The following is a 1,091,527-nucleotide window of genomic DNA, read 5'->3' on the forward strand; positions in this document are numbered from 1 at the left end:
AAAAATCGCCTCAACCCGATTTGCACCATTTTTTACGACGCCCAGACGCCATTTAAATGACTCCTGTCTTAGTAAAGACAGGAGTCATGCCCCCTTGCCCAATGGCCATGCCCAGGGGACTTATGTCCCCTGGGCATGGTCATTGGGCATAGTGGCATGTAGGGGGGCACAAATAAGGCCCCCCTATGCCACCCAAAAAAAAAAAAAATAATAATAATTTATACTTACCTGAACTTACCTGAATGTCCCTGGGATGGGTCCCTCCATCCTTGGGTGTCCTCCTGGGGTGGGCAAGGGTGGCAGGGCGGGTCCCTGGGGGCAGGGGAGGGCACCTGTGGGCTCATTTTGAGCCCACAGGCCCCTTAACGCCTACCCTGACCCAGGCGTTAAAAAGTGGCGCAAATGCGGGGTTTTTTGCCCCGCCCACTCCCAGGCGTGATTTTTGCCCGGGAGTATAAATACGACGCATTTGCGTCGCCGTCATTTTTTTAGACGGGAACGCCTTCCTTGCATCTCATTAACGCAAGGAAGGCGTTCACGCAAAAAAACGACGCTATTTGCCCATACTTTGGCGCTAGATGCGTCTAACGCCAAAGTATAAATATGCCGTTAGTTTTGCGCCGAATTTGCGTCGAAAAAAACGACGCAAATTCGGCGCAAACGAAGTATAAATATGCCCCAGAGTGTTTATTACTGTGAGGATAATAGCTTTTCAGTTGTGACTGTCCACTAAAATGATCCTTAGTTATCCTTAGTTATTCTGTTCATGTTTCAGGAAACATGAACACAATGGTCCACCGTTTATATCAACGCCATATGGGAGTGATGCCTGCTGACTTATTCAAAATACATGTAGACTCTAAAATGAAAATATAGAATACACATGATTCTGAGGTACAACACAAATTTATGAAAGATTAGACAAATCTGAGTTAATCTGATATTATATTACATATGAGTGTGTTTCAGTGAGCATATACAGTTTATGGTTTGATTTAATGAATTACAGTAAATTATTTAATGTCATGCATGCAATGATATTTATTAAGAACATATGGATTTTACTGTTATGTTATGTGAATAATTCAGGTTGTCCTCGACATGTTTGGTATAAGATGTCGTATTGCTGTTTTTTTCATTATGGGATAAGAGGTATACAAACTAAATGAGTCTCTGAGAAGTTTATATGCACTTTGACTATGTGGGTAGTAACGTCTATAATTTGTGAATATGTGTAACATCATTATTGAAATGAATTGTCTTACAAATTATTTTTGGGACTTCATTTGAATATCAATGAAAAGTTTAAACCTTTTAAAGACTTTTCTTTAACCCCTTCGCTGCCAGGCCTTTTCCCCCTCTTGTGGCGAGCCTTTTTTGGCTATTTGGGGCAGTTCGCGCTTAGGCCCTCATAACTTTTTGTTCACATAAGCTACCCACGCCAAATTTGCGTTCTTTTTTTCCAACATCCTTGGGATTCTAGAGGTACCCAGACTTTGTGGGTTCCCCAGAAGGAGGCCAAGAAATTAGCCAAAATACAGTGAAAATTTAGTTTTTTTCAAAAAATTGGAAAAAGGGGCTGCAGAAGAAGGCTTGTGGTTTCTTCCCTAAAAATGGCAACAACAAAGGGTTTCCGGTGCTACAATCACCAGCTTCCCAGCTTTCAGGAACAGGCAGACTTGAATCAGAAAACCCAATTTTTCAACACAATTTTGCCATTTTACTGGGACATACCCCATTTTTACGATTTTTTGTGCTTTCAGCCTCCTTCCAGTAAGTGACAGAAATGGGCATGAAACCAATGCTGGATCCCAGAAACCGAAACATTTCTGAAAAGTAGACAAAATTCTGAATTCAGCAAGGGGTCATTTGTGTAGATCCTACAAAGGTTTCCTACAGAAAATAACAACTGAAAAAAGAAATATTGAAATTGAGGTGAAAAAATCTGCAATTTTTCTCTACGTTTTACTCTGTAACTTTTTCCTGCAATGTCAGATTTTTTAAAGCAATATAACGTTACGTCTGCTGGACTCTTCTGGTTGCGGGGATATATAGGGCTTGTAGGTTCTTCAAGAACTCTAGGTACCCAGAGCCAATAAATGACCTGCACCCTGCCTTGGGTTTTCATTCTATACCGGGTATACAGCAATTCATTTGCTGAAAAATAAAGAGTAAAAAATAGCTATCAAGAAAACCTTTGTATTTCCAAAATGGGCACAAGATATGGTGTTGAGGAGCAGTGGTTATTTGCACATCTCTGAATTCCGGGGTGCCCATACTAGCATGTGAATTACAGGGCATTTCTCAAATAGACGTCTTTTTTACACACTGTCTTACATTTGGAAGGGAAAAAAGTAGAGAAAGACAAGGGGCAGAACACTTGTTTTGCTATTCTATGTTCCCCCAAGTCTCCCGATAAAAATGATACCTCACTTGTGTGGGTAGGCCTAGCGCCCGCGACAGGAAATGCCCCAAAACACAACGTGGACACATCCCATTTTTTGACAGAAAACAGAGGTGTTTTTTGCAAAGTGCCTGCCTGTAGATTTTGGCCTCTAGCTCAGCCGGCACCTAGGGAAACCTACCAAACCTGTGCATTTTTGAAAACTAGAGACCTAGGGGAATCCAAGATGGGGTGACTTATGGGGCTCTGACCAGGTTCTGTTACCCAGAATCCTTTGCAAACCTCAAAATTTGGCTAAAAAAACACATTTTCCTCACATTTTGGTGACAGAAAGTTCTGGAATCTGAGAGGAGCCACAAATTTCCTTCCACCAAGCGTACCCCAAGTCTCCTGATAAAAATGGTACCTCACTTGTGTGGGTAGGCCTAGCGCCCACGAAAGGAAATGGCCCAAAACACAAGGTGAACACATCCCATTTTTTTACAGAAAACAGAGGTGTTTTTTGCAAAGTGCCTACCTGTAGATTTTGGCCCCTAGCTCAGCCGGCACCTAGGGAAACCTACCAAACCTGTGCATTTTTTAAAACTAGAGACCTTGGGGAATCCAAGATGGGGTGACATGTGGGGCTCTGACCAGGTTCTGTTACCCAGAATCCTTTGCAAACCTCAATATTTGGCTAAAAAAACACATTTTCCGCATATTTCGGTGACAGAAAGTTCTGGAATCTGAGCGGAGCCACAAATTTCCTTCCACCCAGCGTTCCCCCAAGTCTCCCGATAAAAATGGTACCTCACTTGTGTGGGTAGGCCTAGCGCCCGTGAAAGGAACTGGCCCAAAACACAACGTGGAAAACATCCCAATTTTTTTACAGAAAACAGAGGTATTTTTTGCAAAGTGCCTACCTGTAGATTTTGGCCCCTAGCTCAGCCGGCACCTAGGGAAACCTACCAAACCTGTGCATTTTTGAAAACTAGAGACCTAGGGGAATCCAAGATGGGGTGACTTGTGGGGCTCTGACCAGGTTCTGTTACCCAGAATCCTTTGCAAACCTCACAATTTGGCTAAAAAAACACATTTGCCTCACATTTCGGTGACAGAAAGTTCTGGAATCTGAGAGGAGCCACAAATTTCCTTCCACCCAGCGTTCCCCCAAGTCTCCCGATAAAAATGGTACCTCAGTTGTGTGGGTAGGCCTAGCGCCCATGAAAGGAAATGGCCCAAAACACAACGTGGAAAACATCAGAATTTTTTTTACCGAAAACAGAGGTGTTTTTTGCAAAGTGCCTACCTGTAGATTTTGGCCCCTAGCTCAGCCGGCACCTAGGGAAACCTACCAAACCTGTGCATTTTTGAAAACTAGAGACCTAGGGGAATCCAAGATGGGGTGACTTGTGAGGCTCTGACCAGGTTCTGTGACCCAGAATCCTTTGCAAACCTCAAAATATGGCTAAAAAAACACATTTTCCTCACATTTCGGTGACAGAAAGTTCTGGAATCTGAGAGGAGCCACAAATTTCCTTCCACCCAGTGTTCCCCCAAGTCTCCCGATAAAAATGGTACCTCACTTGTGTTTGTGGGCCTAGCGCCCATGAAAGGAAATGGCCCAAAACACAACGTGGACACATCACATTTTTTCATAGAAAACAGAGGTGTTTTTTGCAAAGTGCCTACCTGTGGATTTTGGCCTCTAGCTCAGCCGGTCCCAGGAGGGGCAGAAATGGCCTAAAACAAATTTGACCCCCATCCCCCCAGGGAGCGACCCTTGCCTACGGGGTCGCTCCCCTTGCGTGACGGTGCAAAAAAAAAGATCCCCGGTGCCTAGTGGTTTCTGCCCCCCTTGGAGGCAGATTCACCTAAAATCAGCCGATTTGCCCCCAAGGGGGGCAGAAATGGTCTAAATACAATTTGCCCCTCCAGGGGAGCGACCCTTGCCTAAGGGGTCGCTCCCCATCTCTAAAAAAACAAACAAACAAAAAAAAAAAACACACAAAAAAATTAGCCCTGGGGCCTAGAGGTTTCTGCCCCCTGGGGGCAGATCACCTAATAACAATAGACCGATCTGCCCCCGGGGGGGCAGAAATGGCCTAAAATAAATTTGCTACCCCCAACCCCCCCGGGGAGCGACCCTTGCCTACAGGGTCGCTCCCCTTGCGTGACGGCGCAAAAAAAAAGATCCCTGATGCCTAGTGGTTTCTGCCCCCCTTGGCTGCAGATTGATCTAAAATCAGCCGATCTGCCCCCAAAGCGGGCAGAAATGGCCTAAATACAGTTTGCCCCTCCAGGGGAGCGACCCTTGCCTAAGGGGTCTCTCCCCATCTCTAACAAAACAAACAAAAAAAAAAAACAAAAAAAAAATTGCCTTGGCGCCTAGAGGTTTCTGCCCCACCAATAGGCCGATCTGCCCCCAGGGGGGGTAGAAATGGCCTAAAATAAATTTGCTCCCCCACCCCCCCAGGGGGCGACCCTTGCCTACAAGGTCGCTCCCCTTGCGTGACGGCGCAAAAAAAAGATCCCTGGTGCCTAGTGGTTTCTGCCCCCCTTGAGGGCAGATTTACCTAAAATTGGCCGATCTGCCCCCAAAGCGGGCAGAAATGGCCTAAATACAATTTGCCCCTCCAGGGGAGTGACCCTTGCCTAAGGGGTCGCTCCCCATCTCTAAAAAAAACAAACAAACAAAAAAAAAACACACCAAAAAATTAGCCCTGGCGCCTAGAGGTTTCTGCCGCCCCGGGGGCAGATCGCCTAATAACAATAGGCCAATCTGCCCCCGGGGGGGCAGAAATGGCCTAAAATAAATTTGCTCCCCCATCTCCCCGGGGAGCGACCCTTGCCTACGGGGTCGCTCCCCTTGTGTGACGGCGCAAAAAAAAAGATCCCTTGTGCCTAGTGGTTTCTGCCCCCCTTGGGGGCAGATTGACCTAAAATCGGCCGATCTGCCCCCACAGTGGGCAGAAATGGCCTAAATACAATTTGCCCCTCCAGGGGAGCGACCCTTGCCTAAGGGGTCGCTCCCCATCCCTAAAAAAACAAAAAAACAAAATTTGCCCTGGCGCCTAGAGGTTTCTAGATCGGCCTAATACCAATAGGCCGATCTGCCCCCAGGGGGGGCAGAAATGGCCTAAAATAAATTTGAGCCCCCCAACCCCCCCGGGGAGCGACCCTTGCCTACAAGGTCGCTCCCCTTGCTTGACGGCGCAAAAAAAAGATCCCTGGTGCCTAGTGGTTTCTGCCCCCCTTGAGGGCAGATTGACCTAAAATCGTCCGATCTGCCCCCAAAGTGGGCAGAAATGGCCTAAATACAATTTGCCTCTCCAGGGGAGCGACCCTTGCCTAAGGGGTTGCTCCCCATCTCTAAAAAAACAAACAAACAAAAAAACACACACAAAAAAAATTAGCCGTGGCGCCTAGAGGTTTCTGCCCCCGGGCGCAGATCGGCCTAATAACAAAAGGGCCGATCTGCCCCCAAGGGGGGCAGAAATGGCCTAAAATATATGTGCCCTCCCACCCCCCAGGGAGCGACCCTTGCCTACGGGGTCGCTCCCCTTGCCTGACGGCACAAAAAAAAGAGATCCCTGGTGCCTAGTGGTTTCTGCCCCCCTTGGGGGCAGATTGACCTAAAATTGGCCGATCTGCCCCCAAAGCGGGCAGAAATGGCCTAAATACAATTTGCCCGTCCAGGGGAGCGACCCTTGCCTAAGGGGTCGCTCCACATCTGTAAAACAACAACAACAAAAAAAATCCCTGGTGCCTAGTGGTTTCTGCCCCCCTTGGGGGCAGATCGGCCTAATTAAAATAGGCTGATCTGCCCCCCTGGGGGGTAGAAATGGTCTAAAATAAATTTGCCCCCCAGGGGAACGACCCTTGCCTAAGGGGTCACTCCCCTTACGTGAAATTCACGAACAAAAAAAAAACTCCCTGGTGTCTAGTGGTTTCTGACCCCTTGGGGGCAGATTGGCCTCATAAAAATAGGCCAATCTGCCCCCAGGGGGGGGGGAGAAATGGCCTAAACATAATTTGCCCCCTATGGGAGCGACCCTTGCCTAAGGGGTCGCTCCCCACACCTAAAACAAGAAAATAAACAAAAACAAAAGAAAAAAAATATATCCCTGGTGCCTAGAGGTTTCTGCCCCCCCCCCTGGGGGCAGATCAGCCTAATAATAAGCCGATTTGCATCCCGGGGGGGCAGAAAAGGCCTTAAAAAAAAATGCCCCCCCTGGGAGCGACCCTTGCCCAAGGGGTCTCTCCCTTATGCCACTTTCATTTTCCAAAAAGACATGCCTGGTGTCTAGTGGGCGTTTTGACAGCCGGATTGCTTTCAATCCGGCTGCCAAAATGCAGAGAGAGACTTCAAAGGGAAGGAAATACATTGTGCGCTGACATCACAGGGGGGTGGGGGGGTTGGGGTTAAAAGGGGAAGGGCTTCCCCTTCCATCCCTGACTTGGGGGGGTGGCGGGGAACCCCACAGAGGGAGCGCTAGCGCTCCCTCTGGGCTGGGTGCCCAGGACGTAATGGTTACGTCCTGGGCACTGCAGCACTGTGCCGCAGGACGTAACCATTACGTCCGCGGCACAGAACTGGTTAACTGTATTCAGTCAACTTGTTGCATGTGATGGGTGACGTAGGGAATTTTGTGCTTGGGTTTTTTTTTTCAAATCTTCATGGTAGGGCTGATGCCCAAAATGAGGGGTGAAAGGGAGTGACCCCTTCTCCCGTTGCACTAACTACAATTATTTTCCTATAGATATAGGTGCGGTTTGTACTATGCTCCAGTCCTTTGTAAATTATTGAAAGAATCAGCAGTGAGGCCAGGAATCTTGTTTTTACCATGACGGAGCCAAATTTGGAAAGTACATCAGCCAACTACAAAATCAACTTAAGGAATGCAATACAACTAGCTAGACTTATTACTACAGTAAATTTTAATGGCGAAGCACCATTCCTTTCCAGAAGTTGTGCGTGTCATAAATTGGTCGATATGACAGCCTTTACTTTTTACGTCTTACTGCTTTTGTTTTTTTATTACCATTAACACATGATAGGACCTCCTCAATCTTATACATTTTTCAGCTACTCAAAATATTTGCGCGAGAACACTCAGCCCGTTGCAGAATAGCGGCTACACCTGAAATCATGCAAATTCCGTTCCTGTCGACTACTGTTTTTCCAGTAGACAACTGTATTATTTGAAAATAAGCACACAATATGTTGTTGGCCCATATTGTTACCTATCTGAGTTTCCTTATTCTTGTTTTTAAAACCATTATATATGTCTGGACCTTAATATTTAACAAAAAAGATGTTTACTCCTACGATACTTTTATGTGATAAGAATTAGTTTCTGCTATGTCCCATATTTCCCTTTTGAAATATTTAGGCAAGCTGAAACTATGAATTAATTTAAATGTTTTACATTCTGTGATGATTTTCCATCTTATACTGAAAGATTCTGAACATTTGTAAAGATTTTAAATAATCGCACAATAAAGATTTATCACGTCGTTTTTCAGCCGCGAAGCGGGTGGTGTGTCTAAACTTTCCCCGCATGACGGTTTTTGCAGGGATTTCTGTCTTTTTCCACCAGCTGCACCTTTCAAGGGCCCAGAGACATGTTTGGGCACCACTTGGCAGGCAGGACTCTCAGTATCCATCCTCTACGATATAAGGAATGTTCCATTGCAGGGCAATGTTGTGGAGCATGCAGCAGGCCACAGTGATTTGACACACCTTCCCAGGTGAACAGAGGAGGGCTCCCCCAGTCTTGTCTGGACCTCTGAATCTGGCCTTAAGGAGCCCAAAAGCCTGTTCCACTGACTGCAGTGTGCTTCTATGAGCCTCATTGAAGCGGACTTCCTCTGGCACTGATGGATTCCTCAGCGGTGTCAACAACCAAGGACAGTTGGGATATGCTGAGTCTCCTAGTTGGAAGAAGGACATACGTGCTACAATAACTCATACACTTTCTGATCATATTAGCTGGCAATATACACACAGAGTTAGGACAGATCATACTTACCAACGAGCCAGGCCCTCTCTGGTAGTAGTTGTGACATCAGCTGGGGTATGGTGCTGTTCTGCAGTAGGAAGGAATCATAGGCTGAACCTGCGAACAGGGCACAGATGTTTAGATATACAAATCTGGTAAGCAGACAACTTGCATGTTGATAGAATGGAAGTTCTTCCTGTTCTGCTAGAGTTGTTTGCTGGCTTGCAGTGGTACTAAGGCAATATGGGTGCGATCAATGGCCCCAACCACATGTGACAGGTGGAACCGGATGTAGCTGTCAATATATTTTATCTTTGCTGAAAGCATGTCTTGTAATACACCTCTGAACATTGGTTGTAACATATGGCCAGATTACCAGATAAAGCCACAGTGTATTTAAAGAAACCTGTGTCCAGAGATTGCAATACTGCCATTCATTTCACAATTGGTGGGATACATGTAGGTTTAGGGGCATATGTACAAGTCCTTAGCACTACCTGGCACCGCCATAGGATCATATTTTTACACAAAGGTGGCAGTTCCTCTGCGCCGTATTTAAAAAGTGGCACAATGATTGCATTGCACCACTTTGAAACCCCATGTGCCTGCATCAGGCATAATGTATGCAAGGGGACATTCCGATGCAGAGAAATACATAGAAATTTGCAACATTTCACTGCACCATTTTTTCCATTACATTTAACGTCTGCTCAGAGCCAACAGGCCACTTGTCTTTAGTGTGTCAAGAGTGATGATACCTCACTACTTTGTCTCGTGATGGGGGTCCTCTTACATGTGACATAGCAGACAGTGCACTTTGGATGCAGTCACAAAGTAATACTTCCCCTTGGTAAGTGGGAAATGTACAGTAACATGAGATAGCAAACATCACTGGTGCCATTAGTATAAGTGCCTACATGTTGGCATGTGTACCTTTCCCTTTTGTAGTACATTCTGCACTACTGTTTCATACATGATCTACATGTCTCCATAGGTTTATATCTGATTCCATCGCAAATGTGTGTAGGCGAAACTGTATTAGAAATGGTGATATGTGATAGACATACAATTAATGTGTTACCACAGACAGGAGTGTGTAGACATTGGTGAGTGGGTCACATATACCCCAAGCCGCTTCTCAATGTCATAAGTCAAGTCCAATTGATGAATCAATGAAGGACATCACAGGTAAACTTACAGTAATTTGTCACAATGTAAATTTCCAATGCATCGATGTGGAAGTATTCAGCTATTTGATTTGCACATGTAAACCTGTCAATGTTCACTCACTGACTGGTGACATGCATCAGGGAGTGGCATGTAGAAATGTAGGAATCATATGAATGTCTACACTCAGTGATACAATGGAGTTTGTGTTTGCATGACAAAAAGGTACAGTGATGTGCCTTTCCATTAGGAAACAGGTTAAACCACCTCTTCAGATAATGGAGATTTCCTGAGCCTCAACAACCTTCAATGGACTATTGCCATGTGGGTATGCAATGTAAGAATAGTGTTCTCACCAGAACCAATCTGGAATGGGTATATCCCAAGGCCTAGCTGATTCATTATGCTGTGGATATTTGTAGATAAATTTCCAAGATACAGCTTTCATGAGACTATTATGACAGTAGGAAGCTCTTTTTAGGAAGTGTCAACAGCGCAAAACAAGCATTCCCATGTCACCTTATTCCTGCTACTGTACATACTGCTGCAACATAGCTGTATTAGTTGACAATCATTTTATCATGATGTGGTACTAGGTATATGAACATTTGCTGATTGCAGCACTTTGTGTGGAATCTGTAGGAATGAATTTGGCATTGCCATAATATTTGATTACATCAGGTTACTAACAGCCAAACTATACAAGATGATCAAGTAACCAACTAGATACATGAGGCTGGTGATCAGATCAGACAACTTCACTAATGAAATTGGAGCTGTCTGTGTTTATGACTTCACTGTGAGCAACTGTTTACAGGTCATGTAGCATGCATGAATGTGCTATTGCCAATGTTGGATTCACTATAGTGGACTTTGTAGCTGGAGTCTTCTGTACAATTTATTAATGTTCTGTGATCAAAGATGTTGGTCAAGTGTGTTCCGGCACATGCAACAAACCTATTTTTATATGTCATTTCAGCATCATCCCAGGCAAGCAGAGGAGACAGGGCCAACATCTGTGGGGAAGCAGCTGGGCACAGTATGTCCAGTTGTGACACAACAGATATGGAGGGAGCCAGTGTCCAAGAGGGTGACGGGAGTGCCACGGAGGACACAGCCTCAACGCCTCTATCTTCAGAGTCACCTTCTAGTGAACACTCCTTAGTGGTGGTGGAACACACAGGACCAGTACCCACACAATCCTTGTTCCCCACCCTCCTTCCATCTCTACCCTCCCTGTTGCTCCCCACCCAGTTGGCTGGGCCCACTCACCTAAGAGGGGAGCCGCCTTTTTCGCTCCAGGCACCTGAGCCCCTGCCTCTGTTACCCCCACTGCCCTGAGTGAGGAGGCTATTCACATCCTGAGTAACATCATTGGGGGTCAGACGGCACTACTAAATGACATCCAGGTACAAGGCTGCCATCTACAACAGATGGTGGCCTACCAGGAAGTCATCCTCAGTGCTATGTCTGCACTACAGAGATCTTTTCAGGCTCTGGCCTCCTCCCTCATAGCAGCCTTCCACCAACCACAAGTTTCCACCCAACCTCCTGCCTCTTCTCCATACAAATTCCCTATTTCCATACCTGTCCCAAGCATACTCACACATACGCATGCCAACACTTCAACAGCCCTAAGCAGCACATGCAAACAGAAACACCAGAAAACACACAAGCATGCAACCATTCACCAGGCACTCACCCGCCTCACCACCACCCCAACACCACACCTGCACCACCAGACCCATCTACTATCCCCAGTATTTCCACTGACATCACACCCACACCACCTGACCCATCCACCACTCCAGCATTAACCCACATACCACACCCGCATCACCAGACCCATCAACCATCCCCAGCATTACCAAGGTATAAAAAATACACCCACCCACCTGACACTTCCACTCCCTCTACCTCCCAACCCCTGCTCCCTCATGAACATCCTACCCATTTTCCCAGGGAAAGCTCATTATATGTCCTTATCCCTGTCAAAGCCAACACCCCCAAAGCCAAAAGGCTCCCACACCCAAACCCATCCCTTCCACATCCAAATCCGCCCCTGAGAAACCTGATCCCCCACCACTAAACCCAGCCATACCCCTAAGAAGACCAAAACCCTTCCCAAAGCCAAAGACACCCCTCCCAAAGTCAGGGCCACCCCTCCCAAAACCAAACCCACACCTCCCAATTCCGACCAAACCCCTCCCAGGTGACATCATTGAGGTGCATGAGCTAGCCACTAGATGCCTCTTGGTGGGGAGGTTTCCCTGGCCATGTCATGAAAGGCAAGTTCAGTGGCACAATAGTGTGATGGACCATGCATTGTGTCCATGGACTTGCCATTGGTCTTTGCTTTACTCCATGTGTTGATTTTAGAAATTAAAAATAAATCCTGTTTTGAACATTTTGATGTTCTTGTATATTTTGGGAAATGTGATTACCGTTGTGTTTGTTTCATCCTGATTGATGATCCATTTGATGTGGTTAGTATGATATGACCTTGGAACCAGTGCTGGAGTCACCCAGGACAAGAGGAAGTGTTCAATGGATGGATATGTGGAATAACTTCCAATTGGGGCTGACATTACATTGGGTGGTATTACATATGGTGAGTATTTCAGCTTGGCCAATTTCAACATAATTTAGCTTGCACTTCTCCCTATAATGTAGGTTGGATATGTGTTTAATGTGTGCAAGCTAGAGATTTGTTTATCCACTCATGGAGGGTGTTAAATTGGCATTCCTTTGTAGACATTTTTATGAACATGTGTCCATTTTCAGGTGTGTACCTTACACCTACTTTATCTAAATGTGTGACAAATGTTGTTACTGCTGTGTTTGCATTAATGACTTGCACTTATACATTGCACACATATGCATGGCACTTGGTTATGCTATTGATTGTCTCTGATATACTTCAAGCCACAGATCCTGTGCACATATAGGTATTGAGGCATGTGCAAAGTAGTGTGTGGCCCAGGGCAACAGCCTTTCAGGGGTCCCCTTGACAAAGGCATACCTATTCTTCAGAGTCTTTACATTGTGACCTTTGAATGTTTCTCACACTGATTATTTTGAATCCATTTCCCTAGCATTACCTTTAAATGTGGGTAATATGGGAGAGTCCATTACAGGGATTTAGCAGAGAAGGTGTGTTTCAGTTTCATGACACATCCATACAGATGTATCTTTGATATCACAACAGAACCTAGCATGTGAGCAATGTGAGGGTTCAACAGAGAATAAAAGATGTGATATTGATGAGCAGGTGCTGTTGTGTGACCCCTGTCAGGAGTTCGAGGCCCTCCTCCACCACAAGCTTCTGGCTGCGCCTCATCCCTGGTGTCTAGTGGGAGAGCACTGCTTTCCTACTAGGCTGCCCTCTGCCTCTCCTCTCCTTTTTTCTGCTTTGCTCTCTGTTCTGCTTTCTCTTCTGTGTCTGTCCCTTTTGTGCTCCTTTCGCTTTGCGTTACACTCTTCCTCGTTTTTCTCTCCCCTCACTCTGCTCTTTCTCTCTCTCACTTTCATTCTCCCCCTTTCTCTCTCCCTCGCTGCTGCTGCCCCTGCGGCCCCACCCCACTCCTCTCTCTCGAACTGCACTCTCAAAGCTGCTGGCCCTTCCCCCTTTCTTGTGCTGTTTTTCACCCCCGTTCCTGCCTCCCAGCTGTCCTCTCCTTCCCCTACCTCCCTACTTAATGGCGGCCGCTGCACGGATGGGCGCAGCGGGCGCGCCACTGGTGCGCCAAAGGCACACCAAAGGCAAGCCCGTCTGCGCCCATCCACACCGGGATCGCACCCAACGCCAGAACCCCTGGCTCTCATCCCCCCACCGCTGCCACGCACGTCTTCACTACAACACCACCACCCTCCACGTCGTTCTCCCGTCTGCCTTCAAGCCTCCCCTCAGACCACCCGCAGACCCTTCTCCTGCCGGAACTGCACCTTCACCAGCTTCCACGCCAACGACCCACCCACCAAGGCAGGACGCAACCATCTCAGATGTATCCTCCTCAACACCCACTCCGTCCACAAACACGCAGTAGAGCTATGGAATCTACTCGACTCAGCCACCCCAGATGTCGCCTTCCTGAATGAGACCTGGATGAACCCCTCCTCCGCGCCTGACATCTCCATAGCCATCCCGGATGGCTACAAGATCACCAGGGACCGCTCCAAAAAACCAGGAGGAGGCATCGCCATCATCCACAAGAACACCCTCAGGATCACGACCACCACCGAAGACACCCTCAGCACCACCGAACACCTGCACTTCCAAATCCACACTGACCCAAACACCACCCTCAGAGGGACCCTCGTCTACAGGCCCCCCGGCCCGACAGCAGTTCAGTGACTCCATCACTGACGTTATCAGCACACACACTATCGCATCCACTGACTACATACTCCTTGGGGACTTAAACTTCAACCTCGAGAACACCAACGACAACAACACCACCACCCTGCCCGACAACCTCTCCAACCTCGGCCTCAAACAGCTCGTCACGACACCGACCCACCCCGCAGGACACACACTCGACCCTCTCTTCTTCGCCAGCAATCACGTCTCCTTCAGCCACACCACCGAACTCCACTGGACAGATCACTGCTGCATCCACTTCTCCTTCAAGAAACCCACAACACACCACCACCTACGATGGATCCCCCACCGCAGTTGGAACAGGGTCACCAAAGATCAACTTTCCTCCCGGAACCCGCCCATCGACACCACCGACACTGAGACAGCTGCCCGCAACTTCAGGCAATGGATCAACACCTGTGCCAATACTCTCACCTGATCAAGAATCCCTCCAACATATGCACCGACAGAAAGGCCTTCTGATTTACCGCCAACCTCCACGAATCTAAGCAAACCTGCCGAAGACTCGAAAGGAAGTGGTGCCAAGATCAGATTCTGGACAACCACACAGCCTTCAAAACTGCCATCTGCAGACACCACCAATTCATCCGAACCATCAAGAGAACCGCCTTCAAAGTCCGAACCAACAACAGCTCACACAGTACAAGGAGCTCTTCAACATCATGAAGGAACTCTCCAACCCCAGTGCCAACGCCAATGACATCCCACCATCTCAAGACCTCTGCGACTCCCTAGCCCCCTACTTCCACCGCAAGATTGCAGACATCCACGACAGCTTCAGCACCCAGACCTCCCTGGCAACCACCAACACCACAGACTCATCTCCGACCAACCTCCTGCTCTCCTGGACCCCCGTCAATGACAACAACACCATCAAAATCATGAACACCATCCACTCCGGCTCTCCATCTGACCCCTGCTCCCACCACATCCTCAACAAAGCAAGCTCCATCACCGCAACCCAGCTACGGAAGATCATCAACAGCTCCTTCAAGTCTGCCACCTACCCAGAGAGATGGAAACACGCCAAGAACATCTCTTTCCTCAAAAAACCCAAGGCGGACCCAAAGGACCCCAAGAACTTCCGACCTATCTCCCTGCTCTCTTCCCGGAAAAAGTCATTGAGAAGGCTGTTAACAGACAACTAACCCGCTTCCTCGAGGAGAACAGCACCCTGGATCCTTCCATACCGGATTCCGCAGAAACTACAGTACCAAAACTGCCCTCATTGCTGCCAACAACAACATCAGAACCATACTGAACAACCACGAAACCGCAGCCCTCATCCTCCTGGACCTCTCGGCCGTGTTCCACACCGTTTGCCACCACATCCTATGCTCACGCCTCACCAATGCAGGAATCCACGACAGAGCCCTGGACTGGGTCACCTCCTTTCTCACTGGCAGAACTCAGAGAGTCCGCCTCCCCCCATTCTGCTCTGAGGCCACCAAAATCATCTGCGGCATACCCCATGGTTCGTCCCTCAGCCCGACCCTCTTCAACGTCTACATGGCCCGCTCGCTAACATCGCCTGATCCCACACCCACAACATCATCTCATACACCGACGACACCCAGCTGATCCTCTTCCTCACCAAGGATTCCGCCAAGACCAACCTCCACGAACGAATGAAGGCTATCACCGAATGGATGAAGAACAGCTGCCTCAAACTCAATTCCGACAAGACGGAAGTCCTCATCTTCGGCTCCACTCCCTGCATGGGATGACTCCTGGTGGCCTGCCAATCTCGGAGCCACTCAGACTCCCACCAACCATGCACACAACCTAGGATTCATCTTGTAATCCTCATTATCCGTAGCCCAGCAAGTCAACGCCATCTCCTCCTCCTGCTGCAACACCCTCTGCATGCTCAGAAAGATCTACAAATGGATTCCCTTGTTAACGTGTCCCTCTATGATCATTTATTACACATCAGGACTCGTTTTAGGCCATTTAATCTTTTGACCAAGTTGAGAGACACCTTAGGATGAGATAGCTAATCAATATGTCAATCAATACGTCAATAATGTCATCAATATTTATTACGACAATGCATTTCACTTTAGTCAAAGACATTAATTGACTCAAGACACCACCATGACCTTACAGTCATGAATAACCACACCAGTTTAGTAAAATTTTATGAGGTTTATTCCCTATTGATTACAATTCTAAAAGTAGGTGTGTTAATCTCAAAACCAAGAAACACAATAGCATAGTCACAATATGGCAACTCTGATAAGATTTCATTAAGGCAAGAATCACAAACATCAAAACATAATACAGCGTGAACATAGATCAACTTTAGCAGAGTGTCATTAACGCGTTAGTTCAGCAAAGCATAGATTCAGTTGTTTGTCTATTTGCGTCAGTTTAGTGAACACCTGTCCTAACCACTGATTAGCATTGGCATGTTGGGCTTCATGCAAAACGATTTAGAACACCAATTTGGAAAACATCTAGCTATGGTCTCTATCAAAAATAAGCAGTTGGTACCTAGAAAGGAAAAGCAAACAGACAAATCACAATTTCATTGTCCTTGTCACCCTCCAAGGTTTGGGTCAGCACTCAGGTTCAGTCTTCGTCTTCAGGACATCAGTCGATTCGCCATCAGTCAAAACTCAGTTCTGGGGCAAAGGGGGCACTTTCCTCATAAGGAGGCAAAGTGTAAATGGGCAATCTAAGAAAAGGATGGTTTAAGTAAAACCATATAAGTCACCAAGCAGAGTGACAAAGTTTGTGGATCAAATCAGCAGCGTTTCCCTAACCAATTCTAATGACTATCCGTGTCATGGGTTTTTATCCCTTTTTCATTGTACATTCTCCTAAAATGTAATTGGTCAAAGGTTATACCCCACTATCTTTAGCCAATTAGAAAACAGGTTATGTCATTAATCTTTCACACCACATTAGTTCACAGACATCTTATTGGTCCATATGATTGACGTCTTCAGAGGTAGCACGTCAGGTATGATTTCATCCTTCTGTAATTCTTTGCACATCTTTTGGTCAGTAGCTCCATTGTCTGTACCGGTTTGAGCTACCCAGTACATTATACTAATCTACACTGTTGCATTTTGACTAAACATTTCTACAAGCAATATGAATTTCATGAGAACGGATCCACTATAGTTACATTCAGCTTCTAGTTGAAGAAAACAAGAGGTCATGTCCTTTTGTGAGTCAGCACACTGCACGTTTAGAAAAACACATTTAATAAGAGAGCCAGGCAGCTAGGCTTCGGCTTATGCTAACTTAAGGCCTACAAAATTTATTTAGCATAACTTTAATAACATAATCATTAATAATTAGTATAAAAACATTCTTCAATACAAGTATTCATAAGCATTAGTCATTTTCATTAGTCCCCGTATACATTGGGGGTCACTCCCCGTGGTCACATTTCAAGTGCACGTTTTAGCAAAACATATTAATTCAGTTTCTATGCAGCATTATTATACATTAGTTCATAAACATTTCATGTTAATATAGATTTTATAAGCTACGCTCTCTCACCCTCAAAACCAGAAGAACAGTAACCCAAGCCCTCATAAGCAGCAAACTGGACCACGGCAATGCCTTCTATGCAGGAACCATGGCCAAACTCCAGAAGGGGCTGCAACGCATCTGGAACGCCTCCGCACGCCACATCCTGGGCATCCCCAGCTGCCACATCACAGGCCATCTGAGAGATCTGCACTGGCTCCCAGTCAACAAGAGAATCACCTTCAAACTCCTCACCCACGCTCACAAATCACTGCACAACACCGGACCAGAATACCTCAACAGACAGCTATCCTTCTACACCCCGACCCGGCATCTCTGCTCTACCGACCACACCCTCGAAACCATCCCACGCATCCACAGAACTACAACCGGTGGCAGATCATTCTCGCACCTCGCCGCCAAGACGTGGAACACTCTTCCCACCCACCTGCATCAGACCAAAGACCTCCTTACCTTAAGGAGAATTCTCAAGACCAGGCTGTTCGAGCAGTAGCAGCACCTCTCTGACCCCCCCGCCTCAGCGCCTTGAGACCCTCACGGGTGAGTAGTGCACTTTACAAATTCTTGATTGATTGATTGATTGTATCCCTGATTATGAGAGGTGCACATATGTCGACTTTTGTAGCGTGTGCCTGGGTAGTGTCAGTGAGCTGGCCAAAGAAGGCATCATAGAGCTGTAATTGGATAATACGTTGAGAGCAATTCCGAACAGAAACCCAGAAAATATATTTGGCCAAGGAATGACAAACCCCTTGCCAGGTCCATGGCGTGGGCATATTTGCTGAGGAGTCAATGGAAACAGGTAAGAGTTTAGCTTACCGTTGATTGCATCCATGATGGTGTTGGTTTTGGATGTCATGAAGCAGGAACAGAAGTGACAGGACGTGTTTGATCGGCTCCATAGCAGCACAGGACGTGTGAAGCTGAGTACAGGTGAGTTTCAGCCCTATATCCCTTCCTTTCTGCCAGCTCAGATGTGGTGGTTGGACCACCACTGTCACATTGGCGGGAAGGCACTTCGTAATCGAGCTGGCAGTAACACTGGCAGTCCGGCCCTCTCACACACTCATTGGCCTGTCCCACTGCCGTTGTGGTGGAGATATCCTGCTGGCAGCAGCGGGACTGCAGCGGTCTTTCGCTATGTAACCGCATGCATCGTAATAAGGTGGGTGGACAGCCAATGGTGCAGTGTGATTCTGGTACCGTTTTGACGGTGGTACCATGACGGCCAAACTCGTAATCAGGCCCTAAGTCTGATGAGGCATAGGAATATTACCATTAAACATCTTGCAGAATTATTGCTACGTATGTTGTAGAATATTGCAATGTTGCAGAATATTGCAGTTTGGAAAAGCATTCTTACTGAAATAGTATAGATGATTTAGAAAATAAGGATGACCTCCATCTCTCCCCAAACCAGATGCTTCCAGAGCTGCTGAATGCAGGTCATGAATGCAGAATTCAGTGACAACCATTTATTTCTGTGGTAATTATTTTTTTTAAGGGCATTAAATTGTTTTTGTATTTTAATTATTCAACAAATATTAGACTACAACCAAAGTGTTGTACTGTGCCCACACTTGACTCCTATTACTGCCAGGGAACCTCCACAGGAAGGGGCATTAAGTGGGCAGACAGGCACCTCAGGAATCATGCTTGGGAGGGGGGGTTGGATTTGGGATGGGTGGACTTGGGAGGGGTGGTCGCTTTCTTTGGAGGGGTGGGTTCTTCTTGGGGGAGGGGTATGGGTGCTTGTAGGGGCAGGTATGACAGGGGAGGTCTTGGATGGGTTGGGATGTGGGTTGGGCTTCTTAGGTTTGAGACAGCAGTGGAAGGAACAGGGGAAAGGGCAAGTTAAAAAAAAAACTTTCATTAGGAACACAGAGACAGTCATCAGAAGGGGTTGGGGATTTGGAGGTTGAGGGAGTGGTTGTCTGGTGTGTCGGTGTTGATGTCTTGGGTGTGTGCGTGTGTGAGGAATGCTTATGTTTGGGTGGTGTCTTGCGTGTGTGAGTGTGGATGTTTGCATGTCTTGGGGGGCTGGGAGGTAGAGGTGCTAGGTGATGTGGGAATTGTGGATGTGTGTGTATCTGTTGGGGTGGGGTCTGCAGGTATATTTGTAGTGATGTATGAGTATATGTCTGTTGGGGTGGTATCTGCAAGTGTGGTGGATGTGGTAGATGTCTGTGTGCCTGTTGGGTTGGTGTCTGTGGGTATGGTGGGTGTGGTGGATGTCGGTGTGTCTGTTGGGGTTGTGTCTGCAGGGATGGTGGGTGTGGTGGGTGTGTCACTGACTGTTGGGTGGTGCCTCTGGGTATGCTTGATGTGGTGTGTGGGCCAGTGGGGGTGATGGGCTGTCTGGGGAAGTGGTGGCTGATGTTGTGTGTGTGGGTGTATGTTGAGTGCTTGCATGGTGGTGTCTTTTGTGGTGTTTGTGTTTATGTGTGCTGCTTGTGTGTGTTCAGTTGGGTGCGTGTGGATCTGTCTGTGTGCTTGGGATCGGTAGGGGAATGAGGGATTTGGATTGGAAGAGGGAGGTGGGTGGGGAGACGGAATGTAGGGAGTGACTGGCTGTCATTAGTGAGGAGGCCAGAGCCTGAAAAGATCTCTGTAGGGCAGGCAGGGGACTGTGAATGCCTTCCAGGAAAGCATTGGTTTGCTGGAGTTGGCAGGCCTGTCCCTGGATGGCATTCACAATGGCAGTATGACCCATGAGGATACTCCTCGGGAGGTCACTAGCCTCCTTACTCAGGGAAGCAGGGGAAACAGGGGCTGGGGCTGAGGTGTCTGCGGCAAAGGAGAAGCCCACCCTCTTGGGTGAGCTGGCACGGGCAACTGCTTGGAGAGAAACAGGGAGGGTGGTGATAGAACTGGGTTGGCAAAGATGGTACTGTAGTATTGTTGAGTAGGCTCTCATTATTCTAATGAGACTAATGGATCACCTGAGGTGTGGGAGACTGAGTCTTAACCCACAACAGGTGACACCTGTCACCCTAATCCGGGTTTTGCTCCCGCTAACTAGCAGTGCCTCATCTCTACCCAAGAGCAAGGATGATTGGGCACCAAGCGCATGACACAATTGACTTCTCTAGGAAATCGTGGTAACTCAGGTCTCATCCGTTTCTCTCAGTTACAATAGTCTCACATACACAATGACAAACAGAGGCAGTATGCGTTTCAATAAGATTTTAATGAAGCAACTGCATCTTAGGTAACAAAGCGTGTACTGCAATAACCAGGACAATACAACATGACAGAATTAGAATTGTGACAAGTAGAGTGAAGCATAGAAATAACGCTAACATATTGTCACTAGAGTCAATAGACTAATTCCTATCTAGGGTATAATAGAGCACAGCATGTTAAGCTCTAGTTCTGCCCTTCAGGACATCATCCCCCATACCTAAGCAAAGGCCTGAAGTCTGCATAAGCAGCTGTAGCAAAGCGTTCAGCAATCAGCATACAGTTGTGGTTCTCTGGATGGAATCTCCCTCTAACGTGTAAGAGACAAGGAAGTGTTTTTGTAATAAAACAGCTGATGTTCTGAGAAACTATCCCTACGTAAGGATGTGTGTTTTCTAGGAATACCAGAGACAAAACTTTTACCACGTTCACCAGCAACCTATCTTACTGCAGCCTTGAAAGAAGCACAGAGTGAACAAGAATGTCTTGTTTGAGAACATAGTACTAAGCAAGAACAGCTAGATAGAGAGAAATAAAACAAGACCACTAATGTGGCTATTGTTAAAATAATAAACAAAGCTGAATAAAATATATCTAGGTTAAAGTGCACAGCGGCAGGCCTAGTGTGCTAAAATAATGTGCATGGAGCTATAACTAAAATGGCTACACAACACTATGTCCCGATGGGTCCACCATCACTAGGGAGTGGCCACTGGAAGAACAATCTGATGATGATGATGTAGATCCAGTCTCCTTCATGGCACTCCCCTCTCCCTCCAGGCTACTGGGTTCCTCTGTGTCGGTGGTGTCTTGACGAGAGGTCCCAAGGCCAGATGCTTCCCGCTTGGCTGTGCCCTGTCCACTTCGCCTGCCTGGGCTCATGCTGCAAATAGAAAGATAAATTGGGTCACCACATGTCCCTAATCACACTTGAAAAGCAGCTGTGATTAGCAAACATTACCATGATGTCAAGTTGGCCCCAGCAACAAACTCCACCAAAGTGGCCCCTACATGTACCATACCATATGCAAGCATGCCTTCTGAACTGTCAACGGTTGCCCACAGGAAAACAGGATCTCAGACAGCTACAATTGCATGGCTGAAGTTGTGCAATCACGGTAACCATTGAACAAGTAGGAGACCACATCACCTTCAATGCTTTGCCTCATGATGCATACATCACTTACCTGTTGTCATGCAATAGTAGGCCAATGCAAACTACATTCCCACAGATCCCACACACAACACTAAGAAATGATGCTCCCAGAACATGCCATATTGCTGTACAGTACAGTAGCCACACTGGAAACATATCCACAATGTACACTTCACCAAGTGAAATTTGACCCAATGGAGTGGTGGAGGTAGTACCAATGTAGCTCTGATAGGCCACACATTTGGCATGGAAATGCACATTGTAGATATCATGTGCAAATTGTCAGGGAGATATGTCCATAAAAACCACAACACAGTGAATCAGCAAGCCCAAGGGAAACCATCACTAATGTTTGACACCCATTACAATTACATACTCTGATTGCATCAGTAGAAACCATTAGTCCTTTGTATGCTGGAGAGACGTAAAGATTTGCAAGTACCTGTAGTAGGCCCTAAACATGTTGCCCAATGGGAAGCTACATCACTGTCTCTATTTTGGTCCTATAAACCCAGATGTCTGTGGATGAATGGTTGTACCCAAAAACATGTGATCTCAACACAACTGCACCACATTCCATGATGCACGCCAACAGTGACGTAAAAAACCTTACCCATTACACATGTGCAGTGGGCTTTGCTACATGATACCACACCAATGGGCTGGAAATGCACATTCAGACTAAAACATGTAGCCATACACATCTTGTCCCTCATTGTTGCTACAGTTGTACATGCCAAATGACATGCAGTGATAACTGAGGGTATGTGTGAGCCAACAAACATTGGTGATACACTCATGTCTGTGGCACCACATGAAATGTACTCTCATTGCAAATGTCCTAGTTCGAACACAGGTTGGCAAGCAGATATATGTGAGGGAATACAGGAATCATCCCATGTACACAGGTAGACCATGCATGAAACAGCAGAGTGCACATTTTGTTGAAAGAGAAACATGCTAACATGTAGGCACAAGGAATATTGACAACAGTGATAGCGCACCAATCATGTCCATGCATAGTCCCCACTTACCAAGGAAAGGTATTGATTTGTAGCTGCACCCAAAGATAAATGTATGCTCTGTCACATGTATGATGGCCATCTTCACATTACAGACAGTAGTGAGGCACCAGTACCTGTCACACACTGAAGACAAGTAGCCTCTGAGTGGCAGACGCCAATATACTCATTTAACTAGACACATGGCTGAGGACAGTGATCCATCACTTCCTATACTTTGGCATATAACACTGAGGAGTAGTGGTCTGTTGCACAGAATGTACAACCAACATAACAACAAACAGTAGTTGATTGGTCATTATACACAGCCACATGCTATGCCTGGAGAGCAAATTGTTTGTGGATTGTACATAGTTGTGTCCAGGTCCCTGTGTCAATAGGCAAGGCACATCAGTATGCACCACATACATATCTACATAAACAGTCACTCATCTAGGGGCATATTTATACTCCGTCTGCCCCGAATGTGCGTCAAAAATTTTGACGCACATTCAGCGCAAACCTTGCCCCGTATTTAAACTTTGACGCCCGAGCCCACGGACAACAAAATTCCGCCGTGTGCATAATTTTTTGGGTGCGGCAACCCACCTTGCGTTAATCATATGCAAGGTAGGCGTTCCCTTCCAAAAAATGACTTAAACAGCCGTGCGTCGTATTTATGCTTTCGGGCAAAAATGACCCATCGCCGGGAGGTGGAGCCGGAAAATGACGCACAGCCCGATTTGTGTCAAAATTTAACGCCTGGTTCAGGGCAGGCGTTAAAATGGGGCAAACACACCTGTATTTAATCAGAACACACAGAGGCCTCCGGAGCATGGAGGGCTTTCCCACAGGGTGGCCCTACTTTGCCCACCACAGCCACCACCAGCACAACCACCAGTTCCACCCAGGTGGCACCACCCCCAGCTGGGACTGTTGTCCCAACGTCTGCTGTTGTTCCAGGCCCCAGCAGTGCAACACCTTCAGGGCAGCCCACAGGCCTTGGCTCTACACGCACACAAACCTCCTCCGCCGGTACCCAGACCGCCCCAGCCCCAACAGTTGACCCTGCAGCTTTCCAGGCAATGGAACGTAAGATGGACAGTGTGTTGAGGAAAATCAGTAATCTGAGCCGGGATGTTCGCCATATGAACAGGTGTGTGCGGTCCATAAAACGGACCCTCCGGAGGGCCAACCTCTAGACTTTGATTATGATGGACATGATTCCCTCCCCTCCCTCCTCTTTCCTGGTTCTCATACTTAGTGGGCTTAGGGGGCTTAGTGTTAGGTTAGTATAGGCTGTTAGTTTAGTTAGTGTTAGTGGGTGGGGGGTCCTGATTCTTTCTATTTTTACTTATTAAGTGTGGGGGTGGGTGGGGGGCTATGTTGGGGTTCTTGTGTGTTAAAAAAAATAATAATAATAAAAAATATATTAAAAAATACAAAAAATATATCTTTGTTTAGGATAGTATAGTATGTGTTTAGGTTAGTATCTGTTGTCCTCCATGTGTCCCCGTCTCATAAGGGGGGTGGGGGGTTGATGTTTAGAACGTTTCGTTACATGTGATAAGTACGTTTAGGTTAGGTTAGTTAGGGACAGTTGTGGGTAATGAGTAGTCAAGGTAGATTAGGGTAGGTAAGACTTTTCCCTCAGTTTCCTCTTCTGTGATTACCATTTAATAAATATATAGTGAACCCTTTACAGTATGTGTTAAATGCTTCTTGATCATGGCCTTGACATCAGTGTACATGAATTTTGTACTATTACATTTGTGTCCTATGCTACGAACAAATCCCAACTGAGCTGTAAGATTGGCAGCTACCCCAGAGCTACCTTGCAAAGATTCCACCATTCGTTGCAACCACCAATCACAGTTAATATGGATCCCAACGTGTTTTTGTCAATAAGTATGTTTTCTGAGTCACAAACAGTGCTTCCAGACTTGGTATTGGGGGAACAGTTTTAGGTCTGACTGCAGTGTGATGTTCAATGACACCCTTATAAGATGAGTTGTCGTAAGCACTCTTGTAGTATCGTCTTCATGACTCACATAGATCATTTGTGACACTGTTCAGCATGATTACCTATTTGGATATAAACTCAGACACCTTCATGCAGTTTTTGGAGTGTTTGCTTAGATTTGTGTGCACTTGTGTGCACTGTTATATGTGTTAGTATTGCATGGTGACAACATTTTGCGGACACTATTTGATGACTTAGATGGCCCTTGAGGAAGCATTATTCTGTCCAACACAGCATGATGGTGTATGGTTTCTCACTTCATCAGATATTACCCTCAGGAAGGGCAGAGTATGATGCAATCCTGATCAATGTGCAGATTTATCTGACTACATAATTTGAGGACAGTTGTATTGACAAGCTATGTTATTTGACAGGAGGCACATTTCAGTTATCTACTGCACAGTTGATGTGTCACATTACACAGAGACAGATTTGTTGTGTAAGTGCTATTTATTGAATAGTGCTGTAGTGCCATATGTACATTGTCCATGATTGTGAGTCCATTACAGTGACATCTTCCATTGTGATCCTACACAAGTGATAAAGGAAAATGCATTTGACATGCTGGGGTGATGTTTCAGACAGTGCAGAGGGACAGGATTTGCCAATGAGTAAGAAAGAGATACGCATTGGGCAGGCAGACAAGATATACAGTGGTTAGCAGAACAGTCATTGAGTAGAGTTGTTGTAAGACTGGCATGTTTCAAAACGCAGGACCTTGGTAATATTTGGCCATGTGGCAGGGATTAGTGCTTCCGGGTACTTTTCCGTGTGAATGTGATCTGTTCCATGTCTTCTTCGTCTGATGTGTGTGTTGCCTCCTCTGTCCTTGGTGGTGGTGGTTGTGAAGGGGCAACACACACCTCAGTGTTAGAAGACGTGGAGTCAGACATCCCTTTCGCTGCTACCTGTGAAGGTCTTAAGGGCAGTACTGCAGCAAGGAGGATCTGCTGATTCTTAAGAATAGCAGCCACATCACATTGGTAGGCAGCCAGGTCGGCCCTCAGGGGTTCAATGTTGCATTTGTGCACGCGTTGACAGGATTGCTGTTGTAGGTGTTGGGTCAACTGTATTACAGCTATGCTGATTTCCTTCAAACCTTTTTCAACTTCCTGCAAGATAGTTGTTCGCCCTTGCATAGCTGCTGCCTGTTCCTCAGTTGACATCATGCACGAACACACCCCCTCTAGGCTGGCTGCCATGGTTTGCATCCCCACCCGCATCTCATTGACAGCTCCCGCTGTACCCCAACTACAGTTCTCTCAAAGCTGGTGCCTGTGTCGTCTGAGTACTCATCTGTATTGGAGCTGGCAGGTCTTATAATTGGGGTGGTGGCTGGGTCCTCTGTGATGGCTGCTTGTTCTGTGCTCCTCCTTGTGACTGAAGGTGGGGTCTGGAGGGTTCCAAGGACCTCTTGGATGTTCTGCTGGGGAATGTTTGTCAGCTCGTCATCCATGTCATCAGGGTATTCTGGGACAGGAATATCCGCAGGAGATCCATCGTCCTCTGCAATGAAATGGGGTACAATTAGTGGGTCTGTGTTGTGGTATTAGTGATGTGACATGCTTGCCTTGTGATGAATTCACATTGTGATCTTGTTTCGTGTTTATTGCTCCAGTCTTTCAGATGGGCATTCTCCCAGGCCTATGGCCCACCTGCATGTCACATGTATTGTGGTAAGTTATTAGACTTGTCGGCATCATCTCCTCTAGGTGTTGGTTTAGGCCGAATAATGATTTGCCACCTTCTTGTCCTACTCAACCCTCCATCTACATCCATTCTTAAGTGAGGCCTTTCACTGGCTGTGGGTGCTCTGATGTCACTGGCAGCACACTTACCAATCTGGACCTGCCCCAGTCTCTGATCTTTCACATCCACTTATATGAAGTTGGCATGTAGCGTATCCCATGCATAGCATTGTTATGGCACGATATGGATGTTGGCATTGGTAATGTGTACAGCTGATGTTGGGAATGTGTGGTACATTGGATTGCCCTGATAGTCGTAGCAGGGTCCTATTTCCTCCTCTGTCTGTGCTGGTGTATTTTAGTGACCAGTTACATGTGACCAGTTACATGTGTCCTCCCCCTCAATGCTGTTGTCTGAGCAGTATGACATTTGGGATGTTACATTGTGACCAAGGCACAGGATGGACCTTCACATATGCAGCATGGGTGTGTCCTTAGTGCTGTGTAGCTCCTACTGTTGATGACATTGGCAGATTTTTGCGACAACTATGGGCATTGACATTTGACAGGACTGGGGCCTTTGTCTTGTTTCAGGGGATTATTGGAGTTGTCATCCTAAACCCTCTAATTTTGCTGTGTATGATCCATGGGGAAGTTACTGCCATTGGCTACTTGAGCTGCACACACAGCAGGGGTGGTAGTGGCAACTGTTGTCACTGTTACATTCCAGTTGTCGATATGGCTAGAGGTTGTTAATTGGGCCCTAGTTAATGTAGGGGGTATAGTGGCTGACGTGTGCCAGGATGTCATTTTGACATTGTGCCCTTCCCTCCTGGTGTGGTTTTACCTTTGCTCCATCGTTGGCATGGCAGCATGCCCCCATGGGACTGTTGTTGGTGTAGTGTAATGGTGTGCCCCAGCTTCTGTCTGTGCAGGCCATGCCCCCATGCCATAGCCCTTTACCCATGCCACTCCATGTATATGATGACTTCCATGCATTTTGTGGTCGGTATCCCCCCCTGCTTACAGTTGACATTAGTGCATTTTAATTCCCCATGCGACTTACCTTGCATGTGCGTTGTCTCCTGGTAGTCTGCGCTGTTCTGTCCTTGAATCCCTGTGACGATCTCCTCAGAGATGACGGCTGCGACCATCTCCTCCATGTGGTCCAGGGCCTCCTGGTGTGCTGGACTCCCACCTCCAGTCTGCAGTGCTGCCTTCCTGTTCCTGGCCATCTTTTCCTTGGTCCTGCGCTTGCAGTCATGCCAGCGTTTCTTGCACTCGATGACTGTTCTGCGTACTTCTGCCACACTGTTAATCTTGTCAACAATTTGTTGCCATATAGCCTCTCTCCTACTGATTGGCAACTTTGATGTGACAAACAGTTGGTGCTGGTGTTCCGTCACCTCTTTAACCAGAATTTCCTGTTCCTCTGCACTGAAGCGACACTTTCTTTTCTTCTTAAAAGTGTCCTGGTTCTTGTGTGGGTCCTCCTGGCTGGTTCCTAGTCTGTTGTCATCTTCCTGAGGTCTGTAGAGGCATCTGGGATCCATTTTGGCTCTCCTCTGCTGAAAAGGCTGTGTTCGCTGGGAATTTTGACGCTGTTGCGTCAAAAAACGCTGCATATCCGGTTTGTGGTGTCGTAAATCGACCCACAGTCATTTCCGCCGCGCTAACGTCGTTTTGCTTTACGACTTGATGCTGCGGTGTGCATAAAAAAAAATTACTCACACCTGTGCTTCGCACCGCCGTGCGTCAAAGTATAAATTTGACGCCCGCACGGCGCACCAAAATATCGTTAACCGGCGGTATTATTTTTGATGCAAAACTGCGCCAGCGCAGTTTTGCGTCAAAAAGTATAAATATGGCCCCTACTGTTTTACTTATGGAACATTCCTAATCATCAGGGGAAGATGTCAGAAACTAACACATTAAAATGGCAATGTGACAGGCAGGTTTATGCCCTGTACTCACCCCCATGTGACTGCTGTGCTCCACTCAAATGCCCATCAAGGTCTGGGTACACCACCACCAGAATGTGTGACATTAGGGGGGTGATGGTGTGGTGTGTGCCCCGCACATGTTGGGAGGACAGCCCCAGCTGTACCTCCACGATCTTCCGGGCCCAGCATCTCAGGTCTTCTCACTTCTTGCGACAGTGCGCACCCCTCTGGCTGTGGACCCCAGGGTCCACACCTTCTGGGCAATGGCTCTCCATATCCTCTTCTTCTGATAGGCATTGACCTGCATGGGTGCAAGAGAGAAATCAAGAGATTACAATCACAAGTTTTCACACAAATGGTTGAGCCACACATGTCAGAAAACCAAGCTAGAAATTTTCAATTTGTTAACACACCACAAGTATAAGCACATAAGCCATTAAGTACAGGGACATGACTACATACTTTTGTATCCATCTGCAGACTAACCCATTACCCTGCTCATGGCCTACAATGAATAAGCAAACCTTCTCACATCAGGTAGCCCATGCTCCAGCAACATGCACTTTGATGTGAGCCACAATGAAATACAACACACATATGTGGCTTCTGAAGGGTAAACACCTGAGGCCTGACTGGACCAACACATTGTCACTCTGTGATATTGACTCACTACGTACAGTCCCTACAGGCAACTGCCATAGTACATACTTCACCCTTACACTTGAGTGACAATGAAGGGGCTGGCATGGTGGATACAAAAAGTGTCTTCTTTGTGCATGTGTGGACATGTGGCCTACCAAATCCAGGCTCATGCCACTTCAGGGGAGGATGGGTTATGTGGTATGTACCTGTACCACAGAACACTACTTTGGACATATGTGTCTATCCCACGAATTAGCATTCAACATACAAAGGTATGCATTGTACAATTTCTGCTCTGGGGCCAAGCTACTGAGTCACACTTCATGGCCTCCCAGGAATCAACACACTGGCTGCACTGTGGGACTGTCATCAGTGCACTAAGCCTGTACAGGACACAGATGACTTATGTGAAGTTGACAACAGAGCTGTGGAAGTGAGGGACCTGTCATGAGTCAAAGAAACACATAAACTATGATGCAAAATGTACATATGGACTAGTTCATGGATTAACCTCAGTACCCATTCCTAATCTAGTCAATGGACTGAGGCATTCAGGGCAAGTGTTGCTTCTAGAGCATCATACTGGCCAAGTGACAGGATATACTGTGCACAGGGAGTGGCGGCAATACCATAGTTGCATAGCCACAGTGACTCTACCACAGCCTGGAATATATCTCATACTGGGAGATACATTTGACATACCCTGGTCTCTGCAGGCTGAGCATACAGAACCTACATGTCACACCATTTCCATCACTTTCATGCATGACAGTACATCATGTGGGCATAAGCATTTTGGCATGTGGTATGTGTGACAATCTGAAGGGCAGAGTGAGTCAGGATATGCCTTCCAGACTACAGTTTGGCAAGGCCTGATGTAGGGTGAAAGATCTGTGGTACTATATACATTTCTTACAAGATCCTCAAATGACTCATACAAAATGCATACACAGCTCATGCTGTCAAGCACATACATGTTGTCTAACATTTACAAACATTGCAAAGAAAAAGATGTCAGTGGATGGCATTAAATTCTCCTTATCTAGGTATGTGCATCCAATACAAAGAGTATCAAGGACCCCAAAAACCTCACACACACAATGTGACTGGACTTAACAGATGTTACTGGCCACCAATACCTGTGCCATGTACATCCCATTGATGCCACACAGACTGCAACAACAGGCACACAAGAAGTGTAACTAGCACAAAAGGGCACATTGTAGCCTGTGAGAAGGGAAAGGATGGCGTCAAACAGTATCAATTGTACCTATGAGATTCTTACCTGCTGCTTTGGTGAGTCATCGAGCTGTTCATACAGGGGTAGGATCTCATTGACAATCCTCTCCAGCTCCTCTGGAGAGAAGACAGGGGCCCTATCACCTGCTAGACATGGCATGATTTCTCCCAGAGGTGGCACATAGCTCAGGTCATGGAGGTGTTGCTGGTAGCAGTATCAGGAGTCAAGTGAATGAATCTTCAGAACATGGAGGTCACGTCTGCCACATATGTGGTTGTCACTGCCAGCAGACACATCCATTGGGCCGCAAACGCCACGGGCAACATTAGCCTATGGCTATGTCCACCGCAGTAGCAAATGCCGAAAACCCTGACAACTTCCGCCGCCATTCGCGGGTGGTTCCTAATGTCCATTGGAGTAGGTCAGGGATCTGTCATTTTGGTGGGCTGAAATGCTGTATTTGGGTTCATAAACTGCGTTACACCTACAATACATGTTTAGTCTCATCACAAACATCCTTATTTTGTCTTGTCATGTGGTTCCTTCTACTCAACCACCATTGTAGTTTGTTGCAGGGCACAGATGGCATTGAACAGCAGTGCACGGGCACCACCACCGACGGTCTATTTGGTGGTCGGCATGTAGAGTCACATTTTGAGAGGCAATTGTGCAGTGCATCTTTGAGTTTTGTCCTAATCCATGTTGTAAACACGTTTTGAAAACCATGGGGGTCACGTGTGACCCTTGTGTAGTTGCCAGCTGGAATGTGTACTCAGTGTCATGTCTATCCAGTCAGAAATGCTTTGTCTCATGGTATTGTTGGCATGCATCATGGATGTTGCTGGGGACACACTGACTAATGTTACAAATCATGTCTTGTTACACATAGGTCCCCTGGGAGAGGGAGGATGAGATAACCTCCTGTCTACCACCCACTGCCAGACCTTCAGATCATGGGAGAACACCACGTCATCAAGCTCTGCCATCTGAATAGGCAAACAATAGTGGACGTATGCCATCAGTTAGAGCCAGATCTGATGTCAGCTATTAGTTATCCAACCATTCCTGGCCCCAGGGTCCTTCTGACATACAATGGACCTATCTGCTGGTATGTCCCAACTTATGTTCAGTCTGGTGTTGAAGGATTTCTTCTCAGCAATGGTGAAACACATTGACAGCTATATCTGGTTCCCCTGCCGTGAGGATTTAGCCAATGTAAAGGCTACTTTTATGGCTTTGCCTGCCTGGGGGGCCATTGATGGCACACATGTTGGCTTGGTACCACTGCAGGCCATTGAACAAGTTTAGCACAACAGAAAGAACTTCCATTCCATCAACGTGCAATTTGTCTGTTTGGCGGGTCTCTACATTTCACATAGCTGTGCCCGTTATCCAGGTTCAACCCATGATTCCTTTATAATGCGAAACAGCACCATACCCCAGCTGATGTCACAACTGCACCCAGAGAGGGCCTGATTGGTTGGTAAGTCACATATGTCCTGATTGTGTTTGTACAATGTCAGGTGCTACAATCATGAAGTAAAGGACTCATTGTTGCACTGATGTTCCATTCCTTGATGAGAGAGACTGCATATCCAAACCACCCTTGGTTGATGATACCGCTGAGGAATTCAACTACACCAGGGGAAGTCTGCTTCATTGAGGCCTATGGAAGGACACGGCAGTCAGTGGCACAGGTTTTTGGACTCCTGAAGGCAGGATTCTGCTGTCTGGACAGGACCGGTGAAGCCCTCCTCTAATCACCTGGGAAACTGTGTCAGATCACTGTGGCATGCTGCATGCTCCACAACATCGCCCTGCAGAGGAATATCCCATACATCCCAGAGGAGGGGGAGTCTGCAGTGCCACCGAGTGAAAATACTGAAATGCCAAGTGAGGATGACAGTGGTAAAGAGGAAGCAGCTGACTTGTGGGAAGATCTCATCAACAGCTACTTTTCATGAGTGTAAGTATGTCTTGTGATGTCATGACTGTTACTGTACGATGATCTGTAGTTGTGAGAATATGTGGAGTTGAGTGTTGTAGACACGACTAGGAAGCTGATACTCTGTAATATTCAGCCAAAGGCTGCTTGATAAGCTAGCTTTTGACACCCCGCCACCTTGATGATGTACATTTGTTTGCGTCAGTTTCCTTGCAATGTACTTTATATTCCGTTTGCTTGCTATGTGACATGTATCATAGGTATGGTTTTAAACCTATACTCCTTGTTTTCGTTGTACAGGTACCTTCACCATGGCATCTTCATGTGGGCATTTCAGAATTGTGACATTGGCAGATATCGGATGCTGTTCTGACATACAACGTGGGCATGGACTGTTCCAGGTAATGTAGGTTGCAGAGTTTGGATGTAGGAGACCTGTACCAAGACAGTTTGCACGGTGTTTGGATGAAGGTACAGAAGTGCACATTGCACGTCTTTTGAGTCTTGTGGTGGGCATGATGCATTATTTGTGTCATCGTGTGGTCTGAAAATATGCAGCCCTAGCTTTTTATTGTCACTTTTCCTTCACATTGGCTAAACACTTTTTGTATGACCTATATCTAGCTGTAGATGTGTTTCATCATTGGAGGCCACACTGCATGTGCCTCAACACTGACATATGTTTGTGTCATACCTCCAGATGCATGGGAATTGGATTATGATAGGCCTGTGATCAAGGAATGTTGTATTGCCATCTGTCTGTATCTTGGATTATGTGATGTTGGATTACTTTGGTGAGGCGTGTGAAAAGGGTCAAGCTGCTGACATCAACCATTTTAATGTTTGCCTATTTTACAGGCAATGTTTGACAAAGCCCTTTATACCATGATCTGGGGGTCTGTACCTTGATATATGTACTTTGACTCAGTATGAGTCACACATTCTTGTTCCTAAGAGTCCAGACATATTGACAGCCCATGTGCTGTACACTGTAATACATTTTTTGGTTTGACCAGATACTTGAACTAATGTGTTGGTGTGTAATGTATGTAATCCAGAGCTGGACACTGTGTACCTGTAACATATCCCTGCTTGCACAAGTAGCTTGTGTCTTCATTGTAAGGTTCACATGGTCTTACATCTCTACATAGCGAAATGTGAAAATTAAGCAAGAAGACAATGAGTTTGTGATGGATTAATTTATTACAATGTGAATTCTGAAAATGACATTTGGACAGAAAAAAACAAAGGGTGTAAAGGGAAGGGGTCAGTCATGGTGAATGAAATAATTGGAGTAGATGTCACACTATTGGGAGTCCAAAGTCCAGAGTACTCCTCCCATTGGAACTGTTAGATGGTTGTGCATCAGCCAGCATAGTGAATGTGTGGTACACAGAGCAGGTCCTTTAGGAAGAGGTCATTTGCTGACAGTGGTGGGTGTCTTGCCATCCGCACCTCCTGGATTGTTAGCTGGATGTCACTGCTTGTGTAGGGGGGATATGCTGCTGCAGAGGCAGTGGTGTTGAGGGCTGGTGCTTCCTCTGGCAGGGACTCCCTTCCAGTGGCTTACACAGATGTTGATGTACCTGGTGTTGATGAGCTAAAGGAAGGATTAAATTGTTATTGAAAAGCCCTGCTCAGGGTAGTGTGAATGTACCTCAGCACCCCTGTTAGGGAGGTCATGTTGGTATTGTGGGCCATCTGTTCCCCCATGCCTCTGTGCATCTTCCTCTGTAGCTGCTTGATTTACCGAAGTTTAGTCAAGAACTAGCCCATCACACCTTGGGACTCCCGATAGACCCCAAGACGTGGCTGATGGCATTCTGGCCAAGATCAGCCCCTGTGGCCATATCCTGCTGGACCAAAGCATCCCTCCCATGCACCCTACCTCCACGGACCTGTGCCCTTGCCACAGGGGGCCCTCACCAACTTGTTCCTGGACCCTCATTGCCAGAAGTGTTGCACTGCAACTCAGGATTAAGGACTGGGAGGCATGAGATGGAAGACACTGTGCTCAGGACACAGTTTGGGGGGGTGAATGGCTGCCTGTGATGTTGAGGCAACCGGCCTGGGAGGTGATGTAGTGGCCACAGTGAGACCCACGTCCAGATGTCCAATAGTGTTGTCATTACTGAGGGTTTCATCCAGGGGGGTAGTGGCAGTCTGTTCTGTGACCTCTGTATGCCTAGCAGCAGCTCCACCTGTTGACGTAAAACGTGCAATGTTACTGGTTGTATTATGAAATCTACCCCCAACAGTTTAGTGTTACAGTAAGCAGAGACCTCATACAAAGTTAAGTTGCAGTTAATCCTATTGTGGTGAGTAACCATGGTATTGGGTGTATTGACATGCCATGTGTGAAGAATGGCAATTCATTTGACTCAAGCTGCTGCTGAAATGTACAGATCATTAGTAATGGGGGGGTGGCCTGAAAATTACATTTTGCCACCAGTGCAGGCAAAACAGTGGCTAAGCAAAATATGACTTTGCCCATTAGGAGGCCTAATTGAGTGTGATGCATGCAGACCCAGGACCTTGTTGTATATGTGACTGGAGTCATCATGTGCATAGTGCAGTGTGAGTGTATCCGCTGCCAATACCAGTCTGGTGATGCATCTTGAGGCCTTATGAATACTTGTTCTACACAGTGGTTAAGATGTCATTCCTGTCCTCCGATATTTCATCTTGGGTTAGCAAGTCAAGATGGAGCTATGTTGACAGATACATCTATGATTTGGGCATGACCTGTGCTTGAACAGTCCCAGGTGTGTATACTTCATTTGATAATTGACAAACAGGAGTATTTGGACAAGTGGCCATTGTGCTGGTGTTTGGAGTTAGAGTTTCAGGGCCTATTGGGCTTTACAGTCATGTCACTCCCTCTACTTTCCAACACTTCTGAAATGGTATCCTCCTAGGTGAGCGCACTTCAATTGAGACTTGCCAAACAAGGGCATGTGAACAAGTGATCACTGGTCTGGTGTTTGGGATCAGAGAAATGTTGCCTCCTGGGAGCTGCATTTTGATTAGTACCTCTACTGCATACACCTGACAAATAGTATCCTCCCAGGTGAGTACACCTCAATTGAGAGTTACCAAACAATGGTATGTGTACAAGTGTACACTGGTCTTGTGTTTGGATTTGCTGAAACAGTGCCTCCTGGGATTTGCATTCAGGTCATTCTCTCTACTATGCACACTTGACAAAGGTTCTCCCTTTCTTCACTTCATTTGAGAGTTCACTAACAGTTATATTGGGGCAAGTGAACACTGGCTGGTGTTTGGAGTAATAGAAACAGTGCCTCTTGGGAGTTGCACAGTCAGGTAACTCTCTGTACTACACACATTATACAAATGTTGGGTATTACATATCTCTATGTAGACTGCATTTAGGTCTGGGCATACATTTAACTGTTGAGACATGCCATGAATCCAGGCATTATTATTGCATATTGAAAGACTTACAGGCCCCATTTGGACTAATGGCATGTGATGGACATTAGTAGCTATGATGTTAGGACCAACAATACAGACTGACAGTGTTTACACTCAGATACTCTGGGTATGGAATGTTGGTGGGGTACATGAACAAGACAGTGGATAAAGATGGGCTGTGAGTATGCATGGCATTGCATTTTGGTGTTATTGTTTGCGTTGTGACTTACCAGAGTGCACTCCCCCAGGAATTCATGTCAAGCGCTCAGGATGCAGGATGGCCAAGACCTTCTTTTTTCATGGAAAGAGATGTAATGGGGCACCGGGATTGCCACCACCAGTCTTCTTGGGGTACCTGGAGATCAGGGAATGGACCATGCCATGTTGTTCCACCTCTTTCTGATATCCTCCATTGTGCACAGAGTGGTGCCTACAGCATTGACTCTGCTGACTATCCAGTCCCACATTTCCATTTTCCCACTGAGAGGAGTGTGCTGGACTTGTGCTCCAAACAATTGTGGCTCTACTCTTATGATTTCCTCCACCATAACTCTGAACTCATCTTCTGAAAAAAGTGGATTTTTTGACGGTAGCACAGCGGAAAAAAAGAAAACAGGTGACAGGGACGTACTTAACAGGGGAAGTGCAAAAGGGTGTGAATGGACAAAAGTGTGTGAAGGGTGTTCCATGGGATGGTAAAAAGGAAGTGCCTCATCTTTGAATTGTTTTGAAATTAAGGTGCTCTGGCTTCTGTCTTTTGCGTTGAAAATGCACAGGATTGTGGTCTGTGAAGGGGTGTGTGTTATAGTATCCTTTGCTGGTGTGTCTACTGTGGCACTGTGTGTCAGCTGAGATGCTTTCAAATTCATCCAATGTGCAGTTATCTAATACTTTGATGACCATGAACCACTGTGGTTCGGACCGCCATTGGCTGACCACCATGAAGGTCCGCCACAGTGACTTTGTGCTTATAATATGCTTGGTGGTTGGTCACAGTGAAGACAGTGCTGGAGGTCGGACTGCCTGTTCCTAGGTCGCCACACCGATGGTAGTCTGCCTTTTTTGCTTGGCGGTCAGCGGTCTTGCCTGTAACTCATAATAGGGCAGCACATCGGTCTGACGGTCCGACTACCAAACTCTTAATCAGGCGCAAAGTAACTGCATCTACCCACATCCTTCACAACCACAAGATTGTAAATAAAAACACTTATGAGAGGACTTACCCTATCTGTTGACCATCAGCCTGTAACTTCATTCGCTACCATGAAATCAGATTGAAAATGACTAGAATACCAAATATGCTTAGCAGAAAAAATGGCAGCTAAAGAAAATACAAAAAGACTATCCCCCTATAAAAAAAACTGGAAGTTTTAAAAAATTTATAAAATGTAAAAACAAAAAATTCTCAAAATATACATAAACAACATATAAATGATTTTGAAAAATATAATGTAAATAGTACTATGAAATATTAATTATAAAATTATAGTGGTATTTATTATATACTACAAATGATATACATTGTAACAATGTTTAAATATATAAATATGTATGATAAAGAAAGTCATTGTACGTATTACTTTTGGAAAAAGTGTAATACATGTTGTATCCATATAATAATGGCAACATCTTACTTTATGTTTAAAAAGTATATTTGTGTTTAACTACATGAAAAAATATAAATAAGTGAAATATGAAAAACTAAATAAATTACAATATAAGACCCACAAAAAGTAATTCACTGTAGAAAATTAGAAACAGAAAAAAAATAATGTTTTGTGAAATGTTGAATACAAACAACTTTACACCTATAACTCACACTGTGATTTAACAAGTTAACATAAAGGTATTGGACACTAAAGGAGGTTACCCTTACTATTCCCATTCTAGTTTAAACTATTTAAAGAAGGTGTTGGATACTAAAGGGGTTATGTTTACTATTCCCTCTCCAATCTAAAACCAATGTGAGCAATGTGTTGCACTGTAAGGCGGTCATATTTAGTACTCCAAATGTAATTTAAACCAATCTGGGGAAGATGTTGAGCACTAAAGGGGTCACATTTACTGAACCAATTTGGGGAAGGTGGTTGGTTGATACTAACAGGGTCACACTTACTATTCCCATGCTAATCTAAACCATCTTGAAGAAGGTGTTGAATACTAAAGAGGTCACATTTACTATTTCAACTCCAATCAAAATCAGTTTGGGAAATGTTTTGGGCACTAAAGATAACAGATCATATAGATATTACTCCATTATAACAAATATTTTGTTATATTTTTAGTCCAAATAAAATTAGTTGTATATATTCATAATAAGAAAATGAGGTTATTTCAAACAAATAAAAACACATTAATTCAATTAAATATTATACCTTACATTGCAATATATTATATATTAGTAATAATAAAGAAATAATTAAATAACCATTCTAAATAAAAATTATTCAAATGAGCACCACATGTGCACCGTGCATGGCCTTCTCCTGTGTGCAGTAGGGGTTGCCCGCAAGGGCTGGCCCGTATCCAGTGCCTTTGGCCAACCACCCAACCCGATGCTGTGCACCGCCATTTGCGCATGCACAGTGGAAGTTGTCAGCAGCCTCTCTGGGTGTGGGAATAGGTGGGAGAGGCTGCATAGGGATAAGTGTAGCTGTCAGAGTGTCTGATTGTGAGAGTGCATACATCAGTGTTTTAGTGGGTGCGTCAGTATGTGTGCAGGTCTGTGCGTGGGCGCATCAGGGTGTCAGTGGGTCTGTGAGTGGGTGTGTGATGTCTGAGTGGGTGTGTGAGTGGGTGCGTAACTGTGTGAGTGGATCTGAGTGGGTGCTTGAGGATTTGACTGGGGCTATTAGTGAATGCATGAAGGTCTGTGTGGGTCTGGGAGTGGGTGCGTAAGTGTCTGCGTGGGTGTGTGAGTGGGAGAATTGATTGAAGGTATATGATTGCCCCAGCAAACAACTTTAGCTTTATTATATGATTGAAACCTAGCGCATTTTTAACTGTTCGTTTCTAAACTATTTTTAACTTTCCAACCCGCCGTACTGTGTTATTAATGTTTTTCTTTTACTGCCGGTACCCGTGTTCAGAGGCACTCGGCAGCATTTCTTTTAACTACACTTACCTTTGGCTCCCAAGGTCGCGTTTTGACATATCGCCGACCCACTTTCATAATCCTCTCCTCCCAGCCCTTTCTATTCTATTAACATTGGTGGGACCGCCATTTTTGTTTCTTTTGGCAGTCCCATTTTTCACCCACCATATTGGTCCGGCGGTCTAGTTGTTTGGCATCAAATTTCAGATGCTCAATTTAAATGGCCCTATGCACCGGCCGCGCAGCAGGCGCGCCACTGGTGAGCCAAAGGAGCGCCTAAGGCAAGCCCGCCTGCGCCCATCTGTGCCCGTCCGCGCCTGGGAGAGCACAGAGGCACGATATGCTGCCGTAGAGAACTTTAAAAGGTTAGTTTATTCACGCCAACAGCTGTTGGCCTATAACAATCCCCCTTTGGATATAGCCCACTCTGTTTACACCCCTTACTCTGCAAACTGGGCTTGCCACAACTGCACTTGGACTCCTTCTTATGACCCACCACTCCCTTCTATTAACATTAGTAAACATCTGGGCAGATTTCTTCTGATCAACTGTCGTTCCTTATCTGCGCATAGCCTACATATTTTTTCATTGCTAGAAGATTGCCTTCCAGATACCCTGTTTTTGACAGAAACATCGCTTAACGAAGACTCCTCCCCCGAAATATTAAGGTCCCTACCGCAGGACTATTCAATTATTCGCTTAGATAGACCCCAGACGAGGGGTGGAGGTATTGCTATCATCCATAAAAATTCCATTAAATGTTCTACTACTCCTTTAGACATTCCCGGATGTGAAAGTTTGTTCTTCTCTTTAACTCTCAATGCAACATTCACCTTTTCTGGAATACTAGTCTATCGCCCCTACCGGCCCCTATGTGAGCTTCATACAGGCCTTGCCAAACTTTATAGTGGGCATTTCTTGCAAAACCCGTAATTTACCATACTTGGAGACTTTAACATTCATGTAGACCATAAACACTGTTCTTCTGCCAAAACGCTCCTTTCCAGTCTGGCGGCATTAGACTTGACTCAGCTCATTACAGGACCTACCCATAGTAAAGGCCATACTATCGACTTAGTTTTCAGCAACCTCTCCAATTTTCTTCTCTATACCCCTCTGCCTCTGATCTGGACAGACCACCACTTATTTTCATTTACACCACCCTGTGGAGCCCTTTATCCCCACCAACCCCCTGTAAAGTCAACTTCCCGCCAATGGTCAAAATTGGATCCTAGAGGATGGCAGGATACTCTTCGCCTCTCATCCCTCAATTATCATGAACTTAGTATTGCCACCATAAAAAACTTTAGTAACTGGATTTCTACTTCCTTCGATATCCTCCTTCCTGTTAAGACGGCTATTAGAAGGTCCAATCATAAGGCCAAACCCTGGTTCCCATCTCAATTGTCGGAACAAAACAAAGAGTGTAAGAAGCTAGAGAGAAGGTGGAGAAAAGACTACAGCATTTCCTCAAAAAGACTATACAGGGCAGCTATTAGAATCTATCATGAGGGAATTAAATCAGCTCAATCTATATTCTACAGTGCTGGAATAGAACAATCTGCTAACTCACAGAAAGAGATTTTCCAGATCTTTAAAGAACTCACTCATATCTCCCTTGGTGATCCTCCTATAGAGGCCTCCATTGATCACAGTAATGATCTGGCAGATTTTTTCCAGAAAAAGATCATTGATATCTATTCCTCCTTCCCGGTTATTCCCGGTCAAGAAATAGACGGTTATTCGCACATTAGCTCCCAGACTTTACTGGTTTTGCTTGCAGTATTTCAGCCTCTGACAGAGGCGCTTGTTACCAACTATCTGCACAGCATAAAATCAGGATCTCCCCTTGACCCCGCCCCTCCTTCTATTCTAGCGTTGGCTTCCAACATAATGGCCCTCATTACAACCCTGGCGGTTGGCGGAGAAGCGGCGGTCTTACCGCCAACAGGCTGCCGGTAATAAAAATTGAATCATGACCATGGCGGTTACCGCCATGGTCATCTGCCACTTTTCCGAACCAACCGCCAGGGCGGAGACGACCATTGGGCTGGAGACTTGGGTCTCCAGCCCGGCGGCCGTCACAAGAACGCCGGCGGTATCATGACCCGGCTGACCGCCATGGATTTCATGGTGTTGGGAACCGCCATGAAATCCATGGCGGTAAGCACTATCAGTGCCAGGGAATTCCTTCCCTGGCACTGATAGGGGTCTCCCCCAACCCCCACCCCCACCCTCGAGTCCTTCCCCGACACCCCCCTTGTTCTGTTGACGGGGCGGTGGAGGTGGAGCAACCTCCACTTCCCCGCCGAACGCCAGTATGGCTGCTGGCGGCTCTCCGTCCGGAAAAGGACGGAGGGCTGCGAGCAGTCATAATTCGCCGAGTGGAAAACCATCAGCACTGGCGGTCTTCAGCACGGTCCCTCGGCGGTCTTGTGAAAAGACTGCAGAGGTTGAAATGACCGCCAATATCTCCTATATTGACTAACATTCTTAACCATTTCTTAACTTCGGGATTTATACCTCAATCCCTTAAACTTGCCGTTGTTAAAAAAAAACTACTGAAAAAACCTAAGCTCGACCCCACATTGTTGAGCAACTATAGGCCTATTGCTCTTCTCCCGATTCTGTCTAAGATAATGGAAAAGCATTTTAATAATCAGCTAACATGTTTCCTAGAAGACCACGAACTTCTGGACCCCTCTCAAATGGGATTCAGGCCCCAGCACAGCACAGAATCAGCTTTACTAGTATTTATGGAAAGCGCCCGCCAACTGTTAGATCACGGTGGACACGCAGCTATCATCCTGTTAGATCTCAGTGCCGCATTTGACACTGTGGATCATAACACTCTCCTTCAAATACTTTCTGCTATAGGAATGGAAGGTACAGTATTGAGTTGGTTTTCTTCATTCCTGAAGGATAGAACCTTTCAAGTCCTTGATCGCTCGTTTCTGTCTAATACATTTTCCCTCATGTGATGTCCCTCAGGGCTCCTCGTTGAGCCCCAAACTTTTTTAATATCTATCTCTCTTCGTGGAACCTTATGGCCTTTCCTTGGTCTCATGTGCTGATGACACACAGTTAGTAGTGTCACTTTCTAACGCCGAGGATACTTCTCATTCGAACCTTTCATCCTGTCTGGCAGATGTAGCCAAGTGGATGACTGAGTCCAAACTTAAACTTAATGATGGAAAGTCAGAAGTAATGATTGTGGGTAATTGTGCCCCCTCTAATTCTCCTACACTACTTCCAGAGGATTTTAATAATCTTCTGCCCCACAAGGACCATATAAAGAGCCTAGGCTTCTGGCTAGACCGTCGCCTCACGATGGACCAGCAATCCAAAAAGAATGCCTCATCTTGCTTTTGCCTCTTAAGAACTATGAGGAAAATTCTCAATCTGCTGCTTCCTCCTGCCAGGAGACTTCTTATCCAGGCCCTTATATTGTCACAAATGGAATATGGCAATTCCCTGTTTCTCAGCTCCCCTGGCTACGTGATAAGGAGATTGCAGGTAGTGCAAAATGCGGCTGCGCGATTACTCATGAATACACCTAGACATATATCGGCTAAACTTGCTTTAGTCTCCCTCCACTCACTACCCATAAAACAACGGATTCATTTTAAGGCCCTATGTATGACACACAAAGCCCTTCATAACAAGGGTCCTAAATTTCTTAGGCAAAACACTTCATTTTACGTTCCAACAAGGACTTTGAGATCCTCTGCTGCCCTGTGAATTCATAATCCTTGATTCAAGAGAACTACATGGGGGGTAACTCTTTCTTAGTTAAAGCTGCTCACCTCTGGAACTCCCTCCCCTTAGAACTCCAACAAGAACATCTAGAACTACCTTTTCATAAAAAAATGAAAACTTTCTTATTCTCATCATAGTTCTTTCCTGGGTTTTTGCCTTGAGCTGCCACTTATCTTTTCAGCGCCGCTGGGAGGCCTTCTGGTAGTCAAGCGCTTTACAAATGTCCTAAACTAAACTAAACTAAAGAGAGACAGAGAGCGAAAGAAAGAGATGGGATAGATAGTGAGGTAGAGTTTTTTAGTCTTTGATGTCTGATATACTTAGAATGAGTTATTAGTTTTTGAATGTAAAATATAAAATGTATTTTTTTAAATATAATAATTGGAAAAAAAATTAAATGAATCCAGCTGGACTTGAACCCAAAGCTCAGTGTGAAGGTCTGCAAACTTCACACTGAGCTACAGGGGTGTTGTTTCTTTATAATTTGTTTTGTAGCCCTTTATAGACTTTCTGGGACCGCGAGGGAGCCCTCAAGGGCTCCCCCATGGTCCTTACATATTTTTTTATTTATTTATAATAAAATGTTCTCAAGGGCTACCTGGCACAGCAGGGGAAGCCTTAAGGCTTCCCCTGCAGTGCTATTGCTTCAGCAAGCACTGAGCTGCTTTGACAGCAGCTTCATGGTTGCTGAAGCATTTTATCTCTGTCCCCTGCACACATGCAGGGGACAGCAATGAAAGCTCTGTTGTTTCACAGTGGGACCTGCTTTAAAGGTCCCGCTGTCAAACAGCAGAGTGTTTGCTGTGGCTTGCCTACAGCTTCAGTGCTGCAGCCAAGCCACAGCAAACATCTATGTCCAGGGGGTGGGCACCTCAGGACATAGCAGGAGCCGGCCCTGTGGGTTTGTAGTCCCCAGGGCCGTCAGTGGTTCCACAAGAGGGTCAGGGCAGCGGGGGCCCCGCATATTCGTAACGGAAAGCCCTGGGGAGTTCACGCATGTTTTTAATTAAAAAAAATGTGCCACAAATTTGTGAATAACACACACTTATAGTAAAAAAAAATATTTATACAAAATGTTTTTTTGATCTGGGGGTGTCCCTATGGCTCCCACCCACCAGTGCTAAGGAGTCAGGGTTTCTCTACCCTGGCGTCTTTTATTTTATTTTTACTTTTTTTTTCTGGGACTCAGCTCAGGATGCCTTTCCTTGCATGAGCTTGTCGTTGTTCGTGGATACACGCGGTCAGAGATATACAAATTTGAATTTCCCTAAATGTCACAAAAACTACTGAATGGATTTCCACTAAATAAGCGAAAGTGTAATCAGCTTAACGACAGCTAGCTATCCACCAAATATGATGTAATTCCATCCAGTGGTTCAGTCTAACGAATTCTATGGGAATTAACATGGGAAATGCAATGTTTATTGAGCCCCCTTATTCTCGTCCCCCCACCTCCCTTGACAGATCAGCCCAAAACGTTCTGTGTGCAACAAGAATCACTGCAACACTTTTTTGGGGAAATTTCATGAAGATTTGTCAAACGGTGCCAAAGATATATGAAAGTCAAAAAAACACTTTTCCTATGGAAACATGGTCTACTACCTACTGGTGTGCTGTATATATATATATATATATATACATATATATATATATATATGTATATATATATATATATATATGTCAATCACTTTGGTACAGTTTGATGAATCTGCATAGAACTTTCCCTAAAAAGTGTTCATCCACCTCAACTCCTTTCTGCGAAGTTTCCCCATCAACTTGTCAAAGGGAGGTGGAGTAAACAAAACTAGGGTGGTCCCAATATGTTGATTTCTCATGTTAATTCTTATAGGAAACTTTGTTCTCGAATACAGAAAAAAAACTGAATGAAACAATACCAAATTTGGAACAAAGTTAGAACTTTATTCAGGAAGTTTGCTTTTTATAATATGGTGTAAAATAATTCCCAAAATGTCCACAAATTTGTGTTTAAAGAGGTGCTCGCATCAGTTGTAAGGAGTAAAAATGTTAGGTCCATATGTAGGTTGGTCCTGTGAGACTCCTGTGGTACAGAATATTAACAAAATAGGGTCCTCTCATTGGCTGAGGGAGCTTTTTCTGTTGGCCATTTCAGTACCGAGGGACTTGGACTGGTCTTGCTTTACAGAGCATTCTGAATGTCTTCTTAGATGCAGCTAGCCAATATTCAAGCCATCATTACAGGACTCAGGGACTCAGTCCTTGTGTCCTCAAACTGTTTAAAATATAGTGTAGAGTGGGCGTGGTCAAGATGGCGACCTCTTAGTATGTCCTGAGTGCACCTGCAGCAGCCTGATTCTGTGCAAGGTGTCTATAGTAGACTCAGTAGGCCCTGACAACTGTGTGAGAGTTGCTGCTGCACTCCTGAGGGACCAACAGACATAGAACGTGGAATGGGGCAGCTGTGATTTTCAAGAGAATAAGCTAGCAGTGTTGCCCCAGAGCAAAGCGAGCTCCAAGATGGCAGCTGCAGCATGACAGATAGATCCATGGCCCGTCGTTGAGCAAAGTGAGAAGTCTCGCAGCAGGTGAGAGCCGAACTGGGCTTGGTGCGGCCTTCCATAACTGGTGAAGTAAAGGCCCCCGTACAGAGGCACTTCGCAAACCTGGAAAAGTGGCCCAATAGTGGTTACCCCATGAGAAGTAGGACTGCATCTGACCTGGAGAGTTTGCTGTCCCCACTACACCAATAAGGTGCTGTACTTTCTTCAGATTCTTCTGGGTGGTGCTAGCATAGAAGGTGTTGTCATAGTCAAGTCTGCTGGTGACAAGGGCGTGGGCTATCATCTTGCAGCAGTCATTTGGGATCCATTTGAAGTTCTTCTGGAGAAGTCATAGTGTGTGGAAACAGGAGGATGCAACAGAGTTGACTTGGTGGGTCATTGTTAGTGATGATTCCAGGATGAAGCTGAGGTTGCTTGCGTGGTTTGTTGGGTTGGGGGGCGCCGAGTGCAGCAGGCCACCCGGACTCGTCCCAGGCTCATGTGAAGGGTCCCAGGATGAAGATCCCGTTTTGTCAGAGTTGAGCTTGATGCAGCTCTCTTTCATCCAGGTGGTGATGGCTTCCATCTCGTTGTGGAAGTTCTTCTTGGCAGCTGTAGTGTTTTTGGTCAGTGAAATGGTCAGCTGGGTATCGTCGGTGTAGGAGACGATGTTCAATCTGTGGTTCCTAATGATGGATGCGAGTGGGGCCATGTAAATGTTGAACAGTGTGGGGTTCAGGGAGGAGACCTGGGGTACTCTGCAGCTGATCTCTGTAGGTTCTGACAGGTATGGCGGGAGTCTGACTCTCTGTGTTCTGCCAGTTAGAAAGGAGCATATCCACTGTAGGGCCTTTCCGTGGATGCCAGCAGCGTGGAGTCTGAAGCAGAGGCTGTGATGGGAGACCATGTCGAAAGCAGCCCATAGGTCCAGTAGGATGAGAGCTGATGTTTGCCCATGGTCGAGGAGCGAGCGGATGTCATCTGTAGCAGCGAGTAGGGCAGTCTCTGTGCTGTGGTTGCTCCTGAAGCCTGATTGGGAGATGTCCAGGATGTTGCTGTCTTTGATGTGTTTGCAGAGCTGTCCGTTGATGGCCTTTTTGATGACCTTGTCTGGGACAGGCAGCAGAAAGATGGGGCGGTAGTGTTTGAGGTCCAGGGGGTCAGCTGTGGGTTTCTTCATGAGCGGACAGATCTCGGCATGCTTCCAGTCCTTGGGAAAGGTAGCCATCTACAGGGAGCACTTGAGAGTGTGCCAAAGCTCAGGTGCAATGGAGGTGTTGCCTTTTTTGAAGATGTGGTAAGCACAGGTGTAGGGAAATGCCTCCTTGGCATGGTTACCCCCTGACTTTTTGCCTTTGCTGATGCCAAGTTTTGATTGAAAGTGTGCTGGGACCCTGCTAACCAGGCCCCAGCATCAGTGTTCTTTCCCTAAACTGTACCTTTGCTTCCACAATTGGCATAGCCCTGGCACTCAGATAAGTCCCTTGTAACTGGTACCCCTGGTACCAAGGGCCCTGATGCCAAGTAAGGTCTTTAAGGGCTGCAGTATGTCTTATGCCACCCTGGGGACCCCTCACTCAGCACATGCACACTGCCTCACAGCTTGTGTGTGCTGGTGGGGAGAAAATGACTAAGTCAACATCGAACTCCCCTCAGAGTGCCATGCCAATCACACACTGCCTGTGACATAGGTAAGTCACCCCTCTAGCAGGCCTCACAGCCCTAAGGCAGGGTGCACTATACCACAGGTGAGGGCATATGTGCATGAGCACTATGCCCCTGCAGTGTCTAAGCAAAACCTTAGACATTGTAAGTGCAGGGTAGCCATAAGAGTATATGGTCTAGGAGTTTGTCAAACCTGAACTCCACAGTTCCATAATGGCTACACTGAAATCTGGGAAGTGTGGTATCAAACATCTCAGCACAATAAATGCACACTGATGCTAGTGTGGAATTTATAGTAAAATGCACCCAATCCGACTTCTAGTGTGGGGCTGACCAGTTTCTGCCAGCCTGCCACAACCAGATGAGTTGCTGGCCACATGGGGAGAGTGCCTTTGTCACTCTGTGGCCAGGAACAAAACCTGCACTGGGTGGAGGTGCTTCTCACCTCCCCCTGCAGGAACTGTAACACCTGGTGGTGAGCCTCAAAGGCTCCCCCTTTCGTTTCAGCGCCACAGGGCCTCCCAGCTAGTGGAGATGCCCGTCCCTCTGGCCACTGCCCCCACTTTTGGCGGCAAGGCTGGAGGAGATAATTAGAAAAACATGGAGGAGTCACCTACCATTCAGGACAGCCCCTAAGATGCCCTGAGCTGAGGTGACCCCTGCCTTTAGAAATCCTCCATCTTAGTTTTGGAGGATTCCCCCAATAGGAATAGGGATGTGCCCCCCTCCCCACAGGGAGGAGGCACAAAGAATGTGTATCCACCCTCCAGGACAGTAGCCATTGTGAGCAACGGCTCTGCTCAACAATCTGCAACAAACTTGCAATTTTTCTACAACTTTAAAGACTTCACTCTTTGTGCCGGAAGAGACTTCACACTCTGCACCCAATGCCCCCGGCTCAAGATACAGAGAACAAACACCAGAGGGAGGACTCCCCGGCAACTGCAACCCCATGAGTAGCCCGAGACGACCCTCCTGGACCCCCACAGCGACGCCTGCAGAGAGAATCCAGAGGCTCCCCCTGACCGCGACTCCCTACAACAAGGGACCCGACGCCTGGACCAAGCACTGTGCCCACAGCCCCCAGGACCGCAAGGAACCGAACCTCAGTGCAGGAGTGACCCCCAGGCGACCCTCCGCCTAGCCCAGGTGGTGGCTGTCCCGAGAAGCCCCCCTGAGCCTGCCTGCACAGCTGGAGTGACCCCTGGGTCCCTCTGTTGAAACCTATACAAAACCCAAAGCCTGCTTTGCACACTGCACCCGGCCGCCCCCGTGCCGCTGAGGGTGTGTTTTGTGTGCCTACTTGTATCCCCCCCAGTGCTCTACAAAACCCCCCTTGTCTGTCCCCTGAGAACGCGGGTACTTACCTGCTGGCAGACTGGAACCAGAGCACCCCTGTTCTCCTTAGGCGCCTATGTGTTTTGGGCACCTCTTTGACCTCTGAACCTGACGGGCCCTGAGCTGCTGGTGTGGTAACTTTGGGGTTGCCTTGAACCCCCAATGGTGGGCTGCCTATGCCCAGGAACTGAGACTTGTAAGTGTTTTACTTACCTCACAATATGACCAATACTTACCTCCCCCAGGAACTGTTGATTTTTGCACTGTGTCTACTTTTAAAATAGCGTATTGCCATTTTAACAAAAACTGTATGTGTTATTGCTCTAATTCAAAGTTCCTAACTTACCTGTGTGGAGTACCTTGCATTTTGTGTATTTACTTCAAATCTTGAACTTGTGGTTCTAAAAATAAAGAAATTATACTTTTCTATATAAAAACCTATTGGCCTGGAGTAAGTCTTTGAGTGTGTGTTCCTCATTTATTGCCTGTGTGTGTACAACAAATGCTTAACACTACCCTCTGATAAGCCTACTGCTCGGCCACACTACCACAAAATAGAGCATTAGAATTATCTAATTTTGACACTATGTTACCTCTAAGGGGAACCCTTGGACTCTGTGCATACTATCTCTTACTTTGAGATAGTATATATAGAGCCAACTTCCTACAACAGGGATCAGTAGGGTTTCCGGAGTAGATGCTGCTCATGATGGTTTAGGTCTTGTCTGTGGTGATGGTGGTCCAGCTGTGCAGGATCTGTGAAGGTTCGGAGGATCAGAGCTACAGGGTTGTTGGTGGGCACGTAGGGTCTTGGGGTCAGAAGCTATCGTAGATGTCCTTGGTTTTTCAATGGAAGAAGGTGGCTAGCCTGTTACAGGGGTCCTGAGGTGGAGACCTGATCCACCCTTCTTGGGATCACTCCAGGTACCTTCTTATGGACCCTGGTGCTAAGCCAGTGTTCCGTCTCCTTTGCAAGCTCCATGTGATAAGTGAGCTTGCTATTTACTAGGCATTGGAACAGCTCTGAAAAACAACTACTGAACATGTGCTCTCCGACAACCAAATTGTACACCCTATTTTAATCACTCACATCATTGCCCTTCACCCAACCATTCAGTGCCTTGCAAAACAATCCACATAATCTACCCAGAACTGGTGGGCCAGGTTCTGGCTGTCCCTGACCTCGAGCCTATACTTCTCAGAGGTGACACAATACTTCCTGACGAGTGCTTCTTTCATGGCAGGATACTTCATCCTGTCCCCCTTCCCTAGGGCCAGTAGTGAGTACCTCACCTCATTGGGAATGTGACTCCACAGACCGGCTCCCCAACCCTCCTCATAGACAGTTTGGCCTGTTAGCCTTAGGGTGGGCTTCCCCAAACCTTTTTTCTGCTTTCTTTCCATTTTTACAGAAATTTGTTTTTGTTGGCCTTAGGACTCTGTGCACTTTACCACTTCTAACCAGTGCTAAGCGCATGTGTTCACTCCCTTAGACATGGTAAAATCAGTTTACACTTGATTTGAATATTTAATGTACTTATATGTCCCAAGTAGATTGTTATGTCATATACCTAGAGTCTATAACTTAAGTGCAACTAGTGTGCCTGCAGCAGTTATTATGCTACTCACTTCAGTAGCCCCTTAAACATGTCAGCGGCCTGTCAATTCAGCCTGAATGCAGTTTTAAACTTCTAATTCAACTTGGCAGTAAACCCCCTTGCCAAGCCTTAAATTCTCTTTTTATTGAATTAAAGTCACCCCTAAAGTAGGCCATCAAAAGCCCATAGGGAAGGTTGCATTGTAATTAAAAGTTTGGGCATGTTCTTGTAAGTTGTACATGTCCTGGTAATAGAAAACCGATAAATTCATTTTTCACTACTGTGGGGCCTGTCTGTCCTATAGGATAACATTTAGTTGCCTTATTTCATTTAATAAGTGCTAACTTTTGATTGGGGAGAGATCATCATTTCATGTTTGGTATCTATGAAATTGTAATTCAGAATCCTCTTTAAAGGTAAAGTCGGATTTTAAATTACAATTTTTAAAATGCCACTTTTAGAAAGTTGGCATTTTCCAGGCCTTATCCATTTGATGCCGACAGCCTTTCCTAGATCACATTACTGGGTATAACTGGCAGTTAGACTTTGTGACAGTCACACAATGGAGGGATTAGGTGTGCCTGAATGGGCCATATGCCAGCAGGAAGGGGGATAGTTGGGCACAGCCACACTTGCAACTGAATAAGCTATGCTCTGCCTTCACACAAAGGGTGTACCTGGAGTCTATCTCCTAGGGTGAGGGAGGGAGACAAACCTCTAGAAGCTTCTCCTAACATCAAAAAAGTCACCAGATATAAAAATAAGGCCCTCACACCCACTCTTCAGATCACTTTCTGTGGAAGGACTCTCAAAGGACTGCCTGCTGCTGTGGCCTACTCCACAAGACTGCTTTGCTGCGCCTAGAAGGACTGGTTTGCCTGGGGTCTGCCTTGAATCCTTGGAGGTCTGCCATGCTGTTTGAGCCCGGTTCTTCACCTAAACCTAGGACTACTAGATTGACTCCAAGGGCCAGTTTGCTGGCCTCCTGTTCAGATGCACAGGGACATAACAGGCTCCCACCATCTTGAATGTGCACCTGAAAGGACACAGCTTGCGTGAGTCCTAACCCCCAGGTGGGGCCCTTTTAGTCCTAGAACCATGGTGGTGGTGTTAAAGATACCCAAATAGCCTAAATCCAAAACATGGTACTTAGAAAATTGTTGGCTAAAAACTGCTCTGAGAACTGAGAGGAGATAGGGACCAACCTGCTTGATTATCCTCCCACGGTGCATCGCCGGTTGGCCTGACTTGATGGCTGCTCCAGCTGAGTTCTTCTCAGTTGCAGTAAATCCTGCCTCGTCCCACTGGAGATTTTCAACTTTCAAAAAAGTGTCCACCATAAGCAGAACATCCAGACTTAACAAACATTGTTGATAAATTAAACTTTATGAAAGTAAAATTACCACTGTCTATTAGGTTTTTATTTATTTTTAGCAGGAAGGTTTCATTTAATGTCAGTGACCTGAAGAGCAAGGTTAAATGCAAAAACCATATGTACACATTGACAGAATCAAACATTGTTGCTGCAGGAAACACATGGTCTGGTTGGAAAGGGAAAGACGTACCCAAATTGTATGTGAAAAGGGGCTTCATTTATCTCTGCCCAGTCTAATAAAATATTATGTGCTATGATGCTAACCCAAATGCATCAAAGAGTATTGGCAATACCTGTGTTTACATGCTGATATGTTGAATAGAATGTTGTTAATGTGAACAGCTTAGATACATAAACTGTAGAGCTTATATTCTTTTTCTTTAGTTCAGCAGTGGCTAGGTGGAGCCTCTTTTCTCTGAAATAAGATGAGAATGTTAGGAAAACTGCAGCTCAAAGATTGTTGGAGGAAACTGTCAGAAAATGTTAACTGCACTTGTTCAGATAAACGTATGGGATAATTCTCCTCAATGCTGTTTCACCCACTCTAGTTGTGTTGTGAGTGGGACGTTTTCTCTCCTCTGATGGTGGCAATGGCTGCCTTATTTAATGTGGACTATGGTGTGGGGGCGCAGAAGGCGCACCACTGACACGCCATTGGTGTGCCAAAGGCAAGCACATCTGCCCCATCAGCGTCCCGGAAGCATCCAGTGCCAGACATTATCCCCAAAAGCCTAGAAAATCTAAGGTAAGAATTTGTTACACTACAGCTGACTTCCTGGCCTTTAATACTTTTAGGAACTGCTCCCACAGAATGCCTATATATATATATCTATCTATCTATCTCCCTACAAAGAGCAATACATGCTGCTCCTCTAATGCCATGAAAGCAGAAGGCTTAATTAAGGCTGGGCTTATCAATGTCCATTCCCTCCAGAAACATGCAGAATTCATCCATAATCTTCTCAAGGATGAGAGGCCTGACATACTAGTCATCATTGAGACTTGGTAAATTCCTTGTCTAAACCGGTGGTTTATCTGGCCGTTTCAGCTGGGTATAAAATGCATGACTTAGACCGGGCCTGGGGAAGTGGTGGAGTCATAGCTGTCCTATTTAAAGAGGACTATTCCTGTCCCTCCTTTCCATCCAAAGATATCTTAGAAGCAGAAGCACTAGAAGTTGTCTTTCGCTAAATGCTCAACAGTTGGTAGGGGGTCTCTTGATCTATAGGCAGCCATGACCAATGGGGTCCTTCTTGAATTAGTTTAATGAATCTGTCTCATAGGTCCTATTATGTTTCAGCCATTGTAATATTATCAGGAATTCTAAGATTAACTGGGACCTCACATCTGATAAAGACACTAGCACTCTAAAGGACATTGTGTCCCCATTAGGGCTTTCTCAATGGGTTGCGAAGGCACCTTATGGAGGGGACCACATAATCGATATAGTGTTTTCCAACCTCAGTATGTCCCTGTTGGACCCTATCCCCTTCGCCTGGACGGATCATCATTGGGTCCAGTTTAACTGGACTATTCCCTGTGTGGCTAACCCGGGTAATTGTATTACCCCCACACGCGACTCATCCTTTCTCTAAAATTACATATGATAGTTTGCAATCTGCTTTGGAAAACAACAGGCTGACTCTTCTGGGTTCCATTGATTCTGATATGCAAGAGTTTGACTGCTGGTTGCATACCTCAGTGAAAAAAGCAAAGTGTGGAGTTTGATGTCCCAGGTAATTATAGGCCTATCTCCCTTCCTCCTGTACCTTCTAAGCTAGGGGAAAACTTTCTGAACCTTCAGCTCTCCAAATAGTTAAAGATCAACAGGTTACTTCATTCTAGCCAATCTGGCTTCAGACCACGACACAGTACTGAGACTGCCTTGTTGGAGGTCTCTGAATTCATTAAAAGTACCATTGATGCAGGTGATAGGGCAGGCCTGGTCAGCAGCATTCCACATGGTTACACAGAGCAGGCTGCTCACATGTTTTCAGGAGATTGGCATCAGGGACAATGGCCCTCATTACAACGGTCGGTGTTAAAGCGGCGGTAATACCGCCAAGAGGCCGGCGGAAAAAAAAATGGAATCACGACCGTGGCGGAAACCGCCAACATAGACAGCCACTTTAACACTCCGACCGCCACGGCGGTACAAACAAACAGCGCGGCGGTAACCGCCAACAGACAGACGGAAGACAATGAACCACCCACCCTATCATAACACGGCTATCCGCCACCTTTTCCGGGGTGGAACCAGCGTGAATAAAAACACGGCAGAAACAGTACACAGAAGGGAAAACACTCACTTCTCCACACCCCACGAGGAACCAGGACGCCATGGAGCCCGAACTGCAGATACTGCCGGCGATGGTCTTCCTGCTCCTCTATCAGGAGCTCCAACAACGGCGACGACGACCACGGTGAGTACTGCACCTACAACACAGGGGAGGGGGTAGGAAAAGAGAGTGACACACACATGCAACATGCAACACCCCCACCCCCACCCACAACACCATACACACAAATACATGCTGCAACATCACATATACATCCCCCCACCCCCCCTTGAATAATGCAAGGACAAAAGGAAATGATTTGAACGATTGTAATCAAGAAAAATCCATTAGTCAAAAGTTAAAATACAGTATATACAATTATGTACACCAAATACACAAGTCCGGATAGTGCACCAATCATTGTCCGTGGACCACTGGGCACAAAATGCATGGGCAAGGCCCACACTAGATACCTGACTCCAAACGGAGAGAACACTGGAGGGGCATCACATAGAAAATATACAGGCACCTCAGAGGGAGTGGGAGGGGGGGCACCTCAGCTTGATGAACGCACGACGCCACTGCTCCACGAGGGGGCTCCATGCCCATTGATGTATCCTGGGGAGTGCAAAGCCACAGTCTCTCAAGTCTTTTCAGTGGGTGGTTTGCCAACTGCTTTATCCTGGGGAGTGCAAAGCCACAGTCTCTCAAATCTTTTCAGTGGGTGGTTTGCCCACTGCTATATCCTGGGGAGTGCAAAGACACAGGGGGTGATTCTAACCCTGGCGGTCGGTGTTAAAGCGGCGGCCAACCCGCCAACAGGCTGGCGGTAAAAAATATGGGATTCTGACCCTGGCGGGAACCGCCAACACAGACAGCCACTTTAACACTCCGACCGCCACGGCGGTACAAACAAACAGCGCGACGGTCACCGCCAACAGCCAGGCGGCAGCCAATGTACCGCCCACACTATTACAACTCACCAATCCGCCACCTTTTCCGGGGCGGGAGCACCGCCGATAAAAACACGGCGGAAACAGATTACGGACGGGAAAACGCTCACCACTACGCACTCCAGGAGGAAGGAGGACAGCATGGAGCCCGAATTAAACATCCTACCTGCTCTCGTCTACCTTCTCATCTACCACGAGTACGAAGTCCGGCGCAGACGACAACGGTGAGTACTGCACCTACGACACACGGGAGGGGGAGGACGAAAGGTTACGGGCACACACATATGCGACCCCCCCCCCAACTATGTACACACCAATGCAGAGCAACAAGTCACAGTGACACCACCCAAACACCCCTGAAAAATGCTAGGACATAATCAAATTTGGAATAAATATTTATGTACCAAAAAGCTCCTGAAAATTATCGTACAACCATGAAAGATATTCACAACAAAACTAATGACATACACATCAGTGTATAACTGAAGTAACAAGTCCTGCACATCCTACGAATTCATCATGTCCGTGGGCCAAAGTTTTGAGAAATAAGGGCAAAGCCCACACAGGAGACCTGAGTCCTTTGGAGAGAACACTGCAGGGGCATCAGATGTAAAAACTACAGGCACCTCAGGGGGAAGGGAAGGGGGGGGCACCACAGCCACATGAGTCCACGACGCCAGATCCACGAGGAGCCACCATGCCCACTGTACCATCCTGGGGAGTGCAAAGCCACAGTCTCTCAATGTCTCTACAGTGGGTGGGCTGCCCACTGTACCATCCTGGGGAGTGCAAAGCCACAGTCTCTCAATGTCTCTACAGTGGGTGGGCTGCCCACTGTACCATCCTGGGGAGTGCAAAGCCACAGTCTCTCAATGTCTCTACAGTGGGTGGGCTGCCCACTGGACCATCCTGGGGAGTGCAAAGCCACAGTCCATCAGGTGGATGACAGTCTCCACTGGTCAAGGAGGAGGCATGGTGGGCACAGTGAACCATAAACAGTGATTGAGACAGCGGTGCCCAGCGGAGCGGTGCTTGAGACGGCGGTGCCCAGCGGAGCGGTGCTTGAGAAGAAGGGCCCAGCGGAGAGGTGGAGAGACAGCGGTGCCCAGCGGAGCGGTGCTTGAGATGAAGGGCCCAGCGGAGCGGTGCTTGAGATGAAGGGCCCAGCGGAGCGGTGCTTGAGACGGCGGTGCCCAGCGGAGCGGTGCTTGAGAAGAAGGGCCCAGCGGAGAGGTGGAGAGACAGCGGTGCCCAGCGGAGCGGTGCTTGAGATGAAGGGCCCAGCGGAGCGGTGCTTGAGATGAAGGGCCCAGCGGAGCGGTGCTTGAGACGGCGGTGCCCAGCGGAGCGGTGCTTGAGAAGAAGGGCCCAGCGGAGAGGTGGAGAGACAGCGGTGCCCAGCGGAGCGGTGCTTGAGATGAAGGGCCCAGCGGAGCGGTGCTTGAGATGAAGGGCCCAGCGGAGCGGTGCTTGAGATGAAGGGCCCAGCGGAGCGGTGCTTGAGACGGCGGTGCCCAGCGGAGCGGTGCTTGAGATGAAGGGCCCAGCGGAGCGGTGCTTGAGACGGCGGTGCCCAGCGGAGCGGTGCTTGAGAAGAAGGGCCCAGCGGAGAGGTGGAGAGACAGCGGTGCCCAGCGGAGCGGTGCTTGAGATGAAGGGCCCAGCGGAGCGGTGCTTGAGATGAAGGGCCCAGCGGAGCGGTGCTTGAGACGGCGGTGGCCAGCGGAGCGGTGCTTGAGAAGAAGGGCCCAGCGGAGAGGTGGAGAGACAGCGGTGCCCAGCGGAGCGGTGCTTGAGATGAAGGGCCCAGCGGAGCGGTGCTTGAGATGAAGGGCCCAGCGGAGCGGTGCTTGAGATGAAGGGCCCAGCGGAGCGGTGCTTGAGACGGCGGTGCCCAGCGGAGCGGTGCTTGAGATGAAGGGCCCAGCGGAGCGGTGCTTGAGACGGCGGTGCCCAGCGGAGCGGTGCTTGAGAAGAAGGGCCCAGCGGAGAGGTGGAGAGACAGCGGTGCCCAGCGGAGCGGTGCTTGAGATGAAGGGCCCAGCGGAGCGGTGCTTGAGATGAAGGGCCCAGCGGAGCGGTGCTTGAGACGGCGGTGCCCAGCGGAGCGGTGCTTGAGAAGAAGGGCCCAGCGGAGAGGTGGAGAGACAGCGGTGCCCAGCGGAGCGGTGCTTGAGATGAAGGGCCCAGCAGAGCGGTGCTTGAGACGGCGGGGCCCTGTTCAGCGGTGCTCTTCTGCACGCGGGCCCTGTTCAGCGGTGCCTATCTCCACGGCGGGGCCCTGTTCAGCGGTGCTCTTCTGCACCGCGGGCCCTGTTCAGCGGTGCCTATCTCCACGGCGGGGCCCTGTTCAGCAGTGCTCTTCTGCACCGCGGGCCCTGTTCAGCGGTGCCTATCTCCACGGCGGGGCCCTGTTCAGCGGTCCTCTTCTGCACCGCGGGCCCTGTTCAGCGGTGCCTATCTCCACGGCGGGGCCCTGTTCAGCGGTGCTCTTCTGCCCCGCGGGCCCTGTTCAGCGGTGCTCATCCAGCAGGTCAAGGGAGCCAGACCTGGCCTGGACTCCCGGCTCAGTCGCCCTCGGACCGTGACGTTTCTGGACCCTTCGGGGACGGACTCCTGGCCTCCTTAGTGTCTTCCTTCCCAGCTGGGATGTGGCATGTGGGGTCCACCTTCTCCGCGCTCCTGCTGCCCTTCCGCTCCTTTGATGGGGCTCTCGGGCCCTTGCCTCCCCTAGATGGTGTGGGTGGTGAAGTGGCCGCACATTGCTCCTTGGGGGCAGCCCTGTCGGTCCTCGCACGGCGGCCCTTGTTTTTGCGAGTCCTCTTGCCGGGGGGGGGCTGGACGTGTCCTTGCTGCTAATGGATGTGTCACTGCTGGCAAAGGGTGGGCTCCAGAACCCATGCACAACAGTGACACCCGAAGCTGGGCTGGTGGTGGCTGCGGTGCTCTTGGGACTCTTTGAAGATGGATGGGGGAGCTCATCGGGGGGAAAGAGGTCAAGGTTAGCCAGGAAAAGTTTTTTAGGGCCAAGGTAAAAGGTAGGAGAAGTGAAGATGGAAGTGGAGGTAGAGGAGGTGGTTGTAGGAGAGTCAGGTGTGCTGTCATTGGGTGAAGGTGCTGGTGCTGTAGGCTGTCGTGAGGTGGATGGCTGTTGGGTGGGTGGCTGCCTGCGTTTGTGTGTCTTGGAAGAGGGGGTGACAGACACAGTGGGAGAGGACACAGGGGACGTGTAAATGGCAGTGGGGGTGGTGACTGCACGAGTGTGGACTGTACTGGAGGGTGAGGTGGTGATGGAAGCACTGGCTGATGTTGGGGTGCATGCAGGTGTGAGTGTAGACGTCACAGGGAGGGAGGAGGGAGACGAGGAGGAGGGGGACACAGGGGTGGCAGTGGCTGTTGGCATGTCTGCATCTGGGTGTTGCTTGGGTGAGTGTTTGTGGGATCTGTGGTGCTTGTGTTTGGATGAGCTGCTCTTGGGTGTTGAGGTGTGTGCAGGCTGGTCTGATGGTGTGGATGGGATAGGCTGAGGAACAGGAGACAGAGAAAGGCTGGAGGCAGTAAGAAGAGGGAGGCTGGAAACAGGGACAATGGCTGCCGTCAGTGCTGAGGCCAGAGCAGTGAACGCTCGTTGATGGGCAGCCTGACCCGAATGAATGCCCTCCAGGTACGCATTGCTCTGTTGCACCTCCCTTTGCACACCCTGGATGGCATTCAAAAGGGTCGTCTGCCCAACAATGAGCGTCCTTACCAGGTCAATGAGCTCCGCACTGAGGGCAGCAGGGGCAACAGGGGCAGGGGCTGAGGTGCCTGGGGCGAAGGAGACGCGCGCCTTCCTGGGCGAACCGGCACGGAGCGAAGACTGAGGGGCTGCTGGGAGGGCGGGGCTGGTGCGCTGGGTGGCGGCTGTACCTGTAGAGGCGGGGGCACGGATGTTGCCGCCACCGCTAGAGAGCTCCCATCCGAGGACGTGTCGCTTTCGCTGCTCTCACTAGCGGTCCCCGTCGTGGTGCTCCCCTCGCCCTCCGGATCACTGGTGCCCTCGGTGTCTGTTCCTGGGCCCACCGGGGCCTTGTGTCCTGCAGCTCCCTCGTGCTCCGATGCCAAATCTCCTCCGCCTGATGATGCTAATGCACACATGCACAAGAAGATGAAGAGAAAGGGTGGGGGGAGAAAAAAGAAGACCAGGTTGAGTGCATGCAATGTCAACACCGTTGGCGGAGAGGACAGACACAGGAGCCTAATGCACTAAGCCGCGCATTCGGGGTACACTACTCAGTACTACTGACTAGGACAACAGGCCAAGAGACGTCAAACGCGCACATGGGAGATGCTGGACCTTCAATGGCTGTACTTGTCACCCTACCGAGGTGAGGGCCGGGGGCACAGGGCCATGCCTAAGGGAGAGGACTACACTACAGAAAGCGCCCTGGCCTAATGTCACCCACAGCCCTCCTCCCCCACCCAGACGCCTCCACTGCGCTGAAAGATAGGAGAATGTGCTGATACTCACCCCCTTGTGTCTGCTGTGATGTCTTAAAGCGCCCATCCAATTCTGGGTAAGCCACCGCCAGGATCCGGGACATCAGGGGGGTCATGGTGCGACTGGCACCCCTCCTAGGTTGGGAGGCCATCCCCAGCAGTGTTTCTGCGGTCTTCCTTGTTCCGCGGCGGATGTCCTCCCACCTCTTGCGGCAGTGGGTGCCCCGTCTGTTGTGGACCCCCAAGTTCCGGACTTCCTTGGCGATGGCACGCCAAATCTCGATCTTCTGATGGGCGCTGACCTATTTGACATGTACAGGGTGGAAAGGAAGAATTCATCAATGACCTGCATGTTAGATGTGATTGGCCCCCCCCACCAACTTTGCCATATGGCACATGCTCTCATGTGTCGTGCGTTGCACTCCTCATTCGCCCCCCACCCCACCAACTTACATCCACCCCAATCCACACAGGCATAGCCCATTCCATGTGCACCCGGTGTACTCACTTGTTGGTCTGGAGGACCGTAGAGTAGCGCATACTGGGGGAGGACCCCATCCACGAGCTTCTCCAACTCTTCAGACGTGAAGGCAGGGGCCCTTTCCCCAGTCGCAGCAGCCATTGTATCTTCCAGACCGAGGTCACAGCAGCACTTGCAGTATAGGTCCTCTCCTGTGGATGATCAGGTCTCGAGTGATTAAGCAGATAGAAAATGGCGGTCACGCCCGCAGCGGTGCGTACCGCGGCGGTGCGTACCGCGACCGCCGGCGCACTTCGTCATTGGCTCCTGAAACCCATAGGCTTCAATGTTAACCAATGCGGCTTTGCGCCGCGGTCTTCGACCGCCTACCGCCAAGGTGTGCCCCGCCAGCGCATTGACCTCACATCCCATTGTCCCACTTCACAGGTCAGGCAGCCGCCATTTCAAGGGCCTACATGGCTTAATTTTGAATGCGACACACAGGCCTAGGCCTTGCATTGCCACACATACACGCCTTTCAACCCATTGCCATTCTTTAACTGTGCAAGCTGTCTGTACGTACCTGTGGTTTGGCTGACTCTGTGCTCCATGTTGTCCTTCCTAGGCACCGTCCGCTGGGACTTGCGATGAGAAGGAGGAATCCTCGCGTGTACCGACCGCTGGTGGACCTGTCGACAATGGAAGAACGCCACATCATACTACGATACCGACTTGACCGAGCCACTATCCATGAACTGTGTGCCCAGCTGGAGCCAGCCCTGATGTCCCCCATCCGCCAACCCACAGGGATTCCCCCTCTGGTGCAGGTTTTGTCAGTCCTCCATTTTTTGGCAAGAGGGTCATTCCAGACCACAGTGGCCATGTCATCTGGAATGTCTCAGCCTATGTTTTCAAAGATTTTGAGTAGAGTGTGGTCTGCCCTGATGAAACTCATGCGGAGCTACATCATTTTCCCAGAGGAGGGTGACTTGCCTACAGTGAAGGGTGATTTCTATGCCCTTGGACATATCCCCAACATCATTGGTGCCATTGATGGGACCCATGTGGCTTTGGTACCCCCAAAAGACGATGAGCAGGTGTACCGAAACAGAAAAAGTTATCATTCGATGAATGTCCAGGTGGTCTGTTTGGCTGTACATGTAAATGCCAAGTTCCCAGGGTCAGTGCATGACGCGTATGTGATGCGAAATAGCAGCATCCCCTATGTGATGGAGCAGCTACAGAGACAACGTGTGTGGCTAATAGGTGACTCTGGTTACCCCAACCTGCCTTGGCTACTGACCCCAGTAAGGAATCCCCGGACCAGGGCAGAGGAACGGTACAATGAGGCCCATGGGCGAACTAGGAGGATCATCGAAAGGACCTTTGGCCTCCTGAAGGCCAGGTTTAGGTGCCTGCATATGACTGGGGGATCCCTGATGTACTCACCAAAGAAGGTGTGCGACATCATCGTGGCCTGCTGTATGCTTCACAATCTGGCATTGCGACGTCAGGTCCCTTTCCTGCAGGAGGATGGTGCAGATGGTGGTGTTGAAGTAGCTGTGGAGCCTGCGGAGAGTGAAGACTCAGAGGACGACACAGACAACAGGGACAGAGTAATAGCACAGTATTTCCAGTAGCACACAGGTAATGATCACCCATGCCATTTTACATTTCCTGAAAGCCTCCTGCATCTCAACTTTGTCGGTTTCCCCCCAGACCTATGGACATGATGTTTGAATTTCCCTTCCCTTTTCTGTGCTGTATGAGCCACTGCGTGACCTCGGCTTGGTTGGCCCATGGACTAATGCTAAGTTACCTCGGAATGTGTAATTCACAATGTTCACAATACGTAATTGATATGTAATGTGTCATACATTTGTAAATAAGACAGCCTGAGTCCTGATTGATTTCAGTGCAATGTGTGATTTATTATTAGTGCATAGATATTGGTACATGATGGTGAAACAGTGATGGGTGGGGGTGGAGTAATGTCCATGGCGGAGTCCAGTTCTCAGTCTCACAGGTGCATTGTCCATACGCCTGTGGCAGGATGGAGCAGGGGCAGTTCAAGGTTTGACAGGGTGGCAATGTGGGACAGTGGGAGGACTTCAGGGGGTATGTGATGCTGGCGGGGGACTTGACATCCTACTCTGTCGTTTTTTTTTATCTCAGGCTCCTTTTGCGGGGCGGTTGTTGTTCAGCAGGAGGTGGGGTTCTGGGGGGCTGTCGTTGTGGTGGGGCCTCCTGTCCACTAGCGCCGGCGGAGGTGGTAGGCTGTTCCTGTTCCTGGGTAGTGACAGGGGCCCTGTGTGATGCCACATGGTCCCGAAACGTGTCCTCTATGCGGTTCAGGGCCTGGACTATGCTCCCCATAGCGGTTGAGATGTTGCTGAGTTGGTCGCTGAACCCCATGTAGCGTTGCTCCTGCTGTGCCTGGATCTCCTGGAACGTGGCCAGTACCGTCGCCATCGTCTCTTGTGAGTGGTGGTAGGCAGCCATGATGGTGGTGAGGGCCTCTTGGAGAGTGGGTTCCCTGGGCCTCTCCTCCCCCCCCTGTCGCACAGCAGCCCTCCGAGTTGCCCTGTTTCCCTGGGCCTCTGTCCCCTGGACGGTGTGCCCACTCCCACTGCCCCCAGGTCCCTGTTGTTGTTGGGTTGGTGGGTTACCCTGGGGGCCCTGTAGTGGTAGACACACCGCTGCTTGACCTGTCCTAGAGACAGAGGCATGGGCCCGCTGGGTGGGAGCTGTGCGGTTGTTCCCAGAGGGGGTTGGGTCTGCAGTGGCCTGTGTCTGGGTGAGGGGAACCGACTGCCCAGAGGTCCCCGATGGTCCGGGCTGGTCGTCAGGTTCCAGGTCGACAGAGCTGCTGTCATCACTAGTGGCCTGTTCCGGGGGTGGGATGGACATTTCTGGTCCCTCCTGACCGGTGTGTTGTCGTTCGGGTCCTGCATGGGGTAAGAGGGTATGGTTATTGTTTCTGTGTGTGCATTAGCTTGCGTTTTATAGGTGCCCTTGTCCCCCAGTGCTGGCATTCCCTTGGGGGAGGTGTTGTGAGGGTGTTTTGTGGGGGGGGTGATGGGTATGTGCAGTGGTCATGCTTAGGTGATGGGTGTCCATAGTTTGGGGGTGGCATGCAGGGGTTGGTGTTGGGTGGGTTGTGCTGGGGAGACATTCTCAGGGAGGATGTGTGCTAGGGGTTGGGGGTGAGGGTGGGGGTTAGCATGCTGGGGGTGGGGTTAAGTGGTTGGCCTTGAACTTACCAGAGTCCATTCCTCCGTGTACTCCAGCGAGGCCATCAGGATGCAGGATGTTGAGTACCTCCTGCTCCCATGTTGTGAATTCGGGTGGAGTGGGTGGGGGTCCCCCGCCAGTCTTCTGCACTGCGATGTTGTGTCGCGAGACCATCGAGCGCACCTTCCCCCGTAGGTCGTTCCATCGTTTGCGGATGTCCTCTCGATTTCTGGGATGCTGTCCCACCGCGTTGACCCTGTCCACGATCCGCTGCCAGAGCTCCGCCTTCCTCGCTATGGTGGTGTGCTGGACCTGTGAGCCGAAGAGCTGGGGTTCCACTCTTATGATCTCCTCCACCATGACCCGGAGTTCTTGGTCCGAAAAGCGTGGGTGCCTTTGTGGTGCCATGGGGTGGAGTGTATGAGGTGTGGGGTGGTGTATGTGATGATGTGTGTGTTGGTGTGTGGTGCTTTGTGCTTCTATGTGGTGTGTGTGATGTTGCGGTGTGCCTCTGTGTGTCTGGCTATCTATTCTCTGATGTGTGTCTCTCTCTCCTTCGTCTCTGGTTTTTGTTGGTAGGGGTTTGTGGGTGATGTGGGTGTATGTTTTATATGGTATTGGATGTGTGGGAGTGGTGTGTGTATGGGTTTCAGGTGTGTGCCTTTCAAATTGTCCAATGTGGTAGGGGTTTGTAAAGGTGTGTGTATTTTGACCGCGGCGGGGTCTACCGTCAATGGAATACCGCGGTTGAATGACCGCCGCGTCGATTTGCGGGTCATAATGGGATGGGCGTATTTCTGTTGGCGTGGCGGTGGAGGTTTGGTCTTCTCCAGTTTACCGCTGGCCGCTGATGTGGCGGACTGCAGTGGAGGGCGGATTTTCGGAGGTTTTGCAGTTGTGGGTCAGAATGTCCGTGGCGGCTGACGGCGGCCGCGGTGGTATTGTGGCGGCCTTCTGACCGGCGGTAAGCAGCTTTTACCGCCGAGGTCAGAATGACCCCCACAGTCTCTCAAGTCTTTTCAGTGGGTGGTTTGAACACTGCTACATCCTGGGGAGTGCAAAGCCACAGTCTCTCAAGTGGATAACAGTCTCCACTGGTTCTGGAGGGGGCTTTGTGCCCAGAGTGCTTCATCCTGCCAAGGACTGAGGTAGTGAATTTGATACTCCACTGGTTCTGGAGGGGGCATTGTGCCCAGAGTGTTTCATCCTGCCAAGGACTGAGGTAGTGGATGCCTTTCTCCACTGGTTCTGGAGGGGGCTTTGTGCCCAGAGTGCTTCATCCTGCCAAGGACTGAGGTAGTGGATGTGATACTCCACTGGTTCTGGAGGGAGCTTTGTGCCCATAGTGCTCCACGTGCATTGTGGCTGCAACAATACACTCGCCTGGGTGCGTGTGCCACGAGATTGCCGAGGTACAGGTAGGTTTATACGCCACGGAGGCAGAGACATACCCCACACTGCTGCGGCTTCGCATTCCATATGCAGGTGACAACTGTGATGACAGTGATGCTTTATGGAAGCTGCTCAGGGTCCTGGAACTCACCACCAGACTCGGACGACTGACCACTGGGGATGGCAGCCATGTCTGCAGTGGTGCCACTGGCTGAGGATGTCGCGGGGCCACTGGCTGTGCTTGCGGCGGTGTCAGTCGCGGGGGTGCTTGCGGTGGGCTCTGTGGCAGCGGTGCTTGCGGCGGGCTCTGTGGCGGCGGTGCTGGCGGTGGGCTCTGTGGCGGTGCAGGTGCCGGTCTTCTACGCCTTACAGGTTGGCATCGACATGGACAGAAGGTGTGACACTGGTCCCTCAGTCGGTGCCACCATGCCCTCTCCTGACCTGCCCTTCAGTTTCTGGCCCTTCCCCACCTTGTCCTTGTCCTCGCTCTGTGGCACACTGGCAGCCCTGATGGTTGGCGCACTCCATGACCCCTCAGTTGCTGGCACCACTGGGCCTGGCAATGTGGTGGCTGAGGTGCTGGGCTGGGACCTGGAAAGCCTGGCCATAGGAGAAGGATGGGGGGGAGGTGTAGGGAGGAGGTCAATATTAGCCAGGAAATGTTTTTTAGACACACTGGAACGGGTAGATGGAGGGGGTTTGGGAGTGGAGGTAGAGGTAGTGATTGTAGGAGGTATACGTCTGCTGAATTTGGGTGAAGGTGCATGGGCTGGAGGCTGTTGTGAGGTGGATGGCTGTTGGGTGGGTGTGTGCCTGTGTTTGTGTACTTTGGGAGGAGGGCTCATTGACACACTGGGAGAGGACACTGGGGATGTGTGAATGGTAGTGGGGGTGGTGAGTGCACGTGAGCAGGGTGTGGTGATGGGCGTGCTGGTGGTGGAGGTAGTGGCTGAGGATGTAGTGCATGCAGATGTGAGTGGAGACGAGACTGGGAGGGAGGAGGGAGACGTGGAGGAGGGGGACACAGTGGTGGAAGTGGATGTTGGTATGTGTGCATGGGTATGATGCTTGTGTGAGTGCCTGTGGGATGTGTGGTGCTTATGTTTGCCTGAGCCAGTCTTGTTGATGTGTGTGCATGCTAGTCTGATGGTGTGCTTGGGATAGGCTGAGGTACAGGGGATTGGGTCTGGGTGAAGGAGGTTGGAGGGGGGAGGCTGGACACAGGGACAATGGCTGCCATCAGTGCTGAGGCCAGAGCCTGAAATGCTCTCTGTTGGGCTGCCTGGCCAGAATGAATGCCCTCCAGGTATGCATTTGTTTGTTGCAAATGCCTCTCAACACCCTGGATGGCATTCAGAATGGTAGACTGCCCAACAGTGAGGGATCTCAGGAGGTCAATAGCCTCCTCACTGAGGGCAGCAGGGCTGACTGGGGCAGGGCCTGAGGTGCCTGGGGTGAAGGAGATGCCCACCCTCCTGGGTGAGCGGGCACGGGACACGTGCTGAGGGGCTGCTGGGAGGGCGGTGCTGGTAGGGGGGGTGGCAGCTGTACCAGTTGATGTGGGGGGCATAGAGGGGCCCGCCACCGCAAGGGAGCTCCCATTAGAGGAGGAGTCGCTGTAACTGCTGTCTGCTCCTGTCCCCGCCGTGGAGCTCCCCTCACCCTCCGTCCCACTGGTGGCTTCAGACTCCGTTGTTTCACCCTCCAGGGCCAAGTGGGATGCAGCTCCCTCCTGCTCCGGTGCCACTGCTCCTCTGCCAGATGATGCTATTCCACACAAGAACAGGGAGACCACAAAAAGGGGGGGAAAAGACTGAAGAAAGACATGTTCAGTGCATTCAACACCACTACCGTTGGCGGACACAACAGACACAGCAGCCCTCTGCACTACGCCATGCACTTATAGTTCATAGATTTATCACATGCCCATTGGGTACAAGGCCTAAGCCCGATTGATGCACACCTGAAAGTCACAGGAGCCTGACTAGGTGTAGATGGCTCTAACCACTAGTGGGGTTGGGGTGCCACAGAGCCTGCCTCACAAGGGACCTTGCCTAGAAAGCTCGCCCTGGCCTAGGGGAACCCACCGCCCACCTCCCCCACCCAGACACCTTGTAATGCGCGCAAAGTCAGCTGAATGAGAGTGTACTCACCCCCTTGTGGCTGCTGTGATACCCTCAAGCGCCCATCCAACTCTGGATTCGCCACCGCCAGGATCCGGAACATCAGGGGGGTCATGGTGCGACGGGCACCCCTCCCACTTTGGGAGGCCATCCCCAGCTGGGCCTCCGCCTTCTTCTTGCTCCAGCGGCAAAGGTCCTCCCATCTTTTCCGGCAGTGGGTGCTCCGTCTGTGGTGGACCCCCAGGGTCCAGACGTCCTTGGCGATGGCATGCCAAATATCCTTCTTCTGGTGGGTGCTGACCTAGAGGAATAGTACAGGGGAAAAGGTCAATCTTTACCCGTCCGGACCGTCATCCTCATTGGCCCACTTTCCCACCCTTGCCCTGACGCACATACACTCACCGTCTGCACATGCAGGCCTCAGTCCCCCCATTTATCTTCCATTCACACCACTCAAAACAGGCATTGCCCATGCAGCATTCTCACAGTGTACTCACCTGTTTGTCTGGAGGACCGTACAGTTGTGTGTACTAGGGGAGGACCACTAGTTTCTCCAACTCCTCCGAAGTGAAGGCAGGGGCCCTTGCCCCAGACACATGAGCCATTGTCGTTGTGTGTGGCTAATAGGTGAGGACAAGGACCCTATACAGTGTGAATAGTTGTCTGGGTATGGGGTTGTCCCTACGGGTTAGTGTCTGACTAACAGTTTTCCCTCGACATTTGCAGGTGACTCTGGTTCCCCCAACCTGTCATGGCTACTGACTCCAGTGAGAAATCCCAGGACAAGGGCAAAGAAACACTACAATGAGGCACATGGGCGAACTATGAGGGTGATTGAACAGACCTTCGGCCTCCTGAAGGCCAGGTTCCGGTGCCTCCATATGACAGGTGGTTCTCTCTACTACTCACCAAAGAAGGTGTGCCAGATCATTGTGGCCTGCTGTATGCTGCACAACGTGGCTTTGCGATCGCAGGTGCCTTTTCTGCAGGAGGATGGTCCAGCTGGAGGTCTTGTCGCAGCTTTAGAGCCTGTGGACAGTGAAGAAGAGGAGGCAGAAGAAGAGCATATCGACAACAGAAACAACATTATCCAGCAATACTTCCAGTGAGACACAGGTAAGAAGATGTCACTGCCTCCCACATCTCATACTATTGTTTGAGCTAGAATAAGTCTGTCATTTTCACTCAGTGTATGGACCCTGACTTGTCACTTTGCCTTTCATTTAACATATGTGGGTCCCACTTTGTGACCTCTGCTATATTTCCTCCAGCCCTACAGCTGTGTTTCATCGGTATGTGAACAATTCAATTGACATTGCTATATTCCATAGTTATTGCAATTACACATTTGTGAAAGCACAGACTGACTCCAGATTGTTTTGTGATTGAACGGTGTTTATTTCTGTGCAAATAAGTGAAGGGGGTTGTAAAATGGGCTGAGGTGATGGCGGAGGAATGTCCATGGCAGAGTCCAGTCTATTTGTTTCACAGGTGCATTGTCCAAAGGGGCATAGGAAGTGGAGCAAGAGCAGTTGAAGGATGGACAGGGTGACAAAGTGGGACAGAAGGGTGACATTCAGGGGGGTCTCATTTCCTGGCAGGGGTCTTGGCAATGTTCTCTGTCTTGTTCCTGGATCTCAGGGACAGGTTTGCGGGCTGGCTCTCCATCTGCAGGAGGTGGGGTACTGGTGTCGTGTTCCTGTGGCGGTGCCTCCTGTCCACTAGCGCCGGTGGAGGGCTGTTCATCATCTAGGCTAGTGTCACGGGCACCTGTAATGGTGCAATGGTGACCAGGGTGGTGTTAATGGACTTCAGTTCCTCCCTGATCCCCAGATAGTGTTCCTCCTGCAGGCCCTAGGTCTCCTGAAACTTGGCCAGTACCTTTGCCATCGGTTCGCATGATGTTGGAGAGGGCCTCGTGGAGAGTGGGTTCCCTGGGCCTGTCCTCCCCCTGTCGCACAGCAGTCCTCCGAGTTCCCCTGTTTTTCGGTTCCTCTGACCCCTGAACCGTGTGCCCACTGCCACTGCCCCCAGGTCCCTGATTGTCTTGGGTTGGTGGGGTTGCCTGGGTTCCCTGTAGTGGTGGACACACTGCTGATTGACGTGTCCTGGGGACAGAGGGATGGGCCCGCTGGGTGGGTGCTGTGCTGGTGTTTCCTGAGGGGGGAGGCTCTGTGGTGGCTTGTGCCAGTGTCAGGGGAACCGACTGTCCCAAGGTCCCAGATGGGCCGGGCTGGTCATCTAGATCCAGTTGTGCAGAGCTGCTGTCATCACTGTGGTTTTCTTCTGTGGGGAGAACTGGATATGTCTGGTACCTCCTGTCCGGTGACGTTGGGTAGGGGTCCTGCAGGGGTGTAAAGGCTTGATTATTGCATCTGTGTGTGCCATCGTGTGCAATGGGTGAGTGACCCTGTACTCCACTGCTTGCATTCTTGTCTAGGTCCTTGTGTGATAATTGGTTTGGGGTCTGTGTGGGTATCTGTAGTGAACATGCTTTGGTGATGGGTGTCCATGCTTTGGTGTTGCATGCAGGGCTTGGTGTTGGGATGGGTGGGTTGTGATAGTGGGACATATGTGAGGTGTTGGAGTGATGGGGTGAGGGTGGAAGTATGTGATGGCATGCAGGTAGGGTGGGGGATTTAATAGTTAAGAGTTGACTTACCAGAGCCCATTCCTCTTGCTACTCCTGCAAGGCCCTCAGGATGCAGTATTGCCAAGACTTGGTCCTCCTGCTGAGTGGGACAGCATCCAAGAACTAGGGATGACATCCGGAAGAGGTGGAATGACCTACGGGGGAAGGTGCGTTCCGTGGTCTCCAGACACCAGATTGCTGTACAGAGGACTGGCGGTGGACCCCCTCCTCCTCCCCCACAACTAACATGTTGTTAGTTGTGGGGGAGGAGGAGGGGGTCCACCGCCAGTCCTCTGTACAGCAATCTGGTGTCTGGAGACCACGGAACGCACCTTCCCCCGTAGGTCATTCCACCTCTTCCGGATGTCATCCCTAGTTCTTGGATGCTTTCCCACTGCGTTGACCCTGTCGATGATTCTACGCCATAGCTCCATCTTCCTTGCACTGGAGGTGTGCTGCACCAGTGATCCGAATAGCTGTGGCTCTACCGGGACGATTTCATCCACCATGACCCTGAGCTCCTCCTCAGAGAACCTGGGGTGTCGTTGGGGTGCCATGATGTGGTGTGGGTGATGTGTGAGGTGGTGTGTGTTGTGATGTGTGAGGGGATGTGTTGTGTGTTGTTTGAGGTGCGTGGATGTTGTGTGAGTGATGATGTTGTGTGTCTGTGGATGCTGGTGTTGTTTCTGGTGGTGTCTCTCTCTGGTGTGGTATCAGAATTCTGGTAGTAAGGGTTTGTGAGTGATGTGGGTGTGTATTTTATATTGGATTGGGTGTGCGGGTGTGGTGTGTGCATGTGTATCAGGTGTGTGTATTTCGAATTGTCCAAAGCGGTTGTGTTTTGTAAATGTGTGTGTATTTTGAGCGCGGCGGTGTGTACCGCCAATGAAATACCGCGGTTGAAAGACCGCCGCGTGGATTCGTGGGTCGTGATAGTGTCGGCGTATTCCTGTTGGCGTGACGGTAGAGGTTTTGTTATCGCCAGTTTATCACTGACCTTTGGTGTGGCGGACTTGTGTGGGTGTCTGGATTATGGTGGATTCCGAGCTGTGGGTCGTAATAGCTGTAGCGGAATTCCACCGCGGTGTGTTGGCGGTCTTCTGCATGGCGGTAAGCGGGATTTACCGCCAGGGTTCTAATGAGGGCCAATGTCTAGAAATGGTTAAAGTCCTTTCTTGAGGGCAGGAGTCAAGATGCATGGCTACCTCCTTATGCCTCTGCTAGCTACAGGGTTTCATTAGGAGTTCCTCAGGGTTCAGCCCCACAATGTTTAATATCTACATGTCACCTCTGGCTAAGGTGGTGGAATCTTTTGGGGCTAAGATTATTTCTTACGCTGATGACGCTAAGATTTTTTTAACTTTTGGTAAAGGGCTTCACATTGAACAGGATGCTACTCAACCCTGTCTTTCTGCAGTTTTTAAGTGAATGATTTATAACCAATTGAAGTTGTTAACGCAAATATATTAATTAGAAATTTTTTATGAATGTTTATGTATTTTGAATAATGAAAAATGTAGAAAATGATTAACGGAGAAAAAAAAGGTGCACGTTTGAAATTGTGCCCTCAGAGAGTGACCACCAAGACTCACAATTTATATTAAAAGAGCAACTAAAATATGTGAACTATTGAAAATGTATTAAAATAGTGTAGTAGTATGTCATATTGAGAGATATAACTTATGTTTTGCATTATATTGTAGAGCTTAACCTAGCTAAAGTTGTGGCCTAGTTTTGCCAGGCCTCATGCAGAAGCTGAATGTTAACGTTCAATGTAAGTCACCGATGAGCTGAACTAACCATGAACTGCTCATTGTTCAAATAAAATCTGCTTAGCTAGGATCCTTTGCGTGAACCGACGGACAGGAGATGATGGAATCAACATTTTAGCGAAAACTGTGTAAAGCATTCAGAGTGTACTTTCCCAGGACTCGAACAATAGAGACACTGACTGGAGAAGAAGATGCAACATTTTCGAATACCTGACGAGCCAGATGATGAGGACATCGTAAAGTGAACAAATCAACTACATTGGAACTGTGTAATGCTAGAATTCATAGATTTGAAATACAAGGGTTATTGGTTAGGGTAACATCATGTGATTAATTGACCAATTAGGAATTAGGGGATAGTCTGGGTGACTTTGATATAATGATGTGACAGAAGGAGAGAGTTCAGATGTTAGGTGCAGATGGATGGGGATAGACGTTATGTGAGAGACCTTATTCCAAAATTGATGTGATATTAGGGAGAAGAGATTCAAGATTCTGTCATTGGGCTCATGCACTTGAGAGCCTGATGTGATGCTGATCGATTGATGGCCTGAAGACTAAGACTGACTTTGTTGCTGATCCATACTGAGGTGGCTATGACAATGTGACTGAATTACTTTTGTGCCTTTCCTTTCTAGGTACCAACTGTGCTGTTTAATAGTTTTTCTCTTAGATAGATGTTTTCCAAATTCATTATCTAAATTGTTTTCGTATGAAGTCCCACATGCTAATGCTAATCTGGGTTAGATGAGGATCCTATTCAAAGACGTTGACATATACAGTGACAAATGAATGACGGACTGATTTGTTGAACTCTGCTACTCATGTTGACATATTCACCTTTGATTCATATGTTGACTTATGCTAATGCTTTAGAATGTATTCTATCTCAAGTCTTGATTAGATTATGTTCTTGGTGGTTACTAATGAATTAATCTTGATCTGATGCGAATAAAGTTTTGAAATAATCTCATGATTTAGGGGTTCATTCCGACCCTGGCGGTCCATGACCGCCAGGGCGGAGGGCAGCGGAAGCACCGGCAACAGGCTGGAGGTGCTTCCTGGGCGATTCTGACCGCGGCGGTAAAGCCGCGGTCAGAAAAGGGGAACCGGCGGTTTCCCGCCGGTTTCCCGCTGGCCCAGGGAATCCACCATGGTGGCGCTGCTTGCAGCGCCGCCATGGGGATTCCGACCCCCTTCCCGCCATCCTGTTCCTGGCGGTAATTACCGCCAGGAACAGGATGGCGGGAACGGGTGTCGTGGGGCCCCTGGGGGCCCCTGCACTGCCCATGCCACTGGGATGGGCAGTGCAGGGGCCCCCTAACAGGGCCCCATAAAGATTTTCAGTGTCTGATTTGCAGACACTGAAAATCGCGACGGGTGCCACTGCACCCGTCGCACCCCTTCAACTCCGCCGGCTCCATTCGGAGCCGGCTTCATTGTTGAAGGGGCTTTCCCGCTGGGCCGGCCGGCGGTCTTCTGGCGGTCGCCCGCAGGCCCAGCAGGAAAGCCGGAATGGCCGCTGCGGTCTTTCGGCGGGAACCGCTTGGCGGGCGGCGACCGCCGACCGCCGCGGTCAGAATGACCCCCTTAGTATTGTAACTAATACGGAAATAAAATTGCTAAAACATATCTTGAGTTGTGGTTTCTATGACCAAAGGGTCGTAGTGTGGTGTTGTATTAACTGTTGATTAATGACTACACTAATGTTATTGAATTTTTGTGTATTGATTATTGAGAAACATTGGTTACATCGTAGCTAGGATACTCCATGCGAATCAAAAGGTTCATCGACCCATACACGTCCCTTTATAAGTTTTCTTTTTTTTATTTTTTATTTATTTTTTATTAAAGAATATGAAGTGATACAGAATATATAGAAATATACCTTCAAAGCTTTTTTTTTATACAGCAAGTGGTTACACATTAGATATATAAGCTTATGCAATCTAACAAATATTCTAGATATTTAGTTGAAAAATCGTGAGTAAACATTTAGGGGGGACGAGTGAAAGAAATCTAAGAAATATAAGAAAAGGGAGAAAAGGAAAAAAGAAGAAAGAAGAAGAACGAGGAGGGGAGGTGATCAAGGGATGGGAGAAGGATAAAAATATTGTATAAGCAAAGAGGGGGAGAGGAAAGCAGAGGGGAGGATTGATAAATAAATAAATGTATAAAGGGACCGGAGGTATTGGCGCCATAATGACAAGGCTGTTGCGTGAATAGTTACATTTTTCCCTGTCTGGTGTGAATTGTTGTGAGGAGTTGGAAAGTTTGGCATATGTGCCTAGATTGTTATGATATGAGATGAAGGTTCCGACACCTGAGGAAGGATAGCACCAGGGGAGGAGCTATCAAGGGAATGTCCGTAGGAGGATGTAGATTGGGATGGATTTATTTGGAGGTTATGTTCTTCTTATATGAATTAAATAATCAGACCCTGGTTGAATAAGGGGAAGAGAAGGAGTATCTGGCTACTTGACCCGAGGTCCAAGACGTTTGTCAGGGCGAGAAATCCAGAGGGCGGAAGGAGAAGAATAGAGAGGAAGAGGGGAAAGAACAAAGAGGTGCTAGGGAGAGAGTGGGAAGGGGAGGGAGGGAGGGCGAAGAGTTCTGAGAAGGCGATTGACTCTCGCTGGCCATCCACCAGCTGCCTCATGGTCTTATCAGGAAAGGGCTCCAAACTTCTGTGAATAGTGCCGCTTGGTCCTGCAGGTTGTAGATTACTCGTTCGTGGATGGCAGTTTGGAACATGGCTGTCATCCATTCTGTTGGTGTGGGGGCGATACTGGACCTCCAGTGCCGAAGTATGTATATTTTGGCTGTGGCAAGTGCCGTATGAAGTAACCGTTTATGGGCTTGCGATAGGGAAGGGGACGGGCGTATATCGTGTAAAAGAATGAGCGATGGTGGGGTCGGGCTTGGTATCTGTATAAAGTCTATCAGGGCATGGCGTACCGCTTCCCATAAGGGTTGTATCGTCGGGCAATGGCATAGGATATGGAGTAAGTCACAATGAAGGTCGACGCATCGCCAGCATTTCGCATGCGGCATCAAGCCTGCCCCGAGAAGTTTGATGGGGGTCCAGTACCAATCTTGGAGAACTTTAAATAGACAGAATTTCAGGCAGACTTCGCGGACTCCCCTGTCAAGGGCTTCTAGGATGTCCGACCATTCTTCTTCCGTATAGGCGATCTCAAGTCGGTCCTGCCATTTTAAACGCAGTCGTTCAAGAAGAGGCTGCGAATAAAGGTGGTTTGTTAGCTCTGCGTATAGACCAGCCATAACACCTCGTTGTCGACCCCACTTCTGGAGATAGGTGACAATGGGTGAGGTTTTAAGTGTCCACGGAGGGGTTCCTAGGGCTCTACGCATGCAATGCTTAAGCTGCATGTATCGCCACTCTTGGTTACTGTGTATGCCAAACTCTTCCTGAAGGAAGACGAAGGTTCGAAAGCTGTCTCCGTCTATGATTTGAGATATGTTATGGATACCTGCCTCGATCCATTGTGGCCATTGGAGGAGGTTTCCTCCTATTTTTATGCTTTAATTCCCTGCTATAGGAGCCTCGGCGTGCAGGGAAGGGTGTACACCAAGTAATCGGTGGGCTCTGCGCCATACTATGTTTGTGGCCATGAGGATGGGGTTAGATAAGTGGGGGTGTTCAGTGTATGTCCCTCCTATCTCCGTACGTTGGCCTCTGAGGATTTTCTCTGTGGCTACCCATTGCGGGGGATCTGGTACATCTGGTAGTGTATACGCTAGCTGTGAAAGTTGTAAGGCTAATGAGTAGTGTTCTACTGAGGGTAGGCCTAAGCCTCCATAGGGTTGTCGTGCCAATATTGTTGCAGGTTTCAGCCTAGGGTGTAAGGAGCCCCAGACGAAAGTCCTTATGGATGCGTCGATCAGGCGGAGCGAGGAGAGGGGTACCAGTAAAGGGAGCATGCCTAATACATATGTGAAACGCGGGAGGGTAACCATTCTGACCGCCTGCGTCCTGCCCCACATGGAAAGGCCCAGTAGTGACCACTTGGCAAAGTCCTGCTTCATTCTGACTATAAGAGGATCTAGGTTGTCTCTGACCATGTTTTCCAGGTCTCGGTTAATAAACGTTCCTAAGTATTTAAGATGAGTCGGTGTCCATTTAAATGCGAGGCCATGTGTTGCAGCTCTCGTCTTTACGCGGGATAATGGTAACGCTTCGCTCTTGTCCCAGTTTACCCGATATCTGGATAAGGGTGCAAAGCCTTCTATGGTGGAGAGTAGCGATGGCAGAGAGTTTTCAAGGTCGGACAAAGTTAATAAAATGTCATCCGCGTAAAGATAGATGAGCCCCCTATTCAAGGGACACCTTTTATCTGTGGAGAGTTCCGTATGGTAGCTGCCAGGGGTTCCATGGCCAGCAGGAATAGGAGCGGTGAGAGGGGCCAACCCTGGCGGGTGCCTATTCCGACGGGGAATGGATCTGATAGAAAGCCCCCGCAATTAACCTGTGCCGTGGGATGATCATACAGTAGGCGGACTTTGGAAATGAATTGTTCTCCGAGGCCGAAGTGCTTTATAGTGGTAAACAGGTAGGGCCATTCAATACGATCGAATGCTTTCTCCGCATCTACAGTAGAGATAAAGCTAGGGCTTCCTCTGGTAGTTGTAGGGATTCCAGTAAGGTATGACAGAGGGTGCGCATATGGTTTCTGGATGTACGACCCGGAACAAACCCCACTTGGGCATTATGGATCAAGGACGGTATCACCTTACGTAACCGTGCTGCTAAGACGCTGGCTAGGAGTTTAACGTCTCCATTCAGAAGGGAGATGGGGCGATAACTGCCACAAAGTAGAGGGTCCCTCCCTGGCTTAGGTAGGACAACAATTGTGGCCCTGTTGGACAGAGCGCCTAAGGAGCCCTCCTGACATGCTTCTGCCAGTGCCTCGTGCACTGCTGTGATTGCCTCTTCCCTAGCCCATCTATAACATTCCGCAGGGAATCCGTCCTCTCCCGGAGATTTATGGTAGGGGAGGTTTGTGATAACTTGCATTATTTCTTCCCTGTTTATTTCGCCTTCTAGAAGGGCTCGACCTGCCTCCGACAGACAAGGCAGGTTGGCTGCGTTAAGAAATGCCTCTGTCTGGGTATGATCAGTCGTTATTTCAGGGGTATAAAGATGTCGGTAATACGTGGCGAATTCGTTCACAATGTCTTGCGGGCGGGTCAGTACCGCTCCTGAGGAGGATGTTATGGACAAAATGGCAGAGGCAGCCTCTCTCTGTCGGAGCTGGGCCGCTAGGGGACATCCTGCCTTCTCACCTTGTTCATAGTGGCGGCCGCGTAGTTTTTGCAGCGCGTATTCCTCCTGGGATGTATAGAGTTCATAGTGTGCCATTCGGGCCTGTTCTAAAGAGTGACGCAACCTGGGGGACGGTTGGGCAGTGTATTGTTTTGTGAGGTTCTGGATTGTGGTTTCTAAAGTAGTTTGGCGGGCTGCTCTGTCCCTGTTGGCTAATGCTGTGTCTCGCATCATGTTCCCTCTCAGGGTCGCCTTTGCCGCTGCCCATAGAACCCTTTTGGAGGTCACAGTGCCCGTATTCTCGGCCATGTATGTGGACACGTGAGTCCTAAGTTGTTCCTTCCCTTGGCGGGAGCAGTATCTGTGTACAGCGAAGCGCCATGGTTTTCGGCCGGGCGGGTTAGGCCTGCCTGGATCAGAAGTAGTATCGGAGAGTGGTCTGAGAGGCCGCTATTTAGGATGCAAGTATCTAGCATTTGGGGGATTACAGTGTGTGATACGAGTAAATAGTCCAGGCGTGATTGGGTACCATGGACAGATGACAGAAAAGTATATTCCTTATCTTTCGGGTGTTGTATTCTCCAGAAGTCAACTAGGCTGACATCCGTGGTTAGGTCTGTCAGTAGTGCCCAATCTTGATTATTACCTATGTCGATGGGACCTGTCCTGTCTAGAATGGTGAGTAAAGAAAAGAAAAGAAAAGAAAAGAAAAGGGGTGATGTAAAAAGAGGTGTATAGGATAAAATGAAGAAAATGACAAGAAAGAATTTTGTAATAAGAGATAGAGAAGAGAGGTATGGGGAGGCTAGAAATCCAGCCTCTGTGGTTAGGTCTGTAAACGGCGGGTCCGGTTCCTCTCGGGACTCTCGTGCCGTCGGGGTGATCTCTGCCAGGGAGGTGAGGGAGGCGCAACAGGCAGACGGCGTCGATTTATAGCGGGAGAGGAAAAAAGAGACTGCGTGGACTCCGGAGGGGGGGCGGCGGGGTCCCAAGTAGATTGTAAAGGGGTAGAAATCTTGGAGTGGGGGATTAGTGGTCATGATAATGATGATGGCGATGATCAAGGTTTGACATCTTGAGTGAGGGTAGGGTTAGGTGAGTAGGTGATTACATTTGAGCGGTGGGCAGGAACCTAGTCCACAAGGCATCAGCGGTTTGGTGTAATTTGGTTCGGCCTGATTTGGTTTGGTTTGGTTAGAGTTGCTGAAGGGGTACTGTCTTCTCAGTGTGGCAAAGGCAGGGAGGGGGGGGAGGTTCGAGGCTGTGTATGGGAATGGGTCTGCTCGGCGATGAATGATGACAGGTGGGGTGTTTGTGCGATTCAGGAATTTACAATTGTGAAATAGAGGGTAGTCACTGCGATAGGGTGATACTGTCATATAGAATTATAGGTTGTGGGGATGGTTTGAGGAGGGGGAAGAGGAAAGGGGTCGATGCCGGGGGTTGAGGATATATTGGGGAAGTGTGGAGTTGTGGCAGAGGAAATAGAAAGAAGGTAGGGAGGGGAGGTTGGGGCAGGGGGGAGGGAGCAGATGGGGCAGTGTAGTTCTGGTTCAGGCGAAGGTACAGAGAGGTGCAGATATAATACATCCTGTATACCTTTTTTCATCTATAACGTCACTGTTCCACATAATACAACATTACTGTAATCTACTAATTCAAATAATATAATAAATCGTAATGCCTTATCATACTGTTGTATGATTGACTGTTAAACTAAATGCTAGGCAATTAACCGTAGAGTAAATAGTGAGAACTGCCACCTCCTGGGTTATATGTGGTCGGTGTGTGTCTTACTTCACTGGAAGTCCCTTATTTCATATTATTACATCATAATACTATAAGGTGGGATGTATTCAGGTATTGTCAGTTTGCTAGTTTAACATGTGATGTAATCTTTATTGTCCTGTCTTGTGTGGAGGTTGCGAATAGCGACCATAATTGGTCTGGGGCCGGTATGTGTACTCAGCAGAGGTTATTACGAATACATGTTATAATACCGTGGTTTGTAGCATTATAGTAGAGAAGGCACTAATGTATATTGGGTTGTGTACCACCAAATTTAGGTTAGTGTAATTTTATTTGGTCTGATCCTGGCCCCTAGGATAATTATGGGGATTAGTTGGCTCTGGTGTCGGTGTTAACCTTGTGTGTTGCTTGTTGGAGCAGATTTCATTTATGCTGTGACGTTTGTTGCTATGGGGTCTTGTATAGTGCTATGGAGGCGCGCCAGTTTATTTGAGAGGTATTTGACAACGTCTGTGTAAAACTATAACTGGAACTGTAAGGCCAGGTCTTGACTCTTATGTAGTCTATGAGAGTCCTTGAAATCTGACCCAGGCGCTGGTATATGTACCCTATCTTTCGCGAGGAACAATTGACAATTTGCCTGATGTTGTCACATTATGAGGTCTTGTATTTCTTAGTGGCGAACTCGGGCAGATTAACCGCGTGATCTCAACTATGACACCAATGACCATAAACAGTTATAAGAAAGATACAAATGTGGGGTCTAGATGGGTACTTATCCATCCTTGGGGTCGGTGGCGGCTATGTATCAAGTTCAGGCAATTGTCTTATATATGCACGTCGCTGAGTCGCCTTCTCAAGGAGATACAATCGTAAGTTTTAAAGGGGAGCGGGATTTGTCTCTTTCCAATATTTGAGTGTGGGCTGCCACGGCATGTTAGACCTGACCCCTATCATTGTCTGATCTGGCTAGTCTCTCCAAGTCCCTGCCTCTTTGACAGGTATCAGTGTCATGTAGGGCCGTACTTGCTTTCTCCATTCCTGAGGGTAAAGTTCCGTTGCCTGCGTTATCCCCTGGAATATCGTGCGGGTGATTTGAGTTGGTAGAATCCATAGGTTGGTGTTGGAAAGAGTCAAGGAAGAGTCTCAGTTCTTTGGGGTCATAGGAATCCTTGGATACTCCGTTTTCAGTGACCCACATTCTTGCAGGGTCAAAAAGGCCATATTTCATCTCCAGTTGGCGGAGCCGGGGTCGTAGAGCTAGGAAAGCCTTTCTGCGTTCATTGGTCTCTTTGGAATAGTCAGTGGTTATTCGGATGTCATTCTGATCTACCCGGAAAGGGCCATGGCTACGCGCTGCTTGGAGTATTTTACGAGTTTGGTTATGTCGTAGTAGGCATGCAATGATCCTCGAGGCCTTGAGGATTTGTCAGAGCGTTTCGGGCCTACTCTGTGTGCCCGTTGGAATTCTAGCGGTGGGTCAAAATCCAATGAGGTCAGTTTTGGGAGCATAGAGCTCAGAAAGGTCTGCATGTCTGCACCTTCTTCATTTTCCGGGATCCCAAGAAGGCGGATGTTATCTCTCCGGCTTCTGTCCTCCATGTCTGTTAGCTTACTCCTAAGGTAGAGGAGGTCTTGGTCCTGGGATGCTGTAGCCTGTGCTTCCAGTGATCCCATGCGTTGTTCCAGTCCCGTCACCCTGGACTGGAAGCCTGCGATGTCTGAACGCATGGATTTGGTCTCTAGTGTTAGTGAGGTTATAGAGGCGTCCATTCCCTCTATGCGGCGACTGACAGTGGTGATCTCCTGTAGTATCCGTTCCATGGTTGTGGAGTGTTCCTTGTCAAACATCATGGTGGGCTCAGATGGGTGTGGCGATACGTGAGGGCCTGTCGTTGTAGGAGTTGGGCGCTTGTGATATAGCGCTTCCGAGAATAGTAGTTGTCATGCCGGTTTGCTAGCGGGTTTATGGTTCGGTTTGCTACCAGGCATCGCCTTAACGGCCCGTAGGGACTGCCCAGTTAGAGCCCAGGACTTCTTTCCTCAGGGTCCGATAGGGGTGTGTGTTTTCTAAGTCATCCACTTCCCATTTCTGTTCCGTTCCTCCCTTTTTTTTTATCTGTTCCTGTCTGTTTTTTATTCTCTTCTTTCCTTTTTTCCTCTTTATTTGTACCAGCCTAGTGGCTGTTGCGAGGCGTGGCAGTCTGCTATTGTCATCAGGTAGGGGGTGGGGAGTTATAGGAATGGGGGCTCCGCGATAGTAGGACCGGTATAGGGCCGGTTGTGGCCCAGAATGTTATGGAGGCTGTGTCCTCTATTTGCTGTGTGGGGCTCTCCCGCGCTTAGGATGAGTTGCAGGGGATATTAAAGAGGGGGGTAGGCGTGTCCTTCTTCAGATCTTTTGCTAGCTGTCCATTATGGTTGAGAGTATGTGTTTCTGAGTATCTCGTATGTGATCGCTGGTGTCCCCCTGGCACGTGTGGATTGCGGTGAAGCGTTAGCTCCTGCTCCTATGCCTGGGGTCTGAGTGGGAGGGAAGAGGTAGATGGTAGTGAGGCCCACCTCGGTATGCTAACTTGGGTCGTCTGCCCCTTGTGTAGTTTCCTTTTTCCGTGTTACTTTTCGTGGCTTTTTGTCTCTTTTTTCCTTTATTATGGGTCCATCTTTACATTGGTCATTTTTTGTTTTCCTTCTCTCCTGTTGTCCTCTGTCCCTCTTTTGTTCCCCTTTTTCCTCCTTTGATTGTTTATGTATTGTTTTATTGTCTTGCCCCTTTCCTCTGCGTCTCGCTCCTTCTTGTCCTGTGGAGAGAGGGATGCAGGGTGCTTGCCCTTCTCCTGGTGGTGGTAGCTTTATCTGTTCTTTCTCTTCTCTTCTTCGCCCTCTTCCTGCCCCCCCACTCCTCCAGCTCCTTCTGTTCTCCCCTCTCTTCTTTCTCCCCTTGTCCTCCCCTCTCCTCCCCTCTCTCAGTTTTCTCACTTCTTCTCCTTTCTTTCTCCTTCCTACTCTCCTTCTTCTTTGTTATCGTTGAGTGTTTATTGCAAGGGGGAGAGGAGGATGTAAATACATTATCCCACTGAGAGGTGGTCGGGGAGGTAGCACGGTGTCTCCTGTCAGCGCCAAGGAGGGGGGAGCCGTACCTTGGTAGCCGGTGGTGTTCTTGTCTGTGGGTGAGGCCACTCCTCTTCAGGCTCCGAGGGCGCGGCCCCACCTCTCTAATAGGGTCCCCTCCTTTGCGTCGTCCATCGGGATCTGCCAAAGGGCCCAGGGTGCCCCAGCAGGTCTCCCTGCCGGGGGTCGGAGCACCGGAGGTGCAAAAGGGCCTCCGCGGCTCTCTGGACCGCCCCACCGCCATCGCAGACGAGTCAGCCGCGGTGTTGAAATAACGGACAGGCCTTCTCCCTTGGGGGCGAGTCGCAAGTTACGGGTCTACAGGCTCGTGCCTGTGGGCTCCCTTTGCACAGATCAGGGTCGCAACGGCGGCGGAAGGTGTCAGCGCCGGAGAAAAGAGTCGGTCCGGCCGTCTCCATGCCTCCGTCACCTCCTCGGCATCGCCGCGGCCCGGAACTCACTTTCTAGGCAGCCATCTTACTTCGTGGCCCGGCCACGGCCCTTTATACGTTTTCTTATTAAGGACCAGGTGCGCTAGAAGTTTTTGGTAGCAGCTTGATGGTTAGTTTCCTTGGAGAACTAGTTATGTGGTAACTGATGGTAGTTTGAGTTAGGTTAGTCGTTCATAATGTTATTGAGATTTGGATTTTATTTTTCGTAATGGCAATTGTAGCAAGAATGATGTCCCCTTAAGCCCAGAAATGACTTTCCCAGATCCTGGATCCTGTTGGTAGAGATGGGTATGTCCTTGGGGTTTTAGTGATAGTGTGAAAGTGGTAGGTTGCGCTTGCAAAGGCTCATGCAAATCGCAGGTGAATTGTGACGTATGTGAGGAAAAATAGGGAGTCTGAGTACTCCAGTTGAGGTTTTAGTAGGAGTGTGCGTACTCCACAGTATGAAAGTAGGGAAGTCATCGAACTTCACATGTGTGTGGGGCTTTGTGCTCAAAAATTGTCCACATGGTTGATGATGTACGGACCCTGCGTGGTTTAAGAATCCAGAGTATATTGACAAGTGTAGGAGGCACTTGGTTATATGTTGTAATCTGTTTGGTTTAGTAGGTTGATCGGGCGTGGTCAACAAGTCACTGTGTAAGTTAAGTGGGTAAGAGAAAATTTCAACTAGGATTTGGCGAGTCCTATATGCACCAGGACAGACCCATTGATCAGTTGAGAGTGAAATTTGCGGGTCAAATTTTGCTTGCGAATATGGGAGACTGAGAAAGAGGAACAGCTGCATGAGCGAAAGGGCCGTCAGTGAAAACCCGTAAGGTCTCTGAATCGATTGTGTACCTTCCTGTAGTAAACCATAAGGTTTGTTTTCGGTTATTGGTTTTTGGTTAGTGCTCACAATAATTTACATTTGTTTTGTGTGAGTCGAAGTTTAGGAAGACGAGCCGCAAGACTTTGTCAGCTGCAGTGTGTCTGTGAGTGTGACATCAATTGAGCCGAGCTGGGATAGGTTGGTTAGTGAGAAGAGTCGTGAGTGTATGGGCAGCCATCCGTGAGAGGCAATTGGTTGAGAAAGCGGGTGAAGGGAATTCTAGAAGTAAAAGTAATTTCCTGATTTGACTCGAATACACAAAAATAAGGAAAGATTAAGTTTTTCAAAGCATTTAAGAATGCCGTGAAGGGTGATATATATATTAAGGCGACAGTAGGGAAGCCTTCCCCACCAAAAAATTATCCGGCATATGTTGTAATGGAGGAGCGAGGTGTCACGCCATGTCTTTGGTTAAAGCAGTAGTGCAAATTGACAGAGAAACAGGGAGTTTTAGCATTTCCTGAGCATGGATCGTTTAACTTGAGCGTTTTGGATCAGATGCGAATGGCGTTGTATGATACAAGGCCTCTTCCGAGACCAGCACAGTTTGAGGCATTAGCGGTTTGGGAGCTGATAGCGAGACAGAAACAAGAGATAAAGTTTCAAAGGAGAATAAGAAAGGTGGAGAAATCTTTGGCAGAAGCGAGATGGGATTGGGAACAGAAGAAGTGGAGCACAGTGACATTGCAGGATGTTAAATTGTTTCCTGCTATCACAGAGGGAGATGAGTTGGAAGAGAGAGAGGTGACTAGCAAAAGTGATAAGAGGTCGTCAGGGGGTAAAAAGAAGAAAAAAGCTTACATAGAAGAAGAAGATTCAGATACTGAGGATCTTATTACTCAGGTGCTGAGGGACCGACCTCCATCATATGCAGTGCGTAAGGGGGGTCCGAGAACTAGTTCTGCTCCAACTGCCCCAGCACAAGTATCGGGGACAGCAGACCAGCGCAAACAGACTTGGACAGGTACAGGGGATAGTGCAGAGTACACCCAATGCAGTGAATACTTCGGTAGTCCAAGCACAGATGCATCCACCACCAGTACAGAGAATTTATCCTGAGATACCAATTCTTGAGACAACTTCGAACTTAGTGGTACCTGCGGAGCAAGTGGTTCCGAGGCCATTGTTAGTCCAGACTGAGCCGACTCCAATGTTGATACCTCAGGCACAGCCACAGGGTTTGCCGAAATTTACCCCAATGACAGGGACACAGTCAGATGTGACTCAGGTGATGAATCAGAGCATGGGAGTAGCCCTTCCACAGAATGCGGGTGTCAGAGCGGCACCAGATGCGATATTGTTGCCAATTACTGTTGGTCCAGCAGCACCATTATTTGCACAAAAAAAGCCCATTACAGGAGAGCAGGGCGAAATGTCACAGAGCCTCGTGAGGAGGGGGGTGAGAGAGCATGTGCAGGTAGTTTCATCTATGGGACAGAACTTTGATGGATCTAGACCATTAATGGATCTTAGTCCACTTATTGCACTTCCAGATGCCGCAGATGGCCCGAGTGTAAGTCAGAGCTTGAAGCTTTTGACACCGCAAACTCCAGGTGCAGTGGTACAGCAGGTGCCATTGCCGAACACAAGTAATGTTTCATTACTGAGACTGACAGCACAGCAGTTAAATGAGTGGTTAGATAGTCTGAATACCCCACGGAATGCATCCAAGGGTGAAGAGCAGATTGATCGAGTGAGGCTGGCTACAGAAATAACTGAATTAATTGAGGGGTCAATGGGACTGAATAGGTTAGAATCCTATACTGAAAAAGAGCTGAGATACTTATGTCCAAGAATTACGAGAGAAGTGGGCAAGATACAGCAGAAGTTGGCAGATTTGGAAGAGAAACATGACATAGAAATTGGGAAAATGAAGCATTTGAAAAGGAGTTACAGGATAGATTTTGAGACAAAGGATTTTGAACACATGAGGTCAGCTGGAATGAAAGCGCATCTCAAAGAAGTATTGCAGAGTGCTCAGATTTGGGGAGCATTAGAAAAGTGGGAAGGCAGATGGGCAAAGTAAACGAAAACGAGATTTGCAAGAAGGGTCCGAAAGTGTACAAAAAGAAAAGGATCCAGTGAAAATTTTGCCAATGAGGGAAATTCCAAGAGGGCAGTTTGTTCATGTTCTTTGGCACAGGAGTGATATTCTGTCATTCACAAATGATTATCCGAAGCTGAGGGAGAAAACAGTTGAGTAGTATCAGCAGACAGACAGATTTGTGAAGTTTTTGAAATGTTTGTGGGAAGACTTGAATACTCTGTTGGAGATAGTGGTTCCAGCTTATTTGTGGGTTGAATGCAAGAGGGCAGTAGATTGGGCAACAAGTGAACCAGAAAGGGATAGAGTTACAGGTGCACCATCACCCAAAGTAATGAAACATTATTATAAGGTGATTGAGTTCCTGAAAACGAGAATATCACCTAAAAATATTGATTGGCAAAGAATTGACAGGACAGTACAGGAAGTAAGAGTCGATACATACATACTATGAGAGATTGTTGAAAGCATTCAAGGAGTATAGTGGTAAGGAAGCAATCGAGCTGAAGGACATGTTGCATTTTGTATTCAGGTTTGTGGAAGGATTGAGACTTGAAATAGGTCATATGATTAAGAGTCATTTGCTTTGTTGGCAAGCGAAGCCGATTGATTAGGTGTTGCAATATGCAAAATACTGTAGTGATGAGATTGAGCTGAAGCAGAAGAATCTGAAGGAAAAGGCGACGGTGATGCAGATTAAGGCAGCTCAAACAGGAGTGCAGGGAGCTTTTCTACAGCAAATACCGCAGCATCAGGGAACTGTTATGTTCCAACCTCAGGTGAGAGGTAGAGGACGTGGAATCAATACAGTATGAATAGCGGAGAGGATTTGAGTACTGTTGTGGTTCAGAATGATGTGCAAGGGATGAAGAAGATGTTACTGTGTCATATTTGCGGAAACGTGGGACACTGGAAGCGGGAGTGTCCGATGATGGTGCAGGATGGTGTTGTTCAGCAAAGTGGTGATGTCAATACATTTCAAAATGTGAAGGTCTCAAGAATGAGAGGTCTTAATCCAAATTTTCAGAATAACATGAATCAAGTGCAGAAATTTCAACCCATGCAGCAAGTGCAAATACCTCGTGCACAAATGACACAGTTGCAACCAATGCAGCAGCAGATTCCTATGGTACCTGGACAGCAAATGCAGATACCTCAGGCCCGATGGAACAGCAACAGATGATGCTTACTAAGCAGGTCACGGGTCAGAGACAAGACAGAAGTAGTGACACAGTGCACCAATTCCCATTACATAGTGAGAATGAAATAAATGGTGAATGGATGTGTGCTAGTTCGGATGAGGAGCCATGTATGCTTGAGCTTCACTAGAGGTAGATCAAAGAGGACTTTTTGTGAGAGGGAAGGTGATGGGTCATAGGGTCTCATTTCTAGTGGACACGGGAGCTACACGCTCTACAGTGAGGAGTGCAGAAATTCCGAACTTACCTCTTTCAGGCAGAACAGTTCAGGTTGTAGCGAATAAGCATTTGACAAATCTGATCACAGATCCAGTGCAGGATGAGATTGGCAACTTTCAGGGACTGCATAAGTTTGTAGTCTGTGATTCAGGTCCAGTGTCCCTACAGAGAAGGGACTAATTGTGCAAGACCAGATGTTTGATTAATTGCTCAACTGCTGGTATAGAGATCCAGACGAATAGTGACGATGAGAAAGAACAAACTCCCGAACTTGAGAATGAAATCACTAATTAGGAATACCCGTTGATTGAGTTTTCCCGATGTTTACTGTGAAAGAATTGCATGCAGACTTGCAGGGAACAGTGCAGAAAAATGTGTGGGACCTGACGGGTAAAGAAGTGGGTTTGATTAAGGGAGTGGAGCCGATTAAGGTCACTTTAAAGCCAAATGTAGTGTTTCTGCAGCTTCCACAGTATAACATGGCACAAGATGTTCTGATGAAAGTGGCACAAATAATTGGAGATTTCCTGAAACAAAGGGTCTTGAAAGAAGTGCTGAGTAGTTCGTGTAATTCACCAATAATGGGCCTGAAGAAGCCTTGTGGGAAAGTGCGAATTGTACAGGACTTGCGAAAAGGGAATGACATGGTGGTCAAGTGTTGCCCTGTAGTGCCAAACCCAGCAGTAATAATGTTTCAGATTCCATGCGATGCAAAATGGTTCACAGTGGTTGATTTGACACAAGCTTTCTTTTCTGTGCCTCTTCATGAGGATAGTCAGTTTATCTTTAGTTTCAAATTCCTGGACAGAGTCTACAGCTGATGCATTCTTCCTCAAGGGTACACAGAGTCTCCGTCTTTGTTCAATCAGATTTTGAAAAATAATTTGGAGTCATTGGAAGTACCGTACCAATCGACTCTGGTGCAGTACATTGATGACTTACTGATTGCATCCAAAACAAGGGACGAGTGTAAGTACGACTCGATTGCCCTGTTGAATCATTTTGGAAAATTTGGACATAAGATGTCACCTTTAAAATTGCAGTATTCTCAAAAGTCAGTGAAATATTTGGGACACCAAGTTGAGAAAGGGACGAGGAGGATTTCCAGAGAAAGGATTACAATGATATTGCCGAGAAGTCCCCCGACTTCACAGAGAGATGTCAGAATGTTCCTGGGAATGGTAGGTTATTGTCGACAGTGGATTCCAAATTTTGCTGAAATTGCCAAACCATTACAGCAGTTGACACACAAGGATGTTACAGATCCCTTTATGCTAGACCAGGACCAGATGAAAATGTTTACTGAGTCAAGAGAGAGTTTGTGCAAGGCTCCAGTGTTGGGAATGCCTGATTACACAAAGCCATTCATATTGTTTTGTCATGAACGTGATGCTTGTTCTTTGTCTGTCTTAGGTCCATGGAGGTGCTTATCGCCCAGTAGTCTATCTTTCAGATACATTGGACCCAGTTGCAACAGCCTTAACGGGTTGTTTGCATGCATTTGCCACAGTTGGTCAAAGCCTTTCACAATGTGAGGGAGTAGTGATGGAATATCCTCTGACAGTAATGGTACCTCACTCAGTTGAGATTTTACTGACAAGAACGAAAACACAATATTTGACAGGTGCCAGACTGACAAGGGATGAGATGAGCATATTAGGGTCCATATTTATACTTTTTTAGTGCCGCATTTGCGTCATTCGGCACCCCTCCCATGTTGGGAGGCCATCCCCAGCTGGGCCTCCGCCGTCTTCTTGCTCCAGTGGCGAATGTCCTCCCATCTCTTACAGCAGTGGGTGCTCCGTCTGTGGTAGACCCCCAGGGTCCGGACATCCTTGGCGATGGCACGCCAAATATCTTTTTTCTGGTGGGCGCTGACCTACATGAATTGTACAGGGGGAAAAGAAAAGTTATTACCAAATGCACCGTCACAGTCATTGGTCCCCATCCCTACCCTTGCCATGATGCACATGCACTCACCGTCGTTTCATGCACGCCTCAATCCCCCCCCTCCATTTTTCATCCACCCCACTCCACACAGGCATAGCCCACACAGCATGCTCCCAGTGTACTTACCTGTTTGTCTGGAGGACCGTAGAGTAGCGTGTACTGGGGGAGGACCCCATCCACGAGTTTCTCCAACTCCTCCGATGTGAAAGCAGGGGCCCTTTCCCCAGATGCACGAGCCATTGTCTCTTCCAGACCAAGGTCACAGCAGCACTGGCGGTCACGTCCGCGGCGGTGCGTACCGTCACCGCCGGCATACATCGTCATTGGCTCCTGGGACCCATAAGTCCATTGTTAACCAATGCAGCATTGCGCCGTGGTATTCGACCGCCTACTGCGACGGTGTACAATGCCAGCGCAGTTACCTCACATCCCATTGTCCCACTTTACAGGTCAGGCAGCCGCCATTTCAGGGGCCCACATGGCTTAATTTTTAACTGCGTCACCCATACCTAGGCCTTTCCTCAACACTCATACAGGCCAATTTTCGGATTATGATTAGTGTTCGATGTAAGCTGTGGGTACGTACCTCTGAGTTGGTTGACTCTGTGCTCGCTGTTGTCCTTCATAGGCACCCTCCGCTGGGACATGTGAGGAGATGGCGGCATCCTCCGGTGTACAGACCGCTGCTGGACCTGTCGACAATGGAGGAAAGACATGTGATCATCACCTACAGGCTTGACTGTGCCACAATCCAGGAACTGTGTGCCCAGCTGGAGCCAGACCTGATGTCAGCTATCCGCCATCCCACAGGAATTCCCCCCTCAAGTGCAGGTGCTGTCAGTACTCCATTTCCTTGCAAGTGGGTAATTTCAAGCAACAGTGGCCATAGCATCAGGGATGTCCCAGCCTATGTTTTCCAACGTGTTGTCCAGAGTGTTGTCTGCCCTGCTGAAACACATGCAGAGCTACATCATTTTCCCTCAGGTGGAGGATTTGCCTACAGTGAAAGGTGACTTCTATGCCCTGGGACATATCCCCAACATCATAGGTGCCATTGCTGGGGCACATGCAGCTTTGGTACCCCCCGCAGGAGTGAACAGGTGTACAGAAACAGGAAGAGTTATCATTCCATGAATGTGCAGATGGTGTGTTTGGCAGACCAGTACATCTCCCATGTTAATGCCAAGTTCCCTGGCTCAGTGCATGACGCTTACATCCTGCGGAATAGCAGCATCCCTTATGTGATGGGTCAACTCCAGAGGCACCGTGTGTGGCTATTAGGTGAGCACCTGGAAGCAAGTCAGTGGGAATGGTTGTCTGGGGATATACCTACAGGTTAGTGTGTGTCTAACAGTTGTCTCTCGCCATTTGCAGGTGACTCTGGTTACCCCAACCTGTCATGGCTACTGACCCCAGTGAGGAATCCCAGGACAAGGGCAGAGGAACGCTACAATGAGTCACATGGGCGAACTCGCGGATAATAGAGCGGGCCTTCGGCCTCCTGAAGGCCAGGTTCAGGTGCCTCCATATGACAGGTGGATCCCTATTCTACTCACCAAAGAAGGTGTGCCAGATCATCGTGGCCTGCTGTATGCTTCACAACTTAGCTTTGCGAAAACAGGTGCCTTTTCTGCAGGAAGATGGTCCAGATGGCGGTGTTGTTGAAGCTGTGGAGCCTGTGGACAGTGAAGACGAGGAAGCAGAAGAAGAGGACATGGACAACAGGAACTCGGTGATCCTGCACTATTTCCAGTGAGACACAGGTAAGAATACAAACCTGCCTACTACATGTACTTTAACACTACTACCTCTCTACTGTATGTCGTTTTCACCCAGTGTATGGTCACTGAGTTGTCACTTTCCCTTACGATTTCACAGATGTGTGTCCCACAGTGTGACATCTGCTTTTTTTCCTCATGGACTAGAGCTGTGTGACATAGGTATGTTGACATTACAATTGAAAGAGCATTTTGCCACTGTAATTGCTAATACACTATTTCAAAATCACAGACTGACTCCAGATTGTTTTGTGCTTCAAGGGTGTTTATTTAAGTGCTCAATATTGGAGGGGGTTGTAAAATGGTGACGGGTGATGGTGGAGGAATGTCCATGGCAGAGTCCAGTCTATTAGTCTCACAGGTGCATTGCCCAAATGGGCATAGGAAGTTGAGCTGGGGCAGTTTGAGGATGGACAGGGTGACAAAGCGGGACTGAAAGATGACATTCAGGGTGGTTGGTCTCATTTCTTGGCGGGGGTCACGGCATCATTCTCTGTCTTTGTCCTGGATCTCAGGGACCGTTTGCGGGGTGGTTCTTCATCTGCAGGGGGTGGGGTGCTGGTGTGGTGGTCCTGTGGTGGTGCCTCCTGTCCACTAGCACCGGCGGAGGTGGTGGGTAGTTCATCGTCCAGGCTAGTGTCAGGGGCCCCTTGTTGTGCCACAGTGTCGCTCCTGGTGTTGAGTACTTCCTTCAGCACCCCTACGATGGTGTCCAGGGTGGAATTGATGGTTCTGAGTTCCTCCCTAAAGCCCAAATACTGTTCCTCCTGCAGGCGGTGGGTCTCCTGAAACTTGGCCAATACCGTTGCCATCGTCTCCTGGGAGCGGTGGTAGGCTCCCATGATGGAGGAGAGGGCCTCGTGGAGAGTGGGTTCCCTTGGCCTGTCCTCCCCCTGTCGCACAGCAGCCCTCCCAGTTCCCCTGTGATCCTGGGCCTCCGTCCCCTGGACCGTGTGCCCACTACCACTGTCCCCAGGTCCGTATTGTTGTTGGGGTGGTGGGTTAGCCTGGGTTCCCTATAGTGGTGGACACACTGCTGCTTGACGTGTCCTTGGGACAGAGGTATGGGCCCGCTGGGTGGGCGCTGTGCTGGTGTTTCCAGAGGGGGAAGCTCTGTGGTGGCCTGTTACTGTGTCAGGGGAACCGACTGTCCTGAGGTCCCCGATGGGCCGGGTGATCATCTAGATCCAGTTGGACAGAGCTGCTGTCATCACTGTGGGCCTCTTCTGTTGGTGGTGTGGACATGTGTGGACCCACCTGTCTGGTGACGTTGGGTAGGGGTCCTGCAGGGGTATAAAAGAATGTTTATTACATTTGTGTGTGTGCCATGGTGTGCAATAGGTGGGTGACCGTGTACCCCAGTGCTTGCATTCCTGTGTGGGTCCTTGTGTGATGGTGGTTTAGGAGGGTGTATGGGTATATGCAGTGGCTATGCTTTGGTGATGGGTGTCCATGCTTTGTTGTTGCATGCAGGGCTTGGTGTTGGGATGGGTGGTTTGTGATGTTGGGACATTTGTGAGGAGTTGGAGTGATGGGGGTGAGGGTGAGGGTGGGGGTATGTGATGGCATGCAGGTAGGGTGGGGGATGTAATAGTTAAGATTTGACTTACCAGAGTCCATTCCTCCATCTACTCCTGCGAGGCCCTCAGGATGCAGAATCGCCAAGACCTGCTCCTCCCATGTTGTTAGTTGTGGGGGAGGAGGTGGGGGTCTTCCGCCAGTCCGCTGAACCGCAAGGTGGTGTCTTGAGACCACAGAACGCACCTTCCCCCGTAGGTCGTTCCACCTCTTCCTGATGTCATCCTGATTTCTTGGGTGCTGTCCCACTGTGTTGACCCTGTCCACTATTCTGCGTCATAGCTCCATCTTCCTAGCTATGGAGGTGTGTTGCACCTGTGCTCCGAATAGCTGTGGCTCTACCCGGATGATTTCCTCCACCATGACCCTGAGCTCCTCCTCAGAGAACCTAGGGTGTCTTTGCCGTGCCATGGGGTGGTGTGGGTGATGTGTGGGGTGGTGTGTGTAGTGATAAGTGGGGTGATATTTAGTGGTGTGTTGTGTGAGGTGCGTGGAAGTTCTGTGGGTGATGGTATTGTATGCCTGTGGATGCTTGGTAGTTGTTTGTGGTGTCTCTCTCTGGCCTTCTCTCTGTAATTGTAGTCGTAGGGGTTTGTGGGTGATGTGGGTGTGTGTTTTATATTGTAATGGGTGTGTGGGAGTGGTGTGTGTATGTGTATCAGGTGTGTGTGTTTCGAATTGTCCAATGTGGCTGTGTTTTGTAAATGTGTGTGTAATTTGAGCGCGGCGGTGTGTACCGCCAATGGAATACCGCGGTTGAAAGACCGCCGCGTGGATTCGTGTGTCATGATAGTGTGGCCGTATTACTGTTGGCATGAAAGTGGAGGTTTTGTTTTCGCCAGTTTATCACTGACCTTTGGTATGGGGGACTTGTGTGGGTGTCTGAATTTTGGCGGATTCCGAGCTGTGGGTCATAATAGCTGTGGCGGATTTCCGCAGCCGCGGTGGTGTGTTGGCGGTCTTCTGCGCGGCGGTAAGCGGCTTTTACCACCAATGTTGTAATGACCCCCTTAGTATTGTAACGAATAGGGAAATAAAATTGCTAAAACGTATCTTGAGTTGTGGTTTTTATGACCAAAGGGTCGTAGTGTGGTGTTTTATTAACTGTTGATTATTGACTAGACTAATGTTATTGAATTTTTGTGTATTGATTATTGAGAAACAGTGGTTACACCGTAGCTAGTGATGTAGGAAGAATAGGAATACATCACATACAAACAAACATAAGTTCCCAAATCCCAATACAAACATTTTAGGCTAGAGATAGTTGTAAACCAATGTAAGTAGTGAAAGGCTTAATACATGACATGTTAAAAAAAGACAGACTGTGGGTTCAATAGAAAAGGCAGGTCATATTTAGGACAAACAAACACTTATTACTTAGGAAACTTTATACACATGCTGCATTGTTAACTTAGCTGTGCTGAAACACACAAGAGGCCCAAGCCACATTAGAATGAGAGTTTTTCTTTAAAGCTGCACCAACTGTTGCTTTCAAAATGTTCACTTAGCACAAACAGGGTGGAATGAAAGGGTGTAGCCTGTCTTAGCACAAGGGTCCTAAAAACCACAAGTCATTCATATCGTGGTAAGGGGAACTGTGTAAGGGTCACATAAGTATTTGCAAGGCAGGGCTACCATGAGCAGCATGCAACATATAGGCCCTCATTCTGACCCTGGCGGTCCTAAACCGCCAGGGTCACCGGCAACGAAAGCACCGCCAACAGGCTGGCGGTGCTTCAGTGCCCATTCTGACTGCGGCGGTAAAGCCGCGGTCAGAAAAGGGGATCCGGCGGTTTCCCGCCAGATTTCCCCTGGGCCAGAGAATCCTCCATGGCGGCGCTGCATGTGGATTCCGACCCCCTTCCCGCCATCCTGTTCCTGGCGGTAAAACCCGCCAGGAACAGGATGGCGGGAATGGGTGTCGTGGGGCCCCTGGGGGCCCCTGCACTGCCCATGCCACTGGCATGGGCAGTGCAGGGGCCCCCTAACAGGGCCCCACAAAGATTTTCACTGTCTGCTATGCAGACAGTGAAAATCGCGACTGGTGCTACTGCACCCGTCGCACCGCTGCAACTCCGCCGGCTCCATTCGGAGCCGGCTTCCTCGTTGCAGGGGCTTTCCCGCTGGGCCGGCGGGCGATCTTCTGGTGATCGCCCGCCGGCCCAGCAGGAAAGTCAAAATGACACCCGTGGTCTATTGACCGCGGTGCGGTCTTTCGGCGGTTTCCGCCCGGCGGGCGGCGCCCGCCGCCCGCCGGGCTCAGAATGAGCCCCATAATCTCTTGTTGTGCAAAAAGATAGATATGGTGAATGACGTCAGTGTAACTTACCCACCCATGAGGCCAACAAGTGCACGTGCTTCTTTCCAGATGCACCTCATTATCTTATCTGTACTGCTTGAAGTTGCTTACGTCAATGCTGAACTTTTGACCCCAGTTTTTTGTGGTTTTTACAGTATAAATGCTACTGGTGTTTGAACCAGAACTTTGAACTTCAGTCATGGCCTCTATGTTGAGACTGCCTGTTGTTCCCAGCTGAAAATGGATTAAACCTATATTATTGTGTCAAATTGATCTGTCTTATTTTATTAACAGATTTCCCTCTAACATATTGGCCAGCTAAGCCAGGAGCTCTACTTTGATCTCACCAACTGCTGGACTGGGGGCCCTGCCTATCTCCTTAGGTGATTTGCGCACTTTCTAAAGAGGTAAGGGAGATGCCAACATTTATGTAAAAATCTCTGATTTCGTGGGGACAGATGGGTCTCAGTGGAAGGTAGTGAAGTGGACAAAGTACGAGGTCTGTTCCTTTTATTTTATAAAGACATTTACAATTTTGACACTGTAATGTATGTAATTTTTGTGTTTGCATGCAAGATTGTGTATGAACTGAGATAATATTAAGGGATCCCGGTGGTAAGTCTGGAAGATACAGGGAGCTTGACTAAATAAGTCAAAAGTGGTCAGGAATAGTGGTGGACTTGGGGCTGAGCAATCAGTGTATGTTCTAAAGAACACACATGTCAACCTAACCCAGTCCTTAAGTCTGGAAGTCACAATTTGTAGTTGCAAATAGTGAAAAGTTGTCCCCTCTATGAATCCAGAGGGAAGTGACCAGTAGTGTTTTGTTTGCCCTAGTATGAAATTGAGAATTACTGTGTATGTATATGCATGTATAGATAGAAATGAGGCCACATAATAATGTCAATATATAAGTTTATGTTATTTAGTGTATAATTTAGGAATAAGTACCAGACCTCCTATTCTTATGAAGGTTAAGTTATAACAGTTTACTCAAAAGTAAAGTAATGTCCCAAAAAAGTCAACTAATTAATTCCACATCCCTGAATTAATCATTCATTTTTATAACGGTGAGGCTGCCGCCCTCTGCAACAGAATTGACCTTAGTAGATCAGCAATATCAATACCATAGAATCATTTTTTAAGTCAGAAGTTTATGAATGCCTAGGTATTTATAGTATATCACCCCTAGGCCTAAAAACAACCTACATTGACATAAGAGAAATGCCTGTTAGACAATTATAAAAAAATATTCAAAGAACTAATACAAGGACATTATCCTCCAAGTTAAAAGTAGTGTAGTAGCCTCATGAACCTCATAACAAATATTGACACTACTAACTATTATCCCCATTATGAAACTATAGAGCCTCAAGATTGGAGGCTAGATAAATTATCAAATAGTATAGACTGGGACATACACACATATATTGAAGGTATACAAATAGAAGGAGAATTATCAGCTACTATACATACAAATATATTTAACTACCTTTCAGATAGATGTGAACAGGATCTTCGCATAATTAGAATAAAAGAGTTTATTTTGAAATCTACAAAACCTGTTGCAGTTGTCTTCCAAGAGTAAAGCACCCCTTTGAAGGACTATAAAAAAAAAATGTTCATGTGTGACACTGGTGCTACCTTGTGGCCGGAAAGTGAATATATTGAAGTTACTGCAATTTTTCAGTGGAACCATGGGCAACAGTCATGTGAATTTCCTGCAGTAATAACAGACTCATATTTAGTATTAGACCTCCTACTGTATGCATTTATTAGGGACCTCCCAGTGTGGAATTTAGGATATGAGTAATTTATAAACATTTATATATATATCACAATAACATTATTGTTTGTTGTGTCAGGCAAACAAACCACTTAGGCCACACATAAATGCACCTACCCAATATATCTATAAATGAACAAAGTCTTTCAGAGATTAGGGATATATATATATATATATATATATATATATATATATATGTATATATATATATATATATATATATATATATATATATATATATATATGATGTTCACCTTCACTGCCTAAAAATAGTTTATGTGAAGTCTGGAAATACCCTAGGAAGTAAATAGAAGTCCATTTAGAGTGTAAAACATATAGTACAAAAGATTAAGGGCCTCATTATGACCCTGGCGGGCGGCGGAGGCCGCCCGCCAGGATCCCGCCCTCCAAATTACCGCGCCGCGGTCAAAAGACCGCGGCGGGTATTACGAGTTTTCCCCTGGGCTGGCGGGCGGTTCCAGTTAAACCGCCCGCCAGCCCAGGGGAAAACGACCTTCCCACGAGGATGCCGGCTCGTAATCGAGCCGGCGGAGTGGGAAGGTGCGATGGGTGCTACTGCACCCGTCGCGTATTTCACTGTCTGCAAGGCAGACAGTGAAATACATTTTGGGGCCCTCTTACGGGGGCCCCTGCCGTGCCCATGCCATTGGCATGGGCACGGCAGGGGCCCCCAGGGGCCCTGCGACCCCCCCCTACCGCCATCCTGTTCATGGCGGCTTTCCCGCCATGAACTGGATGGCGGTAGGGGGGGTCAGAATCCTCATGGCTGCGGAGCGCGCTCCGCAGCCATGGAGGATTCCAATGAGCAGCGGAAAGTCAGCGGGAGACCGCTGACTTTCCGCTTCTGACCGCGGCTGAACCGCCGCGGTCAGAATGCTCATTGGAGCATCGCCAGCCTGTCGGCGGTGCTCCCGTGGTCGGTGGCCCTGGCGGCCACCGGCCGCCAGGGTCAGAATGACCCTCTAAGTTCTCTAAACAGACATGGGGTCTCCTTTAGAACACACGGTTAAAGTGTTCTCAGGAGACAGGGACAGGATAGGAAAATACTGAAAGGAATGGCACAAAGCAACTTTAAAACTTGCACATGCATGGCCCAAAGAGGGCACATTTGATAATTTAATAATAGAACACATGGCCACCTTCCTACAGAATAAATACAAGGGAAATAAACTAGAGAAAAGGAAGATCACACTAGACCAATGGAGGGTCTTTTGTGAAACAAATATGAATGAGTCAAATACAAAGCCTCAAACCCTCCCTTCGGCTCCTCTACCCCCCTATCAAGATGTGCAATTAAGGTTAGGCAGTGCAAAGGTACAGGGCATGTATACATTGCAACCTGGTGCCCCACACTCACTGCCCACCTCTTCACACCCCCCTGCTGTGGGATATACCGACCCAGAGTATAGCCCACCATTACAATCTTTTTCTAAACATAGAGAATATGTTCATCCATCTCCATGTCCTCAAATGGCCAGTACACCACGGGAAATGTCAGGTGGGGACAGTACTAAATACATAGGGACAGTAGATGCCACATTTACACTTCATTTAGAGGACGAGATGTCCCCCACTAGGAAGAATGAAGGTATATCTAATGAGGGATCAAGAGGGGTACAGAGAATGGAGGGGGCTAGAAAAAAGGAAGGTGTTTTGAAAAAAACGAGTACCAATATTAAAAATGAGACAAGAAGGTTAGCTTTCACACCAGAAACTCCTCCCACAGAGTGCTGGAGGTTCATGCACTCAGGAGCAGAAGAGAATAGTGTAGGCAAGTGGGTCAAAGAGCAGGAAGATGGACAGGTAGACCAAAGATCGACTTGGTAAAAGGAGGAAGGGCCCCTGAGGCAGTCAAGGGCCCTCACTAGGCCACAAATAATTGAACAAGAAGGACTAGACGACACAGTGTCTACACATAGTAGCTTAGGTGAAGAAGATATGGGTTTAGAAAAATCCTACAAAGGATCAGAGGGGGCATTAGATGACATCACTAAACATGTTAAAAGAATGTCCCTTCTTGAGGACCATAACAAGGAACAGTCACAATATGCCTGTGAGGGAGAAGAAAACAAAAAGACAGGACAGACTTTACAAAAGAAGCCAAAAGAATTACAGAGATTAGTATTTGATGGGGAGCATGCACGCCCATATGAGAGAAAGGGAACATTTGATATGGGAGGAAAAATGACACTGAGGAAAGACATGGCACATGCATTCCCTGTATGTCCTGACAATAATTTGACGCCCAATGAAATAGTAGCTCAGTATGAAAATAGTTGGTATAATGCTGTCCCTTTTACTGACAACCTAGCAGGTTGGACAGAAGGATTGGCATCACAGATGACACCATGGCCGCGAGAGGGTTCCTTTGAACCCTGAGACATGGCTAATGCAGAAATGTGAATTTTTCAGGGTGCAGGGGATCCTTACTGGGATTATCCCTATATGCAGAAATGTTTAAGGGTGTGGCAGAGATATGCTTGTAAGTATGACTCTTGTCACCCTACTGGCAATAGGACTACAGTCCTGTCACAACTGCCCTTGATATTCAAGGGCCCTGGGGTGCCTCAATATATACCATGGCCCCAGATGAACAAAGAAAATCTTAAGAAACAGTTGCCACAACTTGCTGAGGGTGCTGGGAAATGGATAGAAGCTCTGGAGAAACATACTGCAGGGATTACTATTGCAATAGGGGACATTAAGAGTTTACTAAGTTCCCTTATAGGAGATTAGACAGACACACTGTTCACAAAGGCAGGAGTAAAGGATGTGACATTGACTAACCCAAAATGTGATGGGGCACCCTTTAATAGAGTAAGGGGAATTGTTTGGAAACAACTGAGGAAAATGTATCCAGACAGGCCAGACTTTGGGTCCCTTATGGCACAAACAATGCAGCCAAATGAGGACCCAGCCCAATTCCTTAGCAGAATGAAGGAAAAATGGACACAGGAAGTGGGGGAGAGTTGGGATGTAATTGGACAGAATGCAATACTATTTTTCAATATAGTGAAAAAGGGTCTGCCAGTTGAAGTGCAGGATAAATTAGATAATATTGGAGGCCAAACCATGGACAGAGATACAAGCACACATAATACATTTTTGTAAGAAGAGACAAGAAAAGGAAAAGAGTGAGAAAGATAAAATAGAGAAAGCAGCAGCTAAATTGGTCCAGCAGAAACTAGCCAAGAGAACAGAGGAAGGAATTGCCACTGCCACCATCCGGTTAGCTGCAGCGTCCCTGGGAATGCCTCCTTCAGGCACCCCAATGCAACCCTACCAGTATGCCCAGAGAAGCAATAACAGGAATAATGGAAGAGGAGGGCGAGGAAGGTTTGGGGGAAATAGAGTAAACACATTCCAGAGTGGACAGACATGCCACTATTGCAAAATGACAGGACATTTCATTAGAGACTGTAGGTTTAAAAAGGAAGATGAACTTAGCAACCAGACAAGGGCAAATTATGGCCAACAAATGGTATCGCCTTGTGGCATTGTAGCACAACCTGCCACGAGTCCCCAAGTGATATATCTCCCACAGCCCCAAATACAACTGCAGCCTCAACCACAGATACAGCCTCAGCAGTTAATGCAATCAGTGCCCCAAATACAGTATGGGCCACAGCAGACAGTGCAGCCCACCTTGCAGCACCAGAATCTACAGGGAGGGGTAACTGTCAGGGTAGGGAACCCATTCCAGCAAAACTACATGGGAGGATATGCCCAATGAAGGTGCCCAAGGAGAAGTCTCATGTGTCCAGTCTTATCGGTAACCCACAGGCCAGATGAGGAACCCACTGTGATGGTAGCCATCAATGACAAGGAGTACACCTTTCTCATCAACACTGGGGCCACTAGGTCCTGTATCCGTGAGAAGGGACTGCCATTGTCAAATTTATCAATGGACACACAGGGGTTCTCCGGGGCTGTAATGAGGGTTCCATTCACTAAACCTGTGGAGATGGAAATAGTGGGGAGGTATGTTGATGGATGTTTCTTATTCCCCCCAAATGCACCAGCTAATCTGCTAGGACGTGATCTCATGGCAAAATTAAATATGACTATTTACTTTGAAGAGGATGGGACTATGATCTGTTCAACACCTGGAGTATCTAGTACACGCATCATGACAATGGTTACACACCCCCTAGATGGTAACCAAGTTAGAGCCAGACCTGTAGACATTTCAGCCTTTACTAGAGCAGTGTACACCTTCATAGCAGAAACACCGGAACTGACAGGGAAACTAGTTGAATTACCCAAAAACTTTCTCTTTAGATGACAGGGCCCCTATTTTGAAACATTGGACAAAAACCTCATTCTGGAAATAGAGGCTCTAGAAGTGTCCCCCACCTATGGGACACTGATGGCAAGTGACCACACTGGTGCGATGTGGGCATGTGTCATCTTTCGTGATCCCAACATGCAGGTGGGCGACATATCAGATGACCAGTTGTTTGCTGATGACTTTAGAAGGACAGAGATTGTTTTTAAAAACAGTGTACCTTTACGCACCACACTGGAGACAAGGCCTGTGATACCAATAAATGTCTCCAGTCCTATCAAAGATAATGACCTTGCGCAGGTACCCTCTAACTTATGGACAAAAGGCCCTTATGATGTAGGCCTCATCCGCACAGCAGTACCATTCAGGATAACTTTGAAGGAAGGAGCAATACTGCCAAGAGTGAGACAATATCCTCTATCCAAAGAAGCAGAGGAGGGCATTGCACCTGTTATACAGGCATTGGTGGAGCAAGGAGTCATATACCCAGGTGTATCCCCCTGCAACACCCCAATTTACCCTATACAGAAGGCCAAGGGAAATTTGTGGCGCATGATTCAAGACCTGCGCCCCCTTAATGACATAGTGATACCAGAATTCCCTGTAGTACCTGACCCTTCCATCATCCTAACCAACATACCCCAAGATGCTAGATACTTTACAGTCATAGACTTGAAGAATGCATTTTTCAGCATTCCCCTGCACCAAGACAGTCATTATTTGACTGCATTTTCCTATTGTGGTTCACAGTGCCTGTATTCCAGATTACCTCAAGGGTACTGTGAGTCCCCTAGTGTCTTTAACAGGACGGTCAAGAATGACCTCACCAATTTTCAATGTGACAGCACAGTGTTCCAGTATGTTGATGACCTACTGATCTGTAGTCCAACAGAAGAGCAGTGTAGAAAGGACACTGTGTCCCTGTAGTTCACCCTTGCTCAAAGAGGTTACAAGTAGACAGGGACAAATTACAGTACTGCCAGGAAGAAGTTCAATACTTGCGGCAACTACTGTCAGCATCAGGCCGCTGAGTTATGCCCGGGAGAGCAGAATCCATTCAGCAGATGACAGAACCTGAGACTGTGAAAGGAATGCAGAAGTTCCTAGGCTTATGTAATTATGTCAGACAATGGGTTTTTGACTACAGTACTTTAAAATCCCCACTGCTTGCATCTATCAAACAGGCGAAAACACAGACAGACAGGATAGCATGGACTACGGAGATTAAACAAGCCTTCAGTAAGATAAAAACAGAGATAACAAATGCACCAGTGTTAGGAACACCAGACTATAACAAAGAGTTTTTTCTTTTTTGCCAATGTAATGGCCAGGTGATGACGGGTGTCCTCACCCAGAAGTATCCTTTAGGCCACAAACCAATTGCATATTTTAGTGGCCTACTTGATTCTGTCATGAAAAGTCATTACCCTTGCGAACAAGCACTAGCCACAGCAGCCTTTGCAGTAGAGAAAAGTGCTCCCATTGTCATGGGTGCACCCTTGGCACTGTATGCTGAACATGCTGTGTTTGCAATAATTCAGAAAGCTAAAACAACACTAACAACACAAGAGTATCAGGCTATGAGATAATATTATCATTACCATCCTTGAAGGTGGTTAAATGCCACACAGTCAATCCTGCTACCTTCTTTGCACACCCCATTTCAGACACTGATGATGATGCCCATGATTGTGCCACATAAACTCCAGATGAGTGTAGCCAAGCAACAGAAGACCCCATTCCAGGTAGTGTTGTATATTTTGTGGATGGATCTCCCACAATAGATCAGGACACAGGGGTAAGACATACAGGTGCTGCAGTGGTCAGAGTGATGCAGCACAACTCTTCAGACACACTGCAGACAACTGAACAGATAACTTTTGCCATCTCAATATTCAGCCCAGGCTGCTGAATTAGTAGCTTTAGTGGCAGCCCTCAAACAAGGGGAAGGAGAAACAATAACAGTATACTCTGATTCAGCCTATGTCACTACAACAGTGCATTCCAGCATTATGCAGTGGGATAGACGGGGATTTCTCAAGTCTGATGGAAGCCCTGTCATGCACCGCCCCCTTTTAGAGGACTTGATAAAAGCTTTAACACTGCCACATGCAGTTGCAGTGGTGAAATGCGCAGCCCACACTAATGCTCAGGATTTTGTGTCCCGTGGAAATCCCCTGGCTTATTGGGCAGCCAAAGATGCAGCAACACGCCTTCTTAGTGATACACATACCACAGTTTTGTTAGCTAGTGAAACATTGACATCTTCAGACCCTTTGAATGCATCCAGACATTACACAGAGACAGCTTACCTGCATATAAGAGAGATACAAGAAAATGCACCAGAGCATGAGAAACAGTTGTGGGACGCCAGAGGATGCACACAGACAGGAACAGATTTAATATACTGACAAATATCAACAGGGAAGCCTGTCATGCCCCAAGCATTGCTACTGATAGCTATAAACCAGCTACATCTTCCTTCACATACTGCTAGAGACAATATGTCCCTCCAAATACGTCAGGATTGGTTTGTCCCTAACTTACATGAGATGATTACAATGTACATACACACCTGCACAGTGTGCCAGCAGTATTCACCAAATCCCACCTTTAAGATAATAGATTCTACAATACCTCGCCCACAAGGTCCCTTTAAGGAACTGCACATTGACTACATTGATATGATTGACAGATGCAATCATTATCGCTATCTTATAGTTGTAGTCTGCCCATTCTCAAGGTGGATTGAAGCAGGACCTTGTGTTCACTGTGATGCCAAATCTGCTGCTAATTTTTTGATCTGTGAGGTAATACCGCGGTGGGGTGTCCCTGAGGGGATCAGATCCGAAAATGGCATCCATTTAGTCAATAATATCTTTTCTTACCTCACCACCTTGTTAGGAATAACACACAAATTGTCCTCACATTATCATCCGCAAAGCAATGGAATTGTGGAGCGCCTTAATGGCCTCCTCAAGAACAGAATAAGTAAACTATGTGTGACATTGAAAAAAAGATGGCTCTACTGTCTTCCACTAGCCATCTTTGCTTTGAGAAATACCCCAGGATCAGATCATCATTTAACTCCCCATCAAATAGTGACAGGTAGAACAATGAGCACATTTGTGCCATCAACTAGACATAAATTTGAGACTGAGAGTGCACCTGAAGTTGTACAAACTGAAATAAATGAATACATGTCTTAGCTAACCAAAGTTGCAAAGTTCTTCTCTAAACAGGTTACACGTGCAGCCAAGAAGCGCGCCAACGCATCTCCTGTAAAGGATCAACAAACACCATTACCTTTGGGAACTTTAGTATATATTTGCAATTTTGTCAGAAAGTGGAAGGACTGCAAATTCAATGGACCCTTCCCAGTGACAGACAGCACCACTACAGCAGTGAAAGTCCAAAGCCACAAACCATGGTACCACCTCCCGGATATCCGCCTGGCCCCAACCATGCCATCCATCCCTTTGGACACCGAGCAGGAAAAAGAGGGGGGAGAACAGGAGAAGCAACCGGAGTAAAGCCTCCCTCCAAAGCTTCAATCTTAGACAATTCTTCTTTTAAGGTATGTATTTTATGTTTGTTTTTCCTCCTCGTTACACTGATATTGCTGCTTTTAGCCCTTGGATTTTGATCCTATATCAATTATTACACGCATGCATAGAACTGTTGATAATGATACTGACCATCACCCTCTCCATATTGCTTTGTTTGACAATGTATGGTATCAGCGCATGCACAGTATAAGCATATCCACATCCAACACCAGTTGCTATGTATGCTCTCTCATCCCCCATGCTGCTGGAATAGATAAATTGCATCTCCCTAAAGAGGTATCCCCAAACATTACACATTGTCTCCTGGACCTATTTTTATGCAGAATGAGAGCACAGCTACAGCCAATATACGTTAGTCCTGCTACTGCATGAGTTAACACAACTAGATTTGACACCACCCCAGAAGTCCTACAAGTCCAGATAATGGAAGAGATATCAAGAATGAAGGAAGCAGGGCAAACAATGTTCTACCCAGATTGGGAAAAATGGGTATTACGTTGAGGTATTTTTGGAAGGTCTTACCCATCATCTGAATGTAGTAACTATTTAGCTAAACCCCTGCCCCCTGATTACTCAGGCAGGCCAGTTCTTAGTATCACAGGATCAGTATTTGCCCATGATAAATGGCATACCGAGGCCAAGTTCTCATGTAGAGCAATATCATTATGGAATGGTACCGAGACACAAGGTCCACTAAGCTTTAATAAGATAATAGGCCAATGTCAGGAAATCTGGGATGCGAACATACAGAGATATACATGGACAGGGACTACCATACACCCAGAATAGCAATTAAATTAACACAGTTTTCTCTTTGTTTCAGAGGGAAAGGGACAGTGAAGGTGGGGAGTAACCGCAACTGCAACATCACCACCTACAACGCTGATATGCAGGGCAGCACCTGATGGATCACTACTGGATGTGTGGGGCCCGGCTCCACATGCAACTACCCGCGAACTGGAATGGCCTCTGCTCCCTAGTGACTTTGCACCCCCCTCCCTGGTGATACTAGGTGTGGACATCTCTCAGTTACATGACCATCCCATGAGCCGTCCAACAACCTTGCTTCACCATTACCGGACAAAACGAGCTGCTGAGTTTCTTGGTACTGAAGTGTGGAAAGACGTTCCACAGGAACATAGACTATTTAATGATGCCCAAATCTTTTTTGGTAGCATCCTACCATTTATTCAGGGGAAGGCAACTGCACGCTGGGTGCAGATCACACGCTTTGAATTGATGAAGACCATAAATGCAACTGAAGATGGGTTCAATGCTATCACGGAAGAACTCCGAGCCCTTAAGCTGATGGTAATGCAACACAGATATGTACTTTATTTAATGACGGCCATGGAAGGAGGAGTGTGTAAGAAGATTGGATCGGCCTGTTGTACTTATGTGCCGGCCAATGATGCAGACAATGGGACATTAACTCAGGCCATTCAGACATTGCATGATCTACAAAAAAAAATGATCGATGAGGGGGGTGCCGCTGATGGGTGGTTCGAGGGCTTGTTCGAATGGGTGCCGTCCTGGATGTCGGGGTTGTTCAAGGCCTTGTTGCCTTTGATTGTGTTGTTGCTTTTGATGTGTCTTATTTTTCAGGTAATAATAGCATCTTACAAAAGGATGACAGCTAAATTGGGAGGGACAGAGTAGTGGGTATGTGGTGATTCCCCTAGTTTCATTAGTAGATGGGAAGGTAGGAAAAGTAGTTGAATAATCAACTAGAGGGGAGAATGATGTAGGAAGAATAGGAATACATCACATACAAACAAACATAAGTTCCCAAATCCCAAAAAAACATTTTAGGCTTGAGAGAGTTGTAAACCAATGTAGGTAGTGAAAGGCTTAATACATGACATGTTAAAAAAAGACATACTGTGGGTTCAATAGAAAAGGCAGGTCATATTTAGGACAAACAAACACTTATTAGTTAGGAAACTTATACACATGCTGCATTGTTAAGTTAGCTGTGCTGAAACACATAAGAGGCCCAAGCCACATTAGAATGAGAGTTTTTCTTTAAAGCTGCACCAACTGTTGCTTTCAAAATGTTCACTTAGCACGAACAGGGTGGAACAAAAGAGTGTATCCTGCCTTAGCACAAGGGTCCTAAAAACCACAAATCATTCATATTGCGGTAAGGGGAACTGTGTAAGGGTCAGATAAGTATTTGCAGGGCAGGGCTACCATGAGCAGCACGCAACATATAGGGGGTCATTACAACCCTGGCGGACGGTGTTAAAGCGGCGGTAATACCGCAGACAGGCCGGCGGGAAAAAAAGGGAATTATGACCGTGGCGGAAACCGCCAACATAGACAGCCACTTTAACACTCCGACCGCCACGGCGGTACAGACAAACAGCGCGGCGGTCACCGCCAACAGAGAGGCGGGAGACAAAGTACCGCCCACAGTATCACAACCTACCAATCCACCACCTTTTCTGGGGCGGATTCACCGCGGATAAAAACACGGCGGAAACAGACATTTCAAAGGGAAAACGCTCACCTCTACACACTCCATAAGGAAGGAGGGCACCATGGAGCCTGAACTCCATATTCTTCCTGCACTACGACGATAATCAACGCCGGCGGCGAAGACAACGGTGAGTACTGCACCTACGACATAGGGGAGGGGGAAGGCAAAAGTCAGGGACACACACACGCAACACCCCCACCCGACCCTCGCACACTACAACACACACCAATGCATTTCCAAACATCGCAGTAACAACCCCCAAACCCCCCCCGGAAGAATGCAAAGACAAAAGGAAATGAGTACAACCATTGTAATGTATCAAAATACAGTAAGCTAATATATACAGAAATATATACACATTCCAAAAATATACATCACGATTAGTAGTGCAGGTATGCACCATTCAATGTCCGTGGACCACTGGGCCCAAAATCCATGGGCGAGGCCCGCACATGATACCTGTCCAGAAATGGAGAGAACACTGCAGGGGCATCAGATAGAAATAGAACAGGCACCTCAGGGGAAGGGAATGGGGGGCACCTCAGCCGGATGACAGCACCACGCCAGATCCACGACGGGGCTCCATGCCCATTGATATATCCTGGGCAGTGCAAAGCCACAGTCTCACAAGTCTTTGCAGTGGGTGGTTTGCCCACTGTACCATCCTGGGGAGTGCAACGCCACAGTCTCACAAGTCTTTGCAGTGGGTGGTTTGCCCACTGTATCATCCTGGGGAGTGCAAAACCAGAGTCTCACAAGCCTTTGCAGTGGGTGGTTTGCCCACTGTACCATCCTGGGGAGTGCAAAGCCACAGACTCTCAAGTGGATAACAGTCTCCACTGGTTCTGGAGGGGGACTGGTGCCCAGAGTGCTTCATCCTGTTAAGGACTGAGGTAGTGGATGCTGTTCTCCACTGGTTCTGGAGGGGGACTGGTGCCCAGAGTGCTTCATCCTCTTAAGGACTGAGGTAGTGGATGCTGTTCTCCACTGGTTCTGGAGGGGGACTGGTGCCCAGAGTGCATCACTCTCCCTGTGATGGTCCCAGTTCCGTCACTGCCCCTGCCGCACATGGGCTAGCGATGCTTGAGTTGGGGGTGCTTGCCCTGTTCAGCGGTGTTTGCCATGGCGGTCTTTGCCCTGTTCAGCGGTGCTTGACTTTGCAGTTTCTGACCTGTTCAGCAGTGCTTGCCCTGTTCAGCGGTGCTTGCCATGGTGATCTTTGCCCTGTTAAGCGGTGCTTGACTTTGCTGTCTCTGACCTGTGAAGTGGTGTGTGCCATGGCGGTCCCTCATTGCCCAGCGGGGCTGTGGCTGCCGGGTCCCTCCTGGGCACTGACTCTGGCAGTGGTCTCCTGACCAGTGACGATTGGGCTGCCCTCCTGGGCACTGACTCTGGCGGTGGTCTCCTGACCAGTGACGATGGGGCTGGCGGTGGCGTCCTGGTCAGCGGGGATGATGGCGGCCTTCTCCGCCGTGCTGCTCTTCCCAGACTTTGGCACTTTCTTCTGCCCCTTCCCCACCTTGGGAGGAGTCACAGCTGACTCGACACTCCCCCCGGGATCCTTGTGAGCGGCTTTGCCGGCAGGAGTCTTCACCCTCTCCCGTCGGGCACTGTCCAACTTCTGGTGCTTCACAGGGGGGGGAGTGGCTGTGCTTTGGCTCCGTGTCACACTGGCTGCCCTGGTGCCCGGTGCACTCCACATACCTCTAACAGGCACCACTGGAACCGGCCCTTTTTTGGCTGAGGTGCTACTACGGGACCTATGAATTGGAGGGGGGGGGGAGAAAAGAGGTCAACGTTGCTCAGGAAAAATTTCTGACGAACACTGGGACGGGTAGCTGGAGGGGGTCTGGGAGTGGAGGAAGAGGAGGTGGTTGTAGGAGGTGTAACTTTTGATGATTTGGGTGCAGGTGCATGTTCTGGAGGCTGTCGTGAGGTGGATGGATGTTGGGTGTGTGTGTGCCCGCATTTGTGTACTTTGGGAGGGGGCGTCACAGACACACTGGGAGAGGACACAGGGGACATGTAAATGGTAGTGGGGGTGGTGAGTGCAGGTGAGCGGGGTGTGGTGCTGGGTGTTTTGGTGCGAGTCCTAGTGGCTGTAGTGGTAGTGCATGCAGGTGAGAGTGTAGACGAGACTGGGAGGGAGAAGGGAGACGACGAGGAGGGGGCACAGTGGAGGCAGTGGATGTTGCTGTGTCTGTATGTGGGTGATGCTTGTGTGAGTGCCTGTGGGATGTGTGGTGCCTATGTTTGCCTGAGCTGCCCTTGTGTGTTGAGGTGTGTGCAGGCAGATGGTGTGCTTGGGATAGGCTGAGGTATAGGGGATTGGGTCTGGGTGGAGGAAGTTGGAGGGGGGAGGCTAGACACAGGTACAATGGCTGCCATCAGTGCTGAGGCCAGAGATTGCAGGGTTCGATGATGGGCAGCCTGACCAGAATGAATGCCCTCTTAGTGTGTTGCAACTCCCTTTCTACACCCTGGATGGCATTCACAATGGTAGACTGCCCAACAGTGAGTGACCTGAGGAGGTCAATGGCCTCCTCACTGAGGGCAGCAGGGGTGACAGGGGCAGGGGCTGAGGTGCCTGGGGCGAAGGTGATGCCCACCCTCCTGGGTGAGCGGGCACGGGGCGAAGGCTGAGGGGCTGCTGGGAGGGCGGTGCTGGTAGGGGGGTGGCGGCTGTACCTGTAGAAGTGGGGGGCACAGATGGTGCTGCCAATACAAAGGGGGCTCCTATCGGAGGACGAGTCTGTGTCGCTGGTTGCTGATCCGGTGACCGCCGTGAAGCTCCCCTCGCTCTCCGTCCCACTGGTGTATAGTGAGTCCGTGGTGTGGCCCTCCATGGCCATGTGGGATGCAGCCCCCTCATGCTCCGGTGCCACTGTACCTCCGCCTGGTGATGCTGATGCAGAAAAGAACAGGGAGAGCACAAAAAGGGGTGGGGAAACAGAAGAAAGACAGGTTGGCGCTACCGTTGGCGGACAATACAGACACAGCAGCCCCATGCACTACGCCGCGCTCTTGGGCTCTACAGATGCAGTTCCTGGAATATGGCCTACATGGCTATGGTGGACATCTGCACACATAGATGACACAGGGGCGTGTATACCTGTACTTGGCACTCTAGAGAGGTGGGGTGGAGTGGCACATGGCCTGCATTACGGAGGGGCCTAGCCTACGGAACTCGCCCTGGCCTAGGGAAACTCACAGCCCTCCTCCCCCACCCAGACCCCTCCACTGCGTGCAAAGTCAGCAGAATGAGAGTGTACTCACCCCCTTGTGTCTGCTGTGGTGCCCTTAATGCGCCCATCCAACTCAGGGTAGGCCACCGCCAGGATCCGGGACATCAGGGGGGTCATGGTGCGACGGGCACCCCTCCCACGTTGGGAGGCCATCCCCAGCTGAGCCTCCGTCGTCTTCTTGCTCCAGCGGCGAATGTCCTCCCATCTTTTACTGCAGTGGGTGCTCCATCTCTGGTGGACCCACAGGGTTCGGACGTCCTTGGCGATGGCACGCCAAATATCCTTCTTCTGGTGGGCGCTGACCTACATGACATGTACAGGGGAAGAAGAGAAGTCATTACCAATTGCACCGTCGAAGTGAGTGGCCCACATCCCTGCCCTTGCCATGTGGCACATGCATTCACACTCCTTCATGCTCGCAGAACTCTGCCCCCTTCCTTCTTACATCCAGCCCTCTCCACCCAGGCATAGCCCATACAACTTGCACCCTATGTACTCACCTGTTGGTCTGGAAGACCGTAGAGTAGCGTGTACTGGGGGAGGACCCCGTCCACGAGCTTCTCCAACTCCTGTGCAGTGAAGGCAGGGGCCCTTTTCCCAGACGCACGTGCCATTGTCTCTTCCAGACCGAGGTCACAGCAGCACTTGCAGTGTAGGTCCTCTCCTGTCGAAGATCAGGTATCGAGTGATTGAACAGATAGAAAATGGCGGTCACGTCCGTGGCAGTTACGTCCGCGGCAGTGCGTATCATCACCGCCAGCGCACTTCGTCATTGGCTCCTGGGACCCATAGGGTCCAATGTTAACCAAAGCAGCATTGCGCCGCGGTCTACGATCGCCTACCGCGACGGTGTACAACGCCAGCGCAGTTACCTCACATCCCATTGTCCCAGTTTAGAGGTCAGGCATCCGCCATTTCAGGGGCCCCATTGCTTCATTTTCAACTGCGTCACACTTACCTAGGCCTGGACTCAACACACATACAGACAACTTTTTGGATTTTGTTTCGTGTTCTGTGTAGCTGTGGGTACATACCTCTGAATTGCTTGACTCTGTGGTCGCTGTTGTCCTTCCTAGGCACCGTCAGCTGGGACATGTGAGGAGATGGCGGAATCCTCCGATGTACCAACCGCTGGTGGACTTGTTGACAATGGAGGAGCGACATTTAATCATCACCTACAGGTTTGACTGTGCCACACTCCAGGAACTGTGTACCCAGTTGGAGCCAGACCTGATGTCACCAATCCGTCATCCCACAGGAATCCCCCCTCAAGTGCAGGTGCTATCAGTGCTCCATTTCCTAGCAAGTGGGTCATTTCAAACAACAGTCGCCATGGCATCAGGGATGTCCCAGCCTATGTTTTCCAACGTGTTGTCCAGAGTGTTGTCTGCCCTGCTGAAACGCATGAGGAGCTACATCGTTTTCCCTCAGGTCGAGGATTTGGCTACAGTTAAAGGTGACTTCTATGCCCTGGACATATCCCTAACATCATAGGTGCCATTGATGGGACCCATGTAGCTCTGGTCCCCCCCCCACAGGAGTGAACAGGTGTACAGGAACCGGAAGAGTTATCATTCGATGAATGTACAGATGGTATGTTTGGCAGACCAGTACATCTCGCAGGTAAATGCTCTGTTCCCTGGCTCAGTGCATGACGCCTAAATCTGCGGAATAGCAGCATCCCTTATGTGATGGGTCAACTCCAGAGGCACAGACTCCAGATTGTTTTGTGGTTCAAGGGTGTTTATTGAAGTGCTAATTATTGGAGGGGGTGGTAAAATGGTGATGGTGGAGGAATGTCCATGGCAGAGTCCAGTCTATTAGTCTCACAGGTGCATTGCCCATATGGGCATAGGAAGTGGAGCTGGGGCAGTTCCAATATGGACAGGGTTACAAAGTGGGACAGTGGGATGACAATCAGGGTGGTCTCATTTCTTGGCGGGGGTCTTGCCATCGTGCTCTGTCCTGTTCCTGGATCTCAGGGACCGCTTGTTGGGTGGTTCTCCATCTGCAAGGGGTGGGGTGCTGGTGTGGTGGTCCTGTGGCGGGGCGTCCTGTCCACTAGCACCGGCGGAGGTGGTGGGCAGTTCATCGTCCATGCTAGTGTCAGGGGCCCCTTGGAGTGCCACGGTGTCCCTCATGGTGTTCTGTATGTCCTTCAGCACCCCTACGATGGTGCCCAGGGAGGAGCTGATGGTTCTGAGTTCCTCCCTGAACCCCAAATACTGTTCCTCCTGCAGGCGCTGGGTCTCCTGAAACTTGGCCAGGACCGTAGCCATCGTCTCCTGGGAGTGGTGGTAAGCTCCCATGATGGAGGAGAGGGCCTCGTGGAGAGTGGGTTCCCTTGGCCTGTCTGCCCCCTGTCGCACAGCAGTCCTCCCAGTTCCCCTGTGTTCCTGGGCCTCCGTCCCCTGGACCGTGTGCCCACTACCACTGCCCCCAGGTCCCTGTTGTTGTTGGGGTGGTGGGTTATCCTGGGTTCCCTGTAGTGGTGGACACACAGCTGATTGACGTGTCCTGGGGACGGAGGTATGGGCCCGCTGGGTGGGTGCTGTACTGGTGTTTCCAGAGGGTGGAAGGTCAGTGTTGGGCTGTGCCTGTACGAGAGGAACCGACTGTCCCGAGGCCCACGATGGTCCGGGCTGGTCATCTGGATTCAGTTGGCCAGAGCTGCTGTCATCACTGTGGGCCTCTTCTGTGGGTGGGGTAGAGATGTCTGGACCCTCCTGTCTGGTGACGTTAGGTAGTGATCCTGCAGGGGTATAAAAGCATGATTATTGCATCTGTGTGTGTCATGGTGTGCAATGGGTGGGTGAGCGTGTACCCCAGTGCTAGCATTCCTGTGTGGGGGCTTGTGTGATGATGGTTAGGGGTTGTAATGGGTATATGCAGTGGGCATGCTTTAGTGATGGGTGTCCATGCTTTGTTGTGTCATGCAGGGCTTGGTGTTGGGATGTGTGGTTTGTGTTATTAGTACATTAGTGAGGAGTTGGAGTGATAGGGGAGGGGGTGAGGGTCGGGGTGTGTGATAGCATGCAGGTAGAGTGGGGGATATGATAGTTAAGATTGGACTTACCAGTGTCCATTCCTCCACCGACTCCTCCGAGGCCCTCAGGATCCATAATGGTCAAGACCTGCTCCTCCCATGTTGTTAGTTGTGGGGGAGGAGGTGGGGGTCCGCCGCCAGTCAGCTGAACCGCCAGGTGGTGTCTGGGGACCACGGAACACACCTTCCCCCGTAGGTCGTTCCACCTCTTCCTGATGTCCTCCCGATTTCTTGGGTGCTGTCCCACTGCGTTGACCCTGTCCACAATTCTTCGCCATAGCTCCATCTTCCTAGCTATAGAGGTGTGCTGCACCTGGGATCCAAATAGCTGTGGCTCTACCCGTACGATTTCCTCCACCATGACCCTGAGCTCCTCCTCCGAAAACTTGGGGTGTCTTTGGCTAGCCATTGGGTGGTGTAGGTGATGTGTGGGATGGTGTATGTGGTGATGTGTAGTGGTGTGGGGTGTTTTGTGCGTGGATGTTGTGTGGGTGATGGTGTTGTGTGCCTCTGTGTGGTGGGGTTGTCTATTGCTGTGCTCTCTCTGTCACCTTCATCTCTAATTTTTGGTCGTAGGGGTTTGTGGGTGATGTGGGTGTGTGTTTTATATTGTGTTGGGTGTGTGGGAGTGGTGTTTGTATGTGTATCAGGTGTGTGTATTTTGAATTGTCCAATGTGGCGGTGTTTTGGAGATGTGTGTGTATTTTGAGCGCGGCGGTGTGTACCGCCAATGGAATACCGCGGTTGAAAGACCGCCGCGTGGATTCGTGGGTCGTAATAGCATGGGCGTGTTTCTGTTGGCGTGACGGTGGAGGATTTGTTTTCACCAGTTTATCACTGACCTTTGGTGTGACGGACTTGTGTGGGTGTCTGAATTTCGGCGGATTCCGAGATGTGTGTCATAATAGCTGTGGTGGAATTCCGCGGCCGCGGCGGTGTATTGGCGGTCTTCTGCACGGCGGTAAGGCTTTTACCGCCAATGTTGTAATGACCCCCATAATCTCTTGTTGTGCAAAAAGATAGATATGGTGAATGACGTCAGTGTAACTTACCCACCCATGAGGCCAACAAGTGCACGTGCTTCTTTCCAGATGCACCTCATTATCTTATCTGTACTGCTTGTAGTTGCTTACGTCAATGCTGAACTTTTGACCATAGTTTTTTGTGGTTTTTACAGTATAAATGTTACTGGTGTTTAAACCAGAACTTTGAACTTCAGTCATGGCCTCTATGTTGAGACTGCCTGTTGTTCCCAGCTGAAAATCGATTAAACCTATATTATTGTGTCAAATTGATCTGTTTTATTTTATTAACAGATTTCCCTCTAACACTAGGATACTCCTTGAGAATCAAAAGGTTCATCGACCTATACGCATCCCCTTATACGTTTACTTATTAAGGACCATGCGCGCTAGCAAAGTGTAATACTGAAAGATACAAGTTTACTCTTAATTTTGATGTTCACTGTCCTTCAGAGGTATTTTCGCTGGATATTCATGTTGACTCAGTAAAAAATTTGGGGATCAAATTTCATAATAAAATGTCTATCCATAACCAAATTAACTTGGTGGTGGGTGTACATTTTAGCACCTTTCACATGGCAAGGACATTTTTTCATTTCCTTTCAATTTCAACTACGATCACAGTGGTATTGGCCTTGGTTATGTCCAGGTAGGACTATGCCAATGCACTATATGCGGGCCTGTCAAAGTCCCTACTGAGAAGACTCTACACTTTAAAAAATACGACTGCTAGGCTGGTGCTTGGTCTTCCTAGACGAGAGCACATCACTATGCACTTGTGTAACCTGCACTGGCTCCCAGTGAAAAACCTCTTCAAGTCTTCCCTGCTAATGCACAGAGCACTTCATCATTCTGACTATCTGCCAGGATTGCCAACTATGACCCAACAAGAGTCCTGCATTCCTCAAATAGCCATCTGGCCAGAATTCCAAGAGTTCCTTGAGCTAAAGCCAGAGGATGTTCTTTCTTATTTCTAGGCCCTGTTGTCTGAAACAGGCTCCCCTTTATTATACAACAGATTAAATGACGTAGCATTATTTAAGAAAAAACTCAAGACTTGGCTCTTTTCACAATAACTATCATCTCCCTCTGTTCTCTTTTAACTATACCGTGTAGCGCAGGTACACTCTTTTGAGTAGCCATACACTTTAGAAATCTTTCTACATCATTATCATCATCATCATGATCAAATAAATGCTATTTATTGATGCATCCAAATGTTCGTGTCAAGAAACATGCTTGACAATAGTCAAATAGGCCGCAGTAAACACACAGTTGTTTGCTGATGAATCTTAAACATTGGATACTGGACAAAGAGCTATTCGAAAATACAGAGCTGGTTTAAATAATACATGTCAAAACAAAGGATCTTACAAATTAAATGTATGAAAGGGCTTATTGCTTACTTGAACAGGGATATGGTTAAAAATGGAAGACGGCTGTGTAGCGTATAAAGGATTCGAAAAGAGAAATATTCCGTGCAGGACTGTATCTAGCACGTGATTGGGGGACCTACGGTCTGTACAAGTGATCGCCTTGATGACAAGATTTGAAGGCCCATATTTATACTTTTTGAAGCAAACCAGTGCCAGCGCTGGTTTGCGTAAATTGTTTTACCGCCGGCTAACCCCATTCCTTCGCGCCATGCGGGCGCCTTATTTAAGGAATTACGTTAGCCGGCGCTGCGGACTGGTCTCAGTCAAAAAAAATTACTAAAACCAGGCAGCGCCAGCGTTGGGGAAAATGGGGGTTGTGCGTCAAAAAATGGTGCAAGTCAGGTTTGAGGCAAGAATCATGCCTCAAACCGGACTTGCGCCATTTTTTGACGCACAACCCCCATTGAAATGACTCCTGTCTTAGCAAAGACAGGAGTCATGCCCAATGGCCATGCCCAGGGGACTGCTGTCCCCTAGGCATGGTCACTGGGCACAGTGGCATGTAGGGGGGCCCAAATTAGGCCCCCCATGCCACTTTAATTTTTTTTAAAAAAAATACTTACCTCAACTTAACTGTACTTACCTGGGATGGGTCCCCCCATCCATGGGTGTCCTCCAGGGGTGGGTGAGGGTGGCAGGGGGTGTCCCTGGGGGCAGGGGAGGGCACCTCTGGACTCCTTCCGAGCCCACAGGTCCCTTAACGCCTGCCCTGATCCAAAAAATGACGGACGCGGTGGAATTATGACGTCAGAGGGGTCGGCGTCAGAGTATAATATGGGGCAAGGTTTGCGCCGAATGTGCGTCAAAATGTTTGACGCACATTCGGGGCAAACAGAGTATAAATATGCCCCGAAGTTTGTAAATCTTATGGTGCTCAGCCCGCCAGCCCGGTGTCCATTGAGGCAGTGAGTCTGTATCGGCAAAACAGTTTCTGTTGCAAACCAGGTACCCTTGTCCAAACTGGACAGAAAAAAGAGGGTCATACTGACTTTAAGACTGTTATAGGAATAGATCCTTTTCATATTGAGGCTGTGGCTGAGGGTCCAGTTTTGACAGCAGCGGTGGCTGGTACAATGATAAACTGTCTACTGGAATTTATAAGAATTGTGGAGGTTCTGCCAGAAAGCTGTGTGGTTAATAAATGTCGGGGAAGTGGAAAACCTCATGAATATAGGGATATAGGTAATCACATTTTAAACAGCACTCAGCACATGAACAGTATGCAGGCCCAATGTCAGCTTGCCTTTAGACTGTTACAAATACAAGTCACATAGCTGCCAAAGTTTCAGGTTGCTTATCTGTCACTTTTACATAATTTCAGTGTTATTATGAGTGACATTCAATGACTATGATTGACACTTTTTTGCCAGCAAAAATCAAGCAAAGAAGATAAGGGAAACATATAACTATCAAAAATTACATCCCTTTGAGCAAGGAGAAACTAAGAATATCTTAAAACTGCTGCAAAGCACCAGAAATGGAAGGGCACTAACAGGAGTCTATCCAGGCTCTCCACCTGAGATCAAAACTGAAACAGGATGTGAGAGAGGCCCCAGCACAGATCTCACCTACTTCATCATGCTAATAAACTGTGATAATAGTGCTGGTGTCCACATCACCACACTAAAATGCATTAGTCACACATTTATAGTGCCCTGACCACCCCAAGAGTGCAAGGCTCACTCAGTGAGGAGCCTTGATGAGTCCAGGCCTTGTGTGGAGCTGTTTCCTCCCTAGTCTGGCTGGTAGACATAATGAGCTTTCTGACAGCTCAGCAATGGACCTTCTTCAGCTCTTCAGTTTACATATATCAGCACTGCCTGCTCCTGCAGCCTGGTGGCCCATCTGCCCAGCCCACCCAAAGAACTAATAAGACCCTCAGAGCAAGTGCTCCTTCTGGCAGACCCATCCCATAGACACTTCTAGTGGCACAGTCTAGTCATGTGAGGTATATACTCTCTCTGCATTGATGTTCACTCAACTCTGCATTATATGCATTAAGCTACAAGGCTGCCTTCCAGCTTTAGATATATGGTACTGAAAACTAGAGACAAGTTATTCTTAATTTCATTATATTTTGAGACACACTGGTTTCAACAAATTACTGGTTGCCTATGAACTAGTTTTGATCCACAGTTGGTACCTTGTCAGGATAAGAATATGGCTCAACAGGCCCCCTGCAAACTTCCACATTGTGTGTATGAATTGAAATGAATGATGGTGCCACAATTGTTTTGCAGTTCTGTCATCTTAGAAAGGAGCTGTAGGGTAGTGACACTACATTTCAGTTGTTTTGCATTTGTTTCTAGATATTGTTAGAATTTTTTATTGCTCAAAAGGTTGTTGTTAGAAATTGAGTATATGGTTGGCAGTCAGGTTGCCCCATGTCCAAGCAGGTACCATCACTCTAGTCAGGGCAGAGGAGAAAAACACCCAGTTAACCCCCGCTCACCTCTTGCTAGCTTGGCATGAGTAGAAAGGCTGAACCCATAGACAATGCATGACGTATTTGTACCAACACACACAGTAACACAGGGAGACACTACAAAATGGACACCACACAGATTTAGAAAAATAGTAAATATCTAAGTAAACAAGACCAAATATGATGAAAATCCACAATACACAATTAAAAATATGCCTTTTGCAATTAAAAATAGCACTTAAAAGCACCAATGCTGCAATTTGACGTTAAGCGGTGTCGTGACTGAGTTGTTTCCACAATGCAACGCCACTGGCGGCGTTACAGGGTCACACGGACCCCAGGTACAGTACCTTAGCAAAAGTGTGGAAAACTGACCGGTGCACAGAGTTGGGGAGTGAGGCATCGCTGGATCTGATGCGGTGTCGGTTTTGGTGCTGCAAGGCAAAGGAGCAGAGGCGTCACACTGAGGCGTCGAGTCCTTGCTGCAGAGCGGTAGAGGTAAGGTGGCATAGGTTATGAGGAGTCAGTCCCTGGGCACCTCTGGCAAAGTCAAAGTCCGGCGGAGTCACAATGCTGCGGGGCAACCTCACGCAGTCACATCACAGGGTCACAGGCGCTGCGACGGAGTCGGGTGTCATGAACGTCGGTGTTACAACACTCCGATATTGCGTGTTCTTGGGACGTCAGCGGCGTCGGTGACGCGGAGCCTGCAAGGTCAGCGGGGTTGTCGTGCTTCTGCAATGTCCACCGCTTCATGTGCAGGTGGTGTCAGGGGTTCCCAACAGGCGTGTCTTTTACAAAGTCGCACAGTGTTGTCTGGTGTCTTTTCACAGGATTTCACCAGAATTTCACTCTCAGAGGCCTAAGAACTGGAATGGCACCTTCTGACAAGCTAGAGTCAACACCATGCAGACTCAGCGACTGGTTGGTGAAGCCTTTGCTGTCCCTGAGGTTTAAAAAACAGGAGGCAAGCTCAGTCCAGGCCCTTGGAGATACCTCTGAAGCAGGAATGCACAACAAAGTCCAGTCTTTGTCCCCTTTCATAGGCAGAAGCAGCAACTGCAGGATAACCAAATAAGGCACAGTCACAGGTAGGAGCAGCACGTCTCCTCAGCTCTTCTCCCTGGCAGAAGTTCTTCTTGAATCCAGAAGTGATCTAAAGTCTGGGGTTTTGGGTCAGATACTCCTTTCTGCCTTTAAAGTTGCCCAACTTCAAAGAAAAGTCTCTGTTGTTTACAGGATCCTGCCTTTCCCAGGCCCCAGACACACACCAGAGGATTGGAGGCTGGATTGTGTGAGAGCAGGCACAGCCCACTCAAGTGTAAGTGACCGCTCCTCCCTCCACTCTAGCCCAGGTGGCTCATGAGCATATTCAGGCTACACCCCAGTTCCCTTTGTGTCACTGTCTAATGGAGATTCACAAACATCCCAACTGTCAGTCTGACCCAGACAGTGAATCCACAAACCGGCACAGAATGGTTAAGGCAAGAAAATGTCTACTTTCTAAAAGTGGAATTTTCAAACGAACAATCTAAAAATCAGCTTCACTAAAAGATTTATTTTTAAATTGTGAATTTAGAGACACCAAACTCCATATTTCTATCTGCTCTCAAAAGGAAACCACACTTTAAGGATATTTAAAGGCAGCCCCCATGTTAACCTATGAAATAGATAGGCCTTGCAACAGTGAAAAACAAATTTGCCAGTCTTTCACTGTTAGGACATGTGAAACACAACAGTACATGTCCCACCTTTAACATACACCGCATCTTGCCCATGGGGCTACCTAGGGTCTACGTTAGGGGTGCCTTACATGTATAAAAAGGGAAGGTTTAGGCTGGGCAATTTCACATAGGGAGCACTTGCACTTTAGCACTGGTCAGCAGTGATAAAGTGGCCAGAGTAATAAAAAAGCAAAAACAGAGTCTAGCACACAGCAACATCCTGGGAAGTAAAGGCAAAAAGCTAGAAGAGACCACACCAAGGATGCCAGGTCTAACAGCTGTAATTTCAGTGCACTTTATTCCTTGGGTATTCTCTCAAAAAAGTGTCACTCTAAATGCCACACATATTGCAGTTCAGAGGATGGCCCGCGGCCCGTACACTGCCGGCCCGGGGAAATTTGTTTCAACTGGTGGGCCTATTTATGGTGCTCGCTGGAGAGACACAGACTAATAAGAGTCACTTTCAAGTCACTGGTATCGTCTCCTAAATTTACTTTTGTGTGTGCAGCCTCAGTTTCTCACTCTGTCCCTCTCCAGAGGTGCAGCTTGCCCGGTGCTACAGCGGGTTGGGCAGCCGCGCTCCGAGTTAGTCCATATTCATAATTTAATTTACTTGTGTTTAGCCCCTCGCTCTCCTGAGACTTGCCCGGTGCTGCAGCGGCACTCAGAGACTGCAAGCCAGTCAGCTCTCATGACTAGCATTATTATCATAATTTATTAGGAGGCTGAGGCAGCTGATATCTGTGCTGGGGCCTCTCTCACATCCTGTCTAAGTTTTGGTTACACTCTGGTCTCAAGTGGAGAGCCTGGACAGACTGCCATTAGTGCCCTTCCATTTCTGGTGCTTTGCAGCAGTTTTAAGATATTCTTAGAGTTTCTTGTTGTTCAAATGGGTGTTTCTTCTGAAAGTTATATGTTTCCCTTGTCTTCATTGCTTGATTTTTGCTCACGAAAAAGTGTCACTCATAGTCATTGAATGTTACTCATAATTACACTGAAATTATGAAGAAGTCACACATAAGCAATCTGAAACCTTGGCAACTATGCGTCAGTCTAACCCCTGATGCATGGTACTTGGCAGGGCTGAAGTCATAAGGTCTAGGTGAAGAAAGATGGTAAAGAGTAAACATGAGAGTATTGTCAGCGTGATGGAAGGGGACAAGTGTGGACTCTCATAAACAACCTATGTTTTGGTTAGAGCACAAAATGTAAGGATATTTATATAAGAGCACCTACATTTCAATCATGCAGTGTGTGCCATGAGGGTAGATCAACTATCGAAGTGGCTGAAATAAATGTGTTGGCACTGAACAACACTACTGGAGATCATATTGGTGGAAGAATCACTGCGTTAATGATGAATGCAGCCAGCATATCCTTAGTTATTTGCTGACATTGTCCAAACAACGTGAGTACTTCGTGTCATGTGGCTAAGAATTATTTGTCATGAACAAGCATTGAAGCCCTTAATCACGCTTTTTTGCACCACTGATTGAGCTGATGTGTAACATTGGAATTCTTGTTGCAATTTTTATGCGTGCTTCTATTTCCAAGTGTAAAACAGATATTATCATTTCATTGCACCTATACTTGTTTGGGAACTTGGAAAAATACGTAGGGGCATATTTACAAGGAACTGGTGAATCGACTCCGATGCTCCAATTTCCGTGCGTCGCCCTGCGCCCCCTAATGACACCATGGTAGCGCTGTATTTTCAAAACAGTGCACCATGGCGCACATTAGAAAAATAGGTTCTGAATCTTTGACGTTATTGTGATTCTTTGCTGGACTACCGCCAAAAATGTAGGTGTTTGTCCAGCAAAGCACAGGGAGGCCCATAGGCTAATGCACTAGTGGCACTTTAACTCCAACCCTGAGCAAGTGTTAAAAAATGACACTAAAATGATGCAGTCAAAAAGTAAATTTCACTGCACCATTTTTTGGGCCTCTCAGTGGGGGAATGCCCCCCCTTCATACATTATACCTGGCGCAGGGATAATGTGGTGCAAGGGGTTACAAAGTGGCGCAATGCTTGTAGCACAGGGTGGGGGACTGGTTATTGCCGCCTGAGCGTAAAAAAATGACGCTAAGGCAGCACTAGTGGGCTCTAAACATGCCTCTTAGGACGCTGGAAATACCTAGAAAGAAAACACTTGAATTCAATAGGCAAAATTCCAACTTGACTCAACTGTTTCAAAATGGATCGAACATGCCGCTAAATGATTGATTAGTAATTATGTAATTTCTGTTAGGGTCATAAGCCAGAGGCTGATCTACTGTCATAATTTATTGACAAAATGGCCCTTCTTTCCGGGAATACTCATGGCCTCAAATGCATGCTCGAGGAGCCTTGTTTTGGAACCTAAATGATTGTGCTCCAGAATTTTCGAGCAACCAATATGCCACCCCGAGATGTCTTTTCCGTATTTCATCTGCATGCAATGAGATTGTCCCGTGTTGAAGTTTGTTTTTCGTCTCTACCGAACTGGAATTGGAGGTCGAAGCTTGGCAGGTGATACACTACTATGCAATGGTGGTCCTAACGATTCTTGTAAGTCTATTAGGGCCTTCTATGAAGCTGGTAATTGTAACTTGATACTGGGTTGTAGTATGAGGATATATGACAACATTAAACGAACTGGTTAGCGCATGATACAATTTGAATTAAAACCCTATTTGCTTCAGTAGAGTGGGAGATCTATATAACAAACTAACCCAAAGTGGATGAGAAGTTTAACTCCACAAATAATAACAAAATGGCACATAATCCTGGTGCTCTGATGCTATCTTTTCCCATCAGAGGACACGTTTAAAAGCCAAAGAATGAACACAAAAGTTGTTTTTCCTTTTCTGCCTTTTTTGCCTCCAGGACCAGTCTGAGGGGAATAAACAAGTTTTAACACCTGCCAGGGGATGTAGGCAACGGTCGCTACAGTAAGTTCTGGGAGGAGGAGAAGCTGAGTCGAGCTAAGTCCTTTACAGAAATCCCTCAGAGGAGGAAAACTCGATGTTTTAACTCAGTATCTTTTGAAATGAAGTATCTGACGTGCAGGAGGCTGCTGTTGAGGGATTGGTTTTTTTTAAATATTTTTGTGCACTAATAATAAAGTATTATATGCAATTTTACATATGATCCTGCATGTATAGACTAAATGAATACAGTTGCAACTGAAGTAAATTGTATATGATATATTGAAGTGAAGTTATTTATATGTTTTATTTAGACCATATGTCTATATGAATCTCAGTTCATTACACATAGGAGCTCCTCCTGTATTGGTGTGTTCGACTAAGGTTCCCTCCAGGGCTTAGTGACTTTTGGTCACTGGTTCCACGCTCAAGGGTGCCAAACTTGACAAAGGAAGGGGTAGACAACTATCAAGAGGGTCACACTGACTCATCGGGCAATTAGGCATTGCCTGATGGGCTGGTCTGCCAGGTCAGTGTGTGTGCAAGATTTTTTGCTTTTTGTGGGGCTGTTTTATGACCTACTAGGCCAGTTTTTAAAAACATATTCTTGCTATTAACACAAACATTGCCTGCAGCAAGTTCAAATCCATGGGGTCTTCCATACCATGCCTTATAATTCATTATTTCGGTGGGGGGGGGGAGAAATTTGGTGCCCGGGCCTTTTTGCTATCCCAGTCCCACCTTGATGTCAGGCACAGCAGAAAAGCACACGCTGCAACCACCAAGGAACCAGAAAAGGAATAAAATGTGGGATAGGAAGCAATGTCACTACTCAGCAGAATCATCACTCACCTCCTCCCTGCATGTTCATTTTCCTGGAATCTCTTTTCTGGTCTTTGTACAGCTTCAAAAGGCTTCCAGAGGGTTTCCTTAGTCCGTGTACTGCCTGACCTGGCTGAAGGCTTCCACTCACACAAGTTGATTACCAGCAGTAGTAAAACCCATCAGTGCTTTAGGAAGGCCTTCAGACTTGGTCCCGTCGTAGAGCAAATGGAAAGCACCTGTACTTCATCTTATGTAAGGTACATAGCAGCCTCTACATGGGTCTAGTCTATATCACAATTCTTCCTTTAGTTGGAGTTTACCTCCAGTTTTTTTGTCCAGTCCTTGGCAAGTTGACAGCGCCCTACTGCCAAACAGAGTCCTCGCAGAAGTTTTGTTAAAACAAACCTACCAGGTAAGGGCAAATATTTCCTCCACAGGGCCACTTCACTAGTTCCCACCAAATAACAAACTTTCAGCTTTTATGTCTAATCCTTAACAGTAAAACCGTGTGGGAGCAAAACCATAACCCCACATCTGGACATCCCAAAATTTATCTCAATCGGTTGTCCTCCAGTTTACTGGATCAGAGATGGTGTTAATCCTCAGCCAGATAAGGCACCAAAACATTATTTAGCATAGTAAAATCAGTTAATTAAATAATATTGTACAATAAATATTTGAGGTCCAGATCAATGAAAAGGTAAAGGGTTTTATTACAAAAAAATCAAAATAAGTGGGACTAGGTCAATGTCATGATGGCTCTCAGATTCAAAGTTATAAAGAGTATGTAAAAAATCTGAAATATTCTGTCTCAATCGGCAGCAAAATCATAAGTGGAACAGGAAAGTTATCTGGCTCACCCCCAAAATCAAGGGGTTATTGGAATTCTTGCATAGTAAATTAGGACAGCTGCCGAAACATCATGGTATGAGCAAAAGTATTATTTTAGAAAATCAGAACACAAGAATAATGCACAGCAGTATCTTAACACAAAAGCACCATCCCATTGCTAAAACAAATATTTTTAACATACCCTATGCTAATGTTATTTTTGACCAAATCTGAACAATTTAGACAGTAAGGCCCATATTTATACTTTTTTTAGTGCCGCATTTGTGCCGCTTTTTGACGCAAAAACAGCACAAACTTACAAAATACAATTGTATTTTGCAAGTTTGTGCCGCTTTTGCCTAAAAAAATGATGCAAATGCGGTGCTAAAAAAGTATAAATATGGGCCCTAGACTTTCTTCCAGTGAATGGAACCAGTGAGGAAACCAAATGAGATAAATGTTTTCTGCAATACTACATCTGCATCATAGCAAGACCAACAGTAGCAAGGCAATTACTACAGTGGAAATAAACAATTATGTCATCAACTTACTGTGTTCTGCAAAGCCTGTAGGGAGAAGTTGTGTGCAGGGAATTAAGCAGGAGTGAATGCCAAAAATGGCACCCACCTTGTTCAAAAAGCTACCTGTTGCAAGAGTGGTGCACATTTGTCTATTGCATCTTTTTTCCAATGTAAGCGATACACAATGTCAGTGTTGCATAATTAATAATGATCTTCAGTGGCAGCCCAGCTAGGGTACAGAATGCATTGTTGTCTTCATATCCTGTGTGCACACTAATCCACTCTATACATGTGATGTGACTAAATTAGGCAGTGTAAGCCAGACAGACAGACAGATTTTTTTTTCCTGCTCCCAGGGCCCTTACCTGGCCCCAATGGCTATGCCCAGGGGACATTTGTTCCCTGGGCATGGCCATTTGGGTGGTGGGCATGACTCCTGTCTTTACTAAGACAGGAGCCAGGTCCATGGGGGTTGTGCACCAGAAAATGGCGATAAACTGCTTAGAGGCATTTTTCTGCCTCTAAACAGTGTAGCACCATATTTCAGTTTCCTCTACGACTCCCCCGCCCTGTTAGCGTCCTTTCCAAGGACGCTAACAAGGCATTAGCGTCATCTGGCGCCATTCCATAAACATGGCACCCGACCGGCGTCTTGGAATGGCGCTAGCCGGTGCTATACTTTTGCACGCAAAACTGTGCTAACGCATTTTTGCCTGAAAAAGCATAAATCTGGCCCTCAGATAGCTATAACATCTAAAAGCACAAAGCAGCATTTCTGGTCATGTGGTCGTGCAAGACTGGGGGAAGTCATAAGTGCATGCTGACCATGATGGATTATGGGCCTGATACATGGACCAGGTTAGTCACACTGAAAAAGTTATCTTCTCAAAGTCTGGCGAAAAGAGTCTAGTTTGCAGTAGAGGAGGCCCGAGGAGCAGGTAGAGCATCGCGTATGGTTGTCGTTGTAGGGTGAAGAGCAGGCCTGGCATCGTGGATGGTCATCACTGTAGTTTGTAGATCTGATCGGGCATTATGAATGGTCATTACTGGAACTTCAAGCTTCGTATTGGTGTTGGAAGCCACTGCGGGCTGTCATTGCTGTAGGTCAAAGTGAAGATTCTGCGTTACCGGTCATCGCTGGTGGTCACTAAATAGTCTAGTTCACCGGAGCTTCATGTTGCCCAAAACATTAGGATTTTCCCTTTTTTTGTAGAAGGGTGTACTCTGATTCCAGCCAAGGTCCAGGACCTGTGGAGGCACCTCTTAGGGCTAAGGGCCTCACTCTAGGAAAGGCCAGCAGGACTCAGGAAAGTCCAGTTGCAGGTACAGTGCAGCAATTTAGCTGGGCAGTTGAAGGGATGCCTCTGGAGATTGCTGTGTCCCTGCAGCTCAGAACAGGAAGTCAGTCAATTGACCCTTGGAGTCACTCAGGTAGCTCTGGATGAAGGGAGCAGGCCCAGTCTTCCTTCTCTGAGATCAGGGCAGGCCACAAGCAGTAGCACAGTCCTCTGGGAGACAAAGCAGGCCTCAAGCAGCAGGGCAGTCCTCTGGGACACAAGGCAGGCCTCAGGCAGAAGAGCAGTCCTCTCAGGAACAAAACAGGTCTTCCTCTTGTAATGTATGTAAGTCCAATAGTGTACTGAAGTAAGGTCCTAAGGGTCTAATAGTTAAACCTGGTGCCAGCCTTTGAAGTGGGGGATTCCCCATACAACACCCATATCTGGTCTTGTAAAGTTCTTCCCTTCTTCAGTTAAGGATCCAAAAAGTCTGCAGTGACAAAAGACTAGTGGCACGTTCATTTGTGTTTGCTGGAAGCAAAGCCCTTTGAAATATAAGTGAGGCTGGGTACAGCTCTGCTCCTAGCCATCCATGCAGGATGGTCCATCATGCCTACTCTCAGCTGCTTTTTCTCAGTGTCTGGCAGTAATACACAAACCTCAACAACAGAGCCATTCACAGTCATGTGACCCAGGGTACAAATGATTAGGATAGGAAATGCCAAATTTATAAATTGGCATTTTCAGAATTTCAACATAAAATCAAACTTTTCCATAAAAAAATATTTTAGATTATAATTCATTTGAGTGTATATGCTCCTAATCAAACTTTATCACTAAGTAAATGTTATATGGTAACCCAATGTTATTCAATGGGAGTTGTAGGCTGTACAGTACTGAAAAGTGACATTAGTAGTTTTTTCACTACCAGAACATGTAAATCTTATACCCACATTTCCTACCTTGTAAATACAAGGCACCCTGCCCTATGAGCCTTTAGGGCCTACCTTAGGGTTGACTTATATGTATTAAAAGGAAGGTTTGGTAATGGGAAAAGGTTTATTTTGCCTAGTCGAAGTGGCAGTGTACAATTGCACTACAAGCTGCAGTGGTAGGCCTGAGACATATTTTAAAATACTATTTGGGTGGGAGGCACAATGGCCCATATTTATACTTTTTGACGCTAAACTGCGCTAACGCAGTTTAGCGTCAAAAAGTTTTGCGCCGTCTAACGCCATTCTGAAGCGCCATGCGGGCGCCGTATTTATGGAATGGCGTTAGACGGCGCAAGCAGACCGGCGCTGCCTGGTTTGCGTGGGAAAAAACCACGTAGACCAGACAGCGCCGGCGTAGGGGGAAAATGGCGCATGGGCGTCTTAAAATGGGGCAAGTCAGGTTACGTCGAAAAAATCGTCTTAACCCGACTTGCGCCATTTATTTTCGACGCCCATCCCCCATCAACATGACTCCTATCATTGTAAAGATAGGAGTCATGCCCCCTTGCCCAATGGCCATGCCCAGGGGACTTCTGTCCCCTGGGCATGGTCATTGGGCATAGTGGCATGTAGGGGGGCACAAATCAGGCCCCCCTATGCCACAAAAAATTATTAAAATAAAAAAAAAAAAAACTTACCTGAACTTACCTGGGGTGGGTCCCTCCAGCCTTGGGTGTCCTCCTGGGGTGGCCAAGGGTGGCAGGGGGGGTCCCTGGGGGCAGGGGAGGGCACTCTGGGCTCATTTTGAGCCCACTTGTCCCTTAACGCCATGCCTGACCCAGGCGTTAAAAAGCGGCGCAAATGCGCCGTTTTTAGCCACGCCCACTCCCGGGCGTCACTTTTGCCCGGGAGTATAAATACCACGTAAAGGCCTGGGAGTCATTTTTTAGACGGGAACGCCTCCCTTGCATATCATTAACGCAAGGAAGGGGTTCACGCTAAAAAATGACGCACATTCCGGGAACTTTGGCGCTATTCGCCTCTAACGCCATAGTATAAATATGGCGTTAGTTTGCGTTAGTTTTGCGTCGAAATTGCGTCAAAAAAAACGACGCAATTTCGGCGCAAACGGAGTATAAATATGCCCCAATGTGTTCTGTAGGCTCACTAGTAGTATTACATTTGCAGGTCCTGGGTACATGTAGTACCATTTAATAGCAAATTCTAAATATATTAAACGTGACAATTAGATATAGGCTAATTATATCATGCTTAAAGGACAGAGCAGATACACTTTAGCACTGGTTAGCAGTGGTAAAGTCCACTGAGTCCTCAAGCCAACAAAATCTAAGGGCCTGCTTTAGATCTGCGCAGACGGGAATACTCTTGTCACAAATGTGATGCATTTCCCGTCCACCGTATTTTGATCCCATTATATCCTACGTGAGATGGAATATTCTTTCCACCCAGATCTAAATCAGGTCCTAAATCTGCAAACAAAATGAGTGAAGGTAAACATTTTAGTAGGGATACCACACCAAGGAAGCCAGGTCTAACACAGATCATATGAATTGGCATTTCTCTGTGCAGCTAATTAACAAGAGCCTAATTAAAAAAAATACCTGTACTTTTTTGTATTTATATTTCTATACTGAGGCTAGGTCTGCATGCTGTCTGATAAGCCACAACCCATTATTATAAGTGGGCAAGTGACTGAAATTATCTTTGATTTTTTCTCAATACATGTTAGTGAAGGGTATCAGATCATAGCTTGAATTTGCTCACTAGAGAGATGGGCAGTTATGGTCTAGCAGCTATAGACCTTTTACCCTCTACCTCTATTGTGAGAGCATATTGCTTAAGCTGGAAAACGGTGAATCTGAAAGGTATTTGGTGGTTATGACAATTTTAGTGCACCCACAGAAGGCCCCAACTACATCACGAAACCCACTGAAAAGAATTGTGGTCAGTTTTTGTTTGCCCATAAAACTGAATGGGGAGCTCAAAGAATGTGGTGTCATGGCTAGCAGTATATACGTTTCAGTATGCAATATTTGTATGTATCTTTCACAGACCCTTATTTACAGAATTATATTTGAAGGTATAGGTTAGATGTTGCTCTCCAAAGGAGATTGTGTCAAATAATTGGTTTTTGATCCAAAAACAGAATTATTGGTTTGGGCAAAGGTTAAATCTTCAAATGGCACAGCCAGTTAATGCTTTCCGAATTCGTGTGACCACAACTTAAATGTAGTAATTCTGCTCGGCTAGCACACTGCAAGGAAGGATTCCTTTGTCAGAATGTCAGTTCTTTGTGACATGTTACAGTAGGAAATCTATGGCAGCCTTGAAGCACCCCTTCTCACAGTAGTAGAAGATGAGGAGTCATCAACAATGTGGGGGCCAAGAGGGATGAATGGGGATTACGCGGGAGTCTATGATATTTTGGGCCTCTTTATGGGAAGTGATGCAGGTGTCATAGCAGCAAGGGAGAGCTTGAGTCTGGGTGAGAAGTGGCAGGGTATTCAGCAGCTCAGGCAGCATTAGCTCTGGTGCTGGAGTCCACAGTGCCACAGACAGCATAGGTAGACTTGGAAAAGTGGCTAGTGGACTGCCACCAAACAGCTTCTGACTGTAGCAAAGGGCTGCTGAAGAAGGTTTTCTGTTATTTTTTTTTAAATGTGTGACCTTCTGAATTGGTGAAGTAAAAATGCTAAATTACAAGTTGAGTGACTTTAAAACTTTACACATGCACACACTATTCTACTTGTCCAAAATGTGTATGGTAAAATGGAGCATGTTGTTTTATCTTGTTGCTATTTTCAAAGAAAATGAGGTACTAGAGATCTCTCTTTTTAAAGCATGGCATTTTAGAAAGTAAATCTACATTTGAATTTTTGTAGAAAATTATTTTGCACTGAAACTCTTTAGAAACAGGTCAAGATTTTTAATCAAAATAGAGTTTCACCTTATGAAATATTGACACGATCAATTACAATAGGTGCTTTCAAAAATGTAAAATTATTCACGATGAGAGACCTATTGGTCAATACACAACATTGCTTGTAATGAATGCTGTATATACTTTGACCATTGTAAGACTGTTGTCACTGTTGTATTTTACAGATATTATTTACACTGAAGAAGCAGGTTTCCTGCAAAACACATAGGTTGGCCCACAACTGGTATTGGAGGATTAGAGCCCAAATAAAAATATCTTAGGCCCTCATTACAATCTCGGCGGTCTTCTCAGAAGACAGCCGAGGCAGTGGGCGCCAAAATACCGGTATTTCTGGCTCCCTATTATGAGTTTTCCGCTGGGCCAGCGGACAGTAACAGTGTTACCGTCTGCTGGCCCAGCGGAAAGTCACATCAACATTGCTCGTAATAGAGCTGGCAGCAATGCTGATGTGCAGCGGGTGCAGTAGCACCCGTCAAGCATTTCACTGCCTGAAATTCGGGTAGTGAAATGCACGATGGGGCTATGCCTGGGGCCCCTGCACCCCCAGTCCCCTTTCCGCCAGCCTTTCCATGGCAGTGTCTACTGCCATAGACGGGCTGGCGGTAAGGGGAGTCGAAATCCCCAGGCAAATTATGACAGCCGGAACCGCTATGGTAGTAATCCGCCGGTCCCGGCGGTGTTACCGCGACGGTACCGCCCTAGTCAAATGAGGTAGGCAGTACAGCAGCCTGTTGGTGGTACTACCGCCACAATAGCCCTGGCGGTCACCAACCGCCAGGATTATACTGAGGGCCTTAATAACTCTATTTTGTACTACATCTTGAAATGACTCATGAACTTTCAGTTGGTGCCACATGAAGCATCACTGGTAAATCTACGTGAGGGGAAAGAATTGTCCAAAAGTGATTATAGGGCAGACCTCAATAGGTCTATACAGTGCTCCTTAATACATTCTGGACAGAAATATATTGTTTTAAAATAAAGGAGGGAAATGTCATTAGCAGAGTCACTTGGTATCTTTAAGCTTCATGTTCCAAAAACTCACAGGAATATCCACTCACTGTAGGAAAGTACCATCTTGCCTGGCATGTTATCCCCATATTTCACTGTATATATGTTGTTTTAGTCTATGTGTCAGGGGGACCTCAGTGCTCATAAGTATGTGTCCTGTACGTGTTTCCTGTGTGATGCCTGACTGTCTCACTGAGGCTCTGCTAACCAGAACCTCAGTGGTTATGCTCTCTCTGCTTTCCAAATTTGTCACTAACAGGCTATTGACTAAATTTACCAATTCACATTGGCATACTGGTACACCCATATAATTCCCTAGTATATGTTACTGAGGTACCCAGGGTATTGGGGTTCCAGGAGATCCCTATGCGCTGCAGTATTTCTTTTGCCACCCATAGGGAGCTCTGACAATTCTTACACAGGCCTGTCAGTGCAGCCTGAGTGAAATAACGTCCACGTTATTTCACAGCCACTTACCACTGCACTTAAGTAACTTATAAGTCACCTATATGTCTAACCCTCACCTGGTGAAGGTTGGGTGCAAAGTTACTTAGTGTGTGGGCATCCTGGCACTAGCCAAGGTGCCCCCACATCGTTCAGGGCAAATTCCCCGGACTTTGTGAGTGCGGGGACACCATTACACGTGTGCACTGTACATAGGTCACTACCTATGTACAACATCACAATGGTAACTCCGAACATGGCCATGTAACATGTCTAAGATCATGAAATTGTCACCCCAATGCCAGAATGGCATTGGGGAGACAATTCCATGATCCCCCGGGTCTCTAGCACAGAACCCGGGTACTGCCAAACTGCATTTCCCGGGTCTCCACTGCAGCTGCTGCCAACCCCTCAGACAGGTTTCTGCCCTCCTGGGGTCCAGGCAGCCCTGGCCCAGGAAGGCAGAACAAAGGATTTCCTCTGAGAGAGGGTGTAACACCCTCTCCCTTTGGAAATAGGTGTGAAGGCTGGGGAGGAGTAGCCTTCCCAGCATCTGGAAATGCTTTGATGGGCACAGATGGTGCCCATCTCTCCATAAGCCAGTCTACACCAGTTTAGGGATCCCCCAGCCCTGCTCTGGCGCGAAACTGGACAAAGGAAAGGGGAGTGACAACTCCCCTGACCTGCACATCCCAGGGGAGGTGCCCAGAGCTCCTCCAGTGTGTCCCAGACCTCTGCCATCTTGGAAACAGAGGTGTCTGTGGCACACTGGACTGCTCTGAGTGGCCAGTGCCAGCAGGTGACGTCAGAGGCTCCTTCTGATAGGCTCTTACCTCTCTTGGTAGCCAATCCTCCTTCCTAGGTAGCCAAACCTCCTTTTCTGGCTATTTAGGATCTCTGCTTTGGGGATCTCACCAGATAACGAATGCAAGAGCTCATCAGAGTTCCTCTGCATCTCCCTCTTCACCTTCTACCAAAGGATCGACCGCTGACTGCTCAGGACGCCTGCAAAACTGCAACAAAGTAGCAAGACGACTATCAGCAACATTGTAGCACCTCATCCTGCCGGCTTTCTCGACTGTTTCCAGGTGGTGCATGCTCTGGGGGTAGCCTGCCTTCACCCTGCACCAGAAGCTCTGAAGAAATCTCCTGTGGGTCGACGGAATCTTCCCCCTGCTAACGCAGGCACCAAAAGACTGCAACACTGGTCCTCTGGGTCACCTCTCATCCTGACGAGCGTGGTACCTGGAACTCAGCAACTCTGTCCAAGTGACTCCCACAGTCCAGTGACTTTTCAGTCCAAGTTTGGTGGAGGTAAGTCCTTGCCTTCCCACGCTAGACTGCATTGCTTGGTACCACGTGATTTGCAGCTGCTCTGGCTTCTGTGCACTCTTCCAGGATTTCCTTCGTGCACAGCCAAGCCTGGGTCCCCGACACTCTTTCCTGCAGTGCACAACCTTCTGAGTTGTCCTCCGGCGTCGTGGGACTCCCTTTTGTGACTTCGCGTAGACTCCGGTTCACTTTCCTTCCAAGTGCCTGTTCAGGTACTTCTGTAGGTGCTGCCTGCTTCTGTGAGGGCTCCCTGAGTTGCTGGGTGCCCCCTCTGTCTCCTCCCCCAAGTGGCGACAACCTGGTCCCTCCTGGACCACAGCAGCACCTAAAAATCTCTACTGCGACCCTTGCAGCTAGCAAGGCTTGTTTCGGTCTTTCTGCAAGGGAATACCTCTGAATGCTTCATCACGACATGGGACATCCATCCTCCAAAGGGGCAGTTCCTAGTCCTCTTCTTTCTTGCAGAACTCCAAGCTTCTTCCAACCAGTGGCAGCTTCCTTGCACCCTCAGCTGGCATTTCCTGGGCTCCTGCCCACTCTCAACACTGTCACGACTATTGGACTTGGTCCCCTTGTCTTACAGCTACTTAGGTCCGGAAATCCACTGTTGTTGCATTGCTGGTGTTTGTTCTCCCTGCAGAATCCCCCTATCACGACTTCTGTGCTCTCTGGGGGTAGAAGGTGCACTTTACACCTACCTTTCAGGGTCTTGGGGTGGGCTATTTTTCTAACCCTCACTGTTTTCTTACAGTCCCAGCGACCCTCTACAAGCTCACATAGTTTGGGGTCCATTCGTGGTTCGCATTCCACTTTTGGAGTATATGGTTTGTGTTGCCCCTATACCTATGGGCTCCTATTGCAATCTACTGTAATTTTACACTGCTTGCATTACTTTTCTTGCTATTACCTGCATAATTGTGGTTTGTGTACATATATCTTGTGTATATAGCTTATCCTCATACTGAGGGTACTCACTGAGATACTTTTGGCATATTGTCATAAAAATAAAGTACCTTTATTTTTAGTAATTCTGTGTATTGTGTTTTCTTATGATACTGTGCATATGACACCAGTGGTATAGCAGGAGCTTTACATGTCTCCTAGTTCAGTCTAAGCTGCTTTGCCATAGCTACCTTCTATCAGCCTAAGCTGCTAGAAACACCTCTTCTACACTAATAAGGGATAACTGGACCTGGCACAAGGTGTAAGTACCTCTGGTACCCACTACAAGCCAGGCCAGCCTCCTACACTCACTAACATCCTTTTCATCACCATATCATTAATAGCCTACCACCCGTGTCATTCACTGCACAGAGGGCGTTCAATTAGATGCTGTGTGTATCGGCTGCATGAACAAGTGGTGGGTCTTCAAAAAAGTGTATGTCTGTGGCATAGCCTATTGCATGAAATGCATATTTCTGCAGGCCCAACTCAGGCCTACTTCCTTTTGACTTTGATAAATTTAGTATAATTAAACTAGGTATTAATAACTCTTGTTATTTAAAGAACCTATGAATGGTAATAACAATTATAACAATGGCAATAAGCACTACATCACATTCCAGTTGTTATTGATATCACACTATACTTTCTTTTCTCTATGTCTGTTATTGTGACATTTAAAATGTAAAGACGTATGCATCACATATTAAGTGTCATGCTTCGCATGAATGCCACATGTATCACCTCATATAGAAGCCAGGCTCATGTTTCTGTGAAAAAAACGGCTCCAAGAAAATATCTCAGTAGTTAATACAGGTCTGGGCATAACCACAACAAAGGAAACAGTGTTCTTAAGGTAAAAGAATAAAGATACTGCTCAAGGGTCAGGGTCATTGGCTGAGATTTACCTTGCCCTCTAATCAAGGGCATGAGCATTTACCTTGGCAACGTCCTGGGATAGAATGAATAAATAAGATCTATCACAAAAACAACCTACTTTCAGTTTGGACAACTATAGAATTCTCCCCTGGAAAGCTTCCAGTTTTCTATACAGCATAGGTAGCACCATAAACAGTTCCAAATTTGAACACGTTAGTTAACTCTTCTCATGTGGCCTTCTAGACTACTAATGGTAATGTCTTTCAAATCTCTTTTAAGAAAACATTTTTTAATAAAGTGTGGCAATCTCTTTTATTAACAGCAGGAAATGTAACCTTACAATTTTAGAATCCTATGATTCCTGAACACAAGCATATGGACAGTGTTTTCAATGTGCAGATCGACATGGGGAATGGGTCTTTTACCATGATTTAACACGAAGTATGAAATACTTGCATAGGAGCTCATAGCCTAGCCAAAGTCTGTTTGGGTTTATTGCGGTCTTGCAGGGCATGTGGGCTCGCCACTATGTTGGGTTTTGAAACTGTCCTGTGCAAACACGTCTGTTGCTCTAGTACTGATACAGCATTAAATCACATTAGTAAGCAGTTCTGGTTTGAGCTAGTAGATATTTTGACTTAGCTCTTCTGTTTCGATCTGGATTAGAGGACACAATGCTTAACACACTTAAAGATTGTGCTAGGGATGAAAGGCACTGCTGAGTAAAGTGTTTAAATTGGAAGAAAGAGAGAAGGAGATATGGGAGGAGCCATTGGATGTGTGCAATGAACTCTGTGATTGCAAGAGTTGGAGTCTGCTTTCAAGTGCTCATGAGGGTAAGTAGTCAGGGTTTCAAGTCACCATAGTGCAACTACAATATTTGCATTTATGTCAAATGAACTATGAAGGCTTACCACAAAGGAAGTTTGTAAACATCAGCATGACAACATCTATTCCTAGGGGAGGGCAATGGCTGAAACTGTTAAAGTGACAACTAATGTGTGTAAGAGGGGAGTTTTTACAGATAATGCTAAAGGGACATCAGAAGTAATGGGTGTGCAGGATTGAAGAGAGGGCCAGAGCAGCATCATAAGAAAGTTGTTGATAATGTAGATTGTGGTTGAACACTATAGAATAAATGCAAGAGTGAGTTGTGGCAGTGGGTTAGGGTGGGGGGAAATGGAACTGTTGACTCGGGGCAGGAGTTGTCAGTGGAGCATTGGTAGACAATATCATTTTGGTGTGAAGGCATTGACAGACTCCTTACAGTCATTAAGGTGCTGATGATCAGTGGAATAATGTGAATATTTGCGTCTTGAAGGTTTGGGTGTTAGTAGTAATCCATGAATAAGTACTGAGTCCTAACTTTGGTTTACAATGAACAGAATTCCATCAATATACCTTTCACAAATCATTTCCATCTACAGCCACAGCAGGCAATATGCATTCTGTCAGTTACAACATTCTCACAACCCAGTCCCTCCAGAGGCATATTGGTAGTTCAAGATTGTTCTACAAAACTACCTCATCTGATTGGAATAGTGTAGCAGACGATGGCCCTATCCACAGAACATCCGTGCCCAACTGCACCCAAATTCTTAAGCAGCCCAACCAAGTTACATAATGCATATTGTCACTATATTCTATGTTTTAAAATTCATTACTTTTGTTCCAACTCACCACTTACTACCATCTCTTATATGCCGAAATGCACCCACCTCACTTGATATGTTTATATGATACTGTCCAACAAATATTGAATGGTTTTCACAAGGTTTTCCATACGAATTTAAAAAAATGCCTTTGTTTGAAAATTATGTCACTTCAATGAAACTAAATATTTTTACCTACCTTAGAGGTTGCTCAAGGGCCATATTTAAAATACTGTGTTCATCTAGATCCTCAAAGGGGTAAAAGACAGTATTCTGATTTCCAATTATATTATACTACAAAATATTATTCAGCATTCAACTATTACATAATTATTCACCTCACAATCTTAAACCATTGATTGAGAGTACCAAGTTCCAACTTAAATGGACAATCTTAATGCACATAGTCACCACATCCTATGTCTTTGAATAACACAAGTCCACTTAATATATTCCGAAAAGAAAATAATAGGTGCAATCTTTAGTTCTATCAGGACTTGACTGTGGCAACTTCCACTTAACAGGCATACCAAATACTACACCTTGGATCACCAAGGACCTGGTGCAGCACAGCTTATCACTAGAAGTAAAAGATGTGATCACATTACTCCTCTTCCCAAAACACTGATATAAAAAAAAGTTGAAAATATCTCCTTCTAGAATTCCTTGCTTTCAAAACTTTGGCTCTATCATTGTCAGGCTGCAATACTAAAATCTGAGAACCATTTACACCATCTTTTCACAATTCTACTTTTCATTTGACTTTCAAGAAAGTCCTCAAGAAGGACCTCAAGCAGTTTCTCTCACCACGTCCAACCTTGACCCTTGTGATCATTCTCTGAAAATGCTTTCTACCCACTAACCTTTCACACTTCCATACAACCTGACTCATGTAATATCTGTTCTTCCTGGTTGTCTTGACTTTCATAGTGAACATGGACTTCTAAAGGTATATCCCTTCCTTCGATATGTATTCCTTTCCCCCTCCTCGTTTTTGCACTTCTGATGACAGGTCTTAATCTTCCTCCTTACATCTTTTATTGTTGATGTTCATCTTTATCAGAAATTCTTCCTCTGATACTAAATAAATCCACTGTGATTTTGCTTTATGTCCTAGGTTTTGCTTGTCTGTACTGTTTTGATTGCTATTCTTAATGGGCACTTAACTAGTGAATAGTCTGCCACCATGCCTTATTTTCTTGTATTTTTTATTAAGATGTACTATTGCAATTTGTACCTATAGTATATGTGCTTCTTTTTCATGTGCCAATGCATCTACTTAAATGCCACTTGAGCAATTATTTTGTAATTCTACTGTAAATACTTTCACTTCCCTTTATATTTGATGTATATTGTTATTGTACGCTATATTATTATATGTGTAACATATTGTATATTTGTAAAGTTCTCTAAAAACCTATGGTCATGTTTTACTAGGCAAAGCCATAAACGTAAAAACATAAGCACTACATTGCAATTATTATACCTTTAATGCTTGCAAATGCATGTTATCACAATTTTCAAAAATGGTCATCAATATACATTTTGTGCTTACAAATGACCAAGCCAGCTCAAATTAAAGGTTTGCTCCTACCTGCAGGACTTCCAATTGTATTAATCTTGCATCCTTGGAAAATACACATATTTTTATCTAAAACAATCACATTAAATCTGCACCAGAAGAAGTTACCTATCAGATTCCAAGACTTCTGTGTACGGTTATTTTGAAAGGCTGAGGAAGACCATTGAAAAGTTCTGTTTTGGCTTCACAGTTATACTATGGATCTTTAAAGAAAGAAACAAACTCACATGTTGAGTGCATTTCAATACATGTCTTTACCATGGGCATCAATTCAGGGACCCCAAGGATTGTAATGCATCTTCTTATGTGCATCTTTCAATCCATGCAGGCTACTTTGCACTCCTTGCGAATCATCAAGTTGCACTACTGAACCTAAGGTTTTTCTTCACTTTTGTAGCTGTGTTTATGCCTTTAATGATTAACTATTTATTATCATTCACCAGCTTTGGGTTTTTAAAAACACAAATATCCTGTTTTTAGTTTTTAACTTTGTATCACTAGGGTAAATTGTCATGTGTCTGACTTCAACGATGTTGCCACAAATCCAGTGTCATTTGATAGAGCACCTGCAATATATATGATCTTAGTGAACTGATACCTATCACTTCACCTTGCATTGTTGAGTTTATGAAACTCAATGTTGTTTGTCAGTTCCACGTTGGTATAAAAGATGGCGACTCTTGTTCATAATTACTTATGACTTATCAAGCTGTTACGCAACTTCCAAATGAACACATTTGTTAATGAAACATTACTTTTATAACATGCACTGTGCAAGTAGGATAATTTAATGAACAAAACTAAATTCAAAGTTTAAAACAACATTTATTTTTTATACAAAATGTGTTGCACTTTTACAGAAGTGAGCCTGTATGTGTTCCCTTACATGCACAATGCATTTAGTATCTACCAGTTACATAGGATTATAATAACTCTGGTTGTCACCAATATAGTCTTTTTAAATCTCCTTGTGCTTTGTAGTTTATCACATGTATTTTGCAGGTAAATTAATTTTGTCTTATGAAAAAAAGAATGGCACAATAAAAAGCTTTAACAGCCGTCTTGAATGGTGCTTCTTCAATTCCACATTGTGCTTTATTCACAATAACTGCTGTAGGATGCATAATGGTTTGCTGTATTGACACAAGCTCAGTTAATCTGCAGTACAATCGTTCACTATATCAATTCACAGCAAAATAAACATTTCTAGGCAGATGCCTTTACAACACAGCACGATCATTGTCCATTGTATATCTCAAACAGTACAACATAAGCTTTTTTTTTCTTTCTTAGTTTATACCACATAGAATCATAAAGCATCTACATTTTAGGCGTATTTACAAATTCAACAAAGTATCTACATATAAAAAGGTAACTTAAAATTAAACTTGATGCAAGTTATGAACAACCAATTTATTGGCAAATGAAATTGAGCATTCCTTCAACCATAGGCTGTTATATCAATTCATATATGGAGGCAAATAATGTGTCTGGAAAGGTGGATGTATAAGTATTTGCTCTATTTTAAATTCTGTCAGTTTACTTTTACTCAATACTAACACATCAGAATATCTAGTGATGAAGTAATTTAGATGAGCAAAGTTAGCAACGGATATAAAATAATTTCAGAGACAGCTACAGTGTTGGTAGAGTGTTCACTTGAAGGTATATCAGTCACTGTGGCAGGTGAAAGTTCTTGCAAACACAGGTGAATCAATTCATCTATAGCTTGCATGCTCCTGGAGTGCTCAAATATATTCAGCCATTGAATCTGTAAACGGTACAAGGCAATGACAGCATGTTGTGTCCTGTCTATAAATCTATTAATTTATAGAATTATCTAAGTTTTATACGATGATACAAGTGAATACAAAAATGTAAAATTACCTCCTATTTTTGCAGCACTGTGTTTTTCATACCTTTTCAACAAGTTTTTTTTTTGGCAAAGGCTCCAGCCCACCAGTCAACGTTCATTGTACCAACTGTTTTAGCAGTACAGTACACCTGGAATGCATATTGTAGAAAGGCACTGAATATTCTTTGCCCTGTGTTGAATGGAAGTGGTGTCTGTTTGTAATTTACTACAATGGTCGCACAAATTAAAAAAAACACCTTGTGATGCATGTAACTGTATGTATTCTTAGCAAAACAATGTAAATACAGTGTAGAATGGAGCACTGTAGTACAGTAATACTTGATGGAATCAGAACGCTTTGAAATGAAAGGAGCAAAGAGCAAATAACCATCTCTGTAAGTTGCAGCAAATGCAATAGTATCATATTTAAATTATTCAGCAATTATATACATACTTGTCCTAACTCTCTTGCAAAAGGACATGATAGCTATACATTGAAGTCACCAATTTCAAAACAATGTCCACAAAGACATTGAGATCTATATACTGTAATAATACAACTATTATAATACTCTGACAAGTAAAACGCACTTCATATCTGGGTAATCGGCTGTAGACTCTGTGAAAACATACCAAACCATACTTTTAAAACCTACAGATGTGAGTACATGAAATATTTAGCATTTCTCATGCATTATCTTTTAAAGACATGTAGTAGTCTTTGATGATACATTTTGATGACTAGTTCTTTCCTTCGAAAAGCAGAGAGGCCCATATCCACAATATCCAGTCAGTAAGTGATGTTCACTGTGATTTACTCTTACTTGAAACAATGTTATTTTCATACAACCCAGTGACCTCACACATTTTGACATGAATGCATTGATCTGACTCTTTCTCCAGACGGTTCTGTGTACCAGCAGGGAGATACAAGTGCTTTGAAAATAACGGAGAATGACACGGGAAATGATCTAATGAATCACACAAAAGAATTCATAGCATTAACAGGAGAAGGTGCTTCTGAGCTTTCATTTCCTTCAACTGGTTCTTTCTCTTTTTTACCACTGTATTGTCCAATAAAGGAGCCATCCTCATTAAATTGGCCATTGACACCTTCTCCGTAGTCAACTAAGCTATCATCACTGTCCTCCTTTTTCACAGTCCTGTCTGATGGTGTCCGGCTTCCCTTCTTTAGTGGTTTGTGGTCCTCAGCATCACTGCAAATGTAAGGAAACACAGATCAACACCTCCATAAATGACAATTCCACTTAAATAAGTCATTTTAGCTTACCACTAAAGCATGCTGAGTAAAACATCAATTGCACATCAATTATTTACCCACAGAAATAAAGCTACAATAAAAGCTCCAAATGCAGACAAAATATGTTATGATGTGAATCTGAATACAGTGTAAATTAATGATAAAAATGTCACTGCAAATTAAGCTGTATGGTTTTCATTGTGCATACGTGCAATAATGGTGAGTCTATTTCTGACAATGCAGAGCTATAGAAAATAAAATAATGTTCATGGTATCAGTATTCATTTCTATCTGTTCTTGAATCCTTGCGATGCAAGCTACTATTGCAGTGGTTAACTGTAGAAAATAGGTGGGTTTGCTTGGATAGAATGTGGTTTCAGTCATTATAAGGCAGTCAAATTGAAATTTTAATTAGCTCTGTTAAGAAGGAGAGGCTTTTACCATGCCTGGCCTTTCAAGAGCTCTACACATTCTATTTAAGGAATGCAGAAGAATCAAATGTAAATCAGCTAAAACAAAACAGACTGCTCAGACCCAAATACATATATGTCCATTGCTAATAGCCATATATGTATGATTTCACTTTATGCAAAGTAGCCCATACAGAATGTACTGCCTCAAGGCTGGCGTCAAACGTTTTTTGATGTAAATGTAAAATTGTCAATAGAGGAAACAAAGGTATGCATCACTTTGTTTCGCTGATTTGTTTTTTTGTTTCCTCTGGTTAATGATATATTGAAATTTTACTATTCAAACTGAAATAAGAAATATCACTTAAGATATTATCTATGAAAAGAAAGAAATATTTATGTGCAGGAAAAAGCATTGAGATGCACATTTGTGGATACCAGAAATTTTTAATTTGGTAGTTTGCTTTCACCAGAGAAATACTGTTGCAAAATGTTAGGCCACGTTTGTATAGGATTTTCTAACTCTGACCAAAGTGTCTTCATTGTTATTTACACAAATGTATTGAGAGAAGTGCTGGTTACTTAAGGGTTCCAAATGTGGAGCATGAGATAATGCCATACACTAAGACTTTGAATCGCAATATATTTTGCAGACGTTTGTGCTTTCATGCTGCATGTCTTGTGGAACAAAATGGACATTTGGCAGTTAGAATTTGCTAATGTGAATTGTATCCTGTCCAAAATGTGGTAAATGTGAACTACTTCAGTTGCTCCACTCTTTGGAACTACAAACTGTTGATTTTTTATCAGAGGTACTGGAGTTCAAAAATTGAGTTATAGTAGAATACATGGTTAATTCCAGGTACATACTTTATAATGTCATAGCTGCATAATCTGAAAGGAGTTTGAAGTGGTTTTAAAAATGTATATATCTTTTAACCACTCTTTTTTGTAATTTAATAAGCAGTTGTCTATAAGAATGCAGATTATAACACTTCTATCTCAAGTCGAGTTTGGAAATATCTGACGACTGTTAAAATGTTTATGGCTAAGGTAACCAAAGCTAAATACATTATATGAGCTGCATTATAGTGTCTGTACAATATATCGACTTATTGCAATTAACTAAATGACCTCCAATTGAATATAATGTGCAGTCATCAATGAGCATTACCCAAATTGCCAGAGGGAGATAATGTTTGAGACTATTCCACACTTCATACATTGTTTGGCTACACACAAAGATTCACTGATATTGAAGAAAATTCCGTTGAGGAATTCTAGTTGGAAATTGTATTATTGGATGAATGTAAAGATTTCAGGGGTTATTACAACTTTGGAGGAGGTGTTAATCCATCCCAAAAGTGACGGTAAAGTGACGGATATACCACCAGCCGTATTACGAGTTCCATAGGATATAATGGACTCGTAATATGGCTGGTGGTATATCCGTCACTTTACCGTCACTTTTGGGACGGATTAACACCTCCTCCAAAGTTGTAATAACCCCCTTTATCAGTATTTTTGAGGTTTCTGTTGAAAATGTATATTTTGCTATGTGTGCCAAATCATGTGTAAATTAAACTGTGCCTCAACCTTAGACACAAAGGTGGCAAATTTTCTAAGCTTGGATATTTAACAAAGTTAGCTGCCAGAATCAGCACATTCTCAATGGCAACACTGCACCTTTCTCCCCAAAGATGAAAATGCAGTTAGTCAATTAGCATCATTTAATCTGACATACCCACTGTACTGTGCCAGATATTGTACTACCAGTGCCATCACTCTTTCATGGGGTCTAAAGAGAAATGTAGTATATTTGTATTAAGATAGAAGCTATTTTGTAATTTATAAAAATATTATTATTTACCTGCTGTTCATTTTCATTCCATATTCTTTTCTGTAAAACTTTCACTGCAAGGGTTCTAATACAATGCCTTGTGTTATAGCACCTGATAATGTCAATCTATCAAATAATATTTACCTTCAGTTGGAGCTTGTTCTATTTAGTCTTGCAGAGTGAACTGTTGTATCTTATGCCCAGATTTAGGCATGCATACTGTTCCCACAGTTTTAAGGCCTATGTCTTGATTTCTGCCCTAATACATTGCTTATTAGAATATTGGAATGTTGGGAGCTCCATTGAAGACAAAGGAGTGCTATGGTCTTCTAATGCCGGGTAAAAGGCTGGAGCGCCAACATTCCAATGTTTGTCTCACAGAAACAACTGTGAACAAGGGTAACAAGGAACCTGATGGGATTTCAATCTCCTTGAGCTTTGTAAGGCCTTTGTTTTTTTATGAGAACATTCTGCACTCTAAGTGCAGATTGTTCTAATCGCCTTGTAGCCAATAGTTGCGGGCTATACCGGCCATTAAAGGCCCTCTCCCTTGTTAAAGGCCCTCTTCTTTGGCTCGGTTCTTTAACACTAGAGACAGCCTTTTAATGGCTGGTATAGCCCGCTACAGCAGGCTACAAGGCTATATCAGTACACAGGAATTTTGGAAGCTCCACTGAAGACAATGATGTGGCTCAGTGCTAATAATGGCTGGTATACGCCTTCTGCTCTACCATTCCAATGTTTGTCTTTCTGTTTCTTCCTTTTTAAGGTACAGCCTTCTACCTTTTTCAGTGTGTGAATTGTTCTAATAGCTTTGTAGCCCTTCTGCCTTGGGCTAGACTGATTATTAAAGGCCCTTTCCCTCATTATAGGCACTTGCCTGCTACTTGGGCTCATAACTCGCGTTCAGGGCCTTTAAAAACCAGTATAGCCCTTGGCAGTGCAAGGTGTCAATTCCCATGCATATCAGGACCAAGTTACTCCAAACATCAAATTATTTTTATTATTAATCAAATACATGGGCAGTTTATGATGTCCTCATGTGCGTTTACAGCCTTTGAAAAGATATAGGGCCAGATGTAGCAAACGTTTAGCGAGTCGCAAACGGCAAAATTTGCCGTTTGCGACTCGCTAAACGCGTATCCCAATGCAGAAATGCATTTTGCGAGTCGTTACCGACTCGCAAAATGCATTTCAGACTCGCAAATAGGAAGGGGTGTTCCCTTCCTATTTACGAGTCGCATTGGGATGCAATACCATTTGCGACCGCATATGCGGTCGCAAATGGCATCACAGTTACCATCCACTTCAAGTGGATGGTAACCCAATCGCAAATTGGAAGGGGTCCCCATGGGACCCCTTCCAGTTTGTGACTGGACCCCAAATTATTTTTTCAGGGCAGCTCTAAACTAAAGGTTTCGTTTTTTTTGAAGTGCAGCTCGTTTTCCTGTTAGGAAAACGGGCTACACTTAAAAAAAAAAAAAACTGCTTTATTGAAAAGCAGGTCGCGAACATGGAGGTCTGCTGACGACAGCAGGCCTCCATGTTAGCGAGTGCCTATACTCGCAATGGGGCCGCAATTTGCGACCCACCTCATGAATATTCATGAGGTGGGTCATTGCGACCCCATTGCGAGTCGCAGTCGGTGTCTGAGACACTGTACTGCATAGCAATTTGCGACTTGCAAATTGCGAGTCGCAGGGACTCGCAATTTGCAAGTCGCAAATTGCCGACTTGCTACATCTGGCCCATAGTGAATATTGTGATAGAAAAGTATGTTGGTTCCTCACACTGACATCATTAACAATATGTACTTCACTCAATATTATAAATGCAAAGGTATACCTTGAAACATGCAATACAGCACAAGTAGCAGTCGATTGTGATACCTAAGTTCCAACTCTGTATGTACCACTCAAACAGCAAAGCATAAAGTAACTGATTCCTTAACACAGCCAGAACACCCCACGTCAATGCCATAAAAGTATGTTGTCATCAAGACTTCTATGAAACATTTGAATTTGAAGATGTGACATTAGAAGAAGTAAGGAGCAATGTATCCATCCAAGGATGAGAAAATAGTTTCATAATTCTGTGAATGAGAACTAATAGGTGCACCGCATACCTGAAAAGCCAACGCAGCATGAGGTATCCCACCCCAACTAAAGTTTTACACATACAACATATATGTCTTTCTGATAGTCGGAAAACTTGAAATCTCAAACAGATTCTCTGCAATGTGAACATTTAGGTCCTCTTCCTTGAAGCTTTCTATCTATATGTTCAGATAGTCTGTGAAGTAAAGATATTCCTGATTGCTCAGTCGCATAGATTAGCATATATTCTCTAGGTCCATCCCAACTTTGCATAGTTATTTGAGTATGTGGGTGAAGGTAAGGTGGGCATAGTGCTACTTTACTTTTATATGAAACACAGTGGTCATTTTGCCTGTACAAATCAGGCCCCATTTCCCTCTAATTAAGTAGATACATTAAAGCTAAGAAATATTCATAGGATTCGAATCAAAAATAAATTTCAACCAACTTTATGGCATTCATTTTGCTGAGCTTTTACTGTGTGATCAAGGGAGAAGGTTGTTTCTATTCATTTGGAGACATCAGAATTTGTCTAATTCATACATTAGCACTGGACATTGCACATATGCAAGAAACCCAAAAGACTCAGCAGCAGTTTTATTTACCCATTTTTTCTTGTGATATACGATCCCCAAAAATGGGGCATACATCTGTTGAAAAGGGAATGCAAAACAATATATAATATTTTTAGGGCCCTTTCAATGTGCAAGAGAATCTACTAGTAGGGCTATCAGGCCCTTTATGGAGGAACTCTGTATAAACAAAACTCTTCCAGTAGATAGTAAAGACTAGATCAATTCAAAGCTATACCAACAACATCAGAGGAAGGACCACATCTATCATCTTCCAGAGAGTGGACCAGCACACTCACTGACCATCACAGAATTGCAGACCAGCTCATCATGCCCATCGGACCTGCCTTTATTGAGTATGAACATTAGATCAAAATTAACCCTTTGAAAAGGCTGCCAGGAATGAAGAGCCTATTCTAAAAACTTTAGAATAACTAAATGAGTTAAGAAATAATCAGTGACTCATGCCAGAGATACCTTTCATTTATGAAAAATGCCTTTTTACAGAGCTCTTCCTGATAGAACTTCAGATAGTCAACTGAGGTCAAATGCATCACTTCTAAAATGGCATCCCTAATCTGCCCAGCAATGTGAAATATTACTGGCAATAGAAATGTATGGGCAAGTGAACAGCATATACGAAAGAAGTCAAGCATTTTTCAGATGTATTTCACCCTCATTTTAGATTTGATGAAATTACATAAAGGCTGGGGCATGTAGATTCTAGGTAAAACACCAGTCTCTCAGTGGAGAACAAAGTAAGTTATGCCTGGACAGCTCAATCATTCTGGCAACTCAAGTTCAAGGTTATCACCTTAATAGTAACAAAAGAAACTCTTTTTCCTTGAAGAAGTCTCTTTTGAAAATAACTGTGTATTGAACCTTTGTAAGGTGTTAGCTGTTCTATTACACATATCAATCATGTCCTAATGTATCAATAAATATATAGAGATTTGCTATTGGTTTTTGACAATGTGCATGAAGTTATCTTTGTCCTGATAATGGCATGACTAATTGATCGGAACAACAGAAATGTAGATGAAAGTAGCTGAACTTGGTTGGAAATATAAATTAATGTTTTTCCGTGTATGAGGAATCATTGCATTTTTATTAGTGTGACTATTTAACCAGTTTCAATACTATAGCTGTGGACCAGAAGTACTAAGAGACAGGTCACAAAAAATGTTTGCAAATTGTTCACCAATTGTTTTGTGACTTGTGCCTGATTTTTCGATTTTGCTAATGTACTAATAAGTTGCATCACAAAATGTTGAGTCACAGAGTGTCACTGAATGACCTACCTAATGAATATTTATTAGACTTAGGCTGGTTACTATTTGCACCCTATGTGATTGGCTACAAATACAGGGATCGCGACTAAGAAGTACAGCAGACCACCATTTCAGTGCATGCATTCCCAAATAGGAAACTTTTTTAAAGCTTCCATTGTTCCTTAAAGGAACCAATGCTGCTTTAGAAGATGCACTTCCTGTTTGGTAAAGCTTTGGTGAGGGGATGACAGGCAGTGATCCCAAGGATCACTGCCTGCTCCACCCAAGGTCTCACTACAACATTCATATAGGGGAAGGTGCCCAAGTAGAACAATGTTTCCTTTTTAGATCAGTTTTCACATCCTCTGACGTTTTGGTAACTCTTTCACTAACCACTGATGCATGTCATATTGAACTGCAATTAATAGGGGATTGCCCTTTCACACACGTTCCTAACTGCGAGTCTGTATGCTTTGCAAAATCCTTCTTGCATATTAAAAAGGCTTTTTCAGCTCACAAAATGGGTTTAATACATACCAAAGGGTCATTTTGTTGTTGCAAACCCTTTGATTTTTCGAAGTGCAAGGTTTGTGTTTGCAAAATGGATTAGTACATCTGGCATTTTGTTCTTTCTTTCTATGTTTCCACAAATAATAATTACACTCTATTGACCTTTTTAAGAGTTTACAATCAACACACCTTCCCCTTAATAATCGTTGATGAATTCCTGTATACATACAAAAAAATATGAGTAATAATAAATTTGAAAAAGTAATCATAACTTTTATTCAATATAGTTGCTTTAATTCCTGGTAGAAAATCTATACTGTACCCAACAATACTTGTTACAAATTGCAAATTATTTATTCAAATATTGCCTTTGTGAGCCAGATATGGACTTGTAGTCCGATTCTCTATGCGATACTGTGTAGCTCTATTTGTAGATGTAGTTATCATTATAATCTTCCAAGCTGATCTTTATGCCATCTCCAGGATATAAGCCTTAGCATCTTCCCAATGATGCAGGAAATGTTCCTACCAATCGGGTTTTGCAATCTTGTACACTTGTGTTAAGGCAAGGACCACTCGTTATTAATATGTCTGAATGTGAATATTAACATTATGAGTTACCACAACACACCTGGCAAGGATCTCTGTTCTATCTGGAGGATGTCTTTACAATATAATAGATTTTATGATTTTTGTATGCAACATAGACCAGCAAGAGAATGTGTTGCTCTACGTTGTGTGAAAGGGAAAAAGCAGAAATGCTTAATTTATACAAAGATATGGAGCATTTCTGATCTCTCCTTGCACAGGTGCACTGTGTGCTGTCTACCTCCAAAGTGCCTGTGTTTTATGGGCAGGATTCCTTTTGTGTAGTATGGGAGACCTTCCTGCACAAAAACAATCCTTAGAGGCAATTTCATCTTTTTATGTGTGCTGCAGAGTGCATCACAAATGGAAAGAAGAAATAATGAGGAGAAATAAAGATATGTCATTGTGTTACGCATCTTTGTAGAAGGTATACAATTTTGGTGCCATCCCAGGTTTACAACTGTTTGTATATCTGGGATTGTGTAACATTCCACGGATAGGTGCACGAGAACGCTCATGCTCCAGCAATGGAACACCTATCACGACAAAATGTAATGCAATACAGCACAACCGACAAAATGTAATGCAATACAGCACAACCCACTGTATTGCGTTACATTTGTTTAAAAAAGTCATGCATAGCTGCACAAATGTCTCTTTGTGTGGGTTTGTGAATCCATTTTAAGGACTTCCATTACCTTGTGATGCCTTGTGCCATGCAAGGACAAGGCAGGTCCTTAGTAAATATGGGCCTTAGTTTGTATTTGTCACCCATCCTGTTATCCCAGTTGAATGTCTGTGTTCAGTGTACTTAAGTGGCAATTCCCACTTAAAACCAAGATTTAAGATACATTTAGACATTGTTTTAAATATAGAACTGTCCATAAAATTCTCTGGCTAAAATAATTTCATATTCAGAATCTTATCTAATATGCTGCAAAATAATACTGAGCTCATTTAGTGGAGGATCATTAAGAAGGGTGTGCTACTCAGGTGCTACAGTATACATTAATCCTAGGTGCTTCGCTCTCTACAATCTTGAGCATGGATTCTGTTTGTCACCTTTTCCAGTTCTCTCATTGCAACATCAAAATATTTAACCACTCTAGAGATTAGCTGTAGACCCAGCACACAAGATGTGTGGTCACATCCTTGATAGTATATACTCCCAATCTTAAAAAGCAGAGCCTTAGTGGTCTAATCCTTAGCTTTAATACAGGAGGACACATTAACAATATTTGAGGAAATGTTTAACACCTGTAAACCATAACACCTGTAACACCTCATTAACATTTACAGGGCATGGCACTTTGTAAATTCCAGTGCGTTTGTAAATCCCCTAATGCAAGAATTTGGAATCTATATAGCTTGAAGTGCATTCCTATTTCTTGTCTCAGATTAATTTTCATATAATTCTGCCCTTGAATGAGTTGGAAGTGGGCAACAGTAAGACACTTCCTTTTGGCATTGAAAATGCCTCCACAGTCTCTACAAATTACCTAATTAGTGTAGACTTATGGCTATTTTTTTAAGGAGATATAGCTCAGAATGCTGTTCCAATCTCCAATGCGACCCAAACCATCTATAATTTTAGTAAGGTTCTTAATGCCATTTGTGTTATGTATGTTTAAGTTGGTACAAAGCTTCTTCCCTACCACGTTCTTGATTGTGCCTGCTGTGTTTACTTAGTGCCTGACTATTTGGCCATAAAGATAGTAACTCATCAGTTATATGTTTTGTGGCACTCAATGGACAAACATCTCTGAGCTTAAGCAACATGCTCCTAAAGCGAATTCAAAATGTAGTTTCATTAGGCAGGGAGGAATTTCACTGTTTGACAGAGTCTCGAGAATCTTGGTCTTCAGCAGGATTCTGTGTAGAGGAGGAACTGCTCCTTTCTTCTTTGGATTGCTTCTGTGATTTGGGGACATGGTTAGAGTTTGGCTATCATGGTACTCCATTGCAAACATGGCGGATGGCACTCCTAATACAGCAGAAATTACACATTTATGATGAAGTCTCTGTCTGCAAAGCTCTAATTGGGACTCCGAGTTTGAGTGTAGTTGAGTTCAATAAGTGAAGCCTCTTGAGCAAAGTAAACAAAGGTTGTGTTTGATTCAAGCTAATCAAAGACACTTCTTCCACTCATCTTCACACATTCACTGAAAGTAGTCCCTAATCACTTAAACATGTATTGAGCACATTGCAGTACTTTCCTACATCATTCTTTATGTATTAAAGTTGGTGCATTTTGACAAATATTTGCATTTCATCTACTTTATTTTAAAGCAGTCCTGTTACTTTCAAATGTCCCTTCTATTGTATTGTGACATTTGATTATGTGGAGTCCTTTACTCACTTTTTAGGAAACATTTGTGCTCAGCCTGCTATTCACCTGGAATCTGACAGAAATTATTAGTCTCTATGTTGGTAGTTGTTCTGACCCTAAGTGTGGTGGGAGGCCTGGACATGAGTTAAAGGACTCGATATGAAAATACGTCAACCCCATAAGTTAATGCATTTTCTAAACTTCTCACTTTTGTCTTTGGTTTTGTTGACAGTAATCTGTCTTTATGTTGCTTGACAAAGTGTAACATGCCTATACAAGACCTATACAGTATGTTAGCAGATATTATTTAAATTAAAAACACATTTCATTGTATTATTTTGTTCTCAATGTGCAAACTTTTATTTATTCAGTATTGGTACTGCTGCCTAGAAGCACGCACAAGAATGAACAAAAATATGAGGTCAAATTTTAGTTACAATAACTACTGATAATAAATAAATGTCTTGTTGAAAAGAGTTGGTTCGGAGAATTGCAAAGCGTGAGAGCTTAATGCATGTTACAGTGATCATTGCTGTAACATGGAACAAGATTAGCTTCTTGCAAACTCAAATTGAAAATGGAACTTGTGTGTATGATTATTATTTGCTAAGCAGGATACAAATTATACATCATAAAAATGGAAGCTTTGACTGCCTCTCAAATTGTGATTTTTATGCATGCAAGAAAAATCACACAGTAGGCAGATTTTGTCACTGGTTTGATTCAATTCAAACATGACAGATTTGCATTTAAGATTATTGTGTGGTAATGAAAATTGAATTGATACAATTGAAGTGATAAAAATGATGTGGTCAATATTTAGGTGTATGAGATATTCTGCTGTAGTGCAGATGATACTATAAGTCACCTTGCAAGTGCAAGAAAGTAGAATTTATTGACCTTGACTTTGATATGTGTCCTTAGTTCTGAATGCAATCGCTTTCTGTTAGACAGATAACTGGCCGTGACAAAATAGCTTCCTTCTTTCTATTGTACACACTGCAATGGAAGATTCAAAATACACACTTTCAAAGTTCAGAAAACAGTTCATAAAATTCATTGTTAAAACAATACTGAAAACAGAAAACAGTGATTTCATTAAAAGACTATACAATGATGTATGTGTGCACTGTAAACCTTTCCAAATATCAACGTTTTCTACTCAGATGTGAAATAGTGCAGGGTCGTCAAATTGAGCATCTTTAGGGGATGTATTACAGCCACAAATATCATTGATGATGGCACTATATCACCACAACGGTCATATTATTACAAATTTACAAAACAGACAAATCATCTGAAATACGCTCAGTAGAAGCAGTTGTTTCCATTTTGTTGGTGGCAAGGTTCCAATAGAGAACAAGACTATTTACAGCTGATAAAGCATTCCTAGCAATTTTACAGTATTGGAGTGGAGAAGCTGCAAAAAAAGGTCCTGCAGGAACGTTCAGAGGGCATGATATAACCAGAGTGTGAGTGACTAATTCTCAGGACAGTCACCATCCAAGCCAGGCATGTTGTATTTCTCAATAATTTATAATAATGTATAAAACCTTATTCTTCCTACAAAATAGTTGCTTAAGATACTGTAGAGAGTGAGGGCCCCATGTACAAAGATTCAATTTAAGAAATCTTAAATTGCGGCAAGTAACGATTTGCAATTTGCAATTCCTTAACTTAAATGGAATGTACAAAATAAATCTGTTAGAAGCGCTTGCAACTTGTGCCATGACTTCTAACAAATCTTTTTGTATTTTGAGGACTAACCTATGTATTAATAGGCCATTTCCAAAATACCAATTTGCAGTGGATCACAGTTAAACCTACCTAATTACCTACCTAATTAATATGCATGAGGTAGGTGTACATTGTGACCCACTACGATCGGCTACATTCACAGTCACAGTGGTCTGCTGGGGTCAGCAGGCCACCGTATCTGTGAATGCTTTTAAATAAAGCAACATTTGTGCTAACGCAGTTAATTTTCCTTAGAGGAAAATGGGATGCCTTTAAAAACATAAAGAAAAATTACAAAAATCTTCTGTTATTTGTAGGCAATAGTCTCATGGATCACTGCCTGCTCTTAAAAAAACATTTTTCTGAATAAAGGGAACGGTGTCTCTTGAGGACCGTTCCCATTTGTGAATGGCTTACCACACCCTTTGAGGAGGTGGTAAAATATTAATGTTTTGTCACCAGATTTCGGTTGCAAAACATTAACCCCTCGGGTGCCTGGGACGAGGTGGTTATGTCCGCTGCTATTGCGCTCAGGCGCCAGGGACGTAACCACCTCGTCCTGACATGGGTCCTCGGGGGAGCGCTAGCAGAAACCACTAGACAACAGGGATTTTAATTTTTTTGTGTCAATTTCACGCAAGGGGAGCAACCCCTTAGGCAAGGGTCGCTCCCCTAGGGGGGCAAATTTATTTTAGGCCATTTCTGCCCCTCTTGGAGGCAGATCGGCCTATTTCCATTAGGCCATTCTGCCCCCGGTGGGGAGAAACCACTTACGCACCAGGGATTGGTGTCTGTATGTGTGTGTTTTGTTTGGGGGGGCAGACCCTTGGACAAGGGTCGCTCCTCATGGGGGCACATTACTGTTGGCCATATCTGCCCCCCTAGGGCAGAACACCCACCAGAGACCAGGTAAGATTTGTTTCAAATGAATGGGGCCAAAGTTATTCTGTCCACCAGTGGGCAGATGGGGCAATTACCCCCAATCCACTCCCCGGGGGGGCAAAAGCCTACTAGATGCCAGGGATTTTTTTTTTAAATGTGGGGTGGTGGCTACCAACCAGCATGGGCATGGTTATGCCCCTACCCCAACTGAAGGGGGTAACAGTCTTCCAGCTCTCCCCTGCACACTAAAACATGTTATCCCATGACAAGCAAAAGGACATTTGATTATTTTGGGTTTTGGTTTTACATTTGGGCCATGAGAGCTTGTCTAACTCTCAAAATCATCCCACTTGGAATGGTGAGGGCGGCACTTTTTGGAATTTGGGACGCTGCCATTAGAAAAATCCACATGACCTAGACACCTCTGAAAATTAAACATCTGGGTGAGTCCAGGGTGGTGTGCTTCACATGCACCCCACACCATTTTCTTACCCACAATGCCCTGAAAACCTCCAATTTTGTTGGAAACCACATATTTTTCCCATATGTTTGTGATGGAACCTTCAGAAATCTGCAGGAATCCACAAAATTCCTACCACCCAGCATTATCGCATCTATTCTGATAAAAAATTTGCCTCACTTGTCAGCCTTTAAATGTTTGTTTTCAAACTGTCCTTTTGGACCCACTGTGGTTCCCCCTCACTTTCAACATGTTTTTGGGTCTTTCTTGTCATAGGCACTTGACCCACCTACACAAATGAGGTATTATTTTTACCAGGCGATTGAGGGGGACGTTGGGTGGTAGGAAATTTGTGCCGGTGTGGTGATCCCACACAGAAATGTGGGGAATATGTGATTTTTTAGCTAAATTTGAGGTTTGCTGAAGATTCTGGGTAAGAAAACACTGAGGGATCCAAACAAGTCACACCTCCCTGGACTCCCTCGGTGTCAAGTTTTCAGATATGTTTGGGTTTGGTAGGATTCCCTATATGGCTGCTGAGCCCAGGACCAAAAACGCAGGTGCCCCCCGCAAAAACAGGTAGTCTTGTAGTTGATAATTTTGATGTGTTCAGATAGTGTTTTAGGGCATTTCCTTTCGCGGGCACTAGGCCTACCCACACAAGTGAGGTACCATTTTTATCGGGAGACTTGGGGGAACGCTGGGTGGAAGGAAATTTGTGGCTCCTCTCAGATTCCAGAACTTTCAAAGCCCCACAAGTCACCATATCTTGGATTCCCCTAGGTGCCTTGGGTTTAAAAAATGCACAGGTTTGGTAGGTTTCCCTAGGTGCCGGCTGAGCTAGAGGCCAAAATCTACAGCTAGGCACTTTGCAAAAAACAGCTCTGTTTTCTTTGGAAAATGTGATGTGTCTATGTTGTGTTTTGGGGCATTTCCTGTCCCGGGCACTAGGCCTACCCACACAAGTAAGGTAACATTTTTATCGAGGGACTTGGGGGAACGCTGGGTGGAAGGAAATTTGTGGCTCTCCTCAGATTCCAGAACTTTCTGTCACCAAAATGTGAGGAAAAAGTGTTTTTGTGGCCAAATTTTGAGGTATGCAAAGGATTCTGTGTAACAGAACCTGGTGAGAGCCCCACAAGTCACCCCATCCTGGATTCCCGTTTTCAAAAATGCATAGGTTTGGTAGATTTTCCTAGGTGCCAGCTGAGCTAGAGATCAAAATCCTCAGCTAGGCACTTTCCAAAAAACACGTCAGTTTTCAATGTAAAATGTGATGTGTCCATGTTGCGTTTCCTGTTGCGGGCATTAGGCCTACCCACGCAAGTGAGGTACTGTTGTGTAGCCATTTTAGTTATAGCTCCATGCACATTATTTTAGCACATCAGGCCTGCTGCTGTGCACTTTAACCTAGATATATTTTATTCAGCTTTGTTTATTAATTTAGCAATAGCCACACTTGTTTTATTTCTCTCAATCTAGCTGTTCTTTGCTTAGGCCAGCACTATGTTCTTAAACAAGACATTCTTGTTCACTCTGTGCTTGTCTCAAGGCTGCAGTAAGATAGGTTGCCGGTAAAATGTGGTAATGCTTTGTCTCTGGTATTCATAGAAATGTACACATCCTTATGTAGGGACATTTTCTCAGAACATCAGCTGTTTTATTATAAAAACACTTCCTTGTCCCATACATGTTAGAGGGAGATTCCAGCCAGATGACCACAACTGTATACTGATTGCTGAACGCTTCACAACATCTGCTTATGCAGACTTCAGGACTTTGCTCAGGTATGGGGGATGATGTCTTCCCAGGGGAACCTGAATGGCAGAACTAGAGCTTAAAACACTGTGCCCTAATATAGCCTAGGTAGGAGGTAGTGAACTGACTCTAGAGACAATATGGTACCGTTATTTCCATGCTTTACTTTCCTTGTCACAATTTGAATCCTGTCATGCTGTATCGTCCTGGTTATTGCAATACATGCTTTATTACCTAAGATGCAGTTGCTTCATTAAAACCTTATTGAAACATACACTGCCTCTGCTTGTCATTGTATATGCAAGACTAATGTAACTGAGAGAAACGGATGAGATCTGAGTGACCATGATTTCCCTGAAGAGTCAATTGTGCCATGCGCTCGGCTGCCCAATTGTCCCTGCTTTTGGGTAGAGATGAGGCACTGCTAGTTAGCCGGAGCAAAGCCCGGATTGGGGCGTCAGGTGTCACCCGGGTTAAAACTCAGTCTCCCACACCGCAGGCGATTCTGCCTCTCAAATCCAGTAGTCTCATTTGAATAATGACAGCCTACGCGACAGTAAAAATGTTATGAGGAGACTTGAGGGAACACAGAATAGCAGAACAAGTGTTATTGCCCCTTGCCTTTTTCTACATGTTTTCCTTCCAAATGTAAGGCAGTGTGTAAAAAAAGACATCTATTTGAGAAATGACCTGTAATTCACATGCTAGTATGAGCACCCCAGAATTCATAGATGTGCAAATAACCACTGCTTCTCAACACCTTTTCTTGAGCCCATTTTGGAAATACAAAGGTTTCCTTGATACCCATTTTTTACTCTTTATATTGCACCAAATGAATTGCTTTATACCAGGTACACAAGGAAAACCCATTGCAAGATACAGCTCATTTATTGGCTCTGGGAACCTAGGGTTCTTGATGAACCTACAAACCCAATATATCCCCGCAACCAGGAGAGTCCAGCAGATGTAATGGTATATTACTTTTGAAAATCTGACATTGCAGGAAAAAGTTACAGAGTAATACATGGAGAAAAATGCCTTTTTCACCTCAATTTCAATATATTTTTATTTCAGCTGTTATTTTATGTAGGAAAACCTTGTAGGATCTACACAAATGATCCCATGGTGAATTCAGCATTTTGTCTACTTTTCAAAAATGTTTAGCTTTCCTGGATCCAGCATTGGTTTAACACCCATTTCTGTCACTAACTGGAAGAAGGCTAAAAGCACAAAAAAACAGTAAAAATAGGGTATGTCCAGTAAAATGCCAAAATTGTGTTGCAAAATGTGTTTTTCTGATTTAAGTCTTGAAGTCCTGAAAGGTGGGAAGATGGTGATCTTAGCACGACAAACGCTTTGATGATGCCATTTTCAGGGAAAAAACCACAAGCCTTCTTCTGCAGCTCTTTCCACCATTTTTTTAAAAGAACACCATTTTTACTGTATTTGGCTAATTTCTTGGCCTCCTCCAGGGAAATCCACAAACTCTGGGTACTTCTAGAATCCTTAGCATGTTGGAAAAAAGGATGAACATTTGGTGTGGGTAGCTTATGTGGACAAAATGTTATGAGGGCCTAAGCAAGAACTGCCCCAAATAGCCAACAAAAGGCCTGCCACCTGAGGGGGAAAAGGCCTGACAGCAAAGAGGTTAATACATAGCTTGAAGACTCTGTATCTGGAAGGGACAACTGTTACATACCCGGTCCAAATGCGGAATCTTTATTTATTTCCAAACTCAATTAGCTATTCTGTAACATCCTGTAATCTGTTAATGAATTGCTATTTGGGTTGGGAGAATTAAACAAAGCCATTTTGCGGTCGGAAAGGCTCTGATTCTTTTACGAATCAGAGCCTTAGTGTCCATAGAATAGCTTCATACATGAGAGCCTGAGATATAAGTGCAAAACATACCAAGGCAATTGGGTTTCTAATGTCCTTTAAAATCTTAACTAGTTCATTTTAAAGGCATGAGGCTTCTTAACCTTTCAACACATACATTTGCTTCTTGTTTTTCATCAAGAGGGTTCAGTATTGAATTTCTAAGGAATGTTTTTTGTATTCCTTGGAATATATTTATCTCCCCTCATGGTCATCTAGTATAATGTTCCTTAGTGACACCTTCAATTTTGCAGTATTTTATTTTGCCGAATATTGCTTTTCTAAATGTTTTATGTACTGATTTTTATAACAGTTCCAACAGATAGTCCATGAACATATTGGTCAACTAAATCTGACAAATACGAACCCTGCATTTGATCACACAAATCTTCTATGGACAAGGTTTTTTGTGCTTGTGTAGATCTATTTTTTCTAGCATCTGGTAGTGTAATCAATAAACACACTGGATGCTAGGACCCCTAACCAATGGACCATAGGTTCCGTGATTAATCACGCAGGTAGTTTATGAGGATATAAGAGTTGGGGCCTGGTGTAGAGTTTGGTGGATGGGTTACTCAATCGCAAATGTGACTGATATTGTGTCCACCTTGTTACAAGTACATCATATTCTATTGCAACTCTACCAAGGTGAATATGATTTCTGGAACGTTGTGATGGATTAACCCATCCACTAAACTCTAAATTAAGATCTTATTCAAAGTTCAATGAGATTGCGTACATGTGTGTAAAGGCATTAGAGAGATAATCAAAACACAGTAACATCAATGCAGAAAATAAGGCTTTTTGATTTATTGTTACTGGTATTGTAACATCAAACAGATCCTCAATTAACAAACTGCAGACTATGATGGTATAAATTAACAAAATAGGTATATGGACGACATAGGGTTGACATTATGCAGGAAAGTACTAATAAATGAGGAGATCTATGGAGGTAGAGGTGCTATTTTAAAAGTTCAATGACCCACAGATATAACCAGACACTTTTCTTATCATAATCAAAGATAATTTCATATGAGGTTGTTAAAATCTGCAATAGCTAAAGTAGAATCACAGCAAAATCATATCTCCATTCGAGCTAGCAAATCTTAACTGTCTATCTCTAACAAAGGGTCAATAAAGTCTCTATATATTTACATCATATCGGGAACAGACTAGCAGAACTTTACCTGTGAGTTAACTTGTTTGATTAATCCAAATAAGGAGCTAATGAGACACAACAATGATAGAATTGGTGCAAAGGTTATTTTGGACAAAGTGCTTCTGAGTGTTATTGGTAAACAATAATTCATGTGACACAAGAAAATGAGCTGAAATTATGTCTCTGTTAGAGTGGGAGGATTCATTATTTTCAATGCATATATGAGAATTGCTTCCCATTGACTAGGTCCTTATATGCCACTATCTTTTGACCTATTTGTGCATTTCATTCCACTGCTGGAAATATGCAATTAATTGATGGGAATCTGAACAGAGGGCAAAGAGCAGTGTCATGCAGTTTTTCTCTAACAGTAGTATTATGTGAGGTGTTCATTTCAAACATTCATACTTCTGCTTCTTTTGAGGCACAACAGGTCCTCTGGGTCTGGTTGAAAGTTTTTCTTACTCCTCTACAATAGCATCTTATATTAAGCTTTTAAAAATGTATATGCTTGTTTTCCGACCGACCTTCCCACTAACTAGTTAATATTGGGGACTGGTCAAGTGGAAGGTCACTAATTGCTAAATGTTTTGAATGAGGCTTCATGTAACCAAAGAGTACAAAATCATTGCAAATCAGATTGAGATGATGATAGACTAAAGTCATTTATTGACTAAAAATGTTTTTATTAAGACACTTTAAATATTGACATATTTTATTGTGTGTACATATATGTCATCATAATGAATGTGGGTGTTTTTCAGCAATCATGTATGAAACTTGAGTGATGTTTGGTTGTCATTTCACCTCAAGAGGTTCATTCAACAATGGAATTTGCAGGTAGCACATAGAATCTTACCATATGTGCTATTTTACTGGTTTCTTTCCTGGTGCTGCTGGATTTATTGCTACTTAAAAATGTCTAGAGCTAATATTTACAGCCATAATAGAGCTACATTTGTGTATACTATATCCATTGTGTGATATCTGTATTATATGTTTGCTTCTAGTAGTTGTTAAATTGCAGTGGAACTAGTACACCACTGGAATCTAGTAAGTCAGTAAGTCAATAATTACACGCATAGCAAGCATTTTTGTGTAGTCTACCTTCTGAATGCTGTTGTCCTTTTACTGAATGACAGAACAATCAAAGTATTTTAGGTGGCAGGCTTCAACATGTGTATCTTTCACTGATAAATCCAAGATGTACAAAACAATTGGGATTTTTTTAAAGAAAAGAAAATATGGAGTTAAGAAAATGTGTTATCAAAAAGCAACTGTAGTGATAATCAAATAGGTATTAACATTTTAAAGAACATGTAAAAAAGCTTCAACATTGAACAAAATCTGAAACATTCACCCTGAAAGACATATGCCCTCATTTCAACCTTGCCGCCCCCCAATTTGAAACCGCCGGGAGGCCGCCAATGCAGCCGCACTCCCACGGGGCCTATTTGGAGATCCCCGCTGGGCCGGCGGGCGGAAACCTGGCTTTCGCCTGCCGGTCCAGCAGGGATCTCAGCCGCAACACGGGAGCCGGCAGTGTTGCGGCTGTGCGATGGGTGCAGTTGCACCTGTCACGCTTTTCACTGTCTGCTATGCAGACAGAGAAAAGCTGCATGGGGCCGTGGCAGGGGGCCCCACACCTCCCCTTTCCGCCAGCCTTTTCATGGCGGTTCAAACCGCCATGAAAAGGCTGGCGGGAGGTGGACTCGTAATCCCCTGGGCAGTGCTGCAAGCAGTGCTGCCCTGGGGGATTTAAACCGCCGGGACAAAAGTGGCGGCAAACCGCCGGTCCCGGCGGTGCAACCGCGGCACTTCTGCTGGGGTCGTAATTCCCAAGGAAGCACCGCTAGCCTGTTGGCGGCGCTTCCGACAAAACAGCACTGGCTGTCAAAGACCCCCATAATGTTTCTAAAAAGTGGTTTCTATTATTATGATCCAGAATTTGTTATGAAAAAGATGACTGTTTGGCTAGTTTATAATGCTGAATATCCTATTGAGTTAAACACCTTTTAATAGACAGTTTGACTTCTAAATTATCAGTGCCTTCTTGATTGTCAGTCATGATGAGAATGTAATGTTCTTACCTGTATTCACCAAAGGTTCCGTCATCTTCCTTCATGGGCTGAATTTCTGGATCTGCATGTGCGTCTTCCTTTTCTTTCACTACAAAAAAGAATCATATTCTAAAGTAAGCCCTCTGCTCATCCATGACCTCACATTTCTGTGTCCTGATTATCTACAGGACTTTACATGATTAACAACAAAGCCCACACATGAGGGCCCATATCTGTTGGTGCAACAGATATGCATGGAATTCCACCTCATACAAATGGCCTTTGCCCTTACATTTTGTAACCATGAAATCTGTTGACAGTGGAGAAAAGAATAAATAGATGAAATAGTTTGGGAGTGCACCTCCACTGATAGAGTACAAAAGTGCCCTCTTCCACTGAGCTCCTTTAAAGTTCTGGCAAAAAAACAAAATAAAAGAAAGAGTCATGAGACCATTGGAAACCTTGGGTGGCAAAGAAATGGATGTACACATTTCTGTTAAAGGCAGTCATATGATTAGTAAGTGAATATTGTGGAAAAGTTGATTATTAGGTGGTGTGGATTGTAGTACACCACAAGTAATAAAACTAATAGTTTCAATATTCTTGTTAGGTCTGGTAAAGGTTTCAGTAATTTAAACCTCAGTTCAAGGCCTAGTAGCTATGGCACAGAGCAGACAGACTTAACTTAAGAAGATGTGAAAAGCATTCAGCAGTACTACACAGTTAAAACATCAAAAACACAACACAATAAAAGTCCCACTTCCATTTATAAAAATGAAGAAAAATTCAATGAATAAAATAACAAAAAACAACAAAACCCCATTAAGGGGAACCCAGTGATATGCATTTGAAAGATTTATACAAAAATAGTGCCAAAAAGTGCAAAGCATCAACCACACAACTGATCACACTAGACCATACAAGGGTAAGGTTTAAAGCTGACCCCAATGGAGTGTGGATCGGATACAGGACCAGGAGCTATATATACAAAGCTTTTGGAGATAGCAAATGGCCTGATTTACAAAATCGGGCCTTTTGTGACAGCATAAAAACATTTTTAAATGAACAAAAGCCAAATTGTGATTTGATAACTTGTTACCAAATCACAATTTGGGTTGTGATTTCGTATTAGGAAGGAACGTGTTTAGGGCATCCATTCCAAATACCAATGTGCAGCAGAATGTATTAATACTGAGCAACCAAATTATGGTAGCAAAATATAATTTTTTAACAGACTACTAAATGGCAGCGGTTACCACTTGCAAATTGGAAGGAGTTTCCCATGCAACCCCTCCTCCTTTGAGAATTAAAAAATATATATATTTCCCAACAGCAGGCAGTGCTCTCACGGACCACTGCCTATTCTTAAAAAATGAAACTTAAAAGTTGAATTTTTATTTTGAAATGCTTACCATTTTCTTTTGAGGAAAACAGGCTGCATTTCAAAGAAAACAAATTGCTTGATTAAAAAGAGATCACAGACATGGTGGTCTCATAATCCCAGCAGGCCATTATCCCTGTGATTGCTGTGATACCTAGTGAGTCACAAACTGCGATGTACCTAATTAATATTCATGAGGTAGTACAACTTGCGACCCAACTAGTAATCGCTACTTTAAAATATATTCCTTAGTACATGAGGAATTGCCATTTCCAAAGTGCGATTTAGTAAGAATTGCAATTTGGAAACAGTTATTCCTAATATTCCTGAAGTTATACCTTCTGAGTAAATTTCTGAATGGAAGCCAATAATCCTTAGGAAGCTAGCTGCTAGGAAGGGCTCCACAAGACCGGATCATAACCATGGGAGGATGTACTGTTGCAGGAGTTGAATTTTGATGGGAAATCTATGAGCAAGAGAAATTGAAAATTCACACCCAAAGAAGGTTTCTCATCGACCTGATTCTTTTGGCTCCTTTGCCCGAAAATAATGTTCAGACTTAGGACCTCATTGAACTTCCGACTGGGAGGTTGCTGCCACACTGGCTACCTCCCCGCGGGACCCATTAGGAGCTTCCCGCTGGGCTGCCGGGCAGAAACTGAGACTAGCGGGAAACAGGCGGCAGCATTGTCTCCAGCTCGTAATCGAGCTGGAGGCAATGCTGTCACCCCAGGGTGCACCAGCACCTTCACAATGCGATGGTGCTGGACACGGGGACCCCTGCACTGTCCATGCCAAGTGCATGGGCAGTACAGGGGCCCCCCTGTGGCCCCCTGCACCTGTTCTCCACCAGCTTTTCATGGCAGTGAAACTGCCATGAAAAGGCTGGTGGAGAATGAGGTCGTAATCCGCAGGGCAGCGCTGCATGCAGTGCTGTCCTATTGGATTACGATCTACGCCACTGCCAGGCAATCGGGATCATTGATCCTGGCGGTGCTGGTGGAACCCTGGTATTCTTACCACCAGGGTCCTTATGTGGCAGTGGACTGCCACAGCAGTGGAGGTCCTGACTGCAGCCTCGTAATGAGACCCTTGGTCATTTTTTATGCCCGGCATTAGAGTGCGACTCCTGGTCTCTCTAATCAATAGGCAAAAAGCTCCCAGGAGCTACCCTACCCACTTTTGCAGCATTTCCTGTATGCCCAAATGCAAACAATCCCCCAGTGCCCCTCTCTTCCTAAGCACAACCTGGCAGAACCTTTCTTTCCATGTGCAGAGCTCCTGCACCCACTCCAGAGGTGTCACCAGGGAAATGAGCAACCCCTCCTCTATGTTAATTCAAATGTAGTTCTGGGGCAGGTCCTCTTCCACTGGGATTGATGCATGGCTGACTAGCGGGTTAGAGTAGGCGGAAAGTCCGGGTGTTAACTATATTTTCTTGTAACAGAGTAGGCCTCTTTGAAGCAAGTTATGTTTCTGAGCACTACCAATATTGTCATCCTGTCAGAGGAACAGAACACATCCCCCCACCCATGTCCTTTGTCTTAGCTCTGGGAGCAAGTTCACACCTCATCAAAAAGGCTATCCAGCTTCTGGGTGATGGGTAGGAGCTCATTCAAAGTGGTTTCTAGAGGCTTTAGGCAGGTAAAAGGTGACTTTTAAAAAGTACTCTTTGTGAAATTTTTATTACAAACCCAACTCAAACAATACGTTGGCCTGGTAATAAATAGGCCTGTCAAAAAGTGGTTATTTGGACATTTTAATTTTGTAATTTTAGAACTGCAGAGACAGGCTACAATTGTAGGCCTGTAGTGACGTTTTGCTCTGTCACTCTAGCAATGGGCCAATGTGTGCTGCAACATTTAATTTACAGGCCCTGGGTACACTTTGCACCATATACAAGGGACTTATAGGCAAGTCAAAATAACAGCAGCATCAGTCAAAAAATGGGTGTTCATACAAAAGAGGCATCTTCCTACAAATATTCAATCTGGTATTTTTTCAACTTTAATTGTTTAGGTTTAATGTACAAAAAAGGCACTCAGAACAAAGGGCCTGACAATAAAATACAAGAAACAGAAGCTGCAGTGAAGTACTTGGGTCATTTCAAATTATTGTATTATTCATGGCCCACATTAAAGAAAACACAAATGTGTGTTTTATCAGCAGTACATAAACGTATAACTGTGCTCACATTTCAGAAATGTGAGTGCATTCAAAGCAGAATTCGCATGTTTATTGCTAATTTGCATTTATTTATCCAACCTCTCACCCCTGGATTTTAGTATTTCGACTATGAGCACACAAGAACCATTATTTCATTTGTATCATTGTTCTCTTGTTACCAGAACTTAATGTTATCATTGGTTTCTCGTTGAGGGCCATCAGCTTGCATGGCCAGAATTGAAATCTGATTATATAGAGCTATGACGCAGAAATAAAAAGTGTTTTCCACCATTGCTACATCATAGGTCTTGTGAGAGACTCAGACGTAACAGAAGAGTTGTCAGTGTTACCCACCTTTTCCTTCTCTCTTGGGTTTCCATAAATCTAATGAAGGCTGGAGAAGGAGTACCCTCCCTGCACCAAACTGCCACATTCCCTGTCACCCGCAGAGCTCGGCTGACCCACTCTGACAGCAATCTTAAAACTATGTTGACCAAGCACCACAGTGCTGGTCTCTGCTCAAGGGAGAGCAGAGAGTGCGGCTGCTCAGGGAAGGGTAGGCAAGGCACAGCGTGTGATGGGGATACACTGCAGATGGGCATGTATATTCTTTTTTATGTTTCATATGGGAAAGGTGGACTTGAGAAGATCAAGTGGCTGGGTGGCATGAAACCAGTTTTATTTTGTTTGAGTGGGTAATGCAGACGCTGGTGAGAGTGGATTGCAGGGCACCATGTCTTGGGTAATTAAGAGAGAGTAATGATTAAGGTAGCATGGGTGGGTGACAGGATACCAGCTAATTTCTTTTATCATATGCAGTGGAGGGAAAGTAATGCAAAGGGTAGTGGTTGGTATAGTACACCAGGACAGTTTTTATATTAGTGGAAGCAGTGCTTAATTTGAGCCGGAGGGTTCTAGGCCCTTGCACCTAATTGTCAACACCGGCACATGGTGATGCTGCTTGCCCAATTTACAGATGAGCACAAGAACAGTTGTTTATTAACTGAACATACATTAAAAAATAGTAATACCTGCTGCCCAAGCCATTTTTATGGCTTTGGGTGCTTGGAATAGTCTGGATTGTCACACTTTTAGAAGTGTGATGGTTAGTAGGTGTGTTGGTGCTGTCATTGGCAGCGCTGGCCGGGTCAATGGGTGATACATGTTGCAGTGGCATCCTGAAAAGTGCCTTGGCATTTATTGATTTACAAATTAAGCAGTGATTGGAAGGGAAGGATAATACAAAGAGTGTAGGGACAGCAGGTGGGTTATGTCTCCCCATATTAATCGTCTACCTCTGTGCTACGGTTTTCACCAGGGGATGCTGGTGCAGAGAGAGTATGTATAAAACTGTAGATGAGGTAACTGTGGATAAAGGGAATGTTTTCACCACTGGGTTCTGAGTGACAGCACAGACGACTTGAGCTTCATTCTCATTGTCTATAGAATTTCAGTCGTAACCCTCAGTAAAAATATCTTAAGTATCTCCAGTTACCCATCTGTAATTCGATACATGCAGGATCAACACTACTCTATCAGTGAATATTAACTTTTATTGTGACTCAAATGTACAATTGTTCCAATATTTACTCTCCAAATATTGCAATGTGTATTTAAAACAACTACAGACTTTTTAAATGAAAATACCAAAACCAAGTCTTTAAACCAATAGTTTCTGTTTATAAGTGTAGTTCTGCTTCAAGCTTTCAATAAAGGTCTATTAACCCTTACAGTACGGGTGTCTGTCACTGGCCAATGCCCACACTACCTCCCTGGTGCGTGTCACGACCAGTGCCCGACACCAGGTAGGGGGTTAAAAAATCCTTTAGGAAAAAAAACCCGGGGGACACAGAAGATCTTCTGTGTCTCTGCCCGCACCACCACCCACTCCTTTGTGACATCAGCGCGCCGCAAAGCGAGCTGACGTTACGTTCAGGATGGCTTCGTTTGAAAGGAAAATCCCTCCCCTTTCAAATGAGGCCTTCCTGAACAGGCTTCCTGGCCCTCGATCGCAGCATAGCTGCGATCGAGGGTCAGGAAATCTCACTAGACACCAGGAATTTTATTTGGAGGTCATTCCTCTCAGAAAACGGGCAACCCCCCACCCACCCTGGGGCACAAAATTTTTTTAAAGGTAGTTTTACCCCTGGGGGGAGGGCTCGATAGATATCTATATTGATATATTGATATAGATATATCTATATATAGATATGTGTTAGACTTTTCATCCTTGGCGTGGTTTCCCGTAACTTTTTGCCTCTGTTTCCCAGGTTGTTGATGTATGCTGGACTCTGTTTTCACTGTTTTTGTTACTCTGGGCACTTTACCACTGCTAACCAGTGCTAAAGTGCCAATGCTCCTATACAAAACGTGTATGTAATTGGCTTATCCATGATTGGCATATTTGATTTACTAGTAAGTCCCTAGTAAAGTGAACTAGAGGTGCCCAGGGCCTGTTAATCAAATGCTACTAGTGGGCCTGCAGCACTGGTTGTGCCACCCACATAAGTAGCTCTGTAATCATGTCTCACACCTGCCACTGCAGTGTCTGTGTGTGCAGTTTTTAACTGTAAATTCGACTTGGCAAGTGTACCCACTTGCCAGGCCTAGACCTTCCCTTTTCTTGCATGTAAGACACCCCTAAGGGATGCCAGAGGTAGCCCCAAGGGAAGGGTGCAGTGTATGGTTAAGGTAGGACATATAGTAATGTGTTTTATATGTCCTGACAGTGAAATATGGCTAAATTTGTTTTTCACTGTTGCAAGGCCTGTCCCTCTCATAGGTTAACATGGGGGCTACCTTTAAATATTTAAATATGACTAAAGTGTAGATTCCCTTTGGGAGCGGATAGATATGTGGAGTTTGTGGTCTCTGAGCTCACAATTTAAAAATACATCTTTTAGTAAAGTTGATTTTAAGGTTGTGTGTTTGAAAATGCCGCTTTTAGAAAGTGAACATTTTCTTGCTTAAACCATTTCTGTGACTCTGCCTGTTTGTGTATTCCCTGTCTGGGTCAGTTTAACAGTTGGGCTGGTTCCACCTCTCACTAGGCAGTGACAAAAAGGGAGCTGGGGTGTAGTCTGCATTTCCTGATGAGCCATCTGTGCTAGGAGGGAGGGGAGGAGTGGTCACTCACACCTGAAAGGGCTGTGCCTGCCCTCACCAATGCAGTCTCCAAACCCCTGGTGTTTGTCTGGGGCCTGGCCTGGGCAAGGCAGGATTTCACAAACGAGAGTGACTTTTGTTTGAAGTAAGCCTACTTCAAAGGGCAAAATGGGTATAAGAAGGGCACTCAAAACCACAGACTTTAGAACACTTCTGGAAACCAAGAGGAACCTCTGCCTGGAGAAGAGCTGAAGAGCTGAGAAAGAAGAGCTGCCCTGCCTGTGACTGTGCTTTGTGGAGCTATCCTGCAGTTGCTGCTTCTGCCTGTGCTAGAGGACAAAGACTAGACTTTGTGTTGCCTTCCTTCTTGTGAAGATCTCCAAGGGCTTGATTTAGAACTTGCTTCCTGTTGTTTGAAGTCTCAGGGACAGCAAAGACTTCTCTTGAGAGACTCCTGCTCTGCCAAGTGGTACCCATCCAGTTCCTAGGACCCTAAGAATAGAAGCTGGCAGACCAAGAGTGAGAAATCCACGCACAGACCGCCTTGCGGGGAAAAGATCGACATGACTCCGATCTGCGGCTTAAAAGTTGACATGCCGCCGGCTTAGCGGCTGAAAATCGATGCTCGTCTGCAACACAAACGGAAGATCGACACCCGCAGCTGGAGAAACGACGCACAACATTGCTGACGGAGACCGGGGAGATCGCAACTCGCACTGTGTGGTTTTCGGACCATCGTGCAGCTGAATTTCTGACGCAAACACCGCTGGGTGTGTAAAAATGACTTAAGGCCTGCCCGGACCCGAGAGTGCTGACTGGATCGACGCATCGCCCTCCTGCAGAGAGAAGAAACAATGCATGCTGACCCGACTAAAAGAGAAACAACGCATGGTCTCGCTCGTGAGTGAAATCGACACATCGCAAGCCCTTTTTGACACACACTCGCCCGTGCAGGTTTTTTTTTGACACACCCAAGGTACATTTTCACGCTAACAGCGTTAGCGTTGTGTTTAAAACTGCATGAGCTTGCATATGCCATCTGGCTTGTGTCACTAGTAGGATGGAGGAGGCCATAGGGCCCAGCAACCTCAGAGTCATTCTCACATCAGTATCATAGCCTGAATATCCCAGACTCACTGCTCAAGAGGATAGGCTCAAAACTGCTCTATATCCAGAACAGCTCAGATGAAAGGGAGCCTCTGAGAGGGAGCGAGGTGTGACTTCAGCATGTTTATAGTGAACGCTAGTGAATGCAGGAGGTCAGCTCTAGTGTGGAGATGGGAGACAACATCCTGGGGGCGAATCCACCTTCAGCAGCCAGTCTTCAAGATGAGGGAAGACTGACACCCCTGATCTGTGCAGATGAGCTGCGATCACTGACATCACCTTGGTGTACACCTGAGGGGCACTGGTAAGGCTGAAGGGGAGCATGGTGAACTGCAAGTGCTTGTGGCCTACCGTAAACTGTAGATAACACTGATAGGCGGGCAGGACACGGATGTAAAAACATGTGTCCTGCAAGTCCAAAATTCCCATCCGGTCTTCGCGATCCAGAGCAGACAAGTCCTGAGCCAAAGTGAGCATCCTGAATTTCTCCTTTCTGAGGAAGAAGTTGAGGGTTTGGAGTTTTACAATAGGGCTAAGTCCCTTGTCATTGTTGGGGACCAGAAAGTAGCGGAAGTAGCACCAACAGCCTGCTTTTGGCTGTGGAACCCTCTCTATGGCTCCCTTGGCCAAGAAAACATTGACTTCCTTATGGAGCAAGGACAGATGATCCTCTTTCAGCCAGTCATATGATGGAGGAATGCAGGAAGGGGTAAATGGGAAGGGGAGGGAGTAGCTGTTCCAAATGATCTATAGGACCCACCTGTCCGATGTTATGCACTACCAGTGGTAGACATGACGGCCGACTTGGCCACCAACTAAGCGCCCCACGATCTTAAAGGGTAATATTAGGAGGGCTTAGGGGCTGCAGCTGCCATGGGTGGTAGTAATGGTCAGGAATTTCCTCGCCCACACATTGGCTGGGAAGCGTGTATGGGATGGTAGCTGGGGTAGGGCTTGCATGGTTGAAAGCCCCTTTCGTAGTCACAAATGGGGCAAAAGACAGACTGGGTTTGATGCTGGGCAGCTGAGAGGCCCAAGGACTTGGCCGTAGCCCGCAAGTCCTTAACACGGTCCAGCACCAAATTTGCCTTGTCTCCGAATAGATGGTTGCCATCAAAGGGCATGTCCATGTTGCTAGTCTGGACATCCCCTGAAAATCCAGATGTTCTCAGCCAGGCTTGACATCGGAGCACCATTGTCATGGAAACCAATCTGTCCAGCAAGTCAGTAGTGTCTAAACCACAGCAAATGGTAATCTTGGCTGTGTCTATCTCGTTCTCAACTGCTATGGAGAGAATGGCCCGGGCTGTCTCTGGGACCTGTTACAACACCCGCAAATCCATATCCTGAAGGGCGTGGGAATAGCAGCCCAATAAGTATGTGGTATTCACTGACTGCAAAGCAAGGGTGGTGGAACAAAACATTTCCCTCCTGGAATTATCTAGCCTCTTTGATTCCCTGTTCAGGGGTGCAACAGGGAATGCTCAATGGGAAGTGGAAGCCTGGACACCCAAGCATTCTGGGGTGGAGTGTTGTGTGAGGACATAATGGGTCCCCTATGCCAGGCAATGGAGGCATGTAATTGTTCTGTTACCAGGAGCCGCTGTGCTTGGACCAGGTTCCCAGTAGGACATCAGTTAGTGCTTCAATGAAAGGGAGCAGGGATTCGGAAAATGAAGCTCCTGGCTGTAGAAGTTCTGACAAGATGTTGTTCTTGACTGCCACCGAAGGCAACTCGAGGCCCAGAATGTCAGCTGCCCTCTTCACCACCATAGCATATGTTGCTCCCTCCTCTGTAGCCACGGTAGGGAGAGAAAGCATAAGTATGGCAGTATCTGGGGACGTGTCCAGACCACTGGCATCACCCAGTTCCTCAACCAAGTCCATGTCCTGACCTTCAAACTGGTATTCTAAAGGATCCAGGGATCCCTCTCATTTTTTCCAGAGTCTAGCCCTTAAGGCCTCCGAGTTGGTATCGGTCAACGCTGCTCCGGTTCTGTTACGGATTCGAGGATCCAAATGGGGCTGGCGCTACCAGTGGGTGCCAGCAGCACTGGGGCATCAGAGTCAGGACTGGTGTCAGGGAAGCTCACATTGGTATGACGGGCACCAATCCAGATCCCAGATTGGATCAACAGGAGTCCATCAAAGCCAAGGCCGAAGCCATTGACATGAAATCAGATGGGTCCCCCTCTGACACCACGGGGCCTGAATGTGCATAGCGATCCGGCTGTAGGAATGCCCAATAGACACCAGGGACTTTATTTACATTGTGTAAACAATGAATGGGAGGGCACCTTGGGCAAGGGCCGCTTCCCAAGGGGCGCATTTTTTATTAGGCCTTTTCTCCCCCCCTTGGGGGCAGACCGGCCTATTTTAATTAGGCTGATATGCTCCAAGGAGGGCAAAAGCCACTAGGCACAAGGGATATATGTATATATTTATTTATTTTTTTACAGGAGGGGAGCGACCCCCTAGGAAAGTGTCACTCCGCTGGGGGCAACTTTTTTTAGGCCTCTTTTTCCCCCCTTTGGTGGCAGATCAGCCTATTTTAATCCCCTTCGCTGCCAGGCCTTTTCCCCCTCAGGTGCCAGGCCTTTTTTTGGCTATTTGGGGCAGGGCGCGCTCAGGCACTCATAACTTTTTGTCCACATAAGCTACCCACGCCAAATTTGCGTCCTTTTTTTCCAACATCCTAGGGATTCTAGAGGTACCCAGACTTTGTGGGTTCCCCTGAAGGAGGCCAAGAAAATAGCCAAAATACAGTAATTTTTTTTTTTTTTAAATGGGAAAAAGGGCTGCAGAAGAAGGCTTGTGTTTTTTCCCCTGAAAAATGCATCAACAAAGGGTTTGCGGCACTACAATTACCAGCTTCCCAGCTTTCAGGAACAGGCAGACTTGAATCAGAAAAACACATTTTTCAACACAATTGTGGCATTTTACTGGGACATACCCCTTTTTTTATGATTTTTTTGCTTTCAGCCTCCTTCCAGTAAGTGACAGAAATAGGTGTGAAAGCAATGCTGGATCCTAGAAACCCAAACAATTCTAAAAAGTAGACAAAATTCTGAATTCAGCAATGGGTAATTTGTGTAGATCATACAAGGGTTTGCTACAGAATATAACTGAATTAAATAAATATTGAAATTGAGGTAAAAAAACTGCCATTTTTCTTTACGTTTTACTCTGTAACTTTTTCTTGCAATGTCAGATTTTTGAAAGCAATATACTGTTATGTCTGCTGGACTCTTCTGGTTGCGGGGATATATAGGGCTTGTAGGTTCATCAAGAACCCTAGGTACCCAGAGCCAATAAATGAGCTGCACCTTGCAGTGGGTTTTAATTCTATACCGGGTATACAGCAATTCATTTGCTGAAATATAAAGAGTCAACAATAGGTATCAAGAAAACCTTTGTATTTCCAAAATGGGCCCAAGATAAGGTGTTGAGGAGTAGTGGTTATTTGCACATCTCTGAATTCTGGGGTGCCCACATTAGCATGTGAATTACAGGGCATTTCTCAAATAGATGTCTTTTTACACACTGTCTTATATTTGGAAGGAAAAAATGTAGAGAAAGACAAGGGGCAATAACACTTGTTTTGCTATTCTATGTTCTCCCAACTCTCCCGATAAAAATGGTACCTAACTTGTGTGGATAGGCCTAGCGCCCGCGACAGGAAATGCCCCAAAACACAACGTGGACACGTCACATTTTCCCAAAGAAAACAGAGCTGTTTTTTGCAGAGCGCGTAGCTGTAGATTTTGGCCTCCAGCTCAGCCGGCACCTAGGAAAACCTACCAAACCTGCACATTTTTTAAAACTAGACACCTAGAGGAATCCAAGATGGGGTGACTTGTGGGGCTCTCACCAGGTTCTGTTACCCAGAATCCTTTGCAAACCTCAAAATATGGCCATAAAAACACTTTTACGTCACATTTCGGTGACAGAAAGTTCTGGAATCTGAGAGGACCCATAAATTTCCTTCCACCCAGGGTTCCCCAAGTCTCCCGATAAAAATGGTACCTCACTTGTGTGGGTAGGCCTAGCGCCTGCGACGGGAAATGCCCCAAAACAGAACGTGGACACGTCACATTTTCCCAAAGAAAACAGAGCTGTTTTTTGCAAAGTGCGTAGCTGTGGATTTTGGTCTCTAGCTCACCCGGCACCTAGGGAAACCTACCAAACCTGCACATTTTTAAAAACTAGACACCTCTGGACACATCAAAATTATCAAATACAAAACTACCTGTTTTTGCAGGGGGGCACCTGCGTTTTTGGTCCTGTGCTCAGCAGCCATACAGGGAAACCTACCAAACCCAGACATTTCTGAAAACTAGACTCCCGAGGGAGTCCAGGGAGGTGTGACTTGCGTGGATACCCCAGTGTTTTCTTACCCAGAATCCTCAGCAAACCTCAAATTTAACTAAAAAATCAAATTTTTCCCACATTTCTGTGTGGGATCATCACACTGGGACAAATTTCCTACCACCCAACGTTCCCCTTAGTCTCCCGGTAAACATGATACCTCACTTGTGTAGGTGGGCCAAATGTCTGTGACAGTGAAGAGCCAAAAACATGTCAAAATTGAAGGGGAACCAAAGTGGGTCCAAAAGGGCAGTTTCCCTTGCAGTGGCAAGTCTGAGCCATGTTACAGGGCTACTAATGTGGGTGGCACAACCAGTGCTGCATTGTACTACGGACTTAACAGTAAATCAAATATGCCAATCATGGAAATCCAATTGCACATATATTTTACATAGGAGCACTTGCACTTTAGCACTGGGTAGCAGTGGTAAAGTGCCCAGAGTAACAAAAACAGCAAAGACAGAGTCCAGCACACATCAACAACCTGGGAAACAGAGGTAAAAAGTTAGGGGAGACCACACCAAGGATGCTAAGTCTAACAAGGCTGAAAGCACACAAAAAAGTAAAAATGGGTTTAGTCCCAGTAAAATGCCAAAATTGTATTGAAGAATGTGGTTTTCTGATTCAAGTCAGCCTGATTCCAAAAGGTGGGAAGATGGTGATCTCATCACCATAAACCCTTTGTTGATGCAATTTTCAGGGAAAAAAACACATGATTTCTTTAGTGGCCCTTCTTTTCCCATTTTGTGAAGAAAAAAAACACATTTTTAGCTGTATTTTGGCTACTTTCTTGGTCTCCTCCAGGGGAACCCACAAACTCTGGGTACCTTTAGAATCCCTAGGATGCTGGAAAAAAAATTGACAAATTCGGCGTAGATAGCTTATGTGGACAGGAAGTTATGAAGGCCTAAGTGAGAACTACCCCAAATAGCTAAAAAATGCTCGGCACCTGAGGGGAAAATGCCTGGCAGCGAAGGGGTTAAACATGGCCTTATAGTGAAAAAAAAAACTAGATATTTGACTGTTGCAAGGATTGCTTTTTCCATAGGAATATAGTAGGTTACATTAGTACATATAATAATGTTAATTTTGGTTAGGGAACAGCTGGAAATATAAATCAAAAGCGGCTTTCAGTGGTAATCCAAAAATCAATTTACCATTGTAATCAACTATTAAGAAAAGGTTTTATTTAGAAAGTCACTTGTTCTCTGACAAGTACCTCTGAAGGCCCATTTGCATGAGCTCCAACTGTCACTTGGCAGCTGAATGATGATAAAGTGTGAAATCTGCTCCCAGAGCAAGACAAACTTCAAAGCAGCCAAAACTGCCACAGGCAAATGTTAGCTGACACTTGGGCAGGGCCCTTCTTTACTAATTCCTGTTGATGAGGAGCTGTTCCAGAACTGGTCTGAAGAGACCACAGGAGATGTACAGCTAATTTTGAATTTCGGTGGGGGCAGAATGGTATTATTTACTGCAAGGAAAACAAGAACGACTGCAAAAGTAGGTAGCTTTACCCCGCTAGGATTCTTTTTCCACACTGGTCAAGGAGGGTTCATGATTTTCCCCCGCATACACACTTGTGCTTGGCATAACTGTGGCACCCCTGGGTATCTTCCTTAGAACACTACTGGACCTGTAGAAGACAGAGTAGGGCTGTGTCTGGTGCTGAGGCCTGCAATAAAGCCTGAAGGGCTAAACCTGCCAGCAACTGTACCCAGGACAATGAAGTAGGCTCCATGGGTCAATTGGCTGACCGCCTGTTAATCTAAAAGGTTAAAACATCTGCAGGAAGTTGGCTTCCTGACCAGCCCAGATGGCCAGTTCCAACTGATCAAGCCCTGGACTCTGCTGGTGGCTTCTGTAGAAGTGAGTCTTAATTCCCAAGAATTGTTCTTGATGTCCTAGGATCCTTGGTTGTGTCAAAGTGTAGTCTTCCTAAACACCTGAAAAACCTTGAACTTAGAAACGTTTGGCTCCTAAGACTTCTGGAGAACTGGGACAAACTTACCAAGTCAATCCAATGAATGTGATTTGCTGTTGAGCCAAAGATTCAGGTGGCTCCTGCTCTGAACTTTTCCAGAGCAACACATCTGTTTCAGCTTGATGCCCCACAGAGGTTATCTGGCCTCCTGGAGCACTCTTTGGCTACAGCTTGAAGCCTTGCCCTGCTGGAGGAATCCTAGTTTCAAAAAAGTAACTAAATCCGAACACAGAAATCCACACTTGGCTAAGGAACCAGAAGCATCTGGTAGGCACGGAGCCTTCATTGGGCACTAATTTTCTTCCACTTTGAGCTTTCCTGCCAAATGTCAACACCTTCATCAGGACTTCATCAGCTGAATGTTTTTTGGCATTATTTTGATGTAAAACTTCAAAATTTTACCTCTGGTTTCCCTTAATGGATTTTCGTCATTTTGGATGTAATTCTGTTCAATAGATTATTCTCTAATTTTAGAAATTGGAGCAGGGGGTTTTATAGTCTTGTGTTTTTTACTTTTTAATTGTTTTGGCACTACTAAATGCTTTACACATTTTCTTAAGTTAAACCTGTCTACTTTGTGCCATAGAGACTGAGGTTGAGTTCAGATTGAAATTACTTAAACCGTTACTCGACCTAATAAGAATAGTGACTTTATTATTCGACTACCATCCACCCTAAATTACAATCCCCTTTTTCACACATCTCTTCTTTTTTAGTTTTGCTATATTGCTATATGCGAGGTTGTCAAGGGGCAGAAATATTTTAAATATACTTACCTCATTCCCTTGTAAACAAATTTGATGCACAGCATCTGTTGCTTTTCAGTTAGGTACACACAACATAAATATCACAAATACATACCGACATGTCTGTCTGGAAGATCTGCAACAGTGGGGAACAATTGGAAATGGTAGCAACAAGCTCTCAATGTGTTTGGAGCTTAGCATATCAGTCTAAGGGACAGGAATGGCCTGTAGACTTAGTGAACTCCTGCAGTAAAGGATAAGGTAAAGTGTGTTACCATGTGGTACAAGGAAAGAAGAAACCCAATGCAGGGACCTCTGTGGCAAAGAGTAAACACAGGGAGTAATCAAGAGGTGAAATCAGTAACAGCATGGATTGGCAGACCTGAAAGCAAGGAAGGGAGGAGAGTGACATGAACTAGCTGGTAGTGCAGAGGCAAGGTATCTTCGGGCTTCCTGAGCTGTGGGGAGTGGATAATAATGGCATTGCCAAAACAATTACACTTAGAGTTAAAAAACAGGAGGTAAGACCTCAATGTGTGGGGAAGCATTGCCATTCAGATCTACTAACGTGTAGCTAAGGAATAATCGACTTGGGACCAGCCGTGATAAAAGCAGTTGCATTGATCAAAATTATAGTACCGATGAAAAACTGTCACAAGGTAAATGAAGAAATGCTTCTCCATCATACAATGGCTTAGACATTTGATGAATAATATACCTGGATACTTCCCGCCTTTATTTCTTTTGATAAAGCAGACAATCAGCAGTATCAGGATAAGAAGAGCGACTGCACACATCAAACCGATAAACCATCCTTGAGTAGCAATGTCAACCTGTCGACTTGCCATTGCTGGAGATTGAAAAGGAAACATGAATTAACGTTCAAATTATTCATAGCAAACATTGACAGTATTAACAATAAGGCCCAGATCACGAGTTGTGCTGTTAATTTCAACCTGTACATAAATCCCTTTTAACACACTTTGGAATTATGAGTTGTTAAGTATTTAACACATCCAATAATTATTAGATGTGTTAAATAACTCAACCATTGTTGGTCAAACCTTCTGAAATTTTATGGGGGAAAAGCATACAGTATTTATGGTATCATGTGGATTTTGTTGCATTAAACACCAAAATCCTCATGTTATTCCCCAACAACTCATAAAAGAGAGTATTATTGCACTAGATAAAGAATGTACCCCGTGTATTATTAGTTATCATGTGCGATAAATACCACCTACACTTGTAATCAGGGCCTAAGTGTTAACTAGTTGACACAGTTTCTTTTGTAACAGTTATGGTATTATATTGAGACTGAACACCTGATAGGCTGCTTGGCAAGAGCCCGTTTACAAATCCAAGGCTTTCCTTATTATTTCATGAAAAGAAAACAGATCTTATTCTGTGGCCCTACACTCTAAAAGTCATAAAAAGAAAAATGACCACAGGATGGTAGTGCAACCCCTTACCCTCATGTATAATGAAACATGCTCTTGTAGTGTCACACCAAAATATGCTCAAGAGCTATTATATCTTCTGTTTCTCATCACTAATCACTCATGAGGTTGGGGATGACTGCAGTTTTTTTCTATACACATTCTCATGTTTATTTTGATAAGGGCGTTGAGTCGGACTAGGGCAGAAAATAGGCACTAAAATAAGTGACCCCCATTAGTGAGTTAGTAACTAAAAAGTGACCCATGTTAGAAAATTGGGTGATTTTGAATTTGTAAAGACTTGGGCCCGATTCACAAAGGGGCTTATGACTTGTAAAGTTATGAGTGCAGAGTCTCCCTAGTATGGCAGAATAACGCGCACTACAGTGCACAGATTTTGCACTGGGTTGTGAATTTCTTTCTCAGTTGTGAATGTGTTTTGCAAGGTGTGGGAGACTGCATGGATTTTAGCTTGCAGCAGGCAACGTTTGTTTTAATATCTGGAAAATCAACAGTGAAAACTGGCTCAGCAGAGCATAAAACAGGCCCACAAAAAGCAAAAAAAATGGTCCACTCACTCATTGTGCACTGCCAGATTGCCCTATAGGCTGGTCCAACCCTACCATACAATAAAGCTCAATTTACACGTTTATTTGGTACTTGAAAATGTGTTAGTGTGTGGAAACTACAAAATATAGAAGGATGGTCATAATGTACATTGAATTCAGTTCTTCACGTTTCTGATAGTTACAAAGTGAGCTTCCCAGTATATACTGGTCAATTAATGTGCCTGTTGGAATGGCCGTAAGTAACCAAACATGAATGCGCAATGCTCGGTAGAGTAAAGTACATTATGTTTTCCACGTACTCAATGTGGCAAAACAGAATTATATACAAATCCCGAACACTTTTCATAAATATGGCTGGCTCGTTTTTCAATATTTTTTAAGCGCGTGGTTGAGCCAAACTGGCCAGTACATGCAAGTGCCATGCCCTCCACCCAGGAAGACCCATTCAAAATGCAGATGTATCCAAGTGAGGCTGAGTATCCTGTGTTTGGGGTGTGTCTGAGTGAATGCACAAGGGAACTGTCAACTAAACCCAGCCAGACGTGGATTGTAAGGCACAGAAGGATTTAGGTGCAGAGAAATGCACTCTTTGTAAAAGTGGCTTTTCTTAAATAGTAATATTAAATCCAAATTCACCAGTCAGCAGGATTTTGTATCACCATTCTGGCCATACTAAATATGATCTTCCTACTCTTTTCAGATCAGCAGCTACCGCTCAAACAATATATGAGGGCAGCCCCAATGTTAGCCTATGAAGGGAGCAGGCCTCACAGCAGTGTAAAAACGAATTTAGGAGTTTTACACTACCAGGACATGTAAACTTCAGTTACATGTCCTGCCTTTTGCCTACACAGCACCCTTTCCTATGGGTTACCTAGGGCTTACCTTAAGGGTGACTTATATGTAGAAAAAGGGGAGTTTCAGACTTGGCAAGTACTTTTAAATGCCAAGTCGAATTGGCAGTGAAACTGCACACACAGGCCTTGCAATGGCAGGCCTGAGACAAGGTTAAGGAGCTACTTAAGTTGGTGGCACAATCAGTGCTGCAGGCCCAGTAGTAGCATTTAATCTACAGGCCCTGGGCACACATAGTGCACTTTACTAGGAACTTACAAGTAAATTAAATAGTCCAATTGGGTATGATCCAATGTTACCATGTTGGAAAGGGAGAGAGCATATGCACTTTAGCACAGGTTAGCAGTATTAAAGTGTGCAGAGTCTTAAAACCAGCAAAAACAGTATCTAAAAAGTGGAGGGAGGCAGCCAAAAAGTTAGGGGTGATCACCCTAAGACTGTCAGGTCTATCAAAGTGAATTTTGCTTGGCTACAAAAATGTTAGCCTTTTGTAAACATGGCAATTTGTTTAGTGAAAACGCGATAGCATTGTCAACTAAAACCTATATTTCATATGACCAATAAATTAACACTCGCAATCTGAGTCCTTTACCCCATTCAAACTGATGTCAAAGAATGTAAGCAGAACTACTGAAATTATCCAGCAGTGGAGGGGCAAATAAGCAGAAGAGATGATTAAATTATGTGGCTGGAAAAGCCAGACTTTGCAGTAATTATGGTAGACCTGTTTAGTTTTCATAGAAAAATAGCTATGCATAGTACATTTCATCTTTATTATGCACATGCCTCAGTATGAGGTACTTTTATGTAGAACTATCAAATGTAATGGAAATGAAGATCCAGTCCTTCTATTTTCGCAGTTATATAGCTCAGTTACATGTAATACTAGTTTCATAGTTTTAGTATGTGTCTTTCTGCAATTCAAGCATAACATCCTTTCAATTTTGAATTGGAATTTATTATACTCCTTGACGCTGCTTGTGGTCCTGGTGTGGGCTAGTAGGCTTTCAGGCTGTGATGCGTTTCAACCAACAATTCTCCCGCTCCAGACATCCTATCTGCCTAACCACCACAGGCAGGTTGCACGGCCGCCATATTTTAGTGCACTCCCACCCTTGCTGGCGTTCATTTTAATGTAATCTTGCTCTTGACGGTTGTGATTGCGATATTAGGAATAGGTGCTTCTTAGTTCCTTCGTCAGTATAAATCGTGTGATTTATGACACTGCACTGTAAGACATGCAAATGTATAATCATGCAAAGAAATTGTGCAACCCCCAAAACATGTAGAAATACAAAAGTACAGCCCAATCTCACACGATTCCCGATTACTCTACATTTATCGAACTTTCTTTATGCCTGGAGAGGTTACAATTCTGCTGAATGAAGCAGTTGCTAATGCAGCAACAATCAATACGATTAAATGCAGTTGTGATGCCTAAATGAGAAACTACAAATTAGGAGACGAGTGCGTAGGGATGGTTTTTGTATACAAACACAGTTAAATGCACTTGGTACTCACTCATGCAGTTCCTGGTTTTTACAAACTGCTGAGTGACGTGTATGATGAAATTATAGCTGTACATTTTTAATGACAGCCGCCAGCACATTTCGTAACACCCGGTATTCATGAGGGTCCCACAGCAGCTTTTCATTGTAGAACAGGTATACGGTGGTAACTTAGAAAGTGACACACTTTTATTGATGACTAGACATTTATTGAGCAGTGTTATTATCCATCAAACTACCTTAGAAATACAAGCAAAAGGTACAGCATTTACAGTCACATGAGAAATTAAAACTACCAGCAGTGTCCACCCGACTGCAGTTTGCAAAAGAGTCACTGTTAACATGTCCGCATGGGACAAAAGTGATTGTGTGCATACTAATATTTTATGAGGGATTTACATTTGTACAGTATTTGCTAAAACAACCAAAAGAGTAGGTAAGATGATGCTTTATTTGAAAAACGTGCTTGTAATTTGCAGCGTGGTACCATAGACATATAGGTGTAAAACAAAAACAAGTTTGCACCACACAGATGCGTCGTTGGAATAAAACCGAGTTTCGGATCTGACTAAAGCATGACCACGGACAACCTACATCAATATTAACCATGTCCACAGGCAGAGTGCTGAATGTGAAGTGGGGCCTATGTGGGCCAAGACAGACTGCTTTAAAGAGGCGGAATCTGGAAATGTCCTTAATAGGTGCAGGGCTGGGGAACTACTAGTCCTATGTCATACTCACCTGACATGCAACGTCAGCCTACCTTTGTGAATGGCAACACAATTAGGAGTATACAGTAATATACAATAAATAACGCCGCATGGTCTAATCTGTAGGGCTCTGTTCCCTCAGCTATTGTGCATGACGCAGTTGCCAATGGTTGGGAAAGCAAGAGTCACAACTGAGATTTTACACCAGATACATTCCACCAACCAACTATCAACATGCTGAAGAAAACATTTTGCATCACTTTTTTTTGTGTTAAAGACGGGAGTCATTGTATAAGCTTTACTAGCCAAGGCAAAAATGTATTCTTCCTCCTATTATCCCTACAGAATACGATTCATCAGTCTTTTCCAACGTCTCCCAAAACAAAGTTTTAATTGACCTGGCCTATTCTCTGCAATGGATGTCCCAGCTAGGATGGATGCTACTTCAGGCTGTAGTGCAATTTTTAGGTCTCTTCTACAGACTGTTTTATCTGTCTATTGTGAATCACTCGTATCCAATTCATAACATATACCTAGAGTGGGCTATTAATCAGCCCCTTGCTCAAGCTTGGTTGGCTTTGTTATCTCGGGTCTCTTCTCTTGATTGAAAGGCTTCCCTCCTTATTCTTGTGTTTGTCCCAAACAGGAGCATTTTGTTCTGATTGGAGAGTTGAAACCTTATGTAGGAAATGAGGTTGTTAGTTGCGCAGGATGTGAGGCCTGCACAAGTAATAGGTCCCCAATTCTGGATGCTAGGGCAATGCATGTATGCTAGGGATGACCTTCTGCCCCGGTGGCATGTATATGATATAAACACAGGTGTGCTTGCCTGAAGCCACGGGCCCGGGCCCGGGCTTTCTTTCCTTGCAAGGGATGCTCCTCTGCCAGGTAATCTCTTGTGTAAAGCCTTTGTGGATGTTAAGGCTGATCACGTATATATACGACCATGCATGGTTGTGGTAACCATACAGGCCAGGGCTGCTCTTGTGCCAAGACTACTTAAGTATGTCATTTTTTATACTGTACCAGGAATGCTCAAGTCTTCCAAGCTGGTCTTATGCTCCAGGGAGAAGTGTGAGAAGGCTACTCAAGTATGTCGTTGTGCTCCACCTGCACTAAGACTGTTTCAGAGTTCCAGGGATGCAATGAAACCCGTGCCATGTCAGGCCACAGGGACCAGGACTGTGGTCATGTGGCAGGACTGGCTAAAACTGTCCAATATGCATGCACTAGCACTGACTATGTCTGCCAACAAAGGCAAATGTATCACAGCTGTCAATGAGTTCCATATGTATCTAGCTGTTCCACGTCTTCCCTCTGCTCACATGTGCTTGATATTGGCACCTACAAGGCCTGCGCACATGTGCCAAGGCGACCACTGTACCAGGCCCTCTCACCTTTGACAAGGCTATCTTACATGTCAGCGCTGCCTATATGTTCTAGGGCTTCTAAAATTAAACAAGAATACCACATTTGTTGGCACGGCCTTCTGTGAAAAGGCTGCCCACATAAGCCAAATGGCCACATTGACAAAGGTACCCATATTTTCCAGGAATTTTCAAGTTTATCATCATTCTTGTGATGAACAGATACTCTTGAATGTTAGCTATACTGCTCAATGTGCCACCAGCAGAGGCTTGCTCTCACACTTCTCTCATGTCAGGTCACTATGTTGTTAGTATGAGGGCTCCCAGAGGGTTAAGGGAACTTCTTGCATCATGAACCCTGACTCTTAGTTTGAGATGACCTCTCATACTCCTCCTCCCAGCAGAAAAGTCTTACTCTCTCAGCAGCTGCCTTTCTGGTGCTTGAGTCCTGCTCTACTTGTCTTTGGCCACAATACCTCGAGGGCCTCAGTGTGCTTTAACAGTCTGCACTTGCTCTGCCTGAATAGTCTATAATGTACAGTCAATCTAATAATGTGCATGGGCTTAAAGCTGTACCAAGAGTTTGGACCGCCTCAAAGAGAACCAGCACAGGTTTTCAAAGAGTCAATGTATTTTCTGTTGCAGGAGGTTTAAGGCTGGTGAGCCTAGATAGGAGCTGCAACCCTGAATCTCAATATAGAAGCCAATGCCCTTGTTCTAACTTAAATATGCTAAAATGCAATGAAATTACACATCTGCTCAAATGTATACAAAAATTAAGGAGGTAGGCCTTAATCAATGGGTCAAACTGTCATTTTCCTAGCGAATCTGAATTCATGCTGTGCCCTAAAGCAGACTCAACTGCACATTGGCTTCTATGTTGAATGGCTGACAGAAGGTTGTACCCATTAAGAGCTTTGCCTCATTTCTGCTCATTTCTACTTAACATGATCACAATAGGAATATAGAATACTTTTCAGCAATGATTATTCACTCCAACAGAAATAAAATGTTTGCTTAAGAGTGACAAATGTTCTCCTATAGCCAAAATACATTTAACCCAGAGCATGAACGAAAATGTTAGAACACTTACGTAGGTCTCACCACACAACCAAATAAACATTTTAGCAAACTATAATATCATAATAAGCAAACTTGAATTCACAACTAGATTTAAACCACCATCCCTCCAGAAGCAAAACACCCAAAGTATGCTAATTAAATAGGGAATTACCATGTTCTAGTTCCTACAGTGGGGTCATATCAACCAGCCAGTAGACAAAGATATAAAACCACATTTCAATATTACGTGCTGTTGTCAACTCACTGTGGACAAGGCAGATGTTGTTGACAACACATGATTTGTTATGTTAGAAGTTACTTACCTTTTTGTCTACTAAATGCTCACTTAAAACTGATCAGCTGATCAATGCATTTAATAAATATTGTATCTTCCAACATAAACATGTAATGTAAGTCTTGCCTATCGCATCACTCTGATTCTAAGTAACCTCCATTAATTATACCATCTTTTCCCACCTGTATCATGGAAATGCACTGTACCTTAATTTTACCATTGATTTACTTACTATACAGGCTGCAGTCAAAATATCAAAGTCCTCCTTTCTTCAAGGCTGAGCTGTAAAGGTAATTTTACATTGGCTCTAGCACCACTATGCTAATCCCTAGCTGATTAAAAACATGGCTGCGTACGTGAGAAAATAGAAGCAACTGCAGGCACATTAGTGAGAGGGAATCCCAATCCTAATTAGCTTTTGAAAAGCATGAGGCCTTGAAAAAGAGTGATGTCTGAACTTTTTTGAAGGAGAGGAATTTTTCCAGTTTTTAGATTATCTGGGTGGGGATATGAGAGCCTGAATCATGCCTTCAATCAAATGTTAATATACAAATACCAGGCACACTGGAAATGAACAGGTAGGCAAATACCACTATACCACTGTAGAGATAAAAGAAATATGCAATACATCATGCAATTGGAGCATTGCTAAGAATGTCTACAATTGAAGCACATAGGAAGGGAAAGCCAATCTTGGGTGGTGGCAGCCAAGGGCAAATACCATTTAAAAAGTTATTATGTAAGTCAACAACAATGATATTCTTTTGAGTATAGTAAATGATGTAAAAACTAAAAGCATGTTTTTAAAAAAAAATTGAGTTTTAGATCAAAGCAAGATGGAGAAATTGAAAGATATTTACCTGAATTCATTTTCTCAGTCCATAAGATATGACATAGCACTACTGAGTTGATTAAAAGTGTGTTCTTCATAAAGAGTGAGCAAACACATAAAATGCATCAGAAAATGAATTTGTCATAAGAGGTCAAAGTGAGAAAAAGATAAAGGAAGCCCTGAGAGGGGTTTCAGATTTAAAAGTGAAATTAAACCTATGCCCCCCATATTTGTGACAAGATTGACACAATCCATAAAGGAGAAAAAAAACCTATGACATATACAACCAAATGGTGTACAAGAGACAACCAACATATCAGATTAAAAAAACATACGCTGAAAAACTAAAAGCATCTTTGGTGAATGTTCTACTGTATATTACCCATAAATAAAGAAGACTCACTTACTATGCCCTAGTTCCCACATTCATAATTCTAATACAAGTCTACCCAGCACTCTGGAATGTAACCTAGGTAGCACATCTGTAGTTAGACAGTCAGACTTTACATTTGTTCACTTACTTCCTCTGCCCTAACATTTCTACTCAAACTTCTTGAATAAAATAAAGCAAAATGTAAAGAATTTGAAATGTAGACTAAAGATGAGTGAAACCTGACAATCCTTTTTTGCAATGTTATTTTTTGCAAAATTAGGCATATTATGTGAAATATATTTCAACAATATCTCCATTAACTTTTCTCAGTGATGGTAAACCTGCACACAAAACGTCACATGAGAGAAAGGCAGGAGAATTGTTCTAGAAGAAAATGTCTAAATTGAGGAGAAAATATCTTTTGGCAAGGGATTATTTACTTGAACCAGTCTCGTACGAGCAAAATTCATCCAAAATTTTGCTTTACTGGAAATTTGGGTATATTTCATGTATTGCGAAAATTGCCACGTATGCAAGATTACTCCAGTGTAACAAAGATTTCACACTAGCATACTACAGGCATAACAGAGTAATAACTCCCTTTTATAGTGTAGTGTTAACAAGACATATAAAACATTACACTCAACTTTTAACCATATTATAAAGTAGTCTTTAAAAAACCAGAAAAAATTATAGAAGCCTAACTTAGTTAAATAAATATTGGGGGCCTCAATAAAGAAAAGATTAATAGAGCTCAATATGTTACATGTTCAAAAATGTGTTGCAGAGAGAGAACATTGTTCTATTATAATTCTTTTAAGAGGAGCAATCAGCACCGAGTGAACTTATGGGTTTCAAAAATTAGCTTTTGATTTGGAGTTTGCAATTAAAGAATAATTCTAACTCAGTTTTAATATCTGTTGGTGCCATGTCAGCATTCAAGGAGCATTAGTAAAAAAATACTAGACTTGAAAAAAAATCTACTAACAAAAAACACTTGTTGGCCAAGAGTGTTTCATACATGATATATATATCCACAAACATAGAAGGAAATATTGGAAATAAGCTGTTCAGAAATATAAAACAGCTGTAACTTGCAAAACAAGTGTTTGGATTCCCATCTTCACTAGCAAAACTGGCAGTTCAGTGAGCTTTAACATAACTGATGAGGAGACTTGGAAAGGGTACTTTCAGTTTCATATCTATTTGGCCCATTGCCTATGGACTGACTCCAATGAGAAACCTGTTTCAGTAGAGTGAAAACCTGCTGATGTGCAACTGCATTGAAATCGTAGGCTAATTTGCCCGATTAGTGAAGACAATAAAAATGAAGGATTCCTGTTCTGCTGCAGTAAACTAAAAGCTTCCTGTTTTACTGCAATAATATAACTGCTTCCAGTTCAACTGCAGTGAGGGGAACATTGGCGAGGCAGCAGTACTGTAATATGCTCTAATACTCATTCTTCTCTAACAACTTTCTTTCTGGAACAAAGTTCTGTGCATCACATTTTGAAAGTACAGTTCTGTATAATCATAGTTCACTGAATGTCAAATCTTTGAACATGACACAGTATTGTTTTCCAAAAACAAATGCGACAGCAAAGGAACACCAAGGTCAAAACATGCTACTTCAATCCTCATGCATTGACTTAACTAGTGGATACACAGTCATGCAGTCAATCACAGCCAATGGCATTTCAGAGGAACTGTCCATCCTGATACTGTTGCTGACATGTAATAATGTCTTGTGTGGTACTCTTGACAATTACAATTCTCTGGAATTCAACTACAGGGAAGGCACATGAATGGGGTCTGATTATTAATGCATGTAGTAAGACTGTAATTACAAAATGTGATAAACTGTGCAATTCTAGAGATGAGAATAGACTACAGTGCAGGCGTGGAAAATCCCACCTTCTATCTAAGATTGATTTGAAGGTGTGTTTATTCCTTTTAGTGGAAATCCTGAATACTAATTCACAATAATTGACCCAAAAGGGCTAAAGTAATCTGATGTTCCCATGTGCTATTAATAATTATATTTTACAGTGCAGGTTCGTCGCTTGTCTCCCAATGTCATTTCCCTTTAAGATAAGTTTATTTAATCTTTTTACCTTTTGACTGTAAGAAAATAAGTAAAAAAGAGAGACATAAAAGACCCTAGTGAGTAAATAATGAGAGAAACTGGTCTGCTTGCTCCAATAAAACTCATTCCTATTAAAGAGCAATTGGTTAAGTGAGTCTCTAGTACAAGTAAACACAAGCAATGGTCAGCAAAGGTGAGCAACAGGATGTACAACTCCACGCTAGAATCGAATTTGCCTGTGGACACAAGCGACACGCAATTTTCTCACAAGAAAAACAAACCAGTAATAAAGAGCGGTACAGCACAGCTTCAATGGCATGCTTTCAACATGCTTGCACACAATACTTCTCGGAGTGAGGCAGAAGTGAACATACTACATAGCGGTGCCTCACCTGGACCTGTCTGAAACATTTCCTCTGAACTCACACAACCAGAGAGACCCTCAGCACCAATGCGGACTTTATATGCTGCTCCTGGTGTCAAACCCCTTAACACAAAGAAGCTCCAAGTTTCATTTACACATTCTTTTTTCCAATCTTCTTTACCTGAAAAGATGTTTAGGAAAACAACACATTGGAGTAGTCCATTCTTAAATTCATTACCCAAGATGCCCAAACCCTGACCAAAGTTACATGACATAATGGAATCTAGTTTTGCTTCCAGGACAGTGTTGCCCTGTGTACACATGCAACAACCCTTTTTTGGGGACACATGCATAGCCCATGAGAGTATCTGCCACGAAATTCTAAATAGACTTCTAATTATTAATGATTTCCAATCACTGAGATCAAGGTGTGTTTTTTATTTTAGTTTTTCATTTAGCTATACATTAATTGTAATCCTCGTGCTGTAAGCCTAGTACAAAGACTCAATTTCAATTATGGCAGAAGATTTTAAAGTGAAGGTAGTCGTCCAACACTCATTGAAATAATTCAAATGAAATGATTAATTGGATTGGATATTTCTAAATCTATCAGCAGATTTTGAAACGGTGAGTATAGGTGCAAAAAGCAATCGACTTATTGGTCAATAAACAATGTAAGCCGATTTTAAAGTAGTAGGACAAACTAGATTTGCTAGATGAAAGCCTGCTCGACTTTCTCATTTAGGGCAACGAAAGAAAAGAAAAATATGACTTTCCAAGTACATGCCTTATGGAACACAAAGAGACAAACAGAATAGTTTATGACCACACACGATGAAATACACTGGGAGACACACAATATCATGCCCCACGTAGCTGAATGCTCATGGTTGCAAGCATTATAAAAATAAATGAAAGTTGTGCTAAAATATATTTACAGTGAATGTGATTTGCATCACATTCAATTGAAAAAGTATTTTGCAGTAATATTGCAAATAACCGAACAACTTCTTACTGGATGCTTCACCAGATTCAACATATTCAACATATAACTTCGTGGTGGGGCCCTCATATTCCCAAATGACTGTTGCGTACGTCGCAGCCGCAGTAACATTCCTGATCCTTGGATAAACTGGGCAGACTGAATACATAACAGAGAAACAGAAACAGGTTCATTTTGATCTCTAAGCACTTTGATGAACATAGGCTTATTTGTTGAAGAAGTGCCTGACAGCTCAGACATTGCCTTAGAACATTTGTAACATGGCTACCCTAATGCAAGACCAATCATGCCAAGAAACGAGCATCATGGTGCCAAAGATCTTGTAGAGACAGACTGAATGGCTGACTACAAGCTATGCTATTTGTAACATAAGCAATAGTATGCATTAATCGATGTAATAAACCATGACTTTTTAACAAGTTATATAATGAGAAAAAATGACAACAGTACCCTTGTAGAATGTTGAATGGACAGATGAAGTTGCAAAAAGAGTTTCTGAATACCCTGCAACACCAGAGAGAAGAAAGATAACAGAGAAGAAAGACAGGGTATCATTTCAAAGAGTGAAAGTGGTTGAATTTATACTGTAAAGTTCATGCAAAATTGTGGTCTTTTGGACAGCAATAATGAAGAAGTGAGGGTGGTGCCTAAATAAATCAATGGGTTCATGCACCTGAATACACAGCAGGATCGACATGTTTTTTAAAGAGAATGGCATTCCCAACAACAGCGCTTGTTTCAGAAAGAGGATTTTAGATCTCTGTTCAGATCATGCTGGAAGTATAACTGGATTTTGGCCAGTATGGTAACAGTTTTCCACAGGCACGGCCCTTCCATTAGGGCAGAGGGGCCATGCCCCCCCACCTTTTGCCCCTCATGAAGAGTGTCTGTCAGGATGCACAAAGGTCAGCCTGACAGACACTCTTCATGTTCAGGTCAGACAGCCAGGAGCAGACATGCGCGATTTGCGCAGATTCCTGGCTGCCTGAGCTAAACTTTGATGGGCTGAGGAGGTCACAGCTCCTTTGGGTGTGACCTCCTCGGCTCAGCAAAGGTGCCTCGAGGCCCTCCCCTGGGTGACGAGGAAAGCGTCACCCTTTGACTTCGACCTAGGAGCTTCAGGCTTAAGCCTTGAAGTGCCCAGGGCGAGTGTCAATCAGTGACACTGTCACAGAGTGAGGTGGGGTCAGCAGTCTCACTGACCCCATCCCATTCTGTGACGAGGCTGGGACTGCTGCCTTCCCTCATTGGCTGAACTAAGGTGAGCCAATGAGGGAAAGAAGCAGTCCCAACCCTCCTGGGACCTCAGAGGCTGAAGGTAAGTGTGTGTGTGATGTTTTTAAAATGAATGGTGCGTGCATGCATGTTTGAATGTTATGAGCGTTGTTAATGGATGTGCCTGCGTGTGTGTGTGAAAGAATGAGTGTGTGTGATCTTTTAAAATGAATGTTTGGTGCGTGCGTGCATGTTTGAATGTTATGAGTGTTAATGGATGTGCGTGGGTGCCTGTGTGAAAGAATGAGTGTGTGTGTGATGTTTTAAAATAAATATTTGGTGCGTGCGTGCATGTTTGAATGTTATGAGTGTTGTTAATGGATGTGCGTGATTGCGTGTGTCTATGAAAGAATGAGTGTGTGTGAACTCTTAAAATGAATGTTTGGTGCGTGCGTGCATGTTTGAATGTTATGAGTGTTGTTAATGGATGTGCGTGCGTGCATGCATACATGTCTGTGTGTGAAAGAATGAGTGTGTGTGTGTGTGTGTGTTTGCTTCCCACCCGCCCCCCTCTCTCCTAAAGCTGCCGGCCGCCACTGGTTTTCCAGACACTATTTCTGACACTCAGTAGCTCCAATGTAGCTCACATGTAAGAGTATTAATTAAGATAAAACATAAAAACGGTGTTGGTCAGATGGAAGCCCAAAGCAGGTTAATCTTTCCTCAGTTAATGCTGTGTCTTTCGTCCAATTCAGATCGGTAATGGCAGCCCTGAACACATACTATTAAAGCCCCTTGTGTGGTGTAAACCTACCCTTAGCAGAAATGTACCAACTAACTAATATGTCAAAGCTTCTATTTCCAGACCATTGTACTGTGGCCCCAGCTAAATGTAAAAAGGTACATTGGGGTTAGTCAGTCTGTTTAAGCTGTTAAATCTGTTTCCAAATTTAAGTGTCAGAGCACAGGTACAGAGGCTGTTTTGCAGTTTCCTGGTGCCCAAAGTAAAAAAATGTCAGAACATTGCTTCTAATTAAAGTAAAATTATTATAAGATCAATCAAAAACATATTCTTTCTCTCACAGAACCAAACAGTCCAGGAATCACTTACTTAACGGGATGATTAGAATAGAAGTTTCATCCATTTCGAGAAATACCACAAAGACTGACACAAGATGCCTAACTCAGTCCATAGATGATGTTGTACATCGGGTACCGACAACCAAATCACTTAGGGACATGCATATGGGGTGTTATATCTTCTACGCACATAAATGTACAGATAGGGATGCTAAGCAAGTAAGGGTGAACATAAGCAGTTTATTATTATTATCAATTTGTAGTTTTCCAGTGTAGAGATAATCAACAATGTGGGTCTGATGGTGGTGTATAGTGATTCGCCCACCAAAGTAATTTTTTATGTCAGGCATATTCTTTCCAGTGAAAGCCATAAAAATAATATGATTTGTGATGATCCCAAACATTAAGAATGATCAGTGTGGTGCACACACTAGAAGAAAACTCACAGCATATGATAGACATTGATTTCATAATGCTGCAACCATGCCATCATAGCATGGCAGACCAGCAGACATTACTGCTTCTGACTAAATGTATTCCTGCCATGTCCTTTCACTTAGAAGCATTTCCATCTGGAAACCTATAATACAGTATTCAGGCAATGGCTGGGCTAGTGAAGACTGTGACAGTCTCACTGAAGTGTGCATCATGTCTGACATCTTTTTTCAAAGATTTAAGATGATATGCCGAGTGCCTTGTGAAATTCAATTAAGATAACATAATTTGTGACATCACCACGATTGTGAAACTGCAGTATCCAGTTAATGACCCACATCATTTTAAAACAACTTTTTTTTTCTCAGTGTATTTAGGGTTCATAGCTCACATTGAATGAATAAGAACAAAAAGAGGCATAACTGTATTTCCCCTCTAACAATGGAAATTCTTGAAACACAATCCTCCTCCAAGAACTTAACACCACATTAAAAAAAATACTGCATTAATATGCGTAAGTATTTCAAGCCACTGGAGTGGTCTGTTTGATTATACGCAATACTTATGAAAAAGCTAAAAACACTATTGGCCCACAAAGGAATAAATAGGCAACACAGCCACACTTATCTACCATGTTCTAAATGGGCTTCAGAAAAAAGGCTCAATCTTGCATACTTCAAATCACATAAAGCCTTTAGGTTTACCTAAATAAGTGATTATTAGTGTTAGACCTGTCAGCCTTAGGGTGGTCTTCCCCCACTTTTTGGCCTACCTGCCTCATATTTTTGCTGAGTCTTTCTATTGGCCTTAGGACTCTGAACCCTTTACCACTGCCAATCAATGCTACAGTGCATGTGCTTCTCCCCTAAAACTTGGTTTGATTGATGTATTCACACTTGGCACATTGAATTTACTTATAAGTCCCTAGTACAGTGTACTACATGTGCCCAGGGCCTGTAAATTAAATGTGACTAGTGGGACTGCTGCACTGATTGTGCCACCCACTCAAGTAGCCCTTAAACTTGTCTCAGCCCTGCCATTGCAGAGCCTGTGTGTGCAGTTTACACTGCCATGTCGACTTGGCATTTAAAACCTCTTGCCAAACATTTAAACTCACCTTTCATTACATGTAAGTCACCCCTATGTTAGGCCCTATGTGGCCTATATGGCAGGGTGATAGGTAACTAAACGGAAGAACATGTTCTTTTGAGTTTTACATGTGCTGGTAGTGAAAAACTCCAGAATTCATTTTTTCATTACTGTGAGGCCTACCCCTCTCATAAGTTAATACTGGGGATTTCGTATTACATTTATTAAGTAGTAATTCCTAATTGACAAGGAATAGCTATGTCATGTTTAGCATCTATAGAATTGTAATGACAAATCCTCTTTAATGGTAAGGTCAGATTTATTATTACAGTTCTGAAAATGCCACTTTTAGAAAGTTAGCGTTGTCCTGCTCTTAGCCCTGTGTGCCACCAGCCTGTCTCCAATACAAGTCTAGGGTGGAGTGACAGCTGGTTTCCTGCATTCCCTCTAGACAGCCTCACACAATGGAAGGGTAGGTGTGACTGAGTGGCCATCTGTATGTTGATGGGTCATCCTGGGCAGGATGGGAAGGAAAAGCTGACACACCTGAATAGGCAGGGTCCTGCTCACACACCAAGGAATGCTTAACCCCTTACAGTAATTCTAGAGCCAGGGCAGGAAGAAAGGACCTCTGAGCACTTCTTTGAAGTCACCTCCACTTCAAAGGCACAACCTGGTATAAGTACTGGACCTCTGACCCCACTAAAACAGTACACTTCTTGACCTTTGGATACTCTGCCGGGAAGGACTGCTGTGCTGCTACAAGGACTGATGCTCTTTTGGACTGCTGCTCTGGAAGAACTGCTTTTCTGCTGTGCTGACCTGCTTGCTCACGTCTCTTCCTGGGTGAAAAGGACAGGACCTACACCACTTGAACCAAGAGTGACTCCAAGAGCTTGTCTGCTTGCCTGCTGTTTTGAAGTCTCAGGGACATGAAAGACTTTTACAAACTCTACACCAGCACCTGGGCTCTTGCCAACTGTGTACCCTGACTCCCAAGTGATGTCAATCCAGTCCTGGGCCCTTGGAAGTGGGTTTTCCTGTGCTGAACCAGCAGAATTCATGCATCAGTTGTATGGCTTGACAACAACACATCTCCTTCATAGTAAAAGGGTTCTACTGTGCACCTCGATGACGATGCATCCCTGACTGCACAGATCAGAACTGATGCACCATCTTCGCAACGCCCCACCTGCACTTCACATTGGATCTTTGATGCCCATGCAATTCTCCTTACAAATTACTTATTGAGCAGGGCAAACTTGGCCCCTGTAGCCAGCCCGCACTTCATCGCAGTCTGCCTGAATGTTTGGATTTTCCCAGGTCTAGCATGACCAGATAGCCCCAATTGGTGCTGTAAGTTTCTAAGCACTCTAACTGTAGATGAAAGAATGATTCCTCAACTTCTAATTATTATTTTTATTTTTTTGGTCTTGTTTTACTCATAGAAATATAATCTACTTTTCTAATTTGTTGTGGAGTCATTTTGTGGTGTTTTCATTGTGTTACTGTCTTAAGTGGTGCACAAATACTTTAACATTGCCTCCAAAGTAAAACCTGCCTCCTCTGTGCCAGGCTACTAGAAGGTGAGCACAGGTTAATTTATGGTGTGTAACTGACTTACACTGACTAGGATTGTGGTCCCTACTTGGACATGGTGCATAACTCTGCCAACTACTGACCCAATTTCTAACAATAAGACTTTCATGGTACAAGAAGATCCACTTCAAGCCCAAAGGGGGGGCAAGGGTGTTTGTAACCAACTGACAAATTGCCTGGAGGACATTCATGATTTGATGCAAAAACGGTCTTTCAATAGTTATAAAACAAAACGCCTGCCCAAGGGCCATGTAAATCACTAACATCTCCAATTCTCCTGACTGGAACAGAAGAGAATCCACCAAAGCTGATGAGGAAACACCGTAAAGTTTTCTCTTTGACATCAACCAATCCTTTATTCCCAAAGTAAATGCCACCATCAGAGTTTATTTCAACATATACAACTCATTTGACTGTCTTTTAACTTTTACCCATTTGCACTAGAATTGCCATCTGTTAGCTGGTATACTCTATATCTGTCACAAAGATCTAGAATGAAAGGATCCACAGTCTACAGAAAGCTTAGGACCATACATTGTACAACTCAGGTAACTGAGGATCATGCACTCGTAGATGGGGGCAAGTATCTGTTGATCTGACAGACCCGTGAGGATATGATAAGCCAATTGCAAGGGAATGGAGGACGGGATTACAGAGTCTTCACGTTACAAATAGTTGTAAGTGGGTTTTATTGGGTGGGCCTTCATTTGAAACTATTCTCCAACGCCTTCCCATTCACATGTATTCACCTTCAAAATTTCCTTCTTATTATATTTGATTGTTTTTGTAAAATCATTCTGATTTTGATGGGGACTATTCCCCCTGTCTCACCCCAGAAACAGTTTTCCTTTTCACTTGTATTTTGTGACATACAACATACTTTTGTACATTGTTGCCTTTATAGCTTCCATAAGATGTAACTTGAAAATACAATAAAGAATTGAGATAAACTGCCATACATTGACTAATTTGACTTGAAATGTTGAATACGATCACACCAGCAATGAAGTACATATATTGGATTTGATGGGAAAAAAGAGCCCAATTTAAGGCAGTATTCCTAATGCAGTCCATGGGCATGCACCAAGTTATCTTTCCAAGCTTTAACTGTTGCAACTAGAAAGCCAAAGTCTGAGCTAGTCATCAGAGGACCGGCTGCTACAACATTAGGTGCAAAAGACTTGGGCCCATTTTTATCAATATTTCATGCAACACAGCAAGCCACCTTGCTGCACTGCGTGTAAAGGAGAGGGTTGGAATGTGCTGCATATAACATTATACAGAGCATTCCTGCTCTCTGCCTGCACTGCTGCACAAACTGCTGCATAGTGCCCACACAGGGACCCTAGCACCATGGAAGAAGATGCCTGTGTTGTAGGCAGGATTGTTTTTGTACAGGAAGGGGTACCTTCCCACACTAAAACAATCCTCAGAGGCATTTTCCTCTTTCTAAGAGTTTCTAAGAGTGCCACATAATACAGCACACTTAGAAAGAGGAAACAAGGAGGAGGTAGATATTTCTCCTAATTGTGCCTCTGGTAGGGAAGTATACAATTCTGAGACATTCCCAGGTCTACCAGTGTTAGTAAATCTGGGAAGGTGTTAGAATGCATAGGTGGATGCATGAGAAATCCCAAATTCCAATAAGAACCCGCCCCTCTCACACAAAGTAACAGAAGGTGGAGATTTGACCTTGTTAGAAATGGGGTCTTTGGTTGGCAGTCAGGTTACCCCCTGTCCAAGCAAGGACCCTCACTCTAGTCAAGGTAAGTCACACACAATCCAAATTATCCTGTGCCCACCCTCTGGTAGCTTGGCACTGAGCAGTCAGGCTTAACTTAGAAGGCAATGTATAAAGTATTTGTGCAATAAATCATGCAATAACACAGTATAGCACCACAAAGATACACCACACAGTGTTTAGAAAAACATATAAAATGGAGGTCAAAACGATTAAGATGCAATAAGTATATGTTGGAAATATCACTATAAAACATTATATAAAATATCTTTAGTCTTTTAAAAGCAATAAATGTCTCTTTCAAGCACAAAGTACCTGGTTTGCGTTCAAAATCTCCGCAAAGAACCGCAGAGGAGGAGATGTGTGGAAAACAACGAGGAGTGCGCCAATTTCTCGGGCCGCACACGGCGATGCGTGGTTTAGTTTTCACGCAGGGACAGCTGTGCATTGATTTCCAGCGCTCGGTCGTGGATCCTCTTCGGGTTACTGGGTTTTCGGACGCCCCAGGGATGATGCGTGGATTTCCAGCGCTGACAGGACAGAGTCACAGGGGCTGTGTCGATCCAGTGGGTGTTGCGTGGAAATGTCTACCGCATGGCAGGTGCTGCGTCGATTCCTCCCTGGAAGTCGGGCTGCGCCATTCAGACTCGACTGTTCGTCGATCCAGTGGGCCGTGCATCGAATTTCCAGTTGCGAAGCTGGAGCTGCGTCAATCTCCTCATTGCAAAGTCAGGCTTCGTCGTTCCGGTTCGCCGTGAATGCAGGCTGTGCGTTATTTCTGGCAGGCTGTGCATCGATTTTCACCGCACAAGGAGTCCTTCCTGTAGAGATGAAGTCTTTTTGGTCCTGAGACTTCAGGGACCAGGAGGCAAGCTCTATACAAAGCCCTTGGAGAGCACTTCTCACCACAGCCAGAGAGCATCAAGGCAGCAGGGCAACAGCAAGGCAGCAGTCCTTCACAGAAAGCAGTCAGGGGAGTCCTTTGGGTGGCCAGGCAGCTCTTCTTGGCAGGATGCAGGTTCTGGTTCAGGTTGTCTTCTCCAGGAAGTGTCTGAGTTGGTAGGGTAGTTGTTTAAATACCCAAATGTGCCTCTGAAGTGGTGGGGACTTCAAAGAGTGGCTTAGAAGTGCACAAGGGTCCCCTTTCAGTTCAATCCTTTGTGTGAGGGCAGGCTACTGTCCTTTGACATGTAAGGGTCAGACCCTCCGTCCTCCCAGCCCAGAAAGACCCATTCAAAATGCAGATGTATGCAAGTGAGGCTGAGTATCCTGTGTTTGGGGTGTGTCTGAGTGAATGCACAAGGGAGCTGTCAATTGAACCCAGCCAGACGTGGATTGTAAGACACAGAAGGATTTTAGTGCAGAGAAATGCTCACTTTCCAAAAGTGGCATTTCTAAAATAGTAATATTAAATCCAACTTAACCAGTCAGCAAGATTTTGTATCACCATTCTGTCCATGCTAAATATGACTGTCCTACTCCTTTTAGATCAGCAGCTACCACTCAAACAGTATATGAGGGTAGCCCCAATGTTAGCCTATGAAAGGAGCAGGCCTCACAGCAGTGTAAAAACGAAGTTAGGAGTTTTACACTACCAGGACATGTAAACTACCTAGGTACATGTCCTGCCTTTAGCCTACACAGCACCCTGCCCTGTGGGTTACTTAGGGCAGACCTTAGGGGTGACTTATATGTAGAAAAAGGGGAGTTTTAGGCATGGCAAGTACTTTTAAATGCCAAGTCGAATTGGCAGTGAAACTGCACACACAGGCCTTGCAATGGCAGACCTGAGACAAGGTTAAGGAGCTACTTAAGTGGGTGGCACAATCAGTGCTGCAGGCCCACTAGTGGCATTTAATCTACAGGCCCTGGGCACATATAGTGCACTTCACTATGGACTTATACGTAAATTAAATAATCCAGTTGGGTATGATTCAATGGTACCATGTTTAAAGGGAGAGAGCATATGCACGTTATCACTGGTTAGCAGTGGTAAAGTGTGCAGAGTCTTAAAACCAGCAAAAACAGTATCATCTAAAAAGTGGACGGAGGCAGGCAGAAAGTTAGGGGTGACCACCCTAAGGCTGTCAGGTCTAACAGACTTGCTTTGCTTTACTGTAAATTTATCAAGCCACGCGGTGCCACACAAGGTGGCCTTGCATGGCTTCATAAATTTCATTTAGGTTTTGCATCGCCCTTGCGTCCCCTTGGGTGGTGCAAGGATAACACAAACCCTTGATAAATATGGGCCTTTGGGGGAGCTCCTTGCCATGGGTTTCTCACTTTGGAAAGCCATTCAATCAAATAAGGTTTGCTCATGTCTACACACGGTGGTTGTGTACAACTGCGTCACAACGGCTGCATAGTACAGTGGCACAGCTGCTCCTGGTTAGAAGTAGATATTTATTCTCTTTCAGGTACAACTCAGCTTTACAACTCTGCTTTAGTCCATTTCACAAAATTCTCTGAGTATTCTTTATAGAGGTATGTAGTGTTGTACTTTAGGTGTGTATGTACATGGTATTTTTATAGCGTGAACCTTGCCAAAGGGCAGCTGTCCCTTTTAAAGACCAGAATGCGATCAACGAGTGAAGGGAGAGGTAGATGGATATGTACTGTCCATGCAGGCATTTCGTGTAGCGGTTTTACTGGCTAATTATCAATGTGCCACAGGTAGTTAAACATTTACCTGGTGCATCACATAGTTTCGAGCCCTTGAACAATGACGTATTTGTTAGTATTTTTTCCTAAGGAGAAAAAACTATTCTGTTTACGTATTTAGTAAGAAAATATGATTGCCACTAGGTGGCAGCACTATCTAAGAATTTAAAAGTGACTTGCATGTGTTTTTTTACATGACAATTAATATACCATAAATCATACTTCAGCCGAGGTCTATTTTGCAAGACAAATTCCAAAACAGCAAAAAAGCGTGAAATTTTGCAAAAAGGCATTCACAATTCCACAGAAAAATGAGATCAAATCTTCAGAAACGGCGGTGATTTAACGGCGCCATGCAATGAATGATGTCGCAGTTTATCCCAAACCCCCAACAGGCGTCATCAAATTAACTAAAATTCTAGAATGCCTATTGCTAGATAGCGTGTATGACTAGGCAAAATCGAACAGTTTATCTTTCTCTAACGAGATGACCCCTTTACTGCAGCTTAAACTGATGCTACAAATTACCAGGCATGCTTTTACAGTGTCACGGTATTCGCAGCATTCCTGAATGTTTTAAAAAAAAAGCTAATTGAAATATTTAGGAGCTTATTTACAATACCCTCGCCCCAGATGTGCGTCACTTTTTGTGTGGGGAAAAAGTGACGCACCGGCGGTGCCAGAAGCTTGTAAATTAGGGCCAGATGTAGCCCGCCGTTTGCATGGAGCAAACTGCGAAAAACGCAGTTTGCGCCATGCAAACGGCCTCACCCAATGCTCATTCCCAATTTGGGAATGCGACTCGCAAATAGGAAGGGGTGTTCCCTTCCTATTTGCGACTCGCATCGCAATTCAGACTTGCTTTGTGACCGTGAATGGGGTCGCAAAGCAACTCGCAGTTACCACTAGTGTCACACTGGTACTCATTCGCAAAAGGGAACCACTGCCTACCCTGAAAAAACGAAACCAAATGGTTTCGGTATTTTTTTCATTTTGCAACTCGTTTTCCTTTAAGGAAAACGGGCTGAAAAATGAAAAAAAAACTGCTTTATTTAAAAAGCAGTCACAGCCATGGAGGTCTGCTGACTTCAGCAGGCCACCATCCCTGTGAGTGCAGGGACTCGCTATGGGGTCGCAAAAAGCGACCCACCTCATTAATATTAATGAGGTGGGTCTTTGCGACCCCATAGCGAGTCGCCGAAGGTGTCTGAGACACCATTCTGCATATGCTTTTGCGAGTCTGAAATTGAGAGTCGCACCGACTCGCAATTTCAGACCTGCAAAAGCATATCCTGCTACATCTGGCCCTAAGCTCCTTAGGCCCATATTTATACTAGGTTTGCGCTGAATTAGCGCCATTTTTTAATGCTAATTCAGCGTAAACCTAACTCCATATTTATACTTTGGCACTAGACACGTCTAGCACCAAACTTATGGATTTAACATCGTTTTCTAGACGTGAAAACCTACCTTGCGTCAATGAGATGAAAGGTAGGCATTCCCATCCAGAAAAGGATGATATGGCCTTTGTGCCATATTTATCCCCCGTGCTAAAATCCAGCATGGCCTTAAATAATGGCACTCAGCTTGCTTAGCGCCATTATTTAAAGCCTGTGTATGGGCAGGTGTAAGGGGACCTGTAGGCATATTTCCATGGTTAGAGACCATGGAAAGTGCCCACAGGTGCCCTTCCCTGGCCCCAGGGGCACCCCCACCCATACCAGAGGGACACAACAGGATGGGGGACCCATCACAGGTAAGTACCGGTAAGTTTTTTTTTTTATTTATTCCCGCTCGGTGGCCGTGACTTGGGGCCCCCTGCACATCTCTGGCCCCAATGGCCATGCCCAGGGGCTCCTGTCTTTCATAAGACAGGAGCCATGTCCATGGGGGTTGTGCGCCTGAAAATGGTGCTACACTACTTAGAGGCATTTTTCCACCTCTAAACAGTGTAGCACCATAATTTGGCGCACAAGCTCCGGTTTCCCCTACGCCTCCTCCGCCCTGTTAGCATCCTTTCCAAGGATGTTAACACGGCCTTAGCGCCGGCTAGCGCCATTCCATAAATATGGAGCCCGGCCGGCGTCTTGGGATGGAGCTAGCCGGTGCTATACTTTTTCACGCAAGACTGCACTAACGCAGTTTTGCGTGAAAAAGTATAAATCTGGCCCTTAGGGGCATTTTTATACTCCGTTTGCGCCGAATTTGCGTCGTTTTTTTCGACGCAAATTCGACGCAAAACTAACTCCATATTTATACTTTGGCGTTAGACGCGTCTAGCGCCAAAGTTCCTGGAATTAGCGTCATTTTTTTTGCTTGAACACCTTCCTTGCGTTAATGATATGCAAGGTAGGCGTTCCCGTCTTAAAAAATGACTGCGATGCATATGCGTCGTATTTATACTCCCGGGCAAAAATGACGCCCGGGAGTGGGCGGGTCTAAAAAACTCGCATTTGCGCCGGATTTTAGCGCCTGGGTCAGGGCAGGCGTTAAGGGACCTGTGGGCTCAGAATGAGCCCAGAGGTGCCCTCCCCTGCCCCCAGGGACACCCCCTGCCACCCTTGCCCACCCCAGGAGGACACCCAAGGATGGAGGGACCCACCCCAGGGACATTAAGGTAAGTCCAGGTAAGTATTTTTTGTAAAAAAAATTTGTGGCATAGGGGGGCCTGATTTGTGCCCCCCTACATGCCACTATGCCCAATGACCATGCCCAGGGGACAGAAGTCCCCTGGGCATGGCCATTGGGCAAGGGGGCATGACTCCTGTCTTTGCTAAGACAGGAGTCATTTCAATGGGGGATGGGCGTCGTTAAAAAATGGCGCAAATCGGGTTAAGACGTTTTTTTTGCCTCAGCCTGACTTGCCCCATTTTTAGACGCCCAAACGCCATTTTTCCCTACGCCGGCGCTGCCTGGTGTACGTGTTTTTTTTTCACGCACACCAGGCAGCGCCGGTCGGCTAACGCCGGCTAACGCCATTCAATAAATACGGCGCCCGCATGGCGCTTCAGAATGTCGTTAGCCGGCGCTAATTTTTTTGGCGCAAAACTGCGTTAGCGCAGTTTTGCGTCAAAAAGTATAAATATGGCCCTTAGTGTCTCCTTCACTATAGCACACATCTCCCTTCAGCTGGGATATGTGACCCCTTATATTTCCCCAGCACAGCTCTCAGCAGCCTTCCTACGTCGTGATCCCACTATAGGGTATGAGAGTTCCTGGGTTACTGATGGGATGACTTGTGCTTGGCATCATCCTGTGCCGACTGCTCAGCCCAATTTCATGGCTCAGCTTCCATTGAAATTGATCAGTACCCAAATCAGTGTCTGTAGTGATGCCAGGCTATGGTAAAAGCTGCCTTTGGGGCTCCACGTCTTTGGCCTCGCTCATTCCTTATGTACTTCTGATGTTTCAACACGTGAAGGTGTGGCTTATGGCTAGTGCTGCTGATTTTGAAACCTAGACACCCAAGTCCAAATCCCAGCCCAGGATATTAGCTCAATATTGTGTGACTCTGGACAGCATCACTTAATCTCTCTGTGACTAACACAATGAGAAATGTAATACGAAAATACATTTATGCATTCACCGCTAAATTAATACCAAATACATTTTCTCCAGAGTAAGACAAAGGAAATCTGATTGTACAATATAAGCTTTCAAAAATCTGCAGAAAACTACGAAATCTGTGTTTTCTCCAGAACAATCCGCACTGCAGATTTGAACTGCTCCTTCCTCTACCCAGCCAGGGGGCTCAAAAAGCTCCCTTGCACTCTGATATGTTTGTTTGCTACTCATGGCATTCCCACCTTCTTAGACAAAGGGACATTATGAGACAGCCCATTCATGTAGAAGCAACCATCATTTGATCAGACCGGTGATCATCATTTCAGCAGAGATCAGCAATATCTACTACACTTTGTATTGAAGTGCACAAAATACTTTGGGATTTTATCTTGGAACACGAGGCATGACAGCTCTTGAGACTTCCTAAGCATTCACATTCATATAAGTGTTGGACGCATTAAAAAGCACACCATGCTGTCACAGACTAACCTTACTTTGTGCGTGTTCCAGAGCTGTCCCGTCTGTGAGTCGCTGGTTGACTCAATAGAATGTTTGAATGTTGGGAAGAGAGCAATCTCACTGCAATCTCTTCCTTCAATATCTGCCCTTCCTGAGTCAAAGAAGTATTGAACTCATGTGGATATGCTATTGAACTCATCCGGATATGCTACTTAGAAGGTGTATGAGTATTGGGCAAATACACTTATTATTAGTAACTTACAGTTTCATCACCCAATGGAACCCCTTACTAGGGTTGAAAAATCGGAATTGCTCATTCATTTTGAGGAAGAGAGGACGTTCTGCCTTTTGTCAATATTTTTGGGGGTCCACTCCTAGCTCATTTGGAGAAACTTCGGAAGATGATAAACCCTTCTTGAGCAAATCTTGCTCCTTTGTTCATCAATGGTCTCGACAATTAGCACAGACACATGCAAGTCTATGAGAGGATGGAGAGGAAATCTGTGGACTTCGAAGTGTTACCATGCATGTCTCCTGAGAAAGGGTCACTTTACATCATGGATATATATTTGCCAGAGCAAACTAATAGACCCACGCTCAGAATAAAAGCTAGGTCATGTGTCTATGTTATTTGATTCCTAACAATTAAGGGAATGGATCTTTCAGTCCCACCATGGAACTATGTGTACCCAAAGAGAGCAACAAAACTAGCCAGTGTCACCTCAAAATGTTCTGTTGTCCAAATTACCAGACATTGGCAGTGCTTTTGGCCAGGGGCAGATTACTGGACATTGCCAACATGTTTGGACATCATTTCAAATCATCATTTACAATTGTTAAGTGTTCCTCTTTAAAATATATGGCCTGTTTTAGATAATGGCAGAAGGAAGGAATACTCTGTCACACACGTGACAGATATCCCATCTGCGGTAGTACTATCTCCATAGGATATAATGGGATTGCAATAAGGCGGATGGGATATCCGTCACATTTGTGATGGAGTATTCTCCTCTGCCAAGATCTAAATCAGGCCCATAATTAGCTCTTAACATGTTAATGACAGTGTCTGGAGTTCTGTTGAGTAACATTTACATACAAAGCAAACTCAATTTTCCAGTGTTAATGATGAAAAGTTCTAATTTTATTGATGATACAGAGGCGCTCATTATGATGTTTCTCCTTTCATCCCACACTCTTCAAGACAAGCCTTTTGAAGCTGGCGCTAGACTTGAGGACTTTTTGAGAGTGGCTGATTGGTCTTTATCTTCCACATTTAAAACATTTTATCATGAACCTATTGCATGTTTCCTTACCTGTGATGAATTTGTATGAAACCTTTTGTGTTTGCGTATTATCCCACCATGTAGTAATATTTTAAGACTTCAATATGTGTCTATATAAATACAAATCAATATATACACATGATTTGTGCTACTATGTTACCCTTCCATTTATTTATTTTTTATTGATAGTTTTCTTTTTTCTTCATTCCAATTGCACTATCCACAATCCCTCAATCAGTACAAAAATACCTCAGAGGTCAGTGATTGGATTACATTCCCTTCTTGATCGAAGGTACTTTACTCCTTTTTTTCCACAGCAACTAGTCAACAAAACAATATATTTTGAACAATGCAAAAAGAAAAAACTTTTTAAACCTATTATTCCTGGGTAGCAATGGAGAAAGAACTGCAGGATGATTGAACCAGATCCTGAACATAGTGTATGTAATGAAGGCATTGCCTAAGTCCCTTCTCTTTCTTGTTGAGAAAAAAATAAGTCAAAATTGAAAAAGACATGGACAAAAAGTAACATAGATAAACCTCCGATCATGAAGAGAAATATAATCCAATCAGTGACCTCTGAGATATTATTGTCTTTGGACTTCAGTGCATCCCAATGTGTGTTAGTGCATTTTGAAGCCTCAGACTCACTAGGTGGAAGCTCTTCACAAAGTTAGGGCAAAATAAAGAAATGCTCCTGGTGAGAGAAGACACCTCTTTTGGCCAAAGGTGGATATGGGGCTAACAGAATCACACAGTGAGTTTCTTCTGACCAGTTCCATAGATGTGGGTGCAAACCTCTTCAGCAGGCACAGATTTCAGGTGATGGCATATAATGCCCCCACAGGGTAGGGTCGTTTTTTGAAGAGATTGTAGAGAAGAGGTTAAAAATGCTCCAAATGAGAGCAGGCAATGCTGAGGGCCAAGAAGGGCTCTTTTACCTTACCTTGAGATAACAGTCTGTCAAGGTAAGTACTTTTGCCTTTTGTGATGGGATGTAGAAAACAGTAACATCAATAGTCTTGTTAATATTTGTAGATCTTAATGATTGACTCTGACTGATTTAAGTATGCATTATTATAGCACACTCATACCCAGCAAGAGTCTCTAAGTGCAAAGTGATGCAAATAATTACAAAAGGAGTGCTTGGTGTAGGCAGTCTAAGCTGGACAGTAGTTAGAAATGGAACAGATCTGAAACACCAAATGATTCCAAGTAAGGTTAATCTGTACTGAAAGTCTAATTTTTCTTTGTTGCTATGTTTGACAGATACATGATGCTGCAGTGCAGAGCCCAGCACTGGGAGATAATCATTCAGGGTGTTAAGAATCTGCAATCTCATTGTTTCCTCTGCAATCTAGAGAGGCCGTGTACCTGACTTTCTGGCTCTGCTTATTCATGCTTTTGATGCACTGTGCTTCAATGAGGCTGTTCTAGGTAACCAAAGACTGGAAGAAAGTTACAGTATTCTGTAGAATGGAAGACATCTTCAGTGTTCTGTAGGATGGTAAAAGGTGACATACTTCCCAGTGCTGGACGGAATCATCTGTACACAACCTTATGTCCACTAAAAACTGCTACAGTTCATCATAGTAAGAGGTTAGGTACTTCCAACTCCAAGGTCAACGGGTCACAGCTTTCACATTTAATAGGAGGCAAAACCTATGTCTAGATCTGCTGTAATTTTGTGTATTGAAGTTAGCTAATAAAACAATTCCCTCATCAGACTACCCCGTACCTTTTTCTGCAATGTAGTAAGGGGGGATTTCATGGCACTACCTATCATCACAATTCTTATGCCAAACATCTCTCAAATTCCAAAGTGGCACATATTTCTGTAAATCTAATGTTTGCTCCTTTTGGTTTATTTCAAAGGGTTTGGCCACCTGAAAGTCAAGGGTCAATTGGGTCCCTCCCATTGTGTTGTGCCAGATGTTATCACTATCACCGACATGACCAAATAAATACATAACCACCCCATCAGTCTCATAACCACTGCTGGTGATTTCCAGGTCATATTCTGAATTTTAGCTGAGACCTTCCCAACACTTGTACACAGAGTATTTTACTGTAATGAATTTAAAAAGGAATATTTCCTATCCTCGACAAAAACACTTTCAGATCAAATATGTCATATCAGAATAGATGTTTCCAACAAAGTTCCATAAATTGCCCACCCAAACCTGATCCACACAGACAGCTACTACTGCTGCATTGATTTTACTGCTGTGAATTAGGGGGAAGTAGTGAGTCCGGGAATTTCTAAAACAACTAACTCACTGCATGCTAATGTGGCCCCCACAGATGAGTGTAACACATTGGGAAAGTTGAATCTCGGCCCCCTCTCCTTTACCCGTCTAGAACCAAGCGTTCAAGGACGTACAGAAGGAGCCAGTGAATTATGCTTTTCAAATAATTATATTTCCCACATTGCACCAGTAGAAAAATAACTGCTGAACCTCTAAATGACTTTGGTAAGATTCTGTAGTAGACAGAGTATGTGCTGGGAGAAAACTTCATACATAGAAAAAGGATAAGGGAAAATTCACAGCTGTTAATGTGTACTTATTCAAAGTTTTTTGCTTGTACTTTTACTTGAATGAGAAATTTCAAAGTGGTATTTGTATCCTTAATAATGAAATGATCAGTGTTCTACAATACACTGTCTGTAATGACACATAGAATTACATATTCCACCTTTCCGATGATTATTAGGAGATTTATGGGTTAATGTGCTTCTTTTGGGTGAAGTCCATGTACTAAGAATACTCTCTGGTCTCTACACCTTCTTTGAAGGACGGTCTTAGAAATGTACTTGCTAGTGGTTACCTTGAATTTCAATGCTTATGATCTTTTAGTTACCCAAAATTGGAACTTGAATCCGAGTACCCAGATGTTAATTCCTATGGAGGTGTAATTTAAATGAAGCAGTAGTTTTTTAGGAATGATTAGGAATGATCAAACCCTGTTCTACTATGCACAGTCTGTGTAATGACACAGCAAATGTCACTCTCCCTTTATCATTGTAGTGTCACAAGCCTTATAAATTCATAGGGTTATTTTGGGTGAAACTTGTGTTCTAGGGTGGGGGGGCATCTGAACAGGGGTTGTTACCACACTTTGCACCATGCCTTCTTCAAATCTAGATTTTCTCCCACCCAATGCTCCAGGTCTCCCCACCACTTCTTTGGTTGACTATGGTGTTTTAACCATGAGTATATCCTTACCCATACTCTTAATTTACTGATCATGTGTCCCAGCCAGATTGTGGATGCAGTACTTACTTGGGTTTTTTAACAGGACGAGGGATGTCCGCGCAAATTTCTTTGCTGGAATATTGCAGGCATTAATTCCAAGCTGCATGATGCAGACTGGGTAACATTCATCAAGGGGTTTGACATCATTTTTCTCTAGGAGACGTGGTCTTATTAGGATATTACCTTGACGGTTAGACTTCCCATAATCTTTTGGCATCACCTTCAGAAGCAGGGAGAGCGTACGGGGCCCTGGTGGCTTGGTTTAAACCGGGTCTAGGATGTAGAATAATCCCTCTAGATCTGGGGGAGGCATTTATGCAAGCCTTTCAGTTAAGGTGGGCCTTTTGGTCTGTCATTTATTTTATTAACTTCTAACATAATGATTTTTCCGGTAGGGAAAACAGAATCCTGACTAGGCTGTTTTCCTGTATTGATAATGTGGACACCAGGCAAGCTGTTTCTTCTGGCCCTTTTAATCAAATTATGGCAGGTGACTTTAATGCAGAGTTAGCTTCCCTGTTTCTCTTGGCCCTCTCAACGCTTTAGACTGACCTGGAGGAGGAAGAGTGTGTGCGTGGTAACATCATGGATCCCAGAGGGTGCATTTTGTTTTCCTTCTAGCTGTCTTACAACCTGGTTAGTGCTATTACGGCTCATATTGTGGCCTATACTCCTACATTTACAGCGTGAGGGCATGATTAGGTAATTGACTATATTTTAATATCTAGCAGTATGAGTCACCTGGTAGCCAACGAGAGGGTGATCCACACCTTATATAGTTATCACAATCCCCTAGCCCTTTCCATTGGTATTGGTAATATGAACTATAGCAATTATAGGGCTAATTTACCCCTGGTTACCAAGGATCAAGACTTGCACCTATCTTGGTGCTCGCCAGGCATGTCCAAAGTAATGTCTAGTTTAATTAAGGAGCACACCTGCCTCATTCAGGGACGTCCTTGGAGCCCTCCATCTTATTTACTGAATTTAAAACTCAAACCTGCAACATTAAAATTATGCTATGTAAGCCCTCCCTCTCTACTGAGAGAAGGGACAACGATTGGCTCGACAGACAGAGCATGTAGAGTTGCCAGAGACAAGTTGCATCTTGCACTACATTCTAGCCCTACGGATTAGGGGCTCATCAGGATTTGTAGGAGGGAAATATTGAAATACTTAGGAGCTTATTTACAATCCCCTCACGCCAGATGTGTGTCACTTATTATGTGGAGAAAAAGTGAGGCACAGGCGGCGCAAGAATCTTGTAAATAAGCTCATTAGGCCCCTATTTATACTTGGTTTGTGCTGAATTAGCGTCATTTTTTTTTTTTATGCTAATTCAGCGCAAACCTAACTCAATATTTATACTTTGGCACTAGACACGTCTAGCGCCAAAGTTATGGCATTAACGCTGTTGTCTGGAGGTAGGCATTCCTGTCCAGAAAAGGACGATATGGACTTTGCGCCATATTTATACCCCCGTGCTAGGCTGATCTACAGATTGAGAAATGGGACAGCATAGTATTTATCCTGCCAAGCTAAGGACACCCAAGAGTTTTGGAACCTATTGAGGGTCACACTTGCTGTGGGGGTGGGAGGGCACCAGACATGGTAACTACCCACATTATCCCTGAGTCATGGGTTAACCACTTCAGCAACATTTATCTATCTAATGGTAACTGTGACGGTGAAGGGTTGCTTGATGCACCCTTGCCTCTGAGTATCACCTTCACAGAGGATGAGGTTCTTAGCGCTACCCAGAACAGTCTAGCAAATAAGGCCCCCAGCCATGATGAGGTCCAATGGACCTGTTTAAGGTAAATCCGGAGTACTGGGGCCCCTTGCTCACAAATGCTTTTAATTCCGCAGCCAAAGTTGGTATTGCTGAATCTTGGCAGGAATCTGTTATTGTTCCAGTGTTTAAGAAAGGTAGCCGGAGTGATCCTGCTTGCTGCTGGCCTTTCACCTTTCCTGATTTAATCACAAAAATTATAGGAGGGGTTGTCTTGGAACACTTGCTGAATTGGATGGCTAGTAATAATACAATGTCCGCAGTACAGCATGGGTTCAGGAAAGGCCTCGGAACCACTGAGCAATGCTTAAATATCCATCTGCTAATTGCCAAGTACAAGATTGCTATGGGTTCCTCCATTATTTGCTGGGCATTTCTGTCCTCTCCTCCTGTGCTGGTGCACAAATTGCTGCCTAGTGCCAATGCAGGAACTCTTGCACTATGGTGCAAGGATGCCTGCATTGTGTGAGTTGTGAAGAATGCAGCACACCCAGAAAGAGGAAAAACCGGGAGAAATAAATATATTTCTCCCCCTTGAGTCACTCTTACAGCACCATTGAAGTGACCTAGGAATCTGACGCATTCCCAGACTTGTAAATCTGGAAATGCATCAGATTCCTTCATATTCCATCGGTGTTGAGTGGGAACACCCCAATCAACACCCATGGAATGCTCCTTTCACGCAGTGCAGTTTTATACGTGAAAGGGGTCCATATATAGAAGGCAATGAAAAGCCAAGGAAGGTGGCTTTTGCGCCTTGTAAATATGGACAGGCACACTGAGCCACCGAAGCATAGAAAAATTACGCTCTGTGTTCCAGGCTACTAACAACACAGTTTTTAGTTTGTCACTATAAAAGTAATCAGGTAAAGTTATAAGGGCACTACATTAAGCATGTGGATTCTAAACTTACATTCTAATAACGAATTTTGGAATATTGGATCCAGAAAAATGCTGGATTGAAGATTTCACTTAGAGTGAGCTCCAACTTGAAGACCTTGAGAATGTATTTTTTTATTTTGCATAATTCATCTAACGTGCCACTCTATGCCTATGTTTGACGGCTAGTACTGGATGTTTGCTCAGATCTGCACACGTTTTCTCTGAATAGCAATAGCAATAGTCAGGACAAAGTAGGTGCTTAGGGATGCTTTAACCTAATCTAGGTAGCTCTCCGCTTAAAACAGTGACCCTCCCTGTTCTGACAGCGTACCTTGCCCCATATAGTCTAAATGTGCTGAGCCATGAGAAAATGTTGATTCTCATTTTTGACAATACTGTGTATCTCCCAATAATTCTCAAGTACAAAAGTCATGCACAAGTTACTATTACCTTTAACTGCACCTACATCAGGTGGGAGATGATCAGCTTTAACAGAAATACATTACTATAGGTAGTTAGAGACAAACCAACAAGACAGCGCTTAGAGAGAGGGTGCAAAATACAAAAACATGCAGTAAAAGACGCGTAGCAAAGCTATGAGACGAGTTAGGCATGCTGAAGAAAAAAGATAGAGGCTATTTTCAAAACAAAATAGTAAATGAACGGCTTGTTTAGAGTATGTTACGAGTTAGCAGTTACAACTGCACATATTTTGGTTAATTAAAACGCAGAACTCAGGGACACCTCTTTCTAGTAGTAACAGGATTACTAGAACTTCACCACTTAAGTAGACAATAACCAGTGTGACACAATGTATTTACTCATCTAGGAATATTACTCTTAACCTTTACAGGAATAACTACAATGTTCTAATTTTGTTTATTTGAGCATGTGGACTTAGGGGGTCATTCCGACCCTGTGCCGTGAATGACGGAAGCACCGCCAACTTGCTTCCTAGCCCATTCTGACCGCGGCGGTAAAGCCGCGGTCAGAAAACCGGGGCCGGCGGTTTCCCGCCGGTTTACCCCCGGCTGGGCGAATCCGCCAGGGCAGCGCTGCAAGCAGCGCTGCCTTGGGGATTCTGACCCCCTTCCCGCCAGCCTGTTTCTGTCGGTTTTCACCGCCAGGAAGAGACTGGCGGGAACGGGTGTCCAGGGGCCCCCTAACAGGGCCCAGGGCGGCTTTTCACTGTCTGCCTAGCAGACAGTGAAAAGCGCGACGGGTGCAACTGCACCCGTCGCACCGCCGCAACACCGCCAGCTCCATTCGGAGCCGGCTCCTGTGTTGCGGCCGACATTCCCGCTGGGCCGGCGGGCGCTAACTTGCTTAGCGCCCGCCGGCCCAGCGGAAATGTCAGAATGCGGGAAGCGGTATTTTGGCCGCGTGGCGGCCAAATGGCGCTTCCCGCCTGGCGGGCGGCGGAGGGCCTTAGTCCTTAAAAGTATGTTAGAAGAATATGTTATAGCAGTAAATAAACTGGAACATCACAGTGCTGTCTAGTGTTTCCTACATGTTTGTGAAGCCACATGTGTGTGAGTCCACTCACGTCAAGAAAAGTCTTGTGTGAAAAGGAAGCAGCCCAGAAGCTCTATTTTTGCTCCAGCTTGTAACGCTCCTTACAGCAGATAAATTAAAGCTCTGGGATACATTTTGGTAGCTCCTAGACACAATTCCCACACCACCATTGTTTAAAGTGTACTGAAGAAGAGGGCTTGCACAGCAGCTGGCTGCAGACATGCAACTGAACGGGAAGCAGCCTTAACCACGACTCATGAACAATGAAGTCGTGGACAACGAAAGCGGAACAACGCTTTCGTTAACCACGACTTCCTTGTTCGGTGCCTTAATCATGCATGTGCTTAACCACGTACATGTGTGGTTAAGGCACAGAAGAAGGGAGTCGACTGAGGAGGACGACGTGATCAAGTAAGTGGGGTGGGACTGGGGCTGTTTTAGGGGTGAGGGTGGGAGGGGTCGTTTTTTTTTTTTTTTTTTTTGCGGTGAGGTGGGGGGTCGAGGACTTTTTAGCTTTAGGGAGTGGGAGGGTGTGGGAGTGGTTTAGGTTTCGGGACGGGTGAGGGGGGTTGGGGTATTTTTAGTTTTAGGGGGTGTGGGGTCAGGCATTTTTAGTTTTAGGGGTGGTGGTGGGGGATCGGGGTGGCATAGCGGTGGGGTGGGGGTATTTTTATTTTTAGGGGTGGGGGTGGGGGGTATGGGGTATTATTACTTTTTGGGGGTGGGGGTTGGGGTGGTTTTAGGTTTTAGGTGCGGGGTGGGGATTTGCGGTAATTTTAGGGGCGGGTGGGGGTTGGGGGTTTTAGGGGCGGGGCTGGGGGTTGGGGTGGTTTTAGGTTTAAGGGGAGGGGGTGGGGGATCATGGTAATTTTAGGGGCGGGGTAGGGGCTGGGGTGATTTTAGGTTTCAGGGGTGGGGTGGGAGGTCGGGGTAATTTTGGGGGTGGAGCTGGGGGTTGGGGTGGTTTTAGGTTTTAGGGGCGGGGTGGGAGGGTCGCGGTAATTTTTAGGGTTGGGGGGCCACGGGAGTCGCATGTTGGAACCATGCATGCTGTTCACTAATGCCTTTACCAGGAATGCCTTTACAACAAAAAATTGTTGTTAAGGCATTCGTGGTAAAGGCATTAGTGCTAACAATGCAGTCGTTGTTCCGACCCTGTTGTTTAGGCATGCGTGGTTCTAGCATGCATTGTTGCGATATACATTCAACTGAACATTTCAGAGTACCCTGCACAGCCCATAGAGTGGTGACACATTCTATTCGCACAAGGCACGCGACCCAATGACATTAAAATTGTAATAATGCATATTTGGAAGAGCCTTTTGTTTTAAATCAATAAACTTAATCAAGAATAATTTGAGGACAGGAACCGGCCTTGAAACGTCATGCCACCTACACTTCCCCTTCTTCTGAAGCATGCGACTGCTGCACAATAGTGGCTTACAGCAAGAGTCCTTACATCTGCCTCATCTTTAACCAAAGTCACAGCCTCAAGTGAGTATCCTCTGTGGCGTCATATTTACCACATAACATGACTCTTAATGAATAGACAGAGAACAGGTGTGGTGGATGGCGCACCTGCAACTGTGCATTATCTTGTTACATCATCACAGACAATGACGATGGAGGACGAGTCCTACGTGATGTTACTGAGCTCTGACGTAACTTAATACAACCTTATATGTAATACTTGTGTGTAGGATATCTGTTAAAATGCCATAAAAAGGGGACTGTGAGGTTTCACAGGCAGCCACAATTCTGTATCTGGTAAGGGCACAGTATGTAATGCAGTACGCATTTAAAAATGAGTACTTTATTTGCCTCCCCCTACACTACCCAATTGATATATTTCTCACCTCAGTCCCTACCTATTTATCATAATTTCCATACTAAATTACCCTACACCCTAGAGTAAACAGTTTTAGGGGGGTGAGATGTGGTAGGAATAGCACTGTGATGTCATGGCAACATTATTTTTAATTACATTGCAACTATTATTTCATAATTGCGATAACAGTGCAGTTGTAATGTCATGGTTGTACTGTAACCAATCTATATTTGCAACGCAGACACCAGAGTATATTAACACTTTCTTATTACAACTCAGTAAAAAAACATGACTGTGCTTCTTCGAAAACTCTTTGTACATACCCGTCTTACCTTCATCCATCATTGTCACTGCTTCTTCTGTTATCTGATTTCCTGGTCCCACAGAAGTGTGTGCATAAAAGTAAAACTTGTATCGTGTGCTCAGACTTAAATTTCTTAGCACCAGATTAGTCTCGTTGGCAGGAATTCGGATCTCTACTTGAGGGCCTAACCCATGTGTGCTGTTAACTGTTTTGGGAAAGAAACAGACTCGGTTATTGAATTCAAAATGTTACACATGTATTCTATCAAAACTCACCAAAATTATCATTTTAATACCATCTAGCCACCGACTTATAATTTGAGGTGACTCAGAGATATATGATGCTTAATCTAACATCGAAAATATTATCTGCCCTCTACTTTACCCCAACGAACACATATGCATGAGCTAAACACCAAAAAGTCAGGACTTCATATATGTTCAATGGGATATGTTGGCAATTTGAAAGAGGTTTAGAACTAAACAAATACCTGAAATATATGATTGCTAATTATGTGTAAATTTTTCTTTGCGCTGTGAAGCTCCATATAAAGTTTGAGATTATGTGACAGTATTGTTACACGTGCACTAAACAGCTCTGGTCTGTTTTCCAGCTCACCCACGATTCGTTACTTTATGTTGCAACAAACGTGGCCATGGCTTATGTGTGCGGCGGGGCATTCACACAAGATGTTATTTGGATTCACGTCATTCCACTGATTCTCAGAGTTTAGAGACCCACAGAATGTGTTTTGCACTGACTCCCTGCCAGTGATAGTTACTATCATACTTCTAGATAGAAGCAACAGGATTCCTTCAACGGCTACCAACGAAGTTTTTGTGTCCATATTAGATGGAAGATATATCAGTGCATTAACACTCACTGCGACCCTCAGAAGTGATCTGAAGGCCACAAGTTCAAATCTGAGCAGAGCAGAATCTATCACCCATCCTTCAGAAGTTGGTAAGAGAGTACCATAAACTTGATAACAGTATCTTTGTGGATAAAGTGCTTAGAAACGACAGAAAACCGGCATGAGAAACAATAAGAAACAAGTTATTATCGATTTCCCATTTCCAACTACTATGAAATAGCTCCAAGTGGAAAGGACTGAGGCCTGATGATAGCAGATGCCCAGCCTAGGTATGAAAGAAACAGACCATAGAAAACACTGTGGTCACATTTTGAAGCGGTCTGAAAGATCGAATCCCGAGAAAAACGCTTATTATGTGAATCTAGCACTTGGGAAGCCGAGATTCCTCTCTGAGAGTTTTTTTAAGGGTACTGCTGTGAAGAATCTGCAAACGCTTTCTACCTCTGTTTGATGGTATCTATTGTTCAATCAGGTTTAACTTTCTTTCAATACAGATTTAAAAGTTTTATAGGAATTGAGGAACATGGTAGAAGGTGTAACTAGGCCTGGTGTATGCCTTTATTCAACGAGAAACAGATACCGACCTATATGTAAGCATAGATGAGCACAAACTACAACAGCAAGGGTTGTATAGCCATGCCACACTATGAGCATTAAATGCAGACAAGTTGGAGAATTTACATGGGACCAGTTAAAGAGAATTAGGTTTCCACCAAGGTAGGTAATCTCTACAAGGAACCTCTTGGTCAAATGCTACAGGTAAAATACACCCTAAAACATCAACATGTTGATAAAACATTGCTCTATCTGAAAATATTAAATCCATCTGATATACAACCTTGAAATATATCTTGGATGAGTTTCTTCTCCTGGACATCAAATCCAGAAAACGTGGATTTCTACTACTGTAATCACCATAAATACTCACTCCAGTCCAAATACAGTCTTTACCTCTCAGCATCTCTTCTAAAGTGTTCCCACCTGCTAAATTGATTGGCTTCACTATCAGCCAAAACTTCTCAGATAGAAGAACTTTCAAAACCTGATTCAGAATATGTTTTCCAACTAAAGAATTAAAACCATAAATCCCTTATACTGACGTTGGAGCAGCAATGCAGACGCTAGTTCTCTTGTATATTGAGAGGGGCACTGCCCTACTTTTTGGTCTTCTGAACCCCACTCTGGTGCACTGCAAATTAATTATCTATGCCGCAGCTCCCATTGTTAAAGGTGCAAAAATATCAGACCACACTGCCCCAATCCCTAAAAACTGTACAGGCTCCCTCTTGAAGTCAGATTTGACTTTTCAATGGGTTGCATCACAAATAAAGCACTACATCCTGCTCTCCCAAGCTACCTGAAAACAAGATATGCAACGCAGGCAGCTCGAGGAATACTAGACGTAAATCCAGCCTTCAGCTGGGGATCTCAAAAACCAATAAGACAAAAACACTGAAACAGGCGTTTTCATGACAAGTCGCAAGAATTTGGAATCAACCTTCAGAAAACATGCCTGATCCCCCATCAGCTTTTATGTTAAACGGATCTAAAATCAAACCTGTTCAAATTGCACTTAGAAGCATAGATAGTGCCATATCTGTAAATATTGTTACTGTACCTGAACGCTACCAATAACTATTGTTACTGTAATTGCTGTATGTTTCCAGTGAAGTGCTCTATTGCTCATGTGGCTAGATCCGTGCTATGTAAATATTTAAGCACTCTATGGTACGGTGTCTGCTATACTCAGCTAGTCGACAATCATGATGGAGCAATATTGAGCATATTTGGAAATAATACGAAAAAGTGCACTCTTATGTGTGGTTGGTGATAGATATCGGGGGTGTAATGGTGAAACAATGAGTACAATGGCAGTCATCACATGACATCTGTAAAATAAATTAGACCAGTGCACCAAAAACGGGTGTCGAGCCCTCAGCTCCATCTCATGTAAAAAGGCAGATGATTTAAGACAGGTGAAATGTGTTTTGAAACGTAACAGTTCTGTCGCAAATGTAAATGTTGTGTGATAATATACATTCATAAGCACATTTGTTTTTCCCAATACTCCAAAATATGAGTGCAATAATTGTCACTTGTTCCCATGTTTAAGTGCTTTTATTAAACAATCATACATCCAAAGGGACACAATACGTGAGTTAGGGCCAGATGAAAGCTAATTTGCGGTCGCAAACAGAGAAATTTGCCTTTTCTGATCTCAAAATGGCCTTGAAGCATGTACTATCCATATTTTGCAAGTCGGTAGCCTGTTACCAACTTGCAAAATAGCGATTGGAACTCGCTATTTGGCAGGGGTGTGCCCAGGACGTCTCTTGCTAATTGTGACTCGCAGGCTCATGTATGATTGTTTTGCAACCTTGAATGTAGTCGCAAAACAATCTCAGTTACCACCAATTTCGAATTGGTGGTAACCTATTCACAAATGGGAAGGGGCCCCAATGGGGCCCCTTCCACTTTGAAAATCAGGGCTCCAACATTTTTTCAGAGCAGGCAGTAGTCCCACTAGCCACTGCCTACTCCAAAAAAAAATAACTGAAATGTTTCATTTTTATTTTTTAAACGCATCCCAGTTTCCTTTGTGGAAAACGGGCTGCATTAAAGAAAAAACTGCTTTATTTAAAAAGCAGACAGAGACAACATGGTGATCTGCTGACCCCAGCAGGCCACCACCCCTGTAAGAGCGGCCATTAACAAATGGGTTGAAAATTGCAACCTGCTTCATGAATATTAATGAGGCAGGTCCCTTGCAGCCCATTTGCAAATTGCAAACAGTGTGCTTGACACTATTGTACATTTTGTTTTGGGACTCGCAATTTGCGATTCGTAAAAAATCACAAACTGCAAGTTGCAAAGCAAAATTGTCATACATTAGTGCATCAGTAAGAAAACATCCATATTTTTGCAACACTGACAGACATTAACACTTCTACATCTTTGAAGCAGGGTCACTATAAGTTAAGTAAGAGCAGAAGGATCATGGCATAATGACTATAGTGCTGCTTCTTTGGTGCAGAATTACGAATGGGTTTTGAGAGTGGCTGGGTTTGGTTGCGAAGGGTGAGAAGTCACTGCAAATGCCTCTCATTATAATGCTAGAATTCTTAAAATGTAACTAACTTTAATCTACTTTGAATATCATTATATGTTGATGGAAGGGAATCACTTCTGCCCCTTGTATCAAACACGATGGAAAGAGCAGTGACAGCTCAGTGGCAGGAATCTGCAGAAGACACTGCTTTACTCCACCCCTTTAGGCTCATTTGTAGCTCACTGTAAGAACTGTGGCTATAGTGACCTCAGTCATACGATCGATCAGTTATGCATAGCATATTCATTTCTGCAGTGTCCTAATGTTATCATATTAATTAGTGATATTCGATGCCCTTGAAGAGAGTCTTTGATCTCCATAATCTGGTGCTGGAGTGAACTGTTTCCTCCCTGGCAGAGAAAATTCAAATCATTCAGCTGGGTCTGTTCTCCTCAATGTTCAAACCAATGGCATGGAGACGTCAATCCGGATTTCTCCTTACCTCACCTCTCCGGTTTATCTGCTACATGGATTTCTCCCGATCTCATCTTTTATTTAATTCTGACCTCACCCCTCTAATATATCTGCTGCATGGACAAAGTTTTTCCTTTGTGTTAAATCGGACGCAGTGCAAATAATTTTTAATAAGAGTGAGGTGGATGTTTGTCCCTCGTTACTCCCCTCTCCACTGGATGAAGTATGCTGGTGTATAAATGCAAATTGGTTGACACTAAGGCCCACAAAATCTGAGAATCAGAAATTGCCCAAACCAGTAGGATTCTAGATTTGTTGCCCCATATATGGGACTTTGGCAACTTCAATTTATCCACCATAATGTGTCACTTATAATGTCTGCCTTGCAACAATTTGATCAAGTTTGTGCCCAAATTGAAGAGCGGCACTGGCTTCTGGTGCTGAAATGGATCTCCCTGAAATCTACTTGCATTATGCATTACATTTTCTACTGTGCCTCTCTCCCTCTCCATGAGCTAGTGAAGTTTCATATTATGCTCTTTCACATTTCTTCAATCCTCATCCAGGTTGCTGCTCAGGTTAGGCGGTCAGATAGGGCTGCTAAGATTAGGTGGTCTAAATTAGGGGCATGTATTACACTATACAATGGAACTCTTTGCTTTTTAGCGTTTTTTATTCTAAAGACAATAGATCACTTATTCGACAGTGACAGCTTGCACTTTATAAGCATCCTTTTCGATAGACATGTTTAGGAGCACTGGCAGCAGCACGATCAACTGCATCGGGGCTTGAAGGTGTCCAAATTTATGATGGGACATTCCTCCTAATAGAACTGCATTCAGCTTCTTTCAAAACATGCAATGGTGGCTGTTTTATTTGTTACAATTTCACGAAAGTTGGCTGAACCACAATGGTTTTTATAAACTGAGACAGGTAACTGCAATTCAATACAGATTAATGGTAGGATGAGTATATAATATTTGTCCCTGTATGAGGTAGGCGAACGCCTACATATTTCAGGTAGCACTTAAGCCGTTAGAGGGCAGAGTCATTTTTGATGCTGTGGGAAACACATTTTCCAGCTGAATCAGGAATTCAGGTGAAGGAGTAATACAGTGTTCCTGGTATCCACTATCCCTCCTTATTTTTAGGAGCCATATGAAACTACTTGGAATACAGTAGTATTCTTGCATCCTGGAATTACTGAGAACCATAGTATCAGGAATGCCCTGTAGGGTAATACGGATGCAGTATTTCCTGCCTCCTTAAATGAAGGCCTTAATCGTTAACAAGCGATTGCTGGACATTGGTCGAAAATGTGAAAATCTTTCCTTGGAAACTACAATTACTTAGGAACACACCAAGTTCTTCACCAGCTAGTGAAAGGACATAGGATTGCTGTATCTGGACTGAAGGAGATACTGACAAACAAATCTAGAATCAAGCCATTTATATATGCTTTGTGCTATGTTATCAACGGACAGTAGTGTGTAAAAGGTGACTTGAGTTGCCAGGATTATAGATTTGTAGCTTAACCTCAATCAACGATCATACACTGATCAACCCCTATTGACTAATCAGTTTTCCCAAATGAGGAAAAATTGCAGCAGGCAGTGAAAAAGGATATTGGACAGAAGGGGCAGGCATTTTAGATCAAGAAGGTGTAGGCATGATATTGTCTGGCTACCTACTTTATGAGGCATGGATGGTGTCAGAAGATGCTCATTTCAGAGAGGCGCATGCGCACACATCAATTTGCTTTGTATAAGTTTCAAAGAGATCTAAGGAGCATGAAATCTTCACTGAGAGAGTGTGATGTATAATAGACCAAACAGCTGCATTTTCAAGAATGCTGTTAAAATCACAAAAGTGACAGAAGTAACTGTAACTCTAGTGCTGAGCTCTGCAGATAACTACATTGCAGCATTTTTACAGCTGGAATCAGAAGGAATACCCCATCGACTGGAGAAGGAACTCAACGGAGGCAGGCAGGTCGCTCCCCGCTCCGCCGCCCAGTGCCACCTCCTCACCGTTCCATTCCGTTCCCTTTGTGTCCATCTCTTCGTTCCAGCTTCCCCAGCCGATGTGTCCCCTGCAGCCCCTCCCGCCTCCCCCCTCCACCTCACCGTTCCGTTCCCTTTGTTTCCTTCTCTCTGTTACAGCTTCCCCAGCCGCTGCGTCCCCTGCGCCCCCTCCCGCCTCCCCCGCCACCTCACCGTTCCGTTCCCTTTGATTCCTTCTCTCCGTTCCAGCTTCCCCAGCCGCTGCGTCCCCTGTGGCCCCTCCTGCCTCCCCCTCCACCTCACTGTTCCATTCCCTTTGCTTCCTTCTCTCCGTTCCAGCTTCCCCAGCCGCTGCGTCCCCTGCAGCTCCTCCCACCTCCCCCCTCAACCTCACCATTCCATTCCCTTTGTTTCCTTCTCTCCGTTCCAGCTTCCCCAGCCGCTGCATGCCCTGCGGCCCCACCCCCCTAGCCTTCCCATTCATCCAGCTCTCCCTCCTCCCAGCTGCCACTCCCTCCCTCCCCCCATTTATGGAAGCCGCGATGCCGCCGCGTGCAGCGGGCGTGCCGCTTGCGTGCCAAAGGCGGGCCAAAGGCAAGACCGTCTGTGCCCGTCCACGCCAAGACCGCGCCCAGCGCCAGTCCCCCTGGCCCTCGCAGACAAGCCTACTCCCCCCTCATCCTCCACTCACTCAACCAAGGCCCTCGCCTCACCTGCACCCTTTCCAGCCCCACTCACACTCATGGATCCTTCACTTGCCACACCTGTCATTTCTCCTGCTCCTCCTCCCTCACACCACACACCGACCACAGCGACCCCCCCGATAACACACACAACCCCCCAATGCAACACACACCTGCTCTGCCCCCACCCCCACCAACCAGCCCCGCAGCACACAACCCCACAACCAGAACACACCCCGCAACAACACCCTCATGCACCACACCAACGCCACCCACCACAACTGCCTCAACTGCCCGCTCCTCAACACCGCTCCCTTCACAATCATGCCATAGAACTCTGGGACCTCATCACATCACACTCACCCAACATCGCCTTCCTCACGGAAACCTGGACCAACCCCTCCTCAGAACCCAACATAGCCATCGCCACCCCAAGGGATACAAACTCCAATGCAAAGAACGCCTCAACAGGGCAGGGGGTGGCATCGCCATCCTACACAGGGACACCATCAAAGTCACCACCAGCTCCCAAGATACTATTAACAACACAGAACACATACACTTCCTAATACACATTAACAACAACTCCACCCTCAGAGGTACACTAATCTACAGACCACCAGGACCACGCCCCGCCTTCTGCGACACCATCGCCGACTCCATCAGCTTGCACGCCCTCACCTCCACTGACTACATCCTCCTCGGTGATTTCAACTTTCACCTGGAGAACCCACAAGACCACAACTCAACATCCCTCATAGACAACCTCACCAACCTCGGACTCAAACAACAGGTCACCGCACCCACCCACTCAACAGGAAACAGGTTCAATGCAATTTTCACCTCAAGCCAACACATAGCCTACACCCACAGCACTGAACTCCTCTGGACTGACCACCACTGCGTCCACTTCTCCTTCGCCAAACCCCCCACACACCACCATCAACACATCACCATCAACACACCACACCCTACCGCATGTGGGACAAGATCCCCACAGAACGCCTGAACTCCCAACTGGCTCACAACCCCCCCCCTCCACACCAACGACCCCAACACAGGAGCCCACAGCCTCTCAAAATGGATCACCACCTGCGCAGACACACTAGCCCCCCTCAGAAAACCCATCGCCACCTGCAACATCAAGAATGCCCCATGGTTCACCCCCGAACTCCAAACGCAAATGCCGCCAAGCAGAGAAAATATGGCAACAAGAACCCTCTCCAACCAACTTCTCCACCCTCAAAGCCACCATTCGCACCCATCACCAACTCATACGCACTGCAAAAAAGAGACCACTACAAGGCACGCCTTGACAGCAACTCCCGAAACAGCAAAGAACTCTTCACCATCATTAATGAACTAGCCAAACCCAAAGCCAGCAACATAGACTGTTCACACACACAGCCCCTACGTGACGCCCTCTCCAACAAATTCCACCACAAAATCCTGGACATCCACAACAGCTGCATACCACACACAGCCCTCACTCAACCCCCACTCATGATCCCCCCACCACACTCACCACCTGGGCCCCCACCACACACGAAGAAACCGAAAAAACCATGAACTCCATCCACTCCGGATCCCCCTCTCACCCATGCCCACATCGTATCTACAACAAAGCCAGCCCAACCATCGCCCCAATACTCCACGACATAATCAACTCCTCCTTTGACTCCGCCACCTACCCAGACCCCTGGAAGCACGCGGAAATCACCACTCTCCTAAAAGAAAACAAAGCCGACCCAGAGATCCTCTCCAACTATCGCCCCATCTCCCTCCTCCCCTTCGCCACCAAGGTCACCGAGAAACTAGTCAATACCCGCCTATGCCACTACCTCGAAGAAAACAACACTCTTGACCCTTCACAATCCGGGTTCCGCAAGAAACACCGCACGGGAACTGTCCTCATCGCATGCACTGACGACATTAGGACCAAAGTCGACAAAGACGAGACCGTCGCACTCATCCTCCTAGACCTCTCTACAGCCTTTGACACTGTCTGCCACCACACACTCTGCACACGCCTCCACAACATAGGAATTCACCACAAAGCCTTAGACTGGCTCACCTCCTTCCTCACTGACTGGACCCAGAGAGTCTGCCTCCCACATTTCCACTCCACCACCACCAAGACCATATGCGGAGTCCCCCAAGGGTCCTCTCTCAGCCCCACACTCTTCAACATTTACATGATCCCCCTAGCCAACATCCTCCGATCACACGGAATCACTATCCTCTCCTACGCAGATGACACCCAACTCATCCTCTCCCTCACCCACAACCCCACCACCGCCAAAACCAACCTACATGCAGCTCTCCTCGACACCGCCAACTGGATGACAACTAACCACCTCAAGCTTAACAAAACTGAGATCATCATCTTCAGCCCCAACAAAAGTATATGAGATGACTCCTGGTGGCCCACCGCCCTAGGACCCGCACCCACCCCCCAAAAACCATGCACGCAAACTCGGCATCATCCTGGATCCCTCCCTCTCCATGACACAGCAAATCAATGCTCTTACCTCCTCCTGCTTCCTCACACTCCGCACAAAAAATCCTTCAAATGGATTCCCCCAGAGACCCGGAAGACAGTCACCCATGCACACATCAGCAGCAGACTAGACTACGGTAATGCCCTCTACGCCGGCACCACACTCAACCTCACATGCAAACTCCAGAGAATCCAGAACACAGCCGCGCGCCTCGTCCTTGGCCTCCCCCGCCACGATCGAATCTCACCACACCTCAAAACCCTTCACTGGCTCCCCATAAACAAGAGAATCACATTCAAGATCCTCATCCACGCACACAAATCCCTCCGCAACACCGGCACGACATACCTCAACGAAAGAGTGAACTTTCACACTCCCACCCGCAACCTCCGATCAGCCAATCTCGCCCTAGCCACAGTCCCCCGCATCCAACGCACCACCATAGGAGGCAGGTCCTTCTCCTACCTCGCCCCCAAAACCTGGAACTCCCTCCCCACCAACTTCCGCAAAACCAAAGACCTCTTGCTCTTCATAAAAAACCTCAAAACATGGTTGTTCGAACAGTGACCCTCCTGCTCCCCCCCCACCCAAGCCCCTTGAGACCCTCACGGGTGAGTAGCGCGCTTTATAAATTCTTTCGATTGATTGATTGATTGAATGGAGAATGCTGTTAAATCTAGGAGTCTTTTTTTGTTTACAATATTCCCACAGGCGCAGGACTCATAAATTATGAGTCACGATGAAGTACTTGGAAAGACCTTTAAAGGTAAAGTTTAATACTGCCACCCACCACTGAAGTAACTCTTCTTTAAAATGCCCATCCAAAAGATTTATTTTCCTAGCACTAGTGTCTTGTCGCAGTGTTTGCTTCCCCTGGGGACCGAATGTTCTCTTTGAAATGTATTGAGGATTTTGATTGATGCGATTCTTCAAAACACTCAACAATTGCTCTGCACAGGATTTTCTACATTTCGTTCATCATATTTGTAAGTATTAATACAAAATCTACTAGTGATGCATGAAGTAGAAGATATTCCACAAATGTTCACCTGGGTAAGCTTGTACATGATTAAAATATTGCTAAGATTTCTTTTAACTTACTTGGTTGATACTTCACAGTATATTCGGTCAGTATGCCGTTAGGCTTGACAGGTGGACTCCATTCCAGTGTCAGCGAGTCAAGCGTTGCGTCAGTAATCTTCAAGTGTGATGGCTCACTTGGAACTTGATAAAAGAAAGAATTGACTTGTTACATCTGTTTCTACACTTTGACGTATTCACACACTACTAAATCATCTGCAATTGCTCTGACGAGCATGACTTTAAATGTTTAGCAACACAAGGAAAGAGGCAGAGAGTGAAGGGAAGGGAAGAGAGAGACTCAAAAGAGGGAGAGAAAGAGATTGAGAGAGAGAGAGTGACAGAGTAGTACAGAGAAAAAAAGCATCTGTAGCCATCGTCGACGTGTAACTGGTAAAGGCTCAACCTCACTGGAAAATATGTTCCGTTCATTCTCATTACTCTCTCTCTCTCACTCTCACTCTCTCTTTCTCTTCACTCCCCCCTCTCTTTCTCTCTCAGTGTCTCTCTCTTTGCTGCCCACTTTTCAGGATGGAGTATTGTTTTATGTTTACCCTAACAAAACCTACACATTTTACAATATCCAAATGGGTAAAGACATCTGAGATATTCCCTATATATCAACAGCAAACATGCGTCCCTGCACGCCCTGCCAGAATTTCAACACAATCATATAAAATAATTTACACTGTAGTGCCATCTCTAATCTGGGTGCAATTATTTGTGAGATCTCTTTCTACTGCACCACCTTTCTTCAGAGAGTCCTTGTCTTCCCAGATGTATTTGCTCTTATCTACCCAGTATGGGCTAACATTTACCATCTGGGTGGGTCTTGCCATTGGTGCTCTGATAACACACTTCATCCTAGCAGAAAATAGCATCTGCTTCATGAGATTAGGGGCAGCCCTGCCCATCTTTCTCACATAAGCTTAACTCTCATGAAATTGAGGCTGAAAATAGTGGTATTCTGTTATTGATTTAAAACTTTGACCACGATTATCTCAAACCTATTTAAGCAGATGTTTAAACAATTCATAGCGGATGATAGGAGAACCCAGAAAAAAAGGATATTATTGGGATACGGTCAGTTCTAAGATATGTTGCTACAGTGGAGGACAGTGGTTGCAATGGTCTCTTAATGGAAACAGCAAATTGTTCCAGCTGAGTGCAAATTTCACCTCACAAATCCCCTCTAATACCACAAAAGTGCAGAGCTTTTTGAGGCACTACAAATGTTCAGGGAAGAATTTTGAAATAAGTATTCTCTCATCACTGCAAATTGTGTGAGTTGATTTTTTGATCTTGACAAAGAGACTGTCACTAACAAGGTTGTCTCAGCAAAATGGCCTAAAAATGTTCAGCTCACTATCTCATTTGTGAATTTATCTTCGAAACAGCCATGCTCGCGACTGCCTCTCTGAGCTGGGGCCACATGTGGTTTAACAAATAAAGAAGCCCAGAACCTCCTTTGATGGGTCACTCCCTTCTGGTAATATGGGTAGGTCGGTGGCATGGCAGATCAATGGGATCACTTTCTTGATCCAGTTACTAATGATGCGAAGACTCTTCTTTCACCTACTGCCTAGGTAGGGCCTTCGGTGCTGCCCTTCCGTAATTTACAAACAAAGATAATGTAAGCATACTTTAAATTTTAATTAAAAATTGACTTTAAAATTGGATACCTCCTTCAGGAGTCTGAAAAAACTCATCACGGCTTGCAGGTCCCTCTCCTTTGCCATTTACTACTCTAACATTGAGTGCATAGTCGCTAAATGGGTCCAGTCCGGGCAGCATTCCGTGCGTTCTGTTCCCTTTAAAAGTCAAGGATGTGTTCTCCACATGCCGTCTACTTCGTTTTGATGAATTATGAACTTTCCAGTAAGAGAGCTGTAATTCAGAATACAAAATTAGTAATGACTGAGATCACATTGCTAAGGTATTTGACAGAATACATCACATAATTATTTTATACCTACCTTGCATTCTTTCTTACCTGCATGACACTTGAAACAGTGGCACAGAAAGGACCATTCACAATAAATTGTGAATAAAACAAATAGATTAAGCCATTGCAATGTCTTGTTAAGAGTAGGTCTACATAAACACGTACATGAATGTAAATGTAATAAGCTGCTTCTTGAGTGTTTGAGGAAAGATATTAGATGCCACCAGTGCTTAATTTGTGCTTGTTGTTTCTGGTGTGGAGCACCATTACTTATTTTTGAGGGGCAGCACTTATTTTTATGCCTCAAGCATTTACTGAGAGCAAAAGACACATGGGAAAGACGAGGAAGAGAAAAACAAAAAAGCGACACAATGGGAGAAAGCAGAAAGCTGCAAGAATGAGCTGAAGGGGCAGGGAGTGGCTGTGAATGGATTGAAGAGGCCAGAGATGGCTTCGGGATTACGCTGCCTTAGTATGCTGTGTTCGCACATTAAATTGCAGCAGCTTCGTGCTTAAGACAAGGGCTTTGGGCACTGACACATTTTTATTTACAAATTAAGCACTGGGTGCCACTTAGGAATGATAGTACCTTCCTCCCTTTCCAGTATGTCCGCAGAATCACTTGAGGAGGGACAAGGTGAAAGGTGACTATATGAATTTCCTTTTATCAACATTATTTACCTTATTTTATATGCAAATTACACATTTCTAACTTGAACACTTGTTTGAAGTAACATGATTTTGTTTTTAAACTTAACCGCAAAAGCAGAAGTGAAGCAGGTTTTCTCCATGATGAGAAAAGCGTTGTTCCTGTCCTACTTGCTAAATTAACCAGAGGCTGGTGGTACTTGGCACCAATAGGCGCTTCATTCCACCTCAGGATCGAGGTTCGAATCCCCACCGGTCCACTTAGATTGATAAAGGGAGCACCATTTAGGTCGGTGCAATAAGAAGTGTTTACTTGTCAGTTGCGCCAAGAAACTTCACTGGGAGTGCACATGCACTGTAGAAATACAACTGCAATGTTATGTTATTCGTCAACGTGAAACCCACTGCAGAAATGTTATATATTTATATACGTGTGAGTGTGTGTGTGTGTATGTGCATATATAACGTCCTGTGGGGAGGATGTCAGCATAGCCTATTATTACAATCTATTTCTCTCAAAATAGTATCAACAACGTACATTACAGTAGCACCGGCTACAGGTGGTGGACAACTTCAATACTGACAAATGTGAAAAAATACAAGCTTTCACATTGAAGGCCGGGGTTGATTTGCTATCACTTTTGTTTAATCTACAAAACTGTAATGCTCAAATATATTTTAAAAATGACATTGTTCCTGTTGCACAACAAACCTGTTGTCTTGAACCAATATTTTTTGTAGCATTTTGAGGTTACTGCGTGTCACCTCACAGTTTCTTCAGAGTCCAGTACAGAATGCGACCAAGGACGCCCTTGCAACAGCGTCGCCTTGTAGCGTGCACTACACATTTTAATGGAACAGGGTGAGTATTCATTTCCTAAGGCACTATGAACCCCACAGTATCAGCTGAACACTGGTGAAAGCCAATGATGGTAGATATGAACTACCTGCCCCAATCAGGTGTGACTGGCAAAACACAGGCGTATAACTTGAGAAGGAAGTACTCTGATGTGCCCCTCATCTCAGGGGAGCAGGGGTGTCATTCAATGGGAACAGACCCCTTGTTCCCAGGGAGATGGAACATGTTTACTATGCTGTATTCGAATGCTTTACTTTGACTTTCCAGCGCTTACAAATGCACGTGTGCATAAATAAAACTATTGCTAAGTGCTTAATTTGAGCCGGTGGTTGGAAGTTGAGCCCACCGGCACTCATTTTTGGGGACTGACACTTGTTTTTCCTCAACAGACTTCGATCGAAAGCAAGAGAGAGAAAAACACAAAAAGGGGAAAAGAAGAAGGAATGCAAAAATGGAAAAACAGTGACACAGGGCTCTAGCAAGGAGTAAAAGAAGCTGAATGAGGTGATAAAGGGGCAGGACGCGTACGAGCTGGATTTAGGAGGCATCGAGTGGAAGCAATACTAGGCAGCCTTGGTATTCGACTTCCCCGATATTCGCCTTCTGAGAAATCTTTGGTCACCGGCACTTGCTCTTTCATTATAGATTAAGCCCTGCTCTTCTAGCTCACGGAGGCCGCCTCGCGTGCCTTAATACAGTGACTGCCTACAATGTGATTTTTTACATTTGTACCTGCAGTAAGCCAACTGTGCCCTTTAAAGTAAGAAACCGCTTATCGCTGGATTTAAAAAAAAATGCTGTACAGGTTACCTATGTATCTCAAATGCAGAAACTGTACATTTTGGAACAAAAACTATCTGCCTTTCTGCTTCCCAAATTCTATAAATCTTTATCTGACGCCTTATATTTTCTCTTCTTAGCAGTTTTTAAAATTGTTATTTTTGCAACCAGGATACATTAGTCAGGCATTATAATTCCCCCTCAATGCATCAAACGCGGTTTCAATTTAAATGAATGCTACAATAGGAAAATTCAATCAGATGGCTCGTGAAAATGTGAGCACTCTGCCTGTTTAGTCTTTCCGGAAACGCCAGGTGCATTTTGTTTCATTTAACCATCATTTTGTAATACAAAATAGCTGTAATTCAAAATGCTAATGTAAACATAGACAATGGTGACTAACGATGCTTTTCTGGTAGGATGCATTAGCATTCCGTGATGGTTGTAACATGTCTGCCTTTCTGGCCTTTATGGGTGGATAATTATGAGGAAAACATAGTGGAAAACTCTTATTTCTTAAGCAACCAACATCGCCATTCACTCTAAATATGGATTACTAGAGATTGTATGATCTCATAAATAAAACAAAGTCCATTAAATGTAATCTAGAGTAGCAGAACAGAACAGAAGTCCAATCTTTATGAATTGCCATGCAATCGGGGATGTTCCTCACTTACATCAAAATGTAGGTCTTCCCGATCATGCAGGCATGTCTGTTTCAGGTCAAATCAAGGCTGTAGTCGGAGCATCAACTTGCAGATAACTTTATCCAAAAGATCCTGCCCTTACTCCACCCCACCCACAGTGTGGTGCAGACACATTCTTTGGTGTTGGCATAGCTGAACTACAGTGATATGGAACAAACATTGTACTTACAATACACACTTGCTGACAAAATGTAACAAATGCAGAATTGTGTACCTAGACTGAGCACAGATCTTCGAAAGGAGTGTTTCACTGCAATGATGCTGCTAGAAAAGCTAATCAAGTCTAAATTCTTTGTATCGTACAGAAAGCATACAGACGAAAAAAGGGGGTACATATGCAATCATCAGGTTATTACCCAAGCATTCGGGAGACTAAAACATGGAGGTAGATGTTTAGGAATTGAGGGCCCGCAGGTATTTTGAACCCAACTCTCAGGACAGAACTTGATGATTTGTGCTTCAACAAACTCCTAAAACTGAGTTACTCAGGGTACTGTGACTTGACCCCAGAAAAGATGGTAGTGAGCAAAGAAATATCAAACAGGAGATGATTCTCAATTAAAAAATTTTTCCTGCTACAATCTGACACTTTCACTTACATCTGCACAGCTCTCCGAAACAACCATGCCATAATATGCAGTGTTGTAGAAAAATCCCGACTAAATAATTTACATTAGAGCAATGCACTAAAGGTGTGCCTTTTTTTCTATTTTTGTGGGGAGCCGTTATCAAAGCAGTCAAAGAAAATGTATAGTATATTCAACATGCGTGGATGACTGCGACCAAAAAGGCAGCGGAGAATGGCAGTTAAAGGTGAATATCTACTGTAAGAAAGTGACTGCCCGTACCTAGAGCTAAGTGTCTCTACCTGGCCCCACCCAAATGTCAGAAGGGCCCCGGTGAGGCAGGGAAATGCTCATTCTCTCCTAAGAATCATGGAGAGTAAAATAACAATTATAGAAAACGTCTTTCATACAGTAGGATTATAAAAACCCAACAAGTGTTTTCTGTTTATTTGAAACTGCAGTATCAAATAAACAAAGAACATGAAAATTAGGTGTTCTGTTGCTATAACGTGGCACTAAGGTTAACAACATATTCTGCCTTTATACCAAGCAGTTTTTTGTGTAACTTAGTATATACTTAATCTATTTGCCCTCTACCCCCCTAATGATCGAACCACACTTGAGTTACCCAACTTCTATATAAGAATGTGCCTTTAATAGTGTCAGGTTTATTTATTATGATGTATGTAGATGTTACCTGCCAATATTATTGAACGTGTGCATTAATGTAGCTCTTCAAAAACAACTATGCACAAATCAGTGGCCTAGAGTACAATACTAGAGAGAGGATGTAATAATGTATAGTATCATGATTGCACACCACAAATGTAAATGTCAGTGGTATCGGTCAAAGCAAATGCCTCAAAAAATATTCTGTTTTTTGTTTTGTCTTTAGCGATTACAAACTTTAATAACTACAAGTCAATGCAGGTAAGCAAGGTTAGGTACTAAACTGAAACACCTACAAATGTCAATAAATGATTAACTTATTTTTTTAATTTAAAAAATGTTATGTTATTTTGCTATATGTCAACTCTTGTGAGTTGGCTGATACTTTGGTTCTAGGCCCCTGGCATCACTCTGGATTGTCTCTCCTAATGAATTTTTGTCTTCACCACCTTACTTATCAGGGAGTCAAATGCTCTTACTGGTTTTAATAGTTCTGGTTTACAATCATTCATCCTCTGGTGCATCAAACCAGGCAAATGTGATTCCGCTTACAATATTAGCCAGGGTGAACAATGGCACGGGCAGCGTCCTCAGTCCTCACCCATCTTCACATCTGCATTCTTCTTGCTGTACGGTTGTCTGTCTTCTCAAGACGACAGATGCCTCATCCACAAGGCAGGAGGATCAGAATGGTCAGAAGACTAATGGAGTAGCTTCAAACCTCCCTGGAGTACGCATTTCCACACTGGCTTAGCTTCTAAACTAGATGAATTAAGTGGGCTGTATCAGAGACCCTCGTTCAGAAAAGAGCACTTATCTGCAGGATCATTTGCTCTTGGGACGTCAGAGAACAGAATGATGATTCAATAGTGGGCCTGTCAGAATCATCTCCTGGAGCAGTAACAGTGCTCAATGGAGACCGATGGACTGAGTTTCGAAGAGGGGAATGGCATAAATAGGGCTGTTGAAAACCTTTGATTCCAACTCTGAAAAAATGGTTATAGTGTTCAATCTTAAAACATTGCCATTAAAAGGAAACCCTTGAAACACACTGAAGTCAGAAACATGGCTTCCAGCTAACTTGACTTATGTCTGTGGGGTCAAGCTGCCACTTAACGTCTGTGAAAACACTAGCACTAGATTTTCAGGCGACGACAACAAATTATCACACTGGGAACAGCACATAACGTGTCGTACATTAACACTTCATAAGGAAAACACTGTTACAGGCAATGAGCCTATCTTGTGAGTAATTTTTTTTTTCTGTGACTTACTTTGTATCCATGAAGGTGGCCTCGTACGCTTAACTGTGGAACGGGTTCCCAATGAACTTTCACTAATGTGGCATTTACAACATCCACATGCACTTTGCTCGGAGCCACCATTGGTACTAAGTGGAAAAAGCACAGGAACTTTCATTATTCTTCAACAATTCCTTTGATTCATGTACAACAAGCTATGTTTGAGAAACATCTGCAAATACAAGGCTATAACTATTTACAAAATCATCAATTTTCTGAACTAAGAAGTACAGAAAGACAATAACAGTTGGGTTCTGTGAATGTTACAACTCCATACATGCATAATTAATACGCCTCACTTCGACAAGGAAATAGTCATCACTGTATATTTAGATGTACTCTATAACCTCATATATATGCTTATTATAGATTATACTCTCCTCTCACTCAGGTCCTTAGAAGACATTCTGCTTAAATATAGTTAGGTGTTCAGACCTCTGAGATACTCTCATAAAGATGGCTGCAGGTCCCGTTTTCCTGAAATTAACTGCAGCACTAGTTGCTAACTAGTAAGTTAGCATTTGGAATACAAGGTGTAGAGGGGGTTACCTGAAAGAGTATTTTTCCAGTTAACCGTGGGTTGCTCCACAGCTATGTACTGATATTTCTTTTTTATCTTCTAGATTAAAATTATAGTTTTTCTTTATACTACAAAAGCTGATGTTCTTATGCAACGTCAAAGTTTCAAATGCAATGTTTGGAAAGGAGAAAGAGTTACTGCCCACGAAAGTTAATTCTTTATCACTGCTAGGGGTTACTAAACAAAGTGGTGCTGGAACAATGTTCGGCGCGAGGGTGCTGTCATCAGTGTTACGTGACTGAAGTCATGGGGAGTGTGAAAAACCGAAGCACACGTGTACAAATGAGGAGTACGGTGGGGATTGCAGGATATCTTGGGTGGTGCATTTTGAAAAACATGTTCTCAAATATATGTGTAAAGCATGACCTGGTATGGTACTGCCAAGTACAGAGGGCATATTATTTATTGAAATGTCCTCTTGCAACAGCCATTAAATTTCAATCTGAAAAAAGCTTCAATGTTAAACCTATATGACGCACAAACTATAACTTGTGGATATTTAATTTTTGAGTGTATTTATCACAGGTAAAGTGTATTCGTTTGTTTTGATCCTATTCAAATCTTTGTATCCATTACAATTTAAAAATTGAACAAATATGCCTTGTTTGACCTTTATATACTGCTAATATATGTTGAAATATTTGTAGAATTCATTTACAAGTATTTCAACTCTGTTGTGCATTAGAAGACATTTGACAAACTGTAGCTTTCTTCTTTCACACTCTTTATTAAAGCAGAATTGCTACTTGTTGGCAAAATTCACACAGCAGTAAGAGAAGGGAAAAACAAACACTACTCTTCAGTTTATAAAGAAAAGATTAAGGAAGACATTGCCTGGCGTGTGAACTCATAACACATGATACAAGATACCTCTGATCATGCACACACTACACCAAAACTTTCACGAGGACAACACTAAAATTCAGGGGTGGCTCCTCTGTAATAGCGAAGGAGCATCGCTCCTCTGCTAGGAGTCAGGCAGTGACAAATAAAATGATAGTAAAATAATTTTATTATCATTTTATTTGCTGCTGTCTCTCTGACTGTCATGTAATCTAGGGTGTGGCCATAGGGAGGAGGAGTGGTAGGCACTGTAACATGCGCATGTCGGTTTGGCCAGCTGTCTTTGACTGGCCAAACCAACATGCGCACTTATATTTCTCCGACCCAGCTATACTGCACAGTTGAGAGGAGAAATGGCAGAGGCTCCCTGCGCTTGAACGAGCATCAGGCCAATCCCGGCATTGCTCTCATGCTTGATATAGCATGAGAACAGCATCTGGATCGGGAGCCTGTGCTTTTGTGGTGACTGCCGGGAGGAGAGGGACTGACAGCGGGACTAGGAGCAGCAGCAGCGGGTACATTGTTTTTATTTTTACACCCACCACTCTGATTGGCGGCAGCCGCCAGTACTATAATTCAACACTCTGCCAACACTCCCCCAGTTCTGTAGCATGCCACACATCCTCAAATGCAATTCTGCGATCACCATACACATGAATCACAATTAAAATTCAATTACACAAATTAAATTAAATAAACAGACACCTTTGAAATGCATGCATGAAAATATCCCCTGCACCTTGAACTGGGAAATTGTGTCTTCAATGTGCCACACTGGTCCACTGCATCCACACTGATTTTATGTCACTGCTATGAAACACATTTATTCCACAGTGGCTGAACTCGTATTGCATATCTCTCTTACAAGAAATACAACACAGCGGTCAGTGAGGCAGACGCAAAGGAATAAATGAGCTACATGTTCACTGTAATGAATTATGCCAAGCAGAAAGGTAATTCAAAATGTGGAAGACAGTAGCCCTCAATGACGGTTTGTAAAATTGGAACTTTGGAACTGTCAGTGATGCCTCTCCAGATTCTAAGTTGCAAACACCAGGATCTCTACGTCTACAAGGCAGTGCTTGACATGTGCAGAGTCAAGGAAGCATGGCCCGACACAGTGCTTTAGAAAAGTGCTAAAACACAGAATGAGACTAATCGTAGTTTCAAGTAGTGAATTTCGGCAAACAAAATCTGCGACTGATAGTGAGGAACCTGACAAGTGGGAAATGTTTTACCATTATCAAATCAGAAACGCCATCTACAGCTAAGGGGGTTTGCATCAAACATTCACCGTTAACACTTGCTTGTTTTACCTGTGTGCAGGTATATCCTGCACCAACAGGAAAGTACAAGGGATCCCAAGACCTCTGTAGGGCCCACTTTACTGTTACCACACCAAGCTCATGAGCAACGGAAGTGCGCTTTATGTGTGAGCATTTCATAACCTGCTAATTCTAGTGAAGGGGAATCTAACGCTTTAAAGCCAACTGGGTGGAATATTGTTGGGGGGACATCACGCTCCCAAACTGGCTTCTACTACAAACATGTCAGTTTGGCTTGACATATTCAACAGCTACAAAGAACCATAAAGAGTCACATTAACCACTGTGAAAAAGACACATTTTTTTACCTGTGAAACTTTAGAAAAACAATGGGTGCCTTTGCGGGAAGTGTTTTGTGCATGATAGTTGAAGTGAGTCCCTGCATACATAACCTGTGTAAGATTTGAATTCAAAACAGAGCCAGGTAAAAGGACACCAAAGTCAGGTGATGGACATCCTCTGTGTCTGCATTACCTAACTAAGTCCATCATGGATGGCATGATCGTCTTGGTAATTGCTTCAAAACAATGGATTTAACCCAGATCTGTGACTGAGGGTGTTTGATAATGTTTAGCACCCGTACATCATATTTTTGTGTTGGCATAGTTGCCCTAAGTGGGAAGGGTATGCTTAAACGTGGGTTCCTTGCTCACTGTGCCACTGGATTCAAGCTAGCCTGGCTGATAAGGGGTGATACCCCGAAACTGGTCCCAGGCATTTGACTGGGTCCAAAATAAAGTGGCAAGGTGAGCAAAAAACAATGAATTTAACCTAGGTCTGTGACTGGGTGTGAATGTATGATAATGTTCACCTTTCTGCCCATCATCTTTTTGTGTTGCTATAGTTGCCCTAGGAGGGAAGGGCATGCCAAGGTGTGGGTCCCGAGCTCACTGTGCAACTGGAGTCAATCCAACCTGGCTGATTAAGGGTGATACCCCTAAACGGTCCCAGATTCTATGACCTTGAGAGTGGAAGGGTGTGGTCCTGCTACATGAGCGATCCCCCCACTTCTCTCCCACAAGCTTCAAATTAATCACTGAGCACCTGATGGACATCCATTGCATTACCAAGCATTCCGTATTTTATCTTTTTGTGTTGCTATAGTTGCCCTTAGGGCGAAGGGTATGCCCAAACATGGGTCCCATGCTCACTGTGCCATGGGATTCAAGCAAGCATGGCTGATGAGGGGTGATACCCTGAAATCAGTCCCAGGATGCTTCTTTAGGGTTCTGGGAGGGCATGGCCTGACAGTTCGGGGTGGACTGTTCCCATGGGAGCAGAGTCAAGATTGATTTGCATTTAGCTGGGTCCAAACTAGGGTGGCACGGTGAGGGGAAAAACAATGTGTTTAACCCAGATCTGTGACTGAGGGTGTTTGATAATGTCTAGCACCCGTACAACATATTTTTGTGTTGGCATAGTTGCCCTAAGTGGGAAGGGTATGCCTAAACATGGGTCCCTTGCTCACTGTGCCACTGGATTCAAGCTAGCCTGGCTGATAAGGGGTGATACCCCGAAACTGGTCCCAGGATGCTTGTTCCTTATCCAAGAAGGACCTGACCTGCAGATTGGGCTGGACTGTTCCCATTAGGGATATGACTGGGCCCAAAATAAAGCGGCAAGGTGAGCAAAAAACAATGAATTTAACCTAGGTCTGTGACTGGGTGTGAATGTATGATAATGTTCACCTTTCTGTCCATCATCTTTTTGTGTTGCTATAGTTGCCCTAAGTGGGAAGGGTATGCCAAGGTGTGGGTCCCCAGCTCACTGTGCAACTGGAGTCAATCTAACCTGGCTGATGAAGGATGATACCCCTAAACGGTCCCAGAATACATGTTCCCTGTCCAGGGAGGACTTGGCCTTGCAGTTCAGCATGGGGAGCAGGGTTGAGAATGAACTGCATAAGGCTGGGTCCAACCTGGGGTGTCATGGTGAGCAAAAAACAATGGATATAACCCACATTTGTGACTATGGGGGAGGGTTTGACATTGTTCAGCATTGCATCCATCATCTTTTAGTGTTGCCATAGTTGCTCTAAGTGGGAAGGGTATGCTCAGATGTGGGTCCCATGCTCACTGTGTCACTCGATTCAAGGTATCCTGGCTGTTGAGGGATGATACCCTGAATCCAGTCCCAGGATGCATGTTTCCTGCCCAGGGAGGACCTGGCCTAGCAGTTTTGCCTGGACTGTTCACATGGGGAGCAGGGTCAAGACATATTTGCATATGGCTGGTCCAAAGTGGAGTGGCATAGTGAACAAAACAATGCAGGATTTAACCCAGATCTGTGATTGGGGGTGAGTGTTTGACAATGTTCAGCATTCTGTCCATCATCTTCCTGTGTTGCTATAGTTGTCCTAAGTCGGAAGGGTATGCCAAGATGTGGGTCCCATGCTCACTGTGCCACTGGATTCAAGTCAGCTTGGCTGATTCCCCAAAACCGGTCCCACAAAGCTTGTTTCAGGTCCAGGGAACACCTGGCATGGCAGATTGGGCTGTACTGTTCCCTTGGGGAGCAGGGTCGAGACTGATTTGCATTTGGCTGGGTCCAAACTGGGGTGCATCGTGACCGAAAAAACAATCGATTTAACCCAGGTCTGTGATTGGGGTGAGAGTATTAATATGTTAAACGTTCTATCCATCATCTTTTAGTGTTGCCATAGTTGCCCTAAGTGGGAAGGGTATGCCCAGACTTAGGTCCCGTGCTCACTGTGCACTGGATCCAAGCTAGCTGGGTTGATGAGGGGTGATATCCCGAAACCAGTCCCATGATGCTTGTTTCCAGTCCAGGAAGGACATGACCTGGCACTTTGGGTTGGACCGTTCCCAAGGGAAGCAGGGTTAAGACAGATTTACATATGCTTGGGTGGCAGGGTGAGCAAAAAAAATGATGGATTTAAAGCAGATCTGTGACTGGGTGTGAGTGTTTGACAATGATCAGAATTCCATCTGTCATCTTTTTGTGCTGATATAGTTGCCCTAAGTGGGAAAGGTATGTTAAGATGTGGGCCCCATGCTCACTGTGCCACAGGCTTCAAGCTAGCCTGCCTGATGAGAGATATTATCCCTGAAACGGGCCAAGGATGTTTGTTTCAGATCCAGGGAGGACCTGGCCTGGCAGTTTAGGCTGGACTGTTCCCATGGGGAGCAGGGTCAAGACCGATTTGCATACACTGGGGCTGTGACTGGAGGTGAGTGTTTGACAATGATAAGCATTCTGCCCATCATCTTCTTCTGTTGCTATAGTTACCCTAAGTGGGGAGGGTATGCCCAGACATGAATTTAATGCTCGCTGTGCCATTGGATTAAAGGTTGCTTTTTTCCGGTCTAGGGTGGACTGGGCTTGGCAGTTCTGGCTGGACTGTTCCCATGGAGAGCAGGGTCAAGACTGATTTGCATATGGCAGGGTTCAAACTGGCGAGGCATGGGGAGCAAAAAAACAATTTTCACTGTATAAGACTCTCATCTGTGAATCAGGACCAGGTAAAGTGTGCATGCACATTTGCGATGCATTAAGCATTTTCACAAATTGGGCCATGGGGATGGAGCCATCCTTAAATCAAAGGCGAGACTAATTGCAATAAAAAGAGACACTAAGCATGTTCTAGGGTATAAGAATATAAACGTCCCTTGGTAAAAAAAAAAACATAAAATATTTTGATTGGTGTTCCTAATGTTTTTTTGTGTTTTTCCAAAGAAGACAGACCCCTTTAGCTATCCTGTTTTAAGACCAAAGGCTACTGAATGGTATAGCAGTTTTTGCCAGGTCCCTTATACTTTTGGTAAGGCACATTGAATAGAGAATAGCATTGGATGTGAGTACAGAAACAACAGTTTTCATGAACATGTAAACACAAATATAAACTCAAACATTGTTTGCAAAAATATAAATTTGCAAACAAGTTAATGAAACAGTAATCCAATTGAGAGTACTGCTGTGAAGGTTATTTTTCCAACAATTCACCGCCTTTGCATGGACAGCTACAGTTTTAAAAGCTATGAACACTTAGGGGCATTTTTACAAGAAAGTGGCGCATCAGCTCTGATGCGCCACTTTTCTTGCATCAGCTTGTGCCCTCTAACGTCACCATGGTAGAGCTGTATTTACTATACACCGCACCCTGGTGCATGTTAGCAAAATAGCGTCAGAATTTATGATGCTACTGTGGCGCTTTGCTGGATTATCACCTAAATTATGGGGCTAATCCAGCAAACCACAGGGAGGCCCATAGGTTATAATGGGAGCATCCGTTTAACGCCTGCCCTGAGCAGATGTTAAAAATTATGGAAAAAATGGCGCAGTGAAATCTTGTAAATTTCACTGCGCCAATTTTTTGGACCTCCCTGCATGGGAACGCCCTTCTTGCATACATTATAACTGGATCAAGTATAATATGGCGCAAGGGGTTACAAGGTGGAGCAATGCATGCATTGGGCCTCTTTGTAGATATGGCACACAGTGGGGGCCTCATTAACGTCTCCTTAGCGTAAAAAATAAAAATGATGCTAGGGCAGCATAAGGAAGCGCAAGGGGTTTATAAATATGCCCCTAGTTGCCTATTTAGTGAATGAGTTCCCACCAAATCTAGACAAAATGCAGTGTTATCTTATGGATTGGTAAGGATATTTTTGATTGATGCACAAACAAGGCATTTGCCGATGATCCTAGGGCACTAGTTTGTTACATTTTACCATTTGTGTGTTAGTAATTGAAACAATAAGCCATTCTTACAGTCTTCTCCAGAATGTCCAATGACCACTTCAGGATCTGGACCGTGGCCAAGTGCATTAACAGCCTGGACTTTGATCTCGTAGGGAACAAAAGTTGGCGTGCCGGACATGATATACTTGGAAACATTTGCAACAGTAACTGATGTCCACTCATCCTCAAAATCTTTCTGCCGCCAGCTGACTTTGTAACGGAGGCCAGGGCCATTGGACAGGAATCCTGTCAGAGGCTGCCAAGAAAGAGTCAAAAGTTCTATTTACTACATACAAATTAAAGCACAGAAGGAGCATCAAGTAGGAAAAAATGTCAAAGAAATATTTAACATCTAAGCACATGAAACAGAAAACAACACAATTTAACCTCACTTATTGATATTGGGTTGTCTTGAACAACTCTCCACAGTTAATGTAACGTCAATGAGCCTGATTCAAAAAGGAAAACTTACACTTTTGTGTAAATTTACTAGTTTTCAGTATTCACAAACAAACAATATAATAGAGTATTCAGGACTGTGGAGACTGTAGTCAGGTGGAGAACGACGCACATATAAATATTGGGCAGGTCTTTCTTTTTACTATGAAATTGTTTGTTTGTGAATAACGAAAATAAGTACGCTTACACAAAAGCGTAACTTTACCTTTGTGAATCAGGCCAAAACTATAAAATTAGGATAAAAGTTTACTTCAGGGGTACAAATTAATGAATGCTATTGTAACAAAGAGCTTCCTAATATATTAAATTATGTACGTAGCGGAACATAAAGTACTACATAAAAGCAGGCAATTTATTCAACAAATTTGTGTGTGATTAAGAAAATACAATTCATAACTTTGTGTAAACTGTGAAGCTAACCTAAATTAATGATGGCAGTGAACACCAAGCTGACGAGAAATATATGAGACATTAACTTAGATGACCGGAAGCAGGAAGAAGGATTCGATGGAGCACAGCAGCAGATGAGCTGAGCCGCGGAACGACAGCAGCAGTGGACCCTTCAGAAGTGTGGCTCGACCTGGAACTGGACCTGCTTGCGGCTGTTTGCATCCTGGCACAGCGGTACGCAGCGGCATGCCCCTATTCACTCAAGGAGAATTTAAGGAGCAGCAAAAACACAGAGCGCAATGACAGCCACGGACCTGGACCAGCTGAAGCTGTTTGCAGCCCAGAACAGCAGCACTCCCCTCGCTACTGTGCAGAATTCACAGAGAATTCCAGGAGTGGCAAAACATGGGGCAGGAGTGAAAAGGACGCGGACCCCCACCCCATCACTCCGCTCACAGCACACTGAAGCACCAGCCGGAACTGAGCCAAGCCACGCCGGATCCAAGCCAGAACCAACCCATACGTGGAAACGCCAGATGCCGGATGCCCGAGGCCTGACACCAGACCCCTGAGACACCAATACTTGGGGGTGGGTGCAAGCAAGGCATGTAGCGTTACTGCTACTGCTACTGCTACTGCAATCGTAGGCAGTAAGGAGCAAGGAGCAGTAAGGAGGATCATGCCAGCGGTGAGGAAGTGAGGAGAAGAGAGGCAGGCGGTGGGATCGATAAGGGGAGAGGGACTGAGTGACTGACTCGCCACCCCATCGCCCCCCACCTGACGATATTAGCATATTATCATACCAAGCATACAACCCGCCACACAACCCGGCCACCACCACCTCAAGAAGTGAGATAGGCAGCACGCCAATACGGTAACACTGCGGAAGCAGCCCAATAACACTGGGTGCAGCTTGCAGGTGTTCTAGTGGGGTTCAGCAGCATGATTTGCCCAAGGTCAGGGCTACCACAGGAAGAGCGGACCTGTCACCGTTAGTAACAATTAAAGAGCAGTAGCTCCGGCCCTCAAAATGAGGTCAGGATGTGAAAGACAAGTTACTACAAGAGTAAATAAGAGGAGAGGCTTGGAGACGGGGCAAACATAAAAAAAACGAAAGCAAATGCAGCAAGGGAAAATATAGCTCTAATATCAGCTGTCACAAGAATGTTTGATAAAGTGCTGAAAATCCCAGATTGTTTTTTTTTTTTAAAGGATTCAGTGGAAATAATCTTCTCTACTCCCAAGGACATAAATTTACTTACTGCACTAATCACACCAATAAATCCAGGCCAGTACAATTGAAGGATCTAATGGGTGATGTAAGAGAGAACTCGCAGGGAAGTGCACTAAAAACCTTTTTTAACAGTCAAGAAGATGTAAGTAAGGAGGAAGCTGGAGATAGTGTGATGCTAGGGTTGGGATCGGTCAGTGATACAGGTCTTTTATCAGTGTTGCCATAGTCACCGTTGCAGCAAAACAATAGAAGTGAGAATAAAATTCCCCTGTTGAGGAAAGGACATCCAATGCCATTAGAAGTTATTGTGGAATCGATCGGGAATAAAACAGGGGAAACAAAGATACCAGCAATAAAACCAGAGGAAATTTATAAAATTGAAACAAGTGAAAGAGAAATGGAGGGTGACAATAAAGAAATGAAAAAATGTGAACCATCCCAAAATTACTCACTAGCAAAACAAATTCAACCGCAGATGCAGGCCAGACCTGATAGCCAGGAAAAATTAATAGATCAACAAAATGATCAGCTAACATAGTAAACGTGTGGGAAGTGTTCTTTAAAACATCACAACTGACTCTCGAGGCACTGACATATCAATCGAATAAAATGGATATCCTGATAGAACTATTGAATATAATGGCAACCTCTGTATCAGCTATCGATCAAAAACTGGCGGATCTAAATAATCTGATTACTCGAGCACAAACCCTAGCAGAAACAGCAAATTCTTGTGCCCCAAAAGTGTGAAATGGAAACAAATCCCTGAAGTGTTAAATACTATTATAGAGGATTTAAAAAAGAATAATTCTGTAGTGCATGGGAAAATAGAGACGGCATGGAATAAGTGCTCTAATCTGACGAGGGAAGACTCTGAAACAAAAATGGAAGATAATGAAGTAACAAGAGATGATAAAGAAGGTTTTTCGAAAAATCTCAATATAGGAACTAATCGTAATGATATAGGAATCAGTGAGATCAATACGTGTAATATCGAATTAGAAAATCAGGAAAAACCTACGGTACCTAAGATGCAAGGAAACAATGGTGCACTAGTATGGGGAATGACAAAAAATCAGAGAAACAAATTGCATAAAGCCAGGAAAAAGCAACAAATAAGTTCCGCAAAGTTCGAACTCCTAAATGTGAGGCAAAAGACAGACAAAATTGGTGTGATGACACCAGGAAAGGTCTTACTGGAGATCGAATGAATAAAATTCTTTCTAATTTTTCAAAGGCAAGAGAGGAGCAACGAGGATAATGCTGGAAAGACTGAAGATGTAAAATTAACTAAGGGAACTAGTTTGGCAAAAAATACAATGGAGGTGTAGTGAATCCTAGTTTGTTTTAACAGGATAACAGGAGTTAGCTTAGCCGTAGGCTTGTAAACTCGTGCCCCCGTCACCTAGTGAACTTTAACCTACTTAGCTTGCTCTGTCTTAGTCCATTTAATTATTTATTTCCTTTAAAATGGCGGCCTTGTTTATAGTTAGGCCACTTGTTATGAGTTTTATTATCAGTGTCACTGCGCCAAGGCGTCAAGATCAAGCACGAAAGACAAACAAACAGTAGATGTTCTCACTTAGGGATTTTCCCTCTCTATACTTTCGAGGGATTGTTGATATTAATTGCCGTCCCAAGCATGCCTGTTATCTATTGTTTTGAATTACACCTACGTCAAGGGACCTTGTAGATCTGTATAAATACATCACACTTTAGACAGATAATCAGAGGGATTCCGACCAGAGGGCATCGCCACCATCCCTGATACCGATGCTGCAGTCATCTTGACGCTGACCCAGTCTTCGTGTCACTGCGGAGTCTGAGATAGAGACCTCATTCCAAGGTAACAAGGGTTGGGGGCTCCTCTCATGGACACGGCTTTGGCAGATTAGGTTTAACGAACCCAGCTCTCATTTAGGTAGAAGGTTAGGCCTATTCTCATTAGGGTATTAGGGCATATTCCATCTTATACATACATATATATTTCTTTCATATATTGCATAATGGTGGGGGTCTTCATAACAATGACTCTCTTCTTCACAATACTGTTGCTTGGTATATTCATTATCCTAATCATTGAAGTTCATGCAACTTATCGCAAAATGCAGTTATGTTGAATAAAAACTATTATAACTTCACTGCATCTGTGTTATTGCCTTTGTTTGTATGAGACATAATATATCTGTGAGAAAAGGGTAATTTCCGTTTAACCACAATAACCCTGAGAGATCTTACTTTGAGTCCATGCATAAGCAACTGCTACAAATCACCTTTTACTATTGTGCTTCTGGTGAGGTACTGCTAGTGAGCCGGTAAGGTTTGGACAACAGTTACCTCTAGTTATAGGAAAAGACTTAGTCACCTACAAACGAAAGTACTGTCATCCTGAGACCAGCAGTCTTGCTCAGAGCAAGCGTCCAAACTATGACATGGCGCCACCAACGATCGTGTTTAGGCACTAATTTACGGTTACCCTGACTATCACTGTCTCACAGACAACAGGTACCCTTAGTACCATTATACGGAGACGTCCGTGGTCTTTGGGAGAATCCTCCTCAGCTGAACAGGTAACAACTAATTAAGCTGTAGGTTGTTCGAGCTCGAACTCATAAAAAAGGAAAAAACTTCCCCTATCTTGGTGTTCCATTTCTCTAAACAACTTTGGCTGATACCATAGACATTCCTGCGAATGCTAGACATGCACTTACACAACATTTATTAGCGCATGGCCTTACGGAAGAGGGTGGGGATGTTACTTTGATGACAGAAGCGACTGAAGCATACCAAACAGAGACTTTTTACAGTTGGGTCACCTTTCCTGAGGCTGACCAAAGAACACATACATTTCACACATATGAAATTGCGAACGTACCTGTAAGATATGAAGCATACCAGTGTCATGAAATATCTCTCACATATCAAGAGCATCAGAACTGGTTTGAAGGCGCCCTACCACATGTACTAAGACGAGTGAGGCTAGGTTCTTTAAGTAAAGAGGGACCTACATGGCCTATGTTTGCCACATATACACCTCACCTTACCATACAGACCATGCCGATGGCAGATTTACGAGTATTATATAATGAATTAGTGGCATTATATAGACGATTGATTCAGTTCGTAATGCGAACATTGAACACTACACTAGCGCGTCCAGCACCGCCAGTAACTGGTGGATATCAATTGGCTACTGGGATTAATCCACAGACAGTGCATACTATTATGGGTAAAGTGCCCACGGAACGGGAAAAAATACCGTTCTGGATTGCCCAGAAAACAAATCAGCTGGAAGCTGTGTTCCCCCATACGGGGCCACAGGAAAAACATAGACTGCTCACTATGTGCTTGCCGTTTGGGATGGTTCCCTCGGTGGATGACTGTGCCACATGGGGTACAGTCTTCGCTACCGTTTATACTACCACACATGGTACCCCTACACTTGCCAATTTACCGGAAGTGCTAAAACAAATACAAAATGAACATGGGTCTGCACCGGCCCTGGATCTGGGGATGAAATTGATGCGTAACTTTGACGCCGTCTCCTCGATAATACTGAGTAATATTAAAGGGGAAGCGGTGGCACTGGCAATACGCCAGCGTCTCCGGGATACTCCAAATGTGGAACAAGAGAGACAGCTACTGAAAATAATTTCCGATACCTATACTAGTATAGGACGGGATAGTTTGGGAGCCAAACCTAAAAAATTGGAATTACCAAGTACCACCCATAAGGAAGGTACAAAGCAGGCACAAGAGGCCTCTAAAAAGCGATGGGCTAAACAAAAAGATTTCAAAGAAAGGAGAAATAGAAGAGCTGATTCTCCACATCCGGAGTACTCCGAAAGGAGGTATAATCTCAGAAATAGGGAAAATATTAGAACTCCAGACAGATATACTGATTCATGTCCTTCTCGTTCCTTTCAGGACGCACCGGATAAACGTAGCGAGAGAGGGGGCCGTCAAGATCGACGTCCGGAATACATGAAAGAAAACAAAGACTCGCCACAGTCTACCATTAAAAAAGAAGAAAAGGCTCCTCAGCAAAAGCCACAGTTTAAAAAGAAGAAAGTGGCAGCACTGACGGTTAAAAATGACAGTAGTATTGAGAACACTGTTGAGGAACAAGATGTTGGCCGTGACTCTGTTGGACAGCACGGCAGAGGTCACGATATGTCGCCAGAGTCTGAAAGATCATCTGGATGCGACAGCAACTAGCGATTACATCGCAGTTGAGACGGCGGATGGCCGCGTTCTCCCACCCGATAGGGTTTATGATTTAACACTTCAGATAGAGGGAGACGTGGAACAAATTATTTGTGTAATATTTTGGGATGAACTTACTAGTGATATCCTATTGGCTGAGAGAGACTGGCCTCCTGAACACGTCCACAAGCTCCCGCATGGGGAAGATGTAATTTTGCCTTCTTTCTCCGATCTTGTTCCAGAGATAGATAAAAAAGCCTATGCTGTTGAATGGGCTTTAGCGCAGGCACCTGCATTATACCATAATCATGTAGGTTGGGACAAGGACTCTCCTTGTCATGTTATTCCTGTTAGGTCTACACCCCACCCACAACCACAATACCCTGTTAAGCATGAAGCAAAAGCTCCGGTGACGGAGATACTGTCACAACTTGAGTACCAGGGAGTGATTGAGCCCTGTACATCGGTAATGAATAATCCATTATTTCCCGTTGCAAAACCAGATCATTCATATAGAATAGTGGTTGATTATCGACACTTAAATAGTCATACTCGCACATATGCTATACAAAATTCACACAGCACAGCACTGATAAACAATATAGTGCGTAAAAAATATAAAACTACATTGGATATATCTAATGGGTTTTTCTGCCAGAATTTAGCACATGAAAGTAGGGACCTAAGTGCATTTTCATTTGGCTCTCAGAAACGCTTTTGTCGTTTACCTCAAGGCTATAAAAATAGGCCAGGACTGTTTTCGGCCCGTGTGACATCAATTTTGCACGAGCTTGATTCAGATGCATAGTCCTATGTGGATGATATCTATCTCACTGACGACGCCCTCGACATTCATCTTGGGAGGGTCGATCGGATCATTTTGGGATTTGCAGACCTCGGTTATAAATTTTATTTTAAGAAAAGCAAGATAGCCTTTCTTAGTGTATTGTTCCTGGGATATGAGCTATCAAACAAGGGGAAGAGCCTGGCCCGCACTTCCTAGAAAAGTGTGCTCAACTACAGCCCCCGAACACACTTAAGAAATTACAGTCACTACTGGGTTTCTTTAATTTTGGCAGAACATACATTACAGATTATGCAGAACGCATCAAACCACTTTATGACTTAATTCAGCCCAATTTTTCTAGCAGACGATGGACGATTGAACACACACACATCCTTAGGGACATACAACAGGACATGCTAGAAGCTAGACACTTATACACACGTGACAATAAAACAAATTTGGTCATCAGAATAATTGCTGGTGCCCTGGGATTTACTTATGGCACCTTTAATGAGGGTGACACAGTGCCAATAGCATATAAATCACACTTATACTCAAATGCTGAAAAACTTTTTGCACCTACAGAAAAGATTCTGACAGCAGTTCAGATGGCCGTCATAAAGGAGAGGCCACTTGCCCAGGGGAAACGCATTAATGTTGTCTCCCCGGTGCCGGCCTTAGAGGCTGTCACTAAAGCGAGCGTTCCAAACGCTAAGGCATTACATCCACGCTGGATTCAATGGGCAACGTCTCTGACCGCCACTGATGTTGTTATGTGTTTGACCCAAAACTTCCGACACAAGAATTTCTACAGTATGAACAGGAATACCCCGCTCCTCTACATATCTTGCCATAGACAGTTATAATACCATCATTTATACTGAAGGGTCGGCACAACCGGCTGTAGGTACTAAACATCAATACTCGGCAGCTTGCGCAGCCGTGTACGGGATATTGGAAGACGGAGTTTTCCATCCTCACAATACCTACACGCAGACCTTAGGGGACTGCACAGCCCAGTTGGCTGAGCTTAAGGCTCTTCTTCTAGCGCTCGAACATACTGAACAAGGAACCCAGACTTTGATCGTCTGTGATTCATATTACTGCGTCCAGTCATACAATGATTATCTCAATCATTGGAAACTGAACGGGTTTAGAGATTCTAAAGGGAACACCATTAAACACAAAATGTTGTGGGGAAGGGTGGCTGATCTTAAGGATAAGCTACCATGTGTCAATGTAGTTCATACATTAGGACACCAATGTATAGGTATACACGTTGCAGGCAATACATGGCTGACGAAGCAGCCAAAGCATCAGTAGCTACGGCTTCTGTGGTTGCAGTGACTCGTTCTCGGACGAGGTTGGATAATGACATACTGATTGCCGTTAAAGCTTCGGCTGCAGGCAAGACCCTTCCGAAAGGATACCCTACGAACTATACTTACCATATCAGTGCACAGAATGTTGCTTATGCCACAATTCCTGGGGTAGGTGATCGAGTAATCCCCAATGAAGACCAGAGATTAGAGCTAATTACAGCCGCACACGAGGGTGTCGCTTCTGCACATGCTGGTATACAGGCCACTATAACAATTCTCCAACAACGATACTGGTGGCCTGGTCTATGCAGACGGACTAAACAGTATGTCTGTAGTGATGCTGTCATCCAAGGTAGAGATTCAAGTTGACACGAGTAGATTGATTTGATGTAAGTTTATTTCCAGTTTGATGCATAAAAGAAACTTCATCCACCACCAAGTAAAGATCCTCCAATCTCACCACTCTGCTTCCCAGACTCCCCTGCATTCCAAATTCCAGAGAGTCTAAGAACATAAAGGAAAGCAGGGGAGGCAGTGGGAGAAACCAACTAAGAGAAATACATAACTAAAAGAAACACAATACATATAAAGAGAAGCCATGCTGAGATAAACACAATAAAGAAATAGTGAGAACACCACACTATCCTTTGCTGTGACATTTGTCAGCAGATTAAGGGCTCGAATATCAAACGCCCTCCACAGACATCCCTCATAGTGTCAGACAAGCCACTCCAGTGTGTGTACCTGGACCATTGTGGTCCCTTGCAGCCTGATGGTGCATACAAATACAATTTAGTGGCTGTGGATTCCTGTTCTAGATTCCTGTGGGTATGGCCACAGCGGTCGGCTGACGCCCGGACTGTTAAAAAAGATTTGCTGATCTTTATCGGTACATATGCGGTTGCAGCATTCCATTCGGACCAGGGCCCTGCATTTGCCTCTAAAGCTTTCAGGGACACCATGAGAACGATGGGTGTTGAACTCCATTACTCCTCACCATACCATCCAGAGGGAAATTCGGTCGTGGAGAGGTGGAATCGTGATCTGAAGCAGTCCTTAACAGCTCGAGTATTAGGTTCAGGCCGCAGTTGGTTACATTACCTATATGGGGTCCAGAGAGCACTGAATAATCTGCCAAGACGGTCCTTGGGGGGAAAGTCTCCATATGAGGTTCTCTTTGGGATACCTATGTATGTCCCTGATCTTGATGCCCCTGGTATGGTGGCAGCAGAAACACCATTTGACATAAAAGAACGTCTCACTGTTTTACAGGAGCTTCAACAATTTTGTGATGATAAATCATCTGCAAGTGCTGCCACCTTAGGAATAAGGGAATTGGCGAAAACTTCGACTGGCTGGATTCCTAACGTTGGGGATCTGGTTCGTGAGAAGATCGCTGTGAAAAAAGAGTTCGGTCCATCATACAGAGCACCTGTACCGGTCTTGGGAATAAAAGGCACCAGGACTGTCATCCTTCCACCACTTTCTGGTTCTAAATCAAATAGATTCATTTCCATTGATGACATCAAATTACACCATGTGGCCGATTCTTCACAGTAGACCAGGAGGTCCCTTGGGTGGTTCCCGATCCCCTCTCACTACCCAACAGGACATCCATATACATAGTAGGATGAACATCTCTGCTACTGACTATGCAACTATGTCCACTGCTAATCCAGACACTTTCTCGACCATGGGGAGGGCGGAACATGAACTTTTGTTAGTTCCAGTCACATCTTCAGTGACCACCCCGCTTCAAGATTTGGCTGTATTTTACACGAACACTTCCACGACTAATGATGTTGTCTATCAAGACCCTCCACGAGCGGTGGATCAGAATGCAGCAGGTCTTGTGTTTGCTGAGACTTCCTCTGGCTATTTCGTAGACATTGATGATTTTTCTTCAGATTCATCCTCAACTGAGACTGACAAGCTTTCGAAAAGTAGCAAACTGTATCGATGGCTTAAGAAGAACTATTTGATCTACCCATGGAGCTATCTATGGTTCTGTTTGACATTTATTGCATTATGTTTATGGATTGGTTTTGTGGCTGTTTTATTTTTGCTGATTAATGGTCACTATATTGCTGATCGCTCCTCTGTGGAGCCAGTTGATGAAATTTTAACACCACATCATTCTTCCCATAAGGTCCGAAGAGATTTGTCCCATGTAAATATTACAGCTATACCAATTTCTGATGGGATTGTGTGGGACAAAGTTGCATTCGATATATATGGGCCTACTGAAATTATTCAGATACCATACGTGTTCAAAATTTCAATGTCTGATGTTATTACACCTAATGTTGTCTCTGATGATTGGGATGTCCAAACAGTTGATTCCATGCTAACTGAAATGAAGGACTATTCCACTTTTGGAAGTGATGATGTATATCATTATACAATGAATTATGGGGAAATGTTCTGCTATAACAACTGGGGACATCACTACCTACACCGTGCAACTAGATATAGGCCTCTCTTGAACTACACACAATGGGAACACTGTTCAACACCACAGGTGGGGACTCCAAAGTATTACAGCGACAAATTTACATACTTTTCTGAGCATGATACAAAGAAAGCAGAATCGTATTATTTTAAAATACCTCCGGCACATATTAGAAATGCTAACAGATACAAAACTGATTTATTCAGATCCCTTTGTTTCCCGGCTCTCGATTGAGGGTTACGAATATTGGAAAAACACTATTGATTTGAAAAGTGTATGGGGGACACAAGATTGGCAGATACAGGGTAGGGACGCTTTGTTTCGAGCATGCCTGATTCCTGTGCAAATTATTTTCTTAAATGACACTATTGAGCAGACATCATGTCTAGGGTTAGCAAAAATTAAAGATCTAAACAAGCCGAGTATCCCTACTCTGACAAAATTTAGAGATTGGCAACACTTTCTTAATGTCTCAGAAGACAGACTAGATGCAATGGTTAAGGCTGGTGCCTATAATTCTTCACTTTCCCGTCCCGGCGGATCGTTGGTATGGCCCACCGACAATGATGAGTGTCAAAAGCGTTTCTTGAACTCTTCAGGGTTTTTTTTCCATTCACAGGCCTGACCCTCGCTTTCTATCAGGTCAACATACAGGTATAATTACAACATACAGTGTGGGTAAGCTGTGCCAGCAATGGGTGCAGACACACACTTTAACAGCGGTTAAGCAACACCTGAACACTCTTTCTGACAGTGTAGACTTACAGGATTTCCTATTAGGTCCTAGGAAACAACGCTCGAAACGGTTTTTATATGCTATGTACAATTAAATTTGGAACCTTTCCCAGATTGAGGCTGCTGCACGTTTAAGGCAACTAGATAAGGAGAATTTGGAAAAAACATTATCTGTTGTCGACAATGGCATGAATACGCTGTACAGGATTTATTCACTATCAAATATAGTGTCGTCTGCTATTGATATCCCTCAGACTGACTTGTTCCAGTTATAAAATGGGCAAACACAGCTATGTTCCATCATGCAGCTGGGTTGGACATTACAGACACTGAAAAGTGGCCACATTCCATGGAAGTACATTAATGGGAGTGAACTATTCACTGCTTTTAATTTTTCCAGGGAACAAGAGACAATGGCTAAAAGGGAGGCTCGTTTCACCCTGCTTCAAGTAGAAAAAATAGATAAGTTGCCCTTCACGGTAGCAGAGAGTCCTTCAACTATCTGGCTCTTGCACGGCATTATTAATTTATCGATTTCGACCTTTCGTCGAGCTGGCTGAAACATCTTGCAGTGGGAGGATATGAGCAGCTAGGAGATAGATTTATTAAGGAAGAGTGGGAGTTACCCTTTGACTATAAATGTCTGAACGGTGAACAGGAGGTCTTTCTTAGCGGAAGTGAATGTGAGACTGCTGTTCGTCATTCTATGATATGCAAACAGGTGTCTCTTCACGGTCTTTGCAATGCGGGGGTCGCGAATTTGGCCTGTTTTCTGAAGGGTACTCCTGTCCCCTTGATTCGTCCAGTGTTTCATGTACTTTCCAATGGAAGGTATGTTCTACTGAACGATGAAAGCTGTTGCGGCTTGCGACCTGGAATTGCCTACGCAATCTCAGTCACGAAGGTCGTTACGTGTTGTGGACATGTTTTGTTTCCCCCCACACGAGAGATAAAAGTATCTGAAATGTGGCCCCACATTGATACTATTAATGTGAACTGTGACAAGTTGAGTAGACTGAAGGTGCTATTGTTTCAGAAACAGGTCGCCTTGACATCCGCAAAAGAGACGTATGCTCTCCAGATTGCGAGATCATCAGCTGAGATACAATCCCTTTTAAATACCGATTTCCCCAAACACTTTGGAGAGCTGGTATCCAGAATATTCAATGCTTCAAGCACAACTGGGATTGTTCATTTCTTTAAGGCTGTCGGGTCTGGTTTCGTGTCCATCTTCCAGACTGTCTTCGGAGTCATCCCATCAGCCATCCATTCTCTCTTTTCCAGTGTGTTTGGTGGCTTTCCAATTATTTTGGCTTTAATTGGCGGACTGCTACTGCTATTTCTTCTGATTCGCGGTGGTTGTTTCTTTCCAGCAACACAGAGCAATGGAGCCGCTCCCGCCAACCCCACTGTGCCGTGAACGAATGGTTCGGATCTTCGGTACACCTTTGCTGGTGGAACTGGAGTTTGACTGGTCGTTGTCATTCCGGCCTCTACTCTGGTGTGTACAACCGGTCTTCCGCTGCATATGGTGTCTCTTTGAACATCTCCCTATGGTCTGTCTTGCTGTTGCACCGACATCTCCTGTGGACCGCGAACTGCTGATGTCCCGATGAGGGTTCATTCACGGTCATGCCCCTTGAGACTGAGGTTGCTCCGCGAGGCCACCTATGAGCCTTCCGTTATACGATCTAACATGGATGAGGACACTGCAGCGAGTATCGATGCACCGGTGAATGTGGCTCACTTCTACTCTGTGGATCCGTTTGTCCGTCCAGCAATAGATTTCACTTCAGATGATGTTGTGCAAGGGGACAAAGACTGGACTTTAATGTGCCTTCCTGCTTGTAGAGAAATCTCCAAGGGCTTGTTTTGAGCTTGCCTCCTGTTGTTGTAGTCTTAGGGCTATCAAAGACTTCTCCTGCCAGCACTTGGACTCTCTGCTGAGACTCCTGCCCTGCCAGGTGGTGCCCTATCCAGCTCCTGGGGCCTTGGAAGGTGAAGCTGGCAGAGAAAGACTTAAAATCCACGCACAGACCGCCGTGCAGGGAAAATATAGACGCACCTTCCGAGACGTGGCTACAAAAAGATGCGCCACCGGCTTCACAGCAGAAATCGACACACCTCCGGCATCACAGCTGGAAAATCGATGCATGTAGCTGAAAGAACGACTCGCCATATCAGTTGACGGAGGCTGATAATGTCGCAACCCACATTGCGGGGTTTTACGGATACTGTGCAGCAGGATTTATGACGCAAACCTTGCTAGGCATGGAAAACGATGCAACGCCTGGCTGGACCTGAGTGCTTTCCTGGATCGACGCATCACTCTCCTGCAGAGAGGAAAACCGACGCATGCCGAACCAACCGGAGAAGGAGAAACGACGCACGGTCTCACTTGCGGTCTCGCTTGCGAGTGTGCTTACCTTTTTCGACGCACACTCACCCGTGCATGTTATTTTGACGCTACCCAGGTAGCAACGCTAACAGTGTTTTTACTGTTTTCTCAAGGATTTACGACTATTTTGCTTTTAAAATTAATAACTTGACTTGTGTACGTTGGATTTTTGCCATTTCGGTCTTGTTTTGTTTAGATAAATATTATCTATTTTTCTAAACCTGTGTTGTGTCATTTGGTAGTGTTTTCAGTGACTTACTGTGTGTGTTGGTACAAATACTTTACACCTAGACTCTGAAGTTAAGCCTGCCTGCTTGTGCCAAGCTACCAAGGGGGTGAGCGGGGCTTAACTAAGAGTGATTGTCCTTTATCCTGACTAGACTGAGGGTCCTTGCTTGGACAGGGGGTAACCTGACTGCCAACCAAAGACAACATTTCTAACATTCATCCTTTATGTTACTCTCTTTTTGTTAGTTTATGTGCAAGTGAGAAGGGATATAGTGGCAGGTGTAGATAGCCTGTTATCCTTAGGACCATCTTGTACACTATGCTTTATTTGTGTGATCTGACCAAAGCAGGAACTTTGAGAAGATTGAATATCAGTGAGTCTTTTCTGAAACACTTGAATGGGAGGAAGACAAATCCCTTCTTAAGCTGAGGCTCTTTGTTTAAGGTCACTAGAGGTCAACTAAGTTTATTCAAATCATGAAATCCTTCAGCACAAGAAACCTTTCTTTCCTACACGGTTCTCTGTGAAAAGGCAAAGGTGGCTTCATTTATTAGGGCATTTCGAGCCTTGATTAATACACCACTGCCTACTTTGAGTTTCCGAATAAAACGGTTCAAGTCTAATGACGTTTATTTGTAACACCCATTGCTGCAGAAAAGCTGCAAGGTATTTTACATATCTACAGAACACATTAAGGGACCATACGTGGAAGCCTGCAGGAATGATCAAACCTGTCTCCTGACTAAATGTGACAGTATATGTAGGATACCTATGAAACTGCTTGGTATTTAAGGAATAGCTTCTACATGATGCCAGGATATCCCATAATGCTAAATTGTGGGTCTCTTCCAGTGTCAAACTCCTGTTGTTGCATTACACTTCTGAACAAAAGAAGAGGAGTTAGAGGCCTTCCAGCATTTCCAGAATCATGGCACTCAAAGATTTTCCAATAGATGTCCATGCCATTTATACCATAGTCCTGTCACTATACAAGACAACATTGGGAGCAATTATGGCCCCAAGACTCGTTTGCTTGTGACAGGTCAGGATGATTTACTACCAGTGACAGTAGGTATTTTTAAAGTAATTCCTGCAAACTTGCAAGCTGCCCAAATCAAAGTGCAACAACCATGCCATGCTCTTACCATAGCTGGAGACAAAGGAGGTGCACCAGACTCTCAGTCAGAGAGTCAAACATAGCTGATTTGGGGATAATTTTGAACTTGGGGGAATAGGAGAGCTGCTGTAAATCAGTGGTGCACCTCAGTGCAAACCACTGTTTAACTACCCTCATTTAGAGGTGGGATAAACCTCGGCTTTCTGTCAGTCCAGTGTCACCTGGCTGTGCCTATGCAAACCCTTAACTTGGTGGTCTGTCTCCCACTGTGTTGCAGGTTATCTTGCCCTGTTTAGAGTGAGGCAACTGTCAACTGCCAGAGACCACCATCACTGACAGGGAAACAGTACAATGGCTCCCGAGTGCTGGATGAAAACAAAAACCTCTGTCAAGTGTGCACAACAAACTGGCGGCCTATTGAAGGCACAGAGATCTCAGTGTGTCTTGTGAGGATCGTAAATTAGGTAGGTAGGCCTGTGCCAGTGGAGTTCAGCCAGACAATCACCCACCAGGATCTACATAACATTATCAATGCTTTTAAGGAGACTTGTAGAAAAGAGAGTGATTACCACAAATACACCACCTTAGTGGATTCTATGTCAATAAAGAAAAGGCCACAACTTTCAGAATGTTGATTCCTACAGTTTATGGCAGAACAACAGGAACATCATCTGCACTGTGAGAAACTGGTTTGCAAAATTGGTTGACTGGGGTGTATGCCCTGGTAAAGCAACAACCCCTTCTAGGGTGAACCACAAAAAGTCACTAAATTACCCTGTCCTTAACCCTGGGTAGCTGGGCACAAAAAAGCAGTCAGGCTAAACTAAACGGAGTCACTTCTGAAGTCCTGGGTGCCCGGAGAAAATACAAGGCTCCACAGCAGGGCTGGCCTATGAAGGTTCAAGACAGGCTCCAGGCAGCAAAGCAGTCTTTCCAGGTATAGCAGTAGTCTGGTAGAGTACACAGCAGGTCACAGCAGCAGGCAGTCCCCTGAGAGTCCTTCTACAGGTTTACTATTGAATTGAAGAGAGAGTCTAAAAGCCCTACTTTTATACCCTGGTGCCCTGCCCCTAGAAGATTGAGGGATGTTTTCAGAAGGGTTCTTTGAATCTACAGGAGCTTCCTGCCTCCCCTGCCATGGCTCCTAGCTGGCTGCACTGTCAATGCAAGGTTGCTAAGCCTATTGTGTGGTGGCAGAGCCCAGCCTATTCAGGTGCAAGTGGGGCTGTGCTTAGCTCTGCCCCCCCTCATCAAGTCAGTTAATTGCCTATTCAAACTCTGCTAATTCCACTATTGTGTGACTGTCTGGGGTGAACTCACAAAGTCTCATCTGTCAATTACACCCAGTCATGTGACCTATGGAAGGCGACAGAGGGCTATGGGCAGGAAAATATCAACTTTCTGAAAGTGGTATTTTCAAACTGGTAATGATAATTCTGACTTTACCATAAAAGACGGGTTATCATTACAAGTTCATAGATACCAAACATGAGATATCTCCCACCTCTGGTTAAGGAATTACAACTTATTTGACCTAATAAGAAATCCCCAATGTTATCCTATGGGAGGGGTAGGCCTCACAGTAGTGAAAAAAACAATTTTGGGGGTTTCACTACTAGGCCATGTACAATAAAGAAAATACATGTTCTACCTTTAATAACACAGCACCCTGCCCTATGGGCTACCTAGGGTCTACCTTAGGGGTGACATATGTAATAAAAAGAGGACTTTAAGGCTTGGCAAGGGGTTATAAATGCTAAGCCAACCTAGCAGTGGGACACTGCCTACAGGCTGCAATGGCAGGCCTGGGACAAGTTTTAAGTTACTTCTTAACTGGGTGGCACAATAAGTTCTGCAGGTATTGTAAGGGTTAATTTAGTAAGCTTTTATGGGCATGTTATTTTAGCCATAGGCCTGCCGCTTGTGTCTTTAGCTTAGTGAGAATTAATTTTTAATTCATTTTATTTTCCCGAGCAGATGATTCATTCTGTCATGTTGTATCTTCTTTTATCTCATACACTTTTAGCCCAGAAACTCTTTTTATTCTTTTTAGTCTGACGTTCTCATTCTGTGCTCTGCTCAAGGCTGCCACTTCACGAGAAACATACCTGTTCTTACGTTAGGGCACTTTTCTCAGAACACCAGCTTTTTTTTTTATAAAACATCTCTCTGTGCCCCATACGATAGAGGGAAAGTTCCAGCCAGAAAATTTCCACTGCATACTGTTGCTTCATTGCAGATGTCTGCTGAAACTTGAAGTCTTTTCTACCTACTTGGGAGAGGACTCTCAGTAGACTAACAGCACTTTTCACTACCACGATATATTCAGGTATGGGGGATGGTGTCTTCCTAGGGATCCCAAAGGGCGGATTAGGACTAATACTGCTGTGGTCTACTAGTACTTTAGTGACATAGGTAGAAATTCGCACACTTAACATTCTGACACTATGGTGGGACTTTTCTTTTGTTTCACTTTCTTTGTCACCGCATTGCTAATATCATGTTTTATTATCCTAATAATTACAGTACATGCCATTTTATCTAGAGCGCAGTTGAATGAATGAAATATATTGAACCAGTTCCCTCTTCTGTTTGTCTTTGCATGTGTGAGACAAATGTAACTGAGAGAAAAGGAAGACATCTGTTACACCACAATTTCCCCAGAGAAATCAGAATGTCATGTGCACTGCTGCTACAAAACACCGCCACTTTTAGGTGCTGTTGAGGTACTGCTAGCTGACCAAAAGGGTTAGGCCAACAGTTGTCACATGGTGTGGAATTGGACTCAGTTCCCAACACCCTGGTGGTGCTGCATGCTATGGGAGGCCTTTAAAACAGTCCTAAGGGGGCAGGCACAGGCGCTAATAGGGGCTCCAAAGAAAGTGACAAGGCTTGGCTGGAATGCTTGACCATGGAGAGAGACATTGCTTGGCTGGAGGAGGCAGCCCTCAGCTCGGGAACCCTTGAGGACTGTGCAAAGTTGCAGTTATGACAGCAGGAATAGAGGTCTCTAGTGGAAATGTGCAATCACAGCCCAACGCTGACTGTACAAAGTCAGTGAAAAAGCTGGCAAATTACTGGCCTGGCTGGAGGAAAGAGGCTCCTGAGTACTCAAGATAGATAACGCAGAAAGCGTTCAACAAACAACAGGCACAACTTTAGCAGAGGCCTTTGCAAAATTCTATGAGGCCCTATATGCCTCCAGGACCACCATTTCCCCAGCGGACTGTGCCAATGTCCTTAGTGATATTCATCTGCAGGTTCTCCACGGGGAAGACAGGGACGCACTGGAGGTAGACATGACGGAAGAAGATGTAGCCCACGCCCTGAGAGATCTACAATCAGGGAAGGCCCCAGGCACTAATGGGCTTCCAATCGACCTGTAGAAAGTGCTGAGCAGCATTATTGTCAGTCCATTGCTGGCGATGTTCTGGAAAGCCTGTGAGAGGAGGTACCTACCTGCAGATCAGAGGGCCACAACGATAACTGTCTTACATAAGGAGGGCAAGCCCCCGACGGCTTGCAGTTCTTACAGGTCTATATCATTATTAAATATAGAGATCAAGGTTTTGGCTAAGGTCTTCGCAAACAGACTTCGGGGGGTCCTCTCATCATTTGGGCACCCAGACCGTCCAGGGTTTATGCCAGAGAGGAGCACACAGCTTAACCTTCGGTGCCTGTATGGGGTGTTTCACCTGACCCCTAGGCGGAGCAAAAGGTCCTGATGGAGTTGGATGCCAAAATGGTGTTTGACTCCATGGAGTGGGACTACATGTTCACTGTTCTGGAGAGACTTGGATTTGGAATGCAGTTCTGCACCTGGGTGAAATTTCTATATGCCTCCTATATAACACTAGTGAAGGTCAAGGGGTAGATATCTCTGGAGTTCTGATTACAGAAGGGTACCCACCAAGGTTGCCCCTTATCCCCCATGCTTTTTGTCCTGACACTAGAGCCATTGGTGTCACAGATCTGCCAGGACCCTCTGGTTAGGGGGATTGCGAGGCTCCGGTAGTCACAATGGGCTTTCGCTATTTGGGCATCTATGTGACCAGGAACCCCCAGGAATTTTTGAATAGAAACTTAACTCCTCAACTGGTGAGACTCAAGGGAGATGTCACCCACTTGAATAGCCTCCCACTGGCCCTAATGGGTAAGGCTGCTCGCTATAAAATGATGAGCCTACCACAATTATTATACTTCATGCAGAATACACCTTATAATATCCCACAGGAAGCTTTTAGAAAAATAGACTCAGAGGTATGCAGGCTCATGTGGAACCAGAGTGTCCGAGGATTGCCTTGGCCAATTGCAGAAGGTGGTCAACGATGGAGGACTGGTTATTCCGACATCAAAAAATACTATTGGGCATCACACGTCCTCATAGTCAATGAATGGGTATTTGCAAACCAACAGGGTCTAGCCTATCGGCTTGACAGGAATATAATAGGTAGGGGAGGCCCGAAGCCTTACTGCATGATACAAGGTGAGAAAAAACCTTGCCAGAACACACGCCTTTGGCAGTCAGGGCCTGGAAGGAAGCAAACAAGTACCTGAGGAAACTCATCAGGCTCCCCCCACTCTGGTATAGCGACCGACTGGCAGAGGTGCGAGGATTGCAAGGGTTTCAGAAGTGGGAATTGATAGGGATAGATCACCTGGAAAACATGTGAAGGGGCAAGCCTTTATCGGTTTTGAGACTCTTAGGAAAGAATACAACTTAGCTAACACTGAACACTATTGATACTTACAGTTGGGACATGCCCTGAGGAGGCACATCCAAGAAGGGGAACATTTGTCAGAGACTTCCCCCTGGAAGACAGGATCCTAACCAGTTCCAAAAAAAAAAGGATCTCTGAGATTTACAGTAAACTAATCAATAACTCTCTAGATCTGCTGAGTAAATTGAGGGAGGCATGGGAGGACGATTTGGTAACCTCAGGAGATGATGAATAGGAGGAAGCTCTCGGAGGCCTCAGGGAAACAGCCATGAGGGCGAGATTCCGACTAATCCAGTTAAAGATCCTGCATAGATTGTACTATTCTCAGACGCTTCTACACAAAATTGGTAAGGCGGGAAGTCCACTATGCTTGAGAGGCTGTAATGAAGAGGGCACATTCACACATACACTCTGGGGGTGTCTCTTGAAATGGAAACACTGGCCCAGTATAGCCCGGGAGATGTCCCAGATCACCACACTAGTGATACCTATGCATCCTAAATGGTTCCTACTGGGAATTTTGAGAGAAAACACATGGCCCAGATACCAGGGAATCTGGTTGAGACTGGCATCAGGGGTAGCAAAACACAAAATAGCAAGAGCCTGGGGAGGCACTGCCACCCCTCGAATGACAGACTGTTAGCTTGACCTGGACTGGTGCCAGAGAGCTGAGAGAACTATATATAAAGGAAGGTGATGCCCCAAAAAATGTATGAGGAGATTGGGCATCTGTCAGAGGTGGGTGAGTGGAAGCAGATCTTCAGGAGAGTCCTGAGAATGGAGACTAGGTGTTGGGAGGAGTTTTCTTTCAATGGGGAAGTGGCCGTAAAAGCACCATGAATGTTTTGTTGGCATATTACTTGGAGTCATGAAAAGTGATTTGGATTACTAAACTTGTACTCGCTATTCTTCATTGTATATAACAGTGTGAACCCTCCACGTTGAATAATAAGAAAAATATTTCTTAAAAACATATTACTGTGTGAGGTGAAATATGACATAGGACACTTATTGAGTATATCATTTTGGTCCCCTATTTCACAGGACCTGAACGTTACATTTTGAGATAACGCAGCCTGCCAATTAGTGGGTAGGTCAAACTAGTGTCAAGTCACTGTCTCCACAGGAGCATTGTGCATCAATAATAGTCAAGTCCTACAATGTAAAGAAAAGGCACACATATTATTCTAGTGTAGGTGATTTGTGGGTACACACTGAAAGCAGGAAAAGCCTGTGAGCAACATTTCATACAGTGACCCAGGTGTACAAAGGGCACCAACTTTTTGTTCTTTTGGGGCTTCTTGGAATTACAGAAGGGGTTCCAAATGCTTACATGTCCCCTTCTCCAATATGGATTGTTTTAGTGCTTAATGTTTGCGGCACGACCTCAAGGATGCATTCCCTTCTTTGCATAGGTGAGTGACCTACCCCATGCAAAGAGGGAATTGTTTGCCTTTGTACCCACACCTTATTGCAGATGAGGATGCAGAGGCAAAGATGCCATCAGAAGCTGCACTGACTTTGCACCAGATGGAAGTTCAGCACAGTCTGTGCACCCCAGAAGGGCATTCTTTAGAACGGGGTCCCAGGATCCCACAGGCCCCGTCCTGCAGGAGGGCCCAGTCACTCACTGCAACTGCCAGCACGGGTATCCATATTCCCACTTTAAAACAGAGGCCAGGTCACTACCAACAGTGAAAGACAGATTTAGTGCTTGAAACAGCCAGTACGTCTTTCACTAATATGCCAAACAGCACATTTGCTGTGATAGGGTGCACTATGCAGGTCTTAGCCTAGTGCACTCAATTTTAATGCAACCCCTGGAGTCATCATAAAACAAGGGAATATTTTAGGAGATGCAGTGAGCTGGAGTGGTATAATTATGGGGGGGCAAATAGATAGAGGCACTGCTTCTTTAAATATAGTTCTAACTAGTAATATTTGTGTACAATAGTATGTGTGCTTTGCAGTATAATAAATTATTTGTACAAACGTAGGTAATCCACTGTTATCAAGTTTACAGAACATACAATATTATTATTTATTCCATGCTCTGTTAGTTTCTTTTGATATAGAGCTGGCTGGCATTTATAAATGTATACAACGGAGACAAAGAAAAAATATGTTTTAAGTTATATATGCTAAACTGACAATAATATTTCTGACTGTGCAGTTACATGAAATTATACATGACTTGTGAGCATGTAACATTTAAAGACACCCATAAAACATTGTGATCAAAGAACCTTTATAGCGCAAGGTATGCAAAATATAGTCCTGCTTGCCTATTGGGCATCAGTCACCACATCATGACACTTCTTGTAGAAGACAATTTTATTTTTAATGGGTCTCCAACTATTCCCTCACAGCGACTATAGTCTCAATAGCTCTTCTTTTGTGTGATCTCCCACTGTTAAAGGGTGACTCTCTTCACTTGTGGTTATGTATTATTTCCCGAAGAACATACTCGATGGATATGTAAAGTAATTTAAAATACATTTCACTCACAATGTATATATATCATGAAGAGAATGTCATACGTATTGCTGGATGTGTATAAAAGTGCAACTCCTGCTTAGTTTCATGAATGTGGGGAACGGCCTATCTTAAAATATTCCTGTCACAACACAAACCCCTGCTCTCACAGGTGTTGAAATTTTAAATTACTCTAGAAAATCTAACATTTGGGTCTTACTCGTAATAGTTTTGCCAGGTCAAGCTTGCCAAAATTTCAAGGGTGAAAAAAGAATGGTAAATACTGGTAAAGGAAGATTTTGGTGTGGTAGGCAACAAAATCTCTATGTTATGCCCTATTTTCATAGAGAAACTCTCATAGCTGATATTTTTATTGCATAAAATAAATTACAATAATCAGGGTACCTTTCTTTATTCGGTAGGATAGATAATACACCCATAAAAAGGTATTGTTAACATGGTCTTTGCATCTTTCCCCTTCTACCGTGTGGGTAGCTCCTGTATTAGGGCCTGGCTTGCCTGGCACCAAAGGAAACCTACCAAACCTAGACATTTATGATTTTTTTGACACCCTATCAAGGTCAGGGTGGTGTGACGTGTGTACATCCCACTACAGTTTAATACTCAGAATGTTTGCAAACAAACTTTCACTAGAATCACAGATGTTTCTCACATTCCAGTGAGGGAAAGTCCCATAATCTGCAGGGATCCACAAAATTATTTCATCCAACATTCCAACACTTCTTTTAAGAATAGCTGTACCCAAGTTGTGTAGTTGGACCTATCGTCCACAGCAGAAATTGCCACAAAATGTAACAAGGATACATCAAGACTTTACCTTACAAATTGACCCATTGTTGCGATATGGGTGGCTGAGGAACACAAGCCCAAGCTTGACTGACACCCAGGAAAACCAACCAAACCCAAACATTCCTATAAACTAAACATCCAGGCAGTCCATGATGGTGTGACGTGAATGTTTTTCACTATGGCCTTCTTACCAAGAATGCCCTGCAAACATCAAACTTTGGCTAAAGCCACAGGTTTTCCTCAGAATTCTGTGAATGAAAGTTCCAGTACCTGTAGGCATCTACAAAATCCCTACCACCCAGCATACCAACACTTCTCCCAATAACAAGAGCACCCCACTTGTGTGGTTGGCCCTATCACACGTAACTGGTGAGGCTCCATACCACAAAAAAGATGCATTGAGAATTTACCTTCCAAATTTATTTACTCAGGTGAAATGTGTAGCTGTGGTATTTATGCCTGGACTTGGCGGACTCTCAAGAAACCTACCAAACACAGATATTTCTCAAACCTAGATACCTAGGGGAGTCAATGGTGGCATGATTTGCCTGCTGTCCACTAGGCATTGTTACACAGAATGGCCTGCAAACTTCAAATATTGGCTAAAATCACAGACTCTGGAACTTGCAAGAATCCACAAAATGCCTACTACCTAGGGTTCACTCAGTGAAAACAATACTCCGCTTGAGTGGCTACTCCTATCACCAGTGACAGGAAGCAGTCGAAACACAGACTTTATGAGGTCAACTTGGTGTCAATGATCTCTTCACACGGTTATAGTTATGGTCTGTCCCAATTAATTGCGTTGGGTGAAAATGCGGGTGGTAATAACGTGACCATTAACTGGAAGTTTTTTGTCACATAAATAGGGGAACTATAGCGATTGGTAACCCATCCTGGGTAACACAATGTTCTGGGATCCATGCAAGTCACATTACCCTGGATTCCCCTGACTAGGTTTCAGAAAGGGTTTCAGACATACACAGGATTGATAGGGCTCTATGGTTTCCTGCTGAACCAGAAATCTGATTAGTGCAACCATCCACTGTGGCAAGTAAAGGAAATGTACAACATATGGATTAGCAGAGAGGTGGTAAACCATCCATTCATTCTGCTTCTTGGAAATACTGTCTGGTACTAAGGGGGGGCTGATGCCAAGATGTTTAAGCATTCATTTTCACAGTTTTTTTTCTTATAGTCTAGTGGGCTTTTAGTCTCCCTGAGGGGCCAGATTGGGTGTTTTCCACCTATCTGCCTGTTTCAGAGAGGTTAAAAAGCCCACCTCCTCATCAAGGAAAAAAGTGAGAAACAGAGTGGGTGCAAGGTTTGTCCATTCTTTCACTTGACTGCATGCTCCATCCCTGAGCACCAGACAGCATGTCCTCCACCAGACAGATGCAGATGAGGGGTTAACATGTCTCTGATGGCCCATATGTCAAAACTATGGCTAATGGAAACCAAATGTCCTCTTGGGTGGGCCCTATTTTATTAGAAAGGTAGCTGGGGACTTAGGAGTGGGGGTGCAGCCTGATAGTATGGCCCAGCTCCCATCCCATTCTTTCAGTTACAAAACATTATGGGCCTGATTTAGATCTTGGCGGACATGTTACTCTGTTACAAACATGATGGTTATTCCATCCACAGTATCACAATTTCCATAGGATATAATGGAATCGTAATACAGTGAACTGGGTATCCGTCACATTTGTGACAGAGTAACCCCATCCGCCAAAGATCTAAATCAGGCCCTATATCTTTAACATCATGTGGGCTTTCTGCCCCCCTCCAAAGAGGGGTAAAACTTCCAATCACATACCCAGCAGAGCAGAAATACTATCAGGACATAAGGAATGGGGGGAATGAACAGCCCCTATCCCATCTAAAAAGACTTCCCTGGCATCCAAATGACTTTCTGCCGTGGGTGCAGATTGGGTAAAGACTGATGGGACCTGTAAGGGTGGGGGTCAGGCCCAATGACAGGATGAACCACTCCTACCTCATTCCTTTTTATAAATATAACCAAAGCGAGAGTGGAACATCCCCACTTCATTTGTTCAAAAGAAAATACATTGTCTCATGGCTAGTGGGCTTTCTCCTGCAATGTAAGGGCAGATTGAGGCTAAGGTCTTCAATAGGCTCCTCAGTGGTGCAGAAAGACTGTTTTACTTAGGGGTGGAAGTCAGGCTTAATGCCAGGGCAGGCTCGCCCCACTCAATTGTTGTTTTTTTTTAAAAACATAATCCCTGGTGTCTAGTGAACCTTCTGTCCCCTGGAGGTACAGGAAGTATGTTAGGACATTATGGGATGGGGGCATGTCCCAATATGAAGGTGGTTCACAGCCATCCATTTTTTCTTTAAAAAATAATAACATTCCTTGTGGCTAGTGGGCCTTTTGCTCCTCAATAGGGTGAGCAGATTGGTGGCAATCCTACCAATTTCACTTTCTGATAAGAGCAGTTTTAATGTATTATATGCCAGGATCTGGCAAACAAGTCACATCAACCATGTCTCTTCGCAAGTTTAGGGAAGTTTAACATCAATCAAACTGAGATGAAATAGGTCAGATATACATTCATAATTGTAATGGCTACTATTTCTATGAGAAAAGAGTCTTGCAAAGAATGCAACACATTGCCTTACCTCCCATGTAATGACCAAATTATCAGGTTCTGATCCAACCCCTTTGACACCGGACGGATTTTTATCTGGCTCTAAAATAAAAACATTGTCACAATTAATTTCATTACATTTGACACAAAAATACATTTACATCAATTCTAGACAGGCAAATACTGACTTGTATACAGGCTTTATGTATCCTCAAAGTGGTGTGCTCTAAGAGAAAATGAGAACTAGCCTTACTTACGAACAATTAAAACTGTATTTGATCTAATGGGCTTTTGTAGTGCCCATGGGAAGCAATTCAGTGATAAGGTTGCAATTTATATCTATAGAATAACAATATCTGCTGGAACACATTTGTTTTACATACCTGCTGGTTTTGTAACATATCTTTCTGATATTTCACTGGGTTGACTTCTTCCAATTTCGTTAACAGCGATCACACGGAAAGTATAGCTGACAAATGGGGACAATTTTAATACTGCTGTTGTTTGGGTTCCTGGGACTTCAGTCTGGTAATGCCATACGCCAGGTTCATGTAAACCATCTTCATACTCAATGATGAAATCTACCAAAGGTATTACATTTGGTACAATTTAATACATGGCAACTCTGATAATTCAACAGACTGTTTACATTACAATGACAGAAACAGAAATGATATAATCAGCTATAATTATTTGTAAGCATCGAACAGCCTCATTAAAATAAAGTTCATAGTTAATGAACAGGTTGGTGCCGCATAAACTTCATTTCTCACATTAGCTGCAGACAACAGAGAACAAGACAGCTGAGTCTCTTTCTAGGTCTCATTCACCATCATGTTTGAGGGAGAATGAGATCCATGGCAGAGTAAAAGCTCCCCCAGTCACCTGTTAGTATTTGTAAACCATGCACACGGGTCGCTGTTTGCTGTCCCAGGCCTCATTCACTCCTTTTTTAATGTGTGAAGACAGCTCAGGACATCTAATAATGGCCAGGTTCCCTGTTCACTGTTGGGCACAGAGAACAGAAACTGATGTCAGTTGGCTTTGGTCACTATCATCCTTTTTAAATTGAGTACAAAGGAGGCTCAGGACAGCTAACAAATGTGCAGTAATCTGTGACTGCTAAATCTGTATGGGAGAAGCTGTCAGTTGTCCAAAGCCTCAATCTCCACCAAAAAGAGGGTGAAGGAATTGTGATACAGGTGACAAATGCCCTTTAGCAGTATTCAAAATTGCAGACTTTCCAAGGCAGGGGAAAGGAATAATACGCCCTTTACCATACCTACCTCAAGATGTAGGGAGCTATGAAATCCACCCACCATTTGGTAAGCAGAACAGGCCGGCAAGGCACCTAGCTACAAATATAGGGGCAGGATATGTGGAACAACATACATCAATTAATGGGCAATTTGAGGGGATAAAAACCCCTGGTCCTTTGGACAGAGTTAAGAGCACAAACTACACTCTACTTGTGGACAAAGCAAGGGAGCTAGCATAGATCATCCTTACACCCAAAACACCATCATACAATAACTAAAGAACATTCACACAGTAGCATGTGGGAAATATTGTTAAAGATAGAGTTATAGTACCTTAACATAACAACAAACCAGAAAAAATGAAACAAATGTTCAACTCCTCAATGTCAGACACGTTCATAAACATACAAACTTTTACAAACTTTAACACATAGATGCAGACTTTTTCACATCTCATTGCCATATTTGACACATGATGGAAGGGGTGGTACTTAAGGTTGAAGTAGAACTTTAGATTTAGTATTTTGCATTCAGGGATTAACACATTGTTCTTAGAGCTATTTAATTCAAGGATTGTTCTGAAACAGCCATAGATAATTTAAAATAGTTTTCATTAGAGGCAGTGAGCACATTTGATACAGCCTGACATAGGGCATTATACTAACAGGGAAGTACATTTTATGACAGCCTCCCTGGGTTTTAGTCGAATATTTAGGACAGCACTTTCTTTATTCTATTTAGCAGATAAATACACACTTGTAATTGGGCTGTTGTTGTCATCTCCAGGTATCCATGAAAGCTGCACACTTCTTTCCTCGTGTCCTGTCAACTCTAAGTCAAAAGGCTGGTTTGGACGATCTGCAATTGACACACAGATGTAGTAAACAAATTATTAAACATTCTGGTAGATTGCTCCACAAAATAGTGCACCTTTTTATATTTTTTCTGCAAAAAGATTCTGAAGCATACTAAGAAAAAAATAGACTATTTGTGAAAAATATTGGATGGTTTAAATGTGCATGCAAATTCAAAGAAAATAATGTATAGTATGATAATACTGGGAATTCACTGCATCCATGCATATGTCAATGAATATGAAACTTCCATAATTAAGGAAAAAAAGCAAACTATAAAGTGTTGCTTATTTCTACATTAAGTGTATTACTAAGGAACTTCCATGCCTAACCAATTCAAATATAGCTTCCTATAGGAAATCAAAAACATAGTGGAAATATGCTGAAGCTGTTTCAGAATTAAATGGGTATAAGGCCATTGGCGTCTGCTTTCTTTGTGCAACACTACTGAAGAGAATTGTGTTATTATGTTTGAAGTATGTTGTATAACTATTGATGCATACGTACCTTTTGTAACTAGGGAACCTTACATACTAGTTTTGAGTATTTTGAGATTTTGTCATTAACATATTATGAATTATGTGGTGTAAAAGCAATTAAATAAACCACATTTACCAAGATTAACCAAAAGGTAAGTATTTTGTGGAAAGGGAATTCCAGGCAAAAGGCCAGTACACTAGAAGCTGTGTTAAGCTCAATTAAACAAACAACTAAATGGGATTTTTATTTAGGTTGTAGCATCACAGTTATTATTGCGTGGTGCATGTCCATGGGTCAAATATACCATGAAATGCCTTTCTGACCAAGTCTAACGGGTTAATTATAGAAATTATTGTGAATGCATGTTCCACGTTTGTTTACTATGATGACTACTGTAAGTTATCTAACAATATTAATTCAAAGTTACAAAAAAGTATCAAAAGACAAAAGTAGCCTTTTTATCATTCCTCAAGTTTTACGTTAGTTTATTGAAAACAACTGCTTTATAATATGTGAAATAAATCCTCTACATGGTTGTGACATGTTGCAGAAAATGTGAATTTTCAACATGCTATGAGACTGTTTTTGTAACAACATAGCTTAGTATTAGGTGGTGTTGCAATAAAGGACTTCTTAAATAAATCTGTGAGTACTCTTCAATGAAAGTTTTCAAATGAGTTCTTGGATCTCCTGTCTAAATCCTGCAAGATATAGATTTCGGCGGACAGTATATTTGTCACTGTTGTGATGGAGTAACCTGTCTGCCAAGTTCTAAATCAGGCCATAAAAACCAAGCTATATTATATAAATAAATCATATTATGAGAGAAATAAAACGTGCATTATTCTACTTAGTAGCAGTTTATTATGCTAAATTTGAAAATGTTATGTGATCTCATGTTCCAAGGTGCTGAAAATACAAATCTCCAGTTCATATTCATAATTTAGCACAATAAATCGTTCTATCCTGTCCCTTGTGATCATACATTTATTTTTCTGACCACCTCATTATGTATGTTCATGCATGGAGAAACATGATGTGCCCCATACCAGTGCAGTCTGGGTTTTTAAATGGAGACACGTGATATAAACATCACTGATCAACTTCAATTAAAATGAACGGATGGTAGACAAAACACACTAGTGCCCCGTTAACAATAACGTAGGTAAAGAGTGTTGTCTCACACTTTGTGATAGAAAGTTGGGTTTTAAAGTCAAGTTTCCTTTTCAGGTAGGCCTCTTTTGTAAGACCGAATTAATTTATAAGGTTAGAGGTGTGAACAGTTTATGTTACGTTTCATATCACCTGATTACATAGGATGTTGCAATGTGTGTTATTAAGGAATACCTGTAAGAATTACTAGCAGTGTAAAATGAAGTCCTGAATGGGCATTCAGTGATTTTATAAAGCTATATTCTTCAACACAGAATACCTTTAAAAAAACAGAAACTGTACTGAATAAGGTGGTTGATGAAAACATAATCCACAAACCACGGTTTTGATGTTTTGATTTGTGAACGTTTACTGTTATAAGCATATATAGTAGTTTTTGTAAAACTGCAACCTATGTGTTGTTATTTTGGATAACAGATATTGGGCCTCATTACGAGTCTGGTGGTCATTGGACCGCTAATTCAGCGGTCCGAGTGCCTTATCACAAGCCTGGTGTCGGGCCGCCAGGGAACTGCCAGCTCCGCCAGGATCGGAGATGTCGGGGTCTGGATGTGGTGGCGGTCCTAATCTGCCATGGCAGCCCTGCAAGCAGCACTGCCCTGGGGATTACAACCCCCTTCTCCGTCAGCAGTTTCATGGCAGTATCACAGCCATGAAAATTCTGGCAGAGAACCGGTGCAGGGGCCCCAGGGTGGTCCTGCACTGCCCATGTACTTGCCATAGCATGGCATGGTCCCCCCCCCGGCCAGCACAACTGCAATGTTCACTGTCTGCTTTGCAGACAGTCGACATTGCAAGGGTGTTGATGCACACTGCACTCTACAGCATTGCCACCGGCTCAATTACGAGCCGGAGACAATGGTGTAGACTGTTTCCCACTAGGGCCAATGTGCGGAAACTCAGGTTTCCGCTCGCTAACCTAGCGAGAAATTCTTAATGGGGCGAGAAGGGAGGTAGCCTGTATGGCAGCAACCTTCCCATTGGAAATTCGGCGGACGGTGTAAACCTTCCGCCGAACTCATGATGTATCCCATTGTCTTTGTATAAATGTTAAGGTGTTGGATGAATGAGGCAGAAAAGTTGGAGGGCAAAATAAAATAGAGAGAATGTACTATAGTACTTTGTGTAACACACTTCGAACCTGGCTGTTATAGATGAATACATGTGGTATTCATGTTAATGCCAAACCAAACCAACTGAAGGATATAAAGTTACACTATGAAACCTCCTTCAATGTGGAATTATTTGTTTCAAACTAAGTTATTGCTAAGGTAAATACTTGGTAAACAGAGTTTTCTGGTATTTTTGTCTTAGTATGTAACTCCTACCTACTACTGTAATTCAAGGCTACCATTGTCATATTGTGTGATGTATCCTTTGTGCTGTATGCTCCTTAATAATAGTAAGTATAATGATCAGATGAGAGGATTGTGAACTAAAACATTTCCTCAAAAATGTAATTCCTAGATGACAGTGGAATAAAACTGAAACAGTTTACATTAATTGGAGCAGAAATGGCAAAAGCGCTACAGCATAGGCAAAAGGAAATAAAACAAGCAAAAGAAACACTCGACACTTGCTTGGAAAAAAATAAAAAGGAGAGATGCTGCAAACTTGAATTGGTCAAAGTTACAAAGGCACAGAGCAAACACACAAGTAGGCTTGGCAATTGTTTACCGTAAACCATAGGTGGAGTTGGGGTAGGAGCTGGAAAGGATACGAAGTATTTAGTAAATGTTAGTAGACAATTTAAATATTGAATTAGGATTAGACATGTTAATTTATAATACTTGTTGCAGGCAAAAGATAACTTTAAAGTAGTCCCATCAATGTACAGTAAAGCAACACATTATTTTCCTGCTCTCCCAAATAAATAATATGGAATTTACTGACTCTACTAATTTGGATGTAAATGAAGTTGTGCAATCTGGCACTATGTTTGAGATTATGCATCTCTGAAAACAGCAGTGTTTGTAAATAGTGCCTTTCCCTTCCATCTAGAGCGGCATGTGGTACTCAACACGTCCAATACCTGAAGAAAAGGTAACTAGAATCTTGATGTGCTACCATCTGCATAAAGGAGCTATTTTCAAGTTTTTGTACAAAAACTGGAGACCCATGGTCTACTAGACACATTCAGCTAAAAAAATATGATGATGTTTTTTTAAATGTATTACAATCAGTGGTAAAAAAAATACTCTGTTTATAATAATCCAAAAAGTGTCATATGTGATAGGTGATGAGATGATTACCCTGTCTCCATCCCCACTGATGTTTGGATTTACTTCTCTGTGAAGATAAATTCTGGTGATCTCAACATGTTAAGTTGTGACTTCTGCCCCTTTCTTTGATAGGGCCTTGTATTTCAGAAACTTAACACATGAGAAAGGGATGATTTGTAATGTGGTTTTCAGCTGAAAAGAAAGGCGAAATCTTTTTTAAAAGTTTTGGTTACTTATTGAGAGTTGTCTTGAAAAGTGAACATGATGAATTAGCTATGCCTGTTGTTTTCTGTGGTCAACGGCTTGTAGATTAGAACGTTTTTCTGTTTCTTTTCATAAACCAAATAATACCATGCACTATTATGATGAGACATGGGTGCTAGTCAAGGTAATTTGAAAAGGTATCTAGTTTCAAACATTCTTCAGAACCATGCAACATTAGAGAATCTTTGGTATTTATTGGCAGCAACAAACATTGAATATATTGTACTTGTTGTCAAAAAAGATGTTGATTCTAATTTACTTTACTTTGCTTTAACCTTTCAGTAACATTTCCATTCCACTAACTGCTTAGACATCTCTCAGAGCTCACTGCCTGCCAAAGACCTTTACATTGAGACTTTTCACTGTATGGTTTGCACTAAAAAGTATCCTAAAATGTTGCTTAATATAAATTTTTCCATTACATGGGTATAACTTTATCCTGATTTTGAGGGAATCTCAGGGCTAGACAATGCCCAAGTTATATATGGATGTGCTAAATTTGCATAATTTGCTTTTGCATTATCACATGCAATTCGGGCAAAACTATGCAAAAAATTACATGAAATGGAAATCTGTCAATATCACGCAATATATGACCTATGTCACCGTGTCACTTTTTTACATGAGGACATGATTTACTCAAGAAGTGCAATAAAAACCAGCGTAAACAATGGTTGCCAGTGTTCTGTTGTTCCCACACAGTCATTGTACATTTTTTAAGTGAATGTCGCATTTCTGGAAATTTTGACAACAAATAGCACATACATGCGTGAAGGGGCATTAATGTGTATTCTGGAATTTCACATAATAGGCGGAATGTGAAAATTCCACAATTACACAGATTATGCCACGGTAATTTAAATTTTGCCCAGACCCAAAGTTATGCTGCTTTGTGGTATATTCACAATAAAGTGAGGGACATATCTATAGTAGTTGTGGAGTTCATCAAGTTAGCCATTCTGATGACACAGTATGAACAGTTAAAAGATTCTAAAGTGACAATTTTCTCATTTACTTGTCAAAATGATTACGGGGAAAATGCCCTTGGAAATGTCTTGTATACATATGTTTTTCAAATACAGTCTGAAATTGTAATTGTTGAGTAATTATTCTTAAAGGAAGAATCTTCTGCAATGGTGGGCTATATGTGTTTTAAAAAAAATGCTAAATCTGCTTATATGTTTTGCATGCAAGAAAGAGTTGCCAGTTTCTCTATACTATGGCCAAGATTACGAATTCAACAATATCCAGGTGAGTTCATTTAATACCATTACCATGGGGTAAATCTGACAGTGGGCTTTTTCCAGGTATCAAATTTACTGTATGTGTGTTACCACATGCACATTTTTGGTAAAACTTATGTGATGTGGTGAAACATGTAATCAAACTGAGCAAAATTTTCACATAAAAGCATGCTGTAATTTCACTCCACCTGACTCGTAATCAGAGCCAAAGTCTTCATTCAATTCACATCGCCACAATTGCTTAGGAATGTATTTTTTTATAGTTTGCTGCGAAGGATAGTTGAGATAACTGCTGCATCAGTCACCCTGATGGCCAAAGAAGATAAAGATTTGTTCCAAGCTCAGTACTATATTTATACATGTACATTCATACAGAAACATAGAGGTGTTTAATGTCAGGCCTTTTCTGCCACTGTTCTGTTCAAATGTCATTTACACTGTGTATCCATCCATGACTGCATTTAGCATACGGCATGAAGCAAGGGTTCAGCCCCCTTAACGTTATTGTCCTATGGGTGTTGCCATTTTGCCTTATCACATGTGCCTATCCACCTCAAACTGAGTGTGCTTCAGTGCCAGAGATGGAGGACCAGTTATTTGGTTTACCGTGTTCTCCTTTTTGAGCTTTCCTATCAAAGATTTATTTCTCCTTTTTGTACTTTGGTTTTTAGAGTATTCTGCCAGGCCACAGACAGTGCGACTGGTTTGCTCATTTGCTTCTCGTTTCAGTGGCTGTGTGCTGCATCTCAAACATCCACTGCTTTCAAACCAGGCGGCCATCTTCGAATGGTATTGTCCATAGTGTACCATTGTTTTACTATTCCAAGATGGCCAATGCATTGTTTCTACGCATGGCAGACATGCTGGAACTATATGTCAATGAGATGCTGATGTCAGGATTGCCTCCTTCTGCTATGCGTATTGTTATTTTTTATTGCAGGCATATACCTGTGACAAGTTTTATATTTAATTCTTTATTATTTTACTTTGCCTTGCATATGTTTGTTTAGTTAATGTGTGTATGTTTTATTGTGGATGGGTAAGTAGGTGAATGGAAGACTAATGGAATCATTTGTATTTGGGCAGATGGGACACTCCATCACAAGCGTGACGGATATCCCATTCCCCTGTATTACCAGTGCAATATCTCCTATGACACCTTCAATATGGTGGACAGAATATCTGTCACATTTTTGTTAAAGTATTGCGTCCGCCAAAATATAAATCAGGCCCTAAGTCAGTGGGTCAATAAATGGATGCATGAGCGCATGTGTAATGACTTATTAATCGTTTAAACTCACCGGTGAATTTCATCAATAAGATCAACCTATTTTAAAATGTAAAAAAGTTTTCTATGGGCAGACAGCTTTGCTGTTATGCATACTGTTGTCCAAAGTCCATGCAGGAGGGGCTGTGTGCAAATAAGAAGTGCAATAGTAACAAGGCTGCATATGAGGGACGGGTCAAGATGTGGATATATGAAATTCTGCATTTGAAGGTCTCTTGCTCAGTTGCAGAAACAGTGCACAAATTAATAAACATTCTAGCTTTCCCTTTATAAAACATATGCATCCATCGTTTTATTGCTATTTTTATGAATGCATTTTTTAAAAACACTTGTGTCTACACATTTTAGCACACTTTCTATCTTTTGTCATTTCTAAGGTTCACACAGAAAAGCAAAGAGTAATTATAGCATCTTGCACAAACATATTTCCAAACATGTACACAAGTACTTACCAACAACAGTAAGCACCGCGCTGGCAGAGACAGCATCTAGGGTTGTGTTTGCAATGCATGTGTAGGTCCCTTCGTCATCCTCCGTTACATTCATGATTGTCAAGTGGTTCTTTCCCACAATAAACCTATCAATACATGTGAAGTAAACCCAAATGACTCAGCAGCACCAACAAACAATGTCGTTCAAAGTGAACATTTACTCTAAATCATGCTTCGCACAGTAAGAAGATAGAGCTCACTCATTAGACATGTCTCCATGGCATAATTATAAGCTCTATGTTCATATTTAAAGACGCATATTCGAAACGGACTTAAACATTTATTCCGAAAGATCCCCCCACAAAAAAAGAAATCTCAGAGGTTTGCATGTGAGAGGTAGGGATCGATGCATGCTCAGAAAGGAGTAATTATTCAAGGTATGGTGTAAAAATGTGTACTGTGGCATACCAAGAATATTACAGGTCCTAAAGTAAGCAAGGAAAATTCCCATGACCCTTGGCTAGATAGCAAAGGGCAGCCATAAATGGGTTGTTACAGGCTTCTCACACACTGTGTTCTGATGCAACGTTTAATTCACCTCTGGCCCTCATGAGGAACCCATGTACTTGGAGCAACAGGGTCGAAACACTGTGTTGTGACTATCAACTGACTATGAAATATGTTGGTGAACTACCAAATACCCCTTATTATGTTGCACAACTTAGTCACACACCATGTCGCACCACGCTTTCTGCATCACACTTACATCGCCCTTACTGATTTGTGTAGTAGTCATCAATATTTTCATACTTGTGTGTGCTTGTATAGTTTTATATCTATACTTCCCTTGCTGCTTTGTAAAGTCAGCATAACTAGGTTTTCTTATAATATGGGGCTAAGCATTGCTAGCTCCTAATTATGCTGATTGTTCCGATAAGTGATCCTACTGGAACCAATGTTATTTACATATCATTTAAAAATATCCATGTCCCATTGGGATAGCTCTGGTCTACTTACTTTTTGTAGAAGCATTGCATGTGCCACTTTAAAATAAATGCTAAAGTTCACAAAAGGGTTATGCATGTCAGCTGAACCTCTTTCAAATGATGCACAGTCAGAAGCTTCACAATGAACAGGTGAAGACTGATGGATAGTGACTAGGGGTGTACAGGTGGCAAGATGTTCTTATGTGGCTGGTGTGTTGGACATCCAAAGATGACATTCAATTGAACTATGGAACCTCAACTCAAATATAAAATGATATGATAGGTGCATGTATTTGTGCATTGCATATTATTTTGTGTTGCATAATAAAAATCATAATGCATGAAACAGCCATAATCTGTAGAAAGCATAATACATAATCACAAAATGGCTGTTTAAGGGAGAGAGATTTTCCTTCAAGCTACTGAAAATAGGGCAGGCCCAACATAACATTATTGGAGACAATTATGCTAATGTCATGTATTCCCATAGTGCAAGGTTTAAATTCCACATTTTCACTTGAGTATAGCCTAAATAGGACAAAGACTACTCATTGGAATACAGTTGCAATGTTACAATCATTTTATGAAGTAATACACATGGGGCCATACTGACCAAACCAAAATTAAAGTAATATAAACTCATTGCATTCATTTAACCACTTGTATTTGAATTTGGCTAAAATTAATTTATTTTATATTTGTATACAAGAAAAAATGGCATGAATCATACATACAGGTGTGCTGTGAGTTATGACTTATTTATTACCATTGTTGAGGGTGAGGTGAGGAGTTAATACTCACAGCTGTGTATCATGTGAGTTCTGCTCCCTCACAAACTGAACAATGATAACAATTAGTATATTAAACTTGGCACATCTGTTTATGTTTTGGGGGCCCAAATTAGGCTGAGATGCAAATGAAAAGCATCAAAGTTCTATACTGTGAGATATCACACTGTGAATGTGCATGAGACACATAACGTGGTGAGGAGAAGTTGAAAATTAGACACATACCTGTCATCAGCTGGTAGCTCGTTGTTGTCTTTAAGCCATAGCATTGTTGGAGTTAACGTGGGATCATGCTTAACTTTGCACTCAAATAAAACTCTGTCGAATCTTTGAATGACTTTGTACTCTGGTTGCTTGATAATCATTGTTGGATCTAAAAGGCGAGTTATTCATTTGATCCATTAGATATCTTTAAACAACTGGAAACACTGTAAGAACAATCAGCTTAGAAAGAAAAGTAATTAAAGCAGAGATAAAAGCTGTGACGAAATGGCTTAAACTTGGCTCATCAGGATCCTAATGAGTCACATGAACATGTTGCTAACACAGCCAGAGGAATGGGTGGCAAAGTGTTGCAAACCTAAAATGAGTTTCTAAGCCAAAGCTTGTTCACAAAATTGAAAGAAAGGAGTCAGATCAGCCATTCCCAACATGCACATGGAACTTTCCTTTAGATTTCTTCTTGTATAATATATAGAATTAGCTTGCACCAACAGAAACAGACAGTGGACAATAATGGATGGTCTGAAGAAAGATATTTAAAAAAAAATATGAGCTGTTTCTTGATTTGTTTCCTTTTTTATGTAGGTATACTGAAACCCTCATGAACAACCTTGAGATCATTAAACTAGCAGCCACAAGCCTCAAAGTAATGCTCTACTGAATTCAAGGGCAGTTACAAAGAAAATTTTACAAAAATAACGCTCTAAAAGATGAGAAGGTAAGTGATAATTTTGCTCAATGCTACAGTTTAATGGAAAAGTAACTTATGTACATACATACATTAGAAGTTCACCATTATGCTCATGTTTTAGGGATTAGCCATGTGGCAGAGCAACAAGAACATTTGGCAGAACAAAGGACAGACTTCACACTACCTCCTGTGGCTTGGGGGAGTCTAATTGGGTTGACAAAATCTGCTCCCATTAGATCCCAGGGCCCTCCTAGACTTTCTCTTTCCAGTTCCAGCAAGGGTTAAAAACAGTTCCTGACTCTGCCAGAAGGAAGACGCCTCAACACAACATACAACTGATTTAAGGAAAGTGAGAAGAAAAAACAGGTACCCACTTTTGATTCAGGGCTTCCAATAATTTTTACTATAAAGTGAAGAAGTACTATAAAGGGAAGTGGGCATAGGTTGTGAAAGTAGATGCGATTGGTTGGGAAAAATGCACCAATCACTGGCACTTTACCACCACCTCCACTAAACACTGTGGACCTATGAAAACTACATTTAAAGAAGAAGACACTGTTGAAAGAAAGAATGCTAAAGGACTCCTAACTCCTCCTGGAATACTGGGACTGGAACTGTCTTCTAATGGTCAGGTGAATGAGCTCATGTTAGCATGCCCAAGGAATACAAAAAGCAAAATGACTTCTCACTCCAAGAAGGCTTAGCTGAATAAGGAGGACTAGCTAAATAGAGACATAGGGCCTGATTTTGAGTTCGGTGGACCGATTACTCCATCACAAATGTGACAACTATCCCATCCACTATATTACAAGTGCCACTGGACATCATTTTCGGCAGTTAGAGGAAAATTGGCCATAGTCATTGTTCCACCTCTGGAGGACCAACATGAGGTTCTGTGGCTTGCTCAGGGCGGGTGCATCCTCAGTGAGTACGAGATCCCTACCACTTAGAGCTATCTTGGGCTGTATTACACAAAGTGCCCTGGGGTGCAGCAGGCCTTTGTGCCTGCGATGGGCACCCCAAGGGTACTTTGGTATTACAGAAGATGCTGCAAATGCTTGTGTGTCCCCTTCTGTGATACAGAAAGCACTGATGCACATTGTGACAGTGCTATCCTTAGAAGGCATTACCTACTTTGCATGCAAATGATGGAATATCTTTGCTTCTGTGCCATATTACAGATTTGGGTGCAGAGGCAAACACGACTTCAGAAGGCGCACTGAAAGTGGTGCACATTCAATGCACCTTCTAAAGGCAGCGCTCTGGTGGGATGTAAAGGGGTCCCATGGACCCGCCCAGACATCCCATTGCAGGCAGGTGCTGAGTCTCACTGCTCCCACCTGAAAGGGGATCTCTAATCTTTCTGAAAAGTGCAGGAGGGTTGCCACCTGCAGAGAGAAACACAGAGCAGCTTTTAAACAGTTGCTCTGTATTTCTCTTGAATGTGCTGCTCTGGGGGCATTGCAAGTTCGCAGCTGCCTTAAGGGCAACACATTCTGCCTAATAGTGCTCCCTTTAGGTAATACGGGCCCAGGTGTGCTAAAAATGGATATAGAATAAAGTTAGACAGTCCCATGGAGCCCTGCCTGGTTCCTTCTTTGGGTCATGCCCTGGTGAGAATTTAGAGAACCAAAAATGGGACATACTGATTGATTTATAGATTGGTGAATGGAATACTCAGTCACAAATGTGCCAGATATCCTATCCACCTAATTGCAAGTGCCATAAGATATAATGCCCTTTCAATAGGGCAAACAGACATCCGTCATGTTTGTGGCTGAGTATCCCATCTGCCAAACTCTAAATCACACCCATCCTCTAAGAGAAAAATATTGAACCAGGACGAGGAGGGAAGTCTTCCCCAGGAGATGAGAGAATTTGCAGCTACAAAATGCTACTATGTCCCAGTTGGAGCTTTGGCATCAAATCTAATGGCTTCATTGGGAGCTCAGCAATGACATTTCTGACTTAGAGGAACCCTCAATGGCTTCAGCCTTGGATCTTGCCCCACTGGAAGACTTTGAGTTCCAAAGCGTAGACTAAGTCAAAAGGTAAAAAACTAACAAAATGTAAACAGTAACTTGTTTTGTTATGGGGGGGTTGAAGTCACACATAGGTCCTTGTCAACTATCTGAGACTTGTATTGATGCTTTGTTAGTCAAAATACATTTTGGCTTAAAGTTGTAAAAATTCATATCTCCAGTTTGCCTTATCCAATCTTAATCATTATTTTGTGTTTTTGCTATTCAAAGTCTTCTTCATTGTTCTAAATTGGTTTGGGGATTATATTTTGTTGTTTTATTAACTTTCAAATTGTTGGAAAGTTCTGTATTTAAAACGCATTTCTCTGGAGATTGTCTGCTGGTTGTGCCATACCTACTAGAGGTTGAACAGACATTCTATGAGATTGTGTTTATTAAGCTGGTAAAGGTCTCCTCTCCAAAACTGAATATCTAATTCCTGATGGTGCTATCAACAACAACAATAACAAAACACAAGCTTTAGTCGGTCACATATTACCATCAAAGCATAGAAAAAGAAAAGAAAGATCACAACAATTAAAAACTTATATACATAATAAATAAGTGAATAAAAAATGTAAGAACAACAATCACTGAAAGATGAAAAATTTTAAAAACAAGTACGTGTATACCATGCGGCTGCAAGGAACTTGCTAACCGCACAAATTAAGAATGGGGAAGTGTCTCTCATCAACATCCTAAGTGCAACTTTACAGTGTCTTATGCCCAGGTTCCCTCAAACTAGACAAATCCATTTCCGCCAAGCCAAACCATAGGCTGGGCAAATGAACATAAAATGTACTATAGATTCGGGAACACAATTGCAACTAGGGCATAAGTCAAGTGTGAGTGATGGTCGCCAGTTATCGGTAAAAGACTTTAACGGTAAGCACCCATATCTAAAACGGGCATACAAACTTTTACATAATAGATCAGGGATTAAATCCAGATAAGGTTTGAATTGAGGATACCATTTAAAATCAAGAAATTGTGTTGTCAATCGACCATGTGGGGTACATAAAAGGTAGTTATTCCTAACATAGGACCAGTATACTGATTTCAAATGTTGCTTCTCAGCCCTCCCTAGATTGTGGGGATACTTCCAAAAGTCCAAAGTCCCAAAGTATTGAACCACTTCGAAACATACTTGAGCCAGGGAACAGAAAGTGCATTCGGTCTGCCTAAGATGTCTAGCATGGATTCCTTATAAACAGCAAGCTCAGGAGTAGTCCACCTTCACAACCAAAAAAGTAAAGGTCTTAGAGCTATCACATCAGAGGTGCTGGAAAACCCAAAGTCCAGGAAAACCGGAATCAATGGTGTGCTACAATGGTATGCAAGAAGAGTTCTTACAAAATTATTTTCACCTACAGGTAATTTACTAACAATAGAAGGTCCCCAGACCTCAGTGCCATAGGTCGCGGCGCCCTGGGCCTTTGCTAAATAAGTCTTGATAGCCAGAGAAACAGCTTTCACAGTGGTGGAATTGTAAAAGCGCAGGATGGCACCTGACCTGTGCTGAAGAAGTGTGGCGCTCTTGCCAATCTGGGCCTCCCACTGCATATTATTTGTAACTGTTACTCCCAGATAGTCTATTAAACGTACCTTACTTAAAGGAGCCCCATCTAATGTATTAGTGCATCTCCTATCAGGGCCCATACTTAGTATCATTAATTTAGATTTACTGGCATTAAATTCCAATCCATGGTCCTCACAAAAAGCACTAAACCTATCCACCAGGATCTGAAGGCCCATGGGGGTTTTGGAAATCAAAAGGGAGTTGTCAACAAATAATAAAATAGGAATTTTTTGGTCATTCAAGGAGGGGGCATCATTTTGACAGGCAGACACTGCTTGCACTACCTTGATGAACAATGTAAAAAAGGGTAGATGCAAGGACACAGCCCTGTCGCACCCCCGCCAGATATCTATACGATCAGTTAGCTCTCCCCAGCTGCCCCATCTCACCTGGTCATAAGTATTCTCATGCAACCGTTGTATTAGATGTACTATGTTCTCTGGGATGCCAGTTTTATACTAAACTTCCCATAACTTTCCTCTAGGGACCAGGTCAAAGGCAGATCTTAGATCCACAAGGGCAACATATAAGTTTTGTTTTGCCAAGACAACATATTTCCAGATTAGGAGGGTCAGCCTAAAAACCTGATCCATCATGCTAGTTTTTGGGCGAAAGCCAGCCCGGAGTGGAGATAGAACCTGATTGTCTTGAACCCAATCCAAGAGCCTATCCAGTAACTGCTTTGCAACATTTTTTTGAAGGTAATCAATGAGGCTGATTGGTCTGTAATAAGCGGGCGAACCCACATTGCCCTTTTTGCAAATGGGAATTATTTCCGCCCCATGCCAAGTTTCTGGGATAGGACCCCCTGATGCTATAGCATTTGATAGCGTACTAATGTACCAGGACCAAATAACAGGTTCAGATTCAAACAGATCCCCCTGTATCTTGTCAGGGCCTGGTGCCTTGGCCGGTTTTAGGGAGTTAATAGCAGCTACAGTTTCCACCATTGAGAAGATGATAATCTCTACAGAGACGTCAATAGATGTCCTACAATCGTTAGTCCCATGACACAATTTGTCCAGAGACAATGGTGTAGAATCCTGTGATAAAGGTAAAGCATAAAGCTGGGAGAAGTGATCCACCCATCTTTCGGGCTGGATATGCGTACAGATAGTGCCATTCCCCCCTCTATATCTATTGGCCAGCAGCTTCCAGATGGTCCCATTATCTTGATGTTTGATTGAATCCTACAGACTCTGCCAAATAGTGTCTCCCCAACCTCTCTTTGCCAATTGCAGGGTTTTATTGTACCCAAGTCTAGCAATTCTAATTGCCCCTTGTGAGTGAGCCTTAATGGCTGATTTTAGAGTTAACTTGGCATTGGAACAATCCTTATTAAACCATTCCCTAGCTTTGGTATTATCAGAGGGATGCCTAATGGTAATTTCCCTGTAAAAGATACCCTGTAAAATCCTTACCATTTCTTCTTGGATACTCAGAATTGGAATGTCACTGGCCTCATACTCCTCAAAGCCAGACAACATTTTTAAGAAAGATGAATACATTTTCTTAACCAGATAAGGATTTGACATTACTTTGGGCCAGCTAACGCAAGTTTTCCTGTGATTCAAAAGGGGTCCCAGAACCTCGGAAATCCAAGTATTCTGAACTCTCCTAAACACATTACTGAATAACAGTAGCATGAATCCTGATCCTGATAATGTTCAAGAATAAATAGAAAGTTTGTTCTTGGAAGATGATGTGTAGATATTTATTATAAGTGCAGGTAGAAAGTAGAAATCTCAATCAAAGGACTGCGTTGTACAAAATGACCATGTGTCCAGAGCAGCCAGATGGTGATAAATGGTCAAAGTTACAATAGGATGTTCGAATGTAACAATAAGTCCATACAGCAAAACAGCCAAACACGTGTTTCGTCTTCAAGACTTTGTCAAGGCTTCAGATGTATATAAAACATTATATGTAAACACGAAAGGTACATAGATCAAGCTGCTGGTAGTCGTGAGTCCTTGGGAGAAATCAAATAGTATTGCCAAATGATGGCCATGATAAGCCTCAAGTATTTGTGGAGCGAATAAACCCGTGCCGTGCGCGTCGGGGTTTTGGCAGAGTGTTTCAAAGACTTGAAGACGAAACACGTGTTGGCTGTTTTGCTGTTTGGACTTATTGTTACATTCGAACATCCTATTGTAACTTTGACCATTTATCACCATCTGGCTGCTCTGGACACATGGTCATTTTGTACAACGCAGTCCTTTGATTGAGATTTCTACTTTCTACCTGCACTTATGATAAATATCTACACATCATCTTCCAAGAACGAACTTTCTATTTATTCTTGAACATTATCAGGATCAGGATTCATGCTACTGGTGTGCCCTGGTGACTCTTCTTTCAATATTTAGGCAACCACCCACTCTTCAGTGTTTGGCCCTCCGTTACCTGTGGTGGCAGGTGTTAGGGCTAGCCTGGCACCCAATACCATATTGTTTAAATTTTATGACTTTGCTCGGATTTCACTATTGACATATGCTTTGCAGATGTGCAAGCACTCTCTGGCATCCGCCACCTTCTTCGCCTGACTTACATTACTAAATAAGGTAAGGAGTAAAGGGCTGTGGTCGCTGTCATGGTGAAGTTCTACCTTCATATCTATAGAGAGAGTCCAAAACCTAATGTCCATCAAAAAATAATCAATGACACTGGAGGAAAGCCCTTGCTTAAAGGTGGGTGCAATATTTAAATCAGATCTAGTATGACCACTACATGCTCTTAGTGCCAATCTAAAGCAGAGGGAAGTCAACTATGAAGCAGCACAAGAGCCAATACATTGAACATTCTCCTTCAATTGAGGGATGCCCCAAAGTTCATCCTCCTCAGTCGTCAGATTACTGTTACGATTATTGGGTTTGAAAGTACAGTTCATGTCCCCAGCAACTACTAATTCCATTAGCGGATGCAGGGTCACCATATATTCAGCTAACTTAGCAAGTGTTTGAGACTCTGTGCCTCTGGAAACAGACCGTGCGTACACATTGATTATAATCAGTTTGAAATCTGGTTGAAATACAAGTTGAACACCCAATAAATCATGCAAGTTAGTACGTAGTGCTGAATGGTCACATTTTACATTCTTATTCAACAGAATCATGAGACCCCCCTTAGGTCGACCAAAACCCCCAGATGCAGGTTGGGCTGCTGAACAATATGTCACAAACCCATCTAAAAATATCAGATCTTCAGCCCAAGTTTCCTGAAATAAACATATATCCTGCTTATTGATAAAACTAGCCCACTCAGGGTCTCCCAACGTTTTACCAATCCCTGCCAAATTCCAGGACATAATAGAGAATTCTGAGCAGGGGATCTGGATCCTAGGTCTAAGATGAGGACCATTTTCAGAATTGCCAATCCATTCTTCACGACTAGCCCCAGAAGCTGCAATAGGGGTCCTTAAGGAAAAAACATTAGATAGTCATTCTATTTCAGATAGTGAATGAAGAGGATTCTCTGTCGTGGTTGAGACACAGCTTCTACCAGAATCCTGGGCCCCTCCCCAGAGGCCATCACATAGGGTGGGAAAACATCTTACACTATCCCGGGGTGGATGGGATTGAAGTCTGATACCAGATCCTATAGAAGCCCTCAGATAACAAGTGCGTGTATAAAAATCAATAAGGTTATCCACCAAAAAGTTATCTACAAAGAAAATAGAAATAAAATCAAACTCTGATCCTGGTTGACTGTGACTACCCACTTCGAGAATATCAGCCTGAATGACAGAAAGGCAATTCTTCTGCATTCATAACCAATAAATCACCTTATTTATAAGGGAATCCTGTGTTTCTCTAAAACCAATGGGTAACCTAGGCAACCCCACCATATAGATAAAACCGCCTTTTCTCCTCCAGCCTCGGCCCCCATTCTCGTTGGCGGGGCGATGTGCCTGACTCGATATGGGCCCTCTTGAGAAGACCTTAAAGAGCCAGAGGGGGAGCTCCAATATCTCCCTGTGAAGCCTTGGTAGAATCTATATGTTGGGTTATAAACCGCTTCCCTGGTCCACAAGTAGTCCCATTTTTGAAGTCTGGGTTATATATACGACCAGTTAATACTTGCACAGTAGGGCAATTCTCTATACTATTTACCACCATACTACCAGGACTTGCATTTGAAACCATACATGTGGGGGGCTATCACCTCACACAAAACAATGGAAATGTGTAAACAAATTAACTTAATACATGTATCCATGGAGGGAACACAGATTGTGATGAATATGTAGGAACATTGAGTGTACTTTATTTTGCCAAAAATACATTTAAACCATGGACAGAGATAGTCGACAGGAACACTGAGATGTAGTATGTGCACATAATCTATGGAAACATTTCAATAAACCAACATGCTGACCGATGTATTACTGCTTACCTTTAACTTCCAGCTTAACAATGTTCTCTGCTACACCCAATGTATTTGTGGCTATACATGTATATGTTCCACTGCTGTCTTTTTGTGCCACAGGAACTTCCAGCGTTCCATTGTCATGCATAACGTAAGGATCTCCTGCAATATTGTTTCCTTGTGCACCTTTAAACCTAAACATGGTCAAATGGTGCAAGTTTAGAACAAAATAGAACACGTAACATCATGGCCTCCCTATGCTATGCTTTATGAATACCTCAAGCAAACTTGTCTAGAATTGGTGAAGTTAATTGTCTTCAGACAAGAAAGCTACAGTGGTGGGCACACAAAGGCAGGGACGTAACAGAGGCCCCTGCATCCCCTGCAGCACATGGGGTGTCACAACCCTCCAGGTAGCCCCAACCCCACTAGCAGGCCCCATTGTCAGCTGAAGGCCAATATCTATCTCTAAGATATAGGATACTCATGGGTCCCTAATCACATTCTGCAGGGGAATCCCATCAGTTTGTGTTACACCACTGCACAGATGTGATACATTTTTTAAGTATAGAGCCCTATGAAGGCTTTCATACTGGGTGCCATGGACTGCAACAGGTTGGGGGACTCCAGGGCTATTTATGTGGTATTATTTTTCAATTAACATTTGCTTCTCTGCTGCTCTGTTGAGTGGAAAAGGGTAACAATTTGGGCTAATTGTGATTGTGTTATTTTGAAAGCTGATGTTAGACAGCGATCACCCTTCTTTCCTAGCTTAGTTTATGATGGTCATACTTTTGTTGTTACTTAGTAAGTATAATGTGCTGTGTTTTTTTATTCGATAGATTCTCAATCTGAAGCCATGTAGTGTGCATGCGGTGCTCTAAACATGAACTGGTTTCAGCTGACAAATAGGAGCTATCATTTGCTATTGACTTTCTGAAAGATTTTTTTTCTTTAAATTGCTATAATTAAACAACAAATACAGTTATTTAATAGAGTGCTTTTAGCCATTAAATAAAGATCAGAAAAAGTGGCCACTTTTGTGTGTTTACCTCAACGTTCAGAGACTGTAAACATCATACTTATCACGTTTCTAAACAAAGCATGAATAGGTTGGTTCAAAAATAATACAAACGTATAGCTTTGTTAGCACTAAATGTAGGTTTCCTTGTTTTTGGAGGCCTGGAATTGACAACGTTCAACCTTGCCATTCTCTCACTCCCACACCTGATTTCTGATATTAAGAAGCACTACTCTAATCTCATTCCAGTGTCATGGACATAAGAATTATATCAAAAGTCAAAACAGGTTCTCAACTACAATCACAGAGATTATTTGAACCAAACTCTATCACCAATATTCAAGAAAACAAAGGTTGTCGCTGAGTAGTATGTAAAATTACACTTTTTAGAAGTGGGATCTCGCAAGAGTGAAATATTAGCGTGAGGTATTCCCTTGCCTACGGTAGGGATGTGAGAGGTCAGCTCAATGTATTGTCCACACAGCTTCTAAAATCATATGGCTTGTGGCCTTGCGCAGCACCTGCAGCCATAACGCTCATCAAGAAACACAGTTTTTGCAAGATATTTTCTGCTCGCGCCAACTCTACAGTGAACGAAGATTATGCAAATCGGTAAAGAAAAGCAAGAACTAGGTGGCATAATAATCAGCCCAGTAATCAGTATTGACAGAAGATTCTGCCTTGGTCATAACAAATGCACATATCTACTAAAATGTATCTTATTTCTAATACAAATATTAAATTTAGCTACTATCACATCAACTTGGCATCTGCTGTAAAAAGATTGCTCAGCCCTCTATTTAATGTCTTTTCAAGCTTTTGTAGCAATTCTTTTCCTTGCTGCTGATTTTAAGTTTTTTGTTTGATAAACAACTTTATTGTTTTAAAAGATATAGAACAAGTCAAATTGAAATCCATCATTACAACATATGTCCAGGACAATGTTGAGCCCACTCAGGACCATACAAAGCAGAGGTCAGCAGATCTTACAATAACATTATAGCTACCTCCTGTCCGTCCCCTCGTTGCACTTCTGCTTCCACATTCACAGTCTGTAGGAGGCTGGCCTGGCTTGTAGTGGATACCGGAGGTACTTACACCTTGTGCCAGGTCCAGTTATCCCTATTAGTAGATTAGTAGTATTCTAGCAGTTTAGGCTTATAGAGGTAGCTATAGTAGAGCAGCTTAGGCTGAACTAGGAGACATGTAAAGCTCCTACTATACCACTTATATCATATGCACAATATCATAAGAAAACACAATACACAGAGTTACTAAAAATAAGGGTACTTTATTTTTATGACAATATGCCAAAAGTATCTCAGTGAGTACCCTCAGTAAGAAGGTAAGTTATATACACAAGTTATATGTACACAAACCAAAATTAGGTAAGTAATAGCAAGAAAAGTAATGCAAACAGTGTAGAATTACAATAGGTTGCAATAGGAGCCCTTAGGTAAAGGGGCAACACAAACCATATACTCTAAAAGTGGAATGTGAACCACGAATGGACCCCAGACCTATGTGAGCTTGTAGAGGGTCGCTGGGACTGTAAGAAAACAGTCAGGGTTAGAAAAATACCCCACCCCAAGACCCTGAAAAGTAGGAGTAAAGTGCATCTACTACCCCCAGAGAGCACAGAAGTTGTGAAAGGGGATTCTGCAGTAAGAACACACACCAGCAGTGCACTGACAAAGGATTTCTGTACCTGAGTACCTGTAAGACAAGGGGACCAAGTCCAATAGTCGCAACAGGAGTCGAGGGGGGGCAGGAGCCCAGGAAACCCCAGCTGAAGGTGCAAGAAAGCTGCCACTGGTTGGAAGAAGCTTGGAGTTCTGCAAGAAAGAAGAGGACTACGGACTTCTCAGTTGGAAGACGAATGTCGCAGGTCGCGATGAAGCTTGCAGAGGTGTTCCCACGCAGAAAGACCGCAAACAAGCCTTGCTAGCTGCAAGGGTCATGGTAGAGGTTTTTGGGTGCTGCAGGTGCCCAGGAGGGACCAGGATGTCGCCACTTGGAAGAGGAGACAGAGGGGGCACTCAGCAACTCAGAGAGCCCTCACAGAAGCAGGCAGCACCCAAAGAAGTACCCCAACAGGCACTTAGAAGAAAAGTGAACTGGAGTCCATGTGAAGTCACAAAAGGGAGTCCCATGACGCTGGAACACAACTCAGAAGGTTGTGCACTGCAGGACAGAGTGCTGGGGACCCAGGCTTGGCTGTGCATGAAGGAAATCCTGGAAGAGTGCACAGGAGCCGGAGCAGCTGCAAATCACAAGGCACACAGCTTTGCAGTCTATCGTGGGGAGGCAAAGACTTACCTCCACCAAACTTGGACTGAAGAGTCACTGGACTGTGGGAGTCACTTGGACAGAGTTGCTGTGTTCCAGGGACCACGCTTGTCAGGATGAGAGGGGACCCAGAGGAACAGTGTTGCAGTCTTTTGGTGCCTGAGTTAGCAGGGGGAAGATTCCGTCAACCCACAGGAGATTTCTTCAGAGCTTCTGGTGCAGGGTGAAGGCAGGCTACCCCCAGAGCATGCACCACCTGGAAACAGTTGAGAAAGCCGGCAGGATTAGGCGCTTCAATGTTGCTGGTAGTCGTCTTGCTCCTTTGTTACGATTTTGCAGGCGTCTTGGAGCAGTCAGAGGTCAATCCTTTGGTAGAAGGTGAAGAGGGAGATGCAGAGGAACTCTGGTGAGCTCTTGCATTCGTTATCTAAAGAATTCCCCAAAGCAGAGACCCTAAATAGCCAGAAAAGGAGGTTTGGCTACCACGGAAGGAGGATTGGCTACCAAGAGAGGTAAGAGCCTATCAGAAGGAGCCTCTGACGTCACCTACTGGCACTGGCCACTCAGAGCAGTCCAGTGTGCCCCAAACACCTCTGTTTCCAAGATGGCAGAGGTCTGGGACACACTGAAGGAGCTCTGGGCACCTCCCCTGGGAGGTACTGGTCAGGAGAGTGGTCACTCCCCTTTCCTTTGTCCAGCTAGTGCCAGAGCAGGGCTGGGGGATCCCTGAACTGGTGTAGACTGGCTTATGCAGAGATGGGCACCATCTGTGCCCATCAAAGCATTTCCAGAGGCTGGGGGAGGCTACTCCTCCCCAGCCCTTCACACCTATTTCCAAAGGAAGAGGGAGTAACAACCTTTCTCAGAGGAAATCCTTTGTTCTGCCTTCCTGGGCCAGAGCTGCCTGGACCCCAGGAGGGCAGAAACCAGTCTGAGGGGTTGGCAGCAGCAGCAGCTGCAGTGGAGACCCCGGAAAGGCAGTTTGGCAGTACCCGGGTTCTGTGCTAGAGACCCGGGGGATCATGGAATTGTCCCCCCAATACCAGAATGGTATTGGGGGGACAATTCCATGATCTTAGACATGTTACATGGCCATGTACGGAGTTACCATTGTGATGCTATACGTAGGTAGTGACCTATGTATAGTGCACGCATGTAATGGTGTTCCCGCACTCACAAAGTCCGAGGAATTTGCCCTGAACGATGTGTGGGCATCTTGGCTAGTGCCAGGGTGCCCACACACTAAGTAACTTTGCACCCAACCTTCACCAGGTGAAGGTTAGACATATAGGTGACTTATAAGTTACTTATGAGCAGTGGTAAATGGCTGTGAAATAACGTGGACGTTACTTCACACAGGTTGCAGTGGCAGGCCTGTGTAAGAATTGTCAGAGCTCCCTATGTGTGGCAAAAGAAATGCTGCAGCCCATAGGGATCTCCTGGAACCCCAATACCCTGGGTACCTCAGTACCATATACAAGGGAATTGTATGGGTGTACCAGTATGCCAATGTGAATTGGTAAATTTGGTGACTAGCCTGTTAGTGACAAATTTGGAAAGCAGAGAGAACATAACCACTGAGGTTCTGGTTAGCAGAGCCTCAGTGAGACAGTTAGGCACCACACAGGGAACACATATAGGCCACAAACTTATGAGCACCGGGGTCCTGGCTAGCAGGATCCCAGTGACACATAACAAACACACTGACAACATAGGGTTTTCACTATGAGCACTGGGCCCTGGCTAGCAGGATCCCAGTGAGACAGTGAAAACACCCTGACATATACTGACAAACAGGCCAAAGGTGGGGGTAACAAGGCTAGAAAGAGGCTACTTTCCTACACAGTCTATTTACCCCATACTTTATTATGCTTGGCCGGGCAGCCCATCGCCTCATACACTGTTTTCTCCTGCTGGGTGCACCAGTGAACGCCGCCTCCATTGGGCCAGTGAGGGGGATTTCACAAGTGTCCAGTGGGCAACAATATCTCTTTTAGTCACCAACAGTGCCATCCCCAGGAAGATGTGATTGGCCCGGTTACCTCCCACTCCCTCAAGGACACCCCAAGTGGATTGAAATTTGAGCTCTGTCTAGGTCAGCGGGTAGGGTAGTGGACAGTTCAGCAATAATCACCTCCTAGTACCGCACTATCATGGGACACGGCCACACCATTAAAAAAAAAATCTGCATCAGGCTGCTAGCAGCCAGGGCACTGGGAGCCGTCTCTGAGTCCCACCCTGTGCATTCTGTCTGGAGTGAGATAGGTGCAGTGTCAGTAATAAGTCAGGATAAGGTGGAGCAACAATGACATAGTCAGAACTCTTGGCACCATCAGGGCATCCCACCAGTCTTCGTCCTCAAGTTGCCCCAGCCAACCCTCCCATCGAGTTCTAAGGCCTGTCAGTGGATGCTGTGTTTTAATATTCAGGGTGAGACAAATTTGAGACACTGCGCCTTTTTCCAGCACTCCCATCATAATCTATGCTACTATTGAGCTGAATTCAGGTAGTGCCATGTCTGTCGGGATATGGGCCCTCAATTGGTGTCGTAATTGTAAGTATTTGCCGAATTGGGTATTTGAAAGGGAATACTGCTGTCTGAGGTCATAAAACGAAAGTATGTGAGGCCTGCTCAAGTTGTCACCCAATAGCTTGATGCCTATGGTGTTCCCTTTGCCAAATCCCTCTAGGACGGACACCTCCCCAAGCCACATGCTGTGCCACAGAGGGGTATGTTGTGTATGTTTAGACCACCAGCCTGTGGAGGGCAGTGCAGCCCTCCATCCTCTAAACACTGAGGGTTACCTCTGGGATGTTGTTAGAAAGTGATGCACCATAAAGCAATGCCAAAATGTGAAGAAACCATTGGCTAAGGAGTTCAAGTTGATATGCTGTGTCTGACCACCCACCTCAAAACGAATAGTTGATTACCAACAGCTTGGAGGCTAGGTAATAAAGATATAGGCTCAACATACCAAGACCCTCTTTGTAGGTGCCCCACTGGTAGGAAGAAAAGGCCAACTGGGTGTGCAAATTATGCCATAAAAACTGCTTCGCCACGATTCCATGTCATTAAATCAATGCCTCAAGATCATGGTTTTAAGGTTTTAATACCATTTGTTAACCACTACCCAGAACTAATATCATGAGAGAGTGTTGTCAAAAAGTTATATTAATATTATATGATGAACCTCCTTCTACTAAAGGGCACAGTGAGTTTTCACTGGTACACAAATGAGTGAACGTAATTCAAATCTATCAAGTGAAGAGGATGGTAATTAATATAAAGGAAAATTATGAAAGAGGAAAGGCAGAAGAGTGCAAATACTTTCTTTTGATGTTCTCACAATTTAAAACCAAACAGTAACAGAGATAAAGTAAGACATAACGAAATACTGGTGATAAACTACGCTGGTTCCACAGAAACTATTTTAATTTATGTATATGTACTATACCATGTAATGGTTGGTTTAGGCGAGCCAAAGTATTTACAATCCAGCAAAGCAGGACTATTTGCAATGACCTGGTACACCATGCGGGGAGCGGTAAGAATCCGTGGAGGCTCCGCTAAATAGAAAAAAAACAGAACCGTTTTTTAACATCTTGCATATTCAAAACTCTACTGTTTCTCAATAGGATCAAAATGTGCTTGTAGAATATACAGGACCACATAGTGAAGAATCAATAGAAAGAAATTAAGCTAACTTCAGAGAGAAATACATCATTGGGGGAGAAAAACAGACATAGATCTCACCTAGAACATTGACAAAGGCATTGGCTAACAAGTAACCATATTCGTTGGAGGCGTTGCACTGGAAAACAGCACTAGATTGCTCTTGTATGTTTGTAAACATGATTGTATCCCCATCTACACTCCGGCTGGGATCTGCGGGTGCAACTGAAAGTGTAAAATTAAATAGTTAATTAGTAATGTCTGAAAATAACTATATCCACAAAGGTAAAATTACATTTGTCTGACTTTTAGCTATTGAAAACAATCTTTGGTGAGTATAATCTTCGACCTGGCCAGAATTGCGCTACTGAAGAAAAACTCAAATTTGTTGAATTTTAATTGGTTGTGCCAAAAACACAACAGGCTGTGAAGCTGAATCCAAGTAGCAGAAAGACAAGCCATGAGCTGATCAAGCAATCAACAAAGAACTACTGCCAGCCAGAATAAACATCTTAGGGCATTCTTGTATTGACTCTTCCACTGCAAAATTGACTGTCTCTCCTCTGCTTTGCACAGCAATGTTAGGGTGTGGCAAAGTAGATAACAAACTAGGAAACCACTGTAAGTGAGTGAAGTTTGCCATGATCAACAATGTTCTCAAGGTGTAGGGTTGAGGATGGCAAAAACGTACATTGCGTAACAAGATAAGTAGTTTCATCAGTCTTGTCTGATTTATAAAGTCACTTCTTTTGTCTTAGCTTCTTGAAGCCCAGGTAACTTCAAAAGTTGTTCAACTGAGCTGCATATCTGTGGTCAATTCCAGAATACATAACAACACATCTTCTGACTGTCACAAGGTCATTTACTTAAAAACAAAACCTCAGTTCTTAGGTTACTCCGAAACAGTTACGATCAGAACATACTGTTTTAAGAAATCATGTTATTGGTTGAAGGTGGTGGAAGCCCCACTCAAGCAACAAACACAATTCTTGTCAGGGTGGGCCACAAAAGTCACTAAATTCACCTGTGCTTTACCCTCTGGTAGCTTGGCATGAAGCAGTAAGGCTTAACTTACAGATAATGTGTAAAGTAATTTTGTAGCACACAAACGGTAATAAAGTGAAAACACAGCACAAGAAAAAATAAAGAGTAAAGAAAATGATACCAGAACAATATAAATCCAACTAGTAGAACGAGAGAGACTGATTTTTAATGTTTTTAGTAAAAATAGTGCCAAAAACATAAATGGCCAACTGTGGTTATCTGGTTGCCCAGACAAGCGAAAAAAGTGACAAGTTAAGGCCGCCGTGACGGAAAGCAAACTGAGTACAGGGATAGGGTAAATCCCACTGAAAGTTGAACTTTATGTCCTTGATGCAAGGCTTCACGTTGCTTGTGTCTGTTCTGATCAGGAGCTCTGCGGTGCTACTTTGCAAAGTCCTACGCTGAGTTGCATGCCGCATTGTTGGTTTCTGATAAGGCTACCAATCAGGAGCTGGAAGGGTTTGCAAAGCGAGGCCCTGAATCGAACTGTGTCTCAATGTGTTGGATTTGATAAAAACCACAGTTAGCTTGGGAGGAGTACACTCTAATGTCAGCCAAGGGTCCAAGATCTAGGGGTCACTTCTAGGGGATCAGGACGCACTCTAGGCAGAGGCCATCAGCAGGACTCAGGCAGGCCTAATTGCAGGTTCAAGCAAGCCCTGTGCAGCATCTCATGTGGAAAGTTGCAGGAGGCCTCTGAAGCTTGGTGTGTCCCTGCAGCTCACACAAGAGGTCAGCCTACTAACTCTTGGATCACTCTGGTTAGCCTGGGATGAAGGCAAGCAGGTACAGTCTTTTTAGACAGCAAGACAGTGTTTCATGCAGCAGGGCAGTCCTCTGGAGACCTTCTTCTTTAATGTCCACAATTCCAGGATTTTTGATGAGTGGCTCTGGAGGTCCCATAGTTATCCCTTGTGCCAACCTTTGTATGCGGGACTTCCTGTTCTACCCCCACATCTGATTCTGGAAAGTTATTTTTCTTCCCCTGTCAGGGCTCCAAACTGTCTGGGGTCACAAGAGACAAGGCAGGCCTGTTGTCAGGTTCCTTTGTGTTTGCAGGAGGTGAAGCTTTTTGAAAAGTATGTGGAGCTGGGGACAGTTCCTCTCAGTCATCCTGCCAAGATGTCCCATCCTGTTCACATCTACACCTCCTTTAAATTACAGTTCGTTGAAGGGCAAACAGCATGTCTCTATCTGCTCCCAATCCACAATTAACACTCAATAAATGTTATAAGGTAACTCAGTGTTAGTCAATGGGACAGGTAGGCCTCAGTGAGAAATTACTTTAGGTATTCTTCACTGCCAGGACATGTAAAACGTAAGAGCACATATCCTACTTTTTAAAGACAATGCACCCTGCCTTATGAACCTTTAGGGCCCACTTTAAGGGTGACATGTAAGTATTAAAAAGGAAGATTAAGGACTAGAAAATGGATTATTTTGCCAGGTTGAAATTGCAGTTTAAACTGCACTCTAGGATCCAGCTGCAAGCCTAATATGTGTTTTAAAAGGCTACATTAGTGAGTGGCACAAGAAGTGGTGCAGGTGAGCTAGTAGCATTTAGGTTGCAGGGCCCGGTTACACGTTTTACTAATTACTAGGGACTCACATGTAAATTAAATGTATCAATCAGGTTGTACCGTTTTAGAAAGAAAGCACAAGACCTTTAACACTGGCTAGCAATGGTAAAAGGCACAGAGTCCTAAAGTCTGCAAAAAATAATTCAGCAAAACAGAAGGGGTAAAGGCAAAAGGTTTGGGGGAAAACCCAACCAAGGATGTTAAATATAGCATAAGATAAAGATTACTTCTCCTTTTTTAGTGTTAGCGCTGTAGCAAAGTCTTTGCACCAGGTAATCTCCAATTTCATTAACACAGCCTTTTAAAAATGTATTTCCCATATTGGAGACAATCGCCTGGAAGGTGCTGTAACAGTGAAGTAAAGTATAGCTATGTATCGCTTCAAGGGGAAGGCATTTTTAGAACAGTGGTTTTAAAACCAGGTTATTCACAGCTCTAAAATCAGAATGGTGAAAAAACAAACTTTACTTTTTCACTGCTCCAAAACCAGAGCATCACATTTCCGGGCTCCAATGTCCCAACTAAGACTGATAGATAGCAAACCACTACTTCCTTTGAGTTTCTGGAAATCTGATGGAGACCCAAGTGAGGCAGGACAATTTAAGTGATGATCCTGGGTCACCAACCTCCATCCACCCCTTTTATCAGAAAGTCTCTGAAGACCCATGCTGACAGGGAAAGACAGGCCATGCTGATGAATAGCATGGCACCAGCTGTCCACTTTCATTGTGAAAGTAGAGAGCTTGGCTTCAGGATAGGAGTCATCGGGAATTCTCTGAGTGTGGTGTGGAATGGAGATAGTTCACCTGATAAAAATGTAGCTTTAGTAAGGGTTATGAAAAGATATTATCAAGAGTGGATGAGAAGAGTTGCAGAACACCAGATTAGATTTTTTTTATTTAGCGAGGAAAAGGAATTTTTCCATTGAGACTTGGTGGGGAGGGTGGTAGGACACTAGGGGCCAGATGTAGGTAAGGGTTTGCGCCTCGCAAATGGCGAAAAACGGCATTTGCGAGGCGCAAAAGCCTCTCCGCGATGCAGAAATGCATTTTGCGAGTCGGATCCGACTCGCAAAATGCATTTCCGACTCGCAAATAGGAAGGGGTGTTCCCTTCCTATTTGCGACTCGCAACGCTATGCAATTTCATTTGCGACCGCGAAAGCGGTCGCAAATGAAATCGCAGTTACCATCCACTTGAAGTGGATGGTAACCCAGTCGCAAACGGGAAGGGGTCCCCTTCCCCTTTGTGAATGGAAACAACAATATTTTTTCAGAGCAGGCAGTGGTTCAATGGACCACTGCCTGCCCTGAAAAAACCGAAACTAAAGGTTTCGGTATTTTTTTCCAAGTGCATCTCGTTTTCCTTTAAGGAAAACGGACTGCAGATGGGGAAAAAAACTGCTTTATTAAAAAGCAGTCACGGACGTAGACTGGGTGATTTGTTGGTGTACGTATTCCAGGCCTTGGAGAATGTCATCATTATCTTTGTTGCATGGTAGAATACTTTTTGAATTTGTGGATGTTCAGCTTGAGCATAGCTTGGCTCCCTCAAGTTCTGTTTCCACTAGAGAGCTGACATTGTTGAGATAAGGACTCAGGTTTATTCAAAGGGAGCTCCATGAATAAGATGTGAGTGGTCTTCAAGGCAGAATGACAATTGATGGATGCCACCCTAGGTTAGAAAGGACTTGCATAATGTAAAGAGATCTTTTTGTATTAAAGACCATTTGGGCTGCGGAGTGGTGGACTGCTTTCAGATGAGCTAGGCAATATCTAGGCATCCAAATAACAGCCAATTTGTATTGTCTATTTGTGATATTATTGCATTTGAATAGCCAGTTTATAATTGTTTTTTGGGAAGAAATGCCTTGAGCTTTAATTGGAATCAGTTTTTAGCCATCTGTTTGATATATTGATGAAGGTTGAGTAGTTTGTCAAGTTGGACGTCAAGGTCCTTAGCTAAGGTCATAACCTTTGGTGTGAAGTCCCTGGCTTTCAGCTGATTTGATGATTCAGCTGTAAGTCACTGTCTTTTTTGGGGGAAGAGGAGATAAAAATAATGTTTCAGTTTTATGTTTAACATCCATGTTTGTTTTCCAAAAGTGAGGCATAAGGATCATGAGGCTGCTGCAGGAATTGATTGTAACATAGAGGTTGGTATTGTCAGCATACTGCAGTGAAGAGATACCATGCTTTGTTGACTCATTCCCTAGCGTTTTTTGTAGATAGATCCACAGCAATACTCAAAAGGACAGATGGGAATGGGTGGAACCCAAAGAAAAGGGGAAGCAGCAGGAAGTAAAAAAGATTTATGCAGATAGCGAAATGGGCAACATAACTAAACAAATATGCTTCATATTTATTTCTGAAACTGAGATGGTCGTGTTGTTCTTGCAGAGCAGCAGCGGGAAGTTCAATAATGCTGAAGTCAAATACTAAATGCTTTGATTGCTCCATCTCTTCCAGCTGAATATTTGGAAGACCAAGATGGGGTGTTTGATTACCTGTGTTGTTCAGTCTGTATTTGGTTATACTTCATGTCAGTTATAGAAAGCCATTGTGGTAAGGGTTCTGTGAGTGATGCAGACTAATTTGAAATTAATAAGTGCTTTCACAGACACCTGGTATACCTCTCCCAATGCTCCTGTGGTGGAAGCATGAGGTTTGAAAATAGGCCTAGCTTCCACGTTTTGAATGGTTTGAAAATAGATGGTAATGGAAAAAGGAAGATAACGGTAAAGGGAGTTGTCATAGTTAAACATCAGGAGAGTAGCTCTAATGACCTATGAAGCTTTAGGATTAAATCAAAAATAGTCTGAGATTGCTCAACAGAGGAAAGTTGTAGCATATAAATACAGCTCCCTCTGAATGTAGTTCTCAGTTCTGAAAATTGTTTTGGAGGTATGGACAAGGTTTCATGAAAGGTAATGCTTTCCCTTTTCATTTATTATTATTAAACAACGAGCACAGTTTCACAGACTGTAAGTAAGTGAAAGGGTGAAAGGAACTTTGCCCCCGAGACACGGTTCAGAGGCCATACTGGTCTGTTTTGCCTTCCTCCACTGAAAGCTACCATGATGCACATTTTGCTCCGTTCAGCAGGCTTATGTTTGATTTCTTGGGCAGACAAGAATAGCAGACATTACTTTTATACTGAACACTGTTTATTACAGAATTTACTTTATGCTGAGATTTTGGTGTCCCAGAAGTTTGACACTTGTTTACCCTAATTTATCTAGTAAGTAAGTGATGGTTGAGATGACTAAATCAATCTGATCAACTGGGAATTCCTCCAGGTTGCACTCAATATCACCATGCTTCCACCATTACAGAAAGGGGCCGGCCATCTACACAACAGTCTTGTTTTCCCATAAAAAAGGCAGCCTAATATGTACTTTTAAGCTACAGCCCCTCTGAACGGAATGACATGTAAACTCCAGAGGTGTTTTATTTTTCATGAGCATCACAGGTGAGGTGTATCTTTAGTCCTTCTGTGCTGTGAGCAAGAAACTAACTTTAAAGCATAGCCATCTGAACTAGGATAACTCATTTAGCATGCATGTGATGCATAAAGTTGCTTGAAATAGTCATATTCACTATTGATGCTTCAGTGTATGACTCCATTGCATCATGTTTTAACATGTCTGTGGCACTATAGAATAAAACCAACAATTAGCAATTACGTATCAGAGCCTACCAAAATATGCAGTACATACACAATTGCTAGGCTCTTTCCTATGTGAAGCAAAAAACAAGAAGTCCCCCGCACCCTCCAGATGTTCCACCTTGTTGGGCTCATCAACACGGTGCAGCTTGTGTCCCTACGGAATAGCAAGACAGGGCCCACATCTGGCCAAATCACTTTATGAAAGGGAGACATATTGAACAATAATTTTTAGCTTATATGCATCTTTACAGAAGGGGCTGCACCAGGAGTTTACCCTCTGATACAGTGAAGGAAAACAAGGCAGCTCACACCAATGAGGTGCTGCTCTTGCCTAGCTGAGAGATGTGATTCATTAATCCTGATAAAAGAATCACAAATGATGAACAGCATTGCAGTTAAAATCTAAATATGTAAAAAGTAAAAAAAAAAGGTGAACAGTAAATTTGATGTTGGGCCTATAGAAATTCATATGTGCCATGATTTATGACTTGGAAACATCAACCTCTACTTCCCCACACCATAGTCTTCCACAATCTACTCATACCCATTCAGAGATATGTGATACCGTTTCACAGTTATCAAAATGCTATGCAACTCCTATAAATAAATTAATAAATGGGGCAACATTGTTATTATACCTGGCATCCTTGGTGTGGTTTCCCCTTAATTTTTTGCGTTCAGACTTCCTTTTTCACTGACTTCTTTTTTGCTGGCATTTGCTAACCAGTGCTAAAGTGCATGTGCTCTCCCCTTAAAACATGATAGACCTGGGTTATATCTGATTATCCTATTTAATTTACGTGTAAGTTCCTAGTAAGATAGCTTTGCATGTGCCCAGGGCATGTAAATTAAATGCTACTAGTGGGTCTGCAGCACTGATTGTGCCACCCATTTAAGCAGCACTTTAAACATCTTTCAGGCCTGCCATTGCATCCTACATGTGTGCAGGTTTAAACTTCCATTTTGACCTGGCATAGAAAACCTTTAGCCAGGCCCAAACCTTCTTTTTTTATACATAGGGTAAGCCCTGGACAGCTCAGAGGGCAGCGTGCAATATATTTAAAAACTAGGATATGTACTTTTGAGTTTTACACAGCCTGGTAGTAAAGAACTCTTAAATTAGATTTTCAGTACTGCAACAGGAAAACATCGGGGTGACCTTTCCCACAGGATAAAATTGGAGTTATCTTAATTACATTTTATAGGTGTAAAGTCCAAATGGGAATAGGTGGGCAGTTCATGTTTGGTGTCCTAACTTACGCTGAAATCAAGTTTGAAATTGCAATTTTGAAAATGACACTTTTAGAAAGTTGGCATTTTCTTTCCTTGGACATCTGGTGCCTGCAGCTTGTCTCTGGGCCACATGCCTAGGTGTGGCTGACAGTTGGGCTGTGTGAATTCCTCCTAGACAGCCACACACAATGGAGAGCTTAGGAGTGACTGGTTCGGCCATCACTGGCAGGATGGGAGGGAGGAGCTGGACTCTTACACTTGATTTTGCTGTGTCCTGCCGCCACATAAAGGACTGCATAACCTTTGTAGCTAGTCTGGAGCCAGGCCCAAGAAGACAGGTCACATATGCACTTCAAAGGAATGCCTCTGCATGTCTCTAAATCTTCAATGTGGATCCTCACAATGGTCAGCAAACCAGGATGTAAGATACTTTGTTCATTTGAACTAACTGGGTCTCTAGCTAGTCCGTGCTCCATCATGGCTGACCTCAACATATGACTACGTCCCGGTGTAGCATGACCAGATATCTACAGCTGGCACTTTGTGCTTTTCGGTGCTACTTTCACAAAAAAATGTTAAACTTGAATATCTCCAGTTCTACTAATTGAATTTTTGTCATTTTGGTCTTGTTTTATTTATTAAAATAAGTTCTATTTTTCTAAAGCGATGTGGGACACTATTGTGTGGTGCTGTCACTTTATTACATTTTGAAGTGTTGCACAAATAATTTACACATTGTCTCGAGGTTAAACCTCGCTGTTCTGTGCCAAGCTACCAGTGGGTTGAGCACAGGTTAATTTAAGGTGGCTCGTGCCTCATCCTGGCAAGGATAGTGGCTGCTGCTTAACCAGGGCTCATACCCCAGTCAACCAACAACCCAATTTACTACAGTTGTCACCTATCATTAACTCAAAATATTAAAAGCAGTGAGAGGCAAAGTATATGACCTTGAAAATATATTTTCAAAATATGCTACATTACTGCTTCGACTACAATGCTTCCACATTCAAAAGGTTGGTTTCTGCTTGTACCGGACTGTTGATAAGAATAGATTTGATGACCATTATGAGATTATCTTAATTCTATTAACTGTCATGTAGCGGCAGGTAGGTGATGTCCTCTGTCTTCTAGGTAATTAATACAAAAATAACTCAATGGATTTAACCCTTATGTCTGCCTGTCATGCAAAGCTATGATGGTCTTTTAAGTGAAAAGAGTATGAGTACAGAAAAGAGGGTTTCTAGTGTGTTATAAGCCAGGTGATAAATCATGTTGAAGCGAGTGGTTTCATATTAATTTGTTGCTGTTGTTGTTTCTAATTTCATACACATTTTCAAATCTATGATAACAAAATAACCATTTTCAATCAATTTATTAAATTTATACATATTATAATTATAATTGTTTTGTATGATCACATACTCTACCATCCACCATTTTTAGTTCCTTAATTTGCTTCACTGTCTCAGGATGGACTTCATAAAACACCATAAAGGTTGGAAGATCCTTTTATCCTGTCAGGCATATGATTATTCTTAGTCAACAAAAATATCAATTCACTGGGGTGTGGCCTGCCCAAGATAGCCACATAAATTGTAAGCTCTGGCATGTGGAACCTCCGATCTCCTGTATCGTCTTCATGGGGTCCACAAAACTGGCTGAGACCTCCTCATCGGCCTTGGATGAGGAAATTAACTGCATTACGATCTATGGCTGTGAGCAGAGACCGAGCCTGGAACCTGCATCCAATGCAAAATAGCAGTGGGAGGGTGAGCTTCATTCACATGCAGCCTCTGTGACAGTGGTCACTTGAGCTGTAGACAGAGACTGCATTGAGGGTGGTAATTTGTGGCCCCAAGGCCTGGAGCAGCTGATTGGGGCCAAGGGGGGCTGTTGTTATTGGCTGTGGGAGTGCAGCACTAACTGCACAAAGGAACTGGAGCCCCTGGAAAAGGCAGGTGACGATACCACAGGGCTGCACACCTAGAAGAGCACCACCTGAGACAGTTAACACAAAGATAGGCCGCACAAGCACTGAGCACCTGCTATTAAAGAATGGTAACTGGGAGGCCAGTCCCTCTGGATGGATGGATGCGATTTGCTGACTGGGGTAAAGGAGCATAAGCCCGAATACCTGCCTTATACAGCACAATGGGATAAATGCTGACCCCAGACAAACAAGCTGCCATTTGAGGGGTGAAAAACATCTAATAAAGCAGTTAATGAAGAACAACCCTCCCCAATGAAAGCATGGTCAAAAAAACAGGTGGAAACTCTGGAGGTCTGGCAATTACTACACAATCTACAATCTAGCCTCATCTCAATAGGTTAAAAAAATATACACTTTAATCTCTAGAATGGACACCACTGACATTAAGATAGATAAACATGAAGGCTGCATCACAGAAGTGGAACACCACTTACTAACACTGGAAGACACACAACAGGCAGAAAAGGATAAACTGCTACACATGAATCCATTTCTGAAATGAATTAAAGTTAGACATGAAGACTGAGAAGCCAGTTCAGGGTGCAATGATTTCAGTATATTGGTAGTGGCTATGTCAACACATAATGGGAAGATGGAAACTTTTGTTGAGTCACTACTGATGGTACTCTATGGAGCAGAATCTTTTTCCAAGATGTTCCCTGTGGAGAAGGCATGCAGGTCGGAACGTACCTGCTAGCCCCATATTAGACGAACTGCTGAATTACTAGGATAGAGATGTTGCACTCTGACAGGCAGGAGAGCAAAATAAACTGCAATATCATGGTGACTGTATTTTACTATATCCTGACTCCACACCGGCACTTCAGGGAGCATGCCGGACATTTCTGTCAGCAAAAAAGAGACAAAGAGAGCTTAACATACATTGTGCCATGTTATACCCTGCCCGACTATGAATTTCCCATAAAGGTAAACAAAAATTTTCACAGAGCCCAAAACAGGCATCTGCTTCCCTAAAAATTATCTCCAAATGCCCAAAAGCACAGTGCAGGGGCTGACCGATTCCCTCCAGATTCTGACACTGATCTAACAATTCTGGCATGATGAGGATAATGGTGACAACTCCTCATCGAGGCAGAGGTGGGCCATTAGACACTGCAAGATGCTACACCGCTCAGAAGCTTGTACCAGATACTGGTTGATACCATGTTGACCCACTAGATATATTGACACTACAGAGGGTGACCACGCAGCCAGGACCCCAGGCTATGGCCACCACCCTTTGGCAAAGTCCAGAGGAAATATTTTTTCCTTAAGGACCAGGTAGTCTTACATCTTGTGACACAAGGGAGGGATATATTTTATCAGCAAAGTTTTGGGGCTGTCATCAATGGGGGGAGGAAAAGGTTGTGGGAAATGAATGATATTCTTATCACAATCCACTGGTGTAGAATAAGATGGGAAAATGCATGACCATGTGACTCCACTAAATGGACCAACATATCATTACTCCCCCTGATTAATGATGCACCCCACAAGCAATGGTGATCATGGGCAGTCATACTCAGTACTCACTTGGAATGTCAGGGACTAGAAAGCACAGACAAATTGCTGCTTACCCATAGAGACATAACATCAATATAGCACTTTGCTGGAAATGCACTTGACACCCAGAAATGATAAACACCTGTTAAGAAATGGTCATATCTTGCCTACACTGCTTCCTACTCATCCAATGCAAGGGAGTATCCACGCTCATCAAACACTGAACACTTTTCAGCCCTGTGCACACGCTAGCTGATCCTAAAGGGAGAATAATAATTCTGTGAAAAGTGCTGGGACTTCAGCCCTTCACACCATAAGGCCCCACTAAGGATAACCCTGACTTCTACTATGCACTCTGAGGACATACTCAAAGGGACAACACTGGCCCTGTGATAAGGAGCAATACCTTTAACACAACACTGGACCCACAATGAGTTAGATCACATTCTTTAGCTAGAGAACATATTAACTCGGACACAGCTCTTAATAAAATTCTATTTGAAATTAATTTTATATTTGGCAAAAAAGAAATCCGGGCCTCCAACAAGGCAGGGGCACATAACAAGTGGTTGAGGCTGGACTTTTGGCTTGTCTCAAATAATGTTAGTACATAGTCAGTGGAGGTGGTGCACTGTGCCGATACATTATCCGATCACTCGCTGGTGTTACTCTGATTCCAGCCTCCAGGACACGCCCAAAGCACTCGGCTATGGCAGCTCTCACTTAAAGTACTTCTGTACCTACTGTTTCAGGAGGAAATCCACACAATGATTGAGTGTTATTCCCAGGAAAATGAGAGGTCAGTGGACACACATGCAACCATATGACAGGAGTTTGAGGCAGTGTCGAGGGGGTGAATGCATCTCAAAACAATACAGTGTTCTTTGGGCATTGTGTGCACACCTAACCAAGTTGGAATCTGAAATAAGCAGCTAGACACTAGGGTTACTAGCGCTGAAGCCCCGGATGATAGGGAAGATTTATGTAAAAAGGTTCAGGAATATAACAAGACTGTGGAGAGAGAAACTAAGTACCTGGGTAAATATGCTAGAGCACAAATATACTGTGAGGCAGGCAGACCCAGATAAGTATTAGCCAATGCTATTAGAAAGTCATGGGCAGCCTCTGCAGTAACACAAATACTCGACTCTGCAAGCAGTCGATATCAACATCGGGGATAATTGGATATTGGTATTTCGAAATATAAGTGAACATGCCTTTTGAATTTGGGGGTACACAGTTACGTCAAGTAGGATGTAGTGTAAAGAAAGACATATTTAAGTCAAAACATCTTGTGTTTATGGGGTTCTACCTGAAAATATAATTTTTGTCCTGATGATGTCGAAATTTCGACACAACTTACTGTGGGTTAATGTATGATGAACTAGGTGACTTCAGGACACCTGGATTGAAGGGGTCCTCTTTGAAGATCGCATTCATTTTTAACCACAATTCTGTACATATTGATTATATATCACTTGCCACAAATGTGTCATGTTATTCACGTTCACTGCGCCGTTACTGGAGGAGCACCCGAATAGACTAACTAATGATTATATTATGAGAAATATTATTTAAATAAAAGGAACATGTATTAGATCAACCTTGTTGATAAAGGTAATAGATTCTTACCGTGGAGGTTAAGGGTTATACTTCCCCGTTGGAGCCTTAAAATCTCTTGCTGCAAACCTAGACACTTAGGCATGGTGTTACTTGTCTGGATCCCATGATGATTTCTTATCCACAATGGCCTGCAACACTCAAACCTTTACTAAACTCAGGATTTTCTCATGTTTCTGTGAGGGAATGTTCTAGAATCTGCGAAGATCCATTTAATTTCAACCAGGCACCCGTCCAACATTCATCCACATAAAAATGATCTCCATTTCTGTCACTGGGTCTATCACCCACAACAAGAACACATAACAATGTGACAATTTGAAGTCAATGTGGTCATCACATGGTCCCTTATTTAGTCCATTCCTGTCACAGGCAATAGGCCCTAATGACAAGTAATGTAGTGAAGGAAATGTAGTGATCAGGTGGTCTAAACGACGCAATGCAGTGGGGAATGTACCTTCAAATGTAATATATTTTCTGAGAAAAATCTGAGCCAAAAATACCACTACAAACAACTGTTTCCAATGCAGAAAAGTATGGGGCTGATAATATGGGGAAAAGCAGCAGAAAACATCGTTTCTAATAGAAATCCCAACAGTTTTGTCTTGAGAAAACAGGCTGCCAAGCAGCTTTCTCAAATAATGGAGATGTTTGTTATAAATGAAATACCTTGCGATATTAACACTGCATCATCCGATTGTACTAGAAGAGTAAACATTATGATGTGGAGTGGAAAACATGTTCATTTACTCATTTAAGATTTTGTTTCTCTATTTTGCCCATTACTGCCACAAACATAATTAGTGCCTGTATATTTTCGTGCTTGTGTTGCAAAAGGATTGACAGAGATTCGTCAATTCTAAGACAGGGTTTCTCATTATGTGGTTCTCCAGCAATTATTCTGACTTACATTTTATTGGGACTCCATTTGTGGACCAGGTAATGGTAGGTTTTGGGATTCCATCAGCTCTACATATAAGTGTTCCAGTATCACCAGGTGACAGTACAAGATTTCGTGGTGGTGTTAACCAATACGGTGCAGCTACACATTAGAAATGGAAAAAAAACAAAATATATATTATGAGAATATATTCGAACCACACCAGAAGAGCTTTTAGAAATACAATGAAATAAATATTGGTGGATGTTATGTTATAATTTACTCTTGTCTGATATGGATATGTTGCGAGTGTTCCCAGGAGCAGTCCACTGTGTGAAACAGTCTATAGAAGAGAAGAGTCATTTAAGCAAGGTATACTTCTTGATTTTCCATGAGAATAAGAAATATTTTTCCTTTATTTAACACAAGTGTATAGGCTTGATACCCAATTCATTTACAATTATGGCCTTTCATCACCATGGTGAGATCTGCTGTTACATGACTTTGGCAAAACCTTATATCTATGCAGGATGACGTGTTTATCATAGATATGTCTACTTCCCCACATAGCAGGTTAACTAACATGTCCAGTTGCTCATACCAGTGACAGGTATTGCACTAAAGACTCATCTGACTGAACTCTGAATTGGAGGCAGCTGTTAATGTCCACAGCTATGTTGGTTGGCGCTGTAGATTCACATATTTTTCCCAATATAGCAAGCTCTTTGACTTTTGGCACTCCACATTAGTATACTACAGTTGTCTCTCTTGGTAGAAGTGGCAAGTATTTCCATGAAGAGCTGCTGCTGCTTTCTTTCACCTTTTTTCACAGTGAAATTCTACTACTGCAATAGAAATGACACCTGCAGAACATGTATATATGATGGCTTACACAAATGGCTGGTGTGAAGAAATCTATCAATTTAGTTTCTTTCCTCACTCGTGTTTTTTATGTGGAATTATGGATTTTTTACTCTGGAGTGGGCTGAAGTGTTCTAAGCAGTCCCTCCCACAAGTGCTCTGTGTTATGCTTGGGTCCTTGCAGTAGCTCCTCGGTTAGAACTGTCTTGACTCTGCAAAGGCACTGGGCTTGGAGTCTTCTTAAATTATTAATAACTCCCACCTTACATATCAGTATTAATGGTACAGGGAAAACTGTTTTAGCGCTGGGGGTCAGTTCTGTCTTTCAGCAGCTCGCATATTCTGAAGAAAATCTGAGTCTTTGCTGCATGTCTGTTAAAGAAAATGTACTATCCCTTTATATTTGTTAATCTTAGGCTTGATACCTCATTCCATAGATCACAATGTCTCCTCTATCCCTCTAATCTAACATTACCTAATCTCAACCAGCCTATCTATCTCACCAACCATTCACTTGAAACCACATAGTCCCCACTAATGATCACATCTACCTGGTATTAATTCATCACAAACTAACTGGAGTAAATGCATGTGTGTTTTTCTTACGAGCACAATACTAATCACAATAACCAATTATAACCACAAGATTAACCCCTAACGTTGGGTTCCAGAGTAGGGACCCACTTGCCGTAAAGCACTTCAATGACTCATCAGGGTTAGTAGGCGCAATATAAGTCCAAGTTCTTTGCAACTAAACTATTCAGAATAGCAGTGAGTATGCAAGTGATTTCTTTTGCTTTTTTCCCACCTTACATTATGCACCACAAGGGTCTCTTTCTGTAGTATGTGGATAAGTAGTAGAATTAATGCATTAGAAGAATGTAGAATTGTGAAGTGGTTCTAGAATGGAAGTATGAGCAGGCACTTCTGTGCTGCAGTGCAAGGAGGAGGTTGTGGGTCCTTTCAAGGAATAAATCTTCCTGTCTTCATACAACTTGCACTTCAAAATATCTTTATTTTTGTGAGAACCCTTACTACAGCTTCTCAAAATAATGCCCAAATATTATATAAAATAAGCCATCATGTCTTTCTTGGGAAGAGAAGCAGTTCTTGATGTAATTGTAACAATGTTGCTACCAATAACAGGCACAGCAACATCGATACAATCTAGCCTTGGCCTGCAGACAGGTTGCTGACTGCAACATATGATGGAATTCAGGTACATGACAAAAACATTTAGAACTGAGTCCTCATAGATTGTGAGACTTTTTGGTTCTACTAATATTTTTAACTATGGCTGAATACGAACAGAATTTTCACACTATGACATGTTGCCTTACTTCCTAATTTTCACATTCTGTGCATAATTCTAATCACTATTATTCTTTTTCCATTGGCAATATAATTTCGATACATATGGTCCACTAAAATTGGCTTTAAATTCTGTCTTTTAAAAATAATAGTGTGGATTAATTGTGTGTACTGGCTTTGTGGAAAGAGTTGCAGCAACTCGCAACAAATAAACCAAATACCTATATAGGCCCTCATTTTAACCCTGATGGTCGGTGACAGCCAGGGTTAAAGTGGCGGAAGTACGGCCAACAGGCTGGCGGTACTTCCAGCCATATCATGACCTTGGTGGAAGCGCCACTGTCATATCGCCTGGACCAGCGGTATACCGCCATGGTGGTCCCGGCGGTCGCAATCCGCCAGGGCAGCGCTGCCTTGGGAATTTCGAGTCCTCTTACCGACAGCCTGTCCATGGCGGTAAACATCGCGATGGAAAGGCTGGCTGTAAGGGGACTCGGTGGCCCCTGGGGGCCCATTCACTTGGCATGAGCAGTGCAGGGGCCCCCAGGCACAGCCCCATCGTGATTTCCACTGTCTGCTTAGCAGACAGTGGAAAGAGCGACAGGTGCTGCTGTACCTACCGCACCACCACATTGCCGTCGGCTCCATTAGGAGCCCAGCGGGGATGTCCAAATGTGGCCGGCGGGTTCCTGGCCACATATGCGGCCGACTGTCGGTCCAATGTTGCCGACCGCCAATGTTGAAATGAGGACCTTAGTGTCTAATAGGTGTGTTATGTGTTTAACATGGACTCTCTACTGGTATCTTTGAGAGAGAAACACGAGTTGTAACTTGGCTGATCTCACAGCTCAAGCTGGTAAATTGGTCTACCTATGCTCATCTGAGTGATAAAAGGAAATCTAGTGGGTCATGCTCAAAGTAGATCTAGATACTGTAACCACCACTCTGAATCAAAAGTAGATATAAACATACAAGCAATTTTGCATAGGTTTGCTGCAGTCCCAATTTCGTACTTACATGGAGAATAAAAATTAATGAAGGAGTCTGCCAGGTCTGTGTGCTGGCTCCAACTTTAGTCCTTCCTTTTATCAATAAGTGCTCAGAATTTTTGAAAAACAGTGAGAATGACTAAGCAGCATTAGCAGAGGTTTCGATGCTGGCGATCATTTTTGCTGATGGCACACTGTTAATTTTCAAAACACAAAAAGTGTTCCAGGTCTTAATTGAGAGATTCAGTCTATTTTGTAATAACTATGGGCTACGGATAAACCCACAAAACACTAAATGATGGTACTCAACCCAAACATGTTGTCTCTGGGTGGTAGCATGCTTGAAAGATTGAAGGAATTTGATTATTTGAGCATTATATTGTTCGACAATTATTCTAGTGTGATAAAATAGCAAAGAGTAGTTTTTTTGCAAAACCATAGGGCTACCGCAATAATCAGATTAGCTCAGAGAGCTTTGACCCAAAAAGTCTCCCCAGCCATGGAGGTCTGTAGAGTGTAGGCAGTCAATGGGGCCCTTTACGGAGCAGAACTGTGGGTGTACTGTGGAGACGGGGTGCCCGCAACAGATGGGAACAATTTTATAAGATCACTGCTCAGGGTGCTGCAGAGCACTCCGATGTTACCCCTGCACTTTTTTCTCACCTTGAAACAAATAACAGAGTTTGTCAAGCTTAAGCCCATCTTATATTGGGTTAGAGTCTGATCCATCAAAGAGCTACACTACTTTGGACCTGGGCTGCACATTGTCATTAGCAGATCGCAAGCAACCAACATCCTTTGGGATAAGGTATGATACAACATCATTATTTAACTTGGGGTGGATGGGTGATTACTGGTCAAATTCAGCATCCATTTAATCTAGTGCTCCCTCAATTGTAAAAGAAATATTTTGGTACTCTTCTCAGGAAAATCTAATGAACTCTTCTACCTTACAAACTCCTTTCTAAATATAACATCTGAGTATAACTTGGAAGAATTTTTAGATTATCTCAAACCGCCCATCTGTTAAAACCCGTATGTGCAATTTAGACTGGACACTCTCCCTTTGTCATTCCTTATGATCTGATGGTCTGAAACCGAATTTAGGTCTGGTCTATGTCTTGCATATAACTTTACCTTTGAAAAGGAGGAGCATATATTTTTTTTTTTGCCATGCATATAAGAAGCCTAAATTAAATTGGATCAAAACACATTGTCTAAATCTGGGAGTTTGGCACTTTTGTGGAGCACTAAGGATATGTAAAACTGATACTGGTCGTTTTGTCATACATGTTATGTCTACATTTCTGCATGCAACTTGGTCTAAAAAATGGAATTACTGAAAACTGTGAATGACCATTGAACTAATATTTGTGCAATTAATATCCATTTTTTAATTACATGATGGCCTATGCAAGCAGTATTTTAATGTTGTTTTACTTATTTCAATATGCTCTGTTCTAACAACTGTATTTTACCTCGGTATGTAAATCAATAAATCTTGATGGATTTTTAATTATAAAACTAACAATAAATTCAATGAATTAAAGGTAGGACTGTTGGACTAGGAACATTTTACATTGCGTTTTGGCCATTCAACATAGATATTCATTATTCCTTTAAAAAACTCATTTTGGCCAACTTGCTTCACTTCACATGCACCCTCGTTCTGGGGATTTGGCTTGGGGAGGACAGCAAATCACACTGCTGATCTGCCCTACACCAAAGTGAAAATATTTATGCAATAAAGTGCATTGCTGTCCTCCCCCCTCTGCTGGCGCTGTTTCAGCAGCCTAGTGTCAATGAAGGCACCTTGGCACCCTGGTGCCTGATAACCTGTGTTATCAGCAGGATTGTTTTTGTGCAGGAAAGGGCACCTTCCAGCACAGAAACAATCCCAAAAGTCATTTATTCTCTTTCTATGCATGGAAAGAGGAAAAAAAGAGGAGAAATAAAGTTATTTCTCCTCGTTATTTTGCCTTTTTACGTCTCACCTAGGAAGGCATAAGGTTTTGGCACATCCCCAGGTTTACATAGTTTTGTAAATCTGGGGAAACGTCAAAATCCATGGGTGTTGTGTGGGAACACCCACCGCAACGCCCGTGGAATGCCTCCCGAGGTCAGAGAACGGCAAAGCAGCGATTTGCACTGCCTTGCTTTTCTCCATACCTATGAGGCCATTCAAAACTACGCAAAGTTGCTTTGCGTGGCCAAACAGATCTGATTTTGTAGTTTATGCCACAGGAGAGGCACAAAAAAGTGATGCCCTGGTCACTCAAGGGGCTCATAAATATGCTCCTTGGTTCCTTGCTCAGAACAACAGAAGGCGGAGGATTATCCTTGTATCTTGTCAACATTGTTTATATTGTCTGCAAGGGGTGCATTGGAAGAATATGTACATCCATTTAAGTTTGATCGAACAGGAATATGTCCACTCGATTTTTCGAATCAACATACATTAAACATGTGGCACGAAAAAGTCTTCCTTGCTTAGTCAGAGATTTTCCATAAGATCATCACCATGAAAGATACAACGAACAGGTTTGACAACTTCAAGATGGAGTTCCAGTTCAAGGTGGCATGGCTTGCATCTGGGTTCAAAGCATCAGTGATGTGGAATGCACACAATTTGAGAAGCAGAGCTCGCAATATTACCTGAGAAGCTTACTCCATGACCTTGAGCTACCCACATATTAGATTTAGCACTGCCTCAAAGCCAATATATGTTGAAACAACCCATTGAAATGTAATTCAAAATGAAAGACATTGCATGTCAGTAGTAAAACCAAAGCTTGAAGTCTAAAAAATACACACCGAGCACATGCTGTTTCTGGGCAATTTTAAAACACTTTTTTGAACAGTAAACTCTGTGAACCGCATTTATATTTTCTGGACTTTTTTATTTTTTCGTTGCCATCTTTTAATAGCTTGAAAAATGCCCTATCCTTAATTGTCTAATTAAATTCTTATCTTTTTAATCTAACTTCAGTGTGGACGTTTCAATTCTTTATTTTTTAACTGTATTACCTGGTTCTATATTTAGACATGTTGTGCTGTGTTATATTGAACACTTCAGCCAATTTCATTGGGTAGTGCTTTGCTGGTCTGGCAGTTAGGACTGAGAGACACAGCACGAATCACAGATTTCTGATGGACACAACATTTCCTACTGGCTGTTCCTCCTACAAAACATACAACAGCGCCTCCAGTTTAGCAGCATTTCATTGAGTAAATCTCAAGGCAATCTAATTTTCACCTAATTTATGCTTGACTGCTAGTTTGTTGTGAATGAGATGCATTTTATATAAAGTTATGGAGATATGATTTTTGCTGCTAGTATATTATGCGTGATAAATAGAGGTCCAAGATGTTTATGGTGTGTATGGATGAAAATAATTGAGACGAATTGTAGTAGGCAAAGATATAGAAAACATATGCTCCAACTTCACCGGAAAATGTGCCCATGTCTTTTGCACTTCACCCTCAAAAACGCTGTCAAATTTAGATTCACCCCTCCACTGGAGGACCACAATGAGTTGGGTACCCACTGCCCAGTCTACTGTCAGACCATAAGGAGGTATATGCCCATCTGTACTGAAGAAGAAACCAAATGACATGTTCTAGTCTTGTATTGGACTTATAGAAGACCGGAGTTCCAGAAAAAATACTTTCGCAAATCAACAATTTCCTCTCAATAATAAAATGAGATAGATGATAGGCATGTATCTCCCATAGGTTCTCTGAAGCCTCCTGTTTAGAAAATGAAATTGCAAAATCTCTTCTTGCACTAGACTATTCTTGATTTAAACAGTGCTTATTAGATTTTTTAATAGGTATGAGTGGGTCTTTCTCTTCCTATGAGTGCACCAGGCACCTCTATGAGAGAGGCAAAAGTACAGGCAGGGGCTTGCGATAGGTTAGACAACCCTCAGCTAAACCACCAACCAATCTAACAAACAACTAACAGGTGGCTACCCATCCTGCTGTAGTTGATGCTTCTTTCGATCAGTCAGGTCTTTTCCCATCTGAACTATATTTGCGTAACAGGCAGAGATTATGCCAAATCAGACAATGTTTTTAAATTAATTTAAATCATGCCATTACGTAGGGTTGTCAGATTATTCCATGTCATTTGTTTGCCTCTATTCCAGTCCTGGGCTGCTTTAAAAAAAATCCTGCTGACTCTAGGAGTTGTCCTGTTTGACTTCACTTGAACAAAATGGACAAACTGTCCTGAAAACAATGGATGGTCAAATAAAAGGACGTGACTAGAACAGCTGTGTCCTAGTGACATGGAGTTACTTTGTACAACTGCTTCTGGGTTATCAGTTCCTCCCTTATATATCTATTCTCACCCTTAAACTGATAACTGAATGAAAGGATTTTATACAAAAGACACAAAAAGTCCATTGGAATGAATAAGAGCTCTCTTTCATGAGGCATTTGGGTCAGGTTGTGTGAGAAGGGTTGATGGTAGAGGATATACTAGGTGAAGGAAAGGTTTCATAGTGCTGGGGATTGAGTTTACGAAGAAGGAGAATGGCTAATGCAAAAAGGTGAGAAATGAAAAAAAAAAAACAGTGACATCAGAGTGAGACACACTTATGATATATTATATATACTTTTTTATGTAATGTAAGTAGGCACTACCTCAGGATAGAGAAATTCAAAACTCTTGTTGTCACAAAGCCTGAAATTTCCATAATCAGAGGTTTAGTGGCTACAATTGAGTGGATTGGATTGTATAAAATGTACTTTGCAATTTGGAAAAGTCTTTCTGAAGCATGAAGTAAATTTTCAACCACTTCCAAAATACAAATAGGAGGGATGAAAGATGTGTTCCTCTCCTCTTTGTGAATGGAAAGTAATGTAGAAAAGCTTCACGGCTGCAATTCCATTTGCAAGTCATTTATATGTTGCTGATGCCTGAGTTGGTGTGATCATAGTTTTACTTAGGGTGAACAAGTCCAAGTGGGGCACATTTGCCTTTGGTAATCATTGTGGACAGCCTCCGGGTGGAGCAGACTGTGTTCAAGGGGCAACTACATGCTCTTCCCCATGTCTTCCCTGAATGAAAATATTTTGTTTTCAAGCAGCACCTGCCCCGTTAAGGGACACAGGCTGCTTTCAAAGACATTTTTCTTCCAAGAAATGCAAACACCGGGATAGTGGTCTGCACTTCCCAATAGGAGTTGCATTCTCATGCATTTTTGGGAATGCAGCAAGCTTCTTGTCTAATTAATATTCATTAGATAGGAATTTTTCTGACCTGCAAATTCACCATTTATGATGTGATTGGTTAGTACATCAGTCACAGCATTAAATAAAGTCCAAGTTGCAATGATCACCGTAGTAGCAGACAAACAAGAGACATGGCTGTTTAACAGGAGGTAAATATACCACTTGGGGTAACACTAACGTTTTAGGGCAAAATGGACATCCGAATACCAAAACAATGTATTTATTTAAAACCACCTCATTAAAAAAAAATTACCTTTAACAATGACAGTAAAGATGTGGTGCGTGGACCCCAGGGAATTCTTTGCGGTGCATTTGTAATTTCCTGCGTCTGCCTGTGAGACATCAATTATTTTAAGGGTTTTGCCAAAATTTTCATAGAAGGTCCTTTTGCTGGGCAATTCTCCAGCTTCTTTACTCCAGAGGATCTCTGGGGTTGGCCTACAAACATAAGAAAGTACACTGCTGAAAAAGAGGTGAGTCTGCAGACATTTACTCACCAAACATTTGTCTCTAGCAGATGAGAGTTCCTTTTAGAGTACTATTATTTTTTAAATGAAGCAGCCTATGTAAAACTTCTCACTGCAGCGCCATAGAAATGTACTTAACAATACGAAAACGTTATATGTTCTGCACCCAATATGAAGGGCTAAACTTCTACTTAGAGGTAATCAATGCACTAAATGAATTCCAAAGCTCAGGATATCGGATTTCACTGGGTGATATAATTATCTCATCAAACTCCAGAGCACTTGTAATCACGGCCGTAGAATGTGACATGGAACAAAATCGTTTGTACAGGGAATGTGAATGGTGTGTTTGTGTCAGGCTGCATCACCTGCTCCCAGCCCAAAGAATAAATAAATATAAAGGTTCAGCAGACTGGCCTGGAATCTTGTAGGTGTCTCTTTGAAACCAAGGAGACTGGTCAGTAGTATTTTCTTCAGTGCTATGAGGGTGTTACCAAGATACATTGGCAGGTGGATAGACCCAATAACTAAAAGGCCATTCTGCCACTCTGGCTTTGTCTCTGTGGGTAACCAAGGGGCAGCTTTCAGCACCGGAAAGGATGCCATCAGTTAACCTAACAACACATCTCTATTCTTGTTGTAGCCACCTGAACCCTGGGGCTGGTTTGAACTCTTGCCAGGGGTGATTTCGGTTCACAGTGTGGATGGGCCTGTTGTTTCTGAAAGACTGGTAGAGATGAATGAAGTGTGCCAAGTATCAGGCTCCCAGTCTCTTCCCCAACTCTACCAGCCTTCCAGAGAGACCAATGCTCGGTGAAGTCTCCAGAGTTCCCTACTGACCAGCCCACCGTGATTTCAATGAAACCATGGTAGGTGCACATAATTACAAAGTTCACCTGTTACATGATAACTGGCGTTCTATTTTAACTAGCAGGTATTGTTTTCTGCCCAGTCCTTAACCTCAACAGGTTTGGCTCTCTGCTGACAATGAGCACATTGTAATGTTTTTAGGTTGAGCATAGCAGCACACAAGTGCTGCTTTTCTGACGTGTTGGTATGTATCTGGGCTTTTAACCACGCCCACCACACGCCCATCACTATCACTCGTTAGTGGGCTTGCCATTCAAAAATCCATTGTTTTCGTTGGTAACTGCTTTGTGTTTGTCGCTCCCTAGGGCGGTTTTGTTACCGTCTCGGCCATTGACCTTGTGACATGGACAATTGCACTATTGCTGATAACTTTGACTCTGAGCGAACTTCTTTTTCCTTTTGTCTCTATCCTTTGTGCTCACGGTGGCACTTTGAGTAGGCTCGCTTATGCCAACTGTTTTACTTTTTATTTTCAATCTGTGTGGCAAGTTCCAGTTATTAATTTACAACGCTAATAGCTCTAACTCGAGCAAACACGAGACCTAATGCATTGCAAATGCTTGTTTTGTCTGATATTCTGAAGCTTTAATGACTTAGGGGGTCATTCTGACCTTGGCGGTCAGTGACCGCCAGGGTCACCGACCACGGGAGCACCGCCAACAGGCTGGCGGTGCTCCGTCGAGCATTCTGACCGCGGCGGTTCAGCCGCAGTCAGAAACGGAAAGTCGGCGGTCTCCCGCCGACTTTCTGCTGCTCGGGAGAATCCTCCATGGCGGCGGAGCGCGCTCTGCCGCCATGGGGATTCTGACACCCCCTACCGCCATCCTGTTCCTGGCGGGTCTCCCGCCAGGAACAGGATGGCGGTAGGGGGTGCCGCGGGGTCCCTGGGGGCCCCTGCACTGCCCATGCCACAGGCATGGGCAGTGCAGGGGCCCCCTAACAGGGCCCCACCATGATTTTCACTGTCTGCTGAGCAGACAGTGAAAATCGCGACGGGTGCCACTGCACCCGTTGCACCCCTGCAACTCCGCCGGCTCCATTCGGAGCCGGCATCCTCGTTGCAGGGGCATTTCCGCTGGGCCGGCGGGCGCTCTTTTGGAGAGCGCCCGCTGGCCCAGCGGAAATGTAAGAATGGCCGCCGCGGTCTTTTGACCGCAGTGCGGTCATTTGTCGGCGGGACTTTGGCGGGCGGCCTCCGCCGCCCGCCAAAGTCAGAATCAGGGCCTTAGTGTGAAAGCACGCCTCTGCCCACAAGCGCCTATCTACTCTGGCAGGTTTATGAATGGGGAAGAGGCTGAACAGTAATCCCAACATTCTTTCACAATGTGAGTGTTAGAGCTTTTCGAAGTAGCTGCAGCCTGCTGGAAAGGAGAGAGATATAAGATATAAGAAACTGATTTTCACATTTTCTTCTACAGAATGGCACTCAGAAGTTTCACTTTACTTGTTTTTTTAATTTTTCAAACAACATGCTGCTCGGGTGATCTTGCTAGCTAAGATCATGTTAGATCACAGTCTTTACTTGCAGCAGAGATGCAATGCAACCTTGATTCATGTATTGGCTACAATCAGAATTGTACTCCTCCGGGGCTGAAACCCTGAGATTCCTAACATACAATGTAAATGCGACCTGGCATTGAGTTTTCAGGGTCTGTGACACCGAGTTACAAGCCCCTTAACCCTACCCAGTTACACAATGGTATAGGCTGGGGTAAAGGAAGCTGAGAGCTGAGTGACAGAAAGAGGTGCAACAAATACAAAGGGGGGAAGACAAGCTCACCCTCAGCATTCTGTGCAAACGGGGCTCATGCTGTACACGGCCAGGTTTTCACTAAAATGCGACGCTGTTTTGTGTCATTAATGGATGGTCTCAGAGGACCCCAAAGTACTGCATGCCAGGGCTGGCACCATGTCAGCACGTATGCTGCTTAAATTGTACAACAACCACAACGATCTCACTGGCACATGCGCACTAGCGCATCTGCCTATTGAAAACTGCCTCCCTGCCTGACATCCCTGCCAGTGAATGTCACATCCGGCAGGCTAATGCACTGCTTTCTAAAATAAATGTAGATGGTAATTGCTTTTTGCATTTGCCGTCCACATAGCTTTTAAAGTTGGAAGAGCGGCGTGCCCCTCCGCCCAGCAACAGAAACCGTCCCTGGAAAGATGCACTGTTGTAGCGCCTTTCATTTTCAAAGTGCTTCAGGTCCGCAAACCCAGCTTTAGGCAGCTGTGAGAAAAATCTCCTTCATCCAATCAAATGGGAGCTGTGAGAACAATTTCCCTCATCCAATCAGATTTGAATATTTCTCAAATTTTGGGACAATGGAAAGTCTGCAAATACGCTTTCAAAGACCTCCATGAATTAACAGTCCAGGTAGCTCTTTAGTTTTACACTTTACAGTCCAACTAATTTGTTTCCTGCTAAATTCTCGAAAACTACTGGACAGATTTTTGGTATGTCATTCTGTAAATTTAGATTTGTAGTTTATTGCTTTTAACTGAGAAACGGACCCCTGCTGCTTCTAGCTAGACTTTTCTTAATTCCATTGTCAAAATCGGTCTCAGTTGCTGATTTAAAGTTTTAAGTTTTTTACAATGAGAACAAAAATACCAGTAACTCACAATCCTTCTGCTATGCACTCCAAAAGAAGCACTTGCTTCCTCAGCACTATTTTTTCCCTGCTGCTACGTGGTGGTGTTAAGAGAGTAGGCCGTCTTTCTCCTGCTGGGCTATCTGTAAAAGAAAAAAGCGCAGACATATTTGTAAAGCAAATGTTAGGTGCACCACACAACCCTCTCTTTTTAAAAGAAAGCAAAAGAAAAATGACCCTTAAAAAAGATGTAATGCTGATGGTTCTATTTGAAATGTAGAAAAATCGATGTCAATGAAGGCATGCAGAGAAAGTATTCCAAGTTGTACTGTGCTATTGTACCTATGCTACTGTCAGAACATTTCCACGTCAGTCAGGTATCAGAACCACATCACTAGCATAATGCAAACCCCTGTAGCCCCTGAGGAACAGGGGACATCCCCGCCCTTCAGGGTCTCAAACGTTTAAGGCAGCCCCTATTCAGTCCAACACCATTCTGCAAAGAATCCCCATCATTTTGTGTTACGCCACTGAATTTAATTCATGATACATCACATCTATACCGCCAAACCTGTTTGCTATCCAAGTCTGGCAGAAGGGCAGAAGAGGGAGGGGTGGGGGCTCAAAGCTATGTTTCAAATGCACATCAAGCCAGTCAAGTTGTAGCAATACGTGGAAATTCCCTTGGAATATATCAAAACATTTTGGAATGATCAATTCTGCCTATGTCGCAGCTTAAGGTATTTTACTTTCATGTTCACATTAGCAAATGCAACCGAAAACAGAGTGGTGTTGTTAACTTTCTATTTTCATGTCCACGAGGGAGCTTTGCACACATTTATTTCTACTTAAAACAGTAAGCCAAATTATTTGTGTATCTAAATGCAATCAAAATGGCAAATTAGGTAAGCACCTGAATTTAATGAAGTCCCACTTTTCTCCTCTACTTTTATTCTTCAAATTAGGTTCAAAACAACTGGTATACCTCAAATATATGGAACCCTGATGCAACAGAAAAGAAAGCCAGGGCAAGAGTTATCATGTGCAGGTTCTCAATTATTCTACCACCCTCCATAGGCACCGTTAGTGAATTAAGTGTACCTCTTAATTCCTTCATGTGTATTGGTGATGGTGTTGACTTCTGTTCCCAGAAACCGGAATTGGCTAACAGTAAGGGACGCACGGTGCCTGCCTCCTCAATATTTCAGTGTCATGGGGAACATTCTCCATAACCTGAATTGCATCCGAGTAAGAGCCTTTAACCTCCGATTGTACTGGCTTCAAGACTGAGGGAGAGGATTAAAGTCTGATGCTGGACAACTGGCTGAACTTTTTGGAATTTAATAATGCAACATAAGCATTGGTTCAGGTTCAGATGTGCAGCATGGGAGTTGTATACAACAGAGTCAGAAACTGTGCTGGCACAGAAAGGACGATCATATACCCAAAAGCCAAGGTGAAAAGCTGAACCGGCACCAGCATGGCCCCAGGAGCAGGTCCCGAGGGGTCAGATGGCAAAGGGGCAAGGCCCATTGGCTGATGGTCAACTGGGGCCTGAATGCACACCAGAGGGAGCTGGGAGAATCTGATAAGAATTGCAGCATGACCTTCTGGAAGGATGCTATTTACTGCAGGATTGATGAATGCCTAAGGAATTTGGGGCCAGTTGTGTGAACAAGTCCGAACAAGTCCGAAGACATTTGTGGAGTATGGTCTTTTGATTAATGTCCCACTTAGCTTTCTTGCGTTTGTAGCAAATTTTTGATTTCAGCTCCCTGGAAGACTTTCAGAGGGAACAGGACTTTGCATTGGACCTGCCTCTTGATTGCGAGCAGCCCCATCCATGCTTTGGGATGGTAGCAGGACGCATGTTCCAATGGCAATCTACGCTTTTGTTTGGCAATGTTGAGTTTTGCCACCTCCTTCTGGATTGCCTTCAGGTGCATAGCCTGACTTCAAGTTGTGACTAGAAACCCAGCATTAGAGGCATGTCATGTGGGTTAGTGACCATCATCTCCTGTCATCTTCCGGGAAGACAACTTCCTAGAACAATGTAGATGAAATCTGGAAGCCATCAGAAGAAGAATTAAAGCTGAGAACAGAACTACATATCCACATCAAAGGGCATGGAAAGAAAGGAACTGATTTCAGCATGCAGGGTGGTGCTTACTTTGGCTCTGTAACTTCCAGGGAATTACAGAGTCACGGCAGAGTCACAAGGTGCCAGCAGTTGGTATGCAGGAGCGCTGCTGAAAATTCTGAAGATCAAGTCTGGCACCTAGGGATAGCCTAAATGTAAGGAGCCTGGGGCTAGTATACTTCAGAAAGGTATAGTGTGCTGAACATGTAATTATGGCCTTTTACTGCTGTTACTAATTCAGTCAGGCATGTGGCCTACACCTTATCTTGACTGGTCAAATATCCAGCTACTCCAGACTGAATCAATGTATTTATCTCTCTTTATGCTTGATTTTCAGGACAATCAATCACTATGTAGGTGAATGTCCTTTAAGTATTTTCATCATATACAGCTATACTGAATAAATGCTCCCATCGTTGACCAACATTGGGCATCCCTGATCGATGCCACCCTTAAATGGCCCAATTTCGCTCTCTGAGTTCTAGCTGAATAAAAAGTCTTGATGGTTCTCACTGTGACGTTTGCGACCACCCACGTCCACTCCATTAGTAACTTGCTATTCTGTGTAAAAAAAAAAACATTAAGGTCCAATAATACCAATAACAGAATTTGGACCTCATCCTTCGACTATAGAGCTTTCTGATAAATTCCAGGTACAGCGATGACAAAGGGCTTTAAATGAGAGATTTATTGCGCTGCCCAGCTCAGCACACTTGCTGTTCTTCACAATCTACTCATATATTAATAATTTATCAAGAATATTAATGTAGACATATTGCTGCACCCCTAGCCATTTCACATAGGAGAGTATTTCAATACTATATCACTCTACCCTGTGCTGCATTGTTAATATCAGTGGCAAGTTCTATGGGGTTGCACATATCCAGACTGAACAGGCTGCCAAGCCAGACGTTTGGCAGATGCACTCCCATATCATGACAAATTACCCTTTGTAAATGGTATTATTGAGAAAAGAGCCATCCTGTTCCACTTACTGAGATTTGTGAGTGTCATGCAATAGTTATTTCAAAAACATAGGCCTGATTCAAAAATAAAAAATAAATCATAAATGTGCACCCAGAAGGTTACACTCTCATCTATGTGCAGATTTACAATTGCATTACACAATTTACAATGGTTCTTAAAGATAATACATGGAAACCTACAGCAGTTACAGGTGTTCAAGAATACTTCTGGAAACTGTAGGCAAATCCAGAATGTGCCTTGGCATTTCTGCATGTGCAATTGTACTCTTTATAAAACTACTTTGATTGTGCATAGAGGCATGCAAATACATTTATAAATACATTTGTGCAATAATGTTCTTTTCTTTTGGTCATTTTTCAAGGAGAAATTTACATGTCCTACTCCTCCACCACCACTTTAAAGAGGGTTCTCAGAAAATTCCAAACCAGGAAAGGGACTTACTTCTGATTTTGACAACAGTAATATTTCCATGATGAGAATGTGTCCGACAAATATTTGCATATATGAATGTTTGTAAGCTTTCATTGACCTGTAACTTGCACTTCCCAACTCTGTGTGGGAGTTTACTCATGTGCAATATTACGATCATTATGACTAAGTGTTTCTAAAGACAATTGTTAACATAAACAGGTTGTGGTAGGTGTCTCCATCCATCGATTCACCAATACTATCTGTCATTTAAAGGCAAAAACTAATGATTTTAATCCAAACTATTAATTTTAAATATGTTTTTGTATATTTGACATGCAGCATCACCTATCAAATAAACCTGGACTTTGGAGCCTGACAACTGAATGAAGAAAGTGTGAAGAAGGAAATTAAACGTGTAGTGGAAGAAATTGAAAACTTGTTTTATCATTTACCGATAGTCACTTTTCTCTTAATATTTGCAGACCATGACATTCCTCTATCATATAGTACAAGAGTTATCACTTGAAAGAACTGAAGAAGAAGAGGTGATGGAACTAAACATAGGAGCATGAACAGAGTTTGGTTGGCAGGCACAATTTCGAATAATTTGCATTCTTCAGCTAAAATATTAATTTCATTATAATTTCTAAAACGGTTTTGACAGTACTTGATTAATTTCCATGAATTTTCTTTTGAGGCAACATTTAGAGCTCTACAAAATACATTTCCTTAGCTATGTGCACATGCCATGCGGCAGCAATGACAACCTTTATACCTGAAAGCGACATTTCTCAAAACAGTAGCAATGTTTTGAATTCTTGCACCCTCCAAAAAGGGCTGTTATTACTAGTGTGGATGATGCTTGCATTAGGAAGCATAAAGAGTTACTACAGAAGAATGTTAAGCAGCCATGAGACGGATGAAGTTAGTGGACTACGCTCTAGTGTTAAGGGGAATGTTGTTAGGGATCACTGCAACTCACCACCAAAAAACTCAGTGTCACTCAAATTAGCTGCAATTGTTTCATTCAATGCATCCACTGAAATAAACAGAATATCATGAAGATTGTACAACACAAAGTACTGAAGATTATACAAGATTTTTAAATAGTAACAACCAGGCTAATAACATAGATAACGCTCCAGAATTGATATTATTGCTTCATATTTCATGTTTTTTCATTAACCGTTAAATTGGATTCATGTATATGACAGAACCCTTTTTATCTACCATGATCTATTGTTAGTGAACAGATATTCAAGGAAAGATTTCATGCTTTTACACTATGTAATGGATATTGTTTCCTAACCTGCTTCATTCAACCCACTCCTGTTCTTTTTATTCTTTTCATTCACTAACCCCACATCTGTTACCTTAAACTCGCAAATGAATTATATAACCACAATAAAACCTGGTTGGAGCCACTCACTGTTATTTTAATATTGGTTCCATTACTTAGACATAACAGTCAAAGCTAGTGACCTTTGGCCTGACATACATTTATTCAGATAGCAGAAATCAGTAGCAACTTAAATTTTTCTTTAAAGGGCTTCTGGAATATCCCCATGGATTTATAATAACTCTGAATAGAGCATCAACCAGCATCCTTTTAGCTATATTTCACGCTGGGATTCATCAATGTTAATTTCAAGTACAACCCATCTTCCCACTCCTGAACACCTGCTGAAAAGTGCTTTAATCCACAAAACCCTTTTGGCCTTTGTCCGCTAGAGCAGATTTTAAATGTTAATATTTTAAAGCAAAGAAATATATAGAAATCTATTGTAACACCCCATTTGGAAGTAAATATTAGCAATGGCAAGCCTACTTTACATTGGTTATTTTATTCCCAACTGAAATGATGATGCAAATATATGTGCTTCATTTTATACAGGTCATAGGAGAAAACGCATTATGGCAGTGTTACACGAGTACTGCATTGATCTTAAAAAAAACATCACTATTGTATTAGGTTGGCCTAAGGCAAAGGAAAGAAACTGCTAAAAGTTGTATACCTACTTGATAAAACTTTAACAGCAATGGGCTGTTTTTGTTGTATGGTCTGTGTATGATTAAATCTCGCAAAGCAGATGTAGTCGTCACGGGTGTCGCTGGGCTGTACATTCGAAAAATAAAGATCGCCATTCAGGCCTTGAGAAACTCTCTCATTCTGAGATAACCTTTGGAAAGCTAAATGACAAAAAAGAGAGACAAACACATCAACAAGGCAAGAGGGCATTATTATTATTATTATTATTACTATTATTATTATTATTATTATTATTATTATTATTATTATTATATTTTATATATATATAGATATTTCATTAGATATATCTTCACCAGCATGTACAATCACCCTAGGCGAATGATAGTATTTCATACTGATTCTTATTGAACTAGCTCACAATGGTAACTTTCCTTATCGAATGGTGTAAAATCTGCTTTGAAATGTGACTCCTTATTGTTATGTTCTGTAGTAGTCATGACCATTCCTACATATTTCAGATCCTTTACTGATTAGCTGGTAAAATGGCTCAATTGACCACTGAAGTTGCCTTGTTCTAATCATATATTTTCTCTTCTAGGTAACCCGTTCTCAAATGATATACCCAGTTTATATAGGGATAGGTTTTATGATATAAATGAGCATCTATTAATGATGTTACACATTGCATAATGTTAATTACTAAGCTTGAATACATACATGTTATTTATGACTGAATTCCCTTTCCAGTGATTGCTTTGAAATAATGAACAAGCTTTCATTAAAGCTGAAAATTTAATTTCTAGTTTATGCTTTTAAACAACAGGTAAGGTTTCACCGAATGTAAGTAAGTGAAAGTCTGTCAGGGCATTACTGCTAATTGCTTATTCTGAAAATGTTCAACAATGTTCAGATACAATATATAAACTAAGAGTAAAGTGTAATGAAAAAGAGAGGTACTTCGTAGCAGAAACTGGAGATGTAAGGTCATATTTTATTACCATACAAAATACAACATCACTTTAATCTTTATTTTTAGTTTGAAGGTCTTATTACCATACCTAACTATAATGTCATTTTAACCTTTAGTTTATTTCAGTCAATATCTGTTTTTTTTAAAAGTCATATTCACCCAAATCACCTGATGGGCAAAGCTTTTTGTTGTGGGCAGCAGTGTGTTGGCTACAGGGTCTGACCTCTGACGAGGCCCTGCGTCCAACCCCTTGTGGGTGGCCAAGTCCCCACAGGTAGTGTGGAGTTGTTTGCAGTGCATCTCCCCCTACCGGAGTGCCCAACCCATTGCAGGTGGCATGGTTTGGCTGCAGGGCATGAACTCTGGCTAGACCCCACATCCAACCCTGCGGGTTCACAACTCCCCACAGGTAGCATGAGGTTAGCAAGGGGTCTTGCTTAAGACCAGACCCTTTGCCCAACCCCTGCATGTGTGGCAAAACCTCCATAGGTGGCATAATGCTAGCTGCAGGGCCCAACCGCCTGTAAGGCAGCCAATCCCAAGTCACGCTCACCCTTCAGATGTGTGTGATGAGGGTTGAACACGTCCCAGGACTCATTCCTAACCACTTTGAGTGGCCAAAGGCCACCATGGATGGACTTCAGCCATGCACAATGGATACTTTGTCTCAGGCTTGATGCTTAACCCCATGAGAGCAGCACACACATTGCAGCCCCCACACCCTATTATTCCCATTATATTTTTTTTAACGGAACTGGAGTCATAAAATACTTGCATGGTATCACCAGATAAGCTACAGCTACATGGTACTACGGAACAATGCTTTAATGATTGAAGCTTATGCTGTCTCCGCTGTGCCATGGGATGCTGCTTGAATTGTGCTACTTTGTGAGCCTCTCAGAATCCACTGGGAGGGCCGCAGTAGAGCCTGCTGTAGGACTTTGGTACTCACAGCACATTTTTTAAATTTTTGGCCCATAGGAGGTTCTACTTGGTCCCACCCAGAAGTGTTGAGGAGTCTAAGTTTCCCTACGCTAAACCCTTATATGTTTTTTTTTATCTGAGATGACCTATAGAAAAAAAGCTAATTAAATTGCTCTATTTTTTTAATTTAGGGCACTGCAGGAGTCCCCACAGGACCAACCAGGCAGATATACCATTTTTGTAACCCTTTCAAGCCTATCGCAAGCACCACTATAATCGCAAATTTCTCAAACACAGCTTAACAAATTTACACCAAATCATGTAAGCACACTTTCTGAGTAATGTTTTATGTTTCTACCAAATTTAGTGCAGTTCTATTCACACTTTATTTTCTGTATCACTTTCCAAAATGTCCTATGGAATTAACATGGGGAAATGATGTTCAGGGACCCCGTTTTCTCTGCCCTGCTTGATGGGTCATCACAAAACGTTTCAGGAAGGACCTGAGGTGATGAACCAGGCCATGTCTTACATCACTGAGCACAATAGGGGACCTGTCCAAAGGGCTCCAAAACCAAGTTGACTAGATGTAGGGCATGGCTGAAGGCCACAGACTTGGAGTGAGTGGGAAAGGATGCAGAATGAACCAAATTGCTTGCCTTTTTTTCAGGGACATGGCTAAATGATGTGTCCAATGGATCCTAGAGAGAGCAGAACATACCTGATGACCATGACCTATGAACAGAGCTCACATGTCAATACAAAGCATAAGGTCTATGTGCTTTGAGTCTAGATCAAAAGGGCCAAGGATATAAGTGAAGGCCACATCCCATGTCAGAAATCTTTATATCACTCAGGGTTCTCAAAAAATCAGTTGCAATATATAAAGTAAGGTGAGCAGGTTGTGTTTGTTCATGTGATACTCACCAATCATCCATAAAAAGAAATTTCATTGGGCAAGATATAGACGGGCATCAAAACTATTTAAAAAAAACTGGGAAGTCGAAACTAGGAAAGCCCTTTGCACCTGGGTCTTGGAGACCTTAATACTTCTGGATCATAAGGGCCAAGCACACTTATACAGAATCATCACTTTGAGGGCTGAAGAGGCTGCATCAGTTAAAAGGGCAATTCTGATAGTGTTTGATACTTGGCAACGTCAATTTTTGAGCTTACTCCATTTCAAACCAGTGTGCACCCTTTTGTACTTTTACTGCACTTTGCTGCTTTTCCCTTCCTCGGTTACCCACAGGAGTTAGGTCTCATTAGGAAAGTGCTTTGTTGTTTTCTCTTCCTTTTTGTGTTGCCACCATTTACCATCTTTGGCAGCAGAACTGTGCATGTGAAAGCCCTTTTAGTATCCATCCTAGTTTGTTGATAGTATTTGAAGATCACCTGGCTCAATGCACTCTGCACTGTTTGGCTTTCGAGCTATAACTTTGTAGTTGTGGAGCTATTCATAGCCTGTCCTCATCATTTCATTTGTAAGCTGCATTTGACAAAGTCTCCCTCCCCATCCTCATCAGACACCTGCATGACATTAGCATCCAAAGACCCATTCCCCGCTGGATCTGCTACTTCTTAATGGGCAGAACACAAGCTGTCAGCCTGCTGTCAAATCTGCTACTTCTTAATGGGCAGAACACAAGCTGTCACGCTGGTGCCTTAGTCCTCAGAAAACCACAGACTCATCTGGGGAGTGCCTCAAGCCCTTCCATCTTCAATACATACATGGCCCCTCTGGCCAACATCATCTGTGCTGACAACATCAACATCCTATCCCATGCTGATGACACGCAACTCAGACCCACCCTCTCTGACAAGAACTACAACACCAGAAACAAATATGCATGACCAAATTCACTAACTGGGTGAAAGCCAAATGGCTCAAGCTTAACACCAACAAGACAGATGTAGTGCTCTTCTGCAAGAATACCTGATGGTGGGACTCCAACTGGTGGCTGGCTGAACTCTGACCAATGCTGACACCCAACATCCACGCCAAGAACATTGGAATCATCCTCAATACCAAACTGGACATGACTGCACAAGTCAATCTATTATTGCATCCTGCTTCCACATCATGAAGATGCTGATCAAGATCTTCAAATGGCTCCCAAGCAACACCAGATAAACTGTCACTCACACCTAGTCACCAGTAAGTTGGACAACAGAAAATGTTCTACACAGGGATCACTAAGCAACTCACGGAAGACTGTAAACCATCCAGAACTTGGCAGCGAGGCTCATCCTCAAACTCTCAAAGAGAAAACAAATAACACTACCCCTCAGGGAGCTCCACTGGCTCCCAGTACACAAACTTGGCTCATTTCAAACTACACACACACACACACAAATACTCTCTATCTCTCTCTCTCTCTCTGTCTCTTTCTCTCTCTCCACTTCCCTTTTTTTTCATGGGTAGTGTAATTCTTAGTTCTACACTTACTCAGGCTGGTAGGTTGCTGTCATGGGATTAGAGTGCAGACCATCTTCACCTTGATAAACAATGATAAATTTGTTGTTCTGATACCCTGCATCCGGAGCACAACTGGCAAAGGCTAGACCCTATGGGATCTCAAGGAATGGATGTGGTGCATGTATAACATCATTCATTTAATCACTGAAGTGGGTGCCCCCAAGCCACAGGCACTACAGGGAGGGCCTGGTTTTCATTCCAGTTTTCCTTCAGCTCCCCTAAAGCCTATTATGCCCACACACTGCTTCTATTGACCCTATCTTCACTGTATGGCTGTACTCAAAAGTTGTTCTCAAAAGGGCAGAACTCAGAGCAAAGCATTCAGCTACGCACTACACAGTTACCCCTCAAGTTTCCCCTTAAGGACCAAACACGCTTGTGCAGTATTTGACCCGTCCACACTGCCCACTACTCTCAACCATGACCCTCACCCAGTCCACCTCTCCAAGTTAAAAAATATTGAAATTTAAGAATTTGACTTCAGTGCAGATGGCACATTCTGTGTAATGTAACTAGGTATATTTTCTGCAGTTTTTCCTAAAATTTACTAAAGGAATTCATATATAGAAATCACGTCTGTGACTCCTATATTTTTGCTCTCCTCCATCATGCAATCTACACAAAACGTTTAAGGAATAATCGAAAAAGGATGATATTTCTGTTAATTTAAAGATCTCATAGGGCATCAAGGCTGTTAAAAAAAAAAAGTAAAAGGTTTTCCTACAGTAGGTGCGCCAGCACAAGAGTCTATTTGTCCATTAGTTGGGCTGTCTACATTTTAACTGAGATTGAGAAATATACTGCTATATCCATGCAATGTCCCTAGGAATTTCAGACAAAATACTACAACAATCTGTAAGAAAAGCCTTGCTGTATGATATTTCTATGGCTGTTATTGTTTTAAATTACAGCACAAAATGTAACCTACTGGCGTGACATAATCTGTCCTCCTAATGTTACAAAAAATATATAAATACTAGAATTATAGGAAATAATGGTATTTTACAATACACAATTTTTACACTATAATTAATAAAGATATTACATAAGTCATTCAGAAAATCCATGTGGTCCATCAATAATTCTAAAAACAATAAAATCATAAAGATGTGTAAATGCTGGATTATTTGGCATTATTCTGTTTCTCACACACATTTCTTTGACTATTTCAGTACTTTGAATTTATTGTGCACTGTCCTCTTCCTTACTATGCCAATCATTTTATTTGATTATGTGGGTGATAGCACTGAATAGATGTAATAACTCCCTGCACCACAGGTCACCAACCTGGGATCATCTGATGTAAGTTCCATGGGGTGCTCTGTGCTACTGTTAATTAAAGATTTTGAACTCTATGTTTTAGCAGGTTTATTAAAGATCACATCAAACCTGCTTTTATGTTCAAAGAAATGATAGGATCTTTAATACACAAAGCAAAACAAAACAAACCTTGGCATAGATTTTTATTAACAAGTGAAAACTCATCCAAAATAAAGTTCCACAAGGACAGGCCCTCAATTCTGATTAATTAAGAATTAATACACATTTAGAATTATTTGATCACTATTATTGTAATGTCTGCAAATTTCTGAAGTTGACTGTTCACAATGTTCACCAAAAGGTGATTATTGGATGACTGGACTGGATTTTTGTTAGGAGGCTAAATAGTATGATTAGCACTCCATAATTCCACAATATATGCATACAACACAGTAGCACATTTCGAAGTGGAACACTAGTACTGGAATGCTAATGAAACAGCTATTATATTACTACTAATACTGCTTCTAATATTACTCACAACAACAATAATATAATTCTAATACTACTAAAAATAAGAATAAAAACAATAATAATAATAATAATCACAACAGCAACAACAATAATAATAATAGTAATAATAATAGAAATAATAATCAGAATCAGAAGAAGAAGAAGAATGCATTATTGGAATGTACTGGTGTTAACATCTAGTTTTTCACTTCATAAACAAACAGTACATCAAATACAGCAGGCACACATATATCTCCTTTCTCTTATTTGATGCATTTATTTCACATATTGCCATCTACACTGTCACCAAGAGTTTAATTTGGGGTGTTTAGCTTACTAAAGACCACCTCACACTTTGGCTAAAAACACTTTGTTTAGCATGAGGTTCTAGGATGACAATCAACAAGTTACTTCTGCACTCAGAAAACTACATGATTGAGCATACTAACTATGTATATCAAACCTTTTCCACTGCCGCACTAAGTCTACAGTACTCTTTGCCTCTCGGCTCTCAGTAGTCTTTGCTTTCTTTTCATCATTGGAAAGATTCATTAGCTTTTCCTTTATATTTTTTACTGTCTGCAGATGTGGTCAAGGTCTCTAATCAACTTTACTTTGAGTAGTTATCTCTACCTTTCATTTATGTTTTACTTTGAAGGTGTACTTTATTACATCTTTTGTTCTTATGAGAAGCTTTGAGACCATTTGCACAATTATACATACTGTTCCTACATAATGTTATATGTTGTGTTATGCTATAACTATTTATAGTGCATGCATACTCCAGAGTTTCTTGGTGCTGTGTTACATTGCAGGCTGCTTCATGGCCAGCATCCTGCCGAACAGCTTCGCTTGCGCCCTGCTGCACCAAGCAAACACATGCTTATCTTACCTGCAGGGCAACAGTACCCTTAGCCTTCAAATCAGAAATGCTGGACTTCATTAAAGACTGCACAGTGAAACGTCTATGACTGGAACAAATGGCAGAACTAGAGGCAGCTATGACAGTAGAAGAAATAGCCCTAGCAATGGGACAAATACAGACAAATAAGGCTTCAGGACCCAAGGGGTTAACTATAGATTTCTTCTGTAGGCTGTCTTGTAGAGTCACAGCACTGCTGCAAGAGGCGTGTTTGGAGGCATACAAGACAGCAGCGCTCTCCAAGGAACAAAGAACTGCAACTGTGCTGTTAATACCCAACGCAGGCAAACCCAGAGACAAATGTGAGTCATATAGATCATTAACATTGTCAAATTCAGACACCAAGATCCTAGCAAAAGACCTAGCGAATAGATTGTGAGAGGTGATCACTGATCTAGTATATCCAGATCAAAATGGATTTATACCTGACTGATCTACCAAACTTAATCTTTGTAGATTACATAATAACATTGGAGAGGTAGGGGGACTGAGTGACCCAAGAGTGATTGTATCACTTGACCCAAGCAAAGCGTATGACTCCATAGAGAGGTCATACTTATTTGGTCTTTTAGAAAAAATGGGGTTTGGGTCCATTTACACTAGACGGGTTAAACTATTATATACAGCACCTAGGGCCAGAGTGAATGGTAGAATATGTAAGAGCTTCCCGGTGAAAAGAGGGACTTGGCAGGGATGTCCCCTGTAACCGATGTTGGTTGATGTTGGTTGTGCTGGCAATTGAGGCCCTGGCTGCATGGATGCGGACTGAGGCACAAATATGGGAATGGTCTGGTTCACTGGGTTGTGAGGCGCATTTTTTATTATACGTTGATGATATTCCATTATACTTAATGTATTTGGACCAATTACTAGTCCAACTGAGAGATTTATTTGAGATCCTGGGCAGACACTCTTGATTCCAGATTTATTGGAATAAATCCCTACTGTACCCAGTGAGGTGATGAAAAAAGGAAAGAGACATACCACTTCCACTCCGACTAGAACCCCAAAAGTTTAAATACCTGGGGGTCTGGATTACAAAAACTGCAGATGTCCACTATGAGGTTAACATTCTGCCTTAGCTCCAGGGGCTAGATAGTGACATAAAACATTTGAACAGGTTGCCATTGTCAATTATGGGCCAGGCCGCCATGTTTAAAATGATAGCACTGCCCTGGTTTCTTTATGTACTCCAAAATTCTCCCCACAGAATACCAGATGTCTTCTTCAACAAAGCAGACGCACTGATTAGAACGCTGCTATGGGCCGCAAGGCAGCCTCGCATAGCCATGAAAAAGCTTCAGTGTAGTAAATTTGAGGGTGGTATAGCACTGCCAAGCATTGAAAAGTATTATGAGGCAGCAAAAGTGGGGATAGTGAATGATTGGGCATATCTGGAACAGGAGGACCTGACGTTCCACCTAGATAGAAAGGGCATGGGAAATAGGAGCTACCTACACACACTATATGGAGGGAAACTAGAGACACATGTAGGGCCAGCAACAAAAACAATCATTGAAATGTGGAATACACTAAACAGAGAATTAAAAAGGGAGAATACAAGATGCACATTACACAGTGGCTAAGGTATAGACATCTGAAACGTGCACTCCAAAGATGCATACCACACAATGAGGAAACACGGGAAGACTCCCCCCTTGAGTCTAGATTGATGGACGGATGCATTAAAAAAATGAGTGTCACTTGCATAGGGCATCTTAATGAGGAATATGCAGAGCCCCTTAGCACACTTACAGGCACGCTGGGAACAAGGTCTGGCTGACCGCACTGGGGTTTCCTCGCCAAGTCACAAAAATCAGCTACTGCCTGAACAAGATAGTTAACAGGATGTATTATACAAGGGTACTGCTCCATAAAATAGGAAGCCTGACAGATTGAGGATACGAGGGTACACTACTGCACACGCTGTGGGAATGTCCCAAACTGAGACAAATTTGCGAAAAAATGTGAAAGTCACTGGACGATGCAACATTGACACCATTGGACTTGCAGCCCTGGACCGCCCTGTTGGGTATGTGGGGACCCATGGACTTTACCATAAGTCAGAAAATATTGATTAATTTGGGATGCACGATTGCAAAGAGGGACATAGCACAAAAGTGGGGGGACAGATCCCCTTTCAAATATGATAAATGGGAAACTGCAATGGAGCATAAAAAAATGCTGGGAAAAAAAGATATATAAGGGAGGGGATGTCTGAAGAAATTTCAGAGCATATGGAGCGCCTGGGAAATGCAGAACATGTAAAGAGGAGTTGGTCATCACTATTGATGATGCAAGAACCAACAATTGCCAGTGAGCGGGAACCCAGGGGAGTGAAGGGACATATAAGAAGGACTGGAACCCAACCCCCAGCACAGGAGTGGTGTTCTTTGAATATAAACATGTTCCATACTCAATTTGGAGATGGGATACTGGGAAAAGATGTATATTTTGCTGCCTTTTTTCCTCTCTCCTGATTGTTGTAAGTCCCCGGAGATGGAAAGGGTAACTGTTGAATGTACTGTCTAGTAACCTGTTGATGCTCTGTATCTGATGCAAAGTTATTCTTTATGTAAACGATATAGTAATAAAATAAAAATACAATTTAAAAAAAAGATAATGTATATTCACATTTCCAGGGATTTCTTTGTGAAATCAGAAGGATGGAACCTCAGGTCATTAAGGGAAGATGTGGTTCTAGGCTACTCTCTATCCTCATAATGGGGAATCTGAAATGCATAGCAAGGGATTCCTTATACATCCCCTTTATAAGCTTCCTCAAGCTTCCAACATGGATGGATGAAGTCAGGTGCCATATCCCCTCATGTAGGAACGGTTATGCCCCTCAAAGCCTAAGGCCCCTAGATGCCCTTACAGAGTAGCCAGTGAGATTGCTGTATTTTGATGTGGTGCAAGGCACTCAATTGTCCAGTAACCCTTTATTACAGTGAGACATGTGTAGCAGCTCTCATAATTATTACTTTAATAAAACACACTATGGTGCTGTGGAATGATAAAATATTCATGAAAATTATCTTTTTATGTACTGGGTATTTATTACTTCTTGACTTACATTACAACATTAACTATTTTTGATGGGATTGTAATCTGCAAGAATGTAGGCAACCCATAGCAGGATCATGAGTGTCAGATTCTAGATTGGAGTGCATACAAGAACTTAATATCATTCTTTAAAGATCAAGTAATTCAGAAGAGCTTATAAATTAATACTCACAATTATCCATCCAGAATATGATCGGAGGTGGTAATCCAAGAGGTGGTCGGCACGGTAAGATAAGTGATGCACCATCTTGAATTATTATTGGCTCTAGTTTCTCTTTAGTCCACAAAGGAGATCCTGTATTAGATATTGGACATCATTAATAGTTTATTAGCTAATTTGTAACTCATTATCATTAATTAACAATCAGAGATGTTCAACATGTATTTATCTGCCCTGGATCTTGTGCTGAGAGAGATAGTGTTTGTTCTGATCCCTGGAATGTTCACTGTTGCAGGTTGGGTATCTACCACATTTAAAAGGTGACTAAAAAGACTGTTTGGCTTCTTCTATGACCCAAAATACACGGAAAGTCTCTTTGTGTGGCACATGAGGAGTGTAACTGTGTAACAATGATTGTTTTGTCTGTACAGCTCTTTTCATGCAACTCCTACACCCTACCTTTTTCACCTTAAATTCTAATTTAGCATTTCTAACTCACCTCTGTATATATCTTCTGCTTACAACTACTTACTGTCATCGCGTAGGTTGATGTAAATACATCTGAAACAGTGCAGTTACTTGGGCCCTTAACATTTGCTTAGGACATCTCTTGTCATTGATCATCCAAAATAATTTATCTCCCTAGGTCATCGTTTTAAAAATGGATGATGGTTTTAAAACGTCCAACTATAATTTAAAATAGAGTGAATGTGTATTCAATAACCATAAAATCAAGTTTCTTATCTGTATTTTTAAATGTTCAGTTACAGGATACATGTTACCTTTCTCTCATAATAAATATGACAAAGTAAGGGAAGTAGCATTTAGAAATCCTGAGTTTAATTTTCGCTTACTGAATGACTGGGTTTAGAACATTTGTATCTTTGCTTTGACAATATATTTATGCTTATACACTGCTGTGTTTGAACACAGACATGTTTAAAATTATAGCTAATTAAAATGGAGGATGAAGAAGAATGTCCTTACTCCAAGGTTGTATGTCAGAATATTGAGATACAAAATATCGATCTGCAACACTGACTCCATAATATTGCCTGCCAATATGTTTTTATGGTAAGTATGTATAGGTAAGTGTAGATTTACTATTTGAACTCCACATCCACTTGAGGATACACATATCTTCAAGGCAAGTACCTGTGGTGTTAATGATAGTAAATTCATGATTACCTATCTACACAAATCTTGATCGAACAGTAGTAGTCAATGTTCTAAAGTCTATATTCCAGGTCGAAATTAAAATCTCAATATTGCTGTAAAACACCTACTCCAATCTGTACAGGTATGGTACAGGAAAAATAAACCTGGGTAATGTAGAAAATCAGTGCTCATAGACTGAAAACTAAAAGAGAGTACAAATCCTTTCATGAGCAACAGCATAAAGCTTCTAGAATATCCTAATACTTTTCAATGATTTTTTTCGTGTGGTTTGGTGAGATACATTAGTGATTAGCAGGAGTAGACTATCACTCCAGATAACCTTTCATCATTAACTGTAATATAACCTAGATTATCAAATGTTAAAATTCCTGTTTTCTCTTTGCATCATACGTTTCCTCAGCAGAGTCTATTGATTCAAATTGCCTTTAAATGTTAATTACAGATCAAGACACTTGATGGTTTTCAAAGTGATCAAAACTGAACTTGGCACCAGCCAGTATAGCAAGTGCCATCACTTAAGGTTTACCAAAAAAAGACCTATTGTTGCAATGTTTTTTTACACTACCCATGAATTACATATTTGGGTAAATCAAACAAAGTACAGAACTTAATTAGGAAAAATTTTGTGGGCATCATTTTGATGGAAAAGTTGGGAAAAGGTGCATTCATGCAGCCAGGACTTCAGTGACATATAGTTTACCTTCTAACAAGATCTCTTTGATGATTAAAAAGATGTCTTTTTCCAAAGAAAGAAAAAAGAGAATAATTAAACAGAAAGTTTCATGGCAGAACATAAATTAAGTGGACATGTTAACTGTTTACCGCTGACAGGATGCGCCTCTAAGGGAAAAATCGTTCCATAACTATTTTACATATGAGGCCATTAAAACAAAAGCAAACAAGAACGAAAGGAAGACTACACCTGCCTTGCCCCTCTTCAAGGAATCCTCACTTTTTCAAACTTTGTAATGCAGTCAACCATATAAATTGTTTTTCGGACATAAATTTGAAAGATACAAGCTACAGCAATCCACTAGTGCAATTACAAGAGGTTAAGCTTCAAAAATATACCACAGATTGGAAGAGACCAGTCCTGGATACCATAATAGTACCTAGTAGGAGTTCTTCTCACTTGGGTAATGGATTTTTTAAGTACCTTGTCCAATCATAGTGCACTTCACCTGAATCAACTCCTAAGTCGTGTCATAGGAGGCAAGATTCTGAGTTGCACTTACTGGATTGTCGAATCACGATATTGTTCGAAACTGCTGTGCCACGCTCATTTCTGGCAATGCACTGGTATTCGCCTTCATATGCTTCTGCTTTGCCGCCATTAATAATGTTAATTACCAGAGTCCCGGAGTTGGGCTTCATAGTTACAAGAGGGTCTTTGTCTATATCGAAATGTGTCCCATTTCGTGTCCAAGAAAAGCTGATAAGAAACGAAAAATAGGACAATTAGGAATACAAGGCAAAGATGCAAAAAGGTGTTCACTCTTTGGAATTGAATTGATGGATCTACAAAATTAAAACACACACAGAACCACTGCAGAAAATGAGGTGCTCGCAATTTTGCCCACAATTGACTGCCCTAACATATGCTTGTCTTATTACTATCACCATTATTATGATGATAAAAAAACTTCAATAGGTCCAGAGGTTCACAATCATTCCTCTTCTGTATGTCTGTTGAGTTCTAACCCAAGGCTTTAAATCTTGGAAACCTACCACTGTAGGCTACTCCGATATTGGTTGCACATTTCTGACACTTACGCAATTAACAAAGAAAGCGAAGCGTGCTCCTGGAAATCTATCACTGTCAGTAGACTTCCAGTAATATTCTAAATCTGAAGTGTGCGAGGTGGAAAAGCCACAAGAATACATTATGAGAGGAGATGTAATTGTACAATAAACATGCACATTATCTCCACAGGGAAAATAAGTGTTCCTATAGAGAAAGCCACTTTCCCTAAGACATTACTAAATAATAATTAATCTTCTGATTCCAGATGTATCAGCTGTGAAAAAGTGCCTGCAAGAAGTATGTGTTTGCGGGTGTTCAGCTACTGGTCCAGGGTGGCCTCGCCTGAAACAACCTCCTTTCCCCACTTCAGCAGTAAATTTATGACAGAGGACTTTAGTATTAATGACAATACTAAAGGTTTCAAACTAGCATTTCTTACTATATTTTGGTGGCTTCCTCGCTGGTAAAAAACGTGTCATTATTACCTGTGATATTAATTTAATGACATCTGAAGGATGGATTGGTTTTGCTAGGATTAAAACGATGAAAGTAGTGGGTGCTAACTCAGTGAACCATCCGACTGGCTTGGTTAAAATCGATATGCCAAGGATCGCGTGATTCAGGTCCCAAATGTCTTACATATCTCAACGTGTATGGCTTCTTTTGTGATCATGTGCAGTGCCGTTGTGTGACTTCCTATTTATACACCTCCACACACCACGCTCAGATTACTTGAGGAAACTTCAGCCGTTTGCCTAGCTCTGCTGGTTGGCTATTCACCAGTAAACCCTTTAATGCAGGCTCGTGAATTCTCGACCCCTTTTCTTTTGCGTTGTGGCCAACAACAGCCTGATGCACAGAATACATCAGCTGAAACCCCGCCAAGGCACACGCTTACACTAAAGATGGAAGGCACTGCCGATTGTCCACGCTGGTATTAAAAGGATGATTCTGCAGGGCGAGAGGAGTGGTAGGCTTTGGGGACGGGACAGGACGGTGAGAATCAGCACAACTACGCACTGATTTTTTGGGTATTTAATTGCAGGGTGACGGATTGAACCCCACTGTACACTAAATGCACAGTCTGCTAATGGGTGACGGATTGAACCCCACTGTACACTAAATGCCCAGTCTGCTAGCCACAGCAATCATTATCCCAAATATTACCAATACAAAATGTATGTATTTAACATTCTGCATTGGAGCATGAGACACTTACACCTCATAATGTGTGTAATTTTCGTTAACAAGTCAGACTGGATTGCGTGTGTTGTACAGATACTTCTTTGGACTTCTTGCAGTACTTGCTATCACAATGACAATCAGCATTAATTAAAAACACAAAAATAAAGTGCAGACGTGATATAAAATGGAAAGGCAGAAACAGATCGTTGTAGAAAAAACCTACAAGAGACAGCTCGTGCTGTGCCTTCCAGCTCTGAGTCCAGGCAAGGTTTGGTGTTATGAAATTGGCGTCATTCAGGGCTAGCTCGGGCAGCACTTGCTACCCCTATGTGCCTACTTGGAATCCTTGGCGTTTTTATATTTTTTCCTCTGAAATTAATCACATCTCATCACTGAATGTCGGTTACTGTGCCTTTTGTCAGACACTGTTTATCAACAAAATACAGCCTCAAGGTTCCAATGAAGATCTCTTAAGAAGGTCACTTCCTGTAACATCATGCCAGGGTTCAAAGGTTATATGAAGTCACTTCAGCGACCATTATGATTCTGGTAAAGGAGCGATTTTCGGAGATCTTCTAAATTTACTGTATTACGCGTGATGTGAAATGGAGCATAACAGTGTTTTTAAACAAGGACATGCATTCTTTAACACAAAACATAGCTATACTGACCTAGGAGGGGGCTTGCCTTTGGCTTCACAATGAATCACGATATTCTCTCTCGGGTCCACGACATGATACTTTGGCGACTGATGCGTAATGGTCGGAGGCTGCGGAACTTCATTGTGGAAGATATTGAACAAACAAATTGAGTCTTAAAATGCATGCATATGCTATTGTCAACTTATCAATTGCGAGGTCAACACTTTTGTACATAATAAAACATGGTGAGGGTTCCAGTCAGCTCTTAAAAGGCAAGACAGTCTTTTTATGAAAAGGTATATTTTAATTTCTCTATCAGGATTTAATAAATATTCAAAACATTGTTCTTGATGGTAGCAAGTAGGGTCATGGTTTACAAGATCTTTTAATGCAATATATACATTTATGACACACACGTTAGAACTGCATTTCCAGAGCTGCTGACTCACTTCAATACGAGACTTTTAGAAAATATTTAAAAAGTTTCTAAAATTTGGCTAAACACATTAATTTCACCAAGAACACAGCCAAAGCGAGCTGAAGGCATGAATGGTTGTGGAGATGTGGTGACACTGATATGACCCCCTCAACTAGATATGACATTGGATAAAAGATAAGCTGGCACTGATACCAAAAAAGAATGTGAGACCCAATCATGAACCTTCTGATGTTAAGTCTTACGGATTTACACCACAACCATAAAATAATCTATAAGGGAAAGTTTGATTTTGTGATCAAGCTAGGGGTGTTGGAACCGAAATCCTTTCGGAATTATGCCAACGGATGCCATAAATACAACATGCAGCCTACAAAGAAACCTAGGTATCCAGCAGGACCTTTTCGTATGATTATTGACCATAAGTTCACCTATAAATACATGTTGTGCCCTTAATTTGAGTAGATATCAATTTTTCCATATTCTTTTTTGGAAACTATGTTTATTTCTTCCCACGTTTAGTTCTTTGATTTATTATGATATTTCTACATCTCTGCATGATGGTATTTCATTGTCAGTACTTGTGAACTGGAGGCATTTGGTATGATGAGATTAGGACTATGGGCTTGATTTAGATCTTGGCAGAGGGGAATACTCCATCACAAACGTGTCATTTATCCCATCTGCCATACTTTGATCCATTATATCCTATGGAGATCATAATATGGCATAGAAGATATCTGTCAAATTTGTGATGGAATATTCCATCCTCTGAGATTTCTTTCAGGCCCTATATTCAATTTCTTTGCACCTTTGCTCTAAGTCATTAAAGAAGAGCTTAGTTAGGGGAAACTTTTAGGCATACAATTTTCTGACCATCCAGCCATTCAAGAATTGATGCACATTATCTGTGTTCTTTTACAACCTCACTATGGAAGCTGTATTTTGTGCACATAATGAGGATACCCCACATTATTTGGTATCCTAAGTACCTCTCTCTCAGACAATGGTGTCTCAAAAATAGCCTAAGGCAGCAGGTAAATGGATACAACTGGGAAGCAGTGAGATGTGCAATCTATTACATCATGATCAAAAACACCAGATAAGCTCAAAAACATGTGTGCACTGAGATGAATGTTCCTACCACACACTAAACCATATCAAAGTAATGACAACCCAGACTCCTATGCAAGCACACTCTATATTTGTGTGCAACTGCACAGAGAAGTAATTGGTCACGGGCAGATTGCATACCAATCAATACAAAGTGGTGATTTCACATACTGCTTTATCATACTTTGCCTAGACTGCGGAGAGGCCTCTTTGACAAAATGGCCCATGGGAGGTTGAGGGCCATCAGTCAGTCATTGTACCTCTCTTATTGGGGGGAGCCTCTCAGAAAGAGCCTGGGAAATTCAGGCATAGCTTTCAGAGGGTGTCAGAGCATCTCCTCTACTGCATGAAGCATGAAGATGGTCCATGAATCACTCCTTGAACTGCACTTATTGTTCTGCAGGATGCGTGTAAACAGCAACAGAAATTACTTTGTACTACTCCATTAAGTGTTGTTTTCCTCCACTATATGTTCTGTGGTGGGAACATGTGCTTTAGCCTCATTTGCATACTAAAGACGTAGAGTCATCTTTGGGTTTGTTGTGTGACATCAGTGTCCACAAAAGAGAAGGATTACACTATCTTTATAGGATATATGAGGCCATCCCGTTCATCCTCCACCTACTTCTCTGCTCAGACAGGCAATTTGCACAGCAAACAATCTACTTTCGTAATTTGGATCTGAGCTTTTGCTAGCAACTTCACAAGAGTCCCTGTAAAATGTTGCTATTGGACCAGAGATCTCCACATTTTGTGATTTACACTGGATTTTATACTTTATTTGACATTAAAGGTGACTCATAATCAGGTATATGTCGAAATATATGTTAGATTATAAAGTTTAAACCAGTTTTTCCATAGGATCTTCAAGCGTCATGCCTACTGTCTATTTATCCTGTTGCTAAGAATAGCTGCTTTGTGCAACTATGGGTAAGAAGAATGGTATCTCCGGTATATCTTGCAAATTAGGCTTTTGGTAAAATCACTACATCCAAACCATCTGTTATGCCTATTTATAGCAAGCAATCTAGAATTGGCCTAAAATATCCACCCACACAAACCATTCTCTCTCTCCGTTTTTTCAACATCCTTTCTGGTGTGGAAAAGCCAAACCTGCATACCTTTATTTCATCACACATTCAATCTTTCTAAGGTAGGTCTCATTTTAGTTAAGGCCACTACTATTGACTGTAAATCAGGTAAATCAGACCTTTCCAAAATAATGCCTCTGCTAGTTTCTTCCACATATAAACATAACTCAATAAGCTAGTACTGTATAATGAGAGTTTTAGTTCTGAAAGTCAACTTTGAATAATTATCCCAAGCTGTAGTGGAGGCAAAGGGGCGAGCTATTGCTTTGTACCAATGGGAAAATCATGTACTCTTACACAGAATTCCTGAAGTACTAGATGTACATCTATTTTGTAACAGACAATATCCATAATGATGGTCAGACAGTGACCAGGCTCAGTATTTAGGTGCTAGGTTGATAAGCATAATTGATACCCAAAGAGTATGCCCTATTCTGAAAGCGATCCATTGAGTGGAAATCACAAGAGCTCTAAATATATCCCAAAAAGGCTATTGCAATATAGCCTACTGGTGCCACAAAAATAGCTAGAAAAGCTCCAGAAAATCCGAAACGTCATCACTCACTTCAAATAGGGGAAAGTTGAATTATGCCACCCAAGCCTTGAAAGACAGCCAGTGGTTGTCTGTGGATCAAGAAGGGAATTGTAAAGTTCTGTGCATCATACACAAGGCGAGCTTTGTGCAGCACTAACTTAGTAAAAAGAGAATAGATTACATATGGCAGAAATCTAAGATCAGAAAGTGTTAAGTGCCTCATCCAAGCCAAAGTCAGCTGGAAGAAGCTTAGAGTAAAATTATCAAAGTAGGGATTTCACACCTCAACTTGCACCTCCACCTGATGGATGTAAGCCACTCATCAAACATCTAAAGACTAACCAACCTCTGCCTCTTCCCCCATAGGATCATGCTCTTGCAACCATGTCCAGAAACTCAAATGACTGTCCTCTGCTGATGCCTCATGTAAACATGATTCTGAAGGTGCCAAGGCTTGCCTCTTGAGCAACAGGGTCCTGATTGGTATTTACGCCTATGCTATAGGCACTCTGTGCTATCAAGTGCCTGGAACACAACATGCAGCCAAATAACAAAATCCCACAGTAAACAAATACCATAAATAAAGATCTCATTAGATCATGATTTCAATGCATGCTATCATTTAGCGTATGCTACTTTCATACCTGCAATGCATTCATTACTTACAAGGCCACTGCACAATAGGCGTACAAAATAAATCAAAATAATAATAATGGTTTAATGGTGTGATGGTATTTACTAATTGCATAATGGTCCTATGCTCTTCTGGAAAATTATAATGCAATAGTTTTCAACTTGTGATCAGTGCACAATCATTTGTAGGTCTAGTTTGAAACTGTAGCTCTTGTCAAACCCTAGATGACCAGCAGAACAAGAGCTTAAAATGCACCACCGAGAGAGGGGCTTAGACTCTGCTCACATGTTTATCTTCCCCCTTCAAGCTTTTGATTAGCATGTGCTTCCACTGAAAAGGAGTGACTGTTGTTCTATCCTTTGGAAAAGCCTATGCTCTATACAGTAGGCCTACATTGGTTACGGTGAGAAGATAGCAATCAAGGCAATAGACCTAAATGGTTCAGTGCAAATAATAATGCAAACACAATTGATGACATAGGTCTGAACTGTTTATTATAAAAAGTTATCACAAATACAGCAGGCATGCCTGATTTATCATGGAAAGTATGTTATAGCCAATACGTTTTCAAGGGGCGACTGTTATTGTACTGTGTTAAATCCAGTAGGCAGATATTTTGTTGCATAGAATATTACGGATAACTGTAGCTGGCCAGGGTTTTTTGTTGGTTATCCCGCCTGAGAAACGCTGCTAGTAGAATATTAGCACTGACTCAAAGCCTGGTGGTTGCCTAGTGGAAACGCTTATGCTCATTACAGTGCATTTGAGTTGGGTACGGTGTAAACCCAATGATAAAGACAATAGGCCTGATTGCTTCAATTGCAAAATTATGCTATAATTGTGATCTGTTTATTATGAAAAGTTACATTACAAGTGCCATGCCTTCATTATTTACTGTAAAACCAATATGTTAAATGCAATAGCTCTTTAAGGTTGGATTGTTATTACACTGTTATCACTGTATAAAACCTGCAGATCCGTGTTTTGTTAAACTGAATCTCACAAATTACTGTAGTAGGCATGGGATTTGAAGTTGTTGGCAAAGCTTGGTGTTCGAAAATTGTGTATGGACAATGGGTCAGCCCATTCATTGGCTATATTGTGCTGGGAGTAACAGCATTTCTCTTGACGACAGTACAAATCTGTCTGAAAACAATGCACTACAGTGCCAGGTCTGGTGAGACAGTCCTTTCCAGTTTCTCCTTTTATCGGTTAGGTCCTCATTCATTTGTCTACTTGTTTTTTAATTTGCAGTTATTTTTGAGCAGCCAGCAACTCCCCAGGCAGTGGTTTTGGATTACTTGCTTGTCATGCACTTCTTCTACAGGTCATTCCTATTAACCAGGTGTCCACACAATCTAGAGACGTTATTACCCAGTGTCTCATTGTTTTTCCGTTCTAAGAATAGCATCACATTTACAAGAATTAGGCCATCTTAGATCGATACAATTATGCACTGTACACATTAGCAATCCAAGATGGTGTCCATTCCCCTGCTAGGTATATTGTTTTCGCAAGCATTTGCCAATCATGTTTAGATGTCATTTTCTTTTTTCCATGTTGATTCTCTAAATTGTGTTGCCTATACTTGCTGAGTTTGTGTGTGTGCTTCACTGTGGATCAGTTTTATGACTGCACAAACGAGCCAGTGGTGGATGAAAGGATACATGGCTTCAAGGATGAGTGTAAGCGTGCAAGTATGCTGGCTTATTGAGTTACTAAACGCACTATTGACTATGCATGACTGATGAGGTATTTTCTGTTATAAGCTTGACCTATTGGCATTGCCATTGCTACTTACATGTATATATACATATCTCAAGGTTAATTTGCTCAATTTAATTTATAACGTTTCTTTTTAGATAAAATACTGGTTTCTTTGTTTCTATTTTTTACTTCATTTCTTTCTTGTTCATTACATAAATCAATATGTTCCACTGTTTCTTCCTTTCTTTCATTCACATCATAATAATGTAATTGTCTCTTTGACAGCAGTCTTTAACATTGCTTCTTTTTTCTTTCCTTTTAATTATTTTCCTTCTTTATTCCATCTTTCATTTTGCATTCCTTTCATATTCTTATCTTTGCCATAATTTTATTACCATCATTTCTTAAATTGATTCTTAGGGCCAGATGTAGCAAAGGTTTTTACCCATTCTGTGCCTATGGGAAAAAGTGTTCGTACTTATGGCCCTTAGTTATTTCATTCATTTCCTACACCCCTAAACCCCTTTTCCATTTTTCAATGTTTTTCTTCATTCCTTATGTCTCCTCTTCTTTCCTTTTTTCTTTATTGCTGTCCCATTTTCCTTCCTAGAGTCTTTTTATTTCATTGTTTCTTAAAATATTATTAGCATCTCTATAAAAAACATGTTACAACATCAGTCAACTCTAGTAAGTCTTATTATCCCTCCACTCACATAACTTACAACAAAATACTTTAGGCCTGATTTAGAACGTGGCGGACCGGTTACTCTCTAGCCTGTTGGCGGTGCTTCCTCCGTCCCCAACCCTGGCGGTCTCGGACCGCCAGGGTTGGAATCACCCCCTAAGTATTTCCCCTCATCATATTCTTTCTGTTCCTCGTCTCATTTCTTTCATTCCAATTGTTTTGGCTTTTTCCATATTGCATTCTTAATCAGATGTGTGAGTGGTTCATAAGTGCCTTGTTATTTGCATGGAGTTATATGGTGTTTTGTTGCATTAGAAAAGTTAACAGTAACGTTACTTGTGTTTCTAATGTACATCGGCCTACGGTCAATATAACAATGTCTTTATTTAAAGAAAACAAAGTAAAGTGTGTGTAAATCGTGAAAAAATGAGCACATGGAATATTGATTCCACTGCATTGTCCTCTATAATGAACAATTGGGAAAGGAACTATTTTTAAATATTCAAAAGTACAACTTTTATGTGCAAAGCTAGAGAACAAAATGCTTCAAAGATTGAGTAGTTGTGTGGTGTCATTTAATGGACATTATGGCCCTCATTACAACCCTGGCGATCAAAGACCGCCAGGGCTGTTTCGACGGAAGCACCACCAACAGGCTGGCGGTGCTTCCCATGGGATTACGACCGCAGTGGAAGCGCCGCAGTCGCACTTCCGGGACCGGCAGTTTCCCGCCATATTGGTCCCGGCGGTTGTAATCCCCCAGGGCAGCGCTGCTTACAGCGCTGCCCAGGGGATTACAAGTCCCCCCCCCGCCAGCCTTTTCATGATGGTAGGAAACGCCATGAAAAGGCTGGCGGAAAGGGGAATCGCGGGGCCCCCTGCCACGGCCCCATGGAGCTTTTCACTGTCTGAATAGCAGACAGTGAAAAGCATGACCGTTGCAACTGCACCCGTCGCACAGCCACAACACCACCGGCTCCATTTGGAGCCGGCTTCCATGTTGCGGCCATCATCCCGGCCGGCCCAGCGGGGATGTTCAAATGGCCACCGCGGGAGTGCAGCCGCATTGGCGCCTGCACAGCGGTTACAACTTGGCAGGCGGCGGTTGCCGCCCGCCAAAGTTGTAATGAGGTCCTATATTTTAAAACCACCATATGTTGAATGCAACCAAATACTGAAAACTGTTCAAGAATCACAGTGTACTAATGAAGGCTACCACAGCAAAAAGCCTATTATTGATAGATATGCCTAAGTCAACCTTCCTACATGGTTCTCTTGCCTCCTTCCTCTCATCACAATGCTGACTGGTAATATTTGGTTACTGCTCTCGAGGTGACATTACTTTCAGCACATCAAGCAAGATGTGAATGAGCGTAATCACTAAGGACCCTCTTTAAATGAGCCAGAGGGGAGCACTAATGATTATTAATGAAAATCTGTAAAAAATACAATTGTATTAGGATTTCTTTAAGCTATATTTACCATTATCCAACAGTATGTTATAGTGGCAGTAGGATAGTAGGTAAGTAGGTCATTGCTCAAGCACCCATCAGCTTACCAATTGGTGGGTGGGTGTGGTGTGATTGGTGATTAATCTACGCATACACACACTGCCCTCACAGACACACTTGTATGAAAGGTATAGTGCCTATTATGTGCAGGTGGTGGAGACAAGGACTTATTTCTCATCATCAGAGTTTGACCAAGAGCAAGGCACAGAAAGGCTAAAAGGAAAAAAAATACATTAAAACACGATTAGTGGAAGCCTGAAAAACTTTGAGTCCTTGCACTCATGTTTTTCCCACATAGTAAGCATTAAACAGGAGGACATTATCCTCGATATGTGTATTTCCCAGTCTCAGGTAGTTTGGTGGGCATGGGAGACCATAATATAGTGTCATACTTCCTCTCGGTTTTGAAAGATATGTGTACATTTTATGCTTTGGTGTATGCTTGCCTAAGATTGTGCACATACTGAAATATTATCAGTAAGAATTCTGTGTACACTGATTTCAGCAACAACCATTTGCCAACCATCTAGAAAGCACTTCAATTTAATTGACATTTAAAAAAAAAATCTGTATTCAAACCAGATAAAAAATCAGGCTAGTATACTGTACACTTTCTGATCAATCTTATCATACGTTGTATTTTGCAGCATAGAAACATTGCAGTGTACATTTATGTAGCAGCCACGAGTAATTTTAGATTGTTGTATGATGCAAACAGTGTATTGCTAAAATCGCACAGAATAATGCATGCAGTTTTGCGATTATGTCACCTCTATAAAAAAAGTGCGTATTTCGTTTTTAACACAATCCGCATTCTGTTTCCCACCAAAAAGCTGAACCAAAAGGAAAACAAAAATAATCTGCCCCCACACTGCATGCAATAGGGTATAGCCACAGCAAACACAGGTGTGTAATAGTAAAAACCACTCCCACAGCACTTGGATGCTTAGCATAAGCACAGCAACGAAACAGCATAACACAGCAAAAGCCTTGGCTTTACTGACTGCTTGGAACAGACAGAAACTTACGTTCTTCTAGAAGTTTTGCTACTTATCACCACCAGAATCCGCATGGGAACGGGTAGATAAAGATTAAAGAAAATCACTTGTTAGCAAGAAGGCAGCCGGAAGCACAGATATCAGGTAAATTTGTCTCATGAATATACATGTAACATTGACCTAAAAAAGACACAACTCATGGGAAGCGAGCAATTGAGTGGGAAGTGCACTGGAATAATGGAATGTATTGCCTGTGTGCTGAGGCACACATCAATCCATCCTCCACAAGAGTGCGTGGCACAACAAAAGAACTGCTTGAGGGCAAAATGGCTCCCACAAAGGGGGGGATCCGAATCCTATGGCAGACATTGCACTGGACAAGTAATTACTTTAGGTCTGAAACATAAGCAAGAATTACAATTAATCTTCAGTTGCGTGTGGCAATTGCCTATAATCTTATTAAAAATGAAGCTCCTTTATACATATTCCACAGTCATTACAGAAGGCAGAAAGGACAAGGGCCAGAACTCATCATGTATTTAAATGTTTAAAATGCACCATATCCCTTGCACCCAGTCTCCTCCTTTAGCTTTTGGCGACAAATGTAAAGTTGTTACTATATATTTTTAGTCCATTGCAGCAAAATGCAATTGAGAGTTAACCCTTCCACAACACAGATGACACTTCCTAAACACCATTTAATTTAGGATATTGCTTTGCCTAGAACAAAACGCTAAATATAATATTATTTGTGAAGTGATGTAATGATGTATTCAAAAATGATTCAAATATTCTACATTCTGCATTGCTTTATCAGGTTACATGCTCAAATGTATTTTTCTTCTTGTTGGGGAATTGTACGTTGAGTAATCATTGCTGCCCTTTGCCTAACAAACAATGTTGTATTTATAGTCTGTAAATGACTGAATTGTGTTATATGACATGGAAACAAAAGGGAACTTAATATTTGAACAACAACAAATAATATTTGAAAGATTACCTACTAAATTACACACCCCATGCTAACGTGATCTATCAAGGTGTGATTGCAAACATCTGAAAAAATATTGAATCATAGGTATTCCTTTCTAACTTAATGGAGCAAAAATACCTATCTATATTGGCCCATCCATACGTTACAAAAGTAAATAGAAAGTTGTTTTTTTTAACTGTATCAACATAGAAGTACAGATTGACGCAATATAACACCCCTATAGTGGTGACGTCTTGAAGAAATTTACATAGTAGTTTCTGGAACTTCATCTCTCTGATGTAATAGTTCTGGGTCACTGAAGGTACTCAAGCATCATATTTAAATCACACGTCCAACAAGTATTAGTCATTTTGTTCTGAAGGAACGAAAACATTGAAGGAAAACATTGGTCTACCATATTGAAGTGAAGTTAAAATTTTCACAGAAGGGCAGACATAAGTATCAATGTAAGGGATAAGTTATCGTTCATATACTGCATAGTGATTGGACTAGAGAGGGGGTGCCCACTACCAGCCTCCTGTCCGTGCAAAGGTAAGGGTCTCAAAGTGTACTAAGAGAGTGAGGAAGGTATTTTTGATGTGCAAAGAACACTTTGTACATTGGACTTCGAAGTCCCAAGGCATGCTATTTTACAAATGAAAGATTTTGCATCTCCAAAATAGTTTGTATATCTAGCCCTCTGTGACCAATAAGGATTTATTCTCAGGAAAAAATGAGATAAGACCTTAAATATGCAGGTTTTCTATGAAGCGTTTTCTCTTAATGGACAAACAATTCACTGAGGTGGTTAACACAAACAATTGCTATGTGAAAATGTCCTAAAAGTACCCTACCATTCTTTTTACATTTCAAAATATATCCCTATTGAGGATGATTATCATGCTTAAACTACGCTATGTATGCACAGTGTGGTGTATAGATAATAATTCACATGTGTACATTAAATAAGCCAAAGAAGGTCCAGAATAAAGTGAGTAGAGCTAGCTTGTCAATGAAAAGTAATGAGCACAGTACACTGGCTCTCAGCTTACACTGGTTTCCTGAGAAAGTGAAAGTGAAAGTGGAGTTCAAGGTGCTACGTTTGGACCTTCGCATTTAGTTCCCCAAACCATCTATCTATCTATCTATCTATCTATCTATCTATCTATCTATCTATCTATCTATCTATCTATCTATCTATCTATCTATCTATCTATCTATCTATCCATGTGTGTGTGTATAGATATATATAAATACATACATATACATATAAATATGTATACATATATTTATAAATAGATAGATAGATAGATAGATAGATAGATAGATAGATAGATAGATAGATAGATAGATAGATAGATAACCTAGACCTTTTACATCAACTAAGCATAAGTTGTGAAGAATTCAATGGAGGAATATGTACCATGCATTCAATGGAGCTGGCAATAATCTATCAAAAGACATACATTCCCGCATTGAACATGTCTACTTTTTGTTGTATTTCTGTTATAATATAAGTAATCATTAACATGCCATAGATTTTTTTTTCAAACATTATAAATAGTATTTCATAATTACTGAGTTTACTTTAAAAGAATCTGGTAAAGTTGTTGTGTTCTTGAAAACAAATATTTACTCACAACCGTTGCTAGATTAACCATATCTTTACTGGTGATATAAAATGCATAAATTGTGATTTGTTTACAAGTCATGCTGTGTGAGAATGTCACAATCCTTGTGTGTTTGAATTATAGCAACATATTAATAGATTTACTATTCCCGTACATTGTAGGCAATACTTTCTGCATCCATTGTCCAGAGCCTGTTCTCAACTAAGCTTAAATGCACCATTAAAAAAATCTATCTATTGGTGTCAGTTGTGTGAAACACTTTCCTAACTCTTTCTTTTGTAATTACATATGTAGCATATATAGCACAAAAATATTATTTTAAGTATATAAATATGAAACTTCCTATTCTTTAGTTCCAAGATTATTGGTGAAATTTGTCTTATATGATTCTCCTCAGTGTACCTATACCTAACGCTAGGTTTTGATTAGGCCACTTTTTTCATATCAGATAATCCCACAGACCATTTAGAAGGATTAATGTGTTTTGATGTGCTTAATAAATTAACTCCATGCAAAAAATGGTAAACTACTCCAGACTTTCTTATTTTGTGAAGAACTAGTTATCAAAAAATCGGTAGCTTCACGATGGCTTCTAATCAAATCATTAGATTTTGATTGTGCCTCACTAATTACTGTCTGACTCATTGTCAAGAGAGGTAACTATACCAAGCCAAAAACTACACTCTGGAAAGTACTTGTTGCTTTTCTGCAAATCAGATTTGAGTTGTAAAAAACACACTGTCCTCGGATTTTAGTCTATATTGGGCTGAGTCACTAACATGGTATTCTGCATCTGTGAGGCACACTTTGAGATACTGCATGCTTATTATGGTTTTCAAAACTGACCTGTATGCAAGAGAAGGCTAGAAATGTAAGGGACGTGAAGCTGATTTAACCCTAGTACTCCTGAATGGGATGTCATCAACATCAACAGACCAACTGGTATCCCATGTTCATGATGTCTATTTTAATTCCTTCCATTCCATGTATACTTGGTTCTTTTTTGAGGATGACTTCTAAAGCAAGTGTAAAGAGTAAGGGATATAGGAGACAGCATATGGGTAATTTATTTGTCGGATTCACCTTTGGAAGCTGAATTAAGGATAGGCCTCCGTTAGTAAGAACATAAGGCATTGTTTAAGTTAATAAATATTGCTGTTAGCTCATGACATTGTAGTAGATAAAGAGGTACGGCTATTCCTCACTTTCAAAGCCTTTCTCCCAGTAATGGAGTTTCTATGCCTTTCCATGCCTTATTTATTCATTAGTTTCTTCATTGTTTTCAACTACTACTCATGATGTTGGACAGATACCTTGTGCTAGTGGATCTTCCTTTAACAAAATTTGCTTAGTGTAAATCTATTAGATGTGCTAACACTTTTGCAAGAATTTTAAAGTTGGTGTTTATTAAAGATATTGAGTGATATTTTTTCTTTGTTCTCTTTACTCCTTGTTTTTGTATGAGGGTAATGGTAGCCAGTGTCAGGCGCACTGCAGAGTGCTTATGTTCGTAAGGTACATAAATAATGAGTAAAATATTGGTGTCAACATTTCCTGGAGGCATGCGTATAAAACTTGTGGGTCACCATCAAGGTCTGGTGCTTTTCATGAGTGCCTAGATGCTTTGGGTGATTTCATTTTCTGTGAAGTAGGTCCCAATCTTTGATGAGTTCTGCTTTGCTACGGTCTTTAGGGTTATAGGGCATAAGTAATTTTCCAGATCTTCACCTGAACTTTTTTGATATTATATCAGCCTTTACAGACATTATGGCACTCGTGTAGCATTTCTAAATCTTAAGTGAAAGATGTAAATCGTCATATCACTCCCTAGGGTTATTATTCAATATGCCTAAAAACACAATGTATGTCACAGACATTCAGTACTCCACTAACTGTGATATCATATAAATTAGGGTTTACATGCTCAAGTATAACACAATGTAGATTTATCTAACTGTCCTCATCACGCAGCCACAGTAGTGGGGGAAATGCACTGTTATTTGATCACAGTGTATTTCAAATCATCCTCTTGATTTTGAATAATGTAGTAATATCACATTTTAAACTTGGTAATACTATGGTATTACTATAGTAATACTACTACTGTAGTAATGCTACTACTTCACTGAGTATTATCCCTGGATTTAAGCAGCACTCAAAATAAGGGCATCGAGGTGCATTCTTCCGGTTTTACGACGCTGACATACTTCCTCAGTGATGTCTTCATACATGTGTCATGCTAACACACAGATAATGAAATGCCAGTTTGAAGAGAAGGATGTGAACAGACACAGAAGGGAAGGAAACACCCATATTGTGAGTGGATGCATGATCCTACCAGTGCAGCAGAATAGCACTGACTTCCATCTCAGCCCCGCCGAAAAGGCTCTAATAACAGCCCTGAGTGCACTTATTGGCATCTTGCACCCTCATAATTCTGTAAAGAATGCAGAGTAGGCTAACACACGGTATGTATTCAACTGTTGCCCTGATACCACCTGCTTCGTACAATAAAAGCTGCAAAAAAGCGACACGAAGACGCTAACAGATCTGAAATCGAATTGAGTACAAATGTTAAAAAACCTAAAACTAAATTCCTAGAATTGTACTACTTCAATAATAGCCTGCAAACTGTTTCTTGAAAGTCTTGGGAGGAACGATTAATGCCCAGTTCACAACCCACTTAGTCTCGCCTGCACCATAAAACGTCTACACTGAGATTTAGTGTTAAATCACTTTCTGGGGACAATACTCGCATCTCTTGTGACCATGTGTATGATCCAGACAGTGTATACCTCTGTATTCGTTGTGCTAGCTGATGCCCATATACATATCAGGCCTTCCTGCACATAAGATTTTTTGTGCCTGAGGCAACGCACATCTGCCCAAACACTAAGCATTCCGTTTCCTATTTCAAAGTTTGATAGATTCTTTATTTTTACATCTGCCCTCCTTGTCCTCAGGCAAACCCATTTGATGATGTTATGAATAATGAATTCCAGATGAAAATGGAGACGAGAAAAATAGCTGCAAATTGCTCGCACTGGGGCAAAATCCTACACAACTCACACGGGGAGAAATTTTGACTTACGTAAAATAGTTTTCAATGTAGAATACATTTTCATCATAATATTTTCCATAAAATAAGTAATTCTGGAGATAGTATGCATTTGATTAATGTGCCCCGGTTTCCCACAGTGTGAGTGCAGGATATTGTCTCACTGTCTAGCCACTGTAGGCCCCCTGGAGGCAGCCTGACTGCCCCGAAGATTTATTATATGACTTCCGCCCTCCCACAGACACCATGGCCCTCATTCTGACCCTGGCGGTTTGAAACCGCCAGGGCAGAGGGCCGCGGAAGCACCGCCAACAGGCTGGCGGTGCTTCATGGGCAATTCTGACCGCGGCGGTAAAGCCGCGGTCAGAAAAGGGCAACCGGCGGTTTCCCGCCGGTTTACCCCTGGCCCAAGGAATCTTCCATGGCGGCGCTGCTTGCAGCACCGCCATGGGGATTCCGACCCCCTTCCCGCCATCCTGGTCCTGGCGGTAAAAACCGCCAGGAACAGGATGGCGGGAACGGGTGTCGTGGGGCCCCTGGGGGCCCCTGCACTGCCCATGCCACTGGCATGGGCAGTGCAGGGGCCCCCTCACAGGGCCCCATAATGATTTTCAGTGTCTGCAAAGCAGACACTGAAAATCGTGACGGGTGCCAGTGCACCCGTCGCACCCCAGCAACTTCGCCGGCTCCATTCGGAGCCGGCTTCATCGTTGCTGGGTCTTTCCCGCTGGGCCTGCGGGCGGCCTTTTGGCGGTCGCCCGCCGGCCCAGCGGGAAAGCCAGAATGGCTGCCGCGGTCTTTTGACTGCGGTGCGTTCATTCGGCGGTAACCGCATGGCGGGCAGCGGTTGGAATGACCTCCCATGAGTTGTACCCTCCTATATGCTGGGTCAAGTTCATGGCAGTACAACATAATAGCTCAAAATAATTCGGGAAAAAAATCATGTTTGGAGAATAAACTTAAATATTGCATAAATAGTAGTCAAATACAACATGCAATAATAGAATAGAGCAAAAATTATAAGCTACACAAATATTGTGATAGCTGCAGAAAGAAGAGCAAAACATATTGCATGCCACTATGCATCCAAACAGACCTGACTGGTCGGACGTTCCCAGAGATTTCAGTATAGACGTGGCTGAATATGTAAGGCCTGGGTCCTGACTCCATGGGCGTAGCTACCATTGATGCAGAAGGTGAAGTGGCACCGGGACCCAGATCCCTGGGGAGCATGGTGAACCCTGATAATTTCTGTATTTTAGTACCCAATTAGCAGTCATAGAGGCCATTTTCCTTGCTTGCATTAGGTCCCGAAGCATTCTTGCTACACTACTACCTGTCACTGCTACCGGTGATACCTAATTATTCTAGAAACCATGGCTCTGTAGTTTTATAAAGTAGTAGCAAGCCTTGCATCAATCTAAACTTACTACCACCAATACAACTACTATTTTTAAAGTAAATATTTTTGGGCCTGATCACAATCTTGGTGGGTGCGATACTTCGTCACAAACGTGACGGATATCCCGTCTGCTGTATTACAAGTTCCACAGGATATAATGGAACTTTTGTGACAGAGTATCCCATCTGCCAAGATTGTAATCTGGACCTTAGTCTTCCAAAGTCACAGAAATTAACCCTTCTCCACTGTCCCTAAACAATGTTACCGCCTCTCAATGCCCTCATGCTGAACACTGAAATTAAAGGAGTTTCTGATAGGCCCTTCTCCCCTCAAAACATACGGAACTTGGATTCTTGCATGGAGTTTACAATGCCTATTCATGCCTCCCCCTGAGAACTCATCCTTTTTTAAAAATTCTTATAGTAATATGGCACCATTTTTCTTTCTGCAAAGATGTGCTTTGTCAAGACTTCTGTCTTCTAAACATCTTAAAAAGGGACAGTGAAGTTCTCCCAGACTGTAGGTCGTAACCACTCAGACGTGATAATCTTACGTGGTAGTGCAGATGCACAAGAGGCAAGTTTTACTAAGGTGTACAGATGCATATGAGTTAATTTCATTCATTTATTTACATGGGAACTTTTGTCAGTTCCCATGTAGTAAATTTAAAATGCACAAAGCATTCCTCTCTAAAATAGTGGATTGGGCTCTGAGTGCACTGCCCTTTAAGTTACTTTTAGCCTAAAATTAGCAGTAATGGGTACATCTAATCTGCAAAAGAAAATGATTTACCAAAGCACATGAATGTAATACAAGCAATACTTACGGTCAAGTGGTACTTCCAGTGCATTAATCGCTTGGCACAGCAGCAGAATGAAGGGGCCACTGCAAAGGCATGCTCGCCTTCTCTTCAGCATCATCTGAAGTCCTGCGAGCTGACAGCCAGCTGTGAAACACAAGCCCAATCTGCTTCTCCTCTGGCTTCAAAATGATGTGCTGGAAAGAGGTGGTTTAGGGCTAGCTAGAAGGAAGAGATATCTTAGTTTTACTATGGTTGTTAAAGTTCAGGGTAGAGGTATTTAGTACTTGGATCACAATACTAGTAAAGCCATTACATTCAAAACATAACTACATAATAAGAAGTAAGTACACAAACATCACCCCACACCACATCACAGTTTGATTTTTTCGACTGTCCTGATTATAGCGATGATCATGACATCAGCACCATGCAAGATGAAATCATGCTCTGCGTTTGTGTTCCTGTTCCACGTGTACGATACAAGAGCATAACAATTCGTTTGAGGGAACACCGTTCAGGTTACTGTCTTTGGATAGTGGTAGGATGTGGGAGTCTGGGGGCCATCATTACCTTCTGCATGGAACCCCACCATGTTGCCTCACCCCGCTGATACAATAAGCAAGTCCATCATGATCCCTAAAGTGAGAGCAGTTGTGTTGAGCAGGGGATGTGAGGGGGGAGTCAGGTGCATAAAAATTACATTTAAAAAAAACCTCTCCTCCATCGTGCCTCTCCTCTCATCCGACACTTGCAGGCTGCAGGCACAGGCTCCCAGCCTGCCCTGCGGCCAATCCTGAAGCTGCTCAGCATTGGCTGGGAGCACCCTGGCTGAGTTCTCACAGGCAGACTGGAAGCCTGTGCAGGCTTTCCCCTGCCCAGCAGATTTATAGTGGCTACTGCTGGCGGGGGGCGACGCTCCTCTGCCATTATGGAAGAGCCCCCCCTGAGTGGGAGTCTTCCCTGGCTGAGCCTATATTTTTCTCTACTGTTTCCAAGAACAAAAACACACAAGGGACTCCTTTATACAACATCTGCCACATATAGGATGGATCAAGTCAATCATTTTAAATGTCACACAGAAGAACTTCCTTGTTTGATTCCTTTCCAATGCCTTTGCAGTATTTGGTAATTGACAAATGTTTGTGAGAATTGTTTTGAGGACCTCACTCAGTCAGTCTCCTTTGACAACCAATGAAGAATGTTCAGAGATTTCAAACATGTAAGAATGTGCATATCCTCTCGCTCGTCACAAGGAAACACTTTCAGCATTGCTCTCTCTCCCGCTATTGTTACTTGCCCCCTGTATTTATATGTAACCCACCTCACCGAGTGTGAGGTTAACCGATAAATGATGTCCCACCTGAGCAACAGATCCCAGGCTGGACGGGGCACTCCACAGACAAACACAGCTAGTGTAGTGCACTCATACATGCCAGTAGACCCGATTCATGCAGGAAACTCACGATTTCTGAAGCTAAAAATTACCTTATTTTGTTTGTCTCCCGCCTGAAATTACCTCTCTTTCAATAAATGTCAGTGGGAGAAATGCAGTCTACAGATTTTTTTTTTTTTAAATCTCCCACTTTTCCTAAAATGTATGTATGCATGTATGGTGCACTTGACAGCGCTTCTGTCATCTACACCACGCTTGGACTCAGGACTTCTTAACTGGACTTCGCACACTGTTTTAGGACCTCAGTACATAAATTGTACCTCGGCGTTAGGACCCAAATCAATGCGGAAGCGGGGCACATGGTTCAATCAGCAGCTAGCACAACAAGCAAAGCTGTTTATCCCTTAGAGAGGGAAAAATAAATGGGATTTGATGCAACCCACTTTCACTAAAGACAACATTAATCAATGCAACAGACTATCTATTTCTGCATGACCTTTATAGACACAGTGCTGTATCATATCATGCCGGGCTGTCAACACACAATCACTGACGAACGAAGGCTAATATATGTTATGACACAAATCAAGGCACTAGCGGAGCATTTCAGCAGCACAGCAGACAGGTCAATAGATGATGTGTCGATATAGTACAAATGGACTGTGGAACAGGATGGAATTGATCGAAGCGGTCACTTTACAATCGCACAAATCATATCTCCGCGCTAGCCACAGCTGGATGGGGCATCTTTTTTACCAGTCAGTGTCTGCGGATAAAGCGAGGGTTTCACGTCATAGGTCAACCGGTTCAGAGTACCTGTGAAGATGGCTGGTGTCCGCTTTCTCAGGATCCGGCCGTATAATCACAGCGCTGGCTTGGCATTGGTCTGTGTATGTCACAATCGACGGAAAGTGTTACAGGCCAATTCTCAGAAAAGATTCTAACCCAGTTGACAATTGTGCGTCTTCAATATACATCACTTTTTATTCACATAAAGAGAAAGATTCCCTGACCTCGGACTGCACATTTGATCTGGAAAACTGTCAAAAGGTTCTAAAATGCATTTCCTGGTATAAAAGAGTGAGGCTATTCTCCCATCACCTGGTGAAGCTCATTCTCCAACCTTGCAGGACGTAAGTAAAGAGCATGTCCGCTTTCAGCATGGTCACCGTATATAAATAAAAAAGAACTGTGGCTGGGGTTGAGATCCCTCATGCGACTTTAAAGTATTTCAAAACTGGAGGTGAAGGTTTCCCAAATAATCTTTTTCTTCCTAAGACCGAGTGCAAAACCACATAAAACCATATAAATGTAGTCGTACATTTACGAACAGGGGTTGATCATTTCAATACTTTGTGCCGACTTGGACTGCTCCAGTTTTCAGTTATGGTCTTAGTATTAACATTTCTTTTGTATCCGCTACTAGTGCAGCAACATCGCAAATTACAAATGTAAACAACAAGAAGGAAAACAAAGTATAGAGAATACCATAATTACCATATCAAAGTTCAATAAAATGGAAGTCAGTTTCAAGTCTGGATGTTTCAGGTTTCATGTATTAGGGAGCATGTAAGGATCTAAATTTAATTAAGGTGAATTAAAGTGGAGAGGTTTCCTTTGACAGTACCGAGCATTAGCAAACCCAATAGGTCTTGGCTCTGAAATGCCAAGCTAATGGCTTTGCCAGCGTTTTTTGCAACTGCAGAGGAATAAGCAGGGCTTTTATGGCAGCTTTGCAATATGTTTTCTAATAAAGGGAACACATTTCAAGATGGCCTTCAGCAGAATAATGCATATGTATGCTTGAGACGTGACACATGCAATGTGGAGAGTGCATATGCATGTGTCATGATGCTGCAGCCATTTTGAATGTATCAGTCTACATGGCCCAAGGGAGAAAGAGTAAGAAAACTAATTTACTCTCATGAAGTTTGGAGAAAAATAAACAAGTAGTTCCCTGACTGAAAACAAGGTTAATCAGGCACCCCACTGTTGGACCAAAATGCTCCTACGCAGAACGAACACATGAATGGGAAAGAAGGTAATCGGATCAGGAGTAGGGAAGGGAGAAGATAACACCAACCAATCATGAGCAAGGGGTTCACACAAAGTCCACTATAGGCATATTGGGAAAAGTGATCCAACCAACAGACAGCTCAACTGTGGGTAGCCAAGACCCAATACTGGCAGATGAATAAAGGGGATTCTAACTACTATGTCTTGCAGAACCTAACAAATGCTAACACAATGAATGCCTGAATGCCCTATGCAATGTAGGTAACAGAGCATTACATCAGAAATATGTTAGCACTCCTCAAACCTGAAAGGGGATGTAAGCATCAGGATAAGCAGCCACGTGAATGTCTGAGCAATAGAGTTGTAGCCCTATCTTTTGAGGTAAATGTCTGTTCGATTGTAAATTAAGTGATTAAATGAAGTAAATGGGCAATAGAACGGAAAGAAGATATGTCATTTGAGGGACGGCTAAAGTCAACGAGAACGATTGAAAATGTTTGAAAAGTACACAAATTAGGTAGTCAGGACTTGGGTCTTAAACACTCCCAGGAGTACCCAGAGCTGGGTCTTTTTACTTGTACCTACATCAAAACCATATTTTAAAAAAGCAGAGGGTATGACAGGTATATACAACAAGGCAAATACAATAACTTTCACTTAGGATTGTTATGCCTATTGCAAAGATACATTTATTATTGCAAATGTGGACTACTTAAAACCCCAATAGATAAGCAGGGCTGGACATGTGGCTAACAATGCCCCAGACAGCCAGAAATGGAGCTCCCCCATGAACTGACAACCCATACCTCCTAAGCACCACCACTCGCAAACCCTTTCCTTCCTGTCTGCCAAATCCTCGCCTCTGTCATCAAGAGACAGCAGATGATTTACTTGAGCCTGATAGAACAGGTCACCATCATGCTTCTTCCACTGGACATTATATTTTATTGAAATAAATGCCTGGCTTGAATTGAATAAAGACAAAGACTAAAAAATTCGAGTGCGACATTTCTTGACAAGCACTGATAAGCCAGTAGTGCTGATCTTTTGCAATGAGCTTTGATCGGATGACTATAAAGTGTGTTGTGTTTGTTAGTGCAGCCTTATCAACAGGGAGGGCAGGGGAAAGAATAAAAATGAAAGGGCCTATTCACAAAGGCATTTTGGAGTATGTAAAGTAGTACTCTACTAGTAATCCTTTACATACTCTTACGTGCCTCAATGGATTGGCCCACAAATATAATAAATGGGAACATAAAGGCAATACTTCAGAAATATTCATAAACATTTATTAAAAAGGGTTGTGCCCTCTTCACAGAATACAGAGTTGGATGTTAAGAGGCTGATACACTAAGACGTGCAAGTATAGAAGAGTACTCCGGTGGTACGAATTCATATATTCGTAAATGCTTTTGTGAATTGCTAATTATCCCAGAAGTTTGAACTTAAATGTAACCTTCTTAGCAGGACCCATGCATAGTTGTAGGAAGTGTGAAGAGCTGCGTCCTCTTTACAGGAGGACCTTTTGAAGGCTGTTACACTTTTAAAATTCTGCTGCAATATTTTGAATGGGACAGTGCTATAGCCTTTAAGCATTTGTGGTATAATTTCAGTAGGATAGTTCAAACACTTCTTGCTTTCCAGCATCACTTCTTAACAATGGTATTTGGAATCTGAGAGAATGAGCATTTCTCAGCAGAACTGCTACAGGATTACTGAAGAAACAGAGCTGCTAGAGGCTTACCCAGGGCTTTCATACTTTATTTGGAACTATAATTGCCTCTTAGAGTGTTGCTGTACTTGAGTACCTCTCAGCAGAGTTTCTATGCATTTTAATAGGCTAATACCTATACTTCACAGTTACAATGCTATCCACTTGACTGGACAGTCCCTGCTGTAACCATAGGAACCTTGTCAGGAATTGGGTTAATAATTCAGGAGAGGGAGACCCTACCACCCTAATAAACACAATCTGGTTAGGCCAAAAAACAGTTCTTAGAGAATCTCATTTCTAACCTTGGTAGCAATGGCACAAGCAGCCGGCAATCCCCATAAAAGTGTGTGAAAAGATCAAGCAGTAGCAACAAGATTAAAATTAAAACAAAATAAAATAAAAGTCCCAAATCAACTCAGAGCACAAAGACACCAAGGTTATTCAAATAGTATTTGGGGCAAGCTTTAAGGAAAAAAAGTAAAGCACCTTTGGAAAACTACAGTTTGCATTTGACCAGGACCCAGGTATGATTTCAGATGACTATGATGGAGCAGAGATTGAGTACATCAAGCTCTTGTCCGAGTCAAAGATTTTACATTTAGACTTGGCATCTGAAACAGAAGTCAAATTCTTTCAATGGAGCAAGCTCCAAATCTGACACCGGCAGTGGTCCCTCAAATTCAGATACATCATCACTGACGTCCTGCTGGAGCTGCTGGTCCTGGTGTCAAAAATTCAGAGCAGGTATGTTGCTGCAAAGGTTGCTTTGTGCACTCCAGTCCAGGATTTTACCTAGGACCTAGTCACCTTTTTAGTTCAAATAGCCCAGCAGGTCAAAGATGGAAGCTGGAAGCTGAGCTAGGCATGACTCCAAGACCAAATACCTTTTACAAATACCTATTACTCCCGAGTCCTGCTGAACCTGTTTTAATACATCAATAAACTTTCAGTGGGACATACCTAGTTTTCTTGCTCATCTTAGGTGCTGCCTCCAAGGATAAATCTCAGGAGTTTATCCCAGTCCTCTGGAAGTGAAAACAACCTACTAAGTGCCACTTTTCCCCAAATGATGGGAAGTTTTCTTCTGTTCAGTCCTTCAGACCCTACTTCCTCGGGGCAGTATATATACATCAGAACTCTCTCTAGACAGGTCTCCTGCAGGGTCCACACTTCTGTGGTCAGCTGGGCCCTCTTACAGTGGAGAATCTTTCTGTTTTTTGTGGACCTGAAACAGGTAATCAGTACAGCAAACACTTGACTCTCGAAGAGCAATTTCAGTCCCAAGCAAGCAAGAGCTCTTGAGCCCTAGAGTGAGCCCTTTTCTTCCTGCAGGGTCAGGAGTCTTCTTTATTCCAGCAGGGCCTTCTTCTCCAGATGAGGTCCTCTCTGGTCCAGAAATGTTCTGAGGATGTTCTTATCCTGGCTACTTTCTTGTTCTCTGCCTGCTTCCCTTTGCTGCATTTCCTCTTCTGCGTAAAATACAATTACCTTGAGTCCCCTATTACAAAATGTCAGAATGTTTCTGCCACCAGGTAAGCTTCTTTCATCAGCGCCCTAAAAAGTTTCCTATTTATTTTAGCTTGCTTCTTACCTGACAAGGGCCGAACTGGCTTGCTCTCCCACTGGAAGGTCCTGTGGATGAATAGGATGCCCTCTTTGAGTGGAAGAACCAGTTCTGACTCAAGCAACATAGAGTACAGTTTTATATAGTTTCTTTTCACTAACATTATCATACATCTAATTTTACCATTAAATTAGATTTTGAATATCAAGTGGAAAATAACCTTAAATTACTTTCTACCATTTTCCTAGGAGAAGATGGAGAATATTTTTCTCATACCTTGGCCTGTCTTATGGAAATGTAGCAGAACCTACACAGTGGAAATGCACCCTGGTGTACTAGTTTACAATGTATACGAGGGACATGTAAAACGGGTCATCTGACAAGACAATGGCATTTTTTCTTGCCATGTGTTACTGCAGTGCCTTTAAACTGCAGGCCAGCCAGAGCACAGTGGTGCTTCTGGCAGTCACATTTTCATGTAAAGCAGCACACATGATACTTAACTTCCATGTTTTTTTTGGATTTCCTGTGCCATCTACTCTCTACTACTGCATTTCAGAAAAAGACCAAATGGGTAAAATCAACTATACAAACATGATTAACTGGACAGTACAACAATTTCCTAGCAAGGTTGCTATTCTTTTAATAGTGCAACAATGACAGCTGTTTGCAGTCACAGGAAAGGGACAAATATTGGAATGAGTATTGGGTGTGCACTCTTTTACTGTCCAATCTTGAGAAGGTTTGAGGGAAAAGGTCCCAGGGTAAAAACGGCAGGATCAGCAAGGGGTCCTCTCACAAATGCATAATAGTAACATTTTCTATCTGCAGGAGAAGCATCGCTGAAACACAAACATACATACACACACACATACACACACATGGCTGGTAGATATCATGCAGCAGCAGGATAAGCCTAACGTCAGGAAGTTTGTGAGATATTAATTTGGCCTTTCCGCACCATGGCCATGGCACCTCTTCAGTCTCTCCTCTGGATCCTTTGCCACTTAACATTTGGAAGGAACAGTCAGAGGAGCTATTTCTATTGCTTCGGCAAATTTGCTGTCAGACTTGGCAATTAGCCTTGGTACCTTCTGTCTGGAAAACAATATTGTTACGCCAATCTTGAAAAAGCCTTCCTTGAACCTGTCCATCCTGGGTGACTGAAGAACGATATCCCTGCTGCTTTATTGCATTAAAATTCAAGAACGGTTTGTAAGCAAGAGACTATCTCAATATTGTTTTTGCAGATAACACATTGTGGTCATATTGTCAGTCCTTGTGTGTGATTTGTGTCTGAAAAGCTTTGAGTGCTAGGATCACTGCTAGTAATTCCAAGTGGTTTATGTAATAAGTTTGTTGGATTGAGTCCCATTCTCCTTGTATAGTGAGGTTGTTGAGATGAGATCCATAGCCTATCATTGGTGCATCTGTTAGGAGTATGGTCTGTGGCACATGGTCCTGAAAGGGCCGCCCTTTTAATAAGTTGGTGTAATTCCACCATTGCGGAGAGTGATAAGTCTGGCTATCCAAAAATACTGGATCCTGAATGTGACCCTGTGCCTGAGACCATTGTTAAGAAAGATACTGTTGTAGTGTTCTTATGTGCAGGCATGCATTTGGTACTATTGCCATGCATGAGGCCATCATTCCCAATAGTTTCATAACCAACTTTACTGTATAAGTGCGGTTATATTGTAGTTGATATATGAGACTGTGAAATGCTTAAATCCTGATTGGGTTCGGGTATGCTAATTCTAATTGAGTGTTCAGAATTGCTCCTAGATACGGTTGTATCTGTGCTGACTGCAGGTGAGATTTTTGATAATTGATTGTGAATCCTAGCTTGTGTAGGGTGCCCACTGTATACTTTGTATGCTGTTGACAGATTTCAATTGTACTTTGAATTGGTAGTACTTTCCTGCTGTCACGAATCTTAGATATTTTCGATTTGCTAGATGTATGGGAATGTGGAAATAAGCAGTTTTTAGATCTAATGTTGTTATGTAATCTTGTTTCTGTAGTAGAGGAATGATGTCTTGTAGAGTGACCATGTGAAAGTGTTCTGAAAGAATGTAGTGATTGAGGTGTCTGAGCTCTAAGATTGGTCTGAGAGTACCATCTTTCTTTGGTATGAGGATGTATAGTGAATACACTCAAGAACCTTGTTGAGATATAGGTACCATCTCTATGGCACCTTTGAGTAGTAGTGATTGTACCTCCTGTATTAAGAAATTAAGATGTTCCAGAGTAAGTTTGTGTGAATGAGGGGGAATATTTGGTGGAATAGAGATGAGTTCTAGGCAATAACCATGTTGGATAATTGATAGAACCCATTGACCTGCAGTAATGTTGTGCCATTGCGGGTAAATATTTTCCAGTGTTCCTCCCACAGGAGATGTATGCTCTGTGAGGATGTGTAAGAAGTCACTGCTTTGTTGAGGTGGAAGAACCTGTTGTTGCAGTTGATTTACCTTTTCCTCTTTAATTATTTCCTCTGTAAGAGCCTCTAAAGGAGCCTCTGTTGTAGAAGTGTGGCCCTTGTTTTTGTTGGGATGTGGATGGTTCTGTGGTTGATGATTTGAAACCACCCCTAAACTGTGGCCTACGAAAAGTTCCCTGAGTAGGTGTAGTGTATAACGCATTCATAGCTTTAGCTGTTTCAGAGTCCTTTTTGAGCTTCTCTATTGTGGTATCAACCTCTGGCCCAAATAAATGTTGTTTATTAAAGGGCATATTTAGTACTGCCTGTTGTATTTCTGGCTTAAACCCTGAAGCCCTTACCCATGCATGTATTCTAATGATGATGCTGGTGTTGATACCCCTTGCCGCTGTATCTGCTGATACAGCGGCAGCGGCTTCCGCTACTATTTGTTGTGCCCTTTTTTGATGTTCTGGTGGAAGGTACTGCAACAAGTCTTCCATTTGGTCCCAAAAAGCCCTATCATACCTTGGTAGGAGTGCTTGAGAGTTTGCAATCCTTCAATGGTAAGCAGCTTCAGTTGCTACTCTTTTACCTGCTGCATCAAATGTGCGACTTTCCTTGTCTGGAGGAGGAGCATTCCCTGTAGATTAGTGTTGGCAGTGGCATTTCTTCAGGGTCACCCCAAAACATTTTGCCTTCCTCCTTCTCTTTTTCTGACCTAATTTTTGCTGGCTTCAGGACTCTGCCCACTTTACTACTGCTAATCAGTGCTAAAGTGCAGATGCTCCCCCCTAAAATATGGTGACATTGGCTCATTCCCAATTGGCTTATTCAATTTACTTATAAGTCCCTAGTAAAGTTCACTACATGTGCACAGGGCCTGTAGATTAAATGCCACTAGTGAGCCTGCAGCACTGATTGTGCCACCCACATAAGTAGCCCCCTTAAGCATATCTCGGGCCTGCCATTGCAAGGCTTGTGTGTGCAGTTTCACTGCCACTTCCACTTGGCATTTAAAAGTACTTGCCAAACCTTAAACTCCCCCTTTTCTACATATAAGTCACCCCCAAGGTATGCCCCAGGTAACCCGTAGGGTAGGGTGCTATGTAGGTATAAGGAGGACATGTACCGGTGTAGTTTATATGTCCTGGTAGTGTAAAACTCCTTAATTCGTTTTCCACTGCAGTGAAGCCTGCTCCTTTAATAGGATAGCATTAGGGCTACCCTCATATACTGTTTGAGTGGTAGGTTCTGATCTGAAAGGGGCAACCAGGTCATATTTAGTATGGCCAGAATGGTAATGGAAAATCCTGCTTATTGGTGAAGTTGGATTTAATATTGCTACTGTAGAAATGCTACTTTTAGAAAGTGAGCATTTTTCTACACTCAAATCCTTCTGTGCCTTACAGCCTGTCTCCAATCTACGTCTGGCTGGGCTGGTTGACAGCTCCCTTGTGCATTTCACTCAGACAACCACAAACACAGGATGCTCAGTCACACCTGCACACATCTGCATACTGAATCGGTCTTCCTGGGCTTTAAGGGTGGAGGGCCTGACACTTACATTTGAAAGGACAGTGGCCTGCCCTCACACAATAGACTGCCAAACCCCCTACTGGGATCCTGGCGACAGAATTGTACTTAAAGGGGACCTTGTCCACTTCTAAGCCACTCTTTGAAGTCTCCCCCACTTCAAAGGCACATTTGGGTATTTAAACCGGGTCTCTGACCCTACCAACTCAGAGACGTTTTGACAAGATACCTCCTGGGAAAGAAACTCTGAAGCAGAACATGCAAACTGCTAAGAGAAGCTGCCTGGCTGCCCAAAGGACTCACCTGACTGCTTTGCTGTGAAGGACTGCTGCCTTGCTGTTGCCCTGCTGCTTAGCTGCCATCTGGCTCTGCTGAGAAGTCCTCTCCAAGAGCTTGGGTTGAGCTTGCCTCCTGTTTCCTGAAGTCTCAAGGCTAAAAAGATTTAATCTCTGCAAAGAACTCCTTGTGTGGCGAAAATCGGCGCACAGCCTGCCAGAATCGATGCACAGCCTGCCCTGTGGTAAGAAAATCACTGCATCGCCGAACCGGAATAATGCAGCCAGGCTCCCCAAGCGGAGATCAACGCAGCGCTAGCGTTACAACCAGAACTTCAAAGCACGGCCCACCGGATCGATGCATCGCCGAACCGAAATGACACAGCCTGACTTCCTGCGAGAGGAATCAACGCAGTGCTTGCCGTGCAACAGAAATTTCCCTGCATCGCCCACCGGATCAACGCAGCTCCTGTGACTTCGTCCTGCATGCCCAGGATTTCTCTGCATCATCCCTGGCGTGTCCAAATACCCCGCAAAACCAAAGAGGATGCAAGCCTGCGTGCTGGAAATCGACGCAAAGCCCTTGCTTCCTGGAAAAGCACTGACGCATTGTCTGTGAGTGACCAGAGAAAAAGACGCACATCTCCTCCTCTGCGGTCCCCTGTGGATAACTTAGACGCAAACCAGGTACTTTGTTCTTGCAAGAGACAATTATTGCTTTTTAAGAACTAAATACTCTATCTATCATTACAAAAGTGATATTCCAACTTGTATTTATCAAATCTTGATAGTTTTTACCTTAATCTACTCAGATAAATATTTTATATTTTTCTAAACCTGTGTGGTGTTTTTGTGTTGTTTGCACTGTGCTATTGCATGATTTATTGCACACATACTTTACACATTGCCTTCTAAGTTAAGCCTGACTGCTCAGTGCCAAGCTACCAGAGGGTGGATACAGGATAGTTTAGATTGTGTGTAACTTACGCTGACTAGAGTGAGGGTCCTTGCTTGAACAGGGGGTAACCTGACTGCCAACCAAAGACCTCATTTCTAATAATGGGCTATTGGCCCGCTTTCTTCCTGCACTGACCACTATAGAGTCAGGCGATAGTTGTGTTCTAATAAAAACTGGATCGAAGGTGCAGGTTTATATTTTTTATCCAGCCTGGGTGTAATGATTATCGATTTTACAGATTGTTTAAAAATGTCCTCTGCATGTTTAAGCATGCCTGGAAGCGTAGTGAGACACTGATACTCTTTATGAGTAAGTTATTAAATAAAAAATCATCCTCAATGGGATCTGTATGTAGTTATACAATATGATACACAGGTTCTCTTGCTATAACCTGATTGTAAGCCGTGATATCTTCAGGGGGAGATGGCCTTGTAGGGTATAAGTCAGGATCACTGGGAAGAATGGGATCTGTATCATATATGTCCCATGGATCTAGATCCTCTTGAGTATCGTACAAATCATCCCTAGGTGGTGAAACAGGGGATTGTGGAGGAAATTGTGTAGGTGAAGATGGTGGTGGTGTATCAGGTGGTGGAGAAGCAGGAAATAAAGGAGAATGTGGTGGTGAAGGCTGTTGTGGTGCCTTTGGTTTATCCTTTTGTTTAAATATTTTAGCAGGTGAAAGCCCAGCCCCTAAAATTTCTTGAAAAGTCAATTTTCTTTTGATTGTTGGAGGAGGAGAGGCTATGACCCTTCCTGTGTCCTTATGAATATGGATCTTTCGCTGTTTGGCATCCATTGCCTGCAATATGGGCCTTATTTCTGAAACCTCCTCAGTAACTGGAGCATATTTACCACTGACAGGTTTCAGCTCCGAAAGCTTGGATACCGAATGCTTGAGTCGGGCCGAGAATGTCAGCTTTGAAAGCATTGTTACTTTTTTCGGCTCTGAGGTAGAAGCCTCCAATTTTCAGCGTGGTACTGAAACAGATGTGGGCATCTGTTTGATCAGTGCCTAATGCACTTTGGCCCTTTGTTTCATGTCGAACCTGAGGGTTGGTCATCGGACTGTATTTTTTGGGTCCAACCATGGCTGGCATGCAGTTGAGGACTGAAGACCAGTGCAGAAGTATTTTTAATTGTCTTTGGGTGATACGTAAGGGCTGATGTACCCACATACTGCGCCGGTGGGATGGGTTGGCTGTTTACATCGGAATCTCTATCCGAATTGGAGTGTACGATGGAAACGGTCCCATGGGGTGCTAATTCTTCTTGTGCGTGTTCATCCCCGAAGATGTCGGGCGTACGTTCTGACAACTTGGACACCATCTCTATTCGACGCACTCTTCGATCCCTAAGAGCCTTTTAGGAACTAAACGACCGGCAAGCGTCACAGTTCTCCTCTCTGTGATCCGGAGAGAGACAGAGATTGCACACCAAGTGCTGATCGGTGCATGGAAATTTGGCGTGACACCGAGGGCAAAAGCGAAATGGAGTCCGTTCCATCAGCCTAACATTGTTCGACTACAACGTGTCGAAGTAGGCCCAAAAAGGGTGAGGTCACCCCTAAGGGAGTGTAATCGACCCCGACGATTACAATCGGATTGACTATAAGATTGGAAAAGTCGATCAAAACTATACCAACTTTTATAGAAAAGAAGAAAGAAGTTCAGATCGTGCTGAATCAAGATCTACCGGAGTGAGAGGAAACGCGTCTGAACCCCACCGCAGAAAGAAAACAATCTAACAAAGGACTTGATGCCCATGCGCACTATCACTGAGTGGAGGAGTCACTCGATCTCATGACTCGAAAACCTTCTTCGAAGAAAAACAGCTTGTAACATGCCGAGCCCAACACTAGATGGCAGATTTATGCAAGGCATGTGTATCTACAGCTACACATGCCATTGAACATATATTACAGCATAAAAAAGGTAAAATAGAATTGTAGTCAGGAGAAGAAAATCCTACATATATTATGGATTGGGTGTGCCTAAAACAGGTGTTTGGTTTTACATAGTGAACAAGATATGCCTTGAACTATGTTGTATATTGTGAATTGGCAAACCATTTTGAATGGTAACTCAATGGTGCAGTATAATGGGAGTTTGTAAAAATGTAAGGTAGTGAGGCAAGATATGTGAGTCTTTAGAAATCTTTAAAGTTCACATATTCTGTAGATTTTTATAATCCAGAATTGAAGAGACCATCTCTGCGAAGGAAATCAAACTTTCAATACACTTAGTTTACAGTATACTCTAATGCATTGCGCAGAGAATTCTACATCAGATGCATTTTGTGGTTAGTTCACTTAAAAGAATCCTGTTGAGTATTTAGAAAACATTTTAGGCTCAATGATTTAAATACCATATTTTGCTGAAATCTACATACACATTGCCTTTTGCGACCTGCACCTAGTCTCTGAAATACTGTGAACTTTGCAAAAATGTAATGGGCAGCATATTCATTACTGCAGAGAGGAGTGTGAGGTCTCCAGTTTGTTACATACATAACGAGCCCTGCACTCTATACCGGCACTTGACTAATTTGTATTGATCCGTAGGAACAATTTAATGAAAAGCCGGTCCTGAACAAGTCCAGGCTTCCCTTACTCCGTTTACCTGCCTATAATAATATTGACATTTTGTAGCAATATTTTTGTCCTGTCTACGGATGGGGAGCATTAAGGTTACCAGTCTCCTTCAAATAAGTATGTATCCCCCTTCAGAATATCAAGTTATTTTATCTCTGAGCTACGCTATTCTTTCAGAGTTCACCCCTGTTAGAAATGGGGTTTTTGGTTGGCAGTCAGGTTACCTCCTGTCCAAGCAAAAGCCCTCACTCTAGTCAGGGTAAGTCACACACTATCCAAGATTATCCTGTGCCCACCCTCTGGTAGCTTGGCACGAGCAGTCAGGCTTAACTTAGAAGGCAATGTGTAAAGTATTTGTGCAATAAATCATACAATACCACCATATAGCACCACAAAACTACACCACACAGTGTTTAGAAAAATATATAATATTTATCAGGATAATTGTAGGTCAAAAAGAATAAAGTTGCAATGGAAAATTGTAGAAATATCACAGGGAAGTGATATAAAGTGTCTTAAGTCTTTAGAATGCAATACAGTGTCTTTCAAGCACAAAGTACCTGGTTTCTGGTGGAAAATCTCCTCAGAGGGCCACAGGAGAAGAGATGCGTGGAAAAAGGGGTGTGTGCGTCGATTTCTCCTCAGCACACACAGACTTGCGTCTGTCTTTTCCACGCGGGGAAGTCGGGCGTCGTTTTCCGTCGCGCAGACAGTCTCTTTTTGTGGATCGCGGGGATTACCAGATGTCCCGGGTCTGTGCGTGGATTCTCCTGCTTGTTTTCCGGCTGCGCGTCGTTCTGCGGGGCTGCGCGTCGAAGTTTCGATCTCACGGTAGGCGTCGCGTCGATTTCTCCTTGGAAGTCGGGCGGCGTTGTCCTTGCGAGGCCGTGCGTCGAAAGTTTGGTCTCACGGCAGGCGTCGCGTCGATTTCTCCTTGGAAGTCGGGCGGCGTTGTCCTTGCGAGGCCGTGCGTCAAAGTTTCGCACTCACGGTGGGCGTCGCGTCGATTTCTCCTGGAAAGTCGAGCGGCTTTGTCCTTGCGAGGTTGTGCGTCGAAGTCTCGATCGTCCCGAGGGCGTCGCGTCGATCAGCGTCGGTGTGCGGCGTTTTTCTCGCCGCGAAACAAGCTGTGCGTCGAAATTTTCGGCGCACGGAGCGTCCAAGTGAAAGGAAGAAGTCTTTTTGGTCCTGAGACTTCAAGGAACAGGAGGCAAGCTCTATCCAAGCCCTTGGAGAGCACTTTCACAGCCAGACAAGAGTTCAGCAAGGCAGCAGGGCAACAGCAAGACAGCAGTCCTTTGTAGAAAGCAGACAGGTGAGTCCTTTGAGCAGCCAGGCAGTTCTTCTTGGCAGGATGTAGTTTCTGGTTCCGGTTTCTTCTCCAGCAAGTGTCTGATGAGGTAGGGCAGAGGCCCTGTTTTATACCCAAATGTGCCTTTGAAGTGGGGGAGACTTCAAAGAGAGGCTAAGAAGTGCACCAGGTCCCCTTTCAGTTCAATCCTGTCTGCCAGGGTCCCCGTAGGGGGTGTGGCAGTCCTTTGTGTGAGGGCAGGCCCTCCACCCTTCCAGCCCAGGAAGACCCATTCAAAATGCAGATGTATGCAAGTGAGGCTGAGTACCCTGTGTTTGGGGTGTGTCTGAGTGAATGCACAAGGAGCTGTCAACTAAACCTAGCCAGACGTGGATTGTAAGGCACAGAAGGATTTAAGTGCAAAGAAATGCTCACTTTCTAAAAGTGGCATTTCTAGAATAGTAATATTAAATCCGACTTCACCAGTCAGTAGGATTTTGTATTACCATTCTGGCCATACTAAATATGACCTCCCTGCTCCTTTCAGATCAGCAGCTGCCACTTCAACAGTGTATGAGGGCAGCCCCAATGTTAGCCTATGAAGGGAGCAGGTCTCCCAGTAGTGCAAAAACGAATTTAGGAGCTTTACACTACCAGGACATATAACTACACAGGTACATGTCCTGCCTTTTACCTACACAGCACCCTGCTCTAGGGGATACCCAGGGCACACATTAAGGGTGACTTATATGCAGAAAAAGGGGGTTCTAGGCTTGGCAAGTACTTTTAAATGCCAAGTCGAGGTGGCAGTGAAACTGCACACCCAGGCCTAGCAATGGTAGGCCTGAGACAAGGAAAAGGGGCTACTTAAGTGGGTGGCACAATCCGTGCTGCAGGTCCACTAGTAGCATTTAATCTATATGCCCTAGGCACCTGGAGTGCACATGACTGGGGACTTATAAGTAGATTAAATAGTTCCATCAGGTATGATCCAAAGTTACCATGTTTACAGAGAGAGAGCATATACACTTTATCACTGGTTAGCAGTGGTAAAGTGCGCAGAGTCTAAAAACCAGCAAAACAGTATCCAAAACGAGGAGGGAGGCAGGCAAAAAGTTAGGGGTGACTACCCTAAGGCTGTCAGGTCTAACATGTGTCCCCCCCAGCTGAAAGTGGGGAGAGCTACCCGACCTCCTGGGAGCTCTCATCGCTAAGGCGGAAGTACCTGGAGAGACCATCAGCATTGGCGTGGTCAACCCCTGGGCGATGTTCCACCGTAAAGTCCATCCCCTGTAGGGAAATGGACCACCTCAGAAGTTTTGGATTCTCACCCCTCATCTGCATGAGCCATCTGAGGGGTCTGTGGTCTGTCTGAACTAGGAAGTGAGTCCCAAACAGGTAGGGCCTCAGCTTCTTCAGGGCCCAGACCACAGCAAAAGCTTCTCTTTCAATAGCACTCCACCTCTGTTCCCGTGGTAATAGCCTTCTGCTAATAAAGACTACCGGTTGATCTTGGCCCTCCTCATTTAGCTGTGCTAGGACTGCCCCTATGCCATGCTCTGAAGCGTCTGTCTGCACGATAAATTCCTGGGAGTAGTCAGGGGCCTTGAGCACGGGGGCCGTGCACATGGCTTCCTTTAGGGCGTCAAAGGCTTTCTGACAAGCCTCTGTCCAATTCACCAACCTAGGTTGCTTCTTGGACGTGAGTTCTGTCAAGGGGGACACAATGGTACCATAGCCCTTGACAAACCGGCGGTAGTATCCGGTGAGGCCTAAAAAGGCTCTCACCTCAGTCTGGGTTCGAGGTGGTTGCCAGGCCTTGATAGTTTCGATCTTGGCCTGGAGTGGCTGCACCTTGCCACCACCTACTAGGTGTCCCAAGTACACCACAGAACCCTGCCCAATCTGGCACTTACTAGCCTTGATGGTCAGGCCTGCCTGTTGCAGGGCCTAAAGCACCTCCTTGAGGTGGAGCAGGTGTTCCTCCCAGCTGGAACTGTAGACAGCTATGTCATCCAGGTAGGCTGCACAGAAGGCATCCTTGCCAGCCAGGACCCCGTTAACCAACCGTTGGAAGGTAGCGGGGGCATTTTTTAATCCAAACGGCATCACTCGGAACTGGTAATGGCCGTCAGGGGTGGAAAAGGCGGACCTTTCCTTAGCCCCCTCAGTCAGGGCGATCTGCCAGTACCCTGAAGTAAGATCAAACGTACTCAGGAACTTGGCAGCGCCTAGCCTGTCCACGAGCTCATCAGCTCGGGGGATGGGGTGAGCATCAGTCCGGGTGACTGAGTTGAGACCCCGGTAGTCCACACAGAACCGGAGCTCTGGCTTCGCACCTGGGGCAGTAGCCTTAGGGACCAATACCACTGGGCTGGCCCAGGGACTACTGGATTTCTCAATGACCCCTAGAGTCAACATCTTGGAGACCTCCTCCTTGATGCTGGCCTTCACCTTATCCGACAACCTGTAAATTTTGTTTTTCACAGGGAGACTGTCACCGGTGTCAATATCATGAACACAGAGGTGGGTCAGCCCAGGAGTAAGGGAGAACAGGGGGGAGAACTGCTCCAACAGCTCATAACAGTCTCCTTTCTGATTTAGAGTCAGGGTGCCAGACAGAATGACCCCGCTTACTGACCCATCACCTTCTTGGGCAGAGAGGAGGTCGGGGAGAGGTTCACTCTCCTCTTCCGTTCCTTCATCTGTGACCAGAAGCATGTTGATCTCCGACCTCTCACAATGAGCTTTTAGTCGGTTCACATGGAGCACCCTTAGGGGATTCCTAGGGGTTTTGAGGTCCACTAGGTAAGTGGCCTCCCCTTTCCGCTCCTTTATTTCAAATGGGCCAGACCAGCGGTCCTGGAGAGCTCTGGGCTCTACTGGCTCCATTACCCACACTTTGTCTCCAGGTTGAAACTCTACCAGGGTGGCCTTCTGGTCATACCATTGTTTCATCACCTCTTGACTGGCCTCAAGGTTATCTTGGGCTTCTTTCCAGAAGCGGGTCATCTGGTTGCGGAGGGCCAACATATAGCTGACCACATCCTGAGGGGGTGCCTTTGGAGCTTTCTCCAATCCCTCCTGGACAATGCTTAAGGGTCCCCTGACAGGGTACCCATAGAGAAGTTCAAAGGGACTGAACCCTACCCCTCTCTGGGGGACCTCTCTGTAAGCAAAGAGAAGGCATGGTAAGAGGACGTCCCACTTACGCCTCATGGCCTCAGGAAGGCCACCAATCATGCCTTTCAGGGTCTTGTTGAATCTCTCCACAAGACCGTTCGTCTGGGGGTGATAGGGTGTGGTGAACTTGTAAGTTACACCACACGCATCCCACAGCGACTTCATGTATGCGGACATGAAGTTAGTGCCTCTGTCAGACACTATTTCCTTGGGGAACCCCACACGGGTAAATATCCCCATCAGGGTTCTGGCCACCACCGGTGCAGTTACTGTCCTTAGAGGGATTGCCTCTGGGTAACGGGTGGCATGGTCCACCAAAACCAGGATGAACCTGTTGCCTAAGGCAGTTTTGGGGTCCAAGGGGCCAACAATGTCGATGCCCACCCTTTCAAAGGGGGTGCCAACGACAGGAAGTGGAATCAGGGGGGTTTTAACCCTTTTTCCTGCTTTACCACTGGCCTGGCAGGTAGGACAGGATCTGCAGAACTTGTCTGAGTGTGTCCTCATTTTGGGCCAATAAAAGTGGGTGACAAGCCTGTTAAAGGTCTTGCCCTGCCCCAAATGTCCTGCCAGGGGAATGTCGTGAGCCAGACCCAGTAGGAAGGTTCGGTAACATTGGGGGACCACCAGCACACGTGCTGCCCCAAAGCCCGGAACCTTAGGCTCACTGTAAAGGAGATCATTCTCCCAATATAGGTGGTGATCGCCAGAGGCGTCGCCGGCTGCCTGGTTTGAGGCTTGTTTCCTCAAACCTTCTAGAGTGGGACATTCTTTCTGCGCCTTGCAGAAGTCCTCCCTGGTGGGTCCACCCTCAACTTGCCAACCAGCAAGCTCAGGTAAGTCACCTAGGGCGGCGATGTCTTCCCCAGTTGGCTCGGAAGCCTCCTCCTCAGGAGCCCCGTCAGCCACTGTGGGAACAGCGGGGGCCGGTTTCCCGCACCCCTGGTCCCCCCTCCTGGCAGCTCTCTGGGCCATCGTTCCAGGCTCCAGATGCCCTTGACTTCCCTCTCGGTCAGCCATGGACCGTGTGGTCATGCAGACCCACTCAGGTAACCCTAACATCTCCAGGTGAGACCTGAGCTCCACTTCTTTCCAAGCAGTGTGCTCAAGGTCATTGCCTAACAGACAATCTACAGGCATGGCAGGACTCACAGCTACTTTCAGAGTACCAGAGACCCCCCCCACTCAAAGGGAACCAGAGCCACCGGTAGGTGACTCTCGCGATTGTCAGCTACTCTGACCTGGTGGAATGTATTAGGCATTATCTGCTCTGCTGACACCAGCTGACTCTTGATAGTAGTCATACTGGCTCCTGTGTCATGCAGAGCCTCCACCCTCTGCCCATCAATGGTGACCCACTGCCGGTACTTGGAAGTATTTCTAGGCATGTGGGCCTTGGGCACCATTTCTCCTTCTCCCAGGGACACTAGGGAAATCTCCACCTGTTCCCCAAAGCTAGTTGGGTCCATCTCCCCCCCGAGTGCTACACTAGTCAACCCAGGTGCCTGTCCGGTAGTGGACGGTGCCCTCTTGGGGCACTGAGGATCGCCTTTGTAGTGACCATATTGGTAACATTCCATGCATTTGGGGCTAGATTTTTCTGACTTGTCAAATGTCCCTGGCTTTCTCCCAAATTTGGAAAAGGAAGGGTTGCCACCCCCTCCCTGGGAATTCTTTTGGGGGCCTTTAGAGAGTTCCTTATCTGTAAGTTTATCTCCCCCCTCTTTCTTCTGTTGGGAACCCTGACCACCTTTGTGGGAGTCCCCCCCAGGTACCTTTTTGGACACTCTGGTGCTAACCCAGAGGTCCGCCTCCTCAGCAAGCTTCCTGGGATCAGTCAGCTTACTATCCACTAGGTGCTGGCGCAAATCTGTATAAGTAACATTAAGCATATGCTCTCTCATGATCAAATCATATAAACTTTTATAATCTGCTACTTTGTTGCCCCGCACCCATCCATTCAGTGCCTTACTAGAGAAATCAAAGAAATCTACCCATGTTTGTGTGGTTTGTTTGGTGCTGTCCCTGAACCTCTGACGGTATCCCTCAGGGGTCAGCCCAAACTTGGCAAGTAAAGTGGCTTTCTGGAGTGGGTATGTGTTTTGATCCGGTGGATCCAATGTGAGAAGTGTGTCCCTCCCCAATGGCGGCACATAACCCCACATAGCTACCCCCCATTGCCCTTCAGGAACCTCATGAGCACTTAGTGCAACTTCATAAGCAGCTAACCATTTATCTATGTCATCTCCCACCACAAAACTGGGCACCACATTTTTGGGTATACGAACCTTCTTTTCTCCAGCAGGTCCTGTCTGTATGCTGCCACCATTATTGCTGGATTCAGACTGTCTTGCCTTGATCTCCAGCTCCTTGAGACTCAGTTCATGAGCCAACAATAGTTTCTTTTCAGCCAAAGCTCTTTCAGCTTCCACTTGTTTGGCTGCTCTTTCAGCTTCTGCTTGTTTGGCTGCCCTTTCAGCTTCTGCTTGAATCTGTTTGGCTGTCCTTTCAGCTTCAATCTGTTTGGCTGCTCTTTCAGCCTCAGCTTGTTTGGCTTCTCTTTCTGCCCTCCTCTCCTCCTGTTGCGCCTCAATTTTCAGTTTTGCCATTTGCAATTGGAACTCCCTTTCCTCTCTCCTTTCCTCTGCGGTCAGGCTTTGCATGGAGACACTGCTCCCTGGTCTGGAAGGGTGCACAATTGCAGTGGTAACACCATCCATAGATAGTGAAAATCCTTCTGAGGGGCCATTTTCTGGCTCCCCTTCCTCATCATCCTCTAAATGGGCTTCTGCCCAGGCCCTCAGCGCCACTTGAAAGTCCTCCTTTCTGGAGGCCCCTTGGGTGGGTACCCTCAATGCCCTGCAGAATCCTCTTAGTTGTTTGACCGTGTATGTATCCAACTGGACTAGGTCAAAGTCCCCTGTCTGAGACCCAGTCAGAGACATGTTGAGTGAGGATTTAGTTTTTGAAAATTGTCAGGAAAAAACGGATTTTCAAAAAGAGATAAAAACCAAGTTGACCTTCAACTGTGGGTAGGTAGTGAGATACTTAGCTACTGTATGTCACTGCACAAATACAAGTCCTATCCTCACCGCTGATCACCAATGTTAGAAATGGGGTTTTTGGTTGGCAGTCAGGTTACCTCCTGTCCAAGCAAAAGCCCTCACTCTAGTCAGGGTAAGTCACACACTATCCAAGATTATCCTGTGCCCACCCTCTGGTAGCTTGGCACGAGCAGTCAGGCTTAACTTAGAAGGCAATGTGTAAAGTATTTGTGCAATAAATCATACAATACCACCATATAGCACCACAAAACTACACCACACAGTGTTTAGAAAAATATATAATATTTATCAGGATAATTGTAGGTCAAAAAGAATAAAGTTGCAATGGAAAATTGTAGAAATATCACAGGGAAGTGATATAAAGTGTCTTAAGTCTTTAGAATGCAATACAGTGTCTTTCAAGCACAAAGTACCTGGTTTCTGGTGGAAAATCTCCTCAGAGGGCCACAGGAGAAGAGATGCGTGGAAAAAGGGGTGTGTGCGTCGATTTCTCCTCAGCACACACAGACTTGCGTCGGTCTTTTCCACGCGGGGAAGTCGGGCGTCATTTTCCGTCGCGCAGACAGTCTCTTTTTGTGGATCGCGGGGATTACCAGATGTCCCGGGTCTGTGCGTGGATTCTCCTGCTTGTTTTCCGGCTGCGCGTCGTTCTGCGGGGCTGCGCGTCGAAGTTTCGATCTCACGGTAGGCGTCGCGTCGATTTCTCCTTGGAAGTCGGGCGGCGTTGTCCTTGCGAGGCCGTGCGTCGAAAGTTTGGTCTCACGGCAGGCGTCGCGTCGATTTCTCCTTGGAAGTCGGGCGGCGTTGTCCTTGCGAGGCCGTGCGTCAAAGTTTCGCACTCACGGTGGGCGTCGCGTCGATTTCTCCTGGAAAGTCGAGCGGCTTTGTCCTTGCGAGGTTGTGCGTCGAAGTCTCGATCGTCCCAAGGGCGTCGCGTCGATCAGCGTCGGTGTGCGGCGTTTTTCTCGCCGCGAAACAAGCTGTGCGTCGAAATTTTCGGCGCACGGAGCGTCCAAGTGAAAGGAAGAAGTCTTTTTGGTCCTGAGACTTCAAGGAACAGGAGGCAAGCTCTATCCAAGCCCTTGGAGAGCACTTTCACAGCCAGACAAGAGTTCAGCAAGGCAGCAGGGCAACAGCAAGACAGCAGTCCTTTGTAGAAAGCAGACAGGTGAGTCCTTTGAGCAGCCAGGCAGTTCTTCTTGGCAGGATGTAGTTTCTGGTTCCGGTTTCTTCTCCAGCAAGTGTCTGATGAGGTAGGGCAGAGGCCCTGTTTTATACCCAAATGTGCCTTTGAAGTGGGGGAGACTTCAAAGAGAGGCTAAGAAGTGCACCAGGTCCCCTTTCAGTTCAATCCTGTCTGCCAGGGTCCCCGTAGGGGGTGTGGCAGTCCTTTGTGTGAGGGCAGGCCCTCCACCCTCCCAGCCCAGGAAGACCCATTCAAAATGCAGATGTATGCAAGTGAGGCTGAGTACCCTGTGTTTGGGGTGTGTCTGAGTGAATGCACAAGGAGCTGTCAACTAAACCTAGCCAGACGTGGATTGTAAGGCACAGAAGGATTTAAGTGCAAAGAAATGCTCACTTTCTAAAAGTGGCATTTCTAGAATAGTAATATTAAATCCGACTTCACCAGTCAGTAGGATTTTGTATTACCATTCTGGCCATACTAAATATGACCTCCCTGCTCCTTTCAGATCAGCAGCTGCCACTTCAACAGTGTATGAGGGCAGCCCCAATGTTAGCCTATGAAGGGAGCAGGTCTCCCAGTAGTGCAAAAACGAATTTAGGAGTTTTACACTACCAGGACATATAACTACACAGGTACATGTCCTGCCTTTTACCTACACAGCACCCTGCTCTAGGGGATACCCAGGGCACACATTAAGGGTGACTTATATGCAGAAAAAGGGGGTTCTAGGCTTGGCAAGTACTTTTAAATGCCAAGTCGAGGTGGCAGTGAAACTGCACACCCAGGCCTAGCAATGGTAGGCCTGAGACAAGGAAAAGGGGCTACTTAAGTGGGTGGCACAATCCGTGCTGCAGGTCCACTAGTAGCATTTAATCTATATGCCCTAGGCACCTGGAGTGCACATGACTGGGGACTTATAAGTAGATTAAATAGTTCCATCAGGTATGATCCAAAGTTACCATGTTTACAGAGAGAGAGCATATACACTTTATCACTGGTTAGCAGTGGTAAAGTGCGCAGAGTCTAAAAACCAGCAAAACAGTATCCAAAACGAGGAGGGAGGCAGGCAAAAAGTTAGGGGTGACTACCCTAAGGCTGTCAGGTCTAACAACCCCTCATTCTCCTTTCTTTACCTCCTAACAAAGTATATTTTTTAAAGAATATAAGGCACTGTAGTCCGTGAAAAAGTTGTGTTTTCTTTGTTGCATTGCATCAACAAGTTTAAGAGTCGGTTAATCGGTACAAAAGAGGGAATATTATTCCTTAGGATGTTTAAGGTTCTTGATAGCATGTGGCTGGCTTGGAAGACTGTATTATTGAAATCTATGGCATACAGATCACCAAGAATTGATTTCCTCTCTACTGTTTCAATGAAAACCATTTCACTGAAAAACTAGGAATTGTTTATACTTTGCAATAAAATACAATTGTATTACTTTGCAGTGAAAAGTAGCCTTTCTTCCGCAATTCTTTGCTTTTAAATACTCGCCTAAAAGGTTTTAGTGATACTTTAAAACATAAACATACTGTAACTATCAACCTTAGCAATAGCCATTGACAATCCTAGCCACAACCGGACCTAACCCTTGTCCCTGACTTTATCCTAACCATAGCCCTGATCGTGACCTTGATACTACCTCTGATCCTGACCCATATATACACCCAATAAGGACTCCAGTCACCACCATAATTTTCATAGTCATCTCATCTGGACCCTAAGCTCGTACCTAATATTGACCCTAATTTACCTCTAAACCCAGCCTGACCCTTTCAGTAACGTTTAGTTGACCCCTAACTTTTACTAGCCATTACATTTCCCCCTATCCATGCCACTTACCTATAGCCTATAGGGCAAAAAGGCAGTGCCAGAAGGGGTGATATTAGGCGCTGGTTTTTTGACTCCGTGTGGGCCTGGTGTAGTGGGCCGGGTTTTACTGTTGATTTCTCTGACATTGCCACAAACATTGCCGGCAGAAAGTAAACATGCATGCAGTCTCCCAGACCTTGCAAAACAGCTATACGGCATGTCTTTACGAGTTCAAAACCGCCCTAATTTGCAAATCAGGACCATTTTTTACATATGTGATTACCGAGTCACCTTTATTTGGGGGCCTGCACCTACCTTCTGTCCCAGTCCCACCTGGACCTTACCATAATCTCAACAGTGTCCCTAATTTTAGTGTGTTTTTGTGATTAACTGTATTTCTTGTAATCTTACGAAGGAGATATTTTCACAGAAACCTATTTTACTGCATTCAAAGACTCATGTACCGACATAAAAGCATCCTTCACTTCATTTGTGGCAAAGATGTGAGGGAAATAATAGCTCAGTCTGTCAATGCACTTGTAGCTTAGTCCACCAATGCACTTCTGAATGTAATGTTGAGTAAAACAAAAGCTCATTGGATAAAATGTGCTGGTGAGAGAGTTCGGTAGATTAATGCACTGATGAGAGTGTATTAGGTAAATGTACCATACAATATACACACTGGTGCGAGGGATCAGCGTGTTAATGCACTATAGGACAGCTCATTGAATTGTTGAGACAGCACAGTGATTTAGTGCACTAGTAAAGTAGTGTTGTGTAGTCACTGACTTGTGAGACTGCTCAGTTAATTATTGTGCAGATACAATTCTGTGGTGGGTTAGGTACAGCAAAGAGAACTGAGTTCATTCGTGATACAAAAGGTTCATAAAACAGCTCCGTGAATTGGTACCGAGATAAAATCACATTGTGAATTGATGTACTCGTGAGAAAGCATAGCGGGTTAATGAACTGCTTGCATTCATGGTGGGTCGACTAGGTGAGGCGCTTGACAGAACCTTCAAACTTCAAGAATGTGGCAGTAAGCTCTACAGAGATGTCAGTCAATCTAAAAACTGCAGAACTGTCCACTGTATGTAACTCAGAGCCAGAGGTTGGGCATCAAGCGGCCTTCCCTTAAACAACACGGCTTTACTGTCCCAAAATAGAAAGAATGACAGAATTAGAACGATGCGGAGAGATGGGGGGATTGGGGGTCGTGAGAGGCCCTGAGAAATATATAGGGATCCAGTCGAGACAGATGTGATTTGTTCTAATCATTGAATACAAGAATGGCAATAATCCCTATTCTCTACGCATAAAATCACTACTTTAGTCGTAGCACACCTTTTTATTCTAATAGAAAAAATGAAATGTGTACGCTTGAGCCATCGCTGCTCCTTTAAAAACATACCTGCCTGTTTTGGTCTAACAAGCAATGCATGAAAATTGTGATACAAAAAAACAAGGCATCATTTTTGGCAGAATGTCAACATGGAACTTACCTCATTATGCAGTGCGATGTAGAAATCCTTTTTGAACGAGGGGAGCAGCTTTCATCTACTGTGCTGAGAGCAGCATTTCTCCCTTTGTTAAGCATCACTCAGTGCTAACTGACAATGCTCCCTGCACAATGCCTTGTAAGCCACTATCCCAGCTTCTAAACAAATGTGCTTATGTGACTGCCTGCACTTTGCCAGACTAATTACTCTGGCGGGAGCCCATCGGTAGACAGCATGATCGATTGGATCTCATCTGTACGTTCTGCTGGAAGAAAACAGAAACTTCTATCGCTGAACATCATCAACAGCACAGCCTTGGCTCTAATATTCTAGACACTGTGCTAAGATATGTTTACTTGCAAAGCAATGTTACTAAACAATATTTGGGATGGGAACTCTAATCGAGAATACTCCTAACTATTAAATATGGTAATTACAAACAGCATTATTCATCAGGATTATAGTTTCTGGAGACCCATGTGTAATAAATTGTATGAGAATACAAGGCAGCCACAAATTCGTGGTGGATAAAATGTGACTCTCTAAAGTATTGCCACATTGGCCAAATGTCCTAATTCACAATCCGGACTATGGCAAGTTGGGGTGGGGGCTGAGAGCAGAGATGCTAAAATAAAATTTTCAGTCCTGCCCTCCAAGCATACAAATGTTGAGGGCACAACACAGTGTTCAGTTATACATTGGTCTCGCTGACCTACATGGGTATGATCACAAAGACCTGCTGAATTCAGCAGACCTCAGTATCCTGTGTCACCAAGAGCAGCATCCAAACGCATGGGCCTTACAAGATTCGTACACTTCAGTACTTAACTTTAACTTTGCAACCTTACATATTCTGAAGAGACAACGAAATGGGACTTTTAAAGTGTCCTATTACTAACATGTCACAGAGTAACCACTCTGTCTCAAGGTGGGAGTGGAACTTGCGTTTCTTCTTGAGACTAGATGTGGCAATCTGCAAGATCCTTTTAGTATACTGTCGTACTTGGAAGGGAACTGGACCCAACTTTTATTGGAATTCACTCAGGGTTAAAATGGCAGCATCCCATTCGACAGTAACAAGCTTCACTTCAGAAGACAAGAATTACATGCCTGCCACTATTATCATAAACAATTTGAGCAGTCCACCCTGCTGGCAGATGACGTTTTCTGCTCTACATATGCCCTAGCAGCAGCGTGGCCTATCAGTTCCAACAGAGATAAATAATGTTGAGTAAGATGATGGCAGAATATGTATTACCTTTTACATTTAGTATATTCAGCCCAAAAGGTATATCTCTTTATAAATGATGTAATATATTTAGTGTTTTAAACAGCAAAATTGAAATAATACTCATAATCCAAGCCACATTTCACCATTACACGTATATCACTTATTTTATCCACAATTCAAGAAAAAGCAGAAATGCAGGATCTCTAGATTTAATGATACTAAACAAATGTTTGGAAAATGTCAAATTACTCACTTGAAGATATATTACTGTCGCTGTTGCTTTTAGGGGAAGGTTACTGTTTTCAGAGAGCTATCTGTACGTATGTATGTATATATGGTATTTCTATAGCAGCGGAGTGCTGCACAGGGCCAAATGCATGGATGCAGTCAAGAAATGATTGTGAAGTCAGCAAGGCTCTTGGAGAAGAATATGTTCCTGTTGGAAAATGTGTTATTGGTAAGGGCAGGTAGGTACCTACACCTAGCAACAAGCCACTAACCTCCACCTAGGTACAGTTAGGTCTCAGTAAATTAATCCCAGCTCAACCCTTGGTAGCTTGGCAACGAGCGTCAAGGCTTAACTTAGGAGACAGTGTGTAAAGCATTCAAATATCACAAAACAGTAATTAAATAAAACACAGGAAACAGTTTAAAAATCCAAAACCAATTTATAAAAATAGTTTATATTTTTATCTTTAAAATGACACAAAAACGATTAAAATCGGTTCAGGGGAACCGGAGATATGAATTTTTAAAGAATTATTATTTTTCTAGCGCTTAGAAACAAAAAGCGCCAATCGGGTCATCTGGTTGCACCTCGACCGGGGCAAAGTCAAAGTTTTAGGCCGACCGCGATGGAGCCCTGCTCGGCTACAAGTCGCGGGAGGCCTCGGTTAAAAAGTTACCTTCTGACTTAGTCTTTATTTTGAAGTTTTTCTTCACCGGGACGAACCTGCCAGTTGAATCCGACCTCCTGGAGCCCTTGTCCGGATACGCGATTTTTACCTTCGGACTTAGTCGTTTTTTCGAGATGAAAATCCTTCGACCGGGGTAAACCTGGATCTTGATCCGACGTCCGTGGAGCCCTTCTCGGATACGATGGCTGGGAGGTCCCGGTCAACTTTTTACCTTCTGACTTAGTCTCTTTTTCGGAGGTTTTTCTTTACCGGGACGAACCACCAAATCAGGCCGGGTCGCGGTTGAGGCAAGCCGGCTAGAATTTCCGCGGCGGGTCGGTCCCTCTATGGAGCTTTTTTACAAAAATTCTCAAATCTTCTCCAAACTTCTGGGGCTTCACCCAGATGTTCTTTTAAGGTTCTTTTGGGGTCCACAGCTCACCCTAAGGGTCCAGAAGTTCTGTGATGGTCCTTGGGGGGTGCGGACTTCAACTCCCAGAATGCACCTGGCGCAAACTCCTTTTTGGCCACTGGACAGTGGTCAGCTGGTCACTTTTCAGGAGTTGGTGCAGGGGGACTCTGGATAGCAATTTTTCACCTGTAGCAAACAGGGAGTCCCTCCTTGAACCAGTTGAAGCCAGGCAAAGTCCTTCTTGTGGTGAAGCCCAAGTGTGCAGCTGGTGCAGTCCTTCTGAGTGCAGGTTCCAGGTGCAGGCCAGGGGTCCAGCAGGGCAGTCCTTCTTCTCCTTTAGTTCTTTTCTTCTTGAAATCTGGCAGGGATCTGAGGTGTGGGGGCAGGTCTGCCAGTTTTATCCTTGCTCCTGGGTGAAAAGCAGGGGGGTCCTGGTCCTCCAATCAGGTGATGACCACTTCCTGGGAAGTGTGGCAAAAATCCATCCCAAAAGGCAACAGTCTCTAAAAATCCAACATGGCTGAATCTGATTTTTGGAGGTTACATCTGGCTGAGCCCACCCACTGGTGTGGCTAAAAATCATAAACACACCCCTCTCCTGCCCTCTCCTAATCTAATCAAGGGGGCACCTAGTTGTCTGGGGTTGCAGGATGTGGGGGTGTTGCTGGGTGCTCCAGATGTCCATCTCTGCCTTTGAAGACCAGTTTGGCAGCCCTCCCCCTTCCTGCCTCACCATCTGCCGAGGGGAGATTCTCTCCCCCAAGCACATTCCTTTGTGTGAAGCCAGGCCACTTCACACCTCATCAAGGCAGCTTGGCAAAAGCTGCTGCAGGCTGGCCAATCAGAGCACAGCAGCAAAAACAATGCAGAGCTGAAATTGGCAACTTTTTAGGTAAAGTCTAAACTTTTTACCTGTACAAGTTATATTAAATCCCACAACTGGAAGTTGTGGGATTTATTACAACAATTAATTTGATACCAAATTCTTGGTATGCAACATTTAAGGAGACTTTAAAATGTAAAATAAAGTCTCCCCATTCTAGCCTATGAAGGCCATTTACTTCAATGAGGGAAAAACGAATTTGGCTGTTTTTACCTCACCAGGGCTTATAAATCTATTTTTATAAAGTCCCTGCTTATAGTTACTTGGCACCCAGCCCTAGGGGCACATAGGGCATACCTTATAGGTGACTTATATGTAAAAATAAGGTAGTTTAAGACTTTGGAACTACTTTTAATTCCAAAGTCGAATTTGCATATAACTTTAATTTAAAAGCAGCCAGCAAGGCAGGCCTGCCTTTAAAATGACACTGGGGACCTCAGCAGTGCACCTATGGGTGCACTACCTATGCTGTGGTCCCTAAACCTACATGCCCTACCATATACTAGGGACTTATAGGTAGGTTAACTTAGCCAATTATAATTAGCCTAATTTGCATATCCATTTTACACAGAGCACAGGCCCTGGGACTGGTTAGCAGTACCCAGGGCACCATCAGAGTCAGGAAAACACCAGCAAAAAGTGGAAAATGGGGGCAAAAAGTTAGGGGGCCTCTGCAATCAGCCCTGTTTTCTCACACTTCCCATACATATCAATAGACTAGACTCTCCCCACTGCCCTTCTTACCTTTCCTACTAAAGTTTGTAGTAGTAACATGTGTTGATGCCCTTAGCACACAGGATATATACAAGTATCTGCTTCAATCCCACTCAGAATATCTGCTACGCTAAAACAGCAAATTTTGTCTTAATACTAATCAAGGCTGTTTGTTGAGTAAGACACTTATAAATGATTTCTGTTCTCATGCCCTTTTGGTAGAGCGGGTGATTGATGCTTGCAGGCAGGGCTACCTTCATAAGTTTATACTTTAACTTAAAGCCCTGCATAGCTGCTCTTCAGTATTATCCAAGCTCGTCTACTTCATAGTCTCTTCTATGCCTCACCAGAAGGAGCTCTATGCCCTATTCTCTAGTGACAACTGACAACAACAGGTCTCTGAATTGTTTTATTATCCCCCACTATGCTAGGAACAGGTCTGGGACTCGGCATGAAACCTTGCTGCTATCGGCAGAGGAAGCTGCACTTTCCAATGTGGAGAAAATAAAGCTGTGTGGATGTGACTGCATTGAAGAAAGGCCTTCAGAAGTCATAGGGATCTGGCAGCCAAGCTGGGCAGGGCTCATCAAGGGACGTCAACATCACATATTCTTCGAGGAGTGCAAATGTACCCTAGTACCAACCCATGCACCACTGACACGTTCAATGTGCTGCCTTTTCTGTCCAAGAAGAAAACAGGTCTTTCCTCTTCACCTTTGGACTTGGAATAGTTTTCGCCACTTTCCCTGAATTATCCATGTAGGCCTCTTGGCTATGGAGACATTGCAGCTTGAAGGCACAGTTGAACACTAAATCCATATTCCCAAATTGTAACTGGTGAACTAGTGGGTGCAGTACGTGCCCTCAACCACATGAGTGTCTCCCACATAGTGTTATAGGTAGGTGCTGGAGAGGTTTGATCCCACTTGGAACACTCTTTTCAGCACTACCCCAAATCTTGAACCATTTATTCCACAACACTGTACATTAATTATGAGGCTCGTTTGGCCTCTTACCTCATCTCCCATGTGTTGTCTACACACAGTATCCTCAGGCATACAGTATTGCCTTGCCAGTCGCTCCAGTAACTAAACACTAGAGCATCTTGACATTGGATTCTAGCTCTTTGGCACATGGAAATCATCATAATTTTTGGGATGGAATTCCTTCTTCATTTTGGACAGTAGGGTTATACATGACTCTTTGGCCGAGTCTAGGCCACTTGGGCTCCAAACAAATGAGCTGCCTCTTTGAGCCTAGGGCTACTGAGGGCTGCTGAGAAACTAGGATAAAGGTATCATAAGAAACTGAGTATATCCCAGCTGTTTGCCTGGCACCATGGCCCACTGTCTCTGAATTCTAAACAGAGTCCATGTTAAAAGGCAGGGGACGCTAGTGTTCCCGATGTTAGGTGAGGACGGTGGAGTGTTTCTCCTTGAGTAACTTTTGTCATAGGGGCCCCATGTGACTTTTGCTGTGTTACCCTGTTAACAGTATCATTGCGTTTGAGGTTCTATATCTGCACCAAATTGTGATTGGACCCTCTGTTTAACCCGTTGAATGCGGGCGTCGGCCACTGGCCGACGCCCACACTCCCTCCCTGGTGCGGGTCACGACCAGTGGCCGACACCAGGGAGGGTGTTAAAAATCCTCCGGTGCAATGCACCGGAGGATTTATTATTTTTTTTTTCACTGTAGGAGACGCGGAAGAGCTTCCGCGTCTCCATCCCACCCCCCTCCCGCCCCCTTATGACGTCAGCGCGCCGCGAGGCGCGCTGACGTCACATTTTTTCCCCACCGGAGAAGGAGAGACGGAGGTAAGCGTTCTTTCCTTCTCCGGTGGGGAAAAAAAGGCCAAAACGGCCTCCCCAGATGCCAGGGAGGCATCGATGGAAAGGGGAGGCTCTCCCCTTTCCATCGATGCCTCCCTGGCACCGTTTCCTGGCCGTGGATCGCAGCGCGGCTGCGATCCACGGCCAGGAAACGCCCCTAGGCACCAGGGATCTTCTTTGGGGGGGTCGGCCCCCTCGTAAAAGGGTGACCATCAATGGGGCCATTTTTTTTTTTATACATGTGTGCTTTGCCGAGGGCAAGCACACATGTATAAAAAGAAAAAGATTTGTGACATGAGTCTCATATATATGTGTATATATGTATACACATATATATATCTATATAGATATATATATCTATATAGATATATATATATATATATATCTATATAGATATATATATATATATATATATATATATATATATATATATCTATATAGATATATATATATATATATATATATATATATATATATATATATATATAGATAGATAGATAGATATATTTTTTTCAGGACAAGCATTGCAGCGTCCATGTGCTGCTTTTCTGACTTGTTGGTGTGTATCTGGGCTTCTAACAACGCCCACCTCACGCCCATCACTACCACTCCTTTGATGGCATTGGAAAATGATTTACCTTTGTCCCTCCTTGGGGAGGTTTTGCTACCGCCTTGGCCATCGCCCCTGGTACATGGCTAATTGCACTTTTGCTGTTACGTTTAACTGCGAGCGAACTTCTTTTCCTTTTGTGTAACTCTTCACATGATGCTCATGGTGGCCATGGCGCTGTGAATCGGCTCTCTTATGTGAAAGAGTTTAACTTTAAATTATCAATTTATGTGTTAAGAAAAGTTGGGTTAGGAGTTTATAACGCTAATAGCTCTAACTCGAGCAGATGCGAGACCCATTGCATTGTAAATGCTTGTTATTCTTGTGTGTGTTGTTTTATAATGGTGAACAATTTCACCGCACTCCACGAGGACCGTGATCAAGACTCCTTGGTGAGTTGAAACACGTTGGTGGTTATTGACTGCAATAAAATACACGTTTATTTGTACTTCATGGAGTGCGGTGAAATTTTTCGGCATTAGATAATTTCTAGATTGGTCTTCCCTGTCACTGGGCACCGGCAGTGGAGTGTGCCGCCCAGCAACCCTTCAACCACTTTGTTTCTAAACATATAAATATATATATATTATTATATATATATATATATATATACACAATATGCATGCATGCATGTCTTTTCTGTAGTGGCAGTTTTGCTGGATAGTACTGAGGGAATTAGAAGAGGAGGTAATGGGAGGCAGAGCACCAAAAATGACTGTTGCACAGGGTGTGTGGTAAGGTGAAGTAATACATTCTTTTTTTGTTTTTTTCAGTGTTTTCAGAGAATCTGCAGAATTGGAGAAGAAGCGAAGGTAAGGTGACGACATTTCCTGTTGTACACAACAAACATACCAACAAGCAATTTTGTGACTATCTGCCTTCTACGTAGGATAGTAATTTAGAGGGACAGTTTAGCCAGTTGCAGAGATGGCGTCTCGTTGGATGACTGCTGATCAAGCCCTAGCTCGGGTTATGGAGGACAGTTCTGATGTAGGCTCAGAGACTGAGACAGCAGACACTGAGACAGCATCTGAGGGAGAGGACAATGGGGCAGATTCTGGGAGTGATTTTTCAGTCGGCGGAGTCCCATCTGACGACACCTCTTCCAGTGAGTCTGAAGGAGACAATGACGACATCCGTGCTGTCCCTTCGCAAGCACATTCTGGGCAGCGGGACCACATTGGGTTAGCCGAACCCAGAGAGCACGTGCTTGCTGCCGCAAGCACAGAACGAGTGCTCTCTTGGCAGCCCCCCTGTTTGGTTCAGCCCCAAATTCCACCTTTTACTGGTGACGCTGGATGTAAAGTCGATACAGCTAACTTTTTGCCAGTCGACTACATCTATCTGTTTTTGGATGTTGACTTTCTTCAGAAAGTTGTGCAGCAAACAAATTTGCGTGCAGACCAATTTCTGAGGGAGCACGGAGGCACTCTAGGGCCCCGTTCTAGGGCACGCCAGTGGACTCCCACTTCGCTGGCGGAGTTGAAGATATTTTTGGGCCTTACCCTCAAAATGGGGTTAGTACAGAAACCCACCTTGCAGTCCTACTGGACGACTCGCACGGTTTGGGTAACTCCCATCTTCGCACCATACATGAGCAGAGATCGTTTTTTGCTACTGCAGCGCATGCTGCATTTCAATGACAATTCTGCTGCATTGCCCCGGGACCATCCAGATCATGACAAGTTGTTCAAAATTCGGCCTGTCGTGGAACATTTGTCTGCCAGGTTTCCAGAGATCTATACTCCTGGAAAGAATATAGCAGTCGATGAGTCCTTGATCCTGTACAAAGGACGGCTGCTTTTCAGACAGTACATTGCGAGCAAAAGAGCTCGCTATGGCATAAAGCTGTACATGCTGTGTGAGAGCTCTACTGGCTATGTGTACAGCCTGAGAGTGTATACAGGGAAGGATTCTACCCTAAACCCTGTAGGTTGCCCTCCCGCGTTAGGGGTCACAGGTAAGATTGTATGGGAACTTGTCCAGCCACTTCTTCACAAAGGTTATAACCTTTATGTGGACAATTTCTATACAGGAGTAGAGCTGTTCAGTGAGCTCTACAAAGCTGGCACTGTGGCCTGCGGTACAGTTCGTTGTAACCGCAAAGGATTCCCGCGGGAGCTTGTTTGCAAGAAGCTCCAGAAATCACAGAGTACTGCATTGCGTTCTAACGAACTGCTCGCAGTCAAGTTCCTAGATAGACGTGATGTATACGTGCTCACTACAATTCATGATGAGAGCACTTCTCCCATCACGGTTTGGGGTCAGATGGCCGAAGTCCACAAGCCCATCTGTATACTCGATTACAATAAGTACATGGGTGGAGTGGACAAGAACGACCAGGTTCTTCAACCATACAATGCGTGTCGTAAAACTCGCACTTGGTACAAGAAACTGTTTACCCACCTGATTCAGATGGCAACATATAATGCGTATGTTGTTTACCGTCAGACAACAACAGGAAGACTCATGACTTTCCTTGACTTCCAGTTGTCTGTAATTGAAAGCCTCACTGCTGTTACTGAAGAAGCAGCAGCCTCCACCTCATATGTTCTGGAGGATGTGGCAAGGCTGCAGGAGCGACACTTTGCTGATCGCATACCTAAAACACCCAAAAAGGATCGCCCATGTCGTCGCTGTAAAGTGTGCTCAAAGCATGGAAAGCGGCAGGAGAGTCGGTATTACTGTCCCCAGTGTCCATCACAACCAGGCCTCTGTATCCCTACTTGCTTTACGTTGTATCATACTAAAGCAAAGTTCTGGGAAATCGACTGAGGTTGAGCTGCTGTTGGGTAATCCTTTCAGTGGCAGTGCATGGATACCGAACGTCCATGGGCCACTGCTTCTTTAGGCAAGGAGCCACAGAATTTTACTTCATCATAGACTTCCTTTTGGCGTGGTCGGTGTTCTGTTCAATTAACATGCATTTTCTCCCCCCTACTGCATATACTAGTAGACAGAACATATGCCACATTGCCACGGAGTACCCTTTCTTCACCTGCATGTCTTCCTTACTTTCAACGGTAGATATGCTCTCTCAGTTCGAGAAATCACTTTGTAGGGCATACTTGGAAGCCCCCAACTTGCTTCCACAAACTAGTATAGGTTCACTTGGCTATTATACAGGATTAGCCAGGACTCTGATGAGAACAGAGACATGGATGGGTAAGGAAAGCTTATGGTAGGAGTGCCTTCACAGGGTTATTGCACAGGTAGAAGGCAGATAGTAAAGGTAGTACAGATGTACATCATCTACACCTATGGATTCAAACCCATTGGTGCCATCCCAGCACTAAAGGAGAATGACTTGTATAGGTCAGTGTTTGACCTGCTTTTCATGTTCATCCTCCATCAGAACTTAGTAGATGTTCAGTTTGCTGTATAAGTGCATTATAGTCACATCACTGCACATAATGTTGGCTGGGACATATGCTACGTTCTCATGGACTCCCCTATGTACCAAACACTACCCTTTTCCATAGCCTATGACCTTCTCTTTAGGGAACATCATGAGAAATCCCCTGCATGTCTCCCTTAGTTTCAAAGGTAGATATGCTCACTCAGTTCGAGGAATCGCTTTGTACGGCATACTCGGACACCCCCAACTTGCATCCACAAACTGGAAGGAGTTGGATTTAGCACAGAGATTGCGCCAAAGGCGCATGAAAAACATGTCTTCCTGAGCCTCAGGTGGCTGTCACAGGAGTCATTAGTAAAGGTTTGTTACGCATGCATTTGGTAATGTTAAGGAAGAAGGAGGCAGGTAGCCTATGACCTTCTCTTTAGGTAACAGCATGAGAAATCCCCAGCATGTCTCCCTTAGTTTCAAAGGTAGATATGCTCACTCAGTTCGAGGAATCGCTTTGTACGGCATACTCGGACACCCCCAACTTGCATCCACAAACTGGAAGGAGTTGGATTTAGCACAGAGAGTGCGCTAAAGGCGCATGAAAAACATGTCTTCCTGAGCCTCAGGTGGCTGTCACAGGAGTCATTAGTAAAGGTTTGTTACGCATGCATTTGGTAATGTTAAGGAAGAAGGAGGCAGTTACTTGACAGGTGGTAAAATGTAGTCAAACTTATTCCGTTCTGTGGCGTGTGAATGTGATGGGCCCTTGTCTGGCAGCGGTAAGTTAATGTGAGTGGAGTGATTGATTGGATTGGGCCCGTGGCTGGCGATATGAAAGGGTTGTTTGTTGTGCGTGAATGGCGTGTGAATGGACCATAAAGAGGTTGGTGCCTGGACGCGGCTTTATGGCCCACCTTCAGAAGGCTTGGTTTCAACATTCAGATACTTTGATAAGTAATCATGCTTTAAAACCATAATTTCTGGAGGTGCTAAAACCAACCAGTGTGAGTGGTGGGTTAACTTTAACAAACTAGTACCAGGGGAGACCAAGGGTGCAGGACTTGCATGGCTCTCACCAGTTTTCCTTCACCCAGAATCCCCTTGAAATTACATTATGTGCTTAAAAAACACATTTTCCTTGCATTCCAATGAGCAGAAGTCCAGGGATCTGCAGGGATCCTCAAAATTCCTACCAGCCAGTGTTTCCCCACTTGTCCTGATAAAAACACAACCCCGCTTGTGTGCCTGCGCCTAGTGCCTGCTTCAGGAATGAATCACTCCAGGGTTAACAGTAGACCTCAAGCAAGGACTACCATTGACCCTTGTGTGATCCAATCCTGTCGCGGGCGCTAGGCCTACCCACACAAGTGAGGTATCATTTTTATCGGGAGACTTGGGGGGACGCTGGGTGGAAGGAAATTTGAGGCTCCTCTCAGATTCCAGAACTTTCTGTCATCGAAATGTGAGGAAAACTTGTTTTTTTAGCCACTTTTTGAGGTTTGCAAAGGATTCTGGGTAACAGAACCTGGTCAGAGCTCCGCGAGTCACCCCATCTTGGATTCCCCTAGGTCTCTAGTTTTCAAAAATGTACAGGTTTGGTAGGTTTCCCTAGGTGCCGGCTGAGCTAGAGGCCAAAATCTACAGGTAGGCACTTTGCAAAAACCAGCTCTGTTTTCTGTGATGTGTCCACGTTGTGTTTTGGGGCATTTCCTGTCGCGGGCGCTAGGCCTACCCACACAAGTGAGGTATCATTTTTATCGGGAGACTTGGGGGGATGCTGGGTGGAAGGAAATTTGAGGCTCCTCTCAGATTCCAGAACTTTCTGTCATCGAAATGTGAGGAAAACTTGTTTTTTTAGCCACTTTTTGAGGTTTGCAAAGGATTCTGGGTAACAGAAACGGGTCAGAGCCCCGCGAGTCACCCCATCTTGGATTCCCCTAGGTCTCTAGTTTTCAAAAATGTACAGGTTTGGTAGGTTTCCCTAGGTGCCGGCTGAGCTAGAGGCCAAAATCTACAGGTAGGCACTTTGCAAAAAACAGCTCTGTTTTCTGTGATGTGTCCACGTTGTGTTTTGGGGCATTTCCTGTCGCGGGCGCTAGGCCTACCCACACAAGTGAGGTATCATTTTTATCGGGAGACTTGGGGGAACGCTGGGTGGAAGGAAATTTGAGGCTCCTCTCAGATTCCAGAACTTTCTGTCACCGAAATGTGAGGATAACTTGTTTTTTTAGCCACTTTTTGAGGTTTGCAAAGGATTCTGGGTAACAGAACCTGGTCAGAGCCCCGCGAGTCACCCCATCTTGGATTCCCCTAGGTCTCTAGTTTTCAAAAATGTACAGGTTTGGTAGGTTTCCCTAGGTGCCGGCTGAGCTAGAGGCCAAAATCTACAGGTAGGCACTTTGCAAAAAACAGCTCTGTTTTCTGTGATGTGTCCACATTGTGTTTTGGGGCATTTGCTGTCGCGGGCGCTAGGCCTACCCACACAAGTGAGGTATCATTTTTATCGGGAGACTTGGGGGGACGCTGGGGGAAGGAAATTTGAGGCTCCTCTCAGATTCCAGAACTTTCTGTCACCGAAATGTGAGGAAAACTTGTTTTTTTAGCCACTTTTTGAGGTTTGCAAAGGATTCTGGGTAACAGAACCTGGTCAGAGCCCCGCGAGTCACCCCATCTTGGATTCCCCTAGGTCTCTAGTTTTCAAAAATGTACAGGTTTGGTAGGTTTCCCTATGTGCCGGCTGAGCTAGAGGCCAAAATCTACAGGTAGGCACTTTGCAAAAAACAGCTCTTTTTCTGTGATGTGTCCACGTTGTGTTTTGGGGCATTTCCTGTCGCGGGCGCTAGGCCTACCCACACAAGTGAGGTATCATTTTTATCGGGAGACTTGGGGGGACGCTGGGTGGAAGGAAATTTGAGGCTCCTCTCAGATTCCAGAACTTTCTGTCACCGAAATGTGAGGATAACTTGTTTTTTTAGCCACTTTTTGAGGTTTGCAAAGGATTCTGGGTAACAGAACCTGGTCAGAGCCCCGCGAGTCACCCCATCTTGGATTCCCCTAGGTCTCTAGTTTTCAAAAATGTACAGGTTTGGTAGGTTTCCCTAGGTGCCGGCTGAGCTAGAGGCCAAAATCTACAGGTAGGCACTTTGCAAAAAACAGCTCTGTTTTCTGTGATGTGTCCACGTTGTGTTTTGGGGCATTTCCTGTCGCGGGCGCTAGGCCTACCCACACAAGTGAGGTATCATTTTTATCGGGAGACTTGGGGGGACGCTGGGTGGAAGGAAATTTGAGGCTCCTCTCAGATTCCAGAACTTTCTGTCACCGAAATGTGAGGAAAACTTGTTTCTTTAGCCACTTTTTGAGGTTTGCGAAGGATTCTGGGTAACAGAACCTGGTCAGAGCCCCGCGAGTCACCCCATCTTGGATTCCCGTAGGTCTCTAGTTTTCAAAAATGTACAGGTTTGGTAGGTTTCCCTATGTGCCGGCTGAGCTAGAGGCCAAAATCTACACGTAGGCACTTTGCAAAAAACAGCTCTGTTTTCTGTGATGTGTCCACGTTGTGTTTTGGGGCATTTCCTGTCGCGGGCGCTAGGCCTACCCACACAAGTGAGGTATCATTTTTATCGGGAGACTTGGGGGGACGCTGGGTGGAAGGAAATTTGAGGCTCCTCTCAGATTCCAGAACTTTGTGTCACCGAAATGTGAGGAAAACTTGTTTTTTTAGCCACTTTTTGAGGTTTGCAAAGGATTCTGGGTAACAGAACCTGGTCAGAGCCCCGCGAGTCACCCCATCTTGGATTCCCCTAGGTCTCTAGTTTTCAAAAATGTACAGGTTTGGTAGGTTTCCCTATGTGCCGGCTGAGCTAGAGGCCATAATCTACAGGTAGGCACTTTGCAAAAAACAGCTCTGTTTTCTGTGATGTGTCCACGTTGTGTTTTGGGGCATTTCCTGTCGCGGGCGCTAGGCCTACCCACACAAGTGAGGTATCATTTTTATCAGGAGACTTGGGGGGACGCTGGGTGGAAGGAAATTTGAGGCTCCTCTCAGATTCCAGAACTTTCTGTCACCGAAATGTGAGGAAAACTTGTTTTTTTAGCCACTTTTTGAGGTTTGCAAAGGATTCTGGGTAATAGAACCTGGTCAGAGCCCCGCGAGTCACCCCATCTTGGATTCCCCTAGGTCTCTAGTTTTCAAAAATGTACAGGTTTGGTAGGTTTCTCTAGGTGCCGGCTGAGCTAGAGGCCAAAATCTACAGGTAGGCACTTTGCAAAAAACAGCTCTGTTTTCTGTGATGTGTCCACGTTGTGTTTTGGGGCATTTCCTGTTGCGGGCGCTAGGCCTACCCACACAAGTGAGGTATCATTTTTATCGGGAGACTTGGGGGGATGCTGGGTGGAAGGAAATTTGAGGCTCCTCTCAGATTCCAGAACTTTCTGTCATCGAAATGTGAGGAAAACTTGTTTTTTTAGCCACTTTTTGAGGTTTGCAAAGGATTCTGGGTAACAGAACCTGGTCAGAGCCCCGCGAGTCACCCCATCTTGGATTCCCCTAGGTCTCTAGTTTTCAAAAATGTACAGGTTTGGTAGGTTTCCCTAGGTGCCGGCTGAGCTAGAGGCCAAAATCTACATGTAGGCACTTTGCAAAAAACAGCTCTGTTTTCTGTGATGTGTCCACGTTGTGTTTTGGGGCATTTCCTGTCGCGGGCGCTAGGCCTACCCACACAAGTGAGGTATCATTTTTATCGGGAGACTTGGGGGAACATAGAATAGCAAAACAAGTGTTATTGCCCCTTATCTTTCTCTACATTTTTTCCTTCCAAATATAAGAGAGTGTGTAAAAAAGACGTCTATTTGAGAAATGCCCTGCAATTCACATGCTAGTATGGGCACCTCGGAATTCAGAGATGTGCAAATAACCACTGCTCCTCAAAACCTTATCTTGATCCCATTTTGGAAATGCAAAGGTTTTCTTGATACCTCTTTTTCACTCTTGATATTTCAGCAAATGAATTGCTGTATACCCAGTATAGAATGAAAACCAACTGCAGGGTGCACCTCATTTATTGGCTCTGGGTACCTAGGGTTCTTGATGAACCTATAAGCCCTTTATATCCCCGCAACCAGAAGAGTCCAGCAGACAAAACGGTATATTGCTTTCAGAAATCTGACATCGCAGGAAAAAGTTACAGAGTAAAACATAAAGAAAAATGGCTGTTGTTTTCAGCTCAATTTCAATATTTTTTTATTTCAGCTGTTATTTTCTGTAGGAAAACCTTGTAGGATCTACACAAATGACCCCTTGCTGAATTCAGAATTTTGTCTAGTTTTCAGAAATGTTTAGCTTTCCGGGATCCAGCATTGGTTTCACACCCATTCCTGTCACTAACTGGAAGGAGGTTGAAAGCACCAAAAATAGTAAAAATGGGGTATGTCCCAGTAAAATGCCAAATTTGTGTTGGAAAATGTGGTTTTCCGATTCAAGTCTGCCCGTTCCTGAAAGGTGGGAAGATAGTGATTTCAGCACCAGAAACCCTTTGTTGATGGCATTTTCAGGGAAAAAACCACAAGCCTTCTTCGGCTGCCCTTTTTTCCCATTTTTTTGGAAAAAACGAAATTTTCACTGTATTTTGGCTATTTTCTTGGTCTCCTCCAGGGGAAACCACAAACTCTGGGTACCATTAGAATCCCTAGGATGTTGGAAAAAAAGGACGCAAATTTGGCGTGGTTAGCTTATGTGGACAAAAAGTTATGAAGCCCTAAGCGCGAACTACCCCAAATAGCCAAAAAAAGGGCTCAGCACTGGGGGGGAAAAGGCCCAGCAGCTAAGAGGTTAAGTAGTTATTTACTTTCCCTACTATTCTTTCCAGTACAATAACATATAATAACAGACTTAATATTTTTATTATCCAGCAATGAGCGTAATTACTTTTGTTCTGTAGTAGAGCTATCTCACCCGTGCTGCTTTCCTCTGAACAGGGTGCACTTGTAGACTTTAAAAAAACAGAGCATCAGCAGACTGAACCAAACTTCCTTTCAAAACGCTGATGATTTAAAACAAATGAAATGTTCCCAAATATAACAATAACGGCGTTCTACACCCAGTTCAATTTACATACTTTTTTTTAAATCACGGAAGATTGATTTAAGCAATGTATTGAGAAGATCCCGCAGGTAATGAGGCAGAAAGGAAAGCCTGAATTATACATATTTACCATTAAGTGTTCTAGTGTTCCTGGCTTCATAAAACGTTCACTAAACACGTCTCCTGAAGAAGACACCAGCCTAAACGTCTCCCGTGAAACATGTAAAGACTGAGGCCACTTGCACATCTATTTGGCATTCCACTCTGAAAGGAGGCCTATGTTTGTGCTGTATATTGTATCACATTATTGCAGGGATATTAATCCGGACTCTACTCGTCCAAAATAACTCGCCTTTAAATCTCATTATGAGAAATGGAAGCGATATGTCGGGTACCAAAGAAAATGTTTAATGCACTTATCCTCCTCTTAATGCATCAATTGCGAGTCAATTAGAACAATTAGGTACGTCATGATTTCAGTTTTAGCTCTGTTTAGAAAACCTGAGTTCGTTCAATTATAACCATCAGGGAGAGATCATGTTAGGTTTACTGTCATAAAGATGCGCTGCAATTGTAAAATGCCAATTACCACAGTCTGCCAGCACAAATTTACATTATCAAGTCATTAAATGGAAGCCCCAGGCTAAATGCAATACTCATTAATGTATTAAGAGATAGCCCGAGACGCAATGCTGACTTGATTTTATAAATTGCCATGAATAGGTGAATTCCAAATAAGCAAACATTATTTCAGCGAAAAAATATTCCTTTACCTAAACTAGCAGTCAGGTGTTCAGACCCTGTTTCTGCATTCCATTGTCAAAACGCATGATAAAGTCCTTCCTACAGAGCATACATAGATCGACAGTGTGACGATTGGCGTGTTGTCTAAAGGTGTCTCATCAACAGCAGTCGAACATCATGCCTTTACAGAATAAGACATTTGTACAGGGACGGAGCATACACCAGGTAGTTTTGAGCTGCCTCTTAGCTGAGGAGGAAGTGGCTCCAGGGGCAGAGTAAGCGATGTGTTTAACATGGGTGGCATTTGTTGGTAGTGGCAAACCTACAGTTTGCTTATAAACTACTAAGCCCTAATGTTATACCATTACAAATGTTCGCACACTTGTAGAAATGTGTTAAAGATAGTTCTAGGGAACACACAATGGGATTGGGCATTTTTGCATGGCGCCTGCAAGGTTTTATGATCACAATGGCGCAAGACGACACAAATGTTTTGACAGCAATACAAAAGAGGACTGGAATAGGCCAGAATGGGCCATCCTGCCAGTATAGTCAGGGCATAACTGTGCCATGCTCCACTTACACTTTTAAGGGATTGCCTCCAGCACACACAAAGGAAACCAACACTAATCTTTTGTCACACTAGACTTTTTGGAGGCTTGACGGGGTAAGGGAAGAATATTCCAGAACCATATGTGGGGGGTATCATAGAGAATCCCCCCACTTCAAAGTTGGCATCAGTTATAAATATTGGACCTCCAGAGTCACTCTTCAGTACAATTCTGGACCTGTGGATGTCTTGCCCCCAAGAAGTCTGTCCTGCTGCTTGAAGCCTGGCTTGAGTACCAGAGGGCTGCCCTGCTGATGGAGGACTCTATTGATCTTTGAGAAGGAAGACTATACCTGCTCCTTTCCTCCCCAGGTGAGTGCCTCCAGTTGGCGGATCTTCTGTTCTAAGCTACAGGGACACAACAAGCTCCAGAGACTTCCTTGCAACTGCCCAGCTGACCTGCTGCATTGGACCTGTATGGACATGCAACTGGACCTGCCTGAGCACTGTTGGCCTCTGCTGGAGTGAGTTTGTGATCCTCTAGTCCTGAACCATTGGCTGGCATCATTTGAGCTCCTCCTGTGAAGAAAGGTGAAATCCTGAAGTTTTGGGCTCTTTGCAACTGCGAATGGGCCTGTTCACGCCGAGACTCTGCCACCCGCAATGACCACCAACACGAAGCTCCAGTGAACCAAACTGTCCATGCTACAGAAACCGCCAGATATGACCGGCAACACAAGATCTGCACTTCACGCTACAGCAATGACAACCTGCAGTGACCGCCAATACGAAGCTCCAGCAAAGACTTCTGCAATGTCTGACATGATCTTCATGCTACAGCAACAACAGCCTGCAACCTGGCCTGCTCTTCACGCTTCAGCAATGATCACCTGCAACCCTCTCCCTGTTCCTCCACCTCCGGCCTTCTCCATCGTGAATGAAACTCTTAGCGCAAGACGTTTAGAAGGTAACTATATCAGTGGGAATAACCTGGTTCCCGTATATGGCCAATGCTCCATTCTGGTTGGCCTCAACATGTGACTTTCCCACCATCCTGCATGACCAGATAACCACGAGTGGAGCTTTGTGCTTTTGGATCCTATTTCAATCTAAAACTCTGAAATTGCATATCTCAGGTTAACCTGATTGGATCTTTGTGATTTTGGTATCCGTTTATTTATGAAAATGTATTCTATTCTAAATGTATTCGATCTTCTAAAGTGGTTTGGGTTTGGGTTTTATGTTGTGTCCTCACTTTATCAAGTTCAGGATTATTTGTAAAGTGCATAGTTAATTAAAACCATTACGATGATAATAAATCAGAAAAATTAATTCACAATAAAATACAACATTTCCTAAACAATCTTGTCATTTGCTTAACGGTTTCTCATTTTATCTCCATAAAAAAGACTTAAGGTAGAAATAAATTACTGAAGTGCTCATGAACGGGTAAAAGTCACTGTGCCATTGTGCAAATTTGTCATGGTTCAAATTTCTCAAAATTTCAGTTTGAGTTCCTGAACATAATGTACACTGTTGTGTCTAAAAATGTCTTAACAGACTTATGTAGGTTCAACATCAGGCTGGGAGGCTGAGTTTAAATGTTCAGATTTGTGAACATATTAAACGGGCCCAAAAAGCTCTTCAGTTGTTTCCTGTGAAGGTGAGGCTCAACATCCCATGCACCATGCAATACATATATTCCTAGCAGTCTGTCTGAAAAACTGCCATCCCTCACTACAATGAACAGCGCTGGAAGATTAAGAATTTCTGACACTGCCATATCAAAAATGTAAACAGCTGGAGCCCAAAAGCAAATAACTGAGAATTCAAGGGCGAAAACTCCAGAAAGTCTCCAGACAACACTGAGTAAAAAAGGTCAAAACCTAACCTCCTCTTGATCATGATGTAGCTACAAATATTACTTTTAACCTACCCATGACATATGAAACATTAATAGCAACATATAATCCCTGCACACACTGAATTGTTCCTCACAAATGTACTGTAATTAGCAAACCCAAAATGGTGACAAATAAATGTACCCCAGTGTAGTAATGCAATAGGAGACATCATTTGACGTGAAGTGTCTCTCAAAGTCCATTCTGAGAATCCACTTATGATTTGGCCTGAAATCGAACTTACTGTGAAGCGTAAATCTGACCACTCCTCCCATAATCTAATCCATACTAACCAGTCTCATATTCTGATTGTGGGTTTGAAACCAAGACTTGTATGTTCTGACTCACAAAATAAATTTACTAGCACCATGGAAAGTGTTATATCTGTAGCTGGTGCCCTGGAGTAACCAAAGGTGGCATGCAGGAATGCTTCAAAACTACTGAAGGAGGCTGATGTACACAGGGGTATTATTATCTCTCTTTTGGTTCACTCAGGGTCTCCTAAGATCCCCCATGTGAAAGGTGAGAATCTCTTTTTCAGGGGATCTATTCTGTACACCATGATCTACGATTGGTGCTACATTCTACCTTTTCTCAGCAGGACCACTGAACACCAATAAAGTGTTATATATAGGCAAGCATGGGGAGTGCTGTGTACGTTATAAGCAAACCCTAAAAGCCACCACAAGTGCAACCGTTGATCATATATATGCATGTACTCTTTCTCAAATTGTAGTGCTATTATTGGAAATATATGAATAACGGTGAGTGGCAGGGCTGCTAAAGTTAAGTTTTGTACTTCATAAATAATATGAGGCTCAACAAATCATCATATTCTGCTAAATACTCCCAAACATGGTGGCCATTTACAATGCTTTGTGCAAGGCTATTAAAAACCGTAATCTCAAATTACAAATGTATACTGATTGTAGGAAATTGGTATATTGGCTGAGCGGGTGGAAGCCCTATTCCAGCAACAACTACAATCTTTGTCATGGTAAACCAAAAAGTCACTAAATTAACCTGTACTTAGCCCTCTGGTAACTTGGCACAAGCTACATGTTTGGTGAATAACTATCTGGTAGCTTGGCACAAAGCAGTCAGGCTTTTAGAGGCATAGCGGAAAGTATTTATGCGGCACACAAACTGAAGGAGTACGAACCTTCTTAAATTACGCTGAGTGGTCAGTTTTATGAGGTAGCTGATTTGCAGGAGAGATAGGCCTTTCCTTAGTAGTGGTAGCAGAAAGTTGGATATTTTGATTGCCCATCTTTAACTTGAGATTTGAAGGATAATTCTGTGGCAAATATTATAGCAAGTTTATACTTCTATGCAAGGTTTAGAGCAGGGCTCAATGTTTTGTGGTCATAAGAAGGGCAGAGTTCTATCCTTTGTGCGCTCCTCACTGACTTTCTGTTTTAGCACTGTTTAGACAGAGAAAGAGTTCCCATATGTGATTAAGAAAATCAATAATGTTGTCTTTGTTCCATTACCCCTTTTCCAATCATATGTAAATCTGTGTATCATCAGTATACAGTTGTAATTTGAGGTTAGGATTCTTTATAAACTTCATCAATAGACACACTAATCAAATGAATAATAGAAGTGACAGATGATTCATGTGATACGGTGCAAAATACATTACCTATTGATGACTATGTTGACCCTATTTAAATTTGTTTCCTGAAATCATGGAAGTATGACTTAATCAACTATATGTTCCTAGGATCCTAAGCATTTCCATCAACATTCTGATTAGCAATTTAGTCAATCATCACAGAATATCCATAGAGTATGGCCATCTTTATCAGTGACACGAACAGCTCATGCCTTTTCTTCGCCAAACCACTTCCTGTTTCTCTTATAAAGGTATTATGATGAGAAGATATATAGTACAATGCAACTGATGGGGATGCATGTTATACAGGGTAATTGATGAGCAGATACTTTATGGGAAAAATAGAGGTAGTTTTGTGATCCTCGTGTTTTGAGTGTTAAAGTTATGCTTTTTGTGATTTAACCCCTAGGGTGCCTTGGACGAACTCGGAGATGTGCAAATAACCACTGCTCCTCAACACCTTATCCTGTGCCCATTTTGGAAATACAAAGGTTTTCGTGATACCTATTTTTCACTCTTTATATTTCAGCAAATGAATTGCTGTATACCCGGTATAGAATGAAAACCCACTGCAGGGTGCAGCTCATTTATTGGCTCTGGGTACCTAGGGTTCTTGACAAACCTACAAGCCCTATATATCCCCACAACCAGAAGAGTCCAGCAGACGTAAGGGTATATTGCTTTGAAAAATCTGACATTGCAGGAAAATGTTACAGAGTAAAATGTAGAGAAAAATTGCAGATTTTTTCACCTCAATTTCAATATTTTTATTTTCAGTTGTTATTTTCTGTGGGAAACCCTTGTAGGATCTACACAAATTACCCCTTGCTGAATTCAGAATTTTGTCTACTTTTCAGAAATGTTTAGGTTTCTGGGATCCAGCATTGGTTTCACGCCCATTTCTGTCAATGACTGGAAGGAGGGTGAAAGCACAAAAAATCGTAAAAATGGGGCATGTCCCAGTAAAATACAAAATTTGTGTTGAAAAATTGGGTTTTCTGATTCAAGTCTGCCTGTTCCTGAAAGCTGGTGATTTTAGCACCGCAAACCCTTTGTTGATGCCATTTACAGGGAAAAAACCACAAGCCTTCTTCTGCAGCCACTTTTTACCATTTTTTAAAAAAAAGCAAACTTTTCACTGTATTTTGGCTAATTTCTTGGCCACCTTCAGGGGAACCCACAAAGTCTGGGTACTTCTAGAATCCATAGGATGTTGGAAAAAAAGGACGCAAATTTGGCTTGGCTAGCTTATGTGGACAAAACGTTATGGGGGCCTAAGCGCGAACTGCCCCAAATAGCCAAAAACAGGCCTGGCACAGGAGGGGGAAAAGGCCTGGCAGCGAAGGGGTTAAAGCTCATGAAACATGAGCACTGTAACTTGTTGGGTAAACACTTAGGGGGTCATTCCGACCCTGGCGGCCCGGGGACCACGGAAGCACCGCCAACAGGCTGGCGGTGCTTCCAGGGCCATTCTGACCGCGGCGGTAAAGCTGCGGTCAGAAAAGGGGAACCAGCGGTTTCCCGCTGGTTTTCCCCTGGCCCAGGGAATCCTCCATGGCGGCGCTGCTTGCAGCGCCGCCATGGGGATTCCGACCCCCTTCCCGCCAGCCTGTTTCTGGCGTTTTTTACCGCCAGAAACAGGATGGCGGGAACGGGTGTCGTGGGGCCCCTGGGGGCCCCTGCACTGCCCATGCCACTGGCATGGGCAGTGCAGGGGCCCCCTAACAGGGCCTCACAAAGATTTTCCCTGTCTGCTTAGCAGACAGTGAAAATCGCGACGGGTGCCACTGCACCCGTCGCACCCCTGCAACTCCGCCGGCTCCATTCGGAGCCGGCTTCATTGTTGCAGGGGCTTTCCCGCTGGGCCGGCAGGCGCTCTTTTGGAGGGCGCCCGCCGGCCCTGCGGGAAAGTTGGAATGGCCGCCGCGGTCTTTTGACCGCGGGGCGGTCATTCGGCGAGGGAACTTTGGCGGGCAGCCTCCGCCGCCCGCCGAAGTTGGAATGACCCCCTAAATATTATTTTGGACGTTGAAGGGCCTGTTAATGTTCTGGACTTCTCTTATACAAAAAGAGTGAAATGTGTGATAAACTTACAAAAGAATGCTTAAATACAAGTGAAATGTTCTCTGTAAGAAAGGGGACGTTAGAGCGATACCACGTGGCAGGGGAAAGTAAGTGCTACGCAAACCTCCTATTTTACACCATCTATGTAAAAAGATAAAAAATTATCCTGCCTAGCTTTTAGCTACACTGACACAGCGCTCCTGCAGGAAACCCATCTTTCACAAACAGAATCTGAGAAACCCAAGAGAGACTAGTTGAGAAGTTGAGAAGTGTGATCTAGATCAGTTGGCTTGCCCCATCTAGTTATGACTATTCAGCTAATACTAATAGCTCTAAAAGGTGTGGGGTAGCCACACTACTGAGTAAAACAGTACGCTGCACAATGCTCAAGACATGGACCTATGATGAGGGACAATATGAGTCTGCAATAATGGCAGGCAAGAGCACCTAACTCTGCAAAATAAATTAATTTCCCACATGTGCAGAATCCTCTCTGAATTCGGGTCGATCCGGGTGGCTATGGAGGGAGACTGGAATCAAGCCTTAGACCCCATTTAGGACAAGATGGGAGTAATATATATCCCAAATAATTCTGACTGAGTGACAATGAGAGACAATGAGAGGCACGCAGATAAACCACACACTTCTAGACATCTGAAGCCCCAGCCACCTGACTGAAAAAGGGTACACATTCCTATTAAGCACGTACAATACACAATTGAGCATAGACTATTTTCTCTTATCCATAAAACAACCCTGCTCAAAGCCAACTGTGGCATAATAGAGGGCTCTCTTTCAGAATAAACGCTTATCTAATTGTAGCCTGAATTGGGTCTCACACTGGCATGTAGAAAAGCTTGGAGAATGAACATCTGCAGATATTAACTACCCATGGAACAATAACCCTAATGATAGTTGTAGGAGAGGGAATTATTAATTGGGGTGGATGGGAGTTCACCACAAGCATTACAGTCACTAACCTGTTAGGTCCAGTCAAAGGTTTCAATAAATTAAGCCTAAACTCAACCCCTGGTAGCTATGTCACAGCGCAGACAGACTTAACTTAACCCCTTGGGTGTCCAAGACATAACGGTTACGTGCGCCTTTGCACCACCCTGTTATGGGCCTCGGGGGGAGCACAAGCACTCCCCCCAATGGCTAAGCATCCCCCTTCCCTGGGAAGTGATGGAAGGGGAATCGCTTCCCCTTCCACCCCGACCCCTCTAGTGATGTCTGATGACATCAGCGTGCGATCGATCGCGCTCTGACCTTATCAGAGGCGGCCCCTCTGTGCTGGAAGCTCAGATTCCAGGGCAGATCAGAAAAGAAATGCAAGAGCATTTCTCTTACAATAACAGGCTGGAGGCGGGAGAGGTATCAAAGGAAAGGAAAGGCCTTTCCTTTGATGTCTCTCGGAGCATTTCTGCTGGGCAATCGTGAAGCCATTTCTCCCCCTATGGGGGCAGATCGGCTTTTTCTAATTAGGCCGATCTGCCCCGGGGGGGGGGGGGGGGGGGGAACCTCTAGACACCAGGAATCCTTTTTTTTTAGTTTAAAAAAAAATTACACATGGGGAGCCACCCCTTATGTAAGGGTCACTCCCCTGGGGGAGGGGAAATTAACTTTAGGCGTTTCTGCCCACCTCAGGGTGCCAGCCAGAGGCCAACAGCAGGGTCCAGTCCAGGTCCAGTTGCTACTGATCAGCTCGGCACTTCAGGTAAGAGGCCTCTTCCAGCTTGTAGTGTCCCTGTAGCCACACAGGAGGTAAGCCAACTGACCCTTGGAGTTCAATTGTGGGTCATGAGAACAAGTGGAAGCAGGTCTCCCATTACCCTTCAGGTCTCCTCACAAGACTCAAACAGCAGGTCCAGTCCTTCTGTGACTCCGAAGGACCAGGCAATGTTCTGAGGATGGTGCATTGGGGTGCAACGTTTATGCCTGGCACCAGCTAGTGGGTGACGGTGACTCCTGGCTCTTCCCTAACCAATGAGGTTAAAGTTTAAAGGAAAAGTCATACCAATTTTTGCAAAAGTTTCTGTCTGCCCTATTGCAACTGATCTCACAATGTGACTTTTTCCAAAAACCTAAGATGGGGAAACTCTTCTCTTCTTGTGCAGAGCTTATGTGCCCACCCAGAGGATAAGGCACAGTCCCGTCCTCTGTGGCAATTTAAAATCAGTTCTGGGGGGGTACCTTTCCTTACACTGAGGTTGGTGCCAGGTTGTCAATGGGAGAAAGTCTAGACCTCTCCAGGTGTTCCTGGACATTTACCTTTGACAGGGTAGACTCTTTCGAAGATAATGAGGCTCCTAGGCCCAATCCAACCTGTCTTCCTGCCAGCGGTAGAATAACACCTCCCCAAACTCATGCCATTGTCTTTGATCTGGGATGAGTTATCACACCTCATTTAGGTCAAGCACTTGATTGGCAACTGCTGGAGAGCTACTGTAAATTAACCTTGAATAGCTTTAGGCAGCGAAAATATAAAGTTATGCAAGTTTTTTTTCTAAAATACATATTAAAAATCCAAGTTCACCATTGAATTGAGATTCTAATAAATATTAAAAAGCGTGGTTAAATAATTTTTCTAGCTGGTCCCAAACCTGAGATACAGATTTAATATTTTATTCTGCACTCTAGTTGGGTACATTCCCTACATACAGGCTTGGCACTATGTACACTCAACATTAAGATGTAGGCTGTACCTACTTAAAGGTGAAATATTTAAAAATTAATGGAGTTCGTTTTTTGAAGATACTACATCTACCATGATGCAATGGGGCAGATTAATTGCTGGGATGTCAGGCAGGTGCGCTCCTAACTGTTTGTGACTTTAAAGGCTCCCTTGAGCTACTGGGCTGACGAGCTCTGGAGCAGGCACCAGCAGGCCAGGAAAGAGGTACTGAAACCGGGTGATTTATGGCAGCATTCCCAGCACCCCGCAAATATGTTCTCTGCTGAAGAAGGGACTAACCCAGAAACACATGTGTCCAGAGATGCACAGTAAAGGCTGTACCTACTTAAAGGTGAAATATTAAAAAATTAATGGAGTTCGTTTTTTGAAGATACTACATCTACCATGATGCAATGGGGCAGATTAATTGCTGGGATGTCAGGCAGGTGCGCTCCTAACTGTTTGTGACTTTAAAGGCTCCCTTGAGCTACTGGGCTGACGAGCTCTGGAGCAGGCACCAGCAGGCCAGGAAAGAGGTACTGAAACCGGGTGATTTATGGCAGCATTCCCAGCACCCCGCAAATATGTTCTCTGCTGAAGAAGGGACTAACCCAGAAACACATGTGTCCAGAGATGCACAGTAAAGGCTGTACCTACTTAAAGGTGAAATATTTAAAAATTAATGGAGTTCGTTTTTTGAAGATACTACATCTACCATGATGCAATGGGGCAGATTAATTGCTGGGATGTCAGGCAGGTGCGCTCCTAACTGTTTGTGACTCAACATTAAGATGAACTTTTGATGAAAGCAGGATGAGACATGGAGAATATCTAATCAGAGGCCACTGAAAATGTAGGAGACATAAAGCGAGGCATCATGACAAGAGCTAGGTATAACCAATATGATACCATTATAGGTAGAAATGGGACCAATAAACTAGTTGTATGATTATTACTGAAGCACCTTGTTAGGGAAGCTTAGACTATATACTGCAAAAACACCTCAAGATTTCTACTTGTCATCCGATCATGTATTTCCCATACATAACATGTGCTGGAGACAGGCCAACACAACAGAGCTGACAAAAAAGAGAAAAAGGGCCATAATAGGCACAATGCAGAACAGTGAGAGAGATTAGAGCAACTAAAAGAAAGCAATACAGGCGACATGGAATGAAGGATGCTTGATGAGTAATGTTTCATGCTTATGATTTCTTAGAAGGAATATGTTAACTGTGCATTAAGGCACATTCCTGATCTCAGGAGACATCTTATGTACAGTGTAGAAATGTGATAAATGCCTGCATGAAGAACTGAAACCAAAAAATAAACTAGAAATGCCAACACCCGGTTCATGTGATCACTGAGAGTGAAAAATTGTATTCCCTACCCTGTGTCACGATAGATGTGTACATTTATATGTACAGTATGAAGTGAAACATTTACACACATACACAGACGTGTACGAGAGCACACATACACCTTCATGCATCCCCTTGTATAGGCAGATATTACTATTTTGTGCATGTTACTGTTCACCCACAGATTACTTCTCAGAAAAGCGCATTATGTTATCCTTTGGAAATAACCTCCGGTGACCCATAAGATCACTATATATATATAATAATACTAAGCTTTCATTTTTTTAAGAACAGGGGCTATTATCTGTTATACCTATCATGTATGCTGCGTAATTACGTGTTTGTAGTGTGACTTACACATATTTAAACATTTATTTTCATAGAACACTTGTTTTGCATAGTGTGTCTCTCAGATATGCTTCTGCCCACCCCCATCCATTCATCAGGGATTCTTGCTCAGGAATTCAGAAGCATAAAACAGTTATACGTGGGGTCCACTAAATATTTCTCATGCCTTGCATGGCGGTCCCAATCAGGAAAAATATAAATATACATCAGAAGGCGTGGCCTATGCAAGGTGAGTGTTCCAAAATATTGTCAGGGACCAACTGGCAGGCATACATACACTTCCCACCTGTGAATAAAGGCTCCCCTTCTGCCAGTTCCTAAATTAGAGCCAAATTGATTGAATGATTATCATTGTTTGATTATAAACATACAATTATAAAACAGCACATATAAATATAAAATCTGTTAAAAATCGGTAATTGCATTAAAGCAATGTCACCATATGATCATACACTTGTGAATAAATCAGCTACCAGATAAGTGGCCAAAAGCAAGATGCAGTTATGGGGCAATAAATTGATTTACGCCATCATAAAGCATTTCTTTAGAAATTCTCCCATAGGATAACATTCAAAAGGGTCAGGCAACAAGCAAAGAAAACAGAGCAGCCTTATATTGATATGACCCCCAAGTTCTGAGACATGGTACCAAGTATTTGAGCCTAAGTGGTTGGCAAAATGTCTGAAAAAATAAGAAATAAGCTAAAGTTTTGGAAGAGGATTCATAGCATGAAAAGCAAAATCGATTTGGAATCAAATTGTCTTGTAGGAAAACATAAGTAGCTTCTGATCCTTCCCATATAAAATTTAGTCAAGACCGCTCCTTCTCAAACATTTTTCATGTAGGAGAGATATGTTTCCACACCCATGACAGTTTGAATAATGACTAGGGGCCAGATGTAGCAAAGGGTTTGCGCCTCGCAAACGTCGAAAAACGCCGTTTGCGAGGCGCAAAAGCCTCTCTGCTATGCAGAAATGCATTTTGCGAGTCGGATCCGACTCGCAAAATGCATTTCCGACTCGCAAATAGGAAGGGGTGTTTCCTTCCTATTTGCGACTCGCAATGCTATGCAATTTCATTTGCGCCCGCGAAAGCGGTCGCAAATGAAATCGCTGTTACCATCCACTTGAAGTGGATGGTAACCCATTCGCAAACGGGAAGGGGTCCCCATGGGACCCCTTCCCCTTTGTGAATGATCACAAAAACAATTTTTCAGAGCAGGTAGTGGTCCTATGGACCACTGCCTGCTCTGAAAAATACCGAAACAAAAGGTTTCGGTTTTTTTTTCTAAGTGCAGCTCGTTTTCCTTTAAGGAAAACGGGCTGCAGATAGAAAAAAAAAAACTGCTTTATTAAAAAGCAGTCACGGACATGGTGGTCTGCTGTCTCCAGCAGGCCACCATCCCCGTGAGTGCCCATACTCGCAATGGGGTCGCAAACTGCGACCCACCTCATAAATATTTATGAGGTGGGTCTTTGCGACCCCATTGCGAGTTGCAGAAGGTGTCTGAGACACCTTTCTGCATAGCAAATTGCGACTTGCAATTTGCGAGTCGCACGGACTTGCAAATTGCAAGTCGCAATTTGCTTTTTTCCTACATCTGGCCCTAGATCCCCAATGGCCTGGCTTCATTAGCACCATATCTTCTTTGTTGGCAGCTGCTCACCTCAAATAGAGCTGCTTCACTTAGCCAGCCCCAGGCCCTTCTAGAGCTTTTGCTGTTAGAGCTTCTGCTGTTTTCTTTATATAGCTCAGCCACGGGATCCTAAGGCCAAAGTCGCATGCAAAACAACCAGTTATAACTTTGTGATTAAATGTTTTGTTCTGGTATTCCATGATGTGATCCAGAGGGGGAGTGAGGTAAGCCCCACATAATCAATAACTTTGGCTAGGCCCAACTCCTCATGCAGAAAGTGATGAGGGCTGCCTGGACCTAGTTTCAACAGGCTCCTGTAGAAGCAATTTTCCTCCCGCCGAAGCCTAATGCAGTTGCAATACCCCATACACCAACCCAATATGTTAACAATGGTAGGCATTTCAGCTTGTACATTTCCAGTAGGGGCAGCATAGGTATGTTGCTAACTTTTGATGGCACATCAAACAGGCCTTATGACAAGATTAACGTCAAGCCTGAGATTGGAGAAACAGGGCAAAAAGCTATTACGGGAGTCAAAGGTCATCTCTGGGTAAGAAACTTCATTAACCCCAGAGATGTTATTGGCCTTAATGGAGACTAGCCTGAATTTACTGCTCTTTGAATCATAAAAAAATGTATAAAATTCTCAACAAGAACCCGTAACCCTTTGGATGTGTTGGAGAGCAGAAAAGCAGTGCCTGAATAAAGCAATACTGGAACTGGGATGGAGTTCAGAGTTGGGAGATCTTTACCTTTGGCAACGAGGAAGGAATTTACATGATTTATATGTAAAAGAAACAAAATTGGTGCCGAGACACAACCCTAGAGTACACCTTGAACAAACCAAAGGTGTCTGTGCACTCCCCCTCCGTGCCATACTTGACCATGGATCATTGATATAATATTGGAACCAATAATATCATGACCAAAAACATTATGTCAAAAATATTGATTCCAAAAATATTGTTTTCTATATTTATAATGGTAAATACAAAAATATATTAAAAATATCGTTTTAAACTAATATCTTTAGAAAACATTCAAAAGTTTTGTTTTTTAGAATGCATATATATATATATATATATATATATATATATATTTTTTTTTACAATAGTAAATCTTAAATATCTTAATCAATAACATTAATATAATGTAAATAAAATAAATATTTTTAACTAATATGAAATGCTACATGAGATATATACTTATATAAAAACATAGACACATACATATGTGTATGTAAATGTATACACCCATGTAAATATAGTAACAGTATTATTAAAATCATAAATTTCACAACATATTACATTTTTAAAAATATGTTCTTAATGTACTGGTATAAGCACACACATATATACACATACATACACATATATGTGCATGTATACATATATATATATATATATATATATATATATATATATATAAATATGTATAAGTATGATATAAAGCCATAAAAATATTAAAGATCAATTGCAAAACATTAAAAAAAAGTATATATAAAAACTGTAAAATCCAGAAACAAAATCCTTATTTACTTTAAAAATGATAAAAATAATATATATATATATATATATATATATATATATATATATAAATATAGCCTGAAAGTAAAAAATAATCAAATTGCAGATATATTTAAACAATATTAGGAAAAGTCTAATAATATTAGATATAATATTCCCACTCCATTCTCTGCAGCATTAGAGAAAGCGCTGGACTTCATAGAGGTAAAATGTACTATTGCTACTCCAGTCTGTGTAACATGGGGCAAACATTGGACATTGGACTTCGGAGGGGTAAAATTTACTGTTCCCACACCAGTCTATGCAACAGTAGGGAAAGTACTTCACTTCAAACACAAAACATATCTAAATAACCCTAAATATAAAGCTCTTAACGAGAAAATTATTATTTAACAAAAAATAAATTATATATAAAAATGAAATAAAACAATCTACATGATACCTAAACAATTTAATAATTATCAATAAGAATATTATTATTACAGAATTACTCTCCCATACTATAACCCACACATATCTAGCAGGCAATACTTCAAATATAACTGAAATAAGTAAGTATAACACAATTAACACAATTAACAATCGATGAAATACTTATTAAATCAATAATTATTAATCTTTTAATAACTTCACACCCAATGCCCCTACAAACACAGCAGCCAGCGCCTCATATATAATTTAAAAATATATAATTAGTACTCAATTTACATCATTAATAATCAATTAAGTGATTAATATATTAATTAATAATTAATTTATTATTACTTAATTAACTTCCCACCCTACACTGCTACAAACCCAGCAAACCACACTAACATATAACTAAAAACATAATTATTACACAATTTACATGTCTAACAATCAATCAAATAATTAGAAATAAATAATTAATTGTTAATAATCATTACTTAATTAATTTCCTATCCTATAGCCCTACAAACCCAGCAACCTGCACCTAATATACAAGTTAAAGATTTAATTACACGATTTACATAATTAATAATCAATTAAATAAAAAATTGCCAAATAATTATACTTAATTAACTTCCCATCCTATAGTTCTACAAACCTAGCACCTGCTACAATACTCTAAATACTAGTAACAATTAAATTAAAAATTAAAAATTAAAAATTGCTTAAAAATATAAACTATATTTTAAAATATTGCACCTTACTGAGGACACCAGACTGTTGGTCCTAACATTCTATCCTGTCAAGGATAATGCACCCACCCACTTTAACCACAGAGTCCAAGAGCAAAATCAGTTGATAACAAGGGGGAGCCTGTCTATTGCCTTTCTTAAATATGGGAACGAAGACAGCCAACTGCCAAGATCCAGGAATTCCACAGTGTACTGTGGGATCCAGGTTTTGGTAATAATAGTGGCCTACATTGCAATGTTCTGCTTTTGGATTTCCATTGGGACCCCATCAGGGCCAGGTGCCTTTCTACATGGATTCATGGATATGGCAGTGATCAACCCTTCCTAATTTAACCTAAATGAGAGGGGGTTCTCATCCAGATTCTCACTCCAACTGCTGCCAAAGGAGAACATGCTTTTAAAGGTGTGGTGCAGCTGTCAGCACTAATATTAGTTCCTAATCCATCATTTTTGGGGTCCATTAACCATCTCCCATTCACAATGATCCAAAAACCTCTACAATCTTTTTCTGTGCAGGATCTTATATGGCTAGACAAAGCTTCCTCTTTAAGGGCCAACTTGCATAGTTTGAGGGCCATTTTAAAATTATGTCCTGCATTAACGATAGCATCTCTATCCTTAGGGCTGTGATTTAGAGTAGATCACAAAGGATAATTAGCTGTCCTGTATTCCCTATCAAACCAGCCCAACTGGGTAACATTAACATTTTTAGCAGGACTGGGAAGAAGGGACTTGGTGGATAGGTTTGAATTTTCAAAGGCTGCAATCATGTCAAATGTGGTTGATCTGCAATTAACAAAGAATCAAAAATCTTACCAAGGTTAGCTTATACAGTGGCCTCAACCTTTAAGGTGGGCACTTGTGCCAGGAGATAACCCATTATTTCAGACAGGTTATAAAGACTGAACACCAGTAGGTTACACAATAAGAGCTGGCCTCTCAGATCTACCATCTGGCCAGATAGAAGGGGCAGTGACCTCAAAAGGGTGACACTGGATTTCATTTGGCCTATCTTTGCCTTAAAATCACCACCCCTGTTTACCATAAGGTGTGCAACCAGACCCATGTCTTAAACTTTCAATCACATAAAACAATACTGTTAATATGTGCCTACATTATGGGTAACTTATACATAGAAAAGTTGGAGTTTAGGGCTTGGCAAGTAGTTTTAAATGCCAAGTCGAAGTGGCAGTGAAGCTACACACACAGGTGTTGCAATGGCAGGCCTGAGACATGGTTAAGGGGCTACTTATGTGGGTGGCACAACCAGTGCTACAGGCCCACTAGTAGCATTTAAGTTACAGGCCCTGGGCACCTCTAGTGCACTTTACTAAAGACTTACAAGTAAATCAATTATGGCAATTGGTTGGGAACCAATGTTACCATGTTTAGGGGAGAGAGCACATGCAGTTTAGCACTGGATAGCAGTGATAAAGTGTGCAGAGTCCTAAAGCTGACAAAATGAGGTCAGAAAAAGAGGAAGAAGAAGGCAAAAAGTTGGGGGTGACCCTTCAGAGAGAGCCATTTTCCAACAAATACCTTACTTTGACAGCCCAACTCCACCACCGAATTATACAAATGATTTAGAAAAGAATAAAAACTATTTGGTAGCACAATCTATAGTATTAAGATCCCAGGATGGTTGCAAGCAATTGAGGTTACTTAAAATGACATGGAGACTTAGACCATTGCAGCCAGCCCAATGCGAGCTCTGCTCCCAACAGAGCAAGAGGTTGATGCAATAAAAGTTTCAAATCCATCCCAAACAACGTCCCCCAAATGCCATGTTTCCTGCAGCATCACAATATTAAGGTTTGACACATATTTAAGCAAATAAGTGTCTGCCCACTTTGCCCTAAAACCAGTAATGTTTTAGCAGATCAAGTTGGTTATTGTGCCTGTAGCTGGAGGCCGCTCAAGGGAAAAGTCCCTATGGGCTGCTGTGTCCGGGTTACTGTTAAGCACAGCAGTGCTTTCTGCTTCTACAGGAGAGGGCCAATTGTTGGATAGTCAATGTCCTCTGGACCCATTAGGGGACTGAGGGGGTCATTCTGACGGCGGCTGGCGGCATTCCGACCTTCCCTCTGGGCCAGCGGGCGCTAACAATGTTAGCGCCCGCCGGCCCAGCGGGAAGGGGCCTGCAACACTGAAGCCGGCTCCGAATGGAGTAGGCAGACAGTGAAAAGCAGGCTGGGGCCCTGTTAGGGGCATGGGCAGTGCAGGGGCCCCCAGGGGCCCCAGGACACCCGTTCCCGCCAGCCTCTTCCTGGCGGTGAAAACCGCCAGAAACAGGCTGGCGGGAAGGGGGTCAGAATCCCCAAGGCAGCGCTGCTTGCAGCGCTGCCCTGGCGGATTCGCCCAGCCGGGGGTAAACCGGCGGGAAACCGCCGGCCCCGGTTTTCTGACCGCGGCTTTACCACAGCGGTCAGAATGGGCATGGAAGCACCGCCAGCCTGTTGGCGGTGCTTCCGTCATTCGCGGCCCTGGCAGTCTTTGACCGCAAGGGTCGGAATGATCCCCTGAATCTGTTAAATGTAGGGTTCTGAGGGCAGGCAGTGAGTTCACAATAATGAGGGGGGGAGGCAACCCGGTCCTGAGAGCCTGTGCACCAAAATAACATTGATACAAGTAGCCTAGTGGCAAGGTTGTAATACACTTATTCTGAAGATTCCAATACGCGTGTTGAGCACTATGCAAGATTAACCAACCAGCTAGGATTGGATTTCTGCAGATTATAACAACACAGTCCCCTCTGGAATGTTTACAATCCTATCAACTTTTCTGACAAAAGGATTCCTCTTTTTTTCAAAACACTGAAATCAGAGTATTTAGTTAGCTAGTGGCACACCTTATTCTTAGGATCATCATGGCATTCCTCCCTTCCTGCGGGCAATCATGGAACATTAGTCAGAACTACCACATAAGGGCAGCACTCTGGAGGAAGGTTAAGATGTGGGTGGTTAATAGCATTCACTCGTAAAGATGGCCTTCTTTACAAGTTTGGTTACAGAGTCAAAATTCCTGTGTTTTAAGTCCATGCAATGATGATCCTCGTCCCTATTGGATCAGGTTTCCCCAATGAGATCAAGGTCTGAGTTAACTGAGGTAGCCATTGTAGTGACCGTCGAGCTGTGTGTGTGCAGCATTTCAGAGTCTTCCACCACAGGGACAATATCTGAGGGACTTTCTGTCATCACTTTCACTGCTCTGGTTTGCACAGGAGCTGAACTTATGCTATGATTATAGTTAGATAGCTTTGAGATCACTTGCTCCAGACTTGCAATTTTCTCCACTAAAGGTGTAATACAAGCATAAATCAAATCTTTAATCACATCTACTACCATATCCTAAATGATGTCAATACTTTTTTTTCACAGGTCCTATAGGCAAAACCAATCCAGAACAATTGCACCAATAGGCAGCATGACTTTTGGCTTTGCCTCTGCCCAAATTCCCAGTAGCCACTGTCCTGTGACGCATACCCTTACTCTGTTGCTTTTTCCTTCGCAGGCACGCCTCCTTCAATAATATATGTGGAGTCATGGTCAGATACATCCTGGAAAAAGGTCTCAGCCCTTCTGTCAGCATTTCCCTCTACTACTGCATTATGTGTTACTACTGAATCACTTAGGGCACCTGGATAATGGAGATGTGAGATAACAGAAGGGCTGCTCAAATATCGCTTTAGTCTCGAGAAAGCTGTATTTTGGACAAATCAATTTCTTTTGAGATGACCCATCCGCCCTGGTCCAAAAGGTGTCCAATGTAGAACCTTCTGGCACAGTTTGTATGTTAGACTTTTCTCTGCCCAACATTTTTCAGCTCTGTGACAGAGATATAACAAAGGGGCCATTCCATAAGAAAACAGGCAACAGTACCTTTAAAGAGGGCTTCTGTACTTCCGTCAATGCCTTCAGGTTTTTAAGCAATTGTAGGCTTCAGCCAAGAGGTGTGGACCAACTCAGTCTCCTCTGGGCAAAGACTGTTGGCCTGGGATTCGCCCGGGCTGCACCCTGGTGTTTCCCATGGTGCGGGGGTGAATAGTGTGCTGAACAGGGCTGAGGGGCACTCCTCCTCCTTCCCTTTATTCACACAGTGCCAGCTTGTGGGCAAAGAAGTCATTGTTGCCCAGCAAACATCAAAGCACGGCGCCCCTAAGTTAAAAACCGCAACTAATGAAAGAGTTTTAACAAACAGGGTAGTTTTCTTGTTAAAATACTTAACAGTTTACAATACTGCATCTCAGACAACAGATGCTTAAGGCTAGGCGCACCATTACAGAACAATTTCTCCACTCCATTTAGTAAAACTATGGCACGCTCTGTCTCATGTATTATAAATATGGCTCAGAAACTGCAAGAAGTATACAATTTATTTTTTGAAGTTAGGATGAAAAAAGTTATTCAGGAAGGTTACAGATGGGAAATTGCGTTATCGAGGTTGTCTATCATTCAAATAGAAAACTCTTAGACATCCATGGAGGGTGCCACTCTCCAAATGAAATGGACAAGGTGCTAACCGAGGTTTATGAAGTGAGATATTTTCAACTGACAGGCAGACCTGCTAGGCCAGAGAGCTTTCTGATTGCAGTGTCATTTGTGTCCATCAAACGTTTAGCTTTTCAAGCACCTTCTAAATGGAGCGCTTGGCTTTGCAGCACAGTCTGGCTGTAAGAAATCGGTGCTCATTAGCACAGTTTCTAGTACGATAAAACATTCTTAGGAAATAAACGCGATATACCACAATTAACTACGTTTCAGGGCACGTGGTCTGTGCGTGTTCTGCTTTACTAACAACCTCAATTGATCCAGGAAGACTTTATGAGAGATGTTAATAATGTTTGTTTGATTTTCGTGTGTCCTTTGGTTACATTCCCGCTATAGAAACTGTATCCTCTTATATTGAGAGCTGCCACTCTGCTTTGCTCTATAGCTTGTGATGTATACCAGTGAAGCTACTCACTGTAGTTGTGAGGTATTCTAGTTGTCATTTGCACTAATTGTGTACTTTATAATGCCAATCAATGAACAGATCCAAAAAAAAAAAAGATAGTAAAAACTATAAACAAAATTATTAAGAAAAAAAAGGTCTGGCTTTCATTTAGCCTTACCCGGGATGCCTGTACAGGACCTATTTAATCTCACAAATACAAAGCACAGTGCACCGACCAAGCATCCTTTCCAGGCCCTTTTCTGAAGTGGTGGAGGTTCCAGGGAATTCACCCTCGCTTATGAAGAAGACAGTATCCGCAGGCTTACTGGTGGCCAGTTTTCTGCCCAGGATCTAGGTCTCCATCCATAACCTTGTAGCTCTAGGCTAAGAAGCCCACATCATTTTGCGACATGGTGGAAGACCAGTTCATGGGGAGGGTATGCTCTGGGAGGGACCCAGATTCCTTCTTCCCCTGGGATACAAGGTCATTTATTACAACCCTGTGGTGGGTCGTGAAATTCACACAATTTTGACTTGGTGGGAGGCAGCTGCGTGCTTTATATGTTACACATAGATTGCGGCGTGTGATGCTGCATGGGGAAGATAGGGACAGCAACCACTCATTCACTGTGAACAGGTGGAACTATGTCTGGTAGTATTCTACGTTATAAATCACAGAATGTGGCAGGTACTTGTACTAGACCTCTATTGTTTTATCCTTCCTCAACATCACACTGAGAGAAAAGCTCCGTTTAACATGCACCAGAAATGTGCAGCCTAATGTAGAAGGCCCCGACGTGACAGAACACACTCCTGTCATTCCACACATAGACAACGAAATGGCGCTCAGAGTTTCTGGATCAACAATTGCACCCCTTTTCGTTTTTTTTTTCATTACATGTAACAATATTGCTCTCTCTATATTTTTCCCAGTGGCGCTGTTGTCCATTCCTTGTTTAGTACTCTGGTCCCACTTAGGAGGTGTTTCTCGAGTATGTGTCAAACTATTTTTTGAATTGCAGAGGGATTTGGAAATCCTGATTTCTGCATGGCTCTTGTTCCAGATTCCAAAGGCATCGATAGAGAAGGCTGAGGACCAGGTTCACATTTTATTGCATTTCTTGAATTTCTAGTCTGCCAGTGTCTTAGTTTTTACTGTTGCATTGGCCCACACTAATGTTCCGTGTTTTCTCCAGGTAACTTGGGGCAATGTTTCTTATTGTCTTGTATGTGATACAGCAAGCCTTGCAGATTATGCGGGCCAGTAGGGCAGCCAGTGAAGTTTCACCAGACTGAAGTGTGATGTAACAATAACGCTACAATGGCTATTTCAACAGTTTAGCTGTCTATTCACCTACATTGTGCACAAATGCAGAATAAACTAGTGCTTAACAATCTACATTAGCTATGTGGCACCTAGTAACTTTAAGGAACATGGATGCCTTTACAAAACCTTCTAGAAAACCGTGAAATTGATTCTGGTTTTATTGCACTCGTCAACATATGACTTTTTAAAGAAAATATATGCCTGCAAAAAACTGAACACATACTTGATTACACTGAGGTAAAATGGATTGCTAGTGTACTGTACTCGAAATCTGAGATGATGGTCGAACAAAATTTCTCTCCACAAAAGAGTGTGGAGTGAAGATTACGCCTTGTGGAAACGTGTGCAGTTGGATGAAAATGTGTAACATACAGAAATCCACAGTCTTTTTGCATCAGCAATACATTACTTTCCTTTGGCAGTACAACCAGCAGCAAGAAACATAAATAATTTAGAAATATGCATGGTGAGCAACGTCTTGTGAGAATCATTGGTTAGAATGCGACTGAACTTACTATGTAATTGAACCTTTTGCACTTTGGAATGTGGAACAAATTCAGAATTGGATATGGCGGTATATAGAGAGTGGAATTGGGACGAAACATACACTGGACAATTGGACACATCAGAAATCAGAAACCCCATTTATATTATAGGATGAAACAGAACTCTAGAAAAGACAGAGTGCGTAAAAAAGGCTGAAAAAGGGTAGGGATCGGGGAACAGAACCAGAGAAGAGAGTGGAATTGTTTTGACGCATAGAGAACAATAGGAACAATTGGAAACAGATTCCCATTTAGATAGCTTTCTGAGTTTTTGATTCGATTGACATAAAACTTAATATTTTGTCGGATGATCATTGAGATGGAAATGAAGGCTTGTTCTAACTGGCTGGTTTTATTTGGATGATTCGATAATGAGAATTCTTATGTGTGACTTTGACTCCTACATTTACAAAACAGGTGTTTGTAAATATTTCTAATACTAACGTATTTAGTCAATCAGAGTATATAAACCAAGTGCCTAGTCTTAAACAAAGCAAGGTATGTGAGACTCTTTCCTCCTAAAAAAATAAGATCTTCACTCATGATACAATAACAACTTTACAGCACAAAAATAAATTCAAAGGGGCCAGAATGTATCCCTTCTTTCCTACACTTAAATCGAATCTATAATTCTTAATTAGTATCTATATGTGTAAATGGAACCATTTTCTAAGCCATGATTTTAGTGGGGAGGCTGATCTAAACTGCAAGAATGTATGACCGTGTCTTTGACCAACATAGACTGAAATACCCTAATCTGTGTATCTAATCAGTGGGTAGTCCAGCTGCAAACTGGTAGACCAGACTGAACAGAGGATTGCTCTGAGGTGGTCTTGACAGGGTAGTCCAGCTGTGGATGGCCAACAGGTGTTATGTCTTGTGAGGAAGCCACAGAACAAGCTCCTACTGCAAGTCAAGTGCGGATGTGTGATAACTATATGAGGGACTTAAGGGTTCATGGATGGAGGACCTACCCTGATTACCAGAGGATCTTGCTGCCCCATAACAGAAGACGTTCCCTTCGGCAACAGAGGGGATGGGCAGCACTGATGGCTTGTTGCTATGCTCGAGGAAGAAGCCTAGAAGGAGCTCAAAAACTGCCAGGGCCAAATTTCCAACCTACTATCTGACTTCACTTAATCCAACCGGGGAGGTAAGCAGAAGAGAGACTCTCTTGCTGTTAAATCTTAAGGTGAATGCCTCTCTGGTGAAAACCCCATTCCATCCACCCGGTGAGTAGCTCTCACATCTGAAAAACCCTCCCAACTCTGCTGCAAGTCCCCCACCCATACTAATGGCAAACACCCCTAGAAGTGTTGTCCATACAGAAACAGGATATACAAAGAAAGCTGACTGTGGGCTCCTGTTTGGGGAGTGCAAACATCAAAACAGTAATAATTCATGATACTTCCAATGGTGCTACAATCAGGAGCCAAATCAGGATTTAAATAAAAATAAAAATTGGGGAGAGGCCCCAGTTATTACCACACAAGAAGTCTTAACAGAAATAATCAATAATCAAAAGGCAAAGGCTATGGGGGATTCAGTAAACAACTATTCAACTATTACTTCGAATAAAAGTGCATCAGACTCCACTTCCAACTCTTTTTCCTTGAGCCAACCTATAGCATAAACAATTACTACACAGACAAATGGGCAAACAGAAAAGCACAGCAGATTAACCATGCAACCCAACCTACATCCAATAATCCCTGCAAGTTACATTGCAGTTCCAAGGGGGGAGAGATGCAGCAACCGACTCCAGCTAATTATTCCAATAAAAACTTTTAATATACCATGCAAGGGTGCCCCTTGTCTCCTTAATTTTTTGTAATAGCAATGGAACTCCTGGCGTGAAGACTTCACCAGGTTCTAAACGGATGGGGAATTCGGGTGGGTCTTAAAGAGTGTTAGAAATGGGGTCATTGGTTGGCAGTTAGGTTTCCCCCTGTCCAAGCAAGAACCCTCTCTCTAGTAAGGGTAATTCAAACACAGTCCACATTATCCTGTGCCCACCCTCTGGTAGCTTGGCACTGAGCAGTCAGGCTTTATTTGGAAGGCAATGTGTAAAGTATTTTTGCAATAAATCATGCAATAACACAGTATAAACACCACAAAAGTACACCACACAGGTCTAGAAAAATATAGAATATTTATCTGAGTAGGTTAAGGTCAAAACGATCAAGATTTGATAAATACAAGTTGAAATATCACTTTTGTAATGATAAATAGTCTTTAGTTCTTAAAAACAACAATGGTCTCTTGCAAGCGCAAAGTACCTGGTTTGCGTCTAAATCATCTGCATGGGACCGCAGAGGAGGAGATGTGTGGAAAACGGGTAGGTGTGCGTCAGTTTATCTGGGTGCACAGAGATTATGCGTCAATGCTTTTCCACGCACCAAGGGCTTTGCGTCAATTTCTGGCGTGCAGACTTGGATCCTCTTCGGGTTGCGGGGTATTTGGATACCCCGGAGATGATGCAAGGACATTTTGGGCGTGCATTAAGAAGTCTTAGGAAGTGTGTAGATCTGGTGGGAGATGCAGGAACATTTCTGTTGCACGGCAGGCACTGCATTGAATCCTCTCGCAGGAAGTTGGGGTGCATCGTTCCAGCTCGGCGATGCGTCAATCCAGTGGGCCATGTGTCAAAGTTCTGGTCGCAATGCTGGTGCTAAATCAATCTTCACTCAGGGAGTCGGGTTGCATCATTCCAGTTCGGCGATGCAGTGATTTTCTCACTGCAGGGCAGGCTGTGCGTCGATTCTGGCAGGCTGTGTGTCGGTTTTCGACACACAAGGAGTTCTTTGCAGAGATGAAGTCTTTTTGGCCCTGAGACTTCAGGAAACAGGAGGCAAGCCCAATCCAAGCCCTTGGAGGGCACTTCTCAGCAGAGCCATAGGGCAGCAAGGCAGCAGGGCAAGAGCAAAGCAGCAGTCCTTTACACCAAAAACAGTCAGTTGAGTCCTTTGGGCTGCCAGACAGCTTCTCTGTAGGTTCTGGTTCAGAGCTTCTTTCCCAGGAGGTATCTTGTCAAGAAGTGTCTAAGTTAGTAGGGTCAGAGACCCTGTTTAAAACCCAAGTGTGCCTTTGAAGTGGGGGAGACTTCAAAGAGTGGCTAAGAAGTGCACAAGGTCCCCTTTCAGTACAATCCTGTCTGCCAGGGACCCAATAGGGGGTTTGGCAGTCCATTGTGTGAGAGCAGGCCACTGTCCTTTGACATGTAAGCGTCAGGCCCTCCACCCTCCCAGCCCAGGAAGACCCATTCAGTATGCAGATGTGGGCAGGTGTGACTGAGCATCCTATGTTTGGGGTTGTATGAGTGAAATGCACAAGGGGGCTGTCAACTAACGTAGCCAGATGTGGATTGGAAGGCACTGAAGGATTTAAGTGTAGAGAAATGCTCACTTTCTAAAAGTGGCATTTCTAGAATAGTAATATTAAATCCAACTTCACCAATAAGCAGGATTTTCTATTACCATTCTGGCCATACTAAATATGACCTGTTTATTCCTTTCAGATCAGAATCTACCGCTCAAACAGTATATGAGGGTAGCCCTAATGCTATCCTATGAAAGGACCAAGCCTCACAGCAGTGTCAAATTAATTTAGGATTTTTACACTACCAGGAAATATAGAACACACATGTTCATGTCCTGCCTTTTACCTCCACAGCACCCTGCCCTATGAGCTACCTAGGGCCTACCTTAGGGGTGACGTATATGTAGAAAAAGGGGAGTTTAAGGCTTAGCAAGTACTTTTAAATGCCAAGTCAAAATGGCAGTGAAATGGCACAAACAGGCCTTGCAGTGGCAGGCCTGAAACATGGTTAAGGGCTACTTAGGTGGGTGGCACAACCAGTGCTACAGGCCCACTAGAAGTATTTAATTTACTGGCCCTGGGCACATGTAGTGCACTTTACTAGGGACTTACAAGTAAATTAAACATGCCAGTTGGGTATGAGTCAATGTCACCATGTTTTAGTGAGAGAACATATGCACTTTGGCACTGATTAGCAGTGGTAAAGTGCACATAGACCGAAAGCCAGCAAAAATGAGGTCAGAAATAGAGAAGGAGGAAGGCAAAATGTTTGGGGGTGACCCTGTAGAAAGGCTATTTCCAACAAGGAGCATATAGCCTCCCTGTATGCAGATGATGCTCTGATCAACCTCCAATGTCCTGATATATCGGTACCCATAATGCTGAATGTCATGGACTAATTTAGAGCGGTGTCTGGCCTACGGGTCAACACGAAGAAGTGAACCTTGCTCCCACTTGGACTACTGACAAGTAAACCCCTCAAAAGTCTCCCCAAAACTGAACTTCCATGGATGATAGACAAGGTTGAGAACTTAGGCCTGTATATAACGCAGGATCTGTTCTATGCTAATAACATGGCAAGAGTCGTGTCTGGATTGCGATCTTCCATATTCTTCTGGAGCACCCTTCAGCTTTCACTGATGAGGAAAATAGCCCTCGTGAATATGGCCATCTTACCCAGATGTCTCTACATCATGCAGGGCTCCTACTATGAAATTCCAAAAGAAGTGTTCTTGGTGGAACATTTATGGCAGGGTAAAATATGCTGAGTCAGTTTAGCCACCCTAAGAAGAGAGTGGGCTAGGTGTTGCTTAGACGTTCCAGATCTAGAGCTGTACTATTTTGTGGCACAGCTCCAACACGCCATCTCCTGGCTAGATGGGGAGTGGAATTGGGAGAGACATGTCTTAGAGGGATCCCATGATGGACACCAATTAGGTGAACTCCTGATGATGGGAGCAGGAATATCCAAACACTTCCCGCATTTAATAGACCTAATGGGTCGATATGGTAGAGAACGGTAAAAACAATGCTGAGGTGAGCCCCCTTTGTCTTAGATTTAAATATCTGGATAACCTCTCATTTCAGACGCATAGCCCAAGTGATGGCAACCGATAAATGGCAAGAGGGGGGCTGCATGGTGCTAGCTGATCTTTACCCTGATGGCCGCTTTATATTATAACAGGAGGCACAGACAAACTTTCACTTGGGCGGGGGACAATTTCTCCCATATGCCAAAATATCTGCCACAACACGTCAATTATGGCCTCCATTTCCCAATGCACCAGACCCTACCGACACTATGATCACTCTCTTAGCTATGGCATAGGGATGATGCTTCATTACACATTTATATTGTGCAATTTGGACTGACTGATACCATCAGCTGCTAAAGGTTGATGAATTAGGGCAACGGTATAGTGTAGAACAGATTACTCCTCAGGACCAAACTAAAATACATGAGGGAGTCCATAAGACAGCCATATCTGCTAGATTTAAACAGATTCAGTATAACGTTATTAATATGGCATATCTTTCCCCGGAGCACCTCAGCCGCATTTACCACTCTAGATCCTGTCCTAGATGTAGGGCCTCAGGAGCGAACTTTGTCCATATGATGTGGTATTGCCCGAAAATATTAGAGTTTTGGACCAAGATCCTAGCACAACTGAAGTTAGTAACGGAGTGGGATGTTCCATTAACTATTAAAAATTGTTTGTTGGGCCACCTACCGGATAACCTCCCCCCCAAAAAAAACTCACTAGATGATATACAATCCTAGGCGTAGCTAAAAGACTCATTGCCATACATTGGCTCAGCCCTCTTCCCATGACGGACACGGCCTGGAGAACTGATCTCCTGGAGTGGGTGGGTGAGGAGGACGTGCACTTGAGGAAAGCTAGGACTGATGCCAAAGCTTAAGAGGCATTGATGGCCTGGGCAACTATGACCCAAGCACTATTACATACTGACTCGCAAGGCCAAGATGCCATGCTGCAAGTGGACACAGTGATTAAGCTACTGAGGATATATAGCTAAAATGTCATGTGTTAGGCTTACTCCTACTCAGTAATAAAGACATTTTGTAGGGAAGGTGGTAGTTGCATCTCAGATTACACAAAATAGTCAAGATTGTGGGGTCAGGAGGGGAACTGTGACCTGCAGTGAGCATGTAATGTTATGGTCTGGTGTTATCAAGTTTGAGATTTGTTTAAAAGTCATGAAGGAATTTTATAAATGTCATACTATGATCTTTCATATACATATTTGTTCTTGATAAATTATATGTTCTGAATTCTAAATGACAATGAAGAAATTCTAAAAAACCTCTCATTATACACCCCCAATCAATGCAGGAATCCAGTAGTGATTTGGTCCCGTGCTCAAATATTTAGTATAACTTGATTGGGAAGTCAAGGAAAACAAACCTACTGAACATACAAAAAAGATGAACTGGAGAAACAAAAGGGACAACAGAGAATGAGCCTTATCCTGGCACATTAGAGAAGGCAAAACTGTAGCTCAGAGAACTTTATGTACAACCTGGAGAAGACTGGTCACACTCTAGCGAAAAAAACAATCTAGAAAAAAAACAGTACCATGCATTTGAAGGCATCAGAGACATAACCCATTAACAGCAGCAACAATCCTAAAGACACTGATGAGACTAACAATGGCAATGAGGAGAGAAGTGTTTCCGCAGATGAATAAAAGTTAGGCAAGAGAGACAGACATCAGACCGTTGAGACTAAAAAAATAAACTTTGCCCCTTCAAGAATGGAGGCCTTATAACTGAAGACATGATTAGTGAAGGTAAAACAGACCTGAGTTAATTACAAACAGAAAATACAGTACCCATCACTGTCCAACTTCCCTCAATAATGTCTCTTTTGCAGCATCAACATGACAGTCTTCTTCAGCTAATATGAGCAACAACACATGCACAAATCTCAATGAAACAAAACAGTCACATCTTAAGCCAATACAGAAGCAAGAACACTGGCAGAACAAATGAAAGGCATGCAACAAAAAAATCAATGGTTTGGACTATAGACAGACGGAATACCCCACAGGTAATCAGCATAAAAGAAGGAGCTGAAAAGGCAGCAGACTTGAAAGGTCTTATGAGAATCGTACCCACTAATACACTTTACAAGCTGAAAAAAGATAATTTGAGAGGAAAATCCAGGCAGGATAGTTCTAAAGGCTCCACAAGATCCAAATCACATTAGACTGATCATTATTAACATTCAGGACTCCGCACCAAGATTAAAATTATACTACATGGTGACACCTAGAATATGGCAATGCAGGAAGATACATTTTTCCTTTAATTTGACTTCTTCTGTACCTCCATGGAAAAACATTGGTGGTCATAAAACTTAACATGTTTAGTGCAATCCAAGCTGAAGAAATTCTACAATAACAAGTTAGACTAAACATTACATGCAAGGCCCAAACAACTTACTGCCTTACTGGAAAAAAAACTGCAGAAACTTGACTGTAGAGGCTCTCAAAAGAAAGGGGGCTATGGGATGCTGATTATCTGTAAAAATAAGACATTAAGACATTAATTAGAAATATACCACACAAGAGGAGACACTTCACCACAGTTCTTTAATGTTACAATGTTTCAATGTTACTAAGGGGCTCAAGGAACTCAATGGCAGTCCTACCATGGGACAGCCAATGCAACGGGGAGGGTGCCACCGTCAGCCCGGCGGCGTCCCCCAAACCCTTCCCTCCCAGTCATATTACAATGTTTCTGCCAGGCTGACCGGTGGGACCATTGTATTACGACATTTCTGCCGATCAGCCTAGTGAGAACAGTGCTACAGTATTGGTATAAGCTCCTTTAAGGGAGCAGAGGCCAATACCGTAGCACAAGAGCACCCTCGGAATGACCACTGTCTACAAAGCAGACAGTGAGCATTCTGATGGTTCTGGGTTGGGAGGCCCCCAACACTAGCTTTCTGCCAGCCTTTCCATGGCGGGGTGACCACCATGGAAAGGCTGACAGAAAGCTGAGTTGTAATCAGCAAGGTTGCGCTGAGCACAACTCATATCACCATCTACATTATGGGAACCACATTCCTGGTGGTGACACGGGCCCCTGGTAGGTCCAGGGTTAGAATGTGTTGGTCGGACCGCCTGGAGTGCGGTGGTCCGACCATCACCGCAAGTCTGGCGGTCCTCGGTCCATCAAACTTGTAATGAGGCCCTACATATTTAAAGTATGCAGCAAACATTTAGGAAATCTACATGAAAGTGATCAATTAGTTTAACCTCTCTGTTTACAGCCAAACATGCCTTTGTAAAATCAGATGAAATGAAAAAGGTGGAACACACTCTTAAACAATGTCCAAAATTATTACCATACACCCTACCTAGCAATTCTTTATTTCTTTTCTCTCATTTACTTTTGTTGATCTGAAGCATTGGAAAAGGCAGCCATGCAACTTTTAAGGGTCATTAAAAGCTTAGGATACAGGCTTCTAGGAGAGCAACACTATGAGGGTGAAGTAAATAAAGAATGGCAAATGAGGGAATGTGGGAGGGGAATAAAACACAAAACTATGTTGACTCACATCTCATACAAATGTATAACCAGGACAAAATACAGCATTCATTCTTAAAAATCAGCAGAAGGAGGTAGATTAAGATGAGGATAGTGACCTGGAATGTATCTTAAACAAGTCTGACCCTGGAGTCTCCCAAAGGAAGAATTTGCAAAATGCTTTCAGACACAAGTTAAGGATCTGTTTTGCAAAATAATGAATATGCTGTCTAAATTTTGGTATGAGACACAAGGGAAACGTACATTAGAGGGGTGTCTCAAGCATTTGCCATCTTAGTTACCAAAGCAGAAAAAGAACAAGGTAATGGTCTGAGAAAGAGCTGACTTTGGCTACTCTAGAACATATAAAGATTATCACAACTGACAGATTTAAAACCAACATATTTGAAACTCTGACATGCTTCTCACAGTCAAGAGTGAAAAACAAGCAATCAATAGAAACAATGTAAGATATTTACAAAATGATGTGTGCAGCCTGCATTCAGACTAGTGAGATTACATAAATATTCAGGCAATATTATATGAAGTTATGTACGTAAACACCTTGTGACCCTTTAGCAGGAATAGAAATCAACAAATACTGAACAGTTGTGATCTCCCAACACTATCCACATCCCAAACTCATCTTATTGAGGAAAAAGCAGAAGATGTAATAGAAGGTATAATTAACCTTACATGCAGCAAAGCCTCTGGCCATGATACCTTACCAGTAGAGATTAGCAAATGGTCAAAACACACCTTCATAGAAATACTCCACCATCTAATTTTTCAAAGGACAAACCCCAAGCAAGGAATGTGAATCATATCACCCTATTTCTCTAATAAAGGCAGATTTTAAAGTGTACAGTAAATTGCTCACAAATAGAGAGGGAAATTCCTACATTAGCATCAGAATTCCAACACAGGATCATTAAAGAACCATAAAAGAACAATTAAACTCAATATCCCAAACTAACCAGGGAATACGTTTTTATCAAATATGTCTACAGATCAGCTGCAATTGTGGTATTAGAAACAGGAAAAGCATTTGATCAAAACTATTTGCAGTGTTTATGGGAAACACTGTGCTGAATGAACATGAATATTGACCCTAATATTATTAGTAGGAGATGCCTATGAGGATCCTTGTGCAAAGCTATTAATTAACAGCACCCTCTTGGCTTGTAAACTAATAAAGAGAGGGACATGTCATGGATGCCCGCTATCTCCCTTACCTTTCACACCATATAGGTTCTCCCTTTAAAAGAAAACCAGCTTCTGAAACAACATCAATAAAAGACCCTTTTCAATCAACAAATATTACAGTATAATCTTATGACATTGCATTATACACAGGAGACTTGGCGAAAGTTAGCCAATCAACTGTGAAATTAGACACTGTATTTGGGAAAGTAGCAGTATACAAAGTGCATGAAGCTAAAATACATGTATTATTACTCAGTGGAAATGCTTGAGAGGACCAAGGTTGAAAAGAAGGATAAATAACACTAACCAATAACCCATGATGTATGAGATAACTAAAGAAAACTGTATAGTGACATCATTGTTTTAATCGAAATGTGGAATCCATTACCGGTATTACTTACAGGGAGAACAAACAATATTAAAATGATATTGCTACCTAAATTTATTTACTTCATTCAGACTCTTTGTCCCAACTAAAATTCATTTGTGAATTAGATGTCCTTGTCTCTGCCTTTATCTGGCAAAATAAAAAATCCACAAGAGCTTATAAAATGCTAAATCTCCCATACAAAAGAAGTGGTGGGATTTGGGCACCTGTACTGTTAGGCTGCTCGGAGCCAAAGGATACACCAACTTTCACAAAATGCACCAACTGGACATTATGTCCTACTCAAATTTGGAAAGCAAAACACTTTAGCAGGTGCAACCGAAGACTCTAGTAACATTTTATCAAGTACAAAAATGTTTTAAAAATCTACTTTTGCATGCTTCAAGTATCCCATGACCACATACAAACATATAGTAAATTACCCATAATTCATTCTGTAATATAGGAATTCTGCAATATAGGAATAAAACACCAAATCTAGTCTATTAATGACTTTCTTAATAACCAAGTGTTTAAACCATTTGAGCACGTTAAGCAGGAGTTAGAAATCCCAAACACCTCATGTGTAAAAGTGGATTATTAGTTGGGGTGAATGGTAGTCCACCACATGTAATAATGGCACTATCCTTGTTAGGGGCAGTGAAGGTTACAGTAATTTAAACCAGAGTTCAACTCCTGGTTGCAATAGCACAGAGCAGATCGCTTAACTTAAGAAAGATTGTAAAGCATTTAGAAGTACCAAAAGAGTTGAAAACACAATAAAATAAAAATTCTATTCCAATTTATAAAACTAGAAAATAGTTTATTAAATAAAATGAGACCAGAACAACAAAACTCCAACCAGGGGAACCAGAGATATGAATATGTAAAGTTTTAGATAAAAATAGAACAAAAAGTGCAAAGTGCCACGGGTAACTGGTCGTACTGGATCAGTGCTAGGATAAGGTTTATGGCCAACCGTGATGGAGATAGGTTGGATACAAAGACCAGGTTTGTCCTGGTCAGAAGTATTACCTTCAGCCTTAACCTGATGGTAATGGAAGTCAAATCTTCAGTGGGGCACAGCCAAGATGGGTTACATGAGGCTAGATAGCCATCGGATGAAGGTCCCACCCTCATATCCAAACTTTATTGTACTTTACTGGGTGAAAGAGGTTATGACCAATGTAGGCAGGCAACTAATTGACTTACCTGGTTTGGATCCCCTCGCATGAGGTTTATATTTAACAGGTGTCAAAACAAATGCACTTTAGATTAACACCTACATGTCTGAAATCCTTACAATTTCCAACTGTTTATGCTTTTTATATCAGCCCAGACAGCAATGCAAACCCGAGGAAGACAGAACTTGATCATCGTCCAAGATGTGTGGCCTCACAGGCAATTACAGTGAAAATGTTCCTAACGTGCAATACAGCATCTCTTTTTAGATGTCCTAACTCTACGACTCAGGACAACTATCAGACACATCCTAAGGTCATTATTTGTAGATTTAGACACCCCATTCCCTATACACATTTGCTGTAGCTTGCAACCTACTAGCAAAGCACTGGAAAGACAAACTGATAATTTCGTTTGGCTAGTTAGACAACTTTGACAACGTCTATACACTAGACAGCTGTATTGCAAAAGGCAGAGATAAGATGAGGAAATCCCATAGAATCTGTCAAGGTTTCAAAAACCAATTCTTTTCTGTTACAGTAATAAGCTAGCAGGCAATTTAGAGAGAGGGTTTGATACCAGAGCTAGCTAGATAGGACTGATCGTTGTTGTAGGTGCGCTATAAAATGATATATGTAAGCATGTATTAAAATGTTCACTTTTCATCTCTTTCCCCACATAAACCCCTTCCTTTGTTCCTTCATTTTGTTCTCGTTTTTCCTCAGCAAGTTATTTACCCTTTTAATCGATCCCTGCATGATTTTATATTTTTTCACTTTGAGATATCAACTATAAACAGAAATATAAATGTAATTGGTTTTAATTAAAAGCATTTTAAAGACATTACACAGCAATATTTGTTCTCCCCAATCCATCTACATGGAACAATCCTTTTTGTCTCTCTTGGCATCTGCTGGAGACAGTAAAAAAATCACAATCCATTAATTTCATTTTTCCCAGACAAGCGGATAGTCTGAGCGCTGAACTGTGTGACCTAATTTTATCAACTCCTTCCCATTGTCTGTTGCCACACTGAGTCCTTTCTGCCTAATCGCTGGATACAAGTACTTGTAAAATGCGACATACAGCAACGCACTCATTTAGAGACCTCTGCTAAAGCCAGGGGCTAATACGCATATGCAGTAACAAAGGCCCCAGCAGCGCGGGGTGGCGAGCTCAAAGAGGCCCCCTTCAGCACAGTACCCTGGCCTGAGAGCTCCTGGATGAGTCCTCTGGAGGGCTCTCCGTGTATATTGCAGGGCCCCCCCTCAAGTTTCGTTTCACTGATGCAGTTATAACATTAACACACAGCATAAACCCTGGATTTAGTGTTTTGCGCAAATAAATAAGAAATAACTTTCAGACACGCTGCAACTGCAAGTTGTTCAATATTTATTTACTTTGTTTCCCACGACGTTTTGCTACCAGAAACAATCCGTCGCAGGTGCAGTATTACAACACATTTAGGGCCAGATGTAGCAAAAAAGCAATTTGCGACTTGCAAATTGCGAGTCCCTGCGACTCGCAATTTGCAAGTCGCAAATTGCTATGCAGTACGGTGTCTCAGACACCGACTGCAACTCGCAATGGGGTCGCAATGACCCACCTCATGAATATTCATGAGGTGGGTCGCAAATTGCGGCCCCATTGCGAGTATAGGCACTCGCTAACATGGAGGCCTGCTGACGTCAGCAGACCTCCATGTTAGCGACCTGCTTTTAAATAAAGCAGTTTTTTTTTTTTTAAATGTAGCCCGTTTTCCCTAAGGGAAAACGAGCTGCATTTCAAAAAAATCCGAAACCTTTTGTTTCGGTTTTTTCAGGGCAGTGAGTGGTCCCTTGGACCACTCCCTGCCCTGAAAAAATGTTTTGGGGTCCAGTCTCAAACTGGAAGGGGTCCCATGGGGACCCCTTCCAATTTGCGAGTGGGTTACCATCCACTTGAAGTGGATGGTAACTGCGACTCCATTTGCGACCGCGTACGCGGTCGCAAATGGAGTTGCATACCACTGCGACTCGCAAATAGGAAGGGAACACCCCTTCCTATTTGCGATTCGGAAATGCATTTTGCGAGTCGGTAACGACTCGCAAAATGCATTTCTGCATAGGAAACACGCATTTGCGAGTCGCAAACGACAGATTTTGCCGTTTGCGACTTGCAAAGTGTTTCCTACATCTGGCCCCTGATCGTGTGAGAATGCTAGAAAAATGTGATAATCTGAGTAGCGCACGTTTCGGCCGTTGTTGCGCTGCTCTAAACGACCACGCAACTGGCAACTTGCTGTGGTACATACAGGAAAGGGTGCGCGTTTGACTTGTCTTATGTACACGGTTGTTGCTCTCTATAGACATACAGAGCGAGTTTTCGTAAATGTCATAGTCAGTAGAGTAAGACATATTAGAAGCTTTGTGAAACGGAGAGCATGTGTAAAAACCCTCATTACAGACATGCAAAACTATTGAGTCAAGGGCGCAGGGCATATTTTCAAAAGGTAAAAATCATCTCCAAACAAATCCATAAATCTCAATACGAAAGTGCATTAAACGCCAGCTTTACTGAAGTCGCATGTATTTGTGAATGCTGAGGGGCTTCTCCTAAGGGGTCGTATTAGCTTACTCATTGTCTCCGCGTTGACTCAGGAGGCCCGATCTCTGGTGCCCTATCGTAACACAGCCTGTCCTGAGCTAAATTGAAATCTTTCCTACAGCTCCAACCCAGCCTTTGCTCAAACTGAGGCACAAGTCACAGTCTCCCCTAAAACACGACAATTTCATGTACTGAAAAGGTCACGAAATTATGCAGCGAACTATATGATAGAAGACAGCTAAAATAAAATTACAGACTAAACCAAGAATGGCTAAAAACGTCAAACAAATAAATACTTTTCTGGCTCTGACTAGGGTGGTCATTAAGAGCCCGCCGGACAAACTCTTCCCGCCCTCAGACCGCCTGTGCGGCCTGAACCACAAATGTTCGATTTGTATTGGTCTCTCGCAACCTCAAGGAACCTTTTAACCGCTAGTGACTTGTAAACACTGTTTCCACATTTAGGCCCTCATTATGACCCTGGTGGCCCGAAGATCGCCAGGGTCACGGTGGCGGTCACACCGCCGATGGGCCAGCGGTGAAGGCCACCACTCATACCGCAGGGCAGTTGGACCCGCTGGGCCGGAGATGAGCTTCTCCGACCCGGTGGTCCATAGGCGATCGCCGGCGGTATTAGGAGCCAGTTTTCCACCATGGTTTCTGCGGCAGTAGCACCGCCACAAAAACCATGGCGGAAAGACTACCGGTGATAGGGAATTTCTTCCCTGTCACCGGTAGACGACTCCCCCACACCTTCCAGCAAGCACTAGACCCCACACCCCCAGACACAGCACCCACCTCCCCCACCCCCTTTCTGACCCCTCCACCCCCTTTACTGCATGCATCCACACAGACACTCACAGACACAACGCATATACCCATTCACCTACACTTACATAAACGCATTAATTCACACGCATCCATACACACATTCGCCTCTGCATTCATATACGTATTCACACCATCACTCATACATGCATTCACCTCAGGACTCATACATGCATTCAACTACGCATACTCAAACCCATCCTAACACGCATACTCACATCCATCCAAACACGTATACTCACATGCAGACACCACACATGCACACACACAACACCCATCCCCCTCCCCTGTTGGACGATCACCTTACCTGGTCCGGCAGGGAACGGGAAGGGGTGCTTCCACCACCAGCCGTGCCACACCAGCAGTACACTGCCAGGCTGTGTTTTTGCCCAAAATATGGCTAGTGGAGTCAAACTGGTGGGGTGGGGCCATTGGGGGGAACAGCCAGAGCACCTCCGTCCGCCAACACGCCTACTGCTGGATTTCCACCCAAAGTGTGGCAGAAATCCAGCAGTACCCGTGATATGGTGAGCGGAAGGTCTTCTGGTCCCTGCGGCTTTGGCATTCTTGCTAAAAGACCGCCAAAGTCATAATGAGTGCCTTAATCTTTAAAAATTCATATCTCGACTTCTACTTATTGGATTTTTGTTGTTTTGGTCTTGTTTTAATCAGATAAATATTCAGATAAATATTATCTATGTTTCTTAACTGGTATTGAGTCTTTTTGTTGTGTCCTTTACTGTGTTACTGTAATTAAGTGTTGCACAAATACTTTACACATTGCCTCTTAAGTTAAGTCTCACTGCTCTGTGCCAAGCTACCAGAGGGTGAGCAAAGGTTAATTAAGGTTGTGAATCTGACTTACCCTGAATAGGATTGTGGTCTCTACTTGGACAGAGTGCATTCCTCTGCCAAACAGAGACCCAATTCCTAACAACAGCAAATGTGGAATATATGTTGGCCTGAAGTTATAACTTAAAATACATCTCAATGATGACAAGGAAGGTGAATACAAGAATAAACAAGCACCGAAGTACCTTTTGATATAACAAATGGCAACAAAATCGATGAGACACTTTGAGGGAAATAAGCAATTTGAGTATGACTTCAAGTGGTTTATAACTGATGAAATAAACCATACTGGGGTAGACAGAGAATCCAAACTATTAAATTTTGAATAACAAAGGATATATTGTCTTAATATGAGCTTAGAAGGACTTAATGATGAGGTATGTTGGAACTAATGATCTGACAGATAAGGTGGGACATGTTGAAGTAACTGACAAACATCCACCACTTAGCTGATGGAGAACCACCATCAAGCGTAGAAGAGATGCATTAATAACAAAAATTATTAATTTTGAACGAGGTCAGGGACGGGCATTGTACAAGTCCCAGTTAGTTACAAAGTAGATAGACATTGTTCCGTTTGACATTTATGAAGTGCTACTATTAATTTATATGAGGAGCTGAAAAAAGTCTCTATTATTGTTATAAACTTTTTTTTGAATAAACAACTTTTTCATTCACCAGGAAAAATTTAACACTATGCCAGTTTTGAAAACAAATGGTTAGTCCACTAACCAGTAAGGACCCAAATGACATATAATAATCTACTGGTTTTTAGGTATATATACAGAAGAAGTGGTCTCTTTGCTTTAATAAGAATTATTCCCATAGTTGGTTAGCATTGGTGGCAGATGAGCCACGGGACCACAATTCCCAGAACCTTCATCTGTGATAATCGAGCCGCGATCACACTTGTGTAACCTCTAATAGTGTCATTACGTTAGTTACCAATGGCAGCCAGACGAATCAAAGAACAACAATTCTCAGAACCCTTATTTGTAAAATCCGGGCTGAGGACACACTTGTGTAACCTTTGTGAGGGCTATTATGTCTGCCCCCCCCCCGGCGTCCGTTGTCAATTGCGATCAGACAAGGGTTCACTAGGAATCAGGGCTGGCATTATCCTTTGATGAGGTAAGACCCATTATCTTCATCCCTGTTCTTGTTTTTCATTTATACAAGGCCTTATTTATAAGAAACACTACTTTAATTATAGGTCTCTATGTTGGTAAAAGCACTTTATGTTAAATTTTCTGTGCCTTGTTTTGGGAATAGCAAGAATTGCATTGCCCCTCTTAAAACTATTCCCGGGTTTTATGTTGCTTTAAGAACCATGAAATAAGGCCACAATTTTGGCATGTGCCTGGAGTTATACAAGATAGTGTTTTTTTTTTAAAGTCATTGATTTACTCATTATATGGATCCGTGCTTATCACTGAATTCTCCAGAATAAACAGTATATTTATAAAACACATTTTTGACAAGAGTTTTAATGTGATTCCAATCAAACAGTCAGTGAGCCCAGAAAGGAAAAGAAAGCAAAACAAAAGAGCATAGGCTATAACCATAATAATGGGGTGACAATGAATTTTTACTTATGACCAGCAGTTTGTGACTACAGGGAAGCGTCCCCTCACCATGGCCAAGACACCTCTATAACACAAGAAAGGGATAAGTCAGGTGACAGACATCATGAGTGAGTTTAACACCTGCATGAACAATTTTTAATTAATAGTGTTTTGCAGTGTGGTCTGTTCACAAACACAACATGAACAACTCATGTCTCAGATTGGGTTTGAATTTGCAATGCCCACAAATGAGTTGGCTTGCTGTTCTTGTATATATAAACCCTACAATGATTGTCATATTTCCTTTTGCTAGTTTCATATCCAGAAGAAGACTAAGGTATGAGAGCCTTTGCCTCATTTGACAGCATGGTCTGAATATTTTAGACAGGGAAGCATTTCTAAAAGCCCTGGGGAAAGCCGTTTGACCCTTAAGGGCAAGGATTAATGCTGAATATGTTGGCTATACATGTAGAAACAAATACAAATGAAAGAGTGGATAGATGATACATTGCTCATCACTCACTATCCACATGTTCTCTTTTATTCATACCTGAGTTACCCCATTAAAAAAGGAATATTTCCAGGGGATTCTGCAAGGTATTTTTAGACCTGGATCCCTGTTTTTATCCAGCATCATTTTATTAAGAACTCCTGTGATATGGCAGAGTCCACAGTGCTGATACTATACCCACCATGGTGTGGACAGGTCACGTATGGTGAAGCATGGTACAACATAAGTGAATGAGGTGGCCTATCCAAATATCATGGATACCTGCAAAACCTTTGGAAAAGGGCTTAGTAGTGGCACCTCTTCCATTTCCTTAGCGTTTATACATGTTACAAAGGAGGTTGTGCTAGGTTGATAACTTTATCTCTCCATCGGTGAATTGAAGCAGTATAGGATACCCAGAGCTACTCTAATCAGCATGGACTTTTAAGTCAAGCTTTAAAATGCAACTGTTCTTTGACCTTATGGGATCAATAAAAAGAGCTTCCAAAGAACTACTGAGAGAGGTGTTCAGGCCTCACCAACATGTTGGTTTCCATGAGTACGTGATCTGATTGGGGCAAATTTGTGTGCTTCCACTAACAACACTGCTTCTGGTGCACTTTTGGCTTGTGGCAAAGCTTATCATTGATAGACCAGAACTGAGCTGGTTATGGTGGCATGCCAGTGATCATGACTACAGGCCTGATCTATTTATTATGACATTTGATAACAAAGGCAGTAGGTCTGACATTTGTATTGTGAAAAGTATATGTTAAAGTCAATAGCTATTTAAGTGTGAGTTATTACTCCATATTAAAGCCTATAGTTAGTTATTTTGTTACATGGAATCTCACCGATTATTATAGGTAATAGTTTTGATGTTGGTTACCCTGTATGACAAACCATGGATATAGAAGGTTTGCTCTGTGAGAATCCTTGCTAGGCCCTCATAAGAGTCTTTTGCTGAGCCAACTGCAAATCTGTACACTTTTCTAATTGTATGACAGTATGTCTGATAGCTGCTTTGTGGAAAAGCTGATTCTCAAAACTGTAGTCGTGAGTTGGTTATGGTGACAAGTTATATGCCAGATTGGTGCACCAGAAACATTACGTCCGATGTCACAGGTCTGGTCTGCACATTTTGAAATGTTACGAGAAAGGCAGTTGGTCTAGCTTATTAATTGTGAAAATTACTTATTAAAGGTCCTTATTTAAAGTTTGGCGGATGGGGTCACTCCATCACTCTGTCCACCGTATTATGATCCCATTATATCCTATGGGAATTGTAATACAACAGAGAGGATATCCATCATGTTTGTGACTGAGTAACCCCTCCACCAAACTCTAAATCACACCCTTAGTTGTTATCACATTGTGTTACAGGCTAAAGACAGGTATTTGGTAATATGTAATCTCATAGTTCACATTGTTTACATATTAGGTAGCAGTTTTGGTGTTGGCCACCCCCTCTGACAAACCTTGGGCATTTTCACTGTGATGATTCTTCTAACACCCTGTTGAGAGTGGTTGTAGATATTGTTTTACAGGCTGTCTTGTTTCTACAAATTTGTAATTTTATAGCTGAATGTCTGATGGTTGCCAGTTTCTGTGCATTTCAATAGGCCAGTATTAGGTAAGGTGTTAAGCCAACAGTAAAAGGTAAAGGCTTTGTGGGTTCATTGGGAAACATCATGACAAATTTCACAGGTTTTATCTGTTTATTATGAAAACTTATTACAACATCCAGTAGGCCTGATCTAACTACTGTGAAAAGTATGTGTTAAAAACTATTTGCTAATAAAGATGGATTGTTATTACACTGTGCTAAAGTCTGTAGTCCAGGGAGTGGATCCTGACACTGGGAGGAGGCGTCCACCCTTGCAGTTTTAAAAAGGCATGTGTATGATAATTGCCTTTACCTAACTGATGTGAAGTTTGCTAACATGGACATCGTTACATCAAGAAAGCAATCAGGCAGTTTTCCTGAGGCATGTGTGCTGCTGTGCCAGTTATGGTGAATGGTGTGCAGGCCATTGAGCTGACATGGTGCCAGCCCTGGCCTGCAGTACTTGGTGGACTTCAGGAACAATCCTGAAGCAGCGTCAGATTTTGGAGTAGCTCCGGGTAAACGGAGTGTCGCCCTGAACTCCCTGGGCTGCTTGTCAATTATTTCTAAAGCTGCCTCCACTCCACCCTTTCCAAAGCCATCACAGGGTGAGGTGTGGTCAGCAAGCATAACTGACAGCACACATCTCTTTGAGGAGGTGGGTAAAAGGAGGGGTTACAAAAGGCTGTGTTAGAATTAAGGCACATCAGTCCGTGAGAGACTGTCAAAGTCATGACTCTGTGGCGTCGGGTAACATATTGCATGCTGTAAACAAATACACTGAGTATGCTTCCACTGTGCGTCTTGTATGTATATGTTTCGAGAATTTCAGCTACAGTGCTTTAGGCTGTGGAATGGGCTGGTAGTCAGTACGTCTGTCTGGCTGCACCACCAACTACTAGGACCTTTATGCTCCTTTCTAAATAGTGTGTGTTTTGGTCAAGTTTTTATATTTTTATTGTACTGCTCCAAGATGGGCATCTTCCATCTTAGAATGGTAAAAAAAGATGGCTGCCACAGCATCACGCTATGCAGACAATGAGGCATATTCATCATCGCACTGGACTTTCTTGTTTTTGCTCATGCCTTTCTGTATTTACACTAACCATTTATTTTATTTTTGCACTTGCTGAATATCACCAGCAAAAAACATTGGCAAGGCCAAAATGTGAGACCTATTAATTTTGCCAGTGCTTGTTTTTCACAGGTGCTGGCTGCACTGCCGGAACAATTAATTGTTCCCCAAGGCTTTTATGCTCATGACCTACCATGTGGTTCTCTGGTCCACAGCGCAGTGGTTTCACCACAGTTTTCTGCAACCACTTCTTTCATTGGGAAGAAGAGAAATGTACACAGAAAGCTTTTTGTTTTATTTTCTGGACTGTCAAGGAACTATTCAAGGCACTTTGTTCTTGTGTTGGCTGAGTTAGCATCCCACACTTTGAGGAACACAAAATATCTTCACTTGTTCAACTGTTCTCAGTTTGTGTGGCTGCCCGAACGGACACTTAAGTCCCTTACAATGGGTATCATAAGCATCTCCGGTGTCAGACTCAAAGCGTCAGATTTGGGACGTAGGCCGACTTTCACAAGAAAATGACGTTCCTCTCTCTAAAATCTAATTGAAAAATAAATGTATATATTATCCACTCGCTCGTGCACGGACCCGCACACCAGCATCCTGGTTTCCAGCAATTGTGCGAGGTAGGAGATATTCCCACACATAACAATAAGTTTCATGCTGTTAACAATGTGACACAGAGTCTACATACGTATGGAATTATTTCTTATACACAGGCAAACATGTTTCTGATCTATTCTCCTTAAATGCTGTGCTTTGAAAACCTGTAATAAAAGAATAGTGCAATAGCTGTTTTGTCGCTACAAAGTGGCTCTGTGTAACACGCCAGGGCTTTAAAAATAAAACAAAATAAATATTCACAGCACATGTTCATAACCTATGCTCTTTTTTATTCATTGATCTTGAGAAGAGTTGATCTGGAGGCCAGATTGATTGTCACCTAGGTGTATTCTGGTAACCTTGTCTCACACATTCGATCATCAGAATATTGTATCTATGAAACTAAAATGTGCTATTTTGTACGTTTCTTATACACATACATAGGCACGCTCAGACTCACAGGCGCACACGTACATACAAACACACCACGAATATAGAAAAATAAAAATCAAGGTGTTTCCTAGAATCATTGAGACTGAACCCTGGAAGAAAACTCTCTCTAGGGGGCAATGACAAAGCAGGCCCTAAGTCTCCACTGTTTACTTTTCTGTATCAGTTTCCATCCTTCTGCACAAAATCGAAAGCCCTTAAATTGTGCAGTGACTACACAGGCGTTTAATATCACAGTAAGAAAAAACGCCACTTTAAGGATTGGAAAACATAATTAAACATTACAATAAAAATACAGTTTTAAACACAAATGTGTGATTCTGATTGAATTCATTTTAACTACTAATAGCTACATCAGACTGACAGGAGGAATTTGCTTCAACAAAATAAAAACCTGTTTTAAGTTCAAACAATTGAAGTTCTCACGCTGTGACAGCTGGTGGCAACGTGAACGCTTAGAGATTCTCTCTGAGTGATGTCCACAGTGAGTGCTTCGACAGCAGCAAAAGGCAGCGCATCCTTGGTTCTTCAAATCCCGGATCGCTGTGTCACTTTCCAGGATGGAATCCACAGGGAGGGCGAGGCCGCACAATCACATCTCGAAATTGGCACCGGCTGCTGCGGCGCCTCTCCTCTCCAGCGGCGCAGGGGCTGAGGTTCAAAGTTAGGGAGAGAGGGGCACGTGAGGTGGAGGTAATCAACGAGAAATAGGGAAGGAGGGGGATTCGGCAGTCGCACAGAGCCCCCTCGGACAACTTCAAATGATACTACCTAAGAGGTTTACTTTTTAATCACTGTGACCAAGAGGTGTCCTCCTCCTCCCCCGATCCGCAGGACACAGAGATCAGCGTGAGCACGTCCACTTGAAAGCGTTCTCATGCCTGAAAAAAATCGCACCAGGCTTAAAGACTTCTTGTCGACCCCTCAGAAAGATTCAGGGTCAGCGAACAGTGCCTTATTGTTCGCGCCTTAGGTGTGTTTCAGTGGAGGGTGATCCACAACATTTTCTTCTACAGTTTGGCATCCAGCAAATCGAGGAATAACAGTGCACAATGATGCATTTGTAGCACTTTTCAGAGTGGGATTGAACAAAAACAATAGAAATAACCATTGCTCAAACCTCAATACCTCCGTATATCGAATCTGCCTCCCTAGAAAAGAGTTCCATCAATAAAGCCCATCACTGCTTGTTTCCCCCTCTCAGGTCGAGAAAATAACTGCAGGCATTGCTTAATTTCAAATTAAGAAAGTAAGTACAGGGGTCCAAAGTTTTTCTCGAAGGCTCACCGCAGGTGTCACCAAACGCCAACGCTGCAGAACACTAAGTCGACTGTGTCTTGATTAGAGCTCATCCCTTTTCTTCCACCAACCTACACTTCCCAATTCCTTATCTCACTCTTGCAGTGGCTTTCTCCCTTTGTTGCTGATTGCTTATATTTCTCTTCCTCCTTCTCTTCTCCCTTTTCAGTTTTTTTTTCTCTTGCTCTGGATCGAAGTCTGTTGATGAAAAGTAAGTCGTAGTTCCCAAATATGAGAGCTGGTGCCCACCACCTGAAACCACTTGCAGAAATTAAGCACTGGCCTGTTGGTTTACACTTTATTTTTTATGTTTTTCTTGCGTGACTTCTGTACACCTGCTTCCTCTGATTTATGACAGATCCTGTAGCTTTGGACATTCACAATTTTAGAATATCACAAACATCTTCTTAAATTATGAAATTTGGCAAGTTTCGCAAACACCAAATTGCAGAAACCTTTAGCAAGTTTGCTGAATGGATTTGCGCGGTACTCGGACTCAAAAGGAAATGAATTAAGTGCAAAAGTCACATAAAATGGTTGATTTAGAGCAGCATCGAAAATCTGGAAATGTAGTTTGAAGTAGTGCTTAAATACAAGGAAATTCGCTTTTGCCACAAATCTTATATTACAATCTAGTCTCCTGTCACTGAGACAGATCGTTAAATATTAGATACTATAAAAAAAGTGACCACCTTCCCCACTTGACGAAAAAATGGAAGTTCAAGGTGTAAGCTTTGAAACGATGAGCATTGGCATCCAGATGTACATGGAGTACACCTGGAATCAAATCAAAGCCAGCTAGTGGTGCCAATCTGAATATGCAGAACGTTACAGATATAAGGAGATGTCATAATCCAATAGCTAAAAGATAACAACATTTATCGCGGTCATCTTTGCATCCACAAGAAGAAAGGGTGACTTCTCCACAAATGAAGATAGGATGTAACCACAAACCGGATATGGGATGAAAGTCAGTTTCATTTAGTTTTTAATCTATTCTTAACAGATGTGAATGTTTGTACAAGAAAGTATTTCAGTGGGAATCTCCACTGCTAACCTTTCTTTGGAAGATACTTCTGAAGCCCTTGTAGTTGCGAAAATCCACAAATTGTAAAACCGCTGCTGAGTTATGTGAAATTCATAACAGCTGTGAATTTCATACAAAACAGCCAAAGGAATTAAATTGGATTAGTCCAAGACAATTCTTGTTTTATAAGTTGGTGATATGGAGGGTCCATTCCACTACTCTTTCACTCTGTTCCTTGAAGTCAACCTTTCAGTCAAAAGCTTGCTTCAGCACTTTAAATGTCGAGAATTTTCTAAAGTGCAGCAGCCTCCAGTTTGTCTCCCAGCATTTGATTTAGCTCCATCCATATGAGCTTTAAACTCCAAAGGACCTGCCAACATGTTTGTTGGAAGTTCTTTTGCAAGTTTGATGATTTAAGGACTATGCTGTGTATTCCATCCTATTCCTTCTTTTCTCAGTCTTTTGGGCCTAATTCCAACCAACATTGGTTTGGATGCAGTATACTTTGAAGGTCTTTATGGTATTCTTTGAAGCCAATAGAGGGTTTTACAGTGAATTTAAATCATCCGAACCTTTTAAATTCAAGTGCAGTGTGAACAATGTATTTTCCACTCATATTAAGTACGTTAGGTTTTCTAAGTGGCTGATATGGATTATGGAGGAGACCAGATTGGGAAGCATTAGGGATAAGAAGTCTTCAGCTTCATGCAAGCAGTGCCTAAGCTCCAGCACAAGTAGACTGTTTTGTACCTAGTACAACACACTTATTTCTATGAAGAACCCAGACAGCACTAACCACCATCACTGGTGATTAGTGTGTAATACAAATCGACATTGCATAACACAACAAATATGTGCTGTATGTGAACAACAGCACCAAAATCAAAATTAAAGTAGAGACAAACAGTTACATTTTCCAAACCAGTTTAGCCACAAAGATGAAATGTAATGATTACAAAATGATAGTAATTCATTAAGGGGATCAGGAGTTGTGAAATTTGAAAAACAACACAAAGCAAAATCCACTGGCAATCAATTAAGTGCATTTGTCCATGCCTGAGGCACCTGTCACTGTTGACTGTGGATGAAGCAAGGCCAGGCAGAGATTGCTGGCTCATCCTGGTAAACATGCATAAATAATAGCAGGGACTATAGGGACTTATATTTGGCCAAGTGGTGATGGAGTGAGTCTTAGACACAGGTTACTGTTTCATCATCACACCTGGAAACTTTTTTTGAGGTCAAAATCCCACAAAAGGCAAGGCTCGAAATTGCATATGAACATGGCCATACTATCTCAAATACCTTCTTTTTGTGGATCAGCAGTAGCTTTAAAAGTGTCACTTTAAAGCTCAAAACATGAAAATGTAGCCATACCTAGTGGTACTGTATATATATATATATATATATATATATATATATATATATATAGCCAGACATGTTAATGAACACCATAATAATAATGTCAATTGTTTGAAATACTTTGTCATAAATGCGATTCCAAAACACTTTAGAGGAGGTAACCATGAGTGGCTATTACGACAAACAGAAACTAGGTACATTATTTAACTAGATTCTATGTCACCAAGCGGCTTGAATCTTGACTAGGAATTATATACATTTTTGTAAATTAGATGGTGCTGGAATCCCTTATTTTTCTTAATATTTAATATAGTGTCTGACAAAACAATTAGAAGTGTTTTAGAGAAGATGTGAATTTGATGGGGCTATTTGGAGATTTGCACATTTTGTTGTTATTAGAACATTGCCTTTTGATTGGGGGGGGACATGTTGATGAAATGTAAGCTATAGAAGCAAGTAATTTCTGTCATGGTTTTGAGTTATAGGTAGAGTGCGGTGGTTGGTAATTATCATAAACATGTATTGGACCACTTGGGCTCAATCTTGTGGTCAAAGTTTAAGTGATGGACTACAGGGATCTGCAACAAATCATATGCATTATAAAAAGCAAATCGACATATGTTTAAATACCAGTAACAAATTGCTCAAAAGATTGATTGCTTAGTTGCAGTCATGTAACATAGGAGTTGATTTATATGATCTTCATTCACTTTTAAATCATGAGGTATAATTCTCACCTTAATCAATGGTTGCTGTGCTTGAAGCAATGTTGTGGAATTGCAAATCATGTAGTCTTTCTCCTATTATTAATGGTCACATCAGAGCTATTTATATGAAAGGATAATGGTGCTGCATGTACATGATCAAGGCCAAATGCTTTGAATGAAACACAATATGGTGGATCTTTGTTGAGGACTAAACACTATGGAGAAGAGCTTGTGTCTGTGCCTTGTCCTTTGGATTCCTTTTGAGAAGTTATAGCTAGTTATAGTTAGGACCCTTTTTTTCCATAGATGGAAAAAATTTTGTTTTTCCAATAACTGGCTTTGATGATGAATCTTCGTGAAACTTTCAATTCCTATACTTTCATCAGTTCAGTTGCTGTCTCGAAAGTTTCAGGGTGATCTGTCAAGCGGAAACCAAGAAAAAGGGGGGTCCCAAAACACTTTTTCCCCATTCTACGTCAAAGGGATTTTAAAATTATTTGAACATGACTACAACCCGAATCACTGAACGAAATTACAACAAATGTGGCAGTCAGCTAGCTCTTGGTCCATACAGCATGCTTTTTGAGATTTGGTGTAAATCTGTTCAGTTGTTTCTGAGATATTAGAGTTAAAAAAATATAGATTAATAGGGGAGCAGATCCTCCGTGGATCCAGGAGAAAAGCAAGGCCCTGATTGGCTGGCCGCAACTTGACAGAAAAGTTGTGTCCGCCATTTTGTTTGCTGCATCAGCTCCGGGTGGGAGAAGACAAAACACGTAAGGGGACACAATACAGGTATCCTGTTCTGACTCCAAGAGCCCTTATGGAAACAAAATTGCCCAATTTCTTTTTCTTCCAATCTGTGGATGAACAGGTGGATCCATGGTTCTGAGGACCCTCAGATCCACTGATGGATCCAGAGAAAATTTGAAAATAAATACCCACTGCATCCAAACTCATGCTGAGCACGGCTGAAGGCCGTGCGTAGATTGGGTTTGGGTGCATGCAGAAGGGTTGACAACCCCTGCCACGCACAGCCTTTTGACTATAGTGTCAATGTACTACAAAAGAAAAAGACATTTTAATATGCATGTTTTTGATTTCCTTGCAATACATGTTGCATTCAACACTTGCTTTATAACAATAGCATTGTTGCATGAAACATATTTTAAATAATAGAACATTATGCCCAACAATACTACACACATCCCTCAGACAAACTGGCAGACATATTTGCAATTTCAGGCAAACAATAAATACTAAACGGGTGATGCTGAATGGCTAAAATCAATTAATAAATCATGCAATATAAAAACACATAATATGTGTAATAGGGTTCTATAAAGCCATCTTGGACTGAGGTGACATTTAAAAATGCTTCCTGCACCAAGATCTAGCTTTCTGCCAAATTTGGTGTAGTTACGATCAGCGATTTTGGTTGTAGCTGTGTCTAATTTTCCTACAGAAAATTGCATGGGGAAAACTTGTTTTGAGACCCTTCCTTTTTAGTGGCCCCTGTTCGATGAACCACCCGAAAATCTTCCAGGAAGGAGATGAGGTGGATGATCCTTTTTTGGAAAGTTTCGTGAAGATTTGTCAAACCAGAAAATGCTTTTCGTATGGAAACATGGTCTTAACTATTAACTATACTACCACTGGGTATACATATTTATTGATTGGGTAGATAGATATACATATAGATACATACATGAATACAAGGAAGGATATAGAGACTAAGACAAGATAAATGTATCCAAAGGTATTCCAACTGAAACACACACTCATGCAGACAACTACAAATCTGTACAGTTAGACATAACAGACCAATGCATTTTGATTTACAACGTGGAGCCTTGCTCATAGTGTTCTGAAGTCCCATTATATCTGAAATACTAGACAACAGGGTGAAAGAGGACCTAGCGGATCAGGAAGTGATGATTGATAGGATTATAGAACAGGCAGACAATGGAACTTTCCAAGATTCTATAGTACATGAAATGAAGATTAAGTTGGAAAACTATTACACTAGAAGCTTTTTGGCAGCATAAATGGGCGCAAAACTACTGCACTATATAGCTGTGATGTCTTGTACCTGCGTACACTCAATGAATGGTTGTGACATTGCTTATTCACTTAACTTTGCAAAAATAAACAAATAATAATTAGAACAAAACATGCCTGAAACACTAGAATAGATTCTGGCAAGGCAATGAAGAGAGAACTCTCAAGTGCATACCATTTACTGCCCTCTTTATCATCAGTTCAAAAAGGAAATGCTTGCATTAAAGTTGCTTCCCTGGAGAATCAAATATAACATTCTGTGCCTTGCCCATAAATCCCGTTTTTCAATCATTTCCATTCATATTTTTCATTCATTTTGTTACCCATGATTGATTTTGTTTATCCAATTCATTTGATTTGTGCATTTACTTTAATAATACAGTTAAACACTTGATTACGTGTATGATTCGATTCAATGCATCATATATCAGAAACCTAAATATTTGGACTGAGTATACTCTCTTTGATGAATGAAACCCTTGTTGGTCATAATTCTAGTTTACATCTCATTCCTTCACCTCATGCTTTACAAACACACTAACAAAGGTGAGGCAAGCATCCAACTGTACTAACCCTATACAAAGACTACAGATGAAAAGATCACGTTAAAAGTTAATTGCATCCAATATAATAATTAACCACATGCTGTCTATTCCCCTGGCACCAAAAAAAAGGCAATATTTGTGACAAAAGTGGTGCTCTAATGTACTGTACTTCTGAAGTGACAACCTATCGAAGCTATCCAAAAAAAGGGGTTACATTAGGAACTTCTGAAAGCCAATGTGAAACGTGTAACTGTAATTATTGGCAACACCATCTAGCAACCACATGTGAATATCCATTCTGTTTTGCAACTCCAGCGTTGTATACTGTACTTATCTACTCTCTCCGCAGTTTCAAAGGCTTCGGAAAATGCTGACTGTCATCAACTATCCAATAATGGTGAAAAACACGGTATTATCTCTGTCCTGTGTCAAACACAAAACGACACTTGTGGATTGGTATATGTGCACCAAGCAGCTGAAAACATACATTTTAGTCACAACCCTCTGGCTGCACCTAAATATCTCACTGTCGGTCAACAGGCACATGACTGAACAGGGTTGGACCACTGCTCATACTGTAGGCTGTGGTGAGCACAAGCAAAATGAAATGATTCGTGAACAGACCAATAGCTGAATAGGGTTAACCAAAAATGCATACATATATGTATGGATTTTATTATGGCTTTTAAAGAAAAAAGACGAGGCTTGCAAAAAAAGCTGAGTTTGTCTCTAGGCCAGAACAAAAAATGGTGCATGTTTTTTTTAAATCTCCCATAAGCCGAATTTCACTATTTTCTTCAATCTGTTCCAAACTTGAATGTATTGAACAGATGCTTTCATCGTCATGATTATGGAGGGCACTCTCAATCCCCCCACAATTCATCTGCATTTTATTTCTGTCTATATGTTTCTTCTATATTACTTACTCCAACTTATCTGTCCCTTTGCTTCCCTTCTTGATATTTAAATTTATTTCATCTCGCTACTGGAGGCATATCACTGATTCGGGTACTTAAGTATTCAGGATGCAAATGTTCATCTTGCAAGTGTAGTTAATATGATATTTATGACCTACATCAGGGGAATGGGGGACTCTGAATAAATCTTTAATAGACCTTGACAAGACAGAGGGCGAAGAGATGTTCTCAATTTTGCATTTTCAAGAAAATGTTTCCCCACTTCCAGATTTATCAGTATCGATTATATTTGTATCTACCACTGTGAGCCAGTTTTGTTATAGTGAAGCATAACAATATTTTTCGTAACTGCAATACATAATATTAAGGTAATTTGTAGATTGTGACATGGTCATGAGAGATTGCCTCAGGCAACACTGTAATTCACATTCATCAATCCCACACCTCTTACTCACAATAAACTTCTTTTATATTATCTTTACAGTGAACACCGCTGCGTTCATGTCGTAAAATAATTAGAATCATCTGTAATCTAAAAAAGGTAAAGTAATCTTCTGTTATCCTATGTAGGCTTAAGCAATCATAGTAATCAAATTCTATAATCAACTGGAAGGCAGAACAAAGATTAATGAGTATTCTAATCTAGTGTATAATAATCACAATGGTTTTTTTTCTAAAACCTGGTGCAGTGTGAAGCAGTCTGAACAATCTCTTCTTGTAATAAAAAATAAAGTTATTTTTGTACACCAGGGAAAGTGTAAAGTAAAGTAAGTGAGGTAAGATTTAGCTGAAATCAAGTACCGGTCAACATAGCCAGAATAACAATCTTATTGTAATGCAGACCGAATAAACAAAAGTAATCCCATTCTTAAAACAAATTTAGGATAAATTATTCAGATTAGCCACAGAAAATTGAGAAAATGTTAATGATCTCCTTCTGGAGTTTAATACAGGTTACTGCGATGAGAGTAACTGAATGGGGCAAATCAATGCAGGTTAACCAGAATGATCACCTTTAATTTATTATATGGCAAAAAAATCAAAGGGTTCTTATCCTGTAATTTTAGTATTCCTCTTTTATATAATATATTGTGTAGTAATGAGTAATCATGTCAACTAAAAGAGGCTACACGATATATGTGATTTTTTTCTAAAATGTGATGGAGTTTGTACCACTTCATATCGTATCATAAAGACATATCTGTCTTTGTAAGACTTGCATGGCAGCTACACCTGCTTTTTCGGTTATATGAGCATAATTGTAATTGCACTTTTGCTGTACAAGGGACTCTTCCCCTAGTTCTCACTTGCTCTAAAAGTCCTATCTGTGAATTCAGTGCTGCTATCATAGCTATATATGTCCTGTTTCAGTAAAACATGAGAAACCATCAATAAAACAAAAGACAAAACTATTGGCTTCAGCAATACATCTTTTTAATTGGACTTTATAATTGTGCTATTTAGTGGTTTCCCTGTCTCCTACCTAGATGATTGATAAATCTAAACATGAACCCCAACCTTACATGAGGACTGATGATAGTTTGAGAAACGTTATGTTGTATCCCTCTCATGTAGACATAATAATGCAGCTGAATTCAATTACTGACCTATTGGTGGAATGTACTAGATAGGATAAGAAATTCCAAGAAAGAGAGTTCCACAGTTTGGCTGATGCTGTAGAAAAAGTATGGTCTACCTTAGTGACATTTATGTTCCTAGTGGTGGCAATCAATAATTGGTTTACCAACCTAAAGGAGCTTGACGGTTAAAAAAAAGATAAATTATTGTTCAGAAAGGAGGACGATCTGAGGTGAGGGGCTTTTTGCAGGGTCACCCCCAAACCTTTTGTCATCTTCTTATATTTTTACTGACCTCGTTTTTTGCTGACTTTAGGACTCTGTGTGCTTTACCACTGCTAACCATTGCTAAAATGCTTGTGGTCTCTCTTCTAAACACGGTAATATTGGCTTATCCCCAATTGGCCTTTTTTATTTACCTATACATCCCTAGTACAGTGCACTACATGTGCCCAGAGCCTGTAAATTAAATGCTACTTGTGGGCCTGTAGCACTGATTGTGCCACCCACTCCAGTAGCCTGCTAACCATGACTCAGGCCTGTCATTGCACAGCCTGTATGTACAGTTTACACTACTGTCTCGACCTGGCAAAAAACACTGTTGCCAGTCCCAAACCCTCCATTTTTATACATATAAGTGACCCCTAAAGCCAGAGGGCAGGGTACAATATAAGGCAGAACATGTACGTTTAAGTTTTATATGTCCTGGTAGTGAAAAACTCCCAAAGTCATTTTTCACTACCACAAGGCCTATGTCTCACAACTTCACAATTTGGAAGAGGTAAGTTTTTCGAGTTTGGTCTCTTTAGAATCACAAGCACAATAGATGGTGAAGTCGGATTTTAAATTGTAATTCTGAAAATGCCACTTTTAGAAGGTTGCCATTTTCTTACTATAGTCATTTGGGGTCTAGTGCCTGTCTTTGATCACTTGTCTGGGGTGGGTGACAGCTGGCCTTTGTGAATTCCCACTAGACAGTCACACACAATTGGAGTTTAGGTGTGACTTGATGGACCATCCACATCCTGATGGACCATCCTTGGCAGTAGGGGTGGGAGGAGTTGGGCATAGCCTCACATTTGCACCTGAATAAGCTGTGTCGTGTCCCCACACAAAGGGCTGCATTATCCCCTTAGTGAGTCTAGAGCCAGGGCAGAAAAGGCAGGACATCTGTGCACTTCAGAGGCCACACTGGGTATAAACACTGGACTTATGACACCACAAACTCATTACACTTCTGGACTTGTGGATACTCTGCCAGGAGGAAGGACTGCTGTGTTGCTACAAGGACTGCCACTCAGCTAGACTGCTACACTGCTGGACTATTGCTTTGCTGTGCTGACCTGCTGCCTCTTGCCTGAGAGTGAGAAGGCATGGACCTGTATCTCTCCAACCCGGAACCCAGAGTCACTCCGAGGGCCAGCTGACTGGTTTCCTGATTGAAGTTTCAGGGACTTAAAACACTTCCAACCCACCTACATCTACACCTGTACTCTGTGAGTCTACCCTACCAAGTGGTGCCATCCCAGTCCTAGACCCTTTGAAGTAGGCTTAAGGTGTTTGCTGCAGCTGAAATGACAAATCACCACCACTGTGCAGATCGGAAATGGCACATTGCCTCTGCTGCATGGATCGGAACCAGCACATCGGCCCCACTGCATGGTTCGGAGTCAACGCATCCCCTCTCCAGCGCTGATAGACATCTACGCATCACCTTTGGTACTGCCACATATTGGGCCCAACGCTTTGCCGCTGCTGCATGGAGAAAATCAAAACATCTTTGCTACTTTATGGGAAAGATCGACACATCACTACTACTGCAGGGTTCGACACCAACGTCTGCTCTTTGCATCTTCGAAGTTGACACAACCAGGATTAAGGGACTTTTGTTCATGGGGCCTCACCGAGTCCAGGTATCCAACCCCCACCTCACTGAGGTTGGCCTGAACTTCTGACTTTGTCCCTGTCTGGAGTGACCTGATATCCTCGGTTGACACTTCTTGTTTCTAAGCGCTATTTTACAGTTTATCATTTAAACATTCATATCTCAAGTTCTACTTAATGAATTTAGTCATTTTGTTCTTGTTTAATTTATTAAATTTAATTCTATTTTTCTAACCAGGTATGGAATCTTTTTGTATTCAATTTTCACTGTTTTACTGTTTGAGGTTTTGCATACATACTTTACATATTGCCCTTATTTTAAGCCTCACTGCTCTGTGCCAAACTATCAGAGGGTGAACACAGGTTAATCTAAAGTGTGTTTGTGACTTACCCTGACTAGGATTGTGGTTCCTGCTTGATCCAACCAGAAACCCAGTTTCCAAAAAGGGGCTTTATGCACAAATGTTTGGGCCTTAAAGGCCACCCAAAATCAATTTTGAATCCAGTGTAACGATTGCAATACTTATGACATATGCAGTCATTTTTTCAAGCATTTGTGCTGTGCCATTTGTGAAAGATGCAGTCAACTTAAGATTTTGTATGTAGGTTCAAGGCAGAGTGAATTAGAGTTGAGATGAGATTGAATAATAGCGTTCGCTCCTGGCGCTTGCAAAGGGGGACCACTAAGGGAAGAAAGATTTTTTTATCAAACCTTTGGACAATCCTATACATTCTGCCTCTCCAGTAGAAAGAATAAAAATTCAAGACTGAATCACCATTTCTACACTATTTAAAATGTCGTATCTACAACTTCAAAAGTATTCAAATGTATTCTTAACTGCATTCAACAGGTAAGATGGCATACATAGGTGCAGTAACGTTGACTGCCACACAAATGTCAAGCAATTTCAGTGTTGTGGATAGTAAGTAAATATGGGAAAGATTGCAAAGGACAGCATAAATGAAATAGTATAGAAGATCAACTGAGCATACCATCATAATCAGCTGTTAGTAAAAGGATGAAGTCCTTCTGTGTCTGTCAGAAATCTTTAAGAGACCTGGCTGGCAGAAATCATAATTTGTGATTTTTTTACAGCAGCTTATTAGGGATAAAAAGTAGCTGATCGCCAGTGAAAATCTGCATAGCTAACTTATACCTTGATTTTTTGTTTAAACCCCTCCATCAATATCTGGGAGAGGGATGCTTGTCTATAGATCATCATTGCTATTGTTATTATTACTTCGGATTTGAGGTTTCAGATATTGACATGCAGATGTTGTTAGAAAAGTGAATCATTGATAGAGCACTGAATGAGAAGCTCTTGAAGGTGTGTAAGAGACTCAAGGACAAGCTTTGAGGTGTGTATATGGATGCTACACCTAAGAATACTGATGTAAATAAGGGGTTAAGGAGGACAGTGGTAATCACATAATTAGCACTATTAACTCTGAGTTGATCAAGTATTCTAGAAAATTGAAAGGCTCAGTTTTTAATTGGAATTTAAGCCAGGTAAGCATGAGGTACATGAGCAAGGTGTGAATAACCAGGAACAATATTTAGTGGCTTCTGATGAAGGTCAAACTCTATAAGCTTTGGATCTGTACCAGTATTACCTCACTAGTACCCAGTTGACAGAAAAGGCCATAGTGCCTCAAAGAAATGGACTGAGGTACGGCCCAAAAGAGGGGCAATTACATCCTTAGTCAGTAGCAGTCTTGCATGTCTCTGTAGTGATCATAATGGCAGGCAGAACCCTAGACTAATCACTGGAAAATAGATATTGGTCAAAGACTGATGTGAAGAATGTTCTTTGTTGCTGTATTTTATACAATTTTGATTGGTCTAGAGTGCTTTCTTGTAGAGTTATAGCTCCTGTGGAGCATGCACATATATATAATGTAAAATATACAAAGTACTGAATGACTAGTAATAGCAAGCAAATTGATGATTCTGACTATTAGAAATCTTGCATAAATGTGAACCTTCATAAGCAAGGTGTATAGTGTAAACACTAACAACCCCGATTCTTCACTGACTTTCGCAGGAGCAAAGAAAGCCATTCATCCTCATCACAGGCAGAAAGGGAAACTATAAACTGACATGGAAGCCACAACAACCCTTCATTAAAGGACTCATTTTAATTTGGCACTCGATTTATCTATCTACTTCAATTCTGACAACGTTTTAGGTTAAGCTGGGATACAATTTATGGATATAGAGGAGGGCTTTGCTGGTTTCAACCTTATGTTCAGTCCAGTTAAATGGAAATTTAGAAGTGCAGATACTCACTAGTTAAAGTTCCTGTTTTCACCTTAGAAGTGCCAGTACTCTCACACTGAATGTAATGTAGCAGTGCTGAGAAGTACCAGTAATATTCCTTCCAAATTAAAGAAGATGCAGGTACTCAGTACCGGACAGTACCTGCCCATTAAAAACACTGCTTATAAGAAAGAATGAGCGCATATGATGAGGTCTTTCTTAATTGACTGTTGTTTAATCTTTCAGAGGTATTTATTTAGCCTAATCTGTCTATTCAAATGGAACGCACATCAAAGTGCAATTGTAATTGTTGAAAATACAGCGTGATAAGAACTATGCAAGATTCAAATAAATATAAAATGGGACAAAACCTCAAAGAAAACTGGGATCCAAGATTAGACTTACACACCAGTTACCAAGAACGTTAGAGGTTCAGAGACACAGATCATCACTGACAGGGCCTCTTGAAGAAACAAGCCACCATTAAATTGCCAGATACCCCTACAAGCAATTAAATCAGCAGACAGCTTCAGTGTCTTCAAAATACTAAATGCAAAAAAACAATTTAGAGGAAATAATCCACATTGAAAGGTTTTAGATGTATTGTACAAAACACAAGACCAGAGAAAGAACATTGACACCCCGAGAGGCTTCGCTGCTGTCAGTCCCAGGCAATCTCACTAATAATTCACTAGCATTTCAAATACAGAAACCAACCAGCATAGTGCCAAATTTCAGTATTTGTTTATCAGAAGAAGCAAACAACATCAATATTTCATGCTAAGTTGGAAGTATCAGTAACTAATGTATCATTGTTGACAGTGTCTTCAAGCGTTGCAAGTAATGCAGTGTAGATTATAAAAAAGGGCACGTCCTCTTAAAGTCAAAACACATTGAGGCTGGATAAGAAATCAATATTTATGAGTTTGAGCATGTTTTGTGATCTGAAACATGCCATTGGTGATAGCTTTAACAAACCAAGTCCAGGCAGATGTATGGTCATATTCTACACAATGGTTATTGTGGAAGCCATAGTGTGCCAAGCAATCAGTGCCTAAAAGATTCAGGCCCTCATTTAGACCCTGGCGGTCTGAAGAATGCAAGGGCCATGGTGGCGGTCTCACCACTGATGGGCTGGCGGTGAAGACCGCTACATTATGAGTGTGGCGGGTTGGCCTCAGCCAACCCACTACATCCCAGCTTGTACCACCAGGGCAGTTGGACAGCCGGGTCGGAGTGCGGTCCACTGAAGACCGCCGGCGGTATAACTAGCTGACTTTCCGCCAGGGTTTTTCTGCGGCGGAATCACCGCCACGAAAGCCCTGGCAGAAAGGCTACCGGTGATAGGACATTTCTTTCCTGTCACTAGCAGATGACTCCCCCTAAACACCCCCTGCAAACCAAATACCCCCACCCCTCCTTCCATACCAGCACCCCCTATCCCCCCCCCACTCCCCTACCGAACAGCACCCCCCTCCCCACATACACGCACATACACACCCACATGCATACCCATACACTCCTTCACCTACACTTACATTCACATATTCACTCACACGCATTCATTCTCGCATTCACTCACACGCATTCACTCCACTGCATCCATACTCGCATTCAAACATGCATTCAAACACCCATACACACATGCATTCAAACAACCATACACACACGCATTCAAACACCCATACACACACGCATTCAAACACCCTTACACACATGCATAAACATGCATAAACACTTACATTCACACACGCAGACAACACCCACTCACACACACACAACAGTCCCCACCCTCCCACCCCTTCCCTTGTCGGACAATCAACTTACCTTGTCCGGTGAGGAGGTCGTCTGGTACGGAAACAGGCGCCTCCACCACCAGCAGCACCCCACCATCAGGACACCTCCAGGTCGTATTACAGGTTGTAATACGGCTGGCAGAGTCCTTTTGGTGTGGCGGGCCGGTGGTGGAATCACCCCTGCGCCTCTGACCACCACCATGACTACTGGAGGATTTCCACCCAAATTGTGGTGGAAATCCTTCAGTACTAGTAATATGGTGGTCAGAAGACCACCAGCACTGGCTGTGTTCTGGCACCCGTGGCTTCAGTCTTCTGAAAAGACCACCAAAGTCATAATGAGGGCATCAGTCTACAAAAGAAAACAGGGTTCTCTTATGTACTGGGGATTCTTCCGGTAGATGTAGGTGAGCATGCCAATCCTTACTCAAGAGAGGGTGTGTGGTGAGATGCTAGATGCAGTACAACATAACTATCAAAGAAAAAAAGAGTATTACTGTCCAGAAACTGTTGTGCAAGGGATAGCTTGAACCTCCAGTGACTCCTCAGTTGGGAAAGAATTTCTATACACTCCTGAAAGGTAAAAAGCAAAAAGGAACAGAGAACGTGAAGGAAGAATTTGTTTTTTTTACCATACCTGTCCCACCCCACCCTGCCACCTCCCTTAGTGGCAGCCAGCACTGCCTTTGAGATCCTTTGACTTTTGAGCCAATTAGGAAACACAGGCCTGGATCTTTGATGAAGGAAAATGAAAGGTTGACTTAAGGCATTTTACACTTTGTGGTCCCTTAAAAACAGGGGAGGGATCATGAGAAGCCAACTGAAACCAAAACCATGTCCACTGACATAAAAGTTGAATTAAGAAAGCCTGTGCATGTCTTGTGGAGCGAAGATTAGAGATTCATCATGACCCAGCAAGTCAACGCCGTCTCATCTTCCTGCTTCAACTCCCTCTGCATGCTTCACAAGATCTTCAGATGGATCCCCACCGAAACCAGAAGGACGGTCACCCACACCCTCGTGAGCAGCAGATTGGACTATGGCAACGCTCTCTACGCGAGAACCATGGCCAAGCTCCAGATGAAACTGCAACGTATACCGAACGCCTCTGCACGCCTCATCCTCAACATCCTACACCGCAACCACATCTCAGCCCACCTCGGAGACCTACACTGGCATTCCCTTCAACAAGATGATCACCTTCAAACTCCTCATCCACGCCCACAAAGCCCTCCACAACGCTGGCCCTGTCTACCTCAACGAGCGACTCACCATCCACATTCCCATCTGCCCACTCCACTCCGCAAACCTCGCCCTCGCCACTGTCCCTCGCATCCATCGAACTACAGCCGTCGGCAGATCCTTCTCCCACCTCGCCGCCAACAGCTGGAACTCCTTCCCCGTTCACCTACCACAGACCCAGGACCTCCTGACCTTCAGGAAACGCCTCAAGACCTGGCTATTCGAGCAGTAGCATTCCTTTTCCTCCTCCCTCCCCCATCAGCGCCTTGAGACCCTATCGGGTGAGTAGCGCGCTTTACAAATGATTGATTGATTGATTGATTTTCACTGTCACATGATGATGTAGACTCAAAGACATGACTTCAACACTTCCTGCACTAAATGATAGGCCTAAAGAGGCAGGAAAGTGAATCTGAGGCTGGGAAAAAATGAAAGAATATTAGTGTAGTAAGAAACCAGGTATTTTGCTTCTGTAGTTTCTGCTATTGAACTTGCCTCTTTATCCTGTTTTTGATGATTATGTTTTGAATGTCTGTTATCCATATTGATGGTGCTCAGTAACCATTTAAGGTATTTATATCCTAACCTTTGATTTGTTACTTGAAGCACTGCATTAAGTAATTTTAAAAATAGCTGATTGCAGACTATTAATAAAAGTCGTACAAGCTCAGCCCTTGGCTGCATTGTGGGTAGCATGAGCCAGTTTAAACATGCATGGAAAATTCATAGGCACAGAAGGCATTGGCAATAAATATCTTAAGTACATACTGTAGGCTGTTGGACCTGGCCCTTTCTGGCCCAAGCATTTTGCCTTCTTCCTACTAATTTTCTGACCTGTTTTTGTTGGCTTTAGGACTCTGGGCACTTTACCACTGCTAAACAGTGCTAAAGTGCCTATGCTCTTTGCCTTAAATGTACTGGTGATTGGTTTCTCCATGATTGGCATATCTGATTTACTAGTAAGTCCCTATTAAAGTGCACCAAGGCCTTAAATCAAATGCTACCAGTGGGCCTGAAGTACTGATTGTGCCACCCTCATGAGTAGCCCTGTGAACATGTCACAGACCTGTCACTGCTTTGTCTGTATGTGCAGATTTTAACTGCCATTTCGACCTGGCAAGTGCACCCACGTGTCAGGCCCAAACCTTCCCTTTTACTACATGTAAGTCACCCTTAAATTGGCGCAAGGCAGCCCCATGGACATGGTGCAGTGTATTTAAAATGTAGGTGTGTTTTACATGTCCTGAAAGTGAAATACTGCCCAATTCGGTTTTCACTATTGCAAGGACTGCCTCTCCCATAGGGTAACATGGGGACTGCCTTGAAATATCTTTTAACTATAATTTCCCATTGGGAGCAAATAGAGATATGGAGTCTGGGGTCTCTGAACTCACAATTTAAAAATAGGTATTTTGGTGAAGTTGGTTTTTAAATTGTAAGTTTTAAAATGCCACTTTTAGAAAGTGGTTAATTATCTTACTTAACCATTCTTTGCCTCTGCCTGTCTGTGGAATACATGTCTGGGTCAGGATGACAGTTGGACTGTTTATGAATTCACTCTAGATAGTCACACAAAGGGAGCTGAGGTGTGCCCTGCATATCCTGATGGGTCTTCCTAAGGTAGAGTGGTGGAAGGAGCTGGAACTTGCACTTGAATAGGGCTGTGCCTGTCCTTACATAAAGCAGTCTTCAGCCCCCTGAAGTGTGTCTGGGGCCAGGGCAGGAAAGGCAGGATCTTGTGCACTACAAAGACCTCTCCTTGAAGTCTGCCTACTTAAAAAACAAAAATGGGTATAAGTACTGGACCCCTGACCCCACAAAGTTAAAATCCTTCTGGCTGAGAACATTCTGCCAGGAAGAAGAGCTAGATGGTGTAAGATGGACTGCCACTCTGATTGTTGCTTTGCTGTGCTGGCCTGCTGCTTGTTGCTTCTGTCCTTGGAGTGAAAGGACTGGACTTTGCTTTCTGCATCTTGTTTCCAAAGGTTCTCCAAGGGGTTGGACTGAACTTGCCTCCTGTTAGAAGTCTCAAAGACACCAGAGGCTTAATCTACCAGTACCTGGGCTCCTTTGCTGAGAGTCCTGACTTGCCAAGTGGTGCAAATCTAATCCCTGGCCCCTGGGGGTGAGTTACAGTGCAACCAAGAAGAAACCAAGTACATCGACTCCAGAGCGACTTTGGAACCGGTGCTGCTGCCTGCACCAGAGCTGTGGCCTCCGCTGAATGCAATGACTGTGACGACACATAGGCCAGAAGTCGCTACAGTGCCTCTGAAGTCCAGGCAAAGCGTCAGTCCTGAGTACTGTGTCACATACATCTGTGACACCCGTCTCTGATTCCACCGCAACACCTGTGACCCTTTGGTGTGATTGCAACACCGCTAAGTCAACACCTCCTGTCTTGACCTGCTGGATTCATTGACCCCCGTGGATCAACACCTCACCACCAACGCAACATCACCTTCCAGGCATCCATAAGTAACTGACGCCTCACCTCCCCTGCATAGCAATAAGGAGCTGACGCCTCACTTCCCCTGCATAGCAGTAAGTAGCTGACGCCTCACATCCTCGGTAGCAGTAAGGAACCGACGGCTCCAGCAATGCCTCACCTCCCCAACTTTGTGCAGCATATGTGTTTCCTCATTTTCCAAGGTACTGTACCTGGGCTCTATGCAACTCCATGACCGGCCTGCACTCCCTCACGTCTGGCATTGGACTGTTGGGAATGACTCCGTCAAGACGTCGTGATACCCCCAGTTGGAGCTATTGAATTTATAAGCGCTTTACAGAGAATTATTATTTTAAAATGTGTATCTTTGCTTATGTATGTTGGAGTTCTGTTGTTTTTGTCTTGTTTTACTCAGATAAATATTGTCTATATTTATAAAGAGGTGTGGAGTACTTTTGTGTGGTTTTCACTGTGTTATTATGTGTGTGCACACATACCTTACACATTTACACTTTAAACATTGCCTCTGACATAAGCCGAGTTACCAACGGGGTGGGCAGGGGTTTTCTTAGCTGTGTGGCTCCCTTACCCTGCCTAGAGTGAGGGTCCCTACATGGACAGGGTGCAAACCAATGCCAACTAGAGACGCCATTTCTAACATAGGCTGACAACGGAGACTTGATTACTTGTACAGCAGATGTAATACAAAGCATCCAGGATATAGACATTTGCCAATCGTGGGACGGAAGAAGGGAGAATGGATTTGAAAACCCTGGCCTGTGTACTTGCCAGCTTTAGCATACTGGTTTGAAAATGTCTCTGAAGTTGTTAAGTCCTAAATAAAACTGCATTCAAAATAACTTCTATGCACTTTCAATAGTCTGCTAAAAGATTATTGAATATGTTTTTCTTTGCACCTTAAATTGTACAGAATCTTGCTGATAAGGCAAGGTAGGAGACCTAGGGCCAGATGTAGCAACCCTTTTGCGAGTCGCAAACGGCGAAAATTGCCGTTTGCGACTCGCAAACGTGGGTTTGCAATGCACAAATGCATATTGCGAGTCGTTACCGACTCGCAATATGCATTTGCGACTCGCAAATAGGAAGGGGTGTTCCCTTCCTATTTGCGAGTCGGAGTGGTATGCAACTCCATTTGCGACCGCGTACGCGGTCGCAAATGGAGTCGCAGTTACCATCCACTTGAAGTGGATGGTAACCCACTCGCAAACGGGAAGGGGTCCCCATGGGACCCCTTCCCCTTTGTGAATGGACCCCAAATTATTTTTTCAGGGCAGGGAGTGGTCCAAGGGACCACTCCCTGCCCTGAAAAAAACGAAACAAAAGGTTTCGGATGTTTTTGAAATGCAGCTCGTTTTCCTGTGAGGAAAACGGGCTGCACTTCAAAAAAAAAAAAAACCTTTATTTAAAAGGCAGGTCGCTAACATGGAGGCCTGCTGACGTCAGCAGGCCTCCATGTTAGCGAGTGCCTATACTCGCAATGGGGTCGCAAACTGCGACCCACCTCATAAATATTTATGAGGTGGGTCTTTGCGACCCCATTGCGAGTTGCAGAAGGTGTCTGAGACACCTTTCTGCATGTCAAATTGCGACTTGCAATTTGCGAGTCGCACAGACTCGCAAATTGCAAGTCGCAATTTGATTTTTTCCTACATCTGGCCCCTAATGTACTCTACATAATGTGGCAAGTTAATTGGGTCATGCAAGCATGAATTCAGGATTCTAAAACGGGGAAAAAGTGAACTGATGATAGCAGAGATCACAGCGGAAAAGGGCCACAACATACCATAAGAGATGGATCTAACGACTTCATGGGTGGAATCAAGGACGCTGAAAGAACAGTGAAATTTGTACCATGGTAATGTAATAACAAAATCATTAAAATAATAACAGAAAACACAAACACTATTACTTTAATTGAATGTTTATATATATTTTCATCTCTTTACAAGAGCTCATAGGTTTTAACGTAAATAACATTGGAATACCTTCAGTGGCTTTCTAGCAGTGCCCTCATGGTGTGACGTACTGGTATTTTTACAACTGCTATCTTTCGGCTGGAAATGTGTAACCAGTACACAGCTACGCTGCTAGTGTGGCCGTCGTGCCTATTAAAACAAGCACATAGTAGTAGTTCGACAGTTCTAGGCGAACCACAGATTGCTGCATTGCGTCTCCCGTGCCTGAGTGTCGGGAATTAGCAACACAACGTCTACTCGAGCTTTGTTGTCCTGTCGTCATTTTTCGATGAGCAGAACTAATGCCTTTTCCTTTTTTCTCAGAATTTGGGACCTTTGGGGTTGCCGGATACGAAGCGAACTGCAGTGAGCTATATGAAGATTTTGAGAGCAGAATAAATAGAACTCGACTGCTTTTGTTCTGCGAAACAAAACGGGCAGACTCATTCACTTTCTTCCAAAAAGCACGCCTTTTGTGATGCTCTTCCAACCCCGCCTCCTGCTTTCACGGCGCAAGGTTGGCGTGGCCTTTACTCCACGAGCAGGCTTTGTGAATGAGCAGCATATAGAAATGAGTCATTGAAAATCAAATTAAAGAGAAGGCAGCCCGTTTTGCAGAGTTGAAAGCAGCCGGTGTTTACTAGCTTCTGGCGTTTGCTTCTTTATTGCACACATGGAAGTTTCAAACATTATCCACCACAAATAATGCTTTTTGGGGTAACTCTCTTTTTCCCTTTAAGACCTTGATGTTCTAGACTGTGTGCTACAGCCCTCCGAACTGTAGTATTAATAAATACTGTAAATCACAGAATGAGACGTTTTGGATATGTTGGTTTTTATAACCTCCTGACAGTGTTTGCGTTGACAGCAAGAAGGAGGCTCCGTTTTAGCACATTAAGGGCACTTACTGGAGACTCATTCATGATCTGCTAGTCTTTGAGAGAGCGTCGTCGAAACAAATTCTCCACCTAACAAACATGGCATTAGCGCATGTAATTTTTAAGTGACCCTTGTGAAAATGCAGCATTTGCCCATTTCATGGGTAATGCCTCATGCTCTTCCACCTTACAGGCAAGAAGCCAAGGCACAATCTGAGGTAGGTCGTCCACCAGGGCAATTCTTCCAGACCACGTGGTTTTTCATCTGAAAGAATAAGGAAATTGCTTGTTTTTTAACAACAAGCCAACTTAACATGTGAATCCAGTGTCTTCTGCTAGGCACCAATCCCATGAATTTTGAATGAGAGAGGTGATTTATTTTGGACAAATATCTTCGATCTGCAATGTAAGCATGCTAAGACACCCTTTAGAATGTTGTGTTATCATGTAATGTATCCGTTGTGAATTCTCATTCTGGAGAACATATTTAAATAAGCTTTTGAAAATTGCCCCGTTAATTAGATTACAACAGACAATGAAAGATCTATTAACGTTTGGTTTTTGGATTAATACTACATATCGCAAAAAATATTCATAAATGGTACTGAAATATAGCAATTTCAGAATAAGTTAAATTGCATCCAATGTGACAAAAGGGCAAAATGATATGAATATTAACAGAGTGGTTCCCAAACTTTTGACTTCTGTGGACCCCCAATTTATCATTAGTGAAACATGCAACCCCCACTGAAAAATAATTCAAATCTGGGGACCCCCACTGAGACATCACTGAAAGCTGGGGACCTAATCTGTTAATATTATTTAATTTTCTAAGCAGTCGCGGACCCTCAGGGGTCCCCGGGCCACAGGTTGGGAACCACATTAGGGAGTTTTGAAAAGGGACTTTAAAGTGGACCAAGAAGGGCTAAACTGTTGAGAAGTATGTATGCTGTTCCAAAGTTATGGAAACACACAAGAAAATTGAGAAAAAACGGGACAGATGGAAGACCTCCAACAAAAAAACAGAACATCAAAAGAAATAATAGGTACATTCAGTAGGGCAATGGGACAGAATGAAAATAAATCAGGTGAGGAACTTGGCATGGGCACTATAAAAGCCATTTTTGGGATATAAACAGGAGTATGAAGAATTCTTTATAATATGCTTATAACCTAGTCAGAGAGACTAACAGTTGGAGAGAAATACATTTTTAGCTGGGGGTTAGTCAAAGTCTGGAGCAGTCATTTGACAGCAGGAAAGTCAAACAGCAGATCACTGTTTCTGATAAGGAAGTGGCAGACATCCCAGGTATCGATGAATTTACTATGTATTACAAATTGATTCATTATGAAACCAATTTATAAGTTTGTGTAGTCACAGGAACAAGAACAAAATACATCACAATTTATACTTCACAGTTGTGGATGATCCATAGTCTGAACCAGCCCTTCATCCAGGCATGCTTAAAACCAATGGTTGTGCAGATGATCCTTTATGACTTTTAGAATTTTAGAGAAGTCCTGTGTCCATCTGTCTATCTGATTTCCAATAGAGAGACGCTTCTATTCAGAGTAAGCATGAACTTTAAATGTGTCATACCTTCATCCTCTGGCTAGATAGGAGCACCTGCCCCCCTTGAAAGAAAGGTACTCCATACTAGTTATCAAGTGGCTTAGAAATCTGCTGCTAGCAGCTTGACGTTTTGAAGGTCAACGGAAAGAAAAAGTAAAGCAAGAGAATGTTCTTTCCAATCATCTACCTGCACAGGAAGTTAAATCACTTCCTGCCTTCTCTTTATTTCAATCAACTCCTCTGGGCAATCTACCACCCAGGCGTCTCCAGCAAAGGATGGACACAGACAAGGGCATTGCCTCTTTAGGCTTGTTACAGCGAGGAACAACCTTGGTCCAGAACCCCCATTCCACTGCAACATACAGGGTAATACTGTATATAAGCATTAGCCTCACTTAGTACCCAGTGCTTCCAATCTCCACAATTACACCAAGACAGAAACACTCACATAGCATCCTCAGACCCAGTCTCATACATAACCAACTAACTATCACACACTCTCAAACAATACAATGCAGATTCCAACTCATGCTCATTGACACTCACTGTGCAGTACTCCATGTACCAGATATTGAAGACTTTGTCACAGAACACAAGCTTGACACAATCCTCATCACAGAAACACTATTTACCTCTAGATCCTAGATGTCTTTCTATGCACTGGCTACAGCATCCATTCTGTAGACCATGCCCATAAAAAGGGAGGAGGCTTCGCTGTCATCTATAAGACCCACTAAGCCTACACCCTAGGCAATCACTTACTGCAACTCAGAAGGCCACCTTCCAGCTCATAAATAGGCCTCCAGGGAGAACAAGGACTTCTTTAATGAATTATCTTATCTCCTTGCCAACTCATCCACCCAACACACCCACACCATCCTCATGGCTGAGTTCAATCTCCCAGACAACATAAGATTAAGAAAGACAAAAACAAGACACAGCCTCCTCAACTTCATCTATACACTCAATGTGACACATTGACACAATACACATTCACCAGCAAAAAAACTCCAAAGGCCACTTCCTCAACCTCGTCTTTTCAGGATCACCAACAATCAAAATCAAACCACACATGCTTGTGGAATGATCTGACTACTCTGCCATCTCTTGCCCCCTGCTCAACATCCTACTAACAAACCAAGGTCAATCCAAAAGAGAAGACCAAATCTTCAGATCCTTCAAAGACTTGTCTGTCAATGACTTAATGAATGACCTCATGTCCTGCACTGCCATTTCTATGTCCATCACCAACACTCTTCTAAATGAATACAATATTTCTTGGAAAACTATGGGAACATCCATGCTGCAATAAAAGCATGCAAGTGGAGGTCAAAACCTTCTACATCCTAATACTCTAAAAATGCTGACCATAAACACTCCATCTGCAGACAGAATAGAAAATGGAAAACAAACAGAATCAGAATGACCTTGTGATACTGGAGTCGTTCCATATAACAAGCAGACAGCTCATCTTATCAGCCAAAGCAAAGCACTATAGCAATACCAACAATAAAGCAACCCACAGAAATGGACCACTTTACAAGACAATCAAGCACTACATCAAGCCCCTGTCTGACCCACATATCCTGTTTCAAATGAGATTCACTGATAATGTCCTCCAGTGGTTTTCCTCCTACCTTTTCAATCGACAATAGTTCATTTATATTGGTGTCCCCAGGTCCTGGGAGACCCCTATCACTGCGGAGTACCCCAGGGTTCCATACATGAAATTGCTTGGGGCTCTCCTCACAAAAAACATCATCTATATTCACTAATATGTCGACAATACACAACTCTGCCTGAGAATCTCCTTTGCTCAGGCATAAAATACCTCAAACACTGCCTGCACCTCATCCAGAACTTGGATGTTCAGAGGCTACCTGCGACTCAACCCAACCAAGACAGAATTCCTGTTATTTGTTCAGAACAACAAGAAAGAAATAGCACACGGCTGGTTCAATGACAAGAGCCTTGATGACTTTGAAATCCAAAATTCACAGAATTCCAAGCCACTTAGATTCACCTTGGAGACAACCTTACCCTCAGGGAACACATTGGCCAAAAACTAAAGACCACCTTGTATCAGCTCCCTTCTAAAGAAAGTTAAACCATTTCTTCCATAGAGTGACTTCCATTCAGCTGCTCAAGCCCATATACTCTTGCATCTGGATGGTGGCAACACCCTGTTTTGTGGTCTCCCAACTCTTCACTGGTACCCCTTAAGGGCAAACTACATGCATTAGCATGTTGGAAGAAATGTGGTCATATCACCCCCATCCTGATGGAACACCATTGGCTTCCCTTGCCAGGCTACACATCTTCAACATCTTCAAACCCAGCTTCATTATTTGCAAAGCCATCATGACCAGTACACTCCTTATCTTGCAGACAAGCTCACCATCTTCAGTGGCTCTCTGCACACCCACAGCCAGGCCACAATCAAACTGGAGACTAAGAAATGTAAAACAATAAAAGCATGCTAGCAAGCCTTCTTCATTCATGCACCAAGGATCTGGAACAAGATCCTCTGATCCATAAGGACCTCTCCAATTTTGTTTCAAGTCCGAAAGTGAATTATTATTTGGGTTTAATAGTAGGTCACCACAAGTAATAAGGTCATTCTCTTATTAGGTCCAGTTAAAGGTTTTAGGTAAGAATTCAGGAACAAGTCAGAAGAACGTTTAGATTCAGCCACAATTACTCACAGCAAACCTTTTGTCAATAGGGTCTAGGATTGCTTGTAAACTACTGAAAAGACTTCTTTATGTTTACTTTTCAATGTAACATTAACATCAATACGATATTATACCTGATGTTGGGATGTTGCTTAAGTGGTGAACTCAGAAAAATGGTACATAACAACATGTAAAATGTCTGAGCTTTCAAAATGCTCAAAATAAATAAATCGACAGAACATATTTTTTTTCCATTGAAACAAATCAAACTGCGCTATGTAAACTGATGTGTATTGTATAGACAGCATGGGCATGGAATGCTGTGCCCTAATCTCATTTCAGCCTTTTAACATGCAGCATTCTACTTTCAAACAACCTAGATCTAAAAATACCGCAATATATCTGCAGAAGAAATCTATCTTGTCATTTCGCTACTTTCGGCAATCCTGAAGGACAAATTATACTTACTGAAACTGAGCTACGATATTGTCTAAAGAGGTAAAAAGGAAAAGCCTTTTCAGACTACAATCTTTAACATTCTATCGATGAAAATGAGGGGACATCCCTCTAGAACACGCTGAACTTTCGGGGATGTTAACAGACTAACGAAATGCATGCTGCTGTAAATAAGAAAAGTCGCACAACGCTGTACCACTCGTATCAGAGTTTATTTCTGTTGTTAGTTATGTTACCGCCGATGCATACCAATGAATATGAGCATTAAAGTCAATAAAAACATGAAAAAGAAAGTAAAAGTAGGAGAAAAGTATTACATAGTGTGAAATGGTCACCCAACAGTAAGGCGCTAGGAAAGTACTATAGTCGGATCAATGCAAACTCACTGGTGTGGGTGAGGTGTGTAAGGTTAGCTTAGGGCTGCATTGGTATCAGTGCTAAGAAGGTCCACTGGAAGGACTGATCAGGGGCAGCAGTCATTTCACAGATAGCTGACTCTCCATCCAGAAGTAAGTGGTCTTTATCTGAAACACAGGGGCATTTACCAAGCAACGGAAGGCCGATTGACCCTGGAAGCCTGCCCTCAATTAACCCCGGAGATCTATTGTCCTGGTGACCAAATGTATCTTTCCCAGGGTTACAAGAATTTCTCCTGTTTTTCATCGTTTTCATAAATAGGCATTCTGTGATGTGCTTGTGTCAATATTTACACGGAAACCCGTCTGTGCTGTCAAACGGTGTCAACTTCCACACAGACAGCCCTTCTTATTCTATTATAATAATGCAGACATCTATGAAGATACACTCTAAAGAATTGCGATTTTGAGTGAACACTGTACCCAACTAACACATCTGTACTTGTGAATCAACCTCTTCACAGACAACATTCCTGTAATACTGTCCTTATAGACAAGCTTTATGTCTGGCACGTCAGTATAAACATTTACATTTGAGTCTGTTCTGTGCTGTGTCAACATATACAGCCATTCACTAACTGTGTTCTTCCTATCACCTACATTGGCCATACTTTTGTAGTATCAACGTATGTTAAATAACCTTACTTTAAAGAGGGATTCTGTAATAACATATTCATAGACAACCGTTGTGTGCAGTATTGTGCTACTAGCATCAGCACAGACATTCCCCGTGTGTTGCAAATCTGTTTTAACGTTGACAACCTTTGTAAATTGATGTTGAGTACAAGCAACTGTTCTGCACTGTCTTTCTGTAAAAAGAACAAAACAGAAAATTGATCTGTACTAATCTAAACCAACAATTTAGTACTGCAGTTTTTTACCACAATGGACAAAGACAGGCGTTATGTACTATGATTTTGTATCAAAATACATATCAAAAATATCTTGCTGGATAATTCACTTTTAGGGTCAATATGGCTGGGGTGCTGTTGAGAGTCTTGGGATGGAGCTTTACTCTCTCCTCCATAACAGTATTGTTGGACATGTTGAAAGATCTTAAAGGATCAAGATGCATCACGTTGTTCAGAAACCTTAGGCTGGTTAGAGGAAACAGGGACATTGAATACACCGGATATTGGAGGTGGGTAAGAGAAATGGATAAATGCTAAGTTGTGTACACATCAATTTACAACGTAATGCATCCTGGGAAATATGACAACATTTGAGGGCAAATTATGTCTCATTTCAACTTCAGCAATGCCACCTAGCTAAGAGCTAACAAAGGGCCTGATATATAGTTTGGCAGAGAGCTTACTCCGTCACAACAGTGACATAAATCTTGTCTGCCAAAATATAAATCCCATTATATGTTATGGGATTTCTATTTCTGCGCACAGGATATCCGTCACTGTTGTGATGGAGTAACCCGTCCACCAAACTCTAAATCAGACCCAAAGATTGGTATGAGTCTATCAACTGAGGTTTCAAGGGATGCTAATGTGTGACTGTGGAATTAAGGTGGCAACTGCACTGTCTGTCTTATGGAAAAAGTGACCATCTGTATGCTCCTTTTGTACATTCATTGCTTGTACAGCGGCCGTATTTTTACATACTCCAACACTCTTGGCTATGAAAAGCATATACAAAGCAGTGCTCATATACAGGGATTGTGTACTAACATCTTCATAAACAATCCTTCCAGATATGTAACTCGGTATCACCCCCCACACAGATAATCCTGCTGCACTGTGGTGCTCTGTCAATATCTGCAGACAACCACCCATAATTGTGATTTAGAATTGTCCATTTCCGCCAGTGACTATTCTTTCACATTATTTTTAAAACGATACGCATTTTTGATTTTTGTTGCCCAGGGGCATTTTGTTCTAGCATAAACCACTCTTTGTGCAAAGAAATTCTTCGACATTTTCATAGAACATGCTCCTCCCTGGTGGCGCACAAGTGACCTTTTAGCTGAAAACAGTCCAGCATCTCGCACTCCTGTGTCACACAATACATTGAAAACTCGATAAATTAAAACTGAACGCTGTATATTTCACTACTGGCGAGACAAGCTACCAGGGAACATCTGAGAACCAACACTCCTTAACAAGTGAAGCAGAATATTTCTACAATTCGGATAAGCAGCTTGTCTTCTGTCTCATGACCGAGTTTTACAGGCACAGAAAAAGAAACATGAAGATTCCAACAACCAGGCATAGTGTGATCCTAGTAAACTTATGTGTTAGTATTATTTAAACAGAGTACATTATGTGTAATGTCTTCTGGTATTATTGTCAGTTCAAAAGTAAGTAAATAACCTTTCTCAATAAGCTGTTTCAGATAATAATATCTAGGGCCAGATCACAAAACATTTTTGTCAGATGCCATTTCAAGTCATAGGTGGTAGGTAAGGCAATGCTTGATACAAACACCCTTTAACACCTATTAAAAAAGCAGGTTTCTGGAGGTGGTAATTTGTGACAAGAATGTTTGTGCATGTTTGGTCATTTACAATTTGTTGTGGTGCTGATTTGTTTTGGTGGGTTTTTTTGCGGTGTGCTTTTCTGCTGCATTATCACACTGTGATGTCACAATGTACTTTAGTTCTTTTGTTGCATTTGTGTTTTAACTGTTTTGCTGTGTTGTACCCTGTTATGTTTTAACTGTATTGTTGTGTTGCTTTGTGGTAGGTATTGTCTAATGTTCTAATTTACTCTAGAGACATCAACACACGCTGCTACATTTCAAGCCCAGTACAGCTCCTGCCTCTATGGTTCTCCTGACAAGCAACCATTTACAACTAAAGCGCTGCCCCAGCTCTGCAACTAAAGACAAGAGTAAGCCCAAAACAATGCAGATGCTTGTCTTAAATTACACTTCCAGTGGGCACTTTGCAAAATAGCCGCTGTGCTTTCTTCAACATTAGGATACCCACGGTTTGGCTACAAAATATCAACTCTATCTTGGAAAAGGTATAGACAGCTAATAGGCCTAGCTTACAGTTAACGTTGTTATATTAATTGTTGGAATTGCAGATAAATTTAGTGAAACATAAGAATATCGTCCTATAAATTTTTATACATACACAATATAAGGAAGGAAAAACTGGCAGCGAACTCCTAATAAAAAATTAGAAAAAGTAATTATATATATATATATATATATATATATATATATATCCACACAAGTTTGACACAAAGTCAAGAACGCGGCACTCACAGGATTCTTTGAATTACTCCTTTAATCTGCAACTGATTACCCCAACACCCACTATATATATATATATATATATACATATATATATATATATATATATATATGTGTTTTATATATTTTTTTCATGGGAGCTCACTGACAGTGCTACCGAATATCAAGGATGCGGAATGCCATGGTTGCCCATTCCTGATTCCACCTTCTTCCATTACCCTACCCTTGCAGTGACAAAGAATTGTTTTTTTATCTCTGCCCTACCCCAGTTGCCACATAAGTTCCTTCTCTTCAAACTTCATTCTCCTTTTCTCTCGGTCAAAACCTAATGATGGAAAATGAGTGTTGGTCTTCAAAAATGCACCACCTGCAACGATCTTTAAAATTAATGGGTTTACAGCCGGGCATGGACTGGGCGTTTTTGTTTGAATGCCTTTATTTGTTGTGATTTGCCCTGACATCCAGACAAAGGTTACACAGTGCTTAATCTGTAATAGAATAAGTGCTGGTGCCCAGAGCTCTGCTCCGAAATCCGCTGCCAGTGCAATTAAATGTTGGTGCACCGAATGCCAAGGCTGCATGGTCTCAAATCCACCTCAGGCCTTTTAATCCACTGGCAGACACTCCCTGTCCCTTTATCTCACTCTTACAGGCTCCTACTTTCTCCCTCTGTGTCGGTTTTTCTGTCTTTCTCTTCTTCCATCTTTACAGTTTGCTAGTTTCTCTAACTCTTGTTCTCTGATGCAGAAAAATTAGTGCCAGTCGCCACCAAAAACAAGAATTTGCAATGCAATGGGTCTCGTGTTTGCCCTAGTTAGAGCTATTAGTGATGTAAATTCCTAAATGGAATTTTCTTGCCACATAAATTGAAAATGTAAAGTATAACAGTTGACATAAATGAGTTGATTCAAAGTGCCATGGCCACCATGAGCGTGAGCGTGAAGAAGAGACACAAAAGAAAAAAGAAGTTCGTTCTCAGTCAAACACATTGGCAATTGTGCTATTATCCATGTAACAGTGTCGATGGCCAAAGTGGTAACAAAACTGCCTCAAGGAGGGACAAACGTAAAACATTTACCAATGATAACAAAGGATTTGATTTTTGAAATGCAAGCCCACGAACAAGTGAAAGTGATGGGTGTGAAATGTGCATGGTTAAATGCCCACATAGATACCAACACGACGGAAAAGCAGCGCTTGCGCGCTGCTATGCTCAACCTGAAAAAGGTGTAAGGGGCAGCTGTACATTCAAGAAAAACATCAACATTGTAGATTTTTTTCAAAACAAACTTACACGTCTGTATCCACAACTAGTTGTTTGGGACAAGTCAATACATTTAACTCAATACTTTAGTACATTCAACGTAAAATATAGAACACATACATTTTGATAGTTAATAACTTTAATTACAATGTGTGGAGGACATTGCTAAGCCTACTGATATTTATAAGATAGAACTAACAGGTGTGTAAACTATTTTATTCAGTTTGGTTCAATAGTGACATGTTCTAAAGCATTTAGGGTGATTTATAAGTAATTTTGTGGAATTGCTATAGTGACAGTTCGGGAACGCTCTATTGGAGCATTTGTAATCATTTATCATCGAAGCTGTTGTATTTTACACTTGTGGTGCACAGGACGTGTCTTATGGTAGTAGCTCTTAGAGTGAGGCGGTTGATTTGCTGTTGCTGGAGAGACCAAAACGATTTGCTCTGATTACCCGTTTGTTTGATCAGGTGATTTTGGAAAACATCTGTTACTGGAGCCACATTGAAGGTCTTGATCTGTCATAAGGTTAAAATGTCACTGATGGGAGTATTCCATGGAGGATCTTTCAAAAGACCCATAAGGGAAGTGACTTGCAAAAGCGGACAGGATAAATATGACTCCTCACTCTTTCTTGCTGTCTCGAAAAACAATAAACATTTACAGTAGAAATAAAAATAAAAAACAGTTTCACATAACTAACCAGACTTTTCTTGCCAAATAAACTGAAAATGAAAAGTAAAAGTTTCACATAAGCAAGCCGACAGCCACCATGAGTGCAAAGCAGACACACAAAAGGAAACAGAAGTTCGCTTGCAGTGAAATGTATCGGCAAAAGTGCAATTATCCATGGAACAGGCAAAAGTGCAATTATCCATTTAACAAGGTCGATGTCATGCAAAGCGCTCGACTACTGCCCAGTGAGATCGCGCTGCCTACGAAATAAAGAGAAAAAGTAGTCCAGAATCCATGCGGAAAACATGGAGCCTGGCATGTTTTCAGTAGTTCGTTGGTGCGATCGAGGCAGGCTAAGCACCGGAACAAGCATGATGTATGCATGCCTTTCACCATTTAAATCAGGCGAATTTTCAAAAGGCAAGCTCACCAACCAACCTAACAGATGGGCATGACTTGAGCGTGGTTACAAGCCTATACAGAGATTATACCAGGGACAGAGCACTTTGCGCTCGACCCTAATACATTCCAGTGCCTCGTACTGGCAACCACTGGCTCAATTTGAGCATTATGTAACCCTGTTTGATGCAAGTTTTACACACATGCATTTGGTACAATGAATTTCAGAAGAAAATAGAGACGTTGTTTGCAACTTCATACAGTTCTTTATCTTCTGCATTTGAGGTTCTTTTCTCTCCGCTCACTGCGCATTTGTTGAGGTGGCAGAACAGAGAACGGAAGACAGAAGCCGGTGCCAGCGTCACTACCCACTCCATGACAGCTGGAGGACAGGAGTCGCCTTTTCTGACAGACAGTGCGGTTCTTTCAGCGGCACTTGAGATTTCCACAGAAGATTTTTCCCGGTATAAATCATGTATTGTCTCCCAGACCGTTTGGCTTCTCGGAAGCCTTTGTGGGATGGAAGCAGGATTATATCTCTGTTCTGTGGCGGTCAATACTGAAAGAATGCAAAGCAAAGCTGAGAACATGTAAGAGGCTTTTAAAAACTTTGATGCCTGGTTTGCCCAACTCATTGCTTAATTTATTAAGAGCAATAAGTGCAGGAGTCCAGAGTAAAGGAAAAATTAACTACTTTTCACTTTGAACCATGTCCAAAATAGCTCTGAGCAAGTGGTTGAGTCAAGCACACTCGAGCCAGTAGAGGAGTCTAGCGAACCCGGCAATTGTTCTGAGATTGCTCTCCCGAGGGACTTCTGAAATTGTTAAATGCCTTCCTTCCTTTTCTCTATCCTTCTATGAGTCTTTCATCCTTACTTCTCTCCATCCTTATTTTTCTTTCTTTTCATCCTTCTTTCTTTCCATCTGGTCTGTACTTTCCGTCCATATTTATTTATTTCTCTTTTTCATCCACCCATCCTTTATCTCAATATTTCTATCTTTTTATTCATTCATCCTTCTCTCCGTCCTTCTTCGTATTTTCCTTCCTTTTTATACATCTATCACCAATCTGTCTCCCATTCATCCTTCCTTCTTTCCTACCCTCAACCATCCATCATTCTTTCTTTCTGTTCATAACACTATCTTTTCTCTCCAACCCCCCTTTTCTCAACCATCATACATCCTTCTCACTATCCACCCTTTTCTCATCCATCCATTCACCCTCGTCTTCATTGCGCATCCCTTGCATAATTCATCCATCTCTCCATCTATCCACCTCCCATCCTTCTTTCCAGATATCATTTCATAGAAGCTGCTAGAGTGGCGGGTTAATGATGCCACATGCCCATCCTTTTTCTTAGGAGCCTGCTGCCAGTGTTGCTGAACACTGGGATTACAGAATAAGAAGACTGACTACTCCTGTTCCCACCTCCGCCCTTTCTCCAACCGCCCAACACTTCCTGTCTCTTTCTCTCACTCTTGCTGGTTCTTTTTCATCTCTGCTTTCTCTCTTCGTCAGTTCTCCTGTCTTTCTCTTAATCCTCCTTTCAATCCTTGCTGTGGGGCGAACTCTAATGACGAAAAAAGTCCAGTCCTCAAAAGCAGTGCCAGTGTCTGCAACCTGCAACTACTAGCACAAATTAAGCACTGTTCCAACCTAAGTTTATTTATATAGGGTATTTATTTGTATGTTGCAAGTCATTCATTCCCATATTTTGCTTCCCACATTTAACTGTGCATTAACATCAAACATTGCCTAGAATGAATTTTGATTTTTACACTTATTGCCACTGGAAACACAATACTCCCATGAATTCATATGTAATCACATGCAATCCCTATCTTCAGGGCCTCTGCATTGTGGGTCATCATTGGGTAGTTGTTGGGTACTACTGACTCTTCTTGTAGTAGCAGGTGCAAACACACGCCAACGCAAATAACACTGGCACTGCTTATCAGGCATGTTTTTGCACAAAACGACTTTGGAAAGTGATTATTGGGGAAAACATAAACAAATGATGTTTGAACCCGTTTTGTCTATTTTAGTATCCCTCTTGCCCAGTGTTTTGCAGGGACAATTAACTACCCATGGAAATATCTGAGTGCAATTTGCGAATAATTCATAATGGGACAAGTGCTAAAAGAAATGTAAATAATATCTGCAAGCATGTGAGCATCTATTATCATATCTAAAAGACCATATTAATCAGGGGGGCCGGATAGGCAGAATTTGGCAACTCGGTGTAAGTCTTGTGATGTGGACTTTTGGCCAAGTTCCACCAATCACCGCGTGGCAGAAGTTTTTTCCCATGCGGCTCCAAAAAATGTGAGCTGGCAAGTGTAAGGAAGATTTGTTGTCCCTCAGCATGATTTTCTAATGTGGGCTGTCACAAGTCGTCGCACTCAGAGAACTGCTTCTCAAGTAGATTTGCTGTCGCTTGAGTAGATTTTCTACTTGAGCAGCAGCAAAATCGACTAGAACTGCCACTAACCTTTGCACACTATATTATGCTGTGTGTGGTGCTTTTCATCATTGCTTGCGTTACCAGTGCTAAATTGCAGCACGAGCAGCACAACATTCATATTTTCCACCTTTCTGAGGAACTGAGCGGAACCTCACTGAGGTTATGCAACTCCGTGTCATTCTGCGGAGTGAAATTCCACTAGTTTTCCCCACCCTGTTAATTCCCTAGGCCTTCCAGAGTTCCGCATCAATGGTGTTAAGTAGCCATTTTCTTTTTTGAATCCACTGTTAATGGACTGAACCAGCAAAGGCGGCATGGCTTATGGAGTCAACATGGTGGGAGCTTTGCAGAGGAGCTCTGCACTGCCACTCGATACTCCTGACAATTACGGCTGATCCATAAGCTGCTCTTCAGCATCGGCGGTGCTGTGAGACCGCTGGGAGACTGAGCCAGCGGAATACGGCACGCATTTTCCCCCAGACAATCGCTGGGGACCGAGACGCTCCTCTGAGATGGAGCGGCCTGGGAGGGAAAATGGCATGCTGAGCGTGGAGTGGCTTGACGACATCACCGGAGCCGCATAGCTGCGGACCGGCAGACTGAACCTGGACGGCCTCCTTGGCAGTGAGGTGCAACGGAGCCAAGCCAGGCATTGAGCCGGTGAGCCGACTCAAGCGTGGTAGGTGTAGCTCTCAAGGGGAGGAGCATGCAGGGCCACGGACCGTGCTGGGAGTGCAGGGGGGGGGCTGCTGAGGAGAGAGGAAGCAGGGGATCCTCTGAAGACCCTGAGCCTAGTGGAACAGACACACGGGCAGAGGGGCAATTGTGGATGAGGTGAGCTGCTGGCCACGGGGTGGCACCACCCTCGTCAGAGGGGCTGCTGCGCAGAAGATATATGTTAAGAACTGTCAGTGGCGCATTTGGCTGTTACTACGGACCTGACCCGCTTTGCCACGGGGTCTGTGCTCTTGTGGAATTGGGCCACTGGACTGCATGATGCCGTCTTTGGATGTGTCCAGCTGAGCTGGCACGACTTGCGGTGGCTGCGTGTGTTAGGGGCCCTGGGCTCTACCATTGGACCTGTCGGCGAGCTGGATGTGCTGCCCTTGAGAGATGGACCCTGGATGGCGCTTTAGTTAATCGCCCCTGGAGGGGACTCACCATTTATATCTTTATCTTTGCAAGTGGAGTGTGTTATCAGTGGAATGGTCCTCCTAACGCTGTGGCCCCGTAAAAGGTTCTGGTTCGCAGACCCAAGTGGAGACACAAAAGGACAGGACCCATTGCACCGGCGTGTCGGATTGTGGACGGTGCTGCGTTGTGGGCCATAGGTCGCCGGCGGACAGGGGCGCAGCCGACGGTGTCGCAACATCGAGGGTCCCCACCACAGCCAACCACAGTCATGGCTAGCCCAGAGCTCCCCGGTGCTCTGGAGGACAACCTAGACAGTGCTGTCGGCCATTGACGACACTCAGGCTTCTCTAGAGTCCAAAATAGACGCAGTGTAATCGAACTTGGGTCTATTACACGCAGATCATAGAAAACTGGCAGAAAGGGTGACGCTGATGGAACACACTGTCATGACACTGCCGCCCAGGATGGATAAGTTGGACGCTACTCTGAGGGAGCTAACAGACAGAGTGAAAGTGTTGGAGCAGCGTGCAGAGGATGCAGAGGGCAGATCCTGTAGGAACAATGTCCGCTTGGTGGGCCTGCCGGAGGGCGCCAAGGGCCTTGATCCAGTACAGTACATCGAAACCTGGCTGCGCACTATTCTCCCCTCTGATGCACCCTCTTGTTTTTTTCTCCATTAAACGAGCAATAGAGTGCCTGCCCGCCCCCCCGGCAGGTGTTGCCCCACGGCCGATGGTGATACGTTCCCTTCACTAGCGCGATAGAGACATGGTGATAAAGGAGACCCGCTCCCTGGCAGAGGTGCGGGTGGACAGTGCCAAAGTGATGTTTTTCCACCATTGGAGCGCACTACAGCTACATACAATGCCCGCACGCTAGTGACCTGGCTCCACCATTGGAAATGGATATCTGGCATCATTATAATGCTGCAACACAGGTGTACTCCTTTTATTTGGCCACTCATGGCTTGCATGTCCTACTTGACAGGCTGCTCTGCACGGCTAGCCTGATACCAGCAGTTGTGCACACTGACTATCTGGGCCGTACTCATTCCAATCACAACCCTCAATACCTTCAGCTAGACTGGGATGGGACTGCGCAGTCCCCTGTCCCCACCTGGAAGTTGCAGGCTGCTGTGTTAGAGGATGCGGCGTTCCGGGAGTCAACAGGCCAGCAGATTACTAACTACTTTGAAATTAACACAGACACGGCATTGTCTCAGTCAGTAGAGTGGAACGCATTTAAGGCAGCACTGCAGGGTCACTGTATAGGGCTTAATGTTGATGTACGCAGGCAGCTGGATCAGGAGGTGTCCGTAATAGAAAGGCAGCTGCTGCAGCATGAATCGGAAGTGATATGAAACCCTAGTGCCTTACTGCACCTACAGGCTGTGCGTAAAACTCATTCATGAATGTTTGAGATGCCTCAATTACATGGCGCATTCAGCCAACGTGCACGCCAAAGCCGACAGAGTCGGATCTTTGCTCACCCGGTTGATACGCCAGGAGACTTCTCCTAAGCAGTACTATCGATTCAAGCACAGACAGGTGATTTGTTATACACGCAAGATTCAATTCATGCAGCATTCCACACTCATTATAGGTCTCTATATGACACTGATCTCTGTCCTTCTTTCGATGACATCGAGCTATTCCTCGCAGAGATACCTCTGCCCTGAATTACGGCTGAGCAGTGTTCGAAGCTGAACAGTCCTCCATTGATATCTGAGATACAGGAAGCTATCCGTTCTCTGGCAAATTGTAAGACACCTGGCCCAGATGGGCTACCGGCCGAATTCTATAAGGCATACTTAACCCAACTAGTGCCTAAATTGCTTACTTTATACAAAGAAACCATAGCATCAGCACACTTACCCCACACATTAAGGGAGGTCACCCTAGTATCCCTCCTGAAACCGCACAAAGATCTGACCACTCGACACTCCTACAGGCCATTAGCACTCCTAAATACGGATTATAAAATATTAGCCAAAATTGTTGCAATGAGACTGGCCCCGCTGGTGCTTACATTGGTCCATGAGGACCAAAACGGGTTTGTGCGGGGCTGCACGATGTCACTTAACCTCCATAGATTTTTTCGGATACTGATGTCTGCCCCTGTCGCTGTCCACATGTGGGCTGTTTAGTGATCGGAGAAATCATTTGACTCGCTGGAATGGCGTTACCTATTTGCCATCCTACCGAAGTATGGTTTTGGCCCTATTTTATATGGCTGGTGAAATTCCATCAGCCCAAACCAAAACAGGGTGCCTCCTGTCGTCCCCCATTAGCATCAGGAAGGGCACACAGCAGGGTTGCCCCTTGTCTCCCCTGCTCTTGCGCTTGTGGTTGAGCCATTGGCAGCTGCTCTGCGCAGAGGGGGACGAGCCGGGGGAATACCGCAGGGGTATGGGAATCTTTGTTTGCAGACAATCTTCTAGTATATATCAGAGACCTGGTGGAATTCCCCGGCGATATAATATCATTGTTCAGCACTCATGCAAAGGTATCTAGCTTGCAGGTAAACTGGGCCAAGCCCTGTCTTTTCCTATTGTCACCCTCTGTACCCACCCTCGGTCTTACTTCTATAGCACCTGGCCTCATGTGGCAACTCAACACATTTAGATATCTTGGCGTACAGGTATATCACACTGAATCTGGTATGTTTGATGGGAACCTGACTAGTGATGTGTCAGGCTTACATTGTCAAATGACGTTTTGGAAGACGTTAGCACTGACAGTCATGGGCAGGTGGCCCTTGTCAAGATGATAGTGCTGCCTAGACTACTGTATTATTTTGTGAACCTAGCTCTCTACATACCGGCCTCCTTCTTTCGATCCAGGGAGCGTGATGTGCGTAACTTAGTTTGGAATACGTCCCGCTGCAGAGTAGCCCTCTCTAAACTTTATCGCCCATTAAACTTGGGAGGTCTTTCGCTGCTGAATCTGGAGCACTATTACTTGGCTGCGCAGCTACAGTGGGTCGCTGGTTGGTTTTCTTTGAGACAGCTAGCGAACACAGCCACTGATCGCCCAGCATGGTCACAATGCAAACTCATTCATTTATTTCATCCCTGTGCTAAGTCTGTAGCGTTGGCGCCCCTATTGCTGAAGTTAGCCTATTGTTGCTTTCGTAGATGCTGCTACCTCACAAGGGATATTATTCCCTATGCACCAGCCATACTGCTCTTGGGGACACTGCACGGTGCGTATGTCACATCGGCTGTGGAACTTGCTGACTGGCACACCTCGGAAATATACACCCTGGGTGATCTTTACACAGATGGCACCATCCATACCCATAACACACTGAGGGAGACTACCAGACTGTGTGCAGGTACTTTTCTTCTGTATGGCTCTATCAGGTGGGCCTTGCAGCGTGCATGGGGTAACATCACGGAGGAACCCCAGACCCACTACCCGCTACAGTATATGCATGAGAAGGGAGGCATATTGTACACTTGCTAGCGGATTTTCTATGGCTGCATACATCCGGACCACTTGTGGCTCTTCGGGCACGTTGGGAGGGGACGGAGAAGGCCTTTAACAGACCAAGAATTGGTAACCTATTGGAAACTCCCACATATGTCCCGCACAATATGTGATTTCGACTCATCCAGTATTATGTTACTCAAAGAGCTTATCTTACACCTGCAAAAATTAACAGATATTTTGCCCGAACAGAGGCCACTTGCCCATGCTGTCAAAGCATAGGAGCAGACTTTCTGCATATGATGTGGTCGTGCCCCACTCTGAGCAATTACTGGTCCTCAATCCTAATGCACTTAATGCATTGCGTATATTGGTCCTTACTACTGACATGGGAAATGTGTATCCTGGGCTTGTTTCCTAATGGTAAGAAGCTGAAGGCCACGTCCTGCTTTTTGGACTTGGGGCTCGTGATAGCCAAACGCCTTATAACCCACAAATGGTGGTCTCCTGAGCCACTGACATATGAAGCATGGGCACGTTCCTTCTCTGTTTGGGCGGGAGCTGAGTACACAGCTCTTCAGCGTGAGGATGCACTGGGACTACGAAAGTATCCCCTTGCGGTGCAATGGGAACTCATGTTAGTGGATCTCTCCACTCCACTGGTGCTCACGCCTGATCGGCTTTGATTCCTCTGTTGCAGGTAATGATGATCGGCGATAGTATTTCTCCAGTTTAACCATGTTACATGCCTGTATATATGAATGAGCCAAATAGACACTCGCTCCGGATTACAGGACACTATACTGTATGAAAGCCAATGGACAATGATGTACAGGGACAGTGTCTTGAGCACTTGTGAGTTGTATAACAGTTTTACTGAATTCTGCAATGTAGGTATATGGAGCTGTTTTTGCCTGCATTTATCTTCCCCGCATGTTCCCCGTTATGTATTGGAGTTAATTGCACATGTGTGAGACACAGGCCTATTTACTATGCCCTATGTCATATGTTACACTATAGATGCAATAAAGACATTTTTAAAAAACAATGGACTGAACCAGCAAAGAATGTGGCACAAGCAGATGTACAATAAGCTGGTTTTGGTGACTTTTGGTTTTCTGACACATTGGAAAGATTTTAAGCCACAACATAGAGCTGTAATCTCCTTGAGTATTGTAGCACCCCATATGTTTCAATGTGATAACATGACACCGTAAGATTCACACATTTTGCACAAACTTGAAAACAGTGGCTTTATGAGACTCCGTTCTAAACCCAGAAGCCATTGGCCGCAGCGTCTCTGAATTTCAATTTTAATGCTAGAAGCCTAGTTCAGTAATTTGACAATGACTAAAGGTGACATTTTCAAATTCACAATCTTGCTTTTGCCTTCATGCCTGAATGTACTACCAGCTATGTGGCACAAATGATTCATCATGGCATTACTACAACACAGATCTGACATGACATGCTGTGGTTGTCATGAAATCACATCTCTTAAATGTGGTGTGCTGATTAAAAAACAGAATCTCCTACCTTTGTGAAACAACTTCCAGCAGAAAACTGTTTTGGATTTTTTTCTGTAACGTTGCAGTCCTTTATTCTGTGAGCCTTCTTACTGTAACTGTTTCAGGTAAACTAAACAAAAAGATGAAGATGGTCACTCAAAAGCAGCTCTCCAGGAAGAAATAGAGAGAAAATATTTTATTTCATCTTCACACATGCATTTAAATGTTTAATCCAACATGGTGCGAAATATGGTAAACTGTGGCTAAAAGCTAAATACATGCCAGGTTCACTTATGCTCAAACAGGTTTGTGCAGATGACATCCATGCATCGGTGTAAGCAGCACAGAGTGTGCAGGACACATGGCACATGGCCACTGTGATGATGCCATTTGTACAATGCATCTCTGGCCCATCACTAAGGAGGCAGTAACTAGAGTTGATATCTGACTGCTGCATGCTGGGGAGCCACCATGCGTTAAAAGCAGCAACAGAAGACTAAGATGAACAAGCATTTGCAATGCATTAGGTCTCACATTTGTGAAGGTTAGAGGTATTGGCATTGAAAATGGCATTCCTTTTTTTACTTTTGTATTTTTTTGTATGTAGTGGGGTGATGATATTTGTATAGCGCTTTTGCCATTCGTATGACCTTGCGTAACTGGAGAACCAGAAAATGGGAAATAGGTTATGAAGGAAGGGAGACTAGAGTAATATGCTGCCAGAGAAAAAAAGTCAACATCCTGGGAAAAGCAAACACTCATAAAGAATGCAAGATTAAGTAAAGCATGTGAAATGTAAGCAGGAACAACATGGTTATGTTAACATTTTTATACTTGTAATATGCTGGCTGCAAAAAGCCTGGAACATTTACTGTTGTAACGTGCATGAAACAGGGAAATGGTGCTGGACCACAGGGTGTCCCTAGGTGTGCCTTGGGACCTCTTTTGGTCGCATAAGGTACTGCACCCTGCAATCTTGAATTAAACACAAACCCAATGACTTTCGGGCGCTATGCTGAAAAATGAAGTGCAGTGCCCATTTTGATAAAAGTTTCACGCTGTGCCTTCAGGTTATGAGGGAGGGGCGATAAGAGTAATATGCTGTTTGAAAGAAAAATAAGTACAAGTTGCGCTACATGAAACTTCACGTAGTGATGTGAAGCGCTCTTCCGATCGAGTTTGTGCTATATGCGTAGTCATGTAAAGTGCTCTTCCGATCGAGTTTGCACTATATGAAACTTTATATCCTCATGTGAAGTGCTCAGACACCACAAAAAAACAGCGGCATGCCCAAAGCAAGGAAGACGAAGAAACAACATATGGCCAGGCAGCGCGAAGCAGTGAGGCAAAAGAAAAAATGTGTGTGCCACACTAAGTTATATGGCTGATTGTGCAATAAACCATGTAACAGGGTCTGCAAGGCAGTAACAAAGCAGCCTCAAGATGGGACAAATGTGAAGCATTTTCCTACCAAATCAAGGGAATTTTGAAAGGCTGGCCAAGGAATGAATCAAAGTGATGGGCATGAGATGGGCGTGGTTAAAGCCCACAGATGCAGATTACAACATGTCGAGAGACAGCACTTGTGTGCTGCTAGGCTCAACCTAAAAATGGACTGTTCCATGAGGGTGCAGAGCAATAATTATAAATATGGTCATTAAACGTGCATGTTGATACTTTTCGAACAAAGCCATGAAACTTTAAACAACGTTTTTATTTTAGTCCTGGATGCTGGGTTCGTGCAAGCAACTCTGTTGTGGGGGCAATAGACAAGACTGACCCAGTTTTGTGTGAGCTTTCACTTGCGCCCTATTGACCTTGCCACCGAGAGGATAGGCCTTAACAATACACCACTTTGTGAAATTAATGGGAAGTTTTGTTGTTGCAGCCAACTCCCACGGCCATTCCCTTTTTTGTGCCAATTACAATTTGGAAACGTTTACTGCTTTTGATAAATCATTGATGTTTGGAGAAATACTCACATGTGATATGGTTAATTCTACAGCAACCTACTCAGTATTTAATGTGTACAAATATAAATGACAGTCCCAAAACATTCCTGAGGAGGTGGAGTGGGCTGGCAGGGAGGCTGGCCTTACCTGCAGCTAAAGTATCACACCATCCCTGAGCACCCAACAACCTCTACATGCTGTCCACCTGATCTTTAGAGAGAGAGAGAGAGATAAATAGTCCTACTTTTATTTTCCATTGTGGTGCATGTAAATCGATGAGGGACTTCCGATACATTGAAACCGTGAAAGATCACTTTATTGGCTGTCCTATTTCTATGCCTGTTGGAAATAAAAGGAAGACTAATCCGCCATTTTCTCTGCTCGACCACAAACTCAAATTAAACACTGAGGGGTCTAATCACAAACATTTTGTAATATTTTTAGTACTACTACAACAGTATGACTTACATACTAAAAATGCTATTCACTATCCTATATGTGGAAATCTATGCCTTTGCCTCTACTGCCTTTAACGTGCAGAGCTCCCCACCCCGATTGAGGAGATCTCAGCACATGTAGGTATACATTTTGGTAAATGTGGGAGGGACAGGAAAATGGCAAAAAATGAAGACCAACTTACTACTAAATGGAAGATTGTTGGGATTCTAACCTGGGTGATGCAATGTGGAAGGCTGGGGACCCAGGGATTCTGTCAAGGGCAATAGTCCATGTCAATGTGCTGGTGATAACTCACATTGACTTTCACTAATAAACTAGTCACTTACCTCTACTTACCTCTACTAACACAAACCTTCCCCTCTTTAATTCTCAGAATGGATCACATACCTTTAATTGATGTATTTGGTAAAGGGCGGTTTCAAGGCTACAACCAGGATTGTTAAATGGCAGAATCGCCTTCAAGGATACACCTACAAAACTGAGTATATTCTGGGCAGAAAGAATGTAATTGCAGATTTTTTTTACCTAGAATGCCTTCCACTGGTTTGTATAGGGAAATTGTAACAGATGCAAAGGATTGTATGGCTAATCAAATCACCAACATGATGCATGGAGCTCTGGAAGAGAGTAAACTGAGACCTGAGTTACAAAAAGATACCCCACTCAGTAAAGTCATGTCCTAGATTGTGCAAGGTGGGCCAAACTCCCAGAAGTTAGACACAGATTTGGCATCTTACGTTCAGGAAGCCATGGAACTTACATGTGAAAAGGATATTTTACACAGACTGGGACAATTGGTTGAGCCACAGTGAGAAAGGTATTGCCATTAGCACATGAAAGTCACATAGGTATATGAGCAACGAAGCGGAGTACAAGAAGAAGTAGAACATAGGAAGACTATTTGTGGCCTGGTGTCGACAAAGCTGTAGAATGCTTTTTAAAGGATTGTGATCCTTGTATTTTGAGTATCAAGACTCAAGTGACTCAACCATCTCCGATCAGTCCGGTGGATGCACTTTTGCTGTGTTGGAAAAAATTGGCTTTAGATATTGATGGCTCCATGAATGTTTTGGGCGAAGGTTCAAAAGTTTGATTGGTTACATTTCAAAATGACCAGAACTTAGCTTTATTAGTAACACTAACACTACTTCAATTATCCAGTTCTTGCACAGAGTATTCATAAGAGAAGGTTACCCTACTGAAATTGTGACTGATAATGGTACTGAATTGGAGTCAGAGGAGATGAAAGCATTCCTAAATGCAAATGGTTTCAAGAATACTAGGTTGTCATCCTAGGAGCAATGGTTTTGTGGAAAGTTTCAATTGTACATTGAAGGATCAGTTATAGTTCGAAATGGTTAACAATTAAATTGGAAGTTGGTGGTAGACAACATGTTGTGGGCATACACTCCCAATGTGCACCAATGTGTCAACTTAGGTATTACCATTTGTATTTTTGTGGGGACATGTACCTAGTTCTAAACTCAACAGGGAGTGGATGGAGCAGCAGTTTGTTGACACCTCATTTATCTGGTGTGCTTGATTTTAGGAACATGGTACACAAGTGTACAAGAGTGAAAGATACTTTATCATGCTGTCAAGAGTGAATACAAATTCTTTGCCCCTATCCAGGATGTTGGAGTAATTCGGGCGTAGTGGACACCAAGTATGGAAAGATGTGCAATAAAGACAAAATTGTTTTTAATCCTGGTGTAAAAGTTTACTTTATGGGTACTCACTTTGGGGAGACATTATTACAGTTGGGCCAGTCACAGCTCCCAATTCACAGTCACAGTTACCCAGCCTCTCCATGGCCCTCCTGCCTGCTGCTGACAACTCCTCCCGCATTCCAGAGCCTGATTGTGACAGCTCCTCCCGCATTCCTGAGCCTGATTGCAACAGCTCTGTCCGCATTCCCGAGCCTGATTGCATCTGCTGATGCCCCTGCTGGCACCTCCTTTGCACCGCCTTTGCCCTCCCACTTTCCCGCCTGCCACCCCGGCTCTCCCACCTCCCAGGGCATATAATGGAGGCTGCAGCGGAGTCTCAGTGAGGAATGCCAGACCCATTGGGCCAGTCACAGCTCCCCAGCCACTCCAGGGTCCACCTGCCTGCTGCTGACAGCTCCCCTGCATGCCTAAGCCTGATTGTGACAGCTCTGCCTACATTCCTTAGCCTGATTGCGACAGCAACGCCAGCATTGCTGAACCTGATTGAATGTACTGACACCCCTGCCGATGCCTCCTTTGTGCCACTGCTGCTCTCGGTCTCCTGCCTCCCCCCCTGCCCCTTTCCACCTCCCAGGACATATAATGGAGGCCAAACCACAGACATGTACAGTGTGCGCACCACCAGTGCACTACCGGCAAGCCTGTCTGCACCCGTCTACGCCTGTACCGTGCCCAGTGCCAGGACCACTGGTCCTCCAACCCCCCACCACTTCACCACCAAGGAGCTCCAGACCCTAAGCTTCAGACACCCCATCAACAGGTGCTTCATGTTCTCCCCACGCTCAACCTAAATACTATTGTCCTACCTACAATGCAGTTTCTCCTGCAACATGGACCCACCGGTGAACACCAAAGCTCATACTGTACCCACACACAACACTACGAACAACCAAGCACCACTCCACGGTATCCTGCTAAACACTCGCTCCTTATGCAAACATGCCACGAATATCTGGGACACCATTCACCACCCACAACTTAGACATCGCCTTCATCAGCAAAACCCCGATATCGCAATTACCACCCCTGACAGCTACAAGATGATACACCGTGACCGCACCAAAAAACATGGAGGGGCATCGCCATCATCTTCAAGGAAACCATCCAATGCAACATCACTAACAATGACCCAACGCCCCTTTTAGACCACCTCAACTTACGACTCCAGACTGATGCCAGCAGCACGATGCGAGACACCCTCGCATAGAGATCCCTGGGACCACACCCAGCCTTCTGCGACGCCATCGCCAACCTCATCGTCCCCCTAACCCTCGACTCCCTCCACTACGTCCTACTTGGTGATCTCAATTTCCACCTTAATGACCCCAACAACACCAACTTCACTTCCCTCACAGAGAACCTCCGCAACATGGACCTCAACCAACTCCTCACTAAACCCATGCACAAAGCCAGACACACACTGGATGCCATTTTCACTTCTAGCGACAGAATCAATTTCACCCATGTGACTGAACTCACCTCCATGTCATCGTCCAATTTACCATCTCCAGTTCCCAGCACACCACCTCCAAGCACCTCAGCACCCCCAACGAAGCTGGGGCAAGGTAAGAGAGACCCTATGGGCACAGGCCCTAGGCACCACACAACCCAAGCCCACCTTAGGCCTCCAGATCAACCAGGCCATCCAAAAATTCACCGCCTGGATTACCAAATCCCAACAGAGTGAAACCAGCTAAAACAAACAACACATCCAAGCCAGCAAGATGGTTCACTGAAGAGCTCAGAAACTCCAAACGCGACTGCCACTCACTGGAGAAACAATTGTGAGTGATCAAGAACCCCTCTGACAGAGCCACCTACAAGGCAGCCCTCAACAACTACCACCATCACAACATCAAGGCAGCAAAAAGAGCAGCAATCATTGCCACCATTGATATTGCGGCCAACCACATCAAAGAACTCTTCAGAATCATCAAGGAGTTCTTTAACCCAACAGCCACAGAGACCAGAATCCACGAATCTCAGGAACTCTGCGACACCCTCTCAGACTACTTCCACAGCAAGGTCACCCTATATACAACAATTTCGACCCCCAACATTCCACCTCCACCCTAGACAACGTCTCTCAAGCAGTGAACACCAGCCACGTGATAACCTCCTTGTCTCTGATAATCACACAGACCATCACAGCCATCATGTCAACAATCTAATCTAGGGCATCAACTGACCCCTGCCCCCACCTGCTTTTCAACCTCAGAGCCAACACTGTTAGCACGGAACTAATCTGCATACTCAACACCTTTATCTCCACGGCACCTTTCGGGCGAACGGAAGCACACAGAGGTCAGACCCCTCCTAGAGAAACACTCTGCCAACCCCAGCCACCTCAAAAACTACAGACCGATCTCTCTGCTTCTCCTACCAGCCAAAGTGCTTGAGAAAGCCATCAACCAACAGCTCACCGACTACCTTGAACGAAACCACCTTCTCAACACCTCACAATTAGGATTCAGGGCCAAGCAGAGCAGAGACTGCACTGATCACTGCCACAAACAACATTAAGACCCTCCTCAACCGAGGAGAGTCAGCAGCTCTGATCCTTCTGGACCTCCCTGCATCGTTCGATACAGTCTCCCACCACACTCTTCTCAACAAACTCCACAACACAGGCATTCAACAAAATGTCCTCAAATGGGTTCTATCTTTACTTCCAGACCACTAACAGAGCATCCTCCTTCCTCTCTTCACTTCTACCCCCAATAACATCTCCTGCGGCGTACCCCAAGTATCCTCCCTCAGACCGACCCTGTTCAACATCTACATGACCCACCTCACAGACATCGTCAGGTCCTATGCACTTAAAATAGTCTCATACACTGATAACACTCACCGAAGACTCTCACTACGCCAAAAGCCAACTTCCGCAACACCATGACCAACAAAGCAACATGGATGAAAAACAGCTGCCTCAAGCTAAACACCAACAAAACGAAAGTCCTGATCTTCAGGAAGAACACCTCCGTATGGGATCACAGGTGGTGGCCAGCAGAACTTGTACCAATGCTCTTTCCATTAGACCACGCATGAAACCTCTGCATCATCCTTGACTGCCAAGTATCCATGAATTGACAAGTGAAGACTCCTCCTGCTTCTATATCCACTGTATGCTCCACCAAATCTTCAAATGTATCCCTACTGACACCAGAAAAATAGTCACCCATGCCCTGGTATCATCCGCCTTGACTATGGCAGCGCTCTCTACGCTGGAGTGTCCAGACTCTACAGAGCACCACAGCCAGACTCATCCTCAACCTTCCCATGCACTCAATCATCACCCCATATCTCAGGAACCTCCACTGGCTCCCCATCCAGAAGAGATGCCAATTCAAAATCCTCACACTTGTATACATGGCTCTCCACAAACTAGGGCCATCCCACATCAACCATCAACTGAACTCCCAAGACACACCAAGACAACTATGCTCCACCTTGCTAAACCTCACACACACACCTGCATCTATTGCAGCTGCAGCGGAGGCCACTCCTTCTCCTACCCTTAGCCAAGTCCTGGAACAGCCTGCCCCTCCACTTCCGAACAGCTCCCTCCCTGGCAGACTTCATAAGGAGACCAAAGATGTGGCTTATTGATGGAGACACGGCACCCTCAGCGCCCAGATACCCTTAGAGGCGATACTGCTGCACTTTACAAATGTTATGGTTGATTGCAAAAGAATATGAATGAGTCATGTGAAGCCCGAACAATGGATGAAAGACATAGGCCAGTTTGGTGCACAGATTAAATTGTATTTATACAGCACTTCAAACAGCAATAAAGTGAAAACACAACACAAGATATATTACACACTGATTTAGAAAAATAGAATAAGTGTTAATAAATACATCAAGACCAAAACAACAAAAATCCAATTAGTAGAACCAGAGCTATGCAATGTTAAAGATGTAAGTTAAAATAGTGCCAAGAAGCACAAAGCACCAACTGTGGTTATTTGGTCACACCAGACTGGGACAAAGTCACAAGTTCAGGCCAACCGTGAAGGAGGACAGGCTGGACCCAGTTCAGCCCACTGAACAAAAGTGCCTTAAACCATGGTTGAGAAGAGATGCAGAGACCTGTGATGAGGATGTGTTGCGCAGCACAGGCAATGTTCTGTCCGGATGAGGAGATGAATCGTGCAGCAGCAGTTCTGGGAAGTGCAATGTGATGTCCTGGTATGGAGATGCATCATACAGCCTTGGTTCTGAGGACTGCATTAGGCGAGGCAATGCCCTTGCGTGGGAATGCATTGGTTCCAATGGTCTGCAATAGGCAATGCAAAGTCCTTGCATCGGGAAAGTCCAAGCAGCAGAGGGGATGCATCAGTTTGAAGGGCAATGCATAGAGCAGCAGAGACGATACACTTGTTCTGTAGTAGATGCGCCGTGCTGTGGAGAAGATATGTTGGTTCTGCTGAATCCACAGATGGGCTGGCTTAGCACCTTCAGGCCCATTTCCAATGGTCCATGCCAGGGGTGGCACCACTTGGGCAGGCAGGATTCACAGATGGCAGAGTTCAGGCACTGGCTTCAAGGTTGTTTGAAGCTTATTAATGTCCCTGAGGCTTCTGATCAGGAGGCCAGACAGCTAACCTTTGGAGTCACTCTGGGGTCCTGAGATCATAGACGCAAGTCCAGTTCTTCTCACCCAGACAAGAAGGATACAGAGCAGCAGGTCAGCACAACAGGGAAGCAGTCCTTTAGAGCCACAGTCCAGCAGAGCGCCAGCCCTTTCAGCAGAACAGCAATCCTTCTTCCTGGCAGGATCCACAGGTCTAGAACTATGCTGAGGAGTTGGGGTATGAGGTCCAGTATTTATACCGGCTGCCTACTTGGAAGGGGAGGAAGGTAATAGAGGTTTCCACCCGCCAATAATACAGACATCCTTCCCTTTCTTTCCTGTGCCCAGCTTCTCTGGGGATCACAAAAGACAAGACTAGTGACATACCCTTTGTAAAAGTGCTCAGACAAAACCTTTTTCGACTTGAAAGTGTGGTATGTGACAGCTCCTCCCTTTCGTTAACTCGAAGTAGTTCATCCTGCCAAAACCTACCTTCCCATTGTCTTACTGTCTGACAACAATACAGAAAGATCAACTGCCAGCTACCCCTTGTCAATTAACCCAGGATCAGGTTGCAGGTACCAAATGGACAAGAAAATGCCAACTTTCTAAAAGTGTCATTTTCAGAATTGTGATAAAAAATATTGCTTTACCATTAAAGAGGGATTTTAATTACACTTCTGTAGTCTACCTGCTCTAAATCAAAAGTTACTGCTTATTGAATGTAATAAGGTAAGTCCAATGTTATCTCATGGGAGAGGTAGGTAGTGAAAAACAAATTTAGGAATTTTTCACTATGAGCACATGTAAAACTTAAACTTACACGTTCAACTTTCAAATACACTGCACCCTGCCCTCTGAGCTGTTCAGGGCCTACACTATGGGTGCCCTGTATGCATTAAAAAGGAAGGTTTGGGCCTTGCAAAAAAGTTTATTTTGCCAGGTCAATATGGCAGTTTAAACTGCACACACAGGTGGAAATGGCAGGCCTGAGACAGGTTTAAAGGGCTACTTAAGTGGGTGGCAACCCACTAGTAGCATTTAATTTATAGGCCCTGGGCACAGGCAGTACCACTTTACTAAGGACGTGCAAGTAAATTAAATAGGCCAACTTGGTGTACGCCAATCCTACCATGTTTTTAGGAGAGAACACAAGCATGTTAGCTCTGGTTAGCAGTGGTAAAGTGTGCAGAGTTCTAAAGCCAGCAAAAAAGAAATCAGCAAAACAGGAAGGTTGAGGGCAAAAAGTTAGGGGAGAACCATGGCAAGGATGCCAGGTCTAACAGTTAAGTATTAGGGGATAGTTTTGTCATGAACTGTTGTTTTTCTTTTATCGTATGATGTTCCATTTCGGGTTTGGATATATATAATTCATCTTCTTTTTGCTACTTATTTTTTATAGTGGGAAGATGTGTTGGGAGTCTAACCTTGGTGATGGAATGTGGAAGGTTGGGGGACTGTGGATTCTGGTAAGGGTGGTTGAAAGATTGGGCACTGGTAACTTACTATGACTTTGCTAGTAAGCTAGTTTCGTACCTCTATAAAAGGCATCCTCACTTCCTTTAAGAAGGGTTATGGACGAAGTAAGCGGTTTAGGGAGAATTTAGCAGATGTTTAGGGAGTAACATGCACCCATCCACAAAAGAGTAAGCCCATTGATATTCACAAAGGCATTTATAGTTAATACAGCCAAAAAAGGACCAATAACAATTGTGCGCAGACCTGGAACAAGTCCATCAGCACACATGGTCAACCAATGGCACTGCAACACCCTCCCAAATAAAAAAATGGAGGCATGAACTTAAAATAAAAGCCTACAGGAACTAATGCTAAATTAAATTACCTTATTAAAAAGTTATTGTTAAAAAAAATTAAATGATATGTAATAAAGCATAATCAATTGTTAATTATAAAATATGTTAATAACCATTTTTAATACTTAAAACATTAATGAAACTATTTTAAAAAATAATTAAATCAATTTTAATTAATTCGATGCATAGCTTTTAATAATTTTTAATATATATGCACAAATATATATTCACATTTTACTTTTGGTCTTTTTTATTTAAACCTTAAGAAAAAATAATTGTAATTTAATATAATATATTAAAAATAATAAATATTGTACTGAAAATAAAGTTAATAATGCTATAGTGTTTGTTATTTTGTTCTATGTTAAGAACATTTTTTACATTAGTTACCTTAATATTTAAATAAAAAAAATATATATATATTTTTTTTAAGTTTTGTCAATTTTTAAACTGCTTCCTACATTTTGCCATAAGGAGATCTCTGCCCAAGTGACAAATACAAGTAGTAGTCCTACACTCATAAATTAGGCTCCGCCTCCGACTTCTGAGGTTGGGGACATGTTCATTTATCTTTTGAGCAACTTTACACTTGTTAATGATGAATAGCCAAAAGGAGTAAAGTGTAGTAGTAGACTTACTTGTAGAAAATCTACATGTGTAAATGTAGATTTGTCAGTAGGGCCGTGAATTCACTGTTTATTCTTTTAATCTAATCACTTAATACTTTTGTAAGAATTAGGCCTGGACAGAATTTTTTATTCCACTAGCGGAATTTGGTAATTTTTCATTACTCTGTTAACACAGAAATACTGAAAACTTCTGCCACTCCGTCGGTGGAATTAATCTAAAGTGGTTGTTGTTTATAAAACAGGGCTGGAAGAAGGTGCAGCCCCTCTTTATTTAAAAATAGAGGGACTGCTATCTCTTGAGGCCCTGTTTAGAAATCAAACCACCAGAGTGCATATCCTTTGGACCACTTACAAACTCTGCAGTATCCACCCACTGGTTTTTAAACACAGAGGTACCGCTCCCTCTTCCCACCCTGTTTATAAATCACTGCAGTGAATACCCCTTAGCACCCTTACATACACTTCAGTAATCACTGCAGAGAATGTAAGGCTGCTGAGTTGTGTTTGACTTCACTATTTTCTTAGTGCAAAATGCGAGGGTTTTTCCAACAAAGGTCTCTCATAATTTCATGTTCCTGAAGCATGCTCAATGTGGAGTAGCACAACTATCCAACAACAGAAACACATCCAGGTGCTCCCGCTGTACCCATGTGACACTTATCAAAAGCAGGCCATCGGTTTGAATGACTGAACAAGGTATACAGGATCATGTATGCATACTTATTTCCCTCGGGATGCCGCCTGATTAGTAGGTATTAGGTGCACAAAGATGATTTTTAAGAAAGAAAGTTGGTTTGGGCATGGCTTGCTTAGCTCAGCATCTCAGCCAAAATCCTGACCATTCATTGGTATCCTACTAACAACAGTAGGTACCTCAATCGCAAGTCTTCCCAGAAGCCTACAAAGCCATGATGACTTCAAAGCTGGTGTTTGAGTCACTTATCCTCAGATGAGAAAGGAGCACTGAGCTCAAGGCCAACTCTCCTCATCAGCGAGCCCAGCTGGTATCTGTGAGTGAAGAGGCCTTTGACCGACCCTCAGTTTTCTTGTACAACAGCCCAAGCTACTTGCTCTGGACAACAGCAAAACTGGTGTTGCGTGCAGAACTGAAGGCTATTCAATGCTACTAAAGTGCATGTGCAGGGAAAGGGCAATGTCACCCCTCACCCTGCCCAATTCACTCAGTGGCAGAATGTAGGGCTGAATATGGAGCGGCAGTACAGAAGAAATGCAGCACCAAGGTCAACTCACCAGGACTGGGTAAGGGTCGCCAGACCAAAACAGAGAGATCAGAGAAAGGAAAGATGTGATAAGCAGGTCTGGAGGGCAAGGGAGAAACTACCCTAATACTCCCTACAAAGACTAGAATACTGTACCAGGTAACGTCATGTGAAAATACCTCATCTAGAGGTTGGAGATTCTATTCCCTGCACTGCTCACAGTCTTTCCTTGTGTGTTGGAACGGGAAGAAAATCAATCTCTAAATTTTATATTTGTCAGGTTTCACTAACTGTCCTGGTAGTAACAAGCCACTGCTTGTCTCAAAGGGACTGTAAGATTTTCGATTTTCAACGTCATCTGTATAAACAACCCTGAGAGGTGTGTACCTTAGGACTACAGTGGGGGCTGTGCCATAACCCTCTTCCTTTTTGGGTCCCAACTATCGAAGCTGCCTCAATCCAATGGAGGTCTTGTAAATGCAAGCATGGCCAAAGACAAGGATACTCACCAGTCTCAGGCAAAGATGGAAAACTATGAAAAAACTGCACAAAATAGGGTGCAGTGACTATAGAGATGCCTCCCATGAAGGGTTCCAATGAATTGTCCATCTTTGATAAAACGATCTTGCAAGCCATCAAAAACGCCAGGACATGACCGGAAGTTAAAATGGAAGAAGTTGACATATCACTCCTGTAGCAAGATCTCTGCAAGATAACTGAAAGGGTCATGGAAGCTGAAAAACATATTCTGACTGTGGAAGGCAGCTCATAGACCTGGCAAACATCACGTTTGCTCTTAATGTACATGTCAAGGCACTTAGAGAAAAGACTGGAAGAGACTGAAAGGAAAGCCTCGGGAACATCATCAATCTAGTGGACATGCCAGAGAGTATGGAAGACACATCAATGGAGAAATTTCTAACTACCTGGCTACAATTCTTGATCCCAGCAGACAACTTCTCTCAATCTTTCATTATTAAGTAGACACACAGAGCCCTATAATCCAGATCCCCGCCCCTCCCCAGTATACTGCCCAGATCAATCACTGATCGCCTCCTTAATGACATACACTGAGACACCATTTTGAGAGAGGCGTGTTTGACAATCAGAAAATATTGATGCTCCCAGACTACTTCAACAACATCACAAATATTTTCTGGCAGTCAAGCAAAACATCAGAGCTTTACAACTGGACTAGGTCTTGAAGTTTCTTGCTAAGCTCCAAGCTAAATTTCAGGGCAAGACTTACTGTTTTTGAAACACCTGAGGACTGGGTTGAGAATAGAAAAACTCTGAAATGCCCTATGGGTTGACCTAAGCCCATATTCAACTTGGCAACAAGGCACCCATAGCCCAGGAGGAACAGTACACAACATCAGAGGAAGGTGCAGGAGGCTCACCCTGGCACAGTAATAGCAAGGAGGCAAGCGACTCTGCAGAACACAACCCTGGGCAGGATGTTATCCTGACATGCAAAGAAGCCAAGGTCAGTGAACTCAACACTATACCGGGTGTCAAATCAGTTACAATATCTCATAAGGCCACTAGCTCCTACATACGGGCTACTTTCCACAGTATCCAGAATCCAATGTTCACCAGATTGGACAGGAAGAACTTGAGTGGGATCAAGGCTACGGTAAGGTAGAACTTATCCTTGGGTTGGCCCCTACGTACACTTCAGTTTATATTTAAAAGTGCACTTTTTTGTGGGGGACACATGCTTCATAGGAGGAAGAATAGGATGGGGAATATGGGGATGGGGAATCTGGGAGGGGGGTTCAGGGTCTTTCGAAATGTTATGTTTTAGTTTGGTGGTTCACATAGTTTCATGACATCACTGCAGAGATTTTTGGAATGCTTTAGATGTGTAGATTGGAGTACAACACTTCAGTTGAAACAGTGGGTGAAACAGATGGTAACAAGAGGATCATACCACAAGGCCGTAACACAATACAGATGTGGTGGAGTGCAACAGTCTGCTCCCTGACTTGTGCCTTATTGAAAGGTCAGTCATGCTCAACTTGGGCTCCCCAAATGCCCCGCTGCACAATGTAGCTCCTGGGAGGTGCAGTATTTTCTCTTGGAAGGTGGATAGGTTAAACAATACAATTAAGTGGGAGGTAGTGAAATAATATGTCAAAATGCATGCCGCAAAAACTCTCCATCTTCAGGAGACCCATCTTTCTAGCACTAAATGCAAAGTTTTGAGCCGGCAGCAGTACACAGATGTATATTTATCGAGATTTACTCTGAGCTCCAGTGGGTCCCATCCTACTTTGGAACACCTTTCCATTCATGGTACCAGCAGTACAAACAGATGCACCGGGCAAATTTTTGAGAGTGAGTGCCATGCTGAGAGGGCATGTGTTTTAGTAGATACAACTCCCTGAATCTGGCCGAGGATACCCTTGCTTATATTTCTCATGTTCTTATAGACTCCACCAAGGACTGACAATCATGGGTGGTGACTTCAACTTGGTTATTAACCAATCTTGTGACGAGCATACTTCAGCTTCCTGCAGCAGACAAAAGACCCTCTCTGAGTAGGTACTACTGCAATGTACTCTGATTTCCCAGTTAATATACTTCTCTGGCTCTACACGGTCCAAACACCGTAGCTGAGCTAACTTTCAGCATCAGAAACTTTGACAGTACCGCTGGCGCTAAGACAGAGCATCAGCAGAGGCTTCCTACCAAAAGCCAGCAAAGTTATAAAATTACCTGTGTGGGCTTCATATTCCTTAACTTCCACGATCCATAACACATGAACTCCAATTTCACACTATCACTCCAGCAGCTTACTCAAGCTTACAGACCTTGATTAATTGCCACTCACAGATTTTGCCTTGCAACCAATACAGACATATGGTTCACTGCCCAAGTAGTAAAAACTTAGGATGCTCTATTTGTGGAACTTCGTCTTACCTCAATATACTGTTCTTTTAGTGAGTTTTAAAGAAGCACATTGTATGCACTTTGTTAGAAATGGGGTTTTTGGTTGGCAGGCAGGTTGCCCTTTGTCCAAGCAACAACCCTCACTCTAGTCAGGGTAAGTCACACACAATCCAAAATCAGCCTGTGCTCACCCTCCGGTAGCTTGGCACGAGCAGTCAGGCTTAACTTAGAAGGCAATGTGTAAAGCATTTGTGCAATAAATCATACAACACCATAGTATAACACCACAAAAAAATACACCACACAGTGTTTAGAAAAATATAGAATATTTATCTGGGTAATTGTAGGTCAAAACGATCAAAGTTGCAATACGAATTTGTAAAGATATCACTGAAAAGTGATATTAAGTGTCTTTAAGTCTTTAAAAAGCAATAAAGTGTCTTTCAAGCACAGAGTACCTGGTTTCTGGTGGGAAATCTCCTCAGAGGGCCACAGGAGAAGAGATGCGTGGAAAAAGGGGTGTGTGCGTCGATTTCCTCTCAGCACACACAGACTTGCGTCGTTCTTTTCCACGCGGGGAAGTCGGGCGTCGTTTTCCGGCACGCAGACAGTCTCTTTTTGTGGATCGCGGGGATTACCAGATGTCCCGGGTCTGTGCGTGGATTCTCCTGCTTATTTTCCGGCTGCGCGTCGTTCTGCGGGGCTGCGCGTCGAAGTTTCGATCTCACGGTAGGCGTTGCGTCGATTCCTCCTTGGAAGTCGGGCGGCGTTGTCCTTGCGAGCCCGTGCGTCGAAATTTTGGTCTCACGGCAGGCGTCGCGTCGATTTCTCCTTGGAAGTCGGGCGGCGTTGTCCTTGCGAGGCCGTGCGTCAAAGTTTCGCACTCACGGTAGGCGTCGCGTCGATTTCTCCTGGAAAGTCGGGCGGCTTTGTCCTTGCGAGGTTGTGCGTCGAAGTCTCGATCGTCCCGAGGGCGTCGCGTCGATCAGCGTCGGTGTGCGGCGTTTTTCTCGCCGCGAAACAAGCTGTGCGTCGAAATTTTCGGCGCACGGAGCGTCCACGTGAAAGGAAGAAGTCTTTTTGGTCCTGAGACTTCAAGGAACAGGAGGCAAGCTCTATCCAAGCCCTTGGAGAGCACTTTCACAGCCAGACAAGAGTTCAGCAAGGCAGCAGGGCAACAGCAAGACAGCAGTCCTTTGTAGAAAGCAGACAGGTAAGTCCTTTGAGCAGCCAGGCAGTTCTTCTTGGCAGGATGTAGTTTCTGGTTCAGGTTTCTTCTCCAGCAAGTGTCTGATGAGATAGGGCAGAGGCCCTGTTTTATACTAAGTTGTGCCTTTGAAGTGGGGGTGACTTCAAAGAGTCTCTAAGAAAGGCACCAAGTTCCCTTTCAGCTCAATCCTGTCTGCCAGAGTCCCAGTAGGGGGTGTGGCAGTCCTTTGTGTGAGGGCAGGCCCTCCACCCTCCCAGCCCAGGAAGACCCATTCAAAATGCAGATGTATGCAAGTGAGGCTGAGTACCCTGTGTTTGGGGTGTGTCTGAGTGAAGGCACAAGGAGCTGTCAACTAAACCTAGCCAGACGTGGATTGAAGGGCACAACAAGATTTTAGTGCAAAGAAATGCTCACTTTCTAAAAGTGGCATTTCTAGAATAGTAATATTAAATCCGACTTCACCAGTCAGCAGGATTTTGTATTACCATTCTGGCCATACTAAATATGACCTTCCTGCTCCTTTCAGATCAGCAGCTGCCACTTCAACAGTGTATGAGGGCAGCCCCAATGTTAGCCTATGAAAGGAGCAGGCCTCACAGTAGTGTAAAAGCGAATTTAGGAGTTTCACACTACCAGGACATATAACTACACAGGTACATGTCCTGCCTTTTACCTACACAGCACCCTGCTCTAGGGGTTACTTAGGGCACACATTAGGGATGACTTATATGTAGTAAAAGGGGAGTTCTAGTCTTGGCAAGTACTTTTAAATGCCAAGTCGAAGTGGCAGTGAAACTGCACACACAGGCCTTGCAATGGCAGGCCTGAGACAAGGTTAAGGGGCTACTGAGGTGGGTGGCACAACCAGTGCTGCAGGCCCACTAGTAGCATTTAATCTACATGCCCTAGGCACATGTAGTGCACTCTACTAGGGACTTACAGGTAAATTAAATAGTCAATCATGGATAAACCAATCAATAGTACAATTTACACAGAGAGCATATGCACTTTAGCACTGGTTAGCAGTGGTAAAGTGCTCAGAGGTCAAAAGCCAACAACAACAGGTCAGAAAAAATAGGAGGAAGGAGGCAAAAAGTTTGGGGATGTCCCTGTCAAAAAGCCAGGTCCAACATGACCCCCTACCAGCCTAAAGCCAGGGGAGAACAATCACTATCCTGATGTACTTCCCTGTTTGAGGCGACAGAACAAGGACCCAGGCCCACAACAGCAGGGGCATGCTCCAGTTCTTCGCCTTCCTGACTCCAATTGGATCCCTCTGTCCATACTCTCAGGGCCCACTAAGCCCATCCATGGGGAACCTTTCTCCTTTCCTGCGGATCCCATCTGTGCAGCACCTAACCTTACTTTGCTCACAGATGTATCCCAGGAGCAGGATAGTACCACCAGGACCAACACAGTGGTGTTGCCCATTCTATCCCCGGGGTGTGACACTTGTCCCCTCCCCAGGGATAACTCTGTCCACCCGGACAGCAAGCCACCGTGGTTACTGACAGTTGTCAGGGATGAGAGCCAGGCCCCAGGCCTCTCAAAGCTCTCCAACCACTGTGGCTGTGGAGAGTGGGGGGCGGTAGCCCCAGGTGCTGGGCACCCTTTAACCACTCTCCCTTCCACCAGGTCAGGGATGACAGCCTGAACCTGGTCCTCCCCTCTGGGGCTTTGTACCCTCCCTCCTGGAGAGGTACCCCCAGAGTCCAACATGGTCAGGGTGCTTACAGAAGTCACCCTGTACCATTCCTCCACCAGTGCAGGGCCGTTAACCTGCAACTGGCCCTCCAACCTGGGGCCTGTACCTTCAGGTTGGACTAGGGCCCGGGGTGAGGCTTCCCTCCCCCTGCCCTCCCTTCTGGGGTCCAGCACCCTCCAACTAGGAGTGGCCTCCTCAGAAGACAACATGGTAGGGGCACTGTTATCAGTAGCCCCTCCCTCCAGGTCCGGGGGGACACCCTGAACCTGGTCTTCCAGCCCAGGGTCTGTACCCTCAGACTGGATCACTGCCTGGCAAACCAGGACTTCCTGGGAGGCACACCTACCCCCCACCAGGTCAGAGTTTAACCTCTGCACCTGCCCATTCAACTCAGAGTCACCACCCTGAAGTTGAACAATTGCCTGGCACGCCAGGACTTCCTGGAGGGCACACTGACCCTCCACCAGGTCAGAGTTTAACCTCTGCACCTGACCATTCAACTCAGAGTCACCACCCTGAAGTTGAACAATTGCCTGGCACGCCAGGACTTCCTGGAGGGCACACTGATCCTCCACCAGGTCAGAGTTTAACCTCTGAACTTGGCCATTCAACTCAGAGTCATCACCCTGAAGTTGAACAATTGCCTGGCACACCAGGACTTCCTGGAGGGCACACTGACCCTCCACCAGGTCAGAGTTTAACCTCTGAACTGGGCCATTCAACTCAGAGTCACCACCCTGAAGTTGAACAATTGCCTGGCGCACCAGGACTTTCTGGGAGGCACACCTACCTCCCACCAGGTCAGAGTTTAACCTCTGAGCCTGGTTCCCCAACCCAGGGTCACCACCCTGAGGTTGGGCAATTGCCTGGCACGCCAGGACTTTCTGGGGGGCACACCTACCCCCCACCAGGTCAGAGTTTAACCTCTGAACCTGGTCATCCAACCCAGAGTCAACACCCTGAGGTTGGACAATTGCCTGGCACAGCAGGGCTTCTTGGGAGGCACACCTACCTCCCACCAGGTCAGAGTTTAACCTCTGAACCTGGGTATCCAACCCAGAGTCACCACCCTGAGGTTGAACAATTGCCTGGCACGCCAGGACTTTCTGGGGGGCACACCTACCCCCCACCAGGTCAGAGTTTAACCTCTGAACCCGGTTATCCAACCCAGAGTCAGTACTCTGAGGTTGAACAATTGCCTGGCACGCCAGGACTTTCTGGGGGGCACACCTACCCCCCACCAGGTCAGAGTTTAACCTCTGAACCCGGTTATCCAACCCAGAGTCAGCACTCTGAGGTTGGACCACTGCCTGGTACACCAGGACTTTCTGGGGGGCACGCCTACCCCCCAACAGGTCAGAGCTTATCCTCTGAACCTGGGTATCCAACCCAGAGTCACCACCCTGAGGTTGAATCTTTGCCTGGCATGCCAGGACTTCCTGGGGGGCACTCTCACCCCCCACAAGGTTCACACCGTCCCCAAGGGCCACACAAGAGTCTGGTTGGCGCAGGTCTCCCGACCTCTGCCCATCCGGTAGAGTCTGGGTTTCCCCCAAACCAGAAACGGTTTCACCTGGGTCATTCCTGGGGGGCTCTGCTCTCAGAGCTGTCCCCTGACTCTCAAGGTCCTCCACTGGGGTCTGCAACCCCCTCTCAACCCTATGTCTGGACTTCTGCACCCCCTCACTAGGAGGGGTACTGCCAGACACCAGAACTGTTGGGATGGTGGCTACAGTCACCCCCCCAAGTTCTTCTGACACTGCGGGGCTTCCCTCAAAAGGTGGCCCTACGGTACAGGCTAGGCTTCCCTCCTGGTGTTCCCTCATGGAACCCTCTAGGACCTGGGACCTACCTGGGACACTACAATCCTCTCCCACCACACTCGGTTGGGAACCACCTAGACCACTCCCTTCAGGAGCACCCCCAAATGCCTCTTCAGACTCTCTGGTACTCACCCAGAAGTCTGCCTCCATTGTAAGTTCCCTGGGGTCAGAGAACTCACACTCCACCTGGTGTTGGCGTAGCTCTGGAAAATAAGGACCAGACATATGCTCTCCAGCAATTACATCACTCTGCCCTTCACATGTATTAACCACAGTACCCTTCACCCAACCACCCAGTAACTCAACCTTGGAAAAGCACTCTACTTCACCCTCCTGAGACTGGTGAGACAGTATCTGTCTGTCCCTGACACTCAACCCATACTCTACTGGGATGTCTCTACACTCTATATCCAGGACGTCCACCAGGGGGGAACCCTTTTCTCTGTCACTCTCTGCTAGAGTCAGTAAAGTGTCCCTCCCCCCAGTAGGAATATGACTCCCTGTGCCAGTTCCCCAATCCTTCCCAGGGACCCTGTGCATAACGGGAACTACCTCATACTCTTGAACCACCTGGGGTGTGTCAACTCCCTTCTTCAAGTTGGGCACCACATCTCTGGGCTTGTGCCCTTCTTCAGCAGTACTGGATGCAAGATTTTTGCTGCCACCATCTGAACTGGACTCAGCCCTTCCGGCCTCCAGTTTCAGCTCTTTACAGCTCAGCTCCTGAGCTGCAATCTTTTCTTCTTCCAGGGCTAAGAGACTTGTTGCCTCAGCCCTTTCAAGAAACTCATCTAGTTCTTCCACCCACCGCTCTCGAGCTCGGAGCCATTCTGCTCTCACTGGATCTCTTTCCTCATCTGAGTCGTCATCCTCCTCATTTGAGTAGTCCCCCTCCTCATCTGAGGGGTATTTAGTCATTTGGTTTTTTTCTGCCTCTCTCTCTGCCCAGACTACGTAGGCATGTAGCATTTCCATCTTAGTAGATTTCCTTGATACAGGAAGGCCCCATTTTCTGCAAAGCCTCCTTAAGTCAGCCTTAGTGAGGTGGTCAGTAGGCACAAAGAGTGAGTAGGTAAGCAATCTCATTGCTGACAAGGTCTTACCGGCAAAAACCAAAATCCAAAGTCCAAAATATCAATAGTATATCCAGGAGGACATCAGAGAACCAAAAGCAAAAAAAAAGATGAAAGATCAAGTTGACCTTCAACTGTGGGTAGGTAGTGAAATACTTAGCTACTGTATGTCACTGCACAAACACAAGTCCTATCCTCACCGCTGATCACCAATGTTAGAAATGGGGTTTTTGGTTGGCAGTCAGGTTGCCCTCTGTCCAAGCAAGAACCCTCACTCTAGTCAGGGTAAGTCACACACAATCCAAAATCAGCCTGTGCTCACCCTCCGGTAGCTTGGCACGAGCAGTCAGGCTTAACTTAGAAGGCAATGTGTAAAGCATTTGTGCAATAAATCATACAACACCATAGTATAACACCACAAAAAAATACACCACACAGTGTTTAGAAAAATATAGAATATTTATCTGGGTAATTGTAGGTCAAAACGATCAAAGTTGCAATACGAATTTGTAAAGATATCACTGAAAAGTGATATTAAGTGTCTTTAAGTCTTTAAAAAGCAATAAAGTGTCTTTCAAGCACAGAGTACCTGGTTTCTGGTGGGAAATCTCCTCAGAGGGCCACAGGAGAAGAGATGCGTGGAAAAAGGGGTGTGTGCGTCGATTTCCTCTCAGCACACACAGACTTGCGTCGTTCTTTTCCACGCAGGGAAGTCGGGCGTCGTTTTCCGGCGCGCAGACAGTCTCTTTTTGTGGATCGCGGGGATTACCAGATGTCCCGGGTCTGTGCGTGGATTCTCCTGCTTATTTTCCGGCTGCGCGTCGTTCTGCGGGGCTGCGCGTCGAAGTTTCGATCTCACGGTAGGCGTCGCGTCGATTCCTCCTTGGAAGTCGGGCGGCGTTGTCCTTGCGAGGCCGTGCGTCGAAATTTTGGTCTCATGGCAGGCGTCGCGTCGATTTCTCCTTGGAAGTCGGGCGGCGTTGTCCTTGCGAGGCCGTGCGTCAAAGTTTCGCACTCACGGTAGGCGTCGCGTCGATTTCTCCTGGAAAGTCGGGCGGCTTTGTCCTTGCGAGGTTGTGCGTCGAAGTCTCGATCGTCCCGAGGGCGTCGCGTCGATCAGCGTCGGTGTGCGGCGTTTTTCTCGCCGCGAAACAAGCTGTGCGTCGAAATTTTCGACGCACGGAGCGTCCACGTGAAAGGAAGAAGTCTTTTTGGTCCTGAGACTTCAAGGAACAGGAGGCAAGCTCTATCCAAGCCCTTGGAGAGCACTTTCACAGCCAGACAAGAGTTCAGCAAGGCAGCAGGGCAACAGCAAGACAGCAGTCCTTTGTAGAAAGCAGACAGGTGAGTCCTTTGAGCAGCCAGGCAGTTCTTCTTGGCAGGATGTAGTTTCTGGTTCAGGTTTCTTCTCCAGCAAGTGTCTGATGAGATAGGGCAGAGGCCCTGTTTTATACTAAGTTGTGCCTTTGAAGTGGGGGTGACTTCAAAGAGTCTCTAAGAAAGGCACCAAGTTCCCTTTCAGCTCAATCCTGTCTGCCAGAGTCCCAGTAGGGGGTGTGGCAGTCCTTTGTGTGAGGGCAGGCCCTCCACCCTCCCAGCCCAGGAAGACCCATTCAAAATGCAGATGTATGCAAGTGAGGCTGAGTACCCTGTGTTTGGGGTGTGTCTGAGTGAATGCACAAGGAGCTGTCAACTAAACCTAGCCAGACGTGGATTGAAGGGCACAACAAGATTTTAGTGCAAAGAAATGCTCACATTCTAAAAGTGGCATTTCTAGAATAGTAATATTAAATCCGACTTCACCAGTCAGCAGGATTTTGTATTACCATTCTGGCCATACTAAATATGACCTTCCTGCTCCTTTCAGATCAGCAGCTGCCACTTCAACAGTGTATGAGGGCAGCCCCAATGTTAGCCTATGAAAGGAGCAGGCCTCACAGTAGTGTAAAAGCGAATTTAGGAGTTTCACACTACCAGGACATATAACTACACAGGTACATGTCCTGCCTTTTACCTACACAGCACCCTGCTCTAGGGGTTACCTAGGGCACACATTAGGGATGACTTATATGTAGTAAAAGGGGAGTTCTAGGCTTGGCAAGTACTTTTAAATGCCAAGTCGAAGTGGCAGTGAAACTGCACACACAGGCCTTGCAATGGCAGGCCTGAGACAAGGTTAAGGGGCTACTGAGGTGGGTGGCACAACCAGTGCTGCAGGCCCACTAGTAGCATTTAATCTACATGCCCTAGGCACATGTAGTGCACTCTACTAGGGACTTACAGGTAAATTAAATAGTCAATCATGGATAAACCAATCAATAGTAAAATTTACACAGAGAGCATATGCACTTTAGCACTGGTTAGCAGTGGTAAAGTGCTCAGAGGTCAAAAGCCAACAACAACAGGTCAGAAAAAATAGGAGGAAGGAGGCAAAAAGTTTGGGGATGTCCCTGTCAAAAAGCCAGGTCCAACACACTTGTTAAATGGTCTCTCAAATACTAGACACTGCATAACAGTCCAATGTGCATTTCACTCACTCGCTCTATCGCTCTTTGTCAATCTCTGATTGTCTTGCAATTTGTTCTATGGTCCCATAATTTAAATTATGAGCTATCACAAGTTTTAAGCTTGACTGGGATACATTAAACCATTTTTCTGTCTTCAGTAAAGACAGCCATACACCCCCTTTAATACTCATGTTCTTAAAATATTTTTTTGTGTTTTATAAAGGTCATCCAGCATGACACCATATTACTGCTATTATATTTCATTGTAGGCACTCTTCTATTCTCGAGATGTCGAAATAGCTAGCGGTCTGATGGACCTTTGCCCGGTTTGTATTTTAAACAGATTCAGCAAAATGATGATTATAGTCACAGCTGTCACTAAGGAGTCTGTGGCCAATAGGGCAAGGGAAATCAAACGTTTGAAGAGGGCAATATGAGCACCAAAATACAACTACGCCGCTCTGTTGCATGACATCACCTTCTCCCCCTATTTATCTCATTTCGTTCAACTCCTTTCTTCTTTTACCGTATTCACCTTTGACTCGTGCACATTTCCTGTGTCCACACAATGCTGCCGATTTGAATGTGACTGTCTTATTTACATTATTGATTAACCTTGCAAGTTCTCATGGACAGCTGGATTTATCTCCTTGCCTCTGGTCCTGATTTCCTCTCTTGGGGGCAGATTTGCATAGGGCCAGCCAGCAAATGTCACTTGCAGAAGTCACTGTTTAGTCCTGTCTGCGAAGTCCTAGAATGAGTACAAAACCATTTAAACGTGGCCTCGTGTCCTGAATACTTCAATCTGAGTGCAGGTTTTTAGTAATAATCAATTAATTCCCAGTAACTTTCTAACTTCCTGAGGGATCTGTTTTATCTTTTATATCTTCATAGTAGCAAATAACATTTCATTTCCGTTTAACCAGAAAGAAAAGCGTACTAACAATTGCTGAAATTAAAAAAAATACTCAGGTAACTAGGCTCAGACATATGGACTGGTCGTGGTTCCTCTCTTTAAAAGGGTCATTCAAAAAAGTAGCGAAAACTCCCGAACGCCTGTGACCGCATGGCTTCTCTAATGGAGACAGCACAAGTCATGATGTTGGGAAGACAACTTAAAATCATCTTAAGTGCTACACCTATTATACCTGACCCATACTGCAAAACGTCTTGTACGAACGTGCAACCTGTCGCACCGTGTTGTTTATTTATATTCAAGCCACATTCATCACTACAACTAGGCTCTGTTAGTATATATCGGAGAGGGTGCTCCTTCCGTAGAAAAGCCACCTGAGTGCTCTGTATATCAGCATTCACTGCTTACAGCATCATTTAATAATACCCTGTTCTCATCGCTGATACACAGCCTGTACTGTGGAACGAAAGCTAACACGTCAATGACCAGCAGAATACACTGAAACAATAAAGCTGCGATGTGCTGACAGAGGCCAATTGAATGCAGTCATAAAGCTGACACAAAAGAAAGGCAGAGGGAAGGTGAAATCCTCTTGGCGTCTTTCATGCAGCCAGTGCGGTGCTGGCTGCCATCATGAGTGCATGAACTGGGCTCAGACTGCACTGAACAATACTGTGCACTATAAGCCATTGTTCGGTAGGGTGTGTATTCACCGCAGTCATGAAGTATAACGCTGTGTATTTCTTCTTCAAAACACCTCAGGAGTCTAGTGTCAAAACACTGTGAAATTGATAGTTTTCTATATCCTTTGAACATATAAAGAGCATTCAATAGCTATAGCATGAAATTAAACAATAGAAAGCATAATTATTAATTTAGACCAGTTAGGAAATGAAGGAGTTTATTCTAAAAATGAGGAAATGTAAGCGTCCTCAGACGCTTTTCTAAGATTTGTGTAGACTTCTACACAATTTACATTAATGATGGACAAAGTGACCCCTATGCCCAACAAGGTTGGAATACTTGGAGAACGTCGCACATCCTCAAGAAGTGACTTCACCTGAGAAGTTCCACTTTACCCAACCTCAAACAAAAAGTCCCCACACAGGGATGACACATCAGTCTGAAGGGAATGATGTTTCCCTGCTGTCATTGTGGGCTCTCTGTCCCTTGGTGAAAGGAGGGAAACAAAAAGGAGATGCAACAGACTGTGATCCATTATAAGAGGAAATTAAAGGGACATGATTGTAATATCAAGAGTGTTCACCTTTTGAAGGATCCCAACCAAAATAGAGGCCTAGAAAAAAAATGAGTATATGCAGCCACCATGCATTCCGAGTGCAAAAACGTACGGATTTTTCGAACGACCTGTGAAGGAACAGGAACGTAAATAAAGAAATGTGCGTGACTCGTGAAAAAAGACTGGAGTGTTTTTTTTTAAAGTTTACATTGTTGAGAAGCAGAATTTACACAAGAGTTGTGCGCTGAGAGAAATGAAGCATTCTTTTTCGCAAGAGAATGACACCACTGGCATACATGCACAGGGCGGAGTACCCCTGAAACACGGAGTGAAGAGCATCTCTAGGACGAGACAGACATGATTGCTGGCACAGTCGGTGGGAGAACTACTGACCGGCCAATAGGGTTTGCAGCTAGACTGTGGTAGCGCTTCCTGTCGCAGACTGACAGGTTGCTTTCCAGTTCTAGAATAGGATGGTAGTGCTGCAGTGCATTTGTAGTTGTGGTGTGGAGGTGTAGGAGTCATACGTAGCTGTGCATGCTGTATAACATGAGTCTGGAGAACTCCCTGTCTTCAGTGGTTTCACTTAACTCGAGCATATGTGTCTGCAATGCACCTGGGTTCTTCAAGCAATAAGGAATCAATAATATTTATGGCCATCTCAAAATACAGGACTTTGCAACAAAACAGGTTTGCAGAAACAGGCGTCTTGGGAGGGAAACACACTACCTTGACGAAAGGATGTGAAGCATGATGCACATTTGCTCTCCGGGTATAATGGGGAAAGGGTTCAGGTAGGAGATAGGGCTAATGAGCTGCCAGCAGAAGAGAAATGCAAAACATCTAGGGGGATGCCTTCCAGGTATTCAGTGTTCCATGTGTGATCTAGTGCACCTGTAATTGGTGCCTTTAGTCTCTGATGAAAGATTTCTGAGTAAAACATGGGCCCGGACAAGGAGCAATCCAGTGATCTATTGAACGTGTCCAGAACAATGCCACATGGCCAGTCACAGCAGGGCAAATGGCACATGGTTTTCTTAGAGCGTGCAGTAATCTGTAAAATAATCCACTGGGGAGCAAACTTTCCCTAGTGGATGTTAAAGGTAGAAGAAAAGGAGTCAGGAAATGACAATTAACTAGCTGTCTCAGGGAGTTGAGGTCAGATGGAATAATAACAATTGAAGACAGGTAAGATGACAAACCTGCACAATCCTACAAGGCTGAGGAGGGTGATATGAAGATTTCAGCAGGAGCTTCAGCAGCGGCTGCAGTAAATCTAAGGGGTGGGGTGAGGGGGACGGGATGGAGATTTTTTTTTTTTAACGTACCTGTCCCAATGCCCCGAATGCCGCCTCGCACTCCTCTTCGGATGGTGTCCCAACAGTCACTGAGACACCAGCAGAGGCTCCCATGCAATCCTGGCACTTCTCTCATGCTATGCCTAGCATGGGAGCAGCCCCAGGATTGGTCTGAGCAGCTTGGTCTGCCGCTCAGACACCGAATGGGAGTCTTTGCAGTTTCTCCAACCCGGCTGTGTATGAAGCCGGGGTGGAGACACCTAAGTGCGCATGTGTGTTTGGCCAGCCTAAGATCTCCAGCCAACACACATGTGCACTTAGTGCCCTTCACCCCCATCCCCTTTACCTCCTACAATGGCCTAGCCTGCCCCTCCCTGGACATGCTGCTGGCTGAGCCAGCAGCTGAAAAATAAAACAAAAGTTAACTATTGTTTTATTTTTCAGCTGCTGGCTTAGCCAGGGGGGGTGACGCTCCTTTGCCATTGTGAAGGAGCCGCCCGAGAGGAGCATTCAGGATGGAATGAAAGGGCAAGTAGTAGAAAGATCATCTCTCCACAGGGGAAGTTGAGGATGGAAAGACTTTACAACTAGAAGATGTTGTTCACTCTAAGGAGTCATAGAGTAGAAGTAGCAAGAAATGTTTATGTGATTAGCACAAGCTCAGGCATGCATTCTCCACCCAAGTCTAGGCTTTATCACAAGTCAGATATGAAGCACTGCCACACATCCCCTGGTGCACTGATGTCTCCTGCGGAGTGGCCTGAAGTTAATAGTCTGGCAGTGTCAAAGCATAAAGTGACACTGTCCTAATGCTCACACATGAACTTCTGTTTGAGCTCCACAAACCTCTCCTCAACAGAGCATCATACTAGGACGTGGGCTTGATTGTATGTTGCCTAGTGTCCTAGTTGTAGGGGGGATTCAATGGCAAGTGTGTAGAGTGCATAGAAAATTGGCCTTCACAGCCACAGCGTAAAGGTTTTTTTTCTACAGTGTGACTTGAGGCATGAGAATGTGAACGAGGTCATTGACAGTGTCCTTGATTGGTCTTAGTGGCCTATTTACAATCTGCCTTTTGTCAAACGTTTCATAGTACTAGAATAGCATTAGGAACATACTACAAAATTCTATTCAACATACCTCTTTGTGGAGGGTCTGGCATGGGCTCGTCTATCTTTCTTTTTCTGTGTGGAAATGGCCTCTAAACTGTGGAGTCTCTGTATAAAGAAGTATCTGTTTTAGTATAAAATGTGGAGGAGGCAGGGGGAGTGGCTGGAAAACAGGGAATACGTAGTGCAAAATGGGTGGAAATAAAGGAAGATTGAGGAGGTGTTTATGTACGGATTTCCTCCCACATAATAGTAAGGTCTTTCTTATTCACATACTGCACTTCTAAATCTAGAACAGCCAAAAAGGACCCAAAAAAGTAGTAAATGATTTCCAGCTGAGAGCTGGAGTAAGTCTAGCACCAAACAGCTGCTTTGTATCACCCACAAAGCAATACCTGGAACGGGACCACTATCATCTAGAAGAAAATCACAAAATACATAAAATAAAGAAACTTCTGCACCAGATTTGCGCCCTGCCTCAAAATCCCATCCTACAAGGAAAAAACATGCGTGGAACATCTTTCTTTGTTCAAGCAGTCAAACTATGGAATTTAATGATCACACATATCACAACAAACATATCAGACCATCTATACTTGATTATACACAAAGTATGTTTAAATGTTAACTATTCAATGCACCTATTACTTACAAAATATACTGAATACATTACATAATAAATAATAAAAACAAATACTAATATATTAATGGGGGGGGACACAAAATATTATGGGTATGTAACTTACTAATGGAATTGAAATTAGATAAATACATATTTTAAAATACATAAATAAACAAATAAATATTAACTACATATGTGTGTGTGTATATATATATATATATAAAAAACGTTATCATTATAGCCACATATAAGTAGATCAATACAACAAAAACATATAAGGTGATGAGAGTATGCTTATGGGTTTATTTTCCTACAATAACATGTCTGTCACAGTGTGTAAATGTGATTATAACAAGTGTATCTATAATTGCTTCACTATTGAAATTTTTGGGGGACATATATAAAATAAAAAAACAAAAAAAATAAATTACAAAAACTTATAAAAGAGAGAAACATGAAACTCAATTTACAGCAAAACAGAAAGCTTGGGGTTGTAAATATTTATCCATGTATGTATATATACAACTTTATCTAATATAATTTTATAATTATTTGCCTATGGGTGTGATGTTAAAATCTTTATGTATGTAAACCTTTAATGTGTAGTTATGTCTCTACATATTTATATATTTTGCGTCCACTGTAGAAAAAAAATACTAATCTCTACAAACCACAACTCTATGATTCATCATATTCTTCTTTCAAAATATCCCCTATCTCCTCTCTCTGACTCATCCCAAACCTCTTTACTACTATCAACTCCCATATAACCTTTTCTGGGGGCAGAGCTTGCCCAGTTAAAAGATGGCTGCCATGTAGGCGAGCTTCTTCGGCTGCTCCATTATCCTGCGATATCCGGGTGACAAATGCCCTACTGATGATGACTTACCCACATCCCTACTCACCGAGAAGCTGGTACTGCCACAGGGCCCAAAACACTGCAATGAGAAGGTGCCTGGTGGCACCACGTGGCTCCCAGTCTGCCATTGTGTGGTCTGAATACCATGCAGGTCACGGGCCTGCTTATGGCACCACAGATACAGCGCTGACATGGCGATCCTCATTTTAAGGCCCACTGCCTTCATGGGGCTCCGTGACATTGCCACACTGTGTTTGGGTGCGAGAGGTGCCCCGCAGGCTGAAACTTGACTGGGACGCAGATGATACGCTTCTTTATGTGCTGAACCCGGGGAGTAACCTGTCCCCGGTGCTCAAAGAGGTTGTGTTATTCAGTAGGTATTCAGGGCTGTACACCGATTGGGAGAAATCTCTTTTGTTCCCCCTCATTGCGGCTACACCAGTGCCACTGGAGCATCCTTTGCAGAGGACTACCGATGTGGCACGATATCTGGGTATTCAGGTGCACACAGATCTCAGAAGTTGTTATGTGAGATAATTATGGTAGAGTAGTGCGGTGTCTTACCGAGGTGATGGAGTGTTAGATTCACCTACCCCTGTCACTTTGTTGCCGCATTGCCATCATGAAGATGGTGGTGTTGCGCATTTTTGGTCCATTTTCACCAACTTTACGATTGTAGTAGCCATCGTGGTCTTCCGAACCTTGTGAGCTTTGAGGGTTCGACTGGCTCGGGAAGGGAAACAACTGTGTTAGTTGGTGCACACTCACTTTCCCCTATGACATGAGTGGACTAAATGCTCTGGTCCTAGAGGCTTTTTATAACGCTGCCCAATGCATGTTTGCTAATTATTGGCTGCATGGCCTGGGGAGTTTACCCCATCTTTGGATGCTATGTGATGCTGCGCTTCCATTGACTTTACAGAAGATGCTGTTTAATAGATCACTGTGGCGCTACCATACTGTGGATCCTGTTGGTACCACACAATATTCTTGGAAAAGATTATCAGCTCAACAGGCCGGACCAGTGCTTTACTCACAGTGGATACCATTACAGTTGTGCATGTGGTTTCCTCTTGGACAGGAGAGGGCAGGGGTTAGCACTTTGCATGGGCTAGGACTAAAATGTATGGGTGATTTTTTCAAGGATGGATCTCTTCATAGTTGGGAACAGGTGAGTGCACAGGGCAATACACCAACTGCCTCAACTCGATTTTACTATCATAGGGCGTTCCACTTGCTGCGAGAATTGCTCAGAGACACCATGACGGAGCCACCATTGCTGCCCGCATTGACTTATTTGTTACAAGCGCTGCCGCCGCAATGCATGAAAGCCAAATTATATACCTGTAGACAAGAGGCGCATCAACTGGGAGCCATCAAGGCTCATCAGGAGTGGTAAAAGGAGTTAGAATTAACGATCAGTGGCAAGCAGTGGATCTACTGCTGCTTGGTTATTCAATCCATCTCTCTGAACAGCCAGTGCTGGCTCATTCATTTCAAATATATCAATCTGGTATACTACACTCCGCTTGACTGTCCAGATACAGCTTGCAGGATAACTCGTAGTGGGATAGAGGGTGCAGGATTTGCCAGATTGGCCTGGTACTGAATACAGTGCTTCTGGACTGAAGTTTTAGCAGTGCTGCGGGACATTACAGGCAAAACTACTGCACTATTCATTCTGTTAGGATAGGAGAAAGAAGTTCCATCTACCCAAAGGGTGTTTGGTGGCCCTGGGATTGCTAACAGCGAAACGTAGGATAGCAATGTGTTGGGCAGGGGCCCACATTGCCAGAATGACATGCAGACATGGCTTACTGTAATATTCAGTTAGATGCATGTCATGACCTAATGCCTCTTCGCAGATGCTCCAAGGATATTTGGTGACCTTACCAACTGTTCTTTCGTGACAGGGAGATAGTACTGCTGCTGCTGAAGGGGAGGTAGAAGTGGAGTCATAGATGGTGGCAGTACCTTTCAATAGATGCTTGCCCACAGGATGGCTTTGGTTTGGGAATTCTGTGTCGGCTACTGCTGCCCTCCAGTCTCCATGGGATTGTTTAGGTGTGCCCGTTACTCTGAGGTTGTTGGTAAGTTCTGTTGGTATGTCCCCTGGATTGCAGGAATGTTTACTCAAATGGTTGTACTGGTAGTGCTACTGCCCCATACAGTGTGTGATACTATGTATTCATTGAGCTTATTCTACTTCTTGATTAGTCAACTGGACACTCATATTGAATATGCTTGCTGTCTATGTAACCCGCCAGTCCCTGCTAAGTCCTTATGTACTGTTTGGTTGCCAAAAATATAAATAAAGTTTTTTAAAAAAACCTTTGTAAACTCTTCCCGCCTCTATCCATCCTGTATCCTATTTATCCAACAAACAGGATCATTTGTCCACCACTCCCAGCACTCCCAATAACAATATATAGTTCCCCTTACTTATCAACCACTAATCCACCTTGAGTTTCGGAGAAGCGTGCTACTCACTGAAAAGAGTTTCAGTGCCTCTTCAGGGGTAGTAAACACTTTATAAATACAATTACAATTACACATGGCCAATGACTGGTACTGCCACATAGTGCCATAGAAAATAGTGAAGGTAGGGACTTAAAATAAAAACTCACTGGAAACAGTGTTAAATCAAATTTCATTATTTAACTAGTTAAACATATAAATACATTTAACTTAATGTTAACAACATTATCTAAAAATAAAACATTTCTTACTTTAATGTAACAGTTTAGTAACCTTGTTTAAATGTAACAATGAATTTAACATTGATTTTTCTTAAAATATAATGACATGACAAATAATTCTATACATAGCTTTTGAGATTGTGTAAAATGTAATAAAAAATATGTATTTTACTTTATATTGGAATTTTGTTTTTAAATTTTTATAATTTTCATTTAATTCATCCAAATAATTCCAATCTATATTTAAATTAAGTTATTAATGCTGTAACTTTATACATTTTGCTACAATCAAAATAAATATATGAAATAATTTAACATTGCTATTTTACATTAACATATTTTTTCTATTTCTATTTTAAAATGTAATACACTATTACACGTTTCTCTAAACTTTCTCACATGGCAATCTAAACCCTGGTGGTTGAGAGCACTCCATACATTTAAGACGTTACTAATATTATCTTTCAACTATAAAAATATTTTTAAATTATTAAACTAATTTAACTATATTAAATTAAATAATTATTTTTAAAGATTTATTTAAAAAACCCACCTGAAGTAAAATGTTTGTATTTACTTATTATATATTTAAACTTACACAGCGTTATGAACAGAATTAATGTATGATATGTAAGCCGACACACTTTAGAAGCTTCATGCTCGTAAATTGTGAATAGCCAAAGATACAGTTACTCAAACATGTAATGGTAAACTTACCTAGATTTAGCCATATGCAAGGATATCTTTGTCAATAGGCCCCTTAATCTCTAAATGCATTTCTAATTGCTAAATCCAAGACTATAGTATTTTGCAGTAACAACCTTTTTCTGTGTGCTGCCTACCTCCTCCTGTGGTGTCACATGAACATTTATACTAAAGGGAGCTGCATTTCAATTTGGTTACATCTTCATCATTATTCTCTGCATTTGCGTATTGTTTGCATGCACTTTTATCCTTGCGAAGGGATGGCTGAGGTTGATGCTATTGGAAGTTCTAGTTATATCAAGAACGTGCCAGTTGGTCCACAACATCATGTGATCTACTGTACACTGACAATGAGATGGCAGGTGTCTCATTTGCAAGCGCCTGAGATGTTAGGTCTTATTCTGGTTTGATTTATTCTCTGCATGTTTTATCTTTCTGTGTTAACTTTGATTAGAATAAAGCAACATTTTGCACCCTGTTCCATTCATATGTTTTTATTTTTTGGTGAGTTTGTTAAGTCTGCTTCGGTGCATTTTTATAATTTGCAGGTGTCTTTGTATAAGGGCATCAAAATGAGGTGTTGGTGCATTTATAGTAACTTTTTTTAATTACTTGGTTTCAGTGTTCACTTTCTTGTGTAGAGCAGTCAAGCAAAAGTAGAAAAAATAGTCTTCCATCAGTCTTCCATTGGTTTCACAAACATAGTATAATCAGCTCCTGGGCTATTTGGCCAGTGTGCACTCTGCTTACCATTGGAAAAGACAGGAAAATTGTGTAGTAATGCCCAGCGGGCACTCTTGATCATTGCTATTTGTGCCCACTATACAGACTGGAGTCACCTGTCAAAATGCAAGGTAGATTTGTAATTTTGTTTTCTTCGAAGCCCATTTTTGAATGTCTACTGAAACATTTTACAGACATAAACCTGAGCATCCCAGCCTTATGGTTCCACATCCTTTTCAAACATATCAACTCAATTAAGTTATTAATAGAAATTCTAACCCAGTGGGATGATATTTTATAACTGATATTTAGGACACATGGGGGGTCATTCCGACCCTGGTGGTCATGGACCGCCAGGGCCGGGGACAGAGGAAGCACCGCCAACAGGCTGGCGGTGCTTCAGGGGCAATTCTGACCGCGGCGGTAAAGCCGCGGTCAGAAAAGGGAAACCGGCGGTTTCCCGCCGGTTTTCCCCTGCCCCAGGGAATCCTCCACAGCGGCGCTGCAAGCAGCGCCGCCATGGGGATTCCGACCCCCTTCCTGCCATCCTGTTTCTGGCGGTTTTCACCGCCAGAAACAGGATGGCGGGAACGGGTGTCGTGGGGCCCCTGCAGTGCCCATGCCACTGGCATGGGCACTGCAGGGGCCCCCTAACAGGGACCCATTAAGATTTTCAGTGTCTGCAAAGCAAACACTGAAAATCGCGACTGGGGGCAACTGCACCCGTCGCACACCAGCAACTCGGAGCCGGCTTCATCGTTGCTGGGGCTTTCCCGCTGGGCGGGCGGGCGGCCTTTTGGCGGTCGCCCGCCAGCCCAGCGGGAAAGTCAAAATGACCGCCGCGGTCATTTGACCGCTGTGCAGTCTTTTGGCGGTCACCGCCTTGCGGGCGGCGCCCGCCGCCCGCCGGGGTCGGAATGGCCCCCATGGTCTTGATTACAAGTTAGTCAGATCCCTGCATAAGTTATTGGACATCGAGTTAGGTGGTATTTACAGTATCGGATAATTACAGAGTGCATTGACTATTTCATACTGTTAAATTCTGGTGGGCCAAACCTGATGGAATTCAATAGGAGAAAAGTATATATAGTAAGCAACAAAATCCACATGTTATTCCCCAAAAATACAATTGTGCTATTTAACACACCTAATAAATAACATACGCTAAGGTATTTTTTATTTATCTGATGTGATAAAAAGCACCTGCAACCCAACAAACTCAGAATCAGGGCCTATATTTATGTCTGACAATATTTCTACAAATACTTCTCTGACAATCAAGCCAAACAAAGCGTAAATAACTGCGCTCGAAAAAGAGTGCAAAGTTTGTAAAAGAATAAGTGCCTGGGTCCAGTGTTTTACTTAGAAGCCTGTGGCTGACACTATGGAAGATCGGGGTTCCAAATGCAGAGTCTGTGTAGTTCTTATTCCACCTCATACCTCTTTAATCCACTACGAGAAACTCCCCATCCCTTTATCTCGCTCTTGCAGTTTATTTTCCATCTCTGCTTTCGCCCATTAGCATTGTTTTTTGTGGGGTTTTTCCCTCTTGCTCTGGATCAAAGTCTTCAGAGAAAAAATAAGTGCTGGACCCCAAAAATGAGTGCTGACAGTTCCTACATGCAACCACTGGCTCATATTAGGTAATAATAATAAAGACAACCATTTGCAATGTAATGGATCTCGTGTTTGCTCGAGTTAGAGCTATTAGAGTTTTAAATTCATAACTGGACTTTTCTTGCCACGTAAATTGAAAATGAAAAGTAAAACAGTTGACAGAAGCGAGCCGATTCAAAGCTCCATGGCCACCATGAGCATGAGCACGAAGGAGAGACAGAAAACAGGGTCGATGGCCAAGGCAGTAACAAAACTGCCCTAAGGAGAGATAAACGTAAAGCATTTACAAATGATAACAAAGGATTTTTGAAAGGCAAGCCCCTGAACGAGTGATAGTGATGGACGTATGGTGGGCGTGGTTAAAAGCCCCTAGATAGATTACAACAGGCCAGAGCGCTTGAGCGCTCTATTTAAAAAGTACACCTCTGCACTGTCTACCAGGTCCACTCTCCCACCCAGCAAACAGTTGCTAAACTTGGGTTGCGTAATACAATAGAAACTGGGAGACAGAAAAGGAGACAGAACCAGAGAAATGAGATGTTAATAAAGAAAATGGTTACAAAAGAAATTAAGATCAAATATGTTTTGTGTACTTGTTTCAGAGTCATAAATGAACAGGATATGGGAACAAATATGTATTATACTTTCTGATCGTTTGGTATTCTGAAAAGCAAAGAAACCGAGTCACACGTATATTGCTGATATTCAGGTCGGTAGGGAGAGAAGGCAAGAGCGACCTACTGAGAGGGGAGAGTGGGACAGTGGCTGAGACCCAGTAGGGAGAGAGAGGAGGGAAAGCAAGAAAAAAGAAGAAACGAAAAACGGTAAAGAAGAGGAACAATAATAAAAGAGAAAAAGTTCGGAATGGGAACGATGAGAATTTGAATGATGAGGAGGAGTGAGAGAAAGAGGGACAGAAAGACGATAGATAAACAAAATAGGAGAAAAAAAACTAAGCAGAGGCGAAGAGTAAGAAAGAGTGTGTAACAGAGAAAAAAAGAGAATAGTGGCAAGGACGGGGGAGAATGAAGGAGCCAATTATAGCAGCAATAACGTTAAAAGAATTGTGTATGCGACTATCTGGTTAAAAAAAGTAAGCAATCCAGAGGATGTAGGAATAAAATGACCGTTAAACTTCCTGAAAAGTTGCAGTTCTGCAGTGCGTAGGAGCCGGGTGGAGAGATAAAGGTGTCCCGAGGAATTCAGCTAAGTGCCTGCCCTGGACTGTCGCAGAGGGACATTAATCATCAATTAGTTAAGGCAACATGAAAGAACACTTCTAGGGAGGTACATTCCTTACACATAATCAGACAATGTCATACAGTACTCTGACATTAGCCACACAAAAGGCTAACCCATTTCTCTGCCCCTACTCAAATGCACAGGACTAAACATTACAAACAGGACTCAATGTCACTAATGAGATTAGTTCCAGTTCTTACATTTCTAAGCTCGACTAGCTCTCAGGAATCACAGCTTTGGCCTAGCCCTGGACTCTGGCACGAGATGAGCCAAGCTCATCAATATTCGAGCCCTGTAATGTGCCAGAAGTGGCTCTGAAACTAATGGGGGTGCTGTAACATCAGACAGCACCGTGTCATAGAGGGTGAGAGGAGACACATTTCACCGCCCAAATTTCAATATAATCAAGGCTTAATTAGCCAACCGTCCAATTTTACCAATGCAAAGGGAGAATTATTTTGCAGGCAATGAGAAAATTAGGGCCTGATTTAGATTGTGCGGACAGGTACTCCATCAGAACGTTATGGATATCCCCTTCGCCTTATTACAAGCGCATTGCATCCTATGTTACTAGGCCGACGTGATATATAATGGATTCGCCATACTCTAAATCGGGCCATCGGTTCGCGATGAGTGACTGTACTTTGAATGTTTAGAAGGGTCTGCACCAGTTGTGTATACTTTTCAAGTTATCATCACACGTGGCTCACAGAGTTGTCATTTTACAGGCTTCTTGTCAAAAAGAGACCCAGATAAACAAGCATAGAAACAGGTTTCCTGCAGTCCTGCAGATACTCCAGTATCCAGTGGATATTGACAGAGTATTCCAAGGTTAAGCTGCTAGCACCGAGAATGAATGAAGCATTGCATTGACATGGAATTAAGTGATACCTGCAGTAGACAAAGTAAATAAAGGTCATGTGTAGGAGACAATATCCACCAAAACGCGGAACAAAACACTGTACGAGGTATGTTGGTCCACGCAGTCAACCAAAGTAGTTATCTGAGGACCGGACTCGTGTGCAAGCAAGAGAAAAGCTATTTGCATATTTCAAAAAGTGGCAAATTTTACGATTAGAGTCAGTAAATATAAAGTTTGAAAATACCTTCTTCCTAGCTCAAAGATGAAAGAACCAAGCTTGGGGCGACGCAGAACCCAGAAATATTCATATCTGAGACACAGACACTGGTGTATGGCACCTCGATGAACGAGGCTGTTACCTAGTGCAGTCTTGGCATTGGCACTTTCAAAGACTGTGCCAACCCATGGCTTTATAATTTTTAGTCTGCTTCTATCATGCATCCCCTCTGTTTTCTTCATCACCCTCCTCTGTTATGTTCTGCCTCAGCTCGTGTGCTCCTCTTCTGCCCTCATGCTTGCTCTCTCCTGCCACTAAAACCCACGATCCGCAGTGCCAGGGCAGTAGAACTAGCAAAACGGGAATATTATTTTTTCCTTTCACAAATTCGTATTATTGAAGCTTAGCCCTGTTGCATATAATAGTGTCCAATGTAGTAGGTTCTAAATCTGGCTGCAGTGCACAGGGTAGCCATGGAGACAACGTGTTGCAAACGTGAAGAATTGAGCAAACTTCAGACTGGAGAAAATGTCTGTGTGTTGAACTGTTCAAAGTTAAACAGTTTTCTTCTTTGCTTAGGGTTCTCCAGTCACGTGCCTATAAATCTCTATCGGCTTACTGCAATATATGTTTTTTTAAGTAATCCTTTGTCTTCTGCGCAAGGGGCATCGCAACAAGCGAGACAGAATACCAGAAGTTGCCAAAACCCAATTTTCGGTGGAAAATAAAATACGCAAACCCACGAGAAGACAGCACCCAAGCGCACAAAACCCACGCTGCTGTTTTAATATTGATTACAGTAGAACACATGCACACTCGGGACTAAACGCTATGTGTTTACGCAATTCAAAAATTTGCAAAAACCCTAATTTGCCTGTGTAACTTATGGTCCTCCCCATAATACCTCTGAGATGCGTCCTAGAGATCACCGTCACATCATACCCTCACAATATCACATCTCTCCTCTTCCAGCCTTCCATCATTCATATCCTACTTGTCCATCACCACTTCACCTTCTCTCGCCATCTCTTCTAGATTCCCCCAGTAATAGGACCTTAGGGATACTGGACCCCACACTGCAGGGTGGGGGGAGGCAGAAATTGGGGCATTAGGGTGAGGACGAGCAAGGGACGCACGAGTGGAAAACATCTCCCTTAGTTGTAGGTGAGCAATTTAATAAGTATGAATCCTACCTGGACCGAGAATAGAGACTGCAAAAAACATACCTATGGTGAGAACCTCATTTCTGACTAGAATTTCACATTCCAATTCTCATTTTCCCCTTTACACTGTGAAATCATGCTCATGAGCTACATTCAAATTGCTCAATCTCACTGCATCAGATGACACACCCACAACCTGCCAAGGATGCCCATGTCTTGTCTCTCGCTTGTGCAGTAATATGCTTCTTTTTACTCACATTGATTGTCCCTCAGTCACATGACGATCTTTTGTCCCTATCGCAGAATGGAAATGTGTATACTGTTTCTAAGCCTTTTCCATACACTTTCCTATATCTTGCACGTTCCCACCCTCTTTCTCGGTTTTATCGACCATCTTGGGATGAATTTAGAACTAGGCACCCTTTCTCTCATATGGACAAAGGGCCAAACTCCAGTGAAAACATCAGACGTTCTTTTAAGAAAAGACTATTTTCATAACTTTTTTTCCATGACAATTTGCATTATTTCACTACTCTATTAATATTTTTAAACATTACATTGCCACTTTCAGCCTATGTTCATTTCAACTAAAAACGCCTTCTACTTGTTAACAATTGCATTGCCGCTTTCAGCCTATGTTCAATTGAACTAAAAATGCCTTCTACTTGTCTGAGTTAAATTGTACTCCTTTGTCACAGACCTAGGTGTTAGCAATGTTACCATGCTGGAATATATCGCCATAAATGTAATAATTTCCTTAGTATCCACAATATCCTAAACACATACGTCTGCACATTTGATTAAATAATCCATCAGCACTACAATGTATTTCACCATAAAACCAAATGGCTGCGCCAACCTCATTACTATCAAAAGTCTCCCACGCTCACTGAAAGACAGTCCCCTAGGATCAGATAGAGGCCTCAAGGTTTACTAAGTCGTGTCTGCGACTTACACAGCTCACTATTTCTGGCTACTTCAGTATCAATCTCAAATTCTTTCTCTCCCACTTCAGTTATTTCTTTTGAAGAAGGTGTGAAAACACTGTCTTCTTCCTAATCCTATTGCAATAATATTTTTTATAATACTTTATTACTTTCATCAGCAGTAAATATAATTTTCACATTTATGCTTAAGCCCTTCACTAGTGTTTTTGTCTTGATTTGCTGATTCACTAGTTGTGTATTGAGAGCAAAATGTGGCATACACAATTTGGTCAAGCTTAAGAATTACCATATTTTATCTTTGTTTAGTTCATGTGTAAAATATTTGGCAAACATCAATTCAGTTTTACACTTGGAAAATAATTCTGGCACCTGAGAGCCTTTTTCGGTCTCTACCTGTCTTCGTTCCCATCCACGTCTAGCCATACTATAATGCTCTGGAAGGATTTCACCCCTTCCATTTTCTTATGCAACGCCCCATATATTGGTTATTGGAATACTGCTGTAGGCGAGGTAAGACCAACAAAGAAGTATTTGCACCTAAAGCAACAAAATGTGTGATAAAATGTGTTAATTAACATCAGAATTGTCTCTGAAGTGGACTTTGACGATAGACAGTACATTGGCCAACCACACTAAACACAAATGCCACTCAATGTGGTATAATGGTGTGTTAGCCTTCAGCAAAGGCGATCTATGCAACCAGGCATTTTTATTCAAACACCTAAGGCCTGTGCATAATCTAGCCTTGGCACAGGACCTCCTGTTCAACCATTAAAGAAAACATCCATCAGCATGATTGCATTATTCTGATTATTCCCTTTTTTCGTGCCTCTTCAAGTCTTCTTCAACTTCCTTTCATGCAGCTTTTGGGACTACCTTAAGCTTATGGTTTTTGGGTTTTGACATATATTTGAAAATATTTTTGTATTTTTGAACATCGAGCACCGAAATTCCTTGCCTAAATACCTCTGAGAATGTGTTGAAATGCATGCAATTCATCAAAAACAAACAAACTCTGCTTTCCACTCAACCACTAGTTGTTTCTACAAAATGGGGCCTCTACATTGTTATTCATATCTCCCATAAACATCTCCATCAACTAACTCTCCTTTCAAACTTTACTTCAGTACATTTTATCTGACCACATTTATGGTCAAATCATTGTGGGCACGGGCACGCACATCTCTGCCAATTCTGTATTTCATAGTTCTTCTGCTGTTTACAACGACCTTCAAGCTCAAATGCACAATACCTGTTAAGCACTCAAGTAAACTACATTTCTGAATCCCATGTACACAAAACACTACTGTCTTACAGTTTCTATGAGTCTAAGAGTCCTCCTCCATATATTTCACACTGCCCTCAAATCTGTATCCCTCATGACACTTCTTTCAGTCCAGAGCAATCAAAAAACATTTCTAGAAACCCGTCACATAGCTGCAACTCTCATAATAACACCTAACATTTACTACCTTATTTTGCTTACATTTAGCTTGATTGATTACTGTTTTCCTCTTCTGGTTCTTTCCCTTTCTTGTCAATATTACATATTATCTATTCCATTTCACTGTTCCTTTTTTCTTCCTTTTCTGCCTGCAATTATTCACCCCGATTTTTCAGCTCTATGTGTGACTGCCACTTACCCCAATAAAGATGAATTGCAATTGATCCATCAATATTCTGGGAAGCCACTATATGCAATATAATTGGATCTGTAATAGGTGTCTGCATAATTCGCCTAATTTGTTTTTAGTACTTAAAATGTTGGGAAAATCATGCGAAATTACGCTTGATTACACAAAATGCAAATCTATGATATGGGACATAACTTGAAATGTATCCTCACGTTGGTTTTTGATGGGTGGGGGAATTTTGTGCAAAAAAAAAGCATGAAAAGCAAAACTGTCACAAACTGCTGATGCCCATGAACCATTTGTTTGAGTTGTTCTTGTTCTACCACATAATAATTTTACAGCGCACAGCGGCATACTTGCACAGTGCAGTGTAACGGTGCAGTTTCAGGAATTTCACATAACATGCTACTGTAATTTAAATATCGCCCTTGCCTAATTATTACTAATCTTTTACAGCTGAAATGAAAACCTAAACTGACAGTAAAATATATTAAACTAAACAATACTTGTCTTTTCTATCATACTAGTACTACTTTCTTGCAAATGACGTAAATCTGTCAATGGAGACACGCATTCAAAGTGGGAATAGTAGATTTACATACAACTCAACTCTCCTCATCCATCTTAAAGACCCTTTCTATAAGTCTGCTGCCATTTGGACCCAAGGAAAACAGCAATATAGTGTTCCCCTTCTCTGTAGAGAGGCTTCTACCAGTTGCTGGGTATTTCAGACAGTACTTCCACACCTTCCTTTTGAGCCCTGCCAATGCAAGCTCCACGCCAAACAGCAGATCAATCTACAGTGGTGCTAAGTTTGCGACTTGCACAGTTTTCTCATCAATAATTCTATTGCAAATGCTTAGGGTACGTGTTATAGTTACTTGAAATAACTAACTATAACAGCTGAATTTCTATGGTTTTGTGCATGTAAATTCTGATCCTAACGTGACGTTCCTGTAACCTTTGTGTTTTTTAAATTCTATTTCCTAGCTGTTATGTCCCTGTAACCTTTGTTTTTTTCAGTTAATTTCTCAGGTTTTTGTAACATTAAGTAAGATGCCCATCGCAATACACAGTGGGCGGTGGGTTGAATGCATGGTCTGGCCTGAGATTCTGCTGCCCTCCCAGATTAAATATAAATATATATATTCCGGTTCAAATAATATCTTTGACACCGTTTGATGAATCTCCACAAAACTTTCCAAAAAGGTGCTACTTTTTGACTAGTTTGCGCTTTGAAAGTTGTTGGGTGATCTGGCAAGAGGAGGCAAGAAAAAAGAGTGTCCCTAAATGCAGAACACCCGTGCGTTTTCCATAGACTTTTTTAGACAAAGCTACAGCAAAAACTGCTTAAAGGAATTACACCAAATTTGGCAGGGAGCTAGATCTTGGTGTGCAGATTGCGTTTTTTTTTATTTTATGTAAAACTGTTCAATATTTTTGGAGATATTAAGGTTTAAAAATATAGATACCTTTATGGTTGGGTTCAAGGGCCTCTTGCAAGAGTCCTTCAAATACAATTTTAACAAATAGAGCCTTCTGATTGGCCCAGGGACCTTTTTTTCACTTGGGCATATTCACTCCTGAGGGAGTCAAACTCTCACGTGAGCGAGAGCTAAGATTGGCTGCCGACAACACGGAAAAATGTTGATGACAGCCATTACAGGACTGGGGGACTTAGACTCCTGTCCTGAACATGAAAAAACAATATACAAAGGGGTCAGGGAAGGGACACTGTGGCTCCTTAGGCATCAGGAGAGGGACCCAGAAGGACCCTCCGGAGCAAAAAATAAAATAAATTGGCAAAAATTGCTGAGATCCTGCACCATCATAAAAAAAAAAAAGAAAATAGTAGCCAGGCTGCTTTTTTTTATCAATGGAGGGGGCATGTGGACTCTCCTCTAGCCTTTATAGGCCAAGAGAAGCCCTCCCGTGGGGCCAAAGTTAGCGAGCCACTCAGCCCACCTCCCTGAGCAATCAGAGGACGCGGGGAGCCCACCTCTGAGGCTGAAATTACTCAAAATGGGGAGGGGGGCCTATGGACCCACTTCTTGAACCAGAAATGGCCCCAGGGACTCTATCCCCTGGGGCTGGCAGACTAGCTATGTCCAAAGGAGCCCAACTCTGGGACATAGTGGTTTTCCTGGCCACACCAGCATGGGCAAGGAAACCAGTGTTTGCTCCCACTCAGTACGAGCATTTTTGAATCTTCTGCCAAGCTGGAGCAAACACTAAAGGGGTCATTATTAGTCTGGCGGTCACTGGACTGCCAGACTCGTGGATGGCGGTCGGACCGCCCCCAATGCGGTGGTCTGAGTACAACATTACAACCCTGTTGGTATGGCGGCAACCTCCCCGTCAGAAGTTCGGTGGACGGTAAAAACCGTCCACCGAAATACGTAATGACCCCCTAAGTCTGCTCCCAGCTGGCAGGAGCTTTGAAAATATAGATAGATAGATAGATAGATAGATAGATAGATAGATAGATAGATAGATAGATAGATAGATAGAGATATTATTGTGATGTTATACTTAGGTAAATATGTCACTGCCAACATAACCTTCTGAAATAAAAAACACAGAAATTCAGCAGTCATAGTTAGCAGAGCTAATAATAACTTGAACCCCATCACGAGCAGCTTATCACCTCACATATTACACTGCTCAAGACATGTTCTATGACACTATTTATGACATCATTGATGACATCACCCCTCTGTTTAAAATTAGTTTTGGTCCCAGGTGACGGGGTCCCCGGGACCTCTAAGGATCAGGGAGGAGGCCACATGGCCCCCTTTTCATTTTTTTAAGCAATTGGTCACGAAGGATGTGGTCCCAGGGGACTAGAAAGTCTTGGGGAGTGGGGCCACATGACACTCCTCCCTATTTAACCACTTTTCAGCCTTGGAATATAGGGTTCACTGGGCCCAAAATGGGCTCAGGTATGGGGTGCCCACTAACACCCCCTCTTCAAAATATGGAATTAATGGTGGGCAACCATTTTGGTTTTTGATTTTTTTTGCCACAATCCAGCAGGAGTCCTCCGGGAACATGGCAAAATACACCAATTTTATTTTTATCCTGGCCCCAGGGAGGTCCCTTTGAGTACACCCCCACAGGGCCTAGAGGGGCACGGTATCACTATCCTGCACTTTATATGATTATTTTTTGTTTTTAGACTTCAGACCAGGGGTCTAAGTCCCCCGAGTACCGTAAGGTCTGCCAGCAATATTGTTTTCCACATTGCTGGCAGCCTATCAGAGTGCTGCTCTCACTGGAGTCTGACTCTCCTGGGAGCAAATTGATTTCAAGGAAAAAATGCTTCTTAGGTCAATCAGAATGCTCTATTTTTGAAAACTGGGTTTGAGGGACTCTCGCGGGAGTCCCTCGAACCCAACTGTCTCAATATAGAAATATTTTTGCACCTTCATTTCTTAAACACTGCTAAACACCAAATCACAAAAAGCACAGTCTGCGGACCAAGATCTAGCTTCCTACCCAATTTGTTGGTGTTCCATTCTGCAGGTTTTGTAAAAGTGCTTCTAATAACAGTCTATGGGAAATGCATGGGGATTTTGCGTTTTGGGACTCTCTTTTTTCTTGGTACCCACTTGGTGGATCACTCCAAAACTTTCCATGCATAAACTAGTCAAAAAAGAGCACTTTTTAAGAAGGTTATGTGTAGATTTGTATAATGGTGCCAAAGTTATAAGCAAAACAATAAAGGCATTTCCTATGCAAACAATGACCGAACTATTATTGACACTGAACAATATATATATATATATATATATATATATATATATATATATACACATCTATATATATATGTGCCATAATGATCTCAAGTAACATAATGGGCTGGGTGGGAGGGAGGCCCCACTGACCTCTTCCTCCCTAAATATTTCAATTGAAAAATGAGGGCCACTATTTTCTTTTTTTTTGGCCAGTGGCCCCTCAGGAGTCCCACAGGACAACGGCAAAACTGATTCTTTTTTTTTTTTGGCCCAAGGGGGGTCCATCTGGGTCCCTCACATAGGGCTGGGGGGGGGCAGGGTATCCCTACCCTTCCCCCTTGTATTTGTTTTAAAAAAAACTTCAGAACAGTGGACTATGTCCCCGAGTCCTGTAATGGCTGCCAGCAAACTTTTTCTCATGCTGCTAGCAGTCAATCAGAGTGCTCTCTCCTGTGGGAGTCAGACTCCCATGGGAGCAAATTGGCCCAGGGGAAAAAAGCTCCCTGAGCCTATTAAGAGTGTTCTATTTATTTTTATTTGGTTCAAGGAACTCTCACAAGAGTGCCTAAGACCCAGACTTCCAGATTTAATTTCCCAGAAATTACTGAATGGATTTACACCAAATCACAAAACGCTCAATCTGCAGACTAAGATCTAGCTTCCTGCCAACTTTGGTGTAATTCTGTCCAGCAGTATTTGTTGTAACACTGCTAGGCACCGACTTTGGAGGGGACACCCTCAAACCAACCACCTTTTTTTACTCCTTATTAGGGGGAACCTCCCAACTCCACCTAATTTTTAATTACACTCATCACATTTTACCTCTACCCCTACCCACCCCTGAACCCTAAAATTACCCTCACCACCCTATACCCCCAAATCCTAAAATTACTGTTATCATCCTATACCCCTACCCACCCCTAAACCATAAATTTATCAAATTAATTATATATGGATATAAATATTATTATATAGATAGATAGATAGATAGATAGATAGATAGATAGATAGATAGATAGATAGATAGATATACATATTTATATATATATATATATATATATATATATATATATATATATATATATATATATATATAAGCTTAAATATACTTAACGTGCATGATAAGTGCCACCCTTCACATCAGAGCATCAAAGAACAAGAAACTGATATACGGTGTCCCATGGGGATCGACTCTCAGTCCCACTCTTTTCAACAGTTACATGCCACCGCTCGCCAACATCATTCAATCACAAGACATCACCATCAATTCCTATTCTGATGACACCAAACTCCTCCTCTCCCTGACGGACAAGACAAACACCAGCAGAACAAACTTTAGTAACTGCATGGCCATAGCAGCAGACTGGATGTGAACCAACTGCGTGAAGCTCAACTCTGACAAGACGGAAGCACTGGTCTTCGGCATCAGGACCTCCCCATAGGATTCTACCTGGTGGCAATCAGAGCTTGGACCCACAGGCTACGCAAGAAATCTAAGGATCATCCAAGATGCAAGCTCAGCATGAAGTCTCAAGTCAATGCAGTGCACCTCCTGCTTCCACATTCTGCACATGCTGCTAAGCATGTTCAAATGGTTGACACAGAACTAGGCGCGGCTCCTCCGTATGGGCCGAAGAGCGTGCCCTCCCCCCCCGCCAGCAGCAACCGCTGCAAATTCTTTTACATGGAAAGGATAATAAACACTTTTTATTATCCTTTCCATGTAAAAGGGGTGGGGTATTGGGGGTGACGAGCTGAGGGGAGTACACTGTGCACTTCCCTCAGAGCGCATGTGTGTTTGGCCGGCTGTCTCGCGCCGGCCAAACACACATGTGCACAGGACTCTCTCCAGCCGAGCAACACGGTTGTTGGGCTGAAGAGAGCCTGCACAGGCTCCCAGTCTGCCTGGGAGTGCCCTGGCTGGGTGCTCCCAGCCACTCCTGACGCTACCCTGAGCAGCGTCAGGATTGGGGCAGGGCAGGCTATGAGTCTGTGCCTACAGCAGCGACGGGAGAGGAGCGCGGCGCAGGAGCAAAGCAGGTACGTTTTTTTTTAAATTATTTTTTCATCATTTTTTCCCACGCCCCCCGCACCCTCTGCCCCGCCAAGCCTTAGCCATGTGAGCCACTCCTGCTCAGAACACTAGGCAGACCATCACATAAGCACTCATCACCAGCAGGCTGCACTATGGCAACAATCTCTATGTCCAAATCTTCAAACAACTCCTTCACAGACTCCAGACCATCCAGAACGCAGCCACAAGACTCATAATGCCATGCTGCACCCACAACATACCACTCCTCTGGAAGCTTGACTGGCTCTGCACTCCCAGGCACAGCCAATTCAATCTTCTCTTGCACACATACAAAGCCGCACACAGGACCAGAATGCCTAAACAGCTGCGTACACTTTCACTAAGCCACCAGACACATACTCCCTGCCTCACTCTCATTTGTACACACTCCCCACTGTGGCAAAACCAAAACTAGAGGTTGCTCATTCTCCTACATTGTACCAAAGACTTGGATCGAACTCCCTCAACACATCAGAGCATCCTCCTCACTTACTGAGCTGTGCAAGAAGCTAAAGACCTGTCTCTTCATATAAGTCCTTTGAGACCACACCTGCACATCTTGTCCAAGCCCCTGGATACCCTGTTGGGTGATTGGTGCGTTATACAAAATCAACATAACATGCGTGGTAAAGGAAGCGTGTTAAAGACATTGCATGGTAAATATTGTGTAGTAAAGGCTGTTCTTTGTTACCCTTTTGCTGCTGCCAATGTAGCACTCGTGTATCTTCTTCAGGTTTTAGCACAGTTGAAAGAAACCAAAACAAGAATTAACCTTAAGCATGTGTGCACTGCAAAGATTCTAGAGGTACACAAAGCAGTGTATAATATTTTCAACAAAAGGCAATAGTCATGCTTTCATAAAGCAATCATAATACACTTTTTTTTCGAAAACAAATACCCAGATCGCTCTATAGCATCAAGGCCACGCCCCAAATAATCCCCATGTTTGTAACTGGGAAAATAGGTTTGTGTAATGGAGCAGAGCTTCACACATTATTCTGAGAAAGGTTAACAAATGTCAAAAAGACATTTTGAGTATTTGGAAACTGTATATATCTTTTTTAAAATATTTGTAAATGTCATGTTGCCATTACTACACACTGGGAGAAAAAAATCAAATCAATTCCACTTTGGGACATGTTTCACCTTTTTCAATTCATGTGAAAACAGACTTCACTGAGCAGTGAAATTATTGACATCCAAGACTGGCTCGGGTACTGGTTTGGAAAAACATCCACAGACATTTGAGAAATGAAGCATAAAGTCGACAGATTTCAAATCATTTATTTTCTGTTAATGTGGCTAAAATCAACTCTCTTATAATGGCGTATTCTAAAATGTGCCTTATACAGGACTTTGGGTACACAACAAAGGCGGTGGTGTAGAAAGAATTGGTGCAGTGCCTGTCTGCTGCAGCAATACAGCCTGATGCTACAACCTCTCCTTCTTCAGTCTTACTGAAACCATCCAAGGAGTGGCAGACATACATTTTATATTGTTGGTGATAATGCATACATTTAAATAATAGCTATAGGCAGATAGTGCATGCAGCTCATGCAACGATTATAGCTGCTGGTAGTTTCAAAGGAGTGCTTAGTGACATTCACTGCAAATGAGATGATCACACTCAAAGTTATAACTTTGTGCGTTTCCAAAAACATATGGCACTTCATTTGCCAAATCCATTTGCTCACTTAACATATAAGGTGTAGCGATAATTGGTGCTAAAAGTGCAGGAAAGAGAACCAAAGTACTCCGTTTTCAAAAGTGTTGTAGTAAGGTAAGTGATTCCGTGTAAAGGTACAAACAGTGTAATGAAACGTTATAGTTGAACAAATAAATAGAAATCTACAATATTGATATCCCTCCACATGTGAACACTAGGGGGGGTCATTACGACCCCGGCGGTTGGTGCTATAGTGGAGGTATTACCGCCAACAGGCTGGCAGTACCTACCTCCACTATTATGACATTGGCGGTTTGGAAAAAGCCAAACAGCCAAGTCAACACACTGACCGCTGGGCTGGAGACTTCAGCCTCCAGGCCTGCGGCCATCACTAGACCGCTCATGGCATTTTGACCCCGCCCACCGCCATGGTTTCTGTGGTTTCTGTACTGCCATGGAAACCATGGCGGTAGGCACTATCAGTGCCAGGAAATTCCTTCCCCTGCCCCGCCCTTCTCCTCCTCCCCAGAGCCTTTCCCCTCTCTCCCCCTCCTGATCCCGCCGCCTCACATGTACACACATACATACACACATTCACCCATGCATGCATACATACATACACACTCACTGCAAAACTCACAAACATACATCCAGGTACACACGCAAGCACACAACACAACATGAACGAACACACACACACACACACACTCATGCACACACGCATTACACATGCATGCACGCATTCAAACACAGTCACACACACCCCCACACACGCACACAACACCCCCACCTCCCTCTCCTGTTGGAAGACCCGACTTACCTGCTTGCAGGGGGTCCTCCAGCAGGAGACTGGACACCGCGCTGCTGCCAGCAGCAGCGTCCACCAGCAAAACACTGCCAGGCCGTATCATGGAACATGATACAGTAGGCACTGTTTTGCTGGTGTGGTGCTGCTGCTGGAAGCAGCACCACCTAACCGCCGTCCGCTGCCATGACCGTCGCCGGAATGCTGCCAGCCTTCTGGCGGAATTCCGGCTACTGTCATAATGGCATGGACGGTCCGTAGCCACGGTGACGGTATGTTGGCGGCCGTCGCTGTGGTATTAAGCGGCATTTGCCGCCAATCTCATAATGAGGGCCTAGATGTATAGCCCTTATTATAAGTACCCCTATTTTGGTGTGGATGTAAGGAGAGGTGTGCCATTTTCGGAAAATCTGTCTCTTATCACTCCACCAAAATATGGGCATAATTAGTTATTTTTTCTGGAATGTGGAATATCATGCAGACCTGGAAGGAGTGAATCCAATTCTCTGTTTTTCCTCAGTCCTTAAACACAACAGCCCCAAATCTGCATCACTTCACCCGGGGCTTTGTTTTGACTCATGATTTGGTGGCGGGTGAGGCCCGGGAGCAGAGTTAGATAGAATGGAGGAGCTGAGAGGAGCTGTAGGAGAAGGGTGGGCGAGGGTCAGGTGCAATAACTACTCGCAAAGCCAGTAGCTCCTCTACCAGGTGCAGACCTGGTGTTTATAGACTTGGAATTACTGGTTCAGTTATTTTTGTGTGCAGTAGAGCTATCAATGTACATGGATATTACAAATATTCACACAATCATCACATTAGGGTAAAGGGCATGAAAATCAATCTTTTTATCAGAGATATTTTGCAGAGTTTAAGGTTTTCAGCCTTTCCAGTATTTGATGGCATTTGCAATTTAAATTCACCTTTGTAAAGTTTTTCTATGCGTTTTACGACACCGTTGATTGCACGTAGATATAATTTTCACTCTGATCTGCCCTAAGACAAGATGGAAAATGCAGATATATATTACGTTTACTTTTTGTAGTTTTTATTTGCAAAATGCAAATGTATGCAGGATGTGTCTCTTCATTTTAGCTATTGCAGCATAACTAGTGGCAAAAGTGAAGATACCATAAAATGTTACAACATTTAAGAAAGAGCTGGCAGAAGATGCTTTTGTGGGGCACGGCGAAAAAACTTCCGGTGGCACCCTCTGCTTGATAAACCACAAAACATCCAACTATTTTTAAATGTTGGCTTCTGCACATCCCTAGATTCCTCCAACAGCTCTGCCATCATGGTGGCCCTGCTCCAAAAGCTGTGATGTTCCAACAGATATTCACTAAAGTTGCAAAACAAACTTTGCACTTATCTGGTGATAAGGAGTTTACATATGTATAAGAGTGCAACGTACATAGATATTGAGGATCTTCAAGATACAATTTCATTTACACACTGTCAAGGTGCTTGCAAGAAACTGAATTTCCTTTCGGCTACAGAACTTGCACATCTACAAAGAAAGATGCCACTGGGGTTAGCTCACAATTGTGAAGTAATGACCAACCCAGACCCAAAACATACAATTTTTACACAAAAGCACTAACCTTACAATGATCAGAAACAAGCTAAAACCAGACAAACTAAACCATCACTGTATTATGCATTTTATCCTGTTTCTATAGTGCCTGTACTAGTTACATTAGTAACATTTGAGGCAATCGAGTTGCCGTGGTCTGTTAGCTAAAGTGCAGGCGCTAAAATCAAGAGACCTCAGCTTTAGTCTTGACACTTTATCAAGCCTGTGATCCTTGGCAAAACTGACATAGGCTCTTATGTCCTTATGTCAAAAATGGAGCATGCACAGAAAAGAGTATTTTCTAGATGTAGGTTGCAAGCTAAACGTAATGTTCTCAATCACAATAATGCTTACAGCCAATGTGAATTGGTCAATTAGTCAAAAATGTAACCCAAATTCACCCAGAAAATGAATTGTCTGTTGACACCCAACTAAATGACGCTTCTGCATTACTGCAATGGAGCTTGCATAGAAAAGAGAATGTTCTAGCTGTAGGTTGCTCACTTAAATTAATGTTCTCAATCACAATAATGCTTTTAGGTAACGTGAACTGATCAGGTAGTCCAAAATATAAGCCAAAATCACACCGAAAATGAATTGTGCGAGGACACCCAACCATATGACACTTCTGCATTGGCAGGGAAAGCAAAGTACACTGTGTAGGAGCAAAGATGCCTCAATTTGTCACTCAAATAAGCCAGACGCACATCAACAAAGACAACGCGCTTTAAAAACTCATCCAGGGTTGTACTTTCAAACGCGGCCCCAATACTTGTCAGTGCAAACTGCATATGAGCATCTGTATGAATTGTAGAATAGATGAGCAAAGTCCATGTCCACAGCTCACTGAGGACACAAGCACAGATGTCCAGGCAGAGTGAATGGGCACATCCTTAACTTTAATTCCATTGTTGCAGATTTAAAGGCCTCTATTAATCCTGCTGCTGTTCTGTCGTGCACTTCCTGGGGCTGCCCCTATTGCCAGGATGAGAATAATAGATAGATGCCCCTGTCCTAATGACCGAGATTGCTTTTACAGCCGTTAAGTGCTGCTCCATGCCATGCAGTGAGCGGAGCACAGTCGGGGGTTTCAGCAGCACATCACTGTTCAGGGTAGGGGAGGAAAACAGGCAGCGCTGGGGGGGGGGGGGGGCGGGGGGGTGACACTGTGACTTCTTCGCATCCATTTCTTTCTAAATATATTGTCAGTCTTGGATAATTCGGGTGCGTTTTCCTCTGTGCACAACATAGGAAAAGTCTCCTGCTCAAGAAAGCTGAAAATCCAGGGAGACAGAAATGTTCAATTGCACAAAAACACTTTTGTGTAAAAAAAAAAATACAAACGAAAGAAAGGAGCATGAGTTTGTGTCGCAACACAGAGCTGCAGGTATCAAATCTGTTCGAGGTCACGCTCAGTCATTCTTAAGAGGACAACAACTCTTGCAATGGCTCAAAGCCAGAAACAACTTCTATTGCACTTGTCGCCGGAGCTTTGCCGCACTGAAAGCAACAGAGGCGGTTTCTGCCCAGTTCGATGGCAGACATTAAAGGCTATGATGGGGCAAGCCTCTGAGACACAGGAGCCACGCACATCTGAGCAGCCAGCGCTCCAGTCAGTAACTCACCCTGCTACGAGCAGGTGCGCGTTTATGCGTGTGCACGCACAAGTTCCGCATCATCGGGACTTAGGCAGGTATTAAGCACAAAACACACTGCAAACACGCTTTCCAGACATGACACATCTAAATGCCGTTTACAATGAGTGCATTTTGTTCAGAAGAACGTCATCGTAGTCCCACCAGCATCTTGATAATTACTGAAATGGCTTTATGGCTTTACTGCGCTGTCCTGAATGTAGCTATATGAAAACGAAGCAAAGAAAACAACGTTAGCTCACCTCCGACACTGTGCCGAACTGCAACCGCAGCAATGGTACCTTGCGGAAGATGCGCTTCCGGTCCCGGTAGAGCAGAAAGCGGTGAGAGGCTGCCAGGAAGACCCGCGTGTAATCCCGCCGTCAGAACGGGCTGCTGCTCTGCCTTGCTGCTCCCTGGCTGTGTGCGATAACATGCCGAAGAGGGTTCCTTTCCAGCAGCCAATCACAGGCAGCCGGGACCTCCCAGGCGTCAGTGTGTGATCAGCACAGGCTTTGTGCCCGTACAATGGGGTTAAACATTCCCCCGCACTTGTCTGTAGGAGCAGAGCAATCTGCTTAGCTGCTGCAACCTACCCTCTCAGCAGACGGACATGGGCTCTTCTCTAAAATTAACAGTAATTCAAAACTACAAAATTCACGGCTATCCCTAAAAATATATTTTTTAATGTTTCTGGGGAACATACGGCAACCCCCCGAAACAAATTAAACTGACAGCAAATTACCCGCCAGCGTTTTCTATGCAGCGCTTTCCCTCAAGCAAAGTGACTCAGCGGCGTGACCTGGTTTTCTCAATTAATCGCCCTGTTTTCATTTTTCGCCACACTGTCTGTGATGGAAATTGGAAGCCGTCACCCAAGCGCTCAGTTAAACGTGCTTGGAAATCCCATAGGAAAACAGCGCTTCAATTATTATTCTAGAACACTTTCAATAGACCAGAATTACTTTTCACGTTTTGCAAAACAAGCATAGAGAACATTTGCATTGTCATGCATTAGATCAAGCTCGTAACACACTGTGATGAAATACACTGCAAGCCAATAATGTATTTTAAAATTTATCGTACTATCTGAAGCCCTTACCTACAAATTTTAGTATACCAGAATTACTACTTTTCAAAGAAAACCTGAAAGCACGTTACAGTGGGATAAGAGGAAACTTGAAGTTTTCCTTCTGAGTCAAGGCAGGCAGAACACTCAGAGGCAGTGGCACAACAAAGGACCCCCACCGATCACGTGGTGCGCCCCAGGTTCAGCAGGGTACCTTGGCCTGAGAGCTAACGAGTTCGTCCTGACGAGGGCCCTCGATGTACTTTGCAGGCCCCCACCTAAGTTTCGTATGCCACTGCTCAGAGGTCTTTGGAAACAAAACATGTTTGGCTGACTAGTCAGTGCTCTGGGGGAGGGCACAGAGAATACATTACGCATCATAAAGATGAATGCGTTCTCCCACCCAGTACATCCACGGAGGGTGGGGGTTAATGTGATGGCGGGAAGGAGTACTTCCCAGTTCCAAAGAGTGCCAGGGCAGGTCAGGACACACTTACAGAGACAAAAGAAACCAGTTCTGGATGGAAACCAGAGTTCATGCGTGCATTCCAAAATTGAAGATAAATCAATGTAAAGAACAGGGCGTTTTTTTTCCATCTGGCCACGGTTTACCTTGCCAATCCCCTTTTCCTCTGAGACTGGTGCGTTTGCATCTCTGCAAAGCTAAATCGGATGTTTTGATGGAATAATGCATGCGTATTTCACGCATGTCTTTACAGCGCGGTCTCCACAACGACCGCATCTTTACCATGTATACCTCTACCACGCATGCCTTTAGAACACATTTTGTTGTAAAAGCGTGTTTGTTAAAGGAACATGCGTTAAAAATTCTCCCCCACCCTGTCCCTTATACCTGACACCATACAGCACCCGCCAAAGTCCTTAAAACCTCCTCTTCCACCCCTTGCCCTGAGCCCTAAGCCCCCCACCCTACCTTCCCCTGTCCTAAAACTGACCCCGCCCTGTCCTAAAAACTACCCCAAGCCACCACCCCACCCTAAACCCTAAAACCTACCCCGTCTCAAAAACTACCTCGACCCACCTGCCTTCGTCCTAAACCCTAACAGCTATCCTGCCCTGTCCTAAAACCTACCTCACCCTGTCCTAAAAACTGAGATTTCAGGAGTAAATCACACCTTAGACGTAAAACACTAATAATCACAGAAAACGAGTTAAATATAAAGCTCGGTATGAGATGAGTTTGTGTCTCATGAGGCAGACAGTGTACTGCCACATTCTAATTTCTGTAAAAATATACTATATTGCCTCCACAAGAGAGCATAAAAGGCCACCTTCCAAATTTCTGTTTCGTCTGCCTCGAAAGCCATGGGCCACTGCAATGGTGCTTCCAGTTCCAGGCAAAGGTTACCATATCATGTGACTGGCAACAACATCTCTCCATCGTATTAAATTTTATTTTCTCTGAGATGAACAAGAAAGCACAAATGTGAGATCTCTCAAAGATAAAAATCACTTCCTCATGTAGGCTCTGATGGGCCAGCGGAGGCACCACCCCAACTGCTGTTGTTCCACCATAGTTAGAATTTGGGACGGACGGGCCAAAAAATAGGCCCAGGCACCAAAATAAAAGTGGCCAATGTTAGTGAACCTGATAGCGAAAAAAGTGGCCCACATTTGCAAATCAGGCCAGTTTCGAGTATTTTGCAAGGTATTGGAGACTGCATGCACTTGTGTTTGTTACAGACAGTGTTTATTTTAATATCACAGATATCACCAGTAAAAAACGGCCCACCTGGCCACAAAATAGGCCCCCAACTGCAAAATAAGTCCCTAACACTGATTTCTGACACCAGCCTGTTAAGCACTGCCTAATTGCTCTATAGGGCAGTCTCACCCTAGTGTCATTAAGCATTTTTCACCAAACTGCTCCTGGTACTATAGCAGGAGGAGACTGCCATCCAGATAGGAACACAAGGCATACATGCAGTCACAAGGCCTGCCCTAAAATAGTTTGGCCTACCAACACAATGTCAGCTGACCTCTGAGTGCTGATCATTGTTTCCGAAGGCAAAGCCAAATGTGTCTCAGCTATTGGAAGCTCAGCCTTTTATCCTGCCTCTATTTGACATTGGGATATCCAAGAGGTTAGCTGATGGTCACAGGCCAAATTATGGTGGATGCCCCAATGCCACCACCCTCTAAATGAGACTACCCCTAGCACAGATAAGAAGTAATAATAACGACAATGGCAGAAACATTTGACAAGGAAAACCATATTTCCATGCATTAAAATTATATTTGCATACAACAGACTTTAGACGAAAATGATGACATTAGGGAGGATAAGCAGCAATAATTATATCAGTAGTGACTAGCAAGGTAGGTTCATTATCAAGAATCATCAGATGTTTTTTAATACAATGAGTGTATAAAGTAGGGTTATTCATATTGATTACATGATGCATGCTTAGAAACAATTGCCATATCAAGCGTCCTATGGCATAACAAGTGTATGAAAATAATTTGGAAAAATTATCAAAAGAAGAGTTGGCACAATTAAAATCATACACTATTAACAATAATGACAAAGCACACCTGTCACTGCCACACACCTCCACCTCCACAAACACACACACAGTTATATATCCTTACATTCACAGACACCCACCTTCACTAATGCCATGGGCTTCAGACACCTCACACAGATAACCTCACATAAACAGAATGTCAGACATATCTATATAGCCTTTCTTTCTCTCTCACATACATACAGTCATATGCAGACATTCCAAACACACAAAAGCCATTGTATGTACTACCCACAATCAGACTCCTTACATAGGATTTCATCCACATACACGCATGCAGATACATAAACACCATCCCATTCACACATATTCACGCATCCAACACATCCTGACATAAAAAAGATTCTATACATGCAAATAAATACCATAAACCCACCAATTCAATAGACAGGCAAAACACAGCTACTGTCACTTCCCTCTCCACCCCCCCTCCCATACCAGCAACGATGGATGCTGACAGTTGCACTGTCTTCCGAAAGTAGACAAACACGCATCTGTCTCTAGCTCCTGTTCGTTAACTGCTCATGAAAAGGGGAGGGCAGTAGAGAGGTTAAAAAGGCTCCAGTGGTAAGTTCTGTTCCTGGACTTTCGAAGGTGCAGAGGTAAGTGCTGGCATAGCAGGCTACAGATGGGGCAATACTGGGTACTGAGGAATGGAGGGGAATGCACCAGAAATGTCAAGAAGTGACTGTGGCTTAAGTGTTGTTGCAGGGGACTGGAGGTCAGGGCAGGGGGCAGAGCAAGGATGCAAAGAGATGGGGGCTAAGCTGGGGCAGGAGTGAGGGGAAAAGGATGAGGGACCGGGTAAATCCAAAGGCCTTGCAGCAGCACAGACCCTTAATCGAGGCTTTCACTGAAAGTACATAGGTACAGTCATGGAAAATCATAACAATAACACAAGTCCCAACAAATTAACTAGAGACCCTGCACAGTTTTCAGATGCTTTAATGCTTATTAAGCAACCAGGCCAAGTGAGGAAAAAATAAATGGCCAATGGTGCTTGCTTCATAGGTGGGTGATAGAACACAGATCCTCCCAGGTTAGGGGGGGCACTTATAGCTGCCACATCTAGCCTATGTTACTATTTACATTTATTTAGAGTCACTCACCCATGGATTGCAAAAAGAAAAACTGGAAGCCATGTGATCAGCTCAGGAAATAGACTGAGATGTATGCAGAGAAGAGCAGTAAGGCTACCTATTATTATCAGTCACCACCTGAAGGTGTGCTGTGACCACTCAGCTGTTGAAGAAAGCATGGATGAAACACACAGGTGTTATAGTGGGCATGTGGTGGGAATAACATTGCATCGGATACAGGGGTAGATGATGCACTTATAGTGTTTTCTTGATGTGTCCTAGTCCATCACTGGTTGACAGGGAGTTGGAGCATCTGGCCTGGAGTGGGTTTATACAAAGTGTTATCTTGGTATTCATGTCGTTTTTGAGGCCTAAGAGAAATTGTGCCAGCAGATGTCGAGGGACAACTGCCTAACCAAAAGTGAGAACTGGAAAGAGAAGTCAGCCTGTCAGGAGGACAGTAAAGAGGCTGTGCCATAGGGAAGGGGCAATCACAAGGTGGACAAGGAAAGTCATCGAATAAGGAGCAAGGAAATGAGAGGAGTGACAGTCAATCTTGGGAGTACGTTCTTAGTAAGCTTAAAAACGTTCTTTTGCAACTAGACTGCTTGCACTGTTTGGTAGGCATGATCTAAAAAGGCCAAGAACCTTTCTCAACATGATTAACTCTTCCAAATGTATTGTTTCGCCTATACGTCAGTGTGCCAACAGAAAAGGACAAGGTTGCAACTTTCATTTAAGGAACTCAATTCTAACTACTAGATTCACCCTGGTTCTTAAAGTAAGCACTATGTGCTATTCCTAGTGTAAAAGTAATTCTTGCCCCTAAGGTGCTGGGGACAGTTGTGTGTGGCAACAACCAATCATCTGTTCACTTTTGGAGGACGGGGTACTTGCAGTAGATTTGGCCATAGACAATTTTTCAAATGAGATTAGCAGGATTTAAGGAAATAAAAAGCATAGGTAAAACCAGCCGGTCTAGCGTTGGCAAGCTAGTCTGATGGTTACATTTCTCTTTATTTTTTGCATTGGAAAAATATGCAGTAAAAAGAAAAAATATATATGCTACTGCCTAAAAGTGACAGCCATGTGCTTCCAATCAAAATAGTTTAACAATTGTTTAACAAAAATATATACATTGCATATAAAGGTAATAGAACAGCACCATTGCTTCATAGCAGGCAGTTGTGCTAGAGTGGCATTGGAACCCTTTTTCACTCGTAATTTCCATCACAGGAGCATATGGTTATTCCCGGCAAAAACAAAGGACACTTTAACCTGACGACATGGTTTAAAAACATGATAGGATGTCTAAAAAAAGGATAAAGAATGAATAGCAAAAATATGGTGGGAAAGAATTGGCCCACCAGCAGTGGAACTGAACTGCATGTTTTCCTTGGTTGATCTTCACATGTGACACAACAATATGCTATCACTCATAGTGGAAGACAGCCAATCACTAGAACACTGCAACCACTAACATACCTCACACCCAAATTAGATCAGTACAGCAGTGATCTGATGACCAGTTGAACAGGCCTGACCAGTCTGTGCACTGATTTCCCCATATTCTTTGTGTTGATGATGCTTGTCTCAGGGGGCTAGTATGGGGACCTGACCATCCCCTGTCTCTCTCCATGTGATTGGCATTGTTTTTGATTACACGAGGCTGGTGCATCTCAAAGCTGGCTGTAGGCAAGACCTCAATTGTGGCTTGTCTGAAATGAGACTTAGGTACTAATTGTGAGTGGTTCAATAACTCTTACAGACAGTAACTACATCCAGGAGAATTAGCCAATGAAATACTGATCACCTTGGTAATTCCTCATTCTACAGGAGCTTTTGGTTCCAACTCAGAATCCCTGATGATACTTCAATAACAGAGTTAATGAGAACCCCAGTTTTGTTAAAGCCTGTGTTGCAGAAATTAACAGCCCCTCATCTGGGACAACTGTAATGAGATTTTATCAGTAGCTTATTAAGTCAATATTCATTGGTGCCTTAAATTGCGCTCTGTTAAGAATTGTAAAAGAACTCTACATTGTATTCTATGGTTGAGGCATTACTATGCTACAACCTAGTCTCTTCCTCCATTTAAAGATAGAAATAAATGGTAGCGCAGATCATTGTAATGTATTTTCATTTTGTGGGGTCCAATGTCTGAGGAGGGTAATCAAAATCGTGAACATCTGTTAGCTCCGTAGCTTACTGACAACAACTGTTAGATGTGCTCCTTTAAATCTCATGCGGTCGTTCTCAGGACCAGCTCAGAATATAGTGTTTCTTTTGAAAAGCACATCCAGCATGTAAGATAATCTCTTTCAAAGCACATTGTCTGTGAGGTACAATGGCCACATTCACATGTCCTCTTAAACTTTAACAAAGTAGAGTCGTCATTGTGGTATGGTAAGCATCTAGCTGGCTATAGCCCATGCCGCGGTAACCACTATTTAAAGAGTTACAGCAGAGGATAGATAGACAGATAGATAGATAGATAGATAGATAGATAGATAGATAGATAGATAGATAGATAGATAGATAGATAGATAGATAGATAGATAGATAGACGGACGGATAGATAATAGATAGATAGATAGATAGATAGATAGATAGATAGATAGATAGATAGATAGATAGACGAACAGGCAAAAAGACAAACAATAGACAAGCAGTGGATGGGCGGACAGACAATAGATAGATAGATAGATAGATAGATAGATAGATAGATAGATAGATAGATAGATAGATAGATAGATAGATAGATAGATAGATAGATTGCTTAGGCAGGCATACAGAGAGGCAGATAGAAACAAATATAAGAGTGCTTAAAATGTTCCAAAACATCACAGTAAAACAAGGATTTGTTTGTATCGGGTGTGTGACATGCATCTATTTTCATCAGAGGGCCGGCCAGGGTGGGGTGGGTCTTCTAGAAGGACATGCCTCAGGCGTACAGTGGGGGATTCCAGAACAGAGATAACAGCTTGGCCTAAAAGCACAGAGGCTACTTACAGTTTTGTACGGCACGATGTTATTGTTCGGTACTTGAATGCTGAATGGGGAAGAGACAGCTCTGATTATGCAGCCTGATTGACCAAGCCTAATCAGAATTATTTCTGCACACTGCCTCACTACAGTCTTCGACCTATTAAGAACTAAAGGCTTCTCGTGGCCCCTTCCTTTCCCCCCTCCCCCGCGGCGACCAGCTACGTCTGGAACCGTGGCTGCTCAGCGGGCAACTCAAAACAACAAAAAATCATGGCCTAAACTTAACGGACACGTCAAAGCCCCGCAGTACAATGTGTCACTTTAGTGCCCGCTCGTCAGCGCTCACAAAAAAACCAACTCTTCGTGACGCTGCTGCCCGACAAAAAGATGCTTTGAACGGGTTCGTTCACCTGACGGGACGGTGGTGACCCCTTGTTTTGGTCACCTCAATAGTATTACTGGCCAAGGGCCAATGATCCTTTTCCCACTCCATCCTGTACGAGGTTTAGGAGTTAGAAGCTCAGTTAAATACTACTGCCCGAGCCAGATTTCTTCTTGTACCTTTCAAAGGCGCCAACTTATTCCCCATGTTCAAACGCTGGATGGCAGCGGCCATTTCTGCACCGAGAAGCTCTAGACTGAATCACTGTAACTCCCTATACCTAGGGCGTTGTAAATACACCGTCTACAGCTTCTGCAATCGCTATCTCAGCATCCTGGCACACTGCACTGGCTTTCTATTCCGGCCAGATTCTTTGTTTTCTCTCTGAAAACTTGCACAGACACTCCCCCTTACACAACCTCAGACCAAGTAATCTCTTTTACAGTTCCAGCTGCTCACAGATCCTCAATGGAGGGTTGTGTTTTGTCAGTTGTAGTATCCAAGTTATGGAAAGCATAGCAGTTGGGCATCAAACTTACATTTTCCCATCTCCTTTTCAGAAAGCTTTCTGTTGCAGTAACTGTCTTGCCTTACTGCAAATGTAGCTCTTTAGTGCCAAGAGACCCATGAGTTTAGGGGCACTTTATATATCTATTTAACGTTCTATTCTATTCTGTCATTCTTATAAAGTGCATAGCTATCCAGAGGCCTCCCAGAGTGCCAGCTTACTAATAATGCTAAAAAGTATAAACCCAGGTTTTTCACGGTCCTATGAAAAGACAGTTCATTGGACCACTGGCGTACTTCCAGAGGAAGCGATCTCCAGTCTGGAGGCCGGATAAGAAAAAGACCAGCCTCCTCAACTAGATCTTCTAACTCTGGGAACCTGCAGGAAATTGGTGGCCGAGGATCTCAGTGACATCCAGGAGTGTAATGGGTTGCTAGCGATCTTAACCGAATAGGACCTCTTTTATGACAAGACCTATGCAAAATGCATAGAGCCTTACATTGAACATGCTGCTCCACTGGAAGCCGGTGGAGATCTTTCAAAGCCATCTCAGCAGATAGGCTCCTGGGAAGATTCATAAGCTGCAGAGCAGCGGCATTCTGAATAGTCTGAAGCCTTTTCATCACATATGGAGGCGAACAGAGGTAAAGAGCATTACCACAGTTCAGGTAGGAGAAGACAAGAGCCTGGAGTCTTCTTGCTAAGAAAGGAAGCAGATTTAGGACCCTTCTCAGAAGTCTAACAATGCCAAAGCAGCCTGATGCCATTTCGTTTACTTGGTGCTCCATGGTAAGGCTGGAGTCCAGCCACACACCAAGACTTTATCAACTCTTTAGAGTTAGGAAGTCCTGTCAAACAGTCAGTTAGGGAGTTGGAAACTTCTTGCTGAGACACAGCAGCCCTACAAGCCCTAAAGACAACTACGGTGTTCGTCAACAGTAAACAGGTAAGCAGTTAATCGCTCTCAGAGAGCACTGTGACAAATAATGCGACTATTAAGACATTCTGCCCATTGAGATCACATTCAGCTACTAAAGTGTGCTGCACTTCGTAGGAAGAATCATGGGACAATATAAATGACCTGTGTGATGCAGGGTTGCTCCCTACGCCCCCTGGACCAGTTAGCAGGGGTTGTGTGGCCTCTGCTGCCGCTGCCATTTAGTTACAGTGGGGGCATTCTGCAAGTAGCATGGGGACCTCCTCTAGAGGTGGGCAAGTTAGCGAATTCAAAAAGCCTACTGACCACGAGCTGGAGCGATGCAGGGGTCTGCCTTGGTTCAAGAGCCAAGGCAGGACTCAAGATCCTTTCCATTTATAGAAAAGGTTCCTCCTTCTGTCTTTGTTTTTCAACTTAGTACATTAGATTATATCACTACTTCGGGTAACATTTGTTACATGTAAAAGCTGAAGCAGAAAAGACTTAGCAGTTTTTGTCTTCTAATGAATGGATTAGGGATCCTGACAAGTTTGACCCGGCTCTATTTTTGGTTTGTCAGTCCCGCGTGCCCAGAGCCGACCCAGGGCCAGACATTGGACACCAGCCAGCTTCGAGGAATGCCTGACTTGCACTCTTCGGAATCCCCCACTTCCCTGTGAAGGCAGCAGCCCCTGTATCCACTTGAGACTTCAGCTGGAACAGTAAAGGCAGGAGGAAGGGCGGGGATGGCGGGAGCTTGCTGTCCCTTTAAACAACCACAGCTCCTTCCCCTCTCTCTTACCTGCCAAACCCCAGAACTTATACTGAAACGAGAAAGGCGCACTGGGTCCAAGCTGTGGTTGAGGTTCATGACACCTTGGCTATGACAACATTTATACAGCGCTACAGCTCCATCACTTTGGACAGTCAGCAACAGTTACAGGTTGTAATTTCGTGTACACTGATAGTAATGCGAGCTTTAGTGGCGCCATCACCAGTATTTAATTAGCCAGCAGTATGGCTCAGCGAGTTGCACAGTTGCAACTGAAACATGCAGTGATCTGCGGGCCACAAATCCAAATCCACGAAAAACATACTTAGCCCTTCGATTCTTCCAAGGTTGATAAATTGGATAACATTACATTGTGCAACAGTAACACTTTTCTAAGCTCTCAGCTCTCTGCTTGCATACAACGATGTGCATGAGTTTACTTAAACACCCTGGTCGATATAAAGAGGAGCAGTGGCTGCCCAAGGCCTCATTCAAGCAGAAAGTTGAGTGGGTTCAGAAAGTTATGAAAACGCTCCCAGCAACTACACCATTTGCACACCTTAATGAATTTAAAAATAGTAAGAATGAAGAAGAGTAATTATTTACTTGTTGCATTAGTAACACCTGTCATTCACAGCATGCACAGATAGCAGAAGAACGATATTTTGTAGCAAAGTTACTACAGTTAATATGTAAGGACAACATTCATGAACGTCACGTGTAAGACCTCCTTGATGCAGGTTGATGTGCTGGCCTCTGCCTTTCCTCCCCATGGCAGATACAGACTTGCCCGGTCATCAATGAGCTCACAAGATCCATGGGATAAAAGAATCTCACAAGATCAAGAGACGTCTATCAGGGGCAGCGATAGGTAACAGCTCATAAAACAGACTTCTCCTTCCACATCTCAGCTACTATCCTCATAACCCCTGGTCTCTGGGGTCATGAGGGGACCAGCAGGACCAGAAGTAAAGAGGGCTCTTGAAGTCATGGCTACATTTACTAGTTTCCACACCCTACCCTGGACCTTGAGAGTTACTTTTGTTGCTACTTGGTCTGAAGAAGGTGTTTAAGAGTTTCGCTCACATTGAGTAGCTACCTGGATTGGGCAAACATTTTTTTACTGTTGATCCGGTAAATTCCTGGTAAATGTTTAGTGAACCACAAGTCTGTGAGGTTCACTTTGGGCTCCAGAACTTTGCAATGTCATTGAGACGGTCCATAATATGATTACTTACAGACTATGTGGGCCAGTATGTTTCCCATATCTTTCCTTTACGTATTCATCAAGTTAGTTATCAACACTATCTTCTCAAGAGGAATATGAAAGAAAAAGGTACTTCTGCTGTGCAGAAGGCTCTACTTCTCTTATGTTTTAAAGGTGAGGAACACTGAATAGAAAACTTCATGCTATATTTGAAAAAGTAGAGCAGCTCTTTAACGCTAGTCCAATGAGTTTCATAAGGTTGTCAAGTATGAATAGTGGGCAAAAAAATATGTATGAACAGGTTCATAGCCTTTTTCCGAGATATAGATAAGGGTACATAAATAATGGTGCTGCACACGTAAGAAAATCAGTAAAATAAATAATAAACAATGGTTTGAAATGTGTCAGTTGCATCAACTGAAGATTAAAGGACCCCAATTGTTATTGCTATCATGACATGGCAGTTCTTGAATTTGACACAACTGAAGTTCACTGATATATCACTCACTAAAAAGCTATAATTGTTGCAAATTCATTAACCTCCCGCTTACGAACTATGGGCCTGATTACGAATAGGTCAGTAATTATTGCATGTGCAATAAATACAACACTGAGGTGTTCAGAATTTATTGGATGTGATAATTATCGCCTAATGTAATTTTTGGGGAATACCATTCAGATGCTAGTGCTTACTGTTCGATAATACTCTTTCCACGTGAATACCGTACCTTCTCCCCTTGCTAAATTCTGGTAGTTTAGATCTACCACAGTTCAATGACGGTGGGAGGTCTTTATAGCATCTGGTAATCACAGCACCTGTAATTATGATCCACGAGCAAACTACTGTAATTTACCTGTTTGTTATTAGGTCTCTAGCCATTTTACTAAACCTAGCTTGCAACGGCTCGTCTATGATAGACAGGCTAGTAGGTAAATACACAAACCTTGCACTGCCCAAAGTAGAAGGGCAGTCCATCACAGGACAGAGTGGATATTTTTATTTACTTACACACTGACCTGTGTGCTTTACATCAGATGTAGCAGAACAACCTGTTTATCGCCTGCTGAAAGTAGTCTTTTTATCATGCAATCAATGTAACAGAAAGACAGCCTTCTGACAAACTACTCATGTTGACCTGAAACAACAAATTGCAGCATTTGCTTTGTTAAGAGCACTTAAACATATTTATTTATTCAATGTGTATTCAGTCATGTTTGTAGTTCCACCAGCTCTACAACATATAGATACGGACACAACAGTCAAGGAGCGTTGTCATTGCACTGATATTCTTTACTTGACTCTTCTGAAAGAAACTCTTCAACTTTTGTGGAGGCCAGCAACACTACGTAGTGTTAGTCACACTACAATGCTTGGATTGGCTAAGAACAGTGACCAGGATGCTACTCAATGTATATACCTGGTACATAAGCAACTTTGCTTGTTGACCACAGGTTATCTTAAAGAGAGGCTTGCCAGGAAAACTCCAACTTAAGATCCACTTCAGATAATCTCCAAGCACAAACCTTTGCACCACCCAGCACTATGTGTGGGCGAGGGGTTTCCCCTCACTAAACTGTATGTAGTAAGTAGCAGTAGCCAACACAGCATATAGAGATGGATCTATTTATATAGTGTTCTATTTAAGTGTGTTCACTCACTCCTCTACTTACCCAGTCATTAACTCCATTCTTTTCCATCTCCTAACAGATCTACATGTAATTACTGATTTGAGATCAACTTCTCAGAAATGCAGTGTCTCATTGCAGACTTTTACTGCAATTAATTACACTTCTTAGAAGGACATTCAAACTTAATCAACAAATTGTAAGTGTTTGATGTGATAAAGAAATTTGGCTGGAAATTCCAGAATTCAAAAATAATTCAAACATTATGCAACATTTTCTAGAGCTGTATCATTTATCTTGAATTCTTTGTCTGAGAACCTTGTCTTCACCATCTCTCCTTTAACTTAGAATATAATAGCTTTTCTATTGAGTTAACACGTTTAAGGTTGTTACCTCCATATTTGTTACACAGCAGTAACATACAAAGTGTCTGCAGACGACCCCCCCCCCACCAACATCTGCCTTGTCCTTCCTCTCCTTCATTCATATCTCATGTAGGTCCGATAACCAGTAGAGCTAGCAAAGATCACTTTAAAAGAGTCAATCTTGAAAGAGGTCTCAATTTAACAAGCACTTCATGCCTCTATTTATTCAGTGATATACAAGAAACATGAAGGAGCCATGTAAAAATCTCTCGATTGGAACAGAGCTAACCATAGTGAAAACAGCTGTGAAGAAGAACTGGAGACTGGAAAGCAAATTACATTTTCACAAATAGTTATAAGAAGTCTCGAAACTGATTGACTTAAATGAAAATAATGTAAAATCAAGAAATTAGCAAACCTGGTGTCTTCAAAGAGGTGTGTAGTTGCTACTGTGAAACATAAGACTCACGTATGCTGCTTAGATACATTGCAATGGTAAAATGGAAAACTCAGATTTGATACAGAACCGTCTGTAATATGGTGCTTGTATCCCTTTGTCCCACAGGTCAGACACCAATGGATGTAAAGCTCGTTGTATATGCAACCATGAAATTCTGTTGTGTATGTATTGTTTAGAAATAAATACTGGCAGAATTAAATAAAAAATAAGATCAAAATGCAGTTAAACCTGTGATTTTTAATTACTGTGAAAGATCTACCCTACATTTTTCAGCTGTGGAGCTCTCTGTTACCACCTAGGCGCATGAAACAAATGAATAAATAAAGATTAATAGGTGGAGACCCCTCGTGAAACCTATATCACCAATTCTTTGTACGTACTGAAAAGCAAAGCCTCATGCCTATGCCTGAACAAAGACCAGTAAAAAAACTGCAACAACGACTTTGCTACCACGTTGTGCTACTAGGGACAGGGGGAAGGACGCGTCAGTCAGAAACGACCCAACAACAATCAAAGAGCGAGGGGGAATATAAAGGGATGGGGTTCTTCAATAAGAAATGTGATAGAACCCATGATCAAAAAGTGCATAATAAGGATGGAGCAGAGGGATGCCGGGGCTCTTCAATTCCATTCAAAAGAAACAGATTACAAATGAAACAAGGGCAATAAATATGAAGCACATAGGGGCGGCTCCTCAGCAATGGCAAAGGAGTGTTGGCCCCCTGGCTAAGAGCCAGGAGCTGTAAAATAAAACAATATTTTACTGTTGTTTTATTTTACAGCTGCTGGCTCAGCCAGCAACAAGTGCAGGGAGGGGCGAGGCTGGGCTACGGGAGGGGGGAGAGGGGCGGTGGAGTGGATTATATGTACTATGTGCACATGTGTGTTTGACCGGCTGTCTCAGGCCAGCCAAACACATGTGCACTTAGGTTTCTCCAACCCGGCCGTGTATACAGCCGGGATAGAGAAACTGCACAGGCTCCAGTGCACTGTCTGAGAGCAGAAGAGGCCACTCAGACCAATCCTGGTGCTGCTCTCGTGCTAGGTTTAGCATGAGAGCAGCACCAGATTGCTGGGGAGCCTCTGCTGGTGTCCCAGTGAATGCTGGGACACCAGAAGAAGAGCAGAGGAGCGAGACGGCAGGTGACAGGAACAGGTACTTTTTTTTTCATTATTATTTTTTTATTCCCCCCGCCTCTCGATCCCTGTCCCTCCCCCCACCTGCCTTCACCTTGAGATTTGCAGCAGCCGCCCCTGGAAGCTCAATTAATACAGACTTCCAGTCAATTACTGCAATGTACATTTTGTAGAAACAAACACACTTAGAGGAAATTAGTTCAAACGTCTTGTTTTACTTTCAGTGCTTGCTAGAAAGCGCTGTAGTTTCTAAGCACTACAAGTAGTGGGTGTTGCTAATACACATCAATTCTCAGAAGGAAACAAGTCTTGCATTTCTTTCAAAAGATGTAAGTGACACATCTTTCTGCTACTGGTGATTATGTGTGGTTACTTGTACCTGTTTGCTTCTTTTAGCTGAAGTTCCTTTTCTAATACCCCTTCTCACAAAAATTCTAGGTTATATATGAGGTAAACGTTACCCCTCTATTCATATTTAATAATAAAACAATAATGTCAGTAATTGCTAGTAAAATGCGATATTCAGATAATAATATGTTAAGATGAAGATGCAGGCTTGAAACTTTTATAATAATCATCAAAGTTCAGTCCCCCACAACACATTCTCCTTTCTAACACATCTAAATGTGGGCGGCTTTTCACAGGTCTGGATGTACGCGTCCCTTAAGTGATGGACACACCGGTTAGACCACAGTACCTGCCATTTCCTCAGGCATCAATTAAAATGCGGTGTGCCACAGTGATCCTTCCCTTCACCCTGAGAGCTCGTAAATTCATGAGACAATTGGGAGGAAGTGATTACAAAATGTAACTGCTTATCTTAGCGGATGGCAAAACCACTCAGCATGGCCTCAGCATTCCAGACAGTACAACCAAAGCAAACAAGGCACTTGCAAAACGGAACTGTGGTATGGACACTGCATGATGCACATAACAGTTTTCGCAGAAGGGGTGAGTAAAACTTTGGTTGCACAACCTGCTTTTCATGTCTGAATAGAGAGCTCTATATCTTTAAGGCACCAATATTCCTGTTTCCTTATATAGTTTTCGAACGAATTTATCCCCAAAGAGGTAATAAAAAGTGAGTCTACAATGGAGACAATAATTACTAACAATTACAAAGGCAATAGGTTTGACAGGTGTGCAACATGAACTCAGGCACTGACACAGATGATATGTAAATGCACATATGCGTACAGAACATTACCTCCGGACATCTGCACACACTTATGACCAAGCCACACACTTATGAACAAGCCTAAAGCCACCCACGCACAAGGACCAGCAGACAAATGGGGAAACATGTTACTCAGATCTGGAGACACTCATGCGCATAGACCACCCGATACGCAGTCAGTCAGACACAGAGACCAAAGGGCATGTTACATATTATCGCTTGAATCTCAAAGCACTCTATGCTGTTCGACGCTAGTATGAAATTGCTAGATGTGGTAAGAAAGTGTATCCCTCTGCATCATTTCAGCTAGGATCATGCAGTAGAAATGCCACATGCATACACACATACATACATATCTACATGCACACACAAAATAAAAATCACTTGAGGGGTAGTTCGGTTGTTTAAGGCCTGAGTTTGAGTGATGAATATAAATTTTCATTTTCCCAAATTTTTTTGAAAATGTTCTGAAGTGTTCACTTACCTTCTAAATGGGGTGAAGGGAGGGTAGGCAACGGACTGACTTAGGTGTACAACATCAATGTCCCATCAGGTTGAAACTGCATCAGTGGCCTCGGCAATCAATCCACTGTTCTCCCTTAAAAACATAGGTCCAACTCCCACAATGGGCAGCATGCCCCAATCATGAAGGCTGCATCACACATCAGGTCCCGTTAAACGATTCCAGTAATTATGATCACTTTCTAAAGTTGGTTTATTTGGTGTTGCATTGCACATGGAAGGTAGGTGCCACACTTTGTTGTGTTGTAAATCCAGACTTTCTCCTTGAGCAACGCTAACATTTAATTTAAGAAACTTCTTCATGGGTTTTGCTCAATATTTTTTAGTCATTAGAATATGCCTTCGTTACAACAAGAGACACAAGAATGATGGAGATCTCTGTCCATACTCGTATGAAGTTTCCAACACTTTGAAGAACTTCTCAAATGTACACTTACACAGAGCTTACTCTGCAGCCAGTGCAGAGGAAATAAACGGATGCAGCATCACTGCAGAGAAACAGTGGCATTTCCGAAACAGTGAAAGTAATATGTGTGTTCAAACTGAAATTACTGACTAGGCAGTAGCAAATCTGAACGTTGCAATTGCAACGCGTAAACTCCAGCGGGGCTTTTTCGCAAGTGACATTTATGTCTTCCTGTGGGATCACGGAGTCAGTCAGGGAGCAAACTGCAGAAATGTACCTTGAGACTGAGGCCAAACACTGTTGCTAAAAATATCCCTCCACTCCACACTGTCCACAGGGACAGTCTAAGAAGAGAAAGGATGGTCAACGGAAAAAAATCCTTCATCACAGGCACTGGCGCTGAACTAATGTAAGAGCTACCGGGAAAGAAATAGGCTTCTGTTCCACGACCGCTAGAACCTTCTCTAACACCCATATCTCTCACAATCACACCTTTGCTATCGTCCTTTTAAAAGTCTAGAGTCTCTAATATTGAATAGCAGGGAGCTAAAGGCTCTGCCCATGCACACAAAAGTCTCCACTCTGCAATGTGGGCTCTGCCTTGTGGGTCATTGTAGACTCCAAAATATGTTCACTGACTCAAAGGGTGAAAGTGAAGTGAATTTCAAATGATAAAGTACTAGAGCCACTTTTTCACCACATTATCAATAACAGCCACATTTATGTGCCTTCAAATAGGAATGTTGTTCTGAAGTACACAAAAAAGTGAGGGATGGAATACTTGAATTAATCCTGCCACTGGTTATTCCTCAGGGCCGCATCTCAATCCATCATGGTTTTACACACCATGCCACCTCATTTTGAACCCAACCATTTGCAGTCATGGCCCAGCTCTAAAAGGAACAGTCCAGGTCTTCCCTGAACCAGAACAAAGGGGAACGTCAACACAAATGGTACAACTCTTCCCCTGCGCACCCGAACACAGAATGTCTTTTTATATGTCAAAGATCTCAAGCAGTACAGAATTACTTCTATATGTTGGCTTTGAGCCACAGCTGTTTTATGACATCTTGCCATAACAGACACCTCCTCTGGGTCTCGATAAGGTGTCCCACATGTTTCCTTTGACCTGACTGATACCGTCAAAGTTGCTTGGATTACTAAAATTTGAACACTTAATCACTCCATTTGCCTATGCCACTAACCTCTCAAGGTTGAGTGATGCAAGGTATCTCTAAAAACTGAGAGAATAGACATTTTAGACTACCAGCCTATATAAACACCTGAGGGCTAATTCACTAAAGCTTTTATGGGGGTAAGTAGTATTAGTACTACAGGAATACTCCTTTACACATTCTTACATGCCTTTGTAAATAGGCCGAGAACATCAAAACTCTTATTAAAGATTACACACATCACAATCCTGTCTATTGGCTCAGATTGTATTAAAAAAAAAGAAAAAAAATATATGTAATACAATCGAAGTGTTGACAGGAGCTGAAGGAGAGAGACGTTAATGGCTGCAAGGAAATAAGGACTATTCAAGGAATAATATAGGAGATGTACCCTTGGGAACTATTTTACAACAAGTGAAAATATTGATTTTGATTGGAAAACTCTGTTAGGAGATAAATAGGATGGTACAGATTAACTTATAACAAGTGGGGTCCCTATTGGTTTGTCCTGAAGAAGACCAGTGGAGGAGTGTTTGAGTTTGGCCCAAGAGCGGAAAGGGGGTCGAAACTTCAATGATAATGCTTTAGCCTGTTGTAGATTGCTGTAGGGATGAAGGACTAAAATGGCAATTTTATGCCTTTTGAATTAAGGGTTGGTTTAATGCAGAAAAAGATTAACCAACAGGCTGTATATATATTTTAGGATTTGTTATATTAGATGGTGATGAGATTTATTATCTCTGGTTTCTTTCTCTGAACACGAGCACTTGTTCTTTGCACTTTTTCTGTCCTTCTATTTTAGGGTGTTGTGTTAGGGACTCCTTTTGATGTATGATGGTGGTTTTATTCTGTATATAAAATAATAAATAAGGTTTTCAATTGTATCTATACCCATTCTGTTTGTTATTGTAAGAAAACCCTTGTATCAACAATGTGGTCTCCTATGGGGACATTGTAGTTTATGTACCGTTTCCTCAGGGGTAGACAGGGCAATGTGTATGGAAATACAGAGCAGGAGCACCACTTTTCAGCCTTTTTTGTTTTTCATTTGATATACAAACTTTAACTAGCCAATAAAGGGCACAACCAAGGCCGCAGTTTCAGGGGGTGTTTAAGGTGTTACACCCCTTAATAGATATAATCTGCAATAAATAGTTGGGTACAGGTGCATTAAGGCGGGTATGGGATTTTTACACACACACCATGACAAAAACACACAAACACACTTGTCTGTCTTAAAGGTCTTTGAAAAATGGTTATTTTACTAAATATAAATTACCCCTCACAATCTGCGCTCCGCTCCCTTTTTACTGCTCCTTAAGCCCACTCCCCAACCCTGCTTCCCATATAATGTATTTTTACCAGCATGATTCTGAAGCACACAGCTTTCAATCTTGCCTGCCCAAACTACGCCCCTATGCACAGCCATGTCTGTGCTGGGCACACCCAGTGTTGGCGTGTGTCAGTGCAAACTGAGATCATGCAACACATGATTCTAAAAGTACTTTCAAGCCAAACTAATGCTGGTTAATCCAGCTCATGAGGCACAAACAGCTGCACTTGCAATGCACAAATACTCAGTGAAGAACTTGGTCAGGGCAACACTAACCTCCTGGTATACACAGCCATATGCAAACTCCCAATTAGGGACACAAAATGAAAGGTGCAGCAGTCTTCTCACTTTCCCAAGATTAAAATGCATCTGCCTCGTTAGCAACTATGCTTAGATCGTTCCTAATGCTAAATGCAACAAGCTCCATCCAGAGGCTCTGATACTAGGGGTGTGGCCATGCAGCATCCCTAGATGGCCTGAAAAAAAGTCAACAGAACAATAGTACACAATTTAAATTATACCTTACATGCAATAGACACAAGTATTAGAAGAGTAAAAGCAACTGCTCCAACAAACTACTGGTTATTTTTTCATCATCAGATCTGTGGAATGATTTATGTTCCATGCTGTGAAGACTTTCAGTGAAGTGACCTTACTAATACTTGTGCTAGGGTTTAGAAAGGGAGATATGTGCTATGTCTATAAACAGTATCCTAACACAGTGGTTCTTAACCTGTGGTCCAGAGACCGCACAGGGTCTGGGAAGCATACTCAGGGGCACCGTGGATGCTTAGAAAATGATATATCATTAATTGATTTGTTGTAGTTGGACTCTTCCTCTAGGCAAGACTGCTGGTTTAGGGATGACAGCACTTTTGTTTGTAGGCGACTAAGCCATTCCTACAAGTCGCAACTGTAGGCCCAACCTTCCTGGATCATAAGCAATACCTCACCATATACCCAAACAGTAAAAGGTGATTTCTGGCAGACTTTACACATGGACTCAAGAGTACGACATCTCAGGGGAGTCGTGGTTAAACCCTTTTCTCACAGGAGCAATAAGCCTCATTCACACATTGGCAATGAAAGAGATGCAGTAAAGATGTCAATAGGTTTATTAACAAGATTGCAATCTACTGTAAAATGCATGAGCTGCAATGATTAGGATAATGAACAATGCAAGAAGCAGAATGGAAAAGATGAAAGTCATGATACAAAGACCCCCACCATCTTGCAATATCATGGAATGTAAAAATATCCCTAAATCCCTAGCATGAAGAACCGAATCTCTAATCTAAAGAGAGCTAGGTACGTTAAACTTAATCGGCCAGTACCATGTCCAAGAGAAGCGCCCCCCAACCCTTGTTATCTTGGAATGAATTCTCTAGATCATACTTCGTGGGGACACGAAGGCTGGGTCTGCATCAAGGAGACGTGTAGCATAAGTAGCGTTGATGGCATCTGGTAGGAATCCCTCTCATAACCTTGTCTGTGCAAGATGTATTTATTTGTAGGACCCCTGATGCAGGTATGTTCCCAAACAATAGATAAAGCATGCTTGGGGCAGAAATAAACAATTACCTCCAAAAGTACATTAAGTTCCTGTCACATGTAAGTGGGAAAGAGACATGTTGTGAATACCTACGCATATCACTTGTCTTTGGCGCTGATAGTGACGCCTTCAAAGAGTGACACTGATAACGTGAAATCAAAACATATTCCTAACTATAAACATAGTAGCCATCTTGGAAGAAATAATTAAATAAATGTGTTAAAACAGAGCAGGCTAAGCAGGTTAAAAGTCACTAGGTGACATGGGCACAGGTCTGCAAGCCTGAAGCCTAAGTGAACTCCTGATTCCCATAAAAATCGAATAGGATCCACCACAGATTATTAAAATGTATTTAATTAATGAAGCAACATGTGAAAATAAAAAGTTTACAATGCTCTGTAAATGTGAAGTAATCTGAAATTGGAGGTTAGAAATTAAGTTAGTATTTTCAGATTGACTTCTGAGAGCAGTCCAAGTGCATCAAAATGAATTAAGCATGGACAATGAGTGGCCTTGATTGAATTTATAAAAGCTCCTACCTTCCTACTAATTTTTTTTCTTTTTTCTATCTGTTTGTAAATATTTCATCACTTGTGTATTTGTTTGATGAATATTTGTTTCTGTATTTATACTGTTTTGCAATTCGGGATCCTTGGATTTCAATAACAACTCATTGGTGGTCGCCAGTTTCCAATAATCATTCATGGGGGTGCCCAATTTCCAGTAATGAAGAAGTGCGAGTCCACAGAAGTCAAAAAGGTTAAGCACCGCTGTGCTAGTACAAAACCCCTTTCCTAGTTTACTTTCTACAGCTACATATGTTTGAAAATATTTGGCCAGCACATATCCTTCTTAACAAAGAATTTTTAGCATGGTAAAAGTGAACACACGTTGCCTTTACCTAGAAGAGCACAAGGAAAACATAACGATTTTCAAATTCCTATTTTTTCAGTCAGTATTGACCAAATTGCAGACTCACAAACAAGTCAACTGGATCGCCTCATATGCTGGTGTTATTCCTATACACTGAGAACTATCTACACTCATTTTATTCTGGAAACATTCATATTCTGTGCCAGTACACATCACACTATTTTATCTTTTTAGTTGTGATGTAATGTTAGGCTATGCTAAATTACAAGATCACAAATGTATCTGTATTATTCGTTTGAAGTATAGTGGGGAATATGCAGCAGATTTATTCTATCTAGAGCACATTACCAAATAAAAGGGCTCTGACACACCAATATTTTGAGTTACATTATTCCATTGCACAGTATTCAGAGGAGGCTTAGGGCCAGATGTACAAAGCCCTTTTGCATTTCTTAACTGTCCGAATCGGTATTTAGGGCCGTTAAGAAATGCAAAACTGCCTTTTCCTATGCACAAAGGCCTTTACGAAATTGCAAGTTGTGATTCCCGGAATAGGCATTCGCAAATAGGGATTTCCTATTTGTGATTCCTAATATTATGTACAAAGCATTCCCTAAATGCGACTTGGGCATTTAGGAGATGCAATTACCACCAACTTGAAGTCGATGGCAACCAGGTGCAATTTAAAAAAAGCACCCGAAGGTGCTTTGTTTAATTGCAATAGAGTACACACATGCTCCTTAGGAATAAGTGTGCCCTCCAGGTGCACCCCTGTTTTTGGGGTGCCTTTTGCCCTTTGCCATCCCTGGTTTTGCAGTTCCTAAATAGCAATTTCTTAATAGGAAATCGCTTCTTAGGAAATGCAAAACGGGCCCATTGACTAAAATGCAATGGGATTTCTTATTACTGACTTCCTAATAGCGATTCCTACTTTGTTTTGCACTTCAATTTATCAAAAATGCTTAGACTGGGATACTTGGATTTCAATAACGACTCATTGGGGGTCGCCAGTTTCCAAGAATCAATCGGGGGGGTGCTGTAGGAATCGCTATTAGGAAATTGGTGTCTCTGTACATAGCATTTTGCATTTCTTAAATAGCGATTTCCATGAAATTGCATTTTTGTACATCTGGTCCTTATCTCCCTGTTCAACACGTTGATGTACAATGAGATACAGTAAACACACACTACTTCTGATGTATATACAGTGTTTTGAATCATAGCCAATTGTGAGCGTTCCTTAGTTCGCCTGACGTTATTTTTGCGGTAGCCACTACATCTCCTTTGGTTCATAGTAGTTTCAGGTAGTCACAATTTCAACTGTTATAGCCACGTTTTCTTGCAATCCCACCAAGGCTTTCTAGTGGTTAAAATGTTTCTGATGGAAATATACATATTTTTGTACTTTCAGAGAAAATGCATTCGGGAAACTGTGGATAACACCTGTGTAATATTCAATAGATTTATTGTCTCCTATCAAAACTGTCTTTAAAACAATCTCCAGCCTTCAAAAGCAACACAGGTGTGACTCTATCCAAGTTTGACTCTAACGCAGGTGGTTGTTTCAAGTGGTTTAAGTCCTGAGAGATTGTTTACGCAGAGAATGTGCAGAGCATGAACCGCAGTACGCTAGCACATCATTTGTGTATCAAATTCTACTCACATGTTGAGAAATATCTATTCAAAACAGAACCACTGTGCCCCATTCTAACAAACATGACTGGGACTTTACCTCCGCCATTCTGCTGCTCAACGAGGCCATCTCATGGGCTGTACTCGCTTGTTTTGCAGCATTAGAAGTTCCCATCCCTCTCCATATTTAGTGAGCTGCCTTCACTGGCCGCCCCCTGTCCCCCAATTCCGAAAATTGTTCCCGCACCACTGCCCCTACCCTGCTGCTTGTGCACCGAGAATACAAGGGTACAGCTGACCTCGATTTCATGCATGCAACTTCGGGAAGAGGATAATATCTCCCCTAGGTACAAAACTTTGTAAGTGACTTCACTTGCAAATGGCCACTGTTAGAAATGGGGTTTTTGGTTGGCAGTCAGGTTACCCCCTGTCCAAGCAAAAGCCCTCACTCTAGTGAGGGTAAGTCACACACAATCCAAGATTATCCTGTGCCCACCCTCTGGTAGCTTGGCACGAGCAGTCAGGCTTAACTTAGAAGGCAATGTGTAAAGTATTTGTGCAATAAATCATACAATACCACCATATAGCACCACAAAAATACACCACACAGTGTGTAGAAAAATATATAATATTTATCAGGATAATTGTAGGTCAAAACAAATAAAGTTGCAATGTGAATTTGTAGAGATATCACTGAAAAGTGATATAAAGTGTCTTAAGTCTTTAAAAAGAAAACAAAGTCTCTTTCAAGCACAAAGTACCTGGTTTGGAGTGGAAAATCTCCTCAGAGGGCCACAGAAGAAGAGATACGTGGAAAAAGGGTGTGTGCGTCGATTTCTCCCCAGCACACACAGACTTGCGTCGTTATTTTTCACGCGGGGAAGTTGTGCGTCGTTTTCCGGCGCGCGGACAGTCTCTTTCTGTGGATCGCGGGGATTTCCAGATGTCCCGTGTCTGTGCATGGATTTTCCTGCTTGTTTTCCGGCTGTGCGTCGTTCTGCGAGGCTGCGCGTCGAAATTTCGATCTCACGGCAGGCGTCGCGTCGATTTCTCCTCTGGAGGTCGGGCGGCGTTGTCCTTGCGAAGCCGTACGTCGAAGTTCTGGTCGTCCCGAAGGCGTCGCGTCGATCAGCGTCGGTGTGCGGCGTTTTTCTCGCCGCAGAACAAGCTGGGCGTCGAAAATTTCGGCGCACGGAGCGTCCAAATGAAAAAGAGAAGTCTTTTTGGTCCTGAGACTTCAGGGAACAGGATGCAAGCTCTATCCAAGCCCTTGGAGAGCACTTTCACAGCCAGACAAGAGTTCAGCAAGGCAGCAGGCCAACAGCAAGGCAGCAGTCCTTTGTAGAAAGCAGACAGGTGAATCCTTTGAGCAGCCAGGCAGTTCTTCTTGGCAGGATGTAGTTTCTGGTTCAGGTTTCTTCTCCAGCAAGTGTCTGATGAGGTAGGGCAGAGGCCCTGTTTTATACCCAAATGTGCCTTTGAAGTGGGGGAGACTTCAAAGAGTGGCTAAGAAGTGCACCAGGTCCCCTTTCAGTTCAATCCTGTCTGCCAGGGTCCCAGTAGGGGATGTGGCAGTCCTTTGTGTGAGAGCAGGCCCTCCACCTTCCCAGCCCAGGAAGACCCATTCAAAATGCAGATGTACGCAAGTGAGGCTGAGTACCCTGTGTTTGGGGTGTGTCTGAGTGAATGCACAAGGAGCTGTCAACTAAGCCCAGCCAGACGTGGATTGTAAGGCACAGAAAGATTTAAGTGCAAAGAAATGCTCACTTTCTAAAAGTGGCATTTCTAGAATAGTAATATTAAATCCAACTTCACCAGTCAGCAGGATTTTATATTACCATTCTGGCCATACTAAATATGACCTTCCTACTCCTTTCAGATCAGCAGCTACCACTTCAATACTGTATGAGGGCAGCCCCAATGTTAGCCTATGAAGGGAGCAGGCCTCACAGTAGTGCCAAAACGAATTTAGGAGTTTTACACTACCAGGACATGTAAACTACACAGGCACAAGCCTGCCTTTCACCCACACAGCACCCTGCTCTAGGGGTTACCTAGGGCACACATTAAAGGTGACTTATATGTGGAGAAAGGGGAGGTTTAGGCTTGGCAAGTACTTTTAAATGCCAAGTCGAGGTGACAGTGAAACTGCACACACAGGCCTTGCAGTGGCAGGCCTGAGACAAGGAAAAGGGGCTACTTAAGTGGTTGGCACAACCAGTGCTGCAGGCCCACTAGTAGCATTTAATCTACAGGCCCTTGGCACAGAGAGTGCACATTACTAGGGACTTATAAGTAAATTAAATAGTCCAATCAGGTATGATTCAAGGTTACCATGTTTTAAGGGAGAGAGCATATGCACTTTAGCACTGGTTAGCAGTGGTAAAGTGCGCAGAGTCTAAAAGCCAGCAAAAACAGTGTCCAAAAAGTGGAGGGAGGCAGGCAAAAAGTTAGGGGTGACCACCCTAAGGCTGTCAGGTCTAACAACCACCCTGCGCTGCCATTCTGCAGTTGGTGACAGAGGGCGGACAGCCTCAAATAGGGCATCTCCTGCAGATAGGCATCTTCACAGCCTGGCGCAAAGTGAATGTTACAGATCCTAAGGGTGCTTGGCAACTAAAAACAGTTTTATCAAATTATATGTCTTGCTGAAAGGCTGCTTGATTCCATGCTGCAATCCATTAGTCTTGTTTTCGGCAGGACGTTGTAGGCTCTGGTAATGGAGGGGCTGCCCAGGTGGTTTTGGCACTGAGATACTGAGGATGTCACGTTGGCTGCGGGCCCATAATGGGCTTAGCACTGCGTTCCGCGTCGGCATTAGGGCGAAGGCGATAGTTTATTTTTATACACCCCAGGGGACCATTAGCAGGAACAGTTTATGCAAAGAGCACCACCCCAATCTTTAAGGCAGCAAATTATGATTGCCTGCTAATGGGAGAGTTCTATTTTTATAGGAAAAACATAGGACCAGATTGTATGAGGTCAGGAGAGAAAGAAGTGGTACATTAGCAGTGCAGCTATGAGCGCCGAGCTTTACATATCTTTAAGAGTAATACTCTTTCAGTCAAAGAAAGTTTAAAACGGGGCACTAAGAAATACCGCCCTATGGCCTGGACGCAGTACAATCAATGGAGGGGAAAAGGAGAACATTTGTGTACTATGTTAATTTATTTATGTATACACTAAATTTAATTTTTTTGTGTTTATATGAATTTGCTTTAATTTTTTATCAAAACTTAGCAAAATTAAAAATCAAAATTCAAAGAGCAGTTCTAAATATCCGTAGCACGTTCACTATCTTTCTTTAACAGGCGTCCGCAGTCTGATTTCACGGCCATTAATCCAATTAATAGATCACTGTCCTGTTTGCTACAGGACAGTCAGGGAGCATGTCCTGTCGCGTTGTAGGTACAAAAACGCCGATTCTTACACCAATGTGACATAATATTCCATATGGCTTAAGAATATGACTAAGGGGGGCTCCGCATCTCAGGCAGATTTGTCCTCCGAGTCTCAGCTACTCAAATACCTGGCCAGACGGAAGCTTCTTGCTCAGCATGCTCTACAAAGCATACCGCTTCTGAGCGTTGTGTCTCTACTTTTTCACTCGTATTGACTCATGGTCCATGCGTTTAATCATAAAAGCATCTTCTGGCAACATTTTGGATGGTAGAAGCACTTTGTCACCATGACGTTCCCCTTCCATTCTAAAAATTGCTTCCTCACCCTTCCTCACCCAGAGCATAATCACATTATGAACTAAGGACAATTTCTGAGGCAAAATATGAATTATAGTCGATAATAGGACTTATTCAGATTTACACTTTTTTTGCACATCGAAACGGAATTGATGGGCCATTTTCTACTTTTCTACTTTACTTTAAATGGACCTTTGTCCTATAAACTAAAAATGGTCTTTAAGCGCATAATTTTGAATTTTGAGTCATTTTATTAGAGTGGTCACAGATTTCCCTATCTTCTACAATGAATGATCTGCGTTCACATTCTTACATTCACCCTATAATAGACAAATAAAATTGCCTACATAAAATAAAATGAAGAAAAATAATTGTGTGGACATCTGCCCAAAGCTATTTCACTTAGAGTTGCCTTGCTACCATTACCCATCAAGTCGCCCAACTTCTACACACCTGACAATTTGGGACCCTTTATACATCTATTGTCAAATACGGGCGCAAGTGCGTTAATGTACATCAAAGAAGCAAAATGGTCAATGTCAGGTAAAATATTTCCCTATGATGTATGTTGCTGGAGAGCTGAAGTAAAGTCCTGGCCCACAAATCAAGCAAATTCAGAAAGTTCTCCTTAGTGAAACCTTGCAATCATTTATGACTTCAATGACGCACAGCTTGCTCATCTAAGGGCAGCACAACTAGGTATTAATCCAGATGCAAGAAGTCCTGCCCATGAAAGGCTGGACATTTTTGTCAGTAGAAATTGGCAGTGAAAAATCACTGGGGGTGTGTCAGGGGACAGCCTAAGGACCTAGAGTTTTGACAGGTCAGCTTTTGCTCCTTGGATGGAACAGAAGAGGAGAGGTCTCGCTCACAGAGGCCATGTTGAGGGGGTGCAGAGACATTACACATGCAGGGAAAGATTTGAAGGTGAAGCAGTTCATGTGCTAGGAGTGTGAATCCTCATGTAGGATGGACACCACGATTCACCTGCAACCCCTCCTCTTACAGTCTTTCATGGCCATTGCGTTTCTGGTGCTGAAAGGCACTGGTGAAAGTGCCACTCTTTTTCTCCCAAAACTTTGAAAGCTTCAGGAAATTCAAAACTGGCAACGTTTTTAAGAAGTTCATCATAATGCTAGTCGCATTATAGTTTAAAGGAACCATCCAGTGGATGGAAAAAACACGCCCTCTATAAATCTTAGATCATGAACAATAGCTAACAATACAGGTTCCGGAATGTCTCTGCCTTTGATGATGGGAAGAGTTGTAAAAACCTATTGTGACATCATTCACTAGAAGGCCCCTGCAACATTGCACACTGAGGGGGAAGCATCCTCAACAATGACCCCTGAACAACAAAGTTGTGGAGAACGAAAGCGGAACAACGCTTTCGTTAACCACGACTTTCTTGTTCAGGGCCTTAACCACGCATGTGCTGAACCACGCACATGCGTGGTTAAAGCACAGAAGAAGGGAGTTGACTGAGGAGGACGACGCAATCAAGGAGGAGGTAAGTGGGGGTCAGGGTATTTTTAGTTTTAGGGGTGGGGGTGGTTTAGGGGAAGGGGAGGGGTGGTTTAGGGGCAGGTGAAGGGGGGTCGGGCATTTTTAGCTTTAGGGGTGGGGTCGAGGTATTTTTTGTTTTTGGGGGTGGGGTGGGGGGCTCGGGTGATGAAGGTTTAGGGGCGGGGAGGGTGGTTAGGGCATTTTTAGTTTTAGGGGCGAGGGTGGGGGGTCGGGATATTTTTAGTTTTTGAGGGTTGGGGTAGTTTAGGTTTAAGGACGGGGAGGGAAGGTCGGGGCATTTTTAGTTTTAGGGGTGGGGTGGGGGTCTGGAATGTTTAGTTTTAGGGGCAGGTGGGGGTTCTGGGGTATTTTTACTTTTTGGGAGTGGGGAGTTGGGGTAGTTTAGGTTTTAGTGATGGGGGGTCGGGGTATTTTTACTTTTTGGCAGTGGATGGTTGAGGTAGTTTAGGTTTTAGGGGCAGGGATGGGGGTCGGGGTATTTTTACTTTTTGGGAGTGGGGGTTGGGGTAGTTAAGGTTTTAGGGGCAGGGGTGGGGGGTCGGGGTATTTTTACTTTTTGGCAGTGGGGGTTGGGATAGTTTAGGTTTTAAGGGCAAGGATGGGGGTCGGGGTATTTTTACTTTTTGGGAGTGGGGGTAGTTTAGGTTTTAGGGGCGGGGTGGGGGGTCGGGGTATTTTTACTTTTTGGGAGTGGGGGTTGGGGTAGTTTAGGTTTTAGGAGCGGGTGGGGGGTCGGGGTATTTTTAGTTTTGGGGGTCAGAGTGGTTTAGGGGAGGGGAGGTCAGGTTATTTTTAGTTTTAGGTGCGGTGTAGGTTTAGGGGTGGGAGAAGGGGGTCGGGTATTTTTAGTTTTAGGGGTAGGGGTCAGGGCGGTTTAGGTTTGGGGGAGGGGTATTTTTAGTTTTAGGGGTGGGGGTTGAGGTATTTTTAGTTTTAGGGGTGGGGTTCGGGTGGTTTAGGTTTAGGGGCGGGGAGGGGGGTCGGGCATTTTTAGTTTTAGGGGCAGGGTGGGGGGGTCGGGGTATTTTTAGTATTTGGGGGTGGGGGTTGGGGTGGTTTAGGTTTGTGGGGTGGGGGTCGGGGTATTTTTAGTATTTGGGGTGGTTTAGGTTTTAGGGATGGGGGTTGGGGGTCTTTAGGTTTTAGGGGTGGGGGTTGGGGTGGTTTTAGGTTTTAGGGGTGGGGTAAAGGGTTGTGGTAATTTTAGGGGTGGAGGTGGTTTAGTTTTAGGGGTGGGGTATTTTTAGTATTTGGGGGTGGGGGTTGGGGTGGTTTAGGTTTGTGGGGTGGGGGGTCGGGGTATTTTTAGTATTTGGGGTGGGGGCTGGGGTGGTTAAGGTTTTAGGAGTGGGGTGGGGGTTGGGGTGCTTTAGGTTTTAGGGGTGGAGTGAGGGGTTGCGGTAATTTTCGGGGTGGGGGTTGGGGTGGTCTTAGGGGTGGGGGGGTCACGGTATTTTTTAGGGGTGGGGGCGGGGGGCCAAGAAGTACGCATGCTGGAGCCACGAAAAATCGTTGTTAAGGCCTTCTTGGTAAAGGCATTAGTGGTAACAACAAGGCCGTTGTTCCGACCTCGTTGTTCAGGCATGCGTTGTTCCAGCATGCGTTGTTCCGACGTATATTCCACACTGATACAATACATACCAATGTTCCTGAAGCAGCTTCATATCCTTATCTTTTATTTTTCAAATAAAGCAAGTTACCAAACGGAGGTGAGTTTTAACACACTTCCTGTAGATTTAACATCTATTGGTACAAAATCATGAGCGATCCTAGGTCAGGAAGAGTATCAACCAGAATATTTAATTTTCTTAAAAGAGTGCCAGTAATACCTTGTCATACAAGACAGCATCTAGCCCCCTTTAACTTAACATCACGTTAATTTCTGCCAGTCAATAATTAGGGATTTATAACTATTAGTGACAAGTGAAGTGGGCCCTCTTTATATCCAGTATCTCAGCATCAGAGTGTAAACCCAACCAAGCGAGTATTGAAAACAAACAGACAAGAGAAAACAAGACACCTCTTCAGCAATAGGAAGACAGGCAATATATATATATATATACAGGGTGTTGGACCTGGCCTTTTTGAGGGTCATCCCAAAACTGTTTGCCTCTTTCCTCCTATTTTTTCGGACCCGTTTTTGTTGGCTTTAGGACTCCGGGCACTTTTCCACTGTCAACCAGTGCTAAAGTGCATATGCTCTCTGCATAAATTGTATTGGTAATTGGCTTTTCCATGACTGGCATATTTGATTTACTAGTAAGTCCCTAGTAAAGTGCACTAGAGCTGCCCAGGGCCTGTAAATCAAATGCTACTAGTGGGCCTGCAGCACTGATTGTGCCACCCACATGAATAGCCCGGTAAACAAGGCTCAGACCTTCCACTGCAGTGTCTGTGTGTGCAGTTTTAAACTGCCAATTCGACTTGGCAAGTGTACCCACTTACTAACACTACAGGACAGGAAATTACCAGTGTAAATGCCCCAGAGAGGGTAATCACCACTATGAAAAAACTGCCCTCACCCACAAATTGTGGCAAGCTTCATCATCGGGCTACTGCTAACACACTCCTTCATAATCCCAAGTCAGAGTGGAGCAGAAAGGGCAGGGAAACATAAAGGCACACAACATACAAACAACATGAAAAACGTGGACCAAAGACGAACAGAATCATAAAACTGTCTCAGAACGGTCACTATCTAAATTTTATTACAGTCCCGCCTTCACCACTGGTGATGATCTCAGGGTATAACTACCTGTTCACCCCAGTTTCTGTAATAAGTCAACATGTTTCGGCCGTTCTTTGACCATCCCTTTGGGTCACTCGGCCTTCGTCAGGACCTTCGTACTGCCCGTTGTAATTATTCCCCTACCTGTCCTTTGATCAGGGTTCTCATCATACGTGTACCTGAGAGAATTTCTCTATCTGTATACACACTGTCGGTTATCTGTAGTAAACAAATATATAAAAAAACACACAAGATCATACAAATAAGCGTTTCACTCTTCCCTTGTCTCTGGGAGAAAAAAGACAGGTATATTCACTCTTATCCCATCCATCAATGACTATTAACTGAATATATATTGTGTGCAGATAATTCCCTTGTGCCTAATTCATATTCAGGGTCATGAACAACTTCACAGACCCTCCGTGACTCCTCACCATCACCAGAAGTTCAAACACCAAACGTAAGTGGGTTCACATGGGGGCAAGTGTTTATCACTCACCGAGTTTTCATTGGTACTCATATTTACGAGCGCCGGGCGGGAGCACCACCCTGTAGTCACCCACTGCATAAAATAAAACAAATCATTTATGTCCTCATTGCAAACCCGCGATTATTTCCGGGAGATTTTTTTTTATTGTTTTTAGGAGGTCCCATAAATCCACCCACCGACCCAAATAGTCCTTTTCACATCCATAAAGCCCAGGAGCCAGAATTAACTGTACGGCATTCAGTGTGTCCTTATAACAGTATCGGAGAACCGCGCGGTCCCTCCCCTTTACGGGTAGCGATCAACCTCCTATCAAAGGAGCCACCCCCTTCTCCTTAATTTGTCAAGGGACCAGTGCTTGCCCTCTCATTGCCACCCGGCTCCATGTGTAGACCTGGGTTCGGTGCAATGCTGTCTCTCATGTTATTTCTTGACGGTGACACGTCACTCCGTTACTGCTCGCATTTAACTAGAAAGATACCATTCCTCAGTCGGGCCATAACGTTGGCCATGTTGGAGGTGTGCAACTTATCTGTACTAAAGGACCACGTAGGGGGAGTTGAATCAATGTAAAAAGACACGCTCATGTACCAAAAAAACACGAAGTATTTTGTGGCTAGAATTATTATTAATCATAATGTGCCTTACAGTGTGTTAACAATCTAAAAAATAGAAAACGGATCTACTAATCCCTATAAATAATGCCAAGCAACATGTGCAATAACCTTAGTAGGAGAAGGTATAAATTACACAAAAATATACTGAGAGGACACCTAAATCCATATATTTCCACATGTCCATATCCATGTGCATGTACAGATGTCTCCACATGGATATCCGAGCAACTATAGTGAGAGAAGCAAAAAGGAAGGTTGAAACATGTTGACTTATTACAGAAACTGGGGTGAACAAGTAATTATACCCTTAGATCACTACCAGTGGTGAATTTGTAATCCTGCCCAGGCGGCACTGTAATAAAATTTAGATAGTGACCGTTCTGAGACACTTTTATGATTCTGTTGTTCGTCCTTGGACCCCGTTTTTCATGTTGTTTGTATGTAGTGTGCCTTTATGTTTCCCCGCCCTTTCTGCTCCACTCCAATTTGGGATTATGAAGGAGTGTGTTAGCAGTAGCCCGATGATGACGCATGCCACAATTTGTGGGTGAGGGCAGTTTTTTCATACTCGTGATTACCCTCTCTGGGGCATTTACACTGGTAATTTCCTGTCCTGTAGTGTTAGTGATTGATATAGTGGGAGGTCGGACAGGGAAGCATTTCCTCTCACCCCTTCTTTAGTGTTATGTTGTGATAGTACGGCCGCTGAGCCGCAGGGGGATACTTCAGTAGGTGGTGGATAAATCTTCCCAGGGAAAAGGAAGAGTAGATCCTGTTTTGTGGGAGGCCCAACCACCAGAAATGGATGAACAAGGTTTATCTTTTAGTGACGAAGCAGTGGCCTCAATTTTGTCTGGCCCCTCCTTATTAGGAAACACCACCATCACTCAGGTTCTGACTCAAACGGAGGGTTGGGACACTTTAATTGATCTCAAGAAAACACAGGTGAAGACGATTTTACATGGAGCAATTTTGACGCAATATCTGAGAGCGAATGCAGCTCCTAGTGGTTTATTAGTTATGAATGAACCTTTGATTTTTTGGGAGGATGCACAATTTAGTCGGATTGGTCACTCAGTGCATAGAAATGTACCAGGGATTGGTTATTTCTAATTATCAATACGGCCAAAAAGATTTCACACACATTATTAATTCAGATCCAAATGAGTGAACAATCATTTAAGACACAAATCACTATGTTTAAAAATAAATTGTAATAAACTAATAAGGAGGTAACAGAATACAAAGAATTTCTGATGCAATCCAAAATTAACAAACTACAGAAGGACTTGAAAATGTTTTCAAAGGAGAAGGTGTACCCTTATATAATGGATGAGTATGAGAAACAAAAGGGTCTAGAAAACAGAACTGGCCCCAGACAGTTTATTCCTTAGGTTAGGACCTCGTCTAAAGCCTAATTGCAGATTTTTTATTATGTATTGGTTAATGGATAAGTTATTTTGTAGAAGATGCCAATGTTTCTTAAGGAGTTTACAAATTGAGTGATGACCATTGTGAAACTCTGTTATAAAGCGAATCGTTGGATTCTGCTTGGGAAATTGAGGTTTGTTAAGCATTTTCCTACATTGAGCTATTTCTTCTAGTTATGGTAGTGTTTTAAAGAGAAAATTAGCACTTTTCTGTATGCATTAACAACAACTGTAGAAATGCTGTTTTTGCATTATTATATTTTAGCTCTAAAATTGTCATTTGCTTAGAATTGTCAGCCTCTGACATTAGTCCTACAAATGATACATGTTCCTTTCTTTATGCTTTCGTTTTCAGAATAGTTGTGTTATTGGTTGTTCAGGATACCCTTAAGAGGCTCAATATGTATCTTTATGGTATGCTATTCTTTTATGTCAGTTACTCTAGTGTTTAACTTTCTATACTATCCCAATTTAGGGTGATGGATCTTTTGGTATATTCTGCTGTGCTGGCACCACCACCTAGTCACAGATTCTAATTATTTTATATAATACTTTTTCTTTCTACCTCTCTCACAACTTGCGGTCTTAATCTTTCACGTTCGTTCTAGGCAGCTCTATTTGATCAACATCCTTATCACTTTTTTTATCATTCAATCAGGGATTGCTCTTTACCTTGGCACCCCCATTGCATGGATTTCTAATGTCACCTGTTTTTCTATTCCTGTTCATGGATAGATATGGTCAGCACGCAGGCCTATGCTTTTCGGACGAATCTTGGGCTCTCACATCTTGGTGTTGTTTGACTCTTAACTTCTGATCTCTCAGTTTCCTAGACTCATTTAAATTAGTAAATTATTTTATTCTCAACAGCCTTGAGAAAGCCCAGGTGAATGCACCCCGTTGGGCGAAACACTTGTCGGCTGGTTGAATATTCACCCTATCCTATAATCTAATTATTTAAGTGCAATATGGAATTGATCTTTCTCTTCTGAATAAACTTCAATTTGGATAACTCTTGGAGAAAGTTTTCGAATATTTCAAGGAATCTTAAGAATAATTGGCAATTGGTTGCTTTAATGTCATTGTTACGAGTGGGAACCTACCATTTATCAGTTAGTTAATGCCAAGTTTGGAGGATAATCGTCCATTTCCTCCGGTTTGAGTTCCCACATCCATCGCATGAATAGGCATTTGACACAGAAAGTAATTCAATTGGACCCCTTGTATACCCCTATGTGGGGATGACAACCCGAAAAGTTAAAGTATGCATAATGGAACATAGAAGCAATGTTAGATGTAAAAAAACAAATACTAAAATGACAGCGCATTTTACTGAGATGGGTCACAAGATTAATGACATAAGTTGGACAGTATTAGATAAACCAACGCCACCAACCAAAAGTATAGATATTGGGGAATCCTTTTTCAACCATGAACAGCAATGGATTTATCGAATCCAGAGCTATGTTCAAGGTCTGAATGATGACATACATTGGATCCAATTGAACTGTCAACTAAGTTGTCTAGGAGAGGACTGGACATACAACATTATTAGTTAGTACATACATGAGTGAAGTTTAGAGACAAAACAAAGGGGATGATTATATTTCCCAATGAGGAATCACTAGCCCGATTCTGTCTCTATGTCTGTGCTCTATAGGACCTCCTGGGATGATTCACACTGTTTGATTCTCTCCCTCCCCATATTACCCCCAAACTAATCTTAAAAGAAACCTTCCTTTTAGCTTCTCTCACTATAGTTGCTCGGATATCCATGCACATGGATATGGACAAGTGGAAATATATGGATTTAGGTGTCCTCTCAATATATTTTAGTCTAATTTATATCTTTTCCTACTAAGGTTATTGCACACCTTGGTGGGCGTTATTTATAGGGATATTTAGATCAGTTTTCTATTTTTTAGATTGTTAACACTGTAAGGCACATTTTGATTAATAATAATTCTAGCCACAAAATACTTCATGTTTTTTGGTACTTGAGCGTGTCTTTTTACATTGATTCAACTCTCCCTACGTGGTCCTTTAGTACAGATAAGTTGCACACCTCCAAAATGGCCGACTCTTGGCCCGACTGAGGAATGGTATCTTTCTAGTTAACTGTGAGCAGTAATGAAGTGACGTGTCACGTGACACCATCACGAAATAACATGAGAGACAGTATCGCGCCGAACCCGGGTCTACACATGGAGCCGGGCGGCAATGAGAGAGGCAGCACTGGTCCCTTGACAAAGTAACGAGAAGGGGGTGGCTCCTTTGATAGGAGGTTGAACGCTAGCCGTATAGGGGAGGGACTGCACGGTTCTCAGATACTGTTATAAGGACGCACTGAACGCAAGGACAGTTAATTCTGGATCCTGGGCTTTAAGGACGTGAGAAGGACCCTTTGGGTCGGTGGGTGGATTTATGGGACCTCCTAAAAACGTTTAAAAATGTCCCGGCAATGATCGCGGGTTTGCAATGACGACATAAATGATTTGTTTTATTTTATGTAGTGTGTGACTACAGGGTGGTGCTCCCGCCCGGCGTTGGTAAATACGAGTACCAATGAAAACTCGATGAGTGATAAACACTTGCCCCTATGTGAACCCACTTACGTTTGGTGTTTGAACTTCTGGTGATGGTGAGGAGTCACAGAGGGTCTGTGAAGTTGTTCATAACCCTGACTATGAATTAGGCACAAGGAAATTATCTGCACACAATATATATTCAGTTAATAATCATTGGTGGATGGGATAAGAGTGAATATACCTGACTTTTTTCTCCCAGAGACAAGGGAAGAGCAAAACGCTTATTTGTATGATCTTGTGTGTGTTTTTTTAATATATTTGTGTACTACAGATAACCGACAGTGTGTATACAGATAGAGAAATTCTCTCAGGTACAAGTATGTTGAGAACCCTGATCAAAGGACAGGTAGGGGAATAATTACAACGGGGCAGTACAAAGGTCCTGATGAAGGCCGAGTGACCCAAAGGAGCAGTCAAAGAACGGCTGAAACATGTTGACTTATTACAGAAACTGGGGTGAACAAGTAATTATACCCTGAGATCACCACCAGTGGTGAATTTTTAATCCTGCCCAGGCGGCACTGTAAAACAATTTAGATAGTGACAGATCTGAGACAGTTTTATGATTCCGTTGTTGGTCCTTGGTCCCCGTTTTTCATGTTGTTTGTAAGTTGTGTGCCTTTATGTTTCCCCGCCCTTTCTGCTCCACTCTGATTTGGGATTATGAAGGAGTGTGTTAGCAGTAGCCCGATGATAAAGCATGCCACAATTAGTGGGCAAGGGCAGTTACACTGGTAATTTTCTGTCCTGTAGTGTTAGTGATTGATATAGTGGGAGGTCGGACAGGGAAGCATTTCCTTTCACCCCTTCTTTAGTGTTATGAAGTGTACCTATTTGCCAGGCCTAAACCTTCCCTTCTTATACATGTAAAACACCCCTAAGGTATGCCCAATGGGCAGGGTACAGTGTATGGGATATGTACTGATGTGTCTTACATGTCCTAACAGTGAAATACTGCTACATTCAGTTTGCACTGTTGCAAGACCTATCTCTCTCATAGGTTAACATGGGGGCTGCTTTTAAATAGTTTTAAAATGCAGATTCCCTTTGAGAGCAGATAGAGATTGGAGTTAGTTGTCTCTGAACTCACAATTTATAAATAAACCTTTTTTTTGTAAAGTTGGATTTTAGATTGCTAGTTTGAAAATGCCACTTTTTGAAAGTGAGCATTTTCTTGCTTTAACCATCCTGTGACTCTGCCTGTTTGTGGATTCCCTGTCTGGGTCAGTTTGACAGTTGGGCTGTTTGTGAATCCCCCCTAGACAGCGAGACAAAGGGTGCTGAGGTGTAGCCTGCATATCCTCATGTGCCATCTGTGCTAGAGTGGAGGGAGGAGTAGTCATTTACACCTGAATAGGCTGTGCCTGTCCTCTCACAATGAAGTCTCCAATCCCCTGGTTTGTGTTTGGGGTCTGGCATGGGCCAACAGGATCTTGTGCACAACAGAGACTTTCCTTTGACGTTTGCCTACTTCAAAGGCAGAAAAGGGTATAAGCAGTGGACCCAAAACCCCATAGTTTAGATTTTCTTCGAGATCACTTTTGGAATCAAGAGGAACATCTGCCAATGAGAAGAGCTGAAGAGCTGTGGAGAGGTGCTGCTCCAGCCTGTGACTGTGCTTTGTTGGGCTATCCTGCAGTTGCTGCTTCTGCCAGTGAAAGGGGACAAAGACTGGACTTTGTTGTGCATTTCTGCTTGAGAAGAATCTCCAAGGGCTTGAACTGAGCTTGCCTCCTGTTTTGAAGTCTCAGGGCCATCAGAGACTTCCTCTGCCAGCACCTGGTTTTTCTGCTGATACTCCTGCCCTGCCAAGTGGTGTCCTATCCAGTCCCATAGCTCTTGAAAGGTGAAGCTGGCAGAAGAAGAGCTGAAAATCCACACACAGAATGCCTTGGGGGGAAATGTTTGATGCACCATCTGCAACGCGGCTGTTAAACAATGTGCCGTCGGCCTCGCATCTGAAATCAACACTCCACCTGCATTACGGCTTGAAGATTGACGCATCCTGGCTGAAGAAACAATGCGCAACACCCGCTTGCGGCTGCTGATAACAACACAAACCCTACGCAGTGCGGTTTTCTAACACCATGCAACTGGATTTTCCATGCATCGTCGCTGGGCGTCAAAGTCATCCTGACCCTGTGTGGATCTGAGGTGCCCTGTCCGGAAATCGACACATCGCTCTCTTGCGATGGAGAAAAACAACGCATTGCTGACCTGACCAGAGAAGAAATGACACACGGTCTCCTTTGCTAGGAAGGAATCGACGCATCACTGACTTTTACGCTGCGCGCCTGCCCGTGCAGCTTTATTTTTGACGCAAACCAGGTACTGTGTGCAAAATCATCGTTTCCATTGTTTTCTAAGGAGCAACACTCTTATTCTTTTGAAAATTCATATTTTAACTTGTGTATGTTGGATTTTTTTCGCTTTGGTCTTGTTTGATTTAGATACATATTTCCTATTTTTCTAAACTGGTGTGGTGTCCATTTTGTAGTGCTTTCACTGTATTACTGTGTGTGTTTGTACAAATAATTTACACATTGCTTCTGAGTTAAGTCTGCCTGTTCTTGTCAAGCTACCAAGGGGGTAAGTAAAGGTTAACCAGGTGTCTTTCTCCTTTGCCCTGACTAGAGTGAGGGTCCTTGCTTGGACAGGGGGTAACCTGACTGCCAACCAAAGACCCTATTTCTAACACGGGGCAACCAAAGCAGTAATTAGAAAAGGGGTAAGAATTTGCTACTATGAACAACATATTTAAGTCCCACTACAGACATGCATAAATGGTCTCATGATTACCTAGATCTTGTCTACCGTACACACCAGAAATAATACAAGGTAGCAGCCTGTGTTAATTCAATAGAAACAGAGCACTGACTGCTAACAGCTTCTAGAAAGCTGTTAATAGATGGGACGTAAGAGACCAAATAGAAAAACAGGACAAAGGAAGCTCCAGAGGTTGCCAGCTGTAGAACCCAGCAGACAATCTCTCAAAAAATGCTTAAAGATATAATGAGATATAATAAGCTAGCAATACAAACATACATAAAAATCCCAGGAAATTGACGATGAAAACTACAGCAATTGCAGTTTCAACAAAGAGAAACAGCCATAGAAATGGGTCAAAAGTCAAAAACAGTAGTACAAGAAGGAAGGAAAAGAAACACTGGAAAAGGGGAGTACAGCAGAGGCAATAGAACCACAGATGAGGAATATAAGGAGCTGATATGTTAAACAAATACAACGGGGTGTTAAAATAATCAGACTGGAACATGAAGCACACTGTAGATTGAAGGGCAATATAGACTTGCATACCAAGGAAACTGATGGCTGAAATACTTAGGGATCTGGAGACTGAAACGGAGATAAAATTTTACAAGTAGGAAACAAGGCTCGAAAATGAAAAGTAAAAATTGCAACAGCACGTTCAAGCTGAAGTACTCTCGAACAGACCAAGAAAATGTAAAGATAACAGAGGGGTCAGAGCTGCAGTGGCCACTAAAGGCATAAAACCACAGGTCCCTGAATGAGGAGCACAGACGACATGGATCCGCAAAGGAAGAACTGCACAAAGGGAGCTGCACCAGGTGCATACAAAATAAGAGGCTGCAAAATAAGTACTAAAGGCAGGAAGCTGCAGCAGGAGCAATGAGAGTATGAGCTAGTACACTCAAGACTTGGAGCTTCAGCACGGACAGTGGAAACACAGGAAAACAACTAGTGGGATACAGGAAGGCGAAGCTTGGCAAAACATGATTTAAAGGGAATGTGTGAGAAACATACTCCATTAAGAGCACACCACTCTTGAATCTTGATTTGTACACACACTCCTCCAAATGGAAACAAACACAGAGCATATTAGGTGGGAACTTGCATATGGAGTAACACAGGTGAAAACTATCTTCGTTCTCAATTTCTACATCGTAGAAAGGAAGAGTAGAGAAGTGGTCCAGACATTTGGTAATTGTAGGAATAAAAATGTTATGTAGAAAGCTCTGTGTTTAAAAATCACTACCTGGTTTATTGTGAGCCCTGAAGTCCAGTTGACTAATTCAGTACATGATTCTGACACTCATCAGAAGGGTTTGTTATTCAATGTAGATGCAAGAGAACAGCATACAGTTGACTCTGGTGGTAGAAAAGGGGGCAAAAACTCAGAACTTAATGATCAACTAATGGACCCAGTAAATCATTGTCCACCCTAGTGCCTTTAAAAAAAAAAGATAATATTACACTGATACAAATACTACACAATTCGACAGGTGTTGGATGTGAGGTTAAATTAGCTCACCACCAGGCTTATACTGAAACGCTGTTCCTGCCTTTGTGCCCACCCTTCACACTCTCTGGTGTTTCCTTACCCCTCACTCCTTGTGGAGCATTTTATGAATGCTCTAAATGAGGTCGACAAATCCTTTCACCCTAAGCAGGGGGTAAGAGAGGATAACATTTCAATTAGTCAACATTTAATTTCCAGTATGACAGATTTGGCCAGACAAGGCAAACCTAAATCTGAAACGAAGTTTAAGGGTTTAAATACAAGTTAATGTAAATAATTCCCAAAACCAAACTATAGAGATATAGGGGGTCATTCTGACCCCGGCCGGCGGCAGTAGCCGCCGGCCTGGCTGGGACCGCCAGAAGACCGTCCCGCGGTCAAAAGACCGCGGTGGTCATTCTGGGTTTCCCACTGGGCTGGCGGGCGGCCATTGGCATGGGCACTGCAGGGGCCCCCAGGGGCCCCATGACACCCCTCACCGCCATCCTGTTCCTGTCGGTCGAAACCACCAGGAACAGGATGGCGGTGAGGGGGTCGGAATCCCCCATGGCGGCGCAGCAAGCTGCGCCGCCATGGGGGATTCCTCAGGGCAGCGGAAAACCGGCGGGACACCGCCGGTTTTCCGGTTCTGACCGCGGCCATACCGCCGCGCTCAGAATGCCCTCAGGAGCACCGCCAGCCTGTTGGCGGTGCTCCCGCCAACCCCGGCCCCGGCGGTCAAGGACCGCCGGGGTCGGAATGACCCCCATAGTATCACAGTGGGGTGACCAAAACGGTGAAAATGTTTAGACAGACTAACATAAGACAAACTAAGCATTCAATAACTGCAATAAAAAATATCAAGAGCAAGACTCGATGCTCGGAAAATAAACATTGTCTAAGCATTAGTGCAAACTGAAACCATTTAAATAGCTAATAGGAAAACCTTCAGAGATAACAAGTCACTAAGTGGCATGCGCTGGGCTACAAAACATGGGTATAAAAAGTAAAAAGGAAATAAAGGACAAAAATAAGATGGAAAAATTACATTTGGGGTAAAATGAAGATAACTAGGGATGGCTCTGGCTCTCTATGAATAAAACAATAGCACATCTATCTCCAAACTAACATTTCATGTGAACGAAATCTGAAAGAAATGACACATTAGCAAAAAGAAGACAACTTTCTCACATTCTATGAGACTGGGGCCTAGCAGGCCTTAGCACGACTAAACTAGAACAAAATTAAAATGCCACATTCTATCCATGTCAAACAAACACATGTAAATGTTTCAAAAATTGATTCATCATTAATAAATGTTGTCTCATTTCATGTTACAGTACATTTTAAAAGTGAAATAACTTGTTAATACATGTTAGTAAATGTGATGGGCAACTAAAATGTTTCAACATTAGCATATAACATTTAAAGAATATCTATCAAGAAATTCGTTATCGTTTCAATCATTACTATTCTTTAACATCATAAGGAAACATAAGGCTAAATGATTAGTTCATGTGCCTATACTACACACATTAGAATATAAGCCTACAGTCAATGCATCTTAATATAGACTTTCAGAGCACCACTTTACAATTAGCTTCTTATCAATTCACACAATATAATGTCAATACGGTCATGTATAGATCAACATTGTGACGTCAAAGGTAGTAGCCAAACCTCTGCTGCACTATGTCTAGGGTGATCCCCTCCAGTAAGCTGAATTTGGACAAAATTAGTTACCATTTCAAATTTCATTAAGAAGTTGCACCTGAGCAAATAAATGATGGATCAGTTTGTATATTTCTTAAACTCATAGGCGGGTTACTGATAAGAATAAATCCTCATTGAGGCTTTGCTATGCTTGCATTTGCAGTGTGCCAGCCTATCTCTAAGTCTCTGGAGGCTGTGCCTTGGTGTTACCAGCTCATCCAGTGGGTGCTTCCTGGTTTGTGTGTTGTTGTGCACTGTAAAGCATGTGCTGTGGCATTTTTCTTCTATGGTGGTGTTGCAACTTCTTTTTCTCTATGGCTACTTTAGTCATTCAATTGGCTGGTATAACGTGTGGGGATTGGTCCTCGGGAGATGTGTCCTCCGAGCCAGGTATCGTTAGCATGTTTAGCCACCATGCAGGGTGTCCCTGGCAGGTGCAACCTTATGGCCATGACAAACTTTCCACTTCAATGGCAACTGGTTGCAACATGCTGGTAGTAGCAGCACCAGCCCTCTGACTGTAGAAGTGACCGTCGGGAAGGGGTTATGCATTTACACTTCTTCACACAGTTTTCACTAGAACTACACTCAGGGAGACTGGACGATCCCTTGTAGCTTTCATTGGTTTCAGTGACACTGCCACTCGATACTCATCTCCACTAGACCTATTGTCCAGGGCCCTGGAATCAGTTTAACGTGGTTTGCTTTCAAATCTCATTTTCTGGCTGCAGAACAGACACAGGCTTTGAGCAGGATGATAGCTTCACAAGAGGTAGTGATGATGCTGGCACCAAGCAGAAGTATACAGTAAAGGCTCTGCACTTGGCTGTCATCAGCCTTCTTGAAGTAGCATGCAGCGACAGACAAGAGGACAGGATTCTGTTCTTTGACCCCTCACCCGACCATCTACCAAATGGCACTGCTCAGAAAAATGTAGGAGGCAATCCCTGGCCAAAAAGTCCTCATATAATTTCCAAAGGGTAGCCCTGTGTCTATCTTCCCTCGCTTCAGTGTCTAGGTCTCATCTCTCTGTGTTCAGGAATGCAGGCAAAACACTTCCACAGTCAGAAGGGAAAATGAGTCATCCAAAATAGATCTCCCTAGTCCCAAAGAACGTATTCACATTGAACACAGTTGCATTGTTATGTATGCACCACACAAACACATAGTACATTCACACTCAGCACACACTTGTTGTTAGCACAAGAGTCTGGGGGCTACACTGAAGTGGAACTTTAAATCATATGGGAACAGTAGGCCACACTCCATTCCAACACATTAAAAAGGTTTATTAAGGAATATCAATTCACAAAAATCTGTATGATTTTACTTCCACTTCATGTCAACAACCCAGGACATGAACAGAAATTCCATGTCTTTAAAAAGAGGGTAAACTTGGTGCACCCCCTCAGGCCTAATAACCATTTCTTCACCTCGGATTATCAGGGACGGACCTAAGCCTCAGTACAGACACTATATTGACATGTTAGCCATACCAACAAAAATCAGAATACGAGATTCACATGCAGATGGATCACTCAGGGCAGGGGTTCACACCTATATTCTATGCAGGAAAAACGCAATCCTGCTCCAACAATGTAATAAAGATTTCATATTTCGCCCAATAAGATGTAGTCCAGCCTTTACACATGAACAATGAAAAAGCTCTTGTAGTCCCAAAGGTAACATTGTGGGTTAAGCAAGGAATGGTGAATAGGTTACATTGTTATAGGTGTGCCACACAGTCACAAATCGTTTAGACCAGTTCAGTTCCACAACCTGCATGCTTTTGCTATTGTGCAGCTCTATTTATGCATGTCACTCCAATGGACTATGTGCAGCGTTACCATGTCACTTTATCAGGCTGCTTGACAGCTGTTATGTCATTACAACATACTTCCTTAAATGACCATGTGGTTCTTTAAGTATTCAAAGGTCAGCAGCATGTTCATAAAAAAACAGCATATGCTTTCATAATTATATTGAAAAGAAACGTGAAAACGTCTATGTTCAGGAAACAGTTCTAAGACTGCTCAGCCTAATACATGAATGATGGCTAGAATTTGTACCAAAGTGCAATTCTAGTTACTATAGGGGTATAGTCACATCATATTTAAACAAACGTACTAAACGCATTTTATTCTATAAGATTATATATAATTAACATTAACACTTTCAAATAAATTTGCAATCTTCATGTTCACAATCATATGCTGTTTTAATCAATAATCAGTAGAAATGCATGGGTGTGAGAGTTCTCGAAGACTGATAAACCAACATTCAAAATGTTTGGAAGTTGGTAGCAGCTTATTTCGAAACGGAAACACTTTAAAAAATGACAAAGAGTGGTTCACAGCATCCTCAAGGAATAAAATGCATTTCTCCAGTACTTGATCTCTCGCTATGTACATAAATAATTGAATCTGATAAAATAAGAAAAAAGTTCTCTTTGTTGTTAAGCACTATATTTACATATTTCAGACAAAACTGGAGTCACCTTATTGGCTGAAGCAGAATGAAAATTGCTTTAGAGCCATGTGTTTAGAAAGTTCATTGATTTGGACCAACAGTTTGCAGTTGAGGCCCATGAATGTTAGGATGGTTAATTGCCGATACCACACACATTAGAATACTAGTCTACAGAGAATGCACCTTAACAGTGATTACAGTTCTTTGACTGGACCACCTAAAAGCCTTGAAGTAATAGTTGCAGCTGTTGGCCAGATCCAGTAATATACACCTGGGAATACCTTAATACAATGGTTCCCAACATGTGCCCCGGGGACCCCTGGGGGTCTGCAAAGCCTCCTCTGGGGGTCCGCGATTGCTCAGAAAATTCAATAATATTAACAGATTAGGTCCCCAGCTTTCAGTAATGACTCAGTGGGGAGGTCCTCTGATTCCAATAATGATTTAGTGGGGGTCCCCGGGTTCCAGTAATGATAAAGTGGGGGTCCACAGAAGTCAAAAGGTTGGGAACCACTGCCTTAATAGGCTAAATAAACACATTGTTTTATTCATTTATGCTTGCTGGCTGTGCTTGGTGGTGTCAACATGGAAAATGCACATATGAATCACCTGATGCAACTGTTCACATCCAGAAAATTAGATTAACAAATACACATCAAGGATATAAAGTGTTTGGTTTAGAAGGTTGACAAATACAAAATGCATTCACTTGTAGATTTGCCCTTTGTGTGTGTCTGAGCATATAGAATTCTTTTTGTGTAGCTTGGCAAATATGGATGGTAGGCACTGGTGCTCTGGTATCACAAATACAGTGGTTTACAGCAGCAGTGAGGGCCTGGCTGAATGTCTGACACTTATCAATTGGAGCCACCTACAACTGGCATCAATAGTTGACTAGGTTTGCAAATATAGATGATGGAGCTTGTCCGTCCACTCTATGTCTGGCTGACAGGTAAGGTCATACCCGATGTCCCTAAATTCACTGTGGTGCCGTGGGGGTAGGTTTGCCTATAATGGGGGTGCTCGCCTCAGCCCCTACTGATGTGAGTGTGTGGGGCCCCTTTAGCATATCTTGCAGGGGGACTCCCTCACATTTTATTACGCAACTGCTGACATGATCAGTATATTGGCAAATAGAGCCTTGACTCCCCAGTCTATGTTTACTAAGTTAGTAAATGGCATAAGTGGCACAGGCTTATACGTTTGGTTGTATACACATATTACAGATGCTTTAAATGTCAGTTCCCACCAATGTTAAAAAATGAGCAATCTCTGAGGACAAGAGGTCAAACATATCTCCTGCCATAAAGATTATACTCAAATAAAGTGCTAGAAATACTCCAGTTGAAGTATTTAGAAGCACAATCAGAGGTTTGTCTGCCTCTGCTGTGTTCTAATTTTGCAAGTTTCATTTGCGCATTTAGAATTCTATCAAATCTTCTTTACTGATGAACTGTCAGTATGTTTCCTTTAAACTGCTCACAAACAATTTCCATGTTTTTCAGTGAAATCCTTTCCTATGCCTCTGTGCAGAAATTGGCAACGATAATAGCATTCTTTAACTAATAGCGACATGTACTGCAGTCCTTTGAGAAGTAGTGTGAGGGTAATTTTCCAAGTCACCTGACACACAGATCAAGAAGCTTTTAGAGTGGAACGGGAACCAATGCATGCATTTCTGGCTAGATTTCCCATTCTGTTTACAAACACCTTTTCAGCCATGATTTCGTGTCACTGAGCTACGTTCTGACAGGGCATGCCAAGAGACAAGAGGACTCAAGCACATTGTAGCAAATCTGCCTTTTCAGCTTGGTCACACCAGACTTTCTGCCTTTCTGGACCCTATTTTTGATGGCTTTAGGAAACTCTTCAGTTTACCATTGCTAAACAGTAATAAAGTCCCTGTGCTTCCTTTCTAAATCACGTGTTGTACATTGGAACTCCCTATTTGTCCTATTTAACTTTCCTGGAGGTCTACTGTGAATGGTGCCTAAAGTACACCTACCGCATGGAAAGATAACGGACATATGTATGAAGCAGAACATGTTTACACAAGCCACATAAGTAACACAAATATATTTCTGCCTGTTTCATCATTCCACTGTGCTCTGGCTATTCTGCAGTTTAAATGCATTGTAGTGAATACTTGGCAGAGACAAACATTCGCAGTGCCACTAGATCTTGCTTAGAAGCAATCATGTATGGTAATATGAAGCATTACAAGTCAATGGCATGGGAATGGATGCATATTTGTGTGGAAGTAAAGAAATGTAGACTTATATTGGAGGAGATTAAAAGGTCTAATGACAGTTGTCACCAGGTAACAAACCAGACCAAAAAATCCATGAAGGTTAATGACTGCCATCCTCACATCTGTGCTGCTGACAAAGAAAAAATAACATAAACTACCTATATATCTAAGACAATTTAATAGCATTACAATGTTACATGTGCACCTCTGAAAGTTCAAGCTCAGGCATCTGGATAAATAAACTAAATGATCACAGTTGTGTGGAGGGCAAACACTTTGCTTTGTGGAAGCACACCATTTCTTGCAAATCAAAACACATACTCTTGGCTCCCAAAATGTGGTTGGTGCCAAAGCCCCTCTTCTGATGATTCTCGCATACTTGTCTCATGAGAGCTGTATGGTCAAGCCAGACCATGAAAAGTGCATTTGCTATGTAGTTTTTAAAATCTGACTTAAAGATGAAATTGGATGCTTGATCATTTAAGCACAAAGGTAGCTTTGCAGAAATGTAGCTCAGGTTGCCTGAACCACAACTGGCTTATACCAATCTGCTTGTCATCACACCTCCACACCTAGAACATACATCCTTGGCTGAGACAGTTAACAACCACAGCTCAGAGAACAATGACCTGCCTCTAAGCCCAGGAAAGGCCGAAGGTTGTTAACTGCAAACAACTTAGCAGGGATTAACTATCTGGGAGTGGACAGGACCAGTTGGCAGAAAAAATGCCAGGTTTAGCAAAACCTCTTTAGACTTGAAGATGCCAGGGAGGGCTTCTCCTCTTCATTCCCAGGCCCTCCTAAACAGCCAGTCCATAGTCACTGAAGGAGAGAAAAACAGTTCTGCCACTTATCACACCTCTATAGCTGGAATTCAAATCCTCAGTCGGGAGAGTTAACAAGTCTGGCTCAGACAACAATGACTTGCCTCCAAGCCCAGGAAAGGCCAAGAGGTGTTACCTCCTGACCACTTAGCAGGGACTGGAGATGAACAGTTGGAAGTGGACAAGAAAAGGTGGAAGAATAGAAGACAGCTTTAGCACTAATTTTTTTGACTTGTAAAAGCCAGTGAGGGATTCTCCTATTTATCCCACAGTATGAGGGAAATCCATTTTTAACACCGCCAAGCACACAAGTGGCCAGGAAGCTGAAGACAGGCCTGCCTGGTTGCAGATGTGTACTGACATGTAGAAATAGCGGATTTTAGGTAATTTTGCAGGGTGGAAAAGATTGTATATTTGCAAACGGAGGAGGGGATACTGTAAGAAAAGAGTTAGGATGGTATGATAGGTTTTCTATAATATAGTACATTAACCACCACCGCCTTAGAACATTCCTTGACCAGGGAAAACTCCATATGACGAAGAAGGCTCTGCTGGAAGAAGAATTCTCACTTCAAGTTCCTGCTGGAAGAATAGGACTCACAGAAGGACTCAAGAGCTCCTGAATACTGCTGACATCCAGAGTCAGGAACTGCTTTACAAAAGTCAAGTGTTTACCTGCTTCAAGGACACAAAAAGCAGGACTCCTGACTCCAATAGGACCCAGCAGACTAAAGAGGACTACACCCTGGAGGAGACCTGCCTGGGGAGCTATGGTTGCAGGACTGAACAAAATAAAGCAGCAGGCAGTTAAGTTTGATTGTAAAACCTTTGGCAGGAGCAACCTAATGGGTGTATCCGACATCTGCTCCGTTGTGTTTGGCCTGAAATTGAGCATAGGGCTTGGTCCATCACAAACCGTTGTTTTCCCTTAGTGTTACTTTTTCTAGGTGAGTTGTGCCTTACAATTTCATTTCTTCTGCTCTTTCGACCTATTGTGATGATTTTGGTGGCTATTTGCTCATTACATTTTTCTCTATTTTTTATCTTGAATTGCATTGCGTTGTGTTTCTTACATTAAAATTGTTGATGCTGTTTGGGCAGAGCACACACTTCTCTTGGGATTGCCTGCTGCTTGTGCTATAGCTACTAGGGTTAAGCAGAGGTTCTCTCAGAGCTCTGCTTACACCTACCAATAATGAGCATATTGAATTTGTAATTAATAATCCCATTCCAAACACACATACAATACAAGTGTAGACTGTAGAAAATATTGCTAGCAGAGGAATTCTCCATATCTACAATAAATCTGTCTGCTAACTCAGCACTGAAAAAGCATAAGTATTGAAAGGACACCCAAGCACGACATACATGCCTTCTTTATAATAGATGGCTCAGTTGTTTTGAAGGGGTGGTTGAGTGGATCTTTACAGCAAAGTGGAATACATTGCTGTTCTGAGGCTTAATAATGATGAGACAAGTGAAGAAGAAGACAATGGGTGGAGACTGCAAGAACAAATTGCATGACCTGTCACAACCCCCATATGTTAATACATAAAATGAATGTGTCATTCTGGATCAAATAGAAAAGGAATCTAGCCTGGGGCCTACCATTATTACTCATGTCTATGTCTGTCCAGAAATTAAATAGTTAAGGCATGCTTACAACACAACACAGTGATCAGTTTCAAATTGATGCATAGCCTCTCATTGGTTGGTAGAACCAAAACTTAATTACAAACTAATATTGCAAAACTAAGAATTCATTATTATAAGTAAAACAGGAACGTGCAAATTACTAATCAACAGTTGCAGGAGGATGCATGTTTATATGCATGTATTTTAGGTGTGTGTTTTTTGACCATACTAGCCTGGCAAGACAGCTAAAGCTGTCTCTATGGCAGACTTAAAATGGCAGCTCAAGGTACATTTCGGAAGTGACTACAGAAACAATAGGGAAGAATCAAAGGTACAGAAGATAGGAAGGAGTTGGCACAGAAAAGAGGTGGCTGCAGAGATAGTAAAAAAAGGATGATGAGACACAATTGAAGCCAGAAATGAGGAGTCCATAGGAACAGAACTTTAACACCTAGTGGAAAAGATGCTGCAAGCAAAATACAGAGAAGTGTGAAGGTAAAAGATCTTTAAGGCTGCAGGCACAGTTAAAAAGCCACTACAGGCATTGTGGAGGGTGTGGAGAGATAATCATTAAAAAAAAGTCTATAGGCACACTAGCAGAAGCACGTTGGCATTGTATGATGAAACAATACATAGGCAATTACAAAACAGATATGTTAACCCTCAGGTACATACTCTTCTAATGTATTAATTAGAGTTGTTGTTCGCCAAAATGTCTCAGAAAATAAATATTTTCACAAATGGCATTTGACTCACTCTTACCCTTGCACTGGGGCACTTTGGTCGGAGAAGTCATGTGCTTTATATAAGATGATGGATGTGTCAGGGGTTACTTTTATTCACTCCAGGTTGGCGTGAATGGCATTTTACCAATCCAAAGCTGTAATACTGTGCCTGGAGTGGTAAAAGGTGTTTGCCATTTTTCAGCTCTGCTTGTGTGCCACTAGAAAATCCTATGCTTGAAGACTTCGCTGTAAAAATGGCAAAAGGCGTTGCCACTTTCTAGCTCAGTGAGGATGGCACTGTGCTAATCCTCTGCTAAAAAACTTTGTCAGAAAAACAAACAATAAGGTGAGGAGGTTCAGAGTATGGATGGTATTGTAGGGTGCTTCATATAAAAGAGCTGCTCTCCACCAAAAACTTTGAACTTCACATAGCTCTCTGCTTCTTCTTTTTGCAGCATTCTAAACCTGAAAGACTGTGTTTATCTATATATATATATATATATATATATATATATAGAGAGAGAGAGAGAGAGACAGAGAGAGAGAGAGAGAGAGAGAGGGAGAGAGAGAGAATTTAAACGTACAAAGCAACTGAAACTGACCAGTTTTAGTAATCTCAAGTAACTATAACTTGTGCCCCAAGTTAACTATAAATCATGCCCTAAGGTAACTATAACTTGTGCCCTACCATGCACAGTTTTATCATCAATAATTTCATTACAAATGTTTCAGTGATATTATTAATGATGTCATAGAAGATGTCGTGAGTGATGTACTATGTGGCGTAATTAGCAGTGCATGGCAAGGGCATGAGTTATAGGCCCTCATTATAACCCTGGCTGTCGGTGACTGCCAGGGCTATTGTGGCGGTAGTACTGTCAACAGGCTGGCGGTACCGCCGGCCTCATTTCGACCGTGGCGCTTCCGCCACGGTAATACCGCTGGGACCGGTGGTATACCGCCATGTCAGACCCGGAGGGCGATGCCCTGGGGATTTTGACTCCCCTTACCGCCAGCCTGTCCATGGCGGTAGACACCACCATGGAAAGGCTGACGGTAAGGGGACTCAGGGTACCCCTGGGGGCCCCTGCACTGCCCATGCACTTGGCATGGGCCCCCAGGCACAGCCCCATCGCGCATTTCAGTGTCTGAATTTCGGGCAGTGAAATGTGCGAGGGGTGCTACTGCACCCGCTGCACATCAGCATTGCCGCCGGCTCTATTACGAGCCGGCAGCAATGTTGATGTGACTTTTCCGCTGGGCCAGCAAACGGTAACACTGTTACCGTCCGCTGGCCCAGCGGAAAAGTCGAAAGAGGGAGCAAGAACTACTGCCAGCACTGGCGGTATTCTGGCACCCGCAGCCTCGGTGGTCTTCTCAGGAGACCGCTGAGGTTGTAATGAGGGCCATAGTCACTTGAGATAACTATGACTGGCGAATGCCAGTAGTGTTGTATGTTTAAATTGTTATGTTGTCACTGAAATTCCCACCTAACTATAACTTTACTTTAACCTTTTTTCAGTGAATTTCTAGTTTTTTTTTTTGCAGAGTAATATTTTACTACCATACATGAAGCCAACCCCTCCACAGACAGCCAACCTCATGCTGCACATGGCCTTCTGCTGTGTGAGGCATGAGGTGGGCCAGAGGGCTTGGCCTGTGGGCAGGCCCCAATTCCAACCCATTAGCACACCCTACCTACCTGAGCCACTTCCAGCACTGGGAAGTCAATCCCCTGGGGCCTTTTTAAATAAGGACAGTTGGGCACACAACCTCTCTAACTGAACCAATGCTGACCCTGGGGACCACATCCACCGGGAGCCAAAAGATATTTGTAATGGGGAGGGGGAGCTTGGCCTTTCCTACCTAAACCACAAGGGGCCCCAGAGACCCCATCCTCTTGGGCCTTTAAGAGGAGGAGGTGCACGACCCTCCTCCTTGAGCCAATAGTGCCCATGAGGCCTTGTAAAGTTCAGGGAGTGGGGGTGCACTGCTCCCTACTCTTTTTTTGGAATACAGCCCCAGGGATGGAGTCCCCTGGGACAAGTAAAGCAGAAGAAAGTTAGAATTAGAGGGGATGGGTCTCTGTGGCCCATTAAGGCTCACGGAGGGGGGCACTCACCCCCTACCCTAATTTTACACTTCAGGGATGAGGTCCACAAGGTATCACAGAGGCTAGGGGAGAGGGACATGCACCCCCCCACCAAAAGGAATACTTTACACCGCCCCTCAGTCGCTGGCCCACCCTGAAGGGGGTTGTTTTAAGAAGAGCTTTTTAAAATATTGCTGCTAATTTGTAGGTCCTCTGAGACTACATGACAAATTAAAAAAAATGTTTTGGCCCTAGACGGGGTCCCTCTAGGACTCAACCACCAAGCCTAGGGGCCCAGGGTATCCCTACCCAGTTCCAATATGTTTTTTTAAAACTTTTTTCTGGGACTTGGTAATGAGTTCCAAGTCCTAGGATGGCTACTGCCACATCTTTGTTGAAGTGGTGGCAGCCAATCAAATTTCACCCTGAGATCAGTAGGCCCTGTGGATTCTCCAGAGCAGGATATATACACAATTATTGAACATTAAGTGCTTGAAAACTACTGAACAGATTTACACCAAATCTCAAAAAGCAGACTTTCTAGGCCAGAATCTAGCTTTCTGCCAAATGTGGTGTTTGGGTTGTAGCTGTTCTTGTGAAAAAATGAATGGGGAAACCGTGCTATGGGACCTCCTCATTTTTCTCAGCCCCCCAACAGATCATCCTGAAACTTTCCAGGAAAGAGCTGAGGTGATGAAAAATTATTTTGGAAAGTTTACTAAAGATTCGTCCAACAGCAGCAAAGATATAAGCAAACCAACTAGAACTACCCAGTGGCCAATGCTACTGGATAATACACACACACATATACATATGTGTGCAATTTGAACACCTAAACTTGGGTCTGCACACACTAACGAGTTCGTTCTGCAACAGCAGCTGCCAGGCACAGTGGAACAATCAATACGAGGAAAGCTCAGTTTTGGCACATAAGTGAGGAAATGTGTGGAGCTTCTGGAACTGGAATGTGCAAAAGAGTATATTTATACCATCAATAAAACTGTAGCAGCAAAGACAGGTAATGTGTTTCAGTCTAGCAACCTTTCTCAAACCAACTGGTGGTATGTGCTAAAAGCATAAATATAGCCAGAAGGCTATCCACCCAAATCATATACATAAGTAAAATATGTAAGAACATGGTGCCACATTTTCATCATAAATCTATATAGTATTAGAGTCTTATTTAATACAATATAAATTGCAATTTGGAATGATAAACCTCCGAAGAAGAGGAAAGAAATCAAGCTTTAGAAAGTGCTTCCATTGATACAAAGCCTATTCCCTAAGGAGTCGATATCACTACTAAAAATGCATATATACCATAATCAAGGAAATCCGCAGGGTCAATTTAAAGGAAACAAATACAAATCCAAATTATTTGTAAAGCAAGATAATCAAGCCCAAGTAGGCATTCAGCAGATTATTCAAATATCAAATGCAATTTATTCAATACATCTGTATCTCACGATGAGTAATTAACGCCATCAAACTAGGTGCACTGTTGAACAAGGTCACTCCATATATCTGCAACCCATCATTCTATCTCTCAACCCCAATGAAAGATCCTATGAATGTAAGACTTATATAAGAAAAGTATGAAAATTCAGAAACAAAACTATAAATATATCCTTGTGTGAAGTTTCCCTTAAAAAGGAAACAGAGATTTTAAGGGAGGAGCTACTCGTGACCCCACCCCACAAAATCTATAGTAATCAAAGCTGGAGTCCATTCAAGTCTCTGAGAACAAATAATATCATTTACATATATGCAAAGGTACATACGTTTTTTTAGAGTTCTTCCTCTGGTTACGGACAAGTTCAATTGAAGCATCATACCAAGTGTCTTAACTCAAGAGTCCTGTTACCACCATTGTTTAGGTACACAAATAACAGAAGTAGAAGAAGACAACCTTAACACAGTGCAGCAATGCATCATATGATGATGAAAAGCAGATGTTTTATTATATTTTACTGGCTTTTGTGGACTACTCTTTTATAAAATCTTTTAAAGAACTAATTTATAAAAAAAATACAAATTAAATATTTTTTTTCTTTCTGAGCTGTAAGTAAATAAATGGCCTCCAGAGGGTAACAAAAATAAAGGCCCAGGGCAACATGGAGGTCACATAGTCCTTCGAGCAACTGCTCGATTTCCACCAGGGAAGCCTCATCTCTCTAGAATGGGAAAAACATAATACTCCTCAGGGTGGAGCCACAGTCCAATCTATCTATCTATCTATCTATCTATCTATCTATCTATCTATCTATCTATCTATCTATCTATCTATCTATCTATCTATCTATCTATCTATCTACCTATATTTTAAAGCATCAATAATAATAGGTCTTGTACACTCCTACACTGCCGAGCCAGACATACAAAAGGAATAAGCTCCGTTTGTGTTCCATTTAGTAAAACTGTTAGGTGCATATATCGTAGATGCAGCGGTATGTCAATGTAGTAAGGACTTTTAAAATAAGGGAGACAGGACACTAATGAAACTTTCTGCAGTAGCTTGTGGCATGCAGCGCCTATGCCAAGTATGCCATGTTCTGCTTCAGTCCAAGCACCTGTTTTGGTTTCACATTCCCCGCTTCTTCAACATGTGCTGTTTTAAGTACATTGGTGATTGCAAAAAGTATGCAGCAATTGTAGAAAAGGTTTTTTAGGTAATTTGTGCACGTTCCTTTCTTTCACACAAGCTAATTTGACATGAAACGTGGTAAAGGTTACAAATTCAATTGCACTGACCTGTCCTATCCCTTCTTCCTTTCTCCATTGTTGTGTGGCCCTGCTCCGCTTTAGCAGCGAAAGGGAGCCAAAAAGTTTCTCTGCAAAATCCAAAACTACTTCTTTAGTGTTTTTCCAGCTTGATATCCACACATGTAATAATAATATAGGTCAGTGCAAGGGGGAAGTAGCCTAGACTTCCATGGTATGCTAACAACTTAATGAAATGTCTCTGTGCCATAAATGTCAAACAAACAAGATTTATTGAGCATTTCAAACTTTTTTTAATTTGCATCTTATGTTAACATATAATATTAATAATAAATTGTCATATTATGCATCATGAACGACGGGAGGTGCTCCAGAACAAACAGTGAAAGTGTGGAGGTGCAAGTGAGTGGCGGTGATATGTACAAGTAGTGCAGAGTGTGGTTGTATAAAAATTTATGACTTCCAGTGGCTCCTGCAATCAAGGAGGCCCTGGTGTGTCACAAGGTTTCTTATATGCTGTTTCTCATTCACTCTTTTGGAAAGTGTTGACGTTTCGACCCCTTGTACAGGTGAGTCAGGACGGGTCATCATCAGGACAGAGATGAATATGGTGGAGGCACCTAAGTTCCAGTGGTGAGAAAGGACCAGTAATGGCTGGGATCTCCAGTAATCGTAGTCCTGAGGGGCTGTAGGTAGGTATCACTCTGTTCAATTACAGCCCATTTCACTTTTTCTTTTACTCATATGTATATATTTATTTATTTTTATGGCAGTGTTATCATACTGCCAGGACACAAGCAGCTAAAAAAGAGTGCATTAAAGAGAGACCAAGGGCAAAATTAAAAAAGGGGTCTTCAGAGCGCTTCAAAGCTGAAGATGATCAGAAATCTGGTGAAAATCAAGCATGAGGATGCTACAGAGTCTGTGACCCACAGAAGAGCACATCTGAAATAGAGGAAGTTAAAAAAATAGATCACCCCAGCTTTGAAACATGTTACGGTGGCACAGAGGTCTAAGAGTGTGAACAAGGAAAATTGCTCCCATCCTGTGATTTATCTACACCGTCAAAATGCTCATGCACTCTGGTGTGAATGCAATGTTTATTCGTCATAGAGGTAGATATGCATTGACAGATGCCTGATAAACAAAGGGAATGCCTTAAACTGAAGTTTTTGCTTCACATGAAACAAGTGAAAGGGGTGATGAGCTGAGGAGATAGTGTCAAACTTGAGGAACCTACAGACAAGTCTAACAACCATATTATCCAGACTTTGCAGCGCGCCAGCATGTGTTTCTGGAATCCTAAGGCAAGGCACTGCCATGGCTAAGACATGAAAGTATTTTGGTAGCAATCATTATAGCATGGTTCTCGGAGGGAAGAAAGGGGTGTGTCTCCCACAAAAGAGACACAGTTGTAGCAAAGAGACAAACTATTTGTTATGAACCTGAGTTTTGAAGGACATATCTTTATCAAACAGGACACCAGTTTTTAGCATTTGAGAGAGGGAAGGCAATAAGCAGAACCTGTTCGATCAACAGGAGAGTTCCTCCTATATTCCAGATCTGGTGTTTTCAATTCTCATATTGAACGTTGGATAGAAATCTGACAGCAAATGATGAGAAGATGATTGAGTCTGTAGACTGGTGGTCAATATTCAGCAAAAGCTAAACATCATCAACATAAAAGAGAGCATTCAAATCAACTGAATACATTTATTCCAGATTAGGTAAAATGAAGGAGACTACGAGCCCTCAGGATTCCAGAGCTGACAGCTAGTTCAGCAGAGGAAAAATGGTCATACTGCCACATTCACACACTAAAGAGGGATCTACACCATTCAACAGCAGGGCCTGCCAACCCAGTTACACTACAGTGTCTGGTGAGCGTACCACAACTGACTAACTCTTTGTCATATTTTGAGCAATAACATCTTGGGATCAGTCAAGAGCCTTAGAAAGATCAAGAAAATTGTAAACAGCTTTTAATCTAATGTGTTTCAATTATCTTGGTGAGGGCAGGCATGGGCGTTTAGGACCTGTATCCCAGTGCTGGGAGGCCATGTGCTCTACAAATACCGCAGAATAGAAGAGATACAAACCAAGTTTCTTATTTAGAGAATTAAACCCCTTTCTTAAAGACCTGTGAAACCAGGTTGTGGGGCAGCCTGGGAAATGATCCTTGGGCACGACCAATTCTTCCTCCCTGGTGCAGACGTCAGTTTGGGAGGCTGGGCACAGGCAAGCTCCAATTATCAGCACAGAGCACAAACATATTTCCTAGATCCGATGATCTCTCTTTTCACAGATGCAGCCATTCCATGGCGTCTCACTCTCATGTTCTGCAGCCTCCCGACAGGAACTACTGCTTGTTGCTTTGAACATTTATTTGCGCACAAGAGCAGTTGTTGCTTTTAGAAGATATACTGTGCTTCAGCAGCAGCCTTTCCACAAAAAATAATATGTAATCATAAAGAATTAATTGACAGCTTGTGTTTTTCCCCACATACGTTACAGCATGCTGTATACTAAATGTGAAAATAAACATTTTTCCGGGGGTTATGAAAAGGCTGTCAATGCCTGGATTGACAAAAAGCAATTCCCTTAGTTTGCAGTACGCACCCAAAAGTTATCTTTGTTGCAGAAGGTCACATCCCAGCAGAACACGTGTTTCTACAAACTTCCACATGCAAGTAACCCAAGCCCCTGGTTTAGCTTTTAAACCCTGGTGGCTTTCGTGAACACAGTTTGGATGTGACCTTGACTTCCGCTTCAAAGAGACACGCTGGGACTAATTCCACAGCTAGCAGGGAGTGGGCAACGAGCAACAATGAAACACTGAGGCTACTGTGCTTCTGTGGTCTGATTCCTTCTAAATGAAACTTGGGGACTCCTTGAGCTCCGACGATAAGAAAGGCTTTGCAGTTTGTTTTGATGCTTTATGCACAGATAACAATAGTGTAAAGCCTATCCTTGACATTAGGAATGTGCACTAAAATACACCAGCTATATTTAGGCTTCTTTGTTTATAAATGTGCTGTAACATGTGTCTGGTAAACACTCAGGATTATATCAGATTAATAAAGTATTACTAGAGAAATGTTTCGACCTGAAAACATTCCTACTAATTGTCAGTGCTCACCTAAAACATAACATCAATTTTTCAGTGGCAAACCCTATAGGCAAGAAATATAACGCGTGCTGCGCTGCTAGACAAAACAGACACCAGCTGTCATATTATGTCGCCACACCCTGACTTTTTAGGTTGGGCTCAATTACGCAGTCGTCAGCAGACCTATTGTTATCAATTAGTTAACATATACCTATAGGGGGCTTTGACATAATCTCTCCGCAGTATTACTCTTCTCCTCATTCTGTTAGTTGTGTTGATTTATCATTCAGCTCCTACGGAGTGTTTGCATTGCAAGGCACAATAAATAATTTTACATCTTAAAAGTTCACTAAATCATCACAAATTAAACCAGAAGGCTTCTTTTAAATTTTTTCAGCCATGGCTCAAAATTAAAACCAAACTATTTGCTTTGCTAACACTGGTTAATTTTGGGCATGTGAAAAATGTCCAGAGCAATAAGGGCATATTTGAAGGGAGTTGTAAACATTATACATGGGTGGTTATTAACAACTTGGAAAGTTTCATTATAACGAATAGTGAGTAAAGTGTAGTGCATTAATGGAAAACATCTTGTCCGTATATATGTATATCAAACAATGTATGGCATCCTGAGAAAGCATACTAGACCTCACTATTCATTTTTATTAGTGACACACTAATATTAATTACAAGTTCATGCTAGAATATTAACTAATAGTAATTAAGTACTAATAATGAATCACATAAATTATTAGCTAATAACTCTTAAGTAAGTTTGTGTTTTTATTTGTGGTTTTAGGGTTTCAGGAACATTGAGCTCCTTCAAAAGTGACTTCAAAACTTCTTATGCTGCAAAGAGAAGTAACATGGAGCATCTCTACAGGTGCCTGGGTACCGTTCCATGTCGAGTTAGAGGTCGTATATCTGAACTGTAAGGGAGATGCAGATCAGATCAATAGCACTGATTATTTCTTGTTATGGACTTCTTTGTGCTTATGTCCGAAATGGGGTTACTGGGCATGGTCATGTTCACCATTTTGCTTTGACCTTGAGTTAAAATAGTACGGCAGCTTCCATCTCTGCGATTGGAGCCATATTTTTGTCACATTGAGGAAATGTATGAAAATGTGGCATTGGTGGAGCTCCAGCTTATTGAAAATATTTAAGAGATGACTGTTCCTTGTGTGATGGCAGAGGAGAATCAAACCGATTGCCACTGACTGGCCTCCAGTGGTTGGCACACAGTAGAAATCTTCATATTTAGCAAAAGCACAGTATTATTGTGTGATGTTATCAGAGATCTTTGGCTGCAAAAACAATTGTACATCTATTGGGGGCTTCGAAAATCATGAGATACCACTGGATGAGCTCCACATCTTTACATTTTGGCTTTCCATCCATTATACAGCACCTGGTTGCAGATTGTTCTGGTTGGATGATTAGACTGGAATATTGTGGGAATAAAACTGTTAAATTAGTGGCCTGAAGGCAGGGAGAAAAAAGCTGGGTGGAATATCAACTGCCAGTACCAGAGTCACTGAGGCCACAGAAGAAATGCTACAGGTACACTCTAAAGCAGAATCACCCTGGTATCCATTTCTGCTTTTCAGATACAATAGGTGCCATAGCTCACGAGACATGAAATGAGTGGGAGGTTCTAAAGTAAACACACTTTATGTGGACTCCAGCACTCAATCCTGTTACTGGTATCATGCAAGAGATCGAGCTACAAATTCATATACTACATAATCAGGCACGAATGGGCCAATGGGTGTTGTGGTCCCAGAGTACGTCGTAGGAGAGTACCTTGCATCAGAAACATGTGGAGGTCCTAGGATATAATTGCATAATATGAATTCTATTATTCCCATGAAAGACGATCAGTTCCCTGGAAGGACAGCAAATTCTCACAGAGTGGGATGCATGGCAGAGGCAATAATATGTGAAAAGACAAAGGGCCAGATGTATCATCACGGCCCTCTGCGATTCAGAAATAGCGATTTTTAAGAAATCACTATTTCCGACTCGCAAAGTGCCATGTATCACATTTGCGATTCAGTAATAGCGATTTCTTAAAAATCGCAAATACTATTACCGAATCGCAAATTGCGATACCGGCCCCATACGCAGCTATGGGCCTATTGGCCCACAGCTGCACATTTTTTGCATTTCCAAAATTGTGATTTCTGAACCAGAAATCGCAATTTTGGAAATGCAAAAGCCCAGGGTGCTGGGAGCCTAAGGCCCTCTCTGCTGCACCCCAAAAATGTTTTGGGGGACATGTAAGGTGCACTCATGCCAAAATGGCATGTGTGCTTTACATGTTCAATTTAAAAATGCATTTTAAATGCATTTTTAAATTTTGCACCAGGTTACCACCTGATTTCTTTTCATGGTATTTTGCAAGTGCAAAATGCCATCCTGCGAAAAATCTCAAAAACCATGTCGCAACGCAAGAAATCGCATTTTTAGCGATTTCTTATTTGTGGTCTGCGAATGCCTTTCATGCATCACAGACCACTTTTTTGCACTCGCAAACGGCCGAATTTTGCGATTCGCACCGTTTGCGACTGCAATTTTTTTTCGTACATCTGGCCAAATTCTCTTATCAGGTATGTTGCATAAATTACCTTTGTATAACATCAGCTGGCCTGACTGGGGTTATCATATTAGATGTACCCACGGCATATGTAGTAAAAGATGGAACAAAGAATCATATTCAAACTATCCCTGTTTATATTACAGAATCACACCTGTTAGGCTTCACCAGTTGATATAGGGTTTCAAAGTAATGATCATGAGCCTCAAAAAGTTCAGGTAACCATTAATCTGAAATAGCAGGAGAACAGTGTTTAAGCTTTCAGCATTTCAAGGTGAAAACATGATGTTAAATCATTCATTAAAACCACACTGTATCCATATAAGATCCTATGGAACATGCATTTAAAACTTCATTTGTACTGGAAGATATTAATTTATACACTGGAATACTACCAGATAGATCACAGAATGAATTAAATATTTGAGTTAGGCCCTGATTAAGCAACAAGAGATGTTGTAATCTTGTGAAACGTGTTGGTGGGTTTCTTTTTTGATTGACTGAACTTAAAACTTGATACTTAAATAAAGGGTCCTGGGACGTTATGACAAGAGTCTCTTAAGTCTAAAATTATTATCTTTTTATACGACACTTCATTTCCTAACTGAAGACTTCATAACTCTATGTTAAATATTGTAATATGGTCAGTGGTGATCTTAATACAAATTATAATGTACGTAATATTGACTTGAACCTGCAGCATGGGCATAGTAGCTCTTCTAGTACATGCATTACCTATGATAATAACTATATTGTCTTCTCCCGATTATCATAGAAAACCACTGTGTACAGAATAATTCTACATTTCATTTCTACCTTCTATTTGTCTCTCTTACCACTGACTGCATTATTTTGCCCATTAGACAATCACCCAGGAATCCTCGAAGGCGAAGAAAGTGTTTTGCATTCCTATTGTTTTTCAAAATATACTAGTGAAACTTATTATCACATACATTAGCAGCTTTGACAGCTGCACTGCAAATTATACTTGGAAAAGGAGAATTGTATTATTTCAATATGGATTAAGAGCTGCATTATAAACCAATGACAAAATCAGTCATAATTCACAACTGATAGGGAAGCTATGGCTGTCCTTGCAGCCCCCGTAAATATCCAGTCCAAACTCCAGAAATACGTGGAAATCCATTTTAATCTCACCAAATGTTTGGTCGTTTTTGTTACAGTGAGAAAACAAGTCAGGTGAATCGTGCTCTTGTTAATGTCTTCTAGTACATTAACACATTTTTGTAAAATGCTACCGCCACTAGACTCAGCATCAGAAATAAGTACCTCGTGCTGACACTATTACATTTTCTAAAATTAGATTTGCCACACACCAAATAACTCCATTTAGCAAAGCAGCCTGGCAGAAAAAAGAACGAGAGTCGTTACCCAAACAGAACCATGTGCAATGTGGCATGGGAAACTGTTTTGAGGTTGGCTGCCCTCAATACTCATAAGTAAAGTGCAAAGTATTTCAAAACACTATTGCTTTTCACAGTTGTCTCCAATCCTCTCCTGAGTACTTTCAACTTTAGACAGAATGTTACTGACCCTATGATTGTTAGAGATTATGGTCAATGCCCCTCTTTCTCTGCTAAGCAGCTCAAGTTTGGAAAGACTTTGAAATGCACACATCAGAGAGGCTTTCCAAAGGGCCAGCGCTTTTGAAGAGCAGTTGGGTAAATATCATATCAACAATGATGCATCTGACAGAGGTGTTGCCATGGAGTCCTTCTAAAAGCTCATCTCAGATTCTCGCACTGGTTACCATGGTGTTTGCAATGGCAGAGGTGTCAAGGACAAATACACAGTATTCGGATTTACAATCGTTTGTGGAAATTGACTTTACAACCCCTAAGTTAAACGCTGCAGACGTTTAATATATTCAAAAGCCGGCTCCTTAGTAGACTCTGTGGCATACTTGGCTTGAAATTGCAATAAATAATATTTTGTAACTTGAACAAATTGTATTACCTCTTCAACTACTGAAATATATTGTAGGTGAGGTTTAGAGATGTGACTGGGACACAGGAAGCTATTCAAATTTTATTTCAATCGCTATTTTCATCCCTATGTTCTCTAGTATTAATCTGTTGCGTTCTTTAATTTTAGTGATCAAACTACTCTGTAATAATGTGCAATATCTTTAATAATCTACTTCTGCATCAAAGCTGTGTGAAGATCTTTAACACAGTTTAAAGATGGAAAAGTATTACACCAAAATATATGTTGCACCAAAAGTTCAAAGAAATTGAAAAAAACAGACACATACAAAGTTAATTACAAAGTCTGTCAAAATTACCTAACCATATACAAGAGTCAAATCGGTGTCTGATGGAAAAAGAGTCTGAGGGTGTAGGGGTTTCAGAGAGTGATGAAAATAGTGAGGGAGAGTTGGTGTGTGGTAGATTGGAATAATAAGTCAGACACTTTAGGAGTCCGATATACAGTCAGTCACAAAGCCTTCTTTCATTCCAGTCCTGGAAACTGAAGTTCATACTGAGCTTATCAATGGAACAGCACTCCCGGAATCAAAGCACTCCATCAGTTGAGTACATGTGAACATCTGAGCTGCAAAGCTCTGAACATATCCTGAAGTTTGGGTAGATGAGAAGTGCTCAGCTCTTGTCGGCAAGGGTGCAGCAGGTGGCATTCAATTGAGATAAAGGGGGTTGACACCTCTCCTGCCTTGTGGGTCTGTTCCAGGGAAGGGAAGGTTTGGGGAAGAAGGGACATTTCCCTGGTTTTACTCCGGTGGAGTAACATTTTTTCTACTAGTGTAAACTTTGAGGTAAGGTTTCCTCTGACAGATCGGACAGTGTCAGCAGTAAGCCATTCAACCATCCACCCTATTTAGAGTGCACGTCATATGGCTTTTTTAAAACTTCCGTCACAGCCAGGTATATCGTGTCGGTGTGGGACAGTTAAAAAAAATAAAAATAACCAGAAACATTAGTTTTTATCTGTTTTTTAAAAGAATCTCCCACTCTCGGAGTTTGTTTTTGAAAAATAAAAATCTTTGAACAAGTTTGATTGCTGGATGTCTTGTTTGACTGAGCCATCAACATGATGGTGGTCCCTGCCAATGTATAGAGAGGTCCACTGGGCTGGCACACATCTCTAAAGTTGACTGGCAGAGTATAAGCAGAGGGACAAACTTTAAGTCCCCCACCGTTTTATCTGCCTTTACTCTGTCTGCCAAACAGTGGCACAATGGGTGAAAAATGATGGCTTAACATACTACCCTCAGGGATTGCCAGTGGTAAGACTATTTGCAAGCATCAGTTCCATCACATTTTGGGTGCCTAAGAACGTGAGACCAGTGCAGCTTTCCATGCTGACTGCTACCAATATTTGTGAATGCTATTAATTATATATCCATTTAAGGAGTACTTCTATGAGTGAAGATTTGCTACTTTTTTTGGTTGTTGCACTGGGTTCTGCCCCAGCAGTACACCCAGATTTTTTTGCTTTTTTGATCACCGGGTTTTGGACTTTTTACTGTGGGTGAGTCTCATTACCGGTGTTTCACCCACGGTAATCACCCAGTAAATGGATTGTGCCTGTTTACCCCTAGGGGCGGCCTTTTAAGGTAAGGCTGCTGCAACGCAGCAAGGGTGAGGGGCACTTGGCTGGGTACATGTGAACATGTGTGAACACATGTTCGGTTTGTGCCTGGGAGACTACTGTCACGCACTGCCCGGTAACATCACCCAGTTAGCTTGGCATGATAGGAACTCTGCAGGCATAGGTATTCACCTCCTCATGAGAGAAGTGTACATTATTGTATAAGTGACACTCCATTATACACCTAGTGATGGAACTTCCTTACACGGTAGTTTCTCTTCTTTTTGGCCTAGAGAGACCATTGATGTCTTGAACTAAAGTATAAACTCTGCTGCAAATCAAATTTGTCACTTCCAAAATGATAACTCTACAACTTGTGGGTCATTCAGAGTTATCACATTCCCCTCGCTCAGCTCAGGATCAGATCCCAGGCCTATTGTCACATGCTGTGTCCAGTAATTACATTCTCTCAAGCAGCAGGAACAAAGGCAGGAACAAAGGCCACCCCCACACCAAAGGATCAATTAGCACTACTTCTCCATGCAGAATGCTCTGTATCAATTACCCAGCTGTCATACTGCACAAGGAACAGACCTGCCCAAGCCCCTTTAACAAAGAAGGGTGCCCAGGGAACTGGAGCCAAAACACTAGGGGGCCGCCTTTGAAATTCTAGTGTGTAGGTCCCTGGCAGTGATGTCAGCATTTTGGATTGTCCCAACATACTGTGCAGGAGGGTGGAGAGGTGATGTGGCACCCCTAGATTGGTTAGAGATGCCTGTCTCCTGGAACCTCCTTCTTCCCTTTATAAACTCTTGCACAAGGGGAAGATTCTCGCTTGTCTGCAAAGTTTCCATCTACTTTGCTGCTGGATCATGGGACTGCAATGGAGAACTGGAAGGAGGAACCCCTCCTGACCCTATGACCAGTGGTCTCCTGAGGGTCAGTGAGGTTGGACACCTTACTCCCTCTGAGGACCAGTTAGGGGAGGCCCTGGACTCTTCTACGCCCACCGACACAGTTATGAAGGAGAACTGGCTCAAGGAACCAGGAGGACAAGCTTTTAGAGCACTACACTGCGTTTGAGGTAAGGAAGGTTGTTGCAACTGCCCGGATAGACAGAGTTTGCCATCAGGAGTAAAATGAGCCCAGGATTGTCCAAATCGACCCAATGGGGCTCAAGTTATGGCATTTTACGTTTGGCGACCTTTAACCTAATTTAGTCCCTCGGATTGCATGGGGCTTCACTGCTGTGAGATTGATCTCCCACGGGGTAAAACAGGGCCCAGGGGTGGCTCCTAGAGCCTTGGGTTAATCAAGCTGAGGGAGTGGCCATGCATGGGGCCTTCTCCCCATTCTGCTACCTCACTCGGGGACCCCATTCCCCGGGCAGAATTCAATGTAGGGGCTGGGACCCCATCCCTAGACCCCGAGTGGTGCAGTGATGTGGGGATGCACTTCCCCATAGGTTTGGGCCAGAAGGGTCCAGGACTCCATTCCTGGGCCCCTCTCAAGAGGCAGAAGATGAAGGGAGTGCCACAACACCCCAGTACATGGCCTGCGCTCCCCATGCGGATGTCTGGGGGGGAGCAGGAGGCGGCCACCATCACACATTTCTGCCCGCTCAACAAAAGGACTGCTAGCTCCTGCTGCATCACGCGGTTGTGCTGCTAGTATGGGGAGCTGGTGAGGGCAGCTGGGGGTAGGATTCCCATGCTGCCCTCCAGTGAAGGCAATGTCTGGGGTGCCTTGGCAGGACCAGGCATCCCCATCTAACCACTGGAGAACATGGTGCACGGCTGTATTTGCAAGGAAAACCTTGTGACTCTCCCCGGCACAGCAGTAGAGCTGCTGTTATAATATCCACTTCACTCATGAAACTTGCCCCATAATGCATTGTGGGGCCTTTTATGTGGTTCACATTTATGCCCATAACTCAGCCTGTGTTGGTCCTAGGACGACGGGACCACAGCCAAGACGTTCAGCACAAAGTGCTTTGTGTAGGACATCTTCTTGGTCCCTCTCTAAGTTGGGGGGCTGAAAATCATAACCTCTCCCACCATTCAATATTTTTCAACCTCTCTCATTTTTGGGGCTCTTGGCTTGCAGCTAGAAGTAGTTTGTTCTTTAAGGGCCTTAATATTCTAGAAGATGCTAGGCCTGGAAATGTGTAATGCACTATGCCCCCTAAATGTATAATTATATTGCAATGTTTTTCTGTGATGTTTGATCCCATAATGTTTTTGTATGGTTACGCCTTTTAAGGGGTGATTATATGGGTTCATTGCAAATGCTTCTAAAAGGGTTGATCTTATTGTACTGTCCCCTAGGGGCTAATCTGCTCATTGCAATCTAGAAAGAATACACCAGCACCAAGATGGGTATTGATGAATGGTTTTATTGGGGTTCACATAATGATTGCATAAACTTTAATGATCCATCATTATTGTAACCATGACAAGGAGTCATGCCAAAATAATAATGTTATTACACTAAGACTGTTTGACCACACTTGGTATGTATGTGTGACCACTCTAAGGGGTCACCAGTGGTTGTACAATGCCAGCCAGGGTGTGTTCCATCTACTATTGTAAATTTGAAAATTATTGCGTAGTATTTAGTAGTGTGTGTGTAATAAGTATACTTCTCCTTTTCTAAAGACAAAGTACTGACTGGACAATCATTTATTGAGTGATAACCACCTCCCTTAAGTAGGCCTTAGAATGCAATGGGGTGTTTGGTTCCCACTGAGGATAATTCAGGAACTATTATTTGTGCAGGCCTCACAACTAATAACCCAATTTCCAACATTGGTAAACTAGAGACTATATATATTTAAGTCCTGAACCAAAAAATGAACACAATAAAACCCCTTAGTGAAACCAGGATGATGCGAGAAAACCATCACAGACATAGCAGACCCAACTCATGGCCAGAGAACTAACTACCAAGCCACGGATACATTTATTTGGGGGGGTGTACTACGCCAAACACCTCCCCTGAATCTATGCCCCTTTCTACTAGGGAATAGGGAATGTGGTCACTTGGCTCTGATATAAAGCTGCTAGTGTGAAGAGGCAGTGGATAAGTTGATTGAGCAGAAAAGTCTTCTGACTGTTGCCTTCTACATCCCTTTCTCAGGAAGGATAGTTCTAAGACATTGATTGAATGTCTGAATATTTGTCTTATGGTAGGAAGGATTTTTGAGAGAAAATAAACCCACTCAGTGTTAGAGGGAGAAGATGTTTTGGGGGAAGATTCAAAGAACTGGTAAGCTATGATGAAATATCTAAAGTAATGGAATCAAAAGTAAAGAATAAGAGTTATTGTATGGTAGCCTATCACACCACTATTGTCAATTCATTACAAAGTAAAATTAGAAAACTGAGTGAGAGAGCATGCATGAGATACATAGAGTGTGATGAAAAGACAGAGTGCAAGTGTTCCTGTGTGTCAGCTAGAATAGGGCGTGAAATGGGAGAGAAAGAAGGAGAGTGGGAGACAAAGAATGATAGTAGGTAAAACAGATGGTGCTATAGTTGGGGATAGGTAGTGAGCTAAAGTGAGAGAGAAAGGAAGAAAGAGAAACCTTACTGACAGCGTACAGGTTTTCAGTCAGTCAATAGATCTGTATATTCATACACACTGGAACTTTACATTTCTAAAAGAATTGGAGATCAGTAGCATTGCTCGGCAATGATTTCCTTCTTTGGTCACTATTGCATCACATGGCTGGTAAAGCTCATGGGGTGGGGATTGCTAAACAAAAATTTAATATGGTACTAAGATTTTTCAATTGCTCTTTCTAAGCAAAATGGTCTACTAGGGACGATAAAACAACAGAAAACCTCTAATTCTTGCTTAAGAATCTCAAGATTTCATGTGAACATAAATACATGTTGTCATGTTAATGTAACAAAACTGTAAGCTATGATGTTTACAACATGGATGTAATCCTCATCGCAACCACGTAACTGAACTATTGCCACTAAATATACCCTTTGTTGTTACAACACAATGCAGAGCAGTGCATGCAACACAGAACAGTCCTTAACGCTTAACTATTAACTTCACACAAAGACCCAATTAGTGGTTCAATAGAACTGGGGACCATGGCAAATAGAGTTAAAGGCGAAATCTACATGTAGGAAATTCAACTAGCAGGCTATGAATGAATACTTCAGCTCTCACACTACCCAAGTAGAGGAATGTAGTTACACTTAAAATGGATTAAATAAGGAAAACCACTGTTCCTGTTTGGTAGCTTTAGCTAAGGCTTAAAGCAACCCCCAGAAAAAATGTGCAAAATGTTCATTTAAGAACAAACCAAACAATATATTTAAATAAAATAAATAACTTAAAGGTCCATCTCAAGAACGAATAAAAGTAGAAAATGTAATAGGATAAGTGAACCAAAAATGTGGAACATTGGACAAGAGCTGAGAAGTATATGAAGGAAAATGTAAAAATGTGGCATATGTAGTCGATGGTGAAAGTCAAGGAACCAACAAAAATATCAGATTCTGACTCATGCGAACCTGCACTTGACTGTGACGTAAGGTTAGGGCTTGGGACATCTGGCAACACATGCCCGTCAAGACCAAAATTAATTGAGTTCTCCTTAGACATGAGTTTAGTTATCACGAGGGCAGTATATATGGCTCGCAATACTTAAATATGCAACTTTAAGCTGTTGTGACAACCAGCACTTTGAACCATGATGCAATTCCAATTGCGGCAAGGATGAAAGCAGCTGCTCCTGTTTTGCAAAGTCAGTAGACCAGGCACTGCTGTGGGGGTACGCAGTGGCATGATGAACGTTGACCCCCCCCCCTGCAAAGCACATGGAGGGGCCCTCCCTCTGAGCTCAGTCAGGAGCTCTCAGGCCATGATACTGTGCTGAGGGGGCCAACAGGAGCCCCAAAAGTCCCTGTAATTTAAGGCAGGAAATAAGCTTCTCCATTTTTTGGAATTAAAGCTTGGAACCAGAGATTAAAGTCAGAGGCAGGAACAGTTCTTTCAATGATACTCTGATAGACATGATTCCTACATAATTTCTTTCAAGTTGGTTCTAAGTGCCATTGTGGCAAATACTGGCTTTTAACAAGTGAACCATCATGTTACTGGATCCTGCCTTCAACATTCCCAATTATACTTCAGTGTGATGTAATTCCTGTTCAGAAATTAAGTACAGTTGGACAACAATCCTGATATAAGTTGTAGCAGTTAATACAGAAATCTAATATGACTGAAAAATGTCTTGTTTTCAAGCAGTTAACACCTTAACTATCTGTTTTGCTATGTTGATGTGCATTTTGGTTTCTACTTCATACATCTGAACATTCTAAAGATACAGCAGATTAGCCTCCACCCATGCCCATGGAAGTAAGACACTACCCTCCCTCCTTGTAACACTTTCCAGATCATATTGGTAACTGAAATTATTTGAAACATGAACATGGCATGTGTTCCAACGCCTGATAATTGCGTGCAAACCTCGAGAAATTTACAGCACTTCACTTCAGTTCACATGGTCACTGCCCATCTGGTCAGAGTGGTATCTGTAGTTGAGGTAAGTCAAGCTGAGGACGTTTATATAGATTATTCAAATAAGCAAACATAGGCAACCTTTAACCAGTACAGCAACATTCGTTGGGCAAATTCCAACCAGAGAATGTGTTATTCATGATGTGTGGAAAATCCAGTGACTGTAAACAGCTTAGTATGGTATGGCAAGGTAAGAGGTGTGGTGGGGGTATAGACTGGTGTGGGGGAGCTCGTAGGAAGGGACTTTAGCCCTTATTTAGGGTTTGGTGGGGCGGGGCATCTGCCAAAGAGTGGCAGATGTCCATTAATCAGCATTAGAGTACCACTGACATCACAGTATTTTTACAAGTTGGCACATCTCTACTAAAGACATGCAAGCAAAAGAAAGAAAACAAGAGAAATGAAAAAAGGCAGTCTTTAAAGTGGCATTAAGTCACTTGGTAGAGGGTTACAGCCCCTGATCCAACAGCAGAGTGTAACGTAGACTCTGGGTCCCGAGGTAGATAACTGAAACCGAGTTGTATACAAACAGCTATTGGACTCGCGGAAATTATTTTTTAAGTAGGAGTGATGAGGCTGAACCATGAATGCAATGACTGAAGATCCACAGAAATTTGAACTTGGCCCAGTGTTTAACACAGAGATAAATTATCCTTGCTTTGACTGTCAGAATGTTTTCAGTCCTCTGGCCACTCTCACATTTTGAAATACAAGTAATATTTTCCAGCTGTATTTACTGAGACACAAAACAAAGAGTTCACATAGTCTAGTATTGAAATATATTAGAGCCCCAATTATTGCGAACTTTAGAATTGGTGAGGGATATTAAATTATCTTACTAGTGAAGTTCGCGTAGCTTGATGAGTATTTAATTCAACCGAGTGTCTTTCACTAAGACACAAGGTTCAAACAAACGAGCAAGCAAATGTGCAATTGTATTAAATGATCTGACAGGTTTTAATGGCTGTTAGCAGCTAAAAAAAATTACATAGCCATATTATTAGACAGAATGTACAGTTGAACACCGGCTTTCTGATGCCTCTTATGAAATTACCCTTTTTTAAGTAACAACCCCTAGTACTGAATGATGCGGATTGACACTGCTGTGTGATGGATACAGTAAAAAAGCTCACCGTGGGAGGGATTCTTGATCAAAACCATAAATGAGAATAAAACGTGCCTATAAGAAAAGCCCCAACTTTAATGTGGTACCCACCATTTCTAGACGGATTGGAACTGCTTAGGAGCACACTTTGTAAATCCTGCAATAGAAACCATCCTATTTAAAAGGGGGGGGGGGGTGGTCAGCATTATGAAAATCACTGGTTAGTTGCAGTAGCAAAGCCTGTATCCATGATCTATGGTACACATGACATTATCAGTGACATCTGCGAAGATGGCATCCATAACATGCAGGAGACAAAAATCTGACTGATGGATATTCAACATACTATAAGTGGGCCAGCAGCTGAGAAATTAATGGTCATTAATAGCCCGTAAGCGACACATGATGCTCACCACAATAATGTTTTGTAAAAGAGTGCCTAACTGCATCTTTCAGGGAGCCCGATACCTGAACTTGTTGCAGTGAGCAATAAAAATGTTTTTAATTTTTACTGCGAAATAATCTCTGGAATTAAACAAAATCTAGCCCATGACGGCCTCGTAAAGGCATCCGGCCAGATTTTAATGATCTTTAGCAATGCTATAAAGTCAGTTATAGTAACACGTTTAAATGCATGTCATGGCAACATGTGATGAATTATATGATGAAAATGCCACAGTTGAAAAGCCATGCAGTTTGGCAGTTATCAGCATACTGTTCCTTCTGGGGACCAACGTCTCTGAGTAATCAGGCTTTTTTGTTACATTAAAATTGTAAACAATAAATAGTAATAGAGCTCAGGCAGAAAAGATATACTGCCTGTAAGTGCTCTCTAAATCTCATTAGCCCAATTCTCAGCTTTAGCACTTTCGATTTCGAGTGTGTTCTACTTTTAAATGATCTTTGATCATATCCTATGCCACTTGCCCATAAACTGTATAGAACTTTGCTTGAGACCATTCAATTGTACATTAAACAAAAATAATCCAATTTATTTCTATTCCTTTATTGAATGTCAAGGCTAAAGTACCCAGGTGGCTCTTACAAAGATGCTCGAACACTTTAATTGTATATTCATAAACCATTCTAGCATTCAGTGAGATATTTTTTTTCCATCGATGGTATTGCGTGTTACCCAGTGACTTTTTGCTATTCCTGTTTGTCCAGAAAACATTGATTCATGGGCTCAAAGGTTAGTGACAGATAGTGGAACATTATATGATATCTCAGTGCAATTGGCCCAAACAAGAGGGGGAATATTAGAGAGTATTTCTCCACATCAAAGCCAATATGTGTCCTTTGTTGTGCACTGAAGTAAACTGCAGGAAGTCTACATTGGACATGTACTCAACTATGCATTTAGATTTCAGCCTTTAGAACATTACAAGCATGTTCCATACAGGTTCTCCTTATTCTAAATAATTAAGGATTAACTGTGATAATCAATAAATGGTGTAAGTGCAGCTACCCGTAAAAAGTTCTGACGAGAGAAAGTCAACACATAAGCATGAAGCTTTAGCATAAAGCTGAAAAGTATTCTCAGCAAAATAACAGCAGACAAAGAAACAAGCTAAGATTTCTCATCAAGGTACAGATTAACCCCCTCCCCAAATTCTCATAAATAGCAGTCTTGCTTTTTTGTGGTAGAGTTTATTAGAAACTATACTACAATGTGCTCATAACTGCTGTCAAAGTCATGTGCCATGTGGATTATGACTGTTTTGAGGCTGATCTTGTGAAATGAGGTGAAGCAAAAATACAAATATAAGTACTTTGATCCCATATCCTAGGAATCAGCAATCAGTGTACCTAAAGGGTTTTAAATAAAATATAGGATTGCTAAACTAGTTTCACAGTGTATAAGTATGCGTGTATCTTGTGACAAGCTTAGCTGGCAGCATATGAGAAATGTTACTTACCCAGTAAGCATCTGTATGTGGCATGTAGAGCTGTAGCTGCACATGCTCTGCATACGTCTGCCATCTAGTGTTGGGTCTGGAAGGTTGCAATTTGTTTTTCTTCGAAAAGTCTCTTGAGTCACGAGCTTTAGTGGCTCCTCTTGCTGGTAATGCGCATCAACTTCATTGTTAGATTGTTTTCCTGCAGGCAGGTGAGAATGGAGTGTAGTGTAAAGGTACTGAAGATGAAATGCTCATGCGTATGAGTATCTGGAAAGGACTGCAACAGCGACAGGTGTCCAGGGACGCCGGTGGGTTTATGTGAATCTACAGCACTACATGGCACAAACAGATGCTTACTGGGTAAGTAACATTTTCCGTTTGATGGCATGTGTGGCTGTAGATACACATGCTCTGCATAGACTGTAAAGCAGTTCCTCTCCAAAGTGGTGGCTAACCTGTGGGTGTTACAGTGGTCTGGAAAAGTGTATGTAGCACTGCTTGACCTGTGTTAGCTTGTTTGCATGCTAAAACATCCACACAATAATGTCTAGTGAAAGTGTATGGTGTAGGCCATGTAGCTTCCTTACAGGTGTCAGATATGGGAATGTTACCTAAAAAGGCGAGTGGAGTGTGATCTAGGAGGAATAGGTAGTGGCCGTTTGGCTTTGGCACAGCAAGTTTGGATACATTTGACAATCCATCTTGCTATTTTGGATTTGTTGATAGGATTGACTTTATTTGGGGGAGAAAAGGCAACAAAAAGTTGTTTCAGTTTTCTAAATGTCTTAGTTCTGTCAATGTAGAACATAAGGGCTCTTTTTATATATAGTTTGTGGAGTCCGCTCTCAACACAGAGTAAGGGTGGGGAAAAAAGACTGGCAATTCAATAGTTTGATTCAGATGAAATTGAGATACCACCTTCTGTAAACATTTAGGATTAGTGCGAAGAACTACTTTATCCTTGTGTATTTGGAAAAAAGGTTCTTGCAAGGTTAAAGCCTGGAGCTCGCTTACAAATTTAAGTGAAATGACTGTAATTTAAAATGTCACTTTCCAAGATAGAAATTTTAAAGGACGAGTGTAGAGGTACAAATGGTGGGTCTATGAGCCTAGTGAGGACAACATTAAGGTTACCAGAGGTAGCCTTGGCACAATCACTCTTTTAAGTCCTTCCATAAAAGCTTTAATGACTGGGATTTTAAAAACAGAAGAATGGTGTTTGTTCTGAAGGTAAGCAGCGAAGGCTGCTAAATGTAACCTTAAGGGAGTGTATGCTAAATTTGCTTTCTGCAAATGAAGGAGATATAAAAGAATATTTTTCACTGACACTTTGAAGGGTGTCCCATTGTTTAGCTAGGCAGTAGCAGACACAATGTTTCCACTTTCCTGCATAGTATGCTCTAGTAGTAGGTTTATGTGCCTCCTTAAGAATATCCATACATTCTTGAGATAGGTTTAAGTATCCAAACTCTGACTTCAGGAGCCAAATTGCAAGATTCAATTCCTTGGTATTTGGGTGCATGATTTGACCATGGTTCTGAGTGAAAAGATCCGGGTCGAGGGGAAGCTTCTCATGAGGAACCACTGATAGTTCTGGCAAAGTGCTGAACCATGTCTGTCTGGCCCAAGTAGGAGCCAACAGTATCAACGTGAGAGATATTTGCCTAAGTTTCCGGACCAGATACGGAAGGAGAGGGAGAGGCAAAGTTTGGGCATTTTGCAATTTCTTTTTTTTGCAAATAGGTCTATGTCTGGAAATCCCCAATTTTGGAAATAGGGAAGCAGGACTCAAGGGTGGGGTTCACACTCATGGACTTGTTGCCACATCCTGCTGAGGAGGTTGACAAAATTCTGGTGTATTCCCAGGAGGTGTTCCACTAACAGGTAAATGTTTTGATGTATGGCCCAGTGACAGATTGCAGAGAATGTCCCCCCATTTTTGCACATAGTACATGGTTGTCATTTAGTCTGTGCGCATGAGGGCTACCTTGTTGATGAGGTGAACTATGAGTGTTTTAAGCGCTAGGTGAACAGCTAAAAGATCTAGATAATTGACGTGCAAAGCCCACTGTATGTTATCTCAGAAACCTCGGACTGTAAGATCCTGAAGGTGAGCACCCCACCCTGTCTGAGAGGTGTTCATTGCAATGCAAGAGGCCATTGTACCTAGAAGCCTCGTGACACATTTTACTCTGACTTGGTGATTGGGGCGAAAATAAGAGAGTTTTGTCCGAAAGTTTTGTATCCTTGCTGTGTTGGTGTAGGCTAGTCCCAATTGTGTGTTGAGAATGGCCCCTAGATAGGGCTAGATCTGAAGCGGATTCAGGTGTGACTTTTGGAAATTGATAATGAAACCTATGGTTGAGTATGATGCAAACATTGTGTGAGGGCACTGGCTTTGATGAGCCAGTTGTCCAGGTATGGGAAGACATACATTTTCTGCCTGAGCAAGTGAGGTGCGACAAATGCTAGGCATTTTGTGAACACTCTTGGGGCCATTGCGACTCCGAAGGGGAGTACTTTGAATTACTAATGTTGTCCTGCTGTCGCAAATCTGAGGTATTTGCGATGTGTTGGGTGTATAGGAATGTGAAAGTAGGTGTCCTTTAAATCTAGTGCTGAGAAAAAGTTGCCTTGTTGAAGCAGTGGGATCACGTCTTGAAGCATGACCTTGTGAAAATGTTCTAATAGGATGAAATTATTTAAAGGTCTGAGATCTAGAATAGGTCTTAAGGAGCCATTTTTTGGGGGGTGAGAAAGTATAGTGGATATACCCCTGTTCCTTGATGGTGCAGAGGAACTGGTTCTATCGCTCCTTTGGCTAGTAGGGCCTGCATTGCCTGTTTGAGCAGAATGATATGGTCTGCTGACAGCTAATCAGTATGAGAGGGGATGTTTGGAGGTTTGGAACTGAGCTCCAGACAGTAACTATGTTGGATAATATCCAGCACCCATTGATCTATTGTGATATTTTGCCCGTGATGGAAAATGAGCTGAAGACATACTCTGACAGGTGTTAGGTAGTCGGAGGAAAGGTGAAGGGTGTGACTGCTTGGAGACAGTGGAAGAGCCTCTATGGGAGGATGGTTTTCCTCAGCCTCTGTTATTGTTTCCTCTGTAGGAACCCTTATAAAATCTTCTATGGGAGGATAAATGAGGTTGGCCTTTGAGGTGAGATAAGGAAGTTTTTGGGGCTGATGTTTTCGAGGCTGTTTTATATTGTGGCCACAAAAGGCCCCACTAGAAGCAGGGGTTTGGAGAGCTCCCATCGACTTGGCACTTCATTATCTTTTTTCATCCTTTTGAGGCCCTAATCGGACAGGTGCTCTTTATCAAAAGATACATTTAGGATTGTTTGTTGTACATCCTGTTGAAATCTGGAAATGCGTAGCCACATGTGCCGCATAAGAGGTCGCTAGTGTTTATGTCTCTTGTGGCTGTGTCTGCGGATTCCAAGGCACACCGAATGGACTTGTTAGATGTAAACTGTCCTTCACTAACAATCTCTTGTCCCCTTTTCCTGTGCTCCTCTGGAACCTATTGGAGAAGCCCCTCCATTTCATCCCAGTGGGCACAATCATGTCTAGCAAGCAGCCCTTAGGTATTGGCGATGAACCAATAGTTGGATGATTGAGCAGCAACACGCTTGCCAGAGATGTCAATGTGCTTGCTCTTCTTGTCAGGAAGCAGAGCATCAGTAGCTGCTTGAGAGTTGGCTCTTTTTCTAGCTTTAGAGACCACCAGAGAATCTGGAAGTATCTGACATTTAATAAAAACTGATCTGATTTATTCCTTTTTTTCTACATGTGATTATGAGTGCCCTAAAGGATCCTTAAAAATATTCTCTGCATGACTCATCATGCTCTTAAGCAAGGATAGATACTATGTGACTCTATGAGATGTAGTGAGGGTTTCAAATCGAAAATCACTCTCAATTGATTCTTTGTCTAGGGGCACCTGATAGCAAGTGGCTGCCCTCCCAATAAGTTCATGAAAGGAAGTAGTATTATCCTGTGGGGATGGTTTAGCTGGAAAGACATCAGGGTCTGTGTCGGTGTATGGGTCAACATCATACTGAGACCATGGGTCTGTGTCTGAAGAAAAGACACATTATCATCTCCTGTATCATGGGTGTCATGAAAAGAGTGAGGGGAGCCCTGTGGCGTGATGTCAAGAGGGTCACCATGAGAGGGAGGAGTTGAGGGGGTACATGGTGGTAGTGGTGGTGAGATTGGATATAGGCAAAGGTGGGCGTATGTCTGCCGAGTCTCTATCCACTTTTGTGTCCTTGGTAGGAGGTGTTGGAGTGTCAATAGCCTCCTCAAAAGTAAATTGCCACTTAGAAGGTGTGGTCTTTTTGGCACTGAGGGACTCTTGAGTTTCGATCCTGAAACTGTTGATGCCAAAGAGGGTAGCAACTTCTTTGGTGACAAAATAGCCGGTGCTGAGTGGGACGCAGAAGCTTTGGGTGCGATGGCTAGTGGTGTTTGGCCCGGTATTGAAGAGGAAGGCTTAGGCTTGCTTTTAGGAGTTGAGTTCATTGGCGGCGTCCAAGTGAGTTTTTTGGTGCCTGCCATGGCCCTAAGACAGTGGGGGCCCAGTCACCTTTGCGTCTGTAGTAGAGGACCTTTTGGTTTGAGCAGGGTGGCTTTTACTCATGGTTGGTTGAGCCGGAGGAAGTTGTTGCACATCAAAGACTGTGTCCAACTCAGAGTCCAAATCCTTGATGAAGAAAGCCTCTTCCTTGGCAGCTGAGGCCTCTTGAAGCTTCTGTTCCAGTTCGGACATGGTGTCTTGGAGTCCGCAAATATCTGGCATGTCCTCAATCTCCTGCTGCTGCATTTTGCAATGATGGGCTCTCCGATCTCGCAGGGTCTTCTTAGATCAAAAAGACTGGCAGGCCTTGCTGACCTCCTCTCTATGTTCTGGCGACAAACAGAGGTTGCAGACCTGGTGCTCATCGGTCTGCTGGAACTTCGCATGGCACTTAGGACAGAAATGGGAAGAAGTATGTTCCATCAGAATTTCATTCTTGGAGTTGGAATTGAGAAAATGGCGGCTAAAGGGCCTCTAGCGGAGTGTGTTGATCCGATGAATAGTTTCTTTGGTTCCGGAATGCAGAAGATAGGAAATACGCATTTGAAAGACCATATCGACAATATGGAAGGTATCCCGAATGGAAGAGTCCTAAAAGACGGCCTTGATCTGGAGCTCGACGAAAACACGACCAGACTCAACGGTAGAAGAAAACAGTCTAACAATGGAGTTGGTGCATTACCCCCAAAAGGAGGAGTCACTATACCTAGTGACTCAAAAGACTTTTCTATGAAAAACAACTTGCAACCTTCCAGAGCCAACACTAGATGGAAAAAGTATGCAGAGCATGTGTATCTGCATCCACACATGACATGAAACATTGAAGTTTCAGGTATGGTATGGGCTTAGTTTTTTGTTGTTTTTAATTACCATTTCTCCCATGTGGCCCGTCTTTGCATTAGATTTTCTTTTCTTTTGATATTTATTTTTCAAGATGAGTTTGCTATTTCCGAGACACATTTAAGTGTCCCGCAGCGTGGCCCAAACTAAGAAAATGCAAAGTCAGTGCAGCTGCTTCGACCTCATCACATATCTGACCTTATTGTCGTTGCTCCAGTCAACGATTGACCTTTGAGTATCTTGAACAATATTCATGTTATAATTGTGCATGGGAAGTCGTTGAATAATATATGAATGCCTAAGAGAATATGAGTTATCAAATAAATAGGTGCTGCAATCCATGAGTGAAATGACTGCATCACATTTCCTTCTGTAGGAAAACCACAGTGGGTGAGCTAGACAGGTCATAGAATGGGTAAGGGAAAGACATGGTCATTACCACAGGCAAGGACATAACCCTCAATGAGGACCCCCCGCAGAATGTGATGAAGGATCCCTGAGTCGCCCATATCTCACAGCTATTCATTGGTCTTGGGATCAATGCAGCCCCATTGAAGAATTGGGGTCTGCCTCAAGGATGGAGGGGCCCCCTGTGCCGCAGGGGCTGCAGTGGCCTTGATTATGCCCCTGACCACTAGCCACTAGAAGTACAGCCAGTGAAATACAACAGAAGCCTTCACAATGTGAATAAGACAGTCTATGTGTGTATCTTAGAAAATCTGTGTCTGAGAGATATCACCTGCGCATTCACCTGTGTCTTGTGACCACTGTACTGCTATCACCACTGTGCGTCGATCGACACCAATTAACAATGAGTTTCAGAATTCTGTTGGGTGAGTTCCAGATTGTTTTAATATTTTGTAACTAGATACTTGCATGCTATGGCTTTATTCTGTAACACAAACCTGTGCTGTTCAGTCATAGATATATTACCTAGTGTTATGTCACAACACTTTTGCCACCGTGTGGTGCATCAAACACAAAAGGTGGGTGGTGGATATTACCATTTAACAGAAGTATGGCTCTCAGGCGTAAGACCACCAGAGAATCTTTCTGATGGTTTTCTGAAAACTGAGACCAGATAACCTCAACACCTTTGAACAGCTGTATCCAGACAGAGGAAAAATCTGATCTACTGAAGAATTGCTAAATCTAGTTTATAAGATATGGCAATTCTTCCTCCTCATAAATGTAATTCACCATAATGCATTTCTCATTCATAATTCTCATGTTAAAGTGAACACCAACTGAAGGATCCCTTTCACAGGCAACACCTGGACCATTAGCAGGCCAATAACATGTCATACAAGGTCCAAAGTAAAATGCTGCCATGTTGTTCAGTGTCCTTTCCATGAAGAGAATGGTAGGTGTGGGTGATGATGTGACAGTCTTCATAAGGACTGATTAATGTGTGATCTGTTTTCACAGCAGGTTGGAAGAAAACATAATTCTATAATCAAGACTGCTAGCATCAGTGGCTCTAGAGATTCTTACAGTTCTATGATCCTCCTTTACCAGAGACAGAAAATTGGCAAGCAGATAAGCCACCACAATGTAATACCAAACTGTGCTATGAATTGCATTACCCAAGATCACTGCACAGCTGTTTGTAATACATTGAGCTCCCAGCTTCTGATGACACTGGGTCTCTCTCAGGTACAACTAATGGGTGCATACCTTGGATATCTGTGTAACGACTATCTTTTATTATTTGTCATAGCATTAACTAACCAATCAAAGTACAACCCACGTGAGCACTTGCACAAGGGAGAACAGCCTGTAACCTCTCCGCTGTATCTTTACTTACCTTTACAACCCCAGCACCATCTGATGCTATATTCTGTATCTGTGGTCAGGATGCATCACAATAGAGCTCTCTTAGCGGCAGCAGTTATCCCGTTGTCAGGGTCCTTTAAAAGCTTTTCAGCTCTTTGTTCCAAAAGATCTCGGAGTAACCTTTGGCATGGTAAACTGCGTGATGACAGCAATCAAGTTTTAAAGTACTAGAGGTAGCAATAGGCACTCACGCCAATTCCTTGCCAATGCTTTGGACAGTGCTACACTCACTTTGAGCTTTACATATGTTTAAAATATGATTTTGAGATCGATGATCAACATGTGATGTGAATTTTGATATACCTTAAAGACTTTACGATGCATCTTCCCCCACCTCGGATTTCCACACAAGGTGCAAGCTACCATCTCACTTGTACTATCCTAACTGGATTATGCCAATAGCCTCTACCATTGATCATCTCTATCTGTTATGAAAAAACTACAATGTATCCAGAATTCCACAGCCAGGCTACTACTGCATATAAAGCCGCAAGCCCACATCTCCCCTGCCTTGAGAGCACTACACTGGTTACCCGTTGCCAGAAGATGCACTTTCAAGCTGCTTTGTATCACCCACAAAGCTATACATGGAACAGGACCGCTTTTTTATCAGAAAGAAAATGACCAAATACATCCAACAAAGAACCCTCCGCTCAAGACTGGCACCCCGCCTTAGAACACCACCATACAAGAAAAAGACTATAGGTGGTACATCCTTCTCCGTCCAAGCAGACAAACTATGGAATTCATTACCCCCAACTATAAGAGCCACAGATAACTTTCTTGTCTTCAGAAAACTACTCAAGAGTTGGCTCTCTCCTTCATAACCACCTTTTTCAAACAACTATGAACTGCATATGCCTATGTGGATAAATATTTTTTCAGATTATATGTATATTTCTATTTAGGTAGTTTCTTTGGAAAATATGTATTGCTACTATGTCATAACAATAAAATACACACACACTCTTTAAACCTGTCTGACTAAGTATTTTTTTACCCATGATTCTAATTATGTATTGTATGTGCATATGTGTGTGTGTGTGTGTATATATATATATATATATATATATATATATATATATATATATATATATATATATGTATATATATGTATGTGTATGTGTATATGTTGTTTCTGTGCTTGGCATGTTCGTGGATCATTGCATGGCTCCTGTTTTTTTGGGTTGTTATACTAGATATCTATGAATTCCTGCTCTCATCTTATCACACTTATCTACTCATCACACTTATGTCATGTCTCTATCAAACTATCCTCCATTCTCACTCTGACTCATCCCAAATCCCTTCTACCACTTTCATCTCCTAAATATCTCTGCCTAAGCTCTTCCCTCCACATCTAATTCACCAAACCTCACTCTACCTCTGTGACCTCCCACACAACCCTACTAAATTCTCCTGCATTCATCTCACCCTGCTACTATGCTCTCCCTAACCCTTCCACATACTCTTCCCCCTCCACCCCCCTTTACTCATCCCAAGCCTTTGGGTTGAGTAAATGAAGGATATACTCCCAATTAACACCTCTGGATTTATTTCCTCCTCCACCCCTCCATTACTCCAGTCTAACTAACAAACTCTCATATCCGCGGCTCAAATTAACTCATAATAATACTAAAACTGTACTCATTATTTAACGATACTAATCCATCACTAATTCTTGTTGGGTTCCGGAGTAGCGTGCTACTCATCGAAAAGCGATTCGACGCCTCGTCAGGGGTAGTAAGCGCTATATAAATACGATTACAATTATAATATGCCAGCCAAGTACCACCTGATGTACCAATGAATCTAAATGGAACAGTTTTTATGAAGCTGAAACCTTCTTTGAGCTCTGCTTTGACAACATGTGCTCTGGGTTAAAGACCAAGCACCGGACCAAGACCACTCTGATATAGAGAGAAATGATCTACTCTTCCCTGTCTTTGTCATGCTAGTTTCCTTAGATATCACTGTGTGTTAATATTTTGTCACCTCCTCTATCTTACAGGGACTGTCCTTCAAAGTGGTTTCCCATTCTAGAAAGATATGGCAGTTAGCAATGTGGTTTATATTCAATTTGAAGTAAACATTCAATCTGTCTTACAGGGCATTGTGCACATTTATTACATGACTTCTAGCATATGTTAACAAGCAGAGTGTTTCCAATGGGAACATTTCAATGAATACACCCTGCATGAGCTTGAGTCAATAATTATAAAATTTCAGCAAGAAATGGAAAAGAAATGGGAGCTAGTGCATTTAATAATGGGACTGAACAGGTTACACCTAATAACGCAATTTGCTTCAACCTTAACATATTGGCATATGATATATCTAAATCCAGAACATATTATTTTTGTCTCTGATGGCCCACTGGTTCTACCTGCTCTACCTGCTCCCAGTGGAGCAGGATCAAGACTGATTTGCATATAGCTGGGGCCAAACTGAGGTGGCATGGTGTGCAAAATAACAATGGACTAGGATGCAGCTCAAGCAATTACCACTGGCTGAGATGAAGTTAAACATTCCACCCATCACTTTTTCTATACTTTAATATGTCACCCTAAGTGGGACAGGTAAGCTCTGATGTGGGTCATGTGTGCACTGTCACTAGAACCAAGCTGTACCCAGTCGAAGAACCCATAACAAGGGCAAACCCATTCATGTGTTGCTTGTGTTCTGGTTGGGTGGGGGGGGCTGGATTGACAGTTCAGACTGACCTGCTCCCATTGAAGTAGGATCAAGACTGATTTGCATATAGCTGGGTCCAGATGAGGTGGCATGTGTGCAAAATAACGATTCAGCCCTGAGTAGTTACCAGTGGCTGAGATTAATTCAAGCATTCCATCCATCACTTTTTGTATACTTTAATATGTTGCCCTAAGTGAGACAGGTATGCCCTGACGTGGGTTCATGCACTGGAACCAAGCTATAACCTGCTGTCGAGGCAATAACAAGGGTGAAACCGGTCCTGGGCTGCTTGTGTTCTATTTCAGGGGGGACCTCGCTTGGCAGTTTGGGTTGGACTGTTCCCATTGTAGCAAGTTTAAGACTTATTTACATAGCGCTAGGTCTAAAGTGAGGTGGCATGGTGAGCAACTGGGGTGCAGCCTGAGTAATTACCAGTGGCTGAGATTAATTCAAGCATTGTAGCCATCACTTTTTGAATACTTCAGTAATTCAGATTGTTGTATATTATAGCAAGGCGGCACTGGGTAAGTCCAACTGTGGAGCATAGGACTGTGTGCAATAGGAATGCATTGCGTTACATGAAACAAAAGCCAAAGGGACCTACATAGTGGTAAATACTGTTATCCACACTAGGGTGTACATGGTGCTGTACTTGCAGAAGGTGGGCATGTGTGAATGTCATAAAGGTCCTGAGATATCCCAGGTCAGACATGAGGACAATTAACATAATGAAAAGAAAACAAACAGGATTGGATGCACGACTCATGCCTGACATGGAAACATTTGAGAACACTTTATAAGGCAAAGAAGGTTGTTTTTAGGGGGACAATAGGTAGGTCTGGCAGAGTTCAGTGACTTTTGCCCACTCCATGCTCCACTTAGAGTGCAGAGTTTCAGAAAATCTCTGCCAACGGCAGCATGGAGGAGTTTTTCTTGAGAGTGGCTCACCAACTTTAAGTTGGTAAGCGAGAAATCGAACTCTAGACCGCCTCCTGGGAGATTTCTCAACACGGGAAGTCTTGGCAGGTCGCTATCACTCGTATTGAGAAAGCTTCCACTTGAGTTGAGAAAGCTTGTGCTCGAGACAGAAAAAAGTAGCACACTCTGGTGTGCTGTGTAGTACCGTTCGCGCTGATTGTACAGCACGGGACAAGCTCACGGGGCAAAAAAACAGTGAGAGAAGCGTGGCGCACCGAATTCTACTGCTCATGGACCTCAGCAGAATCTAGCATAGTTTTTAGGTAAGTCAGCGGAATTCAACAAAGTGAAACTCCGCGAGTTCCGCTGACCCCTAGTTGTTTTCTACCCTTCTATTCAATTCACCTTTTATAGGTGGCATGGATGTTTTTTGAATAGATAACAGATATAAATTAAATAATTGGACATGCTTGACATATGCCAGTGCTGTTTCTTTTAAAAATCATGTCATGCCACCTGAGAAAGATAAGGCATGAATGGATGACTTTAATAAGAAAATACAGCATTGTTCAGAGACTGCTACAGCAAACACTGAGCCACAAAATGGTTTGTAAGAATATATTCTTCTGCACCAAAGAAAAACAAGCATTTGCAATGCAATGGGTCTCGCGTTTGCTCATGTTAGAGCTGATAGCGTTGTAAACTCCTAACCCGACTTTTCACCTATTGGCAAAAGTGCATTTATGTACATAACCCGAAAAAGTGCAATTAACTGTGTAAAGCGCTCGACTTCTGCCAAGCGAAAATGTACTAGGAAAATAGAGAAAAAATAGTCCACGAACCAGACAGAAAACAGCGAGCCTCACATGTTTTCTGTACTTGGTCGATGCGCTCGAGGAGGGCTAGCCACTGGAAAAGGCATGACGTATGTATGCCTTCAACTAATGAAAGCAAGCAGATTTTAATAGGCAAGCCCATGAACCAATGAAAAACACTGACGTGACGTCGACAGGGCTCCGAGCCCTTTTCTAATACCTAAAGCGTCTCGCTGCGATACGCATGCGCGAGCGCATGTGACGCAGGCTCGACCCTAAAAAGGAGATGCCATATGTGTTGTGAAACAGTTAAACGGAAAAAAATCCACTCAAAACATCAATGTCTTATCTGATGTCCCTATTTCTTTGACAGTTTTCGCATAAATGACTGCAACACCTGACATTCATTAAGTCAGTGACAAGAAAGAAAAACTAATATGAAGAATCCAACTAGAGGCTAATAGGGTCAGAAGTATTGTGTTGAGATTCTGTCATTGCAAACTAGGCTCTTGTCTGTATGCAGGGCAGGACTCAATTATCTATAAGTATGTAGGAGTGTTTTTAAAGAACAACCCTTGCATAAGCCAATACAGAGCTTACAATAAAATGTGGTCGAGGAAAAAAGCAGAGACGAGCCAGTAAAATATAATTGGGAAGGGAATTCTCTCCAGATGATATCCGTGTCAAATATATGTCACTGCACATACCGGTATCTGTTATCGATTCAATTCAAGTGAATGTATCAGGGGACCGGTATGCGCTTTAATGGATAAATTATCAGTGACATCCTACAAGCATTTTCACAATAAATATTCACTTGTAGAGTTTACTTAATTATTATTTTTTGGGGAATCGTTTTGTTTGATCCGAAGTGTCATTAAAGAAAAAATGAAAATGTTCAGTTCTATTAGTGAAAACCTTGTGTCTGTTTGGTTTATCATTCTAAACCTCGGAAGACTTTGGGCCTTCTGCGCGGTCAAAAGACCACCGCGGTAATTCTGAGTTTCCCGCTGGGCGGGCGGGCGACTGCCAGAAGGCCGCCCGCCCAGCGGGAAACCCCCTTCCACGAGGATGCCGGCTCCGAAGGGAGCCGGCGGAGTGGAAAGGGTGCGACGGGTGCAGTTGCACCCGTCGCGATTTTCAGTGTCTGCTATGCAGACACTGAAAATCTTGGTGGGGCCCTGTTAGGGGGCCCCTGCAGTGCCCATGCCATTGGCATGGGCACTGCAGGGGCTCCCAGGGGCCCCACGACACCCGTTACCGCCAACCAGGTTCTGGCGGTCAAAACCGCCAGAACCAGGCTGGCGGTAAGGGGGTCGGAATCCCCATGGCGGCGCTGCCTGCAGCGCCGCCATGGAGGATTCCCCAGGCCAGGGGAAAACCGGCGGGAAACCGCCGGTTTCCCTTTTCTGACCGCGGCTTTACCGCCGCGGTCAGAATTGGCCTGGATGCACCGCCAGCCTGTTGGCGGTGCATCCGCAGTCCCCGGCCCTGGCAGTCCATGACCGCCAGGGTCGTAATGACCCCCTTTATCAGTAAACCTTTTTTTAATCGATTCGTTTACTTCGAAAAGCTTTATCGGTCAGCTCTGAAACATCATATATTTATTTATTTGAAAAGCGCAGCACAGAGCATTCCGAGTTACCACAAGTTAGCCCCTCACGTGTAATCATGTTACCTCTTCCTATTTTAACCCGCATTTATACAAGTGCTGTTATCGTGCTTGCACAGGTTTCAGAAATCACACACACAACCGGCTTCAGCAGGCCAAGATCTCTTTAGTACAATTAGTACATTAATTCACTTAACGAGACATGTGAACAATGTCTAATGAAGGTAGCACTCTTAAATCGCTGAAAAGGTTGCTCCCGATTACGATTTGTTAGTATTTTCTTTTGTGGTAACTCTTCGTGCAAATCGCAAGGGGTCTCCAAAGCCAACAGAGCTTGCTTCTTGTGCTCATAGTGATAATTACATTATTGAAGTAGTGCAGAAAACGTGCTCACTTTACTCATCCTTCCTGCTATAGTAAAAAAATGAAATTAGATAACCAGCGATCATGTATTTAATGTCCTTGAGTCTACACTCTGACCAATGAACGCGTTTGGTCACATGACGTGCCTCCACTAGGCAGAAACGTGCATCAATAATTGCTGGGTTTGCTACATAGAAGGACCACACCCAGAAACCTTGTCAGGACTTTAAGTTAGGGAAGGGCCTAAACAGGGCTGTCATCAGTGTGTTGCACCAGTACTGGCTAAGAGATGGAAAAACAAGGCAAAATCAACAAGTGTTGTGTCATTAACCATAGGAAGTGTTAATGATGAATTACTTAGTTTGCAATTGATTTTCTTGTTCAACAGTGTCAGAAACGCTGCAACTCCTTTGGAGTTACTGGACTCAAATTTCCTAGTAAAGGAGCATAGAATTATAAACTTCTCTGCAGTTTAGCATCACTGAACTAGGTGACATTTGTTTTGGTGACGGTACATTAACTTACAGCAAGGATCAATTGCAAACGTCAATGTTCTGTATCTCAGATTCTGATTTTATACATATTTTTCTTTACTTTTCTAGGATGTGGTCGTGCAGATAAGCCCTAAGGCAGGGGTCTTCAAACTGGGGGCCGGCGACCCTAGGGGGGCCTCAAGTGATCCCCGGGGGGGGGCGCATGGCTCTGGCCAAAAGACGAATTACACAGGTAACAGTGTTTTGTTTTAAGTATAAACAAGTAATTGCATTTTTAATAAGGTAACAATACTTAACTGCAATGTTTAAATATATCTAGACATATCTAAACATTACCATGTTTATAAAATATTTGTGAAAAATTCTAAGTGGAGGCCCAATGATTTTTATTTTTCAACTGGGGTGGGGGCGCGGCATTAAAAAGTTTGGAGACCACTGCCCTAAGGCATAGTATAAATTCCTAATGTGAGGAGTATACAAGAAGACACTTCATTCTGAAACCATTGTAATCAATAAAACAAAAGACTATCTAGAAACTAAGAATAGCTAGTGTTTTTATAAACTAATGTGCCACAGGATGGCTCTGTTAATACTAGTCTTACTATTATTTAACTAATTTATCAGCATTATAAGGATAAAAAGCCGAGTCAGAAATGCAGAGACCAAACCCGCAACTTGTGGTGTATTGACAGCTATCTAAGGGCAGTAATTATTTCCCTGAACTCTCATATCAGCAATATTACCCTAAAAATGATATTAGACAATACACAGCTCATAACAGTTCTTCCTGGGAGATGGATGATTTCCCATTATTGCACAGAATTACCAGCTAGAAGGTAGCATTCAGCACTCTCCCTCCAGTCTACAAAACATGAAGACGTGGAAGATGCCTTGGTTAAACTCAAGCTCCCTGTGCAGATGTAATGTATGCAAATTCATTGAATTCATTTGTAGGAAAGTGCCACTGTTGGCAAGATTACCCCCCCCACACACTTTTTGCCTAGTGTTGATGCCAACTTTGATTGAAAGTGTGCTGGGACCCTGCTAACCAGGCCCAAGCACCAGTGTTCTTACCCTAAAACGGTACATTTGTTTCCACAATTGGCACAGCCCTGGCACACAGTTAAGTCCCTTGTAAAAGGTACCCATGGTACTAAGGACCCTGTGCCCAAGGAAGGTCTCTAAGGGCTGCAGCACGTATTATGCCACCCTAGGGGACCCCTCACTCAGCACATGCGCACTGCCTTGCAGTTTGTGTGTGCTGGTGGGGAGAAAAAGACAAAGTCGACATGGCACCCCTCTCCGGGTGCCATGCCCACAAATTACTGCCTGTGGCATAGGTAAGTCGCCCCTGTAGCAGGCCTTACAGCCCTAATGCAGGGTGCACTATACCACAGTTGAGCGCATAGCTGCATGAGCAATATGCCCCTACAGTGTCTAAGTCCTTTCTTAGACATTATAAGTGAAGTGTAGCCATATTAATCAATCAATCAAAATTTGTATTAAGCGCACTACTCACCCGAAAGGGTCTCAAGGCGCTATGGGGGGGAATGCCGTTTACTGCTCAAAAAGCCATGTCTTGAGGTGCTTTCCGAAAGTCAGGAGGTCTTGGGTCTTGCTTAGGTTGGTGAGGAGGGAGTTCCAGGTCTTGGAGGCGAGGTAGGAGAAGGATCTGCCTCCAGAGTTGTTGCGTTCGATGCGAGGGACTGTGGCGAGGGCGAGGTCAGCAGAGCGGAGTAGTCGAGTAGGAGTGTGGAAGTTCACTCATTCATTGAAGTAGGCTGGTCCAGTGTTGTGGAGGGATTTGTGAGCGTGGATAAGGACTTTGAAGATGATCCTTTTGCTGATGGGCAGCCAGTGAAGGGATCTGAGGTGAGCGGAGATGTGTTCGTGGCGTGGGAGGTTGAGGATGAGACGTGCGGCTGCATTCTGGATTAGCTGGAGTTTTTGCTGAAGCTTGGCTGTGGTACCAGCGTAGAGGGTGTATCCGTAGTCTAATCTGCTGCTGATGAGTGCATGGGTGACGGTTTTTCTGGTTTCTATGGGAATCAATTTGAAGGTCTTCTGTAGCATGCGAAGAGTGTTGAAACAGGAGGATGATATGGTGTTGATTTGCTGGGCCATGGAGAGAGATGAGTCTAAGATGGTGCTGAGGTTGCGTGCGTGGGTGGAGGGTGTTTGGGGTAGTCCTAGGGCAGTGGGCCACGAGGGGTCATCCCATACTGTCTTGTTGGGAACAAAGATGATGATTTCTGTTTTGTTGGAGTTGAGTTTGAGGTGGCTTGCTGTCATCCATTTGGCAATGTTGAGGAGTGGAGGTTTGTCTTGGCGGTGGAAGGGTTCCTGGTGAGGGTGATGACGAGCTGGGTGTCATCTGCGTACGAGATGATGGTGATTCCGTGGGGGCGGAGGATGTTGGCGAGCGGGGCCATGTAAATGTTGAAGAGGGTAGGGCTGAGGGAGGATCCTTGGGGGACCCCACAGATGATCTTGGTTGCTGGGGACTGGAAGGGAGGGAGGTGGACTTTCTGGGTTCTTTCGGCGAGGAAGGAGGTGAGCCAGTCCAGGGCCTTGTGCCGGATTCCTGCGTCGAAAAGGCGTGCACGGAGGATTTGGTGGCATACAGTTTCGAAGGCTGAGGAGAGGTCCAGGAGGATCAGTGTGACGGTCTCGCCCTTGTCTACTCTGGTTCTGATGTCGTCAGTGCAGGCGATGAGGGCTGTCTCAGGCTGTGGTTCTTGCAAAATCCAGACTGGGAGGCGTTGAGTGTGTTGTTTTCCTCTAGGAAGTGAGACAGTCGGGCGTTCACTATCTTCTCAGCGACCTTGGCGATGAAGGGGAGAAGAGAGATGGGGCGGTAGTTAGTGGGGTCTTCCGGGTCTGCTTTGGGTTTTTTGAGGAGCGCGTTGACTTCGGCGTGCTTCAAGGTGTCTGGGAAGGATGCGGCGTCGAAGGAGCTGTTGATAACGACCCGGAGCTGGGGAGCGATGATTGAGCTGGCCTTATTGAAAATGTGGTGGGGGCAGGGGTCTGTGGGGGAGCCTGAGTGGATGGAGTTCATGTTTTTTTCGGTTTCTTCGTCGTCGGTAGGGGTCCAGGTGTGTAGTTGGTCAGTGTGGGGGGGTGTTGTGCTGTTGGTCATAATGGTGGTGTCGGTGGTGGTAACGGTGGGTGCGGATGATGTGAAACTGTTGTGTATGTCTAAGATTTTGAGGTGGAAGTAGTTGGAGATGGAGTTGCAGAGGTTTTGGGTGTGAGGGGGGTCGATGGTGCTGGATTTGGGTTTGGTGAGCTCTTTGAAGATGGTAAAGAGTTCCTTGCTGTTGTGTGAGTTACTATCTATGCGTTCTTTGCAGTAAGCCCTTTTGGTGGTGCTGATGACTTGGTGGTGTTTGCGTATTGTCGTTTTGAGGGTGGAGAAGTTGTTCATGGAGGGCTCTTGGCGCCATGCTTTCTCAGTTTTGCGGCATTCACGCTTGGAGGCTTCGAGTTCAGTGGTGAACCGGGGGCGGACTTGATGGTGCGGGTGTTGTTGTTACTTTTCAGTGGGGCAAGGGAGTCTGCGCAGGTTGTTAGCCATTGTGTGAGGTTGTGAGCAGCAATGTTGGGGTCGTTGATGATGGGGGGTTGAGCTTGTGTGAGCTTGGCGTTCAGGTGTTCTATGGGGATCTTGTCCCACATTTGGTAGGGTGTGTTGTCGGCGGTGGGTGGGGGGTTTCGCAAAGGAGAAGTGAATGCAGTGGTGGTCGGTCCAGTGGAGTTCGATGGCGTGCTTGTGGATGGAGCGGGTGTTTAGGACTATGCAGTTAAGGTGGTTGCGTTGGCTGTTGTTGTTGTGGTGCATGTTAGTGTTGTTGTGGAGCGCGTTAGTGTTGTTGTGGTGCGTGTTGGTGGTGTTTGTGGGAGTGCAGAAGAAGCGCCATGCGTGACATGTGAAATGTCCGTGTGTGTGCTTGGGGTTGGCCTGAGTGCAGGCGGGGTGCTGCCCTGGGTTCGAGAGTGTGGATTTTGGTGGGGGAGTAATGCTGCCTCGGGGTGTCGGAGCAGTGAGGGCCAGGGGGACCGGCGCTGGGCGTGGTCCAGGCACGGACGGGCCAGACGGGCTTGCCTCTGGCACGCCTCCAGCGCACCAGTGGTGCGGCCGCCATTAAGGGGGGGAGGTGGGAGGGAGGAGCAGCTGGGAGGCGGGAGGAAGGGACCAATGGGTGCGCGAGGGGGTCCAGGCCTCAGAGCATGCAGCAGCAGAGATCAGAAGACCGGAGAGAGCCAGATGAAAATGGGCAAGCACAACGAAGCAGAAAAAACGAAACGGACTACAGAAATGGCACAGGGGCAGAATGCAGCAGTAAGCAAAACGTAAAAACGATATGTAAAAACGAATTAACACGAAATGCACTAAACAGTGAACAACCAGATATGCCTACCACTAGGCACCAGAGATGAGGTGCAGACGTTTGCCTACGGGTGGTGGAGGGCCTCGATCTCTTATTCCTGGTGGCAGACGGTGGGATCAGGGGCACGGAGGTGGCTGGTGGAGCCAAGTGGACTCCTGGCCAGAACCAGGTCAGGGGGTCACACGGGGCTCCGCGCAGCAGGTGCCACTAAGAGGGGGAGGTGGGACGGAGGAGCAGCTGGGAGGCAGAAGGGAAGGGACCAATGGGTGAGCGAGGGGGGCGGGTAGCAGGGAAAGCAGCGGCAGGGATCAGAAGGCTGGCGAGAGCCGGATGAAAACAGGCGAGCACAACGAAGCGGAAAAAACAAAATGGACTACAAAAATGGCACAGGGGAATAATACAGCAGTAAGCAAAACGTAATAACACGAAATGCACAATATAGTGAACAACCAGATATGCCTACCACTAGGCACCAGGGATGAGGCATAGGCAGGTGCCTGCAGGTGGTGGAGGGCCTCAAACTCTTATTCCTGGTGGTAGATGGCGGGATCAGGGGCACAGAGGTGGCTGGTGGAGCAATGTAGACTTCTGGCCAGAACCAGGTCAGGTCAGGCCAGGTAGACACTGAGTGCAGCTGCTCTATGGACTTCCTGGCAAAGAATGGAGGAATGCAACGCCGTACTCGCCCATTCTTTCACCTTGTATGGGCAGAGACCATGGCCAACCTGGGGTTTTCCATCAACTGCTCTCTTCCGGGGGTGCCCTGATGCCCGAGGGCACGGGTTCTCCCCTCGCCACGGTCTCCCCACACAGCCTCCCATCACGGGCTCAGACCCTGGGACTCGGCATCTCCCAGCCCAGCAAGGGGCTCCACACGCAGTTGACTCGGATCCCCAGAGGGTGCGAGGGGTCACGGGGTCTTCACTGTGCCTGCAGAGTGCGGGAGCCGTTGCCCGTCCGTGCTCCATGCAAGGGGTGAGTGTCACACAAACAGTGGCTAAGAGGCAGGAATCCAGATCCCTGGACAAAATAGACCCAGGCGTCCCTTGACCCCAGACCGGACAAGAGCAAAGAACAAACCAGTCTCAGGCGAGGGGCCCGGCCCGACTCAGACGCTCCGACAGAAACTCAGAGATCGGCACAAACTCTAATCTGCGGTCCCCGAAGCACTTTCCCCTGACTTCTGCACAGGCTGAGCCTGAACTTGGGCGCTCTGCTTGCTCCCTCCCTCCGGTGAGCCCCCACGCATGGCTCTTTGGACACTTAGTAGCCATATTGAGTATATGGTCTTGGAGTTTGTCATTACGAACTGCACAGCTCCATAATGGCTTCACCGAATACTGGGAAGTTTGATATCAAACTTCTCAGCACAATAAATCCCTAGCAGAGGTGACCCCCTCCCTGCAGAATCCTTCATCTTGGTTTGGAGGACTGGGACCAATAGGGATAGGAATGTGCCCCCCTCCCCAAAGAGAGTGGGCACAAGGAGGGTGTAGCTACTGCCCTCTGACCCCTAAAACGCCCCTAAATCTAGGATTTAAGGGCCTCCCTGAACCCAGCTCACCAGATTCCTGGCGACCTACAAGAAGAAGAAGGACTGCTAAGCTGAAACCCCCAGCATAGAGGAAGGAAGACGACAACAGTTTTGGCCCCAGCCCTACTGGCCTGTCTCCTGCTTCAAAGAACCTGAAAAAAGATCAGAAAAGCTTCCAGCGGGGACCAGCGACCTCTGCCAACTCCAGAGGACTGCCCTGAACCCAAAAGGACCAGCAACTCCTGAGGACAGTGGCTCTGTCTGAAGAAACCCTCAATCAAGGACTCCCACCTCACTCCAGATGCGTGAGTCTTGGCCCCTGTGCACCCAATGCTCATTGCCCGTGTCCAGGTTGTCCACCCAGCAAGTGAGGGTCCCTAGGCAATTGCAAGCAAGTGCCCATCCTGGGTTGACCTCTCTACCCCGCCACGACAACGCCTGGAGAGGGAATCCCGAAGACCCCCCTTGACCGCGAAGCTCCGGACGAAGACATGCGACGCCTAAAGACACACTGCACCCACAGCCCCCAGGCCTTGGAGAAACCAACCCCAGGTGCCTCAATGTTCAGCAGGTGGCCCTCCTCCCTGTTCAACCGGTGGTGTGCCCAAGACACTCCCCTGGACCTCGCCTGCAGCCTCTGAGTGACCCCTTGGTCTCCTCATACACCAGCATTGGAAAACCGATATCCTGTTTCCACCCTGCACCCGGCCGCCCCTATGCCGCTGAGGGTGTGTGTTTGGTGCCTGATTGTGGCCCCTCTAGTGCTCTTCTAATCCTCCCTGCTCTGCCCTCTGAGTCGTGGGTACTTACCTGCTTGCTGACCGGAATCCGAGTCTCTATAGGAGCCCATGTTAAATTTGCTCAACTTTGACCTCTGCACCCGGCTGGCCCCAAATTGCTGGTGGTGGGTGTTTAGGGGTAACTTGAACCCCAACCGGTGGACTTCCTAAAACCCGGAGACTGAACCTGTAAGTGTGGTACTTACCTGCAAAACAATCTAACATTTCTTCCCCCCAGAAACTATTCTAAAAATTGAAGTGTGTCCATTTTTAAAATAGCTTTTTGCCAATAATTCAAAAACTGGATTACTTATGTATTTAAAACAAAGTACTGTTGATACCTGTGTGAAATACGAAACCTTTAAGGTACTTACCTGCAACTTGAATCTTGTGGTTATAAAAATAAACTAAGAAAATATATTTTTGCAATATAAAAACCAGTGGTCTGGAGTTAAGTCATTGAGTGTGTGCTTCTTCTGTTGTCTGTGTGTGTACAACAAATGATTTGCACTACCCTCTGATAAGCCTAACTGCTCGACCACACTACCACATAAGAGAGCATTTGTATTATCTACTTTACCTTCTGTCAAGCCTCTAGGGAACCCCTGGACTCTGTGCACACTATATCTCACTTTCATATGGTATATACAGAGCTAGCTTTCTACACCATTACAGTTCTACCTTCAAATTATCACCTGAAATGGTTCCCGAGGGTGTGATTCCATCTCACTTTAACATAGTAGGAGAGACCGGTCCCATTTAAACTCATGTTGGTAAATGTTTAGCCTGAAGTTATTTTATGTGAAAGAGGCTTGAACAGCACTCACCCTAACTTCACAAATACTTCACAGAAATGCCTTTTCTGCTCAAATACCTGTGATGAAACAGTCATTGAGCAACAAAAATTTAAATTGTCTTTTTGCTTCTCAAGATCAAACTACTTTGAAAAATGGCTTGTGCCAGAAAGCGCTCATTAAAATGAAAGGGCACTCTTCCTGCTTGAGCCTGACTGTTTTTGGCTCACTGAGACACCTTGCTTCGTACAGACTGACTTCTGTTTCCAGGTAAACACAGAGCAACAGCACAATGCATAGAATATTGTACTGCTTCCAGTTTTATAGCTGTGCCTTTTTTGTGCACTTCATGCTTTGATACATGTACTTCTTTAGTGCACAACTACCACAACAAGGCATTTTATGTTTTTTGGCGAAGCATCAAAATGTTTCTTTGTTTTCCTACAACAATAGAGCAGTAGGCAGTGAATCAACAAGTGCTGCCCCTAGAAAAGAGTAAGCCCATGCCCCGCTCTTGGCCTTGAGCAAGGCTGGTACAAGTGAAGAACGTTTCAATTAGTGTGTGTTTTCACCCAAGTCAACAACTCACAAGTAAGACTTTCTTTCTAACCTGCAAATATGAATTATGATACACCTATAGAATGGATATGATTAGTTATACTGGGATGTTATAGCTATGGCAGCCACAATTATGCAGGTCTATAGATGTCTCAACACTGATTTGGGCGGCCAGCATCTATACTGAAAATACTCTGCTGAATATGGGGCATTTAATTTAATGGACATTGAAATAATAATGCGTCTGGTTGACATGAAATATTGATGCTTGTGCAACAAATGAAATGAATACGGTAGCAACTGAGACTGAGCTAAATAATTAATTCCTGCCTGTTAGCAACTGACTGCATAAATGCCTTTCCCGCCATGAATCGCTTTGATGTTCTACACGCCCAGGTAGATGTCTAAGACTTCTCGTTGAGAACTGTGAGTCACTGACTGGCAGGAAGCCCTTGTGCTAGTTCACCAGGGATGAGGGTTGCTCATAGCAGGTCTCATTGTTCTGCAATTGAATGAAACGTATGACACCACCCTCTGTTCTCAATAATTATGAAGATGAAGGAAAGACTAAATTGAAGTCAATGTCACTCTCAGCAATAGCTACAGTGAGATGCCTCCACAGAGGCATGCGGATGCATAAAACACGGGTGGCAAATGCGATCCCAAACTCAATGACTTCATTCAGTCAATAACTCTTTGCTCGATCATATAAATATAGATCTTAAAAGAATCAAAATACAATACATTACATTAAAAACAAAACATATGTACAAATATAACTTTCATTTAAGAGTCCTGTAGCAACTCTGAATAAACCAAAGCAAATCACCTAATTGCAAGGACACCTAAAACAACAGCGTCTTGCGCCAAGCCACAGCACCTTTTAAAAAACAGCCAACAGAACAACAAACATCATAGTCATCCAACTGTTGCAGTAAAAGCACTGCTGCCCTACAATTAATGAAATTCATTTTTCGTAAAAAAAGGTACCAAATACTGCTTCCTAAAAAAATCCTATAAAATTTGCTGAAAAAAACAAAGTGCAACAGTGTTTGTAGGATTGTTCATCACAAGGGCAGGTGCAGACATCTCCATAGGAGAACTGCGCTTGGGGAAAAGACAGCATCCAACGGAGGGACCTCAATCTGAAGCGGATCAGTAACATTCGTTCGTACACGTTATGAACATACAACAGGCAAGGAGCAGGCCCCATTGACATTTGGACCATACAATACTCTCTGACGGCTTAATTATCTCATTAGTCTTCCAAGCTGCATCTCTATGTCTGAGGAAGCAGTCTCGAACCCAAGCTTTACCCTTATTAGATATTAAATGTGGATTCTCACACAAATAAGGGCAGCCCAGGGCTGTCATGGTAGCCTTGTTATAACTTAGCCATGGGATCAAAGAGGCAAGATAACTAGTGAGGCAGTCCTTAATAATCAACTGGTTGAGGACAGCCTCCTTCTTGGCCCAAATCGCACACCAGAGCTTCAAGGGAACAACGTAAATTCCATCCTGTAAATATTCTAAACCCAACTCCTGCTGGCTGGCAATGTGTGGTGTAGATGTCAGAACACCCAGCACCCAGTGGCACAATAGATTTTTTCCCACCTGGATGCTCCCAACCGCTTTATAGCCCCACAACCCCATACTACAAGTAACATCAGGTAAGCAATCCCTCTTGTAAACTTCCAGAGTAGGGGCAACCGTCTTCCTCCCTATATTAGCAGCTAGGAAGGTAATTCCCACTGTACACAGAAAACAAGAGACCCTGCCTTTCAAACAGGGAAATCAACTATAAGCCTTGTCAAACTCCACTCCCAGATATTGAAAGGAGCTTACTTTAGCCAGTGCACGCCATCCTATGTGCACTGGTCGGGTCTTAGTATTCATGGGTCCGCAAACCATTACAAAAGTTTTCATACAATTAGTTTCAAGGTCCAGACCTTTCATAAATTCAACAAAGCTGGCAACTAACTGTTTAAGTCCATTGGCCATTCTTGCCAGCAGGACCGCGTTGTACGCATACAGTAAAGCGGGAATGGCGCTATTACTAACACATGGAATATCAGCTCCTAAAGAAACCAAGGTTCTCTCTAGGCCATTGGTGTACAAAAGAAATAGAATGGGGGGCGAGAACACACACTTGGCGCACGCCACGGTTGACTCTAAATGATGAAGTGTTCTCACCATTTAGCCCAAGCCTAACTTATGTCCTAAGATACTGGTGTAAAAGTCTCAAAAGGTTAATCAACCCCACTTCGAAGCCCATCAGCAATAAAATTTCCCCCAACTTTTGCCTATTAAGACAGTCAAACCCACTCAACAAATTAATGAATTGGAAGTGCATTGGGGTGTCCTTAAAAAATGTATACTTAGCCATACAGTGGTGAAGATTAGGACACTGTTCTATTGTGCCCAAACCCTTCCTAAAGCCATATTGGACCTGAGAGAGAATTTTATTTTCTTGCACCCAAGAAAGCAGGCACTCTAACACGACCCAACTTAGTAATTTAGAGGAAGAGTCTAACAAGGAAATTAGGCAATAACTCCTAGGTTCCAGGATGTTGCCCTTTTAAAAAATGGTACTACTACAGATGTCCGCCAACACAGAATTCAAAATATTAGTTAAAAGTGGGAACGAAAACTCTGGTTCCCAAAAAAATTCTAAGGCAAATTCACCTGAGAATCATCAACCCTTACGTCATCTGACCAATAAATGCTGGAAACATTGTTACTTCAAGCTTCAGGGGTAATGTGTGACGCAACAAAGTCCAGTGAGTTGCCATTAACTAAGTCTGCCCGAACCACCCGCCAAAATGCCCAAGTGTCCTTTTTTTGAGAGGCAGCCAATAGCTTCCCACAGCTCTTCTATGATTTCGGCCCTCCACTTCTTCAAGGCCCGGGCTTAAGCCTTTCTACAGACAGATACAACAGCCTGATCCCTAGGAATTTGCCTGAGAGCCTGACACAAAGTGGCATTTGCCTTCCTACACTCTTTGTCGAACCATAAACTATCAACTGATTTACCTTTTTTTGTGGGTCCACACAACATATCCCTAATATGAGACAAGAGCTCGACAAAGCATGATTTTGAGTTAGCGGCATCACCACATTCCGCTAAACACAATGTTATCAGATCAGAGCAATCACTTTGGCCCTGGATTATTATGAGCGCTAAATTGCCAGAACGGCAGACCGCCCCTGCCATTATCCCTAGTCCTTTGTGTGTGTCTAAGGCCATCCACACTCGTCTCAGCCTGCTGAGGAACTTCAACAATTATGGGAGTTGTGGTCACTATAGACAGATGGTATCACTTCAGTCCCACAAATCAATGCTAGAAGATTCTGAGAGGTGAACACGTAGTCAATAATCGAACTACAGCCCCGTCCGATAAATGTAGGAACCGCTATTCTGCCAAAGTGATAGCAGGACTGGCTAAGTCATGTATCAGCAAAGAAACATATAAGTGCCACCCCTTCAAGTCCATATCAGCCTGATGCATTTCACGGCTAACACGATCAAAATGAGAATACATTCATACAGGCATAGCCCCCAACTTAGCGTTGAAATCCCCTGCTAGTAAAAGATTAAATAACCCATCTTTAGGCTGGGCCCTATCAGGTAAAGAGCCAATTACTCCAGAGAGGCCTAGAAAGGTAGAATCATTTTTAGAAGTAAAATCATTATTATACTAGTTCACCATAATAGTTCTTAACTTACCACCCCACCAAACCTCAAACACCTGTACCCCACTCCCATGTCCATTGCTACTGGAAGGATTTTGTACCCAATAGGTTTCTTGCATGAAAACAATTTCAAAGTTAGATAAACTACCGCCATCCCTCAATCTCTAACTTTGATGCCAAACCAGTTACATTCCAGCTAAGAAATTTCAGGTTCGACATCTTGCTAACAAGAGGTTGTGTACCAACTGGCAAAAATAAGGACTCTCCAGGTGAGTTTGTAGCCAAAGAATCTAGGGCCTGATGCACTTTTGCACAAGGGGGTGGTAAAGGGGAACTAATCTCAGGTGGCATATCAAGGGTGCTTCCCCCTTTGCACCTGTGCACCTATGAAGACAGGACCACTGGTTCCATTGGTAGGAATTGTGAATGATTGTCAGTCAATACCTTCCAGCCCTGACAAGGCTGAATATTTATTACTGAGTGGGACGGGAGTAGGGGGGGGACAGTTCCTTATAACCAATACAGGTGCATGTTGGGGATTTTGAATTTTAATAGTGCCTGCAATATGAGCAGAAGCTAGATGTTTATAAAAAAAAAAGCCAAGAGGTAATATTCAAATCTTCTTAAATCGCACCATGCCAGCTCTGGCTAATGCAAGCACTTCAGCAGGATCACAGAAATTAATAATCACAGGGTCGCCAAGGGCTTGCCTCACCAAGGGACCAATGCCTCCCTCTCGTCACAAAAACAAAATCTCTTTACATAACTCCCACTTACAGCATGCATTTGTGTTTAATCAAAAAATAATTTTGTTTTTGAAAGCTGTAGTTGTTTCAATGGTATTGCCTTGAAACCTAGGTACATAATCTGAAATAGCGACACAGGGACAAGAAGCTGGGGGTGATCAATAACAGGGAGGTGAAACTGAGTATGTTCTAGAAATTGTTGACTTTGTTGGCTAGCAGACTGCAACATATTATAAACAAACTGAGAAGTTAGCTCTTGTGGCTGAAGATTTACAGTGTTTATGGCCACCTGATTATCTGAACAATCACCGCCAGCGACCACCATCTGATATACTGGAAAACAAACTCTAGGCAACTACATCAGGAGAATGACTAGGACCGGAAGCAACTAGCATGGAAGAAGACCAATACGATTCTTTTGTCTGAGTCATCAAAGACTCTAAATGTGTGGGACCATTCTCTGCCACAGACAGTACATTACGCAGACTAGATTCTATCAAGGCTAACCGACTATGGATAAGTTGCAAATTGGAGTCTAATAAATCATTAAACCAAATCCTCAACAAGACCCAGGAGTCAACATTGGGTAGGAACGGTGATACAGGATTAACTGGATTATCAATTTTCAAGGTCTATATAGGTTGAGTCGATTTAGTTCTCTGGCCCTCCTTTGCCTTTTTGCTATTGGACCACAGTCCAAAGAGCCACTTGGAACAGGAGAACAGTCAATAACATCCAGACCTTCCTCTGCCACTAAATTGCCTGCAACACCTCCGTCCGGCTCAGAGAGGCAGGTTTGGCTATGAGGCACCAATAAAGAATTATCTAAAGGTGCGTTGCCAACAGGGCCAGAATCACATGGAAGAGCAGGGCTTAATGCCTTAGGGAGAGGCATAGTTTTGAACTCCTCCATCACTAGAGAGAGTCGTTGCTCCACTAGTTTGATTGCGTTGGATACCAAATCCACAGCCTGCACTAGGAAACTGTCAATTGAGGACCATGGATGGGTTTGCGAGGCCGAAGTAGAGCCAGTGATTGCCTTCCTTTTACCAATATTGACCAAGCTAGTTAGGGAAGGGCACAAGGGATATACACAAAATAAACAGCCTTACAGCAGGCACTTACAAAGTGAAGAAAATTTTGCCAGAGGGTAGGCCCAGCTCAGACTCTGCTGGTGTATGAGGGGCTAAGATGGCCCCGTCTTGGCCCAGTCTTGGTCCAGACACGTGCCCAGGTGCTTCACGTGCAGTGGGTGAATTACTGCCTATAAAGTGTGAAAGTAAATAGGAGGGGCTTCTCTACTGCAAAGGCTGCTGGTAACTGTGGTGCACGGGCTCCTGGGGCTGTCAGCGAAGCATCCCATACAGCAGGTCAATTACCAATAAAAGAGTACCTCCGAGCGGGAAAGTAAACAGGAGTGGGTTATCTGCTACAAGGGCTGCTGGTAACTGTGGTGCACGCCCACCGCCAAGACTGTCAGTAAAGTGACCCACCAGTATGTCAATTACGGCCTAAAGAGCGCCTCCAGGTGCAAAAGTAAACAGGAGCGGCTTCCCTGCTGCAAGGGCTGCTACAACCGTGGTGCACGGCCCCCCAAAGGCTGTCAGCAAAGCACCCTGCACAGCGGGTCAATTACCACCTAAGGAGTGCTCCCAGGTGCAAAAGTCTCCATTCATTTTGTTCAATCTCTACATAGCACTGATGCCCATATGCTGGCAGTGAATTTACAAAAGCAAAGATAAATAACAACTCACTACTCCATCAGTGAAGTCTATCTGTATGGACAGGTGTGGTACTACGGGCTCTACTTCAGATGTAGTCCAGGGTTAACCACTCAACAGTCAATGGTTGCAATAGAATTGCGTCAATAGTGGCTGGGACTGGTACTCAGTGAAGCACATGAACTCAAGAAAGCCTGATCTTTTATTTGAACATTCCTTGCCTCTAGAAACTATGGTCATACACTGGGCCTTCTAAATAAATGAGCCACAGACAAATGACCTAATTCACTACCTACCCACCACACCCTTTTATATTTATCTATTTACCTATTGCTCATCGTCAGCTCCAACACAAATAGGTCAGTGGCATGTGGCAATAGGAGATAGGAACAGGTAAGCCAGTAAATCTGCACTGCTCAGTGGTGGCCACCACAAATCTCAAGGGGAGGGGCGGGCACGGGGATGGGAATGGGGGCAACAGGGAAATAAAAACAATATATTAAAAAAAAAGAAAACTTACCTTCACAGACGCCACCAGCTGCCTTGTGCTCCTTTTCTCTTCTGGTGTCCCAGCATTCTCTGACACACCAGAACAGGCTCGCCAGCAATCCTGGCGCTGTTCTCATGTTAAACCTAGCATGAGAGCAGCGCCAGGTTTGGTCTGACCAGCTTGGCCTGCCGCTCAGACACTGCATGGGAGTCTGTGCGGTTTCTCCAACCTGGCTGTGTACACGGCTGGGTTGGAGAAACCTAAGTGTGCATGTGTGTTTGGCCGGCCTGAGACGGCCGACCAAACACACATGCGCACATAGTGCACAGACTCCATTCCCCCTTCCCTCTCACCCTCTTGTGGCCCAGCTTTGCCCTTCCCTGCCCTTGCTGCTGGCTGAGCCAGCAGCTGTAAAATAAAACGATAAGTAAATACCATTTTATTTCACAGTTCCTGGCTCTTAGCCAGAGGGGCAATGCTCCTTCACCATTGCGAAGGAACTGCCCCTGACACTGCTAAAAAAAACAAGAAATGTGTACGGTGGCAAGTGTTCAAAAAAGGAAACAAAGGTGTTGTCTGCAATACACAAATCGATTCTGAAGGATAAAAGAAGAGCTTTACCCTGCTGCTGTACAAACATACTTTTTAGTATGGCTTTATACAGCACGTTCTTCGAACCCTGGGAGAAGGCTTATATTTGCACAATGCTGATCAAAATCACAGAAAAGCTGCCATTGTGGAAGGAATGACTATGTTTCTGTTTTTTTACCACACCGGCATTTATGGCCACTCCCAAGGCAACCAGGGCATGGTAATATATAACAGGAAATTGGTGGGGAAGCAGTTGTCATTGGCATGCAACCAAAACGGTTGATTCAGCACACGTTATAGTGGAGTTTGGGAGATATATATCACTAGTGTTTAATTTGTAAATACAAAGGTGCTGTTGCCCAAAGCCCTCCTCTTAAACGTGCGGCTGCTGTAATTAATGTGTGAACGTGGAATACTGAGGCAGCGTAATCCTGAAGCCATCTCGGGCCTCTTTAATCCATATAAAGCCACTCCCTTCCCCTTCAGCTCACTCTTGCAGCTTTTTACTTTCTCCCTTTGTGACAAGTTTTCGTTTTTCCCTTCATCCATCTTTCTTATATGTGTCTTTTGCTCGCAGCAAATGCTTGAGGCTTAAGCATAAGCCCCGGCCCTCAAAAATGAGTGCCAGTGCTCAGCACCGGAAACAACAAGCACAAATTAAGCACTGTGTATCACCTTCATGGAACCTACCAGGAGTTGCAGCACGTGGTTGATGTATGACAAAAAAGATCACAGTCGGAACATCTGTGTGCAAAGTAAGACTGCCTTGCTCCCTTGCATGAATGCTTCCCCCTGAAACTCGAGGTAACATCGAGCCTCGAGAGGGATCACAAAATGAAAAGTATAATATCTTCCTTTGTGACCCGGTGCTTCTGCCATTCAGGCCTAAGAAGAGAGGCTGCCACGCTGAGCCTTTGCAAAAATGAACCATCCTTAACCATAGCAGATGAAACTAGCCTATCAGCCAGTAAAGTGTGTTACATTGAACAGAACTAACCAGAGGAGAGGTCTTATTAAGATTTACTTTACAACTGCATTACTTAAAAAGTGCATATTTCAACCACAAAACATCAGGCTTTTCATCTTGGCGGTCTCCAGAAGATCCAGCTACACATGTAGAGAGAGAGCTGTTAAAGAGGTTTCTAGCTAGGAACCACGTGCTCCATTAGTAAACACAGGCTTTGATATATGGAAGGACAGATATGTAAGAAAATAGAAAATGATCACTGAATAACCTGCACGTATTATACTTTTACTCTAACTCTATACTGCTAGCACACATGCACAAATTCGCCCACCCACACGCCCACTTTTACTTAATCTGCAAAGCAAAAATCTGGAGACACGCTTTCGGGTACATATTCATTCCAACGTGAAAAGAGTTAGTCACGCTAATCCAGCTATTGCCAATGGAAGTGGCAGAGCTAATTGCTCACGTAGCATGTCAAAAATGTCCTCCTAAAGGCGTCTTACATCAACGGAGAAAAGCACTGAGGCAAAGCAGCCAACACTAATAGAAACTACTAGCATCAATGAATATGCTGTGTAAAGCAGGCGAAGGGATGCCAGCAGATGTCAGAGGAGGATGTCACGTGCTAATCATGCAAACAGATTGTCTGTTGGGTGAAGAGAGGACACAGCTTCCTTGGAAGGAAAGCTGAGGCCCAGAAAGCCTCTGATATTTTTTTGCGAGATTAAAATGGTCTCTTGTACATCAGGCCCAGCTCCAGAGAGTTTGTAATAAAGGGCGGAAGGGATTACACTCATTTCACAAATGACTGGAAAGCAGGGCTACAATGTTAGATTAGCGAGAACACTATGCAACAAAAACCTAAAGTCCAATTCAAAACAAGGAAGTGACAATATTAGGACGTCAGTGAAGGTTTTCCTCTTAGGACAGTGACTAGTCAGTTTTGTAGCTGTCCTGTACTGAGCTAAGCAGGGGTGAATATTTTCGACATCTTTTTTGTGTGATGTTTCTGCACAACACTCATTAACAGCTGAAAATAATACTTTCACAGAAGTGATGCATGGATTGGGCACAGAACGGTTACAAAGCCCTGCAACCATCCTTCATGTAGATCCCTGCGGTAGGAAGGAAGCGAGCCCTGTAAGCACCAAGTGATAAATGCAGAAAAAAGACAAAGACAGCAGGGGTAAAGAGATATTCCTGCTTCTTCACCACCTTCAGAGAAGCTTTCTCAGATATTCGAATTCAAGGGCAGAGATCATGGCATTCTTTCGCCACAGAAACAAAAGCTCAGTTTAGGGATACGTGACATCGCAGGTGCCATGATTCACCGACAGAGCAAACAAGACTAGCAAAGACAATAAGGTCAGGCTCGTATTCTGTGTCCTGCATAAAACATTTAAAAAACATGTTGCAATGTAAAAATAAAAAGCAAAACCTGTTCCCTGCATACCGTGCATTTATCATCCCTTTAAAGATCCAGGGCGTTTTTGCTATGCAAAAAATTGTCTATTAAACTGTAATTCAAATACACCAAACAACCATTAATTAACATGGTAATAAGATAGGAATACCCACCCGGGGTGGGGGGGGAGCTAAAGCCCACTACATGTATTTTCTAAAATATAAGTAACAATATGTCCAGACAGCTGTGTTAAACCAGTCCCAAAACTACATGCAAGAACCTAATAGCAATCAGTCCAGCCACAGAGTTAGAATGGAGGCAGGTACATAGATGAAGCAATTCAATGAAGATCATAGAAGTTCCATAAGTAGAGGATTGCCGCAGATGAAGCCCAAACACTTTGGCACCTTCTTCTATGAGATATTTTAAAACCATTTATTTAATGAGCCGTTTATTTAACAGATGCAAAGAAACGTTTTCTACCACTTAAATGGCAAAAATACCCTTTATCACATAATGTGTGCATGGGTAGTGCTAATTTAAGGTTTGTTTCGGTATAGGTGTTGGGTTAACTACTGTCTTATAATGTAAAATAGCCGAGGCGGTGGTAAGGTGCCACTTTTGTAAGTTAACAAATGTTTTTTAAAAGAACTTTAATAGAATGGGTTGTATGTGGCTGACAACCTACCCTAGTTTGTTGAAGTTCATAAAGGAGCTACATAACACTATGGAATACATTAACAGCACACTTAATAATAATGTACAACACTGTAAGACAACGTAAGGAAAACATAAGAGGATATAACACACAACAACCTCAACAGAATGGAACATCACGTGACAATAAAATAACATACACTCAATATAGCACATCACAGCTCAGAAACATTAACTCAACAAAATGGAACAGAAGACAAAACATGAAACAGCAGTGCAACACAAACCAGCTCAACACAAAGCACAATACAATAATACGTGCTGGAGGTCGTGGTGCAGGGGGTGCTGCTGCCCCCCATAACCATGCTGGAGCTCAACAGGTGAATGAACTATAAAGATACCTTTAAATTAAGATATTATCTTGTCACATTTGCTGTTCATTCTGAAGCATCGGTCAAGTGTCAGGCTATCTCTTTTGACAAAAGCTGCTTATTCTTTTAACATGGAGACTGGTGTTAATTTTATGTCTCTGACTACTACTTGAGATGCTTTTGTACACTGAACTATTTGATAATCCCGAAGGGGTGCAGGGGGTGTAAAAAGAAGACACAGCATTTAAGTATCTATAAGTGAACTCTACAAATATTTCACATTTTATCAGTAGTTCAGAAAGCAAAAACAAACACATTTTGTTATAATTCTAAAGTGTGCTGGAAGCAAAGTTATTAATACAATCAAAACAAATGATTACATTATACTTGGAGATGCGCAGATGATAAATATTCACTGAAATCACACATATTATTCATAGTTCTGATCCATTAAAGTTCTAGCAGTAAAACTGCACATCTGCAAATTTAGTAGCCATTTCAATGGAAAACGTGCTGCATGTAAAAAACGGTACACTACTACACCATCCTTTAGTTACACATTTGCAACAGAGTTCTCTACAATGCACAACTAGCTACATACACCTCCTTAGCACTCGTGTCAAATGGCCATGGCTGAATTGCAACACTTGTTCTTTGTATGGTGTTTGGATGTATCACAATCCCTATAACTTCTGTGAGGTTACATCGAAGGCACCACCCTTCACTATACAAATGGCTCCACAACTTCTGATATACAATAGCAACAGAACACAAGAAAACAAAACATTACAACATAACAACAATAAATACAACACAATACAGCAACACAAAAAGAGGATACAAGAAAACACATTACAACACACGACAACTGTTTAACAATGCAACAACATGATAAGACAACAAAATGAAACACACTACAACAAACCCCAATTACAACACAGTAACAAAACAAAACAGCAACATACCACAACAAGACTACAAACTACCACAACAAATTATACAAACCACACAACTGCACTGTAATATTTTTTGTTATTGTAATGTTGTTCTTTGTTGGTTGGTATGTTATTCCACTGTGTTCTGTTGTATTGGAATTTTGTTCAGGTGTTGCTTCAATGTTTTATTTTGTTCTGTTGTGTTGGTATGTTGCTCTGCAATTGTGTTGTTGTTTTGTGGTTATTGTATTGCATGCTGTTGTATATTTCTGTTGTACCTTTGTCTTGTGATTGTGATATTCTGTTAGTCTGTGGTTATATTTTGTTGATTGGTACCCATTATGTTTAATAGTGATGTAAAAGATGCAATGCAGCTTTGCCCCAGCTCTACTATAGCTGTATTGCCCGCTGCGGAGGACTAAAATGGTTGTTAAAGGCCTGGAACCAGAGTTATAGGCCCGAGCAGCAGGTGAGGCCCTATAAAGAGGAGGAGGTCTTTTAACAATTGGCACAGCTTGAGGCATAACAGCTTTAGGGCTATTACAACATTTCACCCACACGGGGTAGAATGTTTTAGATTAAAAAGAGAAAAACAGAAAGACACACATTTTAATGTTGGAGCAGAAGGCTTCCACCAGCTCCTATAAACCTTGGACCTCTTCACTGTCTTCAGTGGAGCTACCAACATTCTAATGTTCTGACTTACAATGCATTGCTGACGGGCAGTAATATGTCACACACATAAAAATAGCATTCAGTAGCTACACATATAGTCAATATAGCATTCTGCTGCTAGCTAAGTTAACTGATGTCAGTGTGCATGATAAAATAGCTGGCCATGTACACACAGTATAACTGTTTTTTGTCAAACATTAGAATGTTACATTTTCTGAACCTGAAATGGCAAATACCCACAGGAATAGGAGATACTAGTATCTGCAATTGTACATATGATATCGGAGGCATCCAGACAATATAACCACAGTGCCCTCCTTAAAGAGGACAATGGATTTATCAAATTGTTACTATCTATTGTAAACCAAATATAGACTACCCTCGAGCACAAATCTGAAAACATGCGAGTCTCAGTAATCGTCACCGATAATTATTCAGCACAGTCTAATTAGTGATTCAAATCAGAGCACCTTAGTATGCAATGTGCACATGAGCAAAGTTGTACTAGCCACAGAAGGCTGTACTGCTGAGCAATTGTGGCCCATGTGCTTGATTACAAAATGCATCTCCGGCTCGGGGGAATAATTATGCCATATGTGCATGTCTGGATAATGTGTGACCTGCTAGTTTGGCCTTACACACCCCTGCACAGTACTGACCGGGTGAAAGCAGTGACAGGGCACATCTTCACTTTGACAATGTGTGATGCAACCATCCATGCGACCTTGCGTTGAGTTCAAAAGTCTCAATGAGGAGGTTCAGCACACATCAGTTAGGCCCAGTCGATAACGCCCTGAAAAATCGAATACACACATGTATGCCTGGCTTTGGTTCTTGAGGTCATCAAACTGTCCAATCTCACCCTGAATCCCAATATTTACATAGTGGTGAAAAACAATTGCATTCCATGGGGGTGAGGCCCATTTCTTTGGTACTGGAATCCATTTGGCCAGACATACCTGAACCACCAAGGTTGGTTTCATGGGTTCCTGAATGACCTGTTGCCCACTTCCAACAGCATTCCAGCTATAGAGATGGGGAAGTGTGCAGTATGTTTCGACCCCTATCGCCAGCTGCCCCCTCAGCAAATGCAATGTCTCCTCTGAAGGAGGTCATGCTGGATTACTACTGACATAGTTTGTAATTTAAAAGTCAACACAGGTGCTGTTCTAATTGCTTGATAAACCAGAAGAAATCATTTTGGTGATCAGCCACACAAGAGCAACATATCAGGCAGTAAAGCAACAAGAACAGTTAAAGTTGGAAAAGTTAGCTTGGTAAGCGTACAATAACCATAGTTTGTAGACCTGATAAACACGTGCCTTAAATGCAGTGATTTAGATCCAACAACTGATATATGTTCTATCACGCATTGTTCTCTTCTAAAATTCATGTGACCAGATTACAAATAATGTGATCCTGTATGGACGAGCAGTGATCAGGGGCCTCATCGACTCTCCACTCTAGACCCTTGAATGTGTGGTGGGTGCCACTGGCCAGTTCTGATTAACATGAACTCTTTCACATTTTATTTATAACTTTTCACTTTGATCACAGATTGCTAGTCCGGGAACAGAAGTACATAAACGCCCCTCTAAGCGAATATTAAGTAGAGAGGAAGAGTGGAGGGGATCAGAGAAGGATGAGTGGGAGGATGGATGGGGAAATGTAAAGAAAGGTGGATGGATGGATGCAGAGATGACTGGATAAATAGAAGATGAAACATGGATGGAGAGAAGAATGGGTGGATGATGAGAATAAACGGAGAGAAGGGTGATGGAAGCAGTGAAGAGTGAAAGGATGGAGCGAAAGTAAGTGGATGATGATTCTGACAAATGGAAGGATTCAAGAAAGATGGATGGATGATAGAAGAAAGAAAGGCAGATGGATGAATGGATGGATGGAAAGGAAAAGAAAATGATCAATATGGAAGGAGAGTAGGAAGAATGGATGGATGGAAGAAGGATATTCAAAAAGGCTGAGTGATGGATGGAGACAGGCCAAAAGAAAGATGGAGAAAAAGAAGGAAAGAAAGACAGACAGACAGACAGACAGACAGACAGACAGAAATACAGGATTGCACGAAGGAGAGGAAAGAGGGAAAAAAGACGAAAATACTAGAGGTCTGAAAGGACATTTATGAATTCCCCAAAGGGGGGCTCCCCAATGTACGTCGTCAGGCTCTCTCACCTCACTTGCTTATTGCCACTGGCTTAGGTTCAAAGTGGGGAGTATTTATTTTTTATTAGTACTTCCCAGGTAATGATATATCCATGTATAGAATCAAAATATCAAAGAGTTGGCAGCAGAACATTTGAGCTCGTTTGTAATCCAGTAGAGGCTGGAAAGATTGGTATGAAGAGTGTCTGTACTAGACATTACTCTATGAAAGCCATCCTTCCACCGTCCTCTGGATTAGTAAGTGTCCTAGATGACAAGCATGTAAATTGACAAACTGCTCCAAATATGAGAAGAAAACTCAGTTGACAGCAATCAGCCATCCTACCTGAAGACTAAAAGCCATTACAGTTTCTGAGACCTGCTACTTCCATCCAACATAAAACCAACAGAGATCACCTGGAGGCCACTAATGTGGGTGCTTCATCTCATCAAAAATCGAACTGTGAACCGAGTTAGTTGAATGCTGGGCAGATATGGTGGGCAAGACATCCCTTTACATCTGCCTGCATACATGCCTACACCACGGCCTGGGTAAAATATGTGGTAAATGAGTAATGGTATAATTTAAGTGTCATTCGATCAGAGCAAAAAATCAGAAGATTTCAATATAATGGCTGGTCTTCCCAAAAAGACTACAATTTTAATTTTAGTCACTATCCCTTCTTGCTTAGACTCAGCTATGATTTAAGACATTGTTGGGATTCTGACAATTCCTGCCTTTTAGCCATGGGTGGGCGTTAACTCCCTCGGTAAACTGACTCACACAAAACAACCAGAAAACTATATTTGTGGATGTGTTTGACGCTCAAAAGTCTAAGGACTGTGACCAGTTTCATGACATTTTAACACTATAAGAAAGCGTACATACCTCAGTTCCAGACGTGGCGATGCCTCTGGTGACCCCTTAAACCTCCAGCCGAGAATGAAGAATATTTCAAAGCCTGGTTTGCTTCGACGCAGAAGTGAGGTCTGTAATGAAGAAGAGGAGTAATACTCATTTCAGGACGACAATTGATGTGGAGCAGAGGGCTCGTAAACGTAGACCTAAGAGGTGTCAGTATTATTTTTAAAAACAGTAGCTGGCCCACGTAAGCGGCCTGTGATGATAAGGCCTCTACCAAGAGAAGAGAAGTAGTGGGGAGCAGGCGTCCCTCCGCACTGACTGTGCATCGATGCTTCACTGGCCCAAGTCTCCAGGGAAGCTGAGCCACATCACTCAGCAGATTGACCCTAATTAATACTCACAAAAACATGAGCATGTTCATTAAATCTTTGTTTTAATCCATTATCCACAGCTGGAAAAGTGGCAATAAAATGCAGCATTTAAACACCATTAGAGCAGAAAAGGAAAGCAGAAACAATTTTACGAGCGTTTTTAAAGCGGAAAAGATCGTGCTGTATTCCCTTATATGCCGAAAGAGTATGTTTTTTTCTTCTTTTTTTCTAAAAAAAGGCCTTTTACCTTTTGCAGTTACCTCTCTACTTTAAGACAAAGGCGGTTCTTTTCTTCGAAAATAATGTTACAGCGTACAGAAAATTTTAAAAGTGCCACAAGAATGCAATTCACATTCCAGTTCAGTTAGGTGGCTGATAGAAATGCATGCTGCTTAGAAAATCCAATTCCAGCCGAATGCGAAAAACATTTTCATTTTGGCGCGTTCCATGAATCACAGTTGAATACCTAAAATTAACATGTTGGTAGAACCCTAAAAGTTGTCTGCTAATGATACCTTTAAAAAAAAAATCTGCAGCAGTTTAGCCCAATTACATAGGATTATGTAATGACTCCAGTGGAATCCAGACCAATGTAAATGAATCTACACCAGTGGAAGTGAATCGTTGTGTTGCACATAAGTAACAAATTGGACATTGTGCTGTGTCCACTGTCTGAGGAAGTTAATATTGAATACACAAACATAAACATATCACAGGGATCATATGGGCACGCACTCTTAGACAAACTCCAATGAGGTTTGTGACAGGCTATAATGACAGAAAGAAGTTGGAGCAAGTGAAGAAGCCTCTGACCTTGTGCTTCAACACTCCAAAGAGAAGTTACATATTTCATTTTCCTCTAGATGATCCTGCCAGTATAAGTTCACGTCTGAGAAAACAGAAGGAGACACAAACAATATGCAGAGATTTGTTTTGACCCCTGTTGCTCGGGTTCTGTCCCTGCAGCACACCCAGATATTTTTGCTTTTCTGATCACCTGTTTTTTTGACCTTTTACTGTTGGTTAGTCTCACTACCAGTATCTCACCGACAGTAATAACATGGTATATGGTCTGCACATGTTTAGCGCCAGTGACTGCCATTTAATATAAGGCTGCTTCGACGCAGCAAGGATAAGAGGCACTTAGCTAGTTACACATAAACATGTGTGCACATGCGTGTGCACACGTGTATGGGCTGCGCGTGGGAGACTACCGTTCTGCACAGCCCAGTAACAGTGCACATGTAGCCTGGCTCACTAGGAACTCTGCAGGGTTAGGTATTCACCTGGGATAGGCCTCTTGATAATAATGTACACTTGTTAGGGAAAGTCAGTGTGCTTTAATGTTTTAACTATAGTGACAGTCCATTATACACATAAGGCGGTATCTGCCTTAGAATGTAGTTTCACTTCTTCTTGGCCTATAGAGACCACTGAGGTCTTGAATTGTAGGTAACCTATAAGAGAAAACCAAATTTGGAATTTCCAAAATGATAACTGTGCGTATTATGAGTCATTCAGAGTTCCCATATTTTCCAGGCTCAGCTCAGAATCAGAGCCCAGGCCTTGTGTCACAGTGATGTGCCCAGTAATTACATTTTCTTCAGCAGCAGGAACAAAGGCAGCCCCCACACTAAAGGAGCAATTAGAACTACTTCTCCCAGCTCCTGAAGAGGAAAGGGTTGGGGCAAAATGATCTGTATCAATCACCCATGTGTCACATTGCACCATGGATCGATATGCCCAAGCCCACTGAACAGAGGAGAGTGCCCAGAAAACTGAAGCCAACCCACTGTGGGGATCCATTTGAAATTCTAGTGTTCTAGTCCCTGGCAGTGATGTCAGTGAAACGTGGAGCTGATACCCCAGGAGCTGATGAGATCAGTGGCTTCTGGGTGAAACCATTTGCTGATTTTCAATGGTTTTGTGTGTGTAAATTGTGAATATAACTATAAGGTTGTCACTCAACTGAAGAGAGTGGCAAACTTGTTTTTTAAATGTTGTGATGATTTGTCAAACAGCACCAAAAATATTAGCAAAACAAAAAATGCCTTGTCTATGGAAACTAGGTCCTATTTATAAATACCCACTGGCTCTATAATGGTAACAGTTTGAATGAGTGTGTGCTACTATGGATCTATCTGTACCAGCAATTTTGTACCAGAATATTTCAGTAGGTGTAAGTATACTTGCAGCAGGATACAACAGGATGAAGTTATACAATTAGATATTAGTACCAGTAACAGCCCTTGTACCCTACTACAGACCAACATTTATCAGGATACTGATACAAGTATGGACCATTATGCACCAACACAAACTAGTAAATGTACATACTGGAATATTCACATAAACTGTATGCATCTACATACTGGCACCAGTATTTACCAGCATGAGCGAATAAACCCACTGCCATTACTTAAACACCAATATGTACCTTAAACTTTAACACTTTCCTCTTCTACCCCTCAAATGAATTTAAGTTATGCAGTCATACTGTCCACTTCAACAAACAAACATCACATTGTGTAGAAAAGTGGCCATGCGAACTGGAAGAGAATACGCCCATAGTCCTGGCCATGCTGATTGCAGGCAAAAGTGCTTAGCAGCTCTCATCTTGAGGTGTTGATGGCATTTTCACTGTTTTTACTTCTACAGTCAACAGACACAGCTTTGGATGGAAAGAACATTAGCCGCCGTAATTACAGTAATCAATCTCTTGAGCGGTTGGACGTGTTGTGCAGGTTCTAGGTCATTTATTTCACTCTTTATGGTATACATTTGCAGAGGGAAAAAGGACCAGACGGATTCCGAGTTATACATGTTAATGATGGGAAAAACGTAACATACTGTAATGCCGAAACTGCATGGTACTCCCCATTCTAACAAACACAAATCCAAACTGGAAGGTACAGTCACCGGGGAAATGGATTTCAATAGCAGTTTTCTAGTGTACGCTGTTCATGATACACATTTTATCATCATCAAAAGATGAAAGACTGAATCAGCTGCTTGATATTTAAACTAGTTACCTGTAGATTGCACAAAGATTTCCACAATTGATGCATTACAGTACTGAGATGTCGTACAAACTAAGGCCCTCATTTCGGCCTTCATTACAGGGATACAGGAATTATACAATATGGTGCATTTCTCTCCCTTCCCCCTGTGCTGGTGCGATTTCAGCAGTCTGGCGCCAACGATGGAGAGAGTGTGCCTGTGTTGTCGGCAGGATTGTTTGTGCGCTATAAGAGGCACTTTCCTGCAGAAAAACAATTCTGAGAGGCGTTTTCATCTTTCTATGTGTGCTGCAGAATGTAGCACACATGGAAAGTGGAAAAAACTAGGAGAAATAAACATATTTCTTCTCATTACCCCTACCCCAGGAGGCATAGGGTTTTGGCACATCGCCAGTTTTACATGGTTTTGTAAATCTGGGGAAGCATCAAACTCCATGGGTGTTGCATTGGAGCACCCACCGCAATGCTCATCCAATGCACCCCCAAGCGCAGAGTAAGGCGATTTGCGCTGCCTTGCCTTACTCCATATCCATGAGGCCATTCAAACCAATGCAAAGTGGCTTTGCATGATCTCACAGATATGATTCTGTAGTCTGCACCACCAGAGCGTCACAAAAAGTGATGTTTCAGTGCGCAAGGGGCCATGCTTACTGGGTGGTGCTAACTACGTTTACTGAATAAAGCCAAACGATGTCCTGGCTGGAGCTCAAAATTGTGCATGGTGCAGAATATAACTGCAAACAAAAGTGTGATTACTTGCTTGCTTGAATAGTATGTATTTATCTGTCTGTTTCTTTTTTGTGCAAAGGTGTGCGGCAAGTGCACAACAACAGAATGGAACTATTGTATTTTTCCTTTCTCACCTGAGCATCAACTTTTTGTTTTTACGGAGAACTATGATTGCACCTGTAGTATCCTGCTGATATGTCACAATGGGGCCCCCTCCCAGAGGGCTATGTATACATCAGTCAGGTAACTCTTCTAATAAAAGGAAGCTGGAAGTGCATTCCTTCACTTCAGTTACTTCCAGTACTCCTGATTCAGTGTCGTTCCTTGACTAGCATGTGGGCGGAGGGCCCACAACAGAACACTGGCAATGAGGGGTCTTAGCCCACCTGCCAATGTGGCTGTCAGCATGGTGGGGCCCTCTTCAACCTGCGATGCTTCTTCTTCAACCCTGTGATGGGCCACATGGAGGGTTACTGTCAGCAAACACTGACGCCCATGTTAGCAGGGATCTTGTTGACCCATTACTACTGTATCCACGAAAACGTCCCTGGGAACGCCAGGCAGTAACTTGCGGCAAACCAGGCTTCAAGCCTCACCTACAAGATACTTTGTAGGTCATCTCGATAACTAAAGTGCCTGTGGGGCACCACCACCCACTGTGTAGAGGAGGCTAGCTAGAGAGAGAAGCACCCCACCCTTTGACACTTGCAACTGTGGGGGATCATGTTGACACAAACAACAGGAGAAAAGACACCTGTCGACCATGGGCAGGTGAAGCAGCCTCAGCCTAATGATTTTACTCATTCATTTTCTGTACCTACACCCACAGAGAAGAGAGCCCTCCGCGATTAACGTTCTGTGCCATTGACTATGGGACAAAGTGGTCCATGAGAAAGCACTCCCCACGCTGCCCTGCATTTTGTGCCTGGAAGTGTCCCAGGAAACTGCTGTTTCTGTCTGGCCTCTGATGCTGCAGCCAGGAGGGCATCAGATCGTTATCTGCAGAGACAGTGATATTGCAGCCCATCGTGAGAGCTCCACCACAAGCACCTGCATTGCTAGAGAGTGAAGGACTCATCATGATAACGGGAGCAAGTTTCAGTGAGATCACAGCATGGACGGCGCTCTCTCACATGGAAGCTGCCGACTAGAGTTGAATGCTTCACAGCTTTTGAGTCCTGATGTCATCTTGGAGGAAGCTCACCTGCGCCCCGTAAGCTGGTCAGCCCTGAGAGGAAGTAGGACCTGGTGCACTGCTGCTACTCCCCTGCTACAGCTTGGCCTCTTACACGGCCTCTGTATAAGAGTTTGGCTGGCGGAACCCTGCTGTCCCATCAGGTGTACAGTAGCGCTGCATCTGCAGTATTCTTCAAAGTCTGCAAAAGAAGCCTTAACATGCCTTGATAAATTTCAATGGCACTTGCAGCCATCTCCAGACATGAGCTGAACTGGCTTCTGACTACACCCGTCCTCTACTAAAACTGAGGGGGTTAAAACAACTCCATCCACCCTGCTGCCAAAAAGAAAATGACAAGCGTCCTAATACAAAAAAGAGGATTTGAAAGAGACAGTTTGATTTCGTGTTGCATTTGATCAGGCCTGAGGGTGAAGGGACAGTACTTCAACCAGTCCTTACATTGGCTGCGCTATGGTCCCTAGTGTTACCACTCTCGTAGGTATTAAATTGCTGCCTCCATCTGATACAAAGAGCTGGCTGCATTGCTGCTCCTGTAAGCAATCTAAAGTTCAGCATGGGTCAAGCCCCAGCTGATGACAACACAGGTATGTTGCACCAAAAGTACACATGGAAAAGAGACTACTAGTAAAGGGAGAGCTGAAAAAGTGTTTCAGCCAGTGTGTGTTTAGTAAACACCAATAGGCAGGCCCCAGGCTGCTAGAAAAGGCCTGCCAAAACAGACTGCTAAAGCCTCCACCAATCAGACTTGATGCCAGCAAAGCACATGCTCGAGCACCAAAAAGCACTCAGCACATCACAACTTAGGCTCTAGTACCAAGAAGCTAGCCTCTGAAATGCCACAGCACATCTGTTCTTACCATTCCTGCCACTTCTGACAGCCACTCAAGAATGATGCATCATGCCTCTGCATTTACTACAGCCATAACTTGTCAGCTGCATCAGACCACAGTTCCCTGTTTCTGCACTCTATCACTCACTAAAGCTCCCTGAAAAGAGAGAACAGGTGGCATGATTGCCATATCAGACTGATTTGTCCCTGTGATACGGAGCCTATTCACATTTACTCCAGGGACATTAAATCATACAGAGGCACAGTGAGCTAGTTTGTGAAGAAGGCGCACACCGAGTATCTAGAAGAAAGAGAAGGGAGAGACCTGTCAACCCACACTGCTGAACATGAAGACCGCTTCTGTGCAGTAGAGATGAAGAATCCAGCCTCTGATATGTTTGCTCAAGCCATAACACCACCACAAGAACAAACTCATGCTACTGACTGAGTGCAGGCCACTGATGTACTGCCGAGAAGTTCTAGTGGGAGAACCACGAGTAAGCCACACATGCACACCAACAAAGTCTCTACCACTAGCTTCCCAGAGCAGCCATCGAAAACCTTTTACTGGCTGCCTTGCAAATAACGAACCATCAGTGTTTTGCACAGTCTGAAGACATTTAGCACCAGCAGCTCAGATACACTAGAATGTGAAGGACATCTGTTTACTGGTACATCAACCATCTATGCACCATGGAAGAACCTCAGCAACCCTGTGGGCAAGCCATCGACAACCATCAGAATTATTTTACCCAACTGGCAACACCATTCCTTTTAAACTCTGTCTTCTCTGGACATGAGGCAACAGAGATGTTATCAGGAGATCCTGGACTTCTCAGCATCAGTGTTTGTACCCTGACCAGCATCTTGTTAAATTATGAACTCTAGCAATGCTTCTTGTTCTGTTTCAGCTGACATCACTCATCCAGTTGTCCACTGCTGTTCTGCTGATTGGCACTTGAGAGTTATGTACTCGCAGCAGTGTCCTGTTTGTTCTGTTTATTTTGTAACTTTCTTTTGTGTTTTTTGGGAAGAATGTAGTGTCCTGAGGAAACGTCACAGTGTAGCACAGACCACCAATCAGGTGATCATGCTAATTAACAGCAGCTTTCACTGCAGTTACCTCCACTACTCCTGACTCTGTGGCGTTCCTTCACTAACATGTGGGCCTTGGGCCCACAACATCACAGCACTCTCTCTCAGTACCTTGCACACAATTTCCACGCCAAATTCTTTGCCAGGTCAACAGTGTGATATTATCTGGGCCTCTGAAAGAAGAGAAAAGTAGTGAGCATGGGAAAGAGCTGTTTCGTCTTATTCCCTACCATCCACGTTACCCTGGTGTGAGTCTAACCCCGTTTGACAATGTCATCCATGTGTTTCCTTCTGTCCAGTATCACTCCGTAAAACTAATTGTAGCAGGCTCTACCGGGAAATTACAAAAATATTGATAAAGGAAAACAGCAGATAATCTTAATGAAAATCGTCTTTGACAATATTAAAAGATAGCTGCGTTGCGCAAAAATTGGTGGGATGTCCCACCCTCAAGGAGAGAGCAAAGGTCTATACATACAGAAAATCAGTGGAAGACAAAATCATCCAACAGAACTCCACACATTCCAGTAACACGGGTCAGCCTCACCACCATGTACGTGTAGATTCCAAGGTGCTGGCCACAGGTAGCTTCTGCCTTACAGTGCTAGCCTGCAAGTACATTGAAGTTGTGAGACAGACCGAGCCCCTCAGCAGAAGGATAGGAGGACCACTCTGCCTAAAGGAAGTTGACTGGGAAACAGAAGCGAAATCTATTAAAAAAAAAAAGTCTCATGTTTTTTACCAACAACTTTAGGAAGTGGCTGCAGGCGATGTATTATGAAATTCTATCAGTAACATGATTATCCACCCTGAGTGTTTAACATCTTGATATAATCTGTAAGATTTACAGCACATGAACATCCCTGTGCACATCAAGCTCATGGGGTCCCACCAGGAGTGTATTCAAGTGGAAACAGGTGCATCGCTTAATGCAAGCTGTCACATAAGTTCAGCAACTTTTTTTTAAAGCAAATTTCAAATCGACTTTCAAGTCAGTTGGCTGGCTTGACCACCCCTTTTTACCTCCACAGACACCCATGTAGTTACTAATCTACCCGACTGATGACCACTTTACCTGATTGTTAGACCTGACAGCCTTAGGGTGCTCACCCCTAACTTATTGCCTGCCTCCCTCCACTTTTTAGACACTGTTTTTGCAGGTTTTTAGACTCTGCGCACTTTACCACTGCTAACCAGTGCTAAAGTCCATATGCTCTCTCCCCTTAACCATGGTAACATTGGATCATACCCAATTGGACTATTTAATTTACTTATAAATCCCTAGCAATGTGCACTGTATGTGCCCAGGGCCTGTAGATTAAATGCTACTAGTGGGCCTGCAGCACTGGTTGTGCCCCCCAATTAAGTAGCCCCTTAACCTTGTCTCAGGTCTGCCATTGCAAGGCCTGTGTGTGCAGTTTCACTGCCACTTCGACTTGGCATTTAAAAGTACTTGCCAAGCTTAAAACTCCCCTTTTCCTACATATAAGTCACCCCTAAGGTATGCCCTAGGTAAACCCTAGAGCAGGGTGCTGTGTGGGTAAAAGGCAGGACATGTACCTGTGTAGTTTACATGTCCTGGTAGTGTAAAACTCCTAAATTCGTTTTTACACTACTGTGAGGACTGCTCCCTTCATAGGCTAACATTGGGGCTACCCTCATGCATTATTGAAGTGGTAGCTGCTGATCTGAAAGGAGTAGGAAGGTCATATTTAGGATGGCCAGAATGATAATACAAAATCCTGCTGACTGGTGAAGTTGGATTTAATATTACTATTGTAGAAATGCCACTTTTAGAAAGAGAGCATTTCTTTGAACTTAAATCTTTCTGTGCCTTACAATCCACGTCTGGCTGGGTTTAGTTTACAGCTCCTTGTGCATTCACTCAGACACACCCCAAACACAGGGTACTCAGCCTCACTTGCATAAATCTGCATTTTGAATGGGTCTTCCTGGGCTTGTTCCTGGGACCCTGGCAGACAGGAGTGAACTGAAAGGGGACCTGGTGCACTTCTAAGCCACTCTTTGAAGTCTCCCCCACTTCAAAGGCACATTTGGGTATAAAACAGGGCCTCTGCCCTACCACCTCAGACACTTCCTGGAGAAGAAACTTGTAACCAGAACCTGCATCCTGCCAATAATAACTGCCTGGCTGCCCGAAGGACTCACCTGACTGCTTTCTCTGAAGGACTGCTGCCTTGCTGTTGCCCTCCTGCCTTGCTGTTCCCTGGCTGTGGTGAAGAAGTGCTCTCCAAGGGCTTGGATAGAGCTTGCCTCCTGTTCCCGGAAGTCTCAGGACCAAAAAGACTTCTCTCTTGTAACTGGGCTCCTTGTGTGGCGAAAAATTCAACGCACACCTTGCTCCGCGGTGACAAATTCACCGCACGCCGACCCGGGGCGATGATGCACGACTTCGCACGGAAAAGATAGACGCGGCGCCTGTGGTGCGACCGGAACTTCGACGCGCGGCCCACCAGAGCGACGCACAGCCGACCTGGGACGACGACGCCCGACTCCCAGAGGGGAAATCAACGCTGCACCTGCCGTGAGGGAGAAATCTCCCTGCATAGCCCACCAGAACAACGCAGAGCTTGCCAACATGCCCAGAATTCCACGCACAGACCAAGGGGCGTCTGAAAACCCCGCAACCCGAAGAGGAGGACGTCCGCGCGCCGAAAAACGGCGCACCGTCTTCCCCGCATGGAAAATAACAACGCAAGTCCGTGTGTGAAGGGGCAATACCGACGCACACACCATTTTTCCACGCATCTCCTCCTCTGCAGCCCTTTGCGGAGATTTTTCACTCAAAGCAGGTACTTTGTGCTTGAAGGAGACTTTGTTTGCTTTTAAAAGACTTAAGACACTTTGGCCCTCATTCTGACCCTGGCGGTCTTTGACCGCCAGGGCGGAGGACCGCGGGAGCACCGCCGACAAGCCGGCGGTGCTTCAATGGGGATTCCGACCGCGGCGGTAAAGCCGCGGTCGGACCGGCACCACTGGCGGGGTCCCGCCAGTGTACCGCGGCCCCATTGAATCCTCCGCGGCGGCGCAGCTTGCTGCACCGCCGCGGGGATTCTGACCCCCCCTACCGCCATCCAGATCCCGGCGGTCGGACCGCCGAGATCCGGATGGCGGTAGGGGGGGTCGCGGGGCCCCTGGGGGCCCCTGCAGTGCCCATGCCACTGGCATGGGCATTGCAGGGGCCCCCGTAAGAGGGCCCCTACATGTATTTCACTGTCTGCTGCGCAGACAGTGAAATACGCGACGGGTGCAACTGCACCCGTCGCACAGCTTCCACTCCGCCGGCTCGATTCCGAGCCGGCTTCATCGTGGAAGCGTCTTTCCCGCTGGGCTGGCTGGCGGTCTGAACGAGACCGCCCGCCAGCCCAGCGGGAAAGTCAGAATTACCGCCGCGGTCTTTCGACCGCGGAACGGTAACCTGACGGCGGGACTTTGGCGGGCGGCCTCCGCCGCCCGCCAAGGTCAGAATGAGGGCCTTTATATCACTTTTCAGTGATATCTTTACATTTTCTTATTGCATCTTTGATCGTTTTTGACCTGCAAATATCCAGATAAATATCATATATTTTTCTAAACACTGTGTGATGTATTTTTGTGGTGCTATATGGTGTTATTGTATGATTTATTGCACAAATACTTTACACATTGCCTTCTACGTTAAGCCTGACTGCTCAGTGCCAAGCTACCAGAGGGTGGGCACAGGATAATTTGGATTGTGTGTGACTTACCCTGACTAGAGTGAGGGTCCTTGCTTGGACAGGGGGTATCCTGACTGCCAACCAATGACCCCATTTCTAACACTGATGATAAACAAGACCCGGAGACTAGTGATAAGTGCAATTTGTAATCAATTACTAAAACCGTAGAGATCCACTCTATGTACAAAGTCGCCACAGGCCTTAACTGACCTAGAATGTAGTTAGCGAAATGTGTACAATATAAACAAGGAGAAACAAAAAAAAAATACTAACACAAATTATGGAGACGGATACAGCAGAAAACAAACAGCATCAGTAACAAAAAAGAGCACTAGAACGCACCGTAAACAAAGCCGCCAAACTTAAAAATAATTGTAATTTTGACGGTCTATAAAAGAGAAAATGGCAGGAATTAAAAAGTCACAGGTCGGAAGAATGACAAGAAAAAATATCACCACAAGCAGTTGTCACTATGTAATGTTGATACCACAGAACTATTATGGCGGCGGACTTCAGTCAAAATGGAACAAACTCCAAAAATACCTGACACATCAGCTCAGCGGAGTAGAGTGAATAAACTAAAGGGGAAATGCTTTGCAAAATGCTAATTTAAGTAGGGATGGGTGGAATTTTTCATTCCACCTGTAGAATTGGTGGAATCTGGCAACTCCTTGTTTTTTCCTGCCAAATTTCACCAATTTTCGCGCTGCAGAACTTTTTCCTGCGAGGCTCCAGAAATGTGAGCGAGATTTGGCATCCTCTAGCTCCATTTTCTGTTGTGGCGATTGCAAAAGGTTGCTGTGAGATCGCTGCTTCTCAAGTAAATTTGCTGCTGTTTAAGTAGATTTTCTATAAATCAGCGTGAATAGCGGCGTACTCTTGTGCACCGCATGGTGCTGGTTTGTGCTGATTTTTCAGCACTGTTTGGACTACTGGTACTAAATTGTAGAGCCAGGAGCATGAGATGCATATTTCTGCCCCAGAACCTCAGAGTTTTTATGTAACTCCATGGTATTACATGGAGTGAAACTCTGCAAATTCCACCCACCCCTATAAGGAATTCGACTGTAGGTAACACCTCTAAAACAATTAAGTCCCCCAAATTAAAAAAAACATAATAATTGACCACGATTCACAAGTCTCTTTTTTCATCCTGTTGGCAGCAAACATCCTAAAAATAACAGATCTTGAACTAAATTAACCATTATTCAAACAACAACATCTAAAAGATATTTTCTCACAGGATGAAGTGATATTAATAACTTACACTGGTTTGGAGAAAATATCATCAGTTATGACCTCACCCACAACCAATATAAATGCGCACATGAATATAAATTCCGTCACCCGTGAATACACCCACAAATTACACCCACAAATCACTTAAACTGCTGAAAGTGTTACTAAAAGGTATGATCACATGTATTACACAATGATACTACTAACTTAAGGCAGAACAGGGCTCACTGACACCAATGCACATGTATAATACACCAAGCCAGTCACATTCAGCAGAAGCAGTTTAACACAACAGAAAGAACACATATTTCACCCATTAAACAGGCAAGTGGACTCTAGTGAGTCTGAGTATGTGAACTACAAGAGCATGACATCTTTATGGAAACATGATCACTCCAAGGGCCATGTTATCACTTAGTTGGATACATAGACATACAAGGTCCCTCGCATCCTCCTATCATTGCCACTAATTCTTGGTCAGTCACCTCAAGAGCCAAAAGCCACGTGCACAATCTGCAAATTCAAAAATAAAGCCAGGAAATGCTGCCACAGACATAAGAGCAGTTGGGGTCCTGTAAAGGAAACACCATTAGCTGCCATTACTTATCATTCAGCAGTACTTGTGACATGTAAAACTACCGGGTAGAAGATGCCAAGGAGGGAAATGCACAGTCGCCATTTGAAGTTTATTTACTGAAACACGAAGCTGCTTGGGAGGAGGAAGATCTCCAAGGTATAGATTATTGGCAGAAAGAAGGGAGTCCGCTATGATAGGGTTTGGTGAATTATGTAGCTTGAAAATACTGTTCTTGTCGCCATTTAAGAATGTTAAAATCTGATTATTGTTATAATGATGCACTAGATGCCACGAAAAATTTCTTTGCTCATATCTTCTTCCCTACAATATACAAGGGACATAGTCAAGAAAAATATGCATGGTGGAATCCAGACTGGCAAAACGGGGGCTTAATGATAGAAGTAGGTCATTAATGCCCCTAGATGCCTTAACGTTTGAAAGAGATGAAGTTTCCAAATTTCAAAAAATTCCAAATTAGGTTTGTAAGTAACCTCGTTAACTGGTGCCCATTTTATTCATATGCGTGTTTTCCAATCCAGAAAAAATACTGGCACAGTGAAATGTTTAAAGAGGCCCTTCTGCCTGGAGGTGTTTTGGTTAACATGTCACCACAACTACAGAAAACAGTAGTTAAGCAGATATGAAAGGAATATTTTTCTCTTGTAAGAGGCACAGGATAATCAAGTACTTGACTCTTAAAGCTATCACAATGTGCGTGAAACTATTGCACTGGATTTACCATAATGTCTTGGGAGGACAGGCGTAACATGTTCGGTGAATGAATATTGGAACGTAAGCATTGGAATAGCTGTCAGATAAATCAAAATACTGTGCACAGTGTTCCAAAATGTTCCAAAACATTCTGGTCGGAACATTGCAATTCCTAAAGAACTGATTGCCTGGTTTCCTAAAACTTAACGGGGGTAGGATGGGTCAAGAAACAGTGGGTGAAAGTAGGTGAGAGTAGGGTGGGAGGGGCGTAGTGGTGGGTGTTATTAGGCAAACAACAACAGAGACGCAGGTGAAGGAACACCAGGCAAATACCAACTGTGAAAGCAATGACGCAGGAAAGGGCATGGTGCTGGCAAAAACAAAAGTCAAGCAACGACGAGGGAGGGGTGAGGGTAAGCAACAGAAGAGCCACCAACAATGGGAGAGGGGGTCTCAGTCCCACTGCGAGGTGGGGAAAGGACACTAACTAAAAAGAAGGTATCAGTACTTGGCTCAGGCTCCACAAAAGGGAAAAATGAATGAGGAGAAAGTGAAATTGGCAGGGCCAGAAAGGCTTTTTATTCCACCAGGAATTTTACCAGTGGGCTTAAGCCCTTAGAAGTCAGTTTTGAAAACCCAGGGCCACTTCCGGTGCCTCTGCCCTTTTTCATGGCTCCCCAATGTTTATTGCAGCAGGCAATAAGATGCTTTAAAGAAGAGAATTGGAGAGAGAGGGACTGTAGAGACAAAGCGATCAGGGATGGAGGAAAGGAGATAGAGAGACTGGATATATGAAAAGAGAGAGATAGCCTGAGAAGACTGAGGGGGTGGTTTGAGCCTTTTTGCCAGGACTGCTTTTGGCTCCCTAGTCTGGCACAGGAACGCAGCACCCACACTAAAAACACACACTCTTGAAACCATCTCCATTTTCAATTAAAATGTGATTGCATAAGAAATGTGTCTTTTGACCATACACAGTGCTCCAATGCCTTTTAGCTAGGGGCTTCTGATAGAAATACCATATACATATATATATCATAGATAATTCAGATTAGAAAGCATCAAACATTTCAGTCTCCCACTTTTGAACAAATGGGACATCCAAGTTTGAACATATCTAATAAACTACTACGCCCATGAGCACTAGAAGCACACTTTGTTTATTTGAGAAGTTTATATGTAGATAAATACTTTATATGGAAAATTGAGTAAAAACTAAGTTATACTCATAGGGTTTCAAAATGGCATGTATTAGACCTGACATCCCTGATGTGGTTTTCCCCTATCTTTTTGACAGTGTGCTGGATTTCGTTTTTGCTGGTTTTGGTACTCTGGGCACTTTACCACTGCTGATCAGTGCTAAAGTGCAAGTGCTCCCTGTGTAAATTATGATTATCATTGGTTATCCATGACTGGCATATTTGATTCACTAGTAAGTCCCTAGTATAGTGCACCCTGTGAGCCCAGGGCATGTAAATCAAATGCAACTAGTGGGCCTGCAGCACTGGTTGTGCCACTCACACGAGTAGCCCTGTAAACATGTCTCAGACCTTCCATTGCAGTGTCTGTGTGTGTGCAGCTTTAAACTGCCATAACAACATGGCAAGTACATCCACTTGTCAGACCCAGACCATCCCTTTTAGTACATGTAAGGCACCCCTAAGGTGGGACCAAGGTAGCCCCATGAGCACGATGCATTGTATTTAAAAGGTAGATGTGTACTGGTGTGTTTTGTATGTCCTGGTAGTGAAATACTGCCCAATTCGTTTTTCACTATTGCAAGGCCTATCTCTCTCATAAGTTAACATGGGAATTGCCTTGAAATATCTTTTAAGTGTAATTTCTCATTGTGAGCAGATAGAGATGTGGAGTTTGGGGTATCTAAGCTCACAATTTTAAAATACATCTTTTGGTGATTTTGGTTTTTAGATTGTAAGTTTGAAAATGCCACTTTTAGAAAGTGGGCACTATACAATGCAGTCTCCAACCAACCCCCTAAAGTGTGTCTGGGACCTAGGCAGGAAAGGCAGGGTCTTGTGCACTACAAAGACTTTACAATGAAATGTGCCTACTTCAAAGGCAGAAATGAGTATAAGTAATGGACAAGAGGAGACACTGCCAAGGAGAAGAGCTGAAGAACTGTGAGGATGAGTACTGCCCCTTTGCTGTGTGTGCTTTGGTGGGTTGGCCGGCAGTTGCTGCTTCTGCTTTGGGAGGACAACGTCTGGACTTTGCTGTGTATCCTGCTTGTGAAGTTTCTCCAAGGGCTTGGTCTGAGCTTCCCTCCTGTTAAGAAGTCTCAGGGACATCAACGACTTCACCTACCAGCCTCTGGATTCTCTTTCTGAGGCCCCTTACTTGCCAAGAGATGCCCACTCCAGTTCCTGGGCCCTTGGGAATGAAGTCTGGCAGAAAAACAAGAAGAAGCAGGCACACCGACTCCGGATGACTCCAGAACCGGGACTGCTGCCAACTCCGCGCCGCTGCCTGCACCTGAAGCCGTGGTCCCGCTAAAGTGTGACGTCTACGACCAACACCGCAGGCCTGACGCTGCCTCAACACCTCTGAAGCCCCACAACATCGTGAGTCCTGACTGCCGATTTACTGACGTTCCTGACACCCGACTCCGCCACAGTGCCTGTGGCCCTATGGTGTGACAGTGACACTGCAAAGTTGCCTCATCGCGTCTTGACCCGCTAGACTCATCGACCCCCCCTGGATCATAAGGAACTGATGCCTCGCTAACAACTCCTCCTCACTTCCGCGGCTTCCGTAAGGAGTCGACACTTCATCTTCCCTGTGTCTCAGTAAGAATCGACGACTCACCTCCTGCATAGCGATAAGGATCCAACACTGCACTGGCTCCAGCGACGCCTCTCATCCCTGACTCCATGCCATGTCTTTGACTCTGCCTCGTTCCTCAGGTGCTGTACCTGGGGTCCGTGTGACTCTTTGACCAACACCGCACTCCTTCGCGAGTCGCATCGGACTGTTGGGAACGACTCCATTACGACACCATTTTAACACCAGTTGGAGTTATTGTGTTTCTAAATGCTTCTATTGGGATTTAATCTTTCAAAAATGTACATTCTTGCTTGAGTATGTTCGATTTTTGTTGTTTTGCTCTTATTTTACTCACATACATTTTGGCTATTTTTCTAAACTGGTATGGTGTCCATTTGTATTGTTTTCCCTGTGTTACTGTGTGTGGGTACAAATACTTAATACATTGCCTCTGAGATAAGTCTGACTGCTCATGCCAGTCTATCAGGAGGGTAAGCAGGGGCTATCCTAAAAGTGTGACTCCCTAACCCTGACTGGAGTGAGGGTCCCTACTTGCGCAGGGTGAAACTGACTGCCAAAATGAGACCCCCTTTCTAACAGCATGTTTATGTGGTGTGTCTTTTTTCCTATTAAGTGAAAGAGCAAGCCAGGTGGTGCTAGTGTTAACTGTGCTCTTTTAAGGCGCAGGCACTCCATTTTTAGGAATTTATTGGCAAGATGTTACCAGGAAACGGGTAGGCTTGACTCGTTTTGTTTTTATTGCTATTTCTTTAGAAGTGTGTGTTGTCATTCAAATAGAGCTGTAGGTGAAGAAGTCCAGTGATGGTGCGTTTAATGTTTTGAGTTTAACTATAATGAAGCACGAGGGTTATAGGTCATGTTCCCATTTCACACCGGTGCGGCTAATTATTAAATATATATATTCAAAAGAGATGCCCATGCTTATGACACCATGCCGCATATCGTCCCACAAGTAAGGTATTTTCCGCTTTTGAGCACAGATGTTGTCTGTCAATAGCAAAGAATGGAAAATTATGGGAATTCACAACTATGTATTTGCTTTTGTGCCTTTTCCTGGAATCCTGAATAAACACGACCTAGTCCTACATTTAACGTTCACAATGCCATCCTTGTCCTTCAATTGTTTTCTTCTGCATCAATTTCTTGCCTAGTGTGTTTTGCTGCGATTTTGGTCATTATCTGAAAAAAGATGACTAACTTAACCTTGCAGATTGAGTTTGAAACTGCTGCTGCAACATGTTATCGAGCTTGCTGCTCTGAAACTCATACAATATAACCACACCACAAACATATCCACAACACACATCTTGGTGATAGGAAATTGGTTGTTGCTCGCATTACCTTGCTTGGAAGGTGTGTAGATTATTTAGATTGCAGGCGAAGGCCAGAAGCTGAGTGAGAGAAACAGTGCTTCATTACCTGATGAAAGCATACTTGTCTTGTGTCCATGTGCCTTGAAGCCACCGTAGTTTTATAAGTAGTACTGTACTGGATTAGAACCACCATCATGTTTTCAGGTCCATGGTCAGGCTCACCACAAAGAATAAGGAGTGCCAGAGTTCTGCATTTAAACATGAACCTTACACCTGAGAGAAACCTCCAGGGCTTTTACTCTGAAAGCCAGGCTGCATAGATTCCTGTTTCGCACCTTCATATGACACCTCTAAATGGGCCCCATGATGTCTCTTCTCATTGGTTTCAAATGCACTAGCATACTTGTGAAGCTAGCTAGAATCTAAGTGCACAAAAGGGTCTGCTGATTTTCACTGCGTAATTACACTTACAAATGTGGAAACACTGCGAGTATGATGGAACCACTGCTTTCACAGTCTGGGTTTGATAATGTAGGCCTTTGAGGGAAAGTGGCCTTGCAAATTGCAGTGAACACTCACACAATTGTAAGTGTGCGGGTGTTCACGGTCAATTTGCAGGCAGTCTCCCAGATTGGCAACTCATGCACATGTGCTCCAGTTAAAAGCAGGAGTAGTTGTCTTTTCATGGTGGAGAAGAGGAGGATGCAACTCCTACTTAATTTGTGTGTAGAGAAAGGGTTTTCTTTAAAGATAAAATTATTTTCCACGTGGAAAAAATAATTATATATACGAATGAACTTGTGGTAATCATTTAGACATGCAAACGTTTCCATATGGTGGAAACTTGATAGTCATACATTATGTGCAATGAGTGTTTCAGGTAGTTCAACATTCCATTATGTACTTCTAGGATTCTTTCTGAACCTCTATCCCAAAACAGAAGGAGTCCTACCTGAACAGACTCTCAAACAAAATACTAACATCAGAACAGACACCAAATAACTAGAACTGAAATAAGATTTCTAATTCAATCAAAGTTTACGTTTACATAACTGAAACATCGAAATGAATTAGCATCATATTTCAAGAACAGTTGTTTAACTTAAAGAAAACTGTTATGTCTTCTTATAACAAAGGCTCCCTTACACATAAGTGTGGACAGTCACACAAAGGTGGTTTGTACTCTGATCCTGAAAAGCTTAGAGGTTCTGTGTCACAACAAACAGATATATAAGACGTCTTTCCAAAATGTACCTTGCTTTTAATGGAGCCCACAAATGTTTCATAGCTGCTGGCATTTCCGTCTAGTGTTTTCCCTTCTTCTAGTATTGCTATTTCTTTAAAACATACGTATCAGTTTCAACGTGAAAGTATTTAGCTATTCTACGGTTTCTTCCTTCGGGGCAAGAACATTAACACCATGTACTTCCGAGCCCATGGCTACATGTTGTAGTGAGTTCCAGGTTCTCACAAAGACACACTTAGAGGTCTGATTCACAAAGCCATTTGTACTTATAACTTCAAAGTACATTAGTAAATGCCTTGATATATGAGTGCAGATTCACTTTAGCAATTCGTAAAACCTGCAATAAGGACACCTACCGATTGATGCAGATTCTTCTATCCATGCAGGACTGGGTGGAGGACATGTTTCTAAAATTGAATGGGCCAATGTCTCAGACAGCCTACTCTATTTAGGGCAGGCCAGTCAACTGTCAGGTGAGGCCTGGTAGAACCAGGAAGAAAAAAACCATACAGGGAAACAAAACCCCTAGCACATCAGGACCACTGATGTTCTGGTATTTCAGAAAAACGTTCTAATTTTGTTCTTTTTTTCTGAAAATCAATTACACCATGTAATGACAATACAGTTTTGAAACAAATGCTCCTGCTATGTCGAAAAAGCTGTTTTGTTAGCATGATCCTTTCTAAGCTGGCAGTGATCTATAGATTTGATGAGGGGTCCACTGACAGGTGAACGGAGGCAAGGGCCTCTGTCGCAGCCGCAGGCTGCACACCGAGTTTTAGAGCTGGATTACTTCACTTCAAATAAACAGACCGATAAGGTGTCGAAATAATGTAATTTATGGATCTGTACACTTATAAACATCACTCTATTCCTCTCTGGTCCAAACAGAAAATGTGTTTCCTTATGAGCAGTCATCCGGATTATCACAACTTTATCTATGTTGACTTGATCCATAAATATATTTACCATGTGCAACAAATGCATATCACCAGCAGGTGACGTGTGGTAAAATTAATTACATGCAAACATTTTTGAATCATCACAACTCAGCACGTGCCTCTGCAAGGAGCCATGGACAATTCTTACAAGTCACCCTTTCCAAAATGGTGGTTTATGGAAAATAATCTGACATCCCCCATCCAAGATGAGAAAAACGTTTTTCCTGAGATGCCAGTTGCTGGTTAAATCATGTTAAATGCATTTTTCAAGGGATTAAAGCATCACAACACATTTGTTCAATTATTTTTCATTGTGCTAATTGCCAATTTGCTACTATTCTAACACTAATTTTTGGATCCTTTAAAGGTGGAGACTGTTGTATTCCTTCTTGGCTCTTTTTGCTTGGCTCACTCTCTTTTCTGATGTCAGGTGGAGCTTGGTACTTGCATTCTTCAAAAAATGTATCTCGTACAATCAAAGGCTACAAAATTGTCAAGGAGATTTCCTCCTATATTTAGGAACCTCTTACGGTCACACTGAACACGTCACGTGACATGGTGGCTTCTGAAAGGTGTTACTCTTCCATCAGGCAATCAAGACAGTAATTCAACAGACTTTCAGCTGTTAACAAAAAAAGGAATTTTCTGGTGACTCCTAGTTCTATCCCTTTATCTGTCTTCATGACTAGGAGACTAGGAAATGCCACAGACATGCGACTTAACTGAGAAGACGAAAGTGCACACAATCATGTATCATCTACACTTGTGGTTTGAATAGCTGTCCGCACAATATCTGTGAGAACAGTACTGGATACAACACATGCCACTATTGCAGAATTTTGGAATGGCTTTGGGTCATCACAGTTTTCGCACTACAGTGCCATTGGTGGATCTCAATGAAACACCACAGACTGAGTGGGTGGTACAAATTATGTTCCTGCTCACATTCTAATTTTTTGGAACCAGATTGGCGGAAAGGGCAAGGAAACAATGTCTCCTCTAACTCCAATTTACAGAATAACACTATAATCATGCTGACCCACCTGCAATGCGAGTGAGCATTGAAATGGCGAAAACCATGGCCTATATGTAGGAAGTAGATTGCACTAGTCAGCAACCATGGCCTACACGTAGGCAGTAAATTGCACTAATCTGCAATAAATCTGTCATCCCCCTGAATGGGGGTTTCCGAAACAAGCCATCCTGATGTGGTGAGCTGTTTATGTGTTTGCAGAATGGCTGTGAGGTTATCACTGTGTTGTGCTTATGCTACAAATGCCCAGCTGATTATCCAAATAAATGGCATAACCATCATCTCCTCCTTGATGATGAAGGGCATTCCTTGGTAATTCTCCTAAGATGGGCATCTTGTTTGTGACACCCGGCACCAAATGAATTCATGTCTTGCCCTGACACACATGAAGACTGTGCTAACTGTGGTCAGCACAATAATGTTGAGCAGAATGGAAGGTCCTGTATACTGGTGTCACAGGGACCTTAAATCTGGAATCCCATTTTGCCAAAATAGATCTGTTGGTCTTCTGTGGAGAACATTACTTTTACTTTCACCCCGGCTGATGTTTTATGGCTACTCCTAAATTGCTTCTTCTCTTTCAAATCCTCCGCTAGCACCCCTGACAAAGTTCTAAATTCACAAGTAGCAACTGGGCTGTTCCTCTAGCTAGTGGCATGAAGTCAAAAGGTTGTATTGTGACTGGCCTGTTGGCACAAGGCGTCTGTGTTCCAGCAGCTCAATCACAATGAAACTAAGGGAAACATATACTGAGAGGGTTTATGACCACTAGTGTGTCAACCAGATTACTGCTTCATTGCTGTGTTATCCCGCACAGCACTATTAGTGTATATTGTGTATATTTTAGTGCGTCAGAATTCTGTCAGGTGCACATTCACCCTGGGTATCTTGGTGCTGAATCGCAGATGTTTGTTACCTTTCTGAGTGGTTTCCACTATATCGATCTCTGGAGGATGAAAGGCTTAGTTTGCCATTCAAGGATTCTAATCTGTGATGGTAGTGTCAAATACAAATCACTCCAGTGGATGCAACAGTCCATTGTACCATCACATGTGCCATATGAGCATCATCCAAGTTGAATACATATGTATGTGAAATCTATCATTCAGGGTTTCCTGTAGCGGAGGTCCGATCTATTTATAACCTGACCATCTTTTTATTAATAGATTTTTTTGGAAACGTTACATTCAATATAGGGTAGTGATAACTTCTTTATTCTTCAACAAAAAGTGAAATCGCCATTTTATACATACTGTTCTTAACAAATTTTTTTTTTTTAAATGCAATGATACCGCGTTTGGCTAACTAACCTGTTTCGGACTGCAGCTCTTTGTTGTGTGATATTTAGTTATTGCGTCAAACCACGTCCATTGCAGCGCAGTTTAAGTACCATTAATCTTCTGCCATTACTTTGGCCTAGTTTCCGAAGGATCCTGAATGTGAGCCATCGCTCCACAATGGAAGAATCACATTCTGCATCCTGACACTCACATCATAGCAACATCCTTCAGAGGAACCCTGTAGACACCCCCTGCTTTCTCACAGTCAGCCCTCAAACTTGAATTTCATTACCAAGTAACTTACTTACATTCACTATTATGAAATACATACTACTTTTCTATGGATCCTGAATGTGGGCCATCGACCCACAGTAGCAGAATCACATTCTGCATCCTGACACTCACACCATTCAACCTCATTTAGTGGAACCCTGTAGACAGCCCCTGCTTGCTCACAGTCAGCCCTCAAACTCGAAGTTCCTAACGCATTCAATATGAAGTGACTTACTTACATTCACAATTATGAAATACATTCTAAAATTAAGCGATTAAATGCAGTTTTCATTTGAACGAATAAAGCTTCACCCACACTAAAGTCCACTTTCTCCCAACCTTAACTGCCGCCGCGGCCTCCATTCACCAACTCTACATCTAATCACTGATGCACAATTTTGTCCCAGAGCAAATCTTAGTGCACAAGAACAGACTGTGCACGACTCATCCTTGGGGACAGATGCTCCCAGCTGCAATGCAATTCCTACAAGACACACGCGACTGTGTGGATCAGACCCAAGGCCACTGTCAGAAAGAAATGTATTGGCTGGGTATGTGGATCAATAGAATTTCCATCTCTTCCAAGGCAATTATTTTGAGAGTGACATTACTTTATCGAATTCATCTCCATCTTCTACAAAAATGCTGCTGTTTATTTTGAAAATGCAGCTGTTATTATGTTCTATTTCCGTGCGTTACTTTGAAGCCATCACAAAGCATTTGCTTCTTGGAAAGGTTCCTCTTTTCAATGTATATTTAACGCTCCGGATGTTTTCTTTTAAAAGCCGATCATATTGATCAAATACTATTAGCCAGACCAACAAACAACATCTCCAAGGGCCTACCTTAGCAAAAGAGCTTACCTCAGCATGAGCAAATGGACTTAACTTTTTCTCTGCCTGCCTTGGCTGCTGAGCCGAGCAAACAATTCTACTGAGAGCATCAGGACGGGATCTGAGAAGGCCATGCACTGTCTGTCGGGCGAGTCCATCTTCCTGAAGCAGCAGCACCATCCTGACCTCTGACCAGCAGTACATGGGAACGTTTTACTGTGCTCCCTTTTGTAGCCTAGCCTTGTGTCAAACTCAATATACTGAAAGCGTGACCACAGAAAGTGTATCTGATCTTAGGTCCAACATCTAATATACAAACGAGCCCCTTGATCATCACCAAATGGGATTCCATAGCTGCTTGAATCAAATGTTTCGACGAATATGTATTCTATGCACCTACAATATGTCCTTTTCAGTGCCGTAATCATGCCAAATGACTAAAGGTGCTCCCTAATTTAGTTTTGATAACCTGTGACCAGTTATGGACTTGCACTTTCACTTATAAATATTATGTGAATATGGTTACAGTGTTTGTCTTTTAAATAATCACTGAGTATGTGTCTTAAATATGTGTCTTGAGAATGTGTCTATGGCTATTCTTTGACAGGCCTGGCTATCTATCAAGACTTCAGGCCCACACGGTAAAATGCCAATATATTGTTCGTAGAGTATTTTAAGCAAACAGTAAACATGCATTTGGATCGCTTGTGAAAATATGGAGCAGGATAATATTACCCACACTTAAAAGTGAATATGAAGCACCTTAGAAAGCTAGACTGACAACTGACAGCCATGCTGCAGCATCCAGGAATCCTAGGATAGGCATAACCTGAGTCTCAGTTTGGATCTCGTGAAAAGTGCTAGCTATTTTTTCTAAAATGTATATTCTATAAGCAATTCGCACTGCATAGATCATATCTCCTACCATGTGTGAGTTACCTATTGTAATACTGACACTTCAGAAATATGATAAATTGTTTTCCTGAGTCAGTGTAAGTCAATTAATATTCATACTCCCGACTCTCTATTTTCTCAGCAGTTGCATGCACGTGTCATATTTACAAAGTGCATTAGCAGGCAGGTAGCAGGCTACACCATAGGCTGTGTTGCCTGCAAGGTCTTTGAAATATATGGTGGCCTATGTGGGAAGTGGGTTGGTGTTGCAAGTGATGACCAGAGTGGTGTTCTTGTCTTGCCATCTGCCACTGCACGTAAGCCGGTGGTGGAAGAAAGAGGAGTGAATGGAAGAAAAATTGAACCCTATGTTATTGTTGTACCTGGATGGAAGGGTGTGAGTTGTGAAAGTGATCTGTGTGTTAACTGGTTTTGCATCATGAATGATGAATAATGGACTGTTGTTTACATATTGCCGAGATCATGTAATTGCACTATTGCATGGAATGGAATGACGTAGAGTACAATTTCACAAGTGTTGAAAAAGGTTAATGTTCCGGCGTGGGCGTGGTCCCAAATCTTTCTTCAGTTAAATATTTGGTTTGGAGTCTACAAATGTGCCTATTAAAATCTATTTTACATTTATATTTGTTTTTCAGCATAGTATGTAATATTATTGTATGCATATTTAGCTCACTCACACCTGCTCTTACTTACCTGTGAAAAAGGCATGCTGTTGCCGAAACGCGGCAGGATTTTTTGTCTTGCTGCTCAGAAATGCTGTTAAATGCTTGGATTTTAACGTGGACTGGTGCCTGGGCTTTTCGTGTTTGGGAGATATTTTCTGTGGGGTGCTTCATCCCAGTAACCCAGGCCACCCTGCAGGGTCTGTGTCCCCTTACGGAGCAGGAGGTGACAATGACATATATATATATATATATATATATATATATATATATATATATATATATATATATATATATATATATATATATATATAATAATGTTATATAACACATATTGTCAGTTATGTACTTTATATAATCAAGATGAGCGACCAATATAATTGAATTATGGCTTCTTTTGCACATAATGGTTTACCTATTTGATAAATACAGTGCAATTTGAAAAATATTACTATTATCTCAGATAATTTTAGTTATATTTAATAGGGTTCAGGAATTAATAAATAACTGACACGCTCATTTGTAAGGGATTTCTATCCACCAAAGTAAATCAAAAAGACACATAATCACTGAAATCTGTGCATAATCCATTTCAGGATGCTTATACCCCACCTTCCATCTTGTCACTGTCCACTCTCTTTCAGTACCATTCTCTCTATCTTGTACCCTCTCTGTCTCTCTTTTTAAATTTTCTGTCCAGTTGGCCGTCTCGGTGCCTGTCTGTCTCCCTCCACCAACACCACTCTCCCAACACCTTCTCTCTCTAACTGCAGGTTTGACAAAGTGAATGCAATTGTATCTATTTCCGGGACTTTCTTCTTCTTGGGTTTTGGCTAAGTAAGCCCCACAATCTGTGCCGGTGGAAGATTTCGGAAGCTGATTCGATTTTCACATTTCCATTTATGTCATTTCAATTATGTCCTCTCCTAAAATGATTAGTAACGCTGTCAAGAATATCTTTATCACTTTCACCACAATCAGTTGCCAAAACCCTTTGGAAGGTCGCATTCTCTTCTTTCCTAATCTCCTTGTACACATTCTAGCAGTAATATTATCTGATATATATAATGTACTTGCATCTGTTTCTTAAGTTTTATAGTTTCAATTAACACATATACAAGCTTTTCCTGCATGCATGCTATTTTGCCTGCGCTTCTCTGCATATCATATGTTGACCAGCATATGCACTATCAACTTAAGAACACAACGACCATGACTGTGCCTGTCTCAGAAAATGTTTTTGTTTTATAATCTTCCCCTGCAAAATTAGGGCCTCATCACGAGTTTGGTGGTTGAACCACCCAAACTCCAATTCCGTGGTGGGGAGGCGGCTGTCAATGTTTCCGCTGGGCTGATCAGTGGAAACAGTGCAGCGACATTGGCCTCAGCTCTCTCAGTCAGCCAAGGCCAATGCCATCGCACACAGCACCCTCGGAAAGTGAATTATCTGCCACAGCAGACAGTGCACAGTCTGAGGGTGCTGACCTGGTCGTGCACAGTGCAGCCCCCCCCCCCCCTGTGGCCCCAACTCTGCCTTTCTGCCAGCCTTTTTATGGCGAGGAACCTGGCATGAAAAGTCTGGCAGAAAGGAAAATGCACTTTGTGGTTCTCTTTCTTGTATCATGGTAAAGGAAGATCTAGTGGTTGTCATATATGTATTGTTAGAGTCAATGACAGACTTGATAAGCATGCTGAATTTTCTCTTCATAAATATGCTGGCCATATTATATATCCAGAACCAGAACCTGGGCATGAAGCCTGGTGCACTAGATACATTCATGCTGTGAATGCCAGTAGCTACTGTGGAAGAGGCACCTTGTACACAACCAATGTGATACCATATTGAAGCACAATTGCATTCAGGAAGGGACAATCAGCCAATAGTAATGGGAGGCTCAAATCAAATTAGGAATTCTGTGTTTATTCAGACCACTTGCTCATTCACATAGCATGTGAATAATGGATCCTATTCATAGGGGGCACTTGTTCTAGAGTACCATTGAAGGAAGCCCCTTAACAGAAAGCTATGAAGTTTGCAAATAGTCTCCTGGTGCCCCCCGAGTAGACCATGCCCACCACAGACTGTAATCGGGTGGAATCTGGGCCCCTACCTCAACTTTATGTTTTTATGTGACTGGACATACTCTCCTGGCCACAGTAGTCCACACAGTGACCTTTGCATTGTTAACAGAACACCACTGCTCTATGTTTTTACAAAATGGAAGACTCATCAGCTTCATACCATAGCTAACTTTTGAGGTTCAAAAATCTTCCCCTGTATAGAGTGGGAATTGTAGCTTTCATGATGGGAGGCAGGGACATTTAGAGCCTGTATCCTGCAAACATGGTGCACAATCTGAAAATGTCCTTGTGCTTGTTATGTGATATAGTGTAGCAAAAAATAATTTACGAACATAACCTGTAGAAGGTGGCACCAGAAGTTAAAGTTAGAATACAGGATTTATGAACTACACAAAATAAAATACTTGTCTGTATAAAAAAATTATCCATTTATACCTTATCATCAATTTCTACAAAAGACTAAATTAATTCCTTATCAGTATAATTCACCTATTCACCTATTTCTGAATATATTGATTTACTGTGAGAAGTTGTTGTTTTATTGAGTGAATCTTGTGACATACTTGCTATAGATGTCTACATCTAAGCATCTAATATGAAATACTTGGTGTATTGAATATGTTTTGGTCAAGTTATAATTTATATGTTGCTGATGAATGATCCCAATTATGAATATGATTTCTCTCCTGCAAGAATTATAAATATCAAAACGACCTTTTAACCTTTTAACCTTTGAAGGACATTTTTAAACATGAACTGCAGCAATTTTATGTCAAGACCGGAAGCTCATGTTATGCTTACTTTTCTTTATTTATTTTAAACCGCAGCCACAGTCAAGAGAAAAAACTACAAGGCCAGAGAAGCCCTCAGCCAATGGGAACGAAAAGAACCAACAAAATGAACCAATCAATGTGCTTGCATTCAAGATAGGTATATTTTCAACTTGTTCTAATTTTATTATGGTAAATTTGGCATTCAAAGTGAATATGTGTATATTTTATACTCTTTGAGTTTTCTTTCTTCCTATTCCCCTCGGTTATCGCATTAATTGCAACACACGACAACGCTCTCTCTTTTTTGTTCACAGCGTCGCTCGGCTCCAGCATTTATTATCTTGTACACAGGGGTGCGGCCTATCCGTTAAACATGGCCGTTGCTCCTTGGAGCCCTTGAAATCCCCTCCCTCTCACATTTTAACTCTTAGTTCAGGAAGTTTAGTCCCTTCTTCAAAAACATGCAATCCAGCGTACTTCCCCACATCCATTAGGCTTCTTAAGTTCCATCTTTTTGGTACACAAGAAAAACAAAAAAATGAGACCGGTCATAAATCTCAGAGACTTCAACCAATTCGTGGTATATCGACATTACAAAATGGAGACCATCTTGCACCTCAGAGATACTTTTTTACAAAATGACTGGATGGTTCGTTTGGACTTACAATTGCTTGCCTCACTATTCCTATTCATCGCAATCACAGGAGATTTCTTCAGTTTCAATGGCAAGGCGAAACGTATCAATTTTCTTCCCTTCTTTTTGATCTGTCTTCGGCTCTGTGGTGTTTGACCAAATTAATGAAACCTGTGGTGGCCCATCTCAGGGCGCAAGGTATACGATTAAATATCTGTGTGGATGACATTCTGTTGATGGGTCAGAACCTTCATTCTCTACTCTCACAAATGCATTACACTTGCTCTTTCCTGTTAGAACTGGGTTTTCTTATAAACAGGGAGTTGAACCTTGTCCCTTCCCAGAATATGGATTTCCTAGGATTTCTTATAAACTCCGTAGAAGCGACTCTTCACCTTCCCGAGACAAAGGTGAAAGCTATAAAGTCAGAGTTGACCCACTCTTTACACCTTCCTTCAATCTCCCTGAGATTACTTGCAAGGATTGTAGGACTGCTTTCCTTGTCAATCCAAGCAATATTCCCTGGCCCTCGCCACTATTGCGCACTCCAGAGACTGAAAATTTGTCATCTTCACAGTGGTCTTGCTTATTCAGGTTCCATCCCCCTAGATCACGAATCCCGTATAGAATCATATGGTGGCTAAATCATCTTCACACTTGGAATGGGAGGACTATCTTTGCATCAGCCCCAGATCTAGTATTAGAATCCGATGCAAGTCTGATTGGTTAGGGCGCACGGTGTGGTCAAATATCGACTGGAGGTGCATGGTCTCCACAGGAGTCTTCATTACACATCAACTGTATAGAGTCAAAAGATATTTGTCCAGGTGGAATACCTTCCAGGGAAACTCAATCTGGTGGCAGATTGGAATTCCTGATTCCTGTTCAATTCCAGTGACTAGAAATTTCATCATTCTATCTTCAATATCCTGTTTCACAAATGAGGACCTCTACACATAGATCTTTTTGCGTCCCAGTTAAGCGCTCAGCTTCAGTTCTTCAGCTGGAGACCAGACCCCCTAGCGTTAGTAACGGATACTTTCAACAAGATTGGTCTTAGTCAATCAACTACGCATTTCCTCCATTCCTATTGATCAACAGTGTTCTTTGTCAAGTACGTAGTCAAAAGGCCAGTCTTATACTGGTGGTTCCACTCTGGCAATCTCAGGTATGGTATCCTCTTGCAGTGGCCTTTCCGGTACTTCTCCCAGTTTTACCAGATCTTCTTCTCAACTCAGAGGGGCACCCCCTCAACCTGATCCTCAACAATTCTCTAGTCCTATCAGCCTGGAGGTTAGCAGGACTTCCCAATCTTATCGAGGAATTTCAAAAGAAGCTTGGAACATATCTCCAAATCTTGGGCTCGTGGAACCACAAATGTGTACAAATAAGCCTGGTCTTTATGGCATAGCTGGATTGTAGGAAAATCTTGTAATCCCTTTTCAGCAGATATCTCTTTAATTGCTAATTTCTTAGCAGCTCAAGCTAGTTCAGGTAAATCTTACAGAACTACCAATCTTTATCGTTCAGCGATATCTCCCAGTCATCCTCACATCAACGGGAAACCGGTTGGAGAGCATCAACTTATCTGTCACCTTCTAAAGGGAGTAAAGTTTTCTAATCCGCCTATTCCTAAATATAGTGAATTATGGGATGTCAATGTTCTTTTACAGTTGTTTTTCTCCTGGCCTGAAAATTCCTCTTTGTCTCTTAAAATGCTTTCAGCCAAATTGACAATGATAATATGTTTAATTTCCATTAAACAACTGTCAGATGTCAAAGCCTTAGACATTTATGCACGTCATTTTACTCCTACAGGTATCCAATTTTAAGATTAGCAGACTTACCAAAACAAACATTCCCACGTTTTTTTATCCATAGTTCCCTAATCAATCAAAATTGTGTGTAGCAAATTGCTTAAAAATCTATGAAAAAAGCGTATCCAGCTCAGAATATCGTCTAATTCCCAACTCCTCATTTCCTTCAAGAAACCTCATAAGCCAGTTTCCTCTCCTACTCTAGCCCGTTGGGTTAAATGGGTAATGTTCCTTGCTGGTACTGATACTTGATTTGGTGCTCACTCATCCAGTGGGGCATGGCTTCTAAAGCTTTTTGGGCTGGCTCTCGAATATAGGACATTCTGAGATCAGCTGATTGGTCTAACTATGTCATTTTCTGTACCTTCTATTTTAAACCAGTTAATACAGTTTCTTCTGTGGTGATCGATATGCTTTGAAGAAGCTTAATATGAGCCTCCGGTCTTGACATAAAACATAGATATTCCTAGTAAATTATGAACGAAAGTCATAAATTTATTAAAGACACAGAGGGGAGTATTATCCCACCTCAACATCATATTAATCATGTTTCTTTCCCACCCTAACAGTTTAATCTTCTGTTACTTCATCAGGCAACTGAAATGGATAAAACTCTCCAAATTGCGCCCACGTCATCTTGACAGTCCAGACCTTCTTCTTCAGGCGAATCCTCTCCAGGACTGCTTCCATACATTTCTCCTAGATTTTGCTGGATAGATTTTATGCAAGGCTGTTTTTCCCTGGTTTTGGCCATTTCGTTAATTGGTTGCATTTTTCCGATTTTTAATACTTACTCTTAAGTCTTCTCGCACAAGAAAAGAGGGCTACTTGCAGTCAAGGTAGGTATATCTTAGCTGTGACGTACATTGATTGGTTCATTTTGTTGGTTCTTCTCATTCCCACTGGCCGAGGGCTTCTCTGGCCTCCTGGAACTTGTAGTTTTTTCCCTTGACTGTGGCTGCTGTTTAAAATAAAGCAAGAAAAGTAAATATAATACTCGCCTCCGTGTCTTCAATAAAACTAAGACTTTCCTTCATAATTTACTAGGAAAATCTACATTATATTGAATAAAGCGATCTTCTGCTCTTATATCATTTCAGGTTTGAGTAAGCAACAGGAGTTGCCAAACACGCGTTAGCTGGTGTTGTGTGTAATTTAATTGGGGCAATTCAACTGTTTCTGATGATATTATCACCCTGTTTTTTAGGTTGAGCGTAGCAGCGCGCAAGTGCTGCTTTCTGACGTGTTGTTATCTATCTGTGGGGTTTTACCATGCTCACCTTATGCCCATCACTTTGATTTGTTATTGGCTTGCCTTTCAAAAATCTTTGAATGTTGTTGGTGACGTTTGTCTCGCCTTGGGGAGAATTTTGTTACTGCCTTTGGACCGACCCTGTTACATGGACAATTACACAATTGACAATATGTTTAACTGTGGGCGAACTACTTTTTTTATTTTGTCTCTCTCCTTTATGCTAATGCTCATGGCGGAAATGGCGCTTCCAAGTTTAATGCAGCCCGAACTTGAACAGTAGTATTGGAGCGCTTTGCATGACAACCAGGTAGTGATATTGTTTCATTTGTCTCTCTGCGCTTTGACGTTTAATACAATGCAAACTTTTTTTGTTGCTGCATTGCATTCCACTTCGTGGCTTGCCCGTCACTCCCACCACCTAACTCCCCCCTGAATTCTCCTTTGCTGTTTGTTGCTTGCTGTAGGATGTGGTTAAGTGTTTGTGTTTGGGGTTTTTAATTCATCCCTGTTAGACTAAGCTGTTACATTAGCAATGTTTGGTCTATCTCTGCAGTGTCTCTTGCTTTGATTTCACCATGATAAAAGAACACACTGATGTCACCTCTAAAGATATAATCGGGTGAATGGTCGTGTGGTGCCATTTCCTGTGATGTGATTCAGGGGTGAAATGGCACATGAGGTCAATTCCACAACCACTGGCATTTTGGTAAATTGACCTCCATGGTGCATGTGAGGGAAACGTCCTCAACCACGCGTTCTAAACAATGCGGACGTGGTTACACAGGGGTAACAATCCATGCCTTTTTCTGTGCCTTAACCACGCATTTGCTGAACTTCGCATGTGCGTGGTTAAGGCACAGAAAAGGCTGCACATTTTTCGGGAGAGGACGCAGAGGACGCAGTGAGGTAAGTGGGGCTGGGATAGGGGGTGTATTAAGGGATTGGAGTGGGTGGGGGCTAGAGCTATTTTTTTTAAGGGGCAGAGTGGGGGTTTGGGTATTTTTTAAGGGCTTAGGGTGGGGGTTGGGCTATTTATTTTTTTAGGGGCGGGGTTTCGGTACATATTTTATTTAGAGTGGAGGGAGGGTAGTTTATTTTTAAAGGGATGGGAAAGGTTTAAGAAAGGGACTGAGGAGGGAGGAGAGAAGAGGAGGAAGGATCGGGAGAGGACGTGGTGAGGTAAGTGGGGTTGGCGGAGGGTTGGTGGGTAGTTTTTAGTGGTGGGGTGGATTTAGGGCTTAGGGTGGGTGGATGGTGTAGGGGTGCTTTAGTTTTAGTTGTTAGGGGGGTCCGGTATTTTTTCTATGTCTCAGGTTGGGTGGGGGGTCGGGTAATTTAGTTTTTAGGGGCTGGGGTTAGAGTCAGAATAGTTTTTTTTTTAGGGCTATTCGGGGTAGTTTACTTATTGGGGGAAAGGTTTTAGGGCTCAGGGCGGGTGGGGGTGTTGGGGTAGTATAGCTTTTAGGGGTTGGGTTGGGTAGTTTGGGGGTTTTTTAGGGCTCAGGGAAGGTGGGGGTTCGGGGTAGTTTACTTCTTAGTGGTAGGGGGGTTGGGATAGGTTTTTTGGGGCTCAGGGTGGGTGGGGGTGTTGGGGTAGTTTACTTTTATGGGGTAGTGGTCGGGTCATTTTGTTAGGCTTAGGGCAGGTGGGGGTCGGGGTACCTTAGTTTATAGGGGTGGGGGTTTGATTAGATTCTTTTTTAGGGCTCAGGGTGGGTGGGGGAGTCGGGTAGTTTTGGTATTAGGGAGGCAGGGGTAGTTTTGGGCCTCAGAGTGGGTGGGGGGTTGTATTATAGAACCACGCATGCCGTTTTGCATGCTATTTCCACACATGCCTTTACTAGGCATTTTGGTGTAAAGGCATGCATGGTAAAGCATGCGTGGAAACAACGTGGTCAATCAATCAATCAATCAGAGAATTTGTAAAGCGCACTACTCACCCGTGAGGGTTTTAAGGCGCTGAAGGGGGGGCTGCTACTGCTTAAACAGCCATATCGTGAGATGTCTCCTGAAGGTAAGTAAGTCCTTAGTCTGACACAGGTGGGTGGGAAGAGTGTTCCACGTCTTGGCGGCGAGGTGGGAGAACGATCTGCCGCCGCCGGTTGTTCAGCGGATGCGTGGGATGGTGGCGAGGGCAAGGTCGGCAAGCGAAGCTGTCAGGTCGGGGCATAGAAGGAAAGCTGTCTGTTGAGGTATTCTGGTCCAGTGTTGTACAGTGCCTTGTGAGCATGAGTGAGGAGTTTGAACGTGATTCGCTTGTTGACAGGGGCAAGTGTAGGTCTCTCAGGTGGGCTGTGATGTGGCAGTGGCGGAATATGTCCAGGATGAGGCGTGAGGAGGCGTTCTGGATCGGTTGCAGTCTTTTCTAGAGTTTGGTCGTGGTTCCTACGTAGAGGGCATTGCCGTAGTCCAGCTTGCTGCTCATGAGGGCTTGAGTGACCGTTCTTCTGGTTTCCGTGGGGATCCTTTCGCAGATCTTCTGAAGCATGCAAAGGGTGTTGAAGCAGGCGGAGGAGATGGCATTGACTTGCTGGGTCATTGATAGTGAAGAGTCCAGGATGAATCCCAGATTGGTGGGTGTCAGGGCGGTTCCCAGTGTGGTAGGCCACCAGGAGTCGTCCCATGTAGAGGGGGTGGAGCCGAAGATGAGGACCTCAGTCTTGTGGGAATTCAATTTCAGGCAGCTGTTCTTCATCCATTTGGCGTTGGTCTTCATTCTTTCGTGGAGGTTGGTCTTGGCGGTGGTGGGGTCCTTGGTGAGGGAGAGGATCAGCTGGGTGTCATCGGCATATGAGATGATGTAGAGGTTGTGAGATCGGCTGATGTTAGCGAGCGGAGCCATGTAGACGTTAAAGAGGGTCGGGCTGAGAGATGAACCCTGGGGTACACCGCAGATGATTTTCGTGACTTCAGAGCGGAATGGAGGGAGGCGGACTCTCTGAGTTCTGCTGGTGAGGAAGGAGGTGATCCAATCCAGGGCTCTGTCACAGATTCCTGCATCGTTGAGGCATGTACAAAGGGTGTGGTGGCAGACGGTGTTGAATGCGGCTGAGAGGTCCAGGAGGATTCGCTGTTGTCCAGTATGGTCCAGATATCGTCGGTGGCGGCAATGAGGTTGATTTTGGTGCTGTGGTTGCTGCTGAATCCGGATTGGGATGGGTCCAGAGTGTTGTTCTCCTCGAGGAAATGGGTCAGTTGTTTGTTGACAATTTTCTCTATGAATTTAGCCTGATGTTGAGTAATAATCTAGCTGCTTCATTCTTTACAACTTAAATCCTGTTGACTAAGGAAGCAGGCAGGCCCCTATCCAATGAATTGACATATGCCAGGCAGTGATGGGACAAGTGCATGAGTCACTGTTTTCTGAAAATGAGAGGGAAGAAAGAACAGAATTCTTTTTTAGAGACTGCAATACAGCAAAACACGAGCCTACTACTGCCGCAATCTGTGCATCCATAGTCAATTGCTGGTCTAACAACTGCCAAATTGTTAGCTGCTGTGGTGTGAGGGGCAGGGGAGATATAGAGCCTGGCCAATGATCGACCTCCCCCCCCCCACTGAGGGGAGAGGAAGTCAAATAGTAAGATTTTGGTCTTATCTGCACTGCACTGAAGGTTACTGGCCCACATCCACTCAAAAACAGCCCTGAGCCAACGCTAAAAAGCTTCCTGTGCCTCTGTTGTGTCATTCTACATCGTTAAATACAACTGTGAGTCATCAGCATGGGAGACAATTCTCACAACACATGATTCTGCTAGAGAAGCCAATGGCAACACAGAAATTAAATAAGGTGGACTCAAAGTCCTGCAAAACTTCAAATTTAAGGGCTTTATACTCAGAGGGGTAGGGAGTCATCCAGTCAGCTTGGCTCATATTATCTTGAAAGGAGCAAATCCATGCCAATGCCAAACCCCCAACTCCAATGCTCTCTAAGCACGGAGGAAGATAGCATGCAACAATGTGTCAAAAGATGATGAAAAATCTGCTAGAATTAGGCAACCTGTTTTCCTTGATCTAATACCAGTTTAATAGTATTGAGCACCTCCACAAATGCTGACTCCTTACAAAGAGGCTGAAATTCAGATTTTAAACAACCTAGTCCTATCCACTGAAGGATTTTTTTTAACAGTGGAATTACTCTGGCCTATTTCCAGATGGGATGCCACCATTGCTGATTGAATGGATATGTTAAATAGTTGATTGAAAGTTGGGTTGATGACCTTCAGATAATTACAAGTGTGAATGGCATGTTTGGACTCCTCCTACATGACTGGGGAGAACTCGAGCAGGTACCAGGCCCTCGTCTAACTGACAGCTTCCATCCTCATCTCTACATTCGAGGTAACTGGGTTAGACTTCAAGTTAGAAACAATTTTAAGAACTTTGGCTTCGAAAAGGTCAGAACGCTTATTACGCAGATCTAAGTTAGATGAAACCGGCTAAGTTTCTGACAATTCTGAAAATTTAACGCAGACCCCTAGCAGCTGTGGATATTTTATCCTCAAAGTATGTGCCTTTTTGATCATTACATGTATTTCATAAGAGCCTCTCTTATAGAATGCCTCCTCCAGCGGCTCTCCGATTTCTTACAATCCTTTGTCTCTTCCCCCAGCTAAGAACCAAGGAGCAGAGGCACTGCATCTCTGATTTACAGATGTTCTGTGGAGCCACCTTGTTCACCATATGTTGCAGCCATGTGTTAGTGGCTTCAGCACCTTGCTCAATGTGTCCTCAGAGAGGAGGGACTGAACTGCCCAATAAGTGCTCCATCTCGGACGGCACAACTTTCTTCCAAGCAGTCGGGGTACTTGACTTTAAAAGAAAATGTACCTTATAAATCCATCTTTTTCAGCTATAAATATGAGGAAAATTCAATGTGTGCTCATTAAAGAAGACATTAAACGTGGATGAATAGTTAGTGCCCCTCTATTTTACAGCTGTTGTGTATCAGCAAAAAAGACAGGCCACTAATTATTGCCAGTAAATACAATAAGTTATTTTTAAAATGTGTATCCCATTCAATATTCTTTGCTTGCTTCTCACATAGTTGGCTCTACTGGGACGGCTATAACGGGGACCGCTCCCAAATATGTGTTTAATTATTAAGATAAAAATTGCTTTCAGATTGGAATGTGAATTATTTATGTTGCAATGCTTTGATAAAACAAGCTAAAAACATTCCAAATCCGTTCTGTGCGCCCCCTCAAAGGATCAAATTACAGTCAAGCCTTCGAGGCAGCAAGTATTTTCAACTTGTGATATTCTGCCTTTGTGAATATAGGTCAAATCACATTCAAGCGATCATTTAAATGTGTGGGAATACATAGGGAATGTAGAGAGCGGAGCTTACATTCGCAGTTGCTTAATACTGAATACATGTTTTTTAAAACTTCCTAACTTTGGTTTTTTAAAGTTCAGAAAATGGAATGGGGCTTTTCTTTTAGGGACTTGTTAACAAAACGCCAGCAGGTTCTTCTATTGAACACCATTATCGGGACAGAAATCTGTTGACATCATTGTCCCAGACAGAAAGGCTCAAAACTGCTGAGAGCGGGGATTGCAGTCTACGGCCAGATTCGCTCTGCGTAAGAAAGCCTGTCTCAGCGGTTTCCTGTTACAGGACTTTTTAAAGCCAAGCAGCGCGAGGGCGACATCGTCATACAAAAGGTCAAAGTGTTCAGCTGATGGCGATGAAAGGGCCGATGAAGAGGAGGTGGGCATTGAAGTCTATTAAAATGCCACCTCCAAGCCATTCGCCCACAGCTTCAGGTTCACAAACACAGACCCCTTCTTGACTCTCGGTGTCTGATGTGCGCTCAGTGTTCTCTGGGATCAGGGCGTTCCATGGTCTATGGGTCGGGCACTCAATTGTTTGCAGGCTTTCACTCATTTAGTGCCAACATCTATGATCTGTGTAGATGAGGAAAAAACATGGCCGACATGAAGGGCGGGGAAAGTTATTGGCGCCATGGCTTTATAGAAGAGCGACATACTTTCAACAAACACTCCCAGACAATGAGCATTTGTCATGTCCTCATAAAGTAGCGGTTATGGAAGCAAGTGACCAAGTCAAACCCCCCATTTATCCAGGAAGTAAATCAAGAGGCAAGGCTTTGATTTTGGCCGCTTTTTGTGCACGCGAATCACATATAGGACATTTATGGCCCGAGTGGCTTCACAACAGTGACATGGCAGTATGATCACTAGAAAGGAAGACGTCTCTGAGTATGGGACCACCTGTGGCCTCTTATTAATCACGCCGAAGTCCACTGTCACACAAAGAACTTTCTGCAGGCCAGCTCGGGGGCACGAGAACAACTGCTAGAACTTATAGAAGACTGTTACCTTTGTCTGAATCACAGATCTTGTAAAGCAAGTGCTAAGTCACGTGTTAGCAGTCAGTTGCAATTCAGCCAAAGACGCTGAGCAAATCTCTCCAGCGTCACCCAATACGTCCACCTTTTTATGTCACTAGGAAATGCAATTCCACAACAAGTACAAACAACCCTTTTATAAACTGGGGACTTAGTTTCTTGAAACTTTTCCTGAATTCAAGCAATACTGTCAGAGTCAACTCATTCCAAATAAACAGCTCTCTGAAGTTGATACAAAGGCTACTTCCCAGACGCTCTAGCTTGCATGTTAAGTACTGCACTCAAAAGGCAAGCACTGGTAGCACCCAGGCACTGTGCAATGTGGCAGGAGTTCAGAACGCCCAGCTGACTGAAAAAACAACTCCTACAACGTCAGACCACTTCTGTCCAAAATGTGGGATACTTTGTAAAAGTATAAATCACAGCTGTTAAATATATAGCTTGAGTTTAGGGAGGTCTAGAATTGTAATGCACACACATTGATGGATGCCTTTTTAATATTAATTCAATAATGAATGACTAGAACTGGCAGATGATGTTAACACTGCTAAAAGTGATAGTATAGACAACACAATACATCTCTCTGGCTTCAGTGGACTTTTCTTTACGTAAGCACTGTACAGCGTAAGTTCGCCTCTTGAAGCTGAATAATAGAGATGTATTGTTATCCAGCTGAATGGTACTCATTTCTATTAAGCTCAGAAGGGTGCAAGGGTGAGTGGATCTCCTGGGATGTGAAGGTGTGACCATGAAGTCAAACACAGACTCCAAGTATAGATGCATAAGTCCACTGAGCCACCAGACATGGCACAGAAGTACTTGGTAAGTACCCAGTTAGGTAATTCAATAACCTGTGTGCTTCCTGCAGATACCCGTGTCCACAATTTGAGTGTTGACTCAGTCTTCATTTATTTAGTGTTACCATATGTCTATAGCACGAGGAGACCTCGCATCCATAAGTCAGGAGCCTTCATAATCAACCAAATACAACCCGTAGCATAACAGCAAAAGTAAAGTAACTCAAATGACAACACCAAAACTTAAAGCACAACATTGAACGGTGTAAAACAAGCATTCTAAACTAAGAATTGCAAGCTTAGACGTCTCCCTGTTACTCTTCACCCCTGTATTTACCAACCCCTCACTTGCATGTGCAGTGGTATTCCCTTGCCGGAAAGTAATTGAATATGCTGCCATACATACCAAATTTCTCCATTTTGGTGCCCTCACGACCCGGAATTCCCTTTGCCCAGAAGCAAAGAAAGAGCAGGAAGGGCACTGCAGAACTCTACTGTGACCCACTCCTTTGCTCAGCTCTGCCCATGATACATTTGTGCTGCAGGGTGCAGAACAACCAGCAGCAAACACCTGCCACAAAAGTTGGTGAAAACAACTTCAAAATGTAAATCAACACAGCACAGAGTTTTATACAAAATCTATTCCGAGACTGATAGCAGTAAGGAGTTTAAAGAGGTATATTTGTAGTGTTTTTTTTATAAATTAGTTCATTTTGCTCGTATCGAGCAGACTGCCAAAACAATTGCTTTTAGGTGCGGGAGCATGAGATAAGTGTATATATAGCGAAAGAGGGTGCACTTTATTAATTCCAAAATGTTTAGGTTACATTAGCCATGTTCAACCAGGGTTCATGAGTATATGTGACGATGGCTCAAGCTTGATGTCTCAGTTGTTGGGAGCCTGTCCATCCAGGGCCAGGGCTCGATTATCGAGGTTGTTTTGGCCAAGTTCAGTCTACACTGGATAAACACATTTAGAAGCATATGGCAAGCAAGGGAGATGAAGGATTCACTGGGTTAGAACAGATATGCCCGAGGTTTTGTTCTGAACTGCATCAATGATTAGATGTGGCAAATATGCGTGGGCCAGGAGATCCACGGGTGAAGGGCTGTTTCTGAGACTAACATTACCCCTTAGTTTGTTTCTGGTCCTGGTAGAAACAATGAGGCACCCTTTTACTTAGTGTAGGTTGGTTGTAGAGGTTGCGTGGACAATCTTTACCTGTTAGTATTTAGATACTTTGCCTTTGATGCCTTTATACATGAGGCAGAGATGCAGGAATGCGAGTCAGTCTTTTATTGGAAGTCAATAAAGGCTTCTGAGATGAGCTGCAACCGAGTAACTGCTTTCTGTAGCATTTTATCTCATGTGTAAACTTGTGATTTTGTGTGATGGTAGTCTCTGTGTACAAAGCATCACTATTGTCTATTGTAGAGCTGACCATGGCCTATTTAGGAGATGTATGGTAGCCCTGGACATTTTTATGCCTATGAAATTCCCTAAGTATAGGAGTTTCACACTTGAATTTTGTGAACATCTCCACGTTTTACAGGTGTGAAATTCTGCATACGCTTTTGCTAACTCGAGCAGAAAATGCCTTGAGGGGGACTTTCTCCTTCAACCTGTCTCTTGCCAGTATCTAGCATAACTTCTGAACATGAGGTATGACCGTGTATTCAATTATTATGCAAGATACCAGCACATTAGCTTTGAGGACTTTTACCTTAGCTGTACAAAATGTCACGAAAAATATGACATGACACACTGCTTGTGATGAACGGGGATGAAAAGCAGAGTTTTTCTTAGGAGTTTGGTTTTGGTGGAAGGATGCTTTGCCTTCTGCTTGTACTTGTGAATTCCACCAGAGACCTGCACACATTAGCACTCCCAGGTTAATTTGTACTTAAATTCTAATGGCAATGCACTCTCCAGAGGTAATAATATGAATAAAACAGGATAACCCATAAACAGAAGTAAAGTGATTTTTGGAGGATCTACTGTAGTGAAGTGAGGAAGCCATTATTTTTTAATTACGTTTTTCCTTGAATCAAGTAATGGAGGCATTAGACCACTATTGCATCAATATTTTCCATGCACTTTTTCTTCTTTAGTGATAAGGTTCCTGATGGGCATTTCATTCCGATGGATAGTGGGCCCTGTCTATGCATCACCCACCATTTACTTCTCTGTATTTTTGATTATGTGAGAATGCTTCTCCCACTTCCCCATAAAGTGGAAAGTGGAACATTCCACATATGTCTAAAGATAATTTAAGGCTACTTGAAAGGTGAGTATGAAGTGGTGGTAGCACATGCTTTATTATGTGGATTTGGTAAAGCACCTGCACACCAGTGAGTTTCTTAGTGCTGGAGGTGGCAGGGTAAGGTAACTATTACAGGTACACAGACACTGTTTAGGAGCTTAGAAAAGTAGACAATGTCAAACGACAGTCTGAGATTGTAAGACAGTAACGTAAGAATTTCCAAAAAGTGGACTTGCATACAAAGACATTTCTGATGTCTGATCTACTGAAGCAGTAGCGGGGGATATGCATAAGAGCACATTCAGAAGAGTGCATGCCCTACAAAGGTGTTCAATGTGGAAAACACAAGCTCAGATTGTGAGTGGTTAGATGATAAAGACATTTTTAATGAAACAGAGAATAATAAAGACCAATCTCTCTTGGATGGAAAACCGATGAAGCTATCTGAGCAGAGATCTGGTATGGATAAATCTGAGGGCACAGGTCATAGATTCTGCATGACCCTGATGTGAATAATAAGAAACCTGGGAGGTAGTAGAGACAGGGCACTGTCATAATCCAATTCTAAACCTGCAGAACATCAGGTAGCGACTCCTCAGTATAGGGAAGGATATGACTTAGTCTTGTGTTAGAGATGGAAGGCTCAAAGGGGCGCTGTGTTGTTTGGCAATGCTAGTGCATATTTTGCCAACTTTAGCTGCAAAAAGGAAACCAATGATGTGCAAAGCTCTTGGAGAGATGCACCTTAAGGCTCCAATGAAGGAGGAGGATGAATTGTATCATTGCTGTTTGAAAATTTCGTTCCTGGTCATTATTACTGTTTAAGAGAACAGTAAACCGTTTCCTAACCCAGTTTCAACTGCTAACTGTTAGAACACAGCAAGGCTAATCTAGCAGAAGGGACACAAATGCAGGGTCCAGATACATTCAGCTTGGCTCACGGAAAACTTTGGAGGGCAGCAGAACAGAAATGAACCAATGCTCTGACTTGGGAAAATCGTTTAGAGAGTGATGACATCACTTAACTCAAGCCATTTGTAAAGTCTACTGTAGTTGCAGCTCAGAGAACGTAGGATCAAGAAAGTGAGACTGAAGCACTTGGCCAGAGGCAGCAACAGTAAGCTTTCACCAGTGTCAGTAAGATATGGCTTTTTGGTAAGAGTGAGATAACTATAATCAAAGGTTGGTGATAAAACTGATGAAAAAGTGGCCAGTCTAAGTGAGCTGCAGGATGGCAACCTTTTCCATTAGGTATTTACATGAAAACAGAGCCCAATGTATGTCAACCTTCTATGTGGGCCCTGTGACTATTTGAATCAGAACAAAAGATGCTCTCTCCCTTAAACATGGTAACATTGGTCCGTACCAATTGGCATATTCGATTTACTTGTAAGTCCCTAGTAAAGTGCACTACATGTGCCTAGGGCCTGTAGATTGAATGCTACTAGTGGGGCTGCAGCACTGGTTGTGCCACTCACATAAGTAGCCCTTTAACCATGTATCAGGCCTGCCATTGCAAGCCCTGTGTGTGCAGTTTCACTGCCACCTCAACTTAGCATTTAAAAGTACTTGTCAAGCCCTAAACTCCCCTTTTTCTACATATAAGTCACCCCTAGGTAGGCCCTAGGTAATCAATAGGGCAAAGTGCTATGTGGTTAAAAGGCAGGACATGTACATGTGTGGTTTATATGTCCTGATAGTGGACAACTCCTAATTGGTTTTCCACTACTGTGAGGCCTGCTCCTTTCATAGGATAACATTAGGGCTACGCTCATATACTGTTTGAGCGGTAGATTCTGATGAGAAAGGGGTAACCAGGTCATATTTAGTATGGCCAGAATGGTAATACAAAATCCTGCTTATTGATGAGGTTGGATTTTATATTACTGTTTTAGAAATGCCACTTTTAGAAAGTGAGCATTTCTCTGCTATTAAAATCCATCTGTGCCTTACAGCCTGTCTCCAATCCACGTCTGGGCTGGTCCCTTATGCATTTCACCCAGACAACCACAAACACAGGATACTCAGTCACACCTGCACTCATCTGCATACTGAATGGGTCTTCCTGGGCTGGAAGGGTGGAGGGCCTGACAATTACATTTCAAAGGCTAGTGGCCTGCCCACACACAATGGACTGCCTAACCCCCTACTGGGACCCTGGCGGACAGACATGTACTGAAAGGGGACCTTGTGCACTTCAAAACCCCTCTTTGAAGTCTCCCCCACTTCAAAGGCATTTTGGGTCTTTAAACGGGGTCCCTCAACCCACCAAATCAGACACTTCTGGACCTGAACCTGCAACCTGTCAAGAGGAACTTCCTGGCTAGCCAAAGAACTCTTATGGAATGCTTTGCTGTGAAGGACTACTGCCCTGCTGTTGCCCTGCTGCCCTGCTGCCCTCTGACTTTGCTGAGAAGTGCTCTCCAAGGGCTTGGATTGAGCTTGCTTCCTGGTTTCTGAACATCTTAGGGCCAAAAAGACTTCATCTCTTCAAGGAAACTCCTTGTGCGCCAAAACTCGACTCACAGCCTGCCAGAAACAACGCACAGCCTGCCCTGCAATGAGAAAATCACCACACAGCCGAACCTGAATGTCACAGACCAACTTCCCGAGCGAAGATCGACGCAGTGCCTGCATTGGGACCAGAAATTCGGCACCCAGCCCTACTGGATTGACACACAGCCGAGCCGGAATGATGCAGCCCGACTTCCTGAGTGAAGAATTGACGCAGTGCCTACTGTGTGACAGAAAATGTGACGCATCGCCTACCGGATCGAAGCAACGCCTGTGACTTCTTCCCGCACGTCCAGTACTTTCCCTGCATCGTCCCTTGCATGGTGGAAAGAAACAATACACTGTCTGTGCGGCGTCAGAAAATCCATCACACAATTTATTTTTCCACACATCTCCTCCTCTGGGGTTTCCGGTCTCAGTGTGTGGTAATTTTGACACAAACCAGGTTCTTTCCTGCAAGCAAGAAAAAACTGTTGATTTCTAAGATGTAGGACTCTTTTTAATCTTGCAAAAGTGATATCTCTACTTGTGCTTATTGAATCCTTATCATTTGGACTGTAATTTAACCACATAAATATCTCTTATTTTTCTAAAACTGTGTGGTGTATTTTTGTGGTGTTCTCACTGTGTTACTGTATGATTTATTGAACAAATACTTTACACATTGTCTTCTAAGTTAAGCCTGACTGCTCAGTGCCAAGCTACCAGAGGGTGGGCACAGGATAATTTGGATTATGTGTGATTTACCCTGACTAGAATTGTGGTCCCTATTTGGAAAAAGGTGAATACCTCTGCCGACTAGAGACCACATTTCTAACAATAAGCTTTTGCAAACAGTGTCCAAAGAAAGGGAAACTAGAAACAAATATGCCAAGCATGCATGGATAAGTTGGTGAAAACGAGTAAGGGCATGTGTGTCAATGTGGGACTTGATGAGATTTTAAGAAGTGATGTTGTTTGAGAATCCATGTTTGAACCTGCAAAGTCACAGAAAGTAGAGCTCTTCTTTAACTTCCCTTCATCTAAGTCCATGGTCCAGGGCCAATAGAATATGCAGTTGGGCCCATCGTACATGTACTTGTTACAAATTCCCTGAGACACCTGTGTTACATGGAAAATATGCTCTCTGTGTTTTGTATTGATTTATAAGTTGTCCTGTTTACCTTCATTCTTGTACTTGGGCTGTACATTTTTCTCTAAATCACGAACGATACATAATTAGTTATTATTACAGAAGGTCTTTCCACCCGTCACATAAAACTACTAGCCTTGTACTATTCTAGAGAGGTGGTGTAAAGATGCGACGTAGAGACTTGGTGTACTTCATCTGTATTTTATTCCATTAGTAAAAAGGAGACGCGCAGTGCTAGCAACCGAGCTAACCGCCCATCCCTCAATCCTCGCCGATCACCACATTCTCGAATGCCACTCCGTCATTCTCACATCCGCGAGAAGACATAGCGTGAGGCATTCAGGAATGAAGAAACCGTCATTACAGGTGGCAACCCTATTGATCGTTGGCTATGTGTGCCCTTATTTCCTCAAAAAAGGGCTGCAGTAAATGCTTTGATGAATTAATGCTAATATCCAGTACTCTTTCTAAATCCATTTTGCCTCATTACAGTCATGGTGAAATAATATATTGTTTCAGTCAATGAAAACCATCACAATCTTTGCACCTTCCAAATGCAAATATCTTTACAGAATTAAAATTAATTAATTTAAAACATTAAATATTAAATATAATTTCCCAAAATGACATTGTAACCCACCTAAAATAGCCGAGGATATCAGATTTCAACATCGGACTAGCTATAAGATATTATTTATAACAGCCCAAATAGCAACATACATTGACATGATGATTTAGAGGAGGAGTACCTGCCTCTGCTACTAAAACTAAACTGAGGGGGCCATCTCTGGGGCACCTGCGACCTAAAATGTTAGTGCCAACTACCAGCAGGTGTTTCACTCAGAATATAGTCACACGCGATCCAATACTTTATTAATTTACAATTAATCTGAGGCTCTGATGGATAAAGAGCATTAATTATAGCTGACCTACAGGTTCTGATGCCTCGACTGTTAAAAGCTTTTTTTCAATATTGCAACCCTCAAGTGTTTTACTGAAGGCCAGATACAAACCAAAAGTATGCAGAGCCTGCATGACTTTGAGTCAGAATGTTTCCACAAAGGCTGATCAGCCAAAGTCGGTAAAATACCGAAACAAATTGCCATCAGTTTTCTCTTTAGATGTAACGAAAAGGTCAAGCTTAAATATGCTGCCGGCTGCAGGTTCCTGTATGAGTGGAAAACCATCCAGGCATGGGTACGAGTTGCCCGTATTTGCTTGTCAATTCAAAAATAGTGGATTTTTGCAGCTTTATTTAATGCTTGACAGAATGCATGTTGAGATAAATTAAAATTCAATAGAGCTGTTACGTTTGTTGCTACCAGTGAGGGATTCAGATATGCCCTATGAGATTACTTAGGATCCACCTCCAATGACTGTCCTAGGGTGTTGTTGAATACTTGATCTTGATTTGCTCTTACCTTATGCCACACTTTTACGGCAGAGTACAGCGTCCCCCAGGTTTGATTTAAAGGGCCAAACTCCAATCGGACCTGCGCTGGGGAGACGCTATGTGGGAGCTCAAATGCACGCTTCTGTGCCCTGATTTGAAGATCATCCAGAAGCAGAACATCCCTTCCAAGCATGACCACACTAGCGTAGGTGATTGATGGCAAGAGTTTTGCAGAAATACCCATCATGAGAGGGTTGAATGAAGGACCAGGGAACTTTTTGGCTAAAGCACAGAACGCAAAAAGTTATGCATTTCCTTTCTTAGCAATGTACTGCTCAGGGGCCTTAAAAGTCAACTTACTATCTATATACAACCCTAGGAACTGATAGCAGTTGACTTGCTCTAGGATGGCATCAGCAAACCAAATCCTTGGAAATGAACCAGAGTTGCTGCAAATAGACATGGTTTTAGTTTTTTTCTGTATTCATTTCTAATTTGTTGAGCTTGGGGTATTCTGCAAGTTTTGTACATAGTCTCTGCAGACCCACTCTGCTGTGGCTAAGTAAAACCATATTGTCGGCATAAGAACAATGGATTAGACTTAAATGGCCCAGCCAAGGTGGGTGGGAATTTGCCTGGTCAAGTCTGGGGGATAAGTCAGCTACAAACATATCAAAAAGATGCAGCGCTAACATGCACCCTTGCTTTAAGCCAACCTCCGTAGAAATTTTCATAGACAGCCTAGTGCCATCGGCCAATCTAATTTGTATACAAGTATACAAATATAACTGCTCCATAGCATATAGGATTCTAGATGGGAGCCCCACATTCTTAGTTTTCTCCATAAGAGGCTCCGGTCCACCCATTCAAATTCTGCTTTGAAGTCAAAGAAGCATTAGAGTCATTACTACTCAAGGGGAGTCTGCATTATCAAGACAAGTTGCCTTTTGCCTTACATATTTCACATGGTTGGGCAAATATTAATTAACTTCCCTTCTTGAGGCATGGCAATAAACACCCACCTGTAGAGAAGAGTCCCTTTTTGATCTGTATAACTAAGCAGGTACCCTTGTGGTCCTGGCACTTCACAGCGCTAGACATTATGATCAACACCACCAGGATAGAGCCTAAGGCTTCATATGTCAAGACAGGTGAGTGAATAATGATGAGTTCCTGAGAGGCGGCAGGGAAGCATGCTGTGCAAATGAAGCACAGTGAGTGCAGACCACCCCTCACCAGAAGAAAACAGTGGGGAGACACCCCATTGTCCGTGCAGCCGTGCCTATGCCTCAGGTGTCTGATCCCCAGCATATGTACAGAATCTGGTGAATGGGTCAAAGGCTAAAGGTCAGGCAGCAAAAAAGTCAGACGCGATGGATAACAAAAAGGAATTCCAGCAGAATGAGCCACAGCACACTGATCAGAAAGGTTACACATTTAAGGAGAAATACATACATAAATGCATACATAAGGAGGGGATGATGGCGATTTAAAATTACGTTAAAAAGAATCCACAGGAATCTAGGGTTTCCTAGGTCAGAGACAGTGCTTGTAAATAACAGGAACCTTTTCTCTCAGTACCATCATTCTCCCGCCTCTCTCTTCCCTTACTTAATGCAGTACAGACCTGATCCAAGGAGCTGAGTGTGTGGGTAAGTGAATGCAAAGACCTGCACATATTAAAGATTTACTCTGTAGTTTCAAGTAAGTATGTTTGGATGAACGTCTATGGAACTGGGATTTGTGGTTATATCCGATGTGGTGGACAAAAAGGCTGGATTGTCCCCTCAAGTAAGTACATGTGAATTTTGCAACAAGAGTAGGAACTTATCCCACATAACAATAATACCGTATTGTGTTTTTTAACTTCAACTAGTCTGACTTTACATCATTTCTATTTTCAGATTTGTACTGCTTTTTGATTGACTCTCCTCTCTTCCAAATAGAAACCGTGCCTAGCCATAGTGCCCTTACACGATCAGCTGAGAGACTTCTGAAAGGCCCTGTTCTACCACAATATTAATTGCAGAATACTGTTTTGTAAAGTTATCGACTCCAGGATACGGACTACCACTGTATCACCAAAGTAAGAACTTATAGGTAAGTGAAGATTTACAATTCTTAATTCCACATCTGTGTATCTTAACTATATACCATTATAGAACGTACATGGGAAGTTAAGAATAGTACAGCTATACCATCCATTAGGTACTTACCTTGATGATATAGCAGCAGTCGATAACTTGCACTCAATAGTATTGTCACTTGGTAGTGTGACACACAATCGAGGGAGCTATTTGAGCATACTTTGTATTTGGGATTTCGCAGACGCTGACTATGAAAAGCTCGCATCAGTTAAGGGTAAGACATTACCAAAAACAGTTTTCATGATGATGTTTTTATCCCTTCCTACTATGACTGATGAGTAACACCTTAGTTCTGCCACATAGACATTGCCTCTAAATGGCATAACACTTCTTACAATTTCTTAAATTACATAATGGGAATCTTTTTCTTTGTACTAGCACCATGTTTCTGCTGTGCATCCCGATCAGCACAAAAAAATGTCTCAAAATTAAATCTTTGTTGGCTGCAAGCATTTTTCTGCTTGGGCTCCCAGATCTCTGAAGCTCTGTGAGAAAACGTTTCGTGAAAGCAATTTTTAACTTACAAAAATAATAGGTTAATAGACCCTTAAATGCAGAGTGTGGCTACAAATGTCTTGCTGAGAAGAAGCTACCTCCTAGATTTAGCAAGTCTAACAAAGGCACAATAATTCTAGCCGCTGAATTTGAAAAGTGGGTGTTCCACACTGTAATTATGTATTCCACCACCTGATCCTTCCACAATCCTTGGCTAGGAGAATTTGCTATAGGTGTGCAAGGGGAGTGGTGGTGTGTATATTATCAAAGGGAATGTATATTTTCTACTGCACCATTCCAAGAATTTTCTTTCACATTTGGCATAACACTGACATTCTTATAACATTTTATTTAATTCCAACACACCCCTTTGAAATGGACTTCAAAATTGGTACTTCTTGGTTTGTGTAATAAATTATAGTCTCTTACCTCAGTTGTAAGGTGATGGTACACTGACAGCTTAAATATTTTACTCACCATCTTTTATACGAACAGTAGAAATTTCCACTACATGAAGAGTTTCCTTACCCAACATCCAGTTACGCAAAAGCATCTTTTAGGTCCCCCCTCAGCTCCTGTCACCATTAACCCCCACAATCCTTGGCTTGGCTCAAGGTCTTTGTGTGTTGGTTTACCGCTTGATGTTAAACCATAATTAGGGATCCTGCTTTAAGGCTCCTGCTTTAATGTCTGTTTTTTTAATATTCACTTTTGTGCGATGAATCCTTCTTTAAGACACCTCATTTCTTATTTAAGACCCTGTGCTGTCAATCTGCACAGCCACGGATCTGACAGTCATGGCTCACAGCACTGAACGACTCATTTTCATTTTTTTCTGAATTTCAAAATAAATACAGACCAGGAAATAGATTGTTTTCTTTCACATAAAGGGTGGTAAATGAATGGAAAACCCTTCCAGTAGGAGCTGTGGGTATAGTATTAGTAACATTAGTATACATAGACATACACAGAAGAGTAATACATGGTGTAAAAGCAAACACAAACTTGAGAGCAGGATAAGCCTACCATACTCTAGCATTCAGGGACGTGAGCATGCCACATCCAAGATAAGGCCTTTATCTGTTGTCAATATATAGGAACCTGTGGCAAAGGCAGCTTCATAGGCCAATCTAAAGGCATCTCACTCTCAAGGAAATGTGATGCATTTTGCCCGATTGAGACCATATCTTTTTTCCAGTATTCATGGTTAACATAGATGATGGATTGATCACTAGTGCAGAAGGTGCGGTGTTTGACAAGGGGGCTAAGGTTGAAGATGCCCCCACCGTGTGACAGTTATGGCTCTCTTTTACCACCCAACTCGGGAACAGAGGTCCCATTTACATTCCTTACATTAGGGTGCATACCACTAGCACTTTTTTTTATGAAATCTGAAGGATGGAAGAAATTTTCCAGAAATTGTGAAATTTAAAATAACAGCATTCAACAACTGATGACATAGAAAGCAAGGGAAGATCAAAAAAGGATCCTGAGCAAAGCTCAGCAAGTATGGCTCATCAACAGTAAACTCAGTGGTGATGTTAGATTGGGATTAAACCACGAAAAGACATATTTGGCCAAATTGTGCTGACAATTCACAGAGCACTGAAGATTCATTGGCAGCCTGGAAAGGAGGAGACATATGCATCAATAGTGAGCGAGACATCTTAGTTACACCAAGCATTTCTTTACTGTAAATACATAAATAAAACTAGGCTGTCCTCATGAGTTTGCATTAAGGTTGTAATATGAAAAGTTTGGTTAGGGTGAGTTGACCAAATGATAAAAATGACATGTGTACTTACAGGATGATCTACATTTCAGTATTTATTTCTTGTTGTTCTCGAAGATGCTGCTTTGATGTGTGTAATATTTTATGTATGAAGCAATTGTTGACGACAACAGTAGCAAATGCTGTCAGAAACCGTTTTTTAAGTCATCACTCTACACATCTTTTAAATTATATACTTATGGTGCTTGTTAGTGGTAAAATAGTTTAAGAGCTGCTAATGCGTTTCTGCATAAAGTGCAGTCCATCATCTCCGCTAAGTGTGTATCATCATCTCATCTAAGTACATCCCCTAGGTGTATTGTTTTACTTTCATCTCCCAGAGATGTAAGTTATTTGGAGCAGTGTACTTCCTTGCACTTAAGAGTCTTTATGTGCTGGGATAATGATGAATTACCGCATTAACCTGCCTTTGATGCCTGTGTCAGCAAGGCATAGAACTAAAACAGTAATGCACAAGCTTTTACTTTAAAGGAAACAAATTATTTGGACATAAAGAACTTAAAACTAACAAGCATGTTAATGGGAAAAAACAATGAAGAGATGGCTACCTTGTGAGGACCTCCGACTACCATAATATCATTTTAATGCCTCCCAAATCCCACATCTGTAAAGCTGACTAATAACTTTAACTCCAACTATAATCTCTTGCTCAGGGGGTTGTATTATGATCCTGAGTCAATAGGGGCAACTTTAGCAACACAAAAGGTTGATGGACGGAGTGATGAACAATGCAAACACTCACCCCCAGTCACAGATCTGGGTTTAATCCATCGTTCTTTTGCTCACAATGCCACCCCAGTTTGGACCCAGCCATATGCAAATCAGTCTTGACCCTGCGCCTCATGGGAACAGTCCAGACCAAACTGCCAAGCCAGGTCCTCACTGGACCGGAAACAAGCATCCTGGGACCAGTTTCAGGGTTTCACCCTTCATCAGCCAAGCTAGCTTGAATCCAGTGGCACATTGAGCAAGGGACGTGTTCCCGTGCTTCCCATGCCACTGGATTCAAGCTAGCCTGGCTGATGAGGGGTGAAACTCCGTAACCGGTCCCAGGATGCTTGTTTCTAGTCCACGGAAGACCTGGCCTGGCAGCTCGGGCTGGACTGTTCCCATGGGGAACAGGGTCAAGACTGATTTGCATATCGCTGGGTCCAAACTGGAATGGCAAGGGCAGCAAAAAAATGATGGATTTAGGCCCAGATCTCTGTGCTGGGGGTGGATGTTTGACATTGTTCAGCATTCCGTCCCTCACTTGTTCTTTTTGCCCGAGTCAATAGGAGCACCCCCTCTTTATTTGATAGAATGGGATTACCAAATGCAAAGAGGTCCTACCATTGAAAGTTTTACACCGACTGTGTTTGCACCTGTTTTACGTTAATCCTAACTTTTTTGCCCAGATGTAATGTCATCTTCTAACTTTATTGGGCCCACAGGAATGTAGGCATGTCCTGCAGTTTCATATCTGCATGTAAGGCAGGCTGGCTTCAATATGGAAGTATTACATTGCATTTCCCTGGCACGAAGACGGATGCTGTTATTGAAGCAGGATCTCTTACACTTTTTGATTTATATTTTATTTAGAAATGAGACACTTTTCCATGCTTATGGAATTTGGAGAGCTTAAACTGTTTTCACATTTAAAATGTTGACAAACTTTCTCAGTGTATGAACTGACCTAGTAAAAGGTAGTAAAATATCTGCATTTCATAGAGGTCTTTACAAGTTACACAAGAAACTGAAACAGAAGAGAGCAGAGAAGGGAAGAAGAAAGCAGCCGTTTCAGCTAGAGTATAAATGGAGGACCTATTACAGTGATATTAAGCAGTTAGAGGAGTCCAGAAGATTTTACCTGGTTTGGCCTCAGAGATTTTCATCTGTCTCATTGAGAGTGATTCGGATGATGATTTATAAATCAGTTACTGCTAAATCATCCACCTCCATACAATTCTGAGCAGATAGGAGTGTCAGGTGAAACATAGAGTAATGGGACCATTAATGTACCTATTGCACACATTGAGCAGAACCTAATCAGACAGTGAAAAGTTCAAATGTGAATCCAGTGGCACAGAGTGTTAATACAAATCAACCAGCACAGAGTTTCAGGCCAAATCAGCCAGCACAGAATGTTAGCACAAGTCCGCCAGCACAGAGTTTTAGTTTGAATCAGCCAGTGCTGAATTCTAACTCAAATCAGACAGGACAGGGTTTAAATACTACTTTGACAGGACAAAGTCTAAGGATGACAATTTCACAGAATCAGATGAACTATGTTACTCCAGATGCACTAACAGTTCCAGTAACAATAGGTTCTGTTGTTCCAGGAATGACTGGAAATAATGCACATGCACTAAATGCTCCAATTGTTCGGAATGTCCAGAATACCCTAGTCCCTCCAAATGTTCTCATGACGACAAGTGCTCGTGGATTTGTTAGTCCAAGTGGTTCAGAAACCACGAGTACACAGGTTTCAGATCCAACTTCAACAACCTGAAGTAAGGTTTCCTCAGAGATCTGCACCATATTTTGTGCCTAGACCAGAACAGACCCCAAACATTGGTGCAGTGCCCCAAATAGAGGTTGTACTTTAACACTTCAGAAGATGAAATGTCTATTGCAGATACTCCAGATCAGGTATATCCAGGTCCTTCAGGAGGAAAAGCATTGTTGAATCTTCCACTAAGTTTGTGAGGTTTAAATGACCAGAATTTAAATGAGTGGCTGAATAACTTGAATCCTGCAGGTGCAACAAGAAGAACAAACTGCAGTCAAAGAGCAGTACAGATACCAGAGAGAGAGAGACCATTAGACATAGCCAGTTTAAAATCAGAATTAAATGAGATGATTCTGGGAACTGTAGATACAACTCAATTAGCTATTTACAGAGAAGGGCCAAGACAGAAACCGTTAGCTCCAAAAAGCTCAGATGCTGACAAAGCACCTAGGGCTGTAGCAAAAAGTGTTGTGTCCGGAGACCATTGGCCAAATCAGCAAACTGTGCCAGTAGTGCAAGTGCCCTCAACTACCCCAGAAGAAACTGAAGAGTCTGGACAGAGTGATACAGATAGACCAGTAGCTCGGACATCAAAGAGAAGGACAGTGTCTTGTCAAATGCACACAGCACCTGAATTTACATATTTTGCAGCAAATGAATAGAGAAGGAATTTGCAACCTTTAACTTTAACAATACATATCCAGTTGAACATTATTGTGTTTGTTTTTGTGGCAGAACTGAACTTTGAAATTTTATTGCCACTTGATGGACTGAGACATTATAACCTTTATATGTTTATTGGTGATTGTGAACTGCACATTATTTGGAGACTTTTTGAAAATATAGTAGAAAAAGTGATGACGTTGGTAGAGGATCAAGACGATTTTGCAACTAATATTTGAACTTCGCTGAAGAGACAATTTTTGCTATTTGCTTTGCTCACAAACAAAAAGAAAAAGGACTGAAAAGGACAGTCGATTTTTTTTGCTGCTGCCATTTGCATTTTTCATTTTTGCCTTTCGATTTTTCACATACCAGTCTGAAATTAGAGAACTCATAGAGCCCAATAGAAACAAGAGTAATAATTTTAGATACATATGTGTAAGAGTGCTAGTTGTGACACTCATAGTGGTAATTCTGTTGCTTATTGGACTGAGTTTACCTACACCTGCTAGATCAGAAGAAATTAAATCCACAAGTGTCCCCAAATTATACAAGCCCTATAGCAAAAACAAAATCTTGTTCCATGAGAAAGATTTACATGCAGATAGTTCTAGAGGAGATCTTCATACAAATTGATATTATGAATTGCTTTATGAGCATGTTGACACCCTGGAAGTTAAAATCTGTCACGCCTGCACCCAATTGCCTTCATGAGTTAGTGAGAAAGATCACTTATCATAGTATCCCCATGACTTACGGACCTTCCTATAGCTTATTGCTGACTTTTTTCCAGTATTATTACTCTAGTTACAACTTGGTTTTCTCAATTATCCCCATTATGAAACATTTGCCAAAACTAAGAACATTAACACCATTGGAGGTTTCTTTGAACCTACATAGACCTTTGGTACATTCTATGTCCATAGAAACAATTTGACCTGTATTCTCACACCAGTGAAAAAGGATTTTCTAGGAGAGTTGAAGATAGGAGAGCAATTAAAACAAAGGAAAAGAATAAAGTAGTGGTACTTAGTTGAAGTAGAGAAGAAGAAGCCCATTCAATAGCAGGGAACCAAGGTGGTTATATTGACAACATGAAGGGAAACTATGTGCATACAGGCTCAGATCACAAAAGTTACACAAAGTTGTAGGGACTAGTGAGTGTAGACATGTGTTTATTTTGAGAGTATTTGGACATTCATGATAGCCTGACAAGACCCCCCATACCAGGAGTCAATTTCATTTGTGGGAAAAATGCTTATTTTAGGTTAACGAAAGGATGGTATGGTACAAGTTATCTAGGAGAAGTCTTTCCAAAGACATATCATGTTGAACATTTCAATGACCCTGTTTGGGATGAAAAGTCAAATACCCGAGTCATGAGAGGTGCCAGTTATTCAGAGATTGTAGGAGACATTTTTGGTGTAATGACTCCATCTGTGGGGGTGATCCGGAGTGATCACAAGATAAGGAAGTTGTCAACTATTGTAGATAAGTTGCCTACAGACACAGCAGGTGCATTCTTGTTAGTCAACACTGAGATGGCTGCGATAAGATCAATGGTTTTTGAAAAATCAATGCATTAGACATCCTTATTTTGAAAGAGGTCAGAGTTTGCAAGATGTTGCAAGTACAACAATGTTGCACTTTCATACCGGAAAATAGTAAGGAGCTGAAAAATTAAATTTTGAATAGGACTAACCTGAAAAGGTATTTGAAGGAGTTAGAAGCAACAGGTGTCTGGAAAGCAATAGGAGGTGGGTTTTGTGCAGTTGGTAAGTGGGGTGGAAGTCTACGGAGAGGAAATGTTGGCAGTATCCTGAGACCTATACTAATAATAGCCTTGTATGCCTTAGCTGCATTTGGTATGTACAAATCATACAAGAAATCAAAAGAGAAGGCACCAGAGAAAGGAAAGGTGGAGTTTGGGCTTGAGAATAGGCAGAATATCTATTACAGTGACATTACATAGTTAGAGAAGTCCAGAAGATCTTACCTGGTTGGACCTCAGATGTTTTGATTTGTCACATTGATATGAGAGATTGTAATCTGATATGTTGGCTTCATTCCTCATCAGAGGGGACTGATATAGCAGAGATTAGATTGCTACATTTGATCTCACAATGTTCATCTATATGTGACCACAGTGCTATTTTAGTGTGTAGATTCATAATAAGCTAACTGTAAAGTGGTTCACAAAAAGTCTATATTGAGGTGCATTCACTGTAAGGCAAGACGTTTGTGCATGTGATAGAGATGTTTTAATAATCATTCTTTAGTTATTAGGATTCCATCTGTTTCTTTATGTTGTTAGAAACTAGATAATGAACTAGATAGGAACAATAATGAATTTCCTAAAAATAATGCTTTAAATGGCATATGCTAATGTTGAAAATCGTAGTTCCACGTTATATCGACTGGCATGCATTAACAAGACATTTTAACTTGCAAATGTATTAAACAAGATTTATTAATGATGAATTAATAATTAAAATGTTATATTTGCTTTACTTAACAAGAATAAAGGATGCCATTTTTATTCTGTTCCGTTCTAGTTTAGTCATATTGATTTGATAGGCCTCCGTTTTCAGAACATGAGAAAGCTGATTTTCTTTTGCTGACATGTCATTTATCTTCAGATGTTGTTCCCATAGAATGTTAGTTTGGAAGTAGCTATGCTATTGTTTTACCCATAGAGAACCTGAGAAAGTAACCTTGAAGAGGGAACATGAGAAACAGAGAATGTGAAGATCCGATCGACATTCCAATTTGTTGCAAAGTTGTACAGGAGAGCAAGGATGGATGCCTTCCCATGCCGGTCCTCGGAATATGTCCTGATGTTGCAGATGCCTGGTGTATGATGGACTATGATTTGTCAATAAAATCTTCCAAACCATGTTGTGCTGCTGATGGACAAATCATCATTCACTTAGGACTTTAATTTACCATTTCCAGTGAGTCTCAGAGGAGAACCCATTTGGACTTTGAGTAGGAGAGATCACTTGGACTTTGAGAGGTACAGACCTCACTGCCCTTACCCCCACACTTTCCCAAATGCTTTGCTGAGAAAAGTAAAGTTTTTACCTGACCAATGAGAAGCCGAGCTTCTGAAATGCTGACACCTTCTCTTTTTTCCTACTTTTTGCCAACTTAGATTAGCCTTATTGTGCCCCAGATGTCATTTTTCCAAATTATTTTTGTCCTTTATTTCGTTTTTACTCTTTGCTCCCATGTATTTTAGCCCAGCACATGCAGATTGTAGACTTGCTATTCATAGGGATTACCCTTTCCCTAGCTAGCTAATTTAGACAAGACTTAAATTGCATTCATGCTCAGGAGAATTGGACAGCGGTTGGTTTCAGAGCACCAGATCATCATATTAATGTTCTGCATTAATCTACGCAGGAACCACGGCCATACTCCAGAAGAGGATGCAACGCATCCAGAACACCTTTGTACGCCTCATCATGGTCATCCCCCGCCACTGCCACATCACAAACCAGCTCAAAAACCTGCACTGGCTCCCAGTCAACAAGAGAATCACCTTCAAACTCCTCACCCACGCTCACAAAGCACTGCACAACACTGGACCACAATACCTTAACAGACGACTCTCCTTCTACACCCTGACCCTGCATCTCCACTTTGCCGACCTCGCCCTCGCAACCGTCCCACGCGTCCGCAGAACTAAAGCCGGCGGTAGATCATTTTCGCACCTCGCCGCCAAAACGTGGAACACTCTTCCCACCCACCTGCGCCAGACCAAAGACCTCCTTACCTTCAGGAAACTTCTCAAGACCTGGCTGTTCAAGCAGTAGCAGCACCCCCCCCTCGCCTTCTCCCATCTCCCCTCCTCAGCGCCTTAAGACCCTCACGGGTGAGTAGTGCACTTTACAAATCCCTGATTGATTGATTGATTGATTGCATAGCCCTCATAGAATACTATGGGCCTTATTTTGATTTCAGCTGACGGAAAAGCCCATACGCCGAAGTCCCAATGGGTAGGTTGCAGCCAGTGTGGTAGCCTCCCTGCATGGCTCATTATTAGTTTCCTGCTGGCCCAGTGGACGGAAGCTCAGTTTCCACCCGCTGGGCCAGCATTGTCTCTGGCTCATAATAGAGGTGGCAGCAATGCTGTAGTGTGTAGGTTGCACCAGCACAGGTCGCTTAGCAGACAGTGAGCATTGCGAAGGGGCTGGCCAGGGGGGGGCCCTGGACTGCCCATGCCAAGTGCATGAGCAGTGCAGGGGGACCACTGGGGCCCCTGCATCCCATCTCTGCCAGCCTTTTCATGGTGGTGTTACAGCCATGAAATTGCTGGCAGAGAAGGGGGTCATAATCCTTACTGCAGCGCTGCCTGGCAGATTAGTACTGCCAGCACCGCCAGGCCGACATTAAGTCATAATCTGGCGGTGCTGGCAGTCCAACCGAGGTAGTAATATGGCACTCGGACCCCGACCGCCACCGCCCACCAGGGTCGTAATGAGGCCGTTAGTCATTTTGATGTTAGTTCAGTTAAACCTCTTTTCTTGCCTTGGACAACCTATGGTGATTCTGTATCTTTCCAGTCTTGTTTTGAGAATCATTTACATAAATCTGAGCATTAGTTTGTAATAAAACCCTTCAACTTTATTTTTGACTCGGGTTTTCCTTGTGTAGGCAAATTGGTCATATTGTGAATCCAAATGCTGATTGATTGTCATAATAACCAACCTTACCTCCTCTTTGGGTGAAAATATCCATTGATCTTGTTGAGAGCATACCTGAATGCTCCAGCAGTGGCAATACTTGACTTCGCAATCCTAACAAGCACCTATAACATCAATGTATTCCCTATTTTGATTCACAGCTGCAACATCTTGGGGATTCCATTATTTTCAATATACCTAATCTATCCAAGCTATCAAATTCTCCACTAAGGATTTTTTTAAGTAGATCTACATTTATTAAACTCCCCCATCAGCAGCTGAAATTCATTCTTTAATCCAATTAATTTTTTTTTACCCTCTACCCCATCTGAAAAGCATAACTTCCAAAACTCTTTCAAAACCCTGGTTGAGTATTTAGATAGATGGGCAGATAAATGGTCCACCTGACATCCTGTTTAGGAACTCAATTCAGAATCCACATACAATACTTTGGGCCTGATTCTTACCCCGGCGGTCTTCGACCGCCGGGGCGAGGGTCGGCGGGAGCACCGCCGACAGGCCGGCGGTGCCCCGCAGGGCATTCTGACCGCGGCGCTTTGGCCGCGGTCAGAAAGGGTAAACCGGCGGTCTCCCGCCGGTTTACCGCTGCCCTCAGAATCCCCCATGGCGGCGCAGCTTGCTGCGCCGCCATGGGGGATTCTGACCCCCCCTACCGCCATCCTGTTCATGGCGGGAAAGCCGCCATGAACAGGATGGCGGTAGGGGGGGTCGCGGGGCCCCTGGGGGCCCCTGCCGTGCCCATGCCAATGGCATGGGCACGGCAGGGGCCCCCGTAAGAGGGCCCCGCAAGGTATTTCAGTGTCTGCCTTGCAGACACTGAAATACGCGACGGGTGCTACTGCACCCGTCGCACCTTCCCACTCCGCCGGCTCGATTACGAGCCGGCATCCTCGTGGGAAGGGAGTTTTTCCCTGGGCTGGCGGGCGGTCTTTTGGAGACCGCCCGCCAGCCCAGGGAAAAACTCATAATACCCTCCGCGGTCTTCTGACCGCGGAGCGGTATTATGGGGGCGGAATTCTGGCGGGCGGCCTCCGCCGCCCGCCAGGATTAGAATCACCCCCTTTATGCATAAGTTATTTTTCAACTATATACTTCAATGGATATGTGAGTAGCTGGTATCACAGGACTCTGGAGCTGATGGATTTTCCCTGATGTATATAGGCATCTGCAGACAGGTTACATACGTGTGCGGAATGAGTGCAACTCTAAAAGCACTGGGGTGACATTTTTGCAATCATGTCACATTGGCTCATTTATGTCTCCATCATTTTGATATAGGAATATGGACATCTTGAATGATTTACGTTTTGTGCTATGCTTATTCTTTTTCCGGTTATTGCCTGACATTGGAAATATGGACCAGCACTGGAACTTACAGTTTGGAGGAATAACATGATAGACATTTATTTTACTAACTCAAATGATACATCCTACCCCGCCTTTCCTCCAATAATCCCAAGGAGCATGGTTCCAATTTAAACATAATAGTTTCTGCTCAGGTAATTGAAGCCTAAAAGTAGTTGTAGCTTATTTCTAACTAGCAATTTTGACAATAGTTGATACATGTGTTTGTCTGCACTGGATGCCTATAGTTTGCTCTATACAAGCATTGACATACACAGTTTATATTACATGTCATTTTACTTAATAGCAGTGAATAACTAAAAGTACAACCCATATGGGATATCACATTTGGTTAATAGTTGTGTAATCCAGACGGACTACGGAATGAATAAAGAAAGAAACTAAGTGCAGCTTCTGAGAAGCACTGCTTGAGTACAATGGTGCACACAGGGAGACCTCAACTCTCTTCTGAGAAGGAGCCTTTGCCTGTTGGTCATGCGTGGATGCATGTGCTATGGTGCTGTGTCTGCATGCACCCATGACAGGAATTATATATATTCAACTACCAAAATGAGTACTGCAGTACCCACTGATGCACCTCTAGCCAACTGCTGACTCATTTGCAACTTTGCAACCTGAAACTTAACAGCTTACTACACACCTAAAAATCACTCATAAAACATCAGTACTATCAAAGCACTGTTCATTTCCAAAGGCATTCACTCAGTTCCAGACAGAAGCAAATTGAGAGGAGCTCATCTGCTTTTCAACATGAATCAATTGTCTTTTCTAGATCTGGTTAGTAACTGGCATGTCATTTGGCCTGAACTTTGTTGGTGTAAGCTCTGTAATAAGTAACTGGAGTCTGCTGAACGGGTTTTATTGTCTGGTAGTCACTTGATTGAAGAAAGACATCATTATAATTTGCCATTAGTAGCCAACATGCAGTTTGGGGCTAACAGCTGTATACTGGACATTCTGCAGGTAGTAAAATCAATATGTATTTTTCATTACTTGGCAAAACGTTTGCATATGGCACTCCTGACAACTAATGTTACTGTTAAATAAGATTGCATTTTGTCTGAATTTGAAATAGGTATTAGTAATAACTATTTAATGAACTGAAATTGACATTAAGTAGTTTTCAGAAAATCTGCCTGTTCCTTTGTCTACTCAACTTGATCTTGAGCAAACCATGAAAGCTTCCTGTCACGCCACTGTAGACTATGCAGTGCTAAAATGAAATGGGTAAGGGTGACTTCTCTGACATCAAATTAACCTAGGGGTCCCCCAACTGTGACGGACCACCCTGTACTACATCAAATTCACAGTTTGTTTAATTTTTTGATTACTGCATTTGAATCATTCATACAAAGAGCTCAATATATTGAGACTCATTGCAGATCCTCTCCTAACAGGAGTATTTACCCAATTACATTGTTGATTGTGATGGGAACGGTTATTCATACGTTTCAGTGAGACAGGTTCAATGTAAACTGGACCTAGTAAGCTCATTGACCATTAACAATCCAGGTTAAAGCAGGCCAAGGGATAAATGTGTGAGTCTGTAGATGTGAGGTGAACTGCTGCCTCTAGCAGACTACTCTCAGTTTGTCCTGCTTGATTTCAGTTCTGTATTTGACAAAGATGCCCACTAGTGGCTAATGTAAAGGCGATCTACTGCAGCCATGGTCCAAGCAGAATATCTTGATGATTTTCTGTTCCAGGTGAAAGAGGAGAGGAGAGGCTATGAATTTACCAACGAACCATAAAAACAAGAAACACTGAATTAATTGATATAGAGAATGAAAGAATATGCTGCCAAAGAAAACAGTAGAAAAAAACATCGTCAACAGGAGAAAGACAAAAATACCAGGATAAAGGGTCCAAGTGGGAGGGGAACATAAGTTCAAATGGTGGGAGAGACCCAGGTGCCTTGGGCAGTCACTGTTTCAACTTCACACTTAGTCCTTAGGATGGTGTAAATTCAGTCCAGGTCAGTGCGACTGAAGGCTGTGACTAAACAACCATTCACATTCAGTTGTTCAGTTGAGGCTAGGCAGTTCCTAAAAGCCAAAGCATAATACTTGGATGCTGGATACTGTTTGAGGATTCCCTTGGTCAACTATTTTTTTGTAGGTGTCTGGTCAACTATTTTTTTGTAGGTCTCCTAGACATTATACTGGATGCGCCATTAATAGATGAGTTGGTGAAGCCACACAGAGATCCATGTGCCAGGACCTCTATGACAGGAGTGTGTGTAGAATGCAATGTCTTGAATTAGTAAAAATAAGTGCCTATCATTTTTTTTCTCCATACTGTAAGATCGAGCAATGGTCCCAGTGGTCCTTTGAATAAAACAAGATCCTTCTTGAATACGAGGAACTCTCATTTTGGAATTAGGCCATATGGTATGTTCACCCCTCCAAAATTACAGCTTCATGGGTAGTAAAGGCATTATCTGTATTAAAATTCCTTATGACTGGTTCTAGTGACTACAGACAACTAGGACTCAGCTTCTGTAGTTGTACCACAGGTTGGGCAACTAGTCTAAAATGTATTTTCAGCACCTACAAGAAACAATTCTTCAGTATAGATTCCAGGCTTCTCTCAACCCAGGATCATTGAGTCACTAGGCACATTTAGGTTTAGAATGCAGTCTTCAAACAGAAGGATGCAAATACTACAGTAGTTAATTCAGGAGGCTGTATAAGAGACTCAAGCAGAAGGCAGTACAATCTCCTTTTCCATCTTTAGCAGAGGTAGGACAAATCTAGTTCTCTTCTTTTCTAGAGGCTTGTACAAAGTGAGTGGCACAGTATGATATCCTATTGTGTGATTCTGGGATCAGGTTGGAAGTTAACCACTAAACATTTGATGTGCCCTGCTGAGGCTCCGTAATAGAAAAATTAAAACCTAATAATTATTACTAACAAGTGAGAAAGTTGTTAAACCGAAAACTGTCATAGCTTTCACTGTTTAAAAGCATGCTCTGAACTTTACATAAACCTTGTAGCTTGAATCGCCATGCTTGATAGACTGGCAAATTCCTGAACTTAAATATTTCTTTCCTAACATTTCTTTGACTTATAAGATGCAACAAAACATTGTCCTAAACAATTGAACTAGTATTTATATATTCTTTTCACTTACTAACCTGCTTTGGAATGGGCTGACGTGTTTAGAAAATAACAAATGCTTTGTATGAATGACCTAACATTATGAAGGGATGGGAAAGGGATTTCGGAAATTATACTAATATATGTAATATAGTTGTTGCAGAATTTAAGAGCATATGGGAAAGGAGACACATGTAAACAACCCTTCCGTCTATCAAAGACTCTTACTGTACAAATCTCAACCTTTCAGGAAAAATGTTTACAAATGTTAATAGTTGTTACAACTGAAAATGTATAAAAAGGTGTCTGGGGGAAAGAGGAGCCCCTTGAGAGTGGAGACCACTACTGTTGTTGTTTGTGGTTGTTATACAGCATGCTTAGACTGAAGAGAAACTGATGATCCCCAATATCGACTGCCACCTTCACCATGTAAGCTGCCTGGCTCTTGGGTTATTTGAGTATGAGATAATTATTTATTCCGCTGTAGATTAGACTTTAGAATTGTACTGAAATAGATAGGACTTGATAAAAGTGTCACAGAGTAGAATGATAGCAGTAAGCACTTGGAGCTGATAGACGTTGGAAACTGTGTTAAAGCAAGAAAGATAATACTTTTTAACCTATTTGTGAAATGTTCCCAGACTGAACTGACTATGAGAGTTTTTCTTCTATAAATGTTCTTTCACTCTGTAAAGTAGGGACCTGCAAAATAGGGACAGATTCAGGACACACTACAGGCATGTTTCTGTATGATTTTATTGATTATTAAAGATTCATTACTAATTGATTAAAATAAATATATGAACATGCTATGAAACTCCCTTTAATTGACTTCAAGAAATAATATAGTTACATTTGAAGCTTATAAATGTTTTTTGTTGCAGCTTTTTAATACCTAACCGCCGCCTCAAAGAAATATCCTTGGCGAGCACCCAATAATTGAAGAGTAAGTAGAAGCAGGGAAAAGTAGTTGTACAATTATAATTGAGATGGTCCTTCTGTAATGAGAGTGCACCCACCATGCCCAAGGATCTTCTTCCCTGCAGTATTACGTTACCAAAATCCAGTAAGAGTTGATTTCCGTTCAGGGAATTCTAACAGGCTATTTCCCTTTAAAGTCAATAAGAGAGACATCACAAGCATCCATTATACATTCCTGGGGAACAACAGGCAGGACCCATAACCCCACAAGGACACTGAGGCCCAAGGAGGACCAAGTCAGACAAAAGAAAGCTGTGATTGAGTGATTCACATACATTAAAGGCTTCGCTATTTGAAGGGAAAGAAAATCCCATGAAAAACCGACTGCCTGGTTTATCAATGGGTGCACAGGTAAGCAACCAACACCCTAACCTCTAAAAACCACACACACAATTCTTAAGGCAGTTATCAAATAAATATGGGCTGATGTCTGAGCTGCCCCTCACTAATGCATACGTATCTGAGGTTGCCCAAAACCTCATAGTGGTCCCCAATTCTGAAGAGGTGCGTAAGCCAGTCTGCATTAGGATGAGACACATCTCACATTCCACATTAAACTCATATCCTGAATCTTCTCATGCAGATGTCTGTCTGGTGCCCAATGGAAACAGCAGTTTACCATAGCACCCAGAGATGGCGTATTAAAAAGAGCCCTATGAAAGATGAAGAAGCAGTTCACATTCATCTAGAGCAAAATGGGCTGGGAGTTTTCCCTGCATGCCCACTGCACTTTAAAGTGTACTCTCACTTCATTAGGTGAGCCACTGCACTGATCATTTATGAGGCTGCACCTTAGAAACAGCAGTTTACCATAGCAAGAGAGGTGGGCTTTTCCTGCATGAGTTGTAAATGCAGTTTACCTATTCAACTGCAGTCTAACCTGTGCACAGATATGCTTTTGAACACTACCCAATTATGTTTCAAAATGACCACTGGTATATTATCACACTTGCCAAGTTCAAGGATAAATTTTAGGAAGCAAGGGCTGAGGTCTATTTTGTAGTTTAAACTCTCTGGCTCGTTTCTGTCTTTCAAACTAGCAGCAACAAAGCCCTCAAAGAATGCACTAAAAGTGCATTCTATTTCTCTGCCACATCAATAACAGCACCACAGAAACCTCTATTGACACAGGTACTTTTAAACAGCTGCCTAGGACCTCTGCTGGACTTTCTCAGAGCCAAGACCAGCTCTTCTTTATATGCTGATAACAAGGAACTGCAATTCATCTGAGTCGCATAAATAGCTTTAATAGACTTGATAGATGTCAGAAACATACATTTCCCTACCAGTCCAAGAGGATTCCATCTACACACCTAACAACCACTTCCAATCTGCCAGCCATATATTATCCCAAAAGACATCAGCATCAGCCTAGGTTGGAGGTGTCATCTAACGCTGGACCTAACCTACCGTACTTATTAAAAAGAACTCTATGAAAGATGGAGAGCAAGGTCACATCCTTCGACGACTAAATAACTTTCCTCTTCCCTTGCAAGAGCAAAATATGCTGGGAAATCCTCTGCATGCAACTGCACTCAAAAGTGTACTCTCACTTCATTAGGTGAGCCACTGTACTGATCATTCATTAGGGCGCTGGTTCTGACTAAGCCTGGGCAGTACTCGCAGAGTTCCACTCCATGGAATTCTTTGGAGTTACATAAAAACTCTGCAAGATTCCATGGAGTCCACAAGTGGATGGAATTCAGGCACATTACCATGCTTGTACTGATTTTTAGTGCCGGCAGTCTGTTCCCTGCTGTAAAATGAGCCCATATGGCACCATACAGCGAGCCAGAGGGCACTGCTGCTTTCTGCGGCTGAGTAGATTTTCAACCTGAGCTGCAGCTTTCTCAACGCCAACAGTCACGACCTGCAGCAATCGCCCGCATTGAGAAAACTCACTGCGAGATGTTCTACAGCCTGAAAATCATGCTAGGGGGTGCACATTCTCGCTTGAGCCGCACACAAGAAAAAACTCTATCACACAGCAGTTGGCGGAGTTTTTGCAGAGGTCCATGCTCCAAGCGAAAGTCTGAGTAGGCAAAACTCCACAAACTCTGCCGGAAGAGCAGAATTGTTCACCCACCCTTTGTTCTGATTCAGGTAGATTACTGAAGCTTTCAGGCTTCAGTCAGTGAAAGTCTGCTTAGAAAAACAGTTGACAGATCTCTATTAGCCCCAAGTAGATGAAAGGCCTAGATTCAAAATGCTGCATATTGACTTCAAAGCATGCAACTGAAAAGGGTCAGAAACCATGCACAAACTTGCACCCCACAATCTCAAGTCAGAGACTGAACAGTTGATCTCTCAAAGCAGGTTCAGCTGAAAGAAGCACAACATTAGAAACATGGACGCACTGGGCCCACAACACTGGGACAGCTGGAACCCACTTCTTAAGAACAAAATCAGTCTAGCAACCTCGAGAAAGCTCAAAAACATGCCTCCTCATCTTTTCATTTCCCGGTCAGCAAGTCAGTTTTAGGTTGACCCTTTGCCACATATAATGGCACTGGGTCCCTCAAGTATGATCAATCATACGTCATGTTACCTACCAGTCATAAAACATGGAATTCTGCTTTCCTGATTAGGTATGTCTGTCATGTAGTGCTTGTTCGAAAGTATTGCTATAGGCATTCAAAATGGAAACAGGCTTTTGCCACCACCTGTTTCCCCAGAAATTAAGTGTAAAATAGTCTGGACAAAGACAGAGTGCGTAACTAAACATGTCCCAATGATTTCTCTCCCATTTAGATTGAAATCGCATGGTTGGCCTTCCGGAGAGATGTTCAGCCGTCATACTGCCTGTTCTACGTGTTCTCTGGACCTATCACCTTGCCTTACAATTCCTACAACAAGGCTGGGGAACCAAAAGCAGCCCTAGCAAAAATGCTCAAACCGGTTCTGTGCCATTCGTCTTCTCGTACTGTCTCTCTGTTCATCCATCAATTCACTTTCTCCATTTCTCCCCTTTCAGACTGCATTCTCTAGATCTTCCCCGTCCCTCCCTCTCTTTCTCTCTCTCTTGAAGCCTCCAGGTGCCTACTGCAACTAAACTCAAGGAGCTGGGGAAAGTGGTCCTGGACTCCAAGGGCTTCAGCCCAATGGGGAAATGCCAAGTGGAAGAGAAGGCCTTCCTAAACCTGTCCAAAGCTGTCTCTATGCAGAAAATGGTCAGCAGTCTCCTTGCAGCAGCAGATTAAGGGGGTTATTACAACTTTGGAGGAGGTGTTAATCCGTCCCAAAAGTGACAGATATACCACCAGCCACATTACGAGTTCCATAGGATATAATGGACTCGTAATACGGCTGGTGGTATATCCGTCACTTTACCGTCACTTTTGGGACGGATTAACACCTCCTCCAAAGTTGTAATAACCCCCTAAATCTGTACACTGTCAACTGTGATTCGAAAATGTAAATCAACAAAATGAATTATATTAAGACTACATACAAGCTAAAATATGCCCTTCAATTTATGAGCTGCCCTGAGAAAGAAATGTTTAAAATGCTAGACAAAGGCGAAATATGGCAGAGACAGTTGACTAAGCCAATGAGATACTGCTATGTAAAGTGTGCCTGCTTCTGGGGCCGTATTACAGAACGTGCCCGGGTGGGTGGAGGGTGTGGCGCAACTGGCATAAGCATCTGCTTAGTGCACCCCCAGGGCACTTTGGTATTACAGAAGGGGCCATAGATGCCAACGGTATCTCAAGAGGACATTCCCTCATTTGCATGGGGGCATGGCACTAGTGGGGTTTCTTTGAGTTCATGTCCGATGCGGTTCTATTGGAATTGGTTGAAGGCTGGTAGATGAAGTCAATTGAACTGCTTTAGTGAGGCTGTGATGTCGATGAATCCCTTTTGATCTGAGATAATATACCAACAGCATCCAAAATGGCTTTCTGTTGTGCTAAGGTGGGGTTGACGGGCCAGTGAAGGGGGCACTCCACTGTATATGGAGAGCCTGAACAGTGTAGCTGCATCTGTTAGGGACCCGAAGGCTTGGTCTTGCACAGGACACTCTTTTAGAAGCAAGTTATGCATGATTTCTTCAGCACACTCTCTTGAAAGGATAGGGTGGATTCCATGGGGGAAATGTAGAATTTGGCTTGAAAAGTGAGGGCATGAAGTTGATGTCAGGGTGCCTAAAGTAAATATGCACCTGGGCGGACCTGTTTGCGAGTTTAAACTCTGGCTGTGTCCAAATGTTGTAACCAGTACACAGTATCTAGATGGCTTTATAGCAGGCTCTGAGGTGTTTCATACCGCTGGTGACTGACGACATATTACGTAGTCTGAGTTACGAATGACATAAAGATAGGCTTTGAATCAGTTTCATTTATTTTATTGGAACACAATCAAAATGGAGGCATCCCTTTTGGCTAAATAAAAAAAATATAATGGAAAATGCTAAGCCGCGTGATCCCACAGTATGCAAATGTAAATGTTTAAGTGGGCAGTTTTAAAATGTATAACCTGCTTGTAAAATGCGCTGCGTGGATGGTGTTCACAAGGTATAGAAAGATGTGAGTACGTTAGTTTAATTATTTTACACACCCAGCTCCTGCACTGTTTGTGAGAGTGCTACGAAATGGCTTGGGGCTGTTGGGCAACCACAAAAGAACCTGTCACTGCCTTTAACGAGAGCTCACATTATCCCACAAAGAGCGTCACTTCTGACTCTATTATCTGTTAATTTATTACCATTCCATTATGCACAGGTTTTTCATTTCCTTATGGTAATAGTTCTGCTAAACTAATGCAATTTGAACCAATTTACAAATGCTTGCATATAATTCATTTTAATTAGATGAGGAAAGACATACTGATCTGAAAGCATTATTGTTCGTGACATTTCAAGCATAGTAGATAGCATTCCCCCGAGGAAATTATCACCAGCTTCTTTGTGACAGCTTAATTGCGGAATGTATAGTTTTATAATCTAAACATGTCTATATTTTGCTCCTTACTTGTGCTCTTGGGAGAGTCACACATATATTTTCATTAGAAAGTGAGCTATGGTCCGGCTCAAATGGCTAAGACCAGTTAAGGTTCACTGCACAAACCATAGCACAAGCCACACCCTTGCAATGCATATGACGTCACAGGGCATTTTTGAAGACATATGTAACCGTATTGATGACATCACTTATGACATCATCAATAGCTTCACTGATCACATCACTGCTTAGTGTTACAATGTTTTTGTTATACGTTTCTTAAATGCTACGGTTATATTTTAGCTCTGAAGTCTGTAATGTGTCTTGAGGGTGCCGAATACATTTAAGAGACATAGGGGGTCACTACCCGCCACGGGTAAAGTGGCGTCCGTACCGCCAACAGGCTGGCGGTACGGAGACTCGTATTACCACGGTCGCACCGCCGGGGCCGGCGGTTTCCTGCCGTTTTAGCCCCGGCGGTGATAATCCACCAGGGCAGCGCTGCAAGCAGCGCTGCAAGCAGCGCTGCCCTGGGGATTATGACTCCCCTACCGCCAGCCTGTTTCTGGCGGTTTGCACCGCCAGGAAGAGGCTGGCAGTAAGGGGAGTCCTGGGGCCCCCTAACAGGGCCCCTGCACTGCCCATGCCACTGGCATGGGCAGTGCAGGGGCCCCCTAACAGGGCCCCGTGCGGCTTTTCACTGTCTGCATAGCAGACAGTGAAAAGCGCGACGGGTGCTACTGCACCCGTCGCACGGCCGCAACACCACCGGGTCCATTAGGAGCCGGCTCCTATGTTACGGCCGCATCCCCGCTGGGCCGGCGGGCGTAAACTAGGTTTGCGCCCGCCGGCCCAGCGGGGATGTTGTAATGGGGTCCGCGGGAGTGCTTGTAATGACCCCCATAGTCAGTGTGAGAACTGTGGTTTAGCTGATTTATCGCTTGTTGATAGGAGTTAGAGTTTTATTCTGTTATATATTGCAATTAGAATTTTTAGACAGTTAGAATAAGGTTTTTTAAAAGACAAAATAGAGAGAAACATTAAGAACAATGTATGACTACTGGATGAATTTACACCAAAGCAACAAACACTGCTGAAGAAGTACTACTATCATACCAAGCTTGCACATTTGGTGTAAATCCATTCAGTGGTTTGGGTTGTAGGCATGAACACCATTTCCTACGGTAGGTAAAATGGTAAAACACAACCTTTAAAGTCTCCCCTTAACTTCTTTCAACAGTACATTTATGCACAACATTTTCCATGATGGACCTTAGCTGGCTAAGACAGTGATCTGCTATATTTTCTGCATGAGGTAACTGAAGGAAGCTTCCATGTATCTATGTGCTTACACTGCTGAATGTGTTAAGATAGTGTGACAGGGAATCCTGAATGTGTTCTCTGAGTGACAGACACGAGCAGTTGTGCATGTCCTGGACTGATAGAAATGGGGTCTTTGGTTGGCAGTTACCCCCGTCCAAGCAAGGACCCTCACTCTAGTCAGGACAAAGGAGAAAAACACCTGGTTAACCTCCACTCACCACCTTGGTATTTTGGCACGAGCAGGCAGTCTTAACTCAGAAGCAATGTATAAAGTATTTTTACCAACACACACAGTAATACAGTGAAAACAATACAAAATGGACACCACACCAGTTTGGAAAAAATAAGTACTATTTATCTAAATCAAACAAACCAAAATGACAAAAATCCAAAATGCACAAATTAAAATATGAATTTTCCAAAAAATACGAGTTTTACGCCATAGAAAACAATGGAAACGATGATTTTGCACAAAGTACCTGGTTAGCATCAAAAATAAAGCTGCACAGGTGAGCGTACATTGGAAAAGGCAGTGGTGCGTCGATTCCTTCCTCGCAAGGGAGGCCGTGCATTGTTACTTCTCCGGTCAGGTCAGTGATGCGTCGTTTTTCTCTCTCACAAGAGAGCGATGCATCGATTTCCAGAAAGGGCATCTGGGATCCATGCAGAGTCGGGATGACTTTGACGCCCAGGGACGATGCGTGGAAAATCTGGTTGCACAGTATTAGAAAACCACGCTGCGTGGGGTTTGTGTCGTCAGCAGCAGCCGCAAGCATGTATTGAGCATTGTTTCTCCAGCCACGATGCGTTGATCTCCTAGCCGCAATGCAGGTGGAGCATCGATTTGAGCCACGACACCGGCGGCATGTCATTTATCTGCCTCGTTGCAGATGGTGCATCAAACATTTCTCCACGCAGCATTCTGTGCATAGATTTTCAGCTCTTGTTCTGCCAACCTCACCTTTCAAGGGCCCAGGGACTGGATAGGGCACCACCTGGCAGGGCAGGAGCCTCAGTAGAGAGTCCAGGTGCTGGCAGAAGAAGTCTTTGATGGCCCTGAGACTTCAAAACAGGAGGCAAGCTCAGTTCAAGCCCTTGGAGATTCTTCACAAGCAGGAATATACCACAAAGCCAAGTCTTTGTCCCCTTTCACAGGCAGAAGCAGCAACTGCAGGATAGCCCAACAAAGCACAGTCAAAGGCAGGGGCAGCTCTTCTCCTCAGCTCTTCAGCTCTTCTCCTTGGCAGAGGTTCCTCTTGAATCCAGAAGTGATCTAATTGTCAGGGGTTTTGAGTCCAATACTTATACCCCTTTCTGCCTTTGAAGTTGGCAAATTTCAAAGGGGAGTCTCTCTTGTTTGCAAGATCCTGCTTTGCCCAGGCCGTGCCTCCGACACACACCAGGGGGTTGGAGACTGCATTGTGAGAGGGCAGGGACAGCCCATTCAGGTGTAAGTGACCACTCCTCCCTCCACTCTAGCTCAGATGGCTCACCAGGACATGCAGGCTACACCCCAACTCCCTTTGTCTCACTGTCTTGAGGGGATTCACAAACAGCCCAACTGCAAACTGACCCAGACAGGGAATCCACTAACAGGCAGAGGCACAGAATGGTTTAAGCAAGAAAATGCCTACTTTCTAACAGTGGCATTTTCAAACTAACAATCTAAAAATAAATTTCACTGAAATATGTATTTTTAAATTGTGATTTCAGAGACCCCAAACTCCACATTTCTATCTGTTCTTAAAAAAAGGGACTCTGCACTTTAATAATATTTCACTGTATTACCATTTTAAGTATTCCACCAATACATTACACATTGCTTCCTAAGTTAGCCCTGCTTAGTCTATGCCAAGCTACCATAGGGTGAACACAGGTTAATTTATGTGTGTAACTGACTTACTCTGACTAAGATTGTGGTCCCTACTTGGGCAGTGTCCATACCTCTAACAACTAGAGACCCAATTTCTAACATTGGTCATCAACTGTGAGGACAGGACTTGTTTTGTGCAGTGCTTAAAGTAATTTGGTGCACTCTACCTCTTCCTGCTTGTCATTTTTTCCCTTTCTTTTCTAATTGGCATTTTAATTGGTTTATTACCCCCAATTGGCATTTTTGTTTTTTCTAAAATCATGTCTGACTGGAGGTCCTACATTTGTACCTGGAAAAATAGACTGTGAAATGGCCCAACTCAAGGATTTCTGAAAAGGGTTTTGGCTTTCTACAAAAGGCGTCAATAGGAAGGTGGGGCTACAAAAGGTACAGAGAGCCTGGTTAGGAGCCTGACCTGCACCTGTGACCCCATAGGAGGAGGATGAGACCTTGAGCACACTACCTGGAAGGAAGTGGAGCTCAGGTCACACCTGGAAATGTTGGGGGTACCTGAGTGGACATGTGCAACCACCAGGTTGTCAAAAAGTCAAAAAGGTCTGGTGCCTGGGAGAATGGCCCAGATAGCGTCCAAAAGAAGGAAGGGCAAGTAGCAGGGGAACCAGTCCCTGAGCATCTCCGAACTGAGGTGGATGGGGTGCCAGAGGAGGCGATCCCAGAGCCTAGTGGAAAGGATATAGTCTCCCTTGGTTACCTGCTTAAACATACTGGATGACAAGTAGAAGGAGAAACTATCAAGGAGAAATTGAGTCAACAGGCCAAAGCCCAAGCAGCAGATATTGCCTCTGGTAGTCACCGCATTTACTGGGTGTACATCCTCCTGTAAAGTCAGCCTAAGGTACCTGTTAATGGGACAAAAAGGGTCCTAGTGGTCCCCCAGTGCTACAGGGCCTCCCTCCTGGGATTGGCTCATGAAGTTCCCCTGACAGGTCATCTGGGCCAGGGCAAGACCTTCGCCAGGCTTGTCCCCAACCTTTACGGACCCCAGATGAAGTTCTCCTCAGATGCCTACTACAGAACCTGTTTTATCTGCCAGGGCAGTGGGAAGAAAGAATATAAGCTGAAAACTCCCATGTCTCCCTTAAGTTCTGTTGGCACTCCCTTTGAGAGGGTGGGCATTGACATTGTAGGACCCATGAATCCCCCGGCCACCTCTGGTTTCAGGTTTAACCTGGTTCTGGTGGATCATGCCAATAGGTACCCAGAGGCCATACCTCTGAGGTCTACTACTGCATGCACAGTGGCTAGAGTCCTGATGGGGCTTTTTACCTGGATAGGTTTCCCCAAGGAAGTGGTGCCTGACAGGGGCACCAACTTTATATCTAATAACATGCAGTCTATGTGGAAGGAGTGTGGAGTTACCTAGACGTTCTCCACCACGTACCATCCACAGACCAATGGGCTTCTTGAGAGGTTCAACAAGACCATGAAAAGCATGATCAGGAACCTGCCTGAGGCTTTGAGACATAAGTGGGACATCCTCTTGCCATGCCTAATCTTCGCTTACAAAGAGATGCTACAGAAGGGGGTTGGGTTCAACCGATTTGAGCTTCTGTATTGGTAGCCTATAAGAGGACCTCTCGGTCTAGTATAAGAAGAGTGTGAGCAATCTCTCAGGAAACCTCCTCAGGATGTAGGTATCTATGTGCTGTCCTTCACAGGCCAGATGGCAAGTTGTGGAAGCAAGTTTCAGACAACCTAAAGGCAAGCCAGGAAGTTATCAAGCAGTGGTATGGGCAAACAGATGCCCCTGTGGAATTGTAATTTGGTACAAATGGTAGGTGATGGAACCAGTGGAGCCCCAGGCTCTCCAAGACCATCGGACTAGGCTCCACAAGATTGCTGAGAGGAAGGAGGGAAGCCACATCCTTGGTGGACCTCAAGACCCCCAGGAGCCCCTTAAGGGTTCTTCACCTCAACCATCTCAAACCCCAATTTGAGAAGTTTGAGGTCACCATGTTGCTGGTGACAGATGGAGAGGAGGAAAAGGAGAGTGAAGCTCTTCCTGACCTGTTAGCCTCCAAAAAAGAGTGGGTCAGTAGAAGGTGTGACCCATTCCCCTACCCAGAACCCTGAACAGAAGATGGACTGTCACCAGTTGCTGGGTCAGTTCTCCTTTCTGTTTTCCTTCACTCCTAGGGTTGCACACTTGTGTGCACACAACACTGAATAAAGGGGCAGCCTCCCTGCAAAGAATAAAATATAGAGGCTGTCTGACAAAGTGAGGATGAGCGTAAGGAGGAAGCTTCTAAAATGCTGGAATCAGGAGTGATTGAACTTTCCAGTAGCCCCTGGTCCAGCCCTGTGGAGCTGCTAACAAACACTGCCCCAAAGGACCAAGTACACTGGAATTCAGGTTCTCTGCAGATTACAGGGGACTCAATTTAGTCACTAAGACTAAAGCCAGGGTGGATGAGCTGATGGACAGATTAGGGATTAATGTGTTCCTGAGTACTTCTGACCCTACTTCAGGCTACCGGCAGACTGCCCTAACTAAAGGAGCAAAGTAGAGGTCAGCCTTCTCGACCACAGAAGGTCACAATCAATTTAGAGTGGTGCCTTTTGGGCTCAAGAAATGCCCCTGCCACCTTCCAGAAGCTGGTGAACTAGGTTTTGGCTGGTACTAAAGCACCCCACTCTGCTTACTTGGATGACAAAGATGTCTTATTGAGCAGCTGGAAGGACCACCTTCCAGGAAGTGCTTCAGGCCCTGCATCATGCAGGTCTTACTATCAAGGCCAGTGAGTGCAAGATAGGACAGGAGTCTGTGGTGTACTTGGGACACCTGGTGGGTGGGGGTAAGGTGCAGACCCTCCAGGCCAAGATAGAAACTATAATGGCCTGGGTGCTCTAAAAGACTCATACAGAGGTAGGGCCTTCTTAGGCCTTACAGGATATTACAGGAGGTTTTGTCAAGGGGTATGGCACCACTGTTGCCCCCTTGACAGAACTGACATCAAAGAACCAATTGGTTGTGACTAGAACAGAGGCATGCCAAAAAGCGCTTGGCTCCCTGAATTAGGCCATGTGCACAGCCCCTGTGCTCAAGGCCACTGACTTTTCCAAAGAATCCATAGTGCAAACTGATGCCTCAGAGCATGACACAGGGGGCGGTACTATCACAGCTTAATTAAGAGGACCTAGACCAATCTGTAGCTTTCATCTCCAGTAGGTTACTACCCCGGGAACAAAAGTGGAGTGCTATTGAGCGGGAAGCCTTCGATGTAGTCTGAGCACCGAAGAAGGTGAGACCGTACCTATTTGGGACTCCCTTCTAGACTCAGAGAGACCATGGCTCCCTCAGGTGGCTAATGCAAATGAAGGGTGAGAATCCAGTTGTTGAGGTGGCCCATCTCCCTATGGGGAATGGACTTTACAGTGGAACACAGATCTGGGTTGGAGCTCGCCAATGCTGATGGTCTCTCTAGGTTTTTCTGCCTCAGTGATGAGATCTCCCAAGAGGTTGAGTAGCTCTCCCCACTTTCAGGTGGGGGGGAACACGTGTTAGACCTGTCAGCCTTCTGGTGGTCTGCCTTCAAACATTTTGCTTGCTTTGTCTCATTTTTGCAGATCTCTTTTTGTTGGCCTTAGGACTCTAGGTACTTTACCGCTGTTAACCAGTATAAAAGTACATGTGCTTACTCCCCTAAACACATAGTAACATTGATACATCCAGGATTGGCATATTTAATTTACTTATAAGTCCCTAGTAAAGTGCACTACGGGGGTCATTACGACCCTGGCGGTCGGAGACCGCCAGGGGTAATGTGGCGTCCGTACCGCCAACAGGCTGGCGGTACGGAGACCCGTATTACGACTGCGGCGGTAGCACCGCAGTCGCACCGCCGGGGCCGGCGGTTTCCCGACGTTTTAGCCCCGGCGGTGATAATCCGCCAGGGCAGCGCTGCACCGCCAGGAAGAGGCTGGCGGTAAGGGGAGTCCTGGGGCACCCTAACAGGGCCCCGTGCAGCTTTTCACTGTCTGCATGGCAGACAGTGAAAAGCGCGATGGGTGCTACTGCACCCGTCGCACGGCCGCAACACCGCCGGCTCTATTAGGAGCCGGCTCCTATGTTGCGGCCGCATCCCCGCTGGGCCGGCGGGCGTAAACTAGGTTTGCGCCCGCCGGCCCAGCGGGGATGTTGTAATGGGGTCCGCGGGAGTGCGGCCGCATTGGCGGCCGCACAGCGGTTACCGCCGCCCGCCAAGCTTGTAATGACCCCCTATATGTGCCCAGGTTCTGTTAATTAAATGCTACTAGTGGGCCTGCAGCACTTATTGTGCCACCTACCTTACTAGTTGCCCCTTAAGTATGTCTCAGGCCTGGCACTGCAGAGCCTGTGTGTGCAGTTTGACTGCCGTGTCGACTTGACATTCAAAACCCCTTGATAAGCCTTAAACTCCCTTTTTATTACATATGGTTGTAATGCCCACCACTAGGTTACTGTCATAGTCACCTCTATGGTAAAACCAAATGCTCTATGAAACTCTTGTGATGCTCAGGTCTCTTAATATGGAACTGTTTGTTGGTACTGATTGTAAATTACATTTGTCATGATGGAGGCAGTAATGATTCCTAAGCCACTAGTCTGTGCTATTTGTAGCCCTCAGAGATGGGCCCTTTTACCTCCTTATGTACTTCAAACTACACAAAGAGCTCACAGTAGATGTTTCTGCATAGTCCCTGATGTCACTTGCCCTGTTCACCTCAAGATGTTACAAAAGATAATCCCTAATGCCTTTACTTCCTGTAGATTCCCATCTCTCTGTGAAGACCATTAATATTTTTCATAGTTGGACTGTGGAAATGCTGTTAACTTTGTTCTCTCTCCAAGTACTTTCTGATTAAACTGCAAATGATCAACAATGCAGCTGCCAGGCAGACCAATAATCAGTGTTCATAGGGACATCTAATGCTGTCTTGAGTTTTCTTCACTGGACAGAATGGTGTACCTCAAAGCGCTCTATTTAAAAAACATTCCTTATACAGCTTTGGCTCTTACTCTTTATTTTCCTTATGGCAACTTAGTCATTGCATTTAGGGATTCTTCTTTGGTTGTCAATCCTTTGCTCAAACAACATAGCCTCTTTAAGTTTAACTCATCAACAGCAGAATCTGCTTCTGTCCGACCTAATCAGGACTATCAACTATATTGCCCTGTACTGGACACTCAAGACCTCTCTTCTTTCATAATCAATTTCAGTTCAAGTTGTCCCGTTCAATATTACGTTTGGTGCACAAGGACAGCAGTTATGGGAGACACAGAACTCGCCACATTTATTTACCATTACACTTAATAAAAAAGAAGGTGGGCTTTTTTACATGCTGTTGTATTGGTCCACACCATCAGGGTAATGTTTAAAGAGCTATTCTTCATTACAATACCCATTGCTCAGGACCTCTCTAAAACCAATTAAATGAGAATGGTGTTAAAAGGATACACAAGTTACAAAGCACAATGATTTCTGACACAACCAGCAACAGTAAATTATAAATTTGTCATTACCACACATCAGTTTGTAATTCTGTGAGTGGAAGGCAATTACAGAAAACTAATAATAGCCAACTTCCTAAACCATAAAACATTGATATAATAGAGAGTGTTCTGTATATTAAATGGAGGTGATGTTTGTGATAGCCCACCTCAGCCATGGTAAAGAATGACAAGTGCAAAAATACCTTTGTAAAAATGTACTTTAGGCTGTCTCATCCAGAACTGGCTTAGAATCTGTTTTTTTAATCTTCACACCTTTAGAGCAGGAATACATATCCTTGAATAGGCAAATTAATGATTCTGGCACCGAAGACAATGGCTGACTACTGAGCCCAGAAAGGACAGGGTACGGTGCTGTTAACAGCTGAACACTTAAGAGGGATTAGCTCTCTGGGAGTAGATAGGGACTGTTGACAGAACAAAGGATAGCCTCACCAATACCTCCTCTGACTTGGTGATACCAGGGAGGCCTATTCATTTCTAGGTCCTTCCTCCACACATTTCAGTCACAGTGGAAGGTGGCTAGTTTGGAGCCTGTCTGGAGGCAGTTATTTAATTTAGCAGTAAGGCAAAAGGAGGTACTGCAAAAGGAGATAGAAGAATGCAAGAAAATGGTTTGTGTTGTGTGTCAGAATCTCTCCAGTCACTGCCTACAGGACAGGATAAATCTGGCACCTCAACCACTGCTTCCTCTGAACATTTGAGAACTGGGAAGACTACACCTGAAGAAGAAGGTCCTGCTTGAAGAAATGGTCACCTGTTTGCCTGTTTCAGAGACACAACAAACAGAAGGAATCCAGACTCCAGGGGGTCTCAACTGATCACAGAGGACTGGACCCTGCAAGAGAACTGGATGGAGGGGGACCTGGTGCCTAGAATCTGCCCTAGGGAGGTAGGAGCTGAAGGACTGACGAGAAGGATCTTTTCCAGCAGTTGGAGAAAAGTGGGACTTAGTCATTTTTCCACCTCAAGAGCACTGGGACAAGGTTGTGCCCAATACATGCAGGAATACCAGGTTTATCCAGCTTGGAACTTTTTGCTGAACTCAAAAATGGCTCTGTTGGACCATATAGAAGATGTAACCTGCCTTGTGTAGCCTTGCCCTGGTACACCTTCAGGCTTTGCCTGGAGGATTTTGAGAACCAAAAAAGTGACTCAATCCCAAGGAAAAACCTTGGACTGGGCCAAGATGGACAAATGCATCTGACCAGCATAGCACCCTGAGTGACCAAGAAATCCAGTTATGAACAGGTTGGCACTCTTGGCCACAAAACAAATGGCTTCAATGGATGCTCAATGAAAATGTCTATGATTTCTCGGTCCCTCTCCAGCCTCAGCCTTGGACCCCGGAACACAGAAGGATTTTGATTTCCGTTCCAGACACTACATTTGAAAGCAAAGTCTTCAAGTTAAATCTTGGTGTATCTTACTTCACTCCATCACACCTAGGTCCTTGTCAACTGGGAAGTGGTGTTTATCAATGGCACTTTACATTTTCTAGGCGCTTTTTACCTTCCAAAATATGAAAAGTCATATCATTGGTTCTCATTATCTTAGTCCCATGATTTGGTTGTTTTTTGCTCATTATCTCGTTCTCTATTTTTCTAGATTAGTTTCAGAGTTTTATTGAGTTTCCTTGACTTTAAAATTGTTGGCACAGCTTCAACTCAATGGACACGTCTCTGAGGAGTGCCTGCTGCTTGTGCCACAACTACCAGAAATTGAAAAGAACTTCTATCAGAACTGTGTTCTCGCCTAACCAGATTGCATTTATGAAGATATTTGTGGTCACCCACCCCCCAAATTAACAACCCAATTTATGGCAGTCAGCATCAGTAGGTTTCATATAGAAGGTAGTATTTGTCTCCTTCCCTTTGCCTGTACACTACTCTAAAAGCATGTCCATTATAGTAATCATAGCATGCACTAAGAAAATGTGCATGCCTTCTTGGGCGTTAGGTGGGCTAAAGATGGTAAAATTTATCTATCTCAATGTAACTGCCATTTTGTGATCTGACTATATTATGATAAATAAACAACGACCTAGCCTGTTCTCATGGTAAGTTGTCTTCATTTTTTTTTAGCATTCTTCTATAGCGCACTTAAGATTACAAGTTATTAGGGTGTTTTACATGTGACACGTTTTGCAAAATACATTCAACTGTGGAGAATGTTGTTAGAGAGAGAAGTGCAAGGCATTTCTAACAAAGACAGAAGCACATAATGTAGTCAATTAAGTTGAGTGAGTACCGATTTAGGACCTTGGGAAAGGGACAGGTTTTAAGGATGTCTGAAAGTAAGCAGGGCAGACAATTCCTTATACCACGGGGTAGGGAGTTTCAGATGTTGGTAGCAGCACATGTGAAACAACGCTTCAGAATAGATGCTTCTCTGAATTTACATCCCTCATGCTAGAGGATGCTTCTGCTACTGAGGCCTCTCAGACTACCCAAAATGAAAAAGATAAGGTCTGGTACATAAGTTGGATTGTGTGGTAAATGACTCTGTAAACGAGGGAGAAAAATCTGCATTGGATCCTATTCAGAGTAAATAGCCAGTGAAACATGCACAAAATTGTATAGATTGGGTAAAAATAGTGCTGAAAAGCTTGGCTGCTCAATGGAGTACGGTTTTCAGTGGGCTAATAGGAGACACCAGAGGGAAACCAGAAAAGACAATATTCCCAAAGTCCAGTCTAGAAATACTGGAGTATGAACAACTGTTTATGCACAGTCTTTTTGGAGAATGAGAATTGTATGGTATGATCCATATATAGCTACAACTTCTAAGATTAAAATCACTGAGATTTCCATATAAAGCTACAGATATATAAGAATTTAAATAAGGCGATAACTGAAAGGAAATCAAGAAATCTCCCTGTTAACATCATTTGGCCGTAATCTACATGCGCATCTTTTACATTCAAGAAATAGGTTGTGTGCTTTTTATCAGATGCAATTCATTTGCCATTTGGGACAGGACGTAGTAATTGTCTCCCTTAGTGAAATAATGTATTTGTATGTCTGCTGCTTTAGGAGCCCAGACCATGTTTGAAGAAAGGCGTTATTCCCCTTTCACGTGCGCGTTATTCCTCTTTCACGGGCACAAGCCCAGGCCTCATTCATTCTTCTGTGGCTGGAGGCACTACAAAAGGAGGACGACTGCTCAAAAGAATTGCTTATGCAGATGAGGATGCCTTCGAGCAAGGAGAGGAACTCGTGCTACAGCTCAGACATAGGCTTCAAGATGCAGATTACTTCAGCATGAATATTTAGGACTTTCATGCAATTACTGTGAGGTCGTTAATCCAAGTCCATAGATCAGCGCCTTCCACACTTATTAACGCCTGTTATTCCCCAGGTAGTACTCGAATGCTCTAAATGACTGCCGGCGGAGCCGTGGTTCACATGGAGACCGCTTGCCGCGGCAATCCTCCCTCTGTGTCAATGGAACGAGGATGCTATTGTGAATCCTTGATAGCCGAGTGTGGCTGCTACGAATACAAAAAAAGGATACTCTTCCCTACGATTCACGGATTTCCTACTGATATGTTCTACCACTAACCCGGAAATGCTTCCCTCATTTTTAAAAATCGGCCCCAGGCATGCTGCATGTGTGGTGCAAAGCAGAGACCGCCCCCCCATCTCATTCTCAGCATATTAACCACAGCCTTGTGCATGTAGACGAATAAATGACAGTGGGCCTACACGACTTTCCAGCCCCGAGAGAACTATCTCTGGGCTCATGTCATAAACGGTAACAACTTTTCAAGTACTCCGTTAAAGTAAAACATTTTTAGAAAAATGTTGGCAAATAGTGCATTTTAAAGAGCATTATTATCTTATGCTACTAGTTTTGTATTTAAAGCACAGCACTTGCTAAATAATTTACTTAATTGGGCTGTGCGTTGGTCAGTATCACTGGTAACCACTTTAAAGCATAAGGCGATAAATGACAACTTGCATTTATATGAATATCGGGGCAACAGCACGGCTCACACCAGCAAATCCAGTATTAAAAAGCACACCAGGCTGTCACTTTCTCAACCCTTAGAAGATTTGAAGACCAAATCACGGGAACGATTGGTGGTTTTCCAAAACAAAACATCTCAGAGCAAATCGTGCCAAACATCATTTTTAAAGAAATTTGATCAGAAATATCTATAAAACTAATTGAGTTCCACAAAAATCCTAAAGGGCTGCGTTTAATACACAATGTTTGTATTTGATGCACATGCCTGCTCCTCACACAGTGCCTCATGATCAGTTGTAACCCCTGACTGAGAGCACCAAAGTTTAATCAGAACCTGCCACGTTTGAGGATGGCAGGTTTAGGCTGCATTACACCGGCCCCATATGTTGTGACTGGCTAGTTTCCTCCAGTGCCAGAGGGCTAATTGCAGCCACTGTACTCACAACCAGATTTCCCATTTAACTCCTAGAACGTGTTCTGGTTGTAAATGGTGTCTCCTGCTTGAACTGCCCCTTGAAGTGTGGAACTAGAGAAAAGCACAAATGGCTAACACTACCTTCCCACCAACATGGCGGCAGCAGACAGCACCACTTCATCGTGACCTGTAGATAGGTTAACTGGGTTGAATAACAAACTGGCTGTACATTCCCACAAATTAGCATATCTCAGCACAGTCAGTTTCAGACGTTCCCCTCTGAAGTAGACTAAGCACATGCTGGCACCGCCGTACTGTAGCAAACCTGCTATGAAACAAGACGGGGCACTGCATAAATCCAAGCATGACTTCTAATTGTGGATGCTGCGGTTCTGCTATGATGTATGCAAGGCTCTTTCCAGAATGTCATTACTGATGAACACGTAGTAAGCACCAATTACTGGCCTAAATCGTCTAAAATCTAAAATATATTGTGAAGTCCAGAACTTAAATACGTTATGTATATATAGAAGTTATAAACATACATCCAAGGACCTATAGCTACATTTGCAGGAGGTTGTGTCTACTATACTATCACATAAAAATAATTTAGGCAGTTGTAGTTTAACTAAAGGATTAGTTGTGATAGAAAGATATTGTTAGAAATGGGGTCTGTAACTGGCAGAGGTATTACATTTTGTCCAAACAGGGACCACAATCCTAGTCAGGGTACGTCACACTATCCACATTATCCTGTGCCCACCCTCTGGTAGCTTGGCCCTGAGCAGTCAGGCTTAACTTAGAAGGCAATGTATAAAGTATCAGTGCAATAAATCATACAGTAACACAGTGAAAACACCACAAAAATACATCACACGTTTATCAAAATATAAGATATTTATTTGGTTAAATTAAGGTCAAAACGATCAAGATTCAATAATCACAAGTTGAGATTTCACTTTTGAAATTTAAAAAAGATTCTTAAGTCTTAGAAATCAACAGTTGTCTCTTGTTTGCACCAAGTACGTGGTGACATCAAAATTACCACGCACGGAGACTGCAGAGGAGAAGAAGCGTGAAAAAATAAGGTGTTCATCGGATTTTCCAACACAGCACAGACAATGCTTTGTTTCTTTCCATGCTGCAAGGGGCTTTGCGTTGATTTCCGGCGCACAGTCTTGGTTCCTCACTGCAATGAAGGGATCTTTGTACGCCCAGAGACGATGCAGAGAAAAATCCTGGGCGTGCGAGAGGAAGTCACAGTCTTTGTGTCAATCTGCTAGGTGATGCGTCTAATCTTCTGTTGCACCGCAGGTGCGGCGCCGATCTTCGCTCGGGAGTCAGGCTGCGTCATTCCGGTTCGGCTGTGCGGCGATTTTCTAATCACAGGGCAGGTTGTGTGTCATTTCTGGCAGGCTGTGCATCGATTTTCAGCACACAAAGAGTTTCCTTGACGAGAAGAAGTCTTTTTTGGCCCTGAGACTTCAGAAAACAGGAGGCAAGCTCAATCCAAGCCCTTGGAGAGCACTTCTCAGCAAAGTCAGAGGCCAGTGTTAACGCAAAATGACTTAATTAAAAATTATTATTGGGTGTTTATGTGTTCTAATAATGAATTTGTTAGAAAATGGTTAACGTAAGAAAATTAATGTGCACGTTTGAAATTGTGACCTCGGAGACTGTACACCAAGATTCATGAATGTACTAATAAAATAACTAGCATATATGAAATATAGAAAAAAATATATAAAAATAATGTAGTAGTATGTCATATTGAAAGATATAACCAATGTTTTGCAATGATGGTAGACCTTAATTTAGCTAATGTCTTGGCCTAGTTTTGCCAGGCCTCATGCAGGAGCTGTATTCTTCGCGATTAATGGAAAATGCTGGCATAACCCAGAACTGCTCCTTGTTTAATAAAATTTGCTTAGCTGAAACCTTTATGTGAACCGCCGGACAGGAGATGATAAAAGTAGAATTGCAGCGATCGAGAGTGTAAAGCGCACTGAGTGTACTTTCCCAGGACTTGAACAATGAAGGCACTGACTGGAGAAGAAGATGCAACATTTTTGATACCTGATGAGCCGGATGATGAGGACATTGAAAAGCGGACCAATCAACAACATGAGAACTGTACAATATTTAAATTCATAGATTTGGAATACAATTACTATTGGGTAGAGTCATAACTGGTGATTAATTGACCAATTAGAAATTGGGGGATAGTCTGGGTAACTTCGATATAAAAACTTGACAAAGGAGAGAGAGACTAGACAGATGGCGAGAGATGTCAAATGCCAGACGCAGATGCTAGGTGTTGTTAAGGCGATTCGAGATTCTGTCATTGGGCTCATACTTGTGAGTCCGATGTGATGCTGACCGATTGATGACCTAAAGATGAAGACTGACTCTGTTGCTGATCCATACCGAGGATAGGTAGATATCATAATGTGACTGAATATAACTTTATGCCTTTCCTTTCTAGGTACCAACTGCGCTGTCAAATTAGTTTTCTTAGCTAGATGGTTTTTCCAAAATTCTTGTTCCTAAATTGTTTGCATGAAGTCCTGCATGCTGATGCTAATCTGTATTAGATGAGGTTTCCCCTTACTTGACAACATGACTGACTTAAAAGATAAATGATTGACAGACTGTTTTGCTGAACTCTATGAACATGGAACACTTGTCACCATTGATCTTTCTATTGAATCTTACTAATGCATTAGAATATGTTTTGATGCAAGTTTTGGTTAGCTTATATTTTTGGCACCTTTTAACAAACTAAATGAAATTATTGTGAATTGATTGATTTGCGTTGAATTAATCTTATGACTTAGTATTGTAACAAATAGGGAAATAAAAATCACTAAACGTATAACAAGTTGTGGTTATTCATGACTGGAGGGTCACGGGGTATTGTGTTCTTTTGATTCATTGCTGATGATGACTGATGTTTAATTGAATTGTGTATTGATCATTAGAGTACCAGCCATATCCTTGCTAGGATACTCCATGCGAATCAAAAGGTTCATCGACCTATGCGCGTCCCCTTGTAAGTTTACTTATTAAGGACCAGGCACACTAACACCAGCAAGGCAACAGCAAGGCAGCAGTCCTTCACAGCAAAGCAGTCCAGGTGAGTCCTTTGGGAAGCCAGGCAGTTCCTCTTGACAGGATGCAGGATCTGGTCCGGAAGTGTCTGATTTGGTGGGGTCAGGGACCCAGTTCCTATATCCAAAATTGCTTTTGAAGTGGGGGAGACTTTAAAGAGTGGTTTCGAAGTGCAAAAGGTCCCCTTTTAGTACAGCTCTGCCTGCCAGAGGCCCGTTGGCAGTCCATTTTGTGAGGGCAGGCCACCAGCCTTTGAAATGTAAGTGTCAGGCCCCTCCACCCTTCCAGCCCAGGAAGACCCATTGAGTGTGCAGATAAGTGCAGGTGTGATTGAGTATCCTGTGTTTGTGGTTGCCTGGCTGGAATGCACAAGGGAGCTGGCCACCAGCCCAATCCAGACGTGGATTGGAGACAGGCTGTAAGGCACCAATGGATTTTAAGTAAAGAGAAATGATCACTTTCTAAAAGTGGCATTTCTGAAATAGTAATATAAAATCCAACTTCACCAATAAGCAGGATTTTCTATTACCATTCTGGCCATACTAAACATGACCTGTTTACCCCTTTCTGATCAGAATCTACCACTCAAAACAGTATGACGGGGAAGACCTAATGCTAGCCGATGAGAGGAACAGGCCTCACAGTAGCAGAAAATGAATTTAGGAGTTTTCCACTACCAGGACATAGAAAACACACTTGTATATGTCCTGCCTTTTACCTACATAGAACCTGCCCTATGGGTTATCTAGGGCCTACCTTAGGGGTGACGTATATGTAGAAAAAAGGGAGTTCAAGGCTTGGCCAGTACTTTTAAATGCCAAGTCGAAGTGGCAGTGAAACTACACACAGAGGCCTTGCAATGGCAGGCGTGAGACATAGTTAAGGAGATACTTAAGTGGGTGGCACAACCAGTGCTGTAGGCCCACTAGTAGTATTCAATTTACAAGCCCTGGGCACATGTAGTGCACTTTACTAGGAACTAACAAGTAATGTAAATATGCCAATTGGGTATGAGCCAATGTTACCATGTTTTGGGGAGAGAGCATATGCACTTTAGCACTGATTAGCAGTGATAAAGTGTGCAGAGTCATAAAACCAGCAAAAACGGTGCAAGAAAAGTGGAGGGAGGCAGGCAAAAAAGTTGTGGGATGACCACCTTAAGGCTGTCAGTTTTAACAGATATGTAGCCTTCATCTAGGTCCTTACCATAGATCTCCAGGGTCTCTGTACGAATGCCAAGTGAGTGAGTACCTAGTCGCTGCGGGTGGGGTCAGCCTAGGCATATTGTAATGGAAGTCTTGCTCCCTGGCTTGTTATCCAGCACATTTTAATGTACTTATCGCCAGCATATATTTAGAATTTATCAAAAATGTAAATGATCTTGAAGGGGGAAGAAAAACCCTAGACATCCATGGCAATAGTTATTAACAAACCTTCAATAAATGGGTTGCACTTAAACAAAATTATTGGTTAGAAAAATGTCTTATCCCCTTCAGGAACTATTTAGATTCTGTAAAACAAGCATATAACAGGTATTCCTAAAAGTGTAACGGCACAGTGCAAGTGGTCAAGTGAATAAGTAGTGCACAAGTGCTATACAATATGCAAATATGTACATGTGACTAATAAGTTCATATGGATGGAAGAAACAGCACTCGAAAAAAGAGCGTTGAATCCTAATCCAACACGAGATGTAGCAAACACTCACACAAGCTTGAGCCACTAATGGAAAGACTGCTGTCTATTCGCAATTAGTAATTCCGATAAGGTTCCCAAGAGAAATGAGAGGTGAACGTCCACCACTCATTTCTCTTGGTAACTTTCCTCAGGTGGTGTAACCTGCATAAAATTTACCTTCGCTTTGTCAGTCTCTCACCTTTGCCTCTCTTTCTGCTGTTTATATCCTTCTCTTTCTATCTGAAAATGTCCATTATATTTCTATCCTTTGATCCCACTGTCACTTCCTGGATCTCTACTTTATTCTCTTCATTTAAACAGTCTCAAACTATACTCTGCTTATTTCCTGGTGACATTGATATTACTAGGTTGAATAGCCGGTGAGTAATGTAAATTGTTTATGAATCTGTGTCTCTTACATGTATAAATTCTGGTTCAAGGATTTCTAACATTAAACTTTTTGTGGGTGATGATTTCAGTTGATTCCTTCTTCACTTCCATGAAGTTTTACGTAAAACAGGCATTCTGAATGTGACTATCAGATAATTCTGAATTAATTTTATTTTATAGAGATGAATTCATGTTTACAGAATATTATAACGCTTCCCACCAACTGATTGCTTACATAATGACTTTTCAATTAATAAAATATACAATTATAGATAGGTAGGTATCGATCACCGCTTTGATTTGCAGCAAGGGTTTCCCGGTGTTGCATTGGTATGACGGCACTGCAGAAAATAACAGCAATTTACATCCGTAAGATGCAATAACAGCTTCGAGTGGAACAGAACAGTATTTGTACAAAATAAAATGAGTATCTATCGCGTGGATAACAATAAGGGCTGCTGTTTACATCACTGTGCGCCCATAGCACTGTAATATAAATCTATTATTGTGCATATTTTTCCTTCCACACCTCATTCTGTCTTTTTCCAAGTTATATTGCTATCTTTCTTTTGCTGCACAATGAACCTTGTTTTCTTTGTCTCTCTACTTCCTTTTTTTCCCGGTGAGTCTAACTTTCTCCTCGGTGTCACTGCACATTCTCTGTCAGTTGTCATGCAGTCTGCCTGCATGCCCGCTTGCTGTATCTTACCTAGCTCCATGCTTGCTTCTTGGCACGTCCTCTTTCTTCTCAGAAATTCCTGTGAAGTTCCAATAAACGTCGGCAAACTAAACGAGCTGTTAGCAATTTCAGGGCTTTTTCAACAGAGACTGTTCATTTTGTTCATGAGCACCTGTACCTTGGACGAACTATTCCCCCCCAAGGCCTGATGCTACAATTGTATTTCATTCTTTCATATACTGTGCTTTTGTTGTCTTGCAAATAATGCTCCTTTAAACTGCACGGTGTATCTCCGGTTTCCAACTGTGACACAATACTGCTACAAGTTCCTATGCATTAAGGGCCATATGTACGGACACATTTTCGGGGAAAACCCTTTGATACATCTGGCCCTAAGTTCCTAAAATGAGCTACCAGGTAGCACTTTCATGGCTCCAGCTCCACAAGAGTTAATCACTGGAGTCAGACATGTGGTGGGACTGCCTCGGCCATTATAAGCACATTTATTATCAAGCAGTCATACATGTGTCTGCCTTCCTGCAGCTACTTGTCTAGAGTATTTGGATTGCTGCCAATGAGTCCTACTTGGTACTGGTGTCCACTCGCTCTTCAGTTAGTGGTGTTTTTGCCAGTGGTACAGTAATGGCACAAGAAGGATTAGTGATGGATTTGAGTCTTGGGATATGTGTGCCTTGTTACAACATGTGTGGGAATAGTGTCTTGCTCTGACATTGCAGGTTTCTTTGTCCACCTGCAAGTGCAAGTGATGTTGAGCTGATACCGCCCCTTTTAAGAGAAGTCTCGGAGTGCCTGTCATTATCGGTTTTCATCTACATATCAATTAGTAGAGCCAACATGTGTGTTTAACTGTGCAACCCTGTGTATTCACCCTGTCCAACCTTTTGATGGTGGTGCTGTATATGCCTATAGATTGTACTTAATGGTAGGCATGAACATTTGAGTCCAGTATGCTACCTATGGCATAACAGAACTCTGCCAGTCTATTAAATGTGTGCTGCAACCTTCGTTGCAAAAGGTCAGGTTGCAGGAATAGCATTCATTAGGGTTTTTGCAATAGACCAGTGTACAGTCTTTTATATGGGACATAAAAAACACAGTATTGGTCAATGGGGGCACGAAGGAAGTTGCACGTGTAGTGACATTTATTGCATCGTTGGTTTCCCCGTTGAGAAGTGGTGTCTTCATTCTCAACCTGGTTTTGGACCCCTAAGTGCCTGTGCAAGTGTAGACCGACTACACAGTGTATATGGAGTTGCGCACTCCTTTTAATTTGAAACAACTAGGAATCTGCAGCGCAGTGTAATGTTGCAATAAAGATATTACTATGCTAGTAACAATCAGATGAGACAACCCTCCGTGGTAAAAGGTACAGTATAGCACAACTGCGATTACATTTAAAACCAATATCCTGTACCTTAGGCACTGAGGCCCTGATTCCTACTTTGGCGGGCGGCGGTCGCCGCCCGCCAAGCGGGAACCGCCAGAAGACCGTACCGCGGTCAAAAGACCGCAGCGGTAATTTTGACTTTCCCGCTGGGCTGGCGGGCGACCGCCAAAAGGCCGCCCGCCCGCCCAGCGGGAAAGCACTAGCAACGAGGAAGCCGGCTCCGAATGGAGCCGGCGGAGTTGCTGGTGTGCGACGGGTGCAGTTGCACCCGTCGCGATTTTCAGTGTCTGCTAGGCAGACACTGAAAATCAATGTGGGGCCCTGTTAGGGGGCCCCTGCAGTGCCCATGCCATTGGCATGGGCACTGCAGGGGCCCCCAGGGGCCCCACGACACCCGTTCCCACCAGCCTGGTTCTGGCGGTGAAAACCGCCAGAACCAGGCTGGCGGGAAGGGGGACGGAATCCCCATGGCGGCGCTGCTTGCAGCGCCGCCGTGGAGGATTCACAGGGGCAGGGGAAAACCAGCGGGAAACCGCCGGTTTCCCTTTTCTGACCGCGGCGGTCAGAATTGCCCTTGATGCACCGCCAGCCTGTTGGCGGTGCATCCTCCAACCCCGGCCCTGTCTGTGCTTGACCGCCAGGGTTAGAATCACCCCCTGAGTATGCAATACATAAGATACTGCCTTTTCCGCAAACCGATTCCTGATCTCAGTAATGCTGTTTAGCACAAGTAATCGCCCTGAATGTTCGAAACAGAAACAAAAAGGCACGAGAAATGCACACGTTACTTATTTAGGCATTCTCCTCAAGTTTTGACCTATTTTTCCATGCACCTGCGCCCCAGTGTTCACAACTGTGCAACATATGAGACAGGTCTGCTAAAAATGGTTTCTGTGCTGTCAATGCTAGCAATCAAGGCTAATCCACCTACGGCAAAGCTGCCACTTGATTTAATGGAAAAACCTTAAGTTCTTAATGTTTTCTGTATATCCACCTCTGCCACTGAGTTAATGGTTCACCCCTGTACTGTCCAACTGTTGGGGTTCTGTGTTACTTTTAGAAGACTGGAATCCACCCTTCCATACCTTCCACAAGCAAGACACTGTGACGACCCATGCGAGTAACACGAGGACTGAATGCTCCAGGACAACAATACTCACAGAATTTGTAACCTCCTGTACAAGTATAATTATTTGCATTAAACAGAAATAGATGTAGTTGACTTTTTTGATGCCTATATGTAATATGTACAAGAACACCTAGGGTTGTAAGTTTGCGAATAATGGGGCATATCTGTGCTGTTAGTCTTCTGCAATCTCGGGGCATTCCTTAGCGGCAGACGGTTAAAATGCCACTGTGTACCCACAAAGTACACTTTGGGTTCTAACAAACCAGGGCAGAGCAAATGGAATGGTGAGCACAGGATGACAACCTTAAGCAAGGAGCTGGGTGTGGCTATGGATTCTTCCTCTACACTAGGGTTTAAACTAGGACATCCATCCAAAACCCATTTCCCTTTCGCGAAGAGACGATGTTCATACTGTGCTACATTTGGTCAATGCTGTGCTATTATACTAATATTGTTATCTGATGACTGCTGTGTCTAGGCTGGTATTTTAATTGTATGACTATGTGTGATTGTATGCTTTTTATGTGACCTGTCTGTCCTAGGGGGTATTGAATGTCTTTATAGTGTATTGTTTATATATATATCAAGTGTGTGAATGAATAAATTATATCATTTTCAGTTATTTAGTTTTATTTAAGATTGATTGTCCTTTTGTGGTTTTCATCCTTGGCTTGTTGGCTTATTGTTTGGTAATAGGGATTTTGTCATTTCAGAACTCTTGTCTGAAGGTGTTTTTTTTCTTTACTTGGATTTATTTTTCCCTGTCCCACTTCAGATTAGTTTTTTTGGGGAGCCCTTGTTGTTCTATGATGTCGTGTGTCCATAGGTCCTGTAGTCACACCCCTTTTACTTTTGGCTCACTTAGATACCAACCACTGCGGAGACATAGGAGGAGGTAAGCACCCTTATACAGACCCCTTGTGGACTTGGCTACAGTGGAGGACCGGCACATCATACTCACCTATCGTCTGGACAGGGCCACAATCACGGAGCTGTGTTCCCATTTGGAGCCTGCTCTGCTACCTGCTATCTGTTGCACCACAGTAATTACCCCTATTGTGCAGGTACTGTCAGTTCTCCATTTCATGTAACTGGCTATTTTCAGGTGACTGAGGGCCTGGCTGCAGGAATGTCACAGCCAGTGTTCTCAATTGTGCTTGGAAGGGGTTTGGCTGCCATGCTCAAACACATGTGCAGCTACATCTCATTCCCCCAGAATGAAGATTTGCCCATTGTAAAGGTTGGATTCTATGCAATGGGGCACATACCACATGTGATTGGGGCCATTGACGGGACCAATATTGCCTTAGTCCCTCCAAGGGCAAATGAACAGGTGTACAGGAATAGGAAGAGTTTCCACTCTCTCAATGTCCAGATGGTGTGCCTTGTTGACCAGTACATCTCCCACGTCACTGCCAAGGATCTGTGCATGATGCCTATGTCTTGAGGAATAGCAGCGTTTCACAGATGATGGCACGACTACAGAGGCACAGAGTGTGGCTCATAGGTGAGCTTGAGTCCCCACCCAATGTATGTCAGTGTATGCCTACTGGAGTCATACCCCTTGCCACTGTGCATTGCTAATGTGTGTCCCTCAATTCTTCCAGGTGACTACGGCTACCCAGACCTGTCCTGGTGCCTGACCCCTGTTAAGAATCCAAGAACAGGGGCTGAAAATTGATACATGATGCTCATGGGAGTACCAGGAGGATTGTGGAACACACTTTCAGTCTCCTGAAAGCCAGGTTCAGGTGCCTCCATTTGACAGATGGATCCCTATGCTACTCCCCTGAGAAAGTCTGCAAGATTGTGGTGGTCTGCTGCATGCTGCACAATTTGGCCCTCAGATGCCATGTGCCCTACCTGCAGGAGGAGGGGGGTGACAATGCACCTGTGGCAGCAGTGGACACTGAGGACAGTGAGGAGGAAGTGGAGGAGGATGTGGACAACAAGACACATATCATTCAGCAGTACTTCCAATGACACTCAGGTAAGGCTGTTGATCTATACATGTCTCCATTTTAGTAAAGTGCTGTATGGATGTAATGTTGTGCCAGTCACTAGCTTTGCATCACAATTGACTGTCACCTATGCTTTCCCTTATTGCAGATGTTGGGGTGGTTACAATAGTGTACGGATGTCATGACTACAGACTGCTGAGACACATTTGCTGGATGGATTGACACATGAAAGGACATTTGCACAGGATAATGCCGTTCAATACAGTTCAATACATTGCACATTTCTAACCAATAAAGCACTATTACTCAAGTTTTGTTCAAGGGTGTTTATTTGACTTTTACAAAAACAATGGAAAGTGCAATAGAGTGGGGTGATGGTTGTGAACAGACTAGTGTAGTGGGCCAGTCTGTTTGTAGCACAGGCCCAGTGTCCAAGTGGCCATAGGATGAGGAGCAATGGCAGTACAAAGTGAACAAGGTGACTCAGTGGAACACAAGGGGGATATTCTTGAGGGGCTCATTTCCTGGAGGTGGTCTTCGTCTTGACAACTGTCTCTGGTGGCTGTCTTGGTCGGAGGGAACGTTTGTGGGGTGGTTCACCTTCTGCAGGGGGAGGGGTGCTGGTGGCCTGTGAGTCCTGTGGCAGGGCCTTCTGTCCACTAGCTGCAGCAGATGTGGAGGGCTGGTCAGTACACTGGCTAGAGGTAGTGGCCCGCTGGTGTGCTGTATATTCCTGCATGATGTTCGCCATGTCACTCAGCACTGCTGCAATGGAGGCCATGGTGGTATTCAAGTACTGCAATTGTTGCATGACCTCCTGGTGCTGTTCCCCCTGCAGCCGCTGGTTCCCTTGTATGATGTTTAACATCTGACCCATCCTGTCCTGGGATTGCTGGTATGCCCCCAGGACATTTGTGAGTGCATCCTGGGCAGTCGGTTCCCTGGGCCTGTCCTTCCCCTGGCACACAGCTGTCCTCCGACTGTACCTTTGTCCTCTGAATGGTGTTACCACTACCACTGACACCAGGACCTTCCTTGTCTTGCCTGTGTGGTGTAGACTTGGGTCCCTGTACAGGTGGGCACACTACTTATTGACATGTCCTGGGACAGAGGTTTGGTGTCGTTGGCTAGCTGTGGTGTTTGAGTCTGGGGGGGCTGTGGTGGACTGGCTGTGGGATGTGGTAGCCAAGAGACCAGTGGTCCCAGATGGGCCAGGGAGTTCATCCAGATCAAGATCTCCAGAGTTGCTGTCATCACTGAGGGGATCTTGTGGTGGGGGACTGGGTTGCTGTGGCACGTCTTCACCGCTGACATTGGCTGGGGCACCTGTGGGGATGTGAATGATTTGTTAGGGTAATTGTCTGTCACATATTGCGTATTTCTACCTTTACCAATGATATTGGTGTTGTTCTCCCACTTTTGGTAGTGTATGGTGATGGATTGTGGGATTGGTAGTTCTACATGCTGTCCAAGCATTGGTGGTGGGTGTGCATGCAGAGCTGGGAGGGATGTGCTTGCAGTGTATGTGGCATGCAGGGGTAGACATTTAGGTGTGGTAATTGGGGTGGTGCACTGTGTGGAATGGAGTGGGGTGAAGGGAGTCAGGGTGAGGGGGTGAGATGGCATGCAGGTATAGGGGGGTTGTAGATTTGAATGGTGTCTCACCAGTGTCCAGTCCCCCTGCTACTCCAGTGAGGCCCTCAGGATGCAGTATTACCATGACTTGCTCCTCCCATGCTGTCAGCTGTTGGGGAGGAGGTGGGGGTCCACCGCCAGTCCTTCTGATGGCGAGCTGGTGCCTTGCTGCAATGGAATGCACCTTCCCCTGTAGGTCGTTTCACCTCTTCCGAATGCCATCCCTTATGTGTGGATGTTGTCCCACGGTGTTCACCCTGTCCACGATCTTCAGCCAGACGCCATCTTCCTGGCAATTGAGATCTGCTGTACCTGTGCTCCAAACAGCTGTGGCTCTACCCTGACTATTCCCTCCACCATCACCCATAACTCCTCAACAGGGAAACGGGGGTGCCTTGTGTGGTGTGTGTGTTGTGCAGAGGGTGTTGAGTAGTGTTGTGCGGTGTGTGGTGTGAGGTGCATGACGGATGTATGGGTAGTTGTGGTGTGTTTACGTGCAGTTGTCTCTGGGATTGGCATGGCAAGGTGTAGCAGTCTTCTCATGTTTGCAAAGGTTTGTGGGTTATGTGGGGGTGTGTTTTATGGTGCTGTTGGTTGGTGGATGAGGTGTGTGTATTTGTGTTAAGTGTGGGGTTTTTGTTCTGGCCAATGTTGTTTTGATTTGTTTTTGGACAGTCATTTAATCAACGGCTGGGTGCACCACCAATGGTTTACCATCGGTGAATGTCTGCTGTGGTGATTCGTCGGTCATTATTTGGAGGGTGTTATTTTGGTGGTGTAATGGTATGGGTGCTAGTTCCAACAGTTTATCACTTTCGTTGGGACTAGCAGATCTGTGGTTGTAGCTGGTTTCTGTTGGTTTGGTGTGTGTGTCATATTCTGGCACACAGATGTTCGCCTCCGCGGCGGTATGTTGATGGCCGTCACAGTGGCGGTATTCGGAATTTACAGCCGATGTCATAATGAGAGCCTACATGTTTTAAGACTAAACATCAGCGTTCATTCAAGATGCATTGTGAAATCCCAGCATAGATCATGAGGAGCTACTGTTCGGGATTTTGGGATCATCTTATAATAAGTAATCTTCACAAATAATGCTGAAAAATATAGATTTCATTGTCTTGAAGATTCCTAATTTTGTGATATTGCATTCACAAATAGCATAAAAGACATTTTGGGCTGTGGCCACCATCCTGAAAATCATACAGCTTCTAGACTAGCACCTGCATTATAAATGCTTCTCAAACTTCAAGCCATGACACAATATCCAGGCCAAATACTTGCTTCATGTCAATGCCACATTCCAGGATTTCTATATTTCATCACAATACTTTTCACCATGTCAAAAGAGGACTGCCTATTTAACATTTATAGGCAAGCCACTGAAAAAAATACAAAGTAATTGTAATTGTAGTGTTATCAGTAAAATGCAGAACTAAGCCACATTATTTCCACATTAAAGCAGAGGCTTAGGGATAATTTGCTTTATCATGAAGCAAATTTAAGCATGTTAAGCACTTGCCTACCTTCACAAATGGTTGTATGCTCATATGTGTATCTGTGCGTTGCAGCAGAAAGCACAATGATAATCCCAAAAATATAATCACCAACTTTCATTTGGCATAGTATGATGACACTTCAGTTTCGCTTTTTAAATAGTATTGACTGTATTTGCAATATATATTTTTGAGAACATTTTGAGAAAGGTGTATTGCATAAACTAAGACTCTGGTTTAACTCGACAACGTTTGACAGTCCCACCCACTGATGCCTGAATTTAGATCAACGTACCAACACTTAAGTATGAAAGTATAGGTTGTAGTCCCACACAACCCCACTCAATACATAGTTGATGTGGTGTCAATGCTTTTTGGGTTACTAACAGTAAAAAAGAAAGTGGTCAGGGACACAGTGGTAATTCAAACACAATTTAATTCTTTAGAATATCAAACACTTCTGCACGAGAACAGACACATTATGACTGAAAGTATTTTATTTGAACTGTCTCATCCTGTTGCGTACCATATGTAAAATAACCACACAAAATATTATCAAACGTATTTACTGTTGCATGTTTGTCCAACTGGTAGGATGTCACTAGCCAGATGGTGAGAAAGGGAACCAAAAGAGGTTAAGACCAGTAAAGGTTTCAGGAAGGTAATTGTTTTCTTAAGTATCTTAAATTTACTTTGAATTGTAAGATAAAATATTTAGAAGTTAAAATCAATGGGAGTGACAGTACCAGGTTTTGGTCTTATACTTGAACAAATGAGTTACACTGAATTTCCAACTTGAACTATGTTCTTGGTTTATATACAAGCAAACTTGTTTTTAGAATATTTGTAACATTCACTACAAAAATGATATGCAAACAACAGGCATGGCACGTTACTCAAAGTACTGCTGTGGCATCTCTTTTTATACGGAATAATGCTCCGGCTGATCTGGAAGGGCCAATCAAATTATTTTGTGTTGGATTAGTCTGACAGGCATGCCCTTCAACAATATTGGCCAAAGCCGCCTTGACATAAAGAGGATGAAGAATAAAGAGATGGCTTTTTAATGAGCTGCCTCACTATAAACAAAATAATATTCAATCAAAAAATCTTTTAGTACAAAATCTGGATGTGGTATGTAGACATTTTCTTTTTAAATTAGGTACATTGAATTATCTGCCTATGGACAGAACACAAAGTTAATGAATTGGTCTTGCTAAAGTTATGGTATAATAAATGACCTTCCGAACAATGATCTTAAACTACAACAAAGAATGGGAAAATGAGCACTATAGGTTTGGAGTGAACTGCAGAGGTCACTGGTAGGCACTGCCATTTGTCATCTTTGAAATTGTCTTGCCTGAGCAATTTTGAAATAGCAACAAAAACGTGTTGTACAGTTTTTAAAGAAAGGTGTATTTTGAAGGTGACATTCTAACATACTGACCTGTAGAAATGTAATTAATGTAAACCAACTAATGGAAGTGGAATTGATTTCCCTGAGAACAAGTGAAAGGTTGCAGTGTCAATCTTTAAGACTTTTTCAGTCAAACTACAATTCTTCACCAGTACTCAGTTGTCGTTTAGTACTTCCCATTTAATATTAGACAACATATTTGGTTTACTGACTACATTAAATACTAGGTACTAATTTAGAAGCATAGTCAAAGTTTGTGCTTCAATGCCAAAATTAGGTAAAAGACAAAAAAAAACACCTATGCATATTTAAATACCTACATTCGTGCTAGATATTATTGCAAGTCATGTGCATTATATTTTCTTTATTAGTAAATGTTTTTCACATCATTGCTAGCCTTTAGAAATAACTCAGGGCTGCCTTGATTTGATGTAACACCTTTATATTGTTATGGTAATGTCTACTTGGTGGAATCAGTGGACCTCACAGTAACAGAAGAATTTTCATAACTCTGGCTTGATAGACCAATTGAAAGATTTATCAATTTTTATTTTCCTCAAACAAAATAAAACAAAATCATTAGTCTTGCTAGACTGTTACTAGGTGGTACACTATTTGTTTCTTGAATTCCTGTTGCACAAACCAGTGATATAATTACGAGCTTCTTAACATATAGCTTTATTTCTTTCTTCCAAATATCTAATTCTTTTTCTAAAGCTTTTTTTCAAAGTCCCTTTCTTAATTTCAAGCCAAACATATTTCATTATAACACGTACGTTACTTTTCTTACTGTTTTCCTTTTGCTATGTTAACAAAGTTTGATACTACTAGCTATCAAGAAGGGCTATATGCTAATTTTAAAAAAGTGATCCAAGGGCTTGGAAGTTGTGATCATCTCATTTTTTTTGCACGGTCACCACCATTGTTTTGCTGAATTTCATTGTTGGTCTTTACACCCTTCACACTACGGCACTGCTGTCTGGTGCCTACTGCATGTGCTCTGACCCCTAAAACATGTAGAAATTGGCTAATCTCTGAACGGCATATTTAACATTCCTACAAGGCCATAGTATATGGTGTGGAAACTGTACACATGACATGAAAATTGAATGTCACTTGTGGACTGCAGCACTTATTATGGCATCTACTTGGGTGATAAGGCAAACATGGCTTCAGACCCACCATTCTAGCCTGACTGCTGTAGTTATAACCTGTAGAGCGATCTGTTAAAATACTCCCTTTTGACTGGTAAAAAACTTCCCTTCTTAAAAGTTAATTAGCCACCCTTCTGTAGGCCTTGCAGCCCACAAGATTGGGTGCATAATATTTGAAAGGGCGACATGTAGAAAGATTAGTTAAGACGTTCCTACAGTGACAAGGCCCAAAAAGCTATTTTTACTGTGCAGGCGTAGCTGTTCTATGTAGAAAGCCAGAGAGAAGATTAAAAAATTAATACTGCTAACTCGGGAAAGGGACGCGCTAGAAAATGTATTTAAACTGTCATTTAAAATAGCTATTAAAAATCCAATTTAATGGTGAAGTTAAATTTCTAATAAATATTAAGGAACAGTAACCTTTAGAAAGTTACCCATTACCATCCAGTGCTTTCTGGAAGTTAATTTTTCATAAGCTTTACAGCACCTTCCACCCAACACTCAGCCTTGCATGAGGTGAGAATGAAGTATGAAATTCCTCCTTAGAGCACAGTCATTATGCTGATTTGAATGAGCAGAAATGACTCCTCTGAGCTCAACAGAATATGCAGGCAGGGGACTATGCCCCTCCTGTTGACACCCCTGTGTCAAATCCTATATTACAGGTCTGCCTGGAGCACATTTAAAGGTTTTGTCCCCATCAAAGCGAGCAAAGAGAGCTTCAAGGGGACCAAGTGTGAAAAGCATCCAACCAGCAGTTCTGTGGCACCGGACTGAATTTCAGTTTTGTCCCTTGCAGAGAAGAGTTTTCCTTCAGAAAAATGACAAAGTTCCTTTTCAGATGGGAACTTAGAAACTTTTTTAAACTTCCATACTTTCAGGTCCTCAGCGGGACCAATCTCTGTAGATCCTTTTGTGTAACAATGTGGTCTCCAGTGTCCCCTCGAACTCTGTACTTGCATTGTTTTTCCTATTGTTTCTCTTGTGAGTTTTCTACTTTTGCAATAAAAGCATATTACTTGCTTGAAGATGTTAATCAAACTTAGCTCTGATACTATTCTTCAATCAATCAATCAATCAATATTTCTAGAGTGCGGCTAACCACCCATGGGGTCTCAAGGCACTGTTGGCAGGCGTGCTGCTCAATCTAAAATCCATGTCTTGAGGTCCTTCTGGACTGCTTCAGTGTTGTGGTCTGTCTGAGTTTCAGAGGTAGAGTGTTCCATGTTGGGGCTGCGAGGTATGAGAAGAAGCTTCCTCCTGCAGTGCTTTTTAGGATCTTGGAAATGGCTGTGAGGTGGGAATCTTTGATGACAGCCTGTAAGATTGCAATCACTTTGGTAAAAGAATTAACATAAAACAGAAATTGTAATAATTTGTCCAGTAAGCAGAAACAAATCATATACATTTCTGCTTGCTGTACATCATGTCATTGTGTACCTTGGCACTGCTCATAGTTGTGGCTCAACAAACCTAAGGGTTATTGTTATACTGGTTGGTATGACCACGTTTGAAATGTTTCAAATGTCCAATGTGCTATACAGTGCAGTCAATTTCGATCCTACCACTTTTGCTCTTTCAGAAATCCATTCTTTGCCATATACATAGATCCGCTTTTGGTGGGTCTTTCACCTGCTCACCCGGGACCCTCCCTTTTTCTCCTGCCATGCTGCTGATCCCAAGAGACCCAGGAGACTCTGCTGCCATTCTGAAGCTCTGACAATGAGCAACACCACTTTGACCAGAGTGACTGATAACAGCTAGTGTCACAGCCAGGACTAGGGAGTCTAGCAAGACGGAGGTCAAGTATTAAAACAATGCTGCTTTGTTATTATAAAGCATAGCATTAAAATCAATATTTATTCAGTGTTTTAAATGATTCTGAATATGATTAAATCATTAATACCCGTGCAAAATATTTTGCAAAGAAGAGTGGGCTTCATACTGAAAGATAAACTAATGTCATTGTTGGGTTCCTCTGGCTCTCCACTTTATTAATTGTGTTTTTTGATTACTCGTTATTCGTGGGGAAAAAAGAGGTTTTGTTAACAAATAATAATCTAATCTGCCCTGTTTCTCCTTAATTTCTTTCTACACATTTAGGGGGAGCATAACACCTATCAAAATCAATGAATGCCCCCCTAATTTGCAGAAACAACTACCATTATGCATAAGGTAAAATATTAGTTTCCCATATCTAGCCCTCTGGAAGCACATCGCAAAAGTAACTGGATAAATCCAATCCAAACCTCAATTGCAGGAACAGAGTGAGTTTCACAGAATTGTTTTAATGGTGCTGCTCTACATGTTTGCACATCTTTACACATACAGTTTTTCCCAGCCTGGGGAGAACACTATTCTTTGATGCTAATTTTGAGCAAAAGCATTTGAGAAATGAGTAGAATGGGGCTATAGTTATAAATGTACTTATTTCAGATGTTTGTCAAAGTATCAATATCCATACTTTTCACCCCGCTTCTATTTCCTCAAGAACTCTAACCATATATAATTGAAATACACAATACATTTCCAAGATGGTTTTAATGATCTCAACTCCCATGAAAAACACATTTGAGAATGTGAATGGAACTGTGGACGGAATAAATTATGCAAAGCAGCTAGAACCCCTTCTCGACCACTTAGTGAGATCGCTTTTCTATAAGTGGGTTGCCTATATGCCTATTTAAATTATTACAATATTGAATTTGAAAAACAATTATGTCAATAGGCACTCGCCTGGATTACGTGACCCCGAATTTACTTACAGTTTTCCTTAAAAACGTGTCCCACTTTCCAATGTGACTGCTAGGAAACTGTTCTATTTCAATCCACTCCAGAGAAAGCGAATAATTGCTCGCTTTTAAACAAGATGCACCCAAATCACGGCTTTGAAAAATGGTCACCCATGCAGAAAAGCTCAATAATGTAATTAGCATGTAATTTCCATAGCATAAAAAAGTATACGTATCAGGAAGCACAGAAAAGGAATAGTAATGAAAATATGGCCACAGAGATGGAACAGAAGAGACGAGCTCATAGCTCATCTGATGCAGCCAGTTTCCCGGGATTCTGCATTTATTGCTTGCTTGTGCAATAAACAAGCAACAGTTAAAAAAAACTGATAATTGTAAACCAAAAGCAATCCCGCGGTACAAAAATAGCAACAGAACAAAAAAAGGATATTGGGGAAGAATAAAGTTAGAATGCTGCAACAAAAAGCCAATATGCGAAAGGTGATTTGCCTTGCCTAGCAGGACGTCACATGATCTTGGTTTGTTTTTTGGCTTATTTTAGCTGGTAAACTCATTCTGGTTATTTCGATAAACTATTGTGCATGTTGTCACAACTGTACCTAGCAGCCTTGCCTCGCACCTGCATACGTTTCAGGATAGTCTCTGCAGTTTAAGGGCGACCTTATGGTAACTCTTTTCCTTGCACCAGTTCTGTGGCAGTGCGTGTGGAGGTGACATATCAGTAGCTCAGTGGCATGTCACTAAATCCCATTGTACAGCCCCTGGTTCTCTTCAGAATGGAAAGGGAGTTTCACAATGAGTTGAAAGAGAAAAAAGTTGCTGAGAAAAGCACAGGATAAAACACATTAATTAATTCAGTTGTTAGCTAGAGGGATAAAAACTAAGGAGGATTATGCACGGTCACATAAATTATACCACAACTTCTTTCAGCCAAATGGGTATTTTTATTTGTAGCATGGTTAGACATATACGATGTACAAACAGATATGCCATAATCACTTCCCACTCTAAATCATAGTTACAGTAACAATTGGGTTATTAGTGCAGGGTGTGAGGCCTGTGCAAGTAAAAGACCCACAATTTCTCCTTGCTGGTAACCAAGCACCCCATTGTACCACTTCACTGACTCAGTATAGCAAAGCAGTTCAAGGCCTACTCAGGGGTGGTGGTGGGGGCTATTAATCACCATTCGCTGGCACGTAATAACAACAATCAATAAATAATTGTCCAGTCAGTGCTTTTTCATTCAAAAAGGAAAAGTACATTATACACACAAACACTCCCCCAAATACTATGCATTATTTACAAATATATCCACTTCAGAGAGATAGTAAATACCTTTTGTGACATTCAGAAATCATATTTGACCCCTAATGGGCCATGATCCCCAACATCACAGTATCCCCCACCTATACAAGGGGATATCGCTTTTAATAAAGGATGACTATTGGGTTTGTCAAATGTCACCATATTAATAAATAAGGCAAGCCTATTGGATTTGTCAAATGTTTACCACATTAACACATAAGGCAAGACTATTGGTTTTGTCAAGAGTTACCAAATTAAAAAAACAATAATCTGCATGAACAACCATTGCATCACTGTTATCATTAGCCATGTTTGAATGCAGTCATTATGGTCAATAAAGCATTGCAGTATTTGTCAATAACCACATTTAGGAACATATGGTCAATAAGCCATTTAAAACAAACATACCATTGGTCTGTGTCTTCCTTAAAGACCCTTGGGCCACAAACCATGCAGCCATAACAGCAACCACTAGAGGTCACAACAACATTAGCCTGCAGAGCAAACGTTCGAACCTCAGGAAGGTTTGAAATATGATTAAGTGTCCCCAAGTCATGCATTTTTTTTTAGACCTGGGAGACATAGAGTTAATGTTTGTAAAGTTAGAGGTGAGAACTTTTAAAACACTTCCTGCAGCCGGCAGACACTTTTGAAACATATTGGTGGTGCTTCTTCCATACTAGGGCCACCACAAGCAGGGAATCCCTTAGGCAAACTAAGCACCACATGGCAATATGGGGTGCTCCATCATGGAGCAGTGAATATTTTAGTAGCAGCACTCCCGCTGTTCAGGAGAACTGTGTATCTTTCTTTCCTTATTTTTCTTTTTTTAATCCTGGGTGCTCTGCCCAGTGGACTGCAAATGCAGGTTTGAATGGTGGTGCCCACTCTCGGCTGCCGCACTGGCTCTCCCTAGCACTCACACTATGCATGCTGCGTGCATGAGCCGGCACATCTGCTGTTTCTCCCACCACATGGAAGTAAATCTTTTCAGCTGTACCCTAAAAGGAGAACAGCTCTCTGCTTGCTCCCCTGGGAAGGTGTCCCAGAAACCTTTTTCTGCCTTCGGGAGCTTTGGCTTATGGGCCCGAACCCCCATTAAATTTTAGCTGGGGGATGAGGTCTATAGGACCCAATGCAAGTCATGGGAGGGGCAGCATGCACACCCTCCTTAGACAAAAATAAGTAAATTTATCCTGTGCAGACTCCTGGCGACTGGCCCGCCCCAGGAGTAAGGTTTGGACATTGTGTTTCTGTTTCCCCCCAAGGGGTCAATGGTCAAATTCTTTTATGATGAACTCACTTTTTTCCTGGCGGGGAGCCCTAGCCACCAGGAGCATTTTCAGCAGGTCTTTTGGCCTCTAAATTGCTGCAGTCTGTGGGGAGCTGGTTACCCAGGCTCCCTGCACCAGCCTTCTAATTTGCTGTGCCCTCCACAGAACCATTCAGCAGGGCATCTGTGGACAGTGGAGTCCAAGTCTTCCCGCAGTTGGTCCTTACAGGGCCTAAGGGGAAGGCAGTAGCACTGTCCTTTGGTAAGAACCACTAGTCCTGGGGCCAGCTGCAGATCAAGTCCTCAGTCTATCTGGGGTTTGCGATACCAGCTGTCCATGGTGTTGCCACTATCACAGTCCAGGTCCAAGGTCTTGCTGTTCTACCTTTTCTGGTGTGTCACTTTTATGCCCAGTCCAACTTGTGGGTGGACAATTCCCCCTTTGTCTAAGCTTCCCCCTTTCCTGGTTTTTTTCCAGCTACCTGGTGACACAAAGGGCTGGCATCAGGTCTCTTTGTGAGTGAGGAGGAAAGCCCCTTTGAAGTGTAATTAGGGTAGGGTCCGTCTCCTCCCCAGCTGTCCTGTCAGTATGGTTCATCCTGGCCACATCTAAGCCCCTCCTGAACTGCCTGGCTCCAAAACGAATTTCCCAGTAGGATAGCCATCACTAGCCAAGCTGGAAACCCCACAAAACTTGAAGCAGACAATGTCGGCTTTCTCAAAGCAGCATTTATAAAGTAAACATTTTAAATCCAACCTCACCATTAAAGAGGACTTAAGATTACAATTCAAAAGAGTGGAGGAATTATTTTTCTAGCTGCTACCAATCTGAATAAATCGAGCAATGTAGCCCAGTGATTTCATATGGCAGCAACCAACCTTGCAACAAGAACATCGTTTTTGGGGATATTTCACTGTAAGAACATGTTCAACATTCATTTCTACATGCCTTACTTTTAGATATGTGCTCCCTGCCTTTATGTGCAATGAGGCCCACATATGGGTGACCTATTAATATTTAAAGGACGGTTTAGGCCTGTCAAAAGAGGTATTTAAACAGCCTAAGTGGGCAGTTTAAAAATACCACAGGCAGGTTACCTGTGTGCCACTACCAGCCTGCGCACAACTGTAGTCTCTTAAGTGCAGACCACACCTGTGCGCACACACGTGTAACCAGAGCAGTGCCCCTTACGCTAGTTTCATCATAGCAGCCTCATTTTAAAAGGCAAACATGGGCAACACATGCAGTCCAATATACCATGAAATTACAGGGAGTGAGACTCAGCTAAGAAAACACATCCACATTAAAGGTCCAAAAAATCTGATCACAATAAATAGGTGGAACTTAATTGCAAAAGTTATTATTAGTCTTTAAAAGAATGCCCTGTACTCCATTATTCATTGAGGCACCAATAACACCACCAACGCTTAAGAGCTCTTTAAAAAATGATGTACGCCACCAGCCTGTTCCATTTTTGCTTCAATACAATTATTTTAAGGTAATGCCTTATAACTTTCTTTGTGAAACTGCTTACAACTATCATGACAAAGTAGTTGTCAGGGAAAGCATGAAAAGACAGACCTACCTCTACTCCCATCTATGGTAAGCCAAGCCCCATCCACCTGAAGCACAAGCATGACAGGAGCACAATTACCTGTCATTAAACGATATTTAATTAAGCAATGAAGGCGTTCCACAAAGAGGGTTCTTGGTGTCGTAGGGTTTCAGCACTCTTCACATGGTGTCCCGCCAAAGAGGCATATTCACAAGGTGTCCTGGAAACCCTTACACTGCTTTATACTTCTAGTGGATTTGTCCAGAATCCGCTGGAGTCCCTTTCATACTTTCCACTGACCAGGACATGGAGGTTGCCCAGGGTTCTCAAGCCACCCTCCCCTGCCCCCTCAAACTCAGTGTGGCCACACACTCCGCACCACCCAGCACTTTCCTCTCTTGCCTGACATATTACAAGGTGGAAATCATTGCTGGGTTGGCAGGTCTGGTACTGAGTTTCAGAGGTATACAAGGTCTGATGAATCGAGTCTTCCCAGCAGTTCTAGTATCAGAGGCCCACAGCTTTAATCTCCAATACGAGCACTAGGACTAACTATCCATCACTACTAGTCTCATTACGAAACTATTGTGTTACATACAGGCGAAGTGAGTGACATTCAGGTGTCACAGTAAGTAAACGGCATACCAACAAGAACCTAAGCGCACGTGCATCAATCACGAACAATCAGCACGTATAAAAGCAGTTAAGTACTTGTTGAGGTGGTCCGTGAATGTGTTCACTGCCTGCTGGATGAACGAAGTAATCAGAAGCTGCAAGAACTCAGTGCAGTGACAAGAGGCATCCACACTGCCACTAAAAGACACAGTCAAACAAACAAAAGAAGTGCCAGTTTATCTTATACTAATAATAATGTAAAAACTTGCGAGTTTTACACTAAACAAGGGTCTTTGCTTATTTCCAAAAATGTTTTAATGTCCAGGTTATCGAATGTGCTATTCTTCGAAGAAAATGTTTGAAGATAAGGTCCTTGAGAGTTACGCAAATACTTCTCACTTGTTTTGCAATGCAATACTTTAACCCATTTCCTGAATCACATTCATTTATTCAGGAAAAGCATGAATGATATTATAATATTACATAAAGTTTGGCAGTATTCTTGCCGGTATTTAATGTGTACACTGGGATCCCAGGGTCCGGTTCACAAAGACAGTTGAATCTCTAAAACCAATTTACTAGTGCAAATGGCTTAATTTGCGTGTGCAAGATACTCCCAAAAACTGACCTTTCAGTCGTGAATTATTTTACTCCTCAAGACGTTGTACTTTTCTACGTGAGTAGATCCAGCATTAGGGCGGGGACTGGGTTGTATCATGGCAACGTAACCTAGGATAGTTTTATAACAGGCACATGCTGGAGATTATGGGAATTTTCAAAACATTCCCTGAACCATTTTCACTATACAAATTGAAAGATGTTTTAGTACAGTCAAGTGAATTAATGAGCTCATTTATAAGGTGGAATGGTGAAAGGAACACACTTAAAACTGTAGGCTTTCTTCAAAGAGAACAACATTTTTCCCTATAAATAAAATGAAAAAATGCTGATATACAAATCAGTTTGCTTTTTCCTAGGCACCACGTGCATTTGTGCATTTGGAAACGAATCTGAAGGGTCACAAATGCATATTCACAAATGTTTTCCATGATTATCCCTGGAATCCAGCAGCATTCACAGACTTCCAGGTGTAACCTGCTACCCCTTTGTGAATTCACAAAATGAGTAATTCTACACGATGCAAGGTCGTAAACCTCCCAGTAAGTCTACACCGCTGCAAGGCCGTAAACCTCCTAGTACAGATTTCCTCTTTTGTTTTGTGAATCAGATCTTCAGTTTTTGAAGTTTTCACTTGGCTTTCATGTGCCCTAATAGGTTAGATCTGATGTTACTACATCAGAAGAGCGGTTGGAGCCATCAAAAAGGATATAAAGGCATGAGCTGTAGCGTTCCCCACATTAAGCAATCTCCATCATGAAATACCCTAATCACTCCAAATCTAAAACAACGTATTCATTTTATGCAACATTTTATTAAATGGGATCTTGCTGAAGGAAATAATGCTAGATCTCACCTCATTAAAAAACCAATAATCTGTCCCAAAAGAGAAAAATATACTTCGAATCATGATATAAAAGGCACCAAGACCAAACAGCCTTACTCAAACTGAGCATCTCTTAAGTAATAAGAACTGCATTGTATTGTACTTTGGCATATGTATAACATTCATGCCACTGTTGTGGCTCCAAAGAACTCTTCTGAATGATTGATTAAGATGTTTCTCGGCTGTAGGAAGGTGCCCTTTTTGGATGGTCCTCCCCACAGTTTTCACTCTAGATGCTGTTGTTTATGACTCTAAAAGTGCACTGGAGCCTGTGACTTGCTATTTGTTGGAAAGTGGATTATTGGCAGTGGTAAATATGAACCTACCACTGGCACTAGGGACACTGATCAAATATAGGTTCAGTAAATGTATCAGTAAATTAGCCCCTTGCTCAATCCTTGGTAGCTGTAACCAAGCAGGCAGGCCTAGCTTAGGAGACAAGAGGGTAAAGCATCCAAAACACCAATACAGTTAATAAGTGAGACACAACACACAATAAAAATCCCACACCAATTTATAAAAATAGGTTGTATGTTTATGAGTAAATAGACACCAAAATGACAAAAACCCAATGTAGGGAACCAGAGATCTGAATTTTAAAAGAATAAACACTTTCTAGCGTTTAGAAACACAAAGAGCCAACTTTACCAACATTCTCAAAACTTCAGGAGGTGTTTCTTGAAGTCCTCCTTGCAGGTACAAAAAGGTCCAAAATACATATCCAAGGGTCTGGAATCTCCTGGTTGGTCCTTGGAACTGGAGACATGAATTTTTCAAAGAATAAACACTTCCTAGTGCTTAGAAACACAAAGAGCCAACTTTACCAACATTCTCCAAACTTCTCCAATCTTCAGGAGGCTTTTCCTGAAGTCCTCCTTGCAGGTATAGAGGGTTCAAAACACAAATCCAAGGGTCTGGAATCTCCTGGATGGTCCTTGGAAAGTTGGACCACAATTCCCACAATGCACCTGGCCAAACCCTTAAAGTCCACTGGATGCACTCCAGGCTGGGTATTTGTGCTGGGGATGATGCAGGGGAAGCTCTGGTAACCTGTAGCTGCAGGGAGTCCACTCCCGAGTCCTTCTTGAAGCAAGGCACCGTCCCCAGGGCTGTAGTACCAGATTGTGCATCAGGCACAGTTCACTCAGAAGTGTGGGCCAAGGGTGCAGATTCCAGGAGAGCAGTCCTTCTTTCTCTTGTAGTTTCAGGCAGCAGATCTGAAAGGCTATGCACCTCTCACATATTTATTCCCAGCTCCTGGGCATCAGGAAGGAGGGCACCCAACCAATAGAATGAAGAGTGACTCCCAGATGCATGACCACTTTCTCCAAAGTGTGCCATATTCCTGCCCCGGAAAGCACCATTATTTCAAAATCCATGATGTCTGAAATTAAGAGCTGACTAAACCATCCTCCACTGTGGCTCTTTTCCATAGCTCTCCTCCTCCTAACATCTGCAAATTCCTTCCTTAATCCTGGTATCTGGCTGAGGGGTCCAGAAGGTGGGGGTTAGGTGATCTGGCATTCCCTCCTGTCTTGCTCTCCTATGAGGCTGTATGTTTTATTACCCCTCCTGCTTCTCTGGCATTCCTGTGTAGCCCAAGCTTCCCTTCACCAGATAGGCTCTCCTCTGAACAGCCACTTATCACTCAATCAAGCAGCTCTGCTAATCCTGTTAGAACTGACCAATTAGGGGACCTTCAAAAGGCTGGATTTTGGCTTACAGAAAGAAAACCCTTATAACTTATTTTCTGTACAAGTTGTGCTAAATTCACCAATGTCAAATTGCTGGATTTATCAAAACAAATCTTTTAAGTCCTTGAATGACTTCTCTGAGCTTTTCCTTACTATTATTGCCATGAAATACAATATAGCAATGATAGCCTATGAAGGCTAGTATCTATAATGTGGGAAACATGAAATGATATATTGTTCCCTAACCAGAATATATAAAACATCTTTTATAAGGCCTTGGGGGTACCTAATATGTGAAAATAAAGTAGATAATCGCATTTAAAGTGCCCAGAGCACCAAAGTCGAATCGGGACACCAATTCCATTTAAATGCAGTCTGTAGAGTCAGGCTGCATTTAAAAATGACAGAAAACCTCCAGCAGTGCCCACATGCAAAGAGCAGCAATTCTGCTGGGCCTCTACGTCCATGCCCTATTATGTACTAGGGTCTTATAGGTAGTTGGCACCCCCTTGACACATTTTTTACTAGAGACTTATAGGGGCTGTTATGCAAATGGTAGGAATTTAGCTTTTAAAGACAGGCTTCAAGGCAGGTCTGCATTTAAAAGGACAGGAAGCACACAGCAGAGCACAACATGCAAGTGCCGAATGTCTGCTGGGCCTCTAATCCCCATGCCCTATTATATACTAGGGGCTTATAGGCAGATTGTACACCCTAGCCCTATTATATACTAGGGACTTACAGGGTCTATCAGGACAATTGGAAGGTTACCCTAATACCTAGTGTATGTGCGTTTTAACATAGCACTGGCCTGGGTCTGGCTAACAGAGCCCGGGGTACAGTCAAAGTCAGTTATCATCAGCACCAGTTAGCAACAAACAAATGGGGATGAACAGGGCAAAAAGATGACTTTGCAACACTATCCCTAATTGGCAAGTACTTTAACCCCGTTATAAGTTGTTAGTATATGGTATCAGGGGTACCCAGGGCATGGGTGTTACAGGTGTCACCAGAACCTGAAGCACTGTTTGTGCCACCCTTAGTGACCCAAGTAAACTACTGACAGCAGGCCTGCCATTGCACACTGCAGGAGCAGTGCATACTGCTCGAACTTGACTGTGCCCACACCATGTGTGGCACAGTCCCTGCACTATCTTTAATAAATGTCAGTCGCCCCCTAAAGTAGGCATCCCGAGCCTGGAAGGCAGGGTGCATTATATTAAAGATGTGGACATATAAGTGCAAGCTTATATGTCCCTATATTGGCCTTTCCATTAAAGGCTACAAGTGAACAAAGGTCCATAGGATAACATGGGCTGGCACCCGGGCAAACGCCAGATCCACTATGATAAGATTGCACGACGGAACACCGATTTTAAAAACAACTACTGCCTTAACAACGAGTTCGGAACACCGACCTCGTTCTTACTACTAATGATTTTACCACGAATGCCTTAACAACGATATTTCGTTGTAAAGGCATTCCTGATAAAAGCATTACTAATAGGCACCATTCACCCTACATCCCTCACCCCACCCCCCAACCCCACCCCACCCCAAAACCTAAAACCCCCTAACCCCCACCCCCTCCCCAAAACCAAAAACGCCCCACCCCCCAACCCCACCCCAAAACCTAAAAACCCCTAACCCCCACCCCCTCCCCAAAACCCAAAACGCCCCACACCCCAAAACCTAAAACCCCCTGACCCCCTCCCCAAAACCAAAAACGCCCCACCCTCCCAACCCCACCCCAAAACCTAAAACCCCCTAACCCCCCATCCCCTCCCCAAAACCAAAAACGCCCCACCCCCCCAACCCCACCCCAAAACCTAAAACCCTCTAACCCCCACCCCCTCCCCAAAACCAAAAACGCCCCACCCCTCCAACCCCACCCCAAAACCTAAAACCCCCACCCCCTCCCCAAAACCTAAACCCAGCACTTACCTTGGACGACCCCTTGTCACCTGCGTCATCCTCCTTCGCCAACTCCCTTCTTTGTACCTTAACCACGCATGTTCGTTGTTCAGAACATACGTAGTTAAGGCACAAAATAACAGAGTCGTGGTTAAAAAAAGCGTTGTTGCGCTTTCGTTAACCACGACTTTCGTAAAAAAAAAGTCGTAAAAAAGGTTGTTTCCCCTATGATACCACTGAAATAGGTCAACTCACTGAGTTACCCCAGTTTTCCTGTGCTCAGGGTGCTAGTTAGCAGCTGCTGCCACCAAGACATGAGTCTGACCCCGAGGGGAATAGTGTGAACACTCCCTGGAGTCAGGACAATGGCCTGGATAGCAAGGAGGCCACACTTGCCTCCATCACTCCCAGGAAGGCTAGTAAAGTGGCACATCAACGCAGTGAGTTTCACAGGGCACACTACCTCTGATATGCAAGCAGGCTGTTCCCAGTGGAGGACAAAGCCGTTCCCCTACCTCCAGGGACATTTGCACTCAGGCATCCGGGAAAAATAGTTAGTCAGGAGGCATTTCAAACTGAGCGAGTTTCATATGTAACCATGTAGTAACAATATAAAAGATGTATCTTTCTGCTTTATTGTAGTATAGTTGTGACATCACTGTTCACCTGTAATATGAAAATGGCATTACTACTCAAACGTAATAATTCATTGTGTTACTGTTATGCCACATCAGTGCCTCTTGCCAGTGACATTGTTAAAGGCAGGCCCTTTAGGAGAGTTACAACTACTGCTTATTGAATTAAAGGGGAGCTAACTATAATCATTAGCAGATAAAGAGGCATCATGGCGGCATGCTGATTTAATGCGCTGCCAAACTTAAGTACACAGGATAGAGCTATCTGCAAGCTAACACTTAATTCTAATGAACTTAAGCTGTCTTATATTAGATGCTTGAATTGTGTTTTTGCAAAATCAAACAAATTCATGAATAATGCTGAGTGGTGTGTTATTTTCACAATGCGTTTCCACATTTCTACTACACATCCTTAAACATTTAAGAAAACAGCCAAGAATTTTAAGGAGGGTTGGGAGTAGGGTTACTGTATCTCCGTTCTTCTGTATGATTATCAAATTCTATGTCAGGACCACAGGCTTCGGATTATGCTGTCTACTTCTTTACTGAGAAACTGACAGCAGCCAATCAAATTAAAGTAAACAAAAAAATACATTTCCCATAATTCTTGTAGTCCAGATCCTGCCGTATCCCAGGCCAGCTCTCCATATAAATGTCTCTGTTACTTTAGTCCTTCCTCTTTCTTTGCTGCTCTCAGCCAGAGATAAGTGCCTATTATATTTCTTTATTGTATAAATTTATGTCGTTATATATGTATATTTCAGGCCCATGGAGCGGGAGCGGGAATTGAGCATGCTTGTGAGAGGAATCCTTCTCTCTTTATACCTATGCACTCATTCACGCTCGCATGCACCGATCCTGCAAATTACTTTCATATCGGCCATGTCAAGTGAATTAACTGCTTCACCACCCAGCCTTCAGGAGTGCTTTTAGAGGTGCTCCGTGACTGCATGCGGTGTGCGTTTTTTTTTTTTTTCCTGGCCTCCTGTGGAAGCCGGACAAGCGCTGCCTAGAGGACTTAGTCATCTCTTTATGTCTATGCACATGCTTGCGCGAGCCGATTTCTGACTGGAATTAGTGTCGGTGATCGGCTCGAGTGGGGTGCTCGTGCTTAACAAGTTGTGCAGATCCCCCAGAGCGCCTGATGGGGCGTAAAAACATGCAAGGGCCTCGCCCTCGGGGAATTTTAAGCAGGTGCTTACACCACCTTCAAATGTAGGCCATAATAAGAGTTTATTCTCTTTCCTGAGTTAGGAGTTTCTCCTTTAGTGACCTGCTGGGGCTGGTCCCCCACACCCCTTTGAACGCCTTCATATCCTCTAGCTTTTTTAAGCATGGGGTATTATGCAGAAGAGGAAACATTTTACCAAGAGGAGGCAGAAGTGCCTATTGAGCATCAAATGGAGAAGAGATTGGTACAGGCCTTGGGTCATCATGTACAGGACTCTGTTAAGCAAGCTTAAATAAAGGCTTTAAAGCCTTTCACACAGCCCTTAGTGAGGTTTGAGCAAAGAGAATTGCTGCCCGTGGAGCCATTACATAGAGAAAATATATCTGATGATGCGGGCTTTGTTCCGAGAGCTTCTGTTGGACATTTCATCCTCTGCGGAGATATTGACTCAGATGGCTGCCTCAGTGCTCAAAGACCATGAGTACGGGCATGGGGTTTCCTTGGTCACAGGGTCTTTTCCAACCCCTTCAGTACCTCGGACTGAGGAGTCCCAATCCTCTGACCCTCATTCCTCTGACTCAGACCACGCCAAGAAACCTGCCAAACGCAAGCGCAAGACCCACCATACTGCGACGGAAAAAGTGGTCCAAAAGAACTTACTATCTGAGCCTGAAGGCATAATACATCCAAGATCTACCGAGTGGCTACCAAGTACGGAAGTGGCCCATTATGTGCAGGAGAGACTGCGTAAAAGTTTTGAAAAAGACGTGCATAATATGTGACGCTCTGAATGTCCTCGTCCCTCGTTACTTGGTAAGGTGGCCAACACCCCTGTACTGGATGTACTGGATCCTAGTGTAGCTACATTCCTCAAGCAGTTTACTAAAGATCCCAAGAAGGAGAGCTTGCCAGGACAAGCTTATTGACATCTCAGGGCCCATTATAAAAAAAACCTGGAGCTAGCACTGCAAGCAAAGGAATCGAGTATGCCGTTAGACCCTGAAGCTATCTTAGAATGGGCTCAGAGAGCTATATGTCTTCTAGGGAATGCTAATTGTGCCATGTTTACGGAACAACAGAAGTCATTCTTGATGCGCATAGACCCCAACTTAGCTGAACTGGCCCCCACAGCGCCTGGAACATTGGCAAATGGTTTGCTTTTAGTGATAAATTCGTAAAGGATCTGGGCAAGTACATTTCCACCTTTTCTGCCCTAGAAAAGGCTGAGACCTCTATGAAGAGGATGTTTAGTGGTGGCCTTTTTACCAGGGTCGGACGCTATCCGGGTTGAGTGCCAGGCTGAAGTTTTTATCAGACCTCAGGATATTCTGAGAGAGGCTGAGCCTCCTACCAAGCTTCATTGGGATTCTCCCCCTCCAGGAACAGGAGAAGCCGTGGACGTGCCTACAGATTGGGAGGACGAGGTGGTGCCAGCACCGCAGACGTCACAGCATCAGGTGAAAGTAATTCCCTTTTCAGAGGTTATTCCGAGAGGGGAGGCTGAAATGGCATTTACCGGCTTGGGAGCACATTTCTCAAGACCCGTGGGTTTTACAGACAGTTCAAGGGTACAGACTGGAATTTTATTCCCCTCCCAGACAGGAAGTAGCTCCTTTCCCTCTTCCTTTTTCCCAAACAGAGAGTGCTTGCATAGACGACGAAATCGTCGTGATTGTTCGCAAACAGGCAATAGTCAGGACGCTTCCCCATCCAGCAGGTTTTGCCAGTACAATCTTCCTGGTCCAGAAAAAAGGAGGAGGTTATCGTCTTGTTCTCAATCTAAAAGTGTTCAATTCTTGGATAGTTTACCACCATTTCAAAATGGATTGGCTCATCTGCTTAGACCTCAAAGACACCTACCTAACGGTGCCGATCTTTGATCCGCATTGCTGTTTCCTTCAATTTTGTTGGGGAAACCAATGGTACGAATTCAAAGTCCTTCCCTTCGGATTGTCTTTGGCCCCATGGTGTTTCACCAAATTACTGCACCCGGTAGTGCAATTCCTTCAGGAGCGAGGCGTTTGCCTCATCATTTATCTCTGATCATGGCCCACACCAAAGAGTTGGTTCTATTACACCTTTCTTGGACTATTCGGATTCTGCAGGATCTAGGTTTCCTGATAAATACCGACAAATCAATCATGATTCCCTCTCAATGTATAGAGTTCTTAGGTTTTCCGGTAGATTCCATCAGAGCGCAACAAAAATTGCCTCTGGGGACACGAGCCTCAGCCAAGAGAGAGTTATGGAGAGCCCTTGTCTCTCCAACTATATCACTGAGGACCCTTCCCCACCTGGTGGGACTTCTTCCTTCTTCTATCCAGGCGATTTTTCCAGGTCCTCTACATTATCGAGCCCTCCAATTTTTAAAGATCCTTAGTCTTCGCAAAGGGCTGGCTTATTCAGAGCAGATCCTTCTGACAGAGGAAAGCCAGGACGGAAATAACTTGGTGGCTGGACCACATGGATGCGTGGAATGGTAAAGCTATTTTTGTATTCTCCCCGGAGGTAATAATAGAATCGGATGCTAGTCAATGGAGATGGGGAGATCAATGCGGCTCGGTGGAGACGGAGGATAGGTGGTCCCCAGAGGAGCTGAGGCTCCATATCAATTGTTTGGAGCTTCTGGCAGGAAGCCTTTGCGATCCACTCCCTTTCTCCCCAGAATGGCAGTTGTTGCATACTGTTACGTATGGACAACATTTCGGCGGTGAGATATATAAGTCGTCTAGGCGGGACCAGATCTCGAATTCTGGTGGAAATTGCCTAGGATTTGTGGCATTTTTGTCTTCTTCACCAGATATCCGTGACAGAGGAGTACATTCCAGGATGTTCCAAGGTTGTGGCGGACTGGAACTCACATTTTTTAAGGGCTGGCAGTGATTGGAAACTGCACCAGTCAATTTTTCTCAATCTGATGAGACGCTGGGTGAGTGTTCGATAGGCCTCTTTACGTCTTGACTTAATGTTCAACTTCCACGTTTTTATAGTTAGAGGCCGGACCCCCTGGCACTGGGCTCGGTTGTGTTTCTCCAGGACTGGTCCCAGGGTCTCCTTTATGCTTTTTCTCTGTTCTCCATGATTCAGAGAGTACTCTCTCAGGTGAAGAGACAATTAGCGGAGATCATTTTGGTGACCTCTATCTGGAAAGCTCAATCGTGGGTTCCAGTAGCGATGTCACTACCATGTGCCCTGCCAGTTCTAATTCCATCATTCCCGTCCTTACTCCTGGACCCGGCAGAAATCCCTCATCCACTGATAATGCAGGGACAGCTGTTACTCATGGTTTGGAGACTTTCAGGGGACGTTGGCAAGTGCCAGGTGTTTCGAGAGAGGCTATGTTCTTCTTATCCCAATCTTGGGCTCCTTCCACCTATAAAAGTTACAAAGCCTCCTGGCAGCAATGGGTGGGTTGGTGCAGTGAATGAAGTTTTGATCCCATGGAGGCCCATATTAGTATGATTGTTAATTTTCTTTCAGATCTAGCAACTCAGGGTTTAGGGTACAGAACCATCAATAACTTCAGATCTGCTATTTCAGCAGGACACCCCCATTTGGAGGGTAAACTTGTGGGAGAACATCCTTTTATTTGTAAACCTTTGAGACGTATTAGAATGGTCAAACCCCCTCAGCCTAGATATTCTTCTTTATGGGATGTAGATATTGTTCTGTGATTTATAAGATCCTGGCCTTGCGACAAATATCTTTCTCGTAAGCAATTATCAGCCAAACTCAATGTACTCCTGTGCCTCATCTCCTGTCGAAGGGTGTCTGATGTACGTGCCCTGGATTTAGCAGGTAGAGTTTTTACTCCATCTGGAGAATCTTTCACTATTACTAGACGTACTAAAAATGCAACTAGAACTATCTCTTATCCAGCTTTTCCCCATTATCCGAAGTTATGTGTGATTAAATGTTTCAAGCCTTACGAGGCTTGCACTTGAGAGAGACGCAGAGATGCGAACGAACAATTGCTTATATCACTACAAAGTCCTTTTGCTCCAGTGTCAGTGGCCACTTTGGCTAGATGGGTCAAATAGTTGCTAGGTGAGCCTGGAATTGATACCACCATTTTTGGAGCACATTCAGTACGTGGCGCCATGGCATCCAAATCCTTTAGCATTGGTTCTTGTTTGGAGGGTATCATGGCTGCTGAAAATTGGTCTTCTGACAATACTTTTAAGGTCTTTCATCATAAGCCTATTGTTGATGTTACATCTGCAGGGGTGAATCATCTTTGAACTAGCATAATCCAAAGCCTCCGTTCCTGACATAGAATAAAAAACATTCTAGCCATCACGTCAAGAATTTTCAATTCTATTAAGGACACAGAGGTGAGGATTATCCCACCCTATTTCTATTACTGTTGTTATTATTAGTGATGTGTATTCCAAATGATATTTCTGGACGTACTTATGCTATTAGAACATAATTCAGTTGAATTATCTGTATGATATGTTTTTCTCATGTATCTTGCTTTGGACCCACCCATGTATTTCTTAGTCATTACCAGTTTATTAACGCATTTCTTTCATTCCTAGAATCGGACAATAAAGGCATGGAAATATCCAGAGTTTCGTTTGCAACAAAAAGGATGATTCCAGTTCAGCTGGCAGCTGCAGTTTTTTCTCCGTTGCAAAGAAAGAGGAAGGACTAAAGTAACAGAGACATTTATGTGGAGAGCTGGCCTGGGATAGGGCAGGATATGGACTACAAGAATATTGGGAATTTTATTTTTTTGTTTAATTCGATTGGCTGCTGTCAGTTTCTCAGTAAAGAAAGAGAAAGCATAATCCTTGCCTCCGTGTCCTTAATAGAATTTAAAATTCTTGACGCAATAGCTAGATAATGTTTTACTCCTTGGTGACTTACAATGGCTTTAAAACATATCAGAAGTAGGGTCAGACTGGGACAGAAAATAGGCCCAGGCACCAAAGAAAAATGGTCTCCATTAACACATCAAATAGGTAGAAATTGGCCCTCATTTGCAAGTATGGACAGTTTCGAACTTGTAAGGACAAGTTCTATAGGTATTTTACAAGGTATGAGATCCTGCATGCTTTAGTGCTTGCTACAGGCAACGTTTATGATAACATCAGGGAAATCAACAATAAAAACAGGTCTGCTAAACCATAAATAAGCACACCAAGGGCCAGAAAATCAGCCCACCCTCTGACCTGTCAGACCAGCCCTTCGTGCATTGCCACACTGCTCGATAGGATAGGCCAGTCCTGCCCTGATTGGAAGAAGTACTTAACATGTAATATTATTAGAGGTCAGCTGTTTATTACATAACAAAAAACAACTATGCACCTGCAATTTACAGTTACGCAACGACAATCGCAGCCAGCCCATCGTGTGGGATATCTATTAGGTGAAATAGACGTATTCGTTCGATAAAGTGGCGTGGGGAGACATCTCGAATGGGGCATCAGCTGGCTGCATATATTTCATCGATTGCAAAGGAGGTCAAGAGTCATTCGGGATGGTGCTCTGTTTGGACACTTCTTGACAGCAAGCGGTGCAGGGCAGCCAGTGCTAGCTGTTCTCCCTTTGGTTTAGTTATCCTTGCAGGCTTTGCACCGTCCATGGGCCGGCATTATTGTTTTATTCAAAATAATATTGTTCTATAGTTTACCAGCTGACAAGTGTGTGTCTGAATGTTTTTCTCTTCATTTATAGAACGAAGTCCACTCATTTTAGGGCGTCCTGCCCACAGCAGAAATAATATCCTGTTTTTGAATCATCCAGCACATTACAAACACAAGGGCAGAGTGAAGGGGTTTGGCATTTCTCTTTGCGTGCATTTAATTAAGGTTCTGTCGTGAAGGGCTATAAAATGTAATCCTGTTGTCAAAACGGCTATAAACAGACATTTACAATAAAACAAAGAATTAAAGACCATGCGATTATCTTTTACTGTATTTTCGAATGTGCATCTCCAAAATGGCTGTCATTCCAATTAAGGTATAATGAATTTTCATAAATATTTGAGTCAAACTGCCATCCTTTGTAGTGATGAAAATGATTGCTGCAGGAAAAAATGCAATAGTCTCATCCACTTCTATAACAAGCAAGTCTTGTTTTGCAATCGTTATCCTTTACCTGTTGTGAATATGAACTCTTCCCACACTCAACACTGGTAATAAACTGCATATGACACTCTACCCATTTACATATATAATATATGAAAAGAGAGAGAGAATGTTATGCTAAAATAAGATGTTAAATGTACACTTTAAAGAGGTCTAAAACGAAAAAAACATTGGTATCACATTGCATACTCCATATATGGGTAGCTAGCAAATAATAAAGCACTTGTTCCAGTGGCTAGAGGGCGCCATTTCACTGATAGGTTCCCATTCAGAGTCCATTCAGCAGAGCAGAACGCACCTTTCATGAAATGGAGAAATTCCCCAACAAGCCAGCACTTTCAAGAGAACAGCCAGCTATGGATTTCACTCTAAGGGCCAGATGTATCATTAATTCCAATAGCGATTACCAAATTGCGATTTTTTTGAGAATCACAATTAAGTAATCGTTATTGGAATGTATGAAACTTTAGGAGTTTTATATAGCGATTAGCAAGGTATCGCAAATGGACCTACCTCATTAATATTCATGAGGTAGGTTGCAATTTGCGACCCACTGCGGATGGCTACAATCACAGGCATGGTGGTCTGCTGGGCTCAGCAGACCCCCATGTGTGTGATTGCTTTCAAATAAAGCAATCTTTTCTCTTTATTTTTTTTAATGCAGGCTGTTTTCCTTAAAGGAAAACGGGATGCATCTAAAAAAGAAAAATGAAAAGTTATCTTTTATTTTTTTAAGAGTAGGCAGTGGTCCGTGGGACCGCTGCCTGCTCTTAATTTTTTTTTGTGCATACATTCATGAATGAGTTATCACCAATTTGAAATTGGTGTTAACTGTGATTGTTTTGCAACCGCTTTCACAGTCCCAAAACAATCATACATACCTCTGCGATTCGGTATTAGGAAGGGATGCCCTTGACACGCCCCTTCCTAATACCAAAGCAGTAGGTAGCCACAAATCCAATTTGCGATTCGGAATCAAGTTACCGCATCGCAAATTGGACTTGATACATCCCAAAATGCATTTGTGCAATTGTAAATGACCCATTGGGTCATTTGCGATCGCAAAAATGTTTGATACATCTGGCCCTAAATCTTCACAGTCCTGTCAGCATGTTAGACACTGGCAGGAGGGTGCAGCTTGGTCAGTAACATTAGGGGGAGAGGGTTAAGATTTTTCAACTGTCCAGCATATAATGTTTAAATACATTATAGGACAAGCAGGGTGCATGAGTGAGGCAAAGGGGCAGTGAGAAGGGAGAGGAATGGGGTTTGGTAGGAGTACTAAGAAAGAAAACACAATATTCTATAAAATAATCAATATTTTTGAACACTTTCACGCTGGGTGTGTGTGCGTTTTTTTGCCTGTGTGTATGTAAAAATATCTGCTGAAATCTGACTGATATCTCACAAAACCCAGCTGAAAGCACCTGTACCCAACTATTTATAAGAAAAAACATTTATTAGGGGGGTGTAACAACCCAAACACCCACTCCTTCCAAAGCTACACCCCTGACTGACAGTTTAATGCCAGAAAGTCACCCCACTTCTGTGAAAAAAGAGTCGATCTCGGCCCGGTCAGGCACATTTCTAACTTGTACATGGTGGAGATATTACAAATGATCTAATACTTAAAATTTGAAGCTGCTGATATGTGGCAATTCTGCTATCAGGAAGGTACCTTGTCAGGAATGAACCGTGAGAAAAACAGGCTTAAAAGTGACTCCAAAAAGACCATTCAATGAGGAACTTGGGTTTGTAGGTTAAGGTATAATGTTGCCATGCAATGAATTCTGCTCACAGTATAGACCAGTAGGACCCAGAAGCTCTGTGTCTGTGTCAGCAGTGTGTGTGTATTCCTACTAGGGACTGCAATACACAAAAGGCACTATGCATCACTCTGTGACATGGCACACCCTCATGGGTCAGTGCCACACACAACTTGGGACAGTGCAACCTATCAGCACATGCTCTCTATTCATAGTGCAGGTGTAAATTTGTGCCTGCTCTATGAACAATGCATTAGTGAAAGAGAGGCGGCTGTTTGAAGCTGCTGTTATGCCTTTTGCTGCTGGGGGTGACCCGACTTCTCTTTTTAAAGGGGGGGCAAGGATCTCCCTGCACATTGCAGTGAGTGAGTGAACCTTGCGGCAGGGAGTTGCACATGTCCAGCTTATGGCCTCTTTGCCTCTGCGTTAATGTGGGTAACATGGGCTTTTCACAAAATAGTTCCCTCTTTCTATAGGGCCATGACCAGGGACTGCTCCACCATGAGGGCGGAGAAGCGCCCCCCCCCGCCAGCAGCGGTAGCTGCAAAAAGGGGCGAGGACACAGGGGTGACAAGCAAAGAGGGGGAGTGCTGAGAACTGCCCCTCACAGCCATATATGTTTGGACGGCCGTCTCGGGCCGGCCAAACATACATGCTCAGAAGGGTCTCTCCAGCCCAGCAACACAGTTGCTGGGCTGGAGAGATCCTGCACAGGCTCCCAGTCTGCCTGGGAGCACCCTGGCACTTGTATTGAAAAAAATGAATTTCATTAACATGTGAAGGAAAAATAAATATACATTTAAAATTGCTTTGACATAAAATGAATTATGTTTGCAAAAAAATAATTTGCTTTGAATGTTTGATATGAATTGTAAGGTGTGCAATAGGTTTATTAATGTTTATACTTGGCCTGGGCCTGAAGTATTATTTTACAGTAAGCAGCAATGGAAAAGCGCTTGTTTATTCTGTCCCCTCTGACCTGAATTCTTTCCCTAGGCTGCTAACATAATGTTGAATGTCCTATTATATTGTAAGCAAGAGACATGCTTCAGATGCAATAATGTATCAGTATTTGTTCTAACTGTCAAACAGAACAGGAAATCACAGTATTCATGTGAAATGTATTAGTTTAGTTTGTTGTAGGTCGTGAGAAAAGAATTGCAAGCAGTAAATCATTAGAAAATGTAATATTTTGGCGGAATTGTATGAAGTTATGAAGCAAACAGCGCACTTTTGCTGAGAAGATTATTAAAAGTATCAGAACTTGGTGGTGCCATCTTCAGTGATTGGATGCTGAAATAGACAGCCAGAGTGTGCGAACCAATTAATGAATTGTGCGTATTTTAATTAGTGAAGAACTTTGGAATAGAAGTCAGTTCCCCTCAGACCCTTCTTGAAGTCCGTTTGCCCTGAGAGTCTATGTCACTATTCTCCCCTGCCTTGGTGCTGGTGCTGTTTATTACTCTGTAGGAGTTTATCTATTCTGTTTTAAGTCTCTCTCACACTCCTATTTTCCAAGTCCCAATCCTAGTTAATGTTAGGAATGGACAAGCTCTGAAAATAATTGTGAAAACTGTATATTGATGATTTACTGATGTCACCATCATCTGCTTTGAATTCTAATAATAAGGCACCTATTGTACTGTTGCTCATCTATATTATTCTTTTGGAGTGTCTAACAGTATTGATGTTTAGTAGATTTAATCTTTTCAGACGTTTCAGCTAGCCTATGATTTTCATGTATGTTTATAATTTAGGGGGTCATTCCAAGTTTGGCGGGTGGCGGTTGCCGCCCGCCAAACTTCCCCCGTCGAAAGACCGCTCCGCGGTCAGAAGACCGCAGGGGCCATTTCGACTTTCCCGCTGGGGCCCAGCGGGAAAGGCCCTGCATCACAGGAGCCGGCTCCGAATGGAGCCGGCGGTGTTGCAGGGGTGCGACGGGTGCAGTTGCACCCGTTGCGATTTTCACTGTCTGCTGCTGGGGCCCTGTTAGGGGGCCCCTGCACTACCCATGCCACTGGCCGTTGCGATTTTCACTGTCTGCTAAGCAGACAGTGAAAATCATGCTGGGGCCCTGTTAGGGGGCCCCTGCACTGCCCATGCCAGTGGCATGGGCAGTGCAGGGGCCCCCAGGGGCTCCACGACACCCGTTCCCGCCATCCTGTTCCTGGCGGTAAAAACCGCCAGAAACAGGATGGCGGGAAGGGGGTCAGAATCTCCATGGCGGCGCTGCAAGCAGCGCCGCCATGGAGATTCAGCCCAGCCAGGGGTAATCCGGCGGCAAACCGCCGGACCCTCTTTTCTGACCGCGGCTTTACCGCCGCGGTCAGAATAGGCAGGAAAGCACCGCCAGCCTGTTGGCGGTGCTTTCCGTCGGTCACGGCCCTGGCGGTTTTTCCCGCCAGGGTCGGAATGACCCCCTTAGTCTTGAGCACCCTGGATGTGACATTGATTTTGGGATTGTAAAAAAATTTTGAAACTTTATTCCGTTTGGAGTTTGTTGTTGAGATAAATTGTTTATGGTGCCCAGAATCGTTACAGTATAATGTATATGATTTGTGATTAAATGATTCTGACTACTACGCTCTTCACCTATTCCAAAGATCCGGTTGACCTTTGAGGGTGAGAATTGGTGTTGGTGTCTCACCACCCCGAGCGCTGGTGGTTGTTGAGCCCAGAGCTGGAGAGTAGGAATTTTCCAAGGCCCCAGCACTCCAGCAGTTTTGGAAGCAGAGCTATGGTTTTGTCTTGTTAGGAGGTAAGTCAGAATTTGCCCACATTGTGAGTTGTTTTGGTGTAGTGTAAGGGTTGATGAAATTCCAGCGTTGTGTTACTAGTGTACAATATGTTTTTTTTTACTAGGGTTTTGTGCTTGCAGGGCTTTGGCTAAATCTCAGTGAAGTGTGATGTATGAAGTGAAGTAGAAAGTTTGCATCCTCCAAGGTAATTGAATTGGGAGTTTGCGACCTCCAAGTAAGAGAGTGGGGAGCTGGCATACTCCAAGTGAATGTTGCACTCTGTGCTTACAAAATGCACACATGGTTGCTGTTAAAATGGTCCTGCGTGGCCTAAGACTCCAGAGTAGTATTGTACCTGTGTATGGAGACAATTGGTTAATTTATTGTCTGCAAGTAAAGGTGTTGGTCAATCGAGTACTTTCGGAAACACCAGTAGTATTTCCCTTGCTGGTTGGTATTAGGTGAATCCTGGGTGCACATGGTGGATCCGTACTAATCAGAGTAGGGTTTGCGGGTCAAATCTTACTTGTGTTTGTGAGAAAGCCACAGCCAGAAGAGTAGCTGTTTGTGCAAAAGGCAACAGTTGAAATTTCTGCAAAGCTTCCGAAGTGTTTGAGTCCTATCCATAGTGAGCAGACAGGTTTTGGTTTATGTGCTCACAATATTTGTATTTAGGATTTGTGTGAGAGGTGTATGCAATGACTCTAAGGTGAGTCACAGCTGCAGAGCAAAGTGAGTGTGACGTCATTTGGTCCGTGCTGGGATAGGTCGTTTGGTGAGCGGCGCACAGATTGGTGGACAAGACTGCGCTGCTATAGTTTGAGAAAGGTTTGTGAAAAATATTATGGGATTGTAATTTACTTCCTGGTTTCATAGATTTTGTGTTTGTAAATTAGGATTGTGCAACAATGACGTTTTTCAAAGCTTTAAGGAGTGTGTTGAGAGGAGATGTCTTTATTCCAGTTAGGGAGGGTGAGCCCACTTCACCTTTGGGTACACTAGCATTCAAAGTGATGAAATAGAGAGGAGTTTCAGCATTTCGTTCGGTAAATCAATGGTGAAAAATAACTGAGAAGGAAGGCACCTTAGCTTTTCCTAATTATGGAACTTTTTATTTGAGAATTTTAGAGAAGCTGAAGAGGAGAATGTGTGAATCAAAGCCCCTTCCTAGACCTGCACAATTTGAAGCATTTGCTATTTGGCAACAAGCTGCAAGACAAAAGGAAGCTCAGAAATTCAAAAGGAGAATGAGGAAAGCAGAAAAGCCACTACAAGAAGTTAGGCGGGATGCAGAGCAGAGAATGAGGGGAGCAGATACATTACATGCAATGAAGCTATTTCCAGCAATTACACAGAAAGGTGATGGAAGTGTTAGACCTAAAACCAAAAAGAAATCTGAGAAAGATGCAGAACTGAAATTGGGCAAAAATAAAAGGTAGCAGATGTTGAGAGCGATTCAGATGATGGATTAGCCAAAACGTAGTCCTGAATGTTGCCGCAGCTGCAATTGCACATAGACAGGTTCAGAGAATTACAAATGTGCCTACTGCTAATGTTGCGCAGGTGCCAGCAGTTTGTCTGACAGTTCCAAATGTTAATACAGTTCAGAATGTTCCAGTTCCAATTATGTCACAGCCAATACAGAATGCAGGAATGGCTCAGTTTGAGTCCACACCTACGCCCTCATAACGACTTCGGCGGTCTTGTCACAAGACCGCCGAAGTCGTGGGCACCAGAAGACCACCATATTATGAGTTAAATTGGATTACTGCCCTTTTACGGGTGGAAATCTGAAAACGTCAGACTGGCCGATGGTGGAAGAGAGGCGTTTCCACTGCCAACACCTCATGCCAACAGGACTCCACCCGGCATATTATGTTAAGTAATATGGCACGGCAGTTTCCTGAACGGTGGTGCAGTGTTTGCACTAGAAACCCATCCCCTCCCAGATGACCACCTTGCTGAGACAGGTAGGTGAACCGTCCGAAAGGGGGGGGGGGTGTCTGTCTGTAGGTGTTTGTATGCAGAGGGGTGGGGGTATCTGTATGAGTGCGTGTATGTGTGCAAAAGGGGGAGTCTGAGTGCTTGTATGTTTGTGAATGGGGTGTCTGAGTGCCTGTTTGTAAGTGAGCTGGTGGGGTGTCTGGATGTATGCGTGCAGTAGGGGGTGCGTGTCTGCAGGTGTGTGGCTGGGTGGGGAGGTGTCTACATGTGTGTGGATCAGTGGGGGGTGTATGCAGGTGTTTGGACATGTTGGGGTAGTGTGCCGGCGACAGGAATGGGGATTCTGTCGCCGAGTGTGTTACCCCCAGGGTTTTCGCTGAATCATGGCCGTTTTCCAAGTCATAATACCACTGGTGGTTTTATGGCTGCCTTCGGCCCGGTGGTCCGACCGCCATGGCGGTACTGGCGGTGTTGTGGCGGTTTGGCTTCGGCCAGTCTTGTAATACTGCGGTCTACACTCTCGGGTCCACAGCGGTAAGATCGCCACCGCAAGTGTGGCAGTCTTAAGACCGTCACACTCATAATGAGGGCCCTAATGTACAGAACCTGCACAATTTGCAAATCAGAGACAAACGATGCCTATATATTCCCAAGTAATGTCACCACAGAATGTTGCCTCGAGTGAGTCAAATCAAGCCTTTGGTACAGTATGAACTGGCCAAAGTAAAGGATTAATGTTCCCACAAAATCAGTTGAATTTGTCAGGACCAGAAGGATTAAGAGTCCATATAACAATAGGTCCAGTAGTCCCATTGTAAACCCAGGGTAATAACGAGAGTGGTTCCCAGATTCCAGATCCAGTAGCAGTAATAAATTCACCTTTTGGAACTAATGCAGAAATTGAGATACTGAGCACTACTGTGCCAGCCATGACCCCTATTAATTATTTTGGGTCAAACCAGACACATAATAGAGTTGGCCCACTAATTGATGTGACATGTCCCCCAAGTTCAATGGGTTCATATGTGATGGTTCAAGAGCAGGCTATGAGAGGCTCATGGCATGTCCTACAGCGTATGCCCCGAGATAGAGGAAATAACATTAGTTTACAAGGATTGACAGCCCAACAATTGACTTAATTGTTAGATGATTTGAGCAGAGCATCAATTCCAGGAAACATGCAAGAGGGAGAAAGGACACTGAACGTTGCCAGATTAAAATTGTAATTAAATGAAATGATTGAGGGAACCCTTGAATTGAACAGATTAGATTCTTACAGTGAAAATGAATTGAGCTTCATGTGTAAGGATGTTACTCTTCGAGCAGAACATGTTTATGAGAAATTAGCTTATTTCGCTGAGAAATATGAAATCAAAATTAATAAATTCAAACAGTTAAAGAAGAATTACAGACTAGAATTTGATGCAAGAGACATTGCAAACATGAAATCACCTAGGATGAAATTGAATCAAAGCATTCAAACATGTGGAACAACTAATATATATGTATATATACATATATTCTAAACAACTAATAAACCATAAAAACCAAAAAGAAAACCTTACCTTAAAATTAGTTGTTCAGACAATTGTTATTCTGGCACAATTATTGTTTAGAAAGTAGTTGTTCAGTACTTAGTTGTAGAGACTTTTTAGTTGTTTAGCAGTAGTGGTTCAGACAAGTAGTGGTTTAGACCTAGTTGTTCAGGATGTTTCCCTGAAGTAAATGCTTCCTTGTCATGCGTGCGGCAACGTTGGGCATTGGAAACGGGAGTGACCCTTTAATAATGTAAATCATTTGGTCTAAGGTGGTGGTGTTGCACAGATGGTTGACAACAGTCAATTTCAAAATGCAAGAGTACAAAGGCCCCAAAATCCAAACATGAATGTTCCTACAGGAGCAGTCCAAATGCAAGTTCCCCAGCAACAAGTACAACAGCAAATTCATGCTCCACAGCAAATGCAGATGCCACAAGCTCCGATGCCACAGCAACAAGTAATGGTTCCTCAGTAGTAAGCGAACCAGAGAACAAATGCAAATGTAAATCAGTTAATCACACAATACCCATTGATTGAATTCAGTGATGATGAATTGAGACAAGAATGCATGAGTGAGAGTTTAGAAGATGAGGAATGTGTTTTGGCTGCAACACTGGAGGTGGATCAGCTTGATCCATATGCGAATGCTAGTGTGATGGGTCATGATGTTCCATTCTTGGCGACAGAGGAGCAACTCATTGCACTGTTAGACTTGCAGAATTTCCTAATATGCCACATTCAGGAAGAGCCATTCAAGCTGTAGGAGTAGCAAATCAGCATTTGGGAAAACCCCATTACAACGCTCATTACAGTTAAAAAAGGGGCCTTTGAAGGTCTGCACCAATTTGTAGTTTGTGATTCAAGCCATGAGAGTCTGTTAGGAAGAGACTTGCTTGCAAAATTAAATGCTGCATTACTTGTACACAAGAAGGAATAGAAATTCAAACCAATAGTGGTGATACTTCCAGGTAAATTGATGAGATGTAACCTTTCATTACATTGTTTCCTGCCATGACAATTAAAGATTTGCATGATGAATTACAAGCGACAGTAACACTGACAGTTTGGGATCTCTCTGGAAAAGATATTGGACTTATTTAAGGTGTTGAACCAGTCAAGGTTACATTAAAGCCAAACACACTTTCCCCCAGAACACCATAGTATCACATGGCCTCAGAAGTAATTGATGGTATTACCCCAGTAATTACAGACTTTGTTGAGCAGGGAGTGCTGAAAGAAGTGATGAGCATCCCATGTAATTCACCAATTATGGGCTTGCGAAACCCAAGTGGGAAATATCGCATAGTTCAGGATTTCAGAAAGGTGGACATAATTGTAGTATCCTGTTGTCCCGTAGTGCCAAATCCAGCTGTGATTTTATTTCAGATTCCATCTGAAGCTGAGTGGTTTTCAGTTATTGATTTGTCACAAGCATTTTTGTCAGTGCCATTGCATGAGGATAGCCAGTTTCAGTTTTGTTTACTGGTGCCATACTCCACAGGGGTTTTCGGAATATCTGTCCATTTTCAATCAGATCCTGAAGAAAAATTTAGAGTCTTTGAACATGCTGCTTCAGTCTGCTTTGGTGCAGTACATTGATGATCTGATGGTTGCTTCTAATACACGTGAAGCTTGCAGTGAAGATGCCATAGCATTGTTGAATCATTTAGGTGAAAACGGGCACAAGGTTTCCCCTCCTAAATTGCAGTTTTGCCAGAAAGAAGTGAAGTATTTGGGTCATCAAATTGAGAAAGGTGTGATAAAAGTGTCCCAAGAGAGAGTTGCAGCGATTATGCAAATAAATCCCCTAGTTACACAGAGAGATGTGAGAACAGTTTTGGGCATGGTGAGCTATTGCCTCCAATGAATCCTGAATTTTTCAGTAATTTCCAAATTGTTGCAGAAGTTGAAACACAAAGAAGTCACAGATTGAGTCCCTTTCAATGAAGAGCATATGAAAGCATGAAAGCATGAAAGCATGAAAGCATGAAAGCTTTCACCGAGTTGAAAGAGAGTTTGTACAGAGCTTCAGCTTCGGGAATGCCTGATTGCACGAAAGGTTTTGCACTAATTTGTCATAAACGTGATGGTTGTGCTCTTTCTGTTATGATGCAGGCACATGGAGGAACGAACATGCCAGTAGCATATTTTTCCACCACATTGAATGCCGATGCTGCTGTTTTGCCCAGCTGTTTGAAGGCTGTGGCCAGTGCTGGTGTGAGCATCAGTCAATGCGAAGGCATTGTGATGAGACATCCTTTAACAGTTTATGTCCCACACTCAGTTGAAGTATACCTGACCAGGTTGCAGACCAAATATTTAACCGATGCCTGTCTTACCTGTTGTGAGTTACTGATCCTTGGATCTGCAAATGTAAGTTAAGAGGTGTGCAGTTTTGGTGTGGCCTATCATTTCGGGCAGTTGTGGCACCAGAGAGGTTTCATGACCTTGTCTGGATCACCCATTCAAAATGGTGAAAAAATTAATGATGTGTTAAATGCTTTACAGTTACCTGAGAAGATTGCCGTTGTCAAGTGTGTAGCCCACCAGAAGTCTAATGATTAAGTAAAGTTGAGTAATGCCTATGCTGACCAAATTTACAGATACTGTGCACTCCATTGCATTACCTTCTATGAAGAGTGGAGTAATGAAAGTGACACAAGTGAGACATATCAACATTTCTTGATGTCAGTGTTTGATACCTCTGATTAAATTAAGAGGTTGCAGGAAGAGGCAACAGAGGAAGAACACAGAGGTTGGATAAAAGCAGTTTGTGTTCAAAGAGAAGAAAATTATGTCTGGATTTCAAATGAAGGGAAAGTTGTATCGCCGGATTGTTTGCTGAACTCGATGGCTAGATGTTATCATAGTCAGGTTCATCTATGAAGAGATGCAATGATTGGCACATTTAAAAAGACATGCTACATTCCTAGATTTAGAGTGGTTGCAGAAGCAGTTTGTCACAGATGTGTTTCATGCCAACAAATGAACGTAGGGAAACACAGAGTGGTTAATTTGAGCCGCATAGGTAGTCGGGAGATCCATTTAACAGAATGCAACTTGATTTCATTGAAATGCCTGCTTATAATGGATTGAAGTATGTGTTGGTCATCGTGTGTGTGTTCACCAAATGAGACGAGGCTGATCAGACACGTAGTCTCACTGCAGCTAAGCTGCTGCTCCAGGAACTAATACCTAGTTATGGATTCCTGACTTCTTTTAAATCAGATCGATGAACTAATTTTAATAATGAGATCATAAAGTTGTTGTGTGAAGCATTGAACATTGAGCAAATATTGCACTGCAGTTATAGACCAGAGGCATCTGGATTGGTGGAGCAAATGAATGGAGCACTGAAAGCTCAATTGGCAAAGGTTTGTGCCTCAACAGCATTAAAATGGCCTGATGCATTGCTTCTTGTCCTGATGAGCATGCATGTGAGGACAGAACCAGTGGCAGAAGCAGAAACCGGGCAAAATGGTGAAGGCACAAGCAGTTTGATAAAGGCACAGACAAAAGTGGAAGCAGCCTGCAATCTGACAAAGGTGCAGGAGATCAGAGTCAAAGTCAAAATCAACTGATTCCTACCAGCACAGCGAATGTTGTGAAAGCAGTTGCACCCTGAAAGAGAACTGTGAAAGGAGACAAATGGCCTGCAGCTGCACATGAACTGATTGCTGATAAACTCCCACCAGTAACAGAAGCAGACGAAGAGTCAAATAAGAGAGAAGATGAAGATGATGCTGTAAGGAGAATGAAAAGGAAAAGGGTGCCAAGTCGCAGATACTCTTTACCTGAATGGGTCTATTTTATCGCAAATGAATGGGAGAACAAGTTTATGGCCTTTTGTTTTGCCTGTGAGAATTCAGTCGAACATTCTGGAACTTGAAATTGCATTTCAACTGAGCTTTGAAATAACTTTGCCAATTGAACATCAAAGACGTTACACTCTGGAAGTAATCATTAACAAGCAACAGACTGTGTTCAATTGAAAAGAGAATTTGAACACATTTTTGACGACTTCTGTTGAGCACAAGAAGTTTCTTGAAGATCAAGAACTGCTGCAAATAGTACAAAGAGACTTTGAAAGAGCATTTTTGTTATTATTTTGCTCGCTTTTGCTTTTTTTATTTTTATTTGTCTTTCCTTCTCTGATTCTACAGAGTTCATGAATCATGGACAGGGCAAACACAGTAAGTATAAATATGTGTGCATTGGTTTAATAATGGTATGTATGATTCCGCACATTTTGTTGTGTGAAGAAATTAGTATTTCAATTAAAAGAGAGGTGCAAAGTACAGCAACTCCAGTGATGAGAATGACAACATCCAAGGTGGATAAGTTTTATAAAGATTGCTTCACTTAGATGACACAAAGGGAGATTTATCTTCTAATGTGTATTATAGTCTGCTGTAAGAATATGTGGACACAATGAACGTGCATGACTGTTATGTGTGTACACAAATTCTTTTTTCAGTTCAAGAAGGGAATCACATACCACAGTTTAACACTAATTTATGGGATTAGTTGCAGTCTGCTTTTAACATGTTTTTACAACCAGGAGTACATTCAGTATTTTTATTCTAATTATGATATAGGGGGTGATTCTAACCCCGGCGGTCGGCGGAGAGGCGGCGGTCGGACCGCGAACAGACCGGCGGTCCAAAAAATGGCATTCTGACGGCGGCGGTCACAGCCGCGATCGACCGCCACTTTCCCACTCCGACCGCCACGGCGGTCATGACCGACGGGCTGGAGTTTGCGCACTCCGGCCCGGCGGTCGACCCAAGACCGCCAACAGCATCATGACCCTGCTTACCGCCGCGGTTTTTGGCGGTCGGGAACCGCCATGCGAACCATGGCGGTAGGCACTATCGGGGCCAGGGAATTCCATCCCTGGCACTGATAGGGGTCTCCCCCACCCCCCACTACCCCCCACGAGTCCCCCCCCCACACCCTCCACCCCCTGCCACCCCCCAGAGATGTTACAAACCCCCTGCCCCCCCCACCCCGACATGCACATACACGCACCCCGACATGCACGCACCCCCAACATGCACATATGCACACCCCCTACACACACACATACACAACGGGGGCACATACCCGCACACATACATGCCAACATGCGCACCCGCCGAACTACACACATTGCCCATAGGCACAGCAGCACCCCCCGCCCGCATGCACGCACTCACACCCCCCCTCTACACACCCCCATGCACGCACACATCACACAACACCCCCCCCACCCCCTCCCCTCACGGACGATCAACTTACCTTGCGTTGGTCCTCCGGGAGGCGACGGGAGCCATAGGGACGTGACCGCCAACAGAAGAACGCCAAGAGAAGACCGCCACACAGAAATGTGGGTCGTAATTCTGTGGGCGGTGTTCTGATGGCGTGGCGGTGGAGGTTGACCAGTCTCCACTTTCCCGCCGACCGCCAGTGTGGCTGCTGGCGGTTTTCCGGCGGAACGCTCCCAGCGGTCGGAATACGCGCCGCGGCATACCGCCGCGGTCGGCGGTCTTTACCGCGGCGGTAACTCGGCGGTCTTGCGAAAAGACCGCCAAGGTCAGAATCACCCCCATAGTCTTCTCTTTTGTTCTCATTGATCAGCATTTGAGCAGCATTGCAAAAGCTAGGAACATTGACATAGTAGGAGGATTCTTTGAGCCTACAATGACTTTTGGCACAGCATATGCACACCAGAATAACCTGACATGTAATCTTACACAGGTAGAAAAGGAGTTCCTCCGGTCGATGACAGAAGCAATGAAAGAAAGGCTAGATAAGGGAATAGTTTGCAAGAAGAAAACAGTTCACATCACACCTGATACACAGGGATGATTAGCTTTAGATTGGCAACAAGTAGGAAAGCTTTATTTACATATAGACTGCAATAAAAAGCTGACAATAAGTTTGTAGGAATGACTGAATGCAGACATATGTACCTGTTCAGGAGTTTATGGGTTTTTATGCTAAATGGACAAGACCCTGCTGTACCTGGTGTTTATTATATCTCTGGTAAGAATGCTTATTACAAATTGTCGAAAGGTTGGTATGGTACATGCTATTTGGGAGTGGTTTTCCCAAAAATCTACCAAGTGGACGACATTGACAATCCAGAAGGGATTGAGAGACCTAAAGTGAGATTTAAGAGAGGAGCAAGTGGTTCAGAAGTTACAGGAAATATATTTAGAGGTTTTATTCCATCAGTGGGTGTGATCTTGAATGACATTAAGATAAAGAAGTTATCAACAACTGTAGATAAGATGTCATCTGATGTTTCAGGTGAAATGCTTCAAATGGATATGGAAATGGTTGCAGCAAGGTCTATGATTCTTCAGAATCGCCTTACATTAGACATTCTTTTAGCAAAGAAAGGAGGAGTCTTCAGAGTTTTGAAATCACAACACTGTTGCAGTTATATCCAGAATAACAACAAGAAGATAAGGAGATACCTGTCTAATCTGACAAGTCTGAAAAATGACTTAAATGACCTAAAATAGACAAGTGTTTGGGAAACAATAGGTGGAGGATTCTCTAAAGTAGGATCTTGGTTTGGTAACTGGGGAAGTGGTTTTGTGAAGATGATCCTCAAACCTTTATTGATTGTGACAGTGTGCATAATTTGTGCACTTGGATTTTACAAAGCTCAACATTTCTGGACAAAACAAAGAGCAAAGAATAAACAGAGGACGGAAGAAATGGAAATGGAGAGTATGAATAACAGGTATTATTAGACGATGAAGAAAGTTGAAAATTATCGCAAATCTAGATCTATGCATTATCAAACTACAAGGTTTTTACCTGTCTCATTGTAAATGAGAATAGTTATTTTGTGATGGCATGGATTGCTGCCAGAGAAGGGATTGAGAGAGAGCAAGTTTTATTAATCAATTAGTGTGGCATAGAAGTAGCATATGGCAGCTAATAAATCTGTAAATTGAAAGACCTAACAGAGAAAATAACTTAGAAATGAAAATGTGCATGTTTAAATGTGGTGGACAATTGTCCTTATCATTCGTATTTTGATACCATATTTAAACTTGAAAATATTGTACATTCATAAATGTGTGAATTATTAATGAATATTAATATGAAAGTATTATTTTTAGGTAGAAACAGTAGAAATAAAATGTATTATGAATAGTAAATTAATATGAATTAAACACACTTGTATTGAATTAAATGAATTACATTAACATGCAAAGGAAAAATAAATATACGTTTAAAATTGCTTTGACATAACATTAATGATGCTTGAAATAAAATAATTTGCTTTGAACGTTTGATATGAATTGTAAGGTGCGCAATAGCTTTATTAATGTTTTAATGTATTAATGTGCATTTATGCTTTTTTAAACTTGACTAGGCCTGAAGTATTCTTTTGCAGCAAGCAGCAATGGAAAACCAATTGTTTATCCTGTCCCCTCTGAGCTGAATTCTTTCCCTAGACTGCTGACGTAATATTGAATGTCCTATTGTATTGTACGCAAGAGACATATTTCAGATGCAATAAAGTATCAGTATTTATTCTAGCTGTCGAATAGAACTGAAAATCACAGAATTCATGTGAAATGTATTAGTCTAGATTGTTGTAGGTCATGAAAAAGGGTTGCAAATAGCAAATTATTAGAAAATGTAATATTTTGGCAGAATTGTATGAAGTCATAAAGCAAACAACACACTTTTGCTGAGAAGATTCTTAAAAGTATCATAACTTGGTGGTGCCATCTGCAGTGACTGGATGCTGAAATTGACGCCCAGAGTGTGCCGACCTGAAGAACCAATGAATGAATTGTGCGTATTTTAATTAGTAAAGAACTTTGGAATAGAAGTCAGTTCCCCTCAGAACCATCTTGAAGTCCGTTTGTTTTGATAGTCTTCGTCAGTCTTTTCCCCTGCCTTGGTGCTGTTTAGAACTCTGTTGGAGTTTATCTATTCTGTTTTAAGTCTCTCTCACACTCCTGTTCTCTGAATTCTCTGATGAGTTTCCTCATCATAGTTTTAACTTTCCTATCCTGTTATGTGGTTCTGTACTAATAAGACCAACTAATTCTGAACTGCTGATCTGTTCAATGTGCAGCTCGTGTTGTGCACCATCCTGATGCTGATATCAACTGATGCTGGAAGATGGTGACCACCCTGTCTTGATGAATCATCCTCCATATTTTATAGTGAGTTATCTAAGTTAGATGTTTTCCAAATTATTTGTGTCTTTCTTTTATTTTTGCTTTTGTCCACATGTGTTAGATTGTCCCCACACATGCAATTCCAAATTCTAGTTAGTGTTAGGAATGGACTAGCTCTGAAATTAATTGTTAAAACTGTATTTTGATGATTTACTGATGTCACCATCATCTGCTTCGAATTCTAGTAACAATGTGCATATTGTATTGTTGCTAATCTATATTATTCTTTTGGGGTGTTTAACAGTATTGATGTTTAATAGATTGAATCTTTTCAGGCGTTTATATGTGACATTGATTTTGGGTCTGTAATAAAGCTTTGAAACTTTATTCAGTTTGGAGTTTGATTTTGATATCAATTGTTTATAGTGTCCAGAATTGTTATGGTATAATGTCATTGATTTGTGATTGAATGATTCTAACTAGCAAACTCTTTGCCAAGTCCAAAGATCCAGTCGACCTTGGAGGATGGGAATTGGTGTTGGTGTCTCACCACCCCGAGAGCTGGTGGTTGTTGAGCCAGGAGCTGGAGAGTAGGAATTTTCCAGGCCCCCAGCGCTCCAGCACTATCAAGTAGCAAACAACTGGCAAATGGTGGGTCCTTGTTGACAATCATCAAAAATAGAGAGCCAGTTAGGAAGCTGTTATGGTGTTGCTATTGTTGCTTGAAAGAGAACTTTCCAATAGCCTCTGCACTTAGAACTCCTAAAGGGTAAGACATGTAGGGGGTCATTATGATTTCAGCAGACGGTTTACACTGTCCGTCAAAGTCCCGATGGGCAGGTTGAACGCCAGTTCAGCTGCCTCCCCGCAGGCTCTATTATGAGTTTCCCGCTGCCCCAGCGGGAAATGGCCTACAGCATTGTCTCCAGCTCATCATTGAGGCGTCAATGCTGTAGTGCATATGGTGCACCAGGTCCCGTCATAAAGTTCACTGTCTGCAAGCCAGACAGTGAACTTTGTGACGGGACTGGTCAGGGGAGCCCCTGCTCAGCCCTGCAGAGCAGGGGGCCCCCTGGGGCACCCTGCACCCCGTCTCCACCAGCCTTTACATGCCGGTGCTACCACCATGTAACACCTGGCAGGGGGGGGGCGGAATCCCCAGGGCAGCGCTAGTTGCAGTGCTGCCCTGGCGGATTAGGACCGCCTGCACCGCAAGACCCTCCTGTGGAGGGAAACTGGCAGTGCTGGCAGTCCAACCACGGCACGACCGCAATGGTCATAATGTGGTGGTCAGACCGCCGCCAAAGCAGTCAGACCACCGCTTTGGCAGCAGTCAGACCGCCACCGCAATCCTGGCCCATAGGCAGGATGGACTACACACAGGCATTTTTCTCATTTAATGAATACAGAAATAATGCCAGTTGCTGCTCTTTCCTCCATAAATTGGGAAACGAATACATGCAAAAACCTGTTTACATTTCAAGGTAGGAGTATCCAACACATGTCCAGTAGGCACAGATCGATACCAGAGTTTGAGCACAACTACTGACTATGTAAAATAAGTGAGTTTATTTTATGTGAGAATATGAAGAACGTGACAATGCATAATGTGGCCATTTCACAAACATGTGAAAGACCCTACAGATGTAAATCTATAAGTTGTATAGTTTCTTCAATTTTTAGGGACACATACAAATCGTATGTGCACTGCAGGAAAGTGGCGCTTTTGTTATGGTATATTATGCCAAAAGTTATTCGTAAAACCCAATGGGTCTTTTGACACTGGTCTTAACAACCTAGTATCATGTTTTACAAATTGTAGGGGTGTGAGAAATTTGTGTAATGTGCATTTGTGTGGTAATACAAAAGTTTAGAAAAATTACACAACATTATATATAATTATGCAAAACTGTCATTTGGTGTTATTTTTAGTGCATAAAGCATCCTCTCATCTATTTTGAATACAAGGATTCATTTAATAATTTTAAAAAAGTGCAAAAGCGTTGCAACAGCAGTCACTAGCATTCTGGTCAGTGGCATTGTTCCTATGCATCTATGCATAATTTTTGGTAAGAAAAGAAGGCCCATTCCCAAACAAGGGGCAATATACTATGAACATGCTCTTGAAAATCACCCAAACGTCAACAGGAAGCCGGCTAAGGGACTGCAAGAGAAAGATGGTGGAAGCAAATCTCTGAATATGACTATTGAGTCAAATAGTATAATTGGACAGAGTGCGGACAAGATATTTTTAGAAAGATTAAGCAATCCTATATGAGATCAGTTATTTAATAGTAGTTACCCCACCTGAAAGTGATACAAATGGCAGGAGATTTCTCAACACCTTCAAATTTGGTTACCAAGAGGGAAAGAATCATCAAGACTGAAACAAAGACCCTTAACATAAGACATCAAGCACTAACACAAGCATTGCTGCATATATCTGCATCTATCTCAACCACTAAGGATTATGTCTTTATTAAATTCAGCTTAAAACAGTTGATGTTCAACCAGTACTGAGGTGTCTAGGTATGAAAAGTCTGAGCAGGCTCCCTTACATCCCAATTGTCCAGTGCAGAATCTGAGTTTCTGAGTGTCACCTGCATATCCTTAACAGATACTGGCAAAGCGAGTAGGGCCTACTATTTTAGGAATGGCCACAGTTTATGTAAATAACTACCAACATTATGCAAGTGCAGCCCTTGCAAGAATAACAGTCAAACCAGAAGTCGACCTATGTATATTGCTTGCAAGTGTAGCAGTTTGTGTGCAGAGGTGCTAATATGTTGGTCTGTAAGTGCGCATGAGTGAGTGCATGTCTGGTGGCCACTCTGTTGGGTGGTTCTGTAGGCATGATGGGTAAATAGGGATAAAAGTAGGTAGGTATTCTATTTTAGCTAGGGTAGTTTCGACAAGGTGGCTAGGTGGGGTACCTTAGATATAGGTTAAGGTACAGTAAGTAAAGTATGTAAGGTAGACAGCTATATAGATGGATTTGGTAAATATTGTAGGTGAAATAGATACAAAACCATAGTCAAAGATTTGTTGTTATGGCACCTGCACTGCCCCCACAAATCATTCTGAAGAAACTAATTAACTTTGTAGTCCCAATTTCAAATTCCTTGACATGAAATGACAAAATAGAGAGAGCAGAGAGTCCATGTACCAGTTGGAGTCCAGAAAGGGAGAAATCCCTAAAAATTACAAAACTAAAATTATATTTGAATTATCAGAGGGTGTTTTGATTTAGATCATGTGAATCAGTATCAAGAAAAATACACTTTTTATTTGTGCAAAGAAATTCTAAGACAAACTGCAACTATACAAGACAGAATGATTGAATTGGCAAATAAACATGATGTTGATATTTCCAGAAGCACCCCATTGCAGAAACGTTTTAGGACACAGATACATGATAAATCAATTGAAATGATACATTCTTCAGGAATGCGATTGCACATTTTTGAATTGGTGAAATTTGTTCACAGATGGAGTGATGAGGGCAAAGAAACTTGAAAAGAAAAATAAATCAGAAGTGGCTGAATCAAAGAAGAAGTCTCCTTTAGAGAGCCTAGATGACGAGCAAGCTTTCCCTTTTTAATTAACGGAAATACTAGGTGGAAGGTTTGTTCATGTGCCTTGGAATAGGGGAAACTTTGCATCATTTACAAAAAAAATTCTTACGCCAAGAGAAAATCCCATGCAGTTGTACACACAAGTTGAAAGGTTTCTAAGATATCAAAGGTGTTGTGGATTGATTTGAATACATTCTTTGACACTGTAGTCCCGAACAACTTATGGTCTGAATGTAAAATTGCTGTTCATTGGCCAGATACAGAGCCACCGAGAGATTCTCGCACATAGGGCACCATCACTGACTGCAATGGAGACATACAATGAGGTGATTACTTCTGAAAGGCAGAGTTCATCCAAAGGATTTGGATTATCCTACGCTGAACAGGATCCAGCGAGAGGTGAAGGAATCTGTGCATGAATATTATGAGAAGATGTTGAAAGCATTTCAGCAGCATAAAGGTCAAATGTATCTTGAGCTGAATGATATGGGATTTTTTATTCAGCAGTTTGTTCTCGGTTTGTGATGTGAGTTTAGTCAGCATATACAGCAGAATAAGATTTGTTGGCAAACAAAGTTATTGGATTAGATTCTGAAACATGTTCATTATTGTAGTGATGGATATGAGATGAAGCAGAAATGGCTCAAGGAATACCTTATGCTGGCACAGACAAAGATGGCTCAGAGAGGGTTTCAGAATCAGTTATTTGCAGAAAATAGTGGTGCATTGCATAGTGATGGTTTTCAAAAAGGTATGCAAAAGGTTCAAGAAGGTGTGGTTAACTCACAGGGTAGAGGTTCAGGAGTCCCGACTGATCAGAGTACAGCTGTTGATATTACAAAAAAATGAGTCCTTGTCATCTCAGTAACAAGATGGGCCATTGGAAATGTGAGTGTAGGCTTAAACAATAACCAGATGCAGGCAGGACATCAAATTGAAGTGCAAAATGTGCCTGTACAGCAGATGCCAGTGCCAGTATGTAGGAGGGTGGGATTCTAGCGTGGAGTGATGATCCAAAAAAGAAAATGCTCGGAGACCAAGATACGGTGCTCAATTGTCATTGATTTATTGTTCTTATATATATTTTGAGTCCTTTCTCCCGTCACTGGGAGTGTGTCTCCTGTTTTTCGTCTTGGGTGTTCTTTGAGGTTCTTTTGTTGATTCCTGAAAGTTGCTGACTTCGGCAGACCCAGCGGTAGCAGCAGCGTCGAAGGATGGAAGTGCCAGAAAATAGGGAAAAAAGAAGGTAAGTGTGGGTTCTGGGGCTTATGGGAATGGTTAGTAAGCGGGTGTAGTGAGGTGGATGAATTACCGGGTTTTCCCTTTCCCCAACTCCCAAAACAAGTGTCTCTGTGTGAAAAGAAAGTTCTGGGGTTTTCCCTGTTCTTTTGTGAAGTTTATAGGTGTACTCTAGAAGGTTGTTGCTCTCACAGCCCTTCCCGGTGGTGTTAGTAGTGTATTTAGCTATTTATAGCAAAAATGAGCGAAGAAGAGAAAAAAAACAAAATAACTCTAGCGAAAACAGAGGGAAAAGAAAAAAAAATAATAAACAAACAGCAGCGTTCTCCCTCTCTCACTTTCTCTCTCTCCCTTCCTGTCGGGCCTTCTTGATAATGCCCGTTAGGTAGGGGGTGTTTCCCAGAGAGAATCAGGCATCCCGTTCCCCAGCAACCCCGCTCCCACTTCTCTCCCAAACAAGGCGGGGTAGTGGACACAAAGGCAGGAATGTACCTGCCTCAGCCACGTCCCTCCGGGGATGTGGCGGGAAGATGGGTTCATCTGTTGCGGCACGCTCTGCGCTGCCGGTATCGCTGTTCGGACGTCTTCAGTTTGTCCCTGTAGTGGCTCGCATCTCTCGTCTCCTTCTTCTGTTTTCGTCTTCTCGGACGCCGGACGTGTGGACCATGCCCCTTTTAATGGCATCGCTTCCCGGATTTCTTCTTCCGGGTCACTCTCTGCCAGCTCGTTGCATTCCTCAGTCCCCTCAGGGCACTGGCAGCTAGGGCCGGAATTCGTCTCTGTGGCCGGGAAACTCCCAATCCGGTTACACAGTACAAGACAAAGTTCAAATTATGTGAGTCCCACAAACTCCTATGGTTCAACAGAATGTGGGTCATCATAAATTGAACCAGAATCAGATGCCCCTTGTAAATAAAAATGCATTGCAAGTTCAAAATCAAAATGCAATTCAACAGTTTCCTATGTTTGATAAATAGAGCTTGGACTCAGACTCGTCACAGTAATGGTGCCTGAATGATGCCAGATCCACAAGCTCCCATGGTTTATCAGAATATAGGTAATCCTAAATTGAACCAGAATCAGATTCCTCTGGTAAATTAAATGCATTGCAAGTTCAAAATCAAAATGCAATTCAACAGCTTCCTATGTTTGATATTGAGAGGTTAGACCCAGATACGTCACAATTACGGTGCTTGAGAAGGGAGGCAGGTTGCATGCTTAGTGCAGTCTTAGAGGTACACCAGAATGGATCATTTGCAGAAAGTGAGGTAAATGGCCTCTAATTGTAATTTCTTATTGACACAGGAGCTACCCATTCCACTGTTAGAACAGAGGAGATCCAAGACCTACCCCTCTCGGGAATGAAGATCCAAGTCATAGGTGTTTCAAATTGACAGATTACCAATCCACTTTCAAAAGAAGTACTTGTAAAAATAGGTTCCTTTGAAAAAAATCACCAGTTTGTTGTATGTGACTCAAGTCCTGTAACTCTCTTAGGGTGTGACCTATTGTGCAAGCTAAATTGCACAATTTATTGTACCCCTACTGGAGTACAATTTCAAACCCATGGTTACAATGTTGAGTTCAAATTAGCTTAACAAGATGCAGTAGTGCTTTACACACTGAGAATAGCAGAAGAATTACCCACAGATGTAAAGAGACTGTAAACCAAGAAGTATTGGATTTCACAGGAAAGTATATCAGAGTAATCAAAAGTGTTGAACCAGCCTGAATTACAGTTAAACCTAATGCGATTTTTCCAAGAACAACACTCTATCACATGACCTCAGAAATAACAGCAGGAATAACACCATTAATTGAGGATATGTTACAAAAAGGAAATCTAATAGAAATAATCAGGTGTCCATGCAACTCATCGTTTACGGGATTACAAAAACACAAAGGAAATTTAGGATTGTACCAGATTTATGAAAGGTAAATTATATTGTAATCCCACGTTAGGATGTGATACCGAATCCAGCCACCATTATCAAATTCTGTGCACAACACAAAGGTTCACTGTTGTGGATCTGTGTCAAACATTCTTCTTCATTCCAATACATGACGATATTCTCAGTTGTGTTTCGAGAGAAGGTCCTAGTATGGCGCAGAGTCCCATAAGGTATGCTGAGAGTTCTTCGATTTCTAATCAGATCTTAAAGAAAAATCTAGAGACATTTAACATGCCTTGTAATTTGGTCCTTTGCAGCACATTGATGATCTACTTGTGGCACCAAGCCCAAAAGAATCCTATAAACAGGACGTCATTGCTCAGTTTTTTTAAAGTATTTCTTTATTGGCATTTGAAAAACAAAGTGCATGACTACAGAATACATAACTTTGAGATGTACAGTAAGGTTTCTCAGTGGTTCTACTTTTCTCATTGATAACAGTACCATGAAGTGAGTAACCAACACATCCGTACTGCAGTGGATTGAATCATTTGCCATTTTAAGTCAATAAAACATAGCATTACAACCAACAATCAAAATCTGTTTTTGTAACATAAGAAGTCGACCCACCCACCGTACTCAGCTCAGTGTCTCTCAATACCATCACATGGTCTCTATCCCTGGGCTGCAAGATCATAGAAAGGAGTCCTACTGTGTGTTAATAGCCGCATGCGATTCATTACCCGAAGAATTCCCAGAACCAGAGGAGGTATCAGCAGTGCCAGAAGTCAGGTTCCGTATCATGGCCCCCAAGCAAGTAAGTAGTCTGCCAAGTGGGTGTCTCTCTCAACTCTTTTCAGATCAGCTTATTCCGCCCCAGCCGATTCTGTTATATCCCTCAACCATTCATTCATTAGGGAAGGTCTAGGGCTCAAACACCAATGGCAATGTGTCATTTGGCTAGCATACAGACCAAACATTGTGAACAATCTGCTAAGTATATTTTTTCTTTTTGTTGGGAACCAGATCCAACAGGCACTGTTTGAGCTCCCTGGGGATAGCCAGTTCATAGCCCTGTATAAATGGAGCATTATCTCATCGCAGTACTGCACTAATTGAGGACAGCTCATTACAACCTGGATAAAATCTGCTGAGGCATACCCACATCACACACATCCAGAATCCCTAGCCGGGGAAATAGCATGCAAGAGTTTGGGCCATAAGTATGTAATCTGTACGAAGCTATATTGAAGTAAATTAAATCCTGAGTTCACAAAACATTCCGCAGTCCTCTATGGATTTTAATCCATTATGTGGATGTGATGGGAAATTCACACATCTGGCACCAGATGTCCTCACTCCTTAGGGGATGTCACAGTCTGTCTGCACAGAGAGCTCAGTATAAGTGTGTAATGACCTCCCGATATTGTCAGCTGTGTGACTAGTGTCTGTGTGGGTTCCAGGTCATCAGGAAATAGCAGCCATGTCTGTCATGCAGTTGTTGCTATTTTAGCATATGGAAGGAAGTCCCTGCGCCCCAGCTGAAACATGTCAATTGTGTCCTGCTGTGTGATAAATTGACCCACAGGGTTAAAAACATCTAAGGTTACACAGCCCTCCGCCAACAGTCAACAGCTATAAAGTGGGCTATCTGTGCAAATGGCCTATTCGTTCAGAAGTCTAGGGCCAGTTCATATCTCGCTCTATGGAGCACTTCCTGCACCACCTGCTCCCACAGTTTGAGCACCAGTCATACTACATGTGGCAAAGAAACAGCCGTTCTGTTACCCAGTAGTAATAAATCTGCATCCCTGTATGTGCCCAACAATAGGGACATCTCTCAGTTTAGCTTGTCGTCAAACCTACGGACTGCATGTTGTAGGTGTGATGCCAAGAAATAGAGTTTTAGATCAGGTACTTCCAAGCATCCCCTATCCCACTCCACCTTAAGTGTAGTCACGCCTACTCTGTGTCTCTTCCCAGCCAAAAGTCGGTCTATCAGGAGCCGGTCTATGTCTCAAAAGACACTTCGGAGGATTTCATGCATCGTGCCCTGTAATACAAACAGACGAGGGAGTAACACCATTTTATTTGGGGCAATTTTCCCTATCAGAGAGAATTTCAGGGTGTTCCAAAACTGTAAGAATAAACAGAGCTATGCGATTACTCATCCCAGGTTAAGAGTTTGCCACCCCTGCATCCCATGCACTATGAACATGCCCAGATAACAAATGCTATCAGTTTGCAATGGTAGATCCACTGGAGGAAGTCCTGTGGGTTCAACGTCTTTTAACTGTCCCAGTGGGAACAGCTTAGAATTGAGATGGTTTACGTTTCACTGCGAAAGCACTCCAAATTTCTCCCATTACATGTAACAGAATCGGAGCTGAGATGTCAGGTCTGCGTAAGTATATCACAGCATTATCACCATTGCTTTTGGCTGAGAATGGACATAAAGAGCCTGATTTAGAACTCGGCCAATGGGTTACTCCCTCACAATGGGAATGGAAATCCTGTCCACCGAAATCTAAATCCAATTCTATCCCATAGAATTTAGAAAGTTTCTGTTGTGTCCCAGCAATGTGAATGCCTGATTATCAAAAACATTTTATATTGTTTTGCAGTCAGAAGGAGGGCTGTGCTCTCTCAGTGCTTACTCAGTTACACAGAGATGCAAGAAGGCCTGTATCCCACTTCTCAAATACCCTAGATCCTGTTGCCACAGGGCTGCCTGGTTGTATAAAATCTGTAGCTGCGGTTAGTGCAAGTCTAGAGAGATGTGAAAGAATAGTGATGGGACACCCTTTAACTGTTATGGTCCCTCACTCTGTAGACGTTTTGCTTACGAGAACCGAAACCCAGTATATGACAAATTCAAAGCTTACTAAGTAAGATCAGCAGATACTGGTGCCCAACAATGTAATGCTCGAAAGATGTCAAGATTTTAATCCAAGCATGTTACTCCTGTCATGTTGGCCCTCATTGTACCAATGAGACTGCTGGAATTGGGTGGCAACACCACCAGATTGTGGGGAACTGAGTCCAATCCTGCACCATGTGAAAACTATCAGCCTAACCCTTTTGGGGTACTAGGCTAATGAAACATGATAATAATAGAGCAGTGACAAATACAGTTAGAAACTGATGATTTGCAGTTGTTTTTCAATCATAGTTACCCCAAAGATCTTGCCTCTTGGGCTTAGTGGATTGAGGGAACTTCATTCCTTCTATCAAATTGAACTTCAAATACTAATGACTGAGATTCCTAATAGGATCCAAGCTGTTCAGAACGCCCTCTCACTTCTCAAATGACAACAGACACCAACTCTCCTGTAGGCACAGGGCCGATGGCAATAGCACTCCCTTATAGTCTTACATCATACATGCCTCCAAAGTCTTATCTGGGAGTTTCTTTTAGGATTAAAAAATCCCACCTGACCACTGCATGGCCACCACTCACAACAACAGTCAGGCAGTTCAAGCTCATGCTATTATCTCACTGCAGATGCAAAAAGAACAGATGATGGATGGAATGCTTAACAATGATAAACATTTACCCCCAGTCACAGATCTGGACCTAAATCCATTCTTTTATTTGCTCACCACGCCATTCCAGTTTTAACCCAGCCATATGGAACTGAGTCTTGGCCCTGCTCTCCATGGGAACAGTCAAGCCCGAACTTCCAGAGGAGATCCTCTCTGAACTGGAAATAAGCATCCTGGGACCAGATTCGGGATATCACCCCTCATCAGCCAGGCTAGCTCTAATCCGGTGGCATATTGAGCACAGGTCCCTCATCTGGGCATACCCTTCTCACGTGTCTCTGATACAGGCACATTCAATTTATTTTCTTTAAAAGACAAATTCTTAAGTCTCTCAGTAACAGGTTTTATACCAAGCTGATGATATTGTGATAAGAAACTGACTCACAAAGGGTGTACTGTGCCTTATAACTAAAGAGCACCACCCGGCACACTGCTAAGATGAAACAGCATAGCACACACTCACATATCAGATACTGCAGGTGGAGGAAATAAAAAAGGGCCAAAGGGGTTTGTGACCCAGTCTGAACTACATCCCAAGTCAACAGCACTGGCACAGAGCAACTTCCTTGCAGCCCAGTCAAAATCTGGACCTGCCTCTGAGGCTCACCACACTGGTGAAGAGAAGTGACCATCATTCTACGTGAAACCACTACACTGATGGCTTATAATAAGAAAAGTAGCACCAGCAACACCAGCAGCATGGGAGCCACTATGAAGGATAACCACACAGCACCCAAACACGTTTGGGAAGAGCCAGAAGTCAAGGGCCGGTAAGGAGATAAACAAGAAGATAGTAGGAAGACCACAGAAGTAAGCTAAGTCACCCTCATTATCACCCTAATCACCACCACAATCAACTAAGTTTGAACCAGTTCTTCGCAAGACAGCATTTCAGGCATCAGCCTCAGGCTCTGAGGGTACTCACTCAGATATACAGCCTGCATGCCAGCAACCACAAGCACCACTGAGTCAAAGATGTGCGCAACCACCAAAACTAGCCATGAGGCCTTGAATATGGGGCAGCTGCAAAGACTGTGGCACTCCAGCTGACAGGAAGAAGCAAAGTTTAAACTGTGATAAAGGCTGGAGTCAGCAAAACACAGGGAAAGTCACACACCCTAAAGTGAACTACATCAAACTATGTGAGTAGCACATTACAGCTGAATCAAACAGTTGTTCAAAGGCAAATAAATAAAACAAGACAGAAAAAGCATCAGAGATACTATACACGGTGAGCATACCCAACCAACAACAAAAAGGAATGCTAGTTAACAAATTCAAATGTGGCAGCCTAAAAATCTGCATCCTACCTTTCTGTAACGCAAGAAGAAACCGTACCAAAGCACTACCAACCGCCAAAATAAGTGCATGGCTAGCATGAGTGACTGGACCACTTTTCAGCATTCTTTTCTGTATGTTACTGTTTCTTTCTAGTATCTATATGTGATAAAAACAGAGCATATTTTCAATTTTTTTGTGTGCCTGGCTACACACTATGCATGTACTAAAGATTTCAGGGCATTGCAAAGTCTAGGCTTAATACTCAAAGGGATCTAGCTTGGTCTTAGCTGTGTTGTTGCTATTGAGTTATCTTGATGGGACTTCCCCAGGAAGCAATGGAATGACTTTAAGGCAATTTTCTTCTAATGTCTAGTGGTTACACCATGTATTGATCTGTTTGACAAAGAAGGTGTTAAATCCGGTGCGGGAAGAAAATCAGCAGATCGGGAAATATTCTTGAATTTCGATGTTTTATTTTCATATCAACACCGACGTCCTCAGCAGCCCTCCAGAGACCGATCCAGCCGTCAACCGTCTCCTCTGGAATGCCGCTGAGCACGCCAGAATTCACCACAGGGAACCTTCCATAAAGGCGCCCTGCTACAGATAATGCACACAATATCATGAACATAACACATCTTCCCCCTTAACAAATACAACAACAGACATTGATCTACAAATACCCCAATTTTAAACAAAATACATCTGCATTAATACAATACATATTGATTTAAATAAATGTTTAGGTCTAACAACATTCCTTTTTGGCCTATTGACGTTTGCCTCCAGGTTTTCACCCAGAACACTTTCACTTCTTATGCTTGAATTTCCACTGTTGAATCCATGTTGCACATTGCTTCCCGGTACATTTTCACCTGAGCCCTCCTCCTGATTACTCACACATCCCATACTGGAGTTTCCACCTTCATGTACCACCCTGTTTCCCTGCATAGTTTCGCCAGAGCCCACCTCCTGAGCATTACCAACGATACCCCCACCAGTAAATTCACCTCCGACAAGAACACTTGGAGATTGAACCTCATGAACCACCTCTTGCTCATGATGAACCTTCATCACATTCCTCTTATTCCACCACTTACCATTTTCCACCATGACAGAATGCTTTGATACTCTGATGACCTTAGTAACAGGATAAAAACTCGACTCACCACTTCTTTTACCATGAGGTCTCGTCACTCTGACTTTGTCATCCACACCAAATTGCATATCCCACACACTTTTTAAATTATCATATCTCAATTTACTTCTACCTTGCAGTTTCTCCACTCTCTCTTTCACCTGTTTAATATCAGGAGTGACCCTTCCCTTCATGGTTTCCTCCACCACCCACTCAGGAGATAGTTCATTGCAAGAGTATCTACCTTTTAACAAAACAAAAGGAGCTACCCCAGTAGACGAATGAGGAGTATTGTGATAGCACCAAATTCTTTCTGCAACCAAATCATGCACACTCTTCCCCACATGAATAGCTAATTGAATAGTTTCCTTGAACATTCTATTTACCCTCTCCACAAGAGCGTTACCTTGCGGACTATATAAAGCAGTGGTAAGATGCTTAATACTAAGACCCTTCAAAAATTCCCTCATTTGATGCAAACAAATTGTACACCGTTGTCCGTGACCAAATATTTAGGAATTCCCTCCCAACGAAAAATCTCTTTAAAAAATCCAATGACACTGATAGTATTAGGTTCCCTCAAAAAAATTTACGAAATCCATTTGGAATGATAATCTACTGCAACCAACACATACCTCTTGCCTCCATTCACACCCCCATTGGACCAATAAAATCTAATCCTAGCTTTTGCCAAGGTTTATCAGGAAAAGGTACTGGACATAGTGGCACCTCCCTCATATGCAAACTTTTGTCTCCCTTTTTACACTCACAACAATTCTTGACTGCCATCTCCACCTCCGAATCCATACCCGGCCACCAATAATACAATCGCAACCGTTTTCTTGTGCCAGTTATCCCCACATGTCCTTCATGAGCCAATTTAATTAATTTGTACCTTAAACTACTAGGGGGTATCAAACGCTCCCCTCTCATAACAAGGTTGTCCTCCACATTCAACTCCTCTTTGACTTTACCAAATGATCTCATAACTTCAGGAACACTATTTCCTCCAGGACAACCTTCACAAATATACTTTTTGAGAAGCAAAAGAGAGTTGTCCTTGTCCACTGCCTCCTTCCAATCCTGTCTGGAAACGATTCCTTCCGAAACAACCACACCATCAATCATACCCACTACAACCTCTTCATCTTCAATTTGTTTTGTATCAATAGGAATGCAAACCGGACACCTAGAACGAAAATCAGCCCTGCCATTACTTCCACCGGAAATATGCTTCATTTTCATGTTGAATTCATATAACTTAGCTAACAACCTGGTCAACCTTGGACTGGTTTTGTTAAAAACTTTATCATTCCACAAATAAACCAATGGTTTATGATCCGTGACTACAGTAAATTCTCTACTTCACTCATATGTTGAAAAATGGTTAGCACCCCACACACAAGCCAATGCCTCCCTCTCCATTGTGCTGTAATTTACCTCAGTCTCAGAAATACGCCTAGACGCAAATGCAATGGTGTGTTCCCTACCATTCACCATTTGACCCAAAACAGCACCTAAACCAACTCCACTCGCATCCACAGTAATGATGGACGGTGCATCCTCGCTGAAAGGTTGAAGGGCAGGAACCTTCACTACGAGCTCTTTGAGCATAGAAAATGCTTGCAACTGCTCTTCTTGCCACTGAAATTTTTCCCCTTTTCTCAATATTTTTCTCAATGGTTCAGTTAGATAAGCAAAATTCTGTACAAACCGTAATACTCACATAGGCCCAAGAATGACTTTAATTGGTCTTTATCCCTAGGAGAAGGTGAATTTTCGATTGCACCTAACAAATCCTTCTTGGGTAAAATCCCTTGAGCAGAAATTCTATGTCCTAAATAGTCTACCGCATCAACCATGAATTTGCATTTCTCTTTTCTAACTGTAATTCCATGAACCTCCAGGATTCCGATAACCTTGTCAAGTTTGTGTAAATGTTCTTGGACTGACTCCGAACCAATCAAAATGTCATCTTGATAGGCTAATACGCCGCACTCATTACCGAGCAGTTGATACATAAGCTTCTGGAATACGGAAGCCGCAGAAGCCAACCCAAATGGCATACGCAGAAAACGATAAGCACCAAGCGGTGCGACAAATGTAGTAAGACTACGAGATTCTCTACTCAATTCAACTTGATGATAATCCGACTTAAGATCGATCGAGGAAAACACTTTCATTCCCCCCAATTGTGCTAACAGGTCTTGAATCTTAGGCAACGGGAAACAGTCTACCAAAATGTTCTTGTTCAAAGACCTCAAGTCTACGCATAATCTTAAATCACCTGTTTTCTTAACTGCTACTACAATCGGAGATACCCATTGAGATGAGTCAGTTGGTTCAATAACCGCTTCAGCACATAGATTAACACAAATGCACCTTCAACTTCCTTCTAATACTAAATGGTACGTTCCGTACATTGTGTACTACAGGCACTGCCTCAGGTTTAAGTACAATTTTATGTTCGTACCCCTTTACCAAGCCAAGTTTGTTTCTGAAGATAGCAGTATGCTTATCAAATACCTCTTGAAGAGAATCTAACTTTATGTCGAACTTTTCATCCAAAGTAATTGGTTGATCCATACCTGGTCTGAGAACCATGCCGAACTGCCCTTGATCTCTCCACCCCAAGATGTTGTACCCTCTTTTAGCTATGTAAACTTTAGTATTGATGGTTTTATGTTGGTAACAAATCTTCTCCTGAAAATACCCCATCATATCTATTTCTTGACCATCGAATGCAACCGTTTTTTTGTCCGGCGGCATTAAGGTAAGCTCATTCCAATTCAAATGGTAATTCACATCAGATACGATGGTTATGGGTGAACCAGAATCCACCGTAACATCTAACAATGTATCACCTATCTTGATTTCACATACAGGATCTTTCAAAGGCTTACCACTTGCATTACAGTCGGGCGTAGCACCCACCATCAAGACGCAACTTTTCACAAGGTCAAGTTCACTATTCTCTGTCTGCCATGGGGAATGTTGTTGTTCAACCATCATGACCTTCTGCGATTGTCTACATACTCGTGCAAAATGGCCAGTTTTCTTTCATTTCATGCACACCTTTCCTATAGCAGGACAATTAGTTGCATTAGCTAAATGTGACTTAGAGCCACACCTAAAACAAAGTACACCTTTGGCATTATTTTTCTTTAACTCAGATGTCACTGACGTAAGTGTTTTAGATTTAGGTAAAACCATGTTCACATTTTCTACTAAGTTCATTTTTGTTTTGCTTAGTTCTTTAGGAGCTATTAAGGAACGCTCAATACCTCTGGCTATTTCTAATGTTTCATTCAGTGTCGGGTTCTTCCAACATAAAATTTTCTCTTGAATTCTCGTATCAAAACAATTCACTACTAATTGGTTTCTAAGATAATGATCTAGGGGACCAATACATTCACAAGTAGCAGCCAATACCCTGAGCTCAGCTATAAAGCTGTCAATCGACTCATGTTGGAATTGCTTCCTGGGGAAAAATTTGTGTCTCTCAACAATAATGCTAAGATCATCTTACCCAAGGGTAGGTCGCTCCCCCTGCCGCTGCAGCTCCTCCAGGTTCCTGAGTTCCTGAGACCCACCCCACAGTAAGTACCCCCCACCTCCCAGCCCCTCGTTCTGCCCCGCGCTACTCACCCTCTCTCCTGCTCCTGCTTCTTTTCCTCTTTCCTTCTTCTCTGTTCTTCCTCCTCGCTCCTCGTCTGTATTCTTCTTCTGTTCTCCTCTTCTCCCCGTCTTCTCTCCTCTTCTCTTCTTCCTCATCTTCTGCTGTGGTCTTCTGCACTCTGTTTCTTAGTTTTTTGTATCTCCCTCCGTGTTCTTCTGTGTTCTTCTGTGTTCCTCTGTCTTCTTCTGTCTTCCTCTGTCTTCTTCTGTCTTCCTCTGTCTTCTTCTGTCTTCCTCGGTGTTCTTCTGTCTCCCTCTGTGTTCTTCTGTATTCTTCTCTGTTCTTCTGTCTTCCTCTGTCTTCTTCTGTCTTCCTCTGTGTTCTTCCGTCTTCCTCTGTTCTTCTGTCTTCCTCGGTGTTCTTCTTTCTTCCTCTGTGTTCTTCTATCTTCCTCTGTGTTCTTCTGTATTCTTCTCTGTTCTTCTGTCTTCCTCGGTGTTCTTCTGTATTCCTCTCTGTTCTTCTGTGTTCTTCTGTGTGTCTTCTGTTCTTCCGGTCTTCTGCTCTTCCGGTCTTCTGCTCTTCCGGTCTTCAGTCCTTCTGGTCTTCTGCTCTTCTGTTCTTCTTTTCTTCTGTTCTTCTTTTCTTCTTGTCTTCTTGTCTTCTGCCTTCGGCTCTTCTGCCTCCTCCGTCCTCTTCTCCCCGCGCCTGCCCTCCTGCTCCTGCCTCATCCCCCTCCCCCACTCGCATCCCCCCCTCTATCTCCCCTATCTAACCCGTTCACTTTCTACCTCCCTCACTCCTCCTATCTACCTATCTCTCCATCTCTCTATCCAACTCCCTCACTCTCCAGCTCCTCCTATCTTCCTATCTCTCTATCTTTTTCCCTATCTATCGATTTCTCTATCTACCTTTTCTCTCTGCCTATTTCTCTATCTCTCTCCCCCTCCCGCCACCCCCTCTATTACCTATCTTCCTATCCCCTCACTCTACCTCTCACCCTCACCCACCTCTACAACCCCCCCTCCCCTATCTTCACAACCCTACACCTATCTTTCTCCCTAATCTCCTAAACCTCCTAACACTCTCCCCCCTCCACCCTTAAACCCCCTTCCCCCAGCTCTTCTCACTCTACCTGTCCCCCCCTCCCTCGCGCTTTCTCGCCGCGACCTCCTGCACGCCCCTGCCCCCCAGCTCCCATTCGCCCCCAGCTGACCCCTCCCCCCCTCCTACCTCATATGGCGCCCGCTGCGCGACAGTGGTAGCGACCCTTGACCCAAGGGTAGGTCGCTCCCCCTGCCGCAGCAGCTCCTCCAGGTTCCTGAGTTCCTGAGACCCACCCCACAGTAAGTACCCCCCACCTCCCAGCCCATCGTTCTGCCCCGCGCTACTCACTCTCTCTCCTGCTCCTGCTTCTTTTCCTCTTTCCTTCTTCTCTGTTCTTCCTCCTCGCTCCTCGTCTGTATTCTTCTTCTGTACTCCTCTTCTCCCCGTCTTCTCTCCTCTTCTCTTCTTCCTCATCTTCTGCTGTGGTCTTCTGCACTCTGTTTCTTCGTTTTTTGTATCTCCCTCCGTGTTCTTCTGTGTTCTTCTGTGTTCCTCTGTCTTCTTCTGTCTTCCTCTGTCTTCTTCTGTCTTCCTCTGTGTTCTTCTGTCTTCCTCGGTGTTCTTCTGTCTCCCTCTGTGTTCTTCTGTATTCTTCTCTGTTCTTCTGTCTTCCTCTGTCTTCTTCTGTCTTCCTCTGTGTTCTTCCGTCTTCCTCTGTTCTTCTGTCTTCCTCGGTGTTCTTCTTTCTTCCTCTGTGTTCTTCTGGCTTCCTCTGTGTTCTTCTGTATTCTTCTCTGTTCTTCTGTCTTCCTCGGTGTTCTTCTGTATTCCTCTCTGTTCTTCTGTGTTCTTCTGTGTGTCTTCTGTTCTTCCGGTCTTCTGCTCTTCCGGTCTTCAGTCCTTCCGGTCTTCTGCTCTTCTGTTCTTCTTTTCTTCTGTTCTTCTTTTCTTCTTGTCTTCTTGTCTTCTGCCTTCGGCTCTTCTGCCTCCTCCGTCCTCTTCTCCCCGCGCCTGCCCTCCTGCTCCTGCCTCATCCCCCTCCCCCACTCGCATCCCCCCCTCTATCTCCCCTATCTAACCCGTTCACTTTCTACCTCCCTCACTCCTCCTATCTACCTATCTCTCCATCTCTCTATCCCACTATCCAACTCCCTCACTCTCCACCTCCTCCTATCTTCCTATCTCTCTATCTTTTTCCCTATCTATCGATTTCTCTATCTACCTTTTCTCTCTGCCTATTTCTCTATCTCTCCCCCCTCCCGCCACCCCCTCTATTACCTATCTTCCTATCCCCTCACTCTACCTCTCACCCTCACCCACCTCTACAACCCCCCCTCCCCTATCTTCACAACCCTACACCTATCTTTCTCCCTAATCTCCTAAACCTCCTAAGACTCTCCCCCCTCCACCCTTAAACCCCCCTCCCCCAGCTCTTCTCACTCTACCTGTCCCCCCCTCCCTCGCGCTTTCCCGCCGCGACCTCCTGCACGCCCCCGCCCCCCAGCTCCCATTCGCCCCCAGCTGACCCCTCCCCCCCCTCCTACCTCATATGGCGGCCGCTGCGCGACCGCGCCGCTGGCGCACCGGAGGCGCGCCAGAGGCAAGCCCGTCTGCGCCCGTCCGCGCCTGACCCGCGCCCAGCGCCACGACCCCTGGTCCCCAGCGCTCCCAAGCCCCGATGATCCGCTATGACCCCACCACCCTCCATGCCCTCAACCCAGGACGCTCCAACACCTGCTTCCAAGCTCACCCCAAACGCACCCATGGACCCTTCGCCTGCAACTCCTGCAAACGCATCTTCCACCACGCAACAACTACGACCACAAGCCCACGCGCCATCAACCACCTCAAGTGCATCCTAGTCAACGCTCGCTCCGTTCACAAACACACCGTTGAACTCTGGGACCTCCTAGACTCCACAGCACCGGACGTCGCCTTCATCACGGAGACCTGGATGAACGCCTCCTCTGCTCCAGACATCGCCACCGCCATCCCCGAAGGCTACAAGATCTCCAGGAAAGACCGCACCAACCAAGTAGGAGGAGGTATCGCCATCGTCTTCAAAGACTCCATCAGCGTCTCCACCTCCACTGAAGACTCCCCTCTCGCCGCTGAACACCTGCATTTTCAGATTCGCACCGACCCGAGGACCACCCTCAGAGGGTCCCTCGTCTACCGTCCTCCCGGACCTCGCGCCCCTTTCAGCGACGCATCGCCGACTTCATCTCCCCGCACGCCCTCGCCTCACCGGACTTCATCCTCCTAGGCGACCTCAACTTCCATCTGGAACAAAACAACGACCCCAACACCACCACCCTGCTCGACAACCTCGCCAACCTCGGCCTCAAACAACTGGTGAACACTGCCACCCACATCGCCGGACACACACTCGATCCTATCTTCTCCGCCAGCAAACACGTCTTCTTCAGCCACGCCTCCGCCCTTCATTGGACCGACCACGGCTGCGTCCACTTCACATTCCGACGCGAGACCCGCCACCTCCGCACTCAACCCATCCCTCGCCGACAGTGGAACAAGATCCCTGAAGAGCAACTCTTCGCCGCACTCGCCGCCAGCCAACCCACCCTCACCACCGACCCCAACGTCGCAGCCCTCAACCTCACAAACTGGATCTCCAACTGCGCAGACAACCTTGCTCCCCTCAAACGCTCGCAGCGACAGAACAACACCAAGAAACCCCTCTGGTTCTCTGACACCCTCAAAGAATCAAAGAAAACTTGTCGCGCACTTGAGAAAGCCTGGCACAAGGACCGCACCGCTGACAACATGACCGCCCTCAAGAACGCTACCCGCAAACACCACCACCTGATCCGCACTGCCAAAAGGAATTTTTTCACCGACAGACTGGACAAAAACAGCCACAACAGCAGAGAACTCTTCAGCATCGTCAAGGAGTTCTCCAACCCCAGCACCAACGCCAACACCGTCACGCCCTCACAGGATCTATGCGAATCCCTCGCCACTTTCTTCCATCGCAAGATCAGCGACCTCCACGACAGCTTCGGACACCAGACCCAACCTAACACCACCGAACCCACATCCCCGACCATCACCCTCAACAACTGGACCCACATCAGCACGGAAGAAACCAAATCCATCATGAACTCTATCCACTCCGGCGCCCCTTCGGACCCCTGCCCGCACTTCATCTTTAACAAAGCCGACAACATCATCGCCCCGCACCTCCAGACCGTCATCAACTCTTCTTTTTCTTCTGCTACCTTCCCCGAATGCTGGAAACACGCCGAAGTCAACGCCCTACTAAAGAAACCTACGGCTGACCCGAGCGACCTGAAAAACTTCCGCCCCATCTCCCTTCTGCCTTTCCCAGCCAAAGTAATAGAGAAGACCGTCAACAAACAGCTGACCACCTTCCTGGAAGACAACAACCTGCTCGACCCCTCACAGACCGGATTCCGAACCAACCACAGCACTGAAACCGCCCTCATCTCAGTCACAGACGACATCAGAACCCTGATGGACAATGGTGAAACAGTCGCCCTCATTCTTCTCGACCTCTCGGCTGCCTTTGACACCGTCTGTCACCGCACCCTAATCACCCGCCTCCGCTCCACCGGGATCCAAGACCAGGCCCTGGACTGGATCGCCTCCTTCCTCGCAAACCGCTCCCAAAGAGTCTACCTCCCTCCGTTTCGCTCAGAACCCACTGAGATCATCTGCGGCGTACCTCAAGGCTCATCACTCAGCCCGACACTCTTCAATGTCTACATGAGCCCCCTCGGTAACATCGTACGCAAGCACGACATCATCATCACCTCCTACGCCGACGACACCCAACTTATACTCTCCCTCACCAAGGACCACGCCAGCGCCAAGACCAACCTACAAGAGGGTATGAAGGACGTCGCAGATTGGATGAGGCTCAGCCGCCTAAAGCTGAACTCTGAAAAAACGGAAGTCCTCATCCTCGGCAACACCCCGTCCGCTTGGGACGACTCCTGGTGGCCCACGGCCCTCGGCACCGCACCGACCCCCGCAGACCACGCCCGCAACCTCGGCTTCATCTTGGACCCCCTTCTCACCATGACCAAGCAAGTCAACGCCGTGTCCTCCGCCTGCTTCCTCACCCTCCGCATGCTCCGCAAGATCTTCCGCTGGATCCCCGCCGACACCAGAAAAACCGTGACCCACGCCCTCGTCACGAGCCGCCTGGACTACGGCAACACCCTCTACGCTGGGACCACCGCCAAACTCCAAAATCGCCTGCAACGCATTCAAAACGCCTCAGCCCGCCTCATCCTCGATGTACCCCGCAACAGCCACATCTCCGCACACCTGAGACACCTGCATTGGCTCCCAGTCAGCAAAAGGATCACCTTCCGACTTCTAACCCACGCACACAAAGCCCTCCACGACAAGGGACCGGAATACCTCAACAGACGCCTCAACTTCTACGTCCCCACCCGCCCCCTCCGCTCCTCTGGCCTCGCACTCGCCGCCGTCCCTCGCATCCGACGCTCCACGGCGGGTGGGAGATCTTTCTCCTTCCTGGTGGCCAAGACCTGGAACTCCCTCCCCACTAGCCTCAGGACCACCCAGGACCACTCCGCTTTCCGGAGACTCCTAAAGACCTGGCTGTTCGAGCAGCGATAACCACCCCCTTTGTCCCTAGCGCCTTGAGACCCGCACGGGTGAGTAGCGCGCTTTATAAATGCTAATGATTTGATTTGATTTGATCTTTGAAATGATTTTCTATTTTATTGACCGCCTCTGTGAAAACATCCCATTGATCAGTGGACAAAGGTATTGCTTGAGGTTGGTGGTCAAAAATCCTTTGTCCTTCAGTTCCCAGGCAATTGTATAAAATCGCTTTCTTCCAAATGGGAGAAAAATTTAGCCCATCAATACCCACCAAACAGCTTTCAAAAGATTTGTACCAGTGGTGCCATTTTAATGTAGGATTGCCAGGTTCAGGTAGAAATGCCACTGGTAAATTTGCTATTTGCATACTGAATATGGCCAACAGTTTATAAAACACAAGTGGTGCAAAACTGGTTAACTAGAGAGTGCGAACAAGTGAGCACTTGAATTACACTTCAATTCGCTCCCTTTAAGGTGTGTGAGTCACCGTGAAATTAAGTCACAAAACAAGTGTTTAAACAGAAATGTGCAAATCACAGAAAACAGGCAGAGAGAGAATCCAGTTCCTCCAGTTACCATTACCACATTGTAATCTATAAATTGCAATTCAGAATGGGTCCCAAAATCCCTTTGCAAGTCAGAAAGACTTTTCTGACTCATAAAATTACTTTTGCATATTACCAAAAGCTGATTTACCATTGCACATCCTGTGATTTTGAGAATCACACGCTTCCGTACTGTATCATGCCTTCGTACATTTCATCTTGAGTAAAGTAGAAAGAATAAAACCTATGGCAAAGCAAAAATGTTGTTTTAAGAATTTTTGCTTTAACTTTACAGTTGGAAATTAAAAGTGAGGGACATTTATACAAGTAATAGGGTGAGAGGTGAAGAAAAGGGAAAAATAAAAAGATGATCTATGGACGAATACCTTTCGATTTAAATGAAGAAGGGCATTTAAACAGTCCATGTCAGAAGACTGATTTGGAGGAGAAAGGGTTATTGAAAAGGTAACTGACTGCAAAACCTGTAAAAGAAATTCAAAGGGCTGCCTATACATATTTTTTAAAGTATGAATTCTTACTCCAGAGTAACTTGTCAAAAACATTCTTAGCTCAAAGTCTAAAACATTTCTTCACTTTACTTTTGTTATTCAGGTCACTACACTACAACAGCTGTGATATAAATGATTCAATTCTAAAACATATTCATGGACTGTGGCACCAGTTCAGCTAGGGGATGGAGTTTCATTCTGTTATCTCTGTATAATAGCACTCTTACTATGGTTCCCAATCAATAGCTCCATAAAGATGCTATTAATCATCCTATTGTGTACAATGTGTACATGTTGGATCTGTAGAAGGGAAAATACCCACATAGTGAAGAGACGAGTCCACTGATTTACGTGAGACATAATCAAGAGTTTCAAGGTTTTCATGCCGGTTCAAAAATCCTTATACTTTCTGATCCATTTTATAGTGTTACACAGGTGGACAGTTTAACCTTGTAAAACCTTCCTTGAGCGTGTTATCCGTTGAAAACTGTTCAGCTATTTGATTCTTATTATAATTAGAAGAAAACATATTACATAGCTGTTCTAACAACCCTTGCTGCCCTGTCACAGGACTGTGACTTGGCAACTCTCAGTGCTCTCTGCTACTCACATACAACAACTGCTGCGGATTCAGTCCAGGCCTGAAAATTTAAGAACATTTTTTATCATATAAGTGTACAGAAGAAAGGGGCTTTGCCTTAGTGAAGCGGCAGGACAACGATCAGTGGAACCTGAGCCCCCACTCTGCCTGAACAACTACAACTACCATTCCCCACAAAATAGGTAACTCACTGGCACCACCTTCAATGTCCTAGGGTGGTTTTAAATGGACTCCAGTTAAAGCCCAGTTATGTAGAGCATTCACACCTGAGCTGTAAACTCTCTGTGCAAGGGTTTACAGCTCACTGTTCAGTGTTGCATCTTCACCTCTTCATGTGGCAGGTAACAAGGGCTGAGTCCATGTGTCACACAGTCGTATATTTTGAGTGGGTGGGCCTGCCAGGCCTGGCCCAAACTCTCTTGCCATAGTACAAAGTTATCAGGACTGTATTAAATGCTAAATTATAAAGATAAGAAATACATAAACAACACATTTCCAAAGAAGAAATGACTGGAAAGGAGGCATTTGGATTTCGTGGCTCACAGCCAGATTTGGCTATCCCTATACCAGCCCCAAATATCAAATTTACAGCTGTGCTGTTCACGCTTCCTTATTACAGAAATGATTAATAAACTATCACATAATTGGAATAATAAAAACAACCCTACCTTTGTAGTCTGCAGCTCTCCAAGCGTCCTGGCCACGCGGTGACCTAAAAATAGAAACCATGTTGTTACTTTATGTTGCACAGATAATGATTACCTAATGGTAACTATTTACCCAACATGTTCTCTCAGCGTTTCATTTCAAAATCTGTCCTGAATATAAAAGATGGAAGGAGAATGCAACGTAAAACAGTACAGTTTGGGATTTTGTATGCACTGCACTACTGGTAACATTCAGCTTCTCATCACCCTGACTCCATCCATATACATTTTCATGTACATACACATTTGTGACATATGCATTTGAAAGCAGAATTACACGTATAGGCTAAATCAGGTTGCTTAACATGTAGCCAAAATGACTTTTTGGGAAACACTACCTTTGTGTCAGAATTCGCAGCATTTCAATGTCAGTAAGCGTTTTGAAGGCTTTGTGTGCTATGGTGTGTGGTAAGTAAAGTGGTTTAGACTGGTGTTTTCTTCCATCCGGTTGACAGTTCTGGTTCACATCAGATTTCACAGACTGTGGCTTTGCATCATATAGATCAGGGTTCACCAACATATGACCCCGTGGCTCCAGCCCATTGCAGATTCCCAAGATAACCACCGGGTAATTTAATATCATTTCAATTTATGGTGTCTAAATGTATTTGATGTGAATTGTTTGAAAATCTGACATAAGCTGGGCAATCATGATGTACATGATCTTGGTGGAAAGGTTTGAAAGGGCGTTGCTGTGTCTGAGAAAACTGGCTATAATATATATGCTAGACTAGTAACTTTGGTAGCAGCTCTGGAATGTCTTTACGAAATTGACTTCCATTTTCTTTTGCATGGAAACTGTAAAAAAATTAGAAATTGACAAGGTTTATGGCAAAATACATTTTTAACTAATTCAACTTACAAGGCATGTCAGAAATGTGTCACTGAAACCAAGAGTAATCAGGTAAACCTAGGATTCATAGGAATCATTTGAATATGAAAATGTTGAAGGCAAATAAGAAGGGAGAGAAGATTGGAAGCTGGGTGTGAGGAGACACATTGAGTGACAGAGGTATGAAGCATTACAGTGTTGTTTTAATCCATCTCAATCATTCATAAATTCCCTAATGAGCTTTGTTGCGTACTTTTCCATCCTTGGCATGGTTTTCCCAATCTTTTTGCCTCAGCTTCTTGTGTTTTTGCTGGTTTTTGGCACTCTGGGAGCTTTACCACTGCTGACTAGTGCTAAGTGTAAGTGCTCCCAGTGTAAATTGTGATTATGATTGGTTATCCCTGATTGGCATATTTGATTTACTAGTAAGTCCCTAGTACAGTGCACTAGAGGTGACCAGGCCCTGTAAATCAAAAGCTACTAGTGGGCCTGCAGCATTGGTTGTGCCACCCACATGCATAGCCCTGTAAACATGTCTCAGACCTGACACTGCAGTATCTGTGTGTGCAGTTTTACACTGCCAATTCCACCTGGCAAGCACACCCACTTGCCAGGCCCAAACCCTCCCTTTTACTACATGTAAGTCACTCCTATGGTATGCCCTTGGTATCCCATGGGCAGAGTGCAGTGTATTTAAAAGGTAGGGCATGTACTTGTGTGTTTTACATGTCCTGATAGTGAAATACTGCCAAATTTGCTTTTCACTATAGCAAGGCCTTTCTCTCTCATAGATAACATGGGGATTACTTTAAAATATATTTTAAGTGAAGTTTCCCATTGGGAACAGAAAGACATATGGCGTTTGGGGTCTCTTAACTCACAATTTAAACATGCATATTTTGGTAGAGTTGGTTTTTAGATTGTTGGAAAATGCCACTTTTAGAAAGTGGGCATTTACTTGCTTAACCATCCTGTGCCTCTGCTTGCCTATAGAATCCACATCTGGGTCAGACTGGCAGTTGGGCTGTTTGTGAATTCCCTTTAGACAGTGACACAAAGGGAGCTGAGATTTAGCCTGCATATCGTTATGAGTATCCTGAGCGAGAGTGGGGTGGGGGGAGCTGACACTTCTACCTCAAAAGGCTGTGCCTGTCCTCACACAAGGTAGTCTTCAACCCCCTGGAGTGTGTATGGGGCCAGTCTTGGGCAAGGCAGGATCTTCTGAACAACAGAGAGTTTCCTTAGAGGTTTGCCTACTTCAAAGGCAGAAATGAGTATAAGTAGTGGACCCCAAACCCCAGATTTTTAGAACACTTCTGGATCAAGAGGAACCTCTGCCAAGGAGAAGAGCTGAAGAGCTGGAGGAGAAGTACTGCCCCTTTGCTATGTGTGCTTTGCTGGGTTGTCCTGAAATTGCTGCTTCTGCCTTAAAGAGCACAAAGACTGGACTTTGCTGTGTATCCTGCTTCTGAAGATTATCCAAGGGCTTGAACTGAGCTTGCCCCCTGTTCTGAAGTCACAGGGGAATCAAAGAATTCATCTGCCAGCACCTGGCATCTCTTGCTGAGACCCCTACACTGCCAAGTGATGCCACATCCAGTCCCTGGGCCCTTGAAAGGAGAAGCTGGTGAACCCAAGGAGAAAATCCATGCACCGGGGCTGAGAGGCAGAAAGATCGACTCAGCGCCTGCACCGCAGCTGAAAAATTGATGCATCTCTGGTAAAATTGATGCATCGTCAACTCAGCACAGATTCATTGCTGTTGTGCGTCCGGATTTTCCATGCATTGTCCCTGGGTGTCAAAACCTGCAACATCCCTGCACCGACCCGAGGATGCTTGTCCGAAAATCGACGCATCTCTTCCCTGTGAGGAAAGAATCGATGTATCGCTTGCCCACCGGAGAAAGAATCAGTGCCCAGCTTCACTTGTGAGTAAGGAATCAATGTATCGCTTGCTTTTCTGACGCACGCTCCCCCGTGCAACATTATTTTTGACACATACGAGGTACTTTATCCTAAAAACAACCCAACCATTGATTTCTATGGATTGAGACTCTTTTTACTTTAAAAATTCAAATCTTTGCTTGTGTATGTTGGATTTTTAACGTTTTGGTGTTGTTTGGTTTAGATAAATGTTGGCTATTGTTCTAAATTGGTGTGGAATCCTTTTGTGGTGTTCACTGTGTTACTCTGTGTGTTTGTACAAATACTTTACACATTGCTTCTGAAATAAGCCTGACTGCTTGTGCCAAGCTACCAATGGGGAGAGCAGGGTTTATCCTAGGTGTGTATTATCCTACCCTGACTAAAGTGAGGGTCCCTGCTTGGACAGAGTGTAAACTGACTGCCAACCAGAGACTCCATTCCTAACACCTATCATTAAAGAAAATAATGTGATTAATAAATCACTTAATTAGAAAACCCCTAAAGGAATGTTTTATTATACACTCCCTAAACACTTCACTAAATCCAAGGAGGAATACACTACATAGAAATAAAACTCTGAAAACAGACATTCCTGAAGGCAATGTTTCAAAACATATTGAATAGAAGTAATGCAGTAAAACATTAAAAATTGAACAAACTCTGGGTGTCTTCTAGCCTAGAGTATTGTTAGTGACAGAATCTTCCTATTTATTTGCCGATCAGAGAAAACTTATTCTAGGTTAGAGAAATAATTAGAAAACAATTCTTCTGACAAACCTGAAAGGTTATTTTATTGAATTATGCTGTTGTTCATTTCATATCCTCAGATCTATCTGCATAGGCATCTCCGTTAGAAACATTTATTTACACTTTCTTTAGCATTTTACCTAATTTTTTAGTAAGGACAATATCTAATTGTGTTACTAGTTTGAATATTTTTGTAAATTGCATTACATGTTTGTATGTTTTGTGTGAAAAAAGATTTAAAAAATATGAAAAGAGCACATCAAATTTAAGATTGAAAGACAAGTTCAACATTGCTTTCCAGTTCAGAATTTTATGTCCAACCAAGCGCTATTAAAATATGCCGACAGGAAACGTCTGTAGCGCTTACTTGATTGGCAGACAAACAAGTCACACCAAATTGTTCTACCGCAGAGGATTAAGAAAACGAGTGCCACTAAATCAAAACCTACAGAGTTCCATAATGGTATCATATTATAAAAAGAGTTTATTCCATGACTATAAGTACATTTGAAAAAATGTTCTGAAAAGGTAATCCTAGCTATTGTTAACCCTCTAGGGTTTGAATGTTTGAACACCTATTCACCGCTTCTAGGAGAAAATCGACTGTCACACAAATTTTGCATGAGTAAACCTTTTGAAGAGTTTAAACTTCCATACTGAGAATACAAATTGTGGTTTCATACATACTCGTAAAGTAACTTAGACGTGCACCTACATTGAACTTAAACACACAAAAGGCTTTGTTGACTCAAGCCCTCAATAATGTTTTATGCACAAAACCCTACGTTTGAAATACTTCTGCTTCAAAACAATTCTTTGTAAGAATTGGCTGCTCTCTGGAGTTAGTTTGTGCATGATGAAATGCATAACATAAAAATATATTTCATTAGTCCCTTTGAGTAGTACATTTTCAAGCATAACGGTCATGAGTGTGTTCAACATAATAACCATGGTTGGCATATGATGCTCCCACCTCTCATTTGGTTATGGGTGTTGCTGTGCAGCACTGCTTTTATATCAGTCAAATAGAACAGAATCTGAAATAAATCAGAATAAAACTAAAATACTCTGAAACAGTTGAAATGTTCTCAAATGCAGAACAGTTAATTACAAACTGCACATCTCGTGGAAATATCTTTGCAATGTATTTGACAGGTTGCTGTGGAATACCCATTATAAGGAAAAAGCTTCCTTGCTCTGTTTTCTTATCAAGTAATGATGACAAATTAATAAAATCGATGATTGTGGACAGAGTAAAACAAAAATGACGTCTCCAGGTGTTTGAACAACAGAACAACAGAAGTTATTATTACCCAATTCAGTGATATTAATTCTTGGGGAGAGGATGTGGCATTACAGGCAAAGCTACCAATTTTGGAGCTAAGGCACTAGGTTCAGACCTCTGCCTCGGATCAGCATCTTGTGATTCTGGACAAATCACTTATCTCCCTGAGCGTAAAAGGCAAAAAAACGATAGTGACTTTTTATAATGTACCTGGTGCTCATGTAAAGTGCTCCAATACATTCTGGTCAGGTTTGTGCTATATAAAACTTCCAAAAAACTCTATCCACCTCAGAAGGATCCAAGTCTCAGGGTGTCTACCAGGATTTCGACTATGAATTTCAAGTCTCTAACAAGGCACTTAACATGTGATGATATTTTATACCCCTTGTAATTAATTTCATTACAGGGCAAATATGCTGAATCTCACATCCCATTATGAAAGGTTCCAAATCAGAGTAACACGTACAATATTATGAACCACAAAGTATCAATGATCCTCTTTCTTCAAAATTGACTTTTGTAGAGTATTGTTTTCTTTTTTCTTTTCTTTTATTCCCCAAAAATCGTTTCCTCCCTTTCATACAATTGCATCCTGTATGCTTAAGGCAGATGAGCGGAGATGAGTGACCTTGTGCTTACCTTGCATGATTTCTTTAGTTAATATATGAATTCAGTTAAGTCTTTTTCTTAATACCATTTACCTTAACAAAAATAAAAAAGTAGCATATTTGAACATGCCATGACATAAATGAGGTGTCATGTACATATTTACTGATGGGGAAACGTCCAGAGCAACGCGTTGGGAACATCGTGGACGTTTCCCACGCAAGCGTAACCACGCTTGCCAGAACAATGACTGCCTTTTTCTCTGCCTTAACCACGCATGTGCTGAACTACACATAAGCGCGTTTAAGGCAGAGTGGATTGGGAGAGTATGCGGTCAGGTTTGTGCGGTTGGGGCAGGGTTGAGGGTAGTTTTTAGGGGTGGAGGTGGATAAAGCGATTGGGTGGGGGTGAGGGGGGTGGGATATTTTTCTTCTGGGGGCTGGGTGAGGGGTGTTTTTTTTAAGGGTGGATCAGGTGAGGGCACGGTCAGGTAAGTAGGGCTGGGGCAGGGTTCGAGGGAGCTTTTAGGGGGTGGATTAAGGGCTTAAGGTGGGTGGGTTGGATTATTTTTTGTAGGGATGGGGGTGTTGGGGTAATATTGTTTTTAGGGTGGGTGGGGGGTTGGTTGTTTTTAGGGTGGGTGGGGGATTGGGGAAAGTTTTATGGCTCATGGTGGGTTGGGACATCAGGGTAGTTCAGTTTTTAGGGGCTGGGGTGGGGGGTTGCTGTACTTTTGTTTTTGTGGGTTGGTCAGTTTTGTTTTTTACGGGCGGGGAGGTTGGGGTAGTTTTGTTTTTAGGGGTGTGTGGGGGTGGTCGCTGTAGTTTTGTTTTTGTGGATTGGGGTTGAGGTAGTTTTGTTTTTAGGGGCAGGGGTGGGGGGGTCAGAATAGTTGTTGCTTTTAGGGCTCATGGGGTCAGTTGTTTATAGGGTGGGGGTTGGGGAAGGTTTTAGGGCACAGGGTGGGTGGGGGTTGTCAGGGTAGTTCAGTTTTTAGAGGTGGGGTGGGGGGGTCGGTGTAGTTTTGTTTTTAGGTGTCGGGTGGGGGGTCGGGTAGTTTTGTTTTTAGGGCAGGTAGGGGTTGGGGTAGTTTTGTTTTTAGGGTTTGGTTGGGGTGTTGGGTACTTTTGTTTTTAGGGCGGGCGGGGGGGTCAGTTGTTTTTAGGGTGTGTGGGGGGGTCGGGAAGGTTTTAGGGCTTAGGGTGGGTGGGGGTGTTGGGGTAGTTCAGTTTTTAAGGGCAGGGGTGGGGGGTCAGTGTAGTTTATTTTTTAGGGGCAGGTGGGGGGTCAGGTAGCTTTGTTTGTGGGTGTGGGGGGTTGGGGTAGTTTTGTTTTTGTGGGTTGGTCAGTTTTGTTTTTAGGGGTGGGGAGGTCGGGGTAGTGTTGTTTTTAGGGGTGTGTGGGGGTGGTCGCTGTAGTTTTGTTTTTGTGGGTCGGGGTTGAGGAAGTTTTGTTTTTAGGGGCAGGGGTGGGGGGGTCGGGGTAGTAGTTCTTTTTAGGGCTCATGCAGGTCAGTTGTTTATAGGGTGGGGTTTGGGGAAGGTTTTAAGGCTCAGGGTGGGTGAGGGTGTCAGAGTAGTTCAGTTTTTAGGGACTGGGTGAGCGGGTCGGGTAGTTTTGTTTTTAGGGGGAGTGTGGGGGTCAGGGTGTTTTTTTTTTGTGGCGGGGTCAGGGTAGTTTTGTTTTTAGGGCAGGTGGAGGATCGGGGTAGTTTAGGTATTAGGAATGGGGTACTTTTGGGTCTTAGGGGGAGCAGGGGGTGGCATGATAGAACCATACATAGAATTCCCACACATGCCTCTACTAGGCATGCTCTTACAACGAAAAATCATTGTAAAGGCATGCGTGGAAACAATGCAGTTGTTGTTCCGACCGCGTTGTTAAGGCATACGTGGTTCCTGCATGCGTTGTTCCATCATACATTCTTACTGATGTTGTTCGTTTGTGACAGAGTTATGATCAATGAGACCCAACTTTGAGTGCCCATATTTAATTTGTGTATATCATGGGAAAAAAGCATTTGCAAAAGTGTGACACACGAATCCTAGAAAAAAGTGGGTGATTGTTCTGTGCCACGTTTCTCACAGAATACACAGTATGGAAATGACTGTCAATCAAAATTTGTGAGTGCTTAAACGAAAGTCATTGGACAAACCCCAGATGTTTGGGCCATTAGTATGCTGACAAATTACAAATTACAAAGCATCACATTTTTAGAAATAAGTTTGAAATACGCTACATTGAAGAAGAGTGGAAGAATTTGATCGTCTACATTTCGATTCCTGACACCCAAGCACCACGTCATCAAGAGCATTAAATTAACAGTGAAAGTTCTGCAGCTGGCCTGGGCCTGCAGAATCAAATGAAGAACTCTCGATTGTAGTCTGGAATTATAGTAATCATAGGGTAGTTTATGTTCCCATCCGTATCACATTCAATGTGGTTTTTTTTTACTCGCCATATCAATTATATTTTTCAATAAAAACACACGCAACCGATCACAAGGAGCAGGAGAAAGCCAGTGAGCATCAAAGGGGAGGAAACGTGATAACCTATCATCTCAAGGCCAGCCTGCTCTCCTCTGGGTGAAGAGCCGCTGCAGGATTCCCACACAGTGCACTTAAGTATAGCACTGACACCCCCGGCAGACAGGCTATTTTTTTGTCACTCTTCCCTGAAAGCCTGCAATAACATTTTAGCGAGCACAAAGAAAGGATAGAGCACAAATACGGAATACTAAGGACAGAGTGATCTGAGGGCCGTAAAAAGAATTAGGCCAGTCAAGCAAACATTTGGCATTTTGAAACTGACAATTACTGAACCTCAACTAATCACACAAACAAAGGGACGTGTAATCAGTCAACGCTTGAACAAAGGGCAACAGAAATAGGGAAATGGGTTTCTGCCCATTGTTAGTACACATGCATTCAGTGCCCTGAGCAAAACCTCTCTGGCCTGTAGTGTTTGTTCTCAGCCAGTCGCCAAGTGAAGTCGGAGCACTACGTTATCTGCCCTTAAGTTGTTTGCGTGCTCCAGAAGTGATGGGTTCTTCACCATTCAACCACGTGTTTTAATTGACTGTCAAACAGGAGAACGCCAGTGTTTTCCAGTTACACGTCAGTACACCTTTAGGTAGCCTCGAGAATGCATTTCAAGTTTATAGGTGGCCACAGTTCCAATACACTCTCTCCCAATTCTGTATTTGACATATCCATTAACATGCTATTAAACAAATGCAAATTGTCTTTTTTAACTCATAAATAAATGAGAATACATTGGTACAAACGAACCGCGAATTGAGAGACAACAAAAACACAAAAGGAGCTGTTGTGCTGTTGAAAGCACCGCCTATTTTTTATTAAAATAAAAACATATCTTGAGCATTGAGGTACAACTTTGCAGGTGGTCAATTAAGGAATACATCAATACGCTCTGAGCATCCTATTGTAAATGTATGCAAGTTTTATCCAAAATATGCTGTTATGGAAACACATTTAAAATAACGTGTTTCGAAGCAATTTTCTTTAGCAACAGTTTTAAAGTTACTTTTTGAACTTCCATTCGTGAACTAGATTTTATAGACCTAGACATATCTACGTAGATGTGGTGCAGCGGAGAATTAGCTGCCCCCTCTGACGTTGACATATATGTGACCATAATGAAAACCTAATGTCTGAATTCATGTTAGTCTAAGGCAGTGGTCTGCAAACTTTTTAATGTTATGCACCCCTCAGTTGAAAAATAAAAATCAATGGCCCTCTTAGAATTTTTCACAAATATTTTATAAAGATGGCAACGTTTAATTATGTCTAGACGTATTTAAACATTGCAGTTAAGTACTCTTATCTTTATAAAAATGCAATAACACGTTTCTACTTAAAACAAAACACTGTTATCTGTGTAATGCTCCTTTTGGCCAGAGCCTGGTGCCCCCTGGGATCACTTGAGGCCCCCCTAGGGTCCACACCCCAGTTTGAAGATCCCTGGTCTAAGGTAAAGTGGTGCACTTGAATTCAGAACTGAGGTGCATTCACTTTAGTGTTAGGCCCTGACTTACTATTTAAAATGTTAACAGTTTATGTAACATGCACTAACGTTGTTGATTAACATTGAGAAACGTAGTTCTCTATTGTACTCAATTACATGTGTAACAATTTAATTTCGTTTTATACTAACTGTATCCTTAATCTAATTGAATTAACGTAACCAATATTATATGAATACAGAAGTTAAATGTGCACCATATAATATTAAATTAAATTTGCATTAGTGAATATTATTCTTGGCTTTACTTTACTAGGCCTGAATTTCTTTAACATGAAAAACTGTTTTCCATTTCTGATAGCATATCATTTCATTGCAGGTATTTTCACATGAATTGTTAATTTGGAAATAGATAGCTATTGTTTTACTCATAGTGAGTTTGAAGGAAGACTTTGATAAGAAGGAACACCGAGAGACCGAGAAAGAGGTGATTGCCTCTAGTCATACATATTGCAAATGATGTACAGGACACCAAGGATAGCAACCTTCCCAGGAATGTCTTGGGAGCAAACGTAATGTTTCAAGTTACACCGTGGGAAAAGAGAAACACATGAACATGTGATCGCATGATCACCAATGTTATTGGATTCTGAGTTACAGTATTAACAAGGCTTTCACTGATAGAGAGTAAAGCAGATTCCTTTGGACTTTTAAAGGTGCAGGCCTCTGACTTTCTCATTAACCCTATGATTTGCTTAGTGTTGCTTAGGTTTACACTAAGTTCTCCAAGAAGACTCTTCACCAGACTTCTGAAATGCTGACACATTATCTTTTACCCACCATTTCATTTTTCCAAATCATTTTTGTCCTATTTTTGCTTCTTACTTTTTGTCTTTGTGTCTTTTAGTTACATTTTATTTTTACATTTACATAGATTTCAGGAGAATTTCTATTTGCCCATAGTTTATTTTAGATTATTTATTTTGCACTAATGTGTAAAAGATTTGGCCAGTGTTTGTTTTGTATTGCTATTACTGAGTGTTTGGTTTGCTTCATGTTAACTCGACTAAATTTCCTAAAAAGATTTGGCTATCCTGTGGTTATTTTTTATCCTCACAGCATATTTCTGAGATTAGTTTACATTAATGCAAGTTTTAATTTGTAATAAAACCCTTTAACATTATGTCTGATTTGGGACCTTATTGTGTGGCCAAATAGGCTACACTGTTAAATTAATGTTGATTAATTGATGCCTGATTCCCTAGTTACACCCTTTGCAGGGACTCCAAGATCATCGGTCTTGCATTAGAGCGTACAAAATTCTCCATCAAATGCATATATAAAGCGAGAGATTTAAATAAATATTCACTATAAAGGTTAAAGTGAAGCTAAAGTTTGGTTAGAAGATTTTAAAGTATATTTAAAAAAATCTCAGAGAGTCACAAAAAAATACTGGGGTTACAATTAAAAGCAAAACCTAAAAAACACGGAAATTCATCACTTATAGTTAAGAAAACTCATCATAACTTGCTCCCCTGCCATGCACTGCTATTCCCTTAGATAGACATCACTGATGACAGGTTAAAAGACATCATTGATGACATCTCGGTTGGCATAACTAATGACAGCACCCAGAGGAACTAATGATTTTCTTTGGCAGTGGATAGCAGAAGTTAGTGCATGCCCTTTGGCAGTGCACAGTAGGGGTTGGTCTCAGTGCCTGTCAAATATGGCTTTCAGCTGTATGCAACAGGGCTGGCTACAGAGCCTAATCCAAATCCAACACACAACAGGTGACCAATCCCTACTGCAAGCAGTCTTTAGTCAAGAGCAGCAAGGGTTGGCACAGGCTCTGGCCTCCAGCCAAGCCCTGCACCCAATATTCCGCACCCAATACTCTTTTGGAGACCAATTCCCACTACACACATCCTTTGGTCATGAATAGCAGGGGTTAACCGTGGGGCCTGACTTATGCCCAAGCCATGCACCAAACCCTTCACAGGTGGGCAATCCCCACTGCACTCATTCTCACTACACTCTACCTTTGGCTGTATGGAATGGTGGTTTCCTGCAGTACCTGGACCTTAGCCAGGACATGCATCAAAACATCAAGAGAAGCAACCCCCTCTTCACATAGTCGTCAGCCCTGCATAGCATGACTAGCCACAGGGTCCAACATTTGCAGGTAACCAACACCCACTGCATACAACCTTCGACACTGTAAAGCTGCAAAGAATGGATAGGCTGTAGGTCCTGGAAGTAGATTAGGCTATGTAACACTTTTTTATACAGTTAGTCATCCCCACTGCAAATGGCCATATGTGTCTTTTTTTCTAATTAAAACAAATATAGGTCACAATCTAATGACAACAACTCTATTGTTGGTGATTTCAACAGTGATACCATCAATGAACTCATTTAACATGTCAGAATTGATGTCATATGTAAAGTGATGAGTAGGGCATGATGGGGTGGGGGTTATCGTCAAAACTACAACTGGTGGTTTTTAGGTTTTATACTTGACCACAACTGCACTTTAACTGTGGTTTGGTCACTGAATCCCTGTTTTTTTTTTTTTGTTTAATGTATGTTAAGGTCTTGTCACTAAAACTGAGTATAATGTCACTTTAACCTCTGTGTTTTCATGAGCCCCGTGCTGTGCAAGGCTTTTGACCATGCACAGCACGGTTGGCCTTCAGCTGTGCGCATCGAGGATGACCACGGGCCCTGCGCCAAACTTCCACAGATTTTCCTTCCATGAGATTCACATACTTCAACTTGTGCAACCTTTGTACCGTCAGAAGGCGGGTCATGAACCTGTGCAAATGGGCCAAAAGCGATCAAAAAAGCTTGAAGAAGAGGCATGCTAGACCTTGGCTGACTATGTCAAGAGATTGCCAAATTTGTCAAATTTGTGGCAGATCCATACTCGCGATCAAAAGTTATAGGTGAATCAAAAAGGCCTTTTCAATGGAAAGCACATAACTAAATACAGCGTTATTGTGTACAACTGCGTGCTTTTCTGATTCTGTGCACCTTATGCAAAACTTTTAAACTTCGACCATTTCATTGTGCATGACGATAGGAACAGAATGTGCTATATATAGTAATAGACTTGGCATTCATTGTGTGATATAAAGAAAGACTGCAAGTGAAGCAATTTTAAATTAATGTCAAGAAAATATTTTTAACGAACGTATTTCTCTTTTAGCTCTGCAGTGTTCGGTTTACTCATAACATTCGCAATATTTTATACGAGTTCAAGCCTCGTTAAAATGAATAAGTGGTAGCAGTCAAAGGCCCTGAACTGCCAAAGGGAATACTATTACCTCTGAAAAAGGAAGTGAACATCTCAGGTTTCCCTTCCGGGGGAGTGGTGCACATTGTACATTCACAAGACCCAGGCCCCAAACAATGCCCGGTCACACGGAGCTGCTCTTACGAGCCAGCTGCAAGTCACCTGAAATTTCACTCTTTTAAGGTTATGCGTGGACAGCCCTCACATGTTTAGGAAAACCTGTATAAATACTTTACCCGTATAAACCTCCAGTTTCATTATGTGAAATTCGTGAACGTAGGTAAATTGGAGCATATTTTGCCGCCGTGCGCACGAAGTCGCTGCTGGTGTTGCCTGTGACTGCCAAGGGGTATCAGAGAGCACTAATGCCCCTGGGTGCCACCGAAGAAGTGCAACGGAAGAGAGTGAATTCATGATTATTTTGACAGCGAGGTTTTCTTGCAGTGCGCTTCGCAGCACTGGCAGTTTATAGAACCAACCAAGCACGTCTGACCTAAAGAATTGTTAAATTCAAGAACGTAGTGTAGACTAACAGGGTGCAGATTGTAGAACCAAGATTAAAATTATAAGATGTATGGCTGTAAAGCACCTTCTCATCAATCCCATTGTATTGCATTTTTTTTTTTTAAATGAGGGGTGTTGTTAGCAGCACTCAAAACTTTTAATTGGCTTCCTACGTTTTAAAAATAAAATTGGATAAGGGAAATAACTCATTTGGTTGCCTAGGGTGTATTAAAGGCACAGCAATATAGAAATACAAAGAATAACGTCCCGCTGCTGGTTACAAATCATATATTTTTCCTGAGGATTATATTATTCACGCATCACAGAAACGGAGTGCATTGTCAACAGAAGCCTTTTTCATTTCTTTTAATTTGGCACCCATCACAGGCTCAAAGGTAGGCACAGCAGGTAACAGGTGAAGGACTCTAGGCCTGGGGATATTCACAGGAGGATGCAACCATTGCCAACCCTGCAATGTGCATTACCACCAAATGGAATCAATGTTGGCACAAAGAAAGCATTACTAATTTTGGTGTAGCTAAGTCAGTGAGATTTGGGGGGTGTGGATCTCAAATTTCCCAACTAAAAAAGCAACAGACTTCTGGGTTGGAGGGGTGAGATGACCAAGATTTGGGATGGACTGTTTCCATGAGGAACTGAGTTGCTACTGATTTGCCACCACTCCGTCTAGAGTAGCACAGTAGGTGAAAAACAGTTGGAATGCTATCCTGAGCGATTGTCACCACTTAAGGTTATTTGCAAGCTTTCATCCCTTCACCTTTTGGGAATTTAACTTTCCAAGCCTGCTAATGTCAATGTTTGTGAATGCCAAACAGTAGTAGATTTGCATCCATTTAGAGAGTACTTTTATGGGTGCAGATTTACTATTTATTGGAAATATATAGTATATTTAAGACCCTGATCCAAAAAATTGTAAGTGTATATATATATAGCTATTAATATCCCTGACAAGGAATTGAAGCATCTTATGCCAGGCAGCATGCTGTAAAGGACAGGGGGTAATTCAGTGGTTATTGTTGGTAATTAGGATTAGTCTTGTGCTCTCAATTGCATTCCATGCAATTACTCTAGTGTTTTTCTGCTTGATAAAATTAGTAGAATTTAGGTGTAATCATTAAAGTTAAAACCTTTTACTGCAATGATTGTAACAACAAAAACTGACAGACATAGTACAGTGGCGTAACAAAACTTAAGCCCCCCCCCTGCAAAGTACCTGTAGAGGGTCCCCTCACTCCTGGACACTGCCAGGGACCTGCCGCCCATGCACAATGTACTGTGCTGAGGCAGCTCCCTGACGCTCGGGCCCCCCAGCACCGCAGGGGCTGCGATGGCCTTTGTTTCACCACTGACACAGTAGACACAATTTAGGGCCTTTAGACACAATTACCAAACCCAGAATGCATTTGAGGGGTATCACACCCCAAACGCTCCTGCCTGCGCCATCTCGGCCTAGAGTTCATCCTGAGACAGCATACACAACACAATGACCTGGAGTCCCTGCCCTGGGATCACTTATCTCATATATATTTTCACTGCACCCACTCTTCTATCTCTCTGCTACAAGATTTCTAAAAGTGCTGTCTGTGATCAGGGCTCCATGTTTCTAGTTATCGCCTTTTACAGATCATTTTCTGAAGTGACTGACAGCTCCACGTACTAAACCTGAGTCACAAATAGAGGAGGGCACACAAGCAAATTACCAGGGCAAGCTGAGCCGGATGTATGATGGAACAACATATGCACTTTCCATGCACATCTTTACAATGCAGTAAGTACAACGCATGGTCATTACTACGCATGCACTTACCACAAAATGTTTTTACCACACATATGCTTTTACCATGCATGTCTTTACCACAAAAATGTCATTGTAAAGGCATGGTTGATAAAGGCATATGCATAGCAAAAAGAAGTAGAGGTAAGTATAAAATATTTTATATATATATATATATATATATATATATATATATATATATATATACACATTTCTACCCAAAAGCCCTACTGACCCTAAACCCTATAAATTACCTTACTACCTCAAAACCCATACCCACCCTAAAACCTAAACACCCCTTAACACCCCAAATCACATGGTCACCCTAAACTCTAATAATGTCCTTACCACCCCAAATCCCATACCCACTCAAAAACCTAAAAAAGCCCTTACCACCCCACATCTCACCCACCCTTAATCCTAAACACTGCTTACCACCCCAAATCCCATACCCACCCTAAAACCTAAACACCCCTTACTACCCCAAATCCCATACCCATCCTAAAACCTAAAAATGCCTATTCCACCTAAAAATTCACACCCACCCTAAAACCTAAAAATGCCCTTACCACCCCAAATCCCATACCCCCTAAATCCTAAAAATGACTATTCCACCCCAAAAATCCATACTCACCCTAAAACCTAAAAATGCCCTTTTCACCCAAAACCCATACACACCCTAAAACCTAAAAATGCCCTTACCACCCAAAACCCATACCCACCCTAAAGCCTAAAAATACCCTTACTACCCCAAAACCCGTACCCACCCTAAACCCTAAAAATGCCCTTACCACCCCAAATCCTACACCCACCCTAAAACCTAAAAATGTCCTTACCCCCAAACACCCATTACCACCCTAAAACCTAAAAATGCCTTACCATCCAAAAACACATAACCACCCTAAAACCTAAAAATGCCCTCACCACCCAAAAAGCAATACCTACCCTAAAACCTAAAAATGCCATTATCACCCCAAAACTCATACCCAAACTAAAAGCTAAAATAGCCCCTACCACCCAAAAGCCATACCCACCCTAAAACCTAAAAATTCACTTACCACCCAAAAAGCCATGCCCACGTAATACCTAAAAATGCCCTTACCACCCCAAATCCCATACCCATCCTAAAACTAAAAAATGCCTTTACCAACAATAACCATTGCCCACCCACTCCACCCACTTAATACTTACCTGTATTTATCTTTAAAACCTTTACCACGCATGCTGCATGCGTGGTAAAGGTATAATCATGGTAAAGGCATGCGTGGTAAAGCCATGCATGGTAAACGCATATGCGTGGTAAAGTCATCGTGGTAAATGCATCTTGTTGCACTTACCGCGTTATAAGTGATGATTCCTGCTAAGCCAGAGAGGAAATCATGGGTCTGGCTTGTCTCTAAGAGTCTGTGCATGAATATTTGGCATGTATATCATTCAACAAGCAATGTAAAAATATGCCTTAATCTCTTCAAAATTAATAAAAGTGTACTCCTTTAACATGCAGAAGCATTTCACCTTAGTACATCAGATTATATCACTGGATAGACAAATATTTATTAAAAATTATAGTTTTTGGAAACATTCATGGCTTGCTTCCCCAGTGACAGTGTCATTAGCAAAACTAAAAGCAAGTCACTGGCCATGTAAACCCTAAACGTGGCTTAGATTATTATTATACATGGAGCACATTAAAGTCTATTACATCGAACATAAGCAGTGCTTACACATCGCACATCCTGGGAATTCAAGTATTTAAAATTGCACTCACATGTGAAATAAAACATGTGCATAGGATTACACAATTTCGACAAGAAGGGAAGCCAGTATTCATTCCAGATTACCTGCTTTCACATGTTAAAATTAAGCCACCAGATGGGTATCTCTGCATGTCTCTCTTTTACATCCCAGGTCATTGTTCTGTCTTTCATTCTTGGCTCAGGACCAGAAACGGACACAGAGATAGCAGGGACTCGGGGCCCTCAGTCTTAACTACCAAGACAAGTAGGCATTCACCTATGCACCTGATTACCAGTAGGAGATAAACAGGTATGTCATTATACATGACAATGGCGATGTTAATGGCTTAAAATGTTCATAAATTAGGTGCTCATAGGTGGACTGGAACTGCTGGGGCCTGGATGTTTCACGGGCAAGATAGTTTACCAGCGTGGTGCTCCCTTTTATTATAGGCACCAGGCTTTCCTCCTGATCATCTGAGCGGAAGTGCAGACCACAGAAGTAATTCATAAGTATAGGTATAGGTAAGTGTGTAGCTACTCTTTCCTTGGTTTCGTGTGAAGGAACCAACACTCAGGGTATGCTCAATGATTACTGTGATCTTTCATTCCACAGACACCAGCAGCATTAGTGGTTATGGTGGTGTAGAACAGGTATGTTTGTATGTTCTGTGTTTAGGTGCTTTTCATAGTACCAACATGCTACAATGTCGCTGCTTTAACACACTCTGAAACACTGCAGGAAGTAATATCTAAACAAAGCAATATTTAGACACTGAGATAAAAGTGAGCCATCTAGGGGTGGACACTGAGAGGTGATTCTCTCCCAGTGCGGGGCCCTGCATCCCTCCTGGTGATACTTGAAAGGGCTCAAATTACCAGATGAGCTTCATTCAGATCATGATGAGCCTTATATCTGAGGGCTATATGAATGGAAATGCCCTGATCTCTAGAGCTGAAAGCAGTATTTGGCGCAAACGTGGCACGTCTGTGGGTCAGGCTACTTTTAGGCTGATATTAGGCTCCAATGGGAGCTCTTTACATAAGCCAACTCTCCTCACTCTCCTCCCAGCGTTTGCTACAGTTGCAACCCACTGTTAAAAGAGAGCCTCAGTGAGAGGAGAGTTGGTCTATGTAAAGAGCTCCCATTGAAGCCTAGTACCAGCCTTCTACAAGCTAGGAGTCTTTTATACTCTCCACTAAAGTATGGAAGTGATACATCAGTTAACAGAGAAATCGGATCACTATAAGTCTCTGATTGACTGAGAGTAAGAAAGACTCCTAGCTTGTAGGAGACTCAGGCAAGAATGAGTGTGTATGAGAGTAAGTGAATGCGATTTCATCAGAAAGTGAGAGCAATATGTGCACCTGTATCCAGGGAAATGCATACTGTACTGGAAAACATCAATCAAATATTCCACACTTTAATGCAGATTAGTGAAGGCTGGTTATTTTTTTCCATATTGCATCCCTTAACTGGTGGTTCTCATGCTATCAAATCCCAGCGTACCATTTCCAAGCTTCTTGCTGGCTGATTGAAGGGCATGCACAATTATCACATACACATTTGCATATGTCTGAATTAAGGATCCCTTCAACTTCTTTTGTGTACACTGTCCCATATCAACATCTGTGAGGCCCCAAGGCAACTGTTGGGATGGAAAAGTCCATTTCATGGTAATGGGCATGCAGCCTTGCCCTAAGTGCCCAACTGTATTGATGTATATGTAGATCCTTATTGATGATTTTTGTTGTCATAGGCAAACACAGATCATATATGTGTGCAAGGACATAGGTCTGTCTCACGGGTTGCGGTCTTATTGGGCTGGGAGGAGTGCCCAATGTGCTACCCTCATAGTGGCAGAAGGTTACTGCCTTTGCCAGGAGTTAAGCAGCATGAACAACAGTGGTGACAGCATACTGTGTAGTGAATACATAGGACTGAACAGGTCCTTTTTAAACTGTGTCCCTGGAGTGTGGCCTACAGGTTTACTTGCCATTTAAAGGTTCAGCTGGGGTGTGCTTAACTCGCCTTTAGCCTACATTAGGTTGATGTGAAGTACTGCACAGAGCACAAGTGGTGTACCAGCACTGGGTGCATGTGTGCCTGGCAAGGGCATTCCAGGGATCAGGGATGCTACAGTACTGAGTTGTCAGTGGCAGCCTCTCCGTTTGGGCGGAGGAGCATCGCCCCCGCCCCCCTCACCAGCAGCGGCAGCTGCAAAACCTTTTAAAGAAAACAATAATGAACTATGTTTATTATCGTTTTCTTTAAAAGGGGCAGCGCCACGGGGGTGATGTGCACTCAGGGGGAGTGCTCAGCACTCCCCCTTCACAGCACATGTGTTTGGCCGGCCGGCCAGCCGTCTCGGGCCGGCCAAACACACATGCGCTGTAGGCTCTCTCCAGCCCAGCAACCCAGTGGAGAGAGCCTGCACAGGCTCCCAATCTGCCTGTAAACTCCTGAGCTGGGCACTCCCAGCCAATCCTGATGCTGCTTTGAGCAGCGTCAGGAGTGGCGCAGGGCAAGCTGGGAGCCTGTGCCTGCAGAGGTAGGGGAGCTTCGATGGACAGAGGAGCAGCGGAGGAGGGAAGTGTTTCTTTTTTTCTTAAATTAAATTTAATGGTTATTCCCTCCCGCCTCCCTCCCATGCCTCCCCGCCCTGCCCCTTCTGCGGCCCTCGAGCCACTACTGTGAGTTGCGCATGAATGGTGTGTGCATGTGGTGGTAGTGCATGTGCCTATGAGTGGTACAATTCCTGAAGGATGTAATGCTGTGCAGTGTGTGCAGGATTAGTGCAAGTGCTGGTTATATGTATAGCTGTGGGTGGGACAATACAAGAAGGATACAGTGGATGCACGTTAGATGTACATGCTGGATGTATGTGCACCTGTGTGGTGTAGTACAAGAAGGGTGCAGAGCGTGCATATTAAATGCACATGCTGGATGTGTGGGCTGTGCCTGTGAGCAGGGCTGAGTCGCAGTAAATGCTAAAGCCTTGCTCAGTAATGTGGTGACACTGTATGACAGGAGGGGTGCTGTGTACAAGAATGCCATGCAGTAAGGGTCAAAGTCCAAGGGTGTGGCTGCAGTGTAGCAACTCCATATGCCAGGAGGGGTTGCCGGACATACTTGGTCCTGCTTAATCAAGCCAGAGCTCATAGACTGTGTGCACTTGTGACCCCTAGGTCACCGGGAGCAATGAGGATTGCAACTGGTCCGACCAAGAGAGAAGATGCCGTGGGAGCATCCCCACCCAAGTGTGGAATTGAGGATCCAAGTGTCGGAATCATCTCTCCTCCATCAGAAGCATGGGGACACTTACTCCGTACAATGAGTGCAGGAAATCTCCATTTGCTGACAGAGCAAAACCAAGAGGAAGAGGTAGCCTACACTGCCGAGTGCAGCTGCTGAGTCTGCATGCAGCTGATTCACTTGATCAGGACCTGTGCCACTGCAAGCGGTCACGAACAGAGTGCACTCAAGGACTCTGCACACTTCATTCCTTCATGAGCAGGTAAGACTTGCTTTTAGCCTATCAGCCGCAGGGAAACTCGCAGCTGAGAGCACTGCAGCGCTAGGACACTAGTCCCAAGAATTTAAGAGTCAGAGTGGACTCTCATGGCATGGATTGCTAGTACGGCATTCCCTGGATGTTGCCAATAGTGAATGTGGAATAACCACTATCACTAGCACAAGGAGTGAGTAGGATAGGGAATTGTCAGTGAAACACTAGAGCCCCAATCTCAAGGGGAATTGTGTTATTTTTTGTGAATATCATATTTTCCCTTTGTGTGTTTAGTGGTTGAAATAAAATACTTCTCTTCTTTCAAAAAAGGGAGTATTTCACTGGAGACTAATATAGTGCTGCTGCTGTGCATATTTTGAGTTGTGAGCCCATGTTCACTGTTGGAAATGGCCCTTCTTGCAGGGTCACCCCTAACCGTTTTGCCTCCTTTCCCCTATTTTATCTGGCCAGTTTTTGTTGGGTTTAGGACTCTGGGCACTTTACCACTGCTAACCAGTGCTAAAGTGCATATGCTCCCTGTGTAAATTGTACTGTTGATTGGTTTATCCATGATTGGCATATTTGATTTACTGGTACGTCCCTAGTGAAGTGCACCAGTGGTGTCCAGGGCATGTAAATCAAATGCTACTAGTGGGCCTACAGCACTGACTGTGCCACCCACACAAGTAGCCCTGTAAACATGTCTCAGACCTGCCACTGCAGAGTCTGTGTGTGCAGCTTTAAACTGCCACTTCGACCTGGCAAGTGTACCTTCTTGCCAAGCCCACACCTTCCCTTTTACTACATGTAAGGCACTCCTAAGGTAGGCCCTAGGTAGCCCCAGGTGCAGGGTGCAGTGTATGTTGAAGGTGGGACATGTACTGATGTGTTTTACATGTCCTAACAGTGAAATACTGCCAAATTCGTTTTTCACTGTTGCAAGGCCTATCTCTCTCATAGGTTAACATGGGGGCTGCCTTTTAATAACTTTTAAATGCAGTTTCCCTTTGAGAGTAGATGGAAATGTGGTGTTTGGGGTCTCTGAACTCACAATTTAAAAATATATATTTTTGTAAAGTTGGTTTGTAAATTGTCTGTTTGAAAATGCCACTTTTAGAAAGTGAGCATTTTTCTTGCCTAAACCATTCTGTGCCTCTGCCTGCTTGTGTATTCCACGTCTGGGTCAGACTGACAGTTGGGCTGTTGTGAATTCCCTCTAGACAGTGGCACAAAGGGAGCTGGGATGTAGCCTGCATATCCTGATGGGCCAGCTGGGCTAGAGTGGCGGGAGGAGCGGTCATTTACACCTGAAAGAGCTGTGCCTGCCCTCGCACAATGCAGTCTCCAACCTCCTGGAGTGTGTCTGGGGGCACGCCTGAGCAAGGCAGGATCTTGGGAACAACAGAGACTTTCTTTTAAAGTATGCCTACTTCAAAGGCAGAAGGGGTATACGTAGAGTGGACCCAAAACCCCAGACTTTTAGAATCTTTCTGGAATCAATTGGAACCTCTGCCAAGGAGAAGAGCTAAAGAGCTGGACGAGGAGTACTGCCCTTTGCTGTGTTGCTTTGCTGGGTTGGCCTGCAGCTGCTGTTTCTGTCTTAAAAGAGATCAAAGGGTGAATTTGCTGTGTATCCTGCTTGAGAAAGTTCTCTTAGGGCTTGAAGTAGAGCTTGGCTCCTGTTGGAAATCTTCAGCAATATCAAAGACTTCAGTTTCATCTTCTTACAGCACTGGAAACTGTGTGTTTTGTGCTGTTCAAGGAGAAAAACCACCACGACGCTGCCAACGACGCCGCTGGCCTGCACTGTGACCTGCCGATGCTGCACAGAGTCGTACCGCCCGCTTCACACCGCAACCCTGGATTCACCAACGCCTCCACCGAGCCACTGCTTGCACTGTGATTTGTGGGCCCCACACTCCGGCATCTCCTTGCTCACACCACAGTCTGGGCATCCACAACGCTATCTCTCCAGCTGACACCACATCCGCTGCCTGCACTGTGGCCTGTGGACACTGCTCGTGAGGTACACGAAACACAGTCCCACCCCGCACGACAGCCCCGGCCTACCGACGCCAGCACCATCGACTCTAGTGTCATCACCAGGTTACCCTGTCTGCACCGCTGACAACAGTGCTTCAGCAACGACGACAATGCTGCCTGCACCGTGCCCTGGTGACACCGCATGTCTCACCATCTCGCTTCACACCACAGCCCTGGTCTCACCGATCGTCCTGACTCGCACCGCAGCCCCGACGCCATCCACGGCAGCGCTCCTGACTTCCTCAGCCCAGAGTTCGATCCACAATGCGTGTGACTTCAAGGGCCCAACGACCTCCGCACCGACCTCCGGAACCAACACCACAACGGCAGCAAAGCCGCTCTCCAGATCTCATTGCGAGAATCACGACACCCTGCAATTCGAAAGGCACTATTTGCGGGTCTTCCCGACACCGTAGCTGGCCCTCGACGTGGCGGCCAGCATGAACTGTTGGTTTTGTTGATCACAATGCCGTGATAGCTCCAGGTGGAGCTATCAACTTCAAGGAACTGTATTATTATTAAGATCATTCTTGCAAAATTCATATCTTTAGCACTGTATGTTGGACTTTTCTCGTTTTGGTCTTCTTTTACACAGATAAATATTGACTATTTTTCTAAAACTGGTGTGGCGTCCTTTTGTAGTGTTTTCACTGTGTTACTGTGTGTTATGTCCAAATGCTTTACCCATTGCTTCTGAGATAAGTCTGACTGCTCGTGCCAAGCTACCAAGGGGGTAAGCGGGGTTATCTGAGCTGGATATCTCCCTTATACTGACTAGAGTGAGGGTCCCTACTTGGACAGGGTGCGAACCGACTGTCAACTAGAGACCCCATTTCTAACATTCACTAATCTGTATCCACACCTTTTTTGAGATAGCTTTGGACTGCTCAACCACATTTATCACTGAGATTCAAGTCCAAAAAAGGGTACTTGGCCCAGTTGCTCAGAATCCATAGAAGGACGGGCTCAAGGAACTTCAGGAGTAAAAGAACTAACCTTCACACTTGAGCCCAGTAGCCCCTACATGCCCCGTAGCCCTCTGTATATACTAAAGGACACCCAGGACTGGATGGGTTCCTCCGATCTATGTCACCCTCTTTAAACATCCAGAATCAACAAGGCTATTGAGGGACTATTTGGATTTGAACGTATGCAATCTTGCTGGCAGGAAATGAAAACTGAATGAGCAACATTACCTCAACATCACTGAGATCATTATTTGTGGGCCCTGGATACTACTAAAGGCCCCAGAACTGGCCAATGCACCAGCAGCAACTGTGTAATACTCTAGTAATTAGGCTATACACCAACCTCTCCGTAGTACCGTTTGGAAATGTGTTTGATTCAGTAGCCAATTCCTTTCTTCACATGTTAAGACTGATACATAGAATATTTCCATTTCTTTGATTCCTCTAATGTATACAGGCTACAACTGCTCTTCTGTTATACGAACTGAACTATGCAACTAGACTGTATCTCAGGCCATCAGTATACTTTTTGCAAACTTCAGAAACCTATGGAGGCCTCCCCTACCGTCTAAACAAAAGCACAGAATAAAAATAGGCCAAGACTAATGCCTTCCATTATCAAATATTAGGTAGAGCATCAAGCTCCAGTCCAATCACTGCTGGAGTGATAGGAATTTGACAAGAGCACACTAGCAGTCTCCAACTTGTACAGGTCTCTGTTTTATATTAACCTCCTGCTGACCGTTATCCAATAATTAACACACAATCCTTGCAAACTAAGTTTGTACAGCTAGAAATCAGCTGTAGGTTGCAATCAACTTTACTTGTGCTTGGCATTAGAGCGGACTTCATTCCTGGCTTAGGCCTTGCCCTCTAACCATCTCTTTAATAATAGAACACTAGTAATGATCCTATATCCCTTGGCAATACTAGGTGACCCTAAAAGTACGAAAGCCTCACCATTTACTCTCACAGAGTCTACAGGAGTATTCACTCCATCTGATATTTCTTCCAGCCTATACATCCCAGGAATGAGATGACTGTGAGGTGAGAATTTTTGGCATCGTGTATTAACAATTGATTCCCAAAAAGTGGTTCTAAAATGTGCACCAACGTTTTGTGAATCAGTTCTGATTTTGTGACCTGACTCATGTACGAGTAGGTCAGTTCAGAAAATATCGAACAGCAGGGTGGTGCAGGACAACTTGTCTAATGGATATTCATCAGGAAGGTAGGAATTTGTGACCCCCAGTAATTGAAGAAAAAAGGGAAAAAGAAACCCTTTAAAAAAGGTTGTTTTCTGTTAGAGCTCCACTGAGAGCTGGCATTGGTCCAGGCGACCACTGCCAAGAATCAAGAAGGGGAAAAGGTTCAAAAGAATCCCTTCCCCTAAGTGAATCAGATACCATCCCCTTTTAGGTATCTGTATCTCATCAATGGTTTCAATCACAACTGTGATAAAAAAAAAATGATACATTTCTCTCTGACTCTAAAATTGAAGGGGGAGTGCCCCTTTTACACCCCTCTTATTTGAAAGTTTGACAGGATTGCAAAAGCTCATTTACAAGTCAGAAATAATTTTTTGATTCGTAAAATGGCTTCTGTACATACAAAAACCCTTTTGAGGTAGCAAACCCTGTGAATTTGTGAATAGCAGGGTGTGCGATCGTAAAGGTTTTTTTTACACAAGGCCATACATTTTGTGACAACAACGCATACACATACTGTCAGACTGCCACTAAAGGCTACAATCAGTCCTCTAGTGGTTGGTTGAGGAGCTCACTGTCTTCCTGCAGACGCTGACCTTCAGTTACTTCATCGGCTGAATATGAACAATGATCCTGTTTCTCCCATCTGAATTAGAGAGCTTAAACACAGACAAAATTTTGCACCTTGTCCGGATTGAACTATAGGTGAACCATTTTCATTTTCCAGTTCAACCTGACCCATTGGCCCAAGAGTTAGCTGGATGACACCTGGAAAGTGCCAAAAATATGTCTTGATAGGATTCACCTTGCTCACCAAATATATTACCAGCTATCTAGTGAATTCAAAATATGGCTAAGTGACACTATAGTATATGGAACGTGTGCACCTAATGGGGCTTCATTCCTCTACGTTTTAATATCAATAATATTTCTCACAATAAACCAAGGCTTCCAGATGCAGATCTGACACCCTCCACTTCTAGTGCCCCACCAGACGTTACCACCCAGTTTCATCTCACAGCTATCCAAGTTATAAGACTATACCTCAGACACAGTACAATCCCATTACAGTGAGGTTCAGATCAACTGATCTATTCTACAAATATGATTCAACCAATTTCCAACAACCTCCTCATATGCCAGATAGATAAAGGTGCAGAGACCCTACCCTCACACTTTTCTTGAAATCCGCATGTACAGTTTCTGCAACGATTTTCAAATTCAGACTTCAACTTAATGCCACAAATGCTTTCGCAATACTCAATCATTCATATTCCACCCATAAACTCTTCCAACCAGCAGTACCACATTAGTGGTACAGCCTTGTGATACAAATAGCAAGTTAAGAAAACAATAGCCATGGTCTAACATAGTCTTTAATGTACAGATCAATTAGTGTAGGAAGTTTGTTGTCATCGAATAGTGGAAGAAGGACATGGATACTGCTGGCACTGGAAGTGGACACTGTGGATGGATATAACATTCAAACACAGTGAAAATAGGAATTGAAGCAGATATTGAACACATTCAATTTATTGTGCTAGCTTTTTGAAGACATAGCCACTCTACAGAGCAGGTATTTATATGCATGAACATAATCTTTGCTCGTCCACTTGTCTCACACTATACTGTTTCATGAGGCCCATAGAAGCAGGCCACATCTAGCGAGTGTTTCAAAATGCAGCAGGCCGAAGAAAGTATGGCATTTGTGTAAATTTTTAGGTGGACAATGATTGTACAACACTAGAGACTAATAAGACATCAGGAAGATATATGAATGTGTGGCTATGCAGGCGCCTGCTTGTGTGTTTCCACTCCTGTAAATTAATCCACTACCCCACTCAGATTATAGACATATAGCACTCACTCTCTCTGTTCCGCAAATACTGCTTCAGCAATAAACTGAAGCTATAATGGTCAACCCCCTAACGCTCATTGGGCTGGGTAAACTGTGTACAGAAAGAATATCTCTGTAAGGAAAAATACTGATCAATTATTATTTTGATTTCATAACAAATGCTCTATTTTTTATGTACAAGGCTAAATTCCACCTTTCAATAAACCACATTACTACATCACCATATGGGAGTAGCAGACACTTTTATTATTCTAAATTAAAATCTTAAACTTACAATATGTCGTCAGTATAATAGCGTGTTATTAAAAAAATAAAATTGGATAGTACAATTACTTTAAACACTAGGAATGTCTGTATAGTTAAAGTATGGTGGAAATACAGTCTATCTAATGTTTTCAAACACATAAATAGTACACAGCAAATAAAAGAAGTTGCAATAGGCTGTGAGGTCAATTCATTTGAAATCTTAGTTTTATACAGAAATGTTGACATGCTTTACCTAAAGTTCATTGTTCGAGATACAACTTATTCAGGATGATAGTATAGAAAAGTTCTTTCAAATCCTATTCTGAACTTTCACATTCTCCCCAGTTCCCACCACTAAGGCCAGTGTATCATTAATTATAAAGATGCAACATCAAATCCTCTTTCCTTTGTATGTAGAATCCTTACTGTGAGATTTTGTTTTTTATTAAAAAGCTATGACAAGGAGAGGATCAATTAACCATCACACCATATTCAAGAAGGATTATAATACAAGTATCTCATAACTTCTACAGTCAAAAACTGATTTTTAACAATATATATTATAAGATGTTAAGCAGATCAAATCTGCAAATCAAACTGGAGTAGCACAATTTAGACTCCACCCTTTATACATCGCAAGTGCTCAATCATATACTCATATTTGAAATTATATTCACTGTACCTTAATCATATTAACATGTGTGAAGCATGTAAACATATTAATGAAATGTTATCACTGTAAAAACTAAGAGATTTATATACATGTGAACTAATGCTCAGCTGAAATATACTTACATGCATTCTTTATTCACGTTCACACTTATTTTTCAAGTTACATGTGTACATGTATAACCATGTATTCAAAGTGTATATTAAATGCTCAGTTAAGTTAGCCTGACTGTAAGCCTCATTTGAAATGCATTTTGCCTTGCCAACATGTTCTCTCTTTCTTAGCAAGTTTATTATCATGATTGTCGGTAGCTAGGGAAAGGAGTATTGTTTGTATTAGACTGACTGTTGATGGGGAGGCTTGAAGAGTAGAACTTGGCAACAAGCATAGAGACTAATAGTGTCTGTCCATCATGTACCAGGACCGAGAGATGTTCACAGCTGTAGTTACCTTCTTAGTTTCGATGCAATGGGAAACCTAAGGGATGTTGCAAATGTTCATCACAAATAATAATTTGATTGGTTCCTGGTGCTGTGGGGAAAGATATTCCTGTTGCTGAAGCTCCTGTTGTTTTAACTGATGTTCGCACAGTTAGTAGTTAGCCAGATTCCCTTTAGACTTTTAGGGGTACAGACCTCTCTGCTTTCCTATATGCTTGCAAGTGTGAATCTTCATGCTAAACACGTATTCCTCTTTTCAAATACTTCTACAGGAGTCTTTATCATGCTTACACCTTCCAAACTCCCTAATTAGATCCCTGATTTGATGATCCAATAGCTGCCTTATGTTTAAGAGAGAGCACTCACCTATTCCTTATTCTCAATTTTTGTACTGCCATGGTTGTTATTATTCTGTTTCTTGTTTTGTTACAGCTGAGCCTATTGAGATATTTCAGCTTGCCAGCTGTATTGATATATCTTTTGAATTTATTCCTGGCATATCTACATACTGGATCTATTAATACCCTGAAAAAAATCCCTATTAACCACATTTGATTATTCCTGTTCTTATTGTGAAGTCACATTGGCTTCACAAGTCTGAAATGTATTATTGATGTTTACTCCCTTTCGTGCTTTGCATTAACCAACAAAGGTCCATACGACCATGTGGGAAATATCTTTTACGACTTTACTAAGCGATTGTGATACACTTTACTGCATGCTTTCAAAACTAACTGCGTCAATAGGTTTAGGTGAATAACGTAGCCTTCAAGTCATTAAGACAGGCCAAATACAATATGAAAACTACCCAATGTCATACTCAATTTCCCTACTGCCCTCCCCCACGTTGTCATGCATGCTTCGTCCTCTGTCCATTACAATAGCAAAATGGCATTTTATACGTCATAGTCTGCATCTCTATAGTGTCCAGTAGTCACATGTCATGATGCAGTGTGCACTATTCCAATTAAAGGTAAACAATTTTTGAAAAATATCGGCATTCTGAAACTCCATTGTACTGACTTGAAACAGTTTTTTATTACCCTAAACAGCTTAGTAAAAACTAAATTTCATCTTCGAGCGGTCTGGCCCAGATGACCAAACCAATGGGATCAGCATGATAATTATTCCTTTATTTCATGGCTAGCTAATAGGTAATGTAATTTAGTAATACCTTCCACATGCCCCTTTTGACTCTTATGTATGAAGTATGGATATGATTCCATCTGAAATACATATTATAGGATTCCCTAGTCAAATTAATGCTTAGGAAGACAATTGTCTCTCTATATTGCCCAACATGAGAGGCATGTGTAACTCCAGAATAGCAGTTTTGGAAGTGCTAACTCGGGAAACGCATGGCTGGAGTTGTTTATATCGGGTTACAAAAAAGTCTCCGGGTCATACAAAACCCATGAAAACACTAATTCAATTTTTGCCTAATTTTTTTGTGCTCAGCACAAGAGGCAAAGGTAACTTTTGGCACATATATTGACATTAAATTTTTTGCAGTTGGTGACCTAAGGGTAATGTAAAAGGTTCATTGCATGGAAAGGTCACCCTCAGTGCTGAAATAAAATATAGCGCAGATTTTCTGTCCATTCAAGAACGAAGCAGAATTACTCTAAACTGTTCATGGAGACCTTTAAGTACACAGCTTGATATCGAAAACAAATGTCTCGATAGAATTAAACGAGCCTCTCCAACCAAATGAGTGCAGCTATATAGTCTCAAACAGAAATACCACTTTTGACACACATCTAAAAAGTATCGATCCCATGCACCGCATCCTGACACTTCTTCAGTAAAACGAGGATTTTGAATAGGCATAGCAATAACATATACTATTTTACTATAACATTTTGTAAACAGTATTGCAGGCTTTTAGAGCTGTCTGCATAGGCATTTAATTCCCTCCCACTTCATTACGTGCCCTAGCCTTTCGTTGACAACCCAAAAACTGGTGGGTAGTAATTAACCCAAATACAAACCTTTAGCGTGCCTGTAATGTATAATTAGTTCAGTCAGGCTTACAAAATACAATGAAACAGGGGACAGCTCCCCAGAGGAAGCTGGATGACATTATTTTATTGTATATGTGGATGCTGCAAACATTTGTCGAGGCTGGAAAGTAAAATTTCACATTCACAAGAGTCTGAGTGTTGATTTTGCCTAGAGTTATGATTCACGGAGGCTGCCTTGTCATTTTCATTTGTTTATAATGTCTGCAGTCTACAGTCTGGTCAATAGGCATCAGCCAATATCAGCCGATGCCCGGATTAAACTGACAAATATTCAAATAGATGTTGCGATTCGAAATCTTAAAATTATGTTTAGGTTGGTATAAATGTCGAGGAAATATAAAGGTTTTTGGTACTAGTTGAGGGCACTGCTTTCTAGAGGATTGCATTTGTGAATTTGCTTCCGCCCTCAACATGTTGCTTCTCCCCCACCTACTTTAAAAAAACAAAAACATTTTTGTGTGTTTTTTCTTCTTTATATTTACCGATCAAATTCGTATTGGTGAATAAAAAGAAAAAAAAGTGTGCACCTACAAAAGGATGTGGGCCAGCAAGCTTAAAAAGAAAGCAACACTGACTCTGATTAAACAGCTTGTAAATTCAGGTTGCCAGACGACCCCTGGCCTCCACACATTCTGGTCTCCAACTGTATTTCTATCAACTTGCCACTAAATCACCTTTTAAACCAGTTGATTCAACTAGTTATAGTGCCTCGCAGCTGGAAACAAACTAAGTTGATTCCCCTCCTAAAGAATCCATTGTCTGATACATCCAATCTTCCCAACTTCTGCCCTATCTCTCTGCTCCAAGCCCTCGCCAAGGTACTGGAGAAGCTTATAAACAAATAGCTTGCTGCCATTCCATAGCAGAAGAAGCTACTCCATCCCTCCCAGTCGGGCTTCAGCAGTGAGACTACTTTGTTGGAGTTGGTAGGCACGATCAGGCTAATGGTGGATCAGGGGAAGCAGGTTGTTCTGGTTCTCCTAGATTTATCTGCAGCTTTTGATATGGTCTCACACTACACACCACACTCCTGCAGCATCTTGGTACTATAGGTGTCTGTGGCTTAGCCTTGGTGTGGCTACGTTCTTTCTGGCAGATTGATCCCAATCAGTTTGAATGGCTCGACCATGGATGGCCGAGGCAGCGCACAACCTGACTTCAGGCAGCTGAGATGGTGAGGCAGCCCAGGGACGCCCCTGGAGGTGAGGAGAAGGGGGCATCCTAAGGGACTTGGCAAGAGGCGGCTGATGCGAATAAGGCCGGCTAAGATCTGGTGGCTCGTGGGCGTGATGGCTGGGGGCACGAATAGAGTGGCAGGCCCGGTGCCCAAGTGAGTCGCTGAGTTCTAGACACAGGGCTATCCCCACTGGCCTCCCCCCTTTCCGCAGGATGATTTATAGGGCCTGGGGACACAATCCTAGGGAACACTGATGACAGGGCTGTCTGACGTGGGGACGATATAGGTGGGGCGCCCACTTGGAGCCTTGAACTATTAGAATCATCTGCGGGGACTCCCTGGCTGGCCAAGTAAATGGTGCAGAACAAGCCATGGAGCGGCGAAAGATGGATCATATCAGGTACCACTTGGTTCTCTGGGGGCACCACATGGAGAGTAGGAGACAGATCGGAATCATCCCCTTTGCTCCCAGGAGTTGGGTACTGGTGGGTCGCTCAAGCAGGTAGCCCTGACAGACTGGTGGCATCACAGAGAAGTGTAGTTCGAGGTAGACGAGGACTCATTGGGGCGCAGAGGGGCAGATGGATCCGCCGGCCTTCAGCTGGCGCCACAACTGCAGCCACAATGGTGCATGACAAACCAGCGGGCACGCCGGCATGACAACAAAAGATCAACAAATATGCCAAGCAGAATGTCTCCGGGAGCAAGGTAGAAATACCCAAGGGTAGGTTGCTCCCCCTGCCGCTGCAGCTCCTCCAGCTCCTCCAGGTTCCTGAGACCTACCTCGCAGTAAGTACCCCCCACCTCCCAGCCCCTCGCCATGCCCCGTGCTACTCACCCTCTCTCCTGCTCCTGCTTCTTTTCTTCCTCCCTGTTCTTCCTCCTCGCTACTCTTCTGTAATCTTCTTCTGTACTCTTCTTTTCCCCGTCTTCTCTCTTTATCTGTGTGCTTCTCAGCCTCCCCTGTCGCCTCTCTTCTTCTTCATCTTCTTCTGTGTTCTTCTGCCTTCTGTTCTTCGTCTTCTGTATCTTCTTCTGTGATCTTCTGTCTTCTGCTCCTTCGTCCTCTGTCTTCTGTTCTTCTGTTCTTCTGTTCTTCTGTTCTTCTGTCTTCTGTTCTTCTGCTCTCTTCGTCCTCCGTCTTCTGTTCTTCCCGCGCCTGCCCTCCTGCTCCTGTCTCATCTCCCTCCCTCACTCGCCTCCCCCTCTCTATCACCCCTATCTACCCCGTTCACTATCTGCCTCCCTCCCTCCTCCTATCTACCTATCTCTCTATCTCACTATCTATCTCCCTCACTCACCACCTCCTCCTATCTACCTATTTCTCTATCTCTCCACCTATTTCTCTATCTCTCCCCCCCTTCCCGCCACCCCCTCTGTTACCTATCTTCCTATCCTCTCACTCTACCTCTCACCCTCACCCACCTCTACAACCCCCCCTCCCCTATCTTCCCAACCCTACTCCTATCTCTCTCCCTAATCTCCTAAACTTCGTAACACTCACCCCCCTCCACCCTTAAACCCCCCTCCCCCAGCTCTTCTCACTCTACCTGTCCCCCCCTCCCTCCCGCTTTCCCGCCGCGACCTCCTACATGCCCCCCTCCCCCCTCTTATGGCGGCCGCTGCGCGACTGCGCTGCTGGTGTGCCGGAGGCGCGCCAGAGGCAAGCCCGTCTGCGCCCGTCTGCGCCTGGCCCGCGCCCAGCGCCACGACCCCTGGTCCCCAGCTCTCCCAAACCCCGCTGCTCCGCTATGACCCCACCACCCTCCACGCCCTCAACCCAGGGCGCTCCAACACCTGCTTCCAAGCTCACCCCAAATGCACCCATGGACCCTTCGCCTGCAACTCCTGCAAACGCATCTTCCACCACGCAACTACCACGACCACCAGCCCACGCGCCATCAACCACCTCAAGTGCATCCTGGTCAACGCTCGATCTGTCCACAAGCACTCCGTTGAACTCTGTGACCTCCTGGACTCCACAGCACCGGACGTCGCCTTCATCACGGAGACCTGGATGAACGCCTCTTCGGCCCCAGACATCGCCACTGCCATCCCCGAAGGCTACAAGATTTCCAGAAAAGACCGCACCAACCAAGTAGGAGGAGGAATCGCCATCGTCTTCAAAGACTCCATCAGCGTCACCACCTCCACCGAAGACACCCCCCTCGCCGCTGAACACCTGCATTTCCAGATTCGCACCGACCCCAGGACCACCCTCAGAGGATCCCTCGTCTACCGCCCCCCCCGGACCGCGCGCCCCTTTCAGCGACTCCATCGCCAACTTCGTCTCCCCGCACGCCCTCGCCTCACCGGACTACATCCTCCTAGGCGACCTCAACTTCCATCTGGAACAAAACAACGACCCCAACACCACCGCCCTGCTCGACAACCTCGCCAACCTCGGCCTCAAGCAACTGGTGAACACCGCCACCCACATCGCCGGACACACGCTTGACCCTATCTTCTCCGCCAGCAAACACGTCTTCTTCAGCCACACCTCCGCTCTACACTGGACCGACCACAGCTGTGTACATTTCACATTCCGACGCGAGACCCGCCACCTCCGCACTCAACCCATCCCTCGTCGACAGTGGAACAAAATCCCCGAAGAGCAACTCTTCTCCGCACTCGCCGTCAACCAACCTACCCTCACCACCGACCCCAACGTCGCAGCCCTCAGCTTCTTGAACTGGATCTCCAACTGCGCAGACAACCTTGCTCCCCTCAGACGCACGCATCAACAGGCCACCACCAAAAAACCTCTCTGGTTCTCTGTCACCCTCAAAGAATCGAAGAAAACATGTTGCACCCTCGAGAAGGCCTGGCGCAAGGACCACACCGCCGACAACATGACCGCCCTCAAAAACACAACCCGCGAACACCACCACCTTGTCCGCGCAGCCAAAAGGAGCTTTTTCACCGACAGACTGGACAAAAACAGCCACAACAGCACAGAACTTTTAAGCATCGTCAAAGAGTTCTCCAACCCCAACGCCAACGCCGTCACGCCCTCAAAAGACTTGTGCAACTCCCTCGCCACCTTCTTCCATCGCAAGATCAGCGACATCCACGACAGCTTCGGACACCAGACCCAACCAAGCATCACTGAACCCACATCCCCGGCCATCACCCTCAACGACTGGACCCACATCAACACTGAAGAAACCAAAACCACCATGAACTCTATCCACTCCGGCGCCCCATCGGACCCCTGCCCTCACTTCATCTTCAATATAGCCGACGACATCATTGCCCCGCACCTCCAGGCCGTCATCAACTCTTCTTTTTCTTCTGCTACCTTCCCCGAAAGCTGGAAACACGCCGAAGTCAACGCCCTACTAAAGAAACCTACGGCTGACCCTAGCGACCTGAAAAACTTCTGCCCCATCTCGCTCCTCCCCTTCCCTGCCAAGGCAATAGAGAAGACCGTCAACAAACAGCTTACCACCTTCCTGGAAGACAACAACCTGCTCAACCCTTCACAAACCGGATTTCGAACCAACCACAGCACTGAAACCGCCCTCATCTCAGTCACAGACGACATCAGAACCCTGATGGACAACGGTGAAACAGTCGCCCTCATCCTCCTCGACCTCTCGGCTGCCTTCGACACCGTCTGTCACCGCACCCTAATAACCCGCCTCCGCTCCACCGGGATCCAAGGCCAGGCCCTGGACTGGATTGCCTCCTTCCTCTCAAACCGATCTCAAAGAGTTTACCTCCCACCGTTTCGCTCAGACCCCACCGAGATCATCTGCGGCGTACCTCAAGGCTCATCGCTCAGCCCGACACTCTTCAATGTCTACATGAGCCCCCTCGCCGACATCGTACGCAAGCACGACATCATCATCACCTCCTACGCCGACGACACCCAACTTATACTCTCCCTCACCAAGGACCCCGCCAGCGCCAAGACCAGCCTACAAGAGGGCATGAAGGACGTCGCAGATTGGATGAGGCTCAGCCGCCTAAAGCTGAACTCGGACAAAACGGAAGTCCTCATCTTCGGCAACACCCCATCCGCTTGGGACGACTCCTGGTGGCCCACGGCCCTCGGCACCGCACCGACCCCCTCAGACCACACCCGCAACCTCGGCTTCATATTGGACCCTCTTCTCACCATGACCAAGCAAGTCAACGCCGTGTCCTCCGCCTGCTTCCTCACCCTCCGCATGCTCCGCAAGATATTCCGCTGGATCCCCGCCGACACTAGAAAAACCGTGACCCACGCCCTCGTCACGAGCCGCCTGGACTACGGCAACACCCTCTATGCTGGGACCACCGCTAAACTCAAAAAACGCCTGCAACATATTCAAAACGCCTCGGCCCGCCTCATCCTCGACGTACCCCGCAACAGCCACATCTCCACACACCTGAGACACCTGCATTGGCTCCCAGTCAGCAAAAGGATCACCTTCCGACTTCTCACCCACGCACACAAAGCCCTCCACAACAAGGGACCGGAATACCTCAACCGTCGCCTCAGCTTCTACGCCCCCACCCGTCTCCTCCGTTCCTCTGGCTTCGCGCTCGCTGCCGTCCCTCGCATCCGCCGCTCCACGGCGGGTGGGAGGTCCTTCTCCTTCCTGGCAGCCAAGACCTGGAACACCCTCCCCACCAGCCTCAGGACCACCCAGGACCACTCCGCATTCCGGAGACTCCTCAAAACCTGGCTTTTCGAGCAGCAGTAACCCCCCCCTCCCCCTAGCGCCTTGAGACCCGCACGGGTGATTAGCGCGCTTTATAAATGTTAATGATTTGATTTGATCCAGGAGGAACAACCTACGAGTGGTGGGAATCCCCAAAGGTGTGGAGGGTGCTACCCCTACTAAATTCATGTGAGACTGGCTGATGAGCTGGGCCCCCAAGGACAAGGTCTCAACATACTTCATAGTGGAAAGCCTCCAGTGGGAGCCCCGCCAAGACCGTTCATAGTGCGATTGCTCAATTATGCAGACATTGATGCAGTCCTTAGGGCAGCAGATCGAGTGGAGCCCCTGACTTGCCAGTCTAACACAGTCATGGTTTTTCCAGACTATACCCTGAAAGTACAGAAGCAACACAGATCATTTCCACAGGCCAAATCTAAACTGAGAGCGATGGGGCTCAAATATATGCTCTTATTTCCGGCAAAACTTAAAGTTATACACCAGATAAAATCTCTCTTCTTTGACACACTAGAGGCAGTCTGGCACTGGATGGAGGAATGGCCACACAAAACACTTTTCTTTCAGCCCGCTGCACAAGGTGAAGGCCCTATGGCATCAGGTCAGGAATGGTGCACAGCACCGAGACAGCGGACGCACCCGCTCGCTGAACCATGGGGCAGCTAGGGAAAGGAAAGACATGGCTACCTCTCCCGCGAGTCCAGGAACTTCGGCAGATGATATGAACCTGATGCAGAGGTCTCTACCGATTACACAGCAGAAGGACGGATCATTTGGTGGACAGTAGCCAAAGATTATGCTTACATGTTTAAGGGATTGCAGGGGGGAGGTGGGGAACAAAATGTAGATGACTGTTTCTTTTGTTGGGGTGGGGTTCATTTCTGTTGGGGAGGGAGGATGCGGTGCAGAGGGAGGATGCGGTGCAGGGAGTGCTACAGGTCACAGTTTAGCCCGGTTGGCTAGGTCTCTCGGCACAACACGACAGGCACTTCTAGTTTGGGAAGTATTGGGTGGGAGTTGGGGTAGAGCGGGTTGTATGCCACTTTTTGTAAGTTTGTGAGGAGATGGCAGGATGACAGTGCAGTATACACCACATAATGGCGCGCACAGGATTCAGGCATATATTTCAATGGCGGACATCATTGAGACAGGGAGCACTGATCCAACCCCCTTCAGGTAAGGCACCCTTAAAATATTGTCTTGGAATGTGAACTGAGTCCTAGATAAAATTAAACAGGGAGCAGTCCTCCGATCCACACTGAGAACTGAGGCAGACATTGTGCTTCGTCAAGAGACACATCTAATGGGCAATAATTGCCCCTTCTTGGTCCGCAAAGGCTACTCACAGGTTTACCATGCAGGATTTCACATGTGCTCCAGGGGCACGGCCATACTGATTAGAAGACGTACTTCACTGGCAGTTACAGGCACCTGGACAGACGACACAGGCCGGTATGTGGCTGTCACGGGGCTCTTCAGGGCCAGCCCATATCAATTATAAGCGTTTCCGCACCACCCCCGCTCACCATGGGATTTCTGGCACAGTTGGGAGGGCTACTTAAGGATCTACCGGAGGCCCCATGAGTACTAGGGGGAGAACTGAATGGGGTGTGCAATCTCCAGATGGACCAATCCTCAGTTGGGATGGGAGGGAGCAGATACACAACCTTTCTACGCAATCTGAATCTTGAAGATGTATGGAGGCTGCAACATCCAACAGAGAGAGGCTATGCCTTCTACTCATGGGCCCATCAAACCTTCTCTAGGTTAGACTCATTTCTTATGCTCGCAGAGGAGTGCCATAGGGTGACAGAGGTGAGACACTTTCGTAGGGGACTATCAGACCACTCTCCAATAGAGATGGTCTTGACATGGGATGCAGGAGGAGGCAGGCTGGATGGAGGCTGGACAGGTGGTACCTGCAGGGACAGGATTTCAGAGACATGTGCCAGTGAAGTAGCGAGCAATATTTTATAGAAAATCAGGGATCGGTGACCTCATGGGAGGTGGAATGGGAGGCCCAGAAGGCCTATTTGAGAGGCAAGATCATCAGCTATGTGACAGGCCACAGAGAGAAGAGAAGACAGAGGACTGCAGACCTTGAGGAGTGCATTTTGAACCCAGAGGGCAACATTCCATACCATATTGGGCATGGGGTGATGGCACAAGCTTTTACCAATTATTATCAGGACCTTTATTGAGCAGAGCGGGTGGGGAGCATCTGGCTCTCCCTCAGATTGTTCAAGATTTGCCAGGTCTCTCAGCGGAATACTCCTTGAAGGCAGATATTACGATCAAGGAGTTGAGGGCGGCCTTGGACCAGCTCAACCCCAGGAGGGCGCCTGGACCAAATGGCTTCCCACCTGAGTATAGGCATCTGGTGTGGCAAGAACCAGGCCCGCCTATGCTGGAAATGTTCCAAGGGGCCTTGGAAATGAGCAAATTATCCCTGTATCTCCGGACAGCAGATATTGTAGTACTGCTGAAACTGAGTACTGATAGCCAAGTCTGTGAAGAAGTCCGACCTATCTCGCTACTAAATACAGAAGTCAAGGTGTGGGCGAGAGTGCAGGCAAATCGCTTGGGAAAGATCATTGACCATCTGGTACACCCAGACCAGTCTGGGTTCATGTCGGCACAAGCTACAAGGCACAATCTGAGACGAGTGCATAATGCTGTTGCCCTAAGTGAGGGAAAGCAGAGGTCTGCTCTCTACAGGGTTCCATAAAACCTTTGATTTGGTTAACTGGGCATACATGTTTGCCCTTCTCAAATGATTTGGTTTGCGACCCCGGTTATTCAGCTATGTAAAACTCCGGTACACCGATCTCAGAGTTAGGATGTGCATGAGGGGACAGGTTTCGGAGTGGGTTCCAGTGGAGAGGGGTACTCACCAGGGTTGCACCCTATCTCCCTTGTTATTTGTGGTTGTGATAGAGCCTGGGTGAGAATGGATCCATTATGTAAGGGCTTTCAATTGGAGGACACTGAATGTGACAATATTGTTATATGGTGACGATGTGCTCCTGTACCTGGGAGACCTGGAGGTATCCGGACCGAGGGCATGGAAGATCCTAGAAATATTTGGCGAGTACTCTGTGCTTCACATCAATTCATGAAAATCTGTAATTTATCCCATATTCCCATGCTCGACTGAACTGAGGTGAGTGACCTGCCTCACGATTCAACCAGAAGGGTTTAAATACCTGGGAGTGTTTCTTACAGGGAATGCAAGTGGTTCCTTATAGAGGAATTTGACACTGCTGATGGAGAGACTGTCTAAAGACATTCAGTTTTGGAAGGCTCTACCGTTATCCCTACTGGGGCACTCGGCCATATTCAAGATGGTGGCACTACTGCACCTTCTATACCATTTACAGAACCATCCGTTTCCCATAGGCAGGTCCTTTTTTCAGAAAGTAAACACCCAACTGCGTAGATTGCTGTGGGGGAGTGGGGCACCGCGTATTTCCTTAGATAATTGCTGTTGTCTGGTGTTTGAGGAAGTCATAGCCACGCCAGAGATCCAGTAGTACTACTGGGCAGCGCATCTCCTTAACTAATGATTAGTGGTTTGGAGGGTTTGCAGACCTGGCTTATGCTCTTGAGGAAACAGCCATAGGAGTGGGGGGTCTCCCACAACTGATTAATGGAGAGGCCGCGGGGAAGGAGCTGCCACTGGTGACTCGGATGGTGTTGGAGAAGTGAAAAGAAGCAAAAAAGGCTACACCTGGAAAAATAGACTGGCTCTAGAAACACCATTATGGCAGGATACCTACCTCCCGCGGGCTGCCATCCTGCAGGGTTTTATAACCTGGGACATGGTGGGGATTTCGACCCTTGATGCCATACTGAACAAGGGTATATTCAAATCCTTTCAAGACTTACAGAAGGACTATGCACCACATGGCACGCAGTTTTTCAAATACCTAAAACTCTGACATGCCCTGATACCCATGCTTTGCGAGCTCCGGGGAGTACCGGAGTACTCACCCCTAGAGGTTAAGCTCCTATTGACCAATATGAAAGAACACAGGCTATCGCAGAAATATAAAATCCTTCTCATGAATGTGCCAGACCCCATGGAGATGGTGTGTAGGGCTTGGGAAACAGATCTGGGGGTCCTAGACGATGATGATTGGAGGGAGGCATTGGAGGCACCCAAGGAGACAACCATAGCTTCACTAAACTGCTCCATCACACTTATTACACCAGGGTGTGCCATCACCACATGGGTGCACTATGGGGATACACCAGAAAACTTAATTCAGACGTTTTGGCACTGCTCTGTTCTCGCCGGTTTCTGGGAGAATGTCCTGGGACAGCTGGAGGCGATATTGGGTTGGGAAATTCCAAGGGATCCCGAATTGATCCTTCTGCACATAACTGACGTGCTGCGTGGCACACATCATCAAAAAATGCTCTTGGGGTTAGGCTTGGTGCTGGCCAAGAGGGATATTGCAAAGGCATGGAAGGAGGCACACGCCCCCTGTTAGAAATGGGGTCTCTAGTTGGCAATCAGTTTGCACTCTATTCAAGCAGGGACCCTCACTCTATTCAAGTAAGGGAGTTGCACTCCTAAGACAACCCCTGCTCATCCCCTTGGTAGCTTGGCACACGCAGTCAGGCTTTTCTTAAAGGCAATGTGTAAAGTATTTGTACCAACACACATAGTAATACAGTGAAAACACTACAAAATGGACACCACACCAGTTTAGAAAAATAGTAAATTTTTATCTAAATCAAACAAGATCAAAATTAAAAAAAATCGACATACACAAGTCAAGATATAAATGTTCAAATTAAAAATAGTCTTACTCAATAGAAAACAATGGAAACATTGATTCTACACAAAGTACCTGGTTTGCGTCAAAAATAAAGTCGCATGGGTGAGTGTGTGTCGGAAAAGTCAACAATGGGTCGATTCCTTACTCGTAATTGAGGCCGTGCGTCGTTTCTTCTCCAGTCAGGTAGACGATGCGTTGTTCCCCCCCAACCCTGCAAGAGAGCGATGCATCGATTTCCAGACAGTGCACCTCGGATCCGTGCAGGTTCACGATGACTTTGATGCCCAGTGACAATGCATGAGAAATCCGGTGACATGGTGTTGGAAAACCATGATTTGTGGGGGTTTGTGTTGTTATCAGCAGCCGCAAGCGGGTGCTGCGTCGTTTCTGCAGCCACAATGCATTGATTTCCCAGTTGCGATGCAGGTGGAGCGATGATTTCAAGTATGAAGAGGGCAGCGTTTCGTTTTTCTGTTGCATTGCAGGTGGTGCATCAAATTTTTCCCTGTGCGGCTTCCTGTGTGAGGATTTCTGTCCTTTTTCTACCAGCTTCACCTTTCAAGGGACCAGGGACTGGATAGGGCACCACTTGGCAGGGCAGGAGTCTCAGCAGAGAGTCCAGGTGCTGGCAGAGGAAGTCTTTGATGGCCCTGAGACTTCAAAACAGGAGCCAAGCTCCAGTTCAAGCCTTTGGAGATTTTTCACAAGCAGAAATATACCACAAAGTCCAGTCTTTGTCCACTTTCAGCAACTGCAGGCCAACTCAGCAAAGCACAGTCACAGGCAAAGGGGCAGTACTCCTCCTCCAGCTCTTCAGCTCTTCTCCTTGCAGAGGTTCCTCTTGGTTCCAGAAGTGATCTGAAAATCTGGGGTTTTGGGTCCACTACTTATACCCCTTTCTGCCTTTGAAGTAGGCAAACTTCAAAGGAAAGTCTCTGTTTTTCACAAGATCCTGACTTGCCGAGGCCTGGCTCCAGACTCACACTACGGGGTTGGAGACTGCATTGTGTGAGGGCAGGCACAGCCCATTCAGGTGTAAGTGACCACTCCGCCCTCCACTCTAGACCAGTTGGCTCGTCAGGATATGCAGGCTACACCCTAGCTCCCTTCCTGTCACTGTCTAGTGGAGATTCACAAACAGCCCAACTGTCAGTCTGGCCCAGACAGGGAATACACAAGTAGGCAGAGTCACAGAATTGTTTAATCAAGAAAATGCCCACTTTCTAAAAGTGGCATTTTCAAACTGACAATTTAAAACCCATCTTTACCAAATGATGTATTTTTAAATTGTGAGTTCAGTGACCCCAAACTCCATATCTCTTCATCTGCCCTCAAAGGTAAACTGCACTTAAAAGTTATTTAAAGGCAGCCTACGTGGTTAACCTATGAGACAGATAGGCCTTGCAACAATGAAAAACGAATTTGGCAGTATTTCACTGTTAGTTCACGTAAAACACATCAGTACATGTCCCACCTTTAACATACACTGCACCCTGCCCATGGGGCTACCTAGGGCCTACCTTAGGCGTGCCTTACATGTACAAAAAGGGAAGGTTTGGACCTGGCAAGTGGGTACACTTGCGCGGTCGAATTGGCAGTTTAAAACTGCAACATAGACACTGCAGTTGCAGGCCTGAGCCATGTTTACAGGGCTACTCCTGTGGATGGCACAATCAGTGGTGCAGTCCCACTAGTAGCATTTGAGTTGCAGGCCCTGGGCACCTTTAGTGCACTTTACTAGGGACTTACTAGTAAATCAAATATGCCAATCCTGGAAAAGCCAATTACACCTAGAGTTTACACAGGGAGCACTTGCACATTAGCACTGGTCAGCACTGGTAAAGTGCCCAGAGTACCAAAAACAGCAAAAACAGAGTCCAGCACACAGTCAAAACATGGGAAGCAGAGGCTAAAAGACAGGAGAGACTACACCAAGGATGCCAGGTCTAACACCCCCTCAGTTGAGGGGTGGGCCTGAGGCATGGATTTCTACATGGGACTGGAAACGCCCATATATGTGGCAAGGGGATGCCCCTAAAAGTATTATAAAATATAGAAAGGTTGGGCGGAGGCACTGGGGATTCACCTGGACCCAACTCAAGATAAACCTTGGACACTTAGGCCCTCATTACAACCCTGGCGGTCAAAGACCACCAGGGCTGTTTCGGCGATTGTACCGTCAACAGGCCGGCGGTACAATTTTGCTGATTACGACCGCCGAGACAGGCGGTTTCCCGCCATGGTCGTCCCAGCGGTTTTAATCCGCCAGGGCAGCGCTGCTTGCAGCGCTGCCCAGGGATTACGAGTCCCCTTCCCGCCAGCCTTTCCATGGCAGTAGGAGAAGCCATGGAAAGGCTGGCGGGAAGGGGAGTCGCGGGGCCCGTGGCACAGCCCCACACTGCTTTTCATTGTCTGCAAAGCAGACAGTGAAAAGCATGACGGGTGCAACTGCACCCGTCGCGCAGCCGCAACACCGCCGGCTCCATTAGGAGCCGGCTCCCATGTTGCTGCCGGCCCAGCGGGGATGTCATTATGGGCACGGCGGTTGTAATGAGGCCCTTAATAATTAATGAGGTGTTCCCATGGACATTGAAAAGGAGGAGGCATCACTGCCTGAACAGGAGAAGGGGGAAACATTTATATTGCCGCTTTTGAATGTCTGTTCCTGAGACACCTTTTGTAAGGATACCGATTTCCAATGCTGCTATGGCTATTACAGCTTGTTTTAAATGTGGAGGGCCTAGGAGCCCCGATATAACGGAATGAGAAAAGTTAATAAAACGTTTTGCAACAAAATATATATCTGTGTTGATGATAAGGTATCCTCAAATGTTAGAGACAGATATTTCGTTATCTGGCATTAGTGTCTATCAAGATGTGTGAAAAGTATGACAGTCTGTAGGTGTAAATGGTGGAAAGGAGAGAGTAATTAACTTGTACAGCTGCTTCTCAATTTTCTGAAATCATTGGCGAAATGCATGGTCCGTGGAAGTCTGCAGACCTCTGATGCAATGCCAAAAAATGAAATATCCACATTTTCTGGAAGTCTAAAAAACAGCGTACACCATAAAAGGCACCAAATTAATATGATACGCCATAGTTATTTGTGTCAGACTCCATAACCTCTAATAGGTGTGCTGCTAGACTTATTTGATTTTATAAAAGAGGAGCACAAGGAGTTTTGCCCTCCCAGACAAAAGCTGTGATTCATTGGTCAAATGCTGTTACGGTCCTTTTAGATCTTATCTTTGCAAACTGATTCTAAACTACTGAAGAGAAAGGGTCCTGCAGTGCCTCCATGTCACAAAGAGGTGTAGACTTTCAAAGGCAGCTACGGATTGCGCCGCCATCTTGTACATCGTAGGCCTCAGTACCTGCCACACTGTAGAAGCATTCAAATTTGGGCCGATCTGAGATTTAATCATAGGCTAGTCTGTGTACAGGGTTCCACAGCACGGTGGTGCTTTCTTGTGTATGAATAGCGCTAACGCCATCTATTCCCTGCCTAGGATGCCAGCGATGCAGTGTTAACAGCAGAGTGCATATGAAACACATAACTATTTCTATGGAGCGAATATACCGGTAAACATGCCATGTTCTAGAAACGCACTACTCCTCTGGAACTTCTGTGAAGAACGTGTGATTCATTTTTCATAATTATCAAATTAAGGTCAGCTGCAGCACTACGATTCACTGAAAACCAAGCTTCATGGAAAATGAACTGCAACAGCCAAAATCCTGTTAGCAGAGATTTAACCAATTTCCATCTAAATCACAGTTTAGTTTGATGAAACGCTGATTAAAATACCCCTCAGCAAAGCCACTCCGGGGGATAATCCTTGCCATAGCTGACAAAACAAATTATGTGTTCGGCAAAACATCAGTACGGGAAAATTCTTTTGGAAATGGACCATGATTTGTTACTGAGTGGAATGTATTCATATGACCATTTGCACAATCTCTGATTGACAGTGTCAAGAGTGAATGAATTAACACTCCCACCCCTGAGATAATCAGCTGCCTGCAGTCTCTGCGTTCTGTTCTGTACAAGGCGTCCCACACAAGTCTTGGATTTAAGAATTCTTTGTCCAATGGAACTAAACAAATGTTACAGCGCAGGCCTTCCGAAATGTCATCTACTCAACTGTCTCATCTTATGTAATGTTCTTCCAAATTCTTACATGGTACGTGTTTTTTCCTATTAGATGAGAATGTAATTGTTATATTTAATTTTTTCATTTGCACACAAAACAATCTCGGATAAAAAGCTACTGGGTGGTGGGTGGGTGTCTACGCGCACAGGCGAGTATCCCATAACCCATATTTCCGTAGAATGTATTTGTGCTGAGAAAATATATGTGGAGTTTATTTTTATATCCTCTAATGCTTGAGTTTGGCTCGCCGAGTTTCCAAATACTGCAATCCAGTTAGATTTTAAGGATATGCACAATGAATAGCTGAAAGTCAAATTTAAATGTAAGTAAATTCAGTGGAGATCATCTGCATATTTTGTGTTCTTTCCTAAAACCAGACGAGATGTTACTATTTTCTGGCTTGACAAGACAATCTCTATTTCGTACTTGGACACCTCTGCTCTTTGTGTATTTTAAATGTTCTTGTTTTAGGCTAGGAGAAAAAACCTCAACATTTGCTCCTCTTCTACACACAGAATTTGCGCGCTTTCTTGGCCTTTTAACTGAGACATAACCATTGTGAAAGCAAAGGGGTTAAGTTTATAAAAAATAGTCCATCCATTTGTTATCACTGGACTACCCCTGTCAGATTTTCAACTAAGGCGGACGCCTGTCACAAGTGTTGTAAATTAAACCTTCTGTGGCTTGGAAGAAACCGGTGCCATGCCCTTTTCTTCACTCCCCACCTGATTCTCCGTTCCTCTTTTCTGACATTTATCAGCTAAATGCAGCTTTCATCCTTATGACCTTGACCATTAAGTCTTCCTGCCACTAACTGCTTCACATCGCCAGAAGGTCTCCTATCACCTGGTTCTCTGCCAGGACTCAATTAACAGTCCATTTCTTAAAACGCAGCCAAGTGTAACATCCTTGTTCTGATCTCCCACATTAGTACTTGCAACTCTTGAAATACTACTACCTTTTTTCAACCTTATCTTTTAAAATTCCCATTCCTTGATATTGTGTTCTAATATAACCATGGCGTCGCTTCCTTCGTTTTGTGCTGATAATCACCCTTTACACCCACAAAATCTTTCTTTCCACAAACCTAACACCATATTTACCAGGTCAAATTTCACATATTTTCTCTATTTCCAGCACTGAGCACGAAAACACGCTAGGTTTTACTAGGTGCGTTTCTGCACCCAGTAATCATGTAATCCGGCAGAGTGGTGCCTCACTGGTGATACCCACTAGGTGGGGCTGTAAGTGGTCATCAGTGTGTTTGAAATCAGCTGATCGACTGTACCCAAGAACCTGACAGACACTTTGGAGCTTAACAAACGCTGAGGCACAAGCTGCTTAAAGTAGAAGGCACCAATAGTTCCAACTACTCGCGTGTCATTTTTTGAAGAACTCAATGCTGCTAGCTGTTGATGACAAACTATAAATGGAGAATGGGGCATGAGAGGCAAAATATGGCTGCCGGCATAAATACAATCTGTCTCTGTCAGCTACAGTTCTATAAACTCAATGGTGTAGCAAGGAGACCATGAATCCTAATGCAAGAAGGGAAAATTGGCCTCTTGTACCCTGGACTGTGTAGCAAAATAATTGGGATGCTAAGCACATCACACCACTGCACCTTTCCGCACAAGTGATAGTCATGCTCCTGATACTGATGATTGCTGGCTGATTCCTGCTGTGCAGGCTGTGGGCAAAGTTCATAAATAGATTATTAGGAATAGCCAGTGAAATCAATGAGGGATTCCCACGTTGTGACTGTTTGTAGGAGTAGTAGAAACATGCTCTGCTCTTGGCAGGACTGAATATTACAAGCCCATGATGTCTGCCAGGCTGGCTGGGGAAACTCTTCTGGCATGAATAACATGCTTGATGTGCAAAAACGGCGAGGGCGAAATCTATACAAACCCTGACAGTAAACTGATAAAAAGGAGGCTGGAGAAAGCGATGTCTTCCACCATCGGGTACGGACCACAGCTGGCTCGACTGAGAGGCAGTGCTTATTTTGAGGACCTGGTAGTCGGTGAAGGCCACCAGCACTCATTTTTGGGGACTGACAATTATCTTTCCTCTTCAGACAATTCTAGAGAGCAAGAGAGGGAAAAACACACAAACGGGAAAGAAGGAGGAAGAGAAAGGCGAGAAAACCGCCACCAAGGGGGAATGCAGAAAGCTGCCTGAGTAAGATAAAGAGACAGGAAGTGTTGGCAGTGGATTAAGGTGGCCTGAAGTTGATTAAGGCCTACGCAACCTTGCTCTTTGGCGTGCCGAGTTTTAGTAGAACCTATTGCAAACGTCCGAGCAGCGGTTTGGGATAGGCACTCATTATTTTACAAATTAAGCACTGCTGAGAGGTAAAATAAGCTTTGTGGTGTGTAAGTTTTCATCAAAGATATTTTCAAAGTACTGTTTTGTGCCTTTTAATACTAAGTACTGGAGCAGTGATGAAAAGCAATACATACAGCATCTGTAACAGCACTTAAACTTGACAATACTCAATTATCAAGAGCAATATTTGGATGCCCATGTGAAATAAAATATCCAAGATATTCAACATTTAATAAATTATACAGAGGTGAATATGACATAATAAAGCATATATAACAGATGAAAAAACATTTCCATTTTCTATAATTAAACGTAGCATTTGGAAGGGGAATCTTTAAAGAAACTAATAACATATTTAGGGCCTTATTATGACTTTGGCGGTCTAATGACTGCCATGTTGGCGGTGGCGGTCGTACCGCCAACAGGCTGGTGGAGAAGACCGCCAAATTATGACCATGGCGGTATTCCCAACAGAATACATCCAAAGCACCGCCGGCCCCATCACTGTGGTCTGGCCGCCACAGAAGAGGGTAGCCATCTGCAGGCCGGCGGATAACATCTTTCCACCGGACAGATTACAAGGTTGCACACCTCCAAGGTTTCTGCTGCGGTCGCACCATCACGGAAACCCAGGTGGAAACCAACTGCATAAAAGGAGACACTCACCTTCATGAAGCCATACTTGTCCGGAGCCGCCATGGAACCAGAACCAGACATCTTTCCACTGCTCCTGCTCGCCCGAAGACTACAGAATTTGTGACAATGATTACAGCAACCGTAAGTACACACACTTACCTGTTATAGTTGCAGATTGTCATTTTTTGTACACTCATAAAACATACATTCAGGAAGGGGAGCGAGGAGACACTTACACGAAACTGCACACTAACACGCACACTCACATATAGCCACACACACACTCGCATATACACAACAAACACGCCACAGCCACCAGACACACACACACACACACATACATACAAACGTCACAAACACAAACAGATAAGCACGGAAACACTGCACAGGCTCACACCCACACAGTACCACACAACATGTCACAACCACAACATAACCTCACCATCTCCAATCACATGGCAGGGACCCACTGGGGACACTACCCAAGGTCACATCACACACACATCATAGCGTAACCCCAACAGGCAAAAACACATACAAATACACAATCATACTACTTACCAATCGTCTTACAAAGAACACTGTATCCAACATTTCATGCACATAACATGCACACAGTCAAAGCATACAAAGCCATACAACACACCAACAAACACATCTCAACACAAACAACACACAATATCAACATAACAATAATTGTTGACTACACAAATGTCCATCACATAACACATACCCTGCCACTTTCAGACAAAATCACTGCACACAACCTCACATGGTGCCTAAACAACACACGTAGCCCAAGCAGCACACACACACACACACACACACACATACAGACACACAACTAATGTCAGCCAGGAACAGCTCCATACTAGGGAAAGAAATGCATGACAAAGATGTAACCAGGATAACTGGTTGGCTGAAATTAATATTTGAAGCATCAAATTTTGAAAACAAAGGCCATAGGCCAGTCCTTTCATAAAATGAAACAATGCACACAGTGCACATATGTGTGCCCAGAACTTGACTCCTGACTGCCATGTAACCTCCACAGGTAGGGGCATCTATGGGGCAGGCAGGCACCTCAGAGATTATCTGGTGGGGAGGTGGACTGGGGGTTGGGTTTAGGTCCTGGAGGGGGCCTTTCAGATCTGACTTGGGAGGGGGGGGCTTGGACTTAGGTTTAGGGGAGAGTTGGCTTTTAGGTAGAGGGGTAGACTTCTTGGCAGGGGAGGGTCATGGGAATCTGCATTGGGGAGGTCTTGGAGATAGAAGGGTTGGACTTGGGGAGGGACACAGCATGTTTAAGGGTATCATGGGGTGGGAGAGGAGTAGGGAAAAGGGAAAACTCCAAAAGCAAAGCTTTTTTAGCCACACAGGGACGGTCATAGCAACAGGGTTTGGGTGTCGAGGGAGAGGGAGTGGTTGTCTGACGTGTTGGTGCGGATGTCTTGGGTGCATATTTGTGCGAGGTATGCTTCTGGGTGGTGGGTGTCTGTTGGGTTGGTGAGTGAGGGCATATATGTGTCTTAGGAGGAGGGGTGGTGGAGGCACTGGGGTATGGGATGGTGGGTGGATGAGCCTCTGTTGGGGTGGTGACTGCAGGTATGGTGGATGTGCTGCATGTAGGTGTGCCTGTGGTTGTGGTGTCTGCAGGTGTGGTGACTGGGGTGGATGTCTGAAGGTCTGCTGTGGAGTACATCTGTGGGTAGGATAGGTGTAGTGGCTGGATCTGTGAATGTTGGTGTGTGTCTGTGATGCTGGGGGAGGTAGGGGTGTCATGGCAGGTTGTGACTGTTGCTGTGTGTGCAGGTGTATACTGCTTGTGTGCATGCTGGTGGTATGTCTTGTGGTACTTGTGTTTGTCAGAGCTACCCTTAGATGTTGAGGTGGATGCATGCTTGTCTGTCTGTGTGCTTCGGCTGGGTCGGGAAGAGGGGTTTGGGATTGGGAAGAGGAAGGTGAAGGGGGGACGGGAGACAAAGGATGACTGGCTGCCATCAGTGTGTCGGCCAGAGCCTGAAAGGATCTCTGTAGGCCAGCCAGTGCACCATGAATGCCCGCCAGGAACGTATTACTCTGTTGGATCTGAGTTGCCAGTCCCCGGATGGCATTCACGATGGTCGACTGACCCACAAAGATGGACCTAAGGAAGTCAATAGCCTCTTCAATGAGGGCAGCAGGGCTGACAGGGGCAGAGGTGCCTGCAGCAAAGGAGCCACCCACCCTCTTGGGTGTGCGGGCAAGGCCAACTGGGTGGGGAGCTACAGGGAGGGCGGTGGTAGTAAGGGGGATGAAGGACTGAGATGGTGCCGGGTGGTCACAGATGGGTCCACCACCACCAGGGAATGTCCACTGGAGAATGATTCTGAATATGAAGTCGTGGGTCCTGTCTCCCCGTTGCATTCCCCTCACCCCCTGGGCCACTGGGTCCCCCGGTGTCGGTGGTATCAGCACACCAGGTCCTGTGGCCAGCAGCTTCCCCACTCTGCTGTGCCCTGTCTCCTTCACCTGCCAATGCTGATGCAGAGAAATTGAGAGAGAGAGGGACATCACATTCTTAACATACACATACATTACACAATACACAACATTATCAAAACATCTATGTCTAATAAAGCCCCAGGTAGGAAACATTTTGACCCTACATCATGTCACAACTACATACTTCCAGAAATCCTATATGACAGTATCACCACAACATCAGGCAACCATCTGACCACTACATCACCATCCCATCAATTCAGCTGTAACACAAACTATTCATGCACAAGATGAACTGGCTACATCAAAAGTCTCTCCCTATACAGATCACCACTGTTGATCAACAAATCATCCTTAGAAAATGCTGTTAACTGACAACACAATATCATGCCTACCCCTAATCCACACTTGCCCAGTCCATCACCAGTAGTCATGTATCATGAAAGTACTCATCTCACTTCAAATACAACACAGCATGTTGCTTTGCAATCACATACCTAACATGTGACTCTGTCCATAACATTCACAATGTCAAATACCTAAGACAAAATCACTACATATGGCATACCCAAATTGCGAGCCTCATAAAAAGACATAGCATGTTATAGAAACATCTATCAAAAGTTTAGAATGAGTTTTTGGACCCACTTATCTTATTCATTGACACATAGACAACAATTGCATGTCCATCAATAGGGGCCTACTTAGTCCACAGGATACACCCACAGACAACTACAGGAAGAATACCAACACCTTCAATACAATGGCCACTAATCATGTGCATAAAGGCCAAATACTATTCAACTATTCATGCTGAGTATAAACTTCTACATGAATACATCAAAATACCTACATCACTAACAACTGTCCAGACATGTGTAACCTAACACCTTTTTTTTGCTTGAATCTTTTTATTGTTTTAGTAAATTCAAAGTTGCAGTACAACATGTAATGGAGCGGGGAACACACATATTAACACAACTTATAATACCATGAGGGTAGACCATGAGGACATACATGGATGCTAGGCCTTCCGGCGCATCCGGTATATATATTATCTCAAAGTGTCTACACGATGAACAGCTTCATCACATAGCTGCATTCCGAGGTAGAGATCAGCATAAACTGTGTGCATTAACAATACAATTACAAAGCAACAGTAAACAAGTTGGAGTCCGTTTCGAACTCCCCCCCTCCACCCGCTCACAGCTCCAGCATATCTCGCTCATCCAGCACCCACCTCCTCTGGTCCATGGTGGTCCGCCCCCTCTACCAGCCCACCGCGGGGCCGGTCCCTGTAAGCAGGGATGAAGGCGGTGCATGAGCGTCTCAATAGGTGCAGTAGTTTGCTCCTGTGCACGGACAGTTCATCCAGTAATCGACAGTGTATCATTGGCCGCAGTAGCACCTGTGTTTGTCTGCTGCCCCCCTCCCTCAGTTTATCAAGCTTCGCATCCCAACTGGTGGCCAAGGGATATTTTCGGAGACCTAGGCTGTCCTCCCTACGCAGCGCCATCCCCTCCGCCTCCGCCCACACCACAAGAGTTCTCCCATGCCTCTAATGTGGGTGGGACCATGGCCTTCCAACTCCTGGTGATTAGGCGCTTGGCTATCAAGAGACGGAGGTCAAGAAATCTCGACTAGGATTTATGCTTCCTCGCCCTGGGGAATAGACCCAGGAGGCAAGCCTCCCATGTGGACAGAAGTGAGCACAATGTGCAGTCCAACAATTGCGCCGTGACACCACACCAATAAGTGCTGAGAGAGGGTCAGGACCATAGCATATAGAGCAAGACTGCTCCCACCAGCGTGCAGTGGGGGCAAGCAGCAGTCAGCTGCTGATAGTATTTGTTAAGGTTAGCCGGCGTGAGATAGACCCTGTGAAGGATGTAAAACTGGATGAGGTGGAACCTAGAGTTGCGGAGAATGTTAGTGTGGCTGGACAGCACAGCGGCCCATGCAGGTCAGGGCAAGGTCTAGTTAGGTCTGCCTCCCATTTGGCGCATAGCGCAGCACAAGTGTGAGCTGAGTGTATCCAGAGGGCATCGGTAAACCACTGCACTAGGTGTCTGCCTTGCCCCATGAATTGCATAGATTGTAATAGTAAGTGTGTTGGTGGTTCGGCTGTTTTATCTCCCCAGTGTCTCTTCAGTGTCGCTATAAAAGAACCATGGAATAAGAATTGCCCCGTGGACAGACCCGTCTCCATCTCCAACGTAGTAAATGGAATGAGTGTGCCCTTATCGTATAGGTCGCCTAATGTATGTATCTCTGCCGTGTGCCAAGATCTCAGCTCAGTACTGCTTGTGGGCTGCAAGCCACGCGGTGTGCTCACTAGTGCTATGGCAGGTGCGTAAGGGATGATTGAGCCTGTGAGGTGCAAGCTTCTGTGGTAGCAGCGGTGTGCTACGCCCATCAAGGATGCTTCAGGTTGCTTTGGTTTTGTAAGGGGGTGGAAAAGGTGTAGGATTTCGGGCATGGTCTAAGGCGGTGCCTTAGTCGTCGTGTCTGACAGTTGGCCACCACAAGAAGCCACCGCACCCCCCACTGAAGTTGAAAGCCCAAATAATACTGCTCCATGTTCGGAACAGCCAGGCCTCCCCTGTCCAGGGGCAAGTTCAGCTTCCTCAGTGCTACTCTACAGCGGCCCTTACCCAAGAGGAATTCCCTGATCCTAGTCTCCAGTTCCCTAAAGAATTTGGCTGGAACATGATAAGGTAAATTAGAGAAATAATAAAGCACTAGGGGGAGAACTAACATTTTTAGGAGGGCAATTCTTCCCATCACCGAGAGGGGCAAGGTTTGCCACAACATCATCTGAGTTCTAATGGAGGTCACTGCCCGCTTAAGGTTACCATTGTGAAGGTCATCTTCTGTGTGAAATATGTTGATGCCAAGATAGCGGAATATGCTAGGCTGCCAGAGGATAAACACGCCAGACAGGTGGAGGCCTGGATCAGGCATGTCAGGACCAAAAGGAAATAGGCATGACTTCGCCCAGTTTATCCGTAGCCCAGAAAGTGCGGCAACAATTTAAAATATATCCGCAATGTCAGCTGGGATGTTTTCAATGTCTCTGAGATATAAAAGGAGGTCATCCACATATAAGGATACAATATCCACCATCCCGCGCCGGGCTCCAAACACGTCTCATCTCAACACAAGTCGGGTAGGCGCTGATCGTCTCCGTTTGCTCATCATGGGCTGTCAGATCAGTACTGGGCACACACGGGTTTACCACCCACCCACAGGCACTCCAGGCCCGGCCTCACCGCATCACTCACCACACAGTGCTATGTCATGTAGGCCGCAGCGGCTCCAGCTCAGTTCTTGGCAAACCTTTCCGCCTCCCAGTCAGTGCGTCCTGGCAAGGCCTTAATTCCACTAGCAGCCACAGATGTGGAAGGGCCTGGAGAGTCACTACTAGTGGAAGAGTCATGATGTTGTGTTGCAGACCGAGTCAGGGTAGTGTTGATGTCCATCAGCATCCTCGCAATGGACACCAGGATGGCATTTTGTGCCTGCTAGTGCTGCATGACTTCCTGGTGGTTACCCCTCTGCAGCTTTTGGATTTCCCCCATCATGGTGATTACCTGTCCCATCATGCCTTGGGAATTTTTGTAGGCTTCCAAGACTCTGGAGATGGTTTCCTGGTCAGTATTGTCCCTTGGAGCCCCCATCCTCTGGCCTACAGCCTCCCTCCCACGCACCCTACCCCCATGTGCCTGTGCCCCTGGCACAGTGTGCCCACTCCCAGTGGAGGCAATACCATCATTGTCAGGGGTGACAAGAGGAGAGTCAGATACCTGTACGGTGGGGGACACAATGGATGAGGCAGTCTTTGGGACACAGGTTTGGGGGTTGAATAGTTGCCTGTTTTGTAGATGCAACAGGGCTGAGAGGAGTGGATGTGGGCAGGGTGAGGTTGATAGTTGTTGACTGACCAGTGGTCCCTGATGGGCCAGCTTCGTCGTCAGTGTCCAGACATCTATGGGTGTTGTCCTCACTGGGGCTTCATCCAGAGGGGTAGAGACAGTTTCTGGCATCCTGTCCACAGTGACAATGGCAAGGTTACCTGTCGGAGAAGTGGTACACAGAGTTGCTGCTACATTTGGGGTATTATTGATGTTGTGTGAGATGCTGACAGTGCCTTAACATGATCCCCAGCAATGACAATGACAGCTGCTGCACAATCTAATTTACTACAACATGAAAGTCTGTAACTTGAGTTCCATACACCATGTTTTAAGCTGTTAAACTATGTTGGTAGTAATTGTACTGCTGAAACTATCTTATGTTTTCTTATTTTTTACATGGGTGTTCACCTTTGTTGCCTAGTTAATTGCCTGGCATGACAGCTAGGACAAATAAGAGCTGCACAATGCACAATAGTGTCAGAGTAGGGACACAGTATGTAAGTAAGCAATAGACATTGACCTGTATCTGGATGTACTGCATGTGCATTGACTTTGCCATCTGAATTTCGACCCCAGGTGAGTACATTTCAATCTTAGGAATCTTTATTCTAAGGGCATAATGATTGGGCACTCTGCTATAGCTGTGTTTTACTTGTGATGATAAGTGGGCCATTGCATTGTTGTCATTGGCATTAACTGTTTCACACTTGGACATTCAAGATGGGTTAGATTGGTGGTTAGTTTGACATGCATGACATCTCCGATTTGGGGTACTGTTCAGGTTTTCACAATGGTGGGGTATTGCATTCTGGGAGTTGTAGTGTTATGAGTTCCCATTACTTCACATGCCATTTCCAAGGGATATGGAGCCAGGTGAGTTTAGTGGACATATGACATGCCAGAGAGGGGTATTGTGTCATTTGGACAGAGGTGTAGTGGGTGGTATGTTATTTGGGGTGGGTTAAGGTGGTGAGGGAGCATGCAGGACATGACAATTGGGTGACATGGATTATGTGGGTATTTATCCGACTCCACTCCCACAGGCATTCCAGTCAGGTCCTCAGGATGCACTATGTCCAAGACCTTCCCCTCACAAGATGGGAAAGTAAGGGGAGGAGGTGGGGGCCCACCACATGTTTTGTGTACCGCCAGCTAGTGCTTGGATGCCATGGACCATACCTTCCCCCTGAGGTTATTCCACCTCTTCCTGATGTCCTCCCTTGTGCGTGGACTGTCTTCACAATCTACCCTGTTGAATATTCTTTGCCAAAATCCATTTTCCTGGCAATTGATGTTTGCTGGACCTGTGCTCCAAACAGGTGTTTAGTGGGGACATGGTAGTGGTGGTGAAGATGGTATGGTAGTGTACAAAGAAAAAGACTGCAGAAAAAGGTATATGGTGAAGTATAGGTGCTGTGATGAAAGTGGATCGTAATCTGATGGGTGGATTTATGTCGGGCTCGCAGTGCTGGTGGTGAGACTGCCTCTTTTCCATTCTCCAGTGTCCTGGGGGTTTCGGAAATTTGGCAAACGTCTCAGTGTAACTCTGAATACGATGGTCAGATTATCGCCAACATGGAGATCTTTTGGCAGGTGCCACTGCGGCAGTCTTCCCAAAAGACTGCCAAAGTCGTAATGAGACCCTTAATGTATGGTCTATTTGTTTAGTCATCCAATGTTATTGTGGCTCATTAGAAAAACAAAATATAAATTGAAAAACTAATAAAATACATAGATACAAACATTCAAAACTGTACAATATGAATTAAGGACATGAGTTATTATGAAAGACTATATGAGTGATAAGAGAATGTGAATTGAAGGTGTGGTGGGAAAGGGAGGACGTGATAGGTGTACAGAAGAGTGTGATGAAAGAGTGTGGAACATGATGGCATGATGGTCGCACTTGTTACTGTGATGGACCAACAACAGTTATTATCCCAAGTGTAGACAGATTGGCATGGAGAGTGATGATATGGAACATCCTCTACTCAGATGTTGAGTTTTGTGTGCTCATCTACTTTGAAGCTTTAAAACAGGAGAGACGTTTTAAAAGTGGCTAAGGGACTGCTGCAGGCTACTGGGTGACCTTATGGTGAAGTCAGATTTCTGACATTTAAGGATGCAAAATATAGGTTTGTGGTGGAGCCAGGACAATTCCTGATCTGGGCTAGTCTGGCAGCAAGGTTGAGTTGGAGAGGCTTCCTGGGTTGGAAGTTTTTAGCAGTAGCAAACACTTCAGTTTGCTAAATCATAGAGTTTGTGACCACTAAAAAGCATTTATAGATTCACTAAACCCATTTACCATTTCATAAGTCTTTCTGAACTGGTAAATGGGTTTTAATTTGTGAGGAAAGGGGCATGTTGTGGGCGTCCCTTACAAATTGCAATTCATACCCTGATATACCAATGGCTTGCAAACATAATTCTGGTCAAAAACCATCTAAAAGTTACTGACCCCTAATTTGGAGCGGTAACTTATTCACAACATTGAACGTGTCCCGTTTGGAGGGAATATGGAGTGGTCAAGGGGACAGCTGCTGACTCACACTGAAACTTTTCAATAAAGAAAAACTTTCTAATATGTAACTACATTTCATTTAAAGAAATTGGACTGTTTTAAAAAAAAGTTTTCTTTTTGGAAAAGTAATCATAGAGATGGTGGTCTTCTAACTCCTACAGGCCACCATCATTTTGATTGTGATGATTTGTAGTGAATTGCAAATTGCAACCGGCCTAATTAATATTCATTATGCAGGGCAGTTTGTGACTCACAAACCTATTAGCACATAGGTAGGGGTCTCAAAATCGGAATCGATCAGCAAAAAGTCAATACGCATTTTGCAATTCTGCAATTCTTAGATTCTTAATTTATTTGATCCTAAATCTACAGTTAGATGGAGGGAGACACGTGACTATGCTGTACAGGCACTGTGCTAAAAAGGCAAGGTACAGAGTTGTAGATTAAAGAATGATGGCGGCAGGAAATGGACCAACAACTGACTGATACAGAGTGGATTAGGATACAGGCATACAGTAAAGATGCAGCAAGCAATACTGACGCCTAATATATCCACTAACCATACATGAACAGACTATACTCCAGCTATACTACATAAAATCTACCCCAAGAGAATAGACAGCTGCCCCTGACGTCTGGTAGACAATGCTAATTATATACATACTATATGGGGATATAGAATGGTGCAAGATACTGAAATAAAGTGGTACAGCATATCTAATTGGACTACTTGTGGGGGTGTTGTCCCAAAAACTAGGCATTGTGTCTTGGTGTTGCACCCACAGCTAAAGAAGAAAAGGATGAAATATAGAATGATTGCACTATAACAGCTTCTTACAAGGTGACATGTGGCTGTAACTGGGTACAAACGAGTGGACTGTTATTTGAGGGGTGATGTCAGGATATGACTGAGTGGTGTATGAAGGAATATGTATGCAAAGTGTTCGAATGGACAATGGAGTGTTGGAAGATCTAAGAGATTGGAGAGAGATGTGCAAATGTTTAATAGGTTCAGAGTCAAATATGGTGCTCTTGGGGGGCTGAACAAAGACCAGAAAAGACAGATTTCAGGCTAAAAATTACTGTTATACTGAAGGTGTATTTGGGATGTATTAGATTGTCATAAGTATACTATATTGTCAACTTGCTTGGGAATCTGTGAAGAAAAACATTTCTACTGCACCTGCACTGTTTACAAAATAATTACAAAAAGACTGCACAATGTGTCAGGAGACAAAACGGTTTGAAAAGACTAGTGGGAGACAAAGCATCAGTTACAAGTTAAGATGGTATGATTTGAGGGAGTTTATGGAATGTTATGACTTTGAGTAGCTTGTGATGAGAGTGGACAATGTTAATGAAAGTGTTTAGTGCGCAATAAGGTTGTAAGCATTGGGAAGCTGAGAGAAATTGTTGAATGTTTAGGTGGAGACTGGTTTTTTTTTGGGAGAGCTTTGAGTGTGTAGGACAGCATGAGTAATGATGAAGAACACAAGGATGTTGAGCATAGGGTATAGTGGGGGCACATGGTATTTGATGAGAGCATTCTAAGTGTGGTGGGAGACAAAGGTGCAGTGGGACAGTATCTGCACATGGTGTGGAGACACAATGTTTAGGTATGATGGTGTCTTACACAGTGGTGTACTGTGATATTTTGTAGTGTGGTGTGAGGTGGCATGGTAGCATGAAGATGAAACTGCGGTATGCTACAATCTAGTGAGGAATGGAGTGGTGCCAGGACTGTGGTGTTTGTAAGACAAACACATGAAATTATTTGCTTTTGAATAATTTGAGGTGAAACGATATGGAAAGGGATGGACTTGTGTTGTTTGAATTTTATGCAGTAGAAGCAAAGGGGAATGGTTGTCAAGTGTGATGAGAAATTGTGGTTTGTATGCAATTGCATGGAATGGTGTAGTAAGTGAATCAGAAATAATTAAGGATTGTTAGTAGAACAAATGATATATGATGAGAGCACTTTATGTGTTGAGCAGCTAGCGTGTGATCAAAAAGAAAGGGAAGAACAAGACAGGGGTGCCTGCTCTCACCCCTCCTGTTCCTCTTAGCAATGGAACTGTTTGCGGCCACCATTCGCCAATCTCAGCTCATCACTGGGCTCTGCCTGCCGAGATATACCTATATGCAGACGATATTCTACTTACCCTAACAAACCTAGATCACTCCATCCCGGCCTTGCTAGAAAGCATCAACGGATTTGCGTCTATATCAGGATACCGGGTGAACTGGGACAAAAGTGAAGCACTACCCCTTTCCACTAGCACCACAAGGGCGGCGATTCCCGGTTTCCACTTTCGTTGGACACCATCCCGTCTTAAATATCTAGGGATCCCTGTTCACTGGGGACTGGACTGTATGGTGACAGATAATCTGGGCCCCCTTATGGCGAGTATGTCTCGTGATTTACAGAAATGGACCCACTTAGGACTTTCTATCTGGGCAGAGTCCAGGCGGTGAGAATGGTTACACTGCTGCGCTTCACCTATGTGTTGGGTATGTTACCCATGCAAGTACCACTATTGACCCTTAGATGGATTGACGCAAAGATTTGAGCTTTCGTGTGGGGCTCCTCACGTCCCCCCCTGTTGCCTGCTAAACTCATGGCCCGTCGCTCTAGTGGAGGTATGGGACTCCCATCAGTGGAACAATACGCTCTAGCTCTTCATTTCTCTCAACTGGCACCTTTGGCACCTGAAGTGCCAGACCGGGCGCAATGGGTCCTTGTAGAACATAAGATGCTCGCCAGCCAAGGCAGTCTCAGCTCCCTCTACAGAACCTGTGCCTCTAGGCTCAACACCAACAATCCGGTGATGGGGGCAAAGCATGCGGCCTAATGCTGGGCACATCGTCTTCTCGGTTCCCACCCTTACTTCCATACAAAGGCCCCTTTGGGATAATGAATGCATACGGACAGGTGGAGATACCATCCATTGGGCACAATGGAAGGCAGCTGACATTGAGCACTTAGACCAGATTATTTGAAAGGTGAACTCAAATCGTTTGCAATACTATGTGAGGAATACATCCTGCAACCAGACCAAGCGTGGAGGTACTTAAAACGTCAGCACTGTTTTTGGAGCATAGTGGGTGCCCATCCATGGAATCTCCAAACCTCTCCTGTTCTGTCCTACCTAGTGACATGGGGCAGTTTAAAGGTGTGATGTCAGGTCTCTAAGAAGTGTTTACACATTACCTATACTCACAGCCCCTGGACAACTTAGGCTCTAGGTGGCAACTCCACCTCCTAACGGAAATTGAAGAGGAGGACTGGACTGATATTATGGCGGCCCTGGATAGGAGAACTCGGGAAGATCGTCTGAAGTTCTGTCTCTTTAAAATACTTCACAACTGGTATTGGACTCCAGTGAAATTGCGCAGAATAGGTCTCCTACCTCACACAAACTACTGGAGATGTTCAGAGACACAGTGCCGTCTAACCCATATCCTTTGTGTCCCTCAATACAGCCCTTGTGGGAGGAGGTGGGAACTACCCTTGGTGGCTCTATTGACATTAGCCAGCCGCTCTCCCTTTCTATTATCCTTCTTCATGTCCTGAGAGACCTTCCTGACTTGTCTAGATCACAGAGTAGACTACTACACACTGCTTTGGCGACAGCTAAGATATGCATCCTCTGTCATTGGAGATCTACTACTCCACCTACCCCAGAGGAGTGGCTAGTGGTGATGATACAAATGGCTGCCCATGAAAGTGTCATCTATAACCTACAAGATCAGTCCGCCTTGTTTACTCAGATTTGGGCATCCTTCCTCCCTGGGGAATCATTGAATGCTCCATTGAACGTTCCAGTACTCTCACTGTAGTCCTGCCTGCTACTGTCCATGCTAAGACTGCCCACACTACTATACCAAGACCTTTTCCACCCGCACCCCGCACCTTCCCCTTCCCCTCTCTCCTGCTGAACCATTTGCTGATCGACAAGATTACAGGTTTTCCTTGCTATACTTGAGGTGCAATGGCAGACTGTGTGATGACCAATCCACCAAGGCAAGAAGGGATGTAAGATGTTTTAATTGTTATGCTTTTCATATTTAAAATGTATAAAACATGTTTATGATAACATGGCAATTTAATTCAATTTCATTAGTGAACTTTAAAGAGTTTTTATTAAAAGTGCAGTACCAGGGATAAAAGAAGAAAACTGTTTCTCTGTTACCTGAACAGCTTCATAGACTTTCACCAACTCACCAGACCCCTCCCCTCTTTCCCCCTGCTCTCTATTGCCCTCTTCTCTCCCTCTCCCTCTCAAACACTATCTAGTGCTGGGTGCAACACCATACCTCCTCTCCCCCCTTCCTTCCTCTCCCCCACACCCCCAATTACCTTCCATCATCCTTCTATTTCACACATGGATTCTCTATGTCTATCCTTGTACTATGCTGTTCCACTCTGGTGTCACAGAAACTACTCTACCCAACCTGCATACCCTTTACCTCTCGTTCTCTATCCATATACTCTTCCAAACTATGCCCACAGACATCAACGTGAGGCCTGGCAAAGTGGGAGGCGAATATGCTCCTTCATCTCCCCCCCTTCAATTATTAGCGATGGGACTACTACCTCAGAGACCAGAATGAATCTGTACATACCCAGGGGTATCTGCCATGAGCCAGGATATTCCCTCCTTCGTAGGTCAAGGTTGCTTTCCAACTCCCAGCCCTCATTGATGAAGTACCCTTTCCTACTGCTCCTCTCCCACTCTCTTCTTTTCATTATTTTCTCTTCCTTCTCCATATTCTGGATTTTCAGAGATAATTCCCTTTACCAATGTTTACTCTATCTCTTTTTGCAAAATGTACGGGTATGATGTGTTGTGTACTCATGTATGGTTATTATCTCATAATAAAAAAATTACAACAAAAAAAAAGAGAAAGGGAAGTGATAACCGCATGAATTGTGGTGCCAGAAGATAAGATGTGGTCAGTGGTTCGCGTGAGGCTGAAAAATGTGATGCGTACTTAAATTGCATGGAGAATCATTAAAGAGCATGAGATGTGGGGCTGTCAGTGAGGTGTCAGGCTGATGCTCATGGATCTAGGGGTCTGGGACCGAACTCTGGTCTTCCCATGTAACTGTCTGTATAATGTTGGATGATCCACTCTATCCTTGATTCTCTGCCTAATGTAAGAGCTGAATCCTGGTCTAAAGTGCTCTACAGATAATAGGGTATGACTGTGTGATGGCCAATCTACCAAGACAAGAAGGGATGTAAGATGTTTTAATTGTTATGCTTTTCATATTTAAAATGTATAAAACATGTTGATGATAACATGGCAATTCTATTCAATTTCATTATTTAAAGAGTTTTCATTAACACTGCAGTACCAGGGATAAAAGAAAAAAAACTGTTTATCTGTTACCTGAACAGCTCCATAGACTTTCACCAACCCACCAGACGCCTCTGCTCTGCCTCACTCTCACTCGCACACATTCCCTGCATCCGCAAAAGCAAAACGGGAGGTCTGTTTTTCCTCACTTCTTGAGTTCCGCACGAAGTTGAAGACCTGGCTGTTCATACAAGCACCTTGGGGGCCACAAACCCACATACCTACTCAAGCACCTGGATACCCTCTCAGGTAATTAGCATGCTATACACATTAATATAACATAATAAAATATAACATAGGGACATATTTGGGTTTTGCCTGCTGTCACACAGAGGTTGATGTAGGTGTCATCTCAAAGGTAGCATCAGAGTCCGGTTTATGAGTAACAGACAGAATGAGGAAAAATAAGTCAGAGCCACAGAGAAAAGGGGCAAATAAGGAACAAAAGGGAGGAAATGAGGGGAACTGAAAGTAGGGAGGTAGAAGGAGGCCATGATGAGAGAAGAGAAGCAGGATGGATGAAGAGGAAGAAATCTAGAGAAGGGTTTTATAAGGCAGCCAAAGTGGTGTCTTTGTCATGATAAGTTTGATGAAGAAATATTACAGTGATAACGTATGAGTTTTCTGATGACCCATTCATGAAGAATAGAGTGGGGGTTGTATGATGTGGATGCTCTACTTCAGAGGTTAAAAAGCAAACAACAAATTGAGACGGTCTGATCGCTTCCCTTTTGTTTGTCATGTATGTCTGTTAGGTGCAGTGATTATGTGCATAGTCTTTTCTGGATGCTGTAGTGGTGAGGGGTGAAGTGTGAATGACTTAGTTTTACAGTCAAAAATGGTTATGATTGGTGGAAAGTCTTTTGCTGTGAGATTAGAATCTGTTCTCTTAGCATATCCACATACAATCCAGATATTATTGGGACAGTTTTCTACACTTGACTCAGGAGAATCAGGAAGCATGACAACAATTACGTGCTCAATAAGGATTGGTGAAAATCAGTACTAGAATGCCATAACTGAAATTTTAATCCCACCCATATTCTGTTACTGCCTTATAATACATTTCCAAAGCACAGAAGAAAGAGAAGTCAAGACATTGCACAGACACAGCATCAAAAGCAAGACACATCATCCTACATAATGGCACTGAACCATGAGAAGAGGAACATCATCACAGAAAAGCAAATAGAGCTGCAAGGGTACATTGCTATTTGGAGGGGTATGGATTTCGTTAGACACAGCCACTCAAGAGCATCACTTGCAGGCACAGGACAGAATTAAACCCTACGCAGGAACAACATATACTCCTGACTTCATCCCAAAGATTGATCTGCTTGGGTGGGTGTTGGAGCTCCCAGTAGGTCAGGACACAGGTAGGCCCCTCTTCGCAATGCACAAGCCCAAGCCTGCCAGGGAATATTGTGTTCCTCGGGCAAAAACGTCAAATGTGGCCCTCTGGACATGTCTTCCTTTCCTGTAAAAAATAAAATGTTTTCCTGGCAAAGAGAGAATATGGCATCTGCCCTGGCAGTTCGGCTGGTTTGTTTTTACTGAAGTAGGACCAAGGCAAATTTGCAAATGGCTGGTTCCTGCCTCGAGTGGCCTAATGGGCAAAGAAATGATGGACAAGGATGTTGTCCAAGTAACTATCAGTGGCTGATATAATTCAAACATTCCACCCATTACCACCTTGTTTTGCTCAGTGCAGTGCCCTAAGTGTGACAATATGCCTTGATGTGAGTCTGGTGTTCACTCTCCCACAGGAATCAAGGTATGTGACTCTGATGCGGCCTAAATTGGCTTAAACTGGTCTGCAGTTGCTTGTGCTCTCATTTGGAGAAGACAGGTCATGGCAGCTCAGTGTGACTGTTCCCACTGGAGCAGATCTAAGTTTGATTTCCATAAAGCTAGAGGGGCATAGTCGAAAGAAAACACAATGGGCTGGGACATTGCATGAATAATTACATCGGGCTGAATTTAACTCAACGATTTGAGGTATCTCCTTTTTGTTTTTAGCTTAAGACTCTCCTTGTGATAGCCCTGCACAAGGCCAACACGTCTGTCTCAGCTACACCAGTGTGAGAAGCAACATTCTCTACAGCAGATTCAGCTTGAAACCCTCCATTGTAATGGTCTCCCAGTAAGGAGAGTCAAGATAGATGGTCATGAACATTTCATGCACTATCAGAGCCTATCAATCAATCAATCAATCATAGGATTTATAAAGCGCACTACATACCCGTGAGGGTTTCAAGGCGCTGGGGGGGGGGACCTGCAGTTACTTGTCAAAGAGCCAGGTCTTGAGGAGTCTTCTGAAGGTGAGTAGGTCTTGGGTCTGTCGCAGGTTGGTGGGGAGGGTGTTCCAGGTTTTGATGGCAAGGTATGAGAAGGATCTGCTGCCGGAGGTCTTTCTTCTGAGGAGAAGATGGGATCAAGCGTGTGGCCGGCGATGGTGGGGCTGGTGTGTTGACGAGTTGTCTGAGGCCGTGGTTGGCGAGGTTGTCGATCAGAGTAGTGGAGTGGGTGTCGTTGTTGTTCTCAAGGTGGAAATTTAGGTCTACGAGGAGGATGTAATCCGTTGAGGTGGGTGCTGGTGAGGTCGGCGAGGGATTCGCTGAATGGTGTTCGTGGTCCGGGGGGTCTGTAGATGAGCGTTCCTCTGAGAGTGGTGTTGGGGTCGGTGTGGACGTTGAAGTGTAGGTGTTCGGTTGTCTTGAGGGAGTCGTCGGTGTGGGTGTCAACTTTGAGGGAGGATTTGTGGGCGATGGCTATGCCTCCTCCGGTTCCCTTGTTGCGGTACCTACGGAGGATCTTGTAGCCGACCGGGATGGCTATTGCGATGTCGGGCGCCGAGGAGTCGTTCCACCAGGTTTCGGTCAGGAAGGCTACGTCTGGGGCGGTGGAGTCGAGCAGGTCCCAGAGCTCGATGGCGTGCTTGCGTGCGGAGCGGGTGTTGAGGAGTATGCAGTGGAGGTGGTTTGTTCCGGTCTTTGTAGGATTCCTTGTTCTGTCGCAGGTGAATTTGCAGGCGCGGCAGGCGAAGGGTCCGTGGGTGGTCCTTGGTGAGGACTTGGAGCATGCTGTGGTGCGGATGGGGTTGAGGGCGTTAAGTTGGTCGGCCAGGTAGCGGTGTCTGGAGGCACAGGGGTCTCGCGGACCAGGGGTGGTGGCGCTGGGCGCGGTCCAGGTGCGGACGGACGCAGATGGGCTTGCCTTCGGCGAGTCCGCTGCGCGGCTGCCATAAGAGGAGGGGAGGGTGGGAGTAGCAGCTGGGAGGTGGGAGGGTTCGTCCAATGAGAGGGCTGGGGGGTGGGGCCGCAGGGGACGCAGCGGCTGGGAAAGGGAAGTGAAATCGGTGAGAGAACGAGGGGGGAGGTGGGAGGGGCCGCAGGGGATGCAGCGGCGGGAAAAAGGAGGGGAGCAAGAGAGAACGGCAAAAGGTGGTGGTGGCACAGTGGGCAAAAGCGGGAGCGACCTACCTGCAAGCAGGGTCAAAGGTTGCTCCCTGCTATCGCAGCGGCTGCCATAAGAGGAGGGGAGGGTGGGAGTGGCAGCTGGGATGCGGGAGGGTTCATCCAATGAGAGGGCTGGGGGGTGGGGCCGCATGGGACCCAGCGGCTGGGAAACGGAAGTGAAATCGGTGAGAAAACGAGGGGGGAGGAAGGAGTGGCCGCAGGGGACGCAGCGGCTGGGAAAGGGAAGTGAAATCGGTGAGAGAACGAGGGGGGAGGCGGGAGGGGCCGCAGGGGATGCAGCGGCTGGGTATGGGAAGTGAAATCGGTGAGAGAACGAGGGGGGAGGCGGGAATTCCCGCTGGGAGCGCAGCGGCTGGGAAAGGGAAGTGAAATCGGTGAGAGAACGAGGGGGGAGGTGGGAGGGGCCACAGGGGACGCAGCGGCTGGGAAAGGGAAGTGAAATCGGTGAGAGAACGAGGGGGGAGGCGGGAGGGGCCGCAGGGGATGCAGCGGCGGGAAAAAGGAGGGAAGCAAGAGAGAACGGCAAAAGGTGGTGGTGGTGGTGGCGCCTACACTGGAGTATGGTGCCCCTCGTGTTGGAATCAGACTGATTGATCTGCAGGGGCTTCTTCGGATCTGGTCATTGGACACTGGGACTAGATAGTGCAGCAGGACTAAGACTGAGGCAGCCACTATCATACAGACATGCTTCAAAACACTGCTAATCTGGGCTGGGGTGTGAAATGGAATTATGTAGATCATTTTCAGCTGTCCAAAGCTGTGCAGTGTAAGTAGCTCCATGCCCACAGGCTGTGGCAAAATACAACCAACTCCCCCCATGTGTCAGAGAAGACACATTCAGCTCTACCCCATGCACCCACCACATATCTTTTAAGCTGATTTGGCAAGTGACAAATAAATCCAAATCCCCTCGTAAATCAATGCATCACCACAGCTTTCCACACCATTTTGGATAACCAGAAAAACGCACAGCCGGAGATCAAGCAAACAGCTTTGTCCTCAAGTATGCTTTCGCAGCACATACCAGTCTCTCTGGCCTCTTGATCGTCCACCATTGAGATCCCTCATGTAACTCTCAGCTGCAATATACCACATAAGAGCATCTTTAGAGAGCAGTGTCAGGGTCTCAGCACTCACCTGGCTCCTCAGTCTACAGTACCCAATGTCAAACCAAACTAACACTACACAGCCCACTCTCTGGCAACAATCCCCAGCATGCCAGACCCTACAATACTGCATTACCACTACCTCACCCCACAATCCCACCCCCATTACACCCCACACATCCCGTCACCCAAAATCATAGGGATATAGTAGTCAGTTATAAGTGTCACGTTCCATATAAGTTCAAGTATCAAAACCTCTCAGATCATGCAAAATTACTTTGGTGAAAAGACGGAGTGAGTGTCTTTCCAGCAAGGGAAAGTGATGGAATATTCCTATAATCCTAGTGTATGGGAAGACGAATTATCCCAGAAGGAAACCTGCGTGTTTCCTTGCTAGAGCCAGCAAAAGTAAAAAGTCATTGTGGAAATGCACAATTATGCATATTTATATATGAAAAGGAATTGAAGCACCCGTAGAAATCTATGACTGATGCAGATTTCCAGAATGAGCCCATTAATTCTTATTAAATCCCATAAACATAGGAACCCATCTCCAAACAGAGGAATACATTACTTGAGTACATTTTACTCTTCACCGTCAAAGTCTCCTGAAGTCAATATCCCGCATTTGACCCTTCTATGTCAAAAAGAAGGAAGTGTCTCTGGGAAACAAGATAAGACAATAAAACACTGAGATGGGACATGATGGGTCACATTCTGCTTTTTACATTATCACACCAATGAAAATCTCCTACTTGTGCCGGAAATGGACAAGTACAATATGCAGTGTGCTAAAAGTACAATCCTTCATTAATCCTTTAGATTTCAGTAACCACCGCAAGTTGATGTCCTACACTGATAACATTTCTTTTGAAATTTGCATGTTCCTCATTCAAAATATGAGCCAACTTTATCAGTGTTCTTTATGTGCCTGGACAATAGCAATTATCTGTAGTGTGCCCTTATCCAAAAATTCGCTTAATTTTTGTTTGGACTCAGCTACTATACAAAATATGAGTCTGCAAAAGCCTGGCTCATACTATTCAGTTCCCCTCACTATGGGGAGGACAAGGGCATATTGTCCCACCCAGCATTCACTTTTCCCTCATACTGATAGACATGTAAGATCTCACTGGGCATTGGCATGCTGACAGAAACAAGGCGCCTACCAACAATGTCTAGTAGGAGGCCTAACTGCAGGATGGAATGCTCTGAGAATTACATCACATTGATATTGTTTCAGTGAAACTACAATGACTCGCGCAATTCTTAGCAGTAAATAGATGAATGAGTGGCAGAACTCCTTCCCAACAGATGATAGAAATGCCTAAAAGATTACCTCCTTCTTATGTACCTGAATGCCAAAGCCCTCAGCTCCCGAAGCTGGAATCCATTCCAATGCCATCTACTACTCTTTTAACACTACTCTTGGGCATCTGTATTCGGTGCACCGTTCTCCACTGGTTCTAATGTTTAATTTATTCTATGGCTGCAATTTCCTTCCCAGTTTTCTGCAAAACTCACTATCACCTTTTAGTGCAGGAAATCTAAATAAAACTGGTAAATACAAATTAAATGAATAAAGTACACCACACATCACTTGTAAAAAAAGATTGATCCATAATAACCTGGTACACTTAGCTATTTGGGTCAAGATGTAGTCAACATTTAAGAGAAGACGTGCTTACTGAAATATTTATGCTTATCACTCTCCAAATGGTAACACACAATCATGCTTAGATATTAACGAGGACCTCTGAATTAAAGTTACTACCAGAGAGAACTTATTTAAGGACGGGACCTTCCACCATGCCATGATGCTAGTTCTATGTGGTCTGCCACCACTGTGAAGTCATGGTCCACAGCAACAAAGGACATGGCATTGTCAGGGGTCTAGTAATGTGAGATTGAGGCAAGTCTGGAATATAGGGAGTTTAAGGTCCTGGTAGGAAAATGGGAGATCCATTGCTGAGGTAAAACATATGCAAGTAAGTACCTGAAGGCTGAGAATGAAGGAAATACAAAGGCTGAGGACTGAAGTAGGCAGAGGCAGGCTTTGATTAGGAAACTGAAAGTCTGTAAAGGGAAATTCTAGGATAAAAGGTTCTACAACAAAGGTATGCCCCTTAGATTATGATCTCTCTGTGAGGTGTAAAGATCGTGAACGAAAGCAAGGAGCATATTAATCTCACAGAGTTCAGGGAGACTCCCAGCAGCTCCTTTGGAGAAGGTGCATTGGGGAAGTAGCTAAAACAACAGGGAACAGAATAAGGAATACCAAAACAGAAACTGGGCTCAGAGAAAAGGAGAACAGGAATCAGGGTCAGAAACAGGACTAGAATACACAGAGCTGAAATACTGAAAGCAATGCTATAAAAGATTTACATTCAAACAAGACAGAAACATGCAGACAAACAGGAACACAGAACACAAGGCAATGAGTCTGCATATAGCAGAGCAGATCAGGAAGAGTGCTGATAGGAGACTATGATCAATGGCTAACACAGTAACAGAGATTCAGGAAGACGAAGAACAGAAACAGATACTACAAATAGTCAAAAACAGGAGAATGGGGAATAAGGGAAACAGAAAAAAAGAACAAATGTGTAGTGACAGCAGCAGGAACACAAAATAGCACAATGAGACTCAACAGTCGTCAGTTGCAAGCTGCAGTACTCTGCGCTCACCGGGCTGAAATAGCTGTAGGTTCAGGGAAGAAGCACAGGCGGAGGGAGACAGAAAGGCACACGGGCTTAACCAGTTGCATAGAATCAGGGAACCACCAATGAAGAGAAAGCTGAACTGAAACTTCCAGAAGGCAAGACCAGGAGATCCAGGATACACAAGAAAGAGAAAAGGAAAACCTGTAGTGGAGTATGGCTCAGCACAAACCTAAAGAGATCAGAATAAGGATATGGTCTAGGAACAAATCTAGTGAGCAGAAAACCATCACAAGGATGTGCTCTAGGAAGAGACTGAAGATAGAGGGAGGTACAAAAACCATAATCAGGGAAATGAGACATCAACCACGAATGGAAGGTGAAATTAAACTAAGTATGATAAGTGGATAAGTTTATAATGACCTATACTAATGTAAAGGCAGGTTGGTAAGGACCTTCCTGAGTGGCAGGATGGCAGAATCCTGACAGGCATAGCCAGTGCTAAACATTAAGCATGAAAAGCTCCACTGAGGTCTCCTATATAGGAAATACACTTCTTGAATACCCATTCAGGATCCTGATATCATGGTATCAGAGTTAAACAAAAACCTCAGGGTACAATTCGAAAACAGAGTGATGGGGCAAAATTCATGAACTAATTATGTGAATTAGCGCAACTTCAAAACATTGTAGAGATGTGACTATTCACCTTACTTTAAACATGGAAGGTTTGCATTCTCTGAGGCTGTTGGCATATTTTTAGTGTTGTGGCCTATAGTATACATAAGCATTACAAGTAAATCATGCTTGGATGTGAGAGTTTTAACATGTTTCCTAATACAAAAATTTGAGAGTTGGTAGGTTAGTCTTCTATCATTAAAAAACAAATAATGGATTTTGAGCATGGAATTGGATCTAAAAAAAATAACCCTCATCTGATGGTCTCATTAGATGTCTGTTTTTCAGTCACTGTTGAGTGTAACCGCCAATGTTTCTAAATGACAATGTGTCATTCATGCGGCACAGTGCCGCAGATGAACATTTTCTCTCTGATTAAGCAAAATCCATTGTTTCTTTTTCATTGTCTAGCCTTAGAGAAGGCTTGTCTTTATTCCCAAAGATTTATTCAGAGACACAGACTTCAAAAATATGTTTTCCAAATGCACAGCAAAATATAGCTTATAAAATTCTTGATATCACCATATTTTTAGGCAAGGGATGATTATGTGTTTTAGTGTTGGTCAAATCTAAGATTCTGGCTGACTATTATTTGAAGTCCTTCATTTGCAAAAGATATTTTTCCAGTTTAAATTTTTACACACTACCAAGATCATATCTTAAATGGATTGTCAAAATATGTGTGAGAAAACAACAATTGAATACGTTCAAAGAGTTATCTAAAGAAGCAGGAGGGGAATGTGATAGTTGTAATTTCTATGACTTTTAACTAAACTGTCTGCAAAGGTGAAGACAAACTAGTATTCCAAATAGTACACAAGAGGAAGCACCCACTAAAAACCTGTATGCACATATGATTGGCTGGGGGAGAGGTATACCAAACCATACACGCCTTTTGGAGCAAATTACTGATTTCGAAGAATATAAATGTAACATTTGGATAAAACAGCTGATCTTATGTTTACGATTAAGATAACAAATTAGTGATGGATGAAGAGCCTGAATCAATCTCAGACACTAGTAAATAATTGACCACATCCCAGCCTGTCTTTTTTGCCCACCATGTCATCTGAGACTAGAACCGCCATTTGGTCAGGAGCTCGCTCCCCCATGATTGCAGCACAACCCAGCTGTGTCCGTGTCCCTGTCCCCCGCCCATGCTGCTGTTCGCGTGTTCGAGGCCCTCCTCCATCCGCAGGGACCCGCCTGCGCCTCATCCCTGGTGTCTAGTGGGCTTCTGGTAAGCGTTGCTAGACTTGTGCATTTGTACCTTTTGTTATTGTGCTTTGTTTCATTGCCTTGATTTAATGTGCTCTTTTCCATTAATTTTTTCCATTTTTGTGCCTTTTGTGGCTTTTGTGCCTTGTTTTCGCCCCTTGTGCGCTCATCGCTCCGGTTCTCTGAGCCGCTCTCCGATCCCCTGCCGCTGCGTCCCTGCGGCCCGCCCCCCTCGCGTCCCCGTTCGCCTCTCCCTCCCACCTCCCAGCTGCTCCTCCCTCCCTCCTCCCTTCTTAATGGCGGTCATCCCCCCTGGTCTGCACCTCCAGACGTCGCTACACGGCCAGCGACCTCATTGCCCTCAATCCTGGCACAACACAGCCTGCTTCCAGTCCTCACCGAGGAACACCAACTGTCCCTTCTCCTGCCATACCTGCAAATTCACCTGCAACAGAACAACGAAGCCCCCCAAAGCCAGATCCAACCATCTCCACTGCATACTCCTCAACACCTGCTCCACGTGCAAGCACGCCATCGCACTCTGGGACCTACTCGACACCACCACCCCAGATGTAGCCTTTCTGACCAAAACCTCGTGGAATTAATCTTCAGCACCCGACATCGCCATAGCCATCACGGACCGCTACAAGATCACCCGAAGAGATCGCACCAATGGCATCGGAGGAGGAATAGCCATCGCCCACAAATCCACCCTCAAAGTCTACACCCACACGGACGACACCTTCAAGACCGCCAGGCACCTACACTTCCGGACCCACACCGACCCCAACACCACCCTTAGAGGAACACTCATCTACAGACCCCTGGGACCGCAAGCTCCTTTCAACGACTCCATCACCGAACTCGCCAGCACCCACACACTCCCCTCCACGGACTACATCCTCCTCGGGGACCTCAACTTCCACGTAGAGAACAACAACGACCCCAACTCCACCACATTGATCGCCAACCTCGGACTCCGACAACTCGTCACCATACCCACCCACATCGCCAGCCACACGCATGATCCCATCTTCTCCACAAGCGCCCACACCACCGAACTCCACTGGACCGACCACCACTGCATCCACTTCACCTTCAAGAAACAAACCAAGCACCAGTGCACCCAATAACACCCCGCCGCTGCAGGAGCAAAGTTACTGAAGACCAACTAACCAGCACCCTCGCCCAGAACACACCTAACGACCACACCGACCCAGACACAGCCGCTCTCAACCTCAGACAGTGGATCACCAACTGTGCCAACTCCCTAGCGCCACTCAGGAATCCCTCCAACAACCAAACCTGCAAAAAAGCCACCTGGTTCACTGACAAGCTCCAAGCTTCCAAGCGCGACTGCTGGAAACTAAAAAAGCAATGGCTCCACGAACGCACACCCGACAACCACACAGCCCTCATTGACGCCACCCGCAGGTACCACCAACTCATCAGATTAACCAGGAGATCCTCCTTCAAAGACCGCCTGGATAACAATGCACACGACAGCAAAGAGCTCTTCAACATCATGAAAGAACTCTCCAATCCCAGCGCCAATGTCAACCACATCCCACCTTCCCAAGAACTCTGCAACTCTCTGTCCACCTTCTTCCTCCAGAAAATCACTGACATCCACAACAGCTTCTTTACCACGACCACGCCAGACCCCATCCCCGAAAGCTCCACCCGCACCAACCACCTGACATCCTGGACCAACGTCAACGACACAGAGACACTCAAGATCATGAACTCCATCCACTCAGGATCACCGTCTGACCCATGCCCACACCACGTGTACAACAAAGCCGACGCAATCATTGCCCCCCAACTACGGAAGGTCATCAACATCTCCTTCGAAACTGCAACATTCCCAGAAAGCTGGAAGAACAACGAAATCCACGCCCTCGTCAAGAAGCCGAAAGCTGACACTAAGGACCTCAAGAATTTCCGTCCCATCTCCCTGCTCCCGTTTCCGGTGAAGGTCATCGAGAAAATCGTCAACACGCAACTGACCCACCAACTCGAAGACAATAACATCCTGGACCCATCCCAGTCTGGATTCAGACGGAACCACAGCACTGAGACCGCCCTTCTAGCCGCCACAGACGACATCAGACGCCAACTAGACAATGGCGAAACATCAGCCCTCATCCTCCTGGACCTATCTGCCGCCTTCGACACAGTCTGCCACTGCACTCTTATAGCACGCCTCCACGAAGCCGGAATACAAGACAAAGCCCTCGACTGGATCACGTCCTTCCTCTGCGGCAGAACCCAAACAGTCTGCCTCCCTCCCTTCCGTTCCAAAGCCATCGACATCATCTACGGCGTACCCCAGGGCTCTTCGCTTAGCCCAACACTGTTCAATATCTACATGGCCCCCCTCGCACAAGTGGCCTGCCAACACGACCTCAACATCATCTCCTACGCCAACGACACCCAGCTCATCCTCTCCCGCACCAAGGACCTACACACCGCCAAAACTAACCTTCATGAGGGTATGAAGGCCATCGCCGAATGGATGAGAACCAGCCGTCTGAAGCTGAATTCGGACAAGACGGAGGTCCTCATCCTCGGACCCACCCCCTCATCCTGGGACGACTCATGGTGGCCAACCACACTGGGAACCCCACCAACACCAACCGACAATACACCCAATCTAGGCTTCATCCTTGACTCCTCCCTCTCCATGTCCAAACAGGTCAACGAAGTCTCCTCCTCCTGCTACAACACCCTCCGCATGCTCCGCAGGATCTACAAGTGGATCCCGACTGAAACAAGAAGAACCGTGACACAGGCCCTCGTCAGCAGCAGGCTAGACTACGACAACGCACTCTACACAGGCATCCCTGCCAAACACATACAACGCCTCCAACGCATCCAAAACGCCTCTGCCCGACGGATCCTCAACGTACCCCGCCGCAACCACATCTCCCACCACCTGAGATACCTTCACTGGCTCCCCGTAGGCAAGAGGATCACATTCAAGCTCTTCACCCACGCACACAAAGCCCTCCACAACACCGGACCAGCCTACCTTAAAAACAGACTCAGCTTCTACACCCCCACCCGCCAGCTCCGCTCCGCGCACCTCGCACCTCGCCCTCCCCGTCGTTCCCCGCATCCAACAAAAGACCTCCGGCGGCAGATCCTTCTCCTACCTCACCGCCAAGACCTGCAACTCCCTCCCGACCAACCTACGACAGACCCAAGACCTACTCGCCTTCAGAAGACTCCTCAAGACCTGGCTCTTCGATCAGTAGCAGCACCTCCCCCCTTTTTTCCCCAGCGCCTTGAAACCCTCACGGGTACGTAGTGCGCTTTATAAATACGTTGATTGATTGACTGATATGCAAATGAGCCTTTTGTCCTGCTCCAACAGGAAGCATGGAGTCCAAACAGACAAAATAGGTCCTCTCTGAACTGGAACACAAACAATTCAATACCTTATTTTTGTCGTGGATGCATAGTCAACCTGCTTTTTTTTTCCTGGCAAAAATGTAAGAGAAGCGTGGAAAAAATGACATCATTTTGAAACATCCGCAAAACATCATCAGCTCCGCTGGAAACAAATGCAAGTGTTCTGTCCATATAAGTGTAGAATGTTTTCCACATAAATATGCAAAATAAGAAAACAAACTGGAGAAAACCTTTACAAAATATAACAAGCTAGATGATGGAAAAACAGGCAAGATGATGAATGTGCCTATAATTAATTCTAACTACATAAAACCTTCTGGTAATGAATCCAACATTCAAACGGAGACTGGGGAAAGTCAATTTCCTCACATAGGTTCATTAACAAATCAAGCAACACCAAATTCCCAAGCCTAGTTGTTAAACTGAGAAAAGGAAAGGTGTGTCATTTAAAAAAAACCTCTGACTCATGGAGAAACTATGGCGGTCATTACAACATTGGCGGTAAAAGCCGCTTACCACCGTGCAGAAGACCGCCAACACACCACCGCGCCCGCGGAAATCCGCCACAGCCATTATGACCCACAGCACGGAATCCGCCAATATTCAGACACCCACACAAGTCCGCCACACCAAAGGTCAGTGATAAACTGGCGAAAACAAAACCTCCACCGTCACGCCAACCGAAATACGCCCACACTATCACGACCCACTAATCCACGCGGCGGTCTTTCAACCGCGGTATTCCATTGGCGGTACACACTGCCACGCTCAAAATACACACACTCTTACAAAACACAGCCACATTGGACAATTTGAAATACACACACCTGATACACATACACACACCACTCCCACACACCCAATAAAATATAAAACTCACACCTACATCACCCACAAACCCCTACGACCACAATTGAGAAAGAAGCACAGAGAGAGACACCACCATCAACAATACTAGCATCCACAGGCACACAACACCATCACCCACATAACTTCCACGCACCTCACACAACACCCCACTACATATCAGCACACTTATCACCACACACCCCACCCCACACATCACCCACACCACCCCATGGCACGGCAAAGACACCCCAGGTTCTCAGAGGAGGAGCTCAGGGTCATGGTGGAGGAAATCGTCCGGGTAGAGCCACAGCTATTCGGATCACAGATGCAGCACACCTCCATTGCAAGGAAGATGGAGATATGGCGAAGAATAGTGGACAGGGTCAACGCAGTGGGACAGCACCCAAGAAATCGGGATGACATCAGGAAGAGGTGGAACGACCTACCGGAGAAGGTGCGTTCCGTGGTCTCAAGACACCACCTTGTGGTTCAGCAGACTGGCGGCGGACCCCCACCTCCTCCTCCACAACTAACAACATGGGAGGAGCAGGTCTTGGCGATTCTGCATCCTGAGGGTCTCACAGGAGTAGCAGGAGGAATGGACTCTGGTAAGTCAAATGTTAACTATTATGTCCAACACCTTACCTGCATGCCATCACATACCCCCACCCCATCACTCCAACTCCTCACAAATGTCCCAACATCACAAACCACACATCCCAACACCATGACCTGCATGCAACACCAAAGCATGGACACCCATCACTAAAGCATGCCCAATGCACATACCCATACACCCCCCTAAACCATCATGACACAAGGTCCCACACAGGAATGCAAGCACTGGGGTACACGGTCACCCACCCATTGCACACCATGGCACACACAGATGTAATAAACATCCTTTTATACCCCTGCAGGACCCCTACCCAACGTCACTGGACAGGAGGGTCCACACATGTCCACACCACCAACAGAAGAGGCCCACAGTGTTGACAGCACCTCTGTCCAACTGGATCTAGATGACCAGCCCGGCCCATCGGGGACCTCGGGAAAATCGGTTCCAATCACACAGTCACAGGCCACTACAGAGCTTCCCCCCTCTGGAAACACCAGCACAGCACCCACCCAGCGGGCCCATACCTCCATCCCCAGGACATGTCAATCAGCAGTGTGTCCACCACTACAGGGAACCTAGGATAACCCACCACCCCAACAACAACAGGGACCTGGGGCCAGTGGCAGTGGGCACACGGTCCAGGGGACAAAGGCCCAGGAACACAGGGGAACTGGGAGGGCTGCTGTGCGACAGGGGGAGGACAGGCCAAGGGAACCCACTCTCCACAAGGCTCTCTCCAACATCATGGGAGCCTACCACCACTCCCAGGAGACGATGGCAACGGGACTGGCCAAGTTTCAGGAGACCCAGCGCCTGCAGGAGGAACAGTATTTGGGCTTCAGAGAGGAACTCAGAGCCATCAATTCCACCCTGGGCACCATCGTAGGGGTGCTGAAGGAAGTACTCAACACCAGGACGGACACTGTGGCACTTAAAGGGGCCCCTGACACTAGCCTGGACGATGAACTGCCCACCACCTCTGCCGGCGCTAGTGAACAGGAGGCACCGCCACAGGGCCACCACACCAGCACCCCACCCCCTGCAGAGGGAGAACCACCCCGTAAACAGTCCCTGAGATCCAGGACAAAGACAGAGAACGATGCCAAGACCCCCGCCAAGAAATGAGACCACCCTGAATGTCATCCTTCTATCCCACTTTGTCACCCTGTCCATCCTTAAACTGCCCTAGCTCCACTTCCTCTGCCCATTTGGGCAATGCACCTGTGAGACTAATAGACTGGACTCTGCCATGGACATTCCTCCACCATCACCCCTCACCATTTTGCTACCCCTCCAATATTGAGCACTAAAATAAACACCCTTGAAGCACAAAACAATCTGGAGTCAGTCTGTGATTTCGGAATAGTGTATTAGCAATTACAGTGTCAAAATGCTCTTTCATTTGTAATGTCAACATACCTATGACACAGCTCTAGTCCATGAGGAATCAAAGCAGATGTAACACTGTGGGACCCACATCTGTGAAATCGTAAGGGAAAGTGACAACTCAGTGACCATACACTGGGTGAAAACGACAGACAGTAGAGAGGTAGTAGTGTTAAAGTACATGTAGTAGGCAGGTTTGTATTCTTACCTGTGTCTCACTGGAAATATTGCTGGATCACTGAGTCCCTGTTGTCCATGTCTTCTTCTTCTACTTCCTCGTCTTCACTGTCCACAGGCTCCACAGCTGCAACAACACCGCTATCTGGACCATCCTCCTGCAGAAAAGGCACCTGTCGTCGCAAAGCTACGTTGTGAAGCATACAGCAGGCCACGATGATCTGGCACACCTTCTTTGGTGAGTAGAATAGGGATCCACCTTACATATGGAGGCACCTGAACCTGACCTTCAGGAGGCCAAAGGTCCGCTCGATTATCCGCTGTGTTCGCCCATGGGCCTCATTGTAGCGTTCCTCTGCCCTTGTCCTGGGATTCCTCACTGGGGTCAGTAGCCATGACAGGTTGGGGTAACCAGAGTCACCTGCAAATGGCGAGGGACAACTGTTAGACACACATTAACCTGTAGGGATAACCCCAGACCCAGACAACCATTCCCACTGTCTTGCTTCCAGGTGCTCACCTAATAGCCACACACGGTGCCTCTGGAGTTGACCCATCACATAAGGGATGCTGCTATTCCGCAGGATGTAGGCGTCATGCACTGAGCCAGGGAACTTGGCATTAACATGGGAGATGTACTGGTCTGCCAAACATACCATCTGTACATTCATGGAATGATAACTCTTCTGGTTTCTGTACACCTGTTCACCCCTGCAGGGGGGACCAAAGCCACATGGGTCCCATCAATGGCACCTATGATGTTGGGGATATGTCCCAGGGCATAGAAATCACCTTTCACTGTAGGCAAATCCTCCACCTGAGGGAAATCGATGTAGCTCCGCATGTGTTTCAGCAGGGCAGACAACACTCTGGACAACACGTTGGAAAACATAGGCTGGGACATTCCTGATGCAATGGCCACAGTTGTTTGAAATGACCCACTTGCAAGGAAATGGAGCACTGACAGCACCTGCACTTGAGGGGGGATTCCTGTGGGATGGCAGATAGCTGACATCAGGTCTGGCTCCAGCTGGGTACACAGTTCCTGGATTGTGGTACGGTCAAGCCTGTATGTGATGATCACATGTCTTTCCTCCATTGTTGACAGGTCCACCAGCGGTCGGTACAATGGAGGATGCCGCCATCTGCTCACATGTCCCAGCGGACGGTGCCTATGAAGGACAACAGCGAGCACAGAGTCAACCAACTCAGAGGTACGTACCCACAGCTTACACAGAACACGAATCATAATCCAAAAAGTGGCCTGTATGTGTGTTGAGTCTAGGCCTAGGTATGTGTGACGCAGTTAAAAATGAAGCCATGTGGGCCCCTGAAATGGCGGCTGCCTGACCTCTAAAGTGGGACAATGGGATGTGAGGTAACTGCGCTGGCGTTGTACACCGTCACGGTAGGCGGTCGAAGAGCGCGGCGCAATGCTGCATTGGTTAACATTGGACCCTATGGGTCCCATGAGCCAATGACGATGTACGCCGGCGGTGACGGTATGCACCGCCGCGGACGTGACCGCCATTTTCTATCTGTTCAATCACTCGATACCTGATCTTCGACAGGAGAGGACCTACACTGCAAGTGCTGCGGTGACCTCGGTCTGGAAGAGACAATGGCTCAAGTGTCTGGGGAAAGGGCCCCTGCCTTCACATCGGAGAAGTTGGAGAAACTCGTGGGCAGGGTCCTCCCACAGTACACGCTACTCTATGGTCCTCCAGACAAACAGGTAAGTACACTGGGAACATGCTGTATGGGCTATGCCTGTGTGGAGTGGGGTGGATGTAAGAAGGGGGGGGGGAGATTGCGGCGTGCATGAAACGACGGTGAGTGCATGTGCCACATGGCAAGGGTAGGGATGGGGGCCAATGACTGTGACGGTGCAGTTGGTAATAAGTTTCTCTTCCCCTTGTACAATTCATGTAGGTCAGCACCCACCAGAAAAAAGATATTTGGCGTGCCATCACCAAGGACGTTCGGACCCTGGGGGTCTACCACAGACGGAGCACCCACTGCCGGAAAAGATGGGAGGACATTCGCCGCTGGAGCAAGAAGACGATGGAGGCTCAGCTGGGGATGGCCTCCCAACGTGAGAGGGGTGCCCATCGCACCATGACCCGGCTGATGTTAAGGATCCTGGCGGTGGCGTACCCGGAGTTGGATGGCGCTTGAGGGCATCACAGCAGCCACAAGGGGGTGAGTACACTCTCATCCTGCTGATTTTGCGCGCAGTGGAGGGGTCTGGGTGGGGGGTGGTCTGTGGGTTTCCCTGGGCCAGGGCAAGTTTCGTAGGCAAGGTCCCTCCGTAAGGCAGGCCAAGTGGCAGCCCACCCCACCTCTGTAGAGTGCCAAGTACACCTAGTCATGCCCCTGTGTCATCCATGTGTGCAGATGTCATTCATAGCCTAGTAGGCCATTTCCCAGGGATTGAACAGTGGAGCCCAAGAGCGCGGCGTAGTGCAGGGGGCTTCTGTGTCTGTCGTGTACGCCAACGGTAGCGGTAATGCATGCACTGAACATGTCTTTCTTCTGTCGTCCCCCCCCTTTTTGTGGTCTCCCTGTTCTTGTGTGCATTAGCATTATCAGGCAGAGGAGCAGTGGCACCAGAGCACGAGGGGGCTGCATCCCACATGGCCATGGAGGGCCACACTATGGACTCGGACTTCACAAGTAGGACGGAGGGCGAGGGGAGCTCCACGGTGGGGACAGGAGCTGAGACCAGCGACACGGACTCGTCCTCTGATGGGAGCTCTCTTGTGGTGGCTGCAACATCTGTGCCCCCCCCATCGAGAGGTACACCCGCCACCCCCCCTACCAGCACCTCCCTCCCAGCAGCCCCTCAGCCTTTGCCCCGTGCCCGCTCACCCGGGAGGGTGGGCATCACCTTCGCCCCAGGCACCTCAGCCCCTGCCCCAGTCACTCCTGCTGTCCTCAGTGAGGAGGCCATTGACCTCCTCAGGTCCCTCCCTGTTGGGCAGTCTAACATTTTGAATGCCATCCAGGGTGTAGAAAGGCAGTTGCAACAAACAAATGCATTCCTGGAGGGCATTCATTCCTCCACCCAGACCCAATCCCCTGTACCCCAGCCTATCACAAGCACACCTACAGACCAGCATGCACACACGTCAACACACAAGGGAAGCTCTGGCAAACATAAGCACCACACATCCCACATGCACTCACGCAAGCATCACACACATGCAGACACACCAACATCCACTGCCTCCACTGTGTCCCCCTCCTCCTCGTCTCCCTCCTCCCTCCCAGTCTCGTCTACACTCACACCTGCATGCACTACATCTACAGCCACTACTACCATCACCAGCACACCCACCACCACACCCCGCTCACGTGCAGTCACCGCCCCCACTACCATTCACACGTCCCCCGTGTCCTCTCCCAGTGTGTCTGTGACGCCACCTCCCAAGATACACAAACGCAGACACACACCCACCCAACAGCCATCCACCTCACGACTGCCTCCAGCCCATGCACCTTCACCCAAAGTCAACAAAAGAACACCTCCTACAACCACAACCTCTTCCTCCACTCCCAAACCCCCTCCAGCTACCCGTCCCAGTGTCTCCCAAAAACTTTTCCTGTCCAACCTTGACCTCTTTCCCACACCTCCCCCACCCCGTCCATCTCCTAGGTCCCGAACTAGCACCTCAGCAACAACATCTCTGGGACCAGTGGTACCTTTAGTCACCGGATTCTGGAGTGCACCGGCCACCAGGGCAGCCAGTGTGGCACGGAGCCACAGCACGGACAGTCCCCCACCTGTGAAGCATCAAAAGTTGGCCAGTGCCCGGTGGGAGAGGGGGAAGACTCCAGCCACCAAAGCCGCTCCCAGGGGTCCCAGTGGGAGTGTGGAGTCAGCTGCAACACCTTCCAAGGTGGGGAAGGGCCACAAGAAACCAGGAAATTCTGGGAAGAGCAGCACAGCGGAGGAGACCGCCATCATCCCCGCTGCCCAGGAGGCCACCGCCATCATCCCAGCTGCCCAGGAGGCCACAGCCATCATCCTCTCTGCCCGGGAGGCCACAGCCATCATCCCCGCTGCCCAGGAGGCCACAGCCATCATCCTCGCTGCCCAGGAGGCCACAGCCATCATCCCCGCTGCCCAGGAGGCCACCGCCATCATCCCTGCTGGGACAGAGAGGACCGCCAGCACAAGCCCCGCTGTGACAGAGAGGACCGCCAGCACAAGCCCCACTGGGACAGAGAGGACCGCCAGCACAAACCCCACTGGGACAGAGAGGACCGCCAGCAGCTGAGTCACTGCAAAGGAGCCCTCCGCCTCAAGCACCGCTGAACAAGGCACCGCCACTCCGAGCACCGCTGAACAGAGCACCGCCGCTCCAAGCACCGCTGAACAGGACACCGCCGCCTCAAGCACCGCTGAACAGGGCACCGCCGCCTCAAGCACCGCTGAAAAGGGCACCGCCGCTCCAAGCACCGCTGTACAGGGCACCGCCGCTCCAAGCACCGCTGAACAGGGAACCGCCGCTCCAAGCACTGCTGAACAGGGCACCGCCGCTCCAAGCACCGCTGAACAGGGCTCCGCCGCCTCAAGCACCGCTGAACAGGGCACCGCCGCCTCAAGCACCGCTGAACAGGGCACCGCCGCTCCAAGCACCACTGAACAGGGCACCGCCACCTCAAGCACCACTGAACAGGGCACCGCCGCCTCAAGCACCGCTGAACAGGGCACCGCCGCTCCTAGCACCACTGAACAGGGCACCGCCACCTCAAGCACCGCTGAACAGGGCACCGCCGCCTCAAGCATCGCTGGCCCATGAGCGACAAGGGCACTGACGCTACTGAGTCCGTCACAAGCAGGATGAAGCCCTCTGGGCACCATGCCCCCTCCAGAACCAGTGGAGAGATACATCCACTGCCACTGTCCTTAGCAGGATGAAGCACTCTGGGCACCATGCCCCCTCCAGAACCAGTGGAGGGATACATCCACTGTGGCTTTGCACTCCCCAGGATTGAACAGTGGGCAACCCACCCACTGTAGAGACTTGAGAGACTGTGGCTTTGCACTCCCTAGGATGGAACAGTGGGCAACCCACCCACTGTAGAGACTTGAGAGACTGTGGCTTTGCACTCCCCAGGATGGAACAGTGGGCAACCCACCCACTGTATAGACTTGAGAGACTGTGGCTTTGCACTCCCCAGGATTGAACAGTGGGAAACCCACCCACCGTAGAGACTTGAGAGACTGTGGCTTCGCACTCCCCAGGATTGAACAGTGGGCAACCCACCCACTGTAGAGACTGTGGCTTAGCACTCCCCAGGATTAAACAGTGGGTATGTGCCCTCTCGTGGATTTGGCGTCGTGCACTCAACCGGCTGAGGTGCCCCCCCTTTCCACCCTCCTGAGGTGCCTGTTTTCTTGCTCTCTGATGCCCCTGCAGTGTTCTCTCCGTCATGGTCGGGGATCTTGTGTGGGCCTTGCCCATACCGTGTGGGCCCAGTGTTCCACGGACTTCATTGGAGCACTACCTGGACTACTAAACTTGGTGTATATTTTGTTTATGGTGTATATATATTTTTTTGCATACTTGATTTTAATATATTACAATGGTTACACTCATTTCCTTTTGTCTTTGCATTCTTCCAGGGAGGTTGGGGGATGTTACTATAATGTATAAATATGTATTAGTGTGTGTGTTGTAGTGGGTGAGGGTGGGGGTGGTGGTGGGGGTGTTGCATATGTGTGTCCCTGTTTTTTCCCTCCCCCCTCCCCTGTGTCATAGGTGCAGTACTCACTGTGGTCGTCAGTGCCGGCGTTCGTGCTCCTGGTAGAGGAGCAGGAAGACTATCGCAGGGAGAATTTGGAGTTCCGGCTCCATGCTGTCCTGGTTCCTCGTGGGGTGTGTAGAGGTGAGCGTTTTCCCTTCGAAGTCCTGTTTCCGCTGTGTTTTTATCCGCGGTGAATCCGCCCCGGAAAAGGTGGCGGATTGGTAGGTTGTGATACTGTGGGCATTACTTTGTCTTCCGCCTATCTGTTGGCAGTGACCGCCAAGCTGTTTGTCTGTACCGCCGTGGCGGTTGGAGTGTTAAAGTGGCTGTCTTTGTTGGCGGTTTCCACCACGGTCGTAATTCCAATTTTTTTACCGCCGGCCTGTTGGTGGTCTTACCGCCGCTTTAACACCGACCGCCAGGGTTGTAATGACCACCTATGTCTTCCTCCCTTTTATTCCGGACCTCTTTGACAAAAGTAAAATGGCAGAAAATAACGTTTAACTTTCTACTAAACATCTAATTTAATTGGCGATCTGTGGATATATGGATGAAACCGTGCTTTCTCGTTTTTCATTTCATGAGCCCACTTACTTACTTAAAGCAATGGGCTTTTAAACTCAGAAGAGAGAGAGCATTCATCTCAAATTTTTCACACAACAGTTATATCCTAAAACAGCAAAGGCAAACCATTGGATCATTTTAGCATGTGCGTTTAGCTTGGGCGGGGGACCTCTTTGGGCTCAAGAAGTCCATACACCCCCACTTCAATCAATCAGTTTTTGTAAAGCGCGGCTAATCACCTTTGAGCCGTGAGGGTCTCAAGGCGCTAGGGGGACGAGTGGGCGGTGGGGGTTTCAGGGAGAGGGCCTCATCCAAACTCGAGAACAATATACCTCATATGTTGCGAACAGAAACATATATGATGGCAGTGTTACTGCCCTTTAAACTACAAGCAGCCATTTTGTCGGACAGCTATGTTTGGGTATATGGTAAATGCTTAGTTCTGATTTTAGAAATCACAATTGATGCCTTGGGCAGGGTATCCTGCTGATGAACCCTAAAAGAAAGCAGCATCAAAGAGAAAGGAAGGTGGACAGAAAACACCTGCAAAGGTTCACTCCATGGTAGTGGAGGCAAAATGCATAGACTCAAACGGAATATGTCTGACAAACTCAGGTTCCACTTTTTCGTAGCTGGGATCAGATTTCTTCAACTTTCTAAAACCTGTGTTGAATTCACTGATTTTTCACTGTCCAAACCACTTCTTTAGAATGGCATTTCCACACCTCAAAATCTTTCACAACTCTTTTACTTTAATTTTTATTATCTTCAACATCTCACAAATGATGCCCTGCGATACCGCATCTAGACTATATTTACTGCCTATAGTAAGAGGACATTATTTTCCATACATTCACTTTTCTCTGATTTCAAGCTGACTCCATCACAAGAGGTGGTAAAAAACAGCTGCATTTGTAATTTTAAACTAAAGGTAATCTTGTATCATCTTGAATCATCTAACACCTAAAAGCTATATCCAACGCACACTCTAACTTGGAAACCATTCTCTGGTAATATTGCTATATTTAATTAGGAAAGCAAATGTAATGATTTAGATTTCGGTGGATGGGTTACTTCGTCACAACTATCACGAAGATCCATTCCGCCGAAATATAAATCTCATTATTTCCAATGGGATTTATATTTAGGCGGACAGGATACCCGTCACCATTACAACGGTGCAACCTGTCCACTGAGATATAAATCAGGTCCTTAGTTAGTAAAAACCATATTAGAATACACAGTAAGTATATCCATTTGAATGGGGCAAGTAATAACATCAAGATAAATGAAGACATAGGTTTTAAAATCACATAGTACTTACTAGCTCACATGTCCAACATATAAGTTAGAATGTCAGATTATATTTTTGTTTTGTTAAACTTTTAATACTTGAATATTTGGAATAGTCCAATGTACAAACCTCACTGAAGACATTCTTATAGTAAAACAGATTATCATTCTTATTGCAGTGCCACCTTGTCTTTAGAACAGAATTAGCACATAACAAGGCAGAGCTGTTACTAACGAGTACGTTAACCTTTCATAAAATTCCTAAGTAATCAGCACCCTGACAAAATCAACAAAATGCTCCCACTCTGCCTTCAGTTGATCACCTTGAATACCTTCTCCACTAATGGTCTGGCAAGGCTTCTCCTGTATCTAATAGCACAACTTACAAAGATAATGCAACCCATCATCTAATGTGAAGGAAATCTTTGATGAAGCCCAGACACCTTTATATTTTTGTATGACTAGTGTCAGACTCCATTCAGGACACAGGTGCTACTGGACCACAACTGTGGGAATTTTACCACTACTGTCCCAGCGCCAACCCTGTTGTGGCCCTCCTAACTAGACAAGTAGAACTCTTTCACACTGCTATGATATCCCGATTTCCTTGACAGAGATTTATCAGATCCCCTCCCAGAGCATATTGAGTCTGGTGCCTTTGGAAGGTTAAATGGAACTCTCTCTCAAAGGCGGCACAGTGAGGAAACAAGGCATGCTTTTGTATGTAATTATGGCTGTTACCCCCAATACAGCATTCCATGTTAGATGTCTCAAGACACAGAAGAAACCACCCTGCAGTAAGTCTTCCATGAATGATAACACTGCGGAGATTTCAGTAAATAGAAGTCTGAAGTTCACCCACTTCAACTTGAACACCCTTCCTTGACGTGCCCTCCTAATGGAGGGCTTTGGCAGCCTCCAATGTTGCTGAAGCAGGGTTTTTGACCCTCTATTGACCCCTAGTGCCGTGTTAACCCATTATTGTGGAAAAAACATATTAATTACTGTTAATTTTTTTTCCTGAGGAAAATATTGCAATTGGGGTCAGACGTACAATCGCATTCAGGAAACATCAATTCCTAATGTATGAAACACTTTTGAGTTTCATTTGTGATTCCTAAGGGGTTGTAAATAGACCTACCTCATGCATATTAATGAGGTAGGTTGCAATTTGCTACCCACTAAGATCTGCTGCCATCACAGGAATGATGACCTTCTGGTTTCAGCAGATCACAATGTCTGATTGCTACTAAATAAAGTTTTGTTTTTTTAATGCCGCCTGTTTCTTTAAAACAAATGGGATGCATTTAAAGAGAAAAAAATGAAAAGCTTGAGTTTCATTTTTTAAGAATAGGCAGTGGTCTGTGGGGCCACTGCCTGCTCCTAAAGCAGTTTTTTCAACATTCTCAAAGGGACCCCTTCCCATTTGCGAATGGGCTACCATCACTTTTCAAATGGTGGTAAAATATTACGACAAAACTGAGCGAATAGCTGGTCAGACAAAATAGTTTGTCTTGCTCACCAAGATTCTGAGAAACAATGGACTGATGCAAGTGAGTGGCCATGCATGCAACAAGGAGGACATGTGGAGTGCAAAGGATTGCATTATAATGAATAGCAGGTTCGCACCTACTCAAAATGAATTAATCCTACAGTGGGGGCCGGCAGATTTAGGAGAGAGAGGGGGCGGGAGGGAAGCACACACACACACTCATTCTTTCACATACAGACACGCACGCATGCACGCACATCCATTAACAACACTCATAACATTTAAACATGCACGCACCAAACATTCATTTTAAAAGTTCACACACACTCATTCTTTCACACACACATGCACGCACGCACATCCATTAACACTCATAACATTCAAACATGCACGCACGCACCAAACATTAATTTTAAAACATCACACACACACACCAGGAGGGTTGGGACTGCTGCCTTCCCTCATTGCCTGACCTAAGGGAAGGCAGCAGTCCCAGTCTCGTCACAAAGTGGGATGGGGTCTGTGAGACTGCTGACCCCACCCCACTCTGTGACAAAGTGTCACTGATTGACACTCGCCCTGGGCGCTTCAGGGCTTAAACCTGAAGCACCCAGGGTGAGTGTCAATGGGTGACGCTTTCCTCGTGACCCAGGGAAGGGTCTCGAGGCACCTTTGCTGAGCAGAGAAGGTAATGCCTACGAAAGAACACGGGCACAGGCCCCCACTAGCAGCCATCAAGTTTATGTCAAACGATCTTGTTTCAATAATTTATTGACACAATTGTTGAAATTATATAGCAGTTAGATTGTGATTACAGCAAAAATCTGCATATTTGCCTTTTTTCCATAGTTGTCTCCTGGCATTTTTTTTTTCATAAACAACAACTGATTTGCTCAAAGAAAGTTCATCACTTGAATCTACTTTCTCTGTAGAGTTGATTTATTGTAAATATATATTGTATATTATATCAGAGGTATAGAATGAACATAGATAGCTCCAGTTGAAGCACTGCTTAATGTTATTGCATGTTTACCCAGGTTTCCATTTGGAATAAGGGTAAACACTGCCTTTCTTCTGACCAGATTGAAAGCCACCATGAAAATATGTGCATGAGCGACGAGTGGATAAAGTCCTCACTGTGCTCATGTAATTAGGAACTGGATGACTACAAAATCGACAATGAATCCTCATTGATACCTCAGGTCAAACTAAAGTACACCTCCTCCTTTTTACAACTTCATATTGTCAAATAAATTATCAATTTTCTATCAAAGGTGGAGCAAAGATGCAATTGAGGCCACAATTTCCATATATGCTTTAGCTTTTCCTGTATCTTATAGAAGGCTTTAAATCCGGCAATCTTGTTTACCCTCAGACCTGTGAGTTGTTGAATGTTTAAAACTATGTATGCTTCCGAGGGCTGTAACTCAATCCATAGTTCCCATCCTACACCCATGCCTGTGATAAGGGTAGTGTTCAGATTGGTGTTAGGACTAGAGTATGATTTAGGGTCAGATAGGTATGGATGAAGGTAGTTAAAATGCATTTTATTCATGAAATAATTGAACAGATGTTTTATTATTACAGTACATCTAATACAACTTTTTTCTCGTGGGTGGGGCTCACTGTGAACCAGTAGAGCCTTCAGATTATTTGAAGTGTCTACAGGCACCATAAATATAATGCAATCTACATAGACAGACGGAGAAACACACAAAGAAAAACAGATAAATAGAAACAGAGAATATTACGGTTTGATAGGACAAGAGGAGAGAAAGTGAAGAAAAGAAAGACAATGGAGAAAGAGAAAGGGATGAGGAGGGGAAAAGAGAGAAAGGAAAAAGAGGGAAGAGAGGAGAGAGAACGAGGGGTGGGAAGAGAGAGGAAAAAGAGGAAGGGGGAGGGAAGGGCAGACAGAAGAAAGAGTCAGAGAGAGAAGAACAAGTTACTTACATTTGGTAGCACTCTTTCTGGTGGGTACTCTAACTACAGTGATCTGCCAGATGCCGCCAGCTGAGGTCATCCACCCTGGCATTCAATGATTCTGCCAAGTGTTTTATGATCAGGGAAATGCCCTGATGCTCAAGTGAACGCCAAAGGACCAGAGCCTCTTGGCACTGGAACCATGACCCTATTCCGCCCTGCTTGTTGCAGTACCACATGGTGCTGGTGTTGTCTGTGAGAACTGGCCCCAGTCTCGCCTTGATGAATATCCAGTAATTGGCTTGCAAGGGGTCTATCTTTTGGACTCCACACCATGCTATAAACTTGTCCCAGTGCCTGGAGTAAATAGACTTTGTGAAGGGCGTCCGGAAGCAAGGATGACATCTGCAACTTTGGGTGGCAAATCAAACACAGTCATCTGTCACTGCTCAATACCCGCGCATGGAGATGTAGATTACGCAGGATTGGGTAAAGGTCCCTACCCTGTTGCTGCAACAGATGTTTCTCCTTCTCCCATAGTGGAAGACAATACACATGCCCAGAAGTTCTGGTACCACATTCAGAAGCCATGAGGATGACCTGGGCCCTGTCATTTCTGATCTCTATATGAACTTAGGGCAGGAGTGACAGAGGCAGAAAGAAAGGCCTGCATCAGACGAATGGTCAGCAACCCCAACAGAATGGTATGAAGCTTGATTTCTGGCAGAGAACAAAGTCCTCGGATCTCCACCTTCCTCAGATGGCCTCCCCAAGCCAATAGTGATGCATCCATCACCACAGTCAGCTTTCGGTAAGGTATGGGGCCGACACCAGTCCAATTAAGGTTGAGCAGTCACTACTGCAAACCGCATAACATTTCCTCTGAAATCTAAATAGCATCTGACCAATTTCCTTGGTGCTTGTCCAGTAGAACTTAGATTCCATTGCAGTGCCCGCATATGCCACCTGGAATTGTTAAAGGGTGGAAACAGGAGGCTAAAAGGCCATGAAGTCTCAGAGCTGCTCCCCACGAGATCCAAGACTGATGTTGAAACATCGGTTTGATTTCCCAGACCTCCAGGATTCTGAACTTTACTGTACCCAGGACAGATCCAATAAAAGGAAGCCTCTGCAAAGGAATCAAGAGTGACTTTAATTAATTGATAGTGAACCCCATTGATGTTATGCGTTTTGCCATCATTTGGATGCGCTCTACAACAGCCAGTCATGGAGATGGGGGAAAATTGTATCCCTGACCTCTGAAGATCTGAGGCGACTGCAGCCATCATGTTCATAAGCACCCTGAGGGACATTTGTGACTCCGAGGGGAGCACAGCAAACTGAAAATGCTCTGGTCTACCTTAAACCACAGGCAATTTCAGTGGGACTGCATGATGAGTATATGACATATCAGTCCTGCAAGTTGAAGGACACCATCGAGTTGCTCAAATCCAGGTCAGACAGAATCTGGCATCTCATCAAAAGAAGGGAGGCAGGAGCATTTAAAGTGGATTCACTCTGCTTCCAAATAGTTGTCCATAAATATATCAATACTTGGTTGGTTGCAACACTGTATGCTTTGTTACAAATCAATGTATTCCCTTTCTTTTCCTTCACTGTGGTTTTCAGGAGTAGCTCCATATTTTGATTTCTTGCTCTTTTTGTGATTTTTGTATGATCTTTCTTGGGTAATTTGTAACTTCTAGTTTATTGGCTAGATCTTAAGCATGTCTTTTGAAGTCCACTGTCCTACTAACATTTCCATGCAACCCCAGAAACTGTCCATAGTGGAGGTTCTCTCTCAATGTTTTAGGGAGAAACCTGTCGGATTTTAATAAGTTGTTTCTATTTGTGAGTTTCTGATATGTGTCAGTGTGCAGACCACACACCACAGACGTACAGATCACCTGAATCAGGGAAGAGGTTAATATCCAATGAGGTGGGTAGCTCCTTGCTGACTCTGTACATAAACCTAAAAAATTAACCTGGTTGTTTGAAGAAAACAACAGCAGTTGACAGTCCTTGTGTTTTTGCTTGGGCGGGTGCAGTTTTGTGGGTATCACTCATAAGAGTGCATTCTCTCCCTGTAAGAAATAGGGTTGCTGGTTGAGGGGGTAGAACCCTGATCAAGCAGAAACCATAATCCTTGTCAGGGTGAAGTCACACGTAAACTCTACATTTACCTGTGCTCAACCTCCCTGGTAGATTGGCATATAGCAGTCAGGCGTAACGTCGAGGCAATGTGTAAAGTATTTGTGCAACAATTTAAACAGAAATAACAATGATAATACACCATAAAAGGGATCCCACACCAGATTAGACTAATAGAGTATTATTTAATAAATAAAACAAGACCAAAACAACAAAAATCAAATCAGTAGAACTGGAGCTATGCAGGTTTAAAGATTTAGATGAAAATAGTGGCAAAAAGTACAAAACACCAGTTATGGATCTCTAGTTGTGCTAGACTGGGACAAAATCACAAGTTCAGGCTGACTGAGATGGAGCGTGGGCCGGCTAGACAGGCCTATCGAACAAGAGTATCCTAATTACTAGTTGCAGAGCGTTGCAAATTCCCATACTGAGGCAAGGCTGTGCAACTGAGGAGCTGCAAAGCTGCAATGTGAGGCCCTGCATCGTCATTTAGAAACCCATCGAGCGCTGCAGTGTGAAGTCTTGTGTTGAGGATGTGTCATGCAGCTGAGGAGATGCATCAGTTCTGAGGACCGGTGAGACTGAGAGATGAAAAATCCGTAGTGTTGTCAAGGCTGCCACTGACAAGAGGTTTGCGATGTGAGGGCCTTTGTCAGGGGGACATTTAAAAGCGGAGGTTCCGATGTGGGGGCGGCGAGGTTGATGCGGAGTTCTTGCGTAAAGAGAATCCTCCCAGCTGGGGCGACGTGTCAGTTCTGCTTGGGGTTGTGCAACACAGCAGAGATGCATTGGTTCTGCTGGATCCACAAATGGGCTGGAAGACCACTTTAAGGCCCACTTCCAAGGCTCCAGGACTGGAGTGCCACCACTTGGCAGGGAAGGAGTCACAAATGGCAGAGTCCAGATCCTGGGTTCAAGGTTTTTGGAGTGTTCTGTCACTGAGACTGAACTCAGGAGGCCAGCCAACTAGCCCTCTGAGTCACCCTAGGGTCCTGGATTCATCAGATGCATTCCTTCGCAACAAGGCAAGAGGATAGCAGGTCAGTACAGCAGGGAAGCAGTCCTTCAGAGCAGCAGTCCAGCAAAATGACCAGTGCAGCAGTTCATCTTCCTGGCCCAGTCACAGGTCCCTGCTACCTCTTCTGAAGTGGAGAAGCTTCTACAGGTTTCCATTTGAAGTGTACAGGTTTCCCCCTTCCTCTACCCTGGCTCCAGACTAACTACAGAGGATTTGTAGTCATTTATGTGACAGCAGGACACAGCCTATACAAATGTAAGTAGGGTTATGTCCAGCTCCACCCTTCCATCCTGCCAGTGATGGCCCATCCAGGCTCACCCAAGCTCTCTGATTTGTATGGCTGTCTAAAAGGAATACTCAAAATCCCACTGTTAGGTACACCTAGTCATGTAACCCAGAGACAGTCTGCAGGCACTAAGCGACTAAGGCAGAAAAACACCAACTTTGTAAAAGTGACATTTTCAAAATTGTAATTTAAAATCCAACCTCACCATTAGAGGGAAGTTTTCATTACAATTCCAAAAACACCAAACATAAACTGGTTATCTGTTCCCATTTGGAAATTACAGCTTATTAAATGTAACTCCTATGTTATCCTCTGGAAGACATAGGGCTTCAAGTAGTGAAAAATGAATTTAAGAGTTTTTCGCTACCAGCATATGTAAAACTTACAAGTACATGTCCAACTTTTTGAATCAATTGCACCCTGCCCTCTGGGTTGGCTAGGGCCTACCCCAGTGGTAGCTTAGATGTATTAGAAAAAAGGACGGTTTGGGCCTGGTGAACGGTTTATTTGGCAGGTCAAGATTAGGGGTGGGTGATAATATTTAAAAAAATAAAAAGATTAGGGGTGGGTGAAACTCGCAGAATTAGAATCCACCAAATTCCGGGGAGTTACATAAAAACTCAAATGGAAATATGCATGTCACAATGCTCCCTCTGATTTATAGAGGGTAGTGCTTTCCGTACTGAAAAATCAGTGCTAACAGTACCATGGTGTGTGCCAGAGGGCGCAGATACTCAAGCTGATTTTGATGCCACTCCCATAGATTTTATACTTGAGTGGCAGCCTTTTGACTGCAAATGATTACAACAACCCATGAGAGCACGCGTTAGGAAAATCTTGCCAGATGTCCTCCGAGTAACTAAATTCTGCGCTGGGGGACGCCAAATCTTGCTTGAGCCCTCCAACTTGTATTTCTGAAGCTGTGCACATGAAAAAGTTCCACCATGCAGCAACTGGTGGAATTTTTTGCTGGAACTCTGCATTACAAGAGTAACACAGAGTCGCCAAAATTCCGCCAGTTCCACGTGCGGAACAGAATATTCCACCAACCTCTAGTAGAAATGCGAAATGTAAAATTGCACATGCAAGCATCAATGGCAGGCCTGAGACAAGTTTAAAGGGTCACTTAAGTGGGTGGCACAATCAGTACTGCAAGCCCTCTAGTAGCACTGAATTTACAGGCCCTGGGTAGAGGTAGTGCCACTTTACTAGGGATTTATTAGTAAATTAAATATGCGACTATATTTTAGAGTGAGAGCATAAGCAGTTTAGCACTGATTAGCAGTAGTAAGGTGTGCAGGGTCCTACAGCCAACAAAAACAAGATCAGCCCCCCAAAAAAGGGAGTGAAGGCAAAAAGTAATAAGGCAGCTCCTATTTTATCCTATGGGAGGGATAGGCCTTGCAGAAATGAAAAACAAATTTAAGCGTTTTTCACTACAAGGACATATACATTTTTTTAATATACTTCACCCTGTCCTGTGGGCTGTCAATGGCCTACTCTAGGGGTGACATAGATGTAGTGAAAAGGAGGGTTTGGGCTTGACAAGAGGTTTATTTTGCCTGATCGCAATTGAAGCCTAAAACTGCACACAAAGGCTGCAATGGCAGACCTGAGACATGTTTGAAGGGCTAATTAAGTAGGTGGCACAATTGGGGCTGCAGGTCCATTAGTAGCATTTAATTTATAGGCCCTGGTCACAGGTAGTGCCATGTTACTAGGGACTTACAAGTAAATAAAATATGCCAATTGGATGTAAGCCAATTCTATCATGTTTTAGGGTGAGAGCACAAGCACTTTAGTACTAGTTAGCAGTGGTAACGTGAGCAGAGTCCTAAAGCCAGCAAAAAATTGATCAGCAAAACCTAAGAGGGGTGAAGGCAAAAAGATTGGGGAAATGCGACCCTAAGGCTGACAGGTCTGAAACATGTCAACACCAGTTGAAAGTGGGGCGAACTACTCACCCTCTTGGTAGTTCTCATCACTAAGGTGAAAGAAAGACCATCAGCGTTGGTGTGGTCTCACATAGGATGGTGTTTTACCATAAAGTGGATTCCCTGTAGGAAGATGGACCACCTCAATAATTTGGGATTCCCATCTCTCATCTACATGAGCTATCTGAGGGGCCTGTGGTCTATCTGAACCCAGAAGTGAGTCCGAAACAAGTATGGTCTCAGCTTTTTCAGTGCTCAGGCCACATCAAAGGCTTCTCTCTCAATATCACCACACCATTGTTAATGGGGCAGTAAACTCCTACTGATGAAGGCTACATGCTGGCCTAGGCTGTCCTCACTTTACTGTGACAATGCTGTCACTATGCCATGCTCTGAGGCATCAGTGGGTACAGGGGCTGTACACATGTCCTGTTTGAGGAAGTCAAAGGTTTTCTGGTCACTGTCCAGATCAGCTTTCTCAGCTTTTTCTTCTAGATCAGCTCAGCCAAAGTGCAACAATGGTGCCATACCCTTTGACAAATCTTCTGTGGTAACTAGTGAGGCCTACAAATGTCCTCGCTTCTGACTCTGTTTTGGGTGGCTCCCAGCCCATGGTGGTTTCTGTCTTGGCCTAGAGGGGCTGCATCTTATCCACGCCCACTAGGTGTCTCGGGTATACACAGACCCCTGCCCTATATGGCACTTACTGGTCTTGATAGTCAGGTGTGCCTGTTGCAGAGCCTAAAGCACTTCCTGGAATTGAAACGCAAAGCCCTCCCACCTGCTACTGAAGGCAGCTATGTCATCTATGTAAGAAGTGCTAAAGGCCTCTATGCCATCCAAAACCTGGTTCACCAGCCTCTGGGAGGTGGTAAGGGCATTTTTCAGTCCAAAGGCCATTACACCTTGAATTGGAGGAAGTGGTCCTCTGGTGTGGAAAATGCTGACATCTGTTTAGCCCCCTCAGGGCAATCTCCCAGTAACCTAAAGGCAAGTCAAAGCACTCAGGAACTTGGCAGCTCCCACTGATCAATGAGCTCATTAGCTCAGGGGATGGGGTCAGCATCAGCATTTGTGAATGAATTGAGCCCCCTGTAGTCAACACAGAACCAGAGTTTTGTTGTGGTGTCTGGTGAGGCAGCCTTTGGAACCAGCACCAATGGGCTGGAACAGGGACTACTAGAGTGCCCAATCACACCCAACTCCAGCATCCTGAAGACCTCTGCCTTGATGCTGACCCTCACTTTGTCGGTCTGTAGATTTTGTTCTTCACAGGAAGACTGTCACCAGTGTTGAAACTGTGGGTACACAAGTGTGTAAGCCTAGACGTAAGGAAGAACAAAGAAGCAAACTGTCCCAAAAGCTAGCAACAATCCCTCTGCTGCTCTGGGGTCAGGTTAGGAGAAGGGTTGACATCCTACATGACCCATCTTTCTCACTGGATGACAAGTGATCAGGGAGATGTTCATTCCTCTCCTCTACTCCATCATCTAACATGATGACCTCATACCTCTCATAGTGGGACTTCAGGCGACTGAGGTGGAGATGCTGTAAAGGGTTTCTGGGGGTCTTGAGGTCCACCAGGTAGGTGGCCTCCCCCTTCCTTTCAATCACCTTATAGGAACCTGTCCAACACTCTTGCAAGGTCCTGGGCTAAATTGACTCCATCACCCACACCTAACTTCTGGCCAGACTGAAATTAGACCAGAGTGACTTCTGGTATTGCCATTGCTTCATCACTTCCTGGCTGCTTTTACAGACTTTCCTTCACAGGGAGGCATTCAGAAGACACAGATCTAAGATGGGCCTAGGGCTTCCATCACTCTTTGGCATATGACAGTAGCAACCCTGCTCTATTTCTGAGTCTGTTTCCCGTGGATGGATCCTTTGAAGAATATAAATTGCACCTCTTTCAACAAAATGGACACAGTGTTAATCTAAAATTTGCTCTGATGTGAGAGGCAGATTCAGAGAAGAAAAAGGAAAGGGTAGAGCATAGCCATACTGAACAATATGAAAGTCCCCTCTGTTGGACGTGATTGATCGCTACCCTGGGAAAAGATGTAGATCCTGCCTCCCATAGGGCAGTTGTGCACCACAGGTGGTAAGCTAAAGCAACTTGGTGGCTGTTGAAGCAGGGAAAGGGGAATGGCAGAACAATTACCCTTGTTGGCCTGCACATTGCCTGCCAGGCACAGGCTGTCAGCCTCAAAGAGATCGGGGTGATTGCAGCAGGGGCTGGGGAGACTGATGTTGCCTATATGCTAGTCCCATGGAGTAGCCTTGAAATTTCCGAAACTGGTGACGAAACTGTTTGCCAGGGGTCCAGAGAGCAAGCCCTGGCTCTAGTCTCTTTGAAATGTTAAAAAAGGCAGAATCATCTTTTTTCACCAAACTAAGCCCATTAACAGTCATGTCTATGAGCGACAAATGCAAAAAGAACAGATGATGGTTCCTGTGCTCCCCATGCCGCTGGAGTCAAGCTAGCCTGGCTGAGGAGGGCTAATACCCTGAAACGTGTCCTAGGATGCTTGTTTCCAGTCCAGAGAGAACATGGCTTGGCAGTTCGGGCTGGAATGTTCCCATGGGCAACATGGTCAAGACTGATTTGCATATGGCTGGGTACAAACTGGAATGGCATGGGTAACAAAAAACAATGGATTTTGGCCCAGATCTCTGTACTGGGGGTGAATGTTTGACATCATTCAGCTTTCCATCCATCACTTGTTCTTTTTGCAATTGTTGCCCTAAGTGGGATGGGTATGCCCAGATGTGGGTCTCGTGCTCCCCATGCCACTGGAGTCAAGATAGCCTGGCTGAGAAAGGGTGATACCCCAAAACAGATCCCAGGATGCTTGTTTCCAGTCCAGGGAAGACCTGGCCTGGCAGTTCGGGCTGGACTGTTCCCATGGGAAACAGAGTCATGACTGATTTGCATATGGTTCCAAACTGGAATGGCATGGGTACCAAAAAAACAATGGATTTAGACCCAGATCTCTGTACTGGGGTGAATGTTTGACATTGTTCAGCATTCCGTCCATCTATGAGCGAGACCTGTATGGCTCCATAAAACCTGCATTCCTTTGCCAATGGCCCTCCCAGGTCCGGAAAGCTCTCAACAGTCTCTCACCTGTGCTGGGGGGTTTTAAGTCACAATGGAAGGTTCTAAAAGGTAGGCACCTCTGCCAAAACCTAGGGTGACATCAACACTCTACCCCTACCCCAACCCTGCTGCCCAAAAATCTGGTAATTTCAACATGGCTGCTCGAAGTAGTCTGTTGGAAGACCTTCCCTGAGAGCCTCTGCCATGATGGCAAATTTCACATCTGTCTGAACCCCTTCCTCCAAACATCAAAGGAAAGTCCATCCTTTGTTTAACTCCAGAGATCTTGCTGTCCTCTGGTGTTTCTGCAGGAGTGAGCCTTCTAAGGCTGGGGCAGTGTGAAAGGTTATAATCACCTGCAGGTTCTGTCCCTACATCTTGCTTTTGAAGGGACAAGCCCAAACACAGTTAAAAGGCTATATTGTGTGGGGAAGCCTTTTGGTCCTCCTGCAGGCCAGCAGAGTAATCAACTTGGCCTGCTGGAGGGTGGGGCAAAGTTGTGGAAGCTAATTATGAGCTGAGGCAGAGAATTATGATAAATCCTCAAGTGCCATGAGGAGTAAAGATATCATGAAAGTGACATTGGACCTGCACTTGGGATAAATTTTTACATTAAAATTGTGTTTATTAACTTAATAACAACAATAAGAACAAACTTAATAGGCAAACTTTGCACACTGAATGTATTGGTTTCCAATCGAAGTTAAATCGAGCAAGATGAAAATAACTCTTACTTTCAATACGCTAGGATGGGTTGCGGTGTCTATGCTGCTATTATTACATTGTGCACAGGTAATTTCACTAATGTTAGATATGGAATGCCCTGGGAATGCATTAGGGGGTATAAAGTGAAGCAAGGAGCCAAGCATGGCTGTATGCTGGCTCCTACACCAAAGTACAGCAGCTTTTGAGTCGGGTACCTTTCAGACAAGTTAAGCCTGGTCGAGTCTTAAATCGTCCAGAAGGTCAATCTATGATGGCTAGGCCAAACTGTGGAACAACAACCCTCCGCACTTGCTTTTTAGGGTCGAGCCTGCGTTGCATGCGCTCGCGCATGCGTATCACAGCGAGACGCTTTAGTATTTAGAAAAGGGCTCAGAGCCCTGTTTACTTCACGTCAGTGTTTTTTATTGGTTCGTGGGCTTGCCTAATAAAATCTGTGTACTTTCATTAGTCGAAGGCACGCATACGTCATGCCTTTTCCGGTAGCTACCCCTCCTCGAGCGCAGCGACCAAGTACAGAAAACATGCGAGGCTCGCTGTTTTCCATCGGGCTCGTGGACTTCTTTTTCTCTAATTTATGAGCGCGATCTCGCTTGGCAGAAGTCGAGCGCTTTACATAGTTAATTTCACTTTTTCGGGTTATGTACATAAATGCACTTTTGCCCGATAGGTGAAAAGTCGGGTTAGGAGTTTACAACGCGATCAGCTCTAACATGAGCAAACGCGAGACCCGTTGCATTGTAAATGCTTGTTTATACTGGTTGGAGGAAGATCCATTTTTGAACCAGCAGGTCTTACTTTTATAACTGGCTGATAAACTTTCAAGTACTTTTAAAAAATACTTTGGTGCTTTTTCAGATACAGCATTGTGCACTAAGGATAAGGTCATAAAGCAGATTCTAGAGCCAACCATAACACAATGCAGCGTGCACAAGGTGAGGCAAATTTCTGCGAATGTTGAAGGGTCTGCAATTTCTTCACATTATCTTTAAAAATACCAGCAATTAAAGATGTCACGGGGTCCACTTTTGTGTCGATATTGACACCAGAGAGAAAGGCACTGGCATCTTCCTGAAATTAGAAACAGGAAGGCCATAACACCTTAACATGCTAGTTGGAGGAAGAGATGATGCTGTCAGCAGGTTGTTCATAGCTACACACAGTCTAAAGTAATGGATATAACAAGGGGCAACATGTTAGATATTCTTCTTTGCTAGTTCACTTGCTTCATATTGTAATAGTGACCATGATGGTCATCAGTACCCGTTACTGGGCCTCACGCTAGCTTTGAGCTTACAGACATTTTGGACACTGACATTTACATTTATGAGTGTTAATTTATAGTCCCATATTTCTGTGCATTAAGCCACTTAGGTGCTATATGCAAACAGCATAACTTTATTGCTATGCTGCTGTGCTCTCCCCAGCTCGACTACACCGCATCAAGTGGATGTCCACTCATGCACTGCCTGTGATATTGATGAAGCAGAAAATGAAGGTTTTGATTTATTAACGCTTAAACGTAGTGCTGAAATAATCATGTGTGACACTAACTGAAATAATAAAGATTGTACGGGGACAAAATGTGCCCTCAGAGTAGTTTGCCATCATTTATACGCGTGCTTTATATAACGTGGTATATTAGAATTGCACTAATCCGACATAATCATAAACGAGTGCTACGATTTGCTTGTTTGAAATGCCTTAGCTTAGCATTACTTTAGCGGAGGCTTTGGCCTAGTTGCCTGGTCTCACGGTTTAGATGCTCGTACTTTTCCACTGTGCTAATAAACGTGTATTTTTGCTTGAAGCTGTACTTTTCCACAGAAGCTGTTCACATGCTTATCTTAAAGTTAGTGCCAGCCTGGCATATTTTCTCTTTAATTCAAGGTCGACTTGCAGGTGCGGACAATGGAGGCTCTGAAAGTGAGCTAATCGGGAGACAATGTTGCGATTTGCGTACCCATCTCCAAGGATAATGTATGCTTAAGTAAAAGCTTGAGAACTGTCGTTTTTGATTGGTCAATTTGAAGCTAACCTATGAACCCTCCAATGGAGACCCTACTGGACTTGAACCGTTGTCTATAAAACCCAGGTGCACGAGAAGAAGGTAGCCATTACCAGCTCGATACCCGCCATTTTGCAGACTTCGTAGCTATTATGGCCCACTTTGCTGCGACGCCATTTTGAGAGACTTTGATGCTTTCTCTAGTCGAGAGAAAGAGACTTTAATGATTCTTGCCCTAGAGACTTTAACTTTGATTTGTCCCTTTGCATGAAGTAGTAGTTTTACCTTGCCGCCGTGAGGCAATTGCCCCGTTCACCCCTGCCCCTTTGTCCCGTCCCATGCTGATCAAGAAACGGTACCCATGATGACCGAAGAACGGTACCTGTGAGACGAAGACTTCCTTGTATGCTGATCGTAATTGGTAAATATGAAAGGAAAATTGTAAAATTGCATTGTGTTTCTTTTAGGTAACCAACTGCTGATTTTGGTAAGATCCCTAGCTAGGAGTTTTCTAAATTTATGTTGCTAAATTGTTTTTGCATGAAGTCCCACATGCCGATGCTAATTTGAGGTTAGATGAGGATTCCATATGTCGCACGATGCAATTTGAGATCTTGTTATGCTGACTAAATGTACGCAATTAGCCCATTACAGATTATCGTATTAGTGCTTTGCATTGCCATTATCGAATGCCTTGTGATTCAAATGCTACATAGATTACACTTGTTTCGACGTTATGGACAGCTATTAATGTTCATATATGTTTATCATTTGGTGTTGAGACACATTTATATTGTGCTAGCTTTGTTAATATAGGGAAATAAATTCACTAACTTTGCAATAAGAAGGTGTGGTTATTCCTGACTGAAAGGTCAGGGTTCGCCGGAATGTATTCTGGATTAATTGTAAAGTGTTATGTCGTTCAAGGGGTTGCTTATGTTCGTTATTGATTATTGATTTTGATGAAATTGATCGATTATGAGTACAGAGAGTTCCCACTAAGTCAAAAGATTCATCGGCCTAAAGAGCGTCCGAATACAGGTAAATTATTACTACGGACCGCTCTATCAGTAGATGGTAGCAGAGGACGGTTTCGTCTTTTGGGACCCTGTACTAGTAGAGTACATGGTGTTGAATTAACGGTTACGCATTTTGAGACCCCACTCGAGAAGTTGGATTAGATTTTCTTGGATAAAACTGATTGACAGAATGATGGGCTAGGTCCACCGCGACTTTCCCGGGATCTCGGAGCTTGCGAATGGAGAGAACGGAGGTGTGGATTCGGCGTTGGCGGTACTAGTGATGGTATGAGTGAAGTTAGGGTTTTGCGCTTGCACAGCTTATTGCCGCAGGGTGTGTGAAAAGGTTGCGAGGATTTTTTTCTTTTTGAGGATAGCGGAGGTGCGACTCCGAGTGTAGAAGTAGAGAAGTCGTCGAACTTCATAGAGATAACGGAGGTGCGGCTCCGAGTGTGAGAGTAGGGAAGTCGTCGAACTTCATGTGCGTCTGGCGCTTTGTGCATAAAAAGGTCCACGTGGTTGTTGTTGTTGAGACGGGCCCTGCGAGGTCAAGAGACTCCGGAGTATGTTGATCCATGTTGTGGTCTGGGCGGTTTAGTAGGTTGATCGGGCGTGGTCAACAAGTCGGTACGTGTATTAGGGAGCGAAAGAAACTTCGACTTCGGGCTTTGACAAGATTCTAAGTGCACTAGAACAGATCATTGACAAGTTGAGAGTAGGTCTGCGGGTCAGATTTGCTTGCGAATGTGGGGACTGAGAAAGACGGAATAGCGGCCAGAGGCTAGTGAAAAGTCCCGAGGCTAGTGAAAGGTCCCTAAGGTCCTGAAGCGACTGTGTTACCCTTCCTGTAGTAAACCGACAGATCTGTTTTATTTTTTGGTAGCTCGCAATATATGCAAGAAGTTGTTACGAGAGGAGGTGAGTGAAGGAGGACTAGCCGCGAGGCTTTGTCAGCCGCAGTGTGTGTGAGTGTGACGTCACTAAGAGCCGCGCTGGGATAGGTTGGTTGCAGAGAAGGGTCGCGCACGGATTGGACGCAGTCCGTGGGACTCGATTGGAAGGGGAAAGGCAGGTAAAGAGTATTCCGGGAATTAAAGTCACCTATTGATTACAAACTTTGTGGAATTAAAGTGACCTATTGATTATAAACTTGGTGAAATAAAAGACGAGAAAATGAAATTCTTTAAAGCATTCAGGAGTGCGATGAAGGGGGAGTCTTACATTAAAGCGAGTGTAGGAGAGGAGACGCCGCCCGAGGGTACACCAGCTTACATTGTAATGGAAGAGAAGGGGGTAGCTCCGTGTCTTTGGCTAAAGCAATGGCACAAGTTGACAGAGAAACATGGGAGCGTAGCGTTCCCGATACATGGGACATTCAATATAAGGATCCTAGAGAATTTGAGATTCACGATGTATGACATGAAGGTACCTCCAAGGCCAGCACAGTTTGAGGCTCTAGCAATCTGGGAATTAATGGCTAGACAGCAACAGAAAAATAAGTTTGAAACAAGGATGAGGAAGGTAGAAAAGACACTAGCGGATGCTAGGTGGGATAATGCACAGAAGGTGTGGAGGTCAGATGTATTGCAGGGAATAAAATTGTTTCCCGCAATTACTAAGGAGGAAGAGGAGACAGGTAAGAAAGCTACCTGTAAGACAGACAGGAAGTGTTCCAAGGATAGAGAGGACGAGGAAAAGTTGAGAAGAGAAGAGGAGTTAGAGGATGAGGAGTTAATAATGCAATTGCTGAACGACCGTCCACCACCTTATGCGGAAAATGGACAAGGTCCAAGTACCAGTTCTGCCCCTCCGGCACTGATACAGAACAGTGAAACTCAGAGTTCAGGAGCGTCATCGGGATCTAAGGACCCGAGTCTGCTATTCACCCCGCAGATACCGCAGGTCAGGAGAATATATCCAGATGTGCCCATAATGAAACCAGCAGAAAATTATCAACCGCAGATGCCAGGGTACTACAGCAGTGACAATAGTGGAGGAATGGTTCTAGAACAAACAGTAAGGGGAGTACAGAATGGTCACAACCCAATAATGACACAAGCTGAATCAACTCAGTTTATGATGCCTCAAAAGCAGATGCAGGGAGGAAACGCACATGCTCAGGTGACGGGGAGTCAGATGGGCATGCCGACAATGATGACCCATAATATGGGGATGAACATGCCTCAGAATATGGGAAATGGACAGAATCCAGATGCAATATCACTACCCATTACTGTAGGTCCACCGGTACCTCTGTACAGTCAGCCTACCTTAGGTATGAGTGGTCAGGGATCAATGCTGCAGAATGGGACAGAGAGGAGGTGCATAGAGAACACTCCAGGGATAACTCCGATAGCGGCTCAGCCAAGTGGATCTGGATCCTTGATGGAGTTTAGTCCCATATGTGCTCAGTCAACACTGGTGAGGTCGAGTCCCCCACTGATAATACCTTTAACATCGAATACTGAAAAGTTGCCACAACCGTCAATGGCAGTCGATGTGAATGCTACACTGATGGGGGTGAATGCGCAACAGTTGACACAGTGGTTCAACAGTCTAAATTCCACACAAAGTTCAGACAGTGGGAAAGGAGAAGATTACTTGAATAGGATGAGGCTGAACATGGAAGCACAAGAATTGGTGGAAGGGAATATGGGTGTGAATAGGTTAGAGTCCTACACGGAAGAAGAGCTGAGGTATCTATGTCCAAAGATCACGAAAGAAGTGAACAAGGTACATAAAAGTTTGCAGGAAGTAGCGGATAGAAATGGGATTGACATAGGCAAGACAAAACACTTCGGCAGGAGCTATAGGTTGGAGTTTGGGACCACAGATTTTGAACACATGAGGTCAGCAGGCATGAAGGCACACCTTAGAGAATTGTTGCAGAGTGCACAAGTGTGGAGGTGCCTAGACAAATGGGAAAGCAGGTGGGTAAAGAGGAAGGATAAGAGGAGGGACAGTGCTACAGAGCACAATGAGAAAAGACCGCAGAGTAGTGATACAGTAACTATGTTACCAATGAGGGAGACAGCAGGAGGAAAATTAATACATGTACCATGGCACAGAAGTGACATTCAGTCATTTACGGATGATTTTCCCAAACTGAGAGAGAAGCCGATTGAATGGTATCAACAGACTGATAGGTTTGTGAAGCTTGCAAAATGTCTCTGGGAAGATCTGAACACTCTCTTTGAGATCGTGGTTCCGGCAGATTTGTGGGAGGATTGCAAAAGAGCTGTAGGTTGGCCGACAAGTGAACCAGAGAGAGACAGAGAGACGGGTGCACCATCACCTATGGTGATGAGCTTGTACTATAAGGTGATTGAGCATTTGAAGACGAAGGTTGCCGCGAAAAATGTGGATTGGCAGAAGATTGATCGAACTGCCCAAGAGACTAAAGAATCGATTCATAGTTACTATGAGAGGTTGTTGAAGGCGTTCAAGAATTACAGTGGCACGGAAACAATCGAGGCGAAGGATATGCTTCATTTTGTGTTCAGATTTGTGGAAAGGCTGAGACCAGAGATAAGTCAGATGATAAAGTCGCATTTGATTTGTTGGCAGTCTAAACCGATTGACGAAGTCTTGACTTATGCGAAATACTGTAGCGACGAAATTGAAGTGAAACAGAAAAAGCTGAAAGAGAAGGTGATGATGATGCAGCTTAAGGCAGCTCAAACAGGTTTGCAAGGTTTGCAAGGTCTGCAAGGTTTGCAAGGGATGCAAGGGTTCCAACAGCAGGTACCGCAACCGCAACCGCAGTTGCAGGGAAACATGGCGTTTCAGCCACAGGCGAGAGGCAGAGGCAGAGGAGGTTTTGTGAATAATGGTCCGGATTTAAACACTGTTGTAACGGGTGTGCAGGCAATGAAGAAGGTAATGCCGTGTCACGCGTGCGGAATGGTAGGTCATTGGAAACGCGAGTGCCCGATGGTGGTGCAGGAAGGTGCAGGTGCAGGTGCAGGTGTTGGTCAGCAAAACAATGATGTCAATGCATTTCAGACAATGAGGGCACCGAAAATGAGAGGTCCAAACCCAAATTTTCAGACCATAAATCAATTGCAGGGATTACAACCTATGCAGCCGCAGCAGATGCAGATGCCTCGTATGCAGATGACGCAAATGCAGCCGATGCAACAGCAGTTACCTATGGTACCTAATCAGCAAATGCAAATACCCTTGGCACCAATGAGTCAGCAGCAAGTGATGGTTCTTCCACAGGTAACGGGTCAGGTAATGAATACAAATGGCACAGTACAACAGTTCCCATTACACAGTGAGAGTGGAATAAACAATGTATGGGAGAGTGAAAGCTCAGAAGAGGAAGGAGATTGTGTGCTTGCGGCATCCTTAGAAGTTGATCAAAGGGGTCCGTACGTAGAGGGAAGAGTAATGGGTCATCGTGTCTCATTCTTGGTGGACACGGGAGCCACGCGTTCAACAGTTAAGAGCAGTGAAGTACCAAATTTGCCACTCTCAGGGAGGACAGTTCAAGTAGTGGGAGTAGCAAACCGACATCTGACGAACCCAATTACAGATCCGGTACCAGTCAGCATCGGTAACTATCAAGGGGTACATCAGTTTGTGGTATGTGACTCAAGCCCGATAGCACTGTTAGGGAGAGACCTATTGTGCAAATTGGGTTGCTCGATAATGTGTTCAAACGAAGGGATAACGATACAGACGAGCAGTGATGGAGAAGAAGAGGACAGTGTAGAGGGGGATGAAATGGAAACTGTCGATGAAGAGTATCCTCTGATTTGTCTTTTCCCGATGATAACTGAAGAAGATATCCCAGCAGAATTACGAGAAACAGTCGGAAAGGAAGTGTGGGACATGACAGGGAAAGAGGTGGGATTGATGAAAGGAGTAGAACCAGTGAAAGTGGCTGTAAAGCCCAATGCAATCTTTCCCCAGACCCCACAATACCACATGCCACAAGATACCCTCATGAAAGTTGCCCAACTTATTGACGATTTTGTAAAGCAGGGGGTACTGAAAGAAGTGTTAAGCAGTCCATGTAATTCACCAATAATGGGACTAATAAAGCCAAGTGGAAAAGTCCGACTTGTGCAGGACTTGAGGAAAATAAATGACATCATAGTTAAATGCTGCCCTGTTGTACCGAATCCAGCTGTGATAATGTTTCAAATTCCTTGCGATGCTGAATGGTTCTCAGTCATCGATTTGTCACAGGCATTCTTCTCGGTGCCTCTTCATGAGGACAGCCAATTCCTCTTTTGTTTCAAATTCCTAGACAGAGTATACAGTTGGTGTCGAATTCCTCAAGGGTTTTCTGAGTCACCGTCAATATTCAATCAGATTCTAAAGAAAGATTTGGAGGAATTAGAATTGCCATTCGAGTCAACCCTAGTACAGTACATTGACGACCTACTGGTTGCATCAAAGACAGAAAGTGGTTGCACAGCCGATACTATTGCCCTGTTGAACCATTTGGGAAGGAATGGACATAAGGTGTCTCCTTCCAAATTACAGTTCTGTCAGAAGAAAGTGAAATACTTGGGTCACCAGATAGAGAAAGGATCACGGAGAATAATGAAGGAAAGGGTTACAAGTGTACTTCAAATGAGTCCGCCCAAGACAAGGAAGGAGGTGAGGAAGTTTTTGGGAATGGTGGGTTATTGTCGCCAGTGGATTCCCAACTTCTCGACTCTAGCGAAGCCTTTACTGAAACTGACCCAGAAGGATGCTTTGGATCAAATTGAGCTGAAAGGAGATGAGATGGATGCTTTTGTTGAATTAAAGGAATGCATGTGCAGGGCTCCAGCTTTAGGTATGCCTGATTACACGAAGCCTTTCACATTGTTTTGTCATGAACGTGATGCATGTTCTTTGTCTGTCTTGACTCAAGCCCATGGTGGCGTAAACAGACCAGTAGCGTATTTTTCAGCTACTTTGGATGCGGTCGCAGCAGCACTGCCAGGGTGTTTGCGCGCCGTAGCAGCAGTTGGTATCAGCCTCACTCAGAGTGAAGGAATAGTGATGGGACACCCAGTAACAGTCATGGTCCCTCACTCAGTTGAGATACTTTTGACCCGCTCCCGAACGCAGCACATGACAGGAGCAAGACTCACAAGGTATGAAACGATTATTCTGGGCTCACCGAATGTGCAGCTGAAAAGGTGCACTACGTTGAATCCAGCAACCTTGCTTCCTGGAGAAAATGCCGAAATTGAGAACGCTGAAGACGTCGAGCATGACTGCCTTCAGGTGACTGAATTTTGCACAAAACCTCGACCGGACATCAAGGATACCAAGCTTGATGAAAATGACCAAATTCTTTTTGTTGATGGTTCATGTCTAAGAGATGGGATGGGGATTTTGAAAGCAGGATATGCTGTATGTACTGTAACAGGTGTCTTGGAAGCGGGATGGCTCCAAGGAGTCTATTCTGCACAAGTAGCAGAACTTGTAGCCCTTACTAGAGCATGTCAATTGTCTGCATTGATGAAAGTCACCATTTACACTGATAGCCAATACGGGTTTGGGATTGTGCATGACTTTGGACAACTATGGTCACAGAGAGGTTTCCTGACTTCTTCAGGATCCCCAGTGAAAAACGGGGAAAGAATAAGGGAATTGTTACATGCCATTCAAGTGCCAGCTGAAGTTGCAGTGGTAAAGTGCAGTGCTCACACGAAAGGACAGGACTATGTTTCTCTGGGAAATGCATATGCGGATCAAGTCGCAAGATTTTGCGCCTTGAACTGTATATTACTGAGAGATGAATGGAACTCAATAAGTGAGCCAGAACTCGAACCAGCTGAAGCATTCGCCTTGAAGGTCGTAGATACAATAGAGGAACTAAAAGCATTACAGAATAATGTCAGGGAGGATGAAAGAGATTCCTGGATCAAATCACAATGTATAAAGAGACAAGACGAGTTATGGGTTTCACATGAAGGAAAATATGTTTTACCAAATAGTCTCATATCACAGCTTGCGCGGTTCTATCATGGGCAAGCTCACCTAGGGAGAGATGCCATGATAAGATTGTTCAAAACTGATTGGTTTAACCCCAGATTTCGTCAAGCTGCAGAAGCAGTTTGCCATCGATGTGTCACTTGCCAGCAGATGAACCCAGGAAAGGGAACGGTCGTGAACATGAGTCACATTGGTAGGGCAAGCGGTCCTTTTAGTCGAATGCAGATGGACTTCATTGAGATGCCTGTGCATGGGGGTCTGAAATATGTGTTGGTGATTGTGTGCATTTTTAGTCACTGGATTGAGGCATACCCCACACGTAGAAATGACAGCCTTACAGTTGCCAAGCTATTGTTGAGGGAGTTGATACCACGTTTCGGATTCCCGATCTCTTTAGAATCAGATAGGGGAAGTCACTTCAACAACGAGGTGATAAAGTTACTCTGCGAAGCACTGAACATTGAGCAAAAGCTGCATTGTAGCTATCGCCCTGAAGCATCAGGACTGGTGGAGCAGATGAATGGTACGCTGAAATCGAGAATGGCAAAAATATGTGCATCGACAAATTTGAAATGGCCTGACGCATTGCCCTTAGTGCTAATGTCAATGAGAAACACTCCTGATAGAAAAACTGGATTGTCTCCGCACGAAATTCTCATGGGCAGGGCTATGAGACTTCCTGCAGTTCCCGCAAACATGCTCTTGAATATTACAGATGATATGGTGTTAGACTACTGCAAAGGACTGGCTGACGTGGTTCGCTCTTTCTCTCACCAGGTGGAAGCGACCACCTTGCCACCGATTCAAGGTCCAGGACACGCACTGAAAGCAGGTGACTGGGTCGTGGTGAAGAAGCACGTGAGAAAATCGTGTCTGGAACCCCGTTGGAAAGGCCCTTTCCAAGTGATCCTGACGACAACTACCGCAGTGAAGTGTGCGGGAGTTCCCAACTGGATTCACGCCAGTCACACAAAGAAGGTGCTGTGTCCTACAGATGAGGAAGTTGAAGCGCTGAAATTGCCAGTGCCTGATAAAACAGTGCCGAGTGCTGAGACAGAACAGAAGCGAACTGAAAACGAACAAGCAGAAGCAGGAGAGAAAGAGATATTATTGGAGGGCGAAGAGTCCGACTCACTTGGGGAAGACCAAGGAGAAAGTTCAGACAGCGACGAAGAAGCTGCAGGTGACAAAGAGCCTGAAGCAGCTGAGGGTAGCAAAAAGCCTGAAGCAGCTGAAGGTGACAAGGAGCCTGAAGCAGCTGAAAGTGATAAAGAGCCTGACGAAAGTAACGGTGACGAAGGGCTCGAAAAAGGTGAAAAAGCAGGAGAGCCTGATCAGAGGAGGGCTTTCCCAGAAGCAGACGATACAGAAAAAGAAAAAGAGAACGTGATTGATTCCCCGGAAGGAGGGAACGAGGCAGAACAGAACGAAAAAGTCCAAGCTTCCGCAGAAAAGACAGCAGGTCCATCAAACGGACACGGTGCAAAAAGGAGATTAAGGCGGTCATTCTGACCCTGGCGGTCAAAGACCGCCAGGGCGGAGGACCGCGGGAGCACCGCCGACAGGCCGGCGGTGCTCCAATGGGGATTCCGACCGCGGCGGTAAAGCCGCGGTCGGACCGGCACCACTGGCGGGCTCCCGCCAGTGTACCGCCGCCCCATTGAATCCTCCAAGGCGGCGCAGCTTGCTGCGCCGCCGAGGGGATTCCGACCCCCCCTACCGCCATCCAGATCCCGGCGGTCCGACCGCCGGGATCCGGATGGCGGTAGGGGGGGTTGCGGGGCCCCTGGGGGCCCCTGCAGTGCCCATGCCACTGGCATGGGCATTGCAGGGGCCCCCGTAAGAGGGCCCCTAAATGTATTTCACTGTCTGCTGCGCAGACAGTGAAATACGCGACGGGTGCAACTGCACCCGTCGCACAGCTTCCACTCCGCCGGCTCGATTCCGAGCCGGCTTCATCGTGGAAGCCTCTTTCCCGCTGGGCTGGCGGGCGGTCTGAAGGCGACCGCCCGCCAGCCCAGCGGGAAAGTCAGAATTACCGCCGCGGTCTTTCGACCGCGGAACGGTAACCTGACGGCGGGACTTTGGCGGGCGGCCTCCGCCGCCCGCCAAGGTCAGAATGAGGGCCTAAGTATCTCACCAGTAAAAGAAAAGGGTAAAGAAAGTTTGAACGAGGGAGAAAGGCCAAAAGTGAAAGAGAAAAGAAAGGAAGTGACTGTCGTGGAACAATCGTCAAGCGAAGAAAAAGACTTGACAAAGGAGGAAAGTGCTAGCGAAGCAGAGTCGAAAAGAGAAGCAAAATTGAAAAGGAAAAGGATACCAAACAGGAGGTATTCTGGTCCTGAATGGGCATATGCAGTCAATGACGATTGGACTGACGAGTTTGTGTCTCTAAGCATCGAGAACGAAGAAGAAGAAGAGATACCAATAGAAAAGAAAAGTTTCATAGACTCTGTTGATTGAAAGAATAGTAAATGATATTGCTTGCTACAATCTAACGTGAAAGAAACAACCAGCTGAGACATTGCTAAACCGGATGAGACACTTGCTAAACTGATAAAGACTGAGTTATTGCTGAATTGAGACAAATGCTGCTAACCGATAAGTGACTGGCCTTTTGAAGAAGACGGTGCGAACATTGCGCTCGTTCAGCTTTGTAACTGAATTGCTAAGTAGTTTCATTTATAGGTGCTTCTAGCTCTCTGATTCTATACAGATCATGACTAGGTACGCTACGCAAAATAATAGAAAGAAATATTGTAAATATGTGTGTATAGGCTTGGTAGTTACATGTGTACTAATAATAATGGCAATTGTGTTTGGAATGCATGGAAAGGGTGAAAGTGAGAATATCGAGGCTTCTACTTTTGTTCCTGTTACTGTCACTGAACTAACCCCATTGAAAAGACTAGCATTGGATGAGAGGCTCTTGCACGATAAGAAAGAGCTTTCGTATAACGTTTTCTACCGCTTACTAACAGAGTATGTTGAAACTATGGATGCGAAAGATTGTTATGTGTGTACCCAGATACCGACATCAGTAAAGGAAGGGGTGACTTATCACCACATGCCTCTTACATATGGGATTACATGTAGTATAGTGATGTCTAGGTTTTATGGTCAAACTAACATACAGTATTTTTACTCGAATTATGATGTTACCTTTGCTTATGTTCCTATAATAGCGCAGCTTAGCCAGATTGCTAAAGATTGGGACGCTAAAATAATGAGGGAATTTTTCGAGCCAATGCAACCTTTTGAAACGGCTCATGCTCATAGGGAGAACCTTACTTGCCCAGTCTCTGCTGTAGAAATAAGCTTTTTAGATCGCACAGATGATAGAAGGGCTCAAATGAAGGCGAAATTAGAAAAGGAGTTACATAAGAGGACTTCAGTAGATAATTATGATTTTGCTGCTATAAAGACACAAGGGAAAATAGCTTTAGATGCTTGGCATGTAGGGAAATTTTGTATATACCGAGGAGAATCTTACTATGACAACATTTTTGTAGGAGCGAGTGAATGCAAACATACGTTTATTTTTAAGGCCAAATGGACATTCATGATGAACGGACTTGACCCTGTCATTCCAGGGGTATATTACATTTGGGGGCATAATGCCTATTATCGTCTTCCAAAGGGATGGTGGGGAAGATGTTATTTGGGTATAGTGTTTCCAAAGGTTTATCAACTGGATGACGTATCGATGATTCAAAAGACATCTGGATCCCATCGTATCCAGAAAAGAGAGACCGCAGCTGCTGTGGTAGGTGATATATTTGGAGCCATGATTCCTTCATTGGGAGTTGTGCTGAATTCCATCAAAATAAGAAAGTTGTCTACTATAGTGGATAACATGTTGACAAAGTTTTCAGGTGCTATAATCCTGATAGATGCTGAACTTGCAGCGGAAAGAGCTATGACTCTTCAAAATAGGCTTGCTTTAGACATTCTTTTAGCAAAGGATGGAGGCGTTTGCAAAATGATTGGTGCAAGACACTGTTGTACCTATATACCTGATAATAGTGTGAAAATTAAAACTATGCTTGCTAATCTAACAAAAGAAAGTGCAGATTTGAAGGAACTGAAAGAACCAGGAGTGTGGGAGAAGGTTGGAAAGGGACTTGCTTCAGTGGGACATTGGATTGGGGGAATTTGGAATGGAATATTATTGAAAATAATAGAAGGAATATTAATAGTAATAATTTGTGTATTTGGAATTTGGGGAATAAAAAGGGGAATAATAATGATTATGGAAAGAATTAAAAGAAGAAAAGAAGAGAAAATTATGAAAAGAATGGCAGAAGAATACAAAGCGCAAACTAGGGGAACTAAAAGGAAAAGGGAACTGACAGAATTTTAATGGAATAAAATTTGTGGGCATGATTTGTGTGATGACAAGTAGTCATCAGAGGAGGGATTGATGAAGCAGAAAATGAAGGTTTTGATTTATTAACGCTTAAACGTAGTGCTGAAATAATCAGGTGTGACACTAACTGAAATAATAAAGATTGTACGGGGACAAAATGTGCCCTCAGAGTAGTTTGCCATCATTTATACGCGTGCTTTATATAAAGTGGTATATTAGAATTGCACTAATCCGACATAATCATAAACGAGTGCTACGATTTGCTTGTTTGAAATGCCTTAGCTTAGCATTACTTTAGCGGAGGCTTTGGCCTAGTTGCCTGGTCTCACGGTTTAGATGCTCGTACTTTTCCACTGTGCTAATAAACGTGTATTTTTGCTTGAAGCTGTACTTTTCCACAGAAGCTGTTCACATGCTTATCTTAAAGTTAGTGCCAGCCTGGCATATTTTCTCTTTAATTCAAGGTCGACTTGCAGGTGCGGACAATGGAGGCTCTGAAAGTGAGCTAATCGGGAGACAATGTTGCGATTTGCGTACCCATCTCCAAGGATAATGTATGCTTAAGTAAAAGCTTGAGAACTGTCGTTTTTGATTGGTCAATTTGAAGCTAACCTATGAACCCTCCAATGGAGACCCTACTGGACTTGAACCGTTGTCTATAAAACCCAGGTGCACGAGAAGAAGGTAGCCATTACCAGCTCGATACCCGCCATTTTGCAGACTTCGTAGCTATTATGGCCCACTTTGCTGCGACGCCATTTTGAGAGACTTTGATGCTTTCTCTAGTCGAGAGAAAGAGACTTTAATGATTCTTGCCCTAGAGACTTTAATTTTGATTTGTCCCTTTGCATGAAGTAGTAGTTTTACCTTGCCGCCGTGAGGCAATTGCCCCGTTCACCCCTGCCCCTTTGTCCCGTCCCATGCTGATCGAGAAACGGTACCCATGATGACCGAAGAACGGTACCTGTGAGACGAAGACTTCCTTGTATGCTGATCGTAATTGGTAAATATGAAAGGAAAATTGTAAAATTGCATTGTGTTTCTTTTAGGTAACCAACTGCTGATTTTGGTAAGATCCCTAGCTAGGAGTTTTCTAAATTTATGTTGCTAAATTGTTTTTGCATGAAGTCCCACATGCCGATGCTAATTTGAGGTTAGATGAGGATTCCATATGTCGCACGATGCAATTTGAGATCTTGTTATGCTGACTAAATGTACGCAATTAGCCCATTACAGATTATCGTATTAGTGCTTTGCATTGCCATTATCGAATGCCTTGTGATTCAAATGCTACATAGATTACACTTGTTTCGACGTTATGGACAGCTATTAATGTTCATATATGTTTATCATTTGGTGTTGAGACACATTTATATTGTGCTAGCTTTGTTAATATAGGGAAATAAATTCACTAACTTTGCAATAAGAAGGTGTGGTTATTCCTGACTGAAAGGTCAGGGTTCGCCGGAATGTATTCTGGATTAATTGTAAAGTGTTATGTCGTTCAAGGGGTTGCTTATGTTCGTTATTGATTATTGATTTTGATGAAATTGATCGATTATGAGTACAGAGAGTTCCCACTAAGTCAAAAGATTCATCGGCCTAAAGAGCGTCCGAATACAGGTAAATTATTACTACGGACCACTCTAACAATATGCAATAATCAGGCCTTGATGCCTTTGTGCAGGAGCATGTGGAAAATACAAAGATGTACTGTAATCTGAAAGTTGCAAGTTGTAAATTCGCTTTTATGGTGCAGCTAGGCTATCTGCATGGAAAACCCTTCTCCACTGCTCTCCATGGTTTACTGGCAGGAACAGCGAACAGGAAACGCTTACTGTCCTCGTTGCTAGTGAAGTGGCTTTAATCATTCTTCAGTTGGTGAGCCAAGAAGAGATATTGCACTGTGTTTCTTTCTAACTCAAGTCCACTGCCTTATGCTTTACAGGCTTGGTCACTCCTCATATCGAAGCTGCCTGGCTTTTGATGTTTTTAAGGTACTCTCGCTTGCAATAAGTGTGCTGCGGGTCATGTCTGTCCTAATTGCTATGCATACTAATGTTTATCATATACACAGGACTTATTTTTTTGTCACAATCCCCCGTTTCAAGCCAAGGCCATGTCACAGCCAACATAATAATCTCCAGGTTGCCATTTACGCTGTGCATTTCCCCATACCATCCATCATGACATTAGTGTAGATTGTGTGTGTAAATATGGGAAATAACGCAAAGGTGTAAGAACCCATTTTTATTCACTTTGCAATAGGAAGATACTAAAGTACACAAAAACAGCAGCACTGTACTATAATTATTGGACTTTGCAATCACCACACGCCCCATTTTGTTGCCATTTTCACTGGAAGAGCTTATTGTTCTTGCTCAATTCTTGGACTTCAGATATGTTTTGGAAGAAGGTATCTCCAGAATCTGCTTGTATCAATTAGTTCTGCCTTTGGCAGTTATTTTGTGCACCTATGTTGTCAGGCATGGTGAGTTCACCCCATTTCAACTGAGTTCGTGTTGGTGAGCTCTGGTTGGGTAACCTCTGCCGAGGAATGCTTTGGAGGAATGCACTACTGGCTACAGCACACGGTGCTTTTTAGAGTTTACAGCTTTTCCCTTCGGAACGAGGTACTCTACAACGACTTAAGATTTCTAAGCGCACAAGGGCAGGTTTAAAGGGCATGGAGGATGGTCAAAGGGGCCAACTGACTGGCAAAATGAAAATGAACACCTTACATGATAGTAGCATCCCACTAACGCCTAACGCGTGGGGTTTTTCAAAGCTACAAAGCACAAGGCTTTGCAAACATTCTCTAATATTTGTAAAACCTTTCTAGCGTTGCAAATAGGAGGCTGGCAGCATTTTATTTATTGTTAAAAAAGAGCAAAAAAGGAAGCCCTGTGTGGCAGCAGAAACTAGTTGTCACTGCTGCTCAGGGCCGCTATCCACGCTACCACAGGACTCACCCTTGATTCTTTGCAGGTCTGGCTGAGGACATCCTCTGACCACGACAACCCCTTCTTCTTTGGGTGGGACTTGCAGCGGGGGGAGAATGGAAAGTGGTGCAGAGATTCCCTCTGCCACTCAGGGCCTAGAGAAGCCCAGAGTGCTAGCGAGAGGGAAATGAGGGGCAATCACGTGCAGTCTGAAGTTCCACCCTATTGAGACATACACACGTAAAGAACAAAATGTGTTTTCTTAACAATGTCAAAGTAAGATGAAGCAGAGAAATTTAGCCCACGTCTTAGGGGGCAAAGTGTCCTACCTCTGTGGGCAAAGGTAATACTTTGCACAACCCTGCTAACAGATACACATGTAGTTCTACATTGGGGTGTCAAGCATGCAGGGGGTTACACTTTTTGTGCCTGAAAATAATTATATATCTAATAAATATAGCAAATGCTTGAATTAGACTGAAGCATTAGTAATTACTCCTTGTTGCCTTCCATTCCATGTTCGTTTTGTTCTCTGTCCCTTTAAGAAAAGATGAGCAATCATGATCATAAAGTATCACCAAACTTTCGCATGTGCAACTCAAAGATGAGCAATCATTTACAGAAATTATCATCAAAAGACCCTGATTCCAATATGGGTGATGCATTTTGATCCCTGTACAAATAGACATTTGTGCAAGGCCTGGAATTTTGTGTTTTGTGGTAAACACCTCAACCCCTGCCCATTTCCTCTGACAAATCTCTGTAGGTCAAACCTTCTGAAATTTAACAGGGGAAGATTTCTGGAAACATTCCAAAACATTTAGAGGTAAGTGACGTATGCACCTACTTCTGCGTGTTATTCCTCATTTTCCATAGAAAAATCGGGGAAGCAGCCTGAACAACAACGCAGGAACAACGAGGGTCATTGTTCACGAAAGCGGAACTACGCTTTCCTGAACAACTACCCTGTTTTCCTCTACCTTAACTACGCATGTCTTAACAACGAATATGGGTGGTTAAGGTAGAGGAAAACAGACTCGGGATTGGAGAGGATGCGGTCAGGTAAGTGGGGCTGGGGTAGGGGTGGTAGATAGTTTTAGGGGAGGGGCGGGGGTAATATTAAGTTTTAGGGATGGAGTGGGGGGTTGGGGGAGTTTTATGGAGGTGGGGTTTGGGGTAGTTTTCGGGGCGGAGTGAGGGGTCAGGGTAGTTTTAGGTTTTAGGGGCAGGGGTGGGGGGTTGCAGTAGTATTAGGGGCGGGGTGGGGGGTTGAGGTAGTTTTAGGTTTTAGGGGCGGGGTTGGGGGGTTGCTGTAGTTTTAGGGGCGAGGGTGGGGGGTTGGAGTAGTTTAGGATTTAGGGGTGGGGTGGGGGACATTTTAGGGGGGTTGGGGGTCGGGTAGTTTTAGGTTTTAGGAGTGGGGTGGGTGGTTGCAGTAGGTTTAGGGGCGGGGGTAGGGGGTAAGGGGGACGCATGCTGGAACAAAAATCTTTGTTAAGGCATTTGTGGTAAATGCATTAGTGGTAACAACGCGGCCGTTGTTCCTACCACATTGTTCAGGCATGCAGGGTTCCAGCATGCGTTGTTCCGACATATATTTGAAAAATCGTATAACCTGAGATATTTATAGCTGCAAGTAAATTTCGCACACCTGGGAAGCAGCACTTGCTTGGGGAAATAAACGCTACTGAGTTTCGACAAAGCAGGAATCATAGTTTAAGTGTGAACAAACGTCACTCCATGAAGGTGGCACAGAAAAATAGCACCTCAATGAGTCCAGCAAGCAAAGATGCACTTCTGCTGAACTGCTTGGGTAGCAGAGGCTGCGTCTCTGCCAGCCCGGGCACAATCCGCACTCCAAATAGTCAGCTGACCACTGTGTCAGCAGGGAAATTGTATGGAAAATGCTCTTACTAACATGGCGGTAGGAGTTTCAGTGAAATTTCACCAGGTGTGCTGCTATGCCATACAGGCCCATTCTGCAAGGTAGTGGGCCGGCTCAAACACACATGCAATCTGAGGTGAGTGCTCTATGCTCTCCCCTCAAGTGCTCGTCACCCCAATGCTCTGCCCCTTTTCCAGAAAACGATAATAAGCACTGCTTATTATTGGTTTTTTTAAAGGTTTTGCAGCTGCCGCTGCTGGCGGGGGCGGCGCTCCTCTGCCCTAATGGAGGCGCGGCACCTGAATGTCACTGATGAACCGCAAGAATTCTCCCTGTGATCGGGGGCATTTGTGCATTCACTGCTGTTTTCAGCAAAGAGTGCCTGAGTTCCCTCATGTCCTCTTCTAAAAAGACCACGTGAAGTCAAACTTTGAATGGCCACAGTCTTCTGGGAGGAGCACATTCCGTGTGTCTTCTCCCTCTGCATGGTGGCCTTTTGCCCAAGCAAAGACAAATTTGTAATGGGAGGATATGTATGAGCAAGGGGAATTCCCTCAATTTCTTAGAGACAGAGCCACATTTCAATAGCATGTGGCTGAAAGAGAGGGACCTCATTCAAATTTAGAGAAGATGCTTTGTGGCTCATTCTGTAAAATTAATCTATAATCTATAATCTGAATGGCTCTGCCTGGGGACACATATTATTTAATCAGGCCTTGGGGGAAATAGGGAGCTGAGAAAACGGAGAAAAAGGAACTATACCAATTTAACACCTATATCATTTACAAAATGCTGCAGCAAGATTGAGCTGAGCTCTTTGAAAATTTAATAACCTATTGATTCTCTAAACCTTGCACTGGCTCTGGATTTCACACACAGGATTTACTGGAGAACAGATCTTCATTTAATTCTACTAAGTTTCAGAAGCTGCACCACAGTCTACAGCGCTTCAATCTGAGAGCTCCACCATTTTCTGCAAAGCCTGTTTCTTCTTTCACATAAAACATTAATCTATCTTCAGTGCTAAGAAGGCATTAAGCAATCCGATTTCTGGGTTTAGGACACGCTTGAGTGTTATCCTTTCAATCCAGCAACAAACTGCTCTGCTGTGAAGTTGCAAAAATGCAGTTATGCCCCTCCCCCACTTCAAACCATGTTGTCTCCTGACAAGTGCATCGCCATCTTCAGCTCTAACCAAACATAGATACTCTTCTATTCAGAGCAAGACTCTTCACGTTCTCATATATTTAAAGGAGAATGCTGTCGGGTGAAGCTAAAGCTGCCATGGGTTAACATGGAGCATTAGAATCCCCCCTCCCAAACTATACCTTTTTTACTGAAAAATGTTTAATTAGCATAGCATTTCACACATGCAATTGTTATATATAATTTCTTTTCATAGGAAAGTGTACTTGACTGCCCTGGTGAAATAAAAGCAATCATAATAAAAGACTTACGTCTGCCTAGCAGAGATTTCTAAGCCTTCAGAGAAACTACTGCAACTGCTTCTCCTGTAAAAGCCATTCTTTCAGCCGCTCAGCAAACTTTTTTGTTTTTTAAAAGCAAAGTCATAAAGTGAGGCTTTTATTTTGGAAAACAAGAAAACTCTCACCCTGGGAGTTTCCTCCTATGGTGTGAGGGTCGTTTTTAGGTCTTACCTGCTGGCAGCACATGCGCTGTCACTGCAAGGGCTACTGTTTACTATAAAGGGTTTGGAGTCCAACCATGGCTTACCATTTACTGGTATCATTGTCACTCTTCTTTGAAGCCTCCTAATTGGCCAGCGAGTGCCAGGCTTCACTTCCTTTTCTATTTGTGGAGCATGGACCAAGCACAAACTGATATATCCTAATTATGGTCCATTCACTGCTTGCACTGTGATTGGCATACTATTTCTTCTTCCCCATCCACCCGCGCCTTACCAGGGTCATTTCTACCCCTCCCACCCATCCCTTCTCTGTGTTGTTTCTTCCTCACCCCTGCCCCCTACCCCAACATCTGAGAGAGTCATACTAGAATTCCCTGACTTTCAACTCTGTAATAGTTTTGGTTTAAACCTTCAACCATCTGTTCTGTTCACTTCTTCTCACAACAAGGTGTTGTTACTATCATTCTCTATCATGACTGAGTAATGACCATGTCTGCTACTCCTATTTGGAAATTGATTTTCACATCTTTAGCTCCACAACACTGCTGCCATCTGGCTCTATCTCCTTTATCCCCGACCTGTATGGTATATGTTGCTCCTTCGCCCACTAGCTACTCCTGGTTTAAAACACATTTATTTGTAAACATACCAGTTCTCCCAGAAGCATTGTACATACTAAACAGCTCCTACATCAGTTCAAAAGAAGCAGACGTTTACATAGCTCGTAGGTCAAGATAATTGGTAACATATTGGACTATAATTGCATTTATAAGGAACAAGGCTTTGAAACAATATAAGGCATTTCAGTGGCAACTTGGGCAACTTTCCATAACACACAATGCCACTCCACACCACGTCACACAATGCCACTCCACATAATATCACTCTATGTCACACAATGCCAATCCACTCCACACAATGCTACTGTGCTCCTCACAATGCTACTGTGCTCCACAAAATGCCACTCTACAATTAACAATGCCAGTCCACTCCTATCCATGCCATACAATGCCATTTCTATCCCTTGCCACACACTGCCACTCCACTCTGCACAATCCCACTCCACAACAAACAATGCCACTCCACCCAATGCCACTCTACTTCAATCCATGTCACAACATGCCACACATTGGCCCTCCACATCACTCAATGGCAATCCACACCACACAATGCCATTCTGCTCCACACCAAAAATTGCCACTCCACTCCGCACAATGCCATTCCATTCAACGCCACACAATGCCACTCTAACCCACTCTACACAACGCCACTTAACTCCAATCCACGTCACACAATGTTTCTGCACTCCAAACCTCACCTCACAATGCCACTTCACTACATGCCACACAGTGCTACTCCACACAATGCCAGTCCATGCTACACAATGCCACTCCACACCACACAGTGCTACTCCACTCCACACAATGCCACTCCACACTACGCCACACCACACACTTGCACTCCACTCCACACAATGACACTGCACTCCACTCAGTCCCACTCCATGCCACACAATGCTATTCCACCTCACACAATGACACTCCTTGCCACACAATGACACTCCATTTCACACACTGCCACTCCACTCAATGACACTCTACTCCACTTAATTTTAATTCTATTTATATAGCACTTACTAACCCTGATGAAGTGTTGAAGAGCTTTGCAGAATGCCACTCCACTCCACTCAATGTTACTCTACTCCACTCTACAGAATTCTACTCAACACCACACAATGCCACTCTACACCACACAATGCCATTGAACACCATGCCACACCATCATCATCAAACAGACTTTATTCGGCTTTCAACAGGCCATAAAAGTATCAAGTAATAATACATTGATAAATATGTATAAGAAAAATTATAAATAAATAGGGAAGATAATAAAACACATTGTTAATTCATTCAAGGACAGGTATATAAAACTTGATAAATTTACATCAGTGCAAAATCGAGTTCAATTACAGTATTTTCTGGAGAGTGAGGAGTTTACCGGAAATTCCAAATTTTTCAAATAAAATTAGTTTAGTACGCCCATAGACTTCCTTACAGAGAGTACTATACATAAAAAGTTTGCTAAAATTCCACACATTTCAATAGAGGATAAAATCTGTAAGGTAAAATACGCGTTGCGGCACTGACGCAAATTAGTCGATCTTAAAAAAGGCAATAAAATACGTTTTCTTGGAATATCATAAAATTTACAAAAGAGGACCACATGCATTGTAGATTGGGGAGCTTTTGCATCACATGGACATACTCTTAAAGCTGTACTCCAGTCGCACATAATCGGAAAGGTTACTAGCCGATGGAAGATATTTAAGCGGAATCTTGTAAGGACAAATTGATGTCGGGGATTTGCCATGCTTACTAAGTAGGGCTGGACTGCATCCGTTGACAGAATTAGTTGGTTAGACATTACTGTAGATTTTTTTGATTCCACTTCCCATCTCTGTTCATCCAAGTGCTTCAAAGTCAGAGCCCTCAAATCTCTCCTGGTTATTTTTTCCAATGATTGTGGGTTTTGGTAATATGCTTCGCAGCCCATATTTTTAAAAAAGGTCATAATATATCTTAGCCAGGGAACTCTAAGCGAGTGTGTTAGATTCATGCAGTCGGATAGTATGGCCTGGTTTAATCCGGTATGCTCAGAGGTCCACACTTTATGCCATAATAATAGAGGCTGTATCTTAATTAGATCAGTTACAAAATGGACCCCTAGTTCCGAATGGCTAATATATGATGACGTGCTATTTGGTGCCATTAGCAGGTATCTCAGGAAGTCATTTTCCACCAACTGAATCGCATGGCAGTTCGTATACCCCCAGATACATGCACCATAAGTAGCCGCCGGGATACATTTGGCCTTGTAGATTTTTACCATGTTTGACGGGGAGATCCCCCCTAGTTTTGGGGAAAAAATCTTCAAGTTGTTTTAATAATCTGGTCTTTTTTTGTTTTCACGCAGTGTACCCAGGTGGCCTGTTTATCGAACATTATGCCCAAATATGAGAAGGTGGGAGCTATCTTCACCTTGTCCTCGTGAATAGTGATTTTATAGGACTTGCTCAGTTTCCTGCCACAGTTCATTATGAACGTTTTCGAACGGTTGACTGTGAGGCCCAGGGCTGTCATGTAATTTATACAAGTGGTCAGGAGTTTCTGGAGGGCTAGCGGTGTCCTGGCCATGAGTACTGCATCATCTGCGTAAAGGAGTGCAGGGACGGGGCGATTGCCTATTTGTGGAAGGTCTTTACAATTGCTTATCAATTCACTTTCTAGATTGTTTCTACACCACACAATGCCATTGAACACCATGCCACACAATAACACTCAGCTCTTTGCAATGCCAGTCCATGCATTGCCGCACCCACTCCATGCAACACAGTGCCACTGTACGCCACACAATGCCACTCCAGCTCACACAATCCCTCCCCCCCACCCCCCTCTAACAAAGCCAACAGATCTCACATAGGTGAGACATATTGGCTTTGCCAATACTTGTTAACTTTTTCTGTTCAGGACAGCCAGGCATTTCATGGCAGTCCCAAACAAGAAGAAATAATCGGAACATCTGCCCTGGGTGAGGCAGATTGTCTGATGTACTTAGACCGATGGTCTGGTGTCCATGGATCAGCTGGCCTAAGACTTCTGCAGGGAAAGCCAGTGGGAGCTTCGCCAGCAGTAACATGACAGTGCATGTGACTCTAACAGAGTGAGCAAACAGACAGTTTGGTGAACAGGGTACCCTATTGGTACTCCACCACATTTTTGGCGGAGTACCTTCCTGGCCAAACTCCTAATAATTTCATCTGTTTCTCTTGACCCAGAGAGGTCCATGTCTATCAGGAGCATAGTTTATATTGGCCCAGCAGGTGCAGTGAACCCAGAGCCCAGAGGTATAAGGGGCCAACTGAACCCTGATTATTGCTGTATTTCACAGTTCAAATAGCGGCCGGGGGTCCATTTCCTTCCTTGCACACTGGCTACAGCATTGATGACTTCAGGCATCCTAGAAGTAGTATACCATAAAAATGAAACAAATTGCAAAAAACAATAGATAATTACAGTTATGCATATAGTGTATTACTTATTTGTAATTTGGTGCAAGCAATAGGTAAGGTGCCTCTTTCTGGGCATACACATAGGCTGATTGCAGCAAGTGCATACCAGCCTAGAGATACAGGGTCACTTGTAATCCTGTTTCGTTTGAAAACGGTAGATTTGGGACTAAAAGGGATTACCAGTCCACTTATAATTAGGGCGTCTGCAAGAAGAGACAGCAGTGGTTTCAATACAATTGGAATTAAATAAGGAAGGCCCGATTGCATGGCAGCTCTAGTGTGCTCACCGCGTTCATGTATTAATTTGGTGGTTGTTTTGAACAACGTTGCAACTTATTACCCACAAACTCACTCGCACGGATTTCAGACTTTCAGTAAACACTGGACACAGTCCCACACTTCCGCTCGCTCTGCAGGTTGCTTGCCCACCATCTGTCACAGCAACAAAACACGCGGCACAAACATTTCCATTTCTGAATTAGCACCCTAGCCTCCACTTAAACCGGACCATTTGAATTTCAGCATCAGGCGTGAATCCTGTCCTGTGTTCTTCAACTTTGACCCAGCTCTATCCCCTCCTTCGCTGAAAAGGGGAGAACAGCAGCCCAGCAAGTGGGACAGGCAAAACAGACGGGCTTTGTCCGCTCTTTTTCTTTCAGTTTTCTTTTGAGGTAAATAGCTGAAAAGCCCAGCCAGCCTCCAGTACATCAGAAGAAAGCAATGTTACTCGGTCGCAACTTGGCGGCATTGAGTGCGCAGAACACCCCGGTGTGCACTCACAGATTCTTAGGCCCGGTTTAAAGTGCAGATGGCTGGCACGTAGGAACATGAGCAGGCTGTGATGATGACAACTTTCCACTTCCAATGACGACAGGCTGGGCTTTGTTAGCTGACTTTAAACTTCATGAATGAGCATTTGATGGGCAGCACGCTGAATTTTTGGAATACTATGAGCCCACAGACAGAGGATAAATCAGATTCATTGCATACTATACACCAGACTAACTCCCACGGTATTCTCATAGGCTGCTCGCCTTTGGTGCCCTTTGCCATACCCAAGATTTACAAGAGAGCTTCTTAGATGGGAGAAACACAACCAGTATGATCCGTTTACCCTAGTTCCTTGCAGAAAAAACAGTCGGTTTTATCCATGAAATACAAAAAGGCATTTTTATTTGTGCAGAGCTGTAAACGCACAGGTACTGTCTGGCACTGAGTAGCTCCACTTTCTTAATTTGAAAGGGAGAGTACCTCCAGTTTTCAGTACTGCTGCAAAGCGCTGGAGGGGAGGGTATGAGCCCGTCGCAGGAGAAGGGCTTAATCTGTAATATAATGTGTCCCGGTGCTCAGAAGGCCGCTGTCGGCGCTATTAAATCTCAGCGCGCCGAATGCCTATGCTGTTAGGCTTCAATCCACCGCATGCCTCCATAATCCGCTACCAGACACCCCATCCTCGTTATCTCACTGTTACAGGCTACAGCTGTCTCCAGTTGTGACTGGTTTTCCGATTTTCACTTCCTCGTTCTTTACCCTTTCTTTGTGTTTCTCAAGAAATGTCTGATCAGAAAAAAATCAGTGTTAGTCCTCAAAATTAAGTGCTGGTGGCGCCCATCGGCGATTATCGCCTTAAATTAAGCACTGCGCAGAAGCAAACAGGTACTCTAAAAAATGAGTACCATCGCGTCTAAATTTCCATTTAAACCACGGCTCATGTGCATACTAGTACTTTTGTTTTCAAAACACTGGTACTGCTGAGTTGCTACAGATAACCACTCAGGTCAACAGGTCCTAACAACACAAGTCAAAATTGAAAAGTTTCCAATAAAAACGCAGAGACTAATCCCATTCAAAAGGGAGGAAAAACTTTTCTGGGTGTGCAGACCCTACAACGCAAAGACGAAAACTCACCAATAAAACGTAGGTGCAGCATTGGAGGCAAGTGGGCATCATAGTGACTAATTTGAAGTCACATCTTTCAACACAGTGTTCTTACTCCACTGAGGTTTGTGAGAAAAAAATTCTAAATCTATATTAAGATAGCCTTCTTTAGTGGATATGTTTATCACAAATCTTGACCATCGGGTGCTTCTGCAAATGTCAAGGGGGGCAGGTGAGGGATAATGGGGGGAACAACTCTAAAAAAAAAAAAACACCTTTCTCTCGTCGCTGCAGCTCACCACCTCCTGAAGCCTCGCGCTCTTCGTCTGGTGTCCCAGCATTCACTGGGACACCAGCACAGGCTTTCCAGCAATCCTGGCGCTGCTTTCATGCTAGACCTACCATGAAAGCAGCGCCAGGGTAGGTCTTAGCGGCTTGATCTGCTGCTTGGACACAACCCTGGGGTCTGTGCAGTTTCTAAGACGTCCTAAGATGGCTGGCCAAACACACATGCGCACTTAGGTGCACTCTCTCCTCCTCCTCCCTTCCATGGCCCAGCCACAACCCTCCCTGCATTGCTGGCTGAGCCAGCAGGTGAAAACTAAAACGATATTAAACTATACCTTTATTTTTCATCTCCTGGCTCTTGGCAATGCTCCTCTGTCATTGCGGAGGAGCCTTCCTTGATGTTGACGTAATACGAGTATTAATGTACTTATAGTTCTGTTAGGATAAAACTCTGCATGTAGTCCACGTTCCTCTTTTGCATTGCATGCTTTCTGATATTCACTTGTTTTTTCTACTCAGTGGTCTTGCATCAGGACACCCCTGGGCGTGTTCTACGGGTGTTAATGTGGTTCCTAAGCTAAGCACTGGTGGTCTGGGAGTTCATCGAAAGTGTATCCTCACTCATACAGGAGGGTAGCTGCTTCCGCTCAGGCCTCTCATCAATCAGGAGACTGGCGGGTGACGGCATCAGACTGGCACAGAGGAGCACAAGCTCCATTACCTGTGCCCTGAGGTGAGGAGTCGCTTTCTAACCAGGTCTCTTCTGCAGTTTCCTTTTATTTGTTGCATCTCAAAACATTTAGGAAACTTCATTATGTTTTTAACAAAGGATGAAAAGAAAGCTGTAGTTGTAGTGATCACTGGCTCCAAAAAACGATTATACCAAGTCACTCTATCTTGGCTTACCTACCACACTCCTTAACAGACTTTAAGGGTTTCACAATGCTGCAGCGAAGCAGATACTGAATGCTCCCAAATTAGCAAAAAATAATATCCTACTACAAAAGTAGAGCTGGTTACCTATTGAACAGAATTTACCATTTGTTTCTCGCCATTAATTTCCAAGTCATTCAAGGAACTGCTCCAGCTTTTTTTTACTCATCACTGAGCCAAGTACACTCTATTCATACCCTTCACTCCTCTTCCAAGAACCTATTAGTTGCCCCTATATATCACAGAACCAGAATTGGCATGTGTATCTTCTACACCTGTGCTCTGCCTTCCAGAATCTTATTTTCCCCAATATTCGCTCAGGATCTAATCTGATATAATTTAGACGATCTTTAAAAACATGGATTTTTTAACAGGCATTTATCACTTAACTCCATCAGAGATTGGACACTATATACCTGTTTAACACCAAAAAAAACATTTGGTGTACATGTGCTCTACAAATTAGATTAACATACTATAACTAAGCTTTGTGGTAAAAATGATACAGATGCCCTTAACAAAGATGTCTAGCATCACCAAGAGTGAATCCCCTGTGTGCGCAAATTTTTGAGTGATATGCATGGAAACAGTGTGCTACATGAATTATGTCACCCTGCTTATCACTCAAATTGTGAGTAACCTGCTGCTGGAACAGAAAAGCCCTATGCATGGTAATGGATGTCCACCCCTGCACTGAGTGCCCAACTGTACTGTTGTCTGGATCCTTAATGCTGATTTTATTGTCACAGACAAACATGGATCATGTGTGTGTGTGTCATGACACACACCTGTCTCAGAGACTATGGTCTTATTGGACCAGAAGGGGCAGCCAAAGCGCTAACTTCATAGTGGTGGGAGGCTAACGCTTTCACCAAGAATTAGGCAGCATAAGCGCAGTGGTGGCAGCACACCGTGCAGTGAGCACTAGACATGAACAGATTTGCTTTACCCTGTGTCACTGGAGTGAGGCCGAGAGGCCTAGTACAATACATAAAAGCTACAGTACTTAGCAGAGTGCACAAATGGCATGTGTGTGTCCAATGTATGTGTGTCTGTAGTTGCACAAAGCATGGAGGTAACAGTACTGGAGAGTATGTGTGCGGTGAAAGTACACGGTGTGCAAGTGTGCCTGCAATGTTGATTACATGGAGGGCCTTGAGTTCCATTTTGGGAAGTCCAGGCCTGCCTGGTGAGGACATGAGGAGTAGAGAAATCCCCTATATGTGTGCATTGCTGCATTCCTGTGAACTAGGTGGGACACACACTGGAGGAAGGAAGAAATAGACTGCCCTTTACACTTTAAAAAGGCTGCTTTTTGATTCAGTGGTAGATCACAAGGCAGGGGGCTGATAAGGGCATAAAGAGTGGAGCTGGGAGCCCAGGATCAACATTTTCTTGTATCTATCACTGTGGCTGACATTCACGTGTGAACTTCAGTCACTTCCATGGCCTGTGCTTTGGGACAATCAGCTTCAGAGTCTTTCCTGCTGTGACAGACAGCCTTTCAAGAGGAAAGTAGACAAAGAAAAATGTACACTTCAAATGAAGCAGAACACAACATAAAATGTTAACGAGTAGACTCTAAATCACATTTGATGTCTGGAAATGATCTATAAGAAGGGGAAGTTGAGACCCCAAAATTTGTCATCTGCCAAGCAGCCAGTTGGGCTGTGTGTGAAGGGTAATCTCTGTAAGACTTCTACCTGTGACCAGGATGGAGGGGCAAAGGCTTGCTAGCCTTCTTGCTGGGTGAGGGGACGTCACCAAGGAAAACCACAAGAACCTGCCATGAAGCATGGCGCACCAGCACCTGCTTACTTGCCAAGACCAGTGTGGCCTGTGAGGCATAGGGAAGCACTGGAGAGAGTGAGGTCCAGTGGGGAGCCCTACCGAGAGGACTCCCTAAGTGAGGTGTTAAGAAATGGCTGTGGCCTGATTGGGTATTTGACCGTTTGCAGGAGTGATTCGGCAAACCCCTTATGCTAGGGGTAGGCCGCCATGACCTGAGCTGTTTAGTGAGTGCCGGCGCCTCTTCATTGCGTTAACAGCATATACCTGAGGGGGTCTCCGTTGAACATATTGTTGCCAGAACATTGAGACTTGTGACCGCCTTAATTGATGACCTTGTATGACAGGAGGGGTTGCTGTGATGTGGGAAATCACATTAGAGGAGTCTGCGTCTTACACTGGAACATGCAGCAGCAACCACATATGCCAGAAGGAGCTGCCGGTATCAACACTTTCCAGAAGTACAGATCATTACCTGGAAAGAAAATTGCAGCTGTGACCAGGACACCAAGACCTGCCACTGTCTGATCCCCCTGCGGACTTTGAAGGCTGTTGCAAGAGATGTTGCACCCTCTCTGGGCTCCGATCAGGAGCTGGAGGATCAAACCCCACCCCCTGGTGGAGAAGAGTGACTTACCTCCTCATCTTCACGGCTTGGGAGCAGCTGCCATCACTGGATATGCTGGCAGCACCACTCAAGGGAGTGAGCCTGTGTCTGCTGGTAGCTGCCACATGTACCTCGTGCAGCCCAACTTCTTCAAACATGATCAGGACTTATCAGCACCCACAGAGAGAGCACTCGCTGCACCATTAAATGCTTCCATACTGCAGGAGCAGGTATGACTTGAAGTGGGTCTGTGGGGCTCCGGGGAACTTGCTGCTGAAGGTGCTGCAGAACCATAGACATTTTGATTAATTCTTAAAGAGTCAAATGGGAACTCTTGAGTACAGCCCCTAGTGAGCATTCTCTGGATGGGGCCACCAGTTAATGGGGAATAACCTCAACCATGTTACACGGAAAAGGGTGGGACAGGGATTTTGCTTTATGGCTGCTACAGCCCGAGCTCAAGGGGATTTTGTTATTGCTTATGTATGTTGTTATTCCTTTGAATGCGTAGTTAGAAATAAAATATTTTTGGGACTGTACACTGATTGATTTATAGTACTGTGTGCACTTTCAGTACTGAGTCATGTTCACTCACCTGTATCTACAACCACCTGTGGGATCCTTTGACTACTTGTCCACGGCTACCACTGAGAGTTAAGTGCATTAGGGGTACCTGGACCAGTTGTTCAGAATCAATAATAGGCTGGGGTCCAGGACATCAGGATTATACAGCCTCAACCACCACAACTGGGCTCAGTAGTCCCTGCATGCTCCATAACCCTCTGAAAGGCGTCCTTTCAGAGGGCCACCTGTTGCCAGGTATTGTTTGTACTGAAACAATACCTGGCAACAGTTTGTTGCTGCTTCCCTCAAGGCACAGAGTAAGCAGAGGGTCAGAAAAGCAGGCTGAAGTTGCTACCCACAGATGGAAGTTGGGTTTATGGAGTATTAAGAAGAGATGCTCTGACCAAGAGACACGGATCTAAACAACAGCTATTTGAGGCTGGCATAACAAATGACTTGAAAAGACAGCCTGTACATGAAACGAGGATCTGCAGTTCAGCTATACTGGGCTAAGCGTGAGGACCTCGAGTATCAGCTTCATGATGTGAGAACCAAGCATATGCACGGGACACTGAGGGACAACTGGGGAGCCTGCACTGCCTTCTTAACCTGTCGTCTTGCATTCCCACACTTCAGAGAACAATTAGTATCAACAAATGTGTCTGCAGAAACCCAATTTTGATGTAAGGTCGTGTCCATTTCTAAACCCAAGAAAAACTTAGGGTGCCCTCTCATCTTTCCAAGGGCGCATCTGTATGCTAGGATACAAATATGGGTAGGGCGTACTGAAGTTATAATTAGTGGAACCATTATTCTATAGCATGAGATTCCTGTGTTATTTTGCTCTGAATTTCTGGTACTCCCCAAAGATAAAGGTCTGACTGGAACGTGATCGTCACTAAGTATTAGACGTGTTTGTTGTCCTGAATGTGAATAGCAAATCTTTCTCTCATCATAAGCAAGATTTGGATGCTTGGCCACTCGACAATTGGAGAGGCAAGGCCCAAATACAAATATTTAGCATTTAATGAGCAAGCAATGTAATGGTACCCAAGGCCCTTGTTCACCAGTAGTAAACAAGTTATTCACCAGAAAGCTTTTCTGTCATCATCTTAACATACCTGTGGTAGGAAACCATAAGTGATTGCTTAGGTGACAAAGCTACTTAAAACATTTATCTATCCTTCTTCATTAGACAGACAGGCGAGTACCTGAGAATGAACAGAGTCTATGTACTGTGGAAAGCTAGTAAAATAATTCAAATTCAGAAAAGGGTAGAATCGGTAAAATCAAACATGAACCACGTCAAGCTTCAAACATCAGCTATCACATAGTTAGAAAATATTTAAGAGAGTCAGTTACAATTGGAATCACGATAGGTGGCTACAGTGGAAATGCACAGTAAATTCCGGTGCACTGGACTTACAGAACAGCTTACGTTTTGGTTCTAATTAACATGATAATTCAACAAAGAGACCATATGGACTAAACCAATGAAGCCTGGAATCACAGAGATGCTATATGTGACCCAGTACAAAAGCAGATATTGACTGATGCCATAGTTAATCAGTGTACAAATGAAATTTGCTTTTGGTCTCTAGGCAACAGAGGATGCTGCAGTGTTTGAGAAGGAGTGGGGGAGGGAGGGTAATGACCTGTCAAAAAGACACATCCTGGCTCCTGGCCTTTGTGCAATCTGCATATTACGGTGGTGCAGATCCTCAAATGACTGCATAAATGAAGACAGCTAGCCTGAAGGTAAGGTCTGGATCACATGGCGATGGAACCTGCATGCTGAGCATATATTTGTGCATTGTAACCACCCTATGACAAAATATATTGCGTATTAAGAACACAAGCACAGTGTACTGGTTTGGTGCAAGGATATAGGACCTTCCCACGTCAGCAGGCATTAGAGATAGGAACACTGTCATTGTCATAATTACACTGTGGGTGTTTACATTATAGTTGAGGTCTGTGCAGACCTCAAATATACTTCCTTAATGCAAGGAGACCAAGTTATAATTTGTATGATTGTAAATGCAGCTGACTTTGCTCTTGAATTTTTATAAAGATTTCTAGACCCTATTTGAATGCACTCTATGAATGGTGCATTTAAGAGCCCAATAATTAGATTTAGATATTAAAATTGAAAAAACAAAATGATCAGTACCATTTGAGAATGGGAGAAAATAATAAACTGTGGGCGAGACAATAAAAAGCGCAATTTTATCATACTGTAAGAAACTGTTTTGGTCTCGTTTACCATCAATACTTTGTGGCACATAGTTAATAGTGTTTGAAAAACAGTGATATTGTTTTCTGTTGTGTTTTCAAATCATAACACATACCTAGAGTTGGCACTACAGTGTAGAATATGTGGGTACAATCGACTGCACTGTATTATAAGGATGCTTTTCTAGCCAGCAAGTGCCTTATTAACTTTTTGTGGATATCATTTCTTTTATCAGTTGAGTTGCATTCTATCAAGACAATCATAACCATATGCGCATTAACAGATAGAGGGCCTGATTTAGAGTTTGGTGGATGGGTTACTCTGTCACAAATGTGACAGATATCCTATTCGCCATTTTACAATGTCCACAGAATATAACAGAATCGTAATTAGGTCTCCAGTTTTATGATATATTTTTTAAACATTTCCATCTGTATTTATTCATATTTTTTTTTCTATCTTATTGGTATTTATCCATATTTATTTTGGGTTTTGTGAACAGATAAGCTGATAACTCGAATATTTCTGCATTTATTTATTTAATAGATAAACGTGCACTCAAACTTTGATGTCATCAGATTTTAGCACTTTACACAGTCAAAAATAATAAAATAATAAACACACATTTAAAAATTATTAAAATAGCACACATACAAATTGAAATATGCAGTAATTTAAGCAAAATTCATTGAGCTTAGTAACACCCCATGCCGCCAATATGCAGCTGTTGGAAATACTGCCGATATGTACAGTTATTTGCCTGAAAGTCACAGATCTCAACATAGTGAGTCACTCAAATGAAGACAAATTATCTCTATTTTTCTGCTTTTAAAAATAAATACAGACAGTAAAAACAATGTTTTCTGACTGTATTTATCTGTAAAAACGAAAAACAGGGAGCCCTAATCCTAATACAGCGGATGGGATATCCATCACATTTGTGATGGAGCAACCCCATCTGCCAATCTCTAAATCAGGCCCGGAGTCTTTATTTACAATCTGTGTTCACAGTTTAAATGCTGCGCTGAAAATGGGTCCAATAGTAACCAGTTTTGTGAAATACTTGTGTGCCAGACTTCCTCGGAGGCATGAAGTGAATTTGGGGGTCTCACTTGAATTACTAAATCTCGTCTCAGCTCAAACGTGACTGAAGCAATCCTATCTGGCAAGTGTACCTGTAATGCCAACTACTGAGCATCGGAGTGACGCCACCTATATCTTTCCATTACAAAACACTTGGCCTCTTGGCACTTGTACAAGTCATCAAAGACACAGGAAAGCTGACAAACAACACTCACAACATCATGCTTTTTGGTCATGCACAAATATTTTGTAATATTTCCTCGTACAGAATGCATACTGACATTAACACCTACAAATATGGGGTCTAAGACTGCATTTTGTGTAAAAAGGGGATCCCAATCACTCCCATATTTCATGCAGATGCAAGGGAAAACATTTCCTACTAATATCCAACAGTGCACCTCATCTCTCTATAGCCTCTCTCTGACGCACATTTCATTTTTTATAGAGCTACTCATAGTTCACTCAGGTGTGTGATCTGCATGGTACACTTCTTTGCAGCAGGCAAATTAACACTGCACTTTTTTATGATGAGACAAAACTGCCACTTCCAGTGGCACAACGAAACTTGAGGGGGGGGGCCTGCAAAGTAGATTGCCCCCCCCCCCTTCCCCAGACCCAGGCAGAAGCTCCCAGGCAGCGGCCCACCTCCTCTGCACAGTTTACTGTGCTGAAGGGGCCCCTGAAGCTGGAGCGCCCCTTGCACCAGTGGCCACTACACAAAATTCCATCTCTCACCAGTAGGAACAATAATCACTAGTGGTAGTTTGATTTTATTTTTTTGTATGAAAACTAATGGACATACAAGGAAATTCACGTTTTTAAACCAAAAGTTAGTTTTAAACACATCGCCCACCAAAGTCAGCGCCAGGTGCGACTGCACCAACCACACCACCCTAAAGTGTCCCTGATCTCAAACAATGCTGCTGTAGTGCATATTCACTTGGCCAAATTAAAATATCTAGGATCAGTCCCTTTATCTATGGAAATATTAAGTGATGGGCTGCATCTGGACAGCAGCATATGTTAAAAAAGTACTAAGATCTCAAACACTGCTGCGATAGTGCACATTTGAAAACTCAAAGGGTAAAGACCCATAAACAAAATATTGCCAAAACATGAGCATGAAATTTAGCATTACAACGTATTTCTGTTGAGTTTAACACCAACAGTGCTAAGACATATATAATGGGAACGCATGTCTACACCATAACTCTAGCCTAGCTCTGCCTGGCAGGTATATCAGAAGTGTGACGAAGCAGCAGTGACCTTGAACCACTTTAATGCAACCTACAACGAAGGAACATATGTCCACTGAGAAGGTTATATTATTGTAATGTTTGTTATATGAGTTATATTACTGTAAATTACCAGATTTTAACTCAATGTCACCAGAGAAACTCTTCAGTTCTTCGAGTTCCTTTAGCAACCTATGGGCGTACTGGTCTTCATTGATTTCAGCTGATCCTATTGGAATAGCACACCTAAAACGTGGTGATTTATAAAAGGGAAGCCCAACTCTGGAACCTCCTGTCCCCGATGACAGTGAGGATCCTGAAAATCGAATAGGAAATACTGTTCGAACTTAATATAGTGGAGTACGAAAATAACGAGGACCAAAAGATCAAAAAGGTAAGTAAGTATGTACAGAATTTCCATTCCTAACTCACATATGTACCTTGGTGATACATATATACTGTCATGATAGGTTGATTTAAAATTAAGATTAGTAAATGTATACGTCCTCTATATACACTTTTCGGCATTTTGGCCCTCAATATTTTGTCCATGATAATAAATTATCATAATATTCCTATTCTCGATACCTAGTATTACAGCCCCTCTTGACAGAGTGCTAGATAAATTGTTTACACTGAAAAGTGCATAGATTCAATGTGCTTCTTTGATATGTTGATAATTCTTATTAAGTGATAATAGCTGTCCCCCAACAGACGTGTGTGTTTAAACATACGTCAAGATACAGCAATTAGGACAGACTCAGAAAACTGAATGAATGGTTCCTTCACCTGTAAGATTAACACACACACATTTAACCTCAAAACCAAACACCTCGGCTGGCACTGGAAGTCGCCTTTCACATGGCATCAGGTTTCCAGAGCCAGTGTATAACCACACAATGTGCACTCTATCAGATTACCCCACATTACACCATGTCCAATCAAGTTAGAAAGCTGTTCGATGGCCTGTGGCCTAACAGCAGTATGTGTAAATTCAGGTTTGGCACTCCAGGGCCTCTCCATCCCAGCAGTGCCTCACATTTGTGACCAATTATTGGACTAGGAAATTACTGGCGCGCGTCGGATCGATGTGCAAACAGTGAAACATATCTACACGCACATGCACAGGGATAAATGTCATTATCACTTCCCTCTGGATTGTGAATGCATTTGCATTGACCACAGCTTCGCAAGGAGCCCCGGTTGTTTCACTGCACGCAGGTCCACCCTGGCAATCCCATAACAGTATGCTACATTGGTACCGTGGGAGAACCCAGGAATACCACAAGCAGATTTCAGAGACACTCCCGGCAACGTCGGCATGCTGCAGAAGTGCAAGAACTTGCGGTTCGGGAAAACGGAACAATCCACATTTCCCTCCGGAAGAGGGTGTACAGTGGGGAGATGCTACTCATGCAGCCAGTGGAGATGGGTACATGGAAGAGAAGGACATGAGATGGGAGCTACCTCTCAGTCTCAGGGATGGAGATCACCCACCTACCCGCTCCCCTCACGCACCTAGCCCGACTGCCGCAGAGTGGATGCGTCTTTCTCAGGGATGCTATCGCAGAATGAGAAAATGCCCACAGGGGAGACGGGGACCGCAACGCCAGCCGGTGCACAATCTCATGCAGACAAGCGCCGACAGCCGGCGTTCGCCGAAAGTGCTGCATACTCACTGTGTCGGGTGGCTGTTCGCAGCCTCCTTGATCGGGAGAAGATGCACCGTGTTCCAGCTTCGACGCTTTGCGGAAGGATGCCTGACCCGCAGCTTGCCCCTGGTCTCGCCTGCCGCGTCTTCTCAAAGCGCCTGTCCGCGGCGGCAGTGACAGCTGCTGTCTCCGTGCTTGGGGGAGTGCGCTGATATATGCGCGCCCCAGCGGCTTGTCTGAGCCAGGCCCGGCACTGCACGCTCCCCTGGCAGGCTCTCGGGTGCGCGCCAGAGGACAGAGCGCGTGGCTGCGGCTAGAGCTCGCGTGCCTAGTCCTCAGGGTGCAGTGTCTCCCACGGGGAGGCGAATGTTCGTCAGGGCAGACTAACTCTCAATGCACATCGTCTGGTATATTCAGCTGATGTGCGGCAGGTGGCCACGTTTTCAGGCATGGAGACTGCAATACTTCATGCCTGAGAAAGTTCAAGCGAGGCGCTAGCAGAGGAGTACGGCTCAGCAAGAATCAATTCTTTTTTGAAAAAAAGAAGTTGTTTTGAAATGACTCGTTTCCTCAGCTTTATTGAATTTGTGTTAATAAATGTGCATTATTGTTAAACATTCAAGAGTAACTTCCATGCTTGACTCATAGTGAGATCCTATGCATGGACAGTAGTAGTTCATAGAGCGCTAACCTGCTGCTACAGAACAACATCACATCTATGCATATGAGTGGTGATACCATGGTCTTATGAACCCACCCTTTGCCACCTCCCCTGTGGTAGCGCACTTCTATTCTCTATTGTCAGTTAATCAAAATCATTGCAATATGAAACTCAGTATGTATACAGAAGGAAATAGTAAAATCGACGAGAAATCAAGTTAGAACATATGATCATATTAAAATGGTATGACAGACGGCAGTAATAACCGTAAAAGATCCGTAAAACAGCCTTATATTGACTCGATTTAGTAGGTTAAGCATGGTCTGGTTCTCACAGCAGGAATGCCATTACATCTTCAGATCAACGCCTCCACAATTAGCAAATGTAATATTTAGGGAGTGTAGTACATAATGCAACCCGATTTACCCACTATTTGACAAAAAAACAGAACACCTGAAATTCATCAGATGGAATCAATGATTTAACTATCTTATAGCTTTTGTTTCCAGAGGGACACCAACGGAACACGCAGATGCTGTTTCTTAAGTAAATGAACTAGAAGAACTGCAAGGTACCCGTTAGAAATTGAGTCTCTAGTTGGCAGTCAGTTTACACCCTGTCCAAATAGGGACCGTCATTCTAGGCAGGGTAAGGGAGTCACACTCTTTAGATAACTTCTGCTCGCCCCCTTGGTAGCTTGGCACCAGCAGTCAGGCTTATCTCAGAGGCAATGTGTTAAGTATTTGTACCTACACATAGTGAAAACACTACAAATGGACACCTCACCAGTTTAGAAAAATAGCCAATATTTATCTAAGTAAAAAAAGACCAAAACAACAAACATCCAACATACACAAGCAAAGACATGAATTTCAAAAGATGAAATCGCAATAAAAGTATTTAGAAACACAATAGCTCCAACTGGTGCTATCAGGACGTCATGACGGAGTCGTTCTCAATAGTCCGATGCCACTTGTGAGTGAGTGTGGTACCAATCACGGAGTTACACTGACCTCAGGTTCAGTACCTTAGAAACGAGGCCGAGCCAAAGACATGGCACAGAGTCGGGGACAAGAGGCGTTGCTGGAGCCGGTGCGTAGACGGTTCCGTACTGCTGCCGGGGAAGTGAGGCATCGGTTCTTTGCTGCTGCGCAGGGGAGGTGAGGTGTCGGTTCCTTACAGAGGCAGCGGAGATGAGGTGGCATCAGCAACAAAGCATCGGTTCCTTACGATTCGGCGGGGTCATTGAGTCCAGCGGGTCAAGACGCAATGAGGCAACTTCACAGTGTCACTCACACCACAGCGCCACAGGCGCCACAGCGGAGTCAGGTGTCATGGACATCTGTGACACAGCACTCGGGGCTCATGGTGTTGTAGAACTTCAGAGACGCTGAGGCGGCATCAGGCTTGCGATGTCAGTTGCAGTTGTAGCACTTCAGCAGGGATCACAGCTTCCAGTGCAGGCAGCGGCACGGAGTTGGACAGTGGCACTGGTTCTGGAGTTGTCTGGAGTCAGTGTGGTTGGTTCTTCTTGTTTTTCTGCAAACTTCACTCACAAGGGCCCAAGATCTTGAGTGGGCACCTCTTGGCAAGTCAGGGTCCCCAGCAAGAGAACCCGGTGTCTGGCAGGTGAAGTCTTTGAGGTCGTGAGAATTCTTAACAGAAGGCAAGGTCAGTCCAAGCACTTGGAGAAACTTCACAAGCAGGAAACACAGCCAAGTCCAGTCTTGTCCTCTACAAAGCAGAAGCAGCAACTGCAGCCCAACCCAGTAAAGCACACACAGAAAAGGGGCAGTACTCCTCCTCACATCTCTTCAGCTCTTCTCCTTGGCAGAGTCTCCTCTTTATCCAGAAGTGTTCTCAAAGTCTTGGGTTTTGGGTCCAATACTTATACTCATTTCTGCCTTTGAAGTAGGCAAACTTCAAAGGAAAGCCTTTGTAGTGCACAAGACCCTGCCTTTCCTTCTTGGGTCCCAGACACACTCTAGGGGGTTGGAGACTGCACTGTGTAAGGACAGGCCCAGCCCTATTCAGATGCAAGTGTCCGCTCCTCCCACCACTCTAGTCCAGGAAGGCTCTTTAGGATACATAGGGCACACCTCAACTCCCTTTGTGTGACTGTCTTGAGAGAATTCACCCTGTCATCCTGACCCAGATGTGTATTCCACAGCCAGGCAGAGACACAGAATGGTTAAGCAAGAAACTGCCCACTTTCTAAAAGTGGCATTTTCAAACACACAATTTAAAAACCACTTTTACAAAAATTTGTATTTTTAAATTGTGAGTTCAGAGATTCCAAACTCCATATCTCCATCTGCTCTCAATGGGAAATTACACTTAAAAGATATTTCAACACATTAACCATGTTAACTTATGGGAGAGATAGGCCTTGCAGTAGTGAAAAATGAATTTGGCAGTATTTCACTATCATGACATGTAAATCACACTAGTACATGTCCTACCTTTTAAGTACACTGCACCCTGCCCATGGGGCTACCTTGGGCCTACATTAGGGGTGCCGTACATGTACTAAAAGGGAAGATTTGTGCCTGCCAAGTAAGTGCACTTGCCAGGTCGACATGGCAGTTTAAAACTGCACACACAAACACTGCAGTGGTAGGTCTTGAGACATGTTTACAGAGCTACTCATGTGGGTGGCACAATTAGTGCTGCAGGTTCACTAGCATTTAATTTACAGGCCCTGGGCACACATGGTGCACTCTACTAGGACTTCCTAGTAAATCAAATATGCAAATCATGGATAACCAATCATAATCACAATTTACACAGTGAGCACTTGCATCTTAGCACTGATCAGCAGTGATAAAGTACCCAGAGTACCAAAACTAGAAACAAAATGAAATCCAGTACACAGTAAAAAATACAGGAGGCGGAGGCAAAAAGACAGGGGGAAACTGCGCCAAGGATGCCAGGTTTAACAGTATTCCAAAGGTATCTTCTGCTCTCATCTAGCACCATGAAAGGAACTCCCAAGCGTGAAAGCTTTTTCACCCCCTCTAACAAGAAAGATTTAATTAGTCACATAAAACAAACAAATAATATATATAGAAAGAGCTTGAGTTAAAGGCATACAGACTACTAAAATATGTGGACTGGAATATGAACTGGAAAGCACTAAGACAATTAAATATTGACTGCTCGAAACCATTTCCAAAGAGTTTTCAACTTCTGTTAGGAGAATGGAAGGTGTCGGGCTTGTATGGCAAATTGAGTGGGAGGACATGCCATGGAGCCACTAAGAGCGCACATCAGAATACATTTGATTACATTGTGTGCTCATGCTTTGCTACCTATCTGTTCCCTTATTTTCCAATAAAACTAACCAGGCCCAGAAGCTTTGCTTTGTAATCACTGAAAAACTGTATTTAGTTCACTGTGAAGGAATGTAATGGAGCGACTTCTCAAGTTGCACCATTCTAGATGTGAATAGTTGGTTCATCCCATCCTGTCTTTATTTTCATTCCTGTCTGATACTTGCTGTTTTGATTTTAGCCTTTGGAAATGCAAAGCAAAATCCATGACTTAGTAAGCTACTCAGGTCTAGCATGGTACAACTTGAGAGCTCTACATTTTCAACTCCACCCGACTGAGGATATCTGTCCTGTCCCTGGCAGTGACTGTCTTGGCTCCCACATGTTGAAATCTGTGAACAGGGCACTAATTATGAAAAGCCTTATGAACCATGTAAATTAGGGTGAAAGAATGGTGTATTTACAGCTATAAACATATCCAAACATTACTGAATTTGGTCTAGCTTCTTAATATGGTCCATCCTCAAAACTGTGCGTAAACCTACTAACAGCAGAAACGTAACACTAAATAATCTATCAGTGTTGTAGGGCATCTGAGATTGGCAACAACAGTAACATGAGGGAGGTCCATAGCGCACACCCCTCCTACTCAAATAAAAACAAATTATCAATTTTAAGTCTAGCAAGAGTTTTCACAAATGAATGCCTTTCTGCTTTTTGAACAGGTTACACATCTGAATCTTGATAAAGCCAGTTCAGCCTTTCATCCCTGTTGAGTCAAAACATTTAATAACATTAAGCTAAGTAATTGTATCAAAAATTTGATTTTAAACACTATGGAGGTAATTCTAACTTTGGAGGAGGTGTTAATCTGTCCCAAAAGTGACGGAAAAGTGACGGATTTACCACCAGCCGTATTACGAGTCCATTATATCCTATGGAACTCGTAATACGGCTGGTGGTATATCCGTCACTTTACCGTCACTTTTGGGACGGATTAACACTCCTCCAAAGTTAGAATAACCCCCTATATGGCATATATCATTACAATTAACAATGACATTCTGACTAGTGATTGTTTATTGCCTGATTCTTTTTTAATATATTTATTCATTGAATTTTACATAATCAGAGGTAAAATTCCTTTCAGGTGTGAAGCATAAACATTGAGATTATACAAAAGCGTCAAAGCAAGCATATATATTGAGAGAGTGTTACACAAAACGGACATTCCACTCAGGGGTTCAATCCTGATTTTTCTCAAGGTTCCTGTCCCGTATTCTGGTAACCTAGCTCAGATTCCTGGTTCTGCCTAATGGTGTGGCTGGTATGTCTCTAGTTCTCGTCTCAGAACTATGTGAGGATTAAATTTTGTAATCTGGGCGTGTGCTAACAAAAAATGGAAACTCAAAAAGTGGGAGGGTCCCTCCAGATATGATTGCCTGCCTTTAACCTTGTGTTCTCCGGCTTGTTAGTTCTGAGAAGGCTGCGCTCTGTGGTAGAGTCTGTAAGGCCTGTACTCAACATAGTGCGGACTAAATGGTGGGTATCACGGCTCTATGTAAAGTCAAGATAAGAGGGGGGCTAACTCTGGCGGGCAGGTAGTATCTAGGATAGTCACGACAAAACAGGGTACCATTTCTTGTGATGTTATTGAAATTTTAGTGGTGTCCCTCATTGTCACATAAGTTATCAATACGTGACAATATATGCATTATGCTAACCAAAGTACTAATAGTTTGAATGTAGAAGAGGCTATGAAAAATCGATTTAACTAGTGTTAGAAACTTTGGTGGTATCAATTATAAATCAAATACTTCCAAGATTTAATTGAGATGATGTTATGATTTAGGCCTTAGACTAACAGAATATATTGAAACAATATTGAATTTCTAATGATTAATGATTTAAATATGTGTGCAAAAATAGAGAAATGTAGCTCTGCATTATGAGGGTCATTCTGACCCTGGCGGTCATGGACCGCCAGGGCCAACGACCGAGGAAGCACCGCCAACAGGCTGGCGGTGCTTCCATGGGCATTCTGACTGCGGCGGTACAGCCGCGGTCAGAAACGGGAAACCGGCGGTGTCCCGCCGGTTTCCCACTGCCCCAGGGAATCCTCCACGGCGGCGCTGCTTGCAGCGCCGCCATGGGGATTCCGACCCCCTTCCCGCCAGCCTGGTTCTGGCGGTTTTCACCGCCAGAACCTGGCTGGCGGGAACGGGTGTCGTGGGGCCCCTGCAGTGCCCATGCCACTGGCATGGGCACTGCAGGGGCCCCCTAACAGGGCCCCACATATATTTTCAGTGTCTGCGTGTCAGACTCTGAAAATCGCGACGGGTGCAACTGCACCCGTCGCACCCCTTCCACTCCGCCGGCTCCATTCGGAGCCGGCATCCTCGTGGAAGGGGGTTTCCCGCTGGGCGGGCGGGCGGCCTTCTGGCGGTCGCCCGCCAGCCCAGCGGGAAACTCAGAATGACCGCCGCGGTCATTTGACCGCGGTGCGGTCATTCGGCGGCTCCCGCCGGGCGTGCGGTTACCGCCGGCGGCGGGAGTCAGAATGACCCCGTATATTATTTGAAATGCATTTTCTGTTTAAAATGAATGTAACATGCATATTATTGAAGTATTAATGTTGAATTCATAAGTTTGCACATTAAAAGTGTTTTTTTTTAAATGTATTAATTAAATGTATTGCTTTAATTCACTTGCGTTAGCCTAAGTGAGGCCTGTTAGTTTTGTATTTTGTGACTGTGCAGGAAATGCTGATTCATTTTTGTCAAAAAGTGAGCTTTCTTTCAGATTTTGTTTCTATGAGAAGACTAGCTTTGCTAATAGGCCCTATTGTTTAGACATAGAGAGAAAAATGTAACAGTGTCCTTGAGTACGTTACATCGTGAAACATAGACTATTATTTTATACAATTGTTTCAAGCTTGCGTGGAGTCACACTGTCGGAAGATGTCCCTATGGCAGACCTGGGAAGATTTATGGATGTTTCAATCTGATGCCCCTTCAATGTAATATGGACTGCTCTTCAAAGCAAATCAAATTGTTTTAAGAACTTTAATATACTGATGACCACTTGGACTTTGGTGAGATCTACTGAATTCCAGAATCATTGCTGAAGAAGAATCCTAAAATGCTGAGCCACTTAGAGAGGTATCTTTCTCTCTGCTTGCCCCTTTGAGATGCCCCGCTGAGATTTAGAGATTATTCTCCCAATCCCCTTCAGAAGACTCTTGATTGTGCTTCTGACATGCTGACACTTTTCCTTTTTACCTATATGTTTCCCACCTTAGTTAGTACATTGTTGCCAGAGATTTCCTTTTTCCAAATTCTTTTTGTTCTTTTCCATCATTTTTGTCTTTTGCCCACATGTGTTTAGCCCCACACATGTTAATCCTTAATCTGGCCATTGTAGGGTTTTCTCTTTGCTCAGCTAAAATTATAATCTTAATGATTTGAAGCTGACTGATGCTTGCTAAGCCTGAGCAACACTTACTTTCTATATCTCCATTGATTTTATTAATGTTTTGTATTTTTTTATTGAATGCTTGGTTTTATTGATGTTGGTTTGCCTAACTCTATTTTGTCGCCTTGGCAAACCCTTGGTGATATTGTATCTTTATAACTGGGTCTTGAGGGTAATTTACATGACTTTGATCTTAAGTTTATAATAAATCCCTTACTTTATTCTTGACTGGAGTTATCCTTGTATGGCCAAATGGGTCATACTGTTTAATTTAATTGGTCTGTAATGAAATTCAGCTAAATTGTTCTATCATACCCAGTTACAGGGTCCAAAGGTCCATCGGCCTCGATAAGCATTGATTCCTGCAAAGGATGTAAGTACTTCAGCATTGGTTAAACACTGCTACCTGATCATTCAGTTTGTAGGCCATCTTTTCGCGGGATGTTGTGTCAGCCATAGTTTAAGCCCATTCTTCCACCATTGGTGGGGCAGATTTCCAGTGTACCAGAAAATGGATTGCACCCACTGCCAAGGAAGTATTGAGTCAGCATTTTGCATGTTAGGAAATTCTTTTCATGTTGTGTGTCTCATGCACAAGCATTAGATCTATGGAAGGCTGGATCTGTAGATAGGTGACAATCTGAAGAGTATCCGACACTGCTGACCAACAGGATTGGACTGCAGGGCAACCCCACAATACATGTATTGTGTCCCATCAGAGCTGTCCACATCTCCAGCAGCAGAAAGAAGATACTAGTTTCACCCTCTTCAGCCTAGAGGATGAGCAATGCCAATCATGAACAATCTTAAACTGGCCAAATTTTCAAGCGTGCTTCCCTTAGGCTGTTGCCTTGAAAGAAAAGGAGCTCTTCCCAGTCTGGTTCAGTCTGTTTCAGTCAGGGATGATGAGAGATGTGGTTTCCAGTAAATGGAAAGGAAGCTTGAGGTGGGTTTTGAGTGGGTTTTGAGAATGCGTGATTTATGATGGTGTTATAAAGGCCCATAATAAGCCTCTTCTACAATACCCATTTTGAAAAAAGTAGCAGTGTAGTGTGGAGTTGACTAGGGCCTGGATATCACTACCCAATTTCCATAGAAGTAAAGCTTTTAATTGCCGGTAACGTAGAAACTGTGTTTGTTCCCCACTGTATATCTGTTGTAGGCCAGCAAAGGTAACTAAGTGCCCATTTTGAATCAGATGTCAAATGTTCTAATGTTCCTCCCAGACCACAGGGGCCAGATGAACAGCTCTTCTTCCAGGGTAAGTTCTGCATTGTGCCAAAGGGAGGGGCAAAGAGTGGACGAATACCTATTGTTCAAGGTTCTGTGACCTGCCTCTCAGGCATTCAGAATGCCTTGATGTATTGAATGTGTGCCTTTGGCATTATGGACGTTTTGTACACTACAGAAATATTGTCAGGCGCTTCCAGTATATGTTTCTCTAGGAGCAAACAATCAGGGGTTTCAAGCGTGGGTTGGAAGTAGTAGGCAAACAGGGAGAGTTGAAGCGCAGCATGATGCATCACAAGACTGGTGAGACAAAGCCCTCCAGAGGTGGTGTTCGCATAGAGCTTAGCTACTTAGAGTTTCAGAGCAGCTTCCTACCAAATATATCGCCTTGTCTATGAATCTATATAGCTCAATTTGGTACCGGCACCAGCCGCATGCCAAAATCACAGTTAATGCCGGGGACTACCAATATCTTGATAGTTTTGACTCTTCCCCACAGAGACATCCTTAAGTTCTGCCATGTCATGAAGTCAATCTGCATCAGGCCGTAAAACATTCAATGCTGTTGGATACCATGCGAGCTGGATTAGCCTGAATGAAGACTCTAAGATATTTCATTCACGTCACCATCTATCAGAACTGTAGTTCATTCAGGTTGTGTACTGTTGTTATTGGAGTCATGGAGAAGGCTTCATATTTTAAACAGTTAATTCGGGACCCACTGAAGGTCAAGAAGCAATCAACGATCCCCATTATCACTGGGATAGAGACAGCAGGATAGGTTAGAGTTAGTATGGAACATTAGCTTCATCAGCATGGGGCACTGGTGATTTGTGAATGTTCAATACCAGGGGTTCCAAGGCCAATATAAAAAGCAGGAGGGGAAAGTGGGCCACCCTGTGTGGTCCCTCTCCGATGTTCAGGTTAGGAGATCTGAAGTAGTTGAAGGTGATTGATGCTTTTGGTGTATGGTAGAGACATTGGAGCCACAAGAGGATTGTTGGACCAATACCCTGTCACTCTAGACACCTGTAGAAGTAATCATCTTCTACCAGATCAAAAGCCTTTTCGGCCTTGAGGTGCATGTGTATGGTTCAGTGTTGTCATTGCTGGTAGACCAAAGAAGATGGTGTGACGGGCCGGCGCTACACGACCCGTCCTTGAAGGCGGCATGTGCTGACGCTGACGCGTCTGATCCGGAACGGAAGGAAGAAGAAGCCAGTCCCTTTTGGGTTCCGGGATTAAAAGGAGGGTGGCGAGCCACTTGAGGGCCAGAGAACGCCGACCAAAAGAACAACGGACAGCGGACGGGGAGTGCAACAACAGACGACAGAAGAGGTCACCGGTCCAGAACCCAGAGTCAAAGGAAGGCGAGGATGTGTCTGGAGTACTAACAGCAGCGCATGAGGCGCACTGCAAAGACTCCTGCCACGTTTCTGGAGAAGCGTGGCACCGCCAGGCATGTCCATAAGCGGGTGTAGGGGAAAACAAAGGGAGTGGGGTGGCTGGGAGGAAGAGCGGGACAACAATAAGAAGGGGCGCGGGAAGGGAATAGTGGGGGAGTAGGAGAAAATATGAGGGTAACCCTAAAGAAACGAGAAGCAACAGGAGAGGAGAAAAGAGAAGCAACCTATAGGAAATAAGCGCATGAGAGAAATAAAGTCACAATAAGAAAGAAAGACAGAGACCGAGAGAGAGAGAGAGTTGAGAGGTGAAAGGGTAAAGAGAAAGAAAAACCCAAAAGAAGGCCAAGAAAAGGAAAGAAAAAAGGACAACAGGAAGTTGGAAAAAAAAGAGAAAGACAATCCAGGAGACAGCAACGACCTTCAGATTAGAAGTACACATGTGACAGAAAACAGGAAAGTAGTAGAGCACAAGTAAAAGAAACCTCTCCAGATAACTAAGACAGGAAGTAGGAAAAGAGTAGGAAAACAAAGAATAGGAAATAAAGGAAAGGAACTTACCGATAATTTATCTTGTTCTTTCCCACATGCGCCTCCTGGGAGCCCTGGAAGACAGAGAAAAGGAAAAGAGACTTGAAATCCAGCAAAGGACAGACGAAGAGTGAACAGTAGACCTCATGTAATGTACATGTCACACCAGAAGCAACAAAATAAATAAAACTTAGCTGTACTCATATCCTACGGCCTTCGTGTCGTCACTGACAGACCCGGTGACAGATAGTAATTGCATGATGATTGCCAGTGGACAAATCCCAAAAGCTTTTTGTGAGTGAGACCATTGGCTAAGACTTTGGCACAAATCTTCACTTCTGAGTTGATGAGAAAGATTAGGCAGTAGTTTTCACAGTGCAAATGGTCTCTATCTGGCTTTGCTATCAGCTTTTTGAGGCCAGAGTGAATTCTGTTTACGGAAGGAGTTTGCGGGGTGGCAGCTCTTACCAGTTTTCTCAGTAATGGCACCAAGTGTTCAGCTATGATTTTATAGAACTCTTTGGGGAATCCATCTGTTCCTGCTGCTTTGCCAGCGGCACCGCTTTAATGGGTTCTACTACTTCGCCATCCATTATTTCTCTATCAAGATCTGCTTGACTGTTGTGCATCAAGTGTGGCATGAGAAGGTCCCTGAAGAATGAGAGCTCCTGGTTGTCATCATCTCTGGCTTCTGCAGTATAAAGGGCAGACTAGTACAACGCAAATGCTGCAATATTTCCTGACTAATAATTGAGTAGTCTGCTGTCTCCCCACTATACAGCAGGCACCGTGGATTACACTGTCCATTGCTTCAACTGGAAGGCAAGTAGTCCGCCTGCCTTTTCCTCTTGCTCATATTGTTGCCTCCTGAGGCTCTGACAGGCTTTCTGAGCAGCTGCCGTGAGCAAGGAGTTGTGCTCAAACTTTTTGGGCTTCAGTGAGCAGAGGTTTGCTTATGTGGATGTTCTGAAATACATGAGGGTCAAAGTCAGAATCTCTTCTTCTAGGGTGAGACAGCATTGCTGGGTGTGCTTCTTTGCTACTTTCGAATCCATGATCACTAGGCCTTTCATATAAGCTTTACTGTCATCCACAGGACCTGTGGAGGAGATACTGAGCCATCATTGCAGTCTACATATTCCTGTAGGAAAACTGACAGTGTCAGTTTGTTCTCTGGAAGTTAGTACATATGGGTATCCATTCTCCAGAGTCTATCATGGGACAATTGAATATGGCAGTCATGTTCTGCAGCAATTGGAGCCTGGTCCGAGGCACATTGCACCACTATCAGAGAGGATTATGTGGACATGAGTAGAAAGTGTAATCCTTGTCAGTCAGGTGAGTAAGTCTCCAAGTGTCCACCAGCTTATGATCAGTTAATAAGTCATGCAGGATGATATGTCATTCAGTGCCATGGTGTTGATCTGAGCATCCTGATCAGTCCAGAACAGGGTCAGAGGCAAGGTTCCAGTTGCTTCCAACTATGAGCGCATGATGTTACCACATCTTTCAGGATTCCGTTAAATTTAGAGAAGAAACACCTTGTCTCCTGTTGGTGCTTAGATAGAACCCACCATGCATGTTTGAGATTAAAATGTGAGCTGTGTAAACATATATCTACCATGGGAGTCAACACAGGTCATACTTTAGCTGCAAATTGTTTATCGAAAAAAATAACCACCCCTCCTTTCCAAAATAGTAGCTGTGCAGGTGGACATTGCAATAATGGGGTCCAGTGATGGAAGCAGCAATCACTTTCCCTACACAGTCTCTTCTCAGCCTGTTCGTTTCCACTAGGGACATGTGTGCATCCTTAATCAGTTGTATATCTGGTTTCTTCGATACTAAAAAAGTCAGGATCTTCTTACGTCACACATATCCCTTTGTGCTGTGTACAATGAGAGACCATGCCAAGAAGGGTTTAATCATGGATTCAGCCATTGGGTTCAACTTGAGTGGACTCGTTGAGCATCTAAAACAAACCTGCTGGGTGGTTGGTCCATTAGGGTGATGTGGGCATGTGAACTTGCCTTAGGCGAGGAAGTTCTAGTCGGTAAACACAATGAGTGGAGGACAACGGGGGGCCATAAGTCGAATGGCTAAAATTACAAAACCTATAGTGAACTATGTAAGGGCGAGCAATACCTGTTGTTGTCAGGGCTATGTCCTTTCTAGACTTTCTAGACTTGATTGAAACAAGGGGGAGTGGATAGGGATGAGCAGCCTGGGAAATTTGAGATGTCATGAGTCAATGAAGGACCAGTGGCAATAGCCTAGATAAGCCCTCAGCATTTCAAACAACTTTTAGGGCTTGAGGGGATATTGTGATTTATTCCAGCCTTCGGTATTGTGATCTGTGGGAGGGCATGATGTATGCTTTGGGTAGTTGTGGGTGCCCTGTGAACATTGTCACCTGCCATTCCGTGGGGAGTGGGGCAGATCCTGAGGTTGAGGGAGTTACTTGGCGTCATCCTTAAGGTTGTATCTATATGTAGTGTTGCATTCATAGAGGCGTGGTCTGATGACTCCTGAAAGTCCTCCGGATATTGGTGATCTGCGAATTCTGGAGTAGTTACATCTATAGTCAGGATCATCATGACTAGGTCCAATAACCCGTAGATTATCCCCTTCTGGTCCAGAACAGGGCAAAGGGAGAGGAACGTTTGATGCAGCATATGAGTGTCAAAGGAAAAGTCTTCAGAGAGAGCTACGGAATTTTCCTTGTAGGTGAAGCTGCCATGTTGGTATGCCAGTATTATGATCTGCTGAGCTTGCGTATGGCGCAAAAGGCATATTATCATGGCTGAGGGTGACTCAACATGTCTAGCTTTCCTTGTTGTAGTCTGTTTGCCCTTTCGAATTCTAAGGGGATCTGGAATTATGTATTTATTAGGTGTGGGATAAAGTTACACAAACGTCCTGGTTGTCTTCACTTTCTTCCTTTTCTGGAATGCTGTAGAAACGAACATTGTTTTGCCTGCAGCGGTTATCAAGATCTATGCTGTTTCACTGTAGGGTCCATATCGCTTGTCCCAAATCAGGTGAGGTGTAGAATTTGCCTCCAACGTTGTTACCCTGGCTTCTGTTGAGTCTAGTTTAGTTTTAAATGTAGGCAGCTTAATGTGTTTTCATTTCAATTCACTCATTGTGACAGTCGAGGATAGTTCTACTGCATACATTGAGCTTTTGATATCTTTCAGTTATTTCAAGAGAGCCTCCATGGTAATTGCTTGCTTCCCAGCATTGTGCTCATCTGTGATTTTTCTTGGTGCCAGATGCCACTTTGGACAAAGTCAGTTGTCACAAGGTCTTGCCCTTCGACCTTGAAATAAGCAGTTGTACCCATGAATAGGAACTCTAGGTGAACTAAAGGTGGTCAGACAGTCCTCAAAATGTAGTGCCTGTCTCCAGTATGGAGGTGTTTCCTGTAAATAGTGTTGCGAAAGAAGATTAGCTGTTCCCATACAATTGTATTAGGGCTGGGTCCCAACCCAAGACGGCTGCTGTATGTTCGATGTGAGAACTGATTCAGCTATCAAGCATGACCCTTGTGGTTCAGAGGGAGGGTGGTGCTGGTATTGTAGATGAAACCAGGGTTACCTAGGTCCCCCCACCCACATGACTAGTTAATACTGTAATTGCCTATCTGTTGCTGACAGTATGGCCCCAGGGGGAGGCCGGGACGGACAGAGTCCGCTTGAAAGCTTGAATGTACACATAGAGGTATGGGGGCAGCTTGCCATGTTCAAACTGATGCAGCAGCACCAGCACCCCTTCACTGCTTACCAGGCTTGTTGAACAATTGAGGGCCTTCATCGGGCTGCATAGTTAGGTGGTAAATGAGTGGCAGAGAACTTTCAATTCTATGGCTCCATGGCCAACGGCTGTCCCAATAGGAGGACAAGTCGGAACGGATCTTGGAGTGGGAGGTGGCTTGCCGGGTTGAGCAAGAGCAGTAGCACTAGCATCCTCTGCAGTACTTGCCTGAGTTCAACATGCATTTAAAGGCCCCCATGGGGGTTGGCAGATAAAGTGGTTGGAATATACAGGATGAATTGCTGTTTTGCAGTGCCGCTGGCGATGGCGCTACCATGGTAGGAGACCAGGTCAGGGTAGATCTACACGTAAACATGGAGACAGGAGGTGGCTTGCCGCAGTAAACCAGGACTGCTGCTTCAGCACACCCTTCCACCTGCAGTCATAGTCCGCCTTGTGGTTAAAGATAGCGGCTGCGCTCGCCAATGAAGCCCCACCTTGGTGTCTGTCATCAGCTGCCAGATAACTTTACAAGGCTCCGCTTGGTGGGTCGGTGGACAGGGCTGATTCTTTCTCCCATGTGCCTCCTTGCCTCAGTCGGTCTCAGTCCATGGGCACCTGGTTTTCCAGTTGCCTGAAGCCCCCATTAATAATAAAAGTAAGTGTACAAGGAAAGCCCTGGTGAGGCAAATTAAGGTACAGCCAACTCTCCTGTCCACAAGCTCTGCTCTGTTGCCTGATTTTTAATGACAGTTGTTTTTTGGACTATTGGGATTGGGACTTTTAGAATGTGGGCCTCTGTATTGTAATGATGATGCCAATCTGTGGGCTCTCAACTAAGCAAGCCCATGTCATGTGAGTGTTCAGGACCTTAAGTCTTTGTTGATGACCTAGAATATGTATGCTCATCTGGAGCTGACCTGGTGTCCCACCGTGCAAGTAAGACAAGTTAGCAATACCAGAAAGAGCCCCACCATGGTCAAAGCACTACCAAACTTCAGGCTATTCATGCCAAGGGAAAGCTCAGTAGCTCTCATATCACAACAAAATCAGCAGACCACAGCCTAGGACTGCCCCAACCCTTTAGTGTTCCTTGGCAGGGCAACAAGCTGCAAAAGCATATAAGCCATACCAAGAGCTTGGCGTGAGAAGCAGGTACAAAGATGTAGAGGCACGGCTCTGTCTTTTAGCAACTGAGAAGGTGAAGCCTATACTGTCTCAGTATTAGGGAACTAAAGTGATATAAACTTTCAACAATTACTTCTCACTTTTAGGAACTAAGAACAGTGTATTTTGTCCAGCAGCACCTTCTCAGTGCTAGGTGGTTTCATCAGTTAGAGACACTTTCAAAATTGCCTTCTAATTTGTAGAAGGAACATCCATCACCAGTTTCCACAGCATAATTATTTTTAAAAATGTTCTGCTTCCAAACCATGTGATTGCTTGTGCTTGTTCATGCTAATGGGGTGTGGGGGCCAGAGAAGCAGCTTTAGATGGGGAGCTGATGGAGTAGGAGGGAGTCAGGGGATCTCTTCTTGGGTGTGGGGGTTAGTCAGCTTGTAGTGTCCTCTGTTATTAGGTGGTGCTTGAAAAGATGGATGTTCAAATGTTTAGTTATTTTATGAAATAGAGGAGGGAGATTTTGGATGGCAATGGCAATTTGGATCCTTGGGGCACAGCAGCAGAAGGCATTGCTTCCAGTCTTTTTTTGTATCTATATGATTGCAGACTGACATTGGTGACCAGCTTGTGTTTTCCCCACAACTCAGTAAATTCTCCTCCCATTACCTTACATACCTCAAAAACAATACCTATTTTCCTTTTCTCTAGAAATAATGTCAAGAAAAAGTGTGGAAGGAAACCAACCTGCAGAACAAAGATGTGTTGCATTTCAAACTACAATAACCAAGATGTTATGCCCTAGATCTCATGATGCTTGATATTTTTGCCTTAGAGGGGGCATGGCCTGATGCTCAGGTGGCATCTGGGTAGCTCTCCACAGAGCGAAAGGAGAGTTTCCTTACAGGGGGCTCTTCTTTTCTTTCTGCCCACCATTTACTTCTTCACAGGAGACTTGGGCAATTGGAGAACCACTCTGTTGTTTTTTTCTGAGAAGGAAGATGTTGTGTCAGGCTATAGCCCCCTAGCGGCGTGCTTTGTTCCCTCATAGTGCTCACCATTGATGAGGAAAAACACGATGGAACACTCCTGAGGAGATAATTGCTTCTCACACTACGTTTGTAGCGGGGGCTTTTTTCTTCGTTTTTCCTGCATTTCCTGAGAAGTGTACCTCCTCATCATTCCTACATTTTTTTTTTTCTGGATGTTTGCCCAGATACATCCTGTAACTGAACTTTCAACTTTATCTGATTAAAATTGTGCTTCTCCTTCACGCACTGTACAGTCTTGCTGTTCTGTATTTTTGAGCACCTGGTTTTTTTACTTAATATGTGACAATTTATGGGCAGATTGAAAAAACTTAAAATACCCTGTAAATGATCTTCTGGCTCTTTATATAAATATGCCACTTACATTACTCATCTTTAATAAAATCTGAAGATGGAAGACTCTGTTCCTTCTGCAACTTGTAGTTCTTCCTCAGCTGTAGCCAATGGCGCCATTGTTCCTCCACTTGCAGTTGGAAAAATTTCCACTAAAAGATTAAAAAAGGACCCTCCTTCCCATACAAAACCCACTTCTTGAGTGTCCGTGGATCTTCTATTGGACAAAATTAGTGCTTTGCACCCTTATGTGGAGGAGACAAAACTACAAAGTCTGGCTGACAAGTGGTTCAGGATGGAAGAGAGAATAGTGATAGCTGAGCAACATGTTTCCAAGTTTAATACCATTGTTCTTACAGTCAATCGTCTTCAGTCCCAAATCCCCTTGCCTTAAAAACAGCTCTAAGACTTAGAAAATAGAAATAGACAGAATAACTTACATATTTATGGTTTGCTAGAGGGTTCAGAAGGTTCGGACCCCATTCCATTCTTGAAAACATTTCTTCCTAAACTGCTGCATTTACCAGAATCACATCTTCTAAATATACAGTGTGCTCACAGGCTTGGTCACCCACCTACTACATTTACTTCCAAACGACCTAGAGGTGTCATACTCTACTTCCTTGAATACACAGACCTACATAAGGTACTCTTGACATTTAAATCCATGAAGAAAATCTCACGGTCTGGTAATAACATTTATTTCTCACAGGATTATGCTAAAGATACTGCTGACAGATGCAAAAATATTATTTTCATGAATCCAGCTCTTCGTTCCCTTGGTGCTTGCTTTGGTCTGTTCCATCGATGTTTGTTTAAAGTCACATACAAAAACAAATGTTTCACTTATGATACATTTGCCTTTAGTTTTGAGTAATTCTGACTACTTCAGTAATCCACACATCATTGAAACTCTAAATAGAAAATGTGATAGTGATTCAAGGTGTCCTTAAACAGGCACAGTTTACGCCAATTATGGCAAAAAACACAAAAGTATCATGAAGTTCTTTACAACATTAGTAGTGCCAGGGTATTTTCTTGTATGTTTTTTTGATCCTTTATAAGGGCTGAGGTCCCTATTTGTTACCTTAAACCTCATGTGTAGAATCACAATCTTCCAATGTAAAGGGGCATCATTTACATTGCTAATAGTCAAACACAAACCATTTGCCTTCTACTTCCACATACCAAGGAATTGAATGAAAACAAAAGAAGCAAACACCAAAGAAGCATCAGTGCACAACAGCATCCAATAGTGACCTCATCTTCTTCAAAGTCATATGCATCATTTGTAGAAAATAAACACTGTGTGCAAAAGTCAACCATTATGTAAGTACATTAGAAGAAACCAACAACAACCGCAGAGAACAGCATACTGAAGACACTGCATCAACACATTACATGACCTACATAACCACATTCTGCAGAATTGTTGACAGTTTAGAACAAAAATTTGTTGAGATGTGAAAAATCCAATACCACATCAAATTCACACCAAGAGTTGATTTCAATGGTTCACTTCCCATGCATCCCCCTGTAACCCTCCAAGATAAAGGACCCTGAAACCCTTGACACTCAGAAAACTTCAGTGAAGCTGGCCCACAGGGGCATGTAGAGTCTTACCGCAGTAGCAGAGAAAGGAGTGAGAGAAGCATGAAGATGTCAGAAACTGTTGTGCTGCACTGCCTCTCCCAGGTCTGATAATAAAAGTTCAATGCAGCAGCTAGTATGTGCACACAAAAACATACATTCACAAAATACATGGTTGATGAGGTACCTTAAAAAATGTTGCCTAAAATATGTAGCACAATGTGTGGTGGGCAGGAGAGAGAGAAAGAAGAAGAGCAAGAGAGAGAAAGAGAAAGAGAGGGTGCAGGGGTGAAAAACACAGCCATCCCCAAATCCAGCATTTTTATTAGAGTTCAAGACAGGGCAAAAATCACACTCTAAGTTCTGAAAACTACGCAGCCTATGACCTGAGTCCTCGCCCTTTACCTCCCCTTATAAACTGACTCTTAGAGATATTCAGCCACTAAGAGGAGGAGATGAGCTAGTGACCTTGTGGCAATCTTTCCTTTTGTCCCAACAAATCTTTTTCTTTCCCAAGCCTCCTAGACATTTGTATCCTGCCTGCGCTCAGTGGTGTAGCAATGGTGCCAGAGACAGTAATGATAGAAAGAAAAATAGGCTGTAGGTAGTAAAACACACCTCTAGTTGGGATGCAGTGGATGCTTTGCACCTTTACATCCTAATGCCCCTGCAGCTGTTAAATTAGTGACGTATTTGCCATTGCCTGCCCTTGCCTACCATAATGCTAGTGCCCCAGGTTAGAAAAGCACAGAACTGCAGATTGCAGCTCCTGGACTCCTTCTAAGTCTGGGGAAGCCCAGCACCTTGCGATGAAGCCCCAATAACCTACTCATAACCCGTGTGGACTAGATGATACTCAATGGGACCTCTCTAACCACCGGGGAAGCATAGAAAAACAACCAACAGTGGTCATATTTTGATGTTAAGTGGGTAAAGTAGAAGGATGCCATTTTTTGTGTGTGTGAGCTTCTGTGTATGTGTGCTTATGTACATATCACTTTCTATGAGAAGGAAAGAGTATGTGTGTCAGTGTGTGTGTTTGTCTCTCTCTCTCTCTCTCTCTCTCTCTCTCTCTCTCTCTCTCTCTCTCAGTCTCTCTCTCTCTCTCTCTCAATGTATGTCTGCGGGGAACAAAGCAAACACATTCATAAGCAAGAGGTCCATATGATGGTATCCACAACATAACAGCTTTTGCCTCTGGCTTTTTCTGAGCATTTTATGGCACAGTGTAGAGACTTTTGTCATTGTAGAAGCCATCGTGGGCATTCTCAGCTGTGCTTCAAACTGGTATCTCTATCATCCCCCGTTGATCCTGGGGGTCTTACTTTTGTATCAATCCCTAATCACCTCCAAAACCCTGTTTCTTATCTACCCCTTATCAAATTCCACAAAGGAAAAAGAAGCACCCAATTTAGGATCACCCTTCAAGGAGACGTGATAAAGGTGGGTTTACCCAACCGCAAGAACTGCAGTTGCTGGAGGCTGCCTGGAAAGGAAAGGAAGGAAATAGATGTGTTATACATGGTATCCTTGGCCTGGTTTTCCCTGGCTTTTTTGCCTTCTGACCTCCTGTTTTTCAGGCTTAATTTTTAGGATTCTGTGTACTTTACCACTGCTGACCAGTGCTAAAGTGCTGTATTCCAAACCTTGTAGCATTGGTTTATCCACAATTGGCATATTTATTTTACTTGCAAGTCCCTAATAAAGTGCACTATATCTGTCCAGGGCCTGTAAATTAAATGCTACTAGTGGGCCTGAAGCACTGATTGTGCCACCCACTACAGTAGTTCTTCAAACATGTCTCAGACCTGCCACGGCAGAGCCTGTGTTTGCAGTTTTAAAGTGCCAATTCGACCTGGCAAGTGCACCCATTTGCCAGGCCCAAACTTTCCTTTTTAATACATATAAGTCGCCCTTAAGGTAGGCCCTAATGAGCCCCAAGGGCACGGTGTAGTGTTTTAAAAAGTTGGACATGTACTTTTAAGTTTAAAATGTCCAAGTAGTGAAAAACTATGACATTTATTTTTGACTACTGCAAGGCCTATCTCTCCCATAGGTTAACATTGGGGTTACCTTGAAACAATCTTTAAGGGTAACTTCCAAGTGGGAAAATAATTACATTTGCAGTTTGGTGTCTCTGGGCGCACAATTTAAAATCACAGCTGATGGTGAAGTTGGATTTAAAAAAAACCTGGGCGTAGAACTGCACCGGAGACTTTGCGTTTATCCACACTGCTTTCTGCTGTGACGATGGCCAAAACAGGCGCGCTTGCCAGCGCGAATGCACCTGGAGTATATTTTCTACCCGAGATACATCTAAATCTAGTAAAAAAGTGTTTTTGGAGTGAATTTTCTTCTCCGACTGACCCATCGGGTTGTTTTTTAGAATGAGAAGCCTTTTTTCTTTTCTTTTCAAACAGAAAGGACATGCCCCAGAGTCTCCTGTTCCTGTCCAGCACACTCCTTCCAGTGCTTTGTCCATTTCCTGGTCACATTTCACTTAGATTTCAAGGTGGAAGGATCACTCTCTTTGTCTCCTGGATATACCTTTGTATTTGAGGACTTTGGGGCATTTTTATGAAAAATGACTTACAATTGCATTTGCACAGTTTAGCATCAGAAAGTATAAATCAGGGCCCTAGAGCCTTGGACTCCCAGGACCCAGACATTATTTTCCAAAGAACAGTGGTAGGAATCCAGCAAAAGCTGGCAGAGCAGGTTCGCGTGGGGACGGAGACCATGGCAGGCAGTCTAGCGGGAGTTCAGAGGTGCCTCAGTGCAAATAAGGACAACTCCAATGCCATCAGATATACCTACTCTCCGCTCCGTTGGAGTACAGCAGTCGCTGGCCAAAATCACTGGTGTCATGAGGCAGTGGCACAAATAAATGCCCTGCCAAAGTGACACCAGCAATGTTGCTAACAGGCTGGGGGCTATTCAAACGATCCTGGAGTCCATGGTGCGGAATCAGGACTCCCTAATTCAGTACCTGGATGCCTACCACTGTGATGTTACCGCTGTCCTGCTACTTCTGAAGAAGCTCCTTGCAGCAGTGATGCTTTTCATATTCCCACAAATGGCAGCTGCTGGAACCTCACAATCCACATCTTCAGCCCCTGATGTGTGTGTGCCTCTCTCCACTACAGTATCAACAACACCCATGGCACAGGAGGCACATCACACATCAGAGGATGATGATGTGGAAGAAACATCTTTCTCACGAAAAACCAGCCAGTAGCTAAACACTGGAAGACCTGTCTAGTTTCTCTTTTGCCCTGGCCTTAACATTATGCCAGTGTTGATCCATTTTACAATGTTACCTCTTCACTGTCACACTGTTGACAATTGAGACACGTGGACTGTCTTACTGGCCAAGCCTATCTATTGGTAAAGTGATTAGCCCCTCACTGAAGCACTCCTCAGGCCAAAATGTTTTATCAGATACATCCCCCGGGCTCTGTTGGCTATCCAATGGTATGGGAGAGCTCAAAGGTCAGTCTCTGATGTACAATTTGTGTCAGAGTCTGTGAGGTAAATGCATTGTGTGAAGGCAATACACTAAGTTTGCCACGTACAAGGAGATTAACTACCACATTTCAAGAAGCTAGTTTGTTGTCATGCCTAAAAACGGGTTATGTAGTATGCAAATGGGCACATATCAACCATGTGTACATGTCTGTGTTGGAGCAGTATTACATGCCTAATGTCAAGGCAAGCATCCTTGACCCATTGTGCAGGGTTCCCTGTACCCTGGATCTGGCTGTTAATGTGCATTAAGGTGTCCATCTGTGTACATCTACGAGCAATGGTAGCTGCTGGCTATTACATTGTGTGCTGACAAGAACAGCACACCTAGAAATTACGAAGAAGATAAGTCCAAATAATTCCATTACTCTTGTGCCATACGAATATCAACCCTGGTGTGGCATCTATGTCATAGGCATTGTCCATGTTGGACACGTCAACATGAGATTGCACTACTATAACTACCCAATTCTTGTTGTGTGTGTCTGCCAAGAGCAGAATCCACTGCACACAGCTCTGTGTAAGACAGAGGTAGGAGGACACATTTGTTGCATGTCTTAGTTAGCCACACAAAGCTGTGACTTGCCACATGCCAAAGATGAATAAGGGCACAGCACCACTAGCTCATCACAGAATCTGAGATTCAGTTTGACCGAGGGGACTAACAGGATTCCCGTGCTTCTCAGTCAAAGGGACATGTGTGAATCATTGACAGTCCCGAAGCCAGTCACAGGCCCATGTTTATACCTTTTTAGAGCCTCATTTGCGTCATTTTTTTACGCAAAAGCGGTGCAAAGTTACAAAATAAATGACGCAAATGAGGTGCTAAAAAAGTATAAATATGGGCCACAGTGTATTCAAAATTCTAAAGGGGACTAATTTCAACGCTGACAAGCACATTTTTCCTGACGCCAACAAACATGGCATGTAACAATCAGCAGACGTCATTCAGTAGCTGTCAAAAATCCCTGTACATGTGCCCGGTTCAGGCATGGATGTAGGATATACAACAGCAGAGTGGTAGTATGAAACTTGATGAATGTGTATGACAATGTGGGCCACACCAAGGGATTTCTATTACATCATCACTTAGTTGGAGTGTAGAGAGAAACATAACACATAGTAAAATCTATTGCTATGACTCCACAACACATAGGGGGTCATTCTGACCCCGGCGGCCGGGGTCGGCGGTAGCACCGCCAACAGGCTGGCGGTGCTCCGCCGGGCATTCTGACCGTGGCGGTACAGCCGCGGCCAGAAGCGGAAAGTCGGCGGTGTACCGCCGACTTTCCGCTGCCCATGGGAATCCGCCATGGCGGCGCAGCCTGCTGCGCCGCCATGGGGATTCCGACCCCCTCACCGCCATCCTGTTCCTGGCGGTTCCGCGCGCCAGGAACAGGATGGCGGTGAGGGGTGTCGTGGGGCAATGGCATGGGCACTGCAGGGGCCCCCGTAAGAGGGCCCCACTTTGAATTTCAGTGTCTGCTCGGCAGACACTGAAATTCGCGACGGGTGCTACTGCACCCGTTGCACATCCTCCACTCCGCCGGCTCCATTCGGAGCCGGCATCCTCATGGAGGGGTGTTTCCCACTGGGCTGGCGGGTGGCCTTTTGGCGGTCGCCCGCCAGCCCAGTGGGAAACCCAGAATACCCGCGGCAGTCTTTTGACCGCGCAGCGGTATTCTGGCGGTTCCCTCCAGGCGGGCGGCTCCCGCCACCCGCCGGGGTCAGAATGACCCCCATAGTTATGCCTTGCAAATACCTGATTTGGATTATGTACACATGCCTAATGAGAGTGAAACATACATTTAAGATCAATGTCTGCATCTTCCCTTTTGACAACATTGGTAGCCTGACAGGTACCTGAACATAGAGGACACAGAAATCTCTCAAAGCAGTTCCCCAAAATGACCTGTGCAAACATGTTCACCTCACAAATAGAAAACATGCAGGATATGTAAGATTTAGAATAAAAAATGTTCTAATAATTACAAAATTAACTTATTAAAATATCTAATCTACCTATCTTAACTGAACCTACAGTACATAAACCTACACCATTCCTATCTGACCTTATCTGTAAAACCAAGCTAAACACCAGATGCCACACAATAAACATAACCCCCCCACCCCTCCTTACAATACATCAATACACTAGGACAACATTCACTAAATCTACACATCAAATAACCTAACACATTTACTAAACATATGTAACATTTTTTGTATTTTTAATTATTATTAATTTGTTGGTATTTTTTAAACTTTTCACCCCAACGGACCTACCCTTAACCCAAAAAAACCTGAAACCCGCTCTTAAAAAACCAAAACACTCTACCCTAATACTACTCGATACTACGCTACACCTATCTATCTTAACCCCCCCAAAAAGTTAACAATGTACATGGGGAATGGTGGGCATGTCCGTGACCTAGGGTGTCAACCGTATGGCCTTGAGACTGAGGCCTTGATTTCAAACAAAAGTTGGATAACTTGGCCATGTTGATGATCCAACCGTGAAATCCAATACTTTTGGTCAGCTAGTTCTTGTCTGAATTCCTGGACATATGGGGGTTCCATTGCAGGTTGAACAGGTTGGACCATTGGCTGGACTGTTGGGGTGGCTGTGCTTAACCTTGACACAACAGGTGCAGATGAGGTTGATGCATGCTCGGATGCTGGCTGTTGGATTCCCCTTGCCTTTGCTGGTGTTTGGTTCATGGAGGGAGTTGCTGGTAAAGCAGGTCCACCATGGGGAAAGGCCTTCCATGCTCTTGAAATCTTTTCATGTTTGTAGCGATGCTGCATCCTGCGAAAACTTACTTTCACCCTGCAGATGTGCCTTTATCTTTTGTAAAGCTCTGCTTTTCAGCTACGGTCATGTTTGCAGCTACAACAAAAAAAATTAGGGTCATGTCAGGGATCTACACAAAGGCCAGTTTGGAAACAGGCATGCAATGGACATCTCTACTGAAGTAACCAGATTTAGATTCACACTAATCTTCTTGACAACAGGAAGGTCAAGGTTATAACACATCTACACACGACCCATGAAATCCCACCAACAAAAGCACAGGGCATCAAGACTAGCCAATGTTCCACATTACAGTTTAACAATCACGGACCATCCTCATTAGGCTATTGTCACCATGGGGAATGTTCAGTGCACACATCAGCCATGTAGCCATGTGATTTTACCTCCAGTACATTAGATTGCCTATCAGGATGGCCTCATGTATGCATAAAAGAGCTCAGATACTGTTGCATGTAGCAAATGCAAGCATAGACTGTCCAGAAAATCTAGTATGACATTAAGTAGTATGTGACATGAAAAATAAAGAAAAATAAAGATTTCTACAAAGGTATCTACAAGGACAATGTATGTGACAATTGTCAAGTTTGCATTCGGAATATGGTACAGTAAATCCGAGGGCATTACATCATGAACCTTTACACACAGGACAGTACATTGTGTTCTTTGTCAAATAGTCATAGGGGGTCATTCCGCCGGGTGGAGACCGCCAAAAGACCGCACCGCGGTCAAATGACCGCGGCGGTCATTCTGACTTTCCCGCTGGGCCGGCCAAAAGATCGCCCGCCGGCCCAGCGGGAAAGCCCCTGCAAAGAGGAAGCCGGCTCCGAATGGAGCCGGCGGATTTGCAGGGGTGCGACGGGTGCAGTGGCACCCGTCGCGATTTTCAGTGTCTGCAAAGAAGACACTGAAAATCTTTGTGGGGCCCTGTTAGGGGGCCCCTGCACTGCCCATGCCAGTGGCCAGTGGCATGGGCAGTGCAGGGGCCCCCAGGGGCCCCACGACACCCGTTCCTGCCATCCTGTTCCTGGCGGTAAAAACCGCCAGGAACAGGATGGCGGGAAGGGGGTCGGAATCCGCATGGCGGCGCTGCAAGCAGCGCCGCCATGGAGGATTCCCTGGGCCAGGGGTAAACCGGCGGGAAACCGCTGGTTCCCCTTTTCTGACCGCGGCTTTACCGCCGTGGTCAGAATGGCCCAGGAAGCACCGCCAGCCTGTTGGCGGTGCTTCCGCGGTCGTTGGCCCTGGCAGTCGGTGACCGCCAGGGTCAGAATGACCCCCATAGTCTCTGGATATGTCCGACTAGGCCACCTGTTAACTGGGCATGTTATAAAGTTATGTTAAACATCTACCTCCTTATCAATATGCCCTGCAACAACATGTGTTGGTACATTTATGCCCCACCACTTAGCTGAACATGGAATTATGAACAGCACTGGCTATAGCTGTACATTTTGTGCTGCTGTGTAGATCACATCATGAACAGGATCCTGACCATCGCCATATTAAGTTTTACATAGTGATGGTGTGACATCTTAAAAAGTTATTAGACCATCCCTCTGATAAATCACAACTCTCAAATGCTGTAAGCCTAACATGATTTGAGACTTTAGCAACACTTGACACACAGTATGGAGACTACACCACAAATTTGTATCATAATTTTCTAACACCTGTTTGGAGATGTATGCTGCACTCTGTCTGGAATTCCTTGAGCTCCAATTCACATGATATTCGAGTAAACAACATACAGAGTTCAATAGTCTGGCAAATGACACACAGTGTAAAATTATGTATTTGAACCAAAAATTTGGAAAATCAATCAATCAATCAAAAACATTTGTAGAGCGTGCTACTCACCCGTGAGGGTCTCAAGGCACTGGGGGGGTCAAGGGGGGTCAGGGAGGGTCACTGATCGAACAACCATGTCTTGAGGTTCTTTCTGAAGAGCAGGAGTTCTTTGGTTTTGCAAAGGTTGGTGGGGAGGGAGTTCCAGGTTTTGGGGGCGAGGTAAGAGAAGGCCCTGCCTCCTGTGGTGGTGCGTTGGATGCAGGGGACTGTGGCTAGGGCAAGGTCGGCTGATCGGAGGTTGCGCGTGGGAGTGTGGAAGTTCACTCTTTCGTTGAGGTAGGTTGGGCCGGTGTTGTGGAGGGATTTGTGTGCGTGGATGAGGATCTTGAATGTGATTCTCTTGTCTATGGGGAGCCAGTGAAGGGATATGGGGTGTGGTGAGATTAATTTGTGGCGGGGGAGGCCAAGGACGAGGCGTGTAGCTGTGTTCTGGATTCTCTGGAGTTTGCAATTGAGTTTGAGTGTGGTGCCGGCGTAGATGGCGTTACCGTAGTCCAGTCTGCTGCTGATGAGTGCGTGGGTGACTGTCTTCCTGGTTTCTGAGGGAATCCATTTGAATGATTTTTTTAGAGTGCGGAGTGTGTGGAAGCAGGAGGAGGTTAGAGCATTGATTTGCTGTGTCATGGAGAGGGAGGGGTCCAGGATGATGCAGAGGTTGTGTGCGTGGTTTGCGGGGGTGGGTGCGGGGCCTAGGGCGGTGGGCCACCAGGAGTCGTCCCATGTGGTTTTGTTGGGGCTGAAGATGATGATCTCGGTTTTGTTGGAGTTGAGCTTGAGGTGGTTAGTGGTCATCCAGTTGGCGGTGTCGAGGAGAGCAGCGTGTAGGTTGGTTTTGGCGGTGGTGGGGTTGCGGGTGAGGGAGAGGATGAGTTGGGTGTCATCTGCATAGGAGAGGATAGTGATTCCGTGTGCTCGGAGGATGTTGGCTAGGGGGATCATGTAGATTTTGAAGACTGTGGGGCTGAGGGAGGACCCTTGGGGGACTCCACAGGTGATCTTGGTAGTGTTGGAGTGGAAGGGTGGAAGGCGGACTCTCTGGGTCCGGTTGGTGAGGAAGGAGGTGAGCCAGTCTAAGGCTTTGTGGTGAATTCCTATGTTGTGGAGGCGTGTGCGGAGTGTGTGTGGCAGACGGTGTCAAATGCTGCGGAGAGGTCTAGGAGGATGAGTGCAATGGTCTCGCCTCTGTCGACTTTGGTCCTGATGTCGTCAGTGCATGCGATGAGGGCGGTTTCCGTGCTGTGGTTCTTGCAGAACCCGGATTGTGAGGGGTCAAGAGTGTTGTTTGCTTCGAGGAAGTGGGGTAGGCGGGCATTGACTAATTTCTCGGCAACCTTGGCGGGGAAAGGGAGGAGGGAGATGGGGCAGTAGTTGGAGAGGATCTCCGGGTCGGCTTGTTTTTTTTTAGGAGAGCAGTGATTTCTGCGTGCTTCCAGAGGTCTGGGTAGGTGGCGGAGTCGAAAGAGGAGTTGATTATGTTGTAGAGTATGGGGGCGATGGTTGGGCTGGCTTTGTTAAAGATGCGATGTGGAAAGGGGTCAGAGGGGATCCGGAGTGGATGGAGTTCATGTTTTTTTCGGTTTCTTCGTGTGTGGTGGGGGTCCAGGTGGAGAGTGTGGTGGGGGGGTCAAGAGTGGGGGTTGGGTGAGTGAGGGGTGTGTGTGGTGGGTGTGTGTGGTATGAAGCTGTTGTGGATGTCCAGGATTTTGTGGAGGAAGTGGTTGGAGAGGGCGCCACATAGGGGCTGTGTGTGTGCGGGGTTTATGTTGCTGGCTTTGGGTTTGGCAAGTTCATTAATGATGGTGAAGAGTTCTTTGCCGTTTTGAGAGTTGTTGTCAAGTTGTGTCTTGTAGTGATCTATTTTGGCGGTGCGTATGAGTTGGTGATGGGTGCGAATGGTGGTTTTGAGGGTGGAGAAGTTGGTTGTGGAAGGTTCTAGTTGCCATATTTTCTCAGCTTGGCGGCATTTGCGATTGGAGTCTTGGAGTTCAGGGGTGAACCATGGGGCGTTCTTGATGTTGCGGGTGGCGATGTGTTTTCTGAGGGGGCTAGTGTGTCTGCGCAGGTGGTGATCCATTTGGAGAGGTTGTGTGCTCCTGTGTTGGGGTCGTTGGTGTGGGGGGGGTTATGGGCCAGTTGGGAGTTTAGTCGTTCTGTGGGGATCTTGTCCCACATGCGGTAGGGTGTGGTGTGTTGATGGTAGTGTGTGTGGGGTTTGGTGAAGGAGAAGTGGACGCAGTGGTGGTCAGTCCAGAGGAGTTCGGTGGTGTGGGTGTAGGCTATGTGTTGGCTTGCGGTGAAAATTGCGTCGAGCGGTGTCCTGCTGAGTGGGTGGGTGCAGTGACCAGTTGTTTGAGTCCGAGATTGGTGAGGTTGTCTATGAGAGAGGTAAAGTTGTGGTCTTGTAGGTTTTCTAAGTGAAAGTTGAAATCACAGAGGAGGATGTAGTCTGTGGATGTGAGGGCGTGCGAGTTGATGGTGTCGGCGAAGGTGTCGCAGAAGGCGGGGTGTGGTCCTGGTGGTCTGTAGATTAATGTACCTCTGAGGGTGGAGTTGTTGTTGATGTGGATCAGGAAGTGCATGTGTTCTGTGTTGTGGATAGTGTCTTGGGAGCTGGTGGTGACTTTGATGGTGTCCCTGTGTAGGATGGCGATGCCACCACCTGGCCTGTTGAGGCAGTCTTTGCGTTGGAGTTTGTATCCCTTGGGGGTGGCGATGGCTATGTCGGGTTCTGAAGAGGAGTTGGTGCACTGTATATACTGTTTGGAAGACTGTAAGTTTTGTACGGCTCATTTCTGAAATGACATTGTTTAAACCCATGTATTAAGTCAGACAGACGAGAGTGTATTTGAACACATGTTGGTAATAGCACATTGTTTTATTTTGGATGGAAAGCCTACAGACACAAACAAAGATGTCACCCAACACCAGCTATATCAATTTTGCACTGCCATCATTGCAACAGACATTACACATACTGAATGACACTCACTGGTAGTTTCCGGGTCTTTAAAACATTCCACCTCGCCAATTGCGAAGGGCTGGGCTCCCCCTGGAAAAACAAATGATAACATGTCACTGTGGATGTAGCAATATCCAATATGTAGTCAACAAATGTACATTACACATTCTGGTACATGCACATGGGAGACCCAGGTTTCTTACAGTTTCAATGGGCCAATTTACATTGTGCAGTGTCTGCATGCATTGTGCAACCTTGTGAGTATGGCAATGGAATTGGCTTCATGAGCGCCACTTTAGCTCAAAAACATGATGGTAGGGGCTCCGTAAAGGGCTCATATAGATATCCCCCATTTATCCTACATCCATATATATTATCTGGCAGGCTATGTTACACATCCCACATTTAAAAAAATGCACAAGTGTAAGAGACAGGAATGTGCATGTTGACCTTTAGAGTACACAACTCCTTTCAGCTCAATCAAGGTATTTTGCATTACAATTTTACTACCAAGCTTGCTGGTTATGAGCTACCTGTACAGGAGGCCTATAGTGCTATAGACATACAAATTTATTTACATGAGTCAGCCACATTGTTTGGGTACTCACCTACAATGCCCATGGCCTCTCTTCCCAGTTAGTCCCGGATATCCTGTTCCCTGGAGATCAAATCTGCCCAACGGTGCTTCAATTGGCGGCCCTAGCATTTCACTTGATAAATAAGTTTCATGTGGGACATGACCTTCCCCACCTCAACTTCCGGGCCTCCGTCCTATACCCCTGGATAACTCTGCCCCCGATGGCCACCATTTGGGGGAGGAAAAAGGGGATCAACCATGTGAACCTCTTTCCCCCCAATTCCTCTGCCCCAAGGATACCGGCCCTTTCCTTCCCAGTCATTTCACAAACCCCCAAAAAAACATCTTCCCTGAAAAAGTTATCAACCCCAAAAATGACCCCCAACTAATCCCAAACTATTAACTATCCCCTAGGACGTACACCACACAGTACAATATTTAATACAGGACACAATACAACACAAAAGTGCAACAAAGACACAAGGCACAGCACAGGAACAATTGACACCACAAAAGCACTCTCCAAAACTGCTCCAGCACCCAGCAAAAACACCACGCCACCTCTCTCCTACAAAGACCACAAGCATATGCCTGAAAGACTAAGTGAAAGTAACTGTACTTCCTAGTTTGCAGCATGGCAGATCCATTACATAACTTCCTTTGTTGATGTGTCACATTTTTTCAAAATTCGTCTTCCTTTCAGACGCATGGCGAGAATGTATCTTTTTTAACTACAGATCTGATGCGCGATGAGGCTTTTTGGTGTATGGCATGCGTTTTTTTGGGCAAAGGATACAGGTTACAAAAGCACGCATTGGACAAATGAGTCATTTTTTTACACAAGGTGTGTAAAATGTATGTTGAAGAGTGTTATGATAAGTTGAACAGAATAACCATGTCACAGCTACAGTGTAGAGTTCTGCTACTGGTGTTTCTTTTGAAAGTACATGCTTCTCAATGTACATGTGTCATATGTATGTTTTTTAAATGAAGAATACATGCTTTTAGGACATTGGCCCATGAGGACAATACCGTTTTTAGACTACAAGTCACATGTGTCAGTGATAGACGACCTCCATAGGGTAGTCTGCTGTGCCACATATATATGTGCCAAATACATGATAGGTTGTCAGTCCCTTAGAGATGGCAAAGTCTGGTTGGGGAATGTGGGCAATACATCCTGAGCAAGGTCTGTTGAAACCACATATTTTGTGTTGTGTCCTCATGTGTCTGGGGCTTTTTTTTCATGCTAGATTGGAGAGGGACAAGGTTGCCCTGTGTTTTGCAGGCTACTGTTGTGTTACAGTGATATATTGCATAAGCTGCTGACACCACATGAGCTACGCTCTTTGTAACTTGTATGATTTACCATGGGTACATTAATAATACTGTGACTATCCATATGTTACACTACGTGCATGATAGTCTCACTATTCTGACACAATCAGTTGGGATGCAGCTTAGGAGGGGTGCACATTTTGATCCACAGGTGTCTGTACATCCCATCTTCACAAGGTGTATGCGCAGGGATGCAGACGTCTTACAATGGACTTTTGCCATTTTATCCAAAGGTATGGCAGTGCATTGGTGTGACACATTGCTATGTGTGAGGTGCATACTTCAGTCTGCAATGTCACATTGTTGACATCCAGTTCCCTATGCTGGTATTTATTGGGATGCGTTGTTCATCCAAATCCCATGCATGTATTTCTCAGGACATGCAAGTGAATGCCGTATGTGCTTCAAGTGTGATTCCTTTAGTAAAGTACTGTGTAGTTGTTAGTCCCATTACTTCTACAACAGTGGGTCTCTAGTGAAGTATATTTGTAAAACATAGCTCCTATCAGTGTGTATCACGTTACCCCTGCAGATGTTTCGTGTTGTCTGAAAGTGTCAGGTTTCCTGCTCTCAGCACATGTTGGAAATTTGTATTGTTATTCATCCCATAACCATTGAAATGTGCCACATGATACATGATGCATTTAGGGTGTACAATGATTTAGACATTTGGAAACATTTTTGCACAAACATTTGTCAGAATAGGTTCCTCAGATATGCTATCACTTATCCTTCCACTGAAACACTTGCCCTGCATGTGAGGGCTACTGTCAGGGAGGGATACCACGCCAATCATCAGTGACCCAGGGGTGTAATGAATGTCCACGCTGCCACCTTGACAATGGTGTGCACCCAAGCTCTAGTGGACCACCTCATAACACAGTGGTGTACAAGGTCATCAGTCCCCTGACTGTGTCGAGAGGTGCTGGAGACACCTCAGGGAAACCTACATATGACACCATCATGTAAAGTCATGCTACTGTGCTTCACAGTCAAATACATAACTTCGAATGTGGTATTGGGCTCCCATGCCATACTATGTACTTGGGATTTTCAAGTTGTTGATGTTGGGCTTCGCTCATCTTTTCATGGGATGTATTTTTGTATATTTTATTTGGATCATTATGCATTTTGATACTTTCTAAACTATTTTATTGACATTGGAAAAGGGGCATGTACACAGATCCAGGCGAGAGAAGGTGTCTGTTTCCAATTGCCTCACTCCAACTTGTTTGTATTGGCCAGGCACACATTTCTCTTCTCAGATATTGTGATTCTGTTTAAACCAGTTCTACTTTTTGTGGGTTCATGTGTGTAATCTCACTTAGCTATACTATTTTCTTGTGACCTGTATATGTGAGCATGTGTCATCCTGGCCACAAGATGTAGGCAGATTGTGTACAGTAGACTTCCAGGGCGACATCGCTGACAATGTAGGTCCTACTTGGAGATCTCCCTCATCCTGCTCACCAAAACCTTTGAGTCCTTCATGCACATCATAGTATTTCTGACATGTGGACTTCAACTATCAACATTTCTTATTCTACAGACTGTGGATTATTTGCCATGTTTTGTCATTGTTTAGGAGATGTCTGACAGACACCCACACATCTCTGAGCTGCAGCCACATCACCTGTGTAATCTGTGTCTAGATCCACATATTGGCTGGGTCAGTTCAGTGGAGTGCTTTGCATCAACAAATGTGTGCTGGGGTGAAATGGGCACTCCAAGATGGCTACAGCAAACATCCTTTGACACATGAACAATAAATGTGTGTTTGTATTATGTGAATGCTTCTGACAGTAAAGTGTGTACATGGATCAATCAATATGTCAGTGTGCTGTCCCACACATGCTATTTTCCAAGGGATAGTGACATGGTACAGCATTGTTTGACATGCCCGCCTGAGTATTACTGATTTGTGAGTTACTAGCCTGGATGTACCAGTGATTTGGCCTCTGTAGTCCACTGACCAATGGGCATTACAGTGGGTGTCGCTGAGGGGGTGTGTTGTGAGTTGTCTAGCTGTGAATGGGCCACCCATCCATTGTGTTCCTACATAGCAGCCACTGCTCTGAGTACTGTCTAGTTTTGTCCTACCTAGGCCAAACATATGCAAAGCTGTCCTCCCAAGGTTTAGAATCTAGATGTAGTCATATGTTTACCAGACCAATTTCTGTGATATGTTTTTTGCTATGTCACTAAAAGTTACCACAGGCAATGCCAAACATAACACCTGCACATTCATGTATCTGTGCCTTGTATGTTGTTGGTGGGTCTATATGAGTGCATCCATATTTGCAGACACAAAGTATTGTCCTCGTAATGCTTTTCAATATGTGGCTAAGTAGATGACACTTGAATGAGAAATAAGGAGATCAAGGCAAATCTGTGACAAAGTGCTGTATTGTATATTTGTGCTCAGTGATGTTGAATTTATAGGTATTAGGTGAAAAAGTTGTACCTTTTGCACGCACCAGCAGCAGTGTTCTGTCCTTTCTCATGGTGTGGTCGCACATCGTTGTCCTCCTCATCATCCCTGGGGGCCTCCACCAGTTCCTCCCAGGGCACATTGGTGTGCACACGTATGTTGTGCAATATGGCACATACCAGTATCATCTTGCCTAAAAGGGGTGGTGCATACAGCAGTCTTCCACCTGATACATCAAGGTACCTGAACCTGGATTTAAGGATGCCAAAAGTTCTTTCCACCACATTTCGTGTCCTTTTATAGGCCTTGTTAGAAATGGGGTCTTTGGTTGGCAGTTAGGTTGCCCTGCGCCAAAGCAAGGACCCTCACTCTAGTCATCATAAAGGAGAATCACACTCAGTTAACCCCCGCTCACCCCCTTGGTAGCTTGGCATGAGCAGGCAGGCTTAACTCAGAAGCAATATGTAATGTATTTGTACCAAAACACACACAAATACAGTGAACCACTAGAAAATGACAAAACACAGGTTTAGAAAAATAGTAAATATTTTATCTAAATAAAAAAGACCAAATATGATAAAAATCCAGAAAACACACTTAAAACATGATTTTAGCACTTAAAAACAGAAATGCTGCAAGTTGGTGTTAAGTGGCATCCTGACAAAGTCGTTTCCCACAAGGCGACGCCACTGGCGCCGTTTAAGGAGTCATACGGACCCCCAGGTACAGTACCTTTGTAAAGCAAGTAGAAAACAGGCCGGTGCTTGGAGTCGGGGAGTGAGGCGTCACTGGATCCGATGCAGCGTCGGGCAGACACGAAGTCCGGCAAAGTCACAATGCTGCGGGGCAACCTCACAGGATCGCGAGGACGTCACAGGGCCACAGGTGCTGTGATGGTGTTGGATGTCACAGACGTCGGACTTACGACACTCCGATCTCAGCAAGGTCGTGCGGGATCAGCGGCTACGGCGAGGCCTGCGGAGTCATTGGAGTCGTCGCACTTCTGCAGTTTCCGTGCAGTGGCGTCCTTAGCGCAGTTTGACGGCGTCTTCCGGCGTCATTAGACAGGATTTCACCAGACATTCACTTCCAGGGGCCCATGAACTGGAATGGCAACCTCTGGCAAGCTAAAGTCCACAGCATGTAGACTCAAAACTGGATGGTGAGGCCTTTGCTGTCCCTGAGGCTTCAAAACAGGAGGCAAGCTCTACTCCCAGCCCTTGGAGATACCTCTCAAGCAGGAATGCACAACAAAGTCCAGTCTTTGTCCGCTTTCACAGGCAGAAGCAGCAACTGCACGATAGCCCAACAAAGCACAGTCACAGGCAGAGGCAGCACTTCTCCTCAGCTCTTCTCCTTGGCAGAGGTTCCTCTTGATTCCAGAAGTGATCTAATTTTCAGGGGTTTTGGGTCCAATACTTATACCCCTTTTTGCCTTTGAAGTTTGTAAACTTCAAAGGGAAGTCTCTCTTGTTTGCAAGATCCCGCCTTGCCCAGGCCAGGCCCCAGACACACACCAGGGGGCTGGAGACTGAATTGTGAGAGGGCAGGCACAGCCCATTCAGGTGTAAGTGACCACTCCTCCCTCCACTCTAGCACAGATGGCTCATCAGGATTTGTAGGCTACACCCCAGTGCCCTTTGTTTCACTGTCTACAGGAGATGCACAAACAGCCCAACTGTCAAACTGACCCAGACAGGCAATCCACAAACAGGCAGAGTCACAGAATGGTTTAAGCAAGAAAAGGCTTACTTTCTAAAAGTTGCATTTTCAAACTAACAATCTAAAAAACAACTTCACTAAAAGGTGTATTTTAGATTGTGAGTCCAGAGACCCCAAAGTCCATATTTCTATCTGATCTCAAAGGGAATCTGTACTTTAACAATATTTAAAGGCAGTCACCATGTTAACCCTTGAGAGAGATAGGCCTTGCACAGTGAAAAACAAAATTTGGCAGTATTTTCCTGTGAGGACATGTAAAACACATCAGTACATGTCCTACCTCTAACATACACTGCACCCTGCCCATGGAGCTACCTAGGGCCTACCTTAGGGGTGTCTTACATGTATAAAAAGGGAAGAGTTAGGCCAGGTAAGTGGGTACACTTGCCAAGTTAAATTAGTAGTTTAAAACTGCACCTACAGACACCGCATTGGCAGGTCAGAGCCATGTTTACAAGGCTACTAATGTGGGGAGCACAACTAGTGCTGCAGTCTCACTAGTAGCATTTGATATATAGGCCCTGGGCACCAACAGTACACCTTACTAGGGACTTACTAGTAAATCAAATATTTCAATCATGGAAAACCAATTACACATACATTTTACACAGGAGCACCTGCACTTTAGCACTGGTTAGCAGTGGTAAAGTGCCCAGAGCATCATAAACAGCAAAAACAAAATCCAGCACACATCAACAACCTGGGAAGCAGAGGCGAAAAGTTAGGGGAGACCACGACAAGGATGCCAAGTTTAACATGCCTCATTATATGCTTTCTGGGCATCAGTCTGTGGATGTCCATATGGGATCATTACCCATGGCTGGATTCCATTGCTCTGGTCTGCTGCAATGGAAATGCAGAAATAGTGTTAGCTTTGTCCTTATGTATTTTTGTTGTTGGCCTGGCTCTGTATTTTTCATGAGAGTTGAGACTCTGACTTGCATCTGGCTTTGTGTGGGCTCCTATTTGCATGCATGATTGTGTTGCAGTGTGTTGGTTCACTTTCCAGTCTGTCTTCCAGCATGAGGGATTATTTTGTTATGTGTTGTTTGTGGCATGAGCGTTCCCCCTTTCAGGATGTGTGTGATGTTGTTGATCATTATGCATTTGTAATGTTCCATGTGACCTGTCAATGAGCCATATGGTATGAATTTGTACACAGTTTATGTGGTGTATGCCATAGGACAGATGTTGTGCCCTGTGTGTTGCATGTGAGACCCCCCTCCACATGAACATTGTATGCCTCCCTTTCACATGGGCTGCTCGGGATACTACCTGGCTGCCATTCATGTGTATGTATGTTGACGTCATGCTAAATGTGTCCTGGTGGCTTGTGATATATTGGCAGGTATGTTGTTCATTTACAACCCCGTGTGGCACAGGACTGGGCATGAGTTGTGCTGCTGCACTGCCCTGCACCACCAGTAAAGGCCAGCTATTTCAATTGTCTCCTATGTATGATGCCTTTCTGTCCACTACCAGTGTGATTGCAGTATATCAGCTGCCAGAGACCAACATTAATTTCCTTGCAGCATGTATGTGATTCGTCTGGTTTGCAGGATTGAATGTTTCTGTGCTGTTAGGTGTTCCTTTATGCACCTTCCATTCGATGATGTGTATTTCATCTTTGTGTGCTGCGATATGCACCACACTTAGGAAACTATGTACAGAATGTGGGTTAGAAGAATTTTTTTCCTTGGACAATGGAGATGACATCCCTAGGGTGGGTTATCATTTTGGGTGCTGCCCCATGTTTGACCTTTATGATATATGTGGGGCTGTGCAAAACTTTGAATGGTGTAGCCTACCCACAGGAAACCTCCTTGCAGTCCAATCCTATACTAAGTGATTGGAGTTGAAGTACAGTGTTTTTCCATGCAGTTTTTGTACATGAGAAACTGGCTTCACATCACCTTGTAGATGCAGTGGGGGTATTGTTCCACCAGTGCCTCATTAACAGTAACATTCTGATGGTGATAGGGGTTTGTACATATGGCCGTTTGTACATATGGCCATAAGTGATGTTGATGTGTACTGGATGTGTGGAATGATGTTTGTTGCATAAGTGTGAGTCAGCAGTCATCCATGCTTCCTTGTCCATGTGTGTTGAGTGTGGTGTGTGTATTCTTTGCCCCAAGTGTTTTGTATGTTTTCTGTGTTATGTATTTGCATGTGGCTTACCTACAAGTTGGCCATTGCAATACTGTCCATCCTGGAAGCTCTGGTTTATTGTGGAGCTCCTGAAGATGAAGGCATCACGCACGCTACCAGGGAATTTGGCAAGGATGTTGGTTATGATACCACAGTGGTTGACAATGGCCTGCACATTTATAGACTGTGTGTGCTTCCTGTTCCGAAATAGGTGTTCAGTGCCTGCAGGAGGAACAAGTTGTACATGTGTGCAATCCATTGCACCCAGCACATGCGGGAACCCAGCAATCTGGTAAAATGCCTGCTTTGTCTTGTGCTGCAGGTGCCAGGTGTTGGGGAACAGGATATGTTGCGGCGTGAGGACAACAATAGCATCCAGTGCCATAGATAGGAAGGCAGAAAAAGATGCGTGGCCAAGCTGGAGCAGTAGGAGATCCATGTTGTCCTGTTGGTTGCCAAGTGCCTTGTGTGTGTTTTCCTTATATACTTGTGGCTGTGTTTCATTTTGACACCTGAGTTGACCAGGCGTTAAGATTTTGACGCAAATGCTCTGGATATGTCATTTTTCCGAATGCTCTTAAATATTGCGCTAGTGGACTAGTGTATTTTTTTGGAGGAAACGCCTACCTTGCATATCATTGTCAATAAACGACACAAGGTAAAGCAGAGCACCTTATAAATGACGCAAGCCTTGGAAAAGTGGCGCTAGATGGATCTATCGCCACTTTATAAATATGATGCTTGGTCTGAGCTGCTTTTGCATCAGAAAAAATGTTGCAACGGCGGCGCAAACTTCTAATAAATATGCCCCTTTGTTTTTGTGAAATCCCATGAATAATTTCTGAAATCACTGAATAAGGGTGTTGTTTGTCCGCTTGGGTATGCACCAGTATTTCTTTGTACTTTGATTTGATTTAAAAATGTAATGATGTGGGTGGCCTGGAGTTTAAGTATGAGCCCAGTTATTTATTTTTCATTTCATGATTTTTCATCTTTTGTAAAGGAACATTGTCGCACAGCTCAGTACCTTTCCTTTTCTACATGTTTGCTACATTTGCAATATTATTGTACTATGTGGCTTATCTTTCCAAAGGGCCATCTAGCCAGTAGGTACTAGTAGTCATTGGTGCATGAAATAAATATTTCAGTGCTGTATGTTTTTAAAACTGCATTTAGGGCAGGGATGGCACTGGATTCAATTAATAATGTTGACTATTGTTTGCATTTCATTTTTGTTTTGCAAAAAGTGTATATGTTGTGTGGTAATATTTCATGGCATAGGAGGATGTATACTGTTGTTGTGAATTTTTTATAGCTCAGTTAACTTTCATTGCTGAAATAATGTTACTGTTTTCTTCAGTGTTACCACATTGCCCCCTTATGGCTAGTGTGTGTGTGTGTGTGTTTGTCATTGTCCACCATTTGTCTTTTTTCTCCATGCAGTGTGGCCAGGGGCCATTTTGTGTAGGCTATGTTCATAGGCTTGAATGTGTTCTTTGGTTTCCATGCCTCCTTGTTTGTAGTTGTTGTTTGACCATGTGACTGGTAGCCATTTTCTGCATCCAGCCAGTGTTCCTTTGCCGTACACTTGCATGTATTGTTTGCTTGCCATGCCTCCTTGTTCCTTGCTGTTGTTTTACCATGTTGTTGTCAGCCATTTTGTGCATCCAGCCAGTGTGTCTTTACCATAGACTTGCATGACTTCTTCTTTGTTTCCTATGCCTCCTTGCTCCTTGTTGTTTGTCCATGTGGCTAGTGGCCATTTAGTCTATCCAGCCAGTATCCCTTTGCCATAGGCTTGCATGTGTTATTTGTTTGCCACACCTCCTTGCTCCTTGTTGTTGTTTTACCATGTGGCTGGCAGCCATGTTGTGCATTCATCCAGTGTGTTTTGCCATAGGCTTGCATGGGTTCTTCTTTGTTCTCCATGCCTCCTTGCTCCTTCTTGTTGTTGATTGAGCATGTGGCTGGCAGCTATTTTGTCCAACGAGCCAGTGTCCCTTTGCCATAGGCTTGTATGTGTTCATTGTTTGTCATGCCTCCTTGCTCCTTGTTGTTTTACCATGTTTTTGGCAGCCTTTTGTGCATCCAGCCACTGTGTGTTTGTCATAGGCTTCCATGGGTTCTTCTTTGTTCCACATGACTCCCTGCTCCTTGTTGTTGTTGTCTGACCGTGTGGCTGATGGCCATTTTTCTCATCCAACCAGTGTTTTTTTGCCATAGGCTTGCATGTGTTCTTTGTTTGCCATGCCTCCTTGCTCCTTGTTGTTGTTTTACCATGTAGCTGGCAGCCACATTGTGCACCCAGCAAGTGTGTCTTTGTCATAGGCTTGCATTGGTTCTTCTTTGCTCCCCATGCCTCCTTACTCCTTGTTATTGTTGTTTTGCCATGTGGCTGGCAGCCATTTTGTGCACTTAGCCAGTGTGTCTGTGCCATAGGCTTATATACAAACATTGTTAATTACTGATCATTTGTTTATTTTAAGTTTATATATATATATATATATATTTATTTTATATTTTAATTTGTTATTCTATTTTTCAATTAATTTTTTTATTTCATTTTTTTATTTCATTTTTTTTAATGTTTAATTTATTTTTTATTTTAATTTTAATTTTAGTTAGTTAAAGAGCCGCACTACTGCATTCTGTTTCTTTGGGTGTTTAATAATTCTATTTCCTCCTGGACACCCTGGCTGTGGTGCACTTCAGACAAATGAGCAGCATAATTCATTTTTTATTAATAATTCAATTTCTCCTGAACCACCATGCCTCCATAGGATTTTTAAGGATTATTCCATTTACCCATGCACCTCTCTCTGACTACCACATGTGTCTCCTATAAAACAGATGGACATAAAGCAATGAGCTGTATCTGCATGTTGTGCTGCCTGATTTGAAATGTTGTTTTATGGTGTGGTGGTTTGGTTTGACTCTCCAGTGTTAGATTACATTGGCGCTGTCATAGCCGGGAGGCCGGGAGGAGAGTCACGCAACAGGGCAGGAGCCCTTTAAATTATCCTCGCGCTCCCGCCGTCGCGGGTAGCGCTGTCACAGCCGGGAGGCCGGGAGGCCGGGAGGAGAGTCACGCAACAGGGCAGGAGCCCTTTAAATTATCTTCGCGCTCCCGCCGTCGCGGGTAGCGCTGTCACAGCCGGGAGGCCGGGAGGCCGGGAGGAGAGTCACGCAACAGGGCAGGAGCCCTTTAAATTATCTTCGCGCTCCCGCCGTCGCGGGTAGCGCTGTCATAGCCGGGAGGCCGGGAGGAGAGTCACGCAACAGGGCAGGAGCCCTTTAAATTATCCTCACGCTCCCGCCGTCGCGGGTAGCGCTGTCACAGCCGGGAGGCCGGGAGGCCGGGAGGAGAGTCACGCAACAGGGCAGGAGCCCTTTAAATTATCTTCGCGCTCCCGCCGTCGCGGGTAGCGCTGTCATAGCCGGGAGGCCGGGAGGAGAGTCACGCAACAGGGCAGGAGCCCTTTAAATTATCCTCGCGCTCCCGCCGTCGCGGGTAGCGCTGTCACAGCCGGGAGGCCGGGAGGCCGGGAGGAGAGTCACGCAACAGGGCAGGAGCCCTTTAAATTATCTTCGCGCTCCCGCCGTCGCGGGTAGCGCTGTCACAGCCGGGAGGCCGGGAGGCCGGGAGGCCGGGAGGAGAGTCACGCAACAGGGCAGGAGCCCTTTAAATTATCTTCGCGCTCCCGCCGTCGCGGGTAGCGCTGTCACAGCCGGGAGGCCGGGAGGCCGGGAGGAGAGTCACGCAACAGGGCAGGAGCCCTTTAAATTATCTTCGCGCTCCCGCCGTCGCGGGTAGCGCTGTCATAGCCGGGAGGCCGGGAGGAGAGTCACGCAACAGGGCAGGAGCCCTTTAAATTATCCTCGCGCTCCCGCCGTCGCGGGTAGCCCTGTCACAGCCAGGAGGCCGGGAGGCCGGGAGGAGAGTCACGCAACAGGGCAGGAGCCCTTTAAATTATCTTCGCGCTCCCGCCGTCGCGGGTAGCGCTGTCATAGCCGGGAGGCCGGGAGGAGAGTCACGCAACAGGGCAGGAGCCCTTTAAATTATCCTCGCGCTCCCGCCGTCGCGGGTAGCGCTGTCACAGCCGGGAGGCCGGGAGGCCGGGAGGAGAGTCACGCAACAGGGCAGGAGCCCTTTAAATTATCTTCGCGCTCCCGCCGTCGCGGGTAGCGCTGTCACAGCCGGGAGGCCGGGAGGCCGGGAGGAGAGTCACGCAACAGGGCAGGAGCCCTTTAAATTATCTTCGCGCTCCCGCAGCGCGGGACGCGCGCGGGCGGCGCCCGGGCGAAGCCCGGGCCAAGGGCGGGCCCGTCCTTAGCCCGTCAGAGACCGGAGGAGGCTGGGCTGGGCCCCATCTCTTTCACCTGTAGTAAGAGAATTACTTGTTATCTAAGAGTTGTTTAAGAGAGTACAGATTATAGCACCATCCTACTATTCCTAAATTGAGAAGCCTATTCTTCACTCAGCCCTCCCCCCATTAATTCCTCCTCTAAGCTACCCCATTGCGGGCATCTTCCCAATATGGGGAAAAGGAAGGCTATAGATTTACCAGCACAATCCAAGGGTACTAAAATCGCAAAAAAACGCCCAAGTAGACCTTTGAATCCAGCTATACCCAATGGGTTAAACCCATTGGATGAAATAGATCTCCTAGTTAAAGAAGTTGAGTCTATGTTAGGTACACAAACAACTCTAGGGGCAACTAATTTAAAGAGAGGCCCCCCTAACGATAGGAAAATCCCAGAGTTATTTAAAAAGAAGGGGTCAAGGGATCCTACAGATACTATAATAGGGGTAGATGGAGACGGGGGCCCGCATAATTGCAAGGGCCCCCTACCGCTAGCCACTTATAACATAGCGAGTTCTCCAGTATCCCAGCTGGGTCTCCCACACGTACCACATACACCAACCCTTCTACCATTGACTCCGGTGATCAAGGTGGTCCCTAGCCTATTCTGTACTAATCGTTTTGAACCTCTATTGGTAATAGAGGACTCGCCCGTGCCCACGAGTGTGCCCAAGTGCAAGTCAGTAGTTGGAAAACCCAACCCCAGTGTTATTTCACCGATCCCCCAGCTCGAGCCAGAAGGCAAAGAACCAGCAGCTAGTAGAGACAACCTGGCTACAGTTCTCCAGAGAGTTGATGAAGTTAAGGGACTGGTTTTAGTATTAATAGATCTTATGAAGAGCAATCGTGCTTGTGCTGGACTTTGTAAAGTCTGTGGGGAGGTCAGGGGGGAAGAAGCCTTCCCATTATCTGCCCCACCAATGGGGACGGAGCTAAGGGACAATTGTTGTCTCCCCACTAGAAGGGGGGCAGCTCTTCTAGGGAGGGAAGACTACCGTTGTGATCCCAATATCGACAACATGAGACCCAGGAGGTCTACAAATGTACCTAGGCACAGAGACCGTCAAGGTAGTTGGTCAAGTAATCTTATTAGTGACAGGGCCAGAGGTAGGACTAGCAAATCCGACCCACCGGAAACTGTCCAAGATTCCAGCCTTACACAACCCCCCAACAAGTCACATAAGACTCCCTCTAACAACATCACTCTCTCCCGATACAATACTGAGAGTATAGTTAATAAAGAACAGGACCTGTTTATAAGTCAGGGAACAAATAAAATCTATTTGACAAATGTTCCAAAACTATCGCCAGGGTTAGCTGAGAATCAAGCTTCCTTGATCAACAAAGTCATACATTGGATACGTTCCCGACGAAGTTGTCTCTCTGTTATTCGTTCTGACATAATATCGGCCAAGAGAAGCAGCATCACAGGGACCAATCTTGACATAATAACTATCTATTTTGAAGACAAGTATATGGTGACACAATTAATGGATTTTGATCGTCGTACCCACTTGGAATATGCAACAACCAGGGAGGGAATTAGACTCATGTTTCACCCACAAAATACTGGACAAGCCATGGGACTGGCAGGATCTGATGGTTTAACTAATTCCCGCGGAGGTGCTGCACGAAAGGAAGTTAATCCCAGGCTGTTGCCCAATCCTGTATGACTGACTACTGAACTAGTAACTAATGTGACGGCCTGCTCCAAGGCCTTACATTTTACGGGGGATGACAAAACATTATCACCAAACACTTGTAGTACTGACTCGAGTGTGGTAGACGCTGGATGCACACCTGTGGTGACAAACCAAGATAAATGTACATTAGAACTTATGTCATGGAATGTTGCCGGCCTGGCAAAGAAACTAGATGATGGTGAATGGGCCTCTTTTATTAAAAAAACAGACATATGTTTGTTTCAGGAAACTTGGGCGGAGGATGCCACCAACATAGATGGATTTCTCTCATTTAGTGCACCTGCTATACCTCCAGAGAAGGGGAGGGGCCGGGCAAAAGGTGGGCTCTTATTACTTGTTAACAAGAATTTGCAGTGTGACTACAAGCTTTTGGGAATTGATTCTGTAGATCTAAAAGCCATGTGTATTACGTTTAACAGAAGATTATCAATTGTTATTGTTAATGCTTATATACGATCGGTCCCAAATGGCTCCGAGTCCCATACCCTGGCTATTCTGTCTGAATTTGTAGGCAGCCTCCACCCCTCAACTATTCTAATCATAGCTGGAGATTTTAACTGTACCTTCGAGCCTTCTATTCTCACAAGTGGTTTAACTGATGAAGAAGATGAGCAGTGGGGGATCCCACAACTATCTATTACCCAGCCTTGCAAAAAATCTCGGGTGGCCATGCAATTAGCCACATTATGTTTAAATCATGGCCTTAGGGCCTGTAACGGTAGAACTCCATCTGATATGAACAGCGCACCTACTTTTAAAAGGGGCATGTCGACAAGCACTATTGATTACTTCTTGGTCGATGTTAGGTTGTGGCCCCAATTGGTAGATATGAAAATAGAAGTAAGATGTGACAGTGACCATTTCCCCTTGCTCCTCACTCTTTCTGGAGAAACGTTCAGGAGAACACTTAATAACCATGTCACAATCATTCCGCCATCTTGTTGGAATAACAAATTCACCAAGATTACATGGCCAAAAGTGGTGTCCAACCCTCATCATATCAGAGCAATATATCAGATTTTTTAAAATAATTTGGCAGAGTATGAAGACCAGGCAGTGGGGAATATTCCGATTCTCAAAATACATGACAACATGTATACCCAACTACGGTCTTTTTTTTATAAAACAAGGCGGTCAAAGACACATGAAGGGAAAGGGGCAAGCAAGGGATGGTTTGATGAGAGGTGCTCAAAGGCTAAGTCTGGGTTAAGAGTTGCAGTAATGTCTGGTTCCCAGGGGGAAATTAAACAAGCCAGGTCCCTATACAAAGCAACTTTGTCTTATGCTAAAAAGCAGTGGGAGGATTCCCTGTGGCAGGAATTATTAGATGCTTCCAGAGAGAAGAACAATAAGCGTTTCTGGGAGCTTCTGTCTAAAAGGGAAAATGGAGGTAGGAGTTGTCCCAGCAACCATATCCAACCAGAAAGCTGGGTAGAGCATTTTACTACTCTCTATGCCCTACCAGAGGGCCCAATGGACACCAATGTGGTCCACTCTCCAACAGAATTGTTGGAACCAAATTCCCGTATGGCCCCCCAAGTGGAGTCTCAGTGTGTCCCTGAGCGTTGCCTCATTTTTAAAATAGAAGAGACCCTTGAGGCTATAAATAGCCTAAAACCTGGCAAAGCACCTGGACCAGATAAGCTTCCTGGAGATCTTTATAGATCAGAACCACATATCTGGTCCTGGTATATAAATGCCATCTCAAATAGTATAGCGGCAGGGGGGCAAATTCCAGGTACATGGAAGGGGGCAGAGATCATACCCATTTATAAAAAGGGGAATGCTAATCTCCCAGCCAACTACAGGCCAATTAGCCTTATAGACAACCTACAAAAGATCTTTGCAAAACAAATTTTACAGAGGTTAATCAATTGGGTTGAGGAGTACCAAATCCTTTCCCATCTACAGGCAGGGTTTCGTGCAAAAACAAGCACGATAGACCAGGTTTTTCGATTGGCCATATTGCATTGGAAATATGTACTTGTGGCCAAACAATGCCTGTATGTGGTATTTATAGACCTGCGATCGGCTTTTGATTTGGTCCCAAGAGCCAAACTGTGGGAAGTGCTGGGTAGATTGGGAATCCCAGAGGATCTATTACTCCTGTTAAAACGACTGCATGAGAACACTTATGCCCAAGTGAGGTGGGGTGAACAAGGCGAATTGACAGAACGGATTCCAATCAGAAGAGGAGTTCGCCAAGGTTGCGTGTTAGCCCCCCTACTGTTTACTATATTTATCAACGAAGTAGTAAAGGCTGTGTCCACAGGCCAGAATGATGCCCCTTCCCTGAATACACAAAAAATCCCTATCCTGCTCTTTGCCGATGATTCACTCCTCATTTCTAAGACACCAATGGGGTTGCAGACCCTTGTTGACCGGTTTAACCAATTCTGTAGCGATTATGGGCTGGAGGTTAACATTAACAAAACAAAATTGATGGTCTTATCCAGGGGACCTAGGAAAAGATGTTCCATCCACATTGAGGGAGTACCGCTGAAGGAAGTAAGCTCTATAGATTACTTGGGAGTTAGGTTAACCAGTAAACTACTATGGGAAGAGCAGATTACGAAAAGTGCAGGGCTCCTTCAACATAGAGCCTCATCCATATTGCGTTTTTATCAAAGCTCCTTTACAAAGGTTGTTTCCCCAGCAATAAAAATTTACACGGCTAAGGCTCAAAGTGCAGCCCTGTACGGAGCGGAGGTATGGGGTTACGCTAACTGCAATAAGATCAGTGTGGGGGAAAACAACTTTGCAAGGGCTTTAATTGCATGTCCACGCACTACACCCTTGCTTCCATTATTTCTAGATCTGGGGTTAAGCCGAGTAGCAGATCTAGCTACTCTAAGACCTCTCCTTTATTGGATTAGATTATGGACAACCCCCGAACTAGATATATATAAGACCGCATTACTCGATTTACTGAAATGCCAAAATGCTAATACTCTTCCCTGGATTCGCCATGTGGCCCATTGGCTTAGGCTTTTGGGCTTGGGCGACTATTGGGAAAATCCCCACAAATTAGAGAGACGGCACAAAAATGTTTTAAAGTTAACCTATTGGTCTTATGTTAAGGACAACTACATAATCCATAAATCCCATGGTCGCTTAACTAATTCCTTTACTGATATTAAATGGTCCCCAAAGTTTGAATCCTATTTGGATGTGATACCGGACTTGCAAGGCAAGAGCTTATACGCAAGGTTTCGTTTTGGCTCACTGCCCCTGATGTCATTGATCCATAGGTGGGGGTCGATTAATCTTCCCGATACATGCCCTGCCTGTGGCAATATTTTTGAAACCATTGAGCATTTTATGTTCTTCTGCCCAGCCTATGCGATTCCGCGAACAAAATGGATCCGCAAGATTTGCAGGGACATGGGATTCAAGAATTGCTCCTTGGCTCTACGGGTTCTAAAAAGCCATAATTCAGCTGACGTAATTCTTTCAGTAAGTAAGTATTTAGCAACAGCTTGGCGCATACGTTGCCATCTTCAAAAAGTTATTTAAGGTCTTATCTCTATATAGGTAAGATTTAGAGCCATATGTGCAAATCAAGTTATTGTTTTAATATTTTACACCTATTTACAGACATGTATCTATTTATTTACTTAAGAATTATTATATTCTGTTTTATGTGCTTTTATGGTCATTGATGAACTAAGTTGATGATGAAGATGATCTGGATGAAGTGGGTTGGATAGGGCTTGGAATAGATTTTTCAGACATTATGTAGGTAATCATTATGTGTTTCTGCCATTTTAACACTAGTTTTAGCCATAAAGAGCTATTTTTTATGCATCTGTCTGGTACTCGTGCCATTTTAACATGAATCCGATAACCATTTTAAGTTAATATATAAGCTTTTTATCACACTGTGCTTGTGTCTTAACGACTTGACAGTGCTTAAATTTGCCAAATGATTGTGCCGGTAGTAGGCTCTTTTTGTTAAAGTATGCCATCTAAATTATTAAGGAATTATATTATTATGTAACATCAAATCAGCACTTTAAATTTTTACATCTTGGGTCGGATAGTTTGTATTTATCTTGATGATGATACCATCTGGGAAATATGTATTTTGAAATCACCCCATATTGTTTTAAGAGTTTTAAATATTTGTACTATTTTAACGTTATGAAGCAATTGTCTCAGAAACCCTGGTATCTAAATGTTAAGTTATGTATCGGGATCAATGGTGGATTATAGTAGGCCATTGCCTACAGAAGCTTTTCCTATTCTAAACCTTACTATTTTCAGCCAGTTTAAAAGTATAATGAAGAAAACGTACCTTTTTTTGTACAATTTAATATGTAACTTTTATGACCTATGGTCGAATAAAGTATATGATGATGATGATGATGACATTGGTATTTATTACATACGTAACTAGCCAGACTAAGAATGCATTTGTCTGTACTATTTCAACCTGCAACAATGCCACGTTTTACTAACTACATGTTTTTCTTGCTTGGTTGCTTTTAGGTCCACAAGAGAAGAGACGTCACATCACCCGCAGTACTGCCAAAGAAAAGGCCTGTACAGTTAAGTCCTCAAATCAATTCCGCTTGTGCAGTTTAGTGCCACTGTCAACTGAGAGCGTTAAGATGGCTCCTAAGAAAGTGGTCAGTGAGAAGAAGCAGCTTTCCACCAGTGGTGTGCTGAACGCAAACTTTCTAGGGAGACGTGTGCCTGCCACACCTGCCTCCGGGGAGGAACCTAGGAGCAGCATTGCTGCATCTACAGCACTACCTCAACCAAAGCTCAAGGTCATGTCTGTCAGTGAGGCAGACACTGAGGCATCCACTGCAATCATGGCGACTCCAACAAGCAGTCATGTTGAATTGGATTTGTCCCTTTCGCAAAGTAGTACCCAATCGTTTCAGGAAACAGAGCAACGTGGACACCAGCCAGCAATAGTAGATCTTGGAGTAGAGCAGGAGGTTGAGCTTCCTGCAGAGCAAGAAACTCCTCTTTTAGAATCAATGGCTTCCAGAACTCCAGCAGGAAAAAGGAAGAGTACTACTCCACCATCTTCTCCAAGTACCACTTCTGATGATAGGGACATGGAGTGGACCCCGGCATAGTCAAGGAGACACCAGGAGAGGCAAGGGAAAAGAAAAGTTCCAGAAAGCCTTATGATCATGGAAGGGGATGATGGTGAGGAGGATGATGAGCCAGTCATTGTGGAAGCTGGCACAGAGGAGTCCGACATTACTATCTAACCTGCTCTGGAAGGTTTGTGGCAAAGGCACCACCACCAGCTCCCATATTTCTAAGGCCCCAGCAGAGACCTGAACAACCCCGTACCTCAGTGGAAGTATGCACTGCGCAGAGACAACTGACACACCTCCAGTTCTTCTTCAGACATCGTCAGTGGCCCAGTAAGAAAGAACTTCTCCCCAGTTTGTGACTTTCTTACGATTAGCATACAGGAGGAGAACATTGGGTTTGCTTAATGTGCCACACAAGTGTTTGTCGAGATAAGCCTGGTTCACATTATGGCACTGGAGGCCAGACGACCCATATGAAAAAACATCACGCAATTCAGTGGGAGAAGTACCTTAAAAAAAAAATCGAATGCGGTTGCGGGGTGAAGGTAAGGAGAGCCGCGAAACATCAACTGCAACTGGTCAGATCATGATAAAAGGTGAGGAAGAAGAGGGTGATATCCTCAAGCAAAGTAGCACTGTCCCCACCGGTGCATTAGAATGACCTGCCTCAGTGACCTCACAATGGCATAGGAAGACTCAGAGTCAGATGGAGACACCACAGCATATGTTGACTGCACCACAAAGAACATTGAGTCTATCACCAGATACATCTAAACAGTCACGGGGTCAATGGCCCCAGAAAAGAAGAAAATCCAGGCTAATATTACAGGCATGTTTAGACAGGAGGGGTCCTATGACCGCAACCACCCAATGGCACGTTTGTACAATGGGAAGCTGGCAAAATGTTAGCATTGGATTTCCTCCCTTTTTCCTTTTGTAAAAGGAGTGGGATTCTTATTCTTATTTATGCTTTTTCACGCAAAACTATGCTAACGCAGTTTTGCGTGAAAAAAGTTTCCTGCCTGCTAGCACCATTCCAAGACACCAGCCGGGCATCTTATTTATGGAATGGTGCAGTCTGGTGCAAAGGGTGGGCTAACTTCATAGAAAATGATGTTGTGCTAGTGGGGGTGGTGGTATGGGAGAATGGTGTTTTGCACCAAAAAATTACCCTCAACTGGTTAGAGTAAAAAAAAGATTACTTTAAACAGCCTAGCGTCATTTTTTGATGCAAAACATACCATACAACATGACTCCTGTCTTAGAAAAGACAGGCGTCATGCCCACCTCCCCCATAGGCCAGCACAGGACACAAGGGTCCCCTGGGCATGGCCATTGTACCCAGTGCCATGTAGGGGGGCCCATTTCAGGGCCCCCAATGGCACTTAAAAAAAGAATTAAATGCTAATTTCTACTTACCTATACTTACCTGGGATGGGGTCCCCCATCCTCTGCTGTCCCTCTGGTGTGGGTGGGGGTGTCCCTGGGGCCTGGGGAGGGCACCTGTGGACTTATTCCATGGTGTTCCATCATGGAAATAGGCCCACAGGTCCCCTGACGCCTGCACTGATCCAGGTGTTAAAAGCAAGCTAAGCGCCATTATTTAGGCCCGCCTCCCTTCCGTGCACTACGTTTGCACGGGAGGATAAATAAGGTGCCCGGGCGGAAGAGTCATTTTTGCTCGGAAATGCCTACCTTGCTTCTCATTGACGCAAGTTAGTTTCCCGCTAGCAAAAAATTACTTTAACTCTAAGACTTTGGCGCTAGACGGGTCAAGCACCAAAGTATACATTTGGAGTTAGGTTTGCGCTGAATTAGCGTAAACAAAAATAATGCTAATTCAGCACAAAGCAAGTATAAATCTGGGCCTTAGAGTTTGTAGCAGCCATATGCCCGAAATGGACCAAGTCAGAACTATTTTCCTTGAGTTGCTGTCCAGCGCTGCATCACAATGTGCTGCAATTGGTTGGACAAACGTTTAGAATCCCACTATTGACCTGACGACAGACATGTGGACCAGTTGTCAGGCTATTGATTACATGTGTATCACTGCACAATGGGTCTCTTTTGTGGGGATAAAGCAAAACCTATGTACAGGTCTTGGACCTGAAGACATTTTTAAGAGCATTTGGCGACATGCAACAGTAGTCATGTTCGCCATGGAATAATCACAGACAGCTGACAATTTTCTTAGCAAGGTGTCTGAATGGCTGCGACCCAGAGTTCTCAAAGTTGGATTTTTTGCCATGGACAATGACAGTAACAATGTCAAGGTCAAGTCAGAAGGAGGCTATTTCAGGGTCCTTGGTACACTGCATCAATCTGGTTGTGCAAAACTTTCTCAAAAAAGAAGACATAAGTAGCAACATACTGACCACCTGCAGATGAATCTGCACTCATTTCAGCCATTCTTTTAAAGCCTGGAAGCAGTTGTGGATTATTCAGCATGGTAACAAAATACAAGAGGTGGGTTGTTGAATAAGCCGGAGAGCTGGAAGAACGGCTGGAACTTAGAGCCCCACTCCACAGTTCTAGGGTGCTGAAGAATAGGACCAAACCTCTGCATTCGCTTGGTTTCAAGTAGCAGGTCATAAGTCCAGTGCAGAGGTGAAGGCAAAAGAGGTCAAGCTAGTGGCAGCTTCATAGGATGTTTTAGGACTATCTAGATGACTTAAAAGTGGTATATGTGGATCAAAAATCATTGAAGTATAGGTATGGGGAAATGTGGCAATGGCCACAGTTCAGCAGGCTGGCAGTGAAGTATCTGGCTTGACCTGTAGCCAGCATGTCTGCTGAATATCTGTTCAGTGCAGCTGGAGCAGTTGTTGCAGTGAGAAGGTCCAGTCTCTCGCCTCAAAACGTGAAGAGATTAACCATGATCAAAATGAACCAGCATTTTATGGCAAATCAAATCAAAACATTTATAAAGCGCGCTACTCACCCGTGAGGGTCTCAAGGAGCGAGGGAGAGGGGGTTACTGCTGCTCGAAGAGCCAGGTTTTGAGCTGCCTCTGGAATGCAGGGTGGTCTTGGGTGGTCCTGAGGTTGGCAGGAAGGGAGTTCCATGTCTTGGCTGCCAGGTAGGAGAAGGATTTCCCACCTGCTGTGGTGCAGCGGAGCGAAGTTGACGGGTGGGCGTGTAGAAACTGAGGCGACGGTTGAGGTATTTGGGTCCCTTGTTGTGGAGGGCTTTGTGTGCGTGGGTGAGGAGCCGGAAGGTGATCCTTTTGTTGACGGGAAGCCAGTGCAGGTGTCTCAGGTGGGCGGAGATGTGGCTGTTGCGGGGTATGTCTAGGACGAGGCGGGCGGAGGCGTTTTGTATTCGCTGCAGACGTTTCTGGAGTTTAGCAGTGGTTCCTGCGTATAGGGTGTTTCCGTAGGCCAGGCGGCTTGTGAAGAGGGCGTGGGTCACAGTTTTTCTGGTGTCGGTGGGGATCCAGCGGAAGATCTTTCAGAGCATGCGGAGAGTGAGGAAGCAGGAAGATGATACGGCGTTGACTTGTTTGGTCATGGTGAGAAGCGGGTCCAGGATGAAACCGAGGTTGCGTGCGTGGTCTGAGGGGGTTGGTACGGTGCCTAGGGTCGTGGGCCACCACGAGTCGTCCCAGGCGGACGGGGTGTTTCTGAGGATGAGGACTTCCGTTTTTTCTGAGTTCAGTTTCAGACGGCTGAGTTTCATCCATTCTGTGACGTCTTTCATTCCATCTTGCAGGTTGGTCTTGGCGCCAGTGGGGTCCTTGGTGAGGGAAAGTATCAGCTGAGTGTCGTCAGCGTAGGAGGTGATGGTGATGTTGTGTTTGCGTACGATGTCGGCGTGGGGGCTCATGTAGACATTGAAGAGAGTCGGGCTGAGCGAGGAGCCTTGCGGGACGCCGCAGATGATCTCAGTGGGGTCTGAGCGGAATGGAGGGAGGTAGACTCTTTGGGAGCGGTTGGAGAGGAAAGAGGTGATCCAGTCCAGGGCCAGTCCTTGGATACCGGTGGAGCGCAGACGGGATGTTAGGGTTCGGTGGCAGATGGTGTCGAAGGCAGCCGAGAGGTCGAGGAGGATGAGGGTGACTGTTTCTCCGTTGTCCATCAGAGTTCTGATGTCGTCTGTGACTGAGATGAGGGCGGTTTCTGTGCTGTGGTTGGCTCGGAATCCGGACTGAGAGGGGTTGAGTAGGTTGTTGTCTTCAAGGAAGTTGGTCAGTTGCTTGTTGACGGTCTACTCGATGACTTTGGCAGGGAAGGGGAGGAGCGAGATGGGGCGAAAGTTCTTCAGGTTGCTGGGGTCCGCTGTAGGTTTCTTCAGTAGGACCTTGACTTCCGCGTGTTTCCAGCTCTCGGGGAAGGTGGCAGAAGCAAACGAGCTGTTGATGATGGTCTGGAGATGCGGGGCAATGATGTCGTCGGCTTTGTTGAAGATGAAGTGTGGGCCGGGGTGCGAGGGGGCACCGGAGTGGATGGAGTTCATGGTAGCTTTGGTCTCCTCCGCGCTGATTACACTGTTCCTGGAACACTATAGGAGGAAGAGGATTATTGGTCAGAATTAAGTGTTTTTGCTGAACCACCTGAGTTTGAGGATGAACTTTACTTTCCGGACTGAGTATGCCAATGGCGTCATACAATTTTTAACTTGTAAATTATTTCTCGTTAAACTCCTTTATTTCTTTGCAAAACAAAAAACAGCTAGTGGAACATTGTCTGTGTCGGATTTATGCTGCCCCACTATTTATAATAATCACATATATGGCTGGATTGGAATTGGACCTGTGTGCAGTGAACTAGACCCCACATTCTCTTCAGGACATTCGTGACAATGCCTGCCTCCCTCACATGCTATTTCCAATCCTTTTTTTTTTTTACATCATCTAGCCGGGCTGCCCAGGAAGATCATTGGTTGAAAGGCTGCCAGTGCCAATGCCAAATTCCAATGTGTTGCTACCATCAAAGAGGAGACAATATTTTGTATCAACCACCATGCTTGGATTGCAAGAGGTATCTAGTACTGACTATTGTACCAATGAGTGCTGATATATTGAGTGATTGTGAGTGATAATTGATGATTGATGATGTATGTGGTGGCTGGCAGTAAGGGAGGGAGTTCGAAAAATCAAAATTTATAAACTTGATTTCATGATTTGCAATGTTTGGGGGCTGATGGGTCATAATTTTTACCTAAAAGGTATTGGCCTTTCAAACTTATCGAAATTTACCTGCAGTGTCTACTCCTTTTCTCTGGTTCCTCAGATACCAGACCAGTCACTTTAGTTACCAAACACAAATCTACAAACAAAACTCAAATTCTGTTTCTCTATTTATTTTTTCAGCAGGTCTATCTTGCTCGGTGTGGGACTGGGACAGAGTTATTCAGAATCAGGAAAAGGAGAAGGATGAGAGGACTCAGGGTGGGACTGACTCAACAGGTGGAAGGAGAAAGTTATTGACTTCAAAGAGAAAACATGATGATGGTGAAGACTCTGATGCCTAATACTCACTCATCTCTGTGGCCTGGAGAGAGGTGCATTGATTTAGGAAATGCTGCTGGGTGTATGTTTGCAGCATTGCTGACTCAAGCGTGAAAATCCTCTTTACGTTCTTGCTCTGCCTCTGAGTCTTCTTGGTACACTCCTGACTCCTCATGAAGCTTAACTTGCTCCTGTTTGTCCTTCTCCTTAACTCTATAATACAGTTACTGTTTTTCAATACGCAGGCCTTATCTTAGCCCTCTACTGCACAAACAAACCTTGGTGAAAGCTCAACACTTCAGCTTACCTACTGGACAGATTCAACCAAGCACCCAAGAGTGATAGACATTCCAAGAAGAATGGAGGTGCACCACCCGTTTTGGCAATACAGTATAATTTTCCATTTAATAACCATCATTTTCAGAACTGGGTGGGTCAACTTCAATCCTCTATAATTTGTATATTTCAAATCTGGAAGACATAATATTAGAGATTAACCATTAGAGAGACTCTGGGGCAGAAGAACTGTTTGCAATGCATTTAACTGAACTGTGTCATACTTATCCCTTTATTGTTTCCTTCCACAGCAGGCTGATGATGGCGTGCTGCTCAGCACCCCAAAGATTTTTATTGTTGTGGTTTCTTTTGTGTAGTGTTTGTCTTTGTCAACACCTTTCCCCAAATCCCCCATACATTCATTGAGCCCCTAACTCTCTTAACCTGGGCTGTGTGATTCTGTGACTATTGAGGTGTGACAATCAATTTTACACTATAAATGGATCACCCTCTTGCTGGAGCGGGTTTGCTGAAAGCGACACCAACTCACTGCATGACCTATTACCTGACCAATATTCCACCACGAACCCATCAACCTCATCATTAAGGCCTTGTGTTGTGTAAATGCTTAACCTTGTCCAACCACTCCTAGCTCTGAGCCCACTTATCCTCACTTGAGGATTTCATTACCTAAGTTTATTTTTTAAATACTAGCTCCCCATTGCTCAGAAGAAGTTGGTATTGCTAGTTTTTATTCTCATATCAGGTCTTCTTTGTTGTGTATCAAATACTATCACTGTAGTAGTCTGGTCTCAGTCTTCTGAAAGTTATAATATATGACCCACTAACTCTCTGAGTTCTTTCAATCTAGTTGACATTGATGGATAACCCTTTGATTAATACTGCAGTTGGAGTTCGCATAAGTGGGAGTAGCACCTTGTGTCTTCCCTGTTAGTGCGCTAGCCTGCTACTACTACTAACACCTCTTTAAGATGCCACGTTGAGAAAAACCCTGCAGTAAGAAGGCTGAGGTACTATTAGCCCTCTCTTCATCTATTCAGGTAAAAGAATAACTATGGATTGAAGTGAACTTGTTTGGTTAGTAATTAACTTCTACTTGTAGGCAAAATAGGCAATGACAATCATCCCATAGTGGTCAATATAGCTACAGAGGGCAGTAGTAGAGCAAGGGTATAAGTAAATTACATACATTTGTTTAGCAGATTTAAAAAACAGGCTACACTAAAAGACAACAGTGCAAACTAAAACACCAAAAATAAACATTTGAGGCATAGATCAAGTCATTCCACCCACAACAGGCCCACCCCTCTCCCCAAATGGCCCCATCTCCAAAAGTCTGAAACATAAGTCCACAACGAAAGTCTAAAGTCCAAAACCCTGTCCCAACTGCCTTCCCACCCTCTCCACCCATAACAAGACTCTCCCACCAAAACAAAAAAATAGAAAACGGTTCGGAAGAGGGCACTGTTGATGTGGGACAAGAGCTGGTCCAGGCTCCTCTCAATCCTATCCAGCCAGCTCTCCACCTGTCTCTCTAAGTGGTCCAACTGCTGCAGGATGGGTCACAGCAATGTTCTTTGCATCCCAGCTCAGGAGGGGGCAGCAGTTCCTGACAGCTGATGGCGGCAACAGCCAAGGAATGGCTGGGAGGCTGGGGATGGCTTGCTGAACTGGGGCCCGGTCAAAGGAAGCTTATATTTCTGCCTCTTCATCCTCCAGGACCACCAGCCACTGGTACTTGGCCTAGGTGGTCTCTGGCCTGTGCTGCCAGAGACAGGCTGGTATCTCCTGCCTGGTGGGTATTGCTAGTGGACCAGCAGGAGTAGCTATATTGAGAAAACAAAAAGAAAAAGACAAATTGTAATCAATGCTCTGTGCAAACACTTGTTTAAAATTAAGTAGTGGGTGGCACAGCAGCAATACACTGCTGATCCTCTAGGGCCATTGAAATTTGTGATTATGATTAGGAGAGTCACAGGGCCAATTTTATTTTTTACCCATACATGCTTCACATAAAAAACACTGACTGTCTGGCAGAAAAGAATTAAGGCAGAATAACACCATACTTAAAAAACAGTGATTAAATATTTTTTCTTTTAAAGGCTTTTCTAGTAACTAAATAGACACTTTGAGTGGAAAATAAAAATAAATTACCTCTCATTTATGAATAAGGCATTATGCACTACGGAGTACAAGTTGTTGTGCTGGTAAATTAATGGAGGCATGTTAGCCAGTGCTTCAGGTACTTTGCTACTGTCTGCAGTTGGGGCAGCTGTAATGACAATTATCTTTCTTTAATTCCAATGGCCTTGCTTTCAATTTATACCATGACTCCAAGGAGGCAGATGAACAATAAATAAGATACTACATCACACATGTCACATATAAACTGTGGATATTATATCCTGTCAGCCATAAGTAGACGGTGGGGAAACAGCAAACTGAACTATAAGGAAAGGGACGGTCTATATCGATCATATTTGGCACTTAGTCCCACTTTACTTACCCACCACCACAAATTATTTCCAACAAATTAAACTGCTAGGCAGTGAGGAAAGGAAAGGAAACTTGACTTATCTTACTGCAGGGTAAGGTAGAGGGATTAAGCGAGTAGGTAGAGCTTTTCCTAAAGAATAGAGGGGTGTCACTGATCATCAATTTCATCATATGCATAAGCTCTGGCTTATTCAGTCACTGTAACGAACAAATGTCTAAAGGGAAACATCTGAACAGGTGTAAAATAAATCTGTTATGAGAAGCCGTCAAATATATTTTGAAATCACTTCACATGGCATTGGAAATGTGGCACATGACAAGAATGGATTTTTCATTTGTTTGGTAGGCTGGAACAGAAGAACTTAGAGCAGAGACCTCAGCATTGGCGCTGGTGGTCGGCGCCTCCTCCCTGTCAGGAATCCCCAAGGTGCCTCCTGTGTTACCTGTCAGCATCCCCAGGGATTAGGGTTAAATCATATCTCTGTTCTTGGTTAAACCTTCATGTTTCCAAGTAAACATAATGTGCTGTGTTACACAATTGGTTTTATCAACGCTTGTTTTACCAATGTTTGTTTGCTAATGTGAGCAGGTGTAGACATGTTCTTCTAATTGGGTGTGGTGACTCATCCACATGTGGAAACTCAACTGCTTTCCTGATTGGCTATAAATAGCAGAGTGAAGCATGCCCCCCTGCTTGGCTTTGTTTTGCTTCCTGATCTCAGCATCTGATTTGGCAGTCCAGCCCTTGTTGTCATCCTCGTATTCATGACTTTTGAGGCAATTCTTTTCTTCGTTCCCGTACCAGTTGACACAAGGCATTCCTCCAACACTCCGGAAAAGACTGCAGCTAAGTGACAAGTATTCTCCAGGGAGTTTGTTCTTTGAGCGCCGTGCTTTCCTAGAACAGCCGGTGTATTTCAGACCTCGTATTTTGGCAGAGTGCTTATCCCGAAGAGACAAATGCATTTCTGAGCATTCTACATTATTATTGTAGTTACTTGCCTAAATGTGCTTCAGGAAATCTGCTTGAGCTCAAATACTTCAAAAAGTGACAGTGCAATTTTAAAACACATTTACATGACTTTTCTTTCTCTAATAGCATAACTCTTGGATTTAAATTGTGTCATTCATGCCTGTGTTTCAGGTTTGAGGAATTTGCTTTTGAAGGGTTTTTTACACACACAGTGAAACCAAACCAAACTGTACCACCCTAACTGTTTAAACCCAGAGTGGACATTTGTATTTCTTGGATTGTTTTTGTTCCTTTTAGTTTAAACCTATGCATGCAGGAAAGGTATACATGAAATTATTAATGCCCTTGTTTGTCTTTCTTGTGCATGATAAGTGCAACCACAGTTCTAATTGTAGTGTGCAACAGTGAATCTCTGTGAAGCCAGCCCTAGTGTTGCAGTACTTATTGTTATGGTACTCAGTTTGGGTTTTTGGTAATGCAGTGTTAGTAATCGTGCCAACAGTTATTATTATCCAAGAAAAGTGCTGGAGCATCCCGGTGTTCTTCTACCGCTCCTGTGGCCATATCAGAAAGAGAGATTCAGTTTCAAGGAAGTTGATTGCACTAACTCTACTATCACTCTGTCAACAACGACCTGCCTCCGAAGATTCAGGGTGCCTGGCTGGACCGGCAAGACGTGGCAGTGTTTTGTCTCTTTCTCTTCCAATCCCCCTTTCCTTTTGGGACACCTGCCGGGGTTTCTGTGTCCACCAGGAAGTGCCACGTGGTGCTCCAGTAGGTCAGGGGGCATACCATAGCCCCTGAAGACATCCTGCTTTTCAGGTGAGTGGCCCCATCTGGACACTCCCCAGCTCTTGCCGGACCCACCTCTGTGCTGCTCCTCTTCTTGCCCTTGGGTGGTGATATAAGAAATAAAGAAGATACAAAAATAGATTAGTGGTCCAGTTGATTTCCACAAAATTATCATAACAGGCAAATGCAGTAACATAGTACTTATCTATATCAGTTCGCCTACGAGACTAATATCGACTATCGTTGAGTTGGTCATACACCTAAAATCCCTATTTCAAATTTCCTTAACCAAAACCACATTTGGAACTAATGCATTGCAATGAAAGATCTTTGATTCTATTCTCATTTTAATCTCGACCCCCTTGATGGACCAACTCAGTCTCCCTTTTTTGCAATGCATAGGCACATACTAGAACTACACAGTGTCCCAGTACTCACGAGTCACGGAATCTCGACAACTAGCAGGTCTAGTGGGTCCTGCTCCAGGTCAAGGAGTTCCTCCTAGCGCTGCATCAGCTGCTGAGTGGTGCACTGGACCTAACTGGTGCACCTGCACACCCTCCCCAAATGCAGCCAATGATCCTCCAGGGGGTACCTGCTACTAAGCCTGCTGCCTGCTGGCAGCATGGAGGGGAGGTGGCGCTGCACGTAAAAAAACAGTGCTGCCACCTCCACCTCACACAAAATAGCCCGGAGCTACAACCTAAGTGGGGCTGCAATCCGCATGGTAGGCGGCTGCTGCTGGCTGTTAAGGTGAGGCCTGATGCCACCACTCCTCTGTTCGCTGCCCTGCTCTGCCAATGGCGCCAGGTGAGGTGAAGAAAACAAACTGGAGAAGGACGAAGGAAAGAAATAAGGAAGTAAAGGGAAAGAAAAACAAAAATGCAAAAAGTAAAAAAAAAACATGAAAAAAATGTAAAAATACACAGACACAAAAATACACACTAATACAATAAATAAAAATGAGGGGTAGATTCATGAGAAGGGCGGAGGACTGAAAAGATAAGAAGGGGATTACAAAAACTAAAAAAGCACACCTAGCACCACAAACAGAGTAAGAAAACAAGATGGCTGTGCCCATTCGAACTGCGTGCTGCCATTTGTGCGTGATTTAACGCAAGGACATTCTGCCAGGAGGAAGGACTGCTGTGTTGCCAGGAGGAACAGGCACTCTGCTAACTGCATTGCCGGGTTGGCCTACTGCTTGCTGTGTGCTGTGCTATCAGAGGGACTGTGACTTTGCTACCTGCTTTGCTGTGTTGGCCAGCTGCTTCTTGCCTGGAATGAGAAGGACTTGGCCTGTTCTCTACATCCGTGAACCCAAGATTCTCCAAGGGCTTGTTGGCTTGCCCCCTGTGCTCCTGCAGTCTCAGGGACATCAAACTCACCTGGTGGTGATGGATTCTGCCATCTGTGTGCCCTAGTCTTCCAGGAGGTGCTCCCCTCCAGTCCTAGGCCTCAGAATTGGGTTCTGCAGCTTTTTTCTGCAAAAACCAATGCATTGACCTGTGTGTGAAAAATCGTAGCAATGCTCCTTCGACGCAGAGGATGCTTGACGACAGCGGATGCACAGCCTGCAAGGCTCGATGGTGACACTTTTGCATGACTCAACGACTAAGCATCGCATTCATCTCATCGGAGTTCGAAGTCAATACGGGACCTGACTGCAAGGCTTGACGACGATGCAGTGACCCAACTGTATTGATGCATCACCTTTGCATTTGCTCCTCGACGTCGACACTTGGTCCAACCAAGGTATTGTTTCAGTGGACTCTGTGTGGGTTATGTGGCTAACCTACCCTCCATCACGGTCGGCCTGATCTTTTGATTTGCACCGGCCCCTCACAACCTAAAGAAACCTTTTGACCGCTAGTGATTTCTAAAAACTATTTTCAGTTTATTCTTTAAAACTTCATATCTCGAATTCTATTGATTGGATTTTTGCCACATTGGTCTTGTTGTACTCAGATATATATTCTCTATTTTTATAAACCAGTGTGGAGTCTTCTTGTGGTGTTTTTCAGTGTGTTACTGTAATCAACTGTTGCCCACATACTTTACAAATTGCCTCTTAAGTTAAGCCTGACTGCTCTGTGCTAATCTACCAGGGGCTGAGCACAGGGTACCTGACTTACCCTGACTAGGATTGTGGTCCCTACTTTGACATACCCCGGCCAATTAGAGATCTAATTTCTTAGGTCAGACTCAAAGGACCATAAATTCTGTCTTCAAATCCAACACCCTAGTTGACTGGCCAGAGCTATAGAGAGGAGCACCTAGCTATCTCAGTCCACCTGGGCCTTGGACTGTAGCAACAACTCCTCTGCCAGAGCAGCACAAGCGTCAAGTGAGGGACACTAAAAAGGATGACCATCCCACAATTATATAAAGATGACATATGGCTGTACCACTATCCTGACACAAAGATGGAATTTTGGGGGCTTCTTAAGGGCCAGATTTATCAAGGTTTTGCATCACCTTTCAACCATGCACTGGGGCACAACGGCTCTGCAAAACCTAAGGCTGCACTTCGCTGTGTGAAAGATTGATAAATATGCCCATCAGTTTCTGATGGTCATCCCTTGCATTAAGTAGACACCTTAACATTAAATTTTCTTGATGGCAATCCATTAAAGGACAGCTTTATTCACCCATTGTATACTAACTCTAAAGCCCATCTTTGTGAGAGTGAGCAAGTGTTTGGCTATCCATTTTTTTGACATTGGAAATACTTGCTAGCTGAGCGTTTTTATCGAGAAACAAATTAAATGCCTGCAACTGCTGTTAGAAAGTTAGAAATTCCTGTGACACTCCCTTCTGGGTTCTGTGAAAATCTATTATAGGACCCCTTTATTCTGAGCTGGTAAGGTTTCTCAATCACTTGGCTTTAAAGAGGCTGAATCCAAGGATGGGGTAATCACTCCACAAAAAGAAGTAGGGTCAGATTTATCAACGTTAGGTTTTGCATCGCCCTTGCACCATGCAGGTGAGGGCCAGGCTGAAGCAAACCCTAAATGAGATTTATCAAACCACGCAAGGCAACCTTGCATGACCCTGCATGGCTTGCCAAATCTAGAGTAACACAAGGCAGCGATTTAAGATGCCTTGCGTTACTCTGCAGCAGAGTAGCATTCCACAGTGAGGCATGGGTGTTCCCACGCATCCACCTATGGATTTTAGTGCATTCTCAGATTTACCATTAGTGGTAGACCTGAGAATACGTCAACCTGCTATGCCTCCCCAGGTGAAGTGTAACAATGAGAAATATCTTTATTTCTCCTTGTTTTTCGCCTTTCTATGTGTGCTTGTAGGAGGCTGGACTGGCTTGTAGTGAGTACCAAGGGGTACTTACACCTTGCACCAGGCCCAGGTATCCCTTATTAGTGTAGAGGGGTGTCTAGCAGCTTAGGCTGATAGAAAAGGTAGCTTGGCAGAGCAGCTTAGGCTGAACTAGGAGACGAGTGAAGCTCCTACAGTACCACTAGTGTCATATGCACAATATCATAAGAAAACACAATACACAGATATACTAAAAATAAAGGTACTTTAGTTTTATGACAATATGCCAAAAGTATCTCAGTGAGTACCCTCAGTATGAGGATAGCAAATATACACAAGATATATGTACACAATACCAAAATATGCAGTAATAGCAATAGAAAACAGTGCAAACAATGTATAGTCACAATAGAATGCAATGGGGGCACATAGGGATAGGGGCAACACAAACCATATACTCTAGAAGTGGAATGCGAACCACGAATGGACCCCAAACCCATGTGACCTCGTAGAGGGTTGCTGGGACTGTAAGAAAACAGTGAGGGTTAGAAAAATAGCCCACCCAAAGACCCTGAAAAGTGGGTGCAAAGTGCACCTAAGTTCCCCAAAGAGCACAGAAGTCGTGATAGGGGAATTCTGCAGGAAAGACCAACACCAGCAATGCAACAACGATGGATTTCTAGACGAGAGTACCTGTGGAACAAGGGGACCAAGTCCAAAAGTCACGATCAAGTCGGGAGTGGGCAGATGCCCCGGAAATGCCAACTGTGGGTGCAAAGAAGCTGCCACCGGATGGTAGAAGCTGAGGATTCTGCAAGAACGACAAGGGCTAGAAACTTCCCCTTTGGAGGATAGATGTCCCACGTCGTGAAGAGTCGTGCAGAAGTGTTTTCCCAAAGAAAGACCACAAACAAGCCTTGCTAGCTGCAAGGGTTGCGGTTACGGTTTTTGGATGCTGCTGTGGCCCAAGAAGGACCAGGATGTCACCAATTGCGTGAGGGGACAGAGGGGGCGTCCAGCAAGACAAAGAGCCCACTCAGAAGCAAGCAGCACCCGCAGAAGTGCCGGAATAGGCACTACAAAGTGGAGTGAATCGGTGCTCACCCGAAGTTGCACAAGAGAGTCCCACGCTGCCAGAGGACAGCTCAGGAGGTCGTGCAATGCAGGTTAGAGTGCCGGGGAGCCAGGCTTGGCTGTGCACGAAGGAAATCCTCAGTGAGTGCACAGGAGCCGGAGTAGCTGCAAAACACGCGGTTCCCAGCAATGCAGTCTAGCGTGGGGAGGCAAGGACTTACCTCCACCAAACTTGGACTGAAGAGTCACTGGACTGTGGGAGTCACTGGGACAGAGTTGCTGAGTTCAAGGGACCTCGCTCGTCGTGCTGAGAGGAGACCCTGAGGACCGGTGATGCAGTTCTTTGGTGCCTGCGGTTGCAGGGGGAAGATTCCGTCGACCCATGGGAGATTTCTTCGGAGCTTCTAGTGCAGAGAGGAGGCAGACTACCCCCACAGCATGCACCACCAGGAAAACAGTCGAGAAGGCGGCAGGATCAGCGTTACAAGGTCGCAGTAGTCGTCTTTGCTACTTTGTTGCAGTTTTGCAGGCTTCCAGCGCGGTCAGCAGTCGATTCCTTGGCAGAAGGTGAAGAGAGAGATGCAGAGGAACTCTGATGAGCTCTTGCATTCGTTATCTAAGGAATTCCCCAAAGCAGAGACCCTAAATAGCCAGAAAAGGAGGTTTGGCTACTTAGGAGAGAGGATAGGCTAGCAACACCTGAAGGAGCCTATCAGAAGGAGTCTCTGACGTCACCTGCTGGCCCTGGCCACTCAGAGCAGTCCAGTGTGCCAGCAGCACCTCTGTTTCCAAGATGGCAGAGGTCTGGAGCACACTGGAGGAGCTCTGGGCACCTTCCAGGGGAGGTGCAGGTCAGGGGAGTGGTCACTCCCCTTTCCTTTATCCAGTTTCGTGCCAGAGCAGGGCTGAGGGATCCCTGAACCGGTGCAGACTGGCTTATGCAGAGATGGGCACCATCTGTGCCCATCAAAGCATTTCCAGAGGCTGGGGGAGGCTACTCCTCCCCAGCCCTGACACCTTTTTCCAAAGGGAGAGGGTGTAACACCCTCTCTCTGAGGAAGTCCTTTGTTCTGCCTTCCTGGGCCAAGCCTGGCTGGACCCCAGGAGGGCAGAAACCTGTCTGAGGGGTTGGCAGCAGCAGCAGCAGCTGCAGTGAAACCCCGGGAAAGGCAGTTTGGCAGTACCCGGGTCTGTGCTAGAGACCCGGGGAATCATGGGATTGTCTCCCCAATACCAGGATGGCATTGGTGGGGCAATTCCATGATCTTAGACATGTTACATGGCCATATTCGGAGTTACCATTGTGAAGCTACACATAGGTAGTGACCTATATGTAGTGCACGCGTGTAATGGTGTCCCCGCACTCACAAAGTCTGGGGAATTGGCCCTGAACAATGTGGGGGCACCTTGGCTAGTGCCAGGGTGCCCACACCCTAAGTAACTTGGCACCCAACCTTTACCAGGTAAAGGTTAGACATATAGGTGACTTATAAGTTACTTTAGTGCAGTGTAAAATGGCTGTGAAATAACTTGGACGTTATTTCACTCAGGCTGCAGTGGCAGGCCTGTGTAAGAATTGTCAGAGCTCCCTATGGGTGGCAAAAGAAATGCTGCAGCCCATAGGGATCTCCTGGAACCCCAATACCCTGGGTACCTCAGTACCATATACTAGGGAATTATAAGGGTGTTCCAGTATGCCAATGTAAATTGGTAAAATTGGTCACTAGCCTGTTAGTGACAATTTGGAAAGAAATGAGAGAGCATAACCACTGAGGTTCTGATTAGCAGAGCCTCAGTGAGACAGTTAGTCATAACACAGGTAACACATACAGGGCACACTTATGAGCACTGGGGCCCTGGCTGGCAGGGTCCCAGTGACACATACAACTAAAACAACATATATACAGTGAAATATGGGGGTAACATGCCAGGCAAGATGGTACTTTCCTACAGTGCTGCATTATGCAGCTTACATAGAATGAGGAAAATGACTCCCATGATTGATTTTGCGCAGGAAAGAGACCCTTCCTGCACAAAAAATTCCTGCTTACAATGCAGGCATCCCTCCACCATGATGCAAGGGTGCCTGCTTTGGTGCTAGGCAACCAAAAGTGCACCAGCACTGGGAAAGGACAGGATTGCACCATATAATGGTAAATACAGTACTTTCTTGCCCTTTCCCTTACACGCTGCACAGCAAAGTGGCTTGCTGTGCTGTGTGAAAGAATGATAAGTCTGGCCCCTAGTCTCCAGTCAATATTGCAGACTGACTTCCATTGCTCTTTCTATTGTTTAAAAAACACAATTGTGGGTGAACAGGATCCTCACCCTCTTATACCCCAACATGGGAACATTCAGCAGGTAGGATTCAAAGGATCTGGATATGCTTCCACTATCCAGAGGAAAGCATTCCAGGTCCCAGTTTTAGGGATACACTGCGTAGACCTGGGTCACTGTCAGCCATAAACAAAGCTCTTAGCAAGCTCTCGCTAGAGGAAGGCAGTCCAATCTCTAGATGACTGGTGGCGGAGGTCCATCATTTCTGATTAAATAGTAATATCCATACACTGGATTGCTGGGAAAGTCTTTACCCGACCAACAGGATTTGCCTGGCTATAACACCCAACCACCGATTGCAAAAGAGAAGACAAGGGACTTTCCCTTTGTCTTCCCAAGTGTCATGCATCACACCCCATAACACCAAAATAGCTATTTACTGTTTTCTAAAATAAAGACATTCTGAATATTTTATTTACCTGTTGTCTACTTCAGAGAATCCGAGTGTCATGGAGTATGCAGGCGCACTTTGCCTTGAATGGCCGAATGCTTCATGTTTTTTCCTCTGTGACAAAGGGATGCACCGACCCTGGACAAAAGAGGGGGAAGCTTTCAAAAACAATCTTTGCATCTAAACCTCTTTTCTGATATAGGATTTCAGATAAATTGGTACCACAACTGCTGTAAAAGCATACATTCCACTAATTTCTTTTGAAAATAGACTTCAAAAGAACTAATCCAACTTCATGGGGTTTATCTTAAGTTTTACCTCACACAAATGAAGGCTGTGATTAAAGTGCTACCAGTACAAGTTAATACGTGAAGCTAAGAGACATACCGTGGTCTGGAAACCTCATACGTAAATGATACATTCTAGCTTTGGAGAAATTATACTGCAACTATGGTCCAGAGTTCGAATATACAGTTTGACCTGGTTGGAGTTGGACACTTCTGCCTCACTTTATCAACGTAAGCCTCTTCCTTATGGAAAATTCTAAAAACAGAAACTGCATAGACAGTATATGGCTAGCTGTTTACACCTAAAGGGACACTCAAGTGACCTGTGGGGCTGCCCTGTAGATGAGATTATAATTATAATGGACAAATATATTCCTAGCTTCAACATTAAGCTGATGTCACAAAAAAACTAGAAGACGTGTGTGTACATCAAAGGACCAAGGAATTATCTCCAAAACGTATTTAGGGCACATTAGAAGTGGCTCCAAAGGTAGATTAATTTCTGAGAAGTTGGGAAGCATTACAGAAACACTCAGAGTGCCTGGAGTTGGCTCCCACACAGAATGAACACAGGGGGTAAACACGGTTTATGTGTACAGATAGCATGATTCTTGCACAAAGGCATCATGTTGTAGATATTTCTTCAAGCATGTGAATCAAAAGATACCATGATTCTTACAGAACGACATCATGTGGGAGATACGTTTTCAAGCATGTTCATCCAAAGGACAGGTATCTAACCAAAAGCTACACCTGACTCACAGGCGACAAACTCTCTCACAGAACCATGCCACATATGGGGCCTGATTACAACTTTGGCGGAGGGGGTTAATCCGTCCCAAATGAGACGGATATCCTGCCCGCCGTATCATGAGTCCATTATATCCTATGGAACTTGTAATACGGTGGGCGGGATATCCGTCACATTTGGAATGGTTTAACCCTCTCCGCCAAAGTTGTAATCAGGCCCATGGTGTGTTTTCAAAGCACCGCATGTGAACCAATGGGTGCTGGTGTAAAAGTAAATTACTCTTTGATTGGTTCTGCACTCATATTAGTAGCATGGACCCTGACGCACCCCAGTGAGTGGCGACGGTTGTGCATTTCTACCTTGTCCACTTGTCCACACACCAGTCGTCAGCAGAAGATATCAGCCCCAGGTGAAGCAAGAGGACTTATCAAGTGCCCTCTGCATTTTCATACAATAGCTGCACTGGCGTGTAAGAGAAATTGCATCTACTCAATATCTTCTAAAGACATAGCGCACTCACGAACAACTGTTCGAATAAAAGGAAACATAGAGTAGCTACATGCTAAAATGAAACACAGTTGGCTAATTTAGCTCACACGCCTTCTGATGTCTCTTTTGATGATTACCAAATTTCAAGGCCACATTGCTTCCTGGAGTCAATTCAAGAGACTACTAGCTTTTCATTTTTAAAACAACAATAGAATCATCACTATTAAGCTAGGCTAAACAAGCTTTGGTCATGGCATTCACCTATGGATAAATACCACAATGACGTTAGTGTCTATGGAAGAAGCAACCTTCGAACTTGATAAAAAATGGTTGAGTGTAGAGGAATATCTGACCACAAGGTTGGGTGCTAACGAGTAAACTAGCTTATTACTCTTAAGCTGTTAAAGCCATTATCCATTAATGTCCCTTTGTCACCTCCACTCATCCACTGGTTGGACAATTCTAATTCAGGGTTAATGCACCATGTACTTGTTTGAAGTCGGTATCTTTCTATAGAAAATCAATGAAACCTGCAAAGGTAAAACATTTAAAACAATTGCAGTGCTTTGTTCTGTGTGTAAAAACGTGCCTTGCGAGGAGGGGAGAGAAGGAGCGGTTCATGGTAACCGCCTTCCACTCCCAGCCATGCTGTCAGGCTCCTAAGTTTTCTGGTTTTCTCAGTGAAAGACATGCAGTGCGTGGCGAGTGCCTTTGTTTTTAAGGAAGCAGCAAAGCAGGCTCTGGTGGGTGCAACAGTGCACAATGTCGTCACCGCGTGCAGACGCTCGATCCCAACCATCTGTTGGTTGCTAAGCAGGCGAGCAGCTCGAGTGTCCATGACGGCAGCTACAGAAAAGTACAATAATAAGTCATCAATATTGGTAGTCACCCAAAACAAAAAAAAATGCACAGCATTATTAAACCAGGAGAAATTAGCATGAACGAGTATTAATATGATGTAATTTTTTACACAGAGCTTGGGCCTACGAGGAGCGTTCAAGGCGCCTTCTGTTCTATCACACTCTTACACTTCCCCGAGCTGACGTAGTTCATCCCAGCCTGCACCATCCTCTGGATCCCAAGCATCACTGTGTTCCAGAAGAGCAGACTGTTCAAGGATCCAGAGGATGGTGCAGGCTGGGATGAACTACGTCAGCTCGGGGAAGTGTAAGAGTGTGATAAGAAGCTAGCCAATGTTCATTACTAGGGTCAATCTTTTTCAGAGTTCAGATGTGTGGTGCTTGTTAAAACATTCAGAGAAGAGTCTGAACATGACGTTTTCCATTCCAACTATCTGGATTAACAGTGAGGCTCTCATTACAACCCTGGCGGCCGGTGAAAAAGTGGCAGTAATACCAAAAAATTATGACCATGGTGGTGAGAACTCAGACAGCCACTTTACCACACCGACCACCAGGGCGGAAACAACAGGCACCACGGTGGTAGCCACCTACAGCAAGACGGAAGCCAATGTTCTGCCCACTGTATTAAGACACCGAAAACCGCTACCTTTTCTGGGGTGGTGCCAACTAAATCAAAAGCCTGGTGGAAACACTGCACAGAAGGGAAAGGACTCACCTTTGGCGACACAGGGAAGAACCACGCCGCCATGGACCCCGAGCTGCAAACATTCCCAATGATTTTCTACGTCCTGCTCCACCACGAACAACAATGGCAAAGACAACCACGGTGAGTACAGCCGCCTAGCACAATGGGGAAGTGGGGAGGAAAAAGAGAGTGACACACACATGCAACACACACACCCCCAACCCCAACACCATACACACAATCAGCTGCAGTAATGAAACATATTTACCCCGTACCCCTGATGAATAATGCAGGGACAACAGGAATGTGCTAAAGTGAGTGTAATAATATCAACACAATAGAAATATGAAAATGCAATGTAACTGTTATATATTCATATGTACAGTTCAAGGGACACTGCCTAGTCCTCATTGTGCGTGGGCCACAGGGCCACAGGCCAAAATCCAAGGCCCCACCTGTCACCTGCAGCAACATGGAGAGAACACTGCAGGGGCATCAGTTGGAAAATAGGCAGGCACCTCAGGGGGATAGGAGACGGGGGCGCCTCAGCCGGCAGATGAAAGAAGACCACTGGTTCTGGAGGGGGCAACATGCCCTTTACTTGATCCTGGAGAGTGCAAGGCCACAGTCTCTCAAGTGGGTGATTTGCCCACATGCTCTGGAGGGGACAACATGCCCTGTGCTTGGTCCTCAGGAGTGCAAGGCCACAGTCTCTCAGGTGGGTGTCTTGCCCACTGGGTCTGGAGGGGGTATCGTGCCCTGTGCTCTTGGTCCTGGGGGGCTGGGGTTGGTGGGTGTCTTCCCCACTGGTTCTGGAGGGGGCATCGTGCCCTGTGCTCTTTATCCTAGAAGGCTGGAGTTGGTGGGTGTCTTCACTGGTTCTGGAGGGGGCATCATGTCCTGTGCTCTTGATCCTGGGGAGTGCAACGCCACAGTCTCTCAGATGGTGACTTGCCTACATGCTCTGGAGGGGCCAACATGCCCTGTGCTTGATCCTGGGAAGTGCAAGGCCACAGTCTCTCAAGTGCGTGTCATACCCACTGGATTTGCAGGGGGCAGGCCGCACAGCAGCCCATGGAGGCAGGACTTCATACTGTCCGCCGGTGGTGACAGCTGCTCAGTGGTGGTAGTGGTGCTGCTGCTGGTGCTGGGAGGCTCCAGCCCATCCCCTCCAGTCTCGGATGGCTTCCCACTGGTGGTGGTGGTGCTGCTGCTGATGGTGGTGGTGGAGGGAAGCTCCAGCCCATCCCCTGCAGCCTGGGATGGCTGCCCACTGGTGGTGGTGGTGCTGCTGCTGCTGGTGGGGGAAGGCTCCAGCCCATCCCCTGCAGCCTCGGAAGGCTGCACAACTATGGTTGGTAGTGGGGGCTCAGTCTGAGTCCCTGCCCCTGGCTCCTTGCACTTCTTGGCAGCAGCTGGGACTGGCTCCTTGCCCTTCCTAGTAGCAGCTGGGGCTGGATCCTTGGTCTTCCGGGCCGCAACTGGGGCAGGCACTCCTTCCTTGATTCTGCCTGGTGCAGGCTCCTTCACCCTCTGCACAGATGTCCTGGATCCTTTCCCACCACGAGTGGATGTGAAGATTACTGGGCCCGTGGACTGGGTGGCTGAGGTACTTGCCTGGGATTTTGCCACCCTGGCCAGACGTGAAGGACGGGGGGAGGAGTAGGGAAGAAGTCAAGTTGGGCAAGGAAAAGCTTTTTAGGGACATTGGGGCGGGAAGAGGGAGAATGTTTGGGAGTGGAGGAAGAGGGAGTGGTTGTAGGAGGTGTCTGTCTGCTGATTTTGCGTGCAGGTGCATGGGGTGGATGCTGTTGTGAGGTGGATGGCTGTTGGGTGTCTGAGTGCTTGCGTTTGTGTACTTTTGGAGGGGGGACAGACACAATAAGAGAGGACACAGGGGACGTGTGCACGGCTGTTGTGGAGGCGTGTGCCAGTAAGGTGTGTGTCCTGCTAGGTGTGGTGGTTATGCTGGTAGTGGATGAGGATGTAGTGCATGTAGGTGTGAGTGTAGACAGAACTGAGAGGGAGGAGGAAGGGGAGACAGTGGAAATTGTGGATGTTGGTATGTCTGCATCTGAATGGTGTTTGTGTGAGTGCCTGTGGGATGATGTGTGTTGTCTTGTGTGCATGCTCGTCTGCCTGTATGCTTGGGATAAGTTGGGGTTGAAGAGAGTCGGATTGGAAGGAGGAAGTTGGAGGGGGGAGGGTGGAAACAGGGGCAATGGCTGTCATCAGAGAGGAGGCCCGAGCCTGGATCGATCTCTGTTGGGCTGCCAAGCCAGTGTGAATGCCCTCCAGAAATGCATTCATTTTTTGCATTTGGGCTGCCAGCCCCTGGATGGCATTCACAATGGCTGACTGCCCAACAGAGATGGATCTCAGGAGGTCAATAGCCTTCTCACTCAGGGCAGCAGGGCTAACTGGGGCAGGCTCTGAGGTGCCTGGGGCGAAGGAGATGCCCATCCTCCTGGGTGAGCGGGCATGGGCAACTCGCTGAGGGGCTGCTGGGAGGGCAGTGCTTGTACGGGGGTGGCGGCTGTACCTGGGGTGGTCCCCGAGGTATCTGCCACCACCAGGGAGCTTCCATCAGAGGAGGTATCGGTGTCTGAACTGTCCCCTCCAGTCTCCACCGTGGTGCTCACCTCGCTCTCTGTCCCACTGGTGCCCTCAGCGTTGGGGGACTCTGCCTCCTGGGTCCTGTGGGATGCAGCTCCCTCCGTCACTGGTGCCTCTGCTCCTCCCCCAAATTATGCTAATGCACATAAGGAATGGGTGACAAAACAAAAAGGGGGGAAGAGACAAAGGATACACCTGCTCAATGGCTGCACCAACACCACCGTTGGCGTACACACCACTCTCACACACAGGGAACAGCCCCATGCACTATGCATTGCACTACCAGTTATTTTTCTAGCCACCAAGGCATGGTTAGGGGCACACACTGCCAAATGCAGCACGCATGGGACCCATGCAGCCCTGACCAGTAGTGGATGCCTACGAGCTAGGTAGCAGGGTTATCCCTTCAGGACCCTTGCCAACAGGGGACCTATTATGCAATGTCAGGCCTGGCCTAGGGGCACCCATCCCCTACCTGGATACCACCCCACCATGCGTAAGTTGTAATGATGGGCACTGTACTCACCTCCTTGTGGCTGCTGTGATGCCCTCAAGCGCCCATCCAGCTCAGGATAGGCCACCCCCAGTATGAGGGCCATCGGGGGTTGGGTCAGGGTTCGCCGGTCACCCCTTTGTCGTTGGAAGGCCATCCCCAGGTGGGCCTCTGCCATCTTCCATGCCAGCGTCTCAGGTCCTCCCACCGTTTGCGACAGTGGGTACTACGCCTGCCAAAGACCCCCAGGCTCTGCACGTCCTTAGCGATGGCACGCCATATACCCTTCTTTTGATGGGTGCTGACCTTCAGAGGGAATACACACAGCAAAATAGTTTCAGTCAGACAGTCCTGCCTGGTATACTTATGGTCCACCATACCCCTTCAAATCACCATTTCCACACACATGGCCCAGCACACAACTAATACGTTGCACCCGGAGGACATCCACCCACACCCCTTACACAAGGCCTTCACACACACCACCCCATGCATTCGTGCCACATGCATCATGCTTACAGTGTACTCACCTGTTGGTCTGGAAGCCCATACAGCAGTCCGTACTGGGGTAGGACCCAATCCACCAGTCTCTCCAACTCCTCCGAAGTAAAGGCAGGGGCCCTTTCCCCAGTCACACGGGCCATGGTAGGTTCCAGACACAGGTCACAGCAGCACATGCAGTGTAGGTCCTCTCCTGTTGAAGGTCAGGTAGCAAGTGAGGAATCAGATAGAAAATGGCGGTCACGTCCGCGGCGGTGCATACCGTCACCGCCAGCGTACATTACATCACCATTGGCCACTGTACCCCATAGGGCCCAATGTTAACCAATGAGGAGTTGCACGGCAGTTCCTGACTGCCTCCCGTAACAGCGCACAACATCAACAGAATTGCCTCAGTTCCATCTGTCCCTCCATACAGGACAGGCAGACGCTATTTCAGGGGGGATGGGGTCATGCCCTTGATAAGAAATACGTCACAGTTAAAATTTGGACATACAGGACATATCCCACTTACCCAATACAAATTGACATCATGCATTGTACTGTTGTGGCTCCAATGTTCAGTGACCGGCTCCTCACTCCTTTGTCCCTTAGATTGCTACCGCTGCGGATGAATAGGAGATGGAGACATACCCCCATGTACAGACCCCTGGTGAACTTGGCAACAATGGAGGACAGGCACATCATCCTCACCTATAGACATGACAGGGCCACAATCACAGAGCTGTGTGCCCAATTGGAGCCTGACCTGATATCTGCTATCCATCACCCCACTGGGATCCCCCCTCTTGTGCAAATTCTATCAGTGCTCCATTTCCTGGCCACTGGTTTTTTCTAACTGACAGTGGGCTTGGCAGCAGGAATGTCACAGCCAATGTTCTCAATAGTGCTGACCAGAGTGTTGTCTGCCTTGATTAAACACATCTGCAGCTACATAGTATTTCCCCAGGTGGAGGATTTGGCTACAGTGAAGGCTGACTTCTATGCAATGGGACATATCACCAACATAATTGGGGCGATTGATGGAACTCATATTGCATATGTGCCCCCCAGTCACAATGAACAGGTGTACCGGAATCGTAAGAGTTTTCACTCCATGAATGTACAGATGGTGTGCTTGCCGGACCAGTACATCTCCGATGTCAATGCTAAGTATCCTGGGTTGGTGCATGATGCCTTGATCCTGAGGAATGACAGCATCCCAAATGTGATGGGCCAACTACAGAGGCACAGGGTGTGGCTAATAGGTGAGCCCTGGTTCCCACCCAGTAGGTGTGGTGTATGGGTATGGTGTTGGCCAGATGGGATAGTGTGTGGCTAAATGTTGTCCCTCAGTATTGCAGGTGACTCTGGTTACCCCACCCTATCGTGGCTGCTGACCCCTGTGCGGAATGCCAGTACAAGGACCGAAGAACTTTACAATGAGGCACATGGGTGAACAAGAAGGATAATCAAAAGAACCTTTGGTCTCCTGAAGGCTTGCTTCAGGTGCCTCCATCCAACAGGTGGATCCCTGTGCTACTCACCCAAGAAGGTCTGCCAGATAATCATGGCCTGCTGCATGTTGCACAACCTTGCCTTGAGTTGCCATGTGCCTTTTCTGCAGGAGGAGGAGGCTGGAGATGCCCGTGTGGCAGCAGTGGACCCTGTGGACAGTGAGGATGAGGAGGCAGAGGATGAGGTTGAGGACAACAGAACAGCAGTGATATGACAATACTTCCAATGACACACAGGTAAGACAGTGTTGCTTCACATTTCATTGACATTATTTAGATTATCTTTGGCAATGGCATGCTGTTATTTCCCACTTCTATGCCCACTCACTGTACTCTTTGGCAATTCATTTTGCAGATGTTGGTGCCCCACTATTGCTCCTGGTGTGATCACTGCAGGAAACTACAGGTCTTTCCTATGTGAACATAATTGTACAGTTGAATTGCAACGTTTGAACCTGGTTAAACCAATACATGCTTAAAAAATGTTACATATTCCATAGTTGTATTTTTTCCAGCGGTGTTTATTGAAGTGCTAAGAAGAAGAGGGGCAAGTGCATTGGGATGGGGTGATGATGGAGGAAAGTCCAGGGTATTGTTCCAGTCTATTTGTAGCACAGGTGCATTGTCCAAGGGGACATGGGAAGTGGAGCAATGGCAGTTCCAGGTGCACAGGGTGACAGAGTGGGACACAAGGGGGGCAATCAGGAGAGTCTCATTCCCTGGTGGGGGTCTTGGCAATAGTCTCTGTCTTCTGCCTGGATCGTAGGGAAAATTTGCGGGGTGGTTCACCTTCTGCAGGGGGAGGGGTGCTGGTGGCCTGTTGGTCTTGTGGTGGGGCCTCCTGTCCACTAGCGGCAGCGGAGGTGGAAGGCGGTTCAGATGACTGGCAAGTGGCAGGGGCCCGCTGTTGTGAGACCGCCTCCCTCATAATGTTAGCCATGACTGCCAGCAATGGAGACCAGGGTTGTGATGATGACCTGCAACTCCTCCCTGATCCCCTGGTACTGTCCCTCCTGCAGCCGCCTGTTCTCCTGCAGGTTATCTGGGATCTGGCCCATCATATCCTGGGAATGTTGGTAGACTCCCAGGATCTCACTGAGTGCCTCCTGAGGAGTCGGTTCCCTGGGCCTGTCCTCCCCCTTGCGCATAGCAGTCCTCCCAGTTTCCCTGTTGTCCTGTGCCTCTGTCCCCTGAACCGTGTGCCCACTGACCCCAGGTCCCTGATTGTCTTGGGTATGAGGTGTGCCCTGGGGTCCCTGTAGTGGTGGACACACTGCGGATTGACGGTCCTGGTGACAGAGGTATGGGTACGCTGGGTCGGTGCTGTGGTGGTGTTTCCAGATGGCGGAGGCTCTGTGGCTGTCTGTGACTGGTCCTGGGTAACCGACTGTCGTGAGGTCCCTGATGGGCCAGGTTGGTCATCCAGAACCAGGCAACCAGAGTTGCTGTCATCACTGTGAGCCTCTTCAGTTGGGGGACTGGATAGTGCTGGCACCTCTTCTCCACAGACATTGGCTGGAATACCTGTGGGGATGTAAATGCTGTGTTATTGTTTATGTGTGTGACATATTTTGCATTGGTGGGTTGCCCTCTTTGGTTGTATTTGCCCTGGCAGCTTTAATTTGTGTAAGTTGGTATGTGGTGGGCTAGATGATTCTTTCTAATGTGCACGCTTTGGTGATAGGTATCCATGCAGGGCTGTGAGCGTTGTGCATGCATTGGTGGTGCATGCAGGGCTTGGCATTGGGATGGGTGGGATGTGATGGTGGGGTGTGTGGTTATAGTAATATAGAGTTGACTTACCAGAGTCCAGTCCTCCTCCTACTCCGGTCAGGCCCTCAGGATGCATGATTGCCAAGACTTGGCGGGGGAGAAGGTGGTGGTCCACTGCCAGTCCTGTGGATAGTGAGCTGGTGTCTTGCTGCTATGGAGCGCACCTTCCCCCGTAGGTCTTTCCACCTATTCCTGATGTCTTCCCTTGTTCTGGGGTGCTGTCCCATGGCGTTGACCCTGTCCACGATCCTATCCCATAGCTCCATCTTCCTAGCAAAGAATATCTGCTGCACCTGTGCTCCAAATAGCTGAGGCTCTACCCTGATGATTTCCTCCACCATGACCCTTAGCTCCTCTGCTGAGAATTAGGGGTGTCTTTGTGGTGCCATGGGTGTTGTGTGAGTTGTGTAGGGTGATGTGTTGGGGTGTGTGATTTGGGGTGCATGGTTGGTGTATAGGTGTAGGTGGTGTATGGCTCTGGTTTTGTCTGTAGTTGTGGTGTTTGTCTTGTACCAATGGTTTGTAGTTGTAAGGGGTTGTGGGTGATGTGGGTGTGTGTTTTATAGTGGTGTGGGTGTGTGGGTGTAGTGTGTGTATGGGTGTCAGGTGTGTGTTATTTAAATTGACCAATGTAGTGTTGTTTTGTATGTGTGTGTGTATTTTGAGCGCAGCGGTATGTACCACCAATGGCTTACCGCCATTGAATGTCCGCCATGGTGATTTGTGAGTCATAATGTGATGGCCGTTGTTCTGTTGGCGTAACAGTGTGGGTTTTGATACCACCAGTTTATCACTGACCTTTGGTGTGGCGGACTTGTGTGTGTGGCTGAATAGTGACGGATTGGTGTTTGTGTCATAATATGGTGAATGTATATCCGCTGCGGCGGCGGTTTGTTGGCGACAGTCAGCGTGGCAGTAAGTGGGATTTACCATCATAATGAGGGCCTGAGTGTCTCAAGCCCCATTGTGCTTCAGTTCAAGGCAAAGTCTATGTTTGCTTCTTTATGCAAATGAAATAAAAAAACATAAAACTTGCTTTCAGTATGCTCTTATGATCCAATTTGGCTTTGTTATTTAATTTGTAGATTAAAGAACTGTGTAGAACCACACACTACATAGGAGTGACCATGTTCCTGTAAGAACCCCTTCAATGATTGTTGCATAATGCTTCATTAGACTCCACCTGCAGCTGATGCCACAAAATAAGGTCGCTAGAAGTGACATCACTGTTTTTGCCACAATGCATCAAAGCTACCTCGAATGTGCTGCTACCTGAAAGACCTTTGTGATATTTTCCTGCAGTGATCTAATTGGAGGTTTTCTATCTCTTTTACAAGTTTGCTTGAAAAAAGAGATAGACTACTTCTTGAGGTCGACCATGAACAAAGGCCATAATAGTAGAGACAATCTGTAGGGTTGTGGATGACAGTAGACTACCGCTATTATCAAGAGATATTCTAAATATACAGCTGAAACATTTGTAATATGGGGTCCGGATGTGCATTGTGCCTAAACATGATGCTGGCAGTGGTAGTAATGATGTTATCATCTGACATCTGGTGCTCTTCATACTCTCCTTAGATAAAACCCATCTGAGCACACGAGATGCATTTATCACCTTTAACCATATATACCTCTTACTCGTTGTAAGGAGAGAGTGAGGTGTGTAGCAGTAGGTGTTGGTGACCAATCATCTCCACATTTCATACTTAGTGCAAAGAGATCTGCTCCATCCTCTCTGCCTTTTTTCATTTTCTCATAACTGTCCCTGGAAGTGCAGCTTTACTCTTGTTCCCAACAACTTTGGCAGGATTACCATCCATTGCAGCACCTAGCTCATCTATCAAATTCTTCACACAGCTTTTGCTCTTTTGCGTGCTTAGTTCACGGCTTCTATGTGTCTCCTTGGGAGCACTCTAGGTGACAATATTGCTGTGCTTGAAACTGGTGCGAAAGCAGTTTGTGCAAATGCCACCACTTAATTAATTTCCCCTGCAACAAAGTTACTCCTCCTGCGAGGCTCACAGCAGTTACTTTAATTGTTGGTAGACTCAGAAGTGACGTTTTCAGCAACAGAGTGGTATTGTTCAGGCTGATCTTAACACCACAGCAGCTCTGAACTGATTTCTCTCCTCATCCCACTGACCGCCTTATACAATGGCAGTGGCAGAGATACTCCTCTCCAGCTGACTCTGCTGAAGCCTCTAGTTCTGCAGAAGCACTTCACATGCTGGAAAGAATGTCCCTTAAAAAGATAATTGCTTCACCAGCGACCCGCCCCCCAGACCAAGCCCAGCAGTCTCCAGCTGTATGCAAAGATTGATCTCCACAGTGATATTTCAGACGTGTGTCCTGCACACAAGCACGCATAGGTTTCAGAACTCTCAGACCTTGAGGACACTGCTGTTCTCCATAGCCAAGCACTGGCTACAAAATGAACACATACTTCTATGCTACTCTATGCCGATTGCCATCTATAAAAACATCAGCATCTGTGACTATTTCAAGCCAGAGGGGCAAAAAACCTCAGTAATTTGATGTTTCCTCTGGAAATCGTAACATTTCGTTGACCTAAACAAGTGATATCGCTATTTCGGACTAGGTTAAGGGGACCTCCTTCTAATACTATCCCAAAATGTCTGAAACCAATAGCAAGGGACACTGATTCTTATGTTACAGGTGTAAGGACTAGGTGATTTTACTTTCACTTTTGAACTTGTGCTTACTTTTATCCCAACTCTTACATGGACATTCCTACAGAGTAAAATTGTTAAGCTATAGCAGTAATTGGCTGTTGACTGGAAAGTCCGACAGTCCTGCATCCCTGATTTTCATTATTCTTTTTGATTCTTTGAGTCTCCTCTCCCTGCCCTCCCCCTCATTATTATATACTGTAAACCCATACTGGTCATTATCATGAGCGCACTGGCTGTGCATCTTCCTTACACCAATATAAGTAATAATGTAGTGTCACAACGATGAATTCAGCCAAGAAGCTCATGAGCAACAAAAGTTGATTCTGTCATCTTTAGGCAACATGACGTCTAATGTAAAAAGTCCAAGGAACGTGATTGCCATGAGCACGATGATCCTTGTGAACCTGCATTAATCCCTCAATGCTTACTGTAGATGCATTCATATAGTGCATCATACCCCTGAAGAAGAGTTTTGGGGGCGGTAGCACGCCACTCATGGCGTGTGACTAGATTGGAAGGGTGTGCATTTGTTGGGTATGTGTAAGGGTGTGTGGATAATAAGTAAAGTGTTCTACTGTCCTGCGCGATGACCTACATTGTGTTGTCAAAGTGTGAGTGAAAAGGACATTGAGGTAGCAGTCGTAGTCTATAAAGAGTTATTGTGTCTGCCTGGAAGAGTATGGCTTGCAAGCGTGGTCTGTCTTGGAAGTATTTTAAATGTTCCGCGAACAACTCATGACCATTCTTGAATAAGAGAGGGGCAGATAGCTTGCTCAACTCATTCAGGCATTCTCTGATTAAATGAGAAACAACCTGGACAGTGTTTAGGGTCATAACAACATGTCCTCATATGATACAGAAAAACAGAGAGCACTGCATGTGCCTCAAATGTAATACAACTCAAGAAACTGTACTAGTGCGAACACCTAGGCCCATATTTATACTTTTTTTAGCGCCGCATTTGCACCGCTTTTTAACGCAAAAGCGGCGCAAACTTCCAAAATACAATTGTATTTTGGAAGTTTGCGCTGCTTCTGGGTTAAAAAGCGGCGCAAATGCGGCACTAAAAAAAGTATAAATATGGGCCCTAATGTCTACTGACAAGGGGTTAGTCGTCTTTATAGCCCGTTCATTAACCTTAGACTACGGAGGATTACATAATCCTTCAATTCCCTGACCTCATTTCTGTATCTAGTTCCTCTTAGCTCCAGGATCTCCTGAAGGCTGGACAAAAAACTTGATACAGTGGACATCAATGTGCTTTCAGATCAAGAAATTTAGCATGCGCTAAGGTCAACCACAAAGCCACAAAAACATAAAAGAAGCCAGCGCAGAATCTATCATTGATTATTGGGTTTGGAGAAAATAGACTTTGACAAAGTATCCTTCCACAATATAAATAAATGTATGTATGTACATGTGAATGTATATTTATGCATATATTCACTGAAAAAACAAAGGTCACAAGGGCATTATAGTTAGGTGAAAATTTTAGTTAAAACATACAGTTTTAAGGGAGCAAAATCACTGAAATTCACCAGTTATGGTTATCTCATGCCCTAAAGTAACTATAACTTGTGCACCAGCCATGCACAGTGGTGTCATTAACAATGTAATTTCAGATGTTGCAGTGATGTTATTAATTAATGTCAGTCATACAATATGAGAAGTAATTAGCACTGCATAGCTAGGGTGCATGTTAGAGATATTTTAGGGTACAAGTTATAGTTATAAACATGAAGAACAGAGGGTCAGAGTTTGATAATCAATTACATTCACATAATTACACAATCAATCAACATTAAACTAACTTTTAAGAAAAAGCAACTTTGACCCATTAGTTAGATTTTAAGTGAACATAACACAGTTACCAAATGTATAGTTTTCCATGATTTTCCACTATCCTAGTTTTTAAATTATTTTAGTAATCAAAATACTTTGGACCTCAATACGACTTTGGCGGTCCTTTTCTAGGACCGCCAATGCTGCTGCAGGCATAAGACCGCCAGTCCTGGAAGTCTTTTGTCTGCCATATTAGGAGTGCTCCACTGGGCCAGTGGGCAAAAACAGCGTTTTCGGGAGGGGTGTGGCTTCGAGCTTATGGAGTGAGCTGCACTGGGAAAGAACTCCCGTCCGGGGACCCCTGTTCCCGAATGAATCCTGCGGCCAATGGCTGACCCCCTGACCACCCTCCCTTAGCTTAAGGGTCAGGAGACAGGTGGCAACAAGATTGAGGCTGAACGAGCAGCACTGGGGCCCCGGGGCTGATCATCGTGCGGAGACCGGCCGGGCTGCCTAGCTTTAAAATAGCGGCTGCACTCGGGACTCCATGGCGCGGAGCGAGCGTGGCCTGAGGACACTGCCGGTTGAGGCGGACGTCCCGAGAATCGGGCTGACCTCAGCTGCAAAGAGGAACACTGAGTCAGTATCCACACCGTGACTCTGCGGGGCAGCGCTTTGCTCCTGGCGGTGGGCCCCGCTGCAAGGGCTGGGGCGAGGCGGAGGGCCCCTAGCACGCCTTGCTTTCGAAGGCCGCTGAGGAGGCACAGGAAGAGCGCCTGGCCTGGCGGCATTGCCGGACGTCTGTTCCCCCTGGAACACTGGGAGGTGAGGAGAAAGAACGGAGACGAGGCCAGGGGCACCTCAGACGGAGAAGGGGAGGTGCATGGGCCTTGTCTGGGCTTGGACTGCATGGGGCCCTAGGGGCGAATCAAGTCACCGTGCAGACCACAGGAGGGACCCTGCTGACCCAGGCGCGATGGGCAAGTTCACTAAACAAAAGAATTTGGCCCAGGACTCTGGCGACCACTCCACTGACCCCTTCCTCTCTTGGATGGACCAATGTAGCCGGTGGCCCCAAGAGCCTGTCATTGGGGGACATTATGCAGGCCATCACATCTTCAAGAGAAAGCCTGGAACTCAAGATAGACACCCTTGCGCTGGATCTGGGGTTGCTCAGGGAGGACCAGCAACGCCTCACCGAAAGGGTAACAACAGCTGACAAAAGTGTTGAAGGACTGAAACCCGAGATGAAGATGACCGGGGACCGGGTAACTGCCCTCGAAAAGCAAGTGGGCATGCTTCTGGCCCGCACCGAAGATGCCGAAAATAGATCCAGGAGGAACAACATCTGGATAATTGGCCTCCCTGAAAAAGTTGAGCATCAGAACTTACCTGATTGCCTGGAAAAAGGGATAATGGAGGAAGTGGCCCCAGAGGGTCTCACGCGCTTCTTCGCCTTTGAGAGGGCACATAGAGTGCAAGGGAGGGCCCCCCCCCGGAGCGCCGCCGATACCGGTAGTAGCCAGGCTATTGCACTACAAGGACCGTGATCACATACTAGCACAGGCCAGAAAGGCTGGAGAACTGAGAGTGGAGAATACACTAGTCAGCATTTTCCCTGACTTCTCCTGCGAGGTCCAGGGACAAAGGGCATCCTACCTGGAGATTAAAAGGCAACTACGAACATCGAATATACAGTACGCAATGCTCTTCCCCTCCACACTTCGGGTGGCGGATGGTGATGGAGCTAGATTTTTCTGGAAGCCCCATGAGGCCAGGGACTGGCTCAATGAGCGAGATGGCCCACATGGGCTGGGGCCCCCCTGGGACCCAGGTCTGGAGGCAGGCAGCCCCGGACGGGGGAGAGCGGCGCCCACATCAGAGGAGATCAGAGCGGAGCGACATCGGGCTACAGTGGCTGTCGCGAACTTGAGCGGAGGAGAAGCTGGTCCACGTTCCGCAGGGTCACGGAAAGACGATCGAGGCTCGGACACAAATGCTGAGTCGGAAAGCAGAGTGTCGAGATGCCCGTGGTGACGCCAGGAACTTCTGAGAGCATTATATGAATCAAATCCTGGGCTCTGAAAATAAAATACGAATGGGGGCCCCGGCGGGGTAGAATCCTAGTGCCCCGCCAAAAACACCGATCGGTAAGGTCAACAGTAAATGGTTGGGGGCCGCCCTGGACCTGGTGGCCTCACCCAGTTGGAGCCTTCTTTTCAACCACCCTACAAGCATTGACTTTTGGTTTTGACTTAGTTTGGATGGGAGGCTCTTCCGACACCAGACCTGGGGAAGGGGAGTTGGGGAAATTTTTGTTTAGAGTTCAGGGAACCCGCTATGCACCCCATCATGGGAGGAAACATAGCCCCAGCTGTCTCTGCCCTGCTGTTGCTATACGCCCGGATGGAGTGCAGGACATCATTGCGATACTCAAATGGGTGATCCTCAAGAGTACAAGGTGATTTCCTGGAACATAAGGGGCATGCACATTATGGCCAAGTGCTACAAAGTACACTCGTACCTATGCAGAAGGGGAGCTCACATAGCAATGTTACAGGAGACTCACCTGATGGTGACGGAGGGAGCTGCACTGCAGAAGAGGTGGAGGGGGCAAATCTTTTATACAGCTTACTCTGCCTATGCTAGAGGCACCCTCATTTGGATAAGAGCGGGAAAACCATTTCAGATATCCAATACCCTAATAGAACCTGACGGGCGATATGTTGTAGTTACTTGTAGGTTGGGAGGGCGTGATATCACCTTGATAAATATATACGCACCTAACATTGAACAGGGCACATTTTTAGATCAGTTTTCGAATACTCTGGCTCCTCACTTGCTTGGTTCAGTGCTAATTGGGGGGATTTCAATTATGTGTGCGTCCCGGGCCTTGACAGGTCTCACCCACCACAGAGAGACTCATCAGTGAGCACCTTAGCTAAAAAATGTCTCGAATGGCAAGCAGGCTGGCAGCTATTTGAATCCTGGAGGATCCTCCACCCGCGGGCTCAAGAATACTCCTATTACTCCGCAGTGCATGACCTGCATGTGAGACTCTATACTTTCCTATACACACCAGAAATACACGCTCAGATACGTGGCATAGAGTACCTGGGGAGGACCCTCTCAGATCATAATCCTATACTGATGCAAATACCATGGATAAGGGCCATGTCTAGCATCCCTACTTGGCGTCTTAAGCCTGACTCCCTTGAGGATCCTGCATATCGTGACCAAATAAGGGGGCATATCACACAATAATTTGAGAATAATGGACCAACAGCGCCTTCCCCTCACACGCTGTGGGAGGTGTTCAAGGTGGTGATACGCAGGCGGTGCATCGCTGCGTCTATGGCGGTCAGGAAAACTTTGCTAAGAGAGGTAGAGAGGGCTGAGGGAGATCTCCGCAGGCTGGAGAGAAAGGTTCCTGGGGATTCCGGATTGTGGGGTGAGCTCCGGGCGACTAGAGAAGAGGTGGCCGGGAACACGGAGAAGCTTCGCTGCTTCGACTACAAATGTTACATGGCCAGGGCACATGCGGAAAGGGACAAAGTGGGTGCACTACTAGTGTGGGTGGCCAGTCCCGCTTGGCCGGGTTCCGCCATCACAGAAATTAATACCCAGTCAGGAGTCAGGCTTTACCAGCAGGTCGATATTAACCACCACTTCCTCTAATACTACACCTCTCTGTATGCCAGCACTCTATGAGGAGAAGGGGAGGAGCTGAGGGCCTTTTTGGACGCTCTCCCACACCCGTGCATTAGTGATGTGGAGAGGGAGGTGCTGGGGGACGACATAATGACTCTAGTAGTCATAGAAGCCGAAGGAAAACACCTGGGGCAGATGGTCTGCCGATCGAGTTCTATGCCACTTATGCACTAGAATTGGCCCCCAGGCTGGCGCAGTTGTACAATGCAGCGCACGTGGTGAAACACCTTCCACACGCTACTGGTGAGGCCCTGATTGTCCCTCTACTCAAACCTGGTAAGTCCCCAAGTGATAGTAGGGCATATAGACCCCTCTCCATGTTAAATTCCGATTACAGGATATTGAGCAAAATATTAGCGACCATATTACTTCCGCATATGTCTCGAATGGTGCACCCTGACCAGGCGGGTTTTATACCTTCCAGGAATACAGCCCAGAATATTCGGAGAGTAATGCACATCATGGATACTATCGCCCCTTTGATGGCAGCGTCTGCTGTATTGGCTGTGGATATAGAAAAGGCATTAGACAGTCTCAAATGGGATTACCTATATGAAGTGTTGCACCCTATGGGGTTGGGTGAGGGTTTAGTTCATTGGACAAGGCTTCTATACACGAATCCAAAGGCAAGAGTTAGAACAGGGGCCATTATATCAGATCAGTACCCGTTGGAGAGGGGCACCAGGCAGGGCTGTCTCCTTTCGCCGCTTTTATTCACGCTGGCGATGGAGCCCCTGGCTGCTCAGGCTCGGACCGCCGTCTGGTATCGGGGACTGCATCAGGGCACTAGGCGACACACCTTGCCATATATGCAGATGATCTGCTGCTGTTTTTATAGGACACTGACCAGGAGTTGGAGGGGGCCCAGTCTCTCCTAGCCTTGTTTGGCCGACTGACAGGCTTGAAGGTCAACTGGCAGAAATCTTTCTTGTTTCCTTTGTCCGTGCGCAGTGACCTGCCGGAGGTGTTGGGAAATGTAACATGGGAACACCGGTGCGTGCCATATTTGGGAGTTAAAATATATCATTCCAGTTCTGACCTATTAGATGGCAACATCGGGGGCGCCGTAAGGGCCCTGAGAACCAGTGTGGCTTTCTCGGGCACACTACCACTCTTGGTTGCAGGGAGAATAGCAGTCATTAAGATGGTGGCACTCCCACGCCTGTTGTATTACTTTGTGACCTTGCCGGTCTGGATCCCTGCGGCAGTGATAAGGGAGTTTTAGGGCCAGATGTAGGTAGCAAAAAAATTGCGAGTCGGAAATTGCGAGTCTTTGCGACTCGCAATTTCCGACTCGCAAACAGGTATCCAACAAGAGGAAGCGACTTCATTTTGCGACTCGCAAATGAAGTCGCACCGCAGATTGCGAGTCCGCTGTTTGCGAGGTCGCTTTTTGCGACCTCGCTAAAAACGAACACGCAAATTGCGAGTGGGTGTTGCAAATTGCGACTGTGCCGCAAATTGCATTCAGGTGCAGCAGAACACTCTGGAAAACACTTCCTGGCTCTTGATGATGACATCACAGCCAGGAAGTTTACAAATACACCTGGGAGGAGGGAGGACCACACCCATTTCCAACTGCTGAACAACCAACAGGAGGAACAGCAGCAACAATGGAGGGATCAGGCAGAAAGAGGAAAATCAAATTTTCTGAAAAGGAACTGGAGGTGCTGACAGAAGAATGCTGCCAGCACCATGATCAACTTTTTGGAAGAGCAGCCCTCAGTGTGCCTGAGGTGGGCAAAAGGAGGATTTGGACGGAAATCCAGGAGAAGGTGAATGCAACTGGGGTGAGCCACAGGAGCATAGAAGAACTGAAAAAAAGATGGTATGACCTGCGCTCCAGGACCAAGGAGAGGGTGGCAGAGCTCCTCTGGGAGATGAGGGGCACTAGAGGAGGCCCATCTACTGTCCCACCACCCACACCCATGGAGGAACGAGTGCAAGAGACTCTGGAGCCAGAGACAGTGTCTGGAATAGGAGAGCTGGACACGTCAGCGCCAGGACCATCAACCAGTGAGTACCATGACACATGCATGTACACCCATATCTGCCATACTCCCACCCACCTAATACACAGAAGCATGCACCAAAATAGCTCCATTTCAGAGTAGCAACCACCAGAATGGTGCATTATGGGCAATGTAGTCCAGTAGGCAGCTGATAGGCAACAGTTTTTTAGGAAGCATTCAACCGATGGTAGATACTGACAGTGTGTTCCCTATGTCCCACAAGTCTCCCACAAGACACCACCACCAGCCACACCGTCCAGGGTGCAGAGGTCAGCCACCAGGCAGCACAGGACCCAGGAGCAGCCACCACAGGGACCTGCACCACCCGACCACAGGCCCCTCCAGATGCACCAGTGGCCATAGTGGAGATAGACCCAGCACCCGGCCCCAGCCACAGTGCCAGCCAACATGACACTGATGCACCACCGTGTCACAGACGACGTGTTCATGTCCCTGCAGTGTCCCAGGGAGATGTAGGGGACTCCTCAATGTCCGCCGCCGAGGCAGCACTCATCGAAGGTCAGCGCCTGCAGACAAGGCAAATGAGACTGATATCAGGGGCCATGAGGCGAATGGAGAGGAATCAGACAACAGGGCTGGCACAGGTCCACACAGAGCTTCAAAACCTGAACAGTCATGTAGGTGACCTTGCGCTCTCCATCAGGCAACTAGTGACTGAACTTGTTACGGAGAGAGAGAGTGCAAGGCGCCGTGACCGCCAACTAATCCACCGTCTAGACCGCATGGCTGCCTCCATCGTCCGCCTGGCTGTGAATACTACAGGGCTGTCACGCCGCACAGTCAGCTTACAGGTCGACATGGGCCACTTTGCTGGGGATGTGGCTCGCGGCCTGGGACGGATAAGCCACGCTGTGGACATGATGGAGGCACGAAAGGTGGCTAGGGGCGCGGCAGACACGCCGCAAGACAGTGAGGAGGGCTTTACTATCAGTAGTGCATCTGCCACAGACACCAGGGTCTTGTGTAGTGGCAGTGCACGTCACGGATCTGCAGACGCTCCAGGCACCAGCCATGCTGGGCGTCCCAGGCGTAGGATGTGAGCTACGCACTTACAATTGAGGCACATGAGGTTAATGTGTCCTCATAGCAGGTGGACTTTTACAGCTCCTGATCAATAGTTTATTTCTATAGTTTTTTGGTTTACTTCATTAAAGTTCTTGTTTGTTCCACTTCACACCTGGGCTCTTTGTGTGTGACATTCGTGTGTGTGGTGACAGGCAGCACATACCTTCCAAAGTATTGGTTTGCAATGTGGTACCGTCTCTGTCTGCCTTGATTTGCAATGCTTCTATCCCCATGATGGCGATGTGGTACCTCTTGCTCGTCATCCTCCGAATCTGGGAGATGTAGCCACCGTCTGGTGGCAATGTTGTGCAGAATAGCGCATGCGCCAACGATCTTGTATGCTGTTATTGGGGCATACTGGAGGGCACCTCCACTTCTGTGGAGGCATCTGAATCTTGCCTTCAACAGTCCAAAGGTCCTCTCTATGACATTTCGTGTCCTCCTATGTGCACTGTTGTATCGCCTCTCTGTCTCATTGCTGGGTGTTAAGTACGGGGTAAGTATCCATGGTCATAGTGCATATGCACTGTCACCTGTTTGGCAACAATGAACAATGTTAGCTGGGCATGGATGGTTTCCACATTGACCTGTGTGTATGTCTGCAAGGTGTATTCAGCTATACCTAGGACATATCCGTCTCCAAACTCCCCACGTTCTAGGCGTTGGTGTATCCCACTGTGCCTGAAAATGTAAGAGTCATGTGTACTCCCTGGAAATTTGGCTACCATGTCAGTGATGACATAATGGGCGTCGCATACCACCTGGATGTTCAGTGAGTGGGTACACTTCCGGTTGCGGAACAGATATTCCAGATTTGAAGGAGGGCATATTTGTATATGTGTCCCGTCTACACACCCTATTACATGTGGGAAGTTGGCAATCCTGTAGAATTCCAACTTGGTGCTGTTGATTTCTGCCTCATTCCTGGGTAGGTATATGTATCTGGACATGTGTGTGAGTATGGCATCTAGGAATGCTCTGAAAAACAGTCAGAGTGCATTTTGAGATACCCCACCTGCCACAGCAATTACCCCCTGATAGCTACCCGAGGACAAGAGGTGCAGTGAGCATAGCACTTGCACATGTGTGGGGATGGCGCTGCCGTGCACATTCTGGCGTTGAAGCTGCGGATTGAGTAGATCTATTAATTCTAATATTGCTGCACTGCTGAGTCTGTATTTATCATAGATCTCCTCCTCAGTTTGTTGGAAAAGTGTCTGTCTGGTTCTGTATATCTTCTCCTGTCTCTGACTCCTCCTCCTCATCTGCTGTGCAGCGTGGGCTCTCCTCCTCCTTGCTATCACATATATCTCCGCCATCTTGAGAAACCCAGGTGCCTTCTGGGTGTCCTTTTATACTTTGGTTATGGTTACCACCTGCTCTGAGTTAGTGGTAAATTGGAAGTGCAAAATGGGCTTTTGGCAACTAGTCGCAATTTGCGAGTGGCTATTTCATATGGTTTGCGACTCGCAAATTGCGACTTCCTATTTGCGGGTCCCACAATGGGGTTGCAATTTTTGCGAGTCGGTAATGGCTCGAGTCGCAATTTGCGATTCGGAAATGGGGTTTTTGCATCCCATTTCCGATTTTGCGGGGTCGCAAATTCCGATTCTGGCCATTTGCGACTTGCTAAATTTTGCTACATCTTGCCCTTAGATTCAATGCTCACGGCATTTACCTGGGGAAAAGGGAGACGCAGAGTAGCATTCGCCAAGCTTAAGCGATCCTGAACGGGGGAGGTCTGGCGGTTCCTGATTTTGAGTCCTATTATTTGGCCACTCAGCTGCAGTGGTTGACCTGCTGGGTAGCAGAGAGGAGGGCCGGAGAGGGGGGAGACGACACCTTGGCCCCTCTGGAGTCATTGTTTCTGGACCACCCTACCTCCGGACCCTGGGCTCTCTCTCGAGGCTGGAGTGCTTGGCCGATGCTGGAGGCGCTGTCTCCGGTGTTCTGGATTGGTTGTGCCATATGCACCGGAGGTCCCGCTGACCTGGCTTCGATGGTTGCCCCAGGCCGGGGATTGGAGGGGCCTGTCGGCGTGGGAGGAGGCTGGAGCCCTGGGGATAGGGGATCTCTACCAGGAGGGCAATCTCTTGCCATTTGAAGACTTTTGGCAAGCTCATGATCTATCGCAGGGCCAGTTCTTACTGCACCGAGCCATCACACACGCAGTCCGGGTGTACTGGCGGACAGGAGGCGGAGAGCCCGCTCCCCATCGCCCGAGCATCTGTATGTTCGCATCGGACGGCACTCAGAAGGCGGTTACCGATTTATACAGGGCAATCAATGCTGGGACACAGGAACTACTCGAGGGACTGAGAGGCAAATGGGAGGTAGATCTGGAGACTCAGATTTCGCAAGGTGACTGGGACCAAATACTAGAAAGGGTGCTGAAGATCTCCAGGAATGCAAGGTTTCAGCTCATTCAATTTTATATCTTACATAGAGCATACCTCACCCCACGGAGACTGCGGGATAATTTCCTGATCCCAGATGCGAAATGCCCCTGATGCGGGACAGAGGCGGTAGACTTCTTCCATATGCTTTGGTCTTGCCCCTTGTTAAAGGCATATTGGAGCACAGTAGTGAGAGAAGTGGCAAATATGATAGACCGCGAAGTTCCTGGCACTGCTGCGCATTGCTTACTACATTGGTTCACCCACACCCCCAAGAACCGGGCAACTAGCGGATTTCAGGATCTCACATTCATACTTGCCAAAAGAGAGCTGATGAAGAACTGGAAGAGTACAGCGGGCCCCAGTGCTTAATTTGTAAATAAAAAGGCACCGGTGCCCAAAGCCTTCCTCTTAAACACGCGTCTGCTCCAATTAAATGTGTGCACACGGAAAACTGAGGCAGCGTAATCCTGAAGCTATCTCGGGCCTCTTCAATCCGTATAAAGCCACCCCCTGCCTCTTCATCTCACTCTTGCAGCTTTCTCCCTTTGTGACGCTTTTTCGTTTTTCCCTTCATCCGTCTTTCCCATATCTGTCTTTTGCTCGCAACAAATGCTTGAGGCAGAAGAATAAGCGTCGGCCCTCAAAAATAAGTGCCGGTGCTCAGCACCAGAAACAACAAGCACCAATTAAGCACTGGCTGGCCCTTACCTTCCCAATTGGAGAAGAGAACTTAGGAAATGGTCGTAGAGCAAGGGAACACTCCTGCAAACAGAGCTTAGGAGGGGTAGAGGTTCTCCGGAACTGAAGGAGGCCTGGGATCAGCTTCTTATTAAGCTACAGGATGAGGCATGGCACCCCTGCTCATGGGAGGCAGTCAGCTTCCACATCCACTGATTGACAGGACACACCACATCACAGCACCCTAGATGGCTAATGTTAGAAATAGGGAGCATGCCTGACCATCTCATCCTGAGGGCACAGCGAAGCACAAGGGGTGGCACAGGGGAAAGGATGATGGCTACTTTCACAAAGGGTCGCAAGGGGGGGCTAACAGGGACATGGGGGAGTTAAGAGTTTAGAACTTTATGCGTTAATTTATAGCACACTTGACAGTAACTTTATGATACAATTTAGTTCCCTTAACACATGTACCTGACAGCTAGAGTAGATGATGGGAGTGTGGCACTCGATGGGGCTGGCCTGCTCACTAGCAGTATGATATGACTGTGACCCACATGAAACGAGATGATAATCTATTTTATGGTACTCATACTAATGTGTGCTGTCACAAATGTCACTATTTTAACATTTCATGTATCAATTTGATGGTAAAAAGAAACAAAAAAAATGTGTTTAAAAAAAAAACAGCATTTTCGCCCACTGGCCCAGCAGAACACTCACCACAATATTGACGCCGGCCCAAAATTGAGTCAGCAGCAATGTTGTGGTGCCTGGGGCACTGAAATGCACAAGTGGGATGTGCATGGGTCCCCTGCACTGCCCATGCCAAGTGCATGGGCCGTGTCAGGGCCCGACACCCCCATTCTGGCAACCGCTGGAACCGCCAGGCTGCAGGCTGGCTGCAGCCTGGTGGTGTCGGCGGTTTGACTTTGGCGGCTCCGCCACAATCATAATGGGGCAGTCGGACCACCCTGTCTGCGGTGGTCTGACCACCATCACGAGTGTGGTGGTCTTGAGACTGCCACACTCGTAATGAGGGCCTTTGTGTGCAAAATGTCATTATACACGCTATACATTCAGTATGTTTCTTTTCTTCGGGGGTAAGTAGGTATTCATGGGGCAATACCAAGCTCTCTTGAGAAATCTTCTGATCAGTTTATGCGGATAGCCTCTATCTTGTTGTTTTTTACTCAAAATCTCAGCTTCCCGGAAGTAATCCTTTCTCCACTTACAGGTACTAAGAATACACAGTATCTGGCCAAGAGGTTAACAGTCTTTAGGGGGCCTTCGATGATTGCTAGAAAATGTAAGCAAAGTATTGTGTTGGATAGGTTTTCGGTACAAACCTATCCCTAAGTAACCATCATATATAGACATAGTAAGGTCCAGAAAAATCAATCGAGCTGTTGCTATGATATGAAGTGAAATGTTAGTCAGCGGATAAGGAGTTTATCCATTCCAAAAATCAAAAAAGTGTGTTAGCTTATCATCATTCAAAATGGAAAATTTTGTTGTGAGGTCCTCCTGAACCAGAGTTGGATTCCCTGTTTTTAGCTTTGATTTAAATATGTCATATCTTACATGCTTTACCTGCATTGCTTTATCGATGACATTTTACACACTCTGCTTGCATGATATTATTCTAGGAATATATTGTAGGAGTTACTTGTTTTAGTTAGCCTTTTCTCAACGTGTAATCAGTGCATTCTGTTCCAGGCTAGGAACACAATATATAATATCCTAGTGCTTGTGTTGCATTCAGGAGGCACCTTCTAACATGTAGACATAGCATGGTATCAGAGCTGTGCTTCTAATACAGTGTGGTTTTATTATATAAATGATGCACTGACCCGGAAGGCACAGAGGGGTATGCCAGCCGGAACCACCCTGGGATGAATGCTTTGTTCGACATGCAGTTTTGCTGGTGTGATTCTACCATCTTCCCGAGACAATTGCCATCAGACTCCGGACACCATTTCCAGGTATAAGCTTAAGGCTAATACCTGAAATCTGGCAATGCAGAAGGGTACACTCACTATACTCTCAATATAGTCGTAGGGTTAGGTAGGAACCTCTACAACTTCAAGAAGTCATATACCATGGCTGGACAGCTCATCATCTTTACTATGTTCATAATGCTGGTAACTTTACTCTGTTTAATCTGCCTAATTATCACAGCTCATTCTCTCTACGCAAGATTACGATTGTTTCAATAAATGTTTTGAAAAATTATCTCATATCTTTCTTGTCTTTTGCTTGAGCATGCATGAGTAATGCAATGAAAGGGTGAGATCCATTTCAGCGATTTTCCTGGGAAGTCAGAGTGTCATATTCAGGTTGCCATAATCCCCTTCCACCCCGGTCAAGTTAGGGGTTCAGGTGAGGCACTGTGAGCTAGCCAGGAATTGGGCAGACAGTCTCTGATAGTGTAGAAGGACTCAGTCTCCACATTCTGAAGTTCTGCTGTCCTGATACGCAGTCCTATTATCTTGGTAGGAGCCTTATAACAATATGTCATCTTTAAATCTATTCCATAGATGTATGTAATGATAGAAAGGATTTCACTAATGATCAGAAATGTGTTTGCACTCAAATTCATTTACACATGTATTGCAAAGTTGAGGGCAAAAGAAGCTCCCATTGATGTCCCCTTGACCTGCAGATAATATGTCTCATCAAAGTCAAAATTGTTTTTGCTTAGGACAAGATTGAGCAATCCCACATAAAATTAGTTGACACTGTCACTGGCCCCAGATGCATGTTCAATACATTAATGATCCTGATGCCTTTCGTTTGTGAAATGTTGGTATACAAGGACTCAATGTCCAAGCATACCAAACATTCATTATTGGTGCCAAAGGGAACTTCTCCAATCTGGTTGATTACATTCCTGCTACTATGTATATAGCTTTTAGTTAAACGTACAAATTCCTTCATGAAGTGGTCTATGTACTTGTCCAGTGGTTCTAGTACTGAACCTCACCCAGACACATTGGGTCTACTAGTGGGTTTACCAATGTTCTTGTGAATTCCCTACGGATGGGTGAGCAAGCCACTGAAAGCTCAGGCCAGACTCATGCATGCTGGTAGGCTTGTGGTCATCTTGGACCCTTCAACTCAAAGTGGCTTCTGTCTGCCTCCTGCACTCTACCTGTGTGCATCAAGATTTATAGGCACAGCAGTAGGAGAAAGTGATACTTTTAATGGCTTAAATTTACTTTGTGGAACTAGAAAACCTGCGTATCAATCCCAGCTGCCCGCTTCATAAAATTATGTAATCCTTGACAAATATATTATTTCAGAGCCACCTTTTTTAATTATCATGCATGAGAACACCTTTAACTAAGTTTAGGATGTGCACTGTATGGAAAATCATCATGCTTGATTTAATCGATTATAATGTTCCACCCTCTAAAAATCTAGGCAACATAATATGGAGTACACATGACAAGTGACTTGCACCTTAGTTCACCAATGGTACTGTTGTCAGGCTTCCACATGTAAAAGAAATATACTTTTTTGAAATTTGAAGAAACTTTATCATATTTTCACATGTTTGTTGTATGATTTACATGCTAAATACTTTCAGGGCTCAACTTGTGCATGACCTTGTAGAGCCCAGGGACAAATGGCATTTAAAACATAGGTCCTCATTACAACCCTGGCGGTAAATGCCGCCTACCGCCGTGCTGACGGCCGCCAACATACCGTGGCCGCGGCGGTATTCTGCTATAGGTATTATGACCAACATTGAGAAATCCGCCACGATACAGATACCCACACAAGTCCGCCAGACCAAAGGTCAGTGATAAATTGGCAGTACCAAAACCCACGCCGTTACGCCAACAGGAATATGCCCACAGTATCAGGACCCACGAATCACCGCAGCGGTCTTTCAACCCCGGTAAACCATTGGTGGCACACACCGCCGCACTCAAAATACACACACACTTACAAAACTGCACCACATGGGACAATTCAAACTACACACACTTGACACACATACACACACCACACCCACACACTCAGACCACTATAAAACACACACCCACATTACCCACAACCCTTTCAACAAAAAAAAAGAATGCCAACACAGAGAGACACAAGCCAGGAGCACACACTCAATCTGAGCCACAGGACACCATCACCCATACACCATCCACGCGCCTCACAGCACACACCACAACACATCACCCCACACATCCTCACACATATCACTCACACCACATCAATGGCACCTCAAAGACACCCCAGGTTTTCAGAGGAGGAGCTAAGGGTCATGGTGGAGGAAATCAGGCGGGTAGAGCCACAGCTATTCGGATCACAGGTGCAGCAGACGTCCATTGCAAGGAAGATGGAGCTATGGCGGAGTATCGTGGAAAGGGTCAACGCCGTGGGACAGCATCCAAGAACAAGGGATGACATCAGGAAGAGGTGGAACGACCTACGGGAGAAGGTGTGTTCTGTGGTTGCAAGACACCAGGCAGCTGTACAGAGTACTGGCGGTGGACCCCACCTCCTCCCCCACAACTAAAAACATGGGAGGAGCAAGTCTTGGCAATAATGCATCCTGAGGGCCTCGCAGGAGTAGCAGGAGGACTGGACTCTGGTAAGTCAAATCTTTACTACTATATCCCCCACCCTACCTGCATGTCATCACAAACGCCTACCCCTACCCTCACCCCCCATCACTCCACCACCTCACATATACCCCACTATCACAAACCACCCATCCCAAAACCAAGCCCTGCATGTAACACCAATCCATGGACCCCATCACGGACCTGCATTGACACCCATCACCACAGCATGGCCATTAGAGAGAATCACCTAGCCCACAGAATCACCATGCACACAAGCCTAAGCTGCCAGGACTATCCCAACCATACAGGGAAACAAACCCATGCACAAGATGGCACACACAGATACAATAACACTGCATTTTCATTCCCACAGGACCCCTACTCAACGTCACCGGAGAGGAGTTGCCACCAACATCCAGTCCCCCCCAAAGGAGGCCCACAGTGATGACAGCAGCTCTGCACGCCTGGATCACGATGACCAACCTGGCCCATCAGGGACCTCTGGACAGTCGGTTACCCTGCCACAGTCCCAACCCACTACAGAGCCTCCCCCCTCAGGAAACACCAGTACAGCACCCACCCAGCTGGCCCATGCCACTGTCCCCAGGACATGTGAATCAGCAGTGTGTCCACCGCTACAGGGACCCCAGGCAACCCCACAAACACAGTGGCAGTCGGCACACGGTTCAGGGGACAGAGGCACAGGACAACAGGGAAACTGGGAGGAATGCTGTGCGACGGGGGAGGACAGGCCCAGGCAACCCACTCTCCAGGAGGCACTCTCCAACATCCTGGGAGCATACCACCATTCCCAGGAGACCATGGGACAGATACTGTACAAGTTGCAGGAGACCCAGTGGCTGCAGGGGGGACAGTACCTGGGGATCAGGGAGGACCTCAAAAACATCTACACCATCCTGGTCACCATTGCAGGGGTGCTGGCAGATATGGGCAAGAGCATGAGGGAGGCAGTGGCACAACAACAGGCCCCTGACACTAGCCACACCGAAGAACAGCCCTCCACCTCCGCCGGTGCTAGTGGACAGGAGCTCCCGCCACAGAACCAACAGGCCACCAGCATCCCACCCCCTGCAGAAGGAGAACTACCCCCCAAATGGTCCCTGCGATCCAAGCAGAATACAGAGAACATTGCCAAGACCCCCGCCAGGAAATAAGACTCTCCTGATTGTCACCCTTCTGTCCCACTCTGTCACCCTGTCCACCTTGAACTGCTAATATGAGTTACATATTTGAAACTAATACTGTGCATAGTCAAGGGGCAAGTTAAAGTTACTTGAGATAATTAAAACAGATGAATTTCAGTGTGTTTAAAACGTTATGTTTTAACTGACATGTTCACATAAGTACAATGCCCCTTTAGGCTTTGTGGTTTTTCAGTGAATTTCTAGGTTTTATTTTAATGTAGACCCTCTTATTCAATAAATAATAAATGAAATGTTAGAAAGTTACTGTTAGAAATGGGGTCTCTAGTTGGCAGAGGTATACATCCTTGTCCAAGGAGGGACCACAATCCTAGTCAGGGTAGTCACAACACAATCCAACTTATCCTGTGCCCACCCTCTGGTAGCTTGGCACTGAGCAGTCAGGCTTAAATTAGAAGGCAATGTGTAAAGTATTTGTGCAATAAATCATACAGTAAGACAGTGAAAACACGACAGAAATACACCACACAGGTTTAGAAAATAGATAATATTTATCTGAATAAAATAAGATAAAAATGACAAAGCTCCAATAAGCACAAGTTGAAATATTACTTTAAAAAGATTTAGGAGTCTCAATCCTTAGAAATTGACAGTTGTTTCTTTGTTACACACTGTACCTCGGATGTGTAAAAAATTACGATGTACAGAGACCGCAAAGGAGGGATTCATGTAAAAATAAGGTGTTGCGCTGTTTTTTCTGGTGCAGCACAGACGAGGAGCCATTTGTTTCCACACTGCAAAGGTTTGCATCATTTTTCGGTGCGTAGCTTTGGTTCCTCACTGTGATGTGGGGATACTTTGACGTCCAGGGATGATGCATTGAAAATCCTTGATGTGCTTGCAGAAGGAGCAGGCACTGAGTTGATCTGGTAGGTGAAGCGTCAAATCTTCCACCGCAAGGCAGACGCTGCATCGAATTTCCAGTTGGGAAGTCTGTGCTGCGTCATTACGGTCTGCTGCGAGGTGATTTCTCAGCCGCGATGCAGGCTTTGCATTGATTTCTGCAGGCATTGTGTCGATTTTCAAAGCACAAGGTGTTTTTTGAAGGAGTGAAATATTTGTTGATCCTAAGACTTCAGAAATAGGAGGCAAGCTCAATCCAAGCCCCTGGAGAGCACTTTGGGGAAGACAGGGTCCTTTCAGCAAAGTCAGAGGGCAGCAGGGCAATAGCAGGGCAGCAGTCCTTTCCAGCAAAGCAGTCCAGATTAGTCCTTTGGACAGCCAGGCAGCTCCACTGACAGGGTGCAGGTGTAAGTCCAGAAGTGCCTGAGTTGGTGGGGTCAGAGACCCAGTTTATATACCCCAAAATGCCTTTGAAGTGGGGGAGATTTCAAAGAGTGGATTTGAAGTGCACAAGTTCCCCTTTTAGCCCATTCCTGTCTGCCAGGGTCCCAGTGGGGGGTTATCAGTCCTTTGTGTGAGGGCAGGTAACTGGCCTTTGAAATGTAAGTGTCAGGCCCTCCACCCTTTCAACCCAGGAAGACCCATTCAGTATGCAGATGAATGCAGATGGGACTTGGGTCCTCATTACAACCCTGGCGGATGGCGGAAAAAGGGCAGTAAGACTGCAAACAGGCCAGCGGTCATTACCGCACCTCCCCCTCCCCTGAGTCCTCCCCCAACACCCACAACCCCCCTATCAGCCCCCAAAGGTGGTAGGACCCCCTATTCCAAGCCCACCCCCATGGAAACCCACACACATACCCCCCACATCCCCCCACACGCACGCTCACACCACTCAGACACATACACGCTTACATACATGCACACATACATACACGTTACATCTCCCATACACACATTACACCCCCAAATGCATACACGCACTCACACAACCTCTCTACTCACTCACACGCACACAACACACAACACACCCCTAACCCCCACCTCTAACGGACGATCACCTTACCTGTTCCGATGGTCCTCCGGGAGGGAACTGGATCCATGGGGGCGGCTCCGCTGCCAGCACCCCATCACCAGAACACTGCCACACTGAATACTGGGTCGTATTACGGTGGGCGGTGTTCTGATGACGTGGTGGTGACGGTGGAGCAGCCTCCACTTCACCACCGACTTCCAGTATGGCTGCTGGCGGCTCTCCGTCCACAAAAAGGCAGAGGGTTGCCAGCAGTCATAATATGGTTGGCGGAAGACCGCCTACACTGGCGGTCTTCGGCCCGGCGGAACCTCAGCGGTCTTGTGAAAAGACCGCCGAGGTTGCAATGAGGACCTTAGTGTCCTGTTTTTGTGGTTGTCTGGGTAAAATGCACAAAGGAGCTGTCAACCAGCACAGACCAGACGTTGATTGGAGATAGGCTGTAAGGCACCAATGGTTTTAAGTGCAGAGAAATGCTCACTTTCTAAAAGTGGCATTTCTAAAATAGTAATATAAAATCCAGCCTCAAATCAGAATCTACTAGTCAAAAAGTAGATAAGGGCAGTCCTAATGATAGACTATGAAAGGAGAAGGCTTTGCAGTAGTGGAAAATGAATTGAGGAGTTTTTCACTATCAGGACATATAAAACACATATGTACATGTCCTGCCTTTTACCTACATAGCACCCTGCCCTATGAGTTATCTAGGGCCTACCTTTGGGTGACATATGTGTAGAAAATGGGGATTTTAAGGCTTGGCAAGCACTTTTAAATGCCAAGTCGAAGTGGCAGTGAAACTGCACACACAGGCCTTGCAATGGCAGGCCTAAGACATGGTTAAGGGGCTACTTGTGTGGGTGGCACAATCAGTGCTGCAGGCCCACTAGTAGCATTTAATTTACGGGCTCTGGGCACATGTAGTGCGCTTTATTAGAGACTTATAAGTAAATCAAATATGCCAATTGGGGATGAACCAATGTTACCATGTTTAAGGGAGAGGACATGTGCACTTTAGCACTGGTTAGCAGTGGTAAAGTGCGGAGAGTCCTAAACCAGCAAAAACAGTGTCAGAAAAGTTAAGGGAGGCAGGCAAAAAGGTGGAGGATGACCACTCTAAGGTGGTCAAGTCTAACAGTTACCTTTGCCTGCCTCAAGAACCTTCATGCTAATTTGCATTATCCCCCCAGCTGGTGAATAGCCCTCATGAGTTGTGAAAACTTCTCCCAGAGCAGAACCAAGGGCATGGGTGTGGGGAGGTTTTTGTTTCCGTGGCAAGAAGACCAGGCTGTGTCCAGGAACCTAATTTACTTCAAAGGGGCCTCCCCTTTCACAAGCTGATTTTAGATGACCACTTAATATGCCTGTGAAAGGGACATACCTGAAAGGATGCTTGCATCAGTTTCTGATGGCTCCGACAGGTTAATCCTGGCATCTCCAACAAAAGAGAAGAAAGACGCATTAGGGAGAATCAAGGTTAAAGAAAGAAGACAGCGGGGACTTCATGGCCAGGAGGAGGAGGGCATCGCCCTCATGCATACGTCCTCTGTTAAAATACAAGGTGTTTGGATGGCAGGGCACCCAAAACACCCAGAAGATGCTAAATGGGAACAAAACTCAAGGAGAAAGACAGAGGGAGCCTGAGGATGCATGAGGGGTGAGGCCTGTGAACAGTGCACTCAGGGCACTGCAGGACCTGAGGAGGTCAGCCAAGACTCACAGGAAAACCGCAGAGACAAGGGAGAAAAATATGACCAGAGAAAGGTGTCCAGGCCCCTGCTTCTCCTCAACCCTGACCTGAGAAGACCTCAGATGAGGTTGTGGCTTGCTACATGGTTGACTCTCTGGCAATGTGAGCCACTAGTCTACTACCCACTACCCCCTGACCATGCAGCACAAACCCAAGAAACTTTAGCTTCACCAAAGAGGAGGAGGAACATCCATATTGATAAAGGGGAAGCAAAACACCAAAAAGAGCAGGGGTCCAGCCTTGTGGTTCCTTATATAAGTGAGAGGAGTTAAACAAAGAGAGAGAGAAAGGAAACTTTGCTTATAACTGCATTTTCCTCAAAATTGCCCTAAAAGAAATGAATGAAGCTAGACCTTAGTTTTATGGTCTATTGTGGGCAGTGAGGGAAGGAAGAGTTTTGAAACCTGCCTACAAGGGGAGGAGGAAATCAACTACATCCTCTGATCCCTGCACTATATTTTCCTTTTTTGTCCTTCCGTAGCCCGCTCTTTTTCTTCTTTTCTCCTCAGTTTTCCTCCTTAGTGAAGATAAAATCGTGAGGCATGTTAGGAACAGGACTTAGGCCCTCATTACGACCCTGGTGGTGAGTGATAAAGTGGCGGTAATACCGCCAAAAGGCTGGAGGTAAGTACCACCAAATTATGACCATGGCGGTGATAACTCGCATAGACAGCCAATGTACCACACCAACCACCAGGGCGGAAACAACACTCACCACGGCTGTAGCCTCCAACAGCCAGGCGGAAAAGAAAGTACCGCCCACCATATTTGACCCTGCAAACTGCCACCTTTTCCGGGGTGGTACCAACGCCATCAAAAGTCTGGCGAAAACACATCACAGAAGAGAAAGGATTCACCATCGGAGACACAGGGAAGAACAACGCCTCAATGGAACCCGAACTGCAAGTTTTCCCAATGATCTTCTATGTTATGCTCCACCTGGAACACCAACGCCAACGAAGACGACGACGGTGAGTACATCCGCCTAGCACACAAGGGAGGGAGGGAGGAAAACAAGAGTGACACACACACGCACGACGCACACACAGCGTACACACAACCAGCTGCACACGAAAAACAATTTATCCCCAAAACACAGCAGAATAATGCAAGGACAACAGGAATGGACAAAAGTGATTGTAATCAAATCAACATCTAAAAACGTAATCGGTTTGCCAATGAAACAGATATGTACACATGTACACAAAGGGACACTGCCCAGTCCAATGTTCAAAGGACCCACATGGCCACAGGGCACAGTCTAAGGCACAACTCGAATCCTGACTTCATCAGGATAGTACCCTGCAGGGGCATACGTTTGCAAATGGGCAGGTACCTCAGGGGGAGGGGGTTTACCTCAGCCGGATGAGGGAACAAGCCCACTGGCTCTGGATGGGGCTCCATGCCCATTGTTCTGTCCTGGAGAGTGCAAGGCCACAGTCTCTGGAGTGGGTGACTTTCCCACTGGTTCTGGAGAGGCAAAGTGCCCATTGCTCTGTCCTGGGGAGTGCAAGGCTACAGTCTCTGGAGTGGGTGACCTTCCCACTGGTTCTGGATGAGGCTCCATGCCCATTGCTCTTTCCTGGGGAGAGCAAGGCCACAGTCTCTGGAGTGGGTGACTTTCCCACCAGTTCTGGAGGGGGCAACTTGCCCATTGCTCTGTCCTGGGGAGTGCAAGTCCACAGTCTCTGGAGTGGGTGACTTTCCCACTGGTTCTGGATGGGGCTCCATGCCCATTGCTCTGTCCTGTCAGTACTTCCATCAGCCCAGCGCACACCATGTACACCGCCCCAAGGCATCCCGCCACCCACACACACCCCTTACATGATGCTTGCACACACATCTCCATGCATCCTTCCCACATGCATTGTGCCCAACGTGCACTCACCTGTTGGTCTGGATGCCCATACAGCTGTCCGTACTGGGGATCCGATCCACCAGTCGCTCCAACTCCTCCTCGAAGTGAAGGCTGGGGCCCTTTCCTCGGTCACACGGGCCATGGTAGGTTCCAGACACAGGTCACAGTAGAACATGCAGTGTAGGTCTTCTCCTGTTGAAGGTCAGGAAACAGGTGACGAATCAGATAGAAAATAGCAGTCACGTCTGCAGCGGTGTACACAGTCACCCCTGGCGTAGATCCCCATTGGCCACTGTACTCCATAGAGCCCCACATTATCAATCGAGGAATTGCACGGCGGTGCAAGACCACCTTCCGCCACGACGGCCAACGTCAGCAGAATTACCTCACTTCCACCTGTCCCTACATACAGGACAGTCGGACGCCATTTCGGGGGCAGGGGAAAAAAGCCATATCGACAATTACTGCGTCATAGATTAGAATGGCACATACTTCGCCATTAACACTGTCCCAAAACATAAGTGCACCAAGGGGACTGCAGTTGTGATGTTGTTGTTCTAATTGTGACAGCCTACTCACTCTTGTGTCCCTTAGATACCTACCGCTGCTATAACAGGCATATAGAAAATTATTGCATCATAGATTAGAATGGCACACTTCGCCATTAACACTGTCCCAAAACATAAGTGCACCATGTGGACTGCAGTTGTGTTTTTTTTGTTCCAATTGTGACAGCCTACTCACTCTTGTGTCCCTTAGATACCTACACTGGAGGACAGGCACATTATCATCACCTATAGATGGGACAGGGTCACAATCACAGAGCTGTGTGCCCAGTTGGAGCCTGACCTGATCTCATCTATCCATCGTCCGACTGGGATCCCCCCTCTTGTGCAAGTGCTATCAGTGCTCCATTTCCTGGCAACAGGTTCTTTCCAAGTGAAAGTGTGCTTGTCAGCAGGAATGTCACAGCCAATGTTCTCAATCGTGCTAGCAAGAGTGTTGTCTTCCCTGATAAAACACATGTGCAGCTACATTTCTTTCCTTCAGGTGGAAGATTTGGCCAATGTGAAGGCCAGATTCTATGCAGTGGGACATATCCCCAATATTATTGGGGTGATTGACGGTACACATATTGTGTTTGTCCCCCCACCACTAGAATGAACAGGTGTAGAGAAATCGTAAGAGTTTCCACTCAATGAATGTGCAGATGGTGTGCCTAGTGGACCAGTACATCTCCCATGTTAATGCTAAGTATCCTGGGCCTTTATTCTGAGGAATAGCAGCATCCCACATGCGATGACCCAACTACAGAGGCACAGGGTGTGGCTAATAGGTGAGCTTTGGTCCCCACTCACTGTATGTTAGTGTATGCCTCTGGTGTTAACTCCATAGGATTGTGTGTGGCTAAATGTTGTCCCTCAATACTTGCAGGTGACTCTGGCTACCCAAGCCTGTTGTGGCTGCTGACCCCTGTGAGGAATGCCAGGACAAGGGCTGGAGAACGTTATAATGAGGCACCTGGGCGAACCAGATGGGTCATCGAGAGGACCTTCGGCCTCCTGAAGACCAGGTTCAGGTGCCTCCTTCTTACAGGTGGATCCCTGTGCTACTCACCAGAGAAGGTCTGCCAGGTAGTAGTGGCATGCTGCATGTTGCACAACCTGGCCCTCAGATGCCATGTACCCTTTCTGCATGAGGAGGAGACAGGAGATGCCCCTGTGGCAGCAGCAGACCCTGATGACATTGAGGATGAAAGGCTGAGGATGAGGACAACAGAACATCAGTTATCCGTCAGTACTTCCAATGACACACAGGTGAGAAAGTGAAACTTCACAGTTCTATGACTATTGGTGTATTCTATGTGGCTGTGGCATGATGGCATTAACTTCCTTTTACCTCTACTTACTGTCACCTATGGTTTGTCATTTTACAGATATTGGTGATATAACAACTGTGTACTGATGTGCTGAGTTCAGCCTGCTATAGGTTATTATTTCTATGCTCTCACAATGTACAGTTCATTTGCAATGGATGTAACTGTTTCCATAAATACACATTTTCAACACATGACATACAAGCAGTCGAGTTGTGTTCAAGGGTGTTATTGAAGTGCTACGACATTGAGGGGAAAGTGTAATGGAATGGGGTGATGATGGAGGAAAGTCCAGGGTATTGTTCCAGTGTGTTTGTAGCACAGGTCCAGTGTCCAAGGGGCCATAGTAAGGGGCTCAACAGCAGTTCAAAGTGGACAAGGTGACTGAGTGGGACACAAGGGGGGCAATCAAGAGAGTCTCATTTCCTGGCGGGGGTCTTGGCATGTGTCTCTGGCTTCTGTCTGGGTTGCAGGGAACGTTTGCGGGGTGGTTCACCTTCTGCAGGGGAGGGATGCTGGTGGCCTGTGTGTCCTGTGGCGGGGCCTCCTGTCCACTAGCGGCAGAGGTAGTAGGGATAGGGATCTGCTGGTGTGCTGTTGCCTCACACATGATTTTGGCCATGTCTGCCAGCACCCCTACTATGAAGATCAGGGTGGTGTTAATGGCCTGCAAGTCCTTCCTGATCCCCTGATACTGTCCCTCCTGCAGCCGCCTGTTCTCCTGCACATTGTCAAGGATCTGGCCCATCGTGACCTGGGAATGTTGGTAGACTCTCAGGATCTCGGAGAGTGACTCCTGGAGAGTCGGTTCCCTGGTCCTGTCCTCCCCCTGGTGCACAGCAGTCCTCCCAGTGTCCCTGTTGGCCTGTGCCTCTGTCCCCTAAACAGTGTGCCCACTGCCACTGACCCCAGGTCCCTGATTGTCTGGGGGTCGAGGTGTGGCCTGGGCTCCCTGTACAGGTGGGCACACTGCTGATTGAAGTGTCCTGGGGACAGAGGTGTGGGTACGCTGGGAGGGTGCTGTGGTGTTGGATCCTGATGGGGAGGCTCTGTGGTGGTCTGTGAGTGGGCTTGGGTGACCAGCTGTCCAGTGGTACCTGATAGGCCAGGTAGTTCTTCCTGTTCCAGAAGTCCAGAGTTACTGTCATCACTGGGGTCATTTTCTGTTGGGGGACTGGATAGTTGTGGCACCTTCTCTACACCGAAATTGGCTGGGGTACCTGTGGGGATGTAAGTGATGTATTATGTTTCATGTGCATGACATATTGTACTTCCCTGGCTTCCCCTCTATTGTTGGTGTTGCCCTGCCACCTTTTGTTTGTGTATGGTGATGTATTGCGGGATTGTTAGTTTCCCTATGCTGTGCATGCTTTTGTGATGGGTGTCCATGCAGGGCTGGGAGGGCTGTCCATGCATTGGTATCGCATACAGGGCCTGGACTTGGTGTTAGTCATATGTGTAGGTGCAGTATGTGGGATGGAGTGGAGTGATGGGAGTGAGGGTCAGGGGATGTGATGGCATGCAGGTATGGGGGTGGTATATGTTGACTTACCAGTGTCCAGTCCTCCAGCTACTCAAGTGAGTCCCTCAGGATGCAATATTGACAAAACTTGCTCCTCCCATGCTGTGAGCTGTGGGGACAGAGGTAGGGGTCCGGCGCAGTCCTGTGTATGGCGAGCTGGTGCCTTGCTGCTATGGAATGTACCTTCCCCCATAGGTCGTTCCACCTCTTCCTGATGTCGTCCCTTGTTTTTGGGTGCTGTCCCATGGCGTTCACTCTGTCCACGATTCTCCGCCATTGCTCCACCTTCCTGGCAATGGATATTTGCTGTACCTGTGCTCCAAACAGCTGTGGCTCTACCCTGACAATTTCCTCCACCATGACCCTTAACTCCTCATCTGTGAAACGGGGGTGCCGTTGTGGGGACATGGGTGTTGTGTGTTGAGTAATGAGGTGGGGTGTGTAATGTGGTGTGCGTGAGGGATGTATGGGTGTAAGTAGTGTGTGTCTAGTTGTCTAAGTGGTCTTGGTGTCAGTCTGGGCAATGATTAGTATTCATAAAGGGTTGTGGATTATGTGGGTATGTGTGTCAAGTGTTGGTACCGCCACTTTTGCACTGACCTTTGGTCTGGCGGATTTGTGTATGTGGCTGTATTCTGTCGGATTGGTGTGTGTGTGTCATAATATGGTGAACAGATATTTGCCACCGCAGCGGTATGTTGGCAGCGTCAGCATGGCGGTAGGCGTCATTTACCACCAATGTCATTATGAGGGCCTGAGTCTGTTGGTCTCCCTTTAAATACTTACCAATATTTCTTTAGATTTGAGGTCCACTGGAGAAAAGGACTCCCTGACTGCTTCTACCTCTACCGAGTTCCCTTAACCTCTAAACGACCACCTCACAGGAAAGTAGGGGCAAGAAGTTATTTGGCACTCTACATCCTCTCTTCCTACTTTACAGTTACTGTTAGACCTATCAGCCTTAGGGTGGTCTTCCTCCAACCTTTTGCCTTGCTCCTCCATTTTTGCTGATCTCATTTTTTATGTTGGTCTTAGGATTCTGTGCACTTTACCACTGCTAAAGTGCCTGTGATCTCTCTTTTAAACTTGGTTAAATTGGCCTATACCCATTAGTACATTTAATTTACTTGTAAGTCCTTAGTAAAGTGGTACTACTTGTATTCAGGGCCTGTAAAATAAATGTTACTGGTGGGCCTGCAGCAGGTACTGTGCCTCCCACTTCAGTAGCCTTTTAAACATGTCCCAGGCCTGCCATTGCAGCCTATGTGTGCAGTTTTAAACTTAATTGTTTGCCAGGCCTAAACCTTAATACATGTAAGTCGCCCTAGTGTAGGCCCTAAACAGCCAGAGGGCACGACAGGTGCCCTCAACATGTTGGCCATGTACTTTTACATGTTATGGGAGAGAAAAACGTTTTAATTAATGTTTTACTACTGCAAGACCTGCCTCTCCCATAGGATACCATTAGGTAGGATACAGTGCAAGGGTGGAGCAGTAATGGGCAGTACATGTGTGGTCAGTACTTGTTCTGTTTGTATGTATTCCTGAGAGAAATACAGTACAGGAAAGAAGTAGTGCTATGTAGAGAATGTGCAGGGACAGCATGTGGTGAGTGTGTGTTTTCTTGCGTAAAGTACAATACATGATGAAGTGTTGTGCAGCACGCACATAGTAAGTGTGTGAGCTGGCAGTGTGGGTGTTTGTAAAGTACACACCCTGCTTAAATACAGAGGTTCTTCAGTGTTGAACCGCATGCAGACTGAGTGTGTGTACTGGACGCATGATTACATGTTAGGGTACAAAGCGCAGAGGTAGTAGTGTTGCTATGAAAGTACACTGAGTGAGTGTGTCTGCAATGCTATATTGTATGGAGGACCCTGGGTTCCATTTTGAAAGCCCAGCATTGCCTGGACATGAGTAGGAGAGGAATCCCCCTGACAGAATTGTGTATTGCTGCATTCCTGTGAGTTGGGGGGTACACACTGGAGGGAAGGAAGAGACTCCCTTTACATCTCAAAGGTCTGCTTCTTGATTCAGTCACAGATCTCAAGGATGGGTCCTTGACACATCTCAGGAAGGGAGGGTAGACTGAAAAAGAGGATCGGAAAGAGTAGGACTGCGGGTCTGGGATTAACCCTTGATGTACCTATCACTGGTGCTGACATCCAGGCTTAAACTCTGATCACTCCCATGAATTATGTTGTGGACAATCAGCTTTGCAGTCATGCCTTCTATCACAGACCTCTTTCATGAAAGAAGATAAAAAGGAAAAATACACACTTTAAAAGAAGCAGAACCCCAACATAAAACTTTAAAGATACAGAACCTAAATTACATCTGGTGTCTGGAAAAGGACTATAAGAAGAGGAGGTTGAGTCCCTAAACATTTGTCATCTGCTAAGCGGTCAAATAGGCTGTGCGGGAAGGGGAATCTCTGCAAGACTTCTGCCTGTCACCAGGAGTGGGAGCCAAGGCCTGCTAGCCTCACTGCTAGGAGAGGGGACATCACCCATGGAAACCAATACCACCTGCCCTGGAGTCTGAAGCACCAGCAGCTGCTTGTTTGCCAAGATTAATGTGCCATGTGAGAAAGAGGACAGCGATTGAGGAATCAAGGTCCAGTGGGGAGCCCTAAAATGAGGACTCTCTGTGTTAGGCATTCAGCTGTGCACCAAATGGGCCATACCTTCTGTGCAACTGTTTTCAGTGATTCCTGTATGCCATGAGAGGGCTGCTGTAAACTGTGCCAAGTACTGCGGGCTGCGTAGTGGGCACGGAGCCCACACAATCTCATTGCGGTGACCCCGTATGCCACAGGGGACCACCAGTGATTAAACTGGGCCAGAGCATGACACTTTTGTCCTCTGTGTGTAAGGTGATTGCATCAAGGACTAGCTACCACAAGAAAGTATGGGGTTCACCAATAGTGTAGAGCTCAGTACACGGGGACTATCTGTGGGCTCATGGACCTCGTTGGGTTCAGAGACTGCGTGGTGTGTGTGCTGTAACAGGAGTATGAGGGGGGGATTACCTTTACGGACTAGGTGGTCTCACACACTATATAGTGTCATGCTTCATCATTTGACCACCTAGCCCCACCCAGGTAGGACAGTACCACCTGGGCGGACTCAACCTCACCTGTTAAAGGAACGGGAGGGAGTGCGTAAATAAATTTTGTCTGAAGATAATGTGATCCAGCTAAGCTAGGGGGATATAAAAGCACCTAAGCAGTTGCCTGTGTGGAGTCTACACTTTAATAATGGTAACTGCTGGTGCGGCTAAAAACAGGGTGGGACACCACAGTGAGAGCAAGGACTCACTGGGTCACCTCACTAAAAGTTGGCGACATGTTTCTGCCCTCTACTGGGAGCCGTGATAGGTCTCGGGTCATTCTTCAGGGCCTAGGATCCCTAACTATCATGCCTAGTGCAGATAGGTAAGCCTCCCCTCAGAAGGAGGGGGGGGGGGCAAAAAATTACAACAATGATATATTTATGGATAGGGCCTACCTTAAGCAAGGCGCTACCTCGCGGAGGCCTAAAAGAAGAAAACATTTTTTAAGGAAATTATTTAAAAAATATATATATATTTCATGAGCACACCACAGCACAACACACTCTATGTCAGAATTGAAAACACATATACATATAAACAAGTGCCACGGCAAGCCAAAGTCATGCGGAGCACACAGTAAAAATAAGGTTCATAAAAGAAACAATTATCCTTACCCTAATAATTGAGGCAACTAGCCTCTGATTCCAGGAGGGGGAGTGTCCCCTTATAGTCACACTCTTGGGGGTATGGACATTTTACGGAATATAGACGTAGACGCCATATGTCAAAAGGAGGTCAGCATGATCTGTCTATGAATCCACAGTAGGTGTCCATTAAAATAGATGGAGGAAGAGCCCTGCCCTAGATGCTAGAAGATGGCTGTGGGGGTGCCTCCAGTGGAGGATCTAAAACTCACTAACTGTAAGATAAGGACCACGGTCCATCGAAAGAAGGTGTAAGTTAAAGGCCATTCCTAAAAGCAAATGGTAAGGTAAACCACAAGGGCTCATCCATACAAGATTAAATGGAAAGGTAAGCATTCAATCATTCAGACATTCAGCCTTATCTGAGGTGTTGCTGGAGATCCGCCATCTAGAGAGTGCAGCAGCACTTACTGCATCAAAGGAGGCGCTCGCTGTGTGCCTATCCCGACCCCTCGCTGGACCGCTTTTGGTGTGGAGTCCAGCAAAGGGGCGGATTATATGTCCGGTTCGTTTTCAGCGCACCTGCAAACAATTACTCGAGCCGGTGGGAGCCGGTCTCGAGGGGTAGGGCGCCGAGTTGATGACGTCCAACGCCATCTGGAGATGTGAACCGTGCGCATGCGCGGGTGTGCTAAGGAGTCTGGGGGCCATAGTCCCCAGATGTAGCGCGGGGCAGCGAAGGGGTGCCCTGCGTCGTCTTAGAGTGGTGCGCATGCGTGTATGCACCACGTCGTCTGGGGATTGTAGTCGTCAAGGAGCCTGCACCCAAAAGTGAGCAATGCAACAAACCCCTATGCCAGAAGGGGCTGCCAATATCGCTGTAGATAACTGTTCGGGTCATGGTCCCGATGAAAGGATAACTGCCATGACCAGTGGGTCTAGCCCACCTACTGCTCCTGTTTCCACAAGGATCGTGGGATGCCACTGAGGATGATGGACCTTTGCCGGAGCTCCAGTCAGGAGTTTGAGAAGTCCCCTGCCCCTTTTGCTTGGGGAGGCTCAACTTACCTTTCTGCCTGCCAAGTGGAGCAGCTCTGATTACTCGAACCCAACTGGCAGTGCTCTTTGATAGGAAGAGCCTGTGCTACATGATGCTGGCATGTCCATCGCAAGCAGACCAACTATGCCATACATGATACAGACTTTGGAGCGCTCAAAGAGAGGGCACTTGCTGCACTGCTGAACACCTTCACACTGCCGGAGCAGGTAAGACTGACGCCGGACCTTTGGGGCCCTGGCAGATTCACTGATTAAGGTGGTGCAGTATTTTGACTGGAATCCTGAAGATTTAAAAGGAAAGTCTTGAGTACGGCCTAATAGTTTGAATTCCCTGATGCCGCTACCAGTGAATAGGAAATAACCCTGAACACATTACATGAAGGATGGTGGGACAGGGTTTTGCCTAACAATCACTAGAATTCCAATCGTAAGGGGGATTGTGTTGTTGCTTCTGAATGTTGTATTTCTTCGCACGTGCAGAGTTATAAATAAAATATCACGTTTTCTTCTAAAAGCAAGTACTTAGCTGGACATTGGCTTATTGTTCATACTGTTTGCACCTTTGAGTTATGAGTCGTGTTTACTGACCTGTTTCTGTACATCCCCCAATTCCCCACCCCTCCCATGGAGGCCTTGAATGCTCGACCAGAGCTACCACTGAGAGTCAAGTGCAGAAGGGTGATTGGGTCCATCTGATTAGGATCCATAGTAGGTCGGACCCTGGGACATCAGGAGTAAAAGGCCTCAAATACCATGGTTGGGCCCAATTACTCCTGTGGGTCCCGTGGCCCTTTGAAAGGGGTTCTGACACCCTCTTTATTTGTAAAGTTGGATTTTAAGTCACAATTATGAAAATGACAGTTTTTGAAAGTTGCTATTTCTTGTCTTAACCATTAGGAGTCTTCAGCCAGTATCCTGGGTCACATGACTAGGTGCAGCTGGCAGTTGGCCTTTGTGTATTGCTCCTAGACAGTGACGCAAAGGGGGAATAGTTGTTGGCAGGTTAGGCCATTTCTGACTTGATGAGTGGTAGGATCAGTTAATTACCACATTTGCACATCATAAAAGCTCTGCCCACCACACTCACAAAGGGTTTTGACACTAGTTTTTTGTGGCCTCAGACAAGATGGGGCCAGGGCAGGGAGGCCAGAAAATCCAAAACCTCTGGGGTTGGAAACCTCCAGAACCTTCTCCTACTTCAAAGTCAGAACCAGGTATAGATATTGGACCCTCAAATCTAACTCCTCAGTACACATCTGGACCTGTGGAAGACTCAGAAGGATTGCCATGCTGCTTCGCTAAAAGAAAGACTGCAACACTGCTGCCTTGCAACACTGCTGCCATGCTGCCCGCTGCCCTGCTGCCTGACTAAAAAGGAATGGACCTGAGTCTGGATCCTAGGACCACCAGAGCTAATTGGCCGGCCTCCTGATCAGAGCCACAGGACAGAAAAGGCCCCAACCACCTTACACCCAGCAGCTTGACTCTCTCTGCTGCAAGTCTTGCCCCCGAAGGTGTGCCATACAAGTCCTGGACCCTTAAAGGAGGCCTGAAGTTGCTCTGTATGTATGTATGCATGTAGATATATTTATAAAGGGCATTCCGGCTCACAAAGAGCATCGAAGCGCTAACATAGGTAAAAAAACGTCACTACCCTCATAGAGAAAAACCAACCCATAGAAAAACAATAAGAAAGATTAGTTGGGAAAGAGCCAAGTTTTAATCAACTTCCTAAACCGTAAATAACATGTTTCAGCCCTGATATTGAGAGGGAGGGATTTCCAGCACTTGGCAGCAGCCACAGTAAAGGCTCTATCACCCCACTTCGCTCTATAAGTGCGTGGAACATGAATATAGCAGGCTGATAATGATCTAAGATGCCTCTTTGGTTTGTACCAGCCTAAATTAGCAGACAGGTATTTAGAGCCTTGGCCATGCACGGCTTTAAAAGACAAGCAAAGGGATTTAAAAGTAATCCGCTGAGCCACTGGAAGCCAGTGCAGTTGTCTAAGACTACTTTTCACAGAGGTCCAACGTGAAAGATTAAGAACTGCTCTGGCAGCTGAATTTTGAACCAACTGTAGCCTATTAAGAAGGCCTTTGTCTAAATTGAGAAACAAAGCATTACAGTAATCCACTTTAGATATTACCAAGGCTAGAGTAGACAACTCTCCATTTGTGCTGAAGAAAAGGAAAGACTTTCCTTAACATTTTAATCAGCCATAGACCAATTTTAACCATATGGTTAACCTGATATTTGAAGGATAGTTTATTGTCAAACATAACACCCAAATTTTTGCTTACATTATAAGGGGGAGGAAGAGAACCACAGTCTAATGGCCACCAGCGTGGATTCCAATATTTAACACCAGATCCGAAACAGAGAATTTCAGTCTTCGAAGCATTCAATTTCAGCCAATTAGATCCCATCCAGTTGCTAACTTCCTTCATACAAAGGTTAAAACGGTCCGCCACCTCCTCCCAGTTTTTATTAACAGGGATAATAAGCTGTGTATCGTCTGCATATGAAGTGGGGTTAAAGCCAAAAGAACAAACCAGATTGGCTAGCGGGGCAACATAAATGTTAAACAAAGTAGGGCTTAATGAGGAACCCTGTGGAGTCCCACAAGGAAGAAGGTAAGGTGTGGAATCGAAGTTACCACATCTGACCGTAGTCTATCTGTTAGTTAGAAAAGATTCTAGTAATTTCAAGGCAATATCACTAACACCTGCTTGATAGAGATGGGCTATCAGAATCTGGGAAGAAATAGTATCAAAGGCTGCAGGTGAAGCAGGTAAATCTAACAGGACTACGATGCCACCCTGTCCCTCATCCACAAGTCTACGAATAGAATCAGTGGAGGAGATAAGGGCCGTTTCCGTACTGTGAGCTTTCCTGAAGCCATGCTGCGAAGGATCTAAAACTTCCACTTCCCCCAGAAAATCCACTACTGCCTTATTCATGATTTTCTCTAAGATCTTGGAAAAGAAAGGGAAGGAGCGCAATAGGCCATAAATTATCAAGGTCCTGCACGTCTCCAAGTGGTTTCTTCTTTACAGGGACTACTATGGTCTCCTTCCATCTAGAAGGAAAACATCCAGATTTAAGAATTTCCTGATAACTCGGAATGAGAATCCGAGCTATATAGTCAGGGATCATATGAATTACTGAAGGAGGACATGGATCTAAAGGAGAGCCGGACTTCATATTCAAAATTAGTTTACTAAGATCGTCATGAGTCGGGAGAAATACAGGGAATTAACTCCCCACTAACATCTGACTGCCTAGCTGTGGTGGTGTAAGCAGAACCAACACAGGGTGATGTATCTCTTTGCAGTCTCTTCGTATCTGCTGCTGCTTTATGCATCCCCAATGTTGAACTTCACAGTGCAAACCCTTCGTTGATGGAATTCTTGAAGATGACCTAGGACTCCACATCGCATCCCCGCAGGTTCTTCTGAATTGCCAGTGTACAACGCATCTTCGAAGCTGGACTTTGCATTACCAGTCCCTCGTTGACAGCATCCTTGATGACAACACAAGACTCTGCATGGCAGCCCTGTAGCTTCCCGGAACCGTGGGATCTCACAATGCTCCGAAATGCTCCACAAACAATTTAAGGTACTTTGTTCAGCAGGCCTAACTTGGTCCCTGTATCTGGACCATACTCCATCGAGGTCAGCCTGAACTCATTACTTTGTCACAGTCCAACGCAACCAGATAACCACAGTTGGCACTTTCTGGTTCTAGGTATTATTTTCACTTAAATCTTTAAAATTGTTTGTTGTTTTGGTCGCAAATATTTTATTCAATTTTACTCTGTTTTTCTAAATTGGTATGGGATTTTTCTTATGTTTTTATTTTCACTTTATTCGTGCTTGACGTGCTGTATAAATACTTTACAAATTGCTTCTAAATCAAGCCTGACTGCTTTTTTGCAAAGCTACTAGTGGGTTCAGCAGAGGTTAATTTGGGGTTACTTGTGACTTCACCCACACAGAAGTTGTTGCTGCTGCTTGAGAAGTGTTTCATCCCTCCACATCCAGTAATCCAGTTTCTAACAGTTACAGTTTCAGAACTTGCACTGTCAGAGTGGAACTTTGTTATTGCCATATTAAAACTATTGCAGAGCACCACTGCACATTACAGACTGCCCATCTATTGTTTGACCAGGGCCCCTTCATTTGTCCTGCCAGTCAGACAGGCACTAAACCTGGAGGAAGGGGGTACAACCCCTAGAACAGGGTTTCTTGTGACCACAGAGATGGGGCTGCTCATTACTCTGACCACACCTCTGGATGAGCACATGGGCTCTGCTCTAGGGGAGAAGGGTTTCTCCATCTTGGATTTAGTGAATGAGGGCCTTTTTAAGCAGTAGGGAATACAGGGGCCACTGCAAAAATAGGCAAGGTCACCATTTGGAACTTTTACCATATTGGTTAAGGAGGGGCCATGAGCGACTCCCACCCACAAGCGAATGCAAGGTATAAATGTGACACCCTAGTACACTTTCTTCAAAACACTCTGGACCTGGGGAAAAAATAGAAGAAAAGGGACTGTACCTGCTGTTTGAGACCTGTGAGGAGACCTTAAGAGCCGGACCTACTACTACTTGTGCCCAGGCCAAAGAAGTGGACTCTGAAGGCCGGGTTGGGCTCCTCTGTGGCTACAGGCACACAACAAACTGCACAAGGCCTTTTTTTTTTATTTAAGCGTCAGCTGCCCAGTACCAGTTGGACCTGACCCGGAGCCTGCGGGTGGCCACTGATGGAGTGAGTCTTAACCCCCAGTGCCTTTCTGAGGTCCTGGAACCATTGCCTGTGTGTAGCTCGACTTCTATCACCTCTATAAACCTCGGACTTAGAACATTTTTGGACTTCAAGGCCTCTGAAAGAACAGGACAAACTTGCCAAGCTGATCCTCCGAAGGAGTGACCTCACTGGACTTAAAAAACAGTTTTCCCCCTTCGAGCCTTAGTTGCATACAACCCGTTGCATTGCCCTGCTGGTGGATTCTGAGCACTGAAAAAAAGAGACTATGGCCCTCATTATGACATTGGCGGTAAATTCCGACTATCGCCACTGACGGCCGCCAACATACCGCCGCGGAGACGAACATCGATCCGCCAGATTATGACATACACACACCAAACCGACAGAAACCATTCACAACCACAAATCCGCCAAACCCAACGAATGCGATAAACTGTCTGAACTAGCACCCATACCGTTACTCCACCAAAACAACGCCCTCCAAATAATGACCCATGAATCACCACAGCGGACATTCAACGCCGATAAACCATTGGGGGTGCACGCCGCCACAGCTGCAATGGATGACCACAAACAAAACAAGACAACATTGGGCAGAACGAAAGACCCACACCTGACACAAATACACACACCCATCAACAGCACTATAAAACACACCCCCACATCACACACAAACCTTTTCAAACACGAGAAGCCCGCTACACCTTGCCATGCCAACCTCAGGGACAACTGGACACACACACACCACAACTACCCATTTATCTGTCACGCACCACACAACCCACCACATCACACAACACCCTCTGCACAACACACACACCACACAACACCCATGTCCCCACAAAGGCACCCCTGTTTCACTGATGAGTAGTTGCGGGCGATAGTGTAGGAAAATAGTCAGTGTAGAACCACATCTGTTTGGAGTACAGGTACAGCAGATCTCCATTGCCAGGAAGGTGGAGCTATGGTGGACAATCATGGACAGGGTGAATGCCGTGGGACAACATCCATGTACAAGGGACAACATTCAGAGGAGGTTGAACGACCTACGGGGGAAGGTGCGTTCCATTGCAGCAAGGCACCAGCTTGCCATCAGGAGGACTGGCGGTGGACCCCCAGCTCCTCCCCCACAGCTGACAGCATGCGAGGAGCAACTCTTGGCAATACTGCATCCTGAGGGCCTCACCGGAGTAGCCGGAGGACTGGACACTGTTGAGTCACTATTACAACCTACCAACGCCCCATACCTGCATGCCATCTCACCCCCTTACCTTGACTCCCTTCACCCCACTCCATCCCACACAGTGAACCACCCCAATTACCACACCTAAATGTCTACCCCTGCATGTCATACACACTGCAAGTACATCTCTCCCAGCTCAGCATGCACACCCACCACCAATACATGGACAGCATGGAGAACTACCAATCCCACAATCCATCACCATACACTACCAAAGGTGGGAGGACAACACCAATATCATTGGGAAAGGTAGAAATGCGCAATATGTGACAAACAATTACTCTAACAAATCACTCACATCCCCAGCCAATGTCAGCAGCGAGGAGGTGCAACGGCAACCCAGTCCCCCACCAGATGATCCCCACAGTGATGACAGCAACTCCGAAGGTCTTGATATGGATGAACTCCCTGGCCCATCTGGGACCACTGGTCAGTCAGCTACCACATCCTACAACCAGTCCATCACAGAGCTCCCCCTCAGACTCACACACCACAGCAGCCAGCCAACGCCCCCAAACCTCTGACCCCAGGACAGGTCAATCAGCAGTGTGCCCACCTGTACAGGGACCTGAGTAGACACCACACAGGCAAGACGATGAAGGTCCTGGTGTCAGTGGGAGTGGGCACACCGTTCAGAGGACACAGGTGCAGGAGGCCAGGGACAGTCGGAGGACAGCTGTGCACCAGGGGAAGGACAGGCCCAGGGAACCGACTGTCCAGGAGGCACTCACAAATGTCCTGGGGGCATACCAACAATACCAGGACAGGATGGGTCAGGTGTTAAACATCTTCCAGGAGAACTAGCGGCTGCAGGGGGAACACCACCAGGAGGTCATGCGATAATTGCAGGCCTTGCATACCACCATGGCCACCATTGCAGGGGTGCTGAGTGACATGGCGAACATCATGCGGGAGTACACAGGACACCAGCGGGCCCCTACCACTAACCGGTGTACTGACCAGACCTCCACATCTGCTGCAGATAGTGGACAGGAGGCCCTGCCACAGGACTCACAGGCCACCAGCACCCTTCCCCCTGCAGAAGGTGAACAACCCCGCAAACGTTCCCTACAACCCAGACAGACACCAGAGACATTTGCCAAGACCAAGACCACCGCCAGGATATGTCCCCCTTGTGTTCCTCTGAGTCACCATGTTCACTTTGGACTACCATTGCTCCTCTTCCTATGGCCCCTTGGACACTGGACATGTGCTACAAACAGACTGGCCCACTACACTGGACTGTTCACAACCATCACCCCACTCCATTGCACTTTCCATTGTTTATCTTATTCAATGAAACACTCTTGAACACAACTTGAGTAGTAGTGCTTTATCAGACAGAACTGTGCAATGTATTGAACTGTATTGAACTACATTATCCTGTGCAAATGCCCTTTAATGTGTCAATCCATCCAACAAATGTGTCTCAGCAGTCTGTAGTCAGTACACTGTTGTAACCACACCAACATCTGCAAAAAGGGAGGGCATAGGTGACAGTCAATTGTGATGCAAAGGTAGTGACTGGAACAAAACTACAGCCACACAGCACTTTACTAAAATGGAAACATGTATAGATCAACAGTCTTACCTGAGTGTCATTGGAAGTACTGATGAATGATATGTATCCAGTTGTCCACATCCTCCTCCTCTTCCTCCTCACTGTCCTCAGTGTCACTGCTGCAACAGGTGCATTGTCACCCCCTCCTCCTGCAGATAGGGCACATGGCGTCTTAGGGCCAAACTGTGCAGCATGCAGCAGACCACCATAATCTTTCTCAAGGGAGTAGCATAGGGATCAACCTGTCAAATGGAGGCACCTGAACCTGGCTTTCAGGAGACCAAAAGCGCATTTCACAATCCTCCTGGTACGCCCACGAGCATCATTGTACCGATTTTCAGCCCCTGTTCTCGGATTCCTAACAGGGGTCAATAGCCAGGACAGGTTTGGGCAGAAGTGAGGGACACAAATTAGTCATGCACAATGGCATGGGGTATGACTCCAGTAGTCATACACTGACATACATTGGGTGGGGACTCAAGCTCACCTATAAGCCAAATTCTGTGCCTCTGTAGTCGTGCCATCACCTGTGGGACACTGCTGTTCCTCAAGACATAGGCATCATGCACAGATCCAGGATACTTGGCAGTAATGTGGGAGATGTACTGGTCAGCAAGACACACCATCTGCACATTGAGAGTGGAAACTCTTCCTATTCCTGTACACCTGCTCATTTGCCCTGGGAGGGACTAAGGCAATATGGGTCCCTTCAATAGCCCCAATCACATGTGGTATGTGTCCCATTACGTAGAAATCAGCCTTCACAGTGGGCAAACCTTCAGTCTGGGGGAATGAGATGTAGCTGCACATGTGTTAGAGCATGGCAGCCAAAACCCTTCCAAGCACAATCTAGAACATTGGCTGTGACATTCCTGCAGCCAAGCCCACAGTCACCTGGAAAGAACCAGTTACCAGGAAACGCAGCACTGACAGTACCTGCACAAGAGGGGGAATTACTGTGGTGCAACGGATAGCTGGTAGCAGATCAGGCTCCAATTGTGCACAAAGCTCCTTGATTGTGGCCCTGTCCAGACTATCCTCCAGTGTAGCCAAGTCCACAAGGGGTCTGTACATGGGTCCTCCGCAGTGTTTGGTATCTAAGTGAGCCAAGAGTTAAATGGGTGTGACTACAGGACCTATGGACACACAACATCATAGTACACAGAGCATGTATGTATGTAGGACACTGGAATTGCCTAGGTGTGTACAGTCGACACCAATGACGCACATATAAAAATTAAACATGAGTACTAGCAGTAGAAAATAGCAACCGCCTGTCCTGTATGCAGGGACAGGTGGAAGTGACCTCACTCTGCCGGCATTTGGCATCATGGCCGCATCAGTTTAATGATGCTACTCCAGCAATGCGTGAGTTTAGCACCAACAGATGCGTCAGAAATTCAGATTCATCTGTGAAAACGTGCGCCATGGAGCTCTGTATTGTCAATGCAGCGCATCCATGGCATCGTTAGTGGATGTGTGGGAAGCACAAGAAATCTGACGCATCAATGGCGATACGTCAGCTTCTTGTAAATGAGGCTCTAAGTCCCACGGTATGACCTGTTACCAGGTTGAATCTGGTTGGTATATCTGACCCACACTCCATTGCATTCAGCCTGAAATGGCAACTAGGTCCCTGTCTATGACAACTAGTTGATCCACATTGGCACTTAGTGCTTTTTGGTGCTATTGTTATTTAAATCTTCGAAAATTCATATTTCCATTTCCTTTTATAGGATTTTTGTCATTTTGGTGTCATCCTGTTCATTAAATTATTCACTATTTTTATAAATCGAAGTGGGATTTTTATTGTGTTATGTTGTTGACTTTTTGCTAACTGTTTTTGTATTTCAAAATGCTTTGCATATTCTGTCTAAGTTAAGCTTGTCTGCTCAGTGTCATAGCTATCAGAGGTTGAGCTCATTTGTAAATTACTGAGACCTTTAACTGGATCTAACAAGATAGTGGCCTTATTGCTTGTGGTGTACTTCAATCCTCCCTAGTTAGTAATTAACTATCTCACATTGGTGTTCAGTGGTGGGATCCAATCTTATGTTTAGCAGTACCACTCAGCTATTAAGTTGGAAAACAAAATAATTTAAATTTAGCTGACAGCAAAACATGATTTTAGATTTTTAATTGGCTTCAAGTCTTTGATTGGTTCATTATTTTTCCTACACATTTTTTATTCTAATTTTTGCATCTCAAGTTTAAGGAAACATGGAGTTGGATCTGGCTATCGCCACAGTGGTGAAGATGAAGGCCCTCTGCAATTGAAAGAAAAAGATGAGTTTGAATGCCAGGAAAACAGACTATAAAAAGGACGTCAGGGCCTGGAAAGAGGACTGTCAAGCACAGATTCCACGTGAAAATGAAGAGACTGAGGAAACCCCAGCGGAAAAAGGCGCAGGGGATATCATGTTCCAAAATAAATTTTTTGGTTCACCCTGGGGTGTGACCCTAGCAAGGTCAGCAAGAATGAGCCCTTCTGAGTTTGCAACCCGTCAGATGGATCTGAATGGCAAGCAGTCTGCAAGGGAGCAGCAGGCCAAACTGGCAGCCATATTACTAAAGCAATAGAAGCTTACACTGAAAAGAAAGAAGCTGGCTTTGGAGGAGAAGGCCAGCCTAGGATTCCTCCTATGAAAGGACACTGAGAATGCGCAGAGTAGGCCAACAGCATTGGAGACCTTACCTTGGTAGTTACTATCTACACTAGGGAGGGATACACTCCCGACTCTAGTAGAGGGGGTAGCTAACTCACACACTGACATGAAGGAGGACCTAGAGCAGACGATTAGGCTTACACCTGAGGAGTAGTAGAAGTTGTTCCAGGACTAAAACAAAGCTTCACAACAATCCTGGGCTGATTTTGTAGCTGTCTCTGTGAAAACGCTGTAGGGCTGGCTGAAAATCACTATTTATGATTTATGGGCTATATAATCTGATCATGAAGGAGCACACCTTGAGTAACTGTCACTCAGGGTTCCATAAGCATCTGGTGAATTCCAAGCTGTCTGATCTTAGGCAGCTGCAGAATGCAGATGACTTGTGGGTGCCTAAGAAGTCCCATGGGGTGATGCCAAGAAAGGGTGCCTGCCCCCCTCTCTGGAGAAAGAGGGAAACAAAAAGGATAAAAAGGATGGATTTACAAAACAACTCGAAAAGTCTGACAAAAATAGAGGAGCCCTGTATCTTTCCAAGTTCTAAGTGGGATGGGTACAAGGGGAAGAAACATATGATGCCTCTGAAGCTGGGGTATGGATTGATTGCCAAAAGCCTGAGCACAAAAAGGGAGGTTGTTCAAAGAAACCCCTACACTGGTGGGTAGTCTCAAGGGATTCTGAGTGTAGGAATTGCAGTGGAAATTGGCCCATGATAAACTAGGAGTTGGACTGAAGACACCTTAGTCTCCATGAGTTAGACAGATGTTGAGGACCTGGCTGCCTTACATCCCAGCACAGTGAAGTACAGCAATGGCAAATGATTAACAAGACCAAGGTAGAGGCCCTGAGGGATACAGTAGACAGCATGACCACAGTGGTGGAACGGCTGGTGCCCTCAGCATAGACCATAGCAAACACTAGATGATAGACGAAGTACTGAAACTTTTCAGACACTCACCCCCAGTCAAGAGATCTGGGTTAAATCTATTGTTCTTTTGCTCACCATGCCACCCCTGGTTGGACTCAGCCATATGCAATTCAGTCTTGAACCTGCTCTCCATGAGAACAGTCCAGCCTGAACTGCCAGACCAAGTCCTCCCTGGACCAGAAACATGCATCCTGGGACCGGTTTCAGGGTATCACCTCTCATCAGGCAGGCTAGCTTGAATACAGTGGCACAGCGAGCAAGGGACCCACAACTGGGCATACCGTTGGCAACTTCATGTGAGCATAGCAAACACAAGATGATGGGTGGAGTGCTGAAACTTTTCAGACACTCACCCCCAGTCAAGATATTGTCTTTTGCTCACCATGACACCCCTGTTTGGACCCAGCCATTTGCAAAACAGTCTTGACCCTGCTCGCCCTGGGTATAGTCCAGACAAAATGCCAGGCCAGGTCCTCGCTGGACTGGAAACATGCCTCCTGGAATTGGATTTGGGGTATCACCCCTCCTCAGCCCAGGCTATCTTGAATCCAGTGGCACGGCGAGCAAGGGACCCATATCTGGGCATACCGTTGGCAACTTGAAGCAAGAATAGCAAACAAAAGATGATGGACGAATTACTGAAACTTTTCAGACACACACCCCCAGTCAAGAGATCTGGGTTAAATCTATTGTTCTTTTGCTCACCATGCCACCCCAGTTTGGACTCAACCATATGCAATTCAGTCTTGAACCTGCTCTCCATGTGAACAGTCCAGCCTGAACTGCCAGACCAGGTCCTCCCTGGACTAGAAACATGCATCCTGGGACCGGTTTCAGGGTATCAACCCTCATCAGCCAGGCTACCTTGAATCCAGTGGCACAGCGAGCAAGCAGCACACATCTGGGCATACATGTGCTCACTTAGAGGGAGCATAGCAAATACAACAAGATGATGGACAAAGTGCTGAAACTTTTCAGACACTCTCCCACAGTCAAGTGATCTGGGTTAAATTAATCGTTCTTTTGCCCACCACCCCAGTTTGGACCCAGCCAAATGGAAATCAGTCTGGACTCTGCTCCCATGTGAACAGTTCAGTCCGTACTGCCAAGCCAGGTCCTCCCTGGACCGGAAACAAGCATCCTGGGACCAGTTTCGAAGTATCACCCCTCATCATCCAGGCAAGCTGGAATCCTTATATACAACACAAATAAACAGAAGGCTGAAATGCATTATCTGGATTACTAAATAGAGCAGGAAACTACTTACATGTTTCTAAGGAAACCCTAGTTCCTCTCCTAATGGAACATTTCTGCAGCGGGAGGCAGGTTGGCTGCACTGGAGCTCAACCGGTGCTAGGTTCAGCGATTTACCTTTCAATCAATAGCTCAACGTGATCGGATCAGCCAGGTCTATAGCAGTCCATGCAGTGCAGCCTGACTCGTTTATTCAAGAGCGATTCTGCCTCCAGAACAGTGAATGGAACCTTCTTACTAGTACTGACAGGTGTGCCAACTCTGTGAGAATGTTTGGTACCAAGTCCTTCTCACCTAATGAGAGACGGCAGTTTCTTTATGAAACTCATGATCACCTTTGGTACTTGGAGGCATCAACAGAAGGTTTCTCAATTTTATCAGATGACTCCATTGGAGACATCATAAGAACTACCAGATGTCAATTACCCAATCCTAAGCACAATCCTAGTTTAAATCAGCTACCAAGAACTACCTGCCTCTCGTGATGTTCAAGGAAGAAAGACACGTTCTTTTTGCGCGTCTTCCAGAAAAGGAAGTGTGTAAAAAAAAAAAAGTAAATGGCACAGCCCAAAAAGCAGTAGTCCCAAAGAAGCCAATGCCTGCGTTCTGATAAGTGTAAAAAAGACAGGAAATGGGTGCATCGGTTGCTGAAACACAAGGAAGAGGTGGAACTCACCTGTGAGGAGTCACCCTGGGGCTTCAAAACGGTAAAATAATTCAGCTTTTTAGACAGCTTTACTGCTCATGATGCAAGCGTGTCCGAACAGTTGAGAAGTAAGAGGACGATGACAAAGTCAGTGGCACGACCAACGAGTGCTGTTACTTTCTGCAAGCTACAGGCACAGTGTTTACATTTTGTTCAGCAATGTACTGATTTTGGACAAGCCGACATTATGAAGGAAATTATTTTTGAAGGCGACTTAGATACTGACAGGAAACAAATTAAGGTGTTCTTTGACTAGAGATTATCAAGTACCAGAATATTTTTTCCAGTTACATGTCTAACTGCAGCATTCACGCCAAACTGAAGCGGGACAATTTGGCAATTTTGTAGAGATTGCATAAATAAATATTTCATAGTAGTTTCCTCTATTTCTGTTGGATGGTGGAGTTAGGTGAAAAGGGCAGGTAAGTGAAAGAACAGGAGAAGTGTGGGCTGTGCAAATTATAGATTCAGTGTGAGTATTAAGTAATACGGTAGAGTCAAGATTGAACCTTACTCTTTTGACTTTAAAAATTGGGATGACAGAAGGCGTGGCCTGACAGGCCAACATGGGGGACACTATCCGAGAGCTATCTGGAGAGTTTGATACACTCCTCCCCAGGGGCCAATAGGACAAAGTGAGATATTGCTGAAAACTGGAAGCGCCCAAGGACCACGTTGCAATCAGCTCAGAGAGCAGCGATGGACTAGTGTGCCAAACTGGAGGAGCCAATGTACCAGGCCAGGGGATGCCCATAGTAACAGAAGATTTGGGGATGTGCGGGGCCTACTATAACATACCGGAAACTTGATGGGAGATTATTTTTCTTTGATCATATTTTCAAACTATCTGGCTGCATGCATGTGACAAGCTTTAGTGTTTTGGTATTGTTTTTTCATTTGTAAGAAAATCAATAAAATTAGATTATAAAAAAATGGGATGACTGTCACAGAAAGAATAGATGCGGGTTATTTGTGGACTGGTGACACATTTGAAGTTAAAGAAGAGCAGGTCTGTTTACAGCCATCTAATGCTTCAGGAGAGCCTCCTTTCTCGAGCACTACTTATAATGTTGGTAGAGAATAATTGGTATGCCTGAGAACGTAAGAACTGTCGCCTAGTTTCTTTGTACTGGTCCAAAGACTTTTGTGGTATGAGGTGCTTTTAATAGCGGTTAGTCATTTTATTTAGGGTTTCTGTGGGTGCTGTGTGAAGCGTTACGACAACCTCAGAGTGCCTTAACAAGGGAATGATGGTACAAGGTCACAGTCTGCTCTGTGTGATGAGATTACTCATCAGGTGCATTGTAGAGCCAGGACCTAACTGATGATTCTTCTTCTATAGTCTTATGGGAGACGGGGTGAATGAGAAAGACTAAAAGGCTGTGTAGGTAATGGACCAGCTAATGTCTCAGTGGCACCTACCGAATAATAGGGAGACATTACTGGTTTTAAGGAACTCAGCAGCAGAGGTTGGAAACAAGCAGTGTGTTGAACAGACTTCAGAGGGGCAGAGGTTGTAGATGACTAATGGCGTTGGACATAGATGGCATGTTTGAACACTAGAGGAACTAGGTGCTCTTAAGTCTGCGCTTTAGGGGGGCTCCTTTGCGTCTGAGATGTGCGAGTAGAACATTCCAAAGTGTTCTTGGGCCGTCAAGAGAACGTCTGCAAAACACTTTGCATTCTGGACGAACAGAAATTACCAAAGTGAAGGTGCGATAGTACGTCGTGACAACGTGGGAAAATGATGCGTACATTTGTTGTTTACTGCATTTGGCTATGGAAATAATGGTCTTGTAGATAGGGAAAGTCCTTGTGGACATATACGCATCCAACAGAAAAGATGTGAGGCATCGAGAGTACACATGGATATTTTTCTATAAATGTGTGGTGTTTTGAAAAGTCTGAAAACAACTGTTTCTTCAAATGTATATATAGCTATTTTGTATTTGTCTTGGAGTACAATGAGTAGACAGTGGGTTGCAGGACTAAATACCAGGAAGTTAAACAGCCAACGACTAAACAATGCCCTCTACACTAAGCAGAGTCCTGAGCTCTGATCGCTGAGATGAGATGAAGAGGTTTTGAAATCTCAAACTGAGTACCAGTAGTTGCATAAGTCAAGTCAAAAGGCGACTCTAGCATGTAGGATTTAAGTGGAGGACTCCTCTGAGCTGCAGGAGTAGGCACAATACCTCTACGGATACAGCATTTACATGCGGTGCAAAGCCAAGGTCAGTATCGAACAACAACCCCAAATTGCTACCCTTCTGCACTTGCACACGGGGATTCTCCATTAATTAATGGACTGGCGAACGGAAGGCTGTTAATATGATGCCACAAGACAAATAAATTAGTTAGGGATGTATTATGAATATTGCTTAGGGTTTAAATTGTATTCACTCTAATATTAGTTATTGATGAAGTTTTCATCAATATGATGATCATTCACACGATTCACTGATGATTAAAACATAATACACCGGAATTGCTATACAGTAACAAGGTTAGTGTAGTTAATGATTCTACGGGTTCATGCTAGGGCCCCTTATCTTTGCCGTGTAAAAACAAGAGATCCTCTGACATAGCCGAGATTCTAAACATCTCACTTCTCCAGGAACGTAGAGAAGGGAATAGGAAACAGCTGTTCATTTACATATTCTCTGCAAAGGCAGAAGTAGAAGTTACCGTTGGACGCTAGGGAAATATTTGACCTCCAAATAAGTAGTGCTTTCATGATATTTTGGTGTGTAATAACTAAAGGAAAAATTACACCTTTGGTAATTTTACTTCTGGTGGATACTCTATCTTGTTGATTCCACTCGTTATGAATATCCCCAGGTGCCAGACTGCCAGATAGTATCTGTTAGAAATGGGGTCTTTGGTTGGCAGTCAGGTTACCCCCTGTCCAACCAAGGACCCTCACTCTAGTCAGGGTGAAAGAGAATCATCCTCAGCTAACCCCCGCTTACCCACTTGGTAGCTTGGCACGAACAGCAGGCTAAACTTCAGAGTGCTAGACGTAAAGTATTTGTACCAACACATAGAGTAACTCAATGAAAACACTACAAAATGACACAACACAGGTTTAGAAAAATAGAGAATATTTATTTAAACAAGACCAAAAGAACAAAAATCCACAATACACAAGTCATCACTTAAAAACTAAAAAGAGTCTGCATGTAGTTTTAAACACAACGCTAATGCTGTTAGCGTGAAAATGTACCTGGGTGTGTCAAAAATGACCCCACACGGGCGAGTGTACATCAAAAAGGGCTTGCGATGTGTCGATATCACTCACAAGTGAGACCTTGCGTAGTTTCTCCTTCAGTCGAGTCGGCGTGCATTGTTTTTTCTCTCTGCAGGAAAGCGATGCGCCGATTTGAACCGCACTCTTGGGTCCGGGCAGGCCTTGCTTTGTTTTTGCACGCCCAGCGATGTTTGCGTCAGAAATCCTGCCGCACGATGATACGAAAACCACACAGTGCGGGTTGCGATCTCACCGGTCTCCATCAGCGCTGCTGCGCGTCGTTTCTCCAGCCGTGGGCGTTGATCTTCTGGCTGCGTTGCATGCTAGTGTGGATTTTCAGACGCGAAGCCGGCGGCGCGTCAATATTTCAGCCGCAGATCGGAGTTGCGTCGATCTTTTCCACGCACGGTGCTTGGTGCATGGATTACTCACTCTTGGGTTGCCAGCTTCTCCTTTCAAGGTCCCAGAAACTGGATGGGCACCACTTGGCATAGTAGGAGTCTCAGCAGAGGCTCCAGGTGCAGGCAGAGAGAAGTCTTTGGTGTCCCTGGGACTTCAAACAACAGGAGGCAAGCTCTAAATCAAGCCCCTGGAGAGTTCTTCACAAGAAGGAAGGCAACACAAAGTCCAGTCTTTGTCCTCTAGCACAGGCAGAAGCAGTAACTGCAGGATAGCTCCACAAAGCACAGTCACAGGCAGGGCAGCTCTCCTTCCTCAGCTCTTCTCCAGGCAGAGGTTCCTCTTGGTTTCCAGAAGTGATCTAAAGTCTGTGGTTTTGAATGCCCTTCTTATACCCATTTTGTCCTTTGAAGAAGGCCTACTTCAAAGAAAAGTCTCTCTTGAATGTGAAATCCTGTCTTGCCCAGGCCAGGCCCCTGACACACACCAGGAGGTTGGAGACTGCATTGTACGAGGGCAAGCACAGCCCTTTCAGGTGTGAGTGACCACATATCCCCTCCCTCCTAGCACAGATGGCTCATCAAGAAATGCAGACCCCCGCACCCATTGTGTCACTGTCTAGTGAGAGGTGCAACCAGCCCAACTGTAAAACTGACCCAGACAGGGAATCCACAAACAGGCAGTCATAGAAATGGTTGAAGCAAGAAAATGCTCACTTTCTAAAAGTGGCATTTTCAAACACACAATCTTAAAATCAACTTTACTAAAAATGTATTTTTAAATTGTCTACACTTTAATCATTTTTAAAGGTAGCCCCCATGTTAACCTATGAGAGGGACAGGCCTTGCAACAGTGAAAACCACATTTAGCAGTATTTCACTGTCAGGACACATAAAACACATTACTATGGGGGTCATTCTGACCCCGGCGGTAAAAGGCGCTTACCGCCAGTCAGAAGACCGTCATAACACCGCCGCGGTAAACCGCCACGGTCATTCTGACCCGCAACTGGCAAACCGCCAAAAACCCGACAACAACAAAAGTCCGCCACACCAAAGGTCAGCGGGAAACTGGCGATGACCGAACCTCCACCGTCACGCCAACAGAAATACGGCCATACCATTCCGACCCACAAATCCCCGCAGCGGTCTTTCAACCGCGGTATTCCATTGGCGGTACACACCCCCGCGGTCAAAATACGCACACCTTTACAAAACACAGCCACATTGGACAAATCAAAATATACACACCTGAGACACATACACACACCACTCCCACACACCCAATTAAGTATAAAACACACACACACATCACCCACAAACCCTTACGACCACCATTGCGACAGAAGGAGAGAGAGAGACAGCACAGCATAGAGTAGACCATCACACAGAGGCAAATCACAACATCACCAACACAATTTCCACGCACAAAACACCATACACCACCACACTCACCACACTCTACAACACATACACCACCCCTCACCTCATCCACACCACCCCATGGCACCCCAAAGACACCCCAGGGTCTCAGACGCAGAACTCAGGGTCATGGTGGAGGAAATAGTTCGTGTAGAGCCGCAGCTATTCGGGGCACAGGTGCAGCACACCACCATTGCCAGGAAGATGGAGCTATGGCAAAGAATAGTGGACAGGGTCAATGCTGTGGGACAGCATCCACGCAATCGGGACGACATCAGGAAGCGCTGGAACGACCTACGGGGGAAGGTGCGTTCCATGGTATCAAGGCACAACATTGCGGTGCAGAAGACTGGCGGCGGACCCCCACCTACTCCCCCAGAATTCACAGCATGGGAGGAGGAAGTCTTGCACATCCTGCATCCTGAGGGCCTCGCAGGAGTAGGCGGAGGAATGGACTCTGGTAAGGCAAATCTCAACTACTTCTTCCCACCCCCACCCCACCTGCATGCCAAATCATACCCCCACCCTCACCCCCACCCCCATCACACCAACTCCTTGCAAATGGCTCACCATCACAGCCCACCCATCCCAAAACCTACCCCGGCATGCCTCCCCAAAGCATGGACACCCATCACAAAAGCATGCCCACTGCACATACCCATCTCCCCCACAAGCCACCCTCAAAAAAGCCCCCACAAGGGAATGCCAGCACTGAGGTCCACGGCCACCCACCCATTACACGAAATGCCACACACAGAAGCAATAACCATACTCTTATACCCCTGCAGGACCCGAACGCCACTAAACCACCACGGAGGGTCCAGAGATGTCCATCCCACCCCCAGAAGAGGCCCCCAGTGATGACAGCAGCTCTGTCTCCCTGGACCCAGATGACCAGCCCGGCCCATCGGGGACCTCGGGACAGTCGGTTCCCCACAGACAGCCACAGGCTACACCAGACCTAACCCCCTCTGGGAACACCAGCACAGCTCCCACCCAGCGGGCCCATGCCTCTGTCTCCAGGACACGTCAATCAGCGGTGTGTCCACCACTACAGGGCACCCAGGTTGACCCACCACCCCAACAACAACAGGGACATGGGGGCAGTGGCAGTGGGCACACCGTCCAGGGGACAGAGGCCCAGGGAAACAGGGGAACTGGGAGGGCTGCTGTGCGACAGGGGGGGGACAGGCCCAGGGAACCCACTCTCCAAGAGGCCCTCTCCTCCATCATGGGAGCATACCACCACTCCCAGGAGACGATGGCTATGGTACTGGCCAGGTTCCAGGAGATCCATGTCATGCATGAGCAACAGTACATGGGGTTCAGAGAGGAACTGAGGAGCATTAGTTCCGCAATGGGGACCATCGTCGTGGCCCTAAACCAGATAGTCATTACATTGCGGGACCATGTGGCACCACAAAGGGCCCCTGTCACTAGCCTGGACCAGGAACAGCCTACCACCTCCGCCGGCGCTAGTGGACAGGAGGCCCCCACACAACGACAGGCCACCAGAACCCCACCTCCTGCAGAAGAACAACCACCCCGCAAGCGGAACCTGAGATCTCACAAGAAGACAGAGTAGGATGCCAAGACCCCTGCCAGCAAACGATACCCCCTGATGTCATCCCACTGTCCCACATTGTCACCCTGTCCAACTTTGAACTGCCCCTGCTCCATCCTTCCACAGGCATATGGACAATGCACCTGTGAGACTGAGAACTGGACTCTGCCATGGACATTACTCCACCATCACCCATCACCCTTTTTCAATCATGTTCCTAATTTTAGCACTTTAATAAATTCACTTATTGCACTTAATAAATCTGGAGTCTGCTTGTATTTTCAACAAATGTATTAGACATAACGGTGCAAATATGTTCAGTTACATTGTGATGACAACATACCACTGTCACACAGCTGTAGTCCATGGGCAAACAAAGCAGAGGTCACGCAGTGGGGCCCACATCTCTGAAAACGGAAGGGAAAGTCACAACTCAGTTAACAGGAACTGGGGGGGAACTCAGACAGTAGAGAGGCAGGAGACTTTAAGTAAATGTAAAATGGCGTGGTTGATTCGAACCTGTAAGCTACTGAAAATACTGTTGTATCACTGTGTCCCTGTTGTCTGTGTCGTCCCCGTCGTCTTCCTCCTCTTCACTCTCCACAGGCTCCACAGCTGCCACAACACCACCATCTGGACCATCCTCCTGCAGGAAAGGCACCTGGCGTCGCAAAGCCAGGTTGTGAAGCATACAGCAGGCCACGATGATATGGCACACCTTCTTTGGTGAGTACATTAGGGATCCACCTGTCATATGCAGACACCTAAACCTGGCCTTCAGGAGGCCGAAGGTTCTTTCTATAACCCTCAGGTTCGCCCATGTGCCTCATTGTAGCGTTCCTCTGCCCTTGTCCTGGGATTCCTCACTGGGGTAAGTAGCCACGACAGGTTGGGGTAACCAGAGTCACCTATTAGCCACACACGGTGTCTCTGTAGCTGTTCCATGACATAAGGGATGCTGCTATTTCGCATGATGTACGCGTCATGCACAGACCCAGGGAACTTGGCATTTACATGGGAGATGTACTGGTCAGCCAAACAGACCACCTGGACATTCATCGAATGATAACTTTTTCTGTTCCTGTACACCTGCTCACTTCCACTGGGGGGAACCAAAGCTACATGGGTCCCATCAATGGCACCAATGATGTTGGGGATATGTCCAAGGGCATAGAAATCACCCTTCACTGTAGCCAAATCGCCCACCTCAGGGAAAACAATGTAGCTCCGCATGTATTTCATCAGGGCAGACAACACTCTGGACAAAACCTTAGAAAACATAGGCTGAGACATCCCTGATGATATGGCCACTGTTGTTTGGAATGATCCATGTTAGAAATGGGGTTTTTGGTTGGCAGTTAGGTTGCCCTCTGTCCAAGCAAGAACCCTCACTCTAGTCAGGGTAAGTCACACACAATCCAAAATCAGCCTGTGCTCACCCTCCGGTAGCTTGGCACGAGCAGTCAGGCTTAACTTAGAAGGCAATGTGTAAAGCATTTGTGCAATAAATCATACAACACCATAGTATAACACCACAAAAATACACCACACAGTGTTTAGAAAAATATAGAATATTTATCTGGGTACTTGTAGGTCAAAACGATCAAAGTTGCAATACGAATTTGTAAAGATATCACTGAAAAGTGATATTAAGTGTCTTTAAGTCTTTTAAAAAGCAATAAAGTGTCTTTCAAGCACAGAGTACCTGGTTTCTGGTGGGAAATCTCCTCAGAGGGCCACAGGAGAAGAGATGCGTGGAAAAAGGGGTGTGTGCGTCGATTTCTCCTCAGCACACACAGACTTGCGTCGTTCTTTTCCACGCGGGGAAGTCGGGCGTCGTTTTCCGGCGCGCAGACAGTCTCTTTTTGTGGATCGCGGGGATTACCAGATGTCCCGGGTCTGTGCGTGGATTCTCCTGCTTATTTTCCGGCTGCGCGTCGTTCTGCGGGGCTGCGCGTCGAAGTTTCGATCTCACGGTAGGCGTCGCGTCGATTTCTCCTTGGAAGTCGGGCGGCGTTGTCCTTGCGAGGCCGTGCGTCGAAATTTTGGTCTCACGGCAGGCGTCGCGTCGATTTCTCCTTGGAAGTCGGGCGGCGTTGTCCTTGCGAGGCCGTGCGTCAAAGTTTCGCACTCACGGTAGGCGTCGCGTCGATTTCTCCTTGGAAGTCGGGCGGCTTTGTCCTTGCGAGGTTGTGCGTCGAAGTCTCGATCGTCCCGAGGGCGTCGCGTTGATCAGCGTCGGTGTGCGGCGTTTTTCTCGCCGCGAAACAAGCTGTGCGTCGAAATTTTCGGCGCACGGAGCGTCCACGTGAAAGGCAGAAGTCTTTTTGGTCCTGAGACTTCAAGGAACAGGAGGCAAGCTCTATCCAAGCCCTTGGAGAGCACTTTCACATCCAGACAAGAGTTCAGCAAGGCAGCAGGGCAACAGCAAGACAGCAGTCCTTTGGAGAAAGCAGACAGGTGAGTCCTTTGAGCAGCCAGGCAGTTCTTCTTGGCAGGATGTAGTTTCTGGTTCCGGTTTCTTCTCCAGCAAGTGTCTGATGAGGTAGGGCAGAGGCCCTGTTTTATACTAAGTTGTGCCTTTGAAGTGGGGGTGATTTCAAAGAGTCTCTAAGAAATGCACCAAGTTCCCTTTCAGCTCAATCCTGTCTGCCAGAGTCCCAGTAGGGGGTGTGGCAGTCCTTTGTGTGAGGGCAGGCCCTCCACCCTCCCAGCCCAGGAAGACCCATTCAAAATGCAGATGTATGCAAGTGAGGCTGAGTACCCTGTGTTTGGGGTGTGTCTGAGTGAATGCACAAGGAGCTGTCAACTAAACCTAGCCAGACGTGGATTGAAGGGCACAACAAGATTTTAGTGCAAAGAAATGCTCACTTTCTAAAAGTGGCATTTCTAGAATAGTAATATTAAATCCGACTTCACCAGTCAGCAGGATTTTGTATTACCATTCTGGCCATACTAAATATGACCTTCCTGCTCCTTTCAGATCAGCAGCTGCCACTTCAACAATGTATGAGGGCAGCCCCAATGTTAGCCTATGAAGGGAGCAGGCCTCACAGTAGTGTAAAAACGAATTTAGGAGTTTTACACTACCAGGACATATAACTACACAGGTACATGTCCTGCCTTTTACCTACACAGCACCCTGCTCTAGGGGTTACCTAGGGCACACATTAGGGATGACTTATATGTAGAAAAAAGGGGAGTTCTAGGCTTGGCAAGTACTTTTAAATGCCAAGTCGAAGTGGCAGTGAAACTGCACACACAGGCCTGGCAATGGCAGGCCTGAGACAAGGTTAAGGGGCTACTGAGGTGGGTGGCACAACCAGTGCTGCAGGCCCACTAGTAGCATTTAATCTACATGCCCCAGGCACATGTAGTGCACTCTACTAGGGACTTACAGGTAAATTAAATAGTCAATCATGGATAAACCAATCAATAGTACAATTTACACAGAGAGCATATGCACTTTAGCACTGGTTAGCAGTGGTAAAGTGCTCAGAGGTCAAAAGCCAACAACAACAGGTCAGAAAAAAAATAGGAGGAAGGAGGCAAAAAGTTTGGGGATGTCCCTGTCAAAAAGCCAGGTCCAACATGACCCCCCACCAGCCTAAAGCCAGGGGAGAACAATCACTATCCTGATGTACTTCCCTGTTTGAGGCGACAGAACAAGGACCCCGGCCCACAACAGCAGGGGCATGCTCCAGTTCTTCGCCTTCCTGACTCCCATTGGATCCCTCTGTCCATACTCTCAGGGCCCACTAAGCCCATCCATGGGGAACCTTTCTCCTTTCCTGCGGATCCCATCTGTGTAGCACCTAACCTTACTTTGCTCACAGATGTATCCCAGGAGCAGGATAGTACCACCATGACCAACATAGTGGTGTTGCCCACTCTACCCCTGGGGTGTGACACTTGTCCCCTCCCCAGGGATAACTCTGTCCACCCGGACAGCAAGCCACAGTGATTACTGACAGCTGCCAGGGATGAGAGCCAGGCCCCAGGCCTCTCAAAGCTCTCCAACCACTGTGGCTGTGGAGAGTGGGGGGCGGTAGCCCCAGGTGCTGGGCACCCTTTAACCACTCTCCCTTCCACCAGGTCAGGGATGACAGCCTGAACCTGGTCCTCCCCTCTGGGGCTTTGTACCCTCCCTCCTGGAGCGGTACCCCCAGGGTCCAACATGGTCAGGGTGCTTACAGAAGTCACCCTGTACCATTCCTCCACCAGTGCAGGGCTGTTAACCTGCCACTGGCCCTCCAACCTGGGGCCTGTACCTTCAGGTTGGACTAGGGCCCGGGGTGAGGCTTCCCTCCCCTTGCCCTCCCTTCTGGGGTCCAGCACCCTCCAACTAGGAGTGGCCTCCTCAGAAGACAACATGGTAGGGGCACTGTTATCAGTAGCCCCTCCCTCCAGGTCCGGGGGGACACCCTGAACCTGGTCTTCCAGCCCAGGGTCTGTACCCTCAGACTGGATCACTGCCTGGCAACCCAGGACTTCCTGGGAGGCACACCTACCCCCCACCAGGTCAGAGTTTAACCTCTGCACCTGCCCATTCAACTCAGAGTCACCACCCTGAAGTTGAACAATTGCCTGGCACGCCAGGACTTCCTGAAGGGCACCCTGACCCTCCACCAGGTCAGAGTTTAACCTCTGCACCTGACCATTCAACTCAGAGTCACCACCCTGAAGTTGAACAATTGCCTGGCACACCAGGACTTCCTGGAGGGCACACTGACCCTCCACCAGGTCAGAGTTTAACCTCTGCACCTGACCATTCAACTCAGAGTCACCACCCTGAAGTTGAACAATTGCCTGGCGCACCAGGACTTTCTGGGAGGCACACCTACCTCCCACCAGGTCAGAGTTTAACCTCTGAGCCTGGTTCCCCAACCCAGGGTCACCACCCTGAGGTTGGGCAATTGCCTGGCACGCCAGGACTTTCTGGGGGGCACACCTACCCCCCACCAGGTCAGAGTTTAACCTCTGAACCTGGTCATCCAACCCAGAATCAACACCCTGAGGTTGGACAATTGCCTGGCACAGCAGGGCTTCTTGGGAGGCACACCTACCTCCCACCAGGTCAGAGTTTAACCTCTGAACCTGGGTATCCAACCCAGAGTCACTGCCCTGAGGTTGAACAATTGCCTGGCACGCCAGGACTTTCTGGGGGGCACACCTACCCCCCACCAGGTCAGAGTTTAACCTCTGAACCTGATTCTCCAACCTAGGGTCACCATCCTGAGGTTGGACAACTGCCTGGTACACCAGGGCTTTCTGGGGGGCACACCTACCCCCCACCAGGTCAGAGGTTAACCTCTGAACCGGGATATCCAACCCAGAGTCACCACCCTGAGGTTGAACCATTGCCTGGCAGGCCAGGACTTTCAGGGAGGCACACCTACCTCCCACCAGGTCAGAGTTTAACCTCTGAGCCTGGTTCTCCAACCCAGGGTCACCACCCTGAGGTTGAACCATTGCCTGGCACCCCAGGACTTTCTGGGAGGCACACCTACCTCCCACCAGGTCAGAGTTTAACCTCTGAACCTGGCCATCCAACCCAGAGTCGACACCCTGAGGTTGGACAACTGCCTGGCACGCCAGGACTTTCTGGGGGGCACACCTACCCCCCACCAGGTCAGAGTTTAACCTCTGAACCTGACCATCCAACCCAGAGTCAATACCCTGAGGTTGGACAATTGCCTGGCACAGCAGGACTTCTTGGGAGGCACACCTACCTCCCACCCGGTCAGAGTTTGACCTCTTCACCTGGTAAGCCAACCCAGAGTCACCACCCTGAGGTTGAACCATTGCCTGGCATTCCAGGACTTTCTGGGGGGCACATCTACCCCCCACCAGGTCAAAGTTTAACCTCTGAACCCGGTTATCCAACCCAGAGTCACCACCCTGAGGTTGAATCTTTGCCTGGCATGCCAGGACTTCCTGGGGGGCACTCTCACCCCCCACAAGGGACACGCCGTCCCCAAGGGCCACACAAGAGTCTGGTTGGCGCAGGTCTCCCGACCTCTGCCCATCCGGCAGAGTCTGGGTTTCCCCCAAACCAGAAACGGTTTCACCTGGGTCATTCCTGGGGGGCTCTGCTCTCAGAGCTGACCCCTGACTTTCAAGATCCTCCACTGGGGTCGGCCACCCCCTCTCAACCCTATGTCTGGACTTCTGCACCCCCTCACTAGGAGTGGTACTGCCAGACACCAGAACTGTTGGGATGCTATCTACAGTCATCCCCCCAAGTTCTTCTGACACTGCGGGGCTTCCCTCAAAAGGTAGCCCTACGGTACAGGTTAGGCTCTGAGACCTACCTGGGACACTACAATCTTCTCCCACCTCACTTGGTCGGGAACCACCTAGACCACTCCCTTCAGGAGCACCCCCAAATGCCTCTTCAGACTCTCTGGTACTCACCCAAAAGTCTGCCTCCACTGTAAGTTCCCTGGGGTCAGAGAACTCACACTCCACCTGGTGTTGGCGTAGCTCTGGAAAATAAGGACCAGACATATGCTCTCCAGCAATTATATCACTCTGCCCTTCACATGTATTAACCACAGTACCCTTCACCCAACCACCCAGTAACTCAACCTTGGAAAAGCACTCTACTTCACCCTCCTGAGACTGGTGAGACAGTATCTGTCTGTCCCTGACACTCAACCCAAACTCTTCTGGGATGTCTCTACACTCTATATCCAGGACGTCCACCAGGGGGGAACCCTTTTCTCTGTCACTCTCTGCTAGAGTCAGTAAAGTGTCCCTCCCCCCAGTAGGAATATGACTCCCTGTGCCAGTTCCCCAATCCTTCTCAGGGACCCTGTGCATAACGGGAACTACCTCATACCCTTGAACCGCCTGGGGTGTGTCAACTCTCTTCTTCAAGTTGGGTACCACATCTCTGGGCTTGTGCCCTTCTTCAGCAGTACTAGATGCAAGATTTTTGCTGCCACCATCTGAACTGGACTCAGCCCTTCCGGCTTCCAGTTTCAGCTCTTTACCGCTCAGCTCTTGAGCTGCAATCTTTTCTTCTTCCAGGGCTAAGAGACTTGCTGCCTCAGCCCTTTCAATAAACTCATCTAGCTCTTCCATCCACCGTGCTTGAGCCATGAGCCATTCTTTTTTCACTGGGTCTCTTTCCTCATCTGAGTCGTCGTCCTCCTCCTCTGAGGAGTACTTAGTCATTTGGTTTCTTGCTGCCTCTCTCTCTGCCCATCTGTCTTCCTCCCAGACTATGTAGGCATGTAGCATCTCTGCTTTAGTAGATCTCTTTGCTACAGGAAGGCCACATTCTCTGCAAAGCTTCCTTAGGTCAGCCTTAGTGAGGTGGTCAGTAGGCAAAAAGAATAAGTAGGTAAGCGATCCCATTCTGATAGGATCTTACCAGCAAAAACCAAAATCCAAAGTCCAAAATATCAATAGTATATCCAGGAGGACATCAGAGACCAAAAGTCAAAAAAGAGATAAAAAATCAAGTTGACCTTCAACTGTGGGTAGGTAGTGAAATACTTAGCTACTGTATGTCACTGCACAAACACAAGTCCTATCCTCACCGCTGATCACCAATGTTAGAAATGGGGTTTTTGGTTGGCAGTTAGGTTGCCCTCTGTCCAAGCAAGAACCCTCACTCTAGTCAGGGTAAGTCACACACAATCCAAAATCAGCCTGTGCTCACCCTCCGGTAGCTTGGCACGAGCAGTCAGGCTTAACTTAGAAGGCAATGTGTAAAGCATTTGTGCAATAAATCATACAACACCATAGTATAACACCACAAAAATACACCACACAGTGTTTAGAAAAATATAGAATATTTATCTGGGTACTTGTAGGTCAAAACGATCAAAGTTGCAATACGAATTTGTAAAGATATCACTGAAAAGTGATATTAAGTGTCTTTAAGTCTTTTAAAAAGCAATAAAGTGTCTTTCAAGCACAGAGTACCTGGTTTCTGGTGGGAAATCTCCTCAGAGGGCCACAGGAGAAGAGATGCGTGGAAAAAGGGGTGTGTGCGTCGATTTCTCCTCAGCACACACAGACTTGCGTCGTTCTTTTCCACGCGGGGAAGTCGGGCGTCGTTTTCCGGCGCGCAGACAGTCTCTTTTTGTGGATCGCGGGGATTACCAGATGTCCCTGGTCTGTGCGTGGATTCTCCTGCTTATTTTCCGGCTGCGCGTCGTTCTGCGGGGCTGCGCGTCGAAGTTTCGATCTCACGGTAGGCGTCGCGTCGATTTCTCCTTGGAAGTCGGGCGGCGTTGTCCTTGCGAGGCCGTGCGTCGAAATTTTGGTCTCACGGCAGGCGTCGCGTCGATTTCTCCTTGGAAGTCGGGCGGCGTTGTCCTTGCGAGGCCGTGCGTCAAAGTTTCGCACTCACGGTAGGCGTCGCGTCGATTTCTCCTTGGAAGTCGGGCGGCTTTGTCCTTGCGAGGTTGTGCGTCGAAGTCTCGATCGTCCCGAGGGCGTCGCGTTGATCAGCGTCGGTGTGCGGCGTTTTTCTCGCCGCGAAACAAGCTGTGCGTCGAAATTTTCGGCGCACGGAGCGTCCACGTGAAAGGCAGAAGTCTTTTTGGTCCTGAGACTTCAAGGAACAGGAGGCAAGCTCTATCCAAGCCCTTGGAGAGCACTTTCACATCCAGACAAGAGTTCAGCAAGGCAGCAGGGCAACAGCAAGACAGCAGTCCTTTGGAGAAAGCAGACAGGTGAGTCCTTTGAGCAGCCAGGCAGTTCTTCTTGGCAGGATGTAGTTTCTGGTTCCGGTTTCTTCTCCAGCAAGTGTCTGATGAGGTAGGGCAGAGGCCCTGTTTTATACTAAGTTGTGCCTTTGAAGTGGGGGTGATTTCAAAGAGTCTCTAAGAAATGCACCAAGTTCCCTTTCAGCTCAATCCTGTCTGCCAGAGTCCCAGTAGGGGGTGTGGCAGTCCTTTGTGTGAGGGCAGGCCCTCCACCCTCCCAGCCCAGGAAGACCCATTCAAAATGCAGATGTATGCAAGTGAGGCTGAGTACCCTGTGTTTGGGGTGTGTCTGAGTGAATGCACAAGGAGCTGTCAACTAAACCTAGCCAGACGTGGATTGAAGGGCACAACAAGATTTTAGTGCAAAGAAATGCTCACTTTCTAAAAGTGGCATTTCTAGAATAGTAATATTAAATCCGACTTCACCAGTCAGCAGGATTTTGTATTACCATTCTGGCCATACTAAATATGACCTTCCTGCTCCTTTCAGATCAGCAGCTACCACTTCAACAATGTATGAGGGCAGCCCCAATGTTAGCCTATGAAGGGAGCAGGCCTCACAGTAGTGTAAAAACGAATTTAGGAGTTTTACACTACCAGGACATATAACTACACAGGTACATGTCCTGCCTTTTACCTACACAGCACCCTGCTCTAGGGGTTACCTAGGGCACACATTAGGGATGACTTATATGTAGAAAAAAGGGGAGTTCTAGGCTTGGCAAGTACTTTTAAATGCCAAGTCGAAGTGGCAGTGAAACTGCACACACAGGCCTGGCAATGGCAGGCCTGAGACAAGGTTAAGGGGCTACTGAGGTGGGTGGCACAACCAGTGCTGCAGGCCCACTAGTAGCATTTAATCTACATGCCCCAGGCACATGTAGTGCACTCTACTAGGGACTTACAGGTAAATTAAATAGTCAATCATGGATAAACCAATCAATAGTACAATTTACACAGAGAGCATATGCACTTTAGCACTGGTTAGCAGTGGTAAAGTGCTCAGAGGTCAAAAGCCAACAACAACAGGTCAGAAAAAAAATAGGAGGAAGGAGGCAAAAAGTTTGGGGATGTCCCTGTCAAAAAGCCAGGTCCAACAATCCACTTGCCAAAAAATGGAGTACTGACAGTACCTGCACCAGAGGGGGAATCCCTGTGGGTTGGCGAATGGGGGACATCAGGTCTGGCTCCAGCTGGGCACACAGTTCATGTATAGTGGCTCGGTCAAGTCTGTATGTCAGTATGACATGTCGTTCTTCCATTGTCGACAGGTCCACCAGCGGTCTGTACACGGGAGGATTCCTCCATCTCCTCGCAAGTCCCAGCGGACGGTGCCTAGGAAGGACAACATGGAGCACAGAGTCAAGCAACCCACAGGTACGTAACCACAGCTTTCACAAAACACGATTCGCTATGCATTGAATGGCTTGTATGAGTGGCAATGCAAGGCCTAGGCCTGGGTGACGCAGTAGAAATTAAGCCATGTGGGCCCTTGAAATGGCGGCTGCCTGACCTGTGAAGTGTGACAATGGGATGTGAGGTCAATGCGCTGGCGTGGCACACCGTGGTGGTAGGCGGTAGAAGACCCCGGCGCAAAGCAGCATTGGTTAACATTGAACCCTATGGGTATCAGGAGCCAATGATGATGTGCGCCGGCGGTCGCGGTACGCACCGCCGCGGGCGTGACCACCATTTTCTAACTGCTTAATCACTCGAGACCTGATCATCCACAGGAGAGGACCTATACTGCAAGTGCTGCTGTGACCTCGGTCTGGGAGATACAATGGCTGCTGCGACTGGGGAAAGGGCCCCTGCCTTCACATCTGAGGAACTGGAGAAACTTGTGGATGGGGTCCTCCCCCAGTATGCGCTACTCTACGGTCCTCCAGACCAACAGGTAAGTACACAGGCAGTACGTAGTATGGGCTATGCCTGTGTTGAGTGGGGTGGATGTAAGATGGTGCGGAGGGGAGCGAATGAGGAGTGCATCGCACGACAGATGAGAGCATGTGCCACATGGCAAGGTTGGGGAGGGGGGCCACTCACATCGACCATGCAGGAAAGTGATGATATTTCTTGTTCCACCCTGTCCATGTCACATAGGTCAGCGCCCATCAGAAGATCGACATTTGGCGTGCCATCGCCAAGGACGTCCAGGCCCTGGGGGTCCACAACAGACGGGGCACCCACTGCCGCAAGAGGTGGGAGGACATCCGCCGCGGGAGCAGAAAGACCGCCGAGGCTCTGCTGGGGATGGCCTCCCAACGTAGGAGGGGTGCCAGTCGTCAATTGACCCCCCTGATGTCCCGGATCCTGGCGGTGGCCTACCCCGATTTGGATGGGCGCGTGAGGACATCACAGCAGACACAAGGGGGTGAGTATCAGCACATTCTGCTATATTAGCGCACAGTGGAGGTGTCTGGGTGGGGGAGGAGGGCTATGGCTATCTCTAGGCCAGGGCGGTTTCTGTAGGCTAGGCCCCTCCGTTAGGCATGGCCCTGTGCCCCCGCCCCTACCTCTGTAGGGTGCTAAGTACAGATATCCATGGTCCGGCCTCACCTATGTGTGCATTTGTCGTCCATTGACTTGTAGGCCAAGTCACAATAATTGAGTAGTGTACCCCGAGTGCGTGGCGTAGTGCAGGGGGCTTCTGTGTCTGTCCTCTCCGCAAACGGTGCCGCCAATGCATGCACTCAACATGTCTTTCTTTCTTCTCCCCCCCCTTTTTTTTGGTTTTCCTGTTCATGTGTGCATTACCATCATCAGTCGGAGGAGAAGTGGCATCGGCGCACGAGGGAGCTGCATCTCACATGGCCCCGGAGGGCCATGCAACCGACTCAGAGTACACCAGTGAGATGGAGGGCGAGGGGGGCTCCACAACGGGGACCCGTGGAGACGTCAGCGACACCGACACGTCCTCGGAAGGGAGCTCCCTTGTGGTGGCGGCAACATCCGTGCCCACCGCAACAACAGGTACAGCCGCCACCCAGCGCACCAGCCCCGCCCTCCCAGCAGCCCCTCAGCGTTCGCCCCGTGCCCGCTCGGCCAGGAAGCCGGGCATCTCCTTCGTCCCTGGCACCTGAGATCCTGCCCCAGTTACCCCTGCTGCCCTCAGTGCGGAGATCATTGACCTCCTGAGGACGCTCATTGTTGGGCAGTCTACCCTTTTGAATGCCATCCAGGGGGTAGAAAGGGAGGTGCATCGGAGCAATGCATACCTGGAGGGCATTCATTCGGGTCAGGCTGCCCATCAGCGATCGTTCAACGCTCTGGCCTCAGCACTGACGGCAGCAATTGTCCCTGTGTCTAGCCTCCCCCCTCCAACTTCCTCCACCCAGTCCCACTCCCCTGTTCCTCTGCCTATCCCAGACACACCTAAAGACCAGCCTGCACACACCTCAACACCCAAGGGCAGCTCATCCAGACATAAGCACCACACATCACACAAGCATTCACCCAAGCAACATCCACATGCAGACATGCCAACAGCCACTGCCTCCTCTGTGTCCCCCTCCTCCTCGTCTCCCTCCTCCCTCCCTGTGACGTCTCCACTCACATCTGCATGCACACCACCATCAGCCAGTACGTCCATCACCACCACACCCACCAGAACAGTCCGCACATGTGCAGTCACCACCCCCACTGCCATTTACACGTCCCCTGTGTCCTCTCCCAGTGTGTCTGTCACCCCCTCTTCCAAACCACACAAACACAGGCAGTCACCCACCCAACAGCCATCCACCTCACGACAGCCTCCAGCACAAGCACCTGCACCCAAAGACACCCCACTTGACTCTCCTACAACCACATCCTCTTCCTCCACTCCCATACCACTACAACTAGCCGTCCCTGTCTGTCTAAATTGATTTTCCTTTCCAACCTTGACCTCTTTCCAACAACTGACCCACCCCCTCCATCTAAGAAGGCTCCAATCAGCACCTCAGCCACCACAAGCCCTGCACCTACTAGGACCATCGTTCAGGGCTATTGGAGTCCACCAGCTCCTAGGGCAGGAACATCGGCCAGCAGCAAGGGGACAGCCAGCCCACCCCCTGGGAAAAGAACAAAAAAAGGAAAGGGCCGGCGCGACAGGCCTGAGACGGCTGCCCCCAAGGACACCAGCCTTGCAACGTCACCTGGCCCATCCAGAAAGGGAGGCAAGGGCCCCAGAGTTGCTGCCAAGGAGGGCAAGGGCAGGAGGGCGGACAAGTCCGGCAGCTGTCGAGCTGCCCAGGAGGGCCCCACCAGCCCCATTTGGGGTGTGACGGAGGACACCCACGGGCCCAGGACTCCAGCACAGGAGGGCCCCGCAAGCGAAAGGTCGGATGGCGACTGAGCGGCATTTATTGGCCAGATCTGGTTCCCTGGGAACAGAAGACAAGCACCGCTGAACAGGGCCCCGCCGTGAGAAGCACCGCTGAACAGGGCCCCGCCGTGAGAAGCACCGCTGTACAGGTCCCCGCCGTGAGAAGCACCGCTGAACAGGGCCCCGCCAAGACAAGCACCGCTCCGCTGGGCACTTCCTGTCAAGCACTGCTCCGCTGGGCCCTTCCTCTGAAGCACCGCTCCGCTGGGCCCTTCCTGTCAAGCACCGCTCCGCTGGGCCTTTCATCTCAAGCACCGCTCCGCTGGGCCCTTCATTTCAAGCACCGCTCCGCTGGGCCCTTCATCTCAAGCACCGCTCCGCTGGGCACCGCCGTCTCAAGCACCGCTCCGCTGGGCACAGCCGTCTCAAGCACCGCTCCGCTGGGCACCGCCGTCTCTGCACCGCTGGACCACTGGCAGGGCCGGATCTGTGTCGGGCAGGGCTTCACGAGGCACTCTGGCCAACATGCCTCCTCCATAACCAGTGGAGTCTGTAATCCACCTGATGGACTCTGGCTTTGCACTCCCCCGGATGGTACAGTGGGCAATCCACCCACTGTAGAGACTTGAGAGACTGTGGCTTTGCACTCCCCAGGATGGTACAGTGGGCACTCCACCCACTGTAGAGACTTGTGAGACTGTGGCTTTGCACTCCCCAGGATGGTACAGTGGGCATGGATGCCCCTCGTGGATCTGGCGTCGTGGACTCCTGTGGCTGAGGTGCCCCCCCTTCCCTTCCCCCTGAGGTGCCTGTGGTTTTATCATCTGATGCCCCAGCAGTGTTCTCTCCAATGGAAACGGGTCTCGTGTGTGGGCTTTGCCCATGTGTTTATGCACATTGGCCCACGAACAATGGAATGTAGGCAATATGTGCCGGACTTTTGGACTATGGATTTATTGTTAATGTGGTAATATATTTATTTGATATATCTAATTTTTCACTTCAGTTCAAATATGCTTAAATATACTTCATTTTAATGGAAATTTTATTTTGTCATTGCATTATTCCGGGGGGTTTGGGGGGTGTCACTCTGACTTGTTGCTCTGCATTGGTGTGTAGGGTTTGGGGGGGGGGGGGTCGCGTATGTGTGTGCCCGTAACCTTTTCTCCTCCCCCCTCCTCTGTGTCGTAGGTGCAGTACTTACTGGTGTCTTCTGCTCCGGCGTTCGTGCTCCTGGTAGAGGAGCAGGAAGACAATGGCTGGTAGGATGTTTAATTCGGGTTCCATGCTGTCCAGATTCCTCGTGGAGTGTGTAGAGGTGAGCGTTTTCCCGTTCGTAGTCTGTTTCCGCCGTGTTTTTATCGGCGGGGCTCCCGCCCCGGAAAAGGTGGCGGATTGGTGGGTCGTGATAGTGTGGGCGGTACATTGTCTGCCACCTGTCTGTTGGCGGTGACCGCCGCGCTGTTTGTTTGTCCCGCCGTGGCGGTCGGAGTGTTAAAGTGGCAGGCTGTGTTGGCGGTTCCCGCCAGGGTCAGAATTCCATTTTTTTGACCGCCTGCCTGTTGGCGGGTTGGCCGCCGCTTTAACTCCGACCGCCAGGGTTGGAATTACCCCGTATATGTCCTACCTTAACCATACACTGCACCCTGCCCTTGGGGCTACCTAGGGCCTACATTAGGGGTGTCTTATATGTAAGAAAAGGGAAGGCTTAGGCCTGGCAAGTGGGTACACTTGCCAAGTCGAATTTACAGTTTAAAACTGCACACACAGACACTGCAGTGGCAGGTCTGAGAAATGATTACAGAGCTACTTATGTGGGTGGCACAACCAGTGCTGCAGGCCCACTAGTAGCATTTGATTTACAGGCCCTGGGCACCTCTAGGGCACTTTACTAGGGACTTGCTAGTAAATCAAATATGCCAATCATGGATAAACCAATCAACCATACAATTTACACAGAGAGCATATGCACTTTAGAACTGGTTAGCAGTGGTAAAGTGCTCAGAGTTCAAAAGCCAACAGCAACAGGTCAGAAAAAGATAGGAGGCAAAAAGATTGGGGATGACCCTGCAGAAGGGAAAATTTCCACAGTATCCAGAAACGTTTTCTTCTACCACTAGTTTTCCAGATGACACCAATCATGGTTCTATCCATCCAGAAAGTGATGACACCAGCCTATACAGAGCAGTGGGAAGTATGCAATCAGCAGTTCCCTACATGTTATTGTGTACAAGTTGGGATGTGCAAAGAGGAACCCAAAAGCATAATGACATTGCACAATAAAAGAACAGATGCAACAGCTGAATACCTTGGAACATTATTATGACAACCTTGTTTCAGATGGGAAGAAGGAAAGCGAAGGATGTCATTATTGTTACCAAAGGTAAGAAACATTTCCTTCTTCATTTATTTTTATTTGCAATTTTATACAGGTCAGACATTGCCGTAAGGCATCAGACCGCATTACAACACACAGGAAACACAGTTACATTAATAGTAGTTAAGCTTGAACGTTTACATCAGTGTATGTATACAGGCGTTAACACAAGAGACAGTTACAATAGGGCAGAGGACATGAACAGTTAAACGTAGGCAGATCAGGATACAGTGGAAAAAGTAAATAAGTCTGGTCGAGGGTGACCTAGATGTCTGTCAAATAGGAGGAGCTTGAGATTCTTTTTGAAGGTTGCTAGACAGGTGGTTAGACGGAGCCAGAGAGTTCCAGATTCCAGACTGGTTTATGTGTTGTTCTCAAACCGAAGGAGGAGGGTTCCAGGAGTAGTTTTGGTGTTTCTGGAACCCCTATTTGCACCAGAGATTTTCAGTTTCTCTTTTAGAGAGGAGGGTGAGGAGGGGCACAGAGCTCTGTGTGCAATGCTGGCAAATTTGAATTGGGTCCACACTTCAATGGGGAGCAACTGGAGGGTTAGCAGGGCAGGAGAAATGTGGTCAAATTTCTTGAGACCCAAGACGAAGCATACTGCAGCATGTAGTGTTGCTCTCAGTGGGCCTTTGTGAACTTTGGGAATGCCTGAGAGAAGGGCAATTTCATAGTCTTGTCTAGAGAGGAGAGACTGCACCACTGTTTTGAGGTCTTGTCCAGAATCAATTGGCTGATGCCTGTTGCCATGGCTGCGAAGATTGAGACAATTATCAGGGGTGATGCTTAGTGATCTAGCACTTGTGACAATGGCAGGGCACCCTTTGAAGGTGGGAAAGTTGGTCATCCATTCTTGAAATTCCATTTTTGCTTTCGGAGGTGAGATCAATAGAAATTCTGTATTAGTTGGGTTGAGTTTTAAATGGTGGTTGAACATTGTTAGAAATGGGGTCTTTGGTTGGCAGTCAGGTGACCCCCTGTCCAAGCAAGGACCCTTACTCTAGTCAGGGTAAGTCACACAAAATCCAAATTATTCTGTGCCCACCCTCTGGTAGCTTGGCACTGAGCAGTCAGGTTTAACGTAGAAGGCAATGTGTAAAGTATTTGTGCAACAAAAAATGCAATAACAGTATAACCACCACAAAAATATACCACACAGATTTAGAAAAATATAGAATATTTATCTGATTAAATGCAGGTCAAAACGATCAAGGATTTGATATCTACACATTGAAATATCACTTTAGAAAATTATAAAAAGAGTCTTAAGTTCTTAAAAGCAATAAGTGTCTCTTGCAAGCACAAAATACCTGGTTTGCGTCTAAATTATCGGCAAGGGACCGCAGAGGAGGAGATGCGTGGAAAACGGGGAGACGGGCGTCGGTATCTCTGGGCACACACAGACGATGCGTTATTGCTTTTCCATGCAGCAAGGGCTTTGCTTCGATTTCCAGCATGCAGGCTTGGATCCTCTTTGGGTTGCGGGGTATTTGGACACCCAGGGGACAATTCAGAGAAATCCTGGGCGTGCAGGACAAAGTCACAGGAGCTGCGTTGATCCAGGGAAATTTCTGTCCATGGCAGGTGCTGTGTTGATTCTTCTCACAGGAAGTCGGTCTGCGCCGTTCCAGGTCAGCTATGTGTCAATCCACTGGGCCGTGCATCGAAGTTCCAGTCACAACCCTGTCCCTGCGTCGATCTCCACTCGGGGAGCCGGCTGCGTCGTCCGGTTCGGCGTTGCAGTGATTTTCTCACTGCGGGGCAGGCTGTGTGGCAATTTTTGCCGCACAAGGAGGTCTTTGCAGAGTTGAAGTCTTTTTGGGCCTGAGACTTCAGAAAACAGGAGGCAAGCTCAATCCAAGCCCTTGGAGAGCACTTCAAAGCAGTGCCAGAGGGCAGCAAGGCAGCAGGGAAACAGCAAGGAAGCAGTCATTTTCAGCAAAATAATCAGATGAGTCCGTTGGGCGGCCAGGCAGCTTCTCTTAGCAGGTTGCAGATACTGGTTCAGAGTTCCTTTCCCAGTAGGTATTGTGTCAAGAAGTGTCTACCCAAATGTGCCTTTCAAGTAGGGGAGACTTCAAAGAGTGGATTAGAAGTGCACAAGGTCCCCTTTCAGTTAAATCCTGTCTGCCAGGGTCCCAGTAGGGGGTTTGGCAGTCCATTGTGTGAGGGCAGGCCACTGTCCTTTGACATGTGTCACGCCCTCCCAGCCCAGGAAGACCAATTCAGCATGCAGATGTGTGCAGGTGTGACTGAGCATCCTGTGTTTGAGGCTGTCTGTGTGAAATGCACAAGGGAGCTGTCAACTAACCCAGCCAGATGTAGATAGTAAGGCACAGAAGGATTTAAGTGCAGAGAAATGCTTACTTTCTAAAAGTGGCATTTCTACAATAGTAATATTAAATCCAACTTCACCAGTCAGCAGGATTTTGTATCACCATTCTGGCCATACTAAATATGACCTTCCTACTCCTTTCAGATCAGAATATACCACTCAAACAGTATATGAGGGTAGGGTAGCCCTAATGTTAGCCTATGAAAGGAGCAGGCCTCACAACAAATGTAGGAGTTGTAGTCTACTAGGACATATAACCTACACAGGTGCATGTCCTGTCTTGTCTCTACATAGCACCCTGCCCTATGGGTTACCTAGGGCCTACCTTAGGGGTGACAAATGTAGAAAAAGGGGAGTTTAAGGCTTGGAAAGTACTTTTAAATGCCAAGTCGAATTGGCAGTGAAACTGCACACACAGGCCAGGCAATGGAAGGCCTGAGACATGGTTGGGGGCTACTTATGTGGGTGACACAATTAGTGCTGCAGGCCCACTAGTAGCATTTAATCTACAGGCCCAGGGCACATGTAGTGCACTTTTACTAAGGACTGAGTTAAATAAGCCAATTGGGCATGAGCCAATGTCACCATGTTTTAAGGGAGAGAGCATATGCACTTTAGCACTGGTTAACAGTGGTAAAGTGCGCAGAGTTCTAAAACTGGCAAAAACAGTGTCAAAAAGTGGAGGGAGGCAGGCAAAAAGTTGAGGCCGACCACCCTAAGGCTGTCAGATCTAACAGACATCCAGTTTTGAGTCTTTCAGAGTGTATTTGAAAGCAGGGCAATGTTCTACAGGGATGACATTTTCAAGTATATTTGGATATCGTCAGCATAAAGGTTGAAGACAATCCCCAAATTTCTGAGAATCAAACATGGTGGTTCTAGGAGGTTGAAGAGGGATAGGGAGAGGATTAAACCTTGGTGAACGCTGACTGGTCTTGAGAACGAGTTGCCTATTTTCACAATTTGGGAACAGTTGGATAGTTAACAGGAGAACTAGTTGAGGACAGCACTTCTACATCCTATGCATTGTTCAAGTATATGAAGGAGGTCATGATGGTGGATAAATTCAGAAGGACCAGGAGGTAGGAGATGCTGGAGTCAGGGATTCTAAGGTAATCATCGACTATTTGTACTGAGACCCTGGCAGAAACGTGAATGGAGAGTGTCTAGGAGGTTGTTCGTTTGGATGTGTGAGGCTAGTTGAGTGGAAATGCAACTTTTGATGACTTTTCCTAAAAATGGGAGTGTAAAGATTGGGCGGTAGTTGTTCAGGTTCTCTGGATCGAGGGATCGTTTTTTCAAAAGCGGACTGATTTGACCCATTTTTAGTCGTTCAGGGAAGAGGCCCTGTTTGAGAGAAGAATTGAACATAGTTGTCTAGATGGGGATTAGGTGTATGGCAAGAGATTTGCTGATAGAGCCTGAAATAGCATCCTTTTGATGGTTTGAAGATCTTACTTTGGAGTACAGAGAGCCAGTAACCATACTTCTTCCAACTGACTTCTCACTTTATTAATGAGTCACAAAAAACAATATTAACTGGGGGATTCAACTGTGTAGTGCTCAAGTAACACAGCCCTAACACAGTATAAATCATCATGTACTGAAGCCACCAACCAGTAAATAGTCACCTGTAGGGCCCTGATGAGTGCAATATAAGGTGACCTGGTACTCACTAAATACCAGGCCATAGCAGCTTCTATTGTGGATTTCTTGGCCCGCTCTCACCTACCAAAAAGGTAGGATTTTGAGAATTTGTAGGTGCAACTGTTTCTACAGGGGTGCACAGTATAAAGTTGTCAGATAACGACAATAATGCACTCTGGTCTGACACTGCATATCAACTTGTAGCTTACAAACAGCTGCATTACTCATTTACATTAAATGTGAATGAATATAGATTATACAATGAGAGCTATTCATGCAATCTTTTAACTAAAAGGCACAAAATACAACTGCACGTTTTGGAAGGATTTACTAAGGACGTTTTAATAGATACCACTAATATATTTTCCTACCAATTTATTTAAATAAACAAATATGTGGTACAAATATTATGACATTCTTTCTGTAGATTATCACCTGTGTAAAGCTGTCATTTTAGAACAGCATAGAAATAGAGTTCCTGCATACGTGCTGAAGTTCTACCAAAATGTACACAATTCATATAAAAGATCACATGTCAATAAATTTCATAGGGAAGCAAGAGAAAAGGTAGGTTGAATGTTTGAATGTCCTTTTTGGGAGACACTCCCTTTGCCAGTATACAACTAAAGCAACAGGGCCAATTCAGATGGTTGTGTGTTCATAGAGTACAACTTCTCTTCAGAAACATCCAACAATCACCATCTTCCCCACTGGGAGATAGGTTAATGTAGAGCCTACTGTGCTGCAGTCATCTGCACTATAACACAGAAAACAATTAGAACATTGGCATGTTGGGAGCTCCAAGAATGGCTAGTGTAAACCATATGCTCCAACTTCCCAATGGTTGTCTTTCTACATTTCCCCGTTTAATTTATGACATTCTAGGGTCTGTGAGTAAAATGTTCTAATACCATTACAAGCCTGCTGCCTTAGGGGATATAGGGCCTGATTCTAACTTTGGAGGACGGTGTTAAACCGTCCCAAAAGTGGCGGATATACCACCTACCGTATTACGAGTCCATTATATCCTATGGAACTCGTAATACGGTAGGTGGTATATCCGCCACTTTTGGGACGGTTTAACACCGTCCTCCAAAGTTAGAATCAGGCCCATAGTGTTTAAAGGCCTCTTTCTTGTTACAAATTGAGCAGTGGGTCTTCAATTACCTGTATTGCATTTGCTTTCGGTCTATTTGGATAGATTCTTGCCTGAAACTAAATCTGTGAATATGGGGCTGAAATGTACACTGCTTTAAAGCATCGCTGTAGTGTTAACCTTTATTAACTTCATTTTGGCATGACAATCCAATGAAAACACCAACCGAGCATCCACGAGTGGTTACACATTACACCTACACTGTATAACACATGGATAAACACTCAAATGTATTGGGAAGTTAAGTGCCACTTTAGAAATTTTATATACACTCTATTGGAAAAAATAATTCCCAAAGTAATTAACAGGATTTGTTAACGAGTAACAATGATTTGTTCATTGTTAAACATCAGATGTTATTGAATAAGTTACATACCCTCAGTAATGCCTTATCTGGACAAGACTCTAAATAGTCGCCGATTTTTTACCTTAGAATCCAGGCATCAGACTGAATCAGTAATTCTGCTCTTACGCAGGTAATGTTGATCGATACCACGTTGGCATTCATCCATGTCAGAAGCATGCTGATATCAGTTTCTTACTTGACATTGTAGAGACCAAAGCACAGAGCCACGTCAGAAGACTGATGGACCTATGTACAAACACAAAGGACCTACAGGGAGCTTCTAGGTAGAAAAAAAACAGAAGCGGAGAGGTTTAGTAAGGAATCTGCCACAAGATAGAGGGCCTGATTTAGATATTGGCAGCCGGGTTACTCCATCACAACAATAAGATGGATATTGCTTCTGCCTAAATTTAAATCCCATTATGTCCTATGAGATTTAGATTTCGGCAGACGGGAGTAACCCGCCTGCCAATATCTAAATCAGGCCCAGAGTCTCTACCAGATAAGGCGTTACTGAAGGTAAGCAACATGTTCTTCTGATAAAGACTTCTAGCTGCAGATTCCTTAATTTAGAATAGATACAAAAACAATCCCTCTCTGGAGGTAGGTCTGCAAACTGGTTCAGACCAAAAAGTCCTGGAGGACTGAACAGGCAAAGTGCCTGTTACAACTGACCTGGCAATCAAGGCAGTAGTCTTTTGTAAACATGTGTAGAGAAGTCCACGGCACAGCCGGACAGATGTCCTGGACAGGGACTCAGCGAGCTAACGTAATGGTCGCAGCCTTGGCATGGGTGGAATAGGGGATGCTTTTTGGCCAATGATGAACTGATCTTAATGCAGAACACAATCTCTCTGGAGATTGTTGTTTCTACACTGCTTTTCCTTTTTTTGCTCCAGTGAACCCAACAAAATGTATATCACAATGGGCCTGACTGTCAAGGCAGTAGCATTTTGTAAACGTGTGAAGAGAAGCCCATGTAACAGTCTGACAGATGTCCAGGACAAGGACTCAGTGAGCTAGCTTAGTGGTCGTAGACGTGGCACCGGTGGAATAGGGTTGCTTCTTGGCCAGTGATTAGCAAATCTTAATGCACAGCACAATCCATCCGGAGATGGTCATTCTGCACTGCTTTTTTTGCTTGTTGATGATCTACCCAATGTTCTCTGGTGCAATGGATGTAGAACAGCAGCGCTCTTTCTGGGTCCAGGCAATGGAGTCTCTCTTCTTCTTTAGAGGGGTGAGGTGGAGCGAGGAAGTTTGGCAGTGTGATGCTTTGGCCGAAGCGGCAATGCATCAACATATTTGGGAGAAAAAAGGCACAAGTGTGCAGAACTAGTTTGTCTGGGAAGAAGCTGCTGTGTGGAGGGTGTTGCAAAAGCGGCTGTAGCTCGCTAACACTTGTGGCCTAAGTAATGGCCAATAAGAAGACTGTTTTGCACATCAGGAAACCCAGAGGCTTGAAGAGCGAACACATCAAAAAGGTCAAAACCAAGTTAAGGTCCCACTGGGGCATAACGAAGGATTTAGGTAGAAACATGTGTGTGTATTGAACAGGGAGGGCTTACCTGAGAACCGTAAAAAAAAAGCTGAAATGGCCAAAAGATACCCCTTAACTGTGTCCAAGGTAAAGCCTTGCCGGGCTAAAGCTAAAAAATAAAATAAATAAATGAACAATACCTCGGACAAAGGTGCAGAAAGAGACTCAACATGCTTTTCAGCACACAAAGCCACAAACTTGTCCCAACGGCAGGTGTATACAGCCTTTATTAACGGACGTCTGGCGGCCAGTATAACGTCTGCTCAGTTTCCACATATGAAGGTGGAGTGTGCACAGGTTCGGTGTAGAACCCTGCTCCGTGCTACTACAGGAGATCCTCCCAAAGAGGCAGTCTGACCGAAGAATCGATGCTCATGTTCAGGAGTTTGGTCTAACATTTTCTCCGTACCTAATCCTGAGCTACAAGGTTGACTTGGGCCCAGTCCGTCCTGAGCATCTGCACATAAGGCAGGTCTGGTATCAGCTGGAAGGTGTACAGGCGTCCTAAACCTCGCTCAAGACAAAATACACATCCGAGTGAAAGTCACTGAGGAAAATCTAACAGCAGAAATGCCAACATTGCACGTTCTCGGCGGTAGTGAATTGATCTAACAATGGCTCTCGACAGTCATGGAAGATACCTTGCACCACCTATGGATGGAGACACCATTCATGATACGCTAGGCATCGACGGCTGATTTCATCCACCTGGGAGTTTAGAGAGCCTGCCAGGTGTTGTACAACCAAGAAACTGTTGTGATGTTTCAGCCAAGTCCAGAGACATGGGACGTCTTGACACAGGGTCAATGACCCCAGCAGACCCTGTCTGCTGCAATACCATGTTGTGGTGGTGCTGTCCAGACCTGAACTCACCTGGATAGAGGGCAGGAAGGCTGCCAATGCCAGGTGGCTCGCTCTCAGCCTGGGTTGGCTTTAGCACTGGTGGCGCCCAGAGTCCTCTGATCTCCACCTCTCTCAGATGGCTGCCTCAACCCAGAAGTGATGCATCTGTCACTATTGTGAGGTCTGGGCGGTGGGGGGGGGGGAAGGGTGAGGTGTCTGCTGCGGACACAATCGCGGTACACCAGTGCACATCTTTTGCATTACCTCCTATATGTGGACCAGTTTGGAGAGATTCCCCTGATGCTGAGCTCACTGGGATTTTAGGTTCCACTACGGAGCCTGCCGGCATGCTTTACAGCAGGATGCAGGAGGCCTTGAGACCCAGCTGCCTCAAATTCAGTCTCACTGAAATCCATGATAGAGCCTGAAACATCAGAATAATAGCCTGAATATCATGGACTCGCTGGCCTAGAGGGCATATGTTGAACTACATTGTGTCCACCCACAATAGGTCAGAGACGGAGGAGCATCTGAGAGGGAAACACTTGTGACTTCAGCATGCTTGTAGTGAACTCCAGCGAAGACAGGAGGTCCACTGTAGTCTGGAGGTGAATTATGACTGCCTGGGATGAATCTGCTTTGAACAGCCGGGGAAGACTGGATCCTCTGACCTCTAAAGATGGGCTGCCACCACTGCTATCACCTTTGAGAACACCTGAGGAGCGCAAGAAAGGCAAAAAGGCAGCACAGCAAACTGAAATTACCCTTGGCTCACGATGAACTGCAGGTAACACCTGTGGTGGGTTGGCAGGACAGGTATATGGAAATATGCGGCCTGCAAGTCCAGTGCTATCATTCAGGGTCCATGGCAGACAGGACCTGAGCCAACATACGCATTTTGAATTTCTCATTTTTCAAGAAGTAGTAGAAAAGGTGAACATATAGTATAGGAGTGAGGCCTCTGTCCTTCAGCATCACAAAGTAGCTTCTGATGTAAGCACCCTCTCTAAATCTCCTTTGGCTAGAAGATGCTGTACTTCTTGACGGAACAGGGTGAGGTTGTCATCCGTCAGCCAATCTGAAGATGGTGGCATGGGCAGCATGGTTTCTCTGAATGGAAGGGCGTAGCCCAGCTGATAATTTGGAGCTCTCTGTTGTCCAAGGTGATAGACTGCCATCAGGGTAGGTAGTGATGGATCCTGCCACAGACCGGCTGCCCATGATGGAGAGAGAACATATTAAAGGGCTGTGTGGCAAATGTGTCTGGAGCCACAAAAGGACTGGGGAGTCTCTTGGCTATGGTACCTGGGCAGCAAATGATGCAGCTGGTAGCCCCTGAGCTAGCCACAGAAGGGGTAGAAGGCATAATAGGGCCAGTGAGTGGCTCTGGAGAATCCCAACAACTAGGCGTTGGCCCGGCTATCCTTATTTGGGCCGAATATGCTTTATTACCAAACAGATAAGCACCATCGAAAGGCATGTCCATAAGGGATGCCTGGACATCCCCTAAACAACTAGTTGATCTCAAGCAGGTGTGGTGACAAAGTGCCACTAATGAAGCAATTACTCTACATAGTGAGTCTGTTGTGTCCAGAACGCAGCATATTATGACATTTACTGCATCCCTGACATTGGCAACAGCCTGGGACAGGATGGCTTCGGCCTCCTCCAAGACCATGGGCACCACTTGCGCAACTGAATCCCCATTTGGGTGGGGACACCGGGCAAAGAAACAAGCAGTATTTAAGGACCACAGAGCAAGGCTGGTAAGAGAAAATCCTGTTACAGAAGGCGTCCAGCCTCTGGGTTTCCCTAGTTGGCCGTGTGATAGGAAACAAATAAGGATCAACATTGGAGGTGGAACCCTGGATGACCAATCTGTCTGGGGTGGGGTGCTGGGTGAGGAAAGATGGCTCCTCAAGAGCGGGGCGATGGCAGCAGGCAATGTTCCTGTGCACAGGAATGCCTGTACAGGGCTTGGCCCAGGTCCTGAGCAGGACATCCATGAGGGCTTCATTAAAGGGGAGAAGAAGTTGAGTGGGGGCCAACCCGGGTTGAAACAACTCTCTATCAAGATGTTAGTCCTGACTGCCACTGAGAGAAGCGTGAAGTCCAGAACCTCAGCCGCCCTCTTCACCACCATGGCAAACTCCATAGCTATAATAGGAGGAGAGACTAGGCCAGTGTTAGACGAGGTGTACAGACCACTGGCATCC

At 44.4% G+C, this 1,091,527-nt stretch overlaps 1 protein-coding gene across 23 annotated transcripts; it reads right to left on the minus strand.

Moving 5' to 3' along the window:
- Positions 1-136,863: 136,863 nt before the first annotated feature.
- Positions 136,864-936,787, minus strand: LOC138287896 (neuronal cell adhesion molecule-like). 23 transcript variants are annotated; one of them, XM_069228873.1, is made up of 36 exons: positions 936,533-936,787; positions 801,756-801,799; positions 643,195-643,295; positions 479,439-479,540; positions 424,320-424,397; positions 352,162-352,356; positions 344,302-344,319; positions 335,592-335,697; positions 333,227-333,423; positions 330,825-330,947; positions 320,548-320,718; positions 319,511-319,567; positions 315,022-315,133; positions 311,310-311,494; positions 302,685-302,816; positions 289,218-289,361; positions 288,919-289,030; positions 282,181-282,347; positions 273,498-273,645; positions 271,520-271,644; positions 267,727-267,756; positions 264,299-264,400; positions 262,667-262,864; positions 262,315-262,385; positions 236,370-236,595; positions 228,864-228,979; positions 223,098-223,302; positions 221,437-221,559; positions 210,780-210,956; positions 186,498-186,551; positions 186,060-186,185; positions 185,073-185,225; positions 174,303-174,434; positions 158,758-158,836; positions 149,691-149,789; positions 136,864-139,130 (listed from the first exon to the last, which is right to left on the minus strand). In XM_069228873.1, exons 6-35 carry the CDS (start codon positions 352,253-352,255, stop codon positions 149,711-149,713), a joined length of 3,762 nt encoding a protein of 1,253 aa, XP_069084974.1. In that variant the 5' UTR covers positions 352,256-352,356; positions 424,320-424,397; positions 479,439-479,540; positions 643,195-643,295; positions 801,756-801,799; positions 936,533-936,787; the 3' UTR covers positions 136,864-139,130; positions 149,691-149,710. The 23 variants fall into 23 exon arrangements, with proteins under 23 accessions (XP_069084974.1, XP_069084972.1, XP_069084975.1 ...); XM_069228871.1 differs by having other exon boundaries at positions 210,771-210,956; XM_069228874.1 differs by lacking the exon at positions 186,498-186,551.
- Between the last annotated feature and the right edge of the window lie 154,740 nt (positions 936,788-1,091,527).

Source organism: Pleurodeles waltl, chromosome 4_1, assembly GCF_031143425.1.
Source record: "Pleurodeles waltl isolate 20211129_DDA chromosome 4_1, aPleWal1.hap1.20221129, whole genome shotgun sequence".
NCBI classification, from domain to species: domain Eukaryota; kingdom Metazoa; phylum Chordata; class Amphibia; order Caudata; family Salamandridae; genus Pleurodeles; species Pleurodeles waltl.

Coding starts and splice junctions, on each gene's coding strand:
- LOC138287896 (XM_069228859.1), bottom strand. CDS start 352,255: ATGATGCTGAAGAGAAGGCGAGCATGCCTTTGCAGTGGCCCCTTCATT. Junction 333,424..335,591: donor AAAGGCAAGCCCCCTCCTAG/GTCAGTATAGCT, acceptor GTTTCTTATCAG/CTTTTCTTGGACACGAAATG. Junction 262,386..262,666: donor ATATGTTACAAAACCAGCAG/GTATGTAAAACA, acceptor TTTTTATTTTAG/AGCCAGATAAAAATCCGTCC.